Source organism: Botryllus schlosseri, chromosome 8 (genome assembly GCF_051294905.1).
Source record: "Botryllus schlosseri isolate E-star chromosome 8, Bs_hap1, whole genome shotgun sequence".
NCBI lineage: Eukaryota > Metazoa > Chordata > Ascidiacea > Stolidobranchia > Styelidae > Botryllus > Botryllus schlosseri.
The window spans coordinates 6,881,956-8,035,388 of NC_137243.1; the positions used below are offsets into that span (position 1 = coordinate 6,881,956).

Below are 1,153,433 nucleotides of genomic sequence, written 5' to 3' on the forward strand. Positions count from 1 at the left end.
GCTTACTAATATAAGAATGATGCAATGCCCAAGAAGTCTTTCTTCAATTAGGATATTGTGGTACGTTGAGCATAGCACCATGTCAGCCTATTTGTTTCATTTTACCTGGTTTGATTCACAATGAGCAGAGAATGGGCCGTCTGCAACTGTAGGAATGATAAGTTCACCGACAGTGCACACATCTACAATGAAAACGTAATGCAGGACATGCAGGTTTCAAAAAATTTTCGACTTTGTTAACAATTTTGACATTTTTTTTGCCTAACGCTGCAATTCAGACAAAATTTTCGACATGTGAAAAAATAAACGCCCTACATATAACCATGATGTAGCCCTTGGGACAATTTTGTGAGTTGATAATTCACAGAATGACATGTCAACTAACATGCTTAACGTTGTGCTGCATGCTTATGAAGTCTGGGAACAAAGTATCGAAAAAATTGACTCACTCTACTCGAGTTGAATCACAATAGCTAATACTTGATTCAGATTCGAGTACTCGTATAGTTTTATCCAGCCCCTAACCCTATTTATGAATAGTATACTGTGATACGGGACGCATCCCAATCGTGACTTCCTTCACAGGACCCCCTCCACCGTCGTACGCAGCTGCCACAAATGAAGCTTTCGATATCACGGATGAGCAGGACAACGAGCACACGATGGGCGAGTCGACGTATATTCCACAATATACTTACTACGATTGGAATCAATCCGCATTCACTTACAATAAGTGATACAGCAAACGCATATTGTTCGGCTTTTCGAGAGGCACTCCACAATCGTTTGTTTTGCTCTTATAAGCCACCGATGCCATTGATTTGGCCTTCTTTATGTTGGAATGTCAGCAGAATCGCGTATTGGATTATATTTTTCTATTCCACTGCATGCATTTTGATCATACTCGTTTTTCTGTTTCTCTTCAATGTGTTATATCTATGCCACGATATATTGTGTCCGATCAAATTCTTCAAGTATTCTGTAGTTTTGCTAATACCCATTTGATATAATTCCGTCACATGATTTTTCTAATATGATTTTTTACGCTTGCTAGCTGACTGTAGTTTTTTATATGGTTTTAGATCCTAACAATTTACCTCACAATACCGGTTTGCTATGCTCTGTCAAAGTAAATTCCAAAGTGATCCATCCCAGATTATATTGTAAACTTTGTACAGCAAATATCTGTTGTTTAATAGCATCCTGCATGAATAAATCCAAAGCTGCATGCTTACGACATCACTGCTTGAAAATTTAGTTCGTAAATGGTAGGTATGTGATGGGTATTTCTTTTCCTCATTGCTAGCAGCAATCGGTGTCCAAGGTAAAACTTACGATTCAATCTCTATAACAGGGCATGCGATGAACTTGGAGGGCTGCTTGCATGCATGTGTTCAGAATTGCCACAGTTTTATATGATGGTTCGTACCAGGTGTGGCATCTAGAAGCAAAACACCTTACTGAATTTCAAGCATGTGCATTTTGAGCTATAGTTAGAGAGGAAAGGCAGGTCAGAACAGTTAATTATTCACTGATCTAGAAAGGACATGGTGATTATATGCTGAGATAAATCTATTTCATTTCAGGTTGTATGTAGATTACCTATAGTAAGCTGATGCTATTGTAGAATAATACTACCAATATGGGAAAGCTTCAAATTTTTCAAATCCGATTCTCCACTCCAAACACCGTCTTCTTCCCGGGCAACTTTGTCACCGGTGACCTGTTGATACAGCTGAGTGAGCCTATGAACTTGAAAGGTATGACATATGCACTAACTAATGCAAATAGTAAACCTGTAATATCACAAAGTGGTTCTGTTTTTTTGAGTAGCCTATTGGGATCACAATTCATATTAATTCCTAATGGTATTGAAAAGATGTTAGGTGCAATATGTTTGGAGAAAAATACTGGTATTCCTAATTAAGGGAAGACACTGGCAGATTTCTGCTGTCAATGCACTTCATTTAGGCTTCTGGTTATGCTGTAAGTTCGTATCCTCTAACAACTGCAGATTTTGGACTTAAACATGATTCCTATGAAAAATAAAACATAGTATAATGTATTGACTTCTTGAATCATGGATTTGCAGTGGAATTGACCTGTGAAACCAAACTCAATGACATGGTTACAATAATTTTCACATTGTTACAACTACAAAATGAAGGAATTTCTATTTTCCATCCTTCAAGATTTTCCTCCGAACATCGCATATTAGTTGTCAGTAATATATTGATGATTGCTTTCTTACAGCCGTGCGAATCAAGTTTGTTGGCAGGGCGCACGTACACTGGTCAGAGACACACTCCACTGGATCGGGAAAAAACCGCAGAACTACAACTCGCCATTATTCGGCTACGGAAAATTTGTTTGAGCAAGCAGTAATCGTGTTTGGAGAAGGTACGACAAGATCCAAGTTTCTTTCTTGATATTTACATTACGGTTGTGCTTTAGGCTCTTCTGTTGGAGGAAATTCATTAGCGCAAGGTCAACATTCGTTTCCGTTTAATTTCCAGCTGCCATCACAACTGCCTTCCTCTTATGAAGGTAATCATTTTTGACTACTGGTCGATATCGCCACAGTATTTACAAGTTCGTTGATCAAGGAAGAATTTAACTATCATTGTAGTTCCGGTTTTTTACAGCAAACCAAGGTTTTTCAATTCTTGGTCAACAATAGAATGAACTGCAGACTAGTGTTCCCTAATTTCATAGGCAAGCACAAAACTCCATATACACTGTTCTTGATGTTTGCATTTAAAGAAATGGTATGGCCTACGAAAACCAGCCAGGGGAAAACAGTTCTGGCAGTTGAGGCCCGTGATCCGTATCAAAGAAAATACTAATCTCAGCGAATGCAATGTATGATTAATTTTCTTACCGGTTACACGTAATACTTGTCAAAAATATCGGTTAATTTTGCCATGGAACGTAATGGAAGTCAAATAATATAATTGGAAATATTTGAACACATCTGTTACATGATAAGTTTCTCCGATCACTTTTATATACACTCCATTGCAGCTGATCTATAGATCCATGCCATGACATCATTTTGTGCGGGTTATTTACATATATGGATATATGATATTGACACACTACCCACAGATCACATCGGACATATCCGTTACCACGTGAAGGGGAGCATCGTGAAACCGTGGAAATTCGATCACGACACAAAGGTCGTATTCACGGTTTTGGATTCTCTCGATCTGAACGCAGTGCCCAACGCCATGGTGAATACGATTCTCAATTTACGGCCATCCCGTGTTTTACAATGCCGTTTTTTGTAGGCGCCTTCAGTCGGACAAGAAACCAAGACGTTATGCTGCTGTTGCTGCAAGAGCGGCCCGATCTCTGTGGAGTTCTCGACTGACAGATCGGCCTATGTTCCCGGAGAATTTATATTGATCAATGCCACTCTCCGAAATCAAAGGTAAGAGGATAACTTACAGATCTAGAACTGAGAATAACTTATGATGAATCGTGTTTCGTTTTCTGAATGACTAAACCTTACTCGAGTCACTGCCCTAAATAACTTGACCTGACTCGACGTATGAAAATACGGAATGACCCGACTCGGACACAAAGTTTTGAGTCAATTTTCAAGCCATCAAATATTCTACTTCGCAAAGCATGCTGTTCCGTTGTTTTCTGGATTCCATTTATGTTTTCGATATGGTTAGCTCCATCAGTTAACTGTCGTTATAATGACGTTTACTGGCAATATAATATCATTATAGCCATGCGTAGGTATATTCAGTTTGATGTACAAGAACTAAAGTTAAGAAGTGGCATGGCATCAAATTTGACTATTATTCGTTGTGGTCTATCCCATATGCAATTGAGAATATGTAACAAAATCAAACAAGACTAGCTGAAAGATTGGATGACTTGAAATTGTGTCGAAGTCGTAAAAGTTTGAAAACTTGCATGACTTGACTCATGACTTCACTTGAAACATTTTAACATGACTCGACTTGACTTGAGCGAAAATTTGCAGTGACTTGATCCCTAATCATGTCTTATTTTTAGTCATCAGGTAGCTTTTTAGGCAACTACTAAACCAGATGGCAATGTAAAATGAGGCCATGATGGAAGAGTTGACCTTTTTCAGTCATCAGCTCCCCAAATTCAGGTTTAAAGGGTCCACATAACCATCGAAAGAATTGACTTGGCTGTCCCAGTTCATATCTGTCTCAATAAATAGGTTAACTCGCAGTAACCAAAATCACATTTCTTTCGCCCGTTTTTAGCAACAGCTCAGTAAGAACGACGGCCGCTCATCTCATCCAGACTGTCACTTATCACGCCACCAGTAAAACCAAGAGCGTAAGCCGAACGTTGGCGACAATTGCAGGACAGTCGTGCGCAAAGCACGGCACTCTGACGTGGAACAACGAAAAGCTGCGCATTCCGCCGGTGCCACCGTCCGAGTCAAACCATTGCAGGATCATCGATATCGCGTACTATGTTCAGGTGTGCTTCTACTCCAGCTGTATTGTACAGTGTAGCTGTAGACCAGTGGTCGGGAACCTATGGCTTGCGAGCCATATATGGCTCTTTTGGGCATAAGATATGGCTCTTTGCGAAATTTTTATTTTTATGCCTAATTTATCAATATTGCAGCAACTTGTTATCATCACGACCTGTATAATTTTTCTTGTGACAGTTTAAACATGTCTTTGAGAGGTTTATTCAGTGGCGTACTCGGAGTTAGGGGCACAGATCCCCTTTTCAAGATTCTCAAATTCAAGTTGATGTCGCGCCGGCGACCAATATCATTCCCGAATTCGATGTACCTGCCATGAAATCTTGGATTGCACAACGCAGCTTTCAAATACATATTGTCTTCATGATCTGCGGCGAAAATTGAACTGCCGTGGAAGTTCACAATTACAAATTCATATTACAAACAACGGTATAACAATCCACGTTTTTGATTGATAACGTAGCTTTATAGTCGCTGTTAAAATGTAGGCGTGTGGCTCAACGTTATGTTAGCGCAGAATATTTTGAGAATTGAAAAGTCGAATCGGAATCAGTGTGACAATTACATTCGATTATTATCAGTTATTATAAATTCTATGATATTTACGATTAATTGCGCTATCACAGGTAAGGTATGGTCCGACCGTGCCTCACCTCCCCTCTCACGTTTTATTTTTGAACAATAAATTGGCAAGTTCATCATCATCATCAGTTGCGTGATTTTGGCAGTAAAAATGTTCAAAATCTAGTAGACTGGGGGACGCACATGCCCTACGTGCCTCCCCTGACCCCACCTCACGGACAAATCACGCATTACAGTGGGTATGTATACTGCTGTTATGGTGGCCATGTTTGGATCCACCTGCGTATGTCAGCATGAGGCCTCGCATCTACGAATAGTATCAAGTTCAAGACGAACCTACGATCTCGTATCACTGACGGAAGTCTCAAATTTTGTATGAAGCTTAACCTCAACAATTATCAACAAGCAGACTACAAAGCCATCAGGAATACCATGTAGCACCACCAAAAGACGCATTACCTGTAAAAAGCGTGTAAAAAGTACATATAATACTTTTACTGGTGTCTACGTCTGTTGGAAATCTAAATGTTAATTGTCTTAAGCTTCGAAAAATATCATATCCCATTAAGTGCAATATAATTTAAAATATATAACTTGCAAAATATCCCTGTAAATCAAGTTTCGTATACTCATTACTTATATAAGGCAACTAGCATGATAAGTACGAGTATTTACAGAGAAAATACGGTCCAAATGACGAATCCCACGTAGGTATTTCGAATTTGCGCTACCATGACGTCACGATTTTTCAATTGTGACGTAAGATTTGATTGACATGTATGACTCTTTTGGAAGTTGAAATGGGAAATATAGGGTCAATATGGCTCTTCGGGCGAAAAAGGTTCCCGACCACTGCTGTAGACAGTGATTCGCGAAATCAAAGATGTTTTATTTTCACATGCATTCCAACTGCAGAAGTGTTCATTCATTCTATATAACTACGTACTCCGTTTTTTATGCATATCTTTATACCTACTTCATTTTATTAGCCTTATGTACAGCAGCCTAGTGTAGGGATGATATATTGCTATATTCGGCGATCTATAAATTATTACAGTCAATGTCTGTACTGAAGTTGAAGTACCACTGTAAATTTTTACTCGAGTGGAAGTAGAATTTCAGTTTTGCCTGAAAAACTGAAATCTGTCAATTAGAAGTAGTTCGTTACCGACCTCCTCAGCTCAAATCCGTATTTGGTGATACGGTTGCTGATATAAAATGCTCTTTCCAATTCTCTACTGCATGCTAACGATTACCCTTGACGAGTGTCAGCCAAAAATATTCGGGTTCATTTTTATATGAATATATTAGTCAACGGTACAATGGCATTTATTTGTAATAGTAATTAACCCGTAGCATTGCCATTGCCATAAAGTGGAATCAAACAGGTATGGTAAACAAGTCCAATAATCTTTAATGTGGTGTATAACCGGCGCAAAAGGTACATTATATAACTTTGCACATTATCCGTACTGTTATGTCGTTATAATGTGTGAGATATTGAATCAAAGCCTAATGCTTGGCTTTGGTCCGAAACACTCAGGTCATCGATTTTGCCCGGCCCTAGGCCCAGTAAAGCTCTTAACACTTGGTGTTCAGTTCATATTTTGTTTTAGTTCGAGGCTTGCTTGCGTACGTGTGCGGTGAATTTAAGAGAAGTGGAACGCATTACGATCGGTACCATTCCGCTTCGAAATTTGCCGATGTACCAACCACAACCGCAGCCTGACGCGACACCTGCCCCGTCTGCGCCTCTTGTCGACAGCATGCCAGCCCCAACTGGATTCGGTAGCATTTATTTATTGACGTTAAAGCGTTTTTCTATTTCAAACCACGCTACGAGGAAATGTTGTCGCTGTGCAATCAAAGTGGCTTATTTGAAGAGCCTCTTGGGGTTATAGAACTTCAATATACAATTGAAAAGTATATTCATTCATATTAAAATGAGCCCGAATATTTTCGACTGGCACTCGTCAGGGGTAATCGTCATTAAAATAAAGTTGGGAATAACATTGTTTATCAAGTATGGTGATGCAATTGCTTGGGAACCACAAACAATTAGTGAAGTAGCCTCTGTCTTTATTGACCACGTCTGAATGAAACATCTATGTTCAATGAATTACAATTGATGGCTTGCTTAACAAATCGTACTGGCGACGTCATATTTTGTGATACGATTGTTGATATCCAATGTTTTTTCCATTCTCTACTAGTTGCTGACGATTATTTCAATATGAATGCGGCATTCAATTGTATATTGAAGTTCTGTGCCTCCAAGAAGCTCTTCAAATTGCGTCGACCAAATCATGTCAGGACTGGGCAGTATAGATGACTATACACTATTTTGTTGTAGGCCCGCCTCCTCCCAGCTATACTGCAGCCGTAGGAGAGGCGTTCAATATTAAAGATGAAGAGGATACCGAATATACCATGGGGGAATCGACGTACGCCCCTCAGTATACATACTATGATTGGAACCAGTCTGCCTTTACCTACAACAAATAGAGAACAGAATTATAACACATTGGAACTTCATATAATGTGAATTGCTCGCAATATATGGTTGCCTTTTGATACCCCAGGTATCTTTAGAACGCAAGAAGTGTATATTTTTGCATGTTAAATTTTGTATAGTCTATCGTAGTATATTTTTACATACTTTGACGTACTTTGTACATGTACATATTACTATAAATGATTTACCTCAAACACTTCTATAAGCTACTCTAAGCCTTATAATTATAGGCTAATTGAATCCATGATGATTTCAGAGATATTTGTTGCCATCGTACAATTTTCTTTGCAGTATAGATTTCACGCGACTAATTGCGCTTACACATGCGCAACTCGTTACAATTATTATTCATTCTGGATGTGCTTTCGCTATCACGTAACCGGTAGGTCGGTTTATCAAGTCATTGTGCATTTGTTGATGAAAGTCGACGTGAGACTTGGCTATCTCATTGCGCATTGCATGCTGACATACATCCGTTGGCAATGATTCATAGAGCCGATCTTACTGGTGAGACACCCAGAAGCCTCAAAAGCAGTGGTTCCAAAGCTGCGGTACTCGTGGCTGTAGTAGGTGATGCACGGTGTAATCAGCCAACATATCAATCTCCGAAGCTTGCAATTTTACAATGCAATATTCAGTGTTGGGATGACTCGAGTCATGACTTGACTCGAGTCAGACTCGAGTCACCTTTCTCGTATGACTTGACTTGACTCGAGTCACTTTGCTAAAATGACTTGACTTGACTTGACTCGGCGTAGCAGAAATGCGCATTGACTCGTGACTCGGAGCAAAATTCACGGGTCAATTTCAAGTCATCAAGCAATCGATGTCGATAAAATCACTCTATCTTTCAAATGGTCGGATTTTTCGCGAAACGCTGGTGTAACCCGTGAAGCGACCAATCATTCAATGATCGTGCGTTTTACTGAACCTCCATTGTTCTCTCACAAATAAATTGACCACAAATGAAGTAATCGAAGCAATCAGCTTACGCTGTCGTAAACTAGTATAGTAGAATAATTTAATAGCAAAATGTATATTTCGGTTCTGTGTTCTCATACCTTAACCAAACCTCTTGTTTTATTGAAATTGAAGTCGAATATAGTTTATATAGTCCTCAACCATTGGCGCAGGCTCGAATAGTATCATATCAATTTGTAAATGGGTAATGTATTACATCTTACAAATTCCTTTCTCTGGTCTCTATTTTGACGGGTAACTAAAATGAGGCTATGTATGTGAGCGATACAACGCCTTCTTGCTCGTATATTTACCTCTATATTCGTTCATCAGTTCAGAATCAATGACCACGCAAGCTGCATTTCAGACAGCGAGCAAAATGCAATGACGTAAGCATGCCTCATACTTCGAAAAGGGAACTTGACTTGAATTGTGACTTGACTCGAGTCACGTCCAAAAATCGAGTGACTTGACTTGACTCGAGTCACCTTCGAAGGTAGTGACTTGATCCCAACACTGGCAATATTTCTTATAAAATATCGAGCTGTTTATGCAACCATCACTGTCCCAATTTAAAGCAAGATCGTAAATGTAAGACCAGCCCCATGTCCTTCGTTACTGACAGATCTGTTATCAGCATTTCAGAGTGTATTTTTCAAGTGTAATATCCGTGTTTAGACCTTATATATACCCTCTTAACCTTATATCAAATTTTATAGAGGGATGCATGCCACGTGATTTCCGGAAACACCTGCGCAGTGTGTTTTGGCGATCTGAACTTGAGGCAAAATTTTGAATATATTAATGTGACGAATACTGCCTGTAACCTTCGTTTGGATATTTTTGTTTCGTGCCCCATGCCACAGTAATTATTAAATTATCGAAAAAAAATTCATATTCGTCTGCACGCGATTTATTCACTAATTCACCTGACGATTCAAATTTGTTACAGCGTTGAAAGTATATACAAATACGTATTTATAGACCTGTACACGGCGCACTATACATGTGCGATTGTGCGTACACCGTACAGTTTACGATGCCTGGTGGGTATTCTGTTGTACGCTAAGATGGCAACTCGACTTTAAATAAATTGTGGAATATTGCATCGAGCTCTGGCATTCGCAATGATCGGTATTGTGGTCAATTGCGTGTTGTGGTCGAGTATAATCAGGTTCACAGGCCGTCATGGCAGTGAGTGGCCACGGGAATGCTGAAAGTCCGTCTCTAATCGGCTAACCGATTGGGTGCCGCAGCACACTAGTGTGCCGCCCCAGGTTCTCAGGTGTGGCGCGAGTCATTTTGGAAAATGACTGAAGATAAGGTAGGCTATATGAGACTTCAAAGCGGCCAAACTTCTTCCATAGTTGATAAATGAGTAGATTTGACCAATGACCATGTCCATGAAACCGATCATGGCATTGCTGATGAGGAGGGTTTCAAATCAACTCGTGATTAAGAAATCGTGCCGCAAATCATGAGCACGTTATCTGAACTTCAACTTTATATATATATAAAAATATATACTGGGGACTCCGCGGATATCCCCCTGGTCCGGAGGGACCGCAGCCTACCTTCCCAGGTGTTCGGATCATGGTCTTTGGACCTATGAACCTTCGTTCTTGTGTTCTCGTTGTACTAGGGGAACCGAAGTACCCGGATAAAACCCCTGTCAAGGAAGGTAAGTAGGCCTACAGCTCAAGCACATCGGACTGGCCAACGGATCCAGTCGTACTTTGTGCCTGCCTGCGGCCGTATCTTCCAGCTGCGTACTTACAGCCTCATGTTTTGGCTGCATGCATGCTGGCAGACTGTCGCCCTACTTTACTCCCGGATCGGTTACCGTCAGAGAGCGCTCGTTCGGGAATATGAAGGTCGAGACCAGGACCGTAACTGCCGCACCCCAAACCCCCAATTGGGTGGGGCGAGCTCGAAGGGGGCCCACAATTATTCCGTGAATTACCATATCATAGAGCATATTTTTGGAATTTATGCAAGATTTTCAAAAAAAAATCGCGCTGCGCGCAATTTAATGTTGTCGAATATGTTGACTATTGGGTACCCTTCCCCTAACATAAAATACGCATGATTTATAGAAATGGGCACTTCGGCATCGGCTATTACCGCGACCCAACGCACCAAGACATATGAAGATTATAGGCCATGTAACATGGTTTATCACCCTATTGGGGGCGGGGCAAGCCCAACGTTTTCTTGGTGGCGGTGGCGATTTGCTGTTATTGCCTTGATCGAGACCATACTTTTCCCAGTACAAATAGTGATTGGAGAGCTTGGTGTTTCGGGCAGCACCGGTGGGAAGACCAAGGCCACCGATGCTTACCTTACTAAAACCAAATAATCCAAGCTGAGCTGGCTAGCTTTACGCTCTAGGGCTGGTTAGGGACCCCACCATGTTGAAACTCTGACGCCGGGTTCTATACCGTCGAAGAGTATGCTCGTTAGGTAGGGCCTACAAACAATGATTGGAGAGCTTGGTGTTTCGGGCGGCATGGGTGGGAAGACCAAAACCACCGATACTTCAACTTTACATTTTAACAATACTTCTCAGGATTTGTTGTAAACGAGTTTGGGTGGGTAGTTAATGTGTATGCAATGATACATATGCATTAATAGGTATTCTTTTCGTTTTGACTGAAATTAAAAGCTGTAACCGAGAGACACTGCTTGGAAGACGACGATGTGCGGGTATGTCTGTCAACAACTGAACATCGTTTCAGTATAGAATGTAAACGTGGAATGGCAGCGACCGATTTTGCAGCTTCGTTCCGCTTCGCTGAAGCTTTACTCAGACTTACTTTACGGCAGCTACTGTAGGATTTCTGGCAATCCAAAAGTTGTCTTCCAGAGCTCGGAATTTACTGAATCTGGTCTTGTTCGAAAGCTACTGTCGCACTGATTCCGAAAATGTAAATAAACATATGATCAGGCACTGAACCGCTTAGAATTCGCCCTCCAAGTCTGAATTATCGGCATTGTCCGAACAATCGACGAGCCGCAATGGGTCATTGTTATGGTCATTGTTTTGCGGTCATCCGATTGTTCTGAACAATGCAGATTTTAGATGTTGAGGGTGGTTTATCATCTCAGTACGGTGCTTCACCATATTTTGATTGATATTTTCGAAATCAGTGCGACAGTAGCTTTCGATCAAGACCGGATTCAGTAAATTCCGAGCTTTGGAAGACAACTTTTGGATTGCCAGAAATTCTACAGTAGCTGCCGTAAAATAAGTCTGAGTAAAGCTTCAGCGAAGCGGAACGAAGCTGCAAAATCGGTCGCTGCCATTCCACGTTTACATTCTATAGTTTCAGTCAGTCAGTTTCGTATATACACGTGAACAACTGGTGTGTCACAGACTAAAAAGTTTGGGAGCCACTGCCATACTACATGGTATGTTTGAAAAATTATCTCACTTTTGGACTTATATTATTGGTTGTGAATGCTGCCGACTGTATTTTATGGTTGCCAAATAAAAGAACTCAGATCGATAAAATATTTCGACATAAATCATCTTTCGTTTTAGCGAAATTATGTAGTATTATTATTGCGTAACAGTAGCCAATACCATAGCAACGTAATGTGTTGTTATGAATTACAATCGCCGAGCCATGCTCTTGAATATAGTTGTTTTACTGCGACTCTGAGCTCTGACTAGAGCCAAAACATATACAGTCTCTATACTTTGATTATGCGGCTCAAGCAGGAGCTATCCCTGAACCCAGGGGAACGAAGTGCTTTAACTGCTAGCAGGGTCAATGTACGCAACAGAAAGTATAAAAAAGAGTTGGCATCGGTATGTGTATATGAGAAATGTGTTTGATGCCGTGGTTAAATTTATTCTGTTCAGAAACAAAAAGGTATTGATGATGAAATGAAATTTGACAACGTTCTTCATTCCAAGGAAAATGCCCTCATGCAAAACCGCCTTAGTCGACTTACTTTGGTAATGTGATATTATCTTGTGAAATGTGAACACACATGCCATAGTTACCACTCTTACCAGTATAGGGTAACTTTGTGAACATGTCACTTTTAGGTCACTGGCTCCACAAGCAGGCCCGGAAATCGAGTTGCACCATTTTCAAGCGCATCGCCAACAAATCTTTCTGGTCAGTTTCATCAAAGGGTGCTATTTCATACATGACACTCCATACTGTTTGCAGGGGAAGTTCGGCGTTTGAGCAGTAGAGACTCCAGTATTCCGACACTTCGTCTTCCAAGTCAGGAAGCTAGTGTAAGATGAAGTTACCAGCATACTTCTTTTAACGCAGGCGTGTTATAGGCTTATATGTTAGCATATTTTCTTCATTTATGCTGTAGAATTAGAGAAATTCAAATCACCTAGTTGATCAAGTATCTGGGGTAATCAAGTAGCATGGTATTTCTCCCACATGACAATGAATATAGAAGCGTCTAATCGATCTTAAGCTGACATAGCTTATATTATTATGAGTCACAGTTTTGTTTTAAAGTAGTTGGGAGTGAGAATCCGAGACATACAATGTTGTGTATTCAGTATTTGTAGAGTCAAGTTTCAAAAATGTATCCCAAACTCAACAGCCCTGGTTTCACACCTTATACTTGCAGCCTACTCCTATATATAGTTTTCAGCCCTAATTTCACACTTAAAACTTGAAGCCTTCTGATATATATATTTATATTTATTGGCTATACCTATTAATATGTAGCAGTACGGTATAGAATTTACTCCACAGGTGAACTACAGTCCTGTTTCTTCCATTGATGTGCCTTGTGATGGCATTATTGAGTCTGAAAGAAGGCCTCCAACAGAAGACAGGCTGAGAAGACACGTGCATTTCTTATCGGACAGAACCATGCCAAGCAAGTATATCTTAAATTTATTTGTATTTGTATTATGGTCATGTGGAAGAGTTTGAATAATACCTGCTAATTCAAAAGCTGTTCAGAACATTGACACTGATACTTGATCTCTGTTATTTGTGTGAACGCCTTTCTTTCTCTTCATTCTCTCTCCTATACACGCATCGATCTTCGAGGCTCTCGTGAAATCGTGACATTAACAGGAATTAGTCCAGAAAGACCTCCGACACGTGAACCGATGTATGAATTATATGCAATAGTGATTCATTATTTGTTTACTTTTGCAAACTCCATGTATGCTTTCCACAACCTACATATTGCTTTCCACAACCTACATATTGCGTTGTTTCAGGTAGACCAGGCAGCGATTATATCAAAACTCGTCGTAGAAGCGAGCCGGTTCTCTTCAGAAATAGAGATAATAATCCTTTCGACACAAGGAACGAATCTCCACCATCTTCTTCGTTACCTTTTCTGCAATATCGCGGTATATCAAAGTAAGATATGGAAATGCGATTATGAATTGTGATATTGAACATTATAGCAAGCGATGAGTATAGTAGACCAGGACTGCTCAAACGTTTTTTTACTGCTTACCCAAATTATTTACCGTAAAGTCTACACTGTACACGGTACATTACATAATTGAAAAGCTCAACACCACTTTCGAACATTCCACAAATTTAATGTGACGGAGGAGCATAAAATATGCCCAATCGAAAGCGTGGCATTCAGCTTGTCCTTCATCATGCACATGCTTGAAAATCTGTGCTCGCAACTTTGGAATGGTGCAATGTAAAAGTACGGTGGTTTTTTTAAGCTTATGCACTGCAATTAGTAAGCTTTGAATTTCTTTCTGGCTTGTCCCATGAACGCTAAATTTGCTGCAGCAGAAAGTGTCACAGTGCCAGGAAAATGGCGTTGCTTGCATACCCCGGGGGTATGTTTACGCCCAGTTTGAGAACCCCTGGTATAGAGGATAAGAATTTGGCTATCGGTATAACTTGTGAATGGCCCCATTAGACTGCTGTTGTAGGCTATTTGCTGGGAGTTGTCGCTTACCAGACTACATTCATTGCACTGAATGTAATTTTGAATGTGATAATCAAGTTTAGACCTACAGTAAACTGTTCAACTATTTTTCGAAGAGGTGGCAGGGTTCTGATGACTCGAGGTGGACTCGAGGCGCAATTTTTTGTTGATTCGATTTGACTCGAGTAATTTTCTTAAAAATAACTCGACTCGACTTGAGTCAATTGGTCAATTCGGTCAGAACCCATACTTGAAAAATAGCCGCAGAAACCCAATTTCACCTGTTTGAATAAACCTGTTAAGAGTGAACAAAGAGATTATTATGAATAAAATGTCTTTGATTTCACAGAAGGGAGTTAAACCCGTGGTGAACTCATTAGTGAACTCCATGCCTTGGACTCGACCCTTTGGACTGGACTCGTGATATTAAAATGACTCGATTTGACTCCAGTGAAAACTATAACACTAAAATTGACTCGTGACTCGAAATCTTGTGACTTGGTTATAACCATGGGTAGAAGTATTCTATATTGCAAGCTTTGTAAAATCTCTCTGTTGCTGCTCTAGTGACACTTTAAGGACTGATGAAGACACCGCAAGATCTCATACTGATGAACGTGAAATTCGAAGGTAAACATGCCCCGCCAGAAAATGATCAAATATCTGGTATTGAAATCGAATACGATGAATTTCTTGTAGAGGAAGATCTGGATCTCTATTTGTCGGTAATATGAAAGGATTTTCCAACTTATCTAGCCCAGCACCCAGTCATACCCCTAGAAATTCACTGAAGGTGAGCGTGATTCGTTTCGTCTTATGCGATCATCCCCATTGGTTTTCCATTCACAGGCTCAATCCGGGTTAGAGGATGAATTGATTCGATTTCGTCGTTTGCATCACACCAGAGCGGTGAATGCCAGAATCAAAGCGGTTAGAAGTGGTGGAAAACGACATTCGACATGCGCTACCTTAAGAGAGAGAATGGATCAAGAGGCGTTAATTAGGAAGGAGCAGGCATTGTAGTAAGTACAAACTTGGTCTTTTTCGAAACAGGGTTGTAACCAAGTCACAGTGTTCCGAGTCACAAGTCAATAGTACTTTTAAAGTTTGGACTTGAGTCAAGTCTAGCCATTTTTAGTTCACCACCAAGTCCAAGTCAGTTATAGCACATGGTTGAGTCTGAGTCATAGTGTTGTCACTCAAGTCCAAATCGTAGTGTCAGTGCTCATTAGCGAGTTCAAATCAGGTTCAACAGACTTATTTGAAACTCTTGGGTGACACCGCAGGTCCCGCATTTATAATATGCTCATTTCTCTAACTTTTTAACATGTTTATTCCAACAGTTAACACAGTTTCCGAGATACTCTAGACTTGAATATTGTTGTATTGTATTTCGCGAGTCATGCGCAAGAACTCGCGTACAAGTCGAGTCAATACGCGTACTAGTGACTCAAGTCGAGTCATTTTCCCTTTTTTAGAAAATGACTAGACCAACCTAATCTATTGGGTGTGCCAAGGCTCTGTGAAAGAGGCCATTTTTGGATGAATTGATTGGTAGATTTCCCAACAAGGTAGATTTATTCATTTAATGATTTTGATATCCGACATCGAATATTTATTTTGGGTTGACTGAAATATCAGCCAATTGGAAAGATCTTGAGTATCAAATATCCAGTGATTTCTCACATTGGTAAATATAATAAATTTAAAGAAATAAACCTTGCCGAATTCTCAAGGTTATTTCCAGTTTCTGTATTGGAGGCCATCATGCTATCCTACTCTGCTCGGCTGTCGTTGACTTTTGTTTATGGTTTTCAGCCCGCAGCCGTTTGATGCTACAAGAGCTTGGAGTCTGTTGAATTGTGGGTATCTGCGATTGACAGCAAGCAATATTGCTACTCTGGAAGAAATCTGCTCCAAAGACGGATATGACGTGAGCGCCCATCCTCACAAGCATGTTCGAAGTGATAGTGCCGTCAACACGGATGTTGTATTCAAGGTTAGTATGTGTTGCATATCCATCCTACATGTTTCTTACAGCCGAATACTCAAAGAATAACTGTTATTGCGATAAATATCTTATCCATGCTAAACAGATGATACGTTAAACACTATCATTTTAAAAGCTGACACTTTCATGAATTCTGTAAAACATCATTCAATCAAATATTGTTTGAAAAGTATATTCATATTGTTCGGGTTCATTTCAATATGAATATACTTCCCAATTGTATGTTGAAGCTCTGTACCTCCAAGAAGCTCTTCAAATTTGTTTGATATCCATTTGTTCTGAACGTATATTTTTATTATTCAAACGTTATATCAAGCAGAGATTCATTGCGATCTTGAGTAATGCGAGAAAATCAGATAGCTGTTGAATTTTCATGATGTGTTAGGTTAATCCAAGTCCCGTAACATGTACGTGAGAGATACAAGATCATTAAAATGGCTTACAGACTTTCACAGGCAAGATACCGAAAAATCATGCAAATCCATAGACCTATATGCTCTAGCAGTGTAGCTATACAATTTTGAACAAACATATCAATTGTACCCTAATCCAACCCATCACCAGTATCACGAAAGCAGAAAATATATTTTCATTAGGGTCAGTCAGTCTTCCCTTTCTACTTAAGTTTATGTGTATGTTATGATTTACACTCCCAATTGTGCATAATTATGGAATCCCGTGTAAATGTGTTAATGTATGTTAATCAATCAATTTCGGGCCTCACTGCAATATATTGTTTCATGCTGTTTGTGTTCTAAAAGACGGCCGCTATTCCGCTCATGACCATGATTATATTTAGGATCTTCGCGAAAATCATCTCTCTAAGCCAGATCTGAGATCGCAGTTGCAGTTCAGGCAGAATGTTCTCATGAGGAGGTTTTCTGAAGGGTTTAATACCATCCATTAATGAGTACCAAGTGAATGGAATGTGTTTTAGAATTTGTTTTGTTTAATATGAGGAGATCTATAAACTGCGATTTGGCAAAGTGTTTTGAAATATCTTTTACTTTTAGATTCGTTTCTACAGAAATACAGACGCCAGAAAATCAGGGATTAGGCAATGCGGACTTCTCATGTGCGTGCTAGGATTTGAGGCGGGCTCACTTTTTCGTGATTTGCCAAGTCGTTCCTGAGGCTATGATCGGGCGCATGCGTTGTCGCTGTTGTGCATTGTGCACGTATCGGGCCGAAGAGGTTGAATTCGCTAGTCGGAGATATAGGTTCATGCGGCAACAGATGTTCAACACGAGTCGTAGTATAAACAGTGTTTCAATATACATTTCCAACGCACCTTGGACCACAGCACTCTGACTACTAGTTGGATTGGACTCGAGAGCTGCCAAATCCACTAATTGTAAGTTCGTTAATCTCTAATCTCGCGATAAGGTTGCAAGGTTGTTAATAAACATAAAAGTAGAATTCAAGTAAATTGATGCCTTAAAGGTGGCAATCAGTGATGAGCACCGGAGTGGATTCGGAGCGGAGTTTTGCCGATTTTGTGACAGTCGGAGCGGAGTCGGATCTACTACAGATATTTTTTCGGAGTATTGTAACTTTTGTCTCCGATATCTCTGGATAGCTCTGACCATAATACACTCTTGATTATGATTACAAACCAAAACACAGACAGTTGACACCTTGTAAAGTTGTATTATGACAGGTAACATGCAAAAATGATTGCCAAGTGCATAAAAACCAGCCATCTGCACTGCAATTGGGTACTGGAGAGTAGACAATACTATGAGGCCAACCATATTATCACATTAATTTAGTAAAACACATTACCAAGTGTACCATGCTTGCCACTGTTTCGGATACTTGACGAGATTCATCGGAGTATCTCGGAGTCTGGGATTGAGCTGTTCGGAGTCGGAGGGAGTTTTCCTCAGACACTAAAGTTGTCGGAGGGATTCGGAGTCTCGAAAAGCACTATCCGCTCATCACTGGTTACAATTAGTTTGCTCTGGTCGTACCTGAGCTAATCACTTTATTTGGAATATGCGTATTGCAATATAGCTCCAATTAAACGAAGCATGATGCCCCTAAGTGCATTAAATATCTCCGTACTTTTTCCCCATGCCCATCTCTTCATCGCAGGATTTATTGTTAGTGTGGTGGTTTTCTGCTACTTTCTTCAAGTCGCCAGGTGCCGCTGTCGCGAAATAATATGTCGTGTTACTTTGCGAGCGTAATCGCAATCGTGCAGTCCGAACGGACAGGTGCGATACTTGCTGACTAGGCTGTCTGTCCAAATGTCTATTCGCATAGCTTTATATCTATGCACTGTCGTGTCACTACAAATTCCGTCAAATCCTTACATCTAACAGTAGAACTTCAAATGTAGGGCAAGATGAAGGAAAATCTCATTCAATTCCATGGTGTACCAACATAATTTACACGCGAGCACCCAAACAGATGGAATTGACTTCATTGGATTCAATCAATACACATCATGTAACGGTACTGTATTGTCACAAATGCGATACCTCGAATAGGGAATCCTGTTTGTCGTTGCCGCACATCACACAAGCGCCAATGCTCTTGACATCACGTTAGACATCTGCGACAGTAATTCTCTTTATTTCTTGGGCACGTCTGAGATAGAGATCCCCTACCCTCTGCAGACGACAGCTGATGTAGCACGTCATTACTATTTTGCAAGATGTCTTGAGACAGTTGAAATGTTCATGGTTGTCTTGCTCATTATCTGTCGTTGACTACTTAACTGTCAAGAAGCTATGATGACCATCGTGGGTCAGGAAATATTTATATACCACTAATCCCTGTGCAAACAATGGCAAGTGACTTTTTAATGCTTGACTTGACGTACGAGAATTCATGGAATTGCGTTGGGCTTTTGGTCATTATAGTAGCAGATAAATCGGCTGTCCGACCATTACCCCTGCAACGTGTCAAGAGCGTGTAGTTCATGTCTGATCTTGCTTTTAGATAACGCCCGCGGCGAGTCGCACATACTGGATATTTCACTCGTGTCCACCTTTTCCAGCCATTTTGCCAACTCAATCCAACATTGTATACGTTCACAACCTTCATTCTTTCATGTAAATTAATCTATGCGCACCGTTGTAGATATGCACCATGAAATAAATTCTAAACCAAGTAGTGCTACTGCGAAAAATTGGGTAAGCAAAGCCGTGGGAGGGTCTGAGTTTGTGGGATCTTAAGCTTTAAATGTGATCGTTGCTAACCCAATACCATGATATCACTTTGCTAATCCGAAACCCGTCGCTGTACAATGTACAATACTTCATTCACGTCGTGATGTCAAAATCAGTTGGTGACATAGGCTACGTATCTGCTAGGGGTGGTGTGAACGTGCGGTTCACGTTCGCGTTCTGTGTGTGAACCTCGAAAATTTAGAGATTCACGTTCACAAACGAACCTTGGTAGGTTTTGCACTGTGAACCTTTCTCATATATTACAGTTTTCACTTCATCATAATGTCTTTGATTGAGATTTATTGCATTTCAACTCAGTGCCACTATACATGGCGCTGGCAGCATAAAAAATAATCAACACTATACGAGCATGCACCTCGACAATCTCAAACATTTTACTTTTTTACAAAAGTTAGCTCAAAATATCTAGCTTTCCGTTTGTGAATATTTATAGTCTCTGCTGTGAGCTTGACCCGCAATCACACAACATCATGAGCGAAATACACTGCATAGTGCATACCGCATAGGTATAGTCACCGAATGATGCTTATTCAAGCAATCAATGAAATTGATAACGTTGTCTGGTGGAAAAAATCTAGCAGGCGTACGGGGCAATCTTGATTTCATATGTTTATTGTATCATAAAAACCAAATGCGTGCGATTGGGTTTTGGCTACTGCTGTAGAACTTGATAATAGGGTAATATCGGCAGCAAGTACAGAATCCGTTTTACACTCTTCTCAATATTAACGTAGCAATTATACTCAGACGCCGAATACATTGTCCGGTCTGGCCTGGACTGTCCCTTGCAAGTCCCCGTCGAAATTGTTGGCAAAGCGACGGAAGATATTGATTTATGGGATTATTATATCATTTGATTGCCTCAGTTAATACATTTTGCGACATTTAAAACGTCAATATGTACTTAAGCATTGTGGCATTATGTGGCCCGAGTCGTCGCTAGGTATCGCTAGGTACATTTTTATATGCTATCACTTCACTGAAATGTAGGGTTGGAATTAGCAATATGACGTCATGAGGTTCATGTTCGCGTTCACACGAACCTGAACCTTTACGAGGTTCACACCATCCCTAGTTACTAGCTCTTTGCCAACGGCGTCAATAGCAATCTATTTCACGAATTACTATCAGCAATTTGACATAAGATTTGGTAGATTTATGAATGTGTGAAACAGTAATCCAATTATATACCACAGTATGAACAGCGTTGCGGGATGTCGAACCGCGAAATCGAGCACGCTTGTGCCGATAACCCTGTCAACTGCCATCGGCTATATGAGAACCGACCAACACATCGATTCCTTTTAAAACTGGAAGCATTCCAAATTCCAAATATCGAACGTCTTATACATGTAAATCTAAGAGTACATACAACTACCATTTTGGAGTACAAAGAGAGATGGCTACAAAGAACAATATAAGTATGATGCTGGCGGGAAATATTCCGTAACCTGAAAAGCGACGTCTACTAGAGCTAGCCGATTTCCCAGTGTTTCAACTCCTCGGTCTTTTTGCCAACGCAAATGCAGAGCTGGTGAATTGGTTGATTGATGAATAGTTCATTTCACAATGCTCTACTAAAAAGGAGCATCATATCCCTTTGTAGTAGGCTATTTTCGTATTGTCACACTCAGGAGCATACTACACTCTCAAACCTACCACATCGGCAGGAGTATCCACTATGTGTAAACTTGCGTGAAGTCATATAATTATCTTCACTGATTGTTGACCCAGAAGCTGAATTTTATGTGCTGTGTATTACCTAGTAACTGTTACAACGAGCACTTAGCCGTACCTTATCAAGGCACCAGGCTCTCTTTTAATGGTTAAATCGATGTATAGCATTCTTCCATTGTACATTACATGATTACCTTTCCGGGCTTGTAAAAATTTCAGTCAAGTTCGACTATTTATGCAACAACGGAGTGCCTAATAGTGATAGAAGCAAATTATTCACTTAACGCTTGTAACCCATTTGAAGTATTGCTTATAGATGAAATCACTAAAATACCCACTAATAATAATGGGTCTGGGTGGTCGAATAAAAGGGTTGTTGGATCGTTGCTATGGAACTGAATTTTTCCATTTTTCAATTGGGAGGTTGCCTGTTATTTGGAAAGTAGGGGTTTGTTTCTATAGATACAACCTTGGACGCGAATTTCCCTTCTCGATATATTTTCAATGCCCGATCGCTTGCAATCCAATCGTAAATCTCTCCCAAGCCTCTAAGCCTCAATGGAGATGCATATGATGAAAAGAACTCAAGTTCTATATATAATCTGACACCAACGTGCAGCAGTTACATAAATTCAAAGGACTCGTTACAGTAATTGCCACCTGTCACAGGAGCAGCGGGCGATACAAATCTCATGTTATGATCTTGATAGCATCACGTAATTTCTAGATTCGGTCAGATTTTTTGAATTTTGTCTCACCATCTGCCCTATGGGGTGTTTTTATAAGGCCACATGACGGAGATGATTTGTGCGATGTCGCATTATTGCCAGAGCTCCCGCTTTGGATTCTACTCAAATGAGAATTAAGCTGCGTTAGAGGTAACCTGAAACTATTCTGTAAGCGGATTCCTGATTTATGGCTGGTTTGATCAGTACTCGACTGCGACACAAGATTTTTCGGCAAAGCATTTCTTCCTTTCTCCTCTCACAATCATTAGTGTAATATTTCTATTGTACATCGGATATCAAACGTCGGTTTGAGATAACGTTTTCTAGAAGCATCTAATCCGACAAGATTTTTTCAAGCATCGTCTTGATTCAAATAAAGGAATAGGATAGGACCTAGTATGTTTTTCCTTGATATTTTTAGGCCTACGCACCGACTAGTGATACACATATACACCTATACATGTGCATGATGTACATATGCCGCTGGACAAGGAAGGAGCAGATATATCTTGTACGGCATTCTACTAAGTCTTGCACCACCACTCCATGTAATCCCGGTCATGCTGAGCGCCAAGCGGGGAAGTCATGGATTCCGGTTGCACTAATCAGGTCTTTGGTCTGACCCGGTCGGGGATTGAACCCACGACCTATCGATCAAGAAGGCGGACGCTCCGCCATTATACGCAATCTTGTCGGTCGTACTGTTATGTAACTATTGGGATTGATATAACGTTCAGTTCTCTCTATAACATTGTAAAAGAAGATTGCCTATCATTGGATTTGTAACATTAGCATTAACATCAGTAACGAAGTACTGCTACGTTTTTGAAGTACTAAAGTATGTTTTGGCTGCTTTCACTACTTTCTCAAGTGTTTGTGTTTTTAAACTACTCCCAGTTCTACTTGGACAGTTTTTCATACTTTCACACTTTGGATTTTGCAAAGTAAAGATAATTACTTGTATGTGTAAAATCGTCATAACAGCCTCATGAAATAGCTAGCGCAGTAACTGCTGAATATATTGTCTACGATTTTACCTATTTGCAGTGTCATATAGTCATTTTGCATGAGTCGCGGAGATATATTCGGTTTGTTTGTGGTATTCATGGTGTTTGTCGACTATACGATGGTCATTTACACCAGGCCGATATTTCGTAACTGCCGACTTGTGGCACGGCCCACTCCTAGACTTTTTGTAAGACACCGATTACGTGGATGAGAAGGCGAGGAGGAGCGTACATAAACCGCCAACACTTGAGTAGAAATTCTGTCGACCTCGGTCGGACTTGAACCCGAAATCCAGTTACAGCTCTGAGTTATACCATATATGTATATTATACGCTATCTCGCCACTATACATTCTGTATTTTCGAATGTAGCCAACCATCGCTTGACTGCCAATAATATGCGAACTCTGGACCACATATACTTTTCGACAATACTTGATTACTTATAAAATCACCATTTTCTACTTCCATTACTTGAAATACTTTTGACACGTCTTGGAAATCTTCTATTTGTAGTCGAGTAGTACACTGACTAAAGTGACTATACTTTGACCACTTCTGACGAAATGGCCTCAGCAGGCATATGTAAGCTCTGAATAACTTGACTAATGAACTATTTAGGGGGCATTTGCCTTTACACGTCCAGTGTCCACCCCCTAGCAGTTTTTCAAGCCGAAAAGGAAGTTTTATCGACATGCAGATGATGTTTCAGTACTGATTCAAAAATTAATGCAGCCCAAAACAAATACGATAAAATTCTGTGTTTATACATGTCTACGAGTATTCTCGACTAGTTAGTATGGGTGTAGAATAGACTCATTCGGACTTCTAGCTTATCTGGGTGAACGTGAAATATGGAGGGAAAAGAGGCGGGCGGAGAATAAAAACAATAAAGGATAATAATCAAATCTTAGCCAACTATCTTGATCGATGCGATTTTTAATTCACATCTCGTTTGCGAAGTTACATGGCTCACGGAAACATAGCACGCGTAAACCCGGCGCTTTGTTTATTGAGCTACCGCTCTCGGTGCATGAACTTCACGCGTACAGACGCATAAACAATTACCCGCCTTCGCCAAAGATGACCCGTATTACAGTCGAGATCAGTGATCGCCGGCATTTTTGTTATTGAAGTGATGGGAGTGTTTGTGATACCAATTTTCTTGTTATTACGCTACTTTATGAAATTGTGCGACCGCACTACCATTATGAAATGTTTACACCGCGTAGATTCGGACTTGCCGAGGACAGATTTTGATCAGTAAATCCTATTTCTGAACTGAAATAGATCTAATTTTCTTTTCAAAATCGTAATTGATATGTTCGGCAGAATTTATTGTGAAAATTTCCTTCGATTTTCCATGCGTTAAATTAGTCGAATATACCAATATATTTACACGAATTTTCAATTTATATCCGGATATTTCCTGTCTTAGATGCTAAGTGAGGTGATTTGTGTACGCTTCAGTAGTTTTCATAACCTCTGATTTGGCGATGATCAAATGCATTACCGCTATCGTTTATTTGTACAGTAGTAGCGGTCTGTCCGTGACAAAGTAGGCGATTCTTATCGTCAGAAAACGCACCACCATGACACGGCGGAGGTAGAAAGCGGTGTCTTTCAGATTGCCCTGATATGACGCCAACACGTTTTCTCAACTCCATCGAGTGTCAGACAGGTAGGCTGCCCAGAACAGCTGGTAATCGCGAGACAAAGCAACTTTGTGACCGTCTCCGACGATATCAGACGCGCCATGTTGAGAGCGGCTGATTTCAAAGATGTTGGCGGTGAAATTCTGTCATGTAGACGGACAAGATGCATTTTAAGGTCATGATGTTGGGATCGGCAGTGAAAAATTGTTGCGCTATTGCATTATACTTGTCTGTAGATTGCACGCTGGAACGCCGACAACATGAGATTACCATGGTGTAAGTATATGCTATTCAAATTAAACATCGTATCGCGATCCAGATATGGTGAAGGACGCAGTCCCGTCACGCTGCTAAATGTGGACGAAAGATGTTCACCGATTCGTCTCAAAACGCGCGTTGAATTTCGGATTTTACACAAAAATGATAACCTCTGTACATCGGTTATCAATATAAAACGGAATTTAGTATACGACGGAAAATTTACATACATACGTTACGAACTGTCGCGGGCCACATTAAAGAACCAGGCTGCCCGGACTCCTCGTCCATGATGTGTAGCAGTGGTTCTCAAACTTTCGATTGGGGTACCAGTAAAATATCAAAATAAATTCTCCGGACCGGCGAACCTTATGAATCAACATCAACCCAAAATGTAATTGCAACAAATGTATGCAACTCAAAAGCGAATATTGGAAACTTCAATGTATTGAGAAATATATTGTCACCTTTTCGGCATTATGTGTTATACCTGGTTCTGAAATTTATGCAAGGCGGCGCCCTATCAAAAATCAATAACTTGATTTCGATTCTTTGCTTTGTTTTGGAAGAACTGGATTTTTCCGTTTAGTAGACTGTTATGACGCTGCCAAATGTTGCGCAATTGTACTGTCGAAATTTAAATAATTTTGTTACGAAAGTCTTTCTTAGGTTTTACATGTAACTGGTCTAAGTTCAAGGCTACTTTGAAACAATATTCGCACAACACTAGGGGCATTGCGATTAGAGTTAAGTCCAGATTGAACTATGAATTCCAATTGCGGCCCAATGCAGAAAAATACTATCCAAATTTCCAAATTAATTTAAAATTTGATGTTTCATTTGTTCAATTAATGAAAAAGCGTCTAACTTCTGGCATTTTGAAATTGTACTATGTTTGGCAGACAGGCAGGAAATTTCGCTCGGTCCGGTGCTCGAGAATCACTGATTTAGAGGAATCCGGATCCATCACTTCTTAGTTACTTGAATATGGAATATATGAGGACACATCTTCTGGATGATCGACTTGGTCCGCCAACTGCCATCTCGATGACTTGGCATGTTCAAGACCGCATGACGTAGATAAGCCCACCTTCACATTGTAACATTTTCAACGTCTTTTCGTGAACAAGCCACTGAATTAGTATGTGTGACCCGTAAGTATACTTTTTATCAATGGACATCGGTATATATCCGATCCTGTCACCGTGACAACTCTACGATATCCCAAGAGTAAATATGAAACTGAGGAAGCCAGACGCCGTAGCAATTCCACGCAAACTTCAACAGCTTTGGAAGTACTCGTCGTGTGTTTTTCTCTCCCGATCCCACCCATTATGTCGCCATTTTAAGATACTTCTCAAGCGTATATTAAACCCCCTCGATAACGCTAAATCGTGTGTACATAAAGCTGCATCTATAATGCTAACATAGGATTGGATACGTTGGGAGATACGTCAGGAGGAAAGATCAGCAATTTCTATGACATTTCATATATTCATTATTCAGTCACTTATATAATTGATAAATATGCACTTTCCAATCAGTCTGAGGAAATCGAGTACGCGAAGAAATCTTTTACATTGGACTAGAGCAGTGGTTCTCAACCTTTTTGGCTTCGCGGACCCCTTTTGACCGTCACGGACCCTCGCGGACCCCCTCAAGTTTTAGTTCAAATTTAGCTCAATTATGGTGCATGGTGCAGCCGTCATCTGTCTTGTGCAAATATGAACTGTAGGCATGTGATAACAGCAACAAAATGACTTTAGTTGAAAATAACATCATACAATTTATGTAGAAATTATGGGGAATTTTATTATTATTTCAAAGCTAATTTTGCATCTGTATTTCTTGAAGTACGTGGTCGAGTCTTGAAAATCCGCGTCTTCGATTTGACATGAACCATGAGTGCCGAAAATCCATTTCCACAGGGATAGATGGAGGCTAATGCAATAATAACGCGCAACGCTTCCGACGGTACTTTTGGTGTGATCACAACATTTATGGCACCAAAATGAAGAAACATATTTTTAAGGAACATATCACGTCCATCCTAGTCATTTTATCTAGCATTTCATCTTGAAGTTATTCTAGAATAGTGGTTATGTATATCACAGGATAAAATGGACTTCGTGGCGATGTTTCAATCCCTTCATTAGGACAAATGAGGGAAAAAAATTCGAATATTTTTATTTCGAAAGACTGTTCACTAATTTGATGAGGCTGACAACGTCAAATAGAAAAGGTTTCGCAAATATTACGAAGTCACCCTGATTGACTTTACCATCTTCATATTGTTATTTTTTCCACAAACCCCAACTAATTGTCTTTAACAGCAATGCGTTTGTATCAGTAGGTTATTGACAATTTGACAATTAAAATGAATTTGCACAGTAGGATATTTCTTGTCAGACGATTATTATGATGATGTGAGTCATGGGGTTGTAGCAGTTGTGGTGCGAAACTGCCTCAGGCTTTCTCAAATTAAAAAAAAATAAAAAGTAGGTTATCAATCATTTTGAAAATTTAGAGGTCTCGCGGACCCCCTGGAATTGCTTCGCGGACCCCTAGGGGTCCGCGGACCCCCGGTTGAGAACCACTGGACTAGAGTGAGAAGCCGCTAACTAGTCCCCTTTTCGGACAGTAATTACGATCATATTACGTTAGCGCAATGTCATTTTCTGTAGTGATTTTCTATTCGCTTGTTTTGTTTATTGAAATTCGTTGCCATAAGCACCAATAATATGATTTTATTAATTGATGAAGTATTTACACAGCAAATACACAATAATAAATGTCAAATGTATGTGGATGACAATACAGTTAAATTATTTCGGCGTAGACGGGTTTCAAGTACATGTAGTTGGGGTGACATTTAAAACCAAATTCAATTTAAATCAAGGCCCTTGTTTAAAACATGTTTTTTATTGTTTCTTCGTCATAGTGGATTGACATTCACGCTTGAAAATATCGGGTAAATATAGCTCCCTTGACGAAATATCTAGCTGTTGAACCGACTATTTTGAGGTTTCCAACCACCCCATATCTTATACGTTGGCTATATAAGGTATATATGGTATAGTCGTCGGCAGTCTCATACAACATGTCTTTTTGCAAAGTATTTACACAATTATGGCATAATTACACAACTTAAACAAAATACAATTAAAAAAAGGCCTTTGTTTAAAACACTGTTCAAAACTTGTTTTAAACAAAGTGTTTAAAACAACCATTTGTTTTAAATGCAACCCGACGTGTAGCCTCTGGCCCTATGTGATATGTACGATGTAGGCCTACGTGCGAAGCATTGTTCACACGTAATGCGGTCAAAACAACGTCTCATACATCACGATTGAGATATAGTATTCGAATATGATGCGAGTTATCATATCAGATTCACTTGAGCTGTAGACGCTCTCTGGTAAGTTGTCATGGGTATATAAGAAAATAGTTATTCCTGTTTCTGTTGCAGTTTGCTATTCCCTGTAATGGAAACGAATTTTGTTTCACCCGATAAACTTTGAATGCAGGGTTAATTCCCGTCGAAGGATTTCTACTGAGCCTCCGTGTGAACTTCTTCCGCAAATCCCCCCTATTTTTCTGTTAATTCCGACTCGTCAAGCAAATGCTATCGTCTTAAGAGTTCCGTTCAAAAACACCGGCTCCTATCAAGTATTCCAGCGATCTTTAGCCAGGATTATGTGATTCGTCGGACTTCAAATGTTTCAGCTATTGGATATCTGACCCAAATTGAGTGAGAATATATCGCGATTTTCTCAAGCCCACATTACTCGATTACGGGATTAGATGCCGCCCGTTCTCACGGACATCAAGATCGAATTGAGCTACCGGCTATATACTTTGACATTTATACGCACCACAATAAAGCTCACAAAACGAAGCTATTTAGGATCCCCTCGCTTCTCGCTTTTCCCATAAGTATACAAGATGGTTTACATATCTTTAGCAATTTCGAATTTTACACTTGTTGCGCGTTGTTTTCCAAACAAGTATATTCTTCTTTCTAAATGATGCTCGCATTTGTAACTTACTGCACCTATTATAACTCACCAAGATACTGTACATACGCTGAACAGTGAACATTCATACAAGCAAAATTTATTCATACTTGTACGACCTGTAAAATGCAATCACGGATGCAAGTATAAAAAATGCTCACATATATCGGTAAATTTTAGCGGAAGGTAGAGATATAGTACTATTGTAACCAATTACGGAACTTGTTATGACAATAACAAATGTGAAATATAATAAAATACAATTAAATCGTCAAGATATCGTCCAATAATATGCTATATCGAAGCATTCTTCAAAAAATATAATTCTCACAAAAATGCATCGACAAATGGTCGTTGCCCCAGAAAATAAAGTGGAATGTTGTCAAATTGTATTATTTAAAGGTTTCGGCTCGTTTTAATCAAGTTGGTGATATAAACGATACCGCGCATCGTGATGTTGGACAATATCAGTTCCATGCTCTATTTAGGTTCAATTTCTTCATTGCTCATTTATGCTCATTGTGGTTCGCTTCGCGAGACGGTGGCGGCTGTGCATCGATATCTTTGTCGGTGACCGAAGCCATTGCATCTCCGTTTGTATCGACTTGCCGTCCCGAAATTACTTTTCGAGTTTTTGAAGCCTTCCGCTTGCTGTAAACTAAATGCTATGGACTTGCTGTGTGTAGCTTGGCATCACAATTTCTTTGAAAGACTCTCCTGCAATAGAACACCATATATTGTACATATCAGATCACAAATTCGACGTGTTTTGAACATTTCTGAACAAATCGAAATAGAATGGAAATGTATATCATTCTCAACCGAATGGGAGAGGCTTGTCTTGGTGTAATAACTCATAATATATTTTACAAGTCTGTAAAACCGTACTGCCTTCCCTTTTCCTCACAAGCGTTATGCATGTATGACTATGTATGTCCTTATACGTACGGGTAGTACTTGTGCAGTAGCGGTAAGCAATATCGTATTTGTACATTTTCGCTACATTCTTTGAATTGAGTGAAAAAAGAATCGCTGGAAGCATTTGGATTCGTTATAATACAGAATGTCCACATCCACATTGATACTACCGTAGATTTATTATGAAGCTTCCTGTTAAGAAGTCATATGACACATCGAGCCTATCATCTATTAGGCTACATGTTCGTCTTCCAGGCCATCTACATTTTGGACATCCATATGGCCTGATTGAGGAGTGTGTCGCAGAATGTGTTTTCAAAATAGCTCGCTGGTTAAACGTTTTTTCGCAAGTATTTCAGCGAAACGGTAACTCCTGGAAATGTGGAAAAGGGGGCTTTACGCCTTCGTGACATTGTAAATTAAGCTATGTTTATTTGATCAGTCGGGGTGTGAGTAATAACCGTGTCCTCTATTAATCTCAAATCACGGCAAGCGTCTGGCCCCTTTTACATTTGAACCGACGTGACGTTTTCCAACTGTCTCGAGCGCGACAATTAAAAGAGCAATGGTTTTTTGTGTTCTGCGTAATTGTATGGTATGCTATTCCTATTATTATACTAAAAAAATATGGCCGCGATGACCCCGCTGCACATACCTTAAGATGCAGAGTCTTATGAACTGCTAGAGTTCTAGATTGGCAGAATCCTTTCCCGCATTGATTGCAACGAAACGGCTTCTCTTTACTGTGAATATACCTGTAATTGTAAGATATTATACATTCATCCATTGAGTGAAGCCTGTCTGGAAAGGTTACGAGATTTTGACAAAACCCAATACTACGAAGTAGCAGAAGTCGATTCGGATGGTTTAGTCTGGTTGAAGATGCATTTATCGTGTTTTAGTTGGCGCGGTGGCAACGTCGCGGTTGAATTCCCCAGCCAATTACGATATTCGCCATTTTGAATTAGTCGACAATGCAAATCCTTGTGATAACAATGGTTGAAATAGCGCAAATACTGCAGACGTAAAGTCTTCAGAGGTTTGCTTTCAAAAGCAGCTATATTCGCTACACATATGATTCTCTAAAGCAGTAGGGATGTAATAACTATAATCCGAAAGATTCGTCTGATTGGCTTATACTTTCGTCATATCCTGTTTGTGTCTCCGCTATTCAGCATCGGAAAATGCAACAAAATCTATACTTGTCATAGAGTTAATTCTTTAGAGATAGGAAGCCACAACTAGTAACGTCATGATCTATAAATTGGGTTTTCAGGTAACTTCGGTGTTTACTATTCCCGGATATTGTCGATATTGAATGAATGGCATATTTATTACGTTCCAGCTCATGCGCTGTCCGAATGCGCTCGAAATCCACATCCAAACATTGTAAGACAAACTTATTGCTTGCATAGTGATCATTTTCGGTAATTTTTATACAATCTTCCCAGATCACAGGCAACAGCGCCGCACTTGGGGCCCATGGTCAATTACATTCAATTACTTCACGCATGCTCCCGAAATTTCTTATATCGACATTCTTCGGTTTAATCCCCATTCGTCTTATGCCACCAAGCGACATTTCTGTCTGTGAACGACTGGGCGTGGAGTGGATTGTTCTGTACACTTCTTGTTCATCGATTTCTCGCCGCGCTTGTAATCGTTATAATTGCGATAGACATCATCAAAATATTGTAATTAACCATGAGATTTTCATGTGTTCCGTATGTATGCTGCAATATCTCATTTACTATATAGGCTAGTGGGATCCTAAACTGACAAATCGCAGCACTCATTACAATGAATCACTCATTCGGCTGGGAAATTGGAGTTCCGTATGCGTATACATCCAATTTGACGTACAGAGGGTAAGATTTTCTTATGTTAATTGCTTGGGATTTCTACAGTTAATCAGTAGGGATATCTCTGGATTGAATTCTATACCCACACTGTATTTCAAGACGAAAAATGACTTATCATGCTAGCTGTCTCGAAAATATTCCTAAGACTTTTCAGTGAGAATATTGTAGGTCACAGCGATGGTTATCGCGGTAGACATTCAAGTGTATGCTGATACAGTGATACGGACGATAATGTCGATGATCGATGTAGTCATATGAATGTTATATTTCAAGAGAGGTTATCTGGTAATATGTTGGATTTTCAAAACTCGTAGTGTAACTGCGGTCATAAATAGGAAATATAATGTGATATCTAAACACCATGTTTTATGTCTTTCCTTCCTGGGCATCAACAATGTCTCGGGTGTAAATCATTAAGTGTACGGAACATCTTTGCACCATCTTCCACATCAGCACGGAATTGGTACGGTCCGGTACGATAAGATTTATCGTAATTCGTACCGCGGAAAGTACGGCATTTTCAAATATCGTATCGTACCGTAATTTCGTCTCTATCGCAGCACCGTGCAATACACATTTGGGTTGGCCGAACTCATTGCTCACGGTGTAGTAACAGAGCATTTGGGGGATTTACGTTCACCGTGCATCAAAATCTTATACCAATTACGTTTTGTGACGTAGAAATATACTACCACCGAATCTTGGCGAAATATGATCACATCTATAGGCCTATGCAATCGTATCCAATGGACGGAATACGGCTGTGCCGCCCCCCAATTTCCAACTCGTACATCAATCGTTTCGCAGTCACTATGGATGTTCGTGGTATCCTCGTTCTAGGCTAGAAGCACAGAGAAAATCATAGCCTAATATATCAGATTCTATATGTCACGGTTATGATTTATTTGAGGGAGGCAAATTCTGAAGATGGAGTTTTTTAATTCTTCTGCGTAACAAGGACCGATTGCTTGCCCAACATGCCAGTTCCTGTTAAGATACTGTCGTGCAAATATTCATACAGCAGGCGATCTTGTTATTGTTTGAAATGCATTGTATTTCGACATCTTGATAATATAAGATACTGAAAGCTAAGCCGAATCCTCGTGTTAATCAATCCAAGGTCTCAGTGTATATTGTTGCCCAACAGAGCCTGGTTTTTGACCAACCGTAATAATATCACATTACCTGCGTATATTCACTGGTTATGCAATCGTGCAAAAGTATCTCAATCGTACCTGTGATCTCTCAAATGATCTTGCCTTCGGAATGCCTTATTGCAAATCTCGCATCGGTATGGTCTCTCATCAGTGTGCGTTCTTTCGTGTATGAGTAGATTGTACGACTTTGTGAATTCTCTTTCGCAATATTTGCAAATGTACCGTTTCTTCGGGCGCGTGTTTCCACGTCCTCCAATTTTGTCCCGTCGTCTGGGGCTGATGTTAGTCGTGGCTGGAGTAACGTTATTTACTCCTGCGTCTTCAAATTTTGCCGCACGCTGCGGTAAAGCCGGCGTGTTTAGTAAACTGGGGGCGAATTTCCGCAGCGGGAAGCCCATTAAACCGGGATATGACGGAGACAGGAATGGGATCCGAACCGGGGGAGTGTTTGATAAATATTTTGGTGGCGATGAAGTTGAGATAGAATACGTCGACTGGTTTAAAAAACGTTCGAAGTTTGCCTGTGACATAAACGGAAAGCAACTTGATGGTATTATAGGCGAATCGTTGCCTTCTGATAATCGTCCTTGATTTACGATTCCTGGAGACATGTCTTCGACTGGCGAATTTCGATCTGTGTCTTCTCGTGTCGCCACTGCCGCCGTGCTCGATACGCCGTGATTTACGGATGATAACCCCGGTAGACCGTTAACAGCCATCGGGAATAAATTATATCCGAAACTCGGGAAAGGAAAGGGCTTTGGCGATAAAGGCAGTGTTCTGAATGGGTTCCCGAAGTGCATGGCCGCAGCAGCGGCTGCACTTGCTGCTCTTTCCAGTTCCATGTTTGTGAGTGGTAAGGACGTCCGTGCCATCAATTCCCTCATGGCTTCACCGTAGGAAGAGTATAAAGAGTTCGTCAATTGGAATATCTTTGATCTCGCCAATTCCGATTGGACAAGACGAGTTTCTAGGTCTTTACTTTTCAATGCATTACCTTGCCATGTTGAGGTAGTTAGTCCTCCGTAGCCTGGCACAGTGAAGCTTGCTGCCATTTTCAACGGCAAATCAAAGTTTGTTGCAATACTGTGTTTGTGTGCGGATTCCGTAGCGGTATCTCTGCCAGCCTGCGGTAAAGGTACCGTCCAGTTTAGTGTTTCGAACGAACCGCGATAATTGATAACACACTGTTCGCTTTTGCAAGCGTCGGGTGAGGGATCTGTGTTCCGAAGCAATTCCGTAATTGTAGTTCCTAACGATGGAGACTCTAGTTTTCCCGCTGCGGAACAGGTGGATGACATTTCAGGAATGATAACGTGACTTCGTACATTCGCCGCGTAGATCGTAACTTAACGAATTCAAGCAATGCATTACTAACTGTAATTACAATATCTTGAAATATCCCTGTAATAATCAAAAGAGAATCCGTGAAGCGATATTCTAATCTTTCTACCAGAGTCTATGTGACCTTCGTTGCAATAACTCAGTCGCGAAGCTCATTTATCACAAATTTCCACTGCAAAAAAATCATGGTAGCACTAGAATCATATAAATCAAAGGTACCACTAATTTCCCCTATGATAAACGTAAAGTGACATTCTTGACACATCGTATGGTAAACCTATATACCGGGAATTTCCGATTCTTGCGAAAATCTTAACACTTCCAATAGTCAACGAATGTATCGCCTACGGTCGAATGGCCGTTGATCCCGTGTATATCATTGACGATTCCAAAACTTTAGCCGTTATATATGAAATGTCGCCTACTTCTGCTCCGTGTTATGTGTATCGCATTCGGTAATATTCTCGTTTCTGGTGGCGAAAAAAAACTATACATATACTGAAGAACGAAAATGGCAGTTGAGATTCTCTCGTTTCAATAAAAAATGGCGGGGAACCGCTGAACTAGAAACGCGATGTCGGCTTGGGAGAGAGGGAGTTTAATAGGCTTTAACAAGTACAAGGATAAAAATATTCACACCTTGGTTATTCCTGGGCAACAATGAAACCTATACAAAGCGGCTAATATAGGTGTGTAACTCCACCAGATTTGAGAGATGTCTAAAGTAGTCTAAGTTTTACTCAATTACAAGTAAAAGTGTTTATTTCCAATACATGTCAAAACTACTTCAAGTGTAATAGAAAATTAAAATCTGAAAAGTACGCAAGTAGTTTAAAAATTAGCTTCAAGGGGTCAGATACTTTTAGCAGTAGATCGGCAGTGACTATACTTCAGAAATCGCAGTGCATCTTCCCGATACCACCATGGATACCAGAAAGGAAACCCGTTTAATATGACAGATATCCGGGTTGCCATCAATCTTAATTCTCAAGTAGAACCCATTCAACAGTCATACTGACCATGACCATACTGCCACGAATGACCATAACTTGTGCGCGACAGCTTACTACATTGGTTGAGTGTTGTTGTTGTTGTTGTTTGTAGTATTCATGCTGTTTATCGACACCTATGGTCATTTACACCGGGTCAATTTACTTGATTTTTATTCCGTAGCTGCTGACTTGTAGTACGATCCACTTCTATACTTTTTATAAGACACCGCTTATCGGATGTGATGGCGAGGAGGAGCCTAGATGAACCTCCAACTCTTTGGTAGGAATTCTGGAGTAGGACTCGAACCCGAAACCAATTGGTGTTGCAGCTGTGGATTATACCACTACGTGTAGCATGTTACATTTTGTATCATTATTGATAATTTGTAATAATAATAATATAGAATAATTTCAATTAAATAATGAATATAAAAATTCACTATTGCTCCCCAGTACAAAATACATGGGAAAATTCATTCAAAGTATCATTCTCATTTCACGATCTGGGAAAGGTTTGTGCTGGTATAAAGGTATTGGTGGCTATGATGATACCTAATTAGGTGACCGCGACTTGATATTATGAACGACGAAATACGTCACATGGGCTTCTATTGTATCAACTTCTCCGTCGCTCTCTGATATGAATCTAACATATTGCTCACACAGTCGCTATTCTGCAACATTGCATAACTCGCTATAATCCGCATCGTCCAGTTGTCAAATAACCCTTTGAGAATGCGTTTGGAGCGGATTATCGTCAACTACAATGTTATTCAGTTGGTCAGACTATACTGTAAGATTATAGTTATCATGCTTTATGGGTGGATATCGAATAGAAATTTAGTATAAGGATTCGGTATAGTTCAGCTTCCAATTGGGCATACTTGCTTGCAACACCAACCCTAACCCGATTGTAATAGAATATTGATGACGATTATTGTCAGGCTGCGTAGCTTGTTCTCGCAATATTATGTTACGTTATCTATTCTAAATATTCAATGAGCTGAAATCAGATACATGCGATAGCATAAACCATCTGTATCGCATAACGTTCTGGGATAACGCCCCTCAGGATAATGCAAAGGTCAGGACCTCAACTGGGTCATGTGGCATGGCTAAGTCGAATTTGACTGGATGAAATAAAATACCATCATCAGTTCGTGAGAATAAATTACCTCCACACTCGCATATGGCTCGTAATCTTTTAATGACAGCCATTGATTTCAAAGTCATTCAATACAGGGTACTATGGGGCGACTGTCCAGAGTCGAGAACCGAAATTGTAAATTGTGATCCACATCTTGTTTCTGAAAATCTACTGTCCCACTTCCTATTGCTTTCAAGACTATTACATTAATTGTCATATAATATATATTTATGTCGGTGGCTTTTCGTGTGCCCCTTAACAAGAGTTAATGGCAATGGGGCGCGACGCACACTGCAGAATGCACAATTGCACATGCACACATAGGCGCCGAGTTACGGGGTGGTGGGGTGGCGGCCATCCCATACAATAAGATTAAAAGCCCGCTGTCTGCGATTTCAAATCAGCCCGTGGTAGCGCGTAAATGCCAACTATTTACCATTAACCGGTACGCGCGCGAATGATTGAATACGCAGCTTCGTTGGCGACGACGAACTAGTGCTTATAACGCCCCAATAAATTGTAATCCGTGATTAGTAATCAGACGATCGAAGCAACCTCGCTTACGACGTCGATTTCGACACCCTTGCGCTGAGAAACACCATCTTCTTCTCTCTCGACAGACGGTGAATTCAACCGCTCCTTCTCTGAATTAAATTGTATTTGCGCCCATATTTGTTTACAAAATAATTCATGAGTTAGTTCCGTGATATTCTCTTTAATTGTAGGCTTGGAGCGCGAAATAGGACAGTGTGTTTGTCTATACCTGCGAATTGAAAGTCACTCATGCGCAAAGTGCGCAGTGCGCATATTCATTACTCTAACAAGGCTTTGTCAACTTTTATCGGGAAACGCAACACTGCAACTCAAATGTCGTTATAGTGAGCAAACAATTGTCCCGATGTAAGACTTGGAAACCCATTGCGCTGTACGCAAGCTGTGGAATCACCGATTACATGCACGCTTTCTCGTTTGCTATCATGATAGGCCACTAATTCGTGTCTGCTTTATACACTCGTATTCCCTCGGTGTCACTTGTCAAGTGTTTGATTTGCTGTTAATATTGCGCATTGTGCAGTGCACGGCGTTGAATTACGTTGTCAAAAATTGATACAAAACGATATTCTCGGTGTTGCAAATTCGGAATTTACTCTATTAGTTTGAACGGGAGCCTTCTATGTCCCAATAAACTTCATTGCTGGACGGACTCTATCGAGCGCAACCATATCGCGAATCGAATTTCAAACCTTTGGGATATTTATTTCTATTGATAAGGTCGCGGCATGCGCCCATATTGCTCTTACTGCAATAACACGTGGATGATTAAAAGCGCACCATTTTACCATCAAATTCGACTGGCTGATCGGGGCCTACGTAGGCCGTGGCGCGTTGTCGGCATAAGAACCCCAAGTGCGTAGCCAGAGAGTTTCTCGTTTATAACTAGAATTCCCGTCCCTTTGAAATGCCAATTCACTTATTCGTATTATCGATGCTGCGCACTGCAAATTAGCGAGAATCATTTGCATGCGAAACGAATCATCGATATCTAATGTGCACTCAAGTCGGTGGTTTGAAGCGGGTCCGCGTACAGGCCTGCTACCGTCCCCAGAAACACCTCTGCGTCTGAACAAATTGTTGCCATTGACGAATCTGAGTATTTAGGTATGGCGCACCCTGTAATTGTAATTATTGCAATTTCGTTATCAGCGCAACTTTGCCGACCGACTGTCCAATCCGATAAAATTTATCACTACTATGTATTTCGCATAGGGTACTGATGCTGATTCCAGCAAACTAACGATCCTTATTAGATATACAAATTCGACCTCATTGTTAGAAACGTAGATTTCATCGCGCGCTGTGTGAAACACAATCTCCTGTCGCGATTTGACGACCATATATACGTCCGCCTTCTACAAATTAAAGGGCATTAATTATTTGTACCGACGAGGGCCGCAAGCCGCGTTTAATATATTTTGTGAACCATGCTTTGCGAACGTAGATCGGAAAATGCAGCGATGCAGTCAAAATCCATGTTTTAATCAGCAACCAATTGTCGCGATGCGAGCTACTCGATACTAAGTAAAAACCCATTGTGTTGGCGGTAAGGCATAATTAATGATTGGCAGCGCGCGTTTGTACCGTAATCATAATTCTTGTCTGTCTTTCGTGTTCCAGAATTGTCGTGCTGCGTTGCTGCTCAGTCCAGTGACGAATGCCGAGCGCGCGACGATCAATGAACTAAATTCGCAATCATCTCAGTGGGAGATCGCGTCGCGTTGCATTGTGCGATGGGATATGCGTGCACAGACGAATTTCGCTAATTGGTCGCGGTCCCGCGTAACACTGATTTATAATACGTCTTGTTGAATTGCAACGGAATATTAGCGTCAGAATGGTCATTTCGAAAGGATGGGGTTTTGAGTTTCAAAAGGGGGGGTTTACACCACCCTGGCTACACGCCTGCCGCCACCCCATGCACAAATAAAAGTCGGCGCCTATGCATGCACATTAGGGCTCTTCAAAAATGACTTTTTTTTCTCAAATCGTACTGGCTACTTGATAAAATTGTTAGGTTACCTAATTTAAGCCTACACACAAAATTTGGTTCAATTCCAGCCAGTAACCGCTTTGCTACAGGAAAAGAAAGTTTCTATTTATTATATAAAAATAAATACTAAAAAATTTGAAAATTTTCTGTTCACCCCATGAAAGTGTTAGGCTGTCTATAGAAACGATGCTCACCAAATTTGGTTCAATTCCAACCGGTGGAAGCGGAGTTATTGCCGTCGAAAAATTTGGATTTACATAAAATAGTATTTACGGTGACCGATTCTTTGTTTATTTATTATAGTTGTGCTCACCGTAAATACTATTTTATTAAAATCCAAATTTTTCGACGACAATAACTCCGCTTCCACTGGTTGGAATTGAACCAAATTAGGTGAGCATCGTTTCTATAGACAGCCTAACACTTTCATGGGGTGAACAGAAAAATTTCAATTTTTTTATTATTTATTTTTATATAATAAATAAAAACTTACTTCTCCTGTAGCAAAGTGGTTACTGGCTGGAATTGAACCAAATTTTGTGTGTAGGCTTAAATTAGGTAACCTAACAATTTTATTAAGTAGCCAGTACGATTTGAGAAAAAAAGTCATTTTTGAAGAGCCCTAATGCACATATATATGTATGCTGACTTTGACTTCAATATTTATCCTATATGGATGCCTCGAAGGTAACCTATCGGGATGCTAACCATATGGTAGATACACCAACGAAGCATAGCTATATTCACAACCCATTCAAAATCAGGTATATTTTACTTCTTATACTGTGCTGGGAGCAAATCAAACATTTCGGTGCATGAATGCATTTTGTTTTGAATAGACGTATTTTTGGGTTTCGGTCCAAAACACTTGCAGTTGAAGGCACACCGAACGTATACCATTGGTCAAAATAGTTCTGAGGCTTTAAAGACCCTATGCATTTTATCCGAATAATCGGATATCACCCGGTAAACAATTCTTTTTTAATACCACTTCAGCAGGGTATAGGCCAACTATACATAAGAAATATCCCGCGTACCATGTTGTGGCGAATATTAGTGTCAACAAAGCTGACGGGGTTCAAGTGTTATATTAGGCGCCTTCAATGCAGCTGGCGACAAGAAAAAATTAAGTTACGCAGTCACCGTGTATTTGGGCATAATATCATTTCTATAACTTGAAAACTACGAATCGTGATACCGCACAAATTCATAGCACTATAATGGCTACTGACGGTTACCTTTCCATATGACGTCAAACCCACTCGTTAATACAGCTCAGTGCGTTTTACCGCCAAATTTATAAATGTAACAGTTATGGCGTGGCAATGTCACACAATTATCAGCACACAACCGATTTTTTATTCAAATATGCTGTCACCATATTCATTGCTCATGCAATTCTACTGTAATACCCGAAAATTGTCTTCGAATCTTGCGATCAATATAATTGCCTATTATGAGTTTAATTATATTTTACAACATTACATCATTAGCGGAGTAAGCATACAATCCGCACCGTTTTAAATTTTCGTCACTTCGCACATGCATCTGTCGCAAGGATGAAATGGTGACTTTTAGGTCAGTGATGACGGTACCACCAACAACCATCCCGGTTACACACTTGATTCCCTAATCGAAGAAACGTGAATTAGAAAATGGTTGCGTGCGAGTATATGGGCGAGAGTATTTTGGGGTTTCAGTTTCAAGAGATTATTGCCATATCATCATATTATAGTACCAACAGCACCAACAACTGATAATATGAAATTTATGTATACATCAATGATAATTTACAACGTAACACCATACTAAATCGCATTGTCTATCAATTAATAGGTCCCACGCCGGTTATGATCCTTTCTTTTGTCCGTCAAATGCTTCTGTTCATTTGCGATGAACGCAGGCCGCACGCGACAGCGGTTGTGGCGATTGTGTCCTGAAATCTGAGACAAGTTTGGATCATTTTTCTTCCAGTAATTTACTCCCGCATAAAACTGTAATACACCAATTACAATCTCCTGCCGAGCAGGAAAAGGTTCACTTCGCCGATAAGATCGCCACGAAGTGCGAGATAAAATATCAATTACGTTTTTTTGGAGGATTTATCTTCGTCCGACACTGTTGTTTCTGCGCCGCAGATTTGAGGGGTGTCGTTATTATTGATAGTATTGCTGCAATATTTCCTTACTATGAAAGCAGATATAATGCTATTCTCTGCATGTAACTAGATATTAATGGATCCCGGTAATGTTGCGGTTGTAGCTTTGGTTCGTGCGGATTTGAAAGAGAAATGTTTAAATTTAGACACAACACCGCAGCAACCGGATCCGTTAATTATTATTCCTACCAAATTACACGCAATACCGTCTTACTTATAAAACCTCAGCAGCTCATTATTTTTTCATTTGTGGCACGCTACATCTTTGTTTCATTAATATTTTTATACCACGAATGATGATTGTTTCATCTATATTTTGGGTCAATTTGCGTCGTAAACTTTGGAAATATTTTAAATCTATAATAACTTTGCTGTACCTTTAGTTGCAGTAGCTCAGTTGCACACCTTTTCGTCTAGAAATCTAGATTTATTAGTCTATCCATGATTGATCAGATCTAAAATATAGAATACCCGCCATTTTGAACATTATAAGTCTCATGTAGGGCAAATTTTTGTTGCGCTAAAATCGCGAGAAAAGTTGCATATAATTATAACAAAAGCAGTAAAAGTGACGTTTATAATTTTTGTTGAATTATTAGGGTATGAGATACTCGAAAGGCTCCGTTGTATAACCTAGTTCCTGCAAAGCTGTCAGACTTGTTACTTCGCCATTTAACGGTCTGACGAAACCGCCCAAAATTACATTTTTTCCGGGCACACAGCAAGAAAATTATGCAATGCGGGAATAATTTTCCCAAAAAATCGAAACAACATAACTATAACCCCTCCCCATAAAACAAGTAGAATAACACACCCCAAACCAACCCCCTAGGTCTGCAAACTTGACCCAAGGCATTACAGAAAAACTCTCTCTTTGCGACTTAAACAAAATCAATAGCCTGAAGATGGGAACCCAGTGAAAATGTGATTTTCGGCGGTATTGCCCGGGCGTTTGTGAAATAGGAAACTTTTTCAAATTTAAACGACAGAATTAGTTACAGATTATATGGGTACCGTCGTGCTTGACATGGGGAGTTGAAGTTCTCTCCATTGTGTCATTGATAACACTGAAATGCAGCTAACCCATCATATAACTCTTTGTTTTGCACATCGAAGGAAATAGAACCATACTAGAAATAGTGTACACCATGTTTTTAAATCACTCATTAACATTTTTACGCAATATTTGATCTACGTTGCAGTAAAAATTGGCTATGAAAAATAGAGAAATGTTGCAAAAAGTTGCACTGTAAAATCCCTCCAAACAGCTTAAAACGCCATAGTACGTAGATTCTGAGTATCTACGAAGCTGTCGGAAGCTGTAAAAAAGTTGCAAAAGTTGAAAAAACTTGCCCTACTGATAAGTGATTATAACTATCTAGCGATGGTGTGAACGTGAGGTTCACGTTCGCGTTCTGTGTGTGAACCTCGGAAATTTTGAGGTTCGCGTTCACAACAGAACCTTGGTAGGTTCTGCACTGTGAACCTTTTTCTTATATTACAATTTTAACTTCATTATAACATCTTTGGTTCACATTTATTGCATTTCAACTGCGAACCACTCTATGCATGGCGCTGGCAGCAAAAACAATCAACACTAAACGAGCAATTCGAGCATGCACCTTATTGACAATCTCAAAAATTTTACTTGCCTTGTTACCAAATTTTGCTCGAAATATCCAGCTTTCCGTATGTGAATACACTACATGTAGTCAGCGAGTGATGCTTATTCAACCAATCAGTGAGATTGATATCGTTTTATGATGTAAAAATCTAGAAGGCGTACGGCTCAATATTGACTTCATATGTTTACTGCATCATAATAAGCAAATCCGTGCAATTAGGGTGTTGGCTACTGCTGTATAACTTGTTAATGGGGTATTATCGGTAGCAAGTATAGAAACCTGTTTTGCACTCTGCTCAATATCCGTGTATATTGTCCGGTCTGGCCAAGACCGAGGCGTAAGCTTGTATTCCCTGGCAAGTCCTCATCGAAATTGTTGGCAAAGCGACAGAAGTTATTGAATTTATGGCATTATTATATCATTTGATTGCCTCAGTTGATACATTTAGCGACGTTTAAAACGTCAATATATACTTCGGCATTGTGGCATTATGTGACATGAGTCGTCGCTAGGTATTGTGTACATTACTACAGGCTATCACTTCATTGAACTATAGGGTTGAAATTAGCAATATGACGTCACGAGGTTCACGTTCGCGTTCACACAGAACCTTTCAAAAAGGTTCGTGTTCACACGAACCTGAACCTTTCAGAGGTTCACACCATCCCTACACACTGATGCACGTGACTGCTGGGTTGTGAGGGCGCGACAGCAATCCTATATTTTCTGTGTATTTTTTATATAGTACCACTTCAACTCTCGCTGTTGTTGCTGTAATTTCGTTGGAATACCCAATTCCGTCAAAATGTCACACGGCCATCATTATTGTCGTCCTGGTCTTTCGTTTTAGCAAATCAATAATTCCTCAACTATACTTAATAACTCCATTTTTGAAGCCTTTTGAACTAGATTCATTCATTTTATTGCATATGTTACTTCCCTCTTGAGATTATAAGACACCGCCTATTTCCATTTATTATAATGTGAGACCAGTATAACATTATTAATTGAAGCCTATATTCCTCGTAAGGCTGCGGGGTCATTTTTAAGTTCACTTACAACTCGGTGGCCATCTCCCACGTACCAAATTCGAATGCTGTCAAACTGGTCCAAATCATGTTGGGACAAAAAGTTGATACTTTGACGCTGCTGTTTGATCATCCTGTAACGAGATATAATGTGAATTTCAATAGCGTGCGGTCAAAGTCTCTTTTCGACCCCGAAGGAAAAAGCAGACAAAAGTAACGTATTCACTATTCATTGTGTCGTAATAGCATTACAATGTAACGGATTTGATGACCGCGTGCTATCACGCCTGTGCTCCGGTCATCGCATACTAATTTACCCACATGTTAATAATTGGATGTGCATTATACAATGTTCGTGTTCAGATTCGGCACTTGGTTGAGCCAAGTCATTTCGAAAATTTGCCGCGCGAGCCACGGGTTGACCACCCCCGGTCTAATGATTTTATTAACTGTTGTTACACGGCGGTGTCAGCATTTAGTTTTACCTCACGCCATACTGCTTGCTGTCTACTTTTTGCAATTAATATTGGGATTCATAAGATCAACATATACTTAATCGAGACAGTGAACCATGCTCATGCTCACAAGTAAAATGAATCAAACGGTATGTTTTCTCACGCATAAGAGAACAATATTCACGCCTGAACGATGATTATAAAGGCTACTGCCACTGCCGTGAGCCTACCGCTCCCCGTACAACATATAGAATCATCACTCTCAATATATTACCACCAGACACACGGGCGCGAGGCAAGTTGTTTTCAAAACCGTTCAGACTGTTTACCCAAAAGCTTTCTACGCTCGTGACTGTTTTGGGTCCGAACATGCTTGAAGCCTATACCAAACAAATCTTTATCCAAGTATAGTCCAAAGTATGTAGTAAACGATACTTGACGAAACTGATCCAAACTATTCGTGAGAGGACAGTTGTGGAACTTGACTTGGTTACCTTGAGCATCAGACGTCGAATTCAGACACTCCAGGCATTATTAAACTATGGAAATCCGCAATAATCCCTCATTATTAGCGTTATTCAACTTCGCTCCGCTTTACGCGGATACTACGGAATGTACAGCGAAACATTATAAAGCTTAGCCTATACAATGTATATTGCACAGGCACACGCACATGCCTGTATTAGAATGATTCTGAACATGAGACTGAAATGTATAGCTGAGCGTGTTCATTAGCACTTATTTTAAACTACATGGCTGGCACATATAGATCATGCTTGAATATTGATACAGTAGCATTTGTGTTATACGTAGCATTTATGTTGCCTTGCATAGTCCTATATCATGTGATCAAAATATCCGCAATTCAAGCAGTATTATTCTGACCGTTTGTAGCGCGCACTGTGCGGTGCGGATGGATAGACTCCATCAAAGTCGCACGCGAAGAAATGCGTAGCTGCGCGTTCTCCGAAATAATATCATTTTCGCGGTTCTAGCGAATACATTATGCATATATCTATATGACTTTTCAAAAAGTAGGTTCTGGTACAAAAGTTCAAAGCGCATTGGTTCTGCCATGATTTATTAATGCGGGTTGCATGGAGTAAACTTAGAGATAAGCAACTATGCATTGAGCGCCTATATGATTAATCCCGATACAGCCGAAAGATGAACTATCGAACTATGTTTCCAAGTCCCGGTAGCATCTACGTAAACAGCTTCTACTTCTTGGTTATTCACGAAACCAATACAATCCCTTCGCATTAAAATTTCATCAAAGGAAGCCGATGAGGAGAGTGTAACCAAGCCGTTACCACGATAACATGTAAGTTCCACGAGGGCTTCTTCTTTTGGCGTGGACTTTGCTTCAATTAATCTGGTGGGCATAGTTCGTTTAAAGTTATAGCTCAACATCAATATGTTCAATAAAAATTTATTATGGATGGATTTATAAATTACTTTTATATATAATTCATCATGTTCCCCATAGCTTATTAGCTGTATCATTATCTAAAATCATAAAACCAAATAGCAAAGCTATTTCGGCGTCCCTTCAAGGCACGTGTCATAGTAGCGGATGAGATTTGTGGTGAAATTAGTTTGTGATACGGTGAGGGTCAGGTTATCTTGGTTTCTTTTTTGATGATTCGCTATCCTGAGACTCGCAATTTTGAACGCAAGTCATCCCAGATATCGGGATATTGCATGATTATGATGCGACAGGGGGGTGTACGTAAAATCAGGTTACGTACAGATGAGTCTGCGTGGTCGGACCACTTGTCCACGAAGCGAACGTAAAATTATCTGAAGATGATTGAAGAGGCCAACGTACTTTTTCCTCACTCCCGTTATATTCCCCCTGAGAAGAGCGTATTTCCCCCACCATATACTCCATAAAATATAACCGCCATGATGCTACACCCGAGAACAAATAGACTGAATTTTGACGCAATTACCTTTTACACAAGACTGACCAGAGGGCTGCTGGCTATTGGCTATATTGGAAATGAAAGGGATTTTGGTTACTGAATGTACGATGTTCGCAAACAAAACCAGCCCATCCGAATTCAGAATTCATTTTATAATGAACCACCCGCAGGCTTCGTCATTTAATTCCCTGTCCCTTCACTGGTAGTTGTTGCTCATTTAGACCCTTATCCGCCTAAAATTTACTATGTATTTGGTTTGAATATATGATATAGAATTGATATGCTATCCATATGCGTAGGCTACTGCTTTATACGCCTACGCAGACAATCGCGGCATGAAGAAGCCCTTGTTAGAGATTACGGAAGCAAGGCTATGTAACGTCATTATAAGTTCGATACGATGTGTATCATACTTTCAAGTTATATTTACATGTTTACAGGCGGCTCTTTTCATAAATGCGAGATAAGGTCGGAACATGTTTTGTCAATAGTGTACAGACTGACATGTGCGATTGAGACGCCGATGTGAAAATTTATGTGTCAAATCCCTATGCAATGTCGACTGATGCGTTATTATCGGGGAATCAGTATTATACTCGGTATGACCTGCTCTTGGTGAAGCAGCATGCTCATTATCTTTGTAATATTAGCGAAAATCGTGGTTGTAACTGTGCGACTATTCGCATTTTGTGTTCGCCCGCAATTTGTAGCTGGCTTTCATTGCTAACGTAACGCAGAATGCTGCTATGCTTGTTTTTGATTCGTGCAACAATGGGTGCGTGTCACCATATGACCCTTCGCATAACAAAACAATTGGTTTCCCTCCGCGCTTTGCATTAGCTTCACCAATTATATGGAAAGATGTAGAATTATGTAACTATCGTGATGAATTCATTATTGTTGTTAAAGTTTCGAGTTTGATGTGAATTTCTCTCTCCTCTTGGCTACCGAAGCTGATGTCAATCAATTGTGCAAAAATAGCTTTCATAGATCGTTCCCCTGAAACAGTAGACACCGGAGAAGCGATGGCTTTAAGATTTTCATTTATCTCCATGTGAAATCATAGAGGAAATCTAATATGCAGTGAATCGCTTTAAGCAACTACTGAATAAAACTAGCGCCGATTAAGATTCCGAGCATGTCACCCGAGAATATGACTTCGCCACTTTGGAAACGGATACGGTAACTCGATACACTTTCACCTTGAATATTCTGTCTTGCAAAATTTTACGTCTGAATATTCGTACGTATAGGCTAAGGCTACATGCCTCAAAGGGGATTTTTTTCGGATTTACTGACTTTAATGGCAGTTATCGATGAGAAAATGATCATAAACACCACACGGCGACCCACTACAATGCTGACGATCGGCGTTATTGTGAATTCACTATCAATGCCATGATGGACTTCTCTGTAACATCCCTACACGTCGCCGTTGCAAATCAAATTCCGTTTGGAATTTAAATTGGACCAAACGGCGGTCTCGTCACGGCGAATATGAATTCTAATCTTTCGGATTATACCCAATTTAAAGTACGTTCCTTGCAAATGCCGCTTTTAATATATTATTGATGTGTAAATGCGTAATAAATTATGGCTCTGCCCTCTGCGATAAATTTACATTGCATCCAATCTTCAGTGATAACGATACGATACACTGTTACTCTCTGCCGTCATCTTCAGACTGATTCATACGCGATTTCCACAGAGCGACACATTTCGTCTGGTAAGTCTATTTATTGAAAACTCCACCAAAACGTAATGAGACGTGTAATCTCCGTATCCAAACAAATTCCGAAGCAACAATGGAGTTGCAGGTGATAGATCTAATTACGTGCTAGCTTGCTTGACTATATATGCGCACTGTTTTCAATATATAGAGGCCGCACTTCACCAACCAGGGATATCTAGATTCTAGATATCCCTGTTCACCAATGCACCTTTGACACTTACAAATAATTCCAAATCGCAGCATGCAGCTCACGCCTCAATTAATTTTATGGATTCGATTACAGGCACCAAGATTCTGTTTGAAAAGAAAAAGAGGATTCATAGCCCTGACTGCGGAAATAATTGCTCGCTTGTAGCGATATGAAAAATGGTTTAATTCGCACCAATACTTTTCTATACTAATACAGGTATGACTTTCTTGACTTGCTTGTTCTCACAATAACTCGCAATTCAAGTATTGAGTAATGCAATGCAGAGCTCTGTAATTCACAACGTACGAACGCAGGGAAATCCATGGTAATAATTACAGATCAGTGCCTTAGCACTATTTCGTTCGATCTAAATTTAACGAAGATGCAACGACAACATTTCGTGACCCCCAAACTTGGCCGTTATCAATCAAGACGTCAGGTCGCACCAACCGCCCTTCAAATGTTCGTGGATATTAACATCCAATCCCAGCTTCAAATGTGTATTATCAATTAAAACGGCTGTGCTAACAATCCCTGCGACAGTTTGACCGATGTCAATTGGGCGAGTAATCCCCGCTGGGAGGAACGCGAAGAAAATCTTCCTGTTTCTGCGGATAGTTACCAGCAAATGAAGTAACTGTCCATTATAATGGTCAAGTGTATGATAATAGTCAGAGCTAGAAACGAAATACCTCTACTTTTCGTGGTATTCAAGTGTGGTTATTGTCTTCTTACGACAATCACTCGATCAAATAATAACGATGCTGGGTGATTGTCATCCCTACTTCAACAGATTTTGAAGAAAAAAACGACATACATATTACGTTTTAAATACAGTATGAATTTACGGCATCAGTTTTAGGCTACTTGACTACCAAACAATGACTTTGTGACCGCCTCTGGATAATAGGCATACACGATGCCGCCTGACGAAAGGATTTAGTTATACGCTGTCGCCTCGCCTGTCACTATGATTAATACCATTCCGAGAGACGTCTATAGGCAAAGTGAAAAGATCTAATAATTAGACTGAACTTCAACCACAAATACCCTTTGACGCCATCCGTAACTGCATTTTTTTTTTAAAGTATATACACTAAAGCAGGGGTGGGCGAGCCGCATATCAAAAATCTTAGTTTTAAAAGAGCTAGAACACAAAAATTCAGAAATACGAATTTATTCCGTCACAATGAAATGCAGGCTATCGAATGAAGTTTATTGTGTGGTGAATGGTGTTACGGAGCGCCTCCACCTGGGCTGCATGCAAGGTGTTTGAAAGAGGCTTGTGTGTCGTCAAAGCAGTGCGGAACAGTTCCTTAAAGTGCACTGAGCAATTAAGGAAGATTTCAGCTCAGTAATCTTATTAATCCGCAAATATGTCTTCGTTGGATAACCCGTGGCAAAGTTTTGGTGTTTGCTTCCGTAATGACGTTTCACGTTACTATCGTTGTAATTATCGAGCGAATCTTGACATATAAGGCACAGTCGCTTACCTCTATTATCACTGAATGCAAACTTTTCCTTTCAATCTGTTTTAAATCTGTGTTTTTTTCTGTTCGTAATTAGTTTTCTTGCGATTATCACTCAACGACATTTTCTTGGCCAAACTCAACAGTTGCTAGCATTTACAATACAAATGGAAGAGCCATATCTAACATTGTTAGTCCGAAAATGATCGTCACCTGCGCTACCTGATACTATCATAGTCAATAAGCGAGACACCAAGAAAAGTAGTTACTACAATATTGCTTCATCTTGAAAATATGTCGACCTGTGTTATATGTCTGGTGAGTAAACAATCTATTATAGCCCACCTTGAACTCGAACCGACGCATACTATAGATTTTTACTAAATTACAAGTACAAGTAGCGATTTTCAAGACATATCCAAACTATTTCAAGTGGCAGTACAAAGTGAAGATTTAAAGAGTACGCAAATAGGTAATTCCCAAAAGAAATTGCTGGGTGCATCTTTACGACTAACACGAAATGATGCCACTACAAATTGGTGTAATTTTCGAGAATTGATTCAGTTACGGTGATGCCGTGGCTATTTCATCCAGTCGTTGTGACAATTTCATTCGTAAACATGTCCTGAAACTACTGTAGAAGTGCTCGTCTCCTAAACGATGACAGCCAAGAACAAGCACGTACACCTGCTAAACATAAATCATACTTTGCGTTAGGTTTTAAATACACGCTCGAATCAGGTACATTAAAAAAATCACGCGAGAATATATATATATATATTTATGCATATAGTCAACTTGAACCGATTCCAGCATTGGATGTCTTCATTAGAAGTTGTGCTTGTAGTTTGATATCTGAACAGAGACAAAGTAATGAAGTCGATATTCCATATTTGTTTAATAATCTGTCTGTGCGTTTTGGTGGATGCGTACCGACAAAATGTTTTGGAATTCTGCTCTACAGTTATCACTGAAGACAGAGGGCATCAAAGGGAACGATGTACCCAATGTACAGGGACACCAGGAAAGCGAGGCCCGATCGGTTTGCAGGGCAGCAAAGGCAGTAAAGGAGAGAAAGGCGACTTATCAGATGGGTCAGAAATACAGAGGCAACTTGAAGAATGGAAAAGTAAATTGATAAGTAGAATTACTGGTAGTCTATCTCTATAGAGATCGAGATCGTCTTTATGCATATCCCATGTGCGGACTTGCGACAACCGGTCAATATTAATTGCTCACTGCTTTATGAACCGCACGTCGACTTGACGGAATTTTTACGACCCTGCCGCAATTCTACACCATAAAGACAATAATTTGCAAACTGGAAGCGGATCCAAGTAACCCACGCTGTAGTGTTGGAAATTAAATCGTAAGTGGCGTAGTGGCGAAACATTATACTTCGTCAGTCCTCCCAAAAAACGTTGGTCCAGCGATTTCCAAGACATGTCAAAACAACTTCAAGTGGAAGTAGAAAATGAAGATTTGAAGAAAGTAGACTAGGTCAAGACGTCGCAAAAACTTTCGAAATTACTGGGTGTATATGCAGGACTTACACAAAATGATATGCTACAAATTGGTGTAATTATCGAAATCAGTTGTCAGGGGCTATTTTACTTAAACACTTTCACTCGTAAACGTGATGAAAACACGGTAGGTCGTGGGCTCGATCCCCGGCCGGGTCAGACCAAAGACTCGAAAACTGGTATCCGCAGCTAGATGCTAGTATCCATCAATAGCATGGAGGAAAAAAACGGGGGTGCAGACTAGTAGGCTTTACGGTCGTATCGTATCTCCGTCGTCAAAGCATCTCGATAGTGCAGGCGAAAAAGAATATCATCTCTTTCTCGCTCTATCTCGATCCCAAATGGAAATTTCTGGGTTTCTATCACACTAAAATCGAATGTCTTTTTATAGGTATTGTGCAACGGGCTCTTCGAGTGATTCCATCAGTTGCACGTGAGTATATAGTAGACATAAGAGGTCCAATCAGCGTCCGGTAATATGCATAACAGCAGAGTTAATGCTGTGAAATCGACTGGGGCAAGCCAGGAAAAATATAGAATCAGTTATCCAACTCTAGAAACTTAAGTCCTGAAGGTAGCAGACAGTAGAAAAGTAATAAAATATAATAGAAAATCAATACCGTACTCACTTAAATAACTGTCAAAGTTGACGTTCTTACCAACTTACAATAGTTATTGGAGTATAATGGAATAATATTACAGAGAGATTAAGTATATGCATAGGCCTGCCAAAATGCTAACTGCATAAACATATTCCTAGTCCAGTTTTGCCTAATGGGATTGAAAAGTGGATCGATACCAGACTCATCTATGACTTCATCTAGTAATCACGATCATAGACACGCGGCAAAGTGGGCTCGTCTCGACTCTTCAGCTATACCATCAACCAGCGTCGGGGCCTGGTGCTCGCGCATATGTACGTATTAACAAATTACACATGTCACAGAATATCTAATTATAGTTAATATTTTAGTGTCTAATAGCGAATGGATACAAGTCGACCTGGGAACACCTCGCCTGATTGCAGCTGTGGTCATCCAAGGCCGGCCATCGCATCCTCATTGGGTCATTTCATACAAAGTGGCTTGCGGAGATGTCGAGGCTCATTTATCGCTTATAGCTGAGGGGCAATCGGACAAAGTTCGTATGCGAAATGCTGTTATGATTCCATTAGAAACACTTGACAGGAGGGGTTAGAATGAAAACTGGCCAAGAGCCGATGGAATAAAAATTTGCCATATGACATGCCAAATCTAATTCAAATAGAACGATAAACCGGAAGATTTGAAACTGGCCCCACAATATCTAGTAAGGAGTTTCAGAATCATGTTTCCGCCAGAGTTTGCTGAGTGTCGATTACGACGAATTCGCCCATAAATGTAGTAAACCCGTTTAAAAGCAACTTTCTATACTTCATAAAATTTAAAGTAAGATAATAGTTACTGATTTGAGCTCAAAACTGTAGGTTAGGTATAGGTGAAATTAGTTTAGATACCCTCGTTGTTCACGCAGCCTACACGCCTATACCCGGATAAAGAAAACGTTCTTCAAAGCGGACCAGGTCATGTGGAAAAATGAATGATATTGTTTTCGACCACCGTATCCATCGTTCTGAAACTCGATTAGGTCTATGTTATGACATGCTCTTATCAGTTCCCTATCTACGCAAGAAATGCCGTACAAAACCTAGAGAGAACGTGTTCCTTCATGAAGCCCGGAAGGTACGCAATCAAAATGTATATTTTGTAGCCTGACGTAATAGCCACGTCATTCGAAAGTTCATGCATAACAAATGGGCAAACTCCGACAAGATGCTGTGACGTTTGAAAGTCTCACATCAATAAATGTCGAAATTTGTCTCTTCGCATTAATTTCACCCACCAGGCAATAACCAGCATTCTCGTGCAAACGGGTTCCTATAGCGAATAAGCTGTTGCATCATCAGATTACGCCATATTTGTTCACTTTTTAAGGTATTTCGGGGAAACGCTGATCAGCATACGAAAGTCGTCGGATGGTTTCCAGAACCAAAGACTTGTCGATATGTTCGGCTGTATCCGCAGACATGGCATGATCACATTTGCCTTCGCATGGATATCATAAAAGCTGATGATTGCCTGTGAATAACGCAAATGTTTTTTTGCATTGTCTCATTTGTAAAGTTGTATACTGTTTCTTGAGTCTTGAAATAAAATCTGCCGATTGCATTGTATTCCCCTAAATTTAAAAAGCTGTAATATCCATTATGTTATGTATTGATACTACGCCTACATGGTGCGACTTGCATATTCATGAAAAATCAAGATTGTTTATTTACTTGGACTATAGTATCCGCAGTATCAGGAATGTCTACAGACCTAGAACTAGTATCATATCAATTCGTTTCAACTATCCGAGGTTTCGTATTCTATTCCCAATTTTGGCGGATAATTATAGACGGAGGGTATACTGTGTGTAGCCTATTGCACAAATTGGTTTGAGTTCATGATAATATTTATCAGACATTGGTTTATCTGGAATACACCGTCGGAGACCGTTGGGATGCTTTAGTGTAGGTGTGTGCAGCGAGCGGGTGGGAATATGATACAAGGGTATTTTGAGGCCAACCGGAACACATGGCGGCATAAAGTTTTGGCCAATATCCAGATTGGAAAATGGCGGTGCTAACAAGATCTACGGCGATAAAACCTTGGCCAAGAATGACCGTCTCTGTGTAGTCAACACCTTGGATAATGATATGCTGTCCGGTCGTTGAAGTGCTCGGCATCGGCACAGTTCCATCCTTGCAATATGAGTAGTTGAGTACTGAACAGACAGTACGGAACCCGCAGAAGGAATTATTTATAACTGCCCTGCACGTTCGCTGTTTCATACATGGATGCCCGTAGAACGTAGCATACTAATATTTAGAATGCATTCTTTTTGATGTACGAGGCCTGTGTCGCGAGATTCAACTCAGATTTGGGTCGCGGCCTGCTGAAAAGTTTAAAAACCACTGGTTTATGTGAACTCGATTCGAGAGTTCAATTGCAAATTTCTAGCCCTCTGTAGTGTCACCTTCCCGTAAGTTTTACGAGTGTTACGTAAACCATCAGGAAAGAAACAACACGAGAACAATACGCATATTGTTAGTATGTGATAGAATGCATCAATTTATAATCAACCTATAGGTCAATCCTACAGCAAATGTCGAAACGCATCTGCGTGCGATCATTAAAGATCCACCAACAAATGCTCAAAGAGTGAGCCGAAGTTTGCCCACCCCTGCACTATAGTATACGCAGAGGTGGTCAGTAACGAAGTACTTCTACTTTTTTGAAGTACTCAAGTAGTGTTCCACTACTTGGGTACTTACTCAAGTAGATCTGATTTCCCGTTACTTCTACTTTTTCGCTATTTTCAGTTTGCCAAGTAGAAAGATAGCCTGAGGAATTTCGGGGCTGTTTTAACGGAATATCAACATTTAATTTTCAAAAAAGTTGAGTGAAGACCAGAATTTTCGTCGCACTTCGCGCACAGTAGGCTAATATGATTTCACGCACGTATCGGTGAATATAATTTAGGTAGCGGGTTGCGGGGTTCCGTTCACACCGCATTGTCGCCCATACGAAATATTTCATCACAGTAAATACGATCCATCATAGCGTTTGAAACTAGCATTTCGCAATCTAGCATTTACCTATTAATATCGTAATCTGGCAGCCCATGGCGTGTCCTAATCTGGGAAAGTGGAGTCTGACCGTGCGCATTATGTGTTTTGAACGGATGAAATTGATGGAGCCCATACGATACTTCTTACCACCTCTTTATTTCCAAGAAGTGTGGAGAGACAACGGTAATGGATATTGTCATACGACAGGAACTTTGCAAAGACATAACTCTAATTCGGATTTCAGCGATAAAACAGTAATTTCTTCGCAATTCCGTTAAGCGAGAGAGGGATACTCGCCTCATCTGCGTATGTGAAGATCTGAGAGATATAACGCTGTAAAGAAGCGATAACTTTAACGACTGATCAAGTGCGACATTATTGTATCATTTATGTCCGGCGATTTTGTCCACAATACACCGTCACACGTTAATAAATTCTGTGCGGTTCGCATACACATTAAAAGTCAACTAGCGTGAGAGCAATGCTCGTAAATGCGACTGATGATCGGAACCTTGACTCACGATTATGAGGCTTCATGACACTTAGGGGTGATGTGGTATTTTCATAACCATTTATCAGTCGTTCATGATCGCCGCTTAGTCTCAGATTAGTGGCCGTGAACGTACCAACGCGCGCTGAGCCGTATATTTCCTCCGTCACTTCGGTTGACGCAGGTCCGTTCTCATATGAAGACTGGACTGCTGTTTTTGTGGTAGCCTATGCTCAGTGAATAAAAATGCATCTGTGTACGAAATCATGAAAACAATTACACATATGGGCCGTAACCAAGTTTAAAATTTCACGCTGTGACGTAACCGCGGTATCGAGCTGCACCTTCGCAAAATTTCAGAGATATTACCGTATGTAGTTCTCATTACGGCGGTTAGATTTAATTTAATTCTGTTCTTGATTTAGATCAGTGGTTCCCAAACTGGTCGATTTGGAGAGACGACAATGAAAAAAGCTGTTGAAGTAAAAGTATTATACAGGCGAAACTACCTGAGTAAGTCGATATAGCCTTCTTGAATATTACGGAAAAATAGAAGGATGAGGCTTAGATGACCTCTAGTCTTTATGGGCGATAAAGATATGCTATTCTGGATAAGGGGGCGATTGGTCAAACAAGTTTTGGAACCACTGATTTAGATTATAAGCTCTGTTTGACAGTCCCCGCCATTGGTCTAGCTAGGGGGTGGGAGAGTTTCTTTATGTGGATAACAATTTTACTAGCACAAGTCGTTGGTGAGGGGTTCTGTAGACGGCAGATTACTATTGCAAAGCAGGCCTCTCCGTTGTTTATACAATATGGCTGTTGGTTTCTATTATGGATGGTGTGAACCAGACATGGGGTGATTACTTCATGAATGTAATCGATTGCGATTACGATTACTTCTGAATCACGCGATTACGATTACGATTACAGCAAAATCAGGAAGTAGTCGATTACGATTACATTGGAAAAGTAATCACGATTACTCACGATTACATTCATTTTGCATCGTAGTAGCTATATTGGAAGACAATACATGGATTACGCTGAATAGGCCTAATGATATAACAACTGTCTGCACAAAAGATGGGACATTTCCTTGTTACATCATAATGTACCATTGCCCATTTGATAGAGGACGGTTTATCGCACACAACGTTTTGCATTCTTGCCAGGTCCATAACTGCCGCACCCCAAATTCCCCAATAGGGTGGGGAGCGTGGTTGGAGGGTACTCAAAAGTATTTCGTAAACCAACATAAATTATAAGAGTATTTTCGATAGATTTCATTAACTTGGAAATTCTCTTTGAGCTTTGCGATTTAACTGTCTCTAGATAGCTTGATTTCAAAATGCATACTTCTCCCCCTCATGAAATAAAGCTTGTATAATTCATAGTAATAGGCATTTAGGTGCCAGTCAATACCGCTCCTCGACACATCAAAAGACATGTGCAGTTTCGGCCAACATGAGACTCCACGAAGTGTGCGACTAAAGAAAGACATTGGCCGAAACTTAGGGTATGTGTCCATTGTCAATAGCCGCGCTGGGTGGGTGTGACTAACAGTCTATTCCTTTCAATATGAGCCCACGATGCAAATGCCATCCGGCCACCCACAGAGCATTAGACATGACAATTTGTGTGTGCGTCTCACGCAAGTTTTTCTTTTATTCTGCTATGTTCGGGCCACTATAATCAATATCTTTTGGCTATATAACAGACCGGAGGTCACGAATTAACAACATACAATAAAGTAATTATTCCAAGATACCAGATGTTATAATTATGAATTACGCGCCCCCTGCTCTTCAGGTAAATCTGGCCATCGGGCGCTGAGATATGATTAAAAACGCAATATAATGCAATTACCAATACTATTGACAACTTCAAAATTGACTACTCTATGGGGGCCCAAGACCAATGTTTGGATGGGTGAAACTTTTGCTGTTTTGATCCTGATTCTAGCTACAACCCACGCTAACATGGTATATAAGCCGATGGCTATGGCGGCAGGTCCGAATGTTCAATAAAGAATTGTGAAATAGCGATTGGCGCCCGTTTTGAGTAAAATAATATGAGAATACGAGAAAGTGAACATAAAATTCTGCCTTCAACTTAATGAAGATAATGTATTGCAAGCTGCCATTACGAAAACGGCAAAACAACGGCTAGGTTATGATATATATCAGCAGCTGTTGATTTTAATGCTTCGTTGTGGAAACCGTAATGTTTTATTTGACGAGTACAAAATTTCAAACCTTTGTCTGGTGTACGTTCGTACCATATAGGCCTACTGCTCGCCAAGCAGCACGGTGGAACTGAATTTAACTACAGAATTAGAACTATTACATTCTATAGTTTAACTAAGCAGAACCAAACATCAATACAAAAGTTGCTATTTTAACCTAGGCAGAGGGGTGATTAATTATCCTGTTGCGAGGTAGTGGTGTCTAAAATGTATTGATAACCCGATATACAACACGGTGGGTTTTTTTACAATCACACTAATGTACATCCAATATCTATTTACTATGTGTGGACGCTTCTTACGCAAAGACGAGCAAAGCTAATAGGCTACCTCTGACGTAATAATGACCAGTGGCATTTGAAAATCAGACGTTTACGCTCTCAATAACGGGTATAATATCTCTTCCTTGTTCACGAGTATTCAGTTTATGTCACAGTCCTTGTACAAATAAAAAGTAATCGTTCTTTCACAAAGAAATCGATTAAATATGGGAAGTAGTCGATTACGATTACGATTTCTTCGGGATTTTTTCGAATGTAATCGATTGCGATGACGATTACTTGAAAATGCTGTAATCGTCGTAATCGATTACGATTACTAATCGCGATTACCCCATGTCTGGTGTGAACGTGAGGTTTAGGTTCACGTTCTGTGTGTGAACCTTAGAAATTTTGAGGTTCACGTTCACAAACGAACGTTGGCAGGTTCTGTTCAGTGAACCTTTTTCATATATTACAATTTTCCGAAAATCGCAGCGACATATAATAGCAATGGAAATTGATCTCCGCCAGCATTTAAATGTTATGACTAATCGCGTGACCGGGATAATGCTGTTCCAATGTGTTGTTCATCGTAGCGAGGCGTTACAGAATAATCAAAATACGTCATTTGCGTCGGCGGTACATGGTGTACACCGACTATTACTTCTGTGTCATTTTATCAGAATAGAGATTATTTTTTTCGAGGGTTGATGAGAAACTAATGTGTCACGTTTTTTCGGTAATTTGAAAGACAACAAGAGAACAAGATCGCAATTCAACAGTGCATCCACAAGCGTAAAATACCGATGTGTCCTTTATCGTTATTGCTAGATGTACAAATGTATATGATTCCAATGCTATGCGGATACTACAACAGATAGGGCTCGCTAGTTGCTGCTGTTAGATATAGATTAAAATTATTTCAAATTCTTTACAGAACAACGCATAGATAACTGACCTCGAATCGTTTCTGTATGGTAGCCTAAATATCCCCTGTCGCATGTAAGCATCAATTGCAATGCGACTGTGGCATCGTATCTCTAACACCTTCTGTGTTTTCCTCCGCGCGTAACAATTCTGACAAATAGTCACCTGGAAAAATATATGTAATCAATATACGGAGCCTACGATAGATATTGAATATCGTAGGCCCCGCAATATATATATATAAAGCCATGCAAACCATACTGTCGAAGCCGAGATATATTTCAGTTACTATGGATGAATTGAATAGGGGGGTATGACCAACGAATCGACCTCTTTGTGCAAATTCTGACTGCTAAATTCCGACCCACCGATCAAGGATAATCCGAGAATTCTCATCGAAAAACTCACATAACTCCGCTTCTACTGGTCGGAATTGACTCAAATTTGTTTTGCAACGTCTTTGAAGACTGCTCAACAATTTCATGGGGTTGGCAGAAAAATTTGGAAAATTTTTTTTTCAATTTTCCATAATAAATTAAAAATTTTAATTGGATCTGCGGGGTCCTATACTTGTTAGAATCGAATCAAATTTGGTGTGCAGCGTTTTTTAGGGTAACCTGACAATTTAATCAGTGAATGGCTTGAATCCGGGAAAAAAAGTTATTTCTGAACAGCCCTACTGCACGTGAACATCGGTTAAATTGGAACCCAGCCTTGTCTTGTTTATGTTCATGGTCGAAAATGTTTGCTCGCAAATGTATGCAGACCCTAACAAAACAAGTATAGTTCCATGACCACTTTTCTCAGGTTGGCAAACTTGGATTCATGCTGTGACGCATAAGATTTGCTAATGCCTTCAGATAAGAATTTCACTTCCACGGTAGAAACTCTCTGCGGGCCGCTCAAAATCCCTCCGCGACCCGGATCCGGCCCGCGGGCCGTATGTTGCTCGCCCTTGACGTAGGGGAAGGCGGACCATATATGCCTATTGAATTCAAAGCATGCACAATGCACATCTGCCAACGGCGTTGCGCAGTAGGGCCTACCCCAAAGTTCCTATGAGTTGAATACCCTTCAGGCGGAATTCAAATAACGGATATTCGGTTATAAGAAGGCCTGCATAAATTAATAATTGGGTGATCCGTGAGCTTTTTGTTCGTGAATTTCGCTAAATGTGTCTTTAAAACAGTGGTACCCAACCTTATGGTTGATTTGAAAATGTTCCGCTATCCGCCTGGTACAATGATTAAAACGTTCGCGACTTTCGCCCAGACATACGCAAGGTCTATTTGGGAAGCTGGGTAGACAGAACCGTCGAGGCGCCCCAAAAAAGGCAAAGTACATCGATAATCCAAAACTATAGCCCATTATACAGGAACTCGTAAATCATATTTGCAATAACACATATTGCTCAATATGGACGCAGACATACATTAGATCAGGGGTCGGCAACCTTTTGCTAGTCGCGGGCCAAATTTCGGGTGTACAACTTTTTGGCGGGTCGGAATTTTTCTTAGCACTATATTTTACGCTCACTTCGGTATATTATCCTACATTGCTGCAATCTCAATCATACCAATCAGAAGACCCATGTATTTACACTTCAACAACACAGAATAAATGTGACAATTGACGCAGCTTGCTTTGTGAAAGGTTTTCAACTTCTGGTAACAAGTCAGATGAATCAAGAATCAGACCCTATTCAAAATGGACGTCCGAAATACGTGATCTTAGCTTGCTCTTCGTGAATTTCATTGTTCAAAACTACTGTTAACATGCGTACGTGCTTCCAAAAGTCGATGCAATTTCTTTTGCATTGTTGGTCAAGCTGGGATAAAGACCCATTTTAAGAACGTACTCTTTGTCAAAGTCATGCAGCCATATGCTCTTTGTATGAAATTTGTCATTCAATTCTACTGCATCGCATTTCCATTTGAAATTTTCAGGAAATGGTATTGGCGTCCACATTAAACGGAGTACCGAATAGTCAGAATTCATTTTGTAGAGAAGGAATGTCGGAAAAGCGGGTGAATATTCAGTAGTTAAATTTCGTATCACAGTTACAAATGTATAGTTTGTACTAGATTTTCTCTCCTCCTGTATAGGAAAGTGAGCATAATTTTCTTTGTACTGTTGGCATTTCCAGAGTCACAGATTTGTTTTGAATGGGCCTCAACATCTCATTATAACGCAGAGCGAGTGATTGTAGATGTTGTAGTTGTGTTTTATCTGACTCCAGAAGGTTGCGTTTACAATTCGCTGCGTGTTCCTTTGCGTTCGACGACCGGCAATCCGCGCCGTGGATTGGCTCGTTGGCTGACGTATACCACGAAGCCTGTCTATTGCACAGTTGCACACGTATTCGATGGATCACACTGACGAATATATTTTGTTTCTGTCTCCACGACTTGTAACTTTATTGAATCAATGTACTACGACGTAACAGTACTTCTGAATTTGTCAATCGAATAGAATGAAATGAATATCTCTACGTGGTATTACCTACGCATATCTCTCACAGCCACGAGAGAGAGTACATGCACAAAACATAGTACGATTTCATATTTTGTTATATGCGTTCACACGACAAAATATACGACTCACAAAGGTCTTATCGGGTTTTCACTTGAAGGAATTAAGTAAGGTTTACCAACTCCTTATTGAATATTATTAAAATGGCGTTATACCAATATATTTCGCAGGGTTGTAACCAAGTCGCATGGTTCCGAGTCACGAGTCAATCTTACTTTTGTGGTTTTGACTCGAGTCAAGTCGAGTCATTTTCAATTCATCACCGACTCGAGTCCGAGTCCAAGTCACCGTTTAAAGGGTCAAGTCCGAGTCATAGTGTTATGACTCGAGTCCGAGTCCGAGTCACAGTATTGAAGTCATGTTCATCCCATGTTTTCAATCCTGCTTGGGTGATATCGAACTCATTGCTTGCCAAACATGCTTACTTTGTCCCCATCAGAGTCTTGGCACATGTTTATTTAGGTAGATTACGGACAGTTCCTGGCCTCATTTACCGATGCTACAGATAGACGAGACAGGCCGCCAATATGATTACTTTACTAATCTTAGAAATTAAAATCAAATATCTGTCTTATCAGTCTGATACATCACAAATACAAGCATTCAGTTTTTATTACGAGCACATCGACGACAGCTCACAAATAGCTGTTTGAGAACCAATAAATTCAAGTCTACATACTATCTGATAGAGAATCTACGAATTCACGTCTACACATAAGGTGATAGAGAATCAACAGATGCATGTTTATGTAGAGGTATTTACACCAGGCCAGCATGCTGTAAAAGCGTGCATGCAGTTATGTGCAGTGACAAAAGAACAGATACCTTTGGATATTACTAAAGGTTTTCCCAATTGCATTACTGACTACATCGCAGTTACAGCATGGAGAAATAATTGTACAATGCGGCTGTTAAAATACATTTTTCCAATTTTCCGGCTACTTCTTAAAATTGTTAGATTGCCTAAAAAAACTCAAATTTGGCTCAATTCCAACCGGTAGAAAGCAATGCTATGAGAGAAAATTTTGGATTAATTACGAATAGAGATTTTCGAATTTTACCGGTTACCTCATGATATTGTTAGATTGTGTGAAAATATGATTCATAGCAAATTTGGCTCAATTCTAACTAGAAGAAGCAAAGTTATTAGAGTAGGATATTTTAGATATGAAAAAATAGTCGGCTTACCACTAGTATGTAATTATATTAGATGAAAGAATTTCTCACTAAAAATACTCCACTAATTTTCGAATCCAAAATTTTCTCCTCCCATATCATTGATTAATACTTTTTAAAAATTTAACCAGATTCAGTGTTCTTTTAATGCAAGATAACAATTTTATCAAGTAGCCACCAAGTAGAATAAAAAAGAAGTAATTTTGAACAGCCCTATTGTACAAACATCACACACATTCATTATTACTCACGTGCACAATGCACATACCTAACAAAACGTCAAATGGACGGAGGGTACTGTGTGTTTTCACAGACGGCAGATCAAATCAATGATGAGTTACACTTCAAAAATACCAAAGTGGAGAGGAGATCCTCAGATATATTAAACCGGCATGGCCTTAGAATATAAATCCACATCTACTGAATACACTTTCCACTGGTGCACTAGATGCAGGAATTGAAAAGCATTTTTGAACCCCACTGAAGAGCATTGGATACCCATTATTTCTAGTCGCCCAAAATGCAAATAATCATCGCCTTCAAATCTACACATGAGCGTATCAGTCTCTTCCAAGTAGCCTACTTGACCATCTGAGTCATTACATTGGCTCTAATGGAACTTTGCTTTGATTGTTTGCTTGTATAATTCAAAAGTCTTGAGTACTTTGATTGCGGAGTATTTATGACCTCTTCATCACTGGATGATTTTGTACAATGCATTGCTACTATGTACCATTGTGTGTTGTTTTTACGGCGGCCTATCTGATATCAGACGAGTGCAATGAAAGCATTGGTGACAAATAGCGATGTCGGCAGAATTCGTCTAGCTACTACGATTCGCAAATTTCTTCGTCTTCGAGTCATATAAAATAAGTCAAGTCAATGACTTGGGTCGAGTCATGAATAATGACTCGAGTACAAGTCGAGTCAATCCAAATATTGACTCGAGTCGAGTCGAGTCATTTTCCCATTTCAAGAAAATGACTCGAGTCAAGTCGAGTCACAAAAAAAAACGTGACTCGAGTCTGACTCGAGTCGAGTCATGACTCGAGTCATTACAACCCTGATATTTCGTTAAATCATGTATTTAGTAGTTTTCCCCCTGAAGTTGCAAATTCAATTTGTTCAGATGGGACGTTAAATGTACCAGGAAAGCAAGATGAGGTACCCATTTTCGATTACAAGATTATGAGTCGGCGATATTTGCGTTTTCGAGGAAAGTTGCTATGTCATTTCTCAGTTCATAGCTGTAAGCATAGCTGCTCGACTTGATGCGCGAAAATGACAGATATAGGCCCACATGACATCGCCATATTGATTCTCTGCTTCTAGTAATATCTGGCGTAACTGATTCAGTTATTGAGATAAAAATCATATTAACAGTTTTCACCATTGTGGCCAAAACACTATTTAGGTTTGTTGTCTTGGCACACAATGCCTTCTGGAAAATTAAACTATAGATAGGCTAACTAACATACGGAGGCTAGTTATCTATAATTGAACAGTTTGAGATTCCGTCATTGCGACTGAGATGTTCCAAGCGTTTTTGAAGCAAAGGAAGGACATCTTTGTCACACCCCATTAGTGTGGTAAACTCTTTAAAAAAAAGTATGAAACACCTTCGGTTGCGAAATACACCCGATTGATAAGCACTGATCCAGTCTAGTCTATCTCCATCTCCTACTTCAACCACCTTCGTTTTATGGCGTAACAATAGACTAATACGATGTAGGCCGCATTTTTTTCGTGCAGTGCTGCACTGCAGATTGAAACTCATTATGAAACCGCGGGCCGCATTCTCGTGATAACTAAACATTATGTAGCGGGCCACGATTTCGCTTGGCGGGCCGTAGGTTGCCGACCCTTGCATTAGATGATACATATATTCAACTTTGCGGAACCTCAGATAGTTCCATACAAACGATTATTATCACTTATTGAATAATTTATGCATGAATTGTGATGTTCTTATGTCAGTCAAGGTCATTAAGACAACATTGGGGCCTGTTGAAGCTTGTTATATCTGTGACTTCACTGACCATATCGAGAACACATAGAATCAGATAACTAGGGCTGGGCACATTGATTCGAGTACTCGAATCTGAATCTAGTCTTAATTTTAATGATTCTATAGTCGAGAAGTAAAAGACGATTTTTCGAGTACTGAAATTATACGCTTCTCGCAACTCAAAATTAATTTACTAACGAGAAATATAGTTTCGATACTTTTTCCACTGAGGAAGTCTTGAAACCTCTATTGGCCGTGTCGCAGCATACAAGACATAGTACAAAGCTAAGAATGTTACTGGAAAACACATTTCCCAAGTCATCATCACCCCACAACGTTGTCAAGAAGTGCAATGAAATCGGTATGGTCGAAAAAATACCAAACTATCTTCAATATGACGGATAATAGGCATTCTGTTCTTTGTGGTGTCATAATTTGAACATATTTCTACTTCAGTGGTCGTGAACCTATGGCTCGCGAGCCATATATAGCTCATTTGATATGTCTCTTTGAGAAGCTATGTCTCTTTGAGAAATATTTAATTTTGTACTTAATTTATGAATATTGCAGCTATTTGTTGCTAAAGTTTAATGACGGCGAGAATAATTATTCTCGTGTCAGCACAAACATGTCTTTGAGAGATCAGACAGTGGGGTATCCTAGAGGGTAGTGATCGGGAACCTATGGCTTGCGAGCCATATCTGGCTCTTTTGGGAAATATTTAATTTTGTACTTAATTTATGAATATTGCAGCTATTTGTTGCTAAAGTTTAATGACGGCGAGAATAATTATTCTCGTGTCAGCACAAACATGTCTTTGAGAGATCAGACAGTGGGGTATCCTATAGGGTAGTGATCGGGAACCTATGGCTTGCGAGCCATATCTGGCTCTTTTGGGTAAAAATATGATTGTTTGCCGAATGTCTATTTTTGTACTGAATTGATCAATATTGCGGCAACTAGGCCTCAGCCCCAGTGTCCAGAGAAATCGAATGGTGAAGTGGTGATATAAAAATGATGAACGAAATCCCAGCGCCCTCGTTTACAATCTCTTACCTTCCCACCACGAATACGCAGCGCTAACGACGCATCACGATTAAAGCAAGGAGAATATCGAAATATTCCAACTTAGCCTATATCGTCGTCAGATACTATATTTTAGCGGTTTAATAACCGAATTCAATTGTCCAATCATCGAATTTTGTCAATTTCATTGCTTGCGAATAACGGTGTTGCTAGAATATAGCCCATAAATGATCCGTGATATAATATATATTACTATTTTGCATGGAGGTTGATAATAAAGCATTTCAGTGAAACAAAGTCGTGGGCTCGGAGTTAACATTTTGGATCATTTGACTGATCTTGCCCCCTAGCGATCAAGAATTTTTTAATCCGGCCCGCGACCCGAGTTGAGTTGGACATCCCTTGGACACCTCTTTTCAAAATCCTCAAATTTATGTTGCTGTCCCGGCGACCAATATCCCTCGCGAATTGGATATACTCGACTCGAAATCTCGGTTGATTGACCAAAGAAAATATAGCAGACATGGCGACGTCCATAGGACAACGCAATTTTCAAATACGCAATGTCTTCCTGATCTACGGTGCGAAATAAACTGCCGTGGACGTTATACATTCACAATTACAAACAACGTCATAGCTATCCACGTTCTTATTGATTGGTAGGTAGCTCTCTCTGATACCGGCGATAAAATGTAGGCGAGTGGCGCAACGTTATGTGTTACCACCGAATACTTTGAGAATTGAGAAGTCGACCGGTATTTAGATTTTCAGAATCGTTACGGTTACATTCGATTAATATCAGTTATAATGAATTGTGTTACCAATGGTGAGACTTGGCCCGTCTGTGCCTTACCTCTCGTTTCGTGCTTCATTTTCGAACATTACATATGTAAATTGTGTGATTTTGGGAGGAAAATCTTCAAAATCTTGTCATTAATGAACTGAACATCGATAGAAAATGTCAATAATAATTAAACGTTTCACAGTTTTCGTTCACTCATCCTGATGACAGGTGAGGCACTGCCTCACTTGCCTCCCCTGACCCGACGTCACTTATGTATCACAGCTTAGAGTAGGTATGGATATTGGATATATAGGCCTACTGCTGTAGTCACCACGCGTTTGGCTCCACCTGCGCATGTGATCATGGGTTCCCACAGTTAAAGGAGCATAGCGACGAACATACGTTCTCGTAACACCATTTTCAAGCTCAAGCTTAAATAAGGCAACTAGCATGATTAGTACGAGTTTTTACAGATAAAAATGTGGCGCACATGACGAATCCCACGTAGTGAGTTCAGATTAGTGCTACCTTGACGTTACGGAATTTGAATTGTGACGTAACATTTGATAGACATGTATGACTATTTGGGAGCTAGAATGGAAAAAATAGGGCCAATATGGCTCTTTAGATAAAAAAGGTTCCCGACCACTGTTCTACTTTAACATATTGCATTCTCTTGTGACGTCATAATGAGTGATACTAGACTCGAAGTGTAATATGTGATTCAGAATCGAATCCCTCAGGTACTCGATTTTGCTCGACTTTTACTAAAAGATTAGTATTGATCACGTCACTTGTGAAGTAGAATGGTTGGTGACGTGCAAATTTATCTCCGAGTCGAGTCATATTCCTAATTGTCGTATGTCGAGTTAGGTCAAGTTATTTTGGGTAGTGACTAGTGACACATATAAGTCAAGTCAAAGTCATTTATATTACGTGAAATGTGAAAATTACTGGTATTCTATAACTTGAGTCATCCCTAGACTGTGTTTATAAGTTTCAAAGAAAATATGGCTCCATACCGCCACCTTTTCAATTCAATTCATTATTTGCTGATGATTTCATCATTTCAGTACACCGCAAGACTGCGATACATTAAAAGATCGGAAAGGTGTCGAAACGACTTGGAGTAATCTTCGAACTCAGACAGCCGGGTTGTAAACAATTAGGTCACAAGGCTCCGAGTCACAAGTCAATCTCACTTTTATAGTTTTGAATCGAGTCAAGTCGAGTCATTTTCAATTCACCACCGAGTCGAGTCCGAGTCCAAGTCAGCGGACAGAGGTTCGAGTCCAAGTCATGGTATTGTGACTCGAGTCCAGGTCCAAGTGATTGCTTTGACTGCTCAGTTTCCAGTTAAAGTCTTGTTTAAACCAATTTTTATAACTGTTTGGTGATATCGCTCATTTTTCTCACTTTTTACCGTTTCTGGTTGCATTTCCAAGTACCGCTACCAATAGATAAACTACGAATATAGTGTGATTACTTTACTATTCTTCGAAATTACACTGAAATGTCGGTGTTGGCCGCCTAAGTCTCGAGTCATATGACTTGGTACGAGTCGTGCGCAATGACTCGAGTCCACGGCTCGAGTCGAGTAAAGTCATTTCCGTATCCGCCAAGGTGGGTGTCTGATTTCAAAGACTACTCAAAGTCGTTTCTACAGCTTCCTATCTTTTCATTGTATCGCAATTTTTGTGGTATATTGAACCAATGATATATATCATTGATTGAACTGATAAAATTGCTAATAAACCGAACCGTACCGAGGTTTAGTGATCATTCTCAGTGCTCTATGATAAGCGACGAATTGATGCGGAACAGACACGATGTATCTCGGTGCGCAAATCCACGAAGACAGTCTTTTCGGATTTGACTCGCTGCGAGATGGTGAGTCCACTCACTTGTCCGGTATTTATCTGGGTTGATCGCTATGAAGTTGGTTTGGAGTTGTATTTTAGGCAAATGTTATGTGCAGTAGCGGTCAAGTTATGTACTCAAGATAGTTGCGCGAATGATATTGTCACTAGCAGTAATAGAAACTTCGGTTTTTAGTCTCATAGGAAGTTTTCCGCGCCGCGTCACGGGTCTCTGGGGTTCTTGCCCCGCAAACGATGCACTCACCATCGTGGGAGGGTGAGGTCGTTCCCGAAGGATGACCCAGCCAAGCCGTGTCACTTGACAGCGTTCATCAGCTACAAAGCTGGAATGACGCATGTCGTCCGGGATCTTGACAGACCAGGCTCAAGTAAGTTGATGTATGATAGTTGTAGAGTATCAAAGTGTTTGCAGATTACTAATGATGATATATAAAGACGGGCGGGCAGAATATGCATGTTGAATGTCTTGAAATTCTGATAGTTGATGCAACACTGAGCTAGATCAAATCGCGATGTGCTATTTGCATGTGGATTGTATTACGCCATAAACTTGTGCTAACTCATTATTTTCAATGCTACATACTGATCTTGATCCTAGAAATGAACAAGAAAGAGGTTGTGGAGGCTGTTACAATTTTGGAAGCGCCACCAATGATCGTATTCGGAGTTGTTGGTTATGTCCAGACTCCACGTGGCCTTCGTACTTTGACTACCATCTTTGCCGAGCACATCAGTGATGAATGCAAGAGACGATTCTACAAGAACTGGTGAGTACAGATATGGTGCAATCTGCGTGGGGTGTGTAAATTTTTGTTTGTAATAATAGCTTAACGCCAGTATGGTACTTATAGTTAATATTTCAAGACTGCTTCATACTGTTTTGAACCGTATAGTATTGAAGTGGTTGTGCTTAGAGACTACGTTTAGAGCTGTGGAATTTGTGCAAAATAAGTGATGATTGTGCAATTCTGCCACCTCTTATACTACAGCATTGCGTGCTGCGAGTAGTATATAGTGCGCATTGTCTGATGATGATATGGATTATAAAATGCACTTCTGGACACACCATATGATAGACACATATACCTGTTGCCCGCTCCTATCTGTGAAACGGAATCAACTACTGCTATATACAGAGCCAGCACTTGTCGGTTAACTACACTTGTTGATAGCTAGTCAATGATATGGTGTGTGTATTCACGGGAAGGTCAAAATTGCATCGTGTGAAGATGTATAATAGGGATATTTCAACCATTTTGACGGGTCAACTTATCTCGTTGCAGCTTCGCACCGAGTATGCAAGTTGCAGTGTGCTAGTAACTTGTAAGCGACCAAAAGTCTTACTGCCTCTTCCCGTGGCACGTTTGACCGGTTGGCTGCAACGTTGCTGCGCTGCTTAGGCCTGTTAGTCTCCTCTCACGTTTGCTGACGAGACTGCAAGCCGAGTAGACTGGTTCTCTATCCCCGTCATGGCGTTCAGGTACTCGTCGAAAAAGAAGGCGTTCTCAAAGGCGTGCAAGAAATGGGAGGATGAAGACGGAAAGAAGCAGATCGATGCCGATTTCGCAAAGATGAAGAAGTACTGCACCGTCATCAGAGTCATTGCTCACACGCAGGTATTATGACACTCGAGTAATTCTCCCAAGGGTCTGTCTATTTTGTCAATATTGCCAATGCACTACTTTTATGTTTTTGAACTAGTTTTTCCAGAGCATTTGAGAGAATACTTGATCGTTTCATTCTCGAAACTGGGGAGAACCTTTTGCTCAACTGATGACTGTGGTGTCTTTTCTTATTCATCCGCTCAATCAAGATTCCGTTGCTATTTAACGTATGAACACGCAAAAAGCTTGCTAGCAATCTCTGTCAGTTGCTGACAATTTCCTCCTGCCAAGTGTCTGTGATACTGTGAAATATTTACACTGGTTCAATACTCCATTTAACGTACAAGAACATGAACAATTAAATTGCAGTGCCATCGTGTATTTGATGAATGAAGTATAACGAGTGCATTGACAAAATAGACAGGCCCACTTTTGATTGCAGTTGTGTCGAATGATGATCGTAGATTGTCTGAATTGTATTGATGTTAGATGGTACGAGGCATTTGTCTGAAGACTACACAGACTGAGAAATGCCCATACATGAGATTTGCAAGTGGGTATTTGATTTTCCTTGTCTATTTGCAGATGAGAATGTTGCCGATCAGGCAGAAAAAGTCGCACTTGATGGAGGTTCAGATCAATGGTGGATCCATTGCTGACAAAGTCGAGTTTGCCAGAGGCATGCTGGAGAAACCGGTCAAAGTGTCCGATGTGTTTGCTCAGGACGAAATGATCGATATCATCGGAGTCACCAAGGGCCATGGATACAAAGGCAAGTCTTGACATTTGCTTCTTTAGTGACAGTTTGATTAATTTCTAGTGGTATTGCAGGTGTCACTTCAAGGTGGCATACAAAGAAGCTTCCGCGTAAAACTCACAAGGGTCTGCGCAAGGTCGCTTGTATCGGAGCATGGCATCCTGCCCGTGTTGGCTTTACGGTGGCTCGTTCAGGTAAGGAGTCGTGTGCAGCTGGTATTTGTTCGACTGTGATGATACGCATTGTTATGTGTGCCCTTGCCAGGGTACCTGATTTTAATGAAGTTACCACCAATGCTGCCTTCCTGCTGAGTCTTTGTGATGTGATCCATTAAAGTAGTTTGCGAATGGCGTGTATTTAGTGCCTACTCTTGTCTTGACCAGGTCAAAAGGGCTACCATCACCGTACTGAGATCAACAAGAAGATCTACCGTGTTGGCGTCGGTATCCACAAAGAAGGTGGCAAGCTTATCAAGAACAACGCTTCAACTGAAGCCGATATCACTGATAAGAGCATCACTCCAGTGGTATGTAGCTTGTAAAATATGCAATCGACTCAAATATCTAGATGAGTTGATGTTTTAGGGCGGTTTCCCTCACTACGGTGAAGTCAAGAACGACTTCATCATGATCAAAGGGTGCTGCATTGGAATCAGAAAGCGTGTGCTCACGCTCAGAAAGTCCTTGCTTGTTCACACCAAACGCGCCGCCACTGAGAAGGTCAAGTTGAAATGGATCGACACCGCGTCCAAGATGGGTCACGGTCGCTTCCAGACCTTGGAAGAAAAGCGCGCGTTTATGGGTCCTCTGAAAAAGGACCGCCAAGCCGCTACTGCGTGATTTTGATAGAATACATAATGCCTGAATGAAACTTTGTGTTGTTGCTTGTGGTACTTGGGTGGGGAGAATCGAGGTGTTCAGGCAGGCATTATCGGCGGACCCGACGTTGTAGTCCTTGAAATTGTGGCTATTGCCTCGGGACTCGTGCGGTCGCCGTACAATCAACCACGTGCTGTAATTGAAAGGCGAGGCGTGCAACTGGGGTTTCGTGAGAGGTATGCTTCAAGATTTGTGGTGTAGTGACATTGATAGTTCGATGTACATTGCTTGATTATGAAATAAACCTGAATATTTTCTGCTGACTCTCGGGTTTATTTCAATATGAATATATTGAAGTTCTGTATCTCCAAGAAGCTCTTCAAATATTGCTTGATTAGTATCGAGCTTATTTGAAACTGCTCTGCCATTTGGAGAGATAAATCATAGCCCCTTTATAGCTGGCACTTTTCATATTGAATAATATTTAGTCTCCACTCGCCCCGGAAAGCTGAACAATATGGAGCTCCCTGACTTCATGAAGTATAAATTCAGGTGGGCATGTTAAAGTTTGTATTTCATTTCCGGACTGTGATGTTATGCATTGTATGTGTACCCTTGCCGGGGTACCTGATTATTAATGAAGACATAACCAATGCTGCCTTCCTGCTGAGTTTGGCTATGTCTAGCAGGAAGAGTCTGATATAAAGTGACGACATGTGCGAGGCATTTATCTGACGACTTGAACTGTACTTGAAAATCAGCCCACTTGAAGTATGTCGGAACTGACTGAAAATGTATTTACAGGACTGGTCATTGACTAGATACAGATCTTCCAACAGATGACAGATGTCTTCTCAGTGTCTGGAAATTTGAGCAGGTGGGCAATTTCTTGATCGTGTTGCGGGATGGTGTATTCATAGTCATGTGATGATCGTAGATGACGAGTCTGATATATATTAGTGACGATACTGTACGAGGCATTTGTCTGACGACTTGCATTGCGATTGTAAATTTATGATTAACATGTGTTGAAACTTGACGGCTAAGATGTGTATTTCAGGACTGGTCACTTATTAGATGCAGATCTTCAAGGGATGACGGATGTCTTCGCAGTGTCTGGAAACTTGAGCAGGTGGGCAATTTCTTAATCGTGTTTGCGGATAGTGTGTTCATAGTCATGTGATGATCGTAGATGACGAGTCTGATATATATTAGTGACGATACTGTACGAGGCATTTGTCTGACGACTTGCATTGCGATTGTAAATTTATGATTAACATGTGTTGAAACTTGACGGCTAAGATGTGTATTTCAGGACTGGTCACTGATTAGATGCAGATCTTCAAGGGATGACGGATGTCTTCGCAGTGTCTGGAAACTTGAGCAGGTGGGCAATTTCTTAATCGTGTTTGCGGATAGTGTGGGTATAGTCATGTGATGATCGTAGATGACGAGTCTGATATATATTAGTGACGATAATGTACGAGGCATTTGTCTGACGACTTGCATTGCGATTGTAAATAAATAATTAACCCAAGTTAAAACTGATGGTTAAGATGTGTATTTCAGGACTGGTCACTGATTAGATGCAGATCTTCAAGGGATGACGGATGTCTTCGCAGTGTCTGGAAACTTGAGCAGGTGGGCAATTTCTTAATCGTGTTTGCGGATAGTGTGGGTATAGTCATGTGATGATCGTAGATGACGAGTCTGATATATATTAGTGACGATAATGTACGAGGCATTTGTCTGACGACTTGCATTGCGATTGTAAATAAATAATTAACCCAAGTTAAAACTGATGATTAAGATGTGTATTTCCAGGACTGGTCACTTATTAGATGCAGTTCTTCCAAGGGATGACAGATGTCTTCTCAGTGTATGGATATTTGAGCAGGTGGGCAATTTTTTGATAGTCTTGCGGGATGGTGTGTTCATAGTCACGTGATGATCGTAGATGACGAGTCTGATATATATTAGTGACGATAATGTACGAGGCATTTGTCTGACGACTTGCATTGCGATTGAAAATTAGCAAACTTTGAATATGTTGAATCTGAGGGTGAAAATGTGTATTTACAGGACTGGCAACTGCTCAGATGCAGATCTTCCAAGGGATACGGATGCCTTCGCAGTGCATGGAAATTTGACCAGGTGGGCGATTTCTTGATCGCGGTGCGGAATACTGTGGCCTTAGTCATGTGATGATCGCAGATGACGAGTCCGATATATATTAGTGATGATAATAGGCGAGGCATTTGTCTAACGACTTGCGCGTTGCGATTAAAATTAGCAAACTGTCGATGTGTTGAAACTGACGGTGAAAATGTGTATTTACAGAACTGGACTGATTGGCTGCAGATCTTTTCCAGGGGACGACAGATGGCTTCACAGTGCCTGGAAATTTGTTAAGCAGGTGGGCAATTTTTTGATTGCAGTGTTGGATTATGTGGTCATAGTCATGTGATGATCGTAAGAATAGGAAGAGTCTGATCGATAGTGACGACAAATGCAAATAATTTATCTGATGACTTGCATTGCGACTAAAACTAGCCCACATCGGATATGTAGAAACTGATAGTTAGTGTGTGTATTAACAGGACCATCACCGATTAGATGCAGATCTTCTTCTTCACAGCAGATGTCTTTTTGCCTTGTCTGGAAATTTTTTCAGCAGGTGGGTAATTTCTTGATTATGTGGTCATGGTCATGTGATGACTAGTCTGATCTATACTAGTGACATAGAGTTCGAGGCATTTGTTTGAAGGCTTGCATTGTCATTGTAAATTGATCAACTTTTGTTTCGTAAAATTGACTGTTGATTGTATTTACAGGACACGCTGATTTGGAAACCGCGTCACAGATCTTTGCGGTTCTTGCCCTGCAAACGATGCAGTCATCATCGTGGGAGGGTGAGGTCGTTCCCAGCCAAGCGTGTCACTTGACAGCGTTCATCAGCTACAAAGCTGTAACGACGCATGTCGTCCGGGATCTTGACAGACCAGGCTCAAGTAAGTTCATCTAATAGTTGTAGAGTATTTAGTGTTTGCATATTACCAATGATGATATATAAAGACGGGCGGGCAGAATGTGCATGTTGAATGTCTTAAAGATTCTGATGGTTTATGCAACACTGAAGTAAATTGAGTCGCGATGTGCCATATGCTTGTATAACGCCATAAACTTGTGTTACCTCTTCATTTGCAATGCTACATACTGATATTTATCCTAGGAGACTGTTACAATCCTTGTGGTGTTTTAAAGGGAAAGCTAGAGACAAGCCACCAGCACACTCGATCAAAAGTGTAGTGCAAGCACTGTGAGGGCACACACATGCAGGTAAGCTAATTTTGAGCGTTGCGTGTCAATGTAATGTTGTGGAGGGATGATCTAGATGTCTGATTGAACTTGATGAAACAGAGGCATTTGTCTGACGACGGTCTAAACTTTAGCCTGAAATGTTAATACATCTTTGTGATTACCCTTTTCTTCCAGGTGAATATGATGCAGAAAGAAGCCAGGATAGAGTGCTGTGCCGCCATGTTGATGCAGTATTTGAAAAGAAGACCATCGTCCGATGGATGGCCTTTATTATCTCTTGACGCATACATACTGCGGTTTTCTTATCCTTCCTCAGCTTTGTCAGCAATCTGTTGTACAACACTAGGGTGGAGTAAAAAATAAAAATTTTGAATTTCGAAAAAGTGTCTCGATATAAGTCCCAAATAGCAAATAAAAAATTTCTGTCGTGCACTTTCACCGATCGAGCCGTAAACAGCCACATCTTGATAACCGCTTACACTAGACAGCTAGTTTTAGGCTTGGAAGATGCAGATCTTCCAAGTCTGAAATATCGGCATTGTTCGAACAATCGGAGAGTCGCAACGGGTCATTGTTATGGCCATTGTGTTGCGGTTACAAGATTGTTCTGAACAATGCCGATATTTCAGACTTGGAGGACAGATTCTAGGTGGATCAGTGCCTGATCAATATTTTAATTTATATTTTCGGAATCGGTGCAACAGTAACTTTCGATCAAGACCAGAATCAGTTATTTCTGCGCTCGGGAAGATAGCTTTTGGATTGCCAGAAATCCTACAGTCGCTTACGCAAAACAATTCTCCACTCCAGCCTCAGCGAAGCGGAACGAAGATGCAAAATCGGTCGTTGCCGTTCCATGTTTAATTTCTATAGTTTGACGTTCGATATTGGTGCGCTCGTTACCAGCCCATCCGGTGTCGATTAAGTTTATCGGAATAATATTTTCCCGTTGAAATGAATCGAAATAAACACTGTGCCGTGCACATTGCGCCATGCCCATAACGAATTAAACTATACCGTATGCACATTGCACATTTACAAGTTTACGAAACAGATGATTACAAATTGGAAATCGTGTATCAAATCAGTAGTTTGTCTCCAACGTAGAATACTATGGGGTTTTGGCCTACTCTTCTGCCATATCCTATTTAAGCTCGAAAATCCTTACTGGAGATGACAACGATGCGCAGTAATGAATTGCAATTAGCATGCATACTCGCAATAACACTGTCCACTTTCGCGGCCCGACTAAAGAACTATCACGAAAAAACGAGTATTTGCTTATCCGATTCATAGCAATGATGAGACGGCTCGTGCTCGTCATATCGGCATGTGCGACGAAATCACGTTTTTAACATATCTCCCATTTCGCGTAATACATAGTGATCATTGTTTTCGAACCGTATACAATTGGCCAACAAGGTTGTGCCGATGATGAAATTGCGGGTGTGCCGAATACCCACAATATTCACAGGCATATGTCGCATACCGAGGTTGGGCACTCATGTGTGAAAATTGAACATACGACTACTCTGCTGTCAAATCCCCAGGAACATGGTTAATCGGGAAATGTAGCGCCAAAGAGGAAAAGATTCTTAATATCGCGAAGGCCTGCTGTTGAATTCGGTGAACTCAGCAGATATGGTTGTTGCATATATAATAGCATCTTATGAAATACGTCGGAGCCAGAGCTACCCCTCAAATAACTGGCTCCAGCTCCGGCTGAATTTTATATAGAGCTCCAGCTCCGGTAAAAATGCACGGCTCCGGGGCTCCGGCTCCAAAGTCCTGCTCGGAGGACATTTTCAAAAACCCGAAAAAGGAGGTAACCCTACCCTAGTCCAACACCGGCTCTCTGTTGTGGACCCTACAGGGGTCATCGGCCACCATATCTGCTACATTATATTTAAGTTGTTTGTGGATTTAAATCGCTATTAACAAATATGCATCAAAAAAAGGGAATAAAATGATTAATAAAGCGTTGTTTGGCGTAAATCATCCGTAGGTTAGTCCAAGAAACGCACGCTCATCTTCGTGTTGCACTCGGCGGAGTCCATGGCCTGCAACGGAAATGATAATATGCTTTGAGAAAGAGTGCACACTCAGCTTTCTTGGTATTACATATCCAACGGCGATTGAGGAGTCCGGAATTAAAAACCCCAGACAAGAAGCAATTCCAACTACCCACTTGACTGGTGAATAAAAGTATCGTTATGTCCGTAGGTGTGGGATCAAGTCATTGATTGTGCAATGTGTGCACTTGATAGGATAATAAAGCAGAAGACAATCATCGAGTAGCGAAGACTACTCAAGTATAGCTTCAATGGGTGTTGTGATCCGCTATGTAGAGATGTTTAATATTGTCGACCGAAAATCGCTGCTTACTTTCAGAAACTCATCTCTGCTGATCGACCTATCGTTGTCCTTATCACTTTCAAGAATAGTCCGTTCCGCTATGAAGGAAAGTTGCTCCGGGCTAATGTTGGCCCCGACCATCAGACCGAGTATCTACGAAAGTGGGAATTCATGTTAGAAATCGGATCACACGGCTCAATTGACTTACGATAGTATGATAGTATCGCTATCATAGTCGATTTAAAATAGCCTACCATAGGAATTGCAATACAATGAAAAGGAGGTAGTCAAAACAACAGTGATCAAACCGTCACATTCAGACTTGAACAAACTACAACTCCTGTATTTTGAAATTACGCAACTAGCTCTGCTCACTTTTTAGAACTCGCAACTACAACTAACGACCTTAAAAAATCCGAAACCAAAACACATCTATTCACACACACGATTCCCGAATTGCAAATGAGCTAAGGAATGTTGGAGATATAATCGGCACTGCAAAAGGATGGGGTTTCGAGTTTGGGATGGGAGGGGTTTTGACCTTCAAAACCCACCCCTCGATGTCATTGGTAATAGTTAGGGCTGGGCACAATGATTCGAGTACTGAAATTATGAGCTTCTCGCCACTGAAAGTTAATTTATCAACGAGAATTATAGTTTCGATACTAATTTTCACTGGTGAAGCCTTGAAAAACCTTGATTGGCGGTATCGTAGCATACGAACGAGACATATGGTACGAAGGTTACTGGACGCAGCACATTTCCGAAGTGGAATGAAATCGGTATGGTCGAAAAAATACCAAATTATCATTTATGAGATGGATAAAAGGCATTATATTCCTTGTGGGGGCATAAACGGTACATATTTGAACTGTGACGTATTACATTCTTTTATGACGTCATAACGAGTGATACTCGATTACTCGACTCAAAGCATATTACGTGATTCAGAATCGAATCACTCAGGTACTCGATTTTGCCCAGCCCTACTAATAGTGATGCTGCTTAGCTACCAAAAAACATCACACAACGGAACACCAGTTAGAGCAACTCGCATTTTCAAATCCGCAGCGAGAACTACTTAAAAACCAGTAAGCTAGTTAGTTGACCGTCAACTAACTAAATTGGATTTTTGTACGTACGTACACGATGGTCTACACCAGGGGTCTCAAACACGCGGCTCGCGAGATCATCGAATGTGGCCCGCGTCAGCATTTTGTATTTTGAAGTACGCTATTCGACAATATCTACCTGCCACATAGATTTGCTCTAAAACTACCGGTACTCCGAAGATATAAAACTACTCATCAGTTTTGCTATCATATCACTTTCAAAATTTACCATGCTTTGGAAGATCGCTGTTATATCACATTACCTGTTTATGATGATAAAACATGATTCGTGACTGAAAATTGTGATTTGGACTTGGGCACGACTTTTTGTAGAATTACTCGAAATCTGGGTAATAAAATAAAAATGACTCTTTGGGCCAAACGTTACATGCAGAGAAGGACTTGGTACAACCACGGACGCAACATACTATCAAACTGTAATGGGGAATAGTAATAGATCAAAAAGGCAATAGCTGGCATAGCGTATATAGCCATCTAAGCAGGTCGATATGGTAACCAATGGCATTCTGTAACCCCCTTGATGTATATAGTTAGTTACATCTTGTGTCTCTTTATCCATGTTATTATCGCCAATTAAAGGTGGCGGGTAAAGTAGTGGTACGCTCCACAGCTGTAACACAAATGAATTTTTCGGCGATTGGACATTTCTATTGCTATGGCATATTAATCATTATATTCAAATTGCCATTGATCTGCTCCAATATTCGGAGGTGAATCTAACTCTGATTCAATTTTACTTTGGTAATGACATGATCAGCCATAACCTAGTTATCAGGATATGCCCGAAACCTAGATTAGGCTGTACTGCTCCTGCTGCATGGCTCTGAGATCAGATCAATCTTTGTTCCATTCTAAAATATTCTACCTACAATGGTGGCACGTCAAAATGTCCGCTTGCTGCAAAATTATAATACGACAGCTTTTACGATGTCATGATGCATTTGTACTCTCACATGGTATTTATAGCCAAGTACAACAACAATTTTATTTAAATATTTAAAAATGTGATTTGCTAGTGCACATGTTCATGATGTGTGTGGAATGCCAGTCGGCAAATAAGGCCTACTTGGAAATAAATTGAATAGGCCCATATTATTTGTGCTGCGGCCTGCGACGCCATCAAAAACTATGAAATTGGCCCGCGAGCACATTTGAGTTTGAGACCCCTGATCTACACATACAGAAATGTAATGGAAGAACACTTACTTCTTGTAAATCTGTCTTTGATATTTTTCCATCCTTATCTGAATCGTACAATGAGAATACAACTGCAAAACAATTACACTTTAATCATAAATAACTTACGCTATACCCGGTTTTATTTCTTACATTCGAGTTTCTTATTTCTTCCATTGATAGCATCATCTGCTGTCTTAGCGGATATCGGACGGAACACGGCCAGCGTTTTCATGAATTGACGAAAGTTGACATGGTCGTGACTAAAAATTTGCGACTTCTAATCATTATCCAGCGCCGATTAAGCATTAGATTAATAAATGGCTTCGAGTGGTGTGTCTGAAAATGTTATGAGTGAAAGATGTATGTTACAAAACGACATTTCGCAAAATGATTCGAATACTCCAATCTGAATGGAGTTGTGAAATTATACGCTCTTTTACCAGCAAGAGGTAATTGATCAAAAAGAATTATAGTTTTGATACTATTTTCTGGTGGGAAAGACTTGAAACCTATATGGGTCGTATCACAGCATTCGAAACTTGTAGTACAAAACCACCCACGTTAGTGGAAATGACCATATGACCCATATGATTGCAATGAAATAGGTATGGTAGAAACTAGAAAATACGAAATTGTCTTCAATGTGATGTAGATCTAGCATTATTTTCTTTGTGGTTGCATAAAAGGTATATATTTAACTTTCCATATCATTCATACTGCTATGCTGTCATATTGAGTGGTTTTTGATTCTAAGACAAATAATGGATTCAGAATCGAATCACGCAGTCCGTACCGTATTTTGACCAGTCCAAATAATGAGTATGTAATTTACAAATTCAACAAACCATCATCATTGGTATCTGTCATTTGCTATATGCGTCGAACAGTAAATTTACTGTACAATGAACCTTGTAGCATAGTGAAACATACCCTTTGACAAAGAACGACTCCACAATTCTGTCAGCGATGGGATTGATCGCCAGCTCGGGAATCCTTAAAAATGCATCACGCGTTAAGAATCCATTTTGCTCCTTGTCCAAGCTTGTGAATCGCGTAAAAAGTCGAATGATCTGGTTCTGCGAAACTGCAACATCAAATACAGAGGTGGTCAAAGTAGTCACCGTCGCTACTCAAGTAGAAGTAGGAGTGGTGGTTCACAAGTAAGTACAAAACTGAAAACTGTCAAGTAGAAGTAGTCAAAAATCATAACTACTTATTAAGTAGTGTGAGTAGGCAAAATCTAGTTCAAGTACTTCAAAAATTGCCTTTTATTGAGATTGCAATACAAAATGTAGCTTACAGCCAGTTTCTTTTTGAATTGCGTCGATTTCTTCTTCTCTAAGATCAGACGACGCTTTAGCCCCCATTTTACTGCTTACAATATATATATTATATAATCTGAGATCACAAGATAGATAGATTGTTGATTCAAATCTTATCATCAGGATAACATGAATATGTCAATATATTGCTATGGCTGGAAGCAAAATACCAACAATATATCATTATCCGATCCAGCGTAAATAATAAGTCTTAATATACCGTACAATTGAATAGTATATTCATATTAAAATGAACCTGAATATTTCGACTGACAAGCAATCGTCAGGGGTTGCCTAACTGTCAGCAACTAGGGGGGATGGGGGAATTTGAGTATATTTTCAAGTTTGAGCAGCTGTCATTTTCATAAACAGTCAAATAAAATGGTGGCTGGTTGATATTTGTTACATTGTATGGTTGAATTTTCGGTTGCAAATGAATTGAAGATTCAATTTGCTCGCAGTGGAAAAATATTGTGATTTTTTTTTTACAAATTCGTATACTCAATTTACCCCAATTTTGTGGGAAAATTGAGTATACTGTCTAAATTGTACTTGAAGCAAGCCTTATCCCCACGTTATACCCAAATGACCCATTGTATGGGAAAACTGAGTATATTTACATGTTTTTAAAAAAGAAACTGGAACAAGATCTCTTATTGTTGTTTAAAGAGAAACTTTTTTAGGAGGAACAGCAGAACGAAATAATTAGATGTCAAAGTTTCACTACTTGTTTGGATTCAAATCAAATTTGACAACCCCTCTTCTTTCTGAAATTGGTGCTTTCACTTTGAAAATTACTTCATTGAATGAAATGGAAAATATTCTCAACATGAAATTGATGTCATCAATGTTTCAGGGATAGGAAAATATGCAACCCGTTGGTTGAAAAAATTATGTTCAAATGTTTCACCGCCACCCATCATATTTTCCACCTGCCCCAGAAACTTTGTCTGTCTGTATTGTATAACGAGCCAATCAAACTCGTTGATATCCTTCCTCTTTCTGAATTGTTTCAAATTCCCCAAGTCCATCTCAGAACTGTACTTAGAGTGGCCACTTCCTCCTCATAATCGTCACTGACCACAACATCATTGCTCTTGCGTTTTAGCTTTCATACATTCTCCTCATCTTAAAGTCTGGTCATGCTTTCTTCTGATGTCAGCACCTCACCAGTTATGGCCTGATCAAGTGAACATGCCTTCTTTTGGCATTATGACTAGCTAAATAATTTCTTGATTCTCTTTTCATTATTTGTGAGACTACTGTGTAGTAATTGCCCGAGTCAAACTTTTCATCTAGTCACTTTCTTCGACCGATTCTTGCTCTTGTGGCTACAATTTTCTGTGTTGCTCTAATTAACTTTGTTATGAGTGCTTCATAGGGAATCCCAGACTCTATTATAACAGCTCTTTCCTGTCCTACTTTCTTTGATGGCCTGATCAAATTCATGTGGTGCATATTTAGGGGTTCGCTTCTTCTCATAATACCTGAGCTTGTCTGTTATTGTTTTAACTCTCTAATTGTGTAACAAAATCAGAATAACAAGATTCAAAAGAGTATCTACAACCTCTCTGATGACAGTGCAACAAAAAAAGTTATCATTTAGTAGTATACTCAATTTAACCCACCCCTAATTTATACTATACCCGAATCACCCCAAAAAAATATTCTTCAAATTAAAACTTACTCTTACCACCATCGACAAAATGCATTGCCATACCTTGTAGCATGATCACCTATCACAAACTTAAGCAATATTTGGATATGCAACAACCATTTTTATGCTGTCTGCAAAGAAGTTGAAAAGTGGTGTCAAAAATGAAAAAAAATTTCACAAACTTTCAATTCCACGTGGAAGCTATAATCGGCCTTTGATAGAAATGGTTATTAGTCTTAACTAGAGCTTACATAGTGAGCTAATGAATGAATGCAGAACTGCGGAATTTAAAGCAGATATGTTGAGAAAGCAAAAGTTTTTGTCGAATGTACTCAAATTCCCCTACCTACTCAAGTTCCCCCACCCCCCCCTAGTAGAGAATTGGAAATAACATCTTATATCAACTATAATAAGTTTTGCTTTTTCAGATGAGAGATTGTGGTTGGACGTCTCATGTTAACACATATTCCGTGCTCTCGAAGGCCTCTCTATATGTAAAACCAAGGCATGGAGCAATCGGAGCATTCATTCAATCAACAAACAAGCCAGTTCATTGCACTAGGACGACATCAAGATGTACATTGTACTGGGCTTGAAGAACGATAAATGCGAATTAATAATAGAGAAAGTCGGAGAGAATACCGGTATTCAAATATGAAATTCAAACTCTTCATGACAAAAAAGGTTTGATTGAACAGTTCATGAAAAAAGTGTGATATAAAATGAATATAAGTAAGGATATAGGCTATGATTATTTTATATATATATAGGCCTAATAGATAGATGTAGGTTACATGGTATATATTAATAGATAATGTGTTTCAAATTAGGGCAGTTGTGCATCTGGAATTTACCAATTTCTACAAATTATCCGATGGCTAAGAAAGGAACGTAAGGAGATACGACCAGACGAGAGATAATACATAACACAATAATACGACAAGAAGAATCGACACTAAGAGAGTTTGGAAGGCCAAATTTCTCATTTCGGGATGTCTAAAAAATTCTCCACTGGAGAAAAGTGAGCCTTTTTTGTTTTTGTGTGGGTAAGGCTGATTCTCGGGTACGTTTTCACCCAAAAATTGACATATTGGTTCCCATCCATCGATGGCACGATACTCGAGGAGTTGAGTCTTGCTCACAGTACTTCGAACATAGCAATTGTGCTTGCGATATTTCAATTTACACAGACGCGGACTTTTTGGTGGAGTTATAAGTGATAATCGCATGGGCCCTTCGACCGATAAACAGAATTCAGCTACTCCCATGGCAACGTTGAAGAAACGACGGCCAGCAGGTGTAAGTAAAACTGCCATAGCCATGATAACGGCTAAATATCTACCCCAGCCGAGATCAACCATTCCTTTATAACTCTTGAACCAATCATCTTCAGGCCTTGTTGTCAAAATGACTTTCGCGTCTGGAAACACGCGCAAAATTTCTTCCCAAAAGGCGATAACAGGCCCATCAATCAACACATCTACATTCTCTAGTCTCTTCCGTATCTCCTCGTCCGTCACACTGCCATCAAAGAACTTTTCCCACAGGTCATACAGATCAAAGAGTTGATCGTCAAAATCGTAGACTCGATATCCCAACTGTGACAGGGCGTTAGCTAGGCTCTTGGTGCCGGTTTTCCAGAATCCAGCACAAATTATTTTCATCTTTTTAATAAATGGAGCTAATATTCGCAAATTCAGTAGTAAGGGAGCCGACCGAAGTTTGGAGAATGGAGTTCGCGAACAATAACATGTGTTACGTGGAGCATTACAACGAACATGTGCAACATTAAATCCATTTCTCAGCTGATTCGAATGATTGGCATAAATTTGGAATGAAGGGGATATGCATGCACTATGCAATAACCAAAGCGCTTGGATTATCCAGCTTGATCGTTATTGATTATTTTCTACTTGATTTCTTCCTCTCAGCTAGTAATTTCTGTCCCAAACAACATTGCTTGACTGTAATACTATGGGGCTGTTCCACTTCATTTTGAACACGCGGTGGCGACAAAGGTAACTCGACCCAAATTTGTTTTGTTGCTATATGCTTTACTATGGGAATGGACAAAACATGGACCCAATTTCGTCTATTGGCGTACAACGAGGATGGTGAAAGTATCCATATCAATATGAATTATCCATATGGATATCAAGTAGCTGTTAGCCGTCGAAAATGAGGCTATTTCTTGGCGTCTAGTCCTCGTGATGGACATTGGCATCATGGCATTGGCAGGTGGAGGTTGCCAGTGAACTCGGCCCATGACGAACTCGGCCCGTGGGGAATTTCTTAGTATTAATGATTATAAACGTCGTAAATTGTATTATTTGTCGGAGAAAATGGTTAATTTGGGAGTGATGGACATGTCGTACGAATGCTGGGGGAGGGCAGTATTGCAGTCGTCGGAATTGGAAGTTATACTTGCCGCCGTCATAACACGTGGGGACTGCCAGTGAACTCGGCCCATGACGAATTCGGCCCATGACGAACTCGGCCTATGACGAACTCGGCCCATAACCACCGCGGCTTATGACGAACTCGGCCCATGATGAACTCGGCCTATGACCAACTCGGCCTGTGGGGAATTTCTTAGTATTAATGATTATAAACGTCGTAAATTGTATTATTTGTCGGAGAAAATGGTTAATTTGGGATTGATGGACATGTCGTACGAATGCTATTCCTAATAGGGGGGGGGGGGCAGTATTGCAGTTCTCGGAATTGGAAGTTTTACTTGCCGCCGTCATAACACGTGGGCAAGTCGTATGAATCTAAAGTCAGGTCTGTCTGTCCCTAACCCTAACCTAACCCTAATCCTAACCTAACCCTAATCCTAACCCTAATCCTAACGTAACCCTAATCCTAACCTAACCCTAATCTAACCCTAATCCTAACCTAACCCTAATCCTAACCCTAATCCTAACCTAACCCTAATCATAACCCTAATCATAACCCTAACCTAATCCTAAGCTAACCCTAACCTAACTCTAATCCTAACCCCAACCCTAATCATAACCCTAATCCTAAGCTAACCCGAATCCTAACCCTAACCTAACTCTAATCATAACCCTAATCATAACCCTAATCCTAACCATAAGCTAACCCTAATCCTAACCCTAACCTAATCCTAACCCTAACCTAACTCTAATCATAACCCTAACCCTAACCTAACCCTAATCATAACCCTAAGCTAACCCTAATCCTAACCCTAACCTAACTCTAATCATAACCCTAATCCTAACCTCCTAATCACTTGATAATATTATAATTATCGTAATATAATTCACATTAATAGTTGAGTTGGTGCGAGTTTTTTTTCTGTCTAGGCCCTATTCCTTGACGATACTGCCCCCAGTGGTAATAACATTGATACGACATGTCCATCACCACCAATTTACCATTGTCTCCACAGAATTAATACAATTCACGACATTTATAATAATTTTTTTTAACAAATTCACCATGGGCCGAGTTGGTCATAGGCCGAGTTCGTCGAGTTGGTCATAGGCCGAGTTCGTCATGGGCCGAGTTCAATAGGCCGAGTTCGTCATGGGCCGAGTTCACTGTTTACCCAGGTGGAAGCTTACCGGTACGTTACTGTTAATTTTCCGAGAGTCGTATGATATGGCGAGTTTTATATGCCTCATTGTGTAAGGATGACGGTCATTTGATCTCAGAAGATGCATCAATTCGAAACAGAAAGTTATCGGGAGGATGGGCTCCGTTTACGAAGAAGAGGTATGGATGCCTAGTCCTCTCCTGGAAATGTTGTCTGCAGAATATCATTTCACCAACACGATGCATCCTGCTTCTCCTGCAGTAAATCAGCTCCCCCATGATTGTTATGTGTTATGGAAAATTACGTTATGTACATTGTACATTTGCTGCTGTGAGGTCCTACAACATATAAAAATCGTGCGTTTGAATTACAATGAAGCTGATTACACTTCGGTAAAGGCAGCCTCATCTGTTCTGTTTCAATGAAAAAGGTTGCAGAAGAGACGTCAGTGTCAAAAGCTGTTGCAAAAGAATAAACTGTACGAGTCATCAGTCACGGCATCTTGTTCTGACAATTTCAACAATTTGGAAAAGGGGATAGCTGAATCTATAGTGATTCACCCCTTATTGAAAGAAGCATACTCTATAGTTGATAGTGAAAAGCAACCATCATTCCAACTATAAATCCTGAACACTCAACACTGTCGGATATTGTAAGCATGGCGTCATTTTTGTACTTCCCACTGAAAGACTTGTAAATTAGGCTTAGTTTTAAGACAACTATCTCGTATGACTTCAACAAAACGGGACTATTGTCAGTTGCTCACTACATGGACTCTTATTATACGTATCTGATTATCTGATACATATTTTGTTGATAGCACAACAAACTTTGCTACAACCTTCAAGATTTTCACGTACAAACTCGATGATCAAAAATGACCAAGGCTCACAAGCTCATTTTTGTGTTTTACAATTCTTGGATATGGTGATGCTATTAGTATCAATTGGGTTTACAAGTATTTTGCTTTTTGTCTTAAAGCAGTCCCATACATGGGTTTCTCAAATAGCGGGTTGACTTTCCTTCTTCCTAAGAATTATGTAATTGTGTAATAATGAGCATGCATAGATACGTTGCTTAGAATTTTTGTTTGCTTTTTTCTATACTATTTTCTTTACTTTTAATTCGGTGTGCATGCCTCCTCTTTACATCGCCTAGGCCTAGGTGGGTGTCTGATTCCATAGACTACTCCTTTTATCGGATTTTGTGGTGTATTGAACTGATAAAATTGCTAATAAACCAATAATGATGATGATGATCCAATGTTTATGTGCTTAACATTCGAGAACCTCTGCTTTATAGACTATTACGCTTTACGACTTTAGTTTATAACCTTTTCATTTTATTCAACAAAATAACCGCAACAATACAACTGGTACATCGTTTATTGTCAATCATCAGTGAGGATGAGATCTAGTTGGTATTATTAGTATTTTATCATATAAAAACACCAACAGATAGTGATGAGATTGAAGAATAGGAAGGTATCGGAATGACATCAAGTCTTCCAACCAGACAGCTATTTGGTAAGGTCATAATATATCTAGAAAGGGTTTGTGTTGAATCCAGTTCAATCTGGTGTAGTTTTGGCCGCTAAATGGCGAGAATAATAATGATAGAACCATAGCAGTTGGTGATCAGGATATAATCATAATTTCGGCACTTCCATCACGAGAACAAGACGCCAAGAAATAGCATCATTTTCGTCGGCTAACAGCTATTTCTTATCCATATGGATGATTTAAGTTGATATGGATACTTTGACCATCCTCGTTGTGCGTCAAGAGACGAAATTAGGTCCATGTTTAGTCCATTCCCATATTAAAGTATATAGCAACAAAACAGATTTGGGTCGAGTTACCTTTGTCGCCACCGCGTGTTCAAAATGAAGTGGAACAGCCCCATTCCAAGTCGCTTCGACTCAGTCCCATTTTGTCATTGTATCGCAATCTTTAATGTTGATATTATCATTTTTTCATTGTATCACAATCGCAATCCTTAATGATGATATTATTGTAAACTTGACTGAAATGAGAACTAAGCCTGGAACATAGCGTTTACAAAGGCTATGTCTTGACGACAACGTCGCTTGCTCGTTGTTGGATTCGAATCACAGATCCGGAACCGGATTTGGATTGGAAAATATGAAATTAGTTCATGTCTGCTTCAAGTCACACGACCCATGTATGGGACTGCTTTAAGACAAAAAGCAAAATACTTGTAAACCCAATTGATACTAATAGCATCACCATATCCAAGAATTGTAAAACACAAAAATGAGCTTGTGAGCCTTGGTCATTTTTGATCATCGAGTTTGTACGTGAAAATCTTGAAGGTTGTAGCAAAGTTTGTTGTGCTATCAACAAAATATGTATCAGATAATCAGATACGTATAATAAGAGTCCATGTAGTGAGCAACTGACAATAGTCCCGTTTTGTTGAAGTCATACGAGATAGTTGTCTTAAAACTAAGCCTAATTTACAAGTCTTTCAGTGGGAAGTACAAAAATGACGCCATGCTTACAATATCCGACAGTGTTGAGTGTTCAGGATTTATAGTTGGAATGATGGTTGCTTTTCACTATCAACTATAGAGTATGCTTCTTTCAATAAGGGGTGAATCACTATAGATTCAGCTATCCCCTTTTCCAAATTGTTGAAATTGTCAGAACAAGATGCCGTGACTGATGACTCGTACAGTTTATTCTTTTGCAACAGCTTTTGACACTGACGTCTCTTCTGCAACCTTTTTCATTGAAACAGAACAGATGAGGCTGCCTTTACCGAAGTGTAATCAGCTTCATTGTAATTCAAACGCACGATTTTTATATGTTGTAGGACCTCACAGCAGCAAATGTACAATGTACATAACGTAATTTTCCATAACACATAACAATCATGGGGGAGCTGATTTACTGCAGGAGAAGCAGGATGCATCGTGTTGGTGAAATGATATTCTGCAGACAACATTTCCAGGAGAGGACTAGGCATCCATACCTCTTCTTCGTAAACGGAGCCCATCCTCCCGATAACTTTCTGTTTCGAATTGATGCATCTTCTGAGATCAAATGACCGTCATCCTTACACAATGAGGCATATAAAACTCGCCATATCATACGACTCTCGGAAAATTAACAGTAACGTGCCGTTAAGCTTTCACCTGGGTAAACAGTGAACTCGGCCCATGACGAACTCGGCCTATTGAACTCGGCCCATGACGAACTCGGCCCATGACGAACTCGGCCTATGACCAACTCGACGAACTCGGCCTATGACGAACTCGGCCTATGACCAACTCGGCCCATGGTGAATTTGTTAAAAAAAATTATTATAAATGTCGTGAATTGTATTAATTCTGTGGAGACAATGGTAAATTGGTGGTGATGGACATGTCGTATCAATGTTATTACCACTGGGGGCAGTATCGTCAAGGAATAGGGCCTAGACAGAAAAAAAACTCGCACCAACTCAACTATTAATGTGAATTATATTACGATAATTATAATATTATCAAGTGATTAGGAGGTTAGGATTAGGGTTATGATTAGAGTTAGGTTAGGGTTAGGATTAGGGTTAGCTTAGGGTTAGGATTAGCTTAGGGTTATGATTAGGGTTAGGTTAGGGTTAGGGTTATGATTAGAGTTAGGTTAGGGTTAGGATTAGGGTTAGGTTAGGGTTAGGATTAGGGTTAGCTTATGGTTAGGATTAGGGTTAGCTTAGGGTTATGATTAGGGTTAGGTTAGGGTTATGATTAGAGTTAGGTTAGGGTTAGGATTCGGGTTAGCTTAGGATTAGGTTAGGGTTATGATTAGGGTTGGGGTTAGGATTAGAGTTAGGTTAGGGTTAGGATTAGGGTTAGCTTAGGATTAGGTTAGGGTTATGATTAGGGTTATGATTAGGGTTAGGTTAGGATTAGGGTTAGGATTAGGGTTAGGTTAGGATTAGGGTTAGATTAGGGTTAGGTTAGGATTAGGGTTACGTTAGGATTAGGGTTAGGATTAGGGTTAGGTTAGGATTAGGTTAGGATTAGGGTTAGGTTAGGTTAGGATTAGGGTTAGGTTAGGGTTAGGGACAGACAGACCTGACTTTAGATTCATACGACTTGCCCACGTGTTATGACGGCGGCAAGTAAAACTTCCAATTATTGTAAACTTGACTGAAATGAGAACTAAGCCTGGAACATAGCGTTTACAAAGGCTATGTCTTGACGACAACGTCGCTTGCTCGTTGTTGGATTCGAATCACAGATCCGGAACCGGATTTGGATTGGAAAATATGAAATTAGTTCATGTCTGCTTCAAGTCACACGACGACAGAGATTTGCTGGACTGGATACTGCCAATCAGTGGTTATATGGAGATATTTAAGAAGACGAGTCTCTCGATATGGAAGAGTATTGCGAAACTCGTAAAGAATTCTATTATCTTCATAGACAATTATAGTGCAGAATGCTTGCATTGGTGTGGAGGGGTTGACCTACTCTTCGAAAATGGTGCTGTGTGCGTGAAGGAATTTTCGTCCTTCGAAAGTGGCAATCCGAATCAAAACAATGCAGTTTTTATTATCTCCTCGCCAATTGCCGGAGAAACTGAAAGCATTCTTCAAGATATCATAAAATCCAGTAGCTTCTCGAAGTGCCTGTTGGTATGCGGACTAGATTCACAAGTTCAGAGTTACGCAAGTGGCGATGAAAGTTTCAATGAGATGTATTTCGAAGAGCTCTGCGCCAAAGTCTCAAATTGGAATAAACGTAAAAGGTGCAGCGTTGAGGCAATACATTTTCCAATATTTATGGCACCGATTGCCGACAATGCCTTTGTAACACCTGCGTTTGATATGATATTTCCTGTGCAAAAGCACGATTTGGATAAGCTTGAGATACCGGGTGGAGGATCCAATGCTGTATCTTTGCAAGATTTGCATTTCTACATGTTCCCGAGAGAGTATAGAACTCTATTAAGGATGACAGCGGGTTCATTTAGAAGCTTTTTCCACAACTTGCAATGCAAAGAAGAAATATTTGCAGTGGGACCTACAAGCAAAGTACTGTCCACACAACTCTCAAATTTGTCAAATCAGAACAAATCATCCTACCCGAACAAGATTGGAATTCTTTTCGTGGATAGAACACTGGATTTAATGTCGGCTGTTACACACTCCGAAAAATCACTTGTTGACCAGCTGCTTGGGATATTACCAGGGTTTCCTTGTCACTACAACAACGTTGCTATTGATATGTCGCTTCTTTGCACCACACAAACTAGCAGAATTGATGATGATTTGATTTACTCTGGCTGTCTGGTGCCAGACAGCAAAGCACTGTCTCTCCTCTCATACGGCATCAATAATAAATCAACAGATTCTGTCGATATGGTGAAAGGGAAACTGATCACTGCTGTAGAGGAGGAAGGACTTGAGGACGATTTGGATAAATACGATTCGCTGCAGACGATAAAAGGTTTGGTTAAAGCTTTCCAAGGCAATCCCGGGGGGATTCTTTACAACTCTGCGCTGCTACAATTTGCGCTTGCTGTTGTCCAGCTATTAGAGGACCCCGTTTTAGATGTTTGGAAAACATTATCTACAAAAGAGAAGTTGATACTGCAACAACTAGGCGATGAGCCTGACGGCATTGTCAAAAGCTTGTCCAGAATTGCTGAAGAAGAGACTATGTGCTTCCAAGATATTTGTTCCTTATTAATCTACGCTAGTTGTGCGTTGAGTGCCTGTGGTGACTCCCAAAATACTTTGAGCAGCATGATTTACAAGGTATTATCGAAAACAGAGTTTTCTGCTTTGTCCGAGAGTTTCATAACACGGTACCATCTTGACGAAAAGAGCTGGGAGGATCCTTCAAAACTGTCATCTGTAAGCGACGACATTACTGATACCATCACCAATCTTCGATCGAATTATCTTCAGCAAATGAACACACTGAAATTGAGCGAAATCGAACCTCCATTGCACCAACCCCTCTTGCCTCAAGTCATGGAAAGGATATTTAACCAAAATAAGCCTGAGCTACAACCTGATATTGAGCATGTCACCACCGGTCGGTCGGACCTTTTGAAACTCGGGATGAGCATGTTCCGAAAAGTAGTACCGCCACGTCCGTGCGATTACCCGGTTTTGGTGATTTACGTCGTGGGTGGGATTACAACATCTGAAGTGGCTCAAATCAACAAAGCACTAGAAAAGTATTCGTCGGGTAGTGATTGCCAGGTAGTTATAGGTTCCAACAGGCTTGTTTCGCCCTCAGATATCGTTGACTCTGTGCTTTTTGACGATAACTTACATCCTGATGTTAGGTGTTGAAAAAACCGATGTGTGCCTATACCCTTGTTCAATGCAACATGCGAACTTGGATTTTCTGTGCAATATAAACCTTGGCGAACTCTCGATCAACATCGTAATAACAGCACTTGCATCCAAATTCATATATATATTTGATGAGGCAGTTTGATTGCATTGCATGGAATTGCGGATATAAATGGTAGGTGCATAGTATATGATGCTTCTAATACTCTGTCATTGTGCTTAGCAAGTCTGACCCATGTATGACTGGAAAAGAAGCTCTCTATCCATAGAAGAAGCCATTTTCGAGTAATTCTTCTGCAGGTGCAACCTTGACACTGGGCAGAGGTCCCTTTCGCACCATCTAGAAAAGTAGGGTTCGAGTCAAGCTGATTAACGTAGTCAAACATTTGTGCTGTATGATAGGCTGTTCAGAAAAACTTTCTTCGCCAATAACTCAATTCCAACCAGTAGAAGCGAGATTCTAGCAGTAGAAAGTTTTGAATTTATAAAAAAAAATGAAATTTTAATTTTTCTGTCAACCCCATAATATTGTTAAGCTGTCGGTAGAGATGATACACACCAAATTTGGCCCCATTACAATCACTTGAAGCAAAAGTTATTGCTATGGAAAAATATGGATTTGAATGAAATAGAATTATTCATTATAAAATAATGGAATTAAGAAATTTTTCTACTGTATAACTTCACTTCCAGTGGTTAGAATTGAGCCAAATTTGGTATGCCTCAACTCTACTGACAGCTTAATAATTTTATGGGGTTGGCAGAAAAATTTTGAAACTTTTCATTTTATAATGATAAATTCAAAACTTTCTACTGCAAGAATCTCGCTTCTACTGGTTGGAATTGAGCCAAATTTGGTGTACAGCGTTGTTTTAACCTAACAATTATATCACATAGACAGTGAAATCTGAAGAAAAAGTTTTTTCTTGAACAGCCCTGCTGTACAACCAAAGAGGTGTGTAACCCATGGGTGATTGGGCTGTATGTGATCTACAGGTAGACGGGCGGTGTCTGCCAGATGATTACGAATGTAGATCAAATGCTAAAATTAGTGAGAACACCTGGTGCAGTTAGAGACGCCATTGGGAATCTTAAAGAAATTGGTCGGATGGTTGTAATAGTAGAGCAACGGTCAGTGCCATTGGTTTCGAAGACATTTCCCTTCAAGACTTTTTCTTGTATACAGAATTGAAGAAGTAGAATGGAAGCTGTGCAGTTCAAGCACAGGCCATTTGAAGCCTAAACTACCCAACTTGAAGCAGAACACTGTCGATAGTTACTGAATGTGATTTCTTCCAGGGATACTGCTACTTTGACTGTTTCAAGTCGAATGACATTTTATTTGTCAAGCAGAGAGTAGTTTATGGATAGATTTTAGTTGCTGCCAGGGTTGTAACCAAGTCACATGGCTCCGAGTCACAAGTCAATCTCATTTTTATAGTTTTGACTCGACACAATTTCACTTCAAGTCCAAGTCATCAAGCAGAGGGTTGAGTCCGAGTCATTGCGCTGACTGCTCAGTTTCCAGTGAAAGTTCCGTTAACCCACTTTTTATAACTCTGTTCGGTGATATCGAATGGTCCCACTTTTTATAACTCTGTTCGGTGATATCGAATGGTTCGCATTTGTTTCCTCACTTTTAGCAGTTTCTGATCGCAGTACCAGTACCGATAGACGAAATCCCTAGAGTGTGGTTACTTTACTTCTCTTCGAAATTTCAATGAAATGTCAGTATTGGCCATCTGAGTCTTGAGTCATACGACTTGGTTCGAGTCATGCGCAATGACTCGAGTCCAAGTCGAGTCAATATACAGATTGACTCGAGTCGAGTCAATTCCGTGTTTTGAGAAAACGACTCGAGTCCAAGTGGAGTTAATATACAGATTGACTCGAGTCGAGTCATCAGAAAATCGTGACTTGAGTCGAGTCATTACAACCCAGTTGCTATCCTGTCACCAATCATTGTAGCATTTAAATTGCACTTACTAATATTTTATATTTACATTGCTCAATGCTCATTCTGTGTTAGTAACCGGGGTCGTAGAAGAATTTTGAATACTGCCTCCAATGATTGGCCGATACATTTTGGAAATGCATCATCACAAAAAGTTTATTTAAATTTACACTTGAAACGGGGTGTGTTCCGGATACTGTTGTAGGATTAAACAGCACTTTTTCTATCTCTACTTCAGTGACTACATATACCACATCTGAAATTTACTAGATTATCTACCTTTGTGCAGCATACAAGTCCGCTTTGTCAGCACCGCTCCAGGCTGCGTGATCCAAAAACAGCAAAGCTATGTGGATCTTTGCAATGCTGTACGACAAATCTCTGGCAGAGCTCGTAAGTTCCAGATGATCTGCCGCACCCTGCAAAACATAAACTTAAGCATAATATCTTAGAATCCTGCTGTCAATGGGTCAATATTGCGCTACCATTTCATTGAGAAAGGTGTCCAAATCGACCAGGGCTTTTTGAATCGGCACAGTGAGGCTAATAACTTCTGCGCTGCCGCATTCCCTCACCCGACGCAATATGCCTTCGGCTCTTGCAAAGAAGTGGGTCACGACCTGGGTTCAGTAAATCAACGGACTCGGGAAATCACATCTGTTGTATAGACTCTATATAACAATGTAATACCTGCCCATTTGACTTTGACATGGCCCGTAAAACATCGAGTCCCAGAATATTTGTTGTCCCTTCCCAAATGCTCAAAACTTGAGCATCTCTCAGCAATCTCGGAATGCCCGTGTCCTCCAAGTATCCCATTCCGCCAAAACTTTCCACACCCTCCGAGCATACCTTGATAGCCTGTTAAATACTGGATTATTGACTTTTCACGTTAACCAAAAATTAGGGATATATTTGCATGATGAAATCTCAGCAGAGTTGGTCACTAAAGAAGTATGGTACTCAAGTAGGATATGTCTTACTTGTACTACCTACTCAGGTGCTCACGTTTTTACACTACTACTACTACACAACATACTTTTACACTTTCGATTTTCTAAAGTACGAAGTGGCTTTGGGATATCTTGACATTGCTTATGAGTGAGATTGTCTTAGCTGCTTGTCAAAATAAGCCCTGTACCATGATAACTGAATATATTTCCGAAAATTGGCCATTTTGTGTTAGTCACAAAGATACACTCTGCAATTTCGAAAGTAGCCACCTCCGATTTTTACTGCATAGAATGCAACACATTGACCAAATCTACTTTTTAATACTCAAGTTTTCAACTTCCACTCGAAGCAGTTTGACATGTCTTAGAAATAGCTATTTGTAATCGTGTTGAAACTTACGGTGTTACTTCTACTTTATCGTCATTTCGTTAAAATTTTTATCAGATCAATACGCCACAAGATTGCGATCTAATGAAAAGATAGAACACCAAAATGACATGGAGTAGTCTTTTAATAAGACAATACCAATACGGACTACTTTGACCATCTCTTACGCTCACCACAATCTTACCTGTTTCGCAGTGTAGAGTTTACACACAGGAGTCATAAGTCTCATAATTCCTTCATCTTCATCTGTGGCGTTGCCGGTTTCCGCCAAACCGAGCATTCGGATGAGGTCAAACGTCAACAGAAAGGCAGCCCTCACCTCAATTTCCATCCTGTGAAAATTCAGGTAAAAAGCGACCATTTTCATGACTCACTGCTATGACAAACCTCGCCAGAGTTTGTAAGTGTAGAGGATTATCGCACAGCTTCGTACCAAAAGCAGACCGCTTGCAAGAATAATCAACGGCTAACTGAACCATTCTCCTGGCTCCCGTCAAACCCATCAGGCAATTGTATAGTCTTGACATAGAGAGCATTTCCGATATGCATCGGATTCCGTGGTCTTTATCTCCAATCTGAAAGTGATTCGTCAGATTTTCCAGCACACACATGAGAGACACACGACACTGACTTGATATGCTACTGTGCCGTCCAGTAGCATCTCAGCCGTTGGAAGTTGCCTGGTACCCAACTTTTCTTTCAGTCTCTGTACTTCCATTCCATTTAATCCAGATGGCGTATTATCTGGTTCCTTACCATTTGTTTCCAAAAGAAACAGTGAAACTTTTGAAGATGGCTTGCCGTTCCTGTCCAAATCGCGAATTGAAGCTACAGCGTTTATTCAAATTACAATCATCATACTCAGCTGCAATCCGAGCTAAAGTCAAAGCCATGTCGGCATCTGTGGCCGACGTAAACCATTTGTATCCATACAACTTGTACATACCGTCGTTCTGTCTGTATGCTGTCGTCTCTGTTGCGTTTGCTGTAAGGAAACAAATCATAACCGCAAACCGTTTCGTGGGTGCCACGTCAATAATTCGATTCATACCTACATCAGAGCCACCACGTCTCTCTGTCATCCATTGGCCGGATGTCCAAAATTCAGACGGATCTCGTGACACAAGATGTCTATAATATGTTGAAGATATCTTTTGAAACGAGATGTGCCATATATAGACGGAGATTAAAAACTCAATGAGTCACAAATCAGTCAAATGTAATGTTTTCATCTTCACAAAGATGGGTTGTTTGAATGTGAGTAACAATTCGCGGATTTGTTTACTTCCAATCACCGTAAATGTTGTAATAGTCTATGTGGAAACTGGTTCGGCCTGTTTTGAAATCAAACTTTGTACTCTACACAAGTGTGGCGAATAAACTAGATAATTTGGTGCCTTACCTGAATGCATTTCCCATTATTCCGTTATCAGCTGCGACATTTGGTATGAGATTTTCTAAAACCTTGGCAGCGCCATCTGTCATTGCCAGTGGACAGGAATAGAGACCACACGAGCTTCCAAAAACAAATAGCTTTGCCATCTGGAAAATCCGGCTGAAAACAACAGTGTTGCTGCCATCGGCTTCTTACATGAGCAGCCATATCCAAGTTAATCACTGACCTTGCTTTTCCATATTCTCTTTCATAGCCAATTGCTATCAGTCCTTCTTCAGCAGATATCTTTTTCATATATTTCCAAGAATCACAAGTATCGATTCGGTCAATTCGCTTCCCCCACGCATCAAAATGTGTCAGGGTAGGTGGTTGATTCTCGCATTCTAAGCCTCTTTCATCAATCTCATTAGTAACGCGGTCTCCAAATCGCACAAGATCACCATGGATGTCTTGAAAAAACTGTAACGCAAAAATAATTTCATATCTTCGAACCAACTTAAATGTTCACAAAACAGAACCTGAGATGGAATGTGTCTTCTCAAAAACGATTGCAGTAACGTATCACTGAGGTATGGGTTTTGCAAGACTGGCTTCTCTTGAAAGAATGTCCCTATCCTTGCATGTTTGAATAGTTTAGAAGGGTCTGAAATGTAAGATATATCCACATCTGTAACAAAAATACGCTAAAAATAGACGAAATTCATCACTAATTACAATGCTGTATTATTAATGAAGGTTAGCCTACTCACTGAAAATTATTTAATAACTTGCAAACAATCGGATCATTCCTGTTTGAAAAATATCATTTCTATATTGGTCAATGCCAAAGTTCGCAATGAAAGAATATATCAAAGCAAGTAAGACTCGGGACGCTTGTCTTATTTGGAGGCCCAAGTAACTTCATCCTTGAGAGGAATCAGACAAATCTAACTAGTTCACATGCTACTAAAATAACTTGCATTACCTTTGCTATCGTGAAATTTTTTTCGAAATATAGTCAACGTAGTTTGATTCCAGCATCTTGAAATATCAAATACACTGATTTTTTTCTTAGATATCATATCATACAGTATTGAAGTTTAATCTGCAAAACAAAAACACCTGGATGCAATGAAATCGAATGGAAACAGTTCCAAATAATTATTCGTCATTACTGATTCATGGTATTGATTGTGAAAATTGGACTAAATCAAATACGGTGACCTAATAATTTGACTAAAAATCAAAAGCATGGAAGAACCCAATATTTCATAGAATGTAGCCTACTGGATGGGATCTATCTAGAAAATACTATTAATCACAGGACCCATCCTTCCATCCAGTGTGCCATCGTTCCAAAACTAATGAGCAGTCAAATTCTGGCTTTCCCAACTTCACATTCACTTCATTATGTATTCCACACATCCACTTAGAGAATGCGAGCCTATCTTTCACATCCGGCCGATTAGTCTTGAGAGTTTCACGGAGGTCTTCGGCACAATCTTTACATGGATAAAACTGTGCAAAAATGTCCATGAAACGAGTCATGGACTTCTTTTCGACTTCAGTTGGTCGCTTTGGATAGTACGCTGCCATTGTGTGAAGATAGCTCCAAGTGTTTCTGCCAAGTTCTTCCCGATCTAAAGGGCATTGAGCTTCGGTACTCTTCGGATCATTGGCTGCAGTCGACTTTCTTTCGTTTTTTGTATCGTGAGCACTTCTCCAATTTTGAAAACTCTCACAAGCTCGGCAATGTTTCTCAGCACGACCACTGTATTCGGCAAGGTCTTCCTCATCGAAGACACGTCGCCTTCGTGCCATGGTAGAACGGTGAACTCTAGCGAACTGCGGATAACTGTAGGTAGGTAACCTAGCTGGTTAAGTATCTGTTAATTTCATAATTTGAAGATATAGTGTTCGGTTTATTAGCAATTCTTATCAGTTCCATACACCACAAGAAAATTGCGATACATTAGCAATATATTTCTAAATCACTCAAAGAAACAAAAGAAAGAAAGAAAGCTCACCGCACCCCACACCTGCAACCTGTATAGTGTATATGCAGTCGGCAGTCCGCACATAACACCTATCACGGCTCTCACAGCGTCACAGCGGACAGCACACTAGGTCAAAGATTTGTAAACAATAACAGTTCATTCAGGTGTGACCTTTAGATTATTATGAATGTATCAGTGATGTGGTGGTTGAGGTGGAAACTTGACTAGAAATCGCCAAGTCTACGTATCAGTAGTCAGTTCCACTGCGGTGCGAATATTTCAATGACTACTGTACCTCGGAATCAAAAGCGCACAAGTGAGAGAGAGAGAGAGAGTCTTTATTTTCAAGTTCAACACACGCGCGTCCACGTCGTCCAATTATCATATGATCGACCGAAAAGATCATCGCTGATCGCTCCATCAAATATGCCGGACCTGACGTGTAAAACAGTATCTCACCGGCCAGCGGCCATCCTACAATCGAAGACCATGTCCACATTCAAGTCAAAATACAAGCAAATCCTACTAAATCAATGATATATACTATACATACATTGTACATCATATATATATCATTTTACTCAGGGATATCCAGATATCCCTGATTTTACTAAATGATTACTAGTCCGTCCTCAAGATTAACGGACCACGACCTGACCTATCGATCTCGCCTTCCGGGCCATGCCACCCCCTTTTGCCGCTTGCTTTTTTATGCTATCTTCCTTTACTTTTCATTCAGTGTGCACACCTCTTTAAATCGCCCGGGCCAAGGTGGGTGTCTGATTTCGGAGACTACTCCAAGTCGATTCGATACCTTCCTAACTTTTATTGTACCGCAATTTTTGAGGCATATTGAACTGATAAAAATTGCTAATAAACCGAACAGAGGAGTATCATTTTTCTCTAATTCATCAGGTTTTCAACGGTGCAAACGAGCCTCTCTAATTCGGGGTGTTTTGCATAAGAGTTTACATCTCTGAAATGCTTGGTCTGAATATTGATTGTCGCAGAAATAAGTTTTGAAGCAGCGTGTTCGATCCTTTGTTCATATGTTATCACTTCAAAACACAAAGACCCGCAGCAGCAGAGTGCAGTTGATCTTACATGTCAGTAAAGCAATTGTAGAAATATTACAAATTGATATACTCATCAAAGAAATGGGAATTTTCAGACCACGTCAAAACTAAGCAGAATATGATAACTCTGAGAACTACTATGGGCAACTGACCTACGGAGGTTAGTAAGCTATAGAACAGTGGTTCCCAACCTTTTCGACTCATCGCCCCCTTTTCAAGCTCAACGCCGATCATAGCCCCCCAGATTTTGTGAACCGAAAAATCGGTATACAATCTGTAATCATCGGCGGGTTGACTAAAAAAAAAGGTCAACTCTTCGGCTCGATGTCCAATTTTACGCTTTTGCAACTAAATTTCCGTGGGTTGACTAAAAAAAATGGTCATTTCTCCGTCTTGACTCCTATATAGCCGTTTTGACGCGTCATCGCCCCCTTCTTCATTTTCTCCCCCCTAGGCCGCCAAATCGCCCACGTTGGCAACCACTGCTATAGAACTACTAAGTGGTTTGGAGTAGACTGGAACGGAGGGGTCACAGACTTTTGTTTGCCTACGTCAGTTTACAAAATTATTGGATATGTATCTTTGCGATTAAGGCAGAATGACAAATGATCATCAAAGTATTTGCAATTTTCGAAGTCATAATCCGTTAACGGCAATCATGGTCTGATTAGCCTAATTCTTACGACAATTCCACTCATAAAGCCCTGGACAGTCTGGCATACATGACTTCCACCACATCACACAAATGAATGATTTAATCAAGAGATACATATTGCACATTACACAACAAATATTGACTTTTCCCTGTCCTAGGATTATCTGAAGATTGACGTTTAACACCATGTATAAAATCACACAGGCGGTCACATTACTCGGAGTGGAACATTACTTGCAAATGATGCTAGAAAAATATTATATGGATGGTTAAAAGTAAATGCATACAAATAACACCCTGAATTCAGAAACAAAGTTCAAAGTGTAACGATCAACAGACTGCGAATATGAAATCGAATTGAAATACAGTAACGAACTGGCGGATTTAGATCTTTACAAAGAATTCTATTTTGTAGCAGTAATAGGCAATAATAACCCAGTAAGCAGTACCCAGCATATTCATCGCAAGTAACTCTGCATGAGTTGACGTATCTCCCGCACCCCAGGCAAATGGCAAATACCCCTCGAACACTTCATGTCCAACATACAGAAATATGCTATTCATGCCTGTAAAATGTATTCAATCATTAGTAGCTTACGGCAAGACAATACAAGATAATTTCGGATGCCTCACCTACAAAATAAAACGGTGCACCTGACCATAGTTTCTTGATGTCAACAACTACATACATTATGCACAAGATTGCAAATGCAAAACATGCCAATGTCGTGACGAAGCTGGTTGACCTGAAAAAAGAAACATGTCATTCGACATTTATGAACAATCTAGGGCAGTGGTTCCTAAACTTTTTTAGATACGCCCCCCCATTTATGATAGTGAGAAATTTTGTGCCCCCCTTATCGTCATGTCACAAAATGCAACCGGAATGCTAGCGATCCTAACGCATAGTTTGATGGCATGGAAGGTTATCGCTGTTGATGACAGAATTCTCAAATAGTAAAAAATTTCCAGTTGACCGCAACTTCGACCCCCCCCCCCCCAGTTTGAGAACCACTGATCCACGCTGCGATGAGTGTCATTTGCAGATCAGGGATACTGTGATATGTCAGTCTGGACTGGGGCTTCAGAGTTTCTAACATTAAATTTTCATTCAAGCAGGAAATAAATCATATTCTATGCTGCAATTTATAACATTATGAGCTCATAAACGATTTTAGCCGTTTTTGCCCAGTTATAATATCTGGCGAATTGTGATGAGTCTATTACGACTTCTACTACTTCAGACCAGCAAAGGCAACTGCTTTATCTGCTTATTATACATCAATATTTCAATCTTGTTGTGCGTCAAGTCTGATAGTTGCTTCAGAAGTTTCGTTGGCATATAGATTTGATTAACCTTGATGTTTTGTTCCAAACCAATTTCGACATCTAATTCTCAAAATAGATTGTTTGCAGTTCTTATATGATTGCAGAGAGCAATGCCCTTAATCTAATGCCTCTGATCAACTCAGTATTAAATCATGTTCAAAAAATCTTACCATAGATTCTTGTTGACTGGAATCCAACCCTCAAATTGTGTGCACTTGGTCAGGATCGCGGAAATTATACCAAGCATTGCACACCACCCGATAAACCTCCATATCTTGTCGCGCGTGTTCTCGTAGTACAGAAATATTTTTCCTGCCTGATCAACATAAAACAACGGTTGTAAGGAAAAATTGCAACGGCATCTTGATGGCTCATTTTCATCAAAATTTGTTGTCTATTGTGGTAAGTCAGCTACATACTTTTCAGTCAGTTTCATTTCAATTCTCGTCTCTGATGTCATGTGAAATTTTTGTATTCAATGAAGAAAAGAAATTGCACGTTCTCTACCACAGTGTCAGCGTCAGCTTGTTAATGTAAGGATCCAAGCTAAATTATATCATTCGACTACAAGTATAAAGAATGCATTATAAATATTTCACCTCAAAGATTTCGAATACTGATAACATTTATTTCGACCCAACTTTTATTTACAGTAGATGATGAGTTTGAGATAACTAAAAACACAACCCTTTTTCTATGGAGTATTACAAACAAAGATGGTCAAAGTAGTCATCGTTGGTACTCGAGTAGAAGTAGGAGTAACTATAAGAATAACCACTTGAGTAAGTAGCAAAACTACGTAAACTCTACTTGAGTGCATCAATATAGTAGAACGGCTTTGTTACTGAACACTTCTGCATACAGATGGTAAATCAAAGAATATTTCATGTGAGGAGAAAACATACTTGCAAGCCCAGGAACACAATGAGAACACTATGGAATGTTCCGAGTAGACCTTCCGGATCGAACTTGACAGGAATATCTTTATACGAAGGCGGGTAGTACACAACCTTGAACAGAAAGGAAAAATTTCAAGTTACGTTCCTGCTACACATCTGACTACTCACTTTCGCAGTGGGATGACCGTAAATGTGACTTTCGCCAAACACTTTTTTATCAATAAACGCAGCAGCGCCGCCGATACAGTGAAAATTGCTGCCATTCTCGGCAAGCCCACCAGGACCAATGTATCCGCTGTATAAAAAATAACTTGTCAAGTGGAAAAGCGCGAAACCATGTCAAACTTACGTGGGACATTTGTCGACTGGTAACAGGAATGTGAGGCAATGCCAAACCACTTCGAACACCGCTATCACAATCCACTGTTGCCAATAAACCACGATATCGCGTACTGGATACCACCACGGGCTGACACCTTCTTCTGTTGCAATGCAAAGGGACGGTAAGCTGAAGCATGGATTCGGGACCAGAGAGAATAATCCAGACTACGATCAATCGTACTCCCATTATCAATACCAGATGTACCCACTAATGAAACACTTCTACTCTGCAGAGCAACTCAAATTGTTCTTTTTAGCCTATTCCACTTCTACTGGAACGGTTTTTCAGGCAAAACCAATTACTTTTTACAATTTCATTTTTAAAGGCACACATTAGTTTCGATATCGAGATATTTCCTCATTACATTGATGTGAATATGGTCATAGGAACTGAGTGAAATAATGCCTTATGTCACGGAAAGTGAATATATTTTTGAAGATTATATCCATTTGGAGTGTCGTCAGACGTTTTGCGCTGGTCAGGAAGATGCATCTAACAATTTTGAAAAGCGTCTTCAGATTAACTGCAAACATCTCGACCAAATCTTCATGTTGAAATTACTTATCTGACTAGTTTTCAGACCTTTTATTTGATACTTCTACTTGAAGCAATTTAGAGATGTCTTGGAAAGCACTAGTTCTACTAGCAATTGCATATAAACTTACGGTGTTACTTCTACTTTTACTTGATTATCAATGCTGACTACATTGACCCCCTCTGATTATTACACAATTAAAAACACATTGCTAGCCTGAGTGTAAAAGTGACACATGTGACGCGATCTCTAAATTGCATTTCAATATTGTTTCGCACTGTCATTCAACAGACAACAGTTTATTGTGCGATTACAATCGTCAAGGTCAACCAAAATTACTTTCCAAAACTAGATACAAAGGTAATGTGAGATGGAACAACTGAGATTGGTGACCCTCATAAGCCGATGACGAACTTGAAATTAAAAAATGTAACTACATGGCGCATTTTGAAACCACTATTTTTAGTCGAGGAATGAAGATATTTTGAACTCCCAAGACTTGCAACAGAGAATCACGACATAGTCAGCGACTTGCGATCTCTGGTAAAGACTTTATTCTAAAATAACAACCATGCAAGTACCTGAAGAAGCCAAAACAACCATTGTTGTGACATCTGGTTTTGATTTGTGAAATGCCCATTGCAACATGGCCACCACAAAGTAAGCGACAGCAAACCTTTGCAACACCCCGGGAATTCGCATATTCACAAAGTCAGCTGCAGAAATAACAAAGTGGTCAGTGAACAGTTGCACAGGCACTGTGTTTACCATCAAAACACAGTCAAACAAACGAGTCAACACGCAGCTGAGATAATCTTCAATAAATACTGGGATGTTGCAAATAGATACTACGAAACTCACTGTTATGGTTGATGATGCAAAGTCCAAGGAAGAACAAAATCAGGGTGCGCCTGACGATTTTATAAGCGATTTCCCTAGAAGGGGTGGCCTTTCTTTTCAAGCTATCGATCGAGAACACAATGTTGATACCCATGATGAACATGAACCACGGGAAAACAAGGTCGGCCACGGTCAAACCTGAAAAGTCACAACCGCATCTAACGCATGCAATTTGCAAATCTTCAATTGGAAGCACCATAGGGTCATGCAAAACACAAATCACAATCTCATATTGTACATCGATTGCATTTTCAAACACATTACCATCCCAGGAAACGTGGGCAAAAAACCAGTAACTTCCTCCGCCATAGTTGACGAAAATCATTATCACAATGCACATTCTGTTAAATAAAAGTAAGATACATGAACACTTGTGAAAGGACAACTCACCGTCCCATGCAGCGTGATGAAAAAACCAGTATCTCCCTCCCTTGTAATTGACAAATATCATGATTACGATGCACATCCTAAAACCATTTCCAGAACAGGTGTCAAGAATTATTCAAGAGCGGTTGCATTAGACCCTAATGCATAAACAGAGCAAACGTTTCGTACCCCCTAAATGCGTCAACAGCGACCATACGCTCTTTCACAGGCTTTGGCGGCGTCGAAGTAGGTTCACTTTGGATATCGTCGACAGATCCCAAATCCTTGAAATTGAAGGCTTACTTTAGGTACTATTATAACACAAGAGGCAATAATTCACTGAATCAATACAATAATTAGAAACATGAAAATAACATTCTGACCAATTGAAAATAGAGCCTGACCAATGTTTGTCAAAACTGAGTCTTTAGCAACTAATGGGTCAAAAATACATAACAGCCAAACATATTTCTTTCCGGCAAGGCTACTATGAGAGTTAACGGTTTTTGATATTGATCAGGCTCTAATTTTCAAAGCTTGAATCATTTTGGGGACTGCATTGCGTGAATTGCGATATTGTGGACGCCGTCATTCAGCGACAATTCAAATCAGTCTCGCGTGTATCGAAAAATCAAAATGGTTGTATTTCAATCGTGAATGATTTTGTTCATTCGAATTCTATTGTCAACTAGTCTTACGCTGTTTTGCAAAAACGAAGTTCCCTGGGTATCATAAATTGAAGACGCCGGGGCAGCGGAGGCCTCGTTTTTCTGACAAAAACGATCAAGAGTCAGACAAGAGACTTTTGATTGCTGAAATCGGCATTAAATTCCCTGCAATTAGCTGCGACACATCGACACTCGACGTCAAACAATGACGAAACGTAAAAGCATTTGCAACAAAACCAATATGATTAGAATTGAGATTATTTACCGTGTTGATGTATGTCTGATATCTCTCGTCCTTTTTTTTGCTCAGAAATTTGTCCACAATAACATAGACAATGCCTAATCCAAAGAGAATAGCAGCCGCAACAGCAATCGCTATGAAAGAAGTGGGCCGTAATTAATTTTCCAGATTAAAACGACCATATAAGTCATACAGCCCCACACACCAGAAGTACCCTACATGGCTCCACAAAATTACAAACTGTTGGGGTAAATTGCTGTGTAGAGTGTAAAATTGCATACTCAAGATTTATTGCCCTTCTGGAAAATGGATTTTTTTCCAAAGAAAAGGTCAAAAATGGAAAATTTGACTAATTAAAAAACCTTTGAACATGGCCTGGTGAATAATAAAAAATTCGATGCACTCTGACTCCATATCCACTACATGACTGAAATAAAAAAATTGTCAATTTTGTGACATACTGGCATCAGATGCCCAATTCGCCAGGAAATATCAAGTTGACGATCAATTCTTCAACATCACTCCCTAACTAGCTTCTAAGTACACAACAGGAAAATAGGTATCTCCTTTGAAAACTGAAATTGTAATTTTCCTTAGTTCTGCACAAGTAGGCCTAAACTTCAGTTAAGAAGTCAGTCAAGGAATATGAAATGCAGAGATAACACATCAGCTAATGACTTACGCAGGTAGGTTTGGTATGGTTCGGAGTCCTTAGTAAAACCATTAACATAATAAAATCCTCCCTCCTTGCTTTCATAAAGATCAAGTGAATAATTGGCTCTCTCCGCGAAATGATATTTGATTCGCTCGCTGTTAAAAAAATTCCGAGTAGACATATTCAAAATGACAGTACCCAAAAGAATTCCCAACCTGTGCCCAGAACCGTTGATCATCAAATTAGATCCCCATCTCGAGTCGACTGAGAAAGATACGGAAGTGTGTCCATGCTCTATCGTAATATTGCCGATGCTGTAATACTCGCACTGGAGCGAGAAAAAAAATCCAAAAATTGAAGAAAATTGTTAGTTCAAAGTTAACCTAGTCTTCTCACCCTATGACAATAATCCGAAAGGAAATATATCTCTAGTGAAAAAGATATATTGTTTGCATTCACTGTTACAATTGCTTGATCCACTTTGTGCGCCACATGATGAGACTGCACATCTGCTGGCTCCTGCGACATCTTGTCCACATAAAAATCTTGGGCTTTCGCTGCAAGTACAAAATAATAATTGTGATCTCTTTCTCTAGTATTGACGAGCTTGTCTCAAATCAATCATACCCGCTATCAAGGCCACAAACACAACCGCTGCGGTCACGGCTCTTTCACCCATTACATTAGTCCTTGTGACTACTGTAGCGTCTATATAATAAAATTGAAGGACACCACTGACACTAAATTAAAGCAACTTGATACATCACATACTTTTTTATTAGTAAGTAAATATATCCAGAATTAACCAAAACACATTTCATATACTCAATGCCGTCACGACCACCTTCTCAAAAGCACAGTACCATGCCAGCTTCCAGAACGAGAACGAAAACCTTCATAATTTTTGGCAAACGTTACTATTTCGATTGCAGTAGCATGAAATATTCATGACTCTCTTGCCAGTCCACTGTATATTTGCAATGACATGGTGGCTATAGAGGCTGTCACGCTGGCTTTTAAAAGCAGCAAGACCCACGGCGACATTACAACGTAAGTGGCGATCAGCTGACAAACGTAGTTCCGAAAAACTGACACTACCAGCAGAGTTGTAACTACGGGAATGAGATTCGTATTCAGATCAGTACGGAAATAAGCCCACACAAGCGCCGAAACCGACAGAATATGAACCAACGACACGTTGGCATCCAAAGCCATTACGATGTACTTCCAATCGAATTCGAGTCCTCTGGCTCCGACCCAGAACGGAACCAAATTTGAAAACAGTGCTTCCGCACTTGCCCATCCGAATCCCGCAATCATGACTTTCAGTTCCGGCTTGCCGACAGTCCGATTAATCAAGTAATACACGCCGGCGAGATCTATGGCGTCTACCGTTGTCTTCAGAAATTCAGGTATTATGAGAAAATCCCCTGTCGAACTCTCGATAGGCGGGAAAAATGTGGCCAGCAGCAGCATCTTGCCGAGTTGTATCCCCATGTACACGATTCCAGCGAATATGATCCGGTTCAGCGCTGCATATTCCGATAATATGGACGACTTATACACCACAACATAAGGTGCGAACGACAGAGCGACACAGTTCAAGAAGTGCACGAAAGTCATTTTGCTCTTAGGTATATTTTAGGTATGAATCGAAGATCTGCAAAAAAATTGGGATAGTAATGATTCAAAACAACAACCCAGCAATAAATTCATGAAACGGCAAATTCAGCATTCCGTCGTGATTTGCTGAGAAGATAAAACATACCAATCCAGGAAACAATTTGAAACAAGGATTTGATCCAAGGCATAGCAAAACGAAACATGATGAAAAATTTTATCAATGGCAGTAGTTTTAACATGATAATAATCCAAATCGCCGAAGAAATAGGTACATTAACATCGTGTAGGCCTATTGCGTGTTACACAATCATGGTTCAAGAAGCAATATGTGATATATGCTACGGCAAACTTCAAGAGATTTCATAGTAGAGGTGAAATCAACTCGATAGATGTTATGTTATTGCCAAGCATAAACAATTGACACACATGCACGAAACCAAACGGGCTCACCTGCATTAAGTCACAAAAACAATCACCAACTGGCCATTGACCTAAGTCAGACTGCAAGATTATCAGTGAAAAATTCAAACCATGAGAACACAGCTTATTTCTGTTTGCGTTTCTAAAGCATCATTGACTGATAGCCTACAATTTTATGAAAGTTGGTATTCCTTACACTTGTTGACAAAATATTTTTCCATCGTGTTGGCACACCGGTAATAATCGCTTTCCGGGGAATTATATTCCCTGCAATTGTCGAATATCCTCTGCATGTCATCGACGAAAAGCTTTTTAGTCGTGTATTGCCTCGACTTTAGCTTTTCGTTCATGGTCTGCAGGTCCATGGGGAACTTTATGATGTCGTAGTATGTCGGCACTTCTGATTTTTTAACCGGCTCCAAAAAAGGCCACGAGCTGCTGTGGCTCCTCATGTTTTGCATGATCGATTTCAACGAGTGGTACAGGCTTTCCGCGGACTCTTTGGGGGCTTCCTTTCCCTTTTCTTTTGGGGGTTTCCACCCTGTTTCTTTAATTCCAGGGATGCTTTCAATCGGGATTTCCGTTACTCCGTCTTTGAAACAAGTGAGCCCAGGATAAACTCTGTTTAATTGCTGCTGTTTTCGTTCGATTAACTTCCTGATGATTTCTTTTTGCTTTCGAATGATGTTGCTGAATTCCGTGTAGGGTATTCTAGGATTCAACTTGCATCCCATAAGCGTAGCGCCTTCGTATTCTTTGATGTATCCCACATAGGCGGCTCTTTCAATCTCAATTTGCTTTGAGAAGCCTTGCTTCTTGAAATATCCAATCGCGTATTCGTCGGCATAGGTTAAGAAATGATACACTCCTTGTTTGATATGATATTCTTTCAGATGATTCATTAAATGCGTTCCGTAACCTTTCACCTGTTCGTTGGATGTCACGGCACAGAACACAATTTCTGTGAATTTTTGTGTCGGGAACATTCGAAAACAAACCCCACCGATAACCCGACCTTCCTTGACCAACGCTAGTGTTCTGTGTTTTGGATCAAACACGAGCCGCGTGATATATTCTCTTGGCATGCGAGGAAGTTGATGTGAGAATACATTTTGAAGACCGACAAGCCAGATTAGCGTTTGTTTCGATGAAGAGTTGCCTGGTTCAATACTGTTTGCTATGACATGGAATTCAATAACTCCACGCCGTTCCTCTTGTCTCGCGGCTTCGTCTCGGGCAGCATGAGGGGATAAAAGATTTGGTTCTGGTCCTAACATCTGTTCAGGGTCAGTAACCGTAGCAATAACCTCATTGATAACATCAACAGGGAAATACTGCGACATGCCCGAACGTCGTTTTTTGGCTCCCGGATCTCCAATACCAGGTGGGGTGCCTTGAATCGCGTCTGAAATTTTTCGTTTGTCACCACGGTTGGTATCATCACATAATATACTTGATTTTTGCATGAGAGATAGGCCGCGGGTGTCTAGAACCCCGGCGGGAGACGTGAGTGCGAATAAACTGCCAGGGGTACCGGGACTTGTGATGAACGGATCGCTAGAGTCATTTGACTTTGGAGAAGGTAGTGGCATGTGTGCTGGTGTTTGAGAGAAATCGACGTCCCAAATGGGTGAGTTATCCGCGAAAAGCTCTTCCTCGAGCATAGACAAAAATTTGGGAAAATACGACAAAAACAATGTGCGTTTTTCCGACAACATATGATTTTTGTCTGACCTGAAACTTTCCAAGACGTTCCTTCTGACAGTAGAGAAGATTGATTTCAGTAGAAATCTCCCGAAAACCTCGGTAGTGTCGTGCGACTCGAAGCTGTCGCAGAACTTGGGCACTCGACAGAAACACAACCATCTAGTGTAGTTCAATTTGTAATCCTGCTGATCTTCAAACGTATTTCGTGCCTTGTGAACAAGCGGAGTTTCTAATGTCTCTTGATTCAAGAAGAAAAGAAAAGACCGCGCCAAATCATTCATGATTTGCAATTCTTTTTGCGGTAAATGTCCGAATTTATAAATCACGAAATTGGCCACTCCGTTACTGATGCTCGGTTGGCTGAATGGAGGTGCACCCAGCGGGCCTTCGACAACAGGCTTGCTAGATTGGATGATACATTTCCTTAGTAATCGAAACAGGTAAAAATATACCTGCTTCGTGTCGCAATCCTCCTCATTTTGCACACATTGAAAGAGGTTCTCCACATCCACCACAAGACCTAACAATCTGTTAATTTCGTCATCGTTGCTGGATTCAAACCGAGTGATATGAGCTCTTAAAGTATGAGAACAGGTACGGCATTTTGAGTCCAATGTTGCAGTTGATGGTGGTTGGACAGAAGAATCGGTGTGACCTGACGAATGTGCATTGTATGGGTTCTTCCAAGCAGTGCATTTACAAGTCTCTTCTTTACAGGTAGAGTATATTCCAATTTTCTCTAGCTTTTTGGCTTTGGGATAGCTTCGGACTTGCGCTTTGCGTTGCTGAATCTTTGCGAGATTAGACGACCTTGCAAGTTCACTGGGAATAAATGACTGCTTCGGCTGCTTTCTATTCGCGTTTGTTACATCCGCCTTATTAAATGACGACGCCTCCATAATAATCAATGAACTTGAACACCACAACTATATATTACCACTTAGAAAGACAACTTGAACTCTTAGGTAATCGAAAACACAGGCTTCCAGCAATACTAATGATGATGCTTGCTTATGCAGACTGCAGAGATGGCCAGTGGCCACAGTCCAGTTCAGGAGCCGGGGCCGGAGCAGGATTTCATTGATTTTCTGCCTGGCCGGACTGGATCCGGATTTTGAATTTGTGAGGACGGTCGGATTTTAGCCGGATTTTTTTGCTGCAATATCATTAATTAGCATTGTTCTGGCAGGATTATTTCGGATTCCGAACTGGACATTCACCAGCCGGAATTTTTCGGACTCCGAATTTCCAATTGCCCGCCGGATCCGGATAGATTCGGATCCCGGAATTTGGGAATCCGCCCATCTCTGTGCTTATGTCAATAATAAGTTCACATCAATAGTGAGTATTGAGCAGATGCTCTCACTCTCAACTTCGGAATGCAAATTCATTTCGCTCCGGCTGGAAATGTGAAATTCGGACTCGGAAACAATTCTGTCGGATCAATGATATAGTATATACATTATACAGGGCCAGATAAACAAAACTCCGGCGAAATCCTCCCTTATTCAAATTGATGGAAAATCTACTAAAGGGGACAGCAATGTCGGAAATTCGGCCTGCATTCATTGGTTCATTGGGTTATTATTAATTTTTATCAGTTGAATACAACACAAAAATGCAACACAATGAAAAGATAGGAAGGTGTCGAAGCGACTTGGAGTACTCTATGGAATCAGACACCCACGGCCTCGGAGTATAGATAACCAACCTACGTTCCTTGCGTGGTTGCGATTGTTCAGAACAATGCCGATTTTCAGATTTTGAAGGGTATTTCAATGGGGTGCCATTGCCGTGATCAGATATTAATGTATATTATCATAATCAGGGCGACTGTAACTTTCAAATAAGATCAACTATATTTAATTTGAGTGCTCGGGTCGTCATCTATGGGATTAGCAATTACGTTGCCGTTTCATGCTATGAAGCGACAACAAATCTGCCGACGGGTGCATCACTCGACCGTGAATCACGTGTTGCGCATCCATCCGTAGGTTAGTTATCTAATATCTATACTCGGAGTGACATATATACCACATTTATCCTTTTGAAACGGAGACTCGCGCGCTTCACTCTAATAACAGTACGCGGCGAACTCAACATTGGACAATATACTAATAAGACCAATAAATGATGTTCGAAGGAATTTTGAATGCAGTCTGTCTAGGCTGAAAAAATATTCCTGATTCTGTTCTTTTTCGTAGGCTCTATGACCCGCGATTGGTTCCTCGTCATCATGTTTTTATCCAAATTTTTTTCTGTTCGATATCAAAAATAGTAAATGAATTGCGATCAGGACCGTAACAGCACTTCGTCAGGCCTCCCAAAAAAACTTTGGTCTTGGACCCCCATAGGGTAATAAACCGAATTTCTGGGCGGTATATGCCGCCAGACCCCCTCAGCCTGTACGCTTTTTGCCGCTACTGGTCAGCTACATTTGATGTACTGTTTAGTGTCTCCCCTTATTTCGCCTAAACGCCCAAAACGCGAAAAATTTATATAATTCATGATTGAATCGGTCAAGATGACCGGGAATTGCATATATATTGTTATCAATTTTTTAGGCCTGTCCCCTCTCTGCTCACGTAATCAGATTTACTGTTACAGTTTAGTGAGCTGTGAAAAGGTAATATTAATTGAATATATCTTCGGGCGGACCCTTTGGTATATTGACTTCGTCACATTATGCTATTTCACTGAATGAAGGTTATTTTTATATTTATTGTTTATTGCAGATTTGGCGAGGGTGGTAGGCTAGTCCCCATATTGAAATCAATATGTGATAGTAAATCGCGCACGGCGCGAAGAAAAATTTCATGTTTCATAAATCTTCCCAAAATTAATGTTATTATGTTGATTTACGAAAAAATTATGAGCTTAGATCCAGCCTTCAAAATTCCAGACATTTATAGGCATATTTTGGAAATCCCTCCCGGACACAGTTTGAACAGTGAAATTCCGGACATGTCCGGGAAATTCCGGACGTATGGCAACCATAAAATTTATGTATAGGCTATATATCGAAGTTTTCGGTCAGCACAAGGGCATTCCTTTGCGGCCAAGGTCTTCTCGCTGCTGGTCGTTCTGGCACACTTTTCGGAGTCGGAATGGAATCGTGTGCTTCTCACAAAAGAAATTTGTTTCTGGTACGTTTGGAGCATTCCAATATATTCCTACTATACTGACAATCCTGGTGGAAGGTCAAGAGATAACAGCACGCAACGAAGTGATTATAGGCTAGGGTTACCATACGCCTTCTTTTAAGAGGATTTGTCCTTTTTTTTACTTTTTTGAAAGTGTCCGCGGAGGACGCTCAAAATCTCAAATGACCTCTTTTTCGAGATTTTGTCCTCATTTTTGAAAATTTCGGTTAAATAGATGGCAAAATCGACGTAAATACAGTAGGCTATATCAGCACTGAAGTAACGCTCCGCCGGGTATTTCGGGAGCTGGGCCAGAAAGTTTACCTTTTTTTAGTTGACCTTTTTTTATCCCAAATCCTGATCTTTGTTCATCCTTATCAAGTTCGGCACAAATTTTCGTCCCCCAATATTTACGGATAAAAAAAGAGGACATATGATACGGGAATTGATTACAAATAAGGTCATTTTTCAGAGCAGGTGCTTCGAAAACCGGTTTGCGCGTCCATTTCCCCTTTAGTCACGACTAGGCCGATTTTTTACCTAAATGGGGGGAGATTTTGAGCTAAATAATCACAATTTTGAAATTTTTTGACCTTAAAAAACTTAAATTTGACCAAGTTCTGACCTCATCTATGTAAATTAGGTGTTTTCCCACATAATGTTATAATTGTAGGCTATTGCCATAGTGTCCTATATGGTGTCGACACAGGCAAATCTCATGCCTCAGTGAAATTGTCTCACGTCACAATTTCCATTTGGCTACAGGCAATTTGACTGTCATTTTTGACCGGCTTGCCGAGCATTAAATTTGGTAAAACAGGTATCAATCGAAAGCTGACTCCGCACTGATTACGAAAATATAAATTTTATTCCGCTCGTGGCCCTGGAACTACCACAATCAGCCTCGAATTTTTCATCGATATGGAGATTGGCATTGGGACGCAACAATGCTGAACAATGCTGTCTGGAGCTTTTTCTCTTGAGCTACTCTCTCGTTTCGCCAGACAGCATTGTTGCGTCGCAATGCCAATCTCCATAACAATGAAAAATTCGAGGCTGATTGTGGGAGTTCTAGGGCCACGAGCGGAATAAAATTTATATTTTCGTAATCAGTGCGGAGTCAGCTTTCGATTGATACCTGTTTTACCAAATTTAATGCTCGGCAAGCCGGTCAAAAATGACCGTCAAATTGCCTGTAGCCAAATGGAAATTGTGACGTGATACAATTTCACTGAGGCGTGAGATTTGCTTGTGTCGACACCATGTAGGACACTATGCCATTACTTATCTTCATTTCTGGTTGGAACTGTCTGTCCTTATGAAGTAGTTTAGCATGAAAAAACTTATTTGACTTAGAAACTGACAAATTTTACATGAAAAACTTTAATGTAACGAGATCTGGAAACCTATGAAAAATTCCAGTATAGTCACACGACGCATTTTGGTGGAAATAACTAATATTTGTTGTAGTAGAACGAAAGACACTGTCCCACATTCTCGGGTAAACATTTATGATATAAACGAAATACAGGTTACAAAGAAATTTTGACTTTGTAAACAATTTTGACAATTTTTTGACCTGACGCTACGATTTTGACAAAATTTTGACTTATTTTGATATGTCAAAAACATCACCCTAGTTATGATCTATATTTAGTTAACTTTCGTGTCATATGCAGAATAAGACGTCTTCACGTGTATTTTTGGCCCTGTAAATTAAATATATCTCACGGAACATTCTAACATTTTGCCCCCCATCGCCCCTTCAGCATTTTCACCCCTTGTTTCTGAAAATCGCCCATTGGGGGCCGATATCGCCCACGTTGGGAACCACTGTCATATACCGAAGAAAATTGGTTCTTTATCGGTAAATTTTTATTGACCACTGTTGCGCGCAACTGTTGTCAATAGTATATCCATTCCTTTTCACCTAAATCTGTGTTTTCGATTTCCACGCGTACATAACAGAATAATCTGAAACGCGCCACGAACATTTTGCAGACATCAAGCATATCTGCTACGCAGCATTCGAAGTGGCCGATGGGGTTATACCGAAGATTTAAAGCGAGCTCCGAATTACATTCTGGACAGTTGCAAATTATCGCTAACGACAGAAGTGATATAGCGAATTACGGTAAGGAGGCAGTTGCAAACTGGGCGCCGAATATCTACTGCTATGAGCGAGTGGTTCTTAAACTGTTGGTGGTGATGGTCCGTGGACATATTAGCATGCGACACAATAGCAAGCGACACTTGAGCATGCGACACTTAAGCATAGCGACTTTTGGTCATGGCGACTCGTGGGCATGTAGACACATGAGCACAGAGACGTATTAACATGTGGACATATTAGCATAGGGACACATGAGTATAGGGACACACGAGCATGGATACACGTGAGCATAGGGACACTTCAACATGGTGACAATTTAGTAAGTGCCACTTGAGCATGGTGACACATGAGCATGCGATACATGAGCCTTGACGACACATGAGCATGGGTACACAAGAGCATGGGCACACATGCGCATATGGACACATGGGCATGGGGACACAAGAGCAAAGGTGCACATGAGCATGGGGTCACCTACGCATGCGACACTTGAGCATGCGACCCGTCTACATGCAGACACTTGAGCATGCGACACGTGGATATGCAGACACTTGAGCATGCGACACTTGAGCATGCGATACTTGAGCATGCGACACTTGAGCATGCGTCACTTGAGCGTGCGACACTTGAACATGCGTCACTTGAGCATGCGTCACTTAAGCATGCGATATTTGAGCATGCGACACTTGAGCATGTTACACTTGACTATGCGACATTTGAGCATGCGACACTTGAGCATGTGACCATATAGATTTGTGCGAAAAGCTCCAAAAATCGCGGTAAAGCGATAAGGGTTGTCATTGTTCCACATATATTGGTATCGTTTGCACGTATCAGACGAACTAAAAGCATATATCCTTTTGGGAGACGAAAGCGATTCCAAATTCGCATTTTGACACGGACTTATTATTTTATTTTGCGGGTCTCTTTTGATAGGGAAGTTTTACGTGCCGTGGGTGGGTACGGGGAACATTAGGGCTCGGTTAGGGCTCATGTTGGGGTTACGGTATCCCAAGATTAGGGTTGGGGGTGATGGATATTAGGGTTGGTTAGGGTTAGAGTTAAGGTATCCCTAGATTAGGGTCGGGGATTATGGGTATTAGGGTTGGGAGGGGGATATTAGGGTTGGTTAGGGTTAGGGTTAGGGTTAAGGGTGAGGTATCCCCAAATTAGGGTTAGGGTTTGCGTTAGGGATAAGGTATCCCAAGACCAGGGTTGGGGTGATGGATATTAGGGTGGTTGAGGTTAGGGTTGGGGTTGGGGTTAAGGTATCCCAAGATTAGGGTGGGGGTGATGGAGAGAGGGATATTAGGGTCGGTTAGGGTTACGGTTACGGTTAGGGTTTGCGTTAGGGTTAAGGTATCACAAGATCAGGGTTGGGGTGATGGGTAGTAAAGTTGGGAGTGGGGATATTGGGGTTGGAGGAGGGGATATATATTATGTTCGGACTGGCATAAATCCATGATTTCGACGCTAGTTAACTACACACTAATATATGAAAAATGCTCAAGTGTCGCATGCTCAAGTGTCGCATGCTCAAGTGTCGCATGCTCAAGTGACGCATGCTCAAGTGGCGCATGCTCAAGTGTCGCATGCTCAAGTGTCCTCGTGCTCATTTGTCATCATGCTGATATGTAACCATGCTCATATATCACCATGTACAAATGTCAACATGCTGAAGTGTCCCAATGGTTATTTGTAACCATGCTCACGTGTTACCATGCCCATATGTAACCATGTCGATTAGTGTCAATGCTAATGTGTAACCATGCTCAAGTGTCGCATGCTAATTTGTTTCCATGCCCATGTGTCCCCTTGCTCATGTTTCACTCTGCTGATATGTCCCCATGCGCATGTGTCCTCATGCTCATGTGTCCCTATGCTCATGTGTTACCATGCTAATGTGTCCGCATGCTATAGCGTCGCATGCTAAACTGTCGTTTTTCATTGTGTCGCATGCTCATATGTCGGGCAACCGACGTTTATACTATACGCTTTGGTCGATTATATCGATGCGCCCCAAGTATTTCTGATGATGTTCATCGCAATCCCACAAGACGCTTTCAAGGTTAACCCATACGCTGACGGTGCAAGGACAATAGGAACAGAGTGGAATTTCACTGATTCCTATTTAACATGGGTTACGGGGTTTCTTCAGTCGATATTTTTCGTTGGTTTTATGTTCGGGACAACATTTTGCGGTCAATTGTCCGACTCTCTGGGACGAAAAAGAGTCAGTTTCTGGGTATATATGGTGGTGATCAGTTCATCTTTACTTGCAGGATTAACACAAAATTGGATGCAATTGGCGGCGTGTAGATTAGTGAGTGGATTTTGCGTTGGAGGTTTGAGTGTCATTAATTTCATTCTTGTTCAAGAGGCCGCATCTAAGAGCGCGTGGGTACCACTTGGAATATGTTCATCAACCGTATTCGGTGTTCTGATGTTAGCAGCGGAAGCAGTAGCGTACTGTTTTCCTGACTGGAGAACATTTTGTGTGGTGTCTACACTACCGGCTGTGTTCGGATTCACTTTCTATTTTCTACAGCCAGAGTCTCCACGATGGCTATCAACGCGTGGCCGTCGGGGCTCCGCCTTTTCCGCAGTCGCGACCCTTGCGCGGCGTAATGGACATAAGCTGACGGAAAAGCAATATGACGCCTACATTGCCTCCGAACCAATGGCGGATGACGTCTTGAGAAATCGCACCAACGGCTCCTTTACAGATATATTAACGCATCCTGTACTCAGAAAACGAACCTTTGTATTAGGCTTTTTGTGGTTTACGACTGGTTTTGTGTTTTACTGCATCACTCTCGGCGCTGGTGCTTTCAGTTCGAACTTTTACGTTGCATTCGCTGGATCTGCCATAAGTCAACTGCCTTCTGCCCCACTCTGTCATTATTTCATGAATAAGAAAAGCTGGGGAAGAAAACGTACCATGACAGGGTTCATGATCATTGCGTCTCTTAGTATGGTAGCAACCTTCGTATTGTTCGGACTCAAGGAAATGTACGGATACAGACTTCTCTTATCGATGACAGCTAAGGTGGGCGTGCAAGGCGCCTTTACTCTGTTGTACGTTTACACACCAGAATTGTATCCAACTACTGTCCGCAATGTAGGACTCGGTTTCATGTCAACAATGGCAAGAATCGGGTGCATGCTGGCGCCATTCGTTGCCAATTATACTGTGACTTACCAAATGAGGATTCCTTATTTGGTTTACAGTGTTGTTTGTACTATCGCTGCATATTTGGTACTTTTCCTCCCCGAAACTCTCGATTGCAAAATAATAAATACAATAGAAGAGCTTTATAATCGCAGATAATTAGGCTACAGACAGAATTGTAAAACACTGATACTTACGTCAATTGCGCGATGCGCGTAGGGCGCGTATATCGATCTGATTCAGATACAAGTAATGATTAATATCATTCAGGTCAGGAAGTGGCACGATAGTGTTAACCAGGCCCTAATTCTCACAGCAATCACAGTGGAGATACGTCCGGTATTGTCATGCTTCGGAAACAGGCGTACGGTTAAACTGCCGCGTAAACCGCGGTATCCCGATTCACTCAATTCTTGAGATATGACAACGTTTTAAGATAAAGCTAGTTTATGAAAATTATGTGAGTTGGGACTACATTGGATGTAACAAACATGTATTGGTCATGTTCATTGGTCATTTGTCACAAATATAGGCCCACTCCAACATACCACAATTAAGATTGCATTTAAAACAAAAATCAATTTAAAAGAAACATGTGTAAAATATTACCCTTGTCTTCTATTATTTTTTGTCATGACGACACGAATTTTCAAATGACGTCTCGTCGAGTGGACATTGATCTACGAAGCCTTGTGAATTACAATTAAAAATTATAGCGGCCAATATGCCTCCTTTGACGAAAAATGTTTGTAAGCCGTCCTATTGGGCCAAAAATATCTTTGACCAGGACTGAATCGTCGTGCAGCATTTCTACCGTCGGTGGTCATCACAATGAGAACATTAATTCCGTTCCAGTTATATAAAATTACGTGCTATAACTGTTGAACCGACGACGATTTCGAGGCTTTCAAATATTCCATAACGAATACGTGGACTATACCTAGTAGGCCTACATATCGTCCGAAGGCAATTATGACATAATCATACAACTTCAGAAAATAAACGCAAATATATTTTGGGATGTCATTAGTGCTTAAAATATGTTTTAAAACACCTTTTATTTTAAATGCAGCCCTATTTACACTGTAAATTCTGAAGTGTTGCTCAACCCGGAAAATTGAACACGAAACGTGATCCAAAAATTGAACGCCTAGAAGTGTTGCGAAGTGTTCAAATTTAAGGTGTTTACCTAAAAAGTGTTCAGTCTCAAAGTGGCTGGTTGACTAGTCACCGGAACGCAGGGCTCAAAGTAAAATCAGATTTTATTGATTCATGAATAAATGACGCTTATAATACCCAACCTGGGTGATTAAATACGTGCAAACATTGAAATTTCCAATAGCTGCTGTGACAGGGTTTCATAAATTCAGATCAGCAGTTGAAACCGTTCCCGGAAGAGTCGATGAAATTACGAACATCACAAATGATTAAGAGCAAACTTACTACAAATATCATGCAAATCGCTCAATGATGAAAATGAATGCATAGGGAATTAGGGATAGTGATAAAAAAATATCATTTAGTATCCTGAACTTTCGTGACAGGGGCATGGAATCAAATTCATTGGTTACGCCCGTTAGCGGAAAACATGATCAACACAAATCATTACAACTTATTTAAAACTGTTCAAATTACGGTTTGTAAATTTCTAATTTTATTGTAAACAAACAAACAATGAATGTATCAGTATCACTACCACTACCACGATAAACAACCATAAGTATTTTTTCACTCCTAATGAAATTGGGCCTGCTAAAAAATATCGTAGGGCTTGCATTAGTAGTATTTATATCAGCTTAATGCCAATCACTTTTGTTTAAATAACAAAGAAATCGTTCATTTGAGTCCATACAAATTTTGCAGATTTACAGAAAAGATTTTGTTGTTATTTACCAGTCTGCTGCAAAATATGAAATATGGAAGTCATTAGGGCAGTGGTTCTTAAAAATTTTTGGACACGCTCCCATATGATAGCAAAACATTTCACACCATCCTTGTTGTCGTAAAATAAAATTTAATAAAGCAACCGGAACGCTAGAAATCCCAACGGATAGTTGGATGGCAGTGACGGTAATGGTTGTTGATGAGAGAATATTCAAATATTAAATTCTGACCATACACTGAGCAATAACTACAAGCTGCCATGCATGCATGTGCGAAAAAGATTTTAGTTTACAGCGGCTTCACGTCGCTTCAAATGCTTTCTCCTGTTTGACAACCACTCCTTTAGGGTATGACAATCCAATGCGTAGCAGCTCAAAACGTCAAGAATGTTTCTGAATACTCCATTTTCACTGAAGCAGTTTTATATTCTTGCCATCAGCTGCAATCTAGGCTCGGTCAATCTCTGATTCGTATCGTGCTATGGCGTTTGTTTCTTTTCTACTGGTCGACTCCAAGTTGTGCTCCTTGAAAATGTGAATAAATTCCAAAGTTTTGAATATGTCAATGAAAATTCTAAATTTTATGCAGAAATAAATATAAAGATTTCACACACGCAGGTTACACAAGCTTAGGAAAGGCGTTCGGATACATGTAAAATAGGGTAGAGTGAAAAAAAGAAAAATTTGAATTTCAAAAAGTGCCTTTGATATTTGGTCCCAAATCTCAAATGAATCACTTCTATCATAATTTCAGGTTTTTGCACCCTCTAGTGGCCGTGCAATTTCACCGAACGAGCCGAAAATAGCTGATTTTGCCATATCTCAATAACCGCTTATGCTAGAAAGCTAGTTTTGGGCTTAAAAGCTGCGGAAGCACCATGTTTCTATCTCACTGATATAGAACTTTGTCTTGAAAAAAAGTTATAAGCAAATTATTGATTTTTATAGCGCCATTAAAAATGTTGGTTAGTTTGACCAAGTTTGCAATGCCAATTTGCATGTTACAATTTGTTACATTGCTGCTTTAACAACAAAATTATGGTCGGCGGGATCTATCAATTAATTTCTATATGAACGTAGCACAATTATGATGAGGAAGAGAGAACGATTGAACTTTCATCATAGTACATCATCACAAACCTTTATGTCATGAACTTGGTGGAACGGGTATCTTCCTGTTCAACACTACATCAAACGATAGGCCTGGATTGTTTCAAAAGTGAATCAGTTACAGCAATTCAGCTATATAATTCACATAGGCTATGCCTCATAACTGTATGTTTTGTTGAAGATGATGATTTTCATGTCACTTGAGACATTGTTAAACTGTTTTTATATATTATACATATTGTACAAGCTGCTGTACTCATCTTTGGAATATTCTAGAACTTTGATAGTCAACCTCGAGTCTTCCAGTAAGAGTGATGATAACTCATTTTGAAAGTGTTCTGGTTTCTGGTGTATCTTGGAGTTGATCATATAATAACTCTTGTATATTGGTTTCAAAACTGACTCCACCATGTGCAGTGGTTCAGGCCGCTGGCTGTATGAACAGGTCACGGTAATACACTCTGCTATGTCTGTGAATTGAACTGTCATTGTCTAGTAAAAGTACAGATTCAGAATTTCATCATGCTCGACTTACTGCAGATTGTGGTTTATCATATGTACAAGTTATTGAAGTAATGTTAACAAAAAAAGATCCAAGACTGTTGTTGCTTGCAAGAAGTTGCATATTGGAGAAACTTTTCAAGGTGTTGATGGTTTTCCTTCTGGAATACGCCCAACTAAAAGACAAGTCACTGAGGGTATGCTCAACTTTGATCACTTTAGTTGTGATCAAACAACTCTCTTTATCTGTCTACCAGAAGGAAAACCATCACCACCTAGAAAAGTTTCACCACTGTGCAACTTCTTGCAAGCAACAACAAACAGTCTTGGATCTTTTTTTTGTTAACATTACTTCAATTACTTGTACATATGATAAACCACAATCTGCTGTAAGTCGAACATGATGAAATTCTGAATCTGTACTTTTACTAGGCAATGACAGTTCAATTCACAGACATAGCAGAGTGTATTACAGTGACCTGTTCATACAGCCAGCGGCCTAAGACACTGCACATGGTGGAGTCAGTTTTGAAACCAATATACAAGAGTTATTATATGATCAAAGATGAGTACAGCAGCTTGTACAGTATGTATAATATATAAAACAGTTTAACAATGTCTCAAGTGATATGAAAATCATCATCTTCAACAAAACACACAGTTATGAGGTATATATGAATTATATAGCTGAATTGCTGTAACTGATTCACTTTAAGAACAATCTAGGCCTATCGTTTGTTGTAGATTTGAACAGGAAGAAGGACTAAAATTAGCATAACGACTAATAAAAACATCTTGAATCAGGTCTGCGTTTTTTTTCAATTCGGCCATTTTGACATTTACATTGACATTCAGACGCACAGGCAACAGTGAGAATGCAGAATTGTAACTCAAAATGACAGTTATAGCAGAACGTCGCAGGTCTATGTAAATTTGTATGGTCCACAAAAAAGAAAGATTACGGTACCTGTTTCAATAAGACATGCGCTTGGGTCTTGGATTATATTCGTTTGTCTCTCAATTTGGCTTTGAGATGACAGTTGACTTCATCAACCTCGTTTCGCTGAAAATGTAATTGATTGCAAACAAGATCCGACAATAAATGTAGTAGAATTGTTATCCCTATGGGTTCGGTTTTCCATTATTATAATTGACATACGGTAGGCTTTACACATAACTTTGATTCCAAGATTTTATAGGTGCTTCGGATTGAGACGAGAAAATATACCAGACAAAGGACACATTGATTGTCTTTAGTACGAAAACTTTGTGACATCTTATCGAAGGTGTTGAATACTTTTCCTTCATTGCGGTAATTGTAACTGTTCTCAATCTTTCAAAATCCTTCATTCCTGATTAAATTTAACTAACAAAATTAATTGGAACTAGCACGACATAGGAAATGATCTCCATTTGATGTTCCAAGTATAGTTCAGTAAGCGGTAGTTTAAATACAAGTTACACCAGCTCTTCACATTCAACAACACCTCTGTTCAATGTACACAGATCAAGCCTCTCTTCAGCTAATATAGCATATATAGATAGTTTTTTGAGAAAATTGGGACTGCAAAATCCGGCACATTACATAATCAATGGTGATATATGAAATGAATAAATAGACTTACATAATCACATGTTTCCATGGGTTCTTGAGGCAAAAGTATGTATCACAAAAGATGACTGCACCGGTACAAAATCTGTTCAGATGACTGCTCACATCACTATCAACATTGTCTGTTAGCAGAGGCACGGTGAAACCAGGGTTCTTTTCGAAGAGTCAACATCAGTTGGATGAATTTGAGGATCAATCTAAGACTGTTGAAAAGAAAATACTTGTTTTAAAAATTTGCAATACAAGGGAACTATTCAATATTCGAACAGCTTCTTCGAGGTACAAAACTTCAATATAAAATTGAATAGTATATAATATATTAATATATAGTATAATCGTCAGCAACTAGTGGAGAACTCGAAAGAACGTTGTACATCAACAATATTATCACAAAATAAGACATTACCAGCATTCAGTATTTACTTACGCAGATATCAGACTGGATGTATTGTATGTGACAAAAGGGTGTCTTTCATAGAACAATTAATTATTGTAATGGAAAGTTGCATGTGACCTTAACACCAATTTTACTCCAGCCCGAGTACCATACTTTCCTGGATTGTTAATCCTTTTAGTGAAATTTTACCAGCAAACATTCATAAAAATACCCGAATGCAGCTGAATCAAATTCATTATCTAAGGATATACCAGTTTACTTACGAAACATTGCGATGCTTACCAGTATTTCAAACAACAAATCTTTTTCAAAAAAGTGCCATTTGCAATACATACTACCTGCACTTTAAGGCATTTTCCATATTCTTTCCATCGGTCGCAACCCAGGCTTGATGAGTCTCTGATTCGTGGCATGCCATGGCGGCTCTTTTTCTGTACTGGTCAAATCCAATTGCTGCTCCTAGAAAATACAATAAATACCAAAGAAAAATTGTAAATTTTATGCACAAGTAAATATAAATATTTCACACAGGTAATAGGTTACAGAAGCGCAGGAGAGGTGCTCAACCCCCCAGGTTGAGAACCACTGACCTAGTCCATTATAGTTCAGTAAGCAATAGTTAAAGTACAAGTTACACGAGCTCATTACTTTCAACTACATCCCTTTTCAGTGTTCAGAGTATACAGTTCACTGTACACTGTACAGTGTACACAGATGAAGCCTTTTTCAGCTCATATCGAATAGTCCGTAAGCTACTCTGCGAGATAGTTCGTGAGAAAAGTAGGACTGCAAAAACTAGCAAATTACATTATCAATGGTGATATATAAATTGAATAAATAGGCTTACATAATCACATGTATCCATGGGTTCTTGAGAAGGTCTGCATCGCATAAGATGACTGTGCTGGCACAAAACCCGTTACGAACGACTCCTCACGTCACTGTCAACATTGTCTGATAGCGCAGGTACGGTAGACCCAGGGGGCTCTTTTTAAAGAGTAGACATCAGTTGGACGAATTTGAGGATCAATCCAAGACTATCGAAAAGAAAATATTTGTTGCGAAAATTCGCAATACAAATGAACTGCTCAGTAATCACGCAGATATCATACTGGATACAGTTATTTTTTTCTGCAATAAGTTGTACGTGACAGAAGGGTGTCTTTAATGGAATAGAAAGTTGCACATGACGTTACCACCAATTTTACTCTGGCACAGTTAGTATACTTCCTGAATTGTTAACAATTTCTGTGAAATTTTATCAGCAAACATTCATAAAAATCTTTATCACAAAGATAACCGATTGCAACATAATCAAATTCATTCTCTAAGGATATACCAGTTCACTTTACAAAACACCGTGATGCTTACCAATATTCCATACAGCAAATGCATATCAAAAAGGTGCCAAGTTCAATACATCCTACCTGCAACATAGAGTTTAGTTCAGTTACCGTATCACAATAAACTCAGAAAAGTCAAATGGGGGATTGGGCAAAACAAATACTACCCCTTGTGATCCATGGTTTGTTAAAAAGATTGTTTGTTTGGCTGTGCTATTATTGGGGCGATTTTTTGGACCTAAAAAGGTAAGATTTTGAGTAAAAAATTCAAATTCACACATATTTTGATGATGAAAAACTTAATTTTGACCCCATGTACTTAAATTAGGTGTTTCTCACATAGTGTTAGAATTGTATTACCGGAACTTATCTTTAGTTCTGACTGGGGCTGTCTGTTCTTCCGAAGTAATTTGACCTGAAAAAAATCTTTTAGCATGAAAATTGACATATTTTTACATGAAAAAGAACTTATTTTATCGAAATCTCGACCTATGAATAATTCTAGTATTAGTTACATCTCGTATTATGGTAGAAATAATTAAAAATTTGTTGTAGTACAACGAAAGATACTTTCCTACATTTTCGGGTAGAAAGTGTCTGTCCTAACTAAGTAGCGTGGCAAGAATTAAGAAAGAACGTTCACCAGCTGCAGTTGTTGACCGGCAACACTGAAGTTGTGCGTCCGCTGCACTCTCTCTCTCATTATGACAAAGTTGTCTACATCGCAATTTTTCATCATACGGTTTCTAATAGAAAAACCAATGCCCACGTAGTCTTGCTTCAGTTAGGATAGTGCAATAGGCTATGTTGAGTATTTGTTTCATTTGACAATTTATGATTCACAATGACCAGACGATGGTCCGTCTACAACGGTGGGACTATAAAGTGGGCTACAAGATGTAAATTGTAAAATGATAAGTTCATCGACAGTGCAATTATAGAATGTAAACGTGGAATGGCAGCGACCGATTTTGCAGCCTCGTTCCGCTTCGCTGAAGCTTTACTCGGACTTATTTTACGGCAGCTACTGTAGGATTTATGGCAATCCAAAAGTCGTCTTCCAGAGCGTAGAATTACCTGAATCTGGTATTGATCGAAAGCTACTGTCACACTGACTCAGAAAATGTAAATGAAAATATGATCAGGCACTGAGCCGCTTAGAATTCGCCCTTCAAGTCTGAATTATCGGCATTGTCCGAACAATCGAAGAGCCGCAATGGGTCATTGTTATGGTCATTGTTGTGCGTTCATCCGATTGTTCTGAAAAATGCAAATTTTAGATGTTGAGGGTGATTTGTCATCTAAGTGCGGAGCCTGACCCTATTTTGATTGATATTTTCGGAATCCGTGCGACAGTAGCTTTCGATCAAGATCAGATTCAGTAAATTCTGAGCTCTGGAAGACAACTTTTGGATTGTCATAAATCCTACAGTATAGCTGCCGTAAAATAAGTCTGAGTAAAGCTTCAGTGAAGCGGAATGAAGCTGCAAAATCGGTCGCTGCCATTCCACGTTTACATTCTATAGTGCAATCATCTATGATACAAACGAAATGCAAGTTGCCAACAAAATTTTGATTTTGTAAAGAATTTTGGCAATTTTTGACCTAACGGTACAATTTTGACAAAATTTTGACCTTATTTTGACATTTCAAAAAAATCGCTTTAGTTAACACCTTACCACTTAGAATAAACAGGACAGTGTAAAATGTGTTGCAGTTCAAAAACAATGAAAACCGTTGCATGACTGTCATACCGGCATTCAATTGCTGACGTTGCAGTACTTGTCCACAATGGACCACAATATCGCCTACATAGGGATATTTCAGTGTGGATAAAGAGAACACCCCTTTATCCTTATGTCACAAAAGTTACTTCTATAGCAGCTTCCCATCAGTACCGTAGTACTGGACCTGGTCGCAGCATGATATATTATCAGATTCGAAGCTCGATCATCCAGCAATAAGATCAGACGAATCATATACTACAAAACATCTAAAGAACATTCATATGAATGAGCGATATCAGTAGCTTACTAAAACATCTAAAACAAACGACCTTACTGCAATGTCAAAACGAGTTCATTTTATGACTATTCTCACATTACATATATTCAATAACATTTACCGCATTTCCATACCTTACAGTACATGGATGTTACGATCCTTTACGCCATCAGGTAGTAGAAACTGCTTCAATATATCCATTTCGCCAAGTTTTATCATGTACCCTACTCTCCGTCTGAAGCCTGACGAACCACTAATTCAAATCCAAACTGAAATCGAGCGCGCTCTACCGTAACGAAGGTGGTGACCCCTCTGCGTCACGGGGGAATATGTCTATTTCAATGAAATATTACCCTTAAACTTAGTGCTGGCTCAAGTGAGTAATATTATTTTACATATAACATGATTTAATGTGATCTCCAAGCGTACCGATGGTTTATCAATGCGAAATTGATGATACATTATCAAGTATAAATTTTCTTGAAAATAAGCCGCAGTGGCGAAGTGTTACAAGTAAACGGAGAAATACGCAGAAGCGTTGCGACGATAATGGCCCAATGCGTTTATATGCCCAAAAAGTGTGTCTGTACGCAGAAAAAAGTGTTATGAAGTGTTCAATACGACCTTGCGGATTTACAGTGTAGAACAATCATGTGCCGAGGTTGTCAAAATAGTCAGCGTTGCTAAGAAGCCATTTCAAAAACATGACAAAACTACTTCAAGTAGATGTAGAAAAGTATTCAAGAACGTAGATGTATAGTAGTGGTATATGGGTCGCATTTGTTAAGTGAACTAGCAAGTCAAAAACCTAACGTTCAGATGGCTACACCCATCATCATGAAATTTTCACAGTCGCTAGACGTCGCTATGCTTTATACAAAACAAATTGTTCTACCCACTACCCTGCAGATTGTATATTTGAAGGAGAAAAAATGCAGCGACACGGGGAATGCAAAATCTCAAAATTGTGAAGCCTCTTTTTCAATCCAAACGCCTTCTTTAGAATGTAATATGAAAGTGCTGTGTTATGCTAAAATTTGAAGCAATATGTGTTACCCCTCTTGGAGAAATTTCATTTTGAAATTTCAAAATCTCAAATGTCAGTCAGTTTTTCAAAAAGTTTGCTGTGAAGCTCCGTAATTCAGAGCAAGGTAGACCTAACCCAAACGACTCTTAGCATAACATAGATGTCGATGTTAGCTTTTCAAAAAAAACCGAGTGAATACTACACGACATATATGTCATACAAATTTTTGATTTATCGGGAAGCTGTGCAAAAAAATTTTACAATAGAGAAAAACGTTAATAAACATTCTACCAGTAATAAAAGATAATAAACCGGTGCCGATTAAAGTCGAAATTATGAGTTTTTAGTTATGTTTGGGCAAGATAAGGCCATGAGGTAAAAGTATAGGTACTATGCTGATAATTCCAGTCAAGAAAAAATTAAAAATGTTGATGTTTTTCAAAATTTTGACTTGCTATTCCCCTTCATCGGACTTGGTCACTACCGAAATTGCAGGGCCCATCTTCGTGAATCGTAAAATTGGACCATTGGTACTACAATTAGTGCAATTTACAAAAATATACTCAGTTACCGCAGTACAATTTGCCTCTTTCATCCAGTCGTCATGACAATTAAGCTCATTAATGTCAGCCGAAAGTATTCGAGTTCATTCCAATATGAATATAATGTATGAATATATACTATATACAATCTTAAAAGTGATATGCGCAATTCCCAAAACCACTTTATACTTAACAAAACCCGTAAAAAGTAAGTAGTTTTACAAAGTGAGACATCCTAACGCACGCTAGTACGAATCCTTGAAAGGTTTAGGTTTCTTGCGAATGCGAATACGAACTTTTATAAAGTATTGTCCATGAAAGCGAACCTATGCCATCACACTGCAGCCAAATTCCAAGGTAATGTATATAATGTTTATGGGCTTCTTGGCGTATCAAAATTCAATATCGCAACAAACAACATATGTATAATTCCAGATTTATTCCACCCCAAGATTTGTGACTGATCCTCATCAGGAGCGATCACGTCAGTAAATTCGAAAAATAGAAATAACTTTTTTGTTGTGACGTGATGAGGGAATCGGAATGACCTTCGACATTATTTTAATTATACGACTGAAAAGGACATTGTTATCATAATATCTTTGTCAAGAAGATGGTTATAACAGTTTTTTTCAAATTTGTGTATCGAATGGCTACATTGGGTGGCCTTTCGTGGAATTCATTTCGCCCCGTGACACGTAAAATAAATTTATTAAGAACCCTTTACAAAATCTACGCTCGTACAGGTCCCTCATTTGTCATGCAGGTAATTTGATGGTAATTGTCATTTACACAAGGGCCTTATGTTCATGTTTGTAGAGATCGGGGGTAGATCCCTATGTAGGATCCTCAGTTCAGTTTATTTCCAATTTTATCAGATGATTACACCACAATACTGTGATTCAATGAAAAGATAGACGGGTTCTAAACGATTTGGAGCAATCGTTGAAGTCAGACACTCATATGGGCAAAGGCACTTGCCTTTTATATTCTCTGCTTATTTTTCATTCAATTCAATGGGAGCATGCCTCTTCTCTACTTCGTCTAGGTTAGTGGTTCTCAACCTTTTTCGGCTCACGCCCCCTTTTCAAGCTCCACACCGATCATCGCCCCCAAATTTTGTGAACCGGATAACGAGCATACAAACTGTAATGGCCGGTTGGTTGACTAAAAAAAGGTCAACTTTTCGGCTCGATGTCGAACTTTTACAGTTTTGCAGCTAAATTTTCGTGGGTTGACGAAGACAAAAAAAGGTCATTTCTCCGAATTGGCTCCAATTAAGCCGTTTTAACGCGCCATCGCCCCCCTATCGCCCCCTTCGCTATTTTCGCCCCCTTGGTCATTTTCGCCCCCCCTAGACCGCCAAATCGCCCCCTGGGGGGCGATATCGCCCACGTTGAGAACAGAGATGGGCGGATTCCCAAATTTCGGGATCCGAATCTATCCGGATCCAGCTGGCAATTGGAAATTCAGAGTCCGAAAAAATCCGGCTGGTGAAGGTCCAGTTTGGAATCCGAAAAAATCCTGCCAGAACAATGCTAATTAATCATATTGCAGCAAAAAATCCGGCTAAAATCCGACCATCACCGCAAATTCAAAATCCGGATCCAGTCCGGCCAGGTAAAAAATCAATGAAATCCTGCTCCGGCTCCGGCTCCTGAACCGGACTGTGGCCATCTCTGGTTGAGAACCACTGGTCTAGGCCAATGTGGGTGTCTGATTTCAAAGTCTACTCCAAGTCGTTTCGACACCTTCCAATCTTTTCATTGTATCACAGTTTTGTGGTGTTTCGAAATGATGAAAATATTAATAAATGATACTGTGTATAAAAGAAGATAATATTAAGGGAGCTATAGCACGGCCAACTATTTCCAGGTATTTATTAGACACTGTTTATACCAGAGGTCTCAAACTCAAATGTGCTCGCGGGCCAATTTCCTAATTTGTGATGACCCGCGGGCCGCAGCATCAATGAATAGGGGTATTCAATCTATAATATCCAACTAGGCCTTATTTAACGGCACCTTGCAGACAGGCATTCCACAACCACCGAGAAAATGTAATTTACTATTATACTATTCACGCTTCGCAAACAAATTACATTTTCAAATATTTGAATAAAATAGTTTTTGTGCCGGGCATAATTTGTTAGAAATAATGAGTTTAGACATCATGCGAGAAGCTGTTGGGTTGTAATATTGCAGCTATTGGACCTTTGAAATGCCACAATTTTATGTAGAATATTTTAGAATCCACTAAAGATTGATCTGATATCAGAGCATGTGAGCGGTGTAGCCTAATCGAGGTTTCTGATATACACGTGATAAGTATAGGCGATTGTTACTCTCATTGCCAAAGTCAAATTAAATCAGCGTTAGGTTTTCTTTGATTAATATTGGAATAGATCAATAACAACTGAAATATAACCATTATTGCTACATAGTAATAGCATTGTTTCTTAACCGTTTTAGCGATCGTACCCCTTGTACTTTCAGTTAGATTTCCAGTGACCCCTGTCGATTTTCAACACAATTTCTGATGGGAACTATAAAAATCAGAAAGCCCACTCACATAAAATCGCGCGTAGCGCGAACAATATTTTCCAGTTGAATAAATTAGCCCAGAAAATATTCCACAGCATATAGGCCAATTTCCACAATGCATCTGGTACCCCCTGATGTGGTGCTTTGTACCACGAAGGGGATACGGACCCCTGGAATAGAAATGACTATTCGCCAAAGAATCCATTGGTGTTACAGCTGTGGAGCGTACCACTACCTTACTCGCCACCGATAATAACATGGACAGGGAGAACAAACAACATCCAGGATGTAACTAAATATACGTCACGGGGGCCACAGAATGCCAATGGTTTCCATAGAGACCTGATTAGATTTCTATATTCTATATACCCTACGCAACGCAAGCTACGGGCTTTTGATGTAGTACTATTCCCCCATTGTCCAGTCACTATTCCGAGAGGCAAGTCCTTTTCTGATTTTAACGTTCGACCCTACTCAACTCGAGTCATTTTTTGTGTATCACCCAGTCAATCCAAAATCGAGTAATTTGACGAAAGGTCGCACCAAACAAAATCACAATTTTCAGTAACGAATCATCAACGGTTCACGCTTTGTCATTATGAACTTGAAATGTGACGTAATAGCGATCTTCCACTGCATGGTAGATTTTAGGAAGCGATGTGATAGTGAAGTTTGTTTAGATTTCAGGTTTTTGTAGTAGTTTTAGAGTGAACTGTAAGTTCCTAAATCTAAAAAAAGATATATGACACTAGAATGTATTGTCGAATACTTGAAATTGAAAAATGCCTTCGCGGGCCGCACAAAATGTTCTCGAGGGCCGCATGCGGCCCGCGGGCCGCGTGTTTGAGACCTCTGGTTTATACAGAATGGCTGACGATGAGGGGGCCTGGAGTTGACCGAGATCGTTTCAGGGTGTCGTCGTACGTCCCCTTTTGAGAGGATTTGTCCTCTTTTTTGACTTTTTTGAAAGTGTCCTCGAAGGACGCCGAAATGTCCTCTTTTTTAGATTTTGTCCTCGTTTTAGATAATTTTGGCCAAATTTACGGCTAAATTCGACTGAGACGCCGTAAATCAGCACCGAAGTAACGCTCCGCGCGGTGGGTATTTCGGGCGCTGAGCCGGGAAGTTGACCTTTTTTTAGTCAACCACCTGATAATGTGAAGGAAAAACTGTATTTTGGGCACTGAGTGAGAAAGCTGCCCTTTTTTTTTAGTCAACCGACTACGAAGTGAGAAAAATTTACCATTTTTCAGGATTTTCCTCCGGTTTTGCAAGTCTGAAATTCCGAAAAAGCGTCCTCTTTTCAGATTTCCAAAATATGGAAACTCTGATATATACAGCTGCACTCGTACAGTCGAACTATAGATAACTAAGGTAAGCCGTACTCGCGCCTGCAGCATGTTGTGCAATATGCACTGTGCAATGGTTGCAACCATAGCCCTTATAAAGGCCGTGGTTGCAACGTCACCGAGCGTCACAGCTGGTTGAGTTCAGAATCCTCTAAATACATTGAACATCGATGAAGCGCGACGACCACTACTTCAACTTCAGCTTTACACTTTACTGTTTTCAAGCTATATCAACTTAGTTTTTATAACACCCTGGTAGATAGCTGAATAGTATTTCACTACTATCATATAAATTAGGAAAGATCCAGTCAGGGTTAGTAGTTTTAGCATCATGGTGTAGCCTACCTACTCATCACTCTCGGGTCTTGAGTGCATATGTGTTATATATTATGATTATATTATTATTATACCGTAATTGCAACGCAATTCTTGAATGAATACGCGGAGAACAGGGTGGAGAATTGCTCCTAGGTGCAACCGAGATAGAGACAATGTTATATCCACTCTCCCAGTCTATATTAATATTAGTAATGTTTAAAATCATTTCCGTTCCATACTGGGTAAGGTATCGATTTATTATTACTAATTTCAGTTATTTTCTTTTACACCGTGAACGAGGGTTGGTGAAGAAAAAAATTTTCTCTACTGATCACTTAACCCGTCGCCCCGAATTGGCTTCTTACCTATTCTAACATTGGTGTTGTCATTCCTTTGAGCTGTCAACTGTTCATGTATTTTCTACCGTATAGTAATAGAACCATATTTCTAGACAGGAAAAACCTATTGCGTACATCATGTCTAAATTACAATGGCAACCCCTAGAGGCAAATCCTACTGTTATGACCAAGTATGCCAGAAGTATCGGGCTGTCACCAGACTGGTCTTTCTGTGACGTGTACTCACTTGACTTACTAGACATGGTGCCGCAACCATGCTGCGCTTTTATTCTGCTGTTTCCCGTAACGGAAAACTACGAAAAGTTCCGTATGGAAGAGAAGACCCTTTTGGAAAGCAGCCCGAAACCAATCAGCAATAATGCCTTTTATATGAAGCAAACCATTGGTAATGCATGTGGAACGATTGGTCTTATACATAGCATTGCCAACAATCGCCATCGTCCTGGATTTGTGAAGGAAGGCTCTGTTCTTCATTCGTTCTTTGAAGCTACTGATAAACTCTCACCTGATATGCGAGGAAAACACTTGGAAGGTGACGAGAGCATGTGCAAAGCCCACGAAACGACCGCAAATGAAGGTCAATCTCGAACAATCAGTGCCGACGAGAAGGTTGATTTACATTTTGTGGCTCTTGTAAATATTGACGGCAGTGTGTACGAGCTAGATGGCCGCAAACACTCGCCCATTATCCATGGAAAATGTACCGATGACGACTTTATGATTGCTGCGGCTGATGTTTGCAGAAAATTCATGGAGAGAGACCCCGCCGAGACTCGATTCAGCATCATTGGTTTATCAGCTAACAGTGACTATTAGGGTTGGGCACATTGAAACAAGTATTAGTTCTAATGATTCAGGTCGACTAGGGAGAGAGGATTTTTTGAGTACCGAAATTTTGCGTACCATGCCACTAAATTAATTTATCAACGAAAGTTATGGTTTTGGTAGTATTTTCGATTGTGGAAGTCTTGATAGCTCGATCGGTCGTGTCGCAACTTACGAAACATGCAGTTCAAAGCTACTTATGTTAGTGAAGATGTGAAGGCCTGATCAAACCCAGAGCAATGTTGCAATGTGTATAGGCCAATCAAGTAGGCATGGCCGAAAAGATAGCAAATTATCTTAAACGTGATGTAGAGCTGGCGATATTTTCTTTGTGGTCGTATAAAAGGTATGTAATATATCCACCCACATCATTCATGATGTAATGATGTGAAGATGGTTGATACTAAAATATACTCGGCTCAACACCTAATTCTTGATTCCGAATCAAGTAACTCAGGTACTCGGTTTTGCTCAGCCCCAGTGACTTCTAAATGTAGTCTAGTCTAATTTTGTTTACACGTCCTGACTAGTTGGCAGTCAATAGTTCGCAAAACCTTCATTATTATTTGATTGACTTGTAATGTATTCACGCACTGTTGCTGTTCTTTCGCAGACCTATATAAGTATGTTACTATTTAATTGCATCATATCTACTGCTCTTTTACTTTTGTCGACTGGAATCTTCATATTTTTTGGTGCAATATGGTACTTAAAACGGGGCGTCCGATTGCAAAAAAAGCGGCAAAACGACAGTAAGAAAATAATTGGATTCTTTCATCCGTACTGCAACGCCGGGGGCGGAGGTGAACGTGTTCTGTGGTGTGCGATAAGGGCAATACAACTCAAGTACCCGCAATATGACTGTATCGTATATACCGGTGATTGCGACGCCACGGGTGATGACATCTTGAAGCATGCCGAATTGAAGTTTAATATAACACTGCCAAAGAAGGTGAAATTTATATTTCTGTGCAAACGGGAATGGGTAGAAGCTCACCATTACCCTTATTTCACTCTGCTGGGTCAAGCCATTGGATCGATGGTGTTATCCTATGAAGCATTGAACTCGTATGTACCAGATGTGTTCTTAGACAGCATGGGGTATTCAATGTCGTACTTTATTTTCAAAACATTAGCGGCTTGCAAAGTAGCGTGTTACGTGCATTATCCGACGATAAGCACAGACATGCTTGCTGTAGTTTCGGACCGTACGGGTTCTTTCAACAACCGAGGAATAATTGCACGAAGTATGGTATTAACCAATCTGAAACTTTTATACTATCATTTGTTTGCATGGATCTATGGGTGTGCGGGAAAAAGATGTGATGTAGTCATGGTGAACTCTACTTGGACCAAAGGTCATATAGAAACATTGTGGGGAAAAAGCACGAAAAGGATGATTACAAAAGTCTTTCCACCCTGTGACGTGAAGGGATTTCTGGAGATACCATTGCAACGTCCAGCTAATGATGCACTGACGATATTATCTGTGAGTCAGTTCCGGCCGGAAAAGAATCATAAACTACAAGTTCAATCATTTTCCCACTTTCTGTCTCAAGTACCAGAATCGCAACGCCACATGTACACATTGGTGTTGGCGGGAGGTTGTCGTAATGAAGGTGATGCCAAAAGAATCGAAGAAATCAAAGCTCTTGCAAATCACCTTGAAATTTCACAGCACGTTGAGATCAAGTCCAATATCTCTTTCACGGAGTTGAAGCAGTTACTGGCTTCATCTCATATAGGAATTCATACGATGAACAACGAACACTTCGGGATTGGAGTTGTCGAGTTTCAAGCAGCTGGCGCAATAGCCTTGGCCCACAGATCGGGCGGGCCTTTGATGGATATAGTTATTGGAGACGGTGTACACTCCACTGGTTTTCTGGCTGAATGTGTAGAAGACTATTCCGGAACCATGAAGATGATTTTTGACATGTCTGAGGAGAAACGACTACAAATAGCCGGGTCGGCGAGGAATGCCTGTGAAAGGTTCAGTGAAAAACAATTTGAAGAAGACTTTCTACTGGCATTACATCCGCTGATGCAATAATATTACTTTGGTCGCTGCAGTAAAATACCTATGCACAAATGAATAAAAGTCGAAATATTACCGATACAACTTCAGTTCTTGTATTAATTCGAAAGAAAGAAAATGAGATTGTGGATGAACATGTGTAGAGCCATCTCTCTCTCTCTCACACACACACACACACCGGAACAAGTGGCAGTAATTTGGTGTTGCGCGTTTGATCAGTCACAAATGTAGTTTGATAACTGCCGTAAATTGCCAGACTGTTACAACTCCAATATATGCAATGCACCCTCCCATACAAAGTGCAGAAATATCTAATAGGGCGTACTACACAGCGACATTTGCGTCACAATCACTCATCAACAAAATATTATAAATATCCATTACAAAAATATACACGCCAATACATCTACAGGCGTGATTACACGCAAATATTTTAAAAATTTTCACGGTACAATCTGATACAGATCTGGTTTGAAGTGGTGCTTGGTATATGCAACTAGTTTCAATCATTACGCTCTACAGTCGATGAAAGGCAAGGACTATCAGAAAACTCAGCGCCCATAAAATGAAGTCGCCTAACATGCACACAAATTATGTTAACAAACATCCGTGAACTAAATTGGAAACGTCCTCGGCTGCTGTGGTATCGAGGATGGTGAAGCAGGGGGCGAATTTGTGGTCGATACTTTCCTGCGAGATGTCGCTAGATTAGGTTCCTCGCAGTTGTACGAGAACAGCTTTGTTATTTGGCCGATACCCTTTGTAGCTCGCTCGCGAAACAGGAGGGTGGATCCGAGCCTGATGTATTCCGGGGACGTCACGAAACGGAACGTCACCGTAGCTTGCTTATTGGTGCTCAGCGAACCCTGAAACCAATGATAAATTCGTCAGCAGTCATGGTGCTCTGACAACAAAAAGAATTCTCGGTCATTGACTATAAAAGAATAAATTCTGACGTTGTTGGAGACGATGCTGACAACATTTCCTTTACTAAGTCACGTATGAAGCGCGATGGCGTAGACCTATTCCCAAACATCTCAGAACAAAATCAACTCCCCAAGAATTGAACACCCGATAATACTTTCATGATATCTCATGCTTGACGTGACAAAGACTGATAAGAAATGTTATGCGGTTATACACTCTTGTATTTGTAACATAATGCCTTGTTCAAAAATAATACACAGATTCGAATTGGTTCAATAAACGAAAGTCAATATGAGATGAAAAACAACAAAAATTGGTGTCGACTTGGTGTCTGCTGATAGTGGTGGGATTCAAATTTTTTATCAGCGTGCTCTATCACAAGGAGGTTATGTTACAAAATGTTATTGAAAGTAACCAATGATGCTAAATGGTTCGCTGATCTTATAAACTTTTGTAAGACCGCTTAAATCCGACCATAGTAAACAGGCCGTACGTCAAATTAACCTGACCTGGTCCACCGAGAAAGAATGCATAGCATCAACATTCTTGAGTCAGATCATACGAAAAAGATAACATGCACGAAACTCTTTAGTCTGCGTTATAGCCATAGGCGATTCAATGAGAGAATTACAGATGATATTCATTTACCTCGTCATTGTGAATTTTCTCGATTATCGCAGTCCTGCAAACGCTTCCGACGTGAACGGTGGTTTGGAAACCTTTCTGCAGATTTTTCCCAGGATGATAGAGCAAACATATCGTGGCTTCGAACGCCGCAAAGCTTTCCAGCGCCACATCGTTGCTGATAAGAACCATGCCCTGAACAGACGATGTACAATGATATCGCTGCTGCACACTTAGCATGAATTACACATATCTCTGCATAAAGAGCTCAATAATGGTACCAAACATTCGTTTGAACAAGGAATGTTCAGTAAAACTGCACACTTAATTTTCCTTTCCATCACCCTTCCACAACTACGGAATTTTGTTTCTGGTACCAAGTTTGCATAAGGATGACGTCTAGTACTATATTCTATATCTGAAGTTGAATGAAATTGAAGCAAAATAATACTTGCTGTCACCGGCACTTATGCTTGATTGGTAATTACAACGCAGTAATTTTAAATAGCTGGTTCGTGGTACAGAACTTGAATATAGTTTTCAATACAATATCCATTGTATGATAATATTTCTTAACCCAAAGACTTTTCGGGTGCCTCTTTTCAAGAGTTAACGGCACACTAAAGGGATTTAAACAGATTTAAAAGCAAAACCAAAAAAGCAAAGTATGTTTTTGTTCGCCGTGTCCAAAATTTCTTTTGCATTGGTGACATAAAAATATAGTGCCATAGAAAACAACGCAAATCTATAAACACACCTACATAAGGTTTCGTCGTGAAGACCAATTCAACAACATGTGAAAGATATTATTGGAGTTACTGTTTTTTATGCATATTGTCGACAATTGAAGATCTGCACGAACTAGGTGGTACTTGATCAATGATCATGTAATGATAGCGTATGTATGTTGTTATATGATATATGCTGGTGTATTAGGTTGTTACTAGTCATAACAAAGCATTAACGTTTACCTTTGGTTTATTTAACATCTAAATAGATGACTAGTATCTGTCAGTGTTGGGATCAAGTGACTACCTTCGAGTCACGAGTCATTGCACATTTTGACTCGAGTCAAGTCAAGAAACTCAAATTTTGGAGCCGACTCGAGTCAAGTCACAATTCAAGTCCAAGTTGCCTTTTCGAAGTAGGAGGCATGCTTACGTCATTGCATTTTGCTAGATGTCTGAAATACAGATCGAGTGGTCATTGATTCTGGACCTATGAACGAATAAAGAGTTAAATATAAACGCAAGAAGGCGCTTTATTGCACACATAGTAGGAATGCTTAAACATAGCTTCGGATTATATTTACCAGCCAAAATAGAGAGTAGAAAAACGAATTGATAAGATGCAATGCAATACATTACCCATTTACAAATTGATATGATACAATTCCAGCCTGCGCCAATGGTTGAGGTTGAGGACTATATAAACTATATTAGAATTCAATTTCAATGAAACAAGAGGTTTGGTTAAGTTAAGAACAGAGAGCAGAAATAGACATTTTGCCATTAAATTCCTTTACTATACTAGTTTACGACAGCGTAAGCTGTGAGCTCCAATCACTTCGTTTGCGATCAATTTATTTGTCAGAGAACAATGGAGGCTCTGTAAAACGCACGATCATTCAATGATTGGTCGCTTTCACGGGTTACACCAGCGTTTCGCGTACATTCCGAACATACGCAAGATACAATTATTGTTATCGACATCGATTGCTTGATGACTCGAAATTGGCTCGTGAATTTTGCTCCGAGTCACAAGTCAATCCCCATTTCTGATATGCCGAGTCAAGTCATTTTAGTCATGACTCGAGTCATCACAACACTGGTATCTGTAGAGAGAGAATAGGATGGTAGTCAAATCATCAGTCGTCACCTTTCTTATGTCGTCCTTCTCCACACCCTCCAAAGACAGAGAAGCAATTTGTCCCGCTCGAGCGGCTCGACACGGAGCTCTGTTTCTCCTGATTGACGTCACGTTGACGGGCAGGAACTTTCCAGCTGTCGTGGGGCCAATCATCAATCCTTCGTTTTCCTTCACAGTACCACGCAACAAAGATCCGGCCACCACCGGTCCGACGTCGGGCACCGCAAACACTTGATCGATCTGTAAACGGATCGTGACTTAGAATAGACATCCGCCATTGTTCCGTAGAAATGATCAGGAATTTGAATACTTTCAGTTCAGCGTCAATTCATTATTAAAAATTTCACTAATCAATACACCGCAAGATCGCGATACAATGTAAACATAGGAAGGTACCGAAATGACACGGAGCAGTTTTTGAAATCGGACACCCACCTGGGCCTAGGCAATGTAAAGAAAAGGCGTTCACACCAGGGCCGTTCAAAAATAACATATGTTCCGGATTCCAGCCATTCACTGATTGAATTGTCAGGTCACCCCAAAAAACGCTGCACACCAAATTTGGTTTAATTCTAACAAGTGTACGACTCCGCAGTTCCAATCATGGATAATCCAAGAATTATCAACGATAAACTCGAATAACTCCGCCTCTACCAGTTGGAATTGAGTCAAATTTGTTTTGCGTCGTCTTTGAAGACAGCTCAACAATTTTATGGGGTGGACAGAAAAATTCGAAATTTTCATTTTCCAATTTTCCCTAATAAGTTAAAAATTTAATCAGACCTGCGGAGTCTTACACTTGTTGGAATTGAACCAAATTTGGTGTGCAGCGTTTTTTGGGGTAACCTGACAATTCAATCAATGAATAGCTAGAATCCAGAACAAAAAAAAGTTATTTTTGAACAGCCCTAATACACACTGAACCAGAAGCAATAGAATATAGCATAAAAGGACGGGTGACAGAAATGACGAAAGACGAGGTCGATATATTCAGATTTGGAATTGGACACGTAATTTCTGAAAATTTCCAATTTCCATGCAATTCAAATTTTAGTCCTTACTGGATATGGACAGAATACAAAACGACTTACATTTTAACTACATATCAGGAAAAGGACATGGATGTGTGAGCATCAATTCCACTATCTCTGGCTGTTAAATACAAAATTCCTACCTGAAACTCGCTGGGCTTCACCATCAATTTCGCTTGTTCCCTGGCGTTCCTTTGCGGAGGCAACACGTTCAAAAACTTTTTCAGCAATTCCAAATTCTGACCAGTAACACTGGACACTTGGAAGATAGGAACCACGTTGGATCTGCGAATCAAAGTATGCCAGGAATAAATGTCATTGTAACAGTACGCATATCAACACACAAATGAGAATATGATAGCACAACGGTAAACAGGACATACTTTTCCCCTGTCATCATTTGTCCGACAGTGATAGCATCGTCGATAGTCGTGACTCTGAACGGAATCTTTGCACTTCCAGGCGATGTCAGCAACCTCTCCAGTTGCTTACAAGTTCGGTCGGCCACAGGTGGCGGGCACAAGTCCGATTTCGTGACAACCGCGAACGTCGGAACATTCAAGGCAAGAGCGAATCCCAGATGCTCACGTGTCGTTCCAACTAGAAGGACAAAAGCAGCGATAAAAATACAATCGTGCACGCAACAAAGGCATATCATTACCAATTCCTCTGTTGGCGCTAATCACAAGCATAGCAAAGTCGGGAAAGTGTGAAGTCAGTCCAAACACAGTAGTTCTAAGGTATTTATGATGACCGGCGAGGTCGATAAAAGTCACTAGTTTCGAGGCATTTTCGCATATCTCTTCCGCAGTACGAGACTCACTGTAGTTGACAACCTAAATTCAATTTGTTTCGTTCATACTCTACAGTGAATACACAAAATGGCATATTACCTCTCCACGGCTGTCAAAACCGAGTATTTCGTGGCTAATGCATGATGTTCGACCAGATTGGATCTCGTGCAGGTGCCTGAACAAATTAAGCCTGGCCTCTCCGTGACCGTTGTCAAGCTGTCCTTGAGTCAGCACGCCCAGCAATGTGGACTTTCCGGCATCGGCATTGCCAAGGACTGAAACCCGTAGGTCCAAAACCTAAATTTATTTGAGATGAATGGCTGATCTCAGAAATGTTGTTTCCATGAACATTCCAAGTCCTATGCTAGATTTCAGATCCCATGATACTATTCAAGGTAACAAGGCTTTCACATTACGAAGAAAGTTTTAAAACAATAATTCTCGTTAACAAACTCTTTAGAGCGCTAAGAGCACGTAAACTCGAGCGTGTAAATACTCCACTCGGATTCGAGTAACGTTTCTTGCTATCAAAAATTCTTAACACCCAAAATCAAAAACATATCAAAACGCACTACCGGCTCATACAGGTTAGCCACAGGCAATGGACTGTGCATGATGAGCGTGACAGATAATGAACCTCATCAACACAAGCCTTGTAATATCATCAACAAAGACAATACAAGGGCACAATAGGTGATGAAATTATGAAAGATAATGACACCCATTTGTCCACGGATATAGGTCTGTTAATCATTTGCCTGACGTATCATCTAGATTGCCATGAGGTCACTGATGACAATGTTTAGCCCGCTGTGTCACAACATTACTCTTGGGCAAAGAGATCGCCTATCCAAATTTGAATGGAAATAGTGATGCAATCTCTTATGGCTGCTGTTAGGTTTGGATGAAAAGCTCATTGTAGACCAATGCAATATCATACACACCCACGGAATATATTGTATCATATGCCATTAGTGTCAATATTATGATGCCAAAGTACACTTGATGGACACACCTACAAAGTTTCAACACAATAGACGAAGAAGTCGTGCCCACCAGATATCACAATGATCTATTTGCTAGCTATCAAATTCTATCCCATTGTGATTTATTTATTTGAAACCTCACCTGGTGTCGATCCAGCACTTTACGCACAAGGACTTCAGCTATCGTCTTTCTTTTTCCTAAAGCTGGGCAGTCAACTTCACGCTTACGCAGTACAGACAGATCAGCACCCAATCTTAACAAATCAAGTCGTGGAGTGTTATTAAAGGTATTTCCCTGCACAAATATTTCAGTTCTGCTCAACAAAAACATTTGAACAAGAAATATAGGACTAGTACAGTCCACTGAATTTCGAAACAATATTAATATATATTACCTATCAGCCATTTGCTGGAGCGTGCTCAATGTCTCTTCCATTTCCTCATCTGGCAATCCAGAACACAGGCCATTGTCTTCAACTCCAATTTTGTAAATGGCTTCGCCTTGTCCTTCTTGCAGACGCCACTTCATTTGAGTGATGAGATGTTCTATTCGGCATGCCGTCGGATTTAGAAGCTTGAGTTTATATTCAACATTGCCCTCCTCCTCCTTCAAATACAAGAATGCATTGCCAGGCGATATTGATCTAGGGAAAGCCCAATAAAATAACCCACTGAATAAAATGGAACTGCAATCAGGCAGAGACAACTATATAATTGTAGTTGTCTAATCAGAGTGAAATGCTGGTAATCTAATCCTAGTATAGTAGTATAATTTGTGAAATGTTTCGATGCTCTAATATTAATTCTAATTCAAATTTCTGATTTTCCTGGAAATGCTGCAGAACTGCAGAGTGTGAAATGAGCCAACATTGGTGTACATACATTTGCATTCTTACGATTATGGGAATGAGCCCTAATTTGATACAAATAGAACTTGATGTTCAAGTATTTGCAAATTCAGTTACTTTAGTTCTAATTTAATTAGGAAAAGACGATGTTGCTATAATTCTAATCCCAATCTAATTTGGAAAGCTGAAATTTTTCTAGTTCTGCAACTCTGCAGTAGAAAAACAAGGGCGTATATAATAATATTAGATTAGAACAATTTTCTGAATACTACCGGATAATTATTTGGTTGATTTCATTACACAATGAACCTACCAAGAAGTGTTAAATCATTTTGTGAATAGAAATAGATAAAGATTCCGTAATTGTCGTGAAATATTATGCAACGGTATGTACGTAGTAGAAACATACCTCGGGAGGAAGGTAGGTGCTTGTGCATTCCATGTCTGACGTACTGCGTTGATCGTCCATGTTTTTATGTTTTGATTTAATTCCTGATTTTATATCACAGTCGTGCAATCTCTGCGGTGTGTTAGTAGGTTCGCCAACTCGCGTCCGAACAACTGGCATTTTGGATAGAGGTTGTGACAAGCGTGGGCGTGAATTAGTTCATGTTCAATTTCCTATTGTTTCCATTTCCTCCCCATCAACGTATACATTCCATCACAGATTCATGACGACGACTAATCTGCTACCGTATTAATTATACCTAGAATTCCATTAACGCGTTACTCTGAAATTGAATAGAATTATATAATTCACTGAGCCTCTGCCTCCCACTTTGGAAAGTTTATCATGAATATCATTGCCATTTTCCAAGAATGACTTGACATGATACCATGCATTGTATATGTTACTAAACCAAGAATGCTGAGTTATGATCATGGCAAATAAAAGTTCTATATAGGCCAACTTAAATTATAGGTTGAGGTCCAGTACAAGGCACAGGCCCTTTTAGACATGGAGCACAGCATCAAAATATGTCATCACAGATCACACTAACTACAAATATCCCAGATAGATACGATAGATATCACTATCAGTAGCGATTGGTAATATTTGCATGCACGCAATGTCAATTTCGTGAAAATGGATAATGTACAGCAGGGCTGGCCAACCTTTTCAGCCAAAGGGCCACATTCGATTGACGAACTGTGACGCGGGCCACTAGCCGCGCGAAGCGCGAAATTTTTTTGAAGTTCACAGGTCAATAATATTGTCACCCGACTATATTGCGGGCCTGCTGTATATCGCTGGGCTCTGTTTGCAAGGACTGGGCTATTGGCGTCTGGACATATCGATATCGAAAGTTTCGACCAACATGCGTCAATCATTTTGTGCCTAGGTTTCATAGTCGACGGTCTTTCTGCGAGTGCAAACGCAAAGTCGCATATGTTGAACGGCACTCTGTCTCGTCATCGCGAATATAGTTAGATTCAATCTGATGCATTAGGCGTTCTTTCATTTTCACAAAGGGGTAACAATATTAAAAGCAAGAAATCGAGTGACAACATGTGGCGCGAAGCGTGCAGAAAATTTTTACTTTTGATAAATTTATCGCAAATTATTCTGCTTTATTGTAGTCTACGAAGATCTACCAATATGTGACTGGCTCATGAATCTGCCAATGCGTCGGAACTGATACTTTAGTCATCTCAAGTTTTGCGGCCAGACTAATCAAATTTTTGGTTGGCCTCACAAGTTCACAATCTGTGAAATCCATTTTTGATAACATTCGAAATTTCGGAAATTACGTCGCGGGCCACTCAAAACCTTCTCGCGGGCCACGGTTGGCCGGCCCTGATGTACAGGATGATTCACTCTCAAAAATACAATAAATTATGTATATTCTACCATGCCTTTCAGCAGCATTTACGGGGTCTATGGTTTATGCATCTCGCACTAATCTAATACCAATACCAAACCTATTTACGAAGTTTGTAAATACGATATATATATAACCGGTCTAGCTAGTGTAGATCAACATAACATAACTACTTCGTCCTTACATTCGGTAATCACATTGTTGTGATTTGCCAGTCGAGCGGAATTTATAGGTTCTTCATGACAAACATTGCATCAGAAAAATAGTCTACAAGACAAACGGTTGCGTAGTTCTAAATATATCCCACCTTCGCTCAGACTTGTAAACTTACGTCGCGTCATCGGAGGCTTTGTTGATGCAATCGAGTATTTTCAACGGAGTGACTGATAACAACGGAGTGAACGGGTTCGTGAAAAGTTTCTATCAGCTATACTACGTTAACTAAGTATTTAGATATGTATGCATGGTCACCATGCGTCCTCTTTTTGACTCTTTTGAAAATGTCCTCGGAGGACGCCTGAATGTCCTCTTTATTTAGAATTTTGGTTAAATTACGTGGAAAACTGGAACTGAGGTATAGGAAATCAGCGGCCAGGTAACGGTCCGACGGGATTTTCGGGACTTGAACCAGAAAAATGACATTTTTTAGTCAACCGACCACAAAGTTGGTGAAAATTTAGCATTTTTTCAGGATTTTACCTCAGAACTGTAAGTCTCAAAATTTTGAAAAAGTGTCCTAGGAGCTCTTTCCAGATTCCCAAAATATGGTAACGCTAATATCATAGTATAGTCGTACTAATATAGAATGTAGACAAGTATCGTATTTGTGTTATCACAATTCAACGCATGTTTTATTACTAAGCACAATATGTTGCATAAACTCAGGGTCGTAATGACTCGAGTCGCGTCTTCTTGGTGACTCGAGTCATCAGGCATGACTCGACCAAGCAGCGTTGGGATCAAGTCACTACCTTCGAGTAACGAGTCATTTCGAGTCACTGCACATTTTGACTCGAGTCAAGTCAAGTCAATGAATTTTCGAAGGTGACTCGAGTCAAGTCAAGTCACTCGTTTTTTGGAGCGAGATAGTGTAATGGTTGTGCGTCCGGCTTTTCGATCGGTAGGTCGTGGGTTCGATCCCCGGCCGCGTCAGACCAAAGACTCGAAAACTGGTATCCGCGGCTATCCTGCTAGGCGCTCAGCAATCACAGATAGCATGGAGGAGAAAAAACCGGGGGTGCAGACTAGATGACCTTACTATAAAGGCCGTATCGCATCCTCGTCGTCAAAGCATCTCGATGGTGCAGGTGAAAAAGAATACCATCTCTCTCTCTCTCTCTCTCAAGTCGAGTCAAGTCAAGTCAAGTCACGAGTCAAGTAACAATTCAAGTCAAATTGAATTTCGAAGTATGAGCGATGATTCAAAGTCATTACATTTTGCTAGATGTGTGAAAGACAAACGTATTGGTCATATATCTTTAATCAAATAACGAGTATAAGGCCAAATATACACGCAAAAGGGCGCTGTATCGCTCGCGCAGACGTAGAGCAGCTAATCAAATAGGCTACGTGAGCCAAAATAGAGGATCGAATACGAAGTGTCGAGAAGTTGAAACAAATTGAAATTGTCGCTTGCTTTTTTCTATACTATCTTCTTTACTTTTTATTCGGTGTGCAACTGTGCATGTCTCCTCTTTACATCGCCTAGGCCAAGTCGCTTCGACACCTTCCTATCTTTTCCTTGTATCGCATTTTTGTGGTGTATTGAACTGATAAAACCAATGATGATGAACACTCTACCCCTCTACACATCCGTGAGAATATAAACGCATAAACTATATTCGTTCGATTCAAAGCATGCAAGAGGGTTGGTTAAGGTGGGCACTGCGCGATGTAAGCACTGAGCCGTCTAAGAAACAGAGATAGGCTACGTTGCTATTAGATTATCTCACAGCTAGTTCATAAACGTAAGCTGTCATCAGTTCGTTTTCGATCAATTTATTTGTGATATAACAAGGTGGGATCAGTGAAAGGTGCAATCTGTGAATGACCGGTTGCTCTCACAAGTCACATCGGCGTATCGCGAATGATCCGAACATAAACAAGATACAGAGATTTAATCGACACCGTTTACTTGATGACTTGAAATTGACTCGTAAATTTTGCTCCGAGTCACGAGTCAATCCACATTTCTGAAGCGCTGAGTCAAGTCAAGTCATTTTTGCAAAGTGACTCGAGTCAAGTCAAGTCATACGAAAAAGTTGACTCGAGTCATCCCAACACTGCATGCGACCAAGTCATTTGACTCGAGACTTGGACCGCCAAGACAGGCATTTCGTTGTATCTTCGAAGAATAGTCAGCTACCACAATATTGGCATTTCGTCTGTCAGTGAGGAAAGTTAGTATATTATGAATACGAGGCATTTAATATCACCCAAACAGAGTTGAAACTAGTAAGTTGAACGGGGGGATAGCGTAGTGGTGGCGATAATTAAGCGCCTGCAGCTCTGGCGGCCCTGGTTCGATTCCGCGACGGAGGTTATTCTGGGCTCCTCCTTCGCCGCGTCGCTGCATGTGCTTACGGCTACAATAAAGCCCAGAAAAGACCCGATAAAAGAGCGCACTTACAAGGAATGGAAAGAGCAACACACAGCCGCGAAATAGAAACAAACATCGAAGAAAGAACTGCGACATCGGGCACTAGGCCGAGGTGGATGCCAGAGACGGCAACTGGTCGTTTGGCATCCTCCTATATGTCCATTACATCGCATTGTATCTTATGTATGTCTTGTTCAGATAAAATATTATTTAACGATTATCAATCTTATCTTAACCGGATTGAACCCGAAAATCAACAGTGAACACAATCACTTTGACGCTGTGACTTGGACTCGAACCTTTGAACCCTGACTTGGACTCGCACTTGACTCGGTGGCGAAGTGAAAATGACTCGACTTGACTCGATTCAAAATTATAAAAGTAGAATTGAATTTATGTGATTCGGGACCATATGTGACTTGGTTACAACCCTGCCTTAAACCTATGTATACTATAGCCTATATACCAGATGTGCTCGAAGTAGTCAACAAAGTTACGCACGTAGAAGTAGAAGTAGTGAAGCGAAATTATACTCAAGTATAGCGAATGTAGTACTTTTCGGAACGGATCTAAACTACTTCATGTAGAAGTATAATTTACTGGCATAAAATAGTATCACTTAATTAAGTATAAGTTTCGGAAAGTCAAAACCTAAAAGCTTCGTGTATCCCAGTGGTTCTCAAACTGCGAGGCATGAGAGCATCTGAAGGGGGACGCGAAGATGCGGTCAACTCAAACAATTTTCGCGCATGGCGAGATTTACCTCTAATTCGTAGTTGTAGTGTATAGTCTGAATTTAATATTTGAAAATTGTGTCATCAACACTCATGACCTTGCATGCCATCAAACCATCCATTGGGATTGTCAGCTATCTGGTTGCATTTTGTGATATGAAGATAAGGAGGGCGCGACAATTTTTACTGTCGTAAAGGGAGGAGGGGGTGTCCAAAAAATTTTGAGAACCATACTGGCGTATTCGGTGATAGTGCTGGTATAATTAAGCGTATAACACAGAGGTAAACAAAACAATATTATTCTATCTCATCACTTGATGCAAACGACTTTCTTGCAATAGAATATGTCAGTGGTTCCCCAACCCCGCGCTCTGGTGGGCTGCGAGACCTCAACGATAGAGGGGTGTCGCGAAGGAAGTTTTTGTTGAAATTATTCGTTCTTCCGTCGAGCGCAGTGGATCTTAGAATTTTCGAAAAAAATTCAACCAATCGGACCAAATTCACATTAAACTCCCAAAAACGGTGGTCTAAGAGCCCTCAAGGGCGACCAATCAGGTATTCTTGGGGGACGAATCCTTCTGACCCCCTTAACCGTATGGGTAATTTGAAATTATTAATTTCATCATTATCCTTATCCACCCAATTCATAACCGGTATTACGCGCTTCCCACGAACGAGCCGAAATAGCTAGCGGCAACCGCAAGATTGGTTAATTTTTTATTTTAATTTTTTAATTTTTTTAGGCTTAGTAAGAACCAACCAGTACTATGAAAATCAGTGTGCAGTTGTTTTATGGTCGCGTGAAGCGCGAAGTTTTTTAGGTCGACATGATTTTTGTATTTTGGCCAAATGACGACTATGAAGTCAATTTTCGTACGCTGATTACGAATAAGAAGTCGCTTTTTCCTATCACGTCAAGATTTTTGCTAAAAGCAGCATGTTCTCTGGCGTGTTCCTTTCTGTTTCATCATAGCTATAACCAATGTGACGTCATAAGAGGTGATCAAAGAACTTACCATAGGTACTCAAGTAATAGTAGAAGTATAACAGCCTCAATTTCCACTCAAGTAGAAGTAAAAGTAACTTTTTATAAGTATGTATAAAAGTATAAGTATTCTAGGCCTAGTTTTGGATATCAGTATCAATTTATTGATATTTCTTCGTTTCAAAACATCACAAGACTCCGATACAATGAAAAGATAGGAAGGCATCGAAGTGACTTGGAGTAGTCTTTAACACCCAACTGAGCCTAGGCGATGTAAAGAAGACGAAATTCACAGCACATTGAATGGAAAATAAAGCGACATTGAGGCTGTGAAGCATTTGAAAACAAAAATCTTTAGCATTTGGTGTGCCAATGGTTTGAAGAAAGCCACAAGGACACGGAAAAGATCGTTACTTTTGCTCGTGAATTTTTTGGGGAGATTCAATGTAAAAAATCAGCATAAAAATCGATATTGTGAATGCGAGCTATAGTATATCGCTCGAGCAGAGTTGAAAAAAGTGGGTTGAACCGGATTGAACTCAAAATTGAACATGTGAACAGTGAACACAGTGACTTGGACTCTGACTCGAGTCACAACACTATGACTCGGACTCGACCCTCTAATCACTGACTTGACTCGGTGGTGAATTGAAAATGACTCGACTTGACTCGAGTCAAAACTATAAAAGTGAGATTAACTTGTGATTGTGACTCGAAACCCTGTGACTTGTTTACAGCCTGGAACCCTGCCATTGATAACCAAAGTCAAATTTTAAAAGATATATATATAAATCAGCAGAAGAGTGCGCATAATCAAGATCATCGCCAACACCCCCTGAACATCTAATTAAGTGTCACACAATAAATTGAGGGCATTAAGGTTATTTTCCACCCATTTTACTCAATGTTGATCGACGAGCCGGCAGCTGCGATCTTGATGCAAGTTTGATTACAATTCCAAACTTCGAAATGTAAACTAAAACTGGTCTTACCTGCTAATCCACCATTTTCTTCAACAGTTCACAGCGGTTTCTTGCTAACGGAAGCGGTGTTAATTTTTTTAGTAGGCCTACTGTACCATATTAATTCCCCCACCGCTTGTCCCATCGTGCCCCGCCTATGGAGCACAATGGGACAAAAAAGGTTCGTTTTGAAGTGGCTGTGCTTTCGTTATTTTTGGTATTTCCAAATCTTTTTCGTATTTCCAAATCGTTTTCTTTGGAAATATGCGTTTTATGTTCATCCATCGTTTTGCAAAAGTTCATTGGTATTTCTGGATTCAAAATATTTGTATGACTAAAAATGTGTTTTTTGACCCATTGTGCCCGACTTTCCCCTCAACATCATATAAATGAAAATTGAACATGAACCCGAACGAATAAATAAAATTCCGAAACTTGTACGAGCCTATTTTTTGCATGAAATTATTTGGTAATTAATTCCGACTCGTTGACCGACGAGTGTGCCTCTATTTCGACTTAACTTTGCTGTTCTAACGTCTCCCTTTATCGTTCTGCATAATAAATATAACAAATGTGAGAATGAGCAGACTATGTGATTTTGTACGAGATGTGCTGCCAACTCTCGTTTATGACAGCTAGCATGGAAAAGACCCGATTTTCTTATGTTGTGAAGTGGCTGCCCATTTTCTATCAAATGAATACGTGAGCTAAAAGATGAGTGAATTCACAGTTCACACACAGAGTTGGCATAATCATGATTTTTGCCTAAGGCCTTTTTAATCGGAATCAGTCAAGCATGAACGCATCATATTTTCTAACCTGTCCCAGTCACGTATTCCACGATAACGCACTGACATATATAGCCTTCTTGTAAGACATACATGCTTAGTAACAGGACCTCGTGTCGAAAGAGACCGTTATGTACGTTTTACTGTTGTTTACGATATACGTGTGAGCATTAGATCTCAGGGTTTCAGAGCCAATGCGATAATACGAAGTATAGTGGCAAATATGTCTAGTTCATCCTCTATCGACGATGCAATCAACAAAGAGATGGGTTCCTTACGAAATCGCTCCTACATATATCTCCTCTTGCTATATATGTTGGTGGACGTAAGTACGCAATCCATGTGACAAATCTTAAATGGCATAGCGAATGCTTTCAGACAATGAAATTGTTTATTCAGTACATTCATGCTCCACAAATATTTCTGATCCTGTTTGCTGCGCCGCCCATGGAAGCGTTCGATTATAATCCGCATGCTGACAACACAACTGCTACCATCACCTCCGAGGTGAGTGTCAAATATTGCGACTGAAATTATTCTATGTAGTTGATACAGCAGCTTATAGACACGCATAAGCCCAAATTATGTATACGATGTATACCAATTTTTTGGATCCGGAAATTCACTAGTGTTGTATATTCTTCGAAAGTACAGTGGTTCACGTATAGTGACGAGTAGCAAGGCTTACATAATTATTGGAACGCTAATAATAACGTGGTGCTAAATCCTCTACTATTCTACGTAGTACGTACCATATGGCGTGACTATACGGCGACAATAAAAATGTAGAAACATTGGTATCACGCCTATAATGAGCAAATACTAAAATCGAATAATGAGACTCTCTGCTGTTAGACAAAAACATGTGGAATATCATTGCAACACCATTGCATCGAACCACGCAAACGTTAAAGGCTGAAGCATTCGTAGTATTGCTGTGACGCTTTCATTAAATCAATCAACCATATTATTAACATTTTTATCAGTTCAAAACCAGAAGACTGTGATGCAATGAAAAGACTAGACGACATGTCTTCGTTAAGTCTCAATAATAAACCCCTGGCCTATAGAAAGCCAACAATAGAACTATGGCATTAATTGCTTATTCTGATCTGTTTGATCTATTGTGGTATTAACTCGGGAAGTAGCGCGACGGCTCTCTGTCAGTCTGCCCAGGTCTTGGTGGAATCAAAGACACCTTTTACATTGACGACATTAAATAAGATTTACACTAATCGACATAGGTCTTTATAGAATAAAACTTTCCAGCATTTTTTAGTTGACCACCTCATTATGTCGATATTAAATATCTCACGGATTACTTCCTGATAAAAACACAGTAAGATCAGTCGAAGTGCATTTTAGAGCATGTCAGATGTTTCTATGTCGCAGTCCCAAGGGTAGGCAGTCGATTCGAGTATTGGTAATTATTGCGTCATTATAGTCTGAAATCTGAATGACGTGGAAAGTTCAGATGTGTACCTTTTATGCGACCACAAAGAATATAATGCCAGTTCCGCACCACATTAAAGATTTATTTGTATTTTTTCGACCATACCTATTTCATTGCACTCTGTAACAATGCTGTAGGTTGATCAGGACTATACAGATATGTCATTTCCGCTAACGTACGTATAGCTTCGTGCTGCATGCTTCGTATGCTGCAATTCGACAGATCGTGGTTTATAGCCTCACATAGTAGAAATCAAAACTATAAATTTCGTTGTTACATCAATCTTAGTGGCAAGAAGCGTATAATTTTACGAGTCGCCAATCTTTTTAATAGTGGAACTTTACGGAGGAACAGCGCAATTGGATTCCTGGATTGCTTCAATCTATATTTTTCGTTGGATTCATGATCGGTACGATCCTGTTCGGACAATTATCAGATCGATTTGGACGACGCAACGTCAGTTGGAAAAGTATGCCGAAATCACATGCTTATCATCCATTTCCTATAATTGCGTTTCAAAACCTTATTCAGTTTACACGGGATGCTTAATTGCATCACTGGCGGAAGGTTTTACGAGGAACTGGAAACAGTTGGCGGCGTGCAGGGTTCTATGCGGCCTCGGTATCGGCGGTCTAAGTGTGGTCAATACGACAATTTTGCAAGAACTGTCTTCTGGGTCAATGTGGGTTCTGAACGGTAGGAAAATCTTTACTGAAAATCGTATATAGCCTACGTGTATTTGTGCAACGTATATTATATATACACAGGTGTTTTGGGATCATTCTCATTTAGCATTATCTCCATACTCACGCTGCTATTAGCGTATTTTCTTCCAAGCTGGAGAGCCTTTGCGATTGCATGCACTCTGCCGTGTCTGCTGGGATATATATTTTATCTGTGAGTAACTGCTGCCACGCTTGGAGAGCCTTAAATTGGACCCTTTACATTGCTTATATTTAGACTGATTCCCGAATCTCCGAGATGGTTAGTTTCGGAAAATCGTATGGCAGAAGCGGAGAGTGCGGTTTTAAAGCTGGCGAAATGGAATGGGAGATGCCATACGGGCGCAGGTTTGCGAACGTTACGGTGGCTTAACCCGACAAAGAGTTTTAAAGAAATTTGAAAGTTGTAATCGATGTTTGTTTGCAGATTATCAATTGTTGCAAAACGACAAAGGCGACACTGACCATACAATTGCATCTTCTAAAAAATCTTCTATCAAAAATACTTCTAACACCATTCTGGATTTGGTGAAGCATCCATTATTGCGGTATAGGACAATTATACTGATAATACAGTGGTAGGTGTTACAGTTGTTATCCCAGCCGTATCCATGTAATCATAGATAATATTTACAGGTTTACAACTAGTTTTGTCTATTACTGCATCACCCTTGGAGCTGGTTCATTCAGCCCAAACTTCTACTTGGCTTTTGGAATGTCAACGCTCGGTCAACTACCTTCCGCTCCCATATGTTTGTTCCTTATGGACAGGAGTTGGTAATGTTTTTGATTCTTAATTTAACATTGTGATGATGACTATTGAGACTTTGTTACTACATAAATTTTACATTTTCTGACATCCAGTTATTCCTTTACGGCTAATCGTATAGGTCTTTCTTGAAGTTGTCAGTATATATTCAAATACGAGAACAACGCGCACGTTTCCTTACAGGTGCGGACGTCGGGGGACCTTGTGTGCAATGATGCTCATATCATCGATAAGCTTACTCGCAGTATACATTTTGCCAGAAACCGAAGCGGAATCCGGAATTCGATTGGTTTTGTCTCTGATTGCTAAAGTAGGGACGTCCGGTTGTTTCACGATCATTTACATCTACACCGCGGAACTATATCCGACCGTTGTAAGAAATGTGGGGCTTGGCAGCATGTCAACGTTTGCCAGATTCGGCAGTATCAGCGCACCATTTATGGCAACGTACACGGTTAGTTGTGCATTATTTTCGTAACATTCCGACATACTGTTGTAAGCTTTCATTCAAAATCATCTGGCAGAGAAGAGCGTGAAACTTGCATGCAGGACACGAATATATCGTTACCGTGGAATCAGAGTTAGCATATGTCCATTTTACACCTTTTTAGAGAATATAGTTCGTGTAAAGTTTTCCCTTTCTTTCGGCTATATTCTGACCATGGTTAACCTGAGACAACGTGACAAAAACAACCCCATATAGCCGAAAAAATGCAAATTTCTAAATCTGGGTCTCAAAATTTCAAAAATGGATCTCAAAATTTCAAAAATAGACAAAAGCTACCGTGATTCCACAGCGACAATATGAGCGCTGAAAAAATTTCAACAAAACGAGTCCCAGGACGCATAATTATATAGGTATAGAACTGAACTGACCTATATTAAGTTTCATGTTACCTCTCATGCCAACCTTTCCAATATGCCCCGTTGATGAAAAATATGAAAATAGTGTTTCATTACCAAGTGCTAACCGCTTCATTTGTCGCAGTATTTGTACATTACTGTAGTGTGTTATATAATTTCATTGCATTTGTTAATTCTTTCAACTAAACTCCAAGTTAGTGTTATTTATGTCTGCCCCTGGTATGATTATGTTTCCTACACCGTATTTTTCACTCCATCCAAGGGCTGGACACAATGATTCGAGTAGGCTGCTAGAATCTGAATCGAGTTATAATTTTAATGATTCGAGTCGAGTAATAGAATACGATTTTGTCGAGTACTGAAATTTTGCTCTCCTCGCAACTGAAAGTGAATTTACTAACGAGAATTATAGTTTTGATACTATTTTCCAACGAGGAAGCCTTGAAACCTTCATTGGCCGTGTCGCAGCATAGGAGAAATATAGTACGAAGCTATACGAACGTTACTGAAAATAACACATTTTCGAAGTCATGATCATCCCACGATATTGTGCAATGAAATCGGTATGGTCGAAAAAAATACCAAAGTATATTTAATGTGACGGATAACGGGCATTATTTTCTTTGTGGTGGCATGAAAGGTACATATTTGAACTTCGACATAGTATATTCTGTTGCGACGTCATAATGAGTGATACTCGAATACTCGAATCGACTCGAAGCGTAATTCGTGATTCAGAATCGAATCACTCAGGTAGGCTATACTCGATTTTGCCCAGCCCTACCAACAACCCGATAACAGGCAGTGTTTCTAAAACTTGAACAGCCCATTCCTATACAAACGAATCCACAAATAGTTATCACTCAACTCTTGATTTATAATGTTGCACTTTTCACAGGTAAACTCTGGCAGTGCCTTTCCCTTTCTATTATACGGAGTGCTATGCGCATTCTCAGCGGTGCTCGCGTTGAATTTACCTGAAACTCAAGGAAAACGTATTGTGAACACTGTCGACGAAGCTCAAGAGCACGAAGAAGATATTTTTGTGACGTAAACCAAGCTGGGTTTTAATGTGAACGTGAACTAGCCTATAACAGTGTACGGATGTTTTCTGCTTACCAGCAAATCAAGTGCAATTTATATTAATTAAGTTTGTCTATGCGTATAAAGTTTGCAGCCGCTCTTGCCTATTTGTTATCGCACCATTATTTGCATCAACAATGATTCTGATATCCCACGGGGTGTTTCATGGCCTACTAAAACATAGAACTAGTAGGCCATCGGTGTTCACAAATTCTTGTCAGATCGGGGACTCGCGGTTTGCAGAGTACACCAACTATGTCAAAATTGTTGAGAAATTCGATCAGTTCCCTAGTGGTGATATTTTATGTCGAAGGGTTTTTGTTATCATTGATTGCGTTACTCTGATAGATCTAACTCAGGAACTGGAGGGGAAACCCTCTGTCACGCACGAATCAGCTGTGTGGTTGTAGTTGTAATTTAGACCGGTGATCCTCATGGTTAGGTGTAGTTCGGGTAGCTTCCTACTACAGGTAATCAACGGAAATATATGTTAGTTTCAACTTTGTAACTGTAACTGGGAAGTTTGGCGTGCAATATCGTCATTTAGACAGTTTCGTCAACCATTTGCAAAATGATGTTATTTCGCGCGCAACTTGACAAACATTATTTTGTGTAGGACTGTAACTATATATTCCCTAACGTCCGCAGGTTGATATGCCAATGGCGTTATAATGAAATTCGTCTTTGAATGGCGAATATATTCTACATGGCTTTCAAAATGCATCATCATATAAATGTCGTAACATGTGCGACATTCCGATGACAAATATATCTAACGTTGGTAAGCTGTGCGACCGCGAGTTCCATATAGACTTGATGCGAAACTCGACGTGAATCCGACTTATCCGTTTGGCGCTGCCACCGCGCTATCCCAACCCAAATATACATATCATTTTCGACCCTTTTCTGTGTTTAGGTAGTGAGATAGTATGTCGGTATAATACATAGCTGCAACACCAATGGGTTGCGGGTTCGAGTCTTACTCCAGAAATCCTACCAAAGAGTTGGAGGTTTATCTAGGCTCCTTCTTGCCATCTCATCCGCTTAAACCTAGAAGAGGGCCGTGCTATAAGTCGACAGCTACGGAATCAAAATAAAGAATGGACTAGCGTAAATGACCATTTGTAGTCAACAAACACCGCAATCGTAGCCATACTCTGTGGACCACTCGTGACAGGATTCGTAATTGTGAAACATCCAAGTGCCTTGCCGCGATTTGACGTCAATAACTTCATTGAGCCGTTAACACCTTCCTTGGGACTAGTCTAGTCTCTCTCTCTCTCTCTCTCTCTCCCTCTCAGATAACTGATGTTAAAACAATATGATCTTGTTCCTGAGTTGCCAGGTCTAACAGAGTGGCGTAAAGTCTCCATTGATTACTATCAAAGGAATACGTGAAGTAAATGATGAACGAATTGACACTCGTAATCACTATCAGCATAATCATGACTCTTTTGTTAGGCCCTTTAAATTGGAAGCAGTCAGGCATGAAAGCATCGGGTTTTCTAGCCCATCACCGTCACGTATTCCACGATAACAGATTGACTTGTAGCCTACTTGTGCGGCGTACGACGTAACAGGACCTCGCATCGAAAGAAATCGCTATGTGAATGTTACTGTTGTACTATACGATATATGTGTGAGCATCAGGTCGCGAAATCTTAGAGCCAACGCGATAATACGTAGTAGTGGCAAATATGTCTAGTTCTTTTACGATCGACGATGCAATAAACAGAGAGATGGGTTCCTTACGAAATCGCGCTTACATGTATCTCCTGTTGCTTTATCTGTTGGTGGACGTAAGTACACAAACCATGTGATAAATCTTGAATAGCATAGAGAATTCTTTAGACAATGCAATTGTTCATTCAGTACATTCACGCGCCGCAAATATATTTGATCTTATTCGCTGCTCCGCCGTTAGAAGCGTTCAATTATAACCCTCATGCTGACAACTCCACAGAAACTATCACGTCCGAGGTGGGTACTAAATATTAGAAGTGCTGGGTATATAAGTCTATTATACCAAAATATTTGGGGGATAGCCTACTGATCATAATAACGTATCGACATCATCCTCTTCAATTACGTACACTTCCAGTACTCTGAAGTGGTCGTCCATATGGCATGACTTTCCGGGTCCGGTTACAATCTAAACATTGGTAGCACGCATGATATTAGCTTAATGATACGCCGATGTAGCTCGCTGTTATAGGCAATAACTATGTTCTGTGTGATATTACGACGTCGAATCGATCCATTCAGATGTTCGAGACTGAAGTATATTCGTGTAGTATTCGTGTGACGTTTCATTCAATCCATCGATCGTCATTTTATTAACATTTCATGAGCTCTAAACATCACGAGGTCGCAAGGTAGGAAAAGGCAGGAGTCGAAAGGACTTATTCAATGAAATACCAGTCCTGGCACACAAAAATAACAGCAACCTGCTAAAATATAGCATTCACGGCTATTGGTTTTAAGGATTCGTGTCGAGCAATGTCAATGTTCTTCTAGTACTTTATTTATACACTTCTTGTAGCAAAGGAATGTTACTTTCTTTCATAAAACGAGATTTCTTTGAAATAGTGACCAACCTGCGGTGCTGTCTCAATAAATCACGTTAATTCATGGTGGACACATCCGAAATTGAACCGGCAATATTTTGTTCGTTGTCGAATGTCCATCTCCATGATATCTTTCAAGTTTTTGAATGTTCCAAGGTTTATGACGTCATAATTCGCCTTGTGTCTATGACTTATTTCTAATATGTAATGCTTATAGTCAGGGTTGCCATACCGTCCTTATTTCTAAGATTTGTACTTATTTTGAAGGGCCACGTCTTAGAAAACTCAACTGTCCTTATTTCTAAGAAATGTCCTTATTTTTGACTTGCGTCCTTATTTTGTCTTATTTTCAACCACTACAGAACTTCGACTGTTTTCCTCTGGTATCTGTGTTGCATAATATTCATAAATTATGCTTTTGCGTCGAGATTTCATGCCATCATAAAGGAAAGGAACTCTCGTGACGTACACACCATAAGATTTGACTTGTAAGTGGTGATAGCTCGGGCCGTGAGTGGTTTCGTTTGTACCAACCTACCACGGCGGACGTCATTTTATCAGTAAACAGCAGTACCAGGTTCCTGCTGTTTGGTCTACAGCAGAATAAGCTCAAGCTGTGGGGAAGGCAGCAATTATTGCGTAGTGAAAAAAGGCGCAGTGCAGTCGACACAGTGGTTAAAAAGTAGTAAAGCTATTAGTCATTGATAAATTGTTCTAAATTATGTTGCACTCGCGCACATAGTTTTAGCTACTAATAAGGCTAAATCTGATTAGTTGAAATGAGCAGGCGTAAAAACGTTTTTCGTGACGATTATGAGAGATAATTCAAAGGTATCTAACGAAGTTTTAAGAGCGAGTGTTTCTCCCATTGCAATATCTGCAATTGTGACATTAACCTGGAGGCCATAGGAAAGACCGCCATTAAAACTCACATTGATACCCCAAACACAAGAAGTGTGTAATAATGATTAATTAGAGCCAGTCGATGAATAATTTTTCTACAAGTCAATGAGCAGTGAGCACCAACGACCACAGACGACAGGGCTGCTGCTGCAGACGGTACCTGGGCATTCCATACTGTCAAACGCCAGCAATCATTCCTCACCAACGATTGCACATCGCAATTGTCAAAGCAATATTCCCCGATTTCAACATCACAATTAAGTTTTATTGGGCCAGTACCAAGACTACAAGCATTGTTACTGGAGTTCTTGCTCCATACGCTCAAAAATGATTTTGTCTAAACATGGTGTACGGTCTTTTTCCATCTTGGTTGACGCCTCTAATCGCAACGAGGTGAAGAAGTTTGGTTCACCCTATGGGGGTGGGGGTGGGGGGCAAGTCCAACGTTTATTTTTTGGGAGGAGGGCTGACAAACTGCTGTTTTGGCCCTGAGTAAAGGTAAACCTAGACCTGAGCAGTCGTGAGCACTTTCGAATAGCAAGGAGTTGCTGGAGCAGATTGTTTCTGGCGAAAAGTATGGAATGTGATATACCACTACTCTTATAAATACAAAGTATGTTCCAAAACGCTTTTTCATGCTAATCTAATTTTTCGACTGTCCTTATTTTTGGGTCTATGTCGATGGCAACCCTGCTTATAGTCCATACGCTTGTCCGCGAGTCGATTTTTGGCGGCCCGCGAGCCACCAGGCACAATGTTGCCTATAGTGGTTCTCAACCGCCGGTCCGTGGCAAGTTTCCGGTCGATCCGCCAAATAAATTAGAATCTGATATCTGAATTCCAAAATGCAAGAAGTTGGACCCTTGTCCATTAATTAGAGAAATAAAATATCAACTTTTAAATTGATTTAGAAGTTTCGAGCATATTTTCTGCATGATGTCGTAATAGAGAGTTCATGCTCTACTCTATGGTCTACGTCAGGGGTCACAAACACGCGGCCCGCGAGGTCATATTTTGCGGCCCGCGGCCCGATTTGGAGAAATTTTGGAAGAACGCTCAGCGAACCATTTCGAAATGCCGAAATTGATTTCAGTTTAAACATATTGTTGTTGTTGTTCAAAGTAAGCCATTCTACTATGCCCAATATCACTATTCCTTCGGTTCGGCATGGTGATATCATTATATGGAGGAATAATTTGCTGATATGAATGCGCATATTGCCTTGGCGTGCAATGGCCAACCACTGCCAAGACCGGGAGCGGGGCCTACGATACTTACGGCCTAATATGGCACATTACACTTGCAGGATATAAGAGGCCGACACTTACAAAACAGACATCGCGACTGACTCAAATGATTATTTGCGATCTCGCTTCTCGATACCAGACGCCTCGCCACACAAGTCTAATGAAGTCGTATAACAGGCAAAATTAGTACTCTCAGATGAAACAACCCAATTAAGAGCCAAGTGACAGCGTCACAATCTATTTATCCACCAACGCAGAAGAAGACAATGTAACGAGAATCCCCAACTTGGGCATGTTAAAGTATTTTATTGCATGGTAAAACGAATTCAAGCACGTGAAAATGAAATTCATTCATTTGGAACTACTCTGAAAAGGGTACATGAAGCTTAGCCGTACAAGTTCTGCAAGTGAAATGAATTACTGCAGTAAGCAAACTATGTTTTGATCAACTGCCGTTTTTTAAAGTCCGTCAGAGCATCTTTTCTCACAGTCACAGAGGCATTTACCAGCTTCTGCTTGTTATTATAATATATGTTCACAATGATTTTGCTCGTCAATTTTAAAGCTCGATCTCGATGATCACAACATGCAAAACTTGAGGTCCCCCCAACACGCTGCAAAACATATTGACCAGCTCCCTCACTGCGACTTTGAGGTGAGATAAGATGATTTTATCAGAACCATCTAGGATTGAAAAACTGGATGCAACAAACTTGGCGAGTGGTTCTGAGGGAGCATGCAGTCGCCCAAGATCGATTAAGTCGAAACGACGTGAACTTTCGCCACAGGACTCCTCAAAAGAGGACACATAACATATTTAACAAGACAATTTTTCGAGGACCTTCTTACCAATTTGCCCAGTTACGGCATACGACATATTCTCGCTGACAGGAGATAGAACCGATTCGGTAATTTCAATCGCCACATCTTCAATGACTTGTTTGAAATGATCAAAATGAGTTGAACTTGAAACACCAATCAATATCATGCTCCTAGTAGTTTACCTCAATTTCAATTTTTAGGATGGAACGGAGCAGAATTATCTTTTCAGAATTGGTAACTTATTGTAAACACACCAGAAATCTCTCCCACTCATTTGCCTATACCGCGAGAACCTTCTTTCAATCGGATCACTTTGGAATTTTCTGGGAATCACACATTCATACCCTCTGCTAACAAATCTTGCATAAGCAGTGCAAGCAGTGCATCTTGTGGGACCACTACTTTGGCCAAGGGGTTTGCTGAAAATCTCTGACGATTGTCCACCAAGCATTAATAAGACTCAAAAATGAAGCCATATCTTCCCTGTGAGGGAAGTGAATTTTGCAAGCTGCAATAGTTGACTCATGGAATGAAACAAGAGCTAAGTTGACATTCTGTTTGTTATTGCTTGGATGCAATGAGGCAAATGTCAATTTTGACGCTTTACGCAAATTCGAATCTAGCGTATCATCACATTCTCGGATTTGGTGAAGATCGTTCCATGTAAGGAATCCAACAGGCGATGATATCGTCAATCTTTATGCTCTTTGAAACCTTTGGGAAATCATTGAATTCCATATGCTATTATATCACATATTCATTATCTCTTTGTACGTGATGTAGCCTTGTGGAGCACGAACTCCGTCAAATCTGATAAGCTGTATATTCTATCAGCCATTCGAAAAGGTTTCAACTCATCTTTCTGAAATACACTTTTCTTTGGTGGCTTTCTGCATGGAGTCACATTCGGGATGAGTGAAGGCCGTTGCAGCTCCTGCCTGGATCGAATGGTAGGGACTGGTTTTTCGTCCAAACGTAGTCGTTTTCGCAAGCCAGAGTCGTTGATGCACTTTGATTCAAAGTGCAATTCACAGATTACAGAATTGAGAGTTGGTCTCCAATCGCGCCTATTCATTTGTTTTGTAACTCTGCTCTCCGCATCGTCAAATGGAAAGTGAAACGACGAAACTTTTTTTTCAGTAGGTAAATATCCAGATTTACAGCCATAAACACAACATTTGTTGACCGTTATCGTTCAATTACACACTAAGCATAGCCTGAATCGTCAAGCATACATACAATATGTCAAAATTAAATGTCATAAATGCCGCATGAAATACCACCACGAATTCTATCCGATATTAGTGTGTTTAATACTGCAACTACTGCAACATCAAGTATTATTTCCAACCACATAATTACCCTACCTATGCTACCGGATAGTCAAAACGGCTCCTAAACATATCTTCACTGCAATCATGCAGAGTTGTTACTACGGTACTAGCTGATTGTAACATTAAATAATCATTGTAACTTGGCGACTAGCTCGAAAACCTTGCCTCAAAATGTGAATAGCGCAATCGCAACTTCACGCAGTAACAGTAGCCTACCTTGTATTATAAGTATCAATACAGCAATACAATACAGCAGCATATAACCAGATGCAGCCATCTAGCTAGATCTCGCTGAGTGAAATGAGTGCATTTTGCTTCAAGATGGGAGGCATCTAGTAATGTCGACAAGCAAAGTAAAAGCAATCGCTGAGTCAATCGTGATGTCTGTTTGGGAGTGTCGGCCTCTTATATCCTGCAAGTGTAATGTGCCATATTAGGCCGTAAGTATCGTAGGCCCCGCCGGGAGGCTTGATAAACGACTTCGGGCTCTACAAGAGACCATTGCTTTACGAGTAGATAGTTTTCCAGCTATAATAGGCTACCTTGTCTATAACTAACCCCAATATCGATTCTTTAATCACATTACCGGACCACGACTGACCTATCGATCTCGCTTCCCATGACATGCCGCCCTATTTCTTGTCGCTTTCTTTTTCTATACTGTATTCTTTACTTTCATTCAGTGTGCATGCCTCCTCTTTACTACGCCTAGGCCAAGGTGGGTGTCCGATTCCATTGACAAATCCAAGTCGCTTCGACATCTTCCTGTCTATTCATTGTATCGCATTTTTTGTGGTGTATTGAACTGATAAAATTGCTAATAAACCGATGATGATGATGATGATAATCCTGGGGCGGCCAATCTACGGCAGTAGAAGAAAAATTATGCGGGTGTCGACACTCAATTCAATTGGGATGTGTTGGCGGCTGTCAATATTATGCAAATTGAATTTACGAATTGACTCCCTAATTAATGAGAGGTTTGAATTATTCTTGAAATTTTCTTCGCGCTGCGCGCGCGTCAGTGCGAGTGGATTTTTGATATTAATATAGCAGTGTCCATTGTAATCTGAGTCCCACAGTACAGATGCGAACAGCAGAGAAAAATTGTGTGCCCCATGAAGAAATACCTATTTTTAATCGTGTTCTCCTCATCCCGAATTAATTTTTTTTTCTGGTAGGCCTGCGCGTTTGGGCGAATCCAATATATTTCCACTATAACGACAATTCTAATGGGAGGTCAAGGAATAACTGCATGTAACATAGGAGACTAATGAGAATTAGCCCACCCAAAGATGCACCACAGCATTAATAACTTCTCTAAGTTTTTGAAGACACCCCCTGCATAAACTCTACCGGTTAATCTGATCACATGGGCCGAGAAAAGATGAATTTTGATAGTAATGTGTGAAACAATACTAATAATACAATGACGAAATTCCCTCATGAACATGAAAAATTCTCGCGCTTCGCGCGACTACAGTATGCGAATCCCTGTTGCTCATTTTCACAACATGACTATATTCACGATCTCGGTGCCCATAGTAAGGCGATATGAGTAAATAGATTTGTCCGGAGTGTACCAGCTATGGACATGGTGAGTTTAACGTATAGATACTTGGCCCCAGCTTGTTGATTACCACAATGCACCGGAATGCGGCCGCGGGCTACATGAGTGATCGAAATGCGGCCGTGAATAGCAAAAAGGTTGGCCACCCCTGTTTTGGTTGCTACAGAGTGTTGTTGCGCAGCTCATATTTCAAAACATAATGAAATTGATGAGCATGATTATTTTTTTGTATTTGTGTTTGTTCGATCAAATATTATTCATTTAGTGGTGACTATGCACAGCGCCCATATAAGAGAGCACAGCATTGTACTTACGTAGAGGTATCACACGTGATTGATAAGCTGCGTTGGCTATTTTAATCTCGATATTGAAGTCATGCGGCCCGCGGCCTCTGGGAATTTTGAAAAGTGGCCCGCGACCCATTTTGAGTTGGCGACCCCTGGTCTACGTGTAATTTTGCAAGTGTTATAAGAAACTATTAAAAAGTATAGAAGACTACTACTCGTTTCGGACAAGTTATATGTGGTCGCTGCGGATAATTGTAATCGAACTTCTTTTAATTCCGACCGGAGCCTACGATAACTTAAGCTAAGCTAAGATATGTTATCGTAGGCCCCGTTCCGACCCTTGGCAGCATAATAGAGGCTCCGGCAAACGGCGACGTTGAATTTCGTTCGAAAGATACCAAATAATCACAATCAAGTTAGCGGTCTTTGACAGGACTTCACGAGCTTCGCCTCGTAGAAACTTCAACAAAACCACGCATGAATATCTAATATAAAAAGGTAGCATTAACTGAAATTCCCAATAATACATTTGAGATGCATACATTTGTCGTAATTATAAATATATGGTTTATTTTGATTGTTCAAGGTTCAGGTCCGCAATATTTGTTTTGAGGTTTTACCGGTCCGCGAGGTCAAAAAGTTTGAGAAGCACTAATGTAGCTTACTCGGATTTACTGCGATTAATGGCAAAATCGCAAATTCTCCAACCCTAGACTTTATTACACGGTGAACATTGGCGAAAAACACGATTCTCGATTACAGACTACGGTGTAACCTATTGACGGTGATTCATTAAAATTATCGGAAGATACTGAATTTCTTCCGAGGGCGTATAACACGCAGTGAAATTGATTTTACAAATCAAACCAAAATCACTATTTCTGATTTTCATATTTTTGCCAAAGACCGACTTTTCCTATCTAGCTGGGCCGCATTTCCTTGCGAGCCATAGTTCATACCATCTTCGGGCTACCAAATATATATAGCACACTTTTAGCGAAAAGAGTGCATTTCAACCCGTGTACCACCCCTGATATGCTGGTGTGAATATACAATACCCCCATGGCACACGGATCCAGAATCTACCTCAGACTTATACCGCGGTATAGACCGAGTTCAACACTTTAATCCAAATTATGAATGCAAGTACGTAGGGTTTATGACCGCGATATAAATCTGAGTAATTTCTGTTTTCCCGGAACCACCTTTTCGGCTCGTTGGGTATGAATACATGCATGCAGTAGCATCGCAGTGTCGCGGTCTGCTATACAGTTTCATGATTTAACAACAACACGTGTATACCGTTATGTTTTGGTTATTATTGAAAAACGCACAAATACGAATCGCAAAATCCTTCGATAGTGGAACTTCACGGAGGAACAGCGCAACTGGATTCCCGGATTACTTCAATCTATATTTTTCGTTGGATTCATGATCGGTACAATCCTATTTGGACAATTATCAGACCGATTTGGAAGACACAGCGTCAGTTGGAAAAGTATTATGCGGAAATTACCTGCTTAAAATTTATTTCCTAATTCCGTTTCTAAACCGTATCTATCTTCAGTTTACACGGGATGCGTAATTGCATCGTTGGGGGAAGGTTTTACCAGGAACTGGAAACAATTGGCGGTGTGCAGGGTTCTTTGTGGCCTCGGAATCGGTGGTCTAAGTGTTGTCAATACAACGCTTTTGCAAGAACTCTCCTCCGGGTCAATGTGGGTTCTGAACGGTAAGAAGATATATGAATATTGGATGTATATGGCTATTGGTGCGATATTCATCATATGCAGGCGTTTTGGGATCGTTCTCGTTCAGCGCCACCTCTATAGTCACTCTGCTATTTGCGTATTTTCTTCCAAGCTGGAGAGTTTTAGCAATCGCATGCACTCTGCCGGCTTCCTTTGGATACATATCTTATTTGTAAGTAGCAGGCACGTTTAAAGTTCAGTAAATCGGACCCTTTCTATATCCCTTGCATTTATATATAGGCTGCTTCCCGAATCTCCGAGATGGCTGGTTTCGCAAAATCGTATCGCAGAAGCGGAGAGTGCAGTTCTAAAGTTAGCGAAATGGAATGGTGGAGGCAATATTAGCGCCGGTTTGTGAAGCGTTACAGTGACTTAACCTTACAAGGAGACTTACAGGAATTTGAAAATTGAAATAGAATTTGTTACAGATTACCAATTGCTGCGAAATGAGAAAAGCGACACCGACGACCACGTTGTTGCAGCAGCTAACAAGACTTCCATCAAAAATACCTCTAATACTATTCTGGATTTGGCTAAGCATCCATTATTGCGCTACAGGACAATTATACTTATAGTCCAATGGTAAGCGTTATTGTTAATTCGGTGGAATCCATGTATAGTCAAGATATATTGTTTTCAGGTTCACAACTAGTTTCGTGTTTTACTGCATCACTCTTGGAGCTGGTTCATTCAGCCCTAACTTCTACTTGGCTTTTGGGATGTCAGCGCTTGGTCAATTACCTTCCGTTCCCATATGTTTGTTCCTCATGGACAGAAGTTGGTAATGCTTTTGATTCTCATTGGGACATGATTGGTTCCCACTTCGCCAGATTAGATCTGCAATCCGCTGTATTTGAATATTTCGTTCGGTAGTATTTCGTAGGTGGAGCTGCTCCTAAAGGACACACAACACACCCAGGGTCTGTCATACCGTATGTACGGTATGGCTGTAGGCCTACGCCTTATACGTGTTTGAAGTCATGCTTGCGGATGCGGACCAATTGCGGCAAGAAAATTCGACACCACTACTGTAGACCTGCATGTTTATAGGCTGTATTTCCAGTATATAATTCCTCAGTTATGATCTATGTTGCGTGAACGAGCAATAACGGTAATCTACGCTAGAACGATTGACAAGACCTACATGTCAACCTTTATATTTGGTCCGACATAAAAAATCCCATTGCTTTGTATGCTTATGATGTGGGATATTATCAATTTCTAAATCCCGTTATTCCTATCCAACGATTAATTTTAAATTTGATATTTCCATTAAATACCGGAACAGCGCACACATTCGATTTCAGGTGCGGGCGTCGGGGAACCTTGTGTGCAATGATGCTCATCTCGTCGATAAGCTTGCTCGCAGTATACGTTTTGCCAGAAACCAAAGGGGATTCCGGAGTTCGTTTGGTTTTGTCTATGGTTGCTAAAGTAGGAACGTCCGGTTGTTTCACAATCATTTACATCTACACCGCGGAACTATATCCGACCGTCGTAAGAAATGTGGGGCTTGGCAGCATGTCAACGTTTGCCAGATTCGGCAGTATCAGCGCACCATTTATGGCGACGTATACGGTTAGTTATGTTTTGTTTGGTATATACATTACGACCTATTATTGTCAACTTTCATTCAAAATCCATTGTGAACTAGAACTGCATGGAAATTGCAATTTTAAATAATCCGTGTGTGTGTCACCAACTCCCCGTCCAAATGTTGTTACAAAATTTATGTGACTTCGACTACATCAAGTGAATGTTTAACGAAACTCCTACTCCACAGTCCTGCAAGGAAGACCCGGGCTGGCTTGACATATATTAAGTTTCATGTTGCCACTCACGCACCCACATTTCCTTTATCTGCCTGCGAAGTAGCACTAAAAGACCACAAAAAAAGGTCTATTTTCCGGCTCAGCTCCCGAAATACCCGTAAAAGCTGGTGCTGATTTACGGTGTTTCAGTCGAATTTGGCCGCGTATTTCACCAAAAACGAAAATACATGAAAAAAATGGACAAAAGTTGCACTATAAGATTCTTTCAAACAGCTTAAAACAGCATGCTACATATCTTACGAGTATTTAGGAAGCTGCAGAAAGCTGTAAAAAAAGTTGCAAAAGTTGCAAAAACTTGCCCTAAACGTGTTTTTGCGTTCCGTTACCTTTGGTAATTCTTTGGACTTTTAAAGCCGGTAAACTGGTATTTATAATGAATGCCCGTCTATGGTATAAGATTCAGTTTGTTAGATTTTGTATTGATTGTTGCAACTGCAATCCATATATATGTATGGATCCAACTAGTCTACATGAGTTCAGATTAAAGTCGTAGAATATCAATATATTCGGTGTCAGGGATATAAATTATATAAACCCCAATAAGAGGAGGATATTATAGTAAAATAAACTTTAAAGTTAAACAATCTATCCATAGATCATTATCACTCAAGAACCAACTCTCTCTGTTCGTCGTAGAGTTATACTGTTATACTTTCAACAGGTAAACTCCGGCAGTGCCTTTCCATTTCTATTATACGGGGTGTTATGCGCATTCTCAGCGGTACTCGCGTTGAATTTACCTGAAACTCAAGGAAAACGTATTGTTAACACTGTTGACGAAGCCCAAGAGCATGAAGAAGATTTTTACGTGACGTAATCCATGCTAGGGATTTATATTGAATGTGCATTATGTTCGCTTATAAACTGTATGTCCGTATGCGGACGTGTTTTCTGTTTACCGGTAAATTATTGCAATTTAAATTAAATAATATTCTACACATCGTTTTTCAACCGCACTGGCCACTTTGTTATCGCATGATTACTCACGTCAACTATTCGAGCACTCGAATCCAAATCGAGTATCCTTTGCTATTTATTTTCGAGTGGAGTATAATGAAGGTGACTTTTGAGACATGAAATTACAATACCCTTTCGATACTTATTATTATTTATTATACATATATATAATCTTTCAGCTATGATTATCGTCTAAGCCAGGACCTAGAAGTATAGGTACTATATATTCCCGTCGTGGGTTCCAAGGCCGTATACAGCATCCGAAACGTATTGCAAAGCCACACTTGTTCGCGGGAACGACAGATCTGTGATGCATACTTATCGACTTTCAGTATTTTCTTACAGCGAATCGTAATGTCAATGTAAATGACTAGTAAATTTTATATTGAAGTGTCACAGTTATTATGTTTTATGATTAGATGAACGCAGGCTTACATTTGAACTTTAAAATATACCGCGGCCTATAATAGGCTCTATATAAGCGTACTATCGAATCAGTCTGATATTCGAATTTGTGCAGCCCTATAATGCTCATCATTGTTTTATCTTCTGTACTTTGAAGATGCATCTGCGTTTTCCGTGCTGAAATCTACTGTATAGACTGCAAATTTGTTGTCGATATATTGTCGGGGGTTGCCTAACATTGCCAGGTAAACTATTGTCTAACCTAGTACAAGTCAATAAACCGTTTTTGCACCGACACTTCCACTCCGAAACACTGTACTAGTGTATTACCCCCAGTCACCTGTAGTGAATGAACAATAAGAAAGTATATACAGCCGGTTTATATGTGAGGCGAGAGTGGGCGCAGATGAAGAGAAAATGATTTAAAGATATTAGTTATGTCTGACGAGTCACATTTTTCAAAGTTTGACGTAAGAAGATACTTTCGTCCGGTTTGTTAGCAATTTTTATCAGTTCAATACACCACAAAAATGCGATACAATGAAAAGATCGGAAGATGTCGAAACGACTTGGAGTAGTCTTTGAAATCAGACAACCCACCTTGGCTTAGACCAGTGGTTCTTAACCTTTTTCATACCGTTACCCCCAAGAAGAAAATGTCGGGATGCAATTACCCCCTTTCAAAAAATTACAAATTACAGCTTGCACTCAATTAGTTGTAACACAAAGTGATGTCATAATGTACACTGAAATGCCTGTTAAAAATACGAAGTCAATGGGGAGGCGGATGCTATTTTTGTGTTATCCAGTGGTCACATCTAGGAAAGAGGAGGATAATAGACAGCATCTCATGCAATTGTCAATCGCAAACTTACTTCGATATTTCGTTTTGATAGATACCATTGCAGAATGTCCTATTTCACAGCAATAAGTTGAAGGAAATTCAATCAAAAATTTCAATGCCATTATGACGAAGATTGGTTATTCATTTTGAAGGCGAACCCAAAAGGCTCCAATACCTTCCCCTTGTTTGTTCGAAGTATTTTGATGATTTCATACCTAATTTTTCTGACGAGACTAGACCACTACACTTTTCAATACTAACAACAATATTTCTATGATATTGTTACTGCATTATAGGTGTAAAGCTGAACTTAGACGTCCCTTGTTGTGTTTCAATTTGCCAGCATGCGTAACAATATATGATCCGCACTACTGCAAAATAAATTGGACTTACCTAACACTATACTAAACTACATTCGACCCTGTTACTCATAATCACTATTGGTTCTGGTTAATATGATATCACAGCAGGCATGGTGTGTTAAGTGAAACAAAATATATAGCCTAAAAGCTCGAAAAAATATATGTTAGCCTACATTAATATTTATGTTTGAAAATACTTCAGTGCAGCGATATAAGTTTATAATGCATGTCAATTTGAATTACCCCCCGAAAATTGGTAAATTACCCGTTTGGGGGTAATTACCCCCAGGTTAAGAACCAGTGGATTAGACGATATAGAGAGGAAGCATGCACATTGCACAATGCACATGCACACTGAATGAAAAGTAAAAGAAGACAGTATGGAGAAGCAAGCGACAAAAATGGGGTGGCGAAAATGGCCGCCTGAGATATAAACGAAGTTTCTTGAACGCGGAAAGAATAAAATTTGTGCTGACGATTCCAAGTTCCAAGCTTCAACAACGTCAGTAATCCTAAATATATTACGATTTTAAATGTCATTATTATTGCGTCGTGCCATCCATACACCGATGCTAGATTGTAGGGATGGTGTGAACCTCTGAAAGGTTCTGTGTGAACGCGAACGTGAACCTCATGACGTCACGTGACGTCATTTTGCTAATAATGTACACGATACCTAGCGACGACTCGTGTCACATTATGCCACGATGGTGAAGAAAATACTAACTTTTTAACCGTCGTCGAATGTATCAACCGGGGCACTCAAATGATATAATGATCCCATGAAATCAATATCTTCTGTCGCGTTGCCAACAATTTCGACGACAACTTGCAAGAGAATATAAGCTTAGGCTACGCCTTAATTTGATAAAACGGGTATCAACCTAAAGCTGCCACTGCACCCCGCACAGCCACTCATTTGCTCCTGAGCGACGCTCTCGTTTCGTCAGACAGCATCATTGTTGCGTCACTATGCCACTCTCCATAACAATGAAAAATTCGAGGCTGATTGTGGAGGTTCCAGGGCCATGATCGAAATATAATTTATATTTTCGTAATAAGTAGAGCGGCAGCTTTCGATTGATACCCGTTTTATCAAATTTGATGCTCGGCAAGCCGGTCAAAAATTACCGTCAGAGAGAGAGAGATATGATATTCTTTTTCGCCTGCACCATCGAGATGCTTTGACGACGGAGTTGTGATACGGCCCCATGAGGTCATCTAGTCTGCGCCCCCGTTTTTTTCTCCTCCATGCTATCCGTGATTGCTGAGCGCCTAGCAGGATAGCTGCGGATACCAATTTTCGAGTCTTTGGTATGACCCGGCAGGGGATCGAACCCACGACCTATCGCTCGAGAAGCCGGACGCATAACCATTACACTATCTCCTTTAGCCAAATGGAAAGTGTGACGTAGAGCAATTTTACTGAGATTTGCTTGTGTCCACACCATATAGGACACTATGATCCAACAGTAGGCGGGTTACCATATTTTGGGAACTTGAAAATAGGACACTTTTTAAATAATTCCATACTTACAATACCGGAGTAAAATCAGGAACAATTGGTAAATTCATTGCGAGTTTTTACTTGGTTGCTGACTACAAAAAGGTCATTTTTCCCACTCAGCTACAAAAATACACACTTTCATTGAATTCTCCGACGGCTCAACTCCAGAGGTGGTCAGTAACGAAGTACTTCTACTTTATGAAGTACTTGAAGTAGATTTTTCCTACTCACACTACTTTTTAAGTAGTTATGATTTTAGACTACTTCTACTTCTATTTGACAGTTTTCGGTTTTGTAGGCAAAAATAAGCGTAGAATACCTACTTACTTACGTGTGAACCACCACTCCTACTTCTACTTGAGTAGAAATTTCGGTGTTACTTCTACTTCTACTTGAGTAGCGATGGTGACTACTTTGACCACCTCTGCTCAACTCCCGAAAGACCCGCCGGACCGTTACTTGAGTACTGATTTCCTATATCTCAGTTCAACTTTAACATACAGTTAACCAAAATTTTCAAAAAAAGAGGACAAATTCTTAAAAAAGAGGACATTTGGGCGTCATCCGAGGACACTTTCGAAAATGTCAAAAAAGTGGGCAAATCTTCAGGAGGACGTATGACAACCCTATCCAACAGGTGCTTGCCAATGGCATGTATAGATTACTAACCTATGCGCGTTAGAACCTATGGTAAAGCCAGGGATATCTAGATATCCCTGGGTAAAGCCTACGGTAGTAGGCCTACCTGCCATGGTACAAACAAAGAATGTATAACCCAGTGTTGGGATCAAGTCACCACGTTCGAGTCACGAGTCATTTCGAGTCATGACACATTTTGACTCGAGTCAAGTCAAGTCAATCGATTTTCGAAGGTGACTCGAGTCAAGTCAAGTCACTCGATTTTTGGAGGTGACTCGAGTCAAGTCGAGTCAAGTCAAGTCAAGTCACGAGTCAAGTCACAATCCAAGTCAAATTGCCTTTTCGAGGTATGAGGCGTGATTACGTCATTGTATTTTGCTAGCTGTCTGAAATACAGATTGAGTGGTCATTGATTTTGAACTGATGAAGGAATATAGAGTTAAATATACACGCATGTAAGGCGTTGTATCGCTCACATATAAGTAGAACTAATAAACTACGTTAGTAATTGCACAGCCTCAGTTTATAGAAACCAGCCAAAATAGAGAATAGAGAAATAAATTAGTAAGATGCAATACATTACCCTTCTGCAAATTGATATGATACAGTTCGAGCCTGCGTCAATGGTTGAGGACTATATAAACTATTTTCGAATTCAATTTCAATATAACACGAGGTTTGGTTAAGTTAAGAACACAGAACAGAAATAGACATTTTGCTATTAAACTACTTTACTAAATTCTAGTTTATGACATGTAGGCTGTAAGCTTCGATCACTTCGTTTGCGATCAATATATTTGTGAGAGATACGCCGAGTGATACGCCGAGTCAAGTCAAGTCAAGTCATTTTAGCAAAGTGACACGAGTCAAGTCAAGTCATACGAAAAAGTGACTCGAGTCTGACTCGAGTCAAGTCATGACTCGAGTCATCCCAACACTGGTATAACCTACGTAGGTTACACCGTGACATATGCGTTGTTATAGAGGCCGTCTGTGTATCTGTTTCTTGTCATTAATACGTCACAGTCACAGCATTTATTCCACGTTTCGAATTTGGATAATCGCATTTACTAATCGTTTGCTTCTGATCAGAGTCGGTCGAAAAGCTTTGTGGACTAAAATTGGCAATGAATATAATGTTTGTTGTGATGTATTGAATGCTGCGGTGCTACCAATTGGGATTCCGAGGCTTCCACTGTGGTAAGAGAGTATAGAAACTAGCAGCCCTCAGTGGCAATTGCCAAGGGGCGTATGTATGTATGTATGTATGTATGTATTCGGTAAGGAAAAACTCATCCCTTACTAATCGACTGAAATCGATAAATTGATACTCGATTTGTATTCGAGATTCGACTTGCTTGTAAAATTGGAATCCACGATCGCCACTCCCGCATAGCGTTTAGATAGGTGCAAGGATATTATACATGATTGTATAATGTATATATATATGAAATATATATGACTGGATAGGTGTGATTCGATTTTGCCCATTGTAATGATCCGAGTCTGGATCAGTGATTGTTGCTTGCTTTAACCGATTGCTGCGTGCTTTTTCTATCCAGATTAGTGATTATGCCGGAGCCGGAATCGAAACAACGTCGATATGCTGAAGCTGAAATGGTTTCGAATAAATATGAGTAGAGATGAAAAAAAATGTGTCTGATTTCACTATCTCGAAGTGCAGGATTAAGATATACTTATTTAGGTAGAGTGGGGTTTTGGAGCTTTCGCTGTCTCAGTTACATTGACGTTTCCTCATACGTTACATTTGTATAAACAGTGGCTGACATGACATGACAGACAGTGTTTATTGAATAAAAAATCACAATCAACTAATGATACATTTTGCAGTGAAGCGATGCTTAGGAGATCCCGCGTATCACCCAGTCAACTACGGTAATGCTAAAATGGGTTTAAATGAGTAAAATCGTTATAGGATACAGACAGTGGGAAGAAAGTTAGAACATCAACAGGATAATGAGCCACAATATTAAAAAAATAATATAAGAATTCCAAATTCTAAGAAAATAATAGAAGCGATAAATCGGAGATCAAAAAATTTAGCGAGTTGTCAATTCGAAACCTACACTACAAAAAAAAATTAGACAAATTTGGTCTCAATGTCTCAAATCGATTTTTTACAAAAAAAAAGTCTTAAAGACCAATTAGTCTTACCAAGTACATTCTGTCTCGAATCGATTTTTTACAAAAAAAAGTCTTAAAGACCAATTTAGTCTTACCAAGTACTTTATGTCTCAAAAGTAAGACAGAAATTGATCGAAAATAGTAGCAGTGCCTTGGGGGCATCCTTTTCAATGTTAGAGGTCTGAGCGAAGGGGAAGGATGAGAGAGACCAGAATTTGCAGTGTTGAGATGATACTGTACCAAGGAGTTTACAAGATATTCACTAGATATAGTTATGAAGGTATATGCCACTTACTACTCACATGTACTATTCAGCTCAATATATATATGGTTGTCTGAGTCGAAAATAGCATTTATGGTGAGTGGGTAAAATGAGACCAAAAATACTGCACAATTCGTCTTAAAAACAAGACCAAAAAAACTGAAGCATCAAAAATTATCTCGATAAGCTAGCTGTGTCTGTGAAGTCCTTAGATAAGTATTGTCCCATGGTCTCTCTCACTCTCCCCCTTCACTCAGAACCTAACATTGAAAAGGATGCCTCCAAAGCAGTGCTTCTATTATCGATCATGTTGGGTCTTACTTTTGAGACGGAAAGTACTTGGTAACACTAATTGGTCTTCAAGACTTTTTTTGCTAAAAAACGATTTGAGACCAAATTTGTCTAATTTTATGCTCTTGGCCCATGTCAACTTTCCGGTCTCATTTTCAAGACCACAAACCATGTTGTTTCTTGATTAGCGAAATCCGACTTAAAAACAAGACCAAAAATACTGACACATCAAAAACTGTCTCAAAAAGCCAGTTATGTCTTATGCTCTTGGCCCATGTCGACTTTCCACTCTCATTTATAAGACCACAAATCATGTCATTTCTTGATTAGTGAAATTTGTCTTAGAAACAAGACCAAAAATACTGACACATCAAAAACTGTCTCAATAAGCTTGTTATGTCTTAGAGCTCCTGACCCATGTCAACTTTCCGGTCTCATTTTTAAGACCACAAATCATGTTGTTACTTGATTAGCGAAATCTGTCTTGAAAACAAGACCAAAAATACTGACACATCAGAAATTGTCTCATTAAGCTAGTTATGTCATAGAGCTCCTGACCCATGTCAACTTTCCGGTCTCATTTTTAAGACCACAAATCATGTCATTTTTTGATTAGTGAAATTTGTCTTAGAAACAAGACCAAAAATACTGACACATCAAAAACTGTCTCAATAAGCTTGTTATGTCTTAGAGCTCCTGACCCATGTCAACTTTCCGGTCTCATTTTTAAGACCACAAATCATGTTGTTACTTGATTAGCGAAATCTGTCTTGAAAACAAGACCAAAAATACTGACACATCAGAAATTGTCTCATTAAGCTAGTTATGTCATAGAGCTCCTGACCCATGTCAACCTTCCGGTCTCATTTTTAAGACCACAAATCATGTCGTTTTTTGATGAGCGAAATTTGTCTTAAAAACAAGACCAAAAATACTGACACATCAAAAATTGTCTTAATAAGCACAATATGTCTTATGAGATGCGTTTTATTAGTCTCATTTTTAAGACCGAATAATTGTGACAATTATATATGGTCTTAAACAGATGAATCAGTCTCAATTTCAAGACCTCAATTCATCAGTGAGACTAAAATTGCTGAAAATGAGACCAAATCATCCTCATTTCCTAAATTTGAGACCAAATTTGTCTAATTTTTTTTTGTAGTGTATAAAACAAGTTTGCAAGGTTGGACCAAGATTGGAAAGTTGGATATGTCATGCGTACTGTATGTTTTTCAGAATTAGGATTTAGAGTTGTACCTATCGCACGGTACCATATTGGATTGGTATCGTTTTAACACCGCATCCAGAGCAATTAACGGTATTTGTGAATCTGTCTGATCCTCCTTAGCATTAAGGACGACGGAGCTTCAACTTCAACGCATATTGGTGACTGGTAAGTGTTATGGTCAGTGAAATTGTGTTTCCATAATATTGAATAATATACATAACTAAGATCACATTTAAAAGAGGCCCCTGTGCTGATTTTATGGTCAGAGTTTGAAATTCTTAAAACGTTTCATGTCGATTTCAGAGAATATGTCATAATGTGATATGTTTTGCATTATGTGCTTGGAAAAATGCCGCAGCAATGATTATGATTGTGTCTGTAAGTAGGCCTATCCAAGTATCTGAACGTCCAGTATGGAATCGGTGTCCAAGGCACGCAGGATCACGCCGACTTGGTCGCCAGTTGCACGCGGTCACGCCGTCACGGGTCGTTGAAAAAAAGTCAAATGTTCTCAGCCACCCGAAATGCTATATTCCAGTTAGTATGTGGTATATAATGTTTTGACCTAATCCTCCAGCCAGGATCTGTTGATTACTGTCTGTTGGTAAAGTACTTGCACCTTTGCCAGTTGCTAACCATTAGCATCTGATCTCCTGTCACTGGCTTAACACAGTCATTTGAAGTCAGTAATTTTGCTTGTCACGCCTCAAAGTTGACTCTGTCACGCGAAAAAAGCTTCTATCACGCAGGATTTATTTCAAAAAAAGGACGGAGATTCCAATCAGGCTGAACGTTAAAACATTGTTGCAAATCTTTGTTGCCAATGTCATTGAATTTTGAGCAATAGTATTGGCATCACATGACAGAGAAGTCATTTCAAAAGTTAAATGTTGGTTTCATTATGGCTCATCAAGTGGTTCAGTTTTCATCCTGATGTAAATTGATTGATAATGCAATGATATCGGTATCTATTTGACATTGCCATCCATACTGATCTTCTGCAACAGTTAGATAGTTTACCAAGATACTCATGATATCGTTACACGAACACTAAAGAAAGAGATGCCTGGGATTACAGCATAGGATATAATAATGTAAAATTTTTATTACAGAATATTTTTGAAAGACACTCATCAGGGGTTACTATCAGCTACAATGCAGAGCTTCGAAAATTTGTTCAACAGCAATAAATGAATCGCTAACTACGATGCGGCACAGAGTAAAATTTCAATTTCAAAATACAGGAGAGAAATAACGCAAGCACGAACAAAGCAATTGCGATTTTCAAATGATACACAAATTCCTGGTATTGGAATTGACTGAGTAATTATAATAACTGGGTATACTCCAATAATTTCATGTAAATTACTTTCTAAAAAAACTTGCACAACGGTCTGTGATGAATTTTTTACTTCAATGAGAAAAGTAACTGATAATTTGTAGACTATATGTTAAACCGCAGTCACCTTCACACTTGAATGCCCATCGTCCATGTTATTCTTATTCGGAAGTAAATGACTTCAAAGAATGCAAAATATGCTCTGCACAAGTTGGACCTACCTAAGCAATTTGATATATTTGTAGTTTTAATCAAGTTTGCATTGTATCTGAAACTTCGACTGTTATATCATGCTGTAATGTGTAAGGGGATTCACTTATAAGTTTTCATCTTTTGGAAATCATGAAAACACTGTTACTATCAGTGTTGCCAATTTAGCGATTTTCGCGCTAGATCTAGCGATTTTTCATCCGGTTTAGCGCCTAAAAATATTGATCTAGCGATAAATCTAGCGATTTTTGAAGAAGTATTTAGCGCTTTTTTACCGAAAATAACCAATAAAGATCAGTTCTGACTGACGACTGCATTGGCTATACCGGTCACCAGAGTGCGGACTCCGATGATATATAATTAATGATTGCTAACCTACGGATAGATAGTAGATACGCAACTCCTGGCGGTTACGCATGGGCAAACACAGTGTCTCTTCTTGCTGAGTAATCTAAAAGTTGCATAATTGGCAGTACTACATCTGGCGACCTGAGCGCTGAAATTATATATAATTGGCCGTGATCGAAAAATAGTGTCGCAGACCTCGCAGTGATTTCGAAAATAAAAATAAAATCTCATCGGGACAATGGAACCATGCACCCCGAAACAGCCCTCAAAGTCTGAAAACCGGCATTGCTCCAACAATGGCACCGCCGCAACACAATGAACGTAACAATGACCAATTTCGTCCAGCGATTGTTCTGATCAATGCCGATTTTCAGACTTTAGGGGCTGTTTTGAGGTCGTTCCATTGTCCTGACATGAATTTAATTTGTATCGTCGGAATCAGTGTGACACTAGCTTTCGTTCAAGACCAGATTAATTACATTTCATACCCGGGTTGGTCCTCGGATATTTCCTCAAGGTCTCTACTTATAGTGGCTGGCAAACCCGGTTCAAGTCGTGTTGTGTCGGGTCAAGTCGCATGTCGTGTACACATGTGTCAAGTCGCATGTCGTGTTCAAGTACTCCAACACAGTTTAGAGAAGAAGTCAAGCGCATTTCCACGGTACATCGCATCACGCAGCCACGGACGCATCGAGCAAGGCACGCTTCTGTAGTGAGCGGTTATGCCTGCAAACCTACTCTGTGGTCACGTATAGCGATCATTGCGCAAAGCGATCTGCTTTATAGAAATGCACTGCACGTTTTGTCCCGCTTAGAGATGACTATTACGTATTATGAACTAGAAATGTGATAAGTGACTTTGGCCCCAGACGAGTAAAATATAGCTGAGAAAAATGTATTGATATAATGGTTCAATTTAACAGCTTCAGCAATTAATGAAGATTTAGCGCTTTTTTCTCAATATTTAGCGACATCTAGTGATTTTTGACACCCGTTTTAGCGATTTTCTTCCATCCGGAGTTGGCAACACTGGTTACTTTCCGTCTAGGTTTGTGCATCGGGCTCAAGAATAGTTGATTTTAAAAAGAACGGCCAGCGCGCTTCCTACAGCATGGGAAGAAAGACGTCTATCGTATGGAACCATTTTACGATTCCCGTGCTGTATCCGAAAAAGGCTCTCTGCAACTACTGCCGTCAGCTAGTCTGCCGCGGACAAGCCAACCTCGGCACCACCTCATTGATGAATCACTTGAAACGATGCAGCGAGTTTAAGGTTCTCGCGTTCGGAATACCCAAAGGCGTGAATGACATGTCGGGTGGCGATACGCAAATTTTTCGGAAGGTTCCAGACGAGGACTATATCGACAGCGTAGAGACGCCTACTTCGGTTGGTGTGGACAGCTTTGGGAGTGAACGGTCTGCTGTAGAGTCGTCATGGGGTAGTAGTATATCAGGGGCACCAAAATTGCTACCAATCATTCCTACAGATGATAATGCCCCCTCGTTTGTTCACCGAAACATTGCCCGTGAGAATCGCACGGAAGCCCATCAGTTTAGACGGGGTTCGAGTGACTACAAATGTGACGACAGGTCGTCTGTTTTGCTTTATGGAGATATATCTTCAACGTCTGATGCGAATGAAGAACCATCCTCTAGCACTACTGCAGAAACTGCGTCGGGATATCCGTTATCGCATTTTTCCGACCTTAAAAACTATTCTCTGTCTACTCCAAAGGTTGACTTTGTTCACGGCGGTCTAATGCTGCATTTGTTATATCAGCAGTACTTGGCCGGGAAGTACTGCGACATGTGTATCGTGTCGCAAAAAAAGTCATCAAACGAAGTGGTGATATCGGAAACGGGGAAAGTCACGAAAAAATGTAACAGTGTATCTTCGAAGGAAGACTTTGTCATAAACGTGCACTCTTGCGTGCTTGGCGCGATGTCAAGAAAGGTAAACTCTTTTGTGGAAATGGGCTGTGGCACGATACACTTGAAAAAAGGCGGAACCGATTCCGTGGAAGGCCTGATGGAAATCGTCTACACCGGGAAATTGAACAAAATCAGGACTTACTCCGAAAGTCAGCTTCTGGAGATACTGGAAGTCGCGCGCTTTTTGGAAGTAGACCTGGCCGTGCAATATCTGATGAGCGAAATCCCGGAAGGGAAGCCCGTCAGAAGTAAGAGCTATATTGATAAATTGTTTGAGGACAGATTGCAATCTATGAGTGCCGCGCACGGCAACTTTGCGCAACGTGTCACGCCGTCGCAAATACCGCACGTACGAACCCACGGGTCTGCAGATCCTGCGAGTAAAGAAATAGATTCGAACTCGCGTGGATCGGAACCTCTTTTAAAGAAACGGAGGTTGTCAGACAATATTCAAAGTGATGACAATAGTAGCGGTCACGAGAGCACGAGGTCTGAGGTACTGAGTAGGGTGAAACATGAGGATGCCAGCGCTCAAGACTCATACGCGCGCACGCGGAAACACGCCGTGCACGAAATGGTCGATATACGCGATGAAACGCCAGCGTCGCGGGCCGTACCTGCAGATCAAGTGCCATCGCTTACGCACAGGTATAAGAACTTGGACAACTCAAAATACATATCGGATTTCGAACTGGATGAGGAATGCGCGAATTTCACTGACTCTTCCGTTATTGGAAGTAATGTCGGTAAATTATGTGCTTCCCCGACCGGGAATGACCGTGATGGTTCGGTATCTATGTTAACGTCTAATTTTACTGAGAGACGTCGGTCTTGAATCTATGAACTGCAAGCCATTGCGGGTAGCCTGAAAACGAAGCCTAGTGATATGCGTTACGTAAAAAAGAATCAGTATAAAATAGATGTAATACGAGAGACTATATATTTTAATGGGGTTGAATTACTGAAAGCCAAAGAATCTATGATCATAATTTACAATGAGTATTCTATATCTCTGGAATTCGTGAAAAGTCAAATGTTCTAGTTTCAGTGTGTGATCTCAGTATGTTTCATTACGACTAGGTGTATGCTTATTCGCATTTAATTTTTCGTTATACACAATTTGTACGGTGGTTAGAGCACATACTTTCTGCGTTTTTTTGTAAGCATTATGATAATCCGAGCTGGACACTGTTCATCAGGGAAAGTATTTGATAGTGACGCAATTGATAGGATTGTGAGATTTCAGCAATGGTGAGGCCCAAATCTCGCTGCATGAGTTATTAAAGTACTATCAGTATTTGGTAGGTTCGTCAACATGTCCCATAATAAAAAGCGTAGCTGAAGTATGTTGTGTTCGCCCATTGCAATTCTCGATATACAATAACAAAGAACGCCGTGATGTGAATGATGCTTGAAACAGTGATAAAATATTATCAAGTGGGGCACCCTTTCAAGGCGCTTTCTTGCGCTTCAAAGGTAGCGAGGATGAATCTGATATGGGATACTCTATTTTCTATTGAGGTCTCCAACTCGATTCCTGTCAGACCAAACTTCATATATATGCTCATCTTATCTGTCCGATCCAGAATAGCAAGTTGCCGTACCCATCAAATTTGTTTGCCTCGCTAAAAAATCAATGATCTAGTTTCGCTGCTTTTCTCTATAGTACTGTGTGTAAATTATAAGAAATGGACGTTCGCGTGGTTTAAACTGATTTTCGTGGTCAGTTAATTTTATTTGCTGCCGTATGTCATAAGTATGCCCGCACAGTGCGATCTGACGGAGTCATCTTACGAGGTTCCTAGACTTCTCGAAGTTTCGATAAAATTTTCCAGAGGCAGTTCTGTGACGCATGCATATTGCGGAAGATCATAATCTAATTACATAATTGAGAGTTCAGGATCTCATAATTCTAAAAAATCGAATTGAAGGAGCTTGAGTCGCCGACCGCCGACGAAAAGGACATGGATTTTACTGCTTTCTGAAGCAGCTTCACGTTGGGATGGAACCTTAGGGACCGCGAGCAAGTGTGGTTATCGAGGTCTTCTTGAAGCACTCCGTTCGAATCTGCCTAACGTCGTCAGCGGACCATTGCGTTTCCTTGATGATTTCTAAAAATTTCCAAATTACGTCTGTCGCCAACATCACAGTGTGAGCGTAGTGTCATACAGCGTGGACAGGAGAGGGAACGGCTCAATGCATTTGGATTACGTCATACTTTCCATTTGACCAAGGGCAACTTCATGGCTCTTTTTGACAGGCTTGCCGAGCGCAAAATTCGATAAAACGGGCATCAATGGAAAGCTGCTGCTGTACTGATTGCGAAAATATAAATTTTCATGGTTCTGGAACCCCCCAAAATCAGCCTAGAAATTTGCATTGTGATTCAGTTTGGGATTGTGACGCAACAATTCAGTCTGGCAAAAGGAGAGTGAAGCTAAGAAAAAAGAGCTAGACAGTATTGTTGCGTCACAATGTTAAACCCGAGCACAATGCAAATTTCGAGGCTGATTTTTTAGGATTCCAGGACCTTGCGCAGACTAAAATTTAGTGGCTTCGAAATGAATGAGTCTCATAGGCATGAACTCGCTCGTTGCACATAAACAGGGTTGCCATACCGTCCTTATTTCTAAGATTTGTCCTTATTTTGAAGGGCCACGTCTTAGAAAACTCAACTGTCCTTGTTTTCGACTTGCGTCCTTATATTGTCTTATTTTCAACCACTACAGAACTTCCATCGTTTTCCTCTGGTATCTCATTGCATAATATTTTAAAATTATGCTTTTGCGTCAAGATTTTATGACATCATAAGCGAAAGGAACTCTCGTAACGTACACAGTAGGCCTACACACCACAGGATTTGACTTCTAAGTGGTGAGATAGCTAGGGCAGTGCGGAGTGGTGATATACAGCAGTTTCGGCTGTGCCAAGCTACCGCAGCGGACGTCATTTTAGCGGTAAACAGCAGTAGCCTACCAGGTTACTGCTGTTTAGTCTACGGCAGAATAAGCTGTAGGGAAGGTAGCATTTATTGCGTAGTGAAAAAAGGCACAGTACAGTCGACACATTGGTTAAAAAATAGTAAAGCTATAAATTATTCATGAATTCATCTAAATTATATTGCACTTGCGCATATAGGTAAAGGTAAACCTAGACCTGAGCTGTCGTTGAGATTCATGAAGCACTCTTTAAGAGGTTTCTGGGGCAGATTGTTTCTGGCGAAAAGTATGGAATGTGATATGCCAGCCACGGCTCGTATAAATACAAATTCTGTACAAAAACGCTTTTTCATGCTAATCTAATTTTTCGACTGTCCTTATTTTTAAGTCCATGTCGATGGCAACCCTGCACATAGGGTTAGCATATTTTTGTGGCACAAATTCCGGACGTTCTTTAGCGCCCTCTAGCGTATTTCAAACTGAGAAGTGAGCGTTTTGTCGGTCAATATGACGTCACGCCAGCAAAGCTTTGTCTATCGACTAGAGGTGGTCGCGATCAGGTTCAGGAGTACGTGGTTGTATGTTGTAACCAGGGCCGAAGTTTCATTTTTTTCAGTCCGGCCCCTCTCGCCCAAATAAACACCGACCTTGGGCCCACCGTAGGGTAATCGATGCAACTTTTGGGGGCTTTCTATTACATTCATCTGGTTGCTATATGCATCTGTTCGTTGAATGATTTAAATGAATTGTGTCACTACTGTCTTGGCTCTGCCAAACATTACTATATAATTTTTGATCCTCTCTCCGCCCACATGATCACAGTTAGCGGCAGAGCAGGTGGAGGATGATGACTTCGAAAACGCAAGAAGCGTAAATGTACATTGTTTAGTCATGTTCAAGTCACACTGGTCAGATTATTTATCATCCTAATGCCGGTGCACACTGCACAACTGGGCACTGAGCTATATAACCACCGCTCATCTGGTGGTTTACAACATCTATGGCCGCGACTCCATCACCAACTTGGAAATTTTCCGCAGCCCAGCTCAACATTTGATGAGCTGATTACGTTCCACATCTTTGTGAACCCCAGAATAAAGACAAAATGCCCCAGGTTTAGAACCACTGTCTTTGAATAAAGCATCCAAACGACCTAAACCGACTCTCTGCAAATACCGTTATATTGTAATTGCGATTACAATTAGAATTATTTTTGTAAATGATGAATGTTACTTTTATTTATTTTTGTTCGCGGTTTTTGCGACGGTGGTAGCATAGCAATTTACAACGTTGTAAATTGCTATGGTGGTAGTGTAGTCCTAATATTAGAACCAATATACGTAATACTTAATCGCGCCCAGAGCGAAGAAAATTTTTATGTAGGCGTACTATAAATCTACTCAAAAATAGTAGGCTATTGCATATTTTGATTTACAAAAAAATTATGAGCTTACTTCAAGCCTTCAAAATTCCGGATGCTTAGGCATAATTTAAAAATTCCTCCCGGACGCAGTTTTAACAGTGAAATTCCGGTAATGTCTGGTAAATTCCGGACGTATGGCAACCCTAGTTGCACACTACTACACTAGTTCATTCCAACGGTCTTCGACCATGTTTTCAAGACAAATCTTATCATGAATTCTCACGAAAAAGTCATATTTTCTGCGTATCTCGCTTTTTGGCAACAGTACCCAACACAGTGACCTTGGATATGTAATAACGATCGCAAGATTTTTTGCAATATAGTCATCAAATATTACATACATATTAACAGATGGATCTGGCTCCGTGTCGACCCAAAATTATACCCTTTGCGGTTGCGGTCCGGACTTTAATAACCCTTGAAGGGGTGAAAATTTGCGTTATAGTAACTTGCAAATGTGACTTTGTAATAATGGTATTTACTACTATCCTCGTGCCTCGCTTATCGAACAGTTATTACGAAAATATGATGATCGTTTAGCGAAAGAAAGCAGAAAGTCAATTTGACGTCATTTTTCCAGCCTGTCGCAGGCAGAGATGGACTGATATACTGTATGTTTACGAGTTGCGAAAAAAGGTCATCTTTCTCGCCCGGTGCCCAAAATACAGTTTTTCACTTCACATTGTCCGGTGAACTTCGGTCGGGTGTCGGGTCAACTTTCCGCTCAGCTCCCGAAATACCAGCCGGACCGTCACTTCGGTATCCATGTAACCAAGTGGTCGGGAACCTTTTTCGTCCGAAGAGCCATATTGACCCTATATTTTCCAATCTAACTCTCAAAGAGCCATACATGTCAATCAACTATTACGTCACAATTGAAAAATCGTGACGTCATGGTAGCACAAATTCGAAATCACTACATGGGATTCGTCGTTTGCAACTATTTCCTCGGTAAAAACTGGTACTAATCATGCTGATCGTCTTATATTTGAGTAATGAGTGTAGGCCCTACCAAACTTGAGTTACATAGATCTTTTGCAAGTTTTTTTAATCGTATTGCACTGAGTGGCCTGTGATATTTTTCGAAGCTCAAGACAATTAACACTTAGAATTCCAACAGACGTATAGACAACAGTAAAAGTATGAATATACTTTTACACGCTTTTTACAGTTAATACATATTTTGGTGTTGCATGTTATTCCTGATGGCTTTGTAATCTGGTTGATAATTGTTGTCCATACAAAATTTGAGACTTTCTTCAGTTATACGAGATCGTAGGTTCGTCTTGATGCGAGGGTCCATTGATGACATACGTAAGTGGAGCCAAACATGGTCACTATACAGCAGTATACATACACACTGTGATGTGTCAGTGACATGGGGTCAGTGGAGGCACTACTAGATTTTGAACATTTTTACCACCAAATTGTTCAAAAATAAAGCGCGAAAGGAGAGGTAAAGCATATGTGAGGCACGACCGGGCCATGGCTTACCTGTGATAGCGCAATTCGTCGTAAATATCTTAGAATTTATAATAACTGATATTAATCGAATGTAATTGTCGCACTGATTTCGATTCGATTTCTCAATTCTCAGAGTATTCGGCGGAAACATAACGTTGCGCCAGACGCCTACATTGTAACAGCGACTATACAAAGCTACGTTATCAATCAATAACGTGGATCGATATGGCGTTGTTTGTAATTTGAATTTGTAATCCCACTTCCACCCACGACAGTTCATTTCTCGCCGTAGATCAGAAAGAAAATGTGTATTTGAAAACTGCATTATGATACAGGCGCCGCCATGTCTCCTATAGTAGGAAAATAATTTTAATGATGAATATTCAATTCAAATCAAATCTGAATATCATAAAAACGAATGATATTCGACCACTGTCGCGTTATAACTTGCATTTCGCATATCGTAACTTCCACTCCGTAAACTACCAAGGAAGTTTTAAAATTGTAGAGTCTGTGAATGTAAAAGTTACATGAATATTTTTATTTGTTGTACTTGGAAATAATTTTCTGCGCTTTGATAGGATGATCATCACCTAATATCTATTTGACAAAACCATCATTGTAATTCAAAAGTATGTAGCTTGTCTTGGAGCGACGTTAAGATATGCCGGCCTCCAACTTGCATTAAACTTCATGAAATTTGGTTATCTCTGATAAAAGAATAGACACTCTGATCTTGACTAATGAATCTAATGTGTGGCCCACAGATTGGCGGGAAGAATTATGGACATTTGATCCGCTGTAACCAAATGATTGCAGTGATGTAGATTTATATTTTAGGATATTTTCTAATGCAGTGGTTTAAAAGGTGGGTGATTTAGGGGTTTCTGGTCGGGTATAGACTCACTTGTATAAAAAAATCACATTATTAACCTTGTTTATTAAACGCCTGTATGAAATGCTGATCGTATCTGTAATATTTAGGACAGCGGCACTCGATCTCCCGTATATATACGTTGTTATTCAGTCGCATGCGAAAGGGTGTGATTGAAATCACCTGATTCGTTATGATAAGAGTTCATATGGATATGAATATGTATTCAGGGAGATCGGGGACTTGCTAATTGATAGCATAGCTGGACTCGTTACGGATGAAATGACATATTTCTTTTCGAGTTCTGTAGCGTGCGAAAGCTTATGGCGGCTTATATCTAACAGCAGGAGGTTTGTCTTGCCCATGCATTGTTTGGCATTTACACATGTAAACTGATGCCACCTCGCTACATTTGGAAATATTTCAAACCCACATCCTATTTTTCTGTCGGTTTACACATGTATTTGACGGAGGCACAACATTGCGTTTACGGTTACCAGTTCACTGCTTATTCATTTCATTGCATGCTGTTCAATTCTGGAGGTCTTAACTTTCACCAATATCAAGTCTTTACGAAACTAAGTCTCACCAAATTCTATTGAAGGGGGCAATTTTAAAGGCTGGAAATATAGATTTCAGGTTGTGGGGGATTAAAAAAAGGGTTGGGAACCAATCTTCTAATTTCACAATACCTTTTGTTCATGTAATTTTGTAGATGATGTTACTGCTAGCAGTCCGTTACCACACTAGATTTACATGTCATGAGATTCATTTGTGATTTCCAAATAATCCCGTGTGTAGGCCTATATATCAAACATTCCGTCTTCGATGATTGGGCAACATGCATTGCTGAATTGAAGACATATGATATAAAGAAACTGGGGATATCATTGGTGCATCAGGGCTGTTTAAATGGATAATTTCATCCAAAATAATTAGAATAAAAGCGCCGCAACATTTCCACATATCAAAGATAGAATATAACTTGAGAGGCTGGGCAAGTTGCGAATGTATGGAAAAAGCATCAAATATGGTATGGAAGAAGGTTGCTATGGTATGGAAAATTGTCAAGTATGGTATGGAACGATCGTGCGGATGTATGAGTATGGAGTATGGAAAATTACCATTCCATCTCATACCATATCATGCCCTGGCTACAAGTCGGCAGCTACGGAAAAAATGAAGAAAATCGGACATGTGTAAATGACCATCTTGGGCGACAAACACCATGAATAGGGTAGAGTGGGGTAAGACGCACCGGCGAGGTAAAACGCCTACCATCAATATATTAGAACAAAGCTAGCTTAGAATGCGTCACAGTATTGCAAATATCGCCTAATGGTCAGACGAAACTGCCACTTTGATTTCCACGCCCTTATGAAGATTTGTAACGTTTTATGAGAATTTATGACTTTTACACATATTCTTACCAAAAGAGAGCGTTTTACAATCAAGTGAAATGTCATATTTAACGGATGCTGCAGATAGTTTTCCGGTCTTATCTATGATTTACCAGCGCGTAGTTGGATTTAAGCCACAGTCCTGAGGCGAATTCACATAATAACCGCCTGGTAGCTAGTCGGCAAACAATGGCTACCTCGAGGCTAAAACGCCTACCCCTACCGTGGGGTAAAACGCCCCACCCCTTAAAGTCCAGTAAATATGGATTGAGTAGCCGTTTATGGGTTTCTCAAGAATGCCTTCTCGGAGAACGCCATTTCTATTGAAATTGCTATTCGGCTGGCTTATATTGGCTATCCCTCTGACTAAACAAGATACATTTCAAGAAATTCCGACTTTGTTTTTTGACTTATTATAATCAGTTGGATTTCTGGATGGAATTTGTTTTCAAAAGAATAGATGCGCCATGATGAGGCGAAGAAGCTTATATAGGTCTGTATATGGATTAAATATTCATCGGTTACTGAGTGCCATGAGGTATTTAGTATGGTATAACGGGGTGAAACGCAAATGGAGGCGTTTTACCCCACCCATGTAGCAGAACGTCAAATTGATGGACATGAATGAATGATAATTTTACATATGATAATTGATACTTGGACTTCCAGACGATTGTGGTAGAGTGGGGACGATATCTCGCGTGCAAATTCCGGAATTCAATTCGTTTTGACTAGTTTGGTGGATATTATGACGTTTCCCGCTTAGGGTAGGCACGTTGCCCCACTCTACCCTACATCAAACACCAACAACAATCACCCACACATAGTTGTTAAATTGTGAGTTGAATAGGTTTGAACTCGATAAACACTATGACCCGGACTTGAGTTTCAACACTGTGACTAGAACTGGAACCTTTGAACACTGACTTGGACTCGGTGAGCTGATTTGGTGATGAATTGAAAATGACTCGACTTGACTCGAATCAAAAGTTTAAAAGCAGAGTTGACTTGTGACTCGGGATCTTGTGACTTGGCTACAACCATGCCCCTAAAATTTCAGGTTATTGAATAAATCTTGTCAAAAATATTCACACACGATGTCAGCATAGGCAAATTTTAATTATTTTAGTGGTTCAATCCTGCTATATCCAGAGGTGGTCAAAGTAGTCAGGAAAGCTACTCAAGTAGAAGTAGAAGTAGAAGTAGCGACGAAATAATCTACTTAAGTACGAGTAGAAGTACTTCTTCAATAAGCAACCTAAAACTACTTGAAGTAGAATTGACTGACTTTAAATCTACTCAAGTAAGTAAGTAGTTGCGAAAACGATCGTCATTCGTTCACATGGATTGTCAAAAGGTGCAAATTGAGCAATGCGAAAGGTGCCGAGCTTGATTCATATTGATCCATACCAGGAGGTATCCAATTTTCGACAGCATAAGCATTCGTCCGCATCCTGGGATGAGAATGATAGTATTGATATGAAAATGCAATGCTAATCCTTTGTTTACTCGAACAGCCCGTTTTAGAAAATATCATGGTATGGCATCCTCCCCAATATTATAAGGCCTGAAGTTTAGTCGAATAGCAATACAGAGAAGTTGTATAGGATACGGCGTAAACTCTTTGCGCGATTAGTCAACATTAATAAAAAATATGCCGGATCGTAAAAATACCATACTGTGTAGCTTTATTTCCGAAAATTAAAGTCATTACTACACTTGCATTTATACTTCAACTTGTATGTTATCCAGACAAAAGAACTGATATTACTTAGAACTCAAAGTATATGATAGGCTACTGGGAGTTGAAAGTGAAATAAAAATACTACTTCTAAAAGCGGAGCATGTATTTCATGTCTTTAGTCCAGAAAGTTTCGAAGGTTGGTACGCTAAAACAGCTCTAAAACTAAAAATAAGTCAGAGTCCATTTTTCCAGATTAGGACACGCCATGGACTGCTAGATTACGATATGATAAGTAAATACTAGATTGTGAAACTTCAGTTTCAAACGTTATGATGATCCATAATATTATATACCGTGATGAAATATTTGCTATGGCGAAGGGCACAATTTGGTGAGAACGGAACCACACAGCCCGCTACTTAAATTATATTCACTGATAGTAGCATGAAATACTACTGGTCACCCGTATTCATTGCGCGCGAAGCGCGATGAAAATTCTTGGCTTTACTAAAATTTTATGAAAATTAAATGTTGATGCTCCGTAAAAACAGCCCCGAAATTTCTCAGGCTATTTTCCCGTTTGGAGGATTAAACTACTTCTACTTGACAAACTGAAAACAGCGAAAAGTAAGTAAGTAGATCGGAAAATATTACGAAGTAGAAGTAGCGAAAATCAGATCTACTTGAGTAAGTACCAGAAGTAGAGAAAAACTACTTGAGTGCTTCGAAAAAGTAGAAGTACTTCGTTACTGACCACCTCTGTCTATATCTCACTCCAGTTTAAAGCTAAAACTTACCACACTGTGCAAGGTATTAAGAAACCCATTCGCGGGTTGCACACCACCTAGTTGCCTAGTCGGTAATTCTTCGCAGGCCGCACAAATTGTTCTGCCTGCCGCAGGTTGCAGGTTACAACTTCGTGATGACCAGCATTTTACTCAATCCGATGTGGGCACTGGGCAGTGATGACAACACGGAACGCAGTGTATTTTGCACCGATATCCGGGCCGATTTCTAACTGTGTAGCATTCGGAAGCGGTAATGAGATTCTCGCCAAAATCGATCAAACTTGATTAGTTTAACCATTAACCAAGCGATATGTGCCATGGACAGGGAGTCATATTGAATATAAGTATGATTTTTATGCATTTGGCGCACCACAGTTATGTGCATAATCATAACATGCAAAATCCAAACTGTGAAGACATCGGTGTAGTCACCAAGTTCCTCATTTGTAAAGCTACAGTGTCACAGGTTCAGCGTGTCATGGTAGCTTTCCGAAGACCTGAGAGACTACGTGGAAGGGGAATCATGAACATCGGTTCTGCATATACTTGCCGTCGTTAGTACGACAAGTATTGCAAGCAAGCATTTATACGCCTTATATATCCGCTTGCAGCGTTGATTACCAAGACCGAGAACACGACTTGGAGTGAAATTAGATAGGGGAAGTCACATAACAATAATACGAAGATTTTCTGTTGTCAATGCTCATATGGTGTAAGCATTACCCGTTAAAACCATGCAGACGCCTATGTTGCATGATGCGTAATATCCTAACGGAAAGAGTTTGCACTGTCGATGAAAGTCGAGTCTCTGTAGTGTACAGCGATAGAGATGAAGGAAACTGGTAACTGAAACGGTGGCTGTCAGCAGTGGGAGTGAATATATAAGGCCAAGAATATACTACTGCTGTAGAGGAATTTTCAAATACCAATTCAGTATTGCGAACATTGAGAAAGAAAACCTGTCGATATTTAGCATGAACGGTAGAATTATTTGTGAATGCATAAGTGGTAGGCTATTTACGTTATAATGGAGATAGATCTAACAATGCATTACAGTCTGTGGAGGCAGAGATAGCATACACATCTAACAATTTATCATTGCAGAGCGTTGCTCGTAAGTAATTTATTTGCCGAATCCTCGCAGCATCATGCCTGAATGGAAGCATGGATTATTCGGATGTTTTGACAATTGTAGCTTGTGCCTTCTTACGTACTTCGTTCCTTGCTATCAGTTCGGGAAAAATGCCGAAAAAATCGGAGACAACTGCCTATTATGTGGCGTCGCCTGGCTTTTCACGGGGTGCATCGCTGGCGGGATCGTGAGGGGGAAATTGCGTGGACAAAAGGGCATTGAAGGATCATCAATCGGAGACTTCCTGATTCACATGTGTTGTCCATTTTGCGCGATCGTGCAAGAAGCTCAAGAGCTGTGCGCTGACGGGGGTTTAGCAGCGGGTCAATCAATGGCAAGGCAATAACGACTGCAAATGCATGCGTAACTGGAATACTGCCAGAAAACGAGTATAAGAAATTTGGAAATATATGAGTTTTCCGAACCGTATGGTTTTCCTCAAGGCCAGCTTGTTTTAGAAAATGCCGAATCTCAGTTTAAATAATTATGCGTCTACGCACAAAAGTCCTTGCTTTATCGATTCCATTATAACAAGCATTGCGTCATCATTGTCCCTCTACTTTCAAAGTTACACAAACCTCGTGCATTTGAAATCTTTTTGTACCAGTTCTTGCAATTGCACACACCATTTCGTGAGGAGAATAAGGGCTATAGTAACACAGACGGTCTTTTTTAAACAACAAGATAAATTCTTGCATCGCGACACGTGTATGTCATATATAGACGCCGCAACATAGACATGGCATAGCGGGGTGTGCACCTCTAAAGCAAAATATCCGGCGCTCAGATCGAATTACATTTATGACGCAGCGCATGATAATTTCCTTAAACAGAATCCACACTGGATAGAGGCATTGTAGCGGAATAAAGATCAACACACAGTTAACACAGAGTAGGGATACACAGGCCGTTTCGGGGGAACATATATGGGTATATTTTGCCACCCTTGACCGATATAGTTTAATTTTGTATCAACCATGGATGAAAACATCGGCGAATTTCGAATAAATTACGGACGGATGTATTGCGTTGCAACCAATGGGAGAGAAAGCTTCGACAGGGAGCAGTCCGCATCACTTGAAGTTCAACGGTGTTCGCTCGCTATCTTGATATTATTACGGGTATACCCCTCCCCCAAAATAAAAAACGCATAATTTATAGAGATAGGCATTTCGGCGTCGGCCATTACCGCGCCAGGACACACCAATACGTTTACAATGACGCATCAGAGAGGTCGCGAAATAACAACACACAATAAAGTCATTGATAACAACGGACCCGTTCGCAGATGTATTAGTATTAATTTGTGGCGCTAAACTGTCGAAGACACCACTTCCGTCAGCTCTAACGGTAAATCTGATTACGTGGGATGAGCATAGTTAAAAAAGTGACAGTAATACATGCAATTTACCAATTTCATTGAGCTAATTCAATGATGATTTTTTTCGCGCAATAGGCGCGACTATCGACAAAAATAGCACACTAGCCACCGATAACAAGAAAATCATCGTTGTGAACACGTAAGACGCAAAGGGGGGTCTGGTGGTGGAGCCTTCCAGAAGTCTGGTCTATCACCCCACGGGCGGCCAAGACCAGCATTTGGGGGACTGACGTAGTGCTGTTACGGTCCTAGTTGTGTGTTAAGGTTAACGACCAAGTATAGGCATATACTGACAATAGCCCAAAACTTAGCTGAAATAATAATTCGTCTTGAAAATCTAACTGGCCGTATTTTCATTCCCGTAATTACCGTATCATTATCCGATAATCATCTCGGTTATGCAGAAGCACGTCATCTTTAACTTCCGGAATCTAAATCCAGCCGGCTCCGGAAGGCTATTTGAAAATCGAACCACAACAAAACCCGCCATTCGTGTAAAAACATCCAGTGAATATCCACGGAATGGCCCTGTTGTTGCAATCTTTGTCCACGGTGAAATGCGACGAGCGGAGGCAATATATATTGCGCCCCGTGAATAAATGCAAACTGGGAATCATGCGCATCTCATCAAGAACATTTCTTTTCTAATTGGTAGTGGTACTACGTGTGAGCGATCTTTTTAGTGCCGACAACTTTCTTCGGATATTCCGAAATAACTAAGTAAATAATTGCAAGTGACCCGTCCGACGCTCTCCCCACAGAAACTCATGAATAACACAGGGCAACAATTTTTTTCTTCTTCAAAAATCATGATACGTGAGATCGATTCAGGGGTATATCAGAGGCGCTGAGTCCGAAAATGACATTACGTTTGCCGAATTGGCTCTATTTTTTTGAGATATTGCACCTTCCTATGCCAAGAAAAGTAGTATGTTTGTGGGTAATATAGGTTAGCTAGCGCTTGAGGAGGTGAATACGGGCTTAGATTAGTTTATATCATCTCCCATGTAGTACTAACATGTGCGTTGTAGTGCACTGAAAAAGCAATAGTTAGCTTTATCCTGAAAATTATCGTTTATAGAGACTATTTTTCCGACTGATCAGTGATCACGTCAGTTATCAGCCCCCTCATTTAAGCTACAGAAACAGTCGAATGACCCTTATCTCATCACGGATGGTTAGTGGCTCAAATTTACTATCAGATACTGTCTCTTGCTATCATTTTCAGAAATTTCAATTCATGGGTGTTTTAATAAGTATGTTATAAATTGAGTGATAGCTAGACAGAAAATGTGTCGTAAAACGTAATGACCTATAGATTTGTTTTGCTACATATGTTATGAGAATACGTTGAACTTGAAGCGATTCAATATGTGAAATGTCACCAAGTGCACTTACAAGTAGTACTTTTGTATGACGTTGAGAGATCAAGATGTAAGGTTGGAACAAAACAAGAAGTCATGGCACTTCCTCAACATTGAGTCTGCTTTACAGCCAATTACCCACTCCCCTGAAATTCCAGTTGCAGCTTTACGTCCCTGCCAGATGTGATTTCGAATTATGCTACGATATAGTATAGGGTTACCATATTTTGGAATCGGGAATGGAGGACATATTTTCAAAATTTTCAAACTTAGAATACCGGAGGTAAATCTTGAAAAAATGGAAAATATTTCCCACTTTGTGGTCGGTTGACTATAAAAAAAAGGCAACATTCCGGCTCAGCTCCCGATAGCCGCCGGGGCGTTACTTCAGCGCTGATTTACTATATCTCAGTCGTATTTTGTCCTATATTTAACCAAATTTCTTAAAAAGTGGACAAAATCTCAAAAAGGATGGCATTTAGGCGTCCTCGGACGACATTTTCAAAAACCTCAAAAAGGAAGACAAATCAACCTAAAGGAGGACGTATGGTGAGTGGTGACCCTACGATATAGGATGTAGTGGAAGATGTAGATGGCAATAGTATATACTGTAGAAAATCCAGTACTAACGACTCCTCAACATTATTACGAATACAGAGTGAACCAACGCCTTTTACTCGAGATCAGCTGCACAACGAAGGTCTTGACTGGTGTTGATACGCCAAAAAAGAAACTATAGGGATAACGTGGAGGTGATGTTCACGAACGTTCTTGGATCAAGTATAAGCATGAGCATAAAAGTTCAGTATCATCGCTTCCCCAAAACTCGGGAAATGTGAGTGGAGAACGAGGTGGAAGGTTTATCCTATAAATCAACTAAATGGAAGAGAAATATCAAGATAGTTGAGATGCTCACAATATATCTGACCACTGCCAGCTGCCTATTGCGAATCTGTCCTCATCAAAATCGTACAACATGACTTTCCTACAGATGACTTCAAGCTAATTTGAGTTAATAACAGGAGTTGCATCTGAGAACTTCACTAGTGCACATCCCGATATTGAATAGTATATTCATATTGAAATGAGCCCGAATATTTTCGGCTGACACTCGTCACTCGTCAGGGGCAATCGTCAGCAACTAGTAGAGAATTCAAAAGAACAGCGTATATCAACAATCGTAACACAAAATATGACGTCCCCAGCACGAAATCTCTATATTTCTATAAATTCTGCGTATTTTCGTGGGGAAGGGTACCCAATAATTAGATATTTGTCAATATTAAATCGCACATATATACCCAGCGCGAAAATATTTTGAACAAGTGGCATAAATTTAAAAATAAATACTTTAATTTATGTTAATTCATGAAATAAATTTGTGCCCCTTCGAGCTCACCCCATCCAATTAGGGGGTTTGGGGTGCGGCAGTTACGGTCCTGTTCCCCATTACCCAGCGCTTTTGTCATCACAGAGCAGCTATTTGCCACCAGCACGTAAGACAATCGCCTATAACTGCAACATAATACGTATTGTGAACCGATACCAGTAACGTTCAAAATTTAGTGAAAGCGTTAGTTCACGTCAAACTAGTCGTGCTGGATGCGCTTGTGACGCCATGATTGGCCATCCAGAGTTAAAAATGAGGTTTCGTAAACAACACGCACTATATAATTTTCGATGCATACATTCCAGAACAGTTAACTGGTAACGGTAATTGCGCATGTGTCTCCGTGTATGTGTAGATTGTCCTGTATATAATTTTTAACAAATGCGTCTATTCCCCACCAGAAACCATTGCATTCCCCACCAGTGGGGAATTCCCACCATTTGGGAACAACTGCTATAGTCCAAACTCCCCAATTGGGAGGGGCGAGTTCGAATGGGGACCCAAAATTATTTCGTAAATAAACATAATTTTATAGAGCATTTTTTGGTAGAATCAATAATGTCGCGCTACGTGTCTTGATTTTAATATGAGTACCCCATCCCCCAATAAAATATAATTTAGTTTAATAATAGCAATTTCGGCGCCGTCATGGTCAATTGTTGGTTGTTCAATGTTCATATACGTGCCTATAAATGGTTGGCACCGAATAGTTCAGTCTTGGCAAGCTGAGAATATGCCGCGCCCCGTGATGAAATGTCAACTTGGAATCGAGCGTGTCTCACGAAAGAGGTACCGGGGCCTACGATAACTTAAGTTATCGTAGGCCCCGGAGGTACTTCTTTTTGTTTAGTCTGGTACATTTGTGCGATTCCAGTATCCATATATAGCAGCCAGGAGGTCACGAAATAGCAGCATGCAACAGATTAATTATTAACAACCCCCGCCACCCGTAATTGTATATCATTAACGTACCCTAAACTTTCGAAGATTATGATGTTTTGAACCGATTTTAAAAGGACTGTGTTATGAATATATTCGTATTATGGGCCGCATATTCGTTATTGTCAGTGTGTTACTATTCTTTAAAAAAAAACTAATGACAGATCATAATTTGTCGGAATAACTGCTGAATTTCGAGAAAAATGTGCGTATATATTGTCTTTTTGGCTATAACACGTTTTGTGGTCACAATAGAGAAAACTTTCTTCTTAAGACAGATGGAAACAAGATTTTTCTGCAGATTGCTATATATCATGACTCTACGACCAGCGGTTGCCGAGATGGGCCATTTTACTCCCCCCCCCCGCCGCGCAGAAATTGAGGGGCTACCGGCTGGAAAATGGATGGGGTAATCCCCTGAAGTCAATTTTTATTGAAGTTTTAGGTCATTTGTCGGGATTTAAGAGCCAACTTTTTGTTATTTAAAAATAGTCAATTTCACTCCACCTATCCAATTACTGATATTATTGACAAAATTTTCTTCGCGCAACTATATAAGGCATAATACACGTTGTGCATATAAAATGACAATGACATGGCAGGTTTAGGGGACGAATCCTCACAGAAGTCCGGTTGATAACCTTATGCGTTGCTCAAGGCCAATACAAGTAACAATATTATCGACCAAATTCATCCATTAACTTTGAAAATATATCGCGCTTCACACAGAAATTGGAGGCCCCCTGCATTATTTTCCGTAACATTTTGTCTGTTTTGATGCTGTTTGTCGACTACAATGGTCATTTACACTAGGCTAGGCCGATACTCTTCATTTTTATTCCGTATCTGAAATCGGTTCGGTTTATTAGCAATTTTATCAGTTCAATGCACCACAAAATTGCGATACAATGAAAAGATAGAAAGGTGTCGAAACGACTTGGAGTAGTCCTTGAAATCAGACAGCAGGGTTGTAAAGAAAGATGAGGCATACACACTGAATGAAAAGTAAAAGAAGATAATATGGAAAAGCAAGCGACAAAAATGAGGTGGCATGTCACAGAAGGCGAGATCGATATGTCAGGTCGTGGCCCCGTAATCTTGAGGACATTTAGTAGAAATTTCTCATATTTCGATCTGAATGTGGACACTGGACATGCTCGTCGACTATCGGATAGCCGGCGGGATATTGTTCCTCACGCCAGGCCCGGCATATTTCATGGAGCGATGATCTTTTCGGTCGATCATATGATAATTGGACGACGTGGACGCGCCTATGTCGTACTTGTGCGTTTTTGATTCCGACTGGGTAGCCCGTCGCCTTAACCATAACTCACCAAGTAGCTCTTGGTATCAAAAAGGTTGGTGACCCCTGTCATGGATGTTGTGTCAATAACCCAATAAGGTCCCAAGATCATAGTTATTTACTACATTTTTTCATATCTTTAAAAGGAGGACGTCTTTTACCTCATACAATTTTTGGCCCCTCCCATGTTTTACTGGCTACGCCCTTAACTTCGCATGATATCCGTTAAATGTTAGTAGGATATGTTATATGTCCTGTTATTTTCTGTCACCCCAGAAACAGAACGCTCGTGATCGACAATCAGTGATACTTGAAGAGCTTCTTGGAGGTACAGAACTTCAAAATACAATTGAATAGTATATTCATATCAAAATGCACCCTGACGAGTGTCAGCCGAAAATATTCGGGCTCATTTCAATATGAATATACTCTTTAATCAGTGATACATGCATCGAGGTTTGGCAATTATAAACTAGCTGCGAGTGGACTACCTCTTTCAACCTCATCCAAGGTCAATATTACATTTCAGACCTGAATTGGATGCATATGGTTTATAGGGAAATCGTATGACAATTCTATCACGATTATATAGCCAATTGACATCTCACACAAAATGTTGTTAGGACGGTTGCATTTTTTTACCTGAGGGTATTCACAGGGAAACTATTCACGCGATAGGTATTGGACTATTTGATGCCGGACATTTCAAGTTTACGTCAACATACGAAGCCCCGAGGTGCGAGGTCACGGCATCGAGAATGGACGCCACCGAGAATTGACGTTACCGAAAATGGACGTTACCGAGAATGGCCAATGCCGAGAATCTAACTTACTGAGACGGACGTTGTCGAGATATTTATATCTAAGAATTGACACCGAATGCGGCAACGCCGTGATGCACATTGCACAATGCACATACATACCGATCTGAACATATGCATAACATGCCTGCTTTGCCGATATGCGATCCGATCCGATCAGATTATACGGGGATCGGTATCGGCGTCCTTGGTGTCCATTCTCGTTAATGTCCATGCTCGGCGGTGTCCATTCTAGGTGGTGTCCATTCTCGGTGATGTCCATTCTCGGTGGTGTCCAATGTCCATTCTTGGTAATGGTTTTCTCGGTATTGACCGGTGCCGGACACCAGTAACTTGACTTTTAGGAACCCTTGCGGTATAATGCAAATTATTTTTCAACCACGAGAGGTCAGCATATGAAATTGAATCTTGGAATGAGCAGTTTCGTGATTTAAGGATAATTGGGTTCGGGAACATTCCTATGAACTTACAAAATTCTGTATGTACCCACCATCAAAATGAACAATTATTGCGGTAGCGTGCCACATAGAACAATTTTGTACAGTGACATTACCTTTGATAAAGTGAGATGTCCGACAAACGAGGGTCGGATACGTCATGTCTTGACGCAGTGAAGACAGATAAAGTCACAATTTCCATGTCTAAAATACAGACGTCTTTCGCCCGCTGGCTACTCCCATGGATATATTCTCCCAAAAATGACATCAAAGAGCCCTTGAATCCATATCTATACCACACAGTTCGATTGATCACCGGTCACTGCCGCACTATTTTGTGATGCCGCGATAATACAATGGAGCATTAGGAAATGATATAACTTCAACTTCCGGCAATCGATCTCTGTTGATAAAGTTGGGTTTTTGCTGACACCAGGACAGCTCACGAATGTGGTGAATTGTACCGTACTACGTGGGAGGCGACAAAAGTACAGAAACCGAATGAACGAAAGCGAGTTGAAACCAACACATTACTTCGTAAGTTCGTATCTCATCTAAGCATTATATTTCAGTGAGACATCGAGCCTGCTTTGTGTGTGTTATGTATTATTATGACAACTCCACAACAACCCGAATAAACATAACGATCAAGATGAACGAAATGTTACGTGCTTTTTTGTATTGAGGGACGGATTGAGGACTGCTCAATAAGCGCTGGGTGCTCATTCCCAAAACACTCGCACTAGAAATCTAGGTTGCAATCACATAACTTCAAATGACTCATTCAAACTTGAGCTCGCGATCAGCATTATTGCAACTCCCAGTGTTTGAGCACTGTAGATCTAGTGGTTTGTTGTAAGAAAGCATTACATTTACATTTCGACTAGGAAATTATTACAGGATCCATATGGCTTCAAAATCGTAGACTGTCGTCCACAAAGACCTCGCCGTTTTGTCAATAATCCTGTTACACGAAGATTGTAAGAATTGTTGATTTGATACCAGCCGTTTCATGTTTCCCAATTTATCTTACACCACTATACGGAAAATGGACTTTCCATTGGGACTATGGGAGCATTATTTACGAATTCAATAAAATGACAAAGCAAGTGCCTTCTGTGGTATGTGAGGATAAGCGATATAAACGATCGAGGAAATAAGCGGTGTCTATACGATAATAGTTATCTAAATAAGCCTCCATGCAATCTCACGAACTACAAGTTGTTATCAAGTTCCACATTGAATCTCAGAAAATTCGCAACTGCGTGTTTCGCAGTTCCCCGCAGCATCGGAATGTGCTTTTGTTGTTACTGCAAGGCTGAATGCCCGATTACAATTTTGTACAGAAGGGCTATTCCTAGACTATTATCTTCCAATAAAATTTGCCTATAGCGTTCTCCATACGGATCTCAACAAACTTGAGGTTTCTAATCTGGCTCTAACAGTGGAAAAAGTCGAGAAGCACAGGGCTAGCGATATGTCAAACCGTACACGTCACAGCCCACGTTCGGTATCAATACGAATAATTTCAGAAATTAGAGAATTCATGTAGGTTGCTGCACGCGAATTTTGCCATGCAAGACAATGTATTCAACAATTGATGCATAAGAATATTCCTACATCAGTGACAGCTGACCGAGCGGTTTGCGTAGCGCCATATCGTACAACGGACGCCACCAACCGTGAAACGAGAACGAATTCATCAGCACCGACAGGCTACGCCTCTGTGCAATTCACACTAAAAATAGATTGACGAAGAGGGTGGACCGTAAGCATACAGTTCCCAATAGAATACGTAGGTTCAAGAATGACGGGAATGCAGGAATTGCAGGACTACGCGATCACCGGATTCCCATGATGCAATCCAGAAAGTTCACATTCATACCTCTACCGGTGTCCGTGTTGTCAGATACGATTCAGTTCTGATAATCAAGTGGTCCTTATTAACATAGCATATCAGCATGATCGATTCGCGGTGATCTTGGCTATCGCGAACGCCGGACATAGTTGGCTTCACTCGAAATGTTATCTCGGGATTTCGCACTCGACTGAGCTTTGGATGGGTTTGCGCTTCACTTGAGTGGGCGTGCTATACAGATGCTCGCAATGTGTAAAACAGGCTTGGTCGGGAAAATTTCCTGTCTATTCTAAATCATCTGTGTGTAGTGTACTGTGTCGTGTGTACTGTATACGCGCTTAAGCGACCGAACGTATCTTTCAACTACTTTACCAAATGCTATTGCTACAAATAAGAGGCAGAAGCATCGGCTATGAACTGATACATTGCTCATATCCAATTCTAGTTGCGGAGCGGCTGGAATTACGAGCACAATTTCAAGCAGAAAGAGTCGGACAGAACAATACTCGGGTTAAGTTAAATCAACCGATTTCAAAGTCCCATTAAGGGTCGAAAATACACAGGTTAAATCGAAAATTTCCTTCATACAACCAAATCGTTAATTAGTCGCAATGAATAAGGTCCGGAAATGACAACTTCGTAGTCATTGACATGACAGGAAGATCAATAACAGCCACAAAGCAATAAACGAACCTTGACACTACAAAATTGGCAGCCTGAATGAAGTAAAGTATTTCGAAACAATACAATACGTTGTCGGTGGTCGCAAAGCTTCAGTTGAATTGAAGATCGTGAATATATGTGGTTGATCCCGACGCCACCGCATCTATGAATAATTTGATGCATTCCAATGGAATAAGGAAAGTACTACTCCGTTCTATTTTGGGAATTGACTGTTATAAGATGAAGGGAAATAGTGGCGAATGCCAAGTATGCCTTCAATAACATCGCGCGAGAAAGAGCATCGGCCTATTATGATGACCGAACATCTATCACAGAGGCTATGTCACATTCGGAATAGGCTTAGTCAACGTACATAGCGTTGACAAACGCGCTATAGAAATAACAAATAAACAATATAATGTAAATATCTGTTGATGCATAACTTTTGATTCAAAAGAAACCCGAATGACGATTTCATACTAATGGACCAAATTCCAACGTCCGCCTTTACGGTTAAAATCTCTTGTCTTCCTCACAGCGCATATTCAGGGTCGAAGTCACATTATGACTGAAACAAAAGTATCTTAAAAGTATGCTAAATTATATCGTAGTTCGGATATCGAGTTAGAGCAGTGGTTCCCAAATGGTGGGGAATTCTCCACTGGTGGGGAATTCATGGGTTTCTAATGGGGAATAGACGCATTTGTTCAAAATTATATACAGGGCAGTCTACATATTCACGGAGACCCATGAGCAATTACCATTACCAGTTAACTGCTCTGGAATGTATGTATCGAAAATTATATTGCGTGTTGTTCACAAAACCTCATTTTTAACTCTGGATGGCCAACGATGGCGTCACAAACGCATCTAGCACTAGTTTGACGTGAAATAACGCTTTTGCGAAGTTTTGAGCGTTACTGGTATCGGCTCACAATGCGTTTTATGTTGCAGTTATAGGCGATTGTCTTGCGTACTGGTGTGGTTGTGTGTTTTGTGTAGTCAAACAAGCAAATAGCTGCTCTGTGATGACAAAAATGTTGGGTAGTAGGGAACAGGACCGCAACTGCCGCGCCCCAAACCCCCCAATTTGGAGGGCCGAGCTCGAAGGGGCCCAAAATTATTTCGTGAATTAGCATAAATTGCAGAGTATTTTTTTCGGAATTTATGCCACTTCTTCCAATATTTTTCGCGCTGGGGGTGCGATTTAAAATTGCCAAATATCTTGATTATTGGGTACCCTTCCCCTCCAAAATACGTAGAATTTATAGAAATGGAGACTTTGGCGTCGGCCATTACTGCGCCACGACGCACCAATACATATGAAGTTATAGGCCATATAATATTCGACTTCGCGAAGCGTGCCAGAACGAGCCAGCGAGAAGACCTTGGTCGAGAAGGAATGCCCTTGTGGTGACCGAAAACTTCGATATATATATACAATATACATATATGTTTAATTGTCCGTAGGTGGCTAAATGACTGACGCCGAATGTTCCTGTCCTGGCGATCTGCTCCCCATAGGACAAGTGCCATCCCGCAGGGAAAAAATATTTGACAGTAAAGCAATACGAATTTGATATCGTGTGAGCCTTTTAGTTTTGGCGATTTTCATATCTTTTGACAGATATAGGAGGTCAGGAAATAGCATAATGTAACGAAGTCAATATACCAGTGATTCCCAACCTGTGGTACGCGTACCACTAGTGGTACGCGAAGGTCCTTCAGGTGGTACGCGAGTAGATTCTGTATTTTTTTCGACCGAAGGGAGTTATTAGTTCACGTGGGGTTGATTTTGAGTTTTTTGAATCCGTCGTCGTCGTGGTAAGGTGCGTCCGTGGTAAGGAAGCCTACGTCGAAGAAACGAAACCGACTTGTTGCGCCCATGCATGACTTTCGATGCGGTGTGAGCAAACGTATGCCACCATAGTGTCCTATATGGTGTGGAACCAAGCAAATCTCACGGCTCAGTATAATTGGTCTACGTCACACTTTCCATTTAGTCAAAGGCAACTTTACGGCCATTTTACACCGGCTTGCCGAGCGCTAAATTCGATAAAACGGATATCAACGGAAAGCTGCTACTGTACTGATTCCGAAATTCTAAATTTTATTTTGCTCATGGTCCTGGAACCTCCCAAAATCTGCTTCGAATTTTGCATTGTGATCGAGTTTTAAAATTGTGACGCAACAATTCTGTCTGGCAAACCGAGAGTGTAGCTAACAGAGTTGTGGTGTCACAATTCAAAACTCTATCACAATGCAAAATTCGAGGCTGGTGTAGGGGGGTTCAAGGACCATGAGCAGAATAAAATTTATATTTTCGTAATCAGTACAGCAGCAGCTTTCCATTGATAACCTTTTTTCCGAATTTAGCGCTCGGCAAGCCGGTCAAAAATGACCTTAAAATTGCCTTTGACCAAATGGAAAGTGTGACATAGATCAATTTCACTGAGCCGTGACCTTTGCTCGTGTCCACTGTCCATATCCACACCATATAGGACGCTATGATGCCACGCATCGACCGGCTAGTGCAAAATAAGCAATACGGCCATCGCATTTAATAAATATACTTTTGTTGTTTGTTATTATTTCAATATGTTGTTCTTCTTGTGACTGGTGGTGAAAAAACAATTCCATGCATCCCATCAAGGTATCAACCCTGACTGGTGATGCCTAGTTTAATAGAACTTGTTAACACACCCAGCTCATTTCAAATACCTGATTATGACGTCATAAATGGTGGATGTAGGTGGTACGCGAGCACTGCATAAAACTTCAAAATGGTACGTGGGCGGAAAAAGGTTGGGAACCACTGCAATATACCAACGGGTCCACCCGAAGATGCTTGATTCTTATTTAAGGGCCCTACCTTTTCCAACACTCCTCACTCAGCTCTACTGGTAAATCTGATTACGTGAGCAGAGAGGGGATAAAAAATTGATAGCAAAATATATGCGATTCCCGATCATATTGACCGATTCAAACATGAATTATATAAATTTTTCGTGCTTCGCGAGTTTAGTCGATATGAGGCGACGCACTAACCAGTAGGCCCAATGTAGCTGATAAGTAGCGGGGAAAAGCGTACAGGTTCATGGGGGCTTAGGGGGTCCAAAACCAACGTTTTTTTTGGGGGGGGGGCTGACGAAGTGCTGTTACGATCCTGGTGGGGAATGAAGGCTCGGAAAAAATCTGAAGTGGGGAATGAAGACAAAAAGGTTGGGAACCACTGAGTTAGAGCCACTGTGTAACCACTTTATAACTGTATTCATCCGGCCAATCAACGAATTTCGCCTATTCCGTTGCATGTTTGCGAATAAAAGTGTTGCCACGATGAACGGTGCATATTGCTTATGCTACATGTATAGCAGGGGTTGGGAACCTTCTTCGCCAAAAGAGCCATATTGACCATATATTTTCAACTGTAATTCCTAAAGAGCCACACCACTGCTACGTCACAGGAGAATATTGGTGACGTCGTGGTGGAACAAAATCGAAGTTCGCTATATATGGGATTCGTCATGTGATGTTATAACATCGGTTCAAACCGATAAAGCCGACATTTGAGCATGCGAAATATTAACTTAGACACAGGTGTTAGGAACCTTTTTCAAGCTACATATTTTTAAATTGTATTTCTGTGAAAGTCATACGATATAATTTTTAAAATGCTATTACTGTACATTTTACGGCAAAATCCACAATTGTCCACTGTGTGCACTGTGCATCTACTGTTTATTCTTCAGTAACACGCTTTTTACGATGTAAGTGGCTTTCCAAAGAGCCCCTGCTTGGCTAACAATAAAAATAAAAAAGCATTTGGTTAAGGTTGCTAATCCATTCCTTTATTTTTCGGCGGTACTTTAACGTTGCGCTACAACCGTATGCATTTTTACGGCAATCATTTAGCAATCTATTGCAAGCTAACAATAATCGCGAATACATGGATGGCTATCTTTGTAATTGATTATGTTACTGCCAAAAGAGTTCATTCTTTGCCGAGGATCAAGAAGACAATGTGGATTTAAAAACTGCATTAGTGCATTGTCTATCTGATCAATTAATACATCCTGCAATCCAAGATTTCAAGGCGTGCGATGTCTTGTACGACGAATTCCAGAGTGATATTGGTTGCCGGCGCGACGAACTTCGTAATGAACTCGACGGATAAGATTCATCCGATATAGCCCGCTACAGAACTTGACTGGTACCGTATTTGCTTCATTATGTTGAATAAACCTAGTATCTTGGACTGATAAAATAGCAATTAACAGAAGGCGATATTTCACATAAATTTAAGGATTTTGAAAAGGATTATACTTCCGAGCCCTTAAACCCCATAGACATGTCACTGTATTGACCTCATATATACTTGTCACAGCTACCCCAAGAATAATGATTGTGACCGTTACAAAAATTTACAACAAAGGTACATCAATATTGATAAATGAGATGAGAATTAACTGCGAAATTGAACATTTATCCGAGATCGAGCCATATCATATATCATCAACGAGAGCCATAGGTTACCGAACCTTGATGTATATTGTATATGCTTGATAGCGACGCATTTGAATGACAAAGTAAAGTATGAATTGAATGTGACATTTTGGCATCATTTGACGGGCCCGGCCCGCGACGCGTTTGACACCCTGCTGTAGCCTACATCATTGTTGCAAAAATTCGTCTACAAATCCTCGTTGTACGTGGAATGTAACGATCGACACGTAACCTGACAAGAACGCGCCAATGAATTAGTCATGGTAACGAAATGACGTTACTTGTTTTCTGGTGGCGCGGATGGCACGTTGTGGAAGTGATTATTACAGTCACCACATCATAATATGAAATATTAGAATACTCGGCTTGAAGCTACAGATTATACTCGGAGTCGACTTTGCGCAACTACACATTTGGGGTGTGAAAACACACTCTTTCCGCTATCAAGGGTGTGAATGCACACTGTTTTCGCTAAGTTTGTAGTTGTTAGAATGCATGGCAGGAATCCTCGACTGGAACTGGACAGTGGACACGGAAGTATAAACAGCACGAGCACGCGTCTCTGTCTATTTATTGCAATCAACCGATCATGCTGACAGAAGATGAAGATCACGAAAGCAATTTCGCTACTATGACCAGCCCTTCATAGTCGGCACAGCGGTGTCCCGCATATGATGGTGGCTTATTCGTGCGCAGCGTGCCTTCTTCCAAAACACAAAGTGAAGAACAGTAGTATTTCGACTATGCTCGCTTACGTAGTTTGGGCGTCGGCTGAGCTATGTAGCGCTTCTCTCGCCTGGTACTTACATTATGCTTGAGGCGTCTACCGAGCTGCCGCTGCAACATCATTTGGTCAGGATATTGCGAGCTGCCGCTTCGTAAGACAGTAAATATTTCGTAAGTGTCACAATACGCGAGGAGTTATTATAGCGAAAACGACAGAATGATCAATAGTTTGAAATCAAATATTGCATGTCAATGTGTGCTAAATTATTACAGAAATGCGTTGCCGGGAACTCCATTAGCATGACTTTAGAGGGCACTTATTTCGCAAGTGGATAACTGCATATCGTTAACTCTGCCAAACTGCACACTTTGAAGTAAATGGATACTTTAATTCGATCCTGAAAAATAATTTTACAGATACTCATGAATTGCCTTGGATGCTGATGTATAGCTAGCGGTGTTTAGAAGTAAATATCGAAGTACGTTTGAAAATGAAAGATATTCGTATATGTGTTCGACCTATACAATGTACGGACGAAACGCCCGCGGCCAAATTTGTCAGCAAGAGGTCCGTGTAATGTGTATACCTCTACGTCATTTGTAAGAGAAGCTAAGAGGGAATCTTGTATGTAAAATGTCTTGCAGCATTTGTGCGAATTTGAAGTCAAATGGAAAAATACACTTGTGCTGACGAAAGATCGCAGTCTAACGGTAAATCCACCATCAACATAGTCATAACTGCTTATGATAACATAAAACTTGAAAAAGTCAGTGAGTATTAGTCATTCTCATAAGCTCCGCACGCGTGATGTATACTTTAGCTTCATTTTTGAATCAGTATGTGATTCAACTTTCTCAGAAATAGACTCTAGCATTTGCGTCAGATCAAAATGGGCGAATTTCAACACGGACTGTGCGGGTGTTTCGACAACTGCGGCGTTTGTATTATCACCTACATACTTCCGTGCTACACCGTCGGAAAGACAGCTGAAGCGGTCGGAGAGAGCTGCTTCACGTGTGGCTTGGCTTACATGTGCTTGGGATGCATCGCCGGAGGAATCATCCGTGGTAAAGTACGTGCCGCCAAAGGTATCGACGGCAGTGGAGTCGGAGATTTTTGCGTGCACATGTTCTGCCCGTTGTGTGCCGTCATTCAAGACCACTTGGAAGTTGTGCCCACAGGGATGGGAGAAGCTATGGCGAGGGCCTAAAGGCGAAATAACTTTTACCGAAATTAACGAACGCCCGTTACAGATTCTTGTGCGTTAGTGAAACATGGTTTATTTGTTGCTGATTCACCCTTATTTTATATAGACTATTATTTCCGTAACATTTTTTTCTAGTGGTCAAAAACGATTAATGCCTAATAAATATCGTGTTACCGCATTTGAAAGACTTGAGGGGTGTTTATTAAGTTCATCGGAAAGTCAGTACGACGAAACAGCCTCTTGCTGTACCGAATAAGATTCGTGGATTTAAAATATACCAGACGCGGTAACATCAGAACAAGGATAGATATCATTTGTCTCTGTATCAATAACATATTACAAGTGGTTCAGTTAGCGGTTGTTCCGATCAACGGTATGTATAGGATAGCCTCTTGAATGATAGCCTCTCGACGTCACCGAGACTACACTAGCGATAATCAGATTAGTTGGTATTCTATTCGCGCGCCGCCGGCGCAAGGAATTTGAGAATTACGTCTCGCATCCTGGCCTTTTTCATCATCATCATTGGTTTATTAGCAATTTTATCAGTTCAATACACCACAAAAATGCGATACAATGAAAAGAAAGGAAGATGTCGAAGCGACTAGGAGTTGTCTATGGCCTATCGGTCACGATCTTAATAGTAGCAACATCCTGTTCGATATCACACCAAGAAGTCTGTAACACATGCGCTGTGTACAGCGATTAAACCAGACTTGGCTTGTACACGAGCTAAGCACAATAAAAGTCTAGCTATCAAACCTCGCCAGCATAAAGTGGAAAAGTAAAGCTACTGTTCTAAATAGTGCACATTTATAGAACATCCAGTCCAGCGAACTGTAATTGGTGTGGTATCCGAATGTGCGGTCTTTGCAAATAGGGAATTAATGAAAAAACCACACAGAGACATGAACAAAATTTTAATTATATTAATCGCCGTCGTTTTGAGGCGCATTTACAACGCTTTTTTCGATTGCCAATACTGACTACATAACTTGACATATGTATGTCTGCAAACGCTTCGTCGATTGCGAGTGTGGTACATTCATAAGCCACTCTTAACGGTTGATTACTTCCAGCGTCGAGCTGCTCAACAATACTTCCTGCTTTATCCGTATGATGTGGCGGACTATACTGACTGATCATACAATGATGATGATGATGATTACTTCAATATTGTATGTACTATCCTGACATGCAATACTGCAAATATATAATCCGTTAGCGTTACCATACGTAAACACAGGACAAAATTCGACCGAGATACCCAGCACTGGACTGACGCTCAGGCGGGACAGGCGGGTATTTCGGGGGCTGAGCGAAAGTTGACCTTTTTTATAGTCAACAGACTACGAAGAGGGAACAGTTTACCATTTTTTAAGGATTTCCCACCGGTATTCTAAATTTGAAAATTTTGACAAAGTGTCCCCCTTTCCCGATTCCAGAATATGGTAACCCTATAATCCGCAAGCTCGGGCCAGTGAAGCTAATTGTTGCGGGCGTTATTATCTTTGTCTTGTAGACTCTAAGGTCGGTATATTTTGGATTTCCTATCGTCTCACTATCAGAGTCATCACTAATAACTTAGCTACCCCTCGGAATGAAAGGCGTGTTTCCTCGTAGCATTTTAACAGAAGTTCATTCAGGCGTGATGCGCCTGCTAAACATTTTGATATACCGCCCCACTACCGCGGTGTTTATGTAAATTTCATGAGATTCGAGTTTCATTGTCGGTTTACTTACTTACAGTTACATCACTCTTCGTGGTAATTACTAGCGCCGGCCGTACTCCTACGCATGCGAAATTAATCCGCCTCCGTCTTACGTCATTGCTTGCCTTGTTTAGGATCGACTTTCAGTTCATTTCAGTTCAGTTTCATCATATCAAATTAGCACAAGGTTGTGATAAAATGAAAAGATAGGAAGGAGTATTTCAATCAAACACCCACATTGGCCCAGAAAATGTAAAGAGGCATGTGCACTGAATTAAAGGAAACGGAAGATGATATAAAAAGAACTGGTGATGAACAGGAAATGGCATGCGACGGTTAAGGAAATAGATGTCAGATAGTGGTTCAGTAATATTGAGCGCAGTATATTCTGCTTGTATTTTGACATAAATGTGGACGACGGTCTGATTGCCGGCGAAATACTGTTTCATATAACGGCCGTGATCCGCCATACTTGATAGAGTATTGGGTTCTATTTTAATTCGTGCTGAGCATGTACCAATTGGGCGACGAGGTCGCGAGTGTGTTGGCTGTTGGTCTTATGCGCTGTAGATTACAAAGAGAAGAAGTTAAAGTTTGTGTGGCAGTGACCGCAATGGAACTGATAGAAAAACTTTGCAATTTCTAGATTCGTTTTAGATCGGTGTCTGTTCTGGACGTGCGGTACCAACCGTGTAGTTGTCATACACGCAGCGTGCGATACATCTCGGTTTTCAGCTTTCTCCATTAGTATTTCATGAAGTATAACTATAAGGCATATATACATTGCAGAAATAATAGTATTGCAGCCCAGGTTATCGCTAACGCCAAAATCTATATTGCGTTGAAGCGATAACTCATTTCCGGAAGTGACATATATATATCGAAACAATGACACACACCAGGCATCCGCCAACCGTATTTTTATGATCAGTGCGTTTACAGACGGATTTTGACTATGCGCAAAGTTACCACTAGGGCTGGACAAAATCGCGTATCTGAGCGGTTCGATTCTGCACCGAGTATTAGGCTTCAACTCGATTATTCTAGTATCACTAATGATGGCGTCACAACGGTACCGATGACGTGGAATATACCTTTATCGCCCACAAAGAACAGTGGGCCCAGTGCCCAGCCCGGTAGTTGCCACTCCACCTGGCGATGATATACGAATCAGGATCGGGATGCAGTACAGCGCGGGCCTTGAGTAAATGACAATACAATGATCGAAACACCAATGAAACGAAACAACGCAAAAAAAAAACAAAACCCGGAACATATCGTTTGAGACTATTAGTCCTCCACTTACATACGTCAATACCACAACTACATGTGACGAGTTTTATGGATAAATTAGTTATCATTGCGAATACTCGTGGCTCAAGCATGTTACGATATTGGCTATATAATTGGTGCCGGTTCTACAGCAAACGCGCATAGTGCCACCAAGTCGTTTAACAATACGCCTGTGTCGATGCATATCGTTCGGTTGCTGGTGAATCGGAAACCAGCATTACATATTCTGTGTAACTACGGGAAATTGGTATATGGTCAGCAAATTGTGAACAATAGTGCAATAGCGGGAAACCAGAAAATTGCGAACGCATTCTGTCTCTCTCTGATGTCGATTTTGAAACGAAGTGCTGAGAAATAGTAAATCTGAGCACGCAATAAAAGTTTTATGACGTTCGCAATTTTCTGGTTTCCCACTATTGCTGAATTTGAGCTTCGTGTTCACAATTTGCTGACCATATACCAATTTTCCGTAGTTCCACAGAATATGTAATGGGTTCTATACCAATAACGAGAAAACCATTACCTAGAATGAACATTACCGAGAATGCCATTACCGAGAACGTGCATTACCGAGAACGGACATTACCGAGAATGGACACCAGCGAGAATGGCCAATGCGGAGAATCTAACTTACTATACTGGGACGGACGTTGTCGAGATTAATACCTGAGAATCGACACCGAACGTGGCAACGCCGTGATGCACATACACACGACCAGTATGCATAACATGCGTCCATTGCATATATTGTATCTCGGTAACGGTCTTCTCGGTATGGACCGGAAACCCAACAAGACATATCGTTGCCGTTTTCGCGTAACAGTACGCAACAATACTAGTCTTGGATCTAGCACTTCAAAACAGCGATGGCAGGGATATCCAGTTCTAGATATCCCTGGGCGATGGTTTATCAGTGCGCCATTGATTGCCTCACAGTCCATATGACGTCTTTACGAAAGGCTCAGAGAAAGCCCCAACGGTGGAAGCATGTAAGGGAAAAGAAAAAAAGGATGAGTAAGCGTCAAAGACGTGAATATATCATAAGGTGTTTGTTGGAATGACTGACCAGGTCGTTTCCTGGCCTCCTTCCATGGCCGTAACTGCCGCACCCCAAACTTCCCACTAAGAGTGGGCAAGTTCGAAAAGTAAATCAACATAAAGTAGAGAATTACTTGGCAGATTTATTCAACTTGAATATTTTCTTCGAGATATTTTCTTCGAGATTTAGCGTAACTAGATATATTAATTTTAGGTGTTGCGCCACGTGTGCTATAAATGCAAATTTTCAAATTTGGTGAATGAGGCGTGATGTTTTTGGATTACTCCTTTACAACAACTTAAGGTAATAGTTTCGTTTGGAAATGTACTGTTGCAGGGTTTGGAGCAGACTTAGAGATGACATTCTTGCTGTGTGGACATTCGCCAGTCTCGTGCTTATGAGGATGAACTCCGATTAGATATGAACTGAGCTTCATTCAACGTCGAAGTTTTCGCGAATTCAGTAATCCTAATTCTAATATAACATTGAGAAAAAAAAGGTGTAGCTATAATTCTAATTCTAATGTAATTTGGAAAAGCTGAAAAATTTCTATTTGTTCAAGTCTGGTTTGGATCACTCTGCTAGGTGATCATGATGATGTACCGCCATTCGAGGTGATGAATGAGAGTATATGATGCAATAAAGGCGCGGAAATATTGTGTGTGGGTTTGCTTATTTATCGAAATTTAAGTTTCAGACAGTCTACCGATGAGCTATTCGGATTGGTCTCATATTTTGAATAATGCGCATACGCCTTGTTATTACAGAAATTGCTCATCTCGCAACCATTTCCGCAATTTGAGCGATATCAAATTGCTGCAATTGCCAATATGAAGCTTCAGCCACTACTAATACATGATAAACGTAATGGAGAATTCAGAATCTAACAGCAGCACAGCAGTCCAATTCGATATATGCAATCCCTGCCCTGGTGGAGTAGTTTTGGATGAATACAGAAGACACGAAAGACTTCCGCGAGGAGTCATATAATTTCCAACATCGATCAAGCATCATTCATTACCTAGTAATTGTAGTAACAAACTTTACAAACGAGACTCATAGCCTACACTGCGTACATTGTACACTGAATGAACAATACAGAAATGATCACAAGCTGAAGAGGCATGTATATTGTGTTGTTACGAGGTTTGGTGGCCATTGCGTATGAGAAGCACGAATTGAATTACAGAAAACGGATGTATAGATTTCCGTCACAAAAATATAGTGTGTGTGTGTGTGGGGGGGGGGGACACTTCTCTGATTGACTGAGTATTAGTAAGAAAGATTCTGCTTCAGTAATGAAATTTCGATGTTGTAAAGCTATATGTCAGTGGTTGACCACGTGTCCTCGCCCGAAGATACGACTCCTGATTATTTTCGTATGGTTAGATTCCGGTCTGACCTGTGGCCTGTAATAAATTTCATATTATTGTCCGAACATAACTCTTGCAAGCCTTTATGGTCAGTAAGAAGAACATACAGTTTTTGCAGGGATATCTGCATATCTATACACAACCAAATCATGCATTATTCACGACTCGTCTGATCAACGTGACGGTAACCAACTGAATCAGCTACAAAACCGTGAACCGAGCTTCAGACGAGAGTGTTGAGAAGGAGATGGGAATTATTTACACAATAATTTTTACCAGCCTCTATACAACAGCGCGATTTCCGTTTTATCCAATCAGGCAGTATCGAATATTAGCAATTCTTGAAAGGTGATAAATCTGATAAAATGGATATAGGCCTACTTATCCTGCTATATGGTTGGGGTTCTCAACCTGTGAGTCACAAAGCTATTTGGAAAATAGTAGAATTAGTGAAAGTTTCGTTATATTTGCTATGTTATTCGCTCAAAAATATATACATATAATCGAATTATACGTAGAATACCTAAAACTTTTCATCCGACTCTGATGAGACGGGTGGCACGTATGGAGTCATAAATTTATGTACAAGTTGAAAATGGGATGAGGAAACGGCGTCTTTTGTCCCCCAGCTATGACAAACTACGGCGAACAGCAATGGAAATAATTTCGATTGTATGATAACTTAAAGTGAATGCTGAAGAAACCAAGTATTCCGGCACGGTCATATGTCGTTGAAAAGGGTGCGCTTCCTGTGAAAGTATACGGACCCACTGCAACGAATCATAATGGATTGAGGATTTAGCGCAGCACATTAATCTTTCGAATCGGTTTAAAATGTCCGGCCTTGAAATCATTTTACATGCGCAGTACATAATGTGAGAGTCACATGAATTGATTGTATGAGTGGATTGAATGTTCTGACATCGCAACTTAAGTAGGTATACTACATTACTACTATACTAATTACTAGGGCCATTTTTATATGACCTTAAAAAATCAATTATATGACTTTATTTTTGGGAAAATATGACTTTATATGACTTTATGCGAAAATCGTGTATTTTTACATGTAACCAACGTCACTTATGTAACTGACGAGTAAAACATGAACAACATAACAGTAATACACATCCATTTTTATTTTAAACCACTTTTGTAGTAGTTTCATGTATAGTGTGGAATGTTGGAGTCTTTAAAGTTACTATTTGGACGTAAAAATGACTTTAGTAAGGAAAATAAGCGCTCCACAGACGCAGGTGTTTGTTGACACTTCTGCAGTTTTGCATACAGCGCTGGTGAAATGTCTTGTCTTTGTAGCTCCATAATTTGTTTCACATCGTTTTTGTCCAATCGCTTCTTAATGTAATATTTGAGCTCAAGCGGATCTTTTCCGAAATCAAGGCCATTTAGATCAGCATGAGCCTCTTTGATAGTGTACGTACAACTCCATTTTCAGTATCAAGTTTGAAATATTGTTGTAGTGGAGGCATATTTCTGTTAACTGACTCGTCAACTCTGGATCGTTCACTGAATCTTTGACGCTCTTTACAATAACTCCTTCTTCAGCTTCCCATGCGTTGACTATTTCTTTCACTTGTGGAAGTCTCTGAACTTCAAATGACGTCCCACTTCAGTGCACAGAAGTAAAACAGATTGTGTAGCAACACAATGCAATGTGTGACCTCATAGGTCTGCGACTATAATGTTATGTAGGCTAACCTTACAGATTGCCTTTGTTCAATCAGAAATTGCCTTACTTTTTTAGTGCGTAATTGCTTCAATTGACACATTTTATTTAAAGTATACAACAATATGACTTTATAACTCAAATATGACCTAACCAGGAAAATATGACTTTATATGACTTTATAACTTTCTTAATATACCCCATATGGATGCGATTTTCGCGTTAAAATTGATTTCACGACTTACTGATGCATAGAAAAAAATATGACTTTAATGACTTTAAATGGCCCTACTAATTACACTGTACAGCATGCATATTAAAAAATTCTTTCTTTTCTTCTCTTTTCTTCTCCGTATATCCCATTCATCAAAGAATTGTTTGAAGCTGACCCAGTATAGTTATATTATTCCCCACCGTCGTGCAACGAAAACCCCAATCACACAGTGGATGCGGGAAGTAAGTCTTTGCGTTTCGCGGCGTACACACGAGATGTAATGTACACAATAATTATACGATCTACCAGGGCCGTAACTGCCGCACCCGAAACCCCCAATTAGGGAGGGGAGCTCGAAGGGGCCCACAATTGTTTCGTAGGTCGTTTGTTCGATGAGATTTATGCAACTTGAAAATCTTCGTCGTACTTCGCGCCATTTCATGTCCCTAGAGGTCTAGATTTAAATACGACAAGTAAGAGAAAATACGCATATTTTAGAGAAATAGGCCGAGGGCAGCCTCAGCGATTGCCACGCATTGAAGAGGACTATGACTCTAGGATAAGAGGTAGGCCACAGAACATGTTCAAATGGAAAATGGGCCACGGTTAAAACAAGGTTGAGAGCCCCTGTAGCTAGGGTGAACGAGATTAACATATGGGGAGTTGACGAAAGGTCTGAATAAGACGCAACCGATATTTGTAGCTTAAGAGAAAAGGAAGTAGACCCATCGATATAGGTCTCGATCATTTTACGCAAATTATTAGGTACACATAACCATTCTGCGATAAAGCTTTTTACCAATGACAATGTCAAGGTCGGGTAGAGCTTTTCCCGTCTACGGTGTTGGATTCAAGTATCAACAAATTGACTGTATAGCTGTTGTATATCGTTCATGGTTTTACACGAGAGCTGAGGCACATTCGTAGCGCACTGTAGCAATACTCACAAATGAATCGCGTTTGTTTTTTTATTTATTCAAGGCTACGTTTTCTCCCGTCTCTTTACAACGAGTTAATTATATAGCGCCATGCTCTTTGTTGCATATCAGGAAGTAAATCAGAGACATGTATACTTCAATCCAGCTTTTTGTGATCGAGCGTATTAGTTCCCGACTGTTTGCTGATCTTCGTCGGTACGTCATAACTGAATTTTGAACTCTCGTAAAAACATTGCTAACCTGATCTATATGTATCTGCCACGTACTTCACACATTTATCGAATTCCGCAATATGAGCAGACATTCTGAAATATCCAAATATAGGAATGCATATATCCCTGGTTGCAAACATTGCGAAGTTGGAAGCGTTGTTTGGGTGCATTTTATAGTATAGAGATTCATTCAATATTATCGACTGAATTGTAGTGGCGCCAAACTAGCCACATATGACTTGTTCAAGTTTATTGTTTGGGGAATTGCGCCACCAGCGGTCGAAAGATTTTGCAATAAATCTATCGTCTGATTTGACCGCACCGCGATCCGAATTGAAATGTCACATGAACTTATCCAATGGAAATCCCAGAATTCGTACCCAAGTTCAACCAAAGTTCACACAATTAACATTATTTCCAATTTACCGGCGACGAATTTTCGTACGTGTGAGTGGGGGCTACGAGCGCGCGTGTCGGATAGTTCGTCGCTCCGCAAGTCTTTGTGCATTGTGCAACCTACTATGTCTGCGACTGCAGTGGAAAAATTCATGTGGAATTATTCCTTGGTGACGGGGGAAATTGTTTCTTACACGGCGTGCACACCATGTAGACGGCATGCGATATTCCGGGTTGATTATTATAGATAACTAACGTACGGATGTTACATATAGGTAAGTTATACATACTCGAATAATGCACATCGGTTATGATATGGAAAATGCGTGTGTGAACACTGCGGCGTGATATGAAACTGAGGATCGCATACTAGAAATAATACTATAATGGGTTGCTATAGGTCCTTATACACACAAGAATTCAATGGCATTAAACTTTTCCCCCGCCACTCCACACGAGGGCCCTACTCACAAATCACAAAACTAGTCTGGTCGATTGTATCAAGTGCTCTAGTATGGAAACGATGAACGGAAATTACTAATCAGACCTCTGCCATATAAGTCTGCGACAGGAAGGCCCGATCAGTACCGGAAACTTGCGTGAATACAGCATAGTATCATTTGATATCACAGTGTGGGAACTACTTGTGTGCGCAAAAAAAAACGGGTGTATTTTGAAATGATTTGACACGAAAATTAAGCAGTTTGAATTTAGTTACAAATTTGCGCAACAAACGACAGAACTCCTTCAAAATCGACATAACTTTAGCTCGCTTGGCAAATTCTTTGATCGTTTACATGAACAACAAACACACTTCGAATGTCATTCGTGCTTCGATCACCGTATATTATTACTTACAAAATGTACAGCAAATACTGCTTACTTCGCGAGTAGACATGTATCAAACCAAGATCAGTATCAATGTCAGTTTATTAATCATTTTATCCATTCAAAAAACAACACATGATAGAGATGCAATGAAAAAAGACATGAAAAAGTCATAACGACTTGGAGAAGTCTTTTAATCACCCACCCACCTCGGACAATAGAAAATGTAAAGAGTATTGTACTTACACTGAAGGAAAAGCAACAGAATATAAAACAAAAAAGGCTAGCGTTGCAAATGTAGTGGCATACTGGCGTGTGATGGGTATAGGCCAGTATGATATCCCAGATCGTCGTCCGGTATCTCGACCGTCAACTACCAATATCGAAATCACAAATCAATTTGTATTACCCACACATGTAAGAAAATATCCACCAACAATATAAGGCCGATCATTAACCTATAGTTGAGTAAAAACATCATTACTGCAACAGAGGCCTTCCACGAGTCCACGACACGCATTCGCGATATTTTCCAACGAATGCAATCGCGTGATCGTGTTCCCAAGGATGCAGTGTTACAGGTCACAAACGGTGACGCGTTTGCGCTGCAGCAACGGCGTCAACTATCGGCATCAGCAGCCTCCATCCGATTCGTTACTGGTCCGTGCCAGTTCCAGCTACATGGGCGTTTATGGATTTCACATCCGGCGTCACTGTTGCGTTCGGAAAAGGCGTACACGGTACAGTGCAGCAACAGGGAGAAAGCGAGTGATTTCGACATTTGCTTGCAACGCAGTATTTTGAGACTTGCTGCGAAATTTGTTGGGCGGAAGTTGGCAATCTGTGGTTGTCCTCTAGCCTAAGCTGTTTGATGTCGTTGGGTCTTGATGTTATCTTGCGAAGAGACGTTTGAAATTAAGCCTTCGCTGTAGCGGAGATTACTGGCATGCAGTGCTGTTATATTATTCATCGCATGGTTATTGGTTACTACCGTTATTGTGCGGAACGTGTTCAAATAGGCTTTGCTTTCTTGCGCTACTTAGTGATTATGTTTTTAGACTGCTTCCCCTTCTACTTCATATTTTTCAGGCAAAATTACATACTTTTTTCGACTTGAGAGTTTGTAAAGTGGGAAACCGTGAAGTTTCGGCTTGAATCGCTTTTCTGGGTGAGATTGCTGCTCAAAATAGCCCCTGTGCCACGGTAACCGAATTTATTTTCGAAAAGTGCACCATATAGTTGTCTCGCCGTTAATCATTTTTCGTTAGTCGCGAAAATTAACTGCTAAATGTGCTTCTTTAAACAACTGAATCGACAACTTCGCAGACTTACATTTTCACCTTCTACTTGAATTAGTTTTGATATGTAGGCTTATTAAAAATCTTTACTACTACTTGCACTTGGTGAAAACGAAATCAAGGACGTTACTTCTACCTCAACGCCACGAATGACTGCTTTGACCACTTCTGGTTATCATTATTTCAAACTTTGCGACGTGGAAATACTGAACACGTATGCTGTTTACATGTCAGTTGCGGAATCTGAAACAGTTGAATTCCCACTGTATCGATACTGAAATACCCGCACGAGTACCGATTATTCCACGTACAGCACCCAAGTCGTGACAGTAGGCGGAAGTGATGATTTGGCAGCGTAAAAGAGAGGTTGAATTCGGCGAATTCGGGATGTCGTACACGAGCCGTGACGCAATGCGTCGTTCGTGATGTTAGGCTCTCTTACGCAGACTTGGACAACTAAATAATTCTAGTTGTGTAATTTCAGTAAATTAGAGCGAAATGCCAGCAATCTAATTCTAATCTAATTTGTGAAATGCTTCTATGCTCTAATTCTAATTCTAATCTAATTCGTGAAATGTTTCTATGCTCTAATTCTAATTATAATCTAATTTGTGAAATGTTCCTGTGTCTAATTCTAATCCAATTCGTAAAATATACCTATGTTCTAATTCTAATCTAATTTGTCAGATGTTTCTATGCTCTAATTTTAGCTCTAATCGAATTTATTGTCTTCCTGAAAATTTCTCTTTGTCCACGGCATTTTGCAGCGAGTTAACAAGAATATCCCTGTCGCACAGGGAAATCCATAGGGCCAAGGCGCCATCGCATTACTTACATACATCGTACCATCATAGTATTTATCGTGACGATCAATAGCCATGCTGGCATTGAACAACATTCTAGTTTCGATCACAAACAATATAGCAGCGAAGAAAAAGATATAGTTAACACAGGCTTGTTGACTTTCATGCCCATAACTATATCAAGTAAAAAGAGGATGACTGCTTTAGATCTGACCAATGAAAATATAATAGAGAATGAAGTGGAAAGAGATTTCGAAGCAGAGAGTGAGATCATGGACTGCGATGTTTTGAGTTACTTGAAAGGAGAAAATCGTCTTCCTCATCTTAAGGCATCTGCTTGAGAACTAGTTGGCATGACTGCAATATTAGCTTTTTTGCAGCCATGCAAGAGAGCCATGCAATAATGCCATATCGAGACAAAATAGCCCACACACAGTTGGGCATTATGGGCATTATGAGCATTGAGCAACCATGATTTTAAAGCTTTACGTTAGTACAACGTCGTGCTCACCAACATGGGCGATGGGTTTGGTTACGACAAAAGAAGTAATATTATATTAGGGTAGTACAAATAAAACAAGAAATATCGTGATCAAAAACTTCATTTTATTTTGAACTATAAGCTGCGCACGATACCTGACCTGATTTTTCAGCGACTAATGAATCGATATTGGGGATATGCGGACATGTTACTAGCTGAAAGACTATCTCATCTTAATGATTGATCTTGTGGAAAAGCCCTAGGCCGTTTTCCAAGCGTCTCGGTCTTGGCAGCGTCTGGGTCATTTTACGTCAAGGCTCATATCAGCTTACTCTCCAACGATGTTTCCATGACCGAAGTCATTTTAGCCAGTGAGGAACAGTGTTGTTTGGCACAGGCGAATGGATTATTTTAAAACAACTACAATAATTTGATACTTGAAACCAATTTCAGCAGTTCAAATTGTTTGTCGCGTTTTTCCAAAATCACAAATCAGATCGTTGGCCGCATGTGGCCCGCGTGTTGGTAACCCCTGGTATAGTGCAAAACGAGACAAGCTTGATGCACAGACGTTTACGGTTAATCGTCCTCTTGGGATCAAGTCACTACCTTCGAGTCACATTGAACATTTTGACTCGAATCAAGTTAAGTCAATCGATGTTCGAAGCTGACTCGAGTCAAGTCAAGTCACTCGATTTTTGGAGGTGACTCGAGTCAAGTCGAGTCGAGTCAACTCAAGTCAAGTCACGAGTCAAGTCACAATTCAAGTCAAATTGCCTTTTGGAGATGTGAGGCATGATTACGTCATTGTATTTTGCTAGCTGTCTGAAATACACATTGAGTGGTCATTGATTTTGAACCGATGAACGAATATAGAGTTAATATAGACGCAAGTAAGGCGCTGTATCGCTCACACATACGTAGAACTGCTAAACTATACGTAAGCAATTGCATAGCCTCAGTTTACAGTTACCAGCCAAAATAGAGAATAGAGAAACGAATTGATAAGATACAATACATTACACATTTACAAATTGATATGATACAATTCGATGCCAATGGTTAAGGACTATAGAAACTATATTCGAATTCAATTTCAATAAAATAAGAGGTTTGGTTAAGTTAAGAACACAGAACAGAAATAGACATTTTGCTATAGTTTATGACAACGTAGGCTGTAAGCTTCGATCACTTCGTTTGCGGTCAATATTTGTGAGAGAGCAATGGAATCTCAGTAAAACGCACGATCATTTTAATGATTGGTCGCTCTCACGGGTTACATCAGCGTTGCGCGAAAAATTCGAACATATGCAAGATTGTGATTTTTATTGACACCGATTACTTGATGACTTGAAATTGACTCGTGAATTTTGCTCTGAGTCACGAGTCAATCCACATTTCTGATACGCTGAGTCAAGTCAAGTCTAGTCATTTTAGCAAAGTGACTCGAGTCAAGTCAAGTCATACGAAAAAGACGACTCGAGTCTGACTCGAGTCAAGTCATGACTCGAGTCATCCCAACACTGCCTCCTGTTTATGACAATGCACTGTGATTTGATATGAACTGAGCTTGATTTTCGCTGTATTTATTTATAATTCACAATTTTATTCAATTTGCAACTTTTTTCGAATTCAGAAATTCTAATTTTAACTCTAATCTAAAATTTGGAAAAACCGTGTAGCTCTAATTGTAATTCTAATCTCATTTGGCAAAGATGTGAAGCTCTAATTCTAATTTAATTTGGAAAAATTCTGTAGGTCTAATTCTAATCTAATTTGGAAAAAAATATGTAGCTCTAATTCTAATCTCATTTGGAAAAAAAAATATGTAGCTCTAATTGTAATTCTAATCTAATTTAGAAAAGCTGAGAATTTTCCAGTTGTCCAAGTCTTCTCTTACGGCCTACTACATACATTGCATTAACTAAGGCTACACAACGACCTCTTTTAAGAGGATTTGTCCTCTTTTTGACTTTTTGAAAGTGTCCTCGGAGGACGCCCAATTGTCTTCTTTTTTGAGAATTTTGGTTAAACATAGGGCAAAATTCGACTGAGATACAGTAAATCAGTACTGAAGTAACGCTCCGGCGGCTATTTCGGGAGCCGAGTCCGAAAGCTGAGCTGAGCTTCTTTTCTTAGTCAACCGACCACTACGTGGGAAAAATTTACCATTTTTTCAGGATTTTCCGCATGGATTGCAAGTCTCAAAATTTTGAAAAAATGTCCTCATTTCAGATTCGAAAAGTGATGTACTTTTATCCCAATGCGGTCAAAGCAGTCGCTGTTGGTACTCAAGTAGAAATATCGTCGTAAATTTCTACTCAAGTACAAATTGAATTAGTCAGTTTCAAGTAAGTATTATAGGATAATTTGCCTCAAAGTTAGAACTGTTCAAGTAAAAGCAACCTAAAATCATAATTACTGGAGTAAGTAGTGCAAGCAGTTAGAATCTACTTGAATACTTCGAAAAAGTAGACGCACTTCGTTACTGATCACCACTGCTTATATATCTAAATTCAATTATCGTACACAGATGCCGAAAAAATATACTTAGCTTATCCTGGCCTCAATGAGTACCCGAACAGAAATGGGGCAGTTCACTTACGGATTATGTGGTTGTTTCGACAATTTGGGTATATGCATATTGACGTTTATCGTCCCGTGTTATACCGTTGGAAAGACAGCGGATGCGCTGGGCGACAGTTGCCTGTTCTGCGGAGCGGTATATCTACTCATGCCTTGCGTCGTGGGCGGGATCTTGCGCACTAGGATTCGGGAGAAGAAAAACATAGATGGAAATTCGTTGAAAGACTGCCTGGTTCATTTATTTTGTCTGCCTTGCGCGGCGGTGCAAGACCACAGGGAGATTGCGTACGTGCAAGCCGCAGCGGGAATGTCTATGGCTAGAGTGTGAAATGCCCAGCGCGCTAGAACGTATTCTACGAGGGACAAGGAACAGCGACAGCACCACTAAAAAGAATCAAATTAAGGAGTATCACCGGTTTTTATAAATTATGTTCCGGTGTGAGACATATATGATTTGTGTGTGCATTACTTGATTTTGAGTGTGTTCGATTTTCCAACCAGTAAAAACAAAGGTAGTTGGATCCTTCAATTTCGCAACACAAAAAGTAGCTGATCTGATATGCTACTATCCTTTAAGTTATATTTTATTGTTCTTTATTTTAACGATCATTTGGTACAGCTAGGGTTGCATTGAAGCAAACGGTGTTTTAAAACACTTTGTATAAAACATGTTTTAAACAAAGGCCTTCAAAAATAATTGTGTTTTTTCAAGTTGTCAAATTATGCCATAATTGTGTAAATACTTTCCAAAAAACATGCTGCATGACAGCATGAGCCTACGGACAATTACCCCCCGATATAGCGGACGTCTATCGATATGGGATGGTTGGAACCCTTAAAATAGCCGGATCTTGTTGAGAAAGTGCAGGGATTGTTTGATGCGAGTGCGATCAGACTAGTTGACCTCCAAGGTCGCATCGATCACTTCTATCCGATACTGAATACTGTGTAATGTGTAGCCTATGCATTTTTCTTCTGTATCATCATTAGTTGCTGTCTGTTTGTTCTGTATTTCGGCAGGATTAAAATATAGACTAAGCATTTTAGTATAACTAATCGTGATTGATAAATCAACTTGTGTCGATTCCATCGACTGGTATCTGATGCGAGGTCTTGCCAACATAAATTAGGAGCTGACAATCAGGCGCTTTGCAAAATTTGCGGAATAAAATGGTACGAAAATTTGACAGACATTATAAGCATTATTCATGTCTAAGACTCGGGGTTAGACCCCATTCAGACAGCGAACGCTACACGTCGGGATGAGCATCGCTGCATAACATCGGGCCTGCGGTGCAGTTTAGGTGTTTAGGTGACGCACGGCCGTTGATTCATGGCTTGGTGTTTGGTGAGCAGCTGCTGAATCACTGAAACGGTGATTGGTGTTTAGCATGTTACACTAATTGACTGGCATGTAAGGATACAGCTAAAATTTACGCGAACATAATCCTATTCATACAGTGTTGCCTGGTCGAAATTGTGCGAAAACGAAGGTAAGAAATACCTCATTCCATGCAATATTTCTTAAACTCTTGGTTGATAGGAGCTTACAGCCATTCTTGAAAACTGCAAGTGCCGAGTAAGGATTCTATATACAAGAGTCACACTTGTTAGGTCGCAAGATATGTATAAAATCATCAGTTTAAAAAGCTTCTTGGACGTACAGAATTACAATATACATTTGAATAGTATATTCACATTGAAATGAACCCGAATATTTCCGGCTGACACTCGTCAGGGGTAATCGTCAGCAACTAGTGGAGAATTGGAAAGAACATTGCATATCAACAATCGTATCTCAAAATATGACGTGACTAGTATGAAATGAGATCACAGATAAGAGAGCGTTCAATGTACTATTTTATGATGGTACACGAACTCCTTTTGTTGACAAAGCTTGGGCTGATGTATTTTGATAAAGGTCGACTCCAAGGCACACATATGAAAGTGTGAGCGGCCCCTCCCGATGACGCGAAATTTGTCGTCTCGATAAATGTTTCGCACAGGCGGGATTATCCAACAGATATTTGTCAATGGCAGAATTTATGGCCTTTTAACGCTCAGCGTCAAGCTCAAGCGGATGAGTCAAGGGTGAGCTTTATAGGCCATAAATTCTGCCATTGGCAAACATCTGTTGGATAATCCCGCCTGCGCGAAAAATTATCGAGACGACAGATTTCGCGTCATCGCGAGGGGCCGCTCGCACTTTCATCTGTGTTCCTTGGAGTCAACCTTTATCAAAATACATCAGCCCAATCTTTGTCAACAAAAGGAGTTCGTGTACTGTAGCTGTAGTATTATCACTGAGCTTCTAGCTGTCTACTTAGACAGATCCTTTACAAACCGGACTCGAAGTGCATTACCAGCAGACCACATGCTTGTCTGTCATCAAAACAATGCGGAGCCCATCGCTATGCTCAATCAAGCATATCATAACACCACATGTACCATCTTAAAATTGTATATTGAACGCTCTCTTTATTTGAGAACTCATTTCATGCTGGTGACGTCAAATCTCGAGATACGATTGTTGATATACAATGTTCTTTCCAATTCTCTACTAGTTGCTGGCGATTACGGCTGACGAGTGTCAGCCGAAAATGTTCGGGTTCATTTCAATATGAATATACTATTCAATTGTAAATCATCAGTTTAGAACTTAAACCACATATGGCTCGGCCAGGTATCGCTGAAAAGCTGAGATTTCTGATATCACGGCGCGTCATCGGCATTCGGGGGCATAGCGCCATCTGGCAGAGTCAACTTTCGAAGTTCGCAGACACTTGAGATCTTGATAACAGATGGTTCTGTTTCTGTACCTCAAGTATGTCTCGACGAACCATATCTAATCACATAATTGGTAAGCTCCGGACCTCATCATTCTATATGAGGGGCTCAAGTCTCAGGAAGTCAGCTTTTCGTTTATATCAAATCTGTTGTAAAATTTCGACCAAGAGCACTGGTCTCCCTCTAGGACAGGGGTGGGCATTGGGCAACCGGCGGCTGCAGAAGGAAATTTGTGCGGCCGTGGACACGTAATTCGACTAGTATGTGCTGGGGGCCGTCGACATGAAAATTGAATTTACGAATTGACTCCCGAATTTTCGATAGATTTCATTTTTCTTGAAATTTTCATCGCGCTACGTGCGATGCAATGCGGCTCATTTTTCGGTTTTAATATAGTAGCGCCCTTTGCAATCTGAGCCTCGGAGTCGAACAGCGGAGGAAAATGATGCACCCTATATAGAAATACCAACTCGGAATCGTGTGCTCCTCACGTAAGAAATTTGCTTCTGGTACGTCTGGGAGATTCCAATATCTTACCACTATACCGACAATCCCGATGGGAGGTCAAGAAATTACAGCATGCAACAAAGTGACCATTAACAATTGGCCCACCCGAATATGCATCATCATTTATAACTTGTCCTAAATTTTCGAAATCACTCCCTCCGTCAACACTACCTGAATCTGATCGATCACATGGGCTGAGAAAGGATAAATTTTCGATAGTTATATGTGAAATTACTAATGTTAATGACGAAATTCATTCGTTAATCTCAAAGCATTCTCACGCTACGCGTGACCATAACCGTTGCCTGTAACCGTTCATTACATGACCACTGACGATTTCGGTGCATATAGTAAAACGATATGAAAAAGTAGATTAGATCACATTTCACCGGGTATTTGGTGTCCAATTAGACCATTTCCACAACGTCCCGGAATGCGGCCGTAGGCTACATAAGTAATCGAAATGCGGCCGTGAATAGCAAAAAGGTTGCCCAGTGCCCACCCCTGCTCTAGGAGAATAACGGCCACATACTACAAATATGTGCGTAGCCAGAATCAAAATTTGTAAGAACAATAAATTGCAACAATGAAATGACGTCACACACACACACATAGACCCATCATAAAAGTTGAAGCGTAAGACCGCGTTCCTTTCCCTCAGGTTACATACACCACTGGACTTAGATTGGCACCCGCCGCAGATGATAGCCAAATCGTTTTCTTCTTTCTCACTATTCAGTGACACGCTCACTTTTCCTCTTTATTCCATTTCTGTAGCCTTGTTGGCTTCATTGCTGAGATAGCAGTTCCAAAACAAAGCGACTACTTGTAAGAACATCATCCTGTGATTTTTTATGCAAACTTTGAAAACGGAAACTAACAGCCTGATTGTTATTTCATTCTTAACATGAGGCTAAGCAAGAGACGCACACGCAGTCAGTCATATGGCACTAGAGATGGCGATAGGGTTTACGTCACTAGAAGAGGTGATCAAACTAGTCATCGTCGGTGCTCTAGCATCAATGAAAGCAACACTTCAAGTGAAATTAGAAATTGAGGATTTGATAAGTAGGCTACCATCAGGCAGCTCAACTAAGTAATTTCAAAAAGTCGACGCCACATACTTTTAATAGCCAGAGGTGGCTACTTCAGAAATTGCAGGAGGAATATTCATGACTAACGCAGCATGATAAATGCAACTACCAATTGGTGCAATTTTTAGAAAACAAAGTCCTTTACTGTGACACACGGGCTATTGCACACAGTTGTTATGATAATTTCACTCATAAACACGATGGCAACATATTCCCAACAACTTTCTACTTGACGAAATTAAAAGTCTGCAAAACAGAAGTAGCCTACTTTGTTTTTGACTACCCCTGGTAACTACTAACAAACAAATACCACATATTTAGGCTACGCAAAAAGACACAAAAATGCAAGGGAATAACCGGACAAGATTGACAACTAAGCATCATTGCTATTTCAAACCTGAATTGAAATGGCACCGCATAGAAGTTGAAGGCCTGGGCTGGTATCCAAATCTGGAAAAAGTACAAGTTGCAGCTTAATTTGTTGTCGACACGCACAGACACGAATCTCTGACCATCCAGTTGACTTTCAGAATTGGAAACAAATCAGTTTTGATTCGATGGCGAGTGGCTGATAGAGACTTTCCAGATAATACGGACTGAATTCCCAAGAATCCAGAAAGCAATGGTGCCACAAAAAAACCCTAAAAATACATATTACCGGTATTATCCTCATACCCGATAATCTATTGGGATACTGTACATACCTGGTCCAATGCTACACAAGCGATTACAGGCAACTTTGACTTGTTTAATATTGTTAGCCATGTTCCACATAACGGACCCTGTGTAAAAAGCATCCCGGTTGGATCAATAGCCCATAATTAGTGATAAGCACAATATAATACACCGGTCAAGTGAAATGATATCACAATCATTTGCTAAGAGGCCTAATTCCTGACATCTTTTCGATGTAGGACACATATCAAGAAGTGTTCACCCTGACCCCTGATGAATGCTATATAGCAACATGATGTGATATTGTAGACCACAGACCCTTATTGGAGTTAGAATCAGGGTACGGATATGCCATTGCATTGATCTGACATTGAGGAAATTATTTCTGAGATTGGATTACAGGTACAGTGTATCAGGCAAATTGAAGCGGATACCCCTTTTAACCGTATCTCAGAAATCATGTGCGCTAGACTTGAGCTTGTACACATATTCACTTATACAAGAATATCATATCAGTTGTAACATAAAAGCATACGGGTAAGATGGTAGAGTAAGAGTAAGAGACCACACCCACACGGTCCGCGGACATATGAGCATGCGACACTTCGTCATGCGACAACTGGGCATGTGACACATGGGCATACTATTCTGCACCACCATCCATAAAACATACTTACGAAATAAAGAAATCCGCAACACCCCATTATAGCAGTTCTACGATAATCATGAAACTGATTTCTTTCAATAAGTCGTTGAGTCAAGACATCACATACAGTGGTCATGGTACCTGAAACAAGTGATTATTATTATATTTACCAGTTGGGCCTACAACATAAAACGATTACAACAACACTATATAGGTATGTAAGAAAAGGGGCTGTTGAAATGGCTTATAACGGGTCCATCGGGTGTGGAACAGAACACAGTCATAGTCACTCGAGAGTTGACAGACAACATGTGACAGGCATACATTAGTCAAAGACAACAGGTGCAAACCATTGGCGAACTTTGATACCGCTTTGCTACCTCTGATGCAGAGAGTAAAGGTACGTCATGGCATGACATTTCGAGTTTATTTACATTGCTTGGATTTATTACTTGATAATGCAATGAGCTAGTACGGCCGGCAGACTCTTGGCGAACCAATCAAGCATTGTATCAGAACAAACTATGATAAAAAATCGAAACTCACCAGCAGTAAGAACTTGAGTTAATAGAGGTCGTTTGTCCACTTGATTCTTATACATATTCAGCAGTCTCACGAATAGACGCATTATTTTTGACTTGAATAAGGACCAACGAAAACTGAACTAGCGATACTTATGTAATCTGCGAATGCAATGGGAATTTTCACTCGTGATGTTTTGGCACTGAACCACTGAACTGGAACCACAGATACTTCCGAGCATTTATCAGTGATCACTGATCTGTGTATCATCATCAGTGGTTTATTAGCAATTTTATCAGTTCAATACACCACAAAAAATGCGATACAATGAAAAGACAGGAAGATGTCGAAGCGACAAGGAGCAGTCTATTGAATCTGACACCCACCTTGGCCTAGGCGATCTAAAGAGGAGGCATGCACACTGAATGAAAGTAAAGAAGATAGTATAGAAAAAAAGAAAGCGACAATAAATAGGGCGGCATGTCATGGGAAGCGAGATCGATAGGTCAGTCGTGGTCCGGTAATCTTGAGGATGGACTGTATTATTGTATTTTATCATTCCGCAACCGCTGGATTGTAACTACCAGAAAAATATATGCATCAGGATTTGGTGGAATGTTACGTCTCAGACCGATTTTCTGACTCTCAGTTTCGTATCTATCTGACCTAAAGCTGGGTTGATTCTGATGTCAGCCCTCAAGATTGCCGGACCACGACCTGACGTATCGATCTCGCCATCTCATTTTGTCGCTTGCTCTATATTATCTTCTCTTACTTTTCATTCGCGTAGGACAGGACCATGTGGGTGTCTGTTCAAATACTACTCCGGGTTGTTTCACCACCTTCCTATCTTTTCATTGTATATTATGCTATGTTGATCTGATGAAATTGTCAATAAACTGAACTGAAGAGGCAGAGTCCGCTCGTCTCCGGAGAAGAGACATGGTTTGACGTTTGGTCGTTTCATTACAAAATCATCTACGTGAAGATTTGCTCTCTTTTAGGCACTGATATATATATATATATACCAGAGACATCTAGAAGTTCAGTGCTTTCTAAGTGAAGAGAAATTTTAGATAAATTATACTTATCCGAAACAATCATTACCGCTGACAAAATGATTTTTCGTCGCGGGTATATTTCGAAGCTCAAAAACAACACCTCGCACTGCTCCATCCAAATCCTTCCTGATGATGATGGATCCATGTCCTGATTTACATTTCAACCAGTCCATTCCTTGGAAGTTGTTTTTATGCATCATTTAATTAGAATCTTTGGGCACCACGGCTGATTTTGTGACGGTACTGTTTACAGACAAGTATTCACCAAAGGTGAGTAAAGTTAGTACAAATGTGAAGAGGACCGCCTGATTACCGGAAATATCTGACGTGAATCTTGAAGCTGGTGAAACCAACATAAAACCAAGTAAAGCGCACTGCTTATAAATGACCGGACAATATTTACAAATTGATGAAATAATCTGGGCCCATCCTTTTTGATGAATCCGGAACCGTTGCTTTATAGTTTGGCCGACGTGAAGTACAGTGGATTTCCGGAATGGATTTCGAACGCAGAGGTGCCCAGTAACGAAGTACTTCTACTTTTTCGAAGTACTCAAGTAGTTTCCCTCTACTTCTGGTACTTACTCAAGTAGATCTGAATTTCACTACTTCTACTTCTACTTCATAATATTTTGTGATCTACTTACTTACTTTTCGCTATTTTCAGTTTGTCAAGTAGAAGTAGTTTAATCCTCCAATCAGGAAGAAAGCCTGAGAAATTTCGGGGCTGTTTTCACGGAGTATTGACATTTAATTTTCATTAAAGTTGAGTTAAGCGCAGAATTTTCGTCGCGCTTCGCACGCAGTGAATGCGAAGTATCCATTATGATTTCACGAAAGTATCGGTGAATATAATTTAGGTAGCGGGTTGGCGTGGTTCCGTTCACACCGCATTGTCGCCCTTCGCCATATCAATTGTTTCATCACAGTATATATGGCTTATCATAACGTTTGAAATTGATGTTTCGCAATCGAGCATTTACTTATCATACCGTAATCTAGCTGTCCATGGCGTGTCCTAATCTGGAAAAGTGGACTCTGATTTTTTTAGTTTTAGAGCTGTTTTAGCATACCAACCTTCGAAACTTTCTGGACTAAAGACATCAAATATATGTTCCGTCTTTAGATTTATATTTCACTTTCAATTCCCAGTACCATATATTTTGATTTCTAATTAATATCAGTTCTTTTGTCTGGATAACGTACATCTTGAAGTATAAAAACAAGTGTAGTAATGCCTTCAATTTTCAGGAATAAAGCTACACAATATAGCATTTTTACGGTCCACCATATTTTTTATTAACGTTTAATAATCGCACAAAGTGTTTACACCGTATCCAACACAACATCTCCGTATTGCTCTTCGACTAAACTACAGACCTTATAATATGGGGGAGTGCGCAATACCATGATATTTTCTAAAACGTGCTGTTTGAGTAAACAAAGGATTAGTATCGCATTTCCATATCATTACTATAATTTTCATCACATGATGTGGACGAATGCTTATGCTATCGAAAATTGGATACCTGCTGGTATGCATCAATACGAATCAAGCTCGTTACCTTTTGCATAGTTCAATTTGCACCTTTTTATAATCCATGTGAACGAATTAGGATCGTTTTCACAACTACTTACTTACTTGAGTACTTTTAAAGTCAGTCAATTATACTTCTACTTCAAGTAGTTTTAGGTTGGTCATGGAAGAAGTACTTCTACTCGTACTTGAGTAGATTTTTACGTCGCTACTTCTACTTCTACTTGAGTAGCTTTCTTGACTACTTTGACCACCTCTGTTCGAACGACATAGCACTATAATATTTGCCCATGCTCACTGCCTGCCACGCTCGCAACCTCCCTTCTGACAGAGATTAGTTTGCTCAGTTTACCAGACCGCTTTCCTGCATTTTCTTCATATTCTTCTTCATTCTTTTTCTCGTAGATGCATGACTGATTTAGAATATTGAAAACTAAGATGGGATTTGCTATCACAGATTCATGTCTAGCGTCAACCAAAAATCGACATGCATATATTACGTACTCAAGTCTCATTTTGTAATCTGATCGGAAAAGAAAGCGTCAATGTAAAGGAATGATTTTATCAATTGGTCTATTTCGTTATTTGAAATATCCACATATTCTGTTGCAAAGAATCGTACTATCACCATAAAATTACTATGCAAATTGCGGTACATAATTTATCGCCAATACAACAATTTATAACGCGAGAAATCAGAACTGCAACGCACAGGATCTCCACCACAACGTTTATTCCCTTGCCATTGACAGACCAGCACCGCTACCCAGAGCGCAGACTTCTTGCGCATCCTGAACAAGGGCGCAGAATGGACAGAAGAGATGAGCCATAAAATCGGTTAGTAGCATCCCGTCGATGTTCTTTTGCTCTCGAATTTTGCTTCGAACAATTCCAGCAGGAATGCAAAAGCAGCAGAGGTATGCCATACCGCACCAACAGCAGCTGTCTCCCACTTTCTCAGCAGTTTTTCCCAGCGTATAGCACGGTGCGAAGAAAGTAATGATGCACAGCGACAGATTGTTGAAGCAATCGCAAAATCCGTAAGTCCATGTGGCCGACATTGTTAGGCTTCTCTTCAGATTATCTTACAATATATTTCGCTAAAAAGCATCAGAGTGAATAATATGAAACTAAGTGTGATGCAATTTTCAAGCGACTACTTTATACCGGGCATATATAGAAATGCATTCACGCTTTGCATTTTGGGGAAATTCCAATACAACTAGTTTAAGATTAACTTTATGAGGATCCCGCGTTCTCCTGTCATTCAACCCTGTATACCGTCTTTCTTAATTCACGATTTTAATGCAATACGAAAATTATCGCCGTTTTCTCTTCAACACTAGAGTTAGATTTTTAGTTGTCCCAACACACACCATCTATCGCGCCTGCGGTGAGACTGGCAAAGCTATGTCTTGTTGGCAACATACGACAGACGATTATTTTTTTTTGCGATATCAATTCCGTGAAGGGTGCAATACAAGCATATTGTGGACAATAACACCACCGCTGTTCATTGTTTCTCGTCATTACATCACAATGCACGCATCAACGAATACATCGAATTAGTAGCATTGCGATCATCGCATGCATTGATGCTATTTCCTTGCTGTACGCATTGTCATTGTCATAAAACACATTTAAAATATCATATACCCGGGACGGTTAGAGATGAAACGAACTTTTCCATGGCAAGAAATGAGGGGCGCGAAGTATGTAAGCAATGTTTTTAGAAAAGCAGATGCAATTTATGCCTCGTGTTTCCATTGCGAAGTCGAAATGATCACGATATGGCAGCATTTGAAATCTCATCGTTCCAATGATCAAACACTTTGCAGTGTGCCACTATGCCAATGAATATTTATCCACAGTGCGCATCAAAATTTCATCAAATGATCATGCGATCTCGTCTATAATCCTTCATTTGCCAAAGCAATAGTAGCGTTGATTATGCGCAAATCAGTAGGTAGAGCAACGCAAATGTCGTATATCTGTTTTTTTTATTTATAGGAACACGTCTTTATTAGGTACTAAACGTCTGTAGTCAAACTCATTAAACCTGTCTTGTCAACCTCAACAAAGCACCGCATGCAGCATGTAACGTAAACCTACTGTATATTTCGAAGTATAAGACAACGACTGTCCACGATGGAGGCCGATCAAAAAGTCTGACAGTAATGCAAAAAGGTGAGCTTGTAACCGCGACCAAATCACGGGAACTACTGTTATTTTCCGGAACGTAGGCTCAGACACGAGTCGTTTGTAATTCCGTATCCTGACACGCACGTCCGCGATGCAAATGCGTACAACTTCTGCGTCGCCGACATCCTGTACTTGCTGCGATTCAAGCTTCGCATATCAAAGGAAAATATTTATCAACCATTCAAATCTGATAAGTTACAAATACATTCACTCAAGATAGAAACACAGCCTTACGATATATATCATGCATTCAAAAGTAGAAAAGGGTGACCTTTCTCAGAGTTCATAAAAGGTGATCAAAGTATATTCATCGTTGGTACTCGTGTAGAAGCAGAAGTAATAACATAAATAGCTACTCAGGTATATGTAGAAGTAGCGATTTCAAAAGTAAATATGAAAATAGGTATTCCAGGCCCAGTTCCGCCTAAAGACTGAAGACTATTGAAGTGGATAGTCTAAATATGAAGCATAACAAGCAGCGAAAAGACTACAGGAGTAAGTACACGTAGGCTACTTCGTTACTGACCATCACTGATAGAACGTGAACAGTATCAAATTCTTGACATGCAAGCGTCGATGATGATAATAAATTCGTTTGGTGGAGTGTGTATATAAACTAAAACTGCGACCTGGATCGATGCTTGAAGATGGGTCCAACATATCACATTGAACACGAAGCAGAAAACTTCTTCACTGTGATAAACGAGCGAAAAATGCGAAGACCACACCGAACCTTAAAACAGATACCATTGCATAGCGGTAGGCTACGTTCCGTAGATGTAACACCAAAGGTTGTGAGTTCGACTCCGACCAAAGTATTGAAAATTTATCTCCTCCTCGCCATATGATCCGAGTAAGCGGTGTCGTACAAAAGCGTACGACGAAAGTGGGCTGCACGTGATGATGCGCTACGCGTCGACAGATAACGAAGCATAACGAGGAATATCGCACTGGTGTAAAATGACCAAAATAGTCGAAACACCATGAATGCATGTGCAACAAGAACATCAAAATTGCGTGAATGGTCATGAGGACGATGTCCAATGGATAAGACGTGCGCAAAAATAAGCAGACGTTTGTAGTCAAAACGAGAAATCAAGCCGCAAAAATCACTCAGTGTCTCACCAACTATTCCCAAGCTACACTGATCACCATAGAACGGCGGTTCCTAACCGGTGGGGAATTTGTAGTGGGAATTTCCGGTACGTCTGATTCGGGTCTGGATGTCCCAACTCTTACCAGAATCAAGTCTTTGCTAAACAAAGTTTCTCCAAAGTTGATTGGAGGGAGCATTTTTAAGAGGTGGATTTTAGTTTGTTGGGAATGAAGACTAGGAATACATCAGAAGCGGGTAATGAGGGAAAAAGGTGGGGAACCACTGCCATAGGTTGATATTACCGGTACGCTGGGTGTGAAAACCGACGATTTCACGTCTTTCACACGCATCAGCTGACTGAAGTCGCGTAATTGACGTTAGGCACGAAATTCCTTCCTCGCATATGTTTAGCCGCGTTTTTCTTGTTTTTATCCGCCCGGGACTTCTCGGTCGAGGAATTCCTGCCCGATTGCGGCGACGCGTTTTCGTGGATGGCGTTCAGTTTCTTCACCGAAAACGTGCCTCTACGCACCAACCGCCTGCTTTGGCTTTTCGGCGGCATCTTCACGATTTCGATGATACCCTCGGGCGGCGGGGAACTGGACCGGCTCGAGGATATTTCGCTCCATTCCTGTCACGTGGGGATGGAAGAAATTGTAAAACCGATTATTATCAGTGGTCAATGTGTCGGCGTTGTTATTCAATTACAAAAAGAAGTCAAAATTTATAACGGGTTGAGATTACCGGTATGTGAGATTAACAATCCGGCATAGAATGCAACCGACTTGAATGTAGACTCCAGAACCCTACCCACTCACCTTCCACTGTATTCCCCCGTTTACAGAGAACGTAAACTCAATTCCGTGCATGTCGAACTTGGGTATCGATTTCGGAATGGTAAAAGTCGTCTTCGGATCCGGAGCCTTTATGAATGCGTCCAAGCGACGCCTCTGCAGCCGTTCCGCTTTCAAGACTGTAAGTAGTGACGTCATTAGCACGATGAGACTAAATCAGCTATCAGCATATGAGCTACGCCAGGAGTCTGATGCAGGGTATAGCCAGTTGTGGTCAGTAACGAAGTACTTCCATCTTTTGGACTGCTCAAGTGCATATGCTTTTGTACTACTTCTTCCTCCACTTCTACATGGCAGTTTTTGAGGCAAAACTCTTCACTTTTTCACATCGGTTGTCATTTAATTGATAACCCGGTTTGTGCCCAAAACTATTCCGACGATATGTTTTCTGTTCTGTCCCGGGGCAGAAGTACTTTCCACCTAACAGAATTGGAATCGACGTTCGTTAAACTGAACAATCCGATCCTATGCCGACAGAAAGAACATTTCTATAACCTTGAGATTTCCCACTAGTTGCCGTTGTGTAGTAGTTGTGTGTCTTGCTATCAAACACTGTTTCCTGTTCCAGTGTAATATTACGCTTGCTACGTAAATTGTATTATTTGTGTGATTGTGTCTCACGCTAGCATTACTGTTTTACGCTTCCGTTGCCGTGTTCTGGCTGCATTGATGTTATTTTTAAATTCGGCATTATTGCGTCATAATCCTTCATTTGGGTTTGAATTCAACTCTGCTGTATCTCCTTTATCGTGTCGGTAGCTCTTGATAAGTGGCACGCGAGAAGTTCTCCGACTCTCAATAAACGTTTATCATGAACGTACTTTTGAAAGCACTTCGGTTTTGGTAAAAGTAGAAACTAGTTTTTCGACAGGTTCGCATCAATTATGCGAGTTAAATTGTCATCAAAGTCGAGTGAAATCCCGGACAACGTGTCGTGAGAACTGAATTATTTTTTCGAAACGCGCACCTATTTGTATTCAGAGGTGGTCAGTAACGAAGTACTTCTACTTTTTGGAAGTACTCAAGTAGTTTTTCGCTACTTCTGGTACTTACTCGAGTAGATCTGATTTTCTCTATTTCTACTTCTACTTCGTAAAATTTTGTGATCTACTTACTTACTTTTCGCTATTTTCAGTTTGTCAAGTGGAAGTAGTTTAATCCCCCAATACGAAAGATATCCTGAGGAATTTCGGGGCTGTTTTCACGGAGTACCAACATTTAATATTCATAAAAGTCAAGCAAAGCCCAGAAATTTTGTTGCGCTTCGCCCACAGCAGTTATGGAGTGACAAATGTGTTTTCACGAAAGTATCAGTGAATATAATTTAGGTACCGGATTGCTTGGTTCCGCTCACACCGCATTGTCGCCCATATCAAATATTTCATGATTTTCATCACAGTCAATATGGCCCACCATAACGTTTGAAACTATACTGTTTCGCAATCTAGCAATTACCTATCATATCGTAATCTAGCAGCTCATGACGTGTCCAGCTAACCTGTAAAATCCGGCATTTTTTAACGTTACACCTGTTTTAGCAGACTACCTTTGAAGCTTCATGGACAAAAGACATGAAACATATTTTCCGCTTTTTAGAAGTACTATATGTATTTCACTTTCAATTCCGATTAACATACTCTGAGTTCTAATTACTTTCAATTCTTTGGTCTTCAGAACATACATGTTGAAGCATAAAAGCAAGTGTAGTAATGCCTCTATTTCCGAAAATAAAGCTACACTAAATATAAATTTTACGGTCCATAATATTTGTTATTAACGTATACTAATCGCGCAAAGTGTTGAAACCGTATCCGATACAACTCATCCGTATTGCTCTTCGCCTAAACTTAGGGCCTTATAATATGGGGTAGGGCGCCATGCCATGATGTTCTCTAAAACGGGGTCTTCTAGTAAACAAAGGGTTAGTATCGCATTTTCATATCAATACTATAATTTACATCCCATGATGCGAAAGAATGCTTATTCTGTCCAAAACTGATACCTCCTGGAATGCATCAATACGAATCAAGCTCTCTGCACCTTCCGCATAGCTCAAATTACAGCTTTTGACAGTCAATGCGAACGAATTCAGACTGTTTTCAGAACTACTTACTAACTTGAGTAGATTTAAAGTCAGTCAATTCTACTTCTACTTCAAGTAGTTTTAGGTGGCTTATGGGAGAAGTACTTCTACTCGTACTTGAGTAGATTTTTTTGGCTACTTCTACTTCTACTTGAGTAGCGTTCTTGACTATTTTGACCACCTCTGTTTGTATTGCAATTAGTAAGTTTATGTTTACTGCGTTACGTCACAATGTTCGTGATGTCATTCCATTGTTGACAATTTTCTATGCTTCCCAAATTTGCAAAATGTCTACGCCCATGCTGTAAACAGCACCACGTAATTTAAGCATACTTCCATTCCCTAAACATATAATGCTCTACGAGACCACTGTAACCACGCCCGTTTCGAATTACCCGGTTTCTTTTCGTCCCTTTCGGCCAGCGGGCTGACCGACGCGAACCCGGCCCAGAACGGCAGGAGCTCGTTGAATACGGTGTGTTGCGCGTCTTCGAACAGATCAGCGGTGTGCGGGTCCCTGCCTTTGTCGTTCACGAAACTTTCCGAGGCGCGGCGCAGTCTCTCGGCGGTGCCCGTTTTGATGTCGATCTGTATCCGGCAGTGTAAGCGTGAGCATGGTATGGCTATGAGAGCAATTATATATCAACGGACGTGGCGAAAATAGTCAGTGTACTTCTCATTTCTACTCAATTACCAGTATAGAAGTAGCAAAATCCCGGGAACGTGAAAACTACTTAATGAAATGAAAGTGAATAGTTAACTAGATTTGATCGCGTACTTTGCGAGGTTAATCGGAGACGTGGGCGTACATTTCAAACTTGCACGACGGATCTTCTCGACTATAGCGCAAGATGACTAACGACACTACAAATACGTTGTCGCTATGTTGATATGACAATTTTGCTCGTCAAAGCGATGCAAAAGTATCCAAAAATACTTTCTGCTTTACAAAATCAAAAGTGTTAAAAGTAAAGCACTTTTGCGTAAAAAGTAGTCTAAAAACTTAACCGACTGTGTAAATAGTGCAAATAGGCGTAACCAAAATATGATTACTTCGACAAAGTGGAAGTATACTTTGTTAGTGACCATCCCCTAGTTATCAATATACCTGCAATGTCGGTTCCATGGCTGAAGTGATGAAGCAATCCACTATTGACTGGACTTTGCGTTTCAATATCACGAGGTCGTGAGCCTCATGGAAGCAAGCCAGGAATTTCGACACCTCCACGTAGAACAACAGATCGTTGTGTATCAACGGAAATCCTTCTTGGTTTCCGAATCCCTGCAGAAGTGTCACGTGTCACGGGCGCAATTACGTGTAAACAACGAGGTCGAGGATACATTGCACAAGGAATTTCGCAGTGGCCGCATTGGTGCGACTTCCGGAACGCTTGGTAATTGGAGTGGTTGGTTATATTAGATTAGGTTAACATATAAGCGACAGAGCTCTAATGATTGATCACGCTTGTAATTATAATATCTTGTTGGATTTTTGCTTTCGATTACATAGGAGCATTTGGTTGCATAATGTTAGCAGGTATGCGACAAAACATTATGCGGCTGTGTCCTAATGAGCGATCAATCGGATAATGTATTGTGTTCAGTTCGATTCAGTATATTACGAATTTCATCGGATCAAACAATACAAGAATGCGATTCAGTAAAAATAAAAGTAAAGCATTCGAAACGACTTGGTGAAGTTAATCAAATCAATTCGCAACCTGGCCCACAATTACAGTAAAATAAGTATTCACGTGTTAAAAGCACAGAAGCGGTGAAAGTAATTAGCTGAAGTAGAAGTAACGACGTAATTTTCTTCTCAATTACAATCAGAAGTGGTATTTTCAATGACTTGTTCAAACCAGAGCTATATAATGATTCAGAGTCACAAAAATTTCGTGACACCCTTTGTATTCGGAGCTGGGGATCACATACTCGATGGAGTCGGAGTCTGAAAACATGTTCTGGCTCCGACTACAACTACTATAAAAATCGAACCGAATGCTCTCAAATGCAAATAAAAAGCGCCGTTACAGATACTGAAATTATCAAGTTTTCACGTAGCGGGAAAAAAACCAATTTCTTTCTGCAAACATTTATTTGAATACCAACGATGACTTCTTTGATCCTCTCGAAAACGTAGTTGTTGAAAGTACTTACTTCAGTATTTCCAGACCTTCATTTTTTACTTCTACATGAAGTAGTTTTGACATGAAGTGGATACTTATAATCGATTAGAAGTTTTTGGTACTACTCCTTCTTCTACTCAACTATAACCACGTCGAATGCTCATGGATAGCTAGAACCAGCTACTCAATCACAAGTAGAAGTAGCAATATCCAAGACATGTCAAAACTACTTAAAATGAAGTAGAAATGGTAGGTTCAAAAAATAGTCAAGCAAGTAGTTTTATGAAGTAGATTTGGTTTAATTATCTAGTTCTAGGATGGATTGCACAGATGCCGATCGAAAAGTAATCTGCGATAGCCTTAATCGGCGATAATTTAATTCGGTCACCTGGTGGCCATTTCTATGTGTGTTTATCATCATGTCTGGGGTATGTTCGGAAGGTTTTGCCACACGGACATCATGTATGGGGTATATTTCCTTCTGACTCGCCACTAGGACATCATGAAGGGGCATGTTTGGAATATCTCGCATATTATGTCTGGGGTATATAATTCGGACTGTTTCGCCACTCGGACATTAGGTCTGCGATATGTTCGGACTGATCTGCGAGACATGTCGGGGCCTCTGAGAGCCTATTAACTATCTGAGACACATCACTCGGCGCTTCAAATTTGGCTTATTAAAATTCTCCGATTAGAAGCTAATCGTCATCTCTGCCACGAACGCAGGTCGATTACTGACGCTTAATCGGCGATCACGGATTGATCGGCATCTGTGCAACACACCTGAATATCGCTGCGACTATTGACGTTGACCACGTCTGGCAACAATCCGTGCAGGGAAAAATCGAAATGGCAACGAAGATGAATGCTATACCTGCAGGTACTTGTAAAAGTGCAGCAAATCGACTGGCAGGCTCCCTTCTGTCGCGCGGTCCAGCGCGTCCAAGAAAGACTGCTTGTGTTCGGCTGAAGGCTGCTGTCTGGCGGAGTGTTTTCCGAGAGCTTTTCGCCGCTTGCTGCTCGGCTTCAGAGTTAAAGTTCTCAGCGCCAGTTCCGCTTTCATGTTGTTAGCGGCTAAGTCACTGCGCAAGTCGAGTTTATATTCCTGAACGCAAAAAGGAGCGATGAGATAAGGGCATGAGCGCGCGTTTGGAGAAGCTGCACAAAGGAAGGTAACTACCACGCCACAATCTCTCCAATTCGAGGGGACCAAGCCCAAAATGAGTCCAATTTGAAATGGACTATCCTATATTATTTTTTCACTTCGTAATTTTATTTTTCGCACCTAGCGCGATTTACTGTTACAACACTGTTTGGTTATCATAAGGTCGCCCAGATACCCCGTAAGATTGCACAACATTACAGAACTCAGTTCAAGTGTCTTCGCAAAGTGGAAACGCAATGTAATGAGTTTTCTATATGGTTGCCCACGCCTTTAATAATCGAATCCTGCTCGGTAATATAAGTGATAGGATGTGTCCAAGAAGAAATGGGGTAGGATGAGAAATTATGCCCTCCACCAGGTGTATACTGAAGACCCTATTGGGGGGCCATTGCCATAATTTTGGGGGATCCACATAATGCCGTGGACATGTGAGCAAGCAACACTCGGCCATGCGACACTTGAGCCTGTGGGTTGAAGTTGGGATTAGGGTGGGGGAGACAGTTAGCGCAAGGTTTAATTTTGTGGGTATCATTGGGGTTATGGATAGTCTGGACCTCATGAAGTAACATGCTGTCATGACCAAATGTCGGGAAACCCAATGCAGCTACGACTCCAGTTGTACCTTCAGAGCGGCGCTGAATCCCAGCGAAAAATTAGCGGCGGCCTGATTCAACGTCGGCACTACGTATGCTTGCAAGGCTTCAGTGAGTTCGGCCGACGGGTTAGGAAGTTCCTTGAAGAAAGGAGTTAGAATTTCGGAAGACACCGCGATTTGCTTCGGCCCTGTATAACAAAAATAAGGCTCTCTCTCTACCTACACGGAATTACAGTGACAGAAGATCATTAAAACAGTACCCGATGAGTTGAGGTAGGTTCTGGCCAATTCGTTCGCCAGCGCGGTCCGTCTGGTGACTTCAGTCATCGGTAACGTTTTGATCACGTCACAAAGACCGTACATTTGATACACATTTTGAACCTGTAAGGAGATCACATCAGTTCAGTTCGCTTTATTAGTGATTGCGACACAATGACACACGAAAAGCTCCCGTGTAAAATATTGTAAAAAACTGGATTTATCTGAAGATATGCGGAAACTATAAATCGCCAAGTTTATGTATCAGTTTCACTGCGGTCGTTTCCCCGAATATTTCAATGACTCCTTTACCTCTGAATCAAAAGCGCACAAGTACAACACACGCGCGGTCGCGCGTCCACGTCGTCCAAATATCATATGATCGACCGAAAAGATCATCGCTCTATCAAATATGCCGGACCTAATGTGTAGAACAGTATGCCGTCGGCCATCCGGCAGTCGACGAGCATGTCCACATTCAAGTCGAAATACAAGCAATTACTACTAAAGAAATACAGTCCATCCTCGTGATTACTGGACCACGACTGACCTATCGATCTCGCTTCCCATGACATGCCGCCCTATTTATTGTCGCTTCCTTTTTCTATACTATCTTCTTTACTTTCATTCAGTGTGCATGCCTCCTCTTTACATCGCCTAGGCCAAGGTGGGTGTCTGATTCCATAGACAACTCCTAGTCGCTTCGACATCTTGCTGTCTTTTCATTGTATCGCATTTTTTGTGGTGTATTGAACTGATAAAATTGCTAATAAACCAATGATGATGATGATGATGATGATTTGATTGAGGGATCGCAGTCAATCGAAGTTGGTTAATTTCGAAATTGCATAATGTATCTTCGCCCCCAAAAGAGCATGAATAATGACACTATAAGCAGGCAGAGTAGGCCTACTCGAAAATATATTTAACAGCCACTGTTATTTAGGGCTATTTTGCTTCGTTGTTATGACAATTTTCCACATAAAGTAAATTAGTAAAACAAAGTAGCTTTGCCTAAAATCTGTAAACCGAATTTCCTGTAGTCCTAAAACAGAAATCCCTTAAAATTATTAGTTTCCCCTACAAACTATTCAACCATAGATTTAGTCTAACTAAAACATAACAATTTCAGTAAGTATACTATATATAGTGCAAGTAAGCAAATTCTCCTTGAGTGTAGTTTAAACAATTATATACCAGCCCTGGCGATAACCTACCTCCATACTTTCGCACTGGGCCACGTATCTACGGAAATACAAGTGTAGCTTGTTGTCTTTCAACTCCTGATACGACATGCGGTTCGGGTGTCTGTGGAAGAGAGACTTTTTCTTTTTTCTCTTCTTCCCGCCCTCGTCGTCCTCTCCCTCTTCCGTCCTGCTCTCGCCGCTCTCGTGCTCGTTGGCTCGGGACGTGTTCTGGGAGTCGGTTCTCTCGGGCAGATTGAATTGCACCTGCGGCGTTTTGAATTGTTAAAACTAGCTGACAGCCGTGAGCTTATGCAAAGTAAAAATGAATTTTGGGACCGATTGTTTTACTTTTTGAATGAAATAATCGTAGTAACTGGGCGAAATAACCCCTGCTCTCGTAAATGTGGTACATTAAAATGTTGTGTTGTATGTATACCATGATATCGGTTTGAGATAGGTTTTGTTTTCGTGTAGCCGGGGTGTATATTCACACCCGTATATCACGGGTGGTACAAGGATGTGAATGCACACTTTTATCGTGTTGGGAATTTTTTATTTATTTGACAATTACTCAAATTCGATATGGAGATTTCGTATTCCTGATATCCAAAGATTCTCAATGTTCATTATTCGTGCAGCTTAGGGACAGGTGTGGTCAAAGTAGTCACCGTTGCTGCTGAAGTAGACGTATGGAAGTAACACTGAAACTTAGCTTTTACAATTCGATTTCGTAAGATAAGAAGTGTAGATCTCCAATAATTCTTAGCTCATATGAAATTCAGTAAATCGTCTGCTCAGTGTTGAGTTGCTTCAGAATTTAATGTAGTTCACTTCATAGTGGTTTAGTTAGGATTGACGTGTCTTCGAACTAGCTATACTTCAACACTTGTAATTGAGTAGAAATTAGGGCGTTGATTATACTGGAGTAGCAACGTGCAATGCTGACTACTTTAACCACCTTTATTCACAACCCAAGCAGGTCACACCTTGGTTTGTTTCTTTTTCGAAGTCTTGGAACTCTCGGACGCGGTGTCGGCGGCCTTTTTCTCTTTCTCTTTCGTCACGCTCTTGACGCTCTTGGCCGCGGTCGCCACGCGTCTTCGTGGGGGCGGCGGCCGCTTCTGCGTGCTTCGTTGCGGCTTCTTGGCCCCTCTTTGGCGAATGATGGCGGCGATTTGCTTGATCCGCTCGACATCGTAGGAATACATGGTGCTGGCCGAGTCCGTTTCTGTGTCCTCGTCGTCTGAACAGATGTTTTTCGCATATAGGTATACTGTCGTCAGTTGACTATTGCATTGTTGCGACTATCTATCGCTTTATTAAAGTAAAGTTAATCATCAGATTTATAACCAAACCGCAAGATCACGATCACAAGCCAATTTGAATTATATAGTTTTAACTCGAGTCATTTTCGATTCACCACCAAGTCAAGTTCAAGTCAGGGAGCAACATGTCGAATCTGAGTCCAACTCAGTGTTTACTGTTCAGTATCGAGTTCAAGTCAGGTTAAACTCACTTCTGCGAAACGCTTAGGTGATATCGAAGGCCTTGAATTCATAATGTACTCGTGTTCCTCACTCCAAACATATCTATTCGAACAGATGAAATACAGTTTCTGGTTGTATTTTTCAATTATCGGTGCTGGTATTCGAGACTTTGAATAAGTCATATATAAAATATGATGTGTAGAGTCATACGAAATGACCCGAGTACAAGTGGCGACAATGCACACTTGCACAGATTGACTCGAGTGACTCCACACATGTGCGGCGAGATAGCATAGCGGTATAATCCACAGCTGCAACACCAATGGGTTGCGGGTTTCAGTCCGACCGAGGTCGACTCTAGAATTCCTATCTAAGTGTTGGAGGTTTATCTAGGCTCCTCCTCGCCCAGCACGTGATCCGCATAAGCGGTGTTTTATAAAAAGCCTAGAAGTGGGCCGTGCTATAAGTCGGTAAATACGGAATCAAAAATGAATTATAACGGCCTGGTGTAAAATGACCAATGTGGTCGAAACACCATGGATAGCAAAAAAAGCATACTCGAGTGACTCGAGTCAAGTCGAGTCAGCGATAAATTGCGAATCGAGTGATTACATTCCTGGTAACCAATGTGGATTTACGCAACAATGAACACAACCGACAGCAGAACAGGAGAGAATAGAAGGATGCCGGAGTAGTTTCTGTCTGCTTGCACTACTTAGACAACTAAGACAAGTGTTTATGATTTCCGACTACACCTCTACTCAAGAGTGTTCAGTTTTTTAGGCAACTAAGCCGAGAATACTTACATTTTACTTACTCGTAAACAGCTACTTCTATACTTGTACTCTAGCGGAAATTGATGACGATACTTCTACTTCTGCTTGAGCACCAACGATGACTACTTTTGACCCTTTGTGAGCACGTTACATATCCAATGGATCAAGCCCGGTGTAATCTAAAAGCCTTCGTCTTCGAATCTTTACCTGTCAGCCACGGTTTGCTGAATACGGTTGTGGTTTCGCTGATCGTCGTGCTCATTTCGTCGAACTGACGGGACGGTCTTTTCGCGGGTTTCTGCGGACGCGGTGGAGACGGCGACCGCTCCGAGCCGACGCTCGATAGAGATTTCCCGTCGCGTGCCCTGGAAATTTAATTTCTTTGCTAGGTGCTTAATACAGGCACAATCCAAAAATACTATATCCGACTATTTGTTTTTTATTAACAGCATGCAAAAACCCTGAAGTACTGGCAGGCTAAGGCCTACATTACACCGTAAACGAAATTTGTCAGATACATCAATTCTTATAGACATACATCCTAGGGGTGCAGTGGATTCTGTTTTCGTGTATCCCCCAATAAGGTGCTATATGGTGGTAGACCCAGGGTTGTAATGACTCGATTCGAGTCCGACTCGAGTCACGATTTTCTGATGACTCAACTTGACTCGAGTCATTTTCTAAAAATACAAAGGACAAAGGAGTTCGTGCACCATCTCAAAATAATACATTGAATGCTCTCTTAGTTGAGATATCATATCATGATGGTGACGTTATATTTCGAGATACGATAGTTGATATACAATGTTATTTCCAGTTCTCTACCAGTTGCTGACGATTATCCGTGACGAGTGTCAGCCGAAAACATTCGGGTTCTTTTAAATATGAACATACTATTCAATTGTATATTGAAGTTTTGTACCTCCAAGAAGCTCTTTAATTACAAAGATACCTTTCGATTACTCACTCGCAAAATCCTTTGTTCTCTTCCTTACAAAAAGCCTGCCAGCAATGAGACAGGACATACAGGGCTTGCAGCTTGGCCGGCCGGAAAATAGACAAAGCAAGGTCCACCTTCTTGGCACCTAAAGATTGATTTACGCCGTAGATGCGTTCGGGCAGCGAACCAGGCAACTATATAGGCGCACCCCACATACGTACCGTCACATATACGGGGAACAAGATTATTCGGGCTTTGAGCGTCCACGCGTCTGTGACGTCACACTGTCTTGCTCAAAAATTGCCTACTTGCAGAACTTAATCAAGTGGTAATGCTTTTAGGTAAAACCGCTCACTATATTTACCATTTGCACTTTTCAAAGTAGAAAGTAGTTCTGGGATAAGTTTTCATCATTTTTTGAGTAAAATTGTCAAAACAGCCGCGCGAAATAGCTCCGGTATCACGGTAGCTGATTATATTGTCGGAGATTCCAATTACGTGCACCATAATTAATAGGTTTGCGCTAGTCGCGAAGATAAATCGACCAATTTTGTAGGTAGTCACCTACGACAACTACTATGTGACTTCTCGACCGACTTTGCTTGAGTAATTAGCAGACTTTTCATTTTCTACTGCCACTTGAAACAGTTTTGGCCTGTCTTAGAAATTGCTATTTTTCTTGTAATTGACTAGAGTACTACACATTTGCTGCGTTACTTCTAATTCTAATTGAGTAACAAGGCAACGCCAACTACTTTGATCAACACTTCATATACCCCGGTAAATACTGCATGAATCCATATTACCACGCATTTTCGGAACATATCCTTTGTTGCCTCTAAATTTTCATACTGGCCACGGTTATGTGTACTGTGTGTACGCATTCTATTCAAGAATATCTGGCTTTTGGAGAAGGGGTGACGCGACAAACACTAACCCATACGCTTGGGCAAGGCTCTCCGGAGAAAAACGTCCAACGATTTAGCGTAACCGTGCATATTTCCCGGCAGATTTATGGATTTTGGTGCGTCGACGGGCCAGACGAAGTTACTGAATATCTTCCAAGCGTCCAGCGCTTCCACGTTGCAGTCCAGTGCATCTGTTCGAATATATACTGGCGGTTTTTATGATGGAATATCATCTATTCAAAAGCAAGACTTAATAAAGATCCGTGATCTATGTCAAGGTAGTCAGGAAGTCAGAAACGCTACGCAAATAAGTCGCAGTAATGGCATAAATTTCTACTCAAGTATATACAAGTATGCTTACATGCTAAAACTACTTAAGTAGAAATATAAAAGGAATGATTTGACTCGTAATCAAGCAAGTATTTGAAGAGCTTCTTGGAGGTACAGAACTTCAATATACAACGGCATCAGTCACGATTTACTGCTAAGAGGCTGACACTCGTCAGGGGTAATCGTGAGCAACTATTAGAGAATTGGAAATAACATTTTATATCAACAATCGTACCACAAAATAGTATATTCAACGCTCTCATATTCGAAATTTGATGCTAGTGACGTCATATTTTGTGATACGATTGTTGATATATAATGTTCTTTCCAATTCTCTACTAGTTGCTGACGATTACCCCTGACGAGTGTCAGCCGAAAATATTCGGGTTCATTTCAATATGAATATACTATTCAATTATACATCAAACAAGTACCGTATCTGTAAAAAGTAAATTTGCTTTGAAGTTGTCTCACACTTCTAGTAGTAAATCGTGACTGATACCACTATGAATTTTCTAAAATTATTCTTTATTTCGGTACCATCATACACGAGCTATGATACGATATCATAATTTGATAAAATTCTCTCACGAAAATAATAGAAACCAATTTCAAAACTACTTTCTACTTTACAAACTCCCAAGTCCAAAAGATGAGTAGTAAAAACGAAAGTGATCAAAGACAAAACCACTTGAGTAAGTGGTACAAGTATAGGCAAAACCTACTTGAGTACTCGAAAAAAGTAGAGATACTCCGTTACTAACCACCTCTGTGTGTGGTAGTATGCGTTATTGAGTCAACTGACCTGAATTAGCGCGAACCACGCTTCCATCTGGTACGGCACCGGCCGCAGTCGGTTCGTTTTGCTCCGACAAATGCTCCAGAGTGATCCACAAGTCGTACGAGTTTCTAGCGCTTCTATCCCCCTTTCTAACACGGTAATACGGAATGAATGTAGATACTAATGCCTTTGTGAACAAAAGCGGACATACTCGATTAAATATTGCCGAAACGGACATCCTGCGTCTGGTTCCGAATCGAGGGCTTTCAGTAGCAAATGATGAGCAGCAGACTTGGCCGACATGGCTCTGATACGAGCCGTGGACGGCCTTTCGGCGGGCGCTTGCTGCCCTGATCCGACGGTCTACATATTAAACATCTATCTTTCTATTTGCCAGCGAGAGGTGAATTGCAGACTACTTCTATACAGCAGATAAAGGACATCAGACATCGACGCGCTTGAACTCGAATTTAAACAGGCTTGTGAACTTAAACGTGATATCAGTGATCTCGTGGCAATAGTATATCGCAAATGACTTTCAAACCTTCGCTCACACTCACGTTCAAGTTCAAACTAGAGGTCGACCGAAATTGATTCTTGCAGGCCGATACCGATACCGATTATCGACAAACTAACAAGGCCGATAACCGGTATCACAGGCGGGTATTAATATGGAAGGAGCAGAGAACCATTTCGCCAAAAATATTGTGTATTAGGCAAGATGGCACTTGTACATGCCACAGAAAGCAGAGCAACAAACGAGAAAACTGAAATAAAAAAGAATTATTGCTTAATTGTGCTCATTCATTGAAATTTGGGATATCCCAAAAATTAAAACGTGATACGGAATCGCAGATCAGCCAAGTAGAGGTAGATTGTAATGCAGTAAGCATACTTTCGCTGTATGCTCACCCAGTTACACTCGTCCTGCAAGGGTGTATCTGTCACGTATCGCCATTTGCGTTGTCGATTTTTTGAGATTAAGTACACGGAGCATTGAATTTCCAATATTTTTTAATCAACAATCGGGGAAGTTCCAAATATCGGCCTGGATAATCGACCAAGTCGATATTCGGTCCACCTCTAGTTCAAACACGTTGGTATCAGAGGAGTTCAAAGTAGTCATCGTTGGTGCTCAGGTATAAGTAGAAGTAACGTTGTATATTTGTGCTCCGGTACAAATATAAACGGCGATTTCCAGATAAGTAAAAAGTAAGTATGCTCCAGGCATATCTTTGCATGAAAAATGAAAACTGTAGAAGTAGCAGTTGAAGCAATCTAAAATCGCTACCATGTGTACCACATACCCAATTAGCAATGTTTATCGACTGCTTCCACTTCTGCGCGACAGTTTCTCGGCCTAAACTACTTGATTTTCGCATCTTCGATTTTGCAAAGTATAAAATAGTTTTGCGTTCCCCTCACATCACTTTTGTGGGAGAAATTGTCATGACAACTGGGTCGAGAAGACCCACCCTGCAACTTCGAAAGTGCCTCACTTCGAACCGCTGAAAGTTTGCAAGATCTCGATCACAACTTTTTGAAACTAGTCACTTCGATACTGTTCAGAGCTTCATTTTCTACTTCTAAATCATCATCATTAACACCAAACATACCATTTACAATTAAATTTTGGGCAACGCCGAGACCACAGCAAAACAAAAGAATCAAACCTCCAGCGGGCGCACTGTGGGCTCGCCGTCCTCGCTGCGACTCTTGTCGAGATGAACTCCCGGCACGAAATGTCCGATCGTCAACAACGGAAGGAAAGTGTGCCTTTTATCCGACAACTTCTCAACCGCGAAGGTATCTCTGTCCCACGATCCTGGTACGGAAAGAGGTGGTCAGTAACGAAGTGCTAGTACTTTTCCAGTGTATACAAGAAGGTTTTGTTAGCTTGCACTGATTACTCAACTGGTTATGTTTTAGACCACTTTACCATATATCCTACAACGGTTTTGTGGGAAAAACATATTTGAGTTTTTAAAGTAGAAGAAATTGTTAAGGGATAAGTTTCATCACTTTTATCAGTGGAATTATCGCAAGAACCGCGTGGAATACCTGCCATATCACGGTAACTCAAGGTATTTACGAAGATTGCTTCTATTTGTATTGTCATTCATTATTTTGCGTTGGTCGCGAAGATACCTCTATAACGGAATATATTTTGGTAATTATCTTGGTAATTATGATTTACACATAATCACCAAGTCCATGTATTATTTTGAAACATGATACAGGAAATGAAATATATAATTGTAACGCCGTTGTGGTTATCAGTCATCACATATAGTATCTCGAAACATTATACAGGAAATGACAACCCGACACGACGTGATATGATAATATGTACGTATGGTGTGAAATATCGATAGGAAGGAATAAGTATATACAATATCAATGTGTGTGATACAACATAAAAATATGTATTCTTTCAACATTACATTTTGGAACGATTCATCTACCCTTATATGTTCTACTTCCCCTTGAAGTAGTTTCGACATGCCTTGGAAATAGCCAACTCTACTTGTGATTGAGTAGATGTAGTTGCGGTCGAATCAAAGAAGCTTATGTCCATTTTTCAAATTTATGGAAAATAAAGTTTCTGTAAAACTTTCATTTTTCCAGCCATATCTTGACCGTGTTTATTTGATCACATGATTTCCAAGTCAATCATGGACGATATAAGGCAGAAAAAAGTTGAATACTATATACAGAAAGTTAATTTTCTCAAAATGTGTGAAATAAACATAAGCTATACTTTGTTTCCCAGCGACGTTACTCGTACTTCTACTTAAATAGCAGCGCCGACTACCTCAGCGGTTCTCAACCGGGGGTCCACGAAGTCTCTAAATTTGCAAAATGGTTAATAACCTAATTTGCATTTCTTTAAATTAGTGAAATCACGAGGCAGTTTCCCTTCGTCGCTGCTAAAACTTCAGGACTCACATCAACAGAATGGACATTTTGTTGGGTTTGTGGTAAAATACAAAAGTCGCAGTCTTGTAGGTCAATCACGGTGACTTGGCCTAGGCCAAGGTGGGTGTCTGATTCCATAGACAACTCCTAGTCGCTTCGACATCTTCCTTTCTTTTCATTGTATCGCATTTTTGTGGTGTATTGAACTGATAAAATTGCTAATAAACCAATAATGATGATGATGATGATGATGATGGAAATGCTTGCACAACCTATTTTCTCCTATGTTATATATAACCAATATTCCGGAATAACTTATAAAAGATAAACTGCTTGATAGAAACGACTATAGGCTAAACGTTGTATGTTCATTAAAAAATATCTTTCTCAATTTTGATGCCATATATGTTGAGATCATACCCAAATGTCTCGTCGGTAGCGTTACGTGTCATTATTATATTCGTCATCACATATATCGACGGAAATGGATTTTCGGCACCCGTTCATATCAAATCGAAGACGCAGATTTTCGAGACACAATCACGTATTTCAAGAAAGGCCTTTACACTGCTACAGAAAACGCTTTCAAATGAAAGTCTACCCAATGTCTATATAAATAGTATGATGTTATTTTGAAGAAAAGATATTTTGCTGCTGTTTATCACTAGCCTACAGTTAATATTTTCACAAGACATATGACGGTTGCACGATAATTGGGCTAGATTTGGCCTACAACTTTGGGGGTCCGCGGGCGTCCGTGACAGTCCAAAAGGGGTCCGTGAAGACAAAAAGGTTGAGAACCACTGGACTACCTGTTCTTGGTGCGAGTAGCAAGCATCGGAATTGTGGCAAGTTCTCCCCTTTAATATAATAGCAGACCGGCAGGTTATAGCTTTTACCTGTGGAGAGCCGTTTCTCGAAGTCAGCTCTGGTGCTGCAATGCACGATGTATCTCGGCAGCCAGTAGGACCGTAACCTACGGAGCGCGTCATACTGAGTCCGCCCAAAAACGTGACACGTCAGTCCCAAGTTGCTCTAAACAACAAGACAACTTCAGAAATTATACCTCTTCGCATATGTACTGGCACCGAATAGTCCCGCACATAACAAATGTTTACTGGGGATCAGAAAACCTCTCTCTAAACTAAATTATTGGGAATTCATTTGGAATATCGGTTTGTGATGAGCTGGCGTCCTTTTCATGAGTGGAAATGTCATAAGAAACGCAAGAAAAGTTAACGTAATACGGTAACTGAATGTATTTTCGTAGATTATACCTACTTGTAGCGTCTTACAGTCATGTATCACTTTATGTGATATCACAGAACTAGCTTCTACTTTACAATATCCAAAATGTATAGAGTAAGTAAATAGGGATGGTGTGAACCTCTAAAAGGTTCTGGTTCGTGTGAACGCGAACCTTTTTGAAAGGTTCTGTGTGAACACGAACGTGAACCTCATGACGTCACGGGACGTCATATTGCTAATTCCAACCTATCCTTCAATGAAATGATAGCCTATATTAATGTACACGATACCTAGCGACGATTTGGGCAGCATTACGTCACAATGCTGAAATACATATTGACGTTTTAAACGTCGCCAAATGTATTAACTGGGGCAATCAAATGATATAATAATCTCATAAAATCAATATCTTCCGTCGCTTTGCCAACAATTTTGACGAGGACTTACCAGGGAATATAAGGGAAGGAAAGGACGTAGTTTATTTTTGTCTTTGATGTTCTTGCGGCATACACACCGACTCATGATATACATACACACGATCTGCGTATATGCATACCATGAGTAGGCTACATGATGTGCATATGCCGTCGGGCAAGGAAGATGCAGATTATAGCCTTGTAGCAGGGTTGGGATGACTCGAGTCATGACTTGACTCAAGTCAGACTCGAGTCACCTTTTTCGTATGACGGATCGGAAAATGTATTCGGCGTCTGAGTATTGCTACATTGATATTGAGCAGAGTGTGAAACGGGTTTCTATACTTGCTCTCGATATTACCCCGTTAACTAGTTATACAGCAGTAGCCAACGCCTCAATCGCACCGATTTGGTTTTAATGATCCAGTAACATCATATGAAGTAAAGATTGACCCCGCATACGCCTGCTAGATTGATTAGTGGAATAAGCATCATTCGCTGACTAGGCCTACGTAGCTTATTTCGATCGTGATGTTTTGTGATTGTGGGTCAAGCTCGCAGCAGAGAGTCATTAAATATTTACAAACGGAAAGTTGGATATTTCGAGCAAACTTTTGCAACAAAGCAAGTAAAACTTTTGAGATTGTCAAGGTACATGCTCGTTTAGTTATGATTTTTTATGTCTATAGCGCCATGCATATAGAGTGGCCAGCAGTTGAAATGCAATAAGTTTGAACCAACGATGTTGTAATGAAGTGAAAATTGTAGTATATGAAAAAGGTTCACAGTGCAGAACCTACCAAGGTTCTGTTGTGAACGCGAACCTCTAAATTTCCTAGGTTCACACACAGAACGCGAACGTGAACCTCACGTTCACACCATCCCTAGTAAGTATAGCTTTGACTAAAATATTTTCAAGCAGTAGTTGAAGTAGTACGAAAACGCAACCACTTAAGTAAGTGACGCAAGTAGAAAAAATCCAGTATTCCGAAAAAGAATTGTTATTAAATTACTATTGTAAAAAGTCTTAGTGGCCATGGTATTGTTATAATTTACCTTGGAACTTAATTTAGCTTGTACAATACGGAATTCCGAACAAGAAGAAGCACACCCTTACTGACCGCCTCTTCACTTGCTGCATCATAAGACTCACCTGAGCTTCGCGTATCTGATCGCTCGCGTCCTCTGTGAGAGAGAACTTGTGTCTCTCTAGAATATCACGAAACAAGCGATGTCTCCACGCCAGCACGGTGCCCTCGTCCGTAGCGGACGACCATCCCGACACGGTTGACACTACGTCATCATGATTCTTGCTAGAGTCGATGTCGTGTTCACTGCGTATGTAGATACAGGTATACATAGACAGTTAGAGTCGAAAGGCAGATTCGATGTGCGAAGTAATCGCCATATGTGGTCAAAATAGTCAACATTGGTACTGCAGAACTCTAATATGTCATCGACAAAATGACCACGCAATATAAGGTTTGATTCAAAAATAAGTCTGGAACCTAATTAAGTCCATGTTCAGATAAAATGTCAAATTTGACGAGAAATGACTTGGAAAAATACATAAATTTGAAACTCAAAATGTATCTAAACATTGGAATAGCCTATAGTTTTGCAAAAATCGAACATCCAACGCTATTTCGTGATCAGTCTATCACTTGTAATAGCACCTAAATAAAGAGTTTTTCAGCTTCTACATATACGCACCTGGAGCGTTCCAAGGCGTCCTTGAACGCCTCCGCGTCGATCCAAAACGATATCAATCCAATCCCACCGGTTTCGCTCATAAAATTTAGAAAGCTGTCCATACCTTCTTTCTGCGGTATTGAAATTTTCAGCGGGTTACTAAACGTGTTTCGAAGATAGCACTAGCATTATTAATTTTACGTTATTCGCTAAATATATCTTACCAGTTCGAAAGTATGCTATAGCCACCGCCAACTACCTTCTAAATGTGAGGCACCGCTCGACCGAATCTACTTTTTTTAAAGGCGGAGATCATAAAGTTGATTGATCCTAGGCAATCTTAATCATGTGATTAAAAACAGCTAATCGGGACGCATTTCAGGCGGAGTAATAAAGTTTGCTGAACCGGAAGAATGCTAATCGTGTGATTAAAAACTGCTAATCGCGACACATAAAGTTGGAAAAGATTACGCGCGATGATTACTCGAAGTGTCCCGAGTTTTCAATCAAGTGTTGTTCAGGGATATCTAGATATCCCTAGATATCCCTGGTGTTGTTGTCTGTTGCATCATAATGCGAAAACGCGTTCTTGGCCGTCAGTTGCCAATTAGTTGAATGAAATGGAATCCTGCTGAAAATGAATCTGCGACTATGATAGGTAGAATTATCACCGTCGCGAAATGAAAATAGTGTGTAATCAGTTCGGTACAGTGAAGAAACGGTTATAGAATATCGATATCGCTCAGCAATGGTGGGCACATAATTCGTTGATTGTTTAGTGAAGTCATTACCTAGGAGACAATCGCCAGGTCATTATCGGAAATATTTGCGCCTAGGAATGGTACGCAGTGTACGCAGTTTTACAGATAACTAGTTCTGTATAGTTTGTTCTGGTTTGTTTAATAGTGAGATTAAAACTAACTTATTGCGCTGCGATCAACCGGTTTCCTTAACACTAGGGTTGTTCCTGATGACCACGATAATCGACTTTATTGATCGTCCAACTTTAAGATCTCCGCCCTAAAACGACTTACCTGGTATTTTCCATACCTACATTTTCTACTTCCGCTTGAAGTAGTTGTCTTGGAAGTTGTAAATCACGAATTATACTTGCATTTGAGCGCAATTTACGGCGTTATAGTCTTACTTAAACTTAATTACCTTACCAACTCTGAATACTTTGACCACCTCCGCGTAATACGCTCGATTGAATTTATATTTATATTTTTTTCGCACCATGAGACGATACAGAGTATGCACTTAGTGTGTACTCACACCCCAGAGACCGAAAAGGATGGTACTCGGAAATGGAGCCTAAATCAGAATTATATCGTGGTTCTAAATCCTACTTGCATACCTTCCTATACGTGCATACATAATTTAGATTAAAATGTTGTATTCGATTTATACCGCGGTATAAGTCTGAGGTAGGTTCTGGTTTCGTCTGTCATGGCTGTAGTGTATATTTACACTCGTATATCAGGGGTGGTACACGCGTGGAAATACACACACACTTTTCGTCAAGAGTATACTAAGCAAATCGAATAATTATATCTAACAATGAACTATTGTTTTTCTCTATCAATTTCTCCATCACTGTACTAGACCTAGAAAACTTACTGTTTTACTTACTTTAAAATCGCTACTTCTACTTGTAGTTGAAACGGTAGAATGTATACGAGTGTATACCAGTACTAACGGTGACTGGTTTGTCCACTCTGCAAGTCACCAACTCACCGTGCCCAACAAGCGGTCCTTGATGTGCTGCAATTTCATCTGGTGTACTTTTTGAATCGATTCTATTTCCACTTCGGTTTCGTCGCAAGAAGACTCGCGGTCGTCGAACTCGAGAAAGTCGTCCACGTCCTCTATGTCGTCGTCGTCCGCCATTGTCTCGAAGTCGGCGTCGTAGACGGAGCTTTCCGGGCGCCGGTTTTTTGAAGTCGCGTCGCTACTGTCGGGCATTCTATCGGCAGATATTAACGGAGATTAAATATGAATCCCGTTCCGCACTTAACATACAACCCACGGAAACAGTGAAAATCTGGTTGCAAAAAAATTTTATACCCAAAATGCCTCAATTTCGCCAGTATCTCAAAAACGGTTTTAGCCACAACTAAACTAATACGCGCGTAACTCTGAAAGTTATTCAAGCTGATGGCAGAAACTTAACATTCAACCCACGGGAGCATAGAATGAAGTTGGTTGCAAAAAAATTGCATACCCAAAATCCCTTAATATCGCCAATATCTCCAATACGACTTTAGCCAAAACTAAATGAATGCACGCGTTTGATGTAACTCTGAGCTGATACCCGAAACTTAAATGCGCGCTAAATATGAAGTGATCTCAAATTAACGGTGATAGCGAGGAAAACATTTTGGTAGCACCCAGAAAGCCACCGTGTTCAAACTGCATCAAACAAATGTTTACGAAAAGTACTATTCCGATCCATCTATCAGTGTGGTATCGAGGTCACGCGCAATCGCTAATCAAGCCTTTATGAAATTTCTGGCATGCACTTCTTCACTGATCAACAGTTGCTGTAATGCTGTTACACATCAGTCGATGGAATGTGGCAACTCTGTTTTACGATCAAGTTTAGTTACGGTAAGTTTAGTGTAGGCGTATAGCATTAGTGGTAAGCTTGGATTAGCTACAACTTAGATTAGCATGATTTGGAAGTGGATTCCAGACGAGGAAAATACCGTCATACATTTCGCAACAAACATCCTCACCCCACTGATGTTTTATTTCCTGATCCTGGCAAAATGATTGTCGCTCTGTGCGGTTTGCTGGGCGTATCGGCCGTTCTCATGGCGCTTTTGCCTTCGTAGCGAGTCCCTGGAAACATGACATATCCCGGTTTAGTCTTTATAGTCCAGACGGTCGCTAGTTATAACATATATATAGGCCAATAAGGTGTGAATAAGACTGCTCAGCAGTGAAATGAAGTCTCTGGTCACCGTGGCATCATTCACGTACTGAAAATTAAAATATAATTCAAAGTTATGACGAGACTTCTTCAAGGGGAGTAGAAAATGAAAAGCCTGAAAAGTAGTGTCAAAAAGTATATTCTGTCGAGGGGTCACATACTGTAGCAGTTAACCGGAGGTGGCTAATTTCGAAATTGCAAGACGTATCTTCGCGACTACCGGTAACCCAAAATGACTAACGTCACTACAAATGGGAAGAATATTGAAATATTTTCAGCTACCGTAACGACAATTTGACTCATATTTATCCGAACATTTATCCGAAAGCTACTTTTTACCCAATCAAACATGCTTCCAAAAGTTGCTTATGAAGTGGAAATAGTCTATTAACACAACGAATTGAGTATGTAGTGCAGTGGTTCCTTAACTTTTTTGGCTTGTTGCACACTCGAAAAATTATAAAACCCTCGCGTTACACTTGCAAAAAACTTTCTCTTTGAAAAAGAATCGTAGTGATGCGATGGCTATGCTTATTTATGCGAGCATACGACTGAACACTGAACAGCGACTGACACGATGCTGCATTGTTGACAAACATATACATGCATTTCGTCGTCAATTCCAAGCAGTGTCTATCTATATACAGCTTTTAATTCCAGTCAAAACAAAGAAATCTATGTTCACATAGTCATGGAAATGCACTAACTAATGGACTAACTACCCATCTAAAGTTGAGAACAACAAATCCCGCATTGAACGTTGAAGTATTGGCGGTGTGCTCATGTTTTGTCGAGTAATTTGGTGATTCATCAGGAGCGTAGAACGAATTAAAGACTTTCTTCGACACAGAGCAGCCTAATTATGACGATTGCAAATACCCAACTCGTTCTCAATACCGTGATTGGTTCCATTGCAATGGTCACATATGCTTATTATTCACCTATGAAGCAGTCAGATCGCTTTCAAGTCGCATATGCTAGCCTGCATGCCTGATTTTGAAAAATTATCTTTTCCAATATTACAAAACGATTCGCAGCACACTTGAGAATCTGTGGTGGCACACAGTTTAGGAATCACTGAAGCAGTGGGAAGAGGCAAACCCTACTTGAGTATTCAAATGTAGTAGAAGTACCTCGTTACTGACCACAGCTGGTAGATGTTCGGATACCATGCACCGCACAACACAGCGTAAGATGAACCCGTAGTAAAAGCAACGGTCAGTGTTACGAAGATCAAACCTTACCCGAGTGCATGGTGGGAGTCGAAGTGCCGGACAGCTGCCCGCTGCCGGGAAACGAAGACGCGTTTGTCAGCGCCGTGTGCGTCCGCGTGCTGTATTCGCTCTCCCAACGCGATCCCACGCCTAGCGTGTCCGCTCTCGTGCCGATATTGCGAGTCTTGGCACTTGTGCCTGAGTGGAAGAGCAGATGGTCAATTATTTGATTAACGGCGGTCCATGTTTGGAAGGGAAAGTTTTGGTTTGAAAATTAAACCTGTCGGTAGTATTTGCGCGAGGTCTATTTATGGCGTAGGGTGATTCGTCAAAGTCAACAATAGTGTACACGTGAACGTGCAATAAGATCAGTGATCCCGCCATATCAGAATGATCAAAATATGCAGAGAACATCGACCTGCGAATAGTTCCGTTACGATCTGGGCTTCGATGCGACATTAGAATACCGAGGATTAGAAAATTGGTGAAAGTTAAAATGTATACATCCTCACGCGAGGATGAGTACATTCATTGCGAAATAATTGCTGAAAAAACAACAACACAATATCTATATCTAGATGCTGTAGCACTTGTCATTTATAGCTTTGTATAACATTGTATTTTGTAGGGCTGGGCAAAATGATTCGAGTACTCGAATCTGATTCGAGTAGTAATTTTAATGATTCAAGTCGAGTAGTAAAAGACGATTTTTTCGAGTACTGAAATTATACGGTCCTCGCAACTGAAAGTTAATTTACTGACGAGAATTATAGTTTTGATACTATTTTCCACTGAGGAAGCCGTGAAACCTTGATTGGCCGTGTTTCAGCATACCAGGCACAGTTTAAAACTACGAACGGTGCTGGAAATAACGCATTTCCGAAGTCAGCATCATCCAACAAAATTGTTAAGAAGTGCAATGAAATCGGTATGGTCGAAAAAATACCAAATCATCTTTAATGTGATGGAAAACAGGCATTATGTTCTTTGTGGTGGCATTAAAGGTTCATATTTGGACTTCGACATATCACATCCAGTTGTGACGTCATAATGAGTGATACTCGATTACTCGACTCGACTCGAAGCATATTACGTGATTCAGAATCGAATCACTCAGGTACTCGATTTTGCCCCGCCCTATTGTATTTGTTCTGGACAGTACGCGAATCCAATATATTGCCTATGCGTGTGGGTTTACGATCAAGCCGTAGGAAACTCCGAATCGCAAGCTGATAGACAATAGATTAAAAGATATGGGACATATCAACTTCATACGCTGTGTCTCAGTAAACAATGATTTTGGAATAGATTCAAGAGAATATTATTATCATCCGCGTCATTTATAATAAATTTCTTTCGATTCATCGGTCACCCGATTAGTAATGGCGGTAGCAACGCATACGACCTTCCAAGCAAACTTAAAACTATGTAACTCTATGGTCGTCTAATTAGCAGAGATGAGCATGGATTAGGATTAGGTTTTGAAAAAACAGGATTTGTGAAATTTTGTCGGATTTGGATTAGACATTTTTTTCAGAACGGATTAGGATTGGATTTACATATTTTCTGGGAGATTGAAATGTCGTGCGGCGAATGGCGACAAACTTTATTCAGATCAGTTATTAATGTTCTTATGGTTACTAAGTTATCTTGAATCAAGTGAATCGTTGGTTGTGAAAGAAAATTTTCGAATCCCTCCATTGCATTAATTGGTATTTTTCTGAATTTCCAGTTGGAATCGGATTAGGATTGGACATTGGACATGGACTTGAATATGAAAAAGTTATGGATTAGGATATGGATTTGGATTTGAAGGTTCGGATTTGGATTGGATTAGGACATAGAAATTTCAAATCCGCTCATCTCCGCTAATTAGACTAATTAGAGCGAAATGTCGATAATCTAATTCTAATACAATTTGTGAAATGCTCTAACTTTAGTTCTAATCACTGAAAATGCTACAAGAGAACTGTAGAGTGCAAAATGAGCTAATCTTGATGTGCAGACATCTCAGTGCATCTGAGAATGAACTACGAAATTTGAAATGAACTGAGCTTGATATTTGCTGTGTTTCTTTCCAAGTTTTTGCATCAGTAATTCTATTCTAGTTTGAAAAGTTGAAGATTTTCTACTTATCCATATAAATCTACTTCAACGACCTGCATTTGTGAACGACTGGTAAGTCCCAAAGACTCATCTCGTAGCATCAGGTATCAAAAGAATGAATTCTGACACATATCCTTAATGTTGGATCCATTCCCGTTATTGTGAAGTTTTAACACGCATTGCATATCATGTAGCGTAAATGTCGAATCGAAGAATGCTCCGCATGCGTCATATCATACACCGATGGGACGTAAAGTAACACATATTGTCGCCGAATCCAGTAAACCCTTCAAACTATATTGGATCGCGTTAAGTGCGAACATACTTTCCCACTTTCCCCCACAATCAACGGATAGTAGCATCAGTTATTCGCAACGCGCAAAACCACTTCAGTAATAACGTAAACACAATGCGACCGCCGTAAACAGATACTAGATAATGTAGGTAATGTATCGCATCCCGACGAGGTATTGTTTCACTCGGATTCCGGCGAATAGGCACAGGGCGGAGTTGAGGCTTTTGTGGTCGACATCGAATGTCGGAAGCATTGTGACTAAAACAGTTGACCAATGAATGATATGTTTAGTGTTTACACGGTCGAGCCCAGGCGCGCCGCGCTGAATGAGTAGAGTTCATCAACAAGGCACAATCAGCCAAGGATGACCCTACCTCGTAGAAAACACAAACAAACGGTGACATCTCTAACCCAACACCTGTCGGGATTCTGTATACACTAGAGCAGATGCCTTGCGCGATGGATTTGTATTTACAGTCGCTTGATTAATAATGCCGGTATATAAACGCACACGACCTTCTAGGACCTGCCTACCAAAACATGACATTTGTAGGTGACAGGTATCGGAAAACTGTGCTATACAAAGTTTAGAAAGCATTCCAATAAAAAACAATTCGTTATTTAACCCGATATTGAGAATTTCACGGATTCTATATAACTTTAGGTTTATTCCTCCTGTGCGCTTTTCACCAAAGCGCAAGCGGTATATATTATTTGAGGTATATTTATTATAGGAAATAGTACAGCGGCCCGAAAAACCATGCTTCGCTTGTACAGCAGACTTGTACAAACTACTAATCTTGTTGACGGTCAACTATTTTCTCTTTTTTGAGCAGTATCTAGTTCAAATTGCGTATTTTGAAAAGTAGTTCTAGTTCTAGTTCCGCATTAAAACAATACGTTGTCAAACAACTAGAAACACGTGTCTTCGTTTTGGCGTGAATCGTGATACCTGTGTTCTGATGTGTGATCTTGCAGGATTGCTAGCTCATAATAATCACTACTAACAGTAGCATAGCAAGTGGGTGGATTTTGGGGATAGAAAGTGAAGCCCTTCCATTTCAGCTGATTCGATCCGATTCCAATAATTAATGGGTTGTTTCGGAATGGAATTTATAGTTAGCAGTGTTTTCGTTAGTTAGTTGCGGATTTTTAAAGGCCGTTAGTTCTAGTTCTAGTTTTAGCTGCAAGTTTTGAAAAGTAAATAATTCTTTTTCTATTTCATTTCGAAAATCCAGTAAAGCTAGTATAAGTCTGGCTAGCAGTAAGCCAGCCGGTGATAATGAATAACGCAGGTACCTATAGTGGTGGCGTAATCCAGAGCGGTCGTGCCTAATCCCGAGTCCGACACTCCCATGTCGTTTTGTCGGAAATTTTCGTCTTCGCTGTCGGGCCGGTACTGTTTCGAGTGTCGTTTCTGCCAAGACGCTACAGCGTTCTGCGAGGAACCGCTTGTCTCAGTAGCCGAGGTATCATACAAAGCCGTAGCCGACCACGTCCTGTCTGCAAGCGAAAAATGAGAGGTCAGTAATATTGTCAGGTTTTTGCAACAGATCAATAAAATAATCTGTAGCCAGAGATGGTCAGTAACGAGGTATTTCTTCTTTTTCGAACTACTCAAGTATATGTTTTGCCTCGAAGTTTTCAAGTGGCTATGTTCTTATACTACTCCCACACTTCTACTAGAACAGTGTTTTTAGGCAAAACTAATTTTTACACTTTAGATTTTTAATTGTAGGAAGTATAGTTTTGGAATAAATTTGTCTCACTTTCATGCGTGAAATAGCCATCGCAGCAGCCGCTGAATATATGTTCGAAGATTGTACCCAGGGTTGCATTTAAAACAAAAATCAATTTAAAACAAACATGTTTAAAACATGTTTTTATTATTTTTTTAAAGCCATAATGTCACGAATATTCAATTGTGACGTCATGATGGATGGACATGGACATTGACAATTGAAAATATAAGATGAGTATATAGCTCCTTTGACGAAATATCTACGTATACTATAGCTGTTGAACCGACTATTTTGAGGGTTCAAACCATCCCTTATCGTATCTGCGTCGGCTATATCGGATGGTAATTGTGCGTAGGCTCATACAACATGTTTTTTGGAAAGCATTTATACAATTATGGCATAATTATACAACTTTAAAAAAATGTTTTTTCAAAATGGCTTTTGTTTAAAACGGTGTTTAAACAACCGCTTGTTTTAAATGCAACCCTAATTGTGCCTGTTTTGTAGAGTTGCTAGTCGTTGAAGTTCCTCACTAAGATGCATCGTGTATCCTGGAAAGTAGCCAAGTTCCAATCAACTGTCAAATGTTAGCGAACTCTCGTCAAAATCTGGAATACTTTTCAGTCTTTTCATTTCTACTTCTACTTGACATAGTTTGACACGCCTTGGAAATCTGTACTTCATTAGAAATTTATAGAGCTATGCTTCCACTTCCACCCGAGTAGCAACGCTAACTACTTTGATCACCTCTGGAAAAAGTCACCGTAGCAGCGGGCGCTATAAGCAGACAGTAACTCAAAGTCCATCTCACTTCCAATGTCAGGAGGCAGGCTCAGAGTCCTGCTGTTGGGACGGGACCGTTCCAGCGGTCCGAGCAGGTAGGATACTTTCTTCAGAGTCTGTCCGTCTGTCCATGCGACGCTCGACTGGTTGTCCTCGTCGGGTGAGTCCCCTGGGGTGAAGCTGGTCGCGGTCGTGCCCATGGACAGCCGGCTGTACCCGCGGATGCGGCTGCTACCTCGTCTGTAGTCTAGCGGGCGGAGTAGCAGCTTGAGAAGCTTGTATTCCCGGTAGAGTCTGCTTCTGCAGAGATATCGAAACAATTTGTCAATCAGGCAATGTATTTATATTTTCTGAGATCGATTTTTTCTCTGTATTAGCATAATCGATTCGCGCAAAACTTGATAGCACCTATTGTTGTTTGCGGTATTCCTAGAATTTTTCGACCATGATGGTCATTTACACCTGGCCGATTTTCTTTATATTTAGTTTCGTATCCGCCGATTTGTAGCACGCCCACTTCTATAGGCTTTTTCACACCGATTACACCCAAAATTGATAGCATCGATTGTATTGATTGTACGTTACTCATCTTAGAATACCAATTTTTCGTCATGGACTTTTCATTATGCTACGTTACGTTAATCAATCCACCTATCTCCGACACTAGCACACCGAAACGAAGGCGAAGACTTTTCCATAAAACTCACTGATAAAACAAAGGAAGCCGATTCTTGAGCGCCCAGACAAGGACACGCTCTTTCTCGTCATCCTTCGCGCCGTAAGGAGGTTCCCCAAATAATCCGTGCACAGCGTCGGGGTTGGTAAATTCCGATACGAGAGAGTTGGATCGCTGATAGGCAGCGACGAAGTCTTGTACAGCCCCGCTTTTTGAAATCTCGTGAAAGGTACCGGTCAGCCGATCGTACCGTAGGCGAAGCGGAAAAGACTGTTGGTGAAGCAAATCGTGGAGTTGAAGGGTTCATACGCAGAGTTGAATGGATAATGTATGCCGCCAATTACGAATATGCCATTACACAACAAAATCACTGGGTGAAAAGGTCACATACATAGCCTACTTTCAAGGTGATAAAAACGACTGAACCAATCTACAGAATGCAAGGCCCAACCTACGTGAACGATAGAGCATGACGAAAGACTCACTTCGACCGCAGAAAGTTATTACATCATGCGCATATAATTAACATGGAAAATCGTCTACAGGGTAAACACCTGACGAATCTCCTGCTTTGCATCGGCGTCATCGTGATGGTGATACCAAATTTTAACCAACACGTTTCGTATATACTGACCTTTCTCCACACCCGCATTGCTTATGAGACCCTAAGCGCACAATAATTAGGGTACGATATTTGACTACTGAGGAATGCCTATATGCACCGACAATACTATATGTTTATCGAATTCTCATTTTTCGATGACTTGAAAACACGAACTAGCTAACATTGCGATCGTTAAAGTGCAATAATACGGAACAGTTAAGGTAATCATGAGACAATCTTGATTTGATCTCGAGGAAAGCATTTCAAAACGAGATGGTGAACGTGTTGCTCAGTAAATATTGTCCTGTAGGTTTTAAGTGTCGCAGGACTTCTAAGTCGAAAATACAGAGCATAAATGAAATTAAATGACATTCTTCCACGAAATAAGTCTTATAGCAACCTACCGGCAAAGTCAGGAATACGTTGAAATATTCCAAGAACAGGTCATCGCAAGACAGTGACTCCTCCAGCCGATCGGGCAAAATAGAATCGCTTCCTACGCGACAAGAATAATATACGTTTCAAGCCACACAGTTTATCATCGGTTAGTAGTATGTGAAGAATAGGGTGTGTGAGACCCCGAACAGCTCAATATATCCATTATTTGGTATTTTGATCTTCTCGCTATTTTCGAGATGAATATGCGTATAGTAAAATAAACACTACGGAATAATTTAACCACAAGAATTCTCATCGTTGGCCGCGACCTATCAGTTCAGTTTAATTCTAATTTCATCATTTAAACACCACAAGATTGCGATAGAATGAAAGATAGGAACAAGTCGAAACGATTTGTTGAAGTCAGGGATATATAGAGTTCTATATATCCCTGGTTGAAGTCTTTCAATCAGACATCCACCTTGTAGACATATGTGAACAAAATGCATGCACATCGCACAGTAGACACATAAGGCAACGATATTAATAAACTCGCTTCGGAACATGAAGCGATCTTACGGGTTTTCGAAATATATACATTAGTCACACAAAACCCTTTCTTCGCAATATAGGCTACAACAAATCTGCCTATCCGTCCCCATACAATAGTCGACCACCAATTTTAACGCAAATAATTCCAACTTACGCCATCGCATAGTCCTAATGTATTTTAATCACCGATTATAATACAAAATGCATCTCGATTTCTATGCAAAGCGGCTCTACTCACCCCTCATGCTAGATGACCACCAGCCGACGGCATCGCAATTATGACACTCGTTGATTGATCGGATACACTCTCGCCCGAGATACTATTTGCACTGGATTGCAGAACAAGTACTTCACTGTGGGTAAGCGCTGGGCGTATTGTGCTTCGCGGATTATATTCCCGCAATTGTTTCGCGTGGATTGTTGCCAAAGACAACAAGTGGCTCACCTGGCAAATTAGCGACCCTGATAGCGCTAGCTTGCGGAGATGTTAAAGGCGCGCGAAAGACGATATTCGAAAATCCCAGAAACCCGTGACGCTCTTACCCATTGGCGCAGACCAGCGTGGTGAAAGGCGCATTTGACTACGGATTGCGTAGGTTAGTAATCTACAATTTGAACCTCCGAATTTTATATTATTTTCTATATTCAATCCGTCAAAAATTATGACTCATATAATAGATAAGTGACGTCGCGTTGTAATTCACCCAAAATTTCTTCCGAACGATACAGCGTAATGGTAGAGCGTCCGGTTTCTTAGTCGGTGTAGGTCGTGGTCTCAATCTCCAGCCCCCACAGACCAAAGAATTGAATATAGATTGTAAACATTTCTATAAATTGAACGTCAAATTGGAAACCGTGGTTTTCCCGCTAATCGCTCGGCATACCGGGATAGCATGGAGAAAAATGGTGGTGCCTACCAGATCACCTTAGGCCTACCTAAAGCTTCTATCGCATCTCAATTGTCAAAGCACCTCAATGGTGCAGACGAAAATATATAGACCTCTCTTTTCCCCGAAATTATTATTCTCGCTATGCCTGCGATTCACCTACCAACCCAACTAACGTGACCATCTGACCAATGACTATACTCAGGCAACAGATGGTTTACCGTGCTACACTGTAACGAAATCTCCCTGCTTACTGCCCAACAACGCGGAATGCTATGTACGAAATAGCAATCGAAGAGCGACCGCGAGTTGATCTACATTCTACAGTTACACATTATCTTTGCATGGAAGACAGTCGCATTTTACTTTTCCCCGTGAAAAGCAAGAGCAAGCGACACTTCTTGATATTGCTATTATGTCGCGTTGGTTATCTGCAAGACAAGTCGTCACACAGGACGTATTTCCTATCAATCACTCATAAGTCTATAAGTTTGGATCAGTGTTGCCAAACTTTTTACACAACGCCGCCCTGGACCGTAAACCTGGTATCGAACGCCCCCTACCCCCGAAAAAACATTGTTTTGCTCATTACTCAGTCACTTCGTTGTCGCGTAGACTTCTTGCATTGATCTAATTTATTCGAAACCCGATAAACGTTACGTCAGAGTCATATTTTGCACGAATTCCCGAACATTTTGTATGAATCTTACATTAAGTGTTAGGTTATCATACGTCCTCTTTTAAGAGGATTTCCCCTCTTTTTCGACTTTTTTGAAAGTGTCCTCGGAGGTCGCCTAAACGTCCTCTTCTTTGGGAATTTTGGTTAAACATAGGGCAAAATTCGACTGAGTCACAGTAAATCAGCACTGAAGTAACGCTCCGGCGACTCTCGGGGGCTGAGCCAGAAACTAGGCCTTTTTATAGCCAACCGACTGCGAAGTGCAAAAAAATACCATTTTTCAGGATTTTCCTCCGGTGTTACGAGTCTGAAAATATTGAATAAGTGTCCTCTTTTCAGATTTCCAAAATATGGTAACCCTAGTGTTACCGGAGGTGGATAATTGGTCCATTCATTGTTTGGTTAGTTAGTTTTGAAAACTCAATGTTGCATAACAATGAACGTATGTGGAGAGTTGCTGACGATTTTCGATTGAAGGCCCCTTGTACGACAGCGAAAACGTGATCATGATCATATATATATTCAATATTAATGTATCTAACTTTGGTTCACAGAGCTATTAAACAGACAGTTTCCCATAGTCAATACCGCCCACGTTTACCCCCAGCGTCCTCCAACCCATAGCTAGCGCTCCTTCAAGATCGTAGCGCCATCAGGAGGGCGCTGGCGCCCACTATGGAAGCCACTGGTCTAGAGATGGTACTTGCGTCTGGTAAGGTTATTGCTATTTTTTCCTAGCAAAAAATCAGCAACATATTCTGAACACAGAATTAGCGGCCTTGATCTAGGAATAAAAAAAATCGACAATCCTCTCTCCAGGCATGCAATTGCACGTTACAGACCCAATCCTGGCAACCGTGCATTCACAAAAGACGACACTTCTGACATAACTAGAAACAAATAAAAAGGTAGTGTTTATTGCAAAACGACGCGCAAACGTCACCGGAAAACGCCAACGTGACGTCACAATACGCAGTACAAACTTCCAATCAGTATCCCAGCTTCTCGTTCAAGCTGATCTTTCCGTCTCCGCTTTGGTCTGAAAAAAAAAATCGGAATTAACGAGTCATTCGAATCGAAGCTAGATTTATTCCCACTTTCTGGCGGAATCCATCCGCTGTACTTAGGGTCGTCGGAATACTGCTCCTCCTTTTTGTCCAGCTTTACCTGTAAAGAGAGGACAGGCTGTTTGGATTGGCATCAAACAGATCCAGTTGGCATAAATCAGTGGTTCTTGCACTTCAGTACACAACATCCCCCCACCGCCGACAAAAGCGGTCTTGTTAATTTGACGAGCTTCTTGGAAGCACAGTATTTCAATATACTATTGCAGAGTATATTCATATTCAAATGAAACTGAATATTTTCGGCTGACACTTGTCAGCTGGGTAATCGTCACAGAAACTAGTAGAGCATAGGAAAGAACATTGTATATCAACAATCGTATCATGAAAGATAACGTCACCAACATGAAATTTCGAATAATCGAATACCTTACTATACACATAAACACAGTGAGCACATATTCATATATCCGTTCTTAGTGCGGACATAGAGGTATTCATTTAGGATTTTTCTGATACATTTATATTGTGCATAACGCCCCGTCATGCCCGCACGCCGCATTGACTGCACAACATCGACTCCCACCTATCAACCCGGCACACTTACCGGTTTCCGTCTTTGCCTGGTTCGCTTTCTTTTCGGGGCAGGTGCGTCTTCATCGACCGCCGTGGAATCCAAAGCTTCTGAAGAGCAAAGTTGAAGGAGTTCAACGGTCGATTTGCGCAATTTTTCCGTGTACGAGCAGGCATCAAAACGAATATTTGCAAAATGGTCAATAACCTAATTTTCATATTTTTCATATTAGAGAAATCACGAGGCGGTTTTGCTTAATAACTGCTAAAACTTCAGAACTCGCATAAACAGAATGGCAATCTGAGATGAAATACTCATATTGCGCACACTCATTTTCATTGCGAAATTGCCCATAGCCTACTGATATAAACATATTGCTGTTTTTATTTCAAGAAATGCAGCTTCTCAGGTCTTCTCAATTTCTAAATAGGTTAGATGACTATATCAAGTCATGTCCTATAGTTAATATTTGCGAAAGACAGATGACGGTTACACGATCATTGAGCTAAATTTGAAATAAACTGGCGGGGTCTGTGGGCAATTATTTACAATTTCATGCCGTTGATGTCCTATTTTGTGATACACTTGTTGATATACAATATTCTTTCCAATTCTCTACTAGTTGCTGACGAGTGTCAGCCGAAAATATCCGGGCTCATCAATATGAATATACTACCCAATTATTATTATCATTATATCGTTGGTACGAAATCCTACCCGATCCACTCGAGAGACGCCGTCGCAACTCATCTGGAACAGTAGGCCCCATCATTCTCTTCTCCGCCGAGGCTTTTGCCGGGGCAGAACCGGATTTGACCCGGGTCTCGTCGACGTCCACACCATCGGGTGGGGCAACCGTTGATTTTGAAATATGTGCAGTTTCTGCACGAGAGTCTGTTTTTGATAGGTCTGGCATGATAGAAACGGGCTCTGGATTTTTTTCTGGTTGTGTATCATCAGTCTTATCCATTAGTTTGACAGTCTTCGCCAGATTTGTTTGGCGGTCATGATTTTCGTCATCTTCAAATTCTTCCGCTTCATTTGAAACGTCTTCCTTCAAACTCGGCAATGTTTGATTTGACGATAATTTCTGTGAAAAATCAATAAAGTACAGGCTACCGTCATCGAAACAATGTTAAACCGTTACTGACCGACGTAGCAGGTGCGGTTTTCTTTCTGCCTTTCATTTTACCGACAAAAGAGTAATTTTTCGACAAGGTGCTGCAAAAGAAATCAGAAATCACAACGTTTCATGAGTTCTGCACTTGGTGGCACCAAACCCTAACACCTGACCCCTAGTCCTTCTCCAAATCTGACTACATTAATACATACATACCAAACCAACTGCCGTATATCACAATATAGCTCATGTTCAGCGAAACATTCATTTTCGGGGTTTTGAGTGCAATATTAATGCATCGCTCTCATAATTATAATAATAAGTTATTACATTTCTAATGCCGAATTCACGAAGTGCATATCACAATTCACGCTTATATTCAGTAAAACATTCCCCGATTATTCGAAATTTGAAGCAGCTGACATCATATTTGGTGATACGACTGTTGTTATACATTGTTGTTTGCTGACCGGTAACCCTACAAAAATAGGCGAAAATAATCTGGTTTATTTCATTCACGAATGGACTATTCAACATTCATTTTCAAATTTATTAATACAATATTGATTCATCGCTCTCATAATATTACGGGCTATTACATTTCTCATGCCGAATTCAGCAAGTGTCGTAAATCACAATTTACGCTCGCATTCAGTGAAACATTAATATTCCCATTTCCAGATACAATATCGATTCATCGCTTTTAGTATAATAACAGTCCCTACATTTCTGACGTCAAATTCACCTCTGTAACGGTGGCAGAGACGAGGGCCTTGCTAAGTCGGCGAGTTTCGCGACGCTCACACGTTCCTTCCTCGCCTCGAGCAATCTCCTTTTCAATTTGGCTCTGGTCGTCGTGTCGAGCGCTTTGCCGGACTTCACTTGCTGCATGAAAGCGTCCAACGGATCGACGGCGTCCGCGCTGACTGTGGTGACTAAAGCACACAGAGGTGATCAATAGCACTGTTCAAAAACAACTTTTTTTTTCAATTCTACAGGTTGCCTTAGAAAATGTTGCATTAATTTATTAAAAATTATTTTTGTTTAGAATTTTAGTGGCCACCCACCCCATGAAATTGTTACGCTGTCTGAAAAGAAGATACACAACAAATTCGACTCAATTCCAACCAGTAGAAGCCAAGTTGTTGATGTTCAAAATTTAGGATTTCAAACCATAGTATTTACTGTGGGTAGATTAAGAATTTGCCACCGTAAATACTGTTCTTCAAGTAAAAGTGGACTCGGGCACAAACACATATTGAAAAGTAGTGCAAGTGCGTAATTATATCTGTGTACTACAAAGAATTAGAAGTACTTGTCACTGACCCCATCTGGCTACACTAAAATATAATCTACAATGACTCGTTGCCATACCTGCCTTATCTTTCTCTAATTTAGTTTCAATCTCCTTGATTTCGTCATCGAGCGCCTCCACTTTCTTGAGCTGCAACAAAACGGAAGAAATCAGCGTCGCCCTACGCGGTAGAAGAAAAAAATCCAAACACCGACCAGCGAGTCGTACGTCTCCACGGTTTTGCTTCCTTTCAATCGCTTTCCGATTCTTTGCATTCTCATTTTTCGTTTCGCTTCCAGCTCGCCTGTGCGGTCGTTGAACTCGTCTTCGTCACTATCGTAATAGTCGTCATCTGCCCATTGCTTGGCTTTCTGTTTGTGATGGCCTGACGGAAAAAATCGGACATTTTAAAGCCGGGAACGTTTCCGTATCCACATCATTCAATCATCATGTTCGAGTACTTTTGGAAACAGACTTCTAGAGAAATAAATTTGTAAAATCCTGGTATTTTCCAAACCAGTTACCAGGGCTGTGGAGCCTGCTGAGACCACTTTAAAATTGAACGAAACGTTCTCAAATGTTACCAATACGCGTCGTCGCAGATACAAAAGTAAGGTTTTCACATAAGCAGAACTCTACAAACTTAGTTTCAATCTACGATGACAATGTTTCTCACATTCCAAAAATAGTTTAATTCACTTGATAATAATGCTGAACTAAGGATGTAATAAATATAGGATCTTCTGAGTGGATTTACAGTAATGTTGGAGTCGGAGCTGGAGTCGGTATGTCTATAATGTCTGGAGTCGGTGGTAAAGTGAATCAATGCTACATCCCGACTGTCTAACATCCTCTCATACCACCATTTTAAGAATTTTTCAAATTAAAGAAATCTCGCCCAAGATAAAAAAAACTCTGAAACTCCACCCAGAAATATTCCGGATCGATAATTTCCAACACGTTAATCGAGGAACAAAAAAAACATCATTATAAAACACCACCTTTATGATGAAACAATCCGTGCCTGTCCAAAACCCGACAGGCCTCCATCGCGCATTGTCGGATGGTGTCTTTCTTCTTTCCCGTCGCGTTCACCTCGGCGTAGACAGGTTTTCCGCCGGGGCTGTCGACAGGAAGGCAAAGCTTCACGTGCCAGTGACCGGAACGGCGTTCGCTGCATTCGAAATCGAGTTCCAGTTCTGAGTCAACGACAAGATTTGCATAGAAGAATGTGTTGGTCTCAAGAATGCAGAATTAGAAAATGTTCAGTTCATTCGCATTACAGATATGCATTCAGCTTGAGCCAGGATCTACCATCTTACATTTATTTTAATGAGTTATATAAAAAATTTGTCTGCATTATTTACTTACTGATAGCCTAAAAAATACATATTTGAAGACTTCAAGTCTCTCTTAATGTTATGACATCATAACGTGTGGTTCCCTAACACTCGACTCGAAGCTTAATACTTGATTCAAATCACTCACACACTCGATTTTTCTAAGCCCGCGAAATCAGCCACATCACGCATACAGACAGTATCCTCACGTCACAACCAAGAGAGTTAGAGCCTACTCAACCATAAAGAACAATTTACCGCCGCAAAAAAACATACTTTCTCGTTCGTAAAGATTTTTCAACGCTTTCATCGGATCCTTCATGTAAAACGGTTCTTTCTTCGTTTGAACGAGGATCGCGTCGGGATGATCCGCCCGCGTGTCGCCACCTTCCTCTGTCTCTTCACCTTCGTCGCTGCTGTACTCGACCGCATCCTCCACTGGATTTAAAATATACAGTGAGTTACTGGTTCAAGAGCCAGAGCAGAAAAATGACTCTATTAATACTAAGTTACCAGGTCCGAAATTAGACTTCAAAATTACTTTAAACGTTTCGGCGGGACCTTTCCATGAAAATAGGTAACTACAGCGGAATGTTGATGCCAGACAAGATATTCGTGAACTCAAATTTCAGTCTATGCGGTGAGGGCGAATCAGATCGGATTGCATGCCGCTATGGGGTACGCATTTGCAAAGCACTCGCGTAGGCGCAATTTTCGGACTCCTTTTCATTTATTGCGATAAAGAGGCTATTTCGCCCAGTTATGTTCATTCACAAATGTGACGCAAACTACCTTACTAAATCCAGACTGTAAAAAGTAAGTAATTCTGCCTAAAATGGTCAAGTAGACTAAAAACATGCCCAATTGAGCAAGTAGTACAAGCAGGCAAAGCCTTCTCGCAGCACTTACTACCTCACATTACTTCTACCTTCTACTTGGTACCAACAATGACTATTTTGATCACACATGACGCCCGTATCTTCCGTGCAACTGTCGAGCAGGTTCTTCTATACGGAATAGAGGCACTCACGCTGACAGAGAAGCTGGCTAAGACGCTCAACGCTAACTACGACGCACTCCTCCGCTATGCACTCGGCATTCACCATCCGGAGCATATATCCACGAATGCATTGCGAGAGCTCACAGGAACGGTCCCATGCCATCTACTGGCAGCTGAACGACGCTTCCGCCTAATCGGGCATCTAGTGCGGCACCAAGACGAGCAACCAGCCGCCGGCATCATCAATTACATTCCGACGGAGCCATGGCGCAGAGGTGGCTGGAATCGGAAAACATGGCGCTCGACAATGGAGACTGACCTAGCGCAACGCGGGCTGTCGCTTGAAGACGCCCACGACCGCCTACGTTGGAGACGCTTAATACGAGCCTAAAACTGATTATCTTGATGTTTTTTTTGTTTCCTGTTTTCTTTTGCCCTTTTCATTTTATTCTAATTGAAAAGTCGATATATATATGACGCCGTTAGACACCCTTTCCGCACAAAACCATACTCACACATCCCCCACGTTACACCCGAGTTCTCTGCGCCCCTGGTACGGTTCTTCGCTTCCGTTTCCTCCTCGTCGCTGCTGCTGTCTTCTCCCATCATCATTTTCTCAAGATCTTTCTTTTTCTTGATCTTCTGCCTGAGATTAGAGAGACCTCGTGTCGATTACGATTCGCAAAGTCCAAATTTCGAACTCACTTATTAAACTCTCGCAGTTGCGTCGCGCTTTCCTCGGACTCCTGCTCCTGGTCGTCTTCGGGTCCCTGAAGTATCAATGAACATAGTTTACAGGCGCATAGCCGGCCACGACAAGGGAACGGTTGGTTTTCAAGTTCACCAAGGTAGCGTCAATTTCTTAGGATTCAGTACACGTGTGAATGCCAATAATACATGGATTGGATAGGACCAGCCACCTCGTGTTGATGCCAATTTACATTTTAATTTACAAGCCTAGCGATTGTTAGGCGGCTTGCTGTCGTTGAAATACAGGCCTATGTCGGTGCTTAACTAGAGAATTGAGTAGGCCTAGTAGCCTAGAAAAGTTGACTTGATGATATCAGCTGGCCATTTTCTCTGTTGCTCCAGTTATTACCCAGGTGTGCAGGCCTACTTTTGAAGTAGGCTAACTGACTGACGTACGAGCGTGCGCGCAAGCAATTAAGGTCTGGTTACCTCCCCGCGTGCAACACGCTCGGTCGTGGGAATAACCATCGAATAGCGCACATTCGTGCACCTGCACAGTTCTCTGTGGCGATCGCGGTCGCACTCTTCTATGCGGAAAAAACGAACCATAAGAAAAAGTAGTAACGCATACCATGATTTCTCTGTCACGTCATAAAGACAAAATATGCTACTCAAGGTGAAACCCCCCTTTGACCTCGGCTGGATACGCCACTGCGAGCAGGGATATTTTGAAAACAGACAGTGTTCTAAATTACAGTAGATTAATCGGCTTAAATCTATGTACAAATGTCAATGCAACAAGTACGAGATAATCTTGCTTGCGTTAACGTCTCTATATCAGGGTTGTAATGACTCGACTCTTGTCACGATTTTCTGATGACTCAACTGGACTCGAGTCATTTTCTCAAAATACGGAAATGACTCGACTCGACTCAAGTCAATCTGTGTATTGACTTGACTTGGACTCGAGTCATTGCTCAACTCGAGACTCAGACGGCCAAGACCGACATTTCACTGTAATTTCGAAGAATAGTGACGTAACCACCCTATTGGTATTTTGTCTATTGGTACTAGTACTTGAAAATGCGACCAGAAACTGCTAAAAGTGACGAAAATTAGTATCTTATCAATGCGAACCATTTGATATCACCAGACAAAGTTATAAAAGTGGGTTGAACAAGACTTTAACTGGAAAATGAGCAGTCAACATAATGACTCGGACTCGCACCTCTGCTCGATGACTTGGACTCGGACTTGACTCGGTGGTGAATTGAAAATGACTTGTGAGATTGACATGCGACTCGGAGCCTTGCGACTTGGTTACCTTACAACCCTGCTCTATATGCATAGATATATGCTAGTTACGGTATATCAACATATATAAAAGATTTAGATGGATTTTATTCAAGTAACCGAGGCCTAGTTTGGCCCTATGAAATCTGACAAGTGGTGATATATCTCAACCTCCATTATACTGTAATATGTCTAGTTCATCAATTATGGCTCATTGTAATTGATCATTAATCGACCGTGCCAGATGTCGCGCTTCGCTTACTGTCCCAAATCTTGTTTTGTACACTTCTTTATCTTCACAGATCGTAGTGTGATTGGGGTTATTATCTATTATCTTGCAATAAAAAAACAGTAGTCACACTCATACTGTGGATTGCGTGGGATTTATTGAGCAGAAGTGGAAACAGCCTAAAAACACTTCGTTACTGATCGCCACGGCTTGTATCTGCCCTGTCTGGTTTAAAGCGCAAACCCACAGAAAACCGACCTGTAAAATGAACATCCTCGTGCTGCCGCCAAACTTGACCACGTGTCCGACTTTGATGCGATAGAATAACTTCGACCGAACGTTCTGCTTGTTGATGATCGTGCCGTGGGTGCTTCCCAAGTCGCGGACGTAAAAACCAGAACTGCCGTCCTTCTGCAACTCGACATCAAGGGCTTGCGCGTCTGGTGAGCCGTACTGAAGAACCGCATGATACCTGCGATATATCTACTTTAATCTCGCCGATATGTAAAATCTACAGGCGGTGTTGCCGACCAAGTCACGATTCCGGACTTGGACACGTTGACTATACGTCCAGGCTCTAGCTACATATTGCAATTCTGCATACATTTTCCATAAATGATATCAGCTAACTTTCAATCAAAGGCTGATATGAATTATGTACACATGTGATGGCCTTCTCAATTTCAAGAACACTTGACTTTTCTGAAAAAATAGGTGTCACACTTGTAAGAGCAAATATAGTTATTCAAATTATCGTATTCGCTGAAATTATCAGAATGTTTATTACAGAATATTACGAATACATGTCTTGTCACAATCCGTTGAAACCAGACCGCCGGTACCTCACACATGCAAACATTAATATTGTTTCAAGAGGTTGTGCCCTTGAGTAGGGGCTATTGTTAGTCTTGTTCGAAATGGCCTTACATAACCTACATTACCTGCTAATGATTGTTGAATCTACGTGGCAGATCAACATGTAGTTTGCTTTGTGAGACATTCAACTAGTCGATGAACTCTACATAATAGCTACCAACATTAGAGGTAGGTAAGCCAAGTCGCCAATGTGAAAGTAGGCTGTATTTTACTATCGCTTTGGTATATCGTAATAAAATATTACCGTTGCTCACAAATCTTACACTGGGGATTATTCAGCGCGACCGTTAGCACCACTGATACAGAGATTTGGCAAGAATCTCAACGTATCGACTGATGCTAAAAAATTAGTCATATAATTTACCACTATGAATACCCATGATACACTTGTAATTAATTATACACATTAGCATCATATGTGTAATTGTGAATCCTTAAAATATATCAAATTTCTGCCAAACCTCAAAACAACATTGCCGCAGATACATGCTAACTAGTCTTGAGTGTATTGTACATATATCCCCCAGCCAGATATCATTGGACAAAGGCACAAGGACGGTATATTACACAATCCAGCTTCCTGGCTAGTCAGACTGGGCTCAGTCACAGTTATTAACACACCCCTACAGTGCTGCCCTTCTAGAATATCGCTAATTGGTATTAATCAGAAATTAGGTGCTCTATTCAGTAGTGATTCAGCAACTGAATCTAAACACAATACCTTGATATCGATGGATGATCCATTTTAATATCGCACTCAGGCAGTCTTCCGACGAGAAAATGGTCCTTCCCTGACAACTTGACATTGTCGACGATAGACCCATTTTTTAGCACCTTTCGAAATGTAAAGTATCTCGATTAACCACGATTTTCAACATCGACAGTTCTTGGAAATACACGTGATGGCGTTGACGACATCAGGAAAAAGCCTGTCTGAGGCAAACAAGGAATTCCTCGTATGAGGTCATTTTGGTTATAGTATATCAAACAAATTTTCCTGCAACTACGACGTTTACGCAAAACGGAAGTAAAGTTTCGATCAGAGATAGTCAGTACTCCTTTTTAGAGTCCCCATGTACGCTTTACCAACTGCTTACTCAATTGGTAATATTTTTACACTGCTTCAACTTCCACTTCTACTAAAGCACCCAAACTGACTGCTTCAACGGCCTCTGGTTCCAATTCAACAGGACATCATTGTTGACAATGAAACAAGTCTAAATTACCTCTAATGAATATTTACCGTCATCGGGAGTGCGGCACCAGTCCGGCGTTTCGTAAGTCAGTTTTGCCGGAGGCGCTTTCGGCTTTGAAGGTTTACTCGGCTCCGAGTCTTCCTCGTCACTTTTTGTTTTCACTGACTCTGCAAAAATATCCGACTGGGTAATTACCAACAGGAGATATCATTGTGTAAATGTGTATCCAACCAGGTGATTTGCGTAGCGACACATCTGTCGAATACAGATGTCATTGAAATGTGTGGATGGTAATGAGAATTCTGGGCAAAATCAAGAACCCGGGTGACCCGATTCTGAGTTTCGCTTACTACGATATGTACCTTTCATGCCGACGCAATGGAAAAAACACAAGTTCTACATTACATTAAAGGCAATAATTTCACCGTACTTTGTGACAATGCTGTAGGCCGACCACAATTTCAAACAAATGCAATTTACACTGTCGTGTATAGCTTTGCGATACACGTTTCATACCCTGTGACGCCACCGGTCTAGGTTACAAAGCTTCCCCGGTAGGAAAAAGTATCAAAGCTACATTTCTCGTAGATGAATTTACTTTTCGTGGTAAAGGGGCGTTCTCATAGGGTTACCATATTTTGGAATCAAAAAAGTCATATTTTATCGGAACTCAAAACAGCTGATTTCAAGATTTATACTACAAATCTTGTTGTTTTGACTAAAAAAATTGGAAAGCTGTAGAGGAGGACGAATTTCCAAAAAGGAAGACATTTAGGAGTCCTCGAAGGACATTTTCAATTTCCTGAAAAAGGAAGACATATGGTAACCCTCCTAGTATAAAACCTCAGCCTCGAATCATCACAAATAATACTCATTTCGCATTCGAGTACTCAAATCATTGTGCTCAGAGCTTAGCGCTAGTTATAACGAGCATGAATCCTAAATAGCATCATTGTCGTCAGAAGGTAGATTGACTGCCCGGACTACCACGATAACAGAACTAATTTGGCGTTTTTTATCGGCAAATCAAGACTCGCTGCATATAGCGATATAAATCTAGGTAATTTTTTGGGTAATAACACAGAGTAAAGTCAAGAAAATATCTTGAAACATGATACAGGAAATACATGTTTCGGTAAGGCCGTTATAGGTATCACATAGATTGAGGTCAATGTCGCATCTCTAAACGTTATACAGGAAATGACAACCCGACGGGTCGTGTGATGTGATATAATATGTGTATGGTGAAATACGTATAAAAAATATTGTGTGACTCAAGGTAAAATATCCATTAACTCATTCAACTGCATTACATTTGGAACGATTCAATAAATTGGAGACAGAAACAAAGAACTTTGTCGGTGTGATCAAATTAGGTGGGTGCGAGACATACTCTGTGGTACGTCAGTCGAAGCCGTTCACTGCCGTGGACGTAGGTCTGTCAAAAGGGAGATATACACAAGAATTGTACAAGTGACCTTCAGGAGCCAGATTGCACAAGTACAACATCACGAAGACACTCGCCCTGCATTATAGGCCTACTGCATAACACAGGCTCGTGATGTGGTGTGAATTCCAACAAATCCGCCTATTAAAAACAATCACAGAAGGAAAGATGTCAAATTTCGCAGGGCTGTTCTCTACAAGTACACAAGCACGACGCAACAATCAACCAAACAAGATGCCTACCGCTTTTTCTTTTCGACGGAAAATCAGCGACAAAAGCCGCTACTTTCGGCGCTTTGTATATGTCGGCAGGAATCGCGTACCGCGACTTAATCGTCATAGAAACGGGTTTGTCGGCCTGCTTCTTTGAATTCGAAGCCGGAACGGCGGGAGACCGGAACTCATTGGCATTTTCACACGTAATAGTGTTTTTATCAGCTGTATCCTGCAATTTATCTGGATTTTGCTCAATGTCTTTTGCTGATGTCGGAATGGCAGGTGTCCGAAATTCGTCTTTGGCAGTGCTGCTTACAGCCTCTGCTGCAACCTCCGATGCATATGTCTCTACAGAATCTTTTCCAGCATCATCTACCATCTCAGCAGACGGATCTGCACTCTCGACATCATCCATCGCCTAGCGGCATAAAAAAGCTACCGACATTAACATATCTAAGAAGAAAATGCATGTAAAAGATGATTGACTAGACCGCAATCGGCGCAAAATAGTAAATTTCCTACAAACGGTCCACAAGTCGAAAACAAGTTGCCTAGATCAAAAGTAACAACTTAATAATAGTCGGTAAATCATCGAGAGCAACACTGAAGACACTGCGACATCACGGAATGCTCACAAGCTTCCTAACAAATTACTTGCTATATCATTCCATACCAGGGGTTCTTCAACTGGGGTCTGCGGACCACTATTAATGGGTTCATGAAAGGACATGTCACTCCACGCCAGAGGTTGTCAAAACTGGGGTTCACGGACTAGTTTTAATGTGTCCATGAAAGGACAATGCTAAAAGTACAACGTCTTCACTTATAAGATCCTATTTGCGGGGTTCACCATACGCTTGAATTGATAATGAGACAGCGACGAGCTCCGAGCGAAAGCGAACACCTTTGTTTTAGTCATGAAGTAGCCTTTTATGATTCGACGACAGTGATGACATTTTTTTAGTCATCAGCTTCCCAAATTTCACGGCTAGCCTGCTAAGAATTTTCAGCTGTCTTCCCACATTTTGTGTTAGTGCAATTTAAACTCTGACTAGGTCACAACAAGAGAGCGATGCAACCACCCCAAAATGCTAAAGAACCCCTGTTTTATACGAAGAAAATCAATGACCGGCAACAATCAAAATGACTTCGGCACGCGACCGTATACCAAAAGAATTTTTGACACAAAAAATGAAGTTAGCCTGCTACACCGTGACTGCGAAAAACAGCAAAACATGCATTGCATACTAAACCAACCGACAGCCGATATCGATGACACAGACCACCTCAGTACACAATCGCCAGTAGCACCGGATACTGCAAGACTTTTATGGCGCAAAAATCCAATTCGACAGCGAAAAACAGCAAAATCATCGACTCTTATCGGATTTTTTCGGTGTTGGATTTTCACGCAATCAAATTTTTTAGCAGCCGTCTCCCACTCAGTCGTCGCTCTTGTCCCGCTTCTTCTTCTTCTCCTTGCTCTTCTTGGCCTTCCTCTCGTCCTCGTCCGATGACCTATTATGATGCCGCTTCTTACTTTTTTTCTTACTCTTCTTTTTCGACTTTCTCTCCCTTTCGCTCTCCGAGTGGCTCGACTCCGGACTGGGCGAGCGGTTCCGTTGCTTTTTCTTCTTCGAACGCCTTTGCTCTCTCTCGTCATCATCCGAGTCGGACTCGGAGGACGACGAATTCCTTCTGTGCTTCCTCTTCTTTTTCTTCTTCTCTTTGGCCGCTTCTTTTTCCGCTCTCTCGCGGGCCGCTTTCGCCTCCTCCTCCAGCGTGTGAATGTGCTCGTTAAACAGCCTGATACGATCGGCTTCCACGGTGACGGCTTTAAAAGCTTCCTCCCCTTCCAATCTCTCGCGACAATCCTGCCACTTGGACTCGACGTCGATCGCCGGAGCGCAACTTTTGAGCATATTCCTAAACCCGGCTTCTCGCCGTTTTTGTTTCCGAGCCTCTTCCTTGATTCTTTCTTTTTCGCGAGACTCCGCTTTTTCGACAAGCCCGTTAAACGCGAGCTTAATGTTCCCGGCGTCCAACGTAGCGGCACGCTTATCGTCTGTAACTACCACCGCGAAAGCGTCAAACGTAGTTTTCAGCCCGACATCGAAATTTTTGTCTTTCAATATATCGCGGATTATCTTTTTCTCATCGTGAAAACGCGATTTTAAATCGTCGACGTAGAACTTGAACAAATCTAACGGCGTAGACCCAGGCTGCCCGATGATACGGCTAAACTCATCCGCCTTCGATATCCCGGGATATAACTCCATCCACGTAGACATAGAGTGTAACTTCCCGTCATCGTGTAAAGAATCTAGCATTTTCACAAATTTTTCGCGACTCTTACGATACGCTCGCCTTTCGAGAGTCCTTTTTCTCTCCAATTCCTCGTCCAAGTCTTTCTCCTGATCCTTGATGACGTCTTCGAAACAAATCAACGCGTCCTCCTTGTCCATGTTTTGAAGATCTTCGTCGTCCGCGAATTCCGCGTTGTTCATCAGCATCTGCTGACACTGCGACCAGGTGGTCCTGGCAGAGAGCTTGTCGAGATTGCTGAGAATCTTACGCAGCTGCTTCATGTTCCTGCGTCGCAGCTCTTTCGTCTCTTCCTTCTCTTTTTTGGCCAGCAGAAACACGACGTCTTCGTGAATGTCTTTCCTGTCGCGTTCGTCCACGGATTTCCAAATCGGGAAATCCGCAAACATCTTATCAGCGGCGCGATATCGGACGGTGCTACTCATTTTTTCGTTGGTCTCCAAAAATTTTTGCAACTTTTCCTTGTTTTCTTTCACTCTCTGCCTCTCTTCCTCTTTCTCTTCTTTGCCACGCTGTGTTTTATATTCGTTAAAAGCCTGCTTCTTTTCACTGAGCTTCTTCAAAGCAGTGTACCTTGGATCGTTCACTATTAGCTTCATGGCTTGCTCCCAGGTTGCGTTGGCAGGCACAGTTTTCTCTTTCAACACATCTTTAAACGCTTGTTTCGCTTCATCTTTCGTAGCGTATTCAAACTTTTTCTCCTCTTTTTTCCCTTTCTTTTTACTATCAGCCTTCGATTCTTCATCGTCCTCCTTGCTAGAATCCTCATCCTCTTTATTATCCGCATCATCTCCATCGGAATCGGATTTAGCCTTTTTCTCTTTCTTATCCTTCTTCGCCTTTTTGCCCTGCGACTTCTGTTGCTGGGCCATCATCATCATCTGCTGCTGCATCATCATTTGCTGTTGCATCATCATCTGCATCTGCATGGGGTCCATCATGGGACCGCCCGGCATCATAGGGTTGCCCATCATGGGGTTGCCCACCATGTTTCCCATGCCTTGAGACATGTCGGCCGGGGTTTGGTCTGTGGTCTGGGCTGCGTCATTTGGTTTGTCTGTAGACTCTGGTTTTGTAGTTTCTTCTTTGCTTTTATCCTCGGCTGGTTTATTCTTTTCTTCTTCCTCCTTTTTCTTAGCGTTTTCCTCCTCGATTTTTTGGATTTTATCTTTCAACTCCTGCAAATCTTTTGGGATAGTCCACACGCTGGTTTTTGTTTCTGAATTATAATAATACGGTTTACCCGAATCAGATTTGTATTCCTTCCAAGGACAACCGGCCAGTAATTGCTCGGCAGATGACTTTAGCTCATCCGGTTTCTCCCATTTTGATTGTTTTGTTATCGCGTTGTAGAAGTACGTTCTACCATCCGGCGCTTTATGCTCGGTCCAATCTGTCTTTTTACCGTCATTAGTGACCAATGGCTGTCCTTTTGACGTGTTAGTAGATGGAGTCATGTTATTATTATTCCCTTGACCCCCCATCATCATAGGTGGCATCATGCCAGGTGGTGGCATTCCCGGAGGTGGCATCATCCCAGGTGGGCCACCGCCTGGTGGCATCCCACCCATGCCCATACCCATTCCAGGGCCCATGGGTCCGCCCATCGGTCTCATACCGGGCGGGCCCCATCCCATCGGCGGCCCGTTCATTGGACCGCCTCCGAAATTACCCATCATGTTCGGCGGGCCGTTGAAATTGCCGGGTCCCATATCGCCACCGCCCGGACCCATTCCACGTGGTCCGGGACCCATCGGTCCTCCGCCTCCAGGGCCTGACATTATCTACTGGTAGTATGGAAATCTGAACCGACAAAAGAAGTATGATGGTAACTAATTCGGTGTAGACTAGTAGAAATTAAGCTTGAATTGTCATTTTTACTCTATTTACAGTTCACAGTTTACAATCCAACTAGCAAAATCCTGTTAATTCCTATTTATCATGAGAAACATTAATCCAAACACAAATTGTTACGTATTTCTATATGTCTACATGGGATGAGACGTTGTTGCTGAGACGATGAGTTGCAAAAACAAAAGACTCGGAACGAAAATGAATGCGATGCCACAAATGCACGCCTAGGGAAAAGCTAAGGAATAGCATTTACAATAATAGATGTGTGTGCTTACTGTGTGCACCATGTTAATGGAAAAAAGCAGTAAAAAGTTTCACGAAGTATCAAGTCGTGTGCGGTGAGCAAACTTAGACAGGATTACATTCCATCTAGGTGCCGGCACACCTGATTTTGAAACATGAGGATGAGATCTACAGTAAATGGATCATACTGATGTTGATAAATTGAAAATAGGATTACTGAGTCAACCTTACTACAAGACAGATTAGGCGGCGGTATTTCATTTCATTCAAAAAAGCATAGAATGACCCTTGATTAAATTCCTTCACTTGATATAGATAGCTATTAGCTAGCTGGTGGCTGTGTTTGTATATGCAATTATCTAATAGTAATTATTATAAGCAAGAACACTGAACATATGATTTCTTCTCAATTAGGGCAGAGTATAGTAGACTACCGTATCTAATTCTGTATAAACACTAACACTCATTTTCATCATTGACCAATATGGTACGCCGTTTCCAGCCTTTCTCAGAATCCAACTTGCATTTCCAAGCGAATGAAATCAGTGTCACAGGTCACAGCTAAGACTAATTCATATAACTACAGTATTAACTACCCTGAAAAAATTATGAAGGAATTAAATACTGATAACTCGCAATGACTCAAACACAAGGAAGAAATGTGTCATTGAAATGTTCAAAGCGTTTTTAGAAAACACAAAAATTTATGAACTGATATCAGCATAACTGGACAAAATTGATTGCGAAAAATTAAGCCTACGGCATTCCACAGTCGTGGGTAACTTGCGAACATCAAAAAAGGAGCCAAGCTCCAACGAGTCGAGAAGAATTTTGCAAAATTTGATGAAAAAGGGATAATTGCATTATCTGAGAGGACAGTGAGCAGTGGACAGAGCCAAACAAGGCAGTAAAACATGATTTTTTATTATGTATTAGTAAATCAATGCATGGCACCTGGTATAGGAACTTGTAGTCTAACGGAACAAATATAGGGACTTCTATAAACTATAGCATTTACATAAATTCGTTGCAAAGCAATGCATGGCTTACACAAAATTCATCAACGCGTCGTTAGATATGTTTACGATACATTTAACATAGGCCAATATGAATGTGCATTCATATTGCGTCAATTATATGTATGTAAAACATCTACATTGATGACCAATATCTTTTGTTGAACAGCTTTGTGCCTAAAAGAAACTATCTGATAGAAACTTACTGCGGGAGCAGCATTTCAAATTGTCAGCTTGCCATCAGAATAGCAGCCATCACTACGGAACAGAAATAGGCACAATAATCTCTAGCGCTTGAAAGCAAAGAGTTCAAATGTAATCTGCTCATATTAAGACACACAACATTAGGAGTAAAGATATCATAGAAAAACCTTCAACATTCAAATATGGTTACTACATCGTATGGGACGACTATGATGAAAAGCTAAATTAGTAATTTCAGTAGGTTCAAAAACAGAACCCGGACAGTGGTACATGTGCAATGCGGTTTTGATAGATTAAAAGCATACAATCAACATAGTACATCCCTCATTTTTTAGGGAGCTGCAAAGTGCTTCAATTGATTATAATCGATAATGACTTTACAATAAAATCTGCAAAAGTTGTAAAGCAATTACAATGTCAAATCTCTATGATAATACAGTGTTTGAATTGATACGATTAAAACAGCTTGAAACACCATCCCAACAAAAATTTCGATCCAAATTTCAGCTTTCATGTCACTGGTGGACAGTGGTCACAGTCCGTTCGGTGACAACGTCGCCCTGTTGCACTGTGGTGACCGTCGTTCTAACTTGACCGCCAGCTTGAGCCGTAGTGCTGTGCCGGCTAGCTTGCGCTCTGTCCACTAAACTTTTGAAATCAGGATATCTGAGGTAGCAATGATAAAAGCAGACCGCCGCCGTGATAAATCCAAATGCAATAGCTGCATCATCTGCCGAAATACCCCGACCGGCGTGGGTGGCGGCAACGATGCTTGCGATCAGCATCATCATGAAATGTAGACCCGTGGATAGGAAATCCGACGCCGACCAGTGAATGACTCTAATTTTTTCACGGACACTAGTAGCCATGACACCGTACAATAGAATGGTCCAAATTAAAGCCCAAATAGCGACCCCGCGCAGGTGAATCCAAGCGTGAATCCCTACTCCAACACAAATCAAAATGATGATATAGAGCACCATTTCTATGGCTTTCAGCATTCCCGGAATGGACTTCATATAGTCTAGGTCGAGTGTGATACTTCCGTTTTGACCCTGATCTGATGGTCGGTATGGAGGAGGCGGGTCCACCGTCGCAATATCGTCAAATTGTCTTGCAGACTCCATCTCAGTAACATCAGTTATATGCTAAAATATCTTATGTCAGTGCTCAGTAACAGTCTCAACTGCAATATAAAACAGACCATTCGGTATTACTGTTCGAAGATGAGTAAAACTGCCGATATGCGAGTAGTCACAGAGACTAGCACATAGTTATAACCAACCAGCACTAAAGATCGAATAGATCGACTAACCACACATACAGACTCAAAAATTTCTATCATATACAATAATTCAATGAGATACCGAACAACTGCGATAACAAAGACTGGTACTGTTAACTGAGAAAAATATCCAAATCACAAGCAGCGGTAGAATTGATTTTGATTGCACTCTTCTTTATGAGCCATCATTCTGTAAAACCTTGGGTTGTAAAGTCAACAACGTTTATAAGTACAAAACCAACACTCCAATCCATAAGTACATCGATGGGATGAAGTAAGACTTCTCTAATGCATCAAAGGATTAAGGAAAATTCACGCAAGGACATCAGCTGGTAGAAATATACCGTAGTTTTACTACTGATAAAAAAAAGTTATGCTGATCCTTAGTAGGTCACACTCATAGTGGATAAGGCAAGTCAAGTTAAAAATCTATTCAACCTAAACGAAATGTACCTTCCAGAAAATTCATTTGCAATGAAAATTTACAGAATCTTTGCTTTATATTAGGCATGATCAACCTGATCTGGTAAACGTAAAAAACATATGCAATCATACATGTGTAATGGTGGTCAATATATCTGCAATAGAATACGTGCTGAATTTAGCTTGAATCGATGGTCATTTTCTTATGTGTATGAGAGCAATTGAGCACCACAAAGGTTTGATCACATGGCAGTGATGAAACTCAAAATGAAAAGCCTCAAAATGAAAAGCAAGATATAGCCAACAGTACTGACCAGAGAAGAAGTCATTGTGGCTACTGAAGTAGAAGCCTGTCATAAATTTCCACTCAATCAATTCAAGTAACATCTTCAGGATACATCATGACAACTGCTAGAACAAGTAGGAATCAGGATGTTTGAAAGTAGCCTGCAATTGGTTTGAAAATGTAGATATGGACTAAGGCGGCAGACTTTCCTGAGTCTACTGCCAACGACAACGGCCTAATGCTGCATATTGTAAAGAACAACCGATGATTGTTACCAATGGGTACAAGTACAAGTACTTTCTGTGACAGTGATACACGGATCTATCGTGACAATTTCACTTAGAAAGGACACAAAACCATACAACTACTTTCCATATGCCTTGAAGAAAAAGACAAGTACTTCTGTTAGAGAGACTGATGCAGTAGTGGAATTAGTTCAATAATTTAACCAGAAATAGTCAACAGAAGCAGACAAAACCCATTGAATGAGAAATACTTTGTAGCTGACCACCCATGGAATCCAATTGACAGTTAAAAACCAGTTCAAAAACTTGAGCATAGTATCGAAAATCATGTAATGAATATTTGGGTTAAGAATGTCATGGGTCATATGGCAATTGGCAACGGAAGACCACTACAAAAACTAATACTATGATAACTTGAATAACGAATCCCGAATGAGGACAATAATGCACAATGAGATTTCTACCAGCTTCAAAATTCTGGAAAGCAACTTCACACGACATTGTGAATAACTAATCCACTGCATGTTGAATTGTGTTCGATACGGATGCAGCAATAGGCCGATAAGGACTGCAATTTAGATTTATCTGCTGATAGGAACATAGTCTTTTTGATCAGCTGCATCCATCTTTCTGAGAGTCCAAATTTCAAATAGAATTGTTGATTGATTGCTATGAAAACTTCGAACCTGAATTAATTATACTAATTATACAATGAACAGAAAAAACTTGAACAAAATTAGTAGACTTCTGAATAACTTTAATATTCCCTTCAAATATCTGAAATGCGAGTGTTATTGAGCAGTAGGATAATAACCGTGCAATAATCTGATTTCAACGACGATATACGGTTCAAACTCTCCATCGACAACCAATCTGAGCCCCACTACTGCGCATATCTGGTGGTGATGGTTTGCTCAGTGACAACGTTGCCATGTTGGACAGTGGTGACCGACGTGGTAACATGACGATTAGCTCTTCGTTCGTGGACGTAATTCTTGCAGATATGAAACGCAAGGTAGCAACTGTAACCATAGACTGCCGCCGTGATAATCGCAAACGCAATTCCAGCCCAATCACCCGATTCACCACCGCGGGTAAGGGCGACGATGCTTGCAATTGTCAAGATCAGACAATCACAAGCCGTAAACAGAAAATCAGTTCCAGGCCAATGGACGAAATGAATTTTCTCATTGATGCGAGCGGCGAAGATGATGTAGAGAATGATCGTCCACACCATAACCCAAACGGTGACACCCTGCAGGTAACTGGATGCGTACCGTCCTGACCCGAGACAAATCAAGATGATGATGCACAGCACTATTTCCACTACCTTCAATATTCCTGGGATGGACTTCACATACTGCCTGTGTACGGTGACATTGTCGAACAGTTGAATGTCATCGTTTTGATCCGTCGGATAATATGGAGAAGGTTCTGTCGGTGTATATGGAGAAGGTTCTGTCGGCGTATATGGAGAAGGATCCTTCGGTGTATACGGAGGAGGATCCGCTGAAGCGTCGGCATATCTCTTTCCAGAATCCATAGCAACCAACGAATTTGGGAGATGTTAAAATAGCGCTGATAATAGTAGGCCTACTGACACCAACAGAACCAACGTTATTACAAGTAGATGATTAAAATATCATAAGAGTCACTTGAGAGAAAACTCATCTGTACATCTGCAAAGAATCGAGAGCCTCTGCCAGTGTTTTCACTTTAAAATAAGAGCGATGCTGTTCACTTTTATCATGGTTTTGATGACTACTAAAGCAGCCGGGACCATGCGATTCGTCCTGGACGCATGCGGAATCGTCTCATTTCCCTAATTCAGTGATATTAGTGGGATTTCGGCATCGCAATTGATAGTGAATAGCCCGTGACAGTGACACTGCAAGGAATACGCGTTGAAACTTGGAGGATAGGAAAATCTATGATACTGTAATATTAGATTGTATTAGAATAGTAGGTTGTCGTTTCTTGAAGCGACGCGAGAACAGAAGCCGTAAAAGTGACAATCAGAACGGGCTGCATACAAACCGAACAAACCCATGACAACAAACAAAGTAGCTTTTCACCATCAACATTTATACCAGCTGGCACCTCACCTATTGTATTGCAACATATACGGTATGGTACAAAGTAAAGCCCCGAGATCAACCACTGCACCCTAGTTGAGCACTAACCGAAAGCCACACTAGTTTTCCTGTCTACAACATAGCGCTTAAAGGGGCACTGCGCTCAAAAAATGATGTGGTCTCAAATTGAAGGGCAAAACGGAAGAAAATTTTTGGCCGCAGATGTCTTCACTGTCACACTTGCTCGACGAGATTAGGCAGTCACGCTGAGAACGAACATTAGATAGTTGTCAGCCGATGTTATGAAGAAAATACGTCTAAAGTTCGTTCTCTGCGTGACTGCCTTATCGCGCCGAGCAAGTGCGACGATGAAGACATCGTGCCATGTAACGGGTTAAGCAGCCACGCCAGCTGGAGCGTGAAGGTCCTGTGGAAACTTCAATAAATTGCAGTTCCATTACGGTGTCGTTCTGAAGAAAATGGCTAAGGCCAAAAATTTTCTTTCGTTTTGCCCGTCAATTTGAGACCACATCATTTTTTGAGCGCAGCGCACCTTCAAGGATGGAAAATGCGCATGGAAGTGAACGGACGCGACTTGTCACGTTCTTGCACTTCCTTCTCCTTATTTTTGCTCGATCCGTCCGTTTGAGAAGAGGGAAACAGTAGGACATGTTTACGTGTAATTCCGGCGTGAGTCTCGGACAGTACCTGACAGATGTCCCTAATGGTAAGTAATTTGCAATTTGATATTTCTCCGCCCACCAGCTGCATACAGCAGTAATCTTTTGCCCATCAGCCTACATCCATCACTCGAGTACTTGGTAAGATATTTGTTCCTCCAAGACAGCAAAGTTTCCCTTCCCGGCCATTACATTGTCACAGTTTCAGGATACCAGTACTTCAAATTATACCAATGGACTAAGTAGCTTAAAGATAATCTAAAGGAAAGGTTTAAACAAATAAGAATAGGCGCAAGGATTCATTAGCGGTTATGATAGCACAGACTGAAAAATAGCATCAACTCAGAAATAAACCAGATTACAGCCAGTGGTGAATGTAACAGCGGATTGATCATGAACTACCATTCCATAAAATCAGAGACAAAATATAGTTTACGCCACGTTGAAACCCAACAATCCAAAAAAATAAGACTTCTGTGATACCGGCACCAAATGCAGTCGAAGGTTAGGATAAAATGAAAAGGACCAGTGACATAAGTATATAGGCTACATGATTATAACATTTTACAAAAATTTATATCATCCTTGATCATAATTACTCAATCAATTATACTTTTCAAGAATTCATATCATATTCATATCAGTCAGGATCATTGATTTATACCAAGCAGGACGAAGTTGAAATTGTGAACAAGAAGCATGTGTATACCGTGTAATCTGCAATGGAATAACGCTTGTTGGATTTGAAAATGGTCATGAGATGCACATTGTTATATGTATATAGGCGAGAAATCTCAAGTATTCTTTCATAACAGAATTGTAGAAATAGCTGCAGTTACCATTATTATGAGATATTATATGGTACCGCATGCACTATATCACAAAGTGACAATATTACAGAAATCATCTTTCCTATTCAGACATATACAATATGAACAACCGAAAGTTCGATAAGATTGAAAGCATATTAAGCAATATCAAGAATAATAGTCGGCAATAATCGCAGCCCATTTAGACAATCACGCAAATTTGGTTGAAAAATAAGATGGCGTGAAATAAACATGATCACAAACACAACTACTTCAGTCAAACATAGTCTCTCGCATTCTTTCACCAACTGCACAATATAAATTATAATCATCGTTTTTTTGCTACAAATGGTAGCTTTGATATGAGAGTTTGATGCAGGACATAATATTCCTGTCACTATTACAAAATAAGTTCTAGATACAGTTCTAGAGAATGTTGTCACTTGAAATTTAGGACTCCACGCCGGCAATATGCGTAATGTGGGATTTACGCTTGTGCCACTCCAGAACACATGCCCTGTACGCAAACCATGCGCTACCCGAATATGCAATGACACAGAAAAATGCAAAAACGACAGCAGCCGTGCTTCCAGCGTTGCCGTTTTGAGTGGCAGTGACGATGGCAGAAATTAAGAAGAACAATGCATCTACAGCGGTGTTGATAAGGTCAGTCAAAGGCCAATTGAGAAATTTAACTTTGGTATTGATAGTCAATACAAAAATCAAGTAAAGGATAATAGTAAACACAATCGCCCATATGGCAACACCACGAAGGAAACCAAGACCACTGCAGCTAGAGCCTGAATTTGTATAACATGTTGCGCTTCCAATACAAATCAGAACGATAATGGACAAGAGTATTTCCACCAGCTTCAAGATCCCAGGCAGCGACTTGACGTACTGTACGTCGATAATGAAACCGCCGCACGTCGAAGTCCTGTTTGCTACCGGTTCTGTCGTAGGTTGATACGGGCTGCTGTTTGATATCATCGAAGTATCCGCTGCTGTAGCATCGTCATTTTGGCCAGCTGCGTTCATCTTTTGTGAATATTAATCCCAGGCAGGTTGCTCACAGATTACTATAGCCTATTCAAGGTTTGATAACAAATTGACGGAAATCAATTAATACACTTGACTTATGCAAAGATTGGCACAAAAGTAATTCTATTGTTAGCGAATGCATATAATGTTTCATCTCCAACGGGAAGATTTCACAACCTAATAATCAATCATTGAGTAGATAAGAGATAACTAATCATAATGTGGGTGCGTAAGTGCGGCATCAAACCTTGCGTAGGCCGTATGCGGTTCCGTGTCCCGCATTTTTGCCTGTACTGCGCTCACCATCAAATGATAAGGATATAGTGAATGGTTCATGATCTACCTGTTGGTCGATATCATATCACACTTTGAATGAAATGTCGGTATTAGCCGCCAGAGCCCAGAAGTAAGTAAACATTGGCAATTTTTGATCAAATGGTATAGGAGTCCAAGAACTAAAACCTGCGACTGCAAGACTAGGAATATTGCATGGATATACCACGTGGATTTGGTGGTAACGCCACAACGTGATGCATAATCTTCTGTTTAATTTCTAGATAGTTTTATGCAAGAAACATTATATCCAGCGTCACGGACGGACAAAAACAACCACTGTACATATGCAGTCTGGTTCATATAGATTTCAGGTTTCCACTGTCCACAATGTACCAGTACCCTCTCTAGTCTACTTTATTTCCAAATTTTCGCCGTTAAAATATATGCTCTGAAACTTTGCAAATGCGCCTTAAGCTATGATGCTATATCTTTTGAATATCGTCGGAATATACGGGATTTATGTGACGGTATCGGAGCAGAAGTCCAATATCAGTCGCACTATATCAAAGGCACGCTCATATCGCGCTACGATTCCGCAAAATATTCATCATGAGACATGCCAAAATCAATGTAAGTCGGGGAACGGATTATTATGCTGCCGTCTGAGAATCGCACAGGAACGAAACGAATAGGAAGCGATTGACTGCGTTGAGCACTGAAGCGTGCGGCCCACACTGTTCGGGGGCTCCGATGCCGTCCGGTGTTCATGGATAAGTGATCCGGTGCCACCGTGTTTATATAGCTCAGTGGGTGCCACCCACTTGGCTATGTTCGTGCCATGTTCGTGATATATATATCATTGGTACGTGCTATGCGAAACCGGATTTATCGGTTTGCGCTGTTTTTTTTTCTGCGTTTTTATCTCGCTTTTTTTATCAATTAATATTAATTAAGTTTTGAAGGTAACGACTTTTGAATAAGATGCTCTTGGCCTGGGTTGCTCGGCTTTGATGGGCATGTTAGATCGAGCCCAGCTTCTATCTAGTGATATATATAATGTATAATTACCATTGCTTTTATACCATGCTTATCAGTATATCACTATCGAAAGTCACTAACCACTTTCGATAATATCACACTTCGCCGAATTGTATTTTTGATATGTATGTTATTGTGGCAGTTGACAAATAACGAATCTCTTTCTATGTATATCATTGGTTTGGAGAGGCAATTTCAAATGCCCATGCTTCATTTGAATCGTTGCCGGATATGAGCTTGGATTTGAAGCTCGCATTTAAAAATTGTAATCCCGCCCACGTCTGGTATGCGATATGCGTACCTAGCTCTTACTGCGATTACGTCGTTTTCTCATCAGTCATTGAATTTACGAAAACAGTCAAGATTGAAGTTCAACCCAGTCTCTCCTCTCATTTTAGGAAATCGTAATTATATTGAGTTACGGTCTCGCAAGGAGCATCAAAACTAAATTAGATTCTTACCTGGCGTTCCACAGCACAACCAAATTAAGATCGGATTAATGCGATATTTCAGTGATCGTGAACCTTGTCGACCGTATTCCCACCTAGCCGCAGTTCGCTATGTCTTGCTGAATCCTAATAAACGCATGCTCATTAATCTGGGTAGAATAGTCAACCAACTGCTTTACAAATGGTATCATAAAGCAAGATCGCATTACCTGAATCTACTCCCATCCGTAGCAACTAATTTTCAAAGCACTCAAATTACCGGACCACGATTTTCTGCGACATGCCACTTCATTTTTGTCGCCTGCTTTTTATATCATCTTCTTTCACTTGTCATCCAGTGCGCATTGTGCATGCCTCCTCTTTACATCGCTTAGGCGAGTCGTTCCCAACCATTTTCGTCTCATCGCCCCCCTATAAACAAGTTCTCGCCCTCCATATTTACGGATCCGAAAGAGGACATCTAAACGGGTAATTTATTCACTTAACTCCAATCGCCGGTGAATTTACTAAAAAAGGCCATTTTTCCGAGGTGGTAGGGGCTCAGAAAACCAATTTCCGCGTCTCTCTCCGTTGAGTTAACATTTTTCCGCATCACAATCAGAATAAGACGCCTTCACATGCATTTTTGGCCATGTTAATTAGTATCCCAGTGGATGTCCTAACATTTTCGCCCCCTATTTCTCAAAATCGCCCAAATTGGGAACCACTGGCTTAGGCCAAGGTTGGCGTCTGATTTCAAAGACTACTCCAAGTCGTTTCGACACCTTCCAATTTTTTCATTGTATCGCAATTTTTGTTGTGTATTGAACTGATAAAATTGCTAATAACCCGAACCGAAATCGAGCTATACACAAAAGTAACCAAGTCACTTTTTCACATTTTTATTACAGTAGTTGATAGCAGATTGCACTTGAAGGAAATTCGCGAGCTATCACAACCAACACAGACTAATAACAATGATCTTCAAATATAGATAAAGGAGAAAGAAATAGGCGAACACTAAGTACAGAGGACTAAAGTAAATTGGATACGAAAACAAAATTTAGTGTCATAGACTCTTTGACAGATCGGAACACTAGCATTCTGAATCTTCTGAGAACAGTTCCTTGTGATAGTCCAGAAGCAATCTCACAAACGTATTGATTGGCCCCATTGCTACCAGAGAAGCAACCTGGAAAACATCCAATGCTAGTGTAAGCGACACATATTACTGTAAATGGCAGTGTTGGGATGACTCGAGTCATGACTTGACTCGAGTCAGACTCGAGTCAACTTTTTCTTATGACTTGACTTGACTCGAGTCACTTTGGAAAAATGACTTGACTTGACTTGACTCGAAGCTTCAAAAATGCGCATTGACTCGTGACTCGAAGCAAAATTTACGAGTCAATTTCAAGTCATCAAGTAAACGGTGTCGAATAAATCACTGTATCTCGTGTATGTTCGGATTGTTCGGGATACGCCGGTGTCACTTGTGAGAGCAACCAGTCATTCACTGATCGTACGATACACTGATCCTCGATTGTTTGATCACAAGTAAATAGACCGTAAACTAAACAACCACAGCTTGCGTTGTTGTAGTAGTAGTAGAAGCAATGTGTCTCTGTTTCTTAGACGGATCAATGCTTACGTTGCGCAGTGCTCACCTTTACCAACCTTTATGTATGATTTACATCAAACAAATATAGTTTGTGCGTTTATTTACTCACGTATATGTAGATGTAGATTAGGTCCTATAATTTGGCTGATAATAACTGACTGTAGCATGTGACTGTACAGTTACTCACGTATTTTATTAACAGTTCTACGTGTGCGTGAGTGATACAACGTCTTTTCGCATGTACATTTAACTAGATATTCGTTATTTGATTCAAGATATATGATCATCATTGATTAATTAATCTGTCTTTCACACAGCTAGCATCGAAAATTCAATTTGACTTGAATTGTGACTTGACTCGTGACTTGACTTGACTTGACTCGACTTGACTCGAGTCACCTCCAAAAAACGAGTGACTTGACTTGACTCGAGTCACCTTTGAAAATCGATTGACTTGACTTGACTCGAGTCAAAATCTGCAATGACTCGAGATGACTCGTGACTCGAAGGTAGTGACTTGATCCCAACACTGGTAAATGGGTGTTCGAACTAAGTTCGGTTGGCTTTGTGGAGTAACCATTACTCAAATAGGAGTTTATGATACCGAAAATAAAAAATGGAAATAACCTTCTGCATATAATATAATGGCTTGGAATAATTGACATCTGTAACAACATGGGGGAATTGTGCTCACCGGATACAGCTTGCCTGCGACAGTTTATCAAGTATACTTACATCGGTGGACCATACGAGATTAGGACCGAACACGACAGCCAGATTGCTCGCGTCCATCAAATTATCTTTTGAATTAGCCACGATTTCCGCCAAGAACAAAATCAACGTCTTCAACGCCAAGAAATTCCTCGGCGGCAGCTTCTGCATCAGTTCAGAAATAACACGAAATCGTGTGTCCTCGTCGACGCCTGCAGCAAAAATGAATTTGCATCAACAAAAATTTTATCGAATTGTAAATTACGAAGTTAATGAATGGTGTATGATTGGGGCATATTGCCGACACATAGTGCAGAATTTGATGAGGTGCTTTCGTCCTGCCCCACTACAACTAGCTATATAACAGCTTACGGCACACAAAGGATGACAATAGAAAGAGTTGACACTAGTCAATCGACACTAGTGAAGACATAGCGCTAATTTCATCAGGAATATCTTGAATGTCACATTTTCAGCCAGTTTCATCTAGCGTTGGGACCCCGGGAAATCCCGATCCCGGGATCCTGGGATTTGAAGCAATCCCGATCCCGGGATTAGCCTCAATGAAATCCCGGGATTTGTGAACAGCATCTACCAGGGCTTACGTAGCGTCATGTGTAATTTTTTGGTAATAAAGCAGTGTCAAAAACTAGACAGGTTGTCTAAAACATTGTTTCTTAACCTTACGTCCCTGCAGCCCCCCTTTTCGAAAATGGCCTACGTCTGGCGCCCCCGCCCATATTTTAAGGATATTTCGCCAACAAATTACGAAACCGTCTAAGCGATGATACTCTTTATCAGGGGTTCCTAACCAATTTGAATGTCGGAGCCGCATTTCAAACTTCATAGTATACGCAGGGAGCCCCATTAAAACACCCGATTAGACTATATGCTGATTCTAAAGGTATCTGATAACCTACCTCTAAATCTCAGCATCTAGCAAACTCAAAAGCATGCACAGCACATGCACATAGACTTCTACAAATTGTATATCTGTTATTCTAGCATTGGTAGACGCAGATTGGCAAGTGCTATACATTGATATAAATTGAAAATGCATATCATTACTCAACATACTATTTTGTTGTCACGTGATAACTCTTCATACATTCCAGCACATGATACACAAGTTTGCAGAGGATTATTCTATGAAAAATATTGGACTTATCGCAATTTATACTTGACTATGAGCCGTTATTTTAATGTTAGTGAAATTGTGTCGTAATTTTCTCTTCAAAAACACGATATATAAAGGTCTACGAGCAGCAGAACTCAAGATATGTCGTTGTCTGACGGGTATTCCCCCGTGCGTTTGACGCTAGTCCGCGAGAATTCTGTTTCTCTGTTTTCAGAAGCGGCCTTGGACGGCTTTAGAGATATCTCGTATTCCTCATTTCAGCATTCATATACAACAATTGCCTATAACTATATATAGAAACAAACAACAACTGTCGTCCATTATATTTTGTGGCACATTTAGAGGTCACTCCGAGCCGCAAGAAGGCTACCTTGGAGCCGCGGTTGGGAATCAATATTATAAGGAATAGATATTGTTAATGTAGCTTGCATTATGCGTATTTTACAATTTTGCTAATCCCGGGAAATCCCGGGATTGAGAAGCGAAAATCCCGGGAAATCCCGATCCCGGGATTTCAAATTCGATCCCGAAGTCCCAACCCTAGTTTCAACTGTTTGTTGAAAAAAATTAGTAATATCAGAGTAAGATATTTAATATATCGTTTGAAAGCGGAAGCTCTCTAAATACCCAATCCAGGTAGGAATTAGGAATTTTAACGAAACTTCTACAATTTAATCAGACCCGCCACAATGCAATTGCAACACCACATAGATATTAGATAAATTTACGAAATAGATGAAAAATGAGAAAACAAATTTAAAGCCATAACTATAAGAAATGCCGCATCACACAGTTGAAAAGGAATTCCAGAGTGGTCTAAAACAAATATCTACAATTCAGCATTGTCAACTGCCTATGAAGCTCACAGTTTTGGTAGCAGTCAGCAGTGTCTAGCAAAGAAAAAGTCACACGGGTTCAAATGTTCCAATTGCTGCGATGATATCACTTGAGAATGATCGAGCCTCTTGCCAGTTTTTGAGAAACTGGAAGGATTATGCTTCACAAGGACAATTTAGAATGAAACGGGGTATATAGTAGGTCCAAGTCACATGATACATGGACTGGAGTCATCAATGTCATCAACATTTGTTTTCTCTGTGACAAAGTCATGTTGTGTAGCACATGGCGTGAAACCTAGTATGTCGTTCGCAATCGCCTCATAACAAAATTGGCATCATAAGTGACATTCAAATCCCGTCGAAACCTCACCAAGTAGTATAGTGATCACAAAACTTACGCGATATATTAAGGATGTACTCGTACAACGCAAATGTGAGCAGCGGTTCCGGCAACTGACGAAGAAACGCTTTCAAGGTAACGGCAGCAAGGTGAGGTTCGTCAAACACAACCTGTCACAGGACACGAGCTAATAAGTGGCATTATTGGTATCACTAATCCTATTTGCAGATGGTAGTCCAAAATGGTTTCACAGAAAATTACTTATTTGATGAATTTATGCATGCTGCAGGAGAATGATACTATAATACTATTAAAGCCCATTATGATGACAGAAAGATTTCCTTATATAGGATAAGCCAAGCCAGAAAGTACCGGATTTCCCAAGTTGTAACTCTTTTGAACTTCTCTCAATGCTGTAGCGGCGGCCGATCTCCTGAAAATTCCCTGCGTCGTGAGGCCTTAACAAAAAGCGCATTCAGTTAAAGCGGCGAATCGGTATGGATAATGTAGAGCTTACCGTTTTCGCGAATATAACTTATCGTTTCTTGCATTACTTTCGGGACTTTGTAACCAGGATTATTGTCTTCCAAACTGTAAAGTAAAACTTCCTTCAATATACCAGAACTCTAATTACTTTTACATCACTTTCATTGGTTGCGATGAATGATAATTACGGGTGCGGACCTGTGCACAGTGTGCGGTGCATTTCTATGAGTAATAGACTAACATGCGATATATCCTAAATTTATTATTAGTGTATCGACATATCTAGGGTTTAGCTCAGGGACGTCAAACATACGGCCCGCCGGCCGCATCAGGCCCGCCAGACGGTTTCATCCGGCCCGCGAAGCAAATCTGAGCAAGTTGACAAATGCCTGCACATTTCTGACAAAAGGCGAGTTTTTAGTAAGAAATAGCAAATGTACAACCTGTGCACAAGAAACATTATACCCATCCGAAAGCAGTGTTGCAATTTCACTCCAGTCTAGTCAGTATTAGGAACAAGTGTTTGAAATTAAAACCAAATTCAGAGAAATCAAAAAGTTCACACTGAGTCAAGAGTTTTATAGAGAAATTAGATAGTTAAAAGTAGTCATTCACGGAAGCGAGAGCACCAATGCAAAACCGTTATATGCAGACCACTGTTTTAGCGGTTTATTCAACTTTATTCAACCGGCCAATTATCGTATTTGTTGGCGAATAAAGGTTTGATAATAAAGTATTTTAGTGTAAAACAAGGGTATGAATTAAAGGTGACATTTTGGAATCATCTGACTGGTCCGGCCCACGACCGATCAGAAGGTTGGAATCCGGCCTGCGATCCAAGTTGAGTTTGACACCCCTGGTTTAGCTAGTTCTTGAAAAATACTGCACCATGGGGTCGTTATCGAGTGTGAAGGGGGGCGCTCAATGTTGATCCTGCCATCAATGAGCTGATACAGTAGCCGGCCAAATCCCTAGAAAGCGTGGTTCGTTTAGTGTTGGGAGAACTACAAAGTGTTTGAACACTTATTGCTGCAATGCGAGGTGCGATGGCCTTTCTAAAGGGAAGTGCCTCGCGTGATTTTACTCTCTGATTCAAACGATCGTGGATTTTTCACAGTGCTGCGACGCTGGCCTTGGACATGGCGTTACAGTTGCGAGGAATGATATCGCTTCTACTGGACGGATATATTCTATAAATTTTACGAGTTGAATTTAACCGTTCTTGGTAATCATGAAACAAGGTGAAAATGGTACTGTCCCGATTTAGTGATAAGACCGTGCGTGATGTGTCACCGAAATGTAGCGAGACATGAACCGCCCGAGCTCGATACCGGTCCAGCTCGCATACCTGATTGATGTAGAACCGCACAGCAATCATCTCGAAAACAGTAAAAAATATAGTCCCAGTTAGAAATTCCTTACTGGATAATAATCAATCCATTGTGTGAAGTTTCCCGGCATGAAATAATTGCGAAGCTGATTACATTGTAAAACAATGTTGAGTTCAAACCATAGTTTAATATCTCCTATCAATCGTTCTGAATCAATCAAATAGAAATACCCTCACTGGAATTGGTTTGAATTTTATCATTGAGGCGTGGTGAGGGGGAAGGAAGACTGATCCTGACAATTAAATGGTCAATTTTGAAATTCGCTATCTGTACCAATACAATCCCACGTCATCATACGATGTGGGACTGCTTCTGCATTCTTGTTCATAGTTTTGTTTATAGCTGTTAGCTCTCCTCAGGTGTGGAATTTCGACAACCAGCGGCAATAGATCTCGATTAGTGAATGGTTATACTACAGGATCTACTGGCCACATTTAGTCGACTCACAATTTCAAAGAAACACCGAACTGCTGAGTAGGAATATCACCGACTGGAACTGAGCTTTCTGATGCGTCACGACTTTTTTGCTGAGATGAAGATTTGCTCGTAAGTTCCATGTCATGCCTGTGAAAATCGTTTCATATCTATCACGGTCAATATAACAGTGGCGTATCATATCTAGTCAATTTGTTAATTCCTGATAACAAAAAACAAACAAGGAAACCGGGATAACGTGAATGAAAGATTGAAAACTTCGGCGCATGCTGCCATTACATTTTGTAGGATGCATGCATATCGATAATTTTTTTTTTCAAAACTTATCCATGGCAAGTAATTGATTCACAAAGGTTAGCAGACGATGAGAAAGGTCATTCAATCTGATTTACAAAAAATAATCACTTGTACGAGAAACCAGTGTGACCAATTAGTGGATGAGATGGTTTTTGCAGCCATGGCATAAATGTGTGTTTTAACAAAAGCACTGTAATAATGACACAATAGTAGACAAAGAAACGAAATTACCATCAATTAAAACTCAGGCAGGAGTTAATAACACAACGGACGCTCACTTTGTAACTTCTGGAGGAATCACCAGTTGCGACACTTGGATGAAATCCTTCAAATCGGAGAGATAATTAACGTAGCGAACTTTTCGTCCAAACTTCAAACTCAGAAGTGGCTTCAAAATTCCCATGGCGATCCGAATGAAATTTGTTGGATGAACGATATAAAACGCCTTTATGTTCTTTTTGTACCTGCACAAAAATCAAACATGTCTATCACGTGTGATGATACGGTGTAAAAATTCTATGCAATAACAATTTTTTTCAGCATAGCTGCTTGGAAATCATGCTGTTATGTAACAAAAAAATGCAACATCAACAAAATTCGCTTACTTCCTGTCAAATTCTTTATACGCATCTCTGACAAAGGACATTGAAGGTTTGTTTTTGCTATTCAATCCATGATGGAGATAAACCAAGCTGTAATCGGATTCGACAACTTTGTCCAGTGTGTACTTGAGATACCTGCCAAGGATCAAGACACAATTCGAAAACTTTTTACAGTTAGCAGAAATAATTTTATTTCCCAACAGATTATAATATAAAAATCTCCAACTACAACTGGAATGATTCAAGGGATGTTGCATTACCGTACCAAGTTTCCACACCTAATCGAAGTCAGAGCTGAATTATTAACACTTCAAACCTTAGCATAGTAGTCGAATCATTTGCACTAATACTCTTAAAAATTCATCAGTACGATATTGCCTTTCCTCTACAATTTATAGTTGCTATCACCTGAGTAACATGTATCAAATTCAGGAATTCTCAACACCTTTACCTTTATTGCAGGTTTATTAGGAGATAAGCCAGGCTGTTGTGATACAGGGACCCAGTTCATTATACAGATTGTTAAACTCAAAGTAGTCATCATTGTTACTCATGTAGGTGTAAGTAACATAACGTCGCTGGAAAACCAAACAGTCTACGTCTATTTTTGGAAATTTTGACTTTGACCATATAATTTGGACAGAAACCAGTTTTGTTTTCAATTTACCTAAAAAATTCAAGTTCATATGTTCACTTCACTAGACATCCATGCTACTTTGGAATTTGGAACCCCGTTAAAACGAAAGATCTATGTCCAAATAGCGATAGAAGAAAAAAACTCAAAAATACAAAAAGTGGACACAAGACAGTTTGGTTTTCCAGCGGCGATAAATTTCAACGCAATTACAAGAAGAAGTAGCATTTTCCAAGACAGTAAAAAACAAGTATTTTAGAACTGGTTGTGTCAAGTAGAACTGGAAATGCTCTAAAATTGCCCACTTCATGTAGTGCAAGCAGGAAAAAGCAGCTCGAGCACTACAAAAAAGTAGAAGCGCATCATTTCTGACTACCTCTGGTATATGAAAAGGCGCCAGAGTCCTAAAGCTAGCAAAATTTCAATCCGCATCAGATTTTACAGTCATATTATCCAGCACGAGACTTACCTCAAAAACTTTCCCTGATCCAAAACATGGTTCGACGGTAGCTTACACGCACTCACTACGATCACCGGCCTTCCCTGGAGATCCGAACCCGATACCTACACAGAAACACATTCGAAAGGCCGACACCAAATCGGCAAAGAGAACTTCTCACCTCAATGATGCCGTATTGAGCAACATCTTCAAATTCAGCGCTGGCGTCTGACCACGCAGTTCTTGGCCTGTCTCCCGTAACGTACGAGGTCGATCCGCTGCTAGCAAACTCTGAAACAACCAGATACGGTTAGTAAGTAGTTTCGGAACAAGTTTGCATCACATTTCACATGTGCGAGTGAAACTGTCAGAAAAGCCGTGCGACATAGCCCATGTATCACGGTAACTAAATATACATTCTGTTCGTCACAAAGACAGATCTTTCAATTTCAAAGGCAGCCACCTCCGGTTTACTGCTAAAAGTACACAACCCCTCGATAAACTACTACTTTTTTGAAACTATATACTTGAGCACTTTTTAGACCGTTCATTTTCTACTTCTACTTGAATGAGTTTTGACACGTCTTGGAAATGGCTAAATCAACCTGCAATTGTGTATAGGTTTACTCCTATGTCTGCTTGAGTAGCAAGACTGACTACTTTGATCACCACTGCAAAAACAACATTAATTCACAATTCCACAAGACCAAAGCAACTAGGAATACAGTACACGATGTGACACCGTTCAGATCTAACTAAGACAAAGACTGCAACCTGCGATATCAATATTGAAATATTCCCCGTCCCGCTCCATTCTGCGACGCTGCTGCAGCCTCGAGATTCGGTATCAAAATGAGACTTTAGAACAATAAGCAAATTCTAATACAGCGCCTCGTGTCACTTCCAGGAAGTGATTCAAGCCCCGCAACTCGCCGAGTCGCCTTCTAATCATATGACTTTGAACATACATCTCCAAATCCGGCTACGTTATCCGTAACATCGAAAAAAACCACGCCACCAACCTATTTGCGATGAAGCAGGGTCGACTTTGGCTGTGTATTTTTCACAGCACAGCCCCATGTTAAGCAGTCAAACTAACATGCTCGAGGAGCAAATTTTCATTTTCGTTCAAAATCGCATTTCAGCTACATAGTTACATAATACTTGCAGCACTGCCAAAAACAGTATGACGTACTGTTAAAACGTTTGAGTAAATGGGAAAGACTGTATTTCAATCAGGCACATTGTGATCAATCACGCCGGCCTAAAATCCAGGTCCAGCCTCTAGTAATATTTAAAATATGGGAGGAAAAAAACAAAAATCACGAATCGGCGAGGTAACCTTGCTACGTCATACAAGAAATGACGTAATTCGTAAATCTTATTTCTGGAGGAGTAAAATTACCCTGGCTACGCCCATTCTCCACTAATAAAAGCTTCACTTTCATATATACTAAGACAACAAATATGAACTTTCATTTAAATACAATCAGTTCAGCGAGTTCACAAGAGCAGAACGAACCGTATAATTGAAGATATAATGTAAAGTGTAGATGACACTGACGTTGACGAATGCCTTATATCTAGCGCGCTCTTTCGCAACAAACACTCACAGGCAGATAAAACCCGCCAGTCTGTCGTCATTTGACAGCCGCGCGCGATGCCACTGCAAGCCGTACATAATTCACGAGAACAACGCTGGTAGACCAGATCGTCGCGTAGCGACCCGACGTAAACATCCTAGTGTAATACTACGCATATTTTGATAGATGACATATAATCGCCAAGACGCGCTATACGCCGACAAATATTGAAATTAATATCGTTTCCTGCGAAGTGAACGCTTCGCAAAACCAACCGAAAACGGTCCGCCGTAAAACGATACAGGATACATCCGCCGCTGTCGGACGGGCGATACGCGAACCGCGCTAACCTTTTTCGCTTCATTGTCTCGGAAAAGAGGATACGGTGTATAAATTTACGGATATGAGAAGCAGCTCCTATTCGGCGTGACATATTTCGGGAGAATAGAACAATTTAAATCTCATGATGCGTGAGAATTAAAATCAGCGGAACCCGAGGAGCACGCAAAAATTGGAAATACTAGATATACTTATCCGGAGTCAAACGAACCAATCATGACCATAAATCAGCGCTACTAGTACTTTTATTCGCTCAAGACACGCACAATATGCAATCTACCATATTCTAGAAGTTCAGTATACATATTAATAGAAATATTCATATTGAAATAAACCCCTATATTTTCGGCTGACACCGACACAGATTTCGCGTCGAGGGGACACGCCGTTCACTCATTCATTTGTGTGCCTTGGAGTCGACTTTTATCAAGATACGCCAACATAGTTTGTGCCAAATTGTGAAATTCGCGTATCATCTAAAATTAGTACATCGAGCTTAGCGATATCTTCGCCTTTATTACCGCATTCGAAATTTCATGGCGGTGATATCAATATTTGGTGATACGATTGTTGAAATGTAGATATACATTACAATGTCCTTTCCAATTCTCTACTAGTTGCTAATGAGTGTCAGCCGAAAATATTCGGGTTTATTTTAATATGAAGATATTAGTTAGATGATAGCTGTAAATCTAGCATCAATCTAACATCCGCATTTGCAAACTCGCATTGTTAAAAGCGATATCAACTTGCAATACAGCACATATGACAAGCCCGTCTTACAAAAGTAAGGGTGCGCTGTTTTGCGGAGTAACCCGATTCGAATTTTCGAACGAGAATACATTCGTTTGCAAGAGTGGACTAGTTGAAGAGTCGATAAATATTCTTTGTTGTTCATTCGCATTCCAGAGCCCGACTGAATGTCGCGTTTTAAACTATGCCGAATAAATCCTATTACATCGCCGAGGATGTCTGGCGGCCGTAATATACATCGACATAAATCAATCGTGGATTTCACTCGAGGCAAGTACGTGCTCGTGGCTTGTAGGCTTCGTCGCCAATTTCGGCTTCGCGGCGTTTCATCAATTTCACAAACTGCGTCTCATGTCGATGGCGACGGACTACATTACATTATACCGACCGATATAGCACAAAGAAACGCGTCGCGCTGTCATTTCACTGTATGGTGTTTCAAATTTGCGATTTTACGATATTTTTAACTGATCGCGATTTTAAGAATGAATCAACAATGAAGCGAGCGTCGACGCGTGAGCGCGAACAAAGCAGGTCACGGCCGGCGGCCGCGCATGAATTTTTGGCAAGCTCATTAATGACGTCACAACGAAACCATAATGTATGAATCTGTTATGTAGGATCTTAGCACCACGCTAACTTACATAAGTGCGGTATCTGCCGTTATAACTGGATTTAACGATGAAAAGCTGTTGTCGATTTTGGCCTTGTTGCCATGAGTTGAAGGTGTTCAAACCAGATGTGGCTAATGTAATCATTGATGGTACTCAACTAGAGTAAAAACAACTACGTAACTTTCTACTCAAGTACAAACAGGAGTAGAGATTTTCAACTATGTAAAAGTATGTATTCTAGGCCTAGTTTTGCCTAAAAACATAAAAACTGTGCAGTAGAAAATCATAACGACTTGAGGAAGTATGCCCAATTGCCCAACCTACTGTAGTAGTTTGAAAAGTAGAAGTACTTCCTATTCCAACCCACCTAAAATATCTGACTGAAAGTGGCCGCTGCGCTGACATACTCATAAAAATGTCTTTTAAATGAATTATTGGAAGATCGATTATTTGAAGGAAGGCAGTGTGTAATGATGAGCCGACAAGCAAAATTATGTCAGGTGACTCGGGAATTGCCATCCAACCTTTTATCATATTATACTTCTTCTCTAAAACGACTCAAGGGACTATGGAGGTTCAGGGTTCACCAATGATGGCAGTTCTCAAACTTCACAAGCGTACTGTCCTTGCTTGGAGTCTTGGACAGTGGATATGGGCATTGGACAACCTTGACCAATTGCACCTAAAATTAGTAATTGATTTTGTTGTCACAACTATTATTTCAATGGACAGTTCAATAACTAGGCTGACGAAATACAATCTTAAACTGTAATTTTGAAACAGTGTCATATGCAACATAATATGTGATGCAGTTGATGAAGTGATGATTGGTAGATACTGGATAGTGTAATTTGTCAATACTGTGGCACACTTGACTAAAACTTTGACAGAATAGAGATATGTTCCAGTAAATTCAACGAACTTTCTCATTTATTTGATAGTAGTGCAATATTATAATAGCACATCTGGTAGGATGAACAAATAGCATTGTATATAAATAAGCCACGCAAGATCTTGTGCGCCTCTTGTTCATTCAAGAACATCACTCATGAAAATTGTAAGCTAATAAATAAAAATCAATAATAGCCTACCACTAGTAGCCTACTATAGTAGTACTAGTACTAGTAGTAATGTATAACTAAGAAAAAGAGGAGCTAAGTACAATGCCAAATGCGCACAATTCACAAGATATGTCATGCGAAGGGCAAGTTTTTGTTGCAGTCAAATCAGTGAAAGTTGCATTTATTTTTCAAAGAAGTTGCACTAAAAAGTTGCATTTATGGACGAGTTCCTTGAAATTATTAGGGTATGAGATACTCCAATCGATCCGTATGCAAGGCACTGTAGCAAAGCTCAGTGTTTGCGACTTCAAAACAATCAATAACCTGAAAAAATTGACCCAGTGAAAATTCGGCAGTCCAGCCTGAATGTAGACCTACGTGAAATCAGAAAGAACCTCAAATTTAAATGACAGTGAAATAATCAAGCGATCTATTTACATATAGTGCCAAATATTTTCAGTAAAATGTCAGTTGCATGACAAATGGAAAAAAATTACAAGAATTGCATGAAAAATCGAAAAAGTGAAAAAATGGAGAAAAGAATCCTTCAAACAGCTTAAAACACCATAGAGCCTATTTAGGAATCTGCCGGAAGCTGTATAGAAAGTTGCCCTAGATAAGTCATTTGCACAAATAACAGTAGTTGAATACCTGCTTCGAGAGATTTTTTGAGATTCTCATCAACGACATTAGCGGTTGTGTCTCCGTCTGCAAGATAGTTGGAACCACTGCCACCGGCAGAGGATGGCGTGCTGTCAGGGTCAAGTCCGAAGTCGACAAGGTTCCCAACAGTTGACATATTGCATTTATTAGTGATAGTGCAAAAGCTAATAGCAACAAAACTACAAAAATGTTCAAATTGCAATCAACACTTTGAAATGGTAATAAACAATTTCCTTATATTGGCTGTGGCCTACTGTAATGGCACTAACAATATGCTACCGAATAACAAGAGTCTATTGTTTGAGCATCTAACAAGCAAAATTATCAGAAAATTCAAGTAGACAATGCCATCGGAGTATTGTGCCAGATAGATACAACACAAGGTTTTACTTCTCCCCGCAACATTCAACAGCAGGCAATTGAAGCATTGTAGGGCACTTCTCTGTTCAAATGCACTATAGATGGTAATGGCAAACACGAATATGGCAGACTGGGCTAATAATAATTGTAAGTTCACGTAGTATTGAATAATTCTTTACATTTTACTTATCTCTGAAGATATTTGACTTGCTCTTGACATACAAGCACAGTATGACAGTCAGTAAGCAAAACTGCAAAAGTATGGTACATTGTAGTCACTCTTCAGCACATAGTGATCGTAACTCTATCCTCTCCAAGTTCGCTGACAGTCTGTATTAATAGGCCCTCGGTACTCGATGCCTATGTTAACTAATGACAACAGACTAACGACATTCTCAGTACGGTACTCAGTACCACATTCTATGCGATACCGTAGTATTATAGAGTATAGAGTCATACTCTATAGTAGAATCCATTGCACAAAAGAACGAAAACGAACAGAGAGAAAACAGAGAAAGCGAAATCGATGATTGATACGCGCTAACTACGAAGTACGACCGGAGCGAACCTGTGAAAGCAGAAGGATTTTTAATTTACTATTACCTCCGTACGCTATTCCTACCTGCCCTGTAGCTGCACTCAACTCGTCTTGAGTGTAGCTGCTGTATATAGCTGTGCCAACAATCAAGGTTCACACAGCTCTCAAAAGTTGACGTCGCTAGTGGGCGACGTTACTTTGAAAGTCAAAATTCAGAGATGAACGGATGTATCACCTTCAACCCTTTCTTCAATAACATAGGTCGATATGATTTTTGTTTTCTGGCCAAAATGATGACTATTAAGTCAATCTTCGTACGCTGATTACGAATATGAAGTCGCTTTTTTTCTCACACGTCAAGATTTTTTATAATCTGCGATTTAAAATTTTGCATTTTAGTGCTAAAAACAGCCTGTTCTGTGACGTATTCCTTGCTGTTTGGTTATAGCTATCACTATTGTGACGTCATCAGATGTGGTCAAAGTACATACCATAGGTACTCAGGTAGAAGTAGAAGCAACGGCATCAATTTCTACTCAAGTAGAAGTAAAAGTAACTTTATATAGGTATGTAAAAAAGTCATAATCTAGACCTATCTTTTGATATCAGTATCAATTTAATAATATTTTCTTCCTTTCAAAACATCACAAGGCTGCGATACAATGAATAGATAGGAAGGCGTCGAAACGACTTGGAGTAGTCTTTGAAATCAGACATCAGAAAACTGAAATCAGAACTGGGCTTCGGCGATGTAAAGAAGAGGCATGCACCGCACAGCACAATGAATGAATAATAAAACGACATTGAGGCTGTGAAGCATTTGAAAACAAAAATATTTACCATTTGGTGTGCCAATGTGGTTTGGAGAGAGCCACATGGACATGGAAAAGATTGTTACTTTTGCTCATGTGCTTTTATTTATTTAATGTCAAAATCAGCATAAAATTCAATATCCAATTTGACTTGCGCAATACGACCGATTTCTCATGGGCCAGATATTTCGATTCAAAAGTTTTACCAGCAGTTGAAGAAGATTCTCTCGGTGAAGAGTCTTTGTCTGAAGAATGCTCTCAGCATGTGTGTGATGATGATCAGCAGCTTTATAAAGTTGAATCAGGCTGAACTAAATAACTGTATTATAAATTTGAATTTGCCAAATGAATCTGTACTTATTGTTGGTTCCAGGTTGAAAGCCAAACCTATAGTCTACTTGGCACTGATGCCACTTTTCCTTGGTATATGCATCGTGAATCGTGATAGTGAATACACACTCTTCTTTGCCGGTGAACCCTCTTTAGTCTATTGTGTCGATGATCAAGGTCTCATAGAAACATTGGGAACCGTGAATTGCGCCTCTATATTTATGCATCAAGCCTAAAAGCTGTTTTGTCGCACAATTCAAATCAATGTGCTTCTTTACTTGTAGCTGGTACAACTGGCATCAAGGGGTCTTGCGAGAATATGAAGCTTTTGATTTCAAATTTGGAATATAGTACTCAAACTACTCAAATGTGTAGTTTCCGTTGATTTTGAACTCATAAATATGGTACTGGTTCAACGGTCTAGAACAGGGGTGGGCAAACTTTTGAGCTCTCGGGCCGCATTCAACATCTGAATCCATTCGCGGGCCGCACTATATAAAATTGGGATCATAAACCAAAACGCAATATTGCTGGTATTTGATTATATAGTGAGGACATGGAGATAATATATGTGCTCATTTGAAACAAACCAAACATTGATATGATGATATCGTACACGTGCCAGAAACAATGGCGAGATTTCATAGGCTGGCCGACCTCAATAACCAATTTGTCAAAACTATAGAGATGAAAGTCTTTTGTCCCGATTCTTAAAACAGGATTGAAATTTAAATCTGTGAGCAGTGATCAGTTCATAGATTTACTAATTGCGCATTGGGTTCAGTTCCAGAACACACAATGCTGACAGCACCATAACCATGTTAGCTTCAAACACGCTTCTACTATATGTGTAGATTTCACGCCCCCTTTTCGTCATATCACAAAACGCAATCAGGATGCTATGGCAAACCTAGCGGATTGTTTGGTGGCATGGGAGGTTACGACTATTGATGAGAGATTTTTAAATATGAAATTCATACTAAATACAGAGCAATAATCAGGAATTGGAAGAAAATCGCGCGAAGCGCGAAAAAATTTTCAGTTGAGCTCAGCTTCGCGATCCCCTTCAGATCCTTTCATGACCCCAAGGGGCACGCGTCCCCCAGGTTGAGACCCACTTCCTTAGAATTATCATGGTGAAATATACTAAGAAAGAGTTTAATGAAGTCCCTGCATTAATTCGATTTTTAGTACGCATTTTATCAATATTTTTAATAAGTTTCTTCAGACTCTCGCGGGCCGCACAGAATGGCGTTGCGGGCCGCATGCGGCCCGCGGGCCGTAGTTTGCCCACCCCTGGTCTAGAACTACAAGGTATCCTTGTTTTATGTATGAATGGGACAGTAGAAATCATTGAATTTAGCGTAAGTGGCCGATGAGGGAGTGTCATACACTAGGCTTCAAAATGTTTCAGAGCCTGCTCTTATTATCGACAGCGCAATGTTGTATTTCCACCATTATATAGCATACTGTATCTCATGAAAAAGTTTTTAAAGGCTCTGATCAAAGAGAGAGCACGTTCTAAACACATTCACGAGGGGTTTCCTCACTTGAGTTAATACAATAGATGGTGTATTTGCTGGACCTCAAATCAAAACACTCATCACTAAAAAAACCTATTTCGTATTAGGAAGGCGGATTTGGAAAAAAAGACACGGCTCTATTTCATTGAAGCTGCATCTAAATTTCTTGGAAATACCAATGATCCTCATTATCTGGAGGGTTTTAGTTCAAGATAATCAAACCTCAAATCCAAAAAAGTAAGCTGAGAGCTTTGTAGAATGTGTTCCGTGTGATATACGGACCTAAACGGGCACAAACGCCCTTAATACTGCCGTATTTGAGTAAAATGTTCATTTGATTTTTGCGAAAAACTGTGACGTGATGAGTGAATTCTGACGGCAAATTTGGAATCAGCATCGTCAAATTAGGTACCCTCAATTACCCGTTCTAAAGAAAAACTAAAAAAATGTTGAAAAATGTCGACCAGTGTAATCAATCATCAATCAATCAGGTTTATTAATATTTTCATCGTTTCAAAACATCACACGTCTGCGATACAATGAAAAGATAGGATGGTGTCGAAACAACTTGGAGTAGCCTTTAAGATCAGACACCCACCTTAGCCTATAGGCGAAGTAAATAAGAGGCACGCACACTGAATGAAAAGTAATGCAGAGAATATAAGACGCAAGCGACAAAATGAGGTGGCATGTGGCGGAGGGCGAGGTCGATGTTAGGTCGTAGTCGGGTAATCCTGATGACTGGCTAGTATTGATTTAGAAGAGATTGCTTGTATTTCGACTTGAATGCGGATGCATCAGTATATTGAAAAATATATAATTTCAAAACATCACAAGATAGTGAAAAGACAGGAAAGATTGGAAAGTGTCGAAACGGCTTGGGGTAGTCTTTGAAATCAAACAACCACCCGGGCCTAGGCGATGTAAATTGTAAATAAGAGGCATGCACAATTGCTCAATGCACGTGCACACAGGATGGAAAGAAATCAGGGATAACACAAAACGACTAGTCAGATCGAGGTCCGTAGGGTCGACTAGTATTATCTTCGAAATGTATAGTTTTCCGCAAGTTGGTAGTTTCGTTTCCATTGTCCTATTTCCAGGCCGCGTTATTTTTGGCATTTCGGGAACCAAATGCCAAAACTGCCAAAAATAAATACTTCAAAATGCCAAAAATAAGGCTTTTTGGAACATAGATTTTTATGAAAGTTTTAGATAGAATTGTCAAGAAGTATTGTAAGGAGTATGCATGAAATTTAGGTGCGTGAACCCTTCGGAAGGCCGCGGTCTACCGTCCGAGGGATCTATATTTAGTGCGAATGAAAATGTTAGGGTTGAGGCCAAAAAGTTGAGTAGCCTACTGAAATCTTGATTTACGATATACTGTGGATTGATCGACCCGGGTAGTAAATGATATCTAGCAATTAGGGCTGTTGCTCAATGACTATGCATTTTCCTGTTGTCACCGCTCCTTCATTTTGTTACCTCATGTAGCCGACACGCGCGACTCATGCTACATTTAGGCCAATGCGTAGGCTATGTATAATTCCATTTACTTTCAACTTGTAATGAGAATGTCAGCATACGGTGAAATCACTGATAGACTGCGTCCCGTTGGACGATAGGGATATAGTTTTATCAATGAACATTGAACAATTTAACATACACACTTACACAGTGAAAATGCCTCAGTCGCGAAGACATAACCCCCATCACTGCGTACCATACACACTGTGTATTACACAGTCTTGCAAACATTCACTCCATTACTGTTTTTCTGTTTGTCCGTTGGATATTTTTTCTTATTATATCAAATATTGAACCCACTCGTGATTTCTAACCCTTGGTTAGCGACTGAAGGACTGTGATTCAAACATGTCAGCAACGATTTTTAATTATCATCATAAATGGTATTGTGATCTGTGTGAATGCAGGTAATTATGCACCCATATCGAATCGACTATTCATATTAGATGTTCCAGAAGCAGTCGGTCGGTTTTGTATTTGGTGAATTGACTCTCTAAGACCGTTGTCAATTCGGTTTTTACTCTCGCTGTTTGATGACACAAAGTGGATACTCCACGTTTTGTGACTTTAGTTTGATGTGCAAGATTAAACTATACAGTGTTTTACATCGTCAATTCGAGTATACAAACACGAATTCTTTTCCTGGCAATGCCAAAACTGTCAAAAATAATATCTGAAAAATGCCAAAAATAACACGACCTGCCTATTTCTGTCCATAACGATGCCAATCAACATTCAACACTTCATACTCCGCAAAAATTCCGATTGACACCATTCTGAGGGACAGCAAAATCAAGCCCGAGCGATAACACAAATATCTCGTTTTCTTAGTTGATAGTCAGATATTTTAGTAACTAATTAGGCCTATACTTTCCAGCCGATAGTCGAGCCCTTGCTAAAACTGCTCGCGATAAGTAATCTGACGCGTTCGTTTCTGGCCGTCAGCTTTCATCGCTTCAGTAGATCTTCGGAGTACATCGACACATACGAATTAGGTCGAAGTATGCAAAGAAGTGGCAACTTCCGTGTTGAATTTTGAACAACGGTGAGCTATGTACGTAGCCTACTAAGCTGTCTGATATAACACCACGAAAAATACGCGTACGCGTTCGTTGTCTGGGTTTATCCGAACCCTCGAATTGTCAATTATTTCTTTCACAAACTTTGAAAGAAAGTTGTTTGTTCAAGCAAGCCTTCGAAATGGCAAAATTTGATCTGAAATTTCGAATTTCCCCGTGTGTTATGAGTTATGACCTACTTACTCAAGATTTCAAGCTTGTCCATGTGCCGTTTTTGGAAGCATATAGACAGGCTTTTTGGAATTTGAGAATACCCCACGCGGAATATACAAAAAGTTTTACTTATATCCAAACAGAAAGGGCAACGACATTTGTGTAGCTGAATTCTGAAAGAAGACGTGGAATGGAAACATTTGACAATGAATTCGCTGCATATTAATACGAAAGGGCCACTAGCCTAAATCAGGGGGTCATAGGTAGCAAAATATAATTGGCAAATGACCAGCGATCAATACTCATTGACGTTCAGCCCACTACTCTGACGGATATAGTTTGTTTTTGACCGTTGCTCCCTGTCACAGATGGGAAAGCTATAGATGACCCGACGCTTGCACCGTCTGAAAAAAAATGTTTCAAGCCTGATAACGCAAGGAGATGTCACAAAAGAAACTATTCAGAGACTTCTAGGATAGCGTTACCATATTTCTATGAAGCAAATTCCGGACAATCTTTAGCGCCCACTAGCGGATTTTAAAATGAGGTGTAACACATTGACCGTCAATATGGCGTCACACTATAGCAAAGCATTGCCCATCGACTGTATGCACTATGCAGGAATGGAGTGGAACATAGGTCATGAATTGGGCCATCTGTAATGTGAGCTCTGCTGATTGCTACTTGCTAGGATCTGCAAATGATTGTGTTTGACAGCCCTGTCGGTGTGGCAGTCTATTTATGTGTTTTAATCAGGTCCGAAACATCATTTTTGCTGCCCCCTTCCGCCCAAAAAAGCACTGATCTTGAGCCCACCATGGGGTAGTAAGTTGTTGGGCACTTACTATATGCATTTGGCTGTAAAAATTTTATGTATGAATTCTGTCAATAATATTGATTCTTCCATATATTATAGGCTACTATAAAATACACCAGCAGTTTGCACATCCGGTGATTTCCAACCTTTTATGGTCGCGACCTCATTTCCGACTTGAAAATGTTCCGGGGCAAAGCTCGAAACTTGATAAGCTGATTACTAAAAAAATTCAGCTTGCCCAAACTTACTCACGGCCTAGCAAGCTGATTACGTCCAACATCATCTCGATCCCCAGATAAAGGCGAACGACCCCAAGATTTGGAACCACCGTCTGTGACTGAAGCATCCAATCGGCCTTAACCAACTCTATGAATATACCGTTGGCTTATAATTGCGATTGCAATCAGACTTCTTTCGGTAAATGATGGGTATTTATATTTATTTTGATAGCATCGTTTGGCGAGGGTGGTGCCTGGTGCCCATACTAATATCATTATACGTTGCATTAACTCGGGCGCGGCGCGAAGAACAATTTTGAATAGCATAAATCAGCTTTAAAATAATATTGTTTATGTTGATTTACGAAAAACTTTTGAGCCTGCTTCAAGCCTTCAAAATTCCGGACATTTAGGCATATTTTAGAAATTCCTCCCGGACGCAGATTTTTCAGTGAAATTCCGGACATGTCCGGGAAATTTCGGACGTATGGCAACCCTATTCTAGGAGTCTAGGTAATGTATAAGCTACATATCCATCTCATGACGTTTGCGATATTGAGAAAACATACCTATCCTTTACCAAATCGTTTAGTCTTTTCGGGCTTTTCAGAAATATCACGATATGGAATCGAACGCAAACCAGGCGCATTATACTCAACTCACATCCACTCGTTAGAAGGTTCTGTAGCTTTTCCAGCACTTGGTCAGCAACCTGGAAGGTTGTTGGCAGAAGTCCTATGAAGCCCGGAAATTGCTCCTGTAGGTCAGTCGGTATGACATCAGACATGGACGGCTCGGCGAGGATGTTTTTCGCTAACAACTGAACGGTGGTGTCGTGTTCGATGCTGAAGTTTTTGGAGACGAGGATGCGCCACCGCTCCGTCAATGTGTAGATGTCCTGTAAATACATATTTTAGCATGGTACAAAGTTAGTAGTACTTAAAGTAAAGATCAATGTACGGTATGCAGTTCAATATATATATAATATCCAAAGTGCTAGAATCGATTATTTATTTTAAATTGCTTACAATGCCGATCATGTGTAAATTGAGACATGTTAAATCAATCTTGAACATATGCTAGCATGTGATACTATATAGGCATATATTACATGGACATGCAATCATTGTTTGTTAGTTTAATGTAAAAATATTAACATAGGTCAGGTAGCGAATTTCTAGTTTCATCAGCTACTCATGTTCAATGACATGGAAGCTTCCGAGTCTATTGATATGATATGCACGACAAAATGCAGCGCTGCACATTATTAGGACCCTATTATTTGGCAACTTAATGCATATCAGATATTTTGTATAATTATATCCTAGATTCCATTCCGCATCGTTCTGCTTACTAATTTTACACTGGGACATTAGGTGATATAAATAAACGCATTCAATATGAAATTATCTCCAAAAGTCGTTACAAAAACAATAACAGACCTTTGTCATGAATAATTGGCGTGAATGAGCCACAGTCGGATTGGTGGTTAGCCTCGCGATAATTTTGTCCTGAACCAAATTGCGACAAGACGACAGCTCTGCCACAAGATCCGCAAAGTGAGCAAACGCCGACGCGAAATCTCGCTCTTCTTGTCTTCTTTTCTGAAAAAAAATCTAGTTAAAACACGAGTCGCAAATAACGTTACACCTTTACGTGCCTTCACGACAATCTCTTCGTCGTCTTGCGTGGTGACTAGATCGACGTTAGCGAACGCGATGTCGCTTGGGTAAAAAGAAAGGTTATTGTTCATTGTTGACAGGCTTCCGGCTACGTTTAGCCCGCGAGGTGTTGCCACCGCGCTGGAGTAACCTCCTCTCGAAATCAACGCTTTGTGAAGAGCTCTCAAAAGGCTGAGAATCGTGAGATTTGCGGTGCAATGCTTAATTACGCGATGATACCGAGAGTGAATACCTACCTAAGGGAAGTGCATTTAGGAGTGAGCTGCTCTCTCGTAACGGCGCCCAATATGCGGCGTTGCATGACGTTTCGAGCGCAACGAAGCATAAGGGTTAAATCGTGAGCCGCGAATTCGCACCATTCGTCTTCGCACATTCTGATTCGTTGACGGAGCGACAGTACTTCTTTGTGCAAAATCTAAAATTTGGTAACATCGTTTGGACTGCGGCGGTGTCATAGAGAGAAAACGCCTGTACCTTGTCGACCAAAGCTTTGTTGGCTTTCATCGGCCTTCCACCGAACACAACAGTTTTCGTAATCATTTCCGGTTCTACGTGTGCAGTTCCCGTTGGGAAGAAAGCGTCCAGATAAGAATGCGGCTGTTAATCGTTAATATTACGCCGTTAACATTCCTAATTCATCCGGGTGGTTAACAGCGCCATTTGTGCGCAATATTTCACGAATAGATGTGATATTGTCTATATGACGCCATAATCGCTTTACCAAACCGAATCTCTATATAAAAACGTGTTACCAGATCTCTCGGAGATGGCACTGGCAGTCTCATGTACTTCGTAACGGCAGCGAGCGCCTGCTTTTGAGGTCGCGTGAGACCGCTCGTGCTCCCAGTTACTCCGCCGGAGCCGGATGTCACGAAAAATCGGCCTGCGGTTGTGTAACACGCGCGTTATTATCGTGAAAGTTCAGCAACATATCTTTGGCACGCCCTTGCCTGTTTTTGTGTTCGGCATCGGTTTTCTTCTCAACAGACCGAGCGCTCGCCTGTATTCCTCTTCTGCGATGTAGACGCGTAGTTGCAACAGATCGACTGAGCAGCTATGACGCACGCGCTTGCTAACAAGTCCCGCTTGCATGCTTTCACGCAATTGTCCGCTCTGTAATAGATCCCAATGATAATAATCATTATATAGGCTTGACAATCACAAAATCGATCACAAAGGCGTGTCGTCTGTAACAAACAAAATGTTTCATCAAGTGAATAACTTTTCATTAGCGTTTTTTCTTCAATTTTACCGTCCTCAATCGTCACATAGCGATGTCGACATATTATGGGTATACCTGAAATGCCGTACCAAAAGCTTACGTTGAGTTGCAATTTTTGGCATTACTTCTGTAGGCTATACTTTACTTTAGTATGAGCAATGACTAGTTTGAGCACTTTTGCTGTAAATATAAATATCATACTATTCATACATACCTGGTACCATAGCCAAAGTTGCTCCACCGTTTCCGGATACAAACATTTGCACTGAACGACGAGCTCAGATCCGGTACTGTCCATGCTGTTCGTCAAAAGGTTTCCGTTGACAATTCTTTTAAACGCATTCTCCACGACAAGGCCCCGAATTCTTTCGATTCTTAAAATGAAGCATAATGATGCGGTGCCGTTGCGATGTAAATTGAAGGAACATTGTTGAAACCTGTCCACTGCTCGGCAGAGATCCCGTCCGTCTTGGGTGATGTAATTGAGAAAAACGCGCGCTGCCTTTTCCCTCATTTGATGAGGTGTAACGTGCAGACTAGATCCCCAAACGTCCGCCAGATGCGACGGCAGGACGACCTGATCCACCAGTATGTGAGCGGTTAATGAAGCTGTAAAACAAATAGCCAGTCTAAATCGTGACGTGCCTAACAAAATTGCATGGGTTTCTGTGCGACCAGTGTGAAACATGACAAAGACGATTTATATTTGAGCATAGCTAGACCCTATTCGAGATTCAAGTCAAGCCAAGGTATTTTGAAAAATCCCTCTAAAATGGATTAACGAAAAGATCAATGCGTGGACGTAGCCCAGATAACAGCAAAGTGATTTGAGTTGAATGAATGAGGAGATACCAGAAATACTTTTCCTACTATGTCCATACGAAAATCCAATTCCACATATCTAGTCTATAGGCGGCAGCATTGTGAGTGTTATAAAGGTTAATTCTTTGTACGCATATATATATGAACGTGAACACTCTAATAAAGTGCTCGTTAATAATAAACGACCATCCTTCATGTAACAAAAATCGATAGTACGGAAAATGGTCTAATTACGACGGAAAGTTGTATTTACACCACGTCTAAATATATCTGCGGTTTCGCGGAATAGGAAGCAAGAATGTTTGTTTAAAATCATTAAAATTGAAACGTCAGATATTTTTGTACATTTTAAGGTGTTTATCAAACAAATTTCTATTCTTAGCTCGGCTCAGCAACGGAAATGGTATACTGAGGCTTGTTTATCGCGGATACTCCTATAATCTCCGCAACGAGCCGTGATTTTAGCAACTAATAGTTTTCTCTGCTAAGAGTTCACACCACCAATATTTCGAACCTCCGCGTCTTCTTACAGTGTCCGTCCGCATCTTCCAAGCATCTCGCGTTGGAAATGATGTAGGGATGACGTTTTCCAATGAGGACTCCGCGTCTCGCGCACCACGAGATTTCAACGCATGATGCTGTAAATTTCCACCGTACACTTATTACGTTCAGTCGTAGCAAAAATATAGCTGTTTTTCCTTTTACTTTGTAGGGTACTATCCGATGCACCTAATAATGACGTATATTTTTGGGCATTTCCATCTCTACTAGAACTTACAGTTTTGGGGGTCAAAGTACATACTGGTCTTGGAAATTGTGATGCCCATTTGTAGCGGGACATGAGAATATACATATGTCTATTGTCTATCCAAGGATGTAGTCAGTTTCCACTATGTCACAATGAGTCTGTAACGTCATGACATTATTGTTAACTATCACTAGGTTTTCAAATGCGCCTTCTATATTGTTATCCTGCTTGCTACGCCTGTATGTGCCTAATGCCTATATCCATCCCAATTTTAAAACTTTGTATTATACTCAATATCATGTTAATTGTTAGGCGCTAAAAACCAGACATAATCCTCCAGTCTAGTCTATCAATAAAAATTTATAACCGATAGCACACGAGCACATGGAATTTAGGTAAAAGTCACAAATAATATTTTGCTGACCTTGTCTCTCGAGAAATTTTCTTCGTAACCTGGTGAAAGGTAACATTTTTCTTTCCTAGATTCGATCGACATCGACGCCCCCATGACAGCCATGTGGCCTATCCGCTTGTACGGGGGGTATGTGAACGGAGTTTGTGGCGGTGCCGGAGTACCCCACGTCATTTTCGGAAACATGTCCGCTTTTCCTATTAGATAAACACATCGGGAATGTAGATTTTGCAATGAAAAATCTTTAAATATTTCAATAACTCACTCTTTTGCGTGTCCACTCGGATCATCCATCTTTGTTGGAGCTCGTCAACAACCCGCGACAATCCGCACGACTGTAGACATCGCCAAAGTTTTCTCAGCAAATCCTGTGGGCGAACGGACGAGATCGCACAATGAGATCGAAAATTGATTTCGGGAATATCTAGCCTTATTTTAGGTATGCTTGACGTCGTTGCACATTACATAAGGTTAACTGTGAACCTCGATCCGTGCAACGAAGTGTGTACCTGTTCGCGTGGGTTGGACTAGATGTGGATTCGATTCGTAATTGCATCGCGTTGTTGTAAGCCAACAGAAATTTCAAAATTACATTTAGAACAAACGAACTGAGTTGGACGGATATTGGATAATCTACGTAGGCTTAAAGTAAAACTTCTGTAATATTTATTCTTCGAAAGTTTGGGAGGATAATAAATAATCTCGAATATTCAACGAACGTTGGGTTATGTGACATCAAAACCAGACGCGGTCAATAACGAAGTATATCTATTGCCTTCAATACTTACTCAAGTGAATATAATATTAGACTATACTTCCAAATTTAACAGTTTTCAGTTTTTGGCAGAACTCTTCCTGTAATACTTACCTTTATACTTATCTGCAAAACTCTACTTCTACCTGAGTACAAACGATGACTAGTTTGACCACTCTGTTGAAATCAAACAGTAATTTCAAACTTAATTTAGAAGGAAGGAACTTGAGTCACTTGTTGAATGCATGATTTACAAGAGCATGAAGTCAAAATTATGTTTGTTTTATCGGGAGGTGGGTAGAATAAGAAATAATAATCTCCAGCATTCAACGGACATAACATTTTGTGACATCACAACCAGAGGTGGTCATGGACGAAGTACTTCTACTTTTTCTAAGTACTCAAGTAGGCGTTGCCTGTATACTTGCACTTGACTCAAGCGGTTACGATTTAGACTACTACTTCTACTTAACAGTTTTCAATTGTTTATACAAAATTAGGTCTAGAATACTGCTTTTACTTACTTGGAATTTGCTACCGGTACATGTGCTGGAGTAGAAATTTACGACGTCATTTCTACTTCTACTTCAGAACCAACCATGACTGCTTTTATCACGTCTGATCACTGCCTGGATAGCGTCACACACTCAAAAGCTAACACCTCAGTGGTCGGGTGATTGTAATACCGATACATCTTCATTATATTAATAATCGCTGTTAACATTTTATCAGATACGTACTACAGTAGAATATGTCAGATTCAAAATGAAAGGCTTGTGATCTCATAAACATAAGGAGTATGAACCTCCAGTGTCACCCCCGTTTCATTCATTGCGACTTTGCTGTCTGTGATGACATCACCCGATTCCCAATTAACTCGCCGTCTAACTGCAGCTGAATTGGCGATGTTGTCCGCAAAGGTCTGAGCCGCAGAGTCATTCACCTATAGAAACCACAATAATTTGACGAAACCACTACTTACGGCGCAATAAACTGTTGATATAGGGTGATAGAATTGAAAAGTCAAGAACAGCAAGTCGGAATAGCTGCGTATAGACGAAAGGGATATACTGTATAGTGCAGTGGTTCTCAACCTTTTTTAGACACGCCGCCCTTTATGATAGTGAAAAATTTCGCGCCCCCTTCCCTTATCGTCATATCACAAAATCCAACCGGGATGCTAGCAACCCCAACATATTGTTTGATGGCATTAAAAGTTATGACTGTTGATAAGATAATTCAAAAATATGAAATTCGGTCTAGAGAAACACATGTGAATTGGAGGTAAATCGGGCAAAGCACGAAAAAAATTTCCAATTGACCGCTTCTTCGCGCCCCCCTTCAGATGCTTTCACGTCCCCCCAAGGGGGGCGCCCCCCCCCGGTTGAGAACCACTGGTAGTGTATAGAAAAGTATTGATGGACTCGATTGTTACTGCACGCCCGCTCCATTACAAACCTGAAGTGAAAGTGGTACAATGCCGCAAGCTTCTGCGCTATAACCGATAATACCTTTTTTTGGTATAATTATAGGATTATTTTATCCAACTCCTATATATTATGGGTGACTCCGCATTTTAGTGATATTGAGTCTCCCTGTGGATACCGATTAATGTCAGTTTAACGATTAAAAACATCGTTATTGTAGTACTTGCATAATTATTACCAGTACCTTCTGTATTTCATGGTTAACGAAATATACAACTATCACTGGATTTGTTGTTGTAATAAAAAAGAATAACTTTTCTGCGTACCCTACAGTCCAGATTATTGCAAAAACATAGGAACATATATCGCTTACCTCTACTGATGGTATTTGCACGATCGAACCGGCAGATACGCCGGGTAACTCTTCAAGAGCTCCTCCGCGGCTTTGCTGTTGAGGCCTCAAGGGCGGCGTCCCGGGGATATTGGACGCGACCGGTGGAAACAGTGAGTGTGAAGTCATTAGGGGAGGTGTTGCCTCGGGCATGATGGACTAAAATGTCGACACGGTGCTTAACAAATTAAAGAACAGCGAAATACGATGGAATGTACACTAACGTTTTTGTTGGATTCGCGTTGATGCTCTGCCATACTGATACCGACATCGTGGCTTTGAATCTCGCCTTCTGATGCCCTTACTGCGTGCTGATTGGACTTCGGTATCTGGGATACGATGATGCCATCTTTGCCTTCTTTTATACCAGGAAGGGAGGACGCGCGTGACTCAACAATCTGGTGAGACATTGAACAGTCAGTGCAGTGACGAATAAAGCAATTTGAACCGAAGAGAATGTAACGGCCAGGAATAGGACGATATGTCTAGGACAGTTAATATATGAAATTTATGTGGCGTCGCAACGTCAACAGCGTAATGCAGTGGTCAAGGTGTTCAGACTCTCAATATTCCCTCCCCTTAAATCAAGATATACTTGAGTGATCCCACTAGTTAATTCCTGGAAAGCATATGCGTAGAGGTGGTCACTGGTCAGTGAAGAAGTAGCCTACTTCTGCTTGTTCGGAGTAATTAAATACGTCTTGCCTATTTGCACTATGTACACTACTTAATCTTTTTAACCTCCTTAAATTTTTAATTTCACAAAGTCGTAAGTTTCTTTGGGGTATCTTTGCACAACTTTTATGCGCGGAATTGTCATATAACAACTCGGTTGAATAGCCCCATTCTCGCGGTAACTGAATTATTTTCGAAAATTGCACCAACTTGTAGTGCCATGATGTGTCATTTTGCGGTATTCATAAGATGCATTTCGAAATTTCGCAAGTAGAAACCAAAAATTAACTTCCAAAAGTATGCGACGACTCGACCAAATCTACTTCTGGAACTACCGCCTTGAATACTTTTCATACCTTCATTTTATACTTCCTCTTGAAGTTATTTTGACGTATCTTGTAAATCGCTCCTTCTATCTGTACTCGAGTAGGGATTTATGACGTTACTTCTAACGATTACCACAAACCACATCAGCGTGTACAACATTTTCGTACACTGCATGGCTTTTTATAGCATCATGTCCAATTGCTCATTTAATGTAGGCTACGCCTACAGAAAATACCATGCTGTAACTTTGTGTTGATTAGATGCAGGATGATATTTGGTGCCATGTGCATATAGGCCTACCTTATAAGCCTACTTCACATTCAGCGGTTTTTGAACCTGTCTGCTGCTAAATATTTGGACTACATACACCAACCTTGACATTTTGCTGCGACGGGGTTGTCCGTAGATTTGTATTAGCTGCATAAAACCACCAGGCTCTAATTGCTCGCTTTCTCTGTTCCAGAAAATTTACGACAGAGCCGCTATTCATCACAACTCCATTGGATGCGATGACACCGTGCTGTTCTTTTCGATGACGGTTTCTGAAAAACAAAGGAATGATCTGCGATGTGTTTGTACTAAAGAGCGTGTAATTCCCACAAGTATATAGTGCATCGTCCATCCATCAATTTATACGTCAAAATGCATTATGCTTTGATTCTTCACGCATAGGCTACAACGGATTTAGTTCATAACAAAAAGCACATACAAATTTCATTCAGTATTCCTTGTAGCAATTGGGATTACAGCATTTACCTATCATTTTCTGATAAAAGCTCGTCTATTTCTTTCGGTGGCATTCCTAAATAAGATAGAAGCGTGCGAATATCCTTTCTCCGTAGATGTAGGGATACATCGTACAAAAACTCATCGACGTCCAGCGTTTCTAAATAGGGTTAGAACCTCGCGATATCTCGGTAAGAAACGATGTCGAATCTGTTTTTCATCTCACCATTATCGAACATCAGCGGACGAGTTTGTGTCGAAGTCATTATTATCAGAACTCTGCTGTAATTAATAATTGTGGTACAGCACAGGTCGTTTGGTTTACATCGCTCGGCTTCGTGAATCTAACATGTAGCCTGGAACAAAAACCATATTGGCTTTATGTCTCAACTTCGTATTCATGATCCATATTCGATCATTCCAGCTATTTATTTTTTCCCGACACCTTATGTGATTTAATATTTGCTAATATCTATCTAAAGAGGTTCCACTAGCTGTATAAGAGAATCCATCGATCTCAATACGTCCCGAAACGCCGCGGCAAATTCCCTCGCTTGTGTATCCTTGATATCAAATTCCGTGACACGGGTTATTGAAAGGCTTCGCTTAACGTGTAATCTTTTGGGTCATTGTGATTTTATGTTTACATGAAAACTGGCAACATGGCTCGATCTCCGAATGAGTATTTAAAATTTAGGTGTCGATTCCATTTACAATCAAGCCTTCTGTATCATTGGTGCGCTGCTATCTGCACTGTGCTGTCCTTGAGATATGTTACCTTGCCAATCCTTCAATTAAGTGAAACCCACTGAGTTTCATGAAGTAACCGTAAATGTAATCGAAATAGTTTTAGGATCAATATGATAGGACCCATGTGTTATGTGTGATTAACGAATACCGAACCAAATATCAGTAGATATCGCATAAGGTCATTTCAATACTCATTATCTTACAACAACGCGCTGGATAATGTTGAGAATATTTTGAGAATCGTCGGAATATTAATTCCAAGACTATTACTCAAATTATTCTACGCAACATACACATTTCAGGTTTAGAAACTCAAGATGATCGATTTAAAAAGCAGGTGCTGATGTATGATGTTGGTATGAAATCGGATCGCTTAGTAGGGCGGGGCGTTGCTTATGTTCGGAGCCGGGGCGATTCAACAATACGCGAACCTATAACCTTCATACTTTGATCAGGAAGGCTACCGCAATTCGTGATGGCTTGGTCGTTCGCATGCTGTAAGCTTGTGGGTTTCCCACAGAACACCCTCTGGGCCTTTATTAACGCTTCCTGGTTTCAACCGATCGTGCACATACTTTGGATATTTACACTTCCGTACTATATACCCCACATTCCTTCAAATAATCCGGTCACATTTTGTCGGTAAAATATCCGCTGCTCTTACCAGAAAATAGCCGTATGGCATTTACCAAATGTGAAGTCAAATCGTGCATGCTGCTTGAACCAGCCGCCGTAATGGCGTATATTGCATAACCAATAACCATACTCATAGGCGCCGACTTTTATTTTTTTACGAGGTGGCGAAGTCTTGTGACGTCATAATTGTTCCCTATCGATGACGTCATCGTCGCACGAAAACGCACTTTACTGCATGCCGCTGGCCTACGTGCAGAGTTAAACCATTCGCGTGACGTTTTAATATCGGCCCTGCACTCATTAATATCAAACCATGCAGTCGAGTTATTAAATAGAATCTTAAAACGGTACGATCATTTGAAGTGTAACTGCGGCCTGCGCTACCAGGCCGTCCGACGGAATCTGCAGTTGCATCAATGTTATTCACGCGCAATGCCCAATGTGACTAACGAAATGCACTACGCCTTGCAAGTAACACACGACAACTCTCGAATACTTCAAGCAGACAATAATGATGATTACAAATGCGAAATCGCGCAGCCAATCAGTAATTGTCCTTTGCGGTTTCTTGCTTGGCGTTGACGGACTCGCATCGCCGCAATTGTTTGATGATTAAAATATTGATGCAGTTCTCGATTTAAGTTCGCGAAGCATTTCGGTAGTATATCGGTCAATTCGTAAATTTAATCTGCATGTCGACGGCCGCCAACGCATACTAATTGAATCACGTGTTGACGGCCGCACAAATTTCGTTCCACGGCCGCGGGTTCGCCACCCTTGGGCTAGAATTAATTTCACTTTCGGACGCATGCCGCGATCATACCAATAGAAATCCACTGTCTATCTTATGCGTAATAGTTTAATATTCGATAATGTTGTTCTCGATACGAGTACATCCAGCAATCAAGTTTATCGGAACGTAGAAGGTTCCCTGTTCAAACGAATTGAATAAAATCAGAATTTGTGCCACCCATAATCTTGTGATGCATCACGTTAATAATGAAAGGAAGACTGAAAAATGTCTTTGTGCGACAATTTCGGAGTACGAATGTATCAAGTATATAACAAAAAATATGGATGATGGCAAATGAGAAAGCGTAAAATCTAATCAGTATCGCCACGAATCGGTTTTGAGTGTGACACCGTATTGAGTAGCTTTCGTCGCGACAATTGCTTTCACATTATATCGGTGTTTAAGCTGTATTGCTGCATTTCCCGATTAATGTCACTGGCAAAGCCTTGTTAGAGAAACGATTCTGGGCAGAAATGAATTCCAATTTGCAGGCACACACCAACACACCCTCCAATTTCGCGCTCCGATTACCTATCACGAAGCTAGCTAGCCCATGAATGGTTTTGTAAACGAATATGGGTGCACATAATTTAGATTTCAGAAAAGCAGAACATAGAGGAGATCTAGGATGGTGCTTCTCAGCACACGCTAGGCGCGTAGCCAGTCGAAAAATTAGGGCGATTTGGATTTTTTCAAATTTACCAATATAGCATCAATTTAATTAGGGTCAAGTACAATGTGTAAATGGCGATCATATAATCTCTTCGAATCAACGATTTTAGGCGTATGATAAGCTTGCCAAAGAGTCCTGGAGTGCTGTCAATTAGCGAGTCACTGATCTCTGGTGAACAATTAAATACGCGCGCAAATCAAAATGTCCGAACTTCATTGCACCGATTGCAAACCTTTGTCGTATTTCAGAACTCGAGACATGCTACACATCTTCTGGTCGTTACGTTCAAGTATTAGCGGGAATCAATTTCGCACGTTAAAGTCTGTTTGCAGCGATTTGATGTCATTCAGTTTCGCGATGTCGCTTTTTAATCAATATGACATAAAAAAACGATCACTAGCGTAAACTCGACCGCATTGTCTCGAAACGAGCGAGAGATAGGAGCCAAAGCACGCTAGGGCCGAGACGCGATAGTTAGGCCATAGGCCAGCAATGATATCTTTCACTCCAGGCCTATTGCAGATGCTATTGTGTAGGCTAGCGATGATATCGTGCACACCAGGCCGAAGCCACCAATGCAGATTCGATTGCGCAGTTAAGCGACGATATAGTGTGAACTGGGCCTATTGCAGATGCGATTGTTGACGCCTGGGGAACCAGGTTTGATCGAGACGCGATAAATCATGGTAGCGACGACTGCCACGCGCACGGAAATGAATCACCTAATTTCGCGGCCATCTCAGCGGGAGATCGTCACTAATTGACAACACGGTTCTCGCAAATCCGCCGCGCGGAACATTCATTACACAATTATTGAATTGCAACTGAATATTAGAGTTAGAATGATCATTTCAAAATGACGGGGTTTCGCGTTTCAAATAGAAGTTCGACCCCCAAAACCCCCGTGGCTACGCGCCTGGCACACGCGCGTATCGAAATCGAAGACGTCTCTAACGAGGTCGCATCGATTCGCCTTATTACTAATTACTGGTCACAAATGACTTGGGCGTTTGAGCATTTTATATACGAGGTGGCCGCCACCTCGTAAATATGGTCACGAGGTGGCTGCGCCACCTCGTAACCTCGTAAGTCGGCGCCTATGACCACACTATACCAGTCTCCCCGAGTAGGCTCTGTGGTGGTGTGCAATGGGTCACTGTAATAGTTATTGTACATCGCAATTCGTACCATGAAATTATTTGTACCGTACTAATACGGCATTTTAAAATATCGTAACGGTACCGTAAAATTATCGTAGCGTAATTTCATACTTTTACTATACCATCCAATACATAATTGGATTGAACGAGCACATTGGCCCGTGTAGTAGCAAGGCGGCATGAAATTTCGAATGGATATTTCTTATTATATATATTACTGCAATACAATGATGATCGATACTGCCAAATCCTGAACAAGAAGAAAGGTGCGATACGTACGGTACGGTGAATTGAAAACCAATTCTGCTTAGTTTAATGCAAGGTGTCACGTTTGATTGCGTTTCCATGGGATAAGGAAAATATTTGATTCATGAATGCGTAATTGCGTAACCTTGAAATTTGGATGGAATTCATGCTGTGCAATGGCCATATCCTATTTATACAGCAACTGTCAGCACAAAACCAGCTCAAGATAATCTAAAGACATGTGTTGCCAACGGATGTACCGAATGAAACCGCAAGTGATCTAACATGATAAATTATGCACCAAGCTTTTACTTACCATCCTATTACTTGAGGTTATATTTATGCGTTGTTCAATGAATTATGGCAGGTCGGTCTTAGTATCGTCCGTGGGGAGATGGTGATATTTACGGGGTAACGATATTCGTACGTTACGGGGTATACTATACGTTTTTTAAAGGGATATGTTTATCGTAATTTCCTGCACAGGTCGGAGGGAATTCGGTATTTTGCTTGCAAACTTCCGATATATTGCATATTCCAGATATTGCAAACGGATCATAGTTAGGCCTACCTTTTATATGCAGTCTGGAATCCATATCGCTCATAAACTATATTTAAAAATTACAAATTCACATACCGAAAACTATTTCCGTACACTCCTATATATTGCGCCTGTACTTCTTCGAAATTGGAAGGCGCGTGTTAGGAAATTATGTCATGAAATGGAAACACGATCACGTGAACGTGACAATTAGATTTGTGGGGTCGCGTTGACGAAACAGATCTCCGGAGTAATGCTCTTCACGTTTATTATCCCTTTGAGGCTGGAGAAAGAGTAAATTCTCAGTTACGTAAGATACGGAAGACGAAAATCGAGACAGAATATATTTGCAGATTATATTAACTTGTTTATAAATGATACAAACCGGAGAGAACCGGGAGAACATTGCTGTCTACTTGAAAAAAATCCCAATAAAGATGTCGAAACTGTGGGATGCCAATGCTTCATAATATTTGATGTATATAAATCTATTCACTGCACAACTCGTACAGTGCACATACAATCCGGGGAGCACCCTGCTCCATGTGGAAAATGGCGAGAAGTAAAATCTTGAAATTACATGTACCGATGTAGAGATTATATTGTAGAATTGTGGTAAATGTTGAACAAGAGCTGCAACTAGGGTCCGGAAGTTATGGCGCATTTAATGATGGCGCATAGCTCTCAGAGATATTGAAGTTGGTAATGTTATCATGAATGAAAATCAATTGCAATATTATGATTAGTCAAGAGAAATATATATTCGTGGTGTTTGTTGTTCGCGATTCTACCGCCATCGTGTCCGGTGAACGGATACATAAAATATTATTTTTCCGTGAAAAGTGATTATTGATCTATGATCATGACCCGTTTGAATCTATATGTACGAAATACAACGTTTAAACATCGATTGAAAAGCTATGTATTCTCAAGTCCCGCTATAGCGCCTAGTCATAAGATTATATGGCCTAGCCTACTTCCAATAGCTAAATCATTCGGAGATGATACCGCGACCACAACCACGGATTCGTGCATCGCAAGAAAAAATAGAGAGAACGACGGTATTCGGCACCATGATTGACAGTCGTCAGCAATAAAATCAACTAGCTTTCGGGGATCTCACAAAACGTAGCATCGACCGTAGAAGCGCTTGAAGCGCCAAGTCGAAAAGATCGAATCGGATTAGATTTTGAATAGTAGATACATTACTTGCGAGGACTATACAGGATACGAACGTGTCGCAATGCAAACAAATTCGATGTTTTCATATTCGTCCTGTTGATGAAATTGATGGAATATATAAATCCTGTTACCAGCCTAGATTGTAGAACCACCACTGCATCTACTGCTGTCATGTGGATTAAAATAGCCTTTGTTCTTTGCTACTTTTTCATGTCATTCAATGGTTGTTCGTCAGCATCTAGGTAAGTTTTTTATTTATATTTTGCAACGCCTGGTAATATAATAGTAGTTTGATGACGGCTGCAAAAATATTTGGACTCAGTCTATGTGTAGGTGCATAATATAACCTCTTTAGACGGACTCCCTGGCGAAGGTGCAATGTGGACGTTGTGCGTTGTACAAGGGCGTAATCACAGGCGTAATCCGACGTTTAGAACCGCACTCGCAACAATATTTGAATTTTGGACATTGTGACGCCACTACGAAGTTTTTTTCGCGGCGGAAAAATCATTTGCACTCCAAGGTTTTCATAGCTAGACCTAATATGCTCTCAAGAGTCATTGGTACCCCGTTATAGTGGTTATACGATGTATTCTTCAGCGGCGAGAGCAACTACGATCTTTTTTATTATTATTATTTATTAATAAAATCATGTTATGGTGAATACAACAGCGTTGGTCTTTTACACCACAAACCAATATATTTCATCAATAACACAAGCTATAATTTGAAAATTGAGTATAAAACATTCACAGCAGTAGGCCTAAGTTAATTGTCAATAATTACAATGGTGAACACAATTTTTGTTGACTTTGATCAGACAATTGATTTTGACTAACTTTCGGTCGCTATGAATTGAAATTAGACTTCCGTTTTTCTCTATCACGTCAAGTTTTTGGGTTAGGCATCCACCACATTGTCTCATAATCCACATAAAAGTAGTACTACTTCTAATATGTTGTGTTTATTAAACGTTTCAAAAACCCCAAGCAGCGGAAAATAGATCAATAGACTTCAAATAAACATTCGCACTGCTTTACTTAGTCGATTTAAACGGACATTGCTTCTGCGGTACAAATAAAGTGCGAGATTCAGGGTCCAAATTTACACTAATAACTCATAAGTCCGTCGGTTGTCTCGTTTGATACCCGAGAAATAGTCAGCTAACATATGATATGTAAACTCCAATCTACTCTGGTATCTTATCCCCATCATCTTCAGATATTGAGGACACTTTCTCCTTGCCCATCGCTGACTATGCCAAGGTTTTCCAGGAAATTATTTAGATATTTTAGCTTTTCTGAATGTCTGCTATCCGACATAAACATAGGGCAGTGGCACATGTGTATCAGGGTTACATGTGTATCCTTATTGTCTGACCACTAAGAAAACACAATATTCGAAAGCTGACACATATGATCCAATCGTGCTTGTGATATTGCAACATTTCAATGTTTCTGTATTATTCTCAATATTTTATTTTTTATTCAAGTAGACTAACTGAGTGTGCAATTGTTACTGGACCTAAGACGTTGCCATTTTGACGAATGCCGCACTTTTTAGGATCTTTTCTGAGCTACCAATAGACATGTGTCCTTCCCTTGTGTTGTAAATCGGGATTCCTAACTCCTCCAGCAACCCATGGTAACAGTATCATGCCAATGCCAGTATCAGGGCAATAGACAAAGCAACCGAAAGTAGCCCTACGATAATAACGCCGTTTCTTATGATCGAAAGTGTGATATCTTCTCTCTCTTGACAAATAATATTTTCTCAATTCTCAAGGATGCTAAAAGTTTCGAATATTTTTCTTCCAAGTCCCAAAGCCTATGTCAGATCATTTAACTTAAGCTGATGGACTGCTCTACGTTCTGAATCATCTTCGATTACAAAATTTTCATCATTAGGCCTGCTATCCCTAAAATCTTCATCTTGATCCAAATTATACTGCGTATAGGAGTTTCAAGTTACACTTGATAAGCCGAATGGGATATTGGTACTACATAGCTGATAGCAAATCGTCGCAGTGGAATCAAAGTAGCTTATATCCAGTTTTCAAATTTTGAAGGTCCATTTTTAAAACTTGAAAAAAATCAACTTTTCGAAAATCTTGAATTTTTTCGGTGACATATTGGCCATATTTGTGTATGTCTCGGTTTTTCAAAGTTAACCGGACCTAATATATAGCTGAAAGAAGATGAAAACTTCACGTAAAGTTACTTTTCTCAAAATGTTTAAAATGGACATAAGCGATTCAACTGCGACGAAATGTAATGATTATTTTTCTTGCCATATCCTGCAGTTTGCATCCAATATGTGTATGAAATATCCTGGGATGAATGCATCCTTTAACGTCTAACCAAAAGTGGGTGAATGATCGATACCAGCACCTTTTTTCTTAAGAATTCAATTGACCCCTTGGCTACATAACATATTATATGATGAAAGTGAGGATATCTGCATGGTATGGAAAAAGTAATGTGGCTACATTCGTGAAAAATTGCATATTTTGGGCATATGTCGTATAGAGCAATAACTTGACGAGATAGAAGAAAACCAGCGGCATTTTTGAAATAAGCACACCAAATTTAGCCAGAAACAAGTGCAAAATCAAAGTCAACAAATTTTTCGCTCAAAATTGTTTCCCAGTGTTATATGCGTCGTCCTGATGAAGTTACAAAATCGATAACGTGTATTAAGATATAGGGGTCAGTTAGTAAGTTTTCCAAGTTGAATGGGATTCTCTGTCGCTGTGCATTATGCATTGGTTTTCAGTATCCGTCGGCTACTGCGATCTGCGTTTGGATCCTGTCCAGATAAGCACTATGCCCCAGAAAGTTGTTCCGTGTTGCACAAACTACAGATTGCTATATTTTACCACCTAACGCTTGACTAGTGATTACTACTTTGATTTCTCAAGTATAAAAAGCACACTTCATGTGTAGTGAAATAGCGTGTGGCCCGGCTAAATGTGAGACATGACTTTCAGGGTTGGACTACCTACAAGAGCAATCAGCACATATAGGCTCTTCAATCGCCAACACCTACACCTGAGCAACAGTAGGGTATAATTCGAAACATGACTGCCTATGTGGTCTTTGGAATGTTGGTACGGGATCATCAAAGCAAACACAGCGCATTTGAACATAAAATTATTCGATTGTCAGCGCTTTCCAAAGTATTTAGCGGCTAATTTAGATAGTGTGTTGATATTTGAATGAGCTATCATTGCCTCTTCTGGACAGTTCATAAATAAGTAATTTTAATGTGACGACGCACGAGGTAGCGGTTTTGTTTTGGAAACTACTCTTCAATTCAGCAAATGAATGAGAATTGCTTATAGATTGCGAAAATGCGTTCATCGAGCTCCTCCAAAATTTACCAACCACGTTGTTGTTGTTCCTTTTACACAGGCATCGAGAATTCGGTTCGTATGATTCAAACACACCGCCGCCTACGATAACTGACAAAGAGTATGCAGATTATATTGGGACTGGATACGGGAGTGTTGCGTCGCGTGAAAGGTTCGATCATTTTCAAGAATTGCTCACCGGAAGAAATTAATTATAATTAGGGTGATCCAAACCTTGGCCCGCGGGGCGCGATGACAGTTGCCGTTGCCATTTACCAGGCCACTCGTTGCGATTTACACGAAAATTTGCCAGCCCTCGTATACATCCTTACTGTAGCCTACTTGTGGGTGGAATAAATTAGGTCTCACCCGAGGAATATATTTTCACAAATAGATTTGTCACGGGACGCGGATTACATCACTGAAGCGTTGATGACTACTCCGACGGGGTGTGGCGAGATATCGTAGTGGTATAATCCACAGCTGCGACACCAATGGCTTGCTGGTTCAAGCCCGACCAATGTCGACTCCAGAATGTCTACCTAAGTGTTGGGGGCTTAGGCTACGCTCCTCCTCATAATCATATCCGTGTAAGCGGTGTCGTATAAAAGCCTAGAAGTGGGCCGTGCGACAAGTCGGCAGCTACGGAAAAAGAATGAAGAAAATTGCCCTGGTGTAGATGACCATAGTAGTCGACAAACACCATGAATACCGCAAACAACAACAACTGCTCCGAATGGTTAACTTTTCTTTAGTGCGCTTGTGAATGATCATGATCATTCGTGTTGATTAACATAACATAACATAACATGGTTGGGTTGTATTTTTTATCTGAACAAGTCACACACAATGTACAATGCGATAAGACGCAATGCGATGTCATGAACAGATAGGAGGATGTCGAACGACACGCATCAGTAGCGATCCTTTACTCTAACATCCACCTCGGCCTAGAGTGCCCGATGTCACAGCTCTTTTTCGATGTTGATCTCTTTTGAAGCCGCGACCCTTTCTACTAGTTCTTTCCATTCATTGTGACTTGTGAGTGCCTTCTTTCGTCGGGTCTTTGTCTGGGCTTTTTTGTCGCCGTAAGAACGGCAACGGCAGGGGAAGAGGAGCCCAGATAAACCTCCGACGGGAATCGAACCCGATCCGTCTGCGTGCTGGGCGCTTATCGTAACCACTACACTATCTGCTTCTTAACCCTTTTTCAGCCTGCGCCCCTTTCGAGAAATTTTCTTGGTCTGAATGGCGCCCCTATATTATAAGGGTTGTAGGCCTACTAAAGACTATATGCATGGTAAAACTGGAAGTTCTGTCATACGGGGTTTGGACTTGACCATAGGAAATGTTTCGCGCTTGAATCGTTACCGATTACCAACCAACTAATTAACGACCTAATTATTGTGCGTACTATTTTCATGACCATGTGAAGGACACAGTATAGCTACGCTCAGGAAGCAAGTACCCCACAATTTACATGAATTATTATAATAAGTACTGCAACCGTGAAAACATGGCATACGTCGCGCGAAGCGCGTTAAAAAATTCGGAGATTTGATAAATTTTGTCTAAATTAAATTTATAACGCTAACTCAGTAGTATGCAGAACAACAGTTCTACTATGGAACTATGCATCCATAGAAGAACTATACTACACCATCTATAGGCTACAGCTATACGCTATGCCTTTACGGCGCCCCAGCGCCCTCATATCTCCCCCTCGTGTCATCGCCCCCTTCAAAATCCGAATCGCCCCCTGGTACAAGGATAAAAACCACTAAATTAAAACATCGCGCTCGTGAAGTACTTGATTGGATTTCGATCTTATTCTGAAGCAATATTATTTGCCTTCGATGCTGTCGTTTATCTTAGACTTGGCCGTTTTTCAGCCGCAAAGGCATGCTGTCAGATACCACAGGTGTAGACGAACCGCAACGTTTTACCAATCCTTTCGACGATTACGGACAGACCTTAAAACGGCCGCGACGACACACAGACAGCATATATACCCATCAGTAAGTAGCACAGTGCAGAGCTCAATCTGTTTGATTGTTTGTTGTATTCATGGTGTTTGTCGACTACTATGGTCAATTGGTCATATAGCCAACACCAGGCCAATTTTCTTCATTTTTATTCCATATAGCTGCTGACTTGGTATGGCTCAATCTGAAGCCTTGATACAACTAGAGATGGTCAAAGTAGTCATCGTTGCTACTCAATTAGAAGTAACGCCGTAGATTTCTACTGAGTTAGAAGTAGAAATAGCAATTTCAAAGTCATATTCAAACCACTTCAAGTAGAACTAGAATATGATAATCTTAAATGTACTCAAGTAGTTTCGAAAAGTAGTAAATAAGTTGATGGCTCGCACACATCTAGCCTCTGATCAGAGGTGGGCACTATCGAGATAGCAGGGCGCATCTTCGCGAGTCGCGACTTAACAAAATGCCGATGACACTACAAACAGGTGCAACCTTCGAAAATATGTTCTTTGTTTAGTCACAGTGATACCAGGGCACTTTCGACTAGTTGTGACAATTTCACTCATAAAAGTGTTGCAAGCACACCCCAAAACTACACTCGATAGTGTCAAATGTAAAGACTTTTGCGTACAGACTGTTCAGTAATAGCGGCATTATAGTTTAAGAACATAAGAAAGTGAGTGCAGGCAAAACCTACACTCGAAAAAGGTTGAAGCACTCCATTACTGACTACCTTGACAAGATAGCATAATGGCGAATTGTCTGGCTTCGTGACCGGTAGGTCGTAGACGGTTCGATACCGACCGAGTCAGACCAAAGACCTGATTAGAAGGCCTATATGCTAACACTGGTATAAACTATAAAATAAACTATATCCTTTCCTTTCGTTCCTTCTGACCGCAATATTGGTAGCATCGTCTCATCGCGTCCATAATCCGCTTACAGGGCTAACATCGCACTTCGATTAAAAGCTGCGTCTCTCAAGAGAAGATTTCTGCACAGAATCCTCTCGCAAAATCAAAGGTAAACGGAACAGAAGACCAGGCTTTGGATTAGAAATTTGTAATCGATGAAGCTATATTTTTCAGGACTCCACTCTACATTCGACGGATGCTCGCGAAATTCAGACTTTCACGCAACTAACAGAGCATCATTTCCTTTCGGGCTGGGCACAATGATCGAGTACTCGAATCTTAATCGAGTATTAATTCTAACAGTCCGAATAGTGAGAGATGATTTTTTCTAGTACTGAATCATACGCGCCTTGCCAGTAAACGTTACAAGAACGTGATCCTGTGTAGCTCGTTTAGATTGTAAAATATCAGCAGTGACAAACGCTTTTGGACGCTATTCCACACACTAATGTCACATAAACCCAAACAATCGGTAACGGATACAGAACTGGTATAATATTCTTTCTGGTCGCATAGAAGGTGCATATTTTAACTTCATTTGTACATTGATACTCGACCCGAAGCCTAATACTTGATTCAGAATCGAGCCACCCAGGTACTCGATTTCGCCCAGCCCTAATCATTACACTCTTTTCTCATACTCGTTTCATGTTTACGTTTCTCTCGGATCTGCATATAAATATTTCTTACAAAAACCCCGTCCAAACGCAATGAAACATTCCGCCATCAGTCCAACGAAAGGATTTATTATTCAGATAAGCAAAACAATTCCGTTCGCGACACGCGAAGGAAAAACAATGTCGCGCTTCCAGACCCGCGCTGTCTCGCCGAAAACAGCAGCAGATAAGACAGCGCCATAAGAACTAGTCCAAATACACCACAGGCGTATTCGCATTTCGCAAGCGAGCAAGAACCACTCAGCGGCAAGCAGTAATCCATCCGGAGCCGGATTTCGCGCCATCCGGCACCAACAGCTCTTGCCAGATCAGCGCACTCTTTTCTGCTGCCTAGACCTGTAGATATCTTTCGACGGTGGGGCGCCCGGCGCGCCTGAAGGGGCTGGCTTGCCTTCGCCGTCCGAGTCGTCAGGGTTTGCGGGCCGCTTTACCCCCTTGGATAGGTTGAGCATGCGATGGGGGTCGTAATCGCCCGGGGCGGAATTGATTACCTGCAGCCATTCTTTATCTGAAAGGGGAGGTTATGAGGCGTCAGCAGAGGAGGTCAAGGTAGTCATCGTTCATACTCAAGCAGAAGTAACTTAAACGTTAATTTATACTCAAGTACAAATCAAAGTAGAGATTTACAAGTAAAAACGTCTTCGTCAAAATTGCTACTTTACCTAGTAATTGAGTGGAGATTTACACCATTAATTCTACTTCTAAACTGAGTAGTGAAGCTGACCACTTCGATCACGTCTGGACAGTGGACAATGGACATTCATGTTCGATCATGTCCAGTGTACATGTACATGTACACTGGTGGACAGTTGCGACATATTCCCTAAGGGGCAGGGGGAAGGAAAATACAAGAAAAAGTGCCGGAAGAATCAAACGAAGTGCACGCACAAATCTAACAGCTTCTCAAGAGCAACTAATAGCGTCGCGCTAGTACTTGGCCAGACGGGGTTGAGGTAATTTCAACCTTGCGACATAGAGACAGATTGAAAGTAGCGAGAAATTGTTTGTTCGAAAAGTCGCTAGAATAAAACAAGACTGCCACCTACCGTCGGGAACCTTCCACTCGCGAAACCGTTCCAGCAGCTCGTCCATAATCGGAAACGGCCCGTTGAAACAGTCGGGAGGCGGTAGTTGACGTAACAGCGCCCCGGCGGCTGGGGGCTCCGGGAATTCTCCGCCGGGAACCGGGTGCAACCCAGGTACTGAGGAAAGATTTTAGAAATTTTAAAATTTGAACTGCATTAATTGGACACAACGCAATAAAATCAAAATATACAGGTAAAAGAGTCAGACATATGAAATAAACTTTAAGCTTAACTAAGTTGAAAATTCAGCCTAGATGCAACTGATACAGTGTTAAAATAGCGGCAAAAGCAACATGTCATAAGTGACGTAATGCAATTACGTAATAACATCATGTGATAACATCTTGCAACTCCACACTACGAATGATCAGCATTAATTTCGATTTTAGGCGGCATCTTGCTATTTTTGCGGGAAAATTTTATCGGCCTTGAAATAAAAACGGTCCGTAGACATATGATCATTGATCAATGAGCAATGATCAATGAGCATACGACATGATAGCATGCGACATTGGAGCATGTGGGTTAAATTTCGAGTTAGGATATATAAGGGTAAATTTCAGGCATCGGGTTCGGGATGTGGGTTAGTTCAGGGGTTATAAAGTCACGTGCTCAAATGTCGCGCAACCAATAAAATACTAAAGGCGGAGATCATGAAGTTAGCTTATCCGGGAAAATGTTAATCGCGCGATTAAAAACTGTTTAGTGTTCATCTTGGCAACTTACTTCGTTGGATTAAAAATTTCACCAAACCACTCGGGATGATCCTCGCGCGAAATCAACTTGATGCGTCACGATTAACAGTTTTAATCAGACGATTAGCATTCTCCCGGAAAATCTAACTTGTGATTTCCGGCCTAAGAGCTTCATTGACCTTTCCTGGACGGCTTAAAAGTATGGTACACCAGTTCAAAAACCGCTGCCCTAAAGCGTCAGCCAGAAACCAGTGACACTCATTACCTTGAAAAACATATTTAAGAAAAATGAAATAAATAATTACTCGGGTTGAATTTCGGTCGGTAAGGCAACATTTGAGCAAGATCCGGAACCGGCAGGCCCACTCCTACTTGCGTATCGCGCTCTTCGTTAGGCTGATTTGACGAAGTCTCGTTCGAGGGTTGCATCGACGCTGACGCACCCGTCATCACGGTTCTGGCTCGGGAGTCCTATTAAAACACATAACAGATTCAATCAGACAGTATTTATGGTGTGGTCTCTTTAAAGAGTGTGCGACTGTGCGTACCTTGTATCCGATGCTTTTTAATTCCTCTGGCGTGCACGGGAACAAATCGAGAAACCGATATCTGAATGGTAAAAATTGAATACGCGTTTGGCATACATTAAAATCGTGACATAGAAATCAGCGCACTTGCTCGCATAATATTCTACCTTGTGATATCATCATATGTTAAACATCGTTATCGTCAGACAACTCGAAGCTACAGACTATCCCGTGCGTGGCGTATCACTCTGTTAGCTCAACTCAGGGGTATGCAATTATATAGATCAGGATCATCTCGAACACGAGGGACGCGAGAAAAAATTTTGCGGCCCTGGCGATTGTTTTCGTGCCAGGGGTGAATTGCTATACTAGTAAATCACATTTTCACGTTCGGTGCGGAATGTCAGTATGCGGGGTCCCGTCAAATAAGGCCTACTTGCGTACTTGGAAAGACATTGAATACCCCTAATATTGACGTGCTGTGGGCCGCGACGTCATCACAAACCAGAATATTGGTCCGCCATTACTTTTGAGTTTGAGACTGTCACTGATGTAGATACATATCTGCAAAAAGCAAGGTTAGTTATTCCCCATGAAGGCTAAATGATATTTGGGTGCCGCGGTGACAATAACGGTGGATGTAAGGGGCCTTGAAACCGAGCGTGTTCGAATTCACTGAGAGCCTTTACTAAAGTTGGTCTGTATGTAATGAGAACGATTGATTACGTAGCTATCGAGCAGACAACAATCATTGCGAAACACATGGTTACTCGCAGGCTGCTATTGGAGAAAGCGCGCATCTAATCAGTAACTCTGACGTCGCACCGAGTTGCTCGCAATGCGGCAATTGCTTGCTGATTGCAACGGTGTTTTGAGCAGCAGTGCTGCATTCCCAGATGATTAACGTTTGCGAAGACTTAGTAATTCTAATACCGACTATGCGCCATGTGCGAAGGGATGAATTCCAATTACCAGGCATACACAATAAAACACTGTCGAACTTCGCACTCCTATATTAGGTATGATTGCCTGGGAATGCCGATGGGCGGAAATACAATTAATCTAGAGAAGGAAAACGTGTATTTCGCGTCGCGTTTTTATCCCCTCACGCTGCTTCGCCAACAGTACACATAATGATTATTTTTTTCAAGTCGCGCAAATTGGTCATTGGCAAGCAGCATTGTGCTTACGATGGAATTGTGGGTAAACCTAGCATACTCAGGTTCATTGACTATAGATAGCATCAGAAAAGAATCACGTAATGACGCGAAAGATTCCATCCTATCTCACCTGTCGACAAGGAGACACGTCGTCTTCTGATCGTACTCCTTCTTAAACGCTTCGAGCCGCCTCTTTTCGACCTTCAGCATCGACGACAGATCGCCCACGTTGCATTCAAACTCGAGATATTCGTCCCAGATTTTTCTGAAAGCGGTAACTATACAGTTAGAGAACAAGTCCGAGGCTGAATCAATCACACCAATAACATACCCGGACTTGTCAGGCGGCAGACTACCGGACGTCAAGACCCGTTCGAAAAGCACGCGCGTGTTGTTGTCCTCTGTACGCGAAGTCGAAAAATGTAGACACACAGAAAACAAATGCGTCACGTCATCGCGAGAGACTCACCGTTTAAATGAGACATGTAGTCGATGTAGGCTAATAGATAGTCGGGCTCGTCTCCGAAGCGCTTCAGACCGAGCTCGAATATTTTGAACGCGATTTGCTTTTCCTGTAATTGATCGGTTAAGGTGGTCACGGGCCAGTGGCGAAGTAATATAGGTAACTGTACTACTGACTCAGGAAGTGTTGTTATGTCACTTATACTTGAACATTGTTTACGTAAAACCAACTTTTTGAAATTTGTATTTTTAAAAGCAGTAGTTTCGAGTAGTTTGCATTAGAGGTCGACCGATATTGATTTTTGCAGGCCGATACCGATTATTATCGAGACCTTTACAAGGCCGATAACCGATAACATAGGCCGATATTACTATGGAAGGAACAGAGAGCCATTTCGCCAAAAAATATTATATATTAGGCAAGATGGCACTTATACATGCCTCAGTAAGGTGAACAACAAACGAGCTAACTGAAATTAAAAAGAGTTATTGCTGAATTGTGCAGTCATTGAAATTTGGGCTAACTGAAAAAGAAAACCGTGATGCAGAATTGCAGATCAGTCCAGTAGAGGTAGATTTTAGAGCAGGAACAGGAACCACGGTTTCTCTGCATAATCACACAGTTAACCTTGTCCTGCAAGCGTAAATCTGTCACGTATCGCCCTTTGCGTCGTCGATTTCTTGAGATTGAGAACACGGAGCATCGAATTTCCAATATTTTTGAATTTTTTTGATAAAAAATATCGGGCGCCCTATTGGCCTTCATAGGCCGATATCGATAACCGGGGGAGTTCCAAATATCGGCCTCGAATCGGTCGACCTCTAGTTGGCATCACTTTTCTGTTCGAAATTGTCCCATATCAGGGTAACTGATTACATTTACGAAGTCTCCACCGGGGCCTACGATATTAGGCTTCGGCTGCACCTATTAGTGCCAATGGTCACAAATGCACACTGCAATTTAAAAAGTAGTCACCTTTGATCAACTGCTAAAGGTATGCGACCAAATCTACTTTGAAACAACTTTGAGTAGTTTCCGATTTTTTATTACTTGAAGTACTTTTGGCATGTCTTTGAAATTGCTACTGCTAGTTGTAATTGAGTAAAAACGTATGGCTTCACTTCTACTTTAGTAGCGACGATGATTACTTTGTATACGACCCTTCGACCAAACCTACTTTTCAAACCATCATTTTTTACTTTCACTTAAAGCATGTTTGACTCGTCTTCAAAATCGTTAACTGTATTTGTAGTCAGTTTCACATTGGCACTAAGAGCGCACGCATGTTCCTACCTTCGTGCAGTAATACTCCATCAGCGCCGCCGCGACAAACACGTGATACCGCACTCTCTGGTCTTCCCGCGCTTTTTTGAACACCTGCCGGGCGACCTTGATTCCTTCGCCGCGCCGCGCGAATTTCATGTACTGGATGTAAGTCTGTTGACGGAACAAGGGTGGTCAGCGACCGGGTCTTTCTTGCCCACATCGAGAAATGTACCCGCTACCATCGCCAGTCAGGGTTAACAGTATCTCGGGGCTGTCCGACAGTCGCCAAGTCCACATTCAAGTCGAAATACAAGCAATTTTCAATGAACAAATATTAGACTTTACGCAAGATTACCGGACCTCGACCTGACATATCACCCTCGCCTATCGACACATGCGTCATTCATTTTCTTCCCTAGACGTTTTGTTATCCCTTATTTCTTTCCATCCAGTGTGCATGCCTTTTATTTACATCGCCTTGACCCATGTAATGTATGTGATTTCAAAGAATACTCCAACTCGTTTCGACACCTTCTTACATTTTCCTCGTATCGCAATCTCGCGATACGATAAAACTATTAACAAAGTGATATTGAAGTAACCACGAACTCGTCAAAATTTATGGCTTTTGACGCGATCGTCAAAGGTGTTCTGCACGAAAGTTATAATTGGCGGGCTGCGCTATCTCCGAAGATCACAACTTTACATTCCTGCCCAGAGGTGGCTAGTTACGACGTACCTGCACTTCTGCTTCAAGTACATTTGTATACTTACACAAGTTCCTCAAGCAGTTTCTAGAATGGATCAGTATTAGGCATTACGGGATGGGGGTTAGGTTAGGACAGTGGTTCTTAAGCAGTCTCAAGGGTTCACCGGAGGTCTAAGGCACAAACCCGTCTCATACAGCAGAAGCAACACTGATTTGTCGTGAATATTCATTGCAGTCTTTTGCCTTGCGCGAAAATCAAGTTTTAATGGCTTTGTTCTATAAAAAATGTTGTTAATGCACATTTAATTTTATGCATCAGCATTGCGGAGTGTGTTAGATGTGTAATGCTACTTTTGTTTTTGTGGCTAGGCGGAAATTTGGGGTTGGCTAGGTTAGTAAACGTTAAGGACCGTTGGGTTAGGCGTTGGTTTGGGTTAGATAAGGTCAGGGCTATGAATGGTCCCACGATCACCTAACTCCAACACCAACACTAAACCAATCATGAACGCGTAGATCTCCGTAATGCATATATCGAGTTTCGCAGCAAAACACATCAGTTAACAATCAAACGATACACTATAAATCTGACATGTTCGCGTGGAACATTGATTGCTGACGGTCATAAGTACCGCCTCCCGACGGATGTAAGAAAGCACACTAGACCCGCGGCTGCCTACCAAAGTCTGGTCGATCTCCTTGCATTCAAGCAGTTTCTCATAGATGCTGTGGACTTTGTCAATTTTCATTCTGCCCTCTTCGAAATCCGCGTACGCAAAGTGAAGCAGCATGTTGTTACGCATCAAATTAGAAATGGCCCGCTCGTACATGGACGCGGCCTCGTCGGCAAGTACTTTGCTGCTGCTAGTGTCCTAAACAACGGGAAAGGTGCTTTACGAAGGCGTAGACTTGGCGGCAACCGCTGACGCTCATACCCCCTTGTCGCTCATTCGCTTGCTGCTTTCCACGAGATACTGGGCGGCTTCGTACCACACGTCGGGGTGCTGGCCGAGACAGAGCAGGCACTGTTCGTACGCGAACATCACTGTAAAAGGATAGTTTCTAGTCACGCCTTTGGGTGGATGATGAAGATACAAGGATGCTATGCTGTGATGTCAGATTCGCGATCGTACCGAAAATATGGAAACGTTTACTCTATTTCCAGCAATCAGCTGCGTACAAGGATTGGCGATACTTGTTAGTTAGTATTCAACGGTGGTCCTGGTCAGTAACGATGTACTTCTACTTGTTTCTGATAACTCAAATAGGATTTATCTACTTGCCATACTTACACAGAAATTTACAGCATTGCTTCAACTACTTGATTGGCAACATTGACTACTTTGACTAAATCAGATGTGTACTTTCAAGGATGTGAATCCCACTACTTTGACCACCTCTTAGCATTGTACTGACTATGCTGGATTCATATTATACATATATTGGCAGATTTAAGGCGGCACTTTATCTCTTACCACGCTTTGTTTGCAGATTCAAATCTTCCGTCCGCATCGGATTCTCTTTTTCCCATTCGATGTATTTTTTCCACAATGACACCTAAGCAGTTCGGCGTTACACTTCATTACAATCATATCAATCGCCGAAACCACCTACTTGTTTCATTTCTTCTTGGTTGGCGGGGTTAGGCGGCGTGGCCGGGTTGTTTTTCTGAAGGCCCCTGGTCATCGCCTCGAACTCTCTCGTCACCCTGCGGGCGCTGATGTAGCCGTGCGTGCGGTCGTCCACCATTTTCTTTGCGATGATAGGATTGATGCTCTGCAAAAGTAATGGTATGACGTCCGGACTGATATCGACCTATGCAATCAGAGCAATGGCGACATTACTCTGCCTTTATTTGTCATCTAGTTTGTGGGGGTGGTCAAAGTAGTTATGGTTCAAGCATAGAATAGAAATAATGCCGCAAATTGTAACGATTGCCAAGACATGTCAAAGGTACTTCAAGTGAGAGTAGAAAATGAAGATATGAAAACAAAAGTACTACAGTAAGTGGTCGTAAAAGTATTAAAGTAAGGGTCGCAGCCTTTTAGTAGTTAATCGGAGGTGACTGCTTTTGTGAATGTAGGGTGCATCTTCGCCACTCACGCAAAACGACGAATGACACTATCACACTAAGAACATATGCGATTTTCGAAATAAATTCAGTTCTGCGGTAAAGGGGCTGCTTTGCCCAACTGGTGCGACGATTTCACCATAGTGTCCTATATGATGTGGACACAATACTAAACTCCGTTACAATGCAACATTCGAGGCTGATTTTGGGGGGTTCCAGTGCCACGAGCATATTAAAATTTATATTTTCACAATCAGTACCGCGGTAGCTTTCGATTGATACACGTTTTATCAAATTTAATGCACGGCAAACCGGTCAAAAACTACCGTCAAATTGCTTTTAGCCAAATGTAAAGTGTATCGTAGACCAACTTCACTGAACAGTGAGATTTGCTTGTGTCCACAGCATAAAGGACACTATGATTTCACTTATAAAGGTGATCCAAACACACACCAAAACAACTACCTACTTTACAAAATCCAAAATAATGAAGTAGTTTTGTCTAAAAAAAGTTAAGTAGATGTGGTAGTAGTCTAAAAACATAACCACTTGATTAAGTAGCGAAAGTAAGCCAATTATACCGAAAAATCAGAAAAATCAGAGCTATTTCTTTATTGACGACGTCTGGCAATATTCCTCCACTTAAAACTTCTGTAACATCTGAAGGTTATGAAGTGTATAACAAGATAACTACAAATCTTTGCATCCGCCCAAATTCTGCCAAACACCCGATGACCTCAACGCACCTGCTCATAGGCGTTGTACTCCCTCCACAGTTGCTCTATATTCAGCATGGGATTGACGCAGCCTCGCTGGTACACACGTCGAACTGCGGTGATCCTTTGATTTTCCGCGTAAGAGCCCACGGCTTCACTGCAATGCAAGACTTCGGCGTTACATCATGTTTACATAAGCAAAGCGAGCAAAGAACAACAGTGTGGAAAATACATTAAAACAGACGACGAAACACAAATTGTAGAATCATAAACACGAAATATTCCGGAGACTTCCCCACATCGGATTCCTTACACGGATTTCAAGAAAGCAATGTAATCGGCCCAAAGCTGGTAAGACATGATGTCCATTCCGATCTTTTCAATAGCAAAATCATAAGCCTGAGACATCTTCTCTCTGTAAAAAAAAACGGGTTAGTCAGTGAGTTTCTTCGACAGTGCGCTTAGCTAGCAAACCTGTACGAGGACAGCCCGCTCTTCGTTTCTTTGACGTAATTTAAGTAACATTTCCACAAGTCAATGTTGAGCACCTTCATTAGACACCTCTGAAATAACTTCTCGACTTTTTCGTAATTTCGCGACTTCATCTGAAAGGGATTGTCGCCGAATTAGAACGAATCAGACGCGGTAACTTGATACCAAATTATGACCCGCAATATTGTGATATTTACCTGGTGAGTTCGTGGAGACACACTTCACATCGGGAATAGGTGAAAATATACTCTACAGTGAGCGAGGAACTATATTTGTGTCGATCTTGTAGTTATAACTATACACTGCACTTTGTCCACTAGCTAAAATGCATGGAGTAACACTCGCCTCGATTTGGAGCTGCTTTGTGTCATATGTACTGTCTACGTTACAAGATATCATGACATCACTGAATAGTCAAAATTGTTTCCACCCAAATTTCAATTTCAGTACCGCCAAGCTCATAGCGAACAAGATTTACGTATGAGTTTGTGCGTAGCAGTTGCCACGCGATTTATGACAAGACGACCACCATTCAGGGTACCGTAGTCAGGAAAGGAACTAGGTGGTGTCTTGCAAATTTTCGATTGTGTTTAAGGGCGTAGCTAGTCGGAAAAGGAGGCTTTTAATGCCGGTCATTCTTTTGAAATTAATTTGTGTAGCACCGCCGTAGCCGGATTATACCGATACTACAACGATCAGAGATAACTATCCTTGTGCTGACAGCTCAACACATATAGAGAAGCACGATCCGAAGTCGACAACGCGCGTGGATCATGTTACAACACAGCCGGAGATGTAAGATTTTGCGAGTGGTTGAAATATGCATCATATGACTCGCTGTCATACCAGATTTCAAATATCATGATATTCAAGGCATAATATTTTATGCGGAGAAAGTCGAAACCACTTGTAGCAGTCTTGAGTAACGAACTATTTCATAACTGGTCTGCAGTACATCTACTGTTCGTGCTGTCTTATTTCATAAAGAATTATGTTCCTTTCGCATCGGTTGACAGCGGCGCTCTGCACATCTAGATTAATTTCGTTATGCCTTATGCGTTGTCAGTTTAGGATCAATATGCTGTCAGCAAACTCAAGATAGTACAGCTACCCAGAGTTAAGATGGTGAATACCATTATACAATGTAGTGTGTGCTATAGAATCGCCAATAAACATGAAGCTCGCAACAAATTTCCCCACCTCCAATGCGTTGCTTTTGTGTCGCTGGCGGAGTAAATTACTCTCATTCTCACAGACGAGAGAAAAAAGGCATCATCGTATTGTTGTCAAACGCGCGTGGCTAATTGTTGATCAGTGCGAACAATCGATCATGCCAATTTGATATTTTAACATGAGATGCATTCGAATTTGCCTATGAGGTTGCTCACACAAACGAAACACCCCTCTGCCTACATCTCTATTAGTTCATCAATGTGAACAAAATCTCCAAAATCAGCATTAAAAATGCTTGCTGTGGCTTACTTTAGCCACATACATAGACATCGTGGTTCATACGCGACGGACGCGAGAGATTGACAGTCAACGTCAAGCAACGATGCTTACAGATACCTGAGAGCCGGCTTTTATCAAACAAAACCCGCCAACCTAGTTTGTACCAATAAAAGGAGTTCGTGTTTTATCTAAAAATAGTACATTGAGCTTAAGCCTCGATTGCTGGAATAGTCATGCCGGTGACGTCATATTCGGTGCTACGATTGTTATTTGTTGATATACATTATACAATGTTATCTTCTTTTCAATTCTCTAGGATCTCTACTCTAGTTTCCGACGATTACCTCTGGCGAAAGTCAGCCCTAAATATTCGGGTTTACTACAATATTAATATAATATTCAATTGCCTGTAGCCTGCAGGCCTACCAAGACGCCATCGGCGAAATCCACAATAGATAAGCAACGTCGATCGGATACTTGTCCTCGGCTTCCGCTCAGGCATGGCCGCGCCTACTTATTCAAAATTCGACGCAATGCTGATTCGTAGTTATATTTGAAAGTACAGCATTGTCAGCCGTAACGCGACATACTGGTGGCTATATCGTAACCAGAGGTGGTCACTGGTCAGTAACGAAGTACTACTTATTGAAGTAGCCTACTTAAAGTAGATTTTGCCTACTCGCACTACTTACCAAGTAGTTATGATTTTCGACCACTTCTACTTGACAGTTTTCAGTTTTTTGGACAAAAATAGGCGTAGAATAGCTACTTACTTGTGAACCGGCACTCCTATTTCTACTTGAGTAGAAATTCCGGCGTTACTTCTACTTCTATCTAGGTAGCGACGGTGACTACTTTGACCATCTCTGATCGTAACTAACGCAATCCAGAAGGATAATAACAGAATGGTCAGTGCGATGCCACAAGGTTGTCGCGAATGGAAGCGATAGCGAAATCACCACAAAAGATCTTTGACCTTCCCGAATTTTGCAACTATGTATTGCAAGTAGGGCTGGGCACAATGATTCGAGTACTCGAATCTGAATCGACTATTAATTTTAATGATTCGAGTGGAGTAGTAAAAGACGATTTTTTCGAGCACCGAAATTATACGCTCCTCGCCACTGAAACTTCATTTATCAAGGAGAATTATAGTTTCGATACTAATTTTCACTGTTGAAGCCTTGAAACCTTGATTGGCCGTAAGGTAGCACACGAAACATATACGAACGTAACTGGATATAGCACATTTCCGAAGTCATGATCATCCCACAACATTGTCACTAAGTGAGTAAGTGCAGTATGGTCGAAAAAATACCTAAGTATCTTCAATGTGATGGATAACAGTATGGTTACCATACGTCCTCTTCTAAGAGGATTTGTCCGGTTTTGCAAGTTTGAAAATTTTGAAAAAGTGTCCTCTTTTCAGATTTCCAAAATATGATAATCCTAGATTACAGGCATAATACTCTTTGTGGCGACAAAAAGGTACATATGTCAACCATGGCATGTTACATTTTCTTATGACGTCATAATGAGGGATACTTGATTACTCGACTCGAAGCATAATACGTGATTTAGAATCGAATCACTCAGGTACTCGATTTTGCCCAGCCCTAATTGCAAGGCTTACGGTGTATTGAAATACTATTGTATCGACGATAAAATTCGCATTACGTTCAAATCCTGCTCGAAAGAGACACGAAAGGAATAGAGAAGGTGTGATATTGGATTTTATCCGTATTAGAAGATGAATAAGCGAGCGTGAACGCTAGGATTGATAGCCTTTGCCAAGTCGATTGATTCGACCGCTCCTCATGGCTATTCAATATTCATTATATCGCACCGTGTCTTGAGCACAGCATTGTGCAATGTGCATTCGCGTCCTGACTTGTAATAGTAAACTGAGTTTTGAGTTTGCCTGGTTTTCTAAACTGACCATAACTCCCGAGCATTAGCAAAAACTATGGGTATACAATCTACACAGGTAGAAAGTGTTAATTTTGATGTGTTCTTCAATGACAATTATCAAGAAATTATATTGTCGCGAAATTAATACTTGGATAAAAATATGCAACGACTCGGTGTGCCAGTGTGTACAGAACGCGAATGCCCAGATAAGAGCGCGAGATGACCGGGAAATTCCCGACTTGGTCGAGTCGCAAAGCAGTAAGAGAATGAAAGAGCGAGACAGAATTACAGCATACAGAAGTTCGAAGTACTTAAGTAGTTTTCCTTTATTTCTGGTACTTACTCAAGTAGATTTTTTTCGCTACTTCTACTTCGCAATATTTTGTGAAATACAGTTTTTCAAGTAGAAGTAGTTTAATCTTTCAATAGGAAAGATAGCCTAAAGAATTTCGGGGCTGTTGTCACGTAGTACCGACATTCTATTTTCATAAAAGTCATGTAATACCCAGAATTTTAGCTGCGCTTTGCGCACAGTAGATATGGACTCACAAATATGTTTTAACGAAAGTATCGCTGAATATAATTTAGATACAGGGTTGCGTGGTTCTGTTTACACCGCATTGTCACCTTTATCAAATATTTCATGCCACATGCCACCTCATTTTGTCGCTTGCGTCTTATATTCTCTGCATTACTTTTCATTCAGTGTGCAATGTGCATGCCTCTTATTTACTTCGCCTAGGCTAAGGTGGGTGTCTGATCTTAAAGGCTACTCCAAGCTGTTTAGACACCTTCCTATCTTTTCATTGTATCGCAGTCTTGTGATGTTTTTGAAACGATGAAAATATTATTAAACCTGATTGATTGATTCATCACAGTAAGTATTGCCCCCATAACGTTTGCAACTACCGTTTTGCAATCTAGCAATTTCCTATTATACCTAGCACCCCATGACGTGTCCTAATCTGGAAAAGTAGACTTTGACTTTTTTAACGTTAGACCTGTTTTAGCAGACCGCCCTTGAAACTTTCTGGACAAGACATGAAAAATATTTTATGGTTTTAGAGGTAGTATTCGCATTTTTCTTCCAATTACGAGTATTATACGTTGAGTTCTACTTATAGTTTTACTTCTTTTGTCAGGAGAACATACATGTTGAAGCATAAAAACAAGTTGAGTAATGCCTTATATTTCCGAAAATAAAGCTATCCACTATATGGCAGTTTTACGATCTGCCTTATTTCTAATTAACGCATACTAATCGCGCAAAGTGTTCAAAGCCGTATCCGACACAACTTCTCCGTATTGCTCTTCGACTGGACTAGGGGCCTTATAATATGGGGGAGGGCGCCATGGCATGATATTCTCTAAAACGGGGTTTTCGAGTCATCAAAGGATTAGTATCGCATTTCCATATCAATACTATCATTTACATCCAATGATGTAGTCGACTGCTTATTCTGTCAAAGATTGACACCTCCTGGGATGCATCAATATGAATCAGGCTATTTACACCTACCGCATATCTTAGGCTTACCATATTTTGGAAATCTAAAAAGAGGACACTTTTTCAGAAATTTGAGACTTGCAAAACCGGAGAATTCTCAAAAACCGGTGAATTTTTCCCACTTTGTGATCGGTTGACTAAAAAAAAAGGCATCTTTTCCGCTCAGAGCTCAAAATACTGTTTTTATTTCCGCATTGCTAGGTGGATGACTAAAAAAAAGGTCATCTTTCCGCCCGTTTTTCACTCCGAAATACCCGCCGGAGCGTCACTTCTGTGCTTATTTACGGCATATCACTCGCAATTTGCTCTAAACCTGACCTAAATTTTCAAAAAAGAGGACAAAAGGGCGTCCTCCGAGGACACTTTAAAAAAAGAGGACAAATCCTCTTAAAAGAGGACGTATGGTAACCCTAGCATATCTCCATTTGCAGCTTTTGACAGTCCGTGCGGACTAATTACGATCGTTCTCACATCTACTTACTACTTTAAAGTCAGTCAATTCTACTTCTACTTCAAGTAGTTTTAGGTTGCTTATGTAAGAAGTACTTCTACTAGTACTTGAGTAGATTTTTTTCGTCGTTACTTCTACTTGAGTAGCTTTCATGACTACTTTGACCACCTCCATTGCAGAGTCAAGGAACGTGGTTTTCGTCAATAACCTAGTCTCGGGAATGCAAGCGTCGACAGATATATCGCACCGCGACTGTTGCTCAAACACAACATTCCAGTCCTTCGCAAAATTCATAAATCAATGGCCAATCACACAGCAGAACAATGACATTTCAACAATTTCCAGCTAGACCCACGCCGCACAGCGTAATGTTTCGCACTGTACAGTACACCAATCAGCTATTCATACTCAATGGATTACAAGTATTGATCCTCTTTAGTGTGCAGATTTTGCTCTTCCTGGAACTTGGTGATTTAATTGGGCAGAGAAGAGTATGCCAGTTTGTATGCTGTGCGACTATCCAAGCCAAGTGTTATCGTCGGTAATATATGCAGAGATGACCATGACCAATGACCAAGTGTACTTGCAGTAGTCGAGTGGCGATGCATTGTGACCACTTTTTAAAACCAACTTCTTAGTTTCTGATCTAGTGAAGTTGAGAGTAGCTTGTAGATATATTGCCATGGCCGGTTGATGTAGCTTCTATATCATGGTGAAACAAAATCATTTTGAAAATCACAACTGTTTTTTTTTTCATTAATTAAAACATGTACCTGCAGCTGTCGCAAAATTGTATATTGCGCGCTGTAATCAGCGATTGGCTAACAAAGCCAGTGAACGTGATCCCTCGTTACAATCTACTTTTTCTAGCATTAACTTAGGCTACTTGAGTAGAATTGAATTGCTACTTGTAAAAATTGAGTGGAAACTCAGTTATTATCTCTGCCCGTGTATCATCAATGAGCTTAACCACGTCTGTATATCTATTGTAGTATCTACTACTACTACCGTTCAGAGGTCAAATGCATGTCATAGGCTTAGTAGGAAAATGAAACATATCTGACTCTATTGCCAAATGCATTTCCATGCCCGTTAAGTCCCTTTCTAGTCTCACGTCACACTCATGATAATGCATAATTCAGTGACTTAGCCCACTTAGGAGTTCACACATTATCCAATTATACATCTGCAGACGAAAATTTTTATGTCAACAAACTTCCACACCTTTGGACTCCCGACAAACCATAGACAAACATGTCTCATGCAACACAAACTCATTCTTTTCCACTATTAAAGTTATACTCCCTAACCTAACTATCAATCTATCATGACAACCAGCCTTACTCCAACATTCCCCTGACAATTACCTACTGAAATTCAAGATCCTCCCATTCTGCGTGTTATACAAACGAAGTCATCTATGTGCGCATTCACGAAAATTTAATATCATACTCGAAAATATTCAAAATCAGTAGGATTTGTGACACCATAAAACGCACATTGATAACGTGTCATACTAGATTTCAATGGTTAAAATCATTGACTAATTGTATTCCAAATATAGTCTCAACACAATCACATAGAACCACTATCCTATCTGTTCCTGACTTGCAGCCCTGTCTCAAGATCATGATGAAAAGTGCAGGAGTACTGTGGGTCAATTGAGAGGCATGGCTCTACTGGAAGATAGTTGAAGATATATCCTGCCTGCAACTTTAAAGAGATTTTTAAGAATTGGGATAGCAAGCAGAGTTATCCAAGCAGCACACACAAGGAAGGATGATGGTAATTCACCACTACGGATCTCAAAAAGAGCTTTATACTAGGATAACCATATTTTGGAATCGGGAAAGGACACTTTGACCAAATGAGAAAAGTTGATCAAGACTGAAAACAGCAAATTTCGCTATTTTTGCTGTTCAATTTGTGAGTTGACTAAAAAATGAAGGTCATCACTTTCGTTCGACTCGCACTTTTTACTCAAATTTGGTGGTGTTGACTAAAAAAAGGGTCGTCCCGCTCGTCTTTGCTATTTAGTGTCATTTAGCCCATTTTAGCTCGAATCTGTCCATTATCCTAGCTGTAAAGGAGGATGAATTGCTAAAATGGAGGACATTTAGGCGTCGTCCGAGGACATTTACAAAAACCTGAAAAAGGAGGACAAATACTACTAAAGGAGGGTCTATGGTAACCCAACATTATACAAATGACTGCAGTGTGCTTGTGGAGAACATTTCTTCCTCTGAAAGAATTCTTTTCCGACTATGTTTCAGGTGAAGATAATTTCACATCAAGCATTTTGTCTGGTAACATTGAATTCGCAAACCCTCGACTAAGCACTTATCTCACTGCCATTGCATGCATTGAGCTCTCTAAAACGTTTTGCAGTCAAAGTTGACATTCAAACTACAGAAGGGATGTTTGGATGCTCAAAGGCTTTGAGATTAGAATGACCGCTATCAATAGACTCACAAGTCGAGGAATTTCTTCTGAAAGATAATAGCAATAGTAACAAGGCTGTGATCATCCTGAACGAGAACGTGACCGTACAAAACATTTCCTTCGTGTAGAACCATTTCGCAAAAAGCATGCTCGAAACAAGGAGACCATAAACAAATCACAACTATATCCCCACACAAATCTATAAGGTTGGGAAGACAGACTACTTAACATCGCAAAAGATGCACCAAGTCAAGGAAGAGGTGACAATACTCCGGATCGGGAACTTTCAATTATTCGCTGTCTTTCACATGATAACGTAGAAAAATACAGCACAAGCAAAGGTTTCTGGAGATCACATGACGTTGAAGAAGCCTGGCAATGCAGGGAAGCAACTGACTACAATCTCTATCCTTCGCTAATTCTGCTCAAAGTAGCACACATACAAAATGAGTTAAAAAAAGAATCAATATGTATACATATCACACCTCGTGCTCTATATAAATCCGCCAGTATCTTCCAGCGCTTGGAAACTGCGAAACGAGTCTTTCGTATATTCTTCTGGCCTTGTTTATGGAACTTGTCTATCAAAAGTGAAATGCTATTATTATACGGATGATGAACGTGTCGAAGTGTAGACAAGAAACAAGTTCATAAAACAGATTCTGATTCAATCAAGATCCCCACAAATACCTGAGCTTCTCGTATCAAAGCACTCCAAGATTCAACATCGTACGGAGAGGTCTCTAGCTTTTTCTCAATCTTCTTTATTCTTTCCGGAACATATTCCTGCAATAAATACACTCATCATTGATGAATATTGGTGACAAAGATATCACGGGTACCATTTCCTCAGTCTTTTTCTCCATTGCTTTCGTCACTACTGTAATCAACAGCAAGTTAATTAATAGAGCTACATCATAAAGTAAAACAAAATCATGAGCACGAGCAGTTGGACAGTACTACAAAATCTGCGGATGAAGCAATAACTTCGAATGTTCACAGAAATTGTGCAGGTTAACTCTAAACGGCGGACCGCGGAACACGTATTATTAAACGGCGGACTGAGCGGACCATTACAAAATAGCTCAAATCTAAACGGCGGAACTGGCAGACCGCGGAACTCGCAATACTAAACGGCGGACCAGGAGGAAATGAGGACCGAGCGGACTATTACAAAGACCACAATGTAAACGGCGGACCGCGGATCAGGCGCAACAGATTACAATGTAATGACAATTAAAAGTTTATTACATAGTAATGAAAAACATATAGTACCAGGGATGTCTACTTCTAGACATCCGTGTAGGTTGTCCGACAAATGACCAGACCATGCGATACAGCTGAAAACGACAGTTGAGCATCTGACACTTTAGCATGCATCACTTCAGCATGTGACCCAACCCGAACCCAAAACAAAACCCTGAAATTAACCGCTATATACATCATAAACCCGAGCCTTACCCTAAGCTAACCGTAAGTCCAACCCTAACCCGCAATTTTACCCACATGCTCACATGCCAATGAAAATCGTCCATGCTCCAATGCCCAGCGCATAAGTGTAGTATGCTATAATGTCGCATGCTCATGTGTATAGTACAAAACGACATGGAATAAAGCGAAATTGTGTCGTAACTAGAAGTTAGAGAATTACATTACTTGACAAAATGACACCACTTGACAATTTTTTAACAAAATATAAGCTTCAACAAAGTCCAGGAAAAATAAACTTGGGAAAATTATGAGATGCGCCTGATCCGTGGTCCGCCGTTCACATTGCGAATTTTCTGATGTTTAGTATTGCATGTTCTGCTGTTCAGATTTGATCTATTTTGTTATGGTTTGCTCGGTCCGCAGTTCCGTCGTTTAGTATTGCAAGTTCCGCAGTCCACTCATTCTGCCGTTTAGAGTTGCCCCAACTGCGCATGGTCATCAATGTTGACGGAATCAATCAAGATCAAATGGTAGTCATTCTCAAAATTTAGGAACTGAGTCGATAACCTTGTGGTTTCTTAGCAATTTTAAATTTAAATCAGGGTTCCTAAAGTTTTTCAGCTTGTGACACACTATAAAAATCATAAAAGCTAATATGAGAACTCTTAAAAGAGAAAAGTTGCTTCAAAAATGTTTGTTTTCGCATGGTAATTCGATGGATTTGCTTGTTTATATGAATATATGACTGAAACAGGACCTCGACCGGGAATCGAGACACAGTCTCCTTTGCTGTTAGCAAGGACATATAGGCCCACCACTACAATAACTACATCAATTAGGCGGTACGCAGAACTAGCAGGATGGAAAGTACAAATTCAAGTAAATTACAACATAATAACACAATGACGTGGTAATTACCCTACTCTATGTGGCGAGATGGTGTGGTACGTTCCACAGTTGCAACACAAATGCGTTGTGAGTATAGTCCAACGGAGTTCAATCTAAAATTCATACTCAAGTTTTGGGGTCTGTCTAGGCTCTTTCTCACTATCTGATACATGTAACCCTTGCTATACAAGTTGGCAGATCAAGAATCATGTTAAAGAATATTGGGCTGCTGGTGTTAAATGACCAGAAGTATAGCCAAAACACAATGAATACCAAGGTTCAAGAATATGAAACAATTCCACAATTGGCTTCATAGTCACATGTCCTTATTTATCATCTATTGAATCATTCAGGGATTAGAGATTATCATCATCATCATCATCATTGGTTTAGTAGCAATTTTATCAGTTCAAGTTTATCAGTCATTATTTTATTTAAATTTGGTGCAAGCGCAAGGTACCGTAACAATAATGCATATTTGCATTCATTTGACGTTGGTGCTTCGTGCTTGCAATACAGCGACTCATTTTGACTGAGAGACACATAAATGAGATGACTACAGTAACCTGAGATTACCGGACCTCGATCTGACATATCAACCTCGCCTACCGACACATGCGTTGTTTTTCAATTTTCATCACTATAGTTGTTTAATATTATCCCTTTGTTCTTTCCAGTTTCCATCCAGTGTGCATGCCTCTTTTTTACATCACCTAGGCCCAGGTGGGCGTCTGATGTCAAAGACTACTTCCAGTTCTAGTCATTTCGATAGCTTCTTATCTTTTCATTGTATCACAATATAGTGGTGTTTTTGAAAGGATAAATTATCAACAATTAACTCATACTCACATACCCTCTCCATTCAAATATTCTCACGTAGGATTAAAATGGCATCCAAATACGCTTACATTTGCATCACGGTGTTAGAAAATAATAAATTCAAACGATTATACGCTGGCTCACTAATTACTTTCCACGCGGAAGAGCACGAGAGAATTAGAACGCCACATGACGACGAAGTCAAAATACGAAAAGCGCGCACCCGAAAGCTTTGCCATCCGGAATATCTCGACTGCTTTGGGATTACCGCACGGGTGAGCTAATCAGCTTGCAAGTCGCAACTACTGAGCTGTATCAACGCTGTGAGCGATGGACTATCGATAACTAACCTACATACGCTGTCGAAACGACTTGAAGTGGTATTTTAAATGCCTACGATTGACAGAGTGCAGAATATTGAACACTTGATGAACATAATGAATGTGGCAGTGTCGGTAGGTGAAGTCGATGTCAGATTGTGACCAGGTAATCTCGAGAGCTGACTGGTATTTATATTCAGTAGAAACTGCATGTATTTTGACTTGATTGGGGACAAATACTCGACGACTGTCGGACAGCAGTCAAAATGCTGTTGCGCAGTAGTATACCGACAAGATAGCGTAATGGCGAAGGGTCCTGCTTCTTGATCGGTAGGTCGTGGGTTCGATCTCCTGCTTCGCGCTCATGCATTACTGGGATAGCATGGAGGGGTGGTGCATGACTTAGAAAGCCGTAAAGGCTATATCTGCACTTCCTTGTCCAGCGGCATTTGCACATCATGCACTCATGGTATGCATATGCACAGATCGTGTGTATGTGTATCATGAGTCGGTGTATATGCCGCAAAAAACATCAAGGACAAAAATAAACTACGTCCTTCCCTTTCCTTGTAGGCCGGCATATTTGATAGGGCGATGTGTTTTCATGAAATTCTTGCCGTAGATGCGGAACGACAAAGACGCCCGCGTGTTGTACTTGGTCTCCCCTGATTCCGATATGAAGAAGTGTTGAATTTTGCGGGTCAGTAACCGATACATAAACTTGGCCATTTCCAGCTTCATCATATCTTCGATGTCTAGCTGGAGTATCGATTTGTAAGTTGCATATCCGAGGCTCATTTGGGGTCCTGGCGATGTGCGGTAACTTACTTTATTAAGGGACTTTGATATAGGCTGGAACAAAGTGTTGGGAGGTCAGCACTTATGTGTATTTTCTACTTTTGTATGCATGTTGAACGAAACAAAGGTATTTTATTAAAGTCTATTCCCTATCTAAACGTATCTGTGTGTCTGATGGGAAAACCACTACCAAGTCGCTTAGGGTTACCATATTTTGGAATCGGGAAAGCAGGACACTTTTTCAAATTTTCAAACTTAGAATGCCGGAGAAAAATCTTTTTTTCCCACTTCGTGGTCGGTTGACTGAAAAAAAGTCGCTACCTCTTACCTATCTTTTCATTTGATCGCCTCTTGAAATGAAGAAATATCAATACACTGATCTGAACCATAAGAGCGATGATATATCATTGATATTGATACCTCAATAATTCTCTTGACTATATATCGATCTCAACTGTGCAAGACTCTTCTCAATGCTTCTGATAATGCCACTACATAAATACTACAAATCATGCAGAAAACAGCTATTATTTCAGAGAATAATACGCATAATACGTGTGTCAGCGTAATGTTGTCAAAGCCATAGCGTTCGGAGACAAATCCATGTTCACCACATCTATCATCAACAATTGACGCAAACATGCGCATAATAGCAACACTGGACAGGACATTCAAAACTTTCCTGGGTGCCAAATGACTTTCAGTCGCCCAACGAAATAATATGGATTCAATGATCTACTAATCTAGCATTGAAAATTAATTTCACAACTTAAAGCATGTAGCATGTATGTGGTACATTTTCCAGTCATTTATTGCAGTGCTTCGCAAACCCTAGTTATAATAATCCATAAAATGATATACTAAGCAAAGAAATTGTAATATAAAGGAGCTATTATTTGAAGACATGGGCATGTAGTTGTCGAGCGGCATAACTGCTCAGGCTATATTGAAGTCCAGATGCTACATAGCGTAACTCCATATTATCTAGGCAAGATGACAGATTCCAACACTGATGTTGACAACCACAAACACGCAAAACCATATGAAAAAAGTGTAAAAAAACAGAGTACCATACATAAAAGTATAAACATATGAATGAAAGCAAGTATAAAGTTATAATATGATTACCAGTAATACGAATCACTCAGTACCGCTAGTGACAATAATAAATGGGCAAAACGAATCATTTCAAGATTACAGAAAGAAGTAAAAAAGTACCCATACTAGACGTATCGTAAATATATCAATTTTGACAGAAAAACGCTCAGCTCATTGAGAGGTGTGATTGTCAAGCTTCGGAGACATACCGAGCCCTGCAAAATAATGTTGATTTTTTGTTACTTGGTCAATTGCACGGTACCAACAACATGTCTGACTACAGTCAGTGATGCAAAAGAACACTTTTGAGGAAAATCAAGTTGGATGCTGAGTATTTGACTGCAATGCAATATGCATCAATTATGTGGAACACACTGAAGAACTTCAACACAACACAGCCGTAAATGAAAATACCATAGGTTAGTTTAAAAAATTGTTAAGTTATGGCCTACAGCACAACGAAGACAATTCATAATGTTGGGAGAAGCCATGGGCTACTGACCGATTTCCAATTTGGAGATTTATGAAGTGATACTGCCATCTTTGTATAGCTGTCATTGTATTTGACTAGTGGTATGAATTTACTAGCCATAGTTCCACTCAAATATTGTAAGCTATATACTACAATATAAAAATGAGAAATAGCACAGACATATTATGGGTTTGTTAATTCGAAGTGTAGGACTGTGAATTTTGAATTCAAACTAAAGTTGGACATCTTTTGGCCAAGAAGATGATTCAGGACCCATCTCAGTTCAAGAATTGAAATTGACATACCTCACAAGTGGCAAGTTCTCAGCATCGTAACGCTTTCTAGTCTCTGCAGTTGTGTACGCAACTGAAATGTAAGCAAAGATACAATATTACTGTGAAGATGACAATGGAAGCAAAACATCTAGCGTAACTATTGGGCTTTGAATTGTTTCAGTGTCGGATCAATTTGAATTGCATCATATTTCGCCTTGGTAGCAAATCTTTTCAAATTGAATAGGTTGTTCAAATCTGGAGGGCCAGATACTATCTTGGCAGCAATGATGGCCTCAGACACTCTCTGGATGACTGAGCTGAGTCAGGAAGATGTAACAAAGGGGTTTCCACACTAATTAACTGCTTATTTTACAAACCAACCGATCCAAGCACCTGAGATTTATGATTAATGTAAGCTAATTTATTCTGGAAAACAGTCAGTTAAGGGATCATACCACTATTGGCATTTAATATTTGGAGCAGTGGTTCTCAAACATTCTTCGACACTCCCCCTTGATGATAGTAGAACATTTTGCACGCCCTTACACCAAAAAAATATTTAAAACGCAACCAGAATGTTTGCAAGATTCGTAACGCATAGTTTCGTGGCATGGAAAGTTATGACTGTTGGGAGACTTCTCAGATATGAAATTCGGACTACACACAGAGAATAATTGTGCTGGAGGTTGATCACATGGAGCACAAAAAAATTTTCAGTAAAAAACAATCATGTAGGCCTACAATGTGCTTACGGATATTTTATCGATTTTGGCATCTAATCCATTCTACTACCCCACTCAAACGCCCCTGATTATAAGCTAAAAAACCAATGGTGTGGGTTGCAACCGTTCGACAAGAGAATTATTCAATTGATTACTTTCAGGCTGCCATATAAAATACCCTTTTTAAGAGTTGCATTCTACAAAATGTGTCCTAATTGAACTCTGAGTGGCTACTTCGATGTTCAAAGCCAGTGGTTCCTTCCCAACCTTTTTCAACCCATCGCCCCCTATTTCAAGCTCAACACCGATCATCGCCCCCAAATTTTGTGTACTGAAAAATGGGCATACAAACTGTAATCACCGACGGGTTGACTAAAAAAAAAAAGTCAGCCATTTTGACGCGTCATCGCCCCCCCCCATCGCCTCCTTCACTGTTTTCGCCCCCTAGACTGCCAAATCGCCCACGTTGGGAACCACTGTTCTAAGCCATTTCGATATAACCCCTACTCAGATTCGAGAGGCATATTATGCATGCCATATGGCATGACTTTATAAGGAAATTTCTTATTTCTCTATAATTTTGTGCCCTTCTACGCACTCTACACAGATGCTTGACAGACAGACCCTATAGGCATCAGGTAACAGCCACAATGCCACATGCATTCACCAGTTACACGTAATTCAGAGTCATCTTCTGATTGGTGCAAGGTATGTTATCAGTCAAATTCTAGCATCAGTGCATGGATAGTACGACACATTTATGAGATTTAAAATATATACATTTAGGATTATTGCCGTCGTTGAAACTTGGAAGTTTCATCACCAATCAAACTCGAGACACATAACTTTTCTCAGGCAGCTTCCCCCCCCCCCCCACCAGAAAAAAACTGCTTTCTTGCTCCCCAGTTGGAGTTAACCACTGGTTTAGAAATTATAACAATACAAATAATCCAGTATAGATATGGTCACATGAATAGGCTTACCTTCTGCTGTATCGTCTTCCAAGACACCAATCAGATAGCACGATATTACAAAACCGAAACACTGCAAAAATAATAGGAGTTTATTGATTTATGATCTTCACAATTTCCTTACAAACACTAAAATGAAATATGGTTCCCATCTACCAGGTGTCAAAACATGGAAACACGGGATAGCTGAGGGAGATTGGGATGTATGACTGTGGATTACAGTGTACTATTGCACATAAGGGCTGTTGAAAAACAGTTTTTTCTTTCAAATTTCACTAGCTACATGATGAAATAATTATTTTAGCTAAAGCAACGCTGCACACCACATTTGGCTCAATTCCAGCCAGTAGAAGCGAGGTTCTTGCAGTAGAAAGTGGCGACCCCATAAAATTGTTAGGCTGTCAGTAGAGACAATGCACACCAAATTTGGCTCAATTCCAACCAGTAGAGGCTAGTGGTTGGAATTGAGCCGAATTTGGTGTGCTTAATCTCTACTGACACCAAAACGATTTTATGGGGAAGACAGAAAATTTGTTATTAAAAAAAAAATTCATAATAAATATAAAAAATTAACTTGACTGAAAGAACCTCGCTTCGACTGGTTGGAATTGAGCCAAATTTGGTATGCAGCGTTGACCTAACAATTTTATCACATAGCCAGTGAAATCTGAAGTGTGAATAGTGAGAACAAACAAGGGTTTAGAAACAAACATACCACGTGGGATGGGGGGAATTTTCTCATACTTACAGCAAGTATTATTTGCAGTCCTGATTGAAATACTTCGATATATCGATAATCTATAACACAGGTGCTGGTTGCATTTGTGGAATCAAGTAGAAAAGAGCCAGGACTGGAATCGCATGAAAATGAGGTGTTTCGAAACCATGAATAAGAATCCAACAGAGCCAGATTTACTGCAACTGAGTGCTCTTCCTAGATGTAAACAAAAAGTATAACGTAAAAGCAGTCGTGTGTACCTATAACAGAAATCAAACTTACCAAATTCAATATCCCGATGTTCAAATACAAGCAAACCAAAAATATGTTCCAACCAACCCAAAACAGTGTCCATGCAGAATACTAAAATATAAAATATACAGCTTGAAAAATGCTGTATTAATCGTCGATCAAAGCAACAGCGAATCTACTAACTATAACGTCTATGAGTTAGATATGTAGTAGCGGTAGTAGATAGAGTGTTTACCATACCATAACTTAAACAGCATGCATTACCTTCTATATATGAATGACATATCAATATTCAATGCACCCATATAGAGAACAACAAAGTATCACAGAATATGCGTTGGAACATCAAATACTATATACGGGAATATTTTACTTACAACAGCAACATTTCTTCGTTTGTGAAGATAAGCGCCCATCAACGCTAAAATGAGCACTGAAATATGAAACAATAGGTCAAAATGATTTAGTAGCAAAGGTTACATTCAATTCAATCAGTAAACATTACCAGTAATTTGGCAGAAATTTGCGATGATTGCGGTCCACTGAAAACCAAGAAAGTCAAAAACTTGTCGCGCACATACGGTAAACTGTAATAAAAGGTTGAACACAATAAATTTACACATTAGGAAATGAGAAATGTCGATACCAACCAGTTGTAGTATGCAAACAGCCACAAAAATACATCTTGAGCTGAAGGAACACCCCATTCCTTCAGAGAAAGTATACCGGTATGAGACAGAAAATCTTCATCAGCACCCCAGGATAAGAAATAAATGGGTGCAATGCAAACTGTGCACAGCAACTGAGGATAGTCGACAGTCTCACAGCAGTGTCTTGATAAATAAAGTCTACAGAAGCATGGATCGTAAGTTATAACGAGTATGAGAAACACAGCTAAGTACCGTATATCAGTTCTTAAAGCAACAAATAACGTCAAAGAAAGCACTATAGGTACCACGGTCAGGTCGGTATTCGTACCGTATGTTGGAGTCAGGAAAATTGGCACATTTCATAATTAATAAGATACGGTATGTGTATTAAGTTAAGTGTAATCAATTAACAGTATGCAGATGTACCCACTGGCCACTTTTAATAACACTTTTAATAACTTTTATTAACTAGTTTATTGCGTTTCCAAGGTATACAGATCCCACACTTGAAAATTATAGCGAAAGAAAGCGCAAGTATGTACCTTTGGGGTCTCGCCAAAACATCACCGGCGTAAGTAAGTACGGTGCCCGCTAAACAACAATTTCAGAAACCCAGTGGCCCAGCCAGAGACAGCAGGTGGATATGAATTGGTCATAACAGCAATATCACCAACTCGCCATATATCACGATGGCGATTTCAGGATGGAGTAAGGTTGATTTAATGTCTGAGTTTGGTCATAGGTTAAGTTGGTTTATTTCAGGTTGTGGTCAGGGCCTCACTCAGGGATGAGGCCGGGTTTGAGGTAAAATTCTGGTCAAGGATCAACCCTACACTAATTCAAGACATGAGGATGATTTAGTCTCATTTTAATCAATGATTTCAGTCTTGTTGATGAAGTGGAGTCTCAAAATTGAGACTGATTCAGCTTTTTAAGACTATATAAAATTGTCACAATCATTCGGTCTTAAAAATCAGACCAATAAAACGCATCTTATAAGACGTATTGTGCTTATTGACACAGTTTTTGATTTGTCCATTTTTTAGTCTTGTTTTCAAGACGAATTTTGCTAATCAAGAAACAACATGGTTTGTGGTCTTAAAAAGTGAGACCGGAAAGTTGAATTGACCATGAGCATAAGACATAGCTAGCTTATTGATACAGTTTTTGATGTGTCAGTATTCATGGTCTGGTGTTAAGAAGTATTTCGCTAATCGATAAACAACAGGGCTTGTGGTCTTCTAAATGAGACCGGAAAGTTGACATGGGCCAAGAGCATAAGACATAACTATACCTATCAAACAACCTACTCCTGAACAAACCTGCAATGGCCCAGTCCAATCTGGACTACACTACCCTTGAAAAAACACATTTTTTAAAATCTAAACCACCTAAAACTATAACTTAGCTATACTAAAAGACAGAGCCAACCCATGAATCCCCTTCTAACAGAACCCTAGCACATTAGAAAATCCCAACGCAGCCCGCCCGAGCCACACTCCAACTCAACACTCGTATATTATGATATCCCCGGTGTAAACAGATGACTTCGACGCAGTACAAACATACATACAGATAGACGGTGACACCGGTTACAATTTACTACGACGGTCGACGACTGCTGACATTATAAATTTATAACTACCCCTCAAGCCTCAACAGCTGTTGTGTCAAAGGTTACAGCGACGTCATTAAAATGAGTTAGTTCTATGATTGTTCGAATATAGAGACTGTAGTCTCAGTCTCTATAGTTCGAATTCGTACAAAAATAGAGTGAGTAAAGCATAGCGATTAACACAAAACTACGTATTGCCGTACACAATAACTGTTATACTATGTCTCTGGTCTAGAAAAGCTAACCCAGCGTAGTGTGTAGTCAATCATGAAGAATTGGTCTCGTCACTATGGAAACATGGAAAGGCTGCAGTGAAGCGCCAAAGTAAAGGTTGTTTTCTAATCACTTTAGGTGAGATCTGTCTCGTCAATTGGTAAGACTTGGGGAGGTTGAATTCCTGAAAACATTACATCTTACATCCGTTTAATTGCACGGCATTAGTTCAGGGTTGTTCGCTTGGAGGACAGAAGTGTAATTCCGGGTAGGCGACATGACTGCTATATCGGACTGGCGATATCAAACTGGTAATTATGTAGCTCACTTTTATTCCTGCAGTTCAAATGACAAATTTTTAATCAAATCAGTACCCAGAGTAGAAGCAGTGATTGTTTTCAGCAGTAACTTGTGACAAACAGAGCGGTTCCTTTCATAAAATAATTGATTCAACGGAAAGTTGCTCGTGACGCTGCCACCAATTCCACTCTGGATCAGTACTGCCAACTGCACCATCAGTATCCAAGTGTTTGTAGGCTCTCGATTTACTGTTAGTTGAATGTCGTTGCATCCTTCATTGATTTTGTGTTTAATGCGATGAATTTTGCTTGCCCGTATTTTCAATAACTGCAATGTTCCAAACTGTATCCCATAGATACCGGGACAATATTTGTTTTCATCTAAACTACTGTATACACACACTGCATGGTCATCTTGGATCAGGGGTGCTTCGAAGTGCGTCCCGCCGCTGGCGTCTTTGCATCACTATTCCATTAAAACACCAGTACAAATTTTAGGGATACAATGCTTTTCTACCTAAACCCATCATTTAGCTGACGATTGTTAACCTTATCGACAACATAATTGAATTGGTGCCTGGTTAATGCACTCCTTGTTGAAGATAAGATGAGCCATTTTGCTGGATTTTTAATTCGGCTGAGCAACAATTACGATATGCGCTCTAGGTGATATTGAGATATAACTTGACATACTTCATTTGCTCATTGTGTGTCTTAGTATAGTGCGTAATAGTATAGTAGTATAATATAATGCGATGCTGTATATTAACATTCAATGGAATTACGAGTGAATTGGTGTGTACCGGTACTCGGCATTGCGTCGATTCCAAATAGGATCAATGCAATTTTATGGTCATTTTTAATTCCATGTGCGACGAGTCACAGCTATGTACCCTGGATCATCAGCGTAACCAATAACCATGTGGTTGACAAATAGTGCTCTTGCTCCCACTTAAAAAAATCACGTCGGTATTGTTGGTTATATAACCATGTAGCCGTAAAATGTGTAACCGGCATCCGTCCCACCATACTTATGCATTACGGCAGGGGTGGGCAAACTTTTAAACTCGCGGGCCGCATTCAAAATTTGAATGCATTTGCGGGCCGCACTATATAAAATTGGGTTACTAATCCCAAATTCTATATTATTATTTGGTTATATACTGACAGAACATGGAAATAATATGTAAGTATTTGTATATTTAAAACAAACCAAACATTGATTTGATGATAGCATACACGAGAATTATAAGCTGGAAAAAAGTTGGGTGTCCCAATTCTTCGAGCTAGATGTAAATTTGAGTCTGTGAGCAGCGATCTGCTCATAGATTTGCTGATTGTACTTTTGGTTCAACTCCAGAACACAGATACTTCTACACAGACAATGAACGAATCTATCTAACACACCTGCGAACCGGGCTTTCCAAGTACAGCACAAACAATAATAAACTTGCTCATGTAGCGAATCTAAAATCACACTAGTGGTCCGAATTAAGTCATTCAAGTTTCAGTTTCTGTGATGTTTAGCAATAGTAACCTTCCAAAATACATGGGCCCGAGGTCAGGCTATATTGCGCCATCAATAAAATAAAAAATACGACAGAAAGAATATGACTTATCATTATCATGTTTCAATATATTGAGAAAAAGTTGAACAAAGTATACCCACAGTAATTTGATTTTAGTACGCATTTTTATCAATATTTGTACGTTTCGTGAGGCTTACGCGGGCCGCACAAAAAGGTGTTGCGGGCCGTAGTTTGCCCACCCCTGCTTTAGAGTGAAACCAAATGTTCTTCGGTCAATATTGGGTAATAAATTGTGATTCAAATATTGCTCGGTAAAAAGCTCAAAGCGTAATGTACATTACTCAGAACATCTTGAGTAATGATGTGGCGCGTCAAAAGTGTACAACATGTATAATGCTCGAGTAAAAAATTGGACACTCTTAGACACTATGTTCAGCATAACCGTGTTGACAAACAATCATACCAGCTCTTTTCTTATAGCCAGCTATTCCGAGCATCGTCTTCGTGAACTGGCGAAGCCGAAAAGTCTACATCCAGCGTTTCTGAGCGATAGGCGATCAGTGTATTGGGTGGACAGATTACCTCCGACTGGACCAACTAAATTTGGTATGATAGTTTTAAAGCCCAGGTATAGGGTAGTATATGATGGTAAGGAACTTGTCTTCGTTTCATTTACTCCTCTTACTAGTTATCATATTTCTCAATAGAATAGGCTTTACTTGTGTCTCTACCATTCTGACTTCAAGTACAGAGATAACCTACAGAGAGTTATCTTCAATTTTGTATTGGCTTCTAAATACTTGTAGCAATATCGTACCATACCGGTATGGGTATCTTATAAAATATTATCAATTACAATTCTTTATTGTCTTTTTCAGCCTTAACAGCAAGACAGGAAGAACTCGTCAAATGCAAGCAATATCATCCGGCCTTTATACCAGATAAGCCCACACCGAAATGGGAAGTGTCTCCTAAGGCACTCCACGCTTATCCCACCAAGAGGTTACGTGAACTGGCCAAACCTAAACCATTTCATCATAGTTGGATTCCTATGAAATCAGCCTACACAGTAACTCCGAAGTCCGCACTAGAAGCCACAGCTTCTGCAAGGTAGCATCAACGCTGCTCATAATTGTAGAGTTGAACGAATCACATGTTGTTAAACATTACTGATTGTCAACAGGTTAGACCAGCTCGCACAACCAAAAACGTACGCTCCCTTGCTAATAAAATCAGACAGTGAATGGGATTGGGGTGAATGGATCTCTCTTATCCCAAAAGCTGCTAAGGATCATGTTGCATCAGCGAGGCTCGAGCAGTTAGCTGAGCCAAGATCCTGCTCTGAGGGTTACCTGGATAATCGATCAGTGGCTTGGAATGTACCCAAGACTGCAATGCAAACACAAGTAAGTCTTTTCATCGTATTTTGTGTTTGCAATGACAAATGCTAAAAATTGTGCGAGAAGCAACGGTTGGGTAGCCTATCCAACCAGAAAATATAGAATGTATAGAAACATGTTTCTACTTCATCTTGAAAATCTATTATATAATTTGTGTTCAACTACCTACAGTTAGGTTTATATTCATATGTACCAAAGATGTAAGAATGCCATATTAATATGCAAGCATTAGTGAAATCGTAGTAACCTAGCAACATCTGAATCACTGAGATACAGCTCCTGTTTACCTACCTAGCAACCACTCGTTCATATTTTGCTAGGCTACAACTAGACTGCAACAACTTGCCCGTCCGAAAACAAGGCAAGCATTGGATCAAGATTACGACCCCTACAAAGTGTCATACGCCGCAAAAATGGCCACTCCGTCGCCAAGGGTGGAAGATCTCGCCGTACCTATTCCTAGAAAAGTCAGAGCCAAGAAAGCTGCCTAAATTTCGTGCTGCAAACCCATATGATATACAATAGTTTTCCATATTATTTATTACAAAAGCAAATAAGCCACCAACAACTTATACCAGACACAGTGTCAAATATTGATTATCATTTGTCCAGCCATATTGAGATTACTTGCCGATTTGTTGACATTACTCGTAGCATTGTGTTCAAGTTCACTATAAATCCTGATACCAGACACAGTGTCAAATATTCATTATGATTTGTCCAGCCATATTGAGATTACTTTCCAATTTGTTGACAGTACTCGTAGCATTGTGTTCAAGTTCACTATAAATCCTGAGATTTTACCTATTTGCTTGAAGTGCCACAACGGTACAGCCTTTGACGATGAACGCATGAATGCTGCAATAAATCTATTTCCTACAATTTGTGTGCTTACTTCAGGCGCTCATGCACAACGCCGCCAACTGTTTGTAACACCCAATATTGGTTCATTTGAGATGCGCCGCAAGGGATTCAAATCTCTTCAAGTTACTTTACATTGCCTTATTAGGCTTTCCATGTCAGGAGAGCAGATAATCTTGTGTGATAAATTTCCTAACACCGAAATTGTACCTTGATTAACGTCAGGGTCATTAGTTGAGATATCGATAGACGCGAGTTCTTCCAAAAATGATGACGGAGTGCCTGCATGCAGATCAAGAACTATTCCGCCCATTACTAGTCTCGTACGCCCGGATTTCATGATTTGCAACTTTCCAACGTATCCCTCGGACAGCTGCTCGAAGCTGCATCTTGCGTCGTCCTCACCGGCGCTCGGTTCTTGCTTAATATTCGTCTCGGACTTAACGTTGGCCTCTTTTTTGAGTTCGGCTTCTGTAGTTGGCGGGATTGCGGGGAGTGAATCAGGTAACTGAAAAACGATGATTTTTTGACATTCTTCCTGCTTCGATATGCATTCCTCGAGTATATCAGAGCAGTTCATGTTTGATTTTTTATCACTCAGAGTCGATTTCGAAGATGCCATGGCCGGCGGCCAGGTCGAAAGTCCCATAGGCAAGCAAGTCGGCACAAGGGATTCATCGCTTTCCAAGTCCTCTAAAAATCTCGAGGTTCCTTCCAGGTTTTTCAACGCCTCTGCGGTTTTCTCTTTCTCAAAATCTTCATTCACAATTTCATGCCGCAAGGTAGGCTTTTGAATAGCTTCTTTCGTGCCACCGCCTCCACCAGACGTAAAGCCTCTATCACCACTGCGTTTACCGATGGCTTCAGCGGACGGACCGGCCTCAAAAATTGAATGCGACTGAATAACTTCAGGCCTTCCGCGACCCCTACCACGTACTCTGCCTCTCGATGAACGTCCTCTCTTGGCCACTTCCTTTCTAGCTGGTTGAGCTTCGCCGGTAGCTTGTTCTTTCTTGTTTCTCTCTTTACGTACAGGAATCTTTGGTGCGAAAGTCTTTTTCTTAACGCCGCCAAGAGTTAAATCACGTGGACCACGTAAGGAAGGCAAGCGACCTGGTTTGTTATCTGACATAATCCTGCTCACTACTAAGTTAATGCTATGAGATCTTTGTTTAATGCTATGAGATCTTTGATACACAAACGGAATCAATTGTCTGTAATGAATTTATTGATGAGAGGAATTAGACTTCGCCAGAGAAAGCACATAATTTCATATCAAGCACCAACAGACACAACAGTAAAAGTATGGTACCATATCAGCAAATCGGTTGACAATAATAGGCAAAAAGTCGTTTCATCAGTAAAACATTCGGCCACGTGCGCCGAATTGAGCAATAAAAGAATTTAAAAATGATCAGTGCAGAAATATCATGAAACTTCAGCAGAAGATAGCTAATTTTCCTATCGATGATGAAACAATTATTAAAGAATTATGATTACAGTATGTGAGGAATTCAAGGAGTCCTTGATATTCCCAAGTCCCTTTTATAGGGGAACGGAGCTGGCCTTTCTGCGTTCGTACATAATCGTACCCAGTCCACAGGTCGCTAGGGATAGCGTCAGGACAATGATCGCAACCAAGGATCCTAGAAGCCCTCGCAGTTTGATATTAGTGCATCCAGGGGAAACTTTGGAAATGTCACCACAATTCGCACACATTCCAGGAGCGACACATTGGCCACCGTTGCAGTCTCCCTCGCAGATTGGAATATCGCATCTTACGCCAGTCCACCCGCCTTGGCATCCACTGTCTATGCAAGACCCATCGGTGGGGTCGCATTTGCGGTCGTACAGTCCGGTAGTCGATTGAGACGCGCAGTAGCCACAATAATTTTGACAGGAATCGCCCCAATAGCCTTCCGTGCAATTACTTTCTTGAGCTGAGACGGCCAAGACGCAGGCAAAGAAGCAAACGTATAATAGAGAATCCATTTCGATCGAACGCGAGAAAACTTAACGAACCTACACCTCGTCGCAAGCGGTCAACAACTGGAGGTCAAACGCCCTGAAGCCTAAGCAAAGCAAGCTGGCCAAGCCTTTTTCTCTTCCTCAATCACTAAAAGCTCTTGCCACATTTTCGGCGACATCAGACATCAGGTCTTTTACGGAACTATTTTCATATCAATACGCTTGTATGGAAACTATAGACAAATTCCATGGAATTGGAGATCAAGTACGCCAGCAATGCTTCAAATATCATTATCGTAGCACTATTTCGCATGAATAAGCATGGCCGTGTTGTATATTTCATTGTGTTGATTGTGAAAAGCGGTAATAACAATATCGGGATACCATAACATGCCCTTTTTTTCCAATAAAACCAAAATCATCTTCATCAATTTATGAAATTTTTTATCAGATCAATGCAACGCCAGATTGCGCTATAGTGACAATATGGGGGAGTGCCGAAACGACTTGGAGGAGTCTTTTAATCAGGCACCCACCTCGGCAAACAGAATGTAAATAAAAAGGCACCCGAATTTCCACAATCCCTCCTATATTTTTGTTTCGGCTGTTAGTCGACTATGCTATACAGAGACTACTAAAAGTACACGTTAAAAATCGCCTTAGTGAAACTGCCGCGGAGGTTGACTAAAAAATAGGCCAACAGTCGGTGGGCAATGAGCATTATTTCCGTACAAATTTTCCATATGTATTTCTCTTATTGTAACTTGAAGAAGTGTTCTCTTTTTCGGATCTTAAATATGGTAACCATTTTTTAAGCCAACACCGCATCAGTATCGTAAAGAAGTGGGCAATAGACACTTACGTGACCTTTGACACGATCCAATCAGGTTGCAGCAGAATGTAAACAAACATCAAGCCCGGGCAAACTTACTATGAGCTCTTATGGAAAAGGGTTGAAAAATGAAGGTTTTTAGCAAAATGACATTGAATTGGGGATAGCTGGCTTTAGTGAATGGTAATAACGTAGAGCTAGTACGTATTTGCACTTTGCAGTGTTATAAACTAGAATAAACCTGAATGGTGGCAAGCACGCATCAGCACGGTATGTCCAAATGAATGGATTTCTGACAACTTTTCGGATGAAACAACTATTGCGGTATTATCATGAGTCGTAAACAATACTATAGGATTGTCGTACCGAATAGCATGTATTAGAGCAGCGGTTCTCAACCGGGGGTCCGCGGACCCCTAGGGATCCGCGAAGTAATTTCAGGGGGTCCGCGAGACCTCTAAATTTCAAAATGGTTGATATACAAATTTTTATTTTATGTTTTTAATTTGAGAAAGCATGAGGCAGTTTCACACCACAACTGCTAAAAGCTCATGAATCATATCATCATAATAATCGTCTGACATGAACTATCGTAGTGTGGAAATTCATTTCCTTATCAATTTTCCAATAACCTGATGATACAAACATGTTTCTGCTTCGAGACGTTCAGTTGGGGTTTGTGAAAAAAATAAAAATATGGAGATAGTAACGTCAATCAGGGTGACTTCGTAATGTCTGCAAAACCTTCTAAATGTGAAGTTGTCAGTCTCATCAAATTAGTGAACAGTCGTTTGAAATAAATATTTCCGAAGTATTTCCTAATTTGTCCCAATGCAGGGACTATAACCTCGACACGAAACCCATTTTATACCGTGAAATACATAACCACTATTTGAACAGATTATTGGAGGTACAGAACTTCAATATACAATTGCATAGTATATTCATATGGAAACGAACCCGAATATTTTCGACTGACACTCGTCATAAATCGGACAATGATATACCTGCTCTTAAAGCTCGGCTATCAGATTTGGCACATTCTTATTGCGGATGCCCTATCGACAAGGCTGGTTTTTTGACGAACAAGGAGTGTTTCGTTGCTATCAAAGCATTACGCTCCAACCCAGAAATTCATATCACCAGATATATTGGTATGCAGCCTTGTCTTGTTAATGTTCAATTGTTCATGGTCGAAAATGTTTGCTCGTAAATATATGTGTAAACCGAACAGAACAAGTCGTTTCATGACAGTCTTTCTCAAGTTGGAAAACTTGGATCCATTCTTTGGCGCATAAAAGTTGTCTATACTTTTAGATTAGGATTTCGCTTTGACGGTAGAAACTCTCTGCGGGCCGATCAAAATGCTGTCGCGGGCCCAATCCGGCCCGCGGTCCGTATGTTGCCCGTCCCTGCGCTAGATGCTGGACGTGATTTGTTCATAAACTATGTGTTTCTTCATTTTGGTGTCATAAATGTTGTGATCACACAAAAAGTATCGTCGGAAGCGTTGTGCGTTAATATTGCATTAGCCTCCATCTATCTTTGCGGAAATGATTTTCGGCAGTCCTCGTTCATGTCAAAACGAGAACGCGTATTTTCAAGACACGACCACGTACTTCAAGAAATACAGCAGCAAAATTAGCTTTGAAATAATAAAAGTCTACCAACTTCTACAAAAATAGTATGATGCTATTTTGAAGAAAAATTAGTATTTTGCTGTTCATCATATAAGCCTACAGTTCATATTTGCACAATATGGATGAAGTTTGCACCGTAATAGAGCTAAAATTGAACTAAAACTTGAGGGGGTCCGCGAGGGTCTGTGACGGTCGAAAGGGGTCCGCGAAGCCCAAAAGGTTGAGAACCACTGTATTAGAGGAATCTTGAGTCAGGATAGGTGGGGTATTCATTATGTGTGCTCGGTGTTATATGCGTTCTATTTAGGGAATCATATATGGAACAGTCTGTATTACTATCTATAGCAAATATACTGGCCTGCTCAGGGTTTTAATGACTCGAGTCATGACTCGACTCGAGTCACAATTTTATGATGACTCGAGTCATTTTCTTAAAATACGGAAATGACTCGACTCGAGTCAATCTGTGTATTGAATTGACTTGGACTCGGGTCATTGTGCATGACTTGAACCAAGTCATATGACTCGAGACTCAGACGGCCAAGACCAGCATTTCATTGTAATTTCGAAGAATAGTAAAGTAACCACACTATTGGGATTTCGTCTATTGGTACTGATACTTGAAAACGTGACCAGAAACTGCAAAAAATGAGGAAAATTAGTATTTTAAATGCGAACCATTCGATATCACCAAACAGAGTTATAAAAAGTGGATTTAGCAAGACTTTAACTAGCAACTGGTCAGTCGACATAATGACTTGGACTCGACCCGAGTCATGGTGAACTCGGGCCCTCTGATCGCTGACTTGGACTTGACTCGGTGGTGAATTGAAAATGACTTGACTTGACTCTAGTGAAAACTATAAAAGTGAGATTGACTTGTGACTTGGGTACAACCCTGGTTACACTGGACACTTGTCTGCATATTCTATAATCAACATATTACTGTAATATATGTGTTAGGCAACATGATCCTACCCCAGCTGAAATCGTCATTTTTTGTTCTAGTTCATGTATTGAATCCATCAGGATAAATGCCGGATAAACACTGTGCTAAACTGCTAATAGCCTACGGGTGTAACTTGGAGATTGCTACCCAGACCGTTCCTGGTGTGCGCTTCTACCTTTCCCAGAGCCAATAACATGCATGGAAGAATGTAAAATCTGGATAAAGGCATGTGGACTTCCTTATAGTCATCTGAATTCTCATTTTATTGATAAAATGATGTATGTATTATGGTACCAAAAATATTGAATCGTCACATAATTTAGTAGATAGAGGGAATGAGTCCAAACTGAAATGCAGTCACACCGCTTTCGTTGTTGATGCCACAATCGACTTGGTGTGTGTCTCATATTATTCCGCTCCAGTGTTGTTGCTTGATGGTGTAAAATGGATTGAAATTGTTGAAAGCAATATTCAATGATAAGATGGATAGTTGATGACATTGGTAGGGGTCGACATTAGTCGGACGAGTACGCCTTGATGGGTGCCTGTACAGCAGTGTTGCTCTGTAAAATAAACATATTATATATTTTGTGCAGGCTTGATGGATATCTTTTATGAAGCTGCAGAAACAGGAAGTCAATGGATAAAACGCAAGAAAATCAAATTTCTGGAAGAAGTATAGAAGCACAAAACAGGAAACTCTTCCAGGAAAATTACAAATTGACGGACAATTATTGCTAGTGAAGTTCAGCTCTCAGAGCACCATAAAGATGTGGAGAGGCCGATGAAATTTTATACTGGACTACATTAAATTCTTTCTGAATTCCCCGACTTATCCTACTGACGTCAAATTCCTATTATTGTAGTAAGCATAGTATTAAACCATTAGGTGACCCGTATCTAACTGCTTCATTAAATTTCGAGTTGGCTATGTAGAGATGTGTTTCTTAAAAATCCACCATTAGCATCCATTCCCGAATTCTCAAATCTAGAATGATTATTGACTGTACTGAACTGAGGAAGACAAACCCCGCCGTGCTCATTGTGATTACATTCACAATATCATTCTGTCTATAAATCACATACAACTTTGAAAGGATTGATGGATTGTGGTGCACTAACTTTTGTGCGAGAACCAGTTTTTTGATGACTCGAGTCATGACTTGACTTGACTCGAGTCACTTTGCTAAAATGACTTGACTTGGCTCGGCATGTCAGAAATGTGGATTGACTAGTGACTCGGAGCAAAATTCATGAGTCAATTTCAAGTAATCGGTGTCATTAAAAACCACTGTATCTTGCATACCGTATGTTCGGACTGTTCACGAAACGCTGGTGTAACCCGTGAGAGCGACCAACCATTCAATGATCGTGCGTTTTACTGAGCCTTCATTGTTTTCTCACAAATATATTTTTATCGCAAACGAATCTTACAGCTTACGTTGTCGTAAACTAGTATAGTAAAGTAATTTAATAGCAAAATGTATATTTCTGTTCTATATTTTTACCGTAACCAAACGTCCTGTTTTATTGAAATTGATTTGAATATAGTTTATATAGTCCTTAACCATTGACGCAGGCTCGAATTGTATCATATCAATTTGTAAATGGGTAATGTATTGCATCCTATCAATTCATTTCTCTATTCTCTATTTTGGATGTTAACTATAAACTGAGGCTATGCAATCACGTAGTTTAGCAGTTCTACGTATACGTGAGCGATACAGCGCCTTCTTAAGTGTATAACTCTATATTCGTTCATTGGTTCAAAATCAATGGCCACACAATCTGTATTTCAGACAGCTGGCAAAATGCAATGACGTAATCATGCCTCATACTTCAAAAAGGCAACTTGACTTGAGTCACCTCCAAAAATCAAGTGACTTGACTTGGGTCACCTTCGAAAATCGATTGACTTGACTTGACTCGAGTCAAAATGTGCAATGACTCGTGACTCGAAGGTAGTGACTTGATCCCAACACTGGCGAGAACTATTCACATGGAGCTATGGTGCACCAAGAGATGCTATCATGGCAGAAAAGGGATTCGCCATTGAGCCTGAAATCAAGAAATTAAATCTAGATTTTAATATTCCTGCACATGATTTGGCACATCGTCAAATGTCGGGGCCAAACTGTTCCACAGCAAGAAAGATGGCGAGACATCGTATTCATATTAAACAACTGATCGGAAGAATCGAGGAGTATGAAATTTTGTCCAGTGTCATACTATGTAGCATGTGTATCAACTAACCGAATATGGACTAATTGCGTACTCTAATTCAAGATTAAAAATTGAAAATGAATGATGCAACATATTCAGCATTTGTGCAAATTCAGTTCCATTGTGAATATCATAATGACTAATAGCATGCTACAGATCCTAATTGCATGGTGCCATGGTCAGTGTGGACCAACAGTGCATGTCTATACATACATACGGACATAGCCTACATATATTCCAGTGGTGTGGTGTGCATTGAATCTCATTTAGATGCCCAATTTGTTAAATGAACAGTTCTCCAGGTACAGATGTTGTAGGATTATTTGTGTTTGGTGTAATGTTATAAAATCGAAGACACCAGATACACCCAAATCTACCTTGAGGCAGGAGTTGATGGGTTGCGAGTACGGTCAAGAGATGGCTTGGCAATCACGATCCAGCTCACTGATGCAAATCACAATGTATGTCTTTCAGCCCTTGTAGCTTCAGGTGTTATATTGTCTTGATCCGTGCATATGCAATGCATGGGAGCATATCAGAACCTAATCTGAAAATACAACCAGGGTTACAATATCTATTGCATGAGTCTCTGAAGAAATGCCTTTTTCCTTACTTACCCTGCAAGACGAATCAATAATAGATTTTCCGAGATATTTCCATCGGGTGCGGTATCTCACTTTTCTGCAAGTTGCGATAACATTGACTGTTCACTATAGAATATTGCTTCCACAAGAAAAGTGGATTGTCTCCTCAATCTTTATCCCTAAGTCGTGTACGTAGCGCTCCATGAAATACTTCGTAGTTTTCTCCGCGGTGTTTGAAGAAAATACTGTTCCACTCAAATCCAAAAATCCGATCGAATATCCACAGCTTTCAATCAATATATACCAAAATTGTACTGTGTGGCAGCAGTTATATTTTTCAAGCATATATTTCTGAACACGAGATATGCTTGGAAATTTTACTCGTGACCTGAGCCTATGAAATCGTCAGGTATGCATTACCATAATCCTATAGTATAGTATACAGCAATCGTTGCTTAATCCGAAAAGTTGTCAAAACTCCATGCATTTGGACACACCATGCTGATGCGTACTTGCCACCATCCATGTTCATTCTAGATTAAAACGCTGCAACTACATACTAGCTCTACGCTATTACTATTCATCAGGGTCAGCCATCCCCAATTCAATGTAATTTTGCTAAAAACCTTCATTTTTCAACCCTTTTCCATAAGAGCTCATAGTAAGCTTGCCCGGGCTTGATGTTTGTTTACATCCTGCTGCAACCTGATTGGTTCGTGTCAAAGGTCACGTAAGTGTCTATTCGGGATTCAAGTCGGAAAGGTGACCTTTTTTATCATTATAGTCAAGACAACAAGATTTCCGGTACAAATTTGAGAATCAGCCGTTTTATAGTCTGATAATGTGACTTTTATGATTTGTAAAAAGTGTCCACCTTTCCGGTTTCGGAACAAACGCTATGGCATTAGGATCAATTCAAATATGAACTGACATTGATCTAAATTATTTAAATAATTCACCCAACATGACCGCGGAAGTAAAGGGCACAAGTACAACGCACACGCGCCATCGTCGTCAAACTATCATATGATCAGCTTAAAAAGACATATCGCAATCTCGATTTGCTAAAAATATTGAATATCTGATATACCCACCTCGTTTTCATACATATGCCGCCTCATTTTCATCTTCTATTAGCCTAATTTATATTCAGTGTGCATGCGTCTTCTTTACATCGTATATACCCAGATCGGGGCGAACACACCTTCTATCTTATCATTGTATCGCAATCGTGTGGTGTTTCAACTACTTCATAAGATCGATTAATAATTACTATTGTAGACTGAGATGAGGTTTGGATCATAACAAATTCTATAAATATTAGTGTCGCAAGACCCACGCACACTGCGTAGCAGATACTTCCTCCAAGATTCTCAGTGCCGAGTTTTACGCAACTAAGAAGCGATGTAGTACATCATATATGCCTACTTACAAGAAATTCCCTTCCCTTTAAACCAGTGGTTCCTAACCTTTTTCCTGCAGCGCCCCCTTTCGAAAATTGCCTGGGTCTGGCGTCCCATCCTCCCCAACACAAAAAAATAAGGACAGTGGTAAAAACAAAGGGTAAGCGTTCGAAGTTCGGGGGGTCGTTTCGGGTTGGGACTTCACTATTGAAAATAGCTAGAATCGCACCCGAGGACCACTCGACTACAACGCTATGATAATTGTATGTACTAAATTCGGGACGACATCAAGGTTGCTAAAACAACCAGAGGTGGTCAAAGTAGTCAAGAAAGCTACTCAAGTAGAAGTAGAAGTAGCGACGAAAAAATCTACTCAAGTACAAGTAGAAGTACTTCTTTCATTAGCAACCTAAAACTACTTGGAGTAGAAGTAGAATTGACTGACTTTAAAAGTACTCAAGTAAGTAAGTAGTTGTGAAAACGATCCTGATTGGTTGGATTATAAAAAGGTGCAAATTGAGCTATGCGATCAGTGACGATCGAGCTTGATTCATATTGATGCATACCAGCAGGTATCCAATTTTCGATAGCATAAGCATTCGTCCACATCATGGGGTGAAAATGATAGTATTGATAAGGAAATGCGATGCTAATCCTCTGTTTTCTCGAACAGCACGTTTTGGAAAATAGCATGGTGTGGCGCCATCCCCCATATTATAAGGCCCGTAGTTTAGTCGAAGAGCAATACGGAGAAGTTGTATAGGATACGGTGTGAACACTTTGCGCGATTAGTAAACGTTAATAAAAAATATGGTGGACCGTAAAAATGCCATATTGAGTAGCTTTATTTCCAGAAATTGAAGGCATTACTACATTTGCTTTTATACTTCAACATGTCTGCTATCCAGACAAAAGAACTGATATTAATTATAACTCAAAGTATATGATACTGGGCATTGAAAGTGAAATAGAAATACTACTTCAAAAACCAGAATATGTATTTCATGTTTTTAGTCCAGAAAGTTTCAAAGGTGGTACGCTAAAACAGTTCTAAAACTATAAAAAAAAGTCAAAGTTCACTCTTCCAGATTAGGACACGCCATGGACATGCTAGATTATGACATGACAAGAAAATGCTAGATTGCGAAACATCAGTTTCAAACGTTATGATGAGCCATATATACTGTGATGAATTATTTCATATGGGCGAAGGGCGACAATGTGGTGTAAACAGAACCACGCCAACCCTCCACCTAAATTATATTCACCGATACTTTCGTGAAATCATACTGGTCACTCCGTATCCACTGCGCGCGAAGCGCGATGAAAATTCTGGGCTTTACTAGACTTTTTTGAAAATTAAATGTTAATACTCCGTGAAAACAGCTCCGAAATTCCTCAGGCTATCTTCCTGGTTGTAAGATTGAACTACTTCTACTTGACAAACTGAAAATAGCGAAAAGTAAGTAAGTAGATCACAAAATATCAAGAAGTAGAAGTAGAAGTAGCGAAAATCAGATCTACTTGAGTAAGTACCAGAAGTAGAAGAAAACTACTTGAGTACTTCGAAAAAGTAGAAGTACTTCGTTACTGACCACCTCTGATAACAACCATCGGGTACAGGCTCATACCATCTGGTCGATTAACATGAATTTATTCCTAAGTAGCAACCCATTCTATACAACGTTCATGTAAGGTTGTGGATCACAACACTAAACAATATCATCATTTATGATACGATGAAGAAATATTAATTTGTATATGAATTATAATAAAGCACTACATACACAAAACATGTTACATCGTCAGCATTTATTTCGCACATAGCGCAACAAAAAATTTCGAGATTTAACAGAGTCTGTCGAATTTTAATTGGCAACAAGAACTCGGGGATATATAGAACTGTTGTTCTACTATATAATTATATGTCCCTATTTCACGCTCTACTGCGACGGCATTATTCTTCAGCACCCCTCATTTCGCACCCGAGTGTTTCCGCCCCCTGGGGGGAATTGGCGACAAGGTTAAGGAACACTGCTTTAAACCCTTTCAGGCATTCTCTCGCACATTTAATGTTTATCGTAGTACAATATGCAAAATAAAATCATGAAATATATGTTCGAAAACAATATGCCAAGACGAATTGATATAGAATAAGTCATTTGTATACAACAAACGATATTTCGTTGCTAATGATTAACACAGCATCATATTCGCACCTCTCCCTTAAAATAAGGCGGGTCGAATAAAGGATGTTTTATCCTGGCAGGATTCCCAAGTCGCTTTCACTGCCGCCTGATATTGCTGGCCATGTGTGTCGCCAGCTACCTAATCGGATTAGCCTAACAAAATAATTGATGGCGATATCAGTGCAGATCATCCTTATTCTGTCATCTTTAATATGCTGGTAACAAGTTTCAGGTTTCCCCATTTCAAGGGGTGAGTATCACGAGATTCCTAGAGTAATCCCATGAATGAGTTTGTATTTCAAATCACTTTCCAGTGTTACTATTGATCAGCAAGATACAAAAAATGTGAGGAATGTAGCAAAGGAGGGCTTGGTTGACCGTTTTGCAGAGAAATTTGCTAATGTCATATATATCATTTTAAGCTAAGATGTAACTAGGCTACATATAAATTAAAACCGCCGAAGACAGCATAGAAGTACAAAGATCGAGCATAGCTAAGAGGAGAAAACATGAATTAAGAATGAATGAACTCGTAGGCCGTAAAATTTGACGGCTGTCATTCATTACAATGTGCTGAGCAATAATTCGTTCAACGAACAATCCATTCGAACAATACTGAACTTTGAAAATTTGATATGCCAGTTTTTACCAAAAGTTTTTTTTCATGTCCAAGATACACTCGATTTAATATAGAATTTCGGCAGTATTTCATCACATGAAATGATTAACGTTGAACACAAAGACTCCGTACTGGCTCAAGCAAACCTACAACATCTAATTGAAGCATTGTCAATTGAATAACTTATTGGGGTCTGGGGATATCATCACGGTGAGCTGAGTACCGATATCTATAAGCAAACTTCTCAACATTTAGATCATTGAAGATCACTATAAGCGGGTTTATCTGCATTGGTAGTGAGCGGTGCTCTCTCATTGTATTGCATATCTGGAGCGGGCGCTGGAAGAGGAATTGCAGACTCATTACCGGCGGACATTTGCGGGGCTCCTCCAGGCTGGGCGGTCACAGGAGAGTCTTCAGATTCTAAAAAATAAACGTCAGAATGTCAAAAATTAGGAAACGCATTTTTTGTTCAACTGATACTACAAGTTCATTCACTCAACACTACAAGTAAACTATGCTTGCACTAATTTAAAACTAGATTTAGTGCTAGAAACTCTTGAACCCCGGAATAATCCCATATAACGTGTGGTAACAATAGGCTTGACTAAATTATGCCACACAAAATAAAACTTCAATGCATAGCAGGGTCCAACTCACAACTGCTGAAGGACAATTTTCCAGGTTGGTATCTGGACATTTTCACATATTCTTCGACGGTTTTCCGTGAAATAGAGAAGTACATCAGAGCCAAACAATATTCGGCCATGAAAATCAATAGTCTTTATGGCCAAATAGTCTTACAAGATAATAACACAGTACGGAATAGAACCAAACAATTTGGTGGTCATCAATTCGAACACAGATGTAACTTAATGTAATGTGTATGCAGTATGCACCATGTTCATTCTGCTATTACCACTACCATTACTTCTAGAGATGCCTGGGGTTAGTTAAACTATAGAGAATTGTTAGTCATCTTCGTGGTTAAACAAGCAATGTCAACATAAAATTACAAGTTCCTCTATGATATCACTTACAAACTACAATTTGTCCTAATTCAAGTCTAGAAATTGTCCAGATTAGACGTGACGGTTCAGTGTGATCTGGCAATCATGCTTGGTAGACACAATAACGTTCCAACTTGTATACCAGCGTTATTTTGAACTGTCACGAATGCTGTATTTGGGGGAGGCAATAAATTTACAAAGGCAGCCGATACACGTTGTCAAACCATAATTTTGAGAAATATTCCGCCTTCAATTAATTGGATATAAATGTTGATGTTATTGCGGCAGAGTCAGCATGATAGTAACACTAAGGGGAAATAGGGACTTCAAAGGCTATCACCGCTTGAGAGTTTATGGAGCAGCTGCTACATATTCCTTTCTTTTTGCCGTGCCACGCAAGACACACATGCATTGGTCAACAATCAACATAGCTACATGTCATTTTACCACAGAAATTTACTTTTACCAATAACCGCAATTCACACGAAGACTTCGTATCGGTTACAATTGGAACAAACCTACACCATTTAATTGAAGCATTGTCAAACGAATAACTGATATTGGGGACACCATCATTGTGAGTTGCAGTACCGATGCTATATAAACAAACTTTTCAACATCTTGATCATTGAAGAGTCAGACACCGCACAACTGTAAAATATTTTACAATTCAATGCATGTTTGCATCTACCCAGAGTAAACATAGGGCAGTATCTCTCAAACAGGAAGATGAAACTTGTCCACCCAGGTGAAACAACTAATGGAAATGATTGTGGTCATGGCTACGGGCTTAGAAAAAATAATAATCATTGGCATCAAGCTTGATTCAACTCGAGGAAGACTGGATAGAAGATGAAAAAATCCTGTAATTATGTCACAGTAGTCACACCACATTTATTGGGGACTCCCAACAAAACTTTGTGTGACACATGTTTCAGACCTTGATGCACAAGAATTTTCGCATCTTTCGAATGACATCGTATTCTAGTATCACTTGACCAGATCATTATTTTTAAAGGTGAATCGACTCTTCAAGTCACTAAATACAAGTATCGGTTGAAGCCTACATACATTAAGCAGCATGTGCATCTTATTTTTAGTACGATACAAGTATGACCGATTCCTGCCACATCCAGGTTGTTTTTTCGCATTAGAAACGGCAATTCATTTGTGTCTCAGCGTAGTATCATTATGCATTTTGGAATTTAGGATTTAAAGCATCGTGAGGTCGACGGTCTTGTAACACTGACATCGAGCCATGACAGAAAATATTTACCATTTATAAATTAGTTTGTATTTGCCTAACAGGATAGTTTTCCCTGATTGACAAAGCAAATTGAAGGAGATGGATAGGTCTCAACAAGCGGCACAATCCTTAGCCCTAAATTCCCACAACATAATCATCGAACCCAAGTCTTAAAACCTTACTTAACGCACAAAACATCTATCTTCGAAGATTTCATCACAACGTAGCAAATTAATAAATATGAAAGCTTGGTGTCTTGTGGTATATCCTGGTAGATGAATTAGGCAATCCGTGTTAAGGATCATACATGCAAAATGTATCATTGGTGAATGGTGAACAACTTTCAGAGAGAAGTAAACATCGATATTTTGAACGCATCACACTTGCAGTGATAAGCTTTCAAGCAGTGTGACATACTTTATAATTTTAGTTTCAACTTCGCCAGAGCCATGCCTGGTTGCAGATGAAAGGGCCAACTACCAGTATTTGGTTCGAATGTGTTCAATGTAAACATAGCAAGGCACCAAAGATAATGAACACCCAGTTGGGCTACGGCAAGAAAACAGGAAGATACTCATTGATGACATTGTATGCGGGGATGTCTCATAGTGGAGATATTCAACCTTACACATCATGGTTCATTCTTTTTAAGCTAGGAACGTAATTGCAGAATAACAAGGAAAACTGGCTACCCTTTTTGAACAAGATCACTGCACAGCTTGTTGCTACCGATTCTATTTTCATATCCGCCTATATTGGCATTGGCCCCAGAAGTGTTAAAACCGTATGTAGCATTCATATTGTCACCATCATGATATATTGAAGCAGCATATAAATTTCACTCACAGGCAAAATCATTGATAACACCGGTCTACCAATTTCGAAAAACTTGTGCGCCGAAAATTTATAGGATTGATTTAGGCTAATTTAAGGTTGCTGAATTCGATTCTGTGCTAAGAATTTCTCCATCACGTCAGATTTTCTCCGAATGAATTTTTCTCATCCATGAATTAATCAAATTTCTGCTTTCGTTAGTGACATCACAGTAAGCATACAACAGCAACAGATCAAATATTGTTATTGAGATAATCTATAATGATGAAACCTGGGTTGTTGTAGAACAGAATAACTGAGTTTTCGGTGAACTAAAATCTAGTGTTTCTCCATCTTCTTTCAACCAGGACCCTTTTTACACCCTCAAATTTATCTGGATGCAACTATTTTTAGTCGGTGGCAGTTGTTATATTTATACACCATGATCATGATTAGTAGCTCCGTACCTAATTTCGTTCCACACGTTATCCATCTTTACACATCCGTCCTGCAGACTTAATCGGTCAATGCATTTAGTGACAGCACGCTGCTGTTTTGTAACACGTAAAACTTTGCAAACAATAAACATTGTATTGTTGGTATATTATGCAGAAGAGAATTGTTTCCTCTGGTACATGACCCGAATATGTGGCCCTTTAAGCTTGCTTTGAAACATTGAAAGGAACAGAGCAGGATGTCTGCTTTTCCATAAAAAAAGTGCTTATCATGATAACTTGAAAGAATTTATCATCATTAATCTCCACCTCTCTACTTATCATGCCAATTCTTCTCCAGTTTCCATATATTATCACATTTTATCGGAATCGAGGAAAGTTGTTTCCGAACCGTTTTTCTTTCGGTTTATTGCCGTGACATAAAGGGCTTCTTTTGCATTGTCTATTATAGACAACCAGATGAATGAAGACTTGATACTAACAGCTCAACACGAAACTGAAGTGTGTGTTAGCTCACAATAGAAATAAGAACAGAGCCAGAGATTGGCATTGGTTAATTTTGAGGCTTTTTGTCAGTGTTTTCCAGTTCTAAATACATAAAGCTTTACATTTTTGGTAGTTTCTGATTTGCCGTAATATTTTACTATGAACTAGAGTCGGTCGAAGTGATCAGCGTTGCTACTCAAGTAGCACAAGTAACGCCTTACATTTCTACTCAATTACGAGCAGAAGTAGTCATTTCTAAGACATGCCAAAAGTACTTCAAGTGGAAGACGAAATGAAAGGTCTGAGGATTACTAAAAGTCAGTAAATATCCAAGAATATTTGGTCGGGGGGACGGTGGTCGCATACTTTCAACAGTTAGTCGGAGGTGGCTACACATGAAATCACAAGATGTATCGCCGCATATAACGCAAAATGACTATGATGACACCATCCCATGGGAAGAATCTTCAAAAAAATATACTCAGTTACCGTGATTCAGAGGCTATTTTACGCGTTTTTTTATGACAATCTAACTAATGATAGTGGTGCAATAATTTCCCTGATCTACTTTCTACTTCACAAAAACCAAATTGCAAAAGTAATTAGTTCATCCAGAAAACTGTTCACGTAGATGTTGGAGTAGTTGTAAAACATCACCACTTTAGTAAGTACTGAAAGTAGCCAAAATCTACTCGAGTACCTTGAAAAAGTAGAAATATTCAACATATAGGCCTATAATATCTCAAAAAGGTGACGTGATGGAGCAAAAATAACTTCAAATTCGTATTCAGCACCCCCAAATTAGGTACAACTGACCCAAAGAAGTCCCGACGCAAAAATCGTGTAGACCAGGGGTGTCAAACTCAAATTGCGTCGCGGGCCGGATTCAAACCATCTGATCGCTCGCGGGCCGGACCATTCAAACGATTGAAATTCCATACCCTTATTTTTTTGCTTGAATACTCAATTATTAAGCCTACACAATAATATATTGCATTATAACGGGTCATAGAGTTCTACTTTAGCAAAACCTTTATAAGCGAACAATGGAATTAGCAAAATTGAGATTATGGCTGGTTATATACGGTGATGTAAACTGAGAAACGATTAGCTTTAGGGACGATATACCTCATGTGTAGTGTATGCGTTATGAGGAATACGAGAGATATATTGCAGCTGGTTCTTTACTATTATAACGCGATTCAGGTTTCTCCGTATGCAGAGGTTCTGTTAAGTCATAAGAGAAATTGGGAGTGCGAGTGCGACCACAGATATTTGAATTATATTTTTGTGTAACAATAATTTTTTCCATGTAACCTGCAAATACCGGTTTCTCACTATGGCGGTTTCACTTCTTTCACATGACGGCTTTTCCTTGCTGATGGTGACTAGAGTGAAACCACAAACCCACTGCCGGATGGTCATAATGTGACCTATGAACAATTGAACATATTCGACATTTGCCATCTTGATGGATCATTTAATTATAATATTTCATACAAAAAATCTCAACATTTGTAAGAAATGTGCTGGATAAAACAGCCATTTTTCAAAATAGCCGGATGTTTGACACCCCTTGTGTAGACCAATGTAATCACCTAGCATATCATTCATGATCTGTCCTGCCTTTATCTGTGTGGCATTGCAGAAATTCAACATCTTTGTTATTATATTGACTGTAGCATACAGACTGCGGTAAGCACTAGAGCAACTGAACCACGGCCGTCGGTCGACCATCATTTATTTACAACAGTTAAAGACTTTGTTCAGTATCACGATACAATTCTTTCATTGGATTGTGTAGGTATCCTACTTCAGAGTCGAAAATATATCCTTTTTACAAACTATTTAGGACCGACGACAAGTTGCTAGTTTGCTACACAGAAGAAATTCTCCCATGGAATTCATTACGTAGTGGCATTACATAGTTCGACACGTCGGTTCAAACTGATCCGAAATCCCCAATTAATAACAGTAAATTCTACGAAAGTTTATTCGAATGTAAACGACTTTATAACAGAATCATCAACATTAATCATTACCTGCCTGGACCTAGTTTTCGATTTTGTGACTCATCTAGGAAGCATGTATGTAATAAATTGCCAGCAGTCGGAGTTAAGCGATCACTGTAATCAAATAGCTAATGTCTACAAAACCACTATACAAACTAATTGAGACATCAAGTGTACTGATCAAACCTATATTGAGCCAACATCCTATCTTAACACATGACTTACTGTTACTCTGTTATCGAACTTAATTTTCCTGAAACACATGCTCATCATGTAACAAATGCCATAAGATGTCGTTATACACCAAGACAGTGTCCTAAATTTGTTTGAATTTATTTTGCTACGTTGGATATTTGCTTTAACTCTAATACTTAACAGTGGGGCAGGTAGTAGGCTATCATTAACACTGGAAAACCCTGCTTTAATGAGGGTACGTTTATCAATTGCTCATATTGGTTGAAAATGTGGAACGTGATGTGGAGAAGGTATGGAATAATGAAGGTATCTTCGAACGATTCTTGCATTCCTCAAACCACTTTCGTGCCGAAGCAAGACAGGAACTAGACATCTTTGGAAGTTAATGTTTGACAGGTGACATAATATCAAACTGTGATGATAGGCGTTGGCTGTTGTGGATGAAGATTAACATTCGAAGTCGAATTATGGACAGATCTGCTAAAACAGATTCAAGACGGCACAGTATGTGTGAGAATCACAAGCAGAGTGCAGAATCATGCAACATGCAAAAAATTAACCCACAAAGATCAGTTATTTGCCGCAACCGCCATCGCAATTTTTCTCGAGAATTAGCTTGGCTGAATTATCGACGCATGATGGCTACCATGGAAACATGCTCAAACCTTACATAAAATGGTGGATCTTTGGGAAACATTAGGTTTGGTTTTAATTGGTATATCCGAGAGGTATTGGTTGATTTGAAATAGGTTGACTATCTCCCGCGTCCATAGCATAGTCATATGTTGATTGTTCAGCGACGGGAATATATGCAGTTTCCGAATTGTCTCCAACATTACGCCGGCCTGTACAATGGAACAATGCCAATACACATGCATTCTACATACATGCCACAAAGACAATCGAATAAACTTGTCCACGCTGTACTGTTTCATGATACCATCATACTCGTGACGATGAGAAACACGTCAAGTCACAGCAACTAAGAATTGAATCCAAAATGACTATTTCAGTGAACTAAGGAAAACGGCACCTATGATACTGATTTACTCACAGTGATGCATATTGAAATGATTGTCAATTCATTTTGTGAGAATCAGAAACTCAAAAATGGAATATGATTCTTGTGCTTGGAGTTTGCTTTACTGTCTTTTGTAATTTTAGCCTTTAATTGGAAGTTGTTCAAATCGAGTCAATCTTTACACAGTGGCAGATAATAGTCAATGTTCTGCATCAATGCGAAACGGATTGTAATTTGCAAGCGTGAAAATGACTGCCCAATTTTAGGGCCATAAGGTAAGAGAAACTGAAAGGGATTTGGACACATATATGTTGAAGAATTCTTGGAAAAAATGAAGCAGTGTGGATGAACGCACATTCTTTACTGTGAACTGCCGGGTAAGATACTATCACCAATTACCAGTAGCATATTAGAAGCACAGTGATCGACACCTCCAATCAAGTGATCGGTTTGCATTTTGCAGTAATTCAGAGCATGTGAATCTGTCAACAGCAGGGAAAAGGTAACATTACGACACCCTATATTTTGAAGAAAACCCATACCAAAAGGACGCGCGATGTACTTAACAACAACTCGTCAGCAATGAATAGACTTCGTAAGGTTAACTCAACACAGACTTAGCAAGTCAAATCAAAGTGCAAATCCATTTCCTGACAAGCGGATCACACTCATATCGCGCTTTCAACTCTAAGCGGTGTATGCTCAATGCTCAGGTTTGACGCTTTTCATAATCCCTAGCTAGAAAATTGCTTTCTAAGCTGGAAAAGGCTCCAGTTTCTACCGAAAATTTGGATATTCGTGACGGTTCTCATACCATTTTAGAAGACAAAAGCCCTAAATCATCTTCAATAAAATAAATAGAGATTTCCCATAACAATTCAGAATTGGTCATTTTGAAATTGGCTATTCAATGTTACTCAAGCATTGACAGGCATGGTCTTCCCATAAGATCACAATCATATTTTTCAAAACTTTATAATCAATTGATTCAATCTTATATCCTAAGCGAGAAGAATTGCCCGTGTCAAGTCCCAGCATGAAATCCTAAATTAAATGTACCATTTCTATCATCAAAAATAGCATGCAGCCATGCATATCTTGAGAAGCGCGATCATGAAGACTATCGGAGTGCGTTTCCAGTTAATTTCATACATACAGCACAGATAGATATGATAAGCCTACACAAGCAACTGCATCCGCCCAAGAGATACAGCAGAATATAATATATCATATTGTCGAGAGCAGAGAATGTTTATACGGGCATGAAAACTGAAATCTTGAACAAGCCAAGGCATTTTGACAAGAAGATAGAAACAGATATCTAATCATCTTGACTTTTGCTACTCGTCAATTGACAGAAAGGTTTATACGCAAGCAATCATACATATCAGCAAAGCTTGCTACCTATATCTCATCTAGTCGCGCCTCTGTAAAATTTGCACAGCAATTAATGCCATTACACAGTAACAGATAAAACCAACTAGATTCAACTAAAACCTCACCATAGCATCGTGTGATTCAAGCAATTATAAAGAAGAATAACAAACGCAAGATAATATGGTTCACCTTCATCTTCCAGATCTTCAGGAGGGATGAATTCATCGTCTTCATCGATGTCCGGTTTACACTTCCCGCAGCAGCAGTTACAGCAAAGGCAACAGCAGCAGCAGAAGCAACAGCCGGTTATCAAACAACAAAACAATGCTAAACCCTGGAAAAATTTGACATTTGAGAACGGAGTGTAAGGCAAAATCGAAATATTGTAAGACAGACGACCATCCGGTGGATTTTGAAAAGTAGGCCTACTCAAGCAGTTTTGAAAATAATCACAGAAGGATGTGAATTTTTTTTGTCAGACGATCAATTCAGAATCTTAAAAGACAAGTGCGATAGAAACACTTACTACTGCATCTTTTAAGCCGAAACTAGCATTCTAGTGTAAACCCTAATCAAGATATGGCAAAATTAGCTACTTTTGGCTCGTCTGGTTCAATATTTTTTTCATTTTTCACTCCACCACAATCTATAGGGTAACCATTTTCATACCATTACCACCCTATTCCATGTTTCAGTGGACATTACATCAAGATAACCGAATAAACTTGAATTCGCTAATCTTTTAAATTAATAATCATTGGCACCAAGCCGACCATAAAAATCAATTGCGATTGATTTTCAATACTCAAGCATTGACAGGTACAGTAGATACTCCACAGTCCACATATCGGTCTGTCTTAGAGTTTTCCAATATCGAATTTCCAAAGTATGATATTGATTTTTTCCATTTTCGCAAGCCTCTTTCCACACCGACGGTACCAAATATATCAATTACCTTTGCCAATGGTGACTGAAGTCTGAAATACATTTTGACGTTGTCTTCCCCGATTTGTTCTGCGATATACAATCCAAGCGATCCGTATTCGTCATAAATCTCTCGTTTCTTTTCATCCTGATTATTACAATTTTGACTTTTAGATTAAAAAATGAGCTAAAAAATCTTTCATTAGATTAGGTCGTCCATCATGTAGGCTATCCTATATCGATCAAATCAAGGAATAAATTGACTTAACTTAAAAACTTCTATCAGTGGAGAAATATAAATGAATACGAGTCACTCTACCATCCCTCCAAAATTATTCTTCACAAAGCCTATCCTCCTTAATCAATTGATAAGATATTGCGTATATGCAGTAAAATCCGCTCAATTCGTACATCGGATAACAGATTTGTTCGGCCAAAATGCTCGGTAACGAAACAAAAGTAGAAATTACATGCGTTGATTTGGACAATTCTCCACTAAATTTAGACGCGGGTTCGCAATTCTTATCGTTAGTTTTTTGACACAAACAGTGCTTCATTTTTTTCAACACAAAATAAGAGATCATGGTGAAACAATGACGGTCCATATAGTACCAATCAACAATGAACTAATATAAGGTCGCTCCAGCTTCATAGTAGCTTTTACTTCAGTACAATCGTGTCTATCTTGTAGAACATAATGCCACAAATAAGTTTAGCAGCAAAATTGAAATTACCCCACCAAAGTAAACAAGAGCTTCTTGGAGGTACAGAACTTCCATATACAATTGAATAGTATATTCATATTGAAATGAACCCAAATACGGGAGATTTTGAAATTTCATGCTGGAGACATCATATTTAATGATACGATTGTTAATATACAATGTTCTTTGTAATTCTCTACTAGTTGCTGACGATTACCCTGACGAGTGTCAGCCGAAAATATTCGGGTTCATTGCAATATGAATATACTATTCAATATAACAACCAAAAAAAGAGAATGGCAGACAAGTGTATTACCTATTTGTACTATTTCAACCCTGTATGCATGTGTTACACCAGAGGTCTCAACTCAAATGTGCTTGCGGGCCAATTTCCTACTTTTTGATGGCGCAGCGGGCCGCAGCACCAATAATAGGGGAATTCAATGTATTTCCTAGTAGGCCTTATTTCACGGGACCTTGCAGACTGACATTGTACACGAATCTTGAAAGTGTGATTTATGATTGTGAATTCACGCCTGGCACAAAAAAAATCACATTTTGAAATATTCGAATAAAATTGTTGCTACGCTTGGAATAGTTGCTGTATATTTAGTTGTAGACACCATACGAGAGTACAAATGCATTAATGCACCAGGACATCGTAAAAGCTGCCGCGTTATAATTTTGCAGCTAGCGGACATTTGACGTGTCACAATTATAGGTGGAAGATTTTATAATTTTACAAAGATCGTTCTGAAATCAGAGCATTGGAGCAGTACGGTCTAATCCGGGTTTCGGGCATACTCCTGATAACAAGGCTATTGATCATGTCATTACCTAAGTCAAATTAAAGCAGCGTTTGATTTACCTTCGAATATTGGAACACCGGATCCATAACAACTAGAATATAATGATTGCTGTGCCATCACAATAGTATTGTCCAATCGCCGAAGTATTCATTGATCTTCCACTGCGTGGTAAATTTTGAAAGTGATGCAATAGGGAAGTTTGATGAGTTGTATCAGGCTTCTGAAGTAGTTTTGGGGCAAATTTCCAGTTTTCAAATCAAAAAAGATATTTGGCAGTTAAATATTGTCGAATACTTCGAAATCCGAAATACCGTCACGGGCCGCACAAAATGGTCTCGCGGGCTGCATGCGGCCCGCATGTTTGAGACCTCTGTGTTACACAGTTATACACTATTAGTTGATTAGTATAGTATTGTAATATTGCACTATGCAACTAACCTGAAGGTACAGCTTTTGTTCATTTATGTGAGCAGAGATAATCACTGCAGTATAGTGCAGCTTCAATTCATTTATTATGCAACAGTATAGTAATTCTATTGTGTCATCTGCCTTTACGCAAGAGAAACCAACAATTGATTTTATGCTTACTTCGGACAAAGCTGTTTCTCCACTTAATTTGGCTAAAAGTGAGAAGAACCAAAGTATCCGAGTTGAGCAGAGTCGAGTATACATATATATATATATAGAATTTCAAAATCGATAGGTGCAATAAACACTTACTTGGAGTATTTTATGAGCATTATTTATTTCCTTGAACATCTCAGTCGCTGCAGGATTTCCTGGATTTTTATCGGGGTGATATTTAAGCGCGAGTTTACGATAGGCCTTTTTGATGTCGGTTTCCTTCGCGTCTTTTTTATTCAGGCCGAGAACCTGATACAGTGACTCTCCCTTTCTTGACATCTTTCTCTGAAGTTGCCCTTCCCCCATATTGGACGGCCCTTTAGGCTGCGGGGTTGCCATTGCACCAGTCGATGAGTCAAGGAATCTCACGAAATCAAAGATATGCTTTCGGAAATAGGCTCGGTACTATTTAAAAAAGCTGTGTCAAAATGAACAATGGGTCAGTAGAAAATATTAATGAAGAATGAGAAGAGCATGACTTGCAGTAAAATCAACCATGGCAGTAAAAGAGTAATATACCATCGTTCACATAGGAATTGATTCCAATCTACTGCGGTATTGAGTAATTGTGGTGCTTCATTACAATTAATGATGAATTTATTTGTACCTTTGATGAATACAACCAGTCTACGTCAGATTAGAAATGCTTGATTTTGATTGTTGACTAACAAATAGTCTACATCAGTGTCAACTTGTGACTGGGGGCAACACTACATTATACGATGAAGTCACCAACGGCAATAGTAGATGCACAAGGACAGCTGACTTCGAAGGTATTGGACGTAAGCATGATCCTTTCAATCACGTTAACAATCAACACAAATCATTTGGCGAAGCTATATCCAATTCCGTTCAGAACAAATAAATATCAATACACACAATTCCTATATAAAATGCAAAGTACCAGTCCACACAGGGGTAACAAACTGGCTGTTTCGGGAGAAGGTTATAGTACAAAAATTTTAGTCGATGGAGCAGGTTTACAAAGGTCTCTATCTACATCTGCCATCTTTACAGCAGAAAGACGATGCGGAAATTTTCTAAATCACCAATCAAGAATTGATAGTTACAATCAACATCAGTTCCAGTCGACATTTCAAAAAATGTTTCAGAATTAGATTCCTAGAACTCTACTAGTTGCTGACGATTACCCCTGACGAGTGTCAGCCGAAAATATTCGGTTTCATTTCAATATGAATATACTGTTCAATTCCTAGAACAGTAGCCTACTCTATTTATGATGAAATTCAAGGACATATGTTTAAATTGAATGGGATAGGACCCAATTTTCAAACAGAAAAATTATTTTCGTTCTGATAACAATCAGCATTAACACACCAGCATAATATGACTGTGACTGACTACCTTTCAATCGGCATTGAATCCGAATCCGATCAATAATAATAATCTGTAGCAGACAGTTTCTCTTAGTATAGTGAGGCTACTGTCAGCGATGTATAATGGCAATTCAGCCAGGCAACATGCGTTTGTTTCTACAATCCATCGTTACAGGATGACAGCAGAATGTGGGAAATGTCAATCTGTAACTGCAGGACTCCTAAATATGCAATTACATCAAATAACTACTAGAAATAGCTTACTGAAAACAGGAAGAGAAATGTTGTATTTAAACACGTTACCCAGTCCTATTCATGGCACGGCTGTGAACGCGAGCAATTCATGTTTTTTTGGCTGAGGCCTGAGGTCCCATCGATTTCGTTCGTACGTTCAGCGGAAGGCGCAATCTTTATGGATTCATCATTTTTTTGATGACAGTTTACAGTATTTGATGAGCAAGAAGTTCCATCAAGATGTGACTTTGATTCGACATCAGATTTCGAAGCAACCATCGATAACTCGGTATCGGAATCTGAATCGTCACTCATCAGATCATCCTCCTCATTCCATAAGCCTTTCTTCAACTTCGGTTCTTGCTTCGGTGCTTGTGTCATCTTCCTCTTTTTAGAGTGAGCTAGAATACCTTTCTCTACAGCCTTATCCACGTTTTCTACAGTTTCGTGAACCTTCGTGTCATATTCGGGGTCATTAAAAAAGTGCTTTGGGTCTTGCGTTAATCGTTCCAACTTTTCTTTTTTCTTTTTTTCTCTTTCTCGCTCCTCTTCTGCCTTTTTCTTCATAAATTCGACCATTTTCTTCTCGTTGTTGACATCTCTCATTCTTCGTCCGCTTAGATCTCTGCATGCTTCTCTGTTTGTGGTTTTTTCAATCTGAGCACCGATGGCTCGCAGCATAGAGCCAAAACCTCCTTTACCTCCCCGCAATCGAGGACATAATGTGTAGGTTCCACCGTCAATTAGTAGATCACAAGGTTTCAAAACTTTGCCTTGGTTAAGGAGGTAATAATCGTGAAAACGGAACCATGAACCGACGTCTTCCAGAAGATCTCTTCCAATACCGGCACATTTCAGGACAAATGTTTTTTCAGCTATCTTCAGGTATAGGTCTACATCGCCTTTAGCAGCCATGCTCTTCCTTTATAACACGTCCCTCAGAATGGCTCAGATCCGCAGGACCGCAGCTATAGACCAGAGTTAAGGCCAGATTAAAATCGGTCTGACAGGATTAACTGACTGTACATTACAACTATCGGCCATATCGTCAAAAATTTCCCTCATAGAAAATCAGTCATCGTTCAGTGATTTTATTGTAAAAAATGATAACTTCAAAAACTTGATTTTTTTCTAGTTTAAAAATGGAGCTTCGAAATTTGAAAACTGGGCATAAGCTACTTTGATTCCACAGCGACGGTATCATCGGACATCCATCGGATGTAAACAGTAAACACACGACTGCGATATAATGAAAAGATAGGAGGGTGCCGAAACGACTTGGAGTAGTCTTTTAATCAGACACCCGCGTTGGCCTATAGCATGTGAATAAGAGGCATGCACATGCACACTGGATAAAAGGATAACATAAAAGTAAGCGACAAGAATGAATACTGGTCAGTGGTGGTCAGTGGTCAGTGGTCATTGAACAGATGTGGGAGAAAATCACGATAAGAAAAATATTGGCAAAGATTACAAAAAGATTTGGAAACGTATACCTAGACCCAGACCAAGAACGCAATTTCAAGAAATGTTCTGTGAACATTGACAAATATTTGACCGAACAAGGAGAAAGTAATATGTTTACCATCCATCAAACTCGAGCTCGGTGAATGATTGGCTGCCGGAGTCAGAATGACGAAGTGGAGACGAAGATGGCGAACGATGAAGCGAGCCTGTGCTTGGAACGGACGAATATGACAACGATAACGAATGAAGACATGAGCCCGTGCTCGAAACCTGACGAACATGTCAGTGGTGGCGAACGACGAAGCGAGCCCGGACTCGGAGCAGGCGATCCTGTCAGCGACGACGGACGACGAATCGTGCCCGGGCTCGGAACAGACGACCCTGCAGTTGATGACGAACGGTGAAACGAGCCCGTGCTCGTACCAAAAGATCCTGGAAACAATGACGAACGGAGGTGATGAACGAACGGAACCTGATTAACGAAAAAACTTAAATTTTGCATTATTTTCTATATTTTGAAAATTATTGTATTGAAATTTTTGAAGTATTAAACCATTGCGGAAGGCCAAAAAAAAAGATTGGAGTATTTGGTTGTATTAAGGCAAGCATCTCTTTGTTGGACGCTGGGGGATGCGAAGCCCCAGCGGTACAACCAATACTTTCCAATCACTCTCACTACCCAGGACGAGTATGGCAGCCAGGCCTTCATAGTCCGACCCCCGGGGATGCGGTCAGATTGGTGGCTCTCTCCCCAGGCACAAGTATGGTGGCGGCGGGACAAGTGGCCTCAGACGCCCCCAGCCAAAGCCTGCTTGTACCAACTGTTTGAACCTTTAATAAGAGAGAAAAAGGAAGGAAACAGATGATGCAACTCCGAGATGGGTGCTTTTGGGTCCTACGACACAAAAGGGCCCTATTACGGCGCTTGTGACGTTCTTCTGCGTGAAATACCACAGTCCGTCACAAGCGTTACGGGGGGAGGTTTACTGCGGTTCCTCCGGTTACCCCTAAAAAGAAAAGAGTTACAGTCCTTTCTTTCTTGTTTGTTCTCAGGATAAGCCTTCGCCAGATGGAACGACCCCATGTCACGGGGGGCAACGGCCATCGAGACCCTAAGGCTTCAAAGCTGCAGCAGCCGTCCTTTTCCGCCTTGGCAGAAGCACCGAAAGCGGTGCGGCACGTGACGAAGCCTTAGTGGTCTCAATGAACAGGGTTCTTCCTTCCTGTTGCTTCCCTGCAACAACCTAAACTTAGCTAGCGAATAAAATAGGCGAAAATAGAGAAGCTATAAAGAACAAGAGAAACCGTTTTATTACGTTAAACCATTTAACCACCTAAGTTGGAAAATACAAAAACAACATAAAAATTAAAAACTATGTAATCAAGACCCCGAGCGTGAGACAGCCCTACACATAAGAGAGGGCTGCCGAACGCCGGCGGATACGGGGAGCCGTAAAAAAATGAGTATCGTTTCTAGAGACAGCCTAACACTTTCATGGGGTGAACAGAAAATTTTCAATTTTTTTATGATTTATTTATATATAATAAATAGAAACTTTCTTCTCCTGTAGCAAAGCGGTTACTGGCTGGAACTGAACCAAATTTTGTGTGTAGGCTTAAATTAGGTAACCTAACAAGTTTATCAAGTAGCCAGTACGATTTGAGAAAAAAAGTCACTTTTGAAGAGCCCTAATGAATATAGTGTCGCAAATCCGCATCCGTTCAATTTTTCCTCCCAAATTCCTCAGAATAATATATGGCTAATCACAGGAATTCTGAAGTCTACCGGCTATATAGTGTTTATTAGGGATGGTGTGAACGTGAGGTTCACGTTCGCGTTCTGTGTGTGAACCTCGGAAATTTGGAGGTTCACGTTCACAACAGAACCTTGGTAGGTTCTGCACTGTGAACCTTTTTCATATATTACAATTTTTCGCTCCATTATTACATCTTTGGTTCGAATTTATTGCATTTCAACTGCGGACCACTCTATGCATGGCGCTGGCAGCTTAAAAATATCAACACTAAACGACCATGCATCTTGACAATCTCAAAAATTTTACTGGCTTTGTTACAAAAGTTTGCTCGAAATATCCAGCTTTCCGGTTGTGAATATTTAGTGACCCTCTGCTAGGGTATTGACCCGCAATCACACAACATCACGAGCGAAATACACTACATGTAGTCAGCGAATGATGCATATCCAACCAATAAATGAGATTGACATCGTTTTCTGATGTAACAAATATAGCGGGTTCACTGTATCATCAGCGTGTACTAAAAGTACACGCTGGTATTATTACAACCAAATCCGTGCGATTGAGGTGTTGGCTACAGCTGTATAACTTGTGGGGTATTATCAGTAGCAAGTATAGAAACCTGTTTTACCCTCTGCTCAATATCAATGTAGCAATAATCAGACGCCGAATGCATTGTCTGGTCTGGTCTAGACTTTTAAGACGTAAGCTTATAATCCCTGGCGAGTCCACGTCGAAATTGTCGACAAAGCGTCGGAAGATATTGATTTTATGGGATTATTATCTCATTTGATTGTCTCAGTTGATACATTTAGCGACGTTTAAAACGCCAATATATACTTCAGCATTGTGGCATTAGGTGGCCCGAGTCTTCGCTAGGTATTGTGTACATTAATATAGGCTATCACTTCATTAAAAGATAGGGCTGGAATTAGCAATATGACGTCACGTGACGTCATGAGGTTCACGTTCGCGTTCACACAGAACCTTTCAAAAAGGTTCGCGTTCACACGAACCTGAACCTTTCAGAGGTTCACACCATCCCTAGTGTTTATGTGAAAAAGTTGGTCCTAAAAGGGATGTAAATAAAATATATCCGAACACACTTTCTACTTGTAAAATTCCAAAACGTTAAGATTGGCTACAAACACCGCTGAAGAAGTAATCGAACTAGCATAAAACACAGTCATATGCATTAGTGAAGCAAGCAGACAAAATTTACTGGAGTACTCCCAAGAAGTTACTCGTTACTGATCACCGCTGATGATTGATACACATTGAACCTTGCTGCCATTAAAATGGCAATTTGTCTTCGCTGGAGGGCGCAATTGAATTTTAATCGACAATCCTAATGTCGACAAGAATCGACGTGGCGACGCGTATTCAGAGAGCGAAAGACGCCAAATGCCCTCTGCAAATGATTGACTCTGACATTAGAATGTCATTCGTATATTCATATAATGACAATCACAACGTGAAGTCTATATCAAATAAATCGGCGCCTACGCATGAATCCCATGGTTTGATATGATAGGGTTACCATATTTTTGTGAAGCAAATTCCGGACACTCTTTAGCGCCCATTAGCGGATTTTAAAATGAGGTGTAACACATTGACCGTAAATATGACGTCACACTAGCAAAGCATTGCCCATCTACTGTATACACTATACAGGAATGGACTGGAGCATGGGTCATGAATTGGGCCATCTGTAAAGTGAGCTCCGGTGATTGCTACTTACTAGGGTCTGCAATAGATTCGTCCACGGGCCGGATGAAATCATCTGGCGGGCCGTGTCTGGCCTGTCAGGATTGTGTTTGACAGCCCTGCTTGTGAGGTCGGTGCGGCTATCTGTTTATGTGTTTTAATCAGGCCCGAAACAACATCCCCCCCTCATTCTGCCCGAAAAAGCACTGATCTTGGGCCCATCATAGGGTAGTCGATGTAACTTGTTGGGCAGCACTTACTATATGCATTTGGCTGTTAAATTTCATGTATGAATTCTGTCAATAATATTGATTCTTCCATATATTAGGCTACTAGAAAATGCACCAGCAGGTTGCACATCCGGTGATTTCCAACCTTTTATGGTCGCGATCTCATTTCCCACTTGAAAATGTACCGTGGCAAAGCTCAAAACCCCATAAGCTGATACTAAAAAAATCAGCTTGCCCAAACTTACTCAGGTCCTAGGAAGCTGATTACATCCAACATCATCGCGATCCCCAGATAAAGGCGAACGACCCCAAGATTTGGAACCACTGTCTGTGATTGAAGCATCCAATCGGCCTTAAACAACTCTAGGAATATACCGTTAGCTTATAATTCCGATTACAATCCGACTTATTTCAGTAAATGATGGTTATTTCTATTAATTTGGCTTGCATTTTTGGTGAGGGTGGCGCCTGATGCCCATACTAATATCATTAAACGTTGCATTAACTCGCGCGCGGCGCGAAGAACAATTTTGAATAGCATAAATCTGCTTGAAAATAGTATTGTTTATGTTGATTTACGAAAAACTTTTGAGCGTGCTTCAAGCCTTCAAAATTCCGGACATTTAGGCATATTTTAGAAATTCCTCCCGGACGCAGATTTTTCAGTGAAATTCCGGACATGTCCGGGAAATTCCGGACGTATGGCAACCCTATGATATGAGGACCCGAGGGCCGGCTTGTTGCGTCTGGTATTGATCGAAACTGCCATTCCGCTCTTGGGTTTTCCACCGTGATCTCGGGATTGGAGCGTCATCTGGGTTCATGTTCACAAATGTTATGATGTTACAGAGACAAAATATTTCGAATTTGATTCATATTGGTCACGTTTGTTACCGATGACAGTCATTTGGAAAGGTTTTGGGGAATAAATTCCCTAAATGAATGTTATAGTGTCGTTAGGGTTACCATATTTTGGGATTCGGAAAAGAGGACACTTTTTACAAATCATAAAAGTTAAAATATCTGACGATAAAAAGGGTACTTTGGAATTTTTACGTGTGATATATGTGTTGACTATAAAAAAAAACTTTTAAAAGGCATTTTTTCCAACCGACCCCTAAAAGATAATTTTAAACGTTTTGCGGACCTCTATTTACTGTGATGAATCTGTCGTATGGACAAGTATGCGAACTGAAATCGCGCACATGAGCCGCGCAACCGCTGCATAAATTATAATGATCTTGAATTTTGTGAAACATATTCGATGGTCACTCCATATGCTTTGCACGAACCATAACGAAAAATATGGACTGTACGCGAAAACAGCCGTGAATTTCTACGTCTTGGTCGCTTTCTCTCTTTAATTGGAAGAACATAATACTTCTGCTTGACAAACTGTAAATAGAAAAAAGAGAGTAAGCAAATCGCAAAATATGACGAAGTAGAAGTAGCGGAAATTTACTTGAGTAGGTTAGGTACTGCAAATATAGGAACATTACTTTAGTACTTATAAAAAGTAGAAGTGCTTCCTTACTGACCACCCATACATAAGGGTTTTTGGTTTCTACTACAAAAGGCGTCTCCAACTCAAAACAGGTCGCGGGTCCCTTTGCAAATTTCGTTCCGGCATCGGGCTGCATGAATTCAAAATCAAGATAGAATGGGCCTCAGAGTTTTACAACCAAGGTTTTAAAACTTTACGCCAGTATAACGCTGTGCTCTCTAATACGGGCGACGGGCATAATTACCACTAAGAAATATCATAAATGAATACAACAAATATATCATGATCACCACTTCCATTCTATTTTACACCATGAGCTGTGCACAATACTGGACAACACTTTTCAGCGACTAAAGAATCGATATTGGGGTTAGCTAGACACGGTATACTTGCCGGAAACCTATCTCCTCGTAAAGTTGGTGAGGAAGTCACAAGTTGATTTCTAATTTTCTCGATCTTGGCAGTCTCGGTGCCATTGCACGTCAATATGCTCATTCATATCAACTAATTCTTCCTCTGTGGAATGCTTTTACCATCGCCGATGCCGTATCAGGTATAGTGAGGAATGGGGATGTTGGGCACAGGAGAATACTTTACTTTGAACAAAAACAAATCGAAATCAATTTCAGCAATTCAAAGTCATTTACTATAAGCATTCTTCGGAAATCTCAAATGAGGTTGGGGAGGTTGGGAACCACTGACGTCGGTTATCTACCATGTAAACATGTCATGTACCACCATGCAACATGTAATGTCACGTGGCATAACGTCGTTGATGATCCAAAATGTGATATAAAACGGGGACAGGGATCTGGGGTCTCTATCTTGGTCATGTTGAAAACATAGGAGTTGCACAAATATAGCAAAAATTGTTTGGACATTGCAACACGTTCCTTCTTAAGCTAGTAGCAGACATTTTGAATTCAAAAGGAACGCTTCAACACATTGGTGTTGCCAGGGAAAAAGCTAAAGATACCATATCACCTTCTTGGGAGGATTTGCCCTCTTTTTTAATAGAACTAAAATGTCATCCGAAGACGCCCAAATGTCCTCTTTTCCGCAATACGTCCTATCTTTTTATTTTGAGTGGAGGGCGACAAAATACAGACAAGACTAATAAAGGTCAAATCCCCACAAAGTACACGTGATAATCGATTTTTTCTGAAAATGGCGCGGAGGTTGACTAAAAAAAGAAGGTCAAACGACCGGCGATCAGCATTATGACTTCATTTCCCCTACAATTTCCCCCTTAATTTAACTTGAAGAAATTGTCCTCTTTTTAGGATATTAAAATATAGTAACCCTACAAAAGGGGCCATATCATCATTCAAATTATTCATGAATTTTCGTTAATCAATCAAAATTAGAGTGGGCATCAGATGCATTCAACTGTTCGCGTGTTACCGCATTTCTTATTTTAATAATGAATAGAACCTTCCGAATTTTTTTTTTAATACATTAATTTCCTTAGTTGAATCTAACTGATGCATTCGAAGTTATGAGTATCGCTCGAGACCTTTGGCATCAGGGCTTTGGAGCCGGAGCCGGAGCCCGGAGCCGGAGCCCCGGAGCCGTGCATTTTCACCGGAGCTGGAGCCGGAGCCGGAGCTCTACATAAAATTTAGCCGGAGCCGGAGCCGGAGCTGGAGCCCGTTATTTGAGGAGTAGCTCCGGCTCCGACATATTTCATAAGATGCTATTATATATACAACAACCACATCTGCTGATTGATCATAATTGAACACCAGGCGTGAATTTTAATGCTATGCACACTTGCACAGCAATGGCACGGAGTAATTGCGTTCTAGTGCAACTATGATGTTGTCGACAATTGACAATAAGTATTCAGTATGAAGTCACAAGCCGGCACGGCGGTACCTATATGTATTTGTTGCTACATCGGATGTTACTGACGGCTGACGGACTCTAGATTAGCCTACTATAGATAACTAACCTATTAGTAGATTAGTAATATATATAGACCTGGAATGGCCAACCTTTTCTGCTAAAGGGGCACATGCAATTGACGAACGAGTGCGCGGTTCACTAGCCACGCCAAGCGGGTAAAATTTTCTAAGTTTATAAATAAACTAGTTGAGTATTGCGGGTCTATTGTATACCACCCGCTAGGCTCAGTTTGCAAGGACACGACTATATTCGGCGTCTGGACACATCGATATCGAAGGTCTCCGATAATATGCGACACTCATTTTGTGCCTACATTTCACCGTCGACGATTTTTATGCGAGCTCAAACGCGAAAATACTTTCTTCTGTAATTGCGAATAGACTCAATCGGGCAAATTAGGCGTTTTTTCATTTTCATTAGGAGGTAGGCTACCAAGCAAGAAATCGTGTGACAATTAAACACGCGAAGCGTGAAGAAAAATTTCGCTACTATTTTAGTTTATTGTAATGTACGACGATTTACTGAAAATGTGACTGGACCCTGGATCTGCCAATGCGTCGGAACTGATATTTTAGTCATCAACATCCCAAGTGTCGCAGCCAGAATTGTAATTTTTGGTTGGCATTGCAAGTTCACAATCTGAGCAATTCATTTTCCATAATATAATAGGACATTACCTCGCGGGCCACGCAAAACTCTCTCGCGGGCCACATTTGCGGCCCACCCCTGATATAGACAGGACCATTCGATAATTTCAGAGCCGGAGCCGGAGCTGGAGCCGGAGCAGTGGTTATAATGCGGCTCCGGAGCTGGAGCCGGAGCTAATGTATGATAAAAGAGAGCTCCGGAGCCGGAGCTGGAGCAGTTTAAATTTACGGCTGCTCCAAAGCCCTGTTTGGCATGGTGCGCTGTGTTCGTCGGTGCGAATAGCATTTCAATGATCACGTCGGGCGCACCAAAATATGGCGTGCTGTATTCGTAGGCGCGTTCACATAGGTCCGCGGACTCCGTACTGATAATGTTATAAAGTTCGAATACATCTTTTATTAAAGGACCTAAAACCACGACGATGCTTCTAGCATGGTTAATAAAAGTCGACTGTCCAAAAGCAGCTAGCAACTATTATTATTATGATACTCTTTATTCACAGTAAAACTGGTGAATATACACATAATCCGTAGAGCAACCTACCCCCAAAGGAAAAGGGCGAGATTGGAGTAAATTTACAGTAATACAATACAATAATACAATTATTATTAATCGTGAAAATGATCGATCACGTAGTGAGGGCATTCAAATTAAGCAATCAACGAATCAATTGAGCGATGCGCTACATTGGGATGATATGGTCTAGGGGTGCGCAGTATGCGGTTTGGAGACTACTAGGTACTGCAGTGTTGGGATCAAGTCACTACCTTCGAGTCACGAGTCATCTCGAGTCATTGCAGATTTTGACTCGAGTCAAGTCAAGTCAATCGATTTTCAAAGGTGACTCGAGTCAAGTCAAGTCACTCGTTTTTTGGAGGTGACTCGAGTCAAGTCGAGTCAAGTCAAGTCAAGTCACGAGTCAAGTCACAATTCAAGTCAAATTGAGTTTTTGAAGTACGAGTGATGATTCAAAGTCATTACATTTTGCTAGCTGTTTGAAAGACAGATTAATTGATCATTTATATTGAATCAAATAACGAATATCTAGTTAAATATACATGCAAATAGACGCTGTATCCCTCACGCACACGTAGAACTGCTAATAAAATACGGGAGTAACTGTACAGCTACAATGCTACATGATACAGTCAGTTATTATCATACAAATATAGGACCTAATGCGAAGCTTCGAGAAGTTGAAACAAATTGATATGGTACAATAGCCTACACTACCCGTCTACACATCCGTGAGAATATATACGCACAAACTATATTTGTTCGATTTAAATCATAGAAGGTTGGTAAATGTGAGCACAGCGCAACGTAAGCATTGAGCCGTCTAAGAAACAGAGGTACATTGCTATTTAGATTAGTCTTCTACTACTACTTCGACAACGTAAGCTGTGATCGTTTAGTTTGCGGTCAAATTATTTGTGATGTAACAATGGAGGATCAGTGTAACATAGAATCAGTGAATGACATGGTTGCTCTCACATGTGACACTGGCGTATCTCAAACATACACAAGATACAGTGATATATATTAGACAGCGTTTACTTGATGACTTGAAATTGACTCGTAAATTTTACTCCGAGTCACGAGTCAATGCCCATTTTTGAAGCTCCGAGTCAAGTCAAGTCAAGTCATTTTTCCAAAGTGACTCGAGTCAAGTCAAGTCATACGAAAAAGTTGACTCGAGTCTGACTCGAGTCAAGTCATGACTCGAGTCATCCCAACACTGGGTACTGGCCATTTCTACGCCAGAAGCCAGAACACGCGAAGACATATTCACTTTCGGCGAATCCTAGAAGTGCGCTCCCAAAAGGCTCGACGACTATAAAACCGACACATGTTTAACATACGCCTTCGGTATTAATATGTACAGGTGTCTGAATGGCTAGCACCGAAACGTCATTTCCTTACGTTCCGAGCCCCGCGGTACAGAAATGCGACTCGCACAGGAAAATATTTCCCCCGTGAAAAAGTGAAAATTTGAGATCTCTCGAGTCTGCCGAAGAGTTTTTCTTCGTTTGGAGTGGTTTGTGTGAGCATGGCCTACTAAAAATACGGCCTTACAGCATAGTGTCCTATATGGTGTCGACACAAGCAAATCTCACGCCTCAGTGAAATTGTATCACGTCATAATTTCCATTTGGCTACAGGCAATTTGACGGTCATTTTTGACCGGCTTGCCGAGCATTAAATTTGGTAAAACTGGTATCAAACGAAAGCTGACTCTGCAATGATTACGAAAATATAAATTTTATTCCGCTCGCGGCCCTGGAACCCCCACAATCAGCCTCGAATTTTTCATTGTTATGGAGATTGGCATTGAGACGCAAGTAGTAGGTATGATCGCTCGCGAATCGCCATGGGGTTCTTATGGGTGCGGCGGCGATTCGCCTGGAAACTCGTGGTGGCATGCGGCTTTTTAAACCCCCCCTCTCGGTCGCATGCGGCTATTGCGTCTTATGGGTGCGGTGGCATGCGGCTCTTATTTCTTATGGCGGGGGTCGCAAGCGGCTGGGAAACCCGGGGTGGCAAGCGGCTCTTTTGTCTTATGGCGGGGGTGGCATGCGGCTATTTGTGTCTTGTGGTCGCACGGTAACCCTTTCAGGTAGAGATGATTTGACTAACGTTGTGGGTATAGGCGCGGCGGCACGGTGTTGAATATGTACCAGATGAATAGTCATGTGAATGTACCTTTGTTAATGTGTATATCGTAAATTATTATATATGATGTAGTTTAGTCGTGACAAATGACCGATCGTGTTCTAAGTCTTTCCTCGCTATTGATCCCTACGTAACCTGAATAGCACGCTGACTTTCAGATCGGATTATTCGCACCTTCCGTACCGCTGTTTCGCACCTACAGAATAGTCTGCTGTTCACAGTCGCAACAAGAATCACAAGTATACACATTTATACATTCATTAATTCATTACTGCCAAATCAAACTCTTCACAAAAGCACGCACAATCGTATCATTCACTTTTTTACCATCACCCAAAATAATTCAAGTATTCCTTGGCTGAAAATCCTTGAGTCCTTATTATCAAAAATGGTATGGTGCGGTGTCGGAATCCATTCGCAGGATGTACTAAAGGTAAATTCAGATAATCCACCCGCGATCGCTCGCAAGATAATACCTAAGACATAACCATCGCTCGCGACTCGCTGTTACATACATGCCGATCGTTAACAATGTAATATTTTGGTAATTAGTTTACCATAGAGCCGGCGTAGACGGTGATTCGAATACCGGCAAATTTTCACTTATTTCTGGCCCAACCCTAATCCTCTATGAAGTTGACGCTTATTCAAAAAGGTGTGAAATAATTGTAAAATCCTACGTCGGTGACGCGATAATGCATCAGACATAGCGATCTAGTTATAGTACGGTGTCGGAATCCATTCGCGAGATGTTCTATAGGTAAATTGAGATAATCCGAACCGAATATTTGGACTTTGACATAGTCTGAATTGAAATAAATTGACAAACAGGACTACCATCTTTCCAAGTACCATTTCGATATTATACACACATTGATTTGAAACAAGTAATGAAACATTACAACTCTATTCACGGTCTGGCTTTCCGTTTGTCAAAGAGACATTCTAACATCTTACCATACTCAAAAGAACTATTCATAATATTAACCGGTGTTAAAAATATAGTTTTCACTTACTTGATTATATCACTACAACTCGCAAACTTGAATTAATTCATCCTGGTTGTATTCGTATGATCGGTCTTTTTTATTCAATTGTAAAGGTTGTTACTATTCTGAAGTCAAAGTATTTACTAATCGGTGCATATACGATTTGACTTGGACATATTATATTTTGACTATACGAGATTTGAATGTCTGAACAATAACTGAGAATTAAATGATCGCAAGTGAATCCGTATATTACAGCGTAAAAGATATTGGAATGTCAGCAACTCTGTAAGGTCATAGTTACTACCACATTACCTAATTTACCCGACCAACTCGTCATGATCATTCCTGAAATCAACACAAACATGACCACTGACTTGAGTTAACCACAAAACAGCATCAAGTTTTAAATCCACTTGTAGCTTACGACTTATTTGAATGCGGGTTATGTTTTGTTGTAATTGAGTGTACGGAAATAGTGTTACGTCTCGACATCTCACCATCTTACCATATTCAAAGAGTCAACCACGAAAACATTGTCAAGTAAATCCGTTTGTAACTTACCCGACCAACTCAAGCAGTCAGCCAAGCATACACGAGTCCATACAATCACTACAACCTAAAATCCATAACAAGCTCGGTTGTACTCATATCCCTACGATGCATCATTTTTATTCAACTTTAAAAGTCGTTACTATTCTGTAAGATAGAGGAATTACTACGCGGTATATTTTGCAAGACAAAGTAATTATTACTCGATATATTTTGTAAGACAAAAGTAATTACTACCCGGTGCAGGTGACTTGAGATTAACATAATATGTTTGAGTATACGAGATTTGAAAGTCTGATCAACGTATAGTTGCGACTTCATTTCTTACAATCGAACGCTGGTGTTATACCGAAAGTTACCATTCTGTAAACATAAGGATTGATACATAGATGTGTCATATGTAATAGTTGATCATGACTTGATTATTAAATTATTCGTGTTAATTAGACCCGGCGTTGTGGTAAAGGTTATGACAACAACAATCTTTTCAGTACCGTTGTTATTAACATATCGAGTTGTAAAACTATGCGTGTCCGAAATGTTCATGATCGAAAAAAATTATTCCACCTTGATACATATGACTCTGCGTATCGCGGATATCAGAAAATATTTTACAAATGTAATTGTTTCCAGTAACCAAGACTAAAGATGAAACAACAATTTCGTTTGCTGATTAGCAACCGGTGCAATACTTTATTGTCGGAATCTGCGACATCGAATTGAAACATACGCACATTATGCAGTACGAAAATATCACTTTGGGCTCCGGGGCGGTGTCATTTAATCTGTGTTAAACTCTGTTCACACTCTCTGTCGAAAATGCGTGAAATGTAAAAACATTACGAGGTCACACTCTAAGACTTTGATCATCAAAAAAGTAAATAGAGGTATCTTTATTGGATAGATTCTATTCAACTGGTCTTGGTTAATACAAAACCCATAACAGCAATATCGAAGTATGTGCTACACTGAAATCTACAAAAATGTGTTTGTATTGCTGTTCATAGTAGCGATATCGATTTGAACCTCCAGAATAATTGTCATCATGTAAGGGAAGTTGTTGTCAATTTGTACGATGTTCACTGAATGCGTACTAGAACAAATTGTGTAACACACACGATCAGAGAAATTGGAAATTTCCCCATTGTCATTCGTCACAATACTCGGCCACTAAAATACGTTACTTGGATGTGATTGAATCGCTGGCAGTTAACTCGATAAATCAAACCCCTAAGAAATTTCACTCACTCATTGGATATTAAACAGTGTCGCCTAATCGGTGTGGGTCGCTTTTTATAAATACAAATCATACCTGGTCATCGCTGATAATTAACTCGGTAAATCAAAACCCTAAGAAATTTCACTCACTCGCTGGATATTAAACGGTGTCACCTAATCGGTGTAGATCGTTTTTCTAAATGTAAATCATATAGGTCCAACAGAAAAAATGTTCACCAACTCGGAAATGAAACCAATGTGTTGGTCTCCATTCGATATTTTGTTGGGGTCAAATACTTTGCAATGAACACATTTGAGTGGTTGAGCTTTACATCATCAAGCTATCGTTTGTAAATCAAGATTTCGGTAAACTTGTAAATGTATCGTTTAACTAACCGACATTTAGTGATTGGTGAACATACCAAACGATACACATCAACCTCGAAATACTCCGTTGATCGTAATTTCCATCATCGTAATAATCGAAGTACATTTGTGTCGAATTCGTAACAACCGACTTTTCATGGCATGATAAATTTTTGACAAGTTATACTTAGAAGGTTGGTACATATCGCAAAAAATAATATACCATTCATATTGATACTGTTACTCCGTTTATCGATATTTTCAAACGAACCGATTTTCAAACGAGTAAAATTTATTACTTGAGTTGTTCCGCTTACTATATTTAAATGTTAACTCATCCATCTTTCAAAACCACAACGAACAACGATAAAAAGTATGCAATCAAACACAACATATGTTTTACTTTTGTAGGACACTAATTATTATCTCATTTCATACTAAGTGTATAAGAAAGATATTCATGACACACGAAAATATTCGATATTCCCATGCTACGAACCTGTACAATGATTGGTGGGGCTTTCAAACTGTTTCGATGTCACAAGAACTTTATTGTCTGAATGGTTGTTCATGTATCTTAATAATCAAATAGTTCAACACAGAACTAGTACGAACAGAAACATCATAGTTGTTTACACAAAAGTTTGTATGCGTGCAGTATGCGAATACCATGTGTAAGTCGAGCACAGTTGCGGTATCCATCCAAGTTTAGTTAACACAAATTCATTACAACGGAGCCGTGTAAACTTTCGTGAAAGAAAAGCATACCCACTTCCCGAGGGTTCTGTCAATGTCATAACAATAAACCAGATACTCCAACAACAGAGTACATATGTTTTCTAGTCACGGCCCCTACATCTTTCACAGAGATCAATCTACTTTGCTACCGAAAAGTGCCGAGTCATCGCATGATTGTCCTCACAACAAAACAACCAGTAGATGGAGCTGTATTAAAATTTTCCTAACCCTTTGCACACCAGTGACAAATTGTTTAGTGTATCGAGTGGTTGTTCAGCGTCAAGTCTCCGTGTTGAAGCATACATTAAAACAGTGCAATCACAATCCAATTAGAACCACGAATCTATTTTCATTTCCTCACAAACTACCACATACAGAAAAATAAATTTTATTTTCCCAAAACATACTTGTAACCAATCGCTTTCATTAAACACACAACACCATAATAGTATTTACTTTCTACAACATAGACATTCCGATGTAGTCAAGAAATATTTTTAATAATCAAAATCATCGACTTCTGTTTACGGCGTTAGTGTGTGCATGTCATACATGTGGGGTCCGTATTAAAATGCAAACGACACGGCTGAATGTAAGGAGATAGAAGTCTATCGCATAGATTTACATGTGGTCTTCGCTACGGTTTCAAAAAACGAATCATCTCTTTTGCATTGATCGAGACCGAGCAAGTTAGTTAATGGCCATGATTGTGTTTGTCATATGCGAATAATAGGGTTACTGTCAAATCTACATACAACAACCTTCTGGCACTCATAATAGCAATTTCATTCTCTCCCTTCGTAATTGTATACTCACGACAAGTATATTGTACAACTCGACAGCTACGTTTAACAAGACCAACGACACTGAGCCCACGACGTTTACCTATGTAAAATTACCACTTTCACTTGACAGTCCATCGTTTTCCTGACTAAACATATCATTTTCCTTTGGAGATCTGACGTTTACCCAGAGTAAGAAACCATTTTCACTTGGAAATATATTTTTTCCCCGGGTAACAAACCTTTTTCACTTGGAAATATATTTTTTCCCCGGGTAACAAACCTTTTTCGCTTGGAAATATATTTTTTCCTGGGTTACAAACCTTTTTCACTTGGAAATATATTTTTTCTCTGAGCAACAAACCATTTTCACTCGGTAGTCCGTCGTTTACCTGAGTAAAAATATCATTTTCACTTGGAAAAATACTTTTACCTAGAGTAACTAATCATTTTCTTTTAGAAATATATTTTCTCCCTGGCTAACAAACCCTTTTCGTTTGGAAAACGATCATTTACCTGAGTACCAATACAGTTTTCACTTGGAAATCTATCTTTTACCTGGGTAACAATACCATTTTCGTTTTAAAAACAGACAACAACACCGGACAATTTGATATTTTTGTATATTGTTACAACAGGCAGCGACAAAATATACACCAACAACGACTCCAATACATTTGTGTAATCGCATATTCACTTGTTCTGGTGCATCCCATCGAAATCCTCAGTTACCCGCATGCAATGTGCTGTTGTACATCGATGTGTATGTTTTGGAAATTGGACAATAGGTTTCGACATGTCTGCGATGTCCGGGTTCGTGCTTTGGATTTTCCAGAGTCAAAATGTCTGAATAAAACACCTCCTCGACTTCGGTAAATGTTTGGCACGCGGATAACGGCGGTCGGAAATCGAGGGATTTATGTTTCCATCGGGCTAACAACTCCAGGTTACTTGTGATTTATCTCACACGTGTTTACTATGTTGTGTCGCTCTTTATTGATCAATACATACCACACCATTCAGTTTGAAATCGGAAACCCCGAGAAAGAATTAACCGGATCCGGATATCAACTCTGAATCGATAAACCATATTCAAGTAAACATGCCACAACCCGTGTTTCCATGAAAATAACAAGACATCGCACAAATCAAGTATACTTCGCTATTATTTGCCCACACAAGTAATCACGTAAACGAGGTGTATGACATTACATACATCGTGGATAACATCGTGTCTTTCATTACAAACATCATGGGTGACAAATTCGTCTTCTCAAGTCTCGTCAAGCGCCGACTCTGTACATTCAATGTGGGTATAGATGACTTGGAGACAGGCAAGCAGTCATATTTGGACGTAACATGGTCTTAGCATGAACCGAGATGTATTCAGGCTGGGGAGTCGCACACTATTTCACCGAGATTACACCCCTTTCACGGTTCACACCTTGATTTATCGCCTTCTCAAGGTAGTTCGGGTTCTCAGATAGACTTGGTTCATGATTCGGACTTCGACATAATCGGGTTGCGTAACCCGCTCAATCCCTGCGTATTATTGGTCATAACCTGCTAACTTTTTCGCTGAGAACGTAGCTCATCCGTTGGTTCAATGTATGTACGGGGTGCGAAAACTGTCGCTGTTTTGACTATGTGTCACAATCAATACTAAATATGAGAATTCGTTACACGGGTGCAACGTCGCAGTCAGACATCCTTAACAGTGATTCTGTGTATGGGAATCTTAAATTCGATTGCGGTTTTCTGTAATCCGGGTTACTGTGTTTCTGTGGTGTGAAGACTCAATTCGTGTTGATCCCCTCGCAAGAGTGTGATGTCTATTTTACACCTTGAGCAATTATAAAACGCATCTTCGAAACTTTTGGTCTAGTTCATCGGCTTGCATTTCGAAACGGACCATCACCACAAGGCAATTGAAAAAACGTTATCGTTACCTGACCATATACACGAACATGGATGGACTACGCGTAACTGTCCATAGATTCCTCTGGCCCCACACCGTGGTTTTACGACACAGACAAGATGCGACAGTGGAAATATTGAAAATGAAAAACGATACCTTGGTTACATTTGATTTGGATTTTACACCTGATGAGCCATACACTCGATTGATACATTGGGACGACAACTCTATCATCGAGGTCGAGGGAAAAGAAATGTACAGATTTGTTGGTGTCGTGGATATTCAACGAAAATCGGGATACATGATAGTACATGGTTCGCATATATGACTATGAATATATCGGTATGCATAATGCTCTGTTCACTGTATCGATATCGCCATTGTTATTTAAACGAATACCGATGTTACGTCCAAATATGACTGCTTGCCTGTCTCCAAGTCATCTATACCCACATTGAATGTACAGAGTCGGCGCTTGACGAGACTTGAGAAGACGAATTTGTCACCCATGATGTTTGTAATGACAGACACGATGTTATCCACGATGTATGTAATGTCATACACCTCGTTTACGTGATTACTTGTGTGGGCAAATAATAGCGAAGTATACTTGATTTGTGCGATGTCTTGTTATTTTCATGGAAACACGGGTTGTGGCATGTTTACTTGAATATGGTTTATCGATTCAGAGTTGATATCCGGATCCGGTTAATTCTTTCTCGGGGTTTCCGATTTCAAACTGAATGGTGTGGTATGTATTGATCAATAAAGAGCGACACAACATAGTAAACACGTGTGAGATAAATCACAAGTAACCTGGAGTTGTTAGCCCGATGGAAACATAAATCCCTCGATTTCCGACCGCCGTTATCCGCGTGCCAAACATTTACCGAAGTCGAGGAGGTGTTTTATTCAGACATTTTGACTCTGGAAAATCCAAAGCACGAACCCGGACATCGCAGACATGTCGAAACCTATTGTCCAATTTCCAAAACATACACATCGATGTACAACAGCACATTGCATGCGGGTAACTGAGGATTTCGATGGGATGCACCAGAACAAGTGAATATGCGATTACACAAATGTATTGGAGTCGTTGTTGGTGTATATTTTGTCGCTGCCTGTTGTAACAATATACAAAAATATCAAATTGTCCGGTGTTGTTGTCTGTTTTTAAAACGAAAATGGTATTGTTACCCAGGTAAAAGATAGATTTCCAAGTGAAAACTGTATTGGTACTCAGGTAAATGATCGTTTTCCAAACGAAAAGGGTTTGTTAGCCAGGGAGAAAATATATTTCTAAAAGAAAATGATTAGTTACTCTAGGTAAAAGTATTTTTCCAAGTGAAAATGATATTTTTACTCAGGTAAACGACGGGCTACCGAGTGAAAATGGTTTGTTGCTCAGAGAAAAAATATATTTCCAAGTGAAAAAGGTTTGTAACCCAGGAAAAAATATATTTCCAAGCGAAAAAGGTTTGTTACCCGGGGAAAAAATATATTTCCAAGTGAAAAAGGTTTGTTACCCGGGGAAAAAATATATTTCCAAGTGAAAATGGTTTCTTACTCTGGGTAAACGTCAGATCTCCAAAGGAAAATGATATGTTTAGTCAGGAAAACGATGGACTGTCAAGTGAAAGTGGTAATTTTACATAGGTAAACGTCGTGGGCTCAGTGTCGTTGGTCTTGTTAAACGTAGCTGTCGAGTTGTACAATATACTTGTCGTGAGTATACAATTACGAAGGGAGAGAATGAAATTGCTATTATGAGTGCCAGAAGGTTGTTGTATGTAGATTTGACTGTATCCCTATTATTCGCATATGACTAACACAATCATGGCCATTAACTAACTTGCTCGGTCTCGATCAATGCAAAAGAGATGATTCGTTTTTTGAAACCGTAGCGAAGACCACATGTAAATCTATGCGATAGACTTCTATCTCCTTACATTCAGCCGTGTCGTTTGCATTTTAATACGGACCCCACATGTATGACATGCACACACTAACGCCGTAAACAGAAGTCGATGATTTTGATTAATAAAAATATTTCTTGACTACATCGGAATGTCTATGTTGTAGAAAGTAAATACTATTATGGTGTTGTGTGTTTAATGAAAGCGATTGGTTACAAGTATGTTTTGGGAAAATAAAATTTATTTTTCTGTATGTGGTAGTTTGTGAGGAAATGAAAATAGATTCGTGGTTCTAATTGGATTGTGATTGCACTGTTTTAATGTATGCTTCAACACGGAGACTTGACGCTGAACAACCACTCGATACACTAAACAATTTGTCACTGGTGTGCAAAGGGTTAGGAAAATTTTAATACAGCTCCATCTACTGGTTGTTTTGTTGTGAGGACAATCATGCGATGACTCGGCACTTTTCGGTAGCAAAGTAGATTGATCTCTGTGAAAGATGTAGGGGCCGTGACTAGAAAACATATGTACTCTGTTGTTGGAGTATCTGGTTTATTGTTATGACATTGACAGAACCCTCGGGAAGTGGGTATGCTTTTCTTTCACGAAAGTTTACACGGCTCCGTTGTAATGAATTTGTGTTAACTAAACTTGGATGGATACCGCAACTGTGCTCGACTTACACATGGTATTCGCATACTGCACGCATACAAACTTTTGTGTAAACAACTATGATGTTTCTGTTCGTACTAGTTCTGTGTTGAACTATTTGATTATTAAGATACATGAACAACCATTCAGACAATAAAGTTCTTGTGACATCGAAACAGTTTGAAAGCCCCACCAATCATTGTACAGGTTCGTAGCATGGGAATATCGAATATTTTCGTGTGTCATGAATATCTTTCTTATACACTTAGTATGAAATGAGATAATAATTAGTGTCCTACAAAAGTAAAACATATGTTGTGTTTGATTGCATACTTTTTATCGTTGTTCGTTGTGGTTTTGAAAGATGGATGAGTTAACATTTAAATATAGTAAGCGGAACAACTCAAGTAATAAATTTTACTCGTTTGAAAATCGGTTCGTTTGAAAATATCGATAAACGGAGTAACAGTATCAATATGAATGGTATATTATTTTTTGCGATATGTACCAACCTTCTAAGTATAACTTGTCAAAAATTTATCATGCCATGAAAAGTCGGTTGTTACGAATTCGACACAAATGTACTTCGATTATTACGATGATGGAAATTACGATCAACGGAGTATTTCGAGGTTGATGTGTATCGTTTGGTATGTTCACCAATCACTAAATGTCGGTTAGTTAAACGATACATTTACAAGTTTACCGAAATCTTGATTTACAAACGATAGCTTGATGATGTAAAGCTCAACCACTCAAATGTGTTCATTGCAAAGTATTTGACCCCAACAAAATATCGAATGGAGACCAACACATTGGTTTCATTTCCGAGTTGGTGAACATTTTTTCTGTTGGACCTATATGATTTACATTTAGAAAAACGATCTACACCGATTAGGTGACACCGTTTAATATCCAGCGAGTGAGTGAAATTTCTTAGGGTTTTGATTTACCGAGTTAATTATCAGCGATGACCAGGTATGATTTGTATTTATAAAAAGCGACCCACACCGATTAGGCGACACTGTTTAATATCCAATGAGTGAGTGAAATTTCTTAGGGGTTTGATTTATCGAGTTAACTGCCAGCGATTCAATCACATCCAAGTAACGTATTTTAGTGGCCGAGTATTGTGACGAATGACAATGGGGAAATTTCCAATTTCTCTGATCGTGTGTGTTACACAATTTGTTCTAGTACGCATTCAGTGAACATCGTACTAATTGACAACAACTTCCCTTACATGATGACAATTATTCTGGAGGTTCAAATCGATATCGCTACTATGAACAGCAATACAAACACATTTTTGTAGATTTCAGTGTAGCACATACTTCGATATTGCTGTTATGGGTTTTGTATTAACCAAGACCAGTTGAATAGAATCTATCCAATAAAGATACCTCTATTTACTTTTTTGATGATCAAAGTCTTAGAGTGTGACCTCGTAATGTTTTTACATTTCACGCATTTTCGACAGAGAGTGTGAACAGAGTTTAACACAGATTAAATGACACCGCCCCGGAGCCCAAAGTGATATTTTCGTACTGCGTAATGTGCGTATGTTTCAATTCGATGTCGCAGATTCCGACAATAAAGTATTGCACCGGTTGCTAATCAGCAAACGAAATTGTTGTTTCATCTTTAGTCTTGGTTACTGGAAACAATTACATTTGTAAAATATTTTCTGATATCCGCGATACGCAGAGTCATATGTATCAAGGTGGAATAATTTTTTTCGATCATGAACATTTCGGACACGCATAGTTTTACAACTCGATATGTTAATAACAACGGTACTGAAAAGATTGTTGTTGTCATAACCTTTACCACAACGCCGGGTCTAATTAACACGAATAATTTAATAATCAAGTCATGATCAACTATTAGATATGACACATCTATGTATCAATCCTTATGTTTACAGAATGGTAACTTTCGGTATAACACCAGCGTTCGATTGTAAGAAATGAAGTCGCAACTATACGTTGATCAGACTTTCAAATCTCGTATACTCAAACATATTATGTTAATCTCAAGTCACCTGCACCGGGTAGTAATTACTTTTGTCTTACAAAATATATCGAGTAATAATTACTTTGTCTTGCAAAATATACCGCGTAGTAATTCCTCTATCTTACAGAATAGTAACGACTTTTAAAGTTGAATAAAAATGATGCATCGTAGGGATATGAGTACAACCGAGCTTGTTATGGATTTTAGGTTGTAGTGATTGTATGGACTCGTGTATGCTTGGCTGACTGCTTGAGTTGGTCGGGTAAGTTACAAACGGATTTACTTGACAATGTTTTCGTGGTTGACTCTTTGAATATGGTAAGATGGTGAGATGTCGAGACGTAACACTATTTCCGTACACTCAATTACAACAAAACATAACCCGCATTCAAATAAGTCGTAAGCTACAAGTGGATTTAAAACTTGATGCTGTTTTGTGGTTAACTCAAGTCAGTGGTCATGTTTGTGTTGATTTCAGGAATGATCATGACGAGTTGGTCGGGTAAATTAGGTAATGTGGTAGTAACTATGACCTTACAGAGTTGCTGACATTCCAATATCTTTTACGCTGTAATATACGGATTCACTTGCGATCATTTAATTCTCAGTTATTGTTCAGACATTCAAATCTCGTATAGTCAAAATATAATATGTCCAAGTCAAATCGTATATGCACCGATTAGTAAATACTTTGACTTCAGAATAGTAACAACCTTTACAATTGAATAAAAAAGACCGATCATACGAATACAACCAGGATGAATTAATTCAAGTTTGCGAGTTGTAGTGATATAATCAAGTAAGTGAAAACTATATTTTTAACACCGGTTAATATTATGAATAGTTCTTTTGAGTATGGTAAGATGTTAGAATGTCTCTTTGACAAACGGAAAGCCAGACCGTGAATAGAGTTGTAATGTTTCATTACTTGTTTCAAATCAATGTGTGTATAATATCGAAATGGTACTTGGAAAGATGGTAGTCCTGTTTGTCAATTTATTTCAATTCAGACTATGTCAAAGTCCAAATATTCGGTTCGGATTATCTCAATTTACCTATAGAACATCTCGCGAATGGATTCCGACACCGTACTATAACTAGATCGCTATGTCTGATGCATTATCGCGTCACCGACGTAGGATTTTACAATTATTTCACACCTTTTTGAATAAGCGTCAACTTCATAGAGGATTAGGGTTGGGCCAGAAATAAGTGAAAATTTGCCGGTATTCGAATCACCGTCTACGCCGGCTCTATGGTAAACTAATTACCAAAATATTACATTGTTAACGATCGGCATGTATGTAACAGCGAGTCGCGAGCGATGGTTATGTCTTAGGTATTATCTTGCGAGCGATCGCGGGTGGATTATCTGAATTTACCTTTAGTACATCCTGCGAATGGATTCCGACACCGCACCATACCATTTTTGATAATAAGGACTCAAGGATTTTCAGCCAAGGAATACTTGAATTATTTTGGGTGATGGTAAAAAAGTGAATGATACGATTGTGCGTGCTTTTGTGAAGAGTTTGATTTGGCAGTAATGAATGAATGTATAAATGTGTATACTTGTGATTCTTGTTGCGACTGTGAACAGCAGACTATTCTGTAGGTGCGAAACAGCGGTACGGAAGGTGCGAATAATCCGATCTGAAAGTCAGCGTGCTATTCAGGTTACGTAGGGATCAATAGCGAGGAAAGACTTAGAACACGATCGGTCATTTGTCACGACTAAACTACATCATATATAATAATTTACGATATACACATTAACAAAGGTACATTCACATGACTATTCATCTGGTACATATTCAACACCGTGCCGCCGCGCCTATACCCACAACGTTAGTCAAATCATCTCTACCTGAAAGGGTTACCGTGCGACCACAAGACACAAATAGCCGCATGCCACCCCCGCCATAAGACAAAAGAGCCGCTTGCCACCCCGGGTTTCCCAGCCGCTTGCGACCCCCGCCATAAGAAATAAGAGCCGCATGCCACCGCACCCATAAGACGCAATAGCCGCATGCGACCGAGAGGGGGGGTCTAAAAAGCCGCATGCCACCACGAGTTTCCAGGCGAATCGCCGCCGCACCCATAAGAACCCCATGGCGATTCGCGAGCGATCATACCTACTACTGACGCAACAATGCTGTCTGGCGGAACGAGAAATTGGCATGGGGACGCAACAATACTGTCTGGCGAAACGTGCAAAATTAGTCAATTTTAAGTTTGAGTCACGCTTCGCCCACTTTAGGGTCACTATGCATTTTTAGACTTTATTTACTCCCTCCCGAACAAAATACGCATAATTTTACTAGAAAAATCAGTCATTACCGCAGTATGCGCAATTGTGAGAGCATCGCTTGAGGCCGTTGAAATACTTGAGTCAAGAGGTGCGCAACCTGCTGGTGCATAATCGGCATTTTCTCGCTGACCATTTCCGCGTCAGAGGACACACCCAGAGATATGAAGGTTTGGCCAACATTAGACTTCACGATGAGTGCACTGCCAAGAAGATCTCTGACGATAAAGCCGTGTGGCCCAAAATTAACACGGCATGTTGGCCGGAACCTTCGATATTGATATTTTCAAGCACCGGATAGTTTTAATCTAATCCCCTTGCGAAACAAATGCGACCCCCGGATGAAATAATGCTCCCCGTGTTGAAATGCGAATTGAAAAGGATTTTTTCCTTTGTGTCAACGGGTAGCCTGTGTGAGCGATTCCAATATCTGTCGAGTAGGCTATATCGACAATTATTACCTGAGTTCACGAAATTGCAACATGCTTCAACAAAGTAATTGTTAATATTGACAAAATTGATTCCTCAACTCTAAAATACTACGCGCTTCACGCGACAAGAAAATAAATGCCATAACACTGGTCAGAGCTTACTAAGTCGATAGAAACAAAATAAGTCTTGCGTTTGCCGTTAGCAATTTCGGCTCGTTCTTGAATCGCGTAGTACCGTTTGTGAATCGCATGTATAGAGGATAGTGGCGAAATTACGTGTATAGGGATAAGATGTGTCTGAAGGATTCCTCCTTCGAGTGATCACCTGTCACATTGACACGATCAAATCAAACGTGTTGTCTTGTGTTGATTTTGTAAAGGACCATGAGTCATTCAAAAAAATTGCTAAGGGACCGTTTCGTGAATTTTTCTGAAAAGTCTGAGAACAACTGTGACATAAACCTTATGAATAGTTTTAAATGTGTGGCATGCTGCATTGTACACGTACGTAAATCAATTTAAATAGTCAAACTGTAATGTCAGGTTGCTAAATTAAGTGATCGTTACTAATATGGTAAAAAAAACAGATGTGATAGAACAAAATTGAGTTTATATTTGCATTCCGCGACCGCAAATTAGTAGGAGAATCAGTCAACAAAATCTAAACCGGAATATTTTATGCAGACAAATAACCATTAACCAATAACCATTCATCCACCGTATGAGTCATTACATATGAAAGAGGTATTGAAAGTACATCGCGACGAAGTATAATTTTGTGAAAGTTAATTCAAGACATTTGTCGTGAATTATATCATGACTGGGAATCACGTATCGCAACAAGGAAATCAAAGGCGACTCTTGTACTTGCACGATATACTGTCAGTCTACTAGTATTTGATTATATCGATCAAGTCTTTTGTTATGACTGTTCCAGTAATATTCGTGTATAAATGCCATGTAGCAGTTCGGTGTGACTCTCGCTGTTAGGATGACAAAGTGGATGTTGGCTCCGAATGCACCGAATACACCGAATTTTCAGATCCATGCAGCTCACGTGTTACATTTTCAAAATGTGTCAGGGTCAAGTTTGCAGGCCACAGTTATACATGGTGTTAATATTTATAATTAAAGTAATTTACCTTTTACGATTTTTTTGTCGCAAAATGGAATTTCGCTGCAAGTCTTGAGACGATTACTGCTTTTTAGTATTCTGTTCTTGCAACTAACTTTAATCTGAAAAATAGGTAGTTTAGCTCGGAATAACACTAGCCATGGAATCACTTTACCAGTCAGAACTGTAATGTTCGAATGCAGAGTCGCAAATCCCCCCTGTTCAATTGGTCTACGCAAATTCTTCAGACAGAAATATACCCTACGATAACGCGTTTCATTGTAGGTATCTGAAATTACGCATGCAGCAGAGCCGGGCGGTTTCCAGGATTTCGTTAATAAATAGGGATAGATTATTCAATTCGATCATTACGACGCACTCGGTCGGATATCTTTTCGAGTTTATTCACAGATTAGATACTCTATCAAAAGTGACGCTTCTATGGGAGATTCGTCATCCCTGTATTCTGAAGACTATGAAGCTCATCAAAGGGAATTGGGATATCGTCTCCAGAATCACTGCTGTTCTTTTTATTCAACACGTTTCTCAGTATGAGACCTATGCGAACAGTGAGTTATACTTACCGTTGCATTTAAAACAGGGTCATTTTATAAAACATGTTTTTATTGTTTTTTTTTAGTGTTTTTTAGCCATGACGTCATGAATATTTAATTGTGACATCGTAGTGGATTGACATTGACAATCGAAAATATAAGGTAAATATAACTCCTCTGACGAAAAAGGCTTCCGACCCTGTCATAAACGGACCTAAAATATCTTTGACCAGGACTTCATCGTTATGCAGCATTTTTATGGTCGGCAGTCTTCATCAGAACCATCATCATCATCATCATTGGTTTATTAGCAATTTTATCAGTTCAATACACCACAAAAAATGCGATACAATGAAAAGACAGGAAGATGTCGAAGCGACAAGGAGTGGTCTATGGAATCTGACACCCACCTTGGCCTAGGCGATGTAAAGAGGAGGCATGTACACTGAATGAAAGTAAAGAAGATAGTGTAGAAAAAGAATGCGACAAGAAATAGGGCGGCATGTCATGGGAAGCGAGATCGATAGGTCAGTCGTGGTCCGGTAATCTTGAGGATGGACTGTATTTATTTAGTAGTAATTGCTTGTATTTTGACTTGAATGTGGACATGCTCGTCGACTGTCTGATGGCCGGCGGGATACTGTTCCACACATCAGGTCCGGCATATTTGATGGAGCGATGATCTTTTCGGTCGATCATATGATATTTGGACGACGTGGACGCGCGTGTGTTGTACTTGTGCGCTTTTGATTCAGAGGTAAAGAAGTCATTGAAATATTCGGGGCAACGACCGCAGTGAAACTGATACATAAACTTGGCGATTTCTAGTTTCCGCATATCTTCTATGTTTAGGACGCCAAATCTCTTCAGCAGCGACTTATTGGATGGGCAGCCAGGCCCCTTTGGAGCCCTAGCTATGATTCGGAGTACTTTATGCTGTAGTTTCTGCAGTGGCTTGAGTGCAGTTTTACTGGCAGCCCCCCAACAGAGGATGCCATAATGTAACTTCGATTGGATTAAGGATTTAAAGAGTATCAGAAGAACCCATGCTGGCATGAAGCGCCCAAGGCTGTAGAACAGGCCGCACTTCGGTGATAATTTAGTTTCTAGGGACTGAATATGACTCTTCCAGGACATGTTCGAGTCCAGTAAAACTCCGAGATATTTGGCATTATCTGTGTTGGAAACGGGCTGACCAGCGATATTAACGGTTAGGTTATTTTTTGAATTTATTGTCAGCAATTGCGATTTCGAGGCGTTTATGCAAAGGTTGTTCTGGGCCGTCCACTCATGGACTTTGGGCATTTCGTCACCAGTCAGGGCATCCAGCTCTGCCGTCGAAGATTCGGAAGAGAGGAGGTGAGTATCATCAGCGAACAGTGTGGTGTTCAATGAGGAGGTTTCAAAAATGTCGTTGACATATAAGGTGAAAAGGACCGGTCCAAGTACTGAGCCCTGGGGCACACCACAGGTCACCGGGTGAGGAGAGGACAAGGTGTCTGAGATCGCAACCATTTGTTGGCGTCCAGTGAGGTAACTTTTCATGAGCTCAAGTTGTGGGCCCCGAAGTCCGTAACGCGCCAATTTCGAGATGAGAATTTTATGATCTACGCAGTCAAACGCTTTTTTTAGGTCGAGAAAAATGCTACATCCCACATTTCGCTTCTCTGAGATATCAGTACTGTTCGGCCACTGTTAGGAGGGCATGAGCGGTTTGGTGTTTGTTTCGGAAGCCAAATTGTTGAGGGGAAATGACAGACATTTTGGCGAGGAATGAGGACAGGCGGGAGAGGAGCAACTTTTCGAATACAATCCCGATGCATGGGAGAACGGATATCGGACGGTAGTTGGTGACATTAGTTCTATCCCCAGCTTTGTGTACAGGGACTACTCTGGCTTTTTTTTGGATAGCTTGGGTAGACTCCATTTTCTATCATGAAGTTGAAAAAATGGGCCATATATTGACCGATATGCAGGCTTATCATTTTTAAAAACCATGATGGGATTTGGTCATAGCCGTCGGCCTTGTGCGATTTCAGTTTGTGGATGCGGCTACTTCTACTTCGTATTTGGTCGTAGGTTCAAGCACAATTGACTAGGATATCGATCTCACCTCTGACCTGGCCGACACAGGTTTTGTAATAGAAGAAGCAATATTTGGGCCTACGTTACAAAAATATTCATTGAAGTGATTCGCGATGGCCGCCGGGTCTGAAAGTTTGTTTCCGGTATCCGAATTCACAATTTCCGAAACAGACTTATGGCCTTGTTTTCGATGTAGGAGAGAGTTAAGTCCTGACCATGTTTTTCGAGTGTCCTTTATGTGTCTGTTGAAAAATCTCTCATTGTACTTTGCTTTCGCCTTGGAAATGAGATGCACGGTGCGATTCCTGAAACGTCGAAATCTTTCTCGTTCATGTTCTTGGCAGTTCTTGGTGTCTATTCGGTTATGCCACCGGTTACGTTTACGGATAAGTTGAATCAGCTTTGTGGTCATCCACGGATTTCGCTTCAATTTTCTTTGACTTCTCGAAAGGCGCTGTAGAGGTGCAAATTGTTCCAGCAGTGATTTGATAACAGACATAAACTCTACAAATTTTTCGTCAAAGTTGTTTACGGAGATGTGGGGGATGGCTGATGTTTTAAATTGATTGAATGCGGCATCATCGAGCGCTTCTTCGTCCACTAACTCTCGTCGTCTGCAGAGGTGATATGTTTCATGGTGTGTCCTTTGTTGTTCTTGTGATAGGAAACCAATATGGTTGTGGTCACTGATTTTTGCCGAAATGACAAATGATCTGTATCTACGTTCTATAATTCTGACGACGATTTAGAGGGTCCCAACCATTCCATATCGTATATGTCGACTATATCAGGTGCTAATCGTCCGTAGGCTCATACTACATGTCTTTCGGAAGTATTTACACAATTATGGCATAATAAATTGTTTTTTGAAAATAAAAATTTTGTTTTTTATAAACTGTCATTTTTTAAAAACACTGTTACAACATGGTTTATAACACCATTTGTTTTAAAGGTAACCCTAGTTATACTTATATAGTTTTGCATTCCAAACAAGAGGTTTAAATAAGTTTTAAACAAATGCCATTTTAAAAAAAAGTTTTTTGTTAAAGTTGTATAATCACGACATAATTATGTAGATAATGTCCGAAACTACGAAGTATGAGCCTTAGAATGACTTGCACTATATATGGTCGATGTATACGATATGCCGATAAAGGATTGTGTTGGTACAATCGTCGCCTGTTCAACAGTTGTAGGACGTGTTTTTGTTTTACACCGCGTCTTTATACGTGTTCTGTTTGTCTGGCATCACGCACCATCGGTTGACGAAATAACTCGCTCTCTGTCTCTCTTATAACACATAGTTATATATCACTGGAACGGAATGGTTGTTCTGATGATAATGACCGCTGAGCGCTGACAATAAAAATGCTGGATATCGATCATCATCATCAACATCATTTTATTAGTCCTGATATTTTCGTTCAAGAGCCATATTGACCCTATATTTTCAATTGTAATTATTATGGAACTATATAACTATGTCAATCCCATATGAAGTCACAATTAAAGGTCTGTGCCGTTATTTCTAAAGAAACTTACAAACAAACAAGCAAGCAAACAAACAATAAAAACATGTTTCAAACAAGGACCATCTTTTATTCAAATTGATTTTTGTCTTAAATGCATCCCTAGTTATACCTATGTCAATTGCTTGACTTCGAAAATCAACAAGGTACAGAAAGTATGAGTACCGAAATATCACACTCACACAGACTGTACAAAGGGCTCTTCAAAAATGACTTTTTTTCACAAATCGTACTGGCTACTTGATAAAATTGTTAGGTTACCTAATTTAAGCCTACACACAAAATTTGGTTCAATTCCAGCCAGTAACCGCTTTGCTACAGGAGAATAAAGTTTCTATTTATTATATAAAAATAAATAATGAAAAATTTGAAAATTTTCTGTTCACCCCATGAAAGTGTTAGGCTGTCTATAGAAACGACGCTCACCAAATTTGGTTCAATTCCAACCAGTGGAAGCGGAGTTATTGCCGTCGAAAAATTTGGATTTGAATAGAATAGTATTTACGGTGAACGATTCTTTGTTTATTTATTATAGTTGTGCTCACCGTAAATACTATTTTATTAAAATCCAAATTTTTCGACGGCAATAACTCCGCTTCCACTGGTTGGAATTGAACCAAATATGGTGAGCGTCGTTTCTAAAATGGGCATACAAACTGTAATCACCGGCGGGTTGACTAAAAAAATAAAAAAAGGCCATTTTTCTCCGCTCAGAGCTCAAAATAACGTTTTTCTCTCCGTATTGCTAGGTGTATGACTAAAAATAAAAAATAAAAAAAAAAGGTCAGCCGTTTTGGCGCGTCATCGCCCCCCTATCGCCCCCTTGGCTGATTTCGCCCCCTATCGTCCCCTTCGTCATTTTCGCCCCCGTGGACCGCCAAATCGCCCACGTTGGGAACCACTGCTCTTGTCGAATCATTTGGCGATTCAAGTCCGAGTCCACGTCAGCGAGCAGCGGTCGAGTCGAGTCATAGTGTTGAGACTCGAATCCTAGTATAAGTCATGGTGGTCACTGCTCACTGCGCATGCTTATACTCATTCAGGATCTCACTTGTGTTTAACTCTTGTGTGATATCGAAGACACCGGTGTCAACTAAAAGTAAAAAGTTCAGATAGATGCTACGTGTCTAACAGCCCGTCATGGCGCTAATCTACGCATTTACGTGACATTTGGGACAACTATTGGAATTTCACGCTTGCCGCTGGTTTTCTATGGCGACACTCATCACAAATTAAACTCTTTCTGGTTTGTAGGCTATATGGTTGCGTGTGTGCCTATACAGATATTATTGAATGCAGTAAAAATGAAATTACGATATCTGAGAAATCACCGCGTGAGGAACGATGATTCGTTTCAGCATCAATTTTCAAACGTTCATTCATGATTTTTGAGAAGGCAGAGATTACTGGACATGTTGAAGGTAGTCTATAAATTGCTTGTACCAAAGTGCTAAAAGAATTATCGTCGCAATGAGCCATTAATTTACGTTATAATTCCTATAAACATCTACGAGAGCATTAATTTCTTGTTCTTTTCAGAAGGATGTGTGTCCACAATCATCAACAACAAAATTGCTGGCGTCATAGAGTCACCAAACTATCCCAGCAAGTATCCCCACAACACATGCTATTTGTGGAACATTACAGTTCCGAGAACAATGGTAAGTCACATAGTTGTCTCTTGAAACCGTAAGCAATCGAATTAGAGACGTTCACCACAAACTTGGGAATATTGGGCTTATCCTACTTTCTATACAGTAAGAGTGTGATATCCAGAGGTTGTACGTAACAAAGAACTTCTACTTTTTTTGGAGCACTCAAGTAGATTTTGTCTACTTTTACTACTTACTCGAATGGTTATGTTTTAGAATACTTCCACTTCTATTCATGAATTTTTTTGGCTAAACTATCTGCTTTTTACAATTTAAATTTTGTAAAGTATAAAGTAGTATAATATACTATTGAATTGTATATTGAAGTTCTGTACCTCCAAGAAACTGTTCAATTAAAGTAGTTTGTAGATATGTTTACATCATCTTTATTAGTGAAATTGTCATCACAACAGGCCGAAATATAGCCCTATCGTGACCCCGGCAAGACGAAATGAAGATTACCTGAAATCTACCCCATTTGGAAACCATTGAACTAGCGTCTGTCGCAGTCTGCAGTTTCGTCGGGTTTAGAATTTTTAGAACTTTTAATCGAAAGAGACGGAGAGTCTAGATCATTCAGCGACTGTTGCAAAGTAGTAATGTCGGGAGACATCTAATACTTGCACTACTTGAACTATACTATTGCGGACGCTTTCAATCTTGATTTACAATCATGCAGGTAATCCGTGTCGAGTCAGACGGAGATTTCCGCTTGGAATCGCATAATAATTGCGGATACGATTCCCTTACATTCGATGGTTATGGGGTAAGAAATGTTGAAAAGAATACGTATTCCATAATTTGAATCAATGAAATTATTTCAGAAATACTGCGGCAAATCATTCACGGGCTTTCAAACTCGGGACAATTCGTTGAATGTACGTTTCAAAAGCGATGGATCAAGAAATGATGCGGGTTTTTCAATATCGTGGTACTCAGTCAGTAAGTTGTTGTTGTTGTTGTTGTTGTTAATAATTAGTATTTGATTAGCGGCCTTCGGTAAATTCGGCCCCTGGTAAATTCGGCCAGGGCCAGGGTAACAATAACAGTTACAATAACATTACCTAACCTTAACCCTAACCTAATCCTAACCCTAATCCTAACCTAACCCTAATCATAACCCTAACCTAACCCTAATCCTAACCCTAAGCTAACCCTAATCCTAACCTAACCCTAATCATAACCCTAACCTAACCCAAATAACCCTAACCTAACCCTAATCCTAATCCTAAGCTCCTAATCACTTGATAATAATATAATTATGTAATATAATTCACATTAATAGTTGGTAATACAATTTTACACAAAATTCTCCGAGGGCCGAATTTACCGATTGAATTCGGTGGTCAGTAAATTCGGCCCCGTAAATATCCGCGTTATCTCCCGTGACTGTACGATATACGCATACCCTGACCTTCCAATCACTCGATAATAAAATAATTATGTAATTCATTCACATTAATAGTTGGTAGTACATTTTTATACAAAATTCTCCGGGGGACGAATTACCGAAAAAATTCGGCCATCGGTAAATTCGGCCCCGCGAATATCCGCGCTATCTCCGAGGATTATGCGATCTACGCATACCCTGACATCCATATCACATAATAATAGTATAATTATGTAATTAATTCATGTTAACGGTTGGAAATACATTTTAATACAATATTCTCGGAGGGCCGAATTTTTCCGAGGTCATGGGCCGAATTCACTGGCCGAATTTACCGAGGTCCGAATTTACTGGCATCCAGCGATTATAACGCAAGTGGTTTTGTTCACCATAACACAAAAAAGCATTTAACATCTCGGGGTGAAACCTCTCGGATAATCTAGAAAAGCATATCCACGATCTAGTCGGGACAAGGTTTCCTTGCTGTTCGAGCTAGAATTAAAAATATGAGATCTTGCACCACTGTCCGCCGGATGATGAACGTGAACTGCGCTAACGGGGTTAAAATATCCAGTTCATTGTTGATCAGTATAGCATTGTAGTGTATGAAACGTTCATGTGAACGTAATTATGGAGTTCGCAGTTCTTGCCTGTACAGCTGCCCTCCTGCACTCGAGTAAGTTTCCCAATTGTTACGTAACGTCGTTATATGACAATAAAAGAAGCAATGCAGATACAATATCTATGTTATTATACATCGGTGGTGGTGGTAAAAATTGTATGTGCATTGTGCAATTACTGAACAGCCGCGATCGGAATTCAAAGAGCTTCAGTTCATAAATCCCCCGCTCTCTGCACCGTTCGCATATATCAGTTTCCAGGTTTTGCCAGTCCATGAGAGCCTATTTGCGACTGTCTTTCCGTAACTACTTATTTATTTGGTTAACATTCAAAATCAGACATTTTGCTTTACCCTAAGCCAGGGCTGGCCAACCTTTTCAGCCAAAGGGCCACATTCGATTGACGAACGTTTGCACGAGCCACTATCTGCGCTAAGCGCGAAAATTTTTTGAAGTTCATAGGTCAATAATATTGTCACTTTACTATATTGCGGCCTGCTGTGTATCGTTGGGCTAAGTTTGCGAGGGCTGGGCTATTCGGCGCATGGACATATCGATATCGAAAGCTGCGACCAACATGCGTCAATCTTTTCGTGCCTAGGTTTCATAGTCGACGGTCTTACTGCGAGCGCAAACGCAAGGTCGCATATGTTGAACAACACTTTGTCTCGTAATCGCGAATATAGTTAGACTCAATCTGATACATTGGGTGTTCTTCAATTTTCACAAAAGGGCAACAATTTTAAAAACAAGAAATCAAGTGACAACATATTGCGCAAGCTTGTAGAAATTTTTTACCTTTGATAGATCTATCGCAAATTATTCTGCTCTATTGTAGTGTACGAAGATATAGGCTACCAATATGTGAATGGTTGATGGATCCGTCAATGAGTCGAGACTGATATTTTTGTCATCATCACTTCTCAAGTGTTGCGGCCAGACTAATCAAATTTTTGGTTGGCCTTGCAAGTTCACAATCTGTGCAATCCATTTTTGATGATATTAGAAATTTCGGAAATTACGTCGCGGGCCACTCAAAACCTTCTCGCGGACCACGGGTTGGCCGGCCCTGCCCTAAGCAGTTATAGGTCGCTATAAAAAGCACTACTGCTTTACTCGCACTCGAGCACATGGAATTCCACTGGAACTTCTACTTGAGTGACTTTCTCGGCTACTTTGATCACATCTGGTAACAGGATGTGAATTACAGGACGTGGCGGCTAACACAAAATTACTATATGACATTATGATATAGGGTTACCATATTTTAAGATACGAGGAGGACACTTTCCAAAAATTCTGAAAGCTTTATTAGTTAGTCTAGTACCTGAAATGACTTTGACGCATTACCCACGATACTTCTGTGGTGTTGACTAAAAAAAACTTATCATGTCTTCATTTTCTAATCTCTAACTACCGCTAAATTGTATTTGCATTGAATTTTGAATTGTTGCATGATACTGTGTCTTGTTTTTCTTTTCGTTCCTTAGTTAGTTTTTTATTTATTTTTTAATTGTTAGTTATCGACTGAATATTGCTCCTGTCATGGGTGGCTCAGCTCTGAAGACTTTGTCATATCGATCCCCCCCGTCTACCTTGCATGTCGCATTTCACTGTTGCATTTTTGTGGTGTAATGTGGATGTGTAATGTATACGAATAAAGATTCTCTCTCTCTCTCTCTCTCTCTCTTTGTCTCGGCTCCCGAATTACCCGTTTTTAAAAGTTAATTTAGTGGTGTTTACTAAAAAAGGCCATCTTTCCCATCTCCACTCCTGAAATAACCGTCGCGTCGTATTTTTCGCTCATTGTCTTGCTGACTCTGGCGTTCGCTGCGTCGGAGTCGAGTTTTTGATCGCATTTTAATGCTTTTCGCAATGCTGTCAGGCGAAACGAGATAGTAGCTCATGACGCAACAATGCTGTCTGGCGAAACGAGAGAGTAGCTCAAGAGAAAAAGGTCCAAAAAGCATTGTTGCGTCCCAATGCCAACCTCCATAACAATGAAAAATTCGAGGCTGATTGTGGGGGTTCCAGGGCCGCAAGCGGAATAAAATTTATATTTTCGTAATCAGTGCAGAGTCAGCTTTCGATTGATACCCGTTTTACCAAATTTAATGCGCGGCAAGCCGGTTAAAAATGACCGTCAAATTGCCTGTAGCCAAATGGAAATTGTGACGTGTTACAATTTCACTGAGGCGTGAGATTTGCTAGCGTCGACACCAGCATCATCATTGGTTTATTAGCAATTTTATCAGTTCAATACACCACAAAAAATGCGATACAATGAAAAGAAAGGAAGATGTCGAAGCGATTAGGAGTTGTCTATGGAATCGGACACCCACCTTGGCCTAGGCGATGTAAAGAGGAGGCATGCACACTAGGGTGGAGTGAAAATGACTTTTTTTTTCAAATCGAAAAAAGGGCTTCCTCAATCCTGACAAATGACCTAAAACTTTAATAAAAAGTGACTTCAGGGTATTACCCCCATTTTCAAGCCGGCAACCCCCCAATTTCTGCGCGTGGGGGGTAAAATGGCCCGTCTCGGCAACCGCTGGTCGTAGAGTCATGATATATAGCTCAAAATCTGCGGAAGCATCATGTTTCTATCTGTCTTAAGAAGAAAGTTTTCTCTATTGTGAACACAAAATGAGTTATAGCCAAAAAACAACATATACGCACATTTTTGTTGAAATTCAGCATTTATTCTGACGAATTGTGATCTGTCATCAGTTTTTTTTTAATCTAAAAGTAACACACTGACAATACCGAATATTGGGCCCATAATACAAATATATTCACAACACAGTCCTTTTAAAATCGGTTCAAAACACCATAATGAAACACTCACATTTCACGACTTATTGAAAATGCATTTTTGTGTCAAATTTTTTCATCAGTTTACGAGACTTAATTTTTTGGCAATTGAGAGGCCATCTCGTCTTTCAAATCCCGAAACTTGTGCTGATGCTTCTGTTACGAGCTTTACATATCGTTCCACTGTTTGATTGTGGCATGGATGAAACAAAATCAGAGGCTTCTCGCGGCACTCTTCCAACTCTGCATCAGTTAAGTGCTCAATCGCTGGAGGAAGTTGTTGATAAGGTTCAATATCAACCAACTCGTTGTATGCCTTTGCTTCCAAGTTCCACTTTGTGACACAGAATAAACGAATAGGACCCCAGTTCAATCGGTTGGAACTGCTATGACTTTCAATGTCCACAATTGAATTTTATTCAGCGGCATGTTTTCGAAGCCCAAGCACCTTGGTCACACCCTTATTTCGTATGTCTTCATTATCATCTACCAGCATTGCAATCATAATATTTTCGGGGTGTGCGAAATAACCGTTTCTTATTATCACATTCAAAGCAATTTGTCGAACGTTTCGGTCAGAGAAATTCAAAACCTGTTGAATCAAGTTGAAGAAGTTTCTGGATCCATGTGTTATATGTCTCTTTCGCTTGATCTCAAACCAAGTCGGATTATATACTTCAAGGCAAAAACGAACCAGAATCTCCAGGTTCAAAGGCGGTTCATCAACTGTCACATAATACCGTAAAACTCTTCACTGCATCCTAAAGTTAGCCATCTTGAATGCACAACTGGTCCAACCTCCAAATAGGCCTAAGCCAGTTCATCATCAGCATTTCCTTGAATAATTGCCCAGCACATTTATAAGCATATAACTGGTCCTTACTTAAGTCATTCACAATTTCCGATGGGAGCTTTGGAAAGGCCATAAGTGGTGGCGAGAGCTTTTTGAATTGAGTAACTGGCCAACAAGATACACTTCCATGTAGTTTTTTTTTCAATTGGGCGTGACCAAGGTGCTGGCGATTCGAAAACATGCCACTGAACAAAATTCACTTATGGACATTGAGAGTCATAGCAGTTCCAACCAATTGAACTGCGGTCCTATTCGTTTATTCTGTGTCCCAAAGTTCAACTTGGAAGCAAAGGCATACCACGAGTTGGTTGATATTGAACCTTATCAACAACTTCCTCCAGCGATTGAGCACTTATCTGACGCAGAGTTGGAAGAATGCCGCGAGAAGCCTCTGATTTTGTTTCGTCCATGCCACAATCAAACAGTGGAACGACATGTAAAGCTCGTAACAGAAGCATCAGCACAAGTTTCGGGATTTTAAAGACGAGATGGCCTCTCAATTGCCAAAAAATTAAGTCTCGTAAACTGATGAAAAAATTTGGCACAAAAATGCATTTTCAATAAGTCGTTAAATGTGAGTGTTTCATTATGATGTTTTGAACCGATTTTATAAGGACTGTGTTGTGGATATATTTGTATTATGGGCCCAATATTCGGTATTGTCAGTGTGTTACTTTTAGATTCAAAAAAACTGATGACAGATCACAATTCGTCAGAATAAATGCTGAATTTCATCAAAAATGAGCGTATATATTGTTTTTTGGCTATAACTCATTTTGTGTTCACAATAGAGAAAACTTTCTTCTTAAGACAGATAGAAACATGATGCTTCCGCAGATTTTGAGCTATATATCATGACTCTACGACCAGCGGTTGCCGAGATGGGCTATTTTACACCCCTCCACGCGCAGAAATTGGGGGGTTGCCGGCTGGAAAATGGGGGCAATACCATGAAGTCACTTTTTATTAAAGTTTTAGGTCATTTGTCAGGATTGAGGAAGCCCTTTTTTCGATTTGAAAAAAAAAGTCATTTTCACTCCACCCTAATGCACACTGAATGAAAGTAAAGAAGATAGTATAGAAAAAGGAAGCGACAAGAAATAGGGCGGCATGTCATGAGAAGCGAGATCGATAGGTCAGTCGTGGTCCGGTATTCTTGAGGATGGACTGTATCTATTTAGTAGTATTTGCTTGTATTTCGACTTGAATGTGGACATGCTCGTCGACTGCCGGATGGCCGGCGGGATACTGTTCCACACATCAGGTCCGGCATATTTGATAGAGCGATGATCTTTTCGGTCGATCATATGATATTTGGACGACGTGGACGCGCGTGTGTTGTACTTGTGCGCCACAGTCCGGAACCGGAGCAGGATTTCAATGATTTTTTACCTGGCCGGACTGGATCCGGATTTTGAATTTGGGGTGACGGTCGGATTTTAGCCGGATTTTTTTTGCTGCAATATCATTAATTACCACTGTTCTGGCAGGATTTTTTCGGATTCCGAACTGGACATTCACCAGCCGGATTTTTTCGGGCTCTGAATTTCCAATTGCCAGCCGGATTCGGATAGATTCGGATCCCGAAATTTGGGAATCATCCCATCTCTGGTCGACACCATATAGGACACTAATACTTCGTTTCCATGCTCGGCCGACGGTCGGCCGAAAGACCATGACGCATGCGTTGTAGGCCTACATGTCGGCCGTGTTTCCATGACCAGGGGTGATCCGACCGTGACTTGGCCGAACTCGGTGGGCGAAGCGATCGCGATGACGTTTTTGGCTTACTTGATGTAATAATTTCATAATAATCACAAGATTGCGATAAATGACTCGGTAGGAATGAGCCGAGATGACTTGCAGCGGTCATTCAATCAAACAACACGCTTTGACCTTGAACATGTAGGTAGGGCTGGGCAAAATCGAGTACCTGAGTGATTCGAATCTGAATCACGTAATATGCTTCGAGTCGAGTCGAGTAATCGAGTATCACTCATTATGACGTCATAACAAAATGTAATACGTCAAAGCTCAAATATGTGCCGTTTATGCTAACACAAACAATATAATGCCTGTTATCCATCCCATTAAACATGATGAGCCAACTGCTTGAAACTAACAGAAGACAAAATAAAATGGAAAAAAGATGAAAATTGGTGGCATATCTTAGTATGTAGTATCGTGGTCCAATAATTTCGAGCGCAGAATTGGGCAATTCCATACACAGACAAACGATGTTCACATCACTACCTCTTCAAATCTCCTGAAATTTGGTACACGCAGAGATGAGCTTATTCCAAACAGGATGAACTTTATTTTATGAAAATTGGACTTTGGGGTCAAAAGTTACGTCACTTTGAAAATTGACAATTTTCTGCTCATTTCGGGTCTGCACATCTCAGGTTTTATCAATGAATTATTCCAGAAGATGTAGCTAGATGTTGAACGAGAGTTGAGATACGGCACTTGGATTTATCTGGAGCTTGTGTGATCGTCTATATTTCCAAGTGAAATTTAATACCCTGGAGGTTAGGGTCAAAGGTTAAATTGAGGGGGAAATCTAAATTCAGTCAGGCGTTACACGATTTAGACAGCGGATTGCTCCAAAACATATTAAAATATTTTGGAAAAAACGATCTTAAATGAAAGTTTGCTTCAAGGAGAATTCGTTCATAGCTGTTTGATTTTGGTTTTGAAACTGTGAAGGGATGAAATTGCAGTTTTAACAGCACACTTCATTGTACACGGAAATGCAGTACTAGTAGGACGTTTTCGGACATCGAGTCTGAGGTGTGTGCGAGCAACACGTCTGGGGTGTGTTCGGACAGTGTTGCCATTCGGACATCGTATCTGGGATGAGTTCGGACTGTTTTGCCCCTCGGACATCGTGTCTGGGGTGTGTTCGGGACATCATGTCTGGGGTGCGTTTTGACAGTTTTGAAACTCGGATATCGTGCCTAGGCTGTGTGCGTAATGTGTTGCCATTCGGACATCGTGTCTAGGGCGTGTTCGGACATCATGTCTGGGGTGTTAGGACTGTGCTGCCACTCGGACATCGTGTCTGAGGGTGTTCGGACATCATGCCTGGGGTGCGTACGGATTGTATTGTGACTCGGACATCGTGTCTGGGGGATGTTCAGACAAGGGCGTAGCCAGAAAAAATATTTGAGGGGGCGAAAAATTCGATGACGTAAATAACCCCCCCCCCCCCCTTAAAGATAAGGAAAAAATAGGTAAAATCGATAGACTTGGGCGCTTATTGGATGATTAACACAACATCTGGGGCGATCGTTATATATATTCCACTCACTGACGGATGTGATCAAATGATAATTGTGGAAAACCAGAACGACAAGACTTTCGCGCGAAGCGCGAAAATTTTTCACGGTTAATGAATGAAATTGGTTCATTATATTGGTCTTTACATATTGTAAATATGTTCTCATTATCAGATTTGCCGGCAGGGCTGATAGAAGTGTTGTCATCAAACATTCAAGGGGCAATTAATTATACATCTTGAGCTATATGTTCATACCACACGGCAATACTATTTAGAGTTTCTAGAGCAGGGTGGCCAAAGGGCCACATGAGACTTACGAACCATTGCGCGGGCTACTTGAATGTTGATGACCTTTTTTAGTCTTCCGATAGGAGCGTACCGGATAATAGGTAACGTTGAAAACAATACTTATATTAATACGCATCAAAATCAATGACAATTATGATATGAAGACTTGGTGTGGATCCCCAACCTAGCCGCGCGAAATACAGTGTTGGGATGACTCGAGTCATGACTTGACTCGAGTCAGACTCGAGTCACTTTTTTCGTATGACTTGACTTGACTCGAGTCACTTTGTGAAAATGACTTGACTTGACTTGACTCGTCGTATCAGAAATGTGGATTGACTCGTGACTCGAAGCAAAATTCACGAGTCAATTTCAAGTCATCAAGCAATCGATGTCGATAAAAATCACTGTATCTTGCAATCGAATTGTTCGCGAAACGCTAGTGTAACCCGTGAGAGCGACCAATTATTCAATGATCGTGCGTTTTACTGAGCCTAATTGTTCTCTCACAAATAAATTGACCGCTTACGAAGCGATCGAAGCTTACAGCTTACGCTGTAGTAAACTAGTATAGTAAAGTATTTTATTAGAAAAAGGTATATTACTGTTCTCTGTACCTGAACCAAACCTCTTGTTTTATTCAAATTAAATTCGAAGATAGTTTACATAGTCCTCGACCATTGGCGCAGGCTCGAATTGTATCATATTCATTTGTAAATGGGTAATAAATTGCATCTTATCAATTCGTTTCTCTATTCTCTATTTTGGCTGGAAACTATAAACTGATGCTATGCAATTATACTTGCGTAATTTAGCATTTCTACGTATATGTAAGCGATACAGCGCCGTCTTACGTGTATATTTAACTTCATACTCGTTCATCGGTTCAAAATCAATGACCAGTCAATCTGTGTTTCGGACAACTAGCAAAATGCAATGGCGTATATAGGCATATGCCTCATACTTTAGGCTTACCATACGTCCTCTTTTAAGAGGATTTGTCCTCTTTTTCGGCTTTTTTGAAAGTGTCGGAGGAGGACGCCCTTTTGTCCTCTTTTTTGAGATTTTGTCCTCTTTTTTGAAAATTTAGGTCAGATTTAGAGCAAATTGCGAGTGATATGCCGCAAATTAGCACAGAAGTGAAGCCCTGGCGTGTATTTCGGAGTGAAAAACGGTGATTTTAGGTCTGAGCGAAATGATGACCTTTTTTTTTTTTTTTAGTCATCCACCTGGCAATGTGGAGAGAAAAACGGTATTTTGAGCTCTGAGCGGTAAAGATGACCTTTTTTTTTGTCATCAATCTGGCAATGTGGAGTGAAAAACGGTATTTCGAGCTCTGAGCGCGAAAGATGACCTTTTTTTTTATTTTTTTTTAGTCAACCGATCACAAAGTGGGAAAAATTTACCGGTTTTTGGGAATTCTAGTCCGGTTTTGCAAGTTCCAAATTTCTAAAAAAGTGTCCTCTTTTTAGATTTCCAAAGTATGGTAAGCCTATCATACTTGGAAAAGGCAACTTGACTTGAAATGTGACTTGACTCGTGACTTGACTTGACTTGACTCGAGTCACTTCCAAAAATCGAGTGACTTGACTTGACTCGAGTCACCTTCGAAAATCGATTGACTTGACTTGACTCGAGTCAAAATGTGCAATGACTCGAAATGACTCGTGACTCGAAGGTAGTGACTTGATCCCAACACTGGCGAAATATTGTACATTATTTAGTCATATAGGCCTACGACGATCTACGAAAAATGTGGCTGGCCCCTGGCTACGCCAATGCGTCGGAACTCAGAACTGATATTTTAGTCGGCAAAACCCCAAATTTCGTGGTCATGCTAATCAAATTTTAGTTATTCGGTTTTGGTTATTTATTTTTTGATAATACTAGTAATTTCGAGAATTAACCCGCGGGCCTCTCTAAACCTTCTCGCAGCCACGGGTTGGCCGCCCCTGTTCTAGAGGGTGGACGCCGGGCGGGACAGTTGTCATTTATTGCTGTTACTTCATGACTTGCGTAGAAAGCTGTCACCACTCAAGAGATCGAGCACACGCAAGATCGTAGCCAGAAAAACAATTTATTTTTATTTTGTTTGGGGGGGGGGGTGGATTATGACTTTAGGGGAGCTCTCCCGTGGGAACATCTCGCAGAACCGTACATCCTGCCATAGGCAATTTCATCACTACCCTTTATACATACGATTCTTAGACGCACACACACACATACCCTATGGAAGCTTCCAGTTGCCAACTATATATAGCTTATCTATATCGAAGGCTTCGGAATACATGGGTCGGATTTATGGTGGTCAATCATTTCGGGAGCGCACTTTGCGGAGTAGCATGTGGCATACTTTATATATCTTCGTGTGTCCCGGAACGGAAGTTGCCGGAGCTAACAGTTCCCAACCCCCATACCGAACTGACACTCCTACAGACTCAATCAACCCAACGACCTCAGGCTACACTAGTGTATCTACTGGTACTGTTGTATTCTCATTATTGAGAATGCAGCTAAATTCAATAATGGGTATTTGCGGAATAAATTTTTTTCGTGATACCGATAACAAAATCAAGACATGAACGGACGCGCGAAGAAAAATTTTAGGTTGCATACATTTGCCCCATAATACTCTAATATCTATTGATTTTACGAAAATTTTCAATAAATTTGGGGGGGGCGACCGCCCCTTTCGCCCCCCCTGGCTACGCCAGTGTGTTCAGACATCATGCCTGGGATGTGTTCGGACTGTGTTGCCATTTGGACATCGTGTCTGTGATATGTTCGTGCTGCGCCAGACATGCCTCAGACCTGATATCTGCGCACTATTTTTATCCGGACATATGCTTCGGTGCTGATATCTGCGCACTAAATACCTCCAGGCATGGTCCGGACCGGATATCTGCGCGCTTAATGGACGACAGACATGCGTCAGTCGTGATACCTGCGTCCTAAACGACGCATGACCTATCTGCAGGGTTGCCATACCGTCCTTATTTCTAAGATTTGTCCTTATTTTGAAGAGCCACGTCTTAGAAAACTCAACTGTCCTTATTTCTAAGAAATGTCCTGGTTTTCGACTTGCGTCCTTATTTTGTCTTATCTTCAATAACTACAGAACTTCGATCATTTTCCTCTGGTATCTGTGTTGCAATATTTGCAATTGTGACATTGACCTGGAAGCCATATGAAAAAGACCCCTATTTCAACTTATATTGATACCCCAAAATACAAGAAGTGTATCAACTGCTGCTGAGGATACCTGGGGCATTCCATGCTGACAAAAACCAGCAATCATTCCTCCCCAACGATTGCACATCGCAATATTCCCCGATTATAACATCGCAAGGAGTTTGCTTCGGCTAGGACCAAGGCTACAAGCTTTGTTACTGAAGGTCTTGCTCCATACAGTCAAAAATGATTTTGTCTGAACTTGGTGTACAGCCTTTTCCATATTCGTTGACGCCTCCAATCACAGCGAGGTGCAGAAGTTTGGTTTATCACCCTATGGGGGCCCAAGACCATCGTATTGCTTTTTTTTTTTTTGGGGGGGGGGGGGGTGACGAAGTGCTGTTTCGGCCCTGAGTAAAGGTAAACCTAGACCTGAGCGGTCGTGAGATCAATGAAGCACTTTCTGATAACAAGGAGTTGCTGGAGCAGATTGTTTCTGGCGAAAGTATGGAAAATGATATATGCCACGCCTCGTATAAATACACAGTATGCACGAAAACGCTTTTAAATGCCAATCTAATTTTTCGACTGTCCTTATTTTTGGGTCCATGTCGATAGCAACCCTGCATATATGTCTGCGGTTTTGCTGATATCTGCGATCGCTGGGTATACCCACAGTAGTGATAGCTGAGTATATCCACAGCTATCACTACTGTGGATATGCTCAGCTATCACAGATACCACTACTGTGGATGTGGAATTGTGGATATACTCAGCTATCGCTACAGTGCATATACTCGGCTATCGCAGATATCACCAAAAACCGCAAACATAGAGGTCATATATAGGTCACGCGTCATTTAGGACGCGGGTATCACGTCTGAAGCATGTCTGTGTCCATTCAGCGCGCAGATATCAGGTCCGGACCATGCCTGGGAGTATTTGGTGCGCAGTTATCAGCTCCGAAGCATGTCCAGATTAAAATACTCATCTATCACTACTGTGGATATACCCAGCTATCGCAGATATCAGCAAAAACTGCAGACATAGGTCATATATAAGTCATGCGTCGTTTAGGACGCAGGTATCCCGTCTGACGCATGTCTGTGTCCATTAAGCACGCATATATCCGGTTCGGACCATGCCTGGGGGTATTTAGTGCACAGGTATCAGCATCGGAGCATGTCCGGATAAAAATAGCGCGCAAATATCAGGTCTGAGGCATGTCTGGCGCAGCACGAACATATTCCAGACACGATGTCCGAGTGAAAACACAGTCCGAACACACCCCAGGCATTATGTCCGAACAACTCCCTCCAGACGCGATGTCCCAGTGACAGCACAGTCCTAACACCGCAGACATGATGTACGAACACGCCCTAGACACGATGTTCAAATGGCAACACATTCCGAACACACCCTAGGCACGATGTCCGAGTTGCAAAACTGTCCGAACGCACCCAATACATGATGTCCCGAACACACCCCAGACACGATGTCCGAGGGGCAAAACAATCCGAACTCACCCCAGATACGATGTCCTAATGGCAACACAGTCCGAACACACCCCAGACATGTTGCCCGCACACACCCCAGACTCGATGTCCGAACACGCCCTACTAGTACTGCATTTCCATGTACAAATGAAGTGTGCTCTTAAAACTGCAATTTCATCACTTTATAGTTACAAAACCAAAATCAAACAGCTGTGAACGAATTCTCCTTGAAGCAAACTTTCATTTAAGATCGTTTTTTCCAAAATATTTTAATATGTTTTGGAGCAATCCGCTGTCTAAATCGTGTAACGCCTGACTGAATTTAGATTTCCCCCTCAATTTAACCTTTGACCCTAACCTCCAGGGTATTAAATTTCACTTGGAAATATAGACGATCAGACAAGCTTCAGATAAATCCAAGTGCCGTATCTCAACTCTCGTTCAACATCTAGCTACACCTTCTTGAATATTTCAATGATAAAACCTGAGATGTGCAGATCCGAAATGAGCAGAAAATTGTCAATTTTCAAAGTGACGTAACTTTTGACCCCAAAGTCCAATTTTCATAAAATAAAGTTCATCCTGTTTCGAATAAGCTCATCTCTGCGTGTACCAAATTTCAGGAGATTTGAAGAGGTAGTGATGTGAACATCGTTTGTCTGTGTATGGAATTGCCCAATTGTAACTTGTCCAGTAGTCTACCGGTACTACTCTTTCGTCGCCATGATTCAGACAGGAACTTCCAGTGTCCTGTTGATGATTTGCTTATAAGGGGAATGCGAATAATTTCACCTAGTTTGTGGTCAAACGGTATAGTTTGTATTGTACCCATGGACCAGAACACAGACCCTCGGATTGTGGCAGCAGCGTATGTGATCAGATCGCGAAGATTTCGGTAGCCTACGGGTAATTCGTAGCAGAACCGGTACTACTAAATTCCATTGCAATCATAATTAAATACCGGGTTTTTCAAGGCGTCCAAGATCCGTCCGGAGTGCAGCCATAGTTAATTAGATACGAAAAGTGTATTGTAAGTAGCGAATACCAATTCGCTAATCGAAGACACAGCGCAAGCATGGCCGAAGGGCTAAGCCGAAGGATTCACTCGATGGCCGACGAGTCGGCCGACGTGGGTGTGCACTGTGCATGCGCAACAAAATTCTCTCATTCGTCGGCCGAGCCTCTAGAACAGTGATTCCCAACCGCGGCCCCCAGCTAGCCTTCTTGCGGCCCCCACAAAAATATTGAGAAATCGATTTATGAAAAAAAATTATATTTATAAAATACTCTTGTTTGGCTTGGAGTCTGGGGTTTTCAATTAGCATTGTAGGAAAGTTGTGAGTGGACTGGTAAGATTACGTCACTGATGTTTCAATGCAATGTGCTCTAACTTTCCAGTTGAACGAGCAGTACCTATATATATAGGTCTATATAGGTATTGACAGGACCGTAACTGCCGCACCCCAAGCCCCCCAAATGGGGGGAGCGAGCTCGAAGGGGCCCCAAAATTATTTAGTGAATTAGCATAAATGATAGAGTATTTTATGAAATTTCATGCAACTTTTTGAAATTTTTTTCGCGCTGTGCGCGATTTCAAGTTTTCAAGTACCTTCATTATTGGGTATGCTTTCTCCAAGATAAAATACGCAAGATTCATAGAAGTGGGCATATCGGCGTTGGCCATTACCGCGCCACGATGCACGAAGACATATTAAGTTTTAGGCCATGTAACATATGCGACTCCAAGAAGTGTGCAAGAACGATCGGCAGCGAGAAAACCTTGGCCGAAAAGGGCTGCCCTTACGCTGACCGAAAACTTCGTTATGTATATACAAAATACATATAGGTATAATTGACCATAGGCGTCTAAATGACTGGCGCCGAAAGTTCCTGTCTTGGCAATCTGAATCTCACGAGACAAATAGGCTACCATCCCGCAGGGAAGAATTATATGCCGGTGAAGAACTAACAATTTGAAATCGTGTGCATCTTTTAGTTTAGTACGTTTGGGCGATTCTATATTTTTTGATATAGCATACTGGAGGTCACGAAATACCATAATGTAACGAAGTCGTACCGACGGGTCCGCCCGTCCGAATATGTTTAATTCTTATTTACGGGCCCTACAGTTTCCAAGACACCTCACTCAGCTCTACCGGTAAATCTGATTACGTGATCAGAGAGGACAAGTAATTGATAGCGATATATATGCAATTCGCGATCTTATTGGCCTATTTTATTTTGAATTATCGAAAATTTTCGCGCTCCACGCCGACTCACTAAACGGTGATCCTGATTTCGTGGCAGAAGCGAACAACGGGGCGGCAGTCGGTTTATCAACCTATGTGAGCTCAAGACCTAAGTGTTTTGGGGGGCTGACGAAGTGCTGTTTCGTTCCTGCCAACGGGTATGCGCCCGAACATGTTTAATTATTATTGAGTGGTCCTACCTTTTCAAACACAACTCACTCGGCTCAACCGGTCAATCCGACTACGTGAGCAGAGAGAGGATAAAAATTGATACCAATATATATGCAATTCCCGATTATATTGACCGATTCAATACTGAATTATTGAAACTTTTCGCGCTTCGCGCGATTAGTCGAGAGACGCTGCTTCAAACGGACACCCGATTTAGATGATAAATAGCGGTAAACAGCCATCTAGCCTGAGGGGGGTCTGGAGGGCTTCGAAGTTCGGTTTATCACCCTATGGGGGGCCCAAGAGCAACGTTTTTTTTTTTTTTTTGGGGGGGGGGGGGGCTGACGAAGTGCTGTTACGGTGTTACGGCCCTGGATATTGATAACTAATTTGCGGATAGATGTGCAACAAGTGACTCACGATTGAATACGCCGTGATGTGTACTGCTTAGCCGGCAAAAAGCAGCATAATTGGTAGTCCTATAGCTTGCGACCCAAGCGTCCGAATAATTTTATATGTCGGTGTTTATAGAAAGCAAGTGTAGCACTGATTCCAAAAATACGAATTGAAATCTCGCCAGGGCAATAAAACTACTCCGAAATAGCCAGCAAAGGTTGATTCTTCTGAACAACGGGAGCGCGGCAACACAATGGCCAATGGCGTCAAGCGAATGATCGGAACCATGCCAATTTTCATATTTTGGTGACTATGTTGGGTTCCTTTCATTGCCCTTTTATTCGTGCGGCCCCTACCGTGCTCTGAAATTCTAAAGTTGGCCCTGCCACCGAAAAAGGTTGGGAACCACTGCTCTAGAAAATGGGCCAATCGGCCGTGCATGGAAACGCAGTATATGTTGTAAGCATATAGCTCAGTGGTTGTAGGTTATGTAGACCCTAGCGATCGTTCCGCTTCGGCAGTTTGGGAAAGCTGTCGCCAAGATGCATTCTCTGCCGCATGAGCATAGGGAAAAGTTGCGTTCTAATCAGATGTAGGAAGTTAATTGGTTAGCGCGGCATGTTTTCTGTGCGCCATTCTTGATGATGAGATATCAATTTATAAATTAAGATGTCAAATTTTGCTTCCGGTAAAGTTTTTCTGGCAGTGTAAGCGGCATGCTATCGTATTACATTGCAAGTGGAGTAACCTGTCATAGCTTCCTTGTTGATGTTATCATATGTGCTATATGTACGCCAACATGTCTTTTGTATCATATCAGGCAAGTAATATATCCGATGATTCTATAATTTTTCAAAATGCGAGCTGTGAGCTGTAAGAAATTTATTGAAGAGCTAGAAGCTGTGGTTCAAGATGCGTATCGGTTACAAGAATTCCATGCCATTGATCGCTTATGAGAGGAAATGAATGGATTTTATCAATAGAAAGGCCCATTACCCCTGAATTACTGATGCTCGATGAAGACATTTTAGCGGATGCATTCATCGTGGAAAAATATCTATGCCAGAAGTAATGAAGGCGAATTTCTTTTATGGATGTCAGGGTTCATCTCAACACCGTGAATGGAAGTCGTTTGGACTACAAAATGTCGAAATGTTGATGCATTACTATGGTCTGGCACAAAACTGTGGCTTTTTACTCAGCAAGAGCAAAGCCAGCTATACCTTGGAGCATTCGTAATATCTAATAGATACTGATGAACATAATGATAACCATCTTCATTTTCTACTTCTAATCTCTAAAGCAATTTCCAAATATCAATACTCATTAGAATTAATGAAAGACACAATTAATGAAATACTAACGGAAATACAGTCGAATGAATGTGACAATCTTCTACATCTACACTTAAGGGATTTGCTCAGTATCCGCATCTGAAAACAACTTGCTCAAGGCTAGTTTGAACTGTGAACCAAAACGTGAAAGCTCAAATCACATTTTTGGAATCACCAATCAACCTTTGAATAAACTTTAGTGGATAGTGGGTGAGAATTTCAAGAACAGAACTGCAAGATAGATATCACTATCTTCACCAGTGAGCTCAAATGCAATTTGTATTACATGTATGTTGAAAGGCTACTATCATGATAATTCCTCTTGGTAAATGGATTTGCAAAAATAAATTTCAACATATATGTTGATGATTGTGTGTATGATTGTGTCTATGATTGCACACCCCTTTCAACGGCATACGACATATGACCCTGACGGAATACTTGGTTACTTGAGCATTATATTCCGGTTATTATATATACTCGAAATTATTTTAGTTGCTGTTAGCCGTGGGTGTCATAGTCAGTGAAAAAACAAGCCTTTTCTCTCTCCCGTTTTCGACTTGAACATGCTGACTCCATACGTACTACGTCTCGTCAGAGTCGGAAGAAAAGCTTTACATAGCCTAAGTATGGATGGATAATACGAATATATTTTTAGCGATTAACATAACATATATAACTAAACTTACATTAATTCTAAAATTTTCTAAATAGCTTTGTAACCCACCTCAAATGCTTCTGTAGCCCACCCTTTAAGAACCCCTGGCCTAGGCGGTGTTGCCACTGAACACTGTCACCGTCACAGCTATCCCACTGTCAGACTCGCGCGTCAGACTCTTGGGATATTGCGATCCATCGATGATGTATGTGGGATACTGCTGGATTCGTCGTGTTTGAAAGCACACTATAAGGTGTGGGTAAGAAAGTAGACCAGACACTATGGTACTATACTAAATGGTACCGTAATGAATGAATCTGGGTATCCCTTTGACAAACAAGCTGCGGGATTGTGGTGGCCACCTCCGCTAATTTACCGCTGTGTATGATCTGAGTAGCCCGCAACACACGAGTTGTGAGCCCCATCCCATAGACGTTCGGGTTTTCCCAACAACCTATTCGCGAGGTCACCGATGTCACAAAAATATTAATCTTATTTATTTCAATGTTTTGGTTCATTGTGTGCAATGCATAGACCCTCATGGTCACATCAATTGTTTTCGGTCAAAAATAATTTAGTTGCCCGACCCTGATTGCTGAAAGCCGTGTATAGTTTGTGAAAATGGACCATATGACAGATTTTGAAAAGTGATCCTTGTCGCAATGTTTTTCAGGGTCTACAAGAGTCAGTGGTAACACAGATAGTCCAGTGTGCCCAACGCCACCTGATCAACAAACTAAAGAACTCCTACAAAAGAACAATTTTACTACTACTGCAACCTGTGACACAAGTTCATGCATCATCAAATGCAAAAAGAATTTCACGATCAATGACGAAACCAATGAGCATGAATTGACTTGCACAGATGGATCTTGGAACAAGAATATTCCGAAGTGCAAGGGTGGGTCATTTAACTCAATTGACCACATAGCGTACTGGTATTCTTTACGTGTGTTTGCTGGTTTGAGATATGGAAAAATATGTTTTAGATTAGATAGAGCGCATAACTTGGTCAATGACATTAGACCAATGATTCTTGATCTGGGATCGATAAAACCCCAGGAGTTCGGTGGAGCTCAAGCCGTTAAAACTGATTGTTACAGTATATCTGGGTGATAATGAAAACTCCTATATTAGTTTGTTAGATATAAAAACAAAGGAAAGACGCAGACTTCATAGCAAAAATTACGAGAGGGGATTTTACTAATTTTGAATCGTCTCTGGCGACTGGTGAACTCCGTTCATTAGCATTGTTATATCCAACAATGTCAACTCATTGTTTCGCAGTGCTGCGATTATTGGCATCTATGCCAATTCCCGTCTTTGACGCTGAGCTTGCTGGGGTTCCAGTTTGTTGACTATAGATCACAATATACAAATTATTTAGAATTAGTGTGACACAGATCGCCTCAATTAAGACCGATTTTATTCATTTTCTTTGTGGGCAGCCAACTGTAAAGTTATTACCGTACATCTTATTTTTCCAATTGCAGCAATTCAATAAATGATGCGGGGTTGGGTACCTTCCGAAAGAATGAAATCCATTACATTCAACGTAGGCCTAATCCATTTTTAGAAACTAGGAATTTTCATTTTCCAGGTTATCGTTTTGTCTGATCTGACATGGGATCTGTCATGACCGAAGTGCTGGCACTTCTATAGCCTGCGATCTACCAAAATGATCAAGCGAAAATGATCTACCTACACAATAAGCCATTTACAATATTAATCAAGAGCTAGGGACTAGGGGAGTGGAAGGTCATACCCTTTGTATCAGCATGTTGGCCAAATAACCCTTCAGGCTACAGCGGACCATTACTGTCACCTTCACTTGTGCCAGTATCACTCTTTTAAGAATTCAGATACGCTGACCAAATAGGCTCACTATTCATTAATACGGGCAAGCCATGATGGCAATGTAACGACCTGATTTAGTAATCTATATAATTAGGCGTGGTACAAGCGCAGATCAGTCAAAAAAGATGTCGTTTCAATAGAATCAATAATTAAAATGGTCATGAAACTACTTGATACGTTTGGGTCTACATACATTTGCGATCAAACATTTTCGACGATGAATTGTTCCAATACAACTGATGTGCAGTGCAGTCTTTACTAAGGGTTCAGAATTGTACAAACTATTGCATTTTCAAAAGCGCAACTAGAGCTAGAACTAGTACTACTAAATGTGTAAAACTCTCAACTAGAACGAGAACTACTAACTTTTCAAAATTCAGAACTAGAACTACTCCATGAAACCGTCAGTTAGTTGACCGTCATCTATGTCTCAAAGGGTAGTTTGTGAATGCGTAGAAGTATGTAAGGATCATTCTACATACGACAGGCAGCCAGAGTTCAAAAAACTTGTTGACAAGTTTGATCGACCACAGATGAGTGACTGATTGCCTTCAACAGCTATTGTTCGTAAATTCATTAAATTATGTTATTGGTCTCCATGCTTTAAACTCATACTTTACATTAAATACAATTTATTTCTTGTATAGGTGGATAAATACGCGAATAATGTATCAATTCTGTAATCTGTAATAAAGTAGTTTATTTTTCCATGTCCGGCCAGCCAACCGGAGTAGTTGCCTGCCCCTAGCTAAGTTTATTACTATTTCACAGTGAGGAAAATAGGGGTGATATATCTAGGCTGCTGTGAAGTGATCTGTGTTAGCTGCAATCTGACTGTGGACCAAATGACTCACATTTTCATTTTAAAGAGATATGACATGATATTTAATGCGAGTCAAGTAAAAGTCAAGACAGAAAGACACAAATGAGCACTTGAGCAGCATGCACTGCACTTTTGCACGTAGCAAACTAGTGGCAGCAGGGGAATAGAATATGAACATGAAAATTAACAGTATATATGATTTTCAATATATACATGTTACGCACATATGTGCGGCTCAAAATAAATGTTAGTAACTTCAATTTATTGAGAAATTTGTTTGCTGCCTATAGCCTACTGTAATTTTCCATGTATATTACAGCCTCATGTATCGTGAGCATAAAAAGCTTGTTTTTTTATCATGCGATAACTTGAAAACTACTCATGAAATTCATTTAAAATGATTTGATATTTACTCAGATAGGCTGTACTTCATGATGTTTTAAGCCGAAGTCCAGCAAAATCTGAAACTTATAAGATGTACCCAATCTCTCTTTTGATCACTCTCTAATTGAATTACCCCATGGATCCAGAAGTATATATGTAAAGTTAATTTACAGGTACTATCCATCAAATATTAGTAAAACATGTCAGCCATGTTCCTCTGTAAAAACAAGCTTTCATATGACATGTTACTTTCCAATTTTCCTGCAGACAGAATTACGCTAGATATATTTGAAGTTCATGCTATGAATGAACGATTTTGAAAAGTGTCAGTTTCTGAGGCGAGTTTCAACCCCTGACTCCATTTGATTAAGGGAAAATGTTCGCTTCAATAGCAAGAGTTTCTTCTATTCTATCATTAGACACCATATTCCACTCTCAACTGCTTGCCTACTGTATGCAGTTTTATAACCGTTACTTTAACAGGGAATGTAAAAGTAATTGAACTTCATGGTTGGGTGAGCACAAAATCGTTTTTTTTTAAATGCGATAACTTTGCGATGAGTGTGTTATATCCTGATTCTCGCTACAGCGAATTCACAAGTTTTGCCTCACAACATGTGTTGTGAAGACTGCTCATGTATGCTGCCGCCTGCGCTCACAGTAGTGCAGTAATGTTGCTTTCTCGCATTGTTTCTTTCCTCAGATGTAGTTAGGATTATTAGCTTTAATCTAATAAATCTTCTGCTGAAATAGTCTGTCTGAAATCTCTCATCAGCATCAGAGGACGAGACTTATTATTGGCGACGAGTGAAAACACGGATTATCATCGATCAGAAGCAGCCGCGTGTATCTACTCTAATCCTCGCTCCTATAATCCTGACTACGAAAAATGCAAGCCAATTACGTAATGAAAGGGTCCATTGGCGAATTCGACCCTGAATTACATCGTAATAACGCTCATGACGCCTTCTGCGACTTCGTGAGTAGGTTCCGTTATGAATACGATGCCATCGCCGCCGACCCACCTACCGACGCAGAGGACAAGGCTAAGTGGGTTGAAATCAACATGCGCAAGCTTTTCCTCGGCATATTCTCATCTCGAAGCTTTCAAAAGGACTATGAATCCACGGTCCCTGCAAATGAACGGGCCAATCTTCAATTCAAGGACTTTGTAATAAGAATGCAAGAAAGGTATGAGACAACTCGCAACTATACCTTAGCAAACTATCAGTTTCATCGACTTCACCAGGAACAAGGTGAGAGCTTTGACAATTTCGTCCATCGTCTCCGCAAAGAGGCGATGTCATGCAAATTTAGCTGTGCTAATGCCAATTGCGATGTCATAGATGTCATGATTCGTGATCAAATAATCGTGGGTACCGTACACAATGATATCCGTAAAAGCGCCCTCAAAAGCCAATGGAAACTGCGGGAACTCGTAGAAAATGGGCGTAGAATGGAAGCAGCAGCCCACACAGCGCAGAAAATTCAGTCAGAGCACAGCGACGACAGCGAGAAAATCTCGCGGGTCAAGCCCAAGAAGTACAGCAAAAGCCGGAAGAAACCGGCACGCACATCCGGATCATGCAGAACATGCTCAGATCCATCATGCCACGGGGAACAAGATTGTCGAGCAACCGATCGTGAATGCTTCGCATGCGGGCGCAAGGGCCATTTCAAGGGGTCCAAGGCCTGCAGATCTACGAAACGCGTACAGCATGACCCCGAAGAGAGCCATCGAAGCTCTATCGAGCCTAGACGCAAATCGATCTCATCGAGAGAAAGTTCCGCCTCTAGCAGTGACTCAGAGTCACAAGCACCACCCAGGCAAAGACGTGTCCGGAGATTGCACCATCAGCCTCAACCGGAACACAAGAAAATGTTAAAGAAGCCTGATCAATATCTTCGCAGCAAACCACCCAAATCAAAACGGGTTCACAAAGTGCAGAATAAAAAGAGAATGCCTCCAAGAGACTCTCGTCACAAAGCGCGTAGAAAACAGTCAGCCTTCCAGCCAGCAAATCCGCACAACTGGGCTGTTATTCGGCGCATCTCAAAACCAAAATACACAGTCAAGGTCATCGTGACTGAAAAACGACTGACTGGCTTTGCCGACACAGGCGCCGACCTGAATGTCATGTCAGAAAGGAAAGCCGAGAAGCTAGGACTGACGCTACGCAAAACCAAAACGAGGATTCGGCCATTTGGTTCTAAGCCCATAAAATGCGTTGGCTACTACAAAGGGTTCGTCACCTACAACGAACACAGTTGCTTGACACGCTTCTACATAGTACCACTGGAAGTCGAGACGTTACTAAGTGGGAAACTCTGCGAGGAACTCGGAATCATCAAGTTCCATCCTCCGAAACAATCCTCTAACGAGAAGGCAATTCGCGCCCTTTCTAAGAATCAGTTCACGTCGGATATTGTCGATCGGTATCCCAGCATCTTCAGAGGGATAGGCACTCTCAAGGGCCACAAGGTACACTTTTACACCGATAAGAAAGTTGCGCCTGTTGCACAAAGCTCACGCCCGATTCCGCATCACCTGCGCTCAAAATTCGACAATGCCATTAATCAAATGGAAAATGACGGAATTATTGAGGAGCATCACGGCCCGGCTCCATGGGTCTCAAACGTAGTCCTCACTCCAAAGGATGACGGCAACATTCGGGTCACTGTTGACATGCGAGAAGTAAACAAGTGCATCAAGCCAACCAACATACCCATCCCACGTGTCGAAGACATCAAAGCCAAACTTTCAGGTTGCAAAACCTTCAGCAAGCTGGACTTCAAGTCTGCCTTCCACCAGCTCGAACTAGACGAAGAATCCCGCACACTCACAGTGTTCCACGCAGGGCACCGCCTGATGCGTTACCGAAGGCTTACAATGGGTGCGAAACCCGCCTCCGGCGAGCTTACCAAAGCTCTCATCCCTATCTTCAATAACATGTCAGGTATCCATGTCATCCATGACGACATCATAATTGCTGGGAAAAGCAAGGAAGAGCATGATGAATCCCTCTATGCAGCTCTCCGGAAAATCGAAGCCGCTGGTATGACTCTAAATCCTGACAAATGCATCTTCAGGCAGAAAGAAATCCCATTCTGGGGGATGATTGTAACAAAGCACGGGGTGAAACCCGATCCAGCCAAGATTGACGCTCTCAGACACGCATCGCCACCAAAATCAAAGGATGAAGTCATGTCTTTCTTGTGCTTTGTGCAATCATTTGGGGAATTCATACCCCTGTTATCTCGCAAGACATCAGCCCTACGCCAGCTCACAAAGAAGCACAAAGAGTTCAGATGGTCAGACAAATGCAAGAAGGAATTCAACGACCTCCGACAGTGCCTGCAGGAAGACGCTCTCCTACGCTACTTTGACACACATCTGAGCACGTATATTTTTGTGGATGCTCATGTATCAGGAATATCAGCAATTCTTGCCCAAGGCAACAGCTCTTCTGACTGCAAACCAATCACGTTTGCTAGTCGAGCCACAAGACAAGAGGAACAACGTTACCCACAGCTAGACCTGGAGGCCACCGCCATCGATTTCGGCCTCAGACGCTTCCGCAATTTCATTGTGGGCGGTCCTCAAGTACATGTCATAACGGACCATAAGCCTCTTGTCAGCATCTTCAGTAACACGCGAAAAGGATCGATCCGGACGGATAGAATCAGACTCCGTCATCAAGATATCCCATTTGAGGTCATATGGGAGGCAGGAAAGCATAACCCAGCCGACTACCTCTCCCGCCATGCGCAGTAGGGTTGTCCAAAATTTGGAAAATCTTACAAATCCTCCGTTGTAATGTCTTATTCTATAGATTATTGATAAAAAACGACAACGGGCCTAAAAGAAACTCACAGGAAGGCCGTTAAGATTTCGTGCAAAGCGTTTGAAAGTAGCTGCCTAAGAATGGGCGTGCCACCGACCATAGAACGGCATGAAGACTAGTAATCACGAAATCACGGCTCTTGATTTGCTAATCGGCTATGCTTCAATGGCCACGAGAGCAGCAGCTTGTTGATTAGGTGATCAAGAAGTCTGCTACCGGCGGCGATTGTGAAAGCGCATTGCATGTAGGTTGGCAGATAATGGTTTAGGATTGATTCAGGGTATGTTGAGGTACGAAATACATGAAGAACAAACAACAGCTGCTTCACAAAAACGTCCAAAGCATGACCGCTTTATTGTGAAGGAAACCGCCGCAGCCTATATGCCTTGTTTTCAACGAGGGAAAGCATAGGCGCTTATGCAAGTGGCGATGGATTCCTAGTTTTAGAAAGGATTTATCATTATTGAATACAAATATAAAGCTTAACAACGACACTATTAGTTGTGTGATCTTATTGGGCTCAGGTTGTAGTACATAGTTGAAGTTTTGAATGCTCTAAGAATCGGCGGGTTATGCTTGGCACTTATCAGATGCTTACATCAAATTGTATTCACTTGCAAGTGTTGTCAAAGTCCTTAATGATGACGCAGGAAAGCGGTGTAATAGTAAGCACATACTATGCTGGATATGATATGTCAATGATATGGCAAAGTCCTTAATAAACGCGCAGAAAAGGAATGTAAAGGTAAGCACAGAAAATACTGCATAGTGCATAGTATCCAGCATAGTTTGTATATCATATCAAGCACAGTATGTGTGTGCTTACATTTACACCTCGTTTCTGCGGCATCATTTGGGACTTTGAAAACACTTACAAGTGAATTCAATTTGCTGTAAACATCTGATAAGTGCCAGGCCTAACCGTCTGATTCAGCCGATCCCTAGAGCATTCACAACTTCAACTATGTACTACAACCTGAGCCCAATAAGATCACACAAATTATAGTGTCGTTGTTATTCTTTATATTTGTATTCAATAATGATATATCCGTTCTGAAACTAGGAATCCATCGCCACTTCCATAAGCACCTATGCTTTCCCTCGTTGAAAACAAGGCATATAGGCTACGGCGGTTCCTTCACAGTAAAGCGGTCATGCTTTAGACGTTTTTGTGAAGCAGCTGTGGTTTGTTCATCATGTGTTTGGTTTGTTCATCATGTATTTCGTACCTCAACATACCCTGAATCAATCCTAAATCATAATCTGTCAACCTACATACAATGCGCTTTCAGAATCGCCGCCGGTCACAGACTCCTTGATCACCTAATCAGCAAGCTGCAGCTGTCGTGGTCATTGAAGCATAGCAAATTAGCCAATCAAGAGCCGTGGTTTCGTGATTACTAGTCTTCTCGCCGTTCTATGGTCGGTGGCACGCCCATTCTTCAGCAGCTACTTTCAAACGCTTTGCACGAAATCTTAACGGCCTCCTTGTGAGCTTCTTTTAGGTCTAATGTCGTTTTTCATCAATAATCTATAGAATAAGACATTACAACGGAGGATTTGTAAGATTTTCTAAATTTTGGACAACCCTAATGCGCAGCCACTGGATCAAGTTCCCTCGTCGTGGCAGGATGAAGCTAATGAACTCGAGCGCACAGTGTTCTGGCTCCGCCATAGCCCATACACAGAAGCTATATCTTTGGACAATATTCGGGAGGAAACCAGAAATGACCGAGTGCTCCGCAAGCTCACTAAATACATCAGAAAGGGTTACATACCCAAATCAGAGCCGACTCTCCAGCCCTATCGCAAATTCCAGGATCAGCTCACCCTGTCAAAAGGCTTTGTCCTGAAACAGGACAAAATCATACTGCCTGAATCACTGTGGAGCAAAGCCATAGATAAGGCCCACCAAGGCCATCACCCGGGTATAACGATACTGAAAGCCCGTATCCGAGAACATTTTTGGATGCCAAACCTCAACAAAATGGCTGAAAATAAGGTGAAACAATGTAAGATGTGCCAGCTCTTCACCAACCCAGGGTCGAAACAACCGCAAAAGATCCTGACACCACCCGAGCGCCCCTGGGAACAAGTCAGTGTCGATCTTTTTGGCCCAATGCCAGATGGCAGACACATTGTGGTGGTTCAAGATATGATGACTCGGTTTCCCGATGCCAAAATACTGAAAAGTACTGCAGCGAGATATGTCATTCCCGCAATGATTGACATCTACAGACAATATGGACGGCCAGAATCGCATAAAACTGACAACGGCCCACCGTTCAATGGACTCGAATTCAAGGAATTCTCAGAGTCGTACGGTATTAAACACAAGACTGCCTACCCCCGCCATCCGCAAGCCAATCCAGTTGAAACCTTCATGAAAATTCTCGGAAAATCGATGAAGATCTGTCATGAACAGGGGCAAAACAAACAGGAAGCCTTAAATCAACTACTCAGCAGCTACCGGTCATCACCACAAGCCGCAACCGGCCAATCCCCGGGTAACCTGATGTTTCACGGGGGCTACCGACAAGAATTCCCTGAGAAAATCTTGACAACGCAGGATGTTATGGCGGCCAGAGAACTAGACACAGAAACTAAGATCACCCGTCAAACATTCGTAAATAGCTCAGTCCGTCGGCAACCATCAAGCATTGAAAAAGGTGACTACGTCATAATCAGAAACTACAACAAGAGGAAATTTGAACCGATTTTTGGACCAGAAGAGTACGAGGTAGTTGCTGTGCTTGATGATGGTGTGAAACTGCGAAAATTAATTGATGGGAGACACACCACCCGTCACATGAACGACGTCAAAGTTGTAACGTACCCAAGTGACAGAAGTCATGAACAATTGGTCAAGCAAAGGAATTTATACAATGATGACTGGGACTTCGAAATGACACAAACCATTGACAATACGGACTATCCTGCAGCCGAACCTCTACAACACGAGGAGGACGACACGCCTCACGTACAGGAGAATGCCTCCAACACGCTACCGAGAATGTTGAGTCGCCTAGCGGACTATAACTCACCTGGCTACTCCGAACTCGGCCTGTGAACTTTTCGAAATCCCAAAAGGGGGGATTGTTGTTATATCCTGATTCTCGCTACAGCGAATTCACAAGTTTTGCCTCACAACATGTGTTGTGAAGACTGCTCATGTATGCTGCCGCCTGCGCTCACAGTAGTGCAGTAATGTTGCTTTCTCGCATTGTTTCTTTCCTCAGATGTAGTTAGGATTATTAGCTTTAATCTAATAAATCTTCTGCTGAAATAGTCTGTCTGAAATCTCTCATCAGCATCAGAGGACGAGACTTATTAGAGTGGACCAATTTTCACAAAATTAATTTTGTTGCAGTCAGGGCTGGATACCAGAGGCTGGATGCCAGGTTTCTGCACCCTTTAGTGGCCGTGCAATTTCACGAAGGAGCCGATAATAGCTAATTTTTCCATATCTTAAATAACCGCTTATGCTAGAAAGCTAGTTTTGGCTTGAAAGTTTCGGAAGCAACATGTTTCTATCTCACTTCCATAGCACTTTGTGTTGAAAATGAACAAAAAAAAAAAATGACAAGCAATTTATTGATTTTTAGATCGCCATTAAAAATGTCGGTTGGCATTACCAAGTTTGCAATGCCAATTTGCATGTAACACTTTGTTACATTTCTGCTTTAACAACAAAATCTTGTTTGGCAGGACCTATAAATTAATTTTATATCAATCTAGCATAATTTTGATGAGGAAGAGAGAATGATATAACTTTCTTCATATTACATCATCACAAAACTTTATGTCATGAACTTGGTGGAACAGGTATCTTCCTGTTTAACTCCGCAACAAACAATACGCCTAGATTCTTCAATAAGTGAATCAGTGATTACTAGTGAACCCAGCCTTACAAACCCGGCCCTCGGCGAATTCCGCCCTCGGGAAATTTTGTATTCACCGGCAACCCTAATATCCCCCCTCCCCCAACTCTAATATCCCACCTCCACCAACCCTAATATCCTACCTCCGCCAACCCTAATATCCCAGCTCCCAGCTTTAATTCAAAATTGTTCGGGGGCGGAATTCACCGAGGTCCATAGTATTCGAGAAACACCATGAATACCACAAAACAAACAAGTAGAGTATGTGAGCGTCGCGTTATCTCCCCCGCTTACTCAATCCGTGAATACAAAATTTCCCGACGGCCGAGTTCACCGAGGTCCGAGTTCACCGAGGGCTGAGTTTGTATGGCTGGGTTCACCGGCAACCGAATCAGTTACAGTAAATCGGCTATATAATTAATATATACCTGTATGTTTTGTTGAAAATAATGATTTTCATATCACTTGAGACATTGTTAAACTGTTTTATATATTATGCATATTGTACAAGCTGCTTTATTCACGTTGGAATATGGTAGAACTTTGATGATCAACCTCAAGTCAGCCAGTAGAAGGGATGATAATTCATTTTGAAAGTGTTCTGGTTTGTCTTGGAGTTGATCATTCAATAGTCTGGTATATTGGTTTTTAAAACTGAATCCTCCATGAGCAGTGTCATAGGGCACTGGCTGTATGAACAGGAGCAGGTCTCTGTAATATACTCTGTTATGCGTGTATAAGTACAGATTCAGTACAGAAGTTCACCATGTTCTACTGATAGCAGATTGTGGTTAATAATATGTACATGTAATTGACAAATGTTAACAAGGAAAAAATCCACGTCTGTTGTTGCTTGTAAGAAGTTGCACTTTGGAGAAACTTTTCCAAGTGTTGATGGATTTCCTTCTGGAATACTCCCCCCTAAAAAACAAGAGAATGAGGGTATGCTCAACTTTGATCACATTAGTTGTGATCAAAAAACTGTCTTCAACTGTCTTTTAGTTGGGAGAATTCCAGAAGGAAAACCATCAACACTTTGAAAAGTTTCTCCACTGTGTAACTTCTTGAAAGCTACATCAGACTTGCTAACGTTGCTGGCCTCAACTATCGCGTCGCGGGCCTGTCAGGCTTAGGATGCTATCTATAATCGTTTAGTAACAATACCGTTAAGTGTATAATGATTAGCGATCGTTATGTCATGATTGTTCAATATTGACATCGCAAAACAGAATGAATGACATCGAATACTAAAACATCACCATCACTGGTAACACGAGAAGCTTTTATAATCGGCATTTACGCATGTAAATGTATGTATGTAATTGTACTTTGTACTGTGAATGCAGGGAGCGTACTATACATGTCTACAGGCTTTTTCCCAGAATTTACATGCGATTTTCAGGGTGCATATTATACATGAGGACGTACTATACATGGAAAATTACGGTACATTGTACGTGGATTAAAAAAAACTGCATGCAGAAAACTAACATTACGTGACAATTTTATATTGTTTCTTCCTTTAATTTGAGATTGTTCCCTGCATAGAAAGCGAAGAACATTGCAACAGTCATTAGACTCCATGAGTCGTATGAAATGCGGGAAAAAATCAGATTTTTGGATGACAACATTCATGCTAGATCAGATTGGGGGTTATATACCTATTCTCCTGCTGTTTCTTGGAATCAAACAGTTCTCTCTTGTACAGATATGAGTTAAATAGCTTTCATATCTGAGTGTAAATGTTTCATTAAATGGCAGTATTTTAACAGCTATAAAATGTGTCCAAAAATATGTGCGTCTGTCCAAAAACTACATGCCAAGACGATGTCCTGAAAGGATTATTGGAAAAAGATGCTGACTCAATTGCACTAGAGGCTACCAGATTGATGCTACATCAAATATGTGGGTTGCTTCGTGTGCCTCAAATAGCAATTACACTGCAGAATGGAACGTTGCCAATGCCCTAGCTTGCCAACGTAAGAAACTTACTGATTCACCAACCGTTCCTAGCACCAAGTAGGTTTGAAGTCTCGATGCAATTGTAATATCTTTCATCATCGAATATATTTCCGGTATGCGCCAAATAAACTGTTTTGCGGTGTTGTGTCACGCTGAACTACTACTTTGATTGGAATTTCGAAAATAGGGTATTTGCAATCAGTGTATACTTTTTTATTTTGAGTGGCATAAAGGTTAAATTAGCTAAAATATGTCATTGCTGATTTTAATTGGTAGCACTTGTTCTCGTTTTCTGTTGAAGGTCCTTAGAAAACTCCAAATATTTGCAGACATCTCTACAAAGCCAAATATAGTGTGAAGTTGGATGTAACCATTCATAACTGAATGGCTATTGGTTTGATGTCTCAATTGCGATTAATATAAAACAGCTTCATAATTTTATGTGCAATCACAATCACACTACTGTGCTTTTAGATAACACTTCGCACAAAAAGTTATATTCAGAGCAGAGTCATGGTAAGGAACAGTCAACAACGGGTCTATAGTAAAAATAGGATATTGTAGGGTAACCATATGTCCTCTTTTGAAATGATTTGTCTGCTCTCTTCAACAAATCGAAAGTGACCTCTAAGGACGCCCGAATGCCCTCTTTTCTAGAAAAAGGGTTGAAATACTTGGAAAAATTGAACTCCAACATACTGAAGGGCAGGTTTGGCTAAAAATGAAATGAAGATACGGCCGACGGGTATTTCGGGAACGAGATTGGAAAAATGGCCTATTTTAGTCAACCCAACACTACTTCTCGAAAAAATTTCCAAATGACCCTTTTCGCCTCCGGTATTATAACTTTTAAAACTTGAAAAGTGTCCTCTTTACAAAATATGGTATCCCTACTTTATCTATTACCTGCTCTTGTTTATCGGTTAATATTACTTTAATTACTTCAGCAATAACTTGCAAGCCGGTTACTGCCAAATCCTACGTTGTGGATGCATCGTGCAACGTTTCATTGAATGGACTGTGCCCTGTCTCCTGTAAGCCTGGATTCAAATTCGCATCCCCTTGGTCGATGCAAAACGATGTTACAGCAATCTGTTTGCTATCATCAGACAACCTCTCGGCTGTGTGGAAAAGTGACCTTTCTGGACAATCAAACCAAAGGTTGCCAATTCCTTCATGTGAAGGTAAATTAATGCTAATTTCAAGGAAGTCGGTTGCATTTAATTCAAATGTTCATTACACCGAATTGTCTCTCTTACTGTACATTCCTACAATTTCGACATAAACTTGCGATATTTGAGAAATACGACACTACATAAATTTGTCTTCAGGTTGACATCTTATCGTGTCGACACGGTTTTGATAACTATCATTTTTGCTTCTATTGTGAGCCTGTCCTTCACTAGCTTCAAATCCACGTCGGTGTAATGCGTGGATTGTAAAGATGAAGCTTGGGGTTAGGTTGGCCAAGGTTAGGTTAGTCTTTCTTCACCCTCGGTCTATGTAATTCAATTTCCTAACCGTCAACTCTGAGTTATTAACCAAATTCTGCAACCAGCCGAGATTATAACCAAGCCTCAACTATCCCTAACCTGGACCTTAACATATGTAACCCTTACCTAATAAAACAGAATCAATCCCTTCCCTTGTCTGATCTAACCTATACCGGTACCGTCAGTTCAATTCTTAACTCCTGAAGTAACCGAATAATGACTATGTGGTGTGGAATTTTCCTACTGGTCACAAACTCTTTGTTAATGAAGTGCTAGTATGCTCCCGGACATGTTCAAGTAAAATTAGCAATTGAAACTCTTGAGTGACTCACCGAAACTATTGAACTGTCCACTCTGAGTTATCACCCAAATTCTGCAGCCAGACGAGGTTAGAAGTATCAGTTACTTCTTGAAAACAGCTAATGGGCGTACAATATACAGCAATGGTTATCAAAGTGTGTGTAACAAAGGGCATAACTGCATCACAGCAATCGCTTATTTGTTCCACGCTTCTGTGACTTTATAGCGCATGCCGTTGTCGACACGATCTCTTTTTCATCTTTGTCTGGCTGCCATTAGAAACACATCATACTGACATTGAAAATGCCTTTCTGTGGATGTTAGAATCTTTCATCACTCCCAGTTGGGTCTTTCTTTGATTTCAGGGTGACGATCCAATTTTCAAGGCTTTTCCACAAGCAAATGTGATGATAAATGTTTCTTAATTTGATTTCCTACTAAATCTTGTTATTTTCATTTACCAGAGATTTTGGAATTATGCGCAAGTTGTGATCATCATAATCATATAATAAAATACCATCAGATTTGTCTTTTTTATTTCAAGAAATCAAGTGTCCTCACAAGGAATTGACCAGCAAGTATAAACCTTCCTTCTGTTCGGAAGGATCAATTAACGAACAGTGCCGACTGCAATGCTCCAAGGGGTATAAATTTAAAGATAACCCCGTCACACGAGTAATTTCATGTACTCTGGAGGAATCCACAAAAACTGCGTCATGGTCGGTACCAGAATGCATTAGTAAGTGTAGTTTTTCCGACTTTATTGTGGTTATTTAATTTTCTTTTTGATTTCCATATAGGTATAATGTAGGCTACTTTCTGATATGATTATCTTGGCCAGTAGCGGTTTAGCCTTTGAGAAGAAATCAGCAGACTTCGTTGCAATAATGATATGAGAGTGGCATCAACCAATTTGAAATCCTCGCAAGTGGTAAACTTTGTTCATTCGCATTGCTAACCAGTAATATAAACTCAGATTCAATGCCTTGTTGTTTCACAATTATTTGGAACAATGCCAATTTTTATTTTTGAGAGTTTTTATCTTTTTTGTTGCTGGTCACTAAATATATCACGATACACATTTTTTGAATCACGGTGGCAGAGTGCGTAAATTACGGTACGACTGATTACCCGCCTCGCTCGTTCCATACCATATTTACAATTTTCCACACCATAGCCACATTTTTCCATACCACATTTGATTTTCATACTGTCTTAATTGCTCAATATCTGTGATACTATTTTATAGTATTCTGATAATATATTGCAATTTTAGACATGACGATTCCCTTTTGCGATGTCTTTTGGCAATAGCAGTGGTTTTCACCATTTTTACGGTTGTGACACTGTTTCTGATTTAAAATGATTCACAACCCACCTCTGAAAATGATGACCTGATTACTACATCAGGACTTTCTTACAACCTATTTATATAGCTGAATACTAGACAAATAAGCTCATCGCCTCTGTCCAAACCAACTCGATCAAGGCCTATTTGGTAATGCAATTTCAAAAAAGGTCAGCACCGTCACTCAGACTTGCCGCAATCTATTTAGTAAATTGGTAACTAGCTAATCGGCCAGGATCTTTGCTACCCCCAACAAATAGGCACATAACTGACAGTTTCAAAACCACTGGCCAATAGGCTAGATATGCGGTTATCAGTAGGGCAAGTTTTTGCAACTTTTTTTACAGCTTCCGGCAGCTTCCTAAATACTCGCAAGATATGTGTACCGTAATGCAGTGTTGGGATGACTCGAGTCATGACTTGACTCGAGTCACCATTTTCGTATGACTTGACTTGACTCGAGTCACTTTGCAAAAATGACTTGACTTGACTTGACTCGACGCCTCAGAAATGCGGATTGACTCGTGACTCGGAGCAAAATTCACGAGTCAATTTCAAGTCATTAAGTAAACGGTGTCTATTAAATCACACGATATTATGTATGTTTTGGTTGTTAGCGATACGCCGGTGTCACTTGCGAGAGCAACCAGTCTTCAATAATTGTAAGTTTCACTGATCATCCATTGTTACATCACAAATAAATTGATCACTTACGAAACCATCACACCTACGTTGTCGTAGTAGCAGTAGATTTATCTAATCGCATCGTATCTCTGTTTCTTAGGCAGCCTAGTGCTTACATTGCGCAGTGCTCACCTTTACCAACACTCTTGTATGATTTAAATCGAACGAATATAGTTTATGCGAGAGAAGAGAGAGAGAGAATTCTTTTATTCGTCAACCATGAAATGCAGTAAAGGCAATGTCCACAAACAATTCACGTCCAATAGTATACATTTTTTCCTACTATATTTTACATGGTATAGACTGGGAGACCCGATATGACCGAAGTCTTCTAGGCCGGAGTCACCCAAGCATATTGGCAGTATTAATAATATTATGAATCAATTTCTTCTCTCAGTCGAGTAGCACCGCAAAGAGTAACGAAATAAACAAAAGTAAATAAAAGACAGCAACACTAGTGAAGGACGGTTATCATAGTTAACAGTGTGATCAGACAATTTGACCCATGTACACAGTGGTAATATTATTGTAACATATAAAATGAAACAAAACAACAAACAACATCACTGTGGTCATGAGATATGTTCTTCTTAGTACTTGGATAATATAAATTTGCAATAGCGAGCTTTAAACGTATGATAAGGAAGAGTACGGTGGATAGTTGGTACGTTGTTCCAAAATTTCACACCTATATGAGATAGGGAATTTCTTGACAGTCTTGATGAATTCAATTTAACAAATAGGGACTGATTTTGTGAGAATCTTGTGTTATAATGGTGAATTGAATTGGGGCATTGAAAAAAGTTGTCGAAATAGTCAGGTAATGTTCTTTCATTATGCCTTTATATTCTCACAGAGGTGTAGGTGGGTAGTGCCTATTGTACCACATCAATTTGTTCAACTCTTCGAGGCTTCGTATTCGATCCTTTATATTGACTGATAAAATCAGACTGTAGCATGTAGCTATACAGTTACTCACGTATTTTATTATCAGTTCTACGTGTGCGTGAACGATACGACACCTTTTTGCATGAATATTTAACTTTATAATCGTCATTTGATTCAAGATAAATGGCCAATTAATCTATCCTTCACACAGTTAGCAAAATGTAATGACTTTGGATCATCACATATACTTCGAAAATTCAATTTGACTCGAATCGTGACTTGACTCGTGACTTGACTTGACTTGACTCGACTTGATTCGAGTCACCTCCAAAAAACGAGTGACTTGACTTGACTCGAGATGACTCGTGACTCGAAGGTAGTGACTTGATCCCAACACTGCCGTAATGCTGTTTCAAGCTGTTTGAAGGAATCTTATAGTGCAACTTTTTGCAACTTTTGTCTATTTTTTTTCATGGAACTTTTTGCAACAATTTGCAACTTTTTCTGTTTTTCATGAAAGTATTTTTCATTTCGGTGAAAAATACGGCCAAATTCGACCGAAAGACCATAAATCGGCACTGAAGTAATGCTCTTACGGGTATTTCGAGAGCTGAGCCGGAAAGTTGACCTTTTTTAGTCAATTTAAACTAAAAAGAATGCGGATGGAAAACTGTATTTCGGGAGTGGAACTGGGAAGTTGACCTTTTTTTAGTCAATCGAGCAAAATATGTTCTTTTACTGCATCTTCTGTCAAAAATAAATGCAACTTTCCACGGATTTAACTGCAACAAAAATTTGCCCTAGTTATCAGTTTTCATCCTATATAAATATCTTGACAGAGGTGAAATGCGCTCAACTGCGTTCTGCTGCATGGAGAAACTATCGCGACGATAAATGTTCTGAAAGATCTGTTGGTACCAACTGCCCTCTGACATGCAGGGATGGATACAGAACCAATTCTCCAACAAAGGGGCACGCTAGATGTGTCTTATCAAATAGTGGTACGACTGCCAGCTGGAACTTTGATGATGCTCCAACTTGCGAGGGTGAGAAATTTTATTTATTTGGGTCAAGGCATATTTACCACTCAAATGTGTTCTTACCCAACCATACAGTTCAAATATTTTGACATTGATTGCAACAGTAACGGCAGCTATGTTGAAACCGACCTATCGTGTTTATTTATCCGACTGCCATTAGAAACATAGCATACTGACATTGAAAATGCCTTTATGTGGATGTGTGAATCTTTGATCACTCCCAGTTGGGTATTGCTTTGATTTCAGGGCGACGATCCAATTTTCAAGGCTTTTCCACAAGCCAATGTGATGACAAATGTTTCTTAATTCGATTTCCTACTAAGTCTTGTTATTTTCATAAAATACCATCAGATTTGTCTTTTTTATTTTAAGAAATCAAGTGTCTTCGCAAGGAATTGACCAGCAACTATCAACCTACCTTCTGTCCGGAAGGATCAATTAATGACCAGTGTCAACTACAATGCTCCAATGGGTATAGATTTAGAGGCGGGCAGCCCGTAAATCCAGTAATTTCGTGTACTCTGGAGGAATCCACGAAAACTGCGTCATGGTCGGTACCGGAGTGCATTGGTATGTGTAGTTGTTCCGATTTTGTGGTGGATATTTTTGTTTTTTGTTTTATTTCTATATAGGTATAATGTCTTTCTGACATGATTGTCTTTGCAAGTTGCCTTTGAGTTAGGCTACTTGTACCGTTTTTCCAATATACCATGGTGGTCATGATCGGATAGAAAAACAAAGAAAATATGTAGACTTTGTTGCAAAAATGATATGAGAGTGGTATTTACCAATTTGAAATCGGCTCTAGCAAGTGGTAAACCTTGTTCATTCGCATTGCTAACCAGCAATATAAACTCAGATTCAATGCCTTGTTGTTTCACAATCATTTGGAACAATGCCAATTCTTATTTTTGAGGGTTCTTATCTTGTTTGTTACTGTTCGCTAAATATATCACGATACACATATTTTGAATCATGGTGGCAGAGTGCGTAAATTACGGTATGACTGAGCACCCGTCTTGCTCGTTCCATACCATATTTACAATTTTCAACACCATAGCCATATTCTCCCATACCACATTTGATTTTCATACTTTCCTAATTGCTCAATATCTGTGATAGTATTTAATAGTATGCTAATAATATATTGCAATTTTAGACATTACGATTCCCTTTTGTGATGGCTTCAGGCAATAGCAGTGGTTTTTGCCATTTTTACTGTTGCGACCCAATTTCAGATTTAAAATGATTCACAGCCCACCCCTGTAAATGATAATCTGATGACTATATCGGGACCTTGTTACAACCTATTTGAATAGCCGAGTACTAGAAAAATCAGCTCATCGCCTCTGCCCATACCAACTCGATCAAGCCTTAATTGGTAATGCTATTCCAAAAAAGATCATCACCGCCACTCAGACTTGCCACGGTGTAGTGAATTGGTAAATAGCTAATCGGCCAGGATCTTTGCTACCCCCAGCAAATAGTCAAATAACCGACAGTTTGAAAACCACTGGCAATAGGCTAGATATACGGTTATCAGTTTTCATCCTATATAAATATCTTGACAGAGGTGAAATGCGCTCAACTGCGTGTTCCTACATTGAGAAACTATCGCGATGAAAAATGCTCTGAAAGATCTGTTGGTACCAACTGCCCTCTGATATGCATGGATGGGTACAGAACCAATTCTCCAACGACGGGGCACGCAAGATGTGTCTTATCAAATAGTGGTACGGCTGCCAGCTGGAACTTTGATGATGCTCCAACTTGCGAGGGTGAGAAATTTTCTTTATTTAGGTCAAGGCATATTTATCATGCCAATGTGTTCTTACCCAACAATACAGTTCAAATACTTTGACATTGATTGCAACAGTAATGGCAGCAATGTTAAAACCGACTTAAAGTGTTAAATTACAGAGGGGAAGATGCTCTTGCGACTGAATTGAAACCCTTTCCCTAATCAAATGAGGTCATTGATCAAAACCAGGTTTTTCACCCAATATTTTTCAAAACCACCAATGTGTAAAAATTAATTTCAAATAAGTCTGGTACAATTTCGTCTTCACTAAAATTAGAATATAACGATTACGTCGATTACGACGATTACAGCATTTTCAAGTAATCGTAATCGTAATCGACTACTTCCCATATCTAATCGATTTCTTTGTGAAAGAACGATTACTTTTTATTTGTACAAGTACTATGACATGAACTGAACATTCGTGAACAAGGAAGATCTATTATACCAGGTTCATGATATCACAAACGTCCGATTTTTAAATGCCATTGCTTATTATTACGTCAGAAGTAGCCTATCAGCTTTGCTAGTCATTGCGTAAGAAGTATCCACAGTAAATAGATATTCGATGTGATTGTAAGAACACCCGTCGTGCTGTATATCAGGTTATCAACACGTTCCACACGCCAGTACCCCGCAGCAGGATAATTAATCACAACTCTTGACTCTACGGAGTAACTTTTGTATTAATGTTTGGTTATGCAAACACAGTTTGACCGTTGCTGCTTAGCGAGCATTAGGCCTATATGTAGTACGCATACGTTTTTACAGCGGATAGAGATTTTAAATTTTGTACTCCTCAAATAAAACATTACGGTTCCACAACGAAGCAATAAAATCAACAGCTGCTGATATATATCATAACCGAGCCGTCTTTTGCCATTTCTCGTAGCGGCAGCTTGCAGTACATTATATGTATCAAGTTGAAGGCAGAATTTTATGTTTTTTTCATCTGGTTCTCGAATGACTCTACTCGAAACAGTCGCCAATGGTCATGTCATGATGTTTTACTCGACATTGGTACCTGCCGCCATAGCCATAATCTTATATATCATCTTAACGTGGGTTTTAGCTAGAATCAGGACCAAAACAGCAATTCGTCCCCCAGTCCAAACGTTGGTCTTTGGCCGCCATAGGGTGATATTTTCAAGTTGAAGACTGAATTTCGTCAATAATATCGGTTATTGCATTATATTATTCATTTGAATAGTATATTCATTTCAATAGTAATATACTATGCAAATGTATATTGAAGTTCTGTACCTCCAAGAAGCTGTTGATTATATTATTATTAATTTTTAATCCTCTCTTTCTCTCTGCCCCAATGGTCAGATTTACCTGTAGAGCTGGGGCACGTAATTCATAATTATAACGCCTGTTATCTTGTTATAATTACTTTAGCGTATGTTGTTCATTCGTGACTTCAGGTCTGTTATAGGCCTATAATCAAAAGATAATGTTGTACATATTGTACATTCTTTAAAGTTTCCGAGCATGAAATGATTGAGGAGCTGATTACATAGTAGTGTAGGTAGAACAATTTTGACTTCAAACTAAAGTTCAATATCTCAAATCAATCGTCCTGGATACGCAATTAAATCAAATAAAAAGACTCTCTCTGGAGTCGGTTTGACTTTTTTGTCGTCGCCCGTCCGCGCTCACATTTGATATAATGTATCTTAGGTACCCTGACAAGGTTTTTGATTCACAGCAGAAACCGACTTGGCAGTACGGGGCGTGGGGACTTGAGATTTCCGAATGAGATTGCTCTTATCAATACTCAAACCCAAGGTGACGAGAATGATGATAATAATAATAATAATACACCAGCTTGATCCGTCTTGTTATTAGCTGTAGTAAATGCAAACCAATATTGGTATGATTTAGGCGTGGTGGTGAAGGGGGGGGGGGGGGGGGCTGGCATTTTATTCGACGTCCAGGGGGGCGGTGGCTCAAAAAAGTTTGGGAGACACTGCTCTATAATTTATGTTTGTTTACGAAATACTTTTGAGTCCCCTTCGAGCTAGCTCCCCACCCTAATGGAAAATTTGGGGTGCGGCAGTCATGGACCTGGCAAGAATGCAAATAGTTGGGTGCGATAAATCGTCCTCTATAAAAATCGGCATTGGGTACATCATGACGTAACAAGCAAATAACGTATCTTTTTTAAAAAGAAGTTTGTTATCTCATTAGGCCTTTTCAGCGCAATCCATATATTGTCTCCCAATATAACTTCTAAAATGCAAAATAAATGCAATCGTGAGTAATCGTGATTACTTTTCCAATGTAATCGTAATCGTATTCGACTACTTCCTGATTTTGCTGTAATCGTAATCGCGTGATTCGGAAGTAATCGTAATCGCAATCGATTACATTCATGAAGTAATCACCCCATGTCTGATCGTCATGTCACCAAACGAAACCAGAATGCTAGCAAACCTAATGGATAGTTTCATGGCATGGAAGGTTAAGACTGGGGATGATAGATTTGTAAATATGAAATTTATACTAAATACAGAGCAACCATTGAGAATTGGATGTAAAATTGTAGTTTGACTCAGATTCGCGCCGTCTTTCAGATGCTTTCACGCCCCCAAGGGGGGTGCGTTCCCAGTTTGACAACCACTGCCTTAGAATCATCAGTTTCATCAAGTCCCTGCATTAATTCGATTTTAGTACGCATTTTATCAATATTTTTATTAAATTTCATTAGACTCTCGCGGGCCGCACAGAACGGCGTTGTGGGCCGTAGTTTGCCCACCCCTGAGGTATAGTGTACTTTCTAATATGATTATCTTAGCTAGTAGCAGTTTAGCTTTTAAGAAGAAAGCAGCATACTTCGTTGCAATAATGATATGAGAGTGGCATCAACCAATTTGAAATCCCCGCAAGTGGTTAACTTTGTTCATTCGCTTTGCTAACGGACAATATAAACTCGGAGTAAATGCTTTGTTGTCTCACAATAATTAGGAACAATGAACATTTTTTAGGGTTATCTGGTTTGTTCCTTTTGGCAAACTACATCACCATACACAATACACATTTTTGGAATCGTGGTGGCAGATAGCATAAATTACAACTGATTACCCGCCTCACACGTTCCATACCTTATTTACAATTTTCCACTCCACAGCCACATTCTTCCATACCTTATTTGATACATTTTCATTCTTCCTCTATTGCTTAATATCTCAGGTACTATTTTATAGTATGCTAATAAAATATTGCAATTTTAGACATTTCTTCTTGTGATGTCGTTATAGACAGTAGCAGTGGTTTTCAACATTTGTAGATTGTGACACAATTTCCGATTAAAGATGTTTCACGACTGACTTCTGAAAGTGATCACTTGAATACAAATAAGGGAATTACCTTTGCCAGACCAAATCAAGGTCAATGTGGTGATGTAATTACAAAATATGGTTGGCACCATCGCCCAGACTTGAACGGCCCATTCATTAAGTTGGTAGTAGATAGCTAATCGGTCAGCATCTTCGCTACTGCCAGAAAATAGACAAAGGACAGACAGTTTTAAAACCACTGTACGATAGGCTAGATAAACGGTTATCAGTTTAACGCGAAGGAATAACTTCATACTGGTAATTTATTCGCTAAAAGCTTTTCGACTGATCCGCATCAGTAGCGAACGTCAGTGATAGGGTGGATCAAATTCAAAATGTAAGAACAATTTTGTGTCTATGACGTCATAATAACAAAAAACAAACAACTAGTAGACGGGCAAGATACGGTTGTAACGATAGAAAACAAACGTTAACGAGCACATATTTGGTTATAAATAACCGAGAACACAGCACACAACATTAATGAAATATTCCAAGGGTGTAGAGGCGTTTCTTCTGGCGACAGAGAATCATCAGTTTTCATCCCATATAAATATCTTGACAGGGGTGAGCTGTGCTCAAATGCGTATTCCTGCACGGAAGAACTATCGCGAGGAAGAATGCTCTCAAAAAATTGTTGGTGGAAATTGCTCTCTGACATGCAAGCATGGTTACAGACCCAATTCAGACAGGACAGGACCTGCTAAATGTGTCATATCAGATGGAGGAACAGCTGCCAGTTGGAACTTTGATGACGCTCCAACTTGCGAAGGTGATAGATTTTCTGTATCTGGGTCATCGCATTTTTACCAATTGCAATTGTGCTCTTAGTTTACCCAACCATACAGTTCAAGTACTGTGACATTGATTGCGACAGTAACGGCAGCTATGTTAAAACCAAATTATATTGTCTAATTGTAGAGTAGAAGAAAATTCTGGAGCTGAATTGAAACTTTTCCCCAATCAAATGGAGTCATTGGTAAAAACCAAATTTAGTGCCCACTAGTTTTCAATATCAGCGATGTGTAATAACAATTTGAAATATATTTCTCGCAACCATGATCGGATATAAAACAAATAAAAGCAGCAGACTTCATTGCAAAAATTATGTGAGAGTGGCATTTACCAATTTCATATCGTCTTAGCAAGTGGTAAACTTTGTTCATTCACATTGTTGTCGAATAATATAAACTAAGAGTCAATGTCTTGTTTCACAGCAGTACAATTATTTGGAACAATGCCAAGTTTTATTTTGGAGAGTTATCGTTTTCCTGTTTGTTCCTGTTTGCTAACTACATGACAATATACATTTTTGGAATAACTGGCAGCAGACATGGGGTAATCGCGATTAGTAATCGTAATCGATTACGACGATTACAGCATTTTCAAGTAATCGTAATCGTAATCGACTACTCCCCATATTTAATCGATTTCTTTGTGAAAGAACGATTACTTTTTATTTGTACAAGGACTGTGACATAAACTGAACACTCGTGAACAAGGAAGAGATATTATACCAGTTATTGAGAGCGCAAACGTCTAATTTTCAAATGCCACTGCTCATTATTACGTCAGAGGTAGCCTATTAGCTTTGCTCGTCTTTACGTAAGAAGTGGCCACACATAGTAAATAGATATTCGATGTACATTAATGTGATGGTAAGAAAACCCACCGTGCTGTATATCGGGTTATCAATACATTTCAGACACCACTACCTCGCAACAGGATAATTAATCACCTCTCTGCCTAAGTTAAAATAGCAACTTTTGTATTGATGTTTGGTTCTGCTTAGTTAAACTATAGAATGTAATAGTTCTAATTCTATAGTTAAATGCAGTTCCACCGTTGCTGCTTGGCGAGCAGTAGGCCTATATGGTACGAACGTACACCAGACAAAGGTTTGAAATTTTGTACTAGTCAAATTACGGTTTCACATTACATTACATTACATTACATCGTCACACTACGGTTTCCACAACGAAGCATTAAAATAAACAGCTGCTGATATATATCATAACCGAGCCGTTGTTTTGCCGTTTTCGTGATGGCAGCTTGCATTACATTATCTGCATTAAGTTGAAGACAGAATTTTATGTTAGCTTTCTCGTATTCTCATATTATTCTACTCAAAACGGGCGCCAATCACTATTTCACAATTCTTTATTGAACATTTGGACCTGCCGCCATAGTCATCAGCTTATATAGGCTACCATGTTAGCGTGGGTTGTAGCTAGAATCAGGATCAAAACAGCAAAAGTTCCCCCCACCCAGACATTGGTCTTGGGCCCCCATAGAGTAGTCAATTTTGAAGTTGAAGATTTAATTTAATCAACAATATTGGCAATTGCATTATATTGCGTTTTTAATCCTATCTCAGCGCCCGATGGCCAGATTTACCTGAAGAGCAGGGGGCGCGTAATTCATAATTATAACATCTGGTATCTTGGAAGAATTCCTTTATTGTATGTTGTTAATTCGTGACCTCCGGTCTGTTATATAGCCAAAAAATATTGATTGTAGTGGCCCAAACATAGCAGACTAAAAGAAAAACCTGCGTGAGACGCACACACAAATTATGTCTAATGCTCTGTGGGTGCCCAGGTGGCATTTGCATCGTGGGCTCAGATTGAAAGGAATGGACTGTTAGTCACGCTCACCCAGCGCGGCTATTGACAATGGACACATACCCTAAGTTTCGGCCAATGTCTTTCTATAGTAGCACACTTCGTGGAGTCTCATGTTGGCCGAAACTGCATATGTATTTTGATGTGTCGACGAGCGGTATTGACTGGCACCTAAATGCCTATTACTATGAATTATACATGCTTTATTTCTTGAGGAGGAGACGTATGCATTTCGAAATCAAGCTATCTAGAGACATTTAAATCGCAAAGTTCAAAGAGAATTTATAAGTTAATGAAATCTACCGAAAATACTCATATAATTTATGTTGGTTTACGAAGTACTTTTGAGTACCCTGCAGCCACGCTCCCCACCTATTGGGGAATTTGGGGTGCGGCATTTATGGACCTGGCAAGAATGCAAAACGTTGTGTGCGATGAACCTTCCTCTATAAAATGGGCAATGGGTACATTATGACGTAACAAGGAAATGTCTCATGTTTTGTAAAGACAGTTGTTATATCATTAGGCCTTTTCAGCGCAACCCATGTATTGTCTTCCAATACAACTACTACGATGCAAAATAAATGTAATCGTGAGTAATCGTGATTACTTTACCAATGTAATCGTAATCGTAATCGACTACTTCCTGATTTTACTGTAATCATAATCGTAATCGTAATCGCGTGATTCAGAAGTAATCGTAATCTCAATCGATTACATTCATGAAGTAATCACCCCATGTCTGACTGGCAGATAGCTAAATTACGTTTGATTGCTCGCCTCATTCGTTCTATACCATACTGATAATACATTTCATACTTTGTCAATTGCGCAATATCTCTGATACTATTTTGTAGTATGTTGAATCGATGATACATGAATTTGTATGCTCTCTAGGTTTGAAACATACATGACAGCATTTGGCTGTCATCTCCTGCAGAGCTGTCCAATTAAGTACTAGCCTAAGCCTACCAAGACCGGCTGAAATTAGTTTTTGCTGGTACGCAGCAAGAAAAATCGCAACTCGGGAATAATTTTCCGCAAAAAGAAGAACTGCAAATGAATAATCAATAAAACAAGGCAAATACCACTCCGAAAACCACTTAGATCTGCAAACTTGACCAAAGGCATAGCAGCAAAACTATGTATTGGCGACTATAGCAAAATAAATAGCCCGAATAGGTGACCCAGCGATAACATAATTTGCAGCAGTCTTGCCTGCGCGAGTGCGCGTCCTTCAAATAGGGAAGGACCTCAAATTTAAACGGCAGTGAATCAATCAAGTGATCTTCAAAAAGCTTGAAACATCATACGACATAAATTCTGAGCATTCAGGAAGCTCCCGGAAGTTCTATAAAAGTTGCAAAAACTTACCCTAGTTGTCAGTTTTCATCCCTTATAAATATCTTGACAGAGGTGACATGCGCTCAAGTGCGTATTCCTGAACAGAAGAACTATCGCGAGGAAAAATGTTTTAAAAAATCTGTTGGTACGGTGTGCCCTCTGACATGCAGGGATGGTTACAGAACCAATTCTTCAAAGACTGGACCGGCGAGATGTGTCTTATCAGACAGAGGAACGACTGCCAGTTGGAACTTTGACGATGCGCCAACTTGCGAGGGTGAGAAAACTTCTGCATTTGAATCAGGGCTGTGGAGTCTGTAAATTTTACCACCAACTCTGACTCCGACTCCAGACATTTTCAATAGACCGACTCCAACTCCGACTCCAGAGTCTTTAAATGTACCGACTCCGACTATTTTCCTCCATGAACTCCGACTGCAACAGTACTACAAATTTACTTCGAAACTTATACGCCACGGTGACAGTCGAATGACTTTCACATAACCATTCAACATATGCAAACATATTATTCATGATGGCATTCATAATTGTCACATCGTTGTACACATCTCGCAATATTCACGGTGCAATTAACATGGAAGTATTCATTTCAAAATCTCCTTCCTGTTATTTCTATTATAGTTTTTATAACATGGTCAAGCCACGGATACTCTAATATGCATGAATCATCCAAACATGATATATATCCCATCCTGTATGATTAAAATGTGGATTTAAACAACAGAAGTGTAACTATTGTGTACGACTCAGCAACTAAAACAGAGATTTTCGGCTGACACTCGTCAGGGGTAGTCGTCAGCAACTAGTAGAGAATTGTAAAGAACATTGTATATCAACAATCGTATCACAAAACATTACCCCTGACGAGTGTCAGCCGAAAATATTCGGGTTCATTTCAATATGAATATACTATTTGATTGTATATTGAAGTTCTGTACCTCCAAGAAGCTCTTCTAATACAGAGATGTACAAATTTTATCACTAAACACTATACTGATGTCTTTATAGCCAGTAGCAGTGGTTTTCTACATTTTTACAATCGTGACACGATTTCCGATTTAAGATTTTTCACGACCCGCTCTTTGAAGTGGTAACCTGATTACATAGGCGCTGAACCTAGGTATGCAAGGCATGCCACGCATACTTAGACATTTATTTAGGTATGCGGCATGCCTAGAATTCTGTTTGGCATGTATCGGCATAAACGTCGATTGTGCTATTTAGAACAAATCGCAATGTATTTCCGTTTACGACATTACGTGCTGTCGCTAACGTGAGCGACGCAGAATGATACATACGCGATTCTATAATGAAGACGTCGGTTTCTACAGGCGCTGTAACACTATCGTGTCTCTCGGTTTGACAAACAAATACACGCTCTCGAAATGAAATTGTATTTGTGACCGGAAAGAAATTGTGACGTGACTGAACAAAAGAATACGGACAGGAAATAGCATAACGAGTGCCTAATATCTAAAAGCATTGATGCGCTCTGTTTCTGCCAATCCATTCGGCGATCATGGTTTCCATATTAATCTTGTCTACCATCTCAGAATGGAATTGAAGATTGAGCATGAATTAAGACGGCGCGGTGACATTGTCGATCGCAGGTACGTCTTCAATCGACGCAATGCGCTAAATGCAGCTCAGCTTCACACGTCGGACAGGGAAGTGACAAATAAATGCGCGCAAGCCTAGCTAGATTCGGGAATACATCAACCAGTGTACGATTGTTCGCAAATACTTCAAAACAATCCACTGGACACTTTGCGTACACATGAGTGACAATGAACTGATCAAGTTCCCGTTCCAAATCTTCCAGGCAAAGATCTCTTTCATAAAATTCGCAAACAGTGCTAATGTCAGTTTTGTCAGCGTGAAAACTCAAAATCGACTCAAGCTGTATCGCTATTCCGATGTCTTCAGAGTCATAACTTCTCAAAAGAATTTCACTACTCTTTGAAAAGACATCATGGTAAGTATGACTGAAGAAATCATCCACAGAATGTTGTTGGTCAGAGTTTTGTGAGTGTATTCGGCTCCGTGCGCGCGGAACGGAAGGTAATTGTAATTTTAATTTTCGTGCTTAGCCAGATACCTTGTAAAAAATGCACTGGCATTCTCCGTTGATGCCCCGTCACCAATGAGGACGCGAGACAGATTAGAAATCAATTGCCTGGCCGAAAATGGTGAAATCGTGGAACTTTGTATTGCTTTGTGAACAGAGTGGAAAGTGTTTACCAGCCGTTGAAGTAACCGCAGATGAAAGTAGGTAGAAAACATTTCCAATTGCAGCAAGTAAGATTGACAAAGTGCCTTGGTGGTTGCGTCTTGTTGTTGACTATCGCAGCATTCTTCCAACCAGTTCAACATTTTTTCATAATTGGCAATGAAATTGTCAATTGACGTTTTCGCATCACCTAGCGAGTCGGGCATAGCGGCCGGAGCGACGGCAACGCTTGTTTCAATCCATCGCTATCATTGGTATGAAAAGACTTGAAGCATTCCAGTCGTTTTGGAGAGTTTCTAACAAATTTCGATACCTCGTTTAATATGCGTAACGCATTCGCACCTTCTGTGCAACTTGAGATACTATTTTGAACAACAAGATTGATTTGATGCCCCATACAATAAACGTATGTAGCTTTTGGAGCAACTCGCTTAATTCTAGCTTGTACTCCATTAATGCGTCCTTTCATACTTGCTGCCCCGTCATAAGCCTGGCCACAACATCTTTCTCAGCTCAATCCCAAAGAAGCCAAACAATCCTGAATCGCGTTACTTGGTGTTTCAGAATCACATTTCGGTGTGTTACAAAATCCTAAAAACACCTCTTTTGTAACCCAATCGCTATCCACATAGCGAGCGCAGAGCGAAACCTGCTCCTTCATTGTGATGTCTGATGTTTCATCAGCGATTATAGAATAATATCCTGAACCGGATTTTTCAATATCTTTAACAATTTGTCGCAGAATTGTGTGCGAGGCAAGGTCCAAAATTTCGTTAGGAATATCATGACTTAGCCATTTCTTCCTTCTACTTTCATCCATTCATTTTTGTACGTAGTTCACATGTTTACCAAGTCATTTCATTATTTGCACGATATTAGAATTTTCATCACTGTGGCCGCGAATGGGAAGGCCCTGTCGCCCACACAGTATAACGGAGTCATATATAGCACGCAAAGCCTTGGCATTTTCTTTTGCACGCGATGCGGATGGCCCTTTAAGATTTGCAATGACACATGCACCACTGTCGATGCGTTTCTTCACATCTATGCAATCCTTGTGAGGCCGACTATCCGCGTGCTTTTTCATAGCAGCCTTTCCGCGACGCCAACGATTGAATCCCGAGATCCAGGCATTTGAGTTTCCGCATAAGGCTGATCTGGTTGACGGAGGTGCCTTATTATTTTCCATTGCCCATGAACAGATGGAACATGTGACAAAGTCACTATCGGCATTGTAGACAAGCCTCGGAAAATCCGCCTGCCAATGTATCTGGTACGATCTGCCTCTGGCATTTTCAGTATCTTTGGCTACTGTGGTCGAACCGTCCAATTCTGAATCTCGGAAAGTATCAAGAAATTCTATAGTTGCACAATGCAACTCTCCATTTGAGCCATCGAATTCTGCAGTTGCGCTTTCTGATTCTGCTTCTAATTCTGTGTTATTAATGTTTACCGCCTGTACATGATCGTCCTGAGTTTTCAGTTGAAAAAATCACTTCAAATCAGACTGGCGAAGCTTCTTTTTCGGTGGCATAGTACTTCCTGCCGACCCTGCGCTATCACTAATTCACTAATATACTGTCGGCTCAATCGGTCTAAGAAAGTCGGAAGCTTCGCAGGCACTGAGCTATATAAACAGCGGATATATCTCTTCGAGACTCGTATCAATGTTGCCAATTAGGCTCGTGGCGATTCGATGTCAATTTTTTATTTTGTGATATCACTGTTAAACAATAATGACCATCGCTAATCATCATGCACGTAACGGCATTATCTCTAAACGATTGTCGAATGTTGTAGATAGGCGCCAAAGCCTGCGAGGCCCGATATGCGATAGTTCATGCCAGTGACGATGTGTTGCGCACCAGGTCTATTACCGATGTGATTACTCAGGTCAACCATTATATCGCGCGCATCATCCCTGCTGGAGATGCGACTGTTTAGGCCAGTGATTATATCTTGAGCACATTGCCTGTTGTTGACACGATAAATTAGCGAGGTTTGCGGGCGCGTGTGAAAATCAAAACCTGATACGCAAGGCGGAACGAGTGCAAATGGCAAACCAACTAAGCAGGAGATCACTTGCTTTGTCACATTATGACGTCATCCCTTTGTGACGTCATCGAACCCGTATGCCTAAGGAAAATTAGCGTTCGGCGCCTATGCCTGATTACTATGTCAGGACTTTCTTACAGCCTGTTTGGGTGGCTGATTACTAGACAAATAAGGCCATTACCTTTGTCCAGATCAACTCAAAGCCTATTTGGTAATGCAATTACTGAAATAAGGTCAGTGCGGTTGCCAAGACTTGCCACGGCTTATTTAGTAAGTCGGTAGATAGTTAATCGTTCAAGATTTTCGCGACATCCGGAAATGAGCAAACGACCGCTAGGTTGAAAACCACTGCGCGATAGGCTGGATTTACGGTTATCATCTTTAATCCCATATTATTATCTCGACAGAGGTGAAATGCCCTCAAGTGCATATTCCTGAGCAGAAGAACTATCACGAGAAAAAATGCTTTAGAAAATCTGTTGGTACGGTGTGCCCTCTGACATGCAGGGATGGTTACAGAACCAAATCTTCAAATACGGGACCTGCTAGATGTGTCATATCAAATACTGGTACGACTGCCAGCTGGAACTTTAATGATGCTCCAACTTGCGAGGGTGAGAAATTTTCTGTATTTAGGTTACCCCATTTTTATCAATAGCAAATGTGTTCTCACCCAACCATACGGTTCAAATACTTTGTCATTGAATGCGACAGTAACAGCAGCTATGTTAAACCCGGGTTATAGTATTTAATTATAGAGTAGATTCAACTCTTGCAGTTGAATGGAAACTTATTCCTAAATCAAATGTGGTCATTTTTCAAAATCTGCAATGTGTAAAATTAATTTGAAATACGTCTGATGCAATTTCGTCTTCACCAAAATTAGAATGTAACAATTGTAACATATAATAAGAAATCTGGCTTCAAGGGAAACCTAACTGACATGCTTTATTCATTAATATTTGATTGTTAGTCGGTCTCAATCAGAGGTCTCAAACTCTAATGTGCTCCCGGGCCAATTTCCTACTTTTTGATGACGCCACGGGCCGCAGCAGCAATAATAGGGATATTCAATGTATAATTTCCAAGTAGGTCTTCTTTGACGGGAGCTTGCAGGCATTCAACAAACACCGTGAAAATGTAATTTACTATTGTACTATTCACGCTTGACACATGTAAAAAATTACATTTTCAAATATTCGAATAAAATTGCTTTATGCCGGGCATAATCTGTTAAAATAATGAATTATAGACATCATTACAGAGGATGCATCATGACATTGTCAAGCTGTCGGGTCATAATATTGCAGCTATATGTCCTTGGACGTGCCACAATTTTATGTAGAATATCTTAAAATCTGCCGAAGATTGATCTGATGTCAGAGCATTTGAACGGAGTAGGCTTATCCTGGTTTTGATATAGTCGTGATAAGTAGGCTATTGTTCTGTAATTGCAAAAGTTTGCCTTTGATAATTAATGGAGCATATCAATAACAACTTGAATATAACAATTTTTGAGCCATAGTGATAGCATTGTTTCTCAACTTTAGCGATCATGCTTTACCCTCGTGTTTTCAATAAGATTCTTCATAGCTCTGTTCATTTTCAACACAATTTCTGATGGTACCTGTATTAAAATGAGAAAGCCCATTCACATAAAATCGCGTGTAGTGTGAAAACCATTTTCCAGTTGAATAAATTGGCCAAGAAAATATTCCACAGCATATAGGCTCAATTCCACACACACTGCATCTCGAACCCCCTGATGTGGTGCTTCATACCCCGAAAGGGTCTACAGACCCTAGTTAAGAACCAATGGAATAGAAATGTCCAATCGCGGATGAATTGATTGGTGTTACAGCTGTGGAGCGTACTGCTACCTTACTCGCCACTGATAATAACGGGGCTAAAGAGAACAAACATCACTCAGCATGTAACGAACTATACGTCTTGGGGGTCACATAATGTCAATGGTTGCCATACTGACCTGATTAGATAGCTATATACCTGGGGTCGCTAACACGCGGCCTGCGAGTTCATATTTTTCGGCCCGCTACATGATTTGAAATTTAGGAAGAATGCTTAGTAAAGCATTTTGAAATGCTGAAAATGATTTCAGTTTAAACATGTATTGTTGTTGTTGTTGTTCAAAGTAAGCTATTCTACTTTGCCCAATATCACAATTTTTCACCGGCTGATACGGCAAACAGCGATGATAATATCATTCTATAGAGGAAGAATTTGCTAATATGAATAGGCATATTGCCTTGACGTGCAATGGCCAACCACTGACAAGACGGAGACGCTTAGACAACAACTTCGAGCTCCCCAAAAGACAAAGCTTTACGAGGAGATAGTTTTCCAAGTACCGTCTCTATAGGTAACCCCGATATCGATTGTTTAGTTCAGGGGTGGCCAATCTGTGGCAGCAGAAACAATATTATGCCGCTGTCGACACTTGATTCGACTAGGATGTATTGGGGGCTGTCAATATGCAAATTGACTCTCTAATTAATGGGGTTGAATTATTCTTGAATTTTTCTTAACGCTAGGCGCAGTTCAATGCAAGCTAATTTTTTTATTTCATTATAGTACCGTAATCTGAAAGCTTCCCTAAATTTCGAAGACACCCCCAGCCCAAACTCTGACGATGAATCTGATCACATTGGCTGAGAAAGGACAAATATTTGATAATAATATGTGAATCTATACTAATATTGACGACAAAATTCACACATCAATATGAAAATTTTCCGCCCTTCGCGCCACTATAGAAAGTGAATTCCCATTGCTATTCATAACATGACTACCCACAATTTCCGTGCGCATAGTAAGCCGATGTGAGTAAATAGATTAGTCACTGGCGATGGAAAAGTGGACATGGACAGTTTACCGAGGGTATTTGGCCGCCAGTTATTTCATTATGTCTATGCACTGAAATTCGGCCAGAGGCTATACAGAAGTAATCAAAATAGTTGCTGAAGAGTGTTGCCGTGTATCGTGCGCAGCTCGTAGTTCAAAATAAAATGAATAGTGTTGATCGTGATATTTTTGTTGTATTTTTACTTCTTCAATAAAATATATTTAGTTTGTAGTAACTATGCCCATCTCCCATGTTGGAGAGCGTTGTACTGACGTTGTGCGATAAAACCCTTTGATTTCTTTGTGACAGTTCATTTCTCATGGCCTTTTCACAAGCAAGTGTGATGTTGAATGTTTCCTAAAGAAATTTTATACTAAATCTTGTTATTTTCATCTTCCTTAAAACTTTGAAATTATGTGCAAGTAGTGATCTGATCATAGACCTTTATCAAAATATAATCAGCCTTGACTTGATTTGTTTTAAGAAATCAAGTGTCCTCGCAAGGAATTGACCGACAACTATAGAACTACTTTCTGTCCGGAAGGAACAATCAATGAACGGTGTCGACTACAATGCTCCAAGGGATATAAATTTATAGGCAAGCCCGTCAAACAAGATATTTTATGTACTCTGGATGAATCCACAAAAACTGCATCATGGCCAAAACTGGAGTGCGTTAGTAAGTGCATTTTTTTTTCTTATCATTTTCTGATAGATATGCAATATTTTCTGTTTTATTTCTGTATATATATACGGTAATATACTATAATATACTAAACTGATAAAGAGATCAACTGTATTTCACAGTTTGCTATATTACCAACTTATGTCAGTGCAATGCTTGATTTATTTCGCATATTAGTGAAATTACGGCGTCAAAATGTTAATCGCCATGAATAGGGAATTTTAGCTTCTGCTACTGATGTTAAGTGAATTTGTATAATGCGAAGCACAGAAGGTGTTATGTATAACGAAAACCGGTAATTGTGAAAAGACTCCTGTCGTTTATTGTTGAATTGCAAAAAATTACTGGACATAATTGAACAGCCCAGAAAAAAAAGTAACACTTCGACGGACACACAAACGTGTAGCCTCGTTGCTATATATATTTAGCAACAATAATTCGTAGTAGTTGAATAAATCATAGTGTTTTACAATGGTGTTGACACAAGCAAATCTAACGGCTCGCTGCGATTGATCTACGTCACAACTTTCATTTGGCTAAAGGCAATTTGACGGTAATTAACTGGCTTGCCGAGCCCATAATTTGATAAAATTGGTAATCAATCGAAAGCTATCATTCTACTGATTACAATTCTATAAATTTTATGGTGCCCTTGTACCTGAAGCTCCGCAAAATCAGCCTTTCATTTTGCATTTTAATGGAGTTTTTCATTGTGACATCGCAACCCCGTCTGGAATAAGCAGCCGCAGCACGGAGCAAGCGAGAGTGAGAGTGTGAATGCTCAATTGCTTGCGCAACAATGGCCAATACGCTTGTGGTTAGCGCTGGTCCTAACTTGCTCCCAGACGGCATTTCTGCGTCACAATACCAAACTCCTTTACGATCAAAATTCCAGGTGGATTTTTACGGGTTCTGGAACCACGAGCACAATAAAATTTATATTATCGTAATTAGTACCCCAGTGACTTTTGATTGATACTGTCAAATTGCCTTTAACCAAAGGCTAATTCCATTATAATTTAGCAAGGGCTGTAATGCATACCCTCAGAATTGTACAATATTTACAAATGTTGTTCTTTTATGAATTCTAAGTGGATTACAAGAAACAAAATTAAAAAATTTTCAACGGTTTAAAAGATAATGCGATTCGAAACTCTCTTGTCACTAGGTGGCGCTGCATGGTAAAATCTTTGAAATCTATTATTTTTGCCTAAATTGATGGTGGAGAACCAATTAAAATGTCTAATTATACAATTCTGAGGCCAAGGAATTGGAAAAAATCAACGTTTTTGCTCTCAACTCAATGAAAAAAAAGTTACGGATGAAAAAAAATGGGGGGGCCCGGACTTAAAAATCCATACAGTGTTCCGTTTCCACAAAAAAAAAATTATTGCAAAATGTACTTTGAAGCAGTATGGTTGATATAAAATTGGATTTTCGAAGTGCAATCTTTCCTTAATGAAATCTCGAAAAAATATGGTCTTTGATATGATTCATGGCTTAAAATAGTATTTGCGGTGAACAGCTGGTCTCTGCTGCTCAGCGTAAATACTATTTTTAGCAATCAACAATTGCAAAAAAAAATTTTTGGAGATTTTATGAAGGAATAGATTACACTTCGAAAATCCAATTTTATATCAACCATACTGCTTCGAAGTACATTTTGCAACAATTTTTTTTTGTGGAAACTTAACACCACATGGATTTTCAAGTCCGGGCCCCCCAATTTTTTTTTCATCCGTAACCTTTTTTTTATTGAGTCGAGAGCAAAAAAGTTGATTTTTTCCAATTCCTTGGCCCCAAAATTGTATAATTAGATATTTTAATTGGTTCTCCACCATCAATTTAAGCAAAAAATATCGATTTTGAAGATTTTTACATGCAGCGCCACCTAGTGACAAGAGAATTTAGAATCGTATTATCTTTTGAACCGCAGCGGCTCGCCGATAATATCGAGTCGATATCACACTTGGAAAGTAATATCGGTATCGGCCATTGGAGGTAAAAAAATATCGGCCATTTTTGTGACGTCATAACATGGTCGTAGGGAGTCAGAGAAGACGCGAAGTCTTCACTGAATGTCAGTAAATTATAAAGATGAATGGCCAAGCTGCAACGCACACAGGCCAGTAGCCCAGTGGTTTCCAACCGGGGAGGAATTCCCCCCTTGGGGGGAATTTTGCAATTTTCAGGGAGGAATTCCACTTTAGAATTGTAGCGGATTTCCCATAATGTTCATGCCCGAACTGTCATGTTGGCAACCAGTTATATCAGAGCGTATGCTCCTTATAGCTGTTTTTTTGCTGAAAGTATGTTCAAATGCGATTTGAAATCTCTTTCTCCCATACAAGTTCGCCCTTTTTTTTTTTTGAACTAGTTCAGATGTGCTGCAGTTCGCAAGTCAATTTTGTAGGCCAGCGACGGCCTCTCAATCAAATATATTCCAAGCAAGCAAATGTCGTGCCGAATCTATCACAACAAGGCCTCTAACGAAAGTATTTATATAGAATGTAAACGTTTAGATTCTATAGTATTTATCTTATATTTTCATGTCAACATTTTCATAAAGTGACAAAATATTCCAACGTCATCGATTCAAGTCAAAGAGATCGCTAGCTTTGCTTTATTTTTAATGAACAGCTACTCGATCGAAAAAATGCATGTTAAACTTGGTGCAGTGTTGCCGAAACCGAATGAGTGTCCTAAATTTCCATGAGCTCAAGCTGGAAATCTGATCACGTGTATGTTATATATTAGGGTATATATCAGGGCTGTAACCAAGTCACGAGGCTCCGAGTCACAAGTCAATTTCACTTTTGACTCGAGTCAAGTCGAGTCATCTTCAATTCACCATTGAGTCAAGTCCGACGGTCCAAGTCACCGAGCATAGGGTCGAGTCCGAGTTATGGTATTATGACTTGAGTCCGAGTCCAATTCCTTGTGTTGACTACTCAGTTTCCAGTTAAAGTCTTGTTAAACTCATTTTTTATAACTCTGTTTGTTGATATTGAATGATTTTGATTTATAATATACTAATCTTCCTCACTTTGAGCAGTTTATTGTCGCATATCGATTTACTGTTCTTCGAAATTACAATGAAATGTCGGTCTTGGCCGTCTTATAGTCACGAGTCATATGGCTTGGTTCGAGTCATGTACAATGACTCCAAGTCGAGTCAATACACAGATTGTCTGTAGTCGAGTCGAGTCGTTTCCCTATTTTGAGAAAATGACTCGAGTGAAGTCGAGTCATCAGAAAATGCTGACTCGAGTCCGACTCGGGTGTGGTCAATCCTGCTATATATGAAAATAACAATATTATTGGCAAATGCATACGCACACTTGAGAAAAAAATCGCGAGACCAGCAAATTTATGCATACTGATTTTTCACAGCAGTTATATTAGTGATTGGTGCATGATAAGCCGAAAACACAAATGGAAGTATGGGGGTCTGTTGAGTCAACCCTTCCAGAATTTGTTTGATTGAGACCAAGACCATTGTTTTGGAGGTCTACAAAGTATTGTTACAGCCCTGCTAGAAACAGACACTCCGTACCTCCGGTCTTATTCTTCGGTCAACAGGTGTTTGCGCAGTAAAAATGACCTTTTTTAATCATCGGGCAGATTTCTCCTAAGGGGGAAATTTTGCACAAATTTCGGCCAAGGGAGGCACGAGATGAAAAAGGTTGGGAACCACTGCAGTAGCCCTATGTGAAAAATATACCTTCACCGTTATGCCCCAGTGACTTCAGTGGGAATCCCCCTGCGGTGATCGAACACCAGAGACAGAGAGCAGACATCGAGTGAATGGAAAGTTGTATGCAGAAGATTTCAATCGATTCATTTGAGAAATGAAAACTTCATTCAAGCTTGACTGGCCGTCGTGATTAAAGAGAAAAAGGTCGCGTGTAAACATTTACCTGTAGATATAGCTGTTGGTGTCTGTGCAGGAAGCTCACAAGCCAAGGGCCGGTACCAACAAAGCGAAAAATACCAGTAATGTATGGGGTCATCTGACTGAGGGGCCACCATGATAAGGAATAGGCGGGCATAGAGTGAAAGAAAATCAAGCAAAAAGGGAGTAGAGCCAACAATTCATACAAATATTTTTCATTCCATAATGACATGGGCCAATTCTGACAGTGTGTAAAAGATTGATCAACTGATTGTTGAAATGCTGGTCATAGTCAAGGGGATGGGCAGAGCGGACGTGAACAATTTGAGTAGTTTTGCACATTCTCTTCCGCTGTTAATGATGTTCTGAAGGCTCCAGGTGCACTGTCAGAAGAATATCAATATTTGGTGGAACCAATGAAGAAAAGATCAGCTACAGTCGTGGAACCAAAATAAACAGAATTCCCAGTTCTTGCTGTGCTACCAACTACAGTACCAAGTGAAAGACTGTTCACTGTGTTTAGTACTGTATAGCCTACATCATTTATGAATACCACACAAGTTCACTCCCTGGAGAAAACGCCGAGAAATTATGCTTCGTGAACTGTAATCTGAAACTGCTGGAATGGTGCTACTGGAATATTTTTATTGCCCCCGAGATCATTCATTTCATGTTAAGTATAGCAATGGCTGTAAACATATTCAATTAAATACTCTTGACGTGTTAAATATGCGCCTTGAGCTAGATTTCATATTTTTTGGATATCGGCTGAATATATCGGGGTTATCGGTGAAGGTACTGGATATCGGTTTTATCGGTATCGGCTCAAAAATCCAATATCGGTCGGGCTCTAAACATGATTATGATGCTATCAGCATTGTGTGTCCTGGAACTGTACCAAAGGTGGAATGGGTAAATCTATGAACAGATCGCTGCTCACAGATTTAAATTTCAATCCTGTTCTAGGAATCGGGACAACCGACAAATTGGTTATTGCGGTCGACCAGCCTATGAAATCTCGCCACTGTTTCCCACGCTTGTCTGATATCATCAAAGTAATATTTGGTTTGCATTGAATAAGCATATATATTATCTCCATGTCATCACTATATGATATAATCAAACACCACTACTGCGTTTTGGCGTATAGTCCCAATTTTATATAGTACGGCCCGCGAATGGATTCAGATGTCGAATGCGGCCCGCGAGCTCAAAAGTTTGCTCACCCCTGGTGTAGAATATAGTAAGGAATATAAAAAAAAATGTGTAACTATTGGACGTTAATGTTTTTGGACATTTCTCACACGATATTTCATGGTTGACGAATAAAAGAATTATCTCTCTCTCATATTCTTTGCATCGTTTTGCTAGCTGTTTGAAATACAGATTGAGTCCAGATTTATTTTGAATCGAGTTGAATGTAGTATCGAATATCCACGCAAAAAGGCGTATCGCTCACGAAGAACTGCTAGACTACGCAAGTAACCATATAGCCCCAGTCGGCAATTAACATCATAAACACAGTACCTCAGAAAAATTGATTTGATACAACGCACTGCCAACTTTCACCTCCGTGACGTACAATTTAAGCCTGTTCCAATTGCAGATGAGTAATATAAACGTATAAAAATATACTTTCTATTTAAATTATACCAGAGGGTTGGTTATATGAGCAGTTCATAGAAGAGAGACACATTGGTAGTAGATTACTTCACTACTAGTTACAACATCGTAAGCTCCAATTATTGCGTTTGCGATCAATTTTTGATGTAACAATGGAGACTCGATAAAACCCAGTGTCGCACACTCATTGAGCGATTAACAATCGGGGCTCATACGAGATTTAGTTAAAACTGATCACTTGATGACTTGTAAATTCTGTTTCGAGTCAAGTCATTTCTGCAAAGACGATGCAAATCAAATTTGAGTCAATTTTGACTAGTAGAAGCAGAACTATTTGAGTTTTTCATTGATAATCCCCGGATCAAGGATAATCCGAGAATTATCAACGACAAACTCGAATAACTCCGCTTCTACAAGTCGGAATTGACTCAAATTTGATTTGCATCGTCTTTGAAGACAGCTCAACACTTTCATGGGGCTGACAGAAAAAATTGAGAATTTTTATTTTTTCATTTTTAATAATAAATTAAAAATTTCAATTCAAGATTGCACGGCCTTTACTGGTTGGAATTGAGTCAAATTTGGTGTGCATCGTTTACTTGGACAACCTGACGATTTAGTCATCAGGCGAGTGAGATTTGGAAAAAAAAGTTTTTTTTGAACAACCCTACTGCACTGGAAGTGAAATGTATGTGCAATAGTACAAAGCTTATTTTCTTGGTCGCTGCCATCCGAGCAGTGTACAGCTTCGACCTCCCTTGACCGAGTGTTTCGTGTTCTATGTCATAAGACCGACTTTAATTAAAATGCTTAATCTCGGCGACATGCTCGGCAAAAACTAAAAAGACCGGGGTTGTCGACCCCCGGTCTATACCTTCTTCGAATTTCAGTTTGAGGGTAATCCTTTATGGGTGATAAAACTGATAAATATGATGAGTCATATAATAATCGCGAGTACTGATTGACTTGTTTTACGAATTATGGATTCGGAAACGTATCACGTAACAATTTGAAACACGTACCTTAAAATGCGTCATGGGACAATGGCAACAAAGAATGTTTGAACTAAACTATATGGAAAGAGTGATTTCTTGTGACTTTAATTGCTACTCGTACTTTGCCACATTGCCTTTATTTTGAATCTGGATTACGCATGCGAGATACGCAGGCAGCGTAATCGTGTCATATTAATGAACAGGCTTCAAAGTAAACGAATTTCCTGTTAAGTAGATACAGCCTATGGTTATATTCATTCGAAAAGCAAGTTTTATGTTTTGAATGTCAAGCAACCTTTCGCAGGCCGCAGAGAATAGCTGGGCGGGCCGCACTTTGCCCAGGTCTGATCTAGTGTATATTCAAATATTATAATCATGAAATTTGACATTTATGAGCTATACCAGTTACGCTAGCCAGGGCTTCCCAACCTTTTTTCAGTACGCGACCCACTTTTACCACAATGTCGCATTGTGCGACCCACCACGAGAGATATGACTGAACATATGAGAACGTAATTCAACGTGCAATGAGTCGTGTGAGTTACGAGTTAAATTAGACGCCCACAAGTGAATTTGCGCGTCAGTTTGAGAATACGCATGTATAAAGTTGACAAAAATGCTTGTAATAGTAGATTACAATGAGAAAGTTGGTATTCAATTGGTGATTCGTCGTTTACGTCAAACATGAAAAGGGTGCCGTCGTGCCGAGTATTGTTGACTGATTATAATCGGGCTGGATTGCATTTACCAATCAACGTTCTCAATTTCAAGGCACGTATAAAAACACACTGTCCAATTTCGCATTCCCATCAAAATGACTGTCACGAAACCTGGTTCACTAATTAGAAGCACGGGAACGTGGCTTTAATTCAGAGAAGTAGAAAGGATATGAGCCCGTTTAATCGGCAGAAGTTTAGGTTTTTGGCATTTATGGCAAATTGAATAAAAATTGTAACATTAAGAAATTCTTCGCGAACCACCAGAAATAGCTTCGGGCCCACTGATGGGTCGCGACCCACCGATTGGGAAGCACTGCGCTAGACCAAGGGTTCCTAACCTGCTGGCCACGAGAATAGGAAAGGAAAAGGAAAGGACGTAGTTTATTTAAAACAATGTATCATATTAAGTCTACTACACTATAAAAAAAAATAATAATAAAAATGCACAGCAGCAGTGAGCTACTTCTTGATCTTGAGTTCACTTTATTTCCTCATCCACCACCAAAGTAGCATTTACGACATTATCAAATTAAAAACAAGCCTAAATTTCAGTTTGCAGTTGTCCAAATTTTGCCACTATGCTCCTTGCCACAAAGGCGCAAAAAGAATGCTGCTACAAGACTATTTATTTTCAAATAGTATATCTAACCGATGCAATTTTTAACACGAAACTTTCCCAATGTTTGCAGGGCATGAAGGCACAATTGAAGATCGTACCAACATAAAGGGTGTTTTTTATCAAACTGACTCTGTTACTCTTGCACTCACTGGCATTGGAGCAGCCATTGGAATGTTGATTTTGGTCACCATGGCGTACTGCTTAAAAAAGTGAGTGATAAGAATACCATCTGGTAGTATGTAGTTTCATTTCAAGGGAGAGCTGTAATATGCATGCCCGCAATACGACTCAATACGCACGGGAAGTGTGGATATTGCGCAGAGATGGTCAGTACCGAAGTTCTTCTACTTTTTCAAAGTACTCAGGTAGTTTTCCGCTACTTCTAGGACTTACTCGAGTATATCAAATTTTGGCTACTTCTACTCCGTAATATTTTGTGATCGACTTACTTACCTATCGCTATTTTCAGTTTGTCAAGTAGAAGTAGTTTAATTTTCCAATCAGAAAGATACCCTGAGGAGTTTCGGGGCTGTTTTGACGGAGTACCAACATTGAATTTTCATAGAAGTTAGATAATATCGTCGCGGCTCAATTCCAACTAGTGGAAGCGGAGTTGTTGCCAAATTTGGATTTGAATAAAATAGTATTTACGGAATTGCTCACCGTAAATCCTATTTTATTGATAATCCAAATTTTTCGACGGCAATAACTCCGTTTCGACTGGTTTGAATTGAGCCAAATTTGGCGAACATCGTTTCTATAGACAACCTGACACTTTCATGGGTTGAACAGAAATTTTTGAAATTTTTGTTGATTCCTTTTAATATAATAAAAAGAAACTTTGTTCTCCTGTATCAATTCGGCTACTGGCTGGAATTGATCCAAATTTGGTGTGTAGGCTTAAATTAGGTAACCGAACAGTTTTATCAAGTAGCCAGTACAATTTGAGAAGAAAAAAGTCATTTTTGAAGACCCCTACCGTTCATAGCTGCAACGGTCGTTATTGACTAAGTGACCGAAGCACTGACCCATTCGATAGTTGACGGAGTCTCCGGAGCAACGGTATCAATGAACTCCGGAACAGGAGCAGTTTAAAATTTACGCCAGTTCCAAAGCCCTGATTGCGATAAATTCTACATGTTTTGAAAGGATGCAGAAAATACATATGTGAATGGTATTCAGAAGTGGTCAGTAGCGAAGTACTTCTACTTTTTCTGAGTACTCAAGTTGGGTTTGCCTAGTTAACTAAGTTGCTATGCGTTTAGACTACTTCCACTTCAACTTAACAGTTTTTAGGTAAAACTATTTACTCTTTAGACTTTGGATTTTATTAAGTGTAAAATAGTTTTGGGGTATGCTTGCGTCACTTTTATGATTGAATTTGTCGTGAAACTGGTTAAACATGGATCTGTATCCCAGTAACTGGCTATATTTTTGAAAATTTCTCCTATATGTAGCGTCATTGGTGATTTTGCGTCAGTCGCGATGATGCACCCAGCAATTTCCAAAATGGCCACCACAGAATAACTGCTTGGAGTGTGCATCCTATCAACCAAATCTTCGTTTTATACTGCTTGAGTCTTGAGTGCTTCTAAGATCTTCATTTTCTAATTCTACTTGAAGTGACTTGAATTTGAATATGAATTTGAAGTTGCTACTTCTACGTCTTGTTGACCAGCAACGTTGATGCTACTGCTACATTAGATATTTTTCGCTACGACCCGAATATGGGAAACTACTGAATGAACCTGACATGAACGTTCATGCCTTCCAACGTGGATATCTGACGAAAGGTCTGTGTCTTGACATCAATCTTGTTTTAGGCACCTAACGCGTCGTAGGTCTGCAACCGTTACGGAGGATCCTTCCAGGCTGTACGAATTGCCGATTGAAGAGAACAAATACGCGAAGATAGATCTTCCGATCTCATTTACAAATGCGGAAACAAGCAACGAACAGGAAACGTCCACGTATGAAACCGTGAACGTTTCCGCGACGTCCATGTAGGAGGTTCCAGCTTGGTAGAGGGTTTTGAGGAAGCAGGAATATATCAAGAGAACCATGATACTCGCGGTTTTAGAAGATTGCAAAGCTGCATGTGTTGGTTGTATATTATGTCCGTTGCACTTTTGTACTTGCACTGCACACTTACACTTTTCGGTAATTTTCAAAGTCATGTCAATTGCCATCTTCCTATGAAGGTCATTGCTCATTTTCTGTTCTAGTTTAACGTTTGTCAACAAGAGAACTATTTTTATCAGATTACCATCCTGTTACTTACCATATTATTCGTGTCGACTCGTTTCGACTGCAACACTCGTTTTTTAGTTCTTATTTTGTGGTATTCATATCATGGTAGTGGCTTCATATCTTGCTGTTATTTTTTTCATCATCATCATTGGTTTATTAGCAAGTTTTATCAGTTTAATACACCACAAAATGCGATACAATGAAGAGATAGGAGAGTTTCGAAGCGACTTGAAGTAGTCTATGGAATCAGACACTCACCTTCGCTTAGGCGATGTGAAGAGGAGACATGCACAATGAATGAATAGTAAAGGAAGATAGTATAGAAAAAAAGCAAGCGACAAAATGGCGTGGAATGTCACGGAAGGCGAGATCGACAGGTCAGGTCGTGGTCCGGTAATCTTGAGGACGGACTAGTATTTATTTAGTAGTAATTGCTTGTATTTCAACTTCAATGCAGCGTGGGGACTCAGTCACTACCTTCGAGTCACGAGTCATCGCACGTTTTGACTCGAGTCTAGTCAAGTTGACTTTTTGAAGTATGAGGCATGATTGCGTCATTGCATTTTACTATAGCTGTCTGGAATACAGATTGAGTGGTTATTGATTTTGAACCGATAAACGAATATAGAGTTAAATATACACGCAAGGAGGCGGTGTGTCGCTCACATATAACTGCTAAACTACGTAAGTAATTGCATAGCCTCAGTTTATAGTTACCAGCCAAAATCGAGAATAGAGAAACGAATTGATAAGATGCAATACATTACCCGTTTACAAATTGAGATGATAAAATTCGAGCCTGCGCCGATGGTTGAGGACTATATATAGCCTACTATATTCGATTTCAATAAAACAAGAGGTTTGGTTAAGTTGAGAGCAGAAATAGATATTTTGTTATTAAATTACTAAGCTTACGACAACGTAAGGTATATGCTTCGATCACTCTGTTTGCGATAAATTTATTTGTGAGAGAACAATGGAGGCTCAGTAGAACGCAATATAATTGAATTGGTAGCTCTCACGGGTTACACCAGCGTTACGCGAACGATCCGAGCATATGCAAGATACAGTGATTTTTATCGAAACCGATCTCTTGATGACAGCATAAGGATTCGACCGCATCGTTGGAGACATTAAGATTATCATACGACCTCTTTTCAGAGGATTTGTACTTTTTTGAAAGTGTCCTCAGAGGACGCCCTTTTGTCTTCTTTTTTGAGAATTTTGGTCATATCTATAGAAAAATTCGACTGAGATGCAGTAAATTAGCACCGAGGTGACGCTCCGGCCGGTATTTCGGGAGCCGAGTGGAAAGTTGACCTTTTTTTAGTCAACCGACCACAAAGAGGAAAAATTTACCATTTTTTGAGAATTCTACTCCGGTTTTGCAAGTCTGAAAATTCTAAAAGAGTGTCCCCATTTTTAGATTTCCAAAATATGGTAACCCTAGGATACATAAGATGATATCTTTGCAATAGAACAGTGGGTCTTGACCTTTTTTACCCCAGTGATTTCTTTCAGAAAATGTATCAGTATGAGACGGATACGGATTAGTTTTATCGTAGATGCTACTGCCATTTTGCGGCAACGGAAAATATGGTAGATTGTTTATTTCGAAATGTTCTGCTGAGAGCTATTTAAGGAGATGAAACAGTCATGTGGTCAGTATGCGGCCTATTGCGCACATTCACCTACACACCGATTCATATATTATTGCAGTGGCGGTCAACCCGTGGCCCTCGAGAAGGCTTCTCGAAATTAGTTATAACATCACGTAAAATTGCAAGGTCAACAAAAAATTTGATTAGCCTGATCGCGAAATTTGATGATGACTAAAACATCAGTTCTGACGCATTGGCGTAACCAGGGGCCAGCCACATTTACCGCAGATCCGTAGAATATTTCGCATTAGATTTAGTTTTCGTAGCAGTTCGCATGATTTATTTTCACTCCATTTCTTGCATTTAGTATTAGAGCCCCTCCTGAAAATCATAAATATGCCTATAAATTTAAAGAATTGAGTCAAACTATATTCGCAATTATGAGATAACGTGTCGTCCAAACATGCGACTTCGCTTGTGCGCTCGCAGCGAGATCGTTGGCGATGAAACATTTGCGCAAAATGATAGAGCAGTTGTTCTCAACCTTTTTGTCTTCGCGGACCCCTTTTGAGCCGTCACGGACCCTCGCGGACTCCCTTACCTTCTAGTTCAAATTTAGCTCAATTATCGTGCAATGGTCATCTGTCTTGTGTAAATGTTAACAGCAGACTAGCGATAAACATAAACAGAATTACTTTTCTTGAAAATAAACCTCCGACACTTATGTGGGAATTCTGGAGTCGGCCTCGGTCGTATAAGAACCCACAACCCATTCGTGTTGTAGCTGTGCAATGTGGATTATACCACTAAGCTATCTCGCCACTTCGATTCGATATGAACGAGTTCCGTAAATCCATTTTCATAAAGACAGGTGGCGGTGAATGTCATAATAACGCGTAACGCTTCTGACGACACATTTGAGTACGATCGCAACAAATATGGCACCAAAATTGAGAAGCAGGTTTTTAATGAACATATCACGTTCAATCTGGTCATTTTTATAAAGCGGTTCATCTTGAATTTATTATGGAATAATAGTTGTAGAGTATCTTGGAGGTACAGAACTTCAATAACTGGTAGGGGAGATGTGGTACCGATGGATCACTGGGACCGAAAATACTTTGAAAATTCTCTATGATAATTCCATGATTACACTCCGTGAACTTGTCTACAATTGCATGCTGGCAACATCTTTCCTCACATACAAAAAAATTCGACGTGCGCGAACTATGGGGTCTCTCACAGATGTTTTTTGTTTTGGGGGGTGTAAACTAAATTTAGATCGACATATACATTTTTCTTTGTAACCTTCAACAAGAACAAACCAGCAATCATTTTTATTGTGAAGTCTAGGGTTTGCATCAGGCTATATAATGGAACCTATTATTTTTTTCAGTACTTTCCTTGAGTGGAATTTTTTTCGATTCATGTACAAAATTAGTAGGGTGGGGACCGATGATACAATAGCCAAATCAAGCAAAATAATCAAGCATACTAATCATGAAACAAATGAAACATGACTACGTATAGAAAATCTTTATGTAATAATTCCATATGATGTTTTATCGCTATAACGAGTTCTTTGGAAGCCACACTGTCGATTTTCGGGCAATATGTATGTATCCTCAAATTTATAAGTCCGAGCCTAAATCGAAACGTGATTTTGTGACAACATTTGAGTCAATATTTAATATATTTTTTGATGGTTGCGACCGAAAATTCTTCTTTGGCTTGCTGTAGCTTAGATTATAATACTGAGCAAGAAAAGTTGTCACATCTGAGTTTTTTAGGGTATATGTGTCATAGGTCCCCGGGTCGTGTACCATTGGACCCACCGGGAGGGGACCGATGACACGTTCGAGCAACAAATTTTAAACGTCCATAAATATTTTTTGAAAAGACGGATATTCATGTATATGTGCGCGATAGGTAGAGCTTGTATCAAAGTGCTGAGCCAGCAAAAGATCTGCTGTTTTCGGCTGAACATTTTGGGGCCAGCGATCATTTTCCAATTTTTGATCCATCGGTACCACATCTCCCCTATTTCATGACCTCCTGTCTGCTATGTGAAAAGATATTGAAATCGTCCATATGTACTACACTAAATACGCACACAATTCCAAATTGGTATTTCTTCACAGTCAATTTTTCTTAGTGGGATGGCATTTGTCCTGTGGGGTTCAGATTGCCAGATCAGGAAGATTCGGCACCAGCCATTTAGGCGCCAATGGACAACTAAACGTCTAGATAGAAGTTTTCGGTCAACATAAGAACATGAGGCAGCCCTTTACGGCCAAGGTTTTCTCGCTGCAGAACATCTTGGCACACTTCTCGGCGTCCCATGTTGGCCTAAACTTTTTTATGTCTTGGTGCGGCATGGCTCGGTAATGGCCGACTCCGAAATGCCTATTTCTACAAATCCATAAACACCAAATCGCGTCCAGCGAAAAATTGAAAGAAGTTGCACAAATTTAAAAAAATACTAATGTTCATTCACGAAATAATTTTGGGTCCTGGTCAACACCGCAGCGGTATCGTTAAAAAGTAGGTAATTCGGGAATCGAGTCGGTAAGTTGACCTTTTTTAATCAACACAACATGATTTCTAGAACAAATTTGGAATCAGCAGTTTTTATAGTCCGGTAAACTGATTTTTATGATTTGTGAAAGGTGTCCGCCTTTCCGGATTCAAAAATATGGTAACCGTAATGTCGACAGGAATCCATGTGGCGACGCATATCCAGGGTGCAAAAGACGCCAATGCCCTCTGCAAATTATTGACGAGGACATTATAAGGCCATTCGTATATTGATGTAATGAGAATCGTAACGAGAAGTATGTATGAAATAAATCCGTGCTTATACGCACGAATCCTACAGTTTTCTATGAGGACTGGAGGCGGGTCGTCTGGTAACGATCGAAACTGCCACCCCGATCTTGAGTTTTCCACCATGATCTCGTGATTGGGGCACGATCTAGATATTTATTATTATTTTCACAAATGTTATGATGTTACATTACAATGACAAAATACTTTCACCGTATTGGTGACGTTTTGTTACTGATAAGAGTCAATCGGTAAGCTTTTAGTGAATAAATTACCATTGTGAAGTAGTCACGCTATCGTTCAATTCTGCTCGTTACGCTATCGTTCAACGATGGATTCTGAAATGACATAACTCGAATGGCTTATAGTTAATGACTTTATGTTCGTTGATGACACTTTTCCTTTTCGAAATCAATTATTTGACAACAAGTTCAAAGAAGGTAGAGATTATTGTTCGCCATTATCGATCATTCCCACCACTGCAGCAACGGCAAAAATCTAACCCACTATATTAAAATGATTTGTATTATGCTTTGGCTGGTAACGTCTCTATAATTCATTTTCATCGCTGAAGTAACCTTGTAGTGATGTCAGGAAACGATTGGCGCTAGTCTGGCAAAATATGGTGATGAAGGCCTGAAGTGAATCTCATTATTTTGATTCAAGCGTATAGTAGACATTGGTTAATACCGTGATTCATCCATCATCCATCACTGATAAATGTGATCATGTCAAATGCTGACAGTTGGTTTCTTGGCTATTAGGCCCCTTACAATTGTCTTGTCTATATGTTCGCTGCACGGCGATAAGAATGATTTTGCTACTCGGCATGTCCCTAGAATGACTACCAAACGAAACTGCCACACTCATTCAACGTTCAGCTATCTCCGAACGTTAGTAATCGTGATATTAGTAATTACCGGACCCAATAACGTCATATTCGATAAGCACGCAGAGGTTCGAAGAACAACCAGTAGTGCTGTAAGTACACATGCCAAAATAGGCGAAAGAGTGAACGGTATTATTCAAACGATTCATGAGTTAACTTGGCAGTGAGAATTGTAAAGCGAGAGAGTATGGTATGTACAGTACAGAGTCGCAAATCCGCATCCGTTCAATTATTCTCCGCAAATTCTTCAAAAGAATATATAGCTTTATAGCCTACTCTTCTATGATATAACATTGCATTGCAGGTATTCTTAATGATGCATTCATAGCAGGATAGCTTCCAAGATTTAATTTATAACTAGGCGAATATCATTCAATATATTTATTTCGGTACGCATGGGATATCCGATCGAGCATATTGAGGGAGACTATGAAGTTCATCGAAAGCAATTGGGATATCTTTTCTAGAATCTTTACTATTATTTTTATTCTACACGTTTCCCAATATGCGACCTGCGCGAGCGGTGAGTATTAACTTCAGTCATAACTGTTCTTAAAGCCTATACGAGCCAGAGTTTCAGTTATTATAGTTGAATGCTATTGGTTAGAGCGAGTTGATATCATTGTTTAATTGGTATTGAGTAGATAATAATAATTGAAGAAAATTCTCAGAATTGTCAAAAAATCATAGAAAAACATGAGTGACGTAATATCAAAAACACATTTTAAATATTTCTGTATATTGAATCGTAAATTATTATATTGTGTCCAGACCAATGGGCACGTTTCACACGTGGCATATAGTTGTTTTAAACATTTTAAAAAATGTTTCATGCGATAAACCAATTTGTTGAAATCAATCTCCGGCCACAGGTATGGGCCAACTCATTCACAGAAGTGGTAGAATTAGTCATCGTTTATAGTAAAGTATAAGTAAAAGTAGCAATTTACAAGACATGTACAAACTAGGCTACGTCAAGTGGAAGTATAAAATGTAAGGTATGGAAAGTACATAAGTAGGTAGTTTCGATAAGTAGAAGTAATCGTGGGTTCTCATAATTTTAAGAGTTAATCGGATATGGATAATACTTTCAAAATTACTGGATGTATTTTACTGGATGTAAATTACAGGATGTAACGACTAACGCAAAATTACCATATGACACCACACTCTTAGGGAAAAGAGTGTGTATTTGCACCCGTGTAACACCCCTGATATACGGGTGTGAATATACACCCATGGCACAAGAAACCCGAACCGACCCCAGACGTATACCACGGTATACATTGAGTGCAACATTTTATCCAAATTATGCATGCAAGCAAATAGGAACGTAGAATTTATTACCGCGATATAGTTCAGAGTAAATTTCTTTTTTCGTGTACCACCCTTTTTGGCCTTTGGGTGTGAATACACACTCTTATCGCTAAGAGTGTATCGTATATAAATGTATGTAAAGCTCGAGAAAATATAGGCTATTTATCTACCATGATACAGAGGCTACTTCAGGCGGTTCTTATGACTTTTCCCACGTGAACGTGAAACAAAATGTTCAAAGTAGAATTGGTAGTATCCTAAAACATAACCGCTTGAGTAAGCAGTGCAAATACAATCTACTTGAGTGCTTCGAGAAATTGACTTCGCTACTGACCATCTCTGTTCAGCAGGGATGTTCAAAAATAACTCTTTTTACTGGATTCGAGGGATTCAAAGATTAAATTGCTAGGTTGCCTTAAAAACGCTGCACACCAAGTTTGGCTCAATTCCAACCAGTAAAAGCCGCCACAAAGCTAACTGAAATTTTTGACATATTATAAAAAAAAACGAAAAAAAATCCATTTTTTCTGTCAACTTCATGAAATTGTTAAGTTGTCTCAAAAACGATGGAAAACAAATTTGACGCAATTCCAACCCGGAGAAGCGAAGATATTTCAGTTTTTGATTAATAATTCGGGGATTTTCCACCGGCAATGCTATGTTTGGATATCCACAGGTTTAAACTGCAATAACTTCGCCTTTACCGGTTGGAATTGATCAGAAATTCTTTTGAATCGTTATTTTAGGCAACTTAACGATTTCATTGGGTTGACAGTAAAATTCTATATTTATCTTTTTAATTTTTACGATAAATTGGCTCTGCGGCAGATTCTACTGGTCGGAATTTAACTAAATTTGGTGTGTAGCGTTATTTCTGGGCCTCGGGGGCTCGTCCTATAGGGCAAATGGGGCATTGCCCCACCTAAAATTCTTTTTCCAACATTACGTGTTTTTCTCGTGGAAATTTCATGTCCAAAGTTTTATATAAAGAAGCCAACAACTCGATAGTTGATACAAAAATTAAAATGGAACTCAATCAACAATCAATCATGGAAATTTTGAGTCGCGAAAATCACCGCTCAAATGTTACAATCGCCCCGTATCCAGGGGCAATTGTACCACCCTTGCGGGGCAATTATAACAATGTTATTTATAACTAAAATCAAACGAATTGAACAACGAAAACGGAAGCACGAATTGTAATATTGCAATAAACTAAAGAAAGAGGCGTTTGAATGCTTCCAGGCTATGCCCCATCGCATTTATGGCATCTGAATACAATATCACCCTTCCTGTCTTGTTCAAAGCTTAAATTGTACAAAAATCACATTCATTCCATCATCTCCCTACACATATTCGGCCTCTTCTAACAAGGTTCAGTTGTTCAGCGTGCATAATGGGTTGGTCTTTCGGTCACCTGCGAAGGTGCGGAACCGACCTGGCCAACATATCTTGGTTGAATGGGCCGATGATAGTGCAGCAAAACGAAGTCACATCATTGTGTTGCGTCAAAGCTATAATGACATTCTTCTGTGCTGTACAAAATTAAAATATATTGTTCACACCAAATATCAAAATGTAAGTGGGCCATGATCAAAGTCAGGGGATGAGGATTCATTCATGACCATTGAAGGTCGGCACATCAAAAGTCGATCAACATGATAAAGGGTCGTTGAATCACGAAAATAACCGAACCGTAAGATTCACATCACCACTTTTGTATGGCCGTTTCGACGGATGATCATGTTAGAATTGGTATCGCAATATGCTCTAATTCCTGCAGTAGTATCTGCTCTGGTGAACTTCTAGCTGTTGCAAGATTATTCTGCAGTAGATATATGGTAAGACCAACATAGGAACAAAGACATTCAGAATTGGTAACATATTGTAACGGGGCAAAAGTAACAGAGTGTTACGATTGCCCCTGACGCGCTCGACCATGATTAGTGTGTCAGTATGGTACCTTCCCGGCGATGCAAGCCCTAGTCTTTCCATCATCACGGTAGGCTATGGTAACATTGTTCCAGCTACATATATTACGTTGTAACCACTTGAGGTACTATTCGTCTCAACAAATTATTCCGGACCAGAAAATATTTACTCAAGGGTCAAAAAGTTCGTTTTTTTTCAAATTATTCCGGGGTTTCGCGTCGTACCTCAATGTATCTCCAGGTAAAATAGGAGATATAACTACTGCATACGCACTAGGGCTCTTCAAAAATGACCTTTTTTCTCAAATCGTACTGGCTACTTGATAAAATTGTTAGGTTACCTAATTTAAGCCTACACACCAAATTTGGTTCAATTTCAACCAGTAGCCGCATTGCTACAGGAGAAGAAAGTTTCTATTTATTATACAAAAATAACTATAAAAAAATTTGATAATTTTCTGTTCACCCCATGAAAGTGTTAGGTTGTGTATAGAAACAATGTTCACCAAATTTGGTTCAATTCCAACCAGCGGAAGCGGAGTTATGGCCGTCGAAAAATTTGGATTATGAATAAAATAGTATTTACGGTGACCAATTCTTTAATTATTTATTATAGTGGTGCCCACCGTAAATACTATTTTATTGAAATTCAAATTTTTCGACGGCCATAACTCCGCTTTCAGTGGTTGGAATTGAACCAAATTTGGTGAACATCGTTTCTATACACAACCTAACACTTTCATGGGGTGAACTGAAAATTTTGAATTTGCTTTGGAAGTAGGATATTAAGTTTTTCTTTTCACTGAAATATGAGATTTTAGCATGGTTTTTGGTAGAAAATTTTGAGCTCTGAATCAGAAAATCAGCAGCCGGAGTTTTTCGGGCTCTGAATTTGAAATTGCGAGTCTCAGTGGTCGGAACCCGATGGATTTGATTCCGAAATTTGAGTATCAGACCATAGTGTCCTAACTGGTGTCGACACAGGCAAATCTCACGGCTCAGTGAAATTGTATCACGTCACAATTTTCATATGACTACAGGCAATTTGACGGTCATTTTTGACCGGCTTGCCGAGCATTAAATTTGGCAAAACGGGTATCAATCGAAAGCTGACTCTGCGCTGATTACGAAAACATAAATTTTATTCCGCTCGTGGCTCTGAAACTCCCACAATCAGCCTCGAATTTTTCATTGTTATGGAGATTGGTATTGGGACGCAACAATGCTGTCTGGCGAAACGAGAGATTAGCTCAAGAGAAAAAGATCCAGACAGCATTGTTGCGTCCCAATGCCAATCTCAATAACAATGGAAAATTCGAGGCTGATTATGGGAGTTCCAGGGCCACGAGCGGAATAAAATTCATATTTTCGTAATCAGTGCAGAGTCAGCTTTCGATTGATACCCGTTTTACCAAATTTAATGCTCGGCAAGCCGGTCACAAATGACCGTCAAATTGCCTGTAGCCAAATGGAAATTGTGACGTGATACAATTTCACTCTGAGGCGTTAGATTTGCCTGTGTCGACACCATATAGGACACTATTACTGCGTTTCCATGCTCGGCCGATGGGCCCATTTTCGAGAGACTCGGCCGACGAACGAGAGAATTTTGTTGCGCATGCACAGATTGCACACCCACGTCGGCCGACTCGTCGGCCATCGAGTGAATCCTTCGGCTTAGCCCTTCGGCCATGCTTGGGCTGTGTCTTGGATCAAGCGAATTGATATTCGCTACTTACAATACACTTTTCGTATCAAATTAACTATGACTGCACTACGGACGGATCTTGGACGCCTTGAAAAACCCGGAATTTAATTATGATTGCAATGGAATTTAGCAGTACCGGACCGGTACTGCTACGAATTACCCGTAGGCTATCGAAATCTTCGCGATCTGATCACATACGCTGCTGCCACAATTCGGGGGTTTGTGTTCTGGTGCATGGGTACAATACAAACTATACCGTTTGACCACAAACTAGGAAAACTTATTCACATTCCCCTTGTAAGCAAATCAGCAACAGGACACTGGAAGCTCATGTCTGAATCATGACAACGAAACAGTAGTACCGGTAGACTACTGGGCAAGCTACTATTTTGCGCTCGAAATTATTGGGCCACGATATCCCATATCTATATACCCCACATACTAAGATATGCCACCAATTTAGATATTTTTTCCATCTTATTTTATCTTCTGTTAGTGCTAAGCAATTAGTTCATCATGACCATTTTACATGTTGGATGGATTTAGGCCTACGTGTTCAAGGTCAAAGCATGTGTTGCTTGATTGAATGACCGCTACAAGTCATCTCGGCTCATTCCTACCGAGCCATTTATCGCAACCTTGTGATTATTATGAAATTATTACATAAAGTAAGCAAAAACGTCATTGCGATCGCTTCGCTCACCTAGTTCGGCCAAGTCACGGTCGGATTACGCCTGGTCATGGAAACACGGCCGACATGTACAACGCATGCGTCACGGCCTTTCGGCCGACCGTCGGCCGAGAATGGAAACGAAGTATATGATCGGATCATATCTGTAATCAATTGGCCACACGCGCGACACGCAGCGACGGAAGTATCACACCTCAAAACACGAGTGCGGTTCTGCGGCACCAAGGCTTGTTGTTCCCTCCTTAACGTGTCGTGTGTCCTCTAGGACATTTTCAGCGTAAGCTACTTGAGGCTAGGCTCATGTGTGTCTAGGGCAGTGGTCGGGAACCTTATTTGTCCGAAGAGTCATAATGGCCCTATTTTTCCGATATCCAGTAAATTCGGCCCTCGGTAAATTCGGCCGGTGAATTCGGCCACAGGTCACTTCGGCCCTAGGTAAATTCGGCCCTCGGTACATTCGGCCCTCGGTACATTCGGCCGGGGCCAGGGTAACAATAACAGTTTCAATAACATTACCAAACCTATTCACTTGAACTCTAATCCTAACCCAAACCGTACCCCTAACCAGAGGTGGTCAAAGTAGTCAAGAAAGCTACTCAAGTAGAAGTAGAAGTAGCGACGAAAAATCTACTCAAGTACGAGTAAAAGTACTTCTTACATAAGCAACCTAAAACTACTTGAAGTAGAAGTAGAAGTAGCGAAGAAAAAATCTACTCAAGTAAGTAAGTGGATTTGAAAACGATCGTAATTTGTTCGCATGGACTGTCAAAAGCTGCAAATGATGCTATGTGGAAGGTGTAGAGAGCTTGATTCATATTGAAGCACCCCAGGAGGCGTCAATTTTTGACAGAAAAAGCAGTCGTCCACATCATGGGATGCAAATGATAGTATTGATATGGAAATGCGATACTAATCCTCCCCCATATTATAAGGCCCCTAGTTCAGTCGAAGAGCAATACGGAGAAGTTGTGTCGGATACGGCTTTACCATTTGCGCGATAAGTATACGCTAATTCAAAACAAGGCAGATCGTAAAAATGCCATATAGTGTATAGCTTTATTTTCGGAAAATATAAGCAATTAAGCATTCTCCAGACAAAAGAACTGAAACTATAATTAGAACTCAGCGTATAATACTCGTAATTGCAAGAAAAATACAAATACTACTTCTAAAAATCGGAAAATATATTTCATATCTTTTCTCCAGACAGTTTCAAAGGTGGTCTCCTAAAACAGGTCTAACGTTAAAAGAAGTTAAAGTCCACTTTTCCAGATTAGGACACGTTATGGGCTGCTAGATTGCGAAACGGTAGTTTCAAACGTTATGGGGGCCATACTTACTGTGGTGGAATATTTGATATAGGATAAAATGTGGTGTGAACGGAACCACGCAACCCGGTATCTAAATTATATTTAGCGATACTTTCGTTAAAACAATATTGTCACAACACATCTACTGTGCGCGAAGCGCAATGGAAATTTTGGACAATTCATGACTTTTATGAAAATTAAATGTTGGTACTACGTGAAAACAGCCCCGAAATTCCTTAGGCTATCTTTGTAATTATGGGGGATTAAACTACTTCTACTTGATAAACTGAAAATAGCGAAAATTAAGTAAGTAGTTCACAAAATATTACGAAGTAGAAGTAGCGAAAAAGAGATATACTTGAGTAAGTACCAGAAATAGAGGAAAACTACTTGAGTACTTCAAAAAAGTAGAAGTGCTTCGTTACTGACCACCTCTGCCCCTAACCCCTACATTACCTAACCTTAACCTTATAACCTTAATCCTAACCCTAATCCTAACCTAGGGTTGCCATACGTCCGGAATTTCCCGGACATGTCCGGAATTTCACTGAAAAATCTGCGTCCGGGAGGAATTTCTAAAATATGCCTAAATGTCCGGAATTTTGAAGGCTCAACATAAACAATATTATTTTTAAGCAGATTTATGCTATTCAAAATTCTTTCTTCGCGCAGCGCGCGAGTTAATGTAACATATATTGATATTAGTATGGACACCAGGCACCACCCTCCCAAATTAGCAATGAAAATAAATATAAATAACCATCATATACTGAAATAAATCTGATTGTAATCGCAATTATAAGCTAACGGTAAATTACTAGAGTTGGTTACAAGGCCGATTGGATGCTTCAGTCACAGACAGTGGTTCCGAATCTTGAGGTCGTTTTCCTTTATCTGGAGATCGCGATGATGTTGGACGTGTAATCAACTTCCTATGCCGTAACTTTGGGCAAGCTGATTTTTTTAGTAATCAGCTTATCAAGTTTGGAGCTGGGCCACGGAACATTTTGAAGTTGGAAATGAGGTCGCGACCATAAAAAGTTGGAAATCACCGGATGTGCTACCTGCTAGAGTGCTAGTGCATTTTATAGTAGCCTAATATATGGAATAATCAATAATATTGATAGAAGTCATTAAAAAAATTTAGCAGCAAAATGCATATTGTAAGAGCCCAAGAAGTTACATCGACTACCGTATGTGGGGCCCAAGATCAGTGTTCTTTTTACGGCGTAAGGGGGCAGAAAAAATGTTGTTTCGGACCTGATTAAAACACATACCCAGATAGCGGCACCGACCTAACAGTATAGCAGGGCTGCCAAACACAATCCCGAAAGGCCAGACGCGGCCCGCCAGACGATTTCATCCGAACCGTGGAGAAATCTATTGCAGACCCTAGCCATCAGCAGTAGCAATCACCAGAGCCCGCATTACAGATGGCCCAATTCATGAAAAATGTTCCTCTCCATTCCTGTATACCAAGTACCATTTCGAGTTTTTATGCAGTGCTCGCGTACCACCTACATAAGATAAGCGCGCCCAATGTGGTAAAAATGTTTCCACCGTGTTGAGGTGCATTTTAAGGCGCAGTAGATGATTTCTGTAGTGGATCCATTTCAAATTATTGTGGTCAAATATACTAAAACGAAATTTGGTTAGGTAAGAAACCCAATGCTTTACGACTAGATCTCTTCGCCGTAGGCCGTCACTTACGCGATAGCCCCTACCAACGACGACGACCTTACCACGACGACGGCGGCTTTGAAAACTCAAAATCAACCCGACTTTAACCAATAACTCCCTTCGGTCGAAAAAAACAGAATCTACTCGCGTACCACCTCGAAGACCTTCGCGTAACATTACCACTGCTGTATACAGTCGATGACCAATGCTTTGCTAGTGTGACGTCATATTGACAGACAATATGTCACCTCATTTTCAAATCCGCTAGTGGGCGCTAAAGAGTGTCCGGAATTTGCTTCACAAGAATATGGTAACCCTATCCTAACCCTAATCCTAACCCTAATCCTAACCCTAATCCTAACCCTAATCGTAATCCTAACCTCCAAATCACTTGATAATAATAAAATTATGTACTTAATTCCAGAGGTGGTCAGTAACGAAGTACTTCTACTTTTTCGAAGTACTCAAGTAGTTTTCCTCTACTTCTGGTACTTACTCAAGTAGATCTGATTTTCGCGACTTCTACTTCTACTTCATAATATTTTGTGATCTACTTACTTACTTCTCGCTATTTTCAGTTTGTCAAGTAGAAGTAGTTTAATCCGCCGATCAAAAAGATAGCCTGATAAATTTCGGGGCTGTTTTCACGGAGTATCGACATTTAATTTTCATAAAAGTTGAGTTAAGCCCAGAATTTTCGTCGCGCTTCGCGCGCAGTGAATGCGGAGCAACCAGTATAATTTCACGAAAGTATCGGTGAATATAATTTAGGTAGCGGGTTGGCATGGTTCCGTTCACACCGCATTGTCGCCCTTCGCCATATCAAGTATTTCATCACAGTATATATGGCTTATCATAACGTTTGAAACTCATGTTTCGCAATCTAGCATTTACTTATCATATTGTAATCAAGCTGTCCATGGCGTGTCCTAATCTGGAAAAGTGGACTCTGACATTTTTTAGTTTTAGAGCTGTTTTAGCATACCAACCTTTGTAACTTTCTGGACTAAAGACATACATGTTCCGTTTTTAGATTTATATTTCACTTTCAATTCCCAGTACCATATATTTTGATTTCTAATTTAGGCCTATATCACTTCTTTTGTCTGGATAACGTACATGTTGAAGGATAAAAACAAGTGTAGTAATGTCTTCAATTTGCAGAAATAAAGCTACACAATATAGCTTACGATCCACCATATTTTTTATTAACGTTTACTTATCGCACAAAGCGTTTACACCGTATCCAACACATCATCTCCGTATTGCTCTTCGACTAAACTACAGGCCTTATAATATGGGGGAGTGCGCAGTACCATGATATTTTCTAAAACGTGCTGTTTGAGTAAACAGAGAATTAGTATCGCATTTCCATATCAATACTATCATTTTGATCCCATGATGTGGACGAATGCTTACATGCTATCGAAAATTGGAGACCTGTTGATATGCATCAATATGAATCAAGCTAGGCACCTTTCGTATAGCTCAATTTGCACCTTTTTACAATCCATGTGAACGAAGTAGGATCGTTTTCACAACTACTTACTTACTTGAGTACTTTTAAAGTCAGTCAATTCTACTTCTACTTCAAGTAGTTTTAGGTTGCTCATGGAAGAAGTACTTCTACTCGTACTTGAGTAGATTTTTTCGTCGCTACTTCTACTTCTACTTGAGTAGCTTTCTTGACTACTTTGGCCACCTCTGCTTAATTCACATTAATAGTTGGTAATACATTTTTACACAAAATTCTCCGAGGGCCGAATTTACCGGGTATTACCAAGTGGTTTGGAGGTCAGGGTTAGAATTTACCGGGTAAATTCGGCCCTCGGGTAATTCGGCTCCGTAAATATCCGCGTTATCTCCCGTGACTGTGTGATATACGCATACCTTGACCTCCAAATCACTCGATAATAATATAATTATGTAATTAATTCACATTAATAGTTGGTAATACATTTTTATACAAAATTCTCCGGGGGCCTAATTTACCGGGTAAATTCGGCCATCGGTAAATTCGGCCATCGGTAAATTCGGCCCCGTGAATATCCGCGCTATCTACCGCGATTGCGCGAGCTACGCATACCCTGACCTCCAAACCACTTGGTAATAGTATAATTATGTAATTTATTCATGTTAACGGTTGGTAATACATTTTATTACAATATTCTCGGAGGGCCGAATTTACCGAGGTGATGGCCGATCTCAGCGGCCGGATTTACCGAGGGCTGAATTTACTGACAACGATTTATACCATCTCACTCAACTCCCAAAGAGCCCTACATGTAAATCGATTGTTACGTCATAATTGAAAATTCGTGACGGCCCGATAGCACTAATTCGAGCTCACTACATGGGATTCCTCGTGTGCGCCATAATTTCTCTGTAAGAACTGGTATTTATTGTTCGAAAATAATTGTCGAAACGAGAGGTAAGGCACAGGCGGGCCAAGTCTCACCATTGATAACGCAATTCATCGTAAGTAGCTTAGAATTTATTATGCCTGATATCAATCGAATGTGACTGTCCCGCTGATTCCGAAAATCTAAATCCATATCGACTTCTCAATCCTCAAAGAATTCGGCGGTATCATAACGTGGCGCTACACGCCTACATTTCATCGCCGGTAGCCTACTACACAGAGCTATATACTTACCAATCAAGAACGCGGATAGATATGACTTGTTTGTAATTTGAGTTTGTAATTGTCACATCCACAACGGTGCATTTCGCGCCGTAGAACAGGAAGACAATGCGTATATGAAAACCGAGTCTTGAAATAGGCGTCGCCATGTCTTCTATGCTCTTTGATTATTCAACGTATCGCACAATTCAAGATTTCCAGTCGGGTACATAGAATTTGTGAGTAATGTTGGCCACCGGCGTGGCAGCATATTAAATTTGATAATTTTGAAAAGAGGAGGTCCGAGTCCCGAAACCTGAAGACGGCATTGTCTTTACCGTTTCTACTGCCAGCAGAATAAATTCTGGCCGTGATGAAAATTTACCAAGTCGCCGCACGATTGATCAATTCAGTGCAAAAATGAATATTTGGCAAAGAGCCATATCTTATACCCAAAAGAGCCATATATGGCTCGCGAGCCATCGGTTCCCGACCACTGGTCTAGGGTCTAGGCCAGGGGTTCTCAGCCCTTTCTTGGCCGTGGCCCATTTCCCAGTTTGAAAATGTGCTGTGGCCCACCTCTTATCTTGCAGTAATAAGCCTGTTAGGGGGCGAAAATGACGAAGGGGGTGAAAATAGACAAATAGGGTGACGGGGTGCGAAAATAGCGAAGGGGGCGATAGGGGGCGATGACGCGTTAAAACGGCTGACTTTTTTTATAGTCAACTCATGGAAATTTAGTTACAAAAGTGTGTCAAATTAGACATTGAGCCGAAAATTTGCCTTTTTTTTAATTACAGTTTGTATGCCCAATTTTCGGTACACAAAATTTGCGGGGCGATGATCGGTGTTGACCTTGAAAAGGGGGCGATGGGTCGATAAAGGTTGGGAACGACTGTTCTAAACCGATATAATGCGCTCCGCTAAATCCTCAAACCATTACGATTCGTTGTGGTGGTGCAGTATACCCCCACTAGAAGTTGATAATTATTTGCAATTATGGTTATTTTTATCTTACAATAATGCGATGACTTGCCTAAGTACAGTAAACCTATACCTCAATTACACTTCATTCCGAGTTTATTGCACACCCCTTTCAACGGCATACGACATATGACCCTGCCGTGATACTTGGTTACTTGAGCATTATATTCCAGTTATTATATATACTCGAACTTATGTTAGTTGCTGTTAGCCGTGGGTGTCATCGTCAGTGAAAAAAACAGCCTTTTCACCCGCCCGTTTTCGACCTGAACATGCTGACTCCATACGTACTACGTCTCGTCAGAGTCCGAAGAAAAGCTTTACATAGCCTAAGTATAGATGGATAATACGAATATATTTTTAGCGATTAACATAACATATATAACTAAGCTTACATTAATTCTAAAATTTTCTAAATAGCTTTGTAACCACCATAGACTGCTCCTTGTCGCTTCGACACCTTCCTGTCTTTTCATTGTATCGCATTTTTTTGTGGTGTATTGAACTGATAAAATTGCTAATAAACCAATGATGATGATGATGATGACCTCAAATGCTTCTGTGGCCCACCCTTTGAGAACCCCTGGCCTAGGCGGTGTTGCCACTGAACACTGTCACCGTCACAGCTATCCCACTGTCAGACTCGCGCTAATTCTTGGGATATTGCGATCCACCGATGATGTATTTGGGATACTGCTGGATTCGTCGTGTTTGAAAGCACACTAGAAGGTGTGGGTAAGAAAGTAGACCAGACACTATGGTACTATACTAAATGGTACCGTAATGAATGAATCTGGGTATCCATTTGACAGACAAGCTGCGGGATTGTGGTGGCCACCTCCGCTAATTTACCGCTGTGTATGATCTGAGTAGCCCTCAACGCACGAGTTGTGAGCCCCATCCCATAGACGTTCGGGTTTTCCCAACAACCTATTCGCGAGGTCACCAATGTCACAAAAATATTAATCTTATTTATTTCAATGTTTTGGTTCATTGTGTGCAATGCATAGACCCTCATGGCCACATCAATTGTTTTCGGTCAAAAATAATTTAGTTGCCCGACCCTGATTGTTGGAAGCCGTGTATAGTTTGTGAAAATGGACCATATGACAGATTTTGAAAAGTGATCCGAGTCGCCATGTTTTTCAGGGTCTGCAAACGTCAGTGGTAACACAGATAGTCCAGTGTGCCCAACGCCACCTGATCAACAAACTAAAAAACTCCTACAAAAGAACAATTTTACTACTACCGCAACCTGTGACACAAGTTCATGCATCATCAAATGCAAAAAGAATTTCACGATCAATGACGAAACCAATGAGCATGAATTGACTTGCACACATGGATCTTGGAACAAGAATATTCCGAAGTGCGAGGGTGGGTCATTTAACTCAATTGACCACATAGAGTATTCTTTACGTGTGTTTGCTGGTTTGAGATATGGAAAAATATGTTTTAGATAATACAGAGCGCATAGCTTGGTCAATGACATTAGACCAGTGATTTTTGATCTGGGATCGATAAAACCCCAGGGGTTCGGTGGAGCTCAAGCCGTTAAAACTGATTGTTACAGTATATCTGGGTGATAATGAAAACTCCTATATTAGTTTGTTAGATATAAAAACAAAGAAAAGACGCAGACTTCATAGCAAAAATTACGAGAGAGGCTTTTACTAATTTTGAATCGTCTCTGGCGACTGGTGAACTCCGTTCATTAGCATTGTTATATCAAACAATGTCAACTCATTGTTTCGCAGTGCAGCGATTATTGGCATCAATGCCAATTCTCGTCTTTGACGCTGAGCTTGCTGGGGTTCAAGTTTGTTGACTATAGATCACAATATACAAATTATTTGGAATTAGTGTGACACAGATCGCCTCAATTAAGACCGATTTTATTCATTTTCTTTGTGGGCAGCCAACTGTAAAGTTATTACCGTACATCTTATTTTTCCAATTGCAGCGATTCAATAAATGATGTGGGGTTCGGTACCTTCCGAAAGGATGAAATCCATTACATTCAACGTAGGCCTAATCCATTTTTAGAAACTCGGGATTTTCATTTTCCAGGTTATTGTTCTGTCTGATCTGACATGGGATCTGTCATGGCCGAAGTGCTGGCACTTCTACAGCCTGCGATCTACCAAAATGATCAAGCGAAAATGATCTACCTACACAATAAGCCATTTACAATATTAATCAAGAGCTAGGGACTAGGGGAGTGGAAGGTCATACCCTTTGTGTCAGCACGTTGGCCAAATAACCCTTCAGGCTACAGCGGGCCATTACTGTCACCTTCACTTGTGCCAGTATCACTTTTTTAAGTATTCAGATACGCTGACCAAATAGGCTCACTATTCATTAATACGGGCAAGCCATGATGGCAATGTAACGACCTGATTTAGTAATCTATATAATTAGGCGTGGTACAAGCGCACATCAGTCAAAAAAGATGTCGTTTCAATAGAATCAATAATTAAAATGGTCATGAAACTACTTGATACGTTTGGGTCTACATACATTTGCGATCAAACATTTTCGACGATGAATTGTAACAAGACTGGGCTGCGTTCCAATACAACTAATGTGCAGTGCAGTCTTTACTAAGGGTTCAGAATTGTACAAACTACTGCGTTTTCAATAAGCGCAGCTAGAGTTAGAACTAATACTACTAAATGTGTAAAACTCGCAACTAGAACGAGAACTACTAACTTTTCAAAATCCAGAACTAGAACTAGAACTACTCAATGAAACCGTTAGTTAGTTGACCGCAGTGTTGGTATCAAGTCACTACCTTCGAGTCACGAGTCATTTCGAGTCATTGCACATTTTGACTCGAGTCAAGTCAAGTCAATCGGTTTTCGAAGGTGACTCGAGTCAAGTCAAGTCACTCGATTTTTGGAGGTGACTCGAGTCAAGTCGAGTCAAGTCAAGTCAAGTCACGAGTCAAGTCAAAATTCAAGTCAAGTTGCCTTTTCATAGTATGAGGCATGATTACGTCATTACATTTTGCTAGCTGTCTGAAATACAGATTGAGTGGTCATTGATTTTGAACCGATGAACGAATATCGAGTTGAATATACACCCAAGAAGGCGCTGTATCGCTCACATATACGTAGTCTCAGTTTATAGTTACCGACAGAAATAGAGAATAGAGAAACGAATTGGTAAGATGCAATACATTACCCTTTACCCATTTACATATTGATATGATACAATTCGAGCCTGCGCCAATGGTTGAGGAGTATATAAGCTATATTCGAATTCAAAATCGATAAAACAAGAGGTTTGGTTAAGGTATATAATTTTCTATTATATTACTTTACTACTAGTTTACTACAACAATAAGCTGTAAGGTTCGATCACTTCGTTTGTGATCAATTTATTTGTGAGAGAACAATGGAGGCTCAGTAAAACGCACGATCATTGAATGATTGGTCGCTCTCACGGGTTACACCATTGTTTCGCGAACAGTCCAAACATATGCAAGTTACAGTGATTTTTATCGACACCGATTAATTGATGACTTGAAATTGACTCGTGAATTTTGCTCCGAGTCACGAGTCAATCCACATTTCTGATACGCCGAGTCAAGTCAAGTCAAGTCATTTTAGCAAAGTGACTCGAGTCAAGTCAAGTCATGCGAAAAAGGTGACTCGAGTCTGACTCGAGTCAAGTCATGACTCGAGTCATCCCAACACTGGTTGACCGTCATCTATGTCTAAATGGGTAGCTTGTGCATATGTAGAAGTATGTACTGATCATTCTACATCGACAGGCAGCCAAAGTTCAAAAAACTTGTTGACAAGTTTGATCAACCACAGATGAGTGACTGATTGACTTCAACAGCTATTGTTCATAAATTCATTAAATTATGTTATTGGTCTCCATGCTGTAAACTCAAACTTACATTAAATACGATTTATTCCTTGTATAGGTGGATAAATACGCGAATAATGTATCAATTCTATCATCTGTAATAAAGTAGTTTATTTTCCCATGTCCGCCCCGCCGACCGGAGTAGTTGCTATTTGTTACTATTTCACAATGAACAAAATAGGGGTGATATAACTGGGCTGCTGTGAAGTAATCTGTGTCAGCTGCAATCTGACTGTAAGAGCAAAATGACTCACATTTTCATTTGAAAGATGATATTTCTTGAGATATGACATGACATATTAATGTGTGTCAAGTAAAAGTCGAAACAGAGAAAGACACAAATGAGCACTTGAGCAGTATGCACTGCATTTTTGCACGTAGCAAACTAGTGGCAGCAGGGGAATAGAATATGAACATGAAAATTAACAGTATATATAATTTTCAATATATAGGCTACATGTTACGGAAATATGTGCGGCTCAAAGTAAATGTTAATAACTTCAATTTATTGAGGAATTTGTTTGCTGGCTATAGCCTACAATAATTTTCCATGTATATTACAGCCCTATATATCATGAGCATAAAAATCTTGTTTTTTATCATGCGATAACTTGAAAGCTACTTGATGAAATTCATTTAAAATGAATTGATATTTACTCAGATAGGCTATACCTCATGATGTTTTGAGCCGAATTCCAGCAAAATCTGAAACTTAAGATGTACCCAATCTCTCTTTTGATCACTCTATAATTGAATTACCCCATGGATCCGGAAGTATTTATGTAAAGGTCATTTAGAGGTACTACCCATCAAATATTAGTTAGTAAAACATGTCAGCCATGTTCCTCTATAAAACAAGCTTTCTTATGACATGTCACTTTCCAATTTTTCTGTGGACAGAATTACACTAGATATATTTGAAGTTCTGCTATAAATCAACAATTTTAAAAAGTGTGAGTTTCTGAGGCGAGTTACAACCCCTGACCCCATTTGATTAGGGGAAAATGTTCGCTTCGAAAGCAAGAGTTTCTTCTATTCTATCATTATGCACCATAATCCACTCTCAACTGGTTGACTACCGGATGCTGTTTTATAACTGTTACTTTAACAGGGAATGTAAAAGTAATTGAAATTCATGGTTGGGTGAGCACATAATTGTCATTTTTTTTAAATGCGATAACTTTGTGATAAGTGGACCAATTTTGACAAAATTAAATTTGCTGCAGTTAGGGCTGTATATCAGATTTACCCCTACATTTTCTTTGCAATCTGAGACCTAGTGGAGACTGGTATGGTTGATTTGATGTGGAATTACACTGTTGGAGATCATGATGCTCCAACTTTCAAGGGTGAGACATTATGTGTTGAGTTGTCGCATTTTAAACAATAGCAATTCTGTGCTTACCCAAACATGAAGTTCAAATACTTTGACATTACATGCAACGGTAACGGTCATAAAATAGTGTAGCTATATAGTTAATTTCGACCCCTATAATATTTAATGATAGAAGTGAAGAAGCTCTTGTTGCTAAATTGGAAGGTTTCCCCCAATCAAATTATGTCATTGGTCAAAACCAAGTTGAGCACCCAATATCTTTCAAATTCAGCCATGTGTAACCTTAATTTCAAATACTTCTTGATAAAACAAAGGTATACATATCATTTGAAATCTGACTTGAAGGGAAACCTTACCAGTACTGACATTTTATCTATTAACAGTTAGGCTAATTGCTAGTGAGTGTAGACAGGGGTTTTCAACTGGTGGGCCACATGTTCCAGAGCTCGATTTGCATATTAAACCTTAATTTTGCTCTGCAGTTTCATTACAATTGGTGTAAACAAATTCGTGAAATTGGCCGAGCTACAGAGCTGCAGTATTGTGTGCACTCCGGACTAATCTCCTTCATTATATATAGGCTTATCGCAGGTGGTCACTGGTAGTGGTCATGTTGTGGGATTAAACATAGTCGCACACAGCGCGAAACATTTTTCAGATTGACTAATGAATTTTCGTCGGTAATAGTTGCGGTTTTACGTATTACTATCTAACATTTATCCTTTCTCAGCCCATGTGATCAAATTGAGGAGGACGTAGGACGTAGTTTATTTTTGTCCTTGATGTTTTTTGCGGCATATACACCGACTCATGATACACATACACACGATCTGCGCCTATGCATACCATGAGTGCATGATGTGCATATGCCGCTGGACAAGGAAGTGCAGATATAGCCTTTACGGCTTTCTAAGTCATGCACCACCCCTCCATGCTATCCCAGTAATGCATGAGCTCCAAGCAAGGAAGCCATGGATACCAGTGTTACTAATCAGGTCTTTGGTCTGACCCGGCCGGGAATTGAACCCACAACCTACCGATCAAGAAGCCGGACGCTTAACCATTACGCTATCTTGTCGGTGAGTTGACCGGCAGAGTTGACGAAGGGGGTGTTTTTGAAAAAGTTATAAATGATAATGCATCTTCGAGTGGGCCAATTGTTATCAGTCACTTTGTTGCATGCTGTTATTTCTTGAGCTCCCATCAGGATTGTCGGTATAGTGAGGAGCACATGATACCGACGCCGAGTTCGTATTTCTATACGGGACACATCATTATCCTCTACTTTTCGAATCTGTACTGTGGGCTCTGATTGCAAAACAGCGCTACTACATTAAAATCGAAATATGAAGTCACAGCAGCGTGAAAAAAATTTCATGATGAATTACAGTCTCTCAAGAAATCGGGTGTCAATTCGAAAATTCAAATTGCCTGTCGGCGGCCGCTAACACATACTAATTGAATTGCCTGTCCACAACCACACAGATTTCGTGCGGCCGCAGGTTGGCCACCCCTGATCTAGGCATATCGTTTGTTGTAGAGTTGAACATGAAGATACGCTTTTCACCAAGTTCATATCATAAAGGTTTGTGATGATGTAATATGATGAAGGTTCAATCATTCTCTCTAATACTCAACATTCTGATGGGGCGCTAGGTTGATATAAAATCAACTCATAGGTCCGCCAAACAAGATTTTGCTGCTAAACCAGTAATGTAACAAATTGTTACATGCGAATTGGCATTGCAAACTTGTTAAAACCAACCGGCATTTTAATGGCGGTCTAAAATTCAATAATTTGCTTGTAACTTTTTTCTGTACATTTTCCAGACAAAGTTCAATGGAACTGAGATGGAACATGTTGCTTCCGCAGCTTTTAGGCCCAAAACTAGCTTTCTAGAATAAGCCGTTATCAAGATATGGCAAAATCAGCCATTTTCGGCTCGTTTGGTGAAATTGCACGGCCACTAGAGGGTGCAGGCACCTGAAATGATATTAGAAGTAATTCATTTGAGATTTGGGACCAAATATCAAATGAACTATTTGAAATTTTTTTATTCACCCCACCTTAATGACCATCTCTGTCCGTGTAGTGATACATTTTTTATTGATCAATTATTTTTTTTGACTTTTGTGAAGCATTCATCCAGTGTGATGAACTAAAATCGTATCATAACTACAATATCTCCCTCCATGAATTGTTTGCATTCAATGAGTTCACCCTGTTTGTCTATCTGTATTCTGTACCAATAGTTTTAGTGGGAGCATTGTAATTATTCATCTAAATGACATTCTTTGTATGAAGCAGGTCTATAATGATAGTTCGAAGCATGTGCGGATGTTGATTTATTATATAGTAATGGGAGAAACATGTCGTTATGAAACTATGACTATTATCAGTTTGGAAATAAAATTGATTGGCCTAGTAAGATCAACTTGCATCTTTACACAAATACACACTAACAAACAAAAATGATCTCGCCATGTTGGGTAAAAGAGGTGGAAGCTTGCCTATAGGCAGAATTAACGGATTGCAAGCATGAACTCGTGATGTCTGGCCGTGAAGATTGATGGGACACACAGTTATTGCTGTGATACGTTTAGGCCAGTGATTCCCAACCGCCGCTCTCAGAGTCACATGCGGCTCCAAGAAAGCCTTCTTGCGGCTCTGATTGACCTCTAAATATGCCACAAAAATAGAATAGATGACAGTTGTTGCTTGTTTCTATGAATAGCTATTGGCAATTTCTGTATATGAATGCTAAAATAGGGGACATTAGTTATGTCTAAAGTAGAGGTCGACCGATATTGATTTTTACAGGCCGATACCGATATATCGGCTCACTCACAAGGCCGATACCGATATCATAGGCCGATATTAATATGGACGGAGCGGAGAACAATTTCACCAAAATAATTATAGATTAGGCAAGATGGAACTTGTACATGTCACAGAAAGCTGAACAACAAACGAGAAAACTGAAATTGAAAAGAATTATTGCTTAATTGTGCACATTCGATGAAATAGCAAAATATGATACAGAATTGCAGATCAGTCCAGAAAAGGTAGATTGTAATGTAGGAAGCATAGTTTCTCTGCATGCTCACCCAGCTAAACTCGTCCTGCAAGGGTAAATCTGTCATATATCGCCCTTTGCGTCGTCGATTTCTTGAGATTGAAAGCATGGAGCATTGAATTTCCGAAATTTTTGATTTTTTTTAAAATATAAAATATCGGCCCCGATATCGGCCTTCATAGGCCGATATCGATAATCGGGAAAGCTCTAAATATCGGCCTCGATAATCGGCCATGTCGATAATCGGTCGACCTCTAGTCTAAAGCCGTCCAAGGCCACTTCTGAACATTGGGGAAGAGAATTCTTGCAGACTGGCGTCAAACACAAATACCGGTACCCCTCAGATAACGATGTATCTTGAGTTCTGCTGGTCATAGACAATGTTCCCTCTAATTTTTCAAGAGTCTGCGCAAACACGCCAACTCACTGCGCAGGCCCTCGGACAACAGTGCGCAACCACCCTCCAATAGGGTGATAAAACTAACTACTGGGGGGCTTCGCCCCCCAGACCCCCCTACGGCTCTAGGCTTCTTCCGGTACTTATCATCCACATTGGGTGCCCAATTAGTAGTAGCGTCCCTGAACGCGCGAAGCGCGAAAAATTTTCAATAATTTATGATTGCATCGGCCAATATGACCGGGAATTGCATATATATTGCTATCAATTTTTACCCTCTACCTGCTCACATAATCAGATTTACCGGTAGATCTGATCCAGTGAGGTGTGTTGGAATAGATAGGCCCTCTAAAAAAATAATAAAACATCTTCGGGCGCACCCGTTGATATAATGACTTCGCTACATGACGCTATTTCGTGACCCCCTATCTGCTATGTCAAAAGATATTGAAATCGCCAAAACGTACTAAAGTAAAAGACGCACACGATTTCAAATTGGTATTTCCTAACTGGAAAATAATGTTCCCTCGATATGGCATTTGTCTTGTTGTGGGACTCGGATCGCCAGGACAGGAACATTCGGCGCCAGCCATTTAGGCGCCCATGGACATGGACAATTATACATATATTTGTATATATCGAAGTTTTCGGTCAGCACCGTGGCAGTCTTTTTCGCCCAAGGTTTGCTCGCTGCTGATCGTTCTGATGCACTTCTTGGATTCGCATGTTACATAGCCTTTAACTGCATATGTCTTGGCGCGTCAGGGTGCGGCAATGGCCGACGCCTAACTGCCCATTTCTATAGATCATGCCTAATTTTTGTTGGGAAAGGGTACCCAATAATCAGATATCTTACAATAATAATACCCGCGTAGCGCGACAAAAAAAAATTCCTGAAAAATTTCAAAAAATACACCATGATTTATGTTAATTCTCGAAATAATTTTGGACCCCTTCGAGCTCGGCCCCTCCAATTGGAGGATTTGGGGTGCGAAAGTTACGGTCCTGAGTAAATCTTACGCAATGTTCATGCCACGCGAAGACGACTATCATTCGTTAGTTTCTCGCAGATTAACTTCGAGCTAGCCCATTGTTATTTAAAACTTTGTTAAACCATGTTATTTCGCCATTCCCAGAAAATAATGCGCTATTGAAATGATATCAGTATCGCTCACGTGTACGAGGCCATACTAATATAATATCTTCCGTGAGGCGCAGGTGATTGTGAACTCTAATTTCTTCACGGAGCGCAATAGTTACCTTTACGGGGCGCACTTGTACCTCGGTTTCAGACTTCAGTGATAACACTATTTGGCCCTGGCAATGTTCCATCTTAATTTTCACGAATCTGCGCGCCTGCGTGGTCCATTGGACAACAGTGCGCAAAAACTATAAAAGAAATCATTTCTGATTTTTTGTGCGCAGCGTAGATTTTCTGTGCGCAGAGACCGTTTCAGCACTGCGCATTTGCGCACGTGCGCAGCTTAGAGGGAACATTGGTCATAGACCTTTATATAACGTCTCTGTGAGGAGTAAATTTCGACACAATTTTACTAACATCACAGTATAAATTGTAATAAATCCAACATTGCTCAGCGTATAATTCCCCGCAAACTTGTGCATAAAGTGCAGGAATGTATGAAGAGTTATCACATCACGACATTATAGCAGTGTTGGGATCAAGTCACTACCTTCGAGTCACGAATCATTTCGAGTCATTGCAGATTTTGACTCGAGTCAAGTCAAGTCAATCGATTTTCGAAGGTGACTCGAGTCAAGTCAAGTCACTCGATTTTTCGAGGTGACTCGAGTCAAGTCGAGTCAAGTCAAGTCACGAGTCAAGTCACAATTCAAGTCATGTTGCCTTTTCTAAGTATGAGGCATTCTTACATCATTGCATTTTGCAGGCTGTCTGAAACACAGACTGAGTGGTCATTGATTCTGGACCTATGAACGAATATAGAGTTAAATATAAACCCAAGAAGGCGGTTTATCGCTCACATATATAAGTAGAAATGCTAAACTACGTGAGTAATTGCATAGCCTCGGATCATAGTTAACAGCTTGTATAGAGAATAGAGAAACGAATTGATAAGATGCGATACATTACCCAGTACCGATTTATAAACTGACATGATACAATTCTAGCCTGCGCCAATGGTTTGAGGACTATATAAACTATATTGGAATTCAATTTCAATAAAACAAGAGGTTTGGTCAAGATAAGAACAGAGAACAGAAATACACATTTTGCTATTAGATTACTGTACTACACTAGTTTACGACAGCGATGACTTCATTTGCGGTCAATGAATTTGTGAGATAACAATGGAGGCTCAGTAAAAACGCACGATCAGTGAATGATTGGTCGTTCTCATGGGTTACACCAGCGTTTCGCGTACAATCCGAACATATGCAAGACACAATAATTTTTATCGACATCGATTGCTTGATGACTCGAAATTGACTCGTAAATTTTGCTCCGAGTCACGAGTCAATCCACATTTTTGATACGCCGAGTCAAGTCAAGTCATTTTAGCAAAGTGACTCGAGTCAAGTCAAGTCATACGAAAAAGGTGACTCGAGTCTGACTCGTGTCATCCCAACACTGCATTATAGTACTCGCCAATTTGCTTGTATCAATGCTATAATAACTGATATAGACTCTATAGAAGTCCATGTGCAATATGTGCATGATTTTGAATTAGCTGGATGTTCAGAGCAGAGGGAGGCTAGCTGCTTTTGAATTTTCGTTATAAGTCGCATATACGTGAGTGTTTTCATGCGGCTCCATTCGTACTCTGAGGTTTGAAAGGTGGCCCCGACACCCAAAAAGGTTGGGAACCCAAAAAGCTCGGGAACTCGTGGTTCAGGCGATTCCAATATATTTCCGCTAGGCCTACCGACAATGCTGATATAAGGTCAGGAAATAATACCATGTAAAAGAGTGACCAATAACAACTGCCCTAAATTTCGAAATACCTCTATCAACTCCACCAGTGGATCTGATCACATGGGCTGATAAAAAATAAATATTTGATTGCATTATGTGAATATGCTAATAATGATGACGACGAAATTTAATTGTGAATCTGAAAAAAGTTTTTGCGCTCATGGCGATTATTCAAAACATGGCCTCTCACGATTTCGGTGTGTATAGTAAGCCGATATGAGAAATTAGCTATATCTGGACATGGACGGTACAACATGGGTATTTGACGCCCAGGTAGTTGATTACGGCTTATGCACAGGAATGCGGCCGTAGGCTACATAAGTAATCAAAATGTGACCGTGCATACCAAAAAGGTTGCCCACCCTGGCCTACAGGAACAACAATTGACAGAGAGACTGCATGTGATAGGTACATGTGGTATTCTCAAAATTTGGATATTGTTTATGATGTTTTCATATTATTTTGGCACACCTATGAAACTGAATCCAATTGATTGAATCGAATTTTTGCTCACTGATAGAGTAGTATTATCAGCATGATTTTGCACGCTATTATGGTATTAACGCTGCAGATTGCAGCGGGGACTATGCCGGTTTTCAATGATATAATGGTGATTTATTTGCAGATGTACCATAATTTTCCATGCATAATGCGCAAAATTTTACAGAATCATCGTCCTAAAATCGGGGTTGCGCATCATGCATGGGTACAAGTCTTGACAAAAAATCTCCCTCGAAATAAAACTTGTCTTTAATCGCGCATTGCATTCAGCCATCCTGTCCAGTATTAGGAGTGTTTTGCGCTGCCAATTAGCGAGAAGCGCGATGCCAATTAGTGATGTTCATGTCCGCTGCAAAACAGCACGTGATCTGCCGAGTTGGTTGGTTGGTCATTGTTTGCTGCATTTGCATGACAATCCTCGCTAATTTATCGCGTCGACGACAGGCCTGAACGAACAATCGCATCCATAACGGGCCATGTGTGCAAGATATAATTGCTGGCCTAAACAGTTGCATCTTTGAAAGGCCTGGTGCGTACGACATAATCGTTGGCCTGAGCCATCGCATTTGTAATAGGCCTCGTGCGTGAGATATCGTTGCTGGCCTCAACTATCGCGTAGCGGGCCTGTCAGGCTTAGGATGCTATCTACAATCGTTTAGTAACAATGCCGTTAAGTGTATAATGATTAGCGATCGTTATGTCATGATTGTTCAATATTGACATCGCAAAACAATGAATGACATCGAATACTAAAACATCACCATCACTGGTAACACGAGAAGCTTTTATAATCGGCATTTACGCATGTAAATGTATGTATGTAATTGTACTTTGTACTGCGAATGCAGGGAGCGTACTATACATGTCTACAGGCTTTTTCCCAGAATTTACATGCGATTTTCAGGGTGCATATTATACATGGGGACGTACTATACATGGAAAATTACGCTACATTGTACGTTGATTGAAAAAAACTTGCATGCAGAAAACTAACATTACGTGACAATTTTATATTGTTGCTTCCTTTAATTTTTGATAGTTCCCTGCATAGAAAGCGTAGAATATTGCAAAAATCATTTGACTCCATGAGTCGTAAGAAATGCGAGAAAAAATTCAGATTTTTGGATGACAACATTCGTGATAGATTAGATTGTTGGTTAAATACCTATTCTCCTGCTGCTTCTTAGAATCAAACAGTTCTGTCTTGTACAGATATAAGTTATATAGCTTTCATGACTGAGTGTAAATGTTTCATTACATGGCAATCTTTTAACAGCCAAAAAATGTGTCCTAAAATTTGTGCATCGGTCCAAAAACTACATGCGTAGACGGTGTCCTGAAAGGACTATTGGAAAAAGATGCCGACTCAATTGCACTAGAGGCTACCAGATTGATGCTACATCAAATACGTGGGTTGCTTCGTGTGCTTCAAATAGCAATTACACTGCAGAATGGAACGTTGCAATTGCCCCTGCTTGCCAACGTAAGAAACTTACTGATTCACCAATCATTCCGAGCACCAAGTGGGTGTGAAGTCTCGATGCAATTGTAATATCTCTTGTCATCGAATATATTTCCAGTATGCGCCAAATAAACTGTTTTGCGGTGTTGTGTCATACTGAACTAGTGCTTTGATGTGAACTTCGAAAATAGGGTATTTGCAACCAGTGTATACTTTTTTATTTTGAGTGGCATAAAGGTTACATTAGCTAAAATATGTCATTGCTGATTTTAATTGGTAGCACTTGTTCTCGTTTTCTGTTGAAGGTCCTTAAAAAACTCCAAATATTTGCAGACATGGCTACAAAGCCAAATATAGAATGTGAAGTTGGATGTAACCATTTATAATTGAATAGGTATTGGTTTGATGTCTCAATTGCGATTAATATAAAACAGCTTCATAATTTTATGTGCAGTCACAATCACACTACTGTGCTTTTAGATAACACTTCGCACAAAAAGTTATATTCAGAGCAGAGTCATGGTAGGGAAAAAGTCAACAACGGGTGTATAGTAAAAATAGGATATTTTAGGGTAACCATATGTCCTCTTTTGGAATGATTTGTCCGCTCTCTTCAACAAATGTAAAGTGTCTTCTAAGGACGCCCGAATGTCCTTTTTCTGGAGAAAGTTTTAATACTCGCAAAAATTGAACTCCGACATACTGAATGGCAGGGTTAGCTAAAAATGAAATGAATATACGCCCGACGGGTATTTCGGGAACGAGATCGGAAAAATGGCCTTTTTTAGTCAACCCAATACTATTTCTCAAAAAAAATTCCGAATGACCCTTTTCTCCTCCGTTATTATAGCTTTTGAAACTGGAAAATGTGTCCTGTTTTTGGGGTCTCAAAATATTGTGTCGCTGCTTTATCTATTAACTGCTCTTGTTTATCAGTTAATAATATTTTAATAACTGCAGCAATGACTTGCAAGGCGATTCCTGCCGGACCCTACGTTGTGGATGCATCGTGCAATGTTTCATTGAATGGACTGTGCCCTGTGTCCTGTAAGCATGGGTTCAAATTCACATCCCCTTGGTCGATGCAAAACGATGTCACGGCAAACTGTTTGCTATCATCAGACAACCTCTCGGCTGTGTGGAAAAGTGACCTTTTTGGACAATCAAACCAAAGGTTGCCGATTCCTGCATGTGAAGGTACTATGGCTATTGAAATTCATGCTAATTTCAAGGAAGTCGGTTGCATTTAGTCCAAATGTTCATTACACCGAATTGTCTGTCTTACTGTACATTCCTACAATTTCGACATAAACTTGCGATATTTGAGAAATACGACACTACATAAATTTGTCTTCAAGTTGACATCTTATCATGTCGACACGGTTTTGATAACTATCATTTTGCTTCTATTGTGAGCCTGTCCTTCACTAGCTTCAAATCCACGTCGGTGTAATGCGTGGATTGTAAAGAAAAAGCTTGGGGTTAGGTTGGCTAAGGTTAGGTTAGTCTTTCTTCACCCTCGGTCTATGTAATTCAATTTCCCAACGGTCAACTCTGAGTTATTAACCAAATTCTGCAACCAGCCAAGATTATAACCAAGCCTCAACTATCCCTAACCTGGACCTTAACTTATGTAACCCTTACCTAATAACACAGAATCAATCCCTTTCCTTGTCTAGTCTAACCTATACCGGTACCGTCAGTTCAATTCCTAACTCCTCCAGTAACCGAATAATGACTATGTGGTGTGGAATTTTGTTACTAGTCACAAACTCTTTGTTAATGAAGTGCTAGTATGCTCTCGGACATGCTCAAGTAAAATTAGCAATTGAAACTCTTCAGTGACTCACCGAAACTATTGAATAGTCCACTCTGAGTTATTACCCAAATTCTGCAGCCAGACGAGGTTAGAAGTATCAGCTACTTCTTCTTGAAAACAGCTAATAGGCGTACAATATACAGCAATGGTTCTCAAAGTGTGTGTAACAAAGGGCATAACTGCATCACAGCAATCGCTTATTTGTTCCACGCTTCAGTGACTTTATAGCGCATGCCGTTGTCGACACCATCTCTTTTTCATCTTTGTCTGACTGCCATTAGAAACACATCATACTGACATTGAAAATGCCTTTCTGTGGATGTTAGAATCTTTGATCTATCCCAGTGGGGTCTTTCTTTGATTTCAGGGTGACGATCCAATTTTCAAGGCTTTTCCACAACCCAATGTGATGATAAATGTTTCTTAATTTGATTTCTTACTAAATCTTGTTATTTTCATTTTCCAGAGATTTTGGAATTATGCGCAAGTTGTGATCATCATAGTCATACATTAAGTTACCATCAGATTTGTCTTTTTTATTTCAAGAAATCAAGTGTCCTCGCAAGGAATTGACCAGCAAGTATAAACCTTCCTTCTGTTCGGAAGGATCAATTAATGAACAGTGTCGACTGCAATGCTCCAAGGGGTATAGATTTAGAGGCGGTCAGCCCGTAAATCCAGTAATTTCGTGTACTCTGGAGGAATCCACAAAAACTGCGTCATGGTCGGTACCAGAATGCATTAGTAAGTGTAGTTTTTCCGACTTTATTGTGGATATTTAATTTTCTGTTTCATTTCCATATAGGTATAATGTACTTTCTGATATGATTATCTTGGTCAGTAGCGGTTTAGCCTTTGAGAAGAAATCAGCAGACTTCGTTGCAATAATGATATGAGAGTGGCATCAACCAATTTGAAATCCTCGCAAGTGGTGAACTTTGTTCATTCGCATTGCTAACCAGCAATATAAACTCAGATTCAATGCCTTGTTGTTTCACAATCATTTGGAACAATGCCAATTTTTATTTTTGAGGGTTCTTATCTTTTTTGTTCCTGTTCAGTAAATATATCACGATACACATTTTTTGAATCACGAAGGCAGAGTGCGTAAATTACGGTACGACTGATTACCTGCCTCCCTCGTTCCATACCATATTTACAATTTTCAACACCATAGCCACGTTCTTCCATACCACATTTGATTTTCATACTTTCTCAATTGCTCAATATCTGTGATACTATTTTATAGTATTCTGATAATATATTGTAATTTTAGACATGACGATTCCCTTTTGCGATGCCTTTTGGCAATAGCAGTGGTTTTCACCAGTTTTACGGTTGTGACACTATTTCAGATTTAAAATGATTCACAACCCACCACTGAAAATGATAACCTGATTACTACATCGGGACTTTCTTACAACCTATTTGAATAGCTGAATACTAGACAAATAAGCTCATCGCCTCTGCCCAGACCAACTCGATTAAGGCCTATTTGGTAATGCAATTTCAAAAAAGGTCAGCACCGTCACTCAGACTTGCCGCAGTCTATTTAGTAAATTGGTAACTAGCTAATCGGCCAGGATCTTTGCTACCCCCAGCAAATAGGCACATAACTGACAGTGTGAAAACCACTGGGCAATAGGCTAGATATGCGGTTATCAGTAGGGCAAGTTTTTGCAACTTTTTTTTACAGCTTCCCGCAGCTTCCTAAATACTCGTAAGATATGTGTAATGCTGTTTCAAGCTGTTTGAAGGAATCTTATAATGCAATTTTTGCAACTTTTGTCCATTTTTTTCATGCAACTTTTTGCAACTTTTTCGATTTTTCATGAAAGTAATTTTGATTTTGGTGAAAAACACGGCCAAATTCGACGGAAAGACCATAAATCAGCACTGAACTCATGCTCTTACGGGTTTTTCGAGAGCTGAGCCGGAAAGTTGACCTTTTTTTTAGTCAATCCAAAGAGAATGCGGATGGCAAACTGTATTTCGGGGGTGGAACTGGGAAGTTGACCTTTTTTTAGTCAACCAAGCAAAATGTGATCTTTTAGTGTAACTTCTGTGAAAAAATCAATGCAACTTTTTACTGCAACTTTTGTCAAAAATAAATGCAACTTTCCACGGATTTGACTGCAACAAAAACTTGCCCTAGTTATCAGTTTTCATCGTATATAAATATCTTGACAGAGGTGAAATGCGCTCAACTGCGTACTGCTGCATGGAGAAACTATCGCGATGATAAATGTTCTGAAAGATCTGTTGGTACCAACTGCCATCTGACATGCAAGGATGGATACAGAACCAATTCTCCAACGACGGGGCACGCTAGATGTGTCTTATCAAGTAGTGGTACGACTGCCAGCTGGAACTTTGATGATGCTCCAACTTGCGAGGGTGAGAAATTTTCTTTATTTAGGTCAAGGCATATTTACCACGCAAATGTGTTCTTACCCAACCATACAGTTCGAATACTTTGACATTGATTGCAACAGTAACGGCAGCTATGTTGAAACCGACCTATAGTGTTTATTTATCCGACTGCCATTAGAAACGTAGCATACTGACATTGAAAATGCCTTTATGTGGATGTGTGAATCCTTGATCACTCCCAGTTGGGTATTTCTTTGATTTCAGGGTGACGATCCAATTTTCAAGGCTTTTCCACAAGCCAATGTGATGACAAATGTTTCTTAATTTGATTTCCTACTAAATCTTGTTATTTTCATTTTCCAGAGATTTTGGAATGATACGCAAGTTGTGATCATCATAATCATTAATCATACATTTAAATACCATCAGATTTGTCTTTTTTATTTTAAGAAATCAAGTGTATTCGCAAGGAATTGACCAGCAACTATCAACCTACCTTCTGTCCGGAAGGATCAATTAATGACCAGTGTCAACTACAATGCTCCAAGGGGTATAGATTTAGAGCCAGTCAGCCCGTAAATCCAGTAATTTCGTGTACTCTGGAGGAATCCACAAAAACGGCGTCATGGTCGGTACCGGAGTGCATTGGTATGTGTAGTTATTCCGATTTTGTGGTGGATATTTTTGTTTTCTGTTTTATTTCTATATAGGTATAATGTATTTCTGACATGATTGTCTTTGCAAGTTGCCAGTAAGCCTTTGAGATAGGCTACTCGTACCGTTTTTCCAATATACCATGGTGGTCATGATCGGATAGAAAAACAAAGAAAATCTGCAGACTTTGTTGCAAAAATGATATGAGAATGGCATTTACCAATTTGAAATCGGCTCTAGCAAGTGAGAAACCTTGTTCAGTCGCATTGCTAACCAGCAATATAAACTCAAATTCAATGCCTTGTTGTTTCACAATCATTTGGAACAATGCCAATTTTTATTTTTGAGGGTTCTTATCTTGTTTGTTCCTGTTCGCTAAATATATCACGATACACATATTTTGAATCACGGTGGCAGAGTGCGTAAATTACGGTACGACTGATCATCCACCTTGCTCGTTCCATACCATATTTACAATTTTCAACACCATAGCCATATTCTTCCATACCACATTTGATTTTCATACTTTCTCAATTGCTCAATATCCGTGATACTATTTAGTAGTATGCTAATTATATATTGCAATTTTAGACATGACGATCCTCTTTTGTGATGTCTTCAGGCAATAGCAGTGGTTTTCACCATTTTTACTGTTGCGACCCAATTTCAGATTTAAAATGATTCACAACCCACCTCTGAAAATGATAATGTGATTACTACATCGGGACCTTGTTACAACCTATTTGAATAGCTGAATACTAGAAAAATAAGCTCATTGCCTCTGCCCATACCAACTCAATCAAGCCCTAATTGATAATGCTATTCCAAAAAAGGTCAGCACGGCCACTCAGACTTGCCACAGTCTATTTAGTAAATTGGATAGTAGCTAATCGGCCAGGATCTTCGCTACCCCCAGCAAATAGGCAAATAACTGACAGTTTGAAAATCACTGGCAATAGGCTAGATATACGGTTATCAGTTTTCATCGTATATAAATATCTTGACAGAGGTGAAATGCGCTCAACTGCGTACTCCTACATTGAGGAACTATCGCGATGAAAAATGCTCTGAAAGATCTGTTGGTACCAACTGCCCTCTGACATGCAAGGATGGATACAGAACCAATTCTCCAACGACGGGGCACGCTAGATGTGTCTTATCAAATAGTGGTACGACTGCCAGCTGGAACTTTGATGATGCTCCAACTTGCGAGGGTGAGAAATTTTCTTTATTTAGGTCAAGGCATATATTTACCACACAAATGTGTTCTTACCCAACCATACAGTTCAAATACTTAGACATTGATTGCAGCAGTAATGGGAGCTGTGTTGAAACCGACTTATAGTGTTTAATTACAGAGAGGAAGATGCTCTTGCGACTGAATTGAAACCTTTTCCCTAATCAAATGGGGTCATTGATCAAAACAAGTATTGCCACCCAATATTTTTCAAAACCACCAATGTGTAAAAATTAATTTCAAATACGTCTGGTGCAATTTCGTCTTCACTAAAATTAGAATATAACGTATCATAAGAAATCTGGTTTCAAAGGAAACCTAACTGACTTGTTCTATTCATTATTATTTGATTGGTTGTCGGTCTAAATTAACTTACACATATACTTTTGAAACCAGGTATTTTTCATTACACAGTCAGAAAAACACAATAAATTGGAAAGCATCAATGTTGCGAAAAAATGGGATTTTTTAACTTACCGTGGTAGGCCTACTCCATAAAATGCATAATGACATAAAGAGGAGCCAAAAGATAGTGATATGTAGTAGTCGTTTAGTACTCTAGTCGGTTTTGCTTTTTTTCACCACTTACTCAAGTGGTTATATTTTTTGACTTGCTGACTACCCAGTTTTTGGATAAGTTTGCAATATTTTTTTGAGTAAAATTGTCATAACAACCGATTAAAATGGCCTCTGTATCTTGGTAGCATAATATATATTTGCGAAAATTGCGCCAACTGTTGTACTAGTCATTTTGCGTTAGTCGCAAGGATGTAGTACTTTGCGATTTTTAAGTAGCCAACTCTTATTTACCACTAAAAGTCTACGAAGCGTTGACTAGTAACTCTAGTTATTGACACAAACTACTTGAGCACTTTTGAAATCATTCATATTTTAATTTCTTTGAAGTAGATCAACAAATCTTGTTGATCAGTTATTGGAGTAGTTGAAGAGCTTTCAAATCTTTCCGTCTTTTAGCCTATTTTATAATTCCATAAGCACTCGCAGCACACCGCAAATATATGGCAACAGACAATTTGGTAATAACTGCTCTATTCTGGGTGAGTGGATGTTTGATTGAAAGACTACTCCAAGTCCTTTCGACTTATTCTCATCTCTTCATTTCATCACAGTCATGTGGTGCTTGTATCAATAAATATATTGCCGGCAATAAACGAATGATTGAATAAATGAATGAAAAAACTATTAAAACTTTAAATCTCTATGTTGCTGAAAACGATTCTGTGCTCGGAATCTCTCTATCACGTCAGACTTTTTCGCTATGAATTTTGCTCAAGTTCATAAATTTATCGAATTTGTACTTTTGTTAATGACATACGGAGAGCGTAGAACAGCTACAGATCAAATAGTGTAGGTGGTAATAATCGTATATGATGAAACCTGGGCGGTTCAAGAACAGAATGACCGAGTTTTTGGTGAACTTCAGTTCATTGGATCTCAATCTTCCATTCAAGATCCTTTTTCGACATTATATTGTTTTTAATATAATGTAGAAAAGGATCGTTGGCTCTGGGAAATGACCCAAATGTATTGTCCCATAATCTCGTTTTGAAACATTAAAAGACATACAATGTCTGATTTTCCAAATAACCAAGCGGCTTATCTTGAGTCATGCTAACTCAAAAGAGAAATTAGTCTCAGACAAATATTATGATGCATGGCATCAAAGCGATTTGTGTAATAGAAAGGTCGGCACATTTTCATTATCACGCCATTGTAGCTAAGACTTTTCTGTATGGCTCGCTTATTAGCTGTAGTAAGCCTAGACAACACAGTGACCTTGTGTAGGTACAAACCCAGAACAGGATATCGCACGAAGCGCAAAGAAATTTTCCTGTTGCATGAAATTTTGCAATCGCTTTGTCAGCTGTGCTTGGCCGCGCTCGCGTGTGGCTTAGAGGGAGTATTGTTCATGACCCATGTTTAGTGACCCATACTTTAAGATACCCTGGTTGATACGGTTGTCCGTCAAAAGCCTGTATACTTTTGCAAGTTTAGTGAAGGCAGAGAATTAAAGTGGTCGAGATTTCTCGTAAAATTTTGAAAAAAAAATCAAGTTAATCTTTTAAATTGAAACGTGCGGGCACCCTTTGGTGGCTTCACAACGCATGCCGTTGTCCACATCATCATTATTTCATATATCTCAGACTACCACTAGAAACATAGCATAGGGACATTGGAAATGCCTTTCTGTTGATGTGTGAAACTTTGCTCTCTCTGAGTTAGGTTGTGCTTTGATTTGAGGGTGACAATTCAATTTTCAAGGCGTTTCTACAAGTATAGATACCTAACCTACGGATAGATACGCAACACCCGTCGTCACGCTTGCTTGCCCGGAGGAACTTACTGCTCAGCAATCTGAACGCAACATAAATTGCTAATCCCATAGCTGACGACCTGTGCGCTTAAATTCATTACATTACATTACATTAAAATCCGATCAGGGCAATGGAACCTCCTTGAAATACACCTTAAAGTGTGAAAATCGGCATTGTTCTGAACAATCACAACCACGCAAGGGCCATTGTTACGGCCATTGTCCTGCGTCGCTGCGATTGTTTAGAACTATGCCGATTTTCAGACTCCGAGGTGTATTTCAAGGGACTTCCATTTCCCTGATCGGATTTTAATGTATATTTTTGGAAGCAGTGCGACAGTAGCTTTCAAATAAGATCAACTTTAATGAATTTAAGCGCACAGGTCGTCAGCTATGGGATTAGCAATTTACGTTGCGTTCAGATTACTGAGCAGTAATTTCCTCCGGGCAAGCAAGCGTGATGTTGGGTGTTGCGTATCTATTCGCAGGTTAGTTATCTATACTACAAGCGAGTGTGATGACGAACGTTTATTAATTTGATTTTCGACTAAATCTTGTTATTTTCATTTTTCAAAGATTTTATAATTATACGCAAGTTGTGATCTTCGTAATCATTCATTAAAGGGGCACTGCGCTCTAAAAATGATGTGGTCTCTAATTGAAGGGCAACACAAAAAAAAAATTGGCCGCAGCCATTTTTTCAAAACGCCACCGTAATGGAGCTGCAATTTATTGAAATTTCCACAAGACCTTCATGCTCCAGCTGTCGCGGCTGTGCGTCATTTCTTAACCCGTTACATTGTACGATGTCTTCACCGTTGCACTTGCTCGACGCGATTAGGCAGTCAAGCAAGGAACTAACTTTATACAGTTGTCAGTAGATGTTATGAAGGAAATATGACTTACACGCCAAGGTGGTTTAGATGCGGCGTTCAACGGAAGAAATTCAGTCAGGAGATTTATGTCTAAATCGAGCCTAGTGTATTTTATTTTTTGGGAAAGAAATAGATCATGTCCTATTCTTATGAATAAAGCATGACCATCACCAATCAGTGTGATGGTGATGTGATGTGATGGTCGGCTGACAACTATATAAAGTTCGCTCTCTAAGTGATTGTGTAATCACGTCGAGCAATTGCTACGGTTAAGATATTTCGCCATAAATCTTGTTAACAGGTGGCGTTCTGAAGAAAATGGCTACAGCCAAATTTTGTTTTCGTTATGCCCTTCAATTTGAGACCACATCATTTTTGGAGCGTAGTGCCCCTTTGCAATACCATCAGATTTGAATTTTTATGTTAAGAAATCAAGTGTCCTCGCAAGGAATTGACCAGGAAGTATCAACCTGCCTACTGTCCAGAAGGATCAATTAATGAACGGTGTCAACTACAATGCTCCAAGGGGTATAAATTTAGGGACAAGCCCGTCATCCGAGTAATTGTATGTACTCTGGAGGAATCTACAAAAACTGCGTCATGGTCGGTACCGGAATGCATTAGTAAGTGTAGTTATTCCGATTTTATGGTGGATATTTAATTTTCTGTTTGATTTCTATATAGGTATAATGTACTTTCTAATATGATTCTCTTAGCCAGTAGCAGTTTAGCTTTTAGGAAGAAAGCAGCAAACTTCGTTGCAATAATGATATGAGAGTGGCATCAACCAATTTGAAATCCTTGCAAGTGGTAAACTTTGTTCATTCGCTTTGCTAACGGACAATAGGAACTCGGAGTAAATGCCTTGTTGTCTCACAATCATTTGGAACAATGAACATTTTTTTAGGGTTATCTCGTTTGTTCCTTCTGGCAAACTACATCACCATTCACAATACACATTTTTGGAATCATGGTGGCAGATAGCATAAATTACGACAGATTATCCGACTCACACGTTCCATACCATACTTACAATTTTCCACCCCACAGCCACATTCTTCCATACCTTATTTGATACATTTTCATTCTTCCTCTATTGCTTAATATCTCAGGTACTATTTTATAGTATGCTAATAAAATATTGCAATTTTAGGCATTTCTTCTTGTGATGTCGTTATAGACAGTTGCAGTGGTTTTCAACATTTGTAGGATTGTGACACAATTTTCGATTAAAAATGTTTCACGACTGACTTCTGAAAGTGATCACTTGATTACTACGTCTGATACGGTACCTGAATACTGGGCAAATAAGGGAATTACATTTGCCAGACCAAATCAAGGCCAATGTGGTGATGCAATTACAAAACATGGTTGACACCATCGCCCAGACTTGAACGGCCCATTTAGTAAGTTGGTAGATAGGTAATCGGTCACCATCTTCGCTACTGCCAGAAAATAGACAAACGACAGACAGTTTGAAAGCCACTGTGCGATAGGCTAGTTATACGGTTATCAGTTTAACGCGAAACAATAACATCATATTGTTAATTTATTCGCTAAAAGCTTTTCGACTGACCAGCATCAGTAGCGAACGTCAGTGATAGGGTGGATCAAATTCGAAATGTAAGAACTATTTTGTGTCAATGACGTCATAATAACAAAAACAAACAACTAGTAGACGGGCAAGATACGGTAGTAACGATACAAAACAAACGTTAACGAGCACTTATTCGGTTATAAATAACCGAGAACACAGCACACAACATTAATGAAATATTCCAAGGGTGTAGAGGCGTTTCTTCTGGCGACAGAGAATCATCAGTTTTCATCCCATATAAATATCTTGACAGGGGTGAAATGTGCTCAAATGCGTATTCCTGCACGGAAGAACTATCGCGAGGAAGAATGCTCTCAAAAAATTGTTGGTGGAAATTGCTCTCTGACATGCAAGCATGGTTACAGACCCAATTCTTTAAAGACGGGACCTGCTAAATGTGTCATATCAGAAAGAGGAACGGCTGGCAGTTGGAACTTTGATGACGCTCCAACTTGCGAAGGTGAGGGATTTTCTGTATTTGGGGCATCACATTTTTACCAATAGCAATTGTGTTCTTAGTTCGCCCAACCATGCAGTTTCAGTACTGTGACATTGATTGTGACAGTAACGGCAGCTATGTTAAAATCGAATTATATTGTCTAATTGTAGAGTAGTAGAAGAAGCTCCTGGAACTGAATTTAAACTTTTCCCGAATCAAATGGAGTCATTGGTCAAAACCAAATGTAGTACCCACTAGTTTTCAAATTCAGCGATGTGTAATAGCAATTTGAAATATATTTCGTGCAACCATGATCGGACATAAAAACAAAGAAAAGCAGCAGACTTCATTGCAAAAATGATGTGAGAGTGGCATTTACCAATTTCATATCGTCTTGGCAAGTGGTAAACTTCGTTCATTCGCGTTGTTGTCGAATAATATAATCCAAGAGTCGATGCGTTGTCTCACAGCGGTGCAATTATTTGGAACGATGCCAAGTTTTATTTTGGAGTGTTATCTTTTTCCTGTTTGTTCCTGTTTGCTAACTACATCACAATATACAATTTTGGAATAACTTGCAGACAGCTACCGTAATTTTCCGAACATAGTGCGCCCCCATGTATAATACGCACCCTTAAAATGACGTGTATATTCTGGGAAAAAGCCTGTGCCCGTATATAGTACGCACCCTGCATTCGCAGTACATGAGGACATGAATAGTTGCGGTTTAGTATTCGATGTTGTTCTGTTTTGCGATGTCACTGTCGAACAATCATGACATAATGATCGCTAATCATATTACAATGACCGGCATTGTCTCTAAACGAGAGTAGATAGTAGCCAAAGCCTTTGAGGTCGGCGACGCGATAGCTCAGGCTAGCGACACACGACATCTTGCGCACGTGGCCTATTACAATTACAGATTCGATTGCTTAGGCTAACGCTAACGGTTATGTCGGGCGCACCAGTCCTGTTGGAGATGCGACTGATTACCCAAGCGATTATATCTTGCGTACATGGCCTCTAGTGTATGAGATTGTTACGGCCTGTCGTTGACGCGATGAATCAACAAGGACGCGATGAATCAACAAGAATTGCCGCGCACGCCGGTAGCAATCTGTGGCCTAATTTCGCTCGCGCACAAACGGCAAATCAACTCAGCAAGAGATCGCGTAATTTGCAGACGACACTCGTTAATTAGAAACACGCTTTTCGTTAATTGGCAACATGACTCTCTATTTGGCAGCGCGTTACACTCGATAATACGAATTACGGGGCCCAATGTCTAGAGGTGATCCGCGATTTAAACAAACATGAAGAAAGGCGTGATTTCAAGTTTTTTAAAGAGGGATTTTTTTTCAAGGCTTGCTGCACCCATGTATAATACGCAACCCCCGGTAAATTACGGTAAATTACGTTTGATTGCCCGCCTCACTCGTTCTATACCATACTGATAATTTTCCACACCATAACAACATTCTTCCACACCATATTCGATACATTTCATACTTTGTCAATTGCGCTATATCTCTGATACTATTTTGTAGTATGTTGAATCGATCATACATGCATTTGTATGCTCTCTAGGTTTGAAACATACATGACAGCATTTCCCTGCCATCTCCTGCAGAGCTGTCCAATTAAGTAAGCCTACTAGCCTAAGCCTACCAAGACCCCCAGAAATTAGTTTTTACTGGTACGCAGTAAGAAAAATTGCAACACGGAAATAATTTTCCTCATAAAGACGGACTGCAAATGAATAATCAATAAAACAAGTCAAATACCACTCCGAAAACCACTTAGGTCTGCAAACTTGACCCAAGGCATTACAGCAAAACTATGTGTTGGCGGCTATAGCAATATAAATAGCCCGAATAGGTGACCAAGTGATAACATAATTTGTCGCGGTCTTGCCTGCGCGTTCTTCAAATAGGGAAGAACCTGAATTTTAAACGGCAGTGAATCAATCAAGTGATCTTCAAAAAGTTTAAAACATCATACGACATAAATTTTGAGCATTCAGGAAGCTCCCGGAAGTTCTATAAAAGTTGCAAAAACTTACCCTAGTTGTCAGTTTTCATCCCTTATAAATATCTTGACAGAGGTAACATGCGCTCAAGTGCGTATTCCTGAACAGAAGAACTATCGCGAGGAAAAATGTTTTAAAAAATCTGTTGGAACGGTGTGCCCTCTGACATGCAGGAATGGTTACAGAACCAATTCTTCAAAGACGGGACCGGCGAGATGTGTCTTATCAGACAGAGGAACGACTGCCAGTTGGAACTTCGACGATGCGCCAACTTGCGAGGGTGAGAAAACTTCTGCATTTGAATCAGGGTCGTGGAGTCGGTAAATTTTACCACCAATTCTGACTCCGACTCCAGGCATTTTCAATAGAGCGACTCCAACTCCAACTCCAAAGTCTTTAAACGTACCGACTCCGACTTTTTTTTTCCATGAACTCCGACTCCCACAGTACTACAAATTTACTTCGAAACTTATACGCCACGGTGACAGTCGAATGACTTACACATAACCATTCAACATATGCAAACATATTATTCATGATGGCATTCAAAATTGTCACATCGTGGTACACATCTCGCAATATTCACGGTGCAATTAACATGAAAGTATTCATTTCAAAATCTCCTTCCTGTTACTCATATTATAGTTTTTATAACATGGTCAAGCCATGGATACTCTACTATGCATGAATCATCCAAACATGATATATATCCCATCCTGTATAATTAAAATGTGGATTTAGACAACAGAAGCGTAACTATTGTGTACGACTCAGCAACTAATACAGAAATTTTCGGCTGACACTCGTCAGGGGTAGTCGTCAGCAACTAGTAGAGAATTGTAAAGAACATTGTATATCAACAAATCGTATCACAACACATTACCCCTGACGAGTGTCAGCCGAGAATATTCGGGTTCATTTCAATATGAATATACTATTCAATTGTATATTGAAGTTCTGTACCTCCAAGAAGCTCTTCTAATACAGAGATGTACAAATTTTATCACTAGGCACTATACTGATGTCTTTAGAGCCAGTGGCAGTGGTTTTCTACAATTTTACAATTGTGACACAATTTCCGATTTAAGATGTTTCACGACCCCCTCCTTGAAGTGGTAACCTGATTACTATGTCAGGACTTTCTTACAGCCTGTTTGGGTGGCTGATTACTAGACAAATAAGTCCATTACCTTTGTCCAGATCAACTCAATGCCTGTTTGGTAATGCAATTATTGAAAAAAGGTCAGTGCGGTTGCCAAGACTTGCCACGGCTTATTTAGTAAGTCGGTAGATAGTTAATCGTTCAAGATTTTCGCGACATCCGGAAATGAGCAAACGGCCGCTAGGTTGAAAACCACTGCGCGATAGGCTGGATTTACGGTTATCAGCATTAATCCCATATTATTATCTTGACAGAGGTGAAATGCCCTCAAGTGCATATTCCTGAACAGAAGAACTATCACGAGAAAAAATGCTTTAGAAAATCGGTTGGTACGGTGTGTCCTCTGACATGCAGAGATGGTTACAGAACCAAATCTTCAAAGAGGGGACCTGCTAGATGTGTCATATCAAATACTGGTACGACTGCCAGTTGGAACTTTGATGATGCTCTAACTTGCGAGGGTGAGAAATTTTCTGTATCCAGGTTACTCCATTATTATCAATAGCAAATGTGTTCTCACCCAACCATACTGTTCAAATACTTTGTCATTCAATGAGATGAGAGAGTGAGTAGATTCAACTCTTGCTGTTGAATGGAAACTTTTTCCTAAATCAAATGTGGTCATTTTTCAAAATCAGCGATGTGTAAAATTAATTTCAAATACGTCTGATGCAATTTCGTCTTCACCAAAATTAGAATGTAACAATTGTAACATATAATAAGAAATCTGGCTTCCAGGGAAACCCAACTGACATGTTTTATTCATTAATATTTGATTGTTAGTCGGTCTCAATCAGAGGTCTCAAACTCAAATGTGCTCGCGGGCTAATTTCCTAGTTTTTGATGACGCCATGGGCCGCAGCATCAATAATAGAGATATTCAATGTATAATTTCCAAGTAGGTCTTCTTTGACGGGAGCTTGCATGCATTCCACAAACATTGTGAAACTGTAATTTACTATTGTACTATTCACGCTTGACGCAGGAAAAAAAATCACATTTTTAAATATTCGAATAAAATTGCTTTATGCCGGGCATAATCTGTTAAAATAATGAATTATAGACATCATGAAAGAGGATGCATCATGACATTGTCAAGCTGTCGGGTCATAATATTACAGCTATATGTCCTAGGACGTGCCACAATTTTATGTAGAATATTTTAAAATCTGCCGAAGATTGATCTGATGTCAGAGCATTTGAGCAGAGTAGCCTTATCCTGGTTTTTATGTAGTCGTGATAAGTAGGCTATTGTTACTGTAATTGCGAAAGTTTGCCTTTGATAATTATTGGAACATATCAATAACAACTTGAATATAATAATTTTTGAGCCATAGTGATAGTATTGTTTCTCAACTTTAGCGATCATGCTTTACCCTCGTGTTTTCAATAAGATTCTTCGTAGCTCTGTTCATTTTCAACACAATTTCTGATGGTACCTGTATTAAAATGAGAAAGCCCAATCACATACAATCGCGTGTAGTGTGAAAACCATTTTCCAGTTGAATAAATTGGCCAAGAAAATATTCCACAGCATATAGACTCAATTCCACAATGCATCTCGTACTCCCTGATGTGGTGCTTCATACCCCGAAAGGGTCTACAGACCCTGGTTAAGAACCCATGGAATAGAAATGTCCAATCGCCGATGAATTGATTGGTGTTACAGCTGTGGAGCGTACTGCTACCTTACTTGCCACTGATAATAACGGGGCTAAAGAGAACAAACATCACCCAGCATGTAACGAACTATACGTCTTGGGGGTCACATAATGTCGATGGTTGCCATACTGACCTGATTAGATAGCTATATACCAGGGGTCGCTAACACGCGTCCTGCGAGTTCATATTTTTCGGCCCGCTACATGATTTGAAATTTAGGAAGAATGCTTAGTAAAGCATTTTGAAATGCTGAAAATGATTTCAGTTTAAACATGTATTGTTGATGTTGTTGTTGTTCAAAGTACGCTATTCTGCTTTGCCCAATATCACTATTTTTCACCGGCTGATACGGCAAACAGCGATGATAATATCATTCTATAGAGCAGAGGTCTCAAACTCAAATGGGTTCGCGGGCCAATTTCCTAATTTTGATGTCGCCGCGGGCCGCAGCCTATTATAATAGGGGTATTCAATGTATAGGCCTAATATCCAAGTAGGCCTAATTTGGCGGCACCTTGCAGCCAGGCTTCCACAAATATCGTGAAAAATGTAATTTACTATTATACTATTCTAGGCTTACCATATTTTGGAAATCAAAAAAGAGGACACTTTTTCAGAAATTTGCAACTTGCAAAACCGGAGTAAAATTCTCAAAAACCGGTTAATTTTTCCCACTTTGTGATCGGTTGACTAAAAAAAAAAGGTCATCAATTCTGCTCAGAGCTCAAAATAGCGTTTTCTACTCCACTTTGCCAGGTGGATGACTAAAAAAAAAAAAAAAAAGGTCATCACTTCTGATCAGAGCTCAAAATAACGTTTTTTACTCCACATTGCCAGGTGGATAACTAAAAAAAAAAAAAAAAGGTCATCTTTTCGCTCAGAGCTAAAATCACCGTTTTTCACTCCGAAATACCCGCCGGAGCTTCACTTCTGTGCTAATATGCGGCAGGCATATCACTCGCAATTTGCTCTAAATCTGCCTAAATTTTCAAAAAAGAAGACAAAATCTCAAAAAAGAGGACGAAAGGGCGTCCTCCGAGGACACTTTCAAAAAAGTCAAAAAAGAGGACAAATCGTCTTAAAAGAGGACGTATGGTAAGCCTATACTATTCACGCTTGGCACGATAATTTTTTCAAATATTTGAATAAAATAGATTTCCCGTGCCCCCTGTATGATTTCAACACAATTTCTGGTCGTACCTATATAAAAATCAGAAAGCCCATTCACATGAAATCGCGAGTAGCGCGAAGAATATTTTCCAGTTGAATAAATTGGCTCAGAAAATATTCCACAGCATATAGGCCTATTTCCACAATGCATCTCGTACCCCCTGATGAGGTGCTTCGTACCACGAAGGGGCTACGGACCCCTAGTTAAGAACCCTTGGAATAGAAATGACAAATCGCCGAAGAATCCATTGGTGGTACAGCTGTGGAACGTACCACTACTTTACTCGCCCCCGATAATAACATGGATAGAGAGAACAAACAACACCAAGGATGTAACCAAATATACGTCACGGGGGCCTCAGAATGCCAATGTTTTCCATACAGACCTGATTAGATATCTATATACCTTGGGCAACACAAGCTACGGGCTTTTGAAATATTACTTTTCCCCATGGCAGTGTCATAGATTGTTGCGTCCGTAGGATTACCAAGTCACTATTCCGGGACGCAAGTCCTTCTCTGATTTTAACTTTTGACCCGACTCAACTCGAGTAATTTTCAATTTATCACCCAGTTAATCCAAAATCGAAAGGTCGCACCGACAAAATTACGATTTTCAGTCACAAATCATCGACGGGTCATGTTTTATCATCATAAACCTAAAATGTGACGAAATAGCGATTTTCCACCGCATGGTAGATCTCAGAAGTGATGTGATGGTGAAGTAATTGTTTCGATTCCCGGTTTTTGTCGTAGTTTTAGAGTGAACTTTAAGTTCTTAAATCTAAAAAAGATATATGATACTTGAATATATTGTCGAATACTTGAAATTCCAAAATGTCTGGCACGCGGGCTGCGTGTTTGAGACCTCTGCTATAGAGGAAGAATTTGCTAATATGAATAGGCATATTGCCTTGACGCGAAACGGCCAACCGCTGCCAAGACCGAGACGCTTGGACAACGTCTTCAGGCTACCCAAAAGACAAAGCTTTACGAGGAGATAGTTTTCCAAGTACCGTCTCTTTAGCTAACCCCGATATCGATTGTTTAGTCAAGGGGTGGCCAATCTGCGGCAGCAGAAACAATATTATGCCGCTATCGACACTTAATTCGACTAAGATGTATTGGGGGCTGTCAATATGCAAATTGACTATCCAATTAATGAGGTTGAAGTATTCTTGAATTTCTCTTAGCGCTAGGCGCAGTTCAATGCAAGCTAATTTTTTTATTTCATTACTGTAATCTGAAAGCTTCCCTAAATTTAGAAGACACCCCCAGCCCAAACTCTGACGGTGAATCTGATCACATTGGCTGAGAAAGGAGAAATATTTGATAATAATATGTGAATCTATACTAATATTGACGACAAAATTCACACATCAATATGAAAATTCTCCGCCCTTCGTGCCACTATAGAAAGTGAATTCCCATTGCTATTCATAACATGACTACCCACAATTTCCGTGCGCATAGTAAGCCGATGTGAGTAAATAGATTAGTCACTGGCGATGGAAAAGTGGACATGGACAGTTTACCGAGGGTATTTGGCCGCCAGTTATTTCATTATGACTATGCACTGAAATTCGGCCAGAGGCTATACAGAAGTAATCAAAATAGTTGCTGAAGAGTGTTGCCGTGTATCGTGCGCAGCTCGTAGTTCAAAATAGAAGGAATAGTGTTGATCGTGATATTTTTGTTGTATTTTTACTTCAATAAAACATGTTTTATTTTGTAGTAACTATGCCCATCTCCCATGTTGGAGAGCGTTGTACTGACGCTGTGCGATAAAATCCTTTGATTTCTTTGTGACAGTTCGTTTCTCATGGCCTTTTCACAAGCAAGTGTGATGTTGAATGTTTCCTAAAGAAATTTTCTACTAAATCTTGTTATTTTCATCTTCCTTAAAACTTTGAAATTATGTGCAAGTAGTGATCTGATCATAGACCTTTATCAAAATACAATCAGACTTGACTTGATTTGTTTTAAGAAATCAAGTGTCCTCGCAAGGAATTGACTGACAACTATAGAACTACTTTCTGTCCGGAAGGAACAATCAATGAACGGTGTCGACTACAATGCTCCAAGGGATATAAATTTATAGGCAAGCCCGTCAAACAAGATATTTTATGTACTCTGGATGAATCCACAAAAACTGCATCATGGCCGGTACAGGAGTGCGTTAGTAAGTGCATTTTTTTTTCTCATTTTCTGATAGATATGCAATATTTTCTGTTCTATTTCTGCATATATATATACGGTAATATATTTTTTGTTATGTTTGTGTTAGCCAGTTGCAAATTATACATATGAGTAGGTTCATACAAATTAATTACTATCAACATAATGGATATTTCTATAGTACAAGATTGCCAATGAGACTAGTATGACTGTATAAATCAGTGGTTCTCAAACTGGGAAACTGGGAAAGCAAATGAGGGTGGCGCGAAGCTGCGGTCAATTGAAAATCTGTTTTACGCACAGCATAGTCCAAATTTCATATTGGAGAATTCTCTCATCAACGGTCATCACCGTCCATGCCATCAAACTAACTGTTGCGATTGCTAGCATTCTGCTTTCATTTTGTGTTATGACAAAATGGGGGGGGGGGGGATAAGCAGGTCGCGGAATTTTTCATTTACCAAGAGAAAGTCATTTGGTCTCATTTACCAAGAGAAGGACTATATATCACAGGAGAAAATGAAAAACAAGGGTCTCTGAGAGTAGCTATAAGCTGCTTTTGGTTTACAGTGATATATTGCGTGTTGGTTCAAGTCCCCCGGATCGTATTTTATGAATTCTTTGGTGAACGCATTTAAATTTTCGACTGGAGGCCCACCACTAATACGGTAATTGGCAGAAAAATAAATTGAACAAAGTGTAGGATTCCTTATAAACATTTTAGTCGAAGAATTGAAAGTCTTATATCTCTAGGTGGGTACGATTACAACATCCCTGTTATTTCACTGAACATAATTTTAAATACATGTATATTGTTGATGCCTACTATTTGCTATATGTTGTTGGCAGATGTCTAGTGCATCTTACAGACTACCTGTGTTCTTTATATATTCTTTTTTTTTGTTTTCTTCATTCGCTGCAATAGAACTGTGGATATACCTGCTAATCTCAGTGTTCCAAAGCTTTCACGATTTGTGTTTACATTCTACAAATTGAGTAATTAGCCTTATTGTACAGTCGTCATTGCTGCAAGTACAAAATTCCAGATCTGTGGTACTTAGAAATGTTCAACTATACGGCACATAAAGTCGATTATATTACTGTTCTTTTCATCTTAATGCTACTGTGCTTGGTACAATAAATTGCTGTATTCAGAAGATCTTCAAACTCAACAATAATAAATTGATGAACCAGTATGATATGCATGTGAATTGTTGATCAACCATCGGTTGCAATTCACCCTTCTTGCCAGCTATATATTTGAGCTGCATCGTCAACATGAGTAGTCCTATGTTATCCTACTTGTGCCGACAATATAAAACTGTGTATATTATGGTTTCCAACGTATTCATTCACATCACATAGTAATAGCTCATTGTTATACATAGTTTATGGATCTAAACAAGACATAATGTTTTTTGTGACTAAACCTGTTCCACGTTACGGAGTTTAAAGTGCATGCTCAGTTGCTCACGTTGCTCAGACGTTCGCGAAAAGCCAACTACAATATTTGGTGATAGAGTTTACACAATATTTGTTTTCACTATCAGCAGGAAAGTCACCATATGTGGTTCATACTAAACTGATAAAGAGATCAACTGTGTTTCACAGTTTGCTATATTACCAACTTATGTCAGTGCAATGCTTGATTTATTTCACATATTAGTGAAATTACGGCGTCAAAATGTGAATCGCCATGAATAGGGAATTTTGGCTTCTGCTACTGATGTTAAGTGAATTTGTATAATGCGAAGCACAGAAGGTGTTATGTATAAGGAAAACCGGTAATTATGAAAAGACTCCTATAGTTTATTGTTGAATTGCAAAAAATTACTGGATATAAATGAACAGCCCAGAAGTAATAGTAACACTTCGACGAACACATGAACTTGTAGCCTCGTTGCTATATAGCAATATATATATATATATATATATATATATTTATCAACAATAATTCGAAGTAGTTGAATAAATCGTAGTGTTTTACAATGGTGTTGCCACAAGCAAATCTAACGGCTCGCTGCGATTGATCCACGTCACAACTTTCATTTGGCTAAAGGCAATTTGACGGTAATTAACTGGCTTGCCGAGCCCAAAATTTGATAAAATAGGTATCAATCGAAAGCTACCTGTCTACTGATTACGATTCTGTAAATTTTATGGCGCCCTTATTCCTGAAGCTCCGCAAAATCAGCCTTTCATTTTGCATTTCAACGGAGTTTCTCATTGTGACATCGCAATCCCGTCTGGAATAAGCAGCCGCAGCTCGGAGCAAGCGAGAGTGAGAGTGTGAATGCTCAATTGCTTGCGCAACAATGGCCAATACGCTTGCGGTTGGCGCTGGTCCTAACTTGCTCCCAGACGGCATTTCTGCGTCACAATACCAAACTCCGTTACGATCAAAATTCTCGGTGGATTTTTACGGATTCTGGAACCACGAGCACAATAAAATTTATATCACCGTAATTAGTACCCCAGTGACTTTTGATTGATACTGTCAAATTGCCTTCAACCAGATGGAAATTGTGACGTAGACCAATCGCAGTGAGCCGCGAGATCTGCTTGTGTCCACACCATTGTAGGACACTATGAATAAATGGTACAGAGTTGTTGATGCTGCTTTATTATCTGTTTCAAACGATTTTACACCACCTCTCGGTCTGCAATCCAAGCATTTCGGCACTGGATCATTTGGTATCAATACCTTTAGCATCGGGACGTATCAACTTTCAGGCAGCATGTGAAACCTAAAAGACAATCAGTATTTAAGCCATTTCATATTAGTCAATAAAACTAATACATCTTGGTGCGAAATGCCTTCGACGCGTAGTCCTCTCCTTACATTTGCAGCTCACTGCATGTCGGTCAGAACACTTACTTGTGATTTTCGATTTTCAGAAGTCACATGTGAACCTATAAAGCGGACCAGTTTGGCTGCTCCCACAAGCCCGTACAAGCAAAAGAAACCGTCAATTGCAGAAGAATGTAAATTAGGAGAAGTTTGTGAACTATCGTGTGTCGCTGGTTATCGATTCTCAAACGGTGATAGAGTAATGAATTTAACATGTGATACTGAGAAGGAGGCTTGGAATATGGATCCAGCTGCCATCAAACTCTGCGAACGTAAGTCCAACTTCCTTCCTTTTTAACTTAGTCGTCTTATTCTTATTACATATTTCTGTTTATGTACAGCAATTATTGAAAATCGAGAGCGTGATCAATGTCAATATTGGTTTTCTGGAACCGCGGCCAAGTCACGAATTGACGCCATAAATCAATGCACAGGTGTATTAGGAAAGGAAGGAATTTTAGCAATGCCAAAACGTTCCGGTTGGATCAATTCCACACAATTGCCACGTTTAGTGGGTGCTAACGTGACAGGATATTGGTATGATGGCGCCGAGATTAAAGGTATCTAAAAATGGTAATGGTGACAGTTTATTGACATGTATGACTCTTTGGGATTTACAATTAAAAATGTTGGGTCAATATGACTCTTCGGTCAAAAAAGGTTCCCGGCCATTGCCATAGGCTGCATAAACTGAACCAAAAATTCGTTTACTTTCAAGCCTGTTCATTAATAAGGCGCTATCGCGCAGCACCTCACGCGTAATCCATATTAAAAATAAAGACAATGTGGCAAGCTATGTTTTAACAATCAAAGTCACATGAATTCACCAAGCCTTCTTTGTTAGCATCGTCACATTACAATTACACCAGTGTTTCTCTAACTCGGTCGTGCGCCCGCCTTAGGGGGAGGACGTGGAGGCATCTGAAAGGGACTCGAAGCTGCAGTAAACTGAAAAAACTTTTCATATAGTCAGAATATCGTATTTGAGAATTCTCTCATCAACAATCATAACCTTCCACACCATCAAACTATCCGATAGGATTGCCAGCATCGCAAAGGGAGCGTATCTAAAAAGTCTGAGAACCACTACATTACACGGTCTGTGCTTCAAATTGTGACGTGATCCATTTCCATATCCCTCATTCGTAACACAAATCATTCGGTGCCCGTGATTACTATGAGTCATCATTACCCCTAAAGGGTGAATGGGCATGGCAAAAAAGTTGAAAGCTGAAATTCAAAGAAGGTTGAAGCAATAAATATTTGTTTACTGAAGTCTAGGGTAAACTGGTCTTTTTAGTAGTTAGTGCTTATCAGGTTGCCGTGTTTAAGGAGTATAAATTGAGTCGGTTTTATAACAAAAACATGTAGACATACACTCGGTCAAGGACGGGCGAATTTCAGAAGAACTGCAAGCTTTGCTCCACAACAAGGCTATTTCGCCAAGCTACCAAGAAAATAAGCTGTGTACTATTCCAAAAACATTTTAATGTCTTGATAGAAGAACGCAGATAGAAATTTAAAGATTACTCTAAAAGGTATCATGTTTGACATTGTTTCGAAATATGACGGCAAGTAAATGGTATTTTTTGGTACAAACATCCACTGAGCAGCATTTATTAACAGTGTAATTCACTGCTTCCAATTTAGAATTAAATTTAATGCGCTGGGGAACACATGTAAATTATTTGACTCGACCCGCCAACATATTTTTTTTTGGCCCGTGGAAAAAAATAACTGCCCACCCTTGTTCTAGAGTCATTGGTTGCACATGACTTGAGACATTCTATATTACTTCATTCAAGTCTCGTGTATCAATACCGACTCTTGAAAAATAGGCATAGAAACCCATTTTTTTCAGTTTGTATAAATATGTTACGAATGAGAAAATTAGTATATTATGAATGTGAGGCCTTCGATAATCGATATCACCCAATAGTTTCACAGAAGTCAGTTGAACCTACCCTGAACTCGATAATGGACAGTGAACTCTATGATTTGGACTCGGACTCGAAACTCTGACTCGACTCGGTGCTCTCTGGCTTGGGCTGTAACTTGACTCAGGGGTGAAATGAAAATGACTCGACTTGACTCGATTCTCGATGATAAAAGTTGAATTGACTTGAGACTCGGAACCTTGTGACTTGGTTTATAACCCAGCTGCACAAGCCAGAGAGTCATTTTTAAATTCGATATGAATTACTACTTCCAATCATTCAAATTACGCCGACTAATGACCCTGGCAAGACACATCTATATATAACTCCAGCCCTCAAGTAAGGTGGGTCAAAATTGTTATATCTGCGAAGGCACAGCAGTTATGGATTGTGATACCTAAACATTGCTTTGTTTGGTCAGGCTGCATATGCGAATATTTTGATCCACAGGTACATGGAAGGAATACGAATCCCCCTACTTAGCATACTAATTAGGCGTGGATATTGTCTAAACATATCACCAAATGGTTTGTGACGCCTCATAATATATTGTTGCTTTTGTAGACATGCAGAAAGGGGGTGCAGGAATCTGCGTGAGGTTGAATAAAAAAAAACGAGTAGTTAGATCGCGATGCATTAGTATGTTCATGTGTGAAAGTCCAACGAAAGGAAGTATGTTTTGTTATGGTTCAAAATTTGCGGATATCCCAGTTGACTGTAATTTAACATTATGAAGGTAATCCATGTCTCGATTCTAATAACTGCTCTGGGAACGGAGAATGCACCCCTGTTGGATGCTCTTTTCGGTGTCAATGTCAAGATTTATTTTTCGGGGATAAATGTGAAAAGGGTGAGATATAGAGTATGGAAAATGGCACCTGGTTATTGTGACATCATATTCTCAGGGCCTTTCACAATCGGAATCAAGGATCTAGAAAACGGCAGTTACCAGATATATCTGCGAAACAATGCTAACAAGTACTCGGCACTGTTTCATTTTCTGGTGAATGGCAACGAAGAGTGGAATATGACATTGAACCCAGAATCCGGCAATCGGAGGTATGGTGTTCTGAAGCGATGCCAAATGTTAGATTGGATTTTAATAGGAGAGAGCATCTTTATTTGGAAGAGCAAACTATGGTTCCATGAACTTTATGACACCGTGGAAAGTAGGGGCACAAATTCTCACATACACTCGTTATGTGGGCTCTTTCAGTACGTAGAACTTATGGATTACTTTTATGTAGCGCATGTATTTGTGTAGGGTCGGAAAATTTGCTTATCTTATTTGAGAGTCATGAACAATATTGTGAATGGACAGTTCGCACTGACCAGTAATCACTCCCTAAATTCTGGGTCACACGGACCATGAACAATGTTCCCTCTAAGCTGCGCACGTGCGCAAATGCGCAGTGCTGAAACGGTCTCTGCGCACAGAAAATCCAATCCGAAGTGATGACCTTTTTTAGTCGTTACGCACTATTGTCCAAGGGCCTGCGCAGTGATTTGATGAGTGTGCGCAGGACTCGTCAAAAATTAGAGGGAACATTGACCATGAATATTCCAATACCTGTCTGGGGAATTTCCTTTCGCCATATAGCTCGTGTAGATGCACATAAAACTTTGAGATCCAAAACTTTTCTTCAATTGATCGTGGAATTTATTTTAGCTTTTATAATGACTTGAAAAAGGGAGAGCATGAAACGTACCTGAGTGTTAGAGCATCATTGAATGGAAGATCAGAAGTTGTTTACTCATGTAAGCGGATACCCGGACGACTCAATCTGGTCAACATCACTAATGATCCGTGCAATGGAACGGTTCTGAATGTATTTTGGCCGGGTTTTATCAACAATCCAGACAGTTCCATGACATATTCGGTGCTCGTGAATAACCAGATGTAAGTGAATATTACGATTCTAAGGATATGTATTTTTCTAGTTTATCTGGTCTGAATGGATATTCTTTACGAAACATGATTACTTGCATTTCTGAAGCGGTATGACAACAATTTATGTTATGTTGTCATGTTACATTGTTTCAATTCTCTATATTAAAAAGACGGTTACGAGCTCAGTTGAAGGCTCACTACATTGAGTGGCAGTCACAATATAACAAAATATTTTCGGTATCACTTTTATCAGTAGCAATTATCATGATGCATGTCACAATGGCAGCTACTATAAACGGAAATTCCGTTTATTACAGTGTTTCTTAACCTTTCTAGAGCTCGTACTACCCCCTGAGCTTTCATGAAATTCTCTCGCACCCCCATCCAGGATCTGAGCAGCACATTGTCAGGCCGCATGAAATGCTGGTCTTGGGCTCACATAGGACTTTTAACAAAACTTCTTTTCGCCGCAGTTCATAAAAAGCACCCTTTCTGTAGTGAACACATCCAGTGGCGTATCCAGGGGGGTTTTAGGGGGTCGGGACCCCCCCTTTTCAAAATCCTAAAAATTGATGTAAAATATAGCCTCTAATATTTGCTAATTTATTAGTTTAACATATTCGTTTTTACGTATGAGAAGGCGAATATGGCTTGTTAATGTTATTTAAGGGGACTAAACCCCTACCAAATCTTGGAATCATGCGCCGGATTAGTCGAAAGGATAAAATAGGTCATTATATTTCGCTAATTCCATACGAATTCTGCGCTTGTTCAGCTACATTTCAACGGTAGTTGCTGACGTTCTCAACTTTCTTCCCTCGATTTCTCTCTCGCCTTGCTAAAACGAGAGACGCATTTTAGGAAAATCTAATCTAACTGGCCGACGCGATACGTAATTGCAAAGACGAAGTTGTCGGCAATCAACATCGCCCGCGAATTTGCTGCGCCTGCTCGCCTTGAAATCCTAATTACGAATTGCACGGCGTGTTGATTGATCAGCGAGACGCAGACACGGCGGCACCAGTACGACAATGCTATTCTCAAATCCACATTGTCTTCGCGATTATTGGCGAGAAATTGTCTAGGATTGACATTCACATTTCAAGTCTAGCAATCCACGTTCCCGATTGTTAGGTGGCTTGCTGGCGTCCAAATACAGGCCTGTTTTGTCGCTGAACGGGAGAATTGAGTAGGCCTACTAGTAAAGTTAACCTAATTATATCGGCTGACAAGTTTCTCTGTCGATCAAGTTATTATCCCAGTGTGTACTCTGTATTAATTGACTGACTTGCGTATTTGCAATTGAAGTCTGATTACCTTCTCGCGCACTACACGCTCAGCCGTAAGGCTAGTAAAGCCATCGAGAAGCACACATTCGTGTACGACGTACACTGTTCACACCACACCTCTCTGTGGCGATTGCGATCGCCCTCGTTTATGCCACCGCCTTATTCCACGCTTGTTCGTCCGCTGCGATACTACCGACCGTGCGCATAATATCGTCAAAACCCAACAAAATCGCTCATCTCTGGCCAGAACTAGGCGCTTGGAGACGGGCACGCTGGCTCATGACTAAACGTGAGCAATTACGAATTTCTTTCAATCATACCGTAAAAGAAACGCGATATTCAGGCAATGTCTGTATCGTATTCGTACATCTCGCACTCACCGCAAATCTCTTTTTATTATCAAACTATACAATATCGTAAAGATTCGCCATGGAGAATTTCAAAACTATATAGATATTGATAGCTATGGTAGTCAATGAAACGGGAGTAGAAACGCAAAATAACACCGAAACCATGCGTGCGGTGGAAGAATTCTACAAAAACTTATGGGGAAAATCAGCGCAAGAGGATCCCAGACTCCAAGATGAGTACTTAGAAAACATAAATGGCCTCAACATAAACGAAGAAGAACGAGCGCAACTAGAGAGCCAGATAGACGAGTCCGAGGTCCGATGCGCAATCCAAAATATGGAGAACAGAAAAACTCCCGGCTCCGACGGGCTTTCAAAAGAATATTATGCGACATACTGGGATATTCTCAAAAAAGAACTGACTGAAGTTATAAATAACGCATATATGTTTGGAGGACTATGCAAATCCTGGACAATAGGCATAACAACACTATTGTATAAAAAAGGAGAACCGAAGAATCTAAAAAACTGGCGACCAATAACGCTTTTAAATACAGACTACAAAATATTAACCGGAATTATCTCGAACAGGCTAAAACCCATACTACCAAATCTAATCCTCCACACCCAAAAATGCGCCATAAAAGATCGGCAAATAACTGACGTCTTGCGAAACACCCAAGCGGTGATTGATTATGCCCAAGAAAAACAGAAAGAACTACTAGTTATGAATTTGGACCAGGAAAAGGCTTTCGACAGATTACATCACGAATACCTCTTCAAAATCCTGGGAAAATACGAACTACCCCAAAATATAATACGCATAATACGGAGGATCTACAAAAATGCCTCCAGCAGGATCCAGATCAACGGCGCACTCACAAACAACATCAAAATAGAGCGCGGAATCAGACAGGGGTGTCCACTGAGTATGGCACTCTATGCCATCAGCAGTGACCCCCTGTCAAGAAAAATCGAAAACGATAATAAAATAAAGCCCTTTACCATCGGCAATGCGAAAATAAAAATACAACAATACGCTGACGATGTAACTTGTTACTTGACCAGCGAAAAAGACGTGAAACACATATTAAATGAATTCGGAAAATTCGAACGCGCAACGGGGCAAAAACTAAACACCGGAAAAACTGAAATATTACACATTAACCCACAAAAACATCGAACACGAACCCCGGAGTTAGAAAACAAAAAAAGAGACAGGATAAAGATACTTGGACAATATTATGGCAAAAACCAAAACACGGAAACCTGGAAGGAAAGAATAGCTAAGCTAAAACGCATATTTCACGCATACAAGAACAGAAACTTAACATGGACGGGAAAACTCACGATCTTGAATTCCCTCGCATCGAGTCAGATATTATTTAACGCAAGAGTAAAACCACCACTCAAAGAAGACATCAAAAAGATCGAAAAACTGTATTTCGATTTTCTGTGGTATCCACAGAAAATGGAGTGCATTGCAAGAAAAATGCTTATTGCAGACAAAGACCACGGTGGGATAGGATTCCCGGATGTAGTTGGAAAAATCCAAACCTGCCAAGCAGAGAAAGTCGCAATCCTTAAAAAACTTGATACCCCAACAGAAATATGGCATAAATATGCCATATACGAACTTGGGACAAAACTTAAAGCAATCAACACAAAACTATACAACAACTCGGAACCACACAAATTTTCGACCCCAAAAAACTGGACAGACATATTAGACACAACAAACAAGCTGAAACTCACGGAAGAAGAATGGGGAGAAATAACACACAAGAAACTATACACAGAAATCAAAAAATTGAGAGAAAAAAAAACAATAATTAGGTTAGAAAACGGTGGGGAGGTAAAGTGGCCAAAAATCTGGAAAACGAAATACAAGGGGCAAACCGTCATCACAAATAAAGAATTGGAGGTAAACTATAGGATTGTGACCGAAGGCTTCATATTTGGTGAAAAAAAGCGGAAAAGAAATATTACGCACACCAAATATAATAAACCACTGCTACTAAACTGCAAATTTTGCGGATCGAAAAATGACAATGCAAAGCACCTGCTCGTGGAATGCACGTATATAAAAAAGATTAAAAAAAACATCGAACGTGCAATGCAAACTGTGCTGTCAAATGACGCCATTTTGTATAATAATGGAAAAAACAAAATAAATTGGATTCTAACATCTATCCTAAAGCGGAAAATCATAAACACAAAAATATCGCTCGATATTAACAACGAAAGAGTAGACCGCGAAAACATTGAAAAAAATACTCTCAAAAAAATGAAAAAGAGACTCGAGAGAATAACACAGAACCCCGAAACACACAAATGGGTTGAAAAAATAGAGCTATACCTAGAAGCGACATGATAAAATTGGCAGGAATTTGCAAAACAAAGGAAAAAAAATGAGAATAAAATATAACAGCCCCCTAAGAGGGGCCCCAAACGGTAGTTAGGCTAACCCAACGAAAGATAAAGGAATAAAAGTGATGGAAAACCCTTCAGGAAAGAGGGGAGGGGCCAACAAAGAACCCCCCAATCACTCGCTTCCAGGCAATGATGAGCATCGGAGCGGAGTCGGAGTGGATTCGGAGCGGAGTTTTGCCGATTTCGTGACAGTCGGAGCGGAGTCGGAGTTTACTACAGATATTTTTTCGGAGAATTTCGGAGTATTGTAACTTTTTTCTCCGATATATTTGGATAGCTCTGACCAAAATACCCTATTGATTATGATTACAAACCAAAACACAGACAGTTGACACCTTGTAAAGCTGTAATATGACGGGTAACATGCAAAAATGATTACCAAGTGCATAAAAATCAGCCATCTGCACTGCAATTGCGGACTGGAGAGTAATCAATACTATGAGGCCAACCATATTATCAAATATACCATGTTGTACCATGTGTACCAAGTACCATGGTTGCCACTGTTTCGGATACTCGACGAGATTCATCGGAGTATCTCGGAGTCTGGGATTGAGCTCTTCGGAGTCGGAGGGAGTTTTCCTAATACACAAAAGTTGTCGGAGGGATTCGGAGTCTCGAAAAGCACTATCCGCTCATCACTGGTATGGGAAAGTCTTAAACGTTGCCCCGTTGACCATATGGCTAATTTACAATAATATTCTTTTGACTTTGATAAAACCGGACCAAGAATTGTAAGACATGTCCTCGCACTACATGATATTTACAGGCAATGGTTTGTTTTGTTTCTTTGATTGAGTTTGTATTTGACTTCATTAAGTCCTTTCAGTGCCTTCCTATCTCTTGACTACATAGGAATCTTTAAATAATTTGGTCTAATGAAATCTCTGACACTTTCGGTGCCATTCCAAACCGATCGTTCATTTCAAATCGTTAGGATTTCACCAAAGCGCTACCATAGGTATTTTTTTTTTTTTTATACGGCTCCCCGTATCCGCTGCCCTTCTGCGACCCTCTCCAAGGTTAGGGTCGCCTCCGGGTCAGGGTCTTGATTACACATTTTATTTAATTTTTAACTTTTATATGAACGTAACTTTTAATGGTTTCTTCTCTTTTTTTTCTCTTGTTTGCGTATTCTTGTTTCTAAGATGGTGTGTACCTTAGTACAACTAAATACTCCAATAGTAACGATTTTTGTTATTCTCCTGTTTCCGTTTACTGGTTAAAAGCCAACCCCTGGAACTTCCAGGGGTTGGCTTTTAACCAGTAAACGGAAACAGGAGAATAACAAAAATCGTTACTATTGGAGTATTTAGTTGTACTAAGGTACACACCATCTTAGAAACAAGAATACGCAAACAAGAGAAAAAAAAGAGAAGAAACCATTAAAAGTTACGTTCATATAAAAGTTAAAAATTAAATAAAATGTGTAATCAAGACCCTGACCCGGAGGCGACCCTAACCTTGGAGAGGGTCGCAGAAGGGCAGCGGATACGGGGAGCCGTATAAAAAAAAAAAAAATACCTATGGTAGCGCTTTGGTGAAATCCTAACGATTTGAAATGAACGATCGGTTTGGAATGGCACCGAAAGTGTCAGAGATTTCATTAGACCAAATTATTTAAAGATTCCTATGTAGTCAAGAGATAGGAAGGCACTGAAAGGACTTAATGAAGTCAAATACAAACTCAATCAAAGAAACAAAACAAACCATTGCCTGTAAATATCATGTAGTGCGAGGACATGTCTTACAATTCTTGGTCCGGTTTTATCAAAGTCAAAAGAATATTATTGTAAATTAGCCATATGGTCAACGGGGCAACGTTTAAGACTTTCCCATACTCATGTTCAGGAAAGGAACTGCTCAGGCTGGGGAATGGCTCAAAATTGTAAAACTGCGTCGAGGTACTGCGTACTCGATTAAGGTTTGTACACTATTTATGCGTTATAAAGCTACTGATGCTATTTGGGATTCTTCTTTAAGGTTATTCCGAAGATACTGTGGTGTGATAAGTTTTATAAAACTACATTCTCGACATCAGAAGGCCTCCCGGACAAGTCAGTTGTATTCTCCCCAAAGCGTTCATCAGGAACCCGTAACTGTGCAATAAACTGGACATTGGACAGGGAGGAAAACACTGGTGGATTCAAAGTATATTTCCTGTCATGTGTAACTAGTCACTTGTTTTTCAACTGTTGTTGTCATTCAGGTGAAGATCATTGAGTATGTGGGATCGGCGAAAATAATCAATGGAAGTGAACGAATGATAGACATATCTCGTGTCACCAATAAATACAACTTCACTACACGACCTAATTCACGATACCGCATAACTGTGGGGACGGAAGCACTTTCTCAATGTCAGGATGTTCCTTTGAAGTGGAGTAAGACAGTTACTGGCTGTGTTACTGGGACTAGTGGTAGGTGAATGAAGGCTTACGTCTTCAGCCCCGATTTTCATGGAATTGACTCATGAATATTTCTATTGTAATTTTAGGACCCGATGAAATTGCTGTTCCAATACTAGAAGATGACATGTCATCTGTGACATTGAAGCAAGCAGATGAGCGAAATGGGCCTATTAGGTGGGTGATGAACTTTTAATATCAGACTATATCCTGTAAATTCAGCAAGCATTATGTCACATGTGGTTGGCTGACATTTCATCGGGCCACGACATGGCTTAGCATGCGACTTTCTAACCCCAAAAATATTGCTGCATGCTATTGTGTTGCATGCTCATCGCTCTCATGTCCAATCGATGCACTGTGGTGTTATTGTTTTCAATATGTGTTTAACTTCTTAATTGCATTGGCCCAAATAAAGTGGAATGTTAATTGAATTTTGTACTGCGTACCATGGATATTTCTGACACATGGAATGTTTATGCAGGCCTTTTACAAAAACATCATTATAGTTACTCTTACATTGACGGAATTCATACTGCATCTAAATAGAATGAGACTGTATAGTCATATCGTTGCTCAGAAACAGCATATAATTACCCTTGTTTTCATTACTAATTGATACTGTTCATTCTAATATATTCCCGCTCCCTGTATAATAGATTGAATATGTAATATATTCTTATTGAAGTAATATTTTTGGCTGACCATCATCATTGGCAATCGTCAGCAACTTGTAGAGAATTGAAAAGGACGCTGTATTGTTAATGTTGACATTGTTTATATACGACGTTATTTTCAATTCCCTGCTAATTGCTGACGACTACCTCGTACAAGTATTAGCCAAAACTATTCGAATATATTTCAAGATGAATATAGTTCCATATCTCCAAGAGTTTGTTGTATAATAGTTTCTTGGAATAATCTCCTTGAGTAGATTTCAGTACAATATACTAATATTTAGATTCTCAATTGCCTGCTCCTATCGTCAACAAATGCAATAGCTTGCAGTCCAGCCTTGCTGTGCAACAGTTTCTTTACTCAATAACATCAATATTGATTTCACGTTAGATGTTTGTGATGGTTTTCATCCAAATGAATTAAAATATATTTTTTTAAATATTCTGTTGTAATTTTATTGTGATCATTATTATAGTCCTATTTTGAAATTGTAGTCATAGGAAAAGGTCTAAACACAAGATATCTTCTTTTCGATAACATTGTCACATTGACTTAACTTACTTGAATTATTCCCATACGTGCCTGCAAGTAGTTGTATATGTGGCATAACAAAAGAATTTTTGATTCCTAGCTGCTATTTTGTGATCATCAAAGTGTTGAACGCTTCAATGAATTCCTCGGAAGTGATAACCTCAATCGATATGTTGATGCAAGCGAATTCCACCATGGAAGCCGGGGACAGTTACATTGCGTTTGCCGCCAGAAGGTATTGTCTTGTATAATCATAGTTTTGATCAATGCCACCAATTCTCAAGATTACCTGAAGGTTTGATGGGGAATTGAAATTGCGATTTGGTGGAGGAAATATAACTTGCTGCAATATCAGTGATCCTAATGGGATCTGCAAATCGTTGCCTGAAAGAAAAAGGAAAAAGCGTGCCACACAAAATCCTGACGTAGTCTACGGAGAAAATCATCCTTTGAATCCAGACTTCTCCTATCGTCACTATGTTTTGGTATCGACTCCTAATAGTGACGGGGGCATACCAATCCTCACAGCCAGCCCACTGTCAGCAAGCTGGAGCACTCCCGGTTAGTATATGAATAACCCGGGTGAAACATTGAGAGACTGACGTTATTAATCTGTTTAGGTGATAGGGACAACGCCTTTAGCAGTGCTGGTATTGCGATGATTGCTGTTGCGATTATTGTGATAATGGTCCTGGTCGTTATCGGATTCCTTATGTATCGCAGGTGAGATATTTTGCAAATGTTGAATAAAACTTTGTGTCTTCGTCTTGAAGCATTGCTGAGTCATAATTGCTGACATGGGTTGAATCCGTTGATTCTTGCTTCATGCCTGTTGGTTTTTGTCATAAGCGTATTTTCACTCGGGAAAATAGCGAGACACAAGTTGAGAGATTATTTGCTTTACTTACTGCCTGTTCCATATTTTGTTAGGAGGTCATCAAATGCTAAAATGTTTCGTATGGAGCCAAGAGGGGATCCAGGTATGTAACAAATGTAAAGTTGTTCAACTTGTATATTCAAAGTTCACGTACGCAACAGCCTTGTATTGGTAAAGTTTACAGCTAACTTGCTGATGATTTCACGGTAACATTTCCTTGCTGACATATTCCCTGACTGGATAAAATTGATATATGTGCATCAATCAAGTCCTGGGCATTGGCGGGTGAATTTGTTATTGGTCCTTTACCAGGAGCCAGCTTTATAATGCAATGTAACCTCCGAAGCTGCGTACAATGTACGAGTTACATCAATGGCATGATCAACCGATTTGGCGTTTTTGGGGCTAAAAGTGATTTTGTAGTTAATGTTATTTCGAACCATTTTAGTCTGACTTTCCGGCTGACAGGAATGAAAATTCTGATATAGCACAATCTAACTTCTTTATTGCATACAATGCACACATTGCCGCAGCCGATTTGCCGTTTTTCGAGTTATAACTGATTTCATGGTATGCATTAATTCAGAACCGTTTCAAACATAATGATATTGTTGACTGCGGCGAAAAATGTTGTTTTATAAGTTTGCTTGAATCTCTACCTCAATAGATTGATGGATTCGTTCATATTTTCATGCCAGTGAAAATCTTGTTACGGCCATTCTCGTATCAATTATTATTATACTATTGTCATAGTAGTGATTTGTTGATATATATATATGCTGTGCGCAATGATTCGAGTACTTGAATCCAACTCGAGTGGAACGATTCGAGTCAAGTAGTGGGAGACGATTTATTCGAGTACCGGTACTTAAATTACATGCCCCTTATCACTGTGAGTTTTTATTTTAACAACAATAATTATTGTTTCAATACTTACTTCTCAGAGCGGGAGCCTTGAAATCATCTTGACATATAAATCACGTAGAATAAGGCTGTGCATCTGCATTGTGCACTTTAGCGGAAGGGACGTTTCTGTGAAATAATGAGCAACCCCCAGCATTGTCATAAAAGCGATATGAAATTGATATGGTAAAAAATACCAAATTATTTTTAACTTTAACTGATATTGTGTTATTACTGGTCGCATAAAAGTTACATTAACTCTTCAAGACATCCATACTGCCATGATGCCCTAATGGGTAGCACTCGATTTGAAACCATATACTCTATTTGGAATTCGAATCACCTTGGTACTCGATTTTCCACAGCCCTAGTAATTACATGCAACTTAACAATGGAAATAAAAAAGTCAGGCTCTGCTATAACATTTTATTTATGTTGTGGTTATAATTCAATTCCTGATAGGAGTATAGTTAATCAGATTTGAAGTCAGCAACAATATTGAATGATCAAAATGGTAGGATAGGGTGTATGTCTTGTTCAACTGTGAAATATATTTTACAACTTGGATTTTTCAATCCCTAAAATTTTAACAGAATCCCTTTCAATAGAGCCGGGAGAATACATTGATCTTCCGGAAAATCCCGAATCTATAATTAATCGAGAGCTCGCCGGGTATGCGATACGTTTGAACGATCTGTTTCGCACGATAAACACGAAGAGAGAAAACGAAGATCTCGAATTTCTCGAGGAATTCAAGGTGACGCACGATTCTCTTCTGTTGCTTACGTGTTAATTTACAAGATAGGCAAGAATATTTTTACAACTTTCAGGGGGCGTTGGCTCGAGCCATGAAGCAATGCCATCTCACACACGATATTGCGACTTTGCGTGTTAACCTGCCAAAAAATCGCTACAAAAACATTATTCCATGTAAGTTTATAAATTTATGTGAAGTCGAACAATATTCAATCGCCTGATCTCTGCTTCAGATGACCGGTCGAGAGTTGTTCTAGAAAGTATACACGGAGTTGAATTTTCCGACTACATCAATGCTTCTTATGTGGATGTAAGTTGCGGTACTTTTTAACGCCTAGTGTCACATACTGATGTTTTAGATGAGGCATATATGGATCAATATCTCAATCAATTATATTAACTGCGTAATGCTGTAGTTGGTTTTGCTGCTGAGCATCAAATATGTTTCATTTGTGGTTGGTTTTAGTTATGTTCATTGTGTACTGTAGAAACCTATGACTAATTTGATGATATGGCATCTGCTTCCTATAATATATTCCGATGACGTAACAATCAACCAAAACAATCACATGGCTGCGCTACGAAATCTGGCATTCACAGATTAATATGCCTTGTATCTGCTTATAGTCACATAGGCCCAAGTGGTGGTGTACTGCATACTGCGAGAGAAACTCCTAACAACCGAGCAACAGGGTTGTAACCAAGTCACAAGGTTCCATCTCACAAGTCAATCTCACTTTTATAGATTTGACTCGAGTCATTTGCAATCGACCACCGATTCAAATCCGAGTCCAAGTCAGCTTGTAGAGGGTTGAGTCCTAGTCATAGTATTTGACTCGAGTCCGAGTCCAAGTCATTATGTTCACTGTTCAGTTTTCATTTCAATCCGGTTCAACCCACTTTTTCGACTCTGCACTAGTGATATGGAACAGCTCGCAGTCATAATATTGTAGTTTTCCTCAGTCTTGACAGTGTCTGGCCCTATTTTTCAAGTATCGTCACTAATAGACGAAATACCAATAACGTGGTAACTTTACTATTCTTCGAAGTTACAATAACATGTATGACTTGGTTTGAGTCATGCACAATGACTCGTACAAGTTCGAGGCAATACAAATGGCTCGAGTCGAGTCATTTTACGAATTTGTAAAAATGACTTAAGTCACCCAAAAATCGCGACTCGAGTCATTACAATCCTGCCGAGCAATGCGGGAATCATATATTATCTACTCATAAACCACTGAGACAGTTATCCTTGACACTAGTTTCCATACAATTTGCCAATGTAACGTTCTTATGTTGTGCGATCGACTTAGACAATAATTTTATCTCAGGGTTATTCCCTTCGCCGAAAATTTATCGCGACCCAAGGTCCGAAGCCGGAAACCACGAATGACTTCTGGCGCATGATCTGCGAGCAAAACTGTAGAGTCATTGTTATGTTGACGAGACTGAAAGAGAGAATGAAGGTTTGAAAGTATTAACTGCGTGTCTCCTTGGCATACTTTTGTTAAGTGACGAGTAAAATCTGTTATATACACAATGGCTGGTTGTGACATAGCCAGTGGATGTAAGGTGCCTTCCTCCTAATTGGCGATTTAACCTTCATTGTGATGTTACCACTAACTATTACAGCAGAACGTATCTAAAACGTCACTTCATTGTGAAAATTTACCTCACAAACCCCTCCATTTTTCTTGCGGATATGACTAAATACATGGGGTTATCTGTGATATGCAGAAAATATATAGTATTCGATTATCCATAATTGTAATGGTGGCTATTGTAGACCAACTTCTGATGTTGGATTTCTCAAAATCCTCTACTTCAATAAACTAATTATAGTTATACTTCACCAAACTAATATCTGCGTCATCATTATATTCTGTAGCTAACAGCAGCCACCTTTCAGGTCAAATGCGCGCAATATTGGCCAGACGAGGCAGACACCTACGACGATATTACCGTGAAATTGCAAGAGACCGTTTGTCTTGGCGATTTCGTCCAAAGAAGAATCACCGTTACCAGATCCGATCAAGTAGGATGGAAAATATGGCAATGCCATTTGTTCAGTTGCTAATCTGGTATCGTCCGCAGACGTTTGACGTGACTCAGTTTCAATTCATTGCGTGGCCAGATCACGGAATACCTACCGTGACCTCGAGCGTTCTGAGATTTCACGAATATGTGATCGCTTCGCAACCTCCCGATGCTGGTCCTATCGTCGTGCACTGCAGGTTGGTTTTCTTGGTGGCGGTTAGCTTTGCGATCTGCGTTTCCTCAAAATCACAAGTCGCTTGTTAAGCGTCATTCGCAGACGAGAGCGATTTTAGTCGTAAAATACTGTTGAGTTTCTTAATGATATGACATGTCTGTTGCTGGCAAACTGTGTACGGTTTCAGTTTCAGTGTATAATTAAAAAATCCATTTATTCAATGCACCACAAGATTGCGATGCAATTTAAAGATAGGCAGGTATCGAAAGAGCTTGGAGTAGTCTGTGAAATAAGACACCCACCTGTAGGGTTACCATATTTTGGAAATCTGAAAAGAGGGCACTTTTTTAAAAAATCTCCAGACTTACAATACCGGAGTGAAATCCGGAAAAAATGGTAAATTTAGTTGAGTTTTTAGTTGGTTGACTAAAAAAAACATATAAAAAGGTCATTTTTCCGACTCGACTCCAGAAATATGCCCTTTTATTGAATACTCCTCCGTTGTTGACTAAAAAACAGGTCAACTTTCTGGCTCAACTCCCAAAATACCCGCCGGAAGGTTGCTTCAGTTCTGATTTGCTATATCTCAGTTCAATTTCAACATACCTCTAACCAAAATTTTCAAAATGGAGGACAAATTCTCAAAAACGAGGACATTTGCGCGTCCTCCGAGGACACTTTCAAAAATATCAAAAAAGAAGACGTATGGTGACCCTACCTACCTAGGCCTAGCCGATGTAAAAAAATGGGCATGCACACTGAATGAAAAGTAAAAGAAGATAACATTAAAGAACAAGCGACAAAATGAGGTGTCACATGACCGAAGGCAAGGTCTATATAGCAGATCGTGATCCAGTAATTTCGAGTGCTGACTAGCGTTTAGTGTAGTGGTATCTATTCTACAAGTGCAGCATTGATTGCTTCTGAAAGCGACCAAAACATGTCACGAGATGCTGGTTGCTGGTGTGAGTTCAAAGTGGCGTGACTCAAATTCGAAATCTCTTAACCATTGTGTGTCGTGAGCAGGAAGTATTCTGATTTCATGTCGAGCCCTTACTCCACCCATCTTTCATACAATGTTCTTACATGTTAGTACGTGCACTCGAAACTTAGTAAAATGGTTTCCACCAACTGTTCAACTGACAAATCTCATGTCGAATCTATGCGTCTTAACAAGCTGGTGGGAAGATCAAAACTTTCCACCTCTTTAAAAATCGAAAACCCTATTTTCTATTACGAATATACAAATACATAGCAGGCTTTGTTTGCTCATTTGCAATTTAACAATAGATTGCACAGTATAATACGAATATATGACAATGTCGATTTTATTAGCTCATTGGTCAAACACAATTCAACAATGTATTGTGTTTATCCTGAAATGCAATATACTAAGTTTAAGCAAAAGTCAAGTCTAGGTAAGAAGTGCTTCTTGCATGCCATTGTCCGTCCACAATTGCCCAGCCTCCGTGTTATTATCTCAAAGATGTTACTGGCTCCATTAATGACTAGGGCATTTTCTGACTACACAGTGCGCATGCACAGTATTTCAAAACTTGTCGCTAATGACTCAATTGGGATATGGTTGTTTCAGCGCTGGCGTTGGCAGGACTGGAACTTTCATCGCACTGAATCATCTCTTCGATGAAATTATGGAAAGTGAAGAGATCAACATTGCCGTCATCGTGGGGAAAATGCGTACCAGAAGACCCGACATGGTTCAGACGCTGGTAAGCCACTGGCATCGTATACGAAAATGCCATATTGTAACTGCACTGTCACGACAAGTGACTCATTTCCTTCATTTTCAGTGAAACTTGTATTAAGTGACGTGAGTCATGGTAGAAATGGGATATTTATTACACGTAACCGTGAGAGCAGTAATTCGTATGACTGCACGGTTTGACTAAATTTGTCGCAAATTCCTAGTTCGAAAGTGACTTGGTAATGGTCAACGTGCATGAACCAGTGCATATTTCGAAATGGTTGCGATTGCAAAACATTGCTGAAATGAGATTACCATCAACAACTGCATGACATTAAAGCAATGCCAATAGTAGTGCAGTCTGTCAACTTCGTACAATGGCGAATTCCAGTACACGTGAATTGACCAGCCTAGATGATATTATAGGACTGAATATGAATGTGTGGCTCTTCCCATGAATATTGATCCTTACAATTTCACATTAAATATATACATAGCGTTTGACAACATACATATGTGTGCCGTCTACTCACAATCATTTACTGATAGCAATCGGTGTTTGAAGGCAGAATGATCCATTTATTTCATCATACCTGTGAAAATCCTGTCTGGCTTTGTGCAGACATGTTGATGACTTACCCTTTTATGCCCACTAGTGGAATTGGGAGGCATCCTGAATTGACGTCGTCTTCTGAAGTTTCATTCTGAAATATTAATGACTAAAACTGGGTGCCAATAGCTGTCGATTGCCTATTCTGTATAATATATCCTGAAATATGTGAACTCCACACTCCCATTTCCTCTACAGGAGCAGTATATCTTCATCCATAAGCTGGTTCTGGAGTTGTACCAGTTCAGGGCAAGTGACAAAGATGTTTCTGAATTCAACGCTGCTGTTCGGGATTGGAAGAGGTGAGCTGAAATGCCCGTATAGTGTTTCATTCATGGTAAAAGAACCGGTATTAATAATTCTCAAGAATGCTTTGTCCCCTTTGATTCCACTGTTCTGCAGAGCCATGGATGATAAATTAGCAAGTCCTTTGACTGCTGGCTTAACTCGATAGGTTCTGCATTTTAAAAGAATTACTTGACTATGAGTCAGATCAGAGGTATTACAACCATTGAAAGCATTGAAACCTGTTTGACTTATTCACTCCTGATTTTCTAAAAAATAACAGGTCATATTTCTACCATCTTTCATATAAAATATCGTTATAACATATGACTACGGGATCGTGGGTTGTTTGTGGTTCTGTTCAGTTCAATTTATTGAGAATTTCATCGATTTAAAACACCGCAAGATTATGAAAATTATGAAAATGAAGAGATTGGGACACCAATTAAACAGTGCATCTAACCTGCCAGTCACAACGATATAAGTTGGCAGATTTCTATGCTCCCTTTATTTTAGTTGTGATGCGGTGTTGACCCTGCAGATATGCGTTCGTTCATTCATTTATTTATTGATACTTCCATCAGTTCAAAATACCACCAGATTGCAATAAAATGGAATGTAGGAAGGTTTCAAACACCCACACTGAAAATTAAAAGTAACCAATAACACAAATGACTAGAGAGGAACGTAAAGTTGCATGTGTTGGTGGCATTGAGTTCGATAGAAGGAATTTGAGATGATTGCAATGAATCACACTAATACCAGTTCAATACAGGTCACTTTTTGAACCAAACACCGCGATGCTAAGTAACAACCAGTATGAGTAGAAAGGAAAGAATGAAACTCGCATCAATTTGAACTGACCGTACTCGCATTGCATTGTTTTGTATTTAGCGGAGACTCGAACGTAGTCAGTATGGATGTGGAATTTGCTCAGCTCGACTACTTTTTACCACTCGATACTGACCAAGATTATGCGCACAAGGAATGCAACCTACAGTTCAATCACGATCCTGCTGTTTTGCCTTGTGAGTCTAGTTGATGGTGCTTGATTTTACATTCGGTGATAGCAATCTATGAGAGGAACGTTGCTGATGTAATGTCGATAAAACATTATTGTTGGAAAGATCAAAGAAGTGCGGTAAATCTTTCATTTTAACTTGGTTTGTATTGCACGCAAGTCTGCAGTAAGAACCAAACACCTACGCTTGAGATGAAAATAATGGTCTGGAAAATTTGTCGTGTCAGTGCGAGCTTTTGGCGCTTCCAATAGAGACAAGTCCTAATTGTCTGTTATTGTAATATTATATTTTGGCATCCTTTGCAGAGAGTTGATATATTGCCAATGAAGTAGGAACACGAATACTGCCTTAACCTTATGTCTTGGTATTTCAGTGAATTTGGAAGTCTCTGTTACCATTATTACATTTATTTAATCGAGCAACGAATCTATACTTTGTCTTCAGTGCAACCGTTTTATGGATTCTGTTTTAATAGCTTTCCTCACGTATCGGTATTAGATTCAAGGATTTTTTCGGGAACTTACCTCAACTTATACCCTATTTTGAAAGTCAGCCTGAACTAAGGTCATTGTTGACTGAAAATTGTAGTTCGAATAATATATTCAGATTGAAATATACCTGAGTATTTTTAGGGACCAACTGGTAGAAAATCGGAAAAGAACATTATATATCAACATTTGAATATATTATTAAAGTGTATATTGAAGTTCTTTTCATCCAATAGTCTCTTGAAAATTATAGCGAGAGAGAGAGAGAGGGATCAGATTGATTATCGCCTGCACCATGGAGAGGCTTTGACGATGGAGATGCGATACGACCTTTGAGTAAGGTCATCTAATCTGCACTACCAATTTTTCACCTCCATGTTATCCGTGAATGCTGAGCGCCTAGCAAGATAGCCCGCAGATACCAGTTTTCAAATCTTTGGTCTGACCTGGCCGGGGATTGAACCCATGACCTACCGATCAAGAAGGCGGACGCATCACCGTTACACCATCTCGCTCGTCTGCCAACCTCAGATAACACTCTCATCCGTCCGATACATAAATTCTTTGAATTTCTTTATTTACAGACAATCACAACCTTGTTTTCATCCAAATGCAGCCCAATGACAAGCAAACGCCTTACTACAATGGAAGCTCGGTTATGGTCAGTTGATCTGCATCAATTTTATCGTTCAAGTCCATGAAGAAACGTTTGTATTTTCAGAGTTACAGTGCCTCCAACCGATACATAGCAGCTCAGAATCCCCGCGAGAACAGTTTCGATTTGTTTTGGCGAATGGTTTTGGACAACGATGTCGACGCCATTGTTGCACTTGGGCAGGTTTGGTATATTGATGTTTGCTAACAATGTCTAGGCATAATTGTTTATTGATTTTTGTTCATTTCAAACATAACAATGAAGTATACCGGCTGACGCCTAGATTTCAAAGAATAATTGATTTTTTCTAACCTATAATGCCTACTTATCCAGGAGGGAGAATCGGATATGCATTCCTACTGGCCAAAAGTGTCGACTACCGAGAAATATGGAATCGCCACGGTTCGCACGTTGGATGAGAATAAGGATAAAGGCCTGACTGAGAGGACATTTGAGGTTTCGCATAAATCTAAGAAGGTATGCAAGGACCAAATTCCTCATCTTTGTAGTACTGGTATGTTTGTGGCCGCCAGGCGTTATTGCTTATATGGCTCAGCAATGCAAATGGATCAATGGAGGAATATTATTCGAGGACAAACCTCTAGTATTTTAACACAGCCTTGCGATTTGAAGTGCAATTCTCAATGTTTTGCTTGCCATTTACAGTCTCAATGTAAGTGTCATTGTGTGACAGATGGGTTTGTCTATTCCCCAAATCTGTGCAAATAAATAAAAATGCTAGTCGATTTTCATTTCCAGCTGTCAAATTCCTGGTAAGCAATTTTCAGGTTACAGGACTCTTGTAAACATGAGACCAATGCCTCATTGCGTCACTTTAAAGAGTTCATGAACAGTTTACTGTTGTACAGTGACCTTCGGACGAATTGATCAAGTTCAGAAATAGGTGTAAGGTTAAAATTATTTTCAGATTGTTGTGTCGCAAATTAGCTACGACGGATGGCCGAAAAATCAAGCGCCTTCCAAGGCCGGCGCCATTCTGGAGATCATCTCAAAAATTGAAAAGTGTTATCAAGCTCTGTCTGAACAAGAGACCAGGACAACAGTTGTGCACTGCAGGTATGGTTCGCAGTATTCAGTAGTTGCACTCCTGTCTATTAATTAGAGAAATGAAACATGAAATTTTAAATTGATTTCGAAGTTTGGAACGTGTCCTCTGCATGGTGCCGTAATAGACATAGGTCATAAGTTTGCGATGTACTTTGGGAGTGCGTCACAATGGTGCAACTGCTGTACGTAACTGTTTATAAATAGCCTACACAACTTGTTTGCGACAAGTTATATGTGAAGGCTTCGGAGACTTTTAAACAGACTTCTTTGAATTAAGCAAAACTTCTCAGCATAATAGAGGCTATAGCAAACGTCAATGTAGCATTTCTATCAAAGGATACCGAACAATAACAAACAAGTTAGGCTTCAACAGCTACGTGGCGAGCTTCCTCTTGCATAACCACGTATAAATATCTAATATCAAAGAGTCGGCAGAAAATCATGCATATCCAATATTACATTGGATATGCATACATTTGTCGCAATAAAAGTTTTACCTGTCCGCGAGGTCGAAAAGGTTTAGACCACTGGTTTAAAGGCATCCTAGAACTCGTTTAGGATCGGTCATGTCATATGTGAAAGCTGTAAGGAAACGCCTTAGCAAAGTGTGTTAAATTTACAAGACGGAAGCACCTGCAATGTGTTGCTAGGCGACAAGGTGTGCCATTCTCTGTAGAAAACATACTGACCCATCCTGCCACAATTTCCCCACCAATAGAATTTGTTTTGCTTATAGGAAGAGAGATGTAATGGAATAACGTAAAGAGAATCGACCTGGGGTACAAGGCCGAGCACCATAATACAATACCAGCAACAACAACAATGTACCACGTGTCTCATATCAAAAGTCAGCATTAAATGAAGTTTCCAATGTTTGCTTTTTAGTTGAATACATTTGTTTTGATTAATTTTGATTATCAAAGGTTTGTCAGTCTGCTATATTTATTTTCATATTATACCGTTCTGTAAGGTCGAACGGGTTGAGAACCGCTGGTATAGCGAGTTTGTTCATGATGATTTCACTCGTAAAATTGATACGAGTTTTTTGTCAACAACTTTTACTTGAATAAATATGAAATGTCAGTGCAAAGCATTTTTTCTTCCAAAACTACTCAAGTACAGGTGGAAGTAATCACGGTTGTAACCAAGTCCCAGGGTTCCGAGTCACAAGTCAATCTTACTTTCATAGCTTTGTCACTTCGAGTCACTTTCAACTTACCGCCGAGTCAAGTCTGAGTCCAAGTCAGTTAACAAATGGTCGTGTCCGAGTCATAGTGTTGAGACCCGAGTCCAAGTCATGGTGTCACAGTTCAATATTGAGTTAATGTCAGGTTCCACTACTCTTGGGTGATATCGTAGGCCTCGCATTCATTATATGCTTGTCTTTCTCACTCTTGACATGTCTATTCAAACAGATAAAACACAGTTTCTGGGCTTATTTTTCAAGTATTGGCCCTGATACACGAGATTTAAATCAAGACATACAGAATATCTCGAGTCCTATGACTTGGTTGCAGGGTTGTAATGACTCGAGTCATTTTCTCAAAATACGGACTCGACTCCAGTCAATCTGTGTATTGACTCAATTTGGACTCGAGTCATTGCGCATGACTCGAACCAAGTCATATGACCCGAGACTCGGACGGCCAAGACCGACATTTTATTGTAATTTCGAAGGATAGCAGAGAAACCACACTATTGGGATCTCGTTTATTGGTACTGGTACCTGAAAATGCGACCTGGAACTGCTTAAAGTGGGGTAATTAGTATGTTATAAATGCGAACCATTCGATATCACCAAACATTGTTATAAAAAGTGGGTTTAACTAGACTTTAATGGGAAACTGGGCAGTCAACACAATGACTTGGACTAGTACTCGAGTCATAATACCATGACTCGGACTCGGCCCTCTGCTCGCTGACTTGGACTCGGACTTGACTCGGTGGTAAATTTAAAATGACTCGACTTGATTCGACTGAAAACTATAAAAGTGAGATTGACTTGCGACTCAAAGCCTCGTGACTTGATTACAACCCTGCTTGGTTGCAATGATTCTAGCACTAGTCGAGTCAATGCAGAACGTGACTCAAATCGAGTCTAGTCGTTTTCCATTTTCAAGCAAATGACTCAGGTCGAGTCATTACAACCCTGAAAGAGATTGAAAAACAAAAACACTTGTCTGAGCACTGAAGATTGAGGCGGCTGACATGACAGTATACACTCGTCGAGCATGTCCACATGCAAGTTGAAATACAAGCAATTCTGAAGAATAAATAATACTACTCAGCCGTCAGCCCCCAAGTTTACCGACCACGACCTGACATATCGATCTCGCCTTCAGTCACATGCCACCTCGATTCGTCACTTGTCCTTTTGTATTATCTTCTTCTCTTCACTCAGTATGCATGCCTCCTCTTTACATCGCCTATGCCGAGGTGGGTGTCTGATTTCATAGACTTGCTCCAAGTTGTTTCGACACCCTCCTATCTTTTCATTGTATCGCAGTCTTGTGGTGTTTTGAAATGATGTAATTCTTAATAGTAAACTGATACTCAAAACCAGTAAAGTTATGGTCGATTGGACGGGAAATGAATACCATTTCATATGATGTTAGGTCATCTGACCATGTGTGAATGTGGTCTGTGGTCAAATAGGCTTCCAACTCGTATGAGCTCATGTTACGCTCGCTCCCCTTATCTAACTGAAATGAAACAGTCCTAGCTAGGTCTTCAAGTGATTTCGACGTTGGTGCGTTCAAAATATACGAGTGGCAAGATTGCCTCCTGCCTTTACAATGAAATTGACAATTCTGTGACATGCCTTTAGTGACGGATCGGGCAGGACCGGGACCTTCTGCGCCATCTCGAACCTCATCGAACGACTGAAAAACGAAAACAGAGTCGACGTTTTCAGAACAGCAAAAGACTTGCGCGACCTCCGACCCGGTATGATCGGGACCAAGGTAACCTACACAAATGTCTTCTAAGGTTCATTTCTCTGACGCATTTGTGACTTTTAGGAGCAGTACGAATTTTGCTATCAAGCAGTTTCCGAATACTTGCAGCTTTTCGACTTGTACGGGAATTTTGATTAGCCCAACTTTTGCACTGAAAGTGTCAATATGGAACAGTCACTTATATGTCACAGAATTCTATGCATGTTATACATTTTATGCAATGTTACATCGTGTTTCTGATTTTAATTGATTATTATGCACACCGTACCAATGTATTTTCATGTTTCAGTATAACCTTGTAATCATTTCGTACTGACAAATTGTTGTCATGATTTTGTTTTATAAATGTATAAATTAGGTTAAGTTAGAAGTGTAGTGTAGGCTGGTTGTGTTAAGTTTTAGCTCGAGTTTATACTTGTGCCATTTACCATAATTTGACACAATAATGAGTGTGTTTTTCTTGTGAATAAAATTTATCATAATAAAAGTGTCATGACCTTGTTTGCTTTTGTATGCGTCCCGAATTGTTTACTCGTTGGAGTCGGTATTCTTTGCTGCTCAACAAACGTCAAAACCTAACCTTAGCTGGTGTCCGAGCACGACTATAATTGTAGCGAAGAAGGTTAGTGGCTACTCTACATGCGGGGGGGGGGGGCATACTTAGGGTTACCATGTTTTGAGATTAGGAAAAGAGGAAACTTTTTACAAATCACAAAATTTACAATAACGAACGATAAAACGGTTGATTTGGAAATTTTCACAAGAAATAATCTTGTGTTGGAGAAATTACCAACTCGACTCCTGGTAGACCCACACTAACGTAATTTAGGTTGTGGTTGACCTTTATTATAGTCATTCTTGCCGCCACTGCCGTCGAAATTCGCATTTCTTGTCATTTGTGGCGTATCTAGTTTAGGGTTGCCATACGTCCGGAATTTCCCGGACATGTCCGGAATTTCACTGAAAAAATTGCGTCCGGGAGGAAATTTTAAAATATGCCTAAATTCCGGAATTTCAAAGGCTTAAAGTGTGCTCAAAAGTTTTTCGTAAATCTACATAAACAATATCATTTTCAAGCAGATTTATGCTATTTAAAATTTTTATTCGCGCTGGGCGCGAGTTAATGCAACGTATATTGATATTAGTATGGGCACCAGGCATACCGCCCTCGCCCAAAATGCAATCAAAAATAAATATAAATACAAAAACCATCACTTACTAAAATAAGTCTAATTGTAATCGCGACTATAAGCTAACGGTATATTCCTAGAGTTGGTTAAGGCCGATCGGGTGCTTCAGTCACAGACAGTGGTTCCGAATCTTGGGGTCGTTTGCCTTTATCTGGGCATCGCGATGATGTTGGACGTAATCAACCTCCTAGGCCGTGAGTAAGTTCGGGCAAGCTGAATTTTTTTAGTAATCAGCTTATCAAGTTATGAGCTGGGCCACGTAACATTTTCAAGTTGGAATTGAGGTCGCGACCATAACAGGTTGGAGATCACCGGATGTGCAACCTGCTGGTGCATTTTATAGTTGCCTAATATATGGAAGAATCAACATTATTAACAGAATTCATTAATGAAATTTAGCAACCAGATGCCCATAGTAAGTGCCCAAGAAGTTACATCGATTACCCTATTGTGAGCCTAAGATCAGTACCTTTTTTTAGGGGGGGGGAGGGGGAAAATGTTGTTTCAGACCTAATTAAAACACAAAACCAGATAGCCGCACCGACTCAACAGTATAGCAGGGCTGGCAAACACAATCGCGACAGGCCAGACACGGTTCGCCAGACGATTTCATCCGGCCCGTGAAGAAATCTATTGCAGACCCTAGCAAGTAGCAATCACCAGAGCGCACATTACAAATGGCCCAATTTATTACCCATGTTCCACTCCATTCCTGTATACAGTCGATGGTCAATGCTTTGCTGGTGTGACGTCATATTGACAGACCGAGCGAGATAGTGTAATGGTTATGCGTCCGGCTTCTCGAGCGGTAGGTCGTGGGTTCGATCCCCGGCCGGATCATACCAAAGACTCGAAAATTGGTATCCGCAGCTATCCTGCTAGGCGCTCAGCAATCACGGACAGCATGGAGGAGAAAAAAAAACGGGGGCGCAGACTAGATGACCTCATGGGGACGTATCGCAACTCCGTCGTCAAAGCATCTCGATGGGGCAAGCGAAAAAGAATATCATATCTCTCTCTCTCAATGTGTTACACCTCATTTTTTAAATCCGCTAGTGGGCGCTAAAGAGTGTCCGGAATTTGCTTCACAAAAATATGGTAACCCTAATCTAGTTGTGCCTGTAGAATCGCCTGGCGGTTAATGCTATGAAGGTGGACGCATTCCCAAAAAGAACTTTTGGACGTCCTGCAGGATATTTTCGAATTCTTGAAAATGGAGTACGTAGGGGTAGGCCATGGTAACCCTAGATTACGGCAATGACACATTAAATATACGCAAGGTGCTCTGTGACCAGATGCGACACACTTGAGACCAAGTGACAGTGGTTCGGTGCAGTTTCCACATAGTTCATGCAAATTGAACATTCAAAGAAATTGGATCCTTGAACGTTTTTCAACATGTCGTTTAGAATCATTTGTGAATAATTCTGAAGGTGATTATGTAATTTTCAGCATGCAATATATTGGTGAGCTATGCATATATGCTTCGCGATTCGAAACGACTTAGAACTAGTACAGATCTTGGTAAACTGACAGCTTCGTTAATTTGATACCTAAAACTGGTTGTCCGACTAGAGATTTGCAGATGATCCTGGTTTCAATACACAAAAAAATAGGATCGGGCGGAGCTCGGCTCGAGATTACCGGACCATAATCTGGCGAACTATTCTCGCCTACCGTCACTTTACCACTTGATTTTCATCATCCGTCCTCTCGCGTTATGTTATCTACTGTTACTTTTTCATTGCTGTGGTATCAGAGTTAGCTTACGCTTATTTTATACATCAAACTCAATTTAGGTCACGGGCCTGATTAAAACCTTTTGATCGCTCAGGTGAAAGGTTGAGTCGGCCTATATGTTCCATGTAGCAATCAGGCATGAACACATGGCGAGGTCCCGCACAATGTTTTGCCGCAAGTCTGAAAAACGTGACGACCCGCCACATTGTCTTTGAAATCAAATGAGTGAATCTGAGTTCGAAAAAGCACGGAACTGAGCTCCCATCCTGTCTCTGCCATCCCAATATTATTTCATGATATATGTACTACAAACATCACTAATCTGCGGCGGATTACCAAACGCACCTCACTCCATCCAAGGCACTAGATAAACGGGTTGCACGATCGTTGAGTCCATCAAGACAAGAAATAAGTGACAACTTATATTTTGTTCGGAAATGCACAAACTTGACAAACATATATGTATATTTCAGTAAAACATATTGTTCAACAGCAAGAACACTGGTGTCGCGCCAATGGAACATACCAATACGTAAATCGTCACGTAGTCTTGGCGGCTGTGATTTCATTTGGCAATTGCGTTAGTACCGATGACGAGTCATCCGCGCTATCCATGAAATGAAATGTTATGAGACGGGGACGGCTGCAGCGGAACGAACATACAAGAACAAAGATTCGCGGGCCGGATCAACGCAGCTGGCGGACGTGATCGTAGTGCTGGAGGTTGCCGAGTAGGGCTGGGCACAAGGATTCGAGTACTCTTAACCTGAATCGAGTAATAATTTTAATGATTCGAGTCGAGTAGTAGAAGACGATTATTTCGAGTACTGAAATTATACGCTTCTCGCCACTGAAAGTAAATTTATTAACAAGAATTACAATTTCGATACCAATTTTCACTGTTGAAGCCTTGAAACGTTGTTTGACCGTATCGTAGCATACGAAACATATAGTATAAAGCTACGAAGGTTACTGGACGTAGCGCATTTCCGAAGTCATGATAATCCCACAATATTTTCACGAATTGGGATAAAATCGGTATATGGTCGAAAAAATACTAAAGTATCATTTACGAGATGGATAACAGGTATATTCTTCGTGGCGGCAAAAACGGTACATATTTGAACTTTGACGTATTACATTCTGTTATGACGTCATAATGGGTGATACTCGATTACTCGACTCGACTCCCAGCATAATACGGGATTCAGAATCGAATCACTATTCACTCAGGTATACTCTCTTTTTCCCAGCCCTATTGCCGAGACCTGGTATAAAATGGTTTAGGTCGGAGCTAGCAGATTCGAGGTTTTGATAGGGTTACCATCAGAGGTGGCCAGTAACGAAGTACTTCTACTTTTTCGAAGTACGCAAGTAGTTTTCCCCTACTTGTGGTACTTACTCAAGTAGATCTGATTTTCGCTACTTCTACTTCGTAATATTTTGTGATCTACTTACTTACTTTTCGCTATTTTCAGTTTGTCAAGTAGAAGTAGTTCAATCTTCAATCAGGAAGATAGCCTGAGGAATTTCGGGGCTGTTTTCACGGAGTATCAACATTGAATTTTCATAAAAGTTGGGTAAAGCCCAAAATTTTCGTCGCGCTTCGCGCGCAGGGGATACGGGGCTGTCAGTATGATATCACGATAGTATCGATGAATATAATTTAGGTAGCGGGTTGGCGTGGTTCCGTTCACACCTAATTGTCACCCTTCGCACCTATGAAATAATTCATCACAGTTTATATGGCTCACCCTAACGTTTGAATCTGATGTTTCGCAATCCAGTATTTACTTGTGATATCGTAATTTAGCAGTCCATGGCTCGTCCTAGCCTGGAAAAGTGGACTCTGACTTTTTTTTTTGTTCGTTTTAGAGGTGTTTCAGCATACCACCTTTGAAACTATATGGACTGAAGGCATGAAATACATGTTCCGCTTTTATAAGTAGTATTTATGTTTCACTTTCAATTCCCAGTATCATGTACTTTGAGTTATAAATGATATCAGTTCTTATGCCTGGATAACATACAATACATGTTGGAGTATAAAAGCAAGTGTAGTAATGTTTTTAATTTACGGAATTAAAGCTACTCAATATGGTATTTTTACGGTCCACCATATTTTTTAGTAACGTTTACTAATCGCGCAAAGTGTTTACACCGTATGCTATACAACTTCTCCGTATTGCTCTTTGACTAAACTATGGCCTTATAATATGGGGGATGGCGCCATACCATGCTATTTTATAAAACGTGCTGTTCGAGAAAACAGAGGAATAGTATCGCATTTCCATATCAATACTATCATTTTCATCCCATGATGTGGACGAATGCTTATTTATCGAAAATTGGATATCTGCTTGCTGGCATGCATCAATATGAATCAAGCTCGTCACCTTTCGCATAGTTCAATTTGCACCTTTCCACAATCCATGGGAACGATGAATTAGGATTGTTTTCACAACTAATTACTTACTTTAGTAGGCTACTTTTAAAGTCAGTCAATTCTACTTCTACTTCAAGTAGTTTTAGGTTGCTTGTGGAGGAAGTACTTCTACTCGTAATTGAGTAGATCTATTCTTCGCTACTTCTACTTCTACTTGAGTAGCTTTCTTGACTACTTTGACCACCTTTGGTTACCATATTTCTGCGACCCAAATTCCGGACACTCTTCAGCGCCCACTAGTGGATTTCAAAATGACTTATGACGTCACACTAGCAAAGCTTTGCTCATGCACCAGAGGTGGTCACGATCCGGTTCAGGAGTATGTGGTCGTGTGTTGTGTAACCGGGACCGAAAGCACATGATTTCAGCCCCTTCCCGCCCAAATAAACAATGATTTTGAGCCCACACTATGTGGTAATCGATGCAGCTTCTGGTGGGGTGCTTGCTATATGAATCTGGTTTCTATATGCATCTGGTCATTAAATTTTTTGAATGAATTTTGGCAATACTATTGGGTTTTCCGTATATTACTCTATAGATACTACTCTCCGCCCACATGATTAGAGTTGGCGGTAGAGATGGTGGAGGATGATGAGTTCGAAAATACAGGGAGCGTAATTGCACATCGTTAAGTCATGTTCATGTCCTACCGATAAGATTGTTTATCGGCCTTATGGCGGTGCGCACCACGGATCTTTATAAACACCCCAGATCCAGTGGTTTCCAACCTTTTATGGTCGCAATTCCATCTCCAATTTGAAAATCTTCCATGACTCAGATCAAAATTTGACGAGTTGATTACTAAAGGAAGTAAGCACATTTGCTCAGACTTACTCACGGTCTATTTCGGAAGCTGATTACGTTCAACATATTCGCAAACCCCAGAATAAAGGCAAACGACCCCAACGTTTGGAACCACTATCTTTGATTAAAGCATTTAAACGGTCTTAACGATCGCTAGGAATATACCGTTCTACTATAATTGCGATTACAATTAGGCTTATTCCAATAAATGTAGGTCATTTTTATTTGTGTTTAATGCAGTTTTTGCGAGGGTGGTAATCCCTATATTAAAATCAATATAAATGTGATAGTAAATCGCGCGCAGCGCGAAGAAAAATATCATGCGTCAGCATAAATGGTCCCAAAAGTAATGTTTTTATGTTGATTTACGAAAAAATTATGAGCCTACGTCAAGTCTTCAAAATTCCGGACATTTGGCATATTTCAGAAATTCCTCCCGGACGCTAGCTTGAACAGTGTCCGGACTTGTCCGGGAAATTGCGGACGTATGGCCACCCTACGTTATGATAGTTTAGGTAGTGGTATGAACAATTTTTTTTCATGCGAAATTAAATTGTAGTATTGTCACTCGATCACTGCGGTGTTGATGAACGCTAATGATTATAGTATCAATGTGTCACTCAAATTGATTGTATTTAGAGTCATTCAAATGATTTGTAACGAGTAGGGTTGGGCACAATGATTCGAGTAATCGAATCGGAATCGAGTATTAATTGTAATGATTCGAGTCGAGTATTAAGGCGCGATTTTTGCGAGTAGTAAAAATATACGCTCCACGCCACTGACAGTTAATTTATCAACGACAAGTATAGTTCTGATACTAGTTCCCACTTCGGAAGGCTGCAAACCTTGATTAGCCGAATGGCCGTATCGCAGCAGCTACTAGCGTTACTGGAAACATATTTCCGAAGTCTTAATCAACCCACAACATGTCAAAGAGTACAATGGAACCGGTATGGTCAAAAGACACCAAATATTATTTAATGTGATGGATAACAGCCAGGCAATATACTTATTGCGGGCGTGTAAACAGTACGAATTTAAACAAGGACATCTTACGTACTGTTATTACGTCATAATGAGTGATACTCGAATACTCGACTCGACTCGAAGCATAATGCGTGATTCAGAATCGAATCACTCAGGTACTCGATTTTGCCCAGCCCTAGTAACGAGTAGGGCTGGGCACAATGATTCGAGTACTCGAATCTGAATCGAGTATTAACTTTAATGATTCGAGTCGAGTAGTAAAAACGATTTTTTTCGAGTACTGAAACTATAGGCTCCTCGCCACTGAAAGTTAATTTATCAACGAGAATTATAGTTTCGATACTAAGTTTCGCTGTTGAAGCCTTGAAACCTTGATTTGCCGTATCGTAGCATTCGAAACATATAGTACAAAGCTACAAACCAACAAACGTTACTAGAAATGACACATTTTCGAAGTCATGATCATCCCACAACATTGTCACAAAGAGCAATGAAATCGGCATGGTCGAAAAAATACCAAAGTATCTTTAATGTGATGGATAAAAGGAATTATAGTCTTTGTGGTCGCAAAAAAGGTACATATGTGAACTTTGACATATCACATTACGTTATGACGTCATAATAAGTGATACTCGATTACTCGACTCGACTCGAAGCATTTTACGTGATTCAGAATCGAATCACTCAGGTACTCGATTTTGCCCAGCCCTAGTAACGAGTAGTCGATATCGGTATAACGATTCGCAACTTGAACTTTCCAGTAGATGCGATATCAAAATTGAATGGTGTTCTCCGGTAAATGCGACGGGAAAATAGACTGTTGCGCACAAACTGCGGGATCGACAATTCGTGACTGTTGCCATTACTATTCACAAACTCTTCGTAAAGGGAATATACCCTACATGCTATTACGGCTCATTTCAGGCATTCATACAAATGCCTGAAGCAGGAAGCGATTTTGCGAGTTTGCGGTTTCCAGGGTTTATTGTGTGTCGCTTATCGATAGGAAACTAGGCGAAGATTATTCATTCAGCACGGTATACACAGATCTCCGTCGTAGTATGTTCACAGAATAGATGGTTTATCAAATTGGCGTTATTGCAAATCATTCTGCACACCTGGATCGTAAAGACAATGAAATTCATGAAAGGGAATCGGGATATAGTTACTGGAATTATAATTACGTTTTACGTGCTGCACTTTGTACCTGCTGTGTTTGCAAGCGGTGAGTTATTGCGCATCAGTGAATCACTTCGATGTGGTGTAGGCCTGCAGGAGGTAGAAACCAGCTTAATAGATATATTTGATATGCCGAAGTTGAGTTAGTGTACCGTACTGCACCGCCACGACAGGTGGTAAGTAGCGAAGAGAGAGTGAGAGAATTAGAAAGTACTTCTACTTTTTCGTAGTAGCCTGCTCCTGGTCACTCGAGAGGTTGTTGTTGTTCTACTATCTCCATTTCTACTAGAACAGTCTTCTTTAAGCACAACTAGGCTCTACTTTCTTTTTACAATTTGAATTTTGCAACGTATAACAAGTAGTTTTAGCATAAGCTTGCATCGTTTTTATGAGTGATGTTTCATACAATCAGCGCGAAACAGATTGGCCGTCCCTGTCTTAGCGTCCCTAACATCGTCAGACGGGCGGTAGGGCTATACGTTTTCCTCTACGGTGCATGAAACATCGCAACACAGTAACGGGTGCTTCTTCCAGCGTTGTTGAATTACGAAAGTATGAGTAGGCTACTGAGTAGTACGGTAACTACCACACTATCGATGGATGGTTTTATACGAAATCTGGCAGTTTTCGTAACTAACCATTCAGAAACCTCACTGGTATTGGTACCATACTAGGCCACCGTAACCTGCTCGCATTGATCGATTGTCAAATACTTTTATTTCATTATATGTCTATCAATACATACTTTATCAAGATGCTAGATTTTCAACCCTCAAATGAACTAAAAGGAGTTCTCAACAAAGTATTGCATATCAAAGCCACACCGGAGCGGTGGTGAACAGTAGGCCCTACCAAGGGCGAGTAAGAGTAATCAGGGGATTTGGGTGCAACGTGCAAGACCGTACGATAGGGCTTGGGGTTAAGAGCGTACAGTAGGTCTTCTCAAGAGCGGTTAGGGTGCAAGAATGAGTAGTCCGTAGATAATACACAATTTCCCGATTTTATACTGCAATATACAACGGCCTATAAGGGATGATGCGTGATATCGACAATAATTCTACCGAATCAAATTTCTCTCCGTAACGGTTCTTCCCCAACCAATTATAGTTTGCCAAACTATAGATTACTAACGTCCGTGTTCACCGATACCGGCGATACGTGATTGTGGTAATGTAGCAGTATCTTATTTCAAGACGCCTGACGCCGGCGTTCGAATTCAGAAGTAGGTAGGGTTACCATACGTCCTCTTTTAAGAGCTAGGATTTGTCCTATTTTTTACTTTTTTGATAGTGTCCTCGGAGGACGCCCAAATGTCCTCTTTTTGATATTTTGTCCTCTTTTTTGAGAATTTTGGTTATATATAGGGCCAAATTCGACTGAGACACAATAATTCAGCTCTGTAAAGCTCCGGCGGCTATTTCGGGAGCTGGACCGGAAAGTTGACCTTTTATTTTAGTCAACCACCTGATTATGTGAAAGAAAAACTGAAATTTTCGGGAATTGAGCGAAAAAGTTGACATTTTTTAGTCAATCGACCATGAAGAGGGAAAAATTTACGATCTTTCTGGATTTTCCTCCGATTTTGCAGGTTTTAAAATCTTGAAAAAGTGTCCTCTTTTCAGATTAACAAAATATGGTAACCCTAGAAGTAGGTGTATGCATAAGTGTCGGACGCAGGTATTTAGGATGTATGTCGCGCCTGTCTGATAAATATTTGGGCGGCATACCCACAAATCCTCAAGCAATTCTTAGTCAGCATGTATCGGCCAAAACTAGCTGGTGAATTGTGCGATTTAGAAATAATTCGCAAGGTATTTATCCTACATGCTGCTTACTATGTGAGCAAATTAGCAGCACAACGTTGATCGAAAGTGAGTATCTGAGTAATTAGGTAAGCGAGGCGAGATTACAACATCGTAACATGGCTAACAAAGACGGAGATTTCTACACGCGCTGGAATCTCGTCTCTCGGTTTGATGAAATGCTTTCAATGAGTGACAATCAAAAGTGCACTGCACCCCTGCAGATTGGTAATTTGTTATGCGCGCGGGTGCTGGTGACGTAGCATCTACGCTGGTAATCTGTTGTGCAAACGAAATTGCATCTTTGTCTCTTTTCGAGCTGCTATAATAATATACGTGCGAAAGTTGGGCTTATACAGGCTTACATACATCATATGCGTACGTTCAAACAGGAAGCTGATCTGATTGTTGTATTAGACACATTAACGCATATACTTGAAACCCTACTGAATAGATATAACATTGATGAATTTGCAAAATTTTCACACCTCCTATTTTTCAACTCCATTCTTTTCTCGGCTATGTATCGGCCGTTTGCTTGATATAGTTTCGTGATTTTGTCACCTTGCAGAATCAACTGCATAATGGTAGTCAGTGGTAGTCTGAAAAACAAGCGAATTCTTAGCCGAGACAAGCAACAATTTTTAGAATGCAAAACATTGTATTTACAATACAATTCACTCAGATATAGGCCTAACATATGAAACGATGTCATTCCACTGTCCTGATACATGCTTTCATTAAACTGCTCCAGCATGCATTTCGTAGGTTTGAAGTCGGTACAGCAAACATTTTGTACGAGGGTATCACAAACCTTGACACCAACCAGCGATAGAATAGTAACAGATCATCCTGTATTTTTAGATGATCTCCAGATTCGGTCTGAAAAAGCTTATTGATTTTGTTGAATTGTTGCAAGATTGGTGTCAAAAACTGCAAATACAACTTGTTAACAGGCTCACCATACATGTTTGATAAAAAATCAAACAAGACCAAAAACAAGCAACCCGCGACTCCTGAAAATAAACCGCGAATCGCGAAAACGACAAGCCCAAATTCGCGGGAAAACCGCGAGGTTGGCAACACTGATGGTAGTATTACAGGCTTGCGACGTTTCGAGTCGAGTATTTCGAGTATCACTCATTATGACGCCACAACCGAATGTACTATATGGAAGTTCATATATATATCTTTGTTTTATGCCACCGCAAAGAACATAATGCCTGTTATCCACCACATTTAAGGTACTTTCGTATTTTTCTCGACCGTACCGATTTCAATGCACTTCTTGACAATGTTGTGAGATGATCATGACTTCGGAAATGTGTTATTTCCGGTAACGTTCGTAGCTTTTTACTATATCTCGTATGCTGCGACACGGCCAATCAAGGTTTCAAGACTTCCTCAATAGGTAATAGCAGTGGCGGCTCGTCCTATAGGGCAACTGGGGCATTGCCCCACCTAAAATTCTGTTCAATAACAATTTAACCATTTATAGAAGCACAGCGCTCAATATATATCGAGATCACAGCGAAACCCGCGTTCTTCTTGTGCTTTCGCTTGCAAATGCCCATACATAGCGAAGTCTCCGCGAAAATCGAATTCTCTTCTGTGTTTTCGCTTTGTGAATGCCTAGCCGGGGCTTGCCCCGGTAGCGCTCAAACAAGCTTTCACTATCTATTCTCTCAAAGCTGCGCACAATTAAGAAACGTTGCTTTACTCTCTCCTATTCGTAAAATGGCCGAGCAACCGGGGCAAATATGCTTGCTCGCCCCTAAGGTGTGATGTAACAATCGTATCTATATCTGAACTCGGATACCGTGATATGCGTTGAGTCGACCGTTGCTGGTACAGGTCGATTTTGATGGTGTTTCACACCATGATAATTCTTGAAACTTGGTATGTCATGTCGTGATGGTGGTATTTAACACTGTCCTAAGTTTCAGGGTTTCTACTCAAAGTTTAGGGTAGTAATTCCGTTTCCAAAGTCGAGTGTGTGCTGATCGGTCATGTATCGCAAACAGTGGCGGCTCGTGACAATATCGGGTGGTGGGGAAAGGGCTGCGAGCGACTTTTATCAACATGACGTCACAATGGCGTTTTCCAACGTAAAAAAGTAACTTTATGATGGTCACATGAATTTCCCGACAACAGTGATTTTAACGTAGGTGCCGCGAGAGGTTTGCCGGTGAGCCGTGACTTGAAGTGTGGTAACAAATGTTTTATTCATTTATTTTTAATCAAAGGATTATTTTACAAAATGTACGTGAACTAAGAATCGTCCCTATGCCACGAATCAAGTATCAGGTCATCCTTAGTAGCATGCGTTTTGATTTCATGGTAGAGTTATAGATTACGCAAATCGATAGACCCTAAAATCCGACCGTCACCCCAAATTCGAAATCCGGATCCAGTCCGGCCAGGTAAAAAAACATTGAAATCCTGCTCCGGCTCCTGAACCGGACTGTGGCCATCTCTGGTTACGACCAGGTGATAATAGGCAACCAAAGCGGAGGCACCCGGCGTACGATTGGATCAATAGACTGGACAACTTCTAGACCTCTCATTTTCGCTCTATCGCAAACATATTTCACGCAAAGCCGGTATTGGTCTCCATTGATTTTAACGATGCTCCTTAGCTAGATCCGTCATGAACTTTTACATGGTATGTCTTGATTTTAGTATCGAACGCTGTGCCAAGTCTCAAGGTTGACACTCAATGATTAGGGCAGCAATTTCGTTATTAAGTTCGAGTATGGTAGAGATGTGCGCTGATCTGACACTTAGCCTACCTAACGCATTGCGGATTTCACGCAAAAGCCGGTGTATCTGTGTTCCATACTGAGATAGGTGATGAGATGATGATATCATGAAACAGTTTACTAACATCCTCGGTTTGCATTCAACTATTTAGTTTTATTTTATATTCTCCAATGTCAATTTCACCGTGGAATGGTGGCCTTCGGGCCATTTGCTCACAATTACAACCCCTGTCAAGCGCGATAGCTGTTTCGTTTTCGATGGCGGCTAACAGCTGATCGCTTGATCAGCCGATTCCTCAGTAAATATTACGCAAAATTCGGCGTTGATCTGTTCGTATTAATTTTGACAGTGTACCATACCGAAAACGGTCATGAGGCTATACTTCTCGATGATTTCATGTAACAGTGTACCAAGTTTTCGGCTTTCATCCACGTATTTATTCGGTAATATATTTTCCGAAGGCGATTTTGCAGCAGACATATAGACACTATAGACCGTAAGCCGTATGTGTCGTGTGACAGTCTCCAGCCTCAAGGCCAGAATCTCCCAAGCTGTACCGGGACCGAATTTCCGAGGCTGCTATCCGTAGTTCTTCAGAATGATGTTTTGGATTCAATATGACATTTCCTTGTCCAATCTATGAGATAACAATTACGTATGTGTCCGAACTCGTTGACCTTTCCAGTTAGGCATACGCAATCTCTCGATTTATAGTCATTTCCATTTCTGCAGATAAGTAGTCAGGTCAAGTGCGAACATGAATCGTGTTGAATCTTTGCTCCGTACGCCGTTTAGCCAGCTGCCTTTAGAGCAAAAATTAGAGGTAAAGCGACTAGGTCCGTATCAGCCTAGAAATTGCCCATTGATCCAATCGTACGCCGGAGGAAAACGCACTCGTGCCTTTTCTTCAGAGCATTTCGATAAAAATAAATGGCTTACTTATGGCGAGGATAAAAACGCCTTGTTTTGCTTTTACTGTCTTTTATTCGACAGTGCCGGTACCGGAAGCAGTGGCTCTTGTTGGAACAAAATTGGTTATCGCGATCTGAAGCATTTGTCAGAGCGTCTGAAAACGCACCAAAAATCCCAAGAGCACATGGCTAGTGCAGTTAAATATAAATTGTTTGGCAGAGTAAATGTAATGTCGCAGCTCAATGAAAGTTATCGCGTATCAGTCTGCAAGCACAATGAGCTTGTAGATAAGAATAGGCATGTTCTCTCTCGGGTGATTGATGCCATTAAATTTATTGGAGTTCATGAATTGCCCCTTCGAGGCCACGATGAATAAAACATTTGTTACCGCACTTCAAGTCACGCCACCGGCAAACCTCTCGCGGCACCTACGTTAAAAATCATTGTTTACGGGAAATTCATGTGGCCATCATGAACGTTGAAAAACGCTACTGTGACGTCATATCGATAACAAGTCGCTTGCGGCCCTTGCCCCACCACCCGATATTGTCACGAGCCGCCACTGGGAAATAGTATCAAAATTCAAAACTATCATTCTCGTTAGTAAATTAACTTTCGGTTGCGAGGAGCGTATAACTCCGGTACTCGAAAAAATCGTCTTTCACTACTTGACTCGAATCATAAAAATTAATGCTCGATTCCGATACGAGTACTCGAATCATTGTGCCAAGCCCTACTTGCGAGTCGCTCTAATACTATTTATTTAGCTTTTACACAGTCTATTTGTTAAGTCTGACGTTTTATGACATCACCCTTCTGTGACGTCATGGAACCCGCATACCGACGGACAGTTAGCGACCGGCGCCTATGCATGATCAATGATCATTGATCATTGATCAAAACCTCTCGTAAATTATGTAGGCCTGCAACTTCGGCCACTAACTAGGAGATGTATCAGACGCTTGCTTGCCTCTCATTGCTCCAGGCCTGGTGCGATTGAATGTACCGTACATAAAGGTCAGTAGCTGCGTAAACATTGAAGACTAGACTAACCGTCCTCTGTCACTGCAGTAACAAATCATTTGTTATACGGTGTTCATTTTAAACTGATTTTAATACCATTAGCTTACTTAACAAAATTCCGAATGTTTTTAGGCTACTTCTAATTGAAACTTGTCCTTGGAGAATGTGGTTCATAGAACAGACGAAGTTCAATGAATAAGATTGTCGATGTGTTTTACGTAAAATAGACCGATGTTTTTTCAACATGGTTCATACCGAGAAGTGTTCCTCACAATGACCAGAGGTTGTCAGTAACGAAGTACTTCTACTTTTTGAACTACTTGAAGTAGATTTCGCCTACTCACACTACTTTTTAAGTAGTTATGATTTTAGACTACTTCTACTTGACAGTTTTCTGTTTTGTAGGCATAAATAAGCGTAGAATACCTACTTACTTACTTACTTGTGAACCACCACTCCTACTTCTACTTGAGTAGAAATTCCGGCGTTACTTCTACTTCTACTTGAGTAGCGACGGTGACTACTTTGACCACCTCTGACAATGACCAAAATAAATGTGGCATTTTGAACCGAAAAAGAATACTAACTGAGGAACTGAGTTGTCTGAGCAGTCTATAGAACAAAAATACATTGTTATCGATAGATTGCTCATAGTCTAAGACAGCGGTTCTATGACTTTTTTGGATGCGCCCCCCTTTATGATAGTAAAGAATTTTGCGCCCCCTTATTGTTATATCGCAAAATAATAAAACAAGCCGTCAGGACCCTAGAAATCTCAACGGTTAGTATTATGGCATGGAAGGTTATGGTTATTGATAGGAGAATACTCAAATTTGAAATTCGTGCTATACACAAAGCAGAAACTATGAGTTGGAGGTACGAGCGTGCCAACCGCGAAAAATCTTACAGTATACTGCGGCTTCGCCCCCCGCCCCCTTTAGATACCTCCACGTCCCCCAAGGGACGGTCAATTTCTTGGTGATGGAAGAGTGGAAGATTAGTAAAACTAGGCTTCACAATCGTTTAATTACTCCAGTTACTCCTATGGGTCACACCGGCGTGTATATAACATGTACGTACATTGCACAATCTGTGCATGGACCCTTTACAGGTAGCCTACATTTTGGTTGACATCGATTAGTATGATTGATAGGAAATGAAAATTGAAAATTTCCCTTTGAGTTACGCGTCAATCTACATTTCTGACTCGTGGAATCAAGTAATAGAACAAGTTGATTTGAGTCTTTACTTGAGTCACCCCATTACTACTCCTTACCTCTACATTTCAAGATGTTACAATCTATGCAGTATTTGGTCATTGTGGTACCACTGGTAGGCATATGTGTACGAGAGTTATCTTTGTCGTACTTTCTACTGCGATCAAGTCTGAAGGAGCACTTCAGTTGATTAACTCTTACTCTTGGTCAGTGTAAGATTCCCGGTCTGGTCATACATGTTGAGTAGTGCTACGTAAGTTTATCAGACACTGGTGAATAATACGAATTGATGGATTTCAGTTATTTTAAATCAAGCCATTTTATATGAAAATTCAACATCAGAAATACTTTCTAAAACATTGTAGACATTGCAGAGCAAGGGTCATGTGAACCAATAACTGAAGAAACACTGCAACAGAAAAACTACATGACTACAAGTTGTAACACAGCAGCAAATAGTCAATGTACCTTCACATGCAAACAACATTTCGCGACCGATCTCCGAACCAGTGAAGTAACACTGACATGCACAGATGGAACTTGGGATGCTGATCTTCACAAATGTGAAGGTGGGTCATTTTCCTTGGCTGCATGTATTTAACATTTTGTTTTCATTCCAGCGCTTTCTAGCTTTAGGAAAGGAGAATGCTATGTTTGTATAGTAATATGAATTGGTCATTACTGGACGTTAGGGTTCTTTAAACATCTTTTCTAATAACTTTGTCAGATTTTTGCTGCTATTAGCTAAAATTGTTAGGTTTGTAACGTTGCACACCAAATATGACTGAATTCCGACTGGTAGAAGTAAAACTATCAGAGCTGGAAAAATTTGAATTTATCATGAAAAATAATTTTTTCAGTTTTGCTGGGCTAACCCATGAAATAGTTAAGTTGACTACAAAAACTATGCAAAACAAATTCGACTCAGTTCCAGCCCGTAGAATTGACTGTTGACATGACTTTGATCATGACATGACATGACTTTTACCAATATTGAATGTTGGCACTCCGTGAAAACAGCCCCGAAATTCCTAAGGCTATCTTTCGTATTGGGGGATCAAACTACTTCTACTTGACAAACTGAAAATAGGGAAAAGTAAGTAAGTAGATCACAAAATATTATGAAGTAGAAGTAGAGACAATTAGATCTACTTGAGTAAGTACCAGAAGTAGAGAAAAACTACATGAGTACTTCCAAAAAGTAGAAATACTTTGTTACTGACCACGTCTGGCATCAAGTATGCCCTCCTCTCCAACACCAAAGAGATATATGGTTACCCAACTGAAAAACAATAAGCTTCGATCTTAGGCATTCTGTTTTCTCTGTTATTTATACAGGAATTATCAATTCATTTCCATAAGAACCCTTTTGTGCTTTTATGAAATCAAGCCTTTGAGCATATGGCTAGGTTTGTCTAAATCTTGAATATTATGATAAATTTTCGGGTTTACAAGATGGTGTGATACAATGTCTAGACCAAAAGCTGTCGAAACATAAATTTTACTACTCAAACAGTCCTGTCACATCTACCTAGGATAGTACTGAAACAGGAGTCTCCCAAGAGATTATAATCATGTGCATAGTGCAGTTATGCACATGATCGATTCTTCAATAAGCGTGGTTTCTTTGAACCTGTAATTAAAATGTTATATCAGCAATCAAGTACGAGACATTTAATAAATTGAAGGCAATATCAGAGTGTCGAGAGTATCAGAGTACACGACAGGTACAGCGACATAGTCGACACCGATTTCTTGATGAGTTGAAATTGACTCGGAAATTTTGGTCCGAGTCCAGAGTCAATCCACATTTTTGAAACGCCGAATCAAGTCATTTTTGCGAACCAAGTAATCTGAAAAATTGGACAGACGTGAGTCGTCCCAATACTGATACATAGGCCTTCTTGTCATTGCAAAAGCCACTATCTCGTTAAGAATTAGAATATATGATGGCGAGACTTGATAAAATTCAATTTTAAACCACTCATATAACAATTATTTCGGTGTGCACAGCGAAAATGATTATCTCCCAAGTCAGTATATGCATAGTGCATGTTTAGTGTTGTTCGGGAGAACGAGGGTGATACTTTTTCATTGCCGGATCACAATGTTAGGTCATGACGAGATGCTGAAATTTGCAACTGGAATAGTTGAAATTTCAAATTGTAATAACTTCTCTACTACTGGTTGGAATAGAACTAAATCTTGTGTCCCATATTATTTTAGGCAACTACCGTAAATATTTCCCCAGGTATCCGGCCAAATTAAAAAAAATTATTTTCAACAGCCTCAACAAATAAGCTTGATCTGGGTGATGTCATAAGAAAAAATTGTTTTAGAAAGATATATTTTTAGAGATCAAATGCCCAGCCTAAACGTTGCGAGACCCCGATCATTACAATGTTACCTCCTGTCCTGGTGATTCAAAGATTGGATCAAGCTGTTCAATCACATGCAAAACAGGTTATAAATTGCAGTCCGATACTGAAATAAAGGCGTGGACAGCAACTTGCAAAAATCATGATGATGGGATACCTGCCTCTTGGAGCTTGGGTTCAGCACCATCCTGCGAGGCTAAGAGAATAATGAAATGAAAAAAATGAGTCTTGTATCGAATATATCAAAAATAAAGATTATTCTAATGACCTATTTAAAGTGTCTGTATCTCAATTTTAAAATTCTTTTCACATGAAAAATTATCATAAATCCAATTATCCAAGTCTACACAAATACATTTCAATCAGACTGCCGCCTTGAAATCACTTTATTATTAATGACTGTAGCAACGTCAAGCTGGCATAGCAACCAATAATGAAGTTGGAGTCGTGCAAATCCATCTGGTACATGTAAACCAGACAGACTTCCATGGATAGGCGTAGGAAAGCATATTCAACAGTTAAGGAGCATTTTCATATCATACTTGGGTGTAGATATCCAGGCAAACCACTGCTTTCTGATGGAAGTGCGTCCTGGCAGAATTTGGAAAGATGTCAAAGTCACAAGAGCCCTCCCATTCTACTTATCTGCTAGATCATTGATTCACAACGGTGTGCAGGAATATGATTCATTACCTTTTGCCAGATGCTTGTATGACTATGAACCAGACTTTAGATTTGGGTCTTATACAGGACTGTGGCAAACATTTATTTTTTTCATGCGCTGCTGCATATTGGCAGTGATTACCAAACTTTTTGGGTTTTGACACGCTGGAAATATCATATATCGCTGGAGGCGCACTTACAAGAAAGTTGATTAAAAAACTATCCATGAGTTAATGCAACAGGCTATACTTGTTTATACAAACATTTATTCGACTGAAATAATGTATAATTGTTGACAAACATGCCCGCATTTTATCGTTTTCCAAGCATTGTCTCCCAGTTATGGCTTTTTATTCAAGTCAAAACCAGAAAAAATAACTCACATACCCATTACGAGGCAAATGACAACAAATTGATTGCAGTCGTCATGGAATAGGATTTGGATGAATGAGACATCCGAAACTTTTCGTGACAACAGCATTTCAAAAAACATGTCTTCTAGTAAATCAATGGGCCCTTCATCTTCTGCAAAATATTTGCTCGATTTATGGCTTCCAAATGGATTGATTGATTTTTTTACAGCAAATCCTGAAAAGAATTGTTGCAGTGTTAAGTTTAATTCCAGACAACGTGCTCAAGATTTGCGGCATCATTTCTAATTCATGATTTGATTTGAAACGAATCAAAGAATTTTATTCAGACATCGCCGCCCAATTATTGTGGGGACATTACTCTATTCATCGGCTATGCCATAATTGGTTTCATGAACACATCTGCTTATATATCCACTGAAGAAGTCACATCTGCTTGTCTGCAAGCCTTAACCTCAATGTTATTACAGTATTTTTCTAAAATCCCAGAAATACTCGCGGCACACCTGAGAATCGGCGGTGGCACCCAGTTTGAGAATCCCTGCCTTATCTGGTCAATTTTACAAAATGAATACAAAATAAATTGTACTCACTGCTGAAAATTATGTTCAAAAGTAGTCCGAAGTACTCGATAGCACAAGTCAGAAAACTGCCATGGATCATAAATTCTTTTTCGACAGCTATCAAGTGTCAACCCTTTGCCCTGCGAGATAGCCATCAACATTTGAATGAATATTGTACTGGAACACAACCAGTTGCATCACAATGTCGCATCGGATGTCAGGCAAATTACAGATTTTCTGACGCTGCTTTTCGCGATCAATCAAGTATCACTGTAAGTTGTCAGTTGGATGCCGATCGAAATACCGCATCTTGGAGTAGAGACCCAATGGAAACTTCTTGTGAAGGTCTCGTATATAGAACTGCTATACATGGAGGACAAGTATCTCATCTTGTTTTCTTATATATTGATAGAAGTGAAATGCCGTTCCAAATACGTTCCTGTGGAAAAAAACTACGAAACACTAGGATGTTCTGAAGGGCATGTTGACGGCTCATGCCGACTCACATGCAAGGAGGGATACATAGTTGCTTCCAATTTAATTGAGTGGACTGCTTCTTGCAATTTTATCGCAAACAGCATTAGTACTGCAATTTGGAACTTGGAGAGTGCGCCTGTTTGTGAAGGTGAGATAGCAAATATGCAAATCTGGTGATTACAAGGTTTTGGCTGGATTGTGAGTGCTATAGCGAGAACTTGTCAATTACCGCAACTGTGTCACAGATAACCATACTTGTAGTTTATGAACTATACTGAGCCATGAATAAATTAAACAAAATTCTGCTTATTGTCCCTCAATGTGTGCACTAAACTTCAAATGTTAAAGCAGGCCCTGGCGGTTCATGTGTGTTCGATTTTTTTTGTTTAATTGACGATCTCCGGGCATATCACAATCAGAGCTGGATCAATTACATTAATTCAGTTCAATTACAATTACTCCCATGCATGCTTCAATTACATTACAGTTATAATACTCCATGCTAAAAATATCAAATTACTATTACTGTTAAACATGTAATTGATTAATCATAAATTCAACTTCGATAGAGTGGTGCTCTTCAGGTTCATTTTAATATGAATAAACTATTCAATTGTATACTGAAGTTCTGTACCTCCGAGAAGCTCTTTGACAACCAGAGCGATGTAATTGGAAACAATCACAAGCTTTACATGTTTCATTCATGACATATAGAGTACACTTTAATTCGAAAAAACTGTAACGTTTTCGAAATATTCATAATCATGAGTACTGTAAAATACAAACACAGAAAAAATTTTAAAGTGACTGTTAACAACCAAACGTTTGAACGACTGGCAACGACTAACAACGAATAGGTTACAAGACAGGCAATGAAATGTAATCATACGAATACGCTGAGCTGAGTAAGGCAAATGAAATGTAATTGGTAAGGCATCAGCGATAAGGATGATAGATAAAGTGTGTAAAAATGAAGTAAATGCAAAAGGAATGACGCTCCTGATAACTACAAATTACAAAATTGGGGCTCGTATTTACATTTTCACTTGCTCAAAAACTGTCGGATTGCATTTGATGAACATTAGGGTGCGAAAAGTTTCTGGTCCCAGTATATTTGGCTAAGATTAGGGGTGAGATTGGGAGAACATCTCTTCAAATGCGTGATCAAGTTTGATGAAGCCTTGGTTGAAAACTTGAATTTCTTTTTGCAATTGTTGCAGCAAGCCTCAGGACTGGTCAAAGATCTTAAAAAAAAACTCAGTGGTGTGAGTAATGGTTGAGCTCAGGTTTCGGAACTGTTTATTTGCTGTTCATCCATTTTTGAAGTATTAAGATTTAGACCATATTGTAATTTACTAACTTTTCTGTTGCTACTGAAGTATGGGAAACTGTTCAGCATGGCTGAATTATTTAGTTAACGATGCACGCATAGCACACCTATGTAAATAGGCCTCATTATTTTATGTTGTGATTGTCAGGTTTCAATAACAATGCGCTGTAATTGAAATTGTAATTTGGTAAAATTTTTATAAAATTACAATTACAATCACAATTACACAAAATATAAATGCTCTAATTTAAATTACAATTACATGGAAAATGTAATTTATTACATTCAGCTCAATTACAATTAGCAATTGATCCAACTCTGATCACAATCATATCAAAATGGTAAGATTGAAGAGTAATCGAACGAATTTTACTGATAGGCCTTGTGTTATTGAAATTTTTGTCAACATTTTCATTGAGATCTTCAACATACCATCTTGCTTACTATGAGGACAGCTAGGTGGTTGATGCCAGGGAGCGTTTGATCCCAATAAACTATTGTATGTTATGGTAGAATATACTGCCAAAATCTATACTCGGCATGTTCTCGATAGTCAACCATAGTCTAACCTGATTTGTAATAGCGTTCTCACATGTAATACTCACCTTGCTATGCAATCCTTGACTTTTTTTAGGGAACACAACAAGATTTCCAGAGAATATTTCCAAATCAGCTATTTTCAATTTCGGTAAATTAACTTGAGTGATCTGAAAAAACTGTCCTCCTTTTCCGATTCCAAAATATGGTAGCCCTAGTCCTGGCAGAATTTGCAAAGATGTCAAAGTCACAAGAGCCCGCTCGTCTACTGCTCTGGTGGATTATTGTTACACAGCCGTGTGCGGGAATATGATTCATTACTTTTTCATGCCTCTACATTTTCTACGGCTGTTAGATTACTATTTTTGGTAATGAGAAATAATGATGAAATAATCGGTGGCAGATGCGTTTATGAGCAGACTGTAGCAGACTTCATATCTTTATATTATACGGCACCGTGACAAACACATTTGTTGATTATTTTCTCTCATGCAATGCTGGATATTGCTGGATTTTCAAATCCTAATATAGTCAATTTTACAAAATGAAGACAAAATAAACTGTACTCGCTACTGAAAATTTGGTTCAAAAGTAGTTCGAGAAGTATTTGATATCACAAGTCAGAATACTGCCATGGATCATCTTCCTTTTAACAGCCATCAAGTGTGAACCCTTTGCGCTGAACCGTAACCATCAATATTTTATTGGACCTTGTACTGGTACACAACCAATTGCATCAGAATGTGGCATCGGATGTCGAACAAATTACAGATTTTCTGACCCTGCTTTTCGTGATGAATGGAGTATGACTATAAATTGTCAGTTGGATGCGGATCAAAATACCGCATCTTGGAGTAAGAATCCAATGGAAACTTCTTGTGAAGGTCTCGTTTATAAAGCTGTTATACATGTAGGACAAGTATCTCATCTTATATGGTTATATGTTTATAGAAGTGAAATGCCGTTCCAAATATGTTCCTGTGGAAAAAAACTACGAAACACTACAATGTTCTGAAGGACAAGTTGGCGGCTCATGCCGACTCACATGCAAGGAGGGATACAGAATTGCTTACAATACAATTAGGTGGACTGCTTCTTGCAATGTTATCACAAACAGCAGAAGTACTGCAATTTGGAACGTGGAGAGTGCCCCTGTTTGTAGAGGTGAGATAGCAAATGCAAATCTGGTTATTACAAGGTTTTGGCCTAATTGTGAGTATAATGAAATAGCGAGAACTTAGCGGTTACCGCAACTGTGTCATAGATAGCCATACTTGCAGTTTATGAACTATACTGAGCCATGATTAAATTAAACACAATTTTGTTCATATCATGTCCCTCAATGTGTGCATTGAACTTACAATATTAGTGCAGGCTCTGGCAGTTGAAGTGTGTTTGATATTTTGTTTCATCACAGAGTAATATTGACGATTCCCGGTCATATCACAATCATTAGAAAGGCAAAATTGAAGAGTAACGGATTTTACTGATACTGTCAACATTTTCAATGATTTCTTCAACTCACCATCTGGCTTACTATGAGGACAGCTCGGTGTTTGATCTCAATGACTATTGACTGTTATCGTGGAAACTACTGTTATTATTACTCAAAGTGTTTATGTGGACCAGAGTTGGATCAATTGTAATTTGTAATTGAGCTGAATGTAATCAATTACATTTTTTCATGTAATTGTAATTGTAATTGAAGCATTTCTATTTTGTGTAATTGTAATGAGATAAAAAAATTGTTCAGTTACAATTTCAATTACATTGTTACGGAAACCTGACAATCACAACATAAAATAATCAATCAAATCATTTATTCGTCACACCAGTGAAAATCCGGTACGGACCAGGATGACGACGAGGGGCCGCAAGGTCTTAAGGCCTTAGTACATAGTCGCCACCTGTGATAATTATCCGATTTATATCGGTGTTCTATGCGTGCCGTGTTATAACTATATAATTCAGGCATGCTGAACTGCTTCCCATACTTCAGTAGCAACACAAAACTTTGTGAATTACAATATAGGCTAAACCAGTGATTCTCAAACTGGGGGGCGTGCCCCCCTTGGGCGGCGTGAAAGCATATGAAGGGGGGGGGGCGCAAAGCCCGAGTAAACTGAAATTTTTTCCGGGCTTGGCGCGATTCACCTCCATTTCATAGTTATTGCTCTGTGCATAGTCTGAATTTCAATTGGAGATTTCTCTCATCAACAGTCATAACCTTCCGTACCATCAAACTATCTGTAAGGATTGCTAACATTCTGTTTTCATTGTGTGATATGACGATAAGAGTGGGCACGAAATATTTCACTGTCATAAAGGGGGCGTGTCTAAAAAAGTTAGAGAATCAGTGGGCTAAATTAAATCTTAATATTTCAAAAATGGATAGACAGCAAATAAACTCTTCTAAAACGTATGCTGAAGCCGAGGCTTGCTGCAACAATTGCAAAAAGAAATTCAAGTTTCCAACCAAGGCTTCATCAAACTTGATCACGCATTTGTAAAGATGTTATCCAGGGTTGTCATGATTCGACTCGAGTCACGATTTTCTGATGACTTGACTTGACTAGAGTCATTTTATCAAAATACGGAAATGACTCGACTCGACTTGAGTCAATTTGTGTATTGACTCGACTTGGACTCGAGTCATTACGCATGACTCGAACCAAGTCATATGACTCCAGACTCAGACGGCCAAGACCGACATTTAATTGTAATTTCAAAGAATAGTAAAGTAACCACACTATTGGGATTTCGTACGGGTACTTGAAAATGCGAACAGAAATTGCTAAAATGAGCAAAATTTTTATAATATCAATGTGAACCATTCGATATCACCAAGTAGAGTTATAAAATGTGGGTTTGACAAGACTTCAACAGGAAACTGAGCAGTCAACACAATGACTTGGACTCGGACTCGAGTCATAATACCATGACTCGGACTCAACCCTTTGCTCGCTGACTTGGACTGGGACTTGACTCGCTGGTGAATTGAAAATGACTCGACTTGACTCAAGTCAAAACTATAAAAGTGAGATTGACTTGTGACTTGGTTACAACCCTGATGTTATCCCAATCTTACCTCCAATCTTGGCGAAATTTACTGAGGCAAGAAATTTTCGGACCCTAATGTTCATCAAATGCAATCTAACAGTTTTCGAGCAAGTGAAAATGTAAATGCGAACCAAAATGTTGTAATTCGTAGTTACTAGGAGGCTCTTTCCTTTTGCATTTATTTTAATTTTACAGACCTTATCTATATCATCCTTATCGCTAACGCCTTACCAATTACATTTCATTATCCTCACTCAGCTCTGAGTACTGCCTAATCGTTTGATTACATTTCATTGACTGTCCTGTAGCCTATTCGCTGTTAGTCGCTCAAACTTTTGGTTGTTAACAGTCGCTTGAAATATTTTTCTGTGTTTGTAGTTTTCAGTACTCATGATTAGGAATAGTTCGAATGCGTTCGAGTTTTTGTCAAAGAACACCTCTCTACCGCATCAATTACATGTTTAACAGTAATTGTAATTGTAATTTGATATTTTTAGCATTGAGTAATGTAATTGAAACATGCAAGAGAGTAATTGTAATTGTAATTGAACTGAATTATTGTAATTGATGCAACTCTGATGTGGACGAATAGCCATCAACTACATTCGGCATATCATTGATATAGTTAACCATGGTCCAAGCTGAGTTGTCATAGCATTTTCACATGTAATAGGCCCACTCACCTTGCTATGCAATCCAGAGCTAGTTGACAGTTGTGACTTGCAGTATGTTTTACAACTCATTGAGTAGGTTCCATATATTGTGTGTCTTTTATTGCATTTCAGCATCTATACTATCTACACTACACTATCTCACTGAAATTTTTCCCTTTGTATTGACTAATATTGTCATTCCGTAGACCATAAGTGTTTTGCAGTGCCAATTCATGTTGCAGTTCCCGATGTACTGAACATGCTGAAGCCGGCATCTCTCATACTGCTGAATTTTCAATATTCCGAATATTTGATCGGGGGATAATCCAAGAATTTTCATCGAAAAACTGGAATAACTCCGCTTCTACGGCTTGGAATTGAGTAAAATTTGTTTTGCATAGTCTTTGAAGACAGCCCAACAATTTCATGGGGTTGGCAGAAAAATTTGAAAAAAAAAATTTTTTGCGTTTCTGGGCCAATTCAAAATTTTCAAACTCTACGTAAACCGCGAATATTGGTTGGAATGAATTCAAATTTGGTGTGCGTCGTTTTTAAAGGCAACCTAACGACTTAATCAAGTATCCTGCAAGATTACGGAAAAAAGGTTATTTTTGAACAGCCCTACTGTGCAGTATACGGTGTTTGAGTTTCTAATTGTAACATAGGTGTAAGGCAAACATTGAATCAGTGATAAGTTCATACAATATCTTCGGGTTGATTGCAGGAGTCTCACGAAGTCTCCTGATCCAAACTGGACTCTACTTAACTGAGAAACCTTGAAAAAAACATCTATCCTGAAAGAGAATTTAAAAGCATCAAAGTCCTCGTTAATGCGACATTCATTCTATCTGAGTAAATGTAGACAAAAATATTGTGCATAATAGTGCTTGGCTAATGGCTACTATATTCGGAGTACTACGATATGCTCCTGATGTGTGTTCAAAGTGGGCATACCATAGATATAATATGTTTTTTGTTGTTGCAAAGTTTAGCACATCGACTGGAACATGTTTGTTTTCCTATTATTTATTTTTCGACAGCAAAGTAGTCATTAACCGCGTTGGGATGACTTGAGTCATCATTTGACTTGAGTGGGACTCGATTTACATTTTTCCAATGGCTAGACTTGATTTGACGGATGAAAAATATCGAATGAATCATGACCGCGAGTCAACTTTGCTATGTTATTTTTAAGTGTTCTAGTATTTTACTTAGCAAAGCTTGCTCAGGATTTCAGCCACACTGTGATAGATAAATGGTAGATCACATATTTGCCGTAAATGGTATTGTGTGTTTGATGGTGACTAATCCATTCAAGCAATTCTATTTGCCCCCCCCCCCCAGGTTGTGGCAATTTCACATTGTACGAAGCCATCAAATATTACCCGGGTTTGGGTTCTGGACTCTTTGTTATCAAAGTTCATACTATACGCAAAAATAGCTTTCACCCTTCCGGTCTTGGTTGATTCATAGATGCCAGATATATAGGGCCTGAGGAGTTTATGAGCATTACAATTGGCTAATTATGTTAGAATAGTGCAAATATACCATAATCCTCTAACACGTCATCAGCCGCGGCATAGAGAGGAAATTAACGCAATTCAATGCAGAAAAACAAACAGAGCAAACGAACAATAGAAGATGTTTATATCCATCTACCTTGGATTGGCCCCATTTCCACCCGCTTTGAAAAACAATTGATTTCTGCGGTCAGTAAGTGTTACGACACAGTCAAAACCAATGTGATTTTTACAATAACACAACTGCTCCCTTCAACACGCAAAGACGTTCTCCCTGCGCTTCAACAAAGTAATGAAGTGTACGAATATAAGTGCCACTGTGATTGTGGCTACGTGGGAAGAACGTCAAAATGTCTGCAGGAACGCATAAACCAACATGTCCCCAGATTTATCAGAACACGCGCATCACGCTCAGTGAAAAGCTCACCCTCAACTCATCCGTGTAATCAAAGGCCATTAATTCTGCCATCGGCAAACATCTGTTAGATCAGAGGTCTCAAACTCAAATGTGCTCACGGGCCAATTTTCCAGTTTTTACGACGCCGCGGGCCGCAGCATCAATAAGGGTCTTTCCAAGTAGGCCTTATTTGACGGGATGAAATTGTCCTATTGAAAGTGAGCCGATACAGCAGACTGACATTCAACACACATCATAAAAATGTCATTAACTCTTGTATCAATTTAGGCCTGGCATGAAAAAAATCATCACATTTATAACTAACTGAATAGAAGTGTTGTTGTAGCCTACTTGATATATATTAATTATAAGATATAGATACCATGTGAGCGGAAAATATATAATACTATCATAAAAGCTATCACGTTATAATTTTGCAGCTACTATGAATATTGTGAATTTAACAGATTGATAATAGAGACTGATCTGATATCAAAACATTTTTAGGTGGAGCATTGTAATTCTAATCCAGGATTCGGGTATACTTCTGATAAGTAGGCTATTAATCTCATGGCCAAATATCTTCAAATATAGGAGCGAAAACAAATATAAATATAACATAAATACATTAATGAATGTGTCATAGTTATAGAAATTCCGGAACGCCGAACAACCCATTGTTGATACATCGTTTGGAGCGTACCGCTACGGCACTCAGTACATTTAAGTGGCCTTAATAACATGGTTTAGCGACCCACGATGTAACTAATAGATTGCGAATGGTTGCCATAACTACTTGCTTAGTAAGCGAAATACCAAGCTGCGATATTCTGATCTATTACTATTCCCATGACTCCGTGTCCACTCGGGTCATTTTCATTTGGCCATCGAGTCAGCTTAAGTCCGAGTAATTCTAATAAAGGTCGCTTCCAAGTCTAACTCACAAATTTCAGTCACGAATCGTCTATAATCATAGTGCTGTAAACGACTATCGTCTAAGGGTCAAGGTTATATTTATCATCATGAATTGGAAATGTGGCGAAATAGTGAATCTTCTGCGGCATGGACGCGGATAGTGAAGTTTGATGAATAGTTTTAGGCTTTCGGAGCAATTTAAGAGCGAATTTTCACTTTAAAACTTGAAAAGATATATGTGGCACTTATATATTGTAAAATTAATGAAAATCTAAAATGTCGTCGCGGGCCGCACAAAATGATTTGGCGGGCCGCATGCGGCCCGCGGGTCGCGTGTTTGAGACCTCTGTGTTAGATAATCCGATTTGTGCGAATAACTATCGAGACGAACGATTTCGAATCGTTGGGCGGGGCCGTTCACAATTCCATTTGTGTGCCTTGAAGTAAACTATTATCAAAATGCACCAACCAAAACTCTGTCAACAAAAGAAGTTTGTGTACCACCTAAAATAGTACATTGAACGCTCTCTCTTTCATGCTGGTGACGTCATATTCTGTGATACGATTGTTGATATACAATGTTATTTCCAATTCTCTACTAGTTGCTGACGATTATCCCTGACGAGTGTCAGCCGAAAATATTCGGGTTCATTTCAATATGAATATACTATTCAATCCTCTAACAGTATCCCAATAGGATTTAGATGGAGATAACTGCACTCAATAATTCAAAGATAATGAAGATATTGAAATTTTTGATTTGAAACCGTCTCATAGTTGGTAAATCTGAGATGACCTGACTCAAGTTACTTCCAAAATTTGCAACTCTAGTGAAAATTCAAAATGACCTGCGACTTGAGGGTAGTGTCTTGATCTCTACGCCAGTCATCAATAGTTACAATGTGATTTGGTAACTTCATAAGTCTGCACTGTTGGGATCAAGTCACTACCTTTGAGTCAGTAGTCATCTCGAGTCATTCCACATTTTGACTCGAGTCAAGCAAAGTCATGATTCAAGTCAAGTTGATTCTTAGAAGTATGAGGCATAATTCCGTCAATGCATTTTGATTGCTGTTTGACGAATATAGAGCCGTCGTATTGGTCACGCATACGTAGAACTGCTAAACTAAGTATAAGTAACTGTATCAGACTCAGTCTATTGTTATCAGTCAAAATAGAGAATAGGATACGAAACCTCAAAATCGAATTGATATGAGCCCATCTACACATCCGTGAGATACAATCTATGCCTGCGCCGATGGTTGGCGAGTAATAGAACCTTATAAAACTCGATTTAAATCTTACAAGAGGTTTGGTTAAAGTACCGACTCCAATGACCTTCACGGTCTTATCGATCATTTCTATCAAATACCGAATACTGTGCAGTGTGCGCGCATATTTTCTGTACCACCATCACTGCTATGTGTTATGCATTTTGGTTTGATGAAAATAAAGACTCTTTTTCTATGGAATAGAGATAGATACCTTGCCATTAGATTACTTTACTACTAGTTTACGACAACCTAAGCTGTAAGATCCAATCACTTCGTTTGTGGTCAATTTATTTGTGGTAGAACAATGGAGGCTCAGTAAAACTCTGAATCATTGAGTGATTGATTACTCTAACACAGTGATTTTCTAACTCTTTTAGTCACGCCCCCCTTTATAATAGTGAAAAATTTTGCACCCCCGCTCCCCCTTATCGCCATATTACAAAATGAAACCAGAATCCTAGCCATCCCAACGAATAGTTTGATGGCATGGACGGTCATGACTGTTGATGAGAGAATTCTGATGTATGAAATTAGGACTATGTACAGACCAATAACCGCGAATTGGAGGCAAATCGCGCCAAGCGCAATAAATCTTTTCAGTTGACTCCTGCTTCACGCCCCCATTCAGATGCTTTCACGCCCCCAGTTTGAAAACCACTGCACCAACAGGTCATACCAGTGTTTTGCGCACAGTCCGAATATATGTAAGATCAGCCATTTTTATCGACACCATGACTTGAGGACTTGAAATTAACTCATAAATTTTGCTGCGAGTCACGAGTCAATCCGCATTTCTGAAACGCCGACTCAAGTCAAGTCATTTTTCCAAGGTGACTCGAGACAATTCAAGTCATACGAAAAAGGTGACTCGAGTCATCCCAACACTGTAAGCCTGGCCTGTGGAATTGCATAGTATGAGCATGGCAGTATGTTTATCGTATTACACGAAATCAATTTATTTCTAGAAATTTTGTGTCCTTGGACGAAACTGAAGGGAAACTACGCACGTGCGACTTGTGTGGAAAGATCAATCAATTCACAATGTCAAATACAATGCTTGAACGGCTTTAAGTTTGGTAACAACAAGACTGAGCAAAATATCGTCTGTACTTTAAATGAATTCGAGAAGACTGCATTTTGGCCAGCTCCAAGGTGTAACCGTAAGTGTCATTTTTCTGGTTGATTTCGACACTATAATTGATAATCCGACTATTATTTTGTAAGTCGCCGTAGTGTTTTTGTATTTACGCTGAATTCGTTACCGGTGCGGGATTTAGAGCTTATTGTCTCTGGTGATCTGTATTAGAAGCGTGGCTAACCAAATATCTTGGGATTTCGGCTATACTTGAATACTTAACTCAGAAGCTGTTCCTTTGGTGAAGTTCTTCGTAACAGATATATACTCAATACAATGGTTTATTCAGAACGTTGTACAGTAGTTTGCGTGAGTCTCATAATCATAGTAAAAGGTAATCCTCTAACACGTGTTACATACACTTATATAGAAGTCTCGAGTAATCACAAGAAGAAGTAGTTTCTTATCCGAGACATAGTGAAATATCATGGGCGAGTGATCACAGCGGAATAGCTGCATTATTTCCACTCGAAAAGGGAATTAATTAGGAATAATTAAGGAAAAAGCCAATTAGAATATACGACCATGAATGACAAAATCGATTTACTATGTCGAATACAAATTTGGTACATAAAGGTCACCCCGTCCCCCATTAAAAAAGGAAATCGGATTGTAACAACACGAGTAAAGACTTTAAATTTCAACGACCATTTAAGTAATTAGGCTACATGAAATGTTATCAAACAACTACAATGAATTAGGCCTATACAGTTCCAGCTTAAGTATGAGAAGTTGCAAGAGCAAGGTTTTATACTGCTTTTCTAATATACAAGTTATCCTAAATTGGAATAACATAAAACAATGTAGTCCTAAGCAATTAGTAAGCCTAAACAATTACATATACATCCACGTGACAGCCCAAATCATCATGAGTGGTACCGCCGCTGTTCACGTGAAGGCAAAATTAACTTCAGTGTGTGGCCGGTATATATACAATAGTGGCCAGTTCAAACATTGCAATATCTCGGTCGATATTGTGACTTAGAGTAACCAACATACTCAAGTCCGCGTAAACTTCAGTTCCGGGCCGTGGCCTATATGCACCAGTGTGTTCCTGGTCAGTGAAATCCGTACAAAATCTCGATCGATAATGTACATGTGTTTCCGGCGTACAACTTGTTACTCAACTCATGTGTGCCTGCACTGTTGTGCGCGTGCAGGTTTCCTGTGGGGTCTGGCATCGTCTCGGGTTGTAAGAACTGCATAATTTTCGTCTGCGATTTGGTTTGTCTGATTGACACAGACTTCAGCGTATATAGAGCTCACTTAGACGCTGTGCGGGGTTGCAGATTCGACGTGGTTACGTACGCGTGTTGGCGCTGTCGGTCGGCCGATCGGTCGCGGAATATCGGTGTCGTTTCGTCGGTGGAATAGCGGCGGACTGTTGCTGTCAATTGCTGTAGTGCGACGGCACGTGGTGTCAGAATCGTCCCGAGAATATTGCCAGGTCGTTGTTGAATTTGTCGAAAGCGTTTTGATGACGTCCCACACATGAGTAGAGCTTGGTACGCCGGAACGCGGAAGCGTGGACGACGGACACGAATAATTCGTCAATTCTGTAAAAAACCTCACGACAGCATGACGAAGAAAGGGAATATACTAGCACGATTACAACTAGCAGAAAATAATGAATACAAGCATGAAATAAAATACAAAGTCTGTCAATAAGTAACCAGTCTGAGAAGGCACCGAATTTAGCACGGTGTCAACAATATCAGAAACAATTAAAGAAATAATAAGGCACGCTGTTCCTACAGCAATGCAAGGCAAGAGTTACTCACCGTGACTTCAATCACTGGAAGCTACGAATAAAAATGCGGGAAGCCGTGCTAAAAAATTTGCACGTGGTGAGGGAAATTTAGAAAAAATAACAGGAAGTCTGCCAACAACTAGACGGCGATTAGGGGTGACGGGAAAAGTCCGCGTAATCGAGAACCACGTAACAAAAATTCCAATGAGTAACGAAACTGTCAGTCAAATCCCATACAATAAAGATGGTATGCGACAGAGGCGGTAATGTGTTTGAGCCACTTGAATAGGGTGAAAATTCCCATTTAATGTAAAATTAATGCAACGCTATTTGTAAAGAAAGCTGCGTCATACTAAACCCATGCTTTTATCTTGATGAAGAATCTTGCCGATCATAAAACCCGGTATTTCTCCTATGATCAGTTAAGTGGCGGCTGGCTACTTAGCATAATCGTATTAACGAAACAATGACGAACCCTAATGATTGTATCTGAGATTATGCAAGTGCCGCGGCATCTCTGAACAAAGAGCGGTATAGCGAAATTACCCTTGCTATCGAAGCGTTACGTAATGTATATTTTATTTATTTGAATTTGAATCCCCGAGCACGTGGTGATATCGCGTCTGCTAAATTGCGATTCCATAAGCGTTGCAAGCAAGGGCGACTGTGGAAAAAAAATTACACGTGGTGAACGTAAATGCGACTTGGACAGGAAGTCTGCTAACAAACGAACTCCTTGTAATCAAAACATGTCTGCTAAATTGCTATTCAAGTAATAAATCCTCGGTGTATCAGGGATCGGTTTGCGTAATTTTGACATCGGATCTGCGTTTGATATGTACTGCTGCGTTTTATAAAGCGAATGCCAAACATTAATTCATCACAAGTCAATCAACTCTCCAGAAAGGATAAAGCAGCGCGTTATGGCGTTTGTACAGAATTGATATTAGTTGGTTATCGGGTCATTATAAGACTGTTAAAGAACGTAAAAATGATTCAAACTTGAAAGATACGTTATGAGCCAGTTCAATGGTAGTTTGTTCAAATTTATATCGAAACTGAAATTTAATGGGTGTGTATTGTGTAAGCATAAGCACGCGATGCCGTGAAACATAAAAGTAGGGTAGCATTAGTAAGCGATTAATGAAATAAACTGAATGATAGAGATAATAATAAAATTAAAAACTGATACGTAAGCTAAATCATGATACAGATGCCACAAAGCACGGTCTCGGCAATTAAAAAAATAGTCCCGAAGTCGTCTCATATTTCCACTTGCAAGTTTATACATTGACGTGTAACATGTGGAGTAAATTGTAGAAAAAAAAATTCAAGCAGGAAGTCATGCCCTATTACGTCAGGTCAACAAGCAAACCAGATAGCGTTTATGAGTGGCGGAATATATGCCACGTGCGCAAGGTCTGGCGCGTAATCGCAAGCAATTTAATGATATATTAGAAATGTAAGTGAGTAATTACAATATCAGTCAAACTCACATTGATCTTGGCATAATGTTATGATATACAGAGGAGTGAGAGGGCTGTTATGTGTCTGTAAATATGTGAAAGCTGAAATCTCCATGAAATCACTATTTGGACTGCCGTCAGAATACCATTACTCAATGTGGAGTAGGGTTACGGAATGGGTTTTTGAATGACAGAGGCGTCATTACGCATGATCGCTTAAAAGTACAATAGACGGGCAAATTAGCATAATCCGGTTAGACACATTAATGTTGGAACCGAATGATTTATGGCGATTATGCTGAACAAGAAATCTGTATAGCGAAATTACACTTCCTTGCTAAAAGTTACGAAATTTAAGAAACCGTTGGGTTTAGACTCAGCGTAACATGAACGTGGCGATATAGCGTGTGCCGTATTAATATCGAAAGCTGAAATTCAAATTCGCGTTATGTGATAAGGTATCCGTTCACGAATTTAAAAAACGATTTCCGTAACTAGTCATTTCTTAATATTCACGTGTCCGATATCTATGAATCCAAACCAATGTACGCTGTTCAGTTATTATTCGACTGAACAAGATATGACATATTAAATAGCGAATTTTACAATAGGTCTATATATTGAGCTGAGATGAGAACATTACGGTCGTAATGTTAATAAATTTGAAGTCACCGATAACACCTTAACTTAGCAGAGGCCATTAAGCTATGAAGGTTGATAAAAATGCGTTGTAGGCATAAATGAGATGCTGATCGACATTACAATCAATGCATATAAATCTGACACGAGACTGCGGTACCGGTCAAAGGTTCTATCGTGTGGACATTGGAATGATCGCTAAGAGGCCGCCTTAAAACCTTCGTCCGTCCAATCTGCAGGTTTGTTCGGACTAGGAAGCGTTTAGCCCTTAACTTCACCCCGTACGCCACACACCCGGGTCGAATGAATGACCAGTTCCCGATTTCCCGCATCTCAATTCCATATACAATGAGAGGTGTCGTGTAATTGCACAAAATCGGTGATAATTTCTCAGTAATGTGGGACATATAACCATTATTAGCGCGAGGTGATCCCATAAGATATAGTGCTAGACGAATTCAACGATTGTGGGATAAGTTAATTTGATCTGTGCACAAGATGAATCCCATATTAACGAATTCAAGCAAAAGATACCTAAGACCTAATTCACATTCGACCATATCTTAGCGTAATATTTTGGTTGGAAATCATAGGTTAGACGTTAGAGACACGGGTAACGCGTATCGAATGTAATGCGCTCATATATTCATTCCTCTCAGAAAAATTAGCGCCGGCTCTCTGGGCAATGGTCAACAGTTGTTCATGTATGCTAGAATGTAATAAGTAGTATGTAATGCGCTTCATTTTGTTAACAACCAAAGTCATTTGCCTCTGCGCGTCAATCATATATTGACTCAGAAAAGCTGAGCTATCATTTACTGACGGCGCGACACAATTTTGAACGGGAAGGCGATTTGATTCTTGCGGGTCGTCGGCCCTGTGCTCTGATTGCCCCGGCGGTCCGGAGAAAATGGCGTCGTTATTTTGAACAATTTTATCAATCTGATTAACTGGAGCTTCGCCTAAATACGTAGGCTCGTTTATGGCAGTGTTGGGATCAAGTCACTACCTTCGAGTCACGAGTCATTCCGAGTCATTGGACATTTTGACTCGAGTCAAGTCAAGTCAATCGATTTTCAAAGGTGACTCGAGTCAAGTCAAGTCAATCGATTTTCGGAGGTGACTCGAGTCAAGTCGAGTCAAGTCAAGTCAAGTCACGAGTCAAGTCACATTTCAAGTCAAGTTGCATTTTCGAAGTGTGAGGCATGATTACGTCATTGTATTATGCTAGCTGTCTGAAATACAGATTGAGTGGTCACTGATTCCAAACCGATGAACGAATATAGAGGTAAATATACACGCTAGAAGACGTTGTATCGCTCACGTATACGTAGAACTGTTGCATGGCCTCAGTTGATAGTCACCAACCAAAATACAGAATGGAGAAACGAAGTGATAAGATGTAATACATTACCCATTTAAAATTAGATATGATACAATTCGAGCATGCGCTAATGGTCGACGACAATATAACGTATATTAGAATTCAATTTCAATAAAACAAGAGGTTTGGTAAAGGTAAAAGAACAGAGACAGAATATACACTTTGCTATTTTATTACTTTACTGTACTACTATAGTTTACGACAACATAAGCTTCGATCACTTCGTTTGCGGTCAATTTATTTATGAGAGAACAATCGAGGCTCAGTAAAATGCTCGATCAATGAATGATTGGTCGCTTTCCAGGGTTACACCAGCGTTTCGAGAACAATCCGAACATATGCAAGATACAGTGATTTTTATCGACACCGATCACTTGATGACTTGAAATTGACTCGTGAATTTTGGTCCGAGTCACGAGTCAATCCACATTTCTGATACGCCGAGTCAAGTCAAGTCAAGTCATTTTAGCAAAGTGACTCGAGTCAAGTCAAGTCATACGAAAAAGGTGACTCGAGTCTGACTCGAGTCAAGTCATGACTCGAGTCATCCCAACACTGGTTTATGGCACAGCTGATAGGAAAGGCGTGCCTAATTCTTTCATCGGCAATACCGGGTAAAGCAACTGCGTGCTTAACATCTTTAGCGTGACCGATTTCAGAGTATAGTACCTTCTCAGCTGGTAGCAAATTTTTACTCGCCATTTAGACACTTTAGTAAACACTTGTCTATGGCAACATTGAATATGTAACGACAATATAACAATAACACTTCCAAAATCATTAACACATACACAATTCAATAGGGTCAGCTGTCATGAGTTTTCAACAGAAATTGAGAATTAAAAACGTGTACCGTGTTCGTCCGTGTGGGTGTAGAATGTCCTTGTCGTCGATAGCAAACGTCCGTCTTAGTATTGAAGATGTATATCTCACGACTGACTCGGCGGCGCCATGCAGGATTTAGAGCTTATTGTCTCTGGTGATCTGTATTAGAAGCGTGGCTAACCAAATATCTTGGGATTTCGGCTATACTTGAATACTTAACTCAGAAGCTGTTCCTTTGGTGAAGTTCTTCGTAACAGATATATACTCAATACAATGGTTTATTCAGAACGTTGTACAGTAGTTTGCGTGAGTCTCATAATCATAGTAAAAGGTAATCCTCTAACACGTGTTACATACACTTATATAGAAGTCTCGAGTAATCACAAGAAGAAGTAGTTTCTTATCCGAGACATAGTGAAATATCATGGGCGAGTGATCACAGCGGAATAGCTGCACCGGTACAGTGATTGCATGAATGATAATAATAAAAATGGGTTGATATGTCACTGTTATTATCAATTCTGCATTGGCAAACATGTTAAAGGTTATTCAATGTGCGATTCCTTACCAAGTTGCTGCAGTTGAATCATTGATACAGAATTACAGATATGTTGAAAATTTTGTATTTACCATTATTCACATTTTTGGCACGAGGCAGGTCAGAAGTTGAACTGATACTACTATAATGGTATAAACTTTTCAGAAGTCAGATGTGAAATTATAACAGAGAGAAGCTTTGGTACACCAATGGATCAATACCAGCAAAAGATACCTACGCTTTCACAAGATTGTATATATGGAACAGTTTGTACAGTTTCTTGTGCGCGGGGATATCAGTTCGCGGTTGGTAAAGACAGAGCAACCTTAACCTGTGGTACCCTTAGTGAGAAATGGGAATCGACTCCTGGTGATGTTGGACTCTGTGAGCGTAAGTCTAATTTATGTCCTTTGAAGCATTGGTTGATACACTATCGTTTTTTTCCAGCAATCATTGAAACAAGAAAGAACTGTCAATATTGGTTTTCTGGAACCGAAAGAAGATCGGAAACCAATGCCAAGAAACATTGCAAAGATGTGTTAGGGGAAAACGCAGCTCTAGCCATTCTCAAACAAAGTGATTGGATCGCATCTTTACGATTACTGGAACCACGTCTAGTGGGAGCTTACGTCAAGAAGAAGGGGTATTGGAATGATGGAGTACGGATTAAAGGTATATGCAGAAGTGATAGGCTACTGATAGATTGTGTGTGTTTAGTTAGGGTTGCCATACACCCTCTTTTAAGAGGATTTGTCCTCTATTTTCTTAAGGATGATGCCCAAATGTCCTCTTTTTTGAGAATTTTGTTTAAATGTATGTCAAAATACAGCTGAGATATAGGAAATCAGTACTCAAGTATCTTTCGGATCATTCGAGCAAGTAAATCGACCTTTTTTTAGTCAACCAACTACAAACTCACAATAAATTTACCAATTTTTCCGGATTTTACTCCGGTATTGTAAGTAAATGGAAATTTTGGAAAACTGTCCTCTTTTCAGATTCTCAAAATATGGTAACCCTAGTTCAGAAGTTCAGTATTTAGCTGTCGGTAATACTCCAGCGTCAGGATTAGCCTAGTGCCGTCATCATTGGGAAAATTAGCTATTTCATTTTGACCATCGACGCTGGCTACTTGTTGCTCACATACTGTGCTTGCATGCATACAAAGTGGTGAATGACCATTATAATAGCAATTTGGACGAGTTTGTGTCGATTGGACTTTGTAGTAGACCATTTTTGATTGAAATGTCATGTTTTACAGGAATTTGTTTATATTTGAACGATTACCAGTGAACTCGGCCCTTGGTGAATTCGGCCCTCGGGAAATTTTGTAAACTATTAATACGAACTATTAAACTAATAATATTATTATCAATTGATTTGTCAATATTGTACGAAGGTCAGGGCATGCATAGATCACGAGATCACGGATTGAGTAAGCGCGGGAGATAACGCGACGCTCACATATCAACCACGCGTGGTCTGCTTGTTTACTTTGTGGTATTCATGGTGTTTCTCGACTACTATGGCCCTCGGTGAATTCGGCCCTCGAACAATTTTGCAATAAAAATGCATTTAATGTGATATATGATTCTCAGGTAGGGAACAATCACGTGCCGTGGTAGATCTCGCAGTGCAAGAGCCTGATATCGAAGACTCCACCAGCACGCACGCTACCGGTTCACCGTGATTGGTTACCGGAATTAATCGAATGTAAACAATAAACATGGAATGGCAACGACCGATTTTGCAGCTTTGCTGAGGTTATATTAGGAATTATTTTGCAGCAGCGACTGTAGGATTTCTGGCAATTCAAAAGTTATCTTCCAGAGAACAGAATTTACTGAATCCGGTCTTGATCAAAAGCTACTGTCGCACTGATTCCGAAAATATAAAGGAAATGGTTGGGGGATATTCATGTCATGGCACCCTAATCTTGGGATACCCTAACCCTAACTTGGACCCTAACAAACTTCAACCCTAATATCCCCCTCCTCCAACCCTAATACCCCCCAACCCTAATATCCCCCTCCCCCAACCCTAATGACCCTCCTCCCCTAACCCTAATCTTGGGATACCTTAACCCCAACTTGGACCCTGACCCACCACCAACCCAAATATCCCCCAACCCTAATCTAGGGATACCTTCACCCCAACTTGAACCCTAACCCACCACCAACCCTAATATCCCCCACCACCAACCCTAATATGCCCCTCCCCCAACCCTAATGTCCCCCTCCCCCAACCCCAATGTCCCGCACCCAACCCTATTGTCCCCCTCCCCCAGCCCTAATATCCCGCCTACCCAACCCTAATGCCCCACCCCCAACCGACAGTTGCAATAACGAGCAGACCACGTGTGGTTGATATGTGAGCGTCGCGTTAACTCCCGCGCTTACGCAATCCGTGATCTAATCACGCCGTGACTGCGTGATCTAAGCATGCCCTGACCTCCGTACAATATTGACAAATCACTTGATAATAACATTATTAGTTTAATAGTTCATATTAATACACTTCATTACAAAATTTCCCGAGGGCCGAATTCATCAAGGGCCGAGTTCACCGAGGGCCGAGTTTGTAAGGCCGAGTTCACCGGCAACCGTTTGAACTGAACAACCATGTGGTTTCCCTTTGCAACTTGGATATATGTGGTTAAACATGTACCCAACACATTCAGTATTATCAAATATCCATGAGTAATTGCGTTTACTGCACTTAGTGCATTCAGCTTGTAACTTTGAGTGCCAGTCTGATGAATGAGGCCGATTTTTTAAATCTGTGTAACGCCCCTGCTTTGCAACAGAACTCAATCTCCTCCATTATTCGGCACTTCTTCGATGGCAGTCAGAAATCGAAAAGTGTTCACCATGATCACCAATGAATGTTTTCCATGAACACAAACAAAAATTTAGAAACGTCAAAATGTATTGTTTTTGCGTTTGGAGAGGGTTAGGGTCAAAGTTGGGTTTAGGGTATCCCAGGATTAGGGTTGGTGTATTAGGGTGGGGGCCGGGGATATTAGGGTTGCGGGAGGGGGGATATTGGGGTTGGGGTTAGGGGGATATTTGGGTTGGAGTTAGAGGGACATTAGGGTTGGGGGGTTGGAGGTGGGTTAGGTTCAAAGTTGGGGTTAAATTACCCCTAACCGGGGTTTAACCCACCTCCAATCTCCCTTTCCTCCAACCCTAATATCCCCTCTCCCACAGCCCTAATATCCCCCTAACCCCAATATCCCACAACCCTAATACCCTCTACCGCAACCCTAATACCCCCCCTAACCCCAGCTCTAATACCCCCTCCCCTAACCCTAGTATCCCCTCTCCCACAGCCCTAATATCCCCCTAACCCCAACCCTAATATCCCCCCTCCCACAACCCTAATATCCCCCCTCCCACAACCCTAATATCCCCCTCATGCAACCCTAACCCCAGCCCTAATATCCCCCTCCCGCAACCCTAATATCCCCCTCCCACAACCCTAATATCTCCCTAACCCCAACTCTAATATCCCCCTCCCGCAACCCTGATATCCCCCTCCCACAACCCAGAGATGAGCGGATTTGAAATTTCTATGTCCTAATCCAATCCAAATCCGAACCTTCAAATCCAAATCCTAATCCATAACTTTTTCATATTCAAGTCCATGTCCAATCCTAATCCGATTCCAACTGGAAATTCAGAAAAAATACTAATTTATGCAATGGATGGATTCGAAAATTTTCTTTCACAACCAACGATTCACTTGATATAAGATAACTTAGTAACCATAAGTACATTTATAACTGATCTGAATAAAGTTTGTCGCCATTCGCCACACGACATTTCAATCTCCCAGAAAACAGGTAAATCCAATCCAAATCCTAATCCGTTCTGAAAAAATTGTCTAATCCAAATCCGACAAAATTTCACAAATCCTGTTTTTTCAAAACCTAATCCTAATCCATGCTCATCTCTGCCACAACCCAAATATCCCCGCTCCCAAAACCCTAATATCCCCCTTCCCTAATCTTGGGATACCTAATCCCAACTTTGACCCTAACCCACTTCCGATCTCCCTTTCACCCCAACCCTAATATCCGTCTCTCCAAAGGCACAAAAAACATTTATTTCGACGTTTATAAATTTTTGTTCGTGATCATGGAAAACATTCATTGGTGATCATGGTGAACACTTTTCGATCTCTGACTGCCATCGAAGAAGTGCCCATTATTCTACATACTGCTGTGATATGCTGTACCATTCCAATACCAACCAATATCTTTCTCATAGCATCCTAGTCCTTAGTAGTTTTACGCGATCTCAAGTTTTTCAATGCTACTAGGCTCATTTCAAAACAGAGGAACATGTGTGAGTTTGGATAACGCAAAGAAATTGATTCCATCGGCATGTGACTCAAAGCATATGTTCATATGTGAAAAACCACCACAGGGAAGTAAGTTCTGTATTATTCGAGAAATCTGAATTTTCAATTTACCTATAATGTTAAAACATGAAGGGAATCCATGTGATGATTCTAAAAACTGTTCCGGTAATGGTCACTGTACTCCTGTTGGCTGCTCCTTTCTTTGTAAATGTCAAGATATATACTATGGAAGGTATTGCAACAAAGGTGAGAACCATTGATAACAATATTTTTCCTGGCTATAATGTCTTAGTAATTGCAGGGCCTTTAACTATTGGAATTGCGAAGACTTCAATAGTAGGACAATACGAGATAGCACTCAAAAACGATGCTGACAACTATACAGGAGTATTCTATTTTCTGGTTAACGGCAAGGAAGAGAGGAATGTGACCTTGGGCCCTGAAGATAAGGAGAAGTATGATACAATGCAATTTGTTGAGAGTGGTGCCAGCATTCTGTAAAAATCCTGAGGGGCATGCTGAATTTATTTTTATGAATCTCTCGTGGAAGCTGTTGCATCATTAATTCCAGGTTTGATTACAACTTGGAAAAGCCTGTGATGAAATATGAGACATACCTGAGCGTAGAAGCATCATTACTTGAAAGGCCAGTAACGGTGTCGGAATGTAAACGCATTCCTGGTCTAGAAAGTCTGACAAACATCACCAATGATGAATGCAATGGACATGTTTTGAATGTTTCTTGGCCAGGATTTGTTGATGACGCGCAGGATTCAAGGCCTTATTCTGTGTATATAATGGGGAAACTGTAAGCGTTTTGTTATAATCAGCATTAGTGTTGAGGTAGTAACTCCCCTTCATAGAATACAAGGACAATATGAATTGGTATCAAAATTAATTGCAGTAATCTGGATGTCTGTCTCCAATGTAATTAGTTCTATTGACTGTCTCGGCAAATACCTATACCAGCCACCTACGCCATGTAGCACCTATTATAAAATTTATATTGATGAATCATATGTTTGTGTTGAAAGCAGGGCACGGTATGGTATGGAATGGGAATCTTCCATACTCCATACCCTCCCAATCGTTCCATACCATACTTGACAATTTTCCATGCGATAGCAACATTATTCCATACCATATTTGACACTTTTTCCATACTGTCGCAACTTGACCAACCTCTTAAGTGATATTATATTTTTGATGTGTGGAAATGTTCCGGCGTTTATATTCTAATTATTTTGGATGAGATTATCTATTTAAACAGCCCCGATGCACCAATAATATCCCCAGTTTCTTTATATCATATGTCGTCAGCGATTTACGAACATATACTATAGGCCTATACACACGTGATTATTTGAAAATCACAACAGAATTTCACGGCATGTAAATCTAGTGTGGTAACGCACTGCTAGCAGTAACCTCATCAACAGAATTACATAAAACAAAGGTATTGTCAAATAATAAGATAGGTTCCCAACCTTTACACACTTTAAAATTTCTCCTCCAATAAAATTTGGTAAGACTTTATTTTGTAAAGACTTGCTATTGGTGAAATTTAAGACCCCCGGAATGGAACAGCACGCAATAAAATTAATGAGCAGTGAACTGGCAACCGTACACGTGACGTTGCGTCTCGGTAAAATGTGTATGTAAGGTGAGCCTACAGAAAAATAGGAAAGGTTTGAAATTTTTCCAAATGTACCAATGTAGCATCAATTTACATATGTAAATGACGAGTATATTGCATGGATCAGATAAACTCCCTGGTGTTGACGTACTTATGCGTATGGTGGATATAAGCCACCATAACCTACACTGTCGCTCGCTACTATAACTCGAGCGGCAAGAAATATGTCATTTCATCAGTAACGAGTCCGGCTATGTTATCAATTAGCGATTCCACGGTCTCCCGTGAATACATATTCATATACATATGAACTTAATTTTAACAAAGCAGGTGATTTCAATCACACCAATTCGCATACGAATGAATAACAACCTATATGAGGGAAATCGCGTGACGCTATATCCAATCGATTCTCGCTAATTGGAGGCACTGATAATACGAATTGCTGAATTGCAAATGAGCGAAGAAATATTAGTGATATATACGATCGGCATTTCATACAGACGTTTAATAAACGAAGTTAAAAATGTAAAGAATTTGTTTTCCAATTGAGTCTATTCCCAACCAGAAGCCCCCATCGGTTGGAAACACCTGCATTAGAATATATCTTGAAATACAATTTTACATCAGTACAACCATTTTGCGACAGCTGATCAAATGTCTATTTTCCGTGCCTATCTGTGGATCACACTCATTAGCTTTATTAGCCAACATCAAGGTGTCCGCTTTCCATTACATCAAAAATAACCAGATTTCATGAAGTCACAATGCGTGTTGTAGGCCGGCATATCGTAACGTCACTCCAAGACAAGCTACATATTACAATGATGGTTCAGTCAAATAGATATTGCGTGATGATCATTCTCCCAAAGCGCAGAAAATTATTTCCAAGTTCAACAAATTGATAAAAATATTCATGTAACTTCTACTTTCTCAGAGTCTGCGATTATAAAACTTCCATTGGTTATTTACGCAGTGGAAAGTTACGATGAGCGAAATGCAATTGTAACGCGACAGCGGTCGAATATCATTCATTTTTATGATATTTGAATTGGAAGAATTATCAATAACATTATTTTCATTGATATTCGCGTCACGAAACTTTGCTGTCTTCAAATAGATGTCGAACGGGATGGGTGAGTCATGATTCATGAATCACAATTTGAGATATGAACTTGGACAGTGAGTGATTTTCTGTGGTATGCAATCAATTTGAGAAATCGAAAGTAGGATTATTGTCATGGTTCTGGCAGAACTGTCAAAGTATGAAAACAGTACAGAAGTATGGAGAACACGTTCCATACCATACTTGGTAAATTTCCATAAAATACCATACTTGCACTTTTCCATATTCCATACCGAAATTTCGTTCCATACCATACTTCATACCATACCATACCATGCCCTGGTTAAAAGGCAAGATGAATATCCTTATAGAAAATTTACCCCTAATATGGACCATTTAGCATGAAATGCAATTCAATAGACTTGATTTTATGTTCTTTAACAATCGTTATTCACGGCTTCTGACCTCATGTTCAGGATCGGAAGATCACGCGCAGGGGAATGGTTTCAAATCTCTGAACTAGATCCTGGTCGTAACACTCTTGTCCAGGTTTGTACTCTGCTTGCAGGAAGCGAAACCACATTTGTAATTCGACATCACATTTTAGGTTATTCCGCATGTTCGCGGATGTGACGGTCTTAACATACAAAAAGACTACGAGAAGATTATCACCAGAACAGCAAAAGGCCCTCCCGACTCTCCTGTCGTTTGGGCACCAAAGAAAGCAATTGGTATTCTGCCTGACCAAAGCTGTCACATAAACTGGACATTGAACGGGAAGGAGAATGCTGGTGGATATAAGGTAAATTTGTTGTCTGGGCTGAGGAGTTTATTGTTTCACGTACACCCGTTCTCATCCAGGTGAAGATCGTTGAATTTGCACGATCGTCGAAAATGGCGCATGGAAATGAAAGCATTTTTAATATTCATCCTACTAATGACACCTATAATTTCACAACAAAACCGAATTCTGTTTACAACATATCTGTGGGAACGGTAGCCCTTCCCATATGTCCAGATGTTCCTGTGAATTGGAGTCCTACAGTTAGTGGCTGTACTAGCGAAACTAGTGGTAAGTGAATCGTAGCAGTGATTTCCAACCCTTTTCTCCTCATGTAATGGTGATAATTCAACCGAGGTCCGTCAAAGATTGTTCTAATTTTGATGTATTTGAACGAAGGCTCTTAAAATTGCAAAATTTTTAGTGGCCAGTTTACAACGTTGTTTTGTTTTGGCAGCTATAAATTTATTCTTAGTTTGTAGTTGGTTGACTAAAAAAAGGTCATCACTATGATTCGACTACCGAATTACCCACTTTTCCCGTTAATGTTGTGGTATTGACTAAAAAAAAAGTCGTCTTTCTGGTTCTACTCCCGAAAGACCCGCCTGAGTACTTGAGTACTAATTTCCTATATCTCAGTTTAAATTTCACATACATTAAACCAAAATTTTCAAAAAATAGGACAAAGTCTCAAAAATAGGACAGTCGGCCTATTTCGGCTCGTTCGTGAATCGCATAATATTGTTTGCAAATCTGGTGTTTAAAGGGTAGAGATAAAATTACCCGTTGGGGTAAGAGGGGTGTGAGCGATTTGTCCCCTAGAGATTAGCGTGATCGTCCTATGAGGGTGATTTTGAACCGGTGAATGTGATTCACGATATTAAAGTTTCATTGTCAAAAACGCAATCAGACATAAGCCGACCTAGTTGCAAAAGAAATTGGCTACGCCTGTCACATTGACACCATAAAATCAAACATTTCGTTCTGAGCTGATTTTGTAAGGGTCCGTGAGTCATTCAAAAAATTGCCACGTGACCATTTCGTGAATTTTTTTCAAAAGTTTGAGAACCACTGTTCTAGATGATTTCATAATGTATAATTGTTGATCAAATATATATTTTAGAGATCAAATGCGCAACCGAAACGTTGCAAGACACGGATCACTACAATGTGTCCTACTGTCCTGGTGATTCAAAGATTGGATCAAGCTGTTCAATCACATGCAAAGCTGGGTATAAATTGCAGACCGGAACTGAAATGAAGGAGTGGAAAGCAATTTGCAAAAAACATAGTGATGGGTTACCTGCCTCTTGGAACTTGAATTTAGCACCTTCATGCGAGGGTAAGAGAATAATGAAATTTAAATAATGAATCTTTCATTGTATATATAAAAAATAAAGATTATTCTGATTATGACCTGATTGAAGTGTATGTATCTCAGTTTCAAAATTATTTTTTTGTGAAAAATGATCATAAATCTAACTATCCGAAACTGCATGAATACATTTCAATCAGACTGGGCTCTTGAAATTGCTTTATTCATAATGATTGTAGCAACGTTAAGCTAGCATAGCAACCAATAATCATGTTGGCGGCATGCAAATAGATCAGGTACATGTAAACCAGATACACTTCCATGGATAGGCGTAAGAAAGCGAACTCGCAGTTAAATGTCATGTATTAGTTTGCGGCAGTCATCACCGTCGGGATGACATGCAAATGAATATAGTCTGCTCTACCAAATTATACTTCTCGCTCGCATGGTCTTACCAGTATGACGCGGGCATGATGTTGACATCCTTGAAGCAGAATCACGTCTTCAGCATTTCTGCATCATCAATGGTACAGTGACCTACATGCTGCAAGAAAGTTATTTACAGCAAGGTCTGCATATGTAGTCTGATTTTTCCTACTGGCAATAACTTCATCACAATTTTTCGAAAATGGTGATGTTAGTCAATGTTACATTGCATGGCGAGTTTTGACTTGAAATTCATGAATCCATCCATCAAGCGTACATTCAAATATTATCATCATCAAATTTGACATTCATGGGCTATATCAGTTACGCTAGACCAGTGGTTCTTCATCTTTTTGTCTTCGCGGACCATTTTTTTCAAATTTAGCTCTTCTATCGTGCAATCGTCATCTGTCCTCTGCAAATATCAGCTACATGCTAGTGACAAACAGCAACAAAATTACCATTCTTGAAAATAACATCATGGCCTACTATGTATGTAGAAATTGGAAATACTTTTATTATTTCAAAGGTAATTCTGTAGCTGAATTTCTTGAGATACGCAGACGTGTCTTGAAAATACACACCGTCTATTTCATACGAACTACCGTAAGTCATCTAAGTTTGGTTTGATTTTAGATACAGTCCACCACTTCTTGCCGGTTTTGAACAAATCTACTTTTTCAACTATTTACTTGAGTACCTTCCAGATCCTTCGTTTTCTACTCCCTCTTAAAGTAGTTTTGATAGATCTTGGGAATTGCTACTTGTAATTGAGTAGAAATTTACTTCCACTTCTATGTGAGTAGTAACGTTGACCATTTTAACCCCCCTCCTGGAAAAATAACAACAGAAAACTACATTACTGCTATCATAATATGACTATGAATCAGATAAGAAAGTCAAATTTCCGGTAGCTAACCAGAACCCATACTAAACCTGCAAGCAGCCCAGTTTTGCAGTTTTGGGTCACACTTTGCCGACCACTGCTGTAAGGTGTAAGTTGGATATTGGATAGCGATGAAAATTCCTCATTGTGGTCCTGGTCTTCCACGTTATATTTTTGAGAAGATGTTATGTTAGATAGCTATATTGATTGAAATTTTAACATTTTATATGGTTATATTAACAGTGGGGTGCAGATCCATGAATGTACCAAGTGATAAAAACTACCATACTAGACAATGCACAGATGAAGTTGTTGGGAGATCTTGCCTACTCACATGTAAGGATGGTTACAGAATTAATTCAACCTCAAGGCAATGGAATGCTACATGCAATGTAATCTCAAATAGTGTTGGAAGATGGGACTTCGACAGTGCCCCTAGTTGTCAAGGTGAGATCATAAGCATTTCATAACAAATTAATTATATGCTGGTCTCGAAGAAGTAGAGGTTTTGGGCTGGGTTGCAAGTACGACCTACAGGGTTGGCGTGATTGCATGCAAAATAAGGTCAGCCGTGACACTTTGGGTGTGGGGGGGTTAGTCGCGCATGAAGCCAATTTTCAAATCAAACTTTTTTCTTATAGAATCAAATTAAAATATGTTTCCTAGAGCAACTCCAAATCCAAATTGTGCTTTGTCATACCAACATTGAAATTTTATATCCAAATCCGAACATACCCGTAATTTTCCATGTATAATGCGCTAAATTTAACTGATTTTTTGCCCTAAAATAGGGGGTGCGTATTATATAAGGGTACAGCAAGCCTTTAAAAAAAATTCCTCGATCAAAACTTGAAATCACACCTTTCTTCATGTTTGTTTAAATCGCGCATTACCTCCAGCCATTGGGCCCCGTAATTCGTATTATAGAGTGTAACGCGCTGCCAAATAGAGAAGCGTGTTTCTAATTAACGAGAGTCGTCTGCAAGCACGCGATCTCTTGCTGAGTTGGTTTGCAGTTTGTACGCGAGCAAAATCAGGTCACTGATTGCTACAAGCGTGCGCGGCAATCCTTGTTGATTCATCGCGTCAACGACAGGCCTTAACAATCGCATACACAAGAGGCCATGTGCGCAAGATATAATCGCTTGCGTAATCAGTCGCATCTCCAACAGGACTGGTGCGCCCGACATAACCGTTGGCCTGAGCAATCGCATCTGTAATTGTAATAGGCCTCATGTGCAAGATGTCGTGTGTCGCTATCCTGAACTATCGCGTCGCCGACCTCAAGGCTTTGGCTACTATCTACTCTCGTTTAGAGACAATGCCGTTAATTGTAATATGATTACTAATCGCTAATACTAATCATTGATTAGCGATCATTATGTCATGATTGTTCGACAGTGACATCGCAAAGCAGATCAACATCGTGTAGTAAAACGCAACTATTCACTGCGAATGCAGGGTGCGTACTATACATAGGTACAGGCATTTTCCCAGAATATACACGTCATTTTAAGGGTGCGTATTATACATGGGGGCGCACTATATTCGGAAAATTACGGTAATGCCGAAAATCCATTTTCACAAAGATAGGTAACGGCGAATGTAATTATAACGCGCAACGCTTCCGATTACGTGATCACAACATATATGACATCAAAATTGAGAAACTGATTTTTAGTGAACATATACTCCATGAACTCCATAGTCATTTATATCTAGCAGCTCATCTTGTTGTTGTCCTGGAATAGCAGTTATCCTTATAACAAGAAAAAATGGATTTTTGCAGACAAATTTGATCCACAACCTTAACGAAACAGCAATATGTTTTTCTTAATATATTGTATTATTATTTGTATTAAAATGAGTTTGAACGGAAAAATATTTCATCCCAGACGGCCATTCTGTTTATGTGAGTTATGAAATTTTAGCAGTTATGCAATAAAACTGTCTCGTGACTTCTCTAATTTATAAAATACAAATTAGGTTATTAACCATTTTGCAAATTTGGAGGTTTCGCGGACCCTCTGAAAATGCTTCACGGACCCCTAGGGGTTACCACTGCGCTAAGCCAAAAGTGGCCAACCTGCAAGCCATGAAAATGTTTATCGTTTTTAATTCTACTGCACTATAACAAAAAAATTGAAATTTAATAAAAATGCACAGCAGGAATAAGCTACTTCTTGATTTTGAGTGCACATCCCCCCTCCTATACCAAACTAGCAATTTCGACATTATCAAAGCAGAAACAAGCTCACTTCACAGTTTTCCAGATTTGCGATTCCAATTTTGCGACTGGTTCTTGCCACAAAGGCGCAAAAAGTACTGCTGCTACAAAACCATTTATTTTCAAATAGTACATGTAGGCTAACCAATGCGATTTTTAACATGAAAATATCCCAATGCTTGCAGGGCATGAAAGCACAAACGAAGATCGTACCAACATAAAGAGTGTTTTTTATGAAACTGATTCTGTTGCTCTTGCACTCACTGGGATCGGTGCAGCCATTGGAATGTTGATTTTGGGCACCATAGTGTACTGCCTAAAAAAGTGAGTGAGAAGAATACTATCCAGTAGTATGTAGTTTCATTTCAATGGTTAGCTGTGATGTGCATACCCGTGGAGAGTGTGGATATTGCGACAAGATCGACTCCAATACAGGGTATTGCTATGAAATTACATATATTGGAAGGAAATATGCACCTGCGAATGATACTGAGACTTGGTCACTAGCGAAGTAGCCTACTACTTTTTTACGAGTTCTCAAGTAGGGTTTGTCTACTTGTACTGCTTACCTAAGTTATTATGTTTTTAGAGCAATTCCACTTCTACTTTTTAGGTAACACTACTTACTTTTTTGACTTTGGATTTTATAAAGTTTAAAGTAGTTTTTGGATATGCTTGGCTCCCCTTTATTAGTGAAATTCACTTGAAAAAAACTGAGTGAAAATGCCCCTGTGTCCCGGTAAATGAATATATTTTCGAAAATTTCTCCTATTTGTGGCGTCATTGGTCATTTTGCGTCAGTCGTGATGATGCACCCTGCAATTTCGAAAGTGGTCAACTCCGATTAATTGCTGGACGCCTGCAACCCATCAACCAAACCTACTTTTCAATGCTACTCAAGTACTTTTAAGATATTCAATTTCTAATTCTACTCGAAGTAGCTTTGACATGTCTTTGAAATTGCTACTTCTACGTCTTTTCGAGTAGCAACGCTGCCTACTTTGACCACCGCTGATGCTACTGCTGCATTGGCTATTTTCGCTATTATCCCAATATGGGAAACTATCGAATGAACCTGACATGAGCGGTCAGCCATCCAACATGGATATCTGATAAAAGGTCTGTTTCTTGACATCAATCTTGTTTGTAGGCACCTAACGCGTCGTAGGTCTGCAACCAATAACGAGGATCCTTCCAGGCTGTATGAATTGCCGATTGAAGAGCACCAATACGAGAGGATAGATCTTCCGATCTCATCTACAAATGCGGAAGGAAGCAACGAACGGGAAAAGTCTGTGTATGAAACCTATGAAACTGTGAACGTTTCCGCAACGTCCATGTAGGAGTTTCCAGCTTAGTAGAGGGTTTTGAAGAAGCGGGAATATCTCAGGAAAGCCAAGAAAATCGCAGTTTTGGAAAATTGCAAAGCTGCATGTGTTGGTTATATATTATGTCCATTGTATTTTCTATGCACTTTTCGGTAATTGTTAATTGCCATCTTCCTACCAAGTTCATTGAGCATTTGCTATTCTAGAGTTTAACGTAAATATTTTTTATCAGATCCTGTCACTTTTGCGATTCATGTCGAATCGTTTTAACTTGAATATTCGTTTCTTCTAGCTATTAATTTCGATGGGCAATTTCTGCATAGCTTACTGTTCTTAACACACTATCAAGTTTTTATCAGTGATGAGCGTCGGAGTGGAGTTTTGCCGATTTCGTGACAGAGCGGAGTCGGAGTTTACTACTGATATTTTTTCGGAGTATTGTAACTTTTGTCTCCGATATCTTTGGATAGGTTTGACCAGAATACACTATTGATTATGATTACAAACCAAAACACAGACAGACGACACCTTGTAAAGCTGTAACATGCAAAAATGATTGCCAAGTGCATAGAAATCAGCCATCTGCACTGCAATTGGGGACTAGAGAGTAGACAATACTATAAGGCCAACCATATTATCACATTTATTTAGTAAAACACATTACCAAGTGTACCATGCTTGCCATTCTAATAATGTGGTTAAAACGGTATGACTGACCACGAGCTATCTTAACGTAGTGATCTAGCAAGGCATTTTCGTTGGGCATTGTCTGTAGTTAATTATGTTTCGGATACTTGACGAGATTCTTCGTAGTCTGGGATTGAGCTCTTCGGAGTCTCGAAAAGCACTATCCGCTCATCACTGGTTTTTATGCCCTGTTTCTGTTGAGTTATTGCTCAAGCAAAGGTTTGAAAAGTTGAAACGCGGATTGTTTTTCACCTGAACCAAGGAACGATCGAAAGAGGGTAGTGGCAGGCTGTGTGCTAGAACTCTTGTCGGGTCAAACCAAATCCTAGCTTTTATACTGGTGTTCGCGACTGGTGCATTCGCAACCCTGTTATTGCACGCAGTGGAGAATTGGGTTCGCTGACTAGGTGACCTTGCTCATCATCGTCGAAGTAGGAAGCAGTGATGGTAAATAACGAAGTAATTCTACTTTCTGGAGTACTTGAACTAGATTTGTCCTACTCAAACTACTTATTAGGTAGTTATGATTTTAGACCACTTCTACTTGACAGTTTTCAGTTTCTTGGGCAAAAATAGGCATGGAATACCTACTTACTTGTGAAACGCCACTTCTACTTCTACTCGAGTAAAATTTCCAACGTTACTTCTACTTGAGTAGCGACATTGAATACTTTGACCACCTCTGGTAGGAAGTACCGACGGCGATGCAGACGATAATATAAGGTCCTTCATTCCCCAGTGTCTTTTACGACCTCCCTCGGAGTCGGTTCAACTCATGAAAATTGCAAACATCGCCTTCTATGGTTTTAACAAACATCGTATGTTTCACACACAGATAAAGATTGTGGTGTTATGATATACCTGATTGAGCCCAGCGACGGTTCCTGCATTGTTTTGATAGCAGGCATGCATGTAGGCTGCCGAAGGAATACGCTTCGATTTCGGCTTGTAAAGGTACCTGTCTAATAGTCAGTCTTGCAGTTAGAAGCTGGGTGATAATCAGAGGTGGTCAAAGTAGGCAAGAAAGGTACTCAAGTAGAAGTAGCGACGAAAAATCTACTCAAGTACGAGTAGAAGTACTTCTTCCATGAGCAACCTAAAACTACTTGAAGTAGAAGTAGAATTGACTGACTTTAAAAGTACTCAAGTAAGTAGTTGTGAAAACGATCACATGGATTGTATAAAGGTGCAAATTGAGCTATGCGAAAGGTGATGAGCTTGATTCACATTGATGAATACCAGCAGGTATCCAGTTTTTGATAGCATAAGCATTCGTCCACATCATGGGATGAAAATGATAGGATTGATATGGAAATGCGATACTTATCCTGTTTTCTCGAACAGCACGTTTTAGAAAAGAGTATGGTATGGCGCCATCCCCCATATCATAAGGTCCGTAGTTTAGTCGAAGAGCAATACGGAGAAGTTGTATCGGATACGGTGTAAACACTTTGCGCGATTAGTAAACGTTAATAAAAAATATGGTGGACCGTAAAAATGCCATATAGTGTAGCTTTATTTACGGAAGTTAAAGGCATTACCAGACTTGCTTTCATACTTCAACATGTATGTTATCCATAAAAAGGAACTGAATTATAAGTCAAAGTATATATGATACTGGGAATTGAAAATGAAACATAAATACTACTTATAAAAGTGGAACACGTTTTTCATGCCTTTAGTCCAGAAAGTTTCAAAGGTGGTGTGCTGAAACAGCTGTAAAACTAACAAAAATGTCGGAGTCCACTTTTCCAGGTTAGGAAGCGCCATGGACATGCTAGATTACGATATGACAAGTAAATGCTAGATTACGAAACATCGGTTTCAAACGTTATGATGAGCCATATATACTGCGATGAATTATTTCATATGGGCGAAGGGCGGCAATGTGGTGTGAACGGAATCACGCCAACCCGCTACCCAGTGGCGTAGCAGCCACCTGGCGGTTCTGGCTCTGCGCCAGGGGCGGCAGGCTCCAAGGGGGCGGCAAAATGAGGCTGCACAGTGAGAGAGATGCCTGCATCATCGTGATGGTTTGAAGACGGAGATGCGATAAGGACTTTATAGCAGTGTTGGGATCAAGTCACTACCTTCGAGTCACGAGTCATTTCGAGTCATTGCACATTTTGACTCGAGTCAAGTCAAGTCAATCGATTTTCAAAGGTGACTCGAGTCAAGTCAAGTCACTCGATTTTTGGAGGTGACTCGAGTCAAGTCAAGTCAAGTCAAGTCAAGTCACGAGTCAAGTCACATTTCAAGTCAAGTTGCCCTTTCGAAGTACGTATGAGGCATGAATACGTCATTTCAATTTGCTAGCTGTCTGAAATACAGTTCGAGTGGTCATTGATTCCGAACCGATGAACGAATATAGAGTTAAATATAAGCGCAAGAAGGTGCTGTATCGGTCACATATGCGTAGAACTGGTAAACTACGTAATTGCATAGTCTCAGTTTAGGGTTACCAGCCAAAATAGAGAATAGAGAATCGGAATGATAATGATGCAATACATTGTAGCCTACCTAGTTACAAATAGATACGATACTATTGGAGCCTGCGACAATGGTTGAGGACTACATAAACTACATTCGACTTGAATTTCAATAAAACAAGAGGTTTGGTTATGGTAAGAACAGATAACAGAAATATACATTTTGCTATTCTATTACTTTACTGCTTGAGTTACGACAACATATACTGTAAGCTTCTATCACTTCGTTTGCGGTCAATTTATTTGTGAGAGAACAATCGAGGCTCAGTGAAACGCACGGTCATTGAATGATTGGTCGCTTTCATGGGTCACACAAGCGTTTCGCGAACAATCCGAACATATGCAAGATACTGTGATTTATATCGACACCGATTACTTGATGACTTGAAATTGACTCGTGAATTTTGCTCCGAGTCACGAGTCAATCCACATTTCTGATACGCCGAGTCAAGTCAAGTCAAGTCATTTTAGCAAAGTGACTCGAGTCAAGTCAAGTCATGCGAAAAAGGTGACTCGAGTCTGACTCGAGTCAAGTCATGACTCGAGTCATCCCAACACTGCTTTATAGTAAGGTCATCTAGTCCGCACCACGTTTTTTTCTCCTCCGTGATTGCTGGGCGTCTAGCGGGATAACCGCGGATACCAGTTTTCGAGTCTTCGGTCTGACCCGGCCGGGGATCGGGCCCACAACCTACCGATCAAGAAGCCGGACGCATCACCATTACACTATCTCGCGCGGCGTGTAGACAGCCGGCTTAAAGAAGAGTGCTTGGTAGTCCTATAGCTGGCGTCCCGTCAGCTAAAATTTAATCAAACAGGACTCAATCGAAAGCTAGTGTCGCGCTGATTCCGAAAACACGAATTAATATGTTAACACGGCGATGGAATCACTCCGAAATAGCCGTCACGGCCGATTGTTCGGAGAGTTCGCAGAAAAAGGAGAATGTCTGGCGAACAAACAGAAGATGCTGGCCTCAGTGTTGTTGAAGAATTTAGACCAGTGCTCTTCAACCGGGGTGGTCGTACACCCTAGGGTGTACCAGAATTTGCAAAGGGTGTACCACTAGGATGGGGTGTACAGGGGTGTACCAGATCCGAATTACAATGAGCCGATGGCTAGCTATCACAAAGGCAGGTTTATGGGTCAGTACAGGTTGACGCATAGGTTAATGAGCAATATGGTACGATGTTATCTCAAATGTAATTCTGTACACCGCTTGATTGTGATGTCATAGGCAAATATTTCTCCTATTCATTTAGTCGTCGGCAATAGACCAATGGTTCCGTTTTGTGCTGGAAAGTATGCAGTTAACAAACATGTGTTCAGCTAGTAATTTGTCTTTTAGTGATTTTTGAGGAAACCACCGCGATAGCTCAGACTTCTTGAATCGGTACTTCCTACCCGACGTTAATAAATACCGCAATGCACATAAATGAAGTGACTTAGCCAGCCAGGGTCGAAACAGCTTCCCTGTTGAAATCGAAACCCTTTTGTTTTAAAATGCCGATTTTATGTCCAATGTTTCGCCATACATTTGCAATTTAGTATTTTGTTATCAGTGAGGCAAATTAGCGACAATAGACTGTGTATAGCGGCATACGATCTGAGGTTACTGACATCTCTTGCAGCCCATGTGCTACTATCGACTGTGTGTGGTGTGAGGCAGGCTTGATACGCAGTAGGCTGGTGCGCCTGCTATCATCGCTGATCTGAATTACAGCTTCTGCAGCAGTAGCTTTACCTACTCTCAGCACCGAAACTGCCGCACCCCAAACACCCCAATTGGGGGGGGGCGAGCTCGAAGGGGGCCCAAAATTAATTCGTGAATTAGCATAAATCATAGAGTCTTTTTTGAAAATTTATGCAATTTTTTCAAAATTTCTTCGCGCTGCGCGCGAATTCAAGAGGCCATTTATCTTTATTTTTGGGTATTGTACTATTACCGCGCCACGACCCACCAAGGCATACAATCAAGTTTTAAGCCATATAACATGATACTCCAAGAAGTCTGCCTGAACGATCGGCAGCGAGAAAACCTTTGTCGAAAAGGACTATGCCGTTATGCTGACCGAAGACCGTTATATTTACAAAATACTTATAGGTTTAATTGTTCATAGGCGCCTAAATGACTGACGCCGAATGTTCCCGTCTTGGCAATCTGAACCTCACAAGACAAATACCATCCCGCTGAGAAAAAATTTACGCCAGTAAAGAAATACCAATTTGAAATCGTGTGCGTCTTTCAGTTTAGTACGTTCATGCGATTCTAAATTTTTTGATTTAGCAGACTGGAAGTCACGAAATAACATCATGTAACGAAGTCATATCAACGGGTCCGCCCGCCCGAATATGTTTAAATATTATTTACAGGCCCTCCCGTCTTCAAGACACTTCACTCAGCTCTACCGGTAGATCTAATTACGTGAGTAGAGAGGACAAGAAAGTGATAGCAATATATATGCAATTGCCGATCTGATTGACCGATTTTATCATAAATTAACGAAAATTTTCGCGCTTCGCGCTTGCTCACTATACGGTACAGATGGTTGCGTGACAAACGCGAACAACGTGATTGGTGGGGGGGTCGTTTTATCATCCTATGGGAGCCCAAGACCCAAGTTGTTGGGTTCTCAGACGAGGTGCTGTTTCGTTCCTGCCAACGGGTATACGCCCGAAGATGATTAACTATTATTGATAACAATATATATGCAGTTCCCGACCATACTGACCGATTCAATCATGAATTCTAGAAATTTTTCGCGCCTGGAGCGCTTAGGCGACAAAAGCTAATTCACTAACCCCCCCCCCAATGTAGATGATAAGCCGCGTTAAACGGGGTATAGCCTGCCGGGGGGTCTAGGGGACGAATCCTCCTAGAAGTAAGGTTTATCACCCTATGGGGGGGCCCAGGACCAACATTTGGGGGGGGGCTGACGAAGTGCTGTTACGGCCCTGCTCTACTCTTTCCCCAATACTGTTACGTTGAGGTTGATTATCGTTCGTAATGCCATGCTGTTTTGGGGCTGACACGAAATAAAGTCCAATTTGCGTGGCGGGCGGCCTAACTGGCTGCGAATGGACTCTGTGACCAAATACTATTTTATTCAAATCCAATTTTTTTGACGGCAATAACTCCGCTTCTACAGGTTGGAATTGAACCAAATTTGAATAACATCATTTTTATAGACAACCTAGTACTTTCCTGGTGTGAACAGAAAAATTTCACATTTTTCGGTTTTTATTTTTATATAATAAATAGAAACTTTCTTCTCCCGTAGCCATGCGGCTACTGGTTGGAATTGAACCAAATTTGGTGTGTAGGTTTAAGTTAGTAACCTAACAATTTTATCAAGTAGCCAGTACGATTGGAGGAAAAAAGTCATTCTTGAGGATCCCTATAATGAACAGGGGTGTACGAGTTTTGAGCAAACGTTAAAAGGGTGTACCACGTCGAAAAAGGTTGAAGAGCACTGATTTAGACGATGCATGTTTCAAGCATAGGACAGATTTAAACTTGAAGCTGAAACTAGGTTTACCGGCATTCACCACTTAAATGATATATTTGGATTTTTTAATTCCCACGCGCTGCTGCAAAGCGAAAGTCACAATTTATTCACCAGCGCTTTTAGAAGCACTTATGACGACGAGGTGGACTTTTTGGAGTTAGCTGCGAAAATTGTCATGCCTTATACCACGAATTAGGGATCATATAAAGCAGAAGATTGCTAGATTTTCGTACAAACCAATATGAGGCCTCTAGGACAGGGGTTCTCAACCTGGGGGCGCGCCCCCGTTGGGGGGGGGGCGTGAAAGCATCTTAAGAGGGGGCGCGAAGAATCGGTCAAATGAATTTTTTTCGCGCTATGCGCGATTTACCTCCAATTCACGCGTGTTTCTCTATATATAGACCCAGTTTCTTATTTTTGAATTCTCTCATCAACAGTCATAACCTTCCATGCCATCAAACAATCTGTTAGGGTTGCTAGCATCCCGGTTGGATCTTGTAATATGACGATACGAGGGCGCGGAATTTTTCACTATCCTAAAGAGGGGCGTGTCTAAAAAAAAGTTGCGAACCACTGCTCTAGGACGAACACAAATTAAGTTATAATCATATGAAGTTGTTCAACTTGAGATTTTAAAAGGGTTAAGAGGCTGGTGCGGAGCAGTGAAACCACGTTTGATCGTAGTGCAACAACGTTTGATGTTTTACAGTGGTTGTTTAATGCAAAGCTACTTGATTCGACACCGTATTTATGCTCGTGTCTGAAACTTTATCTGAACATTGGTGTTTCTACTGCGAGCTGTCTGAGGAGCTTCTCAAAGCTCAAACTGATTAAGTCTTATATATTTAGTACTATCGTGATTCATGAATAATGATCGGCTATCAGCTTCATCCATTCTGTCTATAGAAAGAGACTACGTTCAAAAACTTGAATTTGAGGATATTATCGCTGCTTTTGCTTTGAGGCGGCCATTGATTTTCTATTTGTACAGTACATTCGTTCGCTATTTCTTGTTTTTTATTATTTTTGGCGTCATTAACGTCGAGACGGTGAAGCTGAGAAGCGGCATATTATTTGTAATTATTCCTATTGACAAGATTACTTGAACATCAATCTATGTCGAAATTTGATGAGGTCTACCTAGGGGGCGGCATTTTCAAGAAAGCCAGGGGCGGCAGCACATGCTGCTACGCCAGTGCCGCTACCTAAATTATATTCATCGATACTTACGTGAAATCATACTGGTAACTCCGTATCCACTGCGCGCGAAGCGCAACGAAAATTTTGGATTTTACTCAACTTTTATGGAAATTAAATGTTGGTACTCCGTGAAAACAGCCCCGAAATTCCTCAGGCTATCTTCCTGATTGGATGATAGAACTACTTCTACTTGACAAACTGAAAATAGCGAAAAGTAAGTAAGTAGATCACAAAATATTGCGAAGTAGAAGTAGCAAAAATCAGATCTACTTGAGTAAGTACCAGAGGTAGAAGAAAACTACTTGAGTACTTCGAAAAAGTAGAAATACTTCGTTACTGACCACCTCTGGTGATAATGCTATTAAGATCACTCAGTCATCCCCGGGAGAGTCCTTCTCGCTCGTTACGCGACATCACTCGATTTTCTAATTGGATTCTTTTGATACTGATTTTGTAAATAACGTGACTGGCCTACAATGCAATGCAATTGATGTGGTCGCTCCTCGGTATCCAAATGATTAGCACTCCTGCTTTAACCTTTCCAGTGTCAATGGCCATCGTGATACGTATGAGCTTCGATTTCACCGACTCGTGAAGCCGCCTTATATATTGGCGGACTGCGTTCAAACCAGATGATCGAGTATTAGCCAATAACTAGAAGTGGTCAAAGTAGTCAAGAAAGCTACTCGGGTAGAAGTAAAGACGTAGACTTCTTCTCTGGATACGAATATAGAAGTGCTTTTCGAAGAATCCCGAAACTAGCAAAAGCAGAATATGCCGGCTTTGAAAACTTAAGTAAGTAGTTTTGAAAAGCAGTTATAGACACGCTATCAAAACCGGGAGAGAAATAGGCCTAATCACATATGCGGCCGGTCAAGATGGTGTTCGTGTTACTACGTCCGAGAAGACATGTATTTTCAACCGTATAAGGATTCGAACGCACTATGTGAATTGGATGATAGCTTTGCTATAGAACAGGGGTTCTTGACCTTTTTTACCCCGATGACCTCTTTCAGAAAATGTATCGGTATGTAGGGCTGGATTTAAAACAAATGGCTGTTCAAAACACTTTGTTTATGTTTCAAACAAAAGCCTTTTAAAAATAATTGAGTTTTTCTAATTGTATAATTATGTCATAAGTGTGTAAATACATTCCAAAAAACATGTTCTATGAGCCCACGGACGATTATCACCCGATATAGCCGACGTATACGATATGGGATGGTTGGATTCCATGAAATAGTCAGTTTAACAGTTATAGTAGCCTACGTAGGTATCGATAACACTGGTCAGCACATATTTTTAGGCGGACAAAGTAAGAGTGGTTTGGGGGTTCTGAAGGGCACTGATTCCGAATATGACCTTAGTTTTTTCCAAATTGGCTCTTGTTGTGGAGATAACCCATTGGCTATTTTGACCAAAATCTCCCATTTTTGCGGTAATGACAATTAAGATATAAAATCGGCTCAGTCGTGCTATAAAGTCTAGAAAATCAATCTACTGTCGCCCATATGAAACCACAGTAAATATGGCCCATCATAACGTTTGTGGAACTATTATTTCGCAAACTAACAATCACCTCTCGTATAGTAATGATAGATCTTAGTTCAACCTAAAAATTTTCTTCATGCTTAGCGCGATTCAGGGTGACTTGGATTTTTCGTTTTTGATGTAATAGTGTCCTTGCAATCTGAGCCTACCCGTACAAATGCGAACCACCACCACAAAGGGAAATGATGCGCTCCATTAAAAAATACCAATTTGGAATCGTTTGCTTCCACGAATTAGGGTTTTCCTGATACGTTAGGGCAGTGGTTCCCAAACGGCGGGGGATTACCCACTGGTGGGGAATTCAATGGTTTCTGGTGGGGAATAGACGCACTTGTTCAAAATTATATAGAGGACAGTCGGCATATTCACGGGCGCAATTACCGCTACCAGTTAACTGCTCTGGAATGTATGTATCGAAAATTATATTTCGTGTTGTTCACAAAACCTCATTTTTTACTCTGGATGGCCAATGATGACGTCACAAATACATCCGGTACGACTAATTTGACGTGAAATAACGCTTTCGCGAAATTATGAGCGTTACTGGTATCGGTTCACAATTCGTTTTATGTTGCAGTTATAGGCGATTTTCTTGCGTACAGGTGTGGTGTGTGTCTTGTGTAGTCAAACCAGCAAATAGCTGCTCGGTGATGACAAAAGTGCTGGGTAGTGGGGAACAGGACCGTAACTGCCGCACCCCAAACCCCCCAATTGGGGAGGGGGCGAGTTCGAAAGGGCCCAAAATTATTTCGTGAATTGACCTAAATTGAAGTATTTTTTTAAAATTTATGCCAATTTTTCGAAAAATTTTTGCGCTAGGTGCGCGATTTAATATTGCCGAATGTCTGAATATTGGGCACCCTTCCCCACGAAACTACGTAGAATTTATATAAATGTAGACTTCGGCGTCGGTCATTACTGCGCCACGACGCACCAAGGCATATTAAGTTATAGGCCATGTAACATACATCTCCGAGAAGTGTGCCAGAACGATCAGCAGCGAGAAGGCCTTGGCCGAGAAGGAATGCCCTTGTGGTGACCCAAAACTTCGATATATATACAATATATATGTTTAATTGGCTGGCGCCGAATTTTCCTGTTCTAGCGATCTGAACCCCACAGGACAAATGCCATCCCGCAGGGAAAAATAATTAGCCAGTAAAGCAATACCAATTTGAAATCGTGTGTGCCTTTTAGTTTTGGCGATTCCATATCTTTTGACATAGCAGATATAGGAGATCACGAAATAGCATAATGTAACGAAGTCAATATACCAACGGGTCCGCCCGAAGATGTTCAATTCTTATTTAGGGGTTCTACCTTTTTCAACACACCTCACTCAGCTCTACCGGTAAATCTGATTACGTGAGCAGAGGGGAGATGAAAAATTGATAGCTAATTATATGAAATTCCCGATCATATTCTCCGATTCAAACACGAATTAGATAAATTTTTCGCGCTTAGCGCGCAGTAAGGCGACGCACTAAACAGTAGACCAAATGCAGCTGATAAGTTGCAGGGAAAAGCGTACAGGCTCAGCGGGGCTGGGGGGGGGGTTCTGGGGGCCCAAGACCAACGTCTTTTTGGCGGGGCTGTTACGGTCCTGGTGGGGAATGAAGGCTCAGAATAAATCTGAAGTGGGGAATGAAGACAAAAAGGTTGGGAACCACTGCGTTCGGGCGATTCCAACACATTTGACTATACCGACAATCCTGCGATGGGAGGTCAAGAAATACCAACATGCAACAAAGTGATTAATAAAAACCGGAACACGAATCAATAATTTTGTTCCCAAATTTTTCGAAGCTCTACCGGTTAATTTGATCACGTGGGCTGAGAATGACTAAAATTTTGAAAGTACTATGTGAAACTACCAAAATTATCTGTGAAATTCAGTCAAGAGGTTAAAAAATTTTCGCGCTTCGCACCACTAGACAAAAGACATCCAATCCGAATTACTTTACCGGACATTCATACTCGCGATTTTGGTGGTTCTACACAAGTGTAGAATGTATATCCAAAGTATATGATCTTAAGAAATCAGTGATAACACCGAACACCACAAGGGCTCTCCGTTGTGCAAATTTCCCAGTAGCAAATTTCACATGAGTAGGCTACTTGTTTGTCCAGATGGGCTATGACGACTCTCCACTGGAATGCTGCCTATTGCGACTCAGGAGAAGGATATTGCGACGTCAAACATTTCGCGGCGAATTGGTCCATACAACGGTTTTGCAATTGTTTTAATCGTTTGATCATTTAATTTGATTGGTTTATTAAATTATTGCGCTGACCGTTCTCGTTTACCTATATATTCCACTCGTTACTGTTGTTTCATTTCCCTATTCGACTATTATCGGACGAGCAAGCAATCTTGCGAATCTCGTCATTACGTATCCTACTATTCTGACCAAGCTAATCCGTATTTTTTGATTTGGACTGCTCGTATTTGAGAATAGAAGAGAACTGATACGCAATGCTTGCCTAGTCCCCATAGCCCGATTTCGTGTTAGCAGTCAGGATCCGACACCTGTGATAAATCGGCACTCATTGAGATCAGTACCGCGTCGAAACATGGCCGTATTCTATATATCTAATCGAAATGTGGCTTACTACGGTATCGGTGTAATAGCCTATGTGGTCAGGGGTGCATGAGTTTTGAGTAAACGTTAAAAGGGTGTGCCACGACGAAAAAGGTTGAAGAGCACAGGTTTAAAACTATTTGTGAATAATTCTGAAGGCAATTTTCAGCACGCATGTTATGTTATCTGCTGTTGCTTTTTCATTGCCGTGGAATCAGGGTAGCTTCCGCCCATTTTACACATCAAACTCAATTTTGGTCACGGGCCTGATTAAAACCTTTTGACGCTTATCGGTGAAAGGTGGAGTAGGCCTATATGTTCCATGTAGCAATCAAGTATGGAAAGTACACGCTGGCGAGTTCCTGCACAAAGTTTTTCCGCAAGTCTGAACAACCGTGACCACCCGCCACGTTGATTGTCTTTGAATTCAAATGAGTGAATCTGAGATTGAAAAAGCTCGGAACTGAGCTCCCATCCTGTCTCTGCCATCACAAGATTATTTTATGATATGTACTACAAACATCACTAATCTGCAGCGGATGACCAAACGCACCTCACTCCATCCAAGGCAGTAGAGATACACGGGTTGCACGTTCGTTGAGTCCGTCAAGACAAAGTGACAACTTTTGTTTTGTTCGGAAATGCACAAACATGACAAACATATGAATATTTCAGTAGGCTAAAACGTATTGTTTAACAGCAAGAACGCTGGTGTCGCACCAATGGAACATACCAATACGTAAATCGTCACATAGTCTTGGCGGCTGTGATATTTCATTTGGCAATTGCGTTAGTACCAATGAGTCATCCGCGCCATCCATAAACTGAAATGTTATGAGATGGGGACGGCTGCAGCGGAACGAATATACAAGAGCAAAAATTCGCGGGGCGGATCAAAGCAGTTGGCGGACGTGACCAGAGTGCGGGAGGTTGCCGAGCCCTGGTATAAAATGGTTTAGGTTGAGTTCAGGTTTAGGTGTTGATGAACGCTAATGGTTATAGCATCAATGTGCCACTCAGATAAATTGTGTCCGGAGTCATTCAAATGATTTGTAACGAGAAGTCGATATCGCACGAACGGTTCGCAACTTGAACTTTCCAGTAAATGCGATATCGAAATTGAATGCTGTTCTCCAGTAGCCTACATGCGATAGGAAAATGAAAATAGACTGTTGTGCACAAACTGCGGGATCGACAATACGTAGCCGTGTCATTACCATCCACAGACTCTTCGTAAAGGGAATATACCCTACCTATATGCTATTACGGCTCATTTTAGGCATTCATACAAATGCCTGAAGCAGGAAGCGATTTTGCGAGTTTGCGGTTTCCAGGGTTTATTGTGTGTCGCTTATCGATAGGAAACTAGGCGGAGATTATTCATTCAGCACGGTATACTTAGATCTCCGTCGTGGTATGTTCACAGAATAGATGGTTTATCAAATTGACGCTATTGCAAATCAATTTTCACACCTGGATTGTAAAGACGATTAAATTCATGAAAGGGAATCGGGATATAATTACTGGAATTATAACTACGTTTTACGTGCTGCACTTTATACCTGCTGTGTTTGCAAACGGTGAGTTATTGCATCAGTCAATCATTTCGAAGTGGTGAAGGCCTACGGGATGTGGAAACTAGATAAATAGATATTTTTGATATGCCGAAGTTGAGTTGGTGTGCTACACCGTCACCACAGGTGGTCAGTAGCAAAGAGAGAGTGAGTACTTCTGCTTTTCTGAAGTAGCCTGCTCAAGCTCACTCAAGTGGTTGTTTTTAGACTACCGCGATTCCTACTTGAGCAGTTTTATTTAACCACAACTATAGGCTCTATTTTTACAATCTAAATTTTGCAACGTATTACAAGTAGGCTAGTTTTTGCAAAATCTTGCATCGTTTTTATAAGTGATGCTGTCATAAAATCAGCGAGAAACAGGTCATGTATCACAATATCTAAACGTAGCCTACATCTGAAGATTGCATGTAGATGTAATGCAGGGGCGGGCAACTTCTTCAGTTGGCGGGCCGGATATGGGAAAAGGAAGTACTTGGCCGGCCAGATTCCTGAATTGATACATTAAACGCGTATTTATCCACCTATACCATGCCTAATCGTATTTAATGTAAATTTTAAGTTTGAAGCATATAAACCAAAACAGTATTCAATGAATTTATTAATGTACGTATTTCAATAGATGTTGAAGTAATATCGATAAGACATCTGTGGTCGATCAACGTTGTGGGCATGTTCTTTGACATCTGGCTGCATGTCGCACACAAATAATTGAAGAATAACTAAAAATTACTATTATTTGTGTCCGAAAAAAGAATGAATAACCTACAGTCACTGTCGCTCCAAAATGGCGAGGATTGTATTAAGCTGACTTCTTCTGATTTTCAACGGACATCAAACAAGAACACCAAGTGGATCAATATCTTATTTGCAGACATGGGGTAATCGCGATTAGTAATCGTAATCGATTACGACGATTACAGCATTTCCAAGTAATCGTAATCGCAATCGATTACATTCGAAAAAATTACGAAGTAATCGTATTCGTAATCGACTACTTCCCATATCTAATCGATTTCCTTGTGAAAGAACGATTACTTTTTATTCGTACAATGACTATGACATATATCGAACATTCGTACAGAAGGAAGAGATATTATAACTGGTTAGTGATAGCATGAACGTCTGATTTTCAAACGCCACTGCTCTGAATTACGTCAGAAGTATTCGGTTTTCTTGTTATTGCGTAAAAAGTATCCATATTTCGTAAATAGATATTCGATGTACATAGTAGTGTGATTGTACGAACACCCGTCTTGCTGTATATCAGGTTTTCAATACACTCGAAACGCCACCACTTCTCAGCAGGATAATTAATCACCACTCTGCCTAGTTTCAAATAGTAACTTATGTATTGATGTTTGGTTATGCTTAGTTAAACGTAATTTGCCCGCTGCTGCTTGGCGAGCAGCATAGGCCTATAGTACGTACGTACACCGGACAAAGAATTGAAATTTTGTACTCGTCAAATAAAACATTACGGTTTCCACAACGAAGCATTAAAAATCAACAGCTTCTGATATATATCATTACCGAGCCGTTCTTGCAGTATCTGTATTAAGTTCAAGGCAGAATTTTATGTTCGCTTTAGCTTATTCTCATATGACTTCACTTAAAACGGGCGTCAATCGTTATTTCACAATTCTTTACTCAACATTTGGACCTGCCGCCATAGTCATCCGCTTGTATATCATGCTAGCGTGGGTTGCAGCCAGAATCAGGACCAAAACAGAAATTCGTATCCAACTCCAAACGTTGGTCTTGGGCCCCCACAGGGCTGTCAATTTTCAAGTTGAAGACCGAATTTCGTTAATAATATTGGTAATTACATAATATTACTATTCATTTTTAATCCGCTCTCAGCCCCCGATGGTCAGATTTACCTGTAGAGCTGGGGGCACATATTTCATAATTATAACATCTGGTATCTTGTTATAATTGCTTTAGTGCATGTTTTTAATTCGTGACTTCCGCGCTGTTATATAATCAAAAGATATTGTAGTCGCCCAAATGTAGCAGACTAAAAGAACATCCTTCGTGAGGCGTACACACAAATAGTCATGTCTTTAATCCTCTGTGGGTGCCCCGCGAGGCATTTGTATTGTGGGATCAGATTGGAAGGACAGGGCTATTAGTCACGCCCACCCAGCGCGACTATTGACAATGCACAGTGCACACATACCCTAAGTTTCGGCCAAGGTTATTCTTTAGTAGCACACTTTGTGGATTCGCATGTTGGCCGAAACTATGCACATGTCTTTTGGTTTGTGGTGGCGGGGTAATGACCGGCACCGAAACTCCTATTTCTATAAATTAGACATGCTTTTTCATGGGGGGAAGATGTAAATGCATTTCAAAATCAAGCTATCTAGAGACATTTAAATCGAGAAGCTCGAAAAAAATTTTCATGGTAAATAAATCTCTTGAAAATACTCTAGAGCAGTGCTTTTCAACCTTTTTGTGCTCCGTTTGCACTTTTTTTGTAAAATAAATTTCATTCCACAAACTAATCGAAAATCGTTGTAGATGAAGATAGGCCTACTTAACAACTTTTTGTTCAGATGGGCAACAAATTGGCTACTATGTAGCTTAAGCTACCAAGTGTCTCAATAAAAAATAAACTTTTTTTTTGCTCTTCATAACATCGGCTGACAACTATATAAAGTTTGATCTCCGCGTGACTGCTGGAGCGTGATGCATCCGTGGAAATTTCGATACATTACAGCTCCATTACGGTGGCGTTCTGAAGAAAACGGCTGCAGCCAAAATTTTTCTTTCGTTTTGCCCTTCAATTTGAGACCACATCATTTTTATAGTGCAGTGCCCCTTTAATAACGGTAAAGCAGACTTCCACCAAAATCTGAGTTTTTGTGACATCTCGCGACCCGAGCCTCACCCATGAGAAGGAATTTATTTTTAATATTACAGTTGTATGCTACGATTTTACGGGCATGTATGACATACAGAACGCGCGCACCACAATTCTACCCAACACAGCTCTACAAAACATGTCTGACGCACGCGATTTTAAATTAGGGCGAATGAAATTCCTCTCCGTATCGCAGTTGTACTACTGTCTACTCAGATGCAAAAACGGGACTATTCCGTGCAGACAACGGGGCATATCCAATCCATCTCGAAAGGTTTGGCCATCCAGCATCGGTAATTTTTAGACCGAGGTTTTATCGCCGCTTTTGTTTTTGGCACCGCATTTTATCAGCGGTTTATTCGCCAAAACTTTACGTCTTCATGTGCCCCGACGCAGAAGGGGTGGGCCTGAAATCGCTCTTTGCACACCCCTACACTAGTTCATCCCAACGGTCTTCGGCCATGTTTTCCAGAAAAACAGTCGGACAAATCTTATCATGAATACTCATGATAAAGCCACATTTAATGCGTGTCTCGCTTATTGGCCACAGTACTCAACACAGGGATCTTGGATATGTAAAAACGATCGCAGGATTTTTTCGCAATAAATTCAATAAATATCACATACATATTAACAGATAGCTCTGGCACCGTGTCGACCCAAAATTATACCCTTTGCGGTCAATACTTTAATAAGCCTTGAAGGGGTAATAATTTGCGTTACAGTAACTTGCAAATGTGAGTCTGTAATGATGGTATTTACTACTATCCTCGTGCCTCGCGCAAATCGAACAGTTATTACGAAAATATGATGATTGTTTAGCGAAAGAAAGCAAAAAGTCAATTTGCGGTCATTTTTCCAGCCTGTCGCAGGCTCGGACGGGCTGATATACTGTATATCTGCCACTATAGATATTGTAGAGATCTCTATACTGCCACTACACCAGCTTCAAACCAAGCTTTTGGTTACGTAATAATTAGAGTGCGCGAATATCAATTCACTACTGCTTGTGAGAGCTACGTCGTACTAAGTTTTTACAATTGCGTCGCAACTACAAGAGTTACACTGATCTTATATTTCCTATTATAGGTATATTTGAATTATTCCACGTCAGAAAAGCTAACAATTAATCACGGTTTTCATTCGAACTTGATCCGGATTTTCATTCGCACCATTCGCATTACCTTCGTCATTCGCACTTGATCCGGATTTTCATTCGCACTATTCGCACCACCTTCGTCATTCGCACGAGTGCGAACCGTCACAGGTTGAAAAGCACTGCTCTAGAGTCTAGAATTTATGTTGGTTTTGCTAACTACTTTTTATTCCCCTTCGAACTCTCTTCCCACTCTATTGGGGAATCTAGGGTGCGGCAGTTACGGACCTGGCATGAATGCAAATCGTTGCGGGTGCTATGAACTAGGGATGGTGTGAACGTGAGGTTCACGTTCGCGTTCTGTGTGTGAACCTCGGAAATTTGGAGGTTCGCGCTCACAACAGAACCTTGGTAGGTTCTGCACTGTGAACCTTTTCAATAAATTGTAATTTGCACTTCATTATAAAATCTTTGGTTCAAATTTATTGCATTTCAACTGCGGGTCACTCTATGTATGGCGCATAAAAAAAATTAACGCTAAACGAGCATGCACCATGACAACCTTAAAAGTTTTACTTGCTTTTTTGTTGCAAAAAATTTCTCAAAATATCCAGCTTTCCGTTTGTGAATATTTAGTGACTCTCTGATGTGCGCTTGACCCGCAATCACACAACATCACGAGCGATATACGTAGTCAGCGAATGATGCTTATTCAATCAATCAATGACATTGATATCGTTTTCTGATGTAAAAAATCGAGCGAGCGTACGGGGTCAATCTTGACTTCATATCTTTACTGTATCATTAAAACCAAATCCGTGCGATTAAGGTACTGGCTACTGCTATATAACTTGTGTTTATGGTATCAGTAGCGACAGCGAGTATAGAAACCCGTTTTACACTCTGCTCAATATAAATGTCGCAACACTCAGACTCCGAACACATTGTCCGGTCTGGCTAAGACCGTAAAGGCGTAAGCTTATATTCCCTGGTAAGTCCTCGTCGAAATTGTTGGCAAAGCGACGGAATGTATTGATTTTAGGAGACTATTATATCCTTTGATAACCGCGGTTGATACATTTAGCGACGTTTAAAACGCCAATATGTACTTCAGCAATGTGACATTATGTGGCCCGAGTCTTCGCTAGGTATCGTGTACAATGTACATTAATATAGGCTATCACTTCATTGAAAGATAGGGTTGGAATTAGCAATATGACGTCACGAGTAGGGCTGGGCAAAATCGAGTACCTGAGTGATTCGATTCTGAATCACGTAATATGCTTCGAGTCGAGTCGAGTAATCGAGTATCACTCATTGTTACGTCATAACAGAATGTAATATGTCAAAGTTCCAATATGTACCTTTTATGCGACCACAGAGAATATAATGCCTGTTGTCCATCACATTAAAGATACTTCGGCCTATTTTTCGACCTACCGATTTCATTCCACTTGGTGACAATGTTGTGGGCTGATCATGACTTCGGAAATGTGCTATTTCAGTCACGTTCGTTGCTTTGCACTATGTTTCGTATGCTACGATATGGCCAATCAAGGTTTCAAGGCTTCAACTGTGAAAATTAGTATCGAAACTATAATTCTCGTTGATAAATTATGTTTCAGTGACGAGAAGCGTATAATTTTAGTACTCGAAAAAATCGACTTTTAGTACTCGACTCGAATCATTAAAATTAATACTCGATTCAGAATCGAGTACTCGAATCATTATGCCCAGCCCTAGTCACGAGGTTCACGTTCGTGTTCACACAGAACCTTTCACACCATCCCTACTATGAACCGTCCTCTATAAAAATGGGCAATGGGTACATTATGACGTAACAAGCAAATGACGCATCATTTTTATAGAAATTTGTTATCTCAGGCCTTTTCAGCGCAATCCTTATATTGTCTCCAATAAATCTTCTAATATTAGTTCTAAGATGCAAAATAAATGTAATCGTGAGTAATCGTGATTACTTTTCCAATGTAATCGTAATCGTAATCGACTACTTCCTGATTTTGCTGTAATCGTAATCGTAATCGTAATCGCGTTATTCAGAAGTAATCGCAATCGCAATCGATTACATTCATGAAGTAATCACCCCATGTCTGCTTATTTGTGACGTTAAAAATCACTCGTTTTCCTGAAAGGACAAAACATAAACGATAAACAAAACAGAACTACGACGAACAAAAAGAGGCGACCGCCACTGCGTCATTCGACATATTGAGCCCTGCGCCATACCACGTGTAGGGTAGAGTGCACTACAAAATACTCAAGGTGGCGAACGATGAGTCATAAAGAAAAAACCACCACGACAGTCACTATAATTTGACATAGTGAGCAAGTAGTGGAGAATTGCGACAGAGTGACCGCGGGCCGTATGTTGCGCGCCCCTGCCATAATGTATGTGCGAACGAGAGCATGGGATTTTTCCGAATTTTCCGAAATATCAATTCATTGCGGTCGAGTACATGCGTGAATACCCTGTCTCGGTGTCGGTCTGCCGTGCCAGGCACGCTACATTTAGAAAGCGTATTTATGCCTCGCCGAGGCTGAGAACTGTCACGTTCAGAATTAGAATCGTCTTTACTTGAGATTTCATTGATTCAAAACACCACGAGAATGCGATACAATGAAGCGAAAGGCAGGAGTCGAATCGAACCACGACCTTGGCATGTTCAAAAGACGGATTGCAAACAGAATGTGTAATAACCTACAGTAACATCGAAAATGGGCAAGTGATGTAAATAAAGACTGAATTGAGAGTGTAGGACTGTAGGTATTAGGTAGAGGCATGTCTGATCTTGAGGTACTAGGTGAATTCGTGTCAACATATGGACCCGGTAATCTCAAAAAGAAGGCTAGCTTGACCCATTCTCACCGCCACCCTTAGCGTCCCTAGCATCGTCAGGTCAGGTCAAGCTTACGGTTACGTTTTCCTCTCAATAACGAAAAAGGTCAAACACAGGGGTGCTCTATTCCCCTGGCATTGTTGAAATATGAAAGTATGAGCTGCAGGTTAATTACCACACTATCGATGAATGGTTTCATACGAAATCTAGCTGCTTTCCTGACTCACTGTTCTAGAAACCTGACTCGTATTGGCACCACTAGCCCACCGTAACCTGCTCAGTGCTCACATCAATCGATTGTCAAATACTTTTATATTATTATTTGTCTATCGATATATACTTTAACAAGTTGCTGAATTTTCAACCCTCAAATGAACAAAATAGTTCTCAACAAAGTCATACATATCTCAGCCACACCGGTGCCGTGGCGAACAGTAGGCCTTATCAAGGCGAGTAAGAGTAATTAGGGATTCGCGTGCAACGTGCAAGACCGCACGATAGGCCTTGGGGTTAGGAGCGTACATTGTAGGCTTACCATACGTCCTCTTTTAAGAGGATTTGTCCAATTTTTTGACTTTTTTGAAAGTGTCCTCGGAGGACGCCCCTTTGTCCTCTTTTTTGAGATTTTGTCCTCTTTTTTTGAAAATTTAAGTCAGATTTAGAGGAAATTGCTAGTGATATGCCGCAAATTAGCGCAGAAGTGAAGCTCCGGCGGGTATTTCGGAGGGAAAAGCAATGATTTTCGCTCTGAGCGAAAAGAAGACCCTTTTTTTTAGTCATCCACCTTGCAATGTGGAGAGAAAAACGTTATTTTGAGCTCTGAGCGGAATTCATGATGACCTTTTTTTTTAGTCAACCGATCACGAAGTGGGAAAAATTTACCGGTTTTTGAGAATTCTTCTCCAGTTTTGCATGTCTGAAATTTCTGAAAAAGTGTCCTCTTTTTACATTTCCAAAATATCGTAAGCCTAGTACATTGGGTCTTCTCGAGAGCGGTTAGGGTGCAAGAATGGGTAGTCAGTAGATAATACACAATTTTTTTTATCCTATGCTGCATCATTTAACGACCTATAAGGGATGCTACGTGAGATCGAACAAAATTCTACCGAATCAAATTTCTCTCCCTATAGGGCCTAGGCTATCGGTTATTTCCCAACCTAGCCTACTACTTCGCCAAACAACAGATTACTGACCCCCGTGTTCGCCTATACTAGGGTTACCATATTTCTGCAACCCAAATTCCGGACACTCTTTAGCGCCCACTAGTATATTTCAGAATGAGTTATGACGTCACACTAGCAAAGCTTTGCTCATAGACTAGAGATGGTCACGATCCGGTTCAGAAGTAGCCTATGTCGCTGTGTGTTGTGTAACCGGGACCGAAAGCACATGCTTTCATCCCCTTCCCGCCCAAATAAACAATCATTTTGAGCCCACACTATAGTCTAATCCAGGGGTAGGCAAACTACGGCCCGCGGGCCGCATGCGGCCCTCCACACCGTTCTGTGCGGCCCGCGAGAGTCCAAAGAAACTTATAAAAAATATTGATAAAATGCGTGCTAATAATCGAATTAATGCAGGCACTTGATTAAACTTAGTATATTTCACCATGATAATTCTAAGGCAGTGGTTATCAAACTGGGGGGCGCACGCCTCCAACCTCCTTGGGCGTGTGAAAGCATCTGAAGGGGGACGAAGCTGAGCTCATCTGAATTTTTTTTCGCGCTTCGCGCGAATGTTATTCTGTTCAGTCTTATTGCTATATATTTAGTCTGCATTTCATATTTTAAAATCTCTCATCCACGGTCGTAGCCTTCCATGCCATCAAACTATCCTTTATGTTTGCTAGCATCCTGGTTGTGTTTTGTGATATGACGAAAAGGGGTCGCGAAATCTTTTACCATCATATGGGGAGGGGGGGCATGTCTTGAAAAGTTTGAGAACCACTGTTCTAAAGGTAAATACTTCCTATGTTATTTTTTATGTTTAATTTCTGACGCGACAGCCTGATCTCAAGGCCCACGCAGTTTGAAAGGTTTCAATTGCTAAGCATTACAGAAATCCTAAACGATATTGCATTGTATAATTCGGATCACGAGAGTGATTTCATATTGGTCACCCCAGTTTTAATTATTTTAGTGATGTGCTTAATAAAAACGATTCGCGCGTGTCTTAGGTAGATTCGTTTTCTGTATGCGTAGAAATAGGGTGTTTATAACATGGTTATGATGCTGTCAGCAGTGTGTGTCCTGGAACTGAAACAAAAGTGGAATTAGTAAATCTATGAACAGATCGCTTTTCACAGATTTAAATTTCAATCCTGTTCTAAGAATCGCGAAGACCGACTTTCTTTTCTACAGTTTTGACAAATTGCTTATCGAGGTCGGCTAGCCTATGAAATCTCGCCACTGATTCTGACGCGGGTACGATATCATCAAAGCAATGTTTGGTTTGTTTTAAATAGGCATATATATTGTCTCCATGTCCTCTCCATGTCCTCATCATCAAATACCAATATTGCGTTTTGGTTAATAATCACAATTTTATTTAGTGCGGCCCGCGAATGGATTCAGATGTTGAATGCGGCCCGCGAGCTCAAAAGTTTGCCCACCCCTGGTCTAATCTATGCAACTTCCGGGGGTTGTTATAGGAATCTGGTTTCTATATGCATCTGGTCAATAAATTATTTGAATGAATTCAGTCAATAATATTGGTTGTTCCATAGATACTACTCTCCGCCCACATGATCACAGTTTGCTGGTGGAGGATGATGAGTTCGAAAATACAGGGAGCGTAATTGCACATCGTTAAGTCATGTTCATGTCCTACCGATAAGATTGTTTATCAGCCTTATGCCGGTGCGCACCACTGAGATTTATAAACACCCCACATCCAGTGGATACCGACCTTTTATGGTCGCGACTCCGTCTCCAATTTGAAAATGTTCCGTTGCCCAGACCAAAATTTGACGAGCTGATTACTATAGAAGTCAGCACCTTTGCCCAGACTTACTCACGGTCTATTTTGGGAGGTGATTACGTTCAACATATACGCAAACCTCAGAATAAAGGCAAACGCCCACCCCCCCCCCCGTTTGGAACCGCTATCTTTGAACAAAGCATTTAAATTGCCTTGACGATCTCTGGGAATCTATCGTTCTCCTATAATTGCAATTACAATTAGGCTTATTCCAGTAATGAAGGTTGTTTTTATTTATATTTTATTTCAGTTTTTGCGTGGGTGGTAGTCATCATATTAAATCCAACAAATGTGATGATAAATCGCGCGCAGCGCGAAGAAAAATATCATGCATCAGCATAAATATTCCCAAAAATATTGTTTTTAGGCTGATTTGCGAAAAAAATTATGAGTCTACGCCAAGTTGTCAAAATTCCGGACATTTGGCATATTTTAGGAATTCCTCCCGGACGCTAGTTTGAACAGTGAAATTCCGGACATGTCCGGGAAATTCCGGACGTATGGCAACCCTAGCCTATACGTGGTTGCAGCAGTAGCTTATTTGAAGACGCCTAACGCCAGCGTTCGAATTCAGAAGGTCTATGCATAGGTGCCGGGCGCGGGTATATGCACAGTACATGTACAATTGTACATTGTACGCCTGCCTAATAATTTTTTTGGGCATACTTTGAGTCGGTTATTCGAGTATCACTCATTATGACGCCACAACAGAATGTACTATGTCAAAGTTCAAATATGTACCTTTTATGACACCACAAAAAACTTAATGCTATACGCCACATTCAAGATACTTTGGTATTTTTGACCATACCGATTTCAATGCGCTTCTTGACAATGTTGTTGCAAGATCATGACTTCGGAAATGTTCTCGTATGCTGCGACACGGCCAATCATGATTTCAAGACTTTCTCAGTGGAAAATAGTATCAAAACAATAATTCTCGTTAATAAATTAACTTTCAGTTGCGAGGAGCGTATAATTTTAGTGCTCGAAAAAATCGTATTTTACTACTCGACTCGAATCATAAAAATTAATTCTCGATTCCGATTCGACTACTTGAATCATTGTGCCCAGCCCTACTTTCCAGTCGCCCTAATACTAGTTATTAGCATTTATACAGCTTATTTGTTAAGTCTGCCATTTTATGACATCACCCCTTTGTGGCGGGTTCCATACTATTACCGAGAATGCTATTACCGAGATGGACATTGCCGAGAATGGACATTACCGAGAACGGACATTACCGAGAATGGACATTACCGAGAATGGCCAATGCCAAGAATCTAGCCTAATGTAACGAACGTTGTCGAAAAATTTATACCTGAGAATCGATACCGAATGTGGCAACGCCGTGATGCACACGCACGACCTGTTCATATGCGTAACAACATGCCTGCATTGCATTCTCGGTAATGTCCATTTTCGGTGGTGTCCATTCTCGGTAATGTCCATTCTCGGTATTGTCCATTCTCGGTATTGTCCTTCTCGGTAATAGCATTCTCGGTAATAGCATTCTCGGTAATAGCATTCTCGGTATTGACCGGACACCTTTGTGGCGTTCTAGAAATTAAACATGGAACGGCAACGACCGATTTTGCAGCTTCGTTCCGCTTCGCCGAGGCTGGAGTGGAGACTTGTTTTGCGTAAGCGACTGCAGGATTTCTGGCACTCCAAAAGCTATCTTTCCGAGCGCAGAAATTACTGAATCTGGTCTTGATCGAAAGCTACTGTTGCACCGATTCCGAAAATATAAATTAAAATATTGATCAAGCACTGATCCACCTAGAATCTGTCCTCCAAGTCTGAAATATCGGCATTGTTCAGAACGATCGGGTAACCGCAACACAATGGCCATAACAATGACCCATTGCGACTCTCCGATTGTTCGAACAATGCCGATATTTCAGACTTGGAGGACGGATTCTAGGTGGATCAGTGCCTGATCATTATTTTAATTTATATTTTCGGAATCGGTGCAACAGTAGCTTTCGATCAAGACCAGATTCAATAATTTCTGCGCTCGGGAAGATAGCTTTTGGAGTGCCAGAAATCCTACAGTCGCTTACGCAAAACAATTCTCCACTCCTGCCTCGGCGAAGCGGAACGAAGCTGCAAAATCGGTCGTTGCCGTTCCATGTTTAATTTCTATAGTGGCGTCATCAAATCCGCATACCGACGGAAAGTTGGCTTGTTGGCGACCGGCGACTATGCATGATCATTGATCAATACCTCTCGCACGTTATGTAGGCCTATAACTTCAGCCACCAACTAGATTTGAGATGTATCAGACGCTTGCTTGCCTCGCATTGCTCCAGGCCTGGTGCGATTGAATGTACAGTGTACACTTGTACACAATGTACAGTGTACACTAAGGTCAGTCGCTGCGTGAACATTGAAGACTAACCCTCCTCTGTCACTGCGGTAACAAATCATTTGTTACATGGTGTTCATTTTTAACTCATTTTAATACTATTAGCTTATTTAACAAAATTCTGAATTTTTTAGGCTACTTCTAATTGAAACTTGATCTTGGAGAACGTGTTTCATATATAACAGACGAAATTTAATGACTAAGATTACCGATGTGTTTTACGTAAAATAGACGGATGTTTTGCCACATGCTCCATACCGAGAAGTGTTCCTCACAATGACCAAAATAAGCGTGGCATTTTGAACCGAAAAAGAATAGTAACAGAACGAATAAACTAAGTGTTCCCAATGACCCAACAGGTTCATTACCATGGGAACTGAGTTTGTCTGAGCAGTCTATAGAACAATAAAACATTGTTATAGATAGATTACTAATAGTCTAAGACTTTTCGGACACTCCCCCTTTTTTTATAGTAAAAAATTTCGAGCCCCCTTATTGTCATATCACAAAATAATAAAAAGGAGCCACGAGAATCCTGGAAATGTCAACGGGTGGTTTGATGGCATCGTGCCATCTTTCAGTAGACTGCGGCTTCGCTCCACCCTTTAGTTGCTTCCACGCCCCCCAAGGTGAGCGCGCCCCCAGTTTAAGAACCACTGGTCTAGGACAATGTAAGCTATAAGAAATTTTTACGGTCAAGTTCTTGGTGACGAAACAGTGGAAGCTCAGTAAAACTAGGCTTCACAAACGTTTAATTACTCCAGTTACTCCTACAGGTCGCACTGGCGTGTCGAAAACATGTACAATCTGTGCATGGACCTTGTACAGGTATTTTGGTCGACATCGATTGGCTATTATTGGTTCCCTTTGAGACACGAGTCAATCTACATTTCTGACTCTCCAAATCAAGTAATGGGAAAAGTTGACTTGAGTCTTACTCGACTCATCCCACTACTACTCCTTGCCTCTACATTTTAAGATGTTACAATCTATGGCATAGATTGTAACATCTTAAAATGTAGAGGCAAGGAGTAGTAGTGGGATGAGTACACATATGCTCGTACACATATGCCTAGAATCTATGCAGTATGTGGTCATTGTGGTACCACTGGTAGGCATATGTGTACGAGCCCCAGGCTGCATTTTTGTTAGGGGGTGCAAGGAATTGCGTCCCCAGGATTTGCATTTTATTTCGATAGATGCTCATTATGAAAATAGCTTGTCGTAGTTGAAAAGATGAGAGTTATGTTGGCCGTATTTTCTACTGTAATCAAGTCTGAATGAGCACATCAGTTGATTAACTCTTACTCTTGGTCAGTGTTAGCGTCCCGGTCTGGTCATACATGTTGAGTATGGCTACGTAAGTTTATCAGACGCTGGTGATTGATACGAATTGATGGATTTCAGTTATTTTAAATCAAGCCATTTTGTATGAAAATTCAACATCAGAAATACTTTCTAAAACTATTTGCATTAAAAATGTAATGTTTCAAAAGTTTTTTAGCCGGGAACATAGTTTAAAAGTATACATTATTTGAGGGCATGGCATGCTTATTGATTATTCGCCTGTAATAACTTTAAAATTTGCAAGACTCTTTCTAAGGGCTCTTTTGCCAACTCCATTGTTGCTTACCCGTTTTTAGCGCAGATCCATAAATTATTTTGGGTGGTTGCATGGACCCCCTATTGTGACCTAGTCCTGGATAATCTTTTAAACGGCACAACTGCGGTTTAATTCTGAGTAGCCTGACCACGAATTTGACTAAAAAAGTCCCAAATTTCACCCAGTACTAATCCTATCGTAATCACAGGCTCATTGCCATCTGATGTAAAAAGCTACAAGATGACTTGGATATGGTCACTTTTGCCCATCCCTCATCACGGCCTGATTACCAATCGCAATTTATTTATGTTCATTAGGGGTGTTTGCTTTTTCAGACAATCTAACAATTTCATGGGTAGCCAGTAAAATTTGTAATAATTTGATATTTATATTTATTCAATAAATCCAAAACTTTTTCACTTTTAGCAATGCCACTATATAGGCTGGAATTGAGCCAAAATTGCTGTGTAGCCTTTATTTAGGTAAACTAACAATTTTATGAAGTAGCCAGTACAATTTGAAAAAAAGGCGTTTCTGAACAGCCCTAGTGTTCATGTCATCCACGTGGCTATGGTGATTTGTGATGAGCACTGGAAATAGGGTATGGTATGAACAATGTCATTGGACATACATAATAGCATGATGAAACATCCTATAAATAAGGACAATGCAATAGTTGCAGTCGCATTTCTACAAATTATAGTACAACTACATTTATTGGTAATCTTTCTTTGCAATATTATGATGCTTTACAGTGAATTCAACCAACAGTCCTGTGTGGAGTACGGACACACCAGAGCAGGTGTCATGTGAACCAATAACTGAAGAAACACTGCAACAGAAAAACTACAAGACTCCGAGTTGTAACGCAGCAGCAAATAGTCAATGTACCTTCACATGCAAACAACATTTCGCGATCGATCTCCGCACCAGTAAATTAACACTGACATGTACAAATGGAACTTGGGATCCTGATCTTCCCGAATGTGAAGGTGGGTCATTCTCCTTGGCTGCATGTATTTAACATTTTGTTTTCATTCCAGCGCTTTCTAGCTTTAGGAAAGGAAAATGCTATGTTTGTATAGAAATATTAATTGGTCATTACTGGACGTTAGGGTTCTTTAAACATCTTTTCTAATAATTTTTTTTTCAGATTTTTGCGGCTATTATCTTAGATTGTTACGTTTGTAACGTTGCATACCAAATATGACTGAATTCCGACTGGTAGAAGTAAAACTGTCAGAGCTGGAAAAATTTGAATTTATTATAAAAATAAATTTTTCAGGTTTTGCTGGCTAACCCATGAAATAGTTGACTACAAAAACTATGCAAAACAAATTCGACTCAATTCCAGCCTGTAGAATTTAAGTTATTCTAGTTTTTTATTAATATAATTCTGTGATTTATTAATCATACATCAAAATACCATCAGATTTGTCTTTTTTATTTCAAGAAATCAAGTGTATTCGCAAGGAATTGACCAGTAACTATCAACCTACCTTCTGTCCGGAAGGATCAATTAATGACCAGTGTCAACTACAATGCTCCAATGGGTATAGATTTAGAGCAGGGCCGGCCAACCCGTGGCCCGCGGGCCACATGTGGCCCGCGAGAAGGTTTTGAGTGGCCCGCGAGGTAATTTCCGAAATTTCTAATATCATCAAAAATGGATTACACAGATTGTGAACTTGCAATGCCAACCAAAAGTTTGATTAGTCTGGCTGCAACACTTGAGATGTGATGACTAAAATATCAGTTCCGACGCATTGACAGATCCATCAACAATTCACATATTGGTACATCTTCGTACACTACAATAAAGCAGAATAATTTGCCATAGATTTATCAAACGTAAAAATTTTCTACAAGCTTAGCGCGATATGTTGCCACTCGATTTCTTGTTTTTATTTATTGTTGCCCTTTTGTGAAAATGGAAGAACACCTAATGCAGGGCTGGCCAACCTTTTCAGCCAAAGGGCCATATTCGATTGACGAACTTTTGCGCGGGCCACTATCCGCTCGAAGCGCGAAAATTTTTTGAAGTTCATAGGTCAATAATATTGTCACTTGACTATATTGCGGGCCTGCTGTATATCGCTTGGCTAAGTTTGCGAGGACCGGGCTATTCGGTTCATGGACATATTGATATCGAAAGCTGCGACCAACATGCGTCAATCATTTCGTGCCTAGGATTCATAGTCGACGGTCTTACTGCGAGCGCAAACGCAAGGTTGCATATGTTGAACGACACTTTGTCTCGTAATCGCTCGTTGTTGGTCGCAGCTTTCGATATCGATATGTCCATGCGCCGAATAGCCCAGTCCTCGCAAACTTAGCCCAGCGATATACAGCAGGCCCACAATATAGTCAAGTGACAATATTACTGACCTATAAACTTCAAAAAATTGTCGCGCTTCGCGCGGATAGTGGCCTGCGCAAAAGTTCGTCAATCGAATATGGCCCTTTGGCCGAAAAGGTCGGCCAGCCCTGATTTAGAGGCAGGCAGCCCGTAAATCCAGTAATTTCGTGTACTCTGGAGGAATCCACAAAAACGGCGTCATGGTCGGTACCGGAGTGCATTGGTATGTGTAGTTATTCCGATTTTGTGGTAGATATTTTTGTTTTCTGTTTTATTTCTATATAGGTATAATGTATTTCTGACATGATTGTCTTTGCAAGTTGCCGGTAAGCCTTTGAGATAGGCTACTCGTACCGTTTTTCCAATATACCATGGTGGTTATGATCAGATAGAAAAACAAAGAAAATCTGCAGACTTTGTTGCAAAAATGATATGAGAGCTTGGCATTTACCAATTTGAAATCGGCTCTAGCAAGTGAGAAACTTTGTTCATTCGCATTGCTAACCAGCAATATAAACTCAAATTCAATGCCTTGTTGTTTCACAATCATTTGGAACAATGCCAATTTTTATTTTTGAGGGTTCTTATCTTGTTTGTTCCTGTTTGCTAAATATATCACGATACACTTTTTTGAATCACGGTGGCAGAGTCCGTAAATTACGGTACGACTGATTACCCGCCTCGCTCGTTCCATACCATATTTACAATTTTCCACACCATAGCCACATTCTTCCATACCACATTTGATTTTCATACTTTTCTCAATTGCTCAATATCTTTGATACTATTTAATAGTATACTAATAAAATATTGCAATTTTAGACATGACGATTCCCTTTTGGGATGTCTTTTGGCAATAGCAGTGGTTTTCACCATTTTTATGGTTGTGACACTATTTCAGATTTAAAATGATTCACAACCCACCTCTGAAAATGATGACCTGATTACTACATCGGGACTTTCTTACAACCTATTTGAATAGCTGAATACTAGACAAATAAGCTCCTCGCCTCCGCCCAGACCAACTCGATCAAGGCCTATTTGGTAATGCAATTTCAAAAAAGGTCAGCACCGTCACTCAGACTTGCCGCAGTCTATTTAGTAAATTGGTAACTAGCTAATCGGCCAGGATCTTTGCTACCCCCAGCAAATAGGCACATAACCGACAGTTTGAAAACCACTGGGCAACAGGCTAGATATGCGGTTATCAGTAAGGGCAAGTTTTTGCAACTTTTTATTACAGCTTCCGGCAGCTTCCTAAATACTCGTAAGATATGTGTAATGCTGTTTCAAGCTGTTTGAAGGAATCTTATAATGCAACTTTTTGCAACTTTTGTCCATTTTTTTTCATGCAACTTTTCGCAACATTTTGCAACTTTTTCGATTTTTTATGAAAGTATTTCTGATTTTGGTGAAAAACACGGTCAAATTCGACTGAAAGACCATAAATCAGCACTGAAGTAATGCTCTTACGGGTTTTTCGAGAGCTGAGCTGGAAAGTTGACCTTTTTTTTAGTCAATCCGAAGCAGTGGTTCTCAACCTTTTTGGCTTCGCGGACCCCTTTTGAACGTCACGGACTCTCGCGGACCCCCTCAAGTTTTAATTCAATTTTAGCTCTATTATGGTGCAACCTTCATATCTGCCTTGTGCAAATATGAACTGTAGGCTTGTGATAAACAGAAAAATAATGACTTTTCTTGAAAATATCATCATACTATTTATGTAGAAATTGGTAGACTTCGATTATTTCAAAGCTAATTTTGCTGCTGTATTTCTTGAAGTACGTGGTCGTGTCTTGAAAATCCGCGTCTTCGTTTTGATATGAACGAGGAGTGCCGAAAACCATTTCCGGAAAGATAGATGGATGCTAACGCATAACGCTTCCGACGATGCTTTCGGTGTGATCGCAACATTTATGGCACCAAAATGAAGAAACATCTATTTTATGAACATACCACGTCCAGCATCTAGCGCAGGGACGGGCAACTTACAGACCGCGGGCCGACATTTTGATCGGCCCGCAGAAAGTTTCCACCGTCAAAGTTAAATCCTAATCTAAAAGTATAGACAAATTTTATGTGCCGAAGAATGGATCCAAGTTTTCCCACCTGAGAAAGACTTTCATGGAACTACTTTTTCTGTTCTGGTTTACATATATATTAACGAGAAAACATTTTCGACCATGAAAAATTGAACATTAACAAGACAAGGCTGCATACCAATATAACTGGTGATATGAATTTCAGGGTTGAAGCGTAATGCTTTGATAGCAACGAAACACTCCTTGTTCTTCAAAAAACCCGCCTTGTCGATAGGGCATCCGCAATAAGAATGCGCCAAATCTGATAGCCGAGCTTTAAGAGCAGGTATATCATTGTCCGATTTATGACGGATGTCAGCCGAAAATATTCGGGTTCATTTCAATATGAATATACTATTCAATTGTATATTGAATTTCTGTACCCCCAAAAAGCTGTTCAAATAGTGGTTATGTATATCACAGGATAAAATGAATTTCGTGGCGAGGTTTCAATACCTGCATTGGGACAAATTAAGGATATACTTCGGAAATTTTTATTTCAAACGACTGTACACTAATTTGATGAGACTGACAACTTCAAATCGAGAAGGTTTTGCAGACATTACGAAGTCACCCTGATTGACGTTACAATCTCCATATTTTTATTTTTTCCACAAACCCCTACAAAACGTCTCCAAACAGCAATATGTTTGTATCAGCAGGTTAATGGAAAATGGGCAATGAAAATGAATTTCCGCACTACGATAGTTCATGTCAGACGATTATTATGATGATATGAGTCATGAGGTTTTAGCAGTTGTGGTACGAAACTGCCTCATGCTTTCTCAAATTAAAAAATAAAATAAAAATTAGAATATCAACAATACTAAAAATTTAGAGGTCTCGCGGACCCCCTGAAATTGCTTCGCGGACCCCCGGTTGAGAAGCGCTGATCTAAAGGGAATGAGGATGGAAAACTGTATTTCGGGGGTGGAACTGGGAAGTTGACCTTTTTTTAGTCAACCGAGCAAAATGTGGTCTTTTAGTGTAACTTCTGTGAAAAAATAAATGCAACTTTTTACTGCAACTTTTGTCAAAAATAAATGCAACTTTCCATGGATTTAACTGCAACAAAAACTTGCCCTAGTTATCAGTTTTCATCCTATATAAATATCTTGACAGAGGTGAAATGCGCTCAACTGCGTCCTGCTGCATGGAGAAACTATCGCGATGATAAATGTTCTGAAAGATCTGTTGGTACCAACTGCCCTCTGACATGCAAGGATGGATACAGAACCAATTCTCCAACAAAGGGGCACGCGAGATGTGTCTTATCAAATAGTGGTACGACTGCCAGCTGGAACTTTGATGATGCTCCAACTTGCGAGGGTGAGAAATTTTCTTTATTTAGGTCAAGGCATATTTACCACGCAAATGTGTTCTTACCCAACCATACAGTTCAAATACTTTGACATTGATTGCAACAGTAACGGCAGCTATGTTGAAACCGACCTATAGTGTTTATTTATCCGACTACCATTAGAAACATAGCATACTGACATTGAAAATGCCTTTATGTGGATGTGTGAATCTTTGATCACTCCCAGTTGAGTATTGCTTTGATTTCAGGGTGACGATCCAATTTTCAAGGCTTTTCCACAAGCCAATGTGATGACAAATGTTTCCTAATTTGATTTCCTACTAAATCTTGTTATTTTCATTTTCCAGAGATTTTGGAATTATACGCAAGTTGTGATCATCATAATCAACTGATTACACACAGTACATACCATTTTTTTCAAATCCGTGATTTTCAACTCCAGTAACTTTGCTGCTACCAGTTTGAATTGCGCCAAATTTGCTGTGTATTGTTTTATCAGACTACTTGACAATTTCATGGGGCAGACAGTCAAATTTTATTTTTTGAATGATAGTAGAGATAGATAAGATAGATAGATAGATAAGATAGATAGATAGATAAGATAGATAGATAGATAATTGTTGGGTTATATTTTTCATCTGAACAAGTCACACACAATGTGCAATGCGATAAGACACAATCCAATGTAATGAACAGATAGGAGGATGTCGAACGACACGCATGCAGTTGCGATCTTTTTAATAGAACACCCACCTCGGCCTAGTATGCCCGATGTCGCAGTTTTTTTCGATGTTGATCTTGTTGTTATCCTCTGACTTTCAATAAATACAATTGATTGTGCTTTCCTACTCTGACCATAAGTTATTTATAGTGACAAGTGTTGTCAATTGTAATGTCAGCAGGTGTCATTGATAACCAGCCTCCAATCTCCAGTCGAAATTCTTTTTCTGCGATAGCCGGTAAGAGGTCGATAAGTAGCCTAAAAACTTGTCATTTCCAAACTCAGTATTTCATGTGCTTCATTGCTGGAATCAAGGGGCTGTCAAATGTTAGGTTATTGTGACTGTTTCACTAACGCATTGGCTCTCAACCTTATATCAAATGTGTACCACCACGGCCAAGCTTTACTTTACCGCTTGCTGAGTAAGAAGGATTCGACTATATCTGATTAACTAATGAAACAAAATACCAGTGTCGGTCGCTTTGCTGCAAGATACTCATTACAGTTAATTTTCCTGCAAATCCTTAGTTATCAGTAAGTTTGTAGATGGAAAAATAACCGCATCACAAACTAGTTATAGTTGGGAGGACGAACTTGACACCAACACGGTCTCTTCAGTATCTCTCAGTCCATACCGGAGCCACTCGTCTAGTGAGACCAGTCAATATGTTTATATTTATATCTTCATCGGTATCTCATTATCGCACAGTATCACTGAAAGAAAATCCCCCAATAATTATGTCTTGGGATATGGAATAAAATGTAGTTGTGAAAATTTGAACTCAAGCAAGACTTGTGACATGATTTTAGTTCACTCCATGCTTTTAGTCATATGCCCTGGCACCGACGGTTCTGGGTACGACAGTTGAAGTACCGCTGCTACGATTTGAATATATTATTGAATTGGGTATTGCATGGAACTGATATTTAATCTAATCTGATAACAAAGAGTGTTTTGTGTAATGTACCGGTACAGGTGTTAATTACTGGAAGGACACTTACTATCAGTTTTTTTTTACTCTACTCTATTGGTCGTAGGTCTACTCTGCAGATTGCGATTCTGGTCAGGGGGTTTTGGAGGTAACACACTGCCTGCTGTGAAATTTAATACAGCTGTGAGGTAGGCTGCCAGCAGCCTGTGGAATGGTCCTGATTTTACCATACCATGTGTCATTTTATCTTTTTTAACCAATAGAAGTATTGAGTGACTGTTTATAGTTGAAATACTATAATATAGGAGAAATTATCAATTCATTTCCATAATAAAAATTTTGTGCTTTCATGAAATCAAGCCTTTGTGCATATGGCTAGGGTTGTCAAAGTCTTGAATATCATGATAAATTTTCGGGTTTACAAGATGGTGCGCTACAATGTCAAGACCAAAAGCTGTCAAAACATAAATTATACTACTCAGACACTCATGTCACATCTACCTAGGATAGTACTGAAACAGGAGTCTCCCAAGAGATTATAATCATGTGCATTGTGCAGTTATGCACATGATCGATTCTTCAATAAGCGTGGTTTCTTTGAACCTGTAAATAAAATGTCATATCAGCAATCAAGTACGAGACATTTAATAAATTGAAGGCAATATCAGAGTGTCGAGAACATGTACGTACACTGTACACGTACAGGTACAGCGACATAGTCGACACCGATTTCTTGATGAGTTGAAATTGACTCGAAAATTTTGGTCCGAGTCCAGAGTCAATCCATATTTTTGAAACGCCGAACAAGTCATTTTTGCAAATCAAGTAATCTGAAAAATTGGACAGACGTGAGTCGTCCCAATACTGATACATAGGCCTTCTAGTCATTGCAAAGGCGACTATCTCATTAAGAATTAGAATATATGATGGCGAAACTTAATGAAATTCAATTTTAAACCACTCATATAACAATTATTTCGGTGTGTGAATTTTTTGTAAGTTATTCAATAAGTACTGCCAAAATGATTATCTCCAAAGTCAGTATATGCATATTGCATATTTAGTGTTGTTCGGGAGAACGAGGGTGATACTTTTTCATTGCTGGATCACAATGTTAGGTCATGACGAGATGCTGAAATTTGCAACTGGAATGGTTGAAATTTCAAATTGTAATAACTTCTCTACTACTGGTTAGAATTGAACTAAATCTGGTGTCCCACATTATTTTAGGCAACTACCGTAAATATTTCCCCAGGTATCCGGGGAAATTTAAAGGAATCTTTTAACCGATTGGCGCCGGCTGCAATTTTCGAAAAATTTTACTTCAATTTTCAAAATCGAAAAACTGTACCTTAATGGGATTCGAACACCTTAAACAAGGTGTCGTTGGATTCAGAACTTCAACGCGGATCCGATTGCGCCACTCAAATCATTTCGAGCACTGTGTCTGGCCACTTATATCGAGAGCAAGCCGAGAATTCGTTGATGAGAAACGTATTACATTTACTGCACTGCTTATAAACCTTAACATGGATATCTGGTGACATAGGCTTCTTGTGAATCATATCGGCGAGGAAATCATGATCTTGGAGATGGCTCAGTCGATCTAATACGCCCTAATATCGCCATTATCCAATAGATACAGTTCTGAGGGTTTGCACAATAAACACGCGCCAGACCGCAGAGTGAATGAGTCATCGGCGAGTGAGCGAGTGACGCGCGTGTATTTATTAGGTAGCGTAGCCTTCCAGGGCATTTACAAAGCTTATAGAGCACGTAAATGGGTCACTTTAGTATTGATAAACGGATATTGTCAAGACCTAACCATAAGGACAAACCACAAACGCATATCTTACTACAACGTAAGGTTTATGACGTTAGTTGGTAGCACTTCATACAAACATGATACACACGTTTGCGGGGAATACACAGCGTGTAGAATTGGTCTTGCTGCGATATATACATCACTATTAGCTGTTAGTCTGATGTATAGATATAATGTTATGGGCATGTACTCTCCACAGAAACAATCTAAGAATGTCTACTACCGATAAAATTCAGGATATAACACATTATGTTACGGATATTCGTCCCTGCGTTTGACACTAGTGTGGTAGTCTGCAGGAATTCTCTTCACGATTTTTAGAAGCGGCCTTGGGGTGACATAGGCATAACTAATGTTGTTTATTTTAGCCTTGAAGGTGGAGATTGGCTAGTTCTATTGAAAGAGACAATCCGTAAATGCCTTTCATTACTACAACGAAAGATATATATCGTTACACGACAGCTCTTTGTATATCCAGATGAACACTTTTGCGTAGGTATATGCGCTGAGTAATATTGTATTTAGCCCGAATTATACTTGACTATAAGACATTATTTAGAATCGTATAGGCAACAACTATTCACAGACACAATCTATGAAGGTATATCACTATTAGAACTCGATACATATCCCGTTATGTGACCAGTATTCATCCATCTGCTTGAAGCTGGTACGGTAGGCTGCGAGAATTCTCTTCCCGGTTTTCAAATGCAACCTTGAGCGATGCAGACATAACTAGTATCGTTGTTTTAGCAAGAAAATCAGAAGCTGACAAGCACTATTCATAGAAACAAACTACAACAACTGGCTATGACGAATAAAACCAAATATACGACAGGGTATATGACGGGTATCGGGAACGCACGTTTCCGCGAAATGATGCGGTCGGCGGATATCTTTGTCACGCGCCTATCACATAGATTTTGAACACCTTATATGTAACTAATATCAGATACGAAGATATGTGTGAACTTGTATGGACACTAGCTTTTCACAGAAAGAAACAACTATGCTCTAAGACGGCTAGAACAAAACATACAGTACGTTATGTGAGAGTGGTCAATGACGCGCGCGTTGCCGAAAGAGTGTATTTTGCAACATATTTATCTACGGTATTTGATATCCGATTTCGACGTCTTAGATATAATATATATCAAATATTATGGTATCAATGAACTTGCACAAACAATATATATCCGTAGAAATAAACAGCAACGACCAAGCACGATTAGAACGGGATATATAGTGGTTCTGATACAGTACTCTTCCCTCTAACGGCAATGGGTAAAAATACCCACGCCGGCGCCAAACGGTTAATCAGCCTCAACAAATAAGCTTGATCTGGGTGATGTCATAAGGAAAAATTGTTTTAGAAAGATATATTTTTATAGATCAAATGCCCAACCGAAACGTTGCGAGACCAGGATCATTACAATATTATCTCCTGTCCTGTTGATTCAAAGATTGGATCAAGCTGTTCAATCACATGCAAAATAGGTTATAAATTGCAGTCCGATACTGAAATAAAAGTGTGGACAGCAACTTGCAAAAATCATGATGATGGGATACCTGCCTCTTGAAGCTTGGGTTCAGCACCATCCTGCGAGGCTAAGAGAATAATGAAATGAAAATAATGAGTCTTGTATCGAATATATCAAAAATAAAGATTATCCTAATGACCCATTTAAAGTGTCTGTATCTCAATTTCAAAATTCTTTTCACATGGAAAATTATCATAAATTCAATTATCCAAGTCTACACGAATACATTTCAATCAGACTGCCGTCTTGAAATCACTTTATTATTAATGACTATAGCAACGTCAAGCTGGCATAGCAACCAATAATAAAGTTGGAGTCATGCAAATCTATCTGGTACATGTAAACCAGACACACTTCCATGGATACGCGTAGGAAAGCATATTCAACAGTTAAAGAGCATTTTCATATCATACTCGAGTGTAGCTATCCCGGCAAACCACTGCTTCCTGAAGAAAGTGTGTCCTGGCAGAATTTGCAAAGATGTCAGAGTCACAAAAGTCCTCCCATTCTACTGATCTAGTAGATCATTGATTCACAACCGTGTGCAGGAATATGATTCATTACCCTTTGCCAGATGCGTGTATGACTATGAACCAGACTTCGATTTTGGTATTATACAGGACTGTGGCAAACATATTTATTTTTTGTCACGCGCTACTGCATATTGGCAGTGATTACCAAACTTTTGGGCTTTTTACACACTGGAAATATCATATATCGCTGGAGGCGCACTTACAAGAAACTTGATTAAAAAACTATCCATGTGTTAATGCAACAGGCTATACTTGTTTAAACAAACATTTATTCGACTAAAATGATATATAATTGTTGACAAACATGCCCGCATTTTATCGTTTTCCAAGCAGTGTCTCCCAGTTATGGCTTTTTATTTAAGTCAAAACTAGAAAAAATACCTCACATACCCATTACGAGGCAAATGACAAAAAATTGATTGCAGTCGTCATAGAGTAGGATTTGGATGGATGAGATATCCGAAACTTTTCGTGACAACAGCATTTCAAAAAACAGGTCTTCTAGTAAATCAATGGACCCTTCATCTTCTGCAAAATATTTGTTCGATTTATAGCTTCCAAATGGATTTATTTATTTTTGGCAGCAAATCCTGAAAAGTATTGTTGCAGTGATAAGTTTAATTCCAGACAACGTGCTCAAGATTTGCGGCATCATCTCTAATTCATGATTTGATTTGAAACGAATCAAAGAATTTTATTCAGACATCGCCGCCCAATTATTGTGTTGACATTACTCTATTCATCGGCTATGACATAATTGGTTTTAGGAACACATCTGCTTATATATCCCACGAAGAAGTCGCATCTGCTTGTCTGCAAGCCTTATCCTCAATGTTATTACAGTATTTTTCTAAAATCCCAGAAATACTCGCGGCACACCTGAGAATCTGCGACGGCACCCAGTTTGTGAATCACTGCCTTATCCGGTCAATTTTACAAAATGACGACAAAATAAATTGTACTCACTGCTAGAAAAATTTTGTTCAAAAGTAGTTCGAAGTATTTGATAGCACAAGTCAGAAAACTGCCATGGATCATGAATTCCTTTTTAACAGCCATCAAGTGTCAACCTTTTGCCCTGCGAGAAAGCTATCAACATTTGAATGAATTTTGTACTGGAACACAACCAGTTGCATCAGAATGTCTCATCGGATGTCGGGCAAATTACAGATTTTCTGACGCTGCTTTTCGCGATCAATCGAGTATCACTGTAAGTTGTCAGTTGGATGCGTATCGAAATATCGCATCTTGGAGTAGGAACCCAAGGGAAACTTCTTGTGAAGGTCTCGTCTATAGAGCTGTTATACATAAAGGACAAGTATCTCATCTTATATTGTTATATATTAATAGAAGTGAAATGCGATTTCAAATACGTTCCCGTGGAAAAAAACTACAAAACACTACAATGTTCTGAAGGGCATGTTAGCGGATCATGCCAACTCACATGCAAGGAGGGATACAGAATTGCTTCCAATTCAATTGAGTGGACTGCTTCTTGCAATTTTATCGCAAACAGCATAAGTACTGCAATGTGGAACTTTGAGAGTGCCCCTGTTTGTGAAGGTGAGATAGCAAATATGCAAATCTGGTGATTACAAGGTTTTGGCTGAATTGTGAGTATAATGCTATAGCGAGAATTAGTCGGTTAAACCGCAACTGTGTCAAAGATAACCATACTTGCATATTTTGAACTATACTGAGCCATGATTAAATTAAATAAAATTCTGCTTATTGTCCCTCAATGTGTGCACTGAACTTCAAATGTTAAAGCAGGCTCTGGCGGTTGATGTGTGTTTGATTTTTTTTAATTGACGATCTCCGAGCATATCCCAACCAGAGTTTGACAATTAAATTAATTCAGTTCAATTACAATCACTCCCTGGCATGTTTCAATTACATTACAATTATAATTACTCCATGCTAAAAATATCTATTTACTATTACTGTTAAACATGAAATTGATTAACCATAAATTCAACTTCGATAGAGAGGTGCTCTTCGGGCTCATTTCAATATGAATATACTCTTCTATTGTATACTGAAGTTCTGTACCTCCTAGAAGCTCTTTGACAACTGTAGCGACGTAATTAGAAACAATCACAAGCTATCTGTGTTTCATTCATGATACGTCGAATACACTTTAATTAGAAAAAAAAACTCAAACTTTTTCGAACTATTCCTAATCACGAGTACTGAAAAATACAAACAGAAAAAATTTTCAAGCGATTGTTAAAAACCAAAAGTTTCAACGACTAACAAAGAAATAGGCTACAAGACACGCATTGAAATGTAATCAAACGAATACACAGAGCTGAGTAAGGCAAATGGAATGGAATGTAATTCGTAAGGCATCTGCGATAAGGTGTGTAAAACTAAAATAAATGCAAAAGGAAAGAAGCTCCTGATATCTACAAATTACAAAATTTTGGTTCGCATTTACATTTGCACTTGCTCAAAAACTGTTGGATTGCATTTGATGAACATTAGGGTGTGCTAGCCACAGTAAATTTGGCTAGGATTGGGTGTGAGATTGGGATAACATCTCTTCAAATGCATGATCAAGTTTGATGAAGCCTTGGTTGAAAACTTGTATTTCTTTTTGCAATTGTTGCAGCAGGCCTTGGTACTGGTCAGAGATTTTTTTTTAAATCGGACAGTGGTGTAAGTAATGGTTCAGCACAGGTTTCGGAACTGTTTATTACCTGTTCATCTATTTTTGAAGTATTAAGATTTAAACTATATTGTGATTTACTAACTTTTCTGTTGCTACTGATGTATGGGAAACAGTTTAGCATGGCCGAATTATCTAGTTAACGATGCACACATAGCAGTGATAGCACACATATGTAAATAGGACTAATTAATTTGTGTTGTGATTGTCAGGTTACATGCAACTCAATTGCAAATAACAATTGATCCAACTCCGATCGCAATCATATCAAAATGGTAAAATTGAAGAGTAATAGAACGAATTTTAATGACGCTGTTATTGAAATTTTTGTCAACATTTTCAATTAGATCTTCAACATATCATCTTGCTTACTATGAGGACAGCTAGGTGGTTGATGCCAAGGAGCGTTTGATCCCAATACACAATTGTATGCTATGGTAGAAAATACTGTTACTATTGCCGGTACTCGAAGTGTTTATGTGGATGAATAGCCAAAAGCTATATTCGGCATGTTATTGATGGTTAACCATAGTCCAACCTGATTTGTAATAGCATTCTCACATGTAATACTCACCTTGCTATGCAATCCTTGACTTTTTTTTTAGGCAACACAACAAGATTTCCAGAAAATATTTTCAAATCAGCTATTTTCAATTTCAGTGAATTAAATTCAGTGATTTGAAAAAACTGTCCTCCTTTCCCGATTCCAAATATATGGTAACCCTAGTCCTGGCAGAATTTGCAAAGATGTAAAAGTCACAAGAGCCTGCTCGTCTTCTGTTCTGGTGCATTATTATTGGTACACGACCGCGTGCGGGAATATGATTCATTACTATTTTATGCCTTTACATTTTCTGTGGCTGTTAGATTATCATTTTTTGGTAATGCGATGAAATAATCGGTGGCAGATGCTTGTATGACCAATGTTCCCTCTAAGCTGCGCATGTGCGCAAAATGCGCAGTAGGGCGCTTCAAAAATGACTTTTTTTCTCAAATCATACTGGCTACTTGATAAAATTGTTAGGTTACCTAATTTAAGCCTACACGCAAAATTTGGTTCAATTCCAGCCAGTAACCGCTTTGCTACAGGAGAAGAAAGTTTCTATTTATTATATAAAATTAAACGATAAAAAATTTGAAAATTTTCTGTTCACCCCATGAAAGTGTTGGGCTGTCTATAGAAACGGTGCTCACCAAATTTGGTTCAATTCCATCCAGTGGAAGCGGAGTTATTGCCATCGAAAAATTTGGATTTGAATAAAATAGTATTTACGGGTCCGATTCTTTGTTTATTTATTATAGTTGTGCTCACCGTAAATACTATTTTGTTCAAATTCAAATTTTTCGACGGCAATAACCCTGCTTCCACTGGTTGGAATTGAACCAAATTTGGTGAGCATCGTTTCTATACACAGCCTAACACTTTCATGGGGTGAACAGAATATTTTCAAATTTTTTATCATTTACTTTTATATAATAAATAAAAACTTTCTTCTCCTGTAGCAAAGCGGTTACTGGCTGGAATTGAAACAAATTTTGTGTGTAGGGTTAAATTAGGTAACCTAACAATTTTATCAAGTAGCCAGTACGATTTGAGAAAAAAAGTCATTTTTGAAGAGCCCTAATGCGCAGTGCTGACACGGTCTCTGCGCACAGAAAATATAAGCTGGGCACAAAAAATCAGAAGTCTGCTCAGTGAATTGGTGAGTGTGCGCAGACTCGTCAAAAATTTGAGGGAACATTGTGTATGGCTATGTAGCAGACTTCATATCTTGATATTGTACAGCACCGGGACAAACGTATTTGTTGATTATTTTCTGTCATGCAATGCTGGATATTACTGGATTTTCAAATCTTTATATGGTCAATTTTACAAAATGAAGACAGAATAAATTGTACTCGCTACTGAAAATTTGGTTCAAAAGTTGTTCGAGAAGTATTTAATATCACAAGTCAGAAAACTGCCATGGATCATCTTCCTTTCAACAGCCATCAAGTGTGAACCCTTTGCGCTGAACCGTAGCCATCAATATTTTATTGGACATTGTACTGGTACACAACCAATTGCATCAGAATGCCGCGTCAGATGTCGAACAAATTACAGATTTTCTGACCCTGCTTTTCGTGATGAATTGAGTATGACTGTAAGTTGTCAGTTGGATGCAGATCAAAATACCGCATCTTGGAGTAAGAATCCTATGGAAACTTCTTGTGAAGGTCTCGTCTATAGAGCTGTTATGCATGGAGGACAAGTATCTCATCTTCTATGGTTATATATTTATAGAAGTGAAATGCCGTTCCAAACACGTTCCTGTGGAAAAAAACTATGAAACACTACAATGTTCTGAAGGGCAAGTTGGCGGCTCATGCCGACTCGCATGCAAGGAGGGATACAGAATTGCTTACAATTCAATTAGGTGGACTGCTTCTTGCAATTTTATCACAAACAACAGAAGTACTGCGGTTTGGGACGTGGAGCGTGCCCCTGTTTGTGGAGGTGAGATAGCAAATGCAAATCTGGTGATTTCAAGGTTTTGGCCTAATTGTGAGTATAATGCTATAGCGAGAACTTAGCTGTTACCGTAACTGTGTCACAGAAAACCATGCTTGCAGTTTATGAGCTATAATGAGCCATGATTAAATAAAACAAAATTCTAGGGAGACTATATCATGTCCCTCAATGTGTGTACTGAACTTCAAATGTTAATGTAGGCCCTGGCGATGGATGTGTGTTTGATTTTTTGTTTGATCAGAGAGTATTATTGACGATTCCGGGTCTTATTACAATCATATCGAAATGGTAATCTTGAAGAGTAACCAAACTAATTTTGCTGATGCTGTCATTTGTCAACATTTTCAAAGAGATATTTAATCGGCACTTCTTCGTTATTCCCCACACGTCCAGAAGTGATCACCATGAAACCAATTTTCCCGCGAACATGTGAAAATTTCTACACATCAAATTAAATTGTTTGTCCGGTTGGGATTAGGGCTAGGGGCATATTAGGGTTGGGGGAAGGGAATATTAGGGTCGGGGCGGGAGATATTAAGATTGGGGAGGGGGTATTAGGGTCAAGATTAGGGGTTAGGACAGTGCCGGCCAACCCGTGGCCCGCGAGGTAATTTCCAAAATTAGTTTTATTACCAAAAATGAATTGCACAGATTGTGAACTTGCAAGGCAAAACAAAAATTTGATTAATCTGGCCGCAACACTTGAGATGTGAAGACTAAAATATCAGTTTCGATGCATCTGCAGATCCATGAGGCAGTCACGTTTTGGTAGATCTTCGTGCACTACAATAAAGCAAAATAATTTGCTGTAGATTTATCAAAAGTAAAAGTTTTCTACACGCTTCGCGCAACATGTTTTCACTCGATTTTTTGCTTTTAATATTGTTACCCCTTTGTGAAAATGAAAGAACGCCTAATGTATCAGATTGAGTCTAACTATATTCGCCATTACGAGAGAAAGTGTCGTTCAACATATGCGACCTTCGTTTGCGCTCGCAGAAAGGCCGTCGACTATGAAACCTAGGCACAATATGATTGACGCGTGTTGGTCGAAGCTTTCGATATCGATATGTCCTTTGTCCAGGCGCAGAATAGTCCAGTCCTTGCAAACTGAGCCCAGCGATATACAGCAGGACGGTAATATAGTGGCAAACTGAGCCCAGCGATATACAGCAGGACGGTAATATAGTGGCAAACTGAGCCCAGCGATATACAGCAGGACGGCGATATAGTGAAGTGACAATATTATTGACCTAAGAAGTTCGAAAAATTTTCGCGCTTATCGCGGCTAGTGGCCCGTGCAATAGTCCGTCAATTGAATGTGGCTCTTTCGCTGAAAAGGTTGGCCACCCCTGGGTTAGGATATCCTAAGATTAGGGTTGGATAATGGGTTATTAGGGTGGGTTAGGGTCAAGGTTGGGGTTAGGATATCCTAAGATTAGGGTTGCGGGACGGGGGTACTAGGGTAGGTTAGGGTCAAGGATGGGGTTGGATATCCCAAGTTTAGGGTTGGGCGTATCGTAAGATTGGGGTTAAGGGAAGGCAATATTAGGGTCGGGGAAAAGGGATATTAGGGTCAAGGTTGGGGTAGGATATCCCAAGATTAGGGTTAAATTTGGGGTCAGGGTATCCCAAGATTAGGGTTGGGAGTATTGTATTCCTCACCCCCAACCCTAATCTTAGGATATCCCAATCCAATCCTTGACCCTAATACCCCTCTCCCAACCCTAATCTTAGGATATCCTAACCCACCCTAATATCCCCCTCCCCCATCCCTAATATCTCCCGACCCTAATCTTGGGATATCCTAACCCCAACCTTGACCCTAACCACCCTATTATCCCCCTCCCCCATCCCTGATATATCCCGACCCTAATATCCCCAACCCTAATCTTGGGATATCCTAACTCACCCTAATATCCTACTCCGCCATCTCTAATATCCGTCTACCCCACCCCAACGCGAAAAACAATTTATTTTGACGTTTGTAAATTTTCACATGTTCATGGAAAACATTTATTGGTGTCATGGGGATCATTTTTTCGATGTGTGGGGAATAACGAAGAAGTGCCCTTTAATCTACCATCTTGCTTACTATGAGGACAGGTTGGTGGTTGATGCCAAGGCGTGTTTGATTTCAATAACTATTGTCTGTTTATGCTGAAAAATGTTGTTGCTATTACTCAAGTGTTTATGTGGATGAATTGCCAAAAACTATATAAGGCATATTATTGATAGTGAACCATGGTCCACACTGAGGTATAATAAGCATTCTCACATCTAATACTCACAAACAGGTAGGTGACTTACTGTATGGTTTAAAACACGTTGACTAGGTTCCTTATATTGTGAGTTATTTATTGCATTTTATCATGTTTATTGTCACTATATCACTGACATTTTTCCCTTTGTATCGGCTAATATTTTCATTCCGTAGACCAGGGGTCGCCAACTCAAAACGGGTCGCGGGCCACTTTTCAAATTTCGCAGCTGCCGCGGGCCGCATGAATTCAATATCGGTCTGAACTAGGCAACCAACGTTTTGAAACTCTACGCCAGTACAACGCCGTGCTACTTAATTTAGGCAATGGGCGTAGTGACCACAAGAGTTATATTTTATCAAAGGAATACAAATACAACAAAAAATCATTATCATTAATTTCATTTTATTTTGAAGTCTGAGCTGTGCACGATACTGGAAACGCTTTTCAGCGAATAAGGACTTGATATTGGGGCTATCGAGATACGTTACTTGCTGAAAGACCATCTCCACGTAAAGCTTGATCTTGCGGGGAAGCCTTAAGCCAGTGGTTCTCAAACAATTTTAGACACGGCCCTCTTAATGATACTGAAAACTTTCGCTCCCCCCTTATCGTCATATCACAAAATGCAACCAGAATGCTAGCAATCCCAACGGATAGTTGGATGGCATTGAATGTTATGACGTCTATGACCGTTATATGTTATGACCGTTGATATACACAAAATACACGGACCATACAAAAAATTTAAATTTGATGTAAATCGCGCAGGGCGCGAAAGATTTTTCAGTTGACCGCTGCTCCGCGCCCTCTTCAGATGCTTTCACACCCCCACATAAGGGGCGCGCCCCCCAGTGAACCACTGCCGTATGCCGTTTTATAGGCGTCTCGATCTTGGCAGTGTTTTGGCCATTGCACGTCAAGGCAATATGCCCAGCCCATTCATTTCAGCAGATTATTCTTCCTCGATGGAATGCTGTTGCCATCTCCAAAGCCGTTTTAGGTATGACGAATAGTGATGTTGGGCACAGGAGAATAGCTTATTTCGAAACAACAACAATACTTCAAACCGCATTTCAAAATGGTTTTCTCAGCTTTCTTCTGAAATCTCAAATCACGTCGCGGGCCGCAAAATATGACCTCGCGGGCCGCATGTGGGCCGCGTGTTGGTGACCTCTGCCGTAAACCATGTGTGTTTTGCAGTGCCAATTCATGGTGCAGTTCCCGATGTACTGAACATGCTGAAACTTGCATCTCACACACTGCTGAATTTTCAATAAGCCGATTATTTTCAGATATAACTTGCGAGCGTATTGATTCAAGAATGAAGAATGTTGTGGTGACTTCCTGCGATCGTTCGATAAAGGGAAAGTGTCACATTTCCTGTCGACAATTTTATAAATTTGCTTCTTATTGGTCAAGTCAAGATCAAGTCAAAGCTACATGTTCGCTTTCATCAAGTAAACTCCAGGCAGAATGGAAAACTTCCCATCCTCGTTACCCATCAAATCTACAACCAATTCCGCAATGTGTAGGTAATATATATATGAAGCTCATTCATTGTGATATTGAATAAAAAGAAGTTATATGGTGTTGTTCAAAAAATTTGAATTATTATAATAACATAATAATATGTTTATCCCATGCTGTGCAGTATACAGTGTTTGAGTTTCTAAATGTAACATGGGTGTAAGGCAAACATTGAATCATTTATAAGTTCATGCAATATCTTTGGGTTGATTGCAGGAGTCTCACGAAGTCTGTGGCAGTGAGATAGAAACTTGTTGCTTCTGCATCTTTTAAGCCCAAAACCAGCTTTCTAGTGTAAGTGGTTATCAATAGATAGCGAAATTAGCCAATTTTGGGTCGTTTGGTGAAATTGCACGACCACTGGAGGGTGCACGAGCCCAAAATTATAACAGATATTATCTTTATATATTTTGCACCACATATCAAGTGTCCGTTTTGAAGTTCAAAATTTTCCATTTTTCGCTCCAACCGAGAGACGTATTGTAAAACGCAGAGTCATTGAGTGATTGCTCACTCTAACACAGTGATTCTCCAACTTTTTTAGACACGCCCCCCTTTATGATAGCGAAAAATTTTGCGCCCCCACCCCCCTTATCGCCATATTACAAAATGCAACCAGAATGCTAGCAATCCCTACGAATAGTTTGATGGCATGGAATGTTATGACTGTTGATGAGAGAATTCTCATATATGAAATTCGGACTATATACAGACCAATAACCGCAAACTGGAGGCAAATCGCGCCAAGCGCAAAAAATATTTTCAGTTCACCGCTGCTTCGCACCCCTCTTCGGATGCTTTCACGTCCCCCAGTTTGAAAACCACTGCTCCAACAGGTCATACGAGTGTTTCGCGCACAATCCGAATATATGCAAGGAAAGGAAAGGACGTAGTTTATTTTTGTCCTTGATATTTTTGTGGCATATACACCGACTCGTGATATACATACACGCAATCTGCGCATATGCACAGGGCCGTAACAGCACTTCGTCAGGCCCCCCAAAAAACGTTGGTCTTGGGCCCCCATAGGGTGATAAACCTGACTTCAGGGGGGCGTCGCCCCCCAGACATCCCCTGTCTGCCCGCTCTTTGGTGCTACTTGTCATCAATATTGGGTTCCCTTGATTGGGCCTCCCATTCTTGCCTAGACGCGCGAAAAATTTCATGATTGTATCGGTCATTATCATCGGGGATTGCATATATATTGCTATCAATTTTTATCCCCTCTCTACTGACGTATTCAGATTTACCGGTAGAGCTGAGTGAGATGTATTTAAAAAAGGTATGACCCCTCAATAATAATTACACATCTTCGGGCGAATACCCGTTGGCAGGAACGAAACAGCACTTCGTCAGGTCCCAAAAAACCTTGGGTCTTGGGCTCCCATAAGGTGATAAACTGACGCCGGTAACGGACCGACCCCCCCCCCATTCATCTTGTTGATCGCTTTTGCCATGAAATCAGCCGCACTGTTTAGTGAGCAAGCGCTAAAATTCTCGATAATTAATGATAAAATCGGTCAATAAGATCGGGAATCGCATATATATTGCTATCAATCTCTTGTCCTCTCTGCTCACTTTATCAGATTTACCGGTAGACCTGAGTGAGGTGTCTTGGTAACTGTAGGGCCCGTAAATAATAATTAAACATCTTCGGCGGGCGGACCCGTTGGTATGACTTCGTTACATGATGTTACTTCGTGACCTCCTGTGTGCTATATCAAAAAATATAGAATCGGGCAAACGTACTAAACTAAAAGACGCACACGTTTTCAAATTGGTTTTTCTTCACTGGTGTATAATTTTTCCCCGCGGGACGGAATTCGTCTTCTGAGGTTCAGATTGCCAAGACAGGAACATTCGGCGCCAGTCATTTAGACGCCTAGGCTATGGACAATTAAAGCTATATGTATTTTGTATATATAACGAAGTTTTCGGTCAGCGTAAGGGCAGTCCTTTTCGGCCAAGGTTTTGACGCTGCCGATCGTTCTGGCACACTTCTTGGAGTCGCATGTAATATGTCCTAAATCGTTATGTGTCTTGGTGCGTCGTGTCGCGGTATTGGCCAACACCAATATGTCCATTTCTAAAAATCTTTCGTGTTCATTTCTTGGTGGAAGAGTACCAAAAAGTCATGATATTTGGCACCTTGAAATTGCGCACCGCGCGAAAATTTTTTTTTTAAAGTTGCATAAATTTTCAAAAAATACTCTATAATTTATGCTAATTCACGAAATAATTTTCGGCCCCCTTCAAGCTCGCCCCCCCCAATTGGGGGTTTTGGGGTGCGGCAGTTACGGTCCTGCGTATGCATATCGTGAGTGCATGATGTGCATATGCCGCAGGACAAGGAAGGTGCAGATATAGCCTTTTACGGCTTTCTAAGTCTTGCACCACCCCTCCATGCTATCCCAGTAATGCATGAGCGCCAAGCGGGGAAGTCATGGATACCAGTGTTACCAATCAGGTCTTTGGTCTGACCAGGCCGGGGATCGAACCCACGAGCTACCGATCAAGAAGCCGGAAGCTTTACCATTACGCTATCTCGTCGGTCGCAAGATCGGCCATTTTTATCGACACCATGACTTGATGACTTGAAATTAACTGGTAAATTTTGCTGCGAGTTACGAGTCAATCCACATTTCTGAAACGTCGAGTCAAGTCAAGTTGTACAGTGTGAGCATGGCAGTGTGTTTATTGTATTACACGAAATCAATTTATTTCTAGAAATTTCGTGTCCTCGGACGGAACTAAAGGGAAACTACGCACGTGCAATTTGTGGGGAAAGATCAGTCAATTCACAATGTCAAATACAATGCTTGAACGGCTTTAAGTTTGGTAACAACAAGACTGAGCAAAATATCATCTGTACTTTGAATGAATTACAGAAGACTGCATTTTGGTCAGCTCCAAGCTGTCACCGTAAGTGCCATTGTTCTGACTGATTTCGACACTATAATTGAAAATCGGACTATTATTTTGTAAGTCGCTGTAGTGTTGTTGTTTTTACCGTGAATTCTTTACAGTGATTGCATGAATTTTAATAATAAAAATGAATTGATATGTTACTGTTATTATCAATTCTGCATTGGAAAATAAGTTGAAGGTTATTCAATGTGCGATTCCTTACCAAGTTGCTGCACTTGAATCATTGATACAGAATTACAGATATGTTGAAAATTTTGTAATTACCATTATTCACGTTTTTGGCATGAGTCAGGTCAGAAGTTAAACTGATACTACTATGATGGTATACATTTTTCAGAAGTCAGATGTGAAATTATAACAGAGAGAAGCTTTGGTACTCCAATGGATCAATACCAGCAAAAGATGCCTACGCTTTCGCGAGATTGTATATATAGAACAGTTTGTACAGTTTCTTGTGCGCGGGGATATCAGTTTGCGGTTGGTAAAGACAGAGCAACCTTAACCTGTGGTACCCTTAGTGAGAAATGGGAATCGACTCCTGGTGATGTTGGACTCTGTGAGCGTAAGTCTAGTTAATGTCCTTTGAAGCATTGGATGATTCACTATCGTTTTTTTCCAGCAATCATTGAAACAAGAAAGAACTGTCAATTTTGGTTTTCTGGAAACGAAAGAAGATCAGAAACCAATGCCAAGAAACATTGCAAAGATGTATTAGGGGAAAATGCAGCTCTAGCCATTCTAAAAAAAAGTGATTGGATCGCATCTTCACGATTACTGGAACCACGTCTAGTGGGAGCTTACGTCAAGAAGAAGGGGTATTGGAATGATGGCATACGAATTAAAGGTATATGCAGTAGTGATAGGCTACTGATAGATTGTGTGTGTTTAGTTAGGGTTGCCATACCTCCTCTTTTAAGAGGATTTGTCCTCTATTTTGTCATTTTTGGAAGTGGCCTCAGATGATGCCCAGATGTCCTATTTTTTGAGAATTTTTGGTTAATTGTATGTCAAAATACAGCTGAGATATAGGAAATCAGTACTCAAGTATCTTTCGGATCTTTTGAACAAGTAATTCCACCTTTTTTAGTCAACCAACTACAAACTCACAATAAATTTACCAAGTTTTCCGGATTTTACTGTTAAGTGGAAATTTTTAAAAGTGTCCTCTTTTCAGATTTCCAAAACATGGTAACCCTAGTTTAGAAGTTGAGTATTTAGCTGTCGGTAATACTCCAGCGTCAGGATTATCCAAGTGCCGTCATTCTTGGGAAAATTACCTATTTCATTTTGACCATCGACGCTGGCTACTTGAACATCTGCTTGGCGCTCACATACTGTGCTTGCATGCATACCAAGTGATGAATGACCATTATAATAGCAATTTAAACAAGTTTGTGTCGATTAGACTCTGTAGCTGACCATTTATGACTGAAATGTCATGTTTTACTGGAATTTGCAACTTTGATATTTGTAGTTCAATATGTACCCAACTCATTCAGTATTATCAAATATACATGAGTAATTGCGTTTACTGCAATTAGTGCATTCAGCTTGTAACTTTGAATGCCAGTCTGATGAATGAGGCCGATTTTTTAAATCTGTGTAACGCCCCTGCTTTGCAGCAGAACTCAATCTCCTATATTCTACATACTGCCGTGATATGCTGTGCGGTTTCAATACCAACCAAAATCTTTCTCGCAGCGAACCAAAGCTTTTCAATGCTACTAGGTTCGTTTCAAAACAGAGGAACATGTGTGAGCTTGGATCATAGAAAGAATTTGATTCAATCGGCATGTGACTCAAAACATATGTTTATATGTGAAAAACCACCGCAGGGAAGTAAGTTTCGCAATATTTGAGAAATCTGAATTTTCAATTTACCTATGATGTTAAAACATGAAGGGAATCCATGTGATGATTCTAAAAACTGTTCCGGTAATGGTCACTGTACTGCTGTTGGCTGCTCTTTTCTTTGTAAATGTCAAGATATGTACTATGGAAGGTATTGCAACAAAGGTGAGATCAATTGCATGCAATATTTTTCCCCGCTATAATGGCCTAGTAATTGCAGGGCCTTTAACTATCGGGATTGCCAAGACTTCAATAGTGGGACAATACGAGATAGAACTGAAAAACAATGCTGACAACTATACAGGAGTTTTCTATGTTCTGGTTAACGGCAAGGAAGAGAGGAATGTGACCTTGGGCCCTGAAGATAAGAAAAAGTGTGATACAATGCAATTTGTTTAGAGTGGTGTCAGCATTCTGTAAAACTCCCGACGGGCATGCTGAAAACTTTTTATGAATCCCTCTTGGAAGCTGTTGCATCATTAATTTCCAGGTTTAATTACAACTTGGAGAAGCCTGTGATGAAATACGAGACATACCTGAGCGTAGAAGCATCATTACATGAAAGGCCAGTAACGGTGTCAGAATGTAAACGCATACCTGGTCTAGAAAGTCTTACAAACATCACCAATGATGAATGCAATGGACATGTTTTGAATGTTTCTTGGCCAGGATTTGTTGATGACGCTCTGGATTGGAGGCCTTATTCTGTGTATATAAAGGGGAAACTGTAAGTGTGTTGCTATGATCGGCATTAGTGTTGAAGTAGTAACTACCTTCATAGAATACAACGACACGTAAGTTTATGAATTGGTATCAAAATTAATTGCAGTAATGTGGATGTCTGTCTGCAATGTAACTTATTCTATCGACTGTCTTGTCATATACCTATACCAGCCACCTACGCCATGTAGCACCTAATATAAAATTAATGTCTATGAATCATGTATTTGTGTTAAAAGGCAAGATGTATATACTTATAGAAAATTCACGCTAAATATGGACTGTTTAGAATGTAATGCAATTCAATAAAACTTGATCTTATGTTCTTTGATAAATGCGATTTACAGCTTCTGATCTCATGTTTAGGATCGGAAGCGCACGCGCAGGGGAATGGTTTCGAATCTCTGAACTGAATCCTGGTCGCAAAACTCGTGTACAGGTTTGGACTCTGCTCGCAGGAAGCGAAACCACATTTGTATTTTGGCATCACATTTTAGGTTATTCCGCATGTTCGTGGGTGTGACGGTCTTAACATACAAAAAGATTACGAGAAGATCGATTTCAGAACAGCCAAAAGCCCTCCCGACTCTCCCGTCGTTTGGGCACCAAAGAAAGCCATTGGTATTCTGCCTGGCCAACACTGTGTCGTAAACTGGAAATTGAAAAAGAATGAGAAAGCCAGTGGATATAAGGTACATTCACTATCTGGGCTGAAAGGTTTATTGTTTCTCGTACATCCGTTCTCCTTCAGGTGAAAATCGTTGAATTTGCACGATCGTCGAAAATGATGAATGGAAATGAAAGCATTTTTAATATTCATCTTTCTAATGACACCTACAATTTCACAACAAAACCAAATTCTGTGTACAACATATCTGTGGGTTCGGTGGCCCTTCCTATTTGTCCACATGTTCCTGTGAATTGGAGTACTACAGTTATTGGCTGTACTAGCGAAACTAGTGGTAAGTGATTCGTAACAGTGATTTCCAAAATATTTCTCCGATTGGAATGGCGATAATTAAACTGTGGTCCATCAACCACGAGTGGATTGTTCTAATTTTCGTGTATTTGAACGAAGGGTCTTAATTGCAAAATTGTCAGTGGATAGTAAAATCAATGACAAAACCTAATCTTCATTTTCCGCAGTTATGCAATTTGCAACGTTGTTTTAATTTGGTCGCTGCGTGAATGCCAATGCTACACTAATTGGGTTTAGATATACTGTATATTGAAATAAGAGATACCTTAATATTACGTCAAACAATGAAATCAAATTCAAATTATGCAAAAATATTAACTGGATTTTTGTACAAGTGCCAGCACATTTCAGGTTTCAGATTTCTTTATGGTTTCAAGCTTTTTTCCCTTCAAAGCAGAATCATTTCAAATAAGGCCAGATTTGCAGACACGGGGGGCTCATGAATCAGGTTACCATTATACAACACTTATGGATTCACCAGGCACCATCTGCTTTACAGATTTCAGGAGTACAAATGTTTTGAGTACTAATTAAAAATTGCTACTGTGGGCTGGCATCAATAGTTACAAATACTGGTTCGCAGACCAGTGGTTGGGGACCACTGCATTATTGCATATCTGTATCCATCTTACTTTTTTTTCATTAATATTTTAGGCCCCGATGAAATCGCTCTTCCAAGACTAGGAGAAGGACTTTCATCTGTAACGCTGATGCAGGTGAATGAGCGAAATGGACCTGTCAGGTGGGTTGTGATATTTTAATGTTACATATTATATATAAGAAAATAAAATCGGTACCTTATAATTTTTATATTGTATTTGGCATTATTGGTCCAGTGTGTGTCTGTTATTATTTTTAATACAGTATATAATGAATAAGGACGTAGTTTATTTTGTCCTTGATGTTTTTTGCGGATTTGATTCTTTTGTTGACTTGTGCATGGAGTAGGATGCTCTTTGTCGTCTACCGTTCAATAACCATGCCAGATGTGTTTGATGGATTGAATCGTTTAAATTACATAATTTGTTTAATAATATTTTCACTAGTTCAAAATACAATTAAAAGATTAGGAGGACTAGAAATGACTTGAAATAGGCAGATGATCAAACACCCACCCTGATTTACATCAAATAAAAATCGTAGAAGAATATGAAATTTGAGGCAAACAATGCCAACCGAATTGATTCTTCCTGATTTAACTTGTCTTGTACTTATGCAGAAGTGAAGAAGTTGTATCACTTATACACTGTAATGATTACTCTACTCCTTTTCTCGTTTTGAACAAATTGTGTGCCAATTCCATAGTACTTCCAGTTCACTCTCTCTATATTATGTATTTCCAGTTGCTATTTTGTGGTTATGAGAGTGTCGAACACTTCATCGAATTCTACAGAAGTAACAACTTCTATTGATATGCTGAAGCAAGCCAATTCTACTATTGACGTCGGGGACAGTTATATTGCGTATGCAACTGCAAGGTATCGCCTTTGTTATGGTAGTCTCTGTTGACGTCCCACATTCTCGTAAATCTCAAGATTTGATGACAAAGTGACCTTGCAATTTGGGAATGGAGAAATCACATGCTGCGATATCAACGATGTTAACGGGGTTTGCGAATCACTGCCTGAAACAAAACGAAACAAGCGTGCCGCACAAAATCGTGGTGCTGTCTACGGAGAAAATTATCCTTTGAATCCAGACCTTTTTTATCGCCACTATGTTTTGGTGTCGACTCGCAGCGGTGACGGTGGCGAACCATTTTTGACAGCCAGTCCGCTGTCGCAAAGCTGGAGCATTCCTAGTAAGTTACAGATGACATGTGATACTTCGGCAGAATGATAATGATCATCAATTTGTTTTAGTTAATAATGGGGGTAATAATACTATCGCTGCCTTGATTGCCGTTGCAATTATTTTGGTAATCGCTCTGGTCATTGTCGGAATCCTTGTGTATCGCAGGTAAGAAATATTTACATATATCAAATGGTACTCAATGATGTGTAGTAGAATTAATAGATCATATATATCTTACATCTATTCACTTTTCTAGACGATATTGATTGTGTTATATTTTATATTTCATCATAAAAGTTTAGATACTTTTCCTTGTACTTGTGTTGATTTTTTACATATATTTTTCTATTTTATCAGGAAGTCATCAAATCCCAAACAGTCTCCTGTGCAACCAAGACCTGATCCAGGTGCATAGCACATATCTAATGTCAATGAAGTAACTTTGGTAGTGTATTCATATTCATCTGTGCACCATACATCCTCTTTACTAGCTTTGGGTAAATTTATCAGCCTGCAGTCCTGTCGCATTGTTAAATCTCAGATGCCTGATATAAGACAACATTGACTGGTACTCGTTTCACCCAGCATTATTGCTATCCAGAAATTACTTAGCAGCCTTTCTATGTTATCCCGGCCTTTACTGTGTTTGGATTTGAATATCGTTCTTTTGGCAATAACTTGACTCCATGCCAATTCTCAGTTTCTTATGTCAAAATATATGTCGTGTGATATAATATTCTTGGAAATGTTAGTTTTGATACTATCACAGTATCATGTTTGCGGTATATCTGTATGTATAACAAGTAAAGTCAAAACATTTTCTGACTCTGGAATTGACCAAAAGCGATATGCCCATAATTCTTATTCAACGTTGATTTTGAAAATCCAGGTATCATCAAATGAAAAATTTTCTGAAACTTTGATTGCTTAATCGTTGTAATTTCAACAGAATCCCTTTCAATAGAGCCAGCCGAATTCATTGATCTTCAGGACAAGCCAGAATCCATAATAGACCGAGAACTCTCCGGGTATGCGATACGGTTAGGCGATCTGTTTCAGACAATCAATGCCAAGCGAAAGAATGATGATATGGAATTTCTAGGGGAATTCAAGGTGACGCATAGTTTCCTTCCGTTATTTGCATACATAATTTACAAGATAGGTATGGATATGTTTTGAAATTTCAGGGGGCTTTACCGCGAGCTGTAACGCAATGCAATCTTACGCACGATATTGCAAATTTGCGAGTCAACCAACCGAAGAATCGCTACAAAAACATTGTGCCGTGTAAGGTCATGAGATCGTGTATTAACCTACTTTAGATGATTACAAAATCTGTAATTTTTTTAGATGATCGCTCAAGAGTTGCTCTTAAAAGCATACCGGGAATGGAATTTTCCGATTACATCAATGCGTCCTATGTGGATGTAGGAACGGTTGTATAACTAGAAATTGTGAAATTAAATCATAAAACCTTTGCATTGTTTGTAATGTATGCATTAGTGTTTCAGGTTAACCTTGTGATTTATTTTAAAATACAAAAATTGGTCAATTTGGTGTCAAATGGATTCGGTTTCTGATTGATATCAATGGCTGTATAGAGCAGTGGTTCTCAACCTTTTTGACCCCGTGACCAGTAAAACTTCAGAACTCAATGTTGCAGACCGGCGAACCTTCAAATATACCAATTAACCCCAAATTCAGTCACGACCAATATGTACGCAACGCAAATATAATATTGGAAACTTCATTTATTTAAATATGGCAAGGCAAAGCTCTTGAAGTTCTCTTAAAGATCAAACTTATTATGATTGTATTCCTTTGAAAGGAATGCGACTTTGATGCTTGCTATAGCCTCTATTATCCTTCCAAGTGTCGCATAATTACACTCTCATCCTTACAGAAGATTTATGATATATTCGCAATGTGGCTATAAAATATGATGTGTCATGGTGATCTTTAAAACACTGCGATTCTTGGAAACTAGTCACAGTAACTTATACCAATGCTGCTTTCTTATATCAGGAAATCGTCTTTTGCATATGATGCAGAACTTATTGTATGTTTTCAGGGCTATTCTCAACCCCGAAAATTCATAGCGACGCAAGGGCCTAAGCTGGAAACGGTGGATGAATTCTGGCGGATGATATGCGAGCAGAAGTGTCGAGTGATCGTTATGGTGACTAAGCTGATAGAGAAATTGAAGGTTGGACACTGTTAAAAATGGCTTCTTACAGGGATATCTAGATATCCATGGCTTCTTACTCTGAGTGGCACATTGCTGAAACTTTCTGCTTATTATATTGACGAATACAAATTCTCAATAGACATAATTATATGTGCTATAGGTTTCCTGTGGGGATTACACAATACGCAGCATATTACACCTAATAATTTTACCGTAGTACTTCGATCAATCTATCATTTTACATCGAAACATCAAATCAAAACACCACAAGATTGTGATATAATGCGTGTTGTATACCAACTGTAAAAGTATTATCAGTTTTCTCAGCTTCCATTGAAATAACATCATGTCATGAAATTGAGGTGGCATTATTTTCAGTATAGCAATTGTGCAAAAGCTAACAGCTACAGCATCTATTGTTTAGGTGAAATGCGCACAATATTGGCCTGACGAGGCTGCAACCTACGGCGATATTTCTGTAAAACTGCACGAAACCGTTTCTTTTGGGGATTTCATCCAGCGAAGAATGACCGTCACAAGATCCAACGAGGTAAGATCAAAACAAAAGGTGCCATTCATTGATTCAGTGGCAAATTTCATATTGTCGCAGACATTCGATGTGACTCAGTATCACTTCATTGCGTGGCCCGATCACGGAATTCCAACTGTAACGTCGAGCCTTCTGAGATTTCATGAATATGCGATCGCTTCTCAACCTCTGGATGCCGGTCCTATTGTCGTGCATTGCAGGTTGGTTTTTGCAAATGTGGTCAGTAACAAAAGTTCTTCTGCTTTTTGGGAGTGCTCAAGTAGGTTTTTAGCTGTTCGCAGTACTTAGTCAAGTTGTTATGTTTTTAAACTTTACGCATAACCACTTACTTTCACACTTCTCATTTTTGCAAAGCTGACAGCAGTTTAAGGGTATGTTTGTGTCACTTTGGCGAGTGAAATTGACATAACAGCTGGACAAAATACCTCTTGTATCACGGTAAATGATTATGATTATGTCATTTTGCGTTGGTCGGAAAGAGACACCCTCCAATTTCAAAGGCAGCCACCTCCGATTAACTAACAAAAGTATGCTTGTCATACCTTAATTATCTACTTCCTCTGGAAGCAGTTTTGACATGTGTCATAAATCACTATTTGTACCTGTAATTGAGTGGAAATTTATGGCGTCACTTCTATTCCTGCATGACTACCATTGCTGACTGCTTTGACCACCTCTGGGTTTTTGTCAATGGTGTTAACGCAAGTCATCTATATAGATAGATTGAAAGACCCGATTCATTCATCATTAGAAAATATTAGTAGGATGGACATAAGACACACAATCTTCCGACTACACGACATTTACTCAGTCTTGTAACTCATAAAAGGCTGTGTGATATCTGGTAAAAATGAAAAATCGAAGTGAAATTTTGTACTTTCCAACTGTATTCATTGATGCTTATTCTAATACTACTCTGTGTTCAACACAAAATAACTAATGTCACTATAAGCATGCCTGTATTTCCAACATGATTCAAGGTAATCAAGAAATACAATCCTGTCCTCAGGCTTACGCACTATGCAGTTCCTTTACCAAATATGGCATTCACTTAATTTCGTTTAGTCAAGTAATGCGGATTTGTTTCAGTGCTGGTGTGGGCAGAACAGGAACCTTTATCGCTCTGGATCATCTCAGAGATCTGATAATAGAAAGTGACGAGATTAACATTGCGTCCGTCATCGGAAAAATGCGCACGCGAAGGCCCGACATGGTTCAAACGCTGGTAAGCATGAGGTGCCTAATAGGAAGATGCCACATTGCAACTGTATTGTCACGGCAGATGACTCATTTCCTTGTATTTCATGGAATGTACTACCAGCAGTGTGAGTCATATGGAATCGAATTTTTAATGGGATCACTTCTTTTTTCGGTCTCATTGATATTTGACAACCAGGAAATCAATTTGATCTAAGTGGAATGCCGCATAAACAATAGAAAAACTGTGTACTGTGTACTGCATATGTGTGCCTCAAAATAGATTGGCTCACTGGCACATATCCGTTAACATATGTATCGCGAGCATTGTATCAACTCATTACACATTTCACATTATTAGCATATATGAGTGCTTTAAAGATCAATTCAACGTATGAAGTTATGAAGTAGATATATAAAAATGCTCTCTCGCGAATAATCGGAATGGACGCAAATATGGCATTAGATATGTGAGTCTGCCCACCAGTGTGACATAGTTCATCTGCCATCTCCAAAATTGGCTCACAAGACGACGATTCCTATTTCATATACAGGAGCAGTATGTCTTTATCCACAAGTTGGTCCTGGAGCTGTATCAGTTCGCGAACAGTGACAGAGACGTTTCCGAATTCAATGCAGCTGTTCGGGATTTGAAGAGGTAAGCTTGAAAAGCCTAGATGTAAGTAGCACAGCTCGAGTCTACAGAAAGAAATGGTCATTTCTTGTGCTGCGGGTAGCCTCTTCTATCCGTCTTGCACATTTAGTTTTCTTGCTGGTGGTATGGGATCAAATATTCATTAAAGACGAAAATTTACACTTTAACCGCACCTCGCCACAAGGCAAAATAATTCTATTAGAATATGTGATTACAATAAGCATGAAATATATTATAAACTTACACTTCCATTGTGGGAAATGGGAGAACAGAGAAATTTTTCAATTTGAGGTTGTATAGGGCAGGGCTGGACGTAACAATTCGATTACTCAGAATCGAGTATCCAATTTCATGGTTTGAGTCGAGTAGGGATAGTCAATCTTTTCGACTACCGAAATTTTGTGCCCCTTCCCAATAGGAGATGTCTTATCATTGAGAATCGTTGTTTCAATATTTTCTTCTGCCATTGCGAAACGTCGATCGTGGCATTCAAGACCACAGTGGGTCAAAATAGTTAATTGGTAATCAAGTAGAAATAGAAGTAACATCATCAATTTCTACTCCAGTACATATATATGTAGAGATTTCAAAGTAAGTAAACAAGTAGCCTATCCCATGCCTAGTTTTGCGTGAAAACTAAAAACTATTAAGTAGAAGTTGCGAAAATCTATAATCACAACCAGTTGAGTAAGCAGTGTAAGTATAGTACAGGTATTAACCTGTGGTATTGTCATAGAGTGCTGTGTCATGGTTGGTGTTAATAATTTTATATCATTTTTCAGTATCAAGTATAATCAACATTATATGCTTTGTAACTACCTAGCGCCCTAGAGATTATGAGCCTTTCTCTATCACTTAACTTGAAGCTTTATTATTTATTCAGGTACCGGTACTGGATTTTGCATAGTGCTAGTTGCGTATGACCTCTCCCCTTCCCGTCACTAGATACAGGAGTAAAATGAATAGGACTGTGATTTTTCTTATGCTACACTATTCGCGTTCAGCGGAGGGTCGAACACATTGAACATGGAACGCGAATTCGCTCAGCTCGACTACTTTCTGCCACTCGATACGGAGCAGGAATTTGCGCACAAGGAATGCAACCAACAGTTCAATCGTAACCCTGCTGTTCTACCATGTGAGTTTCGAACGATTGAGTCTATGCACGCTGGAGCAAGTTACCCGTTGAAATGTACGAAACGATGATATCGCATTGTTATGTTATTCAATCACTGATATTTTGGTTTGAGTCAGCAGTAGTGGACGTTGGTGATACAGCAATCCAGGGTCGCAATGACTTGAGTCATACCTCAAGTCGAAATTTGTGTTGACTCGACTTGACTAGAGTCATTTTCTTAAACTTGGAAAATGTCTCGACCTTACTTGTGTCATTGATGCGTATTTTCAGTTGACTCTATCCCCTTTCCATTAGCCTAGCCGTAAAGGAGGACGAATTGCCAAAGAGGAGGACATTTAGGCGTCCTCGGAGGACATTTTCAATTTCCTGCAAAAGGAGGACGTATGGTAACCTTATATGACATGAGACATTCTATATGACTAATTCAAGTCTCATCTATCAGTACTGATATTTGGAAAATAGGCTTTTTATCCGTCTAAACAAACATATCATGAGTGAGAAAAATTAGTAGACGCTAATAAATGCGAGGCCTTCGATATCACGCGAGAATTCCACATAAGTGAGTTAAACCTGACTTGAACTCGATACTGACTGAACACTGAAGAGCGAACACAATGACTTGGACTCGGACTCGAGTCTCAGCCGTATGACTCAGACTCGACCCGTTGCTTCCTGACTTGGACTCGGACTTGACGGTGAATTGAAAATGACTCACTTGGGTCAAAACTATAAAAGTAAAATTGACATGTGACTTGGAACCTTGTGACTTGTGAATCAAGTTCGAAATGTAGGATTTATTTTGTGTGAGTGACGTGGTAATAATAAACAATCAACTAGTGGCAGAGGTGGTCAATAATAAAGCACTTCTGCCATTAAAATTTGATCGTAGCAGAGATGAATCACAATAACAATAATCTGAATTGAAGTGTGCCAAGAATCGGGGTAGTCGATTCACTGAGTGAAGCACATCAGAATGGGATTTTCCAAAAAAAATTAATGTTTTCATTTCAATGAATGCCAGGTGGATGTCGTTATATCACAGTAGACGATCCAACTTAGGAAATAATGTGCATGAAAATGTCCATGAAACATATATTTTTTGCAAGCTTTTGCTACGTCTGCCTGGGCATTTCCGGTTCCCATGTCTGTTTGGTATGTAAAAGAGGACAAAAATGGTTACTATGCACACTTACCATATGTGCTTTCTATGAACAATCTTACACATATATGCTACGGCGGCAATTTATGTGTGATGTAGTTTGGAAACGACATATGTTTTCTGTATTTAGTCATAACTACCACTATCCAAGTAGGAGGTTGAATATGGAATGTCCAGTAATGTGTTTCACATAAATGGCATGTTTCACATAAGTACTATTTATATATAAATCTGAGAATGTGAAAACGGTGAAACATGTTTACTAGTGTATAGCTCACTTTAACGGCTAGTGCTGTGTTATCACATGCGTCCGATGCTGGTCGCGCCATATTGTATTCGCTGAAGAAACTTCCTGCAACTTCAGCCTGACCTCTGTCTCAAAGTGAAACCAAAAATGTTTGGAACCATTTCCATACTTAGTACATAAGTCCTAGGTCGTCTTTTTACTGCGGAGGCTAACATGCAATATAAATTATTGACCGTGTTGAGACAGTCCGACAGCGGTACATGATACTTTGATTCATTGCAATCACGGTTTCGTGATATTTATTCCCAAACGTTAGATCCCATGTAAAATTCCATATTTTCCGATCAATTTTACAGACGATCACAACCTAGTCTTCGTCCAAATGCAGCCTAATGACAAGCAAACTCCATACTACAATGGAAGCATTGTAGCGGTCAGTATATTTGCAAGGCAATTATTCCATGTCAAGTAAGAGATGTGTGCATTTGCAGTCCTATAACGCTTCAGACCGATACATAGCGGCTCAGAATCCGGACGAGATCAGCTTCAATTTATTTTGGCGAATGGTTTTGGACAACGATGTTGACGTCATTGTAGCATTGGGGGCGGTTTGTAAACTCATCTTATTATAATTTTTACCATGGAGACGTATTCCGTTAGAAATTTGAAAATTTGAACTAGCTTTATTGCTCTTCTCTCCCTATTAGTTACAGTAGGATTTTTCATCGTACATTAACTTTGCTTGTTGGCATGCAATTTTTATCGTGGATCATCATCTACATAAGAGGCTTACTTGAATACTCCGAAAAAGTAGATGCACCTCGTTACTTACCCCCTCTGGTGGGAAATGCTAACTCAGTGGTTCCCAACCGGGGGGGGGGGGGATTTTGAAATTATTAGGGGGGAATCTGGCTTATTTTTAGGGGAAATCTGGCTTTGGCATTGTATCGGAAGATACACTGGGTTCACAAGGTTTTTAGATTTTTATGGTATAGAACTGTTAATTAGAAATTAGTTCTTTACAATTGTATGTTTATTTGGCGGATTTCAAGCTAGGTGTATGTTTATATGCCTTCCGTAGATATTACACCCCCTGATAAAGTGAGGCTCGCGAGACGATTTCGTTGGGTCCGCGACAGCCTCTCGACCAAATTGCTACTAAGCATGAAAATGTCAAGACGTATTATGCACAAGGCCGCTAGTGAAATTGTTTAACTTTTTAAACCAACATATGAGCTGATGTGAAAGACATACCGTACCAAATTCATCGATTCAACTCAAGCCCATAGCAAGCGGACTTGGTGAAATTGGCGGATTGGTCAAAAACAGGTCAAATTTGACTGTACTTTACCAAAGTTTAGTGCGGTCCGCATTCGCCATAGTTCAGAGATATCTGAATATGTTTGGCCAATAACTGCTCAGGCACCAAATGATTGCGCGTTAAAAAGCACTTTATTCAATCATAGGCAACTTTTTCATAGGGAGGAATTTTAGCTCGAATATCGGCCAAGGGGGGCACGAAACGAAAAAGGTTGGGAACCACTGTGCTAACTGAACAACTTGCTCTAGTATATAGAACACACTTCACAATACTCTGTGGGAGATCGTATACCTTCATAGGCCGTGACTGCTAACAAACTTTACAACTTTAATCAATCGTATGAAATTAAGAAACCTGGATTTTTTATTCAATAGACAAACTGTTTCAAGTAATGTTTCGAATTCAGATTATTATTCTCATAATTTGTTCAGGAGAAAGGATCTGACATGATTTCTTATTGGCCGGAGCTCTCCCAGTCTCAAAAATATGAAATCGCAACGGTTCGGACGTTGGAAGAGAATGAAGATAATGGACTTATCGAGAGGATGTTTGAAGTTTCAAATAAATCCAAAAAGGTTAGTCGGCAAGTGATATTTTGCGTCCGTGGTACTTGTGACGTAATATACCAACGCCGGCAACGAGTTTCTTTAATCCCAAATAAACGCAACATATTCGTAATTCTTCGCAGATCAACGTGATGCAAATCAGCTATGGGGGATGGCCAGAGCACAACGCGCCTTCCGGGTCTGATGCTGTCCTTGAGATCATCTCCAAAATTGAGAAGCGCTATCAAGCTCGGTCGGACCAAGAGACCCGTACCACTGTGGTTCATTGCGGGTACAGTTTGATTTTGTTATCTAATCGGCTTCCAGCCATCGATATTGAAATTTGAGGATTATGTAGCATTTTTGTTGGCGATTGTAGATTTCTCGAATAATCTTGTGTACAAAACCTTTCATCCCTCTACAATAGTAGTCGGCAACCCGTGGCCCGTTCACGGTTCTGCTGCTGCGCCTGTTATAGCTCCAAATATATCAATTAGCACTATGAAATTCACCCAAAATAGGGTAAATATGCCGCCACCCTTTCATTTCTCGGACAGCACGGTTCTTACTATTGTTACTGAAACACTATGAAATTCGATGTTCAGATTTTCCAAATTAGATTGAAATTAGAACTATAGCTACACCGTGTTTTTTTTCAAATTAGATTCGGATCGGAACTATCGCTACACAATTTTTGTCCAAATTGGATAAGAATTAAAATTACTTAATTTGCCAAAAACTTAGAATTCAAATTGAATTACAAATTAGAAAGAAATACAACAAAAATCAAGCTCAGTTCATATCAAATCAGAGCTTATGCTCATCAGTATGAGATTGGCAAATGTCTGCACATCAAGCTTGACTGGTTTCATACTATACAGTTCTACTGAAGTTTTTTTGGGAAAACCATAAATTTGATTAGAATTGAATTAGAGCATGGGACCATTTCCTGAATTAGATTAGGAACGGGTAACATACGGACCTCGGTGCGATTTTAACCGGCTCGCTGACACTTTCCGGTCTTACTATAGATAACAAACCCGTAGGTGGCTGCCGGGTCTACCCTACATACATTTGCAAGCAAACATCTACGATCATGAACATTAACAATACAAAGTTGCGTTCCAATCTAACTGATGTCCACATGCAGTCTTTACTAAGGGTTTGTACGTCCGACATGCAGCCAGAATTCAACGAACTTGTTGAAAACTTTCATTGACCACAGATGTCTCATTGACTTCAACAGCTATTGAAGTACATTACGCTAATAAATTCAGTGAATACTGTTTTTGGTCTCTATGCTTTAAACTTAAAGTTTACATTAAATACGATTTATTCCTCGTATAGGTGAATAAATCCGTGATTAATGTATCGATTCGGGAATCCGGGCCGCCAAGTACCTCATTTTCCCATATCAGTCTCGCCTACTGGAGAAGTTGCCAGCCCCTGAATTAGATCATGAATAAATGAGATTAGATTACTCTAACTAGTCTAACTAACTAGAATTATCTAGTTGTCCAAGTCTGCCTCGATATCTAGACATAATTTTACATAGTGCGGAGGGCTTGCCCGATATGGAAATTTGGAACTGGTTGATTCATTTGGAATTGTCAACGGCGCAGATGCTAAAAATACCTATTGCTCCATGCCTACCCAATGTGTTATACATAGCCAAAATGATGACGACGTGACAATGAATAAAATCATTATTGCGCACCTTATTCACTGGGGCACCATTGACTTTAACGACTCCTGAAGTTGATGATTTCATGGCAATCATTCAGTGATGGATCGGGACGTAGTGGAACCTTTTGCGCAATCTCGAACCTCATAGAGAGACTCAAAAACGAGAACAGGGTGGATGTCTTCAGAGCAGTGAAGGACTTGAGAGACATGCGACCCGGAATGGTTGAGACCAAGGTCAGAATTGTGAATTACCTTCGAAGCTGTAGTATTTGACAAAATTTTCCACTTTCAGGAGCAGTATGAATTTTGCTACCACGCAGTTTCGGAATACTTGCAGCTGTTCGACCTGTACGGGAATTTTCAATAATTGTATTTTTTCACTCGATTACTGAACTGCTAATTGTCACCCGTGCGTCACGAACGTCTATGCATATCGCAAATATTGCAATATTAAAACTGCATCTTTGAGTTGGACCGATTTCTATGCATACCTATGTGTTTTCGTGTTTTAAAAACCTTGTAATCATTGCCATCACAGCGAATCTTTGCTGTGACTTTTAGTATAAAATACATTGGAATGGCTATAGTGCACCGGTTCTTAATCTGATAGATAGGAGACTGATTATTTCGTAAGGTTAGAGAATGAAGAAAGCTCCGATTTGATTACCGAGCAAGTGCGACTGCGTTGTTATTATCAATAATTACTTCGTACTAATACACTACTCGACTACTGTCATCCATGAATTTCCCGATCTAACTGTCATCCGGCCCCCAGATCAGATTCTTGAATTTAACATCGAAGTAAACGCATCTAATCATCGATATCGTTGGAAGAAACTGAAACCTTCGTGTTACCAGAGTTGCAAGATCGTGGTTTAATATGCATTGATTCTAAGTGACTTAAGAAAGTGGTCTGACCGCAGTCATGCTCATTAAATCATCACTTCGGCTACTATTCTGGAACGAGTAAGATGCATTCTTACTGAGTATTTCAGCTCCTCACAACTACTGCCCCCTTTGATGTATTTCAAGCGTGGTAAATCATGCTGAAAATACGAACATGGAATGTTAGTTATATGTCCAGTAGGGCTCTTCAAAAATGACTTTTTTTCTCAAATCGTACTGGCTACTTGATAAAATTGTTAGGTTACCTAATTTAAGCCTACACACAGAATTTGGTTCAATTCCAGCCAGTAACCGCTTTGCTACAGGAGAAGAAAGTTTCTATTTATTATATAAAAATAAATAATAAAAAATTTGAAAATTTTCTGTTCACGCCATGAAATTGTTAGGCTGTCTATAGAAACGATGCTCACCAAATTTGGTTCAATCCCAACCAGTGGAAGCGGAGTTATTGCCGTCGAAAAATTTGGATTTGAATAAAATAGTATTTACGGTGACCGATTCTTTGTTTATTTATTAAAGTTGTGCTCACCGTAAATACTATTTTATTCAAATCCCAATTTTTCGACAGCAATAACTCCGCTTCCACTGGTTGGAATTGAACCAAATTTGGTGAGCATCGTTTCTATAGACAGCCTAACACTTTCGTGGGGTGAACAGAAAATTTTCAAATTTCTTATTATTTATTTTTATATAATAAATATAAACTTACTTCTCCTGTAGCAAAGCAGTTACTGGCTGGAATTGAACTAAATTTTGTGTGTAGGCTTAAATTAGGTAACCTAACAATTTTATCAAGTAGCCAGTACGATTTGAGAAAAAAAGTCATTTTTGAAGAGCCCTAATGTCCAGTATACTTTCTCGTGCGCAACAAAGAAAATTGGCAGTGGTTCTCGAACTTTTTTCGACGCGTCGTGTACCTCACGTTCACACCATCCCTATATGGAATCGAAATGCCGCGGTGGATAGCAAAAAGGTTGAACAGTCCAGGAATAGTCCAGCCTATTCGCATAAAATCGCGCGTATATTTTCCAGTTGAATAAATCGGCACAGAAAATATTCCACAGCATATGAGCCTATTTCCACAATGCATCTCGCACTCCCTGATGTGGTGCTTCGTACCACGAATGGGCTAACCCCTCGAATAGAAATGTCCAATCGCCATTGGTGATACAGCTGTGAAGCGTACCACTACCTTACTCGCCACTGATAATAACACGGATAAAGAGAACAGACAATACTTAGGATTCAACCAAATATACGTCACGGGGGCCACAGAATGCCAATGGTTTCGATACTGACCTGATGAGATATATCCCACGCAACGCAAGCTACGACATTTTGATATAGAATATTACTATTCCTCATGACAGTTTCATAGATTGTTGCGTCCGTAGAATTACCAAGTCACTTTCCCGAGACGCAAGCCCGTCTCTGATTTCAACGCTTGACCCGACTCAACTCGAGTCATTTTTAGTTTATCACCCGGTTCAACCAACATCGAGTATTTTGACGAAAGGTCGCACCAAACAAATACACAATTTTCAGTCACGAATCATCAACGGGTCATGTTTTATCATGATGAACTGGAAATGTGACGTAATAGCGATCTTCCACTTCATGGTAGATTTTAGAAGTGATGTGATAGTGATATTTGTTGAGATTTTAGGTTTTAGTAGTAGTTTTAGAGTGATCTTCAAGTTATTAAATCTAAAAAAGATATATGACACTTGACTTTGTTGTTGAATAATTGAAATTTCAAAATGCGGGCCGCACAAAATTGTCTCGCAGGCCGCGTGTTTGAGACCTCTGATCTAATGCATCAGGCAGCATATAGGAAAGGGTGTAGGGCTGTAGGCCTACGGCTGCACGCCGAGGATTTCCATTGACAAACAAGCATCTAATCTGACGGGGCCGTACCAGCACCATGTCAGATCAGGCCCCTCAATATATCTGGTTGTTATCAACGCAATTTATTGAATAAGGAAGTAACAGTAAAAGTCACTGGGCCCAGGGACAATTTTTGAATTTGAATTTTAAATTTTAAAATAATAGAATACAAATAAAGAGGCACAGGCGTCGGTACGAAATGTAGGCGAGTCGTTATGTGAAAAACGTAATTAGGTGCCACCAGAGGTGGTCAAAGTAGTCACCGTCGCTACTCAAGTAGAAGTAGAAGTAACGCCGGAATTTCTACTCAAGTAGAAGTAGGAGTGGTGGTTCATAAGTAAGTAAGTAAGTAGATATTCTCCGCTTAATTTTGCCTACAAAACTGAAAACTGTCAAGTAGAAGTAGAAGTAGTCTAAAATCGTAACTACTTAAAAAGTGGTGTGAGTAGGCCAAATCTACTTCAAGTACATCAAAAAGTAGAAGTACTTCGTTATTGACCACCTCTGGGTGCCACAAAGTTATGGAAAACTATCTCTTCACATTCGGTCACTTACGTGTAGTCAGCGACTCCATCGCTAGGCCTACAAGATGTCTTCCTATCCGTACTAATGCATACAGCAGGAAGCGACTTTGCAACTGTGCAATTATACGGTTCATTTGTGTAGCATAGATATCAGAAACTATAGTAGATATTCTTCAGCATCCATTCTTGAGCACACGGGGATTGCCGTTCGAGAAGTTATAATGTTCTGTTCTTAGAATAGACGTTCCTGCAAAAGATACTTCCACGGACCTGCATTGCAGGGATAATGAAGTTCAGAAAAGAGAATCGTGGTATCGTTACCAGTATCACAGCCATTGTTTTTATTCTACAATTTTATCTCTCTGCGACTCACGAGAAAGGTGAGTACTGCATCTACCAGTAGGACATTAGTATAATAGGACTAGGGCCCTGTCCATCGAGAATAAGGTTCCATGAGAGAGAGAGAGAGAGAGAGAGAGAGAGAGAGTCTTTATTTTCATCAAACCAAAATACATAACACACGGCAATGGTGGTGGTACAGAAAATATGCATGCACACTGCACAGTATTCGGTATTAGATAGGAATTATCGATAAGACCGTGAAGGTCATCTAGTCTGATCACACCAGCATCAAACAGGTACACTTGACTCTAAACAGTCTGGCTGTAAAAAATGTTACGGTAGTTAAAAAAATTAAAATAGAAGAAAAATTAAACGATGGTAGTAGCAAATGATCAATGAAGCAATGTCTGGGCGAGGTAGGGCAACAGTGTCAGTGTAACGACAAGCAGTAGGGGTCTCAGCTTTCCCGTGGCCACTTACTGGCCACAGATTTTTTTGTGGCCGGCCACGAATATCTCGTGACCGGCCATGAAAATGCGTTGTCTCGTGGCCGGCCACAGTGAATTTCATGGCCGGCCATACGAATTCATCGTGGCCGGCCACGAGTTCATGGCCAGTCCGTGATTTTGGCGCATCTAGTTGGATCAAAATCCGCCCTTTGCATCCAATTTGACAATAGTCAAGTAGATCTTCTTCATTTGCAATACGAACTTGCTGGTGGCAAGGTTTGTATTCAATGTTCCCTCTAAGCTGCGCACGTGCGCAAATGCGCAGTGCTGAAACGGTGTCTGCGCACAGAAAATCTACGCTGCGCACAAGAAATTAGAAATTATGTTTTTTTATAGTTGTTGCGCACTGTTGTCCAATGGACCACGCAGGCGCGCAGATTCGTGAAAATTAAGATGGAACATTGCCAGGGCCAAATAGTGTTATCACTGAAGTCTGGAACCGAGGTACAAGTGCGCCCCGCAAAGGTAACTAATGCGCTCCGTGAAGAAATGAGAATTCACAATCACGTGGGACTCACGGACAATATTTTTTTAGTATGGCCTCGTACGCGTGAGCGATACTGATATCATTTCAATAGCGCATTATATTCTGGGAATGGCGAAATAACATGGTTTAACAAAGGTATAAATAACAATGGGCTAGCTCGAAGTTAATCTGCGAGAAACTAACGAATAGTCTTCTCCGCGTGGCATGAACATTGCGTAAGATTTACTCAGGACCGTAACTTTCGCACCCCAAACCACCCAATTGGAGGGGCCGAGCTCGAAGGGGGTCCAAAATTATTTCGAGAATTAACATAAATCATGATGTATTTTTTTTTGAATTTTTCAGGAATTTTTTTTCGCGCTACGCGCGTTTTATTATTGTCAGATATCTGATTATTCGGTACCCTTTCCCAACAAAAATTACGCATGATTTATAAAAATGGGCAGTTGGGTGTCGGCCATTACCGCACCATGACGCGCCAAGACATATGAAGTTAAAGGCTATGTAACATGCGACTCCAAGAAGTGCGCCAGAACTATCAGCAGCGAGAAAACCTTGGGCGAAAAAGACTGCCCCGGAGCTGACCAAAAACTTCGATATATACAATTGATACGAATATCTGTGTAATTGTCCATGTCCATAGTCGCCTAAATGGCTGGTGCCGAATGTTCCTGTCCTGGCGATCCGAGTCCCACAACAAGACAAATGCCATATTGAGGGGACATTACTTTCCAGTTAAGAAATATCAATTTGAAATCGTGTACGTCTTTTACTTTAGTACGTTTTGGCGATTTCAATATCTTTTGACATAGCAGATAGGGGTCAGGAAATAGCATCATGTAACGAAGTCATTATATCAACGGGTACGCTCGAAGATGTTTTATTATTATTTAGAGGGCCAATCTATTCCAACACACCTCACTGGATCAGCTCTACCGGGAAATCTGATTATGTGAGCATTATTGATAGCAATATATAGGGAATTCCCGATCATATTGGCCGATGCAATCATTAATTGAAGAATTTTTTCGCGCTTCGCGCGTTTAGGGACGCTACTACCAATTGGGCACCCAATATAGATGATAAGTACCGGAAAAAGTCTAGAGGCCTAGGGGGTCTGGGGGGCGAAACCCCTCAGTAGTCAGTTTTATCACCCTATTGGAGGGTGGTTGCGCACTGTTGTCCGAGGGCCTGCGCAGTGAGTTGGCGTGTTTGCGCAGACTCTTGAAAAATTAGAGGGAACATTGTTTGTATTGACGACTTCCGCTATATTATCGCACGTAGGCCTACCTAAGTTACATTACCACTTTATTGAGTAGTTTAGGGATGGGTTCAAAATTTGCACGGCTTTACACGTGTCACCTTCTCTGTTCGCTGCAGAAATGAATTTAATTCCCACCGACTATTGAAAAAGTACTCTGGGACGGTGCGTTGTAAACTAACACCGAGACATACGTTCCTTGAACTTTCTAGAATCTAGATAAATATTTGATAGAGTAATGTATGAGCGTACTGCGTACATCTTATTGCTCGGTCAGACAAACGTCTTTACATTAAAACTGGTGTCCACACAGCTTCCACGCCAGGCGATCAACGCAATGGGATTGCGTGGAAAGATAAAACCGTAGTGCAGACTCGATAGCCTTGCTGTTTCTTCGCATCTCCATCACCCAAGCCCATTAGTGATGCAAACGTAGATAATCTGATCATATTTTGCTACAAAAGGTTTGTTTATTCCGTTACCAATTTCTCAAAATCTGAAGCAATTGAAGATATGATTACAATCATTCACAATTCATATGCAAGTAGTTGCATGAATGCAATGTGTCCAGTAAATGCTTTTCACAGAAAACACCCAAGGGCACGAGAGATCAGATGCACTTTACACGGCGATAAGTATTTGCACTGCATTCAAATGTCGAATTATAATGAACGATTAGGACTTGTCTGTGTCATCAAGATTGTTCGCTGAATTGCACATTGTTCTTTGAAGGCTTGGCATGGGCATTTTTTCATCGGTCGATGGCGCTGCATTTGATGTCGCATCGATCGATGATGCTGCATTAGATGACGCAAAGTATCTGAAGTTATCTATTATTATAACAGTAATTTAATTATATAGCGGGCACATTTACGTCCTATGCCCACCACCAGCACCGTAACTGCCGCACCCCAAACCCCCCAATTGGGGGGGGCCCGAGCTCGAAGGGGGCCCAAAATTATTTCGTGAATTAGCATAAATCATAGAGTATTTTTTTAAAAAAAAATTTTCGCGCTGCGCGCGATTTCATGTAGCCGTTTCTCTATATTATAGGGTATTGGGCCATTACCGCGCCACGACCAACCATGACATACAATCAAGTTTTAGGCCATATAACATGCGACTCCAAGAAGTGTGCCAGAACGATCGGCAGCGAGAAAAGCTTGGCCGAAAAGGTCTATGCCCTTATGCAGACCGAAGACCTCGTTATATAGGCTATACAAAATGCCTATAGGTTTAATTGTCCATAGGCGCCTAAATGACTGGCACCGAATGTTCCTGTCTTTGCAATCTGAACCTCACAAGACAAATACCATCCCACTTGGAAAATTTTTATGCCATTGAAGAAATACCAATTTGAAATCGTGTGCGTCTCTTAGTTTAGAAGCCTACGTTTGGGCGATTCTATATTTTTTGATATAGCAGACTGGAAGTCACGAAATAACATCATGTAACGAAGTCATATCAACGGGTCCGTCCGCCCGAAGATGTTTAGTCATTGTTTACGGGCCCTCCCGTTTTCAAGACACTTCACTTAGCTCTACCGGTAAATCTAATTACGTGAGTAGAGAGGACAATAAATTGATATCATACTATATATGCAATCGCCGATCTGATTGACCGATTTTATCATAAATTATCGAAAATTTTCGCGCCTCGCGCTGGCTCACAATGCAGTACAGATAATTTCGTGACAAACGCGAACAACGTGATGGGGGGGGGTCGTTCTATCACCCTATGAGAGCTCAAGACCCACGTTTTTGGGGGCCTGACGAGGTGCTGTTTCGTCCCTGCCAACGGGTATACGCCCGAAGATGTTTAATTATTATTGAGTGGTCCTACCTTTTCAAACACACCTCAATCAGCTCTACCGGCAAATCTGGTTACGTGAGCAGAGAGAAGATAAAAATTGATACCAATATATGCAATTCCCGATCATACTGACCGATGAAATCATGAATTCTAGAAATTTTCCGCGCTTCGCGCGCTCAAGCGGCAAAAGCTGATTCACTAAACATACTCCCAATGAATATTAAGAATAGTGGTAAACAGTGTATCGCCGGAGGGGGGGTCTATAGTTAGGTCTATAACCCTATGGGGGGCCCAAGACCAAAGTTTTGGGGGGGGCCTGGCGAAGTGCTGTTACGGCCCTGCCCACCACATCGGTTAGCAGCTTGATCTAACAACGACATGCGATACAAAACGATCCTTGCACCCAAGTAATCAAGTATCCTCTGGCATACACGGCATCGTTAGTGACTGCGACATGCATCTCATTCGTACATTATTTGCTTCAACCTGGAAGAACGTCACCTAGGTGGATATACAATATACATTATACATACAAATTATATAGGATCGGAAACGTGAACAAAATCAAATTTCTGGGAACAAAGCCCCATATTTTACCAATATTACCGGTAGGTTAGGCTACATCGTTGCCTTTATTCTACATCTACAGCACATCTGCAGTGTGTCAAGTTCACGTGCTGCTACAGCATAGAAATATTCTTAGATTCATCGACACAATTCTCATCGTGCAAATGAGTGCAAGCTCCATTGATGTTGAGGATCTCAAACGTCGTATGTATTGTATAGCAGTACGATAATCAAATATGTATTGTATATAACCGTATATTGCGGACTCATCATAGACCTGATACAGAAAGGAGGGATTGTATCTGCCTGGCATTATCCAATTCACAGCTATTCAGCTATACGAAAGATAAACTATGGAATTGTTTGCAACTAGATGTCCTATTATAGCGTTGGAAAGATATATCAGATCGGCGGAAGCACCGGCCACAGCGAGATGCGAGTTGCTTTGTGGCCGGCCACAGAATGTTATGTGGATTTCACAGCTTTTCTGGAACTTGAAACAGTATTTTCCACCTATTCTTGGTTCTTTGATTCCCTAATCGTTTTGTTCGGGTACTTTCATTACGGTATTTAGTATTGAAAACAAGAAAACAGGTAAAATGACCGCATATTGACCGATCCAGTATCTCGATGGATCAGATTATGCATTCAAGGAGGTATATAGTCGAGTCTACTTAAGCGTAAATCGAAAATCGGCAGTGAATTAAGACAAATTCCCAGTACATTATTGTATTATTCATAAATTCATCATGGCAATTCACGAAAGATTTTAAACTGCCCCCACAAACATCCTTAAACTGCATGATCAAATATATATATGTATTACTTATTCGCATCGCAGACTCATCATAAACGATAAATATGGTTGAAAAATGAAGGACATTATCATCATCATATTGTTTAATCGTAGGTTTGCATATTTACAAAATAAAACTAGCTATACAATCGATTGCAACTGCACAATGCACATTGCACATATTACGGTTGAAAATCAATATCAGAACGGGGGAAGCACCGGCCACAGCGAGCTCTGCTCTGTTCTGTCGCCGGCCACAGAATGTCATGGTAATTTCACAGCTTTTGGGGAACTTATAGAGATTTTCTGACAGATATCTGGTATACATTGTTTTTTCTAATTCTATGCAGTTGCATACGATTAGCTGTGACGAGTGTCAGCCGAATATTTAGGTCTATTTCTATAAAAAAAAAAAGATACAAATCAACACTTACCAGTTACCAGTTTTGATAATGTCTTCATCGTTTCTAGCTTTCTATACCATTATTTCCTGTTTCATTTAGCGGATATCCCCCTTTTTAATGCATTCTTTACATTATTTTTTGTGTTTTTAATTGATATATAGAGACTATTCCAGATCGTTTCATCTTCTTCCTAGATCGTTTCATTGTATCGCTATTCTTCTGGTATTTCGGGTGAAAATGCATATAAACTGAGCTAAACTCTCGCTCTCACCTAGTTCTATTTACTGTACGCCCATAATAGAACATAATTGATCATGCATTTGACCACGATTGGGCCACATACAATACTTATCATCGATACTAACTTGATATATTGCAGCCGGCCATGAAATTTGGCTATGGCCGGCCACTGGCGTAGCCAGCGAGGGGCGAAAGGGGCGATCGCCCCCCCCCCAAATTTTTGGAAAATTTTTCGTAAAATCAATAAATATGACATTATTTTAGGGCAGAGGAATGCAACCTAAAAAATTTCTTCGCGCTTCGCGCGATTTAGTGTCCATGATCATAACAGTCTTGCTATTATTATCGGTGTTCCGAAAAAAATCTTCCGCAAATACCCACAATTGATTTTAGCTGCATTCTTAATTATGAGAATACAACCGTACCAGTAGACACACGAGAGTAACTCAAGGTCGTTTGGTTGATTGAGTTAAGGGTTGTCAGTTTAGTATGGGGATTGGGGACTGTTAGCTCCGACAATTCCCGTTACGGGACACACGAAGACATATAAAGTAGGTTACATGCAACTCCGCAAAGTGCGCTCCCAAAATGATTGACGGCCATAAAACCGACGCATGTATTCGATATAGATTTTCGGGTACTTAAATGGCTGGCGCCTAATGATCCTGTCCCTGCAATCAGACTTCTCCGACATGAATGCGACTGGCACAGGAAAATATCGCCACCTCCCTTTAAAAAGTGCTAATTTGAAATCGCACGAGTCTGATCAAAGGAGTTTTGTAATTTGGTCTGGTATATATATCAGCAATTCCAATCTCTAAACTAGCATCAATCTTTACCAGAGGTCACTAAATAACCGTGCTTCAACGAAGTAATTATTAAGAATGGAATCCACTTGCTCATATACACGCACCAATATTATTGATCAAATACTTTCATTTACTCAAAAACATGTACGCTCCGCGCGACTATAGGTCCGAAATGCACACTGCTTTTCAACTGGAAGCAACTGGAAGCTTCCATAGGGTATGTGTGTGCGTGCGTCTGAGAATCGTCTGAATAAAGGGTAGTGATGAAATTGCCCATGGCAGGATGTACGGTTCTGCGAGGTGTTCCCACGGGAGAGCTTCCCTAAACTCATAAAAATCTCCCCCCCCCCACAATAAAAAAAATGTAATTCTGGCTACGACCTTGTGTGTGAGCGGTCACTTGAGTGGTGACAGCATTCTCCGCAAGCCATGAAGTAACAGCAATAAATGACAACTGTCCCGTCCAGCGTCCACCCTATACAAACTCTAAATCAGTGGTTCTAAACCTTTTTGTTGTCGCGGACCCTCTGTGCACCTTCACGTACCCCGGCGGACCCCCAGTTCTTATTTCAAATTTGCCTCTATTATCATGCAACTTCCATCTGTCTTGTGCAATTATTATCTGTAGGCTAGTGATAAACAACAGCGTAATGACCTTTCTTGACAATAACACCGACTTTTTATTATTTTAAAGCGAATTCTGAATTCTGAAATTTAGTCATGGCCGGCCATGAGAATGAGTTTGACATGGCCGGCCATGAAAATCACCATGGCCGGCCACAGAATAGCACTTTACATGGCCGGCCACGGAATATCTGTGGCCGGCCACGAAATTATCCGTGGCCAGTAAGTGGCCACGGGAATGCTGAAAGTCCGTCTCACGACAAGAGGTGATCAAGTAGGGCTTTTTTGAATCTATTATAGGGCAATTCACGGATATGTGGTGGTAATGCATTCCAGATGATAGGTCCCGAGTAGTCGATGGACCTCTTAGTTAGGTTGCTATTGGGTGGGGGTAAGTAGATATTTCCTTTAGACGATGAGCAGAATAAAACTTGACAGAACACTACCTTAATGCTATTTGTGTCATGTTATGTATATGAAGCTGATAAGAAGTCAAATTCCGGTAGCAAACCAGGGCCGATACTAAACCTGCAAAAAGCCCACTTCTGCAGTGTTGGGTTACACTTTGCCGACCACTGCTGTGAGGTGTAAATTAGATATTCGATAGCTATAATAATACCTCATTGTGGTGCTGGTCTTCCATGTTATATTTTGAGAAGACGTTGTGTTGGATAGCTATATTGATTGAAAGTTTAAAATTTTAAATGGTTATATTAACAATGCGGTGCAGTTCTATGAATGTGACAAGTGATAAAAACTACCATACTAGACAATGCACAGACGATGTTGTTGGGAGAGCTTGCCTACTGACATGCAAGGATGGTTACAGAATTAATTCAACCTCAAAGCAATGGAATGCTAAATGCAATAATATCTCAACAGGAGTTGGAAGATGGGACTTGGATAGTGCCCCTAGTTGTCAAGGTGAGATCATAAACATTTCGTAATGACATAACATAACGTAACATCGTTGGGTTATATTTTTCATCTGAACAAGTCACACACAATGTACAATGCGGTAAGACACAATGCGATGTCATGAACAGATAGGAGGATGTCGAACGACACGCATCAGTAGCGATCCTTTACTCTAGCATCCACCTCGGCCTATAGAGTGGCCGATGTCACAGTTCTTTTCGATGATGATCTTTTTTGAAGCCGCGGTACTTTCTACTAGTTCTTTCCATTCCTTGTGAGTGCTTTCTTTCGTCGGGTATTTCACTGGGATACATTAAAATCCAATCAGTGACTTCTTTACCTCTGAATCAAAAGCGCACAAGTACAACACACGCGCGTCCACGTCGTCCAAATATCATATGATCGACCGAAAAGATCATCGCTCCATCAAATATGCCGGACCTGATGTGTGGAACAGTATCCCGCCGGCCATCCGACAGTCGACGAGCATGTCCACATTCAAGTCGAAATACAAGCAATTATACTACTAAATAAATACAGTCCATCCTCAAGATTACCGGACCACGACTGACCTATCGATCTCGCTTCCCATGACATGCCGCCCTATTTCTTGTCGCATTCTTCTTCTATACTATCTTCTTTACTTTCATTCAGTGTGCATGCCTCCTCTTTACATCGCCTAGGCCAAGGGTCGGCAACTTACGGCCCGCGGGCCGGATCCGGCCCGCCAAGCGAAATCGTCCGGCCCGCGACATAATAATTAGTTATCACAAGAATACGGCCCGCGTTTCATAATGAGTTTCAATCTGCAGTGCAGCACTGCATGAAAAAAATGCGGCATTGCTACGATATATTAGTAGCCTACATCGTATTAGTCTATTGTTACGCCATAAAACGAAGGTGGTTGGAGTAGGAGATGGAGATAGACTAGACTGGATCAGTGCTTACTGCTTATCAATCGGGTGTATCTCGCAACCGAAGGTGTTCCATACTTTTTAGGGTTAACCACTCTAACGGGATGTGACAATAAAGGTGTTCTTCCTTTGCTTCAAAAACGCTTGGAACATATCAGACGCAATGACGGAATCTCAAACTATTCAATTATAGATAACTAGCCTCCGTATGTCAGTTAACCTATCTATAGTTTAATTTTCCAGAAGGCATTGTGTGCCAAGACAAAAAACCTGAATAGTGTTTGGCCACAATGGTGAAAACTGTTAATATGATTTTTGTCTCAATAACTGAATCAGTTACGCCAGATATTACTAGAAGCAGAGAATCAATATGGCGATGTCATGCAGGCCTACATCTGTCATGCTCGCTCATTAAGTCGAGCAGCTATGCTTACACGAGTGTATGAACTGAGAAATGAAACAGCAACTTTCCTCGAAAACACAAATATCGCCGACTCATTATCTTGTTATCGAAAATGGGCATCTCATCTTGCTTTCCTGGTACATTTAACGTAACATCTGAACAAATTGAATTTGCAACTTCAGGCGGAAAACAACTAAATACATGAGATGTTGAGGCGCATTCAAAACAAATCTGTGACTCTGGAAATGTCAACAGTACAAAGAAAATTATGCTCACTTTCCTATACTGGAGGAGAGAAAACCTAGTACCAACACTACATTTGTAACTGTGATACGAAATTTAACTACTGAATATTCACCCGCTTTTCCGACATTCCTTTTCTACAAAATGAATTCTGACTATTCAGTACTCTGTTTAATGCGGACGCCAATACTATTGCCTGAAAATTTCAAATGGGCCTTTCTGAAATGCGATGCAGTTGAATTGAATGACAAATTTCATACAAAGAGCATATCGCTGCATGACTTTGGCAAAGAGTACGTTCTTGAAATTGGTCTTGATCCCACCTTGACCAGCAATGCAAAAGAAATTGCATCGATTTTTGGAAGCACGTACGCATGTGAACAATAGTTTTGAACAATGAAATTCACGAAGAGCAAGCTAATATCACGTATTTCGGACGTCCATTTTGAATAGGGTCTGATTCTTGTTTCATCTGATCTGACTTGTTACCAGAAGTTGAAAACCTTTCACAAAGCAAGCTGCGTCAATTGTCACAATTATTCTGTGTTGTTGAAGTGTAAATACATGTGTCTTCTGATTGGTATGATTGAGATTGCAGCAATGTAGGATAGTATACCGAAGTGAGCGTAAAATATAGTACTAAGAAAAAATCCGGCCCGCCAAAAAGTTGCACATCCGAAATTTGGCCCGCGACTAGCAAAAGGTTGCCGACCCCTGGCCTAGGCCCAGGTGGGTGTCAGATTCCATAGACTACTCCTTGTCGCTTCGACATCTTCCTGTCTTTTCATTGTATCGCATTGTTGTGGTGTATTGAACTGATAAAATTGCTAATAAACCAATGATGATGATGATGATGATGATCAGGGCAATGAATCTCCCTTGAAATACACCTCAAAGTCTGAAAATCGGCATTGTTCTAAGCGCACAAGTACAACACACGCGCGTCCACGTCGTCCAAATATCATATGGTCGACCGAAAAGATTATCGCTCGATCAAATATGCCGGACCTGATGTGTGGAACAGTATCCCGCCGGCCATCCGACAGTCGACGAGCATGTCCACATTCAAGCCGAAATACAAGCAATTACTACTAAATAGATACAGTCCATCCTCAAGATTACCGGACCACGACTGACCTATCGATCTCGCTTCCCATGACATGCCACCCTATTTCTTGTCGCTTTCTTTTTCTATACTATCTTATTTACTTTCATTCAGTGTGCATGCCTCCTCTTTACATCGCCTAGGCCAAGGTGGGTGTCAGATTCCATAGACTACTCCTTGTCGCTTCGACATCTTCCTGTCTTTTCATTGTATCGCATTTTTTGTGGTGTATTGAACTGATAAAATTGCTAATAAACCAATGATGATGATGATGATGATGATGACGATCGCAGCGACGCAGCACAATGACCATAACAATGGCCCTAGCGTAGTTGTGATTGTTCAGAACAATGCCGATTTTCAAACTTTGAGGTGAATCTCAAGGGGTTCAATGTTCTCAAGGTTCAGATTCTAATGTATATTTTCGGAATCAGTGCGACAGTAGCTTTCAAATAAGATCAACTTTATTGAAATTAAGCACGCGGGTCGTCAGCTATGGGATTAGCAATTATGTTGCGTTCAGATTGTTGAGCAGTAATTCCCTCCGGGCAAGCAAGCGTCACGACGGGTGTTGCGTATCTATCCGTAGGTTAGTTAGGCTATCTATACCCAGACCCCTCAACAGGTTAGTCGTGATTGTCGCGACTTATAACCGATATTTATTGTACCGTTCAGGGAGTCTTCGTTTAAACGGGCGAAGGGCGAAATTTTTACGTCTTGATACTGGCCTGTGATAGAGTTGAGATACAGAAATTGCGAATTAATGAAAAATTCATTAAGATCTTGGTTGCTTTCACACCTCATTTAGCGTCCACTTGCAACGTAAAAATTTTATTTATCACACGAGCTTTCGGATCCCCGCTCCTTCGTCAGGTGTCAAAATTCATGTGATACTTATTTGCCAAAAATGAGTCAACGAAATTGAAATAGTCTCGTTTAAACGACGGTGATATATTAGCAAATAAAATACTTTTTAGGCTGAAATCGGGCACCATGAAGAGAAAATGAACTGACGCACAGGTAAAATACAGCAAAATATATTTGCCAGGTTAAAATCGATAGGCCCAAAGTGTCTTTTGTCGTGCATATGTAGATATGACGACGTTGTGGCTGTTTTCTTCGCAATGCGTTTTGATATTTGCTTTCACCTCTTACTATATACCTCTACAAGTCGAATTACGAATCCTGAGGTATTATTTTAGCGGATCCACATCATTATAGGGCATTTATATGTACCGTAATAAACTCGCTCCAATGAACAATCGGATGTTTGATGTATGTCACGTGAACAGTTGATTGATAATAATGATAAGTGATTAGACTGATTACATATCTTCCTCATATCAATAAATCTTCTAAAGCATTTCATATCATTCTCGAGATTTGATGGTGAAAAAAGACCCGATTAAAGAAAGTACTTGTAAGGAATGGGAAGAGCTAGAACTAACTGCGGCATAAAGATCAATATTGAAAATGAACTGTGACATTGGCCACTAGGCCGAGGTGGATGTCAGTTAAAGAGACCGCAACTGCGCGTCGTTCGGCATCCTCCTGTATGTTCATTACATCGCATGGTGTCTTATCGCATTGTACACTGTGCGTGTCTTGATTGGATGACAATATAATCTCCTTACCATACAATCGTCTTCACTTAGCCTAGAACGGCAATGCGCTTTATTGCACTACTGCAAAAACAGTTTTTCGCAGATAGTGAAAGATCCCATAGAATCATATATAATAATTTGTACGCTCTACAAAGTTGGTATGTTACAATTTGGTTTCTCTGGGGTTTTCGAGCAAATATAAATCATATCTGAAGTACCATATATGTCATTAATTGGCGTGTAGGCCATTTCCGAATGCAATCAGCAGCGTTTGTCTTGGCCGCTGACTGATGCTTGTGGAACTGCGAGTTTGGAATCAGTAAAAAGTTAGAATCGATCGAACGGAGTGGGTTCGGTTTTATTAGCAATATTCATCAGTTCAATACACCACAAGATTGCGATCCAAAGAAAAGATAAGGTGTAAGCAAACATTGCACAATAAGTTCAACATGGCGTATCTACGGGATCGTTGTCTCAAATACCGAAACATGAGACCAGCATCGCTATCAACCTAATGATGACCTGAGATTCCTTGAACATCGAATCGCGAGATACTCGAGTTCCCTTAATATAGATGTCTGGAGAATGATGTGGGATTTCTGAAACTCGACAAAATGTCCCACAAGTAGTAGTTCGCTTGCCAGAGGAATATAGACATTCTAACGGAGGATATCGGAAAACAACAAATGTCATAATACGTTGTGAAGACAACATTCACTGGTGCGAAAAAATATATCGCCTAAAGTCTGGGAAATATATATTTTACTACATTTTCATGCTTGGCAATTTATTTTATCTTTATGGTCCCGGATTTCAGTGCTGAGTGCTGTATTTATATTCGATGTATATCACCATCGTTTTCACGGGGCTCTTTCAATCGGGTTCCAGCTTATCAGTGTCATTTTCATTTTTCATATATTAGCAATTTCATCATGCAAACTCTATCACAGGCCTTTATCAAGATTTAAACGCGTGAATAAAAGCATAATTCTCACTTCAGACATGCCTGGAACAAGATGTTTGGTCATGCCGAAGTGTCGAAATTTGCCACCGTAAATACTTAAAATTCAAAAATGGTCGAAATTTCAATTCAAAATTGCACGGCCTTTACTGGTCGGAATTGGCTGAAATTTGGGGTGTAGCGTTTTTAAAGGCAACCTGACAATTTTATCAACAAGCGAGTGAAATTTGGAAAAAAAGTTATATTTGAACAACCCTTCTGTACAGTCGCAATACCGGCTGCTCCCAGAATGGTCAGTAACGAAGTACTTCTACTTTTTCGAATTACTCAAGTAGTTTACCACTAATTGCGGTAATTACTCAAGTAGATCTAATTTCCTGCTACTTCCACTTCGTAATATTTTGTGATCTAATTACTTACTTTTCGCTATTTTCAGTGTGTCAAGTAAAAGTAGGGTAATCATCCAATCAGAAAGATAGCCTGAAGAATTTCGGGGCTGTTTTCACGGAGTACCAACATTTAATTTTCGTCAATGTTAAGTAAATTCCAGAATTTTCGTTGCGTTTTACGCACAGTATATATGGAGTGACTAATATGTTTTCACGGAAGTATCAGTGAATATAATTTAGGTAGCGGGTTGTGTGGTTACAGTAACACCGCATTGCCGTCCCCGTATGAAATATTTCATCACAATATAAATCTCGCCCATCATAACGTTTGAAACTACCGTTTCGCAATCTAGCAGTTATTTATCATATCGTAGTCTAGCTCTAGCTGCCTCAAGGCGTGTCCTAATGTGGAAAAGTGGACTCTGACTCTTTTTTAGCGTTAGACTTATTTTAGCATATCACCGTTGAAACTATCTGGACCGGGGCTGCCAACCCGGAGATTGCCCAGTTTGTGAACTTGCACGGCCAACCGAAAATTTGATTACTCTGTCCGCAACACTTGGGATGTTGATGACTAAATTATCAGTTCCGACGCATTGTCAGAGCCATGGGCCAGTCCATAGGCGCCGAGTTACGGGGTGGCGGGTCGGCGCAGCCACCCCATGACATAATTATGGGGTGGCGGCCACCCCATACAAAATGCTTAAACGCCCGCCGTCTGTGCTGTCAATTAGCGAGTCTGTGATTATCACGTAAATGCCAACTATTTACTATTAACCGATACGCGCGCGACTAATTGTATACGCAGCTTAAACTAGTGCTTAACGGCCAAATAAATTGTAATCAGTGATTAGTAATCATGCAATCGAAACGAACTCGTTTACGACGTCGATTTCGACACGCGTACTCTGAGAAACACCAGCTCTCTCTACAGTACGAGCGAATTCACGTTATACTTCTCTCAATTAAATTGTATTTGCACGCATATTCGTTTACAAAGTAATTCTTGAGTTAGTTTCGTGATAGCCTTTTGGATTGGACCGCGAAATAGGACAGTGTGTTTGTGTATGCCTGCGAATTGAAAGTCATTCCTGCGCTAAATGCGCATATTCAATTGCAAAGATTGTCGCGATTGCAGACTCGGAACTCCATAGTGCCGTACGCAAGTTGAGGAATTACTGATTAGATGCGCGCTTTCTCGTTTGCTATCATCTCTAGGCTACTAATTCTTGTCTGCTTTACACACTCGTATTCCCTCTAAGACACTTATAAGTGTTTGATCTGTTAGTAGAATATTTTGCAGTAGATTCATTTCATGTAAAAAAATTCTCGCTTCGCGCAATATGCTGTCACTCGATTTCTTTCTTTTAATATTGTTACTAAATCTACCCCGTCATAAATGAAAAAACGCCTAATGTTCCAGATTGAGTCTACTTATAATCGCAATTCGTCCAACACGCGACCTAGCGTCTGCGCTCGCTGAAAGACCGTCGACGATGAAACCTATAGGCGAGTGATTCTCAACCTTTTTGTCTTCGCGGGCCCCTTTTGAACCGTCACGGACCACCGCTGCCCCCCAAAGTTTTAAAGAAAATCTAGCTCTATTATTGTGCAACCGTCATCTGTCTTGTGCAAATATTAACTGTAGGCTAGTGATAAACAGCAGCAAAATGTACTTTCTTGAAAATAAAATCATACTTTTTATGTAGAAATTGGGTAGACTTTTATTTGAAAGCGATTTCTGTAGCAGTGTAGCTGCATTTCTCGAAAATCCGCGTCTTCGATTAGATATGAACAAGTGACAAAAATCCATTGTTGCCAATATAGGTGATTGCGAATATGATAATAACGCGTAACGCTTCCGACGAGACATTTGGGTATGATCGCAATCGCAACATATGCGGCACCAAACTTGAGAAACGTATTTTATAATAAACATATAACGTCCAGCCTAGTCGTTTCTATCCTGCAGCTCATCTTTATAGGTTATTCCGGAATACTGGTTACGTATATCAGAGGAGAAAATGGGTTTTTGCAAACATTTCGAAGTCACCCTGATTGACCTGCACTACTCCGACTTTTATATTTTACCGCAAACCCCAACAAAACGTTCATTCTGTTGATGTGAGGCCTGAAGTCTTAGCAACGATGAAGCGAAACTGCCTCGTCATTTGTCTAATTCAAAAATATAAACGAGGTTATCAACCATTTTGCAAATTTAGAGGCTTCGTGGACCCCCTGAAAATGCATCGCGGACCCCCGGTTGAGAACCACTGCTATATAGGCGCAAAAGATTGACGCTCGTTAGCCGAAGCTTTCGATATCGATATTTCTAGGCGCCGAATGGCCCTGTCCTTGCAAACTGAACCCAACGATTAACAGCAGACCCGCAATGTACTCAAGTAACAATATTATTGAACTATAAACTTTGAAAAATTTTCGCGCTTGGCGCGGCTACTGGCCCGCCCAATGTATCGTCAGTTACATGTGGCCTTTGGCCGAAACGGTTTGCCACTCCTGATCTGGACAACAGACATGAAATATATTTTTCGCTTTTTGGTAGTATATGGAATACTCTTTCAATTCCCAGTATCATATTTTCAATTCTAATTAGTTTCATGTTTTTTGTCTGGAGAACATACATTTTGAAGTAATAAAAGCAATTGATTCCTCTATTTTCCGAAAATAAAGCCACACTATATGTTATTTTCACGACCCGCCATATTTTTATTAACCTATACCAATCGCGCAAAGCGGTAACACTCCCGAAATTTCGAGAGATTTTAATAAATCATGAACTTTTCTTCGCGCACGCGCGATTCAATACTACTTTTGCAATCTAAACCGGAATCGTGTGCTCTTCATAACAGAAATTTGTTTCTATTTCATTTGGATGATTCCAATATATTTCCTCTATACCGTAAAACCTTATGGGGGGTCAAGAAATAACAGCATGCAACAAAGTTAACAACAATTAGCCCATCCGAAGATGCATTTATCATTTATAACTTAAAATTAATAGGTTTTCGAAAGCACTCCCCCTCCATCAACTCTGATCACATGGGCTGTGAAAGGATAAATATTTGACAGTAATATGTGATACTGCTACTGGTAATCGCGGAATCCATACGTGAATCTGAAAAATTTTTACGCTTCGAGCGACCATCACCAATCCCAATAACTATTCATAACATTACCACTCGCCATTTGCATATAATGGTGCATATAAGGGGCCGGTATGAAAATTAGAATAGCCCTGAGATCACCGGAAATGAACAGTTTAACATGGGTATATTGTTTCCAGAATGTTCATTACGGCTGTGCTCTGGAATGCGGCCGTATGCTATACATAAGTAATCGAAATGCGGCCGTGATTAGCAAAAAGGTTGCCCACCTCTGCCTTATAATATGGGGGAGGGCGCCATGCTATGATATTTTCTCAAATGGGCTGTTCGAGTTAACAAAGGATTAGTATCGCATTTTCCTATCAATACTATCATTTGCATCCCATGATGCGGACGAATGCTTATTCTTTCGAAAATTGATATCTGCTGGGATGCATCGGTATAAACCAAGCTCTCTACATCAGGGGTGTCAAACTCAACTTCCGTCGCTGGCCGGATTCACACCTTCAGATCGTTCGCGGGCCGCACAAGTCAAACGATTCAAAAATATTACCTCATAATCCATGCCCATGTTATTTTCATTTAAATACTTTATTATATAGCTTATTTACACAATAGTATATTATATTACATTATGTTACTTATCACGCGGGTTATATTCTAAGACGGGGGTGGGCAACCTGCGGCCGCGAAAAGGAATTTGTGCGGCCGTCAACACTTATTTCAATTAGTATGTGTTGGCGGCCGTCGACACGCAAATTGAAATTACAAATTCACTCCCGAATTTTTGACAGATTTTAATAATCTTGAAATTTTCTTCGCGCTCTGCGCGATTCTATTAGACTTCATTTTTCGATTTTAATAGAGTAGCGACCTTTGCAATCTGAGCTGGAATCAGAATCGTGTGCTCCTCACGAAAGAAATTTTTTTCTGGTACATTTGGACGATTTCAATATATTCCCATTATAACGACAATCCTGCTGGCAGTGTTGGGATCAAGTCACTACCTTCGAGTCACGAGTCATTTCGAGTCATTGCACATTTTGACTCGAGTCAAGTCAAGTCAATCGATTTTCAAATGTGACTCGAGTCAAGTCAAGTCACTCGATTTGTGGAGGTGACTCGAGCCAAGTCGAGTCAAGTCAAGTCAAGTCACGAGTCAAGTCACAATTCAAGTCAAGGTTCCTTATCGAAGTATGAGGCATGATAACGTCATTGCATTTTGCTAGCTGTCTGAAACACAGATTGAGGGGTCATTGATTTTGAACTGATGAACGAATGTAGAGTTAAATATACACGCAAGAAGGTGCTGTATCGCTCACATATAAGTAGAACTGCTAAACCTCAGTTTATAGTTACCAGCTAAGATAGATAATAGATACGAATTAATAAGATGTAATACATTACGCAGTTACAAATCGATATGATACAATTCGAGCTTGCGCCAATGGTTGAGGACTATATAACTATATTCGAATTCAGTTTCAATAAAACAATAGGTTTGGTTAAGGTGAAAACAGAGAACAGAATTTACTTTACTACACTAGTTTACGACAACGTAAGCTGTAATGCTTCGATCACTTCGTTTGTGGTCAATTTATTTGTGAGAGAGCAATGGAGGCTCAGTAAAACGCACGATCAATAAATGATTGGTCGCTCCCACAGGTTACACCAGCGTTTGGCGAATAATCCGAACATATGCAAGATCCAGTTATTTTGATCGACACCGATTACTTGATGACTTGAAATTGACTCGTGAATTTTGCTCCGAGTCACGAGTCAATCCACATTTCTGATAGGCCGAGTCAAGTCAAGTCAAGTCATTTTAGCAAAGTGACTCGAGTCAAGTCAAGTCATACGAAAAAAGTGACTCGAGTCTGACTCGAGTCAAGTCATGACTCGAGTCATCCCAACACTGCCTGCTGGGGGGTCACGAAATAACAGCAAGCAACAAAGTGACCTATAGCAGTTGGCTCATCCGAAGACGCATTATCATTTATAACTTGAACTAAATTTTCGAAAGCACTCCCTCTATCAACTCTACCGGTGAATCGGATCACATGAACTGGGAAATGATAAATATTTGATAGTAATATGTGAAAATGCTACCAGCCTAATAATGACAGAATCTATTCGGAGTTCACTGGGCAGTTTAGTGTAGGTATTTTGCGTCTAGTTTGTTCATTACGGCTATGCCCTGGAATACGGCCGTAGTCTACATGAGTAATCGAAATGCGGCCGTGATTAGCAAAAAGGTTGCCCACCTCTGTTCTAGGAACATCGTGATTCGCAAACAATGGAATTTGAAATAATACGATAACTAAGCGGTTGAATGAATACAGTTATAAACGACTAAAACAGTGGCTCTAACGACGATATGTGTTGCTATATGTTACTCATCCTCTAAGGCAGGGGCGGGCAACTTCTCCAGTCGGCGAGCCGGATGTAGGAAGATTGAATACTTGGCGGGCCGGATTGCTTAATCGATACATTATTCGCCCATTTAGCCACATGTACAATGAATAAATCGTATTTAATGAATGAATTTCAACAACAGTAGGCTTACCATATTTTGGAAATCTAAAAAGAGGACACTTTTTCAGAAATTTGAGACTTGCAAAACTGGAGTAGAATTCTCAAAAACCGATGAATTTTTCCCACTTAGTGACCGGTTGACTAAAAAAAAGATCATCTTTCCGCTCGTAGCTCAATATAGCGTATTTCGCTCCGAAATACCCTCCGGAGCGGAGCGTCACTTCTGTACTATTTCGCGGCATATCACTCGCAATTTGCTCTAAATCTGACCTAAATTTGCAAAAAAGAGGACAAAATCTCAAAAAAGAGGACAAAAGGCCGTCCTCCGAGGACACTTTCAAAAAAGTCAAAAAAGAGGACAAATCCTCTTAAAAGAGGACGTATGGTAAACCTAAACAACAGCAATGTCACTTCAAATCCATTTCTCCACAATGTGGATTTTATAACAGCATTGTCGTACGGCGCCGCCATGTCTGCTTCTCTCAGATCATTCAGCACACAGTGCAATCATGGTGCAATCACACGGGTCGCTGCTCACGGCACTTTCCATTTGGTCAAACGCAAGTTGACGGTAATTTTTGACCGGCTTGCCGAGCATAGAATTTGATAAAATTGTTATCAATCGAAAGCTATACCGTGGTACTGATTGCGAAAATATCAATTTTATCCTGCTCGTGGTCCTGGAACCCCCCAAAACCAGCCTCGGATGTTTCATGTACTTCGTTTCCATGCTCGGCCGACGGTCGGCCGAAAGGCCATGACGCATGCGTTGTACATGTCGGCCGTGTTTCCATGAGCAGCCGTAACCCAACCGTGACTTGGCCGAACTAGGTGGGCGTAGCGTTCGCGATGAATTTTTTGGCTTACTTACTCAGTAATAATTTCATAATAATCACAAGATTGCGATAAAATGACTCGGGAGGAATGAGCCGAGACGGCTTGGAGCGGTCATTCAATCAAACAACCCACTTTGACCTTGAACACGTAGGCCTAAATCAATCCAGCATGTGAAATGGTCATGATGAATCACTTGCTTAAAACTGACAGAAGATAGGATAAGATGGAAAAAGATGAAAATTGGGTGGCACATCTTCGTATGTGGGAGATATAGATATGGTATATCGTGGTCCGATAATTTCGAATGCAGAATAGTAACTTGTCCATTAGTCACTACTGTTTCGTCGTCGTGATTCAGACATGAAACTCGAGTGTCCTGTTGATTATTTGCTTACCAGGAGAATGTGAATAAGTTCACCTAGTTTGTGGTCAAACGGTAGTTTGTATTGTAGCCATGCACCAGAACACAAACCCGCGAATCGTGGCAGCAGCGTATGTGAGCATATCGCGAAGAAGATTTCGGTAGCCTACGGGTAATTCGTAGCAGTACCGGTACTACTAATTTCCGTTGCAATCATAATTAATTTCCTGGTTTCCCGATGCGTCCAAGATCCGTCCGGAGTGCAGCCATGGTGAATTTGATACGAAAATTGTATTGTAAGTAGCAAATAGCAATTTGCTAACCGAAGACACAGCGCACGGCTAAGCCGAAGTATTCACTCGATGGCCGACGAGTCAACAAATTGCGCAACAAAATTCTCTCGTTCGTCGGCCGAGTCTCTCGAAAATGGGCCCATCGGCCGAGCATGGAAACGCAGTAATGGTAACGCAGCTTGGTATTGTGACGCAACTATGCCGTCCGGAAGCAGGTGAGAAGAAGCGTAAACCGCAACTGTTGTGCAACGGATTGAGCATTCACAGTACCAGTATGATTTCACGAAAGTATCGATGAATATAATTTAGGTGACGGGTTGCGTGGTTCCGTTCACACCGCATTGTCGCCTATATGAAATATTTCATTACTGTATTGTATATATTGCCCATCATAACGTTGAAACTGATGTTTCGGATTCTAGCATTTACTTATCATGTGGTAATCTAGCAGTCCGTGGCGTGTCCTAATCTGGAAAAGTGGACGTTGACTTTTTTTTTTAGCTTTAGACCTGTTTTAGCATACCACCTTTGAAAATTTTCTAGACTAAAGACATGAAATACATTTTCCGCTTTTAGAAGTAGTATTTATATTTCTCTTTCAATTCCCAGTATGATAATTTGAGTTCTAAGTAGTTTCAGTTCTTTTGTCTGGAGAACATACATGTTGAAGTATAGAAGCAAGTGTAGTAATGCCTTTAATTTCCGGAAATAAAGCTACACAATATGACTTTTTACGATCCACCGTATTTTTTATCAACGTTTACTGATCGCGCAAAGTGTTTACACCGTATCCGATACAACTTCTCCGTATTGCTCTTCGACTACACTATATGGGCCTTATAATATGGGAGAGGGCGCCATACCATGATATTTTCTAAAACGGGCTGTTCGAGTAAAGAGATGATTAGTATCGCATTACCATATCAATAATAGCATTTTCATCCCATGATGTGGACGAATGGTTATACTGTCGAAAATTGAATACCTGCTGGAATGCATCAATTCAATATGAATCAAGCTCTGCACCTTTCGCATAGCTCAATTTGCAGCTTTTTACAATCCATGCGAACGAATTACAATCGTTTCCACAACTACTTACTTACTTGAGTATATTTAAAGTCAGTCAATTCTACTTCAAGTAGTTTTAGGTTGCTTATGGAAGAAGTACTTCTACTCGTACTTCAGTAAATTTATTTGTCGCTACTTCTACTTCTTGAGTAGTTTTCTTGACTACTTCGACCACCTTTGCAAAAACTACAACATCAGGTCATCCGTATCATATATGATGTTTGCCGTGCCATCCCATATAGGGCCCCAAAGGGACCAGGATGTGTGTCCAACAAATCACTGCTCAAAAACTTCAGTATCCTAAACATGAAAGATATGCGGAAACTAGAAATTGCAAAGTTTATGTATCAGTTCCACTGCGGCCACTGCCCCGAAAACTTCAATGACTTCTTTACCCCGGTATCAAAAGTGCATAAGTAGGCCTACGACACACGCGCGTCCACGTCTCCAACTATAATATGGTTGACAAAGAAGATCATCGCTCTATCAAATATGCCGGACCTGAAGTGTGCTCACTGGCTATCCGACATTTAGTCGAGCATGTCTACATTCAAGTCGAAATACAAGCGATTTCTGCTGAAATCGATCTCGCCTTCCGTCACTTGCCATCTGGTTTTATCGCTTGCCACTTTATATTATCTTCTTTTACTTTCATTCAGTGTACATTAGGGTTATGACTAAAAAAAAATCGCCTGTAGCAGGAATTGATGAGCATTTTGATATAAATTAGAAAAATTATAATCATTTTGTTCAAATCGAAAAAAATGTCCCGCACAAACCAACTTCAAATTTCGACACTGGTTCAAATATAGAAAAAATTTACAATTTAAAGGTATTCTTTGCTACAAATTTAATCTTCATATATAGGCTATGTCCTTTTGTACTTCTGGTAAAGTTCATCCATCAATTTGACTTCTCATTCTGTTATTATGTTGGTGCCTGGGACATCTACAACGGAAATATCCGACTTCCAATGGGATTTTTAAGGTACTTTATTGCTGCAGGACATTCGAGCGCAAAAATAGCAGCAAATAATCTTTGGTATACTCTAGAGCAGAGGTCTCAAACTCAAATGTGCTCGCGGGCCAATTTCCAATTTCTGATGACGCCGCGGGCCGCAGCATCAATAATAGGGGTATTCAATGTATAATATCGAAGTACACCTTATTTCACGGCACCCTGCAGACAGCCATTTCACAAAAATCGCGACAATGTAATTTACTATTATACTATTCCCGCTTGATACGAAAAAATGACATTTTCAAACATTTGAATAAAATAATTTTAGATATCATGCGAGAGGACGGATGATGACATCGTAAGAGCTGTCGGGTTATAATATTGCAGCTTATAGTGGAACTTTGACGTGCCACCATTTTATGTAGAATATTTTTTATGTAGAATATTTTAAAATTTACTAAAGATTGATCTGATATCAGAGCATGTGAGCGGTGTAGCCTAAGTAGGCTATTGTTACTGTCATTGCCGAAGTCAAACTAATCCAGCGTTATATTTTATTCGATTAATATTGGAACAGAATAATAACAATTTAAATATTATTGGGCCATAGTAAAAGCATTGTTTCTTAATATATTTAGCTAACGTACCCTTTGGGCTTTCAATAAGATTTCCCATGCCCGTGTCCATTTTCAACAAAATTTCTGATGGTACCTTATTTAAAAATCTGAAAGCTCATTCGCATAAAATCGCGCGGAACCTATTTAAAAATCTGAAAGCTCATTCGCATAAAATCGCGCGTATGGCGCGAAGAATATTTCCAGTTGAATAAATCAGCCCAGAAAATATTCCACGGCATATAGGCCTATTTCCACAATGCATCTCGTACCCCCTGATGTGGTGCTTCGTACCTCGAATGGGCTACGGACCCCTGGTTAAGAACCTCCAATCGCCGAAGAATCCATTGGTGATACAGCTGTGGAGCGTACCTCTACCTTACTCACCACTGATAATAACATGGATAAAGAGAACAAACAGTACTTAGGATTTAACCAAATATACGTCAAGGGGGCCACAGAATGCCAATGGTTTCCATATTGACCTGATTAGATATATCCCACGCAACACAAGCTACGGCATTTTGTTAGATTGTTGCGTCCGTAGGATTACCTAGTCACTATTCCGAGACGCAAGTCGTTCTGATTTCAACGCTTGACCCGACTCAACTCGACTCATTTTTAGTTTATCACCCAGTTCACCCAAAATCTAGTATTTTGACGAACGGTCGCACCAAACAAATTCACAATTTTCATTCACGAATACTCAACGGGTCATGTTTTATCATGATGAACTAGAAATGTGACGTAATAGTGATCTTCCATCTCATGCAAGATTTTTGAAGTGATGTGATAGTGAAGTTTGTTGAGATTTCAGATTTTTGTAGTAGTGTTAGAGACTCTAAAAAAGATATATGACACTTGAATATATTATCGAATACTTGAAATTCCAAAATGCATTCGCGGGCCGCACAAAATGGTCTCGAGGGCCGCATGCGGCCCGCGGGCCGCGTGTTTGAGACCTCTGCTCTAGAGCCCGACCGATATTGGGTCGATACCGATAAAACCGATATCTCACACCTTGACCGAGAACCGCAATACATTCAGCCGATATTCGAAAGAAGTTGGATATACATAAGCACATTTTCAAAGCTTCATAGCATTTATTTGAACATCTTTACAGCCATTGTTATATTTGAACATGAAATAAACTAGAAAGGCTACATCTGGACACCTGTTAAGCATAAGCTTGTGACATATATCAATATTCTCAATGTAGTGGTCAAAGATTATAGTTTTCTGACTTCCTGCCGCCATGTTGTGACGTCACAAGAATTGCCGATAATTTTTCAGCTTCAATGGCTGATACCGATAATTCTGTCGAAGGGTGATATCGTCCCGATATTATCGGTGAACCGATAAACGGTCGGGGTCCAGTATATTCCATCTATAGACATCTGGTTAGAATACCAGGCTTCCTGACACGCATTTGCGAGGAATAAGCATGATATCTCAAGAAATACTCTCCATCTGAGGGCTTGGAAGTACGGAATTATAGCCCGTGAGCTCCATCTCGCATTGCGTAGAGATGGAAGTTTATGCCATTTGCTTAGTGGTAATCTACTATTTTCTCTGAAAGAGCGGCATGCTCTTCACAACACATAGACAAACTTATAATCATCCCTCCATCCTTGGTTTTCTAATTTGTTCATTTGAAATCCTGGCTTGATGGATTGTACCAAGTTTTCGTAGTATTTTACCATATCATCTCCAAATCTGTAGCTGAGAGTTGGATTTGTTGAGGATGTTGGATTGAGGAACTCTGATATATGCTTTAAGAATGGATAATATTATGTTGGCAACCAATGTATTGTGGTTTATGAAAACCCTTGATCATCACTGCAATTTGCAGTTTCACAGCAACCCCATTACGCCACTCAGTATCAACAGATGCTGAGTCACATATGATATGACATTTTCAAATTTTCATCATATTCCTCTAATCGGTTTTCTAGACCACTGAAAATATGTTGAGTTGTTCTACTTTCGCCTTTTCGAACACCCAGTTCGATTTGTGTCGGACAAGTTGAAATTATACAATCCATACGGTCTACATCTGAAATCGAAATTAATAATTATTTAATAATTATTTAATTTTGACTGTAAGCAAAAGAACGATAGAAATAATTCAATATGCGCGATCAAAATTTACCAAAATAATATTTTAAATTTTTGCAATTGGAATTCTGTCAGTTAAATTCAAATCAGTCGGTATATATATCATATAGTCTGTATCTACAAAAAAGCCTATCCTTCATACCGTGAAAACTGGAGAATTTTTGTGCGGGAGGTTTTTGTTTAATCAGTCTTAACTTTTGGTAATTTTGCAATCAGGACACAAAAGTTCATCGTTTGTGACTACAGGACACACAAAATTTTGAATTTTTTTTTTCTAGTCATAACCCTAGTGTACATACCTCCTCTGTACATCGTCTAGGCCCAGGTGGATGTCTGATCTTGACTGTTTCGGCATCTTCCTATCATTCATTGTATTGCAGTCTTGTGATGTTTTAAGGTGATGAAATTTTATGAATGAACTTGAACTCATATTTCTGTGCTCCCTTTGATTTAGTCCTTTAGGCCAAATGGCGTCAGCCCGGCGTATATGCGTTGTGAGGGATACCTGAAATTTAACTGTAAAAGCGGACGTTGGAATTTGCTGACCACAGAAATTCGAACTATATTTGTATGCAAATATTAAATTCTCCAAGTAACATGCATAGGCCTATAACAGTTTTACATTGGCGTTTTCGCTTCTGTGAATAACTAGTTGTGTGTCCATTTTCCAACAAACAGTGAAGTCTGTATGCATATTTTTGCCTTCTTGGAAGTGGCTGTCAATGTGAACGACTTGTTCCTAATGGTGACTAGAGTGAAACCACAACACTGCTGTCGAATGGGTTATAATGTGGCCTATGAACATTGTCTACATTTGCAGTGGCGAGGGGTTATTTAACGGAAGTATTTTTTACTATAAATACTAACATGTTTTATAAATGTGCTGGATCATAATCGCATTTCCAGAGGTGGTCAGTTACGAAGTACTTCTACTTTTTCGAAGTATTCAAGTATTTTTCCTCTACTTCTGGTACTTACCCAAGTGGATCCTTTTTTCGCTAATTCTAATTCTACTTCGTAATATTTTGTGAACTACTTACTTACTTTTCGCTATTTTCAGTTTGTCAAGTAGAAGTAGTTTAATCCCCTAATAAGAAAGATAGCCGAAGGAATTTAGGGACTGTTTTGAAGGAATTTCAGGACTGTGTTTACGTAGTACCAACATTTACTTCGCATAAAAGTCATGTAATACCCAGAATTTTCGTTGCGCTTCGCGCACAGTAGATATGGCGTGGCAAATATGTTTTATCGAAAGTATCACTGAATATATCTAGATACCGGGTTGCGTGGTTACGTTCACACAGCATTGTCGCATATATCAAATATTTCATCACATCAAGTATGGCCCCCATAACGTTTGAAACTATCGTTTTGCAATCTAGCAATTACCTATTATACCTAGCAGCCCATGACGTGTCCTAATCTGGAAAAGTGGACTTTTATTTTTTTTAAGTTGGACCTGTTTTAGCAGACCACCGTTGTAACTTTCTGGACAAAAGACATGAAATATATTTTCCGCATTTAGAAGTAGTATTTGTATTTTTTATTTCAATTACGAGTATTATACTTGAGTTCTATATGGCATTTTTACGAACTGCCATGTTTTTAAGTAACGTATACTAATCGTGCAAAGTGTTAAAGCCGTATCCGACGCAACTTCTCCTTATTGCTCTTCGACTGAACTATGGTCCTTATTATGTGGTGTAGGGCGCCATGCCATGATATTCTCTAACGGGGTGTTCGAGTAAACAAAGGATTACACTGGTCAACACATATTTTTAGGCAGACAAAGTAAGAATGGTTTTGGGGTTCCGAAGGGCACTGATTCCGAATATGACCTTAGTTTTTTCAAATTGGCTCTTATTGTGGAGATAACCCATGGGGCTATTTTGACCAAAATCTCCCATTTTCGCGGTAATGACTAGATATAAAATCGGGTTAGTCGTACTATAAAGTTTAGAAATTCAATCTACTTGTTATTTTTACACACAGAAGACTATATTAAATCAATAGCAACAGCACTATATTTAGGGGTATTCGATTTATCATAGTTACATACTTTCACGGATATCACTTACATAAATAAACTCCAGTCATGTATATAAGTATTTACCTAGATACTCAAATAATGTGGCATTAATTCAATCAGTTTTACGTCAACCACCTATTGTAAATTTGAAATAATCAGTTGGAATACAATATTATTGATATATTTTTAATCGAAATTGATTTTTTGTACGATTTTCGCCTGCAAGCTATTTAGTGCAGTTTCTCGGAAGGTTCCGGCAATGGTCTGACATAATATGTTCAATGGTTCATCTCATCTGCCCTGGTATCTTTCTATTGTTGTTCTGATGTCTTGTTAGAACCTTTACCCTTGCTAATAAACAAGATGATCGGGAAATATATCAAGATGACTGAACAGGAAGTGAACTTTTATGCTCATGTTTATTCCAAGTTTTCGATATGCAGATACGAATTCTCGGACCAACTGTTTGTAGTCGGGTGCTTTGTGATCAGCTAAAAAGTTTTATTCACTACATCTTAGGAGAAATTACATGCTGTGAACTCCTCCTAATGTGAAATTGGAATCTTTCATCGGTATTCGAATATACCAGATACCAGATTTAAGCTTCTCGTTTGATAGGGTTACTAGGTATACCCACTTTGTTGACTCAGTGGAAAATTATCCATTTACCAGTCAAAAGAAATGAGACACATATGAGTATTGTAGTTAAGCCTTTCAAGGACAAATTTTATAGTTTATACTCCTCTTTAATCTTGGTAGAATGACCAATTGATACAGGAGAAGATGAATTTCCGTTTTGCAAAAGTACAATTTTTAGGCTTGAAAAACTGCTTTTTTGACAAACAAATATTTCGCATCATGCCATGTTAATATTGATAGAAGGACTGAGAATGACATGAGGGTTCTTCATAGTCAATTAGCCATTTATGCACAGTATAAAATTAGAAAAAACTACGGTTTTCTTCCTACCAAGTGAAATATTTAGGGGTAAATACAGTACTTTTGGGCTTTTTTAGGGGTATAAATATATTCTGACAGAGAACCAATCTGACAAAACTAATGTCACATTCGTAATCAGCAACCTCAAAAACCCTAGAAACGGCTCTCAACTGTTCTGCCTAAAATTTTTTTTTCATTTTGTTGACCAGTGTTATCATCGCATTTCTATATCAATACTATCATTTACATCAGTGGTTCCCAACCTGGGCGATATCGCCCCCCAGGGGGCGATTTGGCGGCCTAGGGGGGCAAAAATGACGAAGGGGGCGAAAATGGACAAAGGGGGCGAAAATAGCGAAGGGGGCGATGACGCGGTAAAACGGCTATATTGGAGTCAAGTCGGAGAAAAGACCCTATTTTTTTTAGTCAATCCACGGAAATTTAGTTGCAAAAGTGTAAAATTAGACAACGAGCCAAAAAGTTGACCTTTTTTTTAGTCAACCCGCCGATGATTACAGATTGTATATCGATTTTTCGGTTCGCAAAATCTGGGGGGGGGGGGGGCGATGATCGGCGTTGAGCTTGAAAAAGAGGTGATGAGTCGAAAAAGGTTGGGAACCACTGATTTACATCCCATGTTGTGGACGACTGCTTACTCTGTAAAAAATTGACACCTCCTGGGATGCATCAATATGAATCAAGCTCACTACACCTGCCGCATAGCTCAACTTGCAGCTTTTGACAGTCCATGCGAACGAATTATGAGCGTTTAACAACTACTTAATTACTTGAGTAGATTTAAAGTCAGTCAATCGTACTTCTACTTCAAGTAGTTAAAAGTTGCTTTTAAAAGAAGTACTTCTGCTCATACTTGAGTAGATTTTTGCGTCGCCACTGCTTCTACTACTCCTTGAGTAGCTTTACTACTTTGACCACCTCTGATTAGCGTTTTTAGGGTAAGGTATAAGGATCCTTAGGGACCGACCTTATTTTGCATGCAATCACTCCAATCCTCCTCTCTGGTTGACAGCCGCCGATATGTGGTCCTGGAACACCCAAAATCGACCTGGAATTTTGCATTTTACCGGAGTTGTGTATAGTGACGCAGCAATGTAATGCCGCAGCGAGTAAGCAGCAGCGCAAACCGCAATCGTATTGGCGATTGTTGCGCAAGCGATTGAGCATTCATACTCTCACTCTCGCTGCGCAGCGGCACACTTGCTCCTGAACCGCGGCATTTCATTCCAAACGGCATTGTTCCGTCACAATGCAAAACCCCCGCTTCAATGCAAAATTCAAGGCTGATTGTGGGGTGTTCCAGGGCGATGAGTAGAATAAAATTTTTATTTACGTAATCAGTACCGCGGTAGCTTTCGATTGATTAACAAATTTTGCGCTCGGCAAGCCAGTGTAAATAGTGCCGTATATTGACAATTGACATACCCAATCGCAGTGAACGGTGAGATCACTGTAGTACACTATGCAGGAAACAAAGCTATTGACCTATTTTTAGTTGTACAATGATTGTATGTTTTCAGTTCATCCAACACCAGAGATGGTCAGTAACGAAGTACTTCTACTTTTTCGAATTACTCAAGTAGTTTTCCTCTACTTCTGGTACTTATTCAAGTAGATCTGATTTTCGCTACTTATACTTCGAAATATTTTGTGATCTACTTACTTACTTTTCGTTATTTACAGTTTGTCAAATAGAAGTAATTCAATCCTCATCAGGAAGATAGCCGCAGGGATTTCGGGGCTGTTTTCACGGAGTATCAGCATTAATTTTCATAAAAGTTGAATAAAGCCCAGAATTTTCGCCGCGCTTCACGTGCAGGGGATGTGAAGTAGCCAGTACGATTTCAGTAAAGTATCGGTGAATATAATTTAGGTAGCCGGTCGGCGTGGTTCCGTTCAGACCACATTGTCGCCCCTCGCCCATATGAAATATTTCATCACAACATAATGTTTGAAACTGATGTTTCGCAATCTAACATTTACTTATCATATCGTCAATCTCTCAAGCATGTCCATGGCGGGTCCTAATCTGGAAAAGTAGACTCTGAGATTTTTTTTAGTTTTAGAGCTGCTTCAGCATACCACCTTTGAAATTTTCTGGACTAAAGACATGAAATACATGTCCCGGTTTTAGAAGTAGTACTTATATTTCACTTTCAATTCCCAGTATCCCATACTTTGAGTTCTAATTAATATCATTTCTTTAGTCCGGAATGTTGAAGTATAAAAGCAAATGTAGTAATGCCTTTAATTTCCGGAAATAAAGCTACACAATATGACATTTTTACGGTCCACCGTATTTTTTATTAACGTTTACTAATCACGCAAATGTTTACACCGTATCCTATACAACTTCTTCGACTAAACTACCGGCCTTATTATATGGGGGAGGGCGCCATACCATGATATTTTCTAAAACGTGCTGTTCGAGAAAATAGAGGTTCGGTATTGTATTTTCATATCAATACTATCATTTTCATCCCATGATGTGGACGAATGCTTATGCTGTCGAAAATTGGATACCTCCTGGTATGCATCAATTTGAATCAAGCTTGGCACCGTTCGCATAGCTCAATTCGCACCTTCTGACTATCCATGTGACGAATCAGGATCGTTTTCACAGCTACTTACTTACTTGAGTAGATTTGAAGTCAGGCAATTCTACTTCTACTTCAAGTAGCTTTAGGTTGCTTATGGAAGAAGTACTTCTACTCGTACTTGAGTAGATTTTCTCCAAGCTACTCCTACTTCTACTCGAGTAGCTTTCTTGACTACTTTGACCACATCTGTCCAATACTCATAACTAGGGCAAGTTTTTACAACTTTTGCAACTTTTTTTAGAGCTTCCGGCAGCTTCCTAAACACTCGGAAGTTATGTAGAATGCTGTTTTAAGCTGTTTGAAGGAATCTTATAGTGCAACTTTTTGCAACTTTCGTCCAATTTTTTCATGCAACTTTTTGCAACTTACGTCCAATTTTTCATGCAACCAACTTTTTACTGGAAATATTTGGCTGTATCTGTAAATAGATCGCTTGATTATGTCACTATTTTTTGAGAATTTTAATGAAATACACGGCCAAATTAGATTGAAATACTGTAAATCAGCACTGAAGTAACGCTATAACGGGTATCTCGGGAGCTGAGCAGGAAAGTTGACCTTCTTATATTTTTAGTCAGCCAATGGAGAATGGGGATGGAAAACTGTATTCTGGGAGTGGAACTGGGAAGTTGACCTTTTATTTAGTCAACCGACCAATTTGTGGTCTTTTAGTGCAACTTTTGTGAAAAAATAAATGCAACTTTTGTGAAAAATAAATGCAACTTTCCACGGATTTAACTGCAACAAAAACTTGCCTTACTCATAACAATTTGTGCCGTATATTTCTCTTCACTAACTAAATTAGGTAATGAACCATGCGATGGCTCGCTCACATACTGCTGAACTTTAGAAACTAAAATCTGCATGTTTAGGGTGGCCTTCAATCACACGGTGGCTGGTGCCTGGTAATGTAGGTAGGTAGATTGTGCGGGCCTGTTGTACAGTCTAAATACAAGCTGTTCCCACACACAATTTTGCATGGTGAACACTTTGCGATCATTTTGTACTGCAAATATGAAAGGTTATAGGCCTATTTATAATGCAATGCATATCAAGTAGGTACCGGTACGGGATGAGTCCGGACTTGCTTTGCTGCATCAAGTTTATCAAGTTTGGTTTGATTTTAGATAGCGTGAACCACTTCCTGTCGGTTTCGAACAATTTTACTTTTTGGAATATTTTACCTGAGTACTTTTCAGACCTTTTGTTTTCTACTCCCACTTGAAGTAGTTTTGATAGGCCTTGGAAATTGCTACTTGTAATTAGGTAGAAATTTACTACTTTAAAGATTCTGACCCCCACTGGAAAAATCATGATGAAACACTCCGTTACTCCTATTTGTGTCATGTTATGACTATGAAACTGTATGATAAGAAAAGAAGTCAAATTTCCGGTAGTAATCCAGGACCCATACTAAACCTGCAAAAAGCCCACTTGCACTTTTGAGTCACATTTTGTCGACCACTACTGTAAGTTGGATATTGGATAGCGATGAAAATACCTCATTGTGGTGCTGGTCTTCCATGTTATATTTTTGAGAAGATGTTATGTTAGTCTAACACAGTGGTTCCCAACCTTTTTCGACCCATCGCCCCCTTTTCAAGGTCAACACCTATCATCGCCCCCCAAATTTTGTGTACCGAAAATTGGGCATACAAACTGTAATCACCGGCAGGTTGACTAAAAAAAAAAAAAAGGTCAAATTTTCGGCTCGATGTCCAATTTGACACCCTTTTATAACTAAATTTCCGTGGGTTGACTAAAAAAAAAGGACAGCCGTTTTGACGCGTCATCGCCCCCCTATCGCCCCCTTCGCTATTTTCGCCCCCGTCGCCCCCTTTGTCCATTTTCGCCCCCCTGTCGTGCCCTTCGTCACTTTCGCCCCCCTAGACCGCCAAATCGCCCACGTTGGGAACCACTGGTCTAACATGTTAGATACCGTAGCTATATTGATTGAATGTTGAACATTTTATATGATTATATTAACAGTGTGGTGCGGTCCTAGGGATGTGTCAAGTGATAAAAACTACCGTACTAGGCAATGCACAGCCGATGTTGTTGGAAAAGCTTGCCTGCTCACATGTAAGGATGGTTACAGAATTGATTCAACCTCATGGCAATGGAATGCTACATGCAATGCAATCTCAAAAAAAGTTGGAAGATGGGACTTGGAAAGTGCCCCTAGTTGTCAAGGTGAGATCATAAACATTTCGTAACAAATTAATGATATGCTGGTCTCGATTAAGTAGAGGTTTTGGGCTTGGTTGCAAGTGAAATCAAGGCAAAATAAGGTCAATCACCATAAAGTTTGGGTTGGGGGTTAGCGTGTATAGCAGGGGTCGGGAACCTTTTTCGACCAAAGAGCCATAATGACCCAATATTTTCAATTGTAGCTCCGAAAGAGCCATAAAAGTCAATCAACTGTTACGTCACAATCTAAAATTTGTGACGTATTGGTAGCACTAATTTATGATATTCGTAGTGTGCGCAAAATTTTCGTGCCTGCATACGTAGGTGGAGTCAAATACGGTCACTACAGCAGCACATACCCACTACAGCAGGGGTTCTCAACGTGGGGGGCGTGAAACATCTGAAGGGGGGCGCGAAGAAGCGGTCACCTGAAAAAAATATTTCGCGCTTCGCGCAATTTACCTCCGATGCACGCATGTTTCTCTCTATATAGACCCAATTTCATATTTTTCATTCTCTCATAAACATTCATAACCTTCCATACCACCAAACAATCTGTTGAGGTTGCTAGCATCCCAGTGGGATTTTGTGATATGACGATAAGGGGGGCGCGAAATTTTTCACCATCAAAAAGGGGGGCGTGTCTAAAAAAAGGTTGAGAACCACTGCACTACAGGGTGTGATAGGTCAGTGACGTGGGGTTAGGGGAGGCAAGTGAGGCACTAACTCACATGTCGTCAGGGATACGAGAAGGAAAATTGTGAAACATTGAATTATGTTTATGAATGACTAGATTTTGAACATTTTTATTCCCAAAATCACAGAATTTTCATATATATTGTTCGAAAATAAAGCGTGAAAGGAGAGGTAAGGCACAGACGGGCCAAAGCCTCACCTGTGATAGTGCAACTCATCGTAAATAGTTTAGAACAGTAATTCTCAACCTTTATGTCTTCGCGGACCCCTTTTGAACAGTGACCGATCCTCGCGTACCCCCTCAAGTTCTAGTTCAAATTTGGCTCAAATATCGTGCAACCCTCATCTGTCTTGTTCAAATAACAACCCAAGTTTGTGATGAACAGCAACAAAATGATCGTTTTTGATAATAATAACCGCTGACCCCGGATTGAGAACCACTGGTTTAGAATTTACAATAACAAATATTATTCAAATGTAATTATGGCACTGATTACGAAAATCTTATTATTGATCAACTTTATCGACACTTACATTTTTACGGCGGTGCTAGCAAGCTATTACGTACCAATAAAGAATATGGAAAGCTATGGCGTTGTTTTTAATTCGGATTTGTAATTGTGAATATCACTTCCAAGGCAGTTTATTTCATGGCGTAGATCAGGAAGACAATGTGTATTTGAAAACTGCGTTAAGCGTCGCCATGTCTGCTATTCTGTTTGATTAATCAAGGTATCGTGCAATCCAAGATTTCGAGGAGCGCGGTGGCGGGTAGATTGAATTAGCGAATGGTGTTAGTCGCCGACGCGACTTAGATTTAGGGATTTTGAAAAATAGAGTACAAGCCCCTAACCCTCTGGATACCCCACTGTCTTGGCCTCTCAAAGACAATTTTATGCTGCCACAAGAATGAATATCCTAGCCATCATGAAAATTTACTGACAAGTTGCTACAATATTGATAAATTAAGTGGAAAATTAAACATTTGCCGAAGAGCCATACCTTATACCCAAAAGACCCATATATGGCTCGCGAGCCATATATTCCCGACCACTGGTGTATAGGGTAAGGGTCCTTAGGGACTGACCTTATTTTGCATGCAATACCACCAATCCCCTCTGATTGACAGCCGCTGATATGTGGTCCTTGAACCCCCCAAAATCGACTTCGAATTTTGCATTTCAACGGAGTTGTGTATATAGTGGTGCACCAATGAAGCGCCGTTGCTCAGCAGCGAGTAAGGAGCAGCGCAAACCGCAAGCGTATTGGCCAGGCCATTGCTGCACAAGCGATTGCGCATTTACAGTTCACGCTCTCACTCTTGCTGCGCAGCGGCACACTTCTTCTTGAACCGTGGTATTTCATTCCAAACGGCAATGCACATATGCACCCTTGTGCATAGAGCGTTGGTGATATGTTGGGGTAACAAACTGAGATTAGAACTTGACTACATCCGCAAAATCTTACTTGATGACAGTTACCCTGAACACGTCATCAACTGCGGCATTGAGAGGAAATTAACGCAATTCAACGCCGAAAAGTAAACAGAGCCAAACGAACAACCGAAGATGTTTATATCCATCTACCTTGGATTGGTCCCATTTCCACCAGCTGTGAAAAACAATTGATTTCTGCGGTCAGTAAGTGTTACGACACAGTCAAAACCAATGTGATTTTTACGACTACACAACTGTTCCCTTCAATACGCAAAGACGTGCTCCATGCACTTCAACAAAGTAATGTAGTGTACGAATATAAGTGCCACTGTGATTGTGGCTACGTAGGAAGAACGTCAAAGCGTCTGCAGGAACGCATAAACCAGCATGACCCCAGATTTATCGGAACACGTGCATCAAGCTCGATGAGAAGCTCACCCTTAACTCATCCGCTTAAGCTTGATGCTGACAGATCAAACACCATTAATTCTGCCATTGGCAAACATCTGTTAGATAATCCGATTTGCGCAAATAATTATCGATACGACAGATTTCGCGTCATTGGGAGGGGCCATTCACACTTCCATTTGTGTGCCTTGGAGTCGAATTTTATCAAAATACACCAACCCAAACTCTGTCAACAAAAGGAGTTCGTGTACCACCTGAAAATAGTACATTGAACGCTCTCTCGTTTGAAATTTCATGCTGGTGACATCATATTTTGTGATATGATTATTGGTATACAATGTTCTTTCCAATTCTCTACTAGTTGCTGACGATTACCCTGACGAGTGTCAGCCGAAAATATTCGGGTTCATTTCAATATGAATATACTATTCAATTGTATGTATATGCATGCAGTATTCAAGGTACCATAATTTTACATGTATAATGCGCAAAATTTTACCGATTTTTTGTCGTAAAATCGGGGGGGAGGGGGTGTATTGTGCATTGGTACAACAAACAAGCCTTGAAAAAAATCTCCCTCGAAATGAAACTTGATATCATACCTTTCTTCATGTTTGTTTTAATCGCGCATCACATTCAGCCATGACGTGGCGAGATAGCGCAGTGGTATAATCCGTGGCTGCAACATCAATGGGTTATGGGTTCGAGTCTGACCGAGGCCGACTTCAGAATTCCTATACCAAAGTGTTGTAGGTTTATCTAGGCCCCTCCTCGCTGCCTCATCCGCGTATGCGATATCTTAAAAAAGCCTAGAAGTGGGCCGTGCTATAAGTCGGCAGTTACGGAATAAAAATGAAGAATATCGGCCTGGTGTAAATGACCATAATAGTAGTCGACAAACACCATGAATACCTCAAACAAAAAAACATTCAGCCATCGTGCCCATTCGTCTTATCAGTGTTACATGCTGCCAATTAGCGAGATTCGTCTGCGCTGCACGACAGCATGCGAGCTCCTGCTGAGTTGGTTTTCCGTTTGTACGCCAGCGAAATTAGTTCATTTATTGATTGCGGCAATCCTCGCGAATTTATCACGTTAACGACAGGCCTGTTGCGCACGACATAACTGTTGGCCTGAGCAACCGCATCTGTAATAGGCCTCGTGCTCAAGATGTCGTGTCACTGGCCTGAACCAGACTTGGACGACTAGATAATTCTAGTTGTCTAATTTCACTAAATTGAAGCAAAATACCTGTAATCTAATTCTAATCTAATTTGTGAAATGTTTCTATGCTCTGATTTTAATTCTAATCTACCGTAATTTGTGAAATGTTTCTATGCTCCAATTTTAATTATAATATTATTTACTGTTTTCCTGAAGATGCCTATTTGTCTGCGGCATTTTGCAGCGAGCATATCCCTCTCGTGCAGGGAAATCCATGTAGTGTCGAGCCGCCATCGCATCACTTACACCGTACAGAAATAGTATTTATCGTGCGATGAATAATATCCATGCTGGCATGGTAGCTTGTAGTCTGCGAACAATGTATCGGTCGGTGCAACGACTTGTTGCAAGACACGCTGGTATATGGTTTGATTGGAGGCGACGCTACAGCTACAGTTCCTGTTGTACGCACTAGCCGACTGACTAATGGCCACTCTAAGTTCTCTTGCAATCCTGATCACACACGCAGATCCAAGGAGCTTTCTTTAATAGCACAGAACAGCCAAATAGTAGTAACTAGTGGTCAGAAACTTGTAGATTTACCAGGATCAAATCATACTTCAACATATTAACAAATAGAGAAAGGACAAAGTTAGATGAATCTAATTGTCTGTATACGACTCTGCGACTGAAGTGCGAGCACGCTCGCTACACCCGGCAATCTCTCAAAGCATGTGCTTCACTGACTACTTTGTCAATAAGATTAAGGTCAGCAGAAACTAGGTTGGATGCAGGGGTGCGTGAGAAGATTATTGGCAACCTGCTGGGACAGCTGTTACAAACAAGATTCTAGTTTCGATCACAAACAGAACAGCAGTAAAGCTTGTTCACTTTCACGTCCTCAACTACAACCAGCAAAAAGAGGATGACTGCTTCAGATTTAACCAAAGAAAATATATTAGAGGATGAAGCGGAAAGATATTTCGCAGCACAGAGTGATAGCATGGCCTGTGATGCTTCGAGTTACTGGAAAAGAAAAATAAGTTTGCCTCATCTCAAGGCTGCTGCTGCTTGAAAACTCGTAGGCATGACTGCAACATCAACTTCACCTGAAAGAGTTTCAACCATGCCCGAGAACAGCATGATGCAGGGGTGGTCAACTCAGAATGGGTCGTGGGTTGTTTTTCAAAATTTGTAGAGGCTGCGGGCCGCTAGAATGCATACAATATCGAGACATACAGTTAAGCAGTCATGCTTATAAAACTTTACGTTAATACAACGCCGTGCTCACTGACATGGGCGATGGGCATGGTTACCACAAAAGAAGTGATATTTCATTAGACTATTACAAATACAACTAGAAATATAATGATCATAAACATCATTTTATTTTTAACTATGAGCTGCGCATGTGCAATTGTGCATGTGTGTGCCTGTGCACGTCACGGCAATATGCTGAATGCTGATTCAAATCAGCTGACTCCTCATCGACGGAATGGTGTTTCAGCTAGTGAAGAATATTGTTGTTTGGCGCAGCCGAATAGCTTTATTCAAAACAACAGCAATAATTTGAAACTGAAATCAATTTCAGCATTTCAAAATGCTTTATTTCACATTCTTCTAAATTCACACATGAGATCACCGGCTGCAAAATATGACTTCGTGGGCCGCATGTTGACTGTTGATAACCCCTGGTATAGTGCAAAACGAGCAGAGCTTGGTATACGGGCGTTAATCATTCTCATGGTTAAGGGAATTCACTGTGACTTGATATGAAGTGAACTTTTTGCTTTTTTGATTTCTCATTCATAATTTCATTCAATTTCCGAGTTTTTGCGAGGTCAGTAATTCTAATTCTAATCCAATTTGAAAAAAACTGTGTAGCTCTAATTCTAATCTAATTTGGAAAAAGCTGTGTAGCTCTAATTTTAATTCTAATCTAATTCGGAAAAATTGAGTAGTTCTAATTCTAATCTAATTCGAATAAAACTGTGTAACTCTAATTCTAATTCTAATCTAGTTTTTCAAGTCTGGCCTGAACTGTCGCGTCGCCGGCCTCGCAAGCTTTGGCTGCTATCTACTATCGTTGAGAGCAGAGGTGTCTAACTCAACTTCTGTTGCGGGCCGGATTCAAAAGATTTGATCGCTCGCGGGTCCGACCAGCCAATGATTGTTGATTACCTCCAAATCCATACCTTTATTTTAGACGGGAATGGTTCAATATCAACGCTATGCAAAGTATTATTATACATTATAACGCGGATAATGCGAGATAGTGTAATTGTTATGCGTCCGGCTTCTCGAGCGGTAGGTCGTGGGTTCGATCCCCGGCCGGGTCATACCAAAGGCTCCCGCCGCTATCCTGCTAGGCGCTCAGCAATTACGGATAGCATGGAGGAGAAAAAAAACGGGGGCACAGACTAGATGACCTCATGGGGCCGTATCGCCACTCCGTCGTCAAAGCATCTCGATGGTGCAGGCGAAAAAGAATATCATCTCTCTCTCTCTCCCTCTCATTATATCGCGGATAATGTGAGCTTCATGCGAGCAACACCGTTATTCTCAAGCAATGAAATTGGCACAAATACGATGATCGGCCAATTGAATACAGTTATCTAAAACAGTGGCTCCAAAGACGATAGAAGTTTTTTAACAGTGATTTGTCATAGACCCTGCGTATTCTCGATGAGGAATACAAGAGATTGTAAACGCGGAGGCCGGGGCTTTTTGCGTCAAAGTAAGGTAAACAACAGTGCAACCAAAGATATTTGAATGATATTCTTCGTGGAGCAATTATATTCTACATGTATTTTACATACACCGACTTCAGAGAGTCGTTTCCGCCTGTGTGGATAACTATTATTTAGACCGTTTTTTTCTTCAGAATGTTCAAAACTGAGTGTGCCTTTTTGCCGTCTCAGAATGTAGTGTCAATTTCAACGACTTGTTCCTGATGGTACTTCAGCGAGAACTCAACACTGCCGTATTTATCGTTGTGGCCTATGAACATGTTCGAAATTTACTGCATTGAGGGATTATAATTATTTACGTAGAGTATTTATTCCTAAAAATCTCAATTTCTGTTAGAAGTGTGCTGGATAACACGACACGTATTCAATTTACTCAGAATTGCCTCGCTGGGCGGATGACATCATCTGGCGGGCCGCATGTTTGACACCCCTGGTTTAAAGACAATGCCGTTAATTGTATGATTAGCGAACGTTATGTCATGATTGTTCAACAGTGACATCGCAAAACGGAATGACATCGAATACTGAAACATAACTATTCATGTACTGCGAATGCAGGGTGCGTACTACACCTGGGTACACGTACAGGCTTTTCCCCAGAATTTGCATGCTATTTCTAGGGTGCGTATTATACATAGGAGCGCACTGTACTTGGAAAATTACGGTAGTTAACAAGTGAATTTGGAACTTGTTGTTTGATAAACTTATACATGAACTCAACTAATTCAAAAATATATATGTCCTCAACTTTGAGAATACGAAGTTTCTTAGAATATGGAGATAAGCGATGATAGATGGTCAGTCTAGCAATGGCCCGAATGGCTTTATTCTGCATAACTTGTAGGCGTTTCAAAATAGTTTGGGTTGCAGATCCCCATATAATAATGCCGTATTGCAAATGACAGTGAACGATGGAGAATTAAAGATTTCTAAGCAGAGGCCTAGGAACTATTCTATTTAGTCGCCACAAGACACCAGTATTATGATAGATCTTTGAGGAAACATTGCTTACATGGGTATTCCAACTGAGGCCATGGTCAATAAAAACTCCTAGATATTTCATTGATTTGCAGACGCACATTGCTTGACCAGTCATAATTAATTTGAGATTAGTATTCAAAATTTCTCTTCTCTTTTTTTGCCTATTGGTAATGCTTGGCTCTTTCTAGCAATTTTAATGGACAATTAGTTACATGTGAGCCAGTTGCTGATAAGTTCAAGTTGGTTGCAATATTAACAGCTGATATCAGCAGATTTTGACTACTGGATGAGAATAGCAGTAAGTGTGTATCGCCTGCAAAAAGGGTAGTGGCGAATTGTGAACCGGCAGTTATATTATTACCATATACAATAGAAACAAAGATGACCCTAAAAAACTGACCACCATGGTATAAAACAGGAAACAGCACAATAGTCAGATTTCTTTTGACTGATGACTGTATACTGTTGTCGGTCAGTGAGATAATTTAAGAGCAGTACCACACAGTGTTGGTATGACTCAAGTCATGACTTGACTCGAGTCAACTTTTCCGTATTACTTGACTTGACTCGAGTCACTTTGCAAAAATGACTTTACTTGACTTGATTTGACGCGGCGCTTCAGAAATGTGGATTGACACATGACTCGGAGCAAAAGTTACGAGTCCATTTCAAGTTTTTAAGTAACCGGCGTCGATTAAATCACCCTATGTTATGCATGTTCAGGTTGTTTACGATACGTCGGTGTCACTTGTTAGAGCAACCAGTCATTCACTGATTGTACGTTTCACTGATCCTCCATTGTTACGTTAAAAATAAATTGGCCGCAAACGAAACGATCACAGCTTACGTTGTCTTAGTAGCAATTTATTAATCTAATAGAAACCTATCCTTGTTTTTCAGACGGCTCGGTGCTTACATTGCGCCATGCGCACTTGCGCAGTGCTCACTTTTACCAACACTCATGTATGATTTAAATCGAACGAATATATAGTTTATGCGTTTATATTCTTATGGATGTGTGGGTAAAATGGGTAGTATACTGTACCATATCAATTTGTTCAACTTCAAGAGGCTTCGTATTCGATCCTCTATATTGGCTGATAAGAAGATGACTGTAGTATGTAGCTATACAGTTACTCACATATTTTATTAGCAGTTCTTCATGTACGTTAGCGATAAAACACCGTTTTGCATGTATGTTCAACTTTATATTCATTCTTCGATTCAAGATAAAAAAAAAACAATCAATCTGTCCTTCACCCAGTAATGACTTCGTATCACCACTCATCCTTCGAAAATTCAATTTGACTTGAATCATGACTTGACTTGATTTGACTCGAGTACCTCTAAAAAACGAGTGACTTAACTTGACTCGAGTCACCTTTGAAACTCGATTGACTTGACACGAGTCAAAATGTGCAATGACTCGAGAAGACTCGTGACTCGAAGGTAGTGACTTGATCCCAACACAGGTACCATGTACACCAGAGGCGAGCAAGATACGGCCCGCGAAGATATTTTGTCCGGCCCGCATCATTTATTTCTATTAGGATGGAACTGTTTTGCATCGGCTTTTTTATGAAGCCTATGGCAGCAGGATATTTCACTCCGTGCCAGGTTCATGTTTAATCTTGAAGCAAGATGGATGACAGGATCCATGTACAGGATCTTCATTAGCCATTATCAGTACGCCATGAAGTTCCAAATTTTTTCTCCTGGATCTCATTTCTAAATCATCTATTTCATTTGTTTCCCTTATGAACTCTTCATTTTCAGATTTCAGGTCTTTCAAAGCTTTTTGAGCAGAATAAAACTTATATTTACGTAATCAGTATCGTGGTAGCTTTCGATTGATACCAATTTTAACAAATTTTGCGCTCGGCAAGCCAGTCTATATAGTTCCGTAAATTGCTTTTGGTCAAATGGAAAGAATGACTTATCCAATCGCAGTGAGATCACTGTAGGACACTATGATGGAATTCAAAGGTATTGGACTATTTTTAGGCTGTACAATGACTTCGGAGCGCGTTGAAATTTTTGGATTGAAAGTTTTCAGTTCATCCAATGCCCATAACAATTTGTGCTTTGAATTACTCTTCACGAACTAAATTAGGTGATGATACCATGCGATGACTCACTGACATACTGCTGAACTTTAGAAACTGCATATTTAGGGTGGCGTTCAATCATACGGTAGCTGGTACCTGGTACTGTAGGTATGTAGATTGTACAGGAGTGTACGTACAGTCTCAATACCAGTTGTTCCCAAACACAATTTTGTCTGGTGAACCCTTCGCAATCACATTGTACTGCAAATTTCAAAGGCTATATGAAAAATGCAAAAACCACACCAATGAAAGAACAGGCAAGAAATATCAAATGCCGGTACGGATGTCTGCACTTGTCTGGCTGCATTGAGTCATCTAAGTTTGGTTTGATTTGAGATAGTGTGCACCACTTCCTGTCGGTTTTGAACAAATCTACTTTTTCAACTATTTACTTGAGTACTTTTCATACCCTTCGTTTTCTACTCCCTCTCAAAGTAGTTTTGATAGTTCTTGGAAATTGCTACTTGTAGTTAAGTAGAAATTTACTTCTACTCCTACTTCTACATGAGTAGTAACATTGGCCATTTTGACCCCCTCTGGGAAAATTATGACAGAAAACTACATTACTGCTATCATAATACGACTATGAAAGTTGAAACTGATAAGAAAGTCAAATTTCTGGTGGCGAACCGGGACCCATACTAAACCTGCAAGCAGCCCAGTTTTGCAATTTTTGGTCACACTTTGCCGACCACCGCTGTAAGGTGTAAGTTGAATATTGGATAGCGATGAAAATTCCTCATTGTGGTGCTGGTCTTCCATGTTATATTTTTGAGAAAATATTATGTTTGATAGCTATATTGATTGAAAATTGAACATTTTATATGATTATATTAACAGTGGGGTGCAAATCTATGAATGTGTCAAGTGATAAAAACTACCATACTAGACAATGCACGGACGATGTTGTTGGGAGAGCTTGCTCTCTCACATGTAAGGATGGTTACAGAATTAATTCAACCTCAAGGCAATGGAATGCTACATGCAACGAAATCTCAAATAGTGTTGGAAGATGGAACCTCGACAGTGCCCCGAGTTGTCAAGGTGAGATCATAAACATTTCGTAACAAATTAATAATATGCTGGTCTCGACTAAGTAGAGGTTTTGGGCTTGGTTTGCAAGTAAGACCTACAGGTTTGGCGTGATTGCATGCAAAATACGGTCAGCCGTGACATTTTATTTCAACACAAGTAGTTCCTACGTGATCTGTACTTGAAATCCATACTTCAAATCTAATTTTTTTTCTAATTCAAATTTTGTTTACATAGTAGCCTACTTATTATAATTTTCTTTATTCTTATCAACATTGAAATTCCCAAACTAGATCCTAAATCTAAAAAGGTTTCAATATGAGCAGTTCCGACATGCACAATAAGTAGGCCTACAGTCACATGCAAAATAAAGTCAATCGCTACATGCAGAATAAACACAGTACATGCAAAATTAGGTCAGTCACAATATGCAGAATATGGACAGTACATCTAAAATGAAATCAATTGCTACATGCAGAATAACGACAGTCGCAATAATGTTAGATTTGGAGGTTAGGGTCATTAGGGTTGAGCTTAGCGTATTTTGGTTGGCGGGATTAGTATCATTAGGGTTGGGGTGAAGGTAATTACGGTGAGGGTCTTAATATCATCATCAATTTCTTGAAATTTTTATCAAATCAATGTACAACAAGATGTTGCCATACCAAAACCCAATAGTTGATTCGATGTACAGTGTAAACACATGCACAAATTAACAGCATACATACTGATCAGAATGCTACCTATCTTTACAATTTATAAGGGTTGCTGACACTTTTGACTCACAGCCTTCACAACCTATCCATCAGTGGCTTCAATATATCATTAAAAGATATCCACTCGGCAAGGAAACGTTTAGGAAAGGGATTGTGACAGAATCAAGTCGGTAACAATAGAAAAGGGCTTAGTCTAGTCATTGTGATACATCCACTGATTAGGATTGACTGATCAAGAAATCTGCTGATTACTATTGAAACTCATACTTTTGACGGAAGGACCAACCTCCCAGTCGCTTTTTTATCAATCCCTGGATTGGCCATTAATTCAGGATACTCGGCTTTTTGGCCTCGACCCAAATATATTTTTAGCCTTTCATTGACCCCATAAAACAGTTCTTTAACCCCTGGTTTAATGTGACAATTATGTAATGCATCCCTGTTTATACCCTTCTGTACTGGTGCACCGTGCACACCGGTTGAAGAGCACTGCTTTAACCTACATGTTGAAGCTAGTTGGTGCCTACAGCCTGATGAACTACAAAATGTATCTTTGTCACTACTTGAACGGCTGAGGGGCTGTTATCCTAAGGTTGCAGACTGTCCTAGTTAAATTGGTAAACTGGATACACTAAACTGGAGGTGACGAGTAATAGACATATACAGGCAGTGGTGGCTTTTGGGGTAGTTGAAGTAGTCAATCGCCTAGGTCCCCCTTGGTTGATTAACGCGCTTTCGAGGGGCCCCGTTCTGGCTACTTTTTTTCAAGTATTACCGTTTTCTGAATAGCCGCGGATATCCTGGTATCCATAGAGAATATGGTATTGTACCGTAAAGAGGGGTCAATCATCAATTGTCATTTTTTAGTCATCATTTTACGAATAACCATTAAAATCCATGCATCATTGTAGAATATGGTACCGTAAGCAGTAGTCGATAACTTAATTTCTGCACCCGTTACAGGAACTCTCATTGGTTTTATGATCTCCATCTAATTTGCCTTTAGCTAAACGCCCCCCCCCCCTCCTACATTTACGCGGAAGTTAGATATCATCTTGCAAATAACTGTGAAAATACATGTACCCATGTAGAATATGGTACCATAAACGTTGTAAAATAATTATAATGCCATGCCAAAGTACAATGAACGACTTGTCATATTTGAAAACAAGTGAGTCAAGAGAACTATAGCCCGTGTCGAACCCCACCTATTTAGAAGAACAATGGGATGTAGCATGACATAATAGTATACCAAGACAACTCCAAGCCAAATAGACCACATAAATTCAGAAAGCTGTCAGCTGACATTAGTAATAAGCCACCACACCACGTCAAGGTTTCAACCAGGTGCTAGATTAGGCCTATCTTTTTTCTCCGAAGAAGATTTTGTTGCATGATAAGGCATGAAAGCAAAATGTGCGGCAACGTGGTACAACACCAGTAATACCACAGGAACACATCAGTACTGGTATGACCTGTGAAAGCTAGTTTCACGATCTGTAAGAACTTGCCTGGTTGGATTAAACCTAAAAGGCCACAATTAGCATAGACAAAAGTCCACTACAATCAAATACCATATGCATTCGTATTTGACAACATTGCTACATCATATACGGTAAGTCAATAAGGTAATATCATTGGTAGAAAAACAGCGTCATCCTCAATCTGTGCAGGACATTCCTGAGCTGACATAGATGGCTTGAAATATTTGTGTAGCAGTCCAAAATTTGCATTATCACTTTCTTTCTGAATCTGAACCAACTTCCTTTTCTGAGATCCTGACTTACATTTGGCATGTACTCGCGGCATTGTAGCAGATACTTGACTACAGTAATTAGGAGATATTGATGCCAGCAATTACAACATGACATATAAATGAGTGATACCAAACTCATCGTAGCTAATGAAATGTACGCTTGTCACCTAACGAGTTCGCCTTACTAAATATGCTGTTTACCGAGTCATCTTTATATTGAACGGGTAGCCCATTTCAAGAATGTAATGGTAAAATTTGTCTTATGCAACAGCTGATCTTAGGGCAAGTTTTCGTTGCAGTCAAATCCGTGGAAAATTGCACTTATATATTATAAAAGTTGCATTTATTTTTCACTAAAGTTGCGCTATAAAGGTACATTTATGGATAAGTTCCTTGAAATTATTAAGGTATGAGATACTCGAATCGATCCGCATCCAAGGCACTGTAGAAAAAGTCGGTGTTGGCGACTTCAACAAAATCAATAGCCTGAAAAAATTGACCCAGCAGTAATATAATTTTCGGCGGTCTAGCCTGAATGTACCTCAAATTTAAATGACAGTGAAATAATCAAGCGATCTATTTACATATATTACCAAATATTTCCAGTAAAAATTTGGTTGCATTGAAATTCGAAAAGCTGCAAAAAGTTTCTTGAAAAAATGAAGAAAAGGCCTAATTCATAACTAATATGTCGAGTTATGAAAATGGCTCGGTAAACAACAAGATATATAACACTGGACAACAACAAAAATTTCATCATTGTAGGTGAGAACGATCTTCGGGTGAATTGGGGGGCGCTGAGTTCGAAAATCACATTGGTTTTTGCATATTGGCTCAACTTTTCAAGATATCGCCGAATTTAGACATTTTTATTTTATTTTATTCAAACTAGGGTACATTTTATCATAACAGCCTATATTAAATGTTGTAGTACCTGTAGGTCAGTCTGTACTGAAACCAGGAGAATGTGAGAAATGTAAAACACAATTACTTTGGCGGAACGAAACTGTGCTGCATAAATCTATTCCTTTCCACATATCGAACACAAAGATACCCCATTTATTCATATTTTCGTGGGATTCTCCTAATACATTGAAATTTTTGACAATAAGCTTCCTATACCGATCAATGTGCTTGAAGTGAGCAACAAATAGCAGTAATTCGGTCATACCAAACCAAGTATGCCTGAACCTACAAAAAGACGACAATTTGTAAACACTGACGAAAAAAACAAGCAAGCCATATTTTTGTTTACCAAATCATTGGTGATAAGATAAGTGTCAATTGACTCTTTCTGTGGCTCAAATGAGGGGGGTGTTAATTGACGTAATCTGTCAGAAAAATAGTCTTTAAATGATAATTTCGAGGATAAAACTAACTATTGCTTTATCAGTGCACTACAATGCCCATGTCAGTACTATATGGGAGATGATATAAACTAATCTAAGCCCATATTCACCTCCTCAAGCGCGAGTTAACCTATATTGCCCACCAAAGTACTACTTTTCATGGCATATGTAGGAAGAGGCAATATCTCAAAAAATAAAGCCAATTCGGCAAATGTAATGCCATTTTCGGACTCGGCACCCCTGATATACCCCTGTATCGATCTCACATATCATGATTTTTGAAAAAAATATTTTTGTTGCCCTGTGTAATAGCCTACTTGCTTTCAAATGACTTTTTCCTATGATATTTTGCATATTTAGGCTCAGTGTGGACTTACTTCATTATAAATTAGCATGCCATATGAAAGCTGGCATCAAGAGCTAGCAAGTAGAATCTCAGACAAACAAATACTGGAAAATTTTGATGAACTGAAACATACACTGATGCCACTAGGAAGTATATATTCAATAATAATTTATTCCATGTTACAATTTGACCTCATTAAGATAAAATCAAAGTAAGCTCATTTAGCTTGCATAGGAATTCAATTATCGAACACCGTTTACGGCACCATATTCTACATTGGTACATGTATTTTCACAGTTATTCGCAAAATGATAACTAAAATTTGCGTAAATGTAGGAGTGGGCCCCCTCATAAAATCAAAGTAAGCTCTTTTGAAGGGTGGAGAAATTTAATGATCGACCATTCTTTATGGTACCATATTCTACATGGGTGCATATATTTTCACCGTTATTCGCAAAATGATAACCAACAATCGAGTAAATGTAGAAGGGGCCCCCCTTAATCAAAGTGATCTCTTTTAGCGGGTGCAGAAATTTAATGATCAACTACTGTTTATGGTACCATATTCTACATGGGTACGCCTCTACGGATATACCTACGGATAAAAACTACAATACCAGACAATGTAGAGCTAGCCAACTCACCTGTAAAGGTGGTTACAGAATTGATTCAACTTGAAGACAATTGACAGCTTCATGCATTGAAACCACAGAAGCAGGCGTGTAGACAGGGGGGTAATCCGTGTCCAATATCCCCTGTTCCCAAGCTCAAATATCCCTACTATAGTATCTGAAATCTAGCTCTCTGTTATATCTTAGTAATTGCTCATCCATGATTAGATGTCCAATGAGCGTTTTCACAGAACAATCAGTGCGACAATACCCTTTTTCTCCTATTCCTCTCTCGTCTGTCACAGCGGTGTAATTAGGGTATCATGTGTGTCATATGGTATCATATGATATTTGAGCGCAAAATGGAGGGATCTCCTGCTATGCTGTAATATGATCGGCATGCTCTTTCTTGATAATGATCCTCGCTTTGGTAATTAAGGTCAAGATAAGTCCCTGTCTCTCTTTCTGCTGTTATCTTTCTTACGGGTTGTGGTGTTGTATTTAAATTGTTTACAACTTTGTTTTATATATGCGAATGATGAAGTCACAAAGACAAGTAAGATTATCTGTAAATTGTTATATCTGCATTTGTGCATACATTTAACCAGATGAATCGGTTAGAAGTGTTTCCCAACCTGGGCGCACGCCCCCCTGGGCGCGAAGAAGCGGTCAACTGGAACAAAAATTTGCGCTATGCGCAATTTACCTCCAATTCACGCTTGTTTCTCTATATATACACCGAATTTCTTATTTTTAATGCTCTCATTCACAGTTATTACCTTCTATGCCATCAAAAAATCTGTTGGAGTTGCTAGCATCCCGCTTGGATTGTGTGATATAACGATGGGGGGGGGGGGGCGAAATTTTTCACTATCATAAAGGGGGTATGTCTTAAAAAAGGTTGGGAACCACTGGGTTAGAACATGAACATCATTTTTTTAGGCATTCTGCTTTTATAGATAAATACCTTCCCTTTTCTATATATCTATGTATCACCCGTTTTTTTTCTCGGCTGGCTACGCCCCTGCTCAGAAGGACTTGCAATATGGGACTTCGACAGTCTCCCTATATTGTCAAGGTGAAGTCATAACCATTTCCTAACCAGTTGATAATTTTCCATACTGATTAGAGCCAGGTCTTTCTGAGCAGGGCTTTCAAATATTGAATCAAACGATCATATCAAATCAACAGGAATCAGCATATTGTAGATACTTTCCAATTAAAACACTGTGATAATTGTAAAGTGACTTTCATCAACAGATCACGATAGTATTGAAAGTAACAGTGAATTTATTATATTGTAAAAGGGGGATTAGTTGGGCAAGTTTTTGCAACTTTTGTAACTTTTTTACAGCTTCCAGGAGCTACCTAAATCTCAGAATATATATGTAGGACAGGGGCGGGCAACATACGGGATTTTGTCCGGCCCGCGGACAGTTTTCTGTCTTACATGACAATGGGCCCGCGGCCCCAGTCTGCAGAGATTCCCCACTACTTGCTTACTACGTCAAATTGTAGTGACTGTATGTTATTATATACGCGTATATGCGCACGCGCAGCGTTGCGAGACTCGAGCTTACGCGTAAGTTCCTCTAAGCGAGAAGACTTGCATTATCGGCATTTACGATGCACTCAACCCTAATGTCGTCTGTGCTAATCATGATTTTTGTCAAGTACAATGGTCATTTACACCAGGCTGATATTTCTTATATTTGATTCTGCAACCGCCGACTTGTAGCACGGCACACTTCTAGGCTTTTGTAAGGCACGGCTTATGCCAGGAGTCGCCAACTCAAAACGGGTCGCAAGCCACTTTTCAAATTTCGTATATAGATGACGCGGGCCGCATGAATTCAATATCGAGATTAATTACACCACACAGTTGAACAACGACGCTATCTCGTCACCTACTCAACCATAATGAACTGGTAAACTTGGTAAATCAGGGGTACCGGGCTTATCGAACGCTTTGAAATCTTAATTAGGGATTGCACCGTGTGTTGATTGATCAGAGAGAAGCAGACATGGAGGCGCCTGTATGACAATGTTATTCTCAAATTCACATTGTCTTCCCCATTATCGGCGAGAAATGGCTTTGAAGTGACATTGCTGACGTTAAGATACATTCATTAAATACGATTTATTCCTTGTGTACGTGGATAAATGGGCGAATAATGTAACGATTCAGCAATCCGGCCCGCCAAGTACTTAATTTTCCTATGTCCGGCCCGCCGACTGGAGAAGTTGCCCGTCCCTGATGTAGGATGATGTTTTAAGCTGGTTGGAGGAATCTAATATTGCAACTTTTTCAGTTTTTCCATGCTATTTTTCACAGCAACTTTCATCAAGTATTGCACAAAATGAAAAGGAGTGATTTAAAAAACACATTATAAAACTATTTCTATTATGGTTTTCTGCTTGATTTGATTAACAAAGAGAGATGATTGATTACTGTAGTTGAGTCTCAATGTTATCTATGACACAATGGCGTGCAAGCTAGAAGTTCAACAACCCCAGCCAAGCACGACAGTGCCTGAACTATATGTAAATAGATCGCTTGATTGATTCACCATCATATATATTTGAGCTCCTTCCCCATTTGTCGGATGCCCAGGCAAGACCGCCGAACATTACATTATCACTGGGTTACCTTTTTCAGACTAATAACTCTGTTAAAATCGCCAAAACAGAGTTTTGCTGCAATGCCTTGGGTCAAGTTTGTGGACCTAGTGCAGTGTTTCCCAACCTTTTTCCACCCACGTACCACTTCGAGGTCTTATGCAGTGCTCGCGTACCACCTACATAATTTACGCACGCCGTAGGCGGTCAAAAATGTTTTCACCACTTATGACGCCATGATCACGTATTTTACTTATGTGGGGTGTAATAACTAGGACTATTTTTTACCTAAAAATCTGAGGATGTTGATATAAAAAACTTAATTTCGACAAACTTTTGACCTCACGTACGCAAATCGACCAACTTTTTACCTCACGTACGCAAATTAGGTGTTTTCGCTCATAATGTTAAAATTATACTACTTATAATCATTTCTGGTTAGGACTGTCTGTCCTTACGAAGTAGTTAGGCCTGAAAAAGCGTTTTTGACTTGAAAACTAACAAATTTAGACATGAGAAAACTTTATTTTACAGTTAGTAAAAATTTGTTGCAGTATAACGAACGATACTTTCCTACATTTATCGGGTAGAAAGTGTCTGTCCTTACTAAGTATCTTGTCAAGAATGGAGAAAAACCGTTCAATAGCAGTAGTTGTTGGCTGACAACGCTGGAGTTGTGCGTTCACTGCCGGGGACACACCATGTTGTTTCATTCTGACAATGCTGTCATCCATCACAATTATTCATCATGCGCTTCTTGATAAAAGAACCATGCAATGCCCTAGCAGCTTTGCTTTAGTTAGGATATTGCGGTACGTTGACCATAACAACATTTCAATTGTCAACCTATTTGTATCGTTCGACAGTTTATGATCCACGATCAGCAGACAATGGGGCCATCAGCAACGGCAGGCCTATAAAGTGGGCTACACGCTGTAAAAGATCAAAATCTACGATACAAACGAAATGGAGAGGTCAAAAAAATTTTGACTTTGTAAACAATTTTCACGATTTTTTTACTTGATGCTTCAATTTTGTCAAAAATCAAATCGCCCTGGTAATACCAAATTCTATTAAACTAATCATCATCAGCCCGGTTTGATGAAATGCATAGAATTGTTTTTTCACCACTAGTCAAAAAACTTGAAAAAATTCAAAATCAACCTCACCTGAACTAATAACTTTCTTTGGTCGAAAAAAACAGAATCTACTCGCGTACCACTTGGAAGACCTTCGCGTACCACAGGTTGGGAAACACTGACCTAGTGGGTTTGGGGTGTGGTATTTGACGTGTTTTGTGGATTATCGCTTTTCTGTTCTAATTTTTGCTGAAAATTATTTCCGCATTGCGTTATTTTCTTTCTTCGTACCGGCAAAAAATGTAATTTTTCGCAGTCTCGCCACGCCGTTTGTGAAATGAGAATTTACCAAATTTTACAGCTCTGCAGGAGCTGACAGCGAAATGCTGTCAAGTAGGGTTCAAACCTAAAGAATATAAATATATATGAATGATTGATTGAATAGCGAAGAAAGAAACAGAACAAGCAGACTCCATGCAAATCTTAAACTGTTTGTTTATACAACCGAACCTTTTGAATATCTCATACCCTAATGATTCTAAAACAGTCTAAATGGTACTTGCAACTTTTGTCCAGATTAAGTGCAACTTTCTCACGATCTTTAGTGCAACAAAAACTTGCCCTAGTGATTAGATTCAGATGCAGATATTGCAGTCCAATTCAAAGCTGCTGTGACCCAATTTTTGTCCATCCATAGGTCAAATAGAAGGTGAATCGTTGACGTGGACTGTATGACTGAATGTTACTAACATGCTATTGTTCAGTGTTCATTAACCCCAGTATATGTGTAATTAAGCTCAAATTATTAAATTCTGCATTTAGCTACTTGAACCTACATGATCATGAGCCTACCCTTCATTTATATGAATTTGGCATATCCTTGTTATGTAACACTACCAGGCCATCGCGAGACATTCTCACAATGTAACAAGGAGTTGGCCTACTCTTCTGGCTATGATATTCTGGAAAGAGGTGCCCTTTATTTTGTGCGATGAAGCTAATGAAACTAATGCTGGTTAAGAAATATTCTAGCTTTCAATGTTTTAGCACTCATTCCTCAGCACAACACACATGATTTGTCGCACCCACAAGTTACACTGGTGTGTTTGATTGAACCCTGGCAAATCTGCCGCTCCTATGCTGTAATATGTATTTTATTGTCCGTGGTCATTCATTTTCAGCCATATCATGCGAGTCCCTGCAACAGCCTACGAGAAGCCATGTTGTTGAGACTGCCTGCAATTTTTCAATAAATGGAACGTGTGAGCTGTCTTGCCCACTGCATTTCCAATTTGCTCCTTCCTGGTCCACACAAGATAAAGTCATCGTTACCTGTTTGCTTTCATCAGATAAACTCTTTGCATACTGGAAAACACCTTCGTCAGTCGGAACTCCACTATGTAAAGGTATTATATATGCCGGAGAAGCTCATTCCTGTTCATATTCAAAATAAGTATTACTATATGTTATTCGTTCTTCTGTAGTTTGCTTATAATAGTAAAATAAATAAGCAATGGTGCTCTACTGTATTTTGAGTAACATCGGTTTGTAATGTGCCTGATTCTGCTATCTGCTAGGCATTTAATAGCTCATTGAGTGTTGTCTCAAATTTGAGTTAGTATAATTAAACAGCTAGTTCTAGCGATCCACCAGTATTTTTACAATAGAGATGCGGATGGCATACGGAATTGTGCAAAAACAGCAGGCATGTTGTTAAAATACAGTCTGAATTAATTTATTTGCAGAAATCTTGTGTTTTAACATACGTCTGGGGGAAAACTACGACAAGGGGATTTGTCCAGAAAAACCGGTCAACGCGCAGTGTCATTTGTTAAGTTGTTCTTCACTGTGATTTCGAAAAGTAGCTAATGAACCTGTATCATTGTCACTTGCCCTCATGTTGACATTAAGCTTGATTTCATACCTATTAATCCAACAGTTTCGTGTGATAGCTTATCAAGAAAGCAATTTGGAATGGGGATGTTAGTTTGATAGACAGCACATTGTCATTTCGACATCCTCCGATCTACTTCTTCCGTCACATTGTTTCATTATCGCATTTCATTGTGTGAGTTTAGCGCAGTGACATGCGGTGAGGTTCATGGTTGGTGAGGCACCAACGTTTTAAAGTCGGATTTACAAATATATATACCCAAAATGATAGCTGATTCAGTTAGCAACTTGTTTCTCATAACTAGTGCGATTTTTTAACCTAAAAAATAAGATTTTGACCTAAAAATCGAAATTTTGACATTTTTGACCTTAAAATACTTGATTTTGACAATATTTTGCCCTCATGCATGTAAATTAGGAGTTAGTAGTTACGTCACGCATTATGGTGGATATAATTAAAATTTGTTGTAGTAGAACGAAATACACTTTCCTACATTCTCGGGTAGAAAGTGTCTGTCCTTACTAAATAGCTTGCCAAGAATGGAGAAGGAACGTTCAGCATCAGCAGTTGTTGGTTGGCAACACTGAAGTTGTGCATGCAATGCTGGTGACACACTGTGTTGCTTCATTCTGACAATGTTGTCTACATCTCAATTGTTCATCATGCGCTTCTTGATATAAGAACCAATGCCCACGCAGTGTTGCTTCAATTAGGATATTACGGTACATTGAGCATTTCACGATGTCAACCTATTTATTTCATTTGACCGTTTATGAATCACTATGAGCAGACCATGGGCCGTCTACAACGGTAGGCCACCAGCTGTAAAATGTCAAACGATCTGTTTACCGCCAGTGCAAACATCTACAATACGAACCAAATGCAGGTTGCAAATTTTTTTAAAACTTTGTTACCATTTTTACAATTTTTTGACCGCACGCTACAATTTTGACAGAATTTTGACTTTTTCGACATGTCAAAAAAACGCCCTACTTATCACATTAGCCGTCTTCACAGACACCCCGCGCAAGAAGTTACTACACATATCCACAATTGAAGGTATAGGTATGGCTGGAAAATATATAACATATATATAGGAGTAAGGGAATGTGCCGCCTTTGCAATACAAGCTGGCCGTCGCAACTTGACGATTCATACTACACCGTAGGTTTGCAAGGCCGATAACTCATTGTATAACTGCGCTTAGATTGTCAGATTGTTAGCTAATAATAGGGGAGTCAAATCCCTCTTCAACTCACCTAGTCATTGTTTCTCTGCGCTGTCCGTGTAGATAATAATGTCGAATTTCAAATTCCTGCGTTCTGACGTTATTAATACCAGTATTTAGATATTCGAAATCAGTGCGACAATAGCATTCTATCAAGTTATTACGAATTCTGAGCTGTTTATGATGACTTACCCTGTCACAGGTGATGAGGCTTGGCCAATCTCTCCTTTCGCGCTATATTTTTTAACAATAAATACGTATATTTCGTGATTTCGCACTTTGAAATGTTTCGAAATTAGTCATTCATGAACATCGATGGAAAATACAAATACGGTAATTATTGGTGTTATATTCAATAATCATTGAACGGTCGCAATGTTCTTTTACTCATCCTGAGGACAGGTGAGGCACTTACCTCACTTGCCTACCCTGACCACACGTACTGATTGAGCACTGAGCAGATATGTATATATTAACCACTGATTGAATTGTAATTGGTCTGTTCTTAAAGACATTGTGTCTAACCATGTTAAATGGAGTGTTGCTCATAGATTTCCCTGATTGCTAATCATAATCATGTGATACTTCGATTCGGGATATGTATGCTGTGTTGTTGCATAGAGTAGCATCACAATTTTGTCTTCGCATGAATGACATTAGGCAGATAGAGACTTTGAGAGAACATGCGTTACCTTGGTTCAGACAAATATATTAGTGAAATCGGCATGTGATTTAAACATTGTTTCATATGGGAAGAATCACTGGAGGGAAGTATGTTTTGCATTATTTATACATCTTGAATAATGATATATTCACCCGTGATTTCATAACTTGAAGGGAACCCATGCGATGATTCTAAAACCTGTTCCGGTAATGGTGACTGTACCCCAGTTGGCCGCTCATTTCGCTGCGCATGTGAAGATATGTATTTTGGAAGGTATTGCGAAAAAGGTAACATTGATCGCATGAAATATGATATCTTCATCCAGGTTACAGTGATGTTTTCATCGCAGGGCCTTTCACTATTAGGATTAAGGATACAACTAAGGAAAAATATCGACTATTACTCAAAAACAATGCCAACAATGACTCGGCAATTTTCCGTTTTCTGGTGAATGGCAAAGAAGAGAGGAATATGACCTTGAATCCGAGAGATGGGGAATATAAGTACGGGGCCAACATACTCTTGTTTGGGTTGAAATGATACAGTAGCTGTCATCGACCGTATTAACAATAGGACAATATGTGGTATTAATAAAACTTAGAAATGCGCAATGTGTCAAAATTTTTGACGGTAGTGGTTTGTTACATACATACATGGTTAATCGCATCATGTTTATGCAAGTTATGTATAAACAGTGTTCTCATTCGGCTGGTTTGCATCGGTTCCTTAGAACGAAATTACGAAATGTTATGAGTTCTTCGAACCGGTTAGCAGTACTGATTACGGGTGGTTTTTTTTCACCTAAAAATCGGAAGATTTTGATCATAAAATCAAAATTTTTACTTTTATTACCTAAAACAAGGGTCGGCAACTTACGGCCCGCGGGCCGGATCCGGCCCGCCAAGCGAAATCGTCCGGCCCGCGACATAATAATTAGTTATCACAAGAATACGGCCCGCGTTTCATAATGAGTTTCAATCTGCAGTGCAGCACTGCATGAAAAAAATGCGGCATTGCTACGATATATTAGTAGCCTACATCGTATTAGTCTATTGTTACGCCATAAAACGAAGGTGGTTGAAGTAGGAGATGGAGATAGACTAGACTGGATCAGTGCTTACTGCTTATCAATCGGGTGTATCTCGCAACCGAAGGTGTTCCATACTTTTTAGGGTTAACCACTCTAACGGGATGTGACAATAAAGGTGTTCTTCCTTTGCTTCAAAAACGCTTGGAACATATCAGACGCAATGACGGAATCTCAAACTATTCAATTATAGATAACTAGCCTCCGTATGTCAGTTAACCTATCTATAGTTTAATTTTCCAGAAGGCATTGTGTGCCAAGACAAAAAACCTGAATAGTGTTTGGCCACAATGGTGAAAACTGTTAATATGATTTTTGTCTCAATAACTGAATCAGTTACGCCAGATATTACTAGAAGCAGAGAATCAATATGGCGATGTCATGCAGGCCTACATCTGTCATGCTCGCTCATTAAGTCGAGCAGCTATGCTTACACGAGTGTATGAACTGAGAAATGAAACAGCAACTTTCCTCGAAAACACAAATATCGCCGACTCATTATCTTGTTATCGAAAATGGGCATCTCATCTTGCTTTCCTGGTACATTTAACGTAACATCTGAACAAATTGAATTTGCAACTTCAGGCGGAAAACAACTAAATACATGAGATGTTGAGGCGCATTCAAAACAAATCTGTGACTCTGGAAATGTCAACAGTACAAAGAAAATTATGCTCACTTTCCTATACTGGAGGAGAGAAAACCTAGTACCAACACTACATTTGTAACTGTGATACGAAATTTAACTACTGAATATTCACCCGCTTTTCCGACATTCCTTTTCTACAAAATGAATTCTGACTATTCAGTACTCTGTTTAATGCGGACGCCAATACTATTGCCTGAAAATTTCAAATGGGCCTTTCTGAAATGCGATGCAGTTGAATTGAATGACAAATTTCATACAAAGAGCATATCGCTGCATGACTTTGGCAAAGAGTACGTTCTTGAAATTGGTCTTGATCCCACCTTGACCAGCAATGCAAAAGAAATTGCATCGATTTTTGGAAGCACGTACGCATGTGAACAATAGTTTTGAACAATGAAATTCACGAAGAGCAAGCTAATATCACGTATTTCGGACGTCCATTTTGAATAGGGTCTGATTCTTGTTTCATCTGATCTGACTTGTTACCAGAAGTTGAAAACCTTTCACAAAGCAAGCTGCGTCAATTGTCACAATTATTCTGTGTTGTTGAAGTGTAAATACATGTGTCTTCTGATTGGTATGATTGAGATTGCAGCAATGTAGGATAGTATACCGAAGTGAGCGTAAAATATAGTACTAAGAAAAAATCCGGCCCGCCAAAAAGTTGCACATCCGAAATTTGGCCCGCGACTAGCAAAAGGTTGCCGACCCCTGACCTAAAACTTCATTTTGACCTCACGTATGCAAATTAGGTGTTTTCCTACATAATGGTAAAATTGTACTACTTATCTTCATTTCTGTTTCGAACTGTATGTCCTTACGAAGTAATTTGGTCAGAACAAACGTTTTTGACTTGAAAACTGGAAAAAAAATTCCATGAAATAACTACTATTTTACCGAAATCTGGCCATATGAAGAATTCCAGTAGTTGCATCACATATTATGGTAGAAATAATTGAAATTTTGTAGTACAACGATAGATACTTTCCTGCATTCTCGGGTAGAAAGTGCCTGTCCTTACTAAGTAGCTTGTCAAGAATGGAGAAAGAACGTTCGACAACACCAGTTGTTGGCTTACAACACTGTAGTTGTGCGCACACTGCTGGTGACACACCGTGTTGGTTCATTCTGACAATGGTGTCTACATCACAATTTTTCATCATGCGCTTCCTGATATAAAAACCATGCAATGCCCAAGCAGTCTCGCTTCAGTTAGGATATTGTGGTACGTTGACCATAACACCCTGTCAACCTATTTAATTCATTTGACCGTTTATAAATCACTATGAGCATACCATGGGCCGTCTACAACAGTAGGTCTATAAAGTAGGCTACAAGCTGCAAAATATCAAATGATAAGTTCACAGACAGTGCAAAATCTACGATACAAACGAAATGCGGAGGTCAAAATTTTTTTGACTTTGTAAACAATTATGTCAAATTTTGACCTAACGCTACAATTTTGTAAAAAAAATCGCCCTACTGATTACTGTCAATGACTCTGCTGGAACGGGCCAAAAATATTACCACAGTAACTATAGCAGAATTTATGCTGTTGAGTTTGCTCTCAATCAAAATATGCTGTACGGCAACTCAAAAAACCTGGTGTGGATTTATTTGACATTAGGTACTGGATATAAGATCAACATAACATAATATGCTGCCCATCGGAAAGGTGATATGTGTGAAACGGGTTAATAGCAAATAAGGGTGGTGATTATAAATGCAAATGCAAAAAGAAACGAATAGGATCTTGCTCGCTCAACACTTCAAAAGAAGAAAGAAAAGTGGGTACCTAAGAAGAAATAACTAAGAATTATATGAGAAATTCCAGATATATTACATTCTGCGTGTTTGATCACATGTGTAATTCTGTGTTTGTAAGCATTCCATAACACAATATAGATCATGAAAAAAGTCTTGAGCAAAAAGCTTCCTGATCTAATATGTATTTCCAGGTTCACTTACAATTTAACGAAGTCAGTGCTGAAGTATGAAACATACCTGAGCGTAGAAGCATCATTGGTCGGAAGAGCGGAAAATATGACAACGTGTAAACGCATACCTGGCACTATCAGTCTCGTAAATGTCACCAGCAATGAATGCAACGGACACGGCCTGAATGTTTTGTGGCGGGGATTCGATCATGATGGTAGCCATTCTATGACATATTCTGTGTATGTGAAGGGAAAAATGTAAGTTGTTATAATCAGCATTAGTGTTGAAGTAGTAACTCCCTTCATAGAATACAAGGACATTGAATTCATGAATTGATATCAAAATTAATTGCAGTAATGTGGATGTCTGTCTCCAATGTAATTGATTCTATCGACGGCCTTTTCATCTAACTATATCAGCCACCTATGCCATGTAGCACTTATTATCAAATTTATATCAATGAATCATATTTTTGTGTTAAAGGCAAGATGTGTAGCCTTATATAAAATTCACTCCAAATATGGACTGTTTAGCATGTAATGCAATTCAAGAAAACTTGGATTTTATGTTCTTTGACAAACGTGATTGACAGCTTCTGACCTTGTGTTCAGGATCGGAAACACGCGTGCAGGGGAATGGTTTCAAATCTCTGAACTAGATCCTGGTCCTAAAATTCATGTACAGGTTTGGACTCAGCTCGCAGGAAGCGAAACCACATTTGTAATTTGGCATCACATTTTAGGTTATTCCGCATGTTCGTGGGTGTGACGGTCTTAACATACAAAAAGATTACGAGAAGATTGATTTCAGAATAGCCAAAGGCCCTCCCGACTCTCCCGTCGTTTGGGCACCAAAGAAAGCCATTGGTATTCTGCCTGGCCAACACTGTGTCGTAAACTGGAAATTGAACAGGACGAAGAATGCGGGTGGATATAAGGTACATTTACTATCTGGGCTGAAAGGTTTATTGTGTCTCGTATATCCGTTCTCATTTAGGTGAAAATAGTTGAATTTGCACGATCGTCGAAACTGATGAATGGGATTGAAAGTATTTTTAATATTCATCCTTCTAATGACACCTACAATTTCACAACAAAACCAAATTCTGTTTACAACATATCTGTGGGAACGGTAGCCCTTCCTATTTGTCCAGATATTCCTGTGAATTGGAGTACTACAGTTAGTGGCTGTACTAGCGAAACTAGTGGTAAGTGCATCATAGCAATGATTTCCAAGCATTTTCTCTGCATGTAATGGTGATAATTCAACTGCATTCCATCAAAGACGAGTGGATTGTTCTGATTTTCATGTATTTGAACGAAGGGTCTTATAATTGCAAAATTTCCTTGGATTGTTAAATCATTGACTAAACCTAATTTAGATTTTGCGCAGTTGCAGTTGACAACTTCCTTGGATTGTTAAATCATTGACTAAACCTAATTTAGATTTTCTGCAGTTGCAGTTTACAACGTTGTTATGTTTTGGCCGGTACGTGAAACCCCATGCTATACTAATTAGATTTAGACATTCCGTACATTTAAATAGGCGATATTTTAATATTCCGTTAAACGATCAAAACGAATTCAAATTATGATCTGGATTCTTGTACAAGTGCCAACAGGTTTCAGATTTCTTAATGGTTTGCAGCTTTTTTCCTCTCAAAGGCGAATCATTTCAAATATTGCCAAATTTGCAGAAATTGGTGGCTCATGAATCAGGTTACCGTTATACAGCACGGATGGATTCACCAGGCACCATCATGTTTACAGATTTCGGATGTACAACTGTTTTTGAGCGCTTATTAAAAATTACCACTGTGGGCCGGCACCGATAGTTGCATGTAACGGTCCAGACCAGGGGTTCGCGACCACTGCATTGTAGCTGATCTCTGTCCGGCTTGCTTTTTTTCATTAATATTTTAGGCCCTGATGAAATTGCTGTTCCAAAACTAGGAGGAGGACACACATCTGTAATGCTGATGCAGGTGAATGAGCGAAATGGACCTGTCAGGTGGGTTGTGATATTTTAATATTATATATTATGTCTAGGAAAATGGAATCTGTACCTTACTAGTATTATATCATATTTTGTATTATTTGTCCGATGTGTGCCTATTATATTTCAATTTTTACGACAGTATATAATATATTCCTCCAACGATTTACCGTACCTTCATACCCATTGCATTGTACTTCAAGTTCACTGAATATCATTTCAAGAACTCTCTTCATAATTTGTATTTCCAGCTGCTATTTTTTGGTTATAAAAGTGTCGAACACTTCGCCGAATTCTATAGAAGTAGCAACTTTGATTGATATGCTGAAGCAAGCCAATTCTACTATTGAAGTTGGGGACAGTTATATTGCATATGCAACTTCAAGGTATTGCCTTTGTTCCGATGGTCTCTTTTGATTTGGCATAATTCTTGCAAATCTCAAGATTTGATGACCAAGAGACCTTGCAATTTGGGAATGGAGAAATCACATGCTGCAATATCAGTGATGTTAACGGGGTTTGCGAATCACTGCCTGAAAAAAAACGAAACAAGCGTGGTGCTGTCTACGGAGAAAATTACCCTTTGAATCCAGACCTCTTTTATCGCCACTATGTTTTGGTATCGACTAGCAGCAGTGATGGCGGCAAATCATTTTTCACAGCCAGTCCGCTGTCGCAAGTCTGGAGCATTCCTAGTAAATTACAAATGACCTGTGATACTTCGGCATATAATAACCATCATCAATTTGTTTTAGATAATAACAGCAGCAATATGACTGTCGCTGACTCGATTGCTGTTGCTATTATTTTGGTAATCGTGCTCGTCATTCTTGGAATTCTTGTGTATCGCAAGTAAGGAATCGTTACATATATCAGATGGTACTTGATGATATGTAGTGGAAGTGCATGGTGGATCATATATCTTGAAATAAGTCCCATATATATACTCTCCTAGACAATATTGATTGTGCTATATTCTATGTTTTTTCATGAAAGTTTCAATATTTTTCCTTGCACTTTTGTTGATTCGTCACAAATATTTTTGTGTTTTATTAGGAAGTCATCAAATCCCAAACAGTCTCCAGTGCAACCAAGAGCTGATCCAGGTACGTAGCACATGTCTAATGAAGTAAATTTGCTAGTCTATTCATATTCATCTGTGCACCTTACATCCTCTTTACTAGCCTACACATACTTGCTTTTGGTAAAATTAACAGCCCGCAGTCCTGTCGCAGTGTTGAAATTCAGATGCCGTATATAATGAAAGAATTGACTCATACTCGTTTCACCCAGCGTAATTGATATCAAGAAATCACTCTGCAGCCTTTCGATGTTGTCACGGCCTACTGTGTTTGGCTTTTAATATATATATATTATATAAAAATATATATTTGACCAAAAGCGATATAATTCCTAATTAATGTTGTTATTGCAAATCAAGGTATCAACAAATGAATAATTTTCTCAAACTTTGATTGCTCACTCGGTGAAATTTCAACAGAATCCTTTTCCATAGAGCCAGCTGAATTCATTGATCTTCCGAAAAACCCAGAATCGATAATCGACCGAGAACTCTCTGGGTATGCGATACGGTTGAGCGATCTGTTAAAGACAATCTCTGCCAAGCGTCGAAATGATGATCTCGAATTTCTAAAGGAATTCAAGGTATCCCGTAGTTTGCTTCCATTATTTGCATACTGATTTACAAGACAGGTATGGATATGTTTTGAAATTTCAGGGGGATTTACCGCGAGCCGTAAAGCAATGCAATCTTACGCAGGAGATGGCAAATTTGCCGGTCAACCAGCCGAAGAATCGCTACAAAAACATTGTGCCTTGTAAGGTCATGAGTCAATGTATTATACTGCTTTATATGATCACAAAATCTGTCATTTTCTAAGATGATCGCTCAAGAGTTGCTCTGAAAAGTATTCCAGGAGTTCAAATTTCTGATTACATCAATGCGTCCTATGTGGATGTAAGAACGTTTGTATAACTTTTGCATCTGTTTATGATATATGTATGAGTGTTTTAGGTGAACTTTGTCATTTATTTAAAAATTCAAAAGTTGGTCAATTTGATATAAAATGGATTCCGTTTCCGATTGATATTGATGGCTGTATCTAGGGTTTATTGCTTAGGCTACCACATACTGAAATAGAGTAATCTATACAAAACATTTATGATAGATTCGCAATGTGGCATTAAAATATTATGTGTACATCCTACACATGGTGGTTTTTAGAGCACTGCTATTCTTAGAAACTAGTTACAATAACCTATACTAATTAAGAAATCGTAGCAGAACTTATTGTATATTTTTAGGGCTATTCTCAACCCCGAAAATTTATCGCGACGCAAGGGCCTATGCCGGAAACAGTGGATGAATTCTGGAGGATGATGTGTGAGCAAAAGTCTCGAGTCATCGTTATGGTCACTAAGCTGAAGGAGAAATGGAAGGTCGGATACTTTTTTAATTTGGCTTCTTACTCTTAGTGGCACATTTCTGAAACTATCTGCTCATTATATTAGCGAATACAATTCTCAATAGACAATTCGACTGTATAAGTTTCCTGTGAGGATTACACAGTAAATTACACCAAATTTTACCTTAGTTCATCCGTCAATCAATCATTTTGCATCGAATCATTAAATCAAAACACAAGATTGCGATGTAATGCATGTTGCATACCAACTGCAAAAGGATTATCAGCTTCCATTGAAATGAAACGAAATCGTGAAATTGAATTATCCTCTGTATCTCAAAAGTGCCAATGTTAACAGCATCTATTGTTTAGGTGAAATGCGCACAATATTGGCCTGACGAGGCTGCCACTTACGGCGATATTTCTGTGAAACTGCACGAAACCGTTTCTTTTGGGGATTTCATCAAGCGAAGAATGAACGTCACAAGATCCAATGAGGTAAGATCCAAATCAAAGTTGACATTCATTCATTCACTCATTCAGACGCAAATTTCGTATCGTTGCAGACGTTTGATGTGACTCAGTATCACTTCATTGCGTGGCCCGATCACGGAATTCCGGCTGTAACGTCGAGCCTTCTGAGATTTCATGAATATGTGATCGCTTCTCTACCTGTGGATGCCGGTCCTATTGTCGTGCACTGCAGGTTGGTTTTGAAAAGGAGGTCAGACTGGTCAATAACAAGGTTATTCTACTTTTGGAGTTTATACCTGTTCATGGTACTTAGTGACTGAATTGGTCAATAATATTGGTAATTGTATATATTGCTGTAAATTTTTTATGTTCTCGGAATAATCAGATTTTGCGGTAGAGTTGATTGAGGGTGAGTAGATATTGAAATCACCCAAGTGTACTAAACTAACTCACGCACACGATTCCAAATCGGTATTTTTTCACTGGAAAATACTATTGTTCCGTGGTCTGGAATTTGTCGTATGGGGTTCAGATTGCCAGAACAGCGAGATTCGGCGCCAGCCATTTTGGAGCCTACGGACAAAATTAGACACACATATAACATATATCGAAGTTTTCGGTAGGGCATTCCTTTTCGGCCAAGGTGATCTCGCTGGCGAATTCTTAGCACACTTTTTGGAGTCCTTTGTTAGCCTAAACTTCATTATGTGTTGGCGTGATAATGGTCGACGCCGAAATACCTATTTCTCTAAATAAATATTATTTCTTGGGAGGGATACCCAATAGTCGAAACATATAGTAACACTAAACCGCGCCAAGCGTGAAAAAAATATAAAAAAGTTGGATGAAGTTAAAAATAAAATGCTGTTTTACAGTCACGAAATAATTTTGGGCCCCCGTTCAAGCTCAAACCCGCTCAAATTGGGAGGTTTGGTGTACGGCAATTACGGTCCTTCGCAAACTGTGCAGTTTAGTGAGTCAGCTCGTACTTGTCGCACGTATGACGTCAAATGACACTTCAAGTCAAATCGAACATGTTTCCAGACCTAATGTTACTTCATGAAGTCCCGAATAAGTTTAAAATTTGATGTTTAATTTATTTTATCAATGGACCAGCCTTCAAAATATTGCACCTCGAAATTAAGGTACAAAATTATAATATGCCTCGCGGACCGGCGGTTGAGAATCACTGGTTTAAAGGACTCATGAGTCAGAGTTGGAGCCGGTAAATTGAAAATGTCTGGAGTGGTAATATTTACCGACTTCACAGCCCTGGCTGTTATGTCATCAGCACTTGCTACCTGAGTAATGCTGGCCGGTTCTTAAACCTACTCCATGGCATACTAACACTTGAGAGATCGTTGAAGTAACATTTTGAATGCCTGTGTTTTCAACTTGATTGGTAGTAATCATGAAATACAGTCCTGTACTCAGTCTTATGCAGTTCCATTACCACATATGGCATTTACTGAATTTACCTTAGTCAAGTAATACGGATTTGTTTTAGTGCTGGTGTGGGCAGAACGGGAACCTTTATCGCTCTGGATCATCTCAGAGATAAAATAATAGAAAGTAACGAGATTAACATTGCGTCCGTCGTCGGAAAAATGCGCACACAAAGGCCCGACATGGTTCAAACGCTGGTAAGCATACGGTGCCTAATAGGAAGATACCACATTGCAACTGTATTGTCACGGCGGCTGACTCATTTCCTTGTATTTCATATACGACAAGTGATGTGAGTCATGATATAAAATGAGATTTTAGTGGGATTGCTATTTTCGATCACTTTGAGATTTACCAACCAGGAAATCAATTTGCTTAAGTGGAAAGCCGCATGAACAGCAGAAAAAGTGTGCGAACGTATGCATGTTTCAAAATAGATTGGGCCACTGGCTGGCATATCTGTTAAAAATTGTATCGCAAGCATTGTTTCATGCAAAATCAAGTCACTGCACATTTCACATGTATTACATATGTCACATATTACGTAAATGATTGCATTAAAGATCAATTCAACATAGGAAGTAGATAAATAGATATACTGTCTCGCGAATAATCGGGATGATGTATTGGCGCTACTAAAATTTCTGGAACATTAGCTGATGTCATTGTTGGTGTGTAAAACAAGCCTTTTTCGTGCAAGTCCGACATTACATATGTGACTACGCATTTATGCTGATTTTGTACGCCTGAATTGCCCTACGCGAGCCTTCTATCACATTACACATGAATACGTAGCTCTAGCACTCCCACCAGCGTGACAGTAGTTCATCTACCATCTCTAATATTGGCTCGAGACGACGATTCCGATTTCGTATACAGGAGCAGTATGTCTTTATCCATAAGTTGGTTCTGGAGCTGTACAAGTTTGGGAACACCGACAGGGGCGTTTCCGAATTCAACACAGCTGTTCAGGATTGGAAGAGGTAAGCTTGAAAAGCGTAGATGTTTTTTGCAATGTGGGTAGCTTCTTCTATCCGGCTTGCACATTGGTAAAAAAAAAGTATTTGACCGTGTATAATGGGTGTCAAGGTTCAGAAAACCCATTTGATTAGCTTGCTGGTGGTAACGGATCAAATATTAGCTAAACGCGACACTTTGAGCGTACCTGGCCGCAAGGCAGAATAATTACACCGCACTCGTCTACACGATTTTTGTGCCAGGATTTCTTGGAGTAAATCTCACCTAATTTGGGGGCGCTGGATCTGAATCTGGCATTATTTTTGTTCTGTCACGTTTATGAAACAATATATATGTCGATTATTACTACTTTTTTGGATTAGTCAAGTAGATTTTACCTACTTGTAGTACTTATTGAATTGTTTGTGTTGTAAGACTACTTCCACCTCTACCGACTGCTAAGTGCTACCGATTAAAAATGGTTGCGTACACAAACACCTTCAATAGTCGAAAAATGGTCCTGATTGAAAGTAGATTGAGAAACAATGGATTAAAATTTACGTTCTGATCTAGAACAGCCCAGGTTTCACAATAGATGATTTTCTACACATAGATAATTTTCTACACAATGTTTCAACTTTTACTGTTACAGACTCGCTGTAATGTCGCTAACGAAAGTCGAAATATTATCAATTTTTGAAATTGAGCAAAATTCATTGTGTAAAATACTGACATGATAGAACAATTCTGAGCTGAGAGCCGGATTCAGCAACCAAAAATTAGCCTAAACAGAGGTCACCAACATACGGCCCGCAAAGTCATATTTTGCGGCCCGCGACTTGATTTGAGATATCGGAAGAAAGCTAAGAATACCAGTTTGAAATGCTGATTTGATGATAATGATTTTTTGTTGTATTTGTATTCCTTTAATAAAATATTACTTCTTGTGTGGTCACTATGCCCATCACCCAAGTTAGGTAGCACAGCGTCGTACTGACGTAAAGTTTTAAAACGTGGTTGCCTATTTTATATCGATATTGAATTCATGAGGCCCGCGGCCGCTACTAAATTTGTATAGTGACGTAGACGTAGACGTGACTGGTATTGAGTTGACGACCCCTAGCCTAAATCAATCCTCGGGGTATTTGACACAAATTATTTCGGGGAAATTTGTAGACCAGTGTTATCAGTATATTTTAGTACGCTTGCACTTCCATTGTAGGAAATGAGAGAACAGGTAAAGCTTCCAATTTGCTGATTTGAGTCTAGCAGTGATAGTCAATCTTTTCGAGTACCGAAATTTTATGCCCCTTACCACTAGGAGATATCTTATCAATGAGAATTGTTGTTTCAATATTTTTCTGCTCGTGCAGCCCTGGGGCATTAAAAACCACAGGTGGTCAAAGTAGTCATAGAAGTAACGTCATCACTTTCTACTCAAGTACATGTATATGTAGCAATTTCAAAGTAAGTAAACAAGTATCCTATTCCAGGCTTAGTTTTGCGTAAAAACTAAAACTATTACGTAGAAGTAGCGAAAATCTAAAATCACAGCCACTCCAGTAAGTTGTATATGTCACAGGGAAAACTTTCTCGAAGACTTGACGCAAATAGAAGTACTTCGTTACCGACCACACCTCTGTTCAAAAATTGTAGCACATGACCATGCAATAGGCCATTTGCAGGACTTCGATCACGTGACTAGATACGCATAGCAACCACAAATTGGTTAGCACGCTACTTTCTCGCGCACCTGCTTCAGTGCTAAATATCGCATAGTGTACTGTTGATTTCTGGTTGTAAACGTTTCGGAAATTTGTTGTAGAAGTCATCAGAGATTCACCTATGCTAGATGTCAATCCTGTACAAAGCATTTAGAATGATATCGTCAGAATTACGCAGAAATCCATCGGTAACGTACTCGTATTACGGTACTCAACTCTGATCATATGTACTTAAATTTATGCATTTGAAGTAAAGCGATTTGTTTATATTCCGGTAAGAGTATTTGTTAGTTCAAGCAGTATTATTTGTCTGTTGTGGAGCCTGATTTTGGATGGAAGATATGACTGAAGCAGCTGGGACCCGCAAGGATCAGGATATACTGTCTGCTGGTTTGGGTGCTGTCGTGCTGCTATAAAACAATGTCGCTGAACACATCGGAAGTATCTTCTGAGAGAACTTGCCATCAAGACTAAACAAAGCAGTGCACTTTATTGTTGCCTTATACAATGCCGATTTTATTAGCACTACTTCGCAACTGCTATTGAAGTGGATTTGGAAAATCACACGCGATTTTGATAAATAGTTGATGTCACATGTGCGCTATTTAGCGAACTAAAGGAAGTAACTATCAAATAAATCTTAGAGCAGCTCAACCGCAGTGACAAGATCGGTCATCCTATACCCAGAGGTGGTCAACGTGATCATTGTTGGGAACCGAGCAGAAGTAACGCCGTAATTTATACTCCGGTACAAGTAGCACTAATTACTTCCAGGACATGTCCAAAGTACTTCAAGTGGAAGTAGAAATGAATTTCGGAAAAGTAGTCAAGAAATTCGTTACATGAAGTAGATTTGGTTGAGGGTCACTTAGTTCTATAAATTAATGCCACGTGACAACTGTAAACATTGCATGGTGCATCTTCTTGATCAACGCAAAAGGGTAATGACACCACAAATAGGTGCAATTTTCCAAAATTTATTTAGTTGCCGTGGTACTGGTGCTATTTTGCCCAGTTGTTATGACAACCTCACGCTTGAAGGGGATGCAATCATGCGCCAAAACTACTTTCTAGTTGACAAAATCCCAAATCTGACAAAAAAGTACTGCCTAAAAAGTGTCAAGTAGAAGTGGAAGTAGCCTAAACTCATAATGACGTTAGTACTCAGGTAAATAGTACTTCGTTGCTGACCCCCTCTGTGTATTGGTTCAACCAACTCAGAAACATCCTCTAAAGACGACGAACATTGTTTATTTTGCATTGACTCCGTAATATTCTGAACTTATGATATTCTTTGATTCATTGAATTTACGAATAAACTTGGAAAGAAGTGCAATTTAATAATTTTGGTTTTGCATTCGATACCCAGAGCATAGGAAATAGTTGAAGAAAAATGCATGTCAACCTTATCAAGTTCAAGAACTGCCGAGAATCTTATGCATATGTATTTTCCTCTACCTCCATAGCCACTTGTCTAGACAGATTCATAGCATCTACGGAAGAGCGCTTATCTTGCTGTACACAAATGAAATATCATTTTCAAAGCAGACATCAACATCGGGAAAGAAGTTCAGGACAGTTAGTCAGTGGTCAGATCATCTGCTGATATTTTCTGTTGGCATGAAACCACGCTGCCTTCTACCGCATGACCAAATTTTATGTGGTGATCATAATTGGCTCCAGGCTGAATTCTTGTTGAGGGCATCATCAATTTCTTAGTTGCCTATGTTCGGCTCTCTTGGGATAATCCATCAGATCATTATTTCGTATACATGTGGTAAAGCCATGTCTTGAAACTCAAGATATTCGCACTGTGCCAAACAGTGAAGTAATCCAATCCAGGCAATTAATCAAGTAATTCAGGCCTCGAGACAGTTTGTTGCGCCCTCAATTGGAGCTGATGATCATTTTTCTTCGGGTAGTGGCACTTGGCAGCATGACAGAATGATTAATAACTTGTAATATAGGTGTAGAGGTCTAAATATTTTGAATTGTTTAACTGAGAAGCCATACAATAGCATAGGATGTTTAATATATATATGGTATGTAGCACATTGCATGAATTCCAAACATATCAACGTACTGGCAGTCATTGCCTCTAGGCTTAAAAATAGCAGTATCCTATATATATTGCAATCGATATCAATCATCAAAATGCTGCAATGATTACCAACTACCACTACAAGACAACTATAGTATAGTATACTATCCACACCTAACTTAATGCTCCAATATCACGCTGTCAATGTCCCGCAATGTCGAATTTTGTGTCATAAAATCATAGTTGACTACCAAATAACGGCAACAATGTCGATCAATTTGACGCAAGGAGTTTACATAGTTCATGAATCAAAGACATCCAACATATTTCAATCCTTGCGCATTTCCATGAGACTATTATAAAACGTTTACAGCCCGAAAATGATAATATACTGTATCCGAAATACGGCTACGTTAACGAGGGATTTCTGCGTAATTCTGATGATATCATTCTATATGTTTTGTACAGGATTGACATCTAGCATAGGTAAATCTCTGATGACTTCTACAACAAATTTCCGAAATGTTTACAACCAGAAATTAACAGTACACTATGCGATATTTAGCACTGAAGCAGGTGCGCGAGAAAGTAGCGTGCTAACCAATTTGTGGTTGCTATGTGTATCTAGTCATGTGATCGAAGTCCTGCAAATGACCTATTGTGCATGTTCGCCGAAACTGTATTTTTGTGAAGTAGATATTAACCTGTAATATTGTGATAGTGGTAATAATGTTGAATCATATTTCATTGTTAAGTTTAATCAGCAGATTTGCTTTGTAATCACCTAGCGCAGTGGTTCTCAACCTTTTAAACACCGCAGGCCGTTAAAACTTTAAAACAAATGTTGCAGACCGGTGAACCTTCAGAAATCAAAATTACCGTAACTATAAATTTGAGTACGAAAAATCTATGCGACTGAAATGTAATACTGGAAACTTCATTTAATGATGATTTTTCGATATCTATTTGGGGTTCTGTTGAAGTTTCTGCATGGCGACGCTCGCCAAGTCATGTTAAAGACCACTAACTTAATTGTGATTGTTCGGTATCCTTTGAAATAAATGTGACTTTGTTGGTTGCTGTAGCCATATTACACTTCCAAGTATCGCTTAATTGCACTGTAGAATTTAACGAAGTTTGTTTGAAAATCTTCTTAGCTTTCACATATAACTTGCCCAAAACGAGTTGCTAGCAACTTTTAAACAGTTCCTTATAACAATTGAACCATTGTGACCCACGCCCAGAGTAGATTATGGATTTTCTATTGGACATCATACAAATCCAACCGGGATGCTAGCAACCCCAACAGATTTTTTGATGGCATGGAAAGTTATAACTGTTGATGAGATAATTAAAAAATAAGAATTCGGTGTATATATAAAGAGAAAAACGGGTGAATTAGAGGTAAATCGCGCAAATTTTTTCAGTTGACCGCTTCCTCGCGCCCTCTCCAGAGCTTTCACGCCCCCCAGGTTGAGAACCTCTAGTCTAATGTATTTGGCAGGCAATTTGACATGGACCGACGGTTGAGAACCACTGGCCTAGCGCCCTAAAAGAGCTATCTCTGTCATATTTTTATGGCGGGATAATGAGCCGTTCTTTAGGACTCAACTCAAAGCTATATACTTTATTCAGGTGCCAGTACTGGATTTTGCCCAGCTTTAGTTGTGTATGACCTCTCCCTCTCCCCTTCCTGTCACTAAATTCAGGATTAGTAGGACTGATTGTTTTATGGTACATTATTCGCATTCAGCGGAGGATCGACCATATTGAACATGGAACGCGAATTTGTTCAGCTCGACTACTATCTGCCGCTCAACACGGAGCAGGGGTCTGCGCGCAAGGAATGCAACCAACAGTTCAATCGTAACCCTGCTGTTCTGCCATGTGAGTTTCGGCCGATTGATTCTTTGGCGCGCAGAAGCAAGTCCCTTGCTGAAATGTACGAAACGATGACATCGCATTGATTAATTTATTCAATGGTTTGACTCGTCAGTAGTGAATGTTCGTGATACAATGAATCCAGGGTTGTAATGACATGGCTCTAGTTCAGGGGTTCTCAAAGGGTGGGCCATGGCCCACTGGTGGGCCACAGGAGCATTTGAGGTGGGCCACAAAGCAATTTAGAAAATTTTAGAGTTTATGTAAGTTTAGTTATATTTGTTATGTTAATCGCTAAAAATATATTCATACGATCTAACTGTACGTAGGCTACTTAAAGCTTTTCATCCGACTCTGATGAGACGTGCTGACACGTATGGAGTCAGCATGTACAAGTACAAGTCCAAGACGGGGCTAACAGCAACTAAAATAATTTCGAGTATATAATAACTGGAAGGTAATGCTGAAGTAACCAAGCATTCCGGCCGGGGCTGGGGCATATGTCGTATGCCGTTGAAAGGGGTGTGCAATAAACTCGGAATGAAATGTAATTGATGTATAGATTTACTGTAGGCTACCTAGGTAAGTCGTATTATTGTAAGATAAAATAGCCTTAATTGCAAATTATTGGCAACTTCTGGTGGAGGCATACTGCACCACCTCAACGAATCGTAACGGATTGAGGTGTTAGCGGAGTGCATTAATATATGGAGTCGGTTTAAAATGTCCGCCCTGATATCATTGTACATAATCTAAGAGTCCCATGCATTGATTGCATCATTGGATTGAATATTCTGACATTGCAACTTCAATTGGTTTTGGAAAAGATGTGTTATTGCATGCATATTAAAAAAAATCTTTCTCCACTTCTCTGTAGTATACCCATTCACCAATGAATTGTTTGAAACTGACCCAGAATGATTATATTACTCCCGACAATAGTGTAACTAAAATCCCAATCACACGGTGGATGCGTGGATTTGATGTTTGTGTTTCGTGATGCGAATGGAGCAGTGGACTATCATAATATATACAGGAGTTTCAGCCTATATGATCTACCAAGGTCGAAACTGCAGCACCCAAACCCCCGATTGCGGGACCCCGAAGGGACCAAGATTATCTCGTTGGTTGTTTATTGGAGCATATTTATCCGACTTGAAAATTTTCGTCGCGCTTGGCGCGATTTATTGGTCCGTAAGCTCTACATTTAAATACCATCGGTAAATTAAGAGACAACTGCGCATATTTTAGAAAAATAGGCATATCGGCGCAGTCGATTACCACGCGTTGAACAGGATTAAGACTCCAAGATGAGAGGTGGGCCACAGCACATTTTCCAACCGGGAAATGGGCCACGGCCAAGAAAGGGCTAAGAACTCCTGCTCTAGTTGTTTTGACTCGACCTTAATTGATTCAATGTGTGTATTGACTCGACTTGTACACAAACCACTTCGCATGACTCGATCAATTCTTATGACATGAGACATTCTATATGATTGATTGATCTCGTGTATAAGTACCGATATTTGAAAAATAGGCATTTTATCTATTTCAGTGGTTCCCAACGTGGGCGATTTGGCGGTCTAGGGGGGCGAAAATGACCAAGGGGGCGATAGGGGCGAAAATAGCGAAGGGGGCGATGGCGCGTTAAAACGGCTTAATTGGAGCCAATTCGGAGAAATGACCTTTTTTTTAGTCAATCCACGAAAATTTAGCTGCAAAAGTGTAAAAATTCGACATCGAGCCGAAAAGTTGACCTTTTTTTTTTTTTAGTTAACCAACCGGCCATGTGAAGCTATTATTGTTTCGTGTAGTTCTGAAGGCCTGCACCCAGAATGGTATTGAAATTTAATAGTATAGTAGAGATGTGGCCAAAACAGGATTTGCTAAAAATTTATGTGAATTGACCTCATTTCAATGAATGTCAGATGCCAAATATCACAATATATAATCAAACTGAGAAAGCAATGAAACAATAGATTTGAAAAACGTTCAGTTCAGTTCAAAAATATGTTTATGCAAAGTTTTGTTACTCACTTATGCTTCCTTCAATGGCTTGCCAAGTTGCCGCATCTGCTTGGTATGCAAAAGAGGGGGAAATCGTTTTAAGGCACACTGACAACAATTGCTATTTATCAACTATCTTATACCAAAATGCTTTGGTGGCAAGATAAGTTATTTTAGTCATAACTAACACACTCCAAGTGGGTAGTTGAATATGAAATGTCCATTAGTGTGCGTCACCTAAATGACATGTTATATATAAATCTGCATGCGTTTGCTATTAGGTAGATCACTGTAACAGAAATTTCTGACCGTGTTTAAACAGTCTGACAGCTGTACACGATACTACTATGATGCCAAGCATGGTTTGGTGATGTTTATTCCCGAACATTAGATCCCATGCAAAATTCAATATTTTTCGATCAATTTTACAGACGATCACAACCTAGTCTTCGTCCAAATGCAGCCCAATGACAAGCAAACTCCATACTACAATGGAAGCGTTGTAGCGGTCAGTAAATTTACTAGGCACGTCTTTCATGTCAAATAATAGGGTGTGTGCATTTGCAGTCCTACAATGCTTCAGACCGACATATAGCCGCTCAGAGTCCGGACGAGATGAGCTTCGATTTGTTTTGGCGAATGGTTTTGGACAACGATGTTGATGTTATTGTAGCGTTGGGGGAGGTTTGTGGACTTACCTTATTAAAATTTGTTCTATGGAGGAATATTCTGTTAAAGGTTCGGAAATTGTGTCTAGCTTCATTCCTCTACTCTCCATCTTAGTTACAGAAGTATTTTTTATCATGCATTAACTTTGTTGTTAGTAAATGTCATCGCTATTTGCTGGAACTCGACAATATATCGGTTACACCAGTGGTTCTCAAACTGTGGTTTGCAAGAGAGGTTACGGGAGTACGTGAGCAACTTCATTTATATGGCGCTGTGATCATTTTTGCCACAACTATTTCAACTTTTATGTTCCACATGTTTAAAACATTTCAGTTTACAAAATGCAGCGTTTGATTGGAGCTATTAGGGTTTATTTGACCTAGTTATGGCTTCCGACCCAAAAAAATAGACTAGAAAAAAATAGACATTCTTTTTAAGGGGTACGCCATACATGAAGGTAAATTGAAGGGTGCGCAGCTCGAAAAAGTTTGAGAACCCCTGGATTAAGCCAACATTTTTTTAAGTTGTAAGTTTTGAAATCGAGCGGATGTTGTTGTTTTTTAATATCTAATTTTTGCAAAGTCTTTTGTGTTCGCATCTGTTGTATTTCCATATTCGGTCACTCAGTACAGTAAGAAATATTCACGTCGACCAGGCATAGATTCTACCACTAGGCTTGAATGGTGGTCAGCCGTGGTCGTAATATTGTTAGTCTTAAAATGTTTAAAGTAATTGATTTTCTCCTACAAACTTGGGTAAAGTACTGTCTGAGTGTGACGAGATGGTCAATCAAGTCATTGTTGGTACTCTAAGTAGAAGTAGAAATATCTTAGTAAGTTTCTACTCAAGCACGAGTAGAAGTGGCAGTGTCCAAGAAAGTATTATAAGTCTAGTTTTGCCTGAACAACTTAAAATTGCCTAGCAAAAGTAATCTTAAATCCCAACCACTTAGTAAGTTCGATCGTTACTGCCCACCTCTGTTCAAAACATGTAGCTCAGGACCGACCAAGTGGGTATCATCAACCTGTGGTTATGTCAGAGTGTGATAGGTCATAGTTATTTTTCACAATTTTTCATTTTCAAGTATAATTGTCATTTTTTTCTTTGTAATCACCCAAAGCAGTGTTTCCCTAGTATTCTGAAATCATAACCACTTACTTGAGTAGTACAAGGGTACCAGCTGTGCTCTATACTGCTGTCTATGACAGTGATAATAGTGATGCCTTCCTCTTTTATGTCTGGCCGTCCTTGGCGAGCTGACTGTTTTCGGCTCAGCTACGGGCATGGGTTAATGAAGTCTGCACAGCAGTTGCTGTATCGTGGATCATCTTCTACATAAGAGGTCTTTTACACAAGCAGGCCAAGCTTACTTTAGTAGCCTACTATGAAAAAGTGGATGCTCCTTGTTACTGACCACCTCTGGTGTGAAATACTATCTGAGCAACTTGCCAAGTGAATATAACGGCTTTCAATACCTTGTGGTAGAATGTACCTTCTAGGGCCATGATTGGTAACGAACTTTGTAACCCCAATCAATCAAATGAAATGAGGATAGTAATGTTTTGAATTTGGATTATTCTGTCACATAATTTGTTCAGGAGAAAGGATCTGACATGATTTGTTATTGGCCGGGTGTCTCCAAGTCTCAAAAATATGAAATCGCCACAGTTCGGACGTTGGAAGAGAATGAAGATAATGGACTTGTCGAGAGGACGTTTGAAGTTTCAAATAAATCGAAAAAGGTTAGTCGGCAAGGGATTTGTAACGTCTGTGGTTCTTGTGTGCTGCTACCGAACGAGTGGAAACTGTTACACCACTAATATTGCCTCAACAGCAATTATAGAACTAGCTAGTTAGCTAACGAATTATGGCTTGGATGGTTTTGTATTTGTGGCGGCATTTCTCAATTTTGCGGGCCTGAACGCTATTTTCATGGAGTTATCAACATCGCATGCCTCGTTTTTAACACGTTCTTCCATTTCGTTACTATGTTTCTAGGTCCGGATGAGAATTTGATTTGATTGACTTCACCAAGTCTTTTCAACTACTTGCTGCCTTTTCATTGTACCGCAATCTTGCGTTGTTTTGATTAGGTGAAAATTATGAATCAACCGATGAACTTATACTAAATCTGGACTACTCATTGACAGACGGTGGTCCAAATGCGAACCTTTTCACTGTTAAATCCGAACCTCTTGTCAATTCACTTACTAGCTGTGACTAACAGAACAATTAATACATTTGGCTTATTGCTTTTGCTAATACAGCCTTAACGGATTTTGTATATAGGTGTACGGCGTATACCATATTACATTTTTACCAATGGAAATTAATTCCTGAAAGTTAGACCTATGCAGATTTCTAACTGGACCTTTGTTGGGTAGTCTTGGTTTAGATCAGTGGTTCTTAACCTTTTTTCTCCCAGCGCCCCCTTTCAAAAATTATCGTGCTCCAGCGCCCCCCCCCCCCAACTTCATATTGCAAGGAATGTAATAAAGACAATGAGTAAAAGGGAGGGCCGTAACAGCACTTCGTTAACCCCCCTAAAAACGATTGCCTTGCGCACCCATAGCGTGATAAACCGAACTTCTGAGGGCTTCGCCCCCACGAAGCCCATATTGTGATTTTGATGGTCATCAAAGTTTGTGTGGCGTGGTCGCCCTAGGTACCAAAATTTCCATAATGCATGAATGAATAGGTGGTAATTACATATATAAGTCGCTATAAACTTTTTATCCTGTCAGCCCACGTAATCAGATTTACCATTAGCACTGAGTGAGCTGTTGTATAGGAAAATAAAGGGCACGTAATTAATAATTAAACATATTCGGGCGTGCCCACAGGTACAATTATTCATTAACAGGGCCGTAACAGCACTTCATCAGCCCCCCCCCCAAACAAAAAACGTTGGTCCTGGGCCCCCGTCGGGTGATAAACCAAACTTCCGGGGGACTTCACTCCCAGACCCCCATTAGGCTGTCCGCTATTTGCTGATAGCCTATTAGGTATCTACATTGGGTGTCCATTTACTGAGGCAGCTATTCGCGCGAAGTGCGAAAAATTTCACTAATTAATGATTGAATTGGTCAATATCATCGGGAATTGCATGTAAATTGAGATCAATTTTTATCCTCTCTCTGCTCACGTAAACACATTTACCGGTAGAGCTGAGTGAGGTGCAATGTTCCCTCTAAGCTGCGCACGTGCGCAGTGCTGACACGGTATCTGCACACAGAAAATCTACGTTGCGCACAACAAATCCGGAGTTATTACCTTTTTTAGTCATTACGCACTGTTGTCCAAGGGTCAGCGCAGTGAGTTGTTGAGTGTGCGCAGACTCATCAAAACTTAAAGCGAACATGGTGAGGTTTCTTGGAAACTGTAGGGCCCGTTACTAATAATTAAACATATTCGGGCGGGCGAACCCGTTGGTATGACTTCGTTGCATGATGTTATTTCGTGATCCCCTGTCTGCAATATCAAAAAATATAGAATCGCTCAACGGGGATATCGCCCAACATGAATATCCCTGTCGCCCAATCGTACTAAACTAAAAGACGTACACGATTTCAGATTGGTATTTCTTCACTGACATATAATTTTTCCCCGTGGGATTCGGATTGCTAAGACAGGAACATTCGGTGTCAGTCATTTAGGCGCCCATGGACAATTAAACCTATATGTATTTTGAAGGCTATATGTAACGAAGTTTTCGGTGTTAATTTGCTCTGAATACTCATTAAGGATATGTCCTATCACCAAATCATCTATACTGCGAAGCCATTTTTCTCCAGCGCCCCCCATACCGCCCCCTGAGCCCAGCGCCCCCCATATCACCCCCTGAGCGTTTCCGCCCCCCTTCAAGATCGCCAGCGCCCCCTGGGGGGCGCTGGGGGCAAGGTTAAGAACCACTGGTTTAGATCAACATCCCTTAACTCCATGCCACCCCTCAGAATTTCCCAATAGATATCGCTTGCCTTCTGGGAAACCAATGCCCTATTGTATCTAAAGACTCTGGGAGTATTCTCCAATCCCTGCTTAGCAGCGCAAGACGACATAATATACCAACGCCGGCAATGAGTTTCTTTGGTCCTGAATAAACACAATATATTCGTAATTCGCCACAGATCAACGTGCTGCAAATCAGCTATGGGGGATGGCCGGAGGACAACGTGCCTTCGGGGTCTGGCGCTGTCCTTGAGATCATCTCCAGAATTGAAAAGCACTATCAAGCTCGGCCGGACCAAGAGACCCGAACCGCCGTGGTTCATTGCGGGTACAATTAGATTTAGATATCTAATTGGCTTTCAGTTATCAATATTACAATTTGTGGATTATTTAACATTTTTATTGGCAATTCCAGATTTCTCGGATAATCTTGTGTACAAAACCTTTCATCCCTCTACAATAGTAGTCAGCAACCCCTGGCCCATTCATAGTTATGTTGCTCAGTCAATTATAGCTCCAAAAATGTCAATCAACACTATGAAATTCACCTCGAAAATGGTTAGTATGCCAGCACCCTTTCATTTCTGGGACAGCACGGTTCGTATTTATGTTCCTGAAACACTGTGAAATTCGATGTTCAGATTTTCAAAATTACAATAAAATTAATTATATAGCTACGCAGTTTTTTTTTTTAAATTGGATTAGCATCAATACTATCGCTACACAATTTTTTCCAAATTAGATAAGTATTAAAATTACATAATTTGCAAAACGTTGGAATTGGAATTAAATTTCAAATTGAAATACAAAAAAAATCAAGCTCAGTTCATATCAAATCAGAGCTTATCCTCATCAGTATGAGATTGGCAAATGTCTGCACATCAAGCTCGGCTCGTTCCATGCTATGCAATTCTGCTGTAGTATTTTTGGGAAAACCAGAAATCTGATAGAATTGAAATTAGAGCATAGAAATATTTCATGAATTAGATCATAAATAAATTAGATTAGATCGCTCTAATTAGTCTAATTAGTCTGCATTGATATCCAGATATAGTTTTACAGACATAGTGCGAAGGGCTAGCACGATATGGAAATTTTGTATTGGCTAATTAATTTCATACTGTCGACGGCGCAGATGCTAAAAAACACCTATTTCTCCATGCCTACCCAATGTGTGGTACACAGCCGAAATGGTGACGATGTGACAATGAATAATACCATCGTTGCGCATCTTATTCAATGGGGCACCATTGACTTTACCGACTCCTGAAGTTGATAATTTCATGACACTCATTCAGTGATGGATCGGGACGCAGTGGGACCTTTTGCGCAATCTCGAACCTCGTGGAGAGACTCAAAATCGAGAACAGGGTGGATGTCTTCAGGGCAGTGAAGGATTTGAGAGACCTGCGACCCGGAATGGTTGAGACCAAGGTCAGAATTGTGAATTAGCTCCGAAGCTGTGGTCTTTGACAGATCTTTCGCTTTCAGGAGCAGTATGAATTTTGCTACCACGCAGTTTCGGAATACTTGCAGCTGTTCGGCCTGTACGGGAATTTTCAATGATTGTATTTTTTCACTCGATTACTGAACGGCAAATTGTCACCCGTGCGTCACGGACGTCTGTGCATGTAGCAAATATTGCAATATTAAAACCGCAGTATTGAGTTGGACTGATTTCTATGCATACCTAAGTATTTTCGTTTTTTAAAGACCTTGTAATCATTGCCATCACAGCGAATCTTTACTGTGACTTTGTATAAAATAAATTGGAATGGATATAGTGCAGGGGTTCTTAATCTGGTCGATAGCAGACCGAATATTTCGTAAGGTTGGAGAATGAAGCTCCGATTCGATTCCTGAGCAATTGCGACCGCGTTGTTACCTCATTCCGGATTCAAGGAACATTATTTCTCTCAGGGGGCTTCGCGACTCCACTCAAATGCGTTCACGCCCCCAGTTTGAGAACCACTGGCTTATAAAGTATCCATTGGCAAGTGGAAGAAGTGCAGCTAATTTCTGCTCGATTAGTCTACAAGTAATTTAAGAAGAGCTCACAGTCGCAGGTAATGGCTAATCGTTGTATAAATGGCGCTATTGCATTGTCTTCATGCTCCACGTAACCCGTTCAACCCACCCATCCCCGTTTGTTATGAAAATTTTAACGAAACGTTTGACAAAATCTCAACTGAAAAATGAAGTATTTCAGGTATGAAATTGGTATTGAATGTGGCCTGAAAATTGTGCACCGCCTCATTCAGCCGAAGTGGAGTAGGCTACTCTATGTCCATTGTCCACATCTGCAATTGCGGTTGGATTTTCGATGTATTTTTCGAGTCGACGTTTGGATTGGATCAATCCAGCATAAAACGGAGGGGCAGATTAGTTTCGTGATCAGTATCAGTGACGTGCGGTGAGGTTCATTGTTGATGAGACACTGACCCCTTTAGAATTAGATTAGAAATATATCAATGCAGGGTTGCGATTTTTGATGACTCGAGTCATTATTTCAAAATACGGAAATGACTCGAATCATAGCGCATGACTCGGACCAAGTCGTATGACTCGAGACTCAGACGGCCAAGACCGACATTTCATTGTAATTGCGAAGAATAGTAAAGTAACCACACTATTGACATTTCGTGTATTGGTACTGGTGCTTGAAAATTCGACCAGAAAATGTTAAAAGTGAGTAAAATTAGTAGATTATAAATGCGAATCATTGGATGTCGCCAAACAGAGTTATAAAAAGTGGGTTTAACAAGACTTTAAATGAAAACTGAGCAGTCAACGCAATGACTTGGACTCGGACTCGAGTCATAATACCATGACTCAGACTCGAGTCGATCATAATATAGGCTTACCATATTTTGGAAATCTAAAAAGAGGACACTTTTTCAGAAATTTGCAACTTGCAAAACCGGAGTAGAATTCGCAAAAACCGGTGAATTTTTCCCACTTTGTGATCGGTTGACTAAAAAAAAGGTCATCTTTTCGCTCAGAGCTAAAATCACCGTTTTTCACTCCGAAATACCCGCCGGAGCTTCACTTCTGTGCTAATTTGCGGCATATCACTCGCAATTTGCTCTAAATCTGACCTAAATTTTCAAAAAAGAAGACAAAATCTCAAAAAAGAGGACAAAAGGGCGTCCTCCGAGGACACTTTCAAAAAAGTCAAAAAAGAGGACAAATCCTCTTAAAAGAGGACGTATGGTAAGCCTATCATAATACCATGACTCGGACTCGACCCTCTGCTCGCTAACTTGGACTCGGAGTTGATTCGGTCATTTATTGAATATGACTCGAGTCAAAACTATAAAAGTGAGATTGACTTGGGACTCGGAGCCTTTGGTTACAACCCTAGTAGAATGCTATCTGATATCCACAAAGTAGGCCTACGTGCGGATGGAAAATGAAAATATAACAGCTACATGAGTAAGGTAATGTATTTGCTCTGCACTACAGTTTGGCCGATTTATAATACGTTATAATGCTGCGTGGCGATTGTGAGATTGATAGCAAACATGAGGCAAATTAATATTTGCCTCGCCTGGCTATCGTTTCTCTTCGCTGTCATTATAGGTAACAAATCCGAAGTTCACATTCCGCGGCGATTTTGAGGGGTTCTGGTCCTCCGACATTGTTATTATTCAGATTTTTGTAATAAATGCGACAATAGCATAGTTATTATAAATTCGGAGCTGTTTTTGGTGAATGGAGCTCTCATAAGTGACGCTTGGCCAGTCTGTGCCTTACTTTTCTTTCTATTTTCAGGCTATATCTTCATAGGGTTACCATATTTTGAAATCGGGAAAGGACACTTTTTCAAAATTGTCAGACTTACAATACCGGAGTAAAATCTGGAAAAAATGGTAAATTTACCACAAAGTTGTGGTTGGTTGGTTGATTCAAAATAGATCAACTTTCGAAATGTAGTTTTTCTTTCACATTTTCCGTCCCTTACGTTCGACCCACGAATTTCCTGTGTAGCGTCATTTATTCCCATTTTCACTCATTTACCGATGCTACAGATAGACGAGACAGGCCGCCAATATGATAACTTTACTAATCTTAGAACTTTAAATCAAATATCTGTCTTGTCAGTCTGATGCAACACAAATACAAGCATTCAGTTTTTATTACGAGAACATCGACGACAGCTCACAAATAGCTTATAGAGAAACAACGAATTCACGTCTACATACTATCTGATAGAGAAACAACGAATTCACGTCTAGATACCAGCTGATAGAGAATCAACAGATGCATGTTTATGTAGAGCAGAGGTCTCAAACACGCGGCCCGGATCTTAAAGTTCACCTTAAAACTACTATAAAGAACATTGAAATCCCCAAAAACTTAACTATCACATCACTTTTAAAAGCTACTATGCAGTAAAAGATCTGCTATTACGTCACATTTCCAATTCATGATGATAAAACATGACCCTTGATGATTCGTGACTGAAAATTGTGATTTGGTTTGGTCCGATCTTCTCGTAAAATTACTCGATTTGGGATTGACTGGGTGAGTTAATAAAAATGACTTGAGTTGAGTCGGGTCAAACGGTAAAATCAGAGAAGGTTTTGCGACTCGGAACGGTGACTTGGTATTCCTACGGACGAAACAATCGAAGAAACTGTCATGGGGAATAGTAATATATCAAAACATCGTTGCTTGCGTTGCGTATAGGATATGTAGCTATCTAATCAGGTCTGTATGGCAACCGTTGTCATTCTGTGACCCCATGACGTATAAGTTGGTTACATGTTGGGTGTTGTTTGTTCTCTTTATCCATGTTATTATCGGTGGCGAGTAGGGCTGGGCACAATGATTCGAGTACTCGAATCTGAATCGAGTATTAATTTTAATGATTCGAGTCGAGTAGTAAAAGACGATTTTTTCGAGTACTGAAATTATACGCTCCTCACCACTGAAAGTTGATTTATCAACGAGGAGTTTATCAACGATCAGCGAGTTTATGCTAATTTCACTGTTGAAGCCTTGAAACCTTGATTGGCCGTATCGCAGCATACGAAACATGAAGTACAAAGCTACGAACGTTACTGGAAATAGCACATTTCCGAAGTCATGATCATCCCACAATATTGTCACCAAGTGCAATGAAATCGGTATGCTGGAAGTATCCTTAATATGATGGATAACAGGCATTATATTCTTTGTGGTCGCTTAAAAGGTACATATTTGAACTTTGACAGATAATATTCTGCTATTCTGCTATGACGTCATAATGAGTGATACTCGACTCGACTCGAAGCATTTTACGTGAATCAGAATCGAATCACTCAGGTACTCGATTTTGCCCAGCCCTAGTGGCGAGTAAGATATTAGTACGCTTTACAGCTGAAACACCAATGAATTCTTTGCCGATTGGACATTTCTATTTCAGGGGTTCCTAACCAGGGTCTGTAGACCCCATCGGGGTACGTAGCACCACATCAGGGTGCACGAGATACATTGTGGAATTAGGCCTATATGCTGGGGAATATTTTCTTGGCCAATTTATTCAACTGGAGCGCGATTTTATGTGAATGGGCTTTCTGATTTTCATATAGGTAGGTACCATCAGAAATTGTGTTGAAATCTCATTGGAATCACAGGGGGTGCATGATGCATCCTCTCCTATGATGTCTATAACCATTAATTTAAAAAAATTATGCCCGCCACGAAAACAATTTTATTCAAATATTTGATAATATGAATTTTTCCCGTGTCAAGCGTGAACATTACAATAGTAAATTACATATCTAAGATGATTGTGGAATGCATGTCTAGAAGGTCCCGTCAAAAAAGGCCTACTTGGAAATAATACATTGAATACCCTCATTATTGGTGCTGCGGCCCGCGGCGTCATCAAAACTAGGAAATTGGCCCGCGAGCTCATTTGAGTTTGAGACCTCTGATGTAGGGGTACAGTTTTTCTTTCACATTATCACGTGGTTGATTAAAAAAAGGTCAACTTTCCGGCTCAGCTCCCGAAATAGCCGCCGGAGCGTTACTTCAGTGCTGATTTACTGTATCGTGGTAGAATTTACCCTACATTTACCAAAAATTCTCAAAAAAGGACAAAATCTCAAAAAGGACGCTACTTCTTAAAATTGTTAGATTGCCTAAAATAACTTACATTTGGCTCAATTCCAACCAGTAGAAAGCAATGCTATGAGAAAATTTTTTGGATTAATTACAAATAGATACTTTCAAATTTTACCGGCTACCTCATGATATTGTTAGATGGTGTAAAAATATGATTCATAGCAAATTTAGCTCAATTCCAACTACAAGAAGCGAAGTTATCAGAGTGGAATATTTTGGATATGAAAAAATAGCCGGCTTACTACTAGCATCTAATTATATTATATGAAAGAATATCTCACTAAAAATACTCCCTCTGATATCATTGATTCTTCTTTTTAAAATTAAGCCAGATTCAGTGTTCTTTTTATGTAACATAACAATTTTATCAAGTAGCCAACCAGTACAATAAAAAAGAAGTTATTTTTGAACAGCCCTATTGTACAAACATCACACGACATTGGCCATTCATTATTATACTCACGTGCAAAATGCACATACCTAACAAAACGTCATATGAACGGAGGTTATTGTGTGTTTTCACAGACAGCAGATCAAATCAGTGAGTTAAACTTCAAAAATACTAAAGTGGAAAGGAGATCCTTAGATATGTTAAAGCGGCATGGCCTTAGAATATATCCACATCTACTGAATAGCCTACACGTTCCACTGGTGCACTATATGCAGGAATTGACAAGCATTTTTGAACCACACTGAAGAGCATCGGATACTCATTATTTCTAGTCGCCCAAAAATGCAAAGAATCATCGCCTTCAAATCTACACATGAGCTTATCAGTCTCTTCCAAGTACTTGACCTTTTGACCATCTCAGTCATTTCATTGGCTGTAATTTGTAACTTTGCTTCGATTGTTTGCTTGGATAATTGAAAAGTCTTGAGTACTTTGATTGCGGAGGATCTATTACCTCTTCATTATAGAAATTAATTTCTATACTTCATCACTGGATGATTTTGTACAATGCATCAGAGATAAGCGGATTTGGAATTTCTATGTTCTAATCCAATCCAGATCCGAAACCTCAAACCCTAATCCAAATCCTAATCCAAAACTTTGGTATATTGAAATCTACGTCCAAACCTAATCCGATTCTAACTTGACATTCAGTAAAAATGCTAATTTAGGTAAGGGAGGAATTGGAATTTTTTCTTTCACAATCAACAATTCTCTTGATTTAAGATAACTTAGCAGAGGGCTGCACCTCTCATGTTCATTGGCCTCAAGTGTACCATAGTGTAGTGTGCCATAAGTATATTAATAACTGATCAGAATAAATTTTGTCGCCATGCGTCACACGACGTAATCGGTCAATCCAAATCCATTCAGAAAAAAAATGTCTAATCCTAATCCAATCCAAATCCAACAAAATTTCACAAATCCGTCTTTTTCAAATCTTAATCCTAATCCATGCTCATCTCTGCAATGCTTTGCTACTATGTATCATTATAGAAATTAAACATGGAACGGCAACGACCGATTTTGCAGCTTCGTTCCGCTTCGCCAAGGCTGGAGTGGAGATTTGTTTTGCGTAAGCGACTGTAGGATTTCTGGCAATCCAAAAGCTATCTTCCCGAGCGCAGAAATTATTGAATCTGGTCTTGATCGAAAGCTACTGTTGCAGCGATTCCGAAAATATAAATTAAAATAATGATCAGGCACTGATCCACCTACAATCTGTCCTCCAAGTCTGAAATATCGGCATTGTTCGAACAATTGGAGAGTCGCAACGGGTCATTGTTAATTTCTATAGCATCATTGTATATTGTTTTTACGGCGGCATATCTGATATCAGACGAGTGCAGCAAAGCAGTGGTGACAAATAGCGATGTCGGCAGAATTCGTCAGATGCGTCGATTGAATCATTACGATTCGCAAATTTCTTCATCTTCAAGTCATATAAAATAAGCCGAGTCAATGACTTGGGTCGAGTCATGCGTAATGACTCGAGTACAAGTCGAGTCAATCCAAATATTGATTTGAGTCGAGTCGAGTCATTTTCCCATTTCAAAAAAATTACTCGAGTCAAGTCGAGTCACAAAAAAATCGTGACTCGAGTCATTACAACCCTGCATTTAGTCGTCCTCGGAGAACATTTTCAAAACCCTGAAAAAGGAGGACAAATCCCTCCTAGATGAGGACGTATGTTAACCCTATATACAGGGTTGTCATCGACAAGGACCCAAAAATAAGGACAGTCGAAATGTTAGATTAGCATTAATACAGCGTTTTTGTACATGCTCTATGTTAGTTGAGATAGCGGTATTTCCTATGGCTTCCAGGTTAAAGTCACAATTGCAGATATTGCAATGTGCAAAACAGTCGCCCTTCAATCTTCGTTTGATACCTTCGAATTCTCTCCCATAATCGTCACAAATAACGTTCTTATACACTTGCTCATTTTAGTTAATCATATTTAGCCTTATTAGTAGCTAAAACTATATGTGCAATATAATTTAGGTAAATTTTTATCAATGGTTTATAGATTTACTACTTTTGAACCCAAGTGTCGACTGCACTGCTCTCTTTTTACTACTCAATAAATGCTGCCTTCGCCGCAGCTTAATCTGCTGTAGACCTAACAGCAGAAACCTGGTACTGCTGTTTACTGCTAAAATGACGTCCTCTGCGACAGCTTGGTACAGCCGAAACTGCTGTACCACTCACTGCCGCCCTAGCTATCTCCCTACTTAGAAGTCAAATCCTGTGGTATGTAAACCACGGGAGTTCCTTTCATTTTTGGTGTCATGAAATCACGATGCAAAAGCATAATTTTAAAATATTATGCAACACAGATACCACGCGAAAAGGATCGAAGTTCTGTAGTTGTTGAAAATAAGACATGCCAGCATGGGTTCTTCTGATACTCTTTAAATCCTTAATCCAATCGAAGTTACATTATGGCATCCTCTGTTGGGGGGCTGCCAGTAAAACTGCACTCAAGCCACTGCAGAACATTAGTAGAAAATATCCATAATTATGGGTGTCATAATCATTGAAGGTTTACATAACTTTCTGTCATTCATCCTGACGACAGGTGAGGCACTGGCTCACTTGCCTCCCCTGACCGCACGTCACTGATTCATTATCTCCTAGGTTTCCTCATTTTTCATTAGTTTCCTAGCAGGATTTGAGATATCTGTTGACGATGGTAACATATCAGTGATAAATACATCTGGTAGGCTGAAATGCTTTCCGTACCTGGCTGTACCTTGTCACACTATATATGTTACCATAGACGCTGACTTTTATTTTTGCATGGGGTGGCGGCAGGCGAGTAGCCAGAGGGGTGTCGAAACCACTACTTTTGAAACGCAAAACCCCGTCCTTTTGAAATGACCATTCTGACGCTAATATTCCGTTGCAATTCAACAAGTCATATTATCAGTGTTACGCGAGCCACGACGCGATCTCCCGCTGAGATGATTGCGAAATTATGTAATTGATTGCCGCACGCTCGGCATTCGTCGCTGGACTGAGCACAGTGAGCAGTAACACGGCGCGACAATTCTGAACACGAAAGACAAACAATAATTATGATTACAAACGCGCGCGGCCAATCAGTTATTATCCCTTAACGCCAACACAATGGGTTTTCACTTTGTATTGAGTAACTCGCATTGGTTGCTGATTAGAACATCGATTTTATCGATTTTAACCGAGCGAGATAGTGTAATGGTTATGCGTCCGGCTTCTCGAGCGGTAGTTCGTGGGTTCGATCCCCGGCCGGGTCATACCAAAGACTCGAAAATTGGTATCCGCAGCTATCCTGCTAGGCGCTCAGCAATCACGGCATGGAGGAGAAAAAAACGGGGGCGCAGACTAGATGACCTCATGGGCCGTATCGCAACTCCGTCGTCAAAGCATCTCGATGGTGCAGGCGAAAAAGGATACCATGTCTCTCTCTCTCTCTTTGACTGCATTGCTGCATTTCCCGATTTACGTTCGCCAAGCATAATTGGATTAATGTTATGGGCATTGGAACAAATTCCAACTGGCAGGCACACGCAATTAAACACTGTTCAACTTTGAGCTCCGAGAATATTTATCACAAAAATGCTTCACAAACGGAGCTTGCAGCCCTCATCAGTGCAAATAATGCACTTTAATTTGTAGAAGGTGAACGTATTTTTGGTCGTCAAATCGCGATAGGAAATGGTGTTTCTCAGAGTCCGCGATGAAATCTACGTTTCTAACGATGAGGTCGAATTTGTGCATCTAATAAGGATCGTTAGTTTGCTGAAATCAGCTTCAGTACACTCAGGGCCGTAACAGCACTTCGTCGGACCATCCTTCGGCGGTACTCTGTTCACCGCTATTTATCATATTCGTTAGGAGTTTGTTTAGTGAATCAGCTTTTGTCGCCTAAGCGCGGGAAATTTCTAGAATTCATGTTTGAATCGGTCAGTATGATCGGGAATTGTATTGTTATCAATTTTTATCTTGTCTCTACTCACGTAATCGGATTTGCCGGTAGAGCTGAGTGAGGTAATAATAATTAAACATCTTCGGGCGTATACCCGTTGGCAGGAACGAAACAGCACCTCGTCAGGCCCCCAAAAACGTGGGTCTTGGGCTCCCATAGGGTGATGAAACGACCCCTCCATCACGTTGTTCGCGTTTGTCACGAAATCATCTGTACTGTATTGTGAGCCAGCGCGAGGCGCGAAAATTTTCGATAATTTATGATAAAATCGGTCAATCAGATCGGCGATTGCATATATATTATGCTATCAATTTATTGTCCTCTCTACTCACGTAATTAGATTTACCGGTAGAGCTGAGTGAAGTGTCTTGAAAACGGGAGGGCCCGTAAATAATAATTAAACATCTTCGGGCGGGCGGACCCGTTGATATGACTTCGTTACATGATGTTATTTCGTGACTTCCAGTCTGCTATATCAAAAAATATAGAATCGCTCAAACGTAGGCTTCTAAACTAAGAGACGCACACGATTTCAAATTGGTATTTCTTCAGCACTGGCATAAAATTTTTCCCAGCGGGATGGTATTTGTCTTGTGAGGTTCAGATTGCAAAGACAGGAACATTCGGCGCCAGTCATCCCCTATATGTATTTTGTATATATAACGAAGTCTTCGGTCAGCATAAGGGCATAGACCTTTTCGGCCAAGGTTTTCTCGCTGCCGATCGTTCTGGCACACATCTTGGAGTCGCATGTTATATGGCCTAAAACTTGATTGTATGTCTTGGTGGGTCGTGGCGCGGTAATGGCCCAATACCCAGTAATAAATATAAACGACTACTTGAATTCGCGCGCAGCGCGAAAAAATTGCAGAAATTTTCAACAAATACTCTATGATTTATGCTAATTCACGAAATAATTTTGGGCCCCCTTCGAGTTCGCCCCCCCCCCAATTGGGGGGTTTGGGGTGCGGCAGTTACGGTGCTGAGTACACTGTGCGAACTACATAGTAGTGATCGATTTTATCGGACTGTACAGTCCATCCTCAAGATTACCGGACCACGACTGACCTATCGATCTCGCTTCCCATGACATGCCGCCCTATTTCTTGTCGCATTCTTCTTCTATACTATCTTCTTTACTTTCATTCAGTGTGCATGCCTCCTCTTTACATCGCCTAGGCCAAGGTGGGTGTCAGATTCCATAGACTACTCCTTGTCGCTTCGGCATCTTCCTGTCTTTTCATTGTATCGCATTTTTGTGGTGTATTGAACTGATAAAATTGCTAATAAACCAATGATGATGATACTATCGGCCGGCAAGGTTGCGCTGATAACGAAATTGCAGACATGTCGCAAACCTGAAATAATTACAATTACAGGGTGCGTAATACCTAAATACCCAGATTCGGCAATGGCAACGAGCACAATTTGTTCAGACGCGGACATAAGTTTTAATCAAAAGGATACAAAAACACAAACAATATTACACTCAGAGATTGTTACTGTTTGGCGAAAGTGTTTCTGCGAACGGTAGCAGGCCTACATGCGGACGCGCTAAATCAAACCACCGCTGCGCCACCCCGCCACCGGCCACCCTGTAACTCGGCGCCTATGTATGTTACGGTGATCAGGATTAACCATTTTTATGATTGTTTCTAGATCCCATATAAATCTAAGCCCGCAATTCTTGATTAGCACGATTGTTATGAATGCAACAATTGCTATGATTTTCGACAACGTTGCGTCAATTTCTAGTATTCAACCGATACAACGTTTTCATAACAAAGCCAGAGATATTTCGTTAGCTTCTACTTGTTTACCGATATGTTTCGGTTAATCGAATTGTTTCTCGGATATTTTTGCTTTTATCACCCAGCCTGCTTTTCCACCGGATAGGAATTTGAATACATATACCTACGACTTCTAACATTCCATGATGAACAAAGTCATATTGGTTGATAACATGAAGGCGACTATTTTACCAGGCGTACAACGTCCATTAGTAGACAAAGGATAGGTATCGCTGCTCTGTTCATCTAATGCATCATAGAGGGAGTACGGCCGTACGCCGAGGATTTCCTTTTACAAACAAGCATTTCTGACAGGGCCGTACCGGGACCATGTCTGGTCAGGGCCGTCAATATAGCTGGTCGTTATCAACGCAATTCATAGCATTAGGAAGTAATAACAGTAAAAGTTACAGGGCCCAGAAACAATTTACGATACAATATTATTTGCGGCGGTATGAATTTGAAAATAATAGAATACAAATGATGAAGCACATCATGCGTCGGTACGGATTGTCGGTGAGTCGTTACGTCAAAAACGTACGTTATCGGGTGCCACAAAGTTTTAGAAAACTATCCCTTTGCATTTGCTCCCTTGCATGTAGTCAGCGACTCCATCGGTACAACATGTCCTCCTTCCTATGCGCAGTTGCGCACTAATGCATAGAGCAGGAAGCGAATTTGCAATTGTGCAATTTAAACGGTTTATTTGTATAGCATAGATATAGGAAACTACAGGAATAGATATTCTTTCGCGTCCATTCTAGTGCACACGGGGATTGCCGTTCGAGAAGGTTATGTTTTGTTCTTAGAATAAACGTTCGTGCAAAAGATACTACCAAAGTCCTGCATTGCGGAGATAATGACGTTCATAAAAGAGAATCGGGGTATCGTTACCAGTATCACAGCCGTCGTTTTCATTCTACAATTTTCTCCCTCTGCAACTCAAGAGAAAGGTGAGCTGTTACTGCATCTTCCAGTAGGACACGAGTGCAGCAGGACTAGGTCTCTGGTCCATCGGAAATCAGAATATATAGTCTTTGGTTTCCCCCGCGTGTGGGGCTGCCACGGCACATCAGTGCGCAAAAATCCGCATCATGAATGAATGTCCTGCCACAACGAAGCAGGTTTGATCGAAATGGATTCCAATTTCAAGTCGCACGGCCGAAAAAGCGGAACAATCTCGCCATATCTGCTTTGGGATAAAATCAGGGGATAGGCTTACTATATGAATTCGTTAATGTCAATCACAAAATGAAAAATAGTAGCAAATATATAAAATTTGAAGAAACAATGTCAGTGCTAATTAGAGTAACAGACTGACACAGTTAATATGACGATAAAAGGCAAAGTAAATCCAAGTACGGATCTCAGCTTTTACGTACCCACTTACTGTGACCGGCCGTGAGATATTCAAAAAACGGTTTTCGCATGGCCGGCCACAGCGAATTTCATGACCGGCCATACAGATTCACCATGGCCGGCTACCACATCGTGGCCAGTGCGTTATTTTCTCACGTCGGATCGAGATTCGGTCTTTCTATTCATTTGGACTACTCGAGTAGATATTCTTAGTCAGAGGCTGGGTTTTAAATTACAACTAGGGCCATTTTTATATGACCTTAAAAAATCAATTATATGACTTTATTTTTGGGAAAATATGACTTTATATGACTTTATGCGAAAATCGTGCATTTTTACATGTAACCCACACCACTCATGGAACTGACGAGTAAAATATGAACAACATAACAGTATTACATATCCACTTTTATTTTAAACCACTTTTGTAGTACAATTTCATGTAGTGTGGAATGTTGGAGTCTTTAAAGTTACGATTTGGGCGTAAAAAAATGACTTAAGGAAAATGAGCGCTCCACAGACGCTGATGTTGGTTGACACTTCTGCAATTTTGCATACAGCACTGGTGAAATGTCTTGTCTTTGTAGCTCCATAATTTGTTTCACATCGTTTTTGGCCAATCGCTTCTTAATGTAATTTTTGAGCTCAAGCAGATCTTTTCCGAAATCGAGGGCATTTAGATCAGCATGAGCCTCTTTGATAGTGTACGCACAACTTTCCATTTTCAGTATCAAGTTGTGTGACCTCATAGGTCTGCGACTGTAATGTTATGTGGGCTAACCTTACAGTTTGCCTTCGTTCAATCAGAAATTGCCTTACTTTCTTAGTGCGTAATTGCTTCAATTGGCACTTTTTATTTAAAGTATACAACAATATGACTTTATAACTCAAATATGACCTAACCAGGAAAATATGACTTTATATGACTTTATAACTTTCTTAATATACCCCATATGGATGCGGTTTTTGCGTTAAAATTGATTTCACGACTTACTGATGCATAGAAAAAAATATGACTTTAATGACTTTAAATGGCCCTAATTACAACTGTTACAACCGGATCCGGCCCACGATGAGATTTTGAGAGCCCGTGAACAAATCCTGGTCTTACATAATAATGTGGTCCGCGGTCCGGGTCTAAATATATTTGCGAGCAAAAGTTTTGGACCATGAAGACCATAAAGAGTCGTTCCAATCTAATTTATGTTCACGTGCAGTCTTTACGAAGGGTTTGTACGTCCAATATTCAGCGAGAGCTCAAAGTGAACACTTTGCGAGATTAGTATACGTAAATAAAAAAATTCTCCAGATCCAGACAAAGGAACTGAAACTAATTAGAACTAAAACTATAATGATACTGCGAATTAAGAGAAATACAAACACTACTTCTGAAAAGCGTAAAATGTGTTGCATGTGTCTTGTCCAGATAGCTTCAACAGTGGTCTGCTAAAACAGGTCTCACGCTCAAAAAGTCAGAGACCACTTTTCGAGACTAGGACACGCCATGCTGGGCTGCTAGATTACTATATGGTAGGTAAATGCTACATTGTGAAACTACTAGTTTCAAACGTTATAATAGGCCATATTTACTGTCATGAACTATTTCATATGCGACAATGCGGTGTGAGTAAAGGGAGTCACGCTACTGCTACCTAAATTATAGCCTATTCATCAATACTTTCGTGAAAACATACTTGTCATTCCATATCTACTTTGCGCGAAGCGCGATGAAAAATCTGAGATTTACTTAACTTTTATGAAAATTAAATGTTGGTAATGAAAACAGCCCCGAAATTCCCCAGTCTCTCTTTCGAATTGAAGGATTATACTACTTCTACTTGACAAACTGAAAATACCGAAAAGTAAGTACGTAAGTAGATCATAAAAGATTACGAAGTAGAAGTAGAAGTAGTGAAATGAGATTTACTTGAGTAAGTACCACAAATAGTAAAAAACTACTTGAGTAGCCTACTTCGAAAAAGTAGAAGTATTTCGTTACTGACCACCTCTGAGTATATACGTAATATCGGCACCATAGTCAATATGTAACAGGCACATAAATGTTGTTTCGATTATATGGCTGATGATGAAAAATGTGCCAATCCCTGTATCATACAACTCGGTTTGGTGTCACATTAAGGTTCGTCTAACACTAGATTTGTCTGCAAATCCCCAAAGCTCATCGTAAAGCAGGGAAAGTTGCCGTTGCTTCATATATATAGGAATCGCTTACACCTTACACGTACCAGATGAAACAAAAGAAAAATTTACTTTCGTGAGACAAACACGATTCCGAATTAGCATTTCGACATGGGGCTCATTATTTTCTTCAGCGTATTTCATTTTCATCATTATCATCATCATCATCATCATCATCATCATCATCATCATCATCATCATCATCATCATCATCATCATCATCACTGGTTTATTAGCTATTTTTATCAGTTCATACCCCACCAAAATGCGATACGATGAAAAGATAGGAAGGTGACGAAGCGACTTGGAGTAGTCTATGGAATCAGACACCCACCTTGGCCTAGGCGATGTAACGCGGAGGCATGCACACTGAATGAAAAGTAAAAGAAGATTTGACTTGAATGTGGACATGCTCCATTGCTCGTCCACTGTCGGGTGGCCGCCGGGATACTGTTCCACACGTCATATTTGATAGAGCGATGATCTTTTCGGTCGATCATATAATATTTGCACGACGTGGACCCGACGTGCACTTTTGATTCCGAGGTATAGAAGTCATCGAAATATTCGGGGCAATAACCGCAGTGGAACTGATACATAAACTTGGCGATTTTTAGTTTCCGCATATCTTCTATGTTTAGGACACCGAATCTCTTCAGTAGTGACTTGTTGGATGGACAACCAGGCCCCTTTGGGGCCCTAGCTATGATACAGAGTACGTTATGTTGTAGTTTTTGCAGTGGATCTGGTGCAGTTCTACTGGCGCCCCCCCCCCCAACAGAGGATGCCCCATTGTAACTTTGATTGGATTGAGGATTTAAAGAGCATCAGAAGAACTCAGGCTGGCATGAAGCGGCCAAGGCTGATTATCAGGCCGCACTTCGGTGATAATTTATTATGTAGGGACTGAATATGACTCTTCCAGGACATGTCCGAGTCCAGTAAAACCAGAGGCGGTCAGAACGAAGTACCTCTACTTTTTCGAAGTACGAAAGTAGTTTTCCTCTACTTCTGGTACTTACTCAAGTAGATCTGAATTTCACTACTTCTACTTCTACTTCATAATATTTTGTGGTTTACTTACTTACTTTTCTCTATTTTCAGTTTGTCAAGTAGAAGTAGTTTAATCCTCCAATCAGGAAGAAAGCCTGAGAAATTTCGGGGCTGTTTTCACGGAGTAGCGACATTTAATTTTCATAAAAGTTGAGAGTTAAGCCCAGAATTTTCGTCGCGCTTCGCGCGTAGTGAATGCGGAGTATCCAGTGTGATATCACGAAAGTATCGGTGAATAATGAATATAATTTAGGTAGAGGGTTGGCGTGGTTCCGTTCACACCGCATTGTCGCCCTTCGCCACAGTATATATGGCTTATCATAACGTTTGAAACTGATGTTTCGCAATCTAGCATTTACTTCCAATATCGTTATCTAGTATGTCCATGGCGTGTCCTAATCTGATAAAGTGGACTCGGACTTTTTTAGTTTTAGAGCTGTTTTAGCATACCAGCCTTCGAAACTTTCCAGACTAAAGACATTAAATACATGTTCCGTTTTTAGATTTAGATTTCACTTTCAATTCCCAGTACCATATATTTTGATTTCTAATTAATATCAGTTCTTTTGTCAGGATAACGTACAACTTGAAGTAAAAAACAACTGTGGTAATGCCTTCAATTTCCAGAAATAAAGCTACACAATATATCATTTTTACGGTCCAACATATTTTTTATTAACGTTTACTAATCGAAGAAAGGGTTTACACCGCATCCAACACAACATCTCCGTATTGCTCTTCGACTAAACTACAGGCCTTATAACACGGGGGAGTGCGCAATACCATGATATTTTCTAAAACGCGCTGTTTGAGTAAACAGAGGATTAGTATCGCATTTCCATATCAATACTATCATTTTCATCCCATGATATGGACGACTGCTTATGCTATCGAAAATTGGATACCTGCTGGTATGCATCAATATGAATCAAGTTCGTCACCTTTCGGATAGCTCAATTGGCACCTTTTTATAATCCATGTGAATGAATTAGGATCTTTTTCACAACTACTTGCTTGAGTACTTACTTAAGTCAGTCAATTCTACTTCTACTTCAAGTAGTTTTAGGTTGCTCATGGAAGAAGTACTTCTACTCGTACTTGAGTAGATTTTTTTCGTCGCTACTTCTACTTCTACTTGAGTAGCTTTCTTGACTACTTTGACCACCTCTGAGTAAAACTTCGAGATAGTTGGCATTTTTTGTGTTGGAAACGTGTGTTGAACTGCGGACATGTCCAACGTTTTGGCCAACATTCGGCGCTTATTTCATTTCAAGGTCTCATCGCGGCCAATCATTCCGGCAGCGCACGAAGTCGCATGTTGCCCGCAACGACATGTCTATGTCGTGCCTCCTAGCATGAAAATGACCAGCGCTGAAATGACGGTTCATATGATAGTCGTGCTCTCACAGGCCGCACAGCAGAGTTGGATCAATTGTAATTTGTAATTATATTTGAATGTATTTAATTACATTTTTCAATGTAATTGTAATGTAATTGTAATTGAAGCATTTTTATTTTGTGTAATTGTAATTGTAATTTGACAAAAATTATGCTCAATTACAATTTCAATTACATTAAATTACTATTGAGACCTGACAAGCACAACACAAAACAATTGACTTATAATGCATTCTCTTTAAATGTCGACAAGGAATTTGGTGGATCCATTCGCGGAAGCCCTTGACTGCGCCCATGCGGGCGAAGTTTTTTTTATTTTTACCGCTATGCTGGCCTCGGCTGCCATTGTATACAATTTTTAGATTACTGACCAACAGATGGATTCGCAACACGTGACTCACGATTGAATACGCCGAGAAGCGAACTGCTGAGCCGGCTAAAAGCAGCAGAATTGATATTCCCATAGCTGGCGATCCAAGCGTCGAAATTTGATATGTATGGTCCTAATCGAAAGCTAGTGTCGCACGGATTCCGCAATAAAAGTATATTTCCAGGCAATGGTACCATCCCAAAATAGTCGTGAAAGTCTGGGAATAGGCATTGTTCTGAACAATCGCTGGGCGTAATTGGTAATTGTTGTGGTCATGCTGCTGCAGCGCTCTCACTTTTCAGAACAGTCGGCCTTAAACGGCTATTTTGGAGCAGTTACATTGCCCTGGCGAGATTTTATTTTGTATTTTCGGAATTAGTACATCAATAGCTTACGATAAAGACCAGATCCCTCACATTTAGACGCATGGATCGCCAGCTCTAGGACTACAAAGTTTGCTGCTTTTAGCCGGCTCTGCAGTATGTTTCTCGGTGCATTCATCCGTGACTCACATCTTGCGCATCTATCTATAGATAACTAACCTACGGATAGATGGGCAACACGTGATTCACGGTCGAGAGCCCAGATGCCGTCAGATTTGTTGTCGCTTCATAGCATGAAGCGGCAGGTTATTGGCCAGATTGATGTCTGGTGCAGATAGGATATAGGGTTATTTAGTGATACAGTACACAGGCACTGGCGCGGCTATCATTGCATTAATATCAGGAGGATATTTCATGAGCAAAATAAGTCATGATATTCACTCCATTATTAATTGGTTTCAATATTGACTTCGGCTGAGATTTCCTTGAACTATTTTGGTTTGTATAATCATTAGAGCGGCCATTTTTTGACATGTCAAAATTTGTCAAAATCGTAGTGGTAAAAAGTTGCCTATTTCTGAGCCAAAAACGTTTTTCGATGCTAAACTACTTCGTTAGGACAGCTATAGTTCCTAGAAATGAAGATAAGAAGTTGGCTACAATTTTAACATTATGTGGTCAAAAAAACGCCCTAATAATCAGAGATAGGTTTTAGTATGTATTGCTAAATAAAGAGAATATGTTTTCATAATCCAGGCATAATTAATATGGAATAATTATATTTCGAATTACTGACTGAGGATATCATGTGTGTGTAGGGCTTGGCACAATGATTCTCGAATCTGAACATAATATGATTGCGGTGGAGGATGCATCAACGAGTCACAACTGGAGCTATTTCACTTCGAAGTCAGCTGTCATAAAATAATCCAGTTTTTGGGCAACATAGTCTTCTTGCTTTGCATGTTGATACTGCCTAGCCATGCAAAGATTCCTCCTATGTAAAAAAGAGGTAAACCAACACTATGGCTGAAACCTTGACGTTGGTGTGTTGGCTTTTGTCCAATATCAGCTGGCAGTCCACTTCGCAATGGTGACATATCAAACTGACACATATATCCTCAGTATTTATTATTTTCAATATTTAATATTATCTTATATATATTATTCAATCGACTTTCGCTTGGGTATTGGGGATGCATCGTAGGGCTTTGCCGATCTTTTCATTGCCTTTGATTGCGTGACATGATTGATGTCGTACGCTAGCTGTGGAATATCCGGATTTGTCCGTCTTCTCCCCATTTGTCTCTGCAATCACAATCCAGTCAATAATCTAACGCCTTATTACGTTTAAGTACCAGTGTTGGGATGACTCGAGTCATTGACTCGAGTCACTTTTTCGTATGACTTGACTTGAGTCACTTTGCAAAAATGTCGCTTCAAAAATGCGGATTGACTCGTGACTCGGACCAAAATTTACGAGTCAATTTCAAGTCCTCGAGTTAACGGTATCAATCAAATCAGTGTATTTTGTGCATATGTTCGTATTGTTCGCGGTACGCCAGTGTCACTTGTGAGAGTAACCAGGCATTCACTGAAAATACGTTTGAACGATCCTCCATTATTGCATCACAAATATATTGACCACAGACGAAATGATCACAGCTTACGTTGTCGTAGTAGTATAGTAGTAGTAGATGAAGAATAAGAATACAATAGCAATTAACATATCTATGTTTCTTGGACGGCTCAGTGCTAACATTGCGCAGTGATCACTTTTACCAACCCTCTTGAATGATTCAAATTCATATCAATTTGTTACAACTTCTCGAGGCTTCATATTCGATCCTATTGTCTGATATTATAACAGACTGTAGCATGGCTATACAGTTAGTCGCGTATTTTATTCGCGGTTCTACGTGTGCGTGATAGACGCCTTCTTGCGTGCATATTAAGCTTTATATTAGTTATTTGATGCAAGATAAATGGCAAATTATTCTGTCTTTCACACAGCTAGCAAAATGTAATGACTTAGAACCGTCACTGATACTTCGAAAATTCAATTTGACTTGAATTGTGACTTGATTCGTGACTCGACTTGACTTGACTTGACTCGAGTCACAGCCAAACAACGAGTCACTTGACTTGACTCGAGTCACTTTTGAAAATCGATTGACTTGACTTGACTCGAGTCAAAATGTGCAATGACTCATGACTCGAAGGTAGTGACTTGATCCCAACACTGTTAAGTACCTTACTAAATTTCCAAAAAATGCCTCTAGCACATCTTGCGTGAACGTTCCAAGGGCCAACTTGGGCATTTCTTCGATGAGACGATCGCATAGACCCACCATATTCCGTGACGTGAAAATTAGGCCTAGGTTATTGCTGGGACAAAGAAGATTCCATTAGATGGACTCTTTACTGATCCAAATCCGTAGGCTCCTGAAAGGCCAATTTTTCTATGCTCCGATCCTCAGCATCTCCTCAAGGTAGCTTTACCTGATAATTTTAGATCATATTATATTGTAGTACGGTGAGCACTACCAGAGGTGGTCAAAGTAGTCAAGAAAGCTACTCACGTAGAAGTAGAAGTAGCGATGAAAAAAATCTACTCAAGTATGAGTAGAAGTACTTCTTCCATAAGCAACCTAAAACTACTTGGAGTAGAAGTAGAATTGACTGACTTTAAAGCTACTCAAGTAAGTAGTTTTGAAAACTATCGTAATTCGTTCGCATGGACTGTCAAAAGCTATGAGGAAGGAGTAAAGAGCTTGATTCATATTGATGCATCCCAGGCGGGGCCAATTTTTGACAGAATAGGCAGTCGTCCATATCATGGGATGTAAATGATAGTATTGATATGGAATGTGCTACTAATTCTTTGTTTACTTGAAAACCCCGTTTTAGAGAATATCATGGCATGGTGCCCTCCCCCATATTATAAGGCGCCTAGTTTAGTCAATGAGCATTGGTGACAAGTTGTGTCGGATACGGCTTCAACACTTGGCGCGATTAGTAAACGTTAATTCAAAATATGGCAGTTCGTGTGTTTTCAAAATGTTTACACAATAACTGAAACAATGACAATAATGCCCGTAATTTGAAGAAAAATACAAAAAAAGCGGTAATATATAATGTGTCGTTTGTCCAGAAAGTTTCAACGGTGGTCTGCTAGAACAGGTCTAAGTCTAACGTTAAATAAAGTAAAGGTTCACTTTTCCGGATTTGGACATGCCATGTTACTGCTAGATTGCGAAACGATAGTATCAAATGTTATGGTGGGGGGGGGGGTATACTTACTGTGATGCTGTGTGAACGTAACCCGCTATCTTAAATTATATTCAGTGATACTTTTCGTTAAAACATATTTGTCACGCCGTATCTACTGCGCGCGAGGCGCAACGAAAATTTTGGGTATTACTTGACTTATGAAAATGAAATGTTAGTAGGCCTACCATGTGAAAACAGTCCCGAAATTCCATACCCGATATATTCTTATATCCTAACAGCCACACGGAACTCTCTATTCATCGAAAGCAGAGGGATCTCGATACATGAACATGAATGGGAGAGGGCAAGATATATTATGGACGGATATCCAAAAACTGTTTGTCGTGGAGTCGCACAGCCTGTCACTTTACCAGTCCGGATTTACATTGGCCCATGTTAATTTAAATCCACGATCTAAAGTAGGCAAAAAATATGTTTGACACCTCTGGTCTAGATCAGTGCTTTTCAACCGGTTGGCTGCGGCCCACTTGGGCCGCGAAGACATTTTAAGAAACGATGATAGATCCCAATTTGTACATCTGTTCTCTACCACGAAGACCAAGTCGAAAAATGTCAAAATTTTCAACGTTTTCTTCCAATTTTGGATGATGATTCTGGAACATGTAATTGACGGACCTGCGGGGCTCGTGCACTTTCGGACTAAACTCACTACAGCCTTACGGAGAAAATGTGTTTTTGGTCCCAAAGTGCATGAGTCCCACAGCTATTCGCTCTATTGTCTGTAGTGGTTTGAACGTTTGTCGCGAAAGGGTGTGTGGTGGGCCACGCAATGAAATTTGGATGGAAAGTGGGACGCGAACTGAAATAGGTTGAGAAGCACTGGTATAGATGATGCGCTTGCAATCATTCACTGGGCTGAAATGTGACCGTTTTTCATGCCAGATGAATGTCAGTTTGGCTACGGGTGTATTGAGTCACAAAGTTGGAAATTGTTTGAAAGGGATGGGAGCAACCGGTACATCTGATTTTGTTCTGATGATGGAAACGTATGAGTAACGAATTTTCACTTATATAACAAGGGGCTTGATTTTATGACCTAAAACAGATGGTTCAATAATCAATGTCGTCACATGCCGCATTAGTTATCCGATATGCAGCCTGGACGATGAAAGAATTGCATGGCTGAGTGAATTTGCGGATCGATTATTGAGTTGGAAGGTCAGTTCCTCATAGTTATTATTCGAGGTATTTTCGGGTCATCATGTAATTTAGAAATATGCTTCAAGTCGTGGTGAGCCGAAACGAATGATGGCAAAACCCACAATGGAAGGCCTAATTTTCACGTCACGGAATATGGTGGGTCTATGCGATCGTCTCATCGAAGAAATGCCCAAGTTGGCCCTTGGAACGTTCACGCAAGATGTGCTAGAGGCATTTTTCAGTCGAGCTCAGCTGCGCGCGCCTCTTCAGATGCACTGTCTAAGAATTATCAAGGTGAAATACACTAAGAAAAAGTTGATCAAGCCCCTGCATTAATTCGATTTTTAGTACGCATTGTATCAATATTTTTAAAAAGTTTATTTAGACTCTCGCGGGCCGCACAGAACGGTGTTGCGGGCAGCATGCGGCCCGCGGGCCGTAGTTTGCCCACCCCTGCGTTAGATTATTGACTGGGATTGTGATTGCAGAGACAAATGGGGAGAAGACGGACAAATCCGGATATTTCACAGCTAGCGTACGACATCCATCATGTCACCCAATCAAAGGCAAAGAAAAGATCGGCAAAGCCCTACGATGCATCCCCAATACCCAAGCGAAAGTCGATTGAATAATATACATAATATAATATTAAATATTGAAAATAATAAATACTGAGGATATATGTGTCAGTCTGATATGTCACCATTGCGAAGTGGACTGCCAGCTGATATTGGACAAAAGCCAACACACCAACGTCAAGGTTTCAGCCATAGTGTTGGTTTACCTCTTTTTTACATAGGAGGAATCTTTGCATGGCTAGGCAGTATCAACATGCAAAGCAAGAAGACTATGTTGCCCAAAAACTGGATTATTTTATGACAGCTGACTTTGAAGTGAAATAGCTCCAGTTGTGACTCGTTGATGCATCCTCCACCGCAATCATATTATGTTCAGATTCGAGAATCATTGTGCCAAGCCCTACACACACATGATATCCTCAGTCAGTAATTCGAAATATAATTATTCCATATCAATTATGACTGGATTATGAAAACATATTCTCTTTATTTAGCAATACATACTAAAACCTATCTCTGATTATTAGGGCGTTTTTTTGACCACATAATGTTAAAATTGTAGCCAACTTCTTAGATCTTCATTTCTGGTAGGAACTATAGCTGTCCTAACGAAGTAGTTTAGCATCAAAAAACGTTTCTGGCTCAGAAATAGGCAACTTTTGTACTACTACGATTTTGACAAATTTTGACATATCAAAACATGGCCGCTCTAATGATTATACAAACCAAAATAGTTCAAGGAAATCTCAGCCGAAGTCAATATTGAAACCAATTAATAATAGAGTGAATATCATGACTTATTTTGCTCATGAAATATCCTCCTGATATTAATATGCAATGATAGCCGCGCCAGTGGCTGTGTACTGTATCACTAAATAACCTGCTGTGATTGACCTATATCCTATCTGCAGTCTGCACCAAACAATGAAGCGACAACAAATCTGACGGCATCTGGGCTCTCGACCGTGAATCACGTGTTGCCCATCTATCCGTAGGTTAGTTATCTATAATCTATCAGTGGGTTGGCATTCTACAATACGATTTCAGATCACGATGCTGCATCGTTATTTCGTCTGGCTAACTAACCAGACCACTGGATATTATAAAACGTCTTATCTGACAAAGCACGGTTTTGTTTTCACTCCTCATCCTAATTCCTACGTCCCTCGATAAAAATAATATTATTTCTTTAATTATATACTATAGACGCAAATCCAACACGTGCATATATTATAATACTTTTTCAACGACATACTGCACCCTATCCTTAATCCTAACCCATAGGAAATTAGGTAAATAACATTTTACATTTCCAATTACGTGAGCCATAATTACCGAGCATTCAAAACACGCTTATATTACGCCACAATGACATCTGACATAGCATACTATGTACGCAGATAAACGCATTTATTACTACAATATCTGAACTAGACTTGAATTGTTGTTAAATACGACGCTACGGTTGTCAAGGAGCACGGTTGAATTTATGATTATTAAATTACATGTTCAACAGCAGCAATTGTAATTGTAATTGTAATGTAATTGAAGCATGCAAGGAGTAATTGTAATTGTAATTGTAATTTGATATTTTTAGCATGGAGTAATTGTAATTGTAATGTAATTGAAACATTCATGAAAGTAATTGTAATTGTAATCGAACTGAAATAATGTAATTGATCCAACTCTGCCGCACAGTGCACACTCCTAGACTACAGCAATATTTTCTATATTTATATATATTTTTGGGTAAGCCTACTATATTAGGCTACTATAAAATGCACCAGCAGGTTGCACACCCGGTGATTTCCCACCTTTCACGGTCGCGACCTCATTTTCAACTGGAAAATGTTCCGTGGCAAAACTCAAAACTTGATAAGCTGATTACTAAAAAAATCCAGCTTGCCCAACATACTCACGGCCTAGGAAAGGAAGCTCATTACGTCCAAAGTCATCGCGATCTCCAGATAAAGGCAAACGACCTCTAGATTTGGTCTTGGGCCCCCCATCGGGCGATAAATTAAACTCCTCGTGGCTTCGCTCCATATGGCATTGTTACGTCACAATCCAAAACTCCGCCCCAATGCATAAATTGAGGCTGATTATGGTGTGTTCCAGGGCGATGAGCAGAATGAAATTTATATTTACGAAATAAATACCGCGGTAGCTTTCGATTGATACCAATGTTAACAAATTCCACGTTCGGCAAGCCACTCTAAATAGTGCCGTAAATGGGAGACATTCACAAACCACTTGGGGCGCCAACACCTCGTCCTATAGTCCGTAGCAAAGTGACTTTGGTCCGTAGTAAACAAAACTTATAGCTTTATTCGATTGCCAGTAAACTCGGCCCAAGGTAAATTCGGCCCGTCGAATTCGGCCCTCGGTCACTTCGGCTGTCGGTGAATTCAGCCCTCGGTGAATTCGGCCCTCGGTAAATTCGGCCAGGGCCAGAGTAACAATAACAGTTACAATACCATTATCTAACCTGAACCCTTACCCTAACCTAACCCTAATCCTAACCTAACCCTAATCCTAACCTAACCCTAAACCTAACCTAACCCTAATCCTAACCTAACCCTAATCCTAACCTAACCCTAATCCTAACCCTAACCTAACCCTAATCCCAACCCTAACGCTAATCCTAACCCTAAACCTAACCCCCAACCTCCAAATCACTTGATAATATTATAATTATGTAATATAATACACATTATTACTTCGTAATACAATTTCACACAATGTTCTCCGAGGGCCGAATATACCGATAAAATTCGGCTGTCGGTAAATTCGGCCCCGTAAACATCGGCATATATATATACATATATATATTTATACGCATACCCTGTTCTCCAAATCACTTGATAATAATATAATTATGAAATTAATTCACATTAATAGTTGGTAATACATTTTTATAAAAAATTCTCCGAGGGCAGAATTGACCGAGTAACCAGTGAATTGACCGGTGAATTCGGCCGTCGGTAAATTCGGTCCCCGTGAATATCCGCGCTGTCTCCCGTGATTACGCGATCTACGCATACCCTGACATCCAAATCACTTAATAATAGTATAATTATGTAATTAATTCATGTTAACGGTTGTTAATACATTTTAATACAATATTCTAGGTGGGCCGAATTTACTGATGTAATGGCCGAATTTGCCTGGGCCGAATTTACTTTGGGGCGAGTTTACTGGCAACCATAGTACCGTATGTCCGTATACTTCATAGTTTGTTATTGTTGCCATTGGTACAATGCGAATTTCATGGTTTGTGATTTTGATTGTTGCGTCATACTTTGTCTTTTTGGTTTTGCTTTTAAATCTGTTTAAATCCCTTTAGTGTGCCGATAACTCTTGAAAAGAGGCACCCGAAAAGTCTTCGAGTTTAATAAATATACTGCTGCAATGGATGTTGTATTGAAAGCTATATTCAAGTTCTGTACCACGAACAAGCTATTTATGAAACGAATTGATTAGATGCAATGCACTACCCATTTAGAAATTGATAGAAACTGTGCGATGACGGTTGAATCAATAGGAATAGCCTGTTTTATTGCTGCGAATATTAACCATTGTGATGCCAAGCTTTATGTCAGGGGTCTCAAACACACGGCCTGCGAAATCATTTTGTGCGTTTGCCCGCGTCAGCAGTTTCGATTTTGAAGTATTCGACGTCTTTTTTTCGATTTAAGATTTAAAATTCGCTCCAAAACTACCGTAATTTTCCAAGTATAGTATGCCCCCATGTATAATAAGCACCCCTAAAATAGCATGTAAATTCTGGGGAAAAGCCTGTACCCATGTATAGTACGCACCCTGCATTTCAGTACATGTACACTTGAATAGTTCCGATTTCGTATACGATGCCATTCTGTTTTGCGATGTCACTTTTGAACAATCATTACACAACGATCGCTAATCATTATGCAATTAGCGGGATTGTCTTCAAACGATAGTAGATAGCAGCCAAAGCCTGCGAGGCGGGCGGCGCGATAGTGCAGGCTAGCGACACGACATCTTGAGCACGAGAAGACCTTTTGCAGATGCGATTGCTAATCATTATACAATTAACGGTATCGTCTCTAAACGATAGTAGATAGCAGCCAAATCCTGCGAGGCCGGCGGCGAGTTCGTTTAGGTAGGCTTACCATATTTCGGAAATGAAAAAAGAGGACACTTTTTCAGAAATTTCAGACAAGCAAAACTGGAGTAAATTTCACCCGCTTCATGATCGGTTGACTAAAAAAAAAAAAAAAAAAAAAAAAAAGGTCATCACTTCCGCTCAGAGCTCAAAATCACGTTTTTCACTCCACATTGCTAGGTGGATGACTAAAAAAAAAAAAAAAAAAAAAAAAACGGTCTTCTTTTCGCTCAGATCTGAAATCACCACTTTTCCCTCCGAAATACCCGCCGGAGCTTCACTTCTGCGCTAATTTGCGGCATATCACTCGCAATTTCCTCTAAATCTGACCTAAATTTTCAAAAAAGAGGACAAAATCTCAAAAAAGAGGACAAAAGGGCGTCCTCCGAGGACACTTTCAAAAAAGTCAAAAAAGAGGACAAATCCTCTTAAAAGAGGACGTATGGTAAGCCTAGTTTAGACCAACGAACCGACGTCTTGCGCAAGATGCCTGTTACCGATGCGATTGCGCCTAGGCTAACGGCTATGTCATGCGCAACAGGTCTGTCGGAGATGCGACTGATTACGCAAGCGATTATATATTGCGCACATGGCCTCTAGTATATGTATAAATTGCATATGCGATTGTTTGGGCCTATCGTTGACGCGATGAATTGGCGAGAATTGCCACGCGCGAGTGTCTATTAGTGACCTAGGTACTTATTTATGACCATGAAGATTTTGGAGTAGTTAATTCTAATCTTTGCTCCCTTACCCCTGAAAAACACAAAACTTGCCTCCCCTACACCCTAGCCTTTCCAAGATATATAGCGAATTGTTGAAAATTGTTCAAAGTTACCCTGGTTTACGGTACTTGAATCTGAATCGAGTAATAATTTTAATGATTCGAGTCGAGTAGTAAAAGACGATTTTTTCGAGTACTGAAATTATACGCTACTGGCTACTGAAAGTAAATTTATCGACGAGAATTATAGTTTCGATACTCATTTTCACTGCGGAAGCCTTTTTTCGATTTTTCATGCAACTAACTTTTTACTGGAAATATTTAGCACTATATGTAAATAGATCGCTTGATAATTTCACTGTCGTTTAAATTTGTGGTCCTTTCTGATTTGACGTACATTCAGGCTAGACCGCCAAAATTATATTTTCACTGTGTCATTTTTTTCAGGCCATTGATTTTGTTGATGTCGCCAACATTGAGTTTCACTGCAGTGCCTTGCATACGGATCGATCGGAATATCTCATACCTGATAATTTCAAGGAACTTGTCCGTAAATGCAACTTTCCACTGATTTGACTGCATCAAAAACATGCCCTAGTTATTACCAAAGGCCCACACACATCAGCAAAAGCATTTAGAGGAATCCACATCCACAGCATGCCCTTATCATGAAAAGCAAAACCGAATTATACATAGCACTTTCTGATGTACTACAGCACAGAGCATAAGTTTTCGAAACAATGATAGAATAAAAAGTAACACTTTTGTAGAAGTTGGGATAGACAAGTAAATGTGCGCGTTGATCAAACCTAACATTTGTTGATAAAAACACCCTCACAAAATGGTTTCTCGGGCACAGATTATCATTTTTCCTGGAACACCATTTCTGATTGTGATTTTGTCCGTCAATCATAACTTCAACCTATCGGTAATTCCTCACAATATGTTTTATTATGTTTTCAGGCTGTAGCAGACTTGATGATCTCCCGATCCCTTTGCTACAGCCTGGTTCTGAATTGAATTATATATACTGTGCTATCTATTAATCTCTTTATGTATTTTCAATGTTCATGGAACTGAATAAATTCTCTCTCACTCTCTCTCTTTCTCTAATGAATAGTTTTTGTCTCATTTGTCTGATCCTCTTCCCATAAAACACTATCTCACCTGTTACCGTGTTATGAATGTGAAACCGACTGGAACCCTAATTTTTAGTGTCAGACCGGTACCCATCTAAAATCAGCAGTCTGCAGCTCACACTTGTCCGGTCACTGCCCCGCTGTAAGGTGTAAGTTGGATACCGATGAAAATATCTGATTGTGGTGCTGCTCTCCAATGATATCTTTTTGAGAAGATGTTATGCAGAGAGCAATATGGATTAAGAATTTCTCATTGTATATGGTTACATTGACAGCAAAGTGCAACTCTAGGGGTATACCTGCGGATAAAAACTACCATACCAGACAATGCGGAGAAAATGTTGTTGGCGGAGCGTGCCAACTCGCATGTAAGGACGGTTACAGAATAGATTCAACTTCAAGGCAACGGAGAGCTTCCTGCATTGCAACCTCAGACGGACTCGCAAAATGGGACTTTGACAGTGTCCCTAGTTGTCAAGGTGAGATAATAACTATTTCCTAACCGGTCAATAATTTTCCATCACTGATTAGAGCCAGGTCTCTCCGAGTAGCCCTTTCAAATATTGAATCAAACGATCATGTCAAATCAACAGGAATTAGCTTATTGTAGATACTTTGCAATTAAAACAATGTATTAATTGTAAAGTGACTTAGATCAACAGCTCACGATAGCATTGAAAGTAACAGTGAATTTATTATGTTGTAAAATGGTGATTAGATAGAGTGCAGATGTTGCAGTCCAATTCAAAGCAGCTATTACTCAATCCTTATCCATCCGTAGATCAAATAGAACGTGAACTGTTGACGTGGACTCTGTGACTGAATGTAACTAACATGTTATTGTGCAGTGTTCATTAACCCCAGTATTTGTGTGATTAAGCTCAAATTAATAAATTCTGCATTTAGCTACTTGAACCTATATGATCATGAGGTATGCACCTACCCTGCATTTATATGAATTTGGCATATCCTTGCTATATAACACTAGACCAGGCCATGGTGAGACATTCTCACAATGTAACAAGGAGTACGTTTCTGGCTATGATATTCTGGAAAGAGATGCCGTTATTTTATGCAATAAAGCTAATGAAACTAATGCTCGTTAAGAAATATTCTAGCATTCAATGTTTTAGCACTCATTCCTCAGCACAGTACACATGATTTGTCACACCCACAATTTACACTGCTTTATTTGATTGAACCCAGGAAAATCTGCGGCTCCTATGCTGTAATAGGCTATGTTATGTATTTTATTATCTGTGGTCATTTATTTTCAGCCATAACATGCAAGTCCCTGCGACAGCCTGCGAGAAGCCATGTTGTTGAGACTGCCTGCACTTTTTCAATAAATGGAACGTGTGAATTATCTTGCCCACTGTATTTCAAATTTGCTCGTCCCTGGTCCACACAAGATAAAGTCACAGTTACCTGCTTGCTTTCATCAGATAAACTCTCCGCATACTGGAAAACACCTTTTTCAGTCAGAATGCCAACTCCACTATGTAAAGGTATTATACCTATATGAAGCTCATTCCTGTTAGTATTCAAAATGAGTATTATTATATGTTATTCAAGAGCAACAGCTGCTTGCTATGTGTATGACTTGTTCTTCTGTAGTTCTTCTGCCCTTTTTTTATAATAGTAAAATAAATAAGGAATGGTGCTCTACTATATTTTGAGTAACATTGGCTTAGAATATGCCTGATTCTGCTATCTGCTGGGCATTTGATAGCTCATTGAGTGTTGTCCAAAATTTGAGGTAATATAATTAATGATAGTTCTAGCGATCCACCAATATTTTGACAATAAAGATGCGGATGGCATACGGAATTGTGCAAAAAGAGCATGCATAGTAGTCAAAATACAGTCTGAATTAATTTATTTGCAGAAATCTTGTGTAATAGAATGTTTCTGAGGGGAATCTACGAAAGGGGATTTTGTCCAGAAAAACCGGTCAACGCACAATGTCAAATACGATGTGCAAACGGATTCAAATTTGATAACAATGAGATTAAGCGAAATGTCACCTGTACTTATTCTGAAGTCCAGAAGGCTGCGTCGTGGCCAAAACCCATGTGCAATCGTAAGTGTTTTCTGTCAAGTTGTTCTTCACTGATTTCGAATTGTGGCTAATGAACCTATAGTATTGTCACTTGCCCCCATGTTGTCATTAAGCTTGATTTAATAACTATTGATCCAACATCCAACAGTTTTGTGTAATAGCTTATCAAGAACCAATGTGGAATGTGGATGTTACATTGATAGACAGCACATTGTCATTTCGACATCCTCCGATCTACTTATTGCATCACATTGTCTCTTTATGTGTTGAGCGTAGAGACATGCGGTGAGGTTCATGGTTGGTGAGGCACTAACCTTTTAAAGTCAGATTTACAAATATATATATACCCAAAATGGTAGTTGATTCAGTTAGCAACTTGTTTCTTATCAATGGGGCAATTTTTTTTACCTTAAAATACTTACTTTTGACACAATTTTTCCCTCGTGAATGTAAATTAGGTGTTAGTAGTTACATCAGGCATTATGGCAGAAATAATCAAAATTTGTTGTCGTACAACGAATGATACTTTCCTACATTCTCGGGTAGAAAGTGTTTGTCCTTACTAAGTAGCTTGCCAAGATTGGAGAAAGAACGTTCAACAGCAGCAGTTGTTGGCTGGCAACAATGCTGGTGACAAACCGTGTTGCTTCATTCCGACAATGTTGTCTACGTCTCAATTTTTCATCATGAGCTTCTTGATATAAGAACTAATCCCCACACAGTCTTGCTTCAGTTAGGATATTGCGGTACTTTGAGCATAACACGATGTAAAGCTATTTGCTTCATTTGACCGTTTATGAATCACAATGAACAGACAATAGGCGGTCTACAACGGTATGCCTATAAAGTAGGCTACCAGCTGTAAAAGGTCCAATGATAAGTTCACCGACAGTGCAAACATCTACCATACAAATGGAATGGAGGTTGCAAAAAAAAAATTTAACTTTGTAAACATTTTGTCAGTTTTTTGGCCCAACGCTACAATTTCGACCTTTTTTGACGTGTTAAAAAAATCGCCCTGCTTATCACATAAGCACTCTTCACACACTTCACGCGCAAGAAGTTTCTAGACATATCCACAATTGAAGGTACAGGTTCGGCTCAATTTATTAGCAATTTCATCAGTTCAATACACCACAAAATTTGCGTTACAATGAAAAGATAGGAAGGTGTCAAAATGACTTGGAGTAGTCTTTCGAATCAGACATCCACCTTCGCCTAGGTATTGCTGGAAAATACATGACATATATATCAGTAAAGGAATGTGCGACCTTTGCAATACATGCTGGCCGTCGCAACTTCACGATTCATACTACACCGTAGCTTTGCGAGGCCGATAACTCATTGTATAACTGCGCTGGGATTGTCAGATTGTTAGCTAACAGTGGGTGAAGAAAATCCCTCTGTGACCCACCTAATTGTTTCTCTGCGCTGTCCGTGTAGATCAGTGGTTCCCAACCTTTTTCGACCCATTGCCCCCTTTCCAAGCTCAACGCCGATCATCGCCCCCCAAATTTTGGGTACCGATAAATGGGCATACAAACTGTAATCACCGGCGGGTTGACAAAAAAAAGGTCAACTTTTCGGCTCGATGTCGTCAAATTTGATACTTTTGCAACTAAATTTCCGTGGGTTGCCTGAAAAAAAAAGGTCATCCGTTTTGACGCGTCATCGCCCCCTTCGCTATTTTCGCCCCCTGTCGCCTCCTTTGTCCATTTTCGCCCCCCTATCACCTCCAACGTCATTTTCGCCCCCCTAGACCGCCAAATCGCCCCCTGGGGGGCAATATCGCCCACGTTGGGAACCACTGGTGTAGATAATAATGCCAAATTTCAAATTCCTTGGCGATTTTTAGGGGATTCTGGTGTTCTGACATTATTAATACCAGTATTTAGATATTCGGAATCAGTGCGACAATAGCATTCGATTAAATTATTTCAAATTCTGAGCCGTTGATGATGATTTACGCTGTCACAGCTGAGGCTTAGCCAATCTGTGCCTGATTGTACTGATTGAGCACTGAGCAGATATATATATATATATGTATATAATAACCACTGATTGAATTGTATTTGGTCTGTACTTGAAGACATTGTGTCCAATGTGTTAAATGGAGTATTGCTCATACATTTCCTTGATTGCTAATCATAATCATGTGATACTTTGATTCGGGATATGTATGCTGTGTTGTTGCATAGAGTAGCATCACGATTTCGTCTTCACATAAATGACGTTAGGCAGAGAGACTTATAAAGTTGATTCGATACAACTTTACAAGTTTGTGGTATTTTCAGGAGTCTGTAAAGCGATACCAGAGACGAGCTTTGGTACTCCACGCGATAAACACAAGCAAAAGACACCTAAATTATTGGAATATTGTAAATCCCGGAGTGCTTGCTACATTGGTTGTGAGAAAGGGTATGAGTTTCCTGACCGTAAAAACAAAAAACCTGTAGCATGTAATTCGCAAAATGGAAATTGGCAATGGCGTCCTGCCGATGCAGTACTCTGTGAACGTAAGTCGAAATATGACTTCCTCTGAAGAATCCGATAACATGTGATTGAGTTTTATCTCCAGCAATCACTAGTACACATGGGTATTGTCAATATTGGTTTTCTGGACTTGAGACCAGATCGGAAGACAATGCCAAGAAACATTGTAAAGATGTGCTCGGAGAAAGCGCAGTTCTTGCGATGCCAAAAACATATGATTGGATATTGCCCGACCAATTACCACGATTAGTAGGTGCCTATGTGGAGGAGAAGGGATTTTGGAATGATGAAACCTTGATAGAAGGTATTTGTTGACTAGATTTTATGAATTTGATCTAGTGCTAGTCAAGTTTCAGTGTCAGCATTAACGGAGTCTTATGATAATACTATAAATTATTATATCGTGTTACAGTTTTTCAACATAGCCCAAAATCTTTCGCATGACATCTTGAGTCACTATGACTTATATTCACATCAGGTCCAAATCCCTGACACTACTTGAGTATTTTGCACCAACTTGCAGCCTGGTTGTAGGCGTAGAAGTGCAGGTCTACTCCGCCCATTTTGACATTATCATGTGGAATACTGCGATTGATTTGTTGAATCAGAGCTCTTGAACTCTCTAACATACTTCACATAACTAAACCTTCAAAGCATATTCTACAGATGTTAGTTTGTCTCAAAACAGAAGAACATGTGTGACCTTAATTCGGACAAAGACATTAGTGAAATCGCCATGTGATTTGAAACATCGTTTCATATGTGAAAAATCACAGCAGGGAAGTATGTTTGGCATTATTTATGAATGTTGGATAGTGATATATTCACCCGTGATTTCATAACTTGAAGGCAACCCATGCGATGATTCTAAAAACTGTTCCGGTAATGGTCAATGTACCCCACTTGGCTGCTCATTTCGCTGCACATGTGAAGATATGTATTTCGGAAGGTATTGCGAAAAAGGTAACATGGATCGCATGAAATATGATATCTTCTTCTGGGTTACAGTGATATTTTCATCGCAGGGCCTTTTACTATTGGGATTAAGAATACAACTAAGGAAACATATAAACTATCACTCGAAAACAATGCAGACAATGACGCAGCAATTTTCCGTTTACTGGTGAATGGCAAGGAAGAGAGGAATGTGACCTTGAACCCGGGAGACGGGGAACATAAGTACGGGGCCAACATACTCTTGTTCGGGTTGAAATAATGCAGGAGCTGTCATCAACCGTATTGGCGATAGGACGATATGTGGTATTAATAGAATTTAGAAACGCGCAATGTCCCGAAAGTTGTGACGGCAGTGGTTTGTTACAAACATGCATACATACATACATAATATGCCGCCCACCGGAAAGGTGATATGTGGGAAACCAGATAATAGAAAATAATGTGGTGATTCTAAATTCAAGTGCAAAAAGAAACGAATGGGATCTTGTTCAACACTTGAAAAGAAGAAAGAAAATTTGGTACCAAAGTAGAAATAATAAAGAATTATATGAGAAATCCTAGATATATTGCATACTGCTTGTTTGATCAAATGTGTACTTCGGTGTTGTAAGCATTCCATAACACTCACTATATGGATCCTGGAAGCAGAAAGCTTCCTGATCTAACATGTATTTTCAGGATTATTTACAATTTATCGGAGTCAATGCTGAAGTATGAAACATACCTGAGCGTAGAAGCATCATTGGTCGGAAGAGAGGAAGATATGACAACATGTAAACGCGTACCTGGCAGTATCAGTCTTGTAAATGTCACCAGCGATGAATGCAACGGACACGTCCTGAATGTTTTGTGGCGGGGATTTGATCATGATGCTAGTCATTCTATGACATATTCCATGTATGTGAAGGGGGAAAGGTAAGTGTGAGTTGCAATTATTAGGCTACCTACTATTATGATTTCATTAAGAACTCGCTTCATAGAGTAGAACAGGGGTCAGGAACCTTTTTCGTCCGAGGAGCCATATTGACCCCGTATTTTCATTGTAACTCCCAAAAATGCCATCAAATTTAATCATCTGTTATGTCACGATTGAAAATTTGTGACGTCATTACAGCACTAATTCGAATTTACTACAATGCTACATGAGATATGTCGTGTGCGCGATATTGAGTAATGGACATGGATCTTTTGCAAGCTAAATCTTTTTCATTGTATTTCAGTGAGTGTATAAGCTTGAGACAAATAACAATTAGATTTCCAACAGATGTAGATAACAGTAAAAGTCCATCTATACTAATTACAGTTGATGCGTCTTTTGGTGTTGTATGGTATTACTGATAGCTTTGTAGTCTAGTTGATTGGTATTTTATATCGATGTTCATGAATTACTAGATGTTGAACATTTATGCTCCCAGAATCACGCAATTGGTGTGAAAGGAGAGGTAAGGGACAGAGCATGACATGTGAGAACGCAATTCGCCGTTAATAGCTTCGAATTTATATTAACTGATATATATCGAATGCAATTGTAATTCAGATCATCTGAATATTGATCGACCTCTCAATTTTTTCGAAGTATTCAGCGGTAACATAAAGTTGCGCTACACGCTTACATTTTAACGGTGGTACTAGTAAGCGCTTTACCAATCAGGAACCTGGACGGCTGTGACGTTCTTTGTAATTTCAATTTCGAATTGTGAATGTCACTTTCAAGGCAATTCACTTCTCGCCATAGACCAGAAAGAGGATGTTTATTTGAAAACTGTACTGTCCTAGTCCTACAGGCGTCGCCATTTCTGCTCTTTCACCAATCAACATATCGTGCAATCCATGATTTCGAGGCGCACTATGTTAAGTGTATCGAATTCGCAAGTGATATTGCTCGCCGGCACAACAGCAACTTAAATTTGAGGATTTTAATAAGAGGGGCCAGCCCCTAACTCTTGAATACCACTGTCTTAACTCCTCAAAGACAAATTTATGCTGACACGAGGATATTTATTCTGGGTGCTATGAAAATTTACTAAGTTGCTGCAATATTGATGAATTAACTACAAAATGAATAATTTGTCAAAGAGCTGTAACCTATCCCCAAAAAAGCCATTGGTTACTGACCCCTGGAATAGAAGGACATTTACCTTTATCAATATTGATATCAAATTATTTGAGGCTCAGAATGTATTGTGTATTAGAATAAATTGTATACTTAAGATGAAATGAAGTCTATCGACTGTCTAGACCGGAGGTTCTCAGTCTTCTCTTGGCCGTGGCCCATTTTCGGGTTTGAAAATGTTCTGCGGCCCACCTTATCCTAGCTATAGTCATAGTCATGTTGAATGTGTGCTATTGCTGCCGCCGATATGCCCATTTCTCTGAAATGTGCAAGTTTTCTCTTACTAATCAAAGCTTAATGTAGGCAGGCCTGTAGGGATCATAGCTTAATGTAGGCCTGTAGGGACATGAAATCGCTTGAAGCGCACGAAAATTTTCACGATGAATAAATCTCCAACAAACAACCAACGAAATGATTTTGAGCCCCTTCGAGCTCTCCCAATTCAGGGTCTTGGGTGCAACAGTTATGGCCCTGGAAGATCGTATAACTCGTGTGTACTTTTGCTGTTCCACTCCCGACGCGAAACCCAATGATCCAGTCCCAGAATCATCCACCGTGTGATTGCGGTTTTAGTTCCACTATGACGGGGAATGATATACCCATTTTGGGCCCGCTTCAAACAATTCTTTGGTGAATGAGGTACTACAGAGAAGTGGGGAACGAATTTTTTTAATATGCTAGGTGTACATTATACAATGTACATAGCATGACTTGTTCCTATTGAAGTTGCGATGTCAGAACTTGAATCCAATGTTACAATCAATTCATACTCTTACATTATGTACAATGACTTCTAGGCTGAACAAAGATTAATGTGCTGCGCTAAATCCTCAATGCATTACGATTCGTTGCGGTGGTGCCGTATACTTCCACAGGAAGTCAATAATTGCTGATGATAATAAATTGTAATTGTTACGACCTGCCAAAGTACCAAAAATCTTCATCAAATGCACTTCAGTCGTAGTTTAATGCACACCCTTTTCAAGGGCATACGACGTATGACACTGCCGTATTACTTGGTTGCTTCAGCACTAATCGCCATTTATAATCCATATGTAATCGAAATTATTTTCGTTGCTGTTGGCCGTGGGTTGTCATGGCCCGGGGACGAAATCCGCCGATTCTCTCTTATTTTCGACTTGTACATTGTAAGTCACCACATCTCATCAGAGTTGGATGAAAAGCTATCATTCGATGATATGAATATATTTTTGAATATATAAACATCACAAATATAACTAAACTTTATTCACTAATTCTACAATTTTCAAAAAAGCTCTGTAGCCCACCTCAAAATTAGTCCTGTGGCCCACCCTTTAAGAACCCCTGGTCTAGGCACATACTATAGGTTTCTATAATTTTGCAACCGCATGTCTCTTGGGTATGGGTACAATATGTGTGAGTTTTCAGTTTCACAGATACCGGGTTCATAATTATTCATTTCAGTTTTATGCTAATAAAAGAAGAAAACTGATTTCTCTGTAACATGCAACAATAAATGTGGCTGTTTGGAGCTGCCTTCACCTTGTAGCACCTTTTATAAGATTTATGTCATGAATCATTTACTTGTGTTAGAACACAAGATGTATCTTCAAAGAAAAATCACATCAAATATGGACCGTTTTGCATGTCGTGTAGTACATTGAAACTTGATTTGTTTTTCTCTGACAAACTTCATTCAAGGCTGCCGATTTTTAATGTTCAGGATTGGAAACACACGGGCAGGGAATTGGCTTCGAATTTCTGAATTAGATCCTGCTTCTAAAACTCTCATTCAGGTTTGTAATTTGCTTGCATAAAATAAAAATTATGATTCAATATTCCATTCAGGCATAGGCGCCGACTTACGCGCTGCGCCACCTCGTGACCATATTTACGAAGTGGCGGCCACCTCGTCCAAATTCTCAAACGCCTAAGTGATTTGTGACCAGTAATTATTAATCAGGCGAATGGATGCGACCTCGTTAGAGACGTCTTCGATCACGATACGCGCGTGTGCCAGGCTCGTAGCCACGGGGGTTTCGGCGGTCGAAATTCCCTATTTGAAACACGAAACCCCGTCATTTTGAAATGATAATTAGAACTCGAATAGTCAGTTGCAATTCAATAATTGGGTTATCGGTGTTTCGCGCGGCTGATTTGCGAGAAACGTGTTGTCAATTAGGGAGAAAAGTCTGGGATTATCTCCCGCTGAGATGGTCGCTAAATTAGGTCATTCATTCTCGTGCGCGTGGCAATCGTCGCTACCCTGATTTATCGCGTATCGAGCTAGCCTGCTTCTGCAGGCTTGAACAATCGCATCTGCAATAGGCCCAGTTCACACTATATCATCGCTTTCCTGCGCAATCGCATCTGCATTGGCGGCTTTGCCCTATGGTGTGCACGATAGCTGGCTTACACGATAGCATCTGCAATAGGCCTGGTCCGAAAGCTATCATTGCTGGCCTAACTATTGCGTCTCGGGCATAACATGCCTTGGCTTTTATCTCTCGCTGGTTTTGAGACAATGCGGTCGAGTTTACGCTAAGTAGTGATTGTTTTATGTCATATTTGTTGAAAAGCGACATCGCGAAACTGAGTAACATCGAGTCGTTGCAAACAGACTTTAACGTGCGTAATTGATTCCTGCTAATACTTGAAAGTAGCGATCAGAAGATGTGTATCATGGCTCGAGTTCTGAAAGACGACTAAGGTTTGAAAGCGGTGCCATCAAGTTCAGAATTCCGGAAACTGTCGCCGAGACTGCGTAATACGCGCGTGTATTTAATTGTTCACCAGATATCGGGTACTCGCTATCAACACTCCCGGACTCTTTGGCACACTTATCATATGCCTATGATCGTCAATACGAAGAGATTATATGATCGCCATTTACACATGTACCTGACCCGAATTGAATTGATGTCATATTGGTAAATTTGAAAAAAAATCCAAGTCCGCCTAATTTTTCGACTGGCTACGCGCCTAGGGTGCACTGAGAAGCACCACCCTAGATCTCCTATCCTGACCAGGCGCCCAAACAGACGTTCTGTTTTTCTGAAATCTAAAATATGTGAGCCCATATTCATTTACAAAACCATTCATGAGCTAGCTAGCTTCGTAATAGCCTTGGTAATAGGAGCGCGAAATTGGAGGGTGTGTGCCTGCAAATTGGAATTCATGATTCTGATTAGAATACACGCTTTCTCATTTGTCATCAACGATCATCCATATTACTTGTTATCGACTGGATACATTCGTACTCCGAAATTGTCGCATAAAGTCATTTTTCAGTGTTCCTTTCATTATTAGCGTGCAGTAGCATTCCGTCGGTAGCGCAGGCCGCAGTTACACTTTCGAATGATCGTACCGTTTTAAGATTCCATTTAATAACCGACTGCATGGTTTGATATTAATGAGTGCATGGCCGATATTAAGGGCGGAGATAATAAAGTTAGCTGATCCAGAAGAATGCTAATCATGTGATTAAATACTGCTAATCACAACGCATGAAGTTCGAGAAGGTTACGCGCGGTGTTTAGTCCTGGTGACCCGAGTTTTCAATCTGTTGCATCATAATGCGAATATGTGTTATACATATAGGCTACTAGTTGTTGAATGAAACTAGAGATCCCACAATCTCCATAATGAAACAGCAGCCTGTAAATGCCGATACAGCCACTGTAATAGGTAGAATTATCATCATCGCAAAATGAAAGTCGTGTCAAATTCGTAGGGTACAGCTAAAAAAATGCAATTAACACTAACTTTATGCGCCGCGATCAACCAGCTTACTTAATCCTGGATTGATAAATCCTGACGAACGCGCTAATCGACTATACTGCTAATCCAACTTTATTATCTTCACCCTAAGCCTAAAACGTCACGCGAATGGTTCAATTCTGCACGTACGCCAGCGGCATGTAGTAAAGTGTGTTTTCGTGCGACGATGACGTCATCGATATGTAACAATTATGATGTCACAAGACTTCGCCACCTCGTAAAAAAATAAAAGTCGGCGCCTTGAGGGCATGGTGTGGTATGGAATGGAGAATTTCTATACCATACTGTCTATTCTTACAATTTTCCATACCATATTTAATACTTTTTCCATACTTTTACTCAGGTATTTCTAGAGGTTCTAGAAATTCCTTCTTTGACTTTTGCCAGCTGCCTAACCTCTCAGATCATATTTTATTTTTGATTTGTGAAAATTTGCCGGCGTTTTTATTATAGTTATTTTAACTGCAATAATCCATTTGAACATCCCTGCTGCATAAATGTTATCCCCAATTTCTTTGTGTCACACGTCAGTGATGTAGGTTGGCTAATCATCGAAGACGGAACGTAAAATATACAAAGGATTATTTGGGAATCACAACAGAAGCTCATGACGTGCTAGTATGGTAAGGCACTGCTACCACCTACCAGTTGCCATACCATACGTCCTCGTCAAGGATATCTAGAACTAGGAGTTTTCGATATCCCTGGTCCTCCTTTAGGAAGATTAGTCCACCTTTTTGCAGAAATGTCCTTCCTTCGCCCAAATTTTCTCCTTATTGTCAATTTGTCCTCCTTTTTTGCTTGACCCAATGAAATTAGCTGTGTAAATATAAAAATCACATGTTTTCTCGTCTGCTGCAGTAACTTTTGCAGCCTGTGCAAAATGTCCTCTCCTGATCTCAAAATATGGTGACTCTATAATATGGAGATTTCATCTACAAAATGGCACAAGACAAAGGCATTATACCGTTCAAATATGTCTTACTGTACAATTTTACATTGCTGCAATCATTAAGGATTTTGTAACAGCTGATCAAATGTTCGATTCCCCCGCAATTGTGTTGGTCATACTCGTTAGCTTCGTGAACCAACATGAGGATCTCCATTGTCCCTATCAGAGATGACCAGTTTTATTGAAGTTACAGTGCATGTTGGATGCCGGCATGGCTTAACGTCACTCCGAGACAAGCTATGTAATTTTTTAATTACGATGATGCTTATGTAAAATAGATATTGCCTGATGAATGATGATCATCCAAGTACAGCGCAGGAACTAATATCCAAGTTCAACAAATTGATATAAATATTCATGTCACTGCTACATTCTCGGAGTCTACGATTTGAAAACTACCCTTGGTAGTTTATGAAATGGATGTTACGATAGCGAAATATAAGCGGTAATCCAACAGCGGTCGAATATCATTCGTTTTTATGATATTCAGATTGGGATGATTATCATTAATATTATTTTCCTTCATATGCCCGGTGCACTTCTTTCCCGTCTTCAAATAGATGTCGTCCGGAACGGGTGAGTCTGCGTCGCAATTTAAGATAAGATCATAGACCCGTCGGTTAACGATTTTCTGAGGTATGCAATCGATTTGAAAAATTTAAAGTAGGATCACTGTTATGGTTCTGGCAAAACTGCCAAAGTATAGAAGTATGTAAAAAGATTCCGTACCGTACTTGCGCCTTTCTATATTCCATAACGAATTGTCGTTCCATACTATATTATGTCCTGATTCCATTGCAGGTTATTCCGGATGTTCGCGGGTGTCGCGGTCTTGACATTGCGAATGACTACGAGCCGATTGAATTCAGAACAGCAGGCCCTCCAGATTCTCCCAATGTATGGGCACCTAGGGAAGCAACTGTACTTCAGAATGGCCAACACTGTGGCATAAACTGGACGTTGAACAGGAAAGAAAACGCGGGTGGATACCAGGTATATTTGCCGTCTGGACTTGACTGGTGACTCGTATTTCTGTTCTCATTCAGGTGAAGATTGTTGAATTTGAACGATCGTCAAGAATGCTGAATGGACGTCAAAGTATTTTCAATGTTCATCCTTCAAATGATACATACAACTTCGCAACAAAGCCAAATTCTATTTACAACATGTCTGTAGGGGTGGAAGCTCTTCCTACATGTCCGGATGTTCCTGTCAAGTGGAGTACGACAGTTACTGGCTGTGCTAGTGAAATCAGTGGTAAGTGCGTTAGGTGGTGGCTTCTAAACTTTAGTCTTCGCGTAATGGCGATAATTCAGTCACGGCTCGATGGACGTAGGTTGTAAGTTGTACCAAAAATGGAACACGCAAGGAGGGAATTCGAATTTACAAAATTTTCAGTGGATCTTTACATCATTGACAAACCCTAATTCATATTTTCTGCAGTCATTCCATGCTTTTATAACCAGTTTGGAACGTTATTTTGTTTTAGCTTCTTCCGCTGCATAAAACTCCGCCTCATACGAATAGGATGTTGTAAATAGCCAGATGATTTTTCTGGTATTCCGTCAAATGTTGAAAACCAAATCAAATTGTTTATTTTTTCATTTAAGGAATGGATTTGAAAATCTTTTCTGTTGGTATTTCAGGCCCCGATAAAATTGCAGTTCCAAAACTAGGAGAAGGATTTCCATCTGTAACGTTGATGCAGGTGAATGAGCGAAATGGTCCTGTCAGGTGGGTTGTGATATTTTAATGTTAGATAACGTCTAAGATGATGGAATAGGTACCTCACAAGTACTCGCGTATTTTATGTATTTGATGTTATTTTTCCAATGCGTCCCTATTTTTATTTGCATTTTTTTAATATAGTGGTTCATTCCTTCAGTGATTCAACATACCTTAGCTTGTTATGAACCCATGTGATACTCCCTAACAACCTACATTGTACTGAAATAAAGCTGTGTATGATTGAATGCAAAAGGTAATTCTGCATATTTCAATGCAGTCTAGGGCGCCCCACGCACACCGTTTGAAGGGCACTGCTATAGGTATATGCATGGTCCTATGTCAATCTAGGATGTAATTATGGTCCTATGGTTAGTTCGAATTCAGCTCTATTACCGTGCAACCCCGTCATCTGTCTTGTGTAAATATTAACAGTAGGCTAGTGATAAACAGCAACAAAATGACGTTTCTTGAAACTAACATACTATTTATGTAGAAATTAGGAAGACGTTTATTATTCCAAAGCGTATTTTGTCGCTGTGTTTTTTTTTTTGGAATACACTGCTGTGTCTCGAAAAGCCGCGCCGTCGATTTGACATGAACGAGTGCCGAAAATCCATTTATTTACACAATGATAGGTGGTGGTGAATGTAATAAGGCGTAACGCTTCCAACGACACTCTTGGGTCTGATCAATACATACATGGCACCAATATCATCATCATCATTTTAATAATATAACGTCCAGCCTAGTAATTTCTATGTAGCAGCTAATCTTGAACTTTCTCGGGAATAACGATTATGTATATCACAGGAGAAAATGTTTTTTTGCAAGCGAATTCATTCCGAAACCCCAACTAAACATCTCTGAACAGCAATATGTTTCATGTATCAGTAGGCCATTGGCAATTTGGAGATTGAATGAGTTTGCACAGTAAAATATTTCATCTCAGACGGCCATTCTGTTCACATGAGTCCTTAAGTTTCAGCAGTTATGAAGCAAAACTGCATCGTGATTTCTCTAATTAAATAAAACGGAAATTTGGTTATCACACATTTTGCAAATTTGAAGGTTTCCCGGACCCATTGAAATTGCTTTGCGGACCCCCAGTTGAAAACCACTGCTATAGACGAATCTAAGCGGTGATAGGATTTAGCCGGTTTGGACCAGATCTATATAACCTTCTCACAAAATTTTATGATATCATCGAACCGGTTAGTATTGCTGATCAATAAGTTTTTGAACCAGAACCGGCTGAAAAATATGACTTTCGTGATAGAACCGACTGGAAAAATATTGATCACTGCTATGGTACTATAGTAGGCCTATAATATGTGTGCATGGTCAGCACATTTTGACATGGCGCCATAACTCAATAACTAGAGCTAATAAACAAATTCCACGTTCATATTTGTGATCAGCGACCCCAAATTCGCCAAAATTGACCCCATTCGTCTCAGACACATTGACTGTGGACCAGTTCAATTGTTTCAATATATTATAATACTCTTGCTTTCAAAATTGCCCACTTAGTTTGTTTCTTTTCCGCACTGCATTGAGCAGGATAATGTTTTACGTCTACCATTCAATGGCCATGGAAGATGTTTTTGATGGATTGAATCGACGAAATTCAACAATCGTTTATTAGACCATAAAAAGCAATGTTTGGACGACTCGAGTCAAATTTTTCATTTGACTTGACTTGCGTCACTTTGCAAAAATGACTGGACTTCACTTGACTCGACGTCTCAAAAATTACGATTGACTTGTGACTCGAAGCAAAATTTTCGAGTCAATTTCAAGTCATCAAATAATCGGTGTCGACTGAATCGCTGTACCTGCACGTAGCTGTTCTCTCTCGACACACTGATACAATCTGTTAACAAATAAATTGACCGCAAACAGAGTGATTTGAGCTTGTATTGTAGTAGACTAGTAGAATACTATCTTTAGCAGTGTCTTTCTGCTTAATAACGAACCTCTTCCATAATTTAAATCAGACTGACGTATTTGTTAATACATTTATATTACTTGTCAAAAATTGGTACGGGATAAATTGTATCGTATGGATGTGTTGATGGATTGTGTATAGTATCGCATCATTTTGTTTCAACTTTCTGAGTTTTCATATTCTATCATTTATTTGGCGGACAGTTACTGACATGGCCTGCCATTCCCACTAGGGTGGAGTGGAAAAAAGAAAAATTTGAATTTCAAAAAGTGCCTTTGATATTTGGCCCCAAATCTCGAATGAATTACTTCTATCATAATTTCAGGTTCCTGCACCCTCTAGTGGCCGACTGGCCGTGCAATTTCACGGAACGAGCCGAAAATAGCTAATTTTGCCATATCTTGACATACGCTTATGCCAGAAAGCTAGTTATGGGCTTAAAAGCTGCGGAAGCAACATGTTTCTATCTCACTTCCATAGAACTTTGTCTTGAAAATGTACAGAAAAAATGTTACAAGCAAATTATTGATTTTTAGGCCGCAAATAAAATGTCGTTTGGTTTTACCAAGTGTGCAATGCCAATTTGCATGTTACAATTTATTATATTGCTGCTTTAACAACAAAATCTTGTTTGGCGGACCTACGAGTTGATTTATATATCAACCTAGCACAATTTTGATGAGGAAAAGAGAATGATTGAACTTTCATCACATTGCATCATCCCAAACTTTGTCATGAACTTGGTGGAACGGGTATCTTCTTGTTCAACTCTACAACAAACGATAGGCCTAGATTGTTCCAAAAGTGAATCAGTTGCAGTAAATCAGCTATATAATATATTTATACCTCCTACCTGTATATTTTGATGAAAAATGACGATTTTCATATCAATTGAGCCATTGGTAACTGTTTTATATATTATACATATTGTACAGGCTGCTGTACTCATCCTTGGTATATTCTGGAACTTTTTGATAGTCAACCTTAAGTCTCCCAGTAGGAGTGATGATAACTCATTTTGAAGGTGTTCTGGTTTCTGGTGTATCTTGGAGTTGATCATGATCATATAATACTCTGGTATATTGGTTTCAAAACTGACTTCTCCATGTGCAGTGTCATAGGCCGATGGTTGTATGAATAGATCGCTGTATTATACTCTGCTATGTGTTTGAATTGAACTGATATTGTCTAGTATAAGTACAGATTCGGAATTTCATCATGTTCGGCTTATAGCAGATTGTGGTTTATCATATGTACAAGTAACTGACATAATGTTAACAAGAAAAAGATCCACGTCTGTTGTTGCTTGCAAGAAGTTGCGCAGTGGAGAAACTTTTTAAAGTGTTGATGGTTGTGTTAGTTGTGATCAAACAGCTATCTTTAACCGTGTCTTAGCTCTGAGTATTCCAGAAGGAAAACCATCAACACTTGAATAAGTTTATCCACCGCTCAACTTATTGAATGCACCGACAGACTTGGATCTTTTTCCGATTGAACATTATGTCAAATACTTGTACATATGATAAACTACAATCTGCTATAAGTCGAACATGATGAAATTCTGAATCTGTACATATTCCAGACAATATCAGTTCAATTCACACACATAGCAGAGTATATTACAGCGGCCTGCAGCCTATGATACTACACATGGAGGAGTCAGTTTTAACACCATTATACCAGAGTATTATACGACCAACTCCAAGATACACCAGAAACCAGAACACTTTCAAATTGAGTTATCATCACTCCTACTGGGTGACTTGAGGTTGACTATCAAAGTTCCAGAATATTCCAAAGATGAGTACAACAGCTTGTATAATATGTAAAACAGTTTACCAATGTCTCAATTGATATGAGAATCGTCATTTTCAACAAAACATACTGGTATTTGGTATATAGAAACTATATGGGTGATTTACTGTAACTGATTCACTTTTTGAACAATCTAGGCTAGGCCTATCGTTTGTTGTAGAGTTGAACAGGAAGATACCCTTTTCACCAAGTTCATATCATAAAGGTTTGTGATAATGTAATATGATGAAAGTTCGTGATGTAAATTCAATCATTCTCTCTACTAATCAAAATTATGCTAGGTTGATCTATAAATCAAGTCGTAGGTCCTCCAAACAAGATTTTGTTGTTAAAGCAGCAGAGAGAGAGATATGGTATTCTTTTTCGCCTGCACCATCGAGATGCTTTGACGACGAAGATGCGATACGGCCTTTATAGTAAGGTCATCTAGTCTGCACCCCCGGTTTTTTTCTCCTCCATGCTATCCGTGATTGCTGAGCGCCCAGCAGGATAGCTGCGGATACCAGTTTTCGAGTCTTTGGTCTGACCCGGCCGGGGATCGAACCCACGACCTACCGATGTAATATATTGTAGCAATGTAATATATTGTAACATGCAAATTGGCATTGCACACTTGGTAAAACCAACCGACATTTTATTGGCGGCCTAAAAATCAATAATTTGCTTGTAACTTTTTTTCTGTGCATTTTCAAGACAAAGTTCTATGGAAGTGAGATAGAAACATGTTGCTTCCGCAGCTTTTAGGCCCAAAACTAGCTTTCTGGCACAAGCGTATATCAAGATATGACAAAATTAGCTATTTTCGGCTGAAATTGCACGGCCACTAGAGGGTGCAGGAACCTGAAATTATGATAGAAGTAATTCATTCAAGATTTGGGACCAAATATCAAAGGCACTTTTTGAAATTCAAATTTTTCTTTTTTTCACTCCACCCTAATTTCCACGTAGATGTGAGCAGTTTATTAACGTGATATTAATAATAAATAAATTTGTACTTCGATCATGTTGCAAGATGCAATTGTTTTAATCACGCCTCCGACTTAGAAAATTCGGCATGACTTTGTGACTTGACTCGAGTCACCTTCAAAATTCAAATGACTTGAAAGTCGAAGGTAGTGACTTATCCCAACACTGATAAAAAGTTAACAAGCTGTATACACGACTATAAACAACCTTTTCATCAAACACACACCTTGAGCGACAGATAATGATGAAAAGAGAACAGATATTTGAGGCATACAATGCCCACTGAATGAAAAGTTCTCTTGTAATTCATGCTGATTTTATGATGATTGCAAGCGTGTGCGTTGTGCTTATGCATGGTACATTCGGAATTGACTGGAAAGATTGCTCTACTTTCTAGTTTTATTTTTTCGTTTTGCACAAATAGCGTCTAATTCCATTATGTTTGTAGTTCGCTGAATATTATTGGTAGATCACTAAACCTATTTTTCATTTCTAGCTGCTACTTTTTGGTCGTTGAGGTGTCGAACACTTCGTTGAATTCAACGGAAGTAACAACACCAATTTATATGCTAAAGCAAGCCAATTCTACTATTGAAGTCGGGGACAGTTATATTGCATATGCAACTGCAAGGTAATGCCGTTGTTCCGACGGTGTCTGTCGATGTCCCACATTTCCTTTTATATCTCAAGAATTGGTGGCGAAGTGACCTTGCAATTTGGGAATGGAGAAATCACATGCTGCAATATTAGCGATGTTGACGGGGATTGCGAATCACTGCCAGAGAGAAAACGAAAGAAGCGCGCCACGCAATATCCTGACGCTTTTTATGGAGAAAATTATCCTTTGGACCCAGACCTCTTTTATCGCCACTATGTTTTGGTATCAACACCGAACGGTGACGGTGGCAAACCATTTTTCACAGTAAGCCCGTTGTCGGAAAGCTGGAGCATTGTTGGTAAATATGTGAATGGCGTGTGAAACTTTGAGAGACTTTGGTTATTGATCTCTTCAGGCAATGATACTGATTCTTTATGGATATTTATTGCCATCACCATTAGTGGGGCCACTGTCCTGGTCATTACCGGAGTGTGTCTGTATCACAGGTGAGGCGGTTTTAAAAATATTCAAATAAGGTGCAACATATAGTGTATGCTCACTAGTGTTATTTATGATGTGAACGTTTTTCTAATGATTGAAGTCAAATAGTGAGTTGAATAAATTATAATGCTTTGTCTCAAAGAGTTAATTTATCAACAAAAAGTATAGTTACGATTGTATTTTCCGCTCTGGAAGCCATGTAACCTCGATTGCTTGTATCGCAGCATACCAAACATGTAGTAGAAAGCTAAACACGTTAGCTGACATATCTGTGAATTCGTGATCAACCTGCAACATTATCCCGAAGGCATGGTCGAAAATAATATCAAATTGTCATTATATTCTTTCCGGTATCTTTTCGGAACTTTCCGTATCTGTCATACTGTTATGATGTCATAATGAGTGATACACGAATACTCGACTCAAAATCACTCGGTCACCAGACTTCGCCCAACCCCAGTTATCACGTTTAACAGTGGATATTTCTTGAATGGGTGGTTCTCTTTTGTGTGAAATAAGTTGGCGAATGGAGTACAAATAATAATGAAAAACAGAGTAAAGATTTTTTGATATTCTTTTATTGACTTGTTACAAGTCTTTTCTGTTTTACTAGGATGTCATCAAATTCGAAAAAAGTTCACTCAGGTAGGTACCACACATTCAGTTTGATCTTAGTGATTTTCTTTAGCTTTTGACGAATGCATTTATCTTATACGTTCCTGCCCGATCAACACATACAAAATGTTGGAGATCAAGCTATAGCCAGTTACAGTAACATTAGGACATATAGCATATTGAAAATGCTGGCATGGTGACGACACAGCAGTCAGCACTATTGATATCAGTAACATGTCTACAGCCATTTTATGTTCTTGGCACGTTATGGTGTTCGTATGTCAATATTCTTTTATTTAGTAACAACAAATTGACACCACTACCATTTTTTAGCTCCACACTACGTTAGCGTATTCCCACATAGATTACTACGATTAGCATGAAAGGTGGGATTCATGAAAAAGAATTCAAGTAATTTGGTAACTGAGAAAAATGATACAACAGGTTGATGATCAGTCGTGTCTGCCCATAAAATGTTCATGAGCTCATGAGCAGTGGCCCAATTGATGATATGGTGCACTGAAACAACAATTCACGGCTCCGAGCTGTTGAGATCATACTAGAATTATTCAATATTGTAAACTGCTGCGAAAAATATTTACTTACGGGTAAAAGTGGACTGTGCTGCAGTCTTTGTACCTTATAAGTACTATCCTGTCGTGTAGTGTTAGTTATCATGTTTTTTATATTTCTATACGTAGTGGTTGACTTCTCGGCCTGTAGGTAGCAGCGTTGGGATCAAGTCACTACCTTCGAGTCACGAGTCATCTCGGGTCATTGCACATTTTGGCTCGAGTCAAGTCACTCGTTTTTTGGAGGTGACTCGAGTCAAATCGAGTCAAGTCAGGTCACAATTCAGTCAAATTGAATTTTCGAAGTATGAGTGATGATTCAATATCATTACATCTTGCTAGATGTGTGAAAGACAGCTTGATTGATCATAAATCTTGAATCAAATAACGAGTGTAAAGTAAAATATACGTGCAAAAAGGCGTTGTGTCGCTCACGCACACTTGAAGCCGCTAATAAAATACGTGAGCCAGAATAGAGGATTAAATACGAAGCGCCGAGAAGTTAAAACGAATTGATATGGTACAATACACAACCCATCTACACATCTGTGAGATTATAAACACATAAACTATATTCGTTCGATTCAAATCATACAAGTGGGTTGGCTAAGGTGGGCAGTTCGCAATGAAAGCACTGAGCCGTCTAACAAACAGAGATACGTTGCTAATCTACAGCTAGCACATAAACGTATGCTGTGATCCTGTCGTTTTCGGTAAATTCATTTCTGATTTAACAATGGAGGATCAGTGAAAGTTACAATCAATCAATGACTGATTGCTCTTACAAGTCACACTGGCGTATCGCCAATAATCCGAACATCAACAAGATGCAGAGATTTAATCAACACTGTTTACTAGATGACTTGAAATTGACTCGTAACTTTTTCTTTTCTTTTAACTGTTAATTTTTCTGACGTGGATTGATTCAAATAAACCTAATAGGAAATTTAGGGACAGTGTAAATTTTGTAGTTGCGAGGCAATTGTAAAAACTTAATACGACGCACCACTAATCGTAGCTCTCACAAGCCGTAGGGAATCAATGTTCTTTCACTATAATTATTACGTAACCAAAAGCCTGGTTTGGAAGCTGGTGTAGTGACAGACATACAGTATATCAACCTGTCTGAGCCTGCGACAGACTGGAAAATGATGTCAAATTGACTTTATACTTTTTTTTCGCTAAGCAATCATCATATTTTTGCAATAACTGTTCTATTAGCGCGAGGCACGAGGATAGTAGTAAATACCATAATTATAGACTCACATTTGCAAGTTCCTGTAACGCAAATTTCTACCCCTTCAAGGATTCTTGAAGTATGGGCCGCAAAGGGTATAATTTTCGGTCGACACGGTGCTAGAGCTATCTGGTAATATGTATGTAATATTTACTGAATTTGTTGCAAAAAATCCTGTGATAGGTTTTACATATCCAAGGTCACTGTGTTGGGTACTGTAGCCAATAAGCGAGACACACAGAAAACACGGCTTGATCACGAGAATTCGTGATAAGATTTGTTCGACTGTTTTTTCTGGAAAACAGGGTCGTAGACCGTTGGGATGAACTAGTGTAGGGGTGTGCAACGAGCAAGTTCAGGCCTATGAGACTCATTCATATCGAGGTCAACCCTTCTGTGTCGGAGCACAAGAAAATGTAAAGTTTTGGCGAAAAAGCCGCCGATAAAATGTGATGACAAAAACATAAGCGGCGACAAAACCTCGGTCTAAAAACGACCGATGCTGGATGACCAAACCTTTTGAGATGAATAGGATATGCTCCGTTGTCCGCACAGAATAGTCCCGTTCTTGCAATCTGAGTAGACAGTAGTACAACTGCGATATGCAGAGGAATTTAATTCGCCCTAATTTGAAATTGTGTGCGTCTGACATGTTTTGTAGAGCTGTGTTGGATAAAATTGTGGTGTGCGCGTTCTGTATGTCATAAATGCTTGTGAGATCGTAGCATACAGCTGTAATATTAAGAATGATTTCATTTTCATGGGTGAGGCATCGGGTCGCTAGATGCCACAAAACTCATATTTTGGCGGTAGTCTGAAAACTGCTTTACCGTAATTAAAATGTTATGAATTCTCAAATTAGATTGATCTAAAGAGCAGAACACACAGTGTCGTGAGTTTATTTGCTCTTCTCGTAAACTCGTGAGACAAAACTTGGAGCAACGTATCATAAGGCAGTGAGCTCTAAGGTGCCTACTCTCCTTGAACGTGTTGCACTTTACGTTCCAAGACATAAGGCGAAAGCCTCAACACAAACATCTGGGCTTTTCATATTTTCGACAAACTAGAACCTCCTGGACCTTTGTGTCAGCTCTCAAAAACCATTTCTGCCAGCAAACATTTTTCATTTGCGAAAAATACGCTGTATTTTGGATAGGAGTGCAGAGCAGATTTTCACCCTTTTAAAATCTGAAGCCACTAGTGGCTTCGGACAACTTCATCTGGTAATATCTTCATTTATGTACGTCCTAGCAGCCTCATTTTGGTTTGTAGGGAAAGCTAGTAATCTGTTGATTCATATGATACCAGGTTTATGCGTATAAGTTGAATATATTTTCTAATATCAACGATTTTACACGAGACGGTTGGCATGTAAGTAGCTTAAATACAGAGAGTCACAATAGTGTGTTATTGTTTGGAGCGCCGATGCATTGTGTGCAAGCATTGTTCACTCAGCCTTGATTAGCAGGCATCGCGCGACCACAAGTGCACCTGTAGCGATTCTGATAGGCATTCCCACGTTATAACGAGATAAATAACGCTAGATCATTCATCGATGTTTTGTTGAAAAGAGAATATCACTACCGTCAACGTGGCAACATGATCGAGAGCGCAGTACGGGGCTATCAAGGTTTACACCAGGTTATAATAACATAACTCCTTATCAAAACAAATGCTTCTCGCGTTCAGCAGCCCATGATGTTATGATACCTCTTGCGGGTAACTGTTTCGAAGGCGTAATACGCTAGAGGGCTACCTTCTTGTTACTACGATACCATGCACGCCTTGATTGAGCGCGGGGGTTCTCAGCCGTTCTTTGCCCGTGGCCCATTTTCCGGTTTGAAAATGTTATGTGGCCTACCTCTTATCCTAGAGTCATAGTCCCGTCCAGGGTATGGACATCGCTGGCGCCGATAGATTTTTCTTTTACGGATCATTACAAATGTAGACCTTCAAAGTAATGAAATCGCGCGAAGTGCGACGAAAATTTTCAAGTTGAATAAATCTCCTCCAACAAACAAACGACCAAAGAAATTTGGGCCCCTTTGAGCTCCCCCCAATTGGTAGTTTGAAGTGCGGCAGTTACGGTCCTGATAGATCGTATAGCTCTTGTGTACATTGATATGACAGCTGTTCCACTCACGTCGCAAAACCCAATAATCCAAGCCCTGCATCCACTGTGTGATTGCTGTTTTACTTCCACAATGGTGCGGATTGGAGCTGGGCCAGCTTCAAACAATTCTTTGGTGAAAGGGATACTGCACAGATGTGGAGAAAGAATATTTCAATGTTCAAGCTGTATAATGTACATTAGTATGTCCTGTATCTACTGAAGTTGCGATGTCAGAACATTCAATCCATGGTACAATCATTTCATGTGACTCTTACCCTATGTACAATGATTTTAAGGCCGGAAATTTTAAACGGACTCCAAACATTAATGCTCGTACCACTCTAAATCCTCAATACATTACGATTCGTTGCGGTGGTGCCGTATACTTCGATAGGAAGTTGAATTGATAATAAATTGCGATTATGGCTATTTTTATACAATACAATAATACGACCTGCCAAGGTACCGTAAATCTACATCAAATCCACTTCAGTCCGAGTTTAATGCACACCCCTATCAACGGCATACTAGCCTGCTGGAATACTTGGTCACTTCAGCACTGTCTTCAGGGTAATATATAATCGAAATTATTTTCGTTGCCGTTAGCCGTAGGTTGTCGTAACCGAGGGATAAAAGCCTCTGTTTCCGCTCCCATTTTCAACTTGTAGATTGTGACTCCATACGTGCCATTATGTCCCATCCGAGTCAAATCAAAAACTTGAGGTAGCCTACGTATAATTTGATAATATGAATATATTTTTGAGTGAATAACATAACAAATATACCCAAATTTTCACTAGTTCTACAATATTCCAAATAGCTCTGTGTCCCACCCTTTGAGAACCCCTGATTGAGCGTAAAGATGTGACTTTATTGAAATTTTAGTGAATCGATTCAAATCATAAGATTTCAAAAGGGTTAAGACCCGGCCAGCCAAGCACTAGTCGACGATCTTGTACAATTCCCAACTACATTGTTTGGCCGAGAAGGGTTTTAGTGAAAAATGTTGACTTTTCGATGAGATACTTGAAAGCTTAAGCTACATAGTAGCCAATTTGTTGCATATCTGAACGAAATGTTGTTAAGCATCTTCACCTTCTTTTTGTATAACAATTTTTGATCAGATTTATTTTACAAAAAAAGTGCGAATGGAGCTCAAAAAGGTTGACAAGCACTGGTATCATATATGTAGCCTACATTGTACAGATGTGGTGACTAACAAAGTACCAGTACTTCTAATTCTCAGGAGTAGTCAAGTAGGTTTTGTCTACCTCCTATTACTACTTGAGTGGTTTTATGTTATAACTTTCACATCTACTTAACAGTTTTTGATGCAGAACTACTTACTTTTCATACCTTGGTTTTGTAAAGTAGAAAGTCGATTTTGGATTGGTTTGCATCTCTTTTGTGAGAGAAATTATGTTAACAGCTGTATAAAACTGGACATGTATCGCGTAACTGCATATATCTTGGCTCCATTTGGGGTGTCCTCCATCGCTTTGTGTTGATGCGACCATTCATCTTGCAATTTCATGAATTGCTCACCCACAAGTCATTACCACAATAATGCGACCCTTCGGCCATATCTACTTTTCAAAGCTACTTGTGTGGTATTTTGACCTTTCATTTTCTACTTCCACTTGAATTAGTTTTGGCATGTATCTACTTGTAATAGAGTCCATCAAACCACTTGATGTCGCCAGACTTTAGGTGATAACCGCAGTTGTTACGTACGCGATACCGTTGTCATAAACCTGTAGGCTGCTTTCCCGACTGTAAATAATGGCTACAACGTGTTCTACTTAGACCGTGATCTCGTCAAAGGATGAATTAAAACTTCGGAACAACGGCGGTTAACACCCAAAGTCTGGCAACACCTAGTGTTTGATGGACCCTATTTAGTAGAACTCCACAGCATACCGTAATTTTCCAAGTATAGTACGCCGCCATGTATGATTCGCACCCTTAAAATGGCGTGTAGATTCTGGGAAAAAGCATATACCCATGTATAGTACGCACCCTGCATTCGCATTACAGGAATGGTTATGTTTTAGTATTCGATGTCATTCTGTTTTGCGATGTCACTGTCAATCATGACATAACGATCGCTAATCATTACACACTTAACAGCATTGTTTCTAAACGATAGTAGCCAAAGCCTTGCGAGGCCCTCGACGTGACAGTTCAGGCCAGCGACATCTTGCGAGGCCTATTACAGATGCGATTGCTCAGGCCAACGATTATGTTGTGCGCAGCAGGCCTGTTGGAGATGCGACTGTAGCGTTTAGGCCAGCAATTGCATCTTGCGCACATGGCTTGTTTTATATGTGATTGTTCAGGCCTGGCGTTGACGCGATGAATTAGCGAGGATCGCCGAGCGTGAACGCGTGCAGCAATCATTGACCTAATTTCGCTTGTGTACAAATGGCAAACCAACTCAGCAGGAGATCGCTTGCTGTTGTGCAGATCAGACGGTAATTGGCAACACGCTTCTCGCTAATTGGCAGCGCGTAACACTGAGGATACGAATTACGGGGCATGAGGGCTGAATGTGATACGCGATTAAAACAAACATGACGAAACATACAATTTCAAGTTTTATTTCGAGGGAGATTTTTTTCAAGGCTTGTTGTACCCATGCATAATACGCACCCATGATATTAGGACAAAAACTCATAAAAATTTTGTGCGTTATACATGGAAAATTATGGTAAATATTATTTCTACTCGAGCAGCAATTCTGACCACATCTATATATCATGTATTGATATATATGATATGTAGATGTTTTGTTATTTAATTCCTGATATGACAAACTGAGGTTGGCTATAATATTTTTATAAAACTTTCACTAGAACCAGCACTGGAACCAGTAGATAACGTTGAACTACTGGAAAACCCAGAATCCGTAATCGAACGAGAACTGGTCGGATATACGTTACAGTTAAGCGATATGTTTCACGCAATCAACTCAAAGAGAGAAAATAAAGACCTCGAATTTCAAGAGGAATTCAGGGTGATGTATGACCGACTTTTGTTTGTTGGCTGATTTAAAAAGTAGTTTTTTTCCGAACTTCAGGTGACCTTACCGAAAGCAGTGAGACAATGCAATCTCACCCATGATATTGCGAATTTGCCTGTCAATGAGCCGAAGAATCGCTACGACAACATAATGCCGTGTAAGGTTTCTAGCATCGGCGGGGTCCAATTTTATTCAACCACAATGTCGCTTTTCGTTAGATGACCGGTCGAGAGTTGTTTTAAAAAGTATACCTGGAGTTGGATTTTCAGACTATATCAATGCTTCCTATGTGGATGTAAGTGAAGTTAATAATGCAATATTTTTGCTAGATTTTCTGAACTTTTTGGATAACATCTTGCCCATATCCTGATGGCTTATGAACGTGTGCTCTGACGCAAACGCGTTATTGAATAATTTGAAAAATTGAAACTAGAAAAATGTTGTGGCGAATGTGTCTCATTTATGACTTGTGTGGATGGTGCTTATTGCATACCGTCCACTCCTGTGATTTTAAACCTGGATCTCATGAGAAATATACAAGGAAGGTTATTATACCAGTGTAACGCCGAAAAGAATCAGGACGTAAATCGCTTTTCTTGTTTGAAAATTGTTGCCGTTTACTGTCAATCTGTTTGAATGTCCGGCAATCATACCTTACTTGATCCAATCGAAAATTGCTCTCGTACTGATTCCAGAAATATAACTATGGTTATGGTCAGAGCAATGGAAAAACACTAGCTGCGTTACGACTAAGGCGTTTATTTTTTAATCTAACAGCGACATTAAAAACTGTGTTTGACAGATATTGTACAAAAGTTAGAATTTATTGTAGCATTTTTCTACATATTCTAATGGGAACTGTCTGTCCTTACAAAGTAGCTTGGCAAGAATAGAGAAATTGCGTTCAACAGCACCATCTTTTGCGGTAGCACTACAGTGTTGCCAATTTAGCGATTTTGTCGCTAGATCTAGCGATTTTCCATTCGGTTTAGCGGCAAGAAATATCGATCTAGCGACTAGCGATAAATCTAGCGACTTTTGAAAAATATTTAGCGATATTCTAGCGATTTTTTTTCAAAAACATCTGCTAACAATCAGTTTTGAGCAGCAAACATCATGCATACGTTCAACATATCATATGTGCGTCACAGCCTCAGCACGCACCGCCGATCTTCATTCAAGTCGCATTCGCGTGCATCGACAGGAACGTCTACGTCTAGGCTACATACTGACTTTCCTGGTCAAGGGAGCGAAGTTGGCCATAACTTGTCAGCCATAAAAATCGCCAAATTTGCCGAACTCGTCGAGATCTTAACCAATTGAGCCCCAATATAATACGAATATTCATAATCATGCCCACCCAATGAAATTTGCTATACAAGGTCCGATATTTGAAATAATTCTACGCGCCCACGGCGAACGAATATACGGTTCCCCTCCCTCTAAAACCGAAATCGCGAGTTAGCATCTACACGAGACCAGGGATATCTAATTCTAGATATCCCTGACGATTGGAGACGTAACAGTATCAGTACTATAGCACTATTCGTACCAATATCGAGGTCCAAATAACGGGTTTAGGCTAAATCGCCCTACCACAAACTGCTCGAATACAGAGTTTTATATCAGATTCACGTCTGATAAATGAAAAAACTTAACGAACACGCCGCGTACACTCGACACCAACAGAAGATGTAAAAACACTCTAATAATCAGGGTTGTAATCAAGTCACAAGGTTCCGAGTCACAAGTCAGTCTCTCTTTGATATAGTTTTGACTCGAGTCTAGTCGAGTCATTTTCAATTCACAATCGAGTCAAGTCCGAGTCCAATTCATTGAGTAGAGGGTCGAGTCCGAGTCATAGTGTTGTGACTGAGTCCGAGTCCAAGTCATAGTGTTCACTGTTCAGTTTTGAGTTCAATCCTGCTGTTCAGCCCACTTTTTCAACTCTGCTCGAGTGATAAAGAATGGCTCGCATTCATAATATCTTCATTTTCCCCAAGGCCCTGTTTTCGAAGTATCAGGGTGAAATATCTGTCTTTGCCGTCCTAGTCTCGAAACTTATCACTTGCTTCGAGTCATGCGCAATGACGCGAGTAGCCTAAAAGTCGAGTCAATACTCACATTGACTCGAGTCGAGTCATTTAACACATTTGATTGATGGACAGGGAGATAGAAAGATAATTGGACGGTCAGCTCCTAGTATTATGCCGGCTATTTAGCGGCATGGCCTAATTATTTTCTAAATTGCACGCGGCTACTTATAGTGACCGGCAAACCCGGTGTGAGTCATGTCGTGTTCAAGTACTCACATCCAGTTAAGGGAAGGCCAGCAGTTTTCCGCAATTGTCAGTATATCGCATTCGGTTCGGTTTATTAGCAATTTTTATCAGTTCAATACACCATCAAAATTGAGATACAATGAAAAGATAGGAAGGTTATGTAGCATAGGTCATATCGCGTATTCACGGACGCTCCGAGCAAGACACTGGTGTATCTGGGATGCTTTTCACTTCAAATTACCTTCAGCGATAGTTTGTGTTACACCTAATATATAATGAGGGAATATGACAGCAAACCTGGGCAGCGGTCACGCAGAGCGATCTGGTTTGTTGAAATGTACCGCACATTTTGTCCCGTTTTGAGATGACTGACATAACTCTTGCGCATTATGAACTATATAAGTATGATTAGTGGCATTTGAAACAGACGAATAACATAGCAACAACAATACATGGATAGTCTGGTTAAATTCAACAACTTTAGAAATCAAATCAGATTTAGCGACTTTTTCTAGCGATTTTGTTTCAAGATTTAGCGACATCTAGCGATTTTTGACACCAGTTTTAGCGATTTTTGTTCATCCGGAGTTGGCAACACTGTAGCACTAGAATGCAGCCTATATAGCTGTAGTGTGGGTGACACACTCTGTTGCTTCATACTGAAAATTTGCTGACGCGCATTCTGATGTTGCACAATCGAATTTGCCAATAAAGCAGAAGTTATTCCGTGTGGCCAGGGCTATTCTCGCGCCAGCAAATTTATCGCGACCCAAGGACCGACGCAGGCAACAAAGAATGATTTCTGGAGGATGATGTGCGAGCAAGAGTGTCGTATCATCGTCATGGTGACGAGGCTGAAAGAGGGCAAGAAGGTCGGGAAATTTTCTCGTTTATGTAACTTGTCACTCTGTGTAATGGTGAGCATTTTTGCTCTTATACTGATGACTTGACTGTTTAAATGGCGAATCAACATTATTATTTATGAAAAGTGGTTCACTGTGAAGCTCACACACACTTTCGTATTTGCGGAAATGGCTAAAGTAGTCATCGTTGGTCAAAGTAGAGGGAGAGAATCGTAAATTCCTACTCAGTTATAAGTGCTTCTTGGGAGGTACAGAACTTCAATATAGTATAGTATAGTATGTTCATGTTGAAATGAACCCAAATAATTTGGACTGACACTCGTCAGGCACAATCGTCAGCAACTAGTAGAGAATGGGAAAGACCGTTGTATCTCAACAATCGTATCACAAAATGTTTCGAATAATCGGGGCAGAGAGAGCGCTTCGGCCTAATGTACTATTTTTAGATGGTACACAAACGCCATCCTAGATTTTTTGGCAAAGCGGAATACCCCATGGACTTTTTAATTTTTAAGTCGGTGCCATCCTAAATTTTTTTTCCATCCATGGCTTCTTTAAGATTAAGTAAAGACCAAGACGGTTAAATTTATTGAATTCCTTGGCCCTACCATCGGTAATTAGACATTTTCACTGGTTCTCAACCATCATTGTAGCGCAGAATATTGATTTTAAAGGTTTTTCCCCCATGCAGCGCCACCTAGTGGCAAAAAAATCAAATCGCAATATCTTTTGAAACGCTGTAAATTTTGCGAAAGAATCTCTTTTTATCTACTCAGAATTCGAAAAAGAAGAACATGCGTAGATCTTGGACAATTCTGAGGGTGTGCATTACAGCCCTTGCTAAATTATAATGGAATTAGCCTTGAGTAAGAAGTACAAATGGGTAAAATCTAATGATTACTGTGACAAAGTGCTGACCACATCTGCATATTTGTCATGGTCACTGTTATATAACAAATAAAGAAGCACATATCATATTTTCTAACACTATTCCGACACGTTCTCCAACACAAATTATCAACACAGACAACATTTATGGTTCAGGAGAAATGTACCCAATATTGGCCAGACGAGGCTGCAACCTACGGCGATATCTCAGTGAGGTTGCTCGAAACCTTTTCGTTTGGTGATTTCGTCCAGCGACAAATGACCGTCACCAGATCCGACGAGGTGATATCCAAAGTAACGGTGTAGTTTTTTCGGTCCTTGAAATTCGTATCGTCGCAGACATTTGACGTGGATCAGTATCACTTCGTCGCCTGGCCCGATCACGGAGTTCCAGCCGTATCCTCGAGCCTGCTACGATTTCACGAATATGTGATCGCTTCTCAACCTCCGGGTGCCGGTCCTATCATTGTGCATTGCAGGTTGGCTTTATCGAAAGTGCATCGTTCATTAAAATTTTATCATTTTCAAACACCTCGGCATTGAGCTAGAATGAACAGACAGGAAGGTGTCGAAAGCATGACTTGGAATAGTCTTGTAAATCAGACACCCACCCTCATCCGCGTATAATATGACAGTAAAAGGCTTGCACACGAAATAAAATGCGGTATGAAATCACTTGAAAATTACAAGCAATAAAATGATGTGGCATGTGTCGGTAGGCGGAGCTGATATTTTACATTGTGCTCAACCTTTTTGCAATTCACGGCCGCATTTGGATTACATATATAGCGTAAGGTCGCATTCCAGGTGACAGTCGAAATGGAGCACCTGGACGCCAAATCTCCATGTTAAATTGGCTACTGTGAGACTTCTCATCGAGTACAGTCCTTGTAGTGTTCTGTGCCATCACTGTTTGCTTGTTAAATACCTTGCTCTCGAAGTTTCTGATTGTAGAAATACAACGCTGCTGCCGACTACTATGCTCGGAAATCAATAGTAATCTTGTTGTCCAGTCGCACAGAGAGCGAAAATCTTTCAACTTCATGAACGAATTTTGTCGATAATATTGATAGTTTTACAATGTACAATGTACATATTACTCTCAAAGACTTGTCCTTTCTTAATCCACTTTTCAAATTTCTTCGATGTCTTTGAAAATTTTGAGCACATAATTAACGATGAAGCATCTTAGGGTTGTTATTATAATCACTTTGTTGCATGCTGTTGTTTCTTGACCTCTCATCAGGATTGCCGGTAGAGTCAAAATATTTATTCGAATCGCCCAAACGTACCTGAAAAACCGCCATTTGTGAGCCGTACACGATTCTATGTAGGCAGTTCTTTATGAGGTGCAATATTTCCGTCTGAGGTTTGCATTTGAAAGGTGGGGTCACTGTAAGGACAATACAATATTATAATTGAAACATCAAGTCACCGTGAATCGGTCGAAGCGCGAAGAAAATTATTAAGTTGAATTAAAATCTCTTTGGAATTCAATTCATGATAAATTCAATTTATATGTTGACGGCTGTCAACGCACTCTTAATTATATGTAGATGACTGCATAGTATGCTTCTATGGGCGCAGGTTGGCCACCCGTGACCGAGAGTCTGTCTGGTATACGCTATTGCGATATAACATGGTCACAGTAATAACGTGAATATTGAAATGATAATCAAGGGTTTTATTAATTTTATCCGCTCAAGACCTGCAATCTGCTTCATTTTGTTGCGTCAAAAACTTCAGTCATCCCGTTACACTGTTGCTTCAGCGCTGGCGTGGGCAGAACGGGAACTTTCATCGCTCTCGATCATCTCAGCGAGCGAATAAAAGAGCATGACGAGATTAACATTGCGTCCGTCATTGGCAAAATGCGCACCCGAAGGCCCGCCATGGTTCAATCGCTGGTAAGCATACGGTGCCTAACAGGAAGATGCTTTATTGCCAGAGTTGGTCAATGTAGTCATCTTTGGTAAATGAAGTCCTATTAATGTCTTAGATTTCTACTTGAGTACGAGTAGAATAACGATTTTAAATATATGTCAGAACTACTTGAAGTTGTGGAAGCAAATGAAGGTTGAAAAAGTACTCGAGTATGTAATATCTAAAGCACTTTTATCAGTTGATAAATGACACCACAAATTAGTGTTGGGAGCAAGTCACTACCTTCGAGTCACAAGTCATTTTGAGTCATTGCACATTTTGACTTGAGTCAAGTCTCGTCACTAGTCAAGACAAGATGAATTTTTGAAGTAAAGGCATAATTCAAATTCATTGCATTTTGCTAGCTCTCTAAACACACAACGAGTCCCCATTTATTCTTAAGCGAGGAACGAATGTAGAGTTGAATACACATGCGTAAGGCGTTGCATCGCTCGCGCAATCCTAGAACTGCTAAATTATGCATGTAACGGTATAGACCCAGTCTGTAATTATCAGCCAAAATGCAGGATAGAATACGAAATCTTGGATAGTTGAAGAAATAAACTATACACCACCCACGTACACATCCATGATATACAATTAATCCTGCTGGAATTATATTGATGGGTAATATAAAAGTATAAACGATATTCGTTCGATTAAAGACATACAAGAGGGCATCGTTGTAACCCAGTCACAAGGCTCCAAGTCTCATTTTTATAGTCTTGACTCGAGTCAAGTCGAGTCATTTTCAATTCACCACCGAGTCAAGTCCAAGTCAGCGAGCAGAGTGTCCAGTCCGAGTCGTGGTATTATGACTCGAGTCTGAGTCCAAGTCGTTGTATTGACGGTTCAGTTTCCAGTTAAAGTCTTGTTAAACCGAATTTTTATTACTCTGTTTAGTGATATCGAATGGTTCGCATTTATAATCTACTAATTTTCCTCACTTTTAGCAGTTTCTGGTCGAATTTTCAAGTACCAGTACTTATAGACGAAATCCCAATAGTGTGGTTACTTTACTATTCTTTGAAATTTCAATGAAATGTCGATCTTGGCTGTCTGAGTCTTGAGTCATATGACTTGGTTCGGGTCATGACTCGAGTTATTACAACCCTGGACACTGAACAGCTTACAGAAGCACAATATATGGAAGAGAAATACATTGCTATTAGGTTATTTTAACCACTAGTTTACGACAACGTAAGCTGTAAGCTCCGTTTGTGGCCAATTTATGTTTGACATAACAATGGAGGCTCGATAAAACGCACAATCATTGAGTGATTGGTTGCTCTCACAAGCTGGACTTATACAAGTTGAAGCGATTTTGTCAACAAAGATCAGTCGATAACTTGGAATTGACTTGTAAATTATGCTTCGAGTCACGAGTCAATCCGCATTCCTGAAATGTCAAGTCATTCCTGCAAAGTGACAAGAGTCAAGTCAAGTCATACGAAAACGTTGACTCGAGTCAAGTCATGACTCGAGTCATCCCAACACTGCTACAAATAGATGCAATATTCGGAAATACATTGATACAGGGGATGATGTGCTGCCTTGTTTTTCGTGGAATGTCGTGGTGGAATATGGAATATTAATTTCATAGCAGTGGAATTCCTGTTTTGCATGTCTGCATATTTTATTACAGTACCAGGAAATCAAAAATGCACAAGTAGTAACATGCATGTTGAGAAAGTGCCAGTAATGATGTGTGCTTCAAAATAGATTGGTTTTTGAGCTTGCTCATGTATTGACGAATGCGCATTACCAGACTCTGTAGCTGATTCATTACATTTTCAAAACTTGATGCGTTGCAAGTACTTGACGTCTTCATGTAAGCAGTACGTGGGTAGGAGTAAGGATGAAAATCTGTCTCTTATAATTTTACTGGGATTATTCCGGAGCATGGTACTAACATTGCTCCCTATTCATGAGAATAACCTATTGTGATTAAGAATGTATAAAACTCTGTTGCTACACCACATGTGGCCAGTAACAAAGTACTTTTACTTTTTCGGAGAGCTGAAGTGGGTTTTGCCCACTTGCAATACTTACTGAAAAGGTTTTACTTTAAACCACTTGCAGTGCTACTTCAACAATTACTTTCTTAGTGAAAAGCAGAAAGTTGGTTGGCAAAAAGATTGCATTAATTTTATGAGTTCGGTTGTCATTAAAACCGCACAAACTAGCACCTTTATCACTTCACAACAATGTATATTCAAAGATTTCTGTCGACTTGTGTCGTTAGCAATTTTTCTTCACTCGTAAAGATACATCTTGCTATTTTGAAAGTAGCCGCCTCCGATTAACTTCTAAAATTGTGTGACCCCTCGACCAACCTACCGTTTCAAATTGCTTAGTCGACTACTCTTCGAAGCTTTCATTTTCTACCGTCATTTGAAGTAGTTGTAACATGTCTTGGAACTTGCTACTTCTATTTGTAATTGAATGGAAAGTTATGGCGTTACTTCTAATTCCAGTTGAGTAGCAACACCAACTATGTTGATCACCTCTATTCTACGTTCATGTCCGATAGAGAGCCTGATATTACAGCCTAACTCTTCCTGTACATGCCTAACATCAAAACAGGCATAGATATGCGGTACTTCTGTACACTCGTACTGTATATTATCATGTAGTAGCGCTGTCTCGCATCAAGTCACTACCGACTTCTTACTTGACAGGAACAGTATATTTTCATTCACAAGTTGATTATGGAGTTGTACCAGTTCGGGGCAACCGATAGGGACGTATCAGAGTTCAATGCAGCTGATTGGGAATGGTGAGCTTGAAGTGTTTAATTCATTTACGACCGTGTTCTTGTCTCTGAAACCTGGTCTGGGAAAATTTCCCGACTGCATGCTGTACATACAACTGCTGTTGGGCCAGATGTAATATCTGAGGACAGCTGCTATCTACTGAAAAGGAGCTCAACGATTGTGTGTGGTTGCTGAAATCGTAAAAACTCACTGTATAATGTGGCTTCCAGGGCTCAGATTGAAACCTGTGACTCGGGTTGTGTATGATGCATTCCAACTGATCAATAAGAATGAGCAGTCGAACGTCGCATTCGGTTTGTGGGGAATGTCGAAATTCAAAAGGATTTATAATTCTAAGAACAACAACCATTGACGCTAGTATGTTAACCTGCACGTGACACACACTGTACAATGTGATATGCGACTCAATGTGATGCAACAAACAGACACACAACGACTATGTGCACTCCACCTGGACCTACTGATGAATAGTATCATTCGCAAACCAAGCAACATTTTTGGTCAATTGATTTCTTGACAGGCCCTAAACTATCTTGTAATGGCATGATTGACATCACAACCATTCATTTATACAATAAGTATCGTTTGTGTGGAACTAGATATCTTGCGCGCTATATCCAAGATTGCAAATATCCCTTCCCAGCACTCAACATGGGTCACAGGTATGTTTCTTCTGTCGATATCAGGCCTGCATTGCGTACAAATATATTCAACATTCAGTTTGGTTGAGGATATAAATGTCGTGTTTTACTAAGAACAAAAGTTAGTTCTGTTCGTGCCATTTTGACAAATTCTGGCTATATATTCTGGTGTGCGCCAGAATATGTTTATGGCGGCATTTACCTGTCTCCATTCACTTTGCGAAATACACATCCATCATGAGTAAAATATACATGCCCGCGCCCAGACATTGCTTCATTGATCATTTGCTACCATTGTTTAATTTTTTTTCTATTTTCCTTTCTTAACTAAACATTTTTTACAGCCAGACTGTTCAGAGTCAAGTGTACCTGTTTGATGCTGATGTGATCAGACTAGATGACCTTCACGGTCTTATCGATCATTCCTATCTAATACCGAATACTGTGCACGCATATTTTCTGTACCACCATCACTGCCGTTTGTTATGTATTTTGGTTCGATGAAAATAAAGACTCTCTCTCTCAATTATTTCAAGAGTTTTTGTAATGCAATTTTTGCCTTTAGGGAAGGCTCGGACATGCCAAGCATGGAACAGCAATTTAGTCAACTTGACTACTTTCCGCCTCTCAACACGGACCAAGACTGCGCACACAGGAAATATAACCAACAGTTCAATCGTAACCCCGCCGTTCTACCATGTGAGTCGTATGCTAATAAGTCTCCTGCATGGGTATCCATTTCCATGAAATCCCTGTAGAGAGAATGTTGGAGATGAATAAAAAAAACTATGTCCTTCAATTTGGAGCGTGAAGGTCAAGATTTCCTCAATGTGTAGATATATTGATTCATTGCAGTGGCGGACAGGTGAGGTTGCTGGACCGCGATATGCAATGAATTTAGAAATTTTTTCTGTCGAAAAATATTTTGCATCAAGGTTCAGCCACATTTTATTGAAATGCAGATAATATGCACATTGTTCTGTAACGAGCGTTTGTTCTGCAACATCATTATCAATCAGAAGACCAGTAATGTATTTCACCAAAATTGCACTCTTGACCTGAATGCTTTTGATATATGTATGACATAAAAAGCCCATGTATGCATTCCTGTTGAATAGCACGCTTTCCAGTAAGAGAAAGTGAGGCATTGACTCATCTAGTAAATGGGAATGCAGTGCAAAAGAAAGTTTCCTTGTAAATTTGCCTGTAGTCGTTCTGTTTTGAGGCGAACCTGATAAAAGTTATGTATCTGTGGTGGTAGCGAAAGCGATTAACGTATTTTCCGCCAAAATGGCTGAACTCGCATAGCGGGTGACTTCAAATTTATATTGGCATCCTTATATAAATATTCCGATAAATAAATTTAATGGATCTTAAACGAGGGATTCCTATGTCTGTCATGAAATATTCGGGCAAGATGATGGTAGAGCGCCCTGGTTTTGGTCAGTAGTTTATTGGTTCGAGCACTGACCGGTTCAAAACAATGAAATGCCATGCCATTGAAACTGGTATGCGCTCAACACTGCTGATTACCCAGAAAGGAAAAACGGTGCTGCTAACGGAATAACCTTGAGGTTTATTCGCTACTCCACCGTCCAAGCACATGAATGCTGCATACGAATGTAAACACTTAACAGTCTTCTTCAGCTCCCTTCCTAGTTTGAAGTCACTACATTTCCCTGGTTTCTGTTAAACACGTATTTCACAGACGATCACAACCTAGTTTCCATCCAAACGCTGCGCACCGACAAGCAAGTACCTTACTACAATGGAAGCTTCGTAGCGGTTTGTTATTCTACATAGCTCGTCCTTTTCGTCGAGTAAGGCACCTGTTCGTTTTCAGTCTTACAACGCATCAGACCGATACATAGCCGCTTGTAATCCGGACGAGATGAGCTTCGATTTGTTTTGGAGAATGGTTTTGGACAACGATGTCGACGTCATTGTTGCTCTTGGGGAGGTTTGCGAGTTTGTTTGATAATCGCCGCTGGTGATACCAGTGGACGGTGGAAACGTGTATTGTGCTGACATCCTGGAAACTGCTTTTAGCCAAATACCACTTTTTTCCACTTCTCGCTGACTTGAGCAATGTGCTATGCGTTGGAACCAAAGGTGGTCCATAGCAAAGCACCTCTTTCTGATTACTCGAAGTATGTTTTGCAACACTTACTCCTTCCATTATCTTTTTAGGATAATTCCACTTCTACTCGGAAAGCATTTTATGCTAAACTACTTCCCTCTTTTAGTTGGAATTTTGAGAAGTAGAAAGTTAATTTAGCATAAGTTTCTCGGTAAACAAATATATATTTGAATAATGCACCCGTTTGTGGTGTCATCACTCATCAGTCTTTTTGCGTCAGTCATGAAGATACATCTTGCCATTTCATGAGTAGAAACATCTGATTAGCTGTTGAAAGCACGCAACCCCTCATCTAAATCTACTTTCAGAAACTGCTTACTTGAGTACTTGTCATACCTACTTGTACTAAAAATTAATCAAGTTATATATAGTTGATTAGCAATGCTGACTAGTTGAACAAACTCCGGTTGGAAATCAGCAATATCGACCTAACGCAGACATTTTTTGCATATCAACAAATATTCAAGGTTTCTCCGCCTGTCTAACTTTTTGGAGCGTGCGTTTTTCCGATTTTCATTTCGGCGAATTTTTTTGGTGTTCTCAGCTTCTTTTTTTGAAACAGGCAAGAATTTTATTTTTTACATTCCGCTCAGGACGGATCGGACATGAATTGTTATTGGCCTGGGCTTTCAAATTCCCATGATTACGGCATCATCGCAGTTCGAACATTGGAACAGAATGAAGATAATGGGCTCACTGAGAGGACATTCGAAGTTTCAAATCAATCTGAGAAGGTATGTCGGCATGGGAGGTGTTAATTTCATGGTACCTGTGCGTTTGTAGCAGTTGAGCGTTTTCAGTATAAAGCTGTAAAATAGACAATGCCTTTCCAGCTCTCAAAATTATAAGGCCTTGAAGGCTATCTCGTGTTTTATAATAGGTTGTAGATCATGTGAGTAAACGGCACCTAATTGATTTTACTTCTCTAAGATTTGCACAGTATCTTAACCCAAGATTGAATTCCTCTCTTTTTGGACCAGAAAACCGGGGACCAATGCCTTACTGTGTTGAAAGCTTTAGAAATAGTCCAAATTTTCTACCTATCACCAGAAGGCAACCTGGCATGCTTGTTAACAGCTGTTTTCAATCTGAATAAGAAAACATATTACTTGTACTTCTCAGATCAACGTGCTGCAAATCAGCTACGGGGGATGGCCGGAGCACAATGTGCCGTCGAAGTCTGGCGCAGTCCTGGATATTATCTCCAAAATTGAGAAGAGTTATCAAGCTCGGTCAAGCAAAAAGAGCAGGACCACTCTTGTTCATTGCAGGTGTGGTTAGATTATGATATCTAGTTATTAATATGAATTTATATTCATGTCTATAAGCAACTGCGGATATTAGGAACTTCGGAGATATTTCTCTTAACGAGCTTTAGTTTGGTTAATGTTTTTTGAGTAGGATGGATGTTCGAGTTAGGACGGCCAGCAATTTTTGTGATACATACTCAATGACTGATAGTGCCGCAAAAAGATGGTATTTTGAAAGTTTTTTTCCCGTGGACATAGCCATCTGGCATTAAGCAACGCACTCGAGTAGTGCAAGTATCAGCAAATCCCCGCAAGTGCCTGGGTTCAGTAGAATTAGTTCCGGAAGCGATCATTAGAAAAATACTACTTGCAGTATGTGCAAGTATGTCAAACCGTCTTGGGTGCTCGGTAAAAGTGGAAGTATTTTGTCACTGACCAACTCTGCAGATGTGTCGTGGTTAGGACTACGCACAATGATTCGAGTACTAATTTTAATGATTCGAGTCGAGTAGTAAAATACGATTTTTTTCAAGTACTGAAATTATACGCTCCTCGTATCGGAAAGTTAGTTTATCAACGAGAATTATAGTTTCGTTACTAATTTTCACTGTTGAAGCCTTGAAACCTTGATTTGGCCGTATCGTAGCATACGAACATGTAGTACAAAGCTACGAACGTTACTGGAAATAGCACATTTCCGGAGTCATGATCATCCCACAACATTGTCACCAAGTGCAATGAAATCGGTATGGTTGAAAAAATTCCAATGTATCTTTAATGTGATGGATAACAGCCATTATGTTCTTCGTGGTCGCATAAAAGGCACATATTTGAACTTTGACATATTACATTCTGTTATGACACCATAATGAGTGACACTCGATTACTCGACTCGAAGCATATTACGTGATTCAGAATCGAATCACTCAGGTACTCGATTTTGCCCAGACCTAGTCGTGGTCACTGTTTATGAAAGAAAGTATCATATATCCTAGTGGGTGTAATTTGTCACTGGCCACCTCTCTGAGTGAAGCGTACAAGGTAACTTTCACGCGCTCTCCTTATTCGCGAGACAAGCCTTGATTTTGCCAAGTGAAATTATCCGTTCCGTGGCATGCATTTAGCGATGGCTCGGGCAGGACCGGGACCTTTTGCGCCGTCTCAAACCTCATCGAGAGACTGAAAAACGAAAACAGAGTGGATGTCTTCAGAACGGCGAAAGACTTGAGGGACTTGCGACCCGGAATGATCGAGACCAAGGTATCGAAATCAACCTGCTTCTGAAGTTGAAGAGATTATCGCTAGGGCCGAGCACAATGAATGGAGTACTCAAGTCCTAATCGAGTGTTAATGGCAATGACTACAGTATAGTAATGAGAGATGATTACCCTACTCAGAGTTACAAAAACAAAGCAAAAGTCACAAGAACATGAACAAGAAAAAACAAGAAATCAACCCGTAAATACTTTCCGGTTCCCTTAACTTTTTCCAATAATGAATGATCATTTTTAACGAGTTCCTGAAATTGTTCACAGCAAGTATCATTGAAATTATATACAACCGTGAAGATACTCGAAACTGATCCTACAAATGGGTCAGTTAAGTTCGGACTTGCGACAGATCCTCACGTGTTAAAGCCACAAATGTTACAGAGAAAATCGAACAACGTTCGCCATTACAATCAAGATGATAGGGCAATATGTTGGAAAGCCTTTTTTAAACCAGCAATTCAGCATGTTTCGTGACTACAGTAATTTTTTGGAAATAAAAATACAAGGTCTCGCATAAAAGTCTTGTTGGAAGTATTAATAACCGACCCGAAATGAAAAAAAAAGTGACATTTGGGCAATTTCGAGCGTCTTCGAAAGACCATTCAATCTTCTTGGGAAAAGAGGGCAAAGCGTTCTAAAAGGGGATATAGGGAACCTAGATAACGGAAGCTGCTGAAACATCTATTCATGGTTCCGCTTCCTTATCTGCGAGACGTCGGAACAAGGATGCAATGACTTTTGGCTTCGTGACCGACTGAACGTATGCATGCATAGAAAACCAATTCAATCAGATTTGAGTGTAGTAAACCTCTGATTTTCCAGAGGTGTCAAATTCCCTAGAGGCCAAGTCTTCTGGTAGCTGTTGAATTCACTCGATGATCTTTCACTTTCAGGAACAGTATGAATTTTGCTATCAAGCTGTTTCGGAATACTTGCAGCAGTTCGACCTGTACGGTAATTTTCAGTAGTCCGACTCTTTCTCTCGAGTGTCAGTGCGCATTGTCACCATATCTATGCATAACACGATTATTGGAATAATGAGTGTTTGAATGATTTATTATGCATGACAAGCCTATAACCTATTCATGTTTAGTATTCTTGTAATCATGCAGTATCAATCGATTCCTGTGATGATTTCTATTTATATAAATGCTGTATATATGTGGCATGAGCTGTCTTTTTTAGGCTTTCAAATACAACAGTTTATATTTCTACAGACTAACAAATCAGCATAATATTGTGTCGGTGTTTTACTTTTAATAAATTATACATTGGTAAACATATCTGGACTTTCTTCGTTCTCGTTTATGGGTATCAATATTGCATTGCGTCATATATATATCATTTTTCTGACTCAACATCACACTGGTGCTTTTCGTAGCTTGTTTATTACGAGTATGGGTACTTGCGGAACGCAGGAGGATTGCAATGTTGCATACATAAAACTCACAAAGTAGGCCTAAGCCGTACGATTATAGTATAATTATATCTACCATTGATTCCCAACCGTGGCTCCCATAGACGTTTTAATATCCCACAAAAATATTAAAATATCAATTATTACCAAAAAATAAAATTCATAGTCAAAAATCACCCTTGCTGGTTTTGGAGTCTGGAGTTTATAATTGAGGGTGGAGATCAATTCCTCTGCTGTCAGGTAACGATTCTCTACTGAGAAACGATTTCGTCAATCAACTCGCACGCAACAGTATGCTCACACTTAAATGCCTTCGGATCGGCACTCAAATTTATGTCGACTCACAACCAGACTTGAAGTACAGCTGGTGTTAAAACACATTTTCAACTGTTTCTGACCATCAAACCGATGGATCATTTGATGCATACAACAGGCTTATTAGCAACATCATTGATGAGTTCAACCACCGCATTGACGGAATGAATATTTTTTTGCTTATAATGAAAATGTTTTCAAATCCTATCGCAGTTATTAATGTGGTCACTGCCCCTAATAAATTTTCACCTTGAGTTGCTAGACATACTCTCCGATGTCAACCTCGAGCAATTATTTAAAAGTGCAGACCTACTTGAATTTTGGAGTAAAATTCCAGAGGGAACGTATCCCAACTTGATAACCAATGCCCAGAACAGGGATATATCCCTGGCCCAGAAAAACGATTCTCTATTGTGATCAACTTATGTATGCGAAGCACTTTTTAGCAAAATGGTCAGAATCAAAAATCAATATCGCGCCTCAAGCAGCCACTGTGTACTGCGTGCTTTGCAATGACGCCTCTCTTTGACACGTTTCTCGAAGCTCAAACCCAATACCAAGTCGGAAATAAATGGATTTGTGTATTTTTTTCTTGTTACTGTTGTTATTCTTCGACACGTGCTTTCCTGCTTTATAATTGTAAAGAAATTTTCGAAGTATGAGGGATGACTCGAAATCATTACACTTTGCTAGCTGTCCGAAACACAGATTCAGCGTGAATTAACTAACTAATATATGCAAATGCAAGCAAAAAGGCGTTCTATCGCTCACGCATGCGTAGAACTTATAAAAACATATCTGTACAGGTAGGCCTACACTTTGTACGGCTACAGTCTGTAATTATCATTCTAAATATGGAATGCAGTAAAGTGAATACACCCTATACCCATCTACTGTATTCGTACACAAGATTTGGTAAATTGTACACTGTACAGGGTAGAACGATTACTCGACGACTTGAAATTCACTCGTCAATTTAGCCACGAATCGATCCACATTTCTGGAACGTGTTAAGTCATTTTTGCAAAGTGAGTCAAGTCATAGGAAAAAGTTGAATCGAGTCATCCCAACATTGATCTATAATGCAAAATGTCTCCGTATTGGAAGTTGTTGTGACTGTCCGTTACACCGGAGGATAGCACAATGTAGACCGACGTTGCGCGACGCTTACTACCCAGCTGTATCACCTGTGTTCCGACGCCTTTGATGCGAATCTTGCAAGGGCACTGCGGTAACCGTTCCAGTAATCATCTGATAAATCCAAACGCCGCAAGACGTTGGAGTTATTTGATGCATTTTTACGATCGTTTCGTGGTACCAGGGGAGGTAGCTTATCATACCTTTGCTTCTTCAATGTTGTGTATCCGAGTTCTCTGTCAGCTGCATCTCTATCCGTTAGCACGGTCACCTTGTCGGAGTGGCGGTGTCCGAATGATGGACCAATTTTATGACAATTAATCCCTGTGTTGTGAAGGACGTTGTGTGTGCCCGGCCCGGGATTTTCCATCGTGGCGGAAGAAGGAATGTAAGTACGACCGCTGAGGGTAAACGAAGGACCATCTCTCTTGGTTTTAAACTCGTATGCTCCAGGTCCCGGAGTATTACCGCCATGATTGTAGTAGCTGCCAAAAGTACAGCGACCACTTCCACCGCCAAACGTGAACTCGGGAGGATTCTTGAAATGAACAGGCAGCCTCGACTTCGCTTCTGCGATGTTCATCACTCTACGGCGGAGAATATTTCTTCGTAAACTCGGAAGAGCGACCGATCCGTACGTTCCATCTTGCATGGTAGTATTTCAACTCAATTACAATTTTTAGTCATCGAAATATCCACAACCGTGCTACTGCCTCAATATTGTGGCATGTCCGCTGATTCCCATGCGCGTGTAAATAACAAATAAGCGGAATCGCTATGTCGTGGTAAGAACACTTGACTACTATGCCGTTGATTGTATCACAAATAAAATTGTCAACTCTTCAGCATCACAGCTGAACACGCCCACTCAACGGGACTTTATAAAATGTCACGTTTAATGACGATGCTTGGAGTGTTTGAAACAATTGTACCGGGCGATCGGAACGTTATAGGCTAGCCTAATCTATCTCCAAATGTTTTGAACAAGAGAATGTTCTGAACTTCCAATATAGCGGGGTAGCCTACCTCCAAATATATGAAACTTAAAAATCAGCGGTTTCAAATTTTCATACACCAATGAAAGACCCACTGTGTACAAAACGATAGGCAAGGTCCAATATGATGTGGTGAAAAGATAGGATTTCGTAAATACCATAATTAACAGAGTAGTAGGCCTACACGTACACGAGCACGAGGGCCTCGTTATCTGGATAACGAGCTCCAATTATGGAGAAAGCCAAGTCGAGATACGACAGAGAAACTTGACTGCAACTTCCTTGCAGCCGTAAAAACTCATCGCGTTCCGATTTAAATTCACCAAAGTGCCAATGTTTGTGACGAAATACTCCTGGCAATTTATCGGCGTCACAAGAAAAATATCTGGATTCTTTTTTTAAATCGAAGGTGAATTCCCCAAATTTGCCTGCGTATCCTGGTTTCGGAGAATCCCCTCGGTCACATCTGGATATTCGGAAAACGTTCTCCGGATTTTGGCATTATTGCCTATAGCTTCCAGTTAAAATTGACGTCACTGAAACCCATTATCAACAGTAATTCCAATCACATTTCCTCTGGATTGCAACTAATCTCTTGACCGAAATGACTCTCTGCCCCTTATTGCTCTCATGCCGATGAGTCTTCTGTACCTACTAGCACAGTAGAATATTTATAATATATTTACGAAGTCAAAACTATCTCGTAGTTCCAGAGCGATCTGTCATAATAAGGCTGTATGATCCTCAAGAAATTCATATTTCAAGTAGCACTGTTACTGGAATTGTACCACCAAATTTAGTGTGCAGCGTTTTTTAGGGTAACCTGACAATTTAATCAATGAATGGCAGAAATCCGGAACCCTTGGACCCTGAAACTCGCATTATATTTGTCCTCCAGAGGCAATGTCAGTTCAAATCAACCAAATATAGCAGTGTAAATGCTCATTTGACGTCTATTGATTGACTTTCGAACGCTTATGGTTTTTGAATCGCTTTATACAATAAACACAAAATATCATAAGTAGTGCTTTTATGTGGGTTACGAGACAATGCGGTGGGGGCCCAACACAAAAACCCGACGTTGGAGACAGAATGAATTGTCTGATCAAAGTTTACGAACTGTTCAGTGTCGTCAAACAGTTTACTGTTAGCGCTTTACAAAGCACAAGATCAAGTGTAAAATGCTCAAGGTTACCATACGCCCTCCTTTTTTAAGAAAGACCATTTAAGAAGTGAAATGTTGGCCTAAACGACATACGACAGGTATCTCTGCAGCCAATCCGAAAAATGACTCATCTAGCCAACATGACAAAATTAGCTCTATAAATATATGTATCACAAATTTTCTCGCCAGCCGTAGTTGTTACTTACGCATCTTCTGATATGTCCTCCTTTCCGGATATCAAAATATGGTAGCCATACACAATGCACCTGCTAACTCCCGTTGCACAGCATGCTCAAATGTCAGGCAAACTCAACCTTCGGCATTCCGACCACTGCATAACCCGCGAGCTTCCGAATTCCACAAACACGCCGCACAACAGCCCTGGCGACTACCTTACTGATTTTATTTCGAGCACGATAGCACACTTGGTACGCAACAGGCGAGAGAACGCCCGACGACACACGTTGGAAGCCTATCAGAATCAGACATTCGCGTTTGCCCGCCATCGTATTTGACCAGTCGCGGCTACGTTCGATCTCAACTTTTTCGTAATCAGTCGGGCGGCCTTGGACACCCGGAAATAGATCCCGAATACGCGGGACTAAACACTAGATAAAGGTAATTAACTTAGTATGATCATTTAGCGGAAATAAACAAAATAGAATTTCAGAAGTGGTTGCCCCGGGGGAGGGTGGTGTGTGTCCCGGTATCGAGAGCGGCGGGCGGGACGCCTGGGCAGCGCAGAACAATCGAAATAACTTATCAGGGCCTGCCCTAACATCCAACCACCCGCCCTCAGAGCCTGCCCGGCCGAATGCCTCGCCGTAACGGTGACTGGGATTAGGGTATCACACCGGTCCGTTGGTCTGAATAGGCTGCGGCGGTCCGGCCGCGTTAGCGTCCTGTTCTTTCCCGCCCGTTACAGACGACGACACGTCGTTCTGCTGAATGTTTTCGGCCTCTTTCGAAATTGCGATAGATTCGGGCTTGGCCGTATCGGCTAACGAGTCCTGGTCGGAAACAACCGACACGTTGGCCACCACCTGGGTTTCGGGATCAGCGCTGTCCGCCGCTTCCGCCAGTCTCTCTTCCAGGGCATCTTGGGTTGACGATACGTTGTTGCTCTCGCCACCCGACGATGAAGACACGTCTGAGCTCTGCGGGACTACCTCTTCGTCCACCGGGTCTGCGGCCCGAGACTCCTCTCCGGAACTGAAACGAGTCGGAAACACAAAGGTTACAACCGTGCGAAAATTGATTCGAGTATCGTCCCGACCCAGACCACTAGATAATTGTAGTTACTTTACTCTTTTTCTTTTCAAAGAGATTCTTGGAGGTACAGAACTTCAATATATAATTGGATAGTATATTCATATTGAAATGAACCCGAATATTTTCGGCTGACACTCGTCAGGGGCAATCGTCAGCAACCAGTAGAAAATTGGGAAGAACATTGTATATCAACAATCGTATCACAAAATATGCCACCAGCATGAAATTTCGAATGAGAGAGCGTTCAATGCACTATTCCCAGGTGGTACACGAACTCCTTCTGTTGACGGAGTTTCGGTTGGGGTATTTTGATAACAGTCGACTCCAAGGCACACAAATGGAAATGTGAACGGCCCCGCCCAATAACGCGAAATTTGTCGTCTCGATAGTTATTCGCACAAATCGGATTATCCAACAGATGTTTGCCGATGGCAGAATTTATGGCTTTTGATCGCTCAGCATAAAGCTTGAGTGGGTGAGTTAAGGGTGAGCTTTTCACTGGGCGTGATGCACATGTTCTGATAAATCTTGGCCTAGGAGTCAACCTTTATCAAAATACATCAGCCCAAGCTTTGTCAAAAGGAGTCCGTGTGCCATCTTAAAATCGTACAGTGAATGCTCTCATATTTGAGATCTCATTTCATGGTGGTGACGTCATATTTCGAGATACGATTGCTGATATACGATGTTCTTTCGAATTCTCTACCAGTTGCTGACGGTTACCCGTGACGAGTGTCAGCCGAACATATTCGGCTTCATATCCATAATCAATCTCAGCATTTTCAAATGCGTTACGAAGATATCTTTAAAAATTTCAAATCATGTCGGGAACCGCAAAATATGTCCCCGGGGGTCGCATGTTCGTGACCATTACCTTACACTCAGAGAGTAGTTCAGAATTTAGAGGCTTCGCCTTGAAAAATCACTACTATATTGCGCGAGAGCTTTCTGTGCGGCCCGCGACGGCATTTTGGAATTTCAAGTATTCAAGAATATATTCAAGTGCCACGTATCTTTTTGAGATATAAGAACGCTACAATTACTGAAATCTCAACCATCTTCACCAGCACATCACTTTTACAAGCTACCACGCGGTAGATTGTAGAAGATCAGCTATTACTTCACATGACCCGTTCATGATTCGTAACTGAAAATTGCAATTTGGTTTGGTGCGACATTTTGGTGAAATTACTAGATTTCGGATTGACTGGGTGATTAAATAAAAATGACTCGAGTTGAGTCGGGTCAAACGTTAATATCAGAGAAGGACTTGCGACTCGGAGCAGTAACTTGGTAATCCTACGGACGCAACAATCCATGAAACTGTCATGTGGAATAGTAATATATCATCAAAAGACCGTAGCTTGTGTTGCGTAGGGTATATAGCTATTTAATCAGGTCAGTATGTAAACCATTGGTATTCTTTGACCCCCACGACGTATAATTGGTTACATGCTGGGTGTTTGTTCTCTTTATCCATGTTATTATCAGTGGCGAGTAAGGCATAGTACAGCTGTAACACCAATTTATTCTTAGCTGATTGGACATTTCTATTCCAGGGGGGTTCTTAACCAGGGTCCTTAGATCATATCGGCGTACGAAGCACCACATCAGGATTGCGGAATATTTTCTTGGTCAATTTATGTAACTGGAGAATAGTCTTCGCGCTACGTGCGATTTTATGTGGATGGGTATTCTGATTTTAATATATAGATTCCATCAGAAATTGTGTTGAAAATGGACAGTGGCTACAAGAAATCTTATTGGAAGCACAAGGGGTATGATCGCTAAAAAGGTTTTAAGAAGCAATGCTATTACTACGGCTCAATAATTATGATATTTAAGTTGTTATTGATATGTTCCAATAATAATCGAAGGCAAAATCTAACGCTGAATTAATTTGACTTTGGCAATGACAGCAATAATAGCCTATAGTTATCACCACTATATCAAAACCACGATAAGGCTACACCGCTCAAAATGCTCGGATATCAGATCGATCGTAGATTTTTAGATATTCTACATTTGAGTTGGAGACCTCTGGTCTAGTCTCTATGCAATTATGCATAAGCATCTGCACATTATATCTAATAGTGACACCAGTGAAGATATTTCAGACATATGTAACTTCACCAACCTCGCAGAATCGGCTTCGCACGCTTCCGTCTCCATCCTCTGCCTCTTCACGTTGCTTTCATCGTGAGACGTGTCCATGTCGACCTGCGCTTGCCGTTCGGGCTCTTGCGAAACCGGTTCCGGTTCTGCTTCCGTGGCGTCCGAAGCTAAACTAGTCTGAGAGTCTGCCTCGGGCGGTCGCAAACTAGTCGACACGTCGTCCATGACAACGTCTTCGACAGGGTCCTGCTTCTCGGACGACGCGTCTTCAGACGAGGAGACGGCCGGGGAGTCGGTAACAGCCGTCTCGGTGCTCCTGAAATAGTACCGATTAGAAACTAACGGTCACGGAAACGTCTTAATACAAAACTTCTGCATACAATTGAATGACATATTCATATTGCTGAACCAGAATATTTTGTGCCGACACTCGTCTATGACAATAGCAACTAGCAGAGAATTCGAAATAACATTGAACAGGCTTTAAGCCGGAGATCATAAGTTAGCTTCTCTGGGAAAATGCTAATCAAACTTTCAATCCAGCGATGTGGGTTGCCACGATAAACAGTTTTTAATCAGACGATTAGCATTCTCCCGGATTAGCTAACTTTACGATCCCCACACTAAAAGTATAGAACTTCAACATCGCAACAAACAATATATTCACACCACTAAATTTATCCTGCCGACTCTCGTCAAGAGCGAACGTCAACAAATATAGTTCACCAAATTTGAAATATTCGAGCCACAACAAATTCAGCAGCATCACGTTATTGCTTGCTGAAATGCACCCAAATATTTCTGGCTGACACTCCTCAGAGAATTGGAAAGAACACCGAATATCAACAGTTGTATCACTAAGAGTAAATGTGTTGCCTATTAAAAGTAATCTAGGCAAACCGACAGTTAACCCTAATGTGCTGCATACATGAATACGTCCTGGAAAAAATGATAACACCATACCCTGGAGACAGTTGAAGCGTGACGGCCATCGGAGATCCCGCATCTAAATCATCTAAAGCGGGTTCCGCTCCCGGACTGGTCGACGAATCGGCAGCGGCTGTCAAATTTGAGATCGTATTAGCGGTAGGGTTGGGACTTCGGGATCAAATTTGAAATCCCGGGATCGGGATTTTCCCGGGATTCGCGCTTCTCAATCCCGGGATTGGAAAAGTATTGAAATACACATACAAGCTACACAATAGGGCTGTTCAAAAATAACCTTTTTTCCTGAATCTTGCTGGGTACGTTATAAAATCGTTAAGTTGCCTTAAAAAACGACGCACACCAAATTTGAATTCATTCCAACCAATATTCGCGGGTTTCGTAGAGTTTGAAAATTTTGAATTCAAAAATTTTTTTTTTCAAATTTTTCTGCCAACCCCATGCAATTGTTGGGCTGTCTTCAAAAACAATGCAAAACAAATTTGACTCAATTACAAGTAGGGTTGGGACTTCGGGATCAAATTTGAAATCCCGGGATCGGTATTTACCGGGATTTTCGCTCCTCAATCCCGGGACTCCCCGAGATTAGAAAAGTAGTACAATAGACATACAAGTTACACAAATAACATTTAGTCCTTGTGATATTGAATTGACGCAAAACATAAGAGCATCAAGAGTATCATCGTTTAGATCATGGGTCCGAAACTCCAATTTTATCGCGTGCCAATTTCGTAGTTTTTGATGACGCGGCGGGCAGAAGCATCAAATAGGGGTATAATATGTATTTCCCAGTACGCCTTTTTTGTCGGACCTTGCAGATTGGCATTCCATACACATTGTGAAAATGTAATACAATATTGTAATATTCACGGTTGCCACGAAAAAGTCATATGTTTCAATATTTTTTAAACATATTGTTGTGCTTGGCATAATTTGGCGACATAAAGGAGTTAGACAGTTAGAAACGATGCGAGACGACAAATGCATCGTGTCATCGTAAAAGCTGTCGCATTATAATTTAGCAGCTAGTGGACGTTTGATGTGTGATAGCGATTCAGGTTTTTGGAGTGGTTTCAGAATGAAATTTCAAGTACTCAAATCCGAAATCTGAAATTTTCGAGTTTAATATTGTAGAATGCTTGAAAAGTCAAAACGCCGACGTGGGCCGCAAAATCAGTTCTGGCGGGCCGCATGTTTGAGGCCACTTTTCTAGACAATCAGCCGAGTTTGTGACACTGCTTTATTACCAAAATAAGAGATATGGCGCTACATAAGCCTTGGTAGATGCTGTTCACAAATCCCGGGATTTCATTGGGACCAATCCCGGGATCGGGATTGCTTCAAATCCCGGGATCCCGGGATCGGGATTTCCCGGGGTCCCAACGCTAATTAGCGGCGCATTGTGACGCTCAAGCGAAAACTCTCTCACCGATTTGTTCTTCATTGCTCGTAGACGTGACGACAGGTCCCGAGTTATCTACAGTGCTGAAAATTGAAAGATGCACGTCAAAATTCGGAAGGCTGCCGCATCGACTTCGGCACTTGGTGTATTTGGCATTAGAAATGAAATATCTATTACTATTACAAAAGCGATACAGTGCATTACAAGATTCAGAACCTAATGTTTCACTGAATACGAGTGTGGCTTGTGGAACATGGCACTTCAGGAATTTGGCATCGCAAATGTAATAACTATTAATATAATGGAAGCGACGCAGCGATATTGAATTGATAAATTCGGAAATAAACGTTGAGCCGAGTACCAGCTTCAATTATGAGGCACCGCACCTGGGGAACTATTATTATTATGAAAGCAATACGTCAATAACGTACCTTATTAATAAATTCAAAAATAAATGTTACGCTGAATATGAGCACGACACTTTGTGAATTTGGCCTTGGAAATTTAATGTCTATAATAATTACGTAAACCATGCATAGATATTGTATTGAAAATGTTTCACCAAATATGAGCGTGAATTGGGATATACCGTCGGGGTGGAATCAAAGTAGCGCTTATGTCGCACCAGTCGAGGATTATGGTCAACTGAACGCCCAAATTCAGAACACACAAGATCCCAGATTGTGATTAAAATCATAGTTGAAGAGAATTTAACAAAGAACATTGTAAACGTTGCACATACCTATTAAAACTATCAAAATTGGCCCAGTTGTCCTCGCGGTCACTAGACGATACAACAGTCTCCTGAAAAAGTAATTTTACACGTCAACGCTGCTGAAAACGCGAAAAGTCTAGAGCTACATCTGCATAGTAATTAAATCACTGATGCCTCCGGCATGGATTGGGTTTGAACTACTACTAAGCTAGAGTGAATTCCTCACCTTAGCATCAGATCCGATATCCATTGGTTTTTCGCTAGACTTGGCTTCCTCTTCCGGGGCGATTGTGGCACGTGGACTGCTCGTCGGAGTATTTTCGTTACTGCTACTGCTCGAAGTATCGAAGCTGTCGTCGAAATTTGGCTTGCCTGGAGAGACAGCGTAGAAAGATCACAACTGTCCAATAACGGCCACATAAATATATCCCACGGTCAGAGGTGGACAAAAGTGGAGAAGTAACACCATAAATATCTTAAATGATATTTTCCAAATAAGTATAAAATTGAATAGTGTAGGCCTAGCAAATTTAGCGATCAGATCTTCAGTTGTTATCACAGAAATATCAGAAACACGGACCATGAAGAATAAGATCATCATCTCGCTATCGGAAGACGAAATTTGCACGAGTTTTTAACACCAAAAGCGAAAATTTATAACCGTAAAACACCTTGCGTGTTGTCCACCTCCATCTCCGCGTCAGGAATCTTAATCGAGTGCGACACAATCGGACTACCGACGGGGCTGCCACTGCTCCCGCTACTTCCGGTGCTGCTCCCCGAATCCGACCGATGCCTGCAATACAACACGATCGCGTCAAATCAAATAATCCCAGAATGCAATCAATAAATTACCTAACAGTGACGGTGGGCGTAGTTGATATCGTTTGAGCGCTCGAGCTGCAGTTTACGTCGTCCGCAAAGCTTATCGGCTTTTCGCTCCAGATGTCATCGTCAGCTGTGAAGCAATGCATTAATAATACAACAACACCACAAAAACAGGTCGTCAATAAAGACGCTCACGACATTGATGGTACATTGCTACATCAACATCGAATTCACATTACATGAAAAAGATGATAAATACTTGGCACGGTGTGGAGGTTGGGTTCACATTCGCCGTGTTGATAATTAAAAGGTAAATATTTGCAAATAAACCTTTGTAGGCCCAGTGTGCCTTTTTCGCTAAACAAAATTTTTCAGTAATCTCACGATATGTAATCCAAACTCGTGAATTGCAACTGCCTAGTACTAGCTACAAGCTGCATCTTCAAATATTACACCAATTATTGAGAATTCAACTTGGAAATCAACGCTTTTCTGGTTGCGAATAACAAAGTATGATAAGAGAATCTTGTGATTTTATCAACTAATTGCTCTATAATAACAAGTTTCGTCAAAGTCATATTTCATCATAACTCAAAAAATTGTAACATCCACTTTAACAATGTCACTGAGCGTACTATGATTAATGAGTAGTTGAGCAATATCTTATGCAAACCGGAGCGTCAACAGGAAAGAGAGAGACGCTTTCCAATCCTACTGCTATCGAACAAGACATTTTAAAATAGCATTCTAGAAACTTCAATCCGGATTCGCGCAATTCCAACAACCCAACTCCATTTGAGTAAGTATTCTAATTCCAACTAAAACATATGTCTTTCAACTACTAGACATATCGTCGCAGCGGAATCAAAGTAGCTCATGTCCAGTTCTCAAATTTCAAAGGTTCGTTTTTGTAACTTGAAAAAAATCAATTTTTCGAAAAAATTTTCAGTCATATCTTGGGCATGGTTAATGGTTATGTCTGTCTCAGTTTTTCAAAGTTAACCGGGGCCAATATATGGCTGAAAGAAGATGAAAACTTCACGTTTAAGGTACTTTTCTCAAAATGTGCAAAATGGACTTAAGACACTCTTCTTCCACTGCGACGATACATACAGGTATTTACATGGATTTGGTCGGGGGCTAGTTAACAAAGCCCAAGTGTAGGTTTTGGACCAAGCCGTGATATCAACATTGGTCGAATGCCACAATAACACTGAGGTGTTATTACATCTTCACATAACAATGTTTTACAAAGGTTTGTGTTACCACAAACTACAACCTCTCCGGGGTTCACACACCATCCCTATTAAACACGATGTCATAACCATATTCTCCCATAATTGACACGGCACTCAAGCCATCAAGTCAACATAACTTAGTAGTTATTTAACGTCCATTCAATTCTAAGGGTTCACATACATACCCACACAAAAAACAATAAAAAATTGTCGAGTATGCTCTCGACAGTCTTCAACTGTAAGATCTCATTAACGACAAACAGCAAAGAAATCGAGACTCACGCATATCTTCATTATCATCCGCCTCTTCAAAATGATCGTCAAGATGCGCGACGCGCGCTTTACACACGGCCTCAAACAGTTGCGTTGAACTCTGCAACGGATCACAACTTCATCAGTACAAACGACACGGAACGCAACTAGCAAGGTCTCACCATGGAAGTGTCACCTTTGATATCAAAATCAATCGTCTCAATCTTATCAAACCTGCAAGAAAGAATATCAACACTATAACAAAACAACCAATTCTCTACAATAACAAGGAATTATGCAACATACATAAGGAGCCACCAGATTTTACTTGATACATTCAATTCAGTGACAAATTTTTAGCTATTGCGAAGATATGAAGTGAGAATATTCAGTTACAAAACTCGTATACTCGATTCACTGCCGCTAACACAATACACACAATAAGCGAGCAAGAAAACAACATCTCACTTGATATTATCGTCCGGTTCTGCAAAGTCGTCGTCCGTGAATCCAAACTGATCAATAAAATTGCAAGTCATTTGCTGAAGTTGATAATCAGTGTAGGCCTGACACGGAACACAATGCAAAGTTTCCTTTAACAAACTGGCTCGGAGATCGGAAAAACCCAATCACAGAAAAGAGGCACCCAAAGGCGAAACATGCTCAGTTTCCCCCCACCAAATCAGTTCTATGCGAGGCACCGGCCTAACCCATCTTCAACGTGTATTTCGTGGTTGGAAACTTTGCATGCTGCCCCATGCACAAGACACACACCAATTGCGACTACAGATCAATAAATAACTCAAAACAAATGATACTACCACAAACGCACACTATAGACAAATATGTGCCTACCAAACCAATTTAGGTAATAGAATAGAGGATTTCAAAACATCAGAACAGATGTGGTAAGTTACTCAACCAAGAATCACATAAGACACATTCTGAAATTATTAAAGCAAATATTTGTTCAAATGAACAAGTCCGTAGAATAAACATAGTAGTACTTGACACTATGTGATCAAAGTTAAAAACTTGACAGGGTAGAAGAATGAGTATTTTACAGTCAACCAGTGCCCAAAACAGGAAGTGAACCGGCTTATGATGGCAAACAAGCCCTCAAAACGGACTAAATTCAAATCTCCACACCGAAGGGTAGGAACAGACACACAAAGTCAGCACCAGTCCTCACCTGCTGTAGCGAACTGTCTGTGTTGAAAGGAACATCGCGAAAGTCGTCCGTGTCGTCGTCGGACGAGAAATGCATCGGATTGTGTCCGCCTAACTCCCGGGAATTTCTTTCGTTGATATCGGACAGGGTTTCCGCAATAAACTTCTGCCACCTGCCCTGGTCCTCCTCCGCCATTTCTAAGTAATGCATTAGATAATTTCACACCCAATTCAACAGTCGTGTAACCAAATGGATCGTCTGGTATCAAGCATTGTGTAAGTAAAGGCCTCAGTGCTCTCAAAACTCCAGACAAATTTGCAGGTGTAGAGTCGTCAATACAATGATATGGTACGAATATTATATCGTTTATCAATAGGACGAACGGGTCACATCCTGTATCACACACCAGTGAGACGCAATCACAATCCAACGTTCCCCAGTAGTATTAGAGACACGTAATTAGGTCGCACAAGGGAAAACCAATCCAAACATCATTAGAACTTACGTCAACCTATTACATTCCGATCGGAAAAATCAATGCAAACATAACCAAGCATGCTGATGAAACACGACATTGATTTTACAAGTCAAGCTCAAGTTAGCAGCTAGCAGCAAGCATACACAATCTATACCAGTAGATAACCAGACAATCAAGATGCAAATAGCGTTTCAACATCTTTTGCGTAATGAGTAGCCGATACAATGTAAAGGCGTACCCAATACGTATCGACCGTTAGAGTAAACATCCCTGATCCCTATCATACAAGCTGCGCAAGCTTGTCCTACAGACAATTCTAAAATATACAAATATCCAGCCTTCGTAAATCGCAACTCACCGCCCACAAATCGTTTCAAGCGTTCACAGTTCGTTCCCTTCTCCAAACCATCCACTATGTAATTGGTCATTAGAGTGAGGTGTCCCATGTTGCCTTTCCTGTGCCCGCCGTCCGTATTCTCATGTCTGTAATTGTCGTCCCAAGCGTCCATTATCCGTTGAATAATCCGGCAATCTTCGAACAGCTGAAGAAAATTCGTACTCCAGGTCATAATAGTAAACAAACGCGTAAATCCTACGAGCAGTGTCGGTATCATAACGGGAAGTATCAGATTAGGGAAGGGTTAAATGGCTGCTGCTTCCTACTTTTTGATCGAGCTGTTTACGGCCCGCCATCGCAGTCTCATTAACGACACTGCAGAATTTGATGGTCATCATCGTGTGTTGAACTCAACAAACATGCCAGTGGCTGAGTAACCCATACAAACACATCAAATACATCATGATTCTCCCTCCTATCTATATTAAGCGGCGAGTTCTAGAAATGTTGAAGTTCCAGGCCAATAAAACTCAATAAATCACATCTAGGGGCTGGGCGCAAAGATTCAAGTACATGAATCAAGTGTTAATCCTAATGATTCGAGACGAGTAGTAGATAATTCTTTACAGTCCTGAAATCATATGCTCCTTATAAACTTATCTACAAAAATTATTGTTTCTACAGTATTTCCAGTGCGTAAGCATTGAAACCTTGATAGGTCGTATCGCAGCATACGAAACACGCACTATAAAGCTACAAATGTTAATGGAACCGGCATATCTGTAGTGTGAAGTCATAATCAACCCGCAGGATTGTCACAAAGTGCAATGAAATAAACTTACTCAAACTAAAACCAAATTATAATTGTTTGGTGTAGAACCGGCACTATAGCATATTCTTTGTAGTGGTATAAACAGTGTATAGTTGAACTTTACACATCATTGCTCTTAGGATTATAAACGCCGCATAAAAGGTACATATTTGAACTTTCCGCTTCTTTTATACTGTTACGGCGTCGTAAAGAGTGATACTCGAATCCCGACTCAAAGCCTAATACTCAGCCATACCAGCCCTACTCAAAACAGATATCAATTTGACGTAATATGTGGTAGACAAAAGTAACAGAAGTCTACAATATGGTACTTACATGAGCTAGAAGAGGGGCAACCTGCCTTGGATTTTCTAGCTCTTCCTCATCTTGTTTTGGAGAGTCGGGCGTTTCATTCCCTTCGCCCTCTGTAAAGCAAAGCATGTCAGGTTGTTCGAACCCGGTCAAGTGATTTGGCGGCGACAGACCTTTCGGAGAACTCGACTTTGGCGTAACAGAATCAGGCACATTTGCCGCGTTGGTCAGAACGGTCTGAATACAGCTTGCGACTTGCGTATGAAGAAAATTATTATATTCGTATTTAAAAAATAGATCCTGAACAACAACCAAAAATAAAGTGAACGATTGATAATGTGCAGGATATATCAAAGGTCTTACCAGAAGCACGTTAAATATTTTAAGGTCGGCCAGTTGACTATTGATATTATGAGTGTTGGTCACGAGAATGGCGGACAAGAATTTACCGATGTGAAGACGAGTATTACCCAGAGGTGGATCCAGCTCCCCAAAAGAACACATTAATACGTCCCTCTGCAATATAAAGCATACGTGTTTTCAAACTACATGAACAGGACACCACATCCACATTGCCGTGTAAATCTTCATAGCTTTTTTTGGCCACAAGTATAAGTACTGAACACTTAATGAATGTAACAACCAAATGTAATCCGTCAGCAGTAGTCAGAGCCTTGTGCCGCACTCTCTATTGACATATAGACTTTGAAGTACCAAAATAGAACATGATGGACAATGTAAACACCCAAACGATCAATGGCCTACAAAAGTTGCATCATACTTCATGTATTTTGTGCGTACTTTCAATGTTGAAACAGTTTTTGAGGTCAATAAATGCATTCTCAGAGAGTCTACAGTTGAGCGCAATCAAACAGTTACAGTTCAATCGAGAACCATTACGGCATTGAACAACGAACTTCGAAGCATCCACCCATGAAATCTGGGATGTAGATCAAGATGATTAGCCCGTAGCCATCAAATACCTGAGTTATGACATCCACTTCAATTACTAAAATAGTAGTTTACATTCACAGGTAAGGCAGTCAGTTGACCGGGAATGGTAAGCCGAACATACCTAAGTATTCAATGAATGGCCTAAATCACTATCTACACACGCCTTTCTATTGTTGACACAACAATTTAAGAAGAATGTGATACCGAAAGGACAACAGCAGGGCTAGAACCAACCGGCGAACAACGCAATTTGAATGAAAAGACAGATATACAAACATACCTTGGGTGGATCAACCAGTAATTTATGAAAATCTCCCAAACGCCCGTTGACAGCATGCAGAGTCCTGGAAACACCCCTCGCAAGCCTTTCTACGTCGAGCTGTGTTAATTCAGGGACAGCCTCCGGGAAACTGACAAGGAACGTGTTACAATGATACAATCCGAACAGAAAGGGGTTGATAGGAATCTTACCCAAATGGTGCCGGCCTCCTAATTTCAAGTAAGGCTAGTAAAACGCTGATACCGTTCACAATCACAGATTCGACAAGCTCCCCGTCAAACATGTGCTGAAGTAGTAGTGATACCGTTTCTTCCCTACAGAAAAGAGATCATAAGTAATGCAATCATTTTCTTGCTGCCTTATTAATGGTAATATGTTTTAAACAATATATCAGACAATAACTTCTTCGATCAAAATAACGCAGTTGACCAACAAATTGCAACCGCAAAAGGTTCAATTCAGTGCAAACACGCTTACATAAACCAAACATAAAATGAAAGCATCAAGAAACAGAATAATTTTATTGAAAAGGTATCAAACACACGAGGTGTAGACCGTAGAGTTAGATGAAAGTGAAACCTCAACAAACGAAACCTTTTGAACATTGCCCAGAACCGAGTCGCAAACGGTTTCCCTGACTATAGAGTTTCAGTCACATAAAACGACTACGCAATTCAAATCAGTCAACAGGAAGTGATGTACTGTTGAGACCTTTACTTAGATACACTCGACAGAATAACTTGAGACAAACCTTTCCAGAGAATTTAACAACGGGTCGTCCTGGGCAGACTCTTGCATGGTGTACATATGCTCACGGCTCAGCCTGATCAAATCACACAGGGACTGAGCGCTATTGCAGTGTAGCTCTTCGCTGTAAGCGGGATCAATCAATCCTATTAGCCGTTGTACCAAATTATTTTCATTCAACCACTGAAAAGTATAAGAGTCACAAAATGATAGATAACAGAACATCGTCATTTCAATGCTCACATTCAAAACTTGACATCTTAGATCCACCGCTTCGACGCAAGTCACCATTCGCAACAGCAGGTCCATTATCGCAGACGTACCAAGATGTTTCAAGACCGACGCAAGGAAATCGTCTTGTGATTTTATATATTCAATTGTCTGCCAAAATACTATACGGTGATTAATGGTGACTGCACAATAAATTAATTGAACTTACAGGACCAGGTTTCCTTGACAAGAGTATACCGACAACCTTTGAGAAAAAACTAGCAAGAAGGGAATTTGTGGGTGGATCGCTATCCAAAAATGCAAATAATTTCTTTCGTACTACCTGAAATAGAATTGCAAATCAAGTCATATGACATCATCGGAATTTCACAGCCGTGATTTCATTACCTCCGAATCGAGGACATCGTTGATTTGTGACACATCAGCTGTGAGTATCTCACACGCCAGGCTTGGAAACTTGTACTTCACTGAATCGTTTTCATCGTCTGGTGGCTCCAAGGTAACCATATCGACTAAATCTTCAATATGCTCGGCCTTGCATAGACTGAAAAGAAGGGCACTATGAGTGGCCACTGAAGTTAGAATTTTATCAACAATAAAGTTTGGAAGTAAATCGTATAACTATGAAAAACTTTATAAAACTTGATTACAAACACATTTATGCATCAGTAGCAGTTCAACATCCACGATTTTGACATAGTATGTACGGTTAGCTGACAAAAAGGTTCCATTAAAAATTTATAATCATATTTCTTTCCTTGTATCACATCCACACATACTTGTAAACAAATATGTTGCATAATTACTCTTCTCTTTGCAATGGGATAGGTTATAGTTGGAAGTTCAATTCGTGACTTCATCAAAAGATAGTCCGCAAATTTGTATTTCATGATGATTATAGCATCCAGGATGCAGTAATAGTAAAACATTGTTTCGGTCTAATAACTAATTTGAAAGCATGCTTTTCAATCTTCAAGTTACAATCCAATTTGAGCTATATAGATCGGGAAATGTACACAATCTGATAACAATATTTCATATGAAGTGTCGATTCGCGAGAGTACCCCACAAAACAAGGTATATAAGTAGCCGATAAATATAGTGGATTTAGCTAATGGTGCTTTAAAATCAGTAACAATGGTTTTCTTATAAACTGCATTCATGGAATTTGATAATATCTAGTAAAGTTATATAATTTTGCAGACGGAGAAGGGCGGGGTGGTAAATTGTCAAACATAATGTAATAGCGTAACAGCATCAAAGCAACGTACACCTTTATAATCAAATCGAGTCATTTCATCCGTATAAATTATGACATTTCCAGACCATACCATGCAAGGTTCATGACCATGCAAGCCGGGAATCAGCAAAAGCACTTATGATGAATATCATGATATAGATATAAAATAATCTCACAATTCAATGAGCTTTGGATTTTGTCCTTTACATTCTTGAAGCATTTCTTCATCTGCAAGAAGTTCCCGTAATGTCAAGCCTTCTTTATCGAGAAGGTTGTCAATATTTGATGACGGAGCAAATTTCCAAAACATATTTCACAGTTAGATCTGCCAGAATGTTACAGTATATCAGAGTTACCTCCAAACATTGTCTATAAAAATTCCAAGTTAAACACATTGAACAGTAACCATGTAAATAAGAGTTGATGTGCAACAAATTTCTCAAGGAATGAATAGGCTACTTATACACAAAAAATAGACGGAAGTAATCATATAAAGGAAGTGGAAGCACATGCGATAATGTAACTCTTCACAGCAAGTAAAACTACAATACGATCTCAATATTCCTTGTGTAAGTGTTGGAAAGCTGAGTCTACACAGCACTTCATTGGCGAAAAATGCATGCTGTATGATAAGTTCAGTTCAGTTATACCACATTAATGTTAATTTGCAATTGGCCATGTTATCCTGACAATATCGAGCATTACAGTATAGGCCTAGAATAAATAATTACAATGATTGAACCGAAACTACAGTGCAGAACAGCAGTTAATGTCAGGTGCCAAACGCTGCGGATATTTTTCAGATTAGACAAAAAATCGACTTGAACTGGTATCCTGATGGTATAATCTATGCATATTGGTTATGAATTCAGCATTTTCATTGAGTCCAATTACCGGTACTGGCAGTACAGATATAACATCCTATTATACTGTAATATGGTATACCGTAAGCAACTAATCGGGTTCATTAATTGCTAGAAGATCGGATTTGTTCAACGCCCTCTCTCACAACAGCTATCTCATAGAAATATAAAATCAGCAACTAGATTTATTGTGGCTTATGTAAGAGCTGGACGCTACATATCCCATTAGACGCCGTATCTTCACGCCTCATATCGGACACGATAACAGATGCCGCTTCCAAATGCACGGCTTGCAGGAAAGGTATTCGAAATGATGAAATGAATTGATACCGGTATTGGAAACATTTTTAGCTGAAGAAATGAAATAGGCAATAAAAAATTGCTAATGCGATTTAGGGCGAGCTATGTCGTATTATTCGTGTCATCCAGCTTGACATTTCGGAATTCACCGCCAACGACGTACGCAGAATGCTAACAGGTCCCGGATGTGACGTATTTTCCCACAATTCAAGGCTAAAACGACGTTTTCGACTGCGTTGAGACTACTACGCGGGTTACTGATAATAATAATCGCAAAGCTTTCTCAAAAAGCTCTTTTCGACGCATTTTTATGGCAATAAATTTAAAAGTTTCGTATTTGAATTCTGCTGCCTCCTGCTGCCTAATCACAAATCCTGAATTGGGACATGTATGTTTAGCAATTGAAGACATCTGGGTGGTGATATCGAAACACCCAACCACGGGCCTGGGGTTGCCGGCCCTTGATCGATAGAGTATGAGATATTACAACGGAGCATTTTTGAGATTTTCCAAATTTTGGACAGCCCTACTGCTTATCAAACCACTTCAATATATAAACCAGATCCTGCCACCATCACTGCCGTTTGTTATGTATTTTGGTTCGATGAAAATAAAGACTCTCTCTCTCTGCAAGGTTAAGACCTGTAGCTACAATGAGAGGTGGTCAGTAACGAAGTACTTTTACTTTTTCGAAGTACTCGAGTAGTTTCCCTCTACTTCTGGTACTTACTCAAGTATATCTGATTGTTGCTACTTCTACTTCTACTTCGTAATATTTTGTGAGCTACTTACTTACTTTTCGCTATTTTCAGTTTGCCAAGTAGAAGTAGTTTAATCCGCCAATAAGAAAGAGAACCTAAGGAATTTCGGAGCTGTTTTCATGTATAGTAGGCCTACCAACATTGAATTTTCATAAAATTCATGCAATGCCCGGATTTTTCGTTGCGCTTCGCGAACAGTAGATATGGAGTGACAAATATCTATAACGAAAGTATAGCTGAGTATAATTTAGATGCCGCGTTTCGTGGTTCCGTTCACACCGCACTGTCGCCTATATCAAACATTTCATCACAGCATATATACCCTCCCCATAACGTTTGAAACTACCGTTGCACAATCTAGCAATTATAGCTATCATACTTAGCAGCCCAGCCCATGACGTGTTCTAATCTGGAAAAGTAGACTTGGAGGACTTCTTTTAACGTTTCCGCTTTTTAGAAGTAGCATTTGTATTTTTTTTCAATTACGATGAGTATCATACGTTGAGTTCTAATTATATAATTTCAGTTCTTTTGTCTGGAGCACATATGTTGAAGTATAAAAGCAAGTGTAATGATGCATTATATGTTCCCAAAATAAAGCTATTCACTATTCGGCATTTTTACGATCTGCCAAATTTTTAATTAACGTATACTAATTGCGCAAAGTGTTAAAGCCGTATCCGACACCACTATTCCGTATTGCTCTCTGACTGAAATAGGCGCCATGCCATGATATTCTCTAAATACGGGGTGTTCAAGTAAACAAAGGATTAGTATCGCATTTCCATATCAATACTATCATTTACATCTCATGATGTGAACGACTGCTTATTCTGTCATTGACATCTCCTGAGATGCATCAACGAATCAAGCTCTCTACACCTTCCGCAGCTCCATTTGCAGCTTTCGACAGTTAATGCGAACGAATTACGATCGTTTTCACAACTACTTACTTACTTGAGTAGATTTAAAGTCATTCAATTCTACTTCTACTTCAAGTAATTTTAGGTTGCGTATTTAGGAAGTACTTCTACTAGTACTTGAGTAGATTTTTTCATTGCTACTTCTACTTCTACTTGAGTAGCTTTCGTGACGACTTTGACCACCTCTGGAATCTGCTTCTATGTTGCATTGAATGTGAATTTATCATTTCAATGCACGGTGGAAACTTGGCACTGAAGCCCGATAGATTTAGACCAGGGGTGTCAAACTCAACTTGCGTCGCGGGCCGGACTAGTCAACAATATGTTACTTCCAAATGCACGCCCTTGCTTTTCACTTGAATGCTTTATTATCAATCCTGTATACATAATTGTATATTAAAATACGGATCATGGGGTTACAAGAGGTTTAACTGTAAACGCGGACGTTTTAATTTGGCCCATTCTCATTAATCGCGATTCGGGCTTAGCCTATCTGTCTGTCTGGCACCTTTTGAGTCAGGAGCTCAAGTTCAAGTTCAAGTTTATTCATAAAATTTCATCACTTCAAAACATCACAAGACTGCAATACAATGAGTATGATAGGAACATGCCGAAACGACTAGGAGTAGGCCTAGTCTTAAGATCGACACCCACCTGAGCCTAAGCGATGTAAAGAGGAGGCATGCACAGTTGCACACTGGATGAAAGTAAAAATATAATATAAAGTGGTGCGACCAATGGATTATACTATTTTGTAACTATTATATTTTCCGTGCGACCTGAATATTAACAGTTGCGCTTTGGCTTTTTCGCTTCGCGAATAACTACTTTGGGCTCATTTTTCCTGAACTCAGTGTGGACTTTTTTGAGTTTTGGGAATTGGATGTCAGTGTCACCAACTTGTTCGTGATGGTGACTAGAGTGAGACCATAACACCGCTGCCGGATAATGATAATGTGGCCTACGATCTTGACATTTGCTGCCTTCTGAGAAGTCTTTCGTACTATAATATCTCAGCATTTGTTATAAATGTGCTGGATAGTACGGGGATTTTTCAATCTACTCAGAATTGTCTCGCGGACCGGCTGAAATTGTCTGGGGGCCTGATGCGGCCCTCGGGCCGTATGTTTTACACTCTGATTTAGACCATTTGGATCGCATATTTATCTGTTTCTATTAGTATAAGGATGGCATTTACATTGGGTTACCATATTTTGAGATCCGAAAAAGAGGGCACTTTTCAAAAATCCTAGAAGGTCTTCCTGAAAGAAAACTGGTGATTTCGAAAATTTCGAGAAGGTGATCGACTCGACTCCCGAATTACCCGCTTTTTACGATATACTTCTGTGGTAGGGTTGCATTTAAAACAAAAATCAATCTAAAACAGTGGTTCCCAAAGTGGACGCCAGCGCCCCCCTGGGGGCGTTGGCGAGCGTGAAGGGGGCGCTGGCCATGAAATGGGCGATTGGGGGGCGCTGGCTTGAAAATTGGGCGGTAGGGGGGTGCTGAGAGCAAATGCGGGCGGTGTAGGTTTAGAAGTCAACTGCTGCGTATAGTGCTGAAACGATTGATTAATAAAGAGGTTAGATTCGCAGTAAATATTCATTAATAAAGAGGCTAGATTCGCAGTAAAAATGCATACTAGATTCGGTCCGTCAGGGCAATTTAGGGTCGTTCGTCTATTTATTCAGCTGTACAGTAAAAATCCATTGCTACTTGTCAATGCTATTCCTTCTCATCAATGGACTAATTTAGCAGTCGGCAGCTTCCCAGAAAAGCGTGGTTCATTGTGTGCTGCTGTGAGAGCTACGAAGTGTATTTGAGCAGTTGTAGCTCACTGCAAGATGTGATGGCTTTTTAAGAGAAATTGTCTTGCATGATTTTATTATCTGTTTCAAACGATCGTGGATTTTCCACAGCGCTGTCACCGCGGCCTCCGACACGGCGTTCTGGTAGCGAGAAACGGCATCACTCCTACTTGACGCTGACCGTATTCGTTGACATGTCGGTGATAATTCACCGGAATTTTGCGACACGTCAAATTTTCAAGCTTGCTTTTAGTTACCGGTTCAGCTCGAATACCTGATTTTGATGGACAAACATGAATCAATAATCTCGCAAAATTACACGAGGATGGGTGATTTGGCTCCAGGATATGCTCCAATTAGAAATTCTTCACCGGATAATCAATCCACTCTGTGAAATTTCCAGGCATGAAATGTTTGAGCAGCTAAGTACATTGTAGCCAGGATATCATACGCCCGTAGTAACGGTTACCATTCGTCCTCTTTTAAGAGGATTTGTCCTCTTTTGTGACTTTTTTGAAAGTGTCCTCGGAAGACGCCTAAACGTCCTCTTTCATGACAATTTGTCTCTTTTTTAAAAAATTTTTGTTAAGTGTTCATGGAAATTGGACTGAGATATAGTAAATCAGCACTCTAGTGACGGTCTGGCGGTTTTTTCGGGACCTGAGCAAGAAAAATGACCTTTTTTTAGTCAATTAGCCACAAACTCGGGAAAAATTTACTATTTTTTCCGGACTTTACTCCATCATAATAAGTCTGGAAATTTTGAAAAAGCGTCATCTTTTCAGATTCCCAAAGTATCGCAACCCTAGTTGTAGTGTAGAACAATTTCGAGTTCAACCAAAAGTTCAATGTCTCCAATCAATCGTTCTGGGTATACAATTGAATAAAAATAAAAACTCTCACTGCAGTCGGGTTGACTTTTTCGTCGTTACCCTTCCCAGCGCATATTTGATAGAACGTTCTCAGCGCCGTGAATATTTTCTGACTCACAGCAGAAACCTACTAGCCAGTAGGCATACATGAAGTGAATACTGGAGATTTTAGACTGATAGTGTTCCTATCAAAACGTTAACCCAATATGACGAGAATTATGATATTGATGCACTATCTTAATCCGTCTTAATATTAGCTGCACTAAATGTAGAAAAAATTTCGTTTTATGATTAGACGTGGTGAGCGGGGTGTCGGGGGGCGGTGGCACTTTATTCGTTGTCCAGGGGGGCGGTAGCTCAAAAAAGTTTGGGAGACACTGATCTAAAACAAACATGTTTAAAACAAGGACCTTGTATAAACATGTTTCTGTTTAAGTCACGACGTGACGAATACTCAATTGTGACGTCATCATGGGTTGTCACTGACAATTGAAAATATAGGGTAAAAATCGCTTCTTTGACTAAATATCTATGTACTATAGCTGTTGAAGCGACTATTTTGAGGGTTCCAACCATCCTATATCGTTTAAATCGGCTATATCGGGTGGTAATTATCCGCAGGCTCATACAACATGTTTTAGAATGTATTTACACAATCATGGCATGATTTTCCAGCTTAAAAAAATTTAAAGGCCTTTGTTTAAAACACTGTGTAAATCATGTTTTAAACAAAGTGTTTTAAACAACCATTTGTTTTAAATACAACTCTGTTCTGCTGTATTGACTAAAAATAAGGTCATCCGGGACCTACGATGGTGATAGGTAATACCCGTCGCACCGTATTTTTCGCTGATTTTCTTGCCAACTCTACTGTTCGCTTCGTAGGAATCTAGTTTTTGATCGTAGAGAAAAAGGACAAATTCCCAATAAATAGGGCATTTAGGCGTCCTCCGAGGACACTTTAAACTTATTGAAAAAAGAGGACGTGTCGTATTCGTAACCCTACGCCTACATTTATAGAGTTTTTCGTAACACAAAAAGCAATTCGTAAATATGGCCGATGCAACAGCATAGCCTACTTTGAGATGGGAATATCATATATCGCCGATTTAGGCCTATAGGCGTCTGCTTTCGCCTGTTCGCCACGTAAGCTCACTACAAGCTATGCACGCCACGAGTAAATTTTTAGTCCCCAAATTGGGATTTCAACCATGCAAACAACATGCCTTGGATATAAAATGGGAGTAAACAGCTATCGCCAGATGTTTTTGTTTCATGTGATGTGATAACAGGAAAAGGGAGTCCACGCTTCATATTATCTAACAGACGCCAATACATATAGTCTTGGCGTTGCGAGAAAACAGGCCGTGTATTTTGCAAGGTTGCTTAATGCTGTCGAGGCCCGAGCACGAAACAAGATAACAAATGGTTCTTTACCCGTATACGTGAAGAGGAAAATTCGCAGAAAAGCAATCTCAATTTACTGGTCGGGTGTGAAGTTTTGCAGCGGGTATGTCGGAAAACAGGATGAAATAATTCGATAAACTTCCATGCTTATATAAAGGTTATAGAAAGATACATACGTCAATCTAGAAACTGTTGGCAGTAGATCACGAGATCGTTTCATCAGACCACGAACCAGGTCTGATCATAGGTTGTAATAAGTGCTATTCTATAATTACGAAGTTATGGTAGGCCTATTCATGCAAAATATACCTTAATTTGACAGCAATGAAGCCATATTCAGGGCAGAGCGAAAGTATTGATATCTTTTTCGAATGTTTCGTTATAGTTGGTTCACAAATGGTAAAATTTGCGTAGTCCAAGCCGTAGCCCAGATTGACCGCGTGATCAGCCACGTGCCGCCGGCATCCGAGAAGTAGCCTGCCGTCTCTCACAGGAAGATTAGAGCTGTGAGCACCTCGGATCTATACTACGATGGTGAAATGCTACGATTATATACGTGGAGTACGCGATTATGTGGAGAAAATTTGCGAGGATGGACAAGTTAGTGCCATGCTATTCCGTTCGTTTTATTACAATAAATTGTGAATTTTCATAATCATAGGCTTTACCGCTATGTTGTATGTAGCCCCACTGGTTTAATGGTGACGCTGTGGCTCGTTGGCATCTGGGTATAGCAGTATCTCAGGCTATAGTCTATAGTTACCACATTTCTGCGGTGAATCTCAAACAGTAGACAGTGTTACTATAGCTATAGATTTAAATATGCTTTTTTGTGATGCTTCTAAGCATAACTAATCGCCAACGGAGTCACGTTGATTTAAATTGTGTCGTTTAGTCACCACCGGTACCGTACTTTGTCACCCCCCCACCCACCTCCCGTAACAAAATACTAGCCTTGGGCGGATTCGTTATGTAGTCGTACGATACGGAATATTTTAAAGCAGTGGTTCTTAACCGATGTTTCACGGAACACTTGGGGTTCGAGGAGCCAAGAATTATAATGGGAAAACTCTAATAACTCCGCTTCCACGGCTTGTAATTGAGTCAAATTTGTTTTACATCGTTTTTTAAGACCGCGTAACAATTTCATGGGGTCTACAAAAAAATTTGAAAAAAAATTTGGCATTTTCAGTAAATTCAAAATTTTCCAACTCAACGAAATTCACGATTACCGGTTGGAATGCATTCATATTCGGTGTGCGTCGTTTTTTAAAGGCAACCTAACGATATAGTCACCTAGCCAAAAAAAAGTTTTTTTTGAACAGCCCTAATGTATAGGCCGAAACCAACGAACTGTGCATCACCGGAATAGTTCCGAAGCCTATACATTAGTATCTTACCAGAGATAAGCTATGTAGCATAGCTGAGACTCACAACCACAGTGAAACTATATTTTCAGGTCTGTCACACAACCTGGTATCAAACACAAAACGGGTCCATAGCAATCATGTCGAATGGTGAGAAGCAAGCACTGAATATGGTAGCGAATGCATTATAGTGTATTCATACTAATAAACAACCATCTACTCGTTATAGAATGCGGAAATATGAACGATATGAATCCAAGCCGAGAATGCGGTCAAGACGTTTGTCGATTGACACAAATAGTATATAAGTCTGCTGAAGATACCTATTCTTACTGCGACCGAGGTGGGGAAATTCTTCTTATGGAACTGAATGTACAGTGTTTCTAAAGTCTACTCTAAACCAATAGTAACGCAAGGAAGAAGGAACACTACCGCAAATCTGTAAGCCTACGCGGAACTCCAAAGTTTCGGCAATTCACAAAAAACACCACAATGCACACCTGATACATTGCTATGGATAACTGGTGCTCAACATAAACTGCAGTATACTAACAGAGTGTTATAAGAACTAAACCAGTATATAATGAATATTTATTGCATATCAGTTAATCAGTATGAATTGTGATGTTCCCTTTCCGATACCAGTTCAGAAATGCGAGGTTTCACCTTGGAAAATGTCACCGTATTGTTCAATCGAAACGCAACAGCGTGATACCAATCGATTAATTACAAATGAGATTTTAATATTGCTCATAGAATTGGCACTTAAGAAGGGCATGGTTTCGATTTTCAACCCAACCTCATCTGCGTACGCCACTATGCACGCGAGACGCGACGCACCACCGCAACAGTCACGATCGGACAGCTAATTACTTGAATACAACCAATGACGGCCAAGACGTGCGTATCATAACAAATCATATGTATGAGTTGAGTGAGTGAGTGAGTGTGTGTGTGGATGCGTGCGTGTGTATGTATTGACCAGAGATGAGCTAATTTGAAATTTCTATGTCCTACCTAATCCAATCAAAATCCGAAGCTTTAAATCCTAACCCAAGTCCTAATCCTGAAATTTTGTATATTTCAATCCTAATCCTAATCCTAATCCCATGAATTCCTCTTAAAAAGCCTACATCTTATGCCTATAATTCTGTAAAAAGAAATAAAACACATAATGAATGCCAAAGTATATGAAATAACTTTGATAGGACGAAAAACTTTGTCGCCATTCGCCACAGGACATCAATCTCCCCGAAAATCGGTAAATCAAATTCTTATCCTAATCCATTTAAAGAAAAATCTGAAATCCTGATCCAATCCTAATCCGACAAAATTCAACAAATCCGTTTTTCCCAAATCCTAACCCTAGTCCAGAGGTCTCAAACACGCGGCCCGCGGGCCGCATGCGTCCCGCCAGAGCATTTTGTGAGGCCCGTGACAGCATTTTAGATTTTTAATAATTTGACAATATATACGTGCCACATACATATTTTCAGGTTATAAAGTCAAAATTCCCTCTTAAATTGCTACGAAAGCCTGAAACTATATTCATCAAACTTCACTATCACATCTATTGCAAACGCTACCATTCAGGGGAAGATTCACTATTTCGCCACATTTCCGATTCATGATAACAAAACCTGACCCTTAGACGATTCGTGACTGCAATGTGTGAGTTGGACGTCAGGGATCTAGTCTAGATATCCCTGGTTGGACGTGGACGCGACCTTCCTTAGAATAACTCAGACTCGGGCTAACTCGATATCAAAATGAAAATGACCCGAGTGGACTTGGAGTGACTCGGAACGCCGTGAATTTGTTAGAACCATGGACGTAACAAACTAATCGCGTATCAGGGGAATAGTAATAAATCGAAAGGTCGCAGCTTGGTATTTCGCTAACTAAGCAAGTAGTTAAGGCAACCATTGGCAATCTGCTCGTTACATCTTTGGTCGCTAAACCATGTAATAAAGGCCACTTCAAGGTATCGAGTACCGTAGTGGTACGCTCCAACGATGTAACAACAATGGGCCGTTCGGCGTTCCGACATTTCAATCACTAAGACACATTCAATAATATATTTATATTATATTTATGTTTTTTTTCCTGCTCCTGCTTGACTTACAATGTTCAACCTAAAAATATTTTGATATCAGATCAGTCTCTATTAGGCTATCAATCTGCTAAATTCAAAATATTCATAGTAGCTACGAAATTATAACCCGATAGCATTTATGATGGCATCATACATTTGTCCGCCCATATGGTGTATATATCTTATGATTAATGTATACCAAGTACAACAACAATTCTATTCAAATAGTTATAAATGTGATGATTCTTTTCGTGTCAGGCCTAAATTGATACAAGAGTAAATCACATTTTGACGATCTGTGTTTACTGTCGGTCTGCTGGATCGGCTCACTTGCAATATGACAATTCATTCCCGCCAAATAAGGCCTACTTGGAAAGATATAGAATGCCCCTAGAAGTGCTGCGGCCCACGGCGTCGTCAAAACGGGAAAACTGGCCCGCGAGCACATTTGAGTTTGAGACCTCCGCCCTAATCTATGCTCATCTCTTGTATTGACCTCCGGGAAACCCCTGAGATTCTTCAGGGAACCCCTGAGACCTTCAGGGAACGCCTAGTGTTCCCGGAACACTGGTTAAGAATCACTGATCTAGTTTGAACGCTATTGAATAGCACAAGCCTGTGCTTTTCAACCTGTTTCCATGGCAATCACTTGAGCGCATGAAAAAATTGCGGTGCGGATGACAAGCGCGGTACGGATGAGTGGGGGTGAAAATCAGGACCAGTGCGGATGAAAATCGTAAATAATTGTTACTTTGACTGATGTGGAATAATTCAAAAAACTAACAAGATTTTCAAGTGCAGTGGCTCCCAACTTTTATCGTTTCGTAAAAACTTGTTTGACTTGGCGCACCACTAATCGCAGCTTTTAAAATGACTTTGTCTCGTACCAGCCGTAGTGAATTAATATTTGTGCACTATTAATTATTCCGTAATCAAAAGTCTTGGTCGAAAGCTGGTGTAGTGGCAAGCATACAGTGCATCAGCCCGTCTGAGCTTGCGGCCAGAGGTACTCAAGTAGTTTTCCTCCACTTCTGGTACTTACTCAAGTAGATTTGATTTTCTCCGCTTTTACTTCATAATATTTTGTGATCTACTTTCTTACTTTTCGCTATTTTCAGTTTGTCAAGTAGCAGTAGGAATTTCGGAGCTGTTTTCACGGAGTACCAACATTTATTATTCATAAAAGTCAATTAAAGCCCTAAACTTTTGTTGCGCTTCGCGCACAGTAGTTATGGAGTGACAACTATACTTTCACGAAGGTATTAGGGAACATAATTTAAGTACCGGATTGCGTGCTTCCGCTCACATCGCATGGTCACTCACATCGCATTGTCACCCATATCAAATATTTCATTACAGTAAATATGGCCCAGCATAACGTTTAAAACTACCGTTTCGCAATCTGGCAATTACGCCTATTATATCGTAATCTAGCAGCCAATGACGTGTCCTGGTAATCCGGACAAGTGGACTCTGGCTTTTTTTAACGTTACACCTGTTTTACCAGACCACATTGGAGCTTTCTTGACAAAAGACATAAAATATATTTTCCGCTTTTTAGAAGTGGTATTTGTATTTCACTTTCCATTCCGAGTATCATTCTTTGAGTTCTAATTACTTTGAGTTCCTTTGTCTGAAGAACATGCATGTTGAAGTAGGCTATAAAAGCAAGTGTAGTAATGCCTTTCTTTTACGAAAATACAGCTACAATACATGTCAATTTTACGATCCACCATGTTTGGAATTAACGCATGCTAATCGTACAAAGTGTTGAAACCGCATTCGACACCACTTCTCCGTATTGCTCTTCGCCTAAACTACGGGGCCATATAATATGGGGAAAGGGAGCCATGTCTTGATATTTTCTAAAACGGGGTCTTCGAGTAAACAAAGGGTTAGTATCGGATTTTCATATCAATTCTATAATTTGCATCCCATGATGCGAATGAATGCTTATTCTGTCGGAGATCGATACCTCCTGGGATGCATCAATACGAATCCAGCTTCCTGCACCTTCCGCTCAATTTGCAGCTTGACTGTTTGCTTGCGACTGTTTTCGAAACTACTTACTCGAGTAGATTTAAAGTCAGTCAATTCTACTTGTACTTGAAGTAGTTTAAGGTTGCTTTTACAATTGCTACTTCTAGTCGTACTTGGAGCAGATTTTTGCGTCGCTACTTCTACTTCCACTCGAGTAGCCTTCTTGACTATTGTCTACTACTGTCTGCTTGCGACACGCGTGAAAAAATGAAGTAAAATTGACTTTCTGCTTTCTTTCTCTGGACATTCATAATATTTTTGTAATAACGGCTAGATTAGCACGAGGCGCGAAGAGATTAGTAAATTCCATCATTACAGACTCACATTTGCAAGTTACTGTAACGCAAATTATATCCCATTTTTTCTTAAAGTATGGGTCGAAGAAGGTATAATTTTGGGTCGTCACGGTACCAGAGCGATCTGTTAATATGTATATGTAATATTTGTTGAATTTCTTGCGGCTAGGCTTTTCAAGACACCGATGAGATGGAGAGGAGGATCCTATAGATCAGTGGTGCGCAATTATTTTTCTCCCCGGGTCAAATGAGAAGCAGAAAATACGTTGGCGGGCCGAGTCAAAAAAAATTAGCTGTGTTCTCCAGCGCATTAATTTAATTTCTAAATGGAAAGCAGTGAATTACACTGTTAATAAATGATGTTCAGTGTAGCCTATATGTTGATATTAGGAAAGGAGAAAGTGAGGGTTATTTACCCAAATTAATATTTATTTGCCGTCATATTTCGAAACAACGTTAAGCATGATTGTAACTGCTCCTAACGTAAGGAGAGTTATCGAAACCACTTTATGAATTGAACTCAAATTCCACGACCGATCCAGACAAATGATGATCCGTAGATGAAGGTAGAAATGATATGTATTGCAATAATTGATGTAACGAAGGAATGCCCAAATACAGCAAATGAAACTGGGTCGTGAAATTAGGTTTTAAAATAGTGGTCGCCTGCGGTTAGAGTTATAATTATGGAGACAAGCGTGCACGAAATGGAATAGCACACACCCAACGTAAGCAACTTAAGCAACAACGTACATTCAGCTAACCGAATAAACTAAGATACGACACCCTAACAACATATATAAAGGACGAAACACGTGGCGCCTAATCAACTAATGATAATAATTACTACACCCAACACTGCAGATTACTTTTGAACTCTCTTTAAATCCTTATAGGTGTTTTTCTATCAGGACAATATTATGTCTTTGGGATATTACACAGCTTATTGTCTTGGTCGCTGCCTTCCTTGTAACATTGAGTTTATTTTGAATCTGGATTACGCATGGATGCGTAATCGCAACATATTAATGAACCTGAACAGGCTTGAAAGTAAACGAATTTTCGGTTCAGTTTATACAGCCAATGGTTTTAGTCCACGCAAGAACATTGAAAAGTAGGTTTCATGTTTTGAATTCCGAGCACCTTTTTGCAGGCCGCCCAGGTGTGGTATAGATAAATCTCCAACGCTTAGGTAGGAATTCTTGACTCGAACCCGCGACCCATTAGTGTTGCTGCTGCGGATTACACCGCTACGTTATCTCGCCACTTTGTTGACACGTATTGATTATATTATCAGGGCCAGGTGCAGTGTGCTGTTGCATGTCGGACTTGTGCAACAATGACGTTCCCGCATACAATTCTTCGAATTTCACCAACCTCTGTGAGGAAGAGGAATACCAATTCAACATTATTACAGGTAAAATATATCCGATATTATCGGTGTAAGTCGAACATGGATGAACTCCGTGTTTGGCTCTCGGTACTTACAGTGCTGGCAAAAAGATCTCTGCATTCAGTCAGCAAAAAAAAACTTTGCATATACGTACAATCTCTACAAGTTCTTAGTAGGGATGGTGTGAACCTCTGAAAGGCTCAGGTTCGTGTGAATGCGAACCTTTTTAAAAGGTTCTGTGTCAACCTGAACTCATGACAACACGTGACGTCATGTTGCTGATTCCAACCCTATATTTCAGTGAAGTGATAGCCTATATTAATGTGCACGTTCATATTGACGTTCTAAACGTCGCCAAATATATCAACTGGGGCAATCAAGTGATATAATATTCCCACATAATCTACATCTTTCGTTGCTTTGCCAACAATTTCCACGAGGGCTTGCGAGGGAATATAATATTACGCCGGGTCTAGGCCAGACCGGACGTCGGCGTCTGAGTATTGCCAAGTTGATATTGAGCAGGGGGTAAAACGGGTTTCTATACTTGCTACCGATATCAACCTATTACAAGTTATACGGCAGTAGCCAACACCGCAGTCGCACGGATTTGCTTTCATGATTCAATAAAGTATGAAGTCAAGATTAACCCCGTACGCCTGCTATATTTTTACACCAGACGACGATATCCATTCCATTGATTGGGTAAAGTAGCATCATTCGGTAACTACATGGAGTGTATTTCAAGCAAGTAAAATTTTTGAGATTGTCAAGGTGCATGCTCGTTTAGTGTTGATTTTTTTTATGCTGCCAGCATCATGTATGGAGTGACCCGCAGTTGAAATCCAATAAATTTCAATCAAAGATGTTAAAATGAAGTGAAAATTGTAATATATGAAAAAGTTCACGGTGCAGAACCTACCAAGGTTCGTTTGTGAACGTGAACCTCTAAATTTCTGAGGTTCACTCACAGAACGCGAACGTGAACCTCACGTTCACACCATCCCTAGTTCTTAGATTATCGTTGCAGACAAAAGCATTGTGTCACGAAAACGCTTATAGTTGCTTCACTCCGGCATAAGCATTAAGAATAGCCTACGGCATAAAATTATCCATTCATTTGCCGGCGCTTTATTTGCTAATTCAATGTATAAATGTGTTCATCTGTTTTCTCATTTTGAAGAAGCACCATCTTCGCTTTCTTCCTGTACACCATATCTGATTCTACTGATGCTATTTGTGTCAGCGTGCATAACTGTCTTCGTCATACTATGCATTCGGGAGAACACCACTCCATCCGGAGTACAAATTCGAAGGTAAAGATTCACGTTTCAAGATATTGTGTAGGCCTATAGAATGACTCTAGAAATTCCGTAGGTTTACGGCATATTATATAGCATAATTTCAAAGACGGAAAGTAATGAAGTAATTCGGCGTTTCAAATAACTCTGTAGCAGATTTTGTCTATCTGCAGTTCTGCACACTTGTTACGCAGCTTACTCGAGTGGGTATGTTTCTAGGCTATTTCCACTACTTCAAGAGTTTTAAAAGTCGATTTTCAAAGACATGGTTAGATCAAGGGCAGGGATATCTAGATCTAGATCTGATAAGGGGTCACCAGTAACAAGCGGCCGGCGACAAAATTTCGAAACACATTTCAACTGTGCGTGTAAACGTGCTCATTAGGGCTCTTCAAAAATGACTTTTTTTCTCAAATCGTACTGGCTACCTGATAAAATTGTTAGGTTACCTAATTTGAGCCTACACACAAAATTTGGTTCAATTCCAGCCAGTAACCGCTTTGCTACAGGACAAGAAAGTTTCTATTTATTATATAAAAATAAATAATAAAAAATTTGAAAATTTTCTGTTCACCCCATGAAAGTGTTAGGCTGTCTGTAGAAACGATGCTCACCAAATTTGGTTCAATTCCAACCAGTGGAAGCGGAGTTATTGCCGTCGAAAAATTCGGATTTGAATAAAATAGTATTTACGGTGACCGATTCTTTTTTTATTTATTATAGTTGTGCTCACCGTAAATACTATTTTATTCAAATCCAAATTTTTCGATAGCAGCCGCCTGTTCCAGGTTTGATTCGCACTATTCTATCCAATCCATTACAGATCAATGATGGCCACGTGTGACAGACCTCATCTCTGCCAACGGAAGAAAATTTTACGCAGCTTGAACGAATGTCTCTGCTTTCACGAGTCTGACCGGACTCCGAAAGGCGAGGAAATGGTATCTACGGTCTCGTGGAGACAAAATCGTCATTTGCCTGTGATCTGAAATACTGGTTTTCGATTACACTGGTCAACACAGTTTTTGTTGACTTTGATCAGGCAATTGATTTTGACTAACTTTTGGGCGCTGAATTTAAAAAATTACTTCCATTTTTTTTTTCTATCACGTCAAGTTTTTTGGTTAGGCAACCCCCACATTGCCTCAAAACTCACATAATAGCACTACTTTCAATATTTTATTGTATAAAACGTTTCAAAAACCACAACCATTCGAAAGTAAATCATTAGACTTCAAATAAACATTTGCACTGCTTTATTTGGTTGATTTAAACTGATATTGCTTGTACAGGATAAATAAAGTGCGAGTTTCAGGGTCCAAATTCACGCTAATAACCCATCATTCTGAAGGCTGTCTAGTTTGATACTCGAGCAATAGTCAGCTAACATATGTTAGCTTCAATCTACTCTGGTATCTTATCCCCATCATCTGCAGATGCTGGGGGACATTTTCTCCTTGGCCATCTGTGACTATGTCAAGGTTTTCAGGGAAATTATTAAGATATTTTAGTTTTTTTTTTAATGTTCGCTGTCCGACATAAACATATGGCAGTGGCACATGTGTATCAGGGTTGCATGTGCTGTGCATCCTTATTGTCTGAAAAACAAAGAAAACACAATACTTCAAAGCTGACACATACGATCCACTCGTGCTCGTGATATTGCAACAATTCTATGTTTCTGTATTGTTCTCAATGTTTCTCTATTATTCACGAAGACTAACTGAGTGTGCAATTGTTACTGTACCTAAGACGTTGCCATTTTGGAGAATGCCACACTTAAAGATGCTTTTTGAGCTAACTATAGGCATTTGTCATTCACTCGAGTTCTAAATGGGGATTCCTAATTCCTCCAGTAATCCATGGTGACAGTATCATGCCAATACCAGTATCACGGCAATACAAAGAGCTACCAAAAGTAGGCCGACGAAGAAAAGGCTTATTCTCCTGACCGAAAGTGAGATACCTCTTCTACCTTGCCAAGTAAGGTAATCTTTTCTCACTTTGTAAGGATGTTAAAAGTTCCAAAAATTTCTATTACAAGTCCCAAAGCCTATTATGTCAGATCAATAACTTGCGTTGATGGACTACTCTACATCCTGAATCATCTTCAATTTCAAAATCTACATCATTAGGCCTTCTATCCCTAAGATCTTCATCTTGATCCACATTATCGAGCATATAGCAGTTTAAAGTTACACTGGATAAGCTGAATGGGGCGTTGGACCTATAGCTGATAGCAAATGTCATGTTTATTTTTCTTGCCATATCCTGCAATTTGCTTCAAATATATGTGTGTGAAATATCCTCGAATAGTTGCATCCTCTAACCAAAAATGGGAGAAAGCATCGGCCTAGATCGATACCTGTACCTTTATTCTTAATAATTCAATTGAACCCTTGGCTAACTTGGATAACTTATTATATGGTAAAAGCGTGGATTTTTATATGGTATGGAAAAGTAATATGGCTAAATTCGTGAAAATTCGCATATTTTGGATATATATGTCGTAGAGCAAAAACTTGACGTGATAGAAGAAAAGCAGTGGCATTTCTGGAATCAGCATGCCAAAATTGCCTAAATCAAGTGCATAATCGAAATCAACAAATTTTTTGTTCAAAATTGTTGCCCAGTGTTATCAAACATTTCGATTTCGAAATGGCATCGTTTATTGGCTAGTCATTTCTTTAGAATAAAATAATCAAGTCTACTATGTGCGTGCGTTCTCTTTGTTTTTATTTAGGGTTACCATATTTTGGGAATGTGAAAAGAGGACACTATTTCAAAATTTTCATACTTACAATACTGGAGTAAAATTTTTCCGTTGAATGACTAAAAAAATGTAATTTTTCTGGCGCAAGTCCCGAAAAACCCTTCGGACCGTTACTTGGCTGCTGATTTCCTGTATCTCAGTCCAATTTAGACGTATATTTAACCAAAATTCTCAAACAAGACGACATTTAGGCGTCCTCCGACGGCACTTTTTTTAAAAAAAGAAGATAAATCCTCTTAAAGGAGGACGTATGGTAACTAGGGTTGGATTATCCGGATAACGGTTAACCGATTAACCGCAGTTTTTTTAATATCTGATATCCGGATAGAATCCTGCCGGTTAACCGGATAAAAGGGTATCGTTGCTTATGCGTTTTACACTTTTTAGTAAGCTTCAATAAGTCGTATTATCAGTGTCAGGCGCGTCCAATTAGCGAGAAGATCGCGAAATTAGGTCATTGATTGCCACCCATTTTTGGAATAAGCATACCATGCAACATTAGCCTGAATCAAGTGCAAAATCGAAGTAACCAAATTTTTCGTTCAAAATTGTTCCCCTGTGTTATTTATGCCTTACGTTTTTCAAGACACCTCACCCAGCTCTATATACCGATAAATCTGATTACGTGAGCATAGAGACAGAACCGTAACTGCCGCACCCCAAACCCCCCAATTGGGGGGGCGAGCTCGAAGGGGGCCCAAAATTATTTCGCGAATTAGCATAAATTATTGAGTATTTTTCAAAAATTTATGCAACTTTTTCAAAAATTTTTCGTGCTGGGTGCGATTTCAAGTTGCCAACTTTCTTAGTTATTTGGCAGCCTACTCTTCCCCAAGACAAAATACGCAAGATTTATCGAAATGGACATATTGGCGAGACATTTAAGGTTTTAGAACATGTAACATGCGACTTCAAGAAGTGTACCAGAACGATCAGCAGCGAGAAAACCTGGGCCAAAAAGGACTGCCCGCTTACGCTGACCGAAAACTTCGTTATATATGCAAAATGCAAATAGGTTTAATTGTCCATAAGCACCTAGATGACTGGCGCCGAATGTTCCAGTCTTGGCAATCTGAACCTCAGAAGACAAATACCATTCCGCAGGGAAAAATTGTATGCCCGTAAAGAAATACCAATTTGAAATCGTGTGCGTCGTTAGTTTAGTACATTTGGGCGATTCTGTATTTTTTGATATAACAGACAGGAGATCACGAAATGACATCATGAAACGAAGTCATACCAACGGGGCCGCGCGCCGGAAAAATGTTTAGTTATTATTTACGGGCCCTACAGTTTCCAAGCCACCTCATTCAGCTCTACCGGTAAATCTGATAACGTGAACAGAGAGAACAAGAAATTGATAGCAATATATATGCAATTCCCAATATTATTGACCGATTTTATTATGAATTATCGAAAATTTTCGCGCTGGCTCACTAGACTGTGGCCCTTATTTCGTGACAAAAGCGAACAACGTGATGGAGGGGGCGGTTTATCACCCTATGGGAGCCGAAGACCCAAGTTTTATTGGGGGGCCTAGGCAAGTGCTGTTTCGTTCCTGCGAACGGGTATACGCCCGAAGATGTTTAATTATTATTGAGGGGTCCTACCATTTCAAACACACCTCACTCAGGTCTACCGGTAAATCTGATTACGTGGGCAGAGAGAGGATAAAAATTGATAACAATATATGTTCAATTCCCGATCATATTGACCGATTCAATCATAAATTTTGAATTTTTTCACGCTTCGCGCGTCTGGACGACAAAAGCTGCCCCACTAAACGGAGGTCAACACAGATGATGAGTAGCGGTAAACAGCGTATAGCCAAGGGTGGTCATAAGTTCGGTTTATCACCCTATGGCGGGCCCATGACCAATGTTTTGGGGGGGGGCTGACGAAGTGCTGTTACGGCCCTGCATAGAGAGAGGGGGTAACGATTGAAAGCAATATGTATGCAATTCCCGATCGTATCTACCGATTCAATCATGAATTATAGAAAGTTTCGCGCACGGCGCGTTTAGGCGATATAAGCTGACTCTTTAAACCAGAGGTGTCAAACATACGGCCCATCAGACCATTTCATCCGGCCCGCGAAGCTAATTTGAAATATGGCTGTATTATCCAGCGCATTTCTTACAAATGTTGAGATTTTTTGTATGAAATATTATAATCAAATTATCCCTCAAGATAGCAAATTTCGAGTATGTTCAAATGTTCATAGGTCACATCATGATCATTCGACAGTGGTGTTGTGGTTTTACTCTTGTCACCATCAGCAAGGAAAAGCCGTCATTTTCGTCCAATACCAAGAACGCAAAAAATGCACACTCAATTCCCAGTTTTACGGAAAAACGGAACAAAAAGTAGTTATTCACAGAAGTGAAACCACCATAGTGAGAAACACGTATTTGCAGGTTACATGGAGAATATAATTGTTACACAAAATTTGATTCAAATATCCGTGGACGCACTCCCGATTTTGCTTATGACTTAACAGAATCTCTGCATACGGAAAAACCCGAATCGCGATATAATAGTAATGAGCCAGCTTCAATAGATCTCTCGTATTCCTTTAGGGAGGGCAACTTTTGTAACTTATTTTTACTGCTTCCGGGAGCTTTCTAAATACTCGTAAGATATGTAGAATGCTGTTTCAAGCAGTTTGAAGGAATCTTATAGTGCAACTCTTTGCAACTTTTGTCCATTTTCTCCATACAACTTTTTGCAACATTTTGCAACTTTCTCGGTTTTTCATGAAAGTATTTTCGATTCTGATGAAATACACGGCCAAATTCGACTGAAGCACCGTAAATCAGCACCGAAGTAAGGATTTTACGGGTATTTCGGGAGCTGAGCCGGAAAATTGACCTTTTTTTAGTCAACTGAGCAAAATGTGGTCAAAATGCAACTTCTGCAACTTTTTTCAAAAATAAATGCAACTTTTCCCGGATTTAACTGCAACACAAACTTGCCCTACTAATTATGCATACACGTGAGGTATGTCGTCCTTAAAGCTACTCTTTTCGCAATTTATACTACTGTATTTAACCAGCCATAATCTCAAAAGGTGTTGCTAGAGTAGAACCCTATGATCCGTTATAATGTAATAGATTGTTGCGTAGGCTTAATAATTGAGCATTCAGGCAAAAATAATAACAAGGATATGGAATTTCAATCATTTGAATGGTCCGGCCCGCGAGCGATCAAATGGTTTGAATCCGGCCCGCGACGAAATTTGAGTTTGACACCCCTGCTTTAAACAATACAACAAACTTCGCTGGTAAGTAGCGGAAAAAAAACGTGCAGCGTGATGGGTCCGGGGGCAAAGCCTCCCAGAAGTATGGTTTATCACCAGGCCTGTTTATTTTTGTATTTGTCCAAAAATAACAAAAATAGCTTAGTTTTGGATGTTTTCAAATTATATTTTTAGAGAATCTCAAAAAATAAGAAAGGGAGGTGTTTCAGCCCTATAGCCTACTAACTACTGGAAAACTCCTCCGAAAGTATGCTATTATCATGTGTTCGCGAACTTCACGTCCTCTAACACATCGACATCATCAGTGATCTTGATCTAACTTTCCAATACATTCGTTAAAAAGTATTTGGCCTGGAGAATGCCCTCTAAAAGAAAAATCAGTGAGAGACGCCCGGTGGAGATCCTTCTCCCACTTGATTTTCGAGAAATCGGCCTCGACCATCGCAATTGTGGGAGACATTGAGCCTAGGGGTTCAAAGGCGGATGGATGGCAAACTCCTCAATCTTCCAAGGCTTTGCACCTGACATGCGCTCGTCTATGATGCGCTTGAAATCCCTGATCCTCCACGAAGTTGCGTGCCTCATTGAACTTGACAGCCCAACACCTTCGACCAGAAAACCTTCTTGTGGCGGGTGTCGTTGTCGTTGTTCCAGCCCTCACCTTGGCACAGAATCCGAAGGTGTTTAACCATGCGCTGGAGCTCCTCCTGCTGCTCCACGATCAGAACGCCGAGTTCCTGAATCTTCGTGACGGTGGTGCACAGCTCTGTGATCATGTGGTCGAGAACGATAAGTTGGATCCACCACTGCAGCAAAGGCCGGACTTTCCTCGTCTATAACATAAAAGGAGTTTGGTACGGTCTCCAGTCAACCTAGAGTTCACCTTATGATAGGCTTACCATACGTCCTCTTTTAAGAGGATTTGTCCTCTTTTTTGACTTTTTTGAAAGTGTCCTAGGAGGACGCCCTTTGGTCCTCTTTTTTGAGATTTTGTCCTCTTTATTGAAAATTTAGGTCAGATTTAGATCAAATTGCGAGCGATATGCCGCAAATTATCCGAGAAGTGACGCTCCGGCGGGTATTTCGGAGGGAAAAGCGGTGATTTTAGCTCTGAGCGAAAAGAAGACCTTTTTTTTTAGTCAACCATCTGGCAATGTGGAGAGAATAACGTTATTTTGAGCTGTGAGCGAAAGTGATGACTTTTTTTTTTTAGTCAACCGATCACGAAGTGGGAAAAATTTACCGGTTTTTGAGAATTCTTCTCCAGTTTTGCATGTCTGAAATTTCTGAAAAAGTGTCCTCTTTTTACATTTCCAAAATATGGTAAGCCTACCTTATGACAACCAACGGGCGTCAACAAACTTAGGGCACGCACTTTCCATCTCCTGGATCAAGTTGTGTTGCCCTCTGAGGTAGCCAATCAGTCCCGTCATCGTGTGGACGAAGTGATTATGACAGAGCGGGTAGTGCTTGATTTCGCCGTTCCCTTTGCCTCACTCAAGCTGCCTGCCCGTCTTCTCTATGTGTCGCACTGTGCAACTTACAGCAGTACAAAGACGAAGAGGGCGGAAAGGCAAGGTCAGCAAAAACATGGAGTGGAATGAGTGTAGGTAGTTTTAGCGTTTCGGTGACCCCCTCCCTCACACGCATGCTGTTTCTGTATGTTTTTATGACTTTCCTGATTGTTTACATTGTTCTGACTCGTTTATTTCACTGAAAAACTTGAAAAAACATCATTCAGAAAAATGTTATTTTTGGATGTTTTCAAATCTTATTTTTCAAGAATCTCCAAAAATAAACAGGCCTGTCTTTCACCCTTGAGGGGGCCCAAGATCAACGTTTTTTTTTTTTTAATTTTTGGTGGGGGCGGGGCTCACGAAGTGCTGTTTCGGATGTGTTCTAGTCTCGACATTACAAATCTATATAGCTGGCGAATTTCACTGCTATATCGTTGCGTTCGTAGGCTGACGTTCCATAGATGTGGCTCGCTGGTGCACGAAGCCACTGGTGTGTTGTGTCACAATAATTCACGATAGAAGTTATTGTGAAGCTATGTTACGTCATACAACATACGATTATTTTACTTCCCTACTTGGTCCGCAGTACGCAGCAGGATATTTTTTGTAAACAGTGCCGTAGGTTAGAAACCTACTGCAATCTGGCAACCTTGCTTTGTTCTCACGTTGCTGCTAATTTGTTTGTTGGACGTTGGTCTGCAGTTACGCTAACTAGACCGTTAGGCACCTTGACGAGAACAGTATGGGAGCCCAACAGTCATCGACGGATTCAACTTGTGACATTTTGAAAAATGAAGATAGCGTGAGGACCGCTAACGTGTAAGATCAAGCAACGCAAAAGCATAATGTTATGGGTGCCACTAAATCACCGAGTGGGCGAAGTATATGTTACCTTCATTTCGGCACCACATTTTATCGTTTAGGAGCTTCTACAGGAAGCATTTTTCATATACTGCCGGTACTGCAGTGACGAACGGTATCCTACCGTAACTTAGGAAGTTACCGCACATAATATATGTAATATACGGTGCATCATCAATCAAAGCGTGTGCTTCCTGCTTACCGCCATTTAGATACCCCTAGTCAACTCGCTAACACACAATCAAATATCATCTTCCTCTGTTTTATAGAATTTGTAGGCTACTTTCCGTAGAGAAACAAATTTTCCAAGGTCGGACAAGATGCCAGTTGCCAGTATTATAAAAAAGCTGTGAATTGAATTAAATTTCAATGCCCATACGTCCCTACCTGCCAGAGTGGAATTGGTGGTAACGTCACGCAGAACTTTCTGTTTAATTACTTGATTATTATATGCAGAAAAGCTCTCATCACGCAGGATTTATTTCAAAAAATGAACCAAGATTCCTTAGGGGCCTACCTGCATAACTGCGCGTAATGATATGATTTTGATTATACCCGGCTTGTATCTCACATTGCTTCAAACCCGAAGAAAATGAATTCCAGCAATGGAAAGATTTGATGGTACGTCGGTACCTAAATGAAGAATACTGAATACCTAAATATTTCATAATCAAAGCATAAATTTCAAGTCAAGAATCAAACCAAGTAGCCTATAAGTCACTTATGATCTACCTTGGCATGCTAATCCAGCGTTGTAGCCAAGTTCCAAGGTTCCAAGTCACAAGCCAATTTGACTTTTATAGTTTTGATTCGGGTCAAGTCGAGTCATTTTCAATTCATCACCTAGTCATACCAAACTTTACGAGGATATAGTTTTCCAGCAAGTGCTGTGTCTAGCTAACCCTAACATTGATTCTTTAGTCCAGAGGTAGCAAATCTGCGGCAGTAGAAGGAAAATGATACGGCCGTCAACACTTAATTCGATTAGGGTGTGTTGGCGGCCGTCAATATGCAAATAGAACTAGAACGAATCGAGTCACTAATTAATGAGAGGTTTGAATTATTCTTGAAATTTTCTTCGCGCTATGTGCTGTTCAATGCGAGTTGATTTTCGATTTTAATATATATTGTCCTTTGTAATCTGAGCCCCACACAGTACATATGCGAACAGCAGAGGATGGTTCGCCCCATAAATAAATACCAATTTGTAATCGTGTTCTCCTCATCACGAGAGAAATTTGTTTCTGGTAGGCCTACGTTTGGCTGAATCCAATATCTTTCCACTATATACCTACAATCCTGATGGGAGGTAAAGAAATAACAGCACGCAACAAAGGGGACTAATAACAATTGGCCCACCCAAAGATGCAGCACAGCATTAATAACTTCCCTACATTTTCGGAGACACCCCCTGCGTCAACTCTACCGGTGAATCTGATCACATGGGCTGAGAAAGGATAAACATTTGATGGTAATATGTGAAACTATACTAATATTGATGACGAAATTCACTCATGGATATGAAAAAAATTTCCATTGAATAGTAGGCTATATTCATATTGAAATGAGCCCGAATATGTCCGGCTGACACTCATCAGGGGTAATCGTCAGCAACTAGTAGAGAATACAAAAGAACATCGTATATCAACAATCGTATCACGAAATATGACGTCACCAGCACGAAATGTCGAATACGAGAGCGTTCAATGTACTATTTTTAGATGATACACGAACTCTTTTTGTTGTCACTGCCTTGGTTGGTGTATTTCAATAATATGAGTCGACTAAAAATTGCGACTTGTGCTAAGACATTTGCACGATTGTAAGACTATCCGATTTCCACTTTCCAGTAATTCACATTGCCTCGCATCGTCTGACATAGACCGATCCATAAATCCTCAAATTTCTATTCGTGCACAATCAAGTAACGGAATGTCGCAACCGGTAAGCACAATATTATTATCTACTGTTAGAATTCAATGTTGATGAGAAATGCATTAATAACAGGATCATCTAGCTGAATGCAATGGAACATCCAACATGACGCAGAATCAAAACAATCCTGTAGAAGCGGTCATAAAACAACCAGAGACATTTCAAATACAAAGTCCGAACTCGAAGGTAAGTAATACACATCTTGTATGGTGCCGTAACATCATCAACCACTCTATTGAGAGCAAATTAACACAACTCAACGCAAAAAAGTCAGCAGCTACTACCGAACGAACAAACAAAGACGTCTTATTGGCTTGGCTATAGCAGTGGTTCTCAATCGGCGCTGTCGGTCCGTGACAAGTTTCCTGCCGGCCCGCCAAATATGTTAACATTTAGTATCTCAATTACAAAATGCAAGAATTTGGACGCATGTTTATTAATTGGAGAAATAAATCACCATATTTTATATTGCTTTAGAATTTTAGAACCTACGTTTATGCATTGTGTCATAACAGAAATTTCATTATTCTCTTTTGGCGAGCGTCACATGATGCAAGTGTTGTACGCGACTGTTTAAAAGTAGCCTACTTTTCGGACAAGTTATATACGCGAAAGCTACGAAGAATATTAAACAAACTCCGTTTAATTCCGGCAATGCAACGCGAACCTCAAAATTTCTAAGGTTCCCAAAGAGAGCGAACGTGAACCATGGCTGCCTGATCGTATAATAGAGGCTAACCAACATCAAAGTCGCATTTCGCAATCAAGTTACTATAGTCTTTAACAGGACTTTGCGAACTTCACCTTGCTTAAATTTTAATAGAGCCCCGTATTAACACCTAATATCAAAAAGGCAGCGTTAAATGAAGCTTCCAATATTATATTTCAGTTGCATAGAATTGTCATAATTAAATTTAGGGTTAATATGGGTTTTGGAAGGCTCGTTGGTCCGCAACATTTGCATTAGAATTTTACCGGTCACCGAGGACAAAAAAGGTCGAGAACCACTGGCCTATAGCCAATTATCCATCTACTGTGGACCGGTTAAATCTCCGCCGGTTTTGAAAAACAATTGGTTTTTGGCAGCAAGAGTGAGCTTAAGCTATCTCTTCGCCTCGATTATGCAGATTTCCAAGCCGGTGACGTCATAATTGGTGATGCTATCCGTGATATGCAATGTCTTTTCCAATTCTCTACTATAGTTACCGCCGATTACCCCTGACGAGAGTCAGTCGAAAATATTCGGGTTTATTTCAATGTGAATATATATTATAACAATCTAGACGAATTGCCATCCACCACCTCGCACCGGCGCTCTCCCAAAGACATTGCAAGAGGATCTGTCGTGGAAAGCGTACGGCAAATCGAAAGTGGCGCCATTGCCGTCCCAAACGCAAAAGGAAGCTTCCTCGAACACGGAAAATAGACATACCAATGAGGTTATTACTGTAAATGTCCGCATTCCCCGTTCTCTCTAATCGCCCGATTCGTGATAGATTGCGAAGGATCAGGACGATCCCCCTCCCGATGAACCCGAGGAAGATCCGTACCGAGTAAGAAAAATGAGTATCGACGTTGTAAATCCGAATGTCTTGAGCAATTTGGATAAAAAGCCAGCGACGAGCAGTATATCGGTGGAGGATAAGAGCCCTTTACGCACCAAACCACTTGATGCGTGTGATGAAGGGACCTCATCCGAAATGAAATGTGTGCAGTTGAGAGACGTCTTAGATGTCGAGCAACTGCCGGAAAGCGCGCTAGAACACAGCGCACGCATCCACGAGATTGATGCGTCGTTTTTGGAAGATAAAGAGATGAGAGTTTTGTGGATCATAGCTAGATTTCTCACCAAGCAGCGAGTTGCGTTTACCTTCATTAAAAAGTTTGTGAGTATACAACATCCTATTGTACCTTGAAAACCGTGTGTCTTGTGTCTTGAACAAGTATCTGTTTCGAAGCACGAACGCGGAATAGGACTCGACAAAGGCCAGTCGATGCTGTCGTACTTTCTGACGCAGTCTCTCGCAGCCTTGCCGAAGAACGCCGTAGAGATTCTATCCTCCGACGAAAACCGGGAATTTGATACGATTTGGATGCCGTACAAAGACTTGGCGGTGCCCGGGAAACTGGCGACTTATTTTAAAACAACCAAAACATACAGAAGACTGTTGCAAGCTCTCGTCAAAAAATACAGAGGTAGCGTGACACAAACACCTTTAGCGTAGCTCTGCGTTACGCCTCGTATCAATCACATACCGCTATCCGTTTTCAGTATGGGCCCACTTGATGAGCGTACAACAGGGGTGACCACATGAAATTTACGCACCATTGCGCGGGAAACTCGAATGTTGTTGACCTTTTTACAGTCATCCAATAGGAGTGAACCGGATTAGGTCACAATGAAAACAACACTACGAATCAAAATCGATAACAATCATGTCATGAAAACGCAGTATGCAATTGTCATGTCCGTCAATATGTTTCCAAGTTGATGAATGAATTCGGTCAATAATAATGTGTCATGCATTTGCGGGTCGCCAGTGTTTTCCACTGGGCTCATTTGGCCAGTACATAGGGTTACCATATTTTGGAAATCTTTAAAGAGGACACTTTTTCGAAATTTTCAAACTTGCAAAACCGGTGGAAAATCCTTAAAAAATGTTAAATTTTTCCCACCTCGAGGTCGGTTGACTAAAAAAAAGATAGACTTTCCGACTCAGCTCCCCAAATACCCGCCGGAGATTTACTTCGGTGCTGATTTACGGCATCTCAGTCGAATTTGGCCGTAACTTTGACCATAATTCTCAAAAAAGGGGACAAATCCTCTTAAAAGAGGACGTATGGTATGGCAACCCTACCAGTACAGGCTTATTGGACGCTTGGACATATATAAACACGGAGAAGATGGGTCAATCATATTGTGTAAAGGCTTCATTGCCGACGCTATTATTTCTTGATTGCAGACGCGAAGTCGGATGTTGGACAACACATTCTCTCGTAACTGCGAATATAGTTAGACTCAATTCTGTAAATAGGACGTATTTTTAACTTCCCGGATGGGTACCAATACTAAAAAGCAACAAATCGAGTAAAAATAAATCGCGCGGAGTGCTACGAAAAATATCAAGTCAAAGAAATCTGTCATGAAATATTATACTTTATGGTCTTATGCGAAGATGTACGAAATATGTTACTGCCCCCTATTTATGCCAATGCGTCGAAACTTATATTTTAGTCATCAACATCCAAATTTCGCGGTCAGACCAATCAAAATTTTAGTTGGCCTTGCAAGTTCACAATAAATTATAGTGAATTATAGTATTTTATTTTTGGATAGTATCACTAATTTCGAGAATTACCTCGCTGGCCATACAAAACCTTCTCGCGGGCCACGGGCTGACCGCCCCTGATATAGAATATCTTACAACTTACGACTATCGAAAATGTGAACCTGTACTAAGCAATCATAATAATTACAATTCTCACCGCTCAGAATATCGTTTGCAGATTTCCAGAATCAAGTTCATTATTTGGTATAATAGTAAGTAGGGATTGACAGTGGGCACAGTGATTGTAGCATTCGAATTAGTACTCGAATCTATTCGAGTACTGAAATTATTCTCTTTTTGCCACTGAAACTTCATTTATCAATGGCATTATACTTTCGATACTGTTTTCCACTGTGGTAGCCTCGAAACCGCGATTGGACATATCGTAGTATATACAAAACACATGGTACGAAAGTACTAACGTTACTGGAAATAACATATTTCTGACGTCACCATCAATCCGCAGCGTTGTCACAAAGTGCTATGAAATCGGTATGGTCGACAAAATACCAAGGTATCTTTAATGAGAACAGGCATTATACTGTATCGCATAAAAGGCTGGGTTGTAACCAAGTCACAAGGTCTCGAGTCACAAGTCAATTCTACTTTTATAGTTTTGACACGAGTCAAATCAAGTCATTTTCAATTCACCACCGCGTCAAGTCCAAGCCAGTCCTCAAACGTTCGAGTCCAAGCCAATGTGTTCCCTGCTCATTTTCGAGTTCAATCCTGGTTACCTCACTAGATTTACAACCCTACTGGGGGATGTTGAATTTCTCGCATTCACAATATACTAATTTTTCTCACGTCACCAAATTCATGACCCTATTTTACAAACGCCAGCACTGATAGACGAAATACCGATATGCGGTAGCTTAACATTCTTAGAAGTTACAGCAAAATGCCTGTCATGGCAGTCAGGGTCTCGAGTCTTGCGCAATGACTCGAGTCACTCAAGTACTCGATTTTTCCAAGCCTTATAATAGTAAATTGTGGCACGGGGCAACTGGACATATATAGCCTAAGTCGTTGATTCAATGCCAGTAATCATGTCCCTGGCAATGCTGCTTTTGTAGATCGATTATTGGCAAGACAAAACGCTCCCGCAAAACCAGCAGCGGAAAAAGTCAAAGTGGATCTTAGAGAGACGATGAGGGATTGTCGAGTTAGTGTCAAAATTGACGAGAAGCAGGTTTGATGTTCGATGATTGGTCATGGCACAAAATGTACGAATGGTGCAAATCCGCGAAAAGTACTGGTTTAAGCATTCAGACCGGCGTGGTATCGTGGAGATTCAGTCTCTGTCTACAACTCTACAAAGTCAGTAATTGAGTTCTGGTGGTCACTCTTAACAAAAAAGACTGTATTTCCACCCGTGTAACACCCCTGATATATGGGTGTGAATATACACCCGTGACACACGAAATTGTAACCTACACCTCAGACTTATACCGCGGTATAAATCGAGTGCAACATTTTAATCCAAATTATATGTGCACGTAGGACTTATGACCGCGATATAATTCTGAGTTAGGTCCTGTCTTCGACTCTTCGTGTAGCACCCTTTTTGGACCTTTGGGTGTGAATACACACTTTTTGCTGAGAATGTATGACATCAGACATAGTCGAATCGACGGCCAGTCCTCAATCTGATGTTAGCGACCGCTGTAATTATACGCAATTATTCACTGCTCTCGATGTCAGGGTCTCAAAGTGAAGGGCTTGAAGCAAAAGCTAGGCCAAAGCCGAGAGGACAGAAAAATGCCGCTGAATTTTCTCACAGGCGAAATCTTCACCGCAAAGGAAGGTAAGTATGTGGGAAGATAATGAAAAGGTGCTGGAAATCACATGACCCCCTATAGTCCATCTCGACATGTTAATGCTACTGTGTCAACTTTTCGAGTATCATTGTGTTATGACTAGGAGAGTTCAGCAACTAGAATATTTTCAGCTTTACCAAATTAAATTAGAATTATGGCTGCACAGTGTTTCCAAATTAGATTATAGAATCTCAGAGTTCATATTCTCATTAGCAAACGAAGTCCAAATGTATGTGTAGCAAGCTTGGCTCGTTTCACACCATACAGTTCTACTCTAGTACATTCAGGATAACCGGAAATTAGATTAGAATTAGATTTTCGGCATTTCGCTGTCATTAGTCTAATCATAGACATATCGGCCCGACCGATATCGATTAAACCGATAACGAGCACCGTGGCCAACCAAATTAAACGCGACGAATATTTTAGGACACGAAACTGTATCATCGTTTATCGATGAGTTGACAGCGTAAAGCAACCATGAAACTCGAGGTATACACCGTTTTGTATAGGTTTAAAGTTTCGATTCATCGAGTCTGCATCGTCTTTGAATGCCACTGTCGGCAGCCCTTTTGTGTGGAACTGCATTAAAAGCAACGAAGAGATGGTACGCTTCGAATCGGCACCCCTCTTTGAAAGAGAACCTCCGCCGGCCCCTTCTGCTAGCGGTGATTTCAAAAGCTGCAAGGTGTAATTTTTGAATTTTTGGAAGTGTAACGTGACGGTGTGATAATAAATGTGTTATGATACAGGAACGCATAGCATCGCCAGAAAGTCAATACGAGTGGACTTGGTCAGCTCGTTGCAAACATCGACTGAAAAGGGTCTTGTGCTTGGTGCGTTTTAACACGTTTTTCAGCAGCGAAAATTCAAGCCCGTCAGACGCCGATGTGGAAAGAAACGAAGTGAACAGGAAGTCAAAAAGTAATAGCAAAAACTACATTTTAACCGGAAAATTATTATTGAACCCTTCTCTTACTCCAGCCTATGCAAGTTGAGAGAAATTGCTGCTTTTCAAGGTTTGCTGTTTCACCAAACTTGTACAAACTATTGGATTTTCAAAATGCGCGACTAGAACCAGTACTACCCACATTTCAAAACTAACAACCTTTGAAAATCTGCAACTAACCAACTAAAACACACCTTATTACATTCAATTAGGAAGAAACTCATTAATTTTTATGTTATCGGAATCGGATCGGTATTCCAAAGGGTCGGGATTTCGATCCATCAAATTCCACACCAGGGTTGTAATGACTCGAGTCATGACTCGACTTGAGTCCGACTCTCGAGTCACGATTTTCTGAGTCGATTCATTTTCTCAAAATACGGAAGTGACTCGACTCGAGTCAGTCTGTGTATTGATTCGACTTTTTAAATTTAATTTAATTTTAAATTTATTGGGAAAACTTACCAAAAATACAAATTTTTCTATCAACCCCATGAAATTGTTGAGTTGTCTTCGAAGACGATGCAGAACAAATTTAGGTTTTTCGTTGATAATTCTCCGATTATCTTTGATCCGAGAATTATCAACGAAAAACTCAAATAACTCCGCTTCTACTTGGAATTGACTCAAATTTGTTTTGCATCGTCTTTTAATTTTACCTAATAAATTTAAAATTGTAATTGGATCTGCGGAGTCTTATACTTGTTAGAATTGAACCAAATGTGGTGTCCAGTGTTTTTTAGGGTAACCTGACAATTTAATCAGTCAATGGCTGGAATCCGGAAAAAAGTTATCTTTGAACAATGCGCATGACTCGAACCAAGTCATATGACTCGAGACTCACGGCCAAGAACGACATTTCATTGTAACTTCGAAGAATAGTATAGTAACCACACTATTGGGATTTCGTCTATTGTACTGGTACTTGAAAATGCGACCAGAAAATGCTAAAAGTGAGGAAAATTAGTATATTATAAATGCGAGCCATTCGATTTCACCTAACAGAGTTATGAAAAGTGGGTTTAACAAAACTTTAACTGGAAACTGAGCAGTTAACACAATGACTTGGACTCAGACTCGAGTCATCATACAATGACTCGGACTCGACCGTCTGCTCGCTGACTTGGACTTGAAAAGGACTCGACTTGACTCGAGTCAAAACCATAAAAGTGAGATTGACGTGTGACTCGGAGCCTTGTGACTTGGTTACAGCGCTGTTTCACACCCTGGTCGCTATTAGTATAGCGATGACTCTGTTGAGCTGGCAATGGCTGTATAAACATCACACGACAGTTGTTCAGCAACTAACTTGTTTCAAAATGGGCAACTTATAAAACTACTCATTTTTCCAAATCCACAACTACAACTATACTCGAAAAACAGCGCCACTTAACTAGATTGGTGGTTTGTACAAGTGCTTCACCGCCAAGTGTTTGCTGCCGAGACCGACATGCCATTTCTCAGTATGCATACAAAAGGCTCGAACACTCCACATCATTTTGCAGACAAACGAGGAAAAAGGAGTAAGGGTAACGCTGATATAACATCGGCGAACAAAATGATTCCCAATGCTCCAAATTGCCACTCTGGAAAGAGCGAATGGGAAATCCTTACTGATACGATGGCAGAACCGGACGTAACTGTAAGCGGACATGCGATCGTGGTTTTTCCGTTTGTCGAGAAGACGACCGGCTCGTTGATTCATTTCTGTGGTGAGAAAATACACTTTTATCGTGACTAATTAGCACATGGCTGTCAAGAATTGAAAGTATTAGACTTTGAAAATTGTTGATTGTTCCTAAACGATATTTAATTCTGTTACTTTCTTTGCAATGCTTGCTCATCTGCCTGTTCCGTAATGACGAGGTCGAATATTTGCATTGCGAATGACCATTTGCATCCTCGCACTTGTACAGTGTCGGCCGTAATATACAATGCTTACGCATAGATATCAATCCATATATACTTGCGTGATTACAAAATTTCGTTCAGGAGACTGCCCAAATGCTACGAATGTCATTCATAGATTCGGAAATATATGGACATGCGATTGTCACATGAAGAAAAAGAAGACCACAGCCAAGGGTAACTTTTAGTCTTGCGTGGTCCCAAGCTGTCTGTACACTCATGATCATTTGTGTCAGATCCGTGCGGATTTCACCCGGTTTCAAACGAGGAATGGCACTATCACGACTCGTTAGTCCTCAATCTACTGCTGCCGACTTCTGCGAATACCAGATATCACATCAAACACGACACCGAGACGATAATAAACGTTTTCTCGCAATACATGTTTGCGCTCCGCACGCATGCGTTTGAGAATCGAGATATGTTGTAAGTTATTTTTGTATGGTGTGGTACGTTTTCTTTTCATTTGAGTGATCCAGTTAGGTGAAATCGTCGTGTAACCCCGTAGGCGAATACACTACCGATGAAATTATGTCACCTGGCGTTATGATGTCGTCAGTATGTAAAAGCATAGTGCCCTATACGGTGTGGACACAAGCAAATCTCATGGTTCAGTGAAATTGGTCATCATCACACTTTCCATTTGGCTAAAGGCAATTTGACGGTTATTTTTGAGCGGCTTGCCGAGCGCCAAATTTGATAATACGGGTATCAATCGAAAGCTACCGCGATACATATTGCGAAAATATAAATTTCATTCTGCTCGTGGCCCTGGAACCCCCCAAAATCAGCCTCGTTGCATTGTAACGGAGTTTGGTATTGTGACGTAGCCATGCCGTCTGAGCAGCTCAGGAGCAAATGAATGCTCAATCGGTTGCGCAATAATAATAGCCAATACGCTGGCGGTTTGCTCTGCTCCTCACCTGCTCCCTGACGACATGGTTGCGTCACAATACCAAATTCCGTTACAATGCAACAGTCGAGGCTTATTTTGGGGGGGTTCCAGGACCACGAGTAGAATAAAATTTATATTTTCGCAATCAGTACCGCGGTAGCTTTCGATTGATACCCGTATTATCAAATTTCGCGCTCGGCAAGCCGCTCAAAAATTACCCTCAAATTGCCTTTTGACAAATGGAAAGTGTGACTTAGACCAATTTCACTGAGCCGTGAGATTTGCTTGTGTCCACACCTTATAGGACACCATGGTAAAGGCCAGAAATTTGGTGGCGTTATTTTAAAATCACTGGAAAGGCCAACCCAAGCCTGATCGGGTTAGGGTTCTGGTTTTACACTACACATTTATAGACTTTAGTTTTGCAATCAAAGTTGATTTTATAACTGATCTGGAAATCATTCTTAGCATCAAGAAATCTGACTACCAGCAGCACTTTCGAGATTACCAACTGATGTGCGAAAATATCATCCACTGCATCGTTCATTGCGAGGAGTGCGGCCCGGTGCAGCGTAAAATGAAGGCAGTGAATTACCTTTCTACGGCAAGATTACATTTTGATTCGGCCAAGAATAGTGCGATTGACATCGGAGTATTTCCATTATTTGTTGAGTGAGTAAACGTCTCGTTGTCTCGCGTTTTGGCATGTTCCCATCTTTTACAATTTTAGATTCTTGAATTTGCATGTTGTAACTTTACCAGACAAGTTGCAAGTGGTTGCAAAACCCAGCGAGTATTACACGGCATTGGAATTTTGTGACTTCCGCATGCCAGATAATGCCAACATGTCCGACGTGAAAGATATCAACCCTGTTGTGGAACCAGCATGTGTCGCGATATTGGAGACCATCGTTGGGAAGGACTTCCTCGAAAACGTTGACGATGAGCTGATTTACGGTGTGCTTTCCGGGTCCACGGTGGCGAAAGCTAGTTGGGACAAAATAGCTTTGGCTTCTCCGTTTCAATATAAATCGTCCAATACGAAACTTCGATTGTACGATGCAGTCAAACCGGTGATGTCTCCTCATCGCCCAACGGAAGATAGCCAACGGTTTTTGGATGAAAAAGTGCGGAAGATATGCGAAAACGCATTCGGCAAGTTTGTTTCGGAGCTCGGCGACAAGAACAACGAAGATGTTGACAACGTATCGCTTGATAGCAAGATAGAGCCAAGCTGGAAGGATCTGCATTACCTTATATCGTCTTTAATGGAGAGATACGAAGAGAGCGATTCATCCGATGAAGATACTGAATCGGGTATGATTTTATAATTACATGCACAAGATTCATATGCAGCACTGTTGATACAATTGTCAATATTTGTGATTATGCTGGATTCCATTCGAAGAATTTTCATTCTAGCTGTTCAATTAACCAATCAATCTATAATTAACAATTTCATCATTTCAATACACCACCAGACTGCGATACATTTAAAAGATAGGAAGGTGTCGAAACGACTTGGAATAGCGGGTTCGAGTCCGACCGAGGTCGACTTCAGAATTCCGATACCTAAGTGTTGGAGGTTTACCTAGGCTCCTCCTCGCCACCACATCCACGTAAGCAGTGTCTTACAAAAAGCCTAGAGGTGGGCCGTGCTATAAGTCGGCAGTTACGGAAAATAATGCACAATATCGGCCTGGTGTAAATGACCATAATAGTCGCCAAACACCATGAATACCACAAACAAACAAAAAAACTTGGAATAGCCTAGTTTTTGAAATCAGACATCCACCTGACCTCGGCTGCAGCCAGTAAATGATTTCACGTACAGAAATAAACAGTGAACGAGTCCTATTTGAGCTATTAAGTATCAATTTATGACTGAATCATTATAAAATTTGAAGTATTAAACACTGGATTCTGGGTAAAATCAGCGAGCGATAATAATGGAAGAACGAGCAATAAAGAATACACACGAATACCCAGTATTTGAAATAGTCAAACAATGACAGATCGTTTTTAAGATCTCTGAAGCACTGATAGTGTAACTCTAGCCACCCCACAACGTGAACACACCAGAATTGCTTCAGTTGATAGCTTTTATCAACAAGATAGCTGTGCATGAAACTCCATCAGTCACTACCACAGTGGTTCCCAACCGGGGGGAATTTTGAAATTTTTAGGGGGGAGTCTGGCTTAAATTTTTCAGGGGGAATCTCGTTTTGGCATTGTATCGGAAGATATACTGGGTGCACAAGGTTTTTAGATTTTTATGGTATAGAGCTGTTAAGTAGAAATTAGTTCTAAAGTATTGTATGTTTCTTTGGCGGATTTCAAGCTAGGTGTATGTTTAAATGCCTTCCGTAGATATTACACCCCCCGATAAAGTGAGGCTCACGAGACGATTTCGTTGGGCCCGCGACAGCCTCTCGACCAAATTGCTACTAAGCAGGAAAACGTCAAGCCGAATTCAGCAAAAAGGCCGCTTTAACTTTTTAAGCCAACATATGAGCTAACGTGAAAAACATACCAAATTCATCTATTCAACTCAAGTCCATAGCAAGCGGACTTGATGATTTATTTTTCGTCAGCGGCTACCCGACCGGTCAAATTTAACTGTACTTCACGAAAGTTTAGTGCGGTCCGCATTCGACATAGCTCGGACAGATCTGAATATGTTTGGCCAATAATTACCCAATCAACAAATGGTTGCGCGTTGAAAAGCACATTTTTTTAGTAACAGGCAACTTTTTCATAGGGGGAATTTTAGCTCAAATATCGGCTAAGGGGGGCATGAGACGAAAAAGGTTGGGAACCACTGCACTAACAGGTAGCACATGACGATAGATGCTCGTCGAATGACAGTCACGGTACGTCAAGTGATGGCTGGCATGCAATAATACTAGATACGAATTCACAACTATATTAGGCCTATACTCCGCTTGTAATTTAGTCCTTCATGTCAGCTTACTCCATTTTCCCCCACTCTATAATTACGATCACCACATTTACTACCGTCTATAGCCAAATACCGCAATGCCAAAAAATAGTTTGATAGAATCAATTTCATTCCTTGCACATCTTTAAGTTGAGGAGGACGACGACGACAGCAGCAGCGATGAATACGAAGAAGAGGAAGAAGTAATTGACACTCCAAAACCGACTGATGCAGGAAAGGAAAATGAAACGGCAGGTTCAGAGAGTAGTGAAGAAGATTCGAACTCGACCAGCCCTGCGCCAAAGTCGCCACCTTCCAACGCCGGAAAGCCAGTTGATGGAGACGCGACAAAACCTCGAGAAAAGCGTAAAAAATCCACGAAGGATCACATGTCGCCCGCAAAGCGTCAGCAACGTCAAGTGCAGAGGTTGCGCGAGAAATGGGAGAGAAAGCACAAGTCTGGCATCGAGGGTGATGCAAATTGAGCTTGTTGATTTTCAACCTGATTTGGTATAGCCTACCTGTATCAACGTGACATTTCGACTAAAATGGTATGTGATGGGGCGAATTGGGTTTGTCTGCATCTGCTAAAACGCCCGAACTCTAGTTACTATAGGTCAAATAATACGGTTTCAGATTCAACACATTGTTAATATATTGCGAAAATTACATCTCATACGATACTTCGCCAGTATTGATAGCATCGTCATGCATTTACCTGTTGTTCTAGTTGTTTCGTATTTTTTTCAATTACAATATTTATCAAATGCATTCATATTAAACATATGTATATTTCTCCAAATGGATACCGTTGCTATTTTACCTTGCCACATCCTTATGTACAATACGTGTATATTTTGTACGTACGCTGTACTTATAACAATTCTTACCAATTTTGTTACTAGGCCTATAAGAGGCCTATATGTTGTCGCTGTGGAATCAAAGTAGCCTTATATCCATTTTACAGATTTTAAGAAAATTAAATTTTAACAAGTTTTCATTGCCTTTCGGCCTTATTTTGGCCATAATTAACTTGAAACAATGTGATAATCTGATAGACATAAACATGGCCACGATATGGCCGAAAAAATGAAAATTTGAGATTAAGCTAATTTTGTTCGACGTGATTTTCTATGAATTTGTGAATGTACATAAGCTACTTTGATTCTACCGCGACGATGTAATTATTCATACATATTTATACATACTTATACATTCGCATGATATACTGAATACCTGCATTACAATATAATATACGTTTCAAACATTCATCCGCTATATCCCTTTTTGCCGTGGCCACTAAGTTGGAATCGAAATATGACATCAGCTCTCACCTCTACAAGCTCCAGCTCAAAATTTGGTAAGCAATCTGGTATAGCTATTCAGTTGAATGTGAAATGGATTCCTAACCTAACCACATAATTTTCTAACTACAGGTGGTGACCGGATATCTGCTAACACATTATCGCCAGCATAGGCTACATTGATGTTTTGCAAAATCTCATTCCCAGCACCTCCCTTCTTCTGCGGCGGTATGCATAAATTGCATATTTTGACTTATGCTCAATTCAGCGAGAATGTGTTATTCGTATGCGATCACAAAGAAAATATGCCACTTCTTCAACACATAAAAGTTAAGTTTTCGTGTTTTTTGGAACATACCGATTTCTTTGGACTTTTTGGTACAATGCTGCATGCGGATTGGATCATGCCTCTTCATGGAAATCTCAGTCCAAGTTGCATAGATTTGTATAGCATGTTTTGGATGCTGTGATACGGCCAATTGAGGCTTTCGGGTTGGGAAAGAGTATCGCGCAACTGCAATTATCGTTGAAAATATTACTCTTGGCGGAAAGGGTTTATGATTTCAATATTCGAGAAAATCTTCTCACACTACTGGACAGGGGACACAAATCATCACAATAATACTCGAGTCCTTTTTCCCTTGTGCCCAAGGGACCGCTGACCAAGAAAAACTGACGCACGCTATATTAACGTTCAATTTGCAAATGATGGTCGCCTCGCGTATGCACTAATTTCGCATCAGCAGCTACCATCGGGCGTCACAAACGCGGGCCCCATGTAGCCCGGGAGGACCAGATGAGTAGCCCGCGAGTCTGTTCTAAAAATAAATCGAATAGCAGCATTTACCGATATACTATTCGTCAGATTATTCCAGGGTTATAATGACTGGAGTCATGACTCTAACCAAGTCATGTGTCTCGTGACCCAGACGGCCAAGACCGACATTTCATTGTAATTTCAAATAACAGTAAAGTAACCACTCTATTAGGATTTCGTCGATTGGTACTGGTACATTGAAAATGCGACCAGAAACTGTTAAAAGTGATGAAAATTAGTATAGCCTATTATGAATGCCAACCATTCGATATCACCAGGCCGTGTTATTTTTGGCATTTCTGGAGCCAGATGCCAAAACTGCCATAAATAAAAATTTGAAAATGCCAAAAATAACACGGCCTGCCAAATAGTGTATTTCGTTCATGGTGTTGTGTTAACAGGACCGCGTTACAAGCGAGAAGAGCGTTTGTGAATAGCAGGTTTCTTAATCTGGGTCCAGCCCACCCATTAGGGGTGAAAGCATAGTGTCCTACATGGTGTGGGCACAGCGAGATTGAACGGCTGACTGCATTTGGTTTACGTCATACTTTCCATTTGTCCAAAGGCAATTTTACGACCATTTTTGACAGGCTTGTCGAGCGCTAAATTTGATAAAACGGGTATCAATGAGAAGCTGCCGCGGTACTGATTATTAAAATATAAACTATATTCTGCTCATGGAACTGGAACCCCAAAATCAACCACGGATTTTGCATTGTGATCGAGTTGAACATTGTGAAGCAACAAACTGTCTGGCTATTTCTGAGCTGCATAGTCTCGTTTTGCCAGACAGTCTTGTTGCGTAAATGTTCTTAAACAAGCTAACCTTCCCAGGACTCTTCCATGCGAGTTGGTAATATTAAAGCCACCTGAAGTGACAAAAGTCCCCCGAAGATATATTGGTAGACTGAAGGAGAAATGATAGTCGGGCTACTAAATAGAATGTGTTGAGAGACAACACAGGAAACTCCTGGAAAAGGATCGGAAAGAAATTCTTTCCGCGATGAGATCGATGGCACTGGCGAAGTGATCGCTTTTCATGATGCATGGATGCCGGTTCGGCCCTCCAAAGATTTTGAAGCTCTGAAAACCTTTTGTGGATGACTGGCAACATTCTTTACTTCAACGGGTACCGTTGAAGCCGATATTTCCCAGATTCGCTGGGCGAGAAATGAATTTAGGAGAAACTTAGCTGACCTGAGTTTGGAAGCACTGTTACAGTGCAAATGATTTCAGTCTATTCAACCGCTGTAACAATCAGCTGTTGAGCGTGTTTGTTAGGCTTTTCTTTCTTTTTTTGCTTATAGGCATCGATTCCGATGGATACTGCATATTCTGTAGTTTCGTTTGATATTATCAACCCATGAAATCGTTAGGTTTTTTCTTCTTATTGTTTGTTGGCACTGATTATACGCGGATGCTGCACGTTTTGTGGTGTCTTTTGACAAACTAGCCCAAATAAAGCGTTTTTGTGACTAATTCGAGTCTTAAACTATCTATTTAGAGGACGATGCCAAAACTGCCAAAAATAAAAATCGAAAAATGCCAAAAATAAGTTATTTTTGGCAGTTTTGGCATATGCCAAAAATAACACGGCCTGGATATCACTGAACAGAGTTGTAAAAGTGGGTTTAACAAGACTTTATAACTGGAAACTGAGCAGACAGCACGATGACTTGACTCGGTGGTGAATTGAAAATGACTCGACTTGACTCGAGTCAAAACTGTAAAAGTGAGATTTACTTGTGACTCGGAGCTTTGTGACCTGGATAGGTTACAACCCTGGATTATTCAGTCTGGTAGACGAGCACAGAGCGGGAGTGAATGGTAGCCCGTCGCTTCAATCAGTAGGCCTACCCGAGAGTATAGCTCTTGGTTGTAAAAGGTTATAGTGACCCCTGGGCCCTGAATCATACCATGATAAAAAGTTGATCCCGTGGACTCAGTGAAAGTTGGGCTACAACTTACAAACATTATTTGCTATTCTACTACTACTACGCTGCTATACTGCTACCACTATCGACAGCTAGCCTTATGCAAAAACTATGTCACTATCGAATGTAAATGCTAACATTCGACAATGTAACGAAGTCGAACGGCATGATGCATGTCATTTTGTCAACTACGAGAGGGAGACATATCACGGTAATCCTAGCAAAGTCACACAACCAGCTAACTGTTTCAGTATGTTTCAGTTTCAATATGTCGCTGCAGTATATATATAGATTCATTTGTATTAAATTGCTACTTCAGAAGAATATTTTCACCACCGAACAATCGTTTATATGAGCTGTACGTCAAACGCTCAATGCATTGTTCTGAACTAGTCTGGCAATAGAGATTCTTCAATAAACCCCCACAGAATGTTATGACACCCAGAGATTCTTCCATGATTCAACCGCTTCAAGCTATATAATTTATATTCGTACACGAAATAATTTTTGGCCGCCTTCGAGCTTCCCCCCTCCCCCCCCCCCAGTTGAGTGGTTTGGGGTGCGGCATTTACGGTCCTGCAAGTTATATACGTAAGGTAAATCTCGATCGTTAAATTTCGACAGTACAATTAAAACGCCGGAACAACGGCGACCTGCGCGACGTAGGGGAGGAGGAGCACGGATAAGACTCGAACTGTGGTCTATTGCGTCGACTCGTCCGTTCAAGGTTCAAGACGCGCAATGCAACGAGCAACTATAGAACGACCTTGCGCGGCCAATATATGCTACATCCACTTCGGCCTACTGTTGTATCACAGTGTCCTCGTATTCCTTGTAGGACACTATGGTTATATGATATAAGGCTGTGATATTCAGGTCGAAATACAAGCAATTTCTACTAAATGAATACTAGTCCGTTCTCAGGATTACCGGACCACGACCTGACCTATCGATCTCGCCTTCCATGACATATCACGTCATTTTTGTCGCTTGCTTTTTATATTACTTTCTTTTACATTTTATTCGGTGCTTCTTGGAGGTACAGACCTTCAATGTACAATTGAATAGTATTTTCATATGGAAATGAATCCGAATATTTACGGCTGACACTCGTCAGGGGAAACCGTCAGCCAGTGTTGCCAAGTCCGGATGGAAGAAAATCGCTAAAACTGGTGTCAAAAATCGCTAGATGTCGCTAAATATTGAGAAAAAAGCGCTAAAAAATAGCGCTAAATCCGCAGTAATTGCTAAAGGTGTTGTAGGACGCCCTGCGCCCTCTCACGGTTCATACACTTTGTAAGATACAACATCATTATGGTACATCGGCCATATCTGTATATCACGTGACTTATATCTTTCTTCTCGCTACCACGTGACTTACCATTTATCAGCTCGTGCATTTCAATTACAAAACGAGACTCATATGCGATATCCTACTGTATATATTCCATGCATATTCGACCAATATATCTATCTGAGGCAATACTGTCGTTGCATTCACGTTGGAGTTGTCAGATCCAGGACTAACGCAGGGACGTGCGTCTACTACTAAAGAGCTAAGTATATCTACCCAGCCACACATTACGTGGGACTCAGGTTACAACTCTAGCAGGTTATCAGACGACGTCACTTCTTCTACATGGTGCAAACTCGTGAGATGATTTCAGCTTCAACGAAGGACGAATCGCCTCCTACACAATTTGACTTACAACTGCTGTATGGAGCCATCCAGGACTTTTCCAGACTTGCACGGTAAATCCGTTTATTTGACTTCGAATTTCGGGAATGCATTTTGCAGTGAGAATGATTTATCTCACTTGGCTTTATCGGCTAGCAGCAAATTTCCTCGTTATTGCTCGATTCGTGCTTTCTATATAATTAAATTAGTTGTTTGTGCTCCTATATTCAATGCTATAACATTCAGAGAACCAGATTTGAGTGATACTCTGACACTAACAAAACGTTTTTCATCGGTTTCGTTTTTATATTACGGCCTTAAAAACTATTATTTGAATCTTAGCGTCTGGCTTTCTAACGAAATTATCACATACATTATGCGTCGGGAATTTCACTGTTGGCCGCCCGATAAAATCGCTTCTCTACCCCGCGAAATCTAATAATAACCACCGATCCACTATTCAATATTTTTATATAGAACTTCACTTTCGCACGATTAGCCTACCTGACTCGTTTACCAAACCATTTGCTTACAGTCGTTTAATTGTTCAACAACTCCATTTCGATTTTTATTATAAATTTTGCGGTTTTCCTACCCTCATATTACCGCGTAAATCACTACCAATCACCGTGGTTATTCACCAATCTATTTTTGTTCGTTTTGTTATATTCACGGCATTTCCGTGGAACATAACTACCAATCCCATTATGTTAAATTCGGAATATTTCTTTAAACCTAATTCATACATTAATTTTTGTGATTTCATATGTCATTCATGCGACATTGACTTTTGCGCGTATTTGAGCGCTGTCTTTTTTTACCTACCGTAACTATACCGTCAATGTGTCTTCGATAAAAATATTGACGCGGCTTTTCGCCCGACTATAGCATAACATTTCACCGGGAGTCTATATGATAATTCCGCGGCAAAATCGAATCTTTTTAACCGACAGCTTCTATCTCGGCTATGAACTATTAAGATATACCAGTAGCACTGGGAATTGGGATTTTATAATTAACTTTATTTTTCATAACGTCTCTTCATCTTATCTAATTACGCGTATTCGCATAGCCTCGCTTTTGCTACAATTTCTCATAATGGTTATTTGATTTTAATCACATATTTGCGTAACTTAAAACTCAGCCTTATGCTGGAATTTGTGAACATGGAATTAATTTCCCAATTTTTTTTAAACATTGACTTCCTTACTTTCTTTATACTAGGTCTTTGACATATTCGCTTACTTCTAATTACCAATACTTAAATAAGGCCTCTTTACCACGGTGACAAATTGTCATTTTTCATCGTAATTACGTCCTTAATACCTACCTGCGATAATGTCATCTTGACATACTCAGATTTTACAACCTAGTTACATGCGATTAACGATACATTTATTTTACCCGCAATGCCATTTAGACGCAATATTATCTAAACATCCCGTGATATATTTTGGCCACGGACATTTCCCATTCATATATGCTACTCCGACCTAGGAAATCAAGAGTGGTTTCGGTGGTGTTGCGATCCAAGGCACGATTTCGACCCGGGGGTATCCGAGTCTTCTCAAAGCGTCGGCCACGGGATTGCATACGCCGGCCCGGAACTTCCGCCCTGATCAAGCGGTTGTGCGGGGTCAGTGTTGTAATTAAACTCGTGTGTCTACAGCGCTCAGACTCGCGATATTTACGAAATCTGATGCTGACGTTCGCATCGCAATCTGAGTCATTTCTTCGATCAACTAGGAAGTCCGTACTTACAAAAGCGTTACAGTCCATGTATATGATATATATACTTTTAATGTGAAGCACGATTCTTACTTACGCATTTGTGCATTCCTGTCGCGGCGTGTTTAACGGCACACGTCAATTTATTTCCGGAAACCTTTTTATATCTGGATAGCATATGGCGCGCAGATTCAGCGATATGTCTGGATTTGTGGTATACCATGCGGTGTACATATCGCTAAGGACTTTTTTTAACATGACTGCGTGTTCGCAGCACTAAATTCGTACATGCCATTAGGCTACCTAACAATACACACATTTGTCATGATTTCGGCTATTGTTATTACTTCTCTTTACATTTTTACACCCTACTTTCACGATGTTACTTCGTTATATAATTAAATGACGAATTCCCCGCGTTACGCTAAAATTGCATTCATCTTTACAAGTTAATATTCCATTTGTATATACTTTTGAGCTGATCAATACACCCGGCTAACCCGACATAATTCCCATTCACTTCGAGATTCCGTAAACTTTTATTAATTTCTACTTGAAAGCTCAAATTACTCACAAGGCTTATATAACCGCCTTGCGTCGCTCCGGCACGTATGGAATCGATTCAATACTTAGTACCTACCTACGCTTACATTATAGCGTATACTCCCTATCTTATCATCCCTATCGGTGCAGATTTTCATCACTTCATATCTGGTCCGCTGAAATACAATGTGTTTATTGTATTTACCTTCTTTTTCAATTTGTCATTAGGCTACTTTTATTGCTATTATTATTTTCCTACTTTGTGAAATAGCCTTTTTGCTGCCGATATTGCTTTCGCATCCCAGATTCGTCGTCGTCTGCCAACGGGTCTATCGCGAACCGCAGAAATGCTCACTACTGCACAACATTCCTCCGCTCTCCGATTCCGGCCTATGTCGACATTTCGAGACATACAAGTTCAACATGGCTTTGGTAACACCACGTATTATACGCATTTTAAAGCCGACTTCAACAGTCGTGAAGAATATTCGCACAACAGGCGATGCGCGTTTTAACCTTGGCGGAGTGAACTAATTGGATCTAAATACAATCCTTAATGAGCAATGAGCATTGACTGTTAATTATTCCAGGCAGGTTCGCGGCCCACGGTGCATGGCTTAACTGTATATAAATAATTATTCGGTCTTCCGAAAGACTGATGGACTGTTCACTTTTCAAACGCGGCTAATTTCGTAATCCCTATAGACGCGATTATGATTCATGTACTTTTATCTATCTCTCCCATGCGGACTTATTAGCATTTTAAAATTCATTCGTATAGGCTACCCATTAGCGAATGCGTCAATACGACTGTTCTTGCCGAAAATATATACGGCTCGCATAATTTCGGGCCCCGGTCTTTGTGACTATTTCAATGGTCGTTAATCTTAATGGTTCAGGAAATTTCCCACAAAAATCTCGCCATTTTAAGCGGTTCGACTTCCAGACCACCTTTTCAATAATTTTCTCCTTTCAACTCCATTGACTCATAAAAGCAGTCTCTGGTCGCTAGAAAACCCAGACATCAGTTTCCTACTTTCGTTACTTCCTATCTTCTAATACCTCGTGTTTCGATTAATTTGAAAAGTAGTTTTGACTTTAATATGCTCCCAAACCATAAACTGGATTCCACTTATAGGATTTTGCCTTTACAAATAACATACACTCATTTTCGAGCTACCACCAATTCGTTCTAGCGTATGACGCATTCGCCAGACCCAATGTCAATTCCTTTGTGTACATATTTTTTTTCTTTCTTTTCTTTCGTATTGTTCTTTTAATAAAACACAAAAATTGCCTCAGATATAACCAATTCGCCATTTTGACTATATCTAATCTAGCCTTAACGTGTTATCAATACACTATGCGGTTTCATTGCTATCATGTTGTATAAATAGTGCAGCCATACAATATCGCATTTAAATTGACGTTATCGCCTTTCTACCAATACTTTATTAACTGCATACTTCAACCTTACCACGTTAACCATACCCTATGTTTTTTATGTTCCAATTACTATGTTTCGTAATCGTACTGCTATTCAATTCATGTAGTAAATGTCATTTTGTTTTGTCGCTAATCGCGCCTTTCTAGCAAGAGGCGATGTAGGACGCCCTGCGCCCTCTCACGGTTCATACACTTTGTAAGATACAACATCATTATGGTACATCGGCCATATCTGTATATCACGTGACTTATATCTTTCTTCTCGCTACCACGTGACTTACCATTTATCAGCTCGTGCATTTCAATTACAAAACGAGACTCATATGCGATATCCTACTGTATATATTCCATGCATATTCGACCAATATATCTATCTGAGGCAATACTGTCGTTGCATTCACGTTGGAGTTGTCAGATCCAGGACTAACGCAGGGACGTGCGTCTACTACTAAAGAGCTAAGTATCAGTGTTGGGATCAAGTCACTACCTTCGAGTCACGAGTCATTTCGAGTCATTGCACATTTTGACTCGAGTCAAGTCAAGTCAATCGATTTTCAAAGGTGACTCGAGTCAAGTCAAGTCACTCGATTTTTGGAGGTGACTCGAGTCAAGTCGAGTCAAGTCAAGTCAAGTCACGAGTCAAGTCACATTTCAAGTCAAGTTGTATTTTCGAAGTATGAGGCATAATTACGTCATTGCAATTTGCTAGCTGTCTGAAATACAGATTGAGTGGTCAATAATTCCGAACCGATGAACGAATATAGAGTTGAATATACTCGCAAGAAGACGCTGTATCGCTCACATATACGTAAAACTGTTTAAGCTCGCATTTGCATAGCCTCAGTTTAAGATCACCAGCCAAAATAGACAAACGAATTGATAAGATGCAACACGTTACCCATTTACCAATTGATGATACAATTCGAGCCTGCGCTAATGGTTGAGAACTATATTAACTATATTCGATTTCAATACGACAAGAGGTTTGGTTAAGGTAAGAACAGAGAACAGAAATATACATTTCGCTACTTTATTACTTTACTATACTCGAGTTACGACAACGTAAGCTGTAAGCTTCGATCACTTCGTTTGCAGTCAATTTATTTGTGAGAGAACAATCGAGACTCAGTGAAACGCACAATATTTGAATGATTATTCGCTCTCACGGGTTACACCAGCGTTTCGCGAACAATCCGAATATATGCAAGATACAGTGATTTTTATCCACACCAATTACTTGATGACTTGAAATTGACTCGTGAATTTTGGTCCGAGTCACGAGTCAATCCACATTTCTGATACACCGAGTCAAGTCAAGTCAAGTCATTTCAGCAAAGTGACTCGAGTCAAGTCAAGTCATGCGAAAAAGGTGACTCGAGTCTGACTCGAGTCAAGTCATGACTCGAGTCAAGTCATGACTCGAGTCATCCCAACACTGCTAAGTATATCTACCCAGCCACACATTACGTGGGACTCAGGTTACAACTCTAGCAGGTCATCAGACGACGTCACTTCTTCTACAGTGTCAAATTGAACCATAATATCAATACATTCTTCTCAGCTATATTTTAGTCGTCTGGGGCCAAAGTCACTTATCATATTTCTAGTTCATACCACGTAATAGTCATCTCTAAGCGGAACAAAACGTGCAGTGCATTTCGATAAAGCATATCGCTTTGCGCAATGATCGCTATACGCGTGACCACTGACCAGGTTTGCAGGCATAACCGCTCACCAAATAAGCCTGCCTTGCTCGATGCGTCCGTGAATACGTGATGCGATGTACCGTGGAAATGCGCTTGACTTCTCTAAACTGTGTGTCAGTACTTGTACACGACATGCGACTTGACCCGACACTACACGACTTGAACCGGGTTTGTCAGCCACTATAAGTGGAGACCTTAAGAAAATAATCCGAGGACCAACCCGGGCTATGAAATTTAATGAAGTTGGTCTTGGGCGAGGGCTCGTGTCGCATTGATTCCGATAATGCGGATTGAATTCTTGTCGGGACAATGGAACGACCTCCGAACAGCCCCCAGAGTCCGAAATCGGCATTGATCAGAGCAATCACTGGACGAAATTGGTCGTTGTTATGTTCATTGTATTGCGACGGTGCCATTGTTGGAGCAATGCCGGTTTTCAGACTTTGAGGGCTGTTTCGGCGCGCGTGCATTGCCCTGACGAGATTTTGGTTTGTGTTTTCGGGGTCAATGCGGCACTGGCTTTCGATCGGTGCCAATTATATTAAATTTCAGCGCTCAGGTCGCCTCATGCAGCACTGCCGATTATGTTACTTTTAGATTACTGAGCAAGAAGAGACACTGTTTGCCCATGCGTAACCGCCAGGAGTTGCGTATCTATCCGTAGGTTAGTAATCTATAATCATAGTGTTCTTAGAACACCATGCAATATTATGTATCATCGGAGTCCGCACTCTGGTGGCCGGTGTAGCTAATGCAGTCGTCGACCAGAACCGATCTTTATTAGTTATTTTCGGTAAAAAAGCGCTAAATAATCGCTAAATACTTCTTCAAAAATCGCTAGATTTATCGCTAGGCGCTAGATCCATATTTTTTGGCGCTAAACCAGATGAAAAATCGCTAGATCTAGCGCGAAAATCGCTAAATTGGCAACACTGCCGTCAGCAACTAGTAGAGAATTCGCAGGAACATTCTATATCATTGTGCATGTGCTGTGCATATTGTGCAATGTGCATGCCTCTCCTTTACATCGCCTAGAGCCCTAGGTCAAGGTGGGTGTCTTATTTCATTGACTACTTCCAGTCGCTTCGACATCTGCCTATCTTTTCATTGTATCGCAATTTTTGTTGTGTATTGAGCTGATAAAAATTGCTAATAAACCGAACCGATGTGATCGGAGTTGATCCGTGAAAAGAGTAGTGATCCTGATCAATCCGTTTGATGTGCTCAGTGATGTTCTAGTTTTTATTGTTGTTGCAAATCTTGCGATTTGTCAAGGCAGGGTAGCTTTATTGAGCCTTGAAGGTATACAATACATACATGCCGGTAAAAAATGAGTGGACAGGAAAACGTTCCCGATCGACTGAAGGCGCTCGAAGATATAGAAAAAATGATCACGGCCGCATTGAATAGCGCAGGTCAGTTCAATTACAAATACGGCCCATATCCTGATTTGATTACGGCTGGTCGGCTGACGATTCATTTCAAATTTTCGGATGGACACAACTACGTTATCGCACATGAAATTCACAACTTGTGGAATTTAAATAAAATTACATTATGTAAGGTACCTGGTAGATATTGGTAATGTAAATTTGGAATTCCGACTGTAGCTAAAAGTGTATTCTTCTTACCCGATGACCATTTTTTCAGTTTGATTAATGTACAGGCTCAACCATGCTGCCGATAATTTTCGTCACACTTTTACTCTACACGTCAATGAATACATTGCTAATACTATGTAGACTTCACTTATCCTTGATTTCAAATGTAAATCCTGCAACTAATCACAAATCTCATTCATCTGTCATCTTCATTAGGTATTTCCTTGTGCATAGGATAGAATTTTTCAATCAGCATTTGATTCCTACAGTTCATATACTGTTTTTGCATCCATCCAGCTACTATATTGCATGGCGACTTGAACAAAAAAAGCTCACAATTTTTAACAAGTAATATATTATTGCATTCCAGCTCAAGCTTTACAAGAACTCGGTAAAGAACGGCCCGTTGAAAAGAATCTGGAAAAGTTGACTACCAGTTACATTGACAACTTGGAGAAGGTCGAAAGTCAGACGCTTGCACAGATCAGTTACTTAACTCAGGTGGATTCATGAAATAGCATGTCAAAAGCGATAAGCTGATAATCATGGATATTTTGTACACTTCAACAGGTTGCGACCAGTCAACATCACGAGGGCTCGTGTTATGGAGTGCAAAAAAGAGTACAGCTACTCCGTAGCGCGATATCGGAAGTAGAAAATCGTGTGGAAAATATGTCTATAGGCGGTGTGCATGAGCAAATGGACACTCGATAGTCTCAGATTATGACTCACACCTTTTCGCGACATGTTACGTTTCCAGAAACGAAATGTACTGGGTCAACTTTTGAAGGTGTGATTCATTATCGATGGAGACGTTTGCTTTTCTTTGTTGCTTTGTTGGACGGAGCGTTTTACGATCCTGTTCTATTTCCCAACCCAGTTGGGCTGACAAAGTCAAGCATTCATCAACAGAACAACCTTAAATAACAATGATATTTTGGTGTACATGTGTCAAATTGACAGTCTATTTGCGGTATTGCATCAAGATCATCGAAGAATAATGCTAGCCTCATACCTAGAATTGATGCGGCTGATTCTGCTGTTATTGTAGAATATGTTTTGCAAATCAAGTCTATGCATTTTTCCTTGTGTTTGCATTTGAGGTCATCAACAATGTTTTGTGTCACTCCACTCCATGCGTGTCCGTTGCATTTCTGAAATACTCCTGCACAAAATATATCAAATTATGAAGCGATCAAAGTTTCACCCTATTACAATGCTTGGATATTTCATATGTCTAGAGCAGGAATAGGACGTTACGTTTTGGTCCTTGACACTTTTGTGGAATATAGACTGGTTCTTAAATAAATCTTTGTATGGATCCTATAAAATTTATCGTACTGAGCAAATTTCTGAGCAAAAATTTGGAAAATGAATGACTAGAAAAAGGTCATCACTTTCTCAAGTTGACATAACTAATTAAAGAGCTGCCTGGCGACTTAAAAGGTCCAGCCGACCCTTGGCATGGTCAATTGAGTCAAAAATAAAGGCGGATGTCATAAATGAACGACATGTAGTTATATTGTCGTGGTTTCACCATTGACCCTGCACAGTGCACAGGCCTGTGTTTTCCTGTAATTCAGAGTCTTCAGACAATATTTACACAAAAACAGTGGTTCTCAAACTGGGAGGCGGGAAGCCGCAGTCAACTGAAAATATTTTTGCTAGAATTATGTTCGCACTTTTTATTATTTTGTGATATCACGATAAGGGAGCGCGAAATTTTTCACTATCATAAAGGGAGGCATGTCTTGAAAAGTTTGAGAACCGCTACACAAGAAGTTTAAATGGTTTTGGTGAACAAACGCACAACGAAATATTGGCATCATCACCTGATAAATCGCGCTTTAAAAGGCATTTGCCAATTTCCCAAAGAGACGCTAATTCGGCACAATCTGCTTTTACTTCGGTCGGTATTCGTTTCCATAACAATTTGCAATTGTTCAAATCACCTTGGAGTAGATACAAGGCAATGAACTCGCAGTAAATTTCCGGTGGTAAATGGCCCTGTCAAAAACAACAAACTACTATATGACCACAGCCAAAGCCCAATAAATAACAATATACCTGTTGAGATTCAAGCTCTTGCTGCTCTATCATTAGTAATCTGTCTTCATAGTTTATAGCACCCGCTCCAGATACTGATACATCCATGCCTATGTAAATAGCCTGTATTGTGGACTAAGAATTTAAACTACAGAACTATGTTGATGTATTCAAGCTCCGTTACATCTTCCTGATCTTCGAAATAGCTTGTATCCAGACTGGATATGGTGGTAGTTTTCAGCAATAAGTTGCATGTGACAGAAGTTTTTTTTTATAGAATAATCGTGTAATTAAACCGACTGTTACGCGTGACGTTGCCACCGATTCCACTCTGGGCCTGTATCAATCATACATGATTTGCATATTGTAGTTTGCCACTTCGTCATGAGATTTCATGGATTATGTGACGGCATGTATGACTTTCGAGCACAATGAAAAAATGGCTTCTTCGGTATAGATAGACAGATGTATATATATTGGTATGTTCACATGATTGGGCCAGCGTCTTCAAGCACACATGAACTAGAAGACAGCGTTAGGGGATATGAAGCTTTTCCTGGAGAATATTTGAAGGTGTATGCAATGAGACTTCACTGTGGGTTAAGAAAGGTACAGGCAAAAACACATATAGAAGCAGTCAATATTTAGATACACATACAGTAATAAACAGACAAAGTAGGGGTTCTTGGACCGCTGTGATGTTATTAGCACATCAGCAGAAACCTAAATTTTTCGGTGGATGCGTCATGCGTGAATTCTCTTACCCACTAAATTTGTGAAGCTGGTCTAATAGGTGCCTAAATATCTATCTGATGACTAGAAAAGTTCATCACTTTCGCCCAGTTCCTCGGAACATTTCATTATCACTGTTTCAGCTTCCCTCGCTTGTATTGACATGTAAGTAGTATCGTTGTTAGCGTTGGAAAATGCCTAGGGAATATTTGCACAACTTGAACCCGGTAATATCGTACGTCACGGCTCATTTCATCTGTTATTTTACCTTCAACCATAGATGAAAGGAATGAATCAATCAATCAGGTTTAATAATATTTTCATCGTTTCAAAACATCACAAGACTGCGATACAATGAAAAGATGTTGAAATAACTTGAAGTAGCCTTTAGGATCAGACATCCACCTTAATTGCTTGTATTTCGACTTGAATGCGGACATGCTCTACGACTGTCGGATAGCCGGCGTCCCTGGAACTCCCACAATCAGCCTCGAATTTTTCATTGTTATGGAGATTGGCATTGGGACGCAACAATGCTGTCGGGCGAAACGAGAGAGTAGCTCAAGAGAAAAAGAGCCAGACACCATTGTTGCGTCCCCATGCCAATCTTCATAACAATGTAAAATTCGGGGCTGATTGTGGGAGTTCCAGGGACACGAGCGGAATAAAATTTATATTTTCGTAATCAGTGCAGAGTCAGCTTTCGATTGATACCCGTTTTACCAAATTTAATGCTCGTCAAGCCGGTCAAAAATGACCGTCAAATTGCCTGTAGCCAAATGGAAATTGTGACGTGATACAATTTCACTGAGGCGTGAGATTTGGCTGTGTCGGCACCATATAGGACACTATGATGACACTATACCGTGGCCATAATTTTGACCGGTCGTCAGAACTAAAAAATAATGACTTGCAGAGCGAATCATGCACATGCGCATCACATGTTATATCCAAACGTTCTGTATCTGCTTCTCTCATTATCAGTGAGTTCAATCGTAGTTGTTGGTTTATTACTGTTTTGACTTACCAGATTAACAAAGCAAATATATAAACATCGCCAAAGGTGCCAATCAGAGTTGATCAATCACTATATACGTCAACCTATAGATGCGGTCTTCTTGCTGAGCGTTTCCAGTGAAATAATTGGGATTTCGGAGTCGTGCCCCGGAGCCACTCTTCATCCGATGTCATTGCAGCACAAAGGCGGTCAAATCTAGTCGACTGGTGAAACATTTCTCATTGCGGTGTGTAAAGCGAGGCCATCATCTCTGAGCGCCTCTCTCAGGATGCTGCTACATCAAACTCTCGCACTGATAACTTTCCTGAATAATAATGAACATTTAGGTAGGCCCGTCATTTGACAAAATGTCAGCGTATAGGCAACCTATGGAGTGCCGCGATGTATCGTAGTTAACATATTGCTTTCATCTTATATTGCAGTTTACGGTGCCGGGGATTCTTTAGTGAAGTTGCGATGCTGGAAAGATAGCATTTACGTAGAGCTGACAAATAGGTGAGACGTCTGCGAATTCACTTCACTGCTTGGAAAACTTTTGTGCAGGGTTTGGATTCGCAATCAGCCAGGAGCTTATTCTTCTTGGCCTACATATTAGACTAACAGCAATAATATTTCGATAAACAAAAAGTAATTCATAAACGGTATATATACTGAGTAATCTGATAAGACACAGTTTTCGTGCCGTTGCCAACCAGGTCGAGTTGGAATGTAACATTTATGCGCATTGTAAAAATAAATACCGGTATACAAACGAGCTTACACGCGCGACATAAAGTCCCTATTCGGGAATACGCTGACCATTCCGTATGCAACATCGGGGTGCTTGGACGATGGAGATGCGAAAAGACCCGAAAGTTATCGATTTCGCCATTGTTCTGCCCACGCTGAGAATATTGGCAGGGAATCCGTGGATACTAGTTTGACCAGCAAGTCTTCGTACAGACCCTTAAGTCGGGGATGGAACTAACCTACTACCTACAGAGGTGGTCAAAGTAGTCAAGAAATCTACTCAAGTAGAAGTAGCGACGGCAATATCTACTCAAGTACGAGTAGTAGAAGTACTTCCTCCATAAGCAACCTAAAACTACTAGAAGTAGAAGTAGTTATGAAAACGATCCTAATTCGTTCACATGGATTGTAAAAAGGTGCAAATTGAGCTATGCGATAGGTGACGAAGCTTGGTTCATATTGATGCATACCAGCAGGCATCCAATTTTCGATAGCATAAGTATTCGTCCACGTCATGTGATGAAAATGATAGTATTGATATTGAAATGCGATGCTAATTCTCTCTGTTTTCTCGAAAAGCAGGTTTTAGAAAATAGCATGGTACGGCGCCATTCCCCATATTATAAGGCCCATATAGTTTAGTCGAAGAGCAATACGGAGAAGCTGTATAGGATACGGTGTAAACAAAATATGGTGGACCGTAAAAAATGCCATATTGTGTAGCTTTATTTCCAGTAATTAAAGGCATTACTACACTTGCTTTTATGCTTCAACATGTATGTTATCCAGACAAAAGAGCTGATAATAATCATAACTCGAAGTATATGATACTGGGAATTGAAAGTGAATTATAAATACTACTTCTAAAAGCGGAACATGTATTTCATGTTTTTAGTCCAGAAAGTTTCAAAGGTGGTTTGCTAAAACAGCTCAAAAACTAAAAAAAGCCAGAGTCCACTTTTCCAGATTTTGACACGCCATGGACATGCTAGAGTACGATATGACAAGTAAATGCTAGATTGCGAAACATCGGTTTCAAACGTTATGATGAGCCTTATATACTGTGATGAATTATTTGATATGGACGAAGGGCGACAATGTGGTGTGAACGGAACCACGCCAGCCCTCTACCTAGATTATATTCACCGATACTTTCGTGAAATCATACTGGTCACTCCGTACCAAGCACTGCGTGCGAAGCGCGACGAAAATTCTGGGCTTTAAATGTTGATACTCCGTAAAAACAGCCTCGAAATTCCTCAGGCTATCTTCCTGATGAGGATTGAACTACTTCTACTTGACAAACTGAAAATAGTGAAAAGTAAGTAAGTAGATCACAAAAATATTACGAAGTAGAAGTAGCGAAAATCAGATCTACTTTAGTAAGTACCAGAGGTAGAGGAAAACTACTTGAGTACTCCTAAAAAGCAGAAGTACTTCGTTACTGACCACCTCTGTCTACCTACCAATCGAGCGCAGCTGCTGCTGCGAAATAGGCCTATACGTCATATGCGCACTGAGGTGGGTGAGGCCTTCCAGTGATGACTGTACGACGTATACGTACGTACATTGTACATTTTGTACGAAAGAATTGACATACCGTTGGTATCTTCGATCGTGTCCGGGTGATTTTGGGACTGGTACAGATACGTTTACTCAAAGCAATAGTTATAGTCGTGATAGTATTAAATTTTATTCAATCTTTTAACGGCGAATCAGACGAAATGCGGGCGAATAAAAATCTGAATTCCGTAGCGTCATTTCCGATATGATCTATGACCCCATTATAATTCCTACTCTAAATGGGATGACTTGATTACGTCGCGGCATTCACGAGTGTGCGATAGCTTCTAAAACAAGGTCTCTCTTCGTCAGATTTCTGAAGACCAGAAAAGTGGACCTAACGCAGCCCGAATCTTTACATTTCATAGGCGCCCAGGAATGCTACGCGAGCAGCGTTGAGAATGGCGTCGGTCTCGCACTATTCCCGCCATATAGAAATTGCGGGACATCGACTCGGGTGCGTTTGTTACTTATTCACAATATCGATTCGCAATGATAAGAATGGTTTGGTGCTAACTATAGGATCTCTATAAGGTCAGTTATTCATCAACTCAAGAATATAGACAATAGCCGACATCAACGGGTAATTCACTTTCTACGTGAACTTACCACAGCGGAACGCGAACCCTCACACTACGATCTACTTGACATAATCCTGAATAGAACAACTATAGTATGCAGTTCCGCCTAAAAAGTGTTAAGTAGCAGTTGAAGTAGCCTAAGAACACGACCGCTTCAGTAAGTTGCAGAACCTACTCGCAAGTACCCTGAAAACGCAGTAGTCCAGCCGTCACTGACGGCCATCTCTGTATTGTATAGCCTACTACGTCCTCACACTATCACTAGAGTTTGCAACCAGTGCAACGCAGTGATGAGCGGATAGTGATTTTCGAGACTCCGAATCCCTCCGATAACTTTAGTGTCTGAGGCAAACTCCCTCCGACTCGAAGAGCTCAATCGCAGACTCCGAAAGAATCTCATCAAGTCTCCGAAACAGTGGCCATCATGGTACAGTGATAATGTGGTTGACCTCATAGTATTGCTTACTCTCCAGTCCCCAATTGCAGTGCAGATGGCTGGTTTCTATGCACTTGGCAATCATTTTTGCATGTTACTCGTGTCAACTGTCTGTGTGTTTTGGTTTTTAATCATAATCAATAGTGTATTCTGGTCAGAGCTATCCAAAAATATCGGAGGCATAATTACAATACTCCGAAATTCTCGATAAAATATCTGTAGTAAACTCCGACTCCGCTCCGAATGTCACAAAATCGGCAAAACTCCGCTCCGAATCCACTCCAACTCCGGTCCGATGCTCATCACTGGTGCAACGCTGCGGTAAGCTGACGTTTCACAATCTCTAACACAGGTAAACAATGACACTTACACGTATTCCAACGAAATCGTTTACGAAACACAATCGTCAACGATCACAATATTTTCATTCCAATGCAACTACGATAAAAAATACATCGTCAGCTCCGACACTCCGCTAACTCCGATGATAAGGTCAGAAATATATGATCAAATTCGTACATTATGTTTCTTAAAATCAGGGAATTATTCAGGACACTCAATTTCGTCACGGCAAAGGGAAAATTCGAAGTGAGCATGGGCCTTTACCAACGCGGCGATTTCAATACGAAGAGCATGTTCGGCGAGCAGCCATCGATACTGATAGGTATGATGCTGGATGTGTGCGTTTAGGTTCTAAAGCTAAAGATGCAAGTATTTCAGGCACACCAGTTTACGTCGCGGTGCAAGTGACTGACGTCTTCCTCGATCAGAACATTGCATCAACTATAGAAAGCTGCTTCGCCAGCGACAGCAACGATTACTCCCTACAAAAAATGTACCACAGCCTAATAGTCAACAGGTATGATATCAATCGAAACGCGGGACTACAGCTGCAGTGGCTATGTTTCCAGCAACAACTACGATAATGCAGATGCTCCAGTCCTGACGACGCAACTGTGCATATATTAACGAACGGGGAGAAAATGATATCGAAATACCACTTCGCGATGTTCAGATGGGAAAATACGGTCGAGTAAGCTTTCACTGGCAAACAAAATATCTCGCTGCACCGGATAGGTGCCAATGTGACGTAACATCACACTGCTCATGCGTTGAGCCGATGATTTAATCATAGGATACAAAACTACCTAAGTACCTACACTACGTTGGTAATCTATAATTTAATCATTGATAGTTGGAAATTGAAGACATGAAAACAACTATCGTTGCTATCAGGGTGGTAGGCGTAGAGTCGGTTTACTTTAAACATGCTTGGACGCCGACATTCCTGTAAATCTTTTCGGATAATTATACGTTAACGGCATAATTATTATTACCAAGTGAATCAACCAAGTTATAACAAATTACTAAATTTGTGCCACAGAAAGAAAGTAGGTCGACGAAGGTTCGCCTACATGAAAAACTTGATCGGGAACTTTCGTTCAAATGTATAGTTTGAGTCACAACATTTAATCATGAACTCTGAATCCAGGCAGTACGTATTTCAATAACTCCAAACGGCGGGAAAAATTTCTGTACCGCCACCAGGATAAAATACAACGAAACTCCCACTCCACAGCCCTGGTTGCTATTAATTAGCACTATGTTTAGGTACTTCTATCTACACTGCGAAGTAAGAGTGTGTAACAAGTCGCAGGAGCACTGTCACGGAGTAGGGGTGGGTATCAGAGATGAGCATGGATTAGGATTAGGTTTTGAGAAAACAGGATTTGTGAAATTTTGTCGGATTTGGATTAGACATTTTTTTCAGAACGGATTAGGATTTGGATTGGATTTACCTATTTTCTGGGAGATTGAAATGTCGTGTGGCGAATGGCGACAAACTTTATTCAGATCAGTTATTAATGTACTTATGGTTACTAAGTTATCTTAAATCAAGTGAATCGTTGGTTGTGAAAGAAAATTTTCGAATCCCTCCATTGCATAAATTAGTATTTTTTCTAAATTTCCAGTTGGAATTGGATTAGGATTGGACATGGACTTGAATATGAAAAAGTTATGGATTAGGATTTGGATTTGAAGGTTCGGATTTGGATTGGATTAGGACATAGAAATTTCAAATCCGCTCATCTCTGGTGGGTATAACCACCTCCCCTCTGAAACGAGCAACACTGAAACAAAATCTTTGCAGCCGCTGTGCTCCGGTGTTCCCCGGATTCCGAATGCCAATCCACCCGCCAGAATAAGGAGGCAATCCAGAGATATCGAGCTATCGGAAACCTCGGGAATGCTATCTCTAGGCCCCGTGATTATGAAGAATATAGAAGTCGCCGAAGCTGGAGTGGGCAGATACAGTACGCTGTATCGCAGAGTAGCGAAAGACAACAGTGAGAATCGATTGACTTGAGGTATTTCAAAAACTTATGTAACGTGTCATTGTTTCGCAGGATTTTTGCAAGTATACATCTATGTCGCGTTGGCGACTGCTTCAATTTTCGTTGGATCAATTTGGATTGTAGTCGTTGTGGCCAGGAAGAGGAAGAAACTAACAACGGCATCTTATCAATCTTATCAACAATAATACAAGTCTGCGTTTTTATATAATATATTTTATAGGAGCGCTGCGTCACTATTATAGCAGTCAAGTCAAAATACTGGCGTCAATCTTTGCATTCATAATTATTCACCAGGGACAGGGTATGGCACTACGCTCAGTAGGATTTTCCAGGAGTTCAGAGTTACGTGCGAGCCTAAAACGGTGTCGTTCTCAGTAGTCAGGTTTGAACAGCCCTCACGTAATATGATGACCTGAAAAACTGCCATTTATCACCCCAAACAGATCGATCAATGAAGGTACAAGGTACACCAAATAAAGTGGATCAACCCTATGTCATAATATTGGAAATCGTCAGCGATTTGATATTAAAGAGGACTGGTTTGAGATACTGAAAAAATTATGTAACGAATCCCATCAAACTGAAAAGCGTATGTGGTTGAAATTACCGATTTGTCGTTTCAATTTGGAGGAAAAGTGAGAATTGCGATTCGTCAAAACTCAAAAGTACTGCGATCGAAATTATTCAGTAAAATTACAATTGCACACGCTGTATCTTGTGTTATTAGTTCCATGTTAGTTTGCAGCGTAATATATATATATATATGAATTGAACAGTAATAAGACATAGATATACAATACATATACTACAATCATCTACTATGAAAGATAGAAAAGTATGTTACCAAAAATAATAAAAAAAATCTATGAAATAGATAAACGTGCAGGTTGATGTTTCAGTGAATCAATTAATCAAAGCATAAGGAGGTGGTGATACCATATTGTGTTCGAAGACCATTAACAGTCGCTGGTAAATACGAAACATTGAAAATTCCGATGGACGAGTTCCGTGGGATGCACACTGCGCATACCGCTGGCTAAATTTCTTTTCATAATGTCGAGACAGTAAACTACATGTAACCCAAGTAGTACTGATAGGGATCAAACACGACGCTCACCTATCCAGAAAAAGCAGGGGTGTTATTGCCAGCACCGAATTACGTCACAATGATAGAATAAAACACCGACTCTGGCTTGTGTTAAAATCTGCCAATGGAATGTCATACAGTTGTGAATGTGCACAGTGGCTCGAAAATATTTCTGGTAAGACGACACAATGATTAATTGATTGATTTGTAGACCATCTAATGTACAGAGAGCAATGCTGAATGTGGTCAATACAATATACATACAAAGTGTAGGCGGCAAGGTGGTATAAAACTCAGATACGCAGGTTGATTTTCATACCACTTACACACCCCAACAGTTTCGCATCATATTGCTGAAGTTGGTGTCGCTGGTGATCACGATGCTCAGACCTTCATAATACTCTTCAAATTCGACATATGACACTTTGCCGGGCTCCAAGGTGGCGGCGTTAGCAAACGAATCAATGAACCGAATCTCCATCTCTTCCAGGGACAGTTGACCTGCGTATATAAGCGATAGATCAGTTCCACTTACGATTCCCGACTTCAATATGACATTAGGTTAGACAAGTTTATATCACATCAATCAAGCGTTCAAGTACTGTCATGTCACACAATTTCATTTCCACTTAACGATACACAAAGCAGTTAAGAAGTTTCATAAGGAGTAGGCACTGTTAAAAACTCAAGCACACACCAAGTGCAACTCTAACATGGACCTAAAATACTGTACTATTATCCTATAACAAGGCAAACAGCAAACCAAACACTCTGGTTTATCCACGCTGTCACAAGAGATGGTAATCTCAATTCAACACAGAAGACTTCCAAGCTTGCAAAATTAACAAAAGCGCTCAAGCTATATGTGAAATATGTCATATTTAATATTCAGACCCTCGAACAAGTTGTAAAGTTTCTCAAAACTACCAGAAAAGTGGACACGAAAAACTTACCAGACGCGACAAGCGGATGCTTCTTAGCGCTGTACAATTTCTTCATGTCCAGCAAACTAGCAGATCCAGATTTATGCGGATCCAACTTTTTGAAGACCTTCCTGACGATTCGTTTTCTCGTTTCATTCATCTCCCCTAAACACAAAATTTCACAGTAACCCGGGCATTTTGTGTCGTGACCAAGAAACAAGTACCTATGAAAGCTCTCATAAATTCGCCGTAGTCGATCGAGCCGTCGTTATTTTCGTCAACAACCCTCCAAACCGAATCGAAATTCTGACAAAAACAAAGATGACAATTTTCTGTACCTGTAACACACAATCTCCGATTTATTAGTAAAAACAGAAAATGGTGGTGCACACTATGTTAAAGCTCTCTGGATTGGTATTTGAACAAAACCATGTGTCATCACATTTGGGGTCGTGCACGGAAACATGGGGCAGGCAGATCAAACTCTCCATCACAATCACCACTGCTAATTGAGTACGAGCAAAATGAGGCTTCATACCGCCATCGGAATTGTAGTATGCATCTCCATGATTAAGGCAGCATGCATAGAACAGCGCTAGGAACATGAGGCCATAGTCCTGAACTACGCTGATGAAAACTGCCTGGATTCCATTTTATTATATTTCAACAAGAAAATAGTTACCAATCTGGGCCCAAATACTGTCACAGTGGAAGTGACAGTATGCACTGATACAATTTTGATAAAGCACGCCTGGTTTAACAGTCGAAAAATGTACTTGCTACACAAGAGAAACACCACATTATGTACGGATGGTACGCAGAGGGGCCAGATGACTATTCGAAAAATTAGCACAAAAAACGTTATTTCAAAACTAGTTGTAAATCTTACCTCGGCAGGTACGGACACGCCAAACTGCCGTAAAGCGTCAGACAACTCATCCTTGCCCAGCACGCCGTCCCCGGATTTGTCTATTGACCGGAATAGCTGCCCGAGACCCATCAACACGCTTACACTCCTGGCACTCAGCTTCTCCCGTATCAAAGCTGGAAGGTGTTAAAACCATATGCGATAATACAGGGTTGCAATGACTAGACTTGAGTCAATACATAAATTGACTTGACTTGCACTCGAGTCATTGCGCATGACTCGAACAAGTCATATCACTCAGGACTCGAATGATCAAGACAGGCATTTCATTGTAACTTCCAAGAATAGTAAGTTACTACAATATTCATATTTCGTTTACAAGTAGGGGAAGAGGAGGTCTAGATGAGACACGGGGCAAGATGAGACATGCAATTTTTTCATTGAAAAATTTTCTGATGGACAGATTCCTTCAACTATATTGTTCCCATAATGTCCTTCTATAGTCCTACCATATTTACAAGGCAAACAGATTTGAGGTTGGGCAGAAAAATGCCAAAAACTATATTTTCATAGTCTATGTCAGTTATGTGAATTCATGTTTGTAAGGGCATACCTATCATAGTATTTCATATTATAAAACAACATTACTGGAGCTGGTTGAGTGCAATATTAGCAGTGCAATCATGCACTTACCTCCGAAAAGTGACAGACAGAATTTTTTTATTCAAGTTTATACAATAATTGAGGTGTGGGGGTAAGATGAGACAAAACCATGGGGGTAAGTTGAGACATGTGTATCAGAGGGCTTTTCTATTGAAGGCCACGCAAGATTCAAAATTTACTGTTGAAGGCACACAAAATGTATTATTTATCTAGCAGTTTACCAGATGTGACATTACAAGACAAAATAATAAAGAAACTCTTATTGATGCTGGATCTCATGGATAATCGGCCTTCGATGTCATTTAAATCTGTATATGATGTACAAATTCTTTTTAAAAGTGAATTATTTTATGATTATTATATTTTATTCACAATGTTGCTAGTTGATTCATCATTTGGAATATATTGGTGGTGTAATGAGCAAGAATTGCTTGGTGTCTCATCTTGAACACAGTGTGTCTCATCTTACCCTCACCTGGGGGTAAGTTGAGACATTTGAGCAATGATTTTTGAGGGCCAGGAAATCCATCAGTATGTTGTTCAATATTACTCAAGCCATAGTCATAAATAGTACAGATCACAGGCTTTCCATTGGTACCAAAATTAATCCTCAGAAGGCATTACTCTTTGAGTGGCGCTGATTTATCAGAAAAGTGTCTCATCTTGGCCTCTTCTCCCCCTGGTACTAAGGTCAGGAACTGTTAAGAGTGTAAATTAGTATAGTAATAATGCGAGGCATTTGATATCACCCAAGCAGAGCTGTAAAAATATGGCTTGGCCATGATCTGAACAGAAACGTAGACTTTGAACACAATGACTTGGAGTCAGGGCTCAACACTGTGACTAGGATTCGAAAACTGTTCCGGCACACTCGAGTCAAAACCATAAAATTAACATTGACTTGTGACTTGGTTACAGTCCTGCGATAAGATCAGTGTCACAATCTCGACTTGTACAAAATCACCTTGGATCTTCCTCGTCACTTCCCTGTCTTGTCTCTCTCTCCTAGCGTCTGTGTCCAGCGAGCGTTCGTCGGTAGAGAACCCGTCATATCCACCCTGCGACGAATTCTGCACTTCGCATATTCTAATTGTCACGACTTTGCTGCGACGTGAAAAGAAATCTTAAAATCGTTCGACTTCCGTCACAAAACAACACGCCACGTACTTCCTTTTGATAGTGTCGGCGAGGTGTCTTTGCTTTTCCGTTAGAAACGTCAGGTTTCTGCCGAGCTGAATGTCGTTGGAGGAGATGTTTTTGCCTTTCCTCCGCCCGTTCTGGTGCTGGTACGCTCCTCGGGTAATGACTGGCAAAGCTTTGAAATTGCTGTGAAAGATCGTTTGTCAGTTAATTAGTCGCCCACCTAGCCAAGATTATGTGGCGAGACTGTTTACTCAGGTGGTTAGACGACTTCCACGATTTTATAGCTAGTTTATTTTAGCTGAAACTACTTCTTATACTTTCAATTTTTTAGAGTAGAAATTTGTTTTGGGGTATGTTTGCACAATGCACATTTATGTTTGCACATTTACGTGTGAAACTGTCCTAAAAACTGATCGAGTTGACTTTTACTTTTCAAAATCGCACCAGTTTGTAGTGTCAATAGTCATTTAGTTAAGTCGCTAAGATGCACTCTGCAATTTCGAAAGTGGCCAGTGGCATCCAATTAGCTGCTACCAGTACGCGAATCCTCATCCAAACCTACATTTTGAAACTACTTACTTGACTAATTCTCAGACAATTCATTTTCTACTTCCACTTGAAGTAATTTAGACGCGTCTTGGAAATCACTACTTCTACTTGGGTAGGGTTACCATATTTTGGAACCGGGAAAGGAGGACACTATATTCAAATCATAAAAGTTTGTTTACCAAAATTGAAAACAGCTGATTTTGAGATATTTTCTGGAAATGTTGCTGTGTTGACTAAAAAATATGGTTAATTTTTCCGATTTGAATCCCGAAATATCCGCTTCCACCTTGTATTATCAGTGTTGGCTAAAAAAAGGGTCATCTGACAGATTTGACTCCCGCGTACCCTCTTATTCATCCTTTTATGCCAAATTCAATGTCTTTCGTGGTCTTCTTGGTCATTTTAGGCTAAAAAGGACGACAAATTGTCCTAACGGAGGAAGTATGGTAACCCTATACTTGCGCATGAAGTTACTTCTACTCGAGTACAAACGCTGACTATTTTTACCACCTCGTTGCAAATATGTGGCAGAGTGCCACAATCAACAGTTATAGAAATGGAAGTCGCAATTTCTACCAGGAGTTGAAACTTACAGTGTTACTTCTACGTGATTAAAAACGCTTACTACCCTGACCATTCAAGCACACTACTTACTTTTTTCCAAAATTTCTGTACTCGTAAACCGTCACGGTCTGATCGTGATGGAAATAAAACCCGAAAAGATCGCGCAATGCGTCCCGGCCATTCTGAGTCAAGATACGCGCCGAAAACGTCACCCTGGACTGCAGGCTTGTTTCTGTAACCGCGCCCACGGTGCTGACCCTAAACACCGAAAGAAGCGGCTTTCCGCAACTGTAAAAAAGAGTAAACAACACACACACTTCGTATCGTGAAGTCTTCTCGATCTGAAACGGACAGGCTGCATTGGTACGCCGGGCTGTTGACGGAGAGGGTCGGCCGGGTTTGCCCGTGCCGGATCACGGTCCTGGTCGGGATCGCTAATGACATGCCGGGACAGCAGGTCGATCAGCACCTGTTCCATGACTTGCTCTTTCTGCTTGGCGGCTAGATCGTCCTCCTGTATACAAATTTCACGATTTTTCAGAATTTACTTACATCAACACATTGTAGGCAATTCTGTGTTTCACAGTTGATGGAATATAGCCTACAACTTTATCTCTCACAAATCATTTAAGCAATGAATGATGAAGTCCATGTTGAGTTACACTGATGAGCAGTGGTGATCAAAGTAATCCTTGTTGGTACCCAAGTAAAAGTAATGTCATAACTAGGGCGATTTTTTTTTGACATGCCAAAAAAAGTCAAAATTAGGTCAAAATTGTAGCGTTAGGACAAAATTTGTCAAAATTGTTTACAAAGTCAAACATTTTTTGACCTCTGAATTTTGTTTGTATCGTAGATTTTGCGCTGTCGGTGAACTTATCACTTGATATTTTACAGCTTGTAGCCTACTTTATATGCCTACCGTTGTAAACGACCCATCGTCTGCTCATTGTGAATCATAAACGATCAAATGAAACAAATAGTGACATGGTTTTATGGTCAACGTACCGCAATATCCTAACTGAAGCAAGACTGCTTGGACATTGCATGATTCTTATATCAAGAAGCGCAAGCTGAAAAATTGTGATATAGACAACATTGTCAGAATGAAGCAACACGGTGTGTCACCAGCAGTGTGCACACAACTTCAGTGTTGTCAGCCAACAACCGCTGCTGTTTAACGTTCTTTCTCCATTCTTGGCAAGCTACTTAGTAAGGACAAACACTTTCTACCCGAGAATGTAGGAAAGTAAGCTATCTTTCGTTCGTTGTACAACAACAAATTTTAATTATTTCCACCATAATACGTAATGTAACTACTGGAATTCTTCATAGGGCCATATTTCGTTAAAATACTAGTTTTTTCATGGGCTTCTTGGAGGTACAGAAATTCAATATACAATTGAATAGTATATTCATATTGAAATGAACCCGAATATTTTCGGCTGACACTCGTCAGGGGTAATCGTCAGCAACTAGTAGAGAATTGGAAAGAACATGGTATATCAACAATCGTATCACAAAATATGACGTCACCAGCATGAAAGAGAGAGCGTTCAATGTACTATTTTTAGGTGGTACACGAACTCCTTTTGTTGACAGAGTTTTGGTTGGTGTATTTTGATAAAAGTCGACTCCAAGTCACACAAATGACGTCATATTTTGTGATACGATTGTTGATATGATATACCATGTTCTTTCCAATTCTCTACTAGTTGCTGACCATTACCCCTGACGAGTGTCAGCCGAAAATATTGCGGTTCATTTCAATATGAATATACTATTTAATCGTTTTTTCAAGTAAAAATTTGCTAGTTTCTGTGGCCAGAACGTTTTTTCAGGCCAATCTACTTTGTAAGGACAGACAGTAGGGATGGTGTGAACGTGAGGTTCACGTTCGCGTTCTGTGTGTGAACCTCGGAAATTTAGAGGTTCGCGTTCACAACAGAACCTTGGTAGGTTCTGCGCTGTGAACCTTTTTCATACATTACAATTTTCACTTCATTACAACATCGTTGGTTCAAATTTATTGCATTTCAACTGCAGGCCACTCTATGCATGGCGCTATAGGCATAAAAAATCAACACTAAACGAGCATGTACCTTGACAATCTCAAAAGTTTTACTTGCTTTGTTGCAAAAGTTTGCTCGAAATATCCAACTTTCCGTTCGTAAATATTTATTGAATTAAATAGTATATTCATATTGAAATGAACCCGAATATTTTCGGCTGACACTCGTCAGGGGTAATCGTCAGCAACTAGTAGAGAATTGGAAAGAACATTGTATATCAACAATCGTATCACAAAATATGACGTCACCAGCATGAAATTTCGAATGAGAGAGCGTTCAATGTACTATTTTTAGGTGATACACGAACTCCTTTTGTTGACAGAGTTTTGGTTGGTGTATTTTGATAAAAGTTGATTCCAAGGCACACAAATGGAATTGTGAACGGCCTCGACCTACGATTCGAAATCGGTCGTCTCGATAATTATTCGCACAAATCGGATTATCCAACAGATGTTTGCCGATGGCAGAATTAATTGCCTTTGATCGATCAGCATCAATCTTAAGTGGATGAGTTAAGGGTGAGCTTTTCACATCGCGTGACGCACGTGTTCTGATAAATCTGGCTCACCCTTAACTCATCCACTTAAGATTGATGCTGATCGATCAAAGGCAATTAATTCTGCCATCGGCAAACATCTGTTGGATAATCCGATTTGTGCGAATAATTATCGAGACGACCGATTTCGAATCGTAGGTCGAGGCCGTTCACAATTCCATTTGTGTGCCTTGGAATCAACTTTTATCAAAATACACCAACCAAAACTCTGTCAACAAAAGGAGTTCGTGTATCACCTAAAAATAGTACATTGAACGCTCTCTCATTCGAAATTTCATGCTGGTGACGTCATATTTTGTGATACGATTGTTGATATACAATGTTCTTTCCAATTCTCTACTAGTTGCTGACGATTACCCCTGACGAGTGTCAGCCGAAAATATTCGGGTTCATTTCAATATGAATATACAATTTAATTGTATATTGAAGTTCTGTACCTCCAAGAAGCTCTTCAAATATTTATTGACTCTCTGCTGCGAGCTTGACCCACAATCACAAAACATCACGATCGAAATAAGCTACCCAGTCAGCGAATGATGCTAATTCAACTAATCAATCTAGGAGGCGTATGGGGTCAATCTTGACTTCATATGCTTACTGGATCATTAAAACAAAAGGTGTTGGCTACTACCGTATAACTTGTTATTGGGGTAATATCGGTAGCAAGTATAGAAACCCGTTTCACACTCTGCTCAATATCAATGTAGCAATACTCAGACGCCGAATACATTTTCCGATCTGTCATACGAAAAATGTGACCCGAGTCTGACTTGAGTCAAGTCATGACTCGAGTCATCCTAACACTGCTACAAGGCTATAATCTGCATCTTCCTTTCCCGACGGCATATGCACATCATGTAGCCTATTCATGGTATGCATATACTCAGATCGTGTGTATGTATATCATGAGTCGGTGTATATGCCGCAAGAACATCAAGGACAAAAGTAAACTATGTCCCCTTCTTCCCTTATATTCCATGGTAAGTCCTCGTCAAAATTGTTGGCAAAGCGACGGAAGATATTGATTTTATGAGATTATTATATCATTTGATTGCTCCAGTTGATACATTTGGTGACGGTTAAAACGTCAATATGTATTTGAGCATTGTGACGTAATGTTGCCCGAGTCGTCGCTAGGTATCGTGTACATTAATATAGGCTATCATTTCATTGAAGGATAGGTTGGAATTAGCAATATGACGTCCCGTGACGTCATGAGGTTCACGTTCGTGTTCACACAGAACCTTTCAAAAAGGTTCGCGTTCACACGAACCTGAACCTTTTAGAGGTTCACACCATCCCTAACAGACAGTTCCAACTAGAAATGAAGATAAGTAGTACAATTTTGACATTATGTGCGAAAACACCTAATTTGCATACGTAAGGTCAAAATTTGATCAAATTTCAGTTTTTTTAGGTCAAAAAAGTCAAAATTTAGATTTTTTAGGTCAAAATCTTCCGTTGTGTAGGTCAAAAAAAAATCGCCCTAGTCATAACTACTCTGAGTAGAAGTTGAAAATGATGGTTTAAAAAGTACTCAAGTACTTTCAAAGAGTGATTTGGATGGGCGGTCGCATACTTTTAGCGGTTGATCAGAAGTGTCTACTATTGAAATAGCAGGGTGTATCTTCGTGACTATCGCAAAACAACAAGAGACTGCTAATTGGTGCAATTTTCCAAAACCACGATACTGGGGTAATTTGCGCATAGTACGTAGACAAGTAGGTATTCTAGGTCTAGTTTTGGCTGAATAATTAAAAACTATCAAGTAGAAGGGGAAGTAGTCAAAAATCATAACCAGTTGAGTAAGTAGTGCAAGTCGGCATAACCTACTCGTGCATGCTAAAAGAGTAGAAGTGCTTGGTAACATTCAAATCCAATTTACAATTTCAAAAAATACAAATCCACGATGTTGAAAGCTTACCGCCGCATATTTCCTAGCGCTGTGTATATCGGTATACGATTGCCCGGTGTATTCGGCCTGCATACGAGCCAAGTCGTCGATAGTCGGAGAATCGTCGACTATCTAACAACAAGTAGTAACATAACGTTGTAAAGACACTTGTGAACAACAACGCTGAATAAAAATCCACCTCTGGTTCGACAGGTTCGTCACGCATTTCCTTATCCAAGTACCAGTAAGAAGATTTGCCTTTATTCCCTAAAAATCAGAGAAACAGTCAAAGCCGGGCACAAAAGTCACTAAAAGTAATTTGAAGAAAAATGTAGGCTACGATAGGTAAAATTAAACGTGCATTTGCCCCGTCTATGCTAGTAGTTACAACCTTAATCAATGATCATCGATCATACACACTTCCCTCACAGCATACAATAACGTACAATGCCCCCTACCATAATAGACATCATTCGATATGGTGATGGTGACTAATAAGCAACGCTAACAAAATCGGGATAATTGAAAATATTAAATCGAAAATTGGCTACCCTTCCCAAGCCTATCATATCAATCACTGACATACAAAGAAAGAGGGGTTGGGGTTTGTCAGCACAATCAAGGAGCTCGAACGATGGAACAAGGTCTCGGACAGGCACTTGTTGGGAAGGTGTGAATACAAGTTCTCTAAGAGAGACTATGGTCTGACCATGTCACCCCTGGCTGGTGTAAAAGATACTATACAATGCTCAAAATCTTGAATTTGACACTGCAATAAGGACCTATGCCACCGGGATATTTCTATAGGGTCTTATTAGAGTTTACACCCAAACGTACCTTTATCTGCATTTCCATGATTATCAGGTTTTTGAGATGTCGCCTCACGCCAGGCAACTTGTTTCTGGTTCTCTTTCGAGGCATCTTTTATTGCGACTTGATTGGCATCGTTTGTTTTCACCTCATCTGCTACTACTGATTTTGTAGGTGGCGGCTTGCTTTGCTTCCTGACGTTGTCTCCTAAAGTCTGTCCCTAATGGATGTATTTCACGTCAACTACCTCATCAATTGACGTAAAAATCAGAGGTGGTCGGTAACGAAGTAGCCTACTTTTACTTTTCAAGAGTACTAAAGTAGGGTAAACTTGCCTATTTGCACAACTTGCTCATGTTGTTTATTTTTAGACTACGGAAACTTCTATTTAAGACTTCGGCAAAAATACAAAGCAAAAACCAATCAGCCGGGGGTAACCATGTAGAAACTGCAAAAAGGCATACAACATCTCGATCAAATATAATTTCTGAAACTACTACACTTTTCTTACATTTGCTTTCTACTTCCACTTGAAGTGGTTTCAGGATGTCTTGGCTACTTCCATTTATAATTCACTAGAGATTCAATGTTATTTCTATACTAGTAGCCTCCTCGAGTACCAACCCTGACCATCTCTGGTTAAAGCACACAATCTCACCTTTGTCATCCTGATAGGTTTTCCGTCTTTATGCCTAACATGCGTACAAGGTCTGTGCACGGTACCGCCAAATTGCAGATTCTGCTGTGAAACGTGATAGGGTGTAGATAACCCAGTACCCCAGCTGACAGTTGATCTCGAACCAGGGGTGGATAAGCAATGTTCTGCTTTGACTGGATTGTTCAGCACGTTATCGTCACCCGGAAGGTCACCGGCTAATCGCGCAAGGTCAAGGACTGGAACGCTGTTATCGACAAATACCAATTACGAAAATTTATCAAACTAGTAGGCTACGGCATAATAATCAAACCTGTCAGGCCGTGACTGGGGCTTACTTGCAGCCATACACTAATACAGAGTTCGATGCCAGGCAGCTACAATGCAATACAAATATTTTTGTTCAACTGTAGGCTTATTGAGTAACGTGCATAGAGTATCATTTGAAAAAAGCCTGCAATTCAAAATCGACACATTGAGTCCTCAAACATGTTCTAATTACAGTAAAAATTTATCAGACATCAAGAGTGAAACACCCTTCGCAGGCTCAAGTATTGGCGCTTCTTCAAGACGCACAACGTATAAAAGAGCGATCCCCATGGGCCATGATTACCGATTACACTATTCAACAGCCCTTCTCCTGAGATTCGGTCGACAAGCACCTCCGCAGGTAACCCATAAGCCCAGTGATGCGCATTGACCGAGTGCCACGGGAAGCGCTGTTAAATGATTTGATTGGTGTTCATGGGGAGCACTTCCGAACGTGTTGCGAGCATCAAAATATCTCGGGACATCGCATTTGTTGTGTAGGCCTATTGATAAATCAATAAAATGGCGGACTATCATTGAATTCTGCTGTAAAATATACCATAGTGATGAATCCCTTTCGCATTTTCATAATTTTCAGTCATTCATTGTTCCTCACAATCGCATAATTCATCCCAGAATTTGGCATGCGCATAGTACACAGACATGTGCGTCAACAGTTTAAAATAATTAACAAGTCAAATCCATAAATAAAGCAAGCAGTTAACAATAATTGTTCCTTGCATGGTGCCGACTTTCCTCTTTATTGAATTCATTCTGCGATTATATCGAGCTGTTCCGTAGTTCCCAACGACAGGCGGCCATACAATTTACTGATAATACAACTCCAAATTCATCCCGTCATGTATTTCATAATCCTCCAGCGTAATGTGATCCTTGAATATAGTGTACCATTTCTTGAGTACAATCTTGTCGGCGCGAGTGCCGGTTTGAGCCGCGATCAGCTTTTTCAAATCCCCGATTGTGTCGTCGTTATTGCACTTGATTCGCACTTTTTTGCCCAGACGATCATTGCACGTTATTTCAATCATAATGATAGTTATTGTCGAGTTTCGGCTACCCTGTGAGATGGAAATACTTCGGCGATTATATATAAAATATGTCGGAACAATTTAAGAATGTCCAAGTTGAGCAGTGTGAATTGAAATATCAAGTAGCCTACAAGTAGTTATTTTCGTAGCTGATTTCAGTTACATGCGCACAATGAACTGATGACTTCAAGCAGAGATGTGTTTACAAATTTGATTTAGTTATTCATGTCACATAATTGGTCAAGGAGTCACTGAGGCTAATCGAATAAAGGAATGGCATGAAATTCTACTTAAAATTGACAAAGTTCTAACTTTCCAAAACAATACTACTGCAAACATTTCTATGTTATTTCTCGTATGGTGCATCGCCTACTTGTCATATCATGGCAATTGATCTCAATACTACTTTCTAGTTGACAAAATCTAGAACATAAAAAGTTAACAGTCCAGGTTAAAAACCGATGAAGTAGGCGTAAAGTAGAATAGAAACATATAACAACTGAAGAAGTAGTTGAAGTAGACTGAATCAACTTGAGCACTTTGAAAAAGTTAAACCTCTGAAATTAACTCACAGTTGCCAGTAAATTCGGCCACCGGTTAATTCGGCCGTAGGTCACTTCGGCCCTAGGTAAATTCGGCCCTCCGAGAATATTGTATTAAAATGTATTACCAACCGTTAACATGAATTAGTTACATAATTATACTATTATCAAGTGGTAAATTCGGCCCTCGGAGAATTTTGTATAAAAACGTATTACCAACTATTAATGTGAATTAATTACATAATAATATCATTATCAAGTGATTTGGAGGACAGGGTGTGCGTATATCACGCAGTCATCGCAGATAACATGGATATTTACGGAATTTACCGAGGGCAGAATTCAATCGGTAAATTTGGCCCTCGGAGAATTTTGTGTAAAAATGTATTACCAACTATTAATGTGAATTAATTACATAATTATATTATTATCAAGTGATTTGGAGGTTAGGGGTTAGGGTTAGGATTAGGGTTTGGATTAGGGCTAGGATTAGGGTTAGGATTAGAATTAGGGTTTAGATTAGGGTTAGGTAATGTTATTGTAACTGTTATTGTTACCCCGGCCCTGGCCGAATTTACCGAGGGCCGAATTTACCAAGGGCCGAAGCCCGAAGTGACCTGTGGCCGAATTTACTGGATACCGAACTCACATATAGTCTCAAAATCAAATTACTCCAGGCACTGGGACAAGTCTAATACCAACGGAATTTCTCCTACATTAATAAAATACCGAAAAACATTGCAGCATAATATTCTTACAGTGCATACTTTTTGTTGATTACTTGGATACGGTAAAATAGAAATTTAAATATTCTGGAAGATTTGACAACATGATTGACGTTATATTTCCTAAAATCACAAATGAAAATATATTATGTTTGCAAATATTGCTTATGCAGCTCGATAACTTCATCAACGATTTTTTTCTCAATTTCTACACCATTTATGATCTCTTCAGGATCCAATGCAATACCCATTTCTGAGGTGTGTGTCACAAACAGTACTGAACGATATCTAGTTTTCAATATATTTCCAATGACTAAATTGTGATTGTATTTTAGCAATGCATCTTTCGCTTTACGTAATAGGATGCTTTCATCACTTTCCAATTTGAAAGTTACTACATAAGCGTTAGGCGCCCAATCTTGCACGATTTTCTTCAGAAATTTAGGAAACGGCTTCAAGTTCAGCAGCAAATCAGATGCAGATGACTGTATTTTGTGCTCAGGTACAGATTCAACGTAATAGTCTGACACTGCAGCAGCAAGATAAAGGATTGCTCTATTTGCATACGGACGCAATAAATCACATAACATATGCAGTAAATTCAAATATTCGATAGGGGAGGTGAACGGAACAAGGCAAAGATTACTCTTGTGCAGACTATAATCAGAAACGGCCTGGGAAAATTTTCGAGGTATATCATCGCTCAGCTCTAGTCCAGCCCCTTCATTTGTAGTGTTGAATATGTTCAAGAAACTCAAATTATTAGGCCAAGCATCATTTATTGTTCTTAGATAAGGAAGCTGACATCCGGTGCGATGTAAGTAAAAGACGACGAAACCGTTTTGCAAGAAATATTCAGCAGAAATTGCACCCCTTCTTCCAGTACTGAAATTTTCAATTGCTCTCACGCCGGCTTTTTCCATTTTTACAGATGTACCACCGCTGGTAACGACTGCTATCTTTGCTCGTTCGTTGTGCATATCAGCTAGGAATGTCTTGATATGAGAACGAACAGAAGTTTCGTTCTCCAGAGGAGGTAGTTCATGCTGGAGATTGTCAGCCATGAATCAATGTTACCATATCTAACGCGCAAGCAAGAGCAACCAACGCAGCTAGAATTAACGAAGACACAGTTGAATTGCCGAATTCATTCTGGCGGAATTCGGGCACAATGCTGCTGGTACTGGTGCGTAACGTTGCAGAGCTCAAGGTTTCGTAAAATTTCATTTTGTACTATGAACTGAAGCGGACGTGGTGTGTGGGGTAAACTATAGTAAAGTGGATTTCCCATCGACTAACGCAAGGTCAAATATACTATCGGATTTGCTGTTTTAGCAGCTGGCACCAGCCAGGGAGCATGTCTCGAATAAGAATCCCCGGCAAGCTTCCATTTCTCCGGTAAGCACTCTAAATGTTATTATACATGTATGTTTGTATGCTCCATAACATTAAATTTCAATTTATTATTAACAATTTCATAAGGCCTGTAGGCCTACATCATCCAATCAGTTGTTTTGTGTCATTATATGTTTGAAATGTTCATGATAAATAAAATAGGCTACTCACCCCCTCCTGTTTTTCATATATCGAGCTATTATCTAATTTGTTGGTGTCAACCCACCCCGTTCGTTAGCTATAACCTTCCGCCCTTATCCAACCCCTGTCTAAAGTACATCCTAACATCCCCAAATTATAAGCTGATATCAACTGATTTACCTCTCGCTCTCTGTTCCAACTACTACGGTAACTCGGTATAATTTTGACATCTCGTGTTACATATATGTCATCCTAGCTCATGCGGAAGTACTTTTCAATATAGCCATGCCTCACAAAATGGTCATGCACGGCATGTCGGTATCTCACACCTACCGTATTATACTGTTCTGTATAAATTTGGTCTGGTCTGATTCTGATATAATTTTTCAGGTTCCCTCCATTTTATAAAGGCGCACCCCAACGGAGACTGTTCTTCCCTGATTGGTATGTAACCGTGGTAAAACCAGAAGAGCCCATGCCTAAAAACTACGTCAAGTTCAATATACCTCACGAGTAAGTTCACTCATAACAAAGTTTAAACAACCCCAATCGATTTTTTCTCCTTCAGCATGACAAAATATGATATCAAGGAATACCTAGAGAAAATATATTCAATTCCTGTTGCGCATGTAAGGATTGCTAACGTTTCGTGGGTTAGCCAGAAAGATGAATACGGAAGTTGGCACTTCAGAGAACCGTTCAAAATTGCGCATGTGACCCTGGTAAGGCTTGTATTTGTACTTGTACTCTGTATTTTACCATGCGATATCTGAAACCTTATTTTAGGGCGAAGGACAAACCTTCGAATTCCCAAAACTTATAGCCGAGGAAAAGGATGACTCTGAACTATTCCCTCTGGAAGCCGCGGAAAAGGCTCGGGAAACAATCGCGCGATTGTCGCCAAAGGAACAGTCTGACGATATTAGAACGAAGCTAGGCACTGGAAATAGTTGGCTATCATGATGAAAGTTTTCTGAGGTGGAGTGGCAAGCTTCATCCATGACCCAATCCATAGTACCATTTGTTTACTGTTGATGTGTGGGTGCATCACTGCATCAGACACTGGGATATATCCGGTAACATGGCTGCTGAACTTTTCCATTATCGAGCAATGGACATATTAAGCGATTGCGTGGTAGGCCTATGTAATCAACGACACCTGACAAGGTTCATGACTGTTTCCATTGCGTTATAAAATTCATCTCAAGACTCAAGACATTTCTCTTTGTCTTAGCTAACCGTACTCTGCTTCATGTTCATCATTATTTCATGGTTTACCCGTGATGATACTCACACAGGGCGGAAGCAGTTACAGTAAATACAACAAAGACTCTGTGAAATGTTTATTTTCGTTTGCCTGATAGACTGCCAGTAGATAAGTAAGTGTAGTCACGTTGCTAGAAAAGAGCAAAAGCAATACAATAAGTCTCACCGTGAGGGAAGTGTAGACAGGGGTATAATCGGAGAACCCTCTACCCCCATCTCCTGATATACTTATTCCTTATTCTGAATGCATTCCCATATTGCCTTTAAAGAATTAAATCTTTATAGTTACCCGTACGTCATCCTAGATTATTCCCGCACCTAAATTTGTGTTTTCATTCTCTTCTCGCTTTGTGAGTAAGCCATTATTCCCATATAGGTACTGAATTGAATATAATCCGTGTAAATCTATATTTTAATTTACCGTTACTGGTACATGTTGAAGCTTACAGACGTTACCACAGCCAAATTATCTGATCCTTTTAGCATTTGGGATTTGTATGTAGATTTGATCAGACTAATCTATTGGAATTTAAAACAATGTGTGAATTTCAAAATAAAAGTCCGTTAAGGTCCAAGCACATAAATTAGGACGAATATTGTAGATCATGTTCCTGGCCCCTAGTCTAGTCCCAAATGCTGACACTGATTGCATTAACGATCTGGTGAAATAATTCCGACCACACTGCAATCAACAATATATATTATATAGAAAGAATGAAGAGTAGATAGAGATCAAATACGTCACCATTCGACGAAAGCCGTGCGGCGTTACAATCGATGGTCCAATCGGAATTAATAAAAGTGAGATTTGAGAAATCAGGGGGTTTGGGCGGTTTTCGTAAACATCATCAACATGCTATTGTGCATCCCGTTCTCCCGTAGGCAAAAAAATGGTAATGATTCATTCCCGCTGCCAGATCTGTGGGACGAAATTACGAAACCGACCTCCGCCGACGTGCATAAATTCCAACCGCATCAATCCGAAATAATCTAGGCGTCTCCGCCACCACCGCAGCACCCGCCAGATCTCGGCTGCTGCGCCGCCGCTTCCTCGTCGGTGACCACAACGACACCACGCCGGCTGGACGCGCGACCGGCAGAGGTTGAAGCTCTCGATGATTCGTGAATGCCCGATGACTGCTGAGTCTCCAGCATCCCTGTTCATTCAAATACATGATTTAGTTCGATCATAAATGAGCACCGAATTCAAACACAAAATGACCGAGACCAATCCATCCCAAGCGATTGCTAAAATGGACAGCCCTGGCAGCTGGTTACACTGCTGATGTCAGGATCAATTCCTACTGGTCATCAGTAATATAGTACTGCTACTTTTTCATAGTAATAAAGTAAGTTGCTTACTTGTACTACTCAATCAGAATCAAGTGCTAATGATTAGAGTACTTTTTAACTCACTTCGAAAGATGTTCTTTACTTCCAATTCTATGGAGATATATCCACTCATCCAGGTGCGGCCAGTAATGTAATACTTTTTTGCAGTCCTCAAGTAGATTTCGCTTACGTGCAGTATTTAGTCGAGTGGTTATGATTTAGGACTACTTCCACTTTTACTCAACAATTTTGCGTGTTTATGCAAAACTAGGCCGAGAATATCTACTTTTTTACGTACTTGGAAATTGCTACTTACACTTATGTTGAAATTTGCGACAGCACTTCTACTAGAGCAGTGGTTCTTAACCTTTACTAGCCTGCGGAACACTCACGCTAACCCACAAGCCTTCCCGTTCACGGAATGCTAAATGTTCGTTGAGTCATAAAGCAAAAAATCAACCACTGTACTGTACACATTGAATGACTCAACATCTAATACATTGCTATCGATTCCTGGTCACAAAACCAGCCGTGCATGGACAGAGTTAAAAGAACAAAACCAGTATATGATGAATATTTATTGCACATCAGTGTGACTTCGGCTGTTCCCTGTCAGATAGCAGTTCAGAGGTGAGAGGTTTCACCTTAGAAAGTGTCATCGTATTGTCGGTTGAAACACAACGGGCGCGATACCAGTCGCTTAATTGTAAATGAGCTTATGAATATTACAGCGTTATATGGAGGATATAGTAGATGAAAAGAATATAATTGAAATTCCCGCTTTACAACTTCGGACTTGTAAGGTTTCGTGCCCCCAGAAAAACCAGAAGGGTGATTAAAAATTTAAACTTCGTCGTTTGCAGTTAAATCACTTGTATTGCTCTGCTCACAACGCACAGGCAGGGCCAACTCCACACGTGAAAATCCGATATATCAAGTGGTTTCGCCTCAAAAATCGTCACAGCTCAAGTGGAAACAGTCCGAAAAACATTAAATACCAACAAAACTAGGCCCGGAGTACTTGATTTTTACTTGCTTGGAAATCGCTACTTTTACTTGAGTAGAAATCTATATAACTTTGACCTTAACTCGAGCACCAACAATGGCTTTTGCCACCTCTGAGTAAAAGTACTTGGTTAGATACGGCCAGCCACACGGGGCAGGCTACACCACGCGTTGCATTCATCTTCAAGAAACAAAACACTTACGCTTTGTTAATGTTAAAAATAAATCCTCAATTCCCTTATTCTGCTTCGCACTGGTGTGAATGTGCTTTGCCCCGACACTGGCGGCGTATGCTTCAGCCTCGGCGATTGTAACGTGACGGTCCTTTTCCAAATCTATTTTATTTCCTGTACGACGAAACATGTACACGTGAATGAGATATATTTCGCAGGCCGGTGAGTCTAATTCTTACCGGCAATTACCAAACTTATGTCTTCCCCGAGCATCTTCTTTAGCTCCTTCACCCAATTCTTCACCTAGAAGAAAGATATATTTCATGTATATACTATACATTGCAACATTGAAGTGTTGAAACGGCAAGGATACGGAGATGGTGCTCTGCCAGTTTCTTGACACTGCTGAGTCACGAACTCAGTAGCAATACCACCTCCGTCTAACAGAAGTAGGAACAGCGTAAATACAGGGCACACGTCAATACATACAGTTTAGAGAAGCGATTCTCAAACTGGGGAGCGTGAAAGCATCTGAAGGGGGGTGCAAAGATGTGGTCAAATGAAAAACATCTTCGCGCCTGGCGCGATCTAGCTCCAATTCAGAGTTATTGCTATGTGTACACTGTACAGTCCGAATTTCATATTTGAGAATTCCCTATCAACAATCATATAACCTTCTATGCCATCAAACTATCCAGTGAGATTGCTAGCACCTAGCATGCTGGTTGCGTTTTTCGATATGGCGATAAGGGGGGCACGAAATTTTTCACCATCATAAAGGGGGGACGTGTCCGAAGTAGTTTGAGAACCGCTGGTTTAGAGGGCAACTTGTGCCTAGAATGGCATGAATGACAAAGTGTTTTAGGAATGGAAGAACAAAAGGTGAAGTTATTAGATTACCATTAACTGTGATATATTCAATGCAATTTGAAAAAAAGCACAAATAATATTAGTATCATAATAATATTAGTATCATCGTTGGTCACTCAATCGGGAACCGCAACCTCCTAATCATCAGACAATTTTACTGTATACCTCATGGTATTGTCAAGGAGTCTGATAAAACAATGCACAGCAAGTTTGGCTCAATTCCAACCTGTAGAAGCGAAGTTATTGGAGTTGAAAATCTTGGATTAGAAAAATCGTATTTATTGTATATATTCTAAGAATTATCATTGAAAAACTTGAATACTTCACAATTCACTTCTACGAGCAGGAATTGAGTTAAATTATTTTTGCATAGTTTTTGTAGACAACTTAACAGTGTTACTATCACAGCTTTAAGCTAGGTAAGACAGAACACATATATGAACTACTGCATTATTTGTATCAATAACCTTAGGCATTGGTTTCGTCATGTGATGATTACTGGTGTCTAATCAATTCTTACTTTCTGGAATGAATCTTCATCTGTGATGTCATAAACTAATATAGCTCCGTTGCTGTCTCGGTAATAGATAGGTCCGAGCGCATGGAATCTTTCTTGACCAGCCGTGTCCTGAAAAGACAAAATGTTTTTGCTACGGCTGATTCCAAATATCAATTCAACTCACCCATATGGAGAGATTAACTCTTTTGCCGCCAACATTCAACTTTTTGTTCAAGAAAGATGCCTGAAAGATAAATCCGTGTTATAACGATTTCCTCGATTAGCATATCCATTGCGCGTACCTGCAAAGTAGTAATGTGTTTGTCGTTGAATTTATCCTCACAGTATCGGAGGACCAGCGACGTTTTGCCAACGCAGCCTTCCCCGAGCAGTACAACTTTAAAGTTTACAGTTCTTGAACCCATGATAGGGCGCAAAAAGTAGGTCTAAGTAAAGAACTCCCAGGAGCTTTCTCAAATTTCAACTAGCTACTATTGCACACATTTGAAAGGTGACCTGCAAAAGTAGCAAGGATTATTTTCTCCGCACCAACACGACTTTGGGATAATACGCCTTTTAGAAGTGACCAGGTACAAATTGGTAGAAAAATCAAATGAAGGCATGATTGAATGAGCAGAGACTTGAGGGGGTTCTGTCATTGGCAGTGTCACTATATCGTGTCATTGTCACAGTGTAGGCAAATTTTGCATCATGATGTGGAAAAATTTTGAGCTTTCATCCATGGAATCTTATCATAAATAATGAGTATTCTTATGACCATAGCACCAATCTTTGTGGATTTACGCATCATCACTATTGAAGAGTGTAAAACGTATTCATTTCTTCAAGTTCAATGCATTCTACAATCAAGTTAATTGGACGCAACATGACATACTGTCACAGACTATTAGCCCATCCCTAGAAGAGGCAGCGGCAAATTGACATCCTAATTCCTAAACCTCAGACACCATTTTCACATGGACACAAAATGAACGCAAGTCTCCCAAGATATAGCACAAAAATAAACATCAAGAAACGTAACAAAAGGTCAGTTCCCAGATCAAAGACAAGGCAAAATCTTGATAGCTACACAATTTCATTGAATCATGGACACACAGCATGGTTTAGGGCAGTGCCAATTGCAATTGCATGTCAGTATGGCCGGGTAATAATTCATGTCATCATTCGCCCCGGGCATATATCAGAATCGATAGCTATTTCATAGAGTCATGTGCATTGTGCATAATACTTTTTGCACTCACTGGCATGCTCCTAATTGTAAAACGACAACCTAGGGGTCAGCAGCACCAGGCTGGAAATGTGCCAGTCCATCTTATTCAATAACTAGGCCTCAAAGCACCATCGAGTCTAATAATTTCACCGTTCAGGTAAGAATTTTCAATGATAGTTTGGGCTGTCATCGCAAATTCGTCCGGACGACCGAAACGCTGTGGATAGGGCGTTTGTTGGATTAAATAATTCGATATCTTACTGGGAAGTTTCTCTAACAGTGGCGTCTGAAAATAACCAACGGATACCGTGTTAACCCTTATTCCGTGGCCGCAAAGTTCTCTCGAAAGCGGCAGCGTCATTGCGTTAATAGCAGCTACACTTGCAGAATAAGCCACTTGACCATATTCTCCTTCATGCGCCGCGATACTCGAAGTGTTGATAATCACTCCTCTTTGCCCATCCTCATCAGGCTCGTTTTGGACGGCTTGCGGCACGAACATCCGTATTGCATTAAACGTGCCTATCGTGTTGGTGTTGATCATACTCTCAAAGGACTCCAACTTCTGAGGAGTAGCAAAAGCTAAATGGTAGACGGCTTTCGCCATGGAAATCCCGGCACAGTTGATCAGAACGTTTGGCCTCCCAAACTCATTTTTCGTCATTTGAAACGCATCCATTATGTTATCGGTATCTGTTACATCACAAGGGCAGAATATGCTTCCATCCGTGCTGGACTGATCCGCGTTTTCCTCTTCATTCGGTAAATCCAGTATCGCTACTTTCGCACCTTGCTTCATGAGATAGTTGGCAGTGGCACGGCCGAGACCTCTGCCCCCGCCTGTAATCATGGCAATTACATTGCCGATTTTCAACACCATTCTACACGAGCGGACAGCTAGTTCTCGGCAACAATTTAGAATGAAGCTGTAAAAAAAGTTACACAAACATTGACGAGAGAATTGCCTACTATAAGACAGGAGTGTAGCCAGAAAGAAAGTTTGGTGGTTGAAAAGGGTGCAATCCCAATTCTAGACACAATCTGTTTTCTTGTTCATCAAAACAGTGAACATCCAATACTTTCAGATTGATATCAGGACATTTTTACCGCCAACGAACACGATCATAGCATTTCCATAGGTTGTCAGGGTTCTAAGTGGCTAAGTGACATCACTAGCTAGAACTGGCAACAGTACCCACACAAAAATACAAAACATTGGCATATTTATCATCAAAATTAAGTTAAACTGAAGTCTTGATCATATTATTGCCATTATTGCCCTTTCTCGTAGAGGTATTCGTCACGCCAATTTTCACCTGATCACTGGGCAGTAGGAATCGAATATAATTTGTTGTCCCCATGCATGATATCTCATGAAACTTTCGCTGTCCTGTTTATTCCAGAGACGTTTCATGCTTGGAATATCGTTGTAGAACAATTTAATCCGTTATAGACGATTGTATCATTAAATGGCACATACTGCGCGGTCACGAGTTTCACGATTTCGTGAGAGACAGTGCCACCCAAGAACGAAGCCACCGCATGAAGTTCAGAAGCCCCGTAGCGGGTCATTTCGTGAATGAAGTCGTCGTTGATGATCTCAGATGCGTTTGGAAGCTGCCATTCCTCGAGTATGTCTCTCGCGCATACTTTTAAACGGCCGATGTCCGGTTCCACGTCAGCACCGTTTGATCCAGGAAGCCTGCGGTGTTTAGTGAAAAATTTACCCAGTGCGCGAAATATCAAATACCAAGAGGCGTTCGATTCCGGATCGGACAAGAGAGTTTCAATTATTGACTTTGACGGCGATGAAAACTCATCAGCTATTGATCGAGACCGAACGACCCTTAAAAAGCATGAATTTTTGCAGAATTTCTTAATTTCTTGCGAAGATATGCGGCCATTTTCGATCCCAAGTTGCGAGCAGATCGAAGATAAATGTTCTGTGAATGCATTCCGGTCGATATCAGCTTGATGTTTGTAAACAGACTGTAATTTCACATACCGTTCAGAGTCTGATGTCATATCAGGTACATCACCCCGTAACGGTAAAAGACCTTGGCCTTCGTTGGACACAAATTGCTTCAATGCAGATACTAGTATCCAAAAATTCTTACTCGACAAAGACAAATTTGAGCATTTCGGAGCATTCAATATCTCCTGTACAGATGACGGAATCTTAGTGGCAATTAGTGATGCGTTTGTGTGTTTTACAGCTTCCAAGAAATTCTCTTCCTCTAATGCACCCCCAGAGTCTTTCTCTCTTACACCGGATAGTACGAACTTTTTAAATTCACTCTTTTCTTTGTAATTCCGTGGCATCTGACCTTTTTCAGCAATCCAATCTTCCAAGTATTTGTATAATAACACAACATAAGGGACGTGGGAATGTTCCTTGCTATCCATCGTGTCTAGGTTGAGTGAATCACAGAACTCGCGTAGCCCATCAAACGGTCTGTCTAGCCTTAAATCATTGTGAGCATTGTCAGGGTGCGAATCGACAATGCAATGTTCCGACAGGACTATTCGCGCATATCCGAGAAAGCCATTAGTTTGACACAAGACTAATGGTATATCGTTATCCCATAATATTGATGCCAGTTGTAAGAGTGTGTTTTCGTTTAGGAATCCAGACACGATAACTACAGTGAAGTGTGAAAATATCACAGAATTTCTTTGCAGTATTTCTTCCACAGTTTCTTCAATGGACTCACCAGTTACATCTGGATTAAGTTCTAAGAGTAATTCCGTGGATACTTTAGCTCTCGATTCACCGATTCTATCAGCTTCAAGAAAGAAATTGCTCCCTGCATCTTCGCCAGTCATTCGACTTGGGTCAATGATCGTGAAGGAGCCGACTCCGGCAAGAACAATGTTTTTTAATATCTCAGTTCCTGTGGCGGTCACGTTTATGAGACATATCTTGGCGTTGCTGAGCGATCTCTGGCCGTCATCACCCCACAAGCGAAGCTGCCTGTCGTACTTTTGCTGCTTATCCATTTCACTTGCGTGGCGGTGGTCGTGGCACCGAAATAAATATCCCACCAATGAACACTTCCTATTAATCCAAAGGAAAACAGAAAACCAGCAAACCTCAAGCTCAAACGCGTAATCGGGGTATTGCGCAAATACAAACAGCAAGCCTTTATGTTCGGTCACGGAGTCTGGATTCAGAACTCAGTAGTGAGTGACGTAACGACCATGTGACATCGGCAATTATCGCCACAAAATCTACGTAACGGATACTTATTAAAATATTTACAACTTCCCGGTCTGTGCACCACACACTCGGGCCCATATCGTTGAACTTATAACTATAGAGATTGTAGGATGGATCGACGACCCATCGTTCTTGGTTTAGATCCGTCACGCTTGACTTTGAGTGCAATTCAGTTCGCCAAAGTCCGATTGTCCTATTTTACATGTGTAAATGTATAGGCGGTTTCGGGGATACGTGGGCAAATTGAATGGCTTAAAAGGTTTAGAAATATTGCAGTTAGACGAATGAGATCTTGTATACCACGAAAAAGCACCAATGTATTCATTATTAACTAGAATTGACACTCATATAGATTCCGCAACAACGTTGAAATTTGTCTTATTTAAAAGTTGTCTTATTCAACACCTCCGTCAACGCAATTCCTCACTAATTGATGTACTGTCATTACATTCATGTTGAAGTTGTACGATCAAGGACTAACGCAAGGAACGTGGTCTACCACCGGAAGCTAAGCATTCCTACCTAGCCACAACTTACGTGGAACTAAGGCTACGCTACAACTCGAGCTGGTTTATCAGACGACATACGCCTTCTCTATGCTGATGGCTGTCAGGCAAGTCTCATCTATGATTACACGACGATTTCAACGGTTTAAATAGGAACCAAATATCTTGCGCACGGCTACCAAACATTTCGTGGCGATGTCAAGAGTCAATATACACTCACTCTCAAATTATTGCAACAACTTTGAGTCCCATAGGCTAGTAGAGAATCGGTAGTAATGGATAAGTCTTTATGCGATAACTGCATGAGTGATGGTTGATAGTCGCCGATACCGATACACCAATTAATGCGATCTGCCTAAATTAATTTGCGTGCATCTGCTGACTTCGCTGCAAGGTCAACAACTGCGTTATTCGGGCCGCTGTAGAGTGTAAGTGTAGGTAGGTAGGCTACTTGACGAGTAGGCTTTGCCTGCCTGCTAAATTTGCCTGAAACCTGTAGCAGAATCATATATAGTTGTATACTGTATGTATTATATCTCGTAATTAGATCGCGAAAATAACGCACCAGGGTTTAATTGACATAAAAGAGGGTATAAGATCACTTTTCCGGGAAATATTTAGGATAAGGTTTCGAATTTGCACAGAAACGTTGGGGATACCGATACGCTGGGCCTAATGGTTTTTGAAATCATAAGTAGATGTAACTGATAAATACTGCCTGTCATTTAAACGAACTGAACATTAAATGTTGAGTGCACTGCACATTGAGAAGCATGATATATAAGATTATCTTTAGTGACAATCTGGTTCGGTTAACGACGTCCATTTCAGTCATCTAACTGAAAGGTAGGCCTTCTTGAATGAAAGTATATTCCTTGTCCGTAACCAGCAGCTCTACGTGGCTCGAAATGTTATACGAGGCGGCTTCTTGGTGTGGATTTGCTTATTTGGTGACGCGGGTAACGGGAGCTTATGAACTTCACCGCAATTCTTGCACACCTTCCCGCACGCTGGGAAATAAAATCTTCACGTACTGGACGGATTTCGCCGCCACAGTACACACGTCACACATCCATCCTTCAAAGTTGATAACCAATCTTCTAATAGCTGCACAGTGCACACCGATGGACGCGACGATGGACGACGATGGACGCGCGTCACGAATGTGCTGTAGGCCTACTTTACTTATGCTAGGGTTACCATACGTCCTCCTTTTTGAGGTTTTATGAAATGTCCTCCGAGGACGCCTGTCCTCCTTTCTGAGAAAAAGTTGACCTTTTTTTTAAACAACCGACCACGAAGTGGGAAAAATTTACCATTTTTTCAGATTTTCCTCCGGTATCCTAAGTTTGAAAATTTTGAAAAAGTGTGTCCTTTCCCGATTTCATAATATGGTAACGCTAACTTATGCGCGTTCGATTTCGAGGTAAAAATGTAATTGAAATTTACGGGGTAGTGACAGCAATGAAACTGATACATAAACTTGGCAATTGCTAGTCGGTCAACACGTGTCTGTCATTTCGGACAAGATTTTATCGCCGTCGATCTTTTTCGGAGTGCCCTTCACGGGCTCGCATGTTGGCCGCAACTTTATATGTCTTCACTTTCTTGTTGTTTCTGGCGTTAAGATGGTTGGCGCTGAATGCCTGTGTCAAATAATCATGCACCCGCAGGCTGTAGGCCTACACACCTCTCGACTGACGCATCCCGCCGGACTCAAGCGATCCTATAGGAATATGACTAGGCCAAGTTTTTGCAACTTTTTTGCAACATTTTTTTACAGTTTCCGACAGCTTCGTAGATATTCATAATCTATGTACTATGGTGTTTTAAGCTGTTTGGAGGGATTTTAGAGTGCAACTTTTTGCAACTTTTCTCCATTTTTCGTAGCCAGTTTAATGCAACTTTTATCAAATATTGCGTAAAAATGTAAATGAGTGATTTGAAACATGCTATAAACTATTTTTAGTATGGTTCTGCTCTCTTCGATTTGCATAAAGAGCTATATCATGGGTTAGCTGCGGCTACGGCTACTTGATCGGTTGGTCGTGGGTTCGATCCCCGGCCGGGTCAGACCAAAGACTCGAAAAATGGTATCCGCTGCTATCCTGCTAGGCGCTCAGCAGACTGTTCGGAGTCAAGTGTACCTGTTTGATGCTGGTGTGATCAGGCTAGATGACCTTCACGGTCTTATCGGTCATTCTTATCTAATACCGAATACTGTGCACTTATGCAGTGTGCATGCATATTTTCTGTACCACCATCACTGCCGTTCGTTATGTATTTTGGTTCGATGAAAATAAAGACTCTCTCTCTCTCTCTCTCTCTCTCTCAGCATCCACGGATAACATACGGAGGAGAAAAAACGGGGGTGCGTATCGCATCTCCGTCGTTAAAAGCATCTCGATGGCGCCGGCGAAAACGAATACCTCCTTATCTCTCTCTCTTGTTAAAGTCGCCAAGAATGAGCTTTTCTTGTAATGCCTTCGGAAAAGTTTGCTGACCTTGGGGGTTTTGGGTGTGTTATTATACACCCTGGTTATCGCTATGACGTTTGGCTTTCTGGGGGAAAATTATTCCCGCATTGCGTAATTTTCTTGATGTGTGCCTGGAAAAAATGAAATTTTGGGCGGTTTCGTTAGACCGTTAAATGGCGAAGTAACAAATTTGACGGGGAGATAGCGTAGTGGCGACGATACGCGCCTATCAATCTGGTGGATCCGGTTCGATTTCCGTCGGAGGTTTATCCGGGGTCCTCTTCCCCCGCTATTCTTACGGCGACAAAAAAGCCAAGAAAAAAACCTGACGGCTTCAAAAATTATCATCATCGAAAAGGACTGTGACATCGGGCACTCTAGGCTGAGGTGGATGTTAGATTGAAAGGATCATAACTGCGTGTCGTTCGACATCCTCCTATCTGTTCATTACGTCGCATTGTGTCTTGTCGCATTGTACATTGTGTGTGACTTGTTCAGATGAAAAATATTACTCAACGATTGTGACAGCTCTGCAGGACCTAGGACCTATAGTGTCCTATATGGTGTCGACACAAGCAAATCTCACGGTTCAGTGAAATTGATACACGTCACAATTTCCATTTGGCTACAGGCAATTTGACGGTCATTTTTTACCGGCTTGCCGAGCATTAAATTTGATGAACCGGGTATCAATCGAAAGCTGACGCTGTACTGCTTGCGAAAATATAAAATTTATTCCGCTCATGGCCCTGGAACCCCCACAATCAGCCCCAAATTATTCATTTTGGAGGAGATTGGCAGTGTGACGCAACAATGCTCTCTGCCGAAATGAGAGAGTAGCTCAGAAGCAAGGATGGGACTGCGCGGCGAGAGTGAGATCAGCTGACGTCGCGGCAGTGGCAATGTGCTTGTGCACTGTGCAGTCGCGTCGCAGAGAAACGCTGCGCTGTTGATACTTTTTCTATGCTCCGTAGGTTAGTTATCTATAGTCGGATTGCCTTCTACCTACCAGGCTACCTACAGCTCTACGTCATCTAGTGAATAGAATGCGTGTCTGGGTCTACCGGACAGTGTCGTAAGCGTGCGGTATTGTTTTCGATTGCATCTGGATACTAAACTTGGCTGTGAGTTCGCCCTTTGCCGCCTTGACTGACGATACCTTGAATTTCCAGCTTGGTGTTGTCACGAAATTTCGAAAAGCAGATGAGCGGAAGAATGAATAACCAAAGGAAGATATATGGATTTTCAGATTGATATATCTCACCATGCAGGCAGGTCGTTTATCCATTATGTACAGCAGTATAGGCTGAACTGCGGACAGTTTGTATACGCTGTACCGATTTGATTTTGCTTTAATCTTCGGCTCGGTGCCATACCTGTTTGTTACTCATATAAACGCACGCCTTAACCTTTCATTTATTGTCCGTTTTATGTGAATATTTATTTACATCATGATTCTGCGTTCATGCCTTATTTCAAACTCATTCAATCGAGTATATAAGTATAGGCTTTAGCTTTAGTCTTTAGAGTTAGACAAGGGTTTTTATTGACAGACCCGTTCTCTTCCTGTTTTATTTCGAGATTCACAATCTCGTGATGTTTCAAAGCGATAAAATCCACAAAAGTAGGGTGACAGTGAACCAGTCTTAATCGAATATTTCTCATAACATCTTTCCTTAGCCAAATATTTCAAAGCAACACAAAAAGAGGGTTGTTATAATTTTAATTTACTCAAGCCAAACAATCTACACGAAATCCAATAGTGTTGTTTCGCTTCATATACATCTCACTATGCCATGAGAATCGTAGAATCAGTAGAAATATATCTCGTGTAACGAATGCAGCAATTGATTAAAATAGCCAGACTGAATGCACTGGCCTATACTTGAAGGCCCTTGATGGCGACTAAAATTGTTTGCATATCATTGCGGTGGTATCCCAGAGTGGAATTGGTGGCAACGCAACGTGAAAGATGATGAAAACTTCACGTAAAGTTAATTCTATTAAAATGTGTGAAATGAACATGAGCTACTTGATTGCACTGCGAGTCGCGATGATATGTTTTCATTTCATGCTAAAATAAGTGTTTGAATATTTCCGATGTTGACCTCTATGAATTGTATGTAGCATTTAGCTGAATATCGCTTTATTGCTATCAATGTCATCCAAATATCATATGATCGACCGAAAAGATCATCGCTCTATCAAATATGCCGGACCTAATGTGTGGAACAGTATCCCGCCGGCCATCCGGCAGTCGAGGAGCATGTCCACATTCAAGTCGAAATACAAGCAATTACTACTAAATAAATACAGTCCATCCTCAAGATTACCGGACCACGACTGACCTATCCTATTCCTTTTTCTATACTATCTTCTTTACTTTCATTCAGTGTGCATGCCTCCTCTTTACATCGCCTAGGCCAAGGTGGGTGTCCGATTCCATAGACAACTCCTAGTCGCTTCGACATCTTCCTTTCTTTTCATTGTATCGCATTTTTTGTGGTGTATTGAACTGATAAAATTGCTAATAAACCAATGATGATGATGATGATGTAGACTTGACTATAGCTTCTAAAAGCAACTGCAATAGCAAAACTAATATATTTCCAAAGTCATCAAAGACTGTATTTGCTTTTCTTGACCATTACCTATAAGCACTTAACCAAATATGACTCGAATGAGGTAACAGCGATGACTAGGTAACATTCATCGAGTGATACTCCTTGTAGGCCTAGGCAGTAGTTTTCAGTGAGTTCTTTCCAAGATTTTGCCATGCTTACAACGTAGCGAAACTTGACGGACTGCCTTCGATCTATAGCTGATCATCCTTATTGATTGCTGGAATCAAAACAATGGATTGCCTATTGATCATTTGAAATGTAGACCAAGTTATGTCTGTAATAGGGCTGCTAAATCGATTCATTTCTATGTCATATCTGGTTGCCATGCCATCTATTTTTGAGTCGATTGACTCTTTATGCAGCATTCGTAATAGCCTATTTATTCATAATCATTTTGAAGTGCCTTTAATGATATATGACTGTTTTACCAGGTATTTTACTGTACACTAGTCAATTTGGTATTTGCTTGGTGCACATTTAGTTTTGCCAAGGCCTCATAATGAGTCTTTACGGGTCCAGAAACAATTCCATCAGCGATCGCGGGCAGCGTAGAAGCTCACAGAGGAAAGACTCAACAGACCGTAAGTTATTCTTGAATTTTTAACGTTTCACTGCACAATCTATTTGATAAGTCATTTATTCAAGGATTAGTTCCTCTTGTGATATGCTACTGTAACCTACAAGTGTTTGCTTTGTAAACACTCAAAGCTATTCCCTACACTTCAAGTCCAAGCTTCACCAAACCGAGTGCTTCCAGTCAATCATTTGTAAATACAGACTGTTTCCAGATTATATCTACAAGAGCATGTGTATGTGGTGATATTGGTAAATAAAAGCTATATCATAGGCTAGTATTAAACCGTGTTAGTTCCTACTTCTTACCATGCTTCAGCTCTGTGTAACAACACATTGGTATGCATTCTCCAAACCGTTATAGATAGGCTAATATTGAACTACATTATATCGTTATCTGCGCTTGGTCAAGCCAACGTTGGAAAAAAAACTTTTTCATGATCTCTTTTCAGTTCACTACTTAAGTAGAAGTACTCAGCTCCCAACTACCCCCTCCCCCAATGGAAATTTATGTTTCGGCTGAAACCATTTTTATATCAATGTTATATTTCTCATTTGAATCTTGCTACAGAGGGACAGAAGTTAATAAAGATGGTAAATGTGAGTGAATAATAGTTGCCTGCATAATGTGCTTTATGTTCTGATTTTGGGGCATGTGTGAGAGCTTTATGCCATGATCAGTGCTGTTGTTTGTGTTTGCTTCCTGCCTTTCGTGTATTGTTGATCTTCTGTGCCTTATTATGAATGTCATGCGTTTGTTTTGATTTATATTATTTGTGGCCACCAAGGACGTCAAATCTGTTCATAGTTTTGAAATAAGTGTTGGACCGAATTTTGGTTGTTGCGATGTCGTAATGAAATTGCGGTGTTCGACCTCTATCATGTCATTTATATTTTCGAAGACGCCAAATTTTGCTTCTGACTAAACAGAGCTGATTTCTTTACTAAACAAAGATCTTGTTGATATTACGCAACTACATAAGCTTACATAATTTACATGTGTCGCAGATAGATGACACATGTAAATTGATTGCTGATAGCCTGATACTACGTGATTATGAATTACAGTAGGCACATCATCATAATCATGAAATTAACTGAACCCATTCAGTGTGTTAGTTTGAAGCATGCCACTGTTGTTTGGTGACAGGGATATTGTATATTTGAATATTTGATATCAACTTTTGTTGGATTTTTATCAATATTTTAGGAATAATGAATAAAGGGCTGTGTAATCTTTAGTCATGTTATTGGGTCAGAATTCAGAAATATTGTGTTCATATTTGCTATGCGATAATTCACGCCCACTATTTTTGGTACCCCACCTGACGAACCATGTAAGGCAATCATAATTTGTGTTCATGTCATCGAGCAAAAGATATAATATGATATTGTCATTGATTTATGATATCATAATCGTAATTTCGCAGTAATGGACCTATATAAGAGACTACAGTGAGTAGAAACTCAAAGCATGATTTTATGGATATAATGGTGATTTGGTAAATATGATCTATCTTGCTTCTTGTGGACCTAAAATCAATTTTATATTTCACGAGGCTTGAACGGCATTGAACCATTTAAAAATATTTCGAATATGTCTTTTGAAGGTAGCTCATAAGATCATAGGCAAGACAAGAAGCCTAAATTTAGATCATAATGTCAGGATTGTCGAGGAATTTGACATAATGGATACCATTGATATTGTTGAGTGGAAATTATGTACTGAAGATTTGTGTGCCTTGGTTCAGAGTATGGGGTATGCCTTTATTGGTTCAACATTCCTAATTCTGGTTTTATCATAGTGACTTTCTTTTTCATATCTGATAGCCTACTTCCTTAAATGCATTGGTATTCTCCTTGTGTGGCATTGCATTTGCGAGTCTTATTTCTATTACCAAGAAGACGTAATTTAATCCTCCCAAGTCCCAAGTATAGAATTTAGCGAAAACAATTACCGTAGACGAGACATAGATACTTCATTTTGAACCCGACATAGGGCAGTGTCGTTGACCATTGATTTGAGTCGAATTCAGTATTCTTATAACAATAAATCTATTGCTTTATTGCTATTCTCTTCACGTAAAATATCAATTTAGTGTGTGGGACTGGTGATTTTCCATAGGACCTAGCATATGCTATATCTTCCCACACTTGCATCCCAAGTGCCTAATTCATGTTCGCCACTGGTCACAATGGTGTAATCAGTACCTGTTGTTGAGGTGTCCTAGTAGTAGCACAACTGAAGTTTACCAAAAAGTAACTTGAGTTTGACACCTTTGCAAGTGTGCATTGCATTATTGGAAATGTAAGGTACATTTTCATAAAATGATTTTCTGTAAGTGCACTGTGTCTTGTGCATTTGCGTGCTGTTGCCGTGGGTAATTGCGGTGACTGCGGTCGATCGGAGAGCTGAAAATTTCTGCCTTTTATCCTAATTCCCAGACGCTTCATGAAGTTCTATTTTTTCATTTCATGTGTTAGTTTACTGTTGTAGGATTTATTTTGGTCTTATTGGGAGTGGACCATTTTGATGAATAACTCGCGGGCTGTATCTAAAGGAATGTACAAATAATGTGCTCCAGTATCTTATTGCCTGGAGGCACGGATGTGGTATTCCTTCAATCATTCCTGATAACTTATCCTTTCGTTGCATTTGTCAACATTATGCAATAACAATACGAGATATAGCAAATCCAGATCATGAAATGTTCATGATCCTTCATCTGATTCAATTTTGATCATGAGATTGTGAGCTAATCAATGTATTTTGACTGATCATCGGGGCTTTTTTTGGCCTACGCTGAAAACCAACATCACATTGCTAAACCGTGCCTTTTTAGTTTATTTTATGGCTCGTTTTTACCGATTCAGGCTATGAAGCCAATGGAAATGGAAATAACAGCAATGAAGTTTCCAGGCGCTTGGAGTCGTACATTAGCAACTACACAAAAAGTGCAGGGGGATCACATCGACCAAGTATGATTTGTTTGCAATTTTAAACTGTCGTCATAACAAACACTCAATAGGTAATGTTGCCGGGATGCATACAATTAGAGATCGGTTTTGTCACAAAGCTATAGCCCAATATTTACCTTTCAACTTCTTCCCGCGAAAACTCATCAGAATTATCTGCATTGTATGTTGACCTGCTAAATGAATGCGAAAAATAGTGTCATGGAGCGTGAGAAATACAGATATACTTTTTCGGGTTGTCAGAATGGAACACGTTATCTGGATGCACTGCTGTGTCGTTGATATTAATTCACTCAAATACCGGTTTCGAAAGAGCTCTCATTCCATATGTGACTTCATCCATGAAATAATAGCCCGGTTATTTGTATGTTAATTATACACTTTGAGGTAACCGTTCATTATCTTTCAGATAGCAATCGAGCGCCGGGCGGTTTAAGAATGAAATCGAATCTTGTCGGCTCAATGAAAGCCACGTTCGAGCAGCTCAAAGTGAAAGGTATTTGCTGAGATTCGGTTTTTAATTATTTGTCACTTGTGAAATGTCCGTTGCTCAAATGTTGGACTACTCGAACTGGGCTTGCAAAAATAAATTGACAGTATCACAAACGGTTCACGTTGACAGCATTGTTGTTGATTACCTTCAAAATACGATCGATATTCCCGTATTATATTATATCCAGATTGATATTCCCTTGCATTTGCAAAGTTCCTTTTTTACCGTAAACCTGTGAAAGAGATGTGACCTTGCTGTTGGAAAGTAATGGACATGGTTTATTTTTGTCCATGAAGTTTTTGCGGCATATAGGCTACATTGACTCTGTGCATACTGCACATGCCGCTGGGCAAGGAAGGGTGGATATAGCCTTGTACGGCTTTCTAAAGTCTAGCACCACCCCTCCATGTTATCTCAGTAATGCATGAGCGCCAAGCAGGAAAGTCATGGATTCCAGTGTTACTACTCAGGTCTTTGGTCTGACCCGGGCGTGGATCGAACCCAAGGCCTACCGAGCAAGAAGCCGGACGCTTCACCATTATGTTATCTTATCGGTACACACTGTAACATTGTCAAATGTCGCAAGTTGCACTCTTCAAATTTCATTCAGTTTTGTTTAAAAGTTTTCTTAGGTTTCCTATAGAACTGGTTATAGGCTACTTCTAAAAAGTCTGGTACAACACTTTCAGCATTGTGACGCCCATAAGTCCAAAGCAGACCATGAACTCTACACTAGTCACAGCGCTTCAAAATTATGTTCTAAATTTCTGTATCAATCAAATGTTGTATGTCTCTAATTATTGGACAAGCTCTCGTACGGTAGTCTTGCATTTTACAATTGAGGTATAAAATTCCGATGTATTTCACGGACTGGCAGAGAAGTTGATGCCGACCTCTTGAGAACCGCTTCTCTAAAGAGAATGCCTAACTGTGCATTACAGCTGTAGCAGTGTAGTGGGTTCCGTTTCTGAGCCCTGAATAATACCGTACTAACTTTAAACTTAATATTCATTCAAGACTCGTTACCGCCTCCTGGAACTCCTGCCCTAAAATCTCCGTCATACAGTCGCGTGGAAGCCGCGACAACGTTTGGACAAAAAACAGCAAACCCAACGAACAAAGCAGAAAACGGCCTGGACCATTCCGGTAAAGGCACCGTCGCTAATACACCGAAACATGAAAATGGAACTGCTCCAAATGAAGATATCGATGGTACGTCTATTTGCATGTTTGATAGCAGTATTTGGCATTTGCGCTTGCGCGGTTACATAATTTATGGCGTTTTAAATCCCAATTCTTGAAAACTGTCTGCACTGGATTTTCAGTTTCATATTTTAGAAGTGCTGGTCAGTCATTGCATGTTACTATGACAGCAGATTAGTCTGGAGTAAGTTTCAGTTAGGCTAGATGAAGTGTTTCCGTTACAATTGCTGTCAAAGTCTGAGAGGATATTTGATATCTCAGATGTCGTTAATAAACTACTCAACATTTTTGACCACAATTTACGTATAACGCGGATTGTAAATATGGCTTCAAGAGCCTCGGTATCGCACGAGTCGAAGGTCACCGTGCACTGCTCGGCAATAATGTGTGGAGGTACTCGGAATCAAGTTTAAACGAATTTGATGGAACGAAAGTGCAGAGCTGGCAAGGCATGTGGCTGTAATTACGGCCTTGCCAGTACTCTAAGTATGAAACCTGTGTCTCTTGAACGAACGTGGGAAACTAAAATGTGGGTATTCCGAGTAGTGGAAGGTAAAAACGGTTGACATCATGGTACATTTCCAGTTATGATGGATTGTTAGACTCTCAGCACCATGTAGGCCTATTAGGTCTGTGTAGGTTAGAAAATTACAAATATTCTGTTAATCAGTAATGACGGTGTAGGCCAGTACCGGATTATTGCCAATTGTAAAGCTTTTTTTGCTTGATATGGGAATGAAGATGCACACGATATAATATGTTTGAAAAAATACACGCTGTAATTGGGTAATTTATAAAAAAGTAATGACTAGTGTCCTTAATCGACTTCCCCACTAATTTATTTTCAGGACTGTTCGTTAGGGCTGTTCAAAGAAAAACTTTTTCTTCAGATTTCACTGGCTACTTGATAAAATTGTTAGGTTGGTGAGAGCAACGCTGCACACTAACTTTGGCTCAATTCCAACCAGTAGAAGCGATTTTCTTGCAGTAGAAAGCTAAGAATTTATCATGAATTTTTTCTGTGAACCCCATAAAATTGTTACGCTGTCAGTAGAGATGATGCGCGCCAAATTTGGCTCGATTCCAACCACTAGAAGTGGTAGTATTTCTCTTTAATTATTTATTACTATATTATTATTATAAAATGATGGAATTGGAAATTTTTCTACTGCAATAACTTCGCTTCTAGTGGAGCCAAATTTGGTGTACAATCATCTCTACTGATAGCCTAACAATTTTATGGGGTTGACAGAAAAAATTTGAAAATTTTCATCAAGTACCGGTAGCCAGTGAAATATGAAGAAAAAGTTTTTTCTTTAATCAATCAATCAGTTCTTATTGATATTTTCATCATTTCAAAACACCACAGCCCTACTGTTCGTAATTCACACAAATTTCTCATGTGATCACTTTCCATGTCATTGAGATACCAACAGATTTGAAATACGGTAGTTCAAATCCAGATTTATGATGGTTTCAAATTGCCGAATTCGTTTCATTTCCATTCCATGCTCATCTCTTCTCTAGCATGGGATTAGTCGATGAGTCACGGGTGCATCTGAGTTTAATTTCAACAGCACCACGCCAACCCTTAATTCCTCCGTGACACCATTATAGTGCTAGTCAATATCAAGGTTAAAGGAGAATAAAATCTGTGCAAGCTGCTTTGTGACTCTATCTCTGATGAGTATAATTGTGTGTATTTATATAGAAATTTGATTGATTGGTGCTATTAAGTGTATCTTCTAACGTCATCAAATCGGAAGAAATTGAAGTGATTTTCTTGGAATACAAAAACACAGTTTAATAGCCCGTTTCGGTGTCTTATTATATTCCGTATAAGGTTTGCTGTGAAAAAGGAATAATGTGTTGACTTGTATGTTCTCGAGCGCAGAATATATTTGGCGGTCTTTGTCATGCTGCGCTATCTGTGTGTTTATATCGCCGTACTGTGTAGACGTAGCCTACATGAGACATTGTAGGCCTATACATTGTTCTATTATGCTTTCGCTAAATTGATTATATTCACAATGGCTAAAGTTAGCTTGATTTGGATTAGTGTGAATGCATAGATCTAGTGGAATTGCAGTTATCTGTTTGTGTGGCATCTATAGATAGCAAGTTAGTATCTGTGTTATAATAGTAGTTAAGAAGACAAGTGATGACATACATAGCATGCATGTGTACCCTTCAGTAGGCTTTTAATCGAATCTAATGCCGGTCACGTTGTACGGGAGCTGTATCATGGGAAAACTGCCAACTGTGAAGTTTAGCTATGTAAACTGCAGTGTCTGTATACATCCGCGCAGCTGTCAAGGTAATTATGAATCTCCAGGCAAGGCTGTGTGATCGTAGGTCAAGTACGGTATTAACAATAATGGACGACGAAGGTGAGTGACGTCTTCTGTTTATATCGTGTGCATTCTCAAAATGCACTTAGCTGAACTGGCATCAAGTAGGCGGGGAATATTAGTGTAAACAGTGTTGATGAATATTGATAAAAAGAGCTTTTGCTAGCTCAGGTCCCCTGTGTGGGAAATAGTTGGAAGTTTCTTATCGGAACATGATGAATAGATAGCTGTCAAGGAGAACTCAGTTTTCCTGTTGTGTATGCATGTATCGGTGTGGTTACTCAATTCAAAGAGGTCAATTAGATAAGGGTAATCAGGTTACAGTACAGCAATTTCAATGTTCCATGACAGGTAATTGTGAGTGAGCAGGAATTGGGGTATACGATGTGTCAAATCACACATTGAATTGTCATATTTGGTGATACGATTGTTGGTATGCAATTTTCTTTCCAATTCTCTACTAGTTACTGACGATTACCCCTGATGAGTGTCGAAAATATTTGAGCTTATTTCAATATGAATACATTATTCAATTGTATATTGAAGTTCTGTACCTCCAAGAAGCTCTTTGAATTGTCATTGTAATCATGTTTCTTATTATATATATTCTATTTAGTGCCAATGATGTCTGCTCTGTGGTTGTATATCGAAGTGATTGAAGGGTTTCATATCTTATTTCTTCGGTTATCAAGGCCGCATTCCATAGTGTACCACACATCCTACATTAATTGGCAGCCCTCGACGAATGAGCGGTGCTCAAACTCTTTGTTGCTGTGGTAAAGACACTTGAACGTCAGTCTCATTTATTGGACATGAATTGTGAAATGTATTACGACTATGTGATGTATTACTTGCTGTTTGTTAATGTTATAAACAACAGACGGGTGCTTTGAAGAGGCCTTCAAAATTATCGGGCACGCGAACCATGCCAGTCACCGCTTTAGTTTAAATTAGAAGGAACCAATGTGGGATGATTGTTTACAAGTATTTACAGCTTACAGTGTGTGGTCAAGTGCCAGTGGCAGCTCACATTCTAGTTTGATGTTAGATTGGATTAATGTGGTTGAAGTAGATGGTTATAATAAAATGGAGAATATCCGGTTTGTTTGAATTGAAAAGGAAATTGAGAGATGAGTGTCAGTTATTCGCGTGGCTGGCGGGGTGTGCTTCAGTGTTTCGTATTGTTTTATTACCTGGAAGAGATTTGCTCGAACAGCAGCGTGTGTAGTCTTCTTGGTTATGAAGAATGATTTCTACAAATCCTTCAACAACTTCCGCAAGTTTAGTATCTATTTCCTTGTTTGTTTTATGTAGGATAAGCAAAAGCCGCCGAAATAAGTAGATAACAGCATTTTTGTTACTCCTTGCTTGTTGAATACTTTCCGCTCTTGCAAACTTACCTTGACCTATTTATAAAAGGTTGTGTTATTTTTGTATGAATCATCTCACCCCGTTTCCCAGTAGTGTAACGCTGGTATGTGTTTACCAGCCATTCTCAAAATATTTGTCTGATCACGGCCGACATAGGTTCTGTACGCTTAAAGATTGGATGACGTCCAACTAGTCTAATCGTGATTCCCGTCGAGATATTGTATGCGTTTCTGTTTATTACAACCAAACATGGAACACCGTAGTATGTCGGCGTCTGATTGCCGTTATTTAAGCACACGGTTCCTGTAATCTCCGCACTAGGCCTCTGTCGTGCGGGGTAGTCGGTTATTCAGGCTTGCAGTTTAGAAAATGTGCGATGGATGATACAATTTGCAATTTTGTATTGTACTCTATAATTACCTTGAGCAATTAGACAGTTAGATTGACGCGTCACAATTATCCTTATTAAGGAGAGATGTAATAGTTTCCGGTTCTGTTGCATTTGACTGATTGGAGTAATGTGTTGGCATTGGTTTTATCATCGCAGCGGAATCAGAGTAGCTTACGTCCATTTTCATACTTTAAGATTCATTTTTCAAATGTATATCGAATCAAGTTTTTGTGAAATTTTCATTTTTCTGGAATATCTTTGCCATGTATATGTTCATATAATTATTTCAAAGTTGGTCATGGCCAAGATATGGATGATTAGAATGAAAGTAAATGAAAGTATTGTATAAAATTAATGTGTAAAATGGACATAAGCTACTTTCATTGCACAGCGACGATGTGGCACCATATAAGTAGAGACCAAATTCCTTTCCTCATTTGTTTATTGTTTATGGTCAACTTGAGAGCAGCACCATGTTTGTTAGTCTCTGATTGTCTTTCGGATTTTGTTGCGGTATAATTAGGTTACTGGTAGTTTCATCAGCTGTGACGATGTGATCACTTTTTATCAGATTTAGATTGATTCAAAATTTGACGTTAGCATCCTATTTAACTGATGCCGTGTTACGCGGAGTGTAAGATGACGGTAGATGTTTTCTCGGACCGTAGAAAGGAACGGGGTGAAATTACTCCATCTGCTTTGAGCAATGAGGGTGAGGATGGTTGATATGCTGGATGCTTTATGTTGTTGTTAATAAGGAAAGTCAATTACGTTGTAAAACAAGGTTTGCTGGTGAAAATTCTCAAGCCTGCAAATGAACTGTAGTCTGTCACTTTTCAATCCTGTTTTGACCAATATCAATCCTCACCTGATCACTTCTTACCTCTCTTAATGCCAGATAATCGTCATCTTATGAGATGTATGGTAAACAATGTGTGTATGTGCCAGAAAGCCACAGGAAATTATATTAGCCTATTTGTCTCGCGTTTTTCACCATAATATCATCAAAATTCCTCGTCAAATGAGCTTAGCCGAGCGGAGGTTTTGATTTGATAAATATCTGAAATCAAATGAACTTTGCAAGTTTGCAAAGGGTGACGTACTACTGTGAATGACTGAACTGGCAATACGATATCGAAAACAGTCTATGATCGACACAAAAAATATAATTGAATTTCCGAGGTGGTCAGTAACTGTGTGCTTCTACTTCTTTCAAGGGCACAAGTAGTCTGTGACTCCTTACGGCTTTTGACGTAAAACTACTTCCTTTTTATGGTTTGGATATAGTAAACTAGAAGTAGTTTTTGGATCGATTTGCGTAAATTTTACCAGTGAAATCGCTATAGCGATTAGTTGAATCGCTACTTGCTTACTTTTACTTATTATCAAGCAGAAACATACAACATTACTACTACTTGAGTAGTAACGGGGAGTGTTCTCCATTTGGACTACCGCTAGATACAGTTTTCAAGTATCTTGGAAATCACTACTGCCACTTGTAATTGTGCAGATACATGTGTCATTACTTCTACTTGAGTAGCGACAGGGAGTGTTCTCCATTGCTAATTCTGCTTGATTTAGTTGCGGCATGTCTTGGAAATTGCTCATACAGCATCTTCTACCCAAGTATCAAAAGCAGTGTATAACCCGTCTTTAATTTCGCACAGATACAGAGCCGACGCCGTCGCAAAGAGCAGCAAAGCCCAGCTCGAGCGCACGGCGCGGCAAGCAGCAGAGAGAGAAAAGAATGCTACGGCAAAAACGCAGAAGCACGGGCGTCGTACGTCTGAAGGGTAGTGATGACGAGGAGGAGAAATCTGCCGAGAAGACGAACAGTCCGGAAGAGAAGGTTTGCGCGTGGCCGCGGAAACAATCGAAATCGTGATTATAGTTTTTTTATTCTTTTAATCAGGAGAACGAAACTCGGCGTAAGGCGGAAACTGAGAAAAATACAGTGTCAAACGAACTCTCGCCCCCTCCTTCGGCCAGTCGCGTCCGTGCTGAAGTAGAAAAGTGAGTCTCGTTGATTAGAACGTAGGTCTCGCGATAGAACAACTAGATAATTTTAGTTTATTAATAAGACTAATTAGTGCTAAATGCTGGTAATCTGATCTGTAATTTTCATTCTAATCTAATATCCGGTTTTTCTGAAAATACTACAGGATAACAGTTGAGTGCGAAACGAGCCTAGCTGGGTGTACAAACATTTGTCATTCTCGACTTGTGAGAACACTCTAATTTGATATGAACTGAATTTGATTTTTACAGTATTCCGTTCCTATTCTGGATTAATTCCAAGTTTTTGCGAATAATTCTAATCTAGTTTATTAAAAAAACTGTGTAGCTATGATTTTGATTCAAATTTATTACGGCACATCTACTCGTCTCCGGATAGCTTGAAATAGCGCCATGACACCAAGTTTGTAATCCCTTTAAAACCATGCAGAGATCTTGTTCATGTTATGTATATTCCAGAATGAACATCCCAGCACCACAGTAGCTGGTAATAATGCAACTACATAACTGTACCGGTCGTAATCATCAGCCCATCCGTTAACAGCCACATTGTTTCGCTCCAATCCAACACAAAAACAATTTTAGCGTAGTTAAAAGTAAACTGCCTCAACAGACCGTAAATCTGCTTCATTTTGTACTAAAAGGTTGTTTGGAATTTTTACGAGTTTTGCCCTACGTCTCTCCGTTAGTTTGTGTGTGCTTGCAGCTTCAATCCATCATTTTATAACGCGAGTGTAGCCTACTTATGTGATAGATTCGTGATTCGAGTTAAAATAACATGGTACTGTTTGGTAAACCACGACAGATCGTGTCTTGGAAAGGAAGTTTGATACGATTATTTATATAGGCCTATCGTACTACATGACATGGAAGAGCTGTTTTTATTTGCTTGTCTCATAGTATTTGTTTGTTGTTTGTAAGATGATGTACACTATTGCAAACCCATCTGTAATTGGTGCATGCATCCCCATGTATCAGGCCTATTTATTATATAGTGTATCATTTTTTTAACAAATCCCGTCGTGGTACTCCTTATTCGTCGCACACCCAATTCCTACGTATCAGGCCAATTTATAAAGTATCAATACAATATAATATAATTATAGTGTATAATTCTTGTATATTTTCTTTAGCAAATCCAGGCCCCACGATACTCCATATTCGTCGCACACCCAAGTATCATCAAACTCTTCATCGACCTTGCTATCGCCCACGCAGCCAGACAATGTATTCCTGTCCGCCGATAGCTCCCCGCAAAGTCCGAGTTTTCCATCGTTGAATTCTTCGCGACGAAGGGGAAAACGCGTATCTGACTTATCGCAACAAGACGCCAACGTAAGTTGGATCACAGATACAGAGTCATGGTGCTAGGAGAAAGATTTTGCATGTTAATGGATCGCTTTGTTTGTGTTGTCCACAGTAATTCGTGCCGCGGTGTAGATATGTAGCTTACCCTAATTTATGAAATATAGATTCCACGTTTATGAGTCATCATCACCTTGTGTGTGGAATTACCTGAACTTGGAGGTTTCTGTGAGAAACGCTTTCCAATTACTCTTGGTTCGATAGCTGTCTCCGTTTTTATCGTAGCGCACCATCTAATGTGAGGTATTAGAGGCGCTCTTAGATCTTGTTTGATTGATCAATGTTTTGATCGTCAAAGTTTATCGGTTGAGAAAATGAAATTTACTTTGCTTTGTCTTGAATAACAGTCTGTGATATCACTAAACCTTGTTTTGAAATTTCAATGTGGAGCTATTTCATTTTGGAAGCTGAATTCGACACCATACAAACAACCTTGAATGTGGTTGTAGCCAAACTCTGATAGGACTGTGTAAATCTTTTCTTTTTGTTTCATTGTATGAAATATTTTATCGTTCAGGACAAAAATGAAATCGAGGAACTGCGCAGAAAATTGGCAGCCGCCGAAACTACGATAGGGAATTTAACGAAAGACGTCGATGATATGGAGGAGGTAGGTATTTTGTTTTAGGGTAACTTTAGAGAACGATTTCTTGTGACTCAGGTAATTTTGAAGTAATATTTCTTTGTCAGTTTGAAATGCGGCCAAGTCTGATCGAATATCCGTGTAAGCCCGAATATCCCTTGTAACCAATGTCCTCTCCAAGCTGCGCAAATGCGCAGTGCTGGCACGGTCTCTGCGCACAGAAAATTCAAGTTGCGCACAAAAAGTCCGAAGTGATGACCTTTTTTTTAGTCGTTACGCACTGTTGTCCGAGGGTCTGCGCAGTGAGTTGGTGAGTGTGTGCAGACTCGTCAAAAATTAGAGGGAACGTTGCTTGTATCCGTGTAAAAGATGTCATGCCATCCTATATTTGCAACTAAAATACTGATGCATAACTTGACTCGAGAAGTGAAAATATTGATCAAGAACCATTTCTGAGACTCTTGAATCGAAACTGCATTGTGTAAGATGTAAGAGGGCTGAATCTTAGGTGCTATACAATCCCGGTCAGGGTTGGAAAGAAAAGTGCGTCAGATGCCGAAGTGGCCAGTTTATGCAAACCCTACTCACCTAAACGGAATACAACCTGATCTACCATTCATTTTTTAATCGCATACATTCAGCCATGATGTACATTATAATGATGATGATATGAAAATAGAATAATGATAAAGAACCATGTATTTGAAGACTATGTATACAGTATAAATGTGCATCTTCGATATTTACCGCTAGGTATTTCTATCTGGTTTCATATAAGACCTAATATCCATGTGATATCCAGATGTAATATCTTCACGTGATGATACCGAAATAAACTCTAGTAGTTCATTACAAACCACAAAGTCAACACGTTGAATATAGGAGGAAATACCTTCGAATCTATTTAAACAAAACCCCATCGTAGTCTGAACTTGTAATCGCGACCATTCCGGTAATTAGTATTTTATTCTTTGTTAAATTTCCCAGGACATCAAGCGACTCGCAGAAGAGAACCACAAACTGAAACACGAAAATAAGCTGCTGGAAGACGAGAACGCTTCCATGCTGATGGTTTTAAAACAGCTCCGCAACAGCAGAGAATAATTTGACGCCGGCTTTTACAACGTGCATTGTGCGGTGTGCAACGAAGACTTTACCTACAGTATGGTGCTATCGATGTCGGATATGTCCTCGTAACGGCTGCAATCCACGAATATGTATTGAGCGCTGGGATAGCCAAGGGGAGGGGGGGGCGAAAGGTGCCTTTGTGACCCTGTTCATTGCGACATTGTCTGTACTCATGAAAAGGGCTGGGCAAAATGTAGTACCGTAGTGATTCAATTTAGAATCAAGTATTGCTAACGATGACGTCATAACAATATGAATGGCATGGAAAACTTGATGTATGTGGCCTATTTTATTAGACCACAAAGAAAACAATGCCAGTTCATCAATTAAAGATAATATGGTAATTGATCGACAGTGCCTATTGCATCGCATTGAAACTAGGATTCCAATTGATAAATAAACTCTTGGTGGCATGGAGCGTATAACTTCAACACTCGAAAAAATCATGTCTCCCTGCTTGTCACGAGTCGTTGTGCCCAGCTCTGCCCGCGATGTCACAATTGGTAAGTGTTGAGAAGGTTAGTTTCCACAGCACCATCCAAATGTTCATACTGGCTACAGCTATGGCTTATGTATTGTCGAGATAAAAAGTACGAGTCATTTCCCTGTCCCTGTGTAATGTTTTGCAGCGGATTTATCAACAGATATCTCTTACTACTACAAGATCAGCTTGGCATATTTCTGCTCATTGCGATTGTTCGATCCTAATGTAACGCGACGTGTGTATTTCGCTTGCGTAGTATTGACCAACCAGGGGGGTGTTCTCAGTAGGACGAATTGAAACCGTGCATTTATAGCTTGTCTGGGTATTTCTATGAAGACGGCTAACGTGTTTAACATTACACAGATGACATATTGTAGTTGTGAAAACTTTCCTGGGGAGAGAGTTACTTGACAAATTATGGCAATGGATATTTTCCGCTTGGTTCCGGTGTCATTTCACGACTGTTCGCAACTATAGACACAGTGGGCGTGCAGTGCCATTTAATCACTACTCCCACACTCTAATCAATTCTACCCTCTTATTTTATTCAGTATTTGTCGGTACTTTGGTTGATTTACTCGCTATTACTTTTTGCGTTTCTATTTTCTTTTGAGGATTTATCATGATTTTAAAATATTCTACTATGTTTTATCAAGTGTACGATTCGGTGTATTGCTTACTTGCCTATAATTGACGTCATCGGATCGCATATTAGCGCTATTTCATCCGTCGCTTGGTCGATTTCAGTTCCGGAATTTCTCAGCAAAAGACCGCCGTTTGTTTATCTGTACCATGTCAATTGCTACGCGCTCTCAGTTTGGCAGCGTGAATTCAGTGTTCCTGATTGAATTTCTTGTTTTTATGCAGAGAGTTGTTCCATTGTCGCAAAACTACAGTTTGTCCATTACGTGAATATGGAAAAGTTTGAAATTTATTAAAGTCTTCTTTTGACCAACGGTCGATTATGTTCCTTTGGAATACAGAATGCTGTACCTCATGGATAGACATTGTCTGCATAGTGTATAGTAGCACCACATGCAAAGATCATCAACTACGAAGAACCGCAACTTAAGTCGTTGTAATTGAGAAAATACATCGTAAATTGTATCCACATGACGAGATTGGAAGACACAGATTGTGTATCTGACTTTCTACCGATTTTAATTTGTAACTTAGGGACATCAGTGATATGCTTCTAGTTGATCATGTCAACCTGTAGTTGATTCGAATGTGCCTATGCCACAAATGGTTCGATTTAATGTCTGCAAAGCAACTGATTTAGGCTTTCAAATCTGTGCCTATCTCCGATTATTTCCTGAAGGGATTTAGCCGAGCAACGTTTAGAATGTATTGATCTATTATACCAGTCCATTCTTCAGTGTCACAGATCATGTGGCCTTTTCCTGTACTTGCCATGGCCTTGGATACATTGCATGTCAGCAATGGGCTTTTGAAATATTTCATAATGTTTTACTGCTCTCCTTACCAAAGAAATCCATCTAGATCAAGATCGCGCTGCATTGCGATACATTTCAATGTCGAGAGAATATCTTTATCGCTAAATCCGGGTCGCTTTCTGATGCTGCCTTCAGCAGTATTCTGAAATGGAGAAAAGCAACGTACTTTTAAGATTAAGCAGTGTGCGAGCGCATAGAATGGTTCAAATGCATCGCAGAAATTGGCCAGGAAGTCGAACATCTGAATGTGTGACTGCACGTCGGTGAGGAGGGGATATTGATTTGTGAGAAGCAGAGGTGGTCAGTAACGAAGTACTTCTACTTTTTGAAGTACTTGAAGTCGATTTTTCCTACTCACGCTACTTTTTAAGTAGCTATGATTTTAGACTACTTCTACTCGATAGTTTTCAGTTTTATAGGCAAAAATGAGCGTAAAATACCTACTTACTTACTTGTGAACCAACACTTCTACTTGAGTAGAAATTCCGGCGTTACTTCTACTTGAGTAGCGACGATGACTACTTTGACCACCTCTGGTGAGAATCCGTCAGACAGCTTACAGACTCTTAGGAACTAACCATCCAAATCCGAGCTATCCCATCTAAAATTCCATGCGAATCCGAATAATGTCCAGAATACGAATCGAACAACATCCGAAGATGCCTTAATGTACAGGTGACCTGAGATACAAGGGCGTATTCTTCACAAAGTGTTGACTTATTTATATTTGCCTTGACCTTTGCTAAGGTCATCATATGTCCTCCGAGGACCCCTAAACGTCGTCCTTTCTGGACGAAGGACCGTGAAGAGCGGGTATCTGGGTAATGCGGAAGTCTAGCCAAAGTGATGACCTTCTTTTTAGTCAACACAACAAGATTTCCGGCAACTATTTCAAATAAGCTGTTTTCAATTTCGGTAAACTAACTTTTATGATTTTTAAAAAGTGTCCTCCTTTTCGTATTCCGTAATATGGTAACCCCTATCTTTGACAGAACAACTTCAGAGTGCTACCAGTACAATCAGAAGTGTTCAGTTGCCGAGTTGACGATTTTTTTTCTTTTGACTTGAAATCAGAAGTCACGTCTGGTCAGATCTTAAAAAGACCAGAAGCAAAAGTTACAACTATCCTAAACAAAATCTGTAATAGAATCCGGATCCGATCCAACTTAGACACTTACGTGACCTTTGACACGAACCAATCAGGTTGCAGCAGGATGTAAACAAAGAACAAGGCCGGGCAAGCTTACTATGAGCGCTTATGGAAAAGGGTTGAAAAATGAAGGTTTTTATCAAAATTACATTGAATTGGGAATAGCTGGCTTTGGTGAACGGTAATAACGTAGAGCTAGTATGTATTTGCAGTGTTCTAACCTACAATAAACATGAATGTTGGCAAGCACTCATCAGCATGGTATGTCCAAATGAATGGATTTCTGACAACTCTTTGGATGAAGCAACTATTGCTGTATTATCCTTAGTCTTTAGTCGTATACTATAGGATTGTCGTACCGAATAGCATGTATGAGATTAATCTTGAGTCAGGATATATGGGGTATGGGGTATTCATTATGTGGGTTGGGCGTTATATGCGGTCTATTTATGGAATCGTATATAGTACAGTCTACACTACACTACAGTCTGCATCATTATCTAGCAAATTACTGTTACACTAGACACTTATCTGCATACTCAATGATCATATTAATATGATGTATGTTAGGCAACATGATCCGTTCCCAGTTGAAATCGTCATTTTTTGTCCTACCTCATGTATTGAATCAATCAGGACAAATGCCGTGCCGGATAAACACAGTGCTAATAGCCTGTGTAACTTGGAGATGGCTACCCAGACCGGGTGTGCGCTTGTACCTTTCCCAGAGCCAATAACATGCATGGAAGAATGTAAAATCTGGATAAAGGCATGTGGACTTGCTTGTAGTCATCTGAATTCTCATTTTATTAATAAAATGACATATCTATTATTGTACCAAAAATATTGAATCGTGACATAATTTAGATGAAACAATGTCCAATCTGAAATGCAGTCACACTTGATGCCACAATCGACTTGGTGTGTGTCTCGTTTTATTCCACTCCAGTTTTGTTGCTTGATGGTGTGTAATGGATTGAAATTGTTGAGAGCAATATATTCAATAATGAGATGAATAGTTGAAATTGGTAGAGGTGATTCGTTGCACGAGTCGAACGAGTACGCCTTGATAGGTGCCTGCACAGCAGTGTTGCTCTGTACAATAAACATATTATATATTTTGTGCAGGCTTGATGGATATCTTTTATGAAGCTGCAGAAAGAGGAAGTCGATGGATAAAACGCAAGAAAATGAAATTTCTGGAAGAAGTAGAATCACAAAACAGGAAACTCGTCCAGGAAAATTACAAATTGACGGACAAGTATTGCTAGTGAAGTTCAGTTCTCAGAGGAGCATCACAATGTCAAAAGATGCGGAGAAGCTGAAATGTTATGCTAGACTACATTAAATTCTTTCTGAATTGACAGACTTATCCTACTGACGTCAAATTTATAGTATTGCTGTAAGCATAGTATTAAACCATTGGGTCAACCGTATGTAACTGCTTCAATAAATTTCGATTTGGCCATGTAGATATGTGGTTGTTAAAAATGCAACATTTGCATTCATTCATGATTTCTCAAAACTAGAATGATTAATTGAATGTCAATAAATCACATACAACTTTGAAAGGATTGATGGATTGTGGTGCACTTACTTTTGTGCAGGAACTGTTCACAGGGACCATTTCAGATCGAAATATTAGTGAAATATGTGGATTCGACTAGAAATGTGAGAAAATGATGGAGTTCAGCTATGGTGAACCAGGAAATGCTATCATGGCAGAAAAGGGATTCACCATTGAGTCTGAAATCAAGAAATTGAATCTAGATTTAAATATTCCTGCACATGACTTGGCACACCGTCAAATACCTGAGCCAGACTTTTCCATAACAAGATGGCGAGACAACGTATTCATATTGAGCACCTGATCGGAAGAATCAAGGAGTATAAAATTTTATCTGGTATCATACTATGCAGCATTGGGTATCAACTAACCAAATATGGACTAATTGCTTACTCTATTTCAAGATTGAAAATTAAAAATGAATGACGCAACATATTCGGCTTCGGCAATTGTGAAAATTCAGTTCCATTGTGAATATCGTAATGCCTAATAGTATGCTACAGATCGTAATTACGCGGTGCCATGGTCAATGTGTACCAACAGTGCATGTCTATTGTCTATTCATACTATATTCCAGTGGTGTGCATTGAAGCTCATTTAGATGCCCAATTTGTTGAATGAACAATTCTCCAGGATTATTTGTGTTTGGTGGAATGTTATAAAACTGAAGACACCAGATACACCAAAATCTACCTTGAGGCAGGTGTTGATCGGTTGCGAGTACGGTCGAGAGATTGCTTGTCAATGTAGTCCTTGTAGCTTCAGGTGCTGGATTGTCTTAATCAATGCATATGCATGAGAGCATATATCAGAACCTAATGTGAAAATAAATCATGGTTACAATATCTATTGCAGGAATCTCTGAAAAAATATCTTACTCCTTACTTACCCTGTCTTACAAGTGCAAGACGAATCAATAATGGATTTTCTGAGAACGTGTATTTCCATTGAGTGTGATATCTCACTTTTCCGCAAGTTGTGATAACATTGGCTGTTCACTAGAATATTGCTTCCACAAAGAGTGGATTGTCTCCTCAGTCCTTGTCCCTAAGTCGTGTACGTAGCGCTCCATGAAATACTTCGTAGCTTTCTCCGCGGTGTTAGAAGAAGATGCTGTTCCACTCAAATCCAGAAATTCGATAGAATCTCCATAGCTTTCAAGTTTCATAATCAATACACCAAAATTGTGGTGTGTGGCAGCAGCTGTATTTTATAGCATATATTTCTGAACATGAGATATGCTTGAAAATTTCGCTCGAGACCTGGAGGGCTGGAGCCCCTATGAAATCGTCAAAATATGCATTACCACAATCCTATAGTATAGTATACAACAGTCGTCGCTTAATCCGAAAAGTTGTCAAAAATCCATGTATTTGGACACAGCACGCTGATGCGTACTTGCCACCATTCATGTTCATCCTAGACTAAAAGCTGCAACTACATACTAGCTCTACGCTATTACTATTCATTAAGGCCAGTCATCCCCAATTCAACGCAATTTTACTTGAAACCTTCATTTTTCAACCTTTTCCCATAAGAGCTCATAGTAAGCTTGCCCGGCCTTGTTCTTTGTTTACATCCTGCTGCAACCTGATTGGTTCGTGTCAAAGGTCACGTAAGTGTCTATTGAGCAAAATCCATTCCGAATCCTATTCGAGTCCGTCCGATGCTCATCACTGCTGGACGTTGACAACGCGATATCAAGGTGGCAACGAATATGATCAGGCGAAGTACTGGATAATATTTTGCCGGGCTGAGGCATTGAATCGAATGTAATCGTAGAAAGCTATCATTATTGAGCCATAACTGATCCGACCCTCCCGATGGTTGCGTATCGATTCCCGCGCACGCTCCGGATCAGCACGTTCCTTACACGAACGGCGTTGGCGGCGACGGTGCGCTTTCTGTAGTCATAAATTCCGTGCGCGATCGGGTCAAGGCATATCGGTTTTCCTGCAGGGTGCAGACAAAATACTCGACTTTAAGTAGGGTTACCATATTTTGGAAATCTGAAAAGAGGACACTTTCAAAATTTTCAAACTTGCAAAACCGGATGAAAATCTTGAAAAAAGTGATGATTTTGCCCATTTCGAGGTCAATTGACTAAAAAAAGACCAACTTCCTCGCTTTAGCGCCCGAAATACGGTTTTTACCTTCACATTATCAGGTGGTTGACTGAAAATTAAAAAAAAGGTCAACTTCCCGGCTCAGCTCCCGAAATACCCGCCGGAGCGCTACTTCGGTGCTGATTTACGACATACCAGTCGAATTTGGCCGTAAATTTGACCAAAATTCTCAAATAAGAGGACAAAGGGCGTCCTCCGAGGACGCTTTCAAAAAAGAGGACAAATGCTCTTAAAAGAGGACGTATGGTAACCCTAACTTTAAGCAGAAGTGACAATGAAAAGTTGTGCATTAGTGGGTGACTAATTATTATCAGACCTTCGCAGGCCGTATTCAGTAATTCTACATCAATGGCCATGCATTGGCCACGCGCTTTGAAAAGAGACTGTAAGCTCACTGTTGAAGACTAGGGATGGGCAAAATCGAGTAGGCTACCTGAGTGATTCTATTCTGAATCAAGTATTACAGGGTTATCATATTTTGGAAATCTGAAAAAAGGACACTTTTTCAAAATTTTCAGACTTGCAATACCGGAGGTAAATCCTGAAAATATGGTAAATTTTTCCCACTTCGTGGTCGGTTGACTAAAATAAAAGGTCAACTTTCCGGCGTAACTCCCAAAATACAGTTTTTCTTTCATGTTATCCGCTGGAGGCCAACTTTCCGGCCCAGCTCCAGAAATAGCCGCCGGAGCGTTACTTCAGTGCTGACTATTGTATCTCAATCGAACTTTGCCCAATATTTAACCAAAATTATAAAAAAGGGACAAAATCTCAAAAAAGAGGACATTTGGGCGTCCTCCGAGGATACTTTCAAAAAAGTCAAAAAATAGGACAAATTCGAGGACGTACGGTATACTAACCCTAAAGTATTAGGCTTCGAGCATCCCACGTCACAACATTATGGTTGATGTAAAAAGTCCAGAGGTGGTCAGTAACGAAGTACTTCTACTTTTTGAAGTACTTGAAGTATATTTATCCTACTCACACTACTTTTTAAGTAGTTATGATTTTAGACTACTTCTACTGCTACTTGACAGTTTTTAGTTTTGAAGGCGAAAATAAGCGTAGAATAGCCTACCTACTTACTTACTTACTTGTGAACCACCACTCCTACTTCTACTTGAGTAGAAATTCAGGCGTTACTTCTACTTCTACTTGAGTAGCGACGGTGACTACTTTGACCACCTCTGGAAAAGTTCGAGTATGCAGGCCTATGTATGTATGCGACGGCAAATAATATATTGCCAGTTCTACACACTTCATATAAGATAACTTCGTATTTTCGGTCATATCTGTACTCCTGTAGTGACGCGAGTGATGGCAAGGGCGTAGCCAGAAAAAATATTTGGGGGGCGGGGGGTGAAAAATTCGATGACGTAAATTAAGTGATAAACAATTAGTGTGATTTTCGGGCATAGTCGCGCGAAGCTAATTCTTTTTTATAAATGAAAGAATTTGATCGATGATATTAGTGCGGTAATCAGCAAGTGGTGTCCATTATTATTAATTACCTCGTTGAAGCACGGTTATTTAGTAACCTCTGGTAAAGATTGACGGTACTTTAAAGATTGGAATCGCTGATATACCGGACCAAATTAAAACACTCCTTTGATCAGACTCGTGCGATTGCAAATTAGCACTTTTTAGCGGGAGGTGGTAATATTTTCCTGTGCCAGTCGTCAATGGTAAATTTTCCCAACTTCGTGGTCGGTTGACTAATAAAAAAGATCGGCACATTCGTCCAAACCACGAATTTCCTATTTGCCGTCATTTTTGCCCATTTTCATTCGAATCTATCCACTGTCTGAGATCTAAAAGCTGTAAAAGAGGACGAATTGCCAAAAAGGAGGACATTTAGGCGTCCTCGGAGGACATTTTCAAAAACCTGAAAAAGGAGGACACATCGTCCTAATGGAGGACGTATGGTAATGGTAACACTATACTATACACTAGAGGTCTCAAACTGAAATGTGCTCGCGGGCCAATTCCTACTTTTTGATGGCGCCGCGGGCCGCAGCACCAATAATAGGGTATTTCAATGTACTTCAAAGTCGGCCCTATTTCCGGGTTTCGAGCATAGGCCTACTCCTGATAACTAGGCTATATTGATCAGGTCATTACCGAAGTCAAATAGAATCAGCGTTTGATTTTACCTTCGAATGTTGGAACAGATTAATAACAACTTCACATAATGGATACTGTGCCATATAGCAATAGAAATGTGCAATTGCTGAAGAATCCATTGGTGTTACAGCTATGAAGCGTAGGCTACGACTAATTAATACTCGCCCTATTAAATTGGTGATAATGACATATATAAAGATACCCAAGATGACACAGGATGTATCCAACTATACATCAAAGGGGTGACAATCGGTGACATATTGCCAATTGCCACACCTACCTGCTTGGATATCTGAATAAGCTAAGCAATGCAAGCTACGACCTTTTGATATTTTATCATTTCTCATCTCAGTTTGATATAGTTTGTTCATAGTGTACTATATGGTGTGGACTGTGGACACAAGTAAATCTCACGGCTCAGTGAAATTGGCTACGTCACACTTTCCATTTGGTCAAAGGCAATTTGACGGTAATTTTTTACCGGCTTGTCCAGCAATATCATATGATATCAATGGAAAGCTATCACGGTACTGATTGCGAAAATACAAATTTTATTCTGTTCGTGGCCCTGGAACTCCTCGAACTAAGCCTCGAATGTTGCATTGTAAATGAGTTGGGTGATTTGATGAGTAGTTTCAGGCTTCTGGAGTAGTTTTAGAGCGAATTTTAAGTTCTAAAAAAAAGTGGAGGTAAATATTGTCGAATACTTCGAAATCCAAAATGCCGTCGCGGGCCGCACAAAATGGTCTCGAGGGCCGCATGCGGCCCGCGGGCCGCGTGTTTGAGACCTCTGCTATACACCATGCTATATTCCAAAACACATATTTGATGAATTAGTATAGAGTTAAAGCAGTGATTCCTTTTAACAACAGACAACAAACACGTTAGTCTACTTTGATTTAGTGCCTTTTCAATTTTACTAAGAGGCTATCAATTGCCATATATTAGGTGTCGACAATAAAATCTTGCGGCCCGCGACGTCTGTCACCAAGTTCGTAAAGTGGAGTTTGTCAGTTGGAGTTTACCACCCCTGACATGAACATATGGAGACATCGGGGACTGAATTCGGAACCTCAAACATGCGTAGGCCTACGTGCGCTCTACCACTGAACTGCGTCCACCGCGACGGAGTTGGTATTCGAACCCACCCGTGGACTAGCAGTTCACCGCTTTATATCCACTCACCCACCCCGTCGGACGAGATCAGCTGCGGAGCCTCGACTTGAATGGGACAATCTTCAAATAAGTAAATATAGTGCTCAAATAAATGGAGACGTCCCATCTCACATTTGCGAGGGGTGCACACTACCGCTGAGTTACGTCCCCCGTGACGGAGATGGGATTTGAGCCCACGCGGGCGTAGCACAATGGATCAGCAGTCCATCGCCTTAACCACTCGGCCACCCCGTCACCTGCGGCCAGTCTCGAGGATTGCTACAGTCACCCTTATTCCGATGGGCCATTCGGCAATTTCTTCGGAAGTTGCCCACCCAGTTCTTATAACCTATGATCTGGATTGAGTGTCAGTGTCGAGTTTTTGGACAGCAGATATTTGCAGTCCGGAATATATACAAACTCGATGTCTCGCGTTATAAAAGTCATCGCCAGCAAGGTAGGCTACTCTTAATATTTGAAAATTCGCTGTATATTTTGTCCGTGATATTTTTGCGGCATATACGTCGATGACTCATGATTTTATTTGACCTAAAACACTGAACATTTTGACCTTAAAAATCAAAATTTTGACCAAATTTTGACCTAACGTATGCAAATTAGGTGTTTTCCCACATAATGGTAAAATTGTACTACTGATCTTCATTTCTAGTTGGAACTGTTTGTCCTTACGAAGTAGTTTGGCTTGAAAATAACCTTTTTCACTCAAATACTGACAAATTTTTACATGAAGAAAAAATTATTTTAACGAAATCTAACCCTATGAAGAATTCCAGTAGTTATACATCACGTATGATGGTAGAAATAATTAAAATTTGTTGCGGTACAAGTGTACAACGAAAGATACTTTCCTGTTATATTCTCGAGTAGATAGAGTCTGTCTTTACTATAGGTAGGTTGCCAAGAATGGAGAAAGAAAGTTCAACAGCAGAAATTGTTGACTGACAACACTGAAGTTGTGCCTACACTGCCGGTAACACACCGTGTCGCTTCATTCTGACAATGTTGTCTACTACACAATTTTTCATCCTGCGCCTCTTGATGTAAGAACCATACGCAATCCCCACGCAGTAGTGCGGAGCGGATCGACAAATTCTCTGGTCCGGCTCCGATCCGGTTGTTCAATTCTCTGGTCCGGCTCCGATCCGGCTCCGGCCGTATCAGGAAAAGTACTGATCTGGCTCCAATCCGGTCCGGCCAAAAATGAAAAAGTCCGACCAGAAATAAGGCCCTACTCGGTACGGAGGTTCCGTGAATTGATAAATATGCCTCGTTTATGTTCACACTGGCTTGGAGGTTACTTACGTGTGGTTGGTGGGTAGTTATATAGTTATAAAAGTCATGCTTATCCATAAAGATTCTGGCCGGATCAAAAAAGTAGTGATCCGGCTCCGATCCGGCTCCGGCCAAAATTGTAAAAATCCGGCCGGATATCCAATCCGGCTCCGGTCCATGCTCCGCACTACCACGCAGTCTTGCTTCGGTTAGGATTTTGTGGTACGCTGGCCATAACACCATGTCAACCTATTTGTTTCATTTGAACGGTAGGCCTATAAAGTAGGCTACAAGATGTAACATGTCAAATGATAAGTTCCCCGACGGTGCAAAATCTACGATACTAACGAAATGCTGGATGTAAAAAAAATTCGACTTTGTTTACAATTTTGACAATTTTTGACCTAACGTTACAAGTTTTACCAAATTATCACTTTTTTGACATGTCAGAAAAAATCGCCCTACTCATGATGTAGCCTACTATACCAGGGGTCTCCAACACGCGGCCCGCGGGCCGCATGCGGCCCGCGAGGTCCTATTTTGCGGCCCGCGACCTGATTTGAAAAAAATTCAGAAAAACGCTTAGTAAATCATGTTGAAACGCTAAAATTGATTTCAGTTGAAACATAATGTTGTTGTTTTTCAAAGTGAGCCATTCTATGTGCCCACTATCACTATTACTCACTAGTTGATACGGCTTCGGCATGGTAATATCATTCCATGGATGAAGAATTTGCTGGTACGAATGGGCATATTGCCTTGACGTGCAATGGCCCACCACTGCCAAGACCGAGACGCCTGCAAAACGACTTCGGGCGCTCCAAAAGACCATGCTTTACGAGGAGATAGTTGTCTAGCAAGTAGGCCTACCGTGTATAGCTAACCCCAATATTGATTCTTCAATCCATGGGTGGCCAATCTGCAGCAGTAGAAGGAAAATTATGCGGCTGTCGACACTTGTAATAACAACCCTAAGTTTTCACAGATACCCCCTGCATCAGCTGTATCTGGGAATCTGATCACATTGGCCGAGAAAGGATAAATATTTTATAGTAATATGTGAAACTATACTAATATTTATTGACGAAATTCACTCATGAACATGAAAAATTTTTCGCGCTTGGCGCGACTACAGATTGGTTCTCTGTGGCTCTTTACAACATAACTACTAACGATTTGGTGCGCATAGTAAGCCGATATGTGCATATAGATTAGTTCGGAGTGTACCGGCAATGGACATGGACATGATAACGTGGGTATTTGGCCCCAGCTAGTTTATCACGACTAACCACCGGTATGCGGCCGCAGGCTACATGAGTACGCGAAATGCGGCCGTGAATTACAAAAATGTTGGCCACTCCTGTTTTAGCGGCTAAAGAGTGTTGTCATTGTCAGGTATCGTGTACAGCTCATAGTCCAAAATATAATGACATTGATGATCATGATACTTTTTGTTGTATTTGTGTTTGTTCAATAAAATATTAGTTCTTTTGTGGTGACTATAACCGTCGCCTATGTTAGAAAGCACAGCGTTGTAATAACGTAGAGTTATCAGACGTGGTTGTTGAACTGCGTTGCCTACTTTTATATCGATATTGATGTCATGCGGCCCGCGGCCTCCAGGAATTTGGAAAAGTGGCCCGCGACCTATTTTGAGTTGGCGACCCCTGTACTATACAATACATTCACACGATCTGTGCATATTGCTGCTGCTTATGCATGAGTGCATGATGTGCATTGTGCATATGCCGCTGGACAAGGAATGTGCAGAAATAGCCTCCGTGTTATCCCGGTAATGCTGAACACTAAGCAGGGCACCAGTGTTACTGATCAGGTCTATGGTCTGACCCGGCCTGGAATTGAACCAACCATTACCGATGAAGAAGCCAGTGTATGAAGCGTATTGTTGTCGAATGACCTGCTGGAGTTGTAAGCCTGAGTCCAAACGGAAGTTGTGGCTTATGTAGGATACTTACTAGCAGGGGCGGACGCCTGATCCTGCGTTAATCCTTGATCTGACAGCTCAACAATGCATACCATGACAGTTGCCTCAGTTAGATGTAGCCTACAGTATTGGTCGAATGAATATGAATAGTAGAATAGCGGGAGTTCCATATGTGATATCATAATGTGCGCGTATAGGCCTATATATGGAGTAATACACGAAGAAGGGCATGGTCAATTGGTCATTGGTCAGGTCAATGGTCATGTGCTATACAGCGTTGTACTATGTACCATAATGACATATATGATATAGTAGGCCTATATCTTATTGAGGGTGTGGCCGGCACCCGATATCTGACCCTGCTTAGCTGCGACTGAACGCTGACAGGTCGTTGGAGATGCTTTTTCAATAGGGTTCTGGACTGGTTTAAATCATGCTGATTTAAATCAGGTTTTTTTTCGTTGATTTTTTATTGTCATTTTACCATTTTGATGTTATTGAATATTTTGGTTTTTCAAATTTTCTGACGAGATGCGTGAATGTGGTTTATTATCGGACAATCATGTGCATTTTATATACATCGGAGATAGCATCTCGTCAGCGGCACCGGTAAAGTTCAGCTACCGGTATTTGACTATGGATAACTAACCTCCGTAGGTTAGTTATCTATATTTTGACAGACAGTGACACACGGGAAAATAGAAAAGAGCGGTAGTCAATCAATATGTCAACGTTTTGCTATGGATACTAAGTTAGTTGTCTGCGACACGCTGCTGCTATTTCCTAGGCGCTGGTGGGAGACTGCAAACGAAGCGCAATGCAGCGTCTCTATATCGAAAGATTCCCTCATCTCTGACGCCTAAGCGTGGCAAAAAGCAGTTCGCAGATTTTGCTTAGGTCAAACGTTTTCAGGTATCAGTATCAATACCACATATGTTGAACGTTTTCAGCTATATTGATGATGATTCACAGCCCAACATTATTAGGGTTTAAGCGTTATCCTTCATTACCTTAAATAGCATGGTCGTCATTCATCCCATTTTCTTTTGTTCGTTTTGCTGTTATTATGAGTAAAAAAAAGTTTAAAGGCGAGATGCGGATTCAGTCTATCGGCCAGTGATCTTCTGCGAGCAAGCAATTAGTAACGTGTAAGCCATTTTATATCGAAGAATAGTGATATTGAGCGCGGGGAAAGAAATCATTGAGGCATCGATCAAAAATTTTAAACTGTAATGTTTCAAGCATTTAGAATTAAAATAATCATATCTATCTTCCGAGATCTGAGACCAGTTAGCGGCCCATAAAAAACACAAGGCGGGTGGCGTATTGATGACCCGTGATTTAGATACTATATTTAGGATTTATCTTTGGGACACGTACGCTTATTTAGATTCGAAGATGTTTTCCATCCTCATAGGTCTGATTGCAGCCCCCCTATAACGTCACAAATGCGACGGGGTGGTCGAGTGGTTAAGGCGGTGGACTGCTAATCCAATGTGCTCTGCAAGCCTGGGTTCGATACCCATCTCCGCCAGGTGGCAGCAGTGGCTGAGCGTTAGTATTTTTTGATTTTGTCATTCCAATAACTTGCGAGTGACTGAGTGGCTAAGTCCATGGATTGGTCTGCATCACATGCAAAAGAACGTACCATAAAAAACGTTGACAAACAAGCGAATGAAAAGAGCAAAGGAAAAACGTCTAAAGAAAAGACAGCCGAGTAAACATCAAGATCGAACAGTGAACCCTATATCGGTTACGAGACCAAGGTGGATGATCGTGGTCGTTTCGGCATCCTTTTATTTGTTCATCCGTCGTATTGTGCCTTGTGTATCTTGCTGTACATTGCGTGTCTTGAGTGAAAGAAAATATAGCCTATAATCATTACGATTATTATCAATCCATCAATCATAAGCTGGATCGATATTCAATCATATTTTATTGGTAATTTCACATATGCCACACAAGAATTGCAATATAATGTTTTTAGATTGTAACGACTATAAGAGAAGTATGTAAACAATATGGTTCAATGGATCAAATAAATGCGGCATACAGGGAAATGCAGAATAATGGTATATAAGTAGTAATATGTTAATGTGGCAAAATGGTACAGTTAATACACTTAATTTTTGTTAAAAAACTTGATAAGTTTTATGTATCAGTTCCACTGCGGTCGTTGCCCCGAATATTTCAATGACTTCTTTACCTCGGAATCAAAAGCGCACAAGTACAACACACGCGCGTCCATGTCGTCCAAATATCATATGATCGACCGAAAAGATCATCGCTCTATCAAATATGCCGGACCTGATGTGTGGAACAGTATCCCGGCGGCCATCCGACAGTCGACGAGCATGCCGACATTCAAGTCGAAATACAAGCAATTACTACTAAATAAATACAGTCCATCCTCAAGATTACCGGACCACGACTGACCTATCGATCTCGCTTCCCATGACATGCCGCCCTATTTCTTGTCGCTTTCTTTTTCTATACTATCTTCTTACTTTCATTCATTCAGTGTGCATGCCTCCTCTTTACATCGCCTAGGCCAAGGTGGGCGTCTGATTCCATAGACTACTCCAAGTCGCTTCGACACCTTCCTGCCTTTTCATTGTATCGCATTTTTTGTGGTGTATTGAACTGAAAAAATTCCTAATAAACCAATGATGATAATGATGATGACATGTTCACCATCTTCATATATTTCTCATTTATGAATTCAATACAACAAGGATTGCAATGCAATGAAAAGATGGGAAGCAGCGAAACGACTAGGTAAAGTCCAATCAAACGACCACTTTGGCCTAGTTTGAAAAATTGAAGATCAAGTTGACAAAAGCTCATTTCCATATCTCATTTTTGTATGATATTTACTGACCCTATGGTGTATTTCTTCGTACGTGATTGTTTATCGTGGCGCAATGGCGCAAAAAAGACCAACAGGTGATATGCAACATTTTTTGTTTGTTTCATAAACACCAAGAACAACAAAAGGTGATTGTGGTGTACAGTAATTACTGCATATTGGAAAATACGAATGTCGGCGCCACAATGCGAGGTATGGGCGAATCGATACGTTAAGAACTTACCCGGCAGACAACCGGCCATTTTCGTACCAAATCTCATAACATGCAAAATGCTGTATATTTACCGTCTCGCTCGCTTGGCGCTTTCGTGTCTGGCTAGATCAGATTCGTGCTGATAGCCGGTGGCGAGATGGTGGATTCATGCAGACGAAAAAAGCGCCGATGATGTTACGTAACACCACAGCAGTCTCTCAATAGATCTCCCCTTCTTCTCGTAACCTGCGTTTGGCGTATAAAATTCGACCATTGACGACCGATTGTTATTGTTTTCGTTTAGTTCGTGTCCTACTGCCAAAGGTCTAGATAATTCTGAAATATTTCTGCGTCGAATATACAGCTTATTATTATGAAAAACAATCAGAGAGAGTGCAGCTCCTACGATGGCTCAAGCGAAGACATAGGATACGAATCCAACATCCGTATATCCATGACGGCTGTGACTGCTGAACCGACGAAAGAAGCTCGGAATCGAGAAAAATCCACTGCACCGAAGCGTCTCTGCGGATGGAAAAAGCGTGCTGTAAATAACGAAACACTACTTATCATTTTAACGATACTTGGTAAGTTTTTAGGATAGTTCTAATGCCAGTTTTGTCGAACTGATGCATATACACACGGGCCGCATTTCTCATAGTTTAAAAACAATGACTAGGCCTACTTCATAATAGACTGGTTACTGCCGGATGGTTTCGTTTTCTCATTTTACGGAGAGGAATATAGTGGACTCCCATAGAATTTAGCTAAAGCCTCATCTTGTGGATGAATAGCGCTCAATGCGATGACAGCCGGCGACCAAGTTCGACCGCAGTAAATCGTATACGATGCGGCTTCAATCAATATGAAGATCTGTACTTGATCGACCTTCGATGAGGCTGTGCTAATATGCGAACCACATCGCTACTTGACAAAATGTGGCCTTGTCCTGTTGGACGCCATATAAGTCGTTGCTAATCATTGACATTCTGTGGCGCTCTTGACTTGTTCAGTTAGTTACGTCTGTGTCCGCTTGCCAGTGCTATCAATGCCACTTGAAATGGTGAAAAACATAGAATGTGTCCCTATGAGTACTTATAATTCAATAAAAACATGGTTATCAGATATCAGCAGTAGAAAATGGCCAGTACGTTAATGGCCTGGTCCGACACATTACCTGGGCTCGGTCCTACCGAACGAGTCTTGAACAAATACCGGACCTGGAACACCCGGATTTCAAATAGATATTTGCTGACGATTACCCCTGACGAGTGTCAGCCGAATATATTCGAGTTCAATTCAATACGAATATACTATTCAAATAGACATTTGTGAATCAGGTTGAAGGAAAACTCCAACGTAGATTTATAGAACATGCATGCTTAATTATAAAGAAGCCGCAATTGTTTATTAATCACACTATATAATATAAAATTAAAAAGGCCAGTTTTTCATTTCCATTACTTGTGTCCGCGGGATAAACAGAGTGAGAACCTCTAATAGTCAGTAACGGCATAGATAAACAATAGTCTATTGAAATGCCGTTTATTGTTGGAGAATGTCTCGGGAAGGTTACCTCGCGGAATAACTCTCGGTCGGAATTATGTGGGTGTGCGAAGGTGTGTCACACATCATGTCTTTTCATTGGCAGCAAAATTCGTCCAACCTCGACAAATGGAAAAAGAAAATGAACTTCTCAGATTTGCAATTACAGTAGTTTCTGACGTAGACTACACGCTAAGTACCCAATAAATTATTAATGCCACGCTATAATTATCCATACCACGTTCTCAATTATACTTTGACCTTCATATAAGCCAAGTTTGGAAAAACCGTAGTGTAACCAACGGTCTATCAATAATGCAAATTATTTACAGCTGTCCTACTGGGCATCTTGCTTGGAGTTTTGGTGCGTCAGACCGAACCGTCGGACACTGCTAAAGAGTTGATCAAATTTCCGGGGGAAATCCTAATGAGGGGCTTGAAGATGATGATTTTACCTGTCATTATCACTAGCATCGTCACTGGTACGTATACGCATATGACGGTGTCGTGGTTGGTTTGACCAGCAGTGCAACGCGGTGTCTAGCTTGATTCTTGGTATAGATAGAGATTATCGAAATATTTGCATATAATACATTCCAATCTCAATTATCAGAATAAAGCGATAAGGTGCGCCATTTTTTCTGAGATCGTGTTACCATATGTGTTACATACGCCGGGATTGTTCTTATCAAGGTATGAAATATTTCGAAAGGGATCAACAGTTACCGATACTTCCCGAAACCAGTTGGCCCTATACCGAATATTTTCTCGTCGCGAAACTGGCAAGTAGCTATTTGTACACCATCTATCTGTATTATTTACTGAGTTGGTCAAAGTAACCATCGCTGATACTCTCCAGTAGAAGTAAAAGTGGAAATAGGGGCTTACCATACGTCCTCTTTTAAGAGGATTTGTCCTCTTTTTTGACTTTTTTGAAAGTGTCCTCGGAGGACGCCCTTTTGTCCTCTTTTTTGAGATTTTGTCCTCTTTTTTGAAAATTTAGGTCAACTTTAGAGCAAATTGCGAGTGATATGCTGCAAATTAGCACAGAAGTGACGCTCCGGCGGGTATTTCGGAGTGAAAAACGGTGATTTTAGCTCTGAGCGAAAAGATGACCTTTTTTTTAGTCAACCGATCGCAAAGTGGGAAAAATTCACCGGTTTTTGAGAATTCTTCTCCGGTTTTGCAAGTTGCAAATTTCTGAAAAAGTGTCCTCTTTTTAGATTTCCAAAATATGGTAAGCCTAGGTAACATCGTGAATTTCTACTCAAGTGCAAGTAGAAGCAGCGATTTCCGAGTAAGTAAAAAGGAAAGTATTCCAGGTCTACTTGTTACGTTGAAGTGAAGGTATAGTCTAAAACCTAAACCACAGCAAGCAGGCTAAACCTACTCGAGTGCCCGGGAAAGTAGAGGTAGGCTACTTCGTTACTGACTAGGCCTATCATTCACCATACACCAATCCTGTTCTCCAGCCTGTGGGCGGGGAGTATCGGTGTCGGAATTAGTGTAATTTACCGGTTCAATCAATGTATTCGTGCAACAAATTAATTGATATTACTTTACTGTCTATAAGAGACAATAGACGCATCGTCCCTGCTATCGACCAAGACCCTGCAATGCAATATTGATGTGCTCATTGTGCTGACATAGTGTAGGTAAAGTGACATAAACCTTGCAAGTTCTGCACTCAAGGTAGGATTTAAAACAAAAATCAATTTAAAACAAACCTGTTTAAAACTTGTTTAAAACATGTTTTTTATCGTGTTTTTTTAGCCACGACGTCAGGAATATTCAATTGTGACGTCATAATGGAGTGACGTTGACAATCGAAAATATGGGGTAAATATAGGTCCTTTGACGAAATATCTACGTGCTACAGCTGTTGAACCGACTATTTTGAGGTTTCCAACCATCCCATATCGTATACATCGGCTATATCGGGTGCTGGTAATCGTCCGTAGACTCATACAACATGTTTTGGAAAGTATTTACACCATTATGGCATAATTATACAACTTGAAAAATAAAACAGTTTTTTTTAAAGGCCTTTGTTTTAAACACTGCTTAAAACAAAGTGTTTTAAAAGTGCTTTTTCATATTGTGTTAATGCATATACCACAGGCGGATAGATACAACGTCGGTACCTGATACTGACAATGCGAGGTTGTCGATAGAACCAATAGATAACCAATATAAATTGTACAAATATTTTACGACTTTTCTGGAGGTTAGAAGATCATGTAGTTCGCACAATGTGCAATTGTACACGTGTTTAAGTATAATACACAGATTAAATACCACTGATATACCTGCTGTGCGAACATAATGAAGACTTCGCGTGTACTTCTTCTTGTGGCTGTTGTGTAGGTGATGACTGCAATTGCATTTGCAATCATTGAAAAGTGAAAATGTTTCATTGTTATTGGATCGCCATAACTGGATTTTCCGTAAACAATACTGCAATAACTCATTTAAGGTCTTGCCAACCTGGATATGAAAAAGAGTGGGCGTATCGGCACGCACGCCATGGTATATTACGTGACAACGACCACCATTGCAGTTCTGCTTGGCATCGCCCTTGTTTCCTTCATACATCCCGGTGGTACAACCCTCGAAACCCCCGAAAACAACGCGATGAAAGAGGTTTCGACACTCGACACATACTTGGATCTCGTGAGGTTAGTGTAACAGATTGTAGTACTTTTTCGGGCCTCTGGTTTGCGTCCTTTTCTGTTGGCTACGATGATTATATTCTATTGTCAAGTTGCAGTTATTCCTTCCAACCAATACTCGAATCCTTGCTGAAAATATGCATTCTTTTCTTTAGGAATGTACTGCCTGAAAACATCATTGCAGCTTGCTTTGAACTGGTGAGAATTATTTCTATTTTTGCATTCTCTTTGTAATCAAAGCTGCCTTTAAAGCTTCCTGTCCAAATAGATGCATAGTATAAATTCATTTGCTATACGTGTAACTCAAGAACTTATCAGTATATGTAGGCCTACTTGAAATGGTAATAAATGAATGAATTTACGGGATAATATAATAGTGTTTGCTAGTCACAATGTGGGTAAGGTTTGTGTTCCGAATCTGTTCTCTCCTGGTGTGAGATACGTATAAGATATCGCGTGTAGGTATAATGGTATATTAAAATCATTAGGCCAGTAGTTCTTTTGTGTGGAAACTCTTATTTTTACAGCACCGCATGCGATAACGAGATAGTGACTACTAAAGAGCAGCTGCACTGACGGAGACTTGTCCGAAAATTCCTGGACTTGGTCTCCGTGGAAAAACGTTGACCTTTCCCTCAGTTCAATCGTATCGTGGTAATTCAGTCAGCTATAGCAGTGGTTCTCAACCGTCGGTTCGCGGACCGGTGTCACACGATGTTCTGTGTTATACGTAGGGTTGTATTAAAAAAATCAATTTAAAACAAACAAGGCCTTTGTTTAAAACATGTTTTTATTGTATTTTTTATCCATGACGTCACAAATATTTAATTGTGACCTCACAATGGACTGGCACTGACAATTGAAAATATAGGGTAAATATGGTTCCTTCGACGAAAAGGGCTTCCGATCACTGTGATAAACAGACCAAAATTTCATTAACCAAGGCTACATCGTTATGCAGCGTTTTTACGGTCGTAGGTCATCATCATCAGAACACCCATTCCGTACCTATGATCTATATCTACGTGCTAAAACTGTTGAACCGACGACGATTTCGAGGGTTCCAGCTTACCCATATCGTATACGTCGACTATTTTGGGTGCAAATTGTCCGTAGGCTCATGCTACATGGTTTCTCGGACTTATTTGCACAACTATGGCATAATTAGACAAGGTTTGAAAAAAAATTGGTATTTGCAAAAAGACATTTGTTTAAAACACTGTTTGAAATATGTTTTAAACTAAGTGTTTTAAAACAACAAGTGTTTTAAATGCAACCCTAGTTATACCAAACTGTCTAAGAGTAGCTTACAACTCGTTGTCTCGTTTAATACTAGTACTAGTTGATAAATGAGACAGTTTAAACAAAATTAGACGAAATTCGACAGTACGATTTACTGCTATTTGACAGTATGCTAGAATATAGCAAACAGGGAAGTCGCATTTCATTTGTAAGAAATGGACTCTGCCATATCGAATACTCAATAGAACAGGTACAATAACAGAAAGACAGCAGGGAAATTCTCATTACATTAAGTTCCTATTCTTCTGTTTTGAGTTGCATACTTTTGTCGTAATTACATACATTCTTGGCTGACTTTGATTTTTGAAAGTTAACGAGAAAATTTGTTTTGACATTTTACCGGTCCGCAAGCTGTAAAGGTTGAGAACCACGGACCTATAGTGTATCATTGAGTGGCGATAGATATAACCCCACATTCTCTTACAGCGTATACACGCTCGGACGTAGCCTAGCCATGGTAATTATAGAAACTATTGTCCCCCCGGATTTGAGATTATGGACCTATGCTCTGACGTAGTCGTGATGATTTCATCACAATGCAAGCATCCATTCATTCTTATTTAATTTATTCAGGCCGGTCGTACATAGGCTTCAACGTAATGAACGTGACGTGCGTAATTTACGCACGGGGTTGTAAATATCGATGGGTCCTGCTTTACATCATAATCCCGCTGGATGATTACGTATACATTATCCAGATACAAAATTGGCGTGTATAGCCTGAAAATCGACAAATTTCTCTAATTAATATCAATACTAGATATGAGATATTTGTGCGTTGATAGCGTTATTTGAAACTGCTAGATAGGCTATATATGTGTCCTGTCTGTGACGTACAAAAACATATGACTAATGAATATATGTGCGCCCGTATATTGATTGATATTACGGTGATTTTTACTTATTTCAGGTTCAAACGTCAGTACAGAAGGAGCCTGCGGAGAAGACTGTTGCGTTTAATATCACAAATGAAACGATTGTTAATGCCAGCGACACTTCCCAGCCAGAAACATTCAAGAGAGTGAGAAAGATGGTCCACAACCCCAACATCCTTGGTGAATAGATATTTTCTACTTGATAGGCCTTGACTATATTCACCCCCTGTAATGATCACAATGTAACAGGAGCAATTGAAATTTTCATACTGTCAAATTCGAGTCCAATTGAGGTCTCATGTCAATACCCAAGTACACGTTGGGAAACAGTTAAAATTTCAATATATGCCCTACGCCTACATTAGGGCTCTTCAAAAATGACTTTTTTTTCTCAAATCGTACTGGCTACTTGATAAAATTGTTAGGTTAGTTACCTAATTTAAGCCTACACACAAAATTTGGTTCAATTCCAGCCAGTAACCGCTTTGCTACAGGAGAAGTAAGTTTCTATTCATTATATAAAAATGAATAATAAAAAATTTGAAAATTTTCTGTTCACCCCATGAAAGTGTTAGGCTGTCTAAAGAAACGATGCTCACCAAATTTGGTTCAATTCCAACCAGTGGAAGCGGAATTATTGCCGTCGAAAAATTTGGATTTGAATAAAATAGTATTTACGGTGAGCGCAGCTATAATAAATAAACAAAGAATCAGTCACCGTAAATACTATTTTATTCAAATCCAAATTTTTCGACGGCAATAACTCCGCTTCCACTGGTTGGAATTGAACCAAATTTGGTGAGCATCGTTTCTATAGACGGCCTAACACTTTCATGGGATGAACAGAAAATTTTCAAATTTTTTAATATTTATTTTTATATAATAAATAGAAACTTTATTCTCCTGTAGCAAAGCGGTTACTGGCTGGAATTGAACCAAATTTTGTGCGTACGCTTAAATTAGGTAACCTAACAATTTTATCATCAAGTAGCCAATACGATTTGAGAAAAAAAGTAATTTTTGAAGAGCCCTAGCCTACATATATATCTATAGAGAGAGTGTCCAAATCAGTCTCCATAGAAGAATACAAACTCGAAAATCATATCATAACACGGCCAAAATTAATAAAAACGTTATTTTAAACAGTGCGGCGAAGTATTGTTCTGAAGTAAACAGAGACAGCCCATAATATTGCACGGAGACGGTTATGTAATCGAACGCATCCGGGCGAGGTTCTTCGTGTCTTTTACCGAGCACATGATGTTATCTCGCTTTCAAAACAAACGGTCCGTGTGGTTGAATGAGTCCAGTCTCGGCATTTGACCACAAGCTTGCAGTCCGGAATTCCGACTTAAATCTTATAACGGTTTGTCCGCGATTAGTGCATAAACACATTTGTATTAATTCAAGATGGTGGTTACGGATTTTCGAATGCTGAGCGCGTACGCTATGTATGTTTAGATGCTTGCGTAACGCTATTGATCTCTAACCAATCTCTTATCCATAAAGATATATAATTCCTCATCACTTCCAGTAATGTAAAAATTCTGCTTCGCCTACATGACTGTGAACCTTGTGATATCGATTCGTGTGAAGCATAACGAGAAGTTCGAGTACGCGCTGCAATGAAAGTCGATTTTCATTTCGCAGTAATTACCAACTCCCAGGCGGCTATATCTGTTGTTACCCTGGTCGCCGTGACCAAAAATACTTGATTACAACCGACTATGGTTTTAGGCGTCATCGCGTTTTTCGTGGCCTTCGGAGTGACGTTGTCGAGCCTTGGAGAGGATGGAAAGCCTCTCACTCGGGTGTTTCACATTTTGAACGAAATATGCATGAAAATGATCAAGGTTATCATATGGTAAGTGTGTAATGTACAATGAAATGGGTCTTACGGATCGAAATCGCCGCTTAGAGTATTTTGGAGGCGTATATAGTTCTGCATGTATGATTGTTACTGGCTTAGTTAGAACCTTAGATGTTTTCAGAGATAGTCAGTAACGAAGTACTTTTCCTTTTTCGAAGTGCTCAAGCACAATTTGCTTATTTCCACTACTTACCCAAACCAAGCGGTAATGTTTTTTAGAAAATTTTACTGTCACTTTACATTATTTCTAGACAAAACTATACTCGTTACCTTACATTTTGTATAATAGAATTTAGTTCGGTATAGGTTTACATCACGTTTATGAGTCAAATGTTCATAACAGGGGCGTTTTTTTTGACATGTCAAATTTTGTCAAAATTTTGTCAAAATTGTAGCGTTAGGTCAAAATTTGTCAAAATTTTTCATAAAGTCCAAATTTTTTTGACGTCTGCATTTCGTTTGTATCGTAGATTTTGCACTGTCGGTGAACTTATCATTTGATATTTTGCAGCTTGTAGCCGTTGTAAACGGCTAATTGTCTGCTCATTGTGAATCATAAACGGTCAAATAAAACAAATAGGTAGACATGGTGTTATCGTCAACGTACCGCAATGTCCTAACTGAAGGAAGACTTCAAGGGCATTGCATCATTCATATATTAAGAAGCGCATGATGAAAAATTGTGATGTAGACAACATTGTCAGAATGAAGCAACACGGTGTGTCACCAGCAGTATACGCACAACTTGAATGTTGTCAGCCAACAACTGCTGCTGTTGAACGTCCTTGGCAAGCTCCTTAGTCAGGACATGCACTTTCTACCCAAGAATGTAGGAAAGTATCTCTCGTTGTACTACATTTTTTTTTAAATTATTTCTACCATAATACATATTGTAACCACTGAAATTCTTCATAGGGCCAGATTTCGTTAAAATATTGTTTTTTTTTCATGTAAAAAGTTGCATGTTTCTAAGCCAAAAACGTTTTTACAGGCCAAACTACTTCGTTACGACCGTCAGTTCCAACCAAAAATGAAGATTAAGTGGTACAATTTTACCATTATATGGGAAAACACCTAATTTGCATACGTCAGGTCAAAATTTAGTCAAAATTTTCCTTTTTTTTAGGTCAAAAACACCCCGCCCTATTCATAACATTTAGCGAAATAGTCTATGTATCACGGCAACTGAATAACTTTTCGAAAATTCTTCCTATAATTACAGTATCATAAGTCATTTTGCGTTAGTGGCAAAGGCGTATGCTGCAGTCCTGGAATTATCCCCTCCTATTAACTGCTAAAGGTATGCGACCCCTCGATCAAATATTCTTTTTGAAACTTTACGTCGCGTATGCCAAGGTGGGTGTCTGATTCCATAGACTACTCCAAGTCGCTTCGACACCTTCCTGTCTTTTCATTGTATCGCATTTTGTGGTGTATTGAACTGATAAAATTGCTAATAAACCAATGACGATGATGAACTTATTACTTGAATACATTTCAAACTTCTATTTCAAGTAGTTTTGGCATGGCTTGGAAGTCGTTACTTATTCTTCTTGTGATTGAGTAGAAATTTATGGCGTCACTTCTATACTCCTGCTTGAGTAACAACGCTGACAACTTTGACTGCCTCTGGTTGTTTGTATGATTGGCGTCATAAGATCATAACTGCTGCGGCTGTGTTCCACATTTCCAATGAAGGTATTGGCATAGCCAAAGAGGCGAAAAGTACGAAAAACCCTTAGATTTTTCGACTTTGGCATGATGATACCATTCGTGGTGACTATATCACCTTGGATATAAGTGGTGTCACGTTGTGTTGCGCCTATGTACGCAGTATCACCAACCTATTTTTTCGTTTACTTGTTCCGTGGCATAGTGTTCTACGCAGTGTCCCATTCGCTATTCGCTAACACCATGTAACAAAAATTTAGTTGAGCCGATTCTTTGATATTTCCTATACCATATTCCTTAGTAAAACATGTTTCTGGCATTTATTTACCTCAAGTGTGGTTTAAAAATGGCATTTTAAGCTTTTTACACTACCCGCACCTTTTTTTCAAGCTCCTTCATTAAAATTCCTATTTACTGTGACGTCACATTGATTCGTCATTTAATTCATAACAGTTGGTTGTTAGCAACAATGATCTTCTTAGTCTCAGTTAGTCAGTATTGGCTACAGCAAGCAATCTTAAAATCCTTTTCGTTTTGTTCTGATTGTGGATCTGATTGTGGATCTAGTGAGTATAATCTCATCATTAATGTCAACATCACAAATGTAATCTGCCTGCTGGCTGATTTTGATATATCTGTGGTCTGTATATCAGTTTGAAACCAGTTAAGCACAAAATATAGATGGAAGTAAGGTTTTTATACTTAATAACTTAACCTTGGCATGAAGATTGTGGACAAATATAAAAACTGGGCATTTCATGTTATCCGCGAAACATGCGGATAAAATGTGCATGGATCACTAAGGGGAGATCGGCATTCAATGTCATTTGTCATTATAAACCTTATAGATGACTGTTATTTCTGTATGGGTGACATTCCAAGGTTCAGAATAGCAAAAAAATGACTTGACATTGCATATCCTTCTATGCCATCTCCTATTAAGCACCTGTTCCGTATTGCAGTAGGCCAAGTATTTACTGCCCAAAAACTTGAGGCAAAAAAGCTCCAGAAGACTCGACAGGGCTGAAAGATACAGAAAATGACTCCGATGACGACTTCAACATCTCCCATATTGATATAAATTCAATACCACACATTCGTAACCAACACGAACTTGATGATTTAGTCGGGACTTACTAAATTAAATGCGGAAATTCTGACTCCAAGGTTGAAACTAGGGAACGATGTCCTTTGCCGAGAAAAGGACCCAAATCATGCAAACAAAACCACTTCGGAAATTTTTTGAAGTGTTTCCATCCTTTTATAATCTACGGTAGCCACTGTTTGCGCATATTCGTTCGTTTTGTTAGAGGATTTGTACGTCCAATAAGGAACTATGCGTATTATTACAGGGCAGTTTTGAGTAAAACGAGAAATCACAAAAAGTGACATTTCTCGAAGACTCCTTAGTCACTTCAAAAGAAATTTTTGTATTTTAGTGATTGTGATTGGTTTGAAATAGCAAAACACAATACATAAAAATTTTTACTCAACTAAAATTTTACAAAATTTTGTTACATGGTGTTATTTTTGGTACATAGTAAGAGAAGATTTCTCATTTCACAGAGGCAAGTCACGCAAACAAAACCACTTCTGACGATTTTTAAAGTGTTGATTTGTCACTTGATGCATGAGTAAGCTATATTTGTTCATGTTGACCTTTTCATTAGCGTTTCTTACCTCTAATAAAGAATTATTGTGATTAATACGGAGCAATTATGAGTAAAATAAAAAATTAGAGAAATTGAGATTTCTTCAAAAATTGGGACACTTCAGGAAAAATTTTAGTATTTTTGTAGTTAGATTGGAATACTAAAACACAATATATAAAATTTTTTAGCCAACTAAAACTTTTGCAAAATTTTGTTACACGGTGAATCATGGGAGTTATTGCATGATATCACGTCAAGAAAAGCGCTCAATTCTGACGAGGCCTTGTGGGTGTCAAACCCGAATGTCGTAACTCGGCGGCTAACGCCATTTAGGTATACCAAGTTCCAAGTATAGCTGCGGGTATAATAACATGTTGTTGACAACGTTATCAGCCATTCGCTAGCACGGTTTAAACAATTACAAATCTCTCCCTCCAAGATCGCTCTTCATCGCTGAACTCACATGCCGTATCGATATAGACTATTTCGCAATCCTGTTACCATTAGAATATTTGAGTGTTTTCTAATCTCGGATACTGGATTCACTAATGTCACTTGTTACCGTTAAAGGTAACGAAAAACGCAGACGTGAATTGCATACGTTGTTATGTAACAGTGTTTGTTTGATTTCGCGAAATCGCAAATCTGGGTTGGGCCGGAAACTTTCAAAAACAGCTTTTAACCGCAAGTTCGAATCGAGCATGCTAAGCTCCAACTCACTGCATTGGCTTACAATTATAATGCAGTCAGTTTTTGTACGTATAGCTTATATTTATGAGCAATGCGAAATATTTCGATTTAGTTTCGCTCATTATATTCACTCGTATTATATACTGTTTAGTGTTTACTTTACACAATGTACAGTTGTACATGTACAATGTACATGTTCATACTTCCGTATCGTGAATTTAATCCGAAAGGACAGCGCCAATTTTACTCAAAGCTTTAGGCGGTAATATCAGTGCTGACTCTGAGTGCATCGGTATTCGGTAAGCTGATGAGTCATTACGGTGTGTATAACCAAAGATTACCATGTACGAAAAGTTAAATGCGGACAAATAAATTATCCTAAAATTACTTGGTCACAGTTGCAGAATTTAAGTAAATAATTCGCTGTTAGTTCAGTGACTCAAAATACCGTTTTGACGAGGGGTCTATCGAGCCGTGTAAAGCACTTTTTCTCCGATTACATAACACTGTTACGTTTTCTATCCATGTAGGTATTCCCCGATTGGTATCTGCTTTCTCATTGCCACAAACGTGATAGAACTCGGAAATCTTCAGGAGATTGGCGAAACGCTGGGAATGTATATGGTGCGTATACAATAAGTACATGTTCTCCAAGCTCAATAATCGACAGGCCTAATAATATAATCGATCATCTCCAGTCACTGGTTCAATTTCATTTCTGTTCACACCTTTCACTGTTTCAGATTTCGTGTTTTCCTCATCTATTTTGATTTTTACAAATCAGGTTAATGATATAGTTTCTACCGCTCCCATTTTCAAAGGACACAATATAGCAGATTATATTCGTTACTTTCATGATGCTATACGTGCCCCTTTCCCTGGATAATCAGGATTGAGAATCTTCCTATCAATGCAATCTGTGACTAATGCACAGTTGCACACCAGTGAACTCGAATTGGCTTGAGGGATGACTGTTGCAATATATAGAATGTCAATCGGGTTACTGTCTATTTAAAGGATAAATATGCGAATTTGTTGATGGTTTCGGACAACTCCTGTACCATGGGCGTGAAGTGGGTTTTACAACTTTACTTGCTAACCGAGATAAGCCTGGCCTATCGATTTCCTATTTATAACCATACAAGCCTCGTTATACTGCAATAGCGATGCACTATATTAGTATAGAGGCTAGCCTACTTACCGCGAAGTCATAATTCGTTTTGTTGTTTAATTTATGGCGATCGCGAATTGCAGTGTAGCACTACGAAACCATGTGCCCTCACACATTGTATCACTTCTCGGCAACCCTTTCACAATTTTGCCTGTGATGGATTATGTTTTCCTCACCGAGAGGCAACTATAATGTAGTAGGAGAATCTAGTGCTCACAATCTGCACATGCCTACAACACTTTGGTCTGGTGCACAGGGCCGTAGCTGCTAAGCACCGTAACCCCCAATAAACATGCATACATACAAATGTAGAATGCGTTCACAGCAAAGCGTGAAACCACCTGATGGCGAATGCTGTTAATCAAGCACTTTGAGCAGCCATTTCGCGAGAAATCTACCGAATCAATTGCTGCTTTCTCATCCTCTACATTCGACGGATACGTGTTATTTATGGGTTTGAGTTAATGAGTGCTGGGGAATGTATGGCCTACCTATAAGTTCAAGTTGGCGACCGAGATTGTGACGTAGCATTCCAAACGAGGTTTTCAAATTCTTCAATTCTGCCTGAATTTTATAATGACACAGAGAATTGATGTAATTTGCAAATATACAGTATATTTTGTGTGAGCTGCTTTCCGACATGAAAAACCGTGATTATAAACGTTATTCAACTATGTTTACCTATGTTTCAGCTCACTGTATGCTTGGGATTACTCATCCACGCGTTGCTTGTTCTGCCTCTCATTTATTTCATATTCACCCGTAGCAATCCGTACAAATTTGCTTATGGCGTCGTCCAACCATTACTCACGGCGCTAGGCACGTCATCAAGGTTTGAAGTTCTTGTAATTTTCCCCGCCAAACTTTTTCGATTGTGAGTTTCACCCTCTAGCGCCGCCACACTTCCCATCACCATGCGCTGCTTGGAACAGAAAATCGGGATCGACGAGAGAATCACGAAATTCGTGCTGCCTATCGGAGCGACGATGAACATGGACGGGACTGCTCTGCTAGAAGGGGTCGCGTCCATCACCATAGCCCAGATGCACGGGATACCGTTAAGCGCGGGCCAGATACTTACGATAAGGTATAGAAGAGCATTCCAAATGAATAAAATAGGTTACAACAGTGGTTCTCAACCGCCATATTACGCCAAATACTTTACATCTCAATTATGGAATATAAGAAGTTTGACGCTCGACCTGACCATTAATTTGAGAAATGAAACATCGAATTTTAAATTGATTTCGAAATCTGAAACGTATTTTTCTTCGTGGTGTCGTAATAGAGTTTGGAATTATCGTACGTCACAATGCCGCAAGTGTTATACACGAAATTGTTTCAAAGTTGCCCACAACTCGCTCAACAAGACCAGCTATTTGTGAAAGAAGACTAAGATGAAAAAAGTCGTTTAATTTTGCAAGTATTATTGAGCGACATTTGGCAGTATAACTGAGGCAAGCACACGGCCAAGTCGCGTTTCTTTTGAAGCAAACCGAACAATCAAAATCAAGTCAATTGATTGTATATTCATATTGAAATGAACCCGAATATTTTCGGCTGACACTCGTTAAGGTTAATCGTCAGCAACTAGTAGAGAATTGGAAGTCAGTGGCTTTTATCATCATCCTTTTTAACAGGATAGGGGTAATTTTTATTTTTGAAGGTTCACTGATCCCCAATCTAAAAAAGATTTGAGAACCACTAATTTATACAATACGCAATAAATATCGCATGTGAGTATTCTCGTCCCCACTGTGAACGCTTTTCTTGTTTGCTTTCAGTATAACTGCGACTGTTGCGAGCGTCGGTGCCGCAGCTATTCCCAGCGCTGGGCTGGTGACATTGATACTGGTTTTGACTTCCATTGGAATTCCGACCGAATCTGTGGTCCTACTCTGGTCGATTGATTGGCTTTTGTAAGTGTCTTAGTTTAGCTTAATATATGCTTCAGGTAGAGTTTGGGTGTCTATTCGACTATAAATTAATTGCTTCCGGCAGAAGTTAAGCAAACATCAAAGGGGACTGTTTGGGCGTGTTCAACGCCCTAAGACGTATCACCACCTCTACATGTATGCAGAAATAATCAAAGTAGACAGTCAACTTCTACTCAGTTACAAATAGCGATTTCCAAGACATGTTAAAGCTACTTCAAGTCAATGTATAAAACGAAGTACTAAAGTAAGTAGTTTCAACAAGCAAGTATGAGGGATCTCATACTTTAGCAGTTGTGGCGAGATAGCGTAGTGGTAGCTACAACACCAATGGGTTGCGGGTTCGAGTCCGATTCCAGAATTCCTATACCTAAATGTTGAAGGTTTATCAATATGCTCCTTAATTCTCGCCATCCCATCCGCGTGTGCGGTGTCTTAAAAAAAGTCTAGAAGTGTGGGCTGTGTTACAAGCAGAGTTGGATCAATTGTAATTTGTAAATTGAGCTGAATGTAATTAATTACATTTTTCAATGTAATTGTAATGTAATTGTAATTGAAGCATTTTTATTTTGTGTAAACGTAATTATAATTTGACAAAAATTTTGCCCAATTACAATTTCAATTACATTAAATTGCTATTGAGACCTGACAAGCACAACATAAAATAATTGACTTATAATGCATTCTCTTTAAATGTCGACAAGGAATTTGGTGGATCCATTCGCGGAAGCCCTTGACTGCGCCCTTGCGGGCGAAGTTTTTTTATTTTTACCGCTATGCTGGCCTCGGCTGCCATTGTGTACAATTATTAGATTACTAACCAACGGATGGATTCGCAACACGTGACTCACGATTGAATACGCCGAGAAGCGAACTACTGAGCCGGCTAAAAGCAGCAGAATTGATAGTCCCATAGCTGGCAATCCAAGCGTCGAAATTTGATATGTATGGTCCTAATCGAAAGCTAGTGTCGCACTGATTCCGCAATAAAAGTATATTTCCAGGCAATGGTACCATCCCAAAATAGTCGTGAAAGTCTGGGAATCGGCATTGTTCTGAACAATCGCTGGGCGTAATTGGTCATTGTTGTGGTCATGCTGCTGCGGCGCTCTCACTTTTCAGAACAGTCGGCCTTAAACGGCAATTTTGGAGCAGTTACATTGCCCTGACGAGATTTTAATTTGTATTTTCGGAATTAGTGCATCAATAGCTTACGATAAAGACCAGATGCATCAAATTTGGACGCTTGGATCGCCAGCTCTAGGACTACAAAGTTTGCTGCTTTTAGCCGGCTCTGCAGTACGTTTGTCGGTGCATTCATCCGTGACTCACATATTGCGCATCTATCCGTGGGTTGGCAATCTACAATACGATTTCAGATCACGATGCTGCATCGTTACTTCGTCTGGCTAACTAACCAGACCACTGGACATTATATAACGTCTTATCTGACAAAGCACGGTTTCGCTTTTACTCCTCATCCTAATTCTTACGTACCTCGATAAAAATAATATTATTTCTTTAATTATATGCTATATACGCAAATCCAACACGTGCATATATTATAATACTTTTTTCAACGACATACTGTATACTGGAATAGTTCGAAAACGTTTTTTCTTTTTATTAATTAACGGGTATTTGCGTATCATGAATGAAACATGAATACTTGAATTGTTGTTAATTACGACGCTACGGTTGTCAAGGAGCACGGTTGAATTTATTATTATTCAATTACATGTTCAACAGCAGCAATTGTAATTGTAATTGTAATGTAATTGAAGCATGCAAGGAGTAATTGTAATTGTAATTGTAATTTGATATTTTTAGCATGGAGTAATTGTAATTGTAATGTAATTGAAACATGCATGAAAGTAATTGTAATTGTAATTGAACTGAAATAATGTAATTGATCCAACTCTGTTTACAAGTAGGGCTGCATTTAAAACAAACATGTTTCAAACAAGGCCCTTGTTGAAAACATGTTTTTTATTGTTTTTTTTTTTAGCCATGACGTCGAGAATATTTAATTGTGACGTCACAGTGGATTGGCATTGACAATTGAAAATATAGGGTAAATATGGCTCCTTCGACGAAAAGGGCTTCCGATCACTGTCATAAACAGACCAAAAATATCTTTAACCAGGACTACGTCATCGTTATGCAGCATTTTTGCGGTCGGCGGTCATCATCACCAGAACACCCATTCTGCACCAATGATCTACACGCAAAAACGGTTGAACTGACGACGATTTCGAGAGTTCCAGCCACCCCAAATCGTATATGTCGACTATTTAGGGTGCAAATCGTCCGCAGCGTCATACTACATGGTTTTTTTAGCGTATTTACTCAATTATGGCATAATTAGGCAACGTCTGAAGGAAAAAACAATTTTTTTTTCAAAACTGCATTTGTTTAAAACACTGACGACGATTTCGAGAGTTTAAAACACTGACGACGATTTCGAGAGTTCCAGCCACCCCAAATCGTATATGTCGACTATTTAGGGTGCAAATCGTCCGCAGCGTCATACTACATGGTTTTTTTAGCGTATTTACTCAATTATGGCATAATTAGGCAACGTCTGAAGGAAAAAACAATTTTTTTTTCAAAACTGCATTTGTTTAAAACACTGTTCAAAATATGTGTTAAACAAAGTGTTTTAAAACACAGTTTGTTTTAAATGCAATCCTAGTGGCAAGACGGCAGCTCTGGAATCAGAATAATGAAAATCGGCCTGGTGTAAATGACCATTGTAGTCGACAAACACCTTGAATACCACAAACAAACAACAACAACTTTAAGCAGTTATTCGGGGGTTAATGTTTTCGGAATTGCAGAGTGCATCTTCGCTACTGATGCAAAATGACTAATGAAACCACAAATAGGTGCAATTTTCGAAATTTATTCTGGCACCGTGATATATAGAGCTGTTTATCCTAGTTGGTACGGCAATTGCACTGATAAAAGTAACACAAACACAGAGCAAAACTACTCTCTGCTTCACAAAATCGAAAGTTTGAAAAGTAAACAGTTTTTTCGAATGCTCGGAAGTAGAAGTAGTGTAAAACATAGCCGCTTGAGGGAGTAGTGCATGACCTGACTGAGCACTCCAAAAAGTACCTCGTTACCGAACATCACTGCATATATGCATAATGCAATACCCTAATTACCTCAGTTTTCGGGTTCACGCCCGTTTGTGGGCTAAGACGTGACGTGGTGTCATCTCTCTTTGAATCTAGGGACAGGTTACGTACGGCAGTGAACGTGTTTGGTGATTGCGTCGGCGCCGCAATAGTGTACCACAAGAACAAGCACTTGTTATGCGAAAGCCGCTACAAGATGGATGACGATGCTGCTTCAGCGAGTGGGGCAATGCCCGAAGAATCAACACAGTTGATGAGCGTCTGAATTCTACTGTTCTGGAAATTTGTAGGACTACACATTTCAACTTGTTTGCCTATTCGCAAATCCCTAATCGCACAGCATCGAATAACACATCGCTTATACCGAGGCTGTTGCCGACTTCGGTGTTGAAGCACTTGTGCGATGTCGGTCGAAGCAAAATATGACTTGTTTGATTATAACCGTAGACGAGTGAATAAACCGATATCATTTGCGTTCCGACACCAAGTTTCAAAATATATATTTTTCATAGCCGTATTCTTTCATTGCCAATAAAGACTGATGGATTGTCGTTGATATATAACGCAACTCTTAAAATGGAAACCAGCACTCATCGGATCAGGGTTAGCAGTAGGGATGGTGTGAACGTGAGGTTCACGTTCGCGTTCTGTGTGCGAACCTCGAAAATTTAGAGGTTCGCGTTCACAACAGAACCTTGGTAGGTTCTGTACTGTGAACCTTTTTGGTAAATTGCAATTTTCACATCATTATAATATCTTTGGTTCAAATTTATTGCATTTCAACTGCGGGCCACTCTACGCATGGCGCTGGCAGCATAAGAAATCATCACTAAACGAGCATGCACCTTGACAATTTTAAAAGGTTTACTTGGTTTGTTACAAAATTTTCTCGAAATATCCAGCTTTCCGTTCGTGAATATTTAGTGACTCTCTGCTGTGAGCTTGACCCGCAATCACACAACATCACGAGCGAAATGCGTAGTCAGCAAACGATGCTTATTCAACCAATCAATTACATTGATATCGTTTTCTGATGTAAAAAATCTAGCAGGCGTACGGGGTCAATCTTGACTTCATATCTTTACTGTCTCATTAAAACCAAATCCGTGCGATTAAGGTGTTGGCTACTGCTGTATAACTTGTTGTTGTTTGTGGTATCGGTAGTCAATAGAAACCCGTTTTACACTCTGCTCAATATCAATGTAGCAATACTCAGACTCCGAATATACATTGTCCAGTCTGGCCAAGACCGTTCAGGCGTAAGTTTATATTCCCAGGTAAGTCCTCGACGAAATTGTTGGCAAAGCGACGGAATGTATTGAGTTTTGGGATTATTATATTCTTTGATTGCCGCGGTTGATACATTCAGCGACGTTTAGAATTGTGGCATTATGTGGCCCGTGTCGTCGCTAGGTATCGTGTACATTAATATAAGCTACCACTTCATTGAAAGATAGGGTTGAAATTGGCAATATGACGTCACCTGACGTCATGAGGTTCACGTTCGCGTTCACACAGAACCTTTCGAAAAGGTTCGCGTTCACACGAACCTGAACCTTTCAGCGGTTCACACCATCCCTAGAGCAGCATTCAGTAGAACAACCAGATATTGGGGATCAGGGATATCTAGAAGTTCTAGATATCCCTGATTCGGATAAGCATTGTTCACGAACCTTTTTGAAAGGTTGTAAGTGAACCTGAACAAGTATAACTATGATGCCACGTCTCATCATATTGTCAGTTCCAACTCTACAGTTCATAAAGTAATGTATTAATGCACACGCGATTCCAAGCGATGACTCAGGCCACGTTATGCCATAGTGCTGCGAAGTACAGAATGACTTTTTAGCCATCACTTTTAATTGACTGGAACAGTCAAATGCTATACTAATTCCATAAAATCTATATCTCCCGTCGCTTTGCCAACAATTTCAACGAGGAAGAACTATCAATGGAAGATAAGTTTACGCCCTAACGGTCTAAGCTAGACCGGAAAATGTATCCTTAATGCGTCAGCGACATTGATATCGATCACGCCGAAAAATAAACGGTTTCTACACTTGATACAGATATGAGCCTACCTCAAAAACAAGTTATCCAGTAGCCAACACTTCAATCTGACGGATTTCGTTTTTATGACACCCCAAAGGGGCCTGGTTGCCCATCCAACAAGTCGCTGCTGAAGAGATTCGGCGTCCTAAACATAGAAGATATATGCGGAAACTAGAAATCGCCAAGTTTATGTATCAGTTCCACTGCGGTTGTTGCCCCGAATATTTCAATGATTTCTTTACCTCGGAATCAAAAGCGCACAAGTACAACACACGCGCGTACACGTCGTCCAAATATCATATGATCGACCGAAAAGATCATCGCTCTATAAAATATGCCGGACCTGATATGTGGAACAGTATCCCGCCGGCCATCCGACAGTCGACGAGCATGTCCACATTCAAGTCGAAATACAAGCAATTACTATTAAATAAATACAGTCCATCCTCAAGATTACCTCGATCTCGCTTCCCATGACATGCCGCCCTATTCTTGTCGCTTTCTTTTTCTATACTGTCTTCTTTACTTTCATTCAGTGTGCATGCCTCCTCTTTACATCACCTAGGCCAAGGTGAGTGTCTGATTCCATAGACAAATCCAAGTCGCTTCGACATCTTCCTGTCTATTCATTGTATCGCATTTTTTGTGGTGTATTGAACTGATAAAATTGCTTATAAACCAGATGATGATAATAAACATGAAATCAAGATATAGATCCCGTGCCTACGCTGGATTTTTACGTCACACAACGATGCATTCAATTTCGTTGATATCAGTAATTAATTGGAGTAATCACATTTTGCTGACCACGTACAAGTAGTAGGCCTACATTTCGTTCTTGATGTTGTGTGATTGCGGGCCACAGCAGCGAGTCACTACTTAAAAACGGAAGGCTGAATATTTCGAGCAAAATTTTCTAACAAAGCGAATATTTTTTTTAATTTGCAATGCTCAATTAGTGCTGTATTCTTTTCATGCTGCCAGAGAGATGCATGAGAGTGGTTCGAAGTTGAAATGTAAATAATTTTGACCAACGATGCAATAATGACGTGAAAAAATGTAGTATAGAAAAGTTCACAGTGCAGAACCTACCCGCAGGTTCGTTTTCGAACGCGAACCTCTAAATTTCTGAGGTTCACACCGGAGTTGGATCAATTGTAATTTGTAATTGAGCTGAATGTAATTAATTACATTTTTTCATGTAATTGTAATTGAAGCATTTCTATTACGTGTAATTGTAATTTGATAAAAATTTTGTTCCATTACAATTTCAATTACATCGTTATATGGAAACCTGACAATCACAACATAAAATAATCAATCAATCAATCATTTATTCGTCACACCAGTGAAAATCTGTTACGGACCAGGATGACGACGACGGGCCGCAAGGCCTTAAGGCCTTAGTACACAGTCGCCACCTGTAATAATCAGCCTATTTACATCGGTGTTCCATGCGTGCCGCGTTATAACTAGATACTTCGGCCATGCTAAACTGTTTCCCATACTTCAGTAGCAACAGAAAACTTTGTGAATTACAATATAGGCTAAACCAGTGATTCTCAAACTGGAGGCGTGACTCTTTGGGATGCGTGTTGGCATCTGAAGGGGGCGGTAAACTGAAATTTTTTTCATAACCTTCCGTACCATCAAACTATCTCTAAGGATTGCCAACATTCTGGTTTCATTGTGTGATATGACGATAGGGGGGGGGGGGGGTGGACGAAATATTTCACTGTTATAAAGGGGGGCGTGTCAAAAAAAAGAACCAGTGGGCTAAACTAAATCTTAGTATTTCAAAAATAGATGAACAGAAAATAAACTCTTCTGAAACCTGTGCTGAACCATTTCCTGCACCACGGTCAGAGTTTTTTTTAAGTCATTACGCAAGACTCGAACCAAGTCATCTGACTTGAGACTCAGGCGGCCAAGATCGACATTTCATTGTAATTTCGATGAGTAGTAAAGTAACCCCACTGTTGGAATTTCGTCTATTGGTACGGGTGGGCTACTTGAAAATGCGACCAGAAATTGCTAAAAATGAGCAAAATTATTATATTATCAATGCGAACCATTCGATATCACCAAGAGTTATAAAAAGTGGGTTTAACAAGACTCCAACTGGAAACTTAGAAGTCAACACAATAACTTGGACTCGGACTCGAGTCATAATACCATGACTCGGACTCGACCCTCTGCTCGCTGACTTGGACTCGGACTTGACTCGGTGGTGAATTGAAAATGACTCGACTTGACTCGAGTCATAAAACTATTAAAGTGAGATTGACTCGTGACTCGGAGCCTTGTGACTTGGTTACAACCCTGAGTTATCCCAATCTTGCCTCCATAATCTTGGCCAAATTTACCGGGGCCAGAAATTTTCGCACCCTAATGTTCATCAAATGCAATCTAACAGTTTCCGAGCAAGTGATGCGAACCAAAATGTTGTAATTCGTAGTTATCAGGAGGTGCTTTCCTTTTGCATTTATTTTAATTTTACACATCTTATCGGTATCATCCTTATCGTTGACGCCTTACCAATTACATTTCATTATCCTCACTCAGCTCTGAGTAGCCTAATCGTTTGATTACATTTCATTGACTGTCCTGTAGCATATTCGCTGTTAGTCAATCAAACTTTTGGTTGTTAACAGTCGCTTGAAACATTTTTCTGTGTTTGTAGTTTTCAGTACTCATGATTAGGAATAGTTCGAATACGTTCTAGTTTTTTTTTTTAATTAAAGGGTATTCTACGTATCATGAATGAAACATGAATAGCTTGAGATTGTTGCTAATTACGTCGCTACGGTTGTCAAAGAACACCTCTCTTCCTACTCAATTACATGTTTAACAGTAATTGTAATTGTAATTTGATATTTTTAGCATTGAGTAATTATAATTGTAATGTAATCGAAACATGCAAGGGAGTAATTGTAATTGAATTGAATTATCGTAATTGATCCAACTCTGGTTCACACACAGAACGCGAACGTGAACCCCACTTTCGCACCATCCCTAGCGCCTATACCCCTACACGCGCCTTACAAACAGAGGTGGTCAGTAACGAAGTACTCAAGTAGTTTCCCTCTAATTCTGGTACGTACTCAAGTAGATCTGATTTTTGCTACTTCTACTTCTACTTCGTAATATTTTGTGATCTACTTACTTACTTTTCGCTATTTTCAGTTTGTCAAGCAGAAGTAGTTCAATCTTCAAACCAGGAAGATAGCCTGAGAAATTTCGGGGCTGTTTTCACGGAGTATCAACATTTAATTTCAATAAAAGTCAAGTCAAGCCTAGAATTTTCGTCGCGCTTCGCGCGCAGTGGATACGGAGTTACCAGTATGATTTCACGAAAGCATCGGCGTATATCATTTAGGCAGCGGGTTGGCCTGGTTCCATTCACACCAAATTGTCGCCCTTCGCCCATATGAACTAATCCATCACATTATATATGACTCATCTTAACGTTTGAAACTGATGTTTCGTAATTTAGCATTTGCTTGTCATATCGAATCTAGCATGCCCTTGGCGTGTCCCAATCTGGAAAAGTGGACTCTGACTCTTTTAGTTTTAGAGCTGTTTTAGCATACCACCTTTGAAACTTACTGGACCAAAAGCATGAAATACATGTTCCACTTTTAGAAGTAGTATATATATTTCACTTTTAATTCCCAGTATCATATACTTTGAGTTATAATTAATATCAGTTCTTTTGTCTGGATAACATACATGTTGAAGTATAAAAGCAAGTGTGGTAATGCCTTGAATTTCCGGAAATAAAGCTACAAAATATGGCATGTTTACGGTCCACCATATTCTTTTATTAACGGTTACTAATCGCGCAAAGTGTTTACACCGTATCCTATACAACTTCTCCGTATAGCTCTTCGACTAAACTACGGGCCTTATAATGGGGAATGGTGCCATGCTATTTTCTAAAACATGCTGTTCGAGAACACAGATGATTAGTATCGCATCTCCATATCAATACTATCATGACGTGGATGAATGCTTATGCTATCGAAAATTGGATAGGGCCTACCTGTTGGCGTGCATCAATATGAATCAAGCTCGTTACTGTTCGAATAGCTCAATTTGCACCTTTTTACAATCCATGTGAACGAATTAGGATTGTTTTCACAACCACTTACTTACTTGAGTACTTTTAAAGTCAGTCAATTCTACTTCTACTTCAAGTAGTTTTAGGTTTATTATGGAAGAAGTACTTCTACTCATACTTGAGTAGATTTTTGTCGCTACTTCTACTTCTACTTGAGTAGCTTTCTTGACTACTTTGACCACCTCTGCTTACAAATTTATAGACTTAGGCACGATGACGTCATATCTACTGTAACAACTAATCAATAACTGCTGAAAAAATCAACCCCTTCCTAATTTTCATCCTGTAACGCCCATGCACAAATGTTTAACGAAAGGAGTCAGAATATTCCGTGCAAAACAGCCTGGAAATGTCTTCGTCAAAATTAAATGGGGTCAACCCCGTCAACGCATGTGCATATATGGCCAGTTTCGCATGTCTAGTCCATTCAACGTCTATGACGAACGCAGTCGGCTATCAAAAACGCGACCGGCTACTTTTGCAGTGAGGTAGGCTGATTTAACTTGCATCATTGTGTTATGGCTACCGCTGCAGAAGTTCATAAGTCATTGCCGTATGTCGAAGAGGCTTGGTATCATTTGGTATCAGTGGATGTAGTATTCTCATCTGGACTGTACGATGCAGTAGAAGAGGCTTGTATTACACTTTCTGCTTCACTTCCCAATTTCTTCAACAAATCTTTCGGAGGTTGCAGACGCCTCTTCATGTAGGACTCGTGGACGTTTGCTCTGACTCGCGAAAATACAATGCCGAAGATGAATGAAAAGCCAACGACAATCCATCTCATTAACTGATCCTTGACTATTCTTATTCCTAAATGCGCATCGCCTGCTATTATCAGACTGGCCATGGTAGTAAAAAGTATGATGTATTTTTTCTTCTGAAAGCTTTTTCTGCGTTGCATCTCAGCTTCTACCACATCCAAATTTGCTAATGCCTTCGTTAAACCTACGTCATGTGGATTCACCCTCAAGCCGTCCTCGTAAGATCTCCTTGCTCGTTTGTAGCTCTCAGCTGCCTCTTCCACTTGCCCCTTTCTGTAATAGCCTTTCGACCATTTGGAATTTAGGCTTATCGCTGTTTCCGCATCCTTCAAAGCGTAAAAATATTGTCGCAGTTTTAAAAAAGCTGATGATCTGTTACTGTACATAATTGGATTGGTGGGATCCAGCTCAATCGCGGCGGTAAATTCGATTACAGATTCCAAATACTCTCCGTTTCGAAAGAAAACATTGCCTTTGGCTTTTAAACTTGAAGCTTCACTAACTCGGTCGGTCGATGATGATCCTTCTGTCATGCCTCCTCAGTTTGCTGGCAAACGAAAACAAATTTGAAACACTTTTTAAGTACCCAAAGTGCCAACTTATATCATTGTTGGTAGCGTAAGATGGGTTCATGACTGAAAGGCATTGTGATGACACTATTGTCGTAAACTTATGCAATGTCACAATATCAAAATTTCGTGTAGGGATCATTTATTTTACCATAGTCGTTTACGACTATGTAAACGGCTATGATTTTACTCATAATTTTTGATTTGCGTTCCTTGAAATGAACCATTTCTCAGTTTCAATTTCCCGTTATCCTCTTTTAAAAAATAATCGATAGTAATGTCGATTTCTGAAAGGTTAGAGTTCGCCGAATAGAATTTCCCAGTCAACATTTCTGCAAAAAAACTTTTACCAGTATATTAGTTAATAGCATGAAATTTTGTTCTTCTGATACAAAAATATAAGATGCAATGATATCTTAAATGTTTCAATGTAATGGTTTAGTTGTTACTAGCCCACCTCTAGTCGTCGATGTACAGAAAGGCTCCGTCTAAGAATTTCTCCGTATCAATGATGATCACATGTGTCGGTACGAAGCGCAACCAAGCGTGAAAACCGACTGGCTTCTTCCTTTCTTGTGCTAACGCCGTTCGGGTGGGTTGAGTTTTACTGGTCTGATGTCTGTTTTCTAAATTGTAGTGTGTTATATTGTTATTACGGCTCCGATTTCCACTCTTACCGAGTGTGTAGCTTTTGAGAATACTATTCAAACCGAAGTTTCGTCATCTCGACTTGGAATCTTCGTGATCTTTCCAATGGAAGCGTTGAAGTTGAAAGTGGCATACTAAGTTTTTTAGTTATCGCCTTAAATATGGACATTTCGACTGCAATTTGTTATAGTTGTGAGAATATTCTGATCCGCCTCTGATTCTATGAATAGTGGAATCTTCTGCTGTAGCAAACTAATGTATTCATTGTATATGAAGGTTCATTGGTGGAACTAAACCGGACATAATGGTGCGTATGAATGTATTGGCCGATGCGCTGAAGTCGATTTGCAACGCAGAAAAGCGTGGAAAGAGGCAGGTCCTTATTCGACCATGCTCGAAAGTCATCGTGAAATTCCTCTGCGTGATGATGAGACATGGATACATCGGAGAATTTGAGATTGTCGATGATCATAGGTATGATTTGATTAGAATTGTTAATGATGCGGTCGTTCGTATAAAAATATTGATGGTTATTGAAGGGGTTGTAACACGACAATCCGCAATAATGCTTTGGTCAGTTCTATTCAGTTTGCAAACGGTATTCAACCAGTATTGATAAGTTTCTGGTACAAATGCACTCTTAACATGTAGACTGCAGGATGTAGTGAAGTGAAAATATCGTGATTTACTTATTGTACTCAATGTCAATTACAGAAAAAAGTCCAATATTAACCAAATTATTGAAATTAACCTTGACTCCCTTTTGAATGTGGAATCTTTGAATATATATATATTGCGGCGGAGTACTTGATTTTATTTGTATGCCAATTTTGAACGAGGTATAGCCTCAGCAACTGCTGCACTATGCCTCTCATTTTGTTCAACTTTGTCAGGGGATATGTGTGGATTTTTTCAATCAATGAATTGTCGCCAAACGTCGCATGATTTCCAGTGAATTCGGCCCTCGGTCACTTCGGCCCTCGGTAAATTCGACCCTCGGTAAATTCGGCCCCCGGTAAATTCGGCCAGGTACAGGGTAACAATAACATTACCTAACCTTAACCCTAACCTAAGCCTAACCTAATCATAACCCTAACCTAATCTTAACCCTAACCCTAACCTCCTAATCACTTGATAATAATATAATTATGTAATATAATTCACATTAATAGTTGGTAATACAATTTTACACAAAATTCTCCGAGGGCCGAATTTACCGATTGAATTCGGTGCTCAGGAAATATCTGCGATATCTCCCGTGACTGTGTGATATACGCACACCCTGACCTCCAAATCACTCGATAATAATATAATTATGTAATTCATTCACATTAATAGTTGGTAATACATTTTTATACAAAATTCTCCGAGGGACGAATTTACCGAGTAAATTCGGCCATCGGTAAATTCGGCCCCGTGAATGTCCGCGCTATCTCCCGCGATTACGCGATCTACGCATACCCTGACATCCAAATCACTTTATATTAGCATAATTATGTAATTAATTCATGTTAACGGTTGGTAATACATTTTAATAAAATATTCTCGGAGGGCCGAATTTACCGAGGAATCGAGTTTTGTAATTGTCATGCAACAGTACTGTCTGGCTCTTCTCAGCACCACTCTCGTTTCGCCAGACAGAATTGTTGCGTCACAATGCCAAAACTCGATCACAATGCAAATTGCTAGGCTGATTTTTGGGGGTTCCAGGACCATAAACCGAATAAAACTTATATTTTAGTATTTAGTACAGCAGCAGCTTTCCATTGATACCCGTTTTATCGAATTTTGCGCTCGGCAAGCCGGTCAAAAATGACGGTAAAGTTGCCTTCGGTCAAATGAAAAGTACGACGTAACCCAAATGCAGTGAGCTGTTCACTCTCGATGTGTCCACACCATATAGGACACTATGGTAAAAACTTCGAAGTAGGTATCTTGTTGCCAGAATGAAAATCATGACAATTAGATGTTATCACAATTGGTTTTCTTTTTTCGGCCATCACTATGGCACTGAAATGATGTTGCGACATATATATAGTAACCTATTTGTCGTTTCCGTGCTTATGTGACTGAGTTACGAACGACTGACCAATATTTTGATGCTCTCATGTTGCGAAGAAAGCTCATACTATACTACTCTTTGTGATGAATTGATTGTTAGTCACCAAGGGATTATTTTGTTACACCTACTTTGACTACTACTAAACTTGAATCATGACAAGCGATATCTGACTTGGATTCTGGTAACATGCTCAAATCGTTGTTCCCAGCTTTAGCGTTAACACATAATTGCGTTGTACATTGTGTGTGACTTGTTCAGATGAAGAATATAGCCCAAAGATATTATTATTGCCACCAAAATCTTGTAGAAAAGGTTTATACACAGTATAATTGAATCTAATGCTTGCCACCAAAATCTTGTAGATAAGGTTTATACACAGTATAATTGAATCAAATGCAACTTATGAGCATGCCTGCATGAAGTTGAACTTGTGACTGGCGTATTTGAAAAGAATTCTGTATAGTTACTTGTTGGTCAGTTATGCTGCTTACTTTCAAGCTTATCACATTTTCTTATATTTTATAATACTTACTATCCTTTTCCCATCCTATCACACTATACTGATATGTGAATTATTTTTTCCTGCACTTTTACAGGGCTGGCAAGATTGTGGTTCATTTGAATGGAAGATTGAACAAATGCGGTGTTGTCGCTCCAAGATTCGATATCCAACTCAGGGATATGGAGAAGTGGCAAAACAGCCTTTTACCATCGAGACAGTTTGGATACATCGTCTTGACCACCAGCTCCGGTATCATGGATCATGAAGAGGCTCGGCGAAAACACACTGGTGGAAAAATTCTTGGGTTTTTCTTCTGAAGTTTGAAACCGTTGTGGAATAAATAAGTATCTAAAACGACTGCTGTTTGTATTGATGTGTTGCCAGATTGCTGGGAAATAGTAGTTAGATGGAGTAGATGGCATTAAATCTGATTGCGATATGTGGTTCGAAATATTATTGCGCTGTCTTCAAAAACGAAGCAAAACAATTTTGACTCAATTCCAACCCGTAGAAGCAGATTTATTGAGTTTTTTAATGATAATTCTTGGATAATCCACCGATCAAGGACAGTCCCAGAATTATCAAAGAAAAACTCATATAATTCCGCTTCTACGGGTTGGAATTGACTCAAATTCTTTTTGCATTGTTTTTTTTGCATTGTTTTTGAAGACATCACAACGATTTCATGGGGTTGACAAAAAAAATTTTTGTGTGAATTCAAAATTTTCAACCTGTACGAAATCCGTGAAGACCGGTTGGAATGGATTCAAATTTGATGTGCGTCGTTTTTCAAGGCAACCTAATGATTTGATCAATTAGCCAGCAAGATTCAGGAAAAACAGTTTGAACAGCTCTAATGGACATGCTGCTTGGCGGCGACAAAGCTATTGTAACCCACCAAACCTATTTCAACAACAAAACTGGATTTTGAAATACCTTCTCCCGAGCAAGCATGTAATGATATGCAAGGTGCTGCTACGCTAGCCTGGATACCTTTGTATAACCTTTTGTCATAAAAAAAAGCCCATTATCACTCCGATAATATGGCTTTGACATGAAGAAATTGGCCATTATGGCACATTGTTCAGTGTTTTGATAAATAAATTGAATGACCTGCGGGAAATTTGGCAACTTGTTTCGTCTCTCCTGTTCATACCAACGCTGTCACTGAGGCGCTTTAGAGTTGCATCTGCATCATCAATAAATCACGAAACAGCCAATTCCAACCAATGCTGTAATGTAATTCTCGCAAACGAAAGTATGGAAATCATCACAATTGAACTGAAGCATTAGATATCACAGTGCAAAGATCCGGATGCACTGCAAAACCTTTCAATCTCGCTCCCACAAATTGCACAATACTGACACTTGTACCAACAGCGTCCATCGGGCACAGATCCGCGAGTCACGTGTTCCTCTTCAACACAAAAAAGCCTGCAAGTGCTGCAGCGGCTGCGACCCCCAAGGACAGGTGCGGCAGGTAGCCTCCCAACACGGATTCTTCCTGGTTCGCGCGTTGCTCAATTTTTTTAGGCTCATCTCTTACGGTCATATCTGCGCTAGATGGTTGATCAATGTGAATAGTGGCAGTTGCGGCCTCTTGCTCTACAGATGGCTCTGAGACGTTGGACACAGGATTCTGTTCTGCATATTCGGATTGTGGTGGTATCTCTATTCCTTCACGGCCCATTGCTTCGATGTAAGATTGAGTTAACATAGGCTTTTCCACCATTTCAGGCGGCGTGGCTAAACTTTCCCGGTCGTCGTCGGTGTTGATGGAAGATGGGACTGAAAACGGTGGACTGCTTTGTAGTGATAATGGTTCTAGTCTTTGGTCTCGTGGAGTCATGTCGAAGCTTTGACCTTGGTTACCTAAAATGAAGTAAACTGAAGACTCTGCTGCTTCGTCAAATTAATGCATAGGACTTACCGAGGCTTTCTGCAATGCAACTTTTCATCTAAACACAAAATTATATATTGATAGGATGAAATCAGAAAAATACACAATATAAACATCACCTCTTCTGGGTCTAGGACGACTATGCTCTGTGAGAAATCACCTTGACCATGGCTTTGTGATAAAGCCGCAATTCCTTTCTGTTAAAAACACACTTTATTATGTCAAATCAGAAGGCCGACCACGAGTGATAAACACTCACCCATCCGCCATGGGAGTTTATGAATTCTGCCGTTACTTTTCTCATGTAGCGTACGCCAATATCTATCACATGACCGATTTTGTCTTTTCCGTGGACTTCACACGTTTTATAAATTAGATGTGTCAATAAAGCAACCTGGAACAGAAATCGGCCAGATTGCATTAGAAATTGCATCACATTTTGAGTAGTACAACAATAGTGCTTACTTTCTCCATGGAATCAATAGGTGGATGTATAAAGGCTTCGGCACATTCAGTGAAAACATCTTGTTCCAGGAAGCTTGAACATGGCGTGCGATTTAAAAACAACTGATAATAAGTTCGTAGTAATTGAATTACCTCTGTAAAGTTTTCAAACACTCTCGCAATCGCAGTGAGTCCACAGTGGTCTTGTTCGTTGCACCCACAAGATAGTCGGCGGACAGCACCAGAGGTATCAATTCTAAAATTGGAACGCGATATGCAATTTTCAACTTGACGTTTTCAAATCATAACCAAGCATACCATTATCTTCCCCGAATTCGGCAGCCTCTTGAGTAGCGACATCGCACAACCCGCGGAGATTTTCTTTACCTGACAGAGACACGTTCTGCACATCGGCATTTCCATAACGAACGACGTATTTTAAACAAACGAACGTGCATTGATCCAGAAAGGACAACGTATCAGTTTTTGGGCTTGTTATGCCATCCATTGCCTATAACTATAGCCGCAAACGTACCATACGGGATCAAATAAATCAGATACTACAAACAAATCTGTGCATACTGCAGTGCGGAAGGACTACGTAAATAAGGTCAACGGGGCGCCGCAAGTGTTGTCATTGAAACAAATAATGTCAAGTTTATTCATAAAATGTTAATGTGGCGGCAGAAATGTCATCAATTGCGATTGCTTGCAGAATATACTTTAATAAAATGAAGTTGATAGGACGCATTTTTACTTGAAACCAACGATGATATATTGCTAGAATCCACTCAAGATGTGAACTGAAGGTGACAGTAGCAAGCAAGATGGCGTGTCGCAGATCACTATGGCAACTCTTATCAAAGCCAGAAAATCACAGTACTGTAACACCTGGAGCTGATACATACGAATGTGTAAGTTCTGAGCATAGTTTATGTCGTGAAAAAAAGGATCATGTCTAGAATTTGCATCATTGGGCATGAAGTCTAGCCAGATAAAGAATTGCCCCATAGCGACCCGATTGATGAGGTGAGACAGGACAAAAGCTATATACTTTTTCAAGGTTTTTGTAATTATTTTCGTGGATATCAACGCCATATGACTGTAGCTCGTAGGCTTCACGCAGCTGTAAGAGCAAATTTGACTTGCGAGATTTATTAATAAACTATTAGTTCGTAATCTCTAGTGATTATCTGTCAAAGTACGGCATTTGATCGGGACCTACGGCCATATCATGCTCATTCGATTATCGTAGCTTCTTGTTGTCTTGCTAAATGAGTTCGTAGTCCATGATATAGGTTTCAAGTTTTCAACAGATGATCGGAAATGTGCTTTATAATATGGCTATGCTATTTTGCGTGGTAATACGGGCGGATTTGGTCTGATTGTTGAACAGTCTGTTCAACCTGTATTTGTATCGCTGAAACAGGACTGGACTCGATACTACACGGCATTTCGCGATTGTTATGCGCCGTTCTGTGTTTTACTTGTGTGATACAATGGCATATTCTTAATCATCCGAGACGAGAGTTGAAATACCCACTGGAAGAGATGCCAATTGTAAAATCGATCGCTGACGACTACCGACAAATTATCTGTCGTAGCGAAGGTGTAATTACCGGCACTGCTTCATTATAAATTATGGTTCGGATTCACGAGGTATATCCAGCAATTGCCATCAAATCAATTCGAATTGTGCAATCTAGTTGTTTACTCGTCAGGCTGGGAGATTTGCCGGTATTGGTTTAGTCGGAGTCAGGTTTGCATTTGAAAATTACAAAACGATTAGCTCTAATTTTCCGTTTCTTTTTCGGCCTCTCAGCACATATTATATCTGTTGCTTTTCAATGTCGTCAATTCCGCCCCTCCTCATTGCGATAGATCGGCGTATTTGATTCAAATTATATTTTATCACAATATCCTCGAGAACTAAGTTGGTGTGCTGGGAAAAATATCTGTGTGCTGTGCCGGGTCACCGGGTGGAGTCCAAACATCGTATTTTGCAGGGTATAATTGCAGTGAAATTACTGCGGTGTTAAACCGCACAATTTTTGGATTGCATCAGGTCTATAGAATATACACTAGTGAATAATTGTTCAGTGAAACTGTGTCGGACACTGCGTCGGATATAGTGCCGAAGGAATAAGCTGCGAGTCGCAACTGGTCCGCCGGGAGATGACGGCTATCGAGCCACATCAACTAGAATCGTTCTACCCTAGTTCCACCTCGAGACAGCCAGTCACGATGCAACAGCCTGAAACAGCGAAAAATGTAAAGGTTTACGTAAATGGGGATAAATACAACCCTGGACGGCGATTTGTGGTCAATCGCAGACACGTTCAAAATTTCGATGGATTTTTGAATATGGTAAGTCGTTTATACCGTCTCACCAGAATATACTTCTTCCCTTCTATCAAATTTCGGAGCATTAAGACTGCGACGTATCAAGTTCACAATTTACAAGATTTGTATGAGTGATTGAGGTTGATCATAATATTTGAAGCAGTTTATGGGGACTAAACTTTAGCAACTGCACCATCTATCACTGTGATCATAGTGATCACTTTGAAAGCTATTGGTCATTATAAAAGTGATGTGGCGCTGTCGAGTGTACAGTACACCCGGTTATAGAAATCAACGTTTCGCCAAGAACTGGGACGTGATGACATATCGTTTTCTGCGGAACTGCGTTTTGGGTACTTGTAATGTACTGTACACCCCCTGTTCACCTATTATGTCGACATCGCGATCATCAATATTAATACCTATAACACCGGATGCTCTCAAATCTGTGCTGTCGACGAAACATTGATATTGTCCATGAATATTTCAATAGGCGCGATATTCGTACATTTCCTTGTGGGTGACGATAATGGTATTTCATCGAGGCTCCTGTTTCATTACGTTTAATTCGGGGGAGCGAGTGACGCAGTTGGTTAAGCGCCAGAAAGGCGTCGAAACAACTTGGAGTAGTATTTAAATCAGACATCCGCCTTGGCCCAGCTAGAACATGTTACCAAGAGGCGTGTACTGCACACGGCATAAAAAGTAACAAAAGATAGCATTAAAAGGGCAACGATGAAAATGAAGTGCCATGTGACTGTAGGCGATGTCGATATGTCACATCGTGGTCCGGTAATATCGAGCGCTACATAATACCGTGGGGTCACATCGGTACCAAACATTTCTTTGGACTCGCAAAACCACGCAACTCCACTGTGATACCTCGTCACTGGGTGTCTGTTTAATTTCTGTACTTCGTGCTGGTGGATTGGATAACTAGGACGAAAATATGGGGCGAGCATATAGCCATCTCAGCGACGAAATTGCCGCACATTACAGCTTACAAGGTTACAATGCCCATAATTCCAAATAACATCGCGGCAAAAGGGTCCTTAATTCATACCTCGCTGAATAGGTCAGTGACCTGGACCTGAATATATTTAGCAGCTATTATGGTGAGCCGTTCCGAAGTCGCGAGAGCGTTTATTATCAAGTTATCTGCGTGTACTTATCAGGTTACCAACGGTTTGAAGCCTTCGTTCGGTGCGGTGAGGCATATTTACACACCGAATCATGGACACAAAGTTACCCAACTGGAAGGCATAAACAGCGGGATGGCAATCGTAGCAGGGGGGTCGGAGAGGTTCCGAAAATTGGCGTAAGTATAGCTTTGCTACCTCCAACAGTAGCGTGTTTTGTCAATGTATCAAACGCGGTCATTTTCTTGTTGTTATTGCGGAATGCTGAGCATCGTCTACGGCTGTAAGCCACTTAACTGAGAACACGAGTCTCTGTCATCTGGAAACATTGCATGAACCTCTGAATATTAACCACTTGCTTAGTAACACAATTTGAGCTTAGTGGTCTGATACAGCTTACTTATGAGTTATTAATATTACCTTGTGACCAGGGTCGGCCATTGACTAATTGTCCTTGCTGACGTGTAGCTGCATGGCTTATCGGAATCAGAATCATCTATTCGCAATTTAAGCAGTTTATTCTGCAGCAAGAATTGCGATATAATCAGAAGATAGAAAGGAGACGAAGCAACTAGACAAAGTAAAAGAAAACCCCAACTTAATGCCTTATTTTTTTCAATGCGTTGTTGTGGCGATAAGTGTCGTGGCAACTGAATTTATTGGTGAAACGGTAAACGGGTTTCTGTTGATACACTTTTTTAGTTGTAAATATTTTGCTGCGAATTTGCTTATTGTATAAACTCGAAACATCCTTGATTCAGCGATAACAAACAAGAAACGAATTTGTAGAATTTCGACCTGTATAGGCCATTTTTTTATTGAAGTATGCAACCAGTAAATGCTCCCAATAAACTCAATGTACCTGTCGAGATTTGCTGATAACTTTCAATTCATTCGTAGCTCAGTATGTGCATGTGCACTGTGCAATGCGCAGAATTGACAGCTCCGGCCGTTTATGTGACAATATGGTCTCGTATATATAACCGAGGATAAATAGTTTACGGAATTTGACACATTGCGAACAGTTTGGATCATTGATACCATACTATTTCGATTGTATGTTAAGCCTACTTTGAAGCCGTGACCGGTACTCGAACTTGTTGAGCGTAATCGAATCAGGCTTCTTAATTAATAAACTACCGTACGCCGCAACCGCGTAGACATTGAAGTGACGTGTTGTTTATACAGTCCTGAATGGAAGCATTACATTACGGTATGCTCCTAGTCGGACTCATGGCAATAGAAATGCTTCATTTGTGCCGTCTATGTTAGAATAACATCCATCGGCGTTGTGGGTGTGCTCGCGGTGATACAACATCGATAGCGGTGTGTAACGGTACGGCGAATTGTCGCGACCCTTTTGTGTGCGAGGCAACCGATTCCGGTGTGTGATTCTGGATTGTTTTGTTTTACTTGAGAATGCACAGGTGTGCGGCGGCTGATTGTCTCATTCTCATAGTCACTGAATGATTGGCCGACATCACCAGAATGGAAACGGTGTATAATCCGACACATGTTTTTGATGAAAAACTAGCCATCGGTCAGATACCAATAGTGATACTAAAATTTACATGCGTCAACATTTTAAATTGATATTTTTGACGGAATTTCTCCAACAGATTATATGTTATTCCTCTTTAAACACAAGTCCGAATTTATCTTTCGCATCGCAGCCCGCTATTATATCCGATATAATTTGATTTACGAGCTCACAACCTTCGACGATACTAAACTGCATGCAAGTGAAATTTAGAATGGGGAAAGAGACTATTTCTGCCTTCTTCTTTATCTTTCAGAATCTCCAAAAGGATCAATCTCCCCCAATAAGCTCCTTGTAATCATTGCTCTGTGATATCCTCTGTTACTCTCGCCTTTTCCATATCCTCTTTCAGAACATCCAACATCTCCTCCATTGCCTGCCTAGAAAATATTTGTGCCGCAACCACTAAAAGCGTATGTTGAATGGACCCGCGGTTCTCTGTTTTCCTATATTTGACTCTATGTAGTAGGTGATCTGTAACGGAATACGTCTACTTTTTCGGAGTATCAAATTTGGTTTTTCTTACTTGAACTACTATGTATTTAGATCAGTAGTTCTCAACCGCCGGTCCGTGGCAAGCTTCCTGCCGGTCCGCCAAATATATCAGAATTCTATATATCAATTACATAATGCAAGAAGTTAGACACGTTTCCATTAATTAGAGAAATAAAACATCAAATTTATATTGATTCAGAAGTTTGGGATGTATTTTTCGTCATGGTGTCATTATACTCATAATAGAGAGTTCACGGTCGACTTTGGGCTTACGTCACAATGGCGAAAGTGTTGTACGAAACTCCTGTAACATTATAGAGATTGTAGGATCTCTATAGTCGCATACAACTCGTTTCGGACGTGTTTTATGGTAAAGTTTGGAGACTTTTAAACAAAGTTCGTTAAATTGCAATTACGCGACACTTGGAGGTTATAGCAAACAGCAATGTCGTATTTCTTTCAAAAGATACCGAGCCTTCGCAATCAAGTTAGTGGTCTTTACTGGAACTTCGCGACCTTTGACTTGCAGAAACTTCGATACAACTAAGTATACTTACATATAACTACTGTAAAAAAGGTAGCACTGAATGAAGTTTCCAATATTACATTTGAGTTGCATGCATTTTTCGTAATTAAATTCTGGGTTAATTTTGATTTTGAGGGTTCACCGATTAGCAATATTTGTTTTAAAGGTTGACAACCACTGATTTAGACCACTTCTGCTTCTAATTAAACAATTTTTGTTAGACAAAACTACTTATATTTTACAATTTGGATTTCTAAAAGTATAAGGAACTTTTAGGATAAGTTTGCATCACTTTTTATGAGCGAAATTGTTTGAAGAACCGCGCTATTTTCGAAGATTGCTACATTACGCAGTCATTTTTACGTTCGTCGCGAAGATACATCTGGCAATTTTGAAAGTATCCACCTCCGATTACCCGCTAAAAGTATGCAACCCTGCGACGTTCTACTTGTAATTGTGTAGAAATTTACAGCATTACCGGTGCCTACGATAACTTATTACCCTCACGACTTTGTCCACCACTGGCGCAGTACATGCACCCTCTTCTCTCTTGTGGGTCGGTCAAACTTTTGATCCCAGTGTCCGCAATATTGTCCCTTGACAAACTTAGATATAGCGACACGGTTACGAACATGCGTGATGTAGTATTCAGGTCGATTGTGCGAAAATACGCCGCAGTTTGTCTGTACGTTCGCTCTATAGGCTGATTATAATGACTTTTATATACTATCCCCAACTCTGGCTCTCTGGCCCTATCGATAATGAAACACTGATCTTGTCTGTTGAAATGAATAAACTTGTGTCACAATCATCGCTTGTATATGAAGTCGGATGGTTGTTTAAAAACCGCAAATATGATATCAAACACCTTTCGAATCAAATCATATATAACAGGACCACACACACCAGATTACATGTATCAAGAAGTATCATGTGTTTAGATACTTGATATCAATAGGGCACGCAAACAAATTCATAGAGGCAATTGTGTCAAATAGGGTCGTCAACCCTTGTTTGTAACTAATATCTTGACAATGTGTATACAGATGGTGTTCCGCTCGCATTATGTGCGCAGTCTTATTACCTTTTTAAATAACTCGGATATTCAAAATCACTCCGTGCTATGTCAACGCTTAAATAGAAAGATTACTCAACGGCAGTGATCGTGACGGAGACTATTTTAATCTAGCGATTGACTGCGTTTTGCCGAATTGGCACATCAATTCTTTATTCGTCCCCACCACTATTCGATGATTTCAGGAATAACTATTTTAAAGTGCGTAAAACCGTTGGACGATCCATAAAAGCCACAAAAAATACGTTATACATCGTCAATGCTGGCTCCATGCTACAAGCGAAATGTATTTGTTGCGTGGCGAGTAAGGCTGAGAAAAATCGAGTTGCTGGGGATGCGATTCCTATTCGAGTATTCGCGTATCACCTATTATATAGGATGTCATACCAGTATTGATGCCGTAAAGTTCAAGTATGTAATTTTTACGGCCACAATTAAAATACGTCCCAGTTAGATGTCATTAACAATGATTTTGTAATTCTTGACCATGACTATTCAGTTTTCATAGCTCTGTGTGATCATGACCATTGACCATGCTGTGGCTCGATCATTACTTAACAGAAATGTCGTGTCACTGGTATCCATAAATTGATTGAACTACTTAGCCTTGTGCAACATGCTTTGGATGCTGATTGCATGGTTTTTTAAACCTAGGTTTCAAGGTCCCCACGGTGGTACGAAAGCATCGAAATTATATTACTCGCCGTTTATATAATTTCTAATCGCAGCTGGGGCATAATTTCGTTACTAGAAAGAAAATAGACTCTCACCTCACCTCTGACCCGAATGCACTGATAAGGTTGTTCAAAAAATTTTTTTGGCAATTTTTTCTGTCTACCCCGTAAAAATTATTGAGTTATCTAAAAATACGATGCATAACAATTTTGGTTAAATTCCAACCGGTAGAAGCGGAGTTAATGCAGATGAAAGTTTTAGATTTGAAAACCTAGTATTGACGGTGGGTAATCCCAGAATTAATGAAAAACTCGAAAAACTTCGCTTCCACGGGTTGGAATTGTTTTTTTTTTTGCATCGTTTTTGTAGACAACTTGACAATTTCATGGGTTAGAAAATTTAAAATTATCAAAGTGCAATAGCTTCACTGGTACTGGTTGGAATTGAGCCAAATTGGGTGTGCCGCTATTTTTTTAGCCAACCTAACAATTTTATGAAATAGCCGCAAAAACGTGAAATAGAAAGTTATTTTTACAACCCTAATCACTTTCATAAAAATGAAATGCCAAATTCATCAAGTGCCGAATTCACTGGAAACCATTTAATACCGAATCGTTGTGCGCTGTGCCCAGCCCGATTGGCGAGTAAAGTGATGGCGAAATCCTGTGACCATATGAAATATGCGCGTACAATATATGTCTGTTTTGATTTGAGACCAAATCACACTAGCACCGCAGTTCACAAATAAATCTTTTCCGTGCCGTACCTGGCGACTGATAAGCTTCGTGAAAACTTCATATATCAACTATTTGTTGGCGCGGTTTCCATAGCTCTGTCTCCGAGACATTCTAACGAACTACTCCGGTGTTGATGTATGTAATCAAGGCACGGCAGACCATCCCTTTGTTGCTCAAGTGTGTTTTATGTAAACCTATAACTGTACGCATGGATTAGTTATTTACACTTTCGAATATACTAGGATTCACATCTCGTGCCATCAATCACGGTGCTATAGGGGCTGTTTGCTGGGTGTTCTTGGATTTTAACAAATATTGACCAAACGCGATGTCCGTGATCGGCGCACACATTTTTGAGGCCTTAATAGTAGCGACGCCTTTATTATCCTTCATGTCTGGACTTGGCCTATGGGCAGCGCACTCTTTAGGCGGCTTGAATAGCCTGCTCCCGCTTACGGCTTATTATTCTCATTGCTCGGCTATGTGCGACCATGTGCGTCTTGTGACTAAGCTGTACCTTGCGTATTACGCCTACCATGGGATAATCAGGGACAAATTAATGTCACGAGGTCGAATATCTCATAAATTAAGTCCTGTGATTTGTTTGGCGAGATAGCGTAGTGGTACGAGTCCGATTCCAGTATTCCTACTTGAGTGCTGGGGGTTTATCTAGGCTCCTCACCATACAAAAGCCCAGAAGTGGGCCTCGCTACAAGTCGGCAGCTACGGAATCAAAAATGAAGGCTATCGCCCTGGTGTAAATGACAATTGTTCTCGATAAATACCACGAATACCACAAACAACAACAATCCTGTGATTTGTATTTGGGCTTACCTGCGCATAATACCTCTGGCCTGACTCATAAACGATATGGTTGTTTCATTCGTACGGATTTGAGCGCCAAATAAATCGCCACTTTCCTTTCCCGCCCCATATTTTAGACACATCCGTATTTCTGTTCGGTTTATTAGCAATTTTATCAGTCCATTACACCACAAAAATGCGATACAAGTCTCACAGTATACCGGTGTGTTTTTTTTCGAGTCCAGCGCTTCGTCCCTCACGCGACCCACATTGCTAACATTTTTGAACGCGCACCCGCATATTTTGTCATTCGGGTGGAGCGCTGGAGAATGATATTCATTGTCAAGTGATGTGATTAGTAAGAGATAAACCATTTTGCATATCTACCTTATACTGTGCTCATGTCGGCAGTATAATGTATTACGGCGTAGGACGTAATACCTACCGAAATACTGTAACCCGCAGTATTGTCTACCCACTCGCAATTTGTCGACCGCATGGTGTTATCAGAGATTCCTGGAATTATAAAGAAGTAACCGTTTCTACGCCTAAGCTCATCTCGTGACTTATATACATAGTCGTAAACCGAGTATTTACTTCTTTAGAAAGAAAGGGATTTTACAACACAATGCCTTAAAATGCATACCGACCGCTTATTGCCGTTGTCTTATTGACAGGGCTCTAATTTCTCAAGTCGTTAGCCCATGTACAATAGGGCTCTTCAAAAATGACTTTTTTTCTCAAATCGTACTGGCTACTTTATAAAATTGTTAGGTTACCTAATTTAAGCCTACACACAAAATTTGGTTCAATTCCAGCCAGTAACCGCTTTGCTACACGAGAAGAAAATTTCTATTTATTATATAAAAATAAATAATAAAAAATTTGAAAATTTTCTGTTCACCCCATGAAAGTGTTAGGCTGTCTGTAGAAACGATGCTCACCAAATTTGGTTCAATTCCAACCAGTGGAAGCGGAGTTATTGCCGTCGAAAAATTTGGATTTGAATAAAATAGTATTTACGGTGAGCACAACTACAATAAATAAACAAAGAATCGGTCACCGTAAATACTATTTTATTCAAATCCAAATTTTTCGACGGCAATAACTCCGCTTCCACTGGTTGGAATTGAACCAAATTTGGTGTGCATCGTTTCTATAGACAGCCTAACACTTTCATGGGGTGAACAGAAAATTTTCAAATTTTTTATTATTTATTTTTATACAATAAATAGAAACTTCCTTCTCGTGTAGCAAAACGGTTACTGGCTGGAATTGAACCAAATTTTGTGTGTAGGCTTAGATTAGGTAACCTAACAATTTTATCAAGTAGCCAGTACGATTTGAGAAAAAAAGTCATTTTTGAAGAGCCCTAATGTACAATGTACATTGTATATTGCAAACATACTTTTAGGGGGCCTCTTGTTCTTATAAAAATTGATTTGTGATCCGATTGACTTAGTGGGTGGGTGCGGTACTCTACCTGCACGTTCTGTCGCTACTGTCTGGTACGGAAATCGAATAAAAGTAGGAAAAATTATAGGGCACAAATTGGTCTGCAATTTCAACTGTCTGGTTCGGTCACGGCCTATATCGCTAGTTTATATGGTATTCTCACAAAAGCACTACTCATTCCGTCTTTCGTGCGTTCGTTTTTATTAGTACTTTGTATCAATTCAAAACGCCACAAAATTGCGATAAAATGAAATGATAGGAAGGTGTCGAAACGACTCGGAGAAATCTTTCAATCAGACATCCGCCTTGGCACCATGCACTCTAGATAAAAAGCAACACGATATAACATAAAACGACAAGCGACCAAGGCAATGAAGCAATTTATAGTCGCCACACTAGACGGACATCCGTTACAATTGCGTCACTATAGCGAATACCTACAAGAACAAACCGGAAAAGCTTGCTAAATCAAATATCATTTCACAGTTGTAATTCTCAACCAACATATCCGATTTCCCGTTACCTACGCCGCCGTGTTTTGAACTGCTTCGTGGGTATTTGTAATTTTATATAACCTTATCGATCTTGGCCGACCATTGATTGGATACTAGCTTTTGATTTATTATTGTCAGCAATCAGTTTGATTACCAACTGGTTTGACCTGTTAAGTCTTCAACTATGTAGTGAGTTTATCCGCGTGACCATCGCAGATTGCCTCACTTGCATTAATCTCTCTAAAATACAATTGAGGTAACTCACTATCTCAGCAGTATATTCTTGTTGAATCATCGTAATAATAATATGATGTGATCTGATATACAGACACCCTGCTTGCTACAACCTTAATTTCTAACATGGGCGGGTTGTAACTGGTAACCAGCACTACATATTTGGCGGCTTTTGATATCAAGTCAGTATATGGAGAATACTACGCTCACACATCAGCTGACGGGACTCACTCATACTCACTTTTGTTTACTTTCAACGTAGTTTCCTATGCTTTCAATAATACTAATATATGAGCGAAGTAATATGCACTATGACGTCACCATGTGATTTTGACGTATTTCTTTCGAAACAGCGCCTCTACTTACTAGCTAATATACCAGTATTTACTAATGTTGACTCTCGATTAAACTTTCTGTTATTAACACGACTATATCATACCTAACAAGCATGTTTATTTATTTGACTTTTTGACGCTGTATGCCATAATCCAAAGCATATATGAACACCATGAATCGCTGATGAATAGACATTCGCGTTGCTAACTGGCGGCCATGGCAACCCGCGAAATTGTTTTCTTGTGTGCCTGCCTGACTGGCTGAGCCCGCGTAGCGCTAATTCTTGTATCGCTCGAACAAACAAACATTGATGGCCGTTTATTGTTCGATGCATTATCCAGGGCTTAGCGGAACGTCTTGAATAAATAAACCTTGTTTACATTGAGGCATCGATGTTGAGAGACGCACCTTACACCGGGAATTTTCTCCTAATATTAAGCGCATTTTTAATAACGCTGTGCTCAACTGCTCATAATGTATTCTACGATTTCGCATACTCATCAGTTTTCAAGTGCTTGGTTTGGACACGAATCGCAGATCTACACTGATTTCTGAAAGACTGTAATTAATTATAAGATTTCGTTTTATGGCTGCCACCTTTATGAAACTTCACATTCATTTTATGCGGCAGCCTATATCTAATAGCAATTCTCTTTTAGATATCAAGAGATCACAAGTCCAACGAGGCGACAACAGCAAAAGCCCAGAGCAGACCACACGGTAAGAAGCTCTTCCGCATCCGTGAACCACGCCATGGAAGTCTGGCGTTAGGTTGATGTAGGACTCACGCAGGGACAGGGATGTTGCAATGCAAACGTCCCTTATTTCATTTTTAATGCGGATAATGGCATTAACCAAACATTTTTTGGGTTGAAGTCGGCTGAAATCTTAAAATATGGCCTGTAAGTGACCTCGATTAGTTGATAAGATTCAATCAAATTCAATGTAACAAACTATGAATATTCTATGGGTTAGTTCCGCTTGTTCTCAAACTGGGGTGCGTGAAAGCATCTGAAGGGGGCGCGAAGCTGCGGTCAACTAATTTTTTTCCCGCTCCGCACGATTTACCCCCAATTCATAGTTATTGCTCTGTGTATAGTTTGAATTTCATATTTGAGAATTCTCTCTTCAACCGTCATGACCTTCCATGCCATCAAACTATCCGCTGGAATTGCTAGCATTCTGGTTGCATTTTGTGATATGGCAATAAGGGGGGTGCGAAGTTTTTCACTGTCATAAAGAGGGCGTGTCTAAAAGAGTTTGAGAACCAGTGGGTTAGTGGCCACGCCCATGGTTTCACACTGGATGATGGTTGCCCCAATGCCCCGCCATGCGGCTTGTCGTAAAAGGAAAATGTGACTTTCAACCAAAAAATCAATTGCAATTTCACCAAGTATGGCACGGCCATGGTGTATTAATTGCAAAACAAAGTAGAATTGATGTAACAAATAAATAAATTGTACAACTTCAAATAGCCGACGATGTGTCACGGGCCTAACATTGGGATATATCATTGTAGCACTACTACAAAATAAATCTCAGTTCATCGAACTATAGGCTATACTTAAACTGTAGGCAACTGAGTTCAACCACTTCATATCATATCGCTAAGCAAGGAAGAAGTAAAGGTAATTAATTATAAATGAAGCTTTATTTTCTAAATGATTGCGAAATGGGGGCCACGGCTGCGTTTCATTGACGGTGGTAGTGTTCGATTATTGATAGGGTTTCTTCGGACGGATTTTTATGACGCCGTAAAGTGCAACGGTGATACGGTGTGTTGCATGTGATATCGAATCACGGCGCATGTTTTATTCAGTTTTTGTCTTGGAAATCGGCGACTGTAAAATGTTAGAAATGTGTCCGCCGTCCGTAGTATTGGCGGGAACGCGTTATCTCGTTGGTCAATCGGAGTATTCCTTTCTGTAACATAAGATGATATGAGTTTGAAAATGTATGTCATGAAATATCTTCGGGCTTTTGTGGATTATTAGATAGCTCAGGCTGTTTTTTTGTGTGTTTTGGTCAGTACAGAGTATTGTAGCATGTTAATTAGTATGATTGTAACACTGGTATGCATGATTTCCAAACTTGGCGCTCAACATTACCGGGATAGCGCGGAGGGGTGGTGCAAGACTTAATATGCCCTACAAGGCTATAACTGCACCTTAATTGTCCAGCGGCATACGCACATCACACAATCATGACATGCATGCAGTATATGCACAGATCGTTTGTATGCATATCTTGAGTCGGTGTATGTGCAGCAAAATCATCAAGGACAATAATGTAACGTCCACTTTCACTCAATATGAGTGTGTGTGTATCTGTAGGCCTATATAATAACCAGGGCTATTTAGACTCCTAGTCTAGTCTAGTCTAGTCTAGTCTAGTCTAGATATATCTGATAATAACTCCATGTATTGAATATACTTTCGCAAAATGTGACGTCATAAGAATTTATTCGTTTTTCCGTTGTGACGTTTCAACTCGGATGCACTCGACGAAATCCGTGTCGCCATCGATCTTAGTATTGGCTCAAACTAATTTCATTATCCACGGCGTTGGTTGCCTCGTCTGGCCCAACGTATAAATTGATCTTTCCGAAAAAACCGCGCGCTGCAACAGCAGTATACGCGCGTGTCATTCATATTTTAGCAGAGGAAATTGATTTTTCAAGATTGCAATCTCCCCTGGGCGTCTATCTCCAATCCTCATATAGATGTTGAGTTGTGGCAGTTTGCAAGTTTACCTGAAGTTGATGTCTGACGGAGAGGGCAGCTTTAAGTGGATATGCAACTAGTCTGGTGAGATGGGTTATTTAAGCCATGGCGGGAAATTGTCAACTTTAATCCTCTATCTTTGCAAGTCATTTGATTGGAAAGGCATTGAATATTGAGTTAAATTATCGATTACTAACCTACGGATAGATACGCAAGTCCCGTCGTTACGCTCCAGCGAGCAGTTACACTTGTTGCTGAGCAATCTAAAAGCAGCATAATTGGTGGGGTTATAGCTTGCGACCCGAGGGCTGAAATGTAATGAAACTGGTCTTAATCGAGAGCTACTGCCGCACTGACTCCGAAAATACAAATTAAAATCTTTTCGGGGATATGGAACCACCTCAAAACAGCCCTCAGAATCTGAAAATCGGCATTGTTCCAACAATGGCGCCACCGCAACACGATGAACATAACAATGGCAATATCGTCAAGTGAATGTTCAGAACAATGCCAATTTTCTGACTTTGAGGGATGTTTTGACGTGGTTCCATTTCCCTGACAAGATTTTAATTTGTATTCTCAGAATCAGTGCGACAGTAGCTCTCGATTAAGACCAGTTTCATTAAATTTCACCCCTCGGGTCGCAAGTTATAGCACCACCAATTATGCTGCTTTTAGATTGCTCAGCAATAAGTGTAACTGCTTGCCGCAGCGTAACGACGGGACTTGCGTATCTATCCGTAGGTTAGTAATCTTTAGTTAAATTGAAAATTTACTTGGCCAATAATGTAGAGTTGTAATATAATTATAGGAAATATATATTTGCCTATGCCCATAATCCAACACTTATCGGCACGAAATTCGTCATTACTCAACTGAATGAACGCTGGGATATTCATTTTTCGTTTGGCTCTCTCAAATTTCCAGCCCTCTTATAGAGCGGCATATGTCAACTGCAATTTCACGACGGTAATTTCAATAGCATGATTCGTATCGATTTGTATATCGCTTTAACTGGGTGTTTTGTTATCATTAATTGAGTATATGTGTATTCAACTGAGGAATGTATACAAAGAATGTGCACAGTTGAAACTAAAGGATCGCTAAGGATATAGTCTGATAGTCTGATATGAATACAGAGTCCATACGGTGTTTCTAACATAGTATCTCACCATACGCTGTGGTACTTTATATGGAAAACAATGTTTCTTTGCGGCGGATTCCCATGATCTTTAATTTTGTTGATATCGACGTATTTTGTAAGTTTCGATGTTTCCAGTCCACTTCGACAGTCGACTTCTTTCTATTCGTGATCATTCTGTTGCACTATGTGCAAGTTTTTGCATGTGAATCTCAAGCCATATTCGATTCGGTATTAAAATCGAACCGCCGTGATACGTCGGGAACGATTTGAGATAATAACCGTAGGCTGTGAATAAATTTTAGACATCATCTCGTTTTGTCTGGGTTTACATTTTACGAGCTTCTTTGTGTGGTCATGGTCGTAGGTCCGTCCTTATGGTACATCCCAGCGACCTGGATATTCGGGGTTTTATTGTCCGGATTATTCTACATTTCAATTTCGTGCAATAAATTTTCATAATTGTCGCGTAAGTGCCACCATTGCATCTTAATCAGTTATTTGCAGACTGGCGATCTACGGAATTTAACAACTAGAGAACATTTTAGTTCCGTTTGTTTGACCACGCCCCCTTACCGCATAACCAGTACTTCGTTATTCCTTAAGAATTTTCCTATGGTTTATGTGCTATAGCTGTAACACATCCATGCTAAATGGAATTCATAACAGTTATCTTTATAACACGCTAATGGCCGGATGATATTTTTATAAATTCACCAATCTCGTCGTGCTCATCCAAATCTAACGCGATAAACATTTGCCTCATTAATGGAAACGCGGCCGCCCTTGTATAGAATCGTATTAAATACGGATGTGACGTCATCAGACGATTCAAATTCATCTTGCCAAATAGTATGGAAAACGGTCGGTGATGAAAACCTACGCACCATCAGAGGTGGTCAGTGAAGAGGTACTTCGATTTTCTTGGAGTACTCATGTAGATTTGGTACTTGCACTGCATTCTCAAGTATATGGTTATTGGTTATGGTGTTAGACTACTTCTTGTACTCAAAGGTTTTCAGTTTTATAATTCTTAATTTTTTACTTAGTTGGCAATAGTTGCTTCTACTTCTAATTGAGTACCAACGATGGCTACTTTGATTACCAATTTATACCATAGATAGATAATTTACCTATACCGTCCAATTGGATTAGAGCACCTCTCTCATTCAAATTATATATTTTCGATTGTAAATTCGGCAGGAACTATAACACGTAGACTTTGTATCCATATCGACACCCCGATTCCCAGCGAATCACTATAGCTTGCAATTTGATTCCCCGCGCTCGGCGACCGACAAAGGACAGTGAAATAGATACAGCGCTCGTGAATGCATCGTTTGTTTCACTGTATCGAAGACCGTTCTTACGCCAGGTAATAACATTTCTCGGCACTATGGTAACATATATGGTCCGAAAAACAAGGCCCGTCGCGGTTGCTATCCCCGCATTTACAGTACACATCGACTTTCTTGTGGTGGTTCTATTACATTGGGGTGACAAATGAGTTGCGTCCGTGACTTGTAAAGTTGGGATGTTTGCTGTAAACTATCAATTACGCGTGGCCATGGTGTGGGCATGTACCAGTCGTTAAACACCGAATTATAATCTCCTTGTAGTGGGCGTGGACTGCTACAGGGTGTCATATGATTCTAGGAAATCAATTTAAAGGATCGCATGTTATACGACGTTGACATTTGTACCTAGATCGGCGATTATCCAGTATAGTAAAATTGAGGCTTGTGTCGAAATTCTTTTCAACGCTATTGAATCGGAATCGATCTTATGATGTAACAATGTAATCTAATTCCAATCGTGACATCGAAAATCGTTACCTAATCACAAGTAGGACCCTGATTTAAACGATTTATGGGACCTCTGAGATTCGGATATGTTTCAAAATGGATTCTAGATTTCGGCTGGACTTCGACCGGTGTCTACGATTTCCAATTATTTTCAAATTGCATGCAGTTTGTAAATATATTTGAGTCGTTGCCGCATTTGGAGAAGATGACAATTAAACCCCTGGTTTGGGTTTGAGAATATAACATTCTCTCATTTCTATCACGTTTAAGATTTATGTTGTGAGGTTCAAGGATGTGCTATATAGTCCAACCGGTAGATCGCAGTATAGAGTCGATGACTGTACTCTCAGAAAAGCCAATACAATACTTGTGCTCTTCAACCTCGTTATTTACCCTCTATCAACCTATTACCACAACTACGCAATATTTTCACTGTCCACTAGATTTGAAACGTGTGACCTTGCGTTACAGATAGGATATGCGTAGTCGGAAAGGTTTTGTCACGTCGCTGAGAAATATGGCTTGCCTGTCCCCAGAGTCATCCCACTACCACAGACTGAATATAATTCGAACCAAAATACATAGCAGGGGCCAACGTTTGGCTCCGATGTCATGGTAGAGATGATTGATCATTGGTAAAATTGCCAACGTATAACTAACGTTAATCAAACAGTGTTGAGTTGTGTATAAGTGGAAATTGCCGATCGAAATTTGATTTATTAAGATTCTCGACAATTTTTACGTATCTCTACAGACATGTCACTGTGTTCTTTGCCTCCGAGCTTCATGGTAGAAGCTATATACAATAATATACATATACACTATTTACACGCTGGGACACCGATGTTGATCAGCTAATATACCCTTGAATTTCACTGCAATATCCCACGTTTTTAATCGTGTACGCCTGTGAATGTCGGAGTTATTTTGATAAATTTTTAGAAGTGTGAGATGTCGCTTCTTCGTAAAGAGAGTTTATTGAAATAATTTGCTTCCATATTTGCGGTATTTTAATGGTCATTTTCTGGTGTCCAATCATACGCGTATTTCGATACCTGCCCGATTTGCTCAAGTATAACTAATTTCCCGATTGCTGTGGCTCGATCGAGAATTATAGTTCATTGCCACAGAAAGTATTTTCGAGATTCCACCTCAATTTGCTTTGGCGCAGTGATAATATTGTGAAATTGGTCGTTTCGGTGATACCACAAATGCCCAAAATTTCATAATTTTGCAATATTACCATCGATTTCAGTAGCATGAACTTGTACGAAATAGGCCATTAATCAGAATTCTGACAAATATGAGAATGTGTCTATATGTCGCAACGTAGCCTACGATATATTGTACAATGTACATGTACAAGCATGCTACATGAGCTATTGTACATGTCTACTCGGAATCAAAAGAATAATATCACAAAACACTCATACCCCAAGTGATAAGCTTGCGAAATGCCATCATATTTCCTTTTAATTCGCTCAATCCATCAAGTACTCTTAACACAACTGATAAGTGCCTTTCTGGTTTGAGGTAAACGCGTTCACATAACCACAGAACCGATGATACATACGCAAACCAAGAATTCACTACAGAACACCAGAAATATGATGGAATGATGGTACACCGCATTCATGATGAAGTGTGTGCACAGATGTTCCCTTTGAAAACTATTTTGTCCATCAAAGCTCATAATTTTCTGGTTTATTGACTGCCTTGGTTACCACGACGCTGACTAGGTCTAGCCAACCAGTAGGACCGCTGCGTACGTAGGATAGTGCAGAGGGAAACGCAGAAATTGTAAATTGTGGCAGTCGTTCGACGGACTACTTCTATCTTCTTGGCCGCGGGTTTACGAACGTTGTGTAGTGAATTATTTTCAGTCTGACAACGAAGGAATTGAGTATAGGCTTTTACATTGCAATGCCCGTAAACGCAACGAATTGCGAGAGCGGATATGTATACTACCACACGAGCCACACTCGCCTTACGCCGATATCCGAGCAAATCCGAAAGGAAAGGACTATGAAAGAAAGATCACGGGTATATTCGGTGTAGAGTCGACATTACACCAGTGGCATGTTATCCAATGAAGTGTGATTTTATTTGAAAGGGCGATTCCCAACGCAGATCTCGACCGCCGCACGTTATCGTTTACCGACTGTTAACTGTTTACTGTTTAGTCAAGCGCAATTAACCATGTGTTGGATTGTCTGGCGCGATTCTCGTGTGCAGCGCTTTCGTCGTACTGTGATCCGCAGCTGTCATCTGTATCTGTATATTCTTCGTGTTTCCCATGGTTTTTAACACCATTGGTCACATCGTATTCGTGGTCAGTTCGGCTGTATTCAAATTCTTGTTAAGGTACCGGTAACCTAACGTTGCTGTTGCCTTGGAAGGAACTTCTTGTCAATATCATTGCATTAATTGCAACGACCGAGAGATAGCTAGACACAGTCTTTAATCTCTTCCAACCGAAATACATAACACCGAAATGCATAACAAACAGGCAGCAACAAGATACTGAAGAAAAACCCGTATGCGTTATTCGGTATCGTATAGGAGTGTTCAATACGACCTTAGGCGTCAACTAGTCTGATCTCACTCCGCACACCATACAAGCAGACTTGGACAACTAGATAATTCTAGTTGTCTAATTTCACTAAATTAGAGCGAAATGCCAGTAATCTAATTCTAATCTAATTTGTGAAATGTTTCCATGCGCTAATTCTAATTCTAATCTAATTTGTGAAATGTTCTTATGCTCTAATTCTAATTCCAATCTAATTTGTGAATTGTCCTTATGCTCTAATTTTAATTCTAATCTAATTCATTGTTTTCCTGAAAACTCCTCTTTGTCTGAGTCATATTGCAGTGACTTAACAAGAATACTCTCGCGCAGGGAAGTCCAGTGCAAAGCCGCCATCGCCTTACATACACCGAGCAGTCATGGTAGTTATTATGGCGACTAATAGCCTGCTAGAGTAGCTTGTAGTCTGCGACCAACATTCTAGTTTTTAAAACTTTACGTTAGTACTACGCCGTTCTTACTAACGTGGGCAATGTCCATGAGTACCACAAAAGAAGTAAGATTTTATTAAAGTAGTACAAATACAACAAGAAATATCATGATCATAAACGTCATTTTATTTTGAACGATTGTGAGCTGCGTACGATACCCGACATCGACAACGCTTTCCAACGACTAGTGAATCGATATTGGGGCTGGCCAGACATGTCACTATATCTGAAAGACTATCTCATCCTAAAGATTGATCTTGTGGGGACGTCCTATACATCGTTTTCTGAGCGTCTCTGTCTTGGCGATGACTGGGGCATTGCATGTGAAGGCAATATGCTTATTGGTATCACTTGCTTCTCCATGGAATGCTGTTGCCATCGCCGAAGCCGTTTCAGCTAGTGTCGAATAGTGTTGTTGGGCACAGGCGAATTGCTTATTTTGAAACAACACACAACAACAATAATAATAATTGGAAACTGAAATCAATTTTAACAATTCAAAATGCTTTATTTAGCGTATTTCCAAAATCTCAAATCAGATCGACGACCGCGATTGCGGTGACCTCTGGTATAGTAGAAAGCGAGTCAAGCTTGGTGTACAGAAGTTACCCATTCTCATGGTTATGGGAATACACTGTTGTTTTTGTTGTTGTTGTTTATTAAACAAAAATATGTGGCGCTTATCGCCTGACGGCCTTTTGTACCACGCACTGTGATTTGACGTGAACTGATTTTGCTGTATTCATTTCCCATTCACAATTTCATTCAATTTCCAAGTTTTTGCGAAAGTCAGTAGCTCTAATTCTAATTCTAATCTAATTTGGAAAATGCTTTGTAGCTCTAATTCTAATTCTAATCTAATTTAGAAAAGCTGTGTTGCTCTAATTCTAATTCTAATCTAATTTGGGAAAACTGTGTAGCTCTAATTCTAATCTAATTTGGAAAAATCTGTGGAGCTCTAATTCTAATTCTAATCTAATTAAAAAAAGCTAAAAATTTTCTAGTTGTCCAAGTCTGCATACAAGTAGTGGTGGGACTTTTGGTCATGGGATTCTATCACAAAACTCAAAAAGTGATTGGTGGTAACCGGTTGCGGTAATGCAAACGGTTCGCTGATCTCATAAAATTTCGCGAGACGGTTCCGTAGAACAGACGCGAACTGGTTGAATCCGACCACCGCAGACAAGTAAATATTCATTGATGTTTGAGATTGATAAACCCTGTTCTTTTCTGGACTTGAGCAATTCGTAGGCTCAACGTCTCAGTTATCTTGTCACAACACACTTTGCAACATCAAAGCGAGATCATATGTGTACCCGAGCGTGAGCTACGTTTTTCTTCGTGGGTTTAGGACTGTAATTCGTGCGCAATGTCTCATAGATTGTACTCTTTCAGATCGAACCCGTGTATCACAGCAAAATGAACGTGAACGTGCCTGCTCGATGGAAAGAAGTGCCCCGAGGCCCGTGCAATATTTAGTAAGTTATCAGCATTCGACCTATGACATCATCCAGAAGTGGACAATTATAAATTTTCCAAATTAGATTAGAATTATTGAATCTGCAAAACGTGAAGATTGAACTAAATTTCTAATTGGAAAGAAATACAACAAAACCTATTTCAATTCATATCGAATCAGGGTTCAATCTCATAGGTATGTTTGATAAGCACCAAGATTGGTTCGTTTCGCACGATGCAGCTCCTCCGTAGCATTTTCGGGAAAACCACAAATTAGATTGGAATCAAAATTTGAGCGTAAAAACATTTCACAAATTTGATACGAATTAGACTACCGACATTTCGCTCTCATCACTCCAAGTCTGCGCATTCACGTGATCGAACGCGCTTTTTCAGCGTCTACGGAAACGGCGATATCAACGGCGCGGCGGTGCGACTGCTGCTCATCCCGCGAATAATGAAAAGATGGGATTTGGTGCTGCAGGAAATCACAGAGAAAATAGCGTTCCGAACGGGGCAAGCGTGCAGAAAGTATGCTTTTGCCGTTTCCAGTATAGATGCAGAGTCACCTGCGGTGATATTCATTAGAATAAATCCGTCTGGCGGCCTCAATTTGCGTGAATGCAAAGGATTAATAAACAGCGGACGCACTTCCCGGCGCCACATTGCGAAATCACAACTTTACTGCTACCCGCATAATCCCCTGATCTGTGCTAAATTTTCTCTATAGCCCCCGACGAAACCCCTAATCAATACGTACGGGCGTGATATCTTCAAACTGTGAATTGATAATCAGGTCGCCATATGTTTACAAGCGGTCACAACAGTGGCTATCAACACGAACAACGCTACACAGACAGCGTTATTGCGTAACTGCTATGCTACGGCACGTTATAGATGACATCACAATGATCAATAGGAACGTAATCTGTGCTTGTGACGCGGTAATTAACGGGGCTGTCGCCTATAAGAAATTGATTTGGTAATTGTTTTGGCCTGTAATATCCTGCTTTGATTTACAAGCTGTCCCGTTTTCATATTGTTATTGTTGGCCTGATGTGTTGCTGGATGGAAATCAGACTAATATACATAGCATTTGCCCTAATGAAGTCACGAAAATAAACGTGTGACTACGCTCGCATTGCAGATTCGCTTTTAAATTGTATTATTCATCCGCCATTACCTATTCACATCACGAGCATGCCCGTAGAGTTGTTCAGAATTGACCGACTTTCAGAAGGTCGTGGTTTCAGTCGGTTTCCCGTGCGTTATACCTTAAAAACCAATTCTGGCTACTGTGTTCTGTAACTTGCATCTCTGCACAGCGCCTGCATTTTAGGCTGAAGAGATGAGCTGAAAATATGAGATTGCCATACTCATATGCCCAGGACATATAGATTGGTGGTTCATGTGGCTACAATAGCCACATTGATATTCAATTATACATAGTACATTCATTTCTCAATTTCCGCGCCCAACCGTGCTATGCCAATCGCACAACGTTTGTTATATTTCACAGATTATACACCATCGAAGGCGAAATCCTGTCCGGCTCGGATCAACTCGAAAACGGCCGGTATTACGTTTCGGTCGGTAGCGAGAGATTCAAGAAGCTCCCCTACGGCGAAAGGGCGAAGCATAACGCCATGATCGCATCCACTAGGAAGCCGTGAGTGCAGGCCGCGGCTTCGCGCGCCATATATTGCTCGTGAAACTAGTACTTGGTCTGTGGTAATATTTTATGTAAGGCGAAAACAAATTTCAAGCCAAGTGCAAGTAGAAATAGCATATTACAAGCCTACTTTTGCATGAAAAACCCCTAACTGTCTAGTAGAAGTAGTAGTCTAAAATTATAGCCACTTGTGTAATCCGAAAATGTAGAATCATTAACACATCACTTTTTGATTTTGAATTGGAAACATTGTGACGTCTAATAATTATAGATGATTTCAGATTTGAATTTGAAACATTTGACCCATTTCGGCTCTCCGATTGCTCGGAAAATGCCGATATTTCAGACGTAGATGTCGAATTCGCGCGGTTTCGGTCCCTGACCATATTTTAATATATATTTTCGGAATCGGTGCGACAGTAGCTTTCGATCAAGGTCAGATTCAGCAAATTCTGCGCTCTGGGCGATAGCTTTTGGATCGCTAGAAATCCTACAGTCGCTGCCCCCGAATCAATCCAGTTGCCAGCCTCGGCGAAGCGGAACGAAGCAGAAAAATCGGTCGTCGCCATTCCGTGTTTACATTTGATAATGAAATCCTGTCATTGAGAAAATATCAGGCATTGCCGAATTTGGACGCGAAATATTTTAATCGTCTCATAAATGCAAAGTGGATTTTGTCTGGCACGCTTCACTCCGCTCGATCTATTCAAATGCGATCGTATCATTTACATTTCTGGTATCGACGCCCTGAATATATTTTGTTACGGCAACGCGGACCGCTTCGTTTCCATCCTCCAACTGCGGTGGCATAGCCTACTAGAATCGATAACTCTTAAATTTGCCTATGTTTTGTCACAGAACGCGAAAAGTCACGCTACCGCCTATCCGCAGAGTGCAGGGAAAACCAGGGGATTCAAGTTATTCACAAAAGGTGATGTATACATATCGAATGTTCACACCTGTTCAACCATATACTTTCAACGCGTTACAACGAACATATCTTTATCGGTATCGCTTGTATTCGTATACGATGATTGGATAATAGTCAAAGTCGATGCACCAAAAATGCTCTGGCTCGACTGGCATTGCCAGCTACATGTAATACATATCACTACTTTTATGTTGTTGCAACTATAATTTCATTTTCTGATATCTCTTCAAATCTGCCTGCGGAAACCACCCGTGTGCTGTCCCACACCCGACCAATAATTGGGTCAGTTGGGGTCACTCATTTTCAGCTGGTCAGTAACGGACTGCTTTTTCTGAGTACTCGAGTATATGTCTTGCCAACTTGTACTCCTTCCTTACTTAATTAGTTATGTTTTAGAGTACATTCACAGTCTGGCGTGTTATGCTTCTAGTCGAGTATTCGAGTATTACTCGCTATGACGTCCTAACAAAATGTAATATGTCAATGTTCAAATATGTACCTTTTATGCCACCACAAAGAATATAATCTATCGCATTAAAGATACTTTCATATTTTTTCAACCGTACCGATTTCATTGTATACTTGGTGACAATGTTGTGGGATGCTCATGGCATCAGAAATGTGTTATTTTCCAGTAACGTTCGTAGCTTTGTGCTATGCTTCTTATGCTGCGATACGGCCAATCAAGGTTTCAAGGCTTCCACAGCGGAAAATAGTATCGAAACTACAATTCTCGTAGATAAATTAACTTTCATTTGCGAGGAACGTATAATTTCAGTACTCGAAAAAATCGTCTTTTACTACTCGACTCGAATCATTAAAATTACTACTCGATTCAGATTCGATTACTCGAAACATTGTGCCCGGCCCTACCTGCACGCACTACATATGCTACTTATACAATTTTCAGTTTTTCTTACAAAACTAGGCCGACAGAGGCTTTACTTTTTTACTTACTTAGAAATAACTACTTCTACTTGTAATTGAGTATAAATTTACGATGCTACTTCTACTTCTCGAGTAGCAACGCTAACTATGCTTTGACAATACCTCTGCAGTTCGTAAATCCCCCGCTTAGTCCCCTTTTCTGCATTAGGCAAGATCGTAAAGTGACGCCCCGCGCAACAACGTAACGTATAACCGTTTCATGTTATGTGACGTCACAATCCTTTCATTCGCAGTATGCAGCGCGTCGTCAGTTACGAGAAGAATATGCAGATCAGTCGCAGCCGCCCCCGCCCAAACGAACGCAGCCGCCCAGAAGGCCGCGGCCCAGCAGAGCTTCTGGATTTTCAGGTAAATAATTTACGATGTAAACTGTCAATGAGAAATAGCCTACAGAACCATTAAGAAACGGGCAGACAAGGAAGAGGTGTGTTACAGGGGTTGCCAGTAAATTTGGCACTTGGCTACGCTCTAATCCTGATACCAGGGTCGCCAACTCAAAACGGTCGCGGGCCATTTTAAAATTTTGTGGAGGCCGAGGGCCGCCTGAATCAATTATCGACATTAAGTTTTTAAAGCTTTAGCTCAGTGCAACCCTTTGCTCTCTAACAAGACGGGCATAGCTACCGCAAAAATAAGAAATACAGACACAAAAAACAATATTATGATCATTACTTTCATTGTATTTTGAACTATTAGCTGCGCGCGATACCTGACACCACTTTTCAGCGACTAAAGAATCGATATTGGGGTTAGCTACTGCCGGTCAAGGCAATATGTCCAATTGCCCATTCATAGTAACTAATTCTTCCTCCATGGAATGCTATTACCTATACCGTTGTCGAAGTCGTATCAGCTAGTGAGGAATAGTCATGTTGGGCACGGAAGAATAGCTGATTCTGAACAACAATGACAATATCTTTAACTGAAATCAAGTTCAGCATTTCAAAAGGCTTTACTAAGCGTTTTTCCAAAATCTCAAATCAGGCCGCAGGCCGCAAAATATGACCTCACGGCCACGTGTTGGTGACCCCTGTCCTAATACATTAATACATTCGTATCAAGTGTCGAGTGCCACACTCGCCGAGGGCGGTATATCACTATTCACGCTCATATTCAATGAAACATTGATTAAGGAATTTATCAACACCAATTGCCAAACTGACATTAGATGGTGTTGGCAGGGAGACTTGATAGATAGATAGATAAGTCTTCAAGCCAGGGATCGTCCGTATACACATCTGGGGTGTAGTAATCAATTTCTACCCTCAGTTAAGTATGAAAACAAAACGAACATAGGAAAGAATGCAAATATACAAATAAATATAAAATAACAACACTAAAATGAAGGAAACGACTGAGTATACTCGAATCACTGTGTCGCAAAGCGATCAAAACCTCCTTTCCGTATCCAGAGCGAGGGCCGCCGAGCGAGCAGGACTCCGTGTTCCACGCTAAGCCGGTTAAAGTGAAGCGTTCGCCGGCGACCGGCAAGCTGACGCAGGTGAACGCGGAGAATAACGACGACGTTTACCGGGCGAAAAGGCGCGAAATCGAGGCGGAAGAAATAGCGGACGACCCTAACGTCTACGTCGACCTGCCGATCGATCAGGTGCGTTGTGCGAAGTTACTTCGTATTTCATGGAGCAGGTTGACTGCGTAAACTAGGCGCACTCGCAGTAGAAGAGGCGGTCGGTAACGAATTGCTGTATTTGTATACTTTTTAGGGGTACGCCAGTAGGTTTTGCCTAGGTGCGCTGCTTGCTCGTGTGGTTATGTTTTATACTGTTTCAACTTATACTTAGTTTTGGGATCTGTTCCCATCAGGTTCATGTGTGGAATTCTCATAACGACCGGACGACGGTAATCCAACTGAATAGGTGCTCGAAAACTGCACCGGTTTGTAGTGGCATTTGTCATTTTGCACCAGTCGCGAATATACATGCTGCAAAGCACACTCTTAAATTTGAGGCTGATCCTTCCCACGGCCATGATGTGCGTATATCTGGTAGAGGTAGACTATACTAATGAACAGGTCCGGGCATAACGATTTCAGAGAGATTCGATGTTTTCGAGTAACGCAATTATACGCCCGTATGTAATTTGATGAATCAGAATTAGCGACTTAGCGTTACGAATGTTTCTTCCCATTGCGGAAATCCCTCGATACGAGGCAGCGCATTATTCAGAGCGTGTAGCACAAGGCTACCATGTGCCCGTTATATAAACAACATTCCAGTGTCGTAGTCATCGACCTGCGCTGTTGTTTCGGATCGCCATGAGATAGTATATAGTGTCAACAAATCGAATGTAGTATACGAATAAGAGTAGCTGGCATTATTTACATGGTGCCCGCGTCTAAGGTACGTAATTGAACAATTCAAGTATGTCTTACTGGTCTTACTGTTATGGCGTCATAATCAGTCGTATTTTAATACTCTACTCAACATGTTTAGTGACCTGAAATGCATACGATTTTTTTAAGTATCATTCATTCATTTTTGTGCGTTCGCAGGTTCCCGCGCGTACCGTGGACGAGGAAGAGCAGCAGCCTGATTCCTCGCGACGGGACGGAGATTCGGAAACGCGGCACCAGCAGCCCACGCCGGAAGTCAGGCAGACATACGCGCCCCGAATCGACGAAGGTACGCGACTACATGGTGGTCAGTAACGAAGTACCTCTATACTGATGGCGAGATAGCGTAGTATCGTAGCTGCAACACCAATGGGTTGCGGGATCAAGTCCGAACGAGGCCGACTCCAGAATTCCTGCCGTTGGAGGTTTATCTATACTCCTCCTCGCCACGTGATCCGCGTAAGCGGTGTCTTATAAAATGCCTAGAAGTGGGCCGTGCTACAAGTTGGTAAATACGGAATGCGGTGTAAAATGACCAATGTAGTCGAAACACCATGAATTGCAAACAAACAACTTCTATACTTTTTAGAAGTACTCAAGTAGGTTTTGCCTATTGACGCTACTAACTCAAAAAACTGCAAATAAGGATTAGAAGTATAGTCTAAAACCTACCACTTGTGTAGGTAAGCTATACCTACTTGGATGCTTCGAAAAAGTAGAAGTACTCCGTTCCTTAACGCATCTGGTTATATCTGAGCCGTAATTTAGAGATGCGGGCGGAATTTCGAAATGCGCCGCGAAATAAAGAGCGTGACCTCGTAGGATTTTATGAATGAATTAGAAACGCAATCTTTCTGTCGACTTCGGTGCAATTCGCGATTGGAATCTGTCTTGTTGCTCATTAGTACACAGTATTAGTAGCCTGCACATTATCTCGTTCCGTCAACGCAGACGACTCGGACCTGACCGCCCCGTCGAAAACGCCCACCAGCGCCCGCAAGGACGACGAGCCGCCGACCGCGCGCAGCGATCAATCCGACCAGAAACGCGCCGGCAGCCTGGCGCCATCGGCGCGAACCTCTGATTCCCCGCAAAAGGTGGGTGCGACTACATTTGCCGTGAGCCCGGGCAGACGCGATCTCGCTTTGTAATTCGAGCGGGTTCGTCCGGAATCGTTTGGTCGAGTGCATGTGTTCTCAAGTCTGAAATCGCGAATGATGTTTTGGGTTATGTGTCTGACTTGAAGGATCATTAACTGAGCCTGGGTGGTCAGAACACTCATCGTCGGTACTCAAGTAGAAATGAATAGAAAGAAGGTCGTAGATTTATAATCTAGTACAAGTAGAAGAGGCGATTTCCACGTGAGTAAAAAAGTGGGCGTTTTAGGCCTGGTATATTTTTCTAAAAAGCTGAGAAGCACGAGTGGTGATTTCCAAGTAAGTAAAAAACAAGTATTCGGTTTTGCCTAAAATCTGAAACATTTAAAGTAGAAGTGGACGTGGAAGATGTGATTTCCAAGTACGTAAATAGTCAGTATTCTAGGCTTAGATTTTTGCTAAAAAATTGAACATTGAAGTGTTTGTTGTGATTTCCATGTAACTATTCCTTGCCTAGATTTGCCTAAAAAACTGAAAACTGTTTAGTAGAAATGACGATTTTCATGTAAGTAAAAAAAACACTAGGTATTCTAGGACTAGAGTTTTGCCTAAAAACTGAAAATTGTTAAGTAGAAGAAGAGTCTAAAATCATATCCAGTTAAGCAAGCAGTAAAAACCGACTTGGGTGCCCCGAAAAAGTAGTTCGTTACTGACCGCCCTGTGAATAAGTCATCCATGGCATAAGCCGCTCTTAATGTTTGATCGATGCATGAAAACTCTCATCTGGACAATTTATCATACGTAGCAATGCGGGACGAACGTAATTCTACCCTCGCAGGAATCCTATTTCGAAAATTCGCAGTCCCGGCTGGTCGAGCGACCCTTTAAATATGGGTTGAGTGAGTAATCTTCCGCATCGCACCAAGTGGCGTTCGCGCATGATTTTCGAAATGACCGTTGAGTCTCGCTGGAACGGTGTCTCGACTCGTCGGTCTGCTTTGGTACAACGCGTCTTCGTAGTTCTGTTTAAAATCTTGAGCGGAAAATTGTAAAATGCGCTAACGTTCGGGCGGGTCTAGGTAGGGGTCGCTTTTAGCTTATAACACGATATTCACCTGTGCGGTTCTGTGCGTCGTGAATATATTTACCTTCATCACGCGGAGACTGTGATTAGCGCTGGGCACTGTGAACGAAGTATCTACTCGAATCCAAGCCGAATGTCAATCGTAATGATTCGAGTGAAGTAGTGACCGTAGATGCCTAATTAGAGAATTAATTTTGACCGGAATTATATTCTTCACGGCCACCAAAACGTACATATTTGAACTGTCTAATCATTATCATTGTTACGAATTCATAATTCGCTGTAGTCGAATCACGCGGGTACTGGATTTTGCCTAGCAGTGATGAAAAAATATTTTTTTAGAGTACAGTTGATTGATACCCTTTCTAATTCGTAGAGTCTTTTCGGGGTAAGGGACTTTGGTGTACATTTTATTAATATCTTCATAATGAAAATGTATTAAGAAGGAGATACTCTTCAGGGGGTCGATTGCCCCTGATGAGCTCAAAATCGTCATTTCATTATGAATATAATGTTAAAATGTATCTTAAATCAGTGTAAACCGTCTCGGACTCAATCAAATTGAACTCGGTGCGACCCGATTGTATGAGATTTACCGCAACCCTGATCGTCATCATGTAGTTGATCATGTCTGTGCGAAGTGTTGATTGAGTAGACTCAGTTGAGGTTATCATCAAGGTATACATTGCGTAATTCTCTGTGTTCCTAAAGCTCTTTGCTTCATCTTTGCTTGACCTTCTACAAGAGGGTTTCGCTAGACTGTAATTATACTTCTCTGTTCTGTAGCCAGTCAGGCGTGTAATACAACTTCCCATTCTGTTATTCGGGCATCCGCCTCTACCTACATCGACCTGGGTCTATACTATGCCTGCACCTTGGTTTCTCTCAAGTTATTTCCGAAATTCATTACCTCTCTGGTACGACAAGCATGTGAAGAGTTGATTTTAGCTTCGAGTCTGTGTATACGCGAAGTCAGGACTTAACCTCGCCTTCTGCTAATTCTAGATTTTGAGTTGCACGTGACTGTTTAGTGTTTAGCAGTAGGTATGCAGTGGGAGTGATAGCGGGTTTGCGTTGTGAGTTTTGAGGCCAGAGCGGGAAAGTGGAATGCAGATCTTTTGACAGGTGGTAACGCGGAAGACTGTTGGCGCTCAGAATCAGAATCAGGCGCGGATAAAGAGGACCAGGCCGAACGCAGCCACGAAATCTCTCGAATAAACTTTATACGTTCTCAAGCCTCTGGCCTATACTGTACTTCACCGTTGACTATTTAATCCCGCTTCGCGCGAGGTCGACTGTATACAGCGCGCATGATTTTCGTAGTTTTATACGTGGGGAGATTATTAGCAGATTAGTGGAGATTCGATTTGCAGCATTACTTGTACATTGACGCATCCGCTACTTGCGTGTGTCTAACAAGACTTTCGACAGCAATTAACGGTTGTGACGTCACTTTGAAAAGGGCGGTATCCACTTTTTGTTCCATTGTCGATTCATGTCTGGCAGTATGCGTTTGTATTGGTAATAGGATCTTGTCCCAATATATGGCGTTAGTTGGTGAAGATTCGTATTGTAATGTAATTCGAGTCCTGATTCGTGCTCGTTGCCGAGTTCATCTAACAGACACTGCACTGCTATCTGTATGCGATACGTGGTCACGAAATATAATACATCACATCGGTTTAATTGATTGCCTGCATAAAGGCGTGTGCATTTGTTACTTATATCTATAGCCCGCTTAGCAAAAAGGTTGCACGCCCCTGACCTACGCAGTCATGATCTAATTCTTATAGGTCGACATACCAATATTATAATATTCTTATTGAAGCATTGTTTAATGCTGCTTTTACAGTGTGCCATACGACGAGCCAAACATTAAGAACTCCATACAAAACGCCGCAACAATTTTTTATCCGCTTGTATATAGATTTATGTTTTGTTATAGAATCTGGTCTGCGTACCCCAAATTCATTTGTGACACCCTAGAAACATCTCGCAAGTTCTATATTATACAGCAAACCGTGCAAAATACCATATACTCCATCCACATCCATTGCCACTTTGATACCTTGACAATGAGAAATTTAATCTTCAGTATACAGAATAGTGAGCAACTGTCTCCCACTCCCGGTGCGTAATTGCTGAATGCGATGCGACTAGAATGCCTAGCTCTGGCCCAATGCGATGAGCAGCGGATTGATGTATTGTAAATTTTCTATGCAACCTTGATGCGTGGAAAAGGTATTTGAGCATGCACCATTTTATACCGTTCGCTGTGAAGGTCTATGTTAACATCGAAATGTGTAAATTCGTTACAATACAATTCGTCTTCAAACGGCTTATCTCTCATTCTAATGTCTTCTCGCTAACGTGTGGAAAGGAAAAATTTGGAAGAATTGCAACTATTTAGAATTTTAGGTATATTCAAGTTCGCATTCATAGCGTTTCACAAGGGGTTTACAAAACTTAGTACTCTCGTAGATTGAAAGGAAGCTTGGGGATGGCTATAAACTATATGTTCGGGAGGGGGAATCTTGCAGATATCTATGCGACTCAGCTCCAGACTCTCTTAAGATTCCAGATCCCGACTCCGACTAGCTGTAATCCATTCTGAATTATAGTGACTCCGGCCCCTACCCGACTCTTACATGAACGGAACTGTGAATTGGCTCTGACTCCCAAAAATTGAAAAGTGCTCCACAAAAAAAGAACTTAATCTCGGCTGCTTCGCCTTGCACGTAAACCAGTGCCATAGTTCCTCAGTGTCCGTCGTAATATAGTACATATTCCGATTATCCCGTCACAAAACCGCTGCTGACGTGATATTCCGGGTCTTGAACATAACAATCTCGTTCGGGTATTGATTCCAATCGGTGACATTCAATCACTGACTTATCAACCAACACATCGTTGGCGTCCCTTACTCAGATTCTTCGTGTATATTCATCAAATAAAGTATCTATTCCAGGGACGGGCAACTTCTCCGGTCGGCGGGCCTGATGTGGGAAAATGAAGCACTTGGCGGGCCGGAAGAATCGAAATAATAATAGAGTGTTTATCCACTAATGCTAGGAATAAATCGTATATAATGTCAACTTCAAGTTTAAAGCACATACGAAAAACACTATTTAATGGATATTAACCTAATGTACTGCAATCACTGTTGAAGTCACTCAGACATCTGCGGTGGATCAAAGTTGTCAACAGGTTCTATGAACTATGGCTGCATGTCGTATGTAAAAAAAAACTCAATAAAGACTGCACGTGGACATCAGTTTTATTGGGACGCAGCCTTGTCCTGTTAATGTTCATGGTCGAAAATGTTTGCTCGCAAATGTATGTATTAGACCTGAACGGAACAAGTAGTTTCATGAGCACCTTTCTCATGTTGGCAAATTTGGATTCATTGCGTGACACATAAAATTTCCCAGTATTTTCGGATTGGAAATTCACTTCCAGGGTAGAAACTCTCTGCGGGCCGCTCAAAATCCTGTCGCGGGATGTATGTTGCCCGTCCCTGATCTATTCAGTACATATATACCATAACCGAAATGGTGGGCGCCAAATAGTACTGTCCTTGGAATCTGACACTCTCGGCAGAAATGCGACTCGCACAGTAAAATATTGCCTGTGAAAAAGTGCGAATTTGGAATCGTACGACTCCGACCGAAGGAGTTATTTTTAGTTTGGTGTAGTTCGTGTGAGCTATTTCAATATCTTTTGAGTAGCGACAATCTTTACCGAATGTCACGAAATGACATCATGCTTCAACGACCTAATTGATAACAATATCTACCCGCTCGAGGCTATAACTCGTGAGAACCTCGTGAATAGTCTTAAGTTTGACAGTTACACGCCATAGATTTTCGAAGGCCCCCTTATATGGATGCTGTACCAATAAGGTTGATCAAATCCAATCATTTACTTTGCAAAAATATTCGCGTCGTACCAAACGTACTCCGCTACGTTAGGCTACGAACGTGTTTGTATGGGACTTGGGAGTTCCTTTGAAATCATAAAAATACCCCCCCCCCCCATCCCGTCTATTGGCATAGGTTGAAGTTTGAGCTTGCGCCATTGCACTACTGAAATACCGTGGTAATTGAATCGATGGCAACACTTCGTGAATATGTGATATCTGTCCTAAGCGTTTTAAGTACAATCGTACTTGAGCTGTACGTGTACAGTGTACAGTACATACATTGCACGACTGTATTTCTGCAGGAGATTTCCGAGGATAAGACAAAAGCCGACGCAGCGATTGTGATTCAGTCACACTATCGAGGATACAGAGCGCGAAACAACATCAAATCGCAAAGAGAAGCCGAGAAGGCTAACCAGCAGCCTTCGTACGCTTACCAAGACGACTCGGAGACCGAGGAACAGCCTCGTGCTTCTCCGCCTCTTGATAACCAGCCTACTGTAGCACCGGAGAAGTCCGGTAATCCAAACGACGTGCCAGAACGCAGTGCGGGTGACTCACCTGTTCAAACAGCAGTGATACAGCGCGAAGAGGCTACTGAAAATACTACTGGTGGTAATCAGACACCGCAAGAATCGCGCGATTACGACAACGCGTCGAGAAAAGCCAGTAAGCCAGCGTCGCCGCTGGAGTCATCTGAAACGCAGGGCGAACCTGCTCAGCGCCAGCCATCCCCACCACAAGAAGCCATAGTAAACGAATCACCACCTCACACCACAAACACTAGCCGCGACGACGAACCGCAGCCCGCTCAGCCTGATACAACGAATACGCGGGAAAGTCCGACACGCGATCCTGAACCAGCAGATCATGACGATCAGCCGTCGAACAATGTTGAATATCACGCTGAGCAAGGCGATGAACGCGCGGTTGAATCTCGTGACGAAACAGCCGCGTTACCCCGTCGTGACGATGGCGATGGCACGGACGACGGGGTACCCGGGACCGTTGACCCGGAAGCCTGGAATTCTCCTCTCCCCGATGCGAATGAAGAATCCGGCGCGGGGAAAAACACCGGAAGGTAACATCCTTTTCAAGCATATGCATATAAACTATATACGTATGAACTGCATATTTTGAACTCATTTGTTTACTCTATCTCATTGTTATAAAATTTCGCCCGAGAGTAGAGCAGATGTGGTCAAAGTAGTAAGTAATAGTAACGCCATAAATTTCAACTCAATTAACAGCACAAGTAGCGAATTTCAAGATTGATTGGTCGAGGGGTCGCATATACTTTCAACGGCTCATCGGAAGTAGCATAAAAATGTTTAACAGAAGTGGAAGTAGTCTAAAACTATAACCACTTGAGTAAGTTGTGCAAGTAGGCTAAATCTACTTTAGAAATATTTTGTTATCGACCACCTCTGAAGTAGAGGTGTGTGGGTAACTATTTTCGAAAGTAATACGAATCAATGCGTCCCGGCCTTACATTTGGGAATATTCTTCGACAGCGTATAAAGTTACTAGGTTAAGACTTCTTCCTAACGCAAGTAGGCTAATGACCGCGATTTCGATGCTGTAAATTCCGTAACCTAAATACAGAGGCTTGTGCTGTCCAGCGATTTGGACGGTGCCACCCATAAAAGACATGAAAATCTATACACAAACGACTTTACGACAAAATTCACAACGAGAGCAATATGAGCAACATATGCTTGAACGTTACTGTACTGACCATATTTTATCATCGACTAGCAGCTACCTCCAATCAACTGTTTACGTTATCAACAACTTTTATGCAGACCAGACACGGGAACACCAACGCCTTCTGACGTGCCACAAGACCCTATGACAAGCGAAAATCAAGAGGAAACGATGCAAGACGGACAGACGACAGGGGCGAAGGACTCAACTTGAAAATATTTCAGACACCCGTCCATGGATAATTTATCGCATTCCGTTATATAAGCATGCATATAACCTATATATATATATACATATTATAGAATTATAAGCCTTCAGTGGCATAATGCAGTTGAGAATTGGCAAACCAATTTCCATCACGCATATCCATGACTTGGTCGAATATGATTCAGTTTGTTATTATCATTTATACTCTTATGGGACATATAGTGATTTGATCAAATATAATTTGGAATGATATGACTTGGTGGGATAACACAGGGATGTCTATAGATATCCCTGGCTAACAGTGTGGATCTGTGCGAAATGTATCGGACATTCCAATGAGATTAAATGCAAAACATTGTAACTGTTATGTTGATTGCAAAGCATATTATTGTTCGCTACTGTTGTTCTGGGTATTGTATTCCTGCTACGGGGTATGAGATATGAGTATCGCTGGCGTCTTGGGACACTTCGTAGGAATATATCCAATATGAATATAATTTAATGCGGGTTAAAACGAAAACGTGTAGGTTTAATCATGGCCTAGTAGGCCATGGTTTAATGAACAATACACAATGTTTACTAATCTGCCTGTATAACATAAGTGTGTTTGCGTATCTGTAGGCTATATCCCTGCGTCAATACGCGTATACGCATATCCTATACATTTTCGAGACATATATCTAATTCCTTGATGTCGCACTGTATTTTTAAAATTAATGGGCGTGATTCGAAGCATGTTGGCCAGCAAGTAAAAATTATTCGGGAAATAAATTCACTCGTGACTAGGAATAACGATCACAACTGCAGTCATGAGTAATTATTTGCATCTATGAGTGTAAACTATCCGATCTTCGTGTCCGCCAACGATCCGACGTATAGTCTTTGCAGGCCCGTAATGCGCTCCAGAAACTTCAATTACGAATGTATAGTGAATATACGAAGGTATGATACTCTTTGAGCAGCTATGAGTCTAAACTTCATTCCCAATGATGAGAGAAGGTTTATTCTGGGGATGGTGGGAACGTGAGGTTCATGTTCACGTTCTGTGTGTGAACCTCAGAAATTTAGAGGTTCACGTTCACAAACGAACCTTGGTAGATTCTGCACTGTGAACCTTTTTCAAATATTACAATTTTCACGTCATTATAATAGCTTTGGTTGAAATTTATTGCATTTCAACTGCGGGCCACTCTATGCATGGCGCTGACAGGATAAAAAAAATCAACACTAAACGAGTATGCACCTTGACCATTTAAAAAAATACTTGCTTTGTTACAAAAGTTAGCTCGAAATATCCAGCTTTCTGTTTGTGAATATTTAGTGACTCTCTGCTGTGAGCTTGACCCGCAATCACACAACATCAAGAGCGAAATACACCACATGTTGGTATAGTCAGCGAATGATGCTTATTCAACCAATCAATGAAATTGATCTCGTTGTCTGATGTAAAAAATCTAGCATGCGTACGGGGTCAATCTTGATTTCATATGTTTATTGTATCATAAAAACCAAATCCGTGCGATTGCGCTGTTGGCTACTGCTGTATATAACTTAATGGGGTAATATCGGTAGCAAGTATAGAGACCCGTTTTACACTCTGCTCAATATCAACGTAGCAATACTGAGACTCAAAATACATTGTCCGGTCTGGCCTAGACCGTTAAGGCGTAAAGTTTATATTCCCTTGCAAGTCCTCGTCGGAATTGTTGGTAAAGCGACGGAAAATATTGACTTGATGGGATTATTATATCATTTGATTGTCCCAGTTGATACATTTGGCGACGTTTAAAACGTCACTTTGTACTTTAGCATTGTGGCATTATGTGGCCCGAGTCGTCGCCATGTATCGTGTACGACTGTACGTTAGGGTTGTTCAAAAATAACTTTTTTTCTTCAAATTTCACTCGCTTAATGATAAAATTGTCAGGTTGCCAAAAAAAAATGCTTCACACCAAATTTGGGTCAATTCCGACCAGTAAAGGCCGTGCAATCTGAAATTGAAATTTCGACCATTTTTCAATTTATAGTATTTACGGTGAAAAATTTCGACACTTCGATGTGACCAAATATCGTGTTCACATTGTTCACATTACTTGATTTCAGTACTATGCATTTCGAGTAAACAGGATTTAGTAGTTTGATTTTCACGGCAGGCCTATCTTGACAATTGCCGCGAGCGTTGGTGAGTTTTCAGGGGGCGCCATCCACAAAAATAGTTTAGGTATCAATGTAATCAATAACCGTCAGATAATGTTTTCATCCGATCAAAACACACCCAATGTAGTATGCGATACGCAAAGCAAGATGCGATGTAATGAACATATAGGATGCCGAAACGACCAGTCGGCATCCACCTCGGCCTAGTGCCCGATTGTCACAGTCTGATCGATGTTAATATCTATTACCGCATTGTTATACAATTTTTTATCATAAGTCAATTCGTTCTGTTCTGCGCCGTGTGATATATTTCAAATGGTTGTTGTTTTCGATGAGTCAAATACTTGGAGTAGAGTATGTTAGCCTTATAGCCTATGACGCGTGCATATCGAATGGTTGGTAAAAAGTCGGCAAATCTTTACATACTAAATCTACTTACTCTAACTACTTCAACCGAGTATAGTAACACCGAACTATAGTCCACTGAAGCAGTGGTTGTCAAGCAATCAGCGTTTGTTCTCAAATAGAAGTAGAAATAACGTTTTCCAAGCATTGGCATAGACAGGGGAGGGCCAACGGGGCGATCGCTCCCCCCCCCCAATTTTTGGAAAATGTTCGAAAAATCAATAAATATTGCAGTATTTTGGGGCAGATGAATTCAACCTAAAATTGTTCTTCGCGCTTCGCGCGATTTAGTGCCCATACATTAGGGATGGTGTGAACGTGAGGTTCACGTTCGCGTTCTGTGTGTGAACCTCACAAATTTAGTGGTTCGCGTTCACAAACGAACCTTGATAGGTTCTGCATTGTGAACCTTTTTCATATATTACAATTTTCACGTCATTATAACATCTTTGGTTGAAATTTATTGCATTTCAACTGCGGGCCACTCCATGCATGGCGCTGGCAGCATGAAATATCAACACTAAACGAGCATGCACCTTGACAATCTCAAAACTTTCACTTGCTTTGCTACAAAAGTTTGCTCGAAATATCCCGCTTTCCGTTTATGAGTATTTAGTGACTCTCTGATGTAAGCTTGACCCTCAATCACACAACATCAAGGGCGAAATACGCTACATGTAGGTATAGTCAGCGAATGATGCTTATTCAACCAATCAATGACATTCATATCGTCTAATGTAAAAAATCTAGCAACCGTACGGGGTCAATCTCGATTTCATATGTTTATTGTATCATAAAAACAAAATCCGTGCGATTGGGGTGTTGGCTACTGCTGTATAACTTGTTAATGGGGTTATATCGGTAGCAAGTATAAAATCCCGTTTACACTCTGCTCAATATCAACGCAGTCTGGCCCAGACCGTTAAAGCGTAAGCTTGTATTCCCTTGCAAGTCCTCGTCCAAATTGTTGGCAAAGCGCCGAAAGATATTGATTTTATGGGATTATTATATCATTTGATTGTCCCAGTTAATACATTTGGCGACATTTAAAAAGTCGGTATGTACTTCAGCATTGTGGCATTATGTGGCCCGAGTCGTCGCTAGGTATCGTGTACACTGTACAGCTAGGGTTGTTCAAAAAAAATTTCAGTGAAGTTATAGCCTCTATTAATGTGCAGTGTACAGTATAGGGTTGTTCAAAAAAAACTTTTTTTTCCAAATCTCACTCGCCTAGTGACTAAATCGTCAGGTTGTCCAAGAAAACGATGCACACCAAATTTGACTCAATTCCAACCAGTATAGGCCGTGCAATCTTCAATTGAAATTTTTAATTTTGAACAACCCTACTGTACACTGCACATTAATAGAGGCTATAACTTCACTGAAATTTAGGGTTGGTCACGTGACGTCATGAGGTTCACGTTCGCATTCACACGAACCTGAACCTTTCAGACGTTCACACCATCCCTACCATACATGTTTTGATTTTACTTATCGGTATCCCGAAAAAATATTCTTCCGCAAATATCCATAATTGAATGTAATTGAATGAGGTAAGACTCATTGTCTGTATATATGACGTCACACTAGCGAAGCTTTGCCTATCGACCATAGGTGGTCACGATTGGGTTCAAGAGTGTGTGGTTGTGTGTTGTAAGATTGTAACCAGAACCAAAACCACATTTTTTTCAGTCCCTCCACCCAAAATAAACACTGATCTTTGGCCCACCAGCAGAGGGTAATCGATGCAACTTCTTGGGGACTTACTGTATGCATCTGTTCGTTAAATATTGTGAATGAAGTCTGGCAATAATATTAGTTCTTTCATCTATTACTATATAATTTTGATCCGCTCTCCGCCCATATGATCAGAGTTAGCGGTAGAGCTGGTGAAGGATGATGAGTTATTGGAGAATGCAGGAACGTCATTGTACATCGTAAAGTCATGTTCATGTTACATGGATAAGACTATTTATTAGCCTAAAGCAGGTTGCACATCCGGTGGTTTTCGACTTTTATGGTCGCGACTCCATTTCTAATTTGAAAATGTTACGCGACCCAGCTCAAAATTTAGTAAGCTAATCATGATCACTAAAAAAACGGGCAGCACCTTTCCCCAGACTTACTCGCACGACCTGTATGGTAAGCTGATTACGTTCAACATCTTCGCGAGCCCCAGAATAAAGGCAAACGATCCCTAGGTTTAGAACGTACTATCTTTGACTAAAGCATATAAATGGCCTTAACCGACTCTGGGAACATACCGTTCTCATCGCAGTAAATAGTAGTTATTGCTATTAATTTTGATTGCATTTTTTGCGAGGGCGATGGTCCCCATATAAAAATCAATGTATGTGACAGTAGAGTAGCCCGAGGTCGTTGGCTTGATTGAGTCTAGAGTGTCAGTTCAGTATGGGGGTTGAGGACTGTCAGTTCCAGCAATTTTCGTTCCGGGACACACGAAGACATATAAAGTAGGCTACATGCGACTTCACAAAGTGCGCTCCCAAAATGATTGACGGCCATAAAACCAACGCATGCATTCCGAAGCCTTTGATATAGATTTTCGGGTGCTTAAATGGCTGGCGCCTAATGATCCTGTCCCTGCAATCAGACCCCTTAGACATAAATGCACCTGGCACAGAAAAGTATTGCCACCGCCCGTTAAAAAGTGATAATTTGAAATTGTACGAGTCTGATCAAAGGAGATCTTTTTTATTAATTTGGTCTGGTATGTTTTAGCGATTCCAAACTTTTAAGCATCGCCAATCTTTACCAGAGGTTACTAAATTACCGTGCTTCAACGAATTAATTAATAAGAATGGACACCACTTGCTCATATATAGGCTACACTCAACAATATTATTGATCAAATTCCTTAATTTACATTCAAAAAAATTTTACGCGCCGCGTGAATAGGCCCGAAATTCACACTGATTGTTCATCACTTAATGTAAGCGATTTGGGCTCGTCCATGAAACGATCGCCTAATACAGGAGTCGACAACCTGCAGCCGTAGAAGGGAATTTGTGCGGCCATGGACACGTAATTCAATTAGTATTTGTCGGCGGCCGTCGACATGAAAATCGAATTTACAAATTAATTACCAAATTTTTGAGAGACTCAATTGATACTGAAATTTTCTTTGCGCTATGCGAGTTTCAATGCGATTTAATTTTTCTATTTTAATATAGTAGCACCTTTTGCAATCTGAGCCCCAGAGTACAGATGCGAACAGGGGAGGAAAATGATGCATCCCACATAGAAATGCCAACTTGTAATCCTGTGCTCCTCACGAGATAAATTTGTTTCTGATACGTTTGGGAGATTCCAATATCTTACCACTATACCGACAATACTGGTGGGAGGACAAGAAATAACAGCATGCAACAAAGTGACTAATAACAATTGGCCCACCCGAATATGCATCATCATTTATAACTTGCTCTAAATTTTCGAAAACCCTCACTCCATCAGTTCTACCGGCAAATATGATCAAGTAGGCTGAAAAAGGATGAATTTTGGATAGTAATATGTGAAACTACTATTATCAATGACGAAATTCATTTACGTAATCGAAATTTTCGCCCCCCCCTCCCACCCAAATATTTCTTCTGGCTACGCCCTTTTTCCAAGACGCGTAAAACTACTTTAAGTGAAATAGAAAGCGAAGGTCTTAAAAGTAGTATCAAAAAGTAGATTGGGTAAAAGTCCATTTTGCAACCGATGCAAAATCACTGATGACAGTTACCAACATTTGCAGTTACCATGATACTGAGATTCTGTATGATTCCCGAGCAGTCGACTATGACACGCAGTTCATGATTGTTTTGGACTTTCGGTCTCTCCACTCGAATCGCTAGAAAATTCCCGGGGAATATAGGTTACCTATTAGTTTATGGGTTGCATCATTTTCCAGCAGAAATTAACATGCCATACGGACGGTGGTAAAAGTAGTCGTTGAAGATACAACAGTAGCCTACATGTCGAATTAATGCCATAAATTTCTAATCAACTAATTGTAGACGTAGCGATCTAAACAATAGGTGGTTGACGTAGAAGTATTTAGTGAACACTGATCTAGGATTACCATATTTTGGGAATCTGAAAAGAGGACACTTTTTCAAAATTTTGAGACTTACATTGATGGAGTAAAATCCGAAGAATGGTAAATGTTTCGCGAGTTTGTGGTTGGTTGACTAAGAAAAGGTCATTTTCTGGCCCAAGTCTCGAAAAATCCGTCGGGCCGTTACTTGGCCGCAGATTTCTTATCTCTCAGCCCCAACTCTTCAGATCCTTAATCCAATCGAAGTTACATTATGGCATCCTCTGTTGGGGGGCTGCCAGTAAAACTGCACTCAAGCCACTGCAGAAACTACAGCATAAAGTACTCCGAATCATAGCTAGGGTCCCAAAGGGTCCTGGCTGCCCATCCAATAAGTCGCTGCTGAAGAGATTCGGCGTCCTAAACATAGAAGATATGCGGAAACTAGAAATCGCCAAGTTTATGTATCAGTTTCACTGCGGTCGTTGCCCCGAATATTTCAATGACTTCTTTACCTCTGAATCAAAAGCGCACAAGTACAACACACGCGCGTCCACGTCGTCCAAATATCATATGATCGACCGAAAAGATCATCGCTCCATCAAATATGCCGGACCTGATGTGTGGAACAGTATCCCGCCGGCCATCCGACAGTCGACGAGCATGTCCACATTCAAGTCGAAATACAAGCAATTACTACTAAATAAATACAGTCCATCCTCAAGATTACCGGACCACGACTGACCTATCGATCTCGCTTCCCATGACATGCCGCCTTATTTCTTGTCGCATTCTTTTTCTATACTATCTTCTTTACTTTCATTCAGTGTGCATGCCTCCTCTTTACATCGCCTAGGCCAAGGTGGGTGTCAGATTCCATAGACTACTCCTTGTCGCTTCGACATCTTCCTGTCTTTTCATTGTATCGCATTTTTGTGGTGTATTGAACTGATAAAATTGCTAATAAACCAATGATGATGATGATTTGCACGCACATTAAACCAAAATTCTTAAAAAAGAGGACATTTAGGCGTCCTCCGAGAACACTTTCAAAATAGTCAAAAAGATTGCAAATCCTCTTAAAAGAGGACGTATGGTAACCCTACGCTTAATGTGGTAAACATATATTTTCAGGAATGCGTCCGAATTCGCACGTGGCGCTAAGAAGGCAAATTCTCAAAATTACATGGGAGCCTTATTACTCCGGTCATAAAATTCTTACAATATGGAAAAGAAAATTCGAAAGGTATCGATCGAGCCCGCTGATGGGTTGAATGGGGATGTGAGGGAACCCAGCGGTGCGGAGTCATTACCGATGCGAAATCTATCTAATTAATCCTTCTAGTGATGATATCCTCGCCTTAAAAATTACGCCGTATATACATTGAGGAAGCGATATATAAAGCCAATCCAGCAAACCCCCGTTTACCGCCTGGATCCTATTGAGCCAAGAGTTTCCACGCGCAATTTGAGTTTGCACTGAAAATGCTCAAATATTAAACAGTAATAACCAATACATTGTTGTACTGCGGTGTTACCAGCATAGAATCGTACTTCGATTCTCAAATAACACATCGACTAGGGCAGTGAATGATATTTCTTTATGAATGGCGCTCTAGTGACATGTAGCGTCCGCAGACGACGAAAGAAAAGATCAACAGCGAAGAACCCAGGTGCAAAACCAAAATTTTTGCACGTTGAGCCCTAGGTGATCATTTTCGGCCGTCCTTTCTTAGCGATTCACAGCGCAGCTGTAAATCGCTATTGTCTTATCTGGCACCCTGCAAATATATAAATAATCGGTCTCAGTCGGGGTGATAATTAATTAAATTATTCACGTCGCGATCCATTGTCTGGGAAATGATGCAGACAATATCCCTCACGCAGCAAGCGCGATTGCCTTCCCGATTGTGTAGATATCAAAGTCATTACCCAGACCTAATCTCTTCTTCTTTTCGTCTTTCGCCGTCTAACCTAAATACTTTGTTTGTTGTAATTGCCACGTGAACATTTTTTCTTTTATTCATGCGTGACGTTGCAGTCGACCGACGAAAGCTCACTGCTATAAATCTAGAGTATCACGACCTGACGATCTCATTCTCGAAGAGTGTTCAAGAGGACTATTCAAGATTACAGATACAAGGTGAGTGTCGCGGCGAGCGCTGTATTTATGTCATATCCGCCCACTGTTGCACAATATCTGCCGTTTCGATTTGATTGGCTGAGAGCAGTGTTGCGTCACCAGCCGACATCTCACGTGGATTCCGCCCGTCGATCCTTTCGATTTTGGATTCCTCGGTGAGTGGTCGCGATCTCTGAGCCAGCCCGCATATAAGGCTGTTGTTGGGCCTTGTCTTCGGCAGAGCTGATGAATTTCGGCATTAGAATATAGCTAGCTTCGGTTATCAAAGAATGCGCTAATATATGATGTTGTTTTGCAGGTGATTCTCTGGATTTAATCTCGAGCCAGCAATAAACCATGGGTAAAGAAAAGGTTCATATCAATATCGTGGTCATTGGCCACGTAGATTCCGGAAAATCCACCACCACTGGACATCTCATCTACAAATGCGGCGGTATCGACAAGAGAGCGATCGAAAAATTCGAGAAGGAAGCCCAAGAGGTTGGTAGTTTTGTCTTGTTGCGTTTTATGATGCTAATTACTCGAAACCATTGTAGATGGGCAAAGGCTCCTTCAAGTACGCCTGGGTGTTGGACAAACTGAAGGCAGAGAGAGAACGTGGTATCACCATTGATATTGCGCTCTGGAAATTCGAAACGGATAGGTACAACATCACCATCATCGACGCTCCCGGCCATCGTGATTTCATCAAGAACATGATCACTGGTACTTCGCAAGCAGATTGCGCTGTCCTGATTGTCGCGTCCGGTACCGGAGAGTTTGAAGCTGGCATCTCGAAAAACGGACAAACCCGAGAGCATGCTCTGCTCGCTTTCACTCTCGGCGTGAAGCAAATGATCGTGGCTGTTAACAAGATCGACAGCACTGAGCCGCCATACTCTGAAGCAAGGTAAGAGATTGTAATCAACAAATACGTGTTAATTATCGCCCTATATGGAATCTCTGTCCATTTTTTGAAATAAATCCTGCGTGATGAGAGCTTTTCTATATAGAATAATTAGGGAATTAAACAGAAAATCCTGCGTGACGTTGCCACCAATTCCAACCAGGATTATCGCCACAGTGTACGGTATTTACCCTTTTACTATTTCAGATTCTTAGAAATCAAAAAAGAGGTGTCGGCATACTTGAAAAAGATTGGTTACAATCCTGCTAAAGTACCATTCATGCCCGTGTCTGGATGGCATGGTGATAACATGTTGGAACCCAGCGAGAAGACTAAATGGTTCAAGGGAGCGGAACTTGGAGGCAAAGTCGACACCAAGTTGAACTGCCTCGTCAAGGCTTTAGATAACATCGAAGAACCTAAGCGACCAACTGACAAACCGCTCCGTCTCCCACTTCAGGATGTCTACAAAATTGGAGGTATGTGATCGGAAGGTGTACATCCGTCATACAGCTGTGTAATTATGGTTGTTTTCCAGGTATTGGAACAGTGCCAGTTGGACGTGTTGAAACCGGCACTCTGAAACCCGGAATGGTCGTGACATTCGCCCCGGCTGCAATTTCGACTGAAGTCAAGTCTGTCGAAATGCATCACGAAAGTCTCACTGAAGCTTTACCTGGCGACAATGTTGGTTTCAACATCAAAAACGTCTCCGTGAAAGAGATCCGTCGTGGAAACGTTGCCGGCGATAGCAAAAATGACCCTCCCACCCAAAAATCCGATTTCACCGCACAGGTCATCATCCTCAATCACCCTGGACAAATCAATGCCGGGTACGCTCCGGTCCTTGACTGTCATACTGCGCATATTGCTTGCAAGGTTGGATGATGATTTTTGCTCATTGGTGTGGCAATTTTCATTTCTTTCCTTTGTTACAGTTCTCTGAACTCAAGGAGAAGATTGATCGACGATCTGGTAAAAAGCTAGAGGAGAACCCGAAGTTCGTCAAATCTGGTGACGCTGCAATTGTGACACTGATTCCATCCAAGCCGATGTGTGTCGAAACCTTTGCCAGTTATCCCCCACTTGGTAATTATTAGAGCATTTTTTAATTATATGCATCGGCTAACAAATCTTACTATTTCAAGGTCGATTCGCTGTCCGAGACATGAGACAGACTGTCGCCGTCGGTGTTATCAAAGGCGTGACTGCCAAGGTTGTCGATGCCAAGCAAACGAAAGCAGCTAAAAAAGTCGCCGGAAAGAAGTGACGCTTAACCCTGTATCGACGCCCAAGAAATGACGGATGTGTTGAAAATTTCATCTTTTATGTTCTCTATCCCTATTTAATTCATAGGAAACATTTTAGAAGGAAAGCATTGCCGTTCATTTCGATGTCTTCTGTCTGAGCATCGGCGAAATACATTATATTCGATCCAACAAGCGTGTTGTCCGATTTTCAAGAGACAAGTTTATGTAGCATTTACTGTAAGACTGGTCAGGTGTAGAACACGCTCCGTAGCAGAGTGCATTTATAACCTACTGGAAATTGATGCACTGAGTCTGGTCGGTCCAAATTTAGAGACATCAAGTCGGTAAGTCACGATCGGACGGTTATTAGCGCGTGCGTCAGCTGGATACGGGTGAGAACCGTTGTGCGCAATGTCAATATAATGCTCGGTGCGTTTTATGATAGGCAGTGGCTATTCGTCCGGTGCCGTAACTGTAACTGAGTCGGGACAAGTTTTGCGATAATGAAAAAACGATATTAGCATGATGCGTCACTCTGTCGTATGGCTTTACAACCCTAAAACCTAACCTAGGGTTACCACGTCCACTTTCAAAAGGATTTGTCCTCTTTTTTGAAAGTCAATCAATCAGGTTTTATTAATATTTTCATCGTTTCAAAACATCACAAGACTGCGATACAATGAAAAGATAAGTAGGTGTCGAGTCATACGCAATGACTCGAGTCCAAGTCGAGTCAATACACAGATTGACTCGAGTCGAGGTCATTTCAGTATTTTTGAGAAAATGACTCGAGTTATCAGAAAATCGTGACTCGAGTCCACATTCAAGTCGAAATACAAGCAATTACTATTAATTAAATACAGTCCATCCTCAAGATTCCCGGACCATGACTGACCTATCGATCTCGCTTCCCATGACATGCCGCCCTATTCTTGTCGCATTCTTTTTCCATACTGTCTTCTTTACTTTCATTCAGTGTGCATGCCTCCTTTTTACATCGCCTAGGCCAGAGGTCTCAAACTCAGATGTGCTCGCGGGCCAATTTCCTATTTTTGATGGCGCCGCGGGCCGCAGCACCAATAATAGGGGAATTCAATGTATTTCAAAGTAGGCCTTATTTCCGGGTTTCGAGCATAGGTCTACTGATAACTAGCCTATATTGACATTATATGTCATTACGGAAGTCAAATAGAATCAGCGTTTGATTTTACCTTCGAATGTTGGAACAGATCAATTAGAACTTGAACATAATGGATCTGTGCATTTGGGTGCAATAGCCTAACAATAGAAATGTGCAATCGCCGAAGAATCCGTTGGTGTTACAGCTGTGAAGCGTAGGCTACGACTAGTTAATACTCGCCACATTAAATTGGCGAATATAACATATAGAAAGATACCCAAGATGACACAGGATGTAACCAACTATATACATCAAAGGGGCAACATAATGCCAATGTCGTTTGCCATACCTAAATGCTTGGATATCTAAATAAGCTACGCAACGCAAGCTACGACCTTTTGATATTTTACTATTTCTCCTACCAGTTTAATAGTTTATTCATAGTGTGCTACATGGTGTGGACACAAGCAAATCTCACAGCTCAGTGAAAATGGTTTTTGTCACAATTTCCATTTGGTCAAAGGCAATTTGACGGTAATTTTTGACCGGCTTGTCCTGCATTAGCCTAAATTTGATAAAACGGGTATCAATGGAAAGCTACCACGGTACTGGTTGCGAAAATATAAATTTTATTCTGTTCGTGGCCCTGGAACTCGCCAAAATAAGCCTCAAATGTTGCATTGTAAGTGAGTTTGGTATTGTGACGCAACCATGCCGTCTGAGCAGCTCAGGAGCAAATGCGCACGAGAGCGAGAGGGCTCAATCGCTTGCGTGACAATGGCCAATACGTTTGCAGCTTGTGGTGCTCCTCGCCTGCTCCCAGGCGTCATTGCTGCATCACAATACCAAACTCACATACAATGCAACATTCGGGGCTTATTTTGGGGAGATACAGGACTAGACCACGAATAGAATATATTTATATTCTCGCAATCACTACCGCGGTAGCTTTCGATTGAGACCCGTTTTATCAAATTTAGGCTAATGCAGGACAAGCCGGTCAAAAATGACCGTCAAATTGCCTTTGACCAAATGGAAAGTGTGACGTACACCAATTGCACTGAGCCGTAAGATTGTTTTGTGTCCACACCATATAGGACACCATGGTTTGTTGCGTGCGTGGTTCTACCAAGTCACGGCATTCCGAGTCAGAAAATTCCTTCTCTGATTGTAACGTTTTAAGTGACGAGTGGGCTACGAGAAATTCTACAGACGGTCGCGCTCAAGTCCAAATCACAATTTCCAGTCACGAATCATCAACAGGTCATGTTTTACCATATTAAACAAGTAATGTCACGTATTATAGTTGATCTTCCACTGAGTGGTAAGTATTAGTGAAGTTTGATGAGTAGTTCCAGGCTTCTGGAGTAGTTTTAGAGCGAATTTTAAGTTCTCAAAAATTAGTAGTAAAATATTGTCGAATACTTTGAAATCCAAAATGCCGTCGTGGGCCGCACAAAATGGTCTAGCGGGCCGCATGCGGCCCGCGTGCCGCGTGTTTGAGACCGCCGGCCTAGGCCAATGTGGGTGTCTGATTCCATAGACTAATCCAAGGCGCTTCGACATCTTCCTGTCTATTCATTGTATCGCATTTTTGTGGTGTATTGAACTGATAAAATTGCTAATAAACCAATGATGATGAGTCATTGCAACCCTGAAAACATGAATAGTAGCCCGGATGGCGAAGGATAGTTAACATTACAAACCGGCTGTTGGAGTTGGCACCTTGGCAGCAGAGTCACTCGCGAACAAATATTTCGATGCAAGATAACGATTCATAGGACGTAAGACACCTATATATGCCTTGCCTACTGTAAACCCATATTTCTCTAATTCTAACATCAAATATCCTTCCTTAGCTGCACGTGTGAACAGATAAGATTCAATGTGCTGTTAACAAATTTACGAGACTGCGATACAATGAATAAGTGAGGAAGGTGCCGAAACGACTTGGAGTAGTCTTTAAGATCAGACATCCAACTGGGCCTAGGCGATTTAAATTGAAGCCTGCACACTGAATGAAAGTATAATAATATAATATAAAATGACGCTTCTATCTTCTCATTTTATCCCAATATCTGGTTTTAAACTGAAGAAAATTTTATTGAAAACTAACCAGAACCAAATACTATCGATATAGTTGACATCACCTACATCATCAATTTATACACACCCCATTTAAATTGCCGCCACATAAGCAAAGCAATAAGCTTACCGATACCGGTAACCGGTATAGTCATCATCATCATTGGATTATTAGCAATTTTATCAGTTCAATACACCACAAAAATGCGATACAATGAAAAGACAGGAAGATGTCGAAGCGACAAGGAGTAGTCTATGGAATCTGACACCCACCTTGGCCTAGGCGATGTAAAGAGGAGGCATGCACACTGAATGAAAGTAAAGAAGATAGTATAGAAGAAGAATGCGACAAGAAATAGGGCGGCATGTCATGGGAAGCGAGATCGATAGGTCAGTCGTGGTCCGGTAATCTTGAGGATGGACTGTATGGTCATAGCGTTTACGGCAGACTGGGTTTGGTATAGCGTTGACGCTGTTGTATGCAATGCACCGTGGTATTTTTCGATGTCTTGCTTTTCTGTAAATGCTGAGGTGGTTTGGTTGCTAGCTTGAAAGGCAATGGTGCGCCACTTGTTATTCCGTAAAAGTATCCAATACAGCTGAACATGTTTGTATAAGGGTATAAGTTATTTCACGAATTGACTTCGACTTGATTTTATTAGTGATTCATATGTAGTAGGTATAGCTATAGGTCAGGAACAGTTTTGGTCAGTAACGAAGAACTAGATATACTCTTCCATAGTACTCCAGGAGTCTAGGTTATTCCTACTTGCTTGTAGAAATAGGCCTATTTCAGTGGTTGTTTTTAGACTACTTTCACTACCTCTACCTGATCATTTTTAGGCAAAACTATAACTACTTTTTACACTTTTGAATATGAAAAGTAGAATGTATAGCTTTGTGATCGGTTTGAATCACTTTTATGAATGGAATTGTTTCAAGGTTTACCTGCACGGTACACACAACACATAGGCACTGTGTCTGATTTTTTCAAGTGGCGTATTATGTTGGTGGCACCGGCGATATATCGTCGCTAACATTTCTTTTGCGTTTCTGATACGTGACGATATTTCTTTCAATTTGAGGTTTCATTTAGTGTCTAGGGGTTTAGAGTCATTGTAGTACTTCGGTGATGAAGTCCATTGCCATAGCAGTTTTCCTCTTCTATATACACTTGGTACAAGCATCTGAAGAAAATGAAGAACAGGACCCCTACATGTACAGCGAGTCAAACTTTGACGAATTGATCTCCGCTGAAGCACACTTCATCATGTTCTTTGCACCCTGGTGAGATGGGTCAAGTGGCGTGATTAGTATAGTAATAGATCTTGTGTGATCTGGTTTGAGGTGGGAATTACAAAAGTGCACTAGGCCTACCATACAGATATTGCCTTGATTTGCTTTTTGATCCATGTAATGAAAGTATCATAGTACTCGTAGTCAAACAATCCATGAAAAGTGTTTATTATTACACTACCTATTTGCCAGTATGGAATCGGTGTCCAAGGCACGCAGGATCACGCCGACTTGGTCGCCAGTTGCACGCGGTCACGCCGTCACGGGTCGTTGATTTCATTGAAAAAAAAAAAAATTTTGAAAAAAAGTCAATGTTCTCAGCCACCCCAAATGCTATATTCCAGTTAGTATGTGGTATATAATGTTTTGACCTAATCCTCAAGCCAGGATCTGTTGATTACTGTCTGTTGGTAAAGTACTTGCACCTTACCAGTTGCTAACCATTAGCATCTGATCACCGGTCACTGGCTTAACACAGTCATTTGAAGTCAGTAACCTTGCTTGTCACGCCGCAAAGTTGACTCTGTCACGCGAAAAAAGCTTCTGTCACACAGGATTTATTTCAAAAAGAGGACGGAGATTCCAATCAGGCCTATTTGCTGGACTTTCACACTTGATCTATGGTATCAGCAGTGTTGGGATCAAGTCACTACCTTCGAGTCACGAGTCATTTCGAGTCATTGCTCATTTTGACTCAAGTCAAGTCAAGTGTATCGATTTTCGAAGGTGACTCGAGTCAAGTCAAGTCACTCGATTTTTGGAGGTGACTCGAGTCAAGTCGAGTCAAGTCAAGTCACGAGTCAAGTCACAATTCAAGTCAGGTTGCCTTTTCGAAATATGAGGCATGATTACGTCATTGCATTTTGCTAGCTGTCTGAAATACAGATTTAGTGGTCATTGATTCTGAACCGATGAACGAATATAGAGGTAAATATACACGCAAGAAGGCCCGATATCGCTCACATATACGAAGAACTGCTAAACGACGTTAGTAATTGCATAGCCTCAGTTTATAATTACCAGTCAAAACAGAGAATATAGAAACGAATTCATAAGATGCAATACATTACCCATTTACAAATTGATATGATACAATTCGAGCCTGCGCCAATGGGTAAGGACTATACAAACTGTATTCGAATTCAATTTCAGTAAAACAAGAGGTTTGGAGTTTGGTTAAGGTACGAACAGAGAACAGAAATATACCTTTTGTATTTTAAATTACTTTACTATACTAGTTTACCACAACATAAGCTGTAACCTTCGATCCCTTCGTTTGCGGTCAATTTATTTGTGAGAGAACAATGGAGGTTCAGTAAAACGCACGATCATTGAATGATTGGTCGCTCTCACGGATTACACCAGCGTTTCGCGAACAATCCGGCCATATGCAAGATACAGTGATTTTTATCGACACCGATCACTTGATGACTTGAAATTGACTTGTGAATTTTGCCCCGAGTCACGAGTCAATCCACATTTCTGATGCGCCGAGTCAAGTCAAGTCATTTTAGCAAAGTGACTCGAGTCAAGTCAAGTCATACGAAAAAGGTGACTCGAGTCAAGTCATGACTCGAGTCATCCCAACACTGGGTATCAGTATCATTTTTGTTCAGGTGTGGACATTGTAAATCATTAAGGCCAACATGGGACGACCTAGCTGAGCATTTCAATAAAAAACAAGCCGGTGTCATTAAGATTGCAAAGGTTAGTATTATGATTGCTCTGTGTCTAAGTAGCCAAAATTATTGTGGAGTGTAGTTTATTTGTAGGATTCTATTAATCGCAGTTCAATACGTACTCTTATTGAAGTTTAGCATCATTGCTGTGTTCATCAGAATACAACTATTCAACATCTCTACTGCATGTCTATTTACTTTTTTTTCCCTGCTGTTGACAGACTGACGTACATTCATAGTGCTTATTTGGAGACACATTCCTAGCCGGAGAACGTTACATATCCACGGCATCATGAATGTATGAATAGTTTTCATGGTATGCTGATTTCTGTTTCGTATATTTAACGCCAACCTCTGATGGAACTAGCCAAATTTTCCAAACTTTGTAGCCATTGTGGAATGTGGTTCGTAAATAATGTAACCTTTTTCAGATTGTTTGAATTGATAAATGTAGCAGCCTATCATCCATAGGCTACTCAATATCGCAATTCAAAATACATCTAGGTGGTCAGTAACAAGTCAAAGTGCCGTATCGTACTCGTAGTTTAACAGAAATTTCTTGCATTGCTCTCTACTAGTATCATTAAAGGTTGCTTTCACCACCTCTGGCGAAGTGCGTGTTGGTACCTAGAATCACTTTGACCAGTGGCTTTAATGTGATACTTCTGAATCTGACATGCCAGCTGCTTGTGCTTTCTGGTTATCGACATTGCCACTGTAGTTCTGTGAAGTTGAAAGTTTTGCAACACACAATGAAGTCCGAAATCTAGGTATATCTAAAAAATCCTATCCAAATTGTCCAATGTTATTCTAAGGTTTTTCGTGGTAGATTTTCGTTCGCGAGTATTCTCTTGTTGTGTGGTAGTGATTTGGTAGTGGTACCGTTAATGATGTGTAGCTAATTGTTGTTGACATGGTTGACAAGTAGGCCTAGTTCTTTTCCAACCTACTCTACAGTTTTCAGCATATATATATAACATGCCCTCCATAGGGCGGCTCAATTTGTTTTTGAGTCTCCACCTTCACATACATTTGTCTAGGTGGATTGTACAGTCGACAGAAAGGTGTGTTCGGACAACGGAGTGACTGGGTATCCAACGTGAGTATCTAAATACTCATGCCAGAACAGCTCTGCAAGCTACAGCAGCTGGCTACTTTTTATGTGACATTTTTTCGAATGGAATCGCTGTTACGTATTCCCGGGAAGAATGGGTAGAATAGTTTTGAATTCAACTCCACCAGTTAGTAGGCCTACCTACCCGTTTCGTTTTTTTTACCGAATTTCACCTATATAATTGCTATCGTTAGTGACATTTTCTCTCATATCCTCGATTGAATTTCATCAGTTAAAGTGCTTACTCAGACAGCACTATGGAGGGTTTTTGTGATCACGTTTTGCTTCACTCGAATTGCGATGACAATCGTGAATTCCGTTGCGAGGCTGCTTTTTTATATTCTCGTGATAAGTGGTAACAATAATGTTTGCAAAGTCTTACTTGCACAAGCAGTGCAAGCAGGCAAAAACTACTTGAGTACGATACTTTAGATACAGAAGTACTGCGTTACTGATTATTCAACTGTAGGCATAGCAGAGGACCAGAAGTACTCTGCGGCATTTTCCGGAAAAAGCTACATGAGAATAGTATGGTACGACACGAGCCAAACTTGCAGTACAAACATTTGCCTTATTTGCTTATCAGAATGAACTCTGTTTTGGTTTTTATTGTATTTCTTTCTAATTTGGCATCTATTCGAATTCCTAGTTTTTGCAAATTCAGTAATTCTAATTCTAATTGACTTGACTCATACCCTGAAGCTTGATTCCGAACAGGCCAAGGCCATGCATTCTGCCATTGGCAAACATTTGTTAAAAGATTATGTTTGCGTCTAAAATAATCGAGATGACTGATTCCGTGTTGTCAGGAGAGGCCAACCAAACTTACAATTGTGTACCTTGGAGTCAACTTTAATAAAAATACGCAAACCTAGTCTGTGCCTACGGAAGGAGTTAGTGTAGGCTGCCATCTAAAAATGGCACACCGAACTTATGCAATCTCTTCGCCTCGATCCTTCAAAATTTCATGCCGGCGACGATATGATTGTTGATATACAGTGTTCTTTCCAATTCTCTACTAGTCAATGACGATTACCCTCTGACGAGTGTCAGTCGAAAATATTTGGGCATATTTCAATATGAATTTATTCTTCAATTGTATATTGAAGCTATGTACATCCAAGAAGCTCTTCAATTTTGATTCTGATCAGATTTGGTAAAAAACTCTGTAGTTACAATTCTAAATTCTTTGCCGAGCGTATTGACTACGGAACTCCCTCTATTTTTGGCAGGCTGAAGCTTTTCGTGCCTGGTAACGAAGCAGTGCGCCACCGTGGCGGTCGCGATCTCCAAAGCTTGAAGACTTTCGTGACCCAGACGCTGCGCGAAGGCGGCAAGCCCGCCCCGGACCCGGTGGAAAAAGACGAAGCCGCCGAAGGCCTGCACGATCTCACCTCGGAAAGCTTTGACGAACACATCGCTCACGGGAAGCACTTTGTCAAGTTTTTTGCGCCGTGGTGCGGCCATTGCAAGAGACTGGAGCCCGCGTGGAAGCAGCTGGCCGCAGAACTGAAAGATAGGACCGACGTCACAATCGGACGGGTGAGTGCATGGCAACACTCATCCTTGCCGCGTTTGCGATCTTTATCAGAGGTTATAATGCAGGAATTTGGGTGCACGACACGTTAAATTTATCTTCTTGGATTACCAAAATTGAATGAATTTCACTTCCAAATTACCGTTGCATCCGCTGCATCAAATGACTAGGGATGTGGAAACCGAGTACCTGAGTGACTTGATTCCGAATTGAGTAGTAGACTTCGAGTTGAGTATCCTTTCATTACGGCGCCATAAAAGTGAGAATGATCTGGTAAGTTAAAATATGCACGTTTTGTGCATCCGAAGTTAAAATAATGCCAGTTCTATATCTCATAAAGATAATTTGCTCTTCTTCAGCTTCCATTGTATCAGACTCTACCTTTTTCCATTACACTTTGCGACAATAATGTGAGGTGATCATCACTTCCCAAATATGTTTTATTTCCACTAACGTACATAGCTTTTTACTACCTGTATTGGAGGCTGTACTGCGACCAGACATGGGGTAATCGCGATTAGTAATCGTAATCGATTACGGCGATTACAGCATTTCCAAGTAATCGTAATCGCAATCGATTACATTCGAAAAAATTCCAAAGTAATCATAATCGTAATCGACTACTTCGCATATCTAATCGATTTCTTTGTGTAATAACGATTACTTTTTATTTGTACAAGGACCATGACTTAAACTAGGCATTTCTCAACAAGGAAGCGATATTATATCACGTTTATTGATAGCACCAACGTCTTATTTTCAAACGCCACTGCTCATTATTACGTCAGAAGTATTGGCTTTGCTTATCATTGCGTAAGAAGTATCCACATATAGTAAACAGATATCCGATGGACAATGTACATCACATTGTACATTGTAATGTGATTGTAAAAACACCCGCTCGCTTTGGATATGAGATCTTCAGTGCAGTACAGACGTCACTCCTCGCAGCGGGCAAATAATCACCACTCTGCCTAATTTGACATAGTAACTTATTAATTGATGTTTAGGTAATGGGTATGCTTAATTAAACGCAGTTGGACCGTTGTTGTTTGGCGAGCCGTATGCCTATGTATCTGCGTACGTACACCGGAAATCGATTTGAAATCTTGTACTACTAAGATGAGACATTACGATTTTTACACTGAAGCAATAAAAACGAACAGCTGCATTTATAAATCATAACCGAGCCTTTCTGTCTCGTAACGGCAGCTTGCAGCATATCTGTATTACATGGAAGCCAGAATTTCATGTTCACTTTATCTTTTTCTCATATGACTCTATTTGAAACGGGCGCCAATCGTTATTTTCCAATTCTTTACTCAATATTTGGACCTGCGCCATAGCCACCCGCTTATGCACCATGTTAGTGTGGGTTGTAGAATCAGGACCACAACAGCAATTCGTTCCCCCACTCCAAACGTTGGTTTCGGGATGGCTCCCATAAGGTAGTCAATTTTCAGGTTGATGACTGAAGTTCGTTAGTAATATTGATAATTACATAATATTATTATTCATTTTCAATACTCTCCCAGCCACCGATGTCCAGATTTACCGGTCGAGCTGCGAGCTCGTAATTTATATTTATAGCATCTGATATGCGGTTATAATTACATAATTGCATGGCGTTTGTTATATAATCAAAAGATATTGTAGTCACCCAAACGTGTAGCAGACTAAAAATGTCGTGGGACACACACACAAATTCTCATGCATTCATTCCCCTGAGGGTGCCCGGGTTGCATCTGCATTTTGGGGTTCAGATTGGGAGGACATGACTATTCATCACGTCCATCCATCGTGGCTATTGACAATTAACACATACCTAAAGTTTCGGCGTAAGACTTTTTTGGTAGCGCACGTCGTGGAATCACATGTTGGCTGAAACTGCACCGGCCTTTTGGTGCGGTAATGACGTGCACCGAACTTCCTATTGCTATAAAGTAGACATGCTTTTTTGCTTAAGGGTAGACGTATGCATTTCAGAAACAAGGTATCTACAGAAATTAAATTGCGAAGCTTGACGAAAATTTTCATGTTGATTAAATTTCTCGAAAATAATCTACAATTTATGTTGATTTACGAAATACTTTTGATTACCCTTCAAGCTCGCTCCAGGACCGTAACTATACCGCACCCCAAAACCCTCCAATGGGGGGGGGGGGTATAGAAATTGTCAGTTCGGCGTCGGCCATTACCGCGCCACGACGCATCAATACATACGAAGTGCAATACGCAACTCCGATAAGTGTGCAAGAACGATAAGCAGCGAAAAAACTCGACCTACTGCCCTTATGCTGTCCGAAAACTTTTATATGCATACAAATATGTTCAATTGTCCATAGTAGCCTATAAATGACTGGCGTCAAATGTTCCTGTACTGACAATCTGCAAGAAAAGTGCCACCCCGCAGAGAAAAAAAATTTGCCAGTGAAGAAATACCAATTTGAGATCGTGTGCTTCTTTTAGTTTAATAGGCTACGTTTGGGCGATTTTAATATCATCTGACATAGCAGACAGGAATACATGAAATAACAACGGGCCCACCCGAATATGTTCATTGTTCAATTATTATTTACGGGCCCGACATTTTCCCAGGCAACAACTCACTTAGCGCTACCGGTAAATCTGATTACATGGGCAGAGAGAGGATAAAAAAATTATAGCAGTATATATGCAATTCCCAATAATATTGACCGAATCAATATTGAATTATATAAAATTATAAAAAAATTCTGATCCCCCGGGTGCCCAAGACAAATGATTTTTTGGTGGGGGGGGAGAGGGACGGAGTGGTGTTTCGGCCCTTTCTCCCTCACCATCATATTAGGGAGTTTGGGGTGCGGTAGTTACGGACCTGCCAAGAATGCAAATCGGTGGGTGCGATAAATGGTCCCATATAAAGTTGAGCAAATATTATGACGTAACAAGAAAATGACTTATCATCGATAAAAAGGTTGTTTTCAGGCCTTTTCATCGTAATCCTTATATTGTCTTCCAATACATTTTCTTGGTTTTCTAAGCAAAATGAATGTAATCGTGAGTAATCGCGATTACTTTGCCAATGTAATCGTAATCGTAATCGCAATCGATTACATTCATGAAGTAATCACCCCATGTCTGACTGCGACCAATTGACATTTCAGGACTCGCACGATTGGAAAATAGTTTATAAACTATAATTCTCGTTGATAAATCAACTTTTAGTGGAAAGGAGAATATAATTACAGTATGCGAAGGAATGATCTCTCACTACTCGACTTGATTCATTACAATTAATCAGGGTTGTAATGACTCGAGTCATGACTCGTCTCGAATCGTGGTTTTCTGATGATTCGCCTTGACTCGAGTCATTTTCTCAGACTCAGACGGCTAAGACCAACATTTCATTGTAATTTCGAAGAATAGTAAAGTAACCACACTGTTGGGATTTCGTCTATTGGTACTGGTACTTGAAAATGCGACCAGAAACTGCTAAAAGTTAGGAAAGTTAGTATATTATAAATGCAAACCATTCGATTTCACCAAACAGAGTTCTGAAAAGTGGATTTAACTAGCCTTTAACTGGAAACTGATCGATCAACATCAACACAATGACTTGGACTCGGACTCGACCCTCTGCTCGCTGTCTTAGACTCGAATTTGACTCGGTGACGAATGGACATTGAGTCGACTTGACTCTTAGTCGAGCTATAAAAGCGAGATTGACTTGTGACTCGGAGCCTTGTGACTTGGCCACAACCCTGCAATTAATACTCGATTGTGATTTGAGTACTGAATCAGTTTGCCCATCGCTGCAACTGGCCGTACTGTTGATTCGTTAGTCCCAAGTCCCTTTGTTTTACTGCTGTTGCGGTTCCTAACCAGATGCGCATTTCAGGTCGATTGTACCGTTAACAACGCGGTATGCGAGTCAAACAAAATCCGCGGCTATCCGACGCTAATGTGGTTTGAAAATGGCGCAAAAGTGGAACAATATCAGGTGACAAGGAACTTTGGCTTGGCTCGGTTCCGTGCCGCCGGTTTAAACCGTTATTTTACCCACAGGGCGGAAGGTCGATTGAAAACCTTTTGAACTCGGTTTCGAAAATGACGGGAAAGAAGCAAGAGCTCACCGAGGAAGAGGAAAAAGAAATTGTCGAGGTACGAGAATTCTTTTGTGCGTCCATTAAGATTGTGTACGAAAAGGAATTTAGCTTTTCGGCTGTATCTGTAATTGTTTTTGCGGGCGGGATTACAACTACTGCTTGACCGATATCACATTTTTGAGCCAATAACCCCTATATTATATTCAGCCGATATTGAAAAGATGTGGTATCTCGCTTATGGTGCTTTTCCAAAACTCCGGACCTTCTATTTGATTTTCACAATAGATATCTAACCTACGGATAGATCTTTTTGGAGGTACAAAACTTCAATACATAATTGAATAATATATTCATATTGAAATGAACCCGAATATTTTTTCTGACAGAGTGACAGTGGTCATGGGTAATTGTCAGCGAGTAAGAGAGAATTGGAATGAACATTGTATATCAACAATCGTATCACCTAATAGATACGAAACACTAACTGTACAATCGTGCGACCAGATTAAGCTAGAATTCGGCATCGCGAAGAATCTGTGTGCCACAATAGGTCACTGTTATGGTCATTGCATTTCGACGCTCTGGTTGTCCGAAACCAGTGCGACAGTAGCTTTCATTTGTGACGACTTTTATGAAATTTTGTTTTTGGGTCACAAGCTTTAACACACCAACACAGAGGTTCTTAAAATGGGGTCCGTGAAGGGGAAATACATCATCAAGAAACCACAATTCAGATTATTCTTTGAGACGGACATCGTATGACTGTGACTACCTTGTCTAGTCATTAGTTTATTTTAAGCTCGGAATGGCCGAAATAGAGTTGAGCTTGATGAGATGACCTTCCAGTTATCGGCTTCTGACATCTTGTGGGTGCGAGCAACCGACATCAAAACTTGGCTGGTTCCGCGATCAAAAAGTTTAAGTTTCTCAAACTGCAGCTATAACATTACCATATCTATGTGTTTACGAAGCTACCTGAAATTGCTATCTTGAGCGGACTGTCCAACTGTGCAGTCACATGCTGCGCATCTATCCGTATGTTAGGTATCTATAATAAATTTTACCCTGCCTGTACTTGAATGCAGTTTTCACTGCAACTTGAATTAACTGTCATGCAGCTGAGTGTTTATTTTTTTTTTTTTCTCAACAGCTGCCAGTTGATGAGAAAGCTGATGCTGTGCAAGTAGAGCCTGTCATTGAGGGACTTCACGAACTGACCGACGATACCTACGAGTCGGCTGTCTCTGGCGGGGACGCCTTTGTGATGTTTTTCGCGCCTTGGTGCGGTCACTGCAAGCGGATGGAGCCGGCATGGAAAGATCTGGCAAAATTCTTTGCGGATAGCGACGACGTGAAGATTGCTCGGGTATGTGGGTAGATGGATCATTTTGGCATTACCCTTGCTGTTCTCGTTTAATAGCAAGAGTTTTCCGTTTGGATAATTGTGCAAAATTGCCTACATCTTGCGCTTTGCGTCACGATCTTGTCATCTTGCTGTGACGTACATCAAATTGAGAAATTTTGATATCTGTGCGTTATGTATCTCCAAAGAGTTGTTACAGTATACCTGCGAAAGCGTATACTGGCAATATATACATCATATGCAAGTTCATCAACGCTGGGGAAGCTTGTCTTGTTCACTTTGATAACTCATACGCAGCACAGCTGGAGCAACAACACGCACAGCACAGAGAGGATTTGAAGCAACAAGCGATGAAACAAGCAAAGCATGACGAAGCAATGGCAAAAGTCATGACAGAGATGGCGCAATCAACGCAGAGGTTGGGTCCTGGTGCGTCAACATCTGAAGCTACCGCTCCCAAGTTTGATTCGTTCATCAAATCAAAAGAGAAATGGGACCAATATCTGCAACGATTCAACCATCACCTAGCAATTTACAGCATTTCCAACATGGAGAAGAAAAGAGCGTGTCTACTCTCATGGGTCGGACCTGAAACGTACTCGCTCCTACGTAATTTGTTTGGGGCTGCTGATGTCAGTGCGCAATCCTTCGACGCGTTGACTGAGAAGTTGTCTACACACTTCAAAGACTCCATTCATGTGCAAGCTGCCAAGTACGAATTTTACAATTGCAAAATGCAGCCGGGACAATCGTACGCCGATTGGATCGCCACTCTACGCGGAATCTCCAAGGATCGCAACTTCACATGCTCAAGAGAAGGCTGTGATCAGAGCTACGTTGATGAGCTAATGCGCGATCTCATCATTGAAGAAACGCCGCACGCGGATGTGAGACGGCATTGTCTAACGCAAACCAATCCATCCCTCGACGACGTTCTCAAAGTAGCCGCAACATACGTGAGAACGCTGGAAACTGATAGGGTTATCCAAGGCGAGAGTAGCGGTAAAGACACTTCCGTCGTCAACAAAATTACGGGAAGTTATCAGAAGGGGAAACAACCTTCCAAATCCATCCAAGGCAAGTTCCCTGAAAGACTGAAATCCTGCAGCCGCTGTTTCATCGATCACCAGAGAAAAGACTGTCAATATCGACATGCAGTATGTCAGAAATGTGGTCGTAAAGGTCATATCAAACCTGTGTGCATGTCATCCAAACCTAGTATCACGCAACAGGTCACATCTGTCAATTTCTGCTCAGGGCCACTCCTCTCCTTCGACATCGATCAACTATATCGACGCGTAGGAAACCAGCTCTGGATCTACTCCAGCATCAACGGCATTCCGTTGCCGACACAGTGGGACACTGGTGCACCCTCCGCCATGGTGGGATTGACTGGGTACAAAACTTTGGGCTCTCCGAAACTCTCAGCATACCATTGCTCTTTCGTAGCGTACGGCGACAAGCCTTTGAAAGTGAAAGGTATTTGCACTGTAACTGTGCAGGTGGGTTCTGAAGTTCGAGTTGGCTTAAAATTGGTGGTTCTCGACGAACACCGTGGGCAAAACATTTTTGGTCTCGATTGGAGCGATGCTTTCTCCATGACCGCTAAGGGAACGTCTGCTTTGGATGCAATTTCCTCGCAGATGGTCAAATCGCAATCATGTAATACTATTGACATTTGTGATTCGAACGACAAATTGGTAGCTTTCCAGTCCAAATTTCCCTCCGTTTTCTCTAATGTATTAGGACGATGCACCAAGACAAAGGTGACAATTCACTTGAAACCTAATGCCAAGCCCGTATTTAACAAGCCACGTCCTTTGCCTTTCGCAAGGCAAATCGCTGTTCAAACCGAATTGGATAGATTAGTCAATCAAGGTATCCTCGAACCAATCAATTACAGTGATTGGGCAGCACCAATTGTTGCCGTCACTAAGTCTAATGGATCAGTACGCATTTGTGGTGACTTCAAAGCATTGAATCGACAAATTCAGATAGATCAACATCCCCTGCCCTCCTTGGATGAAATTCTTCACAAGTTACAGGGTGGTTGTATTTTCACGAAAATTGATCTTGCCGATGCTTATTTTCAGCTAGAATTAGATGATGATGCGAAGAATTTGTGTGTCATCAACACGCAATTCGGTCTATTCCGTTATCGACGCATGTGTTTCGGAGTCGCATCTAGTCCCGCAAATTTTCAACGTTGTATTGATGCCATGATCGCCGGCTTACCCGGTGTTGCTAGTTTTATCGATGACATAATCGTTACTGGCATTGATGAACGCGATCATTTTCGCAACTTATCGCTACTCTTTGAGCGCCTCACCGAATACGGTTGCACCGTCAACTTCGCTAAATGTGAATTTTTCAAAAGTAGTATCGAGTACTTTGGTCACATAATCGACAAAGACGGCAAACGCCCGTCTCACAAATCCGTTGAAGCAATCAAACAGTTGCCTAAACCTCAGGATGTTCGCCAGCTACAGGCATTCCTTGGCAAAGTCAATTATTATCGCGCGTTTATTCCTAATTTCACGAATAAGGCCGCTGCATTGTACCGTCTTCTTCAAAAAGACGCGAAATTCATTTGGGATACGGACTGTCACGCAGCTTTTCGCATTCTCAAAAACGACGTAATCGACGCTACGCAGTTAGCTCATTATGATGTAAACAAGCAGCTCATTTTGTCAACTGATGCTTCTCAATTCGGAATTGGCGCTGTCCTCTCAATCGAGCACAATGGCGAAGAGAGACCGATCGCGCACGCATCCAAAACACTTTCCGATTCGCAAAAATCCTACTCTCAAATCGAGAAGGAAGCTCTGTCAATCATTTACGGAGTCACTAAATTTCGTCAATTCTTGTATGGTAGAAAATTTACGCTCGTAACGGACCACAAACCGCTTTTAGCTATTTTCTCGCCGGACAAGAAAATTCCCGTGATTACAGCGCAACGCTTACAGCGATGGGCACTAACGCTCATGGCTTACCAATACGATATTCGCTATAAACCGACCAATCAGCATGGAAACGCCGACGGTTTATCTCGCCTACCAAAGGGTTCAGACCCCGAGTTTGACGAACTGGAAATTCGTGAAAACGCGGAGATCGTTCACGCTATTAATATGGCATTCGATGGCGTGCCGTTAACTCGCAATGAAATTAGCGACACGATCTGGAGTACAGTTGAATGAAAAGACACCGAGAGAACAGAACACAGGGTATAAATACAAAGCACGACACACGAGGAAATAATGATTGGCGGTAATTACTAATCCTAGACAAATAAGAGACAAACGATACCAACGTAAAATGCACGAACATAACAGTCCTCCCCTGTAAGTTTAAAGTACAAGGTAATTTTACGTTGGCCGATAGAAATCAGTTTGGGTCCTAATTCTAAGCGGATAACGTCTGCCCGACGATCGAGCAGGACTAGCTGCAGGACGTTGTGCCCTATTCCTGGCCAATGGTTGCTCAGCTTGTGACTGTTGCGGCTGAGCAACTTCCTGTGTGGCTTTATCATGACCAGTGGAAATCAAGCGTGGTTGGAGTTGGTTTTTGTGCCTCCTCCAATACCCATGATCTGTTTTTATAATGTACACAACACGCCCCAGTATTTCCGTCACCACGCCAGCAACCCACTTTGGTCCGCTTCGGTAGCTACGAGCGTAAACCGAGGAACCAATCTCGAAATGAGTGACTGATTGTCTAGGCGTAACGGGTTTCGATCTATCGAAGGGCGAGCACAAACTCAACAAATTGCGCGGCTGTCGACCATGTAAAATCTCGGCAGGCGTTTTCCAGTCTATGCCCGGGTGCGGTGCACATCGGTACGTAGCGAGATTGTTATGTTCTAGATCTTGTTTGAACAATAACTCAATGCGACGAGGTTGCAATAAGAAATCAGTATATTGTACAGCAGAATAACTATAAGACAGGCGACACGATCCAGAGTTCAGATAAATGAAAGACCACGAGATAACAGAACACAGGGTATAAATACAAGCACGACACACGAGGAAATAATGATTGGCAGTAATTACTAATCCTATAGAACGAAAGAGTTGTACGACACTAAAACGTAAATGCACGAACATAACAGTCCTCCCCTATAAGTTGAGAGGGTTGCCCCCATTTACGTAGGTCTGTAGAAATCGGTTTGCTTTCTGTTCCTGAGAGGATAACGTCTACCCGACGATCGAGCAGGACTAGCTGCAGGGCGTTGTGCCCTATCTCTGACCAATGGTTGCTCAGCTTGTGACTGTTGCGGCTGAGCAACTTCCTGTGTGGCTGTATCATGACCAGTGGAAATCAAGCGTGGTTGGAGTTGGTTTTTGTGCCTCCTCCAATACCTATGATCTGTTTTTATAATGTACACAACACGCCCCAGTATTTCCGTCACCACGCCAGCAACCCACTTTGGTCCGCTTCGGTAACTGCGAGCGTAAACCGAGGAACCAATCTCGAAATGAGTGACTGATTGTCTAGGCGTAACGGGTTTCGATTTATCGAAGGGCGAGCACAAACTTAACAAATTGCGCGGCTGTCGACCATGTAAAATCTCGGCAGGCGTTTTCCAGTCTATGCCCGGGTGCGGTGCACATCGGTACGTAGCGAGAAGTGTTTGGAGCGCGAAGTTGAGATCTTTTCCCCCGTCGCAATTTTTTATTAATCCAGCTTTTAAAGTCTGGACGAAACGCTCCGCTTCCCCGTTCGAGGCAGGGTGAAAAGACGGTGATACGATATGGCTGATTGCCAAATTAGAGCAAAACGTATCGAATTCATTCGATGTGAATTGCGGCCCGCCATCCGTGACAATTGTTATGGGCAAGCCTTCGATAGAGAAGACTTCCCTCAAAGCGTTGACTACACACAAGGTTGTGGTAGAACCGACATTCATTACTTTAACGAAAGGATATTTCGAATGCGCATCGACGATGACAAGAAACATTTTATTGTTTATTGGACCTGCGAAGTCCAAGTGAATTCGTTCAAAGCTTTCAGAAGTTTTAGGCCATTCGCGATACTGACGATCAGGCGCTTTCATTACCTTACGGCAAGCGTCGCAACTCTTAACGAGATTTTCAATGTCGCGATTAATTGAAGGCCATGCGATGTAACGTCGAGCCATCTGCTTCATTTTCGCGATACCCCAATGTCCTTCGTGCAACAATGATAAGACTCGCGAGCGAAGTGACTGCGGAATTACTACGCGCTGAAAACCATCAATATTGAGCATGACTATGTCTTCGTGCAGAGAAAGTGAATGTTTGCGAGTCGAAAACCAAGAAAAATCATCAATGTGCGTCTTTGGATTCCAATTTCCATGAGTGACAGATAATTTCACTAGTTCCATGGTTTTGTCTTTCAGCGTCGCGTCCCGAATTTCATTGCGAGTTAACGGTAAGCCATCGAATGCCATATTAATAGCGTGAACGATCTCCGCGTTTTCACGAATTTCCAGTTCGTCAAACTCAGGGTCTGGACCCTTTGGTAGGCGAGATAAACCGTCGGCGTTTCCGTGCTGATTAGTCGGTTTATAGCGAATATCGTATTGGTAAGCCATGAGCGTTAGTGCCCATCGCTGTAAGCGTTGCGCTGTAATCACGGAATTTTCTTGTCCGGCGAGAAAATAGCTAAAAGCGGTTTGTGGTCCGTTACCAGCGTAAATTTTCTACCATACAAGAATTGACGAAATTTAGTGACTCCGTAAATGATTGACAGAGCTTCCTTCTCGATTTGAGAGTAGGATTTTTGCGAATCGGAAAGTGTTTTGGATGCGTGCGCGATCGGTCTCTCTTCGCCATTGTGCTCGATTGAGAGGACAGCGCCAATTCCGAATTGAGAAGCATCAGTTGACAAAATGAGCTGCTTGTTTACATCATAATGAGCTAACTGCGTAGCGTCGATTACGTCGTTTTTGAGAATGCGAAAAGCTGCATCACAGTCCGCATTCCAAATGAATTTCGCGTCTTTTTGAAGAAGACGGTATAAGGCAGCGGCTTTATTCGTGAAATTAGGAATAAACGCGCGATAATAATTGACTTTGCCCAGAAATGCCTGTAGCTGGCGAACATCCTGAGGTTTAGGCAACTGTTTGATTGCTTCAACGGATTTGTTAGACGGGCGTTTGCCGTCCTTGTCGATTATATGACCAAGGTACTCGATACTACTTTTGAAAAATTCACATTTAGCGAAGTTGACGGTGAAACCGTATTCGGTGAGGCGCTCAAAGAGTAGCGATAAGTTGCGAAAATGATCGCGTTCATCAATGCCAGTAACGATTATGTCATCGATAAAACTAGCAACACCGGGTAAGCCGGCGATCATGGCATCAATACAGCGTTGAAAATTTGCGGGACTAGATGCGACTCCGAAACACATGCGTCGATAACGGAATAGACCGAATTGCGTGTTGATGACACACAAATTCTTCGCATCATCATCCAATTCTAGCTGCAAATAAGCATCGGCAAGATCAATTTTCGTGAAAATACAACCACCCTGTAACTTGTGAAGAATTTCATGCAAGGAGGGCAGGGGATGTTGATCTATCTGAATTTGTTGATTCAATGCTTTAAAATCACCACAAATGCGTACTGATCCATTAGACTTAGTGACGGCAACAATTGGTGCTGCCCAATCACTGTAATTGATTGGTTCGAGAATACCTTGATTGACTAATCTATCCAATTCGGTTTGAACAGCGATTTGCCTTGCGAAAGGCAAGGGACGTGGCTTGTTAAATACGGGCTTGGCATTAGGTTTCAAGTGAATTGTCACCTTTGTCTTGGTGCATCGTTCTAATACATTAGCGAAAACGGAGGGAAATTTGGACTGAAAAGATACCAATTTGTCGTTCGAATCAGAAATGTCAATAGTATTACATGATTGCGATTTGACCATCTGCGAGGAAATTGCATCCAAAGCAGACGTTCCCTTAGTGGTCATGGAGAAAGCATCGCTCCAATCAAGACCAAAAATGTTTTGCCCACGGTGTTCGTCGAGAACCACCAATTTCAAGCCAACTCGAACTTCCGAACCCACCTGCACAGTTACAGTGCAAATACCTTTCACTTTCAGTGGCTTGTCGCCGTACGCTACGAAAGAGCAATGGTATGCCGAGAGTTTCGGAGAGCCCAAAGTTTTGTACCCAGTCAATCCCACCATGGCGGAGGGTGCACCAGTGTCCCACTGTGTCGGCAACGGAGTGCCGTTGATGCTGGAGTTGATCCAGAGCTGGTTTCCTACGCGTCGATATAGTTGATCGATGTCGAAGGAGAGGAGTGGCACTGAGCAGAAATTGACGGATGTGACCTGTTGCGTGATGCTAGGTTTCGTAGACATGCACACAGGTTTGATATGACCTTTACGACCACATTTCTGACATACTGAATGTCGATATTGACAGTCTTTTCTCTGGTGATCGATGAAACAGCGGCTGCAGGATTTCAGTCTTTCCGGGAAGTTGCCTTGGATGGATTTGGAAGGTTTTTTCCCCTTCTGATAACTTCCCGTCATTTTGTTGACGATGGAAGTATCTTTACCGCTACTCTCGCCCTGGATAACCCTATCAGTTTCCAGCGTTCTCACGTATGTTGCGGCTACTTTGAGAACGTCGTCAAGGGATGGATTGGTTTGTGTTAGACAATGCCGTCTCACATCCGCGTGCGGCGTTTCTTTAATGATGAGATCGCGCATTAGCTCATCAACGTAGCTCTGATCACAGCCATCTCTTGAGCATATGAAGTTGCAATCCTTGGAGATTCCGCATAGAGTAGCGATCCAATCGGCGTACGATTGTCCCGGCTGCATTTTGCAATTGTAAAATTCGTACCTGGCTGCTTGCACATGAATTGAGTCCTTGAAGTGTGTAGATAACTTCTCAGTCAACGCGTCGAAGGTTTGCGCACTGACATCAGCAGCACCAAACAAATTACGTAGGAGCGAGTACGTTTCAGGTCCAACCCATGAGAGTAGACACGCTCTTTTCTTCTCCATGTTGGAAATGCCGTAAATTGCAAGGTGATGGTTGAATCGTTGCAGATACTGGTCCCATTTCTCCTTTGATTTTACAAACGAATCAAACTTGGGAGCGGTAGCTTCAGATGTTGACGCACCGGGATTCAACCTCTGCGTTAATTGCGCCATTTCTGTCATGACTTTTGCCATTGCTTCGTCATGCTTTGCTTGTTGTTGCACCATCATTTCTTGCTGCTTCGCTTGTTGTTGCGCCATAATCTCTTGCTGCTTCGCTTGTTGTTGCACCATCATCTCTTGCTGCTTCTCAAGAATTTTCAAAATACCCGATTCCATGATTCCATTCGTCGCAGAAAAAACTTTGAATCCGACTTCTGACACCAATTGTTATGTTCTAGATCTTGTTTGAACAATAACTCAATGCGACGAGGTTGCAATAAGAAATCAGTATATTGTACAGCAGAATAACTATAAGACAGGCGACACGATCCAGAGTTCAGATAAATGAATGACCACGAGATAACAGAACACAGGGTATAAATACAAGCACGACACACGAGGAAATAATGATTGGCAGTAATTACTAATCCTATAGAACGAAAGAGTTGTACGACACTAAAACGTAAATGCATGAACATAACACTTGTCCCTAATAAATGGATGCTACTTGGTAAATTTGGAAAATTTTCAAACTTTATGTGAGCCACTCGCGAAGCAATTGGGGATATTGAACACTACGTTGCTCTAATAGTACGGTATATATTTTGCATTTACATAGCTCCACCATTATTAGGTCACTCCTTTGTGATATCATCGAACCTGGAAACCTGCGAAAAATTTGCGTGGGACCCGGCCGCTATGTCTTGAATCAGATAAGACCGTAATTGCTTTAACAACTGAACAAACACCCCCTTTACTGCGAACTGCAGTAGCTGGTTATGTTTTCTCGAATTGTACCATTTTTGTTGTTACGGTATGGTCGTTTTGTGTTACTCACAAAGATGCACCATGTAGTTTACCAAGTGGCTGGGGACCTCCAATACAATAATAAATGTACGCGACGCGACCCCTTGACCAAATCTTCTTGTTAAAACTACATCTCCCACCTTCATTCTCTACTTCTGCTTGTGGCAGTTATTGTACGTCTTTTACTGTTACTGAACTGTTACAGGTCGATTGCACGAAGCAATCGCAAGCCTGCAAGTCCAACGGCATCCGCGGCTATCCGACTTTGAAATACTTACGAAACGGCGAGGAAATCGAGGGCAGGCCGGTTCGTGTATTTCTCTCTTCTCGGTCCTAAAACAGACAGAGATACATCGTTGCCTGTTACAGGCCGGCCGAGATCTCGACAGCCTCATAGCGTACGTGCAAGAACATGTGGATGGCTTGCAAAATGCTGAAGAAGAAGACAAGGTAAGAAGGCACGATTGCAGATGTGGTCGATAACCAAGTGCATCACTTATTCAGAGTTTTTGAGTCGCTTTTACGTACTTAATTGTACTTGCCCGAGTGGTTATGCTTTTGTAGTGCTTCCAATTTTAGTTGACTAGATTGTGGGCCACTCGCTTTTGAAAGCCGCATACAGTTTCGAACTACTTGAAGTAGAATTAGAATTGACTGACTTTAAATCTACTCAAGTAAGTAAGTAGTTGTGTAATAAGTCGTAATTCCTTTGCGTGGACTGTCGAAATCTGTAAATTGAGCTGTGTGGAAGCTGTAGAAAGCTTGGTTCATATTGATGCATCTCAGGAGATATCAATTTTCGACAAAATATGCATTCGTCTGCATGATGGGATGCAGATGATATTATTAATATGGAAATGCGATACTAATACTTAGTATACTCGAACACCCCGTTTTCGAAAATATCATGGCATGGTGCCCTGCCCCACATTATAAGGCTCGAAATTTAGTCGAAAAGCAATACAGAGAAGTTGTATCGGACACAGTGTTAACACTTTGCGCGATTAGTATACATTCATGAAAAATATGGCAGATCGCAAAAATACCCGGCAGGTGTTGGTTACTGGTTCGCGAAAAGTTCATATACTTTTGCGTACTGGTCAAGATCACTGATGAACATTACACACCCTTTACTGACAATTTGCAAATTTGAAAATGAGTGTTTTCTGAATACCAGTTTAGAAACAGGTCTGCAGAGCAAAAAAGGTTGCCGACCCCTGTACTAGAGTCCCAATGCTGACTTCTTTGACCAATTCTGGCGTCATGACACTGCAGGCATCGTTACCTTTTTTTTTTGTGACAGGGCGGCGCTCGAGAACTCACCGACAAGACATTTGACGGCGTCATTGCCGAGGGCGTGGCGTTCGTTAAGTTCTTTGCGCCCTGGTGCGGACATTGCAAACGCCTAGCGCCTACTTGGGACCAACTGGCGGAGGAGGATTTCGGTGACGTCGCCCGGCCGGTGGTTATCGCTAAAGTAGATTGTACCAAGTATGCCGATGTCTGCACCAAGAATGAAGTGAGTGGTAGGACGTATATTGTGTATGTTTGGCTGGCATGCTGGTTGCCAATGTTATTCAGGGACACGATAGGCTGGTATCAGAAGTGGTCAGTAACAAAGTACTACTGTTGCTTTGTTGTACTAGAGCAGTGCTTCTTGGAGGCACAGAACTTCAATATACAATCGAATATTATATTCATATTGAAATAAACCCGAATATTTTCGGCTGACACTCGTCAGGGGCAATCGTCAGCAACTAGTAGAGAATTGGAAAGAACATTGTATATCAGCAATCGTATCACAAAATATGACGTCATCGGCATGAAATTTCAAACGTGAGACCGTTCAATGCACTATTTTCAGGTGGTACACGAACTCCTTCTGTTGACAGAGTTTGGGTTGGTGTATTTTGATAAAAGTCGACTCCAAGGCACACAAATGGAAGTGCGAACGGTGCTGGCGACGTCATATTTTGTGAAACGATTGTTGATATACAATGTTCTTTCCAATTCTCTACTAGTTGCTGACGATTACCCCTGACGAGTGTCAGCCGAAAATATTCGGGTTTATTTCAATATGAATATACTATTCAATTGTACTGGAGCAGTGTTTCTCAAACTTTTTTGACCGCAACCCAAATCTGGGTTTTACTGGCATCTCTCGACCCAAGCCACTCACATCGAAATTTGCATTTTAATGTTAGCGTACTACGTTTTGTACGGTCATATATGAAATAGAAAGATTTCAGAAAACCAGTTGTACGCAACGCTACTTTAAGAAACATGTGTGACGCACGCGATTTCAAATTGAGGAACAATCGGTATTATTTGGGTCCAACCATTTTGACGACCGGACATATCAATGTCAAAGGTTTTGGACAATGAGCGACGATCAATTTTGGCGAAGGTATTATCGCCACCGCACTTTGCCCATCCGCGAGGGTCGGCTGCGAAATGCCTATGTCTAATAGTCCTGCACCAGCATGTTGCACACCCCTAGACCAATGCATCCCTACAGTCTCCGACGGCGTGAAGCGATACTAAGAATATACCGTTCTTTCACAATTAGTTGGATTCAAAAAAATATTTGGTACGGCATTTACGGCCCCGCTATTTCTCTCTCAGTCTCTACCATATTCCCGAGTATTATCAAATCAGGTTACAGATTCCCAGAGAAGTCAACTTTCCATAACATCACACCAATTTGTGTCATACAAATATCGGCACATTGTTATGATCAAGCCCCATTCTCGCAACCTCGTTTTTGCATGTCTCGCTTATTGGATATAGAACCTAACACAGTGACTTTGAATATGTACGAAATGTCCACCGGATATTTCCAAGAAATTCAGCAAATATTACATATTCGAAGATAGATTGGATCTGAATCCCTGTACTAGAGTATTCTTCACCTACATGCTCTTCTTACTCGTGTGGTTGTTTTGTACTACTTCCATTTCTGCCAATAGGCAAAACTACTCGGTTTTTACATGCCGACTACTTTGACAACCTACGATAGAGTTGTCGTGACGATTCGAATCTTGATTGCATGAAGAGGGTCTTGTACTAAGAGCCTAAATTTCATAAGTATATTAGTATTTTTGCAATGACTAACTATTCTATCGACGTCGCGCCTAAAACCGTTATTGACATTAGCACCGTAGTGCCAGAAATACGCGACCACACATGTGAATATTCTGCTCTGTTTGAAGCAATGCAACAAACATAACCAACCATGGCGAAGATAATTTTACAAAAACTTGATTTTCTCAGAATTTAAAGATTGGACATAAGCTAATGACCATTTGCCGTGGTAGTACTAAGACTGTGTTTGTGATATTCGCTTGTTTAGGTATGTGGCTTAGCATGGTGTTGTTGTCATCATCTCAAAATAAGATTTTTTACGTCATGATTTCTAACTAAAATTATCTACAATGTCCTGATATCAGGCTGGAACAGTGACCCCGCATCAAGGGTGAATGCTAAGCTCGACGCGTCTTTGTTACAGGTGCGTGGTTACCCGTCATTGAAGCTCTTTATCGATGGGGAGAGCGTGGCAAAATACAGTGGTGCACGTAATCTGGACGCCCTCAAGACCTTTGTGTTCGAAACATCAAAGCAAGATCCCACGGACGAGCAACCTCGGGATGAATTGTAGATCACTACACGCTCCCAATAGTAGTAGACGGAATGGAGCCTGTGTCCGAATTTGTGGGGTTTGTGAAGCCGTGGTTGTGATGATATAGATGAAGAGCTTCGTTCTAGTAGAGTGCAATTGTACGGTCGTAGCCTTGCGACATTGATAGATATAATTTGCGTATATGAGGTGAATTGACATGCCCGAATGATTCTGTGATTGTTGGAGTGCAATTCTGTAATGAAGCGATTGCCCTGTGTTAAGTGAAGCAATTCTTTTCTAGACTGTGCAATTCTTTTTAAGAACACTGGTTAACCTAACATTTCATGTGGTGGAGTTTATGGCTGAATTGTTGTCAAATAAGTTGTTGATATTGCTCTGATGGTATGCGTGATGTTTGCTGGTGAGTCAAGTACTATATATCTGCGGTGAAAGCGTAAATTGAGTAAGCCAAGTGTTGCTACTGCACAACAGTGTTGCCGATACATTTGTCTTTCTGATTTGAATTGATGCTTTTTCGGGATTCTCAGTATTACGGATCAAAAGCGCAGTAGTAAGCTACCCATTGCAAGAGAGAATGTACCAGAGCCAACCACTCCACCAATGGTTCCAGCTGTTTCCAAAGTATACAAGTTTAACAAACAAAAGGACAGTTGTAAATACCAGCCAACTCGCCTGGAAAGAAGGTGTTACTAGGGATGGTGCTGATTTTCAGTACACGGGGTGAATCTCGATAGTTTACAGAATGAAAGTGCTTGGGTTACCTGATCTGTGACCAAAATTGTTTGAACTTCAACATTAGTTCGGTATGTTACTCGCTACGTGACAGTGGCAGCTAGAAAGGGAAACTCAACAAAACTGAGATGAACCTTGTAAGCTGATACAAAATTGTTAGCCTATGTTCCACGATGTGGTCAAGTTATGTTTACGACTGATACAATATTTAGGTTCCTTTGTGGAAGATTGTTATATAGGCTACTAAGACCGAAGATTTTCTTGCAGATTTGATAACATACATTCACTTCAGTAATATCCGCCTGACGACTATTAGAAATGCCACCAACAACATTGTTGTCTAACACCGAGACAATATCTTATTATACCAACAGGCATGGTAAAGAAGGCAAAAACAATTTCCAATACTAGGTATAATTTAGAAAATGACAATCGAAATAGCAAAAATTTGATACAATGAATCTGGATTATTGTTAATTTTGACAGGCAGGTTCAAGAATGCAGAGCAACTAGTAGAGTAGGCCTGCACACTTAGTCAGGGGAGTTAGCGAAGCGTAAGGGTGACTATCGGTAATGTGTGATATCAGCATTGTACACACGGACCAGAACCTTTCAGGGGTTCGCACCAGCCCTAGTAGTCACATTACAATCATTTCATGCAGAAATACAATACTGGCTGCATGGTACAGAATCTTACAGATAGACGGTTGAAATGGACAGGATCTCGTGAAATTACACTGCAGTTCCTCGTTCCAAATTCTGCTTGATCTCGGCCGTATATTTTCCGTAAAAGCGTTCAGCCTTGGCGTTGAACTTGGAGTTGCGTTCGTTGATATAATCGACGTCCTTGTTTTCGTCATAAAATCTTCGTCGCCGGAACTTCTTTGCCTTATCTTTCTGCCTCTCCAAATCCTCCACCAGTCTTTGAATTCCTTCTGGCGTATCTTTGACCTTTCCCGGAAGAATAGTGTTTACTGTGGCGTAAAATGTCTCGTTACCGAGTTCTTCTCTTTGCTTTTCGTAAGCTTCCATGTCTGGCTTGATCTGTTTCACAAGACGCTGGTTCTGTCGGATAGACGCCTCTTCGTATGTGGAGAAGCCCATGTCGGGATTCTTTTTTCGGCGTTTTGCGCGCTCCTTTGTCTCGGCTTCAACGGCACTCACGTCTAATAGTTTCACTCGATCGTAATCCTCACCTTCTGCTTCGCACTGCTTACGTTTTTCGATTTCGGAAAGTTCCCATTCTGCCCGCTTTTTACGATTCTCCCAGTTATCTGGAAGCTTTTTCTTGCGATCTTCTTCCACCACCTCAGCCCTGTTCAATTTTCGGGCCTCGTTACGGGCTAGCTTTAGGTTTCGTAGTCGTTCCAAGCGGCTTTTACGCTTTTCTTCAACTGATTGGGCGGCAGCTGCGGTGGAGCACTCAGGCTCTGAAGAAGTACATGGACTTACAGATATCTCAGTTTTCTTCAATCCGGTAGATTCATTACCAGCCATAACTTAATGACTGAGTATCGCTGAATATGCCTTTGTGTCTCAAGTCATGACGGATGAGCTCAGAATGAAAAAACGAATGGAATCTGTATTTGTGTTTACATGTTCACGGGAATCACGGATCCATATGCGGGTGAAGCACTGAAGTTTATTATCACTGTGAGGAGTAAAGATTGATAGTAAAATCATAGTCTTTATAAGGCTTTATAAGTCTTATAAAGGCTATGGTAAAATTTTATGATGAAAACCAAGGCAATGCAAACTATTAAATTTAACACTAATGCAGCGACGTGCTCTTGTGGCTGGTGGTTGCTTCTCACTATGGAAAGAGTTACAACACCAAGACGCTTCGTCCTCGCCATCTCATCCGTGTAAGCGGTGTTGTATGAAAGCCTAGAAGTGGGCCGTGCTACAATTCAACAGCTACAGAATAGAAATGGAAAAAATTGGCCCGGTATAAATTACCATGGTAGCATAGCCATTACAAAGGCTATGATAGCAGTCGCCGAATGTGCCGAACATTATGAAAACCACAGACAGCAAGAACACCAGGACGTCACCAAGCGGCGATTTGAAGTGAATGCAGCGAAGTAGCAAATGCAATGCAAACACAAACAAATTTGCAGCAACAACATCAACAGCTATAACAGCTAGTGCTGAGATGAATTTAACGTTTATGATCTGAGCCTGGAGACTTGATTTGAAGGAGGGTAGGAGACCAATACTGACTGACCAGATCTCCACTGCCGTTTATACAAGAATTATCAATATGTTACGAAGAAGACGAATCCTCCACTCGGTCTTATTGTTAAGTAGCAGGATATGCGACCCTGTTCCTCTCTGTTGCAATAGAATCGCGGGAAAGAGATACCATACATATCGCGGAGTCAATCATAAGGTATAACTGATCGAGGGAAGTTTTTTTTTAATTCTGACTGAATTAACTTCTTATTATTGTCAAGGTGAAAAAGATGATTACAGGCAAAAGTTTCCAGAACAAAATGAGTCAAATATCCGATATTTCCTTGCATGAACATGATGAACCAGACCGTTATCAGCCCAAAGTGAAAACTGGTAAACTCATTTCAAAAAGCTCTGAATTTCGGAACAAAACTGTTGGAAACCTTATAAAGAATGAGATACAAGTAGGTTGTCTTTATTCTACTGACTGGTGTGGCGTGGAGGTAACATTGACACAATAAGACCATGGTCTTTTCAATTCAATTTTTTGGTGTTTCAGTAGAATGTGATAAATCGGCAAAATGCTTATGATCGGTTTGATGGGCAATAACCATGTTATCGAACTTGATATACTGCACAAAAGGACAGCATCCACTCAGACATACCATAGCCTAGTCTATTAAATTAAATTCAATTTATTACTAAAATTTTCATCATTTCAATACACCGCAAGACTGCGATACAATGAAAGATAGGAAGGTGTCGAAACGACTTGGAGTAGTCTTCGAAATCAGACACCCAACTGGCCTAGACGATGTAAAAAAGGAGGCATGTACACTGAATGAAAAGTAAAAGAAGATGATATAAAAGGAAAGGTGTCAATAAAGGTGGCATGTGCCGGAAGGCGAGATCGATATGTCAGATCGTGGTCTGGTAAACTAGAGGATTAACTAGTATTAATTCTGTAGTGTTTCTAGTATTTCTGTCTGTGGAAAGTTTAGTTATAAATTCGTCCGAACACTTGGACATATTTTCAATCCAAAATTTGTTTCTGTATATTTGTGTTAGGCCTGCCATATCCTAATGAACTGATGGATAAAATTTGCTCAATGTCATTACCAAATTTATTTCATGAATTTTATTCCAATTCCTTTAAAGCTATTTGCATTTGTGCATTTCTTAATGCTTGATATCGTTTTTCTCGAGGTAGGCATATATATGAATTATTTTATATTATAAACACTGTTAGTTAGGGCTTGATTCCTCACAGGGTTGTATTGATTCGAGTCATGGCTCGACTCGAGTCGCGATTCTTTGGTGACTTAACCCGAGTCTATTGGTATATTGACTCGTCTTTTATGAGTCATTACTGGTGACTCGACCAAGTCATATGAGTCGAGACTCGGTCGGCCAAGATTGGCATTTCGAAGAACAGTAAAATTCCCAGATCATTAATATTTCGTCTATCAGTACTGCTACTTGTAAAATAGGATGAGAAACTGCTAAAACCGCTGATAATTTGTACATTATGATCATAATATTCGATATGACCGAGGCAGAGTTTTAAAAATGGGGGTTGAACTAAACACTCTGACTCGGTCTCAACCCTTCACACCCCAACCTGGACTCGGATTTGACTCGGTGGAGAATCAAAAACGACTCGATTTGACTTGAGTCAAAACTATAAAAGTAAGATTCGGCTGTGACTTTAAACCTGGCGACTTGGTCACCACCCTGATTCCTCGCACCTCAAATTATAGTTTCTTATAAATCTTAAGCTTTGAACATTTTTCAGAAACTAGTGGACAGTGGCGATCTGGGCGAAGATATCCAATTGCTCAACCTGACTTTCAGCGGTGCTAATTTAGTTTCGTTTAATAAATGTCAAATATTTTGGGAGCCTTTCATGTCGCCGAAGGACTTGGAGGTCGCAGAGACGTTGAATAAGTATGATTTTGTTTTCTATCTACTGTATGATTGTCCGGGTATATTTTGTGTTCAACGCTCAGCTACAGTAGATTACTGTTGCGCAGAAAATCTTAGTATTGTGGCATTTGCATACGGGCACAAAATTACATGCCCCACTCGGCAGATCTTTGGCTTGTGTGGTGATGAATAATGATCGATTCTTGTCCAACCAACTCAACATGTTGTTTCATGACCAAGAAATTGAATATCCCTGTACCGGGCTTGATTCATGCACGGTTATTTTTGAAACTGTCGGATGACTCCAGAGACTCAAATTAGCCGTTTTTTATACTCATATACAATTAAGAGGTAATGCTGCAAATTTGACTGAAAGTAAAAGTATGGATTTTAACGTCATTCCAGAAATACGTGGAGTATTAAAATTGCCAAATCAAGCTGTACGAAAAAGTAGATTGGGTCAAGGCATGGCAGCCACTGGTTAGTCAATTGCCGGTGACAGCTTTCGAAATTGCACGAGGCACATTTGCTACCAAGGCAGAATGACTAATGTCACCACCACGGATAGGTACAATATTTCTGAAGCTGTATTTTTTTGACGTGATATGGGGGCTACGTCGCCAGGCTCTTATGCCATATTCACATTCGATTTGCATAAGTTCTGTAAATCAATCGAAACGTTTGTCGCTACTTGATAGAATCCATAATATAACAAGTAGGTTGGCTTTAAAACTGCTGAAGTAGAAGTTGAATTAGTCTAGAACCAAACCTGGACAACTACAAAAAATTTTCAGGTTTTCCAAATTAGATTAGAATTAGAATTATACAGTTTTTCCAAATTAGATTTGAATTACAATTACTGAATACGTGAAAACTTGAATCATGAGAATGGTAAATGTCTGTGGTTCGTTTCACACTGTACAGTTTTCCTGTAGCATTTTCAGGAAATGAAGAAATTAGATTAGAATAAAAATTGGAGCATGGAAGCGTTTCACACATTAGATCACAATTAGAGCAAAGAAACAATTAATAAATTAGATTTAGAATTATATCATCAGCATTTTTCTCTGATTAGACAACTGGAATTATCTAATTGTCCTAGTCTGTCGACAACTACAAACACCATCGCCTGAGGAAGTGGTGAACGTAGTATGAACCTACTTGAATCCTCTAAAACAGTGGTTCTCAAACTTTTTTCGAAACGCCCCCCCCCCCCCCTTTACGACAGTCAAAAATTTCACGCCCCCCTTATCGTGATGTAAAAAAATCGCGCGAAAATTTTTCAACTTAACTGCGGCTCCGCGCCCCATTTCAGAGGCTTTTACCCCCCAAGGGGGCGCGCTTACAGTTTGAGAAAAACGACTCTAATATGTAGAAGTAATGTGTCGCTGCCCACCTCTTGAATAATTCATTCTAGGGCAAGTTCTTGTTGCAGTTAAATCCGTGGAAAGTTGCATTTATTTTTGTAAAAAGTTGCAGAAGTTGCATTTTGACCACATTTTGCTCGGTTGACTAAAAAAAAGGTTAACTTCCCAGATTGACTAAAAAAGGTCAATTTTCCGGCTCAGCTCCCGAAATACCCGTAAAAGCGTTACTTCGGTGCTGATTTGCGGTGTTTGAGTCGAATTTGGCCGTGTATTTCACCAAAATCGAAAATACTTTCATGAAAAATCGAGAAAGTTGCAAAATGTTGCAAAAAGTTGCATGAAAAAAATGGACAAAAGTTGCAAAAAGTTGCACTATAAGATTCCTTCAAACAGCTTAAAACAGCATTCTACATATCTAGGAGTATTTAGGAAGCTGCCGGAAGCTGTAAAAAACAGTTGCAAAAGTTGCAAAAACTTGCCCTATATTACATTATGCCTCTTCGTCGACTTCTTTTGTTCCGCATTGGGTATGGTAGTTGTAGATTGCGTCCTGCCGCAATGGCGTGGTTTTAACGGCAACCGTTTTTACAGGCTTGCTGCTAAATTCCGACATCTGCTCAAGACGAATCTCATAATGAACAATGTGCCACAGCTTCAATTCAGCATCAACGAAGAATCCTACCGAATTGCTGTCGTCGACGAGGTGCTGAGAAACCAGACTTTAGATATTGGTGATCCAACCGATGACCCGATAGAGGAATCAGCCTCTGACAATACAGTGGAGGTCGATCGCAACCATGCTTACGGACTGGATAGAGAAGCAATTCTTAACAGGCTGGGTACTTTACCAAAAGTTAAAGCGTATGATGAGACTTGAATCAACTTGGTTCATTGCCTGCCACTTCCTTTAAAAAATAAGGCGCTCTTTCGGATGATGTCTGTGTCACAATCTTCGTCGATTTGGCTCAATTCCAACCAGTACACGGCGATGCAGAGCCAATTGAAATTTTTGAATTTATTATAAAATATTTGAAATTTTTGAGTTTGAGTTTTTCATTCATAATTCTGGGATTTTCCACCGTCTATGCTATTTTTGCAAATCCGTAACTTTCAACTGCAATAACTTCGTTTCTAGGTTGGTTGTTTTGCATCGTTTTGGTAGACTGCTCAACAAAACTAAAATTTGCATTTTTTTTAAATTAGTAAAATAAATTCGGGAATTTCGATTGGCTCTGCTTCGGCGTATACTGGTTGAAATGGAGCCAAATTTGGTGAGCAGCGGTTTTAAGGCAGCCTAACAATTTAATCGGTTACTTCTGCACAACCCTTGGCCCTGTCTCTATAATTGTGCCTTACCTCATTGTCATTAAATCATTTCGTAAGTCATGAAGGTGCATATTGGAATTTCGAAAACTGGAACCTGTCATTGGCAATCAATAGACTGCTCTAACTCTAGGCCCTACTGCATACCTACTTGAGAGAACTTCTCAGACATTTCATATTCTACTTGTAAGTAGTATTCGCATGCTTTGAAAATATCTTTTTCTGCTTGTATTTGAATTAAAAGTTACGAAATTACTACTTATACTTGTGTATCGTCCTTGGACCACCCCTACTATAGTACAGCATTTTAGGTCATGGCCAGAGGTGAAACCGACTAATGGCTTATTAGTATCAATGGTTTCCCGACATGTAACCAACTAAGCATGTGCCGCAAGGAAAAATGACGGTTGGGTATGGGACGTGACACCTTAGCATGCGTCGCTTTAACATGTGACTTTATACCCCATCCATAAACCTGAAATTAAGTCATATGTATCCGAACCAGAAATTCAACCCACGTGTTCGTGTCTCGCAAGGCGATTGTGGCATGCTAAAGTGTCGCTTGCGATTACGTCACGTGCTGTCATGTACAAAGGCCTATATCGGTACCTCATCATCATCATCATCATCATTGGTTCATTAGCAATTTTATCAGTTCAATACACCACAAAATGCGATACAATGAAAAGATAGGAAAGTGTTGAAGCGACTTGGAGTAGTCTATGGAATCAGACACCCACCTTGGCCGAGGCGATGTAAACAGGAGGCGTGCACACGAGTGGAAAGTAAAGAAGACAGTATAGTCTGAAACTCCGAAGTAGGCGGATGCTGTTGATCATTTTCGAGTATCGCGTGCCAGGCACTATATTCGGATCTGTATACGGAACGAATGTCCAAGTCATGGTCTTTATTCCGAATTTTGCCTGTGTGTTTGGGGATAAACTGGCGGGTTTGCGGTGTGTCCCGTCGGCTATCCGACAGTCGACGAGCATGTCCATTGTCCAGTTGTCTACCTTCAAGCCGAAATACAAACAATTTCTACTAAATAAATATTAGTCCGTCCTCATGATTACCGGATCACGACTGGTATCGATCTCGCCTTCCGTGACGCGCCACCTCATTTTTGTCGCTTGTGTTTCTATATTATCTACTTTTACGTTCCATTTTGTGTACAGTGCATGGCTCCTCTTTACATCGCCTAGTCCAAGGTGCGCGTCTGATTTCAAAGACTGCTCCAAGTCGTTTCGACACCTTCCTAGCTTTTCATTGTATCGCAATTTTTTGTGGTGTATTGAACTGATACCAATTGCTAATAAACCGAACCGAACTGTGTAACTGTGTATGTATAAGTCGGCTCAAAATGCTGGCTTCACGATCGATTCCTGGTCTTTTGACTGTATTGTAATTCTTCTAATATCTTATATAATCGATAAACATGGTAATAAAATGGTGCTGATGGGACCCATATATTGCTAGGAAAACGAGATCGACGATGCTGAAGTACGCAGTGCGCAAGCGTGCTGTTATGAGTAGACATGTATGGACCTATTTAATTTACGCAGAACGAAATAAATTCGTAAGCTTGATATAGAACTAATTTATTCAACACGCTGATCCAATGCAAGGTCGAAGGTAGGCAACGCAATAGGCACATTCACATCGGAGCTATACTTTACTATCAGAGTGAGAATTCGGAGTCGCTCAGAAGGGGCGTGGGAACAATGGAACAAGATACCCTTATCGCTATGGCGGTATATGCAGTTCGCAGTACAGTAATCACATGAAGTACCATGCGAAATGCGTTATGGAAATTCGAAGAAGCATGCTGCGCGAATGCCAAGAGGTCTTTCTTACGCAGCCATATGTTATCTGCAATTACGTTCAATGTTTTCTAAAAGTTCTCTAAAACGAATGAAACCGTACACCCGGTCACATTGCCTTCGCACCCATTCTGTTCATCGCGTGACCGAGGATCCAGTCGGAGCGTCAAGAGCACACAGAAAACTAAATTCGGGTGCGTGATATCGCATAATATCACCAGCATCCAGACGTTGTCGCCTGATGGCCCTTATCTCTTTATCTTAGTTAGATGGAGTGTATTGTGTTGCGATTAACAAACAACAGTATAGGCTAAGTGGTGAAAATGTAGCAATTCTGAAAAACCACGCTTCGCGGTTTTGGCCACGTGATATTCCAGCCGTTTTACCCGAACGATTAGTACCGACACGTGCTAATTGTAGTTGACGATTTTGCGAACATTTTTCTCGGGAGGAAATCGTTGATGGGGCTGTTTTCCTGTCATCATCCGATTCAGTCCACATGAAATCCTTGCGTGATGTAGCTGATGCTTCTGTTGCTACATTTGGCAAATCTGTACGTGCTCCCTGTACAGTGTTACCTGTACAGTGTACATTGTACATTACAAGCTTTAGCGCGTGTTGTTGCTCAATCTCTTTTGCCAGTTTCGCGTGCTTACACTAGAAGGGGGTTGCTGTATCGAGGAATATTAACTGGGCGTAAATACGCGGTATATGTCTTCCGGATCACGTACATTGGGCCGATCTGTCTCGCGCAGGCATGTTGGGCCTCTCTATTAGACCAGGTCAGCCTTTCCTAGCGGCATTAGCGCAATTTCGTCGTCAGTTTCAATATAACGCTGAGAAAGGTTACGCATCGTCCCTCCTGAAGGGTTCGAAATTGATGTTTTGAAATTGGCCAACAAAGCTGCGATCGCAGATGGGGCAGGCCTACGCTCCACAGCTCCAAGTCAAGTTCGCAACAGGAGTTAAACCCGACCGAAATCGACTCCTGATTCGCACTTTTAGAGTTCGGGGTATATTTCGCCAGCCTATTAAGTGGTATATTTTAAAAGCCTAGAACGAATGTGGGAGGTGCTAAAAGTCGGCCAACCGGGAATCAAATAAAGAATCGATGATTTGCCAATGACCATTAACACAATGCATAAACAACGTAAATAACGAATGCTCTCTTTCTGATATACACAGTATATATTGTCCTGTAGAATTGAAGGTGGTTGTAGCCTACCCACATAATGGTAAGATCAGTAGTAATTCTACTTCTTTGCATGAAATACATGCTGTCAACTGTAAGCTCCGACTCGGATCAACAAAAGTACTCGATCGGCGAGGAAGAGTTCCAACATGCAATAAAATCATCCAACCCTCATTTTATTTTGTTCTTTTCTCCAAAGTAAGTAATAAGTAGGACTATATATATGCGTTGTTTATTGAAAATGTTCAAATGTAACCCTTCATTATATACTAGCAAACATCTAAAAATGTAGCCTATACCACTGATGACCATGTCACTTGTACCGCATCCACGGAATTACTAATGCGACTGCACCAACATTCTCATTGGCGCAGTATTGTCGATTGCTACGATTAGCCTACATATATATTGTCTGTTTCAATATATTATTTCATGACCTTTCGGCCCCGAAAAGTCCGTGCGTCTGTCTATTGCCATAAATATTGAATATACCGGAAGGCACTGTGTGTCACATGATCACAAACGGACGGACGAAGGTTGGTCATGGTCAATGGTCAGACGCGCATGTTATGGCCTATCGCAGCTGAGCTATCTCTGAAGAAAAGAGAATGATTATAATCCATATCACTTGCAGGTGTGGACATTGTACGCGCATGAAGCCTGCTTGGAATGACTTGGCTGAATATTACAACGAAAAGAATACTGGACTCATTAGCATTGTTCAAGTATAGTGTACTTTTTGGTTGCTAGAAGTGTATTCTGCCTTAAAATCTCTATATAGCTTCATGAACGCATGGAAAATTAAATTCTAAGCAATATCTGACGCCAAGACACAGCATATTACGATACAAGGTTCCGAATCGCAAGTCATGTCATTGCACGAAAGGACGAGTCAGAGTGCAAGTCACGGTTTTAAGTCACAAATCATCTGCGGATAATTTGTATCTGCAGGAGTCCTATTTATTCCTCACTCGTTGATGAGAACGAGACAAGTCAGAATGAAATAAAGTTGGCGTTTTTACGTAAAGACATTAAATACATCGGCATCACCTTGAACATTGGCTGAATAAATTGATATAGGCCTATACCCGCAGCGCGCAACTATAGTCTCATAAGGAAATTATGAAGTTATGTGTCATAGTGCTGTCTATTTTCAATATAATGTTCACTGATGGTCGGGTGTGTTCGCTTGATTGATAAACACGCATTTTCATATTCACCAGATGTGGTCAGTAACGAGGTACTTCTACTTTTTGAAGTACTATTTTGCCTACTCACACTACTTTTCAAGTAGTTATGATTCTAGACTACATCTACTTCTACTTGACAGTTTTCAGTTTTGTAGACAAAAATAAGCGTAGAATACCTACTTAATTACTTACTTACTTGTTAACCACCAGTCCTACTTCTACTTGAGTAGAAATTATGGCGTTACTTCTACTTCTACTTGAGTAGCGATGGTGACTACTCTGACCACCTCTGATATTCACGGACCGTCCATGTCTGATAACTCGACCGCCGCCGACCAAAAGGAGAACGAACTGCAGATTGTTTTGAAACTTCTATTTGAAGTGCAGGATCACCAAATCAATGACTATACACCGAGTATGATTTTCTGTAGTTGGATGGCTCGAGTTAAAAGGAGATGACACTTGGATGTTTTGCCCGCTCTATTCGATTTCTCCTGTATTGTTCGGCACCATTGCTTGAAAAATTTAGTTGATACAGTTCGCATGTTACAAATAACAAAAGGATCTTAATCTCATTCAAATTTATAGATTGATTGCTCAGTGAATAAACCTCTATGTAAGGAGCAAGAAATTCGTGGATACCCGACGTAAGTTTTATCAAGTTATTTGTCTCGTCTCTTCGGATGGATCACTTTTATATAGCACATAACGATTTCGTACGTGCATTGTGTTAAATAACTTTTAGAATAACTTTTACCAATATGCATTTTTGGTGTTTTGAAGTTGATCAAACGCTAATCTTGTGTTCCTTCTATAATGGCTGTAGATCAACGATTTATGACACTTCGCCACTTTAAGGTCAATAAATGCATACGTCATACTACTGAATTGTCACACACATGAGCAATGCTACAAAGCTACTATACCTTTGGGGCTACTCGAATCTTGTAATTAATAAAAATCACCAGTAAACTTCATCCCTACGATCACTTCTATCAATAAATGTACCCTATAATGTCAAGTAATTGGCACCGTATGATTCTCACAGCAAATTTTGATGTCCGCCTTACATGATTCTATTGTGACTTCATCAGCCGTTCTTGCTGCATGATGGGCTCCTCGCATATAAGCGGCTCTGGGACCGAAAGTTTCATGTCGTTTATATATTGTCCAAATTTGTAGAGGTAATTTTATGGCTTCTCTGATCAGAATGAGACTGTATGTGAATGATAACGACGCAGTGGATTTCGAAGGAGAAAGGACATTCGAGATGTTCAAGGACTTCGTAACTGAAACTTTGCAAGACATCACCAACGGCAAGAAAGTAAGATAACGGTTATACTTTATGAAATAATATACTTATGTAGGGGAGATGTGGTACCGATGGATCAAAAATTACAAAATGATCTCTGGCCCTTAAATCTTCAGCCGAGAATAGCAAATCTTTTGCTGTCTCAACACTTCGATACAAGCTTTACCTATCGCGGACATTTACATGAATATCCGCCTTTTCAAAAAATATTTATAAACGTTTAAAATTTGTTGCTCGAACGTGTCATCGGTCCCCACCCGGTGGGTCCAAAGGCACATGACCCTGGGTCCTATGAGACATACGCTCAAAAACTCAAATTTGTTAACTTGTTTTGTTGTGCACTATAAGCTAAGCTACAGCAAGCCAATGAAGAATGTTTGGTCGCGACCTTCAAGAATAAAATACATTATATCAACTCAAATGTTGGCATAAAATCATGTTTTGATTTACGTCTAAATTTACAAAATTAATGCCACATACATATTATCCGCAAATCGACATTTGACTTTCAAATACTTAGTAATAGCGATAAAACACCGCAGGTAACTATGATTTACAGCCTTATATATGTAGGCGAGTTTCTGGTGTTAAGTGATTAGTTGATCCATCTATTTTGCTTGATTTGGCTATGGTACCATAGGTCCCCCTCCCCATAAATATTGTAATTAACTTGGAAATAGTCCACTCGAGGATGGTATTGATTCAAAAAATCTGTGCCATTATATACCCTGATACAAGTCCTATACCTCACATCAAAAATTATGGCGGGTTTGTTAGTCTGAATGGTGATATAGAAAAATGCAAATGTCGATCCAAATTTACATTATACCCCCTAAAACGTAAATCATTCGTCACAGACCCCATAACTCATCCAGGTCGAATATTTTTGCATGTGAGGAAAGATTCTGTCAGCATGTAATTGTAGACAAATTTACGAAATGTATTCATGGAATTATCATGGAGAATTTTTCAAGTATTTTCGGTCCCAGTGATCCATCGGTACCACATCTCCCCTACATCGTGTGATTGCTGATATATGAAAGGGTTCTAATTTCATCTCAAATTAGGTTTTCGGCTGGGGTCGATTTGCCATCACCGATCATTACGGCTGGATTGAACAATGATTACTGTTTAGTTTAGTTGACATGGGGTTTATAAGGCCTAAAAGGATCTAATATACATCCAGATACTTCTCCAAATGTTTCTAACTTTCTTGAATCGATTCAAACGTATTTTCATCAGTTTATTTTTTAGTGAACTTATCATCGCTGCTGATCAATATCAAATGTATAAAGTCACACAGCAACCTTTTGAAATCCCGTAACTTTGTATAGTGCCTTGGTCGTAGTGCCCACCGCCTTGTAGTGTCTTGGTCGGAATAAGTAAAAAATATTAAGAGTCATGCGTCTTTTGCATAAAACACTTACTTGCAATATAGGCCTACTTTTTGAAGCTACATTATATAATAATTACCAAGTCTTCCTTCACTGGAAATATTTACACCGCACCGCCTATGCCAGGGGTGTCAAACTCAAATGGCGTCGCGGGCCAAATTCAAGCCTTCAAATCGCTCGCGGGCCGGACCAGTCAACTGATCCCAAAATGTTACCACGTGCTCTTGCTTTTCACTCGAATACCTCAAAAGCATATATAGTAGATACTACACGCGGATGATAGGTTTTTTAAATTAGCAAGTCGCACCACCTTTATTCTCGAACAATATAGCTGGCAAAAATACGATGATTGTCCGGTTGAATTGACTACAACTCAGAGTCGCTAAAACAGTGGCGGCAATGACGATATAAGATGGCATATTATATGCTCCCTTTGATTTAGTCGTAATCTGGCGTTAGCCCTACATATTTAATTGGAAACGCGGACCTTCGAATTTGGTTTATTGTTATTACATCGCGAGTCCGGTTCCTCTTATGTCTGGAGAGCTATTGGGTCGAAAGCGACAAAACTGTGCGACCACATATTTGTGCAAGCAACATATCTCCATGTAAACTGCATACAACGGTTCCACATTGGCGTCTTCGCTTCTGTTAATTACCATTTTTGGTCCATATTTGTACATAACTCTCAACTGAGTGTGCATTTTTAGCAGACTTGAAATTGGATATTAATTTCCCCGACTTGTTACTAATAGAGACTAGAGTGAAACCACGGCGGCGTAGTCGGCTGGTTATAAAGGGGCCTATTAACATGGAAATATTTCGTGCAAAAAATCTTGACATTTGTTAGAAATGTGCTGGGAAAATTGCTTCGCGGGCCGGATGAAATTGTCTGGCGGGCCGTATGTTTGACACCCCTGGTCTATGCTATCCAGATCGTTGAGTATATTTCAAACAGGTTCCTAAGACGGAGAAAAGGCAATTGATATCCGACGGATTGTACGACCTCACTAAGTCCGACTTCGACTACGAAATCTCGAAAGGCGACATGTTTGTATTCTTTTACCAAAAAGACTCTCACGCCAGCTCCAAATTGAAGCCGGTATGGGAAGAACTTGGCAAATCTTTTGAGGGAGATGAGGATATCAGGATCGGTCAGGTTCGTAATAATTATTCTGACTTACACCTAAGCCGATAATTGATGACATCGGTTCTACGTGTTGCAGGTCGAGTGCACAGAACAATCAGAGCTATGCCAGAGGGAAGGTATTTTGGGATACCCAACCCTGAATTTCTATCATGGCGGTCGCATGGCAGAAAGCCGGCACGTGAGTATAGAGCCTGGTTATCGCATAAACGCATCATTTCCACGGGTGATACTTGGGTTAAGTCAAGCGATGTAGCCAGGGGCGAGAGTTCTACTCCCTAACGATGAGAATGTACTTGTACTGCGTCTCAACGGTTATTCGTGCTGCCGTTATTGAATAAATTTTGCTGCCCCCCTCCCGAAATTTAATCCGGGTCACTCTTATGACTATTACCTATCTACTTCCATTTTCCTGAATACTCAAGTAGGTTTTGCCTAATTGCAGTACTTACTCAAGTGGTTATGATTTCACACTCTACTTCTACTTCTATTTTTTACACCTGAGATTTTGTAAAGTAGAAAGTGTTTGCGATTTATTTACATCGCTTTTATGAGTGAAATATGTCAGAATAACTGGTCTGATTAGCTCCAGTATCCCCATAAATGCGTATATTTGGGAAATTTGAACTATTTGCAATGTAATTGGTCATTTTGCTTGAGTTACGGATATGCATGCACCCTGCAATTTCTTTTTGTAGCCACCTTCGATTGGCTACGGAAATGCGTGACCCCTCGACCGAATATACTTTTGAAACTATTTACTTTAGTACTTTTAAGACCTTCATTTTTTACTTGAACTTGAAGTATTTCCGCATTACCTTGGAAATCGCTACTTATACTTTCAAATGATTAGAAATTCAAGGGTTAACTTCTACTTGTGCATGAGAAACATAGCCGATTACTTTGGCGAATTCTTCTATTATGCCTGCTGTTGTATTTTTATAGGTGAGTCATGAGACGAATATGATGACGGGATACGTAAAGTACGCATCACGGATGCTTCCTAGCACTCTTGATGACGACCAAGTGAGCATTCATTGATTGAATGAGTCGATATACGAGTAACTGCAATAATGCTGTTCAGAGCAAAGTAGTGGAATTGACAGATGAAACATTCGAAGACGTCGTTAGCGATGGAATTACTTTCCTGAAATTGTACGCCCCCGGATGCGGATTTTGCAAACGCATGGCGGTAACGTGGGATCAACTCGCAGAAGAAAATTTCAATGAGGCGCCCGGACCCGTTACTATTGCCAGACTGGACTGCATCAAGTACCCTGACATCTGCCGCGCCAAAGGGGTAAATACACCCGTTAATCTATATCCTAAATATATGTTCATGTTCACTTTGTGATGATGAATACGTTGTTTATGTTGAATTAATACAATACCAAACTGCAAATTAACACCCCATCAGCGCTGGTTATTACAGTTTAAGGAAGAGAAGTATGGTTAGTAACGAAGTAGCCTAATTGCATTGCTTTTACTGAAGTGGTATATGTTTCTAGACTATTCCACTTTCAATTGAACAGTTTTGTTAGGCTAAACTATAATCAATAATTTTAAAATTTGAATTTTGAAAAGTAGAGAGTAGTTTGAGGATTAGTTTGCGTCACTCTTATGAGTGTAATTGTCATATTTTGGAGGTTCCTACTTATGTGTATTGTCATTGGTCATTTTGCGTTAGTCGCGAAGATACATCATGCTGCGACCCCGGTACCAAATCCACTCTTTAAATATATTTGCATTTTAGACCTCTCATTTTATACTTCGTCTTGACGTAGTTTTGACATGTCACGGAAATTGCTACTTCTAATTGCAGTAGAAATTGACGGTGTTATCTACACTTCCACTCTGACTGCCTCTGGTTCAAGCACACATTTATTTCGCGGTTTTCACATATCCTTTCTAAAGGATGGTCAAATAGCTTCTCATTCTCATCACTGATATCACATATATTGCTGCATTAGGCCTACTTAAACCCGTGGTCTACACTGCATAACAACTGTTATCACTTATCACCAAATACATCTATATATCTGAATAACAGAATTTTCGCAAGGACTATCGTATATTGTCATCTGTCATCAACTAATTATGATCATTTTTCTATAACTTGGTGTTTTACGACAGCCAGCGAATTAGTTCAATGTGTGGTCTCGCCAACTGGAGGTCTTGGTTTCGATTCCGCCGGCTATGTTTCCTAAGAACGCAGCCGTTGACAGACCCGAGTAACTGACAGCGATTGCAGCCAAATCATGTTGCTTATCACGAGCACTGTGAGCAATGAGCATGCAATGTGGGCGATGATCCGCTGTGGGAACCCGACACTCGGTAAACCGTGAAGACTCTCTCTCATTCTGTAACTTGTTCTTTTGTAGGGCTTCGGATTCCCGACATTGGTGGTTCTCATTGACGGCGAACCTGCGGCTATTTACGACGGGCCGCGTACCGTTCCTTTCTTCAAGCAATTTCTCCTGACCATATCTAATGGCTATATAAAGGTATTGTAGGAGGTGCACAAATTTCGATTGTTCGATTTGGCCGATGGCGACATATGGGTGGACGGTTGCCAGTGAACTCGGCACTTGGTGAACTAAATACCCTCTTCCCCTCCCTAACAGTTGGACCTTGGACAATTTCATGCCTTTCCAGATTTTTGTGTTGGATACTCCCGATATAGTGCATATGTTATGTTATTGGCGAATAAATACAGTCCATCCTCAAGATTACCGGACCACGACTGACCTATCGATCTCGCTTTCCATGACATGCCGCCCTATTTCTTGTCGCTGTCGTTTTTCTATACTATGTTATTTACTTTTATTCAGTGTGCATGCCTCCTCTTTACATCGCCCTGGCCAAGGTGGGTGTCTGATTCCATAGACTACTCCAAGTCGCTTCGAGATCTTCCTGTCTTTTCATTGTATCGCATTTTTGTGGTGTATTGAACTGATGAAAATTGCTAATAAACCAATGATGATTTTTTAGTCCTACCATGATTTAATTTCCAATCAGATGCACCATAGGCCGCCGTAAAATGGTCACTGCTTATGGCAGAAATATGGAGATGAACATTATGACGCAATCACTCAGACTTGGAAAACCAAATGATTATAGTTGTCTAATTAGACACCGGTAATATAATTTCAATCTAATTTGTCTATGAAATGTCTGTGCTCTAATTTTAATTCAAATATAATTTTTGGTTTTCCTGAAAATGCTATTACAGGAGAACTATATAGTGAGAACCGCAGGCATTTGCTATTCTCATAGGAATGAAATACGATTTTATATGAACCCTACTTGATTCAATCTTCAAGTTTTCGCGAATTCTCTAATTATGATTATAATCTATTTTGGACAAAAAACTTTCTCAGCTATAATTTTAATCTAATCTGAAAAAAAACTGTCTTGCTAAAATTGTAATTCTAGTCTAATTTGAAATAAAAAGGTGTGTAGCTATAATTCTAAATAGGAAACGTTGAAAATATTCTATATTTGTCCCCAAGTCTGCAATTGCTTTGGGTTAAATCACAATGATTCTGTAACGTCATGTCGTTATTCATTTTTTTGCCCCTCTTGCCCCCCTACTTTGGATACGCATAAATATATATCTATGATTGGGTGGGTGGGGCGCATATAAGGAAAACGGCACATTCTGTAACGAAATTTCATTTTTCGCACCCATTCCAATGATTGCAAACATGTCAAATACACCAATCCAGATATATCTCTGCAGTGGAGTCGGGTCCCTTCACGTCTATCACCATCATGCATTTTGTTGGGATGGTATTACATGAAAACAAAAACAATCCACTCCATTTCGGATACATCTTCACAAATACTGGTGCATTTGACTCATTCCTACCTATTGGAATGGGCTGAAAGCAAAACTTAGAACCAGAAAGTGCCTTTTAGCTTGTTTTGCATCATACGCTGTGGCGTCAATCACGAAATATACGATATACGTTAACAATGCGCTCATAAAACCAAGTTTTCACCTCCTTATTCTAACATAGATACCTGATGAGATGAAAGAGGCAAATAAATATCTGATCACTGATGGACTGTATAACCTTACCGAATACACTTTCTATCATCAAACGATGAAAGGAGACTGGTTTGTCCACTATATTTTGCCTGGATGCGAGATCTGCGAGAAAACAACCGAAGCTTGGAAGGAAGTCGCTAAAATGTACGAGGGCAGAGAAGATGTCAATATTGCCGAAGTGAGCCGCGTTACTGAATCTCTAAGTTGAGCAATGAATGACGGCAATGTGCATTAGGTTGATTGCTTCAAATCCTCCGATATTTGTGGTGCGCACGGCATTCAAGGTCATCCCACTTTAAAATTCTATCGTGATGGTCACGAGTTAGAAGGACGCTTTGTAAGTACAATTTACTGTAGCCTGTTTACTTTGATTGACAAAGCAGGCGTGTGCGAAATAAAATATGCACTACATTCGAAATGTGACAGGTTTCGGCAAACGTTGAAGAGTTGAAGTCTTATATCGAGAGCAAAACGGGTGAGCCCAAGTTCGAGAATTCAGAGGTATATGTAATTGGTGGATGTAGGCCTATACTTGTTTTCGATGTGATGCTTGAACGATGTTCTTACTGTAGAGCAAAGCGATGGAGCTGACGGATAAGACGTTTTACGATGTCATCGCAAAAGGCATAACGTTTGTCAAATTCTACCTGTCCCAGTGCGGCTTTTGCGTTCGTATGGCTAGGGCGTGGGATCAACTGGCTGAGGAAGATTTCAGTAACACCTCCGGCCCGGTCACGATCGCCAAGCTCGATTGCGAGAAATATGAAACGATCTGCTTGAAAAGTCAGGTATATCTCCGGTTAAACGATTGTTGGTGGATTCGAGATAGTTCAACAACTAACTAGAACAGCAGTTATTTTCATTAATCGGGGGTCCGAGAAACCTCTAAATTTGTAGAATGATTGATAGCCTAATCTGTAATTTTTTTTTAAATTAGGGAAAGCATAAGGCATGCTAAAACTTCAGGACTCTCATCATTAGAACAGTCGTCTGAGATAAATTCTACTGTGCAAACTCATTTTAATTGCAAGATTGCAATAGCTTACTGAAATTTCTGATTTTTTTCCTTAATACGTCCCAGTGAAGTGATTGAAACCTGCGAAACCACGAAATCCATCTTCTCCTGTGACATAGCCTACATAACCACTGTTCCAGAATAACTTCAAGATTGCTGGATAGAAATGACTAGGCTGGACATTATACGTTCATTGAATACTCTGTTTCTCAATTCTGGTGCCATATATGTTGCGATCATACCCAAAGATGGCAGCAGAGCGGAGGTAATATTACATTTGCCAGCACCTATATTTTTGGCAATACATTCGGCACTCGTTCATATCACACCAAAGACTGGGATTTTCAAGACAGTAAAAACAGCTGCAAAATTCGCTTCGGAATAATAAAAGTATACCCAATTTCTACATGTAGTATGATGTTATTTTCTAAATATGTCATTTTGTGGCTGTTTCTCGCAAGCCTACAGTTAACATTTGCATAAGACAGACGACGGTTGCAGGACAATAGGGCTAATTTTGAACGAAAACGTTAGGGGTCTGTGGGGGTCCGTTAAGGTCCAAAAGGGGTCCGCAAAGACAAAAAGGTTGACTGTCGCATGGCCGGCGGGATACTCTTCCACACGTCAGGTACGGCATATTTGATAGAGCGATAATAATCTTTTCGGTCAATCATATGATATTTGGACGAAGTGGACGCGCGTGTGGGCTTTTGATTCCGAGGTAAAGAAATCATTGAAATATTCGGGGCAATGACCGCAGTGGAACTCATACATAAACTTGGCGATTTCTAGTTTTCGCATATATTCTATGTTTAGTACACCAAATCTCTTCAGCAGCGACTTGTTGGATGGACAACCAGGCCCCTTCGGGGCCCTAGCTATGATGCGGAGTGCGCTATGTTTTAGTTTTTGCAGTAGTTCGAGTGCGGTTTTACTGGCAGCCCCCCAACAGAGGATGCCATTGAACTAGAGGCTGCATATACCGATCAAATATGCCTATCGGCAAAATGTTCGATGTTTACGGTTAAGTCACTTCGTGCGGGGTTTCCTTTCCACCATCTTTGTAGCTATACTGTTTCTGTCGGCTCATTTTATACAAGATGGACAATATGTCTAGCGCCGTACCTATATTGGCTAGCAAAATGCTCTTTTGTCCCTGCAAATAGTTGACTATAGGGTATTGCGATGTCATCGTTGTTCAATATGTCACGATGGATGTTGTATAATTCGCATTAGTATATATTTGTGGTCGCAACAAAGTGAAGTACCAATCATAACATTTCCGCATTCTCCAGCATGGATAAACCAACGTTGACCAGATCGTTCCTCTCTATCTCAAGTTCCAGGTGCGGGGTTTCCCATCGCTCGTGTTAATGATGAACGGCCGTGCTGTGGCCAGATACAGTTCGGATATTCCGCGGGACGCGGAATCAATGAAGAAATTTGTTGTGGAAATGTCCAACGGCTATCGCATGACAGCATCGGATCAAAATCGAGACGAGTTGTAACGCGACCGCTCCATTTAACACAACAATAGATAAATGACCAGGTAAACGACATTCTAATACATGCAGGCAATATGCCTGTAATCAAAACATCAAAATTTTTTCAAGGTTCATCTAAAATGGCCTTCCTTTAATTGCGTTCTGAAGAAATGGAGTTCTCGGACTGTGTGTAATCGGACTGACCGCATCTTTGGAAAATTGAACCGATTGGATCCAGGTCATGATTCAGTGCGCGAGGTTCTGTGTATAGGATTTTATAAATGCAGGCCTGTGTCATGTGACACTGGTATATAGAAATATGGATTTTATATGTGCGTATGGCGATTTACCTCTTAAAAGGGTTATTTAGCATTGAATTAAACGTGTGTCCCAATAGCATAGTTTGTGCATGGGAAATATTTTTTGATTCTAGTTCTGATGGCGGCACGATTTACCATGCCCGTACGTAGGAAAATATAGTCATTCAGAACAGAGGCAATGGATAATATTGCTATAATATATGTAATCAGTTCCCAAGCCATATGCACAGATCAACGGCATATCTGATATTTAAATGCTCCAAGATTAATACCGCTGTTTAGGAGTACAGAACCTCAGAATACATTTGAATGATATATTCATATTTATTACCAGAAGCTTTTCGAGCTGACGCTCATCAGGCATCACCGCCAGCTACAATGCGAAACTTCAAAACTTTGGTAAACGACAATATGTATCACCAGTTATGACGTACACACTGTATAATACAAAATTAAAAATACGAGAATACGTATAGATTAATATACGTGGTAAACATGGAAAACCACGAAATGACTTTGGATTAGGAAATTTCATTTCGTATCCAGTCCACAAAGTTCCACACTCTGGTATACATCCCGGGAGTCCTCGTACCCGCGCACTCCCTGCTCCAACTCACGATTCCGTTGATGTAAAAGTTTCCATATTTTCCTCGACACACCAAGGATCCGCCGGAATCACCCCAGCAAAAGTCTCCTCCTCCATTTACGAAACCTGTGAGGAAATTTTGGTTTTTAAGTTCAGAACCGTATACAGGATCCGAATTTAGGAATTACTTGAACCAGGCAGGGTTGTAATTAGGGCTGCATTTAAAGCAAAAATAAAATTACTAATTTTTTTTTAGTCAGGACGTCATGAATATTTAATTGTGGCGTCACATTGGATTGGTATTGACAATAAAAATATAGGGTAAATATGGCTCCTTCGACGAAACGGGCTTCCGATCACTGTCATAAACAGACCAAAAATATCTTTAACCAGGACTACATCGTTATGCAGCATTTTTACTGTCGGCGGTCATCATCATCAGAACACCCATTCCGTACCAATGATCTATATCTACACGCAAAACTGTTGAACTGACGACAATTTCGAGAGTTCCATTCCAGCCACCCGAAATCGTATACGTCGACTATTTTGGGTGCAAATCGTCCGTAGGCTCATACTACATTTTTCGGATGTATTTACACAATTACGGGATAATTAGAAAACGTTTGAAAAAAAAACAATTTTATGTTTTTTTCGAAAAGACATTTGTTTAAAACACCATTTGTTTTAAATGCAACCCTATAGTTGTAATGACTCAACTCCAGTCGCGATTCTTTGGTGACTCGACTTATACTATAGTCATTGTGGATGACTAGGACCAAGTCAGAAGTCATATGACTCAACACTCGAACTAGCATGACAGGCATTTAATTGTAATTTCGAAGAATAGTAAAGTTACCACACTATTGGTATTTCGTCTATCAGCACCGATAGTCTACTTAAAAATCCGACCAGAAACTGTCAAAAGTGAGGAAAATTATTATATTATGAATGCGAAGCACTCGATATTACCAAGCCGAGTTGTAGAAAGTGGGTTTCACAAGACTTCAACTCGAAACTGAACAATCAACACAATTACTTGGACTCGGACTAGAGTCACAATACTATGACTCGTACTCGACCCGTTGCTCACTGACTTGGACTTGGACTTGACTCGGTGGTGAATTGAAAATGTTTCGACTAGGCTCGAGTCAAAACTATAAAAGTGAGATTGACTCGTGACTCGGAAGCTTCCTGGAATCCGGTAGGTATTTCAGAACCTTGATTCGGGGGTTTTGGATCATTAGTTTCTATGAATAGGAGTAGTTTTTTAGATGTTCCTTCGTTCCTTCCTAGGGGTGGTCAAAGAAGTCATTGGTGCTCCGAATAAGTTAAAATATAAATAACGTGATTTTTCTGCTCAAGTACACGTCGAAGTAACAATTTCTAAGACATGGCAAACTACTTCAAGGAAAGGTAGAAAATAAAGATATGAAAGGTAGCCTACTCAAGTAATTGGTTTCAAAAATTAGATTTATTTAAGGTTCGCCTACTTGTAGCGGTTGAGATCTGACTTTAAAAATTACAGGCTTCATTTTCGCAACTAACACAATATGATTATTCGCATTACAATGATAATATATGGAATGTATTCCGTTACCGTGGTGCAGGTTCATTTCTGCCCAGTTGGCATGACGAATTTACTCATGAAGGTATAATTACAACATGCGCCAAAACTACTATATACTTTACAAGATCCAAAGTCTAAAGAGTAGGTAATTTTGACTAACTGTGAAGTGGAAATAGTCCCCGAAAACAACCGATTCAGTATAGTCATAGGCAAAACCTACTTGAGTATTTCGAAAGAGTAGAGGTACTGCGTCACTGACCACCCCTGTTAGGCTAATTGCGAATGAACATCATCTCATGATGCTACACGAAAGCAGACAGACAGAAATAGATGGAGAATTCATTTTCCCATCACACCACTTCGTCACAAAGCCTTGATATAGCTGATTTAGAAATAGTCGACATTAGTGGATTATATTCGAAAAGCATAAGGGATTGAAATATAAAAACAGATTAAAGCCATATCAATCCCGGGATACAGCCATACAGCATAATAGGTCCTATATAAGGCTCGGAATATTAGTGCACTTTAGCCATCCATAGATCTGTTCAATAACTATTGCTATTCATTAATGAATTGAAAATCACTCGTGTATATAAATAGATATGCTTCTTACCGGCGCAAAGAACATTTTCCATCACAGTTCCTTTCATTTCCTCCCACTTTCCGCAGATTGTACTGTCCAGAATGGGAACCTTGGCGTAATTCAGCACCGTGGCGATTGCCACATTTTTAGGGCTAAGCGAACCCCAGCCTGCGACGTAGCAAAAGTCTCCCGCCTGGGCATCCTAATCATGCGAAACATTAACATTAACGGCATGAGTGTCATCAAGATAATAATCTGCTTTGATGCTACCTGTGTTGGAAGGCACGCCGGCGAAACAGAGTGGCTGAATATCGCATCGCGACTTAGTTTAGCGAGGGTTATATCGTTGTAAGGAAATACGGCGAAGAAAGGCGACCCGATCTGGTTGACCCAACGAGCTGCGAATCTTTGGAATCTGTAAGCGGAACAATTTTTATCAGACGCCAAGTATTTAGGCTTACCATACGTCCCGTTTTAGGCGGGACAGTCCCGCTTTTTAACGTCTTGTCCCGGCGTCCCGACCAGTCAGTCAAACGTCCCGCTTTTTAAGGCCGGCGGGTATTTCGGAGTGAAAAACAGTGATTTGAGCTCTGAGCGGAAAGATGGCCTTTTTTTATTTTTAGTCAACCACCTAGCAATGCGGAGAGAAAAACGGTATTTTGAGCTCTGAGCGGAGAGAAGACCTTTTTTTTTTTTTAGTCAACCGATCAGAAAGTGGGATAAATTCACCTGTTTTGAGAATTCTTCTCCGGTTTTGCAAGCCTAGGATTTCTGAAGAAGTGTCCCCTTTTATAGATTTCCAAAATATGGTAAGCCTACAAGTATAACTCCGACCAATATATATTACACTTAGGCAGAGGTGGCCAGCAACGGAGCATTTTTACCTTTTTGAAGTACCGAAGTAGGTTTTGGATACGTTCACTTCTTATTCAAGTTGTTATGTGTTTCTGACTACTTCCACACTTACAATTTTCAGACAAAACTATTTTCCTTTTAGATTTTGCAAAGTAGAGAGTGGTTAGGGAAATGGTATTGCGTTTTTTAAAATGAATTTGTCGCAATGACTTGGCGAAATAGCGCACGTGTCACGGTATAGCCGAATAGATATTAGCAAATTGCACCAATTTGTAGTGTCATGCATTAGTCAATATGTTAGTCGCAAAAATGAGGATAAATTATAACCAAATCGGCCTAACATCTGACCAGTGACATATGGAACTCTCATATATCCCTGCGTCAGACACTTAGATATTGAAGGAACACTGCCGAAATTTACCCTCCGTGCACATGTATCGCCGAAACATTGAACTTTTGTTCACCCGGCGACGGTGCGTTGCTTCTATATCTACCGGCGATGATAGTATATCTGTTGAGTGGCGTTCGTAAACTCATCATACCCAGCCCCGAGTCGTATTGAGAAATGAAGCAATGAGTAGCTGTTAAGACAAACCTGAAGCAAAATTGGATCGCTATATAATGGTTAAACATATCTAATGAATATATTCTGGTACAGTGCCCAGTGCTCTTTAACTAGTGTGCCTGTACATGCACAATATGCACAATTGCATATGCACACTGCACACTGCAGCGTATAGGGCATTAGGGTGTACCAGTACGAAACGCAGGGATATCTAGATATCTAGATATCACTGACGAAACGGTATACAAGGGTGCGTGGAAAACTTTTCACACTAGAGCAGTGGTTTATATCCTACGGGTGACGGTAACGAAGGTGCTGACCTCTCGCCATAGCTCGCTTGAGTCCATAACAATGACCACCCCAAATAACGTTGAAGATCACAGCTGTAGCCTACATATAAAGATGAATAAACAATAAGATAACTTCGGCGGTAAATGTGTAGGCTAAATATCATGGAATGAGTTACACACGTCCGGCTTCAGTGTAAACTGTAAAGTTATGATCTGTTTTACAATCCAATCCAATCCAAATGAAATCTTTTGTGACAGAGGAATTATTGAAGTATATGCATATCACAATAAAATAAATATGGTAATTGTTGAACATGAGGCTGCAAGAAAACGGCTATATACCTACAGCAAGACGACTTTGGTAACACAGTGAATGAATGTTTAAATATCGGTGTAACTATCCATCTTACCTTTCGTTTATCAAAGTTCCACCGCAGGTTACTTGCGGTTTTGCAATCATCACCAGCCACGGAAAGTTACCCTTCGCCGCCACGTTCCCATTCACAATCTTTTCAGAGACAGCGGCACCGGTAGGAAACGGTACGCTTTGAATTCCGCACTGAATCTTTGAAGTCGGAATCGCGGGCTGTTGTCGTCGACGAAAACGAATTTTCGAAGTAAAACCTTTTCCTTTCGAAGGGAGAGTCGATGTGGATAGAAACGTAACTTTTACGATGCCGCTGTGAGTTATTACACGCTTCGGAGGTAACTTGCCGCCGCAAAACATTTTTCGTTCTTCGCCGTAAGAGATTTCAACCCGTTTCGTGCAATCAACATCCCTGATGAGATCGAAACTGACAAATTCAACCTCAATGCTATAACCAGGCGGTGAACGTATGGTCCATACGCATCTTTCTTTTTCAGGAGTGTCTGAATAGCTTATTACATAACCGTCTTGCTCGACGACTCCACCGCACAACACATTCAGTACTTCAGCTCCTATTCTAAACCCCTTCCCGGACACAGAACTATCACTAGTGAATTGCAGTAGAAAAGATTGATCTGTTATCATGGATAAGTGCGAGACTGTTCCGGAAAAATCTCGCCCTTTCGTGTCGTTAGCTCCGGATTTAGAATCGATTTCTTTGATATTTAAAACGTCTACCGGATCTTCCAAGCTTAGTTCTTCTATCGTGAGCTTCAGACGTCCGCCTGAAATAGATTGAGTAGCATTAAAACAGTGTAATGTAGAATCGATCGTGTAAAACAAAAATATCTATAATTGTAATGTATATCCCGAGCAAGATTTCTAGATTCGTTCAAAGGGCTGTAAATAGAAAAGTGCTATTGGGATTGGACTTTTTCGCTAAATCGAAACTTACCATTTCGCTTTGCTTCTTGAGGCATCGTAACCAGCCACCTGCACAATGCGTTTGGTCCGTATGATTTGGGATATCCTGGCGATTGTAAAGTAGCAGGAGCTTCGATTGTCACTGTCGATTCGCTGCATGCCTCCTCGCGTTTCATTGAACGTATATCCTGTTACATTTAGGCATGGTATCAATCAATGTATTCAGATTAGTTGCGTTGAGACACAACTGCCCATGATACCAATTGTCAAATTATAGTCGCTGATGCTGCTATCAGGTATATATAAGAGCATATTGAAGTTGCGTTTTTCAATGTCAGCTCAGAATTAACTGAATTTATGGTATATACTAGGGATGGTGTGAACGTGAGGTTCACGTTCGCGTTCTGTGTGTGAACCTCGGAAATTTAGAGGTTCACGTTCACAAACGAACCTTGGTAGGTTCTGCACTGTGAACCTTTTTCATATATTACAATTTTTCACGTCATTATAACATCTTTGGTTGAAATTGATTGCATTGAAACTGTGGTCCGCTATATGCCTGGCGCTGGCAGCATAAAAAATCAACACTAAACGAGTATTCACCTTGACAATCTCAAATATTTTACTTGAGCTTTGTTACAAAAGTTAAGTCGAATATTTAGTGACTTTTTGCTGTGAGCTTGAATCGCAATCACAAAGCATCGTGAGCGAAATACACTACATATGTAGGTAGTCAGCGAAGGATGGCTATTCAACCAATCAAACAAATTGATATCGTAGTCTGATGTAAAAAATGTAGCTGGCGAACGGGGTCAATCTTGACTTCATTTGTATATTGTATCATAAAACCAAATCCGTGAGATTAGGGTGTTGGCTACAGCTGTATAACTTGTAAATGGGGTAATATCGGTAGCAAGTAAAGAATCCCATTTTACACTCTGCTTAATATCAACGTAGCAGACGTTATCCGGCCTGGCCTATACCGTTAAGGCGTAAGCTTATAATGTTCCCTTGCAAGTCCTCGTCGAAATTGTTAGCAAAGCGACGGAAGATATTGATTTTATGGGATTACTATATCATTTGATTGCTCAGTAGATACATTTGGCGTCGTTTAAAACGTCAATATGTACTTCAGCATTGTGGCATTATGTGGTCCGAGTCGTCGCTAGCTATCGTGTACATTAATATAGGCCATCACTTCACTGAAATGTAGGGTTAGAATTAGCAATATGACGTCACGTGAGGTCATGAGGTTCACGTTCGCGTTCACACAGAACCTTTCAAAAAGGTTCGCGTTCACACGAACCTGAACCTTTCAGAGGTTCACACCATCCCTAGTATATACACAAAATATGAGATTCCAAAAGTATACTCGAGCAACTATACAGCTAGAAAAAGTAACTTGGGACCAATGTTCCCTCTAAGCTGCGCACGTGCGCAAATGCGCAGTGCTGAAACGGTCTCTGCGCACAGAAAATCTAAGCTGCGCACAGAAAATCCGAAGTGATGTTTTTTTAATCGTTGCGCACTGTTGTCCAAGGGGCTGCGCAGGCCCGCAGACTCGTGAAAAAATAGAGGGAACATTGCCAGGGGCAAATAGTGTTATCGCTGAAGTCTGAAACGAAGGTACAAGTGCGGCCCGCAAGGGTAAATATTGCACTCCGTGAATAAATGAGAATTTGCAATCACGGGCACCTCACGAAATAGATTTTTTCTTTAAGTATGGTCTCGTACGCGTGAGCGATACTGATATCATTTCAATAGCGCATTATTTTCTGGGAATGGCAAAATAACATTGTTTACCAAAGTTGGGCTAGCTTGAAGTAACTCTGCGAGAAACTAACGAATAGTCTTCTCCGCGTGGCATAAACCCTGCGTAAGATTTACTCAGGACCGGAATCCTCCAATTTGAGGGACCACGCTCGAAGGGAACCCAAAATTATTTCGTGAATTAACATAAATCATGGTGTATTTCTTTTAACTTTTCAAAAAAATTTTCGTGCCATGCGCCATTTATTTTTGTCAAATATCTTGATTATTGCGTACCCTTTCCCCAATAAAAAATACGCATCATTTATAGAAATGGGAACTTGGGCGTCGGCCATTACCGCGCCACGACGCACCAAGACATGTGAAGTTATAGACTATGTAACATACGACTCGGAGATATGCGCCAGAACGATCAGCAGCGAGAGTACCTTGGCCGAAAAGGACTGCCCTTGTGTTAACCGAAAACTTCGATTTATATATAATTATACATATATGTTTAATTGTCCATAGGCGCCTAACGGCTGGCGCTAAATGCTCCTGTCCTCGCGATCCGAGTCCCACAACAAAACAAATGCCATATCGAGGGAGCATTATTTGCCAGTAAAGAAATACCAATTTGAAATCGTGTACGTCATTATAGTTTAGTAGGTTTGGGCGATTTCAATATCTTTTGACATAGCAGAAAGGAGGTCGCGAAATAGCATCATGTAACGAAGTCATTATACCCAAATTGATAGAAATATATATGCAATTCCCGATCATATTGACCGATTAAATCTTGAATGATATAAATCTTTCGCGCTTCGCGCGTTTAGACGAAGTAACCATATGAACGGGCACCCAATGTCGATGTTAAGTACCGGCAAAAGGCGCATGGGGCTAGGGGGGTCTGGGGGGCCAAGCCCCCCAGAAGTTCGTTTTATCAGCCTATAGGGGCCTGGTTGCGCACTGTTGTCAAAGGGCCTGCGCAGTAAGTTGCCGTGTTTGCGCAGAGTCGTGAAAAATTAGAGGGAATATAGCTTGGGACACCACGACCCAGATTTATCACTTGCTGATCGTGCGACAACTTTTAACATGGAACGATGCATATGTGAAAAAGAACTAATTTTCCTCCCTAAAACTGTTTAAGAATAGTGTACAAAATTAAAGCTGATGCAGAAAGTACAGGGCAAGTATAAAAATCTTACATCTGAGTAGGCCTACTTGAAAAACAGAAGTATATATATTTACTTCGTTAGGCCTATACTGACCGTGACCCCCATACCCTGAATGCCAAAGAGCAAAACGCATTTTTAACACATATAAAATCGCATATTTTAACATATATAATTAGAATTGTTCTACCTTGGTATAGTCGCTGCCTGCAATAATAATGATATGTCATGAAATCACTGATTGTCAGTGCCAAAACTTATAGCTTGTCAATGAATATACGCTATAATACATTTCTTTGTTGTAATAATTCTGGTTTGTCCATTGTACATGATCGGTAAGATCCATACATGAGTAGGCTACGGTACGGAATACTCACGGTGTTTATTCCGTGACATATTTGAGCATCTCAGTACGAAATTTCGGTACGCACCTGATCAGGTCTGCTTTGCATAAACGCCCTGGCGGCGTAAACGATGAAGCCTCTGTCATTTCGAAATCCCGGGGTAAATCCGTTTCTATGCACCATAGTATGAAAAGGCCTCACGTTCCGCACGCCCACGTAAAGTTTTACCGATGCAACCTTACGGAGAAACGTAACGAATTAATTCGGGAGGCTTGAATGGATGTTTTGCGTCTACTTACTGCTGGTTCACTCATCGCGTATAGATGGAAAAGGTACTTCCATCCCTTCTCTTGACACGGCTCTAAACTTATGGCGAAGGCCATTCGAATCCCACCAATAGACGGTATGACGGTCATTGAACAGAAAAACAAGACCTTGTTGAATCTGAAAAATACGTGAATCCTCCGAGTGGTCTTCTGAACTCTAAATTGCCTTAATAGGAGATCTCACTTTTCGGAGCGCTGACTGCGAAATGAGAAAGCCGTTATTTCACCTTGTTTGACAGCTCCGTCCATCCTCCATATCCGTGCTGAGTCAAAGGATTGTGAGTTGTCAATGAACTTCCGAATGAATCTAAATACAGGCCATCAGTTTATTAATAGTGTGTCGATAGATTAGAATAAATCCTAACGCATGTAAAATAACAAGAGGTGCTGGTCAGCAACGAAGTTTTACATTTTTTTGAAGAACTCAAGTACATTTTGCCTATTTGATTACTTACTCAAGTGGTTTTTATATACTACTCCAACTCCTACTCCTACTTGAACAATTTTTCGCAAAAGTCAAAAGTAGGCAGTAGTTTGGGGATAAGTTTACATCCCTGTTGCGAATGAAATCGTCATAAGAACCGCGTGAAATGGCCGCTGTATACCGGTAACTGAATACTATTTTCGAAGATTCTGCATACGTCTAGTGTCATTTGTGATTCTGCGTTGTAGTCACGGATACACGATTACACATGTTGCAATTACGAAAGTAGTCATCCCCATTACATAACAAATACATGCCGAACAAAATATTTATTTTTTTGAACCTGCTTACCTGAGTATACTTGGCCATTTCAGTCCACTTGCAGTAGGTTTGATATCTCTATGAAATCTCTACCTCGACTTGTAATCGAATAGAAATTGATGTCGTTACTTCTAGTTCTACTTGCGTTCTAACGCCATGGCGAGTAGTGTTGGGATCATGTCGCTACCTTCGAGTCACAAGTCAACTCGAGTCATTGCACATTTTGACTCGAGTCAATTCACTATAGTCAAGTCAAATTGAATTTTCAAAGTACGATGCATATTTCATAGTCGTTGCATTTTGCTAGCTGTTTGAAATACAGATTGAGTCTCCATAATTTTGAATCGAGTCGAATATGGAGTTGAATATACCCCCAAAAAGACGTTGTATCGCTCGCGCATACGTAGAACTGCTAAACTACGCAAGTAACGGTATATCTCCAGTCTGTAATTATCAGTCAAAATACAAGACCTCAGAAAGATGAAAAAATTGATATGATATGATACAATAAACTACCCACCTACAAATCCATGATATACAATTTCAGCCTGCTCCAATTGTTGATGAGTAGGCTAGCCTATAATGTATACGAATAAATGATATTCGTTCGATTTAATTTTAAATCACACAAGAGGGCCGGTTAAAAGCAGTTTATATAAGAGAGATATATATTGATATTATATTACTTTACTATAGTTTACGACAGCGTAAGCTGTAATCTTCGATCACTGCGTTTGCGGTCAATTTATTTGTGATATAACGATGGAGGTTCGATAAAACGCACACTCATCGAGTGATTTAGTTGATCCCTTGATGACTTGAAATTGACTCGTAAATTTTGCTTCGAGTCACCAGTCAATCCGCATTTCTAAAACGTCGAGTCAAGTCAAGTCATTTTTGCAAAGTGACTCGAGTCAAGTGAAGTAAAGTCATACGAAAAAGATGACCGGCGTTGTTTTTGTTTGTTTGTTTGTTTTGAAGTATTCAAGGCGTTTTTCGACTACTATGGCCAATTGGCCATTTACACCAAGACAATTTTCTTCATTTTTATTCCGTACCTACCGACTTGTAGCACGGCCCACTTCCAGGCTTTTACAAGACACCGCTTACACCAGACCTGAGCAAAGTGCGGCCCGCGACGCGATTTCGAGTGGCCCGCGAAAAGCTATCGAGAATTCCTAACATAAAACATACTTTTGAATGTTAATCCGCGAACTAAAATCAAAAGCTTTGAACCCGTCATTTGTTCACTATTAGGCCTGTTTATTTATTTGACGCAACTACGTGACTTACGTACGTAATACGAGTAATAGAGATTCAAAGTAAAATTTGCCGTGACAATTGAAGTCACAAAAAGTCAGTTTTTTCCATATAGTTTCGTTCAAACCTTTTTTTGTAGCCAGTGTCCCATTTACAGACCCCGTGCTTCAAATTGCTACATGATACGTTTCCAAATCTCTGATTCGTAAAACAAGTCAATCAGTGCTCGTGATGACACGATGAACGAGCGGGTATATTAAAAAAATGAAAGGTGCGGCCGACGACCGAAATTCCAAGAAGATTCGGAGCACTAAGTATTTGTTAACGGGAGTCAGGGGTGGGGCTGTACTTTTAGTTTGTTGCGGGCAGGTCGCCGTGGAGAATAATTTAAGTTGGTATTATAGCAAAAAAACACGAAGACAGACACTCGGCTAAGGGAGGGCAAATTTCGGCAGCACTGCTAGGTTCCATTAACAACAAAAGGCTCTTTCACCAAGGTATATACACTGACCGGGAGGCAGCGCTTAAGACAAGCTTTGTAGTATCCTAAATAAAAAGAGTTTAAAATGAATAAAGTCTACCAATGTTTTGAATTATGCCTGCGAATAAATAGTATTTTTGTTAATAAACCGCCACTTTCTCATTGCCTAACATCAATACATCCACTGAGCACTATGTATTAACAATGTAATTCACTACTTTCAATTTAGAAATACAATCATTACGCCGCAGAATATAGTTATAATGTTTGACTTGACCCGCCAATGTACGCTCTGCTTTCAATCGGCCGCGGCGAAAAACGATTTACCCACCCCTGGCTTACACGGATGAGATGACCAGGGTTGTATATTCACACCCGTATATCAGGGGTGGTAAGCGGGTGGAAAACACACTCTTTTCGATAAGAATGCGCTCTCACTTGTAAAACGGCACACCGCTCCGTTCTGTCTTTAAAACGTTTATTGTGACCATTCCGTCGTCGCCCAATTTATCAGGCATCGCCGTCGAATAGTCGCAGCAGTAGGCGAATTTCCTTAATGGACACGGCCTCGTAAAGTCAACTGCAGGGCAGCTTTCGACATCAATTCCCCATTCGGGCGGACCCAATACGGCGTTGTGACGGCGGCAGATTTCGACGTTGCCGCGTCCAATCTGGAACAGAGTCGTCGATAACGAAGGTACCTACTAGGTACCTTCTACCTACTAGGTACATCACAAGTGTCAGATAGGATCATTCATCCTCACCTGTATCCAATCATTGAATTGATCTCCAATCGGCGCCCACTGATCACCCTGTTTCGCGCCATAAAAGGGCCTCGAATTCGATCTTAAATTGAAAGTATAACATTAATGCACATTACACACGCACCGGTGTAACCATATGCAGGCAGAATTGGAGAACTAAAAACTTTTGAACTTTTCCACGCATTTTTTCAAATTAGACTAGAATTAGAATTAGAACACCGTGTTTTGCAAAGTAGAATTAGAATATAATTGTAATTATAGGTTCACATTTTCCAAATTAGATTAAAATTAGAATTATTGAATTCGCGAAAACTTGAAACCTTTTCATCGCTCGCAGGCCGCCCCAGTCAAATGATGCAAAAATGCAGGGTTGTAACCAAGTAACAAAGCTCCGAGTCACAAGTCAATCTCACTTTTATAGTTTTGACTCGAGTCAAGTCGGGTCATTTTCAATTCACCACCGATTCAAGTCCGAGTCCTAGTCAGCGAGCAGAGGGTTGAGTCCAAGTCATAATATTATAACTCGAGTCCGAGTCCAAGTAATTGTGTTGACTTCTAGATTTCCATTTAAAGTCTTGTTAGACCCACTTTTTATAACTCTGTTTGGTGATATCGAATAGTTCGCTTTTATAATATACCAATTTTCCTCGCTTTTAGCAGCTTCTGGTCGCATTTTAAAGTACCGGTATCAATAGACGAAATCCCAATATTTTAGTTACTTTACTATTCTTCGAAATTACGATGCAATGTCGGTCTTGGCCGTCTGAGTCTCGAGTCATATGACTTGGTTCGAGTCATGCGCAATGACTCGAGTCCAAATCGAGTCGATACACAGACCGACTCGAGTCGAGTCGAGTCATTTCGGTATTCTGAGAAAATGACTTGAGTCAAGTCGAGTCATCAGAAAATTGTGACTCGAGTCGGACTCGAGTCGAGTTATGACTCGAGTCATTACACCCCTGCAAAAATGTTACCCTCAAATTCAGGCCTTTGTTTTTCACTGGAATCATTCATTATGAAGCCTTAACATAATATAAAATCTTACGGAAGGTATAGGGACTCTATTCTTGCAACATATGAATACGACAGTGATATAAGCACGATCATAGTGCGATTGCATATACAATACATGTATAAACCCGTTAAAGCAGTTGCCTGCTAGTCACGACGATATGAATTGACATATTTCTATATTCCCCCGTTATGTTAGTCGTGACGTGGCGTTGGCCCTGCGTGTGTGTTGTGAGGAAGATAAAAGTTTACCTCTAAACTTAGACACCGTAATGTGCCGCTAGATAGTCCCAATGTGACGTATCTACAATGTACATTGTACATGGTCAACATGTTCCTGTCTTGAGGAATTATTAACGTGAAAGTTGATATTATTAAAAATCTCAACTTCTCCTATAAATGTGATATATAATACAAATATTTTTCGTTTATACAGAACTGCTTCGCGGGCCGGATTTATTCATGTGGCGGACTGGATGCGGTACGAGGGTCGTGTGTTTGACACACCTGGTGTAGATCATACTCATATATTTTCCTCCGTGTCTGAAGATAACAGACTGCGTGACTGGCATGAAAACGAATTGATGAAAACTTACAGGCAAATTTCGTTTGCTCTGCATAAACCTTTCCCGTTTTGAAAGCACGTTGCGTTTGCCGAGGTCCACGAAAAGGAGTCGCTTGCCTGATTAGGACGTATTTCACGAAGCTGATATCTCGGCTCTATTATCTCATAAAACAAAGCAAACCCTCTGCCCGTACTTCCCCTGGAATAAAGTAGAATTATATATGCGGAGTGCTGAAACTATTCCGTCGGAGGTATGGTCAGTTTAGAAAAGTGGATATGCTTTTGACTACTTTCTCTTCTATGCTTAACGGGTACTAAAGAAAAACTATACATACTTTTGTACACTTTGAATTTTGTGAAGTATAAAGTGGTTTTTGAATTTCCTTATACTTGAGTAGGCTACTTGCAAAGCCTCAAATTTTCTACTTATACTTCAAGTATTTTGGCATGCTCTGGAAATCACTATACATCTATTTTTCAATACAACATCCATTGTAGTAAAATATTTATTCAACTCGAAGACTTTTCGGGTGCCTCTTTTCAAGAGTTAACGGCACACTGAAGGGATTTAAACAGAATGAAAAGCAAAACCAGAAAGGCGAAGTATGACGCAACAATCAGAAATTACATACCATGAAGTCCGCAATGTAACAATGGCAACAATAACAAACTTGAAGTGTACGGTACGGTACTAGTAATGGTTGCCAGTAAACTCGCCCCAAAGTAAATTCGGCCCAGGTAAATTCGGCCCACCGAGAATATTGTATTAAAATGTATTACCAACCGTTAACATGAATTAATTACATAATTATACTATTATTAAGTGATTTGGATGTCAGGGTATGCGTAGATCGCGTAATCACGGGAGATAGCGCGGATATTCACGGGGACCGAATTTACCGACGGCCGAATTCACCGGTCAATTCACTGGTTACTCGGTCAATTCTGCCCTCGGAGAATTTTTAATAAAAATGTATTACCAACTATTAATGGGAATTAATTTCATAATTATATTATTATCAAGTGATTTGGAGAACAGGGTATGCGTATAAATATATATATAATGCCGATGTTTACGGGGCCGAATTTACCGACAGCCGAATTCAATCGGTATATTCGGCCCTCGAAGAACATTGTGTGAAATTGTATTACGAACTAATAATGTGTATTATATTACACAATTATAATATTATCAAGTGATTTGGAGGTTAGGGGTTAGGTTTAGGGTTAGGATTAGCGTTAGGGTTAGGATTAGGGTTAGGTTAGGGTTAGGATTAGGGCTAGGTTAGGTTAGGATTAGGGCTAGGTTAGGATTAGGGCTAGGTTAGGATTAGGGTTAGGGTTAGGTTAGGTTAGGATTAGGATTAGATTAGGGTTAGGTTAGGATTAGGGTTAGGGTTCAGGTTAGATAATGGTATTGTAACTGTTGTTGTTACTCTGGCCCTGGCCGAATTTACCGAGGGCCGAATTCACCGAGGACCGAATTCACCGACGGCCGAAGTGACCGAGGGCCGAGTTTACTGGCAACCACCAGTAACATAGCAATTTGAAACTAAACAATAACAAAACACGAATTAGAACGCACTAGTGGGAAATTTGTAAGCTATACAGAAAATCTTTTTGTCTACAGAAAATAGGCTTGGTCAATTGGATGATTGTTGATTCTAGGGCTTTCAAATGAAACAAGGATCTGCCTCGCGCAATGACAGTAAACATTTGGTCATAATAGTTTTGAGCACAAGAAGGGTTCTCACTTAAATGTTGGCCAATTGCCGAAGCGCTTGCTTGGTAATCGTCGTAACAGTCGGTTTTGGCGGCTAATTTGCATATTTTACTACAATGGATGTTGTATTGAAAGCTATCTTCAAGTTTTGTACCACGAACCAACTGTTTATACATCTAGAAGTTTACGGTGTCTCGGTTAGTACTTTGGCCGCCTCTGCTTCAGCGATAGCTTGTCCTTGTATTTTTATACCCACCATCTCCCGAAGAATGTGAGATTGATTTCGTTCGTGACGGTGTAAAATGCGGGTGGCCTGGTCTTTCCGCAAAAGTTTCCGTACCCGTGAATTTCGAGTTGATCGTAACGGCAAGCGGCGTTAAAGTTAAAACCAGATGTGTGTCTACCTTGAAAGGGCCTGAACTTGAAATGATCGTGTTGAAAGCCCAAATATAATAGAGAAAATCAAGAATCGTTTCATTGTTGCAGTGGTTCTCAAAATGAGCGATTTGGCGAGACTAAAGGGGGATCTCGGGAGGTGACAAAATTTGGACTTTTATTTCAGCATTTTGCGAAGCTTAATTTTCGATCTATGGAAATTTGCGCTGATGCGATCGACTCGATTGCATTTTCATCTGGCGGAATTTGGTCTTCATAGCGAGTTTTCAGCTATCCGCAGGGTTGCCACACGGTCCTTATTCATGAAATTTGTCTTTATTATGAAAGATCAGGTCTTAGAAAACTCGCCTGTCCTTATTTTTAAGAAATGTCCTTGTTGTCGACTTGCGTCCTTATTTTGTCTTATTTTCAACAACTACAGAACTTCGATCGCTTTCCTCTGGTATCCGTGTTGCAAAATATTCTAAAATTATGCTTCTGCGCCGTGATATTATGACATAAATGAAAAAAGCTCCCGTGGTGTACATAACACATGATTTGACTTCCAAGTGGCGAGATAACTAGGGCGGCAGTGAGTGGTATAGCAGTTTCGGCTCTACCAAGCTTCGCAGTCGACGCAGCGGACGTCATTTTAGCAGTAAACAGCACTACCCGGTTTCTGCTAGTTAGCCTACAGCAGAATAAGCTGTGGGGAAGGCCGCATCTATTGTGTAGTGAAAAAGGGAGCAGTGCAGTCGAAACTTGGCTTAAAAAGTAATAAAGCTATAAGTGTCAGATAAATTTATCTAAATTAATTTGCACATGTAGTTTTAGCAACTAATAAGGCTAAATCTGATTAGTTAAATGAGCAAGCGTAAAAACGTTATTCGTGATGATTATGAGAGAGAATTCAAAAGTATCAAACGAAGCTTGAAGGGCGAGTGTTTCGCACATTGCAATATCTGCAATTGTGACATTAACCTGGATGCCATAGAAAATACCGCTATTTCAACTCACACAGAGTAGGCCTATGTAGAAAAACGCTTTTTAGTGCTGATGTAATTTTTCGACTGTCCTTATTTTCGGGTCCAAGTCGATGGCAACCCTGTAGAACAGGGGTGTCAAACTCAAATAGCGTCGCGGGCCGGATTCAATGCTTCAAATCGATCGCGGGCCGGACTGGTCAGAGTACAAAATACTACCTCGAGCCCATGCTTTTCACTTCAATACTTTACTATCAAGCATGTATGGATAATACACGGCTCATTGGGGTTTTATTCTAGCAAGCCACAACACTTTTATTCGCGAGCAATCGAATTGACAAAAATACGATGATTGGCCGGTTGAATTCAGTCAAGTACCGTTAGAACAGTGGCGCTAACGACGACATAAGTTGGGATATTTCAATGCTCCCTTTGATGTATTCGTAATTTTGCGTTAGCCCAGCGTATGCCCCGTGAGGAATACAAAATATCAACTGTAAACGCGAACGTTGGATTATAATTTAATTAATCGCAAATCGAGTTTCTCTTCAGCCGGGTAGGCTACTTTTATCGGATGAAAAGTGTCACACCAGTGCAATCATAGATCTTTAATCATATATTTCTGTAACTAATACATCTTCTATACTGCATATAACGGTTCCGTATAGGTGTTTTCGCTTCTGTGAAAAACTACTTTTTGGTCCACTTTTCCATTAAACTCTGAACTCAGTGAGCACTTTTGCCTTCGCGAATTAGAGTGAGTGAAACCACAACGTCATAGTCGGGTCGTTATAATGTGGCATATGAACATGCTCGACATTTGCTGTCTTGAGGGATTATTTAATGGAAGTATTTCCTGCGACAAATATCCACATTTGTTACAAATGTGCTCGATAATATAAGAATTTTTAAATCTACTGAGAATCACTTCGCAGGTCGGATGAAATCGTCTGGCGGGCCGGATGCGGCCCGCGGGCCGTATGTTTGACACCCTGCTGTATAACATATAGGTTATACCTCGGCCGAGGCTCGTCTGCTGATACATTTTCTCGTAGAAATGATTGAAGTGTACCCAAAATCTATTTCATTACTCCGGAATAGTATATTCACTTCGACCTCTGGCTTTCAGGGGGCGGTAAGATATACCGAGAGGGATAAGGGTGAGATGGGACAAAAAGTTTGAGAACCACTGCACTATATAGCATACCTGCAATGAATTTGGACTTCTCCTCGGTCCAGAAAGATCGATTGACTTCAACACAATTTTCACAACGCTCCCGACCGGCCCGATGATTTTCCACTCGCACCTGACATTGCCAATCGTCCTCAAACCGTATTTGCTCGGAAAATTCGGCGTTGATATTATCCCGGATTTGCTGGTAAGCGTTTCCGGAATGCTACCGCAACTGCTTTGCGTTATCCGTTCGGTATGAGTGAACATGCGTGGATTTTCCGAATCGCGAAGACCGTGCATCACAAATGCCGTCGGGAACATTGCGTTTTCTGTCAGCGCTATTCTGTCGTGTGAATTACTTTTGTCGAAATTGCCAACGACAAGTCTTTGGAAGTCTGCTGAGTTCTCAATCGAGAATCTTCCGTACACGTAGAAATTGAAGCTCCAAATTCCATCGCACCACGATTTGGACACTTTGTGCAACGTTGTTATCAGGCCGCCGGATTCGGTGAAGTTACGGTAGCAGAAGTAAACCGGATCGGGAAATCTGCCTTTAACGTATCCCGACATGAGTGTAATCATTGATAGATCCCCGTTTAACCGCCCACCCTTTCTCCACGGTGCTTGGTCTGTTTCCCAACTATTTTCCTTGATATGTTTATGCAAAGAGAAACGATAATACGCTATTTCGTTGAATGTTCTGCTGAATATGTACACCGGCTTAGGACGCGGACTCGCATTGCCAACTTCCACGCTGTTGTCGCAGCAGAAATATCCTTTGGATTTGTTGCAAAACTGTTGCTTCTTACGCGGTTGGTTTTCTTTGTTGTAACGCAGTTGACATTCCCTCGGTTGCCAGAACGGTGGACCTTCAACGTCAGTCAGTTTCGTGCAGCGACGCTCTACTCTGGGGCCTAGATACATCCATTCGTTGTACTGGTCGCCGATCGGAATCCACGTATCTTTCACCGGAGACTGTATGCCAGAGCGGATCACCGAATTTTGTTGGCATAGGTCTTTTTTACGGCACAACCGCGACCCCTCATTGTCGCAGATTTTGCTGGCGGCGTCCCAGGAGATTCCCGTGTACGAGGCTGAACAATTAGAAACCTTGATTACGGAGTATACTCAAAGAAGCGAATGGAAAGAACTAGACAGAACGTCTAAAATAGAAAAGACAGCTGAATGAATATTAACGTCGAACAACTGAAATCGGGCGCTTGGTCAAAATGACATTTTAGAAAAACGTAACTATAGTCGTTTCGGCATAATCCTATCTGATTATTACATCACACTGTGTCTTGTTAGGGTTGCATTTATAACAAAAATCAATTTAAAACAAACGTGTTTAAAACAAGGCCTTAATTTATAACATGTTTTTTATTGTTTTTGTTATTTGTTTTTCAATCCACGACGTCACGAATATTCAATTGTGATGTCATACTGGATTGACATTGACAATTGAAAATATATGGTAAATATAGCTCCTTTGACAAAATATCTGTACTATTAATGTTGAACCGACTATTTTGAGGGTTCCGACCATCTCATATCGATATACGTCGGCTATTCGGGTGGTAATTTTCCGTAGGCTCATGCAACATGTTTTTAGAAAGTATTCACACAATTATGGCATAATTTTACAATTAAAAAACAACAACAGTGTTTTAAAACACCATTTGTTTTAAATGCAACCCTAATCGCATTGTACATTGTGTGTGTCATGATCGGATGAAATGATATAGTCTGACCACTATTACGATTACGATTTCACGCGGATTTGATGTAATGGCATGATTCAAATGCCAACTTTCCAAATAGTTTGATCTGTCAAGGGAAGATTTTTAATAAACCTGAAATGTTGTTTGGCACTTACAATGCGATTACGATTGCCATGCGCGGAAAATTATGAGGATCGGCAATTGGTATACTCTATCCATTATTTCGACTAGTCGTGGTTTAACTGTGATCCATTAGGTCTAGTACATTTGAATGGTGTGATCGGTGCATAATTGAGTATAAAACTATGTATTACGGCGGCACCCTACACAAGTGGGCAACCTATATCCCGTTGGCCGCAGAGTGAAAAGTTGAATATTTAATGCTTGTAGTCAATAATAAATTAACAAGAAAGAATTCCATTTCATGGCGTCGGAGGATAAGCAAGATGAAGGAATTGTTATTGGTACTTTCCTATGCATTCCAAATCCCATAATTTGAAATACCACTTTCAAACCAATCCTCCTAAATATAGTAAGGCTACCATATATTTGAGATCCGAAAAAGAGGCCAACCTAGTGTATCCAGTGTATCTAGATAGGCTACCCTTGAAAAAATGTTTCGGACAACAATGATGTTTACCATTTGGTCGTATTAACGGAAAAATGAAAAGATTTTTACGGTTACCCGACATATGAGCGATGAGCATACGACACAATGAAAAGAGACACTTTAACATGCGTGTCGCATGGGATTATGTCGCATACTCGTATGTCCACAAAGATAAAACGTTGCCTATACTCCAGGTACTCGTATCCTAATATAATATTTTACCAATAAGTTTAGGGTATTCCAACTGATGTTTTATAATTTCCAACCATATGCACATGTCTCTCTTAAAGTATATCCTTACAAAACAATCCGTTAAAAAGACAATATCAGGATATCGCCGCATATGCTTGTGCAGTGCATGGCTTATCCTCAGGAGTATATATACCTTTATGGTCAGAAGATAGGAGCTGATTCTTAGTACAGACGTGACTTCCTGGTTATCAAACGATTGTTGAGTCATGAAATATACACGGATTCGGCTTATTATCGTTGGGATCGGATGAGAATATATCGAAAATCATGGATCTATCATCAATATATCATGAGGGTGAACCCTTAACGTAGCCAGCGTATTGTTTTTTTCCTACTATACATGGAACGGCGGGGAATCACATGCCGAATTTCTCTGCGACTGATCTATTGATGATGATGCTGTCATTTGGTATGACCAAGACAAGCATGTTTTGAAGCATGGGCTCGCCATAGGAGGCCATATACAGCTGGAGTTATCTCTGGAAGACGTCGTTCTAACGAATCCGTAATTAGATGTGACATTTAACACAACAAACTGGTGCAGGAATCTTGCAATTCCTATAGTTTTATCGGGTTATTGATATTTGGAACATCAAATTTGATGGAAGTGTAGTCTAACTATAGATCCAGTATATACTTGCGTATCACGATAAATCCGAGTGTTTCTGAAGAACGATGAGGAAAACCAGACTGAAGTAATATGTGCAATGTGCATTGTGCAAATCATCGGTCACGTAATGCTAATTTCGAAGGCAACATGACGACGCCGATGGCAATGTCTCAACAACTCCAAGACTTCACTGCTAGAAAGACAGAGTATAGCGCAACCATGAATCTCAAGACAAAAACAACGTGGATGCTCCGTAGTAATATCGACTTGTCGAGATTCCAACTATATACTCTGTGACACCGAAGCGAAGCATAAATGGGCATGTGGAATTAATATTATTATGAGCGGTATATTTTTCTGTTCCTTCATTTGTACATAGATTAAAGATATTTTTGTCGGGTTTGTGGCGATGGAAAAACGACAAGTTGTAGTTGTGAGCACAGAACCTTTGGAACTCGTTCAAGGTCACCGGAAACCGGTCGATACCCACTTAGGATGTAGATTTGTTTTTTCTTATTTCTAATTCTCCCCAACACTTATATTAAATGTGTAACGGCAAGTAATGAGTCATGTTTATGCAACAGTTCTAATTATTGTAGCACAATTTCCACACCTAGGGCTATAACTAGTTCCGAAAAGCAAATGTCATTGCGTGTGCACGTTATTTGCACGACAAGACACGACCATTTGAGTTTATTATTAAAGTGGTAAATTTTAGTACAAAACTCTCATCGGCGATACGAAACTTCTTTCTCTGATTTTATCTGACATTATTGAGTGTGATGCGTAAGCTGTTGACGTATCTATTTTACGCGTTATAATTAGAGGGCTGGGCATAATGATTTGAGTACGTGAGAACCTCGCATTCTCCAGCTTGGCCCTAGGATATGTTACAGCACGCAAGTGCAGTGCGTATGTTCATAGAAACTACATTTGATGTACAGATCAAAATGCGTTATGTCATATTTATGGTATACATATACGAAAATAATTCGGATGTAGTTTAACTGGCAATATTTTATTTGTGGTCGCATAAAGGGTACATATTTCAGATTTTCAAACTTTTGCTATGTGCATGGCATATGGAGGAATTCTCGAAAACTCGGACTCCACGTCAGCCATCAAGTGTACGGACCACGACCTGACAAAACGATCTCGCCTTCCGTCACATGTCTCCTCATTTTGCCACTTGTCCTTTTGTATTATCTTCTCTTACTTTTCATTCGGTGTAGGCCTGCGTACGTCGTACATGCTTTTTCTTTAATTCGTATAGGCTTAGGTGGGTGTCTGATTCCAAGGACTACTCCAAGTCGTTTCGACACCTTCATATCTTTTCGTTGTATCGCAGTCTTGTGATGTTTTGAAATGATGAAATTCTTGATAAAACTGACTGATACTGATACGTTGAATACTCGTCTCGGAATCGAAGCCCTACGGTACTCGATTTCGGCCAGCCATAGTTATAATGTGGAATTGTTAATATCGAATGGATGTACGTATGCCTACATTTATACATGTCCCCAAGTGAAACAACAGCTTCAGTTACGATCATAGGATTGTCTGGCTATAATAGGGTTGCCATACGTCCGGAATTTCCCGGACATGTCCGGAATTTCACCGAAAAATCTGCGTCCGGGAGGAATTTATAAAATATGCCTAAATGTCCGGAATTTTGGAGGCTTGAAGCAGGCTCCAAAGTTTTTCGTAAATCATCATAAACAATGTTATTTTCAAGCAGATTTATGCTATTCAAAATTGTTCTTCGCGCCGCGCGCGAGTTAATGCAACGTATAATGATATTAGTATGGGCTCCAGCCTCCAGGCACCACCCTCGCCAAAAAATGCAATCGAAATGAATATAAATAACCATCATTTACTGAAATAAGTTTGATTGTAATCGCAATTATAAGCTAACAGTATATTACTAGAGTTGGTTAGAGCCGATTGGATGCTTCAATCACAGACAGTGGTTCCAAATCTAGGGCTCGTCCGCCTTTATCTGGAGATCGCGATAATGTTGGACGTAATCAGCTTCCTAGCCCGTGAGTAAGTTTGGGCAAGCTGAATTTTTTTAGTAATCAGCTTCACAAGTTTTGAGCTTTGTCACGGAACATTTTCAAGTGGTAAACGAGGTCGCGAGCATAAAAGGTTGGAAATCACCGGATGTGCAACCTGCTGGTGCATTTTATAATAGCCTAACATATCGAAGAATCAATATTATTGACAGAATTCGTACATAAAGTTCAACAGCTAAATGCACATAGTAAGTGCCCAACAAGTTACATCGACTACCCTATGGTGGCCCAAGATCAGTGCTTTTTGGGCGGAAGGGGGGGGGGGGAGAAAATTTTGTTTGGGACCTGATTAAAACACATGAGCAGATAGCCGCACCGACCTAACTGTATAGCAGGGCTGTCAAGCACAATCCTGACAGGCCAGACACGACCCGCCAGATGCTTTCAACCGGCCCGTGGAGGAATCTATTGCAAACCCTAGCAAGTAGCAATCACCAGAGCTAACATTACAGATGACTCAATTCATGACCTATGTTCCACTTCATTCCTGTATAGTGTATATAGTCGATGGGCAATGCTTTGCTAGTGTGACGTCATATTGACGGTCAATATGTTACAACTCATTTTAAAATCCGCTAGTGGGCGCTAAAGAGTGTCCGGAATTTGCTCCACAAAAATATGGCAACCCTAGGCTATAAGCACATACCTTTGAACATTGTAGTCACTTCAGCGCCGCCAGGCTCGATAACTACAAACAAAAATATGACGACGGATGTTAATGAAGTCAGCGAAGAATAGGCTACGCAGAAAAACATCAAAAATATAACAGTCGGATTATATGTTATTGTAACGCTCAAAAATTTTCGATTCATTTCCATATGTCCGAATGTAAACGACTGGTATCTATATCACTTTCCGCCCTAAATATTATGTAAAACCATCTAAAACAATGGCCTTTTCCTACCGGATGTTATCAAAGTCCAAAGCGCAACAGGCCAGAAAGCTCGACTCATCCTGGAAGACCCGTAGTAGAGAAGTACGATGGCAATCAATAATATGATGCCAGCTATTATAAAATACACTAATTTGTGATCTCGTTCAATTTATGGTCGCATTCGAGGTAAACAGTTGCCTTGGGCTGGTTATATTCGAGCCTGCGAACTTCGTTAAATACGGGATAGCGTAATATTCGTGGAGAAGGATTAGTCACAGTAACAATGTTCTAAGCAAGCCACGGTATTCTGTGACCGTCTCGACGAAAGATTTTTATGAAACACTTTGTCCAATGTCCATGTGCAGCCTGACGTTCGAAAGGTGGCGCTACAGGACACCTTATACTCTAAACGTTTTCTACGAGAACACGAACTATGGATATTCAAAGTCGAATCGTCTTTAATCTGTCACTCTGGATATAATTTTGGCTCAAACTATCTCATGATCACCAAATGGTCACAGAACAACAAGGTGGAGACGCGTACAGACTTATCATCAGGTATTCACGATTGCAGCAGTGTCAAATAAGCGACTTAAAAAAACATCACGCATACATCAAGGCATACCTTGAACTGTGGAAATGTACTCTGTACGGTGGATTGGGAATTAGACTGTATGAGATTGGTCGACGTTAAATAATGGAATATAGATAAAAGCGCAACAAGAACATACGATAAAAATACAGAAAAACAACCTGAACTTGATGTGTCAAGTCCAATTAGATTAGCATGTGTGGTTGTATTTAAAACAAATGGTTGTTTAAAACACTTTGCTTAAAACATGTTTTAAACCGTGTTTTAAACAAAGGCCTTTAAAAAATGTGTTTTTTAATTTGTATAATTATGCCATAATTGTGTACACTTTCCAAAAAACATGTTTTATGAGCCTACGGACGATTACCACCCGATAACCGACGTATACCACATGGGATGGTTGGAACTGTCAAAATGGTGGGTTCAACAGCTATAGTAGGAGCTATAATTACCCTATATTTTCAATTGTCAATGTCAATCCACCATGACGTCACATTGAATATGCGTGACGTTGTGGGTGAAGAAACAACAATAAAAAACATGTTTTAATTAAGGGCCTTGTTTTAAAGATGTTTGTTTTAGATTGATTTTTGTTTTAGTGCAACCCTAGCTGTATTGTATACCTATTCGTATAGCGTAGGAGCATCTTGCATGCGTAACTTAAACATGCTTTGCTAACTCCAAAACTATCTCGCACAATCAAGTCCAGAGATTTCCATGATCTAACGCTGATCTTGATAATAATGTGGAACTACAGAGCAATGTCAGTAATCCCGTTGGCTTGGCGTCGCATGCATAATTGCATATTCAGTTCCTCAGTTCTTTGCAATCGAAGCCAGGTCAAACTAGGTAGGGGTGCTGCTGCCGTCATGAGTCACTTATAAATGACGATTGATTCGATATGATCCCATTAGAAAAGAATGAACTTGCCGTATTGTTGGCAATCTACTGTCTCTATTGTCTGCGAACTCGAAATGAAAACAATTTCACGCTCTGTTTATTATTTATTTGTCACGGAAAAGTGTCGCTCAGTCGGTTGTCTAAATAGCAATGTGGAAAGGACGGCTTTGAGTCGGGAGTCTTGAATGGGATGTCATAGTGAGTGCTGGTAAGAAGTCAGGATTGTCCGTTTACTTCACGGAGGGTTCGTGTAAGAGGGAGATACCGGTATAATAACCAGTCAGGTGAATGGAACACTGAACAGTTATGTTGTTCGCTGACAGATCGTGACAGTTTCTCTGCAGTTTCAAACTTCAAAGTGATCTTTCAGTTACGAGGATGCCAATATAATGATTAGCTACGCGTCCTTTTGTTTTATCTCTCCCGTAGTGCTTCAGCGGCGAACGAATGGGTGAGACCCTTTGGTTTATCATTAATCTTCGAGGAGACGGCCGAGATAATTAAGAGAGAAAACAAATGATAGACGCTTTTATTTGCCTTGAGGACTCTCCTCGTAATGGGACGACGATTTGATCAGACGGTAGTCGGTTGCGGCGTTTGGAGGCTATTTGTTTGTATTAAACACGGCCGTCCCCTCGCGTGGAAGGTTATTCGAGCTAGCTAAGTACGAAACCCCCTGGCGCCGCTATGCACGATGCGGACTGAACTTTGTTTTATGTCAACGATGTGCGAATCAGATGTTACAAGGTCGGTCTTGCGAGGTATAGAGGGGTCAATCACGTGCAGATTGATGTGTGAATAATTCAAGCGAGTGTGGAATATAAATGGTTTCAGCCGAATAAATCAGTTTGGCGGAGGTTGTTTAACTAATTATGTTGTTATATTATTGGTTAAGATATAGTCTCCATTCACACTGACTAACTGTCACTACGAAATCGTGGAAGCTCCTAAAACTTGGAATATTACCGAGGACAATAGTGCGTCGAGCCAGGCGATGTATCAAGACTCGATTATGAGCGGTTGAAGTTTTAGAAGTATATTTTGATAGAGATTCAGTCCAACATAGCCGTCACGCTCGGAGACACTTCGAGTTTTGTTTCATTGGATACGGCTTGAATTGCCATGTCCCCATACTTCGTATTTTGCGCGAGATGGATGCTGAGTATATTTTGCCAAAGACTGGATACATTGAGATTTGATAACTTCAGATCGGTTGCCGTAATTCGGGTTTGTAATACGCGAACAATAAATCAGACGCTGCTGCACAGTGCACACTGCACAGTTCCCACGTGCGTCAGCTCGTTAGGTAAACCGACCTCAACAGCTAAATACCGTGCTACGCTGCCGTTCGTGCTGTGACTGAAATATATAACGGCGTTTTTATCATAACCTCGAACCATGACTGTTGTGCAGGTAGTGCCGACACTGTCGATTTTGATGTGTATAGAGCGATTGTGTGTCTAATACTACACTATGACTGCGCTAATTGTATATATGATCAGAATCTCGCAGGTTAAGCGCGGTGCACACTATACAGCCGATGAAATGATAACAGGGTTCTGGGAACTTCACCGAAACATCAGTACAACAATCGTAACCATGAAATATTGATGGCGAAAACAACGTTAACGAAGTCTAGTGTAAGAAGTCAATCGACATCAAATGATAACTCGACGACCTTCAGCTGTTCGCACCGGTGCGACGTTGGTTGATTTAGTGTGAAAAATCCTTGCCACTCGCCAGATCAGGAACATAGTGTGCAGATAGTTTTGAGGTGAATGTTGCGGTCATGATTAGAACATTTAAGTCGTACGTTGGTGCGTGATCGGTCGAGTTAGCTCCTTGATTCGTTCCTCGCCTCAAATATGGTATTGCCAGCTATTTTAATGATCACTGATCACTTGATCAGGTGTCGTGTTTATTGTGCTATTGAATTGCGGGATTTTCGTTGGCCGATCGCGTCAATTATATGGATTCCTGCGTGTGCCGCGTTAACAAAGCTGTTCGAGTCGTTTTTCTGAAAGATATGCATGAGACCTTCTGCATATTTTATAACGTGGGGCGAATATAGGTATAGGTATACATCGAAATATTGATTCTATTTGTCTCACTGATTGGATTGAATTACTCGACGTTTGATTATTATTAACAGGCGATGAGTGCATCCGATGCATAGGAGATAAATTGATAACCTTATGATAGCGTGTTGTTGCCATTCACATAATAGGACACATATGGTTGTCGTACTGTTGGATTCCTCTCCCATTTCATCGTAATTACTTCCTGACCGAAGTTTCCTGCTAACGTAGGCTCGTCAAGCTAGACTCACAACCGGTTCGTCGATTTGAGGAAACTTTCCATACGGTCGACTATTCAAAGAGCAAGATTACCGCCCAAATAGTTCATTCAACCTCTACTGCCTTCCAGCAGCACGCAGCATCCGAGGTGATATCACAGCAACAGACCCAAGTCTTGAACGATAGCAACACGAGCACTGCTGGACGAGAACTTTCACTCCTATCTCAGCAACCAAGTTATAGGTCTGTGGAAATAGTATCGGAAGGCAGTGGGTTATTAGACCAGCGGACGCAAGCGATTTCTGTACCTTGGAACGCTGTCACTGTGGAGAGTCTAAGTCGCAAACGCAGGGCTAGCCCGTCAATTGTTAATATCAACGCCAATATCGAAGCCAACGGAGTAACAATAGCGTCTACGAGCTCTTATAACTCTACTTTAGACACCTTGGAGGAGAACGCCAAAAAAGCACGCGTGCTGAGTGACGTTCAAAGTGTCGCAGGCGCCGTCAATCACGTGCCGTCTATTGCCCATAGATCATTGGATACCTCAGGAATAGGGTTACATAGCCAATCAAGGGGTATAATAGTGATTCCGGGATCTCATCAGCAGCAGACGGTAACTCCAACTGTTCGTCATCAACTACTGCTCGGCGCTAACGCAGGAATCCACACAGCGAACGGAATTATACCCGGAGTCCAGAGCCTAACTCAATACCAGGCAGCTCAGTCGGCACCTGTGCTTCAATTGCAAGCGAATCAGCAACCAGCTGTCATATCAATACCTAGTCAAACTCCGAGTCAAGTGGCCGCAGTAACCATGACAAGTGCAGCTACTACCAACTATTTCACGGCAGCTCCCGGTCACCAAGCGATTAATAGTGCTGGCAAGCCTGTTAACATGACGCACCATGCTCAGAAGGACACTACTTTTACTAAGATATTCGTGGGCGGACTTCCCTACCACACGACGGACGCCTCTCTCAGGAAATATTTCGAGCAATTCGGAGAAATTGACGAAGCTGTGGTCATCACAGATAGATTGTCGTCATGTTCGAAGGGCTACGGATTTGTGAGTAACTATTGAATTTACCTATTTCGTCTGTTACGCTTATCCTACCGCCTCTTCGCTGCTTGGTCTTATGTCTATCTGCATGAGATATCATATTACCTAATTTCTGGTACGCCACAGCTGTTATGCGTTGTTTATGAAATCGCTCACTCCATCGCAATGTGAACAGGTTACAATGGCGGATAAATACGCAGCAGAACGGGCATGTAAAGACGCGAATCCAGTCATTGATGGCAGGAAAGCGAACGTAAACCTCGCCTACATCGGAGCGAAACCCAGAGTGGCACCACAAACCGCTGCAGGTCGGTTCAGTTTCATACAGTTAATGCCTCTCACATGCAGATAATAGCGCTGCACGAATTCGGAAGTACTCTGAGCATAGTAGTACTGTTTACTATTTTGTGACGTCACCGTATTATTGTCAACAATGGGTGCGCTGCACTGGTTGTTATGTACGTCAAACGTCATATGCGTCAAATGCGCCTAGATGTGCAGTAGGGCTGTTCAAAAATAACCTTTATTTCTGAATCTTGCTGGTTACGTGATTAAATCGTTGGGTTGCCTTAAAAAACGATGCACACCAAATTTGAATTCATTCCAAGCAATATTGGAATGAATTCAAATTTGGTGCGCGTCGTTTTTTAAGGCAACCTAACGATTTAATCACGTAACGAGCAAGAATCTGGAAAAATGGTTATTTTTGAACAGCCCTAATGTGCAGGCGTTGTAGATGATCACAGGTAGATATGCTCATACGATTTTTTGCATTATCAACCTACTGAGCATATGTCTAGTGTGATGTATTTCCATATTGTTCACGTAGACTCGGTGCTAGCCGCTGGCCGTGAAACTAGATTCGACTACACTACACAACGGACCGTAACTCGCTAAAATCGAGGGATGCAAAATAATCCGATGTTAGACGACCCGACATTTTTATGAGATCATACCCTTTCAATTGTGGAGTCACATATGTGATAGCTATTTATGCTCGAGAATATAGCTTCTACCGTTTTGTTTTTCGCTTAGAACTTGAATTTCCCCCGCTTGCAAACAGACTCGGCTAGTTTGCGTATGGCTATTTAACCGTATGGATCAATATTTCATAATTAGCATTGTCAATCTAATCGCTGCGCTCCGGATGCTACTGGCTGAGGAAGGTCGGGCAATATCTCTTTATTGCATAGCACGAATCAATTGTAAAAAGGAAGTGACGCGCCACGCGCGCTGAATGTTCGTCGAATCTGTTATGCCACATTAATGGGTGCAATATGGGGAAGTAGGCTCGTGAACTGTAACGAGGGCCGTGTTCAGGCTAATGTATTGCGTTTTGTGGTATCCCAAGCCAAATATGAGAGTCGGCCCATATTGCCTGCCGAATTCGACTTGGTTTTCGAGCGTTGCGCGATCGCGCATACCGTTTACACAAACCCACGGAAAGGTTTGTTAAAAGTAGTTGCCTCGTCCACTCGAACGGTGGAATCCGTTGACAAATGCAAACACGGGCGGACATCTAACACGTCGCATCAGAGATAGGAGACCTGAAGCAACTGGCCTGTACTTCCACTCGTTCCACAACCAGTGTTTTTGTGTAGACCCTATCATGCATCTGAAAACACGTGGATTGCGACTGTTTGCGGGTAGAATTCGCGTGTACGCTTGAACGTACGTCGTACGTTGTACACTTGTACGTTCAGCACTGATTGATGTTTACGGATGGCTGGATCAGTTGTAGCCTGTTTGTGCGACTGAAAATTGCTGCCTAGCGATACCGTTACTGTTGGATTGCGTTAAATTCCGAAGGCATGCTTCGTTTGTCTCTGCACTTGGTAACTTAACCCTTCTTGATAGTGTCTTGTGTTGCGTTGCGGTAAATACTGTCGAGGCTCGTTAACTTCACCCCTACGTTTGAAGTGCGTGCTGTTATTTTTCATCGAAATTTACCAATCTAACGGTTATCGGGCGATCATGTTACAAGCCGGCCTTGTATACGCGATTCGTGTGTTCCATATCTAAAGCAAAGTTAATGATTGAATGTCATTAGTATTTATGCGATGGCTTCCCCGGGATTTGTTTGTCGTCGATGCTCGTGTAAGCATCGCGTCATCAAGATGTTGCGAACAAACTACGCTGTACGTTATCTGGACCAGGTGACATCGCTGCCTCATTTCCGCAGTTCTCCATTGTTTGTTTTGCATTCCACCAAATTAACGTTTATTGAATATTTCCCGGTTACTTTGAGGCCAATTAATTTGATCATTACCCCGCAACTATACCTTTGCGCACCTCGTGTGCACGACTGAATGGATCAGTTATTGGGACTGCTTTCAAAAATCGAGCCGTGCTTACCGGATGTATCTACGAAAATCGCACAATTATCTCGTAACACTGTCAAGCTTAGCTAATGATCGCGCGCGGTAATTCACTCATAACGCGCGAACTTTGTTAGCCGTTACGTTGGGCCGCCGAAATATTCGGGGTCGCAACACCGTTCAACAAGTTTGGAATAATGACTTCACGCATGCATGGCTTGGGCCCTGTCTTGTTATTGTGGTTTCCTTGAGATCCCATCGACCTGAGAACACTCCTGCAGTTCCGTCATCGCGCTTCACGAAAAGAAAATAAGGTTCGCGTTTGCAATCAACAAGCATCAGTGCTAGTACTATGGAGTGGTCGTAATTTCCGCCATCATTCGATTAATGCACACCGTTTATAGCGTTTCCGTATTACTCAGATGGGGCCATTAACTTCAAAATTATACAACAGCGATTGACGATGAAATCCAAGCAATGTGGTAGCCACGGTTGACTGGCGAGCGAGATACTGTATCGGTGAAAATGTGTTATTTCATCGCTTCATTGTGTCGTCATAAAGCGCGTTATCTCGTGTTTTTTCCGACAGTTTGTGTCCTCTTTGTACTTATGAATCTGTGTCCGCTATTAGGTTTCCTTTTGTTTTAAAGTAACAGTACCCTGCTTATTGCTCCTGCGCAAAAGCAACAATTCATTGGGGAGTTCGTATTTCAATTGGTCGACCGTTCCGAACCGCTAAGAAGAGTATACTATTCCCCAATGACTGATTGTCACGGTATCATTCTCGCGGATTGCAATCGATGTTACGCGATAGCACAGCCGCGCCGAGATTATCTGACAATTGGGCGATTCATCTTGACGGCATGAAGGATCATACCTTCGACCTGCAGATAATACTGTACACGTAATTAGATCCGTTAGCTCCCGCGAACAATGTTATACACCCGAACCTGCTTTGAGAACCGGATTTATTGTGTGTGAATGATTTCGGAACTGGCTTGATTGCGTTCTTGGTACAGCTATAGAAATCGAATACCTTGAAGTTGGGTGTGTTAAACTGGTTGTGTCGGGTCTATACTCCTCTGAAATCGGGCCACCCTTATCTGTATAGTTCAACTTATTCCCGCTAATTGAATAGACCTATCTGGGGTAGGTGTTAGTTAACTATTTTTTAACCTAACGGACTTTCACCATTGGTAACTTGACAGATAGTTGTACCGACACAGTATAGTGCTCTCTAGTACCTGCTAGCGGAGTAATTAATACGTTTGCCTACTTTACAGCTCTGGCCGTTCGGCAGTCGCCCTACACGATTCTTCATCAGCCGATGGCGGCCACGCAAGCACCATACGGGTAAGATCGTGGCGTGCGTTTGCTTTCAAACTAACGACCATGACCTTTGCCCATCGCCCTGTCGATTTGATCTCAAAACCGTTCCCTGATGCCTTTCAGATTTTATGTGGCGGCACAGTTTTGATATCGGCAGGAGATATGAGTACGTGAGAGTTTGCAATAGACTTCGCGTGCGGTGTTTGCGCGTTATTTGATCGATTTCTATTCATTTGACGAATGTGCTTTGCTTTGTTTATAAAAATCGTTATGTTATTGCGACTATGCCCCTCCCCGAAGCATCTCATCTTAACGTCGAGTGTTTTGTCTGATTGTGGACTGTGACCATCTGGTGATTATTTGGGGAGACGGGGTTCTCGAAGCCTTACGAATTGCAAGAAGCGGGCTTCATTGATCAACGAATGCGGTACATTATGTGATGCTGCAGAAATTCGAAAGTAATGATGAAACTGTACTAAGTCGGTAAATCCTGAATTCCAAACGCACACTCGCGTGGGCCGTGATTTTTATTTGATGTATAAATTAACTGCAATTCCCACTCAATTCGGAATTAATTCTTAGTAGTTTCGTGATTCGTAATCTGACACGCACCATAATTTCTCACCGAAGCATGCTTGCATCAATTGTAGTAAAATATTCCAAATGACGGAAAACCCGTGCGTGTTGTGCTGGTGTAGGTTACGCAGTGATACTGTACGCGGAATTGCCGTTGGTAACCTAATGTGATTTGCATCTAGGAAAGAGCGTCGGGACTTCTGACACTAAAAAATAGCGTAGCCGATGTAATAACTCTGATGCGGTAACACGGTTTCTTGGATATATATTTGAAACCTTGATCTATGATGACATGATAATAATAATAATAATACATTTATTGACGCCTTGAGGGTATGGGTCCCGTTACAGTTTTTCCCGGGTCACCACCTCGAGTTTCTGCGCCAAACTTCAACCTTTTCCTCACAAAATCTGCACGTGGGAATGATGTGAATCATGTTCGTGGGTATTTTGTGGCGTTGCGTTCGTTTTTGTCTTAACCCGTGGTGGTGTGTGGAAACGAATCAGCGGAATATCTAAGATCCATCGTGACTGGCAACGGGCCGCTTAATCGGCCTGGGCCGTTGATTGCCGCGTTCTGTTTTGATTGGATTGCTGTTTGGCCTTAGATATACGGTGAGTTTTGGTGGCGCCTTTTTGTTCGTGGTGTGCTTACACGGGATCAGACTCGCGACCTGGGTGATTCGATTGATATTCCAGGTCTACGACCGCGGTCCATATGTTAAGGAGATTTGGTCGGTTCTGAGGTACTGCCACTTTGTCGAAATTCTCAAACAAAATTTTGAACTACTACTGGCACTGCTTACTGAAGAGTGTTTTGATACTATACTTCCTTGACTACAGTTTTTTCGGCAAAACTACCCGCTATGATTTTGAAAAGTTGATTTTGAAAAAGTATAAATCACTTTTCTCTCCCTGAAATCGCCATAACACTGAACCCGAATCTATTTCCGTAGAATTTGCATAAGTATAGTGTGAATATAACAGTAAAAATTTTGGAAGCAACCAACATCAATTAACCGCCGATAGTATGCAAACATTCGACCAAATATCATTTTCAAATCTACCGACTACTTTCAGGACTTTCATTTTCTTCGCGAATATGCATCTAGCAATTTCGAAATCAGGCAACCCAGATTAACTGCCTATGTCATGCAAGCCCTCACCCAACCTACTTTTCGGAACTACTTGAGTACTTTTCAGACATTTTCTATTTACTTACGCTTAAAGCAGTATTAGAAATTGCAATTTTACTTGTAATTTCGAAACTACTTCCGTACCTTACAGACCCGTAATTTTCTACATCCACTTGAAGTAGTTTTGGAGATCGTACTTATACTTGTTCCGGAGTACTAGCGTCGTTACCTTTACCTCTTACTCGAGTAGCGAGGCTGTCTGCAACTTTCACCGCCTCTGTTACGTTACGGCTATCGTGACGTTTCACCAGGTTTATTTCGTGTTCCTTTTCAGAATGTCAGCCCTGTTTCCGGGATGCAACACTCCGGCCTACATGACCCCGTCAGGCATGGTGATCTCGGCGCCCGCCGGCTTCGCGCAGCCTGCTTCCATGATAGATTACGGACAGAGTGCGTACGCCTCGCACTTCGCGGCGGCCAACACCTCGCCTTTCGCGCAAGACGTAGCGGCCTCTGTGGCGGCAGGTACGGCTGTTACCAGAGGTTACGGGGTTCTGCTTTTTCGAGTACTGGAGTAGATTACTAGTGAATTGGGCGCTTGACCGCGCCTGATCCTATTACCAACCTACCGAGACCATAACCAAACCCGATACATGCAAGGTTCCGAGTGCTGGATTAAAGCATACCAATTAAAGCAAGTGCCGTAAATCACAATGCACACTCTTAACCCGTTAAAACGTTCATTTTTGAATATATCAATGCAATATTGCTGCATCGCTTTCGTTATAATAATAGTTATAACATTTGTCAGACCAAATTCACTGGTAACCCTCGAGTAGTTTTGCTTCTTTGTGATACATGTATTACTCACTCAAGAGCGGTTGTTTTAAGACTCCTTCCAGCAGTTTCGTAAGCTTGCTTACTTTTACGTTTTTTGTAAAGTAGAAAGTGGTTTGGGATATACTTGCGCCGTTTTTACGTGCGAAATTGTCATGACAACCAGACGGTAGATCTCCTGTATGACAGTGCTGAATCGATCTTGAAATACTGCGGCTATTGCTAGTGTAATTGACAGTTTTGCGTCAGTACGAAGATGTGTCCTGCTATTTCGAAAGTAACCACTTTGGGCCCTTCGACCAAATCTACTTGTTAAAGTATTTACTTGAGTACTTTCAGGTCTTCATGCTATACTGTTACCAGATAGTTTTGAAATGTCTTCGTGAAATCGTTACTTGTAATTTAGTAGGATTTACCACGTTGCTTCTTCTGGAGTAACAACGCCGACATATATTGACCACCTCAAGCAGTTTCTGAAAAGTTAGCCTCCATATATTTTTAACACTCTTTCTAACACATTTTAGCGCAATACCAAGCTGCAGCCGTGCCGCAACTAGCCGCTTTCCCCGGCTACACGCACACCGTCCAAGCTGCCGGCGTTCCGGTCACGGCCGCGTTTCAGGCCGCCCACCAGGCTTACGCGGCGGTTCAGCCACAGACGCTGACCGCCGCCGGCACGCCCGCGTATGCACAACTCGCGGCAACCATCCAGGCCGGCGAGAGGCTCGGATTGGCGAACCCGTAACAGCCGCGCGCGCGTTTGGACGTCAGACACGAGAGAGGCTTGAGTAGAACCCCCTCAATTTAGAAGAAGCCAAGCCATAAACTTTACGAAAGACGGGGCGGGAAGAACAAACAAAGCACGTACTTGCTTGATACAGGACATAAATTGTTATTTATTATTATCTTTATTACATATTTCGCCTTTGTTCTACTGTACTTCAATGATGACTAGGAAATTGGGCGGCAGCATGTATGTGCGAGTTCCCTTCCGATCCTTGAAACTTGGGATCGGACAAGTGATAATGAGAACTATTGCGACCAGATGGGTAAAGTTGTCCTTGTGGTGCGTGGTGGTAATGGGAATCCAGCTCTTCCGTCCCGAGTGGTGTTTGTTGCCGCGTTCGCCATATGTTTGGGATATCTACACTGTAATTATTTTCTATTTGCGCCGATGCTATTTCCGCAAGCTTGCCCCAAAATTCCGGGATTTACTTTTCGACTACCTACTGGCCGTGGATTGGCGTTCTGATTGGAATTGCTGACTGGGGCCATGAAATAAATATTCGGAACGAGATTAGTGTGCTGAACGACTCCGGGCTAATGGGTGGGAATATATAGATCTTGCTGCGACAGGGGCAGCTGACACTTCATTGTTTCTTCAGGTCTCTATCTCGACTCGATTACAGTTTGGCAGGTCTCTATCTCGACTCGATTACAGTTTGGAGGGTGTTATTCGAGCTTATGCAAGGTTTTGGAACACCCTTTGTATACTAGAAATCGTGGATACTCGAGTCGGATTTATAAGCTTGTGAGCTCCGTCTAGTGACTGGAACGCCTCAGATAAATTTATGCGAGACTATGATTGACTAGTGGACCAAATTTAGATTAATATGGTACATTAGGCGTTCATCCATTTTCAGGAGAGGGTAACAATATTAAAAGCAAGAAATCGAGTGACAACATATTGCGTGAAGCGTGAAAAAAATCACTTTTGATAAATCTACCGCAGAATATTCTGCTTCATTGTAATGTATGAAGGTGTACCAAAATTTGACTAGCCCGTGAATCTGCCAATGAGTCGGAACTGAT

The 1,153,433-nt window shown here is 40.2% G+C and overlaps 68 protein-coding genes, 11 long non-coding RNA genes, 3 other non-coding genes and 1 pseudogene across 122 annotated transcripts in view; 41 read left to right on the plus strand and 42 right to left on the minus strand.

Annotated features, from left to right (window-relative positions):
• The window catches only part of LOC145444175 (uncharacterized), a 13,061-nt gene extending 5,385 nt beyond the window's left edge, over positions 1-7,676 (plus strand). The window contains exons 8-17 of the mRNA XM_080322097.1: positions 586-733; positions 1,355-1,421; positions 1,628-1,760; positions 2,254-2,400; positions 2,455-2,547; positions 3,109-3,236; positions 3,294-3,436; positions 4,257-4,479; positions 6,691-6,862; positions 7,428-7,676. Coding sequence (XP_080178223.1) covers positions 586-733; positions 1,355-1,421; positions 1,628-1,760; positions 2,254-2,400; positions 2,455-2,547; positions 3,109-3,236; positions 3,294-3,436; positions 4,257-4,479; positions 6,691-6,862; positions 7,428-7,579 — 1,406 coding nt within the window. The 3' untranslated portion in view covers positions 7,580-7,676. The remainder of the gene's footprint in view (positions 1-585; positions 734-1,354; positions 1,422-1,627; positions 1,761-2,253; positions 2,401-2,454; positions 2,548-3,108; positions 3,237-3,293; positions 3,437-4,256; positions 4,480-6,690; positions 6,863-7,427) is intronic.
• A 4,496-nt stretch (positions 7,677-12,172) lies between these two features.
• LOC145445057 (uncharacterized) lies at positions 12,173-17,441 on the plus strand. Its single transcript, XM_080323151.1, has 11 exons — positions 12,173-12,363; positions 12,418-12,513; positions 12,607-12,679; positions 12,734-12,804; positions 13,286-13,416; positions 13,769-13,909; positions 15,012-15,074; positions 15,144-15,237; positions 15,294-15,466; positions 16,263-16,443; positions 17,255-17,441. Exons 1-11 carry the CDS (start codon positions 12,259-12,261, stop codon positions 17,360-17,362), a joined length of 1,236 nt encoding a protein of 411 aa, XP_080179277.1. The 5' UTR covers positions 12,173-12,258; the 3' UTR covers positions 17,363-17,441.
• An 11,633-nt stretch (positions 17,442-29,074) lies between these two features.
• On the minus strand, positions 29,075-34,631 carry LOC145444960 (uncharacterized). The gene is made up of 3 exons (XM_080323038.1): positions 33,012-34,631; positions 30,570-30,669; positions 29,075-29,713 (listed from the first exon to the last, which is right to left on the minus strand). The coding sequence occupies exons 1-3, from the start codon at positions 34,232-34,234 to the stop codon at positions 29,690-29,692; spliced, it is 1,347 nt and encodes a 448-aa protein (XP_080179164.1). The 5' UTR covers positions 34,235-34,631; the 3' UTR covers positions 29,075-29,689.
• Positions 34,632-50,085: 15,454 nt separating this feature from the next.
• On the minus strand, positions 50,086-58,827 carry LOC145444815 (uncharacterized). The gene is made up of 2 exons (XR_013916801.1): positions 58,681-58,827; positions 50,086-50,404 (listed from the first exon to the last, which is right to left on the minus strand). It is a non-coding gene; the product is annotated as an uncharacterized LOC145444815 (long non-coding RNA).
• LOC145444814 (lactadherin-like) lies at positions 50,386-53,546 on the plus strand. Its single transcript, XM_080322831.1, has 5 exons — positions 50,386-50,678; positions 51,464-51,505; positions 51,833-51,988; positions 52,046-52,212; positions 53,046-53,546. Exons 1-5 carry the CDS (start codon positions 50,423-50,425, stop codon positions 53,193-53,195), a joined length of 771 nt encoding a protein of 256 aa, XP_080178957.1. The 5' UTR covers positions 50,386-50,422; the 3' UTR covers positions 53,196-53,546.
• Positions 58,828-67,946: 9,119 nt separating the features above from the next.
• Positions 67,947-71,286, plus strand: LOC145444954 (large ribosomal subunit protein uL3-like). Its single transcript, XM_080323034.1, has 8 exons — positions 67,947-68,065; positions 68,231-68,423; positions 68,654-68,822; positions 69,536-69,671; positions 70,245-70,431; positions 70,491-70,610; positions 70,800-70,942; positions 71,001-71,286. The coding sequence occupies exons 1-8, from the start codon at positions 68,063-68,065 to the stop codon at positions 71,253-71,255; spliced, it is 1,206 nt and encodes a 401-aa protein (XP_080179160.1). The 5' UTR covers positions 67,947-68,062; the 3' UTR covers positions 71,256-71,286.
• Positions 71,287-71,925: 639 nt separating this feature from the next.
• LOC145444952 (uncharacterized) lies at positions 71,926-74,938 on the plus strand. 10 transcript variants are annotated; one of them, XM_080323028.1, is made up of 10 exons: positions 71,926-72,111; positions 72,804-72,875; positions 73,059-73,131; positions 73,317-73,388; positions 73,575-73,650; positions 73,835-73,911; positions 74,069-74,143; positions 74,199-74,245; positions 74,499-74,573; positions 74,730-74,938. In XM_080323028.1, the coding sequence occupies exons 3-7, from the start codon at positions 73,076-73,078 to the stop codon at positions 74,076-74,078; spliced, it is 291 nt and encodes a 96-aa protein (XP_080179154.1). In that variant the 5' UTR covers positions 71,926-72,111; positions 72,804-72,875; positions 73,059-73,075; the 3' UTR covers positions 74,079-74,143; positions 74,199-74,245; positions 74,499-74,573; positions 74,730-74,938. The 10 variants fall into 10 exon arrangements, with proteins under 10 accessions (XP_080179154.1, XP_080179152.1, XP_080179156.1 ...); XM_080323026.1 differs by having other exon boundaries at positions 74,069-74,245; XM_080323030.1 differs by lacking the exon at positions 74,499-74,573 and having other exon boundaries at positions 74,199-74,238.
• On the minus strand, positions 73,751-107,198 carry LOC145444943 (heparan-alpha-glucosaminide N-acetyltransferase-like). Of its 5 annotated transcripts, none has more exons than XM_080323010.1 (16): positions 107,082-107,198; positions 106,851-107,011; positions 106,670-106,782; positions 106,482-106,609; positions 105,824-105,933; positions 105,589-105,660; positions 105,080-105,174; positions 104,789-104,865; positions 104,486-104,662; positions 104,206-104,340; positions 103,057-103,189; positions 102,876-103,002; positions 102,714-102,818; positions 101,979-102,124; positions 101,113-101,225; positions 100,562-101,045 (listed from the first exon to the last, which is right to left on the minus strand). In XM_080323010.1, the coding sequence occupies exons 1-16, from the start codon at positions 107,131-107,133 to the stop codon at positions 100,864-100,866; spliced, it is 1,926 nt and encodes a 641-aa protein (XP_080179136.1). In that variant the 5' UTR covers positions 107,134-107,198; the 3' UTR covers positions 100,562-100,863. The 5 variants fall into 5 exon arrangements, with proteins under 5 accessions (XP_080179139.1, XP_080179136.1, XP_080179135.1 ...); XM_080323009.1 differs by lacking the exon at positions 104,789-104,865 and adding an exon at positions 104,915-104,991; XM_080323013.1 differs by lacking the exons at positions 100,562-101,045; positions 101,113-101,225; positions 104,789-104,865 and adding exons at positions 73,751-73,892; positions 104,915-104,991.
• LOC145444950 (calcineurin B homologous protein 1-like) lies at positions 76,440-80,866 on the minus strand. Its single transcript, XM_080323021.1, has 6 exons — positions 80,523-80,866; positions 80,153-80,306; positions 79,373-79,482; positions 79,250-79,311; positions 76,941-77,063; positions 76,440-76,615 (listed from the first exon to the last, which is right to left on the minus strand). The coding sequence occupies exons 1-6, from the start codon at positions 80,662-80,664 to the stop codon at positions 76,562-76,564; spliced, it is 645 nt and encodes a 214-aa protein (XP_080179147.1). The 5' UTR covers positions 80,665-80,866; the 3' UTR covers positions 76,440-76,561.
• LOC145444947 (uncharacterized) lies at positions 82,578-83,944 on the minus strand. Its single transcript, XM_080323018.1, has one exon. The coding sequence runs from the start codon at positions 83,863-83,865 to the stop codon at positions 83,080-83,082; it is 786 nt and encodes a 261-aa protein (XP_080179144.1). The 5' UTR covers positions 83,866-83,944; the 3' UTR covers positions 82,578-83,079.
• Positions 90,024-92,270, plus strand: LOC145444942 (sec1 family domain-containing protein 2-like). Its single transcript, XM_080323008.1, has one exon. The coding sequence runs from the start codon at positions 90,039-90,041 to the stop codon at positions 92,076-92,078; it is 2,040 nt and encodes a 679-aa protein (XP_080179134.1). The 5' UTR covers positions 90,024-90,038; the 3' UTR covers positions 92,079-92,270.
• On the minus strand, positions 92,186-97,873 carry LOC145444944 (acyl-CoA dehydrogenase family member 11-like). Its single transcript, XM_080323014.1, has 13 exons — positions 97,737-97,873; positions 97,291-97,415; positions 96,999-97,231; positions 96,779-96,931; positions 96,428-96,507; positions 96,238-96,361; positions 96,008-96,182; positions 95,764-95,951; positions 95,561-95,708; positions 94,726-94,896; positions 94,521-94,655; positions 94,315-94,454; positions 92,186-92,421 (listed from the first exon to the last, which is right to left on the minus strand). The coding sequence occupies exons 1-13, from the start codon at positions 97,831-97,833 to the stop codon at positions 92,301-92,303; spliced, it is 1,890 nt and encodes a 629-aa protein (XP_080179140.1). The 5' UTR covers positions 97,834-97,873; the 3' UTR covers positions 92,186-92,300.
• On the plus strand, positions 95,604-103,326 carry LOC145444955 (uncharacterized). Its single transcript, XR_013916823.1, has 2 exons — positions 95,604-95,722; positions 102,673-103,326. It is a non-coding gene; the product is annotated as an uncharacterized LOC145444955 (long non-coding RNA).
• Positions 97,851-98,832, minus strand: LOC145444951 (FAD-linked sulfhydryl oxidase ALR-like). The gene has a single exon (XM_080323022.1). It carries the CDS (start codon positions 98,570-98,572, stop codon positions 98,066-98,068), a length of 507 nt encoding a protein of 168 aa, XP_080179148.1. The 5' UTR covers positions 98,573-98,832; the 3' UTR covers positions 97,851-98,065.
• LOC145444949 (BOS complex subunit TMEM147-like) lies at positions 107,162-108,077 on the minus strand. Its single transcript, XM_080323020.1, has one exon. The coding sequence runs from the start codon at positions 108,075-108,077 to the stop codon at positions 107,400-107,402; it is 678 nt and encodes a 225-aa protein (XP_080179146.1). The 3' UTR covers positions 107,162-107,399.
• A 36-nt stretch (positions 108,078-108,113) lies between these two features.
• LOC145444941 (histone acetyltransferase KAT2A-like) lies at positions 108,114-111,233 on the minus strand. The gene has a single exon (XM_080323006.1). It carries the CDS (start codon positions 111,101-111,103, stop codon positions 108,671-108,673), a length of 2,433 nt encoding a protein of 810 aa, XP_080179132.1. The 5' UTR covers positions 111,104-111,233; the 3' UTR covers positions 108,114-108,670.
• Positions 111,234-116,093: 4,860 nt separating this feature from the next.
• LOC145444805 (uncharacterized) lies at positions 116,094-116,993 on the plus strand. The gene is made up of 2 exons (XR_013916795.1): positions 116,094-116,658; positions 116,820-116,993. It is a non-coding gene; the product is annotated as an uncharacterized LOC145444805 (long non-coding RNA).
• Positions 116,994-117,443: 450 nt separating this feature from the next.
• Positions 117,444-118,828, plus strand: LOC145444804 (solute carrier family 22 member 15-like). Its single transcript, XM_080322819.1, has one exon. The coding sequence runs from the start codon at positions 117,493-117,495 to the stop codon at positions 118,789-118,791; it is 1,299 nt and encodes a 432-aa protein (XP_080178945.1). The 5' UTR covers positions 117,444-117,492; the 3' UTR covers positions 118,792-118,828.
• A 2,163-nt stretch (positions 118,829-120,991) lies between these two features.
• Positions 120,992-126,451, minus strand: LOC145444806 (uncharacterized). 2 transcript variants are annotated; one of them, XR_013916797.1, is made up of 6 exons: positions 125,507-126,451; positions 124,983-125,172; positions 124,474-124,594; positions 123,752-123,941; positions 123,094-123,189; positions 120,992-121,040 (listed from the first exon to the last, which is right to left on the minus strand). It is a non-coding gene; the product is annotated as an uncharacterized LOC145444806 (long non-coding RNA). The 2 variants fall into 2 exon arrangements; XR_013916796.1 differs by lacking the exon at positions 125,507-126,451 and having other exon boundaries at positions 124,983-125,499.
• A 7,258-nt stretch (positions 126,452-133,709) lies between these two features.
• On the plus strand, positions 133,710-135,059 carry LOC145444948 (ubiquitin carboxyl-terminal hydrolase isozyme L3-like). The gene has a single exon (XM_080323019.1). The coding sequence runs from the start codon at positions 133,738-133,740 to the stop codon at positions 134,434-134,436; it is 699 nt and encodes a 232-aa protein (XP_080179145.1). The 5' UTR covers positions 133,710-133,737; the 3' UTR covers positions 134,437-135,059.
• On the plus strand, positions 135,026-137,723 carry LOC145444946 (GDP-Man:Man(3)GlcNAc(2)-PP-Dol alpha-1,2-mannosyltransferase-like). Its single transcript, XM_080323017.1, has one exon. It carries the CDS (start codon positions 135,026-135,028, stop codon positions 136,496-136,498), a length of 1,473 nt encoding a protein of 490 aa, XP_080179143.1. The 3' UTR covers positions 136,499-137,723.
• LOC145444945 (GTP-binding protein 2-like) lies at positions 136,556-144,324 on the minus strand. The gene is made up of 10 exons (XM_080323015.1): positions 143,972-144,324; positions 143,110-143,321; positions 142,857-142,968; positions 141,828-142,025; positions 141,596-141,770; positions 141,318-141,534; positions 141,078-141,219; positions 139,913-140,143; positions 138,059-138,229; positions 136,556-137,349 (listed from the first exon to the last, which is right to left on the minus strand). The coding sequence occupies exons 1-10, from the start codon at positions 144,128-144,130 to the stop codon at positions 137,098-137,100; spliced, it is 1,869 nt and encodes a 622-aa protein (XP_080179141.1). The 5' UTR covers positions 144,131-144,324; the 3' UTR covers positions 136,556-137,097.
• Positions 144,325-151,365: 7,041 nt separating this feature from the next.
• On the plus strand, positions 151,366-170,316 carry LOC145444176 (uncharacterized). The gene is made up of 20 exons (XM_080322098.1): positions 151,366-151,778; positions 151,853-151,960; positions 153,240-153,375; positions 153,438-153,602; positions 153,674-153,803; positions 153,867-153,976; positions 154,056-154,206; positions 154,265-154,405; positions 154,581-154,851; positions 156,160-156,311; positions 158,023-158,143; positions 158,217-158,324; positions 166,437-166,572; positions 166,642-166,806; positions 166,868-166,997; positions 167,066-167,175; positions 167,254-167,407; positions 167,466-167,606; positions 168,133-168,403; positions 169,319-170,316. The coding sequence occupies exons 1-20, from the start codon at positions 151,677-151,679 to the stop codon at positions 169,472-169,474; spliced, it is 2,958 nt and encodes a 985-aa protein (XP_080178224.1). The 5' UTR covers positions 151,366-151,676; the 3' UTR covers positions 169,475-170,316.
• Positions 170,317-174,451: 4,135 nt separating this feature from the next.
• Positions 174,452-182,827, plus strand: LOC145444894 (uncharacterized). 2 transcript variants are annotated; one of them, XM_080322945.1, is made up of 3 exons: positions 174,452-174,571; positions 177,309-177,465; positions 180,246-182,827. In XM_080322945.1, exon 3 carries the CDS (start codon positions 180,309-180,311, stop codon positions 181,962-181,964), a length of 1,656 nt encoding a protein of 551 aa, XP_080179071.1. In that variant the 5' UTR covers positions 174,452-174,571; positions 177,309-177,465; positions 180,246-180,308; the 3' UTR covers positions 181,965-182,827. The 2 variants fall into 2 exon arrangements, with proteins under 2 accessions (XP_080179071.1, XP_080179072.1); XM_080322946.1 differs by lacking the exon at positions 174,452-174,571 and adding an exon at positions 178,413-178,640 and having other exon boundaries at positions 177,247-177,465.
• A 26,213-nt stretch (positions 182,828-209,040) lies between these two features.
• On the plus strand, positions 209,041-209,604 carry LOC145444433 (uncharacterized). The gene has a single exon (XM_080322414.1). The coding sequence runs from the start codon at positions 209,109-209,111 to the stop codon at positions 209,427-209,429; it is 321 nt and encodes a 106-aa protein (XP_080178540.1). The 5' UTR covers positions 209,041-209,108; the 3' UTR covers positions 209,430-209,604.
• An 18,340-nt stretch (positions 209,605-227,944) lies between these two features.
• Positions 227,945-230,707, minus strand: LOC145444099 (uncharacterized). The gene is made up of 6 exons (XM_080322031.1): positions 230,542-230,707; positions 230,027-230,136; positions 229,379-229,456; positions 229,187-229,315; positions 229,072-229,124; positions 227,945-228,422 (listed from the first exon to the last, which is right to left on the minus strand). The coding sequence occupies exons 1-6, from the start codon at positions 230,621-230,623 to the stop codon at positions 228,341-228,343; spliced, it is 534 nt and encodes a 177-aa protein (XP_080178157.1). The 5' UTR covers positions 230,624-230,707; the 3' UTR covers positions 227,945-228,340.
• Positions 230,708-235,213: 4,506 nt separating this feature from the next.
• LOC145444079 (uncharacterized) lies at positions 235,214-268,355 on the minus strand. 2 transcript variants are annotated; one of them, XM_080321996.1, is made up of 27 exons: positions 268,174-268,355; positions 267,708-267,798; positions 266,944-267,035; positions 265,967-266,205; positions 265,288-265,559; positions 264,034-264,237; positions 260,364-260,531; positions 258,923-259,028; positions 257,922-258,150; positions 256,206-256,315; positions 255,646-255,826; positions 253,728-253,863; positions 251,583-251,734; positions 250,121-250,272; positions 249,934-250,058; positions 248,828-248,989; positions 247,918-248,035; positions 247,158-247,315; positions 245,674-245,930; positions 244,718-244,951; positions 243,503-243,623; positions 243,270-243,430; positions 242,357-242,587; positions 240,459-240,632; positions 239,746-239,938; positions 237,232-237,386; positions 235,214-237,044 (listed from the first exon to the last, which is right to left on the minus strand). In XM_080321996.1, exons 2-27 carry the CDS (start codon positions 267,712-267,714, stop codon positions 236,763-236,765), a joined length of 4,419 nt encoding a protein of 1,472 aa, XP_080178122.1. In that variant the 5' UTR covers positions 267,715-267,798; positions 268,174-268,355; the 3' UTR covers positions 235,214-236,762. The 2 variants fall into 2 exon arrangements, with proteins under 2 accessions (XP_080178122.1, XP_080178121.1); XM_080321995.1 differs by lacking the exon at positions 268,174-268,355 and having other exon boundaries at positions 267,708-267,915.
• A 1,581-nt stretch (positions 268,356-269,936) lies between these two features.
• LOC145444087 (kanadaptin-like) lies at positions 269,937-281,788 on the minus strand. Of its 2 annotated transcripts, XM_080322009.1 has the most exons (16): positions 281,401-281,788; positions 279,742-279,878; positions 279,237-279,349; positions 277,898-278,111; positions 276,133-276,197; positions 275,943-276,073; positions 274,704-274,865; positions 274,089-274,286; positions 273,303-273,472; positions 273,168-273,237; positions 272,539-272,728; positions 271,825-271,894; positions 271,391-271,763; positions 270,707-270,783; positions 270,133-270,202; positions 269,937-270,074 (listed from the first exon to the last, which is right to left on the minus strand). In XM_080322009.1, exons 1-16 carry the CDS (start codon positions 281,786-281,788, stop codon positions 270,025-270,027), a joined length of 2,478 nt encoding a protein of 825 aa, XP_080178135.1. In that variant the 3' UTR covers positions 269,937-270,024. The 2 variants fall into 2 exon arrangements, with proteins under 2 accessions (XP_080178135.1, XP_080178136.1); XM_080322010.1 differs by lacking the exon at positions 281,401-281,788 and having other exon boundaries at positions 279,759-279,878.
• A 37-nt stretch (positions 281,789-281,825) lies between these two features.
• On the minus strand, positions 281,826-285,597 carry LOC145444084 (pre-mRNA-processing factor 40 homolog A-like). The gene has a single exon (XM_080322005.1). The coding sequence runs from the start codon at positions 285,477-285,479 to the stop codon at positions 282,816-282,818; it is 2,664 nt and encodes an 887-aa protein (XP_080178131.1). The 5' UTR covers positions 285,480-285,597; the 3' UTR covers positions 281,826-282,815.
• Positions 285,598-286,392: 795 nt separating this feature from the next.
• On the minus strand, positions 286,393-288,237 carry LOC145444835 (CKLF-like MARVEL transmembrane domain-containing protein 4). Its single transcript, XM_080322857.1, has one exon. The coding sequence runs from the start codon at positions 288,140-288,142 to the stop codon at positions 287,531-287,533; it is 612 nt and encodes a 203-aa protein (XP_080178983.1). The 5' UTR covers positions 288,143-288,237; the 3' UTR covers positions 286,393-287,530.
• A 1,757-nt stretch (positions 288,238-289,994) lies between these two features.
• Positions 289,995-292,134, minus strand: LOC145444834 (proteolipid protein 2-like). The gene is made up of 2 exons (XM_080322856.1): positions 290,734-292,134; positions 289,995-290,685 (listed from the first exon to the last, which is right to left on the minus strand). Exons 1-2 carry the CDS (start codon positions 290,795-290,797, stop codon positions 290,138-290,140), a joined length of 612 nt encoding a protein of 203 aa, XP_080178982.1. The 5' UTR covers positions 290,798-292,134; the 3' UTR covers positions 289,995-290,137.
• A 132-nt stretch (positions 292,135-292,266) lies between these two features.
• On the minus strand, positions 292,267-293,911 carry LOC145444836 (CKLF-like MARVEL transmembrane domain-containing protein 4). The gene has a single exon (XM_080322858.1). It carries the CDS (start codon positions 293,854-293,856, stop codon positions 293,269-293,271), a length of 588 nt encoding a protein of 195 aa, XP_080178984.1. The 5' UTR covers positions 293,857-293,911; the 3' UTR covers positions 292,267-293,268.
• Positions 293,912-296,487: 2,576 nt separating this feature from the next.
• LOC145444089 (rho GTPase-activating protein 1-like) lies at positions 296,488-309,752 on the minus strand. Of its 3 annotated transcripts, none has more exons than XM_080322012.1 (11): positions 309,536-309,752; positions 304,716-304,825; positions 304,565-304,659; positions 303,465-303,596; positions 303,138-303,323; positions 302,575-302,691; positions 300,768-300,841; positions 300,623-300,708; positions 300,309-300,420; positions 297,958-298,145; positions 296,488-296,793 (listed from the first exon to the last, which is right to left on the minus strand). In XM_080322012.1, exons 1-11 carry the CDS (start codon positions 309,681-309,683, stop codon positions 296,698-296,700), a joined length of 1,344 nt encoding a protein of 447 aa, XP_080178138.1. In that variant the 5' UTR covers positions 309,684-309,752; the 3' UTR covers positions 296,488-296,697. The 3 variants fall into 3 exon arrangements, with proteins under 3 accessions (XP_080178138.1, XP_080178139.1, XP_080178140.1); XM_080322013.1 differs by lacking the exon at positions 309,536-309,752 and adding an exon at positions 305,557-306,002; XM_080322014.1 differs by lacking the exon at positions 309,536-309,752 and adding an exon at positions 305,309-305,495.
• Positions 309,753-315,978: 6,226 nt separating this feature from the next.
• LOC145444083 (uncharacterized) lies at positions 315,979-326,446 on the minus strand. Its single transcript, XM_080322004.1, has 19 exons — positions 326,317-326,446; positions 326,121-326,250; positions 325,738-325,906; positions 324,587-324,760; positions 324,345-324,521; positions 323,350-323,487; positions 322,056-322,158; positions 321,803-321,987; positions 321,145-321,268; positions 320,246-320,417; positions 320,023-320,182; positions 319,537-319,699; positions 319,339-319,469; positions 319,061-319,183; positions 318,823-319,001; positions 318,565-318,757; positions 318,347-318,508; positions 317,568-317,802; positions 315,979-316,273 (listed from the first exon to the last, which is right to left on the minus strand). The coding sequence occupies exons 1-19, from the start codon at positions 326,354-326,356 to the stop codon at positions 316,182-316,184; spliced, it is 2,850 nt and encodes a 949-aa protein (XP_080178130.1). The 5' UTR covers positions 326,357-326,446; the 3' UTR covers positions 315,979-316,181.
• A 5,731-nt stretch (positions 326,447-332,177) lies between these two features.
• Positions 332,178-339,017, plus strand: LOC145444098 (uncharacterized). Of its 2 annotated transcripts, none has more exons than XM_080322029.1 (5): positions 332,178-332,313; positions 335,485-335,595; positions 337,316-337,441; positions 338,354-338,431; positions 338,484-339,017. In XM_080322029.1, the coding sequence occupies exons 1-5, from the start codon at positions 332,180-332,182 to the stop codon at positions 338,584-338,586; spliced, it is 552 nt and encodes a 183-aa protein (XP_080178155.1). In that variant the 5' UTR covers positions 332,178-332,179; the 3' UTR covers positions 338,587-339,017. The 2 variants fall into 2 exon arrangements, with proteins under 2 accessions (XP_080178155.1, XP_080178156.1); XM_080322030.1 differs by having other exon boundaries at positions 338,497-339,017.
• Positions 339,018-339,048: 31 nt separating this feature from the next.
• LOC145444088 (cleavage stimulation factor subunit 3-like) lies at positions 339,049-356,913 on the minus strand. The gene is made up of 18 exons (XM_080322011.1): positions 356,786-356,913; positions 356,634-356,729; positions 356,429-356,524; positions 348,163-348,293; positions 348,002-348,103; positions 347,719-347,845; positions 346,516-346,677; positions 346,377-346,458; positions 345,837-345,946; positions 345,582-345,773; positions 344,223-344,366; positions 342,936-343,038; positions 342,798-342,867; positions 342,597-342,731; positions 341,328-341,388; positions 341,085-341,250; positions 340,046-340,201; positions 339,049-339,507 (listed from the first exon to the last, which is right to left on the minus strand). Exons 1-18 carry the CDS (start codon positions 356,807-356,809, stop codon positions 339,308-339,310), a joined length of 2,157 nt encoding a protein of 718 aa, XP_080178137.1. The 5' UTR covers positions 356,810-356,913; the 3' UTR covers positions 339,049-339,307.
• A 3,795-nt stretch (positions 356,914-360,708) lies between these two features.
• LOC145444097 (sodium/potassium-transporting ATPase subunit beta-1-interacting protein 3-like) lies at positions 360,709-733,505 on the minus strand. Of its 2 annotated transcripts, XM_080322028.1 has the most exons (9): positions 733,495-733,505; positions 365,358-365,555; positions 365,213-365,294; positions 365,085-365,140; positions 364,738-364,818; positions 364,486-364,671; positions 363,750-363,810; positions 362,075-362,135; positions 360,709-361,512 (listed from the first exon to the last, which is right to left on the minus strand). In XM_080322028.1, the coding sequence occupies exons 2-9, from the start codon at positions 365,412-365,414 to the stop codon at positions 361,488-361,490; spliced, it is 609 nt and encodes a 202-aa protein (XP_080178154.1). In that variant the 5' UTR covers positions 365,415-365,555; positions 733,495-733,505; the 3' UTR covers positions 360,709-361,487. The 2 variants fall into 2 exon arrangements, with proteins under 2 accessions (XP_080178154.1, XP_080178151.1); XM_080322025.1 differs by lacking the exon at positions 733,495-733,505 and having other exon boundaries at positions 365,358-365,798.
• LOC145444094 (sperm microtubule associated protein 2-like) lies at positions 367,211-371,295 on the plus strand. The gene is made up of 6 exons (XM_080322019.1): positions 367,211-367,345; positions 367,414-367,496; positions 369,494-369,619; positions 369,892-370,123; positions 370,197-370,419; positions 370,734-371,295. Exons 2-6 carry the CDS (start codon positions 367,463-367,465, stop codon positions 370,902-370,904), a joined length of 786 nt encoding a protein of 261 aa, XP_080178145.1. The 5' UTR covers positions 367,211-367,345; positions 367,414-367,462; the 3' UTR covers positions 370,905-371,295.
• LOC145444092 (DNA-directed RNA polymerase III subunit RPC4-like) lies at positions 370,425-373,341 on the minus strand. Its single transcript, XM_080322016.1, has one exon. It carries the CDS (start codon positions 372,404-372,406, stop codon positions 371,396-371,398), a length of 1,011 nt encoding a protein of 336 aa, XP_080178142.1. The 5' UTR covers positions 372,407-373,341; the 3' UTR covers positions 370,425-371,395.
• Positions 382,671-395,696, minus strand: LOC145444095 (dnaJ homolog subfamily C member 5-like). 2 transcript variants are annotated; one of them, XM_080322021.1, is made up of 5 exons: positions 395,454-395,696; positions 393,252-393,368; positions 392,486-392,630; positions 390,569-390,743; positions 383,963-384,104 (listed from the first exon to the last, which is right to left on the minus strand). In XM_080322021.1, exons 1-4 carry the CDS (start codon positions 395,694-395,696, stop codon positions 390,607-390,609), a joined length of 642 nt encoding a protein of 213 aa, XP_080178147.1. In that variant the 3' UTR covers positions 383,963-384,104; positions 390,569-390,606. The 2 variants fall into 2 exon arrangements, with proteins under 2 accessions (XP_080178146.1, XP_080178147.1); XM_080322020.1 differs by lacking the exon at positions 390,569-390,743 and having other exon boundaries at positions 382,671-384,104.
• Positions 395,776-397,929, minus strand: LOC145444093 (splicing regulator SDE2-like). The gene has a single exon (XM_080322018.1). It carries the CDS (start codon positions 397,841-397,843, stop codon positions 397,004-397,006), a length of 840 nt encoding a protein of 279 aa, XP_080178144.1. The 5' UTR covers positions 397,844-397,929; the 3' UTR covers positions 395,776-397,003.
• Positions 462,057-494,154, plus strand: LOC145444091 (complement decay-accelerating factor, GPI-anchored-like). The gene is made up of 7 exons (XM_080322015.1): positions 462,057-462,309; positions 466,678-466,884; positions 467,251-467,448; positions 468,450-468,656; positions 483,642-483,836; positions 491,764-491,902; positions 493,517-494,154. Exons 1-7 carry the CDS (start codon positions 462,195-462,197, stop codon positions 493,698-493,700), a joined length of 1,245 nt encoding a protein of 414 aa, XP_080178141.1. The 5' UTR covers positions 462,057-462,194; the 3' UTR covers positions 493,701-494,154.
• LOC145444101 (E-selectin-like) lies at positions 463,456-480,760 on the plus strand. The gene is made up of 4 exons (XM_080322033.1): positions 463,456-463,657; positions 472,586-472,792; positions 476,059-476,265; positions 477,620-480,760. The coding sequence occupies exons 2-4, from the start codon at positions 472,603-472,605 to the stop codon at positions 477,646-477,648; spliced, it is 426 nt and encodes a 141-aa protein (XP_080178159.1). The 5' UTR covers positions 463,456-463,657; positions 472,586-472,602; the 3' UTR covers positions 477,649-480,760.
• Positions 499,547-691,718, plus strand: LOC145444077 (uncharacterized). Of its 5 annotated transcripts, none has more exons than XM_080321988.1 (45): positions 499,547-499,782; positions 512,653-512,880; positions 524,923-525,129; positions 526,069-526,305; positions 527,474-527,671; positions 529,118-529,324; positions 529,751-529,948; positions 530,962-531,168; positions 592,706-592,933; positions 593,001-593,213; positions 595,589-595,816; positions 595,884-596,096; positions 667,858-668,085; positions 668,153-668,365; positions 671,937-672,176; positions 674,899-675,093; positions 675,437-675,661; positions 675,719-675,943; positions 676,801-676,938; positions 677,002-677,115; positions 677,171-677,324; positions 677,441-677,677; positions 678,037-678,109; positions 678,168-678,362; positions 678,422-678,632; positions 679,304-679,391; positions 679,993-680,127; positions 680,185-680,450; positions 680,512-680,608; positions 680,801-680,850; positions 681,393-681,556; positions 681,631-681,730; positions 681,794-681,870; positions 682,515-682,649; positions 683,056-683,181; positions 683,242-683,381; positions 684,271-684,406; positions 684,933-685,036; positions 686,038-686,171; positions 687,934-688,010; positions 688,069-688,185; positions 689,330-689,473; positions 689,587-689,735; positions 691,228-691,363; positions 691,422-691,718. In XM_080321988.1, the coding sequence occupies exons 1-45, from the start codon at positions 499,689-499,691 to the stop codon at positions 691,494-691,496; spliced, it is 7,356 nt and encodes a 2,451-aa protein (XP_080178114.1). In that variant the 5' UTR covers positions 499,547-499,688; the 3' UTR covers positions 691,497-691,718. The 5 variants fall into 5 exon arrangements, with proteins under 5 accessions (XP_080178114.1, XP_080178115.1, XP_080178116.1 ...); XM_080321989.1 differs by having other exon boundaries at positions 681,408-681,556; XM_080321990.1 differs by lacking the exons at positions 592,706-592,933; positions 593,001-593,213; positions 595,589-595,816; ... (32 more) ...; positions 691,228-691,363; positions 691,422-691,718 and adding exons at positions 534,830-535,024; positions 536,252-536,458; positions 538,540-538,746; ... (29 more) ...; positions 572,418-572,553; positions 572,611-573,046 and having other exon boundaries at positions 499,548-499,782.
• On the plus strand, positions 603,439-625,038 carry LOC145444086 (uncharacterized). 3 transcript variants are annotated; one of them, XM_080322006.1, is made up of 14 exons: positions 603,439-603,911; positions 610,654-610,878; positions 610,936-611,160; positions 614,812-614,922; positions 614,986-615,099; positions 615,155-615,308; positions 615,425-615,661; positions 618,032-618,104; positions 618,163-618,357; positions 618,417-618,627; positions 619,460-619,678; positions 621,207-621,410; positions 623,376-623,514; positions 624,341-625,038. In XM_080322006.1, the coding sequence occupies exons 1-14, from the start codon at positions 603,680-603,682 to the stop codon at positions 624,531-624,533; spliced, it is 2,532 nt and encodes an 843-aa protein (XP_080178132.1). In that variant the 5' UTR covers positions 603,439-603,679; the 3' UTR covers positions 624,534-625,038. The 3 variants fall into 3 exon arrangements, with proteins under 3 accessions (XP_080178132.1, XP_080178133.1, XP_080178134.1); XM_080322007.1 differs by lacking the exon at positions 621,207-621,410 and having other exon boundaries at positions 603,440-603,911; XM_080322008.1 differs by lacking the exons at positions 619,460-619,678; positions 621,207-621,410 and having other exon boundaries at positions 603,440-603,911.
• Positions 604,152-608,609, minus strand: LOC145444992 (uncharacterized). Its single transcript, XR_013916836.1, has 2 exons — positions 606,386-608,609; positions 604,152-606,112 (listed from the first exon to the last, which is right to left on the minus strand). It is a non-coding gene; the product is annotated as an uncharacterized LOC145444992 (long non-coding RNA).
• On the plus strand, positions 635,558-653,707 carry LOC145444100 (L-selectin-like). Its single transcript, XM_080322032.1, has 3 exons — positions 635,558-638,114; positions 652,640-652,876; positions 653,338-653,707. Exons 1-3 carry the CDS (start codon positions 638,033-638,035, stop codon positions 653,505-653,507), a joined length of 489 nt encoding a protein of 162 aa, XP_080178158.1. The 5' UTR covers positions 635,558-638,032; the 3' UTR covers positions 653,508-653,707.
• On the plus strand, positions 658,242-660,239 carry LOC145444104 (uncharacterized). The gene is made up of 2 exons (XR_013916610.1): positions 658,242-658,900; positions 659,177-660,239. It is a non-coding gene; the product is annotated as an uncharacterized LOC145444104 (long non-coding RNA).
• On the plus strand, positions 702,744-776,384 carry LOC145444080 (tyrosine-protein phosphatase Lar-like). Its single transcript, XM_080321998.1, has 30 exons — positions 702,744-703,221; positions 728,321-728,524; positions 738,905-739,108; positions 748,754-748,978; positions 751,532-751,645; positions 751,708-751,861; positions 755,053-755,289; positions 755,644-755,716; positions 755,775-755,969; positions 756,029-756,239; positions 756,955-757,042; positions 757,279-757,413; positions 757,472-757,722; positions 757,783-757,879; positions 758,084-758,133; positions 758,544-758,692; positions 758,766-758,865; positions 758,929-759,005; positions 759,353-759,487; positions 759,826-759,951; positions 760,020-760,159; positions 761,435-761,570; positions 762,253-762,356; positions 767,849-767,982; positions 770,415-770,491; positions 770,551-770,667; positions 772,251-772,394; positions 774,780-774,928; positions 775,899-776,034; positions 776,092-776,384. The coding sequence occupies exons 1-30, from the start codon at positions 703,002-703,004 to the stop codon at positions 776,164-776,166; spliced, it is 4,257 nt and encodes a 1,418-aa protein (XP_080178124.1). The 5' UTR covers positions 702,744-703,001; the 3' UTR covers positions 776,167-776,384.
• Positions 776,385-787,677: 11,293 nt separating this feature from the next.
• Positions 787,678-847,421, plus strand: LOC145444078 (receptor-type tyrosine-protein phosphatase S-like). 2 transcript variants are annotated; one of them, XM_080321993.1, is made up of 33 exons: positions 787,678-787,878; positions 804,925-805,128; positions 805,927-806,157; positions 806,538-806,732; positions 809,006-809,227; positions 809,290-809,508; positions 809,871-809,987; positions 810,054-810,167; positions 810,230-810,383; positions 810,840-811,076; positions 813,980-814,052; positions 817,790-817,981; positions 818,035-818,245; positions 818,635-818,722; positions 823,942-824,076; positions 824,136-824,401; positions 824,459-824,549; positions 825,158-825,189; positions 831,937-832,097; positions 832,161-832,260; positions 832,322-832,398; positions 835,123-835,302; positions 836,293-836,418; positions 836,476-836,615; positions 837,908-838,043; positions 840,741-840,838; positions 842,043-842,176; positions 843,186-843,262; positions 843,321-843,437; positions 844,211-844,351; positions 844,740-844,888; positions 845,992-846,127; positions 847,032-847,421. In XM_080321993.1, exons 1-33 carry the CDS (start codon positions 787,785-787,787, stop codon positions 847,104-847,106), a joined length of 4,722 nt encoding a protein of 1,573 aa, XP_080178119.1. In that variant the 5' UTR covers positions 787,678-787,784; the 3' UTR covers positions 847,107-847,421. The 2 variants fall into 2 exon arrangements, with proteins under 2 accessions (XP_080178119.1, XP_080178120.1); XM_080321994.1 differs by lacking the exons at positions 809,006-809,227; positions 809,290-809,508; positions 809,871-809,987.
• Positions 797,063-798,743, plus strand: LOC145444102 (uncharacterized). 4 transcript variants are annotated; one of them, XR_013916608.1, is made up of 3 exons: positions 797,063-797,319; positions 797,804-798,355; positions 798,550-798,743. It is a non-coding gene; the product is annotated as an uncharacterized LOC145444102 (long non-coding RNA). The 4 variants fall into 4 exon arrangements; XR_013916609.1 differs by lacking the exon at positions 797,063-797,319 and adding an exon at positions 797,445-797,743; XR_013916607.1 differs by lacking the exon at positions 797,063-797,319 and having other exon boundaries at positions 797,460-798,079; positions 798,134-798,355.
• Positions 847,422-851,551: 4,130 nt separating the features above from the next.
• LOC145444082 (serine/threonine-protein phosphatase 6 regulatory subunit 3-A-like) lies at positions 851,552-867,821 on the minus strand. 2 transcript variants are annotated; one of them, XM_080322003.1, is made up of 23 exons: positions 866,672-867,821; positions 865,643-865,799; positions 865,464-865,577; positions 865,268-865,405; positions 865,029-865,207; positions 864,469-864,591; positions 864,278-864,407; positions 863,407-863,559; positions 863,217-863,343; positions 863,068-863,156; positions 861,942-862,125; positions 861,127-861,302; positions 860,403-860,449; positions 860,117-860,168; positions 859,965-860,055; positions 858,472-858,574; positions 858,288-858,412; positions 857,843-857,997; positions 857,644-857,705; positions 856,929-856,984; positions 855,518-855,614; positions 854,577-854,870; positions 851,552-852,379 (listed from the first exon to the last, which is right to left on the minus strand). In XM_080322003.1, the coding sequence occupies exons 1-23, from the start codon at positions 866,803-866,805 to the stop codon at positions 852,016-852,018; spliced, it is 3,150 nt and encodes a 1,049-aa protein (XP_080178129.1). In that variant the 5' UTR covers positions 866,806-867,821; the 3' UTR covers positions 851,552-852,015. The 2 variants fall into 2 exon arrangements, with proteins under 2 accessions (XP_080178129.1, XP_080178128.1); XM_080322002.1 differs by having other exon boundaries at positions 860,403-860,500.
• Positions 858,150-858,222, minus strand: LOC145445657 (small nucleolar RNA SNORD18). The gene has a single exon (XR_013917102.1). It is a non-coding gene; the product is annotated as a small nucleolar RNA SNORD18 (small nucleolar RNA).
• A 5,616-nt stretch (positions 867,822-873,437) lies between the features above and the next one.
• Positions 873,438-884,634, plus strand: LOC145444096 (uncharacterized). Of its 3 annotated transcripts, none has more exons than XM_080322023.1 (6): positions 873,438-874,029; positions 874,889-874,946; positions 875,026-875,139; positions 880,525-880,644; positions 881,867-881,936; positions 882,745-884,634. In XM_080322023.1, exons 1-6 carry the CDS (start codon positions 873,961-873,963, stop codon positions 882,908-882,910), a joined length of 597 nt encoding a protein of 198 aa, XP_080178149.1. In that variant the 5' UTR covers positions 873,438-873,960; the 3' UTR covers positions 882,911-884,634. The 3 variants fall into 3 exon arrangements, with proteins under 3 accessions (XP_080178149.1, XP_080178150.1, XP_080178148.1); XM_080322022.1 differs by having other exon boundaries at positions 873,442-874,029; positions 881,804-881,936; XM_080322024.1 differs by lacking the exons at positions 874,889-874,946; positions 875,026-875,139 and having other exon boundaries at positions 873,439-874,029; positions 881,804-881,936.
• Positions 884,635-888,948: 4,314 nt separating this feature from the next.
• Positions 888,949-905,382, plus strand: LOC145444081 (uncharacterized). 3 transcript variants are annotated; one of them, XM_080322001.1, is made up of 16 exons: positions 888,949-889,559; positions 892,182-892,275; positions 892,339-892,452; positions 893,550-893,705; positions 893,763-894,152; positions 894,225-894,462; positions 896,672-896,787; positions 897,300-897,402; positions 897,928-898,103; positions 898,168-898,339; positions 899,870-900,076; positions 900,357-900,449; positions 900,509-900,698; positions 901,636-901,839; positions 901,898-902,484; positions 904,259-905,382. In XM_080322001.1, exons 2-16 carry the CDS (start codon positions 892,264-892,266, stop codon positions 904,591-904,593), a joined length of 3,093 nt encoding a protein of 1,030 aa, XP_080178127.1. In that variant the 5' UTR covers positions 888,949-889,559; positions 892,182-892,263; the 3' UTR covers positions 904,594-905,382. The 3 variants fall into 3 exon arrangements, with proteins under 3 accessions (XP_080178127.1, XP_080178126.1, XP_080178125.1); XM_080322000.1 differs by lacking the exon at positions 888,949-889,559 and adding an exon at positions 889,790-890,289 and having other exon boundaries at positions 896,672-896,760; XM_080321999.1 differs by lacking the exon at positions 888,949-889,559 and adding an exon at positions 889,791-890,289.
• Positions 905,383-916,512: 11,130 nt separating this feature from the next.
• Positions 916,513-918,190, plus strand: LOC145445434 (mediator of RNA polymerase II transcription subunit 11-like). The gene is made up of 3 exons (XM_080323621.1): positions 916,513-916,679; positions 917,236-917,366; positions 917,436-918,190. Exons 1-3 carry the CDS (start codon positions 916,595-916,597, stop codon positions 917,577-917,579), a joined length of 360 nt encoding a protein of 119 aa, XP_080179747.1. The 5' UTR covers positions 916,513-916,594; the 3' UTR covers positions 917,580-918,190.
• Positions 917,204-919,802, minus strand: LOC145445432 (COP9 signalosome complex subunit 8-like). The gene is made up of 4 exons (XM_080323619.1): positions 918,933-919,802; positions 918,698-918,872; positions 917,881-918,030; positions 917,204-917,783 (listed from the first exon to the last, which is right to left on the minus strand). Exons 1-4 carry the CDS (start codon positions 919,017-919,019, stop codon positions 917,614-917,616), a joined length of 582 nt encoding a protein of 193 aa, XP_080179745.1. The 5' UTR covers positions 919,020-919,802; the 3' UTR covers positions 917,204-917,613.
• Positions 919,803-920,512: 710 nt separating this feature from the next.
• Positions 920,513-926,583, plus strand: LOC145445427 (uromodulin-like). The gene is made up of 10 exons (XM_080323615.1): positions 920,513-920,987; positions 921,084-921,156; positions 923,266-923,410; positions 924,323-924,462; positions 924,522-924,634; positions 924,691-924,829; positions 924,902-925,003; positions 925,582-925,648; positions 926,123-926,318; positions 926,379-926,583. The coding sequence occupies exons 1-10, from the start codon at positions 920,930-920,932 to the stop codon at positions 926,510-926,512; spliced, it is 1,167 nt and encodes a 388-aa protein (XP_080179741.1). The 5' UTR covers positions 920,513-920,929; the 3' UTR covers positions 926,513-926,583.
• On the minus strand, positions 926,519-939,252 carry LOC145445425 (calcyphosin-2-like). Its single transcript, XM_080323613.1, has 13 exons — positions 938,425-939,252; positions 938,115-938,358; positions 937,484-937,676; positions 936,846-936,913; positions 936,677-936,778; positions 932,442-932,638; positions 932,215-932,382; positions 931,036-931,194; positions 930,833-930,972; positions 929,227-929,381; positions 928,562-928,643; positions 928,368-928,502; positions 926,519-927,915 (listed from the first exon to the last, which is right to left on the minus strand). The coding sequence occupies exons 1-13, from the start codon at positions 938,457-938,459 to the stop codon at positions 927,737-927,739; spliced, it is 1,857 nt and encodes a 618-aa protein (XP_080179739.1). The 5' UTR covers positions 938,460-939,252; the 3' UTR covers positions 926,519-927,736.
• Positions 939,253-940,710: 1,458 nt separating this feature from the next.
• Positions 940,711-941,921, minus strand: LOC145445428 (uncharacterized). The gene has a single exon (XM_080323616.1). It carries the CDS (start codon positions 941,798-941,800, stop codon positions 940,883-940,885), a length of 918 nt encoding a protein of 305 aa, XP_080179742.1. The 5' UTR covers positions 941,801-941,921; the 3' UTR covers positions 940,711-940,882.
• A 36-nt stretch (positions 941,922-941,957) lies between these two features.
• Positions 941,958-943,612, plus strand: LOC145445433 (large ribosomal subunit protein uL23m-like). Its single transcript, XM_080323620.1, has 4 exons — positions 941,958-942,134; positions 942,663-942,785; positions 942,841-942,994; positions 943,059-943,612. Exons 1-4 carry the CDS (start codon positions 942,094-942,096, stop codon positions 943,233-943,235), a joined length of 495 nt encoding a protein of 164 aa, XP_080179746.1. The 5' UTR covers positions 941,958-942,093; the 3' UTR covers positions 943,236-943,612.
• A 609-nt stretch (positions 943,613-944,221) lies between these two features.
• On the minus strand, positions 944,222-948,699 carry LOC145445430 (ras-related protein Rab-21-like). Its single transcript, XM_080323617.1, has 6 exons — positions 947,720-948,699; positions 947,602-947,661; positions 947,439-947,546; positions 946,288-946,351; positions 946,079-946,222; positions 944,222-944,695 (listed from the first exon to the last, which is right to left on the minus strand). Exons 1-6 carry the CDS (start codon positions 947,840-947,842, stop codon positions 944,529-944,531), a joined length of 666 nt encoding a protein of 221 aa, XP_080179743.1. The 5' UTR covers positions 947,843-948,699; the 3' UTR covers positions 944,222-944,528.
• LOC145445429 (3-hydroxyacyl-CoA dehydrogenase type-2 pseudogene) lies at positions 947,934-949,528 on the minus strand (annotated as a pseudogene).
• A 46-nt stretch (positions 949,529-949,574) lies between these two features.
• Positions 949,575-951,896, minus strand: LOC145445426 (NEDD8-activating enzyme E1 regulatory subunit-like). The gene has a single exon (XM_080323614.1). The coding sequence runs from the start codon at positions 951,646-951,648 to the stop codon at positions 950,059-950,061; it is 1,590 nt and encodes a 529-aa protein (XP_080179740.1). The 5' UTR covers positions 951,649-951,896; the 3' UTR covers positions 949,575-950,058.
• A 4,022-nt stretch (positions 951,897-955,918) lies between these two features.
• LOC145444139 (uncharacterized) lies at positions 955,919-973,364 on the plus strand. Its single transcript, XM_080322064.1, has 9 exons — positions 955,919-958,056; positions 960,923-961,027; positions 961,434-961,520; positions 962,535-962,729; positions 968,501-968,682; positions 968,746-968,846; positions 969,983-970,184; positions 970,732-970,824; positions 971,785-973,364. The coding sequence occupies exons 1-9, from the start codon at positions 957,975-957,977 to the stop codon at positions 971,899-971,901; spliced, it is 1,164 nt and encodes a 387-aa protein (XP_080178190.1). The 5' UTR covers positions 955,919-957,974; the 3' UTR covers positions 971,902-973,364.
• A 1,675-nt stretch (positions 973,365-975,039) lies between these two features.
• Positions 975,040-978,072, plus strand: LOC145444141 (uncharacterized). The gene is made up of 2 exons (XR_013916616.1): positions 975,040-975,937; positions 976,007-978,072. It is a non-coding gene; the product is annotated as an uncharacterized LOC145444141 (long non-coding RNA).
• LOC145444140 (uncharacterized) lies at positions 975,975-977,612 on the minus strand. Its single transcript, XR_013916615.1, has 3 exons — positions 977,473-977,612; positions 977,277-977,398; positions 975,975-976,111 (listed from the first exon to the last, which is right to left on the minus strand). It is a non-coding gene; the product is annotated as an uncharacterized LOC145444140 (long non-coding RNA).
• Positions 978,073-982,161: 4,089 nt separating the features above from the next.
• Trnas-gcu (transfer RNA serine (anticodon GCU)) lies at positions 982,162-982,243 on the minus strand. The gene has a single exon. It is a non-coding gene; the product is annotated as a tRNA-Ser (tRNA).
• Positions 982,244-986,678: 4,435 nt separating this feature from the next.
• On the plus strand, positions 986,679-986,760 carry Trnas-gcu (transfer RNA serine (anticodon GCU)). Its single transcript has one exon. It is a non-coding gene; the product is annotated as a tRNA-Ser (tRNA).
• A 1,795-nt stretch (positions 986,761-988,555) lies between these two features.
• On the plus strand, positions 988,556-1,007,379 carry LOC145444386 (excitatory amino acid transporter-like). Its single transcript, XM_080322352.1, has 11 exons — positions 988,556-988,875; positions 990,166-990,315; positions 992,310-992,511; positions 992,661-992,703; positions 994,718-994,862; positions 996,420-996,546; positions 1,001,096-1,001,189; positions 1,002,429-1,002,568; positions 1,002,629-1,002,823; positions 1,003,521-1,003,655; positions 1,006,913-1,007,379. Exons 1-11 carry the CDS (start codon positions 988,662-988,664, stop codon positions 1,007,079-1,007,081), a joined length of 1,614 nt encoding a protein of 537 aa, XP_080178478.1. The 5' UTR covers positions 988,556-988,661; the 3' UTR covers positions 1,007,082-1,007,379.
• A 5,939-nt stretch (positions 1,007,380-1,013,318) lies between these two features.
• LOC145445331 (stress-induced-phosphoprotein 1-like) lies at positions 1,013,319-1,014,393 on the minus strand. Its single transcript, XM_080323520.1, has one exon. The coding sequence runs from the start codon at positions 1,014,286-1,014,288 to the stop codon at positions 1,013,566-1,013,568; it is 723 nt and encodes a 240-aa protein (XP_080179646.1). The 5' UTR covers positions 1,014,289-1,014,393; the 3' UTR covers positions 1,013,319-1,013,565.
• A 368-nt stretch (positions 1,014,394-1,014,761) lies between these two features.
• LOC145445332 (small ribosomal subunit protein uS8) lies at positions 1,014,762-1,017,893 on the plus strand. The gene is made up of 3 exons (XM_080323521.1): positions 1,014,762-1,014,916; positions 1,015,249-1,015,446; positions 1,017,631-1,017,893. Exons 2-3 carry the CDS (start codon positions 1,015,277-1,015,279, stop codon positions 1,017,851-1,017,853), a joined length of 393 nt encoding a protein of 130 aa, XP_080179647.1. The 5' UTR covers positions 1,014,762-1,014,916; positions 1,015,249-1,015,276; the 3' UTR covers positions 1,017,854-1,017,893.
• An 863-nt stretch (positions 1,017,894-1,018,756) lies between these two features.
• On the minus strand, positions 1,018,757-1,020,489 carry LOC145445330 (uncharacterized). The gene is made up of 7 exons (XM_080323519.1): positions 1,020,199-1,020,489; positions 1,020,034-1,020,136; positions 1,019,902-1,019,974; positions 1,019,696-1,019,830; positions 1,019,556-1,019,633; positions 1,019,467-1,019,494; positions 1,018,757-1,019,408 (listed from the first exon to the last, which is right to left on the minus strand). Exons 1-7 carry the CDS (start codon positions 1,020,386-1,020,388, stop codon positions 1,018,942-1,018,944), a joined length of 1,074 nt encoding a protein of 357 aa, XP_080179645.1. The 5' UTR covers positions 1,020,389-1,020,489; the 3' UTR covers positions 1,018,757-1,018,941.
• A 263-nt stretch (positions 1,020,490-1,020,752) lies between these two features.
• Positions 1,020,753-1,056,200, plus strand: LOC145445329 (uncharacterized). Of its 3 annotated transcripts, XM_080323516.1 has the most exons (14): positions 1,020,753-1,020,909; positions 1,021,981-1,022,247; positions 1,023,399-1,023,541; positions 1,032,393-1,032,453; positions 1,041,819-1,041,901; positions 1,042,278-1,042,412; positions 1,043,401-1,043,550; positions 1,044,412-1,044,484; positions 1,045,666-1,045,780; positions 1,046,845-1,047,041; positions 1,047,945-1,048,074; positions 1,048,737-1,048,882; positions 1,054,191-1,054,969; positions 1,055,694-1,056,200. In XM_080323516.1, exons 2-14 carry the CDS (start codon positions 1,022,056-1,022,058, stop codon positions 1,055,806-1,055,808), a joined length of 2,319 nt encoding a protein of 772 aa, XP_080179642.1. In that variant the 5' UTR covers positions 1,020,753-1,020,909; positions 1,021,981-1,022,055; the 3' UTR covers positions 1,055,809-1,056,200. The 3 variants fall into 3 exon arrangements, with proteins under 3 accessions (XP_080179642.1, XP_080179644.1, XP_080179643.1); XM_080323518.1 differs by lacking the exons at positions 1,020,753-1,020,909; positions 1,021,981-1,022,247; positions 1,023,399-1,023,541; positions 1,032,393-1,032,453 and adding an exon at positions 1,035,527-1,036,972; XM_080323517.1 differs by lacking the exons at positions 1,020,753-1,020,909; positions 1,021,981-1,022,247; positions 1,023,399-1,023,541; positions 1,032,393-1,032,453 and adding an exon at positions 1,039,032-1,039,445.
• On the minus strand, positions 1,029,361-1,031,967 carry LOC145445333 (uncharacterized). Its single transcript, XR_013916962.1, has 2 exons — positions 1,030,596-1,031,967; positions 1,029,361-1,029,931 (listed from the first exon to the last, which is right to left on the minus strand). It is a non-coding gene; the product is annotated as an uncharacterized LOC145445333 (long non-coding RNA).
• An 8,237-nt stretch (positions 1,056,201-1,064,437) lies between the features above and the next one.
• Positions 1,064,438-1,066,880, plus strand: LOC145444744 (elongation factor 1-alpha, oocyte form-like). 2 transcript variants are annotated; one of them, XM_080322753.1, is made up of 7 exons: positions 1,064,438-1,064,552; positions 1,064,851-1,065,032; positions 1,065,089-1,065,441; positions 1,065,646-1,065,917; positions 1,065,977-1,066,317; positions 1,066,377-1,066,527; positions 1,066,587-1,066,880. In XM_080322753.1, the coding sequence occupies exons 2-7, from the start codon at positions 1,064,889-1,064,891 to the stop codon at positions 1,066,706-1,066,708; spliced, it is 1,383 nt and encodes a 460-aa protein (XP_080178879.1). In that variant the 5' UTR covers positions 1,064,438-1,064,552; positions 1,064,851-1,064,888; the 3' UTR covers positions 1,066,709-1,066,880. The 2 variants fall into 2 exon arrangements, with proteins under 2 accessions (XP_080178879.1, XP_080178878.1); XM_080322752.1 differs by lacking the exon at positions 1,064,438-1,064,552 and adding an exon at positions 1,064,569-1,064,707.
• LOC145444745 (uncharacterized) lies at positions 1,065,311-1,065,730 on the minus strand. Its single transcript, XR_013916782.1, has 2 exons — positions 1,065,614-1,065,730; positions 1,065,311-1,065,481 (listed from the first exon to the last, which is right to left on the minus strand). It is a non-coding gene; the product is annotated as an uncharacterized LOC145444745 (long non-coding RNA).
• Positions 1,066,881-1,070,928: 4,048 nt separating the features above from the next.
• On the plus strand, positions 1,070,929-1,093,939 carry LOC145445062 (thioredoxin domain-containing protein 5-like). Its single transcript, XM_080323158.1, has 11 exons — positions 1,070,929-1,071,180; positions 1,072,806-1,072,896; positions 1,073,909-1,073,967; positions 1,075,215-1,075,524; positions 1,079,400-1,079,501; positions 1,079,567-1,079,662; positions 1,080,758-1,080,973; positions 1,090,128-1,090,229; positions 1,090,292-1,090,372; positions 1,091,226-1,091,441; positions 1,093,431-1,093,939. Exons 1-11 carry the CDS (start codon positions 1,071,026-1,071,028, stop codon positions 1,093,578-1,093,580), a joined length of 1,578 nt encoding a protein of 525 aa, XP_080179284.1. The 5' UTR covers positions 1,070,929-1,071,025; the 3' UTR covers positions 1,093,581-1,093,939.
• A 688-nt stretch (positions 1,093,940-1,094,627) lies between these two features.
• Positions 1,094,628-1,095,885, minus strand: LOC145445063 (pre-mRNA-splicing factor SYF2-like). The gene has a single exon (XM_080323159.1). The coding sequence runs from the start codon at positions 1,095,789-1,095,791 to the stop codon at positions 1,095,027-1,095,029; it is 765 nt and encodes a 254-aa protein (XP_080179285.1). The 5' UTR covers positions 1,095,792-1,095,885; the 3' UTR covers positions 1,094,628-1,095,026.
• Positions 1,095,886-1,096,381: 496 nt separating this feature from the next.
• LOC145445064 (putative ribosome-binding factor A, mitochondrial) lies at positions 1,096,382-1,101,347 on the plus strand. Its single transcript, XM_080323160.1, has 4 exons — positions 1,096,382-1,096,686; positions 1,096,751-1,096,933; positions 1,098,265-1,098,416; positions 1,100,354-1,101,347. Exons 1-4 carry the CDS (start codon positions 1,096,558-1,096,560, stop codon positions 1,100,637-1,100,639), a joined length of 750 nt encoding a protein of 249 aa, XP_080179286.1. The 5' UTR covers positions 1,096,382-1,096,557; the 3' UTR covers positions 1,100,640-1,101,347.
• Positions 1,101,348-1,104,090: 2,743 nt separating this feature from the next.
• LOC145445061 (thioredoxin domain-containing protein 5-like) lies at positions 1,104,091-1,116,094 on the plus strand. Its single transcript, XM_080323157.1, has 15 exons — positions 1,104,091-1,104,295; positions 1,104,732-1,104,822; positions 1,105,876-1,105,934; positions 1,106,497-1,106,611; positions 1,108,952-1,109,152; positions 1,109,220-1,109,321; positions 1,110,086-1,110,166; positions 1,110,225-1,110,440; positions 1,111,522-1,111,644; positions 1,113,163-1,113,372; positions 1,113,430-1,113,531; positions 1,113,621-1,113,695; positions 1,113,767-1,113,982; positions 1,115,550-1,115,758; positions 1,115,823-1,116,094. Exons 1-14 carry the CDS (start codon positions 1,104,138-1,104,140, stop codon positions 1,115,715-1,115,717), a joined length of 1,917 nt encoding a protein of 638 aa, XP_080179283.1. The 5' UTR covers positions 1,104,091-1,104,137; the 3' UTR covers positions 1,115,718-1,115,758; positions 1,115,823-1,116,094.
• Positions 1,116,095-1,116,313: 219 nt separating this feature from the next.
• LOC145445060 (uncharacterized) lies at positions 1,116,314-1,135,620 on the minus strand. Its single transcript, XM_080323156.1, has 14 exons — positions 1,134,465-1,135,620; positions 1,132,156-1,132,319; positions 1,130,208-1,130,375; positions 1,128,601-1,128,682; positions 1,128,275-1,128,507; positions 1,125,535-1,125,657; positions 1,125,324-1,125,468; positions 1,125,112-1,125,261; positions 1,121,788-1,121,944; positions 1,120,876-1,121,617; positions 1,120,032-1,120,205; positions 1,119,026-1,119,170; positions 1,118,786-1,118,957; positions 1,116,314-1,116,725 (listed from the first exon to the last, which is right to left on the minus strand). Exons 1-14 carry the CDS (start codon positions 1,135,353-1,135,355, stop codon positions 1,116,535-1,116,537), a joined length of 3,537 nt encoding a protein of 1,178 aa, XP_080179282.1. The 5' UTR covers positions 1,135,356-1,135,620; the 3' UTR covers positions 1,116,314-1,116,534.
• An 8,750-nt stretch (positions 1,135,621-1,144,370) lies between these two features.
• On the plus strand, positions 1,144,371-1,152,918 carry LOC145444477 (RNA-binding protein 38-like). Its single transcript, XM_080322468.1, has 5 exons — positions 1,144,371-1,145,431; positions 1,145,601-1,145,733; positions 1,149,027-1,149,096; positions 1,151,119-1,151,309; positions 1,152,146-1,152,918. Exons 1-5 carry the CDS (start codon positions 1,145,180-1,145,182, stop codon positions 1,152,364-1,152,366), a joined length of 867 nt encoding a protein of 288 aa, XP_080178594.1. The 5' UTR covers positions 1,144,371-1,145,179; the 3' UTR covers positions 1,152,367-1,152,918.
• Positions 1,152,919-1,153,433: the final 515 nt, after the last annotated feature.

Excerpts from the sequence above, each read along its gene's own strand:
- LOC145445062 (XM_080323158.1), top strand. The coding sequence starts at position 1,071,026 with ATGAAGTCCATTGCCATAGCAGTTTTCCTCTTCTATATACACTTGGTA. Across the intron at positions 1,072,897-1,073,908 it reads GTGTCATTAAGATTGCAAAG|GTGGATTGTACAGTCGACAG; the intron begins GTTAGTATTATG and ends ACATTTGTCTAG. Across the intron at positions 1,075,525-1,079,399 it reads CCGACGTCACAATCGGACGG|GTCGATTGTACCGTTAACAA; the intron begins GTGAGTGCATGG and ends TGCGCATTTCAG.
- LOC145444089 (XM_080322012.1), bottom strand. The coding sequence starts at position 309,683 with ATGTCAACTGTTGGGAACCTTGTCGACTTCGGACTTGACCCTGACAGC. Across the intron at positions 303,324-303,464 it reads TATAAAGAATTTGACAGGAA|GTACAAAAAGAACATAAAGG; the intron begins GTAAGCGAATTT and ends ATTTTTGTGCAG. Across the intron at positions 300,421-300,622 it reads GTTACAACTTGGGAAATCCG|GTTGTGTTTGACGAACCTCA; the intron begins GTACTTTCTGGC and ends GTCCTGTGACAG.
- LOC145444099 (XM_080322031.1), bottom strand. The coding sequence starts at position 230,623 with ATGCGTCTATTCGTGAGACTGCTGAATATGTATAAGAATCAAGTGGAC. Across the intron at positions 230,137-230,541 it reads AACTCAAGTTCTTACTGCTG|GTACCATGACCACTGTATGT; the intron begins GTGAGTTTCGAT and ends CACTTGTTTCAG. Across the intron at positions 228,423-229,071 it reads GCGGTGCCATTTCAATTCAG|GATGATGTTCTTACAAGTAG; the intron begins GTTTGAAATAGC and ends AAAAAATCACAG.
- LOC145444814 (XM_080322831.1), top strand. The coding sequence starts at position 50,423 with ATGAAGTCGATATTCCATATTTGTTTAATAATCTGTCTGTGCGTTTTG. Across the intron at positions 51,506-51,832 it reads AGTGATTCCATCAGTTGCAC|TCCAGTTTTGCCTAATGGGA; the intron begins GTGAGTATATAG and ends ACATATTCCTAG. Across the intron at positions 51,989-52,045 it reads GGCCTGGTGCTCGCGCATAT|TGTCTAATAGCGAATGGATA; the intron begins GTACGTATTAAC and ends TTAATATTTTAG.
- LOC145444433 (XM_080322414.1), top strand. The coding sequence starts at position 209,109 with ATGGGCGAATTTCAACACGGACTGTGCGGGTGTTTCGACAACTGCGGC.
- LOC145445430 (XM_080323617.1), bottom strand. The coding sequence starts at position 947,842 with ATGGGTTCAAGAACTGTAAACTTTAAAGTTGTACTGCTCGGGGAAGGC. Across the intron at positions 947,547-947,601 it reads GAGTTAATCTCTCCATATGG|GACACGGCTGGTCAAGAAAG; the intron begins GTGAGTTGAATT and ends TTGTCTTTTCAG. Across the intron at positions 946,352-947,438 it reads ATGAAGATTCATTCCAGAAA|GTGAAGAATTGGGTGAAGGA; the intron begins GTAAGAATTGAT and ends TCTTTCTTCTAG.
- LOC145445331 (XM_080323520.1), bottom strand. The coding sequence starts at position 1,014,288 with ATGACAGAAGGATCATCATCGACCGACCGAGTTAGTGAAGCTTCAAGT.
- LOC145444176 (XM_080322098.1), top strand. The coding sequence starts at position 151,677 with ATGTCTAGTTCATCCTCTATCGACGATGCAATCAACAAAGAGATGGGT. Across the intron at positions 158,325-166,436 it reads CAGAAACTATCACGTCCGAG|TGGAACTTCACGGAGGAACA; the intron begins GTGGGTACTAAA and ends ATCCTTCGATAG. Across the intron at positions 166,807-166,867 it reads GTCAATGTGGGTTCTGAACG|GCGTTTTGGGATCGTTCTCG; the intron begins GTAAGAAGATAT and ends CATCATATGCAG.
- LOC145444834 (XM_080322856.1), bottom strand. The coding sequence starts at position 290,797 with ATGGATTCTGGAAAGAGATATGCCGACGCTTCAGCGGATCCTCCTCCG. Across the intron at positions 290,686-290,733 it reads TCCGTATACACCGAAGGATC|CTTCTCCATATTATCCGACG; the intron begins CTTCTCCATATA and ends CACCGACAGAAC.
- LOC145445329 (XM_080323516.1), top strand. The coding sequence starts at position 1,022,056 with ATGACGGCTATCGAGCCACATCAACTAGAATCGTTCTACCCTAGTTCC. Across the intron at positions 1,043,551-1,044,411 it reads ATCGCATCCACTAGGAAGCC|AACGCGAAAAGTCACGCTAC; the intron begins GTGAGTGCAGGC and ends GTTTTGTCACAG. Across the intron at positions 1,047,042-1,047,944 it reads TCGACCTGCCGATCGATCAG|GTTCCCGCGCGTACCGTGGA; the intron begins GTGCGTTGTGCG and ends GTGCGTTCGCAG.
- LOC145444080 (XM_080321998.1), top strand. The coding sequence starts at position 703,002 with ATGGTTATATTAACAATGCGGTGCAGTTCTATGAATGTGACAAGTGAT. Across the intron at positions 755,290-755,643 it reads GTGTATGTGAAGGGAAAAAT|GATCGGAAACACGCGTGCAG; the intron begins GTAAGTTGTTAT and ends CCTTGTGTTCAG. Across the intron at positions 758,134-758,543 it reads GCAACCAAGAGCTGATCCAG|AGCCAGCTGAATTCATTGAT; the intron begins GTACGTAGCACA and ends CCTTTTCCATAG.
- LOC145444949 (XM_080323020.1), bottom strand. The coding sequence starts at position 108,077 with ATGACTTTCGTGCACTTCTTGAACTGTGTCGCTCTGTCGTTCGCACCT.
- LOC145444386 (XM_080322352.1), top strand. The coding sequence starts at position 988,662 with ATGAAAAACAATCAGAGAGAGTGCAGCTCCTACGATGGCTCAAGCGAA. Across the intron at positions 994,863-996,419 it reads CCACAACCCCAACATCCTTG|GCGTCATCGCGTTTTTCGTG; the intron begins GTGAATAGATAT and ends CTATGGTTTTAG. Across the intron at positions 1,002,569-1,002,628 it reads GCGCTAGGCACGTCATCAAG|CGCCGCCACACTTCCCATCA; the intron begins GTTTGAAGTTCT and ends TTCACCCTCTAG.
- LOC145444952 (XM_080323023.1), top strand. The coding sequence starts at position 73,851 with ATGCAGATCTTCTTCTTCACAGCAGATGTCTTTTTGCCTTGTCTGGAA. Across the intron at positions 73,912-74,068 it reads TCTGGAAATTTTTTCAGCAG|GACACGCTGATTTGGAAACC; the intron begins GTGGGTAATTTC and ends TTGTATTTACAG. Across the intron at positions 74,239-74,729 it reads TCCGGGATCTTGACAGACCA|GTGAATATGATGCAGAAAGA; the intron begins GGCTCAAGTAAG and ends CTTTTCTTCCAG.
- LOC145444098 (XM_080322029.1), top strand. The coding sequence starts at position 332,180 with ATGGAATATATAAATCCTGTTACCAGCCTAGATTGTAGAACCACCACT. Across the intron at positions 335,596-337,315 it reads AGTGTTGCGTCGCGTGAAAG|CCGCAAAGGCATGCTGTCAG; the intron begins GTTCGATCATTT and ends GCCGTTTTTCAG. Across the intron at positions 338,432-338,483 it reads ATCCTCTCGCAAAATCAAAG|CTATATTTTTCAGGACTCCA; the intron begins GTAAACGGAACA and ends TAATCGATGAAG.
- LOC145445332 (XM_080323521.1), top strand. The coding sequence starts at position 1,015,277 with ATGGTGCGTATGAATGTATTGGCCGATGCGCTGAAGTCGATTTGCAAC. Across the intron at positions 1,015,447-1,017,630 it reads GAGATTGTCGATGATCATAG|GGCTGGCAAGATTGTGGTTC; the intron begins GTATGATTTGAT and ends GCACTTTTACAG.
- LOC145445433 (XM_080323620.1), top strand. The coding sequence starts at position 942,094 with ATGTCTCGAATAAGAATCCCCGGCAAGCTTCCATTTCTCCG. Across the intron at positions 942,135-942,662 it reads GGCAAGCTTCCATTTCTCCG|GTTCCCTCCATTTTATAAAG; the intron begins GTAAGCACTCTA and ends ATAATTTTTCAG. Across the intron at positions 942,786-942,840 it reads AAGTTCAATATACCTCACGA|CATGACAAAATATGATATCA; the intron begins GTAAGTTCACTC and ends TTTCTCCTTCAG.
- LOC145444960 (XM_080323038.1), bottom strand. The coding sequence starts at position 34,234 with ATGTCATCCACCTGTTCCGCAGCGGGAAAACTAGAGTCTCCATCGTTA. Across the intron at positions 30,670-33,011 it reads GATCATTTGAGAGATCACAG|GTATATTCACAGTAAAGAGA; the intron begins GTACGATTGAGA and ends TTACAATTACAG. Across the intron at positions 29,714-30,569 it reads ATAAGACTCTGCATCTTAAG|GAGAGTCTTTCAAAGAAATT; the intron begins GTATGTGCAGCG and ends GTTCTATTGCAG.
- LOC145444942 (XM_080323008.1), top strand. The coding sequence starts at position 90,039 with ATGAAATTAGTTCATGTCTGCTTCAAGTCACACGACGACAGAGATTTG.
- LOC145444083 (XM_080322004.1), bottom strand. The coding sequence starts at position 326,356 with ATGACTTCGACACAAACTCGTCCGCTGATGTTCGATAATG. Across the intron at positions 318,758-318,822 it reads CCTAAATGCACTTCCCTTAG|CCTTTTGAGAGCTCTTCACA; the intron begins GTAGGTATTCAC and ends CACGATTCTCAG. Across the intron at positions 318,509-318,564 it reads ACGAAGAGATTGTCGTGAAG|AAAAGAAGACAAGAAGAGCG; the intron begins GCACGTAAAGGT and ends ATTTTTTTTCAG.
- LOC145444101 (XM_080322033.1), top strand. The coding sequence starts at position 472,603 with ATGCGTATTCCTGCACGGAAGAACTATCGCGAGGAAGAATGCTCTCAA. Across the intron at positions 472,793-476,058 it reads TGACGCTCCAACTTGCGAAG|AGGTGACATGCGCTCAAGTG; the intron begins GTGATAGATTTT and ends ATATCTTGACAG. Across the intron at positions 476,266-477,619 it reads CGATGCGCCAACTTGCGAGG|GTACGTCTTCAATCGACGCA; the intron begins GTGAGAAAACTT and ends TGTCGATCGCAG.
- LOC145445425 (XM_080323613.1), bottom strand. The coding sequence starts at position 938,459 with ATGGCTGCAAGTAAGCCCCAGTCACGGCCTGACAG. Across the intron at positions 932,383-932,441 it reads AGAAGACTTCACGATACGAA|GGTCAGCACCGTGGGCGCGG; the intron begins GTGTGTGTGTTG and ends TTCGGTGTTTAG. Across the intron at positions 928,644-929,226 it reads GCGTGTCCGTACCTGCCGAG|AATTTCGATTCGGTTTGGAG; the intron begins GTAAGATTTACA and ends TGTTTTTGTCAG.
- LOC145444095 (XM_080322020.1), bottom strand. The coding sequence starts at position 395,696 with ATGGCAACCCCGCAGCCTAAAGGGCCGTCCAATATGGGGGAAGGGCAA. Across the intron at positions 392,631-393,251 it reads TTCAGTCACCATTGGCAAAG|GGTTTAGCATTGTTTTGTTG; the intron begins GTAATTGATATA and ends AAATTTTTCCAG. Across the intron at positions 384,105-392,485 it reads TGAAGATCTGGAAGATGAAG|AATCTGAAGACTCTCCTGTG; the intron begins GTGAACCATATT and ends TTTATTTTTTAG.
- LOC145444944 (XM_080323014.1), bottom strand. The coding sequence starts at position 97,833 with ATGATATCTAAGAAAAAAATCAGTGTATTTGATATTTCAAGATGCTGG. Across the intron at positions 96,183-96,237 it reads TTAGCTCGGATTGCAGCTGA|GAACGGCAAGCCATCTTCAA; the intron begins GTATGATGATTG and ends CGATTTGGACAG. Across the intron at positions 92,422-94,314 it reads GACTTGTATGCTGCACAAAG|ATGGTGCGAAAGGGACCTCT; the intron begins GTAGATAATCTA and ends CTACTTTTCTAG.
- LOC145445432 (XM_080323619.1), bottom strand. The coding sequence starts at position 919,019 with ATGGATGTATCAGTATCTGGAGCGGGTGCTATAAACTATGAAGACAGA. Across the intron at positions 918,031-918,697 it reads TTTAAAGCGCGATTTATCAG|GAGTATTTCAGAAATGCAAC; the intron begins GTGATGATGCCA and ends TATTTTGTGCAG. Across the intron at positions 917,784-917,880 it reads ATCAGCCGCATCAATTCTAG|GTTGTTCTGTTGATGAATGC; the intron begins GTATGAGGCTAG and ends TTGTTATTTAAG.
- LOC145444943 (XM_080323010.1), bottom strand. The coding sequence starts at position 107,133 with ATGGGTGAAAGAGCCGTGACCGCAGCGGTTGTGTTTGTGGCCTTGATA. Across the intron at positions 105,661-105,823 it reads ATCAGACATACATCAACACG|AAAAACGAGGCCTCCGCTGC; the intron begins GTAAATAATCTC and ends CGTTTTTGTCAG. Across the intron at positions 104,341-104,485 it reads TTGCATCATCAACCATAACA|CTGACTTTGTGAATATGCGA; the intron begins GTGAGTTTCGTA and ends TTATTTCTGCAG.
- LOC145444079 (XM_080321996.1), bottom strand. Across the intron at positions 265,560-265,966 it reads CGGCTTCCTTTGTTTTATCA|AAGCAGACTCTACCGGGAAT; the intron begins GTGAGTTTTATG and ends ATATCTCTGCAG. Across the intron at positions 256,316-257,921 it reads AGGACCGCTTGTTGGGCACG|AAAGAAGGTATGGACAGCTT; the intron begins GTGAGTTGGTGA and ends TCAATACCGCAG.
- LOC145445063 (XM_080323159.1), bottom strand. The coding sequence starts at position 1,095,791 with ATGGCTGGTAATGAATCTACCGGATTGAAGAAAACTGAGATATCTGTA.
- LOC145444100 (XM_080322032.1), top strand. The coding sequence starts at position 638,033 with ATGAAAGGGAATCGGGATATAATTACTGGAATTATAACTACGTTTTAC. Across the intron at positions 638,115-652,639 it reads ACCTGCTGTGTTTGCAAACG|TGAATTCAACCAACAGTCCT; the intron begins GTGAGTTATTGC and ends GATGCTTTACAG. Across the intron at positions 652,877-653,337 it reads TGATCTTCCCGAATGTGAAG|AAATCAAGTGTATTCGCAAG; the intron begins GTGGGTCATTCT and ends TTTTATTTCAAG.
- LOC145445057 (XM_080323151.1), top strand. The coding sequence starts at position 12,259 with ATGCGGCTCAAGCAGGAGCTATCCCTGAACCCAGGGGAACGAAGTGCT. Across the intron at positions 13,910-15,011 it reads CAATATCGCGGTATATCAAA|TGACACTTTAAGGACTGATG; the intron begins GTAAGATATGGA and ends TTGCTGCTCTAG. Across the intron at positions 16,444-17,254 it reads ACACGGATGTTGTATTCAAG|GATCTTCGCGAAAATCATCT; the intron begins GTTAGTATGTGT and ends GATTATATTTAG.
- LOC145444092 (XM_080322016.1), bottom strand. The coding sequence starts at position 372,406 with ATGTCAGATAACAAACCAGGTCGCTTGCCTTCCTTACGTGGTCCACGT.
- LOC145444951 (XM_080323022.1), bottom strand. The coding sequence starts at position 98,572 with ATGGCACGAAGGCGACGTGTCTTCGATGAGGAAGACCTTGCCGAATAC.
- LOC145445427 (XM_080323615.1), top strand. The coding sequence starts at position 920,930 with ATGCTGCTACATCAAACTCTCGCACTGATAACTTTCCTGAATAATAAT. Across the intron at positions 920,988-921,083 it reads GAATAATAATGAACATTTAG|TTTACGGTGCCGGGGATTCT; the intron begins GTAGGCCCGTCA and ends CTTATATTGCAG. Across the intron at positions 925,004-925,581 it reads AGATGGGAAAATACGGTCGA|GTACTTCTATCTACACTGCG; the intron begins GTAAGCTTTCAC and ends CACTATGTTTAG.
- LOC145444091 (XM_080322015.1), top strand. The coding sequence starts at position 462,195 with ATGCAAAACGATGTTACAGCAATCTGTTTGCTATCATCAGACAACCTC. Across the intron at positions 462,310-466,677 it reads GCCAATTCCTTCATGTGAAG|AGGTGAAATGCGCTCAACTG; the intron begins GTAAATTAATGC and ends ATATCTTGACAG. Across the intron at positions 491,903-493,516 it reads ATGGCGTACTGCTTAAAAAA|GCACCTAACGCGTCGTAGGT; the intron begins GTGAGTGATAAG and ends ATCTTGTTTTAG.
- LOC145444835 (XM_080322857.1), bottom strand. The coding sequence starts at position 288,142 with ATGGAGTCTGCAAGACAATTTGACGATATTGCGACGGTGGACCCGCCT.
- LOC145444086 (XM_080322006.1), top strand. The coding sequence starts at position 603,680 with ATGTTTATCGTATTACACGAAATCAATTTATTTCTAGAAATTTTGTGT. Across the intron at positions 611,161-614,811 it reads TGATGGAGTACGGATTAAAG|GCTCATTTCAAAACAGAGGA; the intron begins GTATATGCAGAA and ends CAATGCTACTAG. Across the intron at positions 615,309-615,424 it reads GGCCCTGAAGATAAGGAGAA|GTTTGATTACAACTTGGAAA; the intron begins GTATGATACAAT and ends CATTAATTCCAG.
- LOC145445434 (XM_080323621.1), top strand. The coding sequence starts at position 916,595 with ATGAGTGGACAGGAAAACGTTCCCGATCGACTGAAGGCGCTCGAAGAT. Across the intron at positions 916,680-917,235 it reads GGCCGCATTGAATAGCGCAG|CTCAAGCTTTACAAGAACTC; the intron begins GTCAGTTCAATT and ends ATTGCATTCCAG. Across the intron at positions 917,367-917,435 it reads AGATCAGTTACTTAACTCAG|GTTGCGACCAGTCAACATCA; the intron begins GTGGATTCATGA and ends ACACTTCAACAG.
- LOC145444096 (XM_080322022.1), top strand. The coding sequence starts at position 873,961 with ATGGTGAAATGCTACGATTATATACGTGGAGTACGCGATTATGTGGAG. Across the intron at positions 874,030-874,888 it reads AAATTTGCGAGGATGGACAA|GTCTGTCACACAACCTGGTA; the intron begins GTTAGTGCCATG and ends CTATATTTTCAG. Across the intron at positions 874,947-875,025 it reads CATAGCAATCATGTCGAATG|AATGCGGAAATATGAACGAT; the intron begins GTGAGAAGCAAG and ends TACTCGTTATAG.
- LOC145445060 (XM_080323156.1), bottom strand. The coding sequence starts at position 1,135,355 with ATGTATCTAGGCCCCAGAGTAGAGCGTCGCTGCACGAAACTGACTGAC. Across the intron at positions 1,128,508-1,128,600 it reads AATTCAATGATTGGATACAG|ATTGGACGCGGCAACGTCGA; the intron begins GTGAGGATGAAT and ends ACTCTGTTCCAG. Across the intron at positions 1,125,469-1,125,534 it reads CGCAGTCAGCGCTCCGAAAA|ATTCAACAAGGTCTTGTTTT; the intron begins GTGAGATCTCCT and ends CGTATTTTTCAG.
- LOC145444894 (XM_080322945.1), top strand. The coding sequence starts at position 180,309 with ATGGGAAGAAAGACGTCTATCGTATGGAACCATTTTACGATTCCCGTG.
- LOC145445061 (XM_080323157.1), top strand. The coding sequence starts at position 1,104,138 with ATGGTAAGATCAGTAGTAATTCTACTTCTTTGCATGAAATACATGCTG. Across the intron at positions 1,106,612-1,108,951 it reads ACATCACCAACGGCAAGAAA|GTTCCTAAGACGGAGAAAAG; the intron begins GTAAGATAACGG and ends TATTTCAAACAG. Across the intron at positions 1,113,532-1,113,620 it reads ACGAGTTAGAAGGACGCTTT|GTTTCGGCAAACGTTGAAGA; the intron begins GTAAGTACAATT and ends GAAATGTGACAG.
- LOC145444077 (XM_080321988.1), top strand. The coding sequence starts at position 499,689 with ATGAAGTTCATCGAAAGCAATTGGGATATCTTTTCTAGAATCTTTACT. Across the intron at positions 499,783-512,652 it reads ATATGCGACCTGCGCGAGCG|GGTCTGCAAACGTCAGTGGT; the intron begins GTGAGTATTAAC and ends CATGTTTTTCAG. Across the intron at positions 681,871-682,514 it reads TCAATGCGTCCTATGTGGAT|GGCTATTCTCAACCCCGAAA; the intron begins GTAGGAACGGTT and ends GTATGTTTTCAG.
- LOC145444804 (XM_080322819.1), top strand. The coding sequence starts at position 117,493 with ATGATGTTCATCGCAATCCCACAAGACGCTTTCAAGGTTAACCCATAC.
- LOC145444948 (XM_080323019.1), top strand. The coding sequence starts at position 133,738 with ATGTCTAAATTACAATGGCAACCCCTAGAGGCAAATCCTACTGTTATG.
- LOC145444946 (XM_080323017.1), top strand. The coding sequence starts at position 135,026 with ATGTATTCACGCACTGTTGCTGTTCTTTCGCAGACCTATATAAGTATG.
- LOC145444945 (XM_080323015.1), bottom strand. The coding sequence starts at position 144,130 with ATGCCAGTTGTTCGGACGCGAGTTGGCGAACCTACTAACACACCGCAG. Across the intron at positions 141,535-141,595 it reads TAGCGCCAACAGAGGAATTG|TTGGAACGACACGTGAGCAT; the intron begins GTAATGATATGC and ends TTGTCCTTCTAG. Across the intron at positions 138,230-139,912 it reads AGAAGGACGACATAAGAAAG|GGCATGGTTCTTATCAGCAA; the intron begins GTGACGACTGAT and ends TCGTCTGTTCAG.
- LOC145444836 (XM_080322858.1), bottom strand. The coding sequence starts at position 293,856 with ATGAACGCAGCTGGCCAAAATGACGATGCTACAGCAGCGGATACTTCG.
- LOC145445426 (XM_080323614.1), bottom strand. The coding sequence starts at position 951,648 with ATGGATAAGCAGCAAAAGTACGACAGGCAGCTTCGCTTGTGGGGTGAT.
- LOC145445428 (XM_080323616.1), bottom strand. The coding sequence starts at position 941,800 with ATGGCTGACAATCTCCAGCATGAACTACCTCCTCTGGAGAACGAAACT.
- LOC145444093 (XM_080322018.1), bottom strand. The coding sequence starts at position 397,843 with ATGGCTGCTAAAGGCGATGTAGACCTATACCTGAAGATAGCTGAAAAA.
- LOC145444082 (XM_080322002.1), bottom strand. The coding sequence starts at position 866,805 with ATGTTTTGGAAATTTGCTCCGTCATCAAATATTGACAACCTTCTCGAT. Across the intron at positions 860,169-860,402 it reads GAACCGGACGATAATATCAA|GTTTGATAAGATTGAGACGA; the intron begins GTGAGATGTTGT and ends TCTTTCTTGCAG. Across the intron at positions 854,871-855,517 it reads ACGCTTCAACTGTCTCCAGG|GAGCACCGAGACGGCTGTTA; the intron begins GTATGGTGTTAT and ends GTACTATTTCAG.
- LOC145444954 (XM_080323034.1), top strand. Across the intron at positions 70,432-70,490 it reads CAAGGGCCATGGATACAAAG|GTGTCACTTCAAGGTGGCAT; the intron begins GCAAGTCTTGAC and ends GTGGTATTGCAG. Across the intron at positions 70,943-71,000 it reads ATAAGAGCATCACTCCAGTG|GGCGGTTTCCCTCACTACGG; the intron begins GTATGTAGCTTG and ends TTGATGTTTTAG.
- LOC145444078 (XM_080321993.1), top strand. The coding sequence starts at position 787,785 with ATGACGTTCATAAAAGAGAATCGGGGTATCGTTACCAGTATCACAGCC. Across the intron at positions 832,098-832,160 it reads AATTTCAAGAGGAATTCAGG|GTGACCTTACCGAAAGCAGT; the intron begins GTGATGTATGAC and ends TCCGAACTTCAG. Across the intron at positions 846,128-847,031 it reads CCGGAATGATCGAGACCAAG|GAACAGTATGAATTTTGCTA; the intron begins GTATCGAAATCA and ends TTTCACTTTCAG.
- LOC145444744 (XM_080322753.1), top strand. The coding sequence starts at position 1,064,889 with ATGGGTAAAGAAAAGGTTCATATCAATATCGTGGTCATTGGCCACGTA. Across the intron at positions 1,065,442-1,065,645 it reads CCGCCATACTCTGAAGCAAG|ATTCTTAGAAATCAAAAAAG; the intron begins GTAAGAGATTGT and ends TTACTATTTCAG. Across the intron at positions 1,066,528-1,066,586 it reads TGCCAGTTATCCCCCACTTG|GTCGATTCGCTGTCCGAGAC; the intron begins GTAATTATTAGA and ends TACTATTTCAAG.
- LOC145445064 (XM_080323160.1), top strand. The coding sequence starts at position 1,096,558 with ATGTTACGAAGAAGACGAATCCTCCACTCGGTCTTATTGTTAAGTAGC. Across the intron at positions 1,096,934-1,098,264 it reads TTATAAAGAATGAGATACAA|AAACTAGTGGACAGTGGCGA; the intron begins GTAGGTTGTCTT and ends AACATTTTTCAG. Across the intron at positions 1,098,417-1,100,353 it reads GTCGCAGAGACGTTGAATAA|GCTTGCTGCTAAATTCCGAC; the intron begins GTATGATTTTGT and ends CCGTTTTTACAG.
- LOC145444477 (XM_080322468.1), top strand. The coding sequence starts at position 1,145,180 with ATGACAAGTGCAGCTACTACCAACTATTTCACGGCAGCTCCCGGTCAC. Across the intron at positions 1,145,734-1,149,026 it reads GGCACCACAAACCGCTGCAG|CTCTGGCCGTTCGGCAGTCG; the intron begins GTCGGTTCAGTT and ends CCTACTTTACAG. Across the intron at positions 1,149,097-1,151,118 it reads GCCACGCAAGCACCATACGG|AATGTCAGCCCTGTTTCCGG; the intron begins GTAAGATCGTGG and ends GTTCCTTTTCAG.
- LOC145444084 (XM_080322005.1), bottom strand. The coding sequence starts at position 285,479 with ATGTCAGGCCCTGGAGGCGGAGGACCGATGGGTCCCGGACCACGTGGA.
- LOC145444947 (XM_080323018.1), bottom strand. The coding sequence starts at position 83,865 with ATGAAAATAATTTGTGCTGGATTCTGGAAAACCGGCACCAAGAGCCTA.
- LOC145444950 (XM_080323021.1), bottom strand. The coding sequence starts at position 80,664 with ATGATAAGATTTGAATCAACAATCTATCTATCTTGTGATCTCAGATTA. Across the intron at positions 80,307-80,522 it reads AATTCAAAAAGAAACTGGCT|TTTCGCAGAACCAGATCATT; the intron begins GTAAGCTACATT and ends TTGATGTTGCAG. Across the intron at positions 79,483-80,152 it reads GAGTCGTTCTTTGTCAAAGG|TCACGACCATGTCAACTTTC; the intron begins GTATGTTTCACT and ends GCAAATTTTTAG.
- LOC145444081 (XM_080321999.1), top strand. The coding sequence starts at position 890,213 with ATGGGAGCCCAACAGTCATCGACGGATTCAACTTGTGACATTTTGAAA. Across the intron at positions 892,453-893,549 it reads TACAAAGTCCGAACTCGAAG|ACGAATTGCCATCCACCACC; the intron begins GTAAGTAATACA and ends ATAACAATCTAG. Across the intron at positions 901,840-901,897 it reads GTATTTCCATTATTTGTTGA|ATTCTTGAATTTGCATGTTG; the intron begins GTGAGTAAACGT and ends TTACAATTTTAG.
- LOC145444087 (XM_080322009.1), bottom strand. The coding sequence starts at position 281,788 with ATGGATGATGTCGAGAGTGCAGATCCGTCTGCTGAGATGGTAGATGAT. Across the intron at positions 272,729-273,167 it reads ATTAGAGAAAGATAAGGCAG|TCACCACAGTCAGCGCGGAC; the intron begins GTATGGCAACGA and ends TGTGTGCTTTAG. Across the intron at positions 271,764-271,824 it reads AAACCGCACCTGCTACGTCG|AAATTATCGTCAAATCAAAC; the intron begins GTCAGTAACGGT and ends GATTTTTCACAG.
- LOC145444094 (XM_080322019.1), top strand. The coding sequence starts at position 367,463 with ATGACTGCTATATCGGACTGGCGATATCAAACTG. Across the intron at positions 367,497-369,493 it reads GGACTGGCGATATCAAACTG|CCAGCTATTCCGAGCATCGT; the intron begins GTAATTATGTAG and ends CTTTTCTTATAG. Across the intron at positions 370,124-370,196 it reads GAAGCCACAGCTTCTGCAAG|GTTAGACCAGCTCGCACAAC; the intron begins GTAGCATCAACG and ends GATTGTCAACAG.
- LOC145444139 (XM_080322064.1), top strand. The coding sequence starts at position 957,975 with ATGAGTCTTTACGGGTCCAGAAACAATTCCATCAGCGATCGCGGGCAG. Across the intron at positions 968,683-968,745 it reads CGAACAGTCCGGAAGAGAAG|GAGAACGAAACTCGGCGTAA; the intron begins GTTTGCGCGTGG and ends TCTTTTAATCAG. Across the intron at positions 970,825-971,784 it reads ACGTCGATGATATGGAGGAG|GACATCAAGCGACTCGCAGA; the intron begins GTAGGTATTTTG and ends TAAATTTCCCAG.
- LOC145445330 (XM_080323519.1), bottom strand. The coding sequence starts at position 1,020,388 with ATGGATGGCATAACAAGCCCAAAAACTGATACGTTGTCCTTTCTGGAT. Across the intron at positions 1,020,137-1,020,198 it reads CGAATTCGGGGAAGATAATG|AATTGATACCTCTGGTGCTG; the intron begins GTATGCTTGGTT and ends TTCCAATTTTAG. Across the intron at positions 1,019,495-1,019,555 it reads TCGTCCTAGACCCAGAAGAG|ATGAAAAGTTGCATTGCAGA; the intron begins GTGATGTTTATA and ends TTTTGTGTTTAG.
- LOC145444097 (XM_080322028.1), bottom strand. The coding sequence starts at position 365,414 with ATGGGGTGTTCCTTCAGCTCAAGATGTATTTTTGTGGCTGTTTGCATA. Across the intron at positions 364,672-364,737 it reads ACATCGGGATATTGAATTTG|GAAGAGCACTCAGTTGCAGT; the intron begins GTAAGTTTGATT and ends GTTTACATCTAG. Across the intron at positions 362,136-363,749 it reads GGAAGACGATACAGCAGAAG|TTGCGTACACAACTGCAGAG; the intron begins GTAAGCCTATTC and ends CTTACATTTCAG.
- LOC145444941 (XM_080323006.1), bottom strand. The coding sequence starts at position 111,103 with ATGGAGGCGTCGTCATTTAATAAGGCGGATGTAACAAACGCGAATAGA.
- LOC145444088 (XM_080322011.1), bottom strand. The coding sequence starts at position 356,809 with ATGGAGAAAAAGACTGAGGAAATG. Across the intron at positions 343,039-344,222 it reads TGGAGTATTACTGCACGAAG|GAAAAGCAAATCGCGTTCAA; the intron begins GTAGGAACATGC and ends GATCAATTACAG. Across the intron at positions 340,202-341,084 it reads CCGACCGAAATTCAACCCGA|TACCTGGGTTGCACCCGGTT; the intron begins GTAATTATTTAT and ends ATCTTTCCTCAG.